General features: G+C 47.1%; 1 protein-coding gene across 4 annotated transcripts; it reads right to left on the reverse strand.

Moving 5' to 3' along the window:
* Positions 1–58138: 58138 nt before the first annotated feature.
* BAIAP2 (BAR/IMD domain containing adaptor protein 2) lies at positions 58139–822440 on the reverse strand. Of its 4 annotated transcripts, XM_069655178.1 has the most exons (15): positions 822271–822439; positions 726542–726617; positions 617877–617963; positions 423358–423419; positions 422595–422666; positions 422230–422367; positions 313739–313891; positions 306867–307094; positions 299095–299287; positions 296277–296478; positions 275720–275791; positions 275048–275210; positions 273759–273796; positions 270512–270561; positions 58139–60768 (listed from the first exon to the last, which is right to left on the reverse strand). In XM_069655178.1, the coding sequence occupies exons 1-14, from the start codon at positions 822316–822318 to the stop codon at positions 270534–270536; spliced, it is 1560 nt and encodes a 519-aa protein (XP_069511279.1). In that variant the 5' UTR covers positions 822319–822439; the 3' UTR covers positions 58139–60768; positions 270512–270533. The 4 variants fall into 4 exon arrangements, with proteins under 4 accessions (XP_069511279.1, XP_069511277.1, XP_069511280.1 ...); XM_069655176.1 differs by lacking the exon at positions 270512–270561 and having other exon boundaries at positions 60558–60768; positions 822271–822440; XM_069655177.1 differs by lacking the exons at positions 58139–60768; positions 270512–270561 and adding an exon at positions 272410–272568.
* Between the last annotated feature and the right edge of the window lie 330993 nt (positions 822441–1153433).

Here is a 1153433-nt window from a genome sequence, read left to right on the forward strand (position 1 = left end):
AGCTCCTTCTGGAAGTCCCACAATTTGAATGTTATTTCTGCATGCTCTGCCTTCCGCCTCTTGCGCTCTGTTTTAGAGCATCTTAACCTTCTGCAGGAGGAAGTCTACATCTTTGGTCGTTCTAGCGCTCATTTCCGTATTTTCCTTGACCTGCTCCTCCAATTTCCCTGTGCGCTCCACTATGGTGCACACCTCTTGCCACAGCAGTCCCACATCCAAGATCACCGCATCAATCTTGCTTTCTAGCATGGTTTGGAGTGCCACAATGTCCTCCAGGAGTTGCCGATTGCCCACATCTGCTTCTTCCGCTAGAGGGGTAGTCTGCTCCTTCGCTGTGATTCCTCTGTCACAGTCTTGGCGGCTGGATGGGCATTTTGTAAAAGTTTCTAATGTGGCTTGCTTCTGCTTTGGTTTGTTATTTTTGGATGACATTATGTTTGGGGCATCTGGTAGTGTCTCCTGTGTGTGCCGCCCACAGAAGGTTGCTCCACTTCTGCTGCCACTAGTACGCAGTGTACTATAATGCCCCCAGTATTCAATAGTGGGTTAAGAGGTCTCTGACCCCAGCCATCAGCTCGCCTCCTGCGCCTCGTCGGTTAGGACCCCATCAGCATGCGGTTCTCGCTCCATCTGCCTTGGCCGTGGTGGCCTTTGTATATGAGGCACCTTCATGGGTTGAGGCCCACTCTATTCAAGGCCCCCCTTCCTGCCTTGCGGTTTCTTTTGTGGGAAGTGGTCAGAATGTGTGGTTAGTGTAGCGTGGTATCCAACCTTTCTTATGCAAGCGTTCACTGGTGTCTCAACCCACTAACCTCCAATTGCTCACCAAAGTCTCAACCAAGGGGCTTGCCTGGCGTGGTAGCGTAGTCTTTTGTTCCTTTTAGGCCACTATTTTGCACCGCTGGCACACCAGTTTCCGGTGTGTTTCACCTTTGTGTGATCTGGGCGGTTGCTGTCCTCAACTCGGGGTCTGTGAATCAGAGCATGGCCCTGAGCTTTGCCTCATCTCATCCAGTGCATCCATGTGGGAGTTTATCCTGATGCATCTTCCCTGCAGTGGGCCAAACTCGCTGGTGCGCAAGCTTCAGAGATGGCGATGCGTTCTTCGCCCTAGAGGACGGTGCCCTTTCTGGGGCTTGTGTCATTTCTTGCACCCCCCCCCATGCTATTGTCTATGAGCACTCTGCTGTGTCGGCTTGAGGGCCCTCAGGTGATCCCTTCACCAGGATTGTGTCTGTTTAGTAACAGACAATTCTGGTGAAATGGTCATCTGAAGGAAGCCAGGGCTTGTCATGGCCCCTTTGCTGCTCTTTTTGCTCTGAACCGGAGCTCACACACCAGATGTCCATGACGCTCAATCTCGGGGAGGGATCCTCCTCTGCCCTCTTAGCGACGTTACTCGACTTCCAGCTCTGTGGTGCTGGATTCCTATAATGTCTTAAGGGTGGGGGGGTGCCCTGTTTTCATGTAAATATAAACAATTCATTTGTTGGGCCCCCTCCCCCCACTCCTTACTGTCTTCTTCGGCGTGTCCCGATCTCCTTCCAGAGTTCTTCTCAGATACCGTCTCAACAACTGCCCAGGGGACTGCGCTTCCCCTCTCCCACCACAGCCGAGTTTGTCCTTTTGCTGGAAGCGTTGTGTTGCCAGCTCTGTCTCCCCTGCAAAACCTCCCAGAACTGTATGTCACCACAGGCAAGCTTCCTGTATGCCTCCCTCCTGTTCCGCATACCCAGCGTAGGTGCTGCGGCAGTCTGGCTGCTCCTCGCTATGGCCCGCGGGTTCCTTTGTTCCCGTCTCCATGCCTCATGTGCCCTTCTGCCTTCATCCACACTGCACCTTCCCTCGATAACCCTTATCCGCTATGGGCCGAAATTCGGCCCAGACCAGTCGTCCAGATGGTCTCTCCCCTTCTCAGTCTATCCGGTGGTTTCTCCTGTCTGCAGCAGCCTCTCACTCTCTTCGTTCTCTGCTCCTCTGAAGCTGCAGTTACAATTTTCCTCTCCTCCGCCTTAGCCTCCACATTCCAAACACTCGGCGATAACTCACTGGGGGCGTTGCTTCAGCCCTTCGCTTTTGGTAATTAGGTTTGCGGATGATTCATAATGCCATAACTTTGTTACAAGCCGGTTCAGGCTTATTTTCATTGGTAAACAGAGCTGCTCTTTGACGGATCCGCAGGAGCTCTGAGAGAGTGCTTCCTCCTCACATGGCTGTCGGCCACGCCCCCCCCAACTATCACCCAATTTCTATCACTCCATCAATCTTTCCTGAGCAAACTCCTGGAAAAGCTGGTCATCTACCAGATCATTCTCCACACTGCATCTGTTGGCAGTCTTTATGCCCATCAGTCTGGCTTCAGAGCAGCCAGAGGTACGGAAACTGCTCTCCTGAACACCTGTGAAGAGCTGACCTCTAACCTCGACTCATCCGGTCTTTGACACAGTCAATCATGCCATCCCAATCAATCGACTCTGTGAGAACCTGGACATCACGGATCAGTCCCTGGAGTGGTAGACCTCCTTCCTCCTGGTCCGACCTTCCCAGGTCCAACTTGGGTCCTTTCTCTATACCACCTTTCTCTCCATATGTGGTGTTCCCCAGGGCTCTAACTTTTCACCCTGCCCCTTCAGGGTCTGCTTGGCCTCTTTGGCCCACCATATCTTTACTTTCTCCTCTAACTTTCAGTGTTATGCAGCTGACACTCCGCTCTCTTTCAGGCTCCCCTCAGCCTCCTCTCCTCTGCATTCCTGACTATCTGCAATTCAGGATTGGTGCACCTCCAACGATCTTTGCCTTAATGCTAAAACAGAGATCCTTCTCATTGAGACTACTGCTCCCGCTGTCCCTCTCACTCAGGCTGCCGTTCCTGGGCCGCCCTCTTTCGCTTCCTGTGAGGCGGAATTCCTTGGTGTCATCTTCGACTACACTCTCTCCTCACATTAAGGACTAGTCCAAGAAGACCCTCAACCAGCTGCACCTTCTCAGAGGTATTCTTCCTTTTCTCAATTTCCCCCAGAAGCTCACTGTCTCCAGAGCCCTGGATCTCTCTAGGCTGGACTACTGCAACAGCCTCTTTCTCATTCTGCCTTCTTCTACTCTTCGCCCTCTAAAACTAATCCAGAACAGGACTGCAAGACTTGTCTTTGGCCTCAAGCCCAGGCACCGTATCTCTCCAGCCTTTAAATCTCTCCACTGGCTGGTGGTGGTGGTTGCAAGGATCAAGTTCAAGACCCTCTGCATTGTCCACAAGGCTTTCTGTGGCTGGGACCCGCACTACATCCAACTCTCTCTTCCAAAACACCTTCCTTCTCAAGCCCTTTGCTCAGTCTCCTCAAACTCTCTGATGGTCAGACGTTTCTCCAGGCAGAGAATGGGGGGGGGCGGGGGGGGGGTGTGGGGTGAGAGATCCCTCTCCTCTGCAGGTGCCTCACTCTCGAATGGCCTCCCTGCTCCTCTCAGACTTGAGCCAGATCCCCTAAAGTTCTGGAAAGCAGCTCAAGAACTTCCTCTTCGCCTCTTTCTCCCACTCTCTCTCCATCACTGACCTACTAGTCTGCTGTGCTGACTGGTTGCCGGGCTACCCTCAGTCTCACAGGGTACCAGGCTCCTCCATGAACAGGCACCCCTGCACTGCCTCTGGGCCTCCGCACACTTAGGGGCTGTAACTGTTACCCCTCCAGTCCCCATCCTCCTTGCACCTACCGAGAGCCACGCTGCCCCGGCTGCACGTACTCATAGCAATGCTGCCCGGATAGCACTTCCCCCTTTCTCCCTCCACCCCTGCACCTTATGCTTGGCACTTGCATGATCTAAATGACACAAGGCCTAGTAAAACAGTTGTTTTGTCCTCCCTCTGTCTTCCCTCCATTGTCTTGTCGTGCCTAGAAACACCGGTGTACAGGTGCTTTATAAATTACTCAAAATGGCTCACCATAAAGAGCATGAGGTTATCATTTCAAACCCAGCAATTAAAATTGTTAGATGCAGAAAAGTGAATACAGCAACATTTCTAGCAGAATTAGTACAGCAAGCTAAAATGTGGTTGTAGACCCTCCCGAGTAGGCACCTTGCCAGAGAACAGGTTATTTGGCTGTGTTTTTTCTTGGAAGAGGTGCTCCAAGACCTCTTTCTGTATTTTTAAGAACTTGGGGTTTAACCCTACCAGGGTACTCCAGACGTGGACCCTTTGCTCACTGTGCTTAGAGAGGCACAGCTTCACCTCACTGTTGAGGCCCAACAAGGCTGAAACACCTGTCTGGGGTTGCTGTTGGTACTCTTGTTCAGAGGAGAATTGCATAACATTTCGGTGCTGGACTGCCCAAGTGGGTGGGACCAGACTGAAATGCAAATGGATATTTCTCCTCTGTGAAAAGTACAGTGGACTAAAATGTGGTTGTAGACCCTGCTGAGTGGACACCTTCCCCGAGAACAGGTTATCTGGCCGTGTCCAGAAGGAGAGAGGCTGCAAGACCTTTATCAATGTTTGAAGAAACATCAATAAATAGACAAACTGGCGAAAGGCATACTGGAGCAGCAGTAGTGGAATTGAATCAGGCGAGTGAATTTGAGGTAGTCACAAGTGCAAGATTGCCTTGTTCAGCACACACAGGCTGCAAAGTTAATGGCGATTATTGCCACACTCCAGAGATACAAGGATGAGGAAGTGACTGTGTACTCTGACTCCGCCTATGTGACATCAACCATACACTCAGTATTGACACGTTGGAAAAGGAGGGGTTTCCTCCAGGCAGACGGCTCGCCCCTGTGCAACATGCGCTGCTATTAGATAAGCTTATTAAAGTATTAAAGCTTCCATTGACTATCGCAGTCATGAAGTGTGCAGCCCATACCAAAAGGGCAGGCTTGATTAACCGCAGATATACAAGCCAAAAAGGCAGCATATTTCCCAAACATTTCTAATTTTGATACAGAGTGTGAATCAATTGTCATGACGGTGCATGATAATCAAGGAAGGTTTTAATATGTTATACATTATACAATTGAGTGACAAGGTCGTGCACCACAGAAAGAACAGGAGCTTTGGGAAAAAAAAAACCCAGGGGTTTTCTTTATCCCCCACTGATAAATGGCTTTATGGAGACAAGTTAGCACCGGAAAGCCAGTTAGGCCTCTAGCATTATTGAACAAGGCGATGGAGCAGCTTCACTACCCAGCGCACATCACAATAGTGTCTTGCTGCCATGATCGCAGAAGACTGGTTTGCACCAAATTTATTAGAATAGGTGGCACAGTTTATTGTAAATTGCATTATGCGTCAGCTATTCACAACAGGACACACTTTAAGAACAGTGAGCAAAGCAATCCCAAGGCCTAATGGTCCTTTTCAGCATCTACATATAGATGAACAAGTTACTTTCTTACCTGGTATCGTTCTTTCGATGGGATGGTCCGACGACGTATTCCGTATCCATGACAGGTAATGTCCACAGCTGTGCGGCTTCGGAAAATCTTCGGCGTCTGCGTCCTGCGTCGATGACGATGCGCCCTCCCCAAGGACCTCCTCTGACGGCCGACGTCACCTGATGTGATAAGTAGGACGCACCACGCCCGTAGCTTTAGTTTTTTACCCCAGAACGTGTGACACCAGTTTTCTGCCAGTCAGACACACAAGGCCTTGCGGAACGCAAGCTGCAATCGCAAAAGAAATTCTGCAGCGGGGAAGGTAGGGAGCGAGCGATATGGAATGCATCGTCGGACCATCCCATTGAAAGAACGTTACCAGGTAAGAAAGTATCTTGTTCTTCGAGGGGATTGGGTCCTCTGACGTATTCCATATCTATGACACACTCCCAAAGCAGTACCAAGCAAGGAGGTGGGAAAAGAATTTAGAACACAAATTTAGCATGCCCAATCAAATTGCGGAATAAAGGACTGCCTTGCCAACGGCCAGATCCTGCCCTCGGATGGAATCGAGGGAGTAGTGACGTACAAAGGTATGTACTGAAGGCCAGGTTGCTGCATCACAGATGTGACGAATAGGAACAGCCCTCTGCAGGGCAGAAGACGCAGCCACTCCCCTGGTAGAATGGGCCCTCAAGCCAGCCGGAGGGTCCTTACCCACCAAGCGGTAACACTCGGAGATAGCTAAAATAATCCAACGAGACAAAGTCCGTTTCGTCACAGCTTGTCCCAAGCGCTTTCCAGAGTACTCAATGAAAAGTTGATCGTCCACTCTGACCCGGGACATGCGCGAAATATAAAAGCTCAACGCTCTCCTAGGATAAAGCCTATGGAGCCTCTCCTCTTCCTTACCAGGATGTGGAGGAGGATAGAACGCCGGAAGAACAACCTTCTGGCTCAAGTGAAAATCCGAAACCACCTTCGGAAGAAAGGAAGGACGAACTCTAAGGACAACCCTTTCCTTATGAAACACAGTGAAGGGTGGCTTAACTGAAAGTGCCTGTAACTCACTCACTCTGCGAGCGGAAGTAACCGCAACCAAAAACACAGTTTTCAGAGTTAACAGTCTCAAAGGGCAAGAATGCAAAGGCTCAAACGGAGCACCCATAAGAAACTTAAGAACAAGGTTCAAATCCCAACCGGGCACCAGAAAAGGTGATGGAGGGAACACATTAGTGAGCCCTTTCAAAAACTGAGAAATTAAAGGAATCTTAAAATAGGAACATTCTTCAGACGAGCGCTTAAATATGGACAGCGCCACCAGGTAACCTTTAATGGTCCCCACTTGCAAGCCCCTGTGGGCCAAGGAAAGCAAAAAAGACAGAACCATGGGAATGTCACATGAAAAAGGATCCACATTCTTAACTCTGCACCAGTCGCAGAACTTTCTCCAACGGCAACGGTACAGAGACTTTGTTGCCAGCCACCTGGCCGAGAGCAACACCTCCATCACGTCTTCAGGACAGTCTCAATCCTTATACCTCAACCTTTGATTTTTTTTTTTTTAGTAGCCAAGCGTGAAGGTTGAGGGATCTGACCTCTGGATGGAGAACCTGACCCCCCCCTCCCGTGAGAGCAGATTGTCTCGGTAGGGAAGACGACTTGGAGGGCTGATGGACAAGTCGAGAATGTCCGGGTACCACGTCCTCCGGGCCCACGCTGGAGCAATGAGGATCATCCGGGAACCGAACCTCCGTAACCTCAGCAGTACTTGCGTTTCCTCCAGTCCCCGTCATCCTGCATACAGCAGCGGGAATGACCACTCCACCACGGACACGTCTCCTAAGGCTCCTTTTGGAGGAAATTCCCGCGAGCAGAACCTTTCGCACTTCCGGTTGACACTGGAGGCAAAGAGATCCACTTGAGGGGTCCCCCAAAAGGCGAAGAACTCCAGTATTATCTCCTGAACCAGCTCCCACTCATGAGAGATCGCGCTCTGCCTGCTCAGAGCGTCCGCCATCTCGTTGTCATCTCCGGCCAGATGAACAGCCGAGATCGAAACTTCCTGCTGTATGGCCCAGAACTCGAGCTGCATCGCCTCCCTGCACAGAGGAAGTGACCCTGCCCCCCCGTTTTTGTTGAGGTAGTGCATGGCCACCGTGTTGTCCGTTAGAATCAGGACACTCTTTCCTCGCACAGTCGGCAGAAAAGCCTTCAGGTCTAGCCTGACGGCCCTCAGCTCCAACAGAATGATCTGGAGTCTGGACTCTGACAGAGACCAACGATTGCTGACTGTCAACTCGTTGGCATGAGCTCCCCATCCCGTGAGGGATGCGTCCGTCACGATCGTCACCTCCGGCCAGGGCAGCCAAAATGGGGCCACCCTTCATCAGATTGCCTACGACGGCCCACCACAGAAGGTCCTGGGCGACCGAGGGGGGCACCTGAACAGGGTCCGACAACCTGCCGGAGGACTGAGACCACTGGAGCTTGAGTGCCCATTGCAAAGATCTCATCCGCAACCTGGCCTCTGGCACCAGAAGAATGCAGGATGCCATGAGGCCGAGCAGTCTCAAGAACTCGGACGCTAGGAGAGTCTGGGCAAGCTGAAACTTGTGCACCATCTGCTGAATGTGAAGAGCCTTCACCTGGGGAGGAAAACAGCCCCAGGGATGTGTCGAGCACTGCTCCGATGTACTGGAGCCACTGTGTTGGAGTCAAATGGGACTTCTTTAAATTGAGGGAGAAGCCCAGCTTGTGAAGGGAGTGGCAGGTGATGGACAGATGATCCAGGACTTGCTCGGGAGAGCGCACCTTGATCAACCAATCGTCCAGGTAGGGGTAGACGTGAATCCCCCCTTTCCTGAGATGGGCTGCCACCACCACAATGAGCTTGGTGAAAACCCTCAGGGCGGAGGTCAATCCGAACGGCAGGACCCGAAACTGAAAGTGCAAGTCACCAACCGCAAACCTCAGGTACTTCTTGTGCTTGGGATGGATCGGCACATGGAAGTAAGCGTCCTTGAGGTCGAGAGACACCAAAGAATCCTGAAGTTGAAGGGCCTGGAGGACTTGAGAGAGAGAGGGTAACCATCTTGAACTTGTCGTTCCTGAGGAGTTTGTTCAAACTGCGCAAGTCCATGATGGGTCTCAATCCTCCCGTCTTTCTTCGAAATCAAAAAATAAGGGGAATACCATCCCTTGTTCCTCTCTGCTACAGGCACCAGTTGTATGGCGCCTTTCTCCAGCAGGGCTTGAATTTCCTGCGCAAGGAGCGGATCCGGAACCTTCAAAGAGAAGTTCCCAGGTGGATTGTCGTGAGGCCTCTGCCGAAAAGGAAGACAGTAGCCTCCAGAACCCACACATCTGAAGTAATGGCACACCACTCTACAAGATGCTGCGCCAGCCTTCCCCCAACCGGCGGACCATGGGACCTGGCCTCATGACTGAGTGGTAGCGGCTGCGGCTTTGCCCGAGGGCAAAGAGGCAACTGCCGAGCGGCCTTGGCACCTCGAGTACCCTCTTTTCCACCTCTTGCACTCTTACGGTGGCCTCTTTGACTGACAGCTCCTTTTGCTTTACTGAAGGACGAGTAATAGCGAAAGGAACCTCCCCTCCATTGTTGTCTCCTAGGACGAAAAGGCGGAGGTTGTCGAACTGCAGCGCCCAACGACTTTGCTGCAGCTTTGGAGGTCTGCAACCTCTCAAGGCTCTTGTCAGCCTTGCTGCCAAAAAGATGTTCACCGTCAAAGGGCATGTTGAGGAGCCGGGACTGCACATCAGGAGTGAACCCAGACGTCCGCAACCATGCAAACCTGCATGGTTGCAGAACCGCAGAACCTACATAACCACCGTATTACGGTGCTCACTGCCATGGACCGGCTGACACAATCTGCCATGTCCAAACCCGACTGAACGGCCTAACACATGGCATCCTTGCCATCCTGAACCATAGCAAGGAAATCATCCCGTTCGTCCCCTTCGGGAACATGTTCAGCCGCTAATGCAACACAGTTCCACAGAGTGTGTGTGAAACGAGACAAGGCACATATGGAGTTGGCCGCCTGAAGCGCTATACCTCCTGAAGAAAACACATCCTTCGCCCAGCCGGCAAACCATTTGTCGTCCCTATCTGGAGGGATGGTAGGATACAACGCCTGCTTTGCCGGGGCCGCAGCCGCCTGCACCACCAAACTCTCCGGAGTGGGGTGCCTGGACAAGTAGCAGGGGTTGCTACTGGCTGGATGGTATTTTCACGACAAAGACATGCCCACTGCCGGGAGACTCTTCGGAGCAGTCTAAGCCGCCGCCAACCTTCTCTGCAGAGCCATATGAAATGGCAGCACCGGGTTAGTGGTGGGACCAAGATCAAGGATGTCCGTGAGATCATCCTGAACAAACTCCCCTGGGGGAGCCGACCATCCCAATTACTCGGTGAACCGAGACATAAGGCGCCGGTATGAAGAATCGGCATGAGTGCCAGGCTCCGGCCTACAAAACTCCACCTCCAGAGGTGTCCAGTCCACTGGCATTATGCAGCGACTGCCTCAGGTCATCAAACTTGCTATGGCCCGAGTTCATCTGGTACCGGAACCAAGCCTTCATCGGAGCCTTCATCACCCTCCGAAATGTGCTTCAGGCGGTGAGAGGAAGACACTTGGGGACCAAAGCTATGCCTGACCTTAGCCAGAGCCTTTCTAGGGGCTAACCCTGTGCCACGGGGCCCCTCGACACCACCGCCTCGAAAGGTGTTGAACGGGTCAGCGCCGGCATCGAGAGAATCGGCGTCGACGTCAGCTGCAGCGCGGCCAGCATCGACACAGGCCTCGAAGCCGGAGCTCCGAGCGTCTCTCTCGACGACCTAGGCGCCGAAAGCATAGACGACCCCCCTCGGAGGCAGAGCCTCGAGAGAAATCGTCGATGACCTCGGCGCCACAGGCGTCGACGTCTTCCTCGAAGACGGCACAGGATCACGCGGTCTCAGGCGCGTCGAGGACCGGGAACGGCCACGGCAAGTACAGCTACCCTTGTCCGAGCGGGACCTTTCCCGTGAGCCGTGCCGACCACCCAAGCCCGAAGGCGTATGAGCGGTGTCTCTCGACTGGTGCCGACCGACCCCACTCGGAGGCGCGGATGGACCGGTGTCCTGCGATTCAAGAATCGCTAACATATGCTTCCCGAAGGAAGCCCATTCCTCCGGTGTTGCTTGCATGGTGGGATAAGCGACCCGCCGACGGGCGGAGTCCTCGGAAGAGGACTGGGAAGGCGACCGATGCCGGCGCTTCCAGGAATGCCTTGAAGAGGCGAAGGAGTGGCGAGACCGACTCCTGGAAGGGGACCCACTGGACTTCCGACGATGACGCGGAGAGTCGCCTCTCGAGTCATCCGTCGAAAGCCCCGTAGACCTCGACTTCCGGGGCTTAGACACCCGACCTACCGACAGCTTCTTCTTGCGCTCCCGCAAGGCCTTGGCCGTGAGCGACTGGCAGTCGACACAGTCGTCCGTATCGTGGGCCTCTCCAAGGCACCAGAGGCAGGCGTCGTGCGAGTCCGTGACCGACATCTTGGACCCGCAGTCCCCGCATTTCTTGAAGTCCGGACGCGGAGTTGAAGATGAAGTAGACATCGTCACGAACAGGTTTTCACAAAAACCGAACAGGTTCAACGAACCGAGAAGAATACAGAAAACTCCAAAGAGTCGAGGCGTACCGAGATTCACGAAGCGAACACGTTCGCAGAAAAAACGGAACTGAGGCTACGGGCGTTGTGCATCCTACTTATCACATCAGGTGACGTCAGCCATCGGAGGAGGTCCATGGGGAAGGCGCATCAACGTCATCGACGCATGACGCAGACGCCGAAGATTTTCCGAAGCAGCACAGCTGTGGACATTACCTGTCATAGATATGGAATACGTCGGAGGACCCAATCCCCTTGAATATGTGGATATGTTGCAAGTATGAAATGGCTATAGTTACATGCTGGAAGTAGCATGTCCCTTTTCCAGATGGATTGAGGCAGGTCCGTGAACACACCCCGATGCCGCATGTGCTGCCATGCTTCTTGTGCGCAAAGTATTTCCAGAGTAGCAGTCCATGCAGCTATTCTGTTTTTCCTGTGCTAGCTGTGGAGTCTGTCAACCCTACCTACTATTGCTGGAGGTGGACCCTGGCGATTTTTGCCTAAACACTCTTGCTACCCGCAGAGCGGCAAAGAGTAGCAGTCCTTGTAGTCTGTGTGGGCTGTCGAGGCTGACTGGCTTACAGGACCTACTCGGACAATGTTCCTCCCGATCCCACACTGATAACAGACCGTGGCACAATCTACAGCAAGAGAGGACCACCCAAATTAAGAACTGCAAAGGTCTACCATACTACGCCGAGGACTGCAGATTTCCCAAAAGCCCCAACAACATCGCAAAGGCTGGTATCTGTTCCTGTAAAGGCTCTTACGGATCCCTCCTATAGTTGTCAAACTGATACCGTCTGGTAGCTAGATGCCTAGTTGAAGAGCTGGTGACTGAAGGCATGTTGCCTTTGAGCCAGTCTCTTCTCTAGCCACCAAACTGGCACCACTGGTGACATACCTGGCATTTTGTTGGGCCTGTTATGATATTGATCCGGATTATTCTCGAAAGACGTTACTGATCTTGCAGGTACTCTTCTGCCGTTTGGAAGGGCTCCTGATGGGCTCTAGTACGAGGATCCAGTTAAAAACGCAAGGGGCAGCACCCTCCCAATGGACATCAGAATCAGAACAAGGCCTTGAACATGTAATAAACAAGCACTATAAACCAATGAAAAGCCAAGGTGCAGAGCTTGCTGAGCGCCCTGTTTTTGAAAGATCCCAAGGGCAAAAGCTGGCCGTTCTAACAGATCATGAGATACTTTGCTGAAGAGGAAATCCTGACTCCAGCGGAAAAATCTTCGCAACTAGTTGAAAGTGGAAGTAAAAAAACAATTACCTGCTACCCATGAGGACACTGCAATGACTCCTAAACGTCCAGAACAGAACTGTACGCAGATTTCGACTGAAGTGGTAGATCCTACCAAAGAGGATGAATACATGGGGGGAAATTGGAAATAATGAGGATAGACAATGTGGCTTCACATCTCCCCAAAAATCTGGAATGAATGCAGGAGTCACGCAGGGTGACAGTGTATGTTGAAAGTGGGTGGGACCAGTGACCCCTCTACTTCTTTATTGGTGTTGCAGCTGTCAAAAGTTATTGCAGCCATTCAAGACAACTTAGACCGGAAATCCCCAAGTGGAATCTACAGCCCTCTTTCCTCAATGCCTATCGCTGCCCATATCCAGCTTGAACAAAATAGAAGGGAGGTTCTACCAGCTAGACCTCCAGAAAAGAGTGATGCAGCTCAGCAAGAGAGTCATGAACGATCATATAGGAGTGAACGGAACCTGTCCTCTATTAGAACCAACTAAAAAGCAGGTGCCTATAACCACAAGCAAAACCCACCAACCTCTTTGTATAGAGATGATGACGACACACAAAGAGAGGATCCTTCCCCATCTTCGTCCAACTCTTTATCAACCACAGCTCTTAATGAATCTCTATTCTCACCTAATATGTCTCCAGTAGAGAATATGAGAAATAAAAACCTCACGGTTCAACTTCAGGGCTCCATAATGTCGGCCTTGACCAAGCCACTTTCCTAGCGATGGTGCACTCCAAACTTACCTTTCTGGAAAGCTTTACCACAGCCGTGCAGACACTCCTAGATAGAGAGGTAGAACAATCTCAACAATGGCAAAATCGATTGTGTGACCTGGCAAGGGGGAAACTGATCAATAAAACAGCCCTTATGGAATCAGTACTTGAATCACAAAAGTAGTTGCAAGTCCTACTGGAACCAATACCTACCCCTAAGAATCATCAAACAGAAACAATAGGCATGCCATTTAAACAGACTCAGAAGGTATTGCGGCTGAAGGAGGAATCTCACCGAAGCAAAGCTGATGGTGCCGTTCTCCTCCCCATTCCACCACTGACAAATCTGCAACAAAAACACCAGGAAAGGATCTGTCTTAATAAGGCACAAGTTGCCCTGAGAAATGTCCCCTTACAAAGCCCTGAGAGGCACACCTCTGAAGCCTGCGTGGAAGTAAGCAGTGGCCGCCCAACATGGTGACAGAAGACGGGAAGAGCCGACTTGACGTTACATCAGAATCAACTAGACAGTCCCAGGGAGCTATCCCCAACTCTGATACAGAAATTACTAAAATAGTAAAACAGAAGACACAACCTAAAATGGAAAACTTCACCATCTTTGAAAAAGGAGAAAAAGCTATTAGTGGGAGAAAAATGAGAGAGCGCGCAGTATCAATACCTCTGAAACGAGCCTCCTGATGAATCGATCCTGGAATACTTTGTGTATTCCATAGGAACCATTCATGAAGATCCAGAAGCTCAATCAGGTAACAGTGGCGCGAAAAGCTCCAAACTGATCCCCCCCAGCGGCTGACAGGCCACTTGTGGAAACTAAAATCAAATCAACAAAGAGGTCTAAAATTCAAACCGATGGATAAAAATGGATAAAAAAAAGAAAGTTGGTAGATGAACTATACGGAAAGGGAGTGGAATAAACCAAAAAGGGGGGAATAATCCACTGAGGTGGAACCCCCATTACCATCTTCACCTAATAACGATTTGATTTTATCATTAGAATGTGTACTCCACACCAAAGAGAACCTAATTCCAAACAGAAGAAATTTGATGTTACTCCTCCACCATATCCCGACCTTGCAGGCAAAGTCATCAGATGACATCTTGGTAGTGGAATTCGTTAAAGAAACGTGAATGGATTGGGTACATTTCAGGACAAAACTGATCAAAAACATTGTGTGTGAAGCAGCAGAAATGCTTAGACCACTAGGTTTCGACCTAAAAGAAATCGATCATCCTAAACAGGAGAACAGATCGGCAATAATAGACCAACTGCCCAGCCAATAAAAAAAGGAATACTAACAAGAAGGTGGATGAAATAATTCTACCGAACTATCTACCGAGGATGTGTACTCAAAATACTTCCACAGAACAAGTCCCTGGCCTAAAAGCTAGGGACCTGAAAGGTCGGTCTGTCACTTTCGCCACTTTGAAGAATGAGGCCCGAAGAATAAACCAACAGACCCAACTCACACTGGAAAAGGAGTCCTCAATGGACTGGGCATGGCTACCTGGAGCCCTGTCAAAGGAAAATAACACATAATGAGAGCCTGTAAAGACAGTGGAGGAGTTGCGTTTGGGATGCTGGAACATTAGGGGCTAACACCCGTTTACAAATCCAAAAATGGATCTTAAGACTCATGATATTCTGCGTCTCCAAGAATGCTGGCTGAGGCAACCTCCTCTGTATGACAGCTATCTATGCTTCTTAAATGCAGCCATAAAAGGCCCCGAGGGCCGGCTGACTTCAATCAGGGAACCTAGTAGGGGGCATGTTAAATTGGTTCATCTTCTCAATCTATACTGGAACTTCGCAAAAGTAAAAGAGTCAGATTTTGTATCTTGCATTACTGATCAGATTGATGCAACAAGAGCTGCAAGCAGCCCAGTTCATACCATATTATGTGGAGACTTGAATATAAGATGCTGTGTTAACGACCCTAGATCATTCGATCCATACAATGACAAAAAACATGAGCATGGCCCATTTAAGAGGGCAAGTAGACAGTTGATGGAAATTAATGCCTTGCTGAACGGACAAAGGGTGGCATTCCCGCTAAGCAAACATGGCATAATTGTAGAGCCAAGAGCATCTTGGATTATATTTGTTTCCTCAAATGTCCATCGCGAAGTTAACTCCCTGTCAATCATGAGAATAAGGCCTAGCGAATCTCCTTATTTACAATGAGCTGGAAAGGAGCCCCTGTAGTAGACACTGGGAGAAGTAACACAAGAATGTCTCCAGCGGAAGTTAGAAATAATTAGAAATTACCACAGATGAAGTCATAAAACTAAGGAAACAATGGTGTGTGGGCTATTCTGAGCGTAAAAACAAAAACTGGAATATACACCTTTACTGGCCCCATTTGTGGTGAGAAAAGTGGGTCATGCAAACTCGAAGCTATCTCACAAATACAGCTATAACAATGAATTGGTGAAGGCGAGAACACTATTTAGACGAGAACTAAGGCAACCGTAAGTAATTAGAGAACAAAAACGAAAACATAGGAAACAACAATATAAAAACTAGTTAATATATGTTAAACATCCAAGATATTAGTTCGAATCAGAACTAATGCTGAAAACCTTAAGTAGAAAATATTCCCAACCAAGATGGGAATAATTAAAGGCTCAAGGTCCTGACAGGGGTATCTGAAGAAACCTGGGTCGATCACTTCAAATCGCTTTTCCTTAGATGTTGCGGGAGAATTCATTATTGGATCTAATGTAAGTGGCCGGTGGTGTTGGAAATTTGAAAGAATTGACATTTTGAGCGTAATTGGAAAGTTAAGCACTTCCCAAGCACCAGGCCTTGATGGTCTTACGAACAGCATCCTAAAACAAAACCCTGAACAGTGGGCAGATTTTGCATATGATATTTTCCAATTGGTAATGTAGAAAGGGAAAATACCACTGTCTTGGAAGAAAGCAATAATTGTGCCGATTTTCAATAAAGGCGATAGAACAGATTCAAAGAATTACTTCCCTATCGTCCTTCTTGACATCTTGGGAAATCTGTTTGCCTCTCCGATATTGGGACACTTGACAAGGTGGCTGCGGAAGCCAAGATACTGGACCTTCATCAGGTGGGATTCGTGAAAGGAGTGGGTCCCTTCAGTAAATTTGTTTTTGATGAACCTGCTGAAACTGCAGGCAATGAGGGAAAAAACAAAACTGTACACAGCATTTGTTGACCTAGAGCATGCATTCAACGAAATCAGTAGGGAAAAATTGTGGGCAAAACTAAAGCCGTTTGGTTGCCCGAGAGACCTACTGGAATCTATCATGGCGCTCTTCTCAGGAACCTCCATACAAGCGCGCATGAACACACAGGGGGTATTGACTAGAGAAATTAAGACATATGGTTGACTAAACAGGACTGCCCCTTGGCGCCGGTTTTGTTTAATGTACACACATATGACCTGTCAGAACATCAAGCTAGGGTGAGAGCTTTCCCGCCAAGAATAAATGGATGCCCAATACCTTGGGTCTTATACGCAGATGACCTTATTCTGTTGGACAAAACTCCTATAGGCCTACAAAGATGATTGGCAAACATGGAGACCTTTATGGAGAAAAATGCCCTACATTTGAACCCTAAAAAAAAAATCAAGGATAATAATCATCAATCCAGGTGGTAGGACGCAGGGCATGAGGTCCACCTTTAAATGGCAGATAGGGAATTAAATACTAGAAATACCGTAGAAGATTATCTGGGAGTGTGTTTATATTGGAGCATAGTTGAGTCCCCGTGGGTACAGATCTTACTTTCAAAAGTAAAAGATCTAACATGCCAATGATTGAAGGTTGTCCCGATTCTAACCTACAGTGCAGAGGCAGCGCTGTACATGCCCTGGCAAACTTGGGATGCTCTTGAAGAATGGTTCTAAGACTGCCTCTAGGGCTGCTGCTTGTCCTTATTCGCTTTGAATTCGGTTTGCCCTCCATGTATGCAGTGAGTCTATGGAAGTTTATGTCTATTCCGTAAGTCACTTATGGCTGATTCTGCCCCCCCCCCCTGTTTAAACATATTAGGGACTATAGAAGGAAAAAAATATAGAATGGCCACTGGACTATTGGAAAGACAAATGTGCCTTATGCTTGGCCCACTTCAATGCAACTATCAAGAGTTAGGTGCTAACCCAGGTCAAGTTAAGCGTAAGGTCTAGGACGATGACTGGAATTCGACCCAGACAAAAAGGAACTCCTACTCCCTAACGAGCGAGTATAACAAAGAAAGCAGAGCCGTAAGAACACTCACAAAATACTTGATCACGTTTCCATGCAGAAAATACCGAGAGCAATTTATGAGAATGCATCTAAACCTATTTCCCACAAAGGAGAACCTAAGAACTAGAAAGCAGATACAGAATTCAGATGTGGCCAGTAGATTCTGTGGTTTACAGGATAATGCAGAAACTAAGAAACATTTGGTTGCGCAGTGTATGAGTCTGAAGAATCCGAGATTCCGACATATGGGAACACTGATGTTAGGGAATCTGGTTCCTCAGATAGATGAATGGTGGTACATGATTCGTTTAGCTAGCATTGATTTTTGCTGTAGTTGTGCTGATCATAGAACTCTTTAGTTAGGTTGAGGCATCTCAGCCTTAATTGTTAATTTTAATGATATGAAGTAAGTAATGGAGGGAAGTGACCGATGATTATTTTCCAAAAATGAGAATGGCGTTTCTGCTCTGCTATGCTTTGTTTTTTAAACATGGGGAACATTTTATGTATTGCATAATATGTGAAATATGAAGAATGTTGGAGGTGATAGGGGGGACAAAAATGGTTAACCTTTTAACTGCCATGGGTTCCCCCCACCCCAGTGTCAAGGCCTTTTTTGGTGATTTTGGTATTTCGCCATTGAATGCCTTCTAACGTTTTCTGTTTCATTAACCCCTTAAGTGCTAAAGACAAGGTATCTCATCCTTGGCAACAGGGAGGTAATCCCAAGGACGAGATACCTTGCCCTTGGCGCTTAAGGGGTTAAAGGTTTGTTTTCTGTAAACCAAGAAAACAAAAAAAATAGTATTTCCAAGATGGTGTGTGCGCGAAGTCCTACAGTCTGACAATGGACCGCATTTTGTAAATGAGTTGTTCAAGATAGTTCTACTAGGCATAAAGCACAAGTTCTCTTCTGCCCATCACCCATAGACAAATGGAATTTGTGAACCATTAAACAGGCGCCTTAAGGAGAGTTATAGTTGAGATTAAAAGGACGTTGAAGAAGGGGTGGCTGCATTGTCTGCCCGTTGCTTTGTTTGCCTAGAGGAACCAGACTGGTTCAAATCATCACCTGACTCCACATGAGTTGGTGACTGGGCGTCGAATGAGAATACCCCTTGCTCCTCCCACTGAGGTGGAAAATGATGCCCACAGTGTAGCGAAGGCATTAGGTGATGAAATGCATGATTATTTAAGTATGAACGCTAGTGTCTCTCATTTCTCAACCGATCACACATTGGAGGGAAGGGTCGAAGAAGCTTGAAGATAGCCAACCCAGCAATATTGACACTTTAGTTAAGCAGCCTAGTTTGTACCCAAGGGTCCAAATGTTAGCACAAAGCTTTGGCCGTAGAAGAGGTCACACCCACTGCCGTTAAACTAAAAGGAAGAAGAGGCTGGCTACTCCTGACTGACGTGAAGATCTACAAAGGAGAGATCCCAACCCCTCCAACAACCGTTGACTGCGAAGCAAGAGAAGAAGTTCCGCGGACGCAGACCAGATGGGTTACCAAGGGAAAGGATAAAGAATTTACAGATTAAAGAAAAATACATTCTGCAATGAATAGCCGCTCCTTTAAAGTTTAAGTAGGAAATGAATGGACTTGCCTCAGTTCCAGAAAGGTTTTGACAATTAAAACTCAAAACAGACTATACGACAACCATGGGAAACAACATTTACAGAGCACACCTTACACTGCTTGAGATATTACAGTGATATCAGAACAATGAGTCAACAATAAAGCAGTACCATATCTGTATATATCTTTTCATGAAGACCAGGATTGTAACGTTATGCACTTTTCTGAATGTACTTTACACCTATATTCTTCAGTCTTATCCAGCTTTAGTAAGAAAACACATGGATCACGTCCATTATTGGAGGATCCTAAAAACAGTCCTATTCTCAGAATTGTTGCTATTTTAATCAAGTATTTGATATTGCCAAATATAGCATCTAAAAAATAAGTGAAAGTAAATAAACTGAATTAAAAATTGTAATTTTCCATCATATAAAACGCACGTTCACAAGGAGACCAGTTACTCCACAAGAGATTATGTGGCATTTAAATAATAAGGCATTCCATCTTCCAGTTGCACTTTGTTTTATGACATTTATTTCTTTATGATTTACGCATTTCGTCAGGTATTGTTTTTATAAAACAGGTGAAATACCTGAAAATGAGACATCTACAATAAAGGTCCGAGTAATATTTTCCCTGTTGGACCGGATTATGAAAAAATAAATACAGATCTTGATAATTTGCCCCATTTAAAGAACATGTGGTATTAGCACATGAAGGAGGTGGGGGAGAGAACTTCAGATGAAAGCTGCTACATATACATACGTTCCCTCATCCCTTATGTCACAAATGCAGCCAGAACATTTATTGCAAAAGAAATACCTGCACACAATGCGAAGTGCCTCAGCCATCTAGCCTTGTGCACAACAAAATGACAATTTGACAGAAGATATGCAGCCTACGATGGAATCGAAGAACTCATTTCCATATGAAGATGATTATGTACGATCACAGAAGATGGAGAAAGCCATAGGTTGGTTGAGCAGAATGATTATATACTCAATCTTGACCGCAGATCAAAGGATTGCAGAAATGAAGAGGCTGGGATGTGCAGATATATAAGAAATACCAAGATGCTGGGAGCAGCCTCAGCTATTGGTATATGGACGAGTTGCCACCAGCATAGGATGGGAAGAGGGAATTATATCATAACTGCACACTTATTGATGAAGGAATCGGTAAGCATAGTGCAAATAGTAAACATATGCCTAAAGTCAAGGGCCAAGTATTCTAAGTTGCTAACATAGGTTGACGCCGAAGCAGGAACGGTGCCCATGATGCCTACATAGAATGTGAAAATATGCCTTAGGAACAAAGGCCTGGTTCCAGGTGGAGAAAATAAAAGGATGCAAGCACATGCTCGAAGTACCAGGAATGAATGGTGGAACTGCTGTGCTAATGGATCATTGTTGGGCCTGTGGATCCAGAGCTTATATGCAGCTGCCGACAAACTGGGGAGGAATATGCTCTATTGTGATCATACATGTTCCTGCATTGGTGGTTCCCCAAAGTAACCTAAATATTGACAAATTTCCTAAAATTGATGCACAGGAGGTCGCTTAGCCTCAAAAGAAAGAAGAGAGAGAACCATTTCTCAGCAAAATCAGAAGATGCTTTTGACTGCATTCCTGCAGAGCACAGATTTAGCAGGACAGCAGTGATATTTACATCTATCTTCATGCCACGACTACTGACTTGAGTGAACGCCAAATGGTTACAGAAAACCAGGCAGAAGCTGCTATAGGCGATCAATTTATTAATTTATTTAATTAATGTGTAATGCGCTGAAACTAGGCCCTTAGGCATGGAAGCTCCCGACAAGACCGACCTACAGTAAACAAAAAGTATCCTAACTGGCAAAGTGAAATTAGTTTTAGAATGATTGTCATTCAAACAATACGGTCTTCAGTTTACGTTCGAAAGAAGCCAAGGAGGAGCAAGACCTTAGATCTAGTGCGTTCCAAAGGCGCGGCGCTGCCACTGTGAAACATCCATCCAATACCATGGTCAGTTTTGCCTTTGGAGTCAGCAGAAGGCCTGAGTTGTTGGACCTCAAAGTGTGTCTAAGCTGGGAGCCATCCCAGCAGAGATGAGAGGTAGATTGGACTCTTTCCAAAAAGACACGTGTGCAATACACAGAGTGCATAACATAATGTGTTTCCTAATGGGAAGCCAATGCAAAGAACCACATACCACTCTGAACGCATTTTTCGGAACAACATGGAGGCAATTAAGTTCCCCTTGTCCTATGCCCTGTAATAGGTTTGAACAGTAATCTAAGCGGGATCCTTTAATGGCCCGAGCCAGGGTAGCACAACAGCAAGGTTCTAAAAAGGGACGAATTTGCAGCAGGTGCTTGAGATAATAGGAAGAGCAAAAAACGATTTGGCTAACATGAGCTTTCATGCTCAACTCCCGATTCAAAATAACTCCTAGAGTCTTGACCTTTGGGAGGGTTTTAAGTGAACATTCGGCCACTTTGAAGGTTTGAACTGCAGGGTCCAGATTACAGAGTTTGTGGGTGGTACCGACAATCATAATCTCTGTTTTTGAGTTGTTAAGCGCCAAGTCATTAACTAACATCCACCTATGTATATGATTGTACGTGGTGTTGTTTGTCAGAGAATCCTTCGCATAGTTACCTGTGTAAGGGGAATGAGATACTAAATGTCATCAGCATAATTTGCGGAAATTACACAATTGGATTCCAACAATTCAAAGAGGCATGGTAAAGAGCGTAAATACAAGAACATTGCGGGATACCACAGGGCAGTACAAAGCCCTCTGCGATGGCATTGTCACTGAGGAATCTTGCTGATTGTTCAGTCAAAAAAGAAAGAACCCAGCTTGACGCTTCAAGAGAAAAGGCAGCCAAATCTTGAAGTCTGACAACCAGTGTGTCATGGTCCACCAGATCGAAATGCTGCAATCGGATCCAGAAGCATCAAAAAAGTTGTTTGTCTTTTATCCAGATGTTGCAAGATAGTTGTTTTAAGATGTAATATGGTGGATTCTGTGCTATGATGATTTCTGAAACCTAACTGTTTTGGGCCTATAAAATTGTGACGGCCGAAAAAGTCATGCATTTGTTGATGGGTGATCTAATCCAACATTCTTAGTAGAAAAGGCGTGTTGTTAACAAATGGATCCAATGAAGGTATTTTTTGACAGGGGAGTAATCCAACCTTGCTTAATGGACTTGGGTACATAGTATAGTTTTTAGAGAAGGCTAGACTAACAAATTTAGTCATCAAAAGGGGCAAGAAGGTGAGCACAAGATTTAACAATAACCGAAGGGTAGATGTCACCCTTACAATTGGTTGGCTTCCATTTTTTTTAGCATCTCCAAATTAACCACATCAGTCGAGAAGAAAAAGCGAGACATATGATCAACTGGTCTTTATCTACTTAATATAGAATTGCTGTCCGATAAAGTATACATGCTGACCAAGATGTCACTTTTGATGTTATCAATTTTTAGCCGCATGAAGTTCTGGATGTCCAAACACCACTCCACAACCTTTGTGACAGAAAAGGAAGGTGGGCATGGGTCCTCTAATTCTTTTAAGATCTTAAACAGTTTAGTTCAGTTGGCAGAGACTCCCGGAATTCTCTTCCCATTTCTTGGCCTCACAGATGGCCTGCTTTTTTTGTGTACCATGACTTGGACATAATTATTCATGTGCGTTAAGTACATTCATGAGCAAGTCTGCTTCCCCCACCCGTCAACTCCCCCAGCCCACTCCCCAGACTCAGCCACCTGTTTGTTATAGTTGCCAGGTCCATTATTGTTAGTATCGACTATTCTTGGCCTTGTTCCTTCACCATCTCAGACGGCAGGGTTCCAGTTTCCTCTTGCCTTTTACTATGTGCGGAAGCCAACATTTCCTGAAGCAAATGTCTCCAAGAGTCCAAATCTGCGTTTTGTTCCCCTCTACCCAGACGTGCTGCTTCCTGCCACACGAGGTCTCTGCCAATTACCACCTCTGGAGATCTCTCCACCATAGTCGTGCCTCCGGGCCCCTGTGTGCTTGCTAGCCCATTGCTATCCTTCAGTTTGCCAGAATATATTCAAGGTCTTTTAGAATGCTTACATGTTTTGCCTTTTTTGCAAAGATACCCAGCAGGCAGGCTGTAGGGGAACGTATGTCTAGTATTATATCTGCTTTGGCTAGCATTTGAGCTAGCTCTTCCCAGTACTGCTGGATTGTACCGCAAGACCAGAACATATGCATAAGATCTGCATCAATTAGGCTACATTTTGGACAACGTTGTTCTGCTGCCTAGCTGAATTTCGCAGATTTCCGAGCCACACGTACGCCCTGTGGGTCACGTATAGCTGTATCAGTAGATGTTTCACGTTTCTTGACACTTTTTTGTGGTATGTCATCGCTCTTTCCCATTCCTCGTCTGTCATGGGCTCCTGTAGGTCCTCTTCTGAGCTCCGTCGGGTGCGCACCAAGTCGTGCCCTGGCTGAAACATGATTAGTTCGTATACTCTCGATACTTTGTGTCCTCCCTCTGAAATGTAGTAGAGCGTTTCAATTGTTACATCTTGGTTAAGCTCCTTGGCCACTTCTGGCCATTTCAGTTTCAGGCTTGTGAGGAGGGATGCATGTAGTATAGGTTAACCCTCCTGCAATCCGGTTTCAGCTATGTGTGCGGAAGTCTCTTGGTTTCCCTTAGTCACATTTAGTCTGTTCTGCTGATCATCTGCTCTTAACGCACCAGCGGGATTCTGACGGTAATAAGGTGTCTTTTTCCCTTATAAGCGACAAGCTTTATTCCATATTGACTTTCCCAGCAACAGCAAGAGTAGGGGGTTTAGATCGTCGTGGTTTCTACCTCCCATCTCACTGGTAGTACCGGTAGTGTGTCCTTTGAGTTCGCTCTGTAGCCCGCCAAAGGCAACAAGCATGATTTCTGTTTGCTAACTGATGCCCGACAGGTCAGCATAGCGTTCAGGCACATCTAGTATATATTGCAGGTTGGTCTCTGGGTGTTGCAAGTATAAGAGCATGTCATCTGCATAGAAGGAAATTAGGTTTCCTTTGCCATATGTGTCTATACCTGCTTCTTGGTATCCTTTACGTAGATACACTGCCAGAGGTTCTAGGGCCAGGATAAATAACATGGGGGACCATGGGTATCCCTGCCGCGCACCTTTCTCTAACACAAATTGCGCTGAGATCCAATTACCTGTCTTGAATCTCGCAACAAGCGTGTTGTACAGCACTCATAACCATTTAATATATGTGGGCCCCATGCCGAATCTTTCCAGTGTGGCCAGTAACCATGGCCATCTGACCAAGTCCAATGCTTTGACCGCATCTAGTGAGACTATTGCGTAATGCTTTGCGCTTTCCTTAATGTGATCAATGATGTTGTGCAACCTTCATAGGTTCCATGTAATGTTCCTGTCTGGTGTATGAGCTTAGATATTATACTCCTGAGCCGGTTGGCCAGTAGGGCTGGGAGAATTTTCCCATCTTGGTTGAGTAACGACGAAGGTCTGTATGACCCACAATCTCAGGTTTATTTGGTTATAGCAGTGGTATAATGATAGATTCGCTAAGCGATACTGGGAGGGCTCCCGTATCACATGACTCAGTCAACATTGCCAGCAGTGGGGGCGTAATGTCTGCAGTGTATTCTTTATAGAACTCACTGGATAACCCATCTGTCCCCTGTGTCTTACCAGATGGTAGCCCTCCAATAGTGGATTCTAGTTCCTCTAGCGTTATGGGGGCCGCAAGCTGCAGCGCTGTATTGAGATCTAATCTTGGGAGGTCTACCTGCGCAAGGGCTTCATCCATCTCAGAGGAGGCAGGGGGTGTCTCGGCTTTCTCTGTGTATAGCTCTCTGTAATAGTCTAGCAAACAGAATGACCCTAGACGAGATAAACCACTCTACTCCATTGCTTCCATGAATTGACCGAAACATATTGCTCTGTTTCGTTTTTATATAGCCAGGCCAGCATACCTCCAGGCTTATCCCCCCTCTGCGTGTTGCCTTTCTAAAGATCTCGTGTAACTCAGGGGGCCCAGCCTATCCCAGTGTCTCAAACATTGGTGCTTCAGCCGTGTGGTGTCCCTTTCTATTGTGGCTTGTATTCCACCTACTTTGGCTATTGCTATTCCCCTAATTACTACCTTAAAGGCTTCCCACAATGTGCCCGCCTACTTTACACTACCCGGCTTATGCTTTAAATCATCTTTAATGGCTTCCCATAGGTGTTCCCGGAACACAATCGTTTAATGATTCATTTCTAAGTTTCCAGGTTAGGTTTCTTGACCTGGGAGGGATAACCCACCATGTGACTATCAGAAGTGTGTGGTCGGATAGTACCTTACTAGTGCTTTATATTCAGCCGTAGTAAATCCACAAATGGTTTCCTGCCCTGTGAAAAAACATGATCTATCCTGGTGTATAGGTTGTTCAGGGCTGTGTAGTGTGAGTAACCACGAGCCTGCGAGTGGAGAGTGCTCCAAATATTGGTAAGATTAAACTCCTGTAGCAAGGTGTTAAGGCCTTTAGCTGATGGGGCTGGGTGTGCTAGTTTCTTATCTGATCCATCTAACCTTGGATTAAGTGTGCAGTTGAAGTCTCTGCCCCATATTAGTGTGCTATTCCTATATGAGCCAATTCGGGAATATAGTGAGCGTAAATAAGCTGCAGTGTCATGATTTGGGGCATAAGTATTGATAATGCAAAATTCTCTTTTCTCCAGGAAGCCTTCTACTACCACCATCCTGCTCTCTCTGTCTTTGACCATTTTGAGGACACAGAATGGTACTGACGGCGCTATCCATATTAATACTCCTCTAGCATATGCAGAGTATACTGAGCCCAAAGTAATGCCATTTCATCTTTTGAAGAGAACAATTAGCTTCTCTTCGTTAAGGTGTGTATCTTGTAGGAATGCTATATCAATCTTCTGGGGCGCAAGTAGGTCATTATCCGATTTCTCTTAATGTAACTATTGAGTCCTCCGATGTTCCAGGAGGCTATCCTAAGGTCTTCCGTCATATCTTGTGTATGTCTTCTTGGTTTGCTGTGTATATTTTGTGTACTGTGTGTGGCTGAATAAGCTGTTTCCCATCTGTCCCCCCCTCCCTCCAGGATACCCCAACCCCTAACAATTGCCCAGCTCTGTACCTTGTGCTCAGCCATTCCTGCTCCTCACTCCCGTCCCAGTTGTCCTGTCCACTGGTGTGTGGAGTGCAGCAGGCGGATACGTAACTGCTAGTATCCAGAAACAAAGTCTATCTTGGGTAAGAACATCTCTTTGCAACGTGCTCCAGTTCTACCAGAGTCTACCTTGTTGCTCCCACAGCAAATTAAATTTACTATCACCAAATGTTGCTCTCTGTATGGGTTGAATCTCTCTTCTGACAGATTGCGGGTGATCCTGTTCTGCTCTTTAGCTTTTGTGTGGAAATCACATGTACCCATCTTGTTCACCTGTTGTCTGTCAGTTCCAGCACGTAGGTTCTCTGAATCCATCCATTTGTGAGCTTCATCCGGGGTGTCGACGGAAACAGCTTGGCCATTGCGTATGATCTTCAGCCTCGCCGGGTACAACAGCATGCATTTGAGATTTGATTCCTGGAGCCTCTTTTTGACCACAGTGAAATGCATCCTTTGTTTCTGCACCTGCAGAGTGTAGTCTGGGTAGGCTGTAATTTATGCCAATGCTCTTTGTATCGTGCCTCCTTTCCTGAAGTGTTCTAGGATATTTTCCCTGTCTTTGTAGTTTATTATCTGGGTTATGATGGGACGTGGCGGGGCCATAGACAGCGGTTTCTTGGCTAAGGATCTATATGCTCTCTCACCTGTGAAGCCTTCACTAAGGGAGCCCAGGCCAATTTTTTGCAATAGCATATTTTCAACAAAGTGTGTGAGGTTCGTACCTTCTTCTCCTTCAGGGATACTGATTATTCTTACATTATTGCCTCGTGCACGCCCTTCTGCATCCTCAACCCTTCCTTCCAGGTTGCTCATTTGCTGTAGCAGCGTTATGTCTTTCATGGTGTTTTTCACATTTATCACATTTTCTGCGACTTGCTTTTCCAGGGTCCCTGTACGTTCTGCCAATGTTCGGACATCCTGTCTCCACAGGTTCACATCTAGGCGGATGGCGTCCATTTTGGTCTCTAGTGCTATTTTTAGGGACGCCATTGACTTCAGAACTTGCTTTGCTCCCTTCATATGTTCTTGCTACCCCTGTTGTGTTAGGACCGCCTGTGTAGGGACTTCACCAGGGTTTATTGATTTTGCAAATGTGGCCAGTGTTGGCTGCTTGGATCTGCTCTTCATCGCTTTGGCTGACATGTGTGACCCCTTGTCAGATGCTTGTGCTCTATCCGCTGGCATTATTTACACCTCTTCACACCGGGTTCGTCTCTATCCGTTCTAGATGTCTAATCACACTGGTTCCTCCACTGCTTGATATGATAAGGCATTTATAACGCGCCTATACACAAGTGTTTCGAGGCGTGGCGAGGCAGGGGAGGGGGAACAGAGGGAAGACAGACAGACAACGATCTTACTAGGCCAGGTGTCATTCAGATCGCGCAAGTGCATGGGAAGGGGGAAGGGGAAAAGCGCGAGGGGGAAGGGAGAGGGGAAAAGTGCAGTACATGGGAGAGGGGAAGTGCAGTACATGGGTAGTAGAATAAATAAGAAAAATAATGGCCGGATGGTGGCAAGTGCAAGGTAATAGCAGACATAAGTGCTAGTGGGGGACTGTGGGGATACAGAATACAGTCCCCAGGTGCGGGGGTTGCTAGGGAGGCAGTGCAGGTGTGTAAATGGCGGGGCCTGGGCTTGGGCACAGGTAGGGTACTATGAGCGACACACCCAGGGATTGATGTTCCTCCTGTCTCCCTGTTATGCTGAGCTCTCCTGTGCGTGTGTCAACTGGCATGGGTCATCGGGACTGCTGCCTTTATGTTTGTTTTATCAATCTGCTTATGTACATTGTGTTTACCTCTTTTTTGTCACCATTTGCATCTGGCCCAGCTCCTGGGTAGTTGCAGCTATCGCTCCTGCTGCATATGCACTCTTTGCATGGCTGCAGTGTGCCCCCCCTCCCTCCTTGTGTCTCTGAGCGCTATTCTTATGATGGGGGACAGTCCCTCTGCGACTGAGCGTAGTGATGCTCGCCATGTCTCACTTCCTCATGCGCCTTATTCAATAACTTATCAGCGTGTCCTCCAGTTGTTGCCAGCGCCCACCCAATCAGAACCTCCCCACTTGGTACCGGCCCTGGGGCAGGTCCAATGCGTTGCCTATCTTCTAATGTCCAAGTGGCCGACCACCCTTCCTTTCCACTTAGCGGTCCATTCGCATCAGGCATTTGAATTTCTATTATCGGCTTTCCGCTGCTAATCGCATCGGCTTTAGTGATCCCCTCTCCCTCTCGTGTCGGACCGGGTCACTGCGCCCGTGCTTGCCGCCATCTTGGGTATTACACTGCCCGCTGTGTTACAGCAGCCTCACTCTCTGCTATGCAGCCTCTCATTTTCAGCCGGATTTCACTCGCGTGTGCCTGCGCTTTCCTCCACTGGATTTGCACACTGTCAGGGATTCCAAATGCTTTCAATCCGCTACTTTTGGTCCGAATTATGCCAGGTCATGCAGGAGCAACGTCCTCATTGCATGGCTGCTTAGCCACACCCCTAGATAGCTTACAAGTCTTGACTGCTGAGGTGTAGTAGTCCTGAACAGTTTAGATGGTTGCATCTTTACCAGTTTTGATTTTAATGGTGCAAGATTGTTCACTGCCCTAGACGTCCTATGCGTCCTGCAGGCACTAGATATAGTGTCAATCTGGAAAAGTGAATACCCTTCATTTGAATGACAGACGTATCTTGATGGCCGTAGGTCAACCGTCTTATGCACCGAATTATAGAAATATAGACTGCTATGCTTGACCAACAAACGGCCATTTTAAACGTAGCAAGAATCGCCATTTTGCTTGTTAACCATTGCTCATTGCTTTCTGTTTAAAACTGCTTTGCAGCTTGCAATTCTTGCAGATTCTGCTTACTCTGCTCAACTGTTAACATTGTTGTCTGAATATGAAAGGGCAAGGTCGCGGGACTGAGGCGTTCGTTGAAAACTCCTCATGAGTAGCCCAGAAAGGAATGCCCACCTTCCCTCTCTGTAGCCTTGAGCTGCAGGGCATTTAATCACTTCACAGTTGCCAGCCAGTCTCGTACGATGGTAGAATATGTTAGAATAAAACAGCTAAAGGCTTGAATTATGCTCTTCCTACAGCCCCCCTTCGCAAAACCCTGTAGAGCGTGTCGGCTCCCAGGACCCGAATAGCACCTCATAGGTAGCAAAGCATGGAATGTGGCTCTCCCCCCCCCGTGTGCAGCTTGCTTCCAAGAACAGAACCACTATGTTCTGTTCAACAACTAAAAGATGCCTCCGCACTTTCTAAATTGCACATTGTTACTAGAATAGACATCGAAAGTGTCATAATTGTCATACCCGTCGGAAATGTCCATCGTCATCCCGAGTTCAAAGAAACTTAATAAAGGAGGGTGTTAAACATGACATAACTGATTGTATGATATGCATTTTGTATATATGTAACTGATGTACGTAATTCGCTCTCTTGCGTCCCTCGAGGTCTAGGAAACTCACGTCGCGGGGCGTGAGACCACAGTTGGCCAATTGGGACTATTTTATGCTTGCAATAAACCCTAGCATTGGGAATTTGAACCTCGTGTCTGGCGCATCTTTGCGTGTATGGTTATTGCCTTGTTTACATATTGCGAGGGACCCCTAAGGGCCCCTTTCAAGATGGCGCCTGAATAGGGACCCTCCCCCACTTGCCCCATCGTATACGTTGTAACGGAGTAAAGGCGGAAGAACGGCGAGGACGGGACGATGGAGCCGGGATCAAGAGGTGTACGGGGCGCCCTGTAGAAGTGAGGAGAGATTCCTTCGCAGATCTGCACACATCTGATCCCTGATCAACGTACCGGGCCAGAGGGCAAAGGAGGCGAGGGTCCCGAAGCGAGGCAGAGGCCAGAGAAGCACAGACGCGACGTTGGGAGAGGTTGCGTTACGACAGGTGACTTGTTTTATCAGGTGAGTCATTCCCCGATTCAAATAAAAACCTGATTTTTGGTAGTGTGTTGATTTTGCTAATTCAAATGTCCAGGTAAAGGTTAGCTAACCAAAGGGGAAGGTTAAAAAAAAAAACATGCCTGGAGTACTGTCCACTTTAGCGGGGCTTTTCAGCTGCGGTAGACAGTCCTTGGAATATGGCCAAAGTGCACCGCCTGGGGGAACGCCGGCTTATGACATGTATGCAAAATATGGTGTGGGTGCGATAGGTTGTGAAATTTGGCATAGGCAAACTAGAAAGCAACCCGACCATCAGTGGCCGATTAATGGTAGCTTTGAGATTGCGAGGATACATAACCTAGAAAGGGTGCTGATTAGGAAAAAAGCGCGACCAGCAGCTTTTGAGACTGTCAAAGATTGGAGGAGGGAAGCAATGCTCCGACTTAGGAGTAGAGAGAAGCATGCGCGTAGGCACAAATCGAAGGTTGAGGTAGCAGAAGAAAAGGAGGAGGCGGAGTGGACGGAAAGTCTAAGACGGGAAGGGAGACGTGAGCAAATGAACATAGAAGGAATATACCCGCAGCAGGAACTACACATAGCAGACGAATTAATGGATTAATGGAACATTTGCTAACTAATACGGGTCGAGGCCCAAAACCAGAATCGAAACCAAACACGCCAGTAGTGACTGCACAGGCCCAACCAGTAGCTCTCGTACCCCCCCCCCCGTAGCCCAAGCTCTTCCCCTCACGCAAGCATTAACCCAAGCCCCACCCACAGCTCGAGCCCTCCCACAAGCGCAGACCGCAGAATTTCCCAGCACCCAGGAAGGCCCTTCACAGATGCCACCTGTGTCACTTGTCCCATCCGCACCTCCCGCTCCAGAGACAGATTCAGCACCATCCGCCCCTCCTGAAGTCGAAATTGAGACCGGGGAGGCGAGAGGCGGGGCTGAAGGAACAGGATTTGGACGGGTAACTCGAAGCGCAATCAGCAAAGAAAGAAAGGTTGAATTACGGCAAGAGGCAGAAATGTACATAGAAGGAAACTATGGGACGGCAGCATTGGCCTCATTGTATGGGTACCGAAAATGCACCGAGAGACAGGTAGTGTTGGAATGCATGGGGGAATTTTTGGTGGGAGAATGTAAAAAGATACTTGGGAATTTACCGCCACAACGATTGTTAGATTTGAGTAAGTTAGTACGCAGTGAGCAAAGAGATGAGGATGTAAGAAAACATGCGTACAAACTCATTGAACTAAAAAATGAAATGGAAGATAGATATGCTGAAATGTTTGCTACACCTGAATATTGTAAGGAGAGTATTAAGAAAGGTAGGAAGGAGGCGTCGAGGTTGTATATGCAAAAATCGTGGCCGACAGTTTTTTCAGGTGGTGCAAAGCATTTGCCGGCACCGGGACAAATAGGTGATAAACAAAGATTGCAGGCATGGGTGGGGGAAACAATGCGATGGATGTCAAACAAAAGAACCTCAGTGAAGGAAGTAAGTGAGGTATGTAATGGGTACCCATTGGAGATGAGAAAAGAAGCGATGTGAACGATAGGAGTGTTGCTGCAGCTGGTCATTGGATACAATAGAGGTAGAGGAAATGCACAAGGCAGAGGAAATTTGAATAATATGCACGGGGTGTCATTGGGAGTAAATCAATGTGCGTACTGTAAGGAGGAAGGACACTGGGGAGCGCAATGCCCGCACCTACAGAATAGAGGTGGGTTTGGCCAGAGAAGGCCTCATATAGGACATCAGGGGTCAAATGGCCCAAGCAGAAATAGCATGCAGCAGCAGGGATATACCAATGGAGGTACTCAAAACCAATCTTATGGTCAAAACCAAGCGCAACAGAACCAGGCATTAAACCAAAGTGTTTCGAACCAAATCAGGGCGGGCAGGGCCAACAGAGAAATGATCAGAGTGGAGGACACCGAAGGGGAAATGGGAATATTTTTGATACACAGCCAAACACGTATTATAGCAGCAGCGGTGACTACACATCGGACGATGTGTTATTTTCGCGATAGGACAGCCCACGGCAGGGGTCAGAACCAGTGTCTATTCCCGTGAATCAGAGAGGACCCTATGTAGAAATGAGAGTCGGGAATAAGGAGCACCGTTTCCTTGTAGATACAGGGGCACAGAAGTGTTCGATAGACCATCACTTGGTTCCGGAGATCCCACTGTCGGGGCAAAAGAATGTTTCTGTAGGGTTCGCAGGTACACCAGTAATTAACCGCATGTCTGAAGCTGTCCCAATTACAATAGGACCATTTACGGAACAATGTCCATTTCTTCTGACAGAAAATTGTGGGGAGAACTTGCTAGGATTACATTTGTTGAGAAAATTGGGGGCAGTTATACATTGTACGGCAGATGGGGTGTTCCTCACGATGTGGCCTCATGATGCACCGGTGATGGAATTTATGTCAAAAGCGTTACCAGAAGGCTAAGTAGAGTACCAACATGTCTGTGGGCAATTCATGATAACGATGTAGGATGCTTGAAAATAGAGCCAGCAAAAATAACTTTGAAAGAAGGTGTTACATTACCATGAATTCCCCAGTATAAAATTTCTGTTGAAGATGAGAAGGGATTAAAAAGTATTGTTACTGACCTTGTGAGATTGGGGGTGGTTGAAGAAATTGCAGGTAGTACATGCAACAGCCCGATTCTTCCAGTTTACAAGAAAGGAGGCAATGAAGTACCCTATCGTTTCATAATTGATCTGCCCGCATTTTACAAAGTGGTGGACCCACAATTCCCTTTGCTCCAAGATGTCACAACAATACCAACAATGATACCGGCCACTGCAGAATACTTTAGTGTAGTTGATCTGAAGAACGCGTTCTTTAGCATTCCAGTGGATAAAAGCAGTAGAAATCTGTTCGCGTTCACTCTAGGAGGTCAATCATTCACATTCACACGCATTCCACAAGGATACACAGAAAGCCCGAGCATTTACAGCTGAGCGCTAAAAGAGCAGCTAGACATGCTAGAATTACCCGAAGGTTGCATACTCTTGCAGTACATAGATGACTTATTATTAGCTGCGGACACAAAAGAGATCTGCAAAGAAAGTACTATATTACTATTGACACACTTAGCGACCCATCGTCACAAGGCAAATTTGAAGAAATTCCAGTATACTCAGAAGGAGGTGTCTTATTTGGGTTACCTACTTTCGAAAGAAGGGAGAAGATTAACACCACAACGCATAGAAAGTATTTCTAGTATGCCTATTCCAAAAACTCAAAAAGGAGTGAGCTGTAATAGGCATGGCCTCTTATTGTCGGCAGTGGATCAGTAATTTTGCGTTGATTTTGATGCCGATGATAAAGTTAACTAAAAAGGATGCAGTGATGTCTTTACAGTGGGATGAGGAATGTCAGAAAGCGTTTGAGCAATTGAAAGCTGCATTGTGTGCTGCGCCAGTTTTAGGCACTCCTAAATATAAAAAGATCTTTAGACTATTTGTGAGTGAGAGTGAAGGATGTGCATTGGCGGTTTTGACACAGGAACAAGGTGGAAGAAATAGGCCGTGCGGCTATTATTCTTCCGCGCTGGACCCTGTAGCGCGCACACTACCACGATGTTTGCGATCCGTCGCAGCGGCTGCTGCGTCAGTGAAACAAACGGAAGGAATGGTATTGGGGCACACTTTAATTCTGATGGTGCCACATGCTATAGACGTTCTATTAAATAGGACACAGGCGCAACACCTCACCTCAGCTAGACTAACAAGATATGAGCTCATCTTGTTTGCCCCCCACATCCAAATTATGAGGTGTAGCGCATTGATTCCTGCAGAATTAATGCCACTGCCCATAGCAGGAATTGGTGACAACGAATCACCACCCCATGATTGTTTAATGGTAACTGAAGAAGAAACAAAGGGAAGAATTGACTTGAGCGACATCCCACAGAAAGAGCCAGATGGGGAGTTATTTTGTGACGGCTCTTGTTTTAAATTACCTGATGGCACATCAACAGCCACATATGCAATTACTATCCTAGTGAGTGTTGTAGAAAGCAGAAGAATCCCCTACAATTCGGCACAAGCCGCAGAAATAATAGCACTGACCCGAGCCTGTGAACTCTCTGAGAATTTGAACGTGAATATTTATACTGACAGCCAGTACGTCTTTGGCTTGGTTCATAACTTTGGCCGACTCTGGGCTGAGAGGGGTTTCTTGACATCACATGGGGCCAGGATTCAGCATGGCACTTTGATTGTGCGATTGTTGTCTGCACTCGTGTTTCCAAATCGCCTAGCTATAGTGAAATGCGAGGCGCATAAAAAAGTAACATGTAAAGTGGGAGAGGGAAACGCATTTGCAGACAGGATTGCGAAGCAAACAGCCACAGATTTGGGAAATAAAATGATGACAGTACAGACTGAGGAAGTATCTTGTATGATAGAGAATGGAGTTGCCACAGTCAAAGAAATGCAGGCTGAGGCCACGACAGAAGAGATTCAGGGGTGGGCTGAGGGCTCTGCTGAGTTAGATTTGGAGGGATGTTGGGTGGACAAAGAGACCAAGAACTGGATGTTGCCAAATTGTTACGTAACCGCAATGGTTAGAATGGCGCATAGCCCTACTCACATTTGCGCGAAGAAGATGGTACAGCATTTATCCACAGTATGGAAAAATGAGCACATAAAAAAGAATGCAGAAAGGCTAGTGCAGAATTGTATTACGTGCCTGCAACACAATGTAGGGAAAGGAACCATGACTCCAGTAGGTAGTTTTGGCCCACCCTCTATGCCATTTGAGGTGATCCATTTTGATTTCATAGAAATGGAAAGGTGCCAGAACTACAAATATGTGTTAGTGGTGATTTGTGCATTTAGCAAGTGGGTGGAGGCATATCCTTTAAAAGGCTGTACTGCCATGTCAACGGCAAAAGTAATGTTGAAGGAGTATTTCTCCCGGTTTGGGTTGCCCCGTGTCCTGTGGTCAGACAACGGCCCACACTTTGTGGGTGCAGTAGTACTACAGATCTGTGCAGGTCTGCAGATAGAGAAACGATTCCACAGTTCCAGGCATCCCAGTTCTGCCGGGCTTGTTGAGAGACATAACGGTATCTAATAGTCAAAGATAGCTCAAATCTGTGCTGGGAGCAAGCTGAGTTGGGTGGATGCATTACCTCTAGCGCTATCGTGCATGCGCACGTCTGTGCAGGCTAAAACTGGGCTCTCCCCTTATGAAATTATAATGGGGAGACCGGCAAATGTATGGTGCGCACCACAGATTATGTGAGGTCGAGCATCCTATGTTAAGCACGTACTGTGGCCTTTTAATGCAGAAGTTGCGTTTAATTCATCAGCAGGTGCAGGAGGCGTTACCAGTGCGATACACCAGACCGGGGCACTTGCTGGAGCTTGGAAGTTGGGTCTTAATAAAGAACTTTGAGCGGAAGACAGCATTAGCACCCAGGTGGCGCGACCCCTACCAAGTACTTTTGGCGACGCAAACGGCCATTCGAGTGGACGGACGGAAGGCATGGATCCATGCGACACATGCCAAAAGATTCCCAGGACTGCTGACAACTTCCGACAACCAGAGAAAGGAAACGGTCTCGGAAACGAAAAAAACTGTTGCCAGTCCACTACCACAGCATCAGTCTGAGCGAGAAGTGAAAGTCGAAACAAAGTCCAAGCGAGAAGTGAAACTTGAAACAGAGCCTGAGGAGGCTGCCAGTAAGGGGAAAGGGCGAAAAATGCCCCAACGTTGCTCAGCAGAAACAACATCACTGCCGAGCGACACAAACCCTGCATTGCAAACACGAGCAGAAACAACGCGTGTAACCCTTTGGCGCCCACCAGTTTCTACAAACGCACCAAAGCCAAAAAAAGAAACTACATCATTGCCACGGCGCTCATCGCTACCCATCATTGTGCTGCAGGCTGACACTGAGCCTGATACTGGAAGTGCAACGGCACTATTCACAGATCATACAATACCAGGAGTGAAATGGTATAATTTGCAGCCTCGACAGGCAAAGTAATCCACAAATCTTTGGTGCTTTTCTTTTGCCTTTGGTTCCACTCACGGACGGAGTAGGAGCCAGGGGCATAGAGGAGAGAAGTGTGAGAGTTGTGCAAGTCGGACAATTCAAGACTCACGGCTCCTCTGTGCGCTTATAAAAGTACATGTGTCCTAAGCCAGAGCAGGACAAGCTGGATGCACATAGTACTCTATCAATAAAGAACTGTTCAGAAATCGTCTGAGCAGTGGGAGAAAAAGAAAACACAACTAATCTTGCTCGGAGTGGATAGGTGATCTAGGCTGTGAAAGGGCTGGCAGAATTGAACTGTGACATTTTCGTTGAACTTTTCTGGCATCAAGAACGAGAGACATTTTTGCGACGAACTTTGCCAGCAAGAAGAAGGACGATGAAGAACAAATCAAGACCGGTTTCAGCCTCCTCATGCACCCCTGCTGAAAAGATGATAGATTTAGAGACTGTACATTTAGGGGGAAAAAGCATGGTAAAAGGAATAAGGTACTGATTTGGACATTAGTCCTGTGTTTAAGTATGGTACTATCAACAAATACAGCTATTACACTATGGTTCCTGGAGTCCGTGCATCCATTAGAAACACTTTTGCCAAAAGCAGCTACTGAAAGCCCGGTTCATGTAATCACTGGTACTTTGCTCCCAGTGGAAGAAAGACAGAGAAGGATACGGCAACAATACATTGTTGCTCATCATGAACATGATCCATGCGGTTTTAAAGAAAAAAGATTGCTGGGTTTGTGCCCATTTACCACAGCACGGTGGGAAAGGGATAGGCTGGTATGTACAACCATTACCATTGGTTTATTCATGTGAAGTATCGTTGAGTGCAATGTTCTTTGGGAAATGGAACAAGAGTAATACGGGTCAGCTAGATGAGACCAATATGAATGAATTTGAGGAAGTGATCATGAGACCTGTGGGTTGTTCCATATTGTACAAAGCTTGCGTGTTTTCACCAGATCCCATGAGGAAGAATACACAAAAGACAACAAGACTAGATAGACTACATGGGCAGAATAGACCAGCCCCGCCAGCAGAAGAAACATCAGTAATGACATTTCAAATGAGGTATGAGTGGAATAACGATGCTGTGCCCCCTGCCTATACAGTGGATCACAGCCCTGAAACTGCTCCCCTATGTTTACAGAAAAAGGGTTCCTATAAAGTAGGAACGTTTAGCAACTGCCTGAACACAGTGGTTTTAAAGCACGAAATAGAACCCGTGTACATAAGGGACCCTGTTTACTTTATATGTGGAATAAAAGGCATATCCATGGTTACCTAGGAACTGGGGAGGTACATGCTACCTAGGTCTACTGTTTCCAGGAGTGTTCCTCTTGGAGACAGCAGAAGTAGCCAGACGAACAAAAGGTAGAACCCAAATGAGTAGCGAGGATGGAATGATAGCAATAGATATAGCCAAATCATTTATACCATTCTTGTCCCAAATAGAAAATTCCTACAATATAAGAAAACTGTCTAGAATATTAAAAAATATAATATATTCAACAGATATTATATTGAATATGACGTTAGAAGAAAAAGGACTAAGACTAATGGCACTCCAAAACAGGATGGCTCTCGATATAATATTAGTTGATCGTGGGGGAGTTTGCAAACTCGTAAAAACTGCATGCTGTGTGTATATAGATGATTACTCCCCTACGATATTTAAAGCAATTCGGAAATTACATGTCCTAAGTTCCACCATCTCTACTGAAGAAGGGGGTTGGGGGAGAGGATCCTGGTTTTGGGGATTATTGCGGTCTTGGGGATGGAAGTTAATTTCGATACTAATGGTGGTACTTGGTATATTCATAACATGTTGCTGTTGCATACAATGCTTACCAATAGTTTGCACTGAAATAACTGATGGATGTACTAAGGGATGTATGCACATGGTATCGAGAGGAAAACAAACGGATGGCCGGAATAACAGAGACACTGATGAAACAAAAACAGTAAAACAATTCATGGCTATAGACATTAATGATGAAGATGATGCTCATGATAGCATGAAAGGTTCAGACATAGAAACCTCAGACTTATCCTCATCGGAGGAGGATACAATGAATGAATAAGACGTTTGGCATACGGCCAAAAGGAGGGTTTGTCAATCTGGAAAAGTGAATAGCCTTCATTTGAATGACAGACGTAACTTGATGGCCGTAGGTCAACCGTTTTATGCACCGAATTATAGAAATATAGACTGCTATGCTTGACCAACAAGCGGCCATTTTAAACGTAGCAAGAACCGCCATTTTGCTTTTTAACCATTGCTCATTGCTTTCGGTCTAAAAATGCTTTGCAGCTTGCAATTCTTTCGGATTCTGCTTACTCTGCTCAACTGTTAACATTGTTGTCTGAATATGAAAGGGCAAGGTCGCGGGACTGAGGAGTTCGTTGAAAACTCCTCAAGAGTAGCCCAGAAAGGAATGCCCACGCTCCATCTCTGTAGCCTTGAGGGAGAGCTGCAGGACATTTAATCACTTCACAGCTGCCAGCCAGTCTCGTACGATGACAGAATATGTTAGAATAAAACAGCAAAGGCTTGAATTATGCTCTTTCAATGGCCCCCCCCTTCGCAAAACCCTGTAGAGCGTGTCGTCTCCCAGGACACGAATAGCACCTCATAGGTAGCAAAGCATGGAATGTGGCTCTTCCCCCGCGTGCAGCTTGCTTCAACTAAAAGATGCCTCCGCACTTTCTAAATTGCACATTGTTACTAGAATAGACATGGAAAGTGTCATAATTGTCATACCCCTCGGAAATGTCTATCGTCATCCCGAGTTCAAAGAAACTTAATAAAGGAGGGTGTTAAACATGACATAACTGATTGTATGATATACATTTTGTATATATGTAACTGATGTACGTAATTCGCACTCTTGCATCCCTCGAGGTCTAGGAAACTCACGTCGCGGGGCGTGAGACCACAGTTGGCCAATTGGGACTATTTTTGCTTGCAATAAACCCTAGCATTGGGAATTTGAACCTCGTGTCTGGCACATCTTTTCATGTATGGTCATTGCCTTGTTTCCATTTCGCGAGGGACCCCTAGGGGCCCCTTTCAATAGGACTACCGAGTAGCCGCTTCCTGAGTCCACTACACATGCCTAGCTACCTCCTGTGCCATCTCCCCCTGAATGCAGCGATCACAAAGCGCGTGAATGTAATCCATAACAGTGGGCTTGTAAGAATAAAACATCCACTCCAGAAACTCCTCTCCTATCACTAGGCTCACTCTCTACTTTACACAAACACACAATAAAGCGCAGCTACACCCCTCAATCAATTTCAGCCTAGCTGCTCACATTTCTCCATGAACACCGCAACATCCTGCTAGAACACAGATATACTACATGAAGAAGAATCAGCCTAGCTACACACAAACGTCCTACACCGGCCTAATGCCACCAGAATGCAGTCTTGGAGACCAACCACCAGACTGCACACATTCAACTGCTCTCTCAATACAACCAAAGTATTTCTCGACACATGCCTGCTGTATTTATGTATCTTTCCTGCTCATAACCTGTATATATGTTGTATTCTTGCCTATATCATGTAACTCTGTAACTTAAGCCTTCCACCTGCTTAATGCTGCACCCCGATACCTCTGGGTTTGGTGCGCATTAAAAATGAATAAACAAACTACACATATTTTAGGATGCAGCTACCCATCAAGCAATCGCACCAGTTGCTCCCATATTGAGTGCACCCAAACACCCTATAACACCCTAATCTCTCGACTGGCATGGACTACAGGCATTCAACCCACAAGCGCTTTGAGGTCATACCAACGACATATAGTGTCACATAACATATGCTGATGCAATTTTTGAGGCAGAGTCAAAAAAAGCGAGGTTGTCTATTACAGGAGCAAAGAAAGGGTGCATGGAGATGGGAGTTAGTTTACGCAAATTACAACACACAACCTTCACTAAGGATTTACTCTTTTTTTCAAGCAGCATACATTTAGGCTGCTGGAAGGAGATGAAGTGGTCAGACCAAGTGCAGGGATTCACTTCAAAGTTTTCTAACACTAACCCATGTGAAGCCACCCAAACAGAATGCTACCACCGCTATGTGATGGCTGTTTAATATGCGGAGAGAAATTCAGGTTCTATAGTGCCTTGAGCAGACTTTGTCAGTGTGTCATCAGGGTCATTAGCAACTCTGGCATACTAGCGGGGGGGGGGGGGGGGGCGGCCGGTGAGTGGGCTATATATCAAAAAGATATTAAGCGTGGTATTAGGGATGATCAGCATTTTGGCATGCAAAGTTTCACAGTCCGAAATGCTTGTGCTGATCACGCGGCTATTTAATGATTTGTGAAAGATGAGAGCCATGCCTCTACCTTTCCCCATTGGCTGATCAGCTCGTAGAATTCTATATGCCTAGGGCAGGGCCAACATCAGTGCAGGGCCAGCCGCTCCTTGAAGCCAGAACTCCGTTGCAGTGCAGATATCGATTTTATGTTCAACTATGAAGTCAGCAACTTACGTTTAATGTTTTAATAAGGATCTGGTATTTAAAAGCATGTATTTCAGTGTTTGATTGTATTTTTCAAACCCCAGGATAACCTCACTGTTCATGAAGTATCGAAGGAGGCGTTAGGAGAATCAGAATCAGATTCAGACATGGCAATTTAGTGTGGATAGGATGTGGGCTGATGGTGCCCGTAACTTCCTGCGATATCGCTTTAGAGGCAAACGGTTATGGAGGAGGGGAAATTGTCTGTGTCCTTTTTGGTCAGCAGTGTATTTCTATTATTACTCAGAATCTCCCTTCTGAATACAGTTAACTGTGGTTGAACGATGCAGGGCTCATTATTAGGGCAACCAAACAGGTCCTCAGGGATAGTACTAGCTACAGAGGTCAAAAGCAGATCAGGGACCTTGCGTCTGTCCAATGAGCCAACTATACAACGGTTTGAGATTCAGCCCATGTTGGGCTGAAGTGCAAGATCTAAGTATTTATTAATGATGTGTTCTTTTAAGAGTGCCCATATCGTTTCACAGTATCAAACAAGGGCTGAAGGGAAGTGTAGTTTAAAGGACTACACGCAATAACGAAGAGCGCACAGAATTACAGCGTTCCAGTGTTAATGTGCAATTCAAGTACATAAAATGAATGTGAGTAGTAGTCAAGGTCTCCCTGTTCCATCAGCAAAATTCAAGCCTAAACTAAATTTTGGAAAAGTAGTTTCTAAACACTGCAGATGATTACAAGCATACACAAATTACCCCCGTTCATAAATGCATGCATACAAAGCGTTGAAGTGGGAAAAACATTGCCTTTATACTGGCGCAAACCAACCTCCCAAATGCCCCAAGGGCTGAAGGGAAATTTAGTACAAAGGAATACAGGTGATCACGCAGTATTACAGCACTCCAGTTGTAATGTGCAATTCAAGTACAGAAAATGAACGGGTGTACTAACCAAGGTCTCTCTGTTCTATCAGCAAAATGTAAGCCTAAACTAACAATTTAGGAAAAATTGTTTCTAAATAAAAGGATCTTAAGAGCAACTTACCTGAAGTGTCACAGAGCCTACTTTATAACATTGGCGATAAGCTCAAACAAGGATGTGTGCAGAAGCTCACACACTGTTTTCTGTAAAGTCCGAGATAATACAACAAAAGGATTTAACGCAGTCAGAGAACTACCGAAGGCAATCAGGCTAATGACCCTCCAGAACAGGCATGTTTTGTATCTAATTACAGCAACTGAATGAGGCGTTTGTGCAAAAATTGGTCCTTGCTGCACATTCCCCCCTGCCCATGATGGATAAAATGGAACCCTGATAGAGGTGATAACAATGTTGACAACCCTGCATATGAAAATGAAAGAAGCGGACGAGATAGATGAAGATGATTGGTTCTCATCCTAGTTCTCATGGGTTCCAACCTGGATGGCGAAGGCCTTCAAACTACTTGGAACAATACTAGTGTCGATTTTGCTAGGATTCTGTCTTATAAGGATATTTATAGGACAATGCACGAAAACTGCAAAGAAAGATATTGGGATGAAGATAATGATTGATGTGAAAGGTGGCCACACACCACAGATTGAAGACACTACCTGTAAAAACAAAGAAATGTTTGCTGGCACACCCAGGAATGAAGTTCTACTACCCAGAGGATTGTAAGAACTATATTGAACGTTAGATTTTTCTGCCAGTTCACCAGTGAATGTTCTCACATGACCTGGAGTGAGATGGATTTCTGAACTCTGTCCTGATGGCGCAGAAGTTCAGAAGGCCAACCTAATTACTTGGAACAGGGTAACCTCTGGACGAGCCAGACCAATAAAGGTAGCGATCGCGGCGGTCAAGACTAGGTCTCAAGAGGGGTGAGGGTGACTGAAAGCCCGCAATGAGCACACAAAGCAAGATCACTTACAAACTACTCCAAACAGTTGTTATATTAAAAATATATACACATTTATTCCAAGGCCTTTAAAACAATGACCTTAGCGAGAAAATCACAATATAACTATAGTAAACCAACACATACCATATCAACACAATATATATACAAATACGACAGTCTCAAGCGTTAGATGCACGAAATGGGTAGTCCACCTAAAAGGGAAGGAAGACAGGCAGTGCGAAATAATGCCTAGACCCAGTTCGCCTTCAGAGGCACCTAACTAGATGGAAGTCCGAACCCTGCGAAGAGTGGAGCCTTGTGCTCAAAAGTACCTGCACGCGCTGGTGCCAACGGGCAAAAGGAGAAGCTCTTCGAGGGAAATCAGGCAGTTCAGTTTAGTGCACAAAAGAAGAAGAACAAGTTCCGCGACACAAGCGCAGCCTCCACAGCGGGCAGAAGCAGAGCGCGAGTACGGAAAAGGGTGCTGTTTGACACAGCGGGGAAAAGCAATGGGCTCCTGCAGGAGGGCGGCCAGATCCTAGCTATGCTACTCACCGGTCCCCGATGCAAGCAGACCCAGGCTTCTCCGCGTCAGTTTCAGCAGCTGGCAGGTTCAGAAGAGCAGGGAACGCCTCGTCGTCGTGTTGAGTAAAAAGACGTCCCAATCGAAGAAACCCGCACAGTTTGTTACCACAGCAGGGCAAAGGAGCGGCCGTGTGTATCTGAGCCAAATGTACACTACTCACTTCAGACCTGGGAACGCCAAGTGTACGAAGCGTGTGAGAGTGACAAGGACTCGAAATGCTACACAACCTGGCGGCGGTTACAGAGCAAGACTCCCGTGTAAGCTGGTCAGTCAGCTGGATGGCCCAGAGACGCTTCCGAAGGCTTACTGGCAGGAGATGGTGAAGATGCCGAGAATAGCTGTTCCCGCTATTCCAAGGGTCGAAGTACCAGTACAGGCCTTCTGGTTCGATCAAAGGTGAAAAGGGTTTCACAAGGCGACAGCAGTGCAGAGGAGAAGTCCTTCAGCGGGTCACCAGCGATTCCTCGGTCCAGCCTCTTGGTTGCAGGATACTTGGCTCCTGTATTCCTTCGTTCGTGAGAACTCAGGAGATCGACATGGTAGTGGTGTTTCCAGCCCCCTCTTATCCACGGTTCCCTTCGCGCCAAAACGGAGGGGACCCAATGGGAGATCCGCTCATCAACACTCACACCATTCGTGGACCAATCACGGTGGTCCCAGGCATTCACACCACCCTAGACTCTCTGGCACCCAGGATGTGTATTGGGACCAGACATCCCAGCCCACATCCTGGAGGCACACACAAGACATGTAGAAGCCCGCGAAAGCATCCGTGTTTCGCGGGAAAGTACATGCCCAAATAAGGAAGGCCCCAGGTCGGCTCGACCTGGGGAAGGTGAAGGGAGCAAGACGGTCAGCGGACAGGACAAAGGAGCCTCGTGGTGTGGCCATTTTGGGAGCCAGGCCACCATTTTGGGTTAAGCGCGAGAAACGTGCTTAGAACGCCAAAAGGAGTTCATAACACAAGAAACGATCGCTGCCAGCATTCCCGTCCCTGAATCACTTGCACCGATCAGATACAATCCTAAACGAGTATCTAGGGCCTGTAGAAGGCTAGAGACCCAAGAGAGCTGTAACTTAGCTTACAGTGCCCTCTTGTGTCATGTTGCACGAAAGCCGCAACATGATAAAAGAAACTACGGGAAACAGCGTTCCCCGGTACTGACAGTCTTAAGGGCATGTCAGTTTCCCCGTAAGAAAGGAGCAAAAGCCCAGAGGAGTGCGGCAGAAGGCTGCACTTCTCTGGCAAAGTCGAGAACAAGGTGAAAAACAACAGCAAAAAGTTTAGGGGTTGCCACATGGAAGGAAAATTACCTACAATTACGAAATCTTTCCTAACACTCGCCCCTCCCAGACTATGGACAGGGGGAACTAATCCACCCCTGGATGAGTCTCTTGTTCAGGTCGGCTAAACATTCTGGACAACCCATCAGCATTGCTATGTTGGACACCTGGCCTATGCTCAATAGTGAAGTCGAAGCCTTGTAGACTTATGGACCACCTAAGCAACTTTGGATTCTCCCCCTGCATGTTCATTAGCCACTTTAAGGGCTTATGGTCAGTTTGCACAGTGAAGTGGGTCCCATAGAGGTAGGGCCTCAGCTTCCTTAGGGCCCACACAACAGAGAAACATTCTTTCTCTACCGTGGACCATCTGAGCTCTCTGTCCTTAAGCTGGTGGCTAATATAACCAATAGGGTGTTCCTTACCCTTCTCATCTACTTGTGATAGTACAGCTCCTATCCCAGTGTAAGAGGCGTCCGTCTGCACGATAAAAGGTCTTTGATAATCAGGGGCCCTGAGGACAGGGGCCTGGCACAAGGAGTCTTTTAAGCCATTGAAGGCCTTCTCACACTCGTCGGTCCAAGTTACCTTCTTGGGTTTCTTCGGAGTTGTGAGGGCAGTCAGAGGGGCAGCTATGGTGCCATAGTCTGCCACAAAATTGCGGTAATACCCTGTGAGTCCTAAGAAGGCTCTCACTTGGGTTTGCGTAGTGGGGGTAGGCCAGTCTTGTATTGCTTGTACTTTACTGGGAAGAGGCTGTATCCTCCATCCACCTACTTCATGTCCAAGGTAAACCACTGAGCCTTGTCCAATCTGGCATTTACTAGCCTTTATGGTCAGGTGTGCTTTCTGAAGAGCCTGGAGCACAATCCCGAGGTGTTTCACATGGTCTTCCCAGGTGGCAGTGAAAACTGCTATATCGTCCAGATATGCAAGACAGAATTCGTCCAACCCATTCAACACATGATTCACAAGCCTCTGGAAAGTGGCAGGTGCATTCTTCAACCCGAACGGCATTACCCGGAATTGGTAAAGGCCGTCTGGAGTAGAAAATGCTGTCTTCTCCTTGGCATGTTCTGCTAAAGCTATTTGCCAATAGCCAGCAGTGAGGTCAAACGTGCGGAGGTACTTGGAGGCACCCAAAGTATCCACCAGCTCATCTGTTCGAGGCAAGGGGTGTGCATCTGTCTTGGTGACAGCAGTCAGAGCCCTGTAATCCACGCAGAACCTCAATTCAGAAGTGACTGCCTTTGGAACCAAAACCACAGGGCTGGACCAAGGACTACTAGAGGGTTCAATCACCCCAAGGTCTAACATCTTGTTGACCTCGGTCTTAATATAAGACCGTACTTTGTCTGACATCCTGTATCCCCTACTTTTGGTAGGTACACTGTCTCCTGTGTCAATGTTATGTTTGCACCAAGGTGTCAAACCAGGCGACTGTGAAAACAGGGGGGGTGAACTGCCTAAGCAAACTTTTCACCTCAGCCTGCTGATCTGAAGTCAGGTGAGGGGCCACTCGGGACACCCTCAAAGGAGCTATCTGAAGGACCGCTTTGGAACAGGTCGGGGAGAGGTTCAGACTCCTCTTCCTCAACATCTGAAGCCAGTAGCAGTGCTGCGATTTCGACTCTTGGGACGAAAGCCTTCAGCCTATTCACGTGAAACACTTTTGGAGCCTGTCCAGGCCTTCCAAGGTCCACTAAATAGTTAACCTCACCCAGGGGCTCCACCACTGTGTAAGGGCCTGACCATTTGTCCTGTAAAGCTCGAGGCCTTATGGGATTCATGATCAGGACTTGCTGACCAGGTGTAAAGTTGATGAGGGAAGCTTTCTGGTCGTACCAATGTTTCACCAGCGCTTGTCCTGCCTTCAATTTATCACTAGCCAAGCCCATCAGAAGTACCATCCGTTTTCTGAGCCCTAGCACATAATCAACTACGTTGGTAGTAACAGGGGGAGTGGGCATCTCCCATCCCTCTTTGACGATGGCTAAGGGTCCCCGTACGGGATGACCGAACAGAAGTTCGAAGGGGCTGAAGCCAACACCCTCCTGTGGTACCTCTCGGTAGGCAAACAGTAAGCATGGTAAAAGAAGATCCCATTTTCTTCTCTGAGGTTCCTCCAGAGCCCCAATCATGCTCTTTAACGTTCTGTTGAAACGTTCCACCAGACCATTGGTCTGGGGGTGGTATGCAGAAGAGAACTTGTAGGTGACCCCACATTCTTTCCACATAGCCTGTATATACTTCGACATAAAGTTGCTGCCACGATCCGACACAACTTCTTTAGGGAAGCCAACCCTAGTAAATATGCCAAGTAAAGCTTTTGCAACTGACTTGGCAGTTACAGTTTTCAATGGGATGGCCTCAGGATATCTGGTTGCATGGTCGACCAGCACCAGGATAAACCTATTGCCCGAGGATGTTTGCGGGTCAAGGGGACCAACGATGTTGATCCCTACCCTTTCAAATGGTACCCCCACAACTGGGAGCGGTACCAACGGAGCTTGGATTGTCGCGCCAACCTTACCAGACAACTGGCAGGAGGCACAACTCCTGCAGTGACTTTCTACTTGCACCCCCATCTTGGGCCAGTAGAAGTGCATGGATAAGCTTTGCTTGGTCCTCTTCATACCAAGGTGACCAGCAAGGGGAACTTCTTGCGCCAACTGCAGGAGGAAGGGCCTAACAGCAAGGGGAACCACCAACCTCCTATGGTGTCCTTCTGTAGACTCTGTGGGCTCACTATACAGGAGTCCACCTTCCCAATAAATCCTATGCGTCCCAGGAGGTTCACCCTCAAGCTGGGAGCAGGCCTGTCTCCTTAGGCCTTCCAGAGATGGGCACTCACGTTGGCCTTTACTGAATTCGTCCCTATCAGGACCTCCTTCAACTAACAAGTCTTTTAGTTCAGGATGATTGTTGGGGTCAAATATTTCAGGCATCGCCACCTCCTCGTCAGGCCCGGGCGATTGACCAACTTCCTCCACCACAGTGGTAGGCGAGCTCGGGGGAATATTCTCTTTCCCTCGTCTTGACTTGTCGACTCCTTTCGCCTTGGGTTTCCCCTTCGGCTGGGGCAGCGTATTGGTCTTGGCCAATGCTGCCCGTGCTTGAGACCGTGTGTAGGGTCTTTCGGCAGTGTCTCCTACGAGCCCTAAAGCTCTGAGATCATTACCTAACAAGACCTTTCCCGGGACGTTTCTCTGAATGCTCACTGGAATCCTGACTGCTGTACCATTTAAAGTAAGATTTACAGGTATTACTGGGAAAATACGGAGTGGGCCGTCAGCCAACTTAGTGGGCATCAGAGTAGCTCTGGCAACTTCCTCTGAGTCTACCAAGGTAGAATCCACTACAGTGCGACTGCACCCACTATCCCTAAGAGCTGGAGTATCTACTCCATTGATCAGCACACTGTCTTTAAAGTAGTGCTTGGTATTATCCGGAATCCTAGCATAAGCCTCTGCGACTTTAGGCTCCCAGGAACCCAGGGACACTAAAACTACCTCAGCCTCTATCTGGGAAATGAGTCTGAGGAGAAGGATGCTCCTGTAATCTCTTCTTCCTCGTAGGAGGAGAAGGCCAGATTAGCGGAGTGGACCCCCAAAGGTCTAACCTTACACCGGGGATCCCCCTTCACATGGTCAGTTGCTCCACAAGCAAAACAAGATCCATTGGGTCTGTTTACATAGGGAGGCTTATTGTAACCAGAGTTCTGTTTCGGAGGCTGACCTCCACTACCCTGTGAGTTCTCTTGTGTCTTACCCTTATTTTTCTTTTTGTGGCCCTTATGAGAAGAAGATTTATCAGATTCTACACCCTCCTTATCTTTGGACTTTTTCCCTTCCTCCTGCTTACCAGGATGAGTTTTGTCCTTATGGGACACTCGATGTGACACCCATAAGTCGGCTGCAATGGCCAGCTTCTTAGGATCTATCTCCTTCGAATCGGCCAAATGCTGCTTAAGCTCCGGGGAAGAAGATGCAAAAATGTGTTCCAGCATGACAAGATTTATCATGCCTTCGAAGGTAGAAACCTTATAACCTTCGACCCAACCAGTTACGTTTTTCAAGGACTCAGTGACATAAGATACCCAAGTACCACCTTCCTTTTTCTTATACTCTCTGAAACGTTTCAAATATTGGGCCGGAGTCTTCCCAAACTTTAAAATGAGAGTTTGCTTTAACATTGCGAAATCAGCTCGCTCAGCCTTCGACATTTCCATAATGGCACTACAGCCAGAATGGGGCAGTCTGCTGAGTAACCAGGCAATCTTATCAGCATTGTCAACTTGTTGAACTTCGCATGCATACTCAAATGCATTCAGCCAGTCCATAATGTCATTCCTTTCCTCATACACACTGAGCAGATCTTTCGGAAACCGTGGATGAGAGGAGGCCCCAGACCCGTGTCCAGGACCCTTGGACCCATTTGCAACCTGAAGCTTGGCCAGTTCCAACTGGTGATCCCTGTCTTTGTTTTTCTGCCTGTTCGATTTTTAGTTTGGCTATGCTGAATTCAAGCTCCTGCTGCCTAAACCGCAGCTCTTGCTTCTTGAATTCAAGCATAGCCTCCCCATCAGCACTGGCAGAGGAAACATTAGACATCTCGTCCTCCCTGTCCTCGTGGTCGCGATGGATCAGTGCAGCGGCAGAACCGTCGGTTCTACCAGTGAGAGCAGCCCCACCTCCTTCCGCACTGTCCTCAGAAGTTATAGCGTCAAGCTGCGCTTCTTGCCACGCCACGATTCTTTGGATCATTTCCAATTTCGTGCCTTGAGAGGAAACACCTCTCTCCGCACACATCTTTTTCAATGTTTCTGATTTGGAAGCATTTAAAGTTAACAAGGTATTTGTTTCCATACTGTTAGATAGGACTATGGCCTTTTTAAAGTTATACTACAACAATTCACTACGTGTCCTGGTTGGAATAACCTGAAATGCCTTAGTTCGTGCGCAACACTGGATACCTTCAGTCGTATCCCACCGCTGTACACCAATTTGTTAAGACGGATTTCTGAACTCTGTCCTGGTGGCGCAGAAGTTCAGAAGGCCAACCTAATTACTTGGAACAGGGTAACCTCTGGACGAGCCAGACCAATCAAGGTAGCGATCGCGGCGGTCAAGACTTGGTCTCAAGAGGGATGAGGGTGACTGAAAGCCTGCAATGAGCACACAAAGCAAGATTACTTACAAACTACTCCAAACAGTTGTTATATTAAAAATATATACACATTTATTCCAAGGCCTTTAAAACAATGACCTTAGCGAGAAAATCACAATATAACGATAGTAAACCAACACATACCATATCAACACAATATATATACAAATACGACAGTCTCAAGCGTTAGATGCACGAAATGGGTAGTCCACCTAAAAGGGAAGGAAGACAGGCAGTGCGAAATAATGCTTAGACCCAGTTCGCCTTCAGAGGCACCTAACTAGATGGAAGTCCGAGCCCTGCGAAGAGTGGAGCCTTGTGCTCAAAAGTACCTGCACGCGCTGGTGCCAACGGGCAAAAGGAGAAGCTCTTCGAGGGAAATCAGGCAGTTCAGTTTAGTGCACAAAAGAAGAAGAACAAGTTCCGCAACACAAGCGCAGCCTCCACAGCGGGCAGAAGCAGAGCGCAAGTACAGAAAAGGGTGCTGTTTGACACAGCGGGGAAAAGCAATGGGCTCCTGCAGGAGGGCGGCCAGATCCTAGCTATGCTACTCACCGGTCCCCGATGCAAGCAGACCCAGGCTTCTCTGCGTCAGTTTCAGCAGCTGGCAGGTTCAGAAGAGCAGGGAACGCCTCGTCGTCGTGTTGAGTAAAAAGACGTCCCAATCGAAGAAACCCGCACAGTTTGTTTCCACAGCAGGGCAACGGAGTGGCAGTGTGTATCTGAGCCAAATGTACACTACTCACTTCAGACCTGGGAACGCCAAGTGTACGAAGCGTGTGAGAGTGACAAGGATTTGAAATACTACACAACCTGGCGGCGGTTACAGAGCAAGACTCCCGTGTAAGCTGGTCAGTCAGCTGGATGGCCCAGAGACGCTTCCGAAGGCTTACTGGCAGGAGATGGTGAAGATGCCGAGAATAGCTGTTCCCGCTATTCCAAGGGTCGAAGTACCAGTACAGGCCTTCTGGTACGATCAAAGGTGAAAAGGGTTTCACAAGGCGACAGCAGTGCAGAGGAGAAGTCCTTCAGCTGGTCACCAGCGATTCCTCGGTCCAGCCTCTTGGTTGCAGGATACTTGACTCCTGTATTCCTTCGTTCGTGAGAACTCCGGAGATCGACATGGTAGTGGTGTTTCCAGCCCCCTCTTATCCACGGTTCCCTTTGCGCCAAAACGGAGGGGACCCAATGGGAGATCCGCTCATCAACACTCACACCATTCGTGGACCAATCACGGACCACGGTGGTCCCAGGCATTCACACCACCCTAGACTCTCTGGCACCCAGGATGTGTATTGGGACCAGACATCCCAGCCCACATCCTGGAGGCACACACAAGACATGTAGAAGCCCGCGAAAGCATCTGTGTTTCGCGGGAAAGTACATGCCCAAATAAGGAAGGCCCTGGGTCGGCTCGACCTGGGGAAGGTGAAGGGAGCAAGACGGTCAGCGGATAGGACAAAGGAGCCTCGTGGTCGGTCTATTTTGGGAGCCAGGCCACCATTTTGGGTTAAGCGCGAGAAACGCGCTTAGAACGCCAAAAGGAACTCAAAACACAAGAAACGATCGCTGCCACCATTCCCGTCCCTGAATCACTTGCACCGATCAGATACAATCCTAAACGAGTATCTAGGGCCTGTTGAAGGCTAGAGACCCAAGAGAGCTGTAACTTAGCTTACAGTGCCCTCTTGTGTCATGTTGCACGAAAGCCGCAACATGATAAAAGAAACTACGGGAAACAGCGTTCCCCGGTACTGACAGTCTTAAGGGCATGTCAGTTTCCCCGTAAGAAAGGAGCGAAAGCACAGAGGAGTGCGGCAGAAGGCTGCACTTCTCTGGCAAAGTAGAGAACAAGGTGAAAAACAGCAAAAAGTTTAGGGGTTGCCACATGGAAGGAAAATTACCTACAATTACGAAATCTTTCCTAACAAAGAGCGCACAGAATTACAGCGTTCCAGTGTTAATGTGCAATTCAAGTACATAAAATGAATGTGAGTAGTAGTCAAGGTCTCCCTGTTCCATCAGCAAAATTGAAGCCTAAACTAAATTTTGGAAAAGTAGTTTCTAAACACTGCAGATGATTACAAGCATACACAAATTAACCCCGTTCATAAATGCATGCATACAAAGCGTTGAAGTGGGAAAAACATTGCCTTTATACTGGCGCAAACCAACCTCCCCAATGCCCCAAGGGCTGAAGGGAAATTTAGTACAAAGGAATACAGGTGATCACGAGGAGCACGCAGTATTACAGCACTCCAGTTGTAATGTGCAATTCAAGTACAGAAAATGAACGGGTGTACTAACCAAGGTCTCTCTGTTCTATCAGCAAAATGTAAGCCTAAACTAACAATTTAGGAAAAATTGTTTCTAAATAAAAGGATCTTAAGAGCAACTTACCTGAAGTGTCACAGAGCCTACTTTATAACATTGGCGATAAGCTCAAACAAGGATGTGTGCAGAAGCTCACACACTGTTTTCTGTGAAGTCCGAGATAATAAAACAAAAGGATTTAACGCAGTCAGAGAACTACTGAAGGCAATCAGGCTAATGACCCTCCAGAACAGGCATGTTTTGTATCTAATTACAGCAACTGAAGGAGGCGTTTGTGCAAAAATTGGTCCTTGCTGCACATTCCCCCCTGCCCATGATGGATCAAATGGAACCCTGATAGAGGTGTAACAATGTTGACAACCCTGCATATGAAAATGAAAGAAGCGGACGAGATAGATGAAGATGATTGGTTCTCATCCTAGTTCTCATGGGTTCCAACCTGGATGGCGAAGGCCTTCAAACTACTTGGAACAATACTAGTGTCGATTTTGCTAGGATTCTGTCTTATAAGGATATTTATAGGACAATGCACGAAAACTGCAAAGAAAGCTATTGGGATGAAGATAATGATTGATGTGAAAGGTGGCCACAAACCACAGATTGAAGACAATAGCGGTAAAAACAAAGAAATGTTTGCTGGCACACCCAGGAATGAAGTTCTACTACCCAGAGGATTGTAAGAACTATATTGAACGTTAGATTTTTCTGCCAGTTCACCAGTGAATGTTCTCACATGACCTGGAGTGTGGATGAGCATATAAAGAAGACAGGTGACCTGAGGGGGGTGCAGTGACAAAGGTGTGGATCCCAAAGAAGTAAAGATGGACAGAAGCAATAAAGATTGAGGAACAGGAGGTGGTTGAGGGTTCAACCATAAGGGGGGAATGTAGAGGAGCAGACAAATACGTCATTGTAAAGCTGTGCCGCCTCACCTGCATCATGTTGGAACGACAGTGAAAGTCGTATGTGGGACACTAGACATTGGGCCTCATTAGGACCCAGGCGGTAAGGGGTTTACGGCAGCGTAAACAGTGCCGACCCTTACCGCCTGATTCCGAGGTCCCTTAGCGTCATGGAGGTTTTAAAACCTGCTTTTAGCAGGTGTTAAAATCCATGGCGCTAAGGGACCTTGTTGTTAATTACGCCACCGTAATTTACGGTGGCGTAATTAACGCCTTCCCAACTCCCATTATGCCCTATGGGGCAAAAATGGGAATGGGGAAGGGTAAATGGGTTAATGGGGACTTACCGCCCCGCCAACCTCGGAATGGGGCGGTAAGTCCGCCAACCACCATGGCGTAAACATAGTTTACGCCATGGTGGTAAAGGTACGACCCAGGCGGTAACTTACCGCCTGGGTCGTAATGAGGCCCATTGTCTCAATGCTGCATCGAGTGTGCGAGAGACTTTATGCATATCAAATGTACCCTAGTACTGAGACAGACAGATGTTGGCATACCGTAATGAACATTGAAGAAATGTAAAGAAAATCAAACAGCTGCATAGTGATGTTTTGAAGTAAAGACATATGGATGCACTGAAACAATCTATGAATATTCAAAAGAATAAAAGCTGTAAATGAAACAAGAGAAACATGTAATCAAGTCTGAAGAACTCAGGAGTATCAAAGAAACAAGTGAAAAGAGGCCAAGTAAATGTATATACACGGAAATGCAAGGTAGAGGAGACTTATCGGAGCTTACTGCAATATAACCTATAATGTTACTAACGCGGCTATGATGGAAAGATGGACGTTGGACTCGTACTTGAATCTAACCAAGCTACCTCAAAAACAGACCAAGGTTGCAAAGACAGGAGACTCAGGAAAACCCACCCCCTGGGAAGGATGGAGAGGAGCCTCTTGGCTTGGGATCAAGGATGCTACTTCAAGGAATAATTGCAAGGCACAAGGGGAGTCAAAAGGTTGAGACATATTTTGCTTAGATCAAGCAAAGAAGAAAACATCTGCAAGGGCCAAGTATTGGGCAATTAAAAATGCAGAAAGTCTATGCAAAGTGGAGTGAGCAAGTCTTTAAAGGCAGAGTGACGGAATAGAACCTAGTACAATTAAATCAAATACCAGTAAATAAGAGGTCGAAATGGAAAAATTCATGGTCTCCTCACACATGACTCGGAGGGTGAAAATAAGGGTCCTTCATTAAGCTCTGGATGAAGATACTCCCTTAAAGATACCAGAGAAAAGAACAGGCTGCGAGGTTATCTACAAAGCAGAAACTTTGGCTAAGGGCCTGACCAATGAGAGATGGACTAATTGGAGCAAGTGGGTAGTAGTCCGAGGTTGTTCTCTGCACCTGGGTTTAGTTTACTTGCGGCTAACAAGCCGAAAGTCCAAGGTTGGGAAAGAATGCCAACCAATCACATGGGTCCATGTAGAAACCAGCTATACAAAGTTGCACAGGCCAATCTGCTACTGTATTCCGTTATAATCAGTATTTAAAGGTAGTTCAAGGAGTACCTACTAGATAAGGGGCAACCAATTAAGTTACTAACCCTTACATAAACTATAGGTACATATGTTCCCTTAACCAACCCCTCCCGTCAATAGATTTAAAGTTTGCTACATAGGATGGCGTCAAAGCTGACAGAGGTATAAAGCCTTTGTGTAATTAAAATCGTGTGCAGACTACTGCTTGTGGTCCGCCAGATTGCCCTACTTTATTTTGAACTGACAAAGTAGTACTTTGCCATATTCTTTGGGTTTATTTGGTTGAGTCTTGGTTCATTTATTATGGTAATGTCATTCTGCGCATAATAAATACTTCAAGGTGCTATTGCACACACTATTATTAAACAATTGTTTTTGCTAAAAACACACTTGTGTCACTTAATGGAAGGTACTTCTACTATCCTTCTATGGTGATCAAATACCTTTGTTTTACTAAAAAGGCATACCGACACAGCCAAATGCCCTTACTCAAAATCATCTGAGTTTTGTCCGTTCTTAAATGCATATCTTGAGTTTGGGATTGGTTACCTGTAAACGATAAAAATGTATATCCCACACCAGGCAAGGTCAATCGGTTTCAACAACTTGTGCATTGTGTCGCTTTCATCAGGACCAACACAACGTATACGTTGCTTTACTTCAGGGTTGATTGAGCACCTTATTCACTCAGCCTCATTAGTTTGATCAGCATCAATCTGTAGCAAGAAACAAAAAGGAAAGGAAACTCAATGACTACTCATTTTGTACCCATTTTCTAGACCAATAACAGTATGTGCGGCTGTTGTAAAGTGACTGGACCCTAATGGAGGCTTACCTTTCTTTTTGGATAGATTTAGTCACCCATCCAGACTTGCGTTAAGACTACTTTTGTTTACTTGTTTTGAGAGGGACACCACACATGCAGATTACTTTCTCTCTGCAAAATAGATTAGGCTGTGTGAATATTTACAAAGCAATAGTCTTCATAACAGGATATAGGATGGTATAGTGTTTTCACATAGATATTGGGTGGCTAAAAAAGATTTTGCGGGTTTTGATTTAGCAGTTACCTGTAGTGTCTTAGCATCACTGTGCCTACAGTCCGTTTACAATCACAGAGTTGCCATTTTATTGTTTCTTTAAAAACATCTGTGAGTTATTACGTCAATTACGCAGAGCACAACCATATCGGGCCACGGGACGTGCCTACGTCTCTTCCAGGTCCCATACTCTACGGCAGGACATTACACATGGACCGTTGTATGCCAGTATAAATGGACCATGGTGTAGAGGAAGCAGCATCTTGGACGTACCCACGTTCTTTAGAATATTTGCCATTCATAGTTTGGAAAAATCATAATTTTAAGAGATGAAATTAATCTATTGCCAGTTTTATTCTTAACACATGGTTGTATCACGTACTATTTTTTTTTTTTTTTTAAGAAACAGAAAACTGTATGTCATACAACATTCACGTCCTGTTGATGATGAAGGTCTTTGTTCATCTTGCTTACAGAAAAGCCAAACCTTAAGTGCATCAAACGACAACCATATAAAACTAGACCATAATGGGTGGTGCATATTAGATCTTCTTGATGAATCCTCCAAAATGGCTATATAATAGTCGATCTACATCAGTGTATATTTATTCTTTAATGATCTCAATGAGGACTCAAAGTTTTGTGACAGGACCCATGGGTAAAATTCCGCAACTGTTGGGAGGGCTTAACTAACCGATAAGGCTTGCCTTTGTAGCGCTTCATTAAGTCCCCTTTGGTCAGTACATACTCAAAAAATCCAGTTTTGCTCTCTCCTTAATAGCATTGCACCTAAATATCTGCCAACTTTTGGTTTCTCAGCCTTTTCTAAGATAGTCCAGTATATTTGGTCTGCTGTGTGATTATGTTAAAGTGTTCAACCATGGATGCAGTCATTTATGTTCATTTACACGATTCGTTATCTGTAATCCTTTTTCCTCACCAGGGCGGTTGGTCATACCCACATAATATAATCCACAAGGTCAGGTGATCGAATGTATTACATTTCATGAATTACAGTTAAATTATTGTTGTACCGATTTGTACCGCCAACCTATGTCAACTAATTTGCTCCATTATGTCTGAGGACATAATGAGCATGATACACGGTGTAGGGTCAACCTGGCTGAACATGAGTATTGACAGTGCCGCCCGCCCAACCCAAGATTTGCAATTCAACAGAGTGGGGTGAGAACTTATTGAGGTAGGTGTTCGCAGCTAGAGAATCAAACAATGGCACATCATCCACCTTCAGTGCGCCATGTCCAGTGCTGCTGGTGAAAGAAGCACGTTCCTGTATATTTTGGAAGTTGGTGCAAGGCAAGTAGGGGTCAGAACCGTTGAATTGGGAGAGGAGCCATTTTCCTAGTTCTTTTCCAATAGAGAATAGCTTACGGTGAAGCACAATGCTGTAGATGTGGCAGACTTCTTTTCAGAGCTGAAATGCTGGCATCCAAGTAGCATGTTCCAAGCTTAGGGGCGCTAGTACCCATACAGAGGGGGTTTCTGAGGTTTTGACAGGAGTTGCAAACACTCACGGAAAGTGTTGGAATAAGATGGCACTTTATTTTTCTTAAACTTGCTTTTGCATTTAAAGAATAAAGTATTACCTGGACAACAGGGGCAGTTATTCACGAGAGTACAGCTCATTCAAAACAGTCCCAAAAAACATCACCTACGTTAGGTGATGAGATCACAGTGGGAGTGCTGGGGTGGATTCACTCCTTTCTGTTAGAGTTCCAGAGGTCCAACTGGTGAGATGGTTTCCTCCATTTTCTCCCACATGCGCCAGGAGTCAGTATGATGGTCTCCACTTCTTTAACGTCTACTCGACTGATCCAGGACCGTTGTCTCCAGTTCCAAACATATGCCGATGTCAGTCAAACTCTGCTGGATCTTCATGCCGAACACAGAAATAAAATACAGTTGACCAATGTTTGAGAAGGGTCACTAAGAAGTTAAAACAGGGCCACTGAAATAATGTTTGGTTAGAAGGAACCAACATTAATATGTCAACACATTACAAGATTCTTGGTTGGCTACCAGGGGGCCTCCAAATTAAGTTGCTTGCCTAGTAAGGAAAACTGTTCATGGTGCTAAACCTTCCTATTAGAATGTTCTGCTCACCTTTCCTACACACTGTAAAGATAAGGTGGGAAATGGAAGGGGCTCAGTTCAATAACGTGCCCTGAGCATTAACTGTGTAAACTGACAATGTCCCTGTGCAATTCTGAGTTTAAAGTTTAAAAGCTAGCCTGACAATTTGTTTACTTGAAAGTACTAGATGTCCTTTGCCTCTTAATATGGAACCTATGCAGCTGTATGGTCTTTATTTACAACCCAGCATCTTGAAGCCATTTTTTAACTTTCTAGTTTGCATTTAAGAAAACCACATCTCGTGAGCTATGGGAAGCTGTGTGGACACGGTGAATAAATCCTCAGTGTAAGAAACCTTTTTTTGAGCACAGTTGTTGTCAGACTGTTCTTCTGCACTTCGATCTCCTGGCGGGATGCTCAAGAGTCGCATCAGAACAGATCAAGTGTTCAAAAATGCAAGCACAGACTCTAGGAAGAAGCAGAGCAGCCCAACATAGTAACATGACTGCAGACAGCAACGGACAGACACAGGGAGCAATTGCACTCGGACAGCAAGAGTAAAGGCTGGAGAATGCCCATTTATTTCAATGGCTTCTTTTGAGCCCCACACCAGACACAGACAGTGGTAGCCTGAATATTCCACGGAGATGATCAACTTGGAATGTTGTACAGGGGAAGTACACATAGCAGCAGCAAGGAAAACGCTATGCAGGTGAAATAGGAGAGCGATAACACACTCCACTGATCTGTGACAAATCCCAGCACACATTCTTCTCCAGGCACAGCCTCCCCCCACGACCCGCAAACATATGCATGACATCAGCGTAGCCATTACGTTTATTGTCAGACCCTAGTTACCAAGTTGAAAAAGGCAGACAGTATATTATGAATCAAGGCAATTTTTAGCAGTTTTTACAGCCTGTGATAAAACATGTGTACAGGATCTACAAGTCCCAACCTTGGTAAACCTACGAGCAACTGGCTATATGCATCATAAATATATGTACCTTCATAAAAAAAATAGCAGCAGTGTCATGTCTAATGCATTTCAGTTCTGTCATGGAATCACAGGCTCGGCATGCAAGTGGGCGTGCACCATAGCCGATTCGGAGATCACAAGCCAACCCAGGAACAGGCATTTTGCTTTTAAATCCTAAATTGTTCCAAACAATTGAAACAATGTATTTTTTAAACGATATTGTTGAAGCACGAGACAGAAATGGTCTTTGGCATGACTTATTTTGACACTTTTGTGAGACAGACTTTGCTAGTGTTTGAACACTCAAATACCAGCCCTATGTGCCCACTGACCTCTTTGCAGACAGCCCACTAGGGACACCTGGAATAAGCAAAGAACACGTGACAAATCCAAAAAAAACACAGAAATCAATGTTTTATGGTTATTGGCTGGCGATGAATGGAATGAGGGGAGAGTTTTCAACCTGAACATATATTAAGTTGATGCTGCAGACCTGGAACCAGAAGTCCTTCTAAAGCAGTTTCGGTTACTGATGGGCTAGGTCCACACCCATGAAACCATACATACACATGTAATAATAGTGCAGCACATGTTCCCAGATGTAGATTGTCATGAAATGGTTCATAGGCGTTTGGCAGCATTGTGCATACCTTTTAAACCAGTTTGCTATCAAACATACAAGCGTTGGAGTGCAGGGGAAGGGCTTCGAAAACGTTGGTATTTGTAACCATTTGTAACCGAATTTTCCTTACACACCTTTCAATTAGGGCAGGAAGTCTTTTACGGCTAACACACTTTCTGCCTTACAGGGTCTTCTGTTCCGATCTCGTCCAGTCAGTATGTCTGCTATTACATGGGGCACACATCTATAGGACTATCATTAAGTGCTTTCATGCATACTATAAAGATTTACTGTTTGCTACAAGGGAATCAAGCTAAATGTTTCTGGTTTTCCAGATCCTTATTAGAGTGATATTGCATTCCAGTTCCATGAGCTCTTACTGGCACCTCAAAGGTAAAATACATTTGCAAGACTATGTATTTCAGCGGACAACGATTTACATTCACTTTCCCAGGCTGCAACAAGGAACCACTGAAAACCATCCTCAACAACACCAGAAACACTACCAACACAGCCACCAGAGTACAGAATTCGCCTTCATTGATCTCCACTTTAGCTTATTCTTGGTAACCCTGCCCCAAACCAGAGCATCCGTCTTTTGGCAGTTCCGCTTGGAAGCTTGTAGAGCGATCACATGAGGCTTCAAAGTAGTATTATTATAAATTAAAGTCTGAAAGAAACAGACTGAAAAAACAGAACTAAGGACACAGCAGGCCTTACTCACTATAGTGGAGGTAGGAGAGGTCAAGAGGCTCTGTGAACTGCAAGTGATAGTTCCATGCCCCTCACATAGAAATATCTCTAGTATTTTAAGCACATTACACCCTAGACCTAAGGTGACAACAGACTCTTGCAGGAATTATTCCAACATCCCAAACCTACAGCCCCCATCAGTTTTGTTAATTTAAATCTTCAGTGGAATTCAAATATTTACTAGTGAATTAAGCATTGGTAAGGCTACTTACAACACAAAGGGGCTCATTTTGGTGCTAAGCATTCCTACATCTACTTCAGTTGTTTATTATCAGTAGCACTATTATTCTTAACTGATTAAATTTAACACATCCTATAAATACATCCCCATTACCTCTTACGAGTCCTTGGTAACAGTGGAACACCACAAACAATATGAGTGACTCCCAAACAACCAATTACAATACACAGTATTACAGCATTATTGACCACTGTACCAGGCGTTTGCTTGTATACATGATTCATGAGCTTCGCAGAAGAGAGGGTTGGAAAGGAAACAAAGTCCATATGGTGTAAACAAATCGAATTAAAACATTAATGGAAACAGTCACTATGAAAGAGCAACAATTTGTGGAAATCGCATAGTAACTGTGATTTGATGATGGATCTGGGCATTGCGAGGCAAAGCACCATAAACGTGTAATTCAAATCCCGGGCTGCTAGAGTCCGGTTTGGCAGGCCAAGGTTTGTTAAATACAGCACTTTGGCAATGATTCAACGCTCAGCAGTCCACGCTATGCCTACTGGCCTTCGAAGAGAGCCACATTTGATAGCCATTCTTCTTCACCACACAACACTGGTGACGCACAGCCAAATCCACAAGATGGTGTGTTCAGAATCCAGCTTGAGAGCCTGGGTCCGATAAACTGACTAGTGCGGATCAATGCTCCACGCAGTACATGTGGACTCCCTGAAGTGGCATGGGGAGAGCCGGAGTCCCTCGCAATGTTTGGAGATCTCCCCTCCAATTAAATCACAGCATTGATGGCAGAGCAACAGCCTGGGGTACAAGCCCAGTTTCTGGATTAACCGATGATGGGAGCCGACCGGTCATGAGTCACTGTTGGCTTTAGCTTAACCTCAGCAAACAGATTTCTGTAAAACAAATTACAACAGATTAGCATTGTTGGCAAAGCCTGCGACACGACACCTACAGAGGGAGATGTGGACACAACAACACAATGATAGCAAGTAAGACTGGATACAGAATATGACGCACAAAATGAGGTCCTAAAAATTAATTAATGTAAAATAAGGAGTAAAATGGTAGCTTAAAAAGAAAATACACACAACAAAGCATGAACTACTCCGTATGTGATATTCATACTTGCACATAGAGTTGTAGAATACTTACAAAACAAACAAAAAAACACAAAGAACCAATGTCGGGTCTATTTAATTTTGGCTAGTAGATGACACCTAGGTATCACCTAGAAGCCAACACTATTGCATACGTGTAGAGCTAGGAGGGAAAGGACAAGTGAGAAGGGACACAGTCCGTGGGTGTTTGGTCATTTCTCCACCCCTACTACCTCCCACTGCCAATGACCATACTAATTGCAAAGGCTATCCCCCCCACTACCCACCAAGAATACATCCTCCTGTGATCCCTGCACTAGCTCTATCAAGCAGTATCAAGCAGTAATATCAATCTATGGCCTGCAGGGGACTGCTGATAATGTCTTAACCAAGTTTGTTTTCAGCCACTTGATTTGAATCGGTTCCTGGCAATACAGTCCTGTTAAAATCAAGCACTGACAAAGCAAACGGGTGCAGTATTAGATTAATTATAAATGCCTAGTAATCACACAATTTTGCAGCTGTTGCCACCTGAGGGCAAGGTAGAACTATTATGGGAGTGACTGGCAAATGGCTATTCTGTGCATGCACAACAGCCAAACATGTTGGCTTTGCCATTGCTGGTTTTAATTCAGGAACAAGACAAAGATCCCGAATTCCAAGAGTCTCAGTATGCTTCATTCCTTATTGAGCAGCTGGTCTTTCTTTTTTCAACTAATTTTTTATTGAACATTTTCCATTAGAAAAATCAATTGAAGGTAGACAACATTCTCAGATGTAACTCCCCCCTCCCCCGCTTGTAGCAAACCGAGCCCGGTTGAGCACTGGGCTCTTTGATAGGCACTGTTGTGGGACCCTAACCCACAGGCAGACGGACAATAGGGTTCTTTCAGCGTAGCATAAAGTGGATAGTGGAGAACTTTTCTCAGACCCCAGACAGGGTAGGGGAGCCTCCACCCCCTGCACCGCCCGCAATCTCCAATCGAGCAGGAAGGCCTTCATCGTATCGTGTTTCAGGGCTGTCAGTTTCTCATAAGTAAAAATCACAGTTTAGCTAACCATTTCGGCCTGGAAGGGAGAAAGCTACTTTTCCATTTATGAGCCAGGGCCAGTCTCCCGGCTCTCAACATGGCTTGAATCACCCTGGGGATGGTGCCGGAGTCAGATTCTGGGAAAGGAATTCCAAAGAGGATTGCCAGGGTAGAGGAATGCCCACAATATCTTTAATCCAACTGAACAGCCGGGCATTCCCACCACAAATGATACCATGTCCCTCTCTGGGCACATCCCCTAGGGCAGAAAGGGGATACAGCAGGAAACATCTTAGACAGCCTATCGGGGGTAGATGCCATGTGTGAAGAAGTTTGAAATTGTGCTCCATGGCTGAAGCACACAGGGAGCCCGAAAAGAGTGTTCCAAAGAGCTTTGTCCAGGACGACTCCAACTCCCCACCAAGCCACTCCTCCCAAAAATGTTTACATTGCACCAAGTGGGCAGACAGGGATTTAATCAGCACTTTATAGACCCTAGACAGTGCACCCCGCCTCGATGAGGACTCCACAAAGACTATCAAGGGCCTTGAGAGGGCGTGCAAGTGCATCGCCCCATTGAGGGTAGTCAGAATCCCCTTTACACGGAGATAATCAAAAATCAACATTAGTTTGTCCCCTATGGCCTCTACTAATTTATCATACTCTAATGCGTTCTGAAGGAAAAGCTGCGCGGGTGTCTCAAGACCCATATCCGACCAACTTTGCGTGTCCCGCAGACCTTTCTTGCCCAAATCCAGAGGCGGACACCAGAGGTAAGACAGCGGGGAGGCCCAAGAAAAGACAGGTATGTTTACTTTATCCCGCTTCCATAAGGCCCACAGGACTGATAGGGTCGGGTGACATCTAACGGCAACGGGCAGGGCCTTGGACAGGGACCACAGAAGGTCTCTTACCTTCCCGGGGTGTGTGAGCGTGTCTTCAATGTAGGACCAAAAAGAATGCATGTCGTCTCTGTGCTCCAACATCACCCTCAGCTAGGAGGCCTTATAGTACTGTCGAAAATCTGGGAGCCCGTAACCACCCTTGGACCTCGGGAGAGTCAGTGAGTCATATTTGATCCTTAGTTTCTTACCCCTCCAGATGAATCGTTGGACCATGAAGTGGAGAGATTTAAAAAAAGCCTCCGGGATAATTGTCAGGAGAGAGGTAAAGTGATAGAGAAGGCGGGGAAGAATATTCATCTTTATAGAAACCATTCGTCCGAACCATGAGAGGGTCAGGGGGGGCCAGCGTTGAAGGTCTAGTTTTATCTTGGAAAGAATGGTGGGGGGAGTTTAGTTGAAAGAGGGCACCCAAGTCTCTAGGGAGAAGGATTCCCAGGTATGGCACAGCTTCTCGTTCAATTCTAATTCCCTCTATTATTTTAGTTTCATCAATGTCCTTGTCGCCTTTACCCATCGGCATGAGACACGATTTCGATGGGTTAATTTTCAGTCCGGAGAAGACCTCAAAGGAGGAAATCAGATTCAGGAGGGAAGGGAGAGAGGCCTTCAGATCTGTTAAATATGCGAGGATGTCGTCCGCAAATAGGGAGAGTTTCAAATCAAGTTCCCCACATCAAACCCCAGAGATTCCTTGATGTTGTCTTATCGCTATGGCCAACGGCTCTATCGCAAGAGCGTATAGAGGGGGCTATATGGGGCAGCCCTGGCCGGTCCCTCTAGAGAGGGGGAACGATGCCGATACTGCCACCCTAGCAGAGGGCCCGTTGTAAAGCGAGGCAATCCATCCGCAGAACCTGTCCCCCATACCCATCTTCCGCAAGACCTTCCCCATGTATGACCACTCTACCCGGTCGAAGGCCTTTTCAGAGTCAAGAGTTAGGAGATAGGTTTCCATGTCGTTGCAAGAGGCATGGTGCATAAGGTCTAGAGTTTTCCTGATATTATCGGACCCCTGTCTGCCCGGTATGAATCCGACTTGGTCCCTGGGGACCAGCAAAGGAAGATACTGGGACAGCCTATTGGCCAGCAGCTTAGGCAGGACCTTCACATCCGTATTAAGAAGGGAGATGCAACGGTAGGATTGGCAGCTGGTTGAGTGCTTAGCCTCTTTCGGGATGACCACGATACAGGCAGACAACATTGACTGTGGGGGGGTGGAGGGGGGAGACCCAGACTACAGGGCAAGGTTGAAGAGTCTTGAGAGAAAGGGCACCAGAGAGGAAGTATTTATAGAAGAGAACCGTAAAGCCATCATCGTCCGGAGTGGTACCCTCCCCTTCATAGATGCAATGGTATCGACCACCTCTTGCGGCGTGATGGGCCTTTCCAGGGGATCCGCCTTCTCAGGAGGGAGGCGTGGGATTAGGAGGGAATAGAGGAAGTTATCGATCTCGGACTCATCACCCGAGTACTCCGACGCATACAGGCGCTCGTAGTACGAACGGAATTGTTCCGCTATACCTGGGTCGTCAAGGCAAGTATTCCCCTCGGGAAGTCGAAGTGAGTCAACCCTTCTGATCTTTCTAAGCTCCCGCAACCTCCAGGCTAGGATTTTATCCGCCTTCTCTCCCCTCTCCATATACTTTTGTTTTAGAAAGGATAATTTTATCTCAGTTTGGGCAACCAAGAGGGTGGCCAACTTCGCTTTAAGCTGTTGGAGCTCTGACCATTTGCCCGGGAACATTTGTGATCTCATGTTTTCTAGCAGATCCCATCCCCATCAAGACATCCCGGATCGTCGCCTTAAAGGCTTCCCAGACTCCCGCTTCCCTCACTTGGCCATTGTCGTGGATTTCAAATTACTCCTTTATAGCTGCAAGGACGGATTGGGATGTTTCTTTGTCCTTCACTAGAAGGTCGTTACAAGACCACCTTGAGAAATGGGGGGGCGGGATGACCAGTTGGACCAAGACTAAGTCATGGTCTGACCATGGGATTAGGACGACCGAAAAGTCGGTTATTTTTCGCACATTGAGTTATCAACAAGGACATAGTCGATTCTGGAGAAAGAGGATTGCGGACTAGAGACGAAATTGAAGAGGGGGTTACACCCATGTCGTATCGTGAGGGAGTCAAAGAGGCCCAACTCGTCATTAGTGTTATGAAAGGAAAGAGCCATCCTCTTCCGAGTATTGGTGTCCATAAAAGAGCGGTCCGACTGTCACATTTCGGATGGAGGACCATATTAAAATCCCTGCCTGCCAGGAGGATCCTCTCAGCAAGCGTCATTATTTTTATCTTCACCCCTCCACCCCACCAGAATTGTTCTTGGGCCTCATTCGGAGCATAAATTGATACCAGAGTGACTGTGCTACCTCTTATTTCCCCTTTAACCATTGCAAAGCGCCCCTCCAAATCCTTACATTCAGCTCTAGGTGTAAGGTGGGCTCTAGAGGAGACCACTATCGCAACGCCCCCCCCCCTTTTTTCCTTTTTTTTTTTTTACAAGGGTAGGAGGCGTGAATGACTTACTGTATGAATCTGGATTTGAGCAACATCTCCCTACCCCTCTCCCAGTGTGTCTCCTGCAAATATAGCTTCAGCCTATATAGCTTCAGCCTACTCAACTCTTTTACCACTAAAGGTCTCTTATGCAGAGAGTTCAGTTCCCTTGCATTGAGCGAACCCAGTGTCAGCGATTGTAAAGCATCAGCCATCAACGGGATACATTCTTCTCAAATTCCCTTTAGAGAATCCCCTATTGCACAGGTCCCCGTTTTGGCTTTGTAAAGTAAGAACCCCTTCTGAAAAAACAGACCCAGACAAATTAAAGTCCCCATTCGGTAGATATGACCACAAATTACCACAAAACAACAGCAACTGAACCCCCAACTCGTACTCCCACCCCAACGCCTGGCATGCCTGCGACATAGGAGATGCTGTCAAGCCAGGCCACCAGCATCTACCGCCACTGGGCTATAAGACATCCATAAACAGATTCTCTGAGCCCCCCTCTTCCCCAAAAACTCCAAGATCAACATCACATAACAGTATCCCCCCCAGAAACGACCCCCACTCGAACAGGAGAATTCATGTGCAGAGGGCTCGGCTCTGGCCCAAGACCGCCTCAGGTGACCAGAAGCCAGTGGCAAGCTCAGTAGTCTCCAACTCGCTGTGCAAAGATGATTAGTTTGAGCGACATTCATTCATCCATGGGTCTGGGAGAGGCTGGGGCCACCCTCCTGAACTTCCTTTTGCCGCAGACTCAGCGCCTCTCCGCGAGTCCCCCAGGCTTCCGGGGCACCAAGGAGTCTCCTCCCTCATTGGGTTGGTCATTCCCCTGGCTAGGCTCGCCCAGTAGTTCACGAGTCCCTCTTTGGATGTCGTCTTCCGTTACCAAGGTGTAATTATAGCCATCATAGTCGAAAGAGAGGAAGAAAGGCTCACCTCTTTAGGTTAGAGCCATTTAGTATGGACCTGGGTCCCCTGGAGGCGGCCCCGGCTCTGTTGGGCCTGTCGATAGTTGGCTCACTGGTATTGCCTCAAACAATCTACTGATCACAGAATTTACAAACCTCATGTCTGCTTGGGTCTCACCCTCTCGTTCCAGAACCCCAACGAACCACAGGACGTTTTGGCGATCCCCATTTTCCAAATTGTCCAGTTTAAGGGTGCATTTCTCCTCCCTTCTTTCTAATTCTGATAAATGCATGTCAAATTGTGTTACGAGGAGGTCAAGCGAGGATTGGTTTGCCTCAAAGGCTTGCACCCGGTCGTCTACAGAGAATACCTTTTTATCCAGGGAATCGAGTCGTTACTAATGTCTGCTCTAAATCCACCTATCTCCTCGAGAAGTGCGGACATTCCCTTACTCACCGATCAGGCGTCCATCGCTTCCGGTTGGTTGGATGCCCGCATTGGTGGTTACGTCAGGTGCCGGGAGAGGGGAGTGCTGATACTTTTGTAAGGTTTTCGACCAGTCCATTGGGGGAGGAGGGTGTATGACAGAGCACGCTCAGATATGCGGGATCCCCGAGGGACCAGACGAAAAGTTGGGGGTTCCAGAGGAAGAGCTTCTACCAGGTGATTAGTAAAGAAGCCAGGCAAGGTAGTTAAACTGCGGCCATGGAGAGCCGTAGGGGATATGGCTACTTAGAAAAGTGAGGGAGGGAGGAGAGAGGTTTGCTATTGCGACAAGGTAAGGAGAGAGCTGGCTGGGGGCGCAAGCTCGGGAGAAGCAGAGATGTTAATGGTGATCGGGGGGGGGGGTCGCTCTCTTCCAGAGATTGGGAAGCGTAGCAGGCTGCTCCAGCACCTTTCCCCAGGCCCACCTCTAGAGATAAGTAGGGCTAACCAGCCCGATTTCTGTAGGAGGGCAGGGGTGTCTTGTGAAAAGATCCGCCCGGGGCTTCCAAAGGATCCCTGCGTGGCCGCAGTGCAGAACTACTCGGATGATGGGGGTGGACTATAACGGGGCTGGGGCCTACACCCGCCCGCCTTTGGCAAACGTTGACCTCCGGTATCCTCCAACAGGGACCAATAGAGTTAGGGTGTGGAAGGTGTTAGGCCATCACATTTACAGCTTCCCCCTTATGAATATGAAGACAGACTGGAGCAGCGGGCCCTACCGAAGCTCGATTGATAGGGCCACCCAGGCACTATTGTAGAATTCTATTGTAGAATTTTTGAGTTCTTCTGTCTGGGACCTATGCTGGATGCCTCCTTCCAGGCTCTTCGAGGCGCCCTCGAATGAGGGTGGGGGGGATGATGAGATCAAAATATAGGAGATGGTGCTGCGAGTAGGTCCGGGCTCCCTATGATGGAGACTGGTGCATGTATAATCAGGGAGACAAAGACTTCTGCCCCCCCTCAAAGGACGATGCGTGGTGTACTCACCACAGGAAGACAGAGGGGGTGTGGGGGGGGGGGGGGGGGGGCTGGTCGAGGCTGTGCCACCAGGCTTCACTTCTCACTTGACCAGGACACAAGTGCCAGGGTATCTTAGAGAGGCGATCCGAAGAGGGTAGGTGGGGGTCACCAGGAAGAGGCTCACGAGGAAGGGATCGCAGGGGGCTGCTCCACCAACACACATGCAGCGGAGGCCTAGAGTCGCTGCTGAAACTTGCCGTTGGGCAACCGGATAGAAGCACGCCACTTATTGTTCAACTGCCCTATGGAATTAGTTAAGCGGAGCTCCCAAGGAGAACGCCCGCCCTGCCAGTGAACACCACGCTTCACAACCGGCAGGCAGGGGGAGGGGAGCCCACACCCCGGCGCACTCTCAGGATCCACCAACCTCCCCTCTCTGGGTCTCTCCCTGCTCACCTGCGGCACGTTGGCTGGTGTCGCCGAACAGGGCGGGGTGGAATAGAGTCGGCACTGGGGCCTGCTTTTGGTCTTACGTGATGGATGGCGGGGAGGTCAGAGTCAAGCCCCAGCGTGGTGCTGGCTTTTTGCTGCGGCGGGAGGCTCTGCGCTCAAAATGGCCCAGGATCGAGGACCGGTGCTCTCCAGGCAGACATACGCTGGAGCGGGGCTCCAGGTCATCCACTCTGGAGCATTGTGGTGAATCATGGATGGTCTCTCCAGGACATCCGTGTCAACGCCAGCAAGGGGGCCAGAAGGGGAGCTACTGGCCCTCGGTTGCTCCCGCCCCACGGGGATGAGCCGTAGTCTGTGGGCGGATGCAGGCTCTCAGCTCCGCCAGTGGAGGTCACCGTTTTCTCCAGGAGGAACAACCAGTGTCGGTCCCCCAGCCATCTCCACTATGCCGGTCTCTGCTGCTGCTCTCGTTGGGCAGGCGCCTGCCCGTATCGCCGACAGTGCAGGACTCTGCTGTTCAGAGAGGGGGGGGGGGGGGTGGAGGGTTGCCGCTCCCAGTCCACAGGACAGATCCGAACCACGGGAGAATGCTGCTGGTCTCGGCGGGCTAGTACCACCCTGTGCACCTCCGGCGAAGGGTCCCACGACGGGGGGGCCAAGACACTATCCCATTTCCCCCAGGCACCTCTGCTCTGTCCGGGCCCACTGCAGTTATCAATAGGCGGATCCAAGTAGAAAAGTGCGGGAGCTTCGGTTGCAACGAGCAGAATAGGTTCTCGGGCTATAATGGGAGCTGGGACTTCAGATTTTTTCGCCTCGGGGGCGACGCAGCATCCGGCCACCCCAGGGGTTGGGGAGGGGGTCGGAGGGTCATTCCTGGGGGTACGTGGGGGGGGCTCAGTCCCTCAATTCAGACCACATGGAGGAGTCCCAACGAGGCGCATCAGTTCATCTCAGCGCTCCCTGGTGGAATCCAGCTGGTCTATTTCATCAACACGAATGTGGATTGGAGCATCATTTACAGACATCGGCCACTCGAGTGACTGGCACTGGATTAGTTGGGCCAGTGGGCTCATGCAATTGAATAGGAAGAGGACAGACTATGTGGGTTCAAATGGCATCTGGTTTAATCTTCTAGAAAGGATTTAATAATTGAGACACAATGATTGATACCCTGTCTTTTAGTACAAGTCAAGATTTTAAGATCCCCAGTGTCATGGCCGATTGACACCTATAGGATAAGAGCAGAATGACGGCATTCATCCTTGTATTGAGGTGTTCCTTGTTTAGGTTTACTACTGTTATTCTTTTCCGGTCATAGGACTGGCATTTGTGAAAGAAGTTGTGTTTTTCCATGAATTACCTAATTTATCTCGTCACTTTATTCCTCCAAGATTCTGCTTTAGGGGAGGTTTGAGCATGGTTTGCAGTGGCTAGGATCTTGGGACGGACTAAGGGTTTCTTCTGGAGAGGGATATTTACTGATTGGTTTATACAGTCAGGGACTTAGGATCAATGCGTTTGGGATTGCATATACTTTTGTGGCCAGTGTTGGGAGATCGTTGAAGCATGCCACTAGAAACAATTCAGCTGGCATATTATAAAGGCATGGACTTTATTCGCCTTCAAGAATTCCTACCAAGCTCTGATTTGAAAGTGACAAAGGATGACAGCAGGATTGCAGGTGAGTGGAGCGAGGGGTCATGAGATTGGATCGTTTTCAACATTCACACATTCTCCATTTTGGATTTGGAGCATCACAGTAAGCCCTTGTATTTTTGTTAGGTGGTATTAGGTTTGTTTCTTAAATGGTTGGGGATTGTAATTTTGCAATAAATATTCATGATTTATTGAATATACTGTGTAGAGTGGGTGTACAAACAGATTTCCTGTGAGTACACAAAGCAGATACAAATATTGAGAATGTGATTTCCGCAGTGCAGATGACCAATGGGCGATTGCTCCAGGAGCTAAACCTTTGAAGTGCATGTCCTATTCAGAGAGCCTGTGCAGAAAGCACACACAGTGCAGTTCTGCATTCTGGTGTAGAGCTGTGTTTCGGCTCTCCCATTGAGTACGATATAATTAGGCTCATCTATTTATACGCTTGCCATTTCTTATGCGCAAAGTAGTGAAGATTCAGTTGACCTTTGTCTCGTTGACCTTCACTCCTGAGCATGTCAACCCCTACTTTGGTCCTGACCTGCACTTTGAAATAGCTCCAGCTGCATGTAAATCAATGTAATCAATGTATCCTAACAAAGAAAGCATGTGCAGAAAATGGAGTATCTCAACTTCAGAAAGTTACTACAGAGCTGGTTTTCCAGCAGTGATATGCCCAACGTTTGCAAGCATGTCTTCAGGGGCTCAAACACCAAGGGCTTAACATGCCTTCCCTCGTGGAGAAAATGTGCACAAAAGGCAAACACTATTCAGCATTTTTCTTTGAAAGATGTTGGGTGATCGGTAGAAACTGCACAAAGCCCAACTACTAGTGGAATAGGGCAAGACATTACACCCAGTGGCATATAATCACGTGCAGAAAAGCAAATCACCTGTGAACAGTAGCTAGTGTCCACATTCTGTGCACAATGCTTTATCTGAAGCATATAAAACAATGCTCACTACAAAACTAATACATACATAACCACACAAGCTAAAAAGAAATATGTTTAGTGTATGTAATTTTGAAGGATTATCCTTTTGTGCATTACAGGTTTGTAAAGCACATACTATTTCCCTCAAACTTTCTGCAATTCTGTCTCAGGCAACTAATCTCTGCCAACTGTTCTGCCTTCAAGGAAATCAAAATAATTAAGCACTTTTATGCCATAATAATCATACAGATACATCTCTAATAAAGCAAGTCCATAACTTGATCGTTGGTAAATTCACAAATCCTAAACCAAATTAAAAAAACGTGTTCGATTTCTTTTTTTGTATTTTCATGGTCAAACAGCAAATAATTATTCAACACAAAAAACGATTTCGGTCGTTACAGATGGCATGTTTCTTTTTTTTGTTTCAATAACATTCCTGCATGTTCACATTTGTGAAATAAATACTTTCCTATTCCACAACTTACAATTTACTAATTAATTTGTTTTACTGTGTATTCCCAACGTCAAGTTACCGCTTTGCATAGATCGAAAATAGTCGAGATTCAAAGTGGAGGATAAATAAAGATCTGTTTAAGGTGGTACAATGGATGAGTCATGCGAGATTAACTAATAGGACATTATTAGGAAAGAACAATAGAAAAACAGTGCTCCAGTTTACTCCCTATTTTTGAAAGTTGGGAGTACAATGATTTTGTTATGCTCGCCGAGTCCTATTCAGCCCCACAGCCCCCTCCGACATGGGCATCTGCATCCGTCTACACTGTGCTGCCTGACCTAAAATGGCCGGCGCAACCCGGCATGGGAGCGAGGCTCTCGGTCGCTAAGCAACTATCTACAACATTACCTAGAATGCATCACCGGTAGACGGAATCTGGCGGAGGATTAGGACCAGGATAAAGGCCCTGCCCAGTTAGCCCCTGGAAGACCCCCACTGCCTGGCATCCACTGAGGTCTTGAGGGCTGGAGCCCATCTCCCTCGTGTGACCCCAGCTGATCCAACACACACTGCAGCAACGCCAATCCACTGTTTGACCTGCCATCTGTAATCCCTGCTCCAGTGGCCTGTGCCCACTGATCCGTGAGAGGGAATTACATTTTGTTTTGCTCTCCTCTATTAGGAAAGAACAAAATAGAAAAATAGTGCTCCAGTTTACTCCCTATTTTTGAAAGTTGGGAGTACAATGATTTTGTTTTGCTCGCCGAGTCCTATTCAGCCCCACAGCCCCCTCCGACGTGGGAATCTGCATCCATCTACACCGTGCTGCCTGACCTAAAATGGCCAGCGCACCACAGCATGAGAGCGAGGCTCTTGGTCGCTAAGCAACCATCTACAACTGACCCAGACCGCATCAGCGGATTAAGGTCGGGATAAAGACCCTGCCCTGTTAGTCCCGGTTTGCTCCTGTTTACAACAATATCTCCAGTCTAAAGTCTACAGCCTATGATACGGGGAGCCCTCATAAGCCACCTGGACCGGCTACAACTGTGCAACATCAAGGTGAGCAACGACCCATACCCTGTGCTCCCCTCGCCATCTTCGCCTCTCATCTCTCATACAATTCAACTCATTAACAGGTGTGCGCGCCTCCAATCACGGTCCATTGCTGCACCTCATCCCAGCCGCCCCGCTCCCCTCAAGCACCGTAATAAGCATGTTGGCTGCAGGATGGCCCCACTACGTGCATACCAGGGCTATGAACAAAGGTTACACCTCACCCTCGAAAACCATGCTACTGCCTAATAATGTTGCCTGTGAAGTTAATGATGCACGCATACCTCTTGATGTGACCCAGTATCAATGTATAGGTTGCCACTTTTGCCGCACACATGCCCCTTGACGTACTGCCCATTAATGATGCCAATGATGTTAATGATGCATGCTTACCTCTTGACATGACACTCAGTATTAATGTTACTGTTGCTACCATTGCAGCACGCCTGCCCCATGATGTGACTCTGTATTATTGCCAATGCCAATGATACCACCAGCACCCCATGTTGCCCCCGCCACCAATAAGGCCAAAAGCAACCTTGATAGCTCACACCTAAGGTGCTCCTTGATTAATGCACGCTCCATTAATGCTCATGCTCTAGATATCCATGATCTCATCACTATCCATGACCTGGATATCCTTATGATAACCAAATCATGGCTACACGTGGCCTCAGGCCCTACACTAGCCCTACCATCAGAATACACCATCATCAGACAGGACCGCCCCACTCTTGGTGGTGGAGTAACCCCGATAGCAAAAGACTCCCTCTCTATCAGAAAAAACAGATGAAGACACAATTAACAATAGTGACTACCTGTTCACCAAAATCAACCTCTCCACTATTGCACCATCACGCATCTCGTCTACCGACCACCCGGCCCCATAGGTGAATTCCAAACCGCGCTCTTTGACCACCTCTCTGACAACCTGAAACAATCGACCAAAGCCATCTTATTAGGTGACCTCAACCTAGGGCTCAATGACGCCAATGACCCTGCAACTAAGGCACTCAACACTGCACTCTAAACCCTCTGCTTCTCTAACGCCATTATCAGACCCACGCACATCCAAGGCCGCTCCCTGGACTGGATAGCCCAGCACAACTGCCCGATCACCATCACAGCAAATTCACCAACCCCTTGGTCGGACCACAATATTATTCACTTCAGTATCCCCACTGCCAGAAGCAAGGAGGTATTGGAGCCACCACTGCCCCGAACCCTTGCAAGAGGTTCTCGGCAACTAAAGACAAACTACTTCCATTCCCATCGGGACCAGCTTTCAGGGCTCCCTTCTCGGCCGATCCCGCGCACCTCGGCCGATAGCGCGCACCTACAACATAGCCATCAAAGCAGCAGTCGAAGCTATTGTGTCTCTCAAACCACGAAAGGCCAAACCTACCAGCCACACCAATGCCTGGTTTACGTCAGACCTCCTTTATTTATTTCTACCGCGCCGTAGCCCACAGGCATCAGGGCACCAAATGTACACGCAGAATCATATTATACAAACAAGTCACAGGACAACATGAATCTACAGATTTTCAGGCGGGTTTTGGCTTAGATTAAGGAAGTTATCTAAACAAGTGGGTCTTAAGTTTCTTTCGGAAGGTAATGTATGAGAGCTCCAGTCTCATCTGTGGTGGGAGGTTATTCCATAAGGTCGCAGCTTTGGTGTGAAAGGCTTTGCCGAGTCCATTGGTTTTCATGACACTGGTCGTTACGAGGTTGCCCTGGGCTTCAGACCAGAGTCCCTATCTCGGTACATATGTAACCAGTTTCTTCTTGAGGTAGGCTGGGGCTTACCCATGGACACACCTGTAGGTTAGCGTCAGTGTTTTGACCTATATTCCATCTTCGATAGTAAGGCAGTGCAGATTTCTCCTATCTTCATTGATGTGTTCTTTTTTCCATTGATGATTCTCACAGCCCTATTTTGTATTTTTTTGACATTTTGCAATGTGCCTTTTGTTAGCTCCTAGTAACCGGGCATTGCCGTAATCTAGCCTGGACAATATGGTGGCTCTTGCTACTGTGGCGCAATGTTCCTTGCTTAGATAGGGGCGTTTTCGGTGTAGGAGTCTCAGGTAATATGAGCAGTTCTTAATCAGTTGCATGACTTGGGACTCTGCGTTTAGTGATGATTCAATGTGCATCCCCAGAGTTTTGACTTTGTTCACAACTTTTATTTGGGTCTCATTGATTTCAAAACACTTGTATTGATGGATCGATCAGTCTTGGTCTGGCTGTATTAGTCCCAAAAATCATTAATTCTGTCTTTTTGCCATTGAGACAAAGCCAGTTGTTGGTCATCCATTTTTCAATGAACTTGTAAAGTTTTTTTACATTGGCAATGTCTTGGGCGTAGTCACCGCTAAGTACTATGACCAGTTGGGTATCATCAGCGTAATTGGTGAAACAAACGCTGATTTTCTCCAGAATCATACAAAGAAACTAATATAAAAGTTAAAAAGAAGTGGTGACAGACTGGCTCCATGCGGTACACTGCGGCAAATTTTTGCTGCAAAAGAGAAATTATCCCCCGAGTCAACCTTTGACTCCCTGTCCGACAGAAATGAGGATATCAAGTCGATTGCCTCTTTGCAACAGTTTGCTCCTCGCTCTAATGCCAGTCTGAGTTGGCTGTGGTCCAGTAGGTCAATGGCTGCGCTGAGATCTAATATTAGGAGCCCTGTTTTTTCCATTCTCCACTATGTTTAGCATGTGGGATTGGAGATCTAGCATTGCCGTTTTGGTAGTGTGCCTCCCGGACACCTGACTGTTGGCTGTGAAGGATCTCATTTGTATAGACAAAAGCCTGAAGTTGGTTTGTGGCGATTTTGTCTAATACCTTTAGAAGAAAGTTACAGTTAGTGAGGGTCTTAGATTACCGGGATCAATTTAGTCTAATTCCGTTTTTGTTTGCTAAAAGGTGTGATTGTGACTTTTTTGATGTCAGTTTGTGCCAGGCCTTGCCGAAATGTAGGGTTCATCTTTTTGGTAAAAAAAGGGGGCGAAAATATTGGCATTCTCCAGTATCAGTTTGGGTGGGATAAGGTTTTCTGCACATGTGGTGGGTTTCATTGATTTGAGAGTTTTGAGCATATCTTCTCTCTTGATTTCATGGAATTTAAAGATTCCTTGCTGTATTATAGACGCCACTCCTTTTACTAGTTCCGCTTAGCTTTTTTTGTACCTCTTTGAGAGTGGTCCTGGCTTTCCTTATTTTATCTGCGAACGCTATTTGAACTTTGTCCAAATCTTTACTGGACAGAGAGAATGGGGGGAGGGCGGGGGGGTTAATGATTTGGGTTTTTCTATTGTTTTTAGGATTTCGAATAGGTTGCTAGATGAGTTTTGTGCTGTTTTTTATATGATCATTGTAATAAGTTCTCTTGGTGTCGCAGATACATTTTCTGAATTTTTTTTTCCGCTATCTTTCCAACTGTCTTTGTTTTCTGGTGTTGGGGTTTTTGCCATTTTGCTTCTCTCCTCCTCTTTTCTCTTTTGAGCTCGGCCAGTTGTGTGTTAAACCATTTCTGGTGGTCTTTATTGGGTCTTAGTAATCTGCTTCTCAAGTCTATTAGTTTCTTTGCCTGTGAATTAAATTTGGTTATTAATTCATCGCAAGAGTCATCTTCCTTAATTTCTTTGAGTATATTCTCTATGCATTGTTTTAAGTGTTGATTCAATTTTGTTGCAATTCCTGCTACTCACTGTTTTTGGTTCATTACCAAAGTTGTTCTTAGAGGATGTATTTAGCGTCAGCGAGAAGGTGACTAAGAAGTGGTCTGACCATATGCAGGGTTGCGTTACAAAAGCACTGGTCTCTAAGTTGTTGGTGATCATCCAGTCTAATTGGTAGACTTTTTCATGGTTGGGTCAGAGATTTTAACTTGGACCTCAATGTTATTTAAGTTTTTTCTAGCTGAATTGCGTCTTTGTCTTTTATGTTTCCATACCATCTATTGATGTCCCCTAAGACCAAATTGGCTGTGCTTTTACCTTTCAGCACATTAAGTTGTTGGGTGATGTCATCGTTGAAATCCGAGACAAGTGATGGGGGTCTGTATACAAGAATGACATTGATGCTGCCGTTCGCTGTGGGAGAGTGTTTAAGATGCAATGTTTTGCAGCCTGCACTGGTGGTCGTGAATGGAAACATACTAATGTCTCCAACTATCATGGCCACTCCTCCCCCTGTGCCCGATTCCCTGTCTTTGTGGTATATCACATAGCCTTGGGGTGCTGCTATAGAGCATGTAGGCCCAGTGGGTTCCTGTAACCATGTCTCTGTTATGCAAACCAAATCCACAGAATCCCTGATGATTAGGTTGTGAACATCTTGGGCATGTTTATTTAACAATCTAGTGTTGAGCAGGCAGAAATTCAGTTGTCTAGGTTTGTTGATACTGTCTTTGTGTGCATTTATTGTGATATTTTTGTTTTTTGTGAGGCTGTTCCTGTGAAATTATGCGGCATACCGTGTCTGACTTTTGTTTGCATCTTTCTAACACCTGGTGTGCTACCATTTCTGCCATTTCTAGGCATGCATGTTGAAGTAGTCTAAAATTCAATGTGTTTGCATACTTGTCCCTCATTGTTCTTTCTGTGGGACCCGGGTGTTTATGGCGCTTCTGTGAATCTTAGTTTGTTGGAGAGCCGATGCCCTGCGCTTAAAGTCACCGGCTGCAAGTCCCTATTAGAGCAATGTGTCCCTGTGTGGTACCTATATGTGTCAGGCTCGCCTCAATACTTGAGCTTTGCTGTGCGGGGTTATTGGTTTGTGTCTTCTGACTTTATACTCAGCGTTCCTGCTCCTTGCCACATTCTTTTATGCTGCTTCATGGCCTTCCTTTGCTTGATCCCTGCTATTGAGGAGCTGTCGCCGTTCATGCCTGGTTGAGTGGGCTGGAGGGTGTGATGGCTTTCAGACCTTGCACTAGGTGACCGTCATATATAACAGCAATCAAAACACTGCAAGCTGTTTATGAGACACTCCAACCACCGGAGCCGCTATTGTAGGGATCCATGGCACTTTTACATTTCTAAGTCAAATTGGGGCCACACAACAGCTTGCTAAATGTCGTGGACTTATTGATATAGTTCCATGAAGCTGTCCAGCTTACCCTGTGGGTCCCACCTCACCCACAGCAGCAGTTCTAGGGTTACAAGAAGCGGCACCAGCGACACTTCCAACTTGCAGGAAGCCCAACAGCCTTGGGGCCCACAGTTAAGGAATTATAGCCTAAGCAGTAGAGTGGGGGTCAGTTATGGTCAGTTAAACAGTTATGGTGATTTGGAATGGCTCTTGTAATTTCCAAATGGATTGTGACCACCCACGTACAGTTGGTTCACACATGGCCTGGGGCATTAGTAGAGTTCCAGGTGCAGCACCCAGGGATGGCGGTGAAGTGGAACCATGCTGCGTGTCTGATAGGCAAGTGTTGACAATAACATTCTTCCCAGTACAGTGACATTCTTTTGTTGTATATATGCCTGCTATTACTTCACTGCTCCTCAGTGTCGCTGTTTTCTTCTGCAAAACTTACAGATGTCTGCCTTTTACTCGCCTCCTGGGCGCAGCCCCCTATCCGGCTCAGCCACCTTTATCTGTGTGTTTGCACTTACTGCCCTATTTTACCACGCTAAATTCCCAGGGCGACCCCCAGGCCCAATGATAGTGGATTCTTTAGTGTCCCGGCGCTCCCTACCCAGGTGCTTTAACATATGAAAACTCCTGTGCACTCCCCAAATCTTGTGCCTTAAGTGGCCACACTCCCAGTCTCAATAAGATAACCCTGGCGCTGTTCGTGTTTGTTTAAATCCGTTGCGCAGCAACTAGTGGCATATTAAAATGTGGGATGGCGCTGAAATTAATGCTCCAATTTCAGTCTTTCCAGACGCCCGGACCAGGATGATGTGGAAGAGGTATATGTTGGATCTCGCTGGACTTCACACTGTGAATCTTGCACTTTGATATGAGAAACGTGCAGCCCTAACCCTATGGCAAACCTCACACAAAGATGAAGCTAAACTTGACTTCAAATTAAAGGCCAGAGTATAAAAAAGCTATAATTTGTGCTAAAGCCATCTCATTTGAAACCAGAATCCAGAAAACCCCAATCTAATACCAAAGAGATCTTCTCTATTTTCAGAGATCTAGAGAGACCCCTACACCCACACCACAGAATTTCACCAAGGATAAGACCTGGTGTGACGGAATCCAATCAGCCATGATCGGCAAGCTCAACATCCTGCAAGCCAAAATACAGACAACTAGACAAGCATTGAATACCCCCCTTTCTACACCACCACCCCTTCTTGTCACACCCAACCCCTCCTTCTTCAAGGAAATCAAAGAATGTGACATGATCAAGATCATGAAATCCATCAAACCATCAAACTGAAAAGGAGACATCTGCCCAGCTACACTCATTGAGGATTGCACGAGCCAGTTCACTCCCTTCTTTACAGAATTTGTGAATGCTTCCTTTGCCACTGGCAAAGTCCTTTCCTACCTTAAGGAAGCCTGGGTCTGCCTCCTCATCAAAAAACCCTCCCTTGACCCCTCTTCACCTAATAACTACCGGCCCATCACCACGGTTCCCTTCCTCCCCAGAATATTGGACAAAGCAGCCCATTTACAGGTACAGCAATCTATTGAGGCGCCAACTTCTAAGGTTCCGTCAATCCGGTTTCCGTCAATCCGGTTTCCGCCCAGGGCACGGGACAGACAGCCCTACTGGACTCAAAAAACCAAATGCACGATGCTAGACTCCAGGAAACCTGCTCTCCTCCTTCTCCTGGATCTATCGGCAGCATTTGACCTCATCGACCACAAGGTCCTATGCCACCACAGCCAAATTCTCACCCAATGCCACCGCCTGGATCTCTTCCTTCTTGCAAGGAAGGACCATGCAAGTATTCTTTGACGTGGCCTCAGCCTCACCTAACATTATCCTATGCGGCGTCCCACAAGGATCATGATTCTGGCCCACCCTCTATAGTATTTTTACACTGCCCCTCTTCCTCATTCTAGACTCTCTGGGTATCTCGTACACAAACCACACGGATGATACCCAGATCCCCCCCCCCCCCGACACCAGCAGGAGACTATGACACTGATTCCAAGACACTGAACGAAATTTACAACACAATCCAAGCTTGGATGGCAGCCAATGGGCTCTGCCTCAACTCAGACAAGACTGAACTTCTCATGGTTGGTTCGAAGGAAACTAAGAACCTCAACTCCCAAGGCAGTCACTTTATGAGCGACAGCATCAAAATCCCTGTAGCTAACTCAGTAAAAACATTGGGTGTCTATCTTGACTTCAACCCAGTAATGACGAGGAAAGTCAATGCCATTGCATCATCAGCGGCATACCATGCCAAACTCATGACAGCAGCCAGACCTTTCCTCTCCAAGGACAACTACATTACTATTGCGAGAGCTATTACAGGATCAAGACTAGACTACTGCAATGCTGTTTTTGGGTACCTTCACCAAAAACATGGCCAAACTGCAAACAATACAAAACAACGCTCTGCGTGCAGATACTGGAATCCCGAAAAAAGAGCACATCACAGCAGCTAAGAAACAGGCACACTGGCTCCCAGTAAGAGAGAGTCCTCTTTAAAACCCTTGCCCTTACTCATAAGTGCATCCACCACACTGCTCCACCCTACCTTTCCGAAATAATTCACTCCACAATCTCCACAACACCGACCAGAACACCCTATGCAAACATGCTCGTAATTCCTAGAGTCAAGAGAGCCCGAGCCGGAGGCGTTAGCATCCCATACCCATCAGCTCTGCAATGGAACGCCCTACCACCACCCCTGTGAGGAGAAATCTCCCACCTAGCATTCTGCAAAGCTGTGAAAACTCTGCTCTTCACTTAAAACCCTTCACTTAAGACCCATCCAAAGACTGACCAAAAACCAATACCTACCACATGCTTAGGATTGTGGCTGCGAGGATTAAGTTCAAAACCCTCTGCATTGTCCACAAGGCCTTCTGGGGCCTGGGGCCTAAATACCTTCAACTCTCTCTTCCTAAATATCTTCCTTCACGAGCCCTTCGCTCATCCGTCTCCAACTCCCTCATGGTCAGCCGCTTCTCGAAGCAACGAGCTGGGGGTAGATCTCTCTCCGCAGCAGGGGCCTCCCTCTGGAACAGCCTTCCTGCCTCCCTGAAACTTGAGGAGAACCATCTCCGGAAGCACCTCAAAACCTTCCTCTTCGCTTCTGCCTTCTCTCTCCCTCTCCCCTGCTAAACCTGCTTAACTCCCCACTGAATTCTGCACTTAACCTGCATCTGGGCCACTCTCAGCGACCTCGGTCCAGGGCCCAGCCACTCTCCACTTGCACTGCCTCCCCTGGCCCCCCCTGCACCGTGGGACTGTCACTGTATCCCTACAGCCCCCTTCCCAGCACTTGCTCTGCACTTACCTCGCACTTGCCACCAGCTGGCCCTTTTTATTCATTATTTATTTTACGCTACTTACCTTGTACTGCACTTTCCCCCCCACCTCCTCCCCTTGCACTTTCTCCTTTTTCCCCTTACCTCGGCACTTGCGCGATCTGAATGACACCTGGCCTAGTAGGATCGTTTGTCTGTCTTTCCCTTGTTTCCCCCCCCCCCGCCTCGTCGCGCCTTGAAACACTTGTGTATAGGCGCGTTACAAATACCATATCATATCATATCATATCATATCATAATGTATGTATCTGGATGATTGTACTCTCATGCCCCGACACCTATTCATTACTCGTATGCCTGCATTTCTTCTGTAACTAGACTTGCCACAAGTAACAGCACTGCGATACCTTTGGGCTGTATGTGCACTATACAAATGTAAAAATAAATAATTATGTTTTACTCCTCAAAAAATGTACGTCCAATTCCCAACGGTAGTATTTTATCAGCAAAAATATTTTAGCAGGTAAACTGTAATGTTTTTGAAATAGTTATTTCTTTGAGCCGAGTTATTCATGCCCACTAAAAGATGCAGTTTACTCCTTCTGATCAGGAAGTTGTAATAGTTTCTTTCTGTTGTACTCTGCACTACTGGTCCAAACACATCTATGGCGCTTTGAGGGTGAAATCATGGGCATAAGGTTCGAAGTGGCCGTTTCCTATTTTTTGTTGCAAGTATATTCCCAATTTTTCTTTTTTGGGAGTATTTGCCTGTTTTTACGGCATAAAAGTGGCCAATTGACCTTTTATCTGTAGGGGTGGGTATTGTGCTCACAAAGAACCTGCATGACGATGATGCAGATTATAAAATGCTGATACAATATACTATCTACTATAAATGAGCATTTAGTGGGATTACAGTGTAAACTAATTTCATATTTAAAAAAATGGCAATTATTGGTTTTACAAACAAATGTGCAAGATAATAATTGCATCCAAACCAAGAACATATCATTTTTAGCAAGATGTGCGATTATGCAGTGAAAAAGACTAGGAAGGTCGTAACGGTTTGGTTTTGTGTTGCATAATTATAGGTTTGCTCTTTGAAGCACAAAAGGTAGGCTGTCGTTATGGATTGTAAAGTACTAAGGATCAAGTTATTTTAGAGATATCAGCAATGTATCTGTATGCTAATCATTGCACAAGCATTGCTAATTTGATTGCGCCAAGGAAGCACTTGGATCAAAATGCAGGTAGACAGGCAACGAGAAGAGTTGTAGCGAGCGCTTTAGAAAGCTAATGAACAAATATCGGTTATTAAAAATGACAGACTAATCGAAGTATTGCTAAGTGAACTGCATTTGAACGACTAGTATATCAGGGTACAGATAAAGTACAGTACGCAGAATTTTGGGGCGGGCAACCGGGAATATGCTCCTCCCGCCCCCACTATGATCTTCAGGATTGCACTCTTGAAACGAGCTCACCAAACAAGCTGGTCTTATTGCTGAAATGTGCGTTTATTTGCAGTGTGTCGATGCACTGCTTGTTCCATTTAGATGTTAAGGGAACATTCAAGTAGGAGTTATTTTCCGAAGGCTAACGCAGAGCTTGCCTGAGAGTTCGATAATACAGCATTACAGCATGACCCAGAGAACAAGGCCAATTTACACATGCTTCAGTGTGACGATTGGCGTCTCTCAACATCAAACAAATGCAGTTTATAACCGCAGCCTTATAAGCACTGGAGTTAGAACAAGCTGAGCTCAACAGTTTCCAAGAACCCTAAAACACGCAACAGTTAAGGCTCATAAGGCATAACGAAATAAATTGTAAACTCATCAGAGCCATCTCTGTTCATGACACCCGTATTATATGGCGAACGATTAAGAGCAATTCTTCGCAAGTATCACTTTCTATGCCGAATGTCATATCGGAACCTACTTGGTATAAGTATATCTGGCACAAATTCCGGATTCCGGTGCAATTTGCGAATATCTCGACACCGCTAATAAGATATCAAGATCTGCCGCGGTTGGGCTGGTCCATCGCTGACATTAAATGGGCGATCTCCAAACTTAGTTACTCTAAATCATCCGGTCCCGACGGCCTACCTCCATGCCTCTATAAAGAAGATCCGGACCTGTGGGCCAGTATTCTCAATACCAAGTTTCAGTCCATTTTTAACACAGGAATTATTCCAGCTTCATGGCTAACTGCCAACATCATTCCGATTTTTAAGAAAGGAGATGCTGCGCTGCCACAGAATTACCGTCCCATTGCCTTAATTGACACTGCGGCGAAACTATTCGCCTCTCTCCTTCTTCATGACTTGGAAAAGTACATTGGGGCACTAGGACTATATTCCAAATACCAAACTGGATTTAGGAAAGGCATGTCCACCGCGTTAAATGCTATGGTAATGGCATTCACGATCGCAGAAGCCAAAAAACTAACATCTAACCCGGTCTACATCGCTCTTATCGACATGTCCTCAGCTTTCGACACAGTGATCCGTAATATACTATGGACTAAGTTGACCAACATGGGAATTCCGTCTATTCTCATTTATTGGTTTAAAGCCTTACACACTAACACCTCTTACAGAATCAAGCTTACTTCAGCGGGACGCGTTTCTAAAGATATCAGTACAGAGGTGGGTTTGAAGCAAGGTTGCAATCTTGCTGCTACCTTCTTTAACCTATACCTCTCTGATCTTGATAAAGGTTGGGATGAAAAAAATCTCTTCTCTGCTAAAATCGGCTTAATCCACCTGAAGTGGCTCGCCTTTGCAGACGATATCATCTTATTTGATCCCACCCCGTCAGGCCTCCAACTTAAACTACGTCTATTTGAAGAATTTGCACTAGCACACAACCTGATGCCTAATCCTGCTAAAACAGCAGTAATGCAATTTGGTGTACAGAAACGAACTGGCAAATCACAGTGGCATCTCATGCAGATCCCCATCTCAGTCATTAGAGAAACGATCTACTTGGGATACTACTTAACAGAGAAAAATTCCATCTCAATGTGGCATGATGTTCTCAGTAAAAAGATCAGACCCCTGATATCACAATCCAAAGTAATCTATGCAAAATACTGCAAATTTTCATTAATTCCCCTTATCGAGTTCTTTACTTTGAAAATTGAAAGCGTAATCCTGTATTCTCTTGACATACGTATGGGTGAAATGGGCCCAATTTTGGACCAACTGCAGGGTACTGCCCTGAAACGTGCCATGTCGCTTCCGATGTCCCTCCCCAATGCGATCTTGAGGCATGAATTGGGTCTAGTAGCACTGTCTACCCGTTGGAAATGGCGACTCCTAACCAATTTTGCTAAGATCAGGCATCCCACAGCGAACTCCCTATATGCCGAGTTGAATCATACCATTACGCTGTCACCTACGTCTTCCATGGCTCTTTATGTGTCAAAAATGGCTGGTATACTCAAGACGGCTAACATTACCGTGGACGATGTCTATCATAGACCGGGCTATGCTAAAAAAAAACTTTTTGAACTTGATTGGTGCACAACCCTTGATAAAATGGGATCGTACTATCTTTACAAGGAATACCAATTATTTGCACGTAAACGGATCCCTAGACACGACTACATTGTGCTTTTTCCTTGTAACTCCACGCGGAGGACGTATCTCTGGTTCAAACTCAATTTGTTTCACACCAAAGAAAGAGTTGTAAAATGGATCGGTCACAAGCTGTATGCCTCCAGTCCGCACTGCAGATTTCCCATGTGTACCGAACCCACTGAAACATTAAAACATCTGGTTTTAAATTGTCCCCATTTTAGGAATCAAAGATCGTTATTATTGATGGAATTTGTAAACATTAATTTTACTGACTGCCTACCTTTTCTTTGGGACAGAATGATGCGAGGTAACCATAAGCCGTTGATATATGCTGTAACGAAATTATGTAAAGTGATTGCAAGAGAATTGGAAAAAGACTGTTACATGAACATCTCTTGAATCACTTATTTTAACTCTCTTCCCCCTTGTAAATTAGTATGAATTTGAGGATGTATGTACATTTGAGCGTATAGATAACCCCATTGTGTATTCTTTTGTTTTTTATGTGTTTTTCATTATGTTATAGGAATTAATGGCTTTTAAACTTTTACTTGTATGATGTCTTTTTAGGTCTATGCATTGTAAGTCTTCACGTTTGTAGGCATTTGCTGTAATGCCCTTTTTTTTATTATATCTTCTTTGTAAAGTCTCTCTTACTTGCTAAGAGAGTCAAACACAAATAAAAATTAAAAAAAAAAAAAAAAAAAAAAACACGCAAAAAGAAACTAATGGAAAGTAATTTGAACGTTAAAGGGAAACATTCACAAACAGCATTAAATAACCATTAGAGACAAACTAGTTTGCCCAGTGAATAATTTTAGGAGAAGATCCTATGTTCTTTAGAGTATAAATGGCTATAATTTGTTTCTAGCATGCACAAATAAAAACATCACCTCCACCTCCCAAATGAGCTTAAATCACAATCTTTAAAATCCGGCAGGCAGGTCTTTTTTGTTTTACTGTCTTCATTAAAAGGAACAAATATACCTCACAGATATGGACATAGAGAGTCTGAAGTCCCAACAGAGGAGACCGATCCCTAGTAGGTTGGGCCCAACAGTTCCTTTGGCGACTAGCCAAGTAAAAAAGTAAAAAAGAAGCGACAAAGCCCATATTGTTGCTTCTAATCCACTGGGGTTACTTCAGGGCATCATGTTGACCACACCTTATCAGAAAAGTCTAAAAAACATGACAGTAGTCTGACAAACCAGGTTCGTAGCAATTTACATCTAGAGCCGCTTCGACCTTGTCTGAAGAAAAACATGTGTGGCACATGGAGACAGATTGCCATCTGCCAATCTGAAAGAGTGAAATCCCTGGCTGGTTTGATTTTTTTACAATAAAACGGTGCAGGTAATTCAGTTTTTGAAAGGAGCAGGTACAAAGGTCATCTGTGCATCCCCCCACAGCTGCAGGGACACAAAGACCTTGCAGGCAAAAGTAGCATTGTAACTATCTGCACATCCACACAAAATTCTGATAATTGTATGCCTTAGTCTGGGGGCAGGTGCAGCTGTAAAATAAACCATGCCATGGGTGACTGCTAAGGATACACAGTTATAAAGCCACATCAATTTGATATCACACCAGTGTCCGCTCTGTCAGCAGGGATTAACCATGACAGGACGGATGTGGATTGGTTTTTATGCTGCTTCAGGGCATAGACATTTCTCCAAGGAGACTGCTTTGAAACGGTGCGTCTTATGCAGGGCCAACATAACAATGACAGCCCCACACCAAGGTGCAGATAACAGGAATGCCTTTGAAGCCAGCAGGCACGGGAAAGGGCCAGAGTTACAAAGAAGGAAAGCAGGGCTGGGGAGGGGTTCCAAGATCTTGCCTTCTGTTAAGGCTCTTTTCCTTTTCCTGTCCCCTCCATTTCCACAAGCATAAGGCAAAGGGCACTTGTTAAACGAAAGAATTAAAACTACCCCGCAGGAGACTAGCTTTGGACCAATCCACCATGTCATTTTGCTTACAATATGAGCAGGCACCCCCTTATTCTTTGTTCATCTATGGAGTTGCCCAATTCATCGGGACCTCTTTTGGGGAACAGAGTCTATCCTAAAGCCTCTGCAGGGAGGTGAAGATGGAAGGCATCCCCAAGTAACAGTGTGGGTAGCTGCACTGGAACCAAGACACTGTCAATGGGGGGAAAATAAATCCCAATAGGTGCCGACAAGCTCAGTAGATTGAGTGCTACAGAATTACTCACCCCTGGATTGAAACTCCCAGCAATTGTAGAATCAAGGCAGTGACCCCTGGCTCTTGGTATCTCCAGAACCACCCAAAACCAGTTTGGTGCCTACAACGCAGTGTAAGTAGCTAATCAGGAACCAGCAGAATAATCCTTGACCTATATGCTCAGCTGCCTCCACATCGCAGATGCACAAGCTCCTCCAGAGATTCACCAAGCCGCTGGAGTACTGCAACACCGTGTTTTGCCAGCCAAGCCGCTTAGCACCAAAGGCAAATCTTTGCTTCGAAATGCACAAGGTCATTCTTCCAATGCCGCAGAACTACAGCTTCTGCCATTCAGTGTTTCACCCGCAAGGAAACGATGCTGCCATACTGCATTGCAACTTAACACCAGCCCAGAGATGAAAGCCCCCAGACTCCTAGTTAAACTCTGCAGAATTCCAAAGACAAAGAAATAAAGTACTGTTAACAAAAGTGGGACGGGGCCTTTTATGTTATTTGGCATTTATATAGCGCTCTATCATTGGTATGACCTCAAAGCGCTGGTAGAGTGAACGCCCTTGGGGACCGTTGTCCAGGTCCGTTGAAAGAGTAGGGTGTCGAAAAGGTGCTTGGGTGCACCAGGTAAGTGTGCAGCTGATGTAGTTGCTTGATGGTAGCTGCATTCTAGCATTAGGTGTGGTGGTAATGGTATCGGTTCAATGTGTGCAGTCTGGCGGGTGGACACCAAGACTGGGTTCTGGCTGTGTTAGGCCTGTGGGACGCTTATGTGTGCAGCTAGGCCGTTTTTTTCATGGGATCTAGCTGCATTTTATTAGAATGATGAGGTGTTCATGGGATAGCGTTCGTGTGTGAGCAGCTAGGCCGAATTGATTGAAGGGTGTAACAGCACTCTAATTGTGTGATGGTATAGAGTAGAGCATAAGGATGGTGATAGGCTATATGATGGTTCATCCACACATCGCCCCACATACAATGCGCTTCAAAAGCGCTCGATGCAAGGGAGGGAACAAGGGAAAACGCAAAGACGCCCACAGGCCATGAACAGCAAGAATGTGAAGACTGCCACTGCACTTAGCCTAGCGACACCCAGACAGTGTAAGCACCAAGACACAGACAGGAGGGAACGGTACACAAGGACCAGAGGGGCTGGGGCACAAATCGACATAGTGGTGGACCAGGTGGTTTGGGGGCATACAGCAACAGCATTGAGGGGCCAGAGGGCACAGAGAAACATTACAGGACCAGAGGGGCTGGGGGTACAACGCGACATCAAGGATCACCAGACGGGGCTGGGGGAAAACTGACATCGTGGGAGACCGGGGGGGGGCTGGGGAGGTTGGGGGCACAGTGACGAGACAGGAACCAGAGGGTCTGGGCATATAGTGAAATATGGGGACCTGAGGGGTTGTGGGTACACAGACATCAAGGGGAAACGAGGGGCTTGGGCAAACAGCGACATCACAGCGAACCAGAGGGGGCTGAGGGTATGCAGCAACAACACAGGGGACTGGAGGGGTAGGGCACACAGGGACTAGAGGGGGCTGTGCATACAGTGACTGCATGGGGGACTAGAGGGGTACGCAGCAACAGCACGGGGAACCCGAGGGCAAGCGGCACACAGCAACATCACGGGGACTGGAGCATGCTGGGCATACAGCGACAGCATGGGGGACCAGAGGGGTCCAAAGCGACAACACACAGTCAGAGGGCAAGGGGTACACAGCAACAACATGGGGGAACAAAGAGGCAGGGGGTACACAGGGCACACAGCGACATGGGGGACTAAAGAGGCTGGGGGGCACACAGCGACAACATGGGGGACTAAAGAGGCTGGGGGGCACACAGCAGCATCACGGGGGACCAGAAGGGGCTTGGGTGCACACAGTAACAACAAAGGACCGGAGGGGTTGGGGAATATAGCGACATCACAGGAACTGGAGGAGGATGGGGACACCCAGCGACAACACGGGGAAACAGAGGGGCAGGGGGGGTACATACGACATTGTGGGGGACGGGAAGCGTGCCTGAGGCAGACAGGGAGTTGACGGAGGCTTTGTTGTGGGTCTAGTATGGTGAAGAGACAGCAAGGATACTGGCAAGGATATGTGAATATTAGTAAGGAGAGGGAATTGCGTGGAGTTATGATCCAAGGAGATCATTATTCGGCATTTCAGGCATGCAGTTGCTTGATAGCCAAATTAATGAGCATATTCATTGATGACATTGTTGGTAGTTTCATTGAGCATTAGTCATCGGGTTGCTAGGGTTTCAATCCCTTCAGAAGGTCGTGGTTGGTATTTTAGTATTACAGAAAGAGCCACGTTTTTAGAGCTTTGCGGAATGTCACAGTCTTGGGTGTGTCGACTATGTGGGGGAAGCGAGTTCCACAGAGTCGGGGCCAAGGTTGAGAAGGCGGATCCTCCGATCCTGACAGAGTTAGAGATTGGAATCCCTAAAAGGAGGGCAGTGCTTGAATTTAGGATTTGGAATGGAGGTATGGTTTTATCTTTTCTTGCAGGTATAATGGGCCAGTCTTGTGTACTCCACGGTGAGTGATGCACATGGTCTTGAAAGTGGACCTTCGTCTGACTGGGAGCCAGTGGAGGGTTCGGCGAGCTGGAGAGATGTGGTCTCTCGGACCCAGGGTGAGGAGCAGTTTGGCAGCAGCGTTTTGTGCTCTTTGGAGTTTGTTAAGATGGCATGCCGGGGCTCCTAGGTATAGGGAGTTGGCATAGTCCAGTCTCTGCATTACAATAGACATAACTGCGGCAAGTCTGCCCGGGAAGGAGAGGTAGGGAAAGATGCGTCTCAGAAGTTTCAGATGGTAGTGACCACATTTAGACAGATTTTTGATCTGACGGGAGAGGGTTAGGCCAGATTCCATTGTGCAGCCTAGGTGTTTTACTTTGGTGAGAGGGGTTGGGCCAGGGACGGGGGGTGGACGGGGGCAATGGGATTGGATAAAGTAGAAGGGCAGTGTTGACACACCCCATGAATTCGGTTTTAGTGGGGTTGAAGAAGAGGTGGTTTATTTCATCCATTGGTCAATATCTCAAAGTCAGGCTTCAAGGTCGGGCTGGGTGTTGGTGCCCGAATTGTGGATTTTTAGGATGAGTTGGGTATCGTCAACGCAGTTGTAGCACAAGATGTTTTGCATGCGGATGATTCCAGGAAGGATGGTCATATAGAGGTTGAATAGGAGAGAAGATATGTATGCGCCTTGCGGTACTCTTGTGTTAATCGAGCGAGCAGCTGAGACAAATGGGGAGAGGAGGGTTATTGGTTTCCTGTTGCAGAGGAAAGAGGCGGTCCACTTGAGAGCAGTGCCACAGATTCCAATTGAGTGGGGGCAGTAAAGGAGGATTGAATGGTTAACTGTGTCAAAGGCTGCAAATAGATTGAGGAGAATTAGTGCAGTGCATCCTTCAGAGTCTGCAGTAACCTTAAGATCATCCCAGATCGAGGTCAGAGTGGTTTCAGTTCCATGTCGTGGTCTGAAGCCCGATTGTGCAGGGCCAAGAAGGTTGTTGGATTCTACAAAGGCGTTTGGCTGGGAGTATGCGGTTCGGTCGATGAGTTTTGCAAGGAATCTGGTGTTCGAGATGGGCCTGTAGTTTTTGGGGTCAAGGAATGGCTTTTTAAGAAGAGGCTTGGCATGCACAATTTTGAAGGCATCAGGGAAGATGCCAGAGCTGAGGGAGTCATTTAGTATGGCTCTTGCATGTTCTCCTGCTCAGGTAGACGAGAATATTTCTTTTAGGACAGAAGCAGGGCAGGGGTCGGGGGGGACCCAGACGGTTTGCTGGCAGATAGTAGGTTAAGAAACTGGTCTCTGGAGATTGGTTTGAAGGAGTCGAAGGTGGGGGAATTGGGGGGGGGGGGTTTATTGGATTGGTCGGTTGGGGGAGAGGGGAGAGGGACAGTTTGTTGTTAAGGGAGGTAGTCCTGTCAAGAGCAGTTGAAGTGTAGGGAGAGGGAGTCGTAGAGTGAGTGAGATGGGTTGGATGGATAGAGGTGCAAGTGGGTTTGACAAATTCTTATATGATTCTGTGGAGTTCTTTGCTGCGGTTTCTGCAGTTCAGAACTCGTTTGTTGTAATAGGCTTTTTTGGCTTTTCAGATTTCAGCTTTGTAGTTACGATGGTGCAAGGTTATTTTGTTTTTTGGCGTTCCTCAGGTGGGACGTGAACCATTTGGGGAATGGTTCATTGCGTGACGAAGCGGGTGTGAGGGGGTTGAGAGGAATTAGTGAGTCATTCAGCCAAGAGTCGAAAGAGTCAATGGTTAAGGCTCTGTCTGGGGGGGGGCATTGTAGCGGGATCTAAGAAGTAGGGCTTTGGCAAGGTCGGGAAGGATCTGCACTTTGTTCCAGCATTAGGGAGCTGTAGGGGGAGGTGCAGGGGTGAGGATGGAGAAGGGGATGACAAAGTGGTCGTCCAGAGGAGTGGTTTGGGGCAGGATGTATAAATCAGTTCATGGGAGCTGAAAATTGTATCAAGGGTGTGCCCCTTTAAATGGGTTGGACCAGTCTCATGAAGGGAGAGGGTGAGCGCATCAAGACTGTCAACCAGTGGATGGGTTAAAGGTTGGTGGGAATGTCCAACTAGATATTGAAATCTCCAAGGAGTGTGAGAGAGGGGTGATTTACTTGAATGGTGGCTACAGAGTCACAGAGGTTGTTGGAGAAATGTCTGTAACTAGGGGGTCTGTAGAGGAGTAGGAAGCTGTGGGAGAAAGTTGGAGGTAGTCAGAGTTTAACTAGAAGGGATTCACATGAGGGAATGCATGTCTGAGAATCAACGAGAGACGGAGAAATGAGAATTGAAGAGGATTGCCACTCGCCCTCCTCTGGAGGGTCTATTGTGGGGGATGAGCGAGTTGCCGGGGGCTGGGGGGAGGGATGCAAGGCTTCATGTGTAACAGGGGCAAAGTCGTTGGAGAACCAGTTTTCAGTGATAAAGATGATGTTGGGCTTGTCAGAAGACAGGAGGTCGAAGATGCTGTGTCTGTTTTTTGCTACAGAGCGGGTATTAAAAAGGATGCAGTGGACTTTGTGAGGGGATGTGGTTTTAGTGGAGGTCATTAGGGTGGGAGCATGAGGAGCTTGGGAGATTGGAGGGGAGGAGGGCGGGGGTGGAACATTCTGGGTCGCTGAGACAGGATGAGGTAGGTTAGGGAGGGGGGCAGGGTGCCAGTGGATTTTGAGTGACGGGAGATGGGGTTACGTCAGTGGAGGCTGGGAAGAGTAGCCGGCGGAGGAGGATATGTGAGGGGTGTGGGTAGAGTCGAGGAGGGACGTGTGAGTGCAGAGATGGTCGGTCGGTGTGAGTGGCTTTAGGGGGCTAGAAATTGGAGTGAGTCTGGAAGGAGTCGGGGTTCTGGTGTGCAGGGTGAGAAGTCAGGAGAGAGGGGGTGGAAGCAGGCGAGGACAGGGGGGAGTGTGCGGGGTTAGGGGAGGGAGAGATTTGGAGGACAGGTTGAGGTAGAAGTGGTAAGGAGTAGAGAGTTGAAGAAGAGGACCAGTATCACTTTCTGCATTTCGTGGTTTTGGTGCTATAGGGGTCAGAGAGGGTAAGGGGGGGGAATCAGAGGGGGAGGGAGATGAAGCTACCGTTCTTGCGAGGGCGAGACCTGCTGCTTTCAGAGAGAAGGGAAGAGATGTGAAGGGGGTGGTTTGTTGGCAGGGGTCGAGAAGCGGTTAAGGGGGTGAGGGGGAGGTGAGTTTTCCGATGGGTTAAAGGGGAGGGACTGGGGGAAATGGCGGAGCGGAGGGAGGGATGTTCATTGGAAGGTGCAAGGAAGGAGTGGAGGAAGAGGTGGGTTTGCGCTGTTTGGAATGCCAGAGGGCTCCTCTGCCTTTGGAGTTCGATAGGGGGCGTGGTGCCGTAGGGTACCAGGGAGTTCTCAATAGGTGTCAGAGGGAGGGTGGAAGACAACGAGTTAGGGTGGGAAGAGGGGGTGGGGAATAGGCTTCTAAGGAGGGAGGTGATTGGCGCGCCAGAGTGCACCTCTGATTTTAGAGTTGGATGCGGGGTGGTGGTAGGAGAGTGGGCGAGCGGCGTCGGGGTGTAATTTAGTGCAAGGGGAGGTGTCTAGGGTTGTGCTCAGGAGGGTGTTAGAGGGGGTCATGAAGATGAGTGCTAGAGTGCGGGCCAGGTGCCGTGAGGGGTAAGCGATAAGGGGGGGGATGGTGGGAGGCTGGGGATCAGGATGGGTGGTAGAGGGGGATTTTTGTGGGCTGGGGTCTCTATCCGGTGTTTGGTAGCTAGGGATTGAAGAACTAGTGGTGGTAGATGTGGGGCCCTGGATGTACAACCTGTGACTAGGATCTGGACACCGTGGGAAAGGGCTAAAGTGTTTGGGTAGGGTGGAGGTCCAGATGAAGAAGAGGCGCTTAGAACTTAAGCAAGTACATTACAGTACTATCTCAGGTGGCACTTGTACTTGTAGGGGGAAACGAGTGAAAGCAATTTAATTATGTAGCGTAGGTAAGTAAATCACAGTGCCACCACAGGGGGTGTGTTCAGGATCAGAAATAGTAAATGAAGCAGGCTAAACCCAGTGTTTGGGACTGGGAGAATACAACACAGTAATACCTAAGGTCTATCTAGATGTGAAACAGGCTAGCAGAATGATTTCTCAGTGATTGAGACCGGCAGAATCTAAGATCGCAGGATCTTGGTGCACCATTTAGATGCAAAAACAGGCTAACAGGAACATTTTTAAGTGTGTGTGACAGGCAGCAACACCACAGTAGTCTCTTGGGCGCACTATCTAGATGCAAGATAGGCCAACAGGAACAATTAAGTGTGTGCAACAGGCAGAATATACAATATTATCACAGGTCAGTCTGAATTGCTCAATAAAGGGGTGACGTAGGCTAACATTTAATGTGATTGGATCATTTGTAAAGTGTAGGGTTTCCCGCGTAGAGTAATTGCTCTACCCCCACCTTAGCCACACTTACCTTACTAGTTGCTGCTGGTTGATGGCTGGCCACTGGCTTCCCCGGCTGATACCTGCAGACACAATATGGAGCTGCCACTGTAGGAGCTGCCCTTTGCCGTGGGCCCTTAGCAGCAGGGGCTGTGCGGGCAGAGGGCTGCCGTGGGAAGGACAGTAATTACCAGGCTATTGACCAATCGGGTAAGGTGGGAGGGCTGGGAGGAGGGAGATCGGAGCAATGGAGAGGGCTTGGAAAGAGCGGGGCTGCACAAGGGCTGGGAGGGACACATTTATTTTAAGCCAATTTTACAAGGCCCAAGAGTGCATTTTGAGACAATGACTTAGGCCCTGCTTCTCTACCTTTGTCTTACAAGACAACTTCATGAACATTGACAGTGTGCAAATTGAGTGCCGTAAAACCAATGTTCAAATACCAAGAGTTGTGTTGTAAAACCATTTGCATTTCCTATGTTTCTTAAGCTTGGTGGGTTTTTGCTATTTTTAGTTAGATATTTGCTGGTTATTATTTCTATAAAAATAGACTCAAATTATGTATTATTTAGTTTGCTGGCTCACACATTTCTTCTTGAAAATATAGCGTACCCTTTGCTTGCACAACCACAGTAGGTATACCTTTCAGGCTGTGCACGTTTTACCTTCAGGATTGGGATCACTGCTCATTTAGTTGTAGTGTGGGGCTCAGAATGTTTAGCCACTATTCATTTCATCACAAACGTGTGAATATATTAGCTGAGGGCCTCCTGTGCAGCAGTTTTCAGCCAGGAGAGAAAGTGCAACAGCCACTTAAATTGTGAATATAGACAGTTTGTTTGTGAAGAGCAGGACAGTAAGTAATACCTGGGTCTAGCTCTAGTTGGGTGGAATGGGAGACTCATACACATACCATCCCAGGCTCCAATCTATATTGACTGTTAGAGCACTTCAAGCCCATCATGCAACTACTCATGTCCTCTGAACATACCCAACTGGTAGCACTAGATATACCCCTTTAGAACACCTGCAGTTACAGCTGTCCAACTCGAGAACCCTACAATTTTTCCTGCTTTAACTTGCAGAATTCAAGCTTACACACACTCATCCTCATCCTCATACAAACCCACTCCCAGCCCACTTTCCCTCCACTCATGGAGTAACAACTTATCAACACTCTCCCCCTTTGCTCCCCCCACCCCCACTACTATCCAACCCCCACCCAACTTACTCCATCTTCCTACCTCAGACCACAATCTGGAAGCCCAGCCATGGCACAGTATGTTCTATTCACTCAGGAAAGCCTTAAGGCTGCAAGACCACTACAGTGCTAATGAGCACAGCATAAATGCTTACTATGTTTACATTAAAGTAAATAGTCACTAAACCTGTTCGAGTATAGGGAGTGAAAGTACTTGATAAAGGTAGGACTATGGTTAATAGCCGCTTACCATAGGGTGCAAAATATTCAGAATTGACTCTTGGTGAGTAAAACTTGGTATGCTGGGTATTTATAGAATCGAGGTGGTGAGCAACATTTTATGGCTGGCAAGTAGCTTGAAACTTGACATTTTTACCCCTAGCCCATCACCAAAGTCAAGCCCACAAATAAAGGATCTGCACCTTAACATGGCCAAGAGTGGCTAACAAACAAGTAACTGGCTTAAAAGTAAAACATCGACACCGACTGCTTCAGCCACGGCCCAGAAGGCAGTGTCCTCTATGTTAAACATGCTTGTAACAAATTAAACGAGGTAGCATCTTCAGTCCATTTTTGACAGTTTCTTTTAAATAAATAAAAAAGCTCACCATGGTTTTGATTACCGAAACTACTACGTGTAATCCACATCACCTGCAATGCAGGTCAACTAAGAGTGGAATTTTGATTTATTACTTTTCACTTTGATTTGCCAAAAGTATAGCATACAGGACAAACGTTAACAAGACAGTCATTGCACAAAAGGCACTGCTGCAAAAAGGTGCAAATTGGAGTAAAGCTGTGAGGCCCCTCCGAAAGGTTTTCCCGCCTGGAATATAAAACCCAAGAATGAGACACCTTCACAGAATAACAGATACATATATTAGCATCAAACAAAGCACTTGAGAGGGGAGAGGCGACACCATATGTTTGCTGGTGCTCTGTGACTGGCTCACAATCTTCCACTCTTTAAATACTGTTTTTTCAGCTTTGTTAGCATGACAACAGCCCTCCAAGAAAAATAATAGGACCATCATTAGGAAGGCACCAATTTCCCAGCCAAAAGAGCTGATGGACAAAAACGGGATGTAGTATCCCATGTGCCTGTGGGCATGTGGGCTTGTTCAGCAATAGCATGCATCTTCTTTATTGCTTTGCGAAAAAAAAGTGGAGGTGCCGGGTACATAGACCGCAATGTGCCCATAGGATTTTGCATACGCCACCCTTTTCTGCAAGTATCAAATCTAAAACTAACCTATTTTGCAGGGCCACAACGCGTACCACCTGTAATTCTACAGTGATATTACTCAATATTTCAGTAGTGTCATCAATGGTTACTTCCAACAATCTAGTCATGAAACTAATGTCTACAGAGTTGATGGCAGGGCTATACCATGGTAGGATTACCATAATGATTGCCAAATATTTGTGCACCTTATCGTCCTGAATAACAGTTATGCGATGCCTGGTAGGGTTGGCAATATCAGGGGGTCTAATAGATACAACTGGAAATACAAATCCTAAATGGCAACGGACAATCCAATGTGGAGGTAGCCAAGTATAGGTGTTAAGCCCACAAATGAAATACACTGAGTCGCCAACATAAAAGCGAACATCGGTGTCGTCTTGGGGAATGATGAATGTCATGTTGCAGTTGGCACTATAACCCAGGAACTTAGAACCATTGTTCTAAATACAACCAGCATCCATTATGTTGGAAGCCTGGAGAAGCAGGGAAGGGATGGAAAATGAATGAGGGTTATTATCCAATAGTAGTATAGCAGGTAGAACGGGGGTTGCCGCGGTCACTAGGGCAGCCCGGGAGGAAAAAGGAGTAAACACATCTGACAAAGGGAAAGTAGCATTTGGGAGAATGACAAATAACAGGCTCCTTTGCGCAGCACCTGCTGCTGTAACTGAGCATACAAATGTGGAGGAACGGGAAACAGCAGATATTAGCTATTCCCTGGGCTAGTCCTTTAATTATAGTTTCTATACGTAATATAGCCAAACGTAAAGCATAACAGGAAGCAAAGCACAGGAGGGGAAACTGTTGCAGCAGGAGCTCTTCCATTACAAAGGCAGGAAACTACAGGCAGACAGCAATTGCCGCAGTGAGCCTTCTTGTGTGTATGATGCGCAAGGGTAACATTAATTTCTGCTCATTGATTCACAATGATAATGCTGGTCAGGGGGTAAAGGCGCCATCGCAACAGGAAAGGGTACAGGTGTAGGTTTTATCGAAAGGGCCAATACATACTACATAATATAAAAGCATCAAGCAGGATCCAAATACAAGTAAAAGAGGTACAATCTCGAGCGATACCATTTTCTCAGTGCGTAATACTTCATATTTGGGCAATTGTCTTGTCAAGAGAAAGCAATGGAGAGGCATGGTCAGTGTATCTGTGGAGGCGGCAAATATATTTTTGGTAGTGTCCAAAATACCTCACACCCACGTAGTCCTTTAAAGTTGGCGGTCTTGACCACCAAGGGTAGCTGCTCTCTCCTGAGAGTTTTCCCAAATAATACATTTTTCATTGACGGTTTCATTGAAGTTTTCTTGGTCTCAGATTATAGCGTGGCCCCTCTCTTGGTCCTACAACGTATTTGGGGCACACTGTAGCTGGATGAAGCAATCCAAGGTCCTTTTTCCCAGCGGATGTTTCTGCAGAAGAAAAGATCAGTGGTGCAGCAGCACCGCCGTCCTTAGATTGTTTGTGCAAAAGGAGGGGCTGTGCAAAAGAAGGGACAAAGGTGTTTTCTTCACATGGCTGGCATGTATACAAGGTTCGTGCCCATCACACTTACCTGCTGTTTGAGATGCCAGGAGCATCTGCACCAGCCCTTTCCACCTGGGTTGCAGACCAGAGGTACGCTGAAAGTTCTTAGTGAACACCCAGTCACCAGGCAGGAATGAGTGTCCTGGCCCCAAGGGCTAAGGCAGATCATCTTTCACTTGTTTATGAATAATGGACAATGCTTTAGTAAGCACCTTACAATAGTCAATTAGCATAGGATATGGCACATCAGACAGTTTCTTTGGGTGAGGCAATCCCCACACATTGGCTGGGCGGCCCATAACTTCATAGGGAAACAACCCTACTCCAAAACGCGCAACAGTTCTCATGGAAAGTAAGGCTAACAGTAAGGTGGCCATCCAAATTAAGTTGCTACTTTCACACATTTTGGATAGTTTGATTTTTAGTGTCTGCCGCCTGTGGGCGATATATTGCGTGAAACATTTGCCTTATGCCCAACGCCTGACATACCAGGTCCATTGTTCTATTCAGAAAATGAAACCCATTGTCACTCCAAATTTAGCGGGGCAGACCATATCTTGGAAAGTATTCCTTGAAAAGGGGTTTGGCTGTACTCCGTGCAGTGATCTCTCAAAGGAGATGCCTCTACACATTTACTGAACATACAGACGATTACCACAGCATATTTGTATTTCTGACAGGAAGGCAATTCTACAAAGTCCATTTGTAGTGCCTCGAATGGTAAATCTGGAGGACCAAAAATACCCATTTTAATTAACCATTGTAGTTAGTAAATTAATCATATCATCCACCCCTATGTGAGCCATTCCATGGGCGACAGATATTATAGGTACCTATTTGTTTGGCAACATCAATCTCCCCTTTTTTACCCTGTACACCCAACACACGTCCTCACAAATTGCATCAATCTCCCAATGTTTCCAATTCCAGACAGGTAGCGTCCGCTTGGATACTGAACGATGTCAAATGTATTCTCTGTTGGGAGTCAACAGCAAACCAAAGCGAGAGAATATGGGGTTTGGGAAGTTGTCTTTGCAACTGCAAACGCATTGCCTTTGCCCACGTGGTCAGTTATTTTCTTATGTGCGCTGCATTTGATAATGGCAAGACGGATTGTCAAGGTCAGGGAACTGAGCAACTTATGAATAGGTTCACCATGTTGAATTTTAGTGCCATTTGAGGTAAGAAAGCCGTATTCCATCCAGAGCCTCCCAAAATTGACAACCCCCAAATGCATACTGGCTATCAGTGCAAATGTTTACTGCAAGTCCAGAGCTGAGCTCACATGCTCTGGTTAGTACTATAATTTCAGCCACTTGAGCTGAATGCTGAAGTATTTGACAGGTTTCCACAATTGTTTTTAATGTAGTTATGGCATAAGCTGCGGTGGCTGAGCCATCGGGTAGTTTATAACAAGAGCCGTCAACATGTAAAATGCCATCAGGCTTTTCTAACGAAACATCAGTCAAATCAACCCGTCCCTTCATCTCCTCGTCCGTTATTAGTATACAATCATGTAAGACATTGAGGTCATCAGAAGGGAGGGGCAACAAGATGGCAGAGTTCATGGCATTACATCTTCGCAAAGTAATGTTGGGTGCGAACATGGCCAACTAATACCAAATGAGCTGTGCATTAGTTAAATGATGTGCTCGTGTTTTGTTCAGGAGAATATCTAGTGCATGGGGAACGACAACAGTTAAAGAATGGTCCAATACTATGGTTTCTGCTTGTATCAAATAAAGGGCAGCAGCCACTACCCTCTTTAGGAAATTTGGCAATCCTTTAGCCACTGGGTCCAGGGTGGTCGGAAAATAGGCACAGGGCCTATTTATCTCCCCTTGTGGTTCAGTTAGTACGGACAAGGCCTACCCTTTTAGTTAATGCACAAACAGAGAAAAGGGTTCAGTATAGTCTGGTGTTCCTAACGCAGAAGAGTTACATAGCATAGATTTGAGAGCCTCAAATCTTTCCTGATGAGACAGAATCCAGGGTAGAAATACAGGAGTAGTGTTAGCAGTAAGTTGCAGTAAAGGCTTAGCTATCGAAGAAAAGTTCAGAATCCATTGACTAAAGAATGAAGTCATCCCCAACAAATCTTCTAACCTCTTGCTGTGTGCTGGGTACTGGCATGGTAAGTATCATTTGTATTTGTTGAGGGTGCAATCTTTTCTCTACCTTAGCAAGTAAATGACCTAGATACGTGACCTGCGGCTGACAAAATTGCAGCTTATTTGGGGAAACCTTATCTCCTAAAGGAGCTAAAAACTCTAGCAGAAACATGATGCAGTCCACACACCCATCCCTGGTATCTGCTGCTATAAGTAGGTCATCAACGTTTCTGGATAAAACCTGGGTTTTATCCAGAAAGTAGATAGCCCGAAACATAAGAAAGGTCAAATTCTGGACTGGTTAGTCGACTACAATTGTGATGTGGACATCAGTTCCAACACCCCATGCCAGTGGACCAACCACCACCTTTTACACTTCCACATTCCTTCCAGAAGAGCAGCTAAACAAAGCCTTCCCGTGCCCGCCGGATTGGCTAGATCAAAGAAATTGCTTACCAAAGACAGAATTCTCCCCCTTCTAGAAGCATCAGCATTAGCAGGCCCTGTCTCAAACAACCTAAGAGAATTGGTCGATCTCTACAACTCCATCCACAAAGAATCGGTAGAAACAAAGAGCCAAACATATTAAACATGCCAACTCCTGGTACAGCCAAGATCTACTGGACTTAAAAGCACTTAAAAGGCAAGCTTTAAACAAATGGCAAATCTGCCCCTCTTATCTCCACACGAGATCCTTACCTCACAATTGCCAAGCAATATAAAAAGGCCATCGCCACAGCGAAAGCCACCATACACAATCTCAGGAACAACAAAGCAAAATCCCAGTCCAAGGAACTGTTTGCCATCTTCAATGAACTGATAGTTCCCCAGACTGTGAAAGATGAAAAATGGTGTAATGACATCCAGCACGCCATGCTAGACAAGATTAACCTACTTCAGGAGAAAATATCCAAGGCTGCGCTCCCAACACACACCGACTTTGAGCATGGTCCATGGGACCCTTCCGCCTCAAAGGCCCCCAATAACGTTTACCTTCAAGGAAGTAACCATACCAGAGGTCTTACTAATTATGGAGCACATTAAACCATCACTGTGCAAGGGTGACGTCTGCCCAGCCTGCCTAATCAAAGATAGTGCGGGTACACTAGCTCCCTTTGTCACAGCATTTATTAATGCATTGTTCGCCTCTGGCACTGTATCCTCTTCGCTCAAGGAAGCGCCTTTACTAAAAAAGCCCACACTTGACCCAGACTCCCCAAAAAATTACAGGCCTATCACCACTGTGCCATTCTTGCTGAAAATTCCAGATAAGGTTGCGTATTTACAAATCCAGGCCTACTTGGAAGCGCACAATATCTTTGGAAAGAGGCAGTCGGGCTTTCACCCTCGACATGGCACAGAGTCAGCTCTGCTAGACTTAAAAAAATCAGCTACTAAAAAACATGGACAAGGGTAAATCGGCGCTTCTTCTGCTCTTATACCGGTCGGCTGCCTTCAACTAGGTGGATCACAAGATCCTAGGCAAACATCTCACAGACTCTGCTCACTTCTCTCCTGAAGCCAGCACTTGGATTACATCCTTTCTGGAAGGACAAGCCATGAGGGTCTTCTCAGACCAGGCATCTGCCACTCCATCACCCAGCGGCTGTGGAGTGCCACAAGGCTCATGCACATCCCCACCCTCTATAATCATTTCACTTTACCTTTATTCAAGGACCTAGAAGAATTCGGCATAACCTTCACCAATTATGCCGATGACACAAATTCTTCTTCCACTATCTGGTGATTATGAAAAGGACCTCAAAACCCTACAAGAGAGATATGCTCTCATCCAGGCATGGATGGCGGCCAATGGTTTATGTCTCAATGGGGACAAAATGGAAATCCTACTAGTAGGTCACAAGGAGATGTTGAACAAACTAGACAGTAAATACAGCAATTTCAGCATAGAGAACACGGTTATCAAAGTCTCTGCTGCTGTAAAAACCTTGGGAGTATACGTTGACTCGACTTTGTCCTTGGATAGACAAGTCAGTTACATCTCATCAGCAGCAGCGCTCACAACTAAAAACATTAATGCTGTAAAACCCCACCTCTCCACCAAAAACTGTCTCAACATTGCTAGGGCCACTGTAGGTGCAAAACTGGACTATTGTAATGTCCTCCTCCTAGGCACCTCCTCCAAGAACCTTAACAAATTACCAAATTACCCAAAACAATGCTCTCAGAGCTGCACTCAGTATCCCTAGGAGAGAGCATATCCCTCAGGCTAGACAAGATGCCCACTGGCTCCCGGTCAAATAAGCGTCTACTGTTCAAGACCCTCACCATTGCACAGATGCATATCTCAGTCTGCACCCTCCTACATAACAGAACAAATTCAGCAAGCACAATCTCAGACCTAAACGTGACCAATATTCACACCAACCTACAATCCGTACCTATAACAGAGCAAAAGCAGGGGGGTCCAGCTTCAAAGTGCTAGCACCAAAAACCTGGAACTCACTACCACTCAAACTCAGAAAAGAAACCTTGCTTATGGTTTTCAGAAAAACCTTGAAAACGAAGCTATTCAACTGCAACTGCTCCTCACTACCGTTCCCCTGTAACCATGGAACACAAATACTGTTTTTATCTCACAACATCTGTATCACTCTGTTGAGTATTTATGTAACATGTACCTAAGTGAATATTCTTTAACAGCGCCACGATGCCCTAGGGCTGTTGTGCGCTTTACAAATGGAAATAAATAAACGTACTGCAATAACAGTGCCTGGAGATGGGGTAAAAATGTCCAATTGTGTTTTTAATGCCTAGCTGTAAATGCTTGGGCTCTGTGTATCCTTGGGGTGCTCTACAAAATGTGTAAGAGCGACTTTCTATGCTAAAGGCAAAAAGGAACTTGCTTTATTCATGTATTAGAATGCTAAAACATGTATTTATTAAGTCCACAACTGAAGTATTGTGTGGAGGGAGGAACCATAGTAAGTGAAGTCATATCTGGAACAACTGGGAACTGGGGGGTGGGGGGGTGGGGGCTGGAGGACAACAATTTTATTGATAGCGCGCAAATCTACCACCATTCTCCATTCAATAAGTGAGCCTTCTTCCTTGTCATCCCTCTTTTCTCAACTGGCAACATTGGACTGTTACACGGGTTCCCTGCTATTACTTTGACTATTCCTTTAGCCAGTAAATCTTTAATCACTCCCCTTATCCCTGCTAATCCTTCCTGGGATATTTTGTATTGGGGTATCCTTGGGAGTATGGCATTGGTCTGAACATGAATTTGAAAAGGATCTACTGCCATACATCCTACATCATTTTTACCTTATGCCCACATCTTTTATCCACTTTCTCAAGTTTGGGTGGTAATGTGTTAGCGGTCGAAACATAATTAGCGAAAGATTCAGCCGAGCATGTGAGGTAGAAGCCATGCGGCAAACAGTAAATGCTTGAATGCAAGCGTTTCAAAAAGTGGATGTCCAAAAGATTTAAAGCACATTTATCTGTTACAACAAAAGCAAGTCATGTAGGAAATGGGCCCCATATCTAAACGAATGGGTCTGATACTGTACTACGGACTGAATAATTAGGAAATCCAACTGAAGTGTTAATTGTCCCAGAGAGGGGTATTGAAGGCACTAGTTTGTGGAAAATATAAGTATTGTTTGCTCGTGTACCTAAAAAGGAACTTCTGGTTCTTTTCAGCAATGCAAAGTTCCACATATGGACCTGTGGGGTCAACTGGTATTTGTACTCTGCCTTTTCCCCCTCCTTGGCATCCCTATGTTGCATAATAGTATGGATATGGCTGGACGTCATAACAGTCCCTGACAGGATACCGCTGTCCCTGTCTTGGATCAACATAATTGTACTGTCCTTGGCCCTTGTTTTCCGATTGGTTACCATCAAACTGACTCCCGCTCCCTCTTACTATTCCTCATTCATTAGACCTTCCTCTTCCCCTTGGACGCATGGGACATTCCTGAATCCAATGTTCTGGGCTTTTGCAATAATGGCATCGATCATCCACTATTCCATCTCTGTATGCTGGAGGAGCATTTACCCCTCTCCCTATACACATTCCTCTTTCTCGTGACATACCTCTGCCGCGTTCTGGAAATGCTTGCTGCATTCATATTTGTATCTTTAAATCTTTTACTATCTGCATAATATCTGGCCACAGCCAAAATGTGAGCCGCAGTCTGCATGGGCCATGTTGATTTGTTGATTCATATGTTTGATCACAAATGTCTTTGTGAAAGTCCTTCCACAAAGTGTGAACAAAAGGCTTTTTGCCCTTCTACAGTAGCTAATCCATACCACTGACTTTTTTCCCGGTCCTTTTGTTTCGAAACTATTGAATTTCCAAACAATCCATGTATTCGACCCTTTGACCGGACACCAAGTACTTTTCTACCAACTCGTCTTCGTCCTGTCTACAGGTCATTAATTTATCCAAGTTCATTTGTTTCCGGGGCACTATTTGCTCTTTTGATAACACCCGTGGGTAGGGCCAATATGTCCCTCATGCAATTACCCCGCTTACCCCTCTAAAATTCACCAATTCCTTCTTCTCCAAAACTTCACACTTCATTGAGGGTTCTTCACTATTCTGTTTCCTACACTGTCTCCATAAGCCAGGAGGTAATATGCACGAAAAAAGGTTGGTCAATATCCCCTAATGGTAATGGGCCTCTGCATATAATTTTGTTAGTCTGATTATATCAATGTTCATGGTTCGGTCAGAAGTCAGGAAAATCTTTGGTAAAAAGACAACAGCTCCATCCTTTTCCATGGTACATGTACATGGTGAGTCGGATGGTCTGGGCTAAACCCCAGATCTTCCCTCAGAGGGGCCGGATTAATAGAGACAGAGTTTTTTCCGACCCACTCAAGTAACATTCAAACTCCCTGTTCACACCCCAATTCATTTACGTCTATATCCTCATACTGGTCAGGCAAAGGCCACTCAAGAGACCCCTTCTGACTGCCATTATGTTTTTTATATTTCTCAAACACTATTCCAGATAACTGCACAATGATATTTGCCCACAAGGACTGAGTTTTCATGACTTTAGAGGCAAGGGCTGGTCCCTTCTTTCCTGCCCTAAGCCATCCTTCCAACCATGTTTCAATGAGTGCCGAGTTTCTGGAAGTACGGAACCCCATGTAGAGCGTCTCTTGTCATTTCGCCTATCAGGTCTATCTTATCATCCATATTATATGGAGGCGGAAGAAATTGTTTAGTCAACACATGTTTCAACAAGGGGTATGACTGAATACTCAGAGGGTGCAGAAGCCTCTGTCTGAGGCCTACAGACAACATAAGTCTTTTTCTCTTGCATGGGTATTTCTCAGTCATCCTGTTCCCCGTCCCCTTAACTTCTGTTCATCATATACTCTAGCCTTAACATTATTGATTGTGGCTACCTTTTTTTTAGCTGGACTTCCCTCATTGCTTTATGCCTAGCGTAATCTTCCCATTTATTGTACGTTTCCCACTGAAGTGATCTAATTTCCTTTGGCCCCTTTGCTAACAACCTTGCCTGATATAGCAAGTGGCTGGCTGAGAGCGCACACTCTGTTCGGATCGTAGCAGTGAGGTCTGAGGGATAAATGTGTTTTCCTGGGTGAACGCTGAATACTGTAACATGACGCAGGCTCATATTGTTTGCAGTATGAATGAGATCTCTTTTGCGCTTTTAATCTTAGTCATACTTGCTGGGAAGCGGTTTAAAGATGTATTACATTTCATCCTGATCAAAGAACGGGAGAACTTGTAATAAAGCTATGGACAGTGTTTTCAAATATCTATGGCGAACCACCATTATATCATAACATTTGTACTTATTAGTACCCAATTACAAACGTATATGTGCCAGCTCTTTCAGTCTCTTGTTGTTCTGATCTTGGTGATCCGCCTTGATGGTCGTGCAGCTATAAACTACCTCCGTCCCCAAGTACCGCTCGAGCAGGTAAAGTATACTGCCCTAGCAATTTTTGAGGCCACAGGTGATGAGTGGCGTCGTCAGTCAGATACCGGGAACACCGGAAGGACCCCTGAGTGCTGTAAGGCAAACGTTAGGATCAGGTATACTTCGAACAATAATGGCAGTGCCAGCAAACAAGGAAAAACGACAAAGCTTACCCTGGGGATGATAGGACAGGTGGGAAACCTGAATAGACAACGAGGGAAGACCAACAGCAGGCTGGGATGTACTGCAGTTCCTCCAACTCACACCTGTAGCCAGAGCGTGACCAGATAGCAAGTCCATCCAAGGTCCAGGTGGTGAACCCCAAATGACTCGGGAGGCAAACGTGATAGACAGGAATTCTGTGGTTAGAAGTTCGCCAAGACAAAAGGGTAATCCAAAACAATTCCAGGGCCAGAAAGGGGGGTCAAGAGTTCCAAGGGTCCAGATAATACGTCGAATCCAAAGGGAAATCCAAGACAAGTCCAAGTAACGTTCCGTGGTCGAGTTCCAAAAACTGTAGCAACAAGAAAGAGGGTAATGCCGAACAGGTCTCTGGTCGAAACAGCTGTGAAGCACTGAGTGTTTCCTCTCAGCTCCTTTTGAAGGAAAGGTAGATCACGTGACGGGGCACATGACCGCACAGGAGCGTCACGTGAGTTCGGACGCCATCAGTGATTGGTGTTTGTCCAATGTGGAACGCCGGCGTCGGCTACAGACGATCCCGTGACTAGTCACGTGATCGTCTGAGCGAGACGCGATCGGGTTCCCCCGTGCGCGGGAGCTGGAGCCGGCAACACCTGAGCCGTCGGGCATGGATGAGACGCCAGGGCAGGCGCCAGCACGGAACTGGGCGGAAAGAGGTGGTTCTGCCCCCTCGGACATCCCGCCTGCCGTGTCTTCCCCGTTGGTGTGGGTGGTGGGTACGGGAACGGATGGTGCCGGGTAAGTGTCGGGAGGAAGGCAAGATCGAGGACGTGACAGAGCCCCCCCCCCCAAAGGCCCACGACCGCGTGGGCTCGAAGGATTGTCACGATGAAAACAGGCCAACAAACGGGGGGCATGAACATCCTGGGAAGCAACCCACGATCGATCCTCAGGGCCATAACCCAACCAGTCCACCAAGTACTGCAGGACACCCCTATGGACACGAGAACCCAAAATAGCCCGGACCTCAAATTCATCGGGAGAGAGACAGAGACGGGAGCAGGAGGAGAAACCAAGCAGGTAGGGCCAAGGCAAGGCTTAAGGAGAGAAACATGGAAAACTGGGTGGATCCGCCAAGCGGAGGGTACCGCCAGACGCAACGCCACCGGGTTCAGAACCTTGACCACTCTGTAAGGACCCACAAAACGAGGCAACAGCTTGCGGCAGCCAGGGATATGTAGATGACGAGTGGAGAGCCAAACCCTATCCCCCACCCCGTAAACGGGCGGAACGGCCCTTTTCTTGTCAGCAGCCGCCTTCATGGAAGCCTGTGCCTCACGTAAGTGGACCAAGGTGCGAGCGTGGACAGATACGATGTCTCGGGCACAAGCCGATGCGGCGGGGGTGTTGGAAGAGGAAAAGTCTGGAATGGGGAGGGTGCGAGGATGCTGACCGTAGAGTGAAAAGAAAGGTGAGTAACCGGTAGCCGAGTGCAGAGCATTGTTGTAGGCAAACTCCGCAAGTTGTAGCAGAGTGAGCTATTTGTCCTGGTATTGTAGCGTCAAGCAGCGCAGATACTGCTCCAATGTTTGGTTGACCCTTTCGGTCTGGCCGTCACTCTCCAGGTGATACGAGAAGGAAAACCGGGCATCTATGCCCAACAGAGCGGTTAGGGCTCGCCAAAAACGGGAAGTGAACTGGGAACCACGATCAGAGACCAACACATGGGGCAATCCGAAAAGACAGAATACATGCTTGAAGAAATGTTTGGCCAAGACAGGGGCTGAAGGTATTCCCTTACAGGGTATAAAACGTGCAAACTTGGTATACGAGTCTACTATGACCCAAATAGTGTCAAACCCATGAGTGCGGGGGAGATCAGTGACCAAATCCATGGAAATCGTATGCCAAGGTCGTGGAGGGATCGGGAGAGGAAGGAGAAGACCCAAGGGCCAACCCCTGCACGATTTGCCCTGGGCACACACCGCACAGGTATTGACGTAGTCCCGTACGTCACGCTTCATCGTAGGCCACCAGCACCAACGCTTAAGGAGGTCTAAGGTACGAAGTTGTCCGGGGTGACCGTTGATGGCAGCGTCGTGGGACCAGGTCAGCGCTTGGTTCCGGGTTTCACTTGTGGGTAGAAGGAGTTTACCCCCATGAACGAAAGGCAGCCCATCTTGCATGACCGGGTCCCATTCCGCCAGTGATTGCGGGTACTGAGAGGCCCATTGGCGGATAGTTGACAACAAGGAGGGAGTCGGTGTGCATAGACAGATTACATGATTCTTTCCCAACAGGGTGTCCGGAAAAATGGGAAGGGTCTCCCCCCAAGGTGAACGAGACAGGGCATCGGCTTTACCGTGTCCAACACCGGGCCTGTGTTTGACCACAAAATCATACGCGGCAAAGAAAAGATGCCACCTAACCTGGCGACTGTTTGTGCATTTCAAGGAAGCAAGGTCCTGGAGATTTTTATGATCCGAAAACACTGTGGTTTGATGTTTGGCACCTAGAAGGTGGTGTCTCCAGACCTGTAGTGCATCCTTAATAGCCAGCAGTTCCTTTTCTGTAACCGTGTAATGTAGTTCGGTAGTCGTGAACTTGCGGGAGTGGAATGCTACTGGATGCAAACGGTTGGTGGTAGGACAGGTCTGGGATAACACCGCACCTAATGCATAGGAAGAGGCATCTGCTTCGAGAATATACGGAAGGTTGGGGTCAGGGTGCTGTAATACCGGAGCGGTGGTGAACAGGGTTTTCAGTATATCGAAAGCAGATTGCTGAGCCGTGGACCATACATAGGGGACAGAAGGGCTAGTGAGTGCCGTGAGTGGAGCCACAACCGAAGAAAACCCTGATATGAACCTCCGATAAAAGTTCGCGAATCCTAGGAATGACTTTAGCTGTTTGAGACTGGTCGGAGTCGGCCATTCATCGATTGCCCGAACCTTGGTTTGATTCATAGAGAGCCCCTTGGGCGTGATATGGAACCCCAGGAATTCGACTTGATTGGTATGGAACGTACATTTCTCGGGCTTGGCGTAAAGGGCGTTGCTTTGTAGTCGCGACAATACTTCCCTGACATGTGTTATGTGTTCATCAAGGGAAGTGGAGAACACCAGAATGTCGTCTAGATAGACAACTACATAAGTGTTCAAGATATCGTTGAAAACGTCGTCCATAAAGAGTTGGAAGGTAGCCGGGGCGTTACAAAGACCAAAAGGCATGACCGTGTACTCGAATAGGCCTTGTCGTGAGCAGAAGGCCGTTTTCCATTCATCACCGTCACGCATGCGAATAAGATTGTAAGCCCCGCGGAGATCGAGTTTGGTGTATATTGTGGCATGGGTGAGTTTGTCCAGCAAGGGAGTGATTAGAGGTATGGGGTAGCGGTTCTTCACTGTGAAGGCATTCAAGCGCCTATAATCGACACAGGGACGAAGGTCCCCTTCCTTCTTCGGAACGAAGAATATAGGGCTTGCAGCCAGAAAAGTCGATGGACGAATATGACCTAGTCGTAAAGCCTGTTGGATATACTCCTGCAAGGTCCGCTCTTCCACCTGAGTCAGGGAGTAGATACGACCCTTCGGGATAGATGCGCCAGGAATCAGGTCGATAGGACAGTCGTAAGGTCGATGCGGGGGTAGGCCTTCTGCAGACCTTTTGTTGAATACCGCCTGGAAATCGTGGTAAACAGCGGGTATCCCACCCGTGACAGCCCCTACTGTGTGCGTATCATGGTGGTCAGTGCTGTCCCCTATAGCCATGGATGTGACGCTTCCCAGGATTCCTGCGGGACGGGAGAACTGAGGTGTTGCCAGTAGGCAGTAGTGTTGACATGTTTCGGATTCAAATGTTACCTGACCCGTCCCCCAATTGATGAGGGGATTGTGCAGCCTTAGCCAAGGAATGCCTAATATTACTCCAAACTGAGGGGTGGCAATGAGATCAAACGATATCGTCTCTTTGTGGTTTTCCTGGACAATCAGCTCTAAGGGAGCTGTCTGTTGCCGGATCGGACCAGAGGCAAGAGAAGTACCATCCACCGCCTGGACCGGTTCGGGACATGTCTTCGTGACCAAAGGCAGGTCCAGTGAACCGGCCAAGGCTATGTCGATGAAGCAGCCTGTAGCACCTGAGTCTATCACTATTGACACGGCGTGAGAACCTGTAGCGTGGTTCAGAAAGGCCTGAACTATAATGGGTCGCACAGGACCGAAGGTGAGTTCAGAAGTATTCCGGATAGTACTCGCTCCCACCTCTGATCTTAGGGGCGAGCCTTCTGAAAACCCGGGTTTCTGTTTTTTGGGCGGCGAGGACACTCTTTTACGAAATGCCCGTTGAGACCGCAGTAAAAACAGGCATTGTCCGTTCTCCTGCGCCCTCGTTCGATGTGTGTGATAGGGCTGCGGATCCCGCCTATCTGCATGGGTTCGGGAGTAGCAACGGCCGTGGATGGAAGTGGGAAGGAGGATGTACCTTCTCCGCGTCGCTCTGATCGTCTGGCATCGACTTGTAATGTTAAGTCGACCAAATCAGCATATACTGTGGGAAGCGTAGGCACTACAGATAAGGCATCTTTCATGACCCCAGACAAACCCCGGTAATACACCACAGCTTTTTTATTTTCTGGCCAGGAGGTCTCAGCAGACAATTGATTGAACCTGGTGATGTACTCTATGAGGGTTGACCGACCCTGCGTGAGATCTAAGAATTCCATGTCTCTAGACTGTGCTTTGTGCCTGGTGTCGAATACTTTTGCCATCTCTTGGGTCAGTAACTCAAAATCGTACAACGCAGGGTGGTTGTTTTCCAGCAATGGATTGGCCCATGTGGCGGCTACCCCAGATAGATGGGAGAGAAGAAAGGCTGCTTTTGACACGGAATCGGGGAAAGCCTGAGGACGACACATGAAATGTAGTTTACAGTGATTGATGAAAGTACGGTATTTCTTTGGGTCGCCCTGGTATCTTTCGGGAGCAGCCAAGGGAAAAGGGTTTTGGATCACCACAGGAGCGGCCGGGAAGGAAGGGGGTATGACAGGAGGAGGGTTTTGGGGAGGAATGGCTTCATCAAATTCAGCTTCTGCAGGTAAGGGATGGCGTGCACTTAGTACCGTGTCGAGGCGGTGGTGTAATGAGGTGGTGGCAGTGGTCATATCAGCGCGTAGGGTTGCAGTAGCGGTTGCCATGTCGACCCTGAGTGCTGTCACTGCCTGCATTAAAGCCGTCACGGGGTCCCCGGCTGAGGTGTCCATAGCTGGACGACCAATAGGCTTCACAGTCTGTTCTGATCTTGGTGATCCGCCTTGATGGTCGTGCAGCTATAAACTACCTCCGTCCCCAAGTACCGCTCGAGCAGGTAAAGTATACTGCCCTAGCAATCTTTGAGGCCACAGGTGATGAGTGGCGTCGTCCGTCAGATACCGGGAACACCGGAAGGACCCCTGAGTGCTGTAAGGCAAAGGTTAGGATCAGGTATACTTCGAACAATAATGGCAGTGCCAGCAAACAAGGAAAAACGACAAAGCTTACCCTGGGGATGATAGGACAGGTGGGAAACCTGAATAGACAACGAGGGAAGACCAACAGCAGGCTGGGATGTACTGCAGTTCCTCCAACTCATACCTGTAGCCAGAGCGTGACCAGATAGCAAGTCCATCCAAGGTCCAGGTGGTCAACCCCAAATGACTCAGGAGGCAAACGTGATAGACAGGAATTCTGTGGTTAGAAGTTCGCCAAGACAAAAGGGTAATCCAGAACAATTCCAGGGCCAGAAAGGGAGGTCAAGAGTTCCAAGGGTCCAGATAATACGTCGAATCCAAAGGGAAATCCAAGACAAGTCCAAGTAACGTTCCGTGGTCGAGTTCCAAAAACTGTAGCAACAAGAAAGAGGGTAATGCCGAACAGGTCTCTGGTCGAAACAGCTGTGAAGCACTGAGTGTTTCCTCTCAGCTCCTTTTGAAGGAAAGGTAGATCACGTGACAGGGCACATGACCGCACAGGAGCGTCACGTGAGTTCGGACGCCATCAGTGATTGGCGTTTGTCCAATGTGGAACGCCGGCGTCGGCTACAGACGATCCCGTGACTAGTCACGTGATCGTCTGAGCGAGACGCGATCGGGTTTCCCCCGTGCGCGGGAGCTGGAGCCGGCGACACCTGAGCCGTCGGGCATGGATGAGACGCCAGGGCAGGCACCAGCACGGAACTGGGCGGAAAGAGGTGGTTCTGCCCCCTCGGACATCCCGCCTGCCGTGTCTTCCCCGTTGGTGTGGGTGGTGGGTACGGGAACGGATGGTGCCGGGTAAGTGTCGGGAGGAAGGCAAGATCGAGGACGTGACACTTGTTAGTTACATGGAAATACCAGATACAGAGTGCTATAGAAACAAATTGCTTTGGACATGGTAAACTCACAAAATGGAGGTCTGAAAGATTCAAACAGCACCCGTTTCTAGCTATTCTACAGTCGGTGCATCGTGTCGGACATTTTTATAATGCCTCTGGCACTAATTTCTGTTTGTTTTCTTCCCTGCTTGACTAATTAGACGGAAAAGGAAATGAGAATAGTACTCTAGATCTTACCTGTACTGCAATAAGGTGTTAAACTTCCTGGGCACTGATTTAGGGGTACACAGTGGGTGATCGGAACTTGCGTCACATTGACCTTTGGTGAATGTATGCTTTTTCCTCGTGACCTACAAGGCTGTTGTGTGTGGATAATCTTGGGAAAGCAAATACTAGCAACTGTAAGCAGTTTGGATTCTTCAATGTTTTAGTTAACTCAAACGCACATGGTTTGGGGACCAATGCAAACGCAAGAAAGTGGACAGTTTGGATGATGTGCATGTCTGCATTTTAAAAAAGTTATGTAATCCTGGTGCCAATCAAGCAGCCTTTTCGTGGGGGTATACACTGGGATGGTTTAGGCGGGATGTTTTGAATTACTGCAGAAATATAAATGTCTAATTGGAATCCCTCGGCCAGCATTTCAATGTTTGATGGATTGCAAGAGCAAATAAAGATGGTCTGATGCTCATGGCGTATAGAGCGCTGTGATGTTGAGGCAGTTTATGCATTATATTGTGTTTACCCGGCGAGGCCCGGTTTGTAGGTTCATGGCATTGTAGAGAGCTCCAGGCATGGAACAGTAAAGTCCTTTATTATTGAGAGTGTCAAGCCAGTCCTGTCGAAAGGTAGTTCTGCTGGAAAGATTGTCATTATCAAAAAAAGAGAAGTGCTTTGGAGGAAAATTTGGAACACAATGAATACTGCAGAGGAATGGAGGAATGGGCTTTAGCCATTATATCTTCTGGGGCAACAATTGTGTCCTTTGCTGTGCATTGATAAAACACTTTTGGATCCCTCAAATCGATGGGTAAAAGCAACACTTGAAACACGTTGTAGCTTTGGTAACTGTAGTTTTCTGCTCAATAGCAATTTATTTCAGGTCAAACTTGAATTATTGGAATATTCAGGAAACCATAATCCAGGCTTGTGGTGAAGACAAAACCAAGTTAGCGAAAGGTGGTGGGGAGCATTTATGGGGGTGGTTTGTTGGTAATTCAATTTCAAAGTTTGTTATCTGGATGATAGTAGTTATGGGGTGGGGGTAGGTTTTGGAATCTTTTTTAACACGATTGCAATTGGGAAGCATTGAGGCCTGGTGTGATAATACCAGGACGTTATTCAGTGTTGTGTTTTTGTCGGTTTGTCTGCGTTTGTTTGTCTGTGGTTGTGTGTCTGACAGGAGGTCAATTTTTTCAAGATGTCGGTCCAGGACATGCGCAGTCTGAAAGTGATTACTTGGAACATGAATGGTATCAATGATTTAAATAATAGAAGGGTCCTGGATCACTTGGACAGAACGAAGACAGATGTGGCCCTTCTGCAAGAGACTTATTTGGTAGATTTAAATGTGGACCTGTTGAAGAGGGGTTGGGTGGGTTCAGTATACTCGTGCTGTTGCTCATATTTAAGGGGTGAGGGGAGGTTGTATTCTATTACAGATAGGCCTACTATTCTTTCAACAAAGATAACGAGGGCCGGATCAACTATGTGACCCTTAAAATTAAGGATACTGTCATCAGAATTTGTAATATCTATGCCCCGAATGGGGGAGATGGTTCCTTTTTTGGGGTCCTCGCAAAGTTCCTTCAGGGGGTTGGAGAGGTGCATTGGATTCTGTGCGGGGACTTTAATGAGAAAATGGACCCCTACGTAGATCAGAGAGATGGATCTGCAGTCCGTTTAGGTTGGACTTTACACGCGTTGGTTGAGGAGTTCCATCTTGTGTATTTGTGTAGGGGGACTAATCCTACAGGTAAAGGGAATACTCATCATTCTGGTTGCAACAATGTATTCTCACAAAATGATAGGTTAATGATTGTTGGCCAATTTACCCAAAATTTCCTGAATGCAGATATAGATACCATAGTAATCTCTGACCATGCTCCAGTCTTAAAGTATCATTGTCGTTCATAATGCCAAAAGCCAGCTACTGGAAGATGAATACTGCACTGTTAAATGACACTGAATTGGTCGATGAGATTGTATAAGAGGCAGAATTGTTTGCATCTTTGAATTGTATCAACACGAGATACAACATGGGAAGCTTTTAAGTGTTACATGCGTTGTTTGTTATTAGGTCACTCCAGTAAGAGAAGAAGAGTGCAGGAGTCGGAACTAAAGTCTAAACAAGCTTAAGTACTAGCATTAGAGATATGCCAAATCCAACAACAGCCACTAGGGATGGAGAAGTGACTCATTGTAACAATCTTTCTATGGATTCTTCTCCTGCAGATTTCCCAAAGGAGGATGCTAATCAGCACGTAAAAACGTTAACAAGGATACATCCCAACAAGGGTGATCCCACATAACAATGAGGGAAAAAAACTTTTTAAAACAAGACAGAAACGGTCATATAAGAAGCATTACTAGAGGTGGTCTCCTTTGGACCGAATCAACAAGCCACAGAACTCTGAGCGGGGATGAATGGGAAGGTCGATGAGATCTGCGGGAAAAGAATCCACAGAAAGATCATTACAGTGAGTAATTTCTCCTTCAATGGATTGCTTTTCTCCCGCAGATTCCTCATCTTGATAGACTCCCCAAGCAATTACACTAACAGAGGAGGGCAGAAGTTTGAAACAAGAAGATTCTGAAGAACCGCCCTACCAAACTGTGCATCAGCTCCCCGTGCAACATCCAAGGCATAGTGTTTGGTGAATGTATTTAAGTATGACCAACTGGCTGCCCGGCATATATCTCGAACAGGAACCCATCTGTGAAGGACTGTAGAGGATGAAACACTTGAGTGGGCCCCGATGCCTACTGGAAGCTGCTAGCCTGCCAATTAGTAACACTCGGATACGCACAATATAATCCAACGTAGCAGTGTTTAGTGATGGTAAGACCTTTACTAGACAAGGAATGGGCCACAAACAACTGGTCTGACTTCCGAAACTCAGATGTGAGAGCAACATAGAAACTTAACGCTCTTGGGATCAATGTGGTGGAACCGCTCTCCCTCGTTGCAGGGATGTGGAGGAGGGTAAAAGACAGGTAAATCAATAGACTGGGACAGATGAACCTCAAAAGCACCTAAGGAAGGAATCCAGGCCTCACAGACTTTCTCACGAAAAACTCAGAAAAGGAGGTTTGCAGCACAAGGATTGCAGCTCGCTAACCCTCCGGGCAGATGTGATCACTGCCAAGAAGGTTCCATTAAAGGATAACAGTAGCAAAGAACATGAGTGCACAGGCTCAAACTGAGCCGCCATCAAGTACAAAACCCGATTAAGATCCCAATCTGGGACAACAAACGGGGCTGACAGAAATTCAGGAACTGGGCCATGACTGGAATAGTAAAAAAGTAACATTGGTCTGGGGACCTCTTGAACAGACAGGGCCGTCAAACACTTGGACTGTGGCAACCTGAAGTGGCAGGTGACAGAAGGAACTCCATCACTGTGGCGGTGGGGCAAAGGATCGGGTCAGTCTTGCGTTCCCTGCACCACGCCTCAAATCTTCGCCACCTCTGCACATACAGAGATGTTGTAAAAGGTCTGCGTGCAGCCAGCAACAACTCAAGTACCTCCTCGGAGAGGTCCCATTCATCGTACCTCATCCTCCAGAGCCGTGCATGTAGGTTGAGGGAATTCGGGGTCGCTAGAGCAATCGACCCTCTGACTGGGTCAGGAAATCCAGATGCTGAGGCAACGGGTGAGGTGGACAGATGGTCAGATTCCTGGAGATCCGAGTACCACATTCTCCTCGCCAAACCCGGGGCGATCAAGATTATGGTCGCTTGAAATCTCTTTAACCTCCTGGGAACCCAAGGTATGACTGGAATCAGAGGGTGGGTGAGGGATGTAGTGGGGAGAGACGATCCGATCCACCAGAAAAACGTCCCCCAGTGTGCTAGTGCGCTGTTCTCTGGGAACTCTCAAGCAAAGCTGTTCACACTTCGTGGTAACCCCAGAGAGCGAAGACCTCTAGGACCTCCTGGCATACTTCTCACTCATGTGGGACCGTGCTCTGCCTGCTCAGAGCATCCGCCAAGGTGTTGTCTGTCCCCGCCAGATGAACTGCACAGACCAAGTGCACACCCACCTGCTTGTTGAGGTAGTGCATGGCCACCGTGTGTCCGTCAGGCCGAGGACATGCTTCCCTCTGAGAGCCAGTCTTCCAGGTATGGAAGTACATGGATCACAGATATCTTGAGGTGAGCTGCAACTTCCGCCATGAGCTTGGTGAAGACCCCTGGTGCGGAGGTGTACTGCTCTCCCCCGAAAAGTGCACGAAACAACCATAAATCATCAATGCAATTATAAAGCAAGTAGTTTAAACCATAAACAGACAGACGCAATAACTCACAACTATGCACTCTTAGAAGATAAATCAGCCCTTTACGGCTATTTATTCAAAGATTACAAGTATATAGAAATAACTCAAAACTAATATGGACATAGATCACAGAAGAAATAAAGAAGTCAAAAAGAAATACATCACCGTGAGCGTAATAGAAGTCCTCATCTCGTCCAGAAGTGGCTGGAAGACCCCGGGGACAGCCAGGCCGAGTACCACAGCTCACAGGAAGGCCAGACGGAGCGTCCTTCTCTGGCTGAAGTCTCACCTGACCCCCTCCGGGTTTCCGCATATATACACACTCCACAATGGGGAGTTAATTCTCGAACATTCTGGAAATTGCACCTGCGCAGTTGAGGAACAGCTGTCGGTTGCCAGCTGGGTCAATCGAGAGCTCCCCTCAAGTAACGCAGGGCCTCCCTGCTCTAAAAACACGCTCCACGGAGAACAGTAGCAAGCTATAACAATGTTAGCTTTCCCAGCAGAAATGGCCTTGACCACATACCAGGTTTGGAAAAGCATGTTTGTCTCAGCACTGTGAATCTAACACTTCAGCAAAATGTGAGCAGCCTTTCACTGCGGTGTGAAGTAAATATCCAACATGGCTCCGAGCGCTCCCAGAATGCATTGCGCGTCCGCGCCATTTTGAATCAAGCATAAATCAAGCATAACAGGAGGTCAACCCAAACGGAAGCACTTTGAAATTATAGTGCTTGTCCCCTATGAGGAACCTAAAGAACTTCCTGTGCTTTTGGTGTATTGGCGTCCTGTAGGTCCATTGACACTAGCCAGTCCAGAAGTTGGAGAGCGTGGAGAATCTCTCTCAACATCACCGTCCTGAATTTGCCTTTCCTCTGGAACTTGTTCAAGGCCCTGAGGTCCAGGATGGGACACACCCATCTTGGGCAACTGAAAATACAGGAAATACCAACCCATCCCTCTCAGGAGAAACCTCTTCCACAGCACCCTTTGACAACAGGGATCTCAGTTCTTCCTGAAGCTCCAGTCCCGGTTGTGTTGGGGGAGGTGGAGGTCTGTCTGGAGGCCTCTTTAGAAAAGACAAAAGACCCCACTGAATCAACTGCAGGGCCCAGGCATCAGAAGTTATTTCCTGCCACTGGGACCAATGCCCTGCCAACCGTCCAACCGGTGCATCGTGGGAAGGGAAATTCAAAGCTGCTTAGAGGGCGCGCGCCCCTGTTGCAGCTTGCTGGCCTCTAGAGACCCCTTCCGGGACACAAGACGCACCTCTGCCATTGCCTGGCTTGAGGGTGCTGCGCATTCCTGCCATAGGCTACATAACGTCTATAGCCTCTACCCCTGGAGGCAAAGCTGAAGGCAGGCTTGGCCGGCTGCGCCACTCGGCCCAATAATTTAGCAGCCAACTTGGATTCTTTACATTTCTCCAAGGATTCGTCTGTTTTCTGGCCGAAAAGCAGATCACCTTCAAAAGGCATATCCTGCAGCCCAATCTGACCATTCGGAGAGAAGCCAGAAGATTTTAGATAGGCTTGGTGTCTAATTACTACGGCTGAACCCATTGTTCTGACAACACAGTCCACTACGTCCAGGCCTGTTTGCAATAACTGCTTGGATACCTCCTTCCCATCCTCCACCAGCTATAAAAATACGTCCTACATGGCACCCACAGGGACGTATTCAGCAGCATGTTCCACAGCCTTCCATAAACCAAAGGAGTACTTGGGGAATTCACAGACTACGTTTGTGGCTTTGAGTGCCATGGTGCCAGAGGTGAACACCTTTCTGGCATAAGCATCCGATTTCTTCCCCTCGGTCCATAGGCAGAGTGGAAGTGGATGCCACAGATCTGGTGGACATAGTGGCAAGTCTGTATAACCAACCCTTCTGGGGTTGTGGGGCGAGGAAAGTAGTGTATTCAAGTAGCCAGGAACCAACTCACAATTGGGGATTTACACTGTGTAATTGGAAGGCAAGTTGGTTCCTGGCTACTTGAATGGACTACAGCAACCAGAATTCCCTGAGGCCATAATAGGTACTAACCATTAACACCTGAACAGACTGACGTCACTTCCGGAGCCGATGATTGAGAGCTGAGCAAGATGGACCGACGATCGACAGCTGAGTCAAGGTCTACTATGCCCCCTGTTGAAAAAATGTCCGAACAGCAGAGCTGGATGATCGATATCTATCAAGATGGGGAATGTGCAGGAGAAAAGCAATCCATTGAAGTGCTGACCAATAACATATGAACTGAACAAGCAACTGACTGAAAAGGCAGAGTGACTCCTTTTTAGAACAAAGTGCAATTACTACGAGGGAGGCAAAAGGTGTGACAGACTGTTGCACCCTCAATCGGTGGGCTGAGAGGCAGATTGGACCATAAGCGCCATTACTAGAGCTTCAGGAGGGCTGAATTCTGATCCTGGCATGAGGATCAACAAGGAATTCTGTAACTACTGCGAATTGTACACCTCTGAAGATCTCCCAGCTGTTGATAAACTGAGGAGTTATCTGGATGGATGGAGATTACCGAGCTTGACTGATATGACGAAAGATTCATTGGATTCAGCTCTCTCCGCGGATGAACTGATGAGTGCAGTCTCTCACATAAACAGTGGGAAAATGTCCTGGTCAGGCAGTGTTCCAGCGGCTATTGGGAATGCTGATCAAGTCAAGACAGGTGTACTACTGGCAACCGGTAGGCATGCTTCAATTTCTGTACTATTGAAGAAAGGAAAGTCTCCAGATCTCTATGGGGAGTTATCAGCTGATCAGTTCGATCAATACCGACAGCAAGATCCTGGCAAAGGCACAGTCTATGCGGGTCAAGAAAACCTTAGGACATCTTATCAATCAAAATAAATCCGGATTTGTAAAGCTAAGAAGCCAGTCAGTAAACATGGGGAAATTGATCTAGATGCTGCAGGAATGCATCAAGCTGGAATGTGGGGTCGCTGTGTTTCCGCTGGTTGCCAAGAAGACATTTGATCGTATCGCGTGGAGCTTCTGGTTTGCACTAGTGAAGACGTAGGATTTGGCGCAGAAATCCTGAGATGGATAGCACTGCTGCATTTGAAATCCACGGCTGCTGTCAATACTAACAGATGGTCATCAGACTTCCGGCCGAAGAGCCACTGGCGGTGAGGATTCAACATTGAAGAGATGGAAGAAATTTGGTATGGGAAAGTATTACAACCACACCTTTTGTATGCCGACATGTTGCTGGTGCTAAGGACCCTATGCCCAGACGTGGGTCCCCTGCTCGCTGCGCCATAGGGAACCAAGCTGCACCTCACTGAGGAGGCCCAACAAGGCCGAAACATGTCTGGGGTTGCTTGTGTGTCCGTGCAGAGGGAACCTGGCCTAGCAGTTCGGGCAGGGCTGCTCCCATTGGTGGCACTACCTGACTGATTTGCATATGGCTGGACCCCTTTTGCAATGGTGTAGACGGGCTAAAACACAGTGGTGTGGAAGGTTGCCCAGAGCAACACCAGTGGTTCAGATTAATTCAAAACCTTCCACCCATCCCTTTTTTGGTTTCGGTGCTAAGGACCCTGGACAACTCATTGCCAGCTCTGATGGGGCAAATACAGAATTTTTAATCTTTCTCTGGATATAAAATAAATTGGGCAAAGTATGAAGCAATGCCAGCCTCATCTACGTGTGCAAGTTCTTGTGTTAAGAGGTTTGGATTCCGTTGGTGCCCGGAGCAAATGAAATACTTGGGTGCTACTGAGGTGCGTTGGATAATCCAAGTGAACATGAGAAGCATAATATCAAAGTTAAAAGTGGAACTGACCATTTTTTGTTGCATTTTTTACTTAACGCACTGGCGCCCCGCGGGCATTAGGGCACACAAAAACACACCAAGATGGACATAGTTCGATGAGACAAGATTAGTTATAATGCGTAGCTTACACGGTCAGGATAAATAGTTGTTTAGCTGAAGAGTAGTGTTTCTAGTGCACGCTTGAAGGAGTCCAGGTTGTTCATTCATAGAACTTGAGGCAAGGAATTCCACTCACGTCTGGCCTGGGCTGGAAAGGCCTTTCCTAGTGTCAGGTTCCTGGTAGATGTAGAAAGTAGGTAGTTAATGCAATGGTTATTTGCCATCTAACTTTCTTACCACATTCACTTAGTAGCCATTTGCCTTCCTCAGCATTTTACCACATTCATTTAGTGGCTAGCTAAACTTTATGCTATATTTTACTTTGTTGGGTGGTTGGGCCTTAACAAGGGCAATTCAGAGTCCTGAGATTATCCCAAGTCAAGATGGAGGAAATAACCTGGACTCTTGATTGGTTAAAGAACAAACAATGTGGCCAGGCAGAACTTTCTAAACTTCCTTTAATTGGAATTTGACTTTGGAGTAGGTACCGTTTATTTTGCGTTCCGAGTTTAGGTCTGGAAATTACTTTAGAAGACTTTCAGCTATGAAGGATTAAAGAACAAGTATAGTCATGAATAAAGAAAACCTATGATCCTCTCTTCAATTAAGTTAAGTGATAACTTAATATGAGTCCAATATAAAAAAGTTTGTAAATAGTTTTAAAATAACTGAGTTTATTCTTTCTGCACTCACATTAATTCCTGAATATTTTAGTCAACAGGAAATGGTTACATTTAGTATACCTTTATTCCGACTCGCAAGTGTATTCTTTTGACAGTAATCAATATTCCTCATGCAGGGACATTAGAGTATTCTGCACCGCTGTTGAAATTCACTATGCGACTTTCGTATGCCATAACATTGACATTTTTTCCCGACGTTACGTATCCACGCAGCATACACTGAAAGCGGTTGCAGTTTAGTTTGCCCTGAAGTGAGGTGGAGTTGAGCACCGCATTCGGTGTGAAGCAGATTCAGTTTTCTGTTTTCCTGAAGTTGGAATCGGTCACCACGCCGCAAGATGTGGGATATTTTTACCCACTCAGATGTCCCTTCGCTGCATAGGTGCAAGAAACAGCAAAAAATGGCTGCGCTTACTCCTGTGCGCACCAAGATCTCTAAACTGCATTTTTGTAATAACCAGAAAATGGCTGCACATCCTGCCACACACATTTCAGGTGGGGTGAAACTGCGGGATTGTGCCACTGTGCTCTGCAACATTTTACATGGACTGGAGTGAAGTGAAAGAGGCAGCATTAGTTTGCTGAAAACCCAAAATGCCTCTTTAAAATGACACTTTCTCAACCTTAAAAGTGCTGCTTGGTGCTAAATTCATCAATTTCTCATGAACCACTGATTAAAAAGGCCCTGCAATGCCCAGGATCATTCATTGTGTCTCAGAGGAACCGGGCCTCATTTGAATGACAGCTCCTGTCAAATGTATGCTTGAAAAAAATCAACCAGGGGCTTGGTTTTCATTTTACATGGGAAACAGGCCTATTTTCTTTGCAACAGTATCAAGAGTCAGCTGTCCAGAGAAAGACTCTAAATAGATGCCTGTAACTGTATCCATCTTGCAAAACAATTCCAGCACTCAAGAAAAGAACTATAGCTGCACAAAGTGTATATTTGCTGGTGATCTAAAACCGAATTTAAAGAAATAGTAAAATGTGCCTTTTCCTGACTGAAGGGGGAAAATCGCCTATTTAAAATACATTGTTGTGTGAAGGCTTGATTATTTAGAAATGTAAAAGGAATTGTTGCTGGTAGAAATACACTTAAACTGTTTTTATTCTATAGGTTTAAAATTAAGATTTAAAAGGAGAAAAATCAAAGCTAAAACCCAGGCTGAGTTGGCAAACTATATTTAAAAAAAAAAACTTGCTCTGCCAGTTGCTAGCCCTGAGAAAGGGTGGCATCTCAAACTTCTGGCACAGGAAAGGCTAATTGCTAGCTAGGAGGCTTTGAATACCCAGAACAAAGGGAGTTCCCAAGTCGTCAGACATTCATCTTTGCTCCAGGCTTAGACAATAGCAGGCTGAGACACTCACCCGTCAAGTGTGAGGGGCAGTAAACTTCAATCAAAAGAGAGGCCTCTCATCCTGCCTCAAAGGAATTGTCATTTGCTTGCAGTTGGGGAAAGGAAATAAAGTGAATTAAGTGACAATAGACTTCCTGTTGGTTTTAAAAAACCTAGTTTGTAACTGAACTTCAAGACATTTAACTTTGCGGCAAGAATGAGAAAATATGAAAAGTTTGTAGTTTTAAATCTAATTTTATACTCTTTCTTTGTAAACTTGGTAGAACTCCCTTACTGCATAAGGAACAGAAGTTGTAAAGAATGACAGATTGCAGGGAAAGTATTGATATTGCGCAAATAACATTTTGTACACACATTCCAGGGGTAAATGCGCATCTGTGCACAAAGTGGAAATATTAGGCCAAATCTTTCATGGTTAAAATTGCCAAAATATAGCAGGAAGGCTAAATCAGGTCCCACAGATTTGGGATTTGGAGTGAAATGTGATCCACAAAATATGTAACCTGTGCATCTAATTTTCTCAGAGGGTATAACTGTATAAATATGTATTTGTGGAAAAGTTAGATTTTGGCTCCAGTGGCTAGGGGAGGTTTCTAGACATTGTAAAAATCATCCCATAAACATGACATCCTTTTCTGTGATCCATCAGCGAAGAGCAAGGCGGAAACCATGCTCTTGCCCAATCCAAGCATTCTGGGTGTGAGGAGTAAGCCTGCCCCTTCCATATACTGTAGTGATGTCATTTGGCATGATAAATAACGGAACCCGACACACAGACGCACTGATTCCTGACTTTCTTCCTGATTTCCTGCGTGGTGGCCTGTTCCTAATTTCTTCATCTGGCTTGATCCCGATTTCATTGCAAAGCCAAAGCCTATGCATTGCTGAACCCTTTTTCAGCTAGGCCTCAAATTCTAAAAATCCCAAAAACCCAAGGGAAGCATCCTGATCCAGTCTAGCTTGCTACTACTAGATGCATGCCTGCAAACTCGCCATCCCACTAATTTCCAGTCTCCAGTAACTAGAAGGGCCAGTCCAGTGCAGTCCGGGGACCAGAACGGCCTAGATGATCATATCCCGCCAGAATTGGCCAGCTGCCCTTGGTTAGTTCTGATCCGTGTGATGACCAGAACCCTTGACGGTCCAAAATCCTAAATTAAAGTGGACTCTAAGTATTAATAGGAATCAGAGAAAACCAAAGCATAACTTGTAACATTGTCAGAATCCTTATTGCAATCTTGTCTTTGATTTATCTTGCTAAGCGCCATTTCTTTAGTCATTTTTATCTTGTGTAAATCTTAAACCATCAATCCTATTTCGAGTGATCCGACTGGTTCCACCGGGGCGGGCACTGGGGATCTGGTGTTGAAGTCATGAATCACCTCTAGAGCTTACTGTGTCCCTCCTTGGTATTCTAGCCGGAATGCTCGAGCAAAATGATTTAATACACATATCTATTCCTTAATTTTTATGATCTTTATGGGTTTCATTTTTTAATACTATATGATTGTCACATTTGCACTAAACGGTCAGGTTCATTTGAGATTTGCCCTGATTTGACAAAGGCATAGTGTATGCCGAAACACGGGTTATCACAGAGGGCGCATTACAATACATGATCATCACTCAAAAATAAAAATTGGAGTTGGACACAACAGTAATTCAGTATCAAGTGGATTTTTTGTGGCACATGAACAAGTGTGGAGACAAGGGATATCTATATGAAACTGAGTAGAGGGACTTGCGTCTTTGTTTATCAATTCACACACATGTGATATGTCATTAGAACTACAAAGGAAATATAGGGCGCCGGGGTCTGGGAGTTGATATGCCCCAACATATTCCTCATATGGTTTCTCATTCTGAAAACTACAGGGACTAGGTGACATTTGGAGATGGAGGATCTCAGAGTTGTCAACTGCTAGGGCATTAAAAAAGAAATCAAAATGTGTCCTTGGCAATGATGGCAAATCCATCCTAGGGCCTTGCTCCCCATTTTTGCTGATGATGTAGCATCCTTCTGGGACTGCTAATTAAACAATGGGACTGCTTGTATCTGTGATCCAGGTTTGTCAAGCAGAGAATGTCCACGTTATTTTGTAAAATGTGGTCATGGATGTTCAAGGCGTGCTTGCAAAGTGACCTGGTGTTCATAAGGGCTATATTTATATCACAGCCGTTAACCTGGTTAGTGACAGGCTTAGTAGGTACACAGATGGCCCCTGTATTGTCAGGGGAAGCTTTCATTGGGATGGCATTATTGTTAGAGACCTAACACATATAGGAGGTGGATGTTCCCTTGTCCGCCTGCTTACTAGTACATTCCTGGGAAATGTGAGTAATGTGATTGGCATTGGAAGTTTCTAGTGGAAGGTGGTTTGGGTCTACCGGAAGATTATATCCCTTGAGACTGGCCTCTAGAGCAGTCGTCAACTTGTATTTTGCTTCTGGTACTAGGGATGGAATATTGATAGGTATTACTCCCAGAGAGTTTGACGAGTTATTGTGGAGTCATAGTTGAAGAGGTCTCTAAGCTCACAGTATTCTAGTTAGCCAGGGTCATGGGTGAGTTGTCAGCTTTCAAAAAGTAGGTATTTGCTGACAATAGCCAGGCGTGCCACTTTGTGAGCTCTTAATAGTAAGTTGAATTTCTTAGAATGACCCATAGTTGATCAGGTTTATGTATCAGTAAAATTCTGTGAATGGGTGTATAGTGGCCTTAATTGTGAAGACTATGGCACAGTGCAAGGTCCAAATGGCATGGGCCCATCTGCATTCCAGTTAATGTCCTTAGTTTTAGCGTTAGTGTGAAAAAGGGGAATCTTGTGACTTACCAACGCTCCTAGTTGGAGACCAATGCCAAAAGCTGATGACATAAGATGCCCGACTTGCCGCTGAAGCGACTGACGTATCAATTAGTAAGCACTGGAATGCTGGGAAATTTAGTTCTTGTGCTTTCCAGAAAACTACAGTCTCAGCAAAATATTTTACACAGAATAATGAGTGTGTATCTCTGCTTTAATAGTATATACGAAAATGCAAATACTACCGTTCAAATCCAAGGTTATCCGTTTCAAATCTAGCTGTGGTTTCACCTAAACTAACCCAAAATCCTGTAACTTGTAATAAGAATTCACAATAACCGCGTTTAAATACAAGCTTTTCGTCCGCAATGTGCCAAAACTCCTGTGAATAGCTGTGTAAATTCGGAACCAGCACTAGCTGGTCACAATGAGCGCATAAGCATACAAAATGTTAATGCCTAGCAGCGAAGTGTTGCTCAGTAGCTCTCTATCAAATACAGGACAAGGAAAGATCTGGCTGTTTAAACCAAGGGACATCCACACTTTAACTGCTACGAATGACCATGGAGGTTGCTCTTATGGTGAATAACGTAAATTATTAGTGTTAGGTGAGCTGCAGATTACAGACGATAATGAACTTGGAATACATCTAGCCACCCTAAGAGAGAAAGGACAGTGTGCCTCGAGCATGTACAAGTTCTTGATGACTTATACACACTTGAACAAAAGACTTCTCAGGGACTGGTCTGAATGCCTGGGCACGGAGGTAACAGCTGGTAGATGGGAGAAAATGTTTGGAAGTGTTGCCCTGACATCGCTGAACGTAGGAGAGAGTTTGTCAAGTCAAAATACTGCACAATGTATACTGCACTCTGGTTAAGATGTTTGCAGGAGGAATGGTTGCTTTTGACGCATGTTGGGGTTGCAGCCATAGGGAGGGATCCTTCGAGCACATGATCTGGGAATGCTCAAAGGTGAGATTATTTTTGATGAAGTCACGAGGACTATGAAGAGAGTTCTGCAGATGGATCAGTGTGATTTTGGGGGAGGTCGCATCTTGGATGATCAGAGTTACCTCAAAAGGTGCTGGGTTTTTTAGAGCGGCCCTTCCTACAAAGAAAATTATTCTAAGAAACTGGAAAAATTCCACTGCTCAAAGCAGGCTGCCTTGGATTGATGACTTATGTAAAAAGTCTTTGATGTAAAGAGTAATCTTGAGCAAACGGAAGATAATGAATCTATATGAAGGGGCCGTTGCTAGAAATGATACAACTATACTTTGCTGTATCTGCCCGTGTATATGTGAACTGTATTGTAGTAAAACAAATCAGGAACAAGTTACTTACCTGTAACTGTTGTTCTCTAGCATGGGTCTGGCATGGATTCACATGCTCATGAATATTCCCCGTCGTCAGGCTGGGAATCCTCGGTAAAGAAAAAAATCAGTATCAGTTTTGTTTCTGATCTGTCTTTCGTAGTAGTAACCAATCACTGATCTCTGCGTCATACTGACCACAGCCAATGACTGCCCTCTACCTAAGCCCCGCCTCTGGCAGCCATCTTCAGATTTGGTAGCACGTGAAGTGGCAGTATGACCAAGTGAAGAGCCGCAGAGGGGTAGGCGGGAGGGTTCGCATGTGAATCCATGCCAGACCCATGCTGGAGAACAACAGTTACAGGTAAGTAACTTGTTCCTTCTCCAGCATGGGGTCTGGCATGGATTCACATGCTCATGAATAAAGAATACATAGCAGTACACACATGCACAACCACGGGAGGTGGCAAAGGCTCAACATTAAGCATTACATCAAACTCAACATTAAGCAATTCTTACCTCCTCACCAGGCTCACCTTAGGCGAACAGGTTGCGCAGCACTGCTTGGCCGACCCTGGACTCCTCCCTGGAATTCCGATCGACGCAGTAGAATTTCGTGAAGGTGTGCGTCGACCTCCACGTAGCAGCCCTGCAGATGTCCAGCAAGGGCACACCAGATAGGAACGCCGTGGTAGCTGCGATCGCTCTGGTGGAATGGGCTCTCGGACGGCCAGGCAGCGGTCGGTTTGCCAACCGATGACAGTACATGATACAGCCGGAGAGCCATCTGGAAATGGAAGCCTTCGAGAGAGCCTTCCCCTGATTGACAGGTCCAAAGTTCATAAAGAGTTGTGACGTCTTCCGAAAACACTTCGTGCGGTCCACGTAGAACTTCAGCGCTCTAGCCACATCCAGCGAGTGCAAAGTCCTTTCAGCCGGCGACGAAGGGGACGGGAAGAAAACAGGTGGAAGTCCGACGGCACCTTGGGCATGAAGGAGGGGTGCGTCCTGAGCACTACCCTCGTGTCGTGAAAAGTCAAGTACGGGGCCTTGCAGGAAAGGGCCTGGATCTCTCCCACCCGTCGTGCTCCACGGCGAGCTCCTTCGTCTTCGCTCGGATGAGCCAGTCGTCCAGGTAGGGGTAGACGTGGATCCCCTCTCGGCGCAGGTGCGCCGCCACCGGTGCAAGGCACTTGGTGAACACCCTGGGTGCCGACCTCAGTCCGAAGGGAAGGGCTCTGAACTGATGACGCCCTTGGACCACAAACCTGAGAAACTTTCGGTGTCCCTTTAGGATGGGAATATGGAAGTAGGCATCCTTCAAATCCAACGACGACAGGAAATCGCCCTCCTCCAGCTGACCCAGGACGTGTCGGAGGGCGACCATCCGGAACTTCTGTGCCTTGATGAATTTGTTCAGTCGTCGTAGGTCCAGGATGGGATGCCATCCTCCCGTCTTCTTCACGAGGAAGTATCTTGAGTAAACTCCGGAGCCCTGAAGCCTCTTTGGGACGAGCTCGATGGCGCCCTTCTTGAGCATCGCCTTTACCTCCAAGAGAAGTTGAGGGACGTGATGTTCTTTCCTGGCCACAGGGGGGACGCGCGGGCTCCTCTTTAGAAACTGGAGCGCGTGACCCTGGGCTAGGGCGTCCAGCACCCAACGGTCGGTGGAGATGGACTCCCACACGCTGACGAAGCTCGCCAGCCGGCCTCCCACCGGGGTGCTTCGGTGGGGGCCTGACCCCACGGCCGGTTCAGTCCTGCTTCGACGAGGCTTTGCCGCCTTGTCCTCCTTGGCGATGACGGCGGGGTCCGCCTGACTTGCCTCGTCCCCTGTAAGCTTCCCGCAATGACGAACGGGCCGCTTGACGGTAGGTGGAAAATCCGCCGCCGGAACCTTTGGAGGCACCCTGTTTGCCTCCGCCGCTCCGAAAGGGCGGCCGCCGTTGCTGGAGAACCCCAAGAGCCCGGGCCGTCTCCGTGTCTGCCTTGATGGCTTGAAGGGAATCGTCCACTGTTTTCCCAAACAGGTTGTTTCCGTCGAACGGCATGTCCAAGACTCTGGTCTGCACGTCCTGACGGAAGTCAGTAGCCTTGAACCATCCACGCCGCCTAAGGCACACGCCGTTGCCCAACTGGCGAAATCCAGTGTCGGCGATGTCCGTCGCAATCGTAATGGCGTGGTCCGACGCCACCTCTCCCTCCTGCAAGATCTCTAGGGCATCGGCCCTCTTGTCGTCCGGTAGGAAGTCCAGCAGGGGGGCCAGTTTGTACCACAACTCCCTGTCGTAGCGGGCTACGATAGCCAAGGCGTTGGCCGCCTTAATCGTTGTCGCTGCAGACGAGATGACTCTGCGTCCCATCGTATCCAATTTCTTTCCCTCGCCGCCCGGCGGGGAGGTCGACGTAGAGGCCGCGCCCCCCCCCCCGCTTTCTTCCTGGCCGCTGCGGAGACGACCGAGTCCGGGGTCGGCTGCGCCCGAAGGCACAAGGGGGCCGCGTCCAGGACCCGGTACTTCTTCTTGTACCGATCCCTTCTAGCCGGCGTCGTGGATGGGTTCTTGAGGAGGGCGAGGCCCTCATCCCAAATATCATCCAGTAGAGGTTCGGAGAGGACCGTCTTCCTCTTGGCCTTGCGCCGTTGATAAAGGAAACATTCCTTCTTCTCTTCCGGGCAGAGCTGGAAAAGCTCGGATGCCCTGGCGATCATGGAGTGAAACGATCCAATCTCGTCGGGCGGGGAAGCCCGGGTGGGAGGTGACGACAGCAGATCCTCGTCGTAAACCTAGTCCGTACCCGTCGCGGCCGTGTCAGTCCCCGTATCATCCCCACGATTCGTGGACAGGGAGGAGGGCTGAACAGGGCGCGATGGCTGAAAAGGAGGTGGAGGATGAAACCTTCTCTTCTTAGGGGGAGGGCTCCCATAAGGGCCTGGCTCCGGGTCCCCCGTCGGGAGCGGTTCCTCCGCTGGTGGTAATGGCAGTCTCGTCCTTATCTCCGAGCATAAGGATTCTATAGCCAACAAAATGGCCGCCGAGTTGTCTTGCGGCACTGGTTGAGGGGAGTCCGACGGGCGGTCAGGGGCCCCGTCGGCACCCTCGACGTTATTGTCGTCTCCTACGTCGGGGTCCCTCCTGACGGGCTGGTCTTCTTCCACGCCAACGTTGTGGCTTAAGACTTCAATCAGCTCTTCCTCAGAGGTTGAGGCCGAATCCATGACGACCTCCTGCCCCCCCTTTTTCTTCTCCGTCGGAGGTTTCACAGGGGTCCTGTCGATGGGCATAAAAGAGGACTCCCTCCGCGGTGGCAGGGAGACTGAGCCCCGAGGTCGCCACCACTGGTGTAGCCTCCACAGGCTGAGCCAGGGCCGCCGCGACTGTCTCGATAGAGGCCTTGGCCGGATGGATTAAGGCTTTCACCACCTTAGGTGCGCACACCGCCTTCTCCTTGGGGGGAGGGTAACTGCCTCGGTCCCCCTCCGATGGGGCCTTCGAGCTCGACCGGGGCCTCTCCAGGAGCTTCGCCGGGTGCTCGGCCTTCCTCTTACCCGAACCAGAGCGTTGGCTTGTGGTTGATGGTGCCGGGGAGGATGCGCCCTGCCTGGCGCCCGTAGAGCCCGACCGTCCGGCGCTCCCGGTGCCAGCGGACTCGCGGTGCTTGGCCTTGTGTTGGACCCCCGTCGCCGGGGCGTCCTCAAAGGTCTTAGAAGACCGCTCGGACTTCTTCTTCTTCTCGCCAGACGGGCTCCTCCCTTCCAGCCAGGTGGCGAGACATTGATGACGGTCCTTCATGGTCCGCTCCGACATATTGCCGCAAAACGCACAGTCCTTCTCCACGTGCGTCTTGTCCTCATGTAGGCAGTAAAGACAAAACGAGTGTTCGTCCTCCTTAAAGACATTCTGAAGCTGGCATCCAGGGCAGACCCTGAACAGCTTTCCGGGCGTCGAGCTTCCCTTCTCCTGGGCCATGTCCGAGATGGGCCTGAGAAACTTCTGGAGTCCTCCAAAAGCGTGGCTCGACGAAATCTTCACCCTTGAGGGGCGTAGACGAAGCCGACACGGGTCCCCGTTGATCGGATGAAGAAACGGTGGAGCTTGAGGCTCTTTTGACCGAAAAAAAAAGAAGTTTTTTGAGAAAAAACGTGAAAAAATAGCACTAACGCTCGAGAGCAATAGCACGAGGATCCCAACACTTGAACGTGCGGTAAAAATCTGAAGATGGCTGCCAGAGGCGGGGCTTAGGTAGAGGGCAGTCATTGGCTGTGGTCAGTATGACGCAGAGATCAGTGATTGGTTACTACTACGAAAGACAGATCAGAAACTAAACTGATACTGATTTTTTCTTTACCGAGGATTCCCAGCCTGACGACGGGGAATATTCATGAGCATGTGAATCCATGCCAGACCCCATGCTGGAGAAACATGTGAACACAAAAAAAAGTCCCATGCTCTGGAATTTGTAAATTGGGATTGTAGGCAGTATATCTGTGCAATTCCCTCAAAAATAATACTACCCCCAGTACATTTTGTAACCATTAATTCCCATCCAGGGAACTTTCTGGGAGAGTCGGAACATGCTGTTCAAGTTTAAGCATTTTCTACACCCACAACATTTGGTGCTTGCATTCCCCATAATTCATGTGCATCGATACAATTATGATCCCACAGTTGTAATATGTCTAGCTTCACTTAAAACTGGGGCCCCAAATATTGCAATACTAAAAGAAAAGCATAGCATGTATTAAATGTTTCAATCAGCACCAATATCACCGGTTATGCTTTAGTTCTCCCGTCCATTCACCCAGTTCAGTCTATGCCAGTGTCTCGAAAGCAAAATGCTGTTCCAGGCGAGGACCTCAGTCAGGGAAAATCGACATGACAGGAAATCTGACTAGGTCAGACAGACCGTGGCTGCAGGAACACAGTCCACATTGTGCAGTGCGCTCCATGTTCGTTCGCCTTTTTCTCAACCGCAGTACTTAGTCTGTCTTGTTTTTACTTCCAATGGTCCCATCTGCATGGTGCCATTTGAAAAAAATGTGTAAATTGGGGTAAAGGTGTGTGCCGTCCTAAATGTTCTCCCACTTGGAATATAAAACCAAGAATGAGACACCTTCACAGAACAGCAGTCGCATAGATACATTTATTAGTATCAAACAAAGCACTTAAGCTAATGCTCTCTGACTTACAATCTTCCGCTCTTTAAATACTGTTTTTTCAGCTGCATTAGCATTAGCAGCTGCGTTAGCATGATTAATAAATAACAGGGTCCTTGGAAGATAAATCCCTGGCAGGGTGAACAGAAAGCTTGGTGAGTAATTGTAGTGAAGAACAAATAAAGATTTGCAGAGGGAGACTCAACATGTGCTCCTTCCCATCATTAGTCTGAGATCAGGGTAGGGAGCCGCCACCATCTGGTATCTGTGCATGCCAGCCTGACAGCAGTGCCTGCAACTTAACACAGAGAGGTCATTTGGGATTTCGCCATTTGTGGACCACGGGCAAAACTGTTGTGTGGCATTTGAATCAGAGAATAAAGAACTGGTGTTCAGTTAATGTATATTTCCACTCGCCTTAAATGAGGATAGGACCAGAAGGGAATAAAGCAAGAAAAGACGCTGCAGCAGATCCAAAATGTATCACAGAAGTTAAGGACACGATACCATCACTCTTCAAAAATCTATGAAGTACAGATGAATGAACAGATGAACACACACTCGCAATCTCCATGACTGACAGGGCAACTACATGAAGACAAAACCATGGCCCACCAAAACAAAAACAAAAAAAAACTAAGAAAATCGCTGATCTTCTGAAGGCTGCAAGGGGAGAGGATAGGATGTCCAAGTATCTGACCATGATGTCACTCTGTTGAGTTGCATTGAATCAGGCTGTCACCCAGAAAGAGATCTGCCTACTCGCGACTGAAAACAGAAACAAAGAATCACACCCCCCCCCAAATCACTCACATAACCCTTGGGCTCAACATGAAGAACCTTCAGTTAAGACTCCCACAGAAAAACCACAAATGTAAAAAGACAATGAAGCATCACTACAGCACATCGTAGGCAAACAATCCCCACCACAAGCAACCTACTTATTAAATGCATTACAGAAAGCATACCGTTATCTATAAAAGATTACATATCTCACAAAAATAAAACTCTGTGATAAAAGCAGGATCATGCAGACAAAACTAAGTCTGGAAAATGCAACTGTGCTGGCAGACAAGCCCCACCCAGTACTGACTGACAGCATCAGTACCCCCTGGAATGCGACAATATCCTCAGGATAAGTCCGCTTTGATGGAAAAACCTCTCCCCCCTCCCACCAGACATATTTACTAAAACCAAAAAGGTATCTTCAAATGAGATTCAGGCTCGAAAAGTATGCACATAAGTCTTCGCTGGACAGAATAAAAACATTATAATGCTCGGTTCGTAAGCAATTTACTATTCCAGGCAGATAAAAAAAAGAAGCATCTTGATCAGAACAGAAAGGGGCTGGAGCATTGGGAACATAAAAAAAAAGAAAATTCATAATTAAATTCAGAAATGGTCTAGAACAGAAACTACAGAAATATGGTGTTGAAGGACATTGTTCCATTTTGAAGTTATGTGGTTGCCGTCTAAACTCGCCACTGGTGGCAATCAAGATGACTTTGTATGCAAAAGCATATGTGCTGCTGTAATTTGAAAAGGTTTGCAATGGCAGAACCACATTGAGTCACTTATCCATGAGAGCGGGCTGATGTTTGAAGCCCCTTCTGAATAGCAGTTGAGAGATTTTCATGAGTGAGAATGCAAAGTGCTTTAAGGTAATTCCATCCAACCTCAGGCAGAAGAAAAAACAATCATGCAAACCATGCAGCAAACAAAGAAATGTATACTGGGAGCCAAGTGACCAGGACTGGACTAGAAGATATTGGTTTATTTATTTGCTTTTCAAACATTTCTCAGGCACTCAAACCTATATTGCCAGATCTAACCAAAACAAACAAAAAAAACATAATGCAAACATTCAAACATACAAATAATTAACATCACAGAATATAAAATCATGAAAATAGTAACGATAATGAAGATAAAAGGTTCACATTTTCTTCATTAAACAATCAAATGGGCATATGCTTCTGCGTTCGTTATTTTAGATCTTGTCATCTTTCATCAATCGATATAATAGTTGCATATTTACAATAAATAAGCACAATAGGCACATTTCACTGGAAGGAACTGCAATTGCTAGCCTCAATTCGTCGATGATCAGATTATGAAGTTATGAGTCTCTTAAGGTTACACTCTCCACATCAATAAGCAGCAGAATTAACGATTACTCAACCTGCCGGCCTTAATTGAAGAAAGTGTTGTATCAGTCTCATAATGACGCAAGATGTCATTATGAGGCTTTTAAGTTTGCTCACTCCATATTAGCATAAGGTGATGCTAGCAATTGACGATCACTTCCGGTTTGTCATGTACATGCATTTGGTCATTCAATGAAAATTCGGTAAGATGGTTCTAGAATCCATATCATAGAGAAGGACTGGTGTGACCTTCTGTGTAGAATATTTTGTGGCTGGTGTTAAAGAGAACTTGCCATATTTATATAGTATGATCTTAGTCTGTGATATGGCTGATGCTAATTTGCAATCAAGATTCAGGAGGCGACTCCCATTATGTGCTTATTGATCTATAATCATCCCCAAAGAAGTATAATTCAACACTATATCCAGACAAACTGTGTTAATTGCCCATGCCATTTTGCCATGCATTGATTTTCTGGCGGTAAATGCAAGAACTTGTATCTTTTGCAGATTAATCGTCAATTGATTTGCCTCAATGTACTGAGCCAGACAATTCAATAGTCTCTGAAGACCCATTGGTCTTTTTCGAGATCAACACTAAGTCGTCAGCATAAAATAATGCTTGAATTGGTACACCATTTAATTTTGGTGAATCAGACACAATGTGGCCAAATGCATCCCCAGCATCATGTATAAATAAGTTGAATAGATCCTTGCTTCAGCCCTCTCGCTGTATGAATAGATGCTGAGAGCAGTCCTTCCATAGACAATCTTATTTGAACAGAGGTATTGGAATGAAAGGCATACATGTCGCACAAGGTGGGCGGGCAGCCTGCTTTGAGTTTGGATATGAGAAGGACTCCAGATACCGAGTCAAAAGCAGAGTGAAGATCAATGAATGAGAACTAGATCTGTTTTGTCGAAAGGGCTTTTGCCTTGATAGCATTAAGGCATAGAAGGTTTATTCCCATCCCCATTCCAGTTACAAACCCAGTTTGGTTGGGATTTCGATGCTGATGCGCCTCAGTCCATGCATTGAAATCCTATAGCACTATATGGGCAAAGACGTTTCCAGGGGAATCCAGCAAGACTATGGGTCTGTAGTTGGTTGGGGATGAGCGGTCACCTTTCTTAAAAATTGGGCCTATTAAAGATTAGCACCTCGAGAGAGAGGAGGGTGTGTTTTGCCGCAATATCTTGAAAGATGTTAGAATGAAGGCCCATTTTCGAGAATCTGCTTTAAACATGAAGTCATCTGGGCCCATCGCTCTCGATCCACTCAATTTTTTGATTAGATATTCAATGGTTTCAACAGTAGAATATAGGTTCCAAGTTTCAAGTGGCTGGTAGGAATGCCTCATGGCATTGAATGTTGGATCAGCATACAGAGTGGTATAATGTTCTAATCACTGATGTTCAGGCTACCACTCTGCATGTTAAATTTAGTATTATTCAAAAGATGACAAGTTTGTGCAGAGTTTTTATTACGCAGAGATTCCATCATGGCTTCACTGTCGCGTTGAAGCCACCATGCTAGTCGACCTCTTGTCGAGTGGCGATATCTTCATTTTGCTAATTTCAAGGCTGTAGATCTCTCTGTTGGAAGTTTCAGAATGCTTTTTTTCCTCTTTTCGCCACTCTCCCTTACTGGCACTTACTTCTGGATCAAAGCAATGTTCATGATAAAAAGCTTTTGATCCAGCTGCCATCAATGACCACTTAAAACTGTCCAAGATTTCTGTATATTGCTTAGTGGATCCACTCAAATTCCGCTGTATGAGTTTATTATTTAACAATTGTAAATTGTCTTCACACCAGCAGAAGCAAGTTTTAGCATTGTTAATGATGAATGGATATCTATATAATTATGCTTGCAAAGTATTAGATTCTAGTTGCCATATCCATGATAAGGAAAGCATGTGATGGACACTATGAAATGTGTCTACTGTTACAAAGAGATGGTCCTTTAGGAAGATATAATCAATAATACTTTGAGAGTTTCCTCTCCTCCATGTGCTCTGAGGTGGTACATCACCTGAGAGTGAGAGTGACCCATTTGCCATTCTAAAATTTAGTTCCGACATTTGTGGGGTCCATCTGGTGACTGAGTGTTTTGCCTTTTGCCCAGGATTAATGCAATCTAAATTAAGATCTCCCGTGATTATGGTGGTGAAGATACGCAGTCATTGAAATGATATCAAGTAATGTTATCAGTGCTTTATAAAAGCTATCATCAGTTATGCCTGCAGGATTTCTGAATAGGTTCAGAAGGGCTATTTTCCGATCAAAGCAATTTATTTGAACCAATTGCATAAAGTTGTTCGGGGCTGCCCAAGGCAGGATGGTAAGACCAGAACATTTTTTTTTTTTTTACAGCTACCAGCAGGCCAGATGTTGGTCTGCCTTTAGTAGATAACTTTGCTGGCAGTAAGATAATATCATGGTTATCCCATATTGGGGTGACTGAGACAGGTCTCCTGAAGGGCTATAATGTCAAATTTGTTTAATTGATTATCATTGGATGATTGTAGATGTGAGTGACCGCAAGTATTCCGACTCGCCAATTGTATTTGTTTTTTGTGATTGTCTACTGGTGGTTATGCCTTTTCCTTTTCATGTCGGTGTATCACTTGTTTATGTGCTCGTGTGCTCACAGGTTGGACAGCTTGATGTGAGATGATCAATCTCGTTCGCTGGTGGAGGAGGGAGTCCTCTCTTGTTTTTGTGCTCTAATGAAATCTAACCTAAAGGAGGTCCATTTTTGCTCTCCACACTGCATTCAACACTAGAACATAAGGTATCCAGAGTCTAACAATGCAGAGATCCACATCATTCAAGAACTCATCTTGTTCTAGGTCGACAGACGTGATATCTCCTAATGCCGGCACTTCCGCAAATATATTCAATATGCTGGTTCTGCATGAATCATTTATTGTTTGGTAGTGCACGACATTTCATCATCAATGAATGTGTCTTTTGTAAAGACTTTTCCTTTGCGATCACAGCATGGCGAAACGCCTCTTGTTTGTTGATCGAAAGGTTTTCATTGCTATTGACTTGTGATCTATTTGTAATTGGCCTTTGGGCAGACAATCTATCAGATGACCTACAATCAAGTGTTATTTGATCTCGCGCTGCAGTATTGAAGATCTCTGCAGCGTATCCTCACTCGGGACAGATTCTGTTAGTGTGCAGTCCTTGGTTTCAATTTTATGCAAGTTCAAGGTTTGATTTTTAAAATGTTCCATCCGATAGACATCTACTGCCTTCTTGATTTCTATGCATTCTTCCTCATTTCTTTCTAATATGACTTCATTCAATGCTCGGGGTGGAACTCATTTAAGTGGTTGTCTGGAGAGGACCTGCTCTTTTACTGTAATTGAAATCATTCAAAAGGTTCATGCGTTAAGGAGTGTTCTCTATTTTGATCCACAGAATTAATAGACATGGCATTTTTGGCTATTATGTCTTTGGCTAGGTTTTAGAGCTCATAGCATTTGAGGGCTCTTTAATGCTCTACAAATGGCACGTATGAATGGTTTAGCACTCTTAATATTTATTTGCAGGTTTCAGTGCACAGATATTTTTTGATTTTATTTTTTAAATCTTGATCCAACAGTTTGGATTTGGATTTTCGTGTATTTTGTCTTCCTAGTTTAAATCCTTTTCCAATTATTATATCAAAAGAGTTTGGTTCAGTATCAATCAGATGTAAAGAGTTCTGCTTCACACTAATCCACAAGTCCTTTATTTTTACAACTGAGGTGTATTCAAGTGGTCTCCTATAGGTCTGATTACTTGGTCAAACTGGGTAAGAACAGAAGACATGACAATCCTTTCTACAGATGTTATTCGGGGATTAGGTGAGAATACTGCACACGATTTAGATTTTTCGATTGGAATTGTATTGCTTGTTCTAATAAGCATCTCTTGCACAATCCAATCTGCTATCAATTGAATTTGAGCAGATTGCAGTGTCATTTTGTTATCAAGTGATTCAAATAATTTGAATAAACTTGATATTGTTGTGTTCACTGTTATCAACATTATCTTCAACATTGCGCTCTGGTTTACATATGTTGAGGCGATTTAATTTGTGATAGTATGCGCTTACGCAGTGTTGGATGTGCATAAGATGCTGCGTGCACTGAGGAATTCATTGAGCACCTATCATAATAATTAGGTGAAGAGGTCTTGTCCATGTTATCGGAGATATCACAGACACGCGCATGAATTGAAATGTCTAAGATTACATGGTTTATATTCGGAACCACCGAGTCTACTGAATTTACCACAGGACACAGAGGGGAGTGAGATGCTCCCAGTATTGTTTGGTCGGAAATCACTTGTGGGAGTTTAAGACTTCTTGATGTATTGGGGGTGCTAATATTAAGGGAGGAGGGCAGAATGGCGTTATTGGATACACTTGCCTCATGTAGGCCAATCAATCAACTCTCCACCCTTTTGAGCAGTTTTGGAACAGGACTCTGTTCTGCACTCAGGGCGTGTAGAACAAAAGTCAGGAATATCTGTATTAACGGGTGTGCGCTTGTTAACTGGCGTTAAGACAATTACCTTTTGTGAGGACCTTCAGCGGGGTCGATTACGTTCACTCATTGCCATTATCTGAGGCGTGTTGAGGTGCTCTGGCATGCTTGTTTTCAAGGAATAAGGATGTGTAGACATGCGTAAGATAAAATAAAAATGTTGTCATTTTTTCTCTTAAATGTTATACTATGCAACACCCCCACTTGTGGATTATGTAGCTAGACAGTTAAACGAGAATGCCCCCAGAAATGTAGATTGCTGTTTGATACCACTCACCAATCTCGCCGCTTCGTTGCTGCGGCTTCGCACATGTGCTGGTTTTTATGCGTAGCAAGTAGAAGAGGAAGAGCTAAACGTTAGTAATCACAATAAAGTCCAGTATTTCCTAAATGAAAAAAAGCTAGGATAATATAAGTGGTTACATAATGTTTCAAAGTGCATACAAGACAATTTAGCAGTTTGAAGAGTGCGATTACTGCATGAAATAAAAATCCAAGTCCAGATCAGCAGGTAGCAGAGCAGCACGAGCAGCAACGCAGCGCTTCCAGGTGCTTCTCACAGGTGGGTGCGCCCGCAGTTTTTTATGCCCAGCAAGTAGGAGAGGATGAGCCAAACATTTATAATCACAATAAAGTCCAATATTTCCGCGTGAAATAAAAATCCAAATCCAGATAAGTAGGTAGTAGAGCAGCACAAGCAGCAAAACAGTGCTTCGAGGTGCTTCTCACAAATTGGTACCTCCATCTTATACAGTAATGAACATTGAAAGTTATCATTTTATACTTCTGTTGTGGAGTTTTGGATTAGGAAAAGAACAGCCTACCCCCACCAAATGCAAGTTGATAGTTGGGCAGTTCAGACGAATGACCTGAGAACAGTTTTTGCCGCATTGTGTCAAGTGCCTGGCTGATAAAAGCACATGCTTGTAACATGAGTGGTAGGTGATGCTCCAATCCTCATCCCATTTTTTATTTAATGCTTGCCATCACTTTGCTGCTGGGTAAAAGCGTGTCTTGAGTAAACATCACCCAAAGCAGTATCAGGATCCACAGCACCCTCAAAAGCCAGCAGAGGGCCCCAGGAGATTAAGGGACAAACGCCCCAAGGTTTGGCCCTTTTTGATCAGTTGAAGAACCCAAGGGTTCCCTCTAGGTCTACTTCAGTTGAAGCCATCAACGCTTTTCTGGCAAAAGCATCAACCATTGGAAAGCTGTGCTCCCGAGTCAGGGACGCAAGTCTTCTACTCTATGCAGGCTATTTATGAGAAAGGTGATCCTATCCCGATAAGTATCAAGTCCTTTAATTTATCTCAGACCTGGTTACAGAATTTGTCAGATTAAATTTCAAATTTGACAGTGCGTTTCCAGGATGCAAGCCGCAGTGGGCCTCACAGTATAGTCACCCAATTACAGCCTTTTGCAAAATGATTGAGAAGCTTGTTTCAGGGAATCCCCGAAACACATTGGCTAAAGATACAGAGACCACATTACCATTTAATGCAGCAATAGACCGTTTTTCTCCCAAAGTGAACAAAAACCTGGTGAAGTAAAAATCACAACCAACAGAACAAGTGTTTTTGTCACTCAGCATCCTACCACAAAAAAGCCTAGTGGTCTGAGTCATCACAGGGCATGTAAAGTCTCCCCCTTTCTTGATTGGGCTCCCCAAAACTGAGTGTAAAAAATAAAAGGAAGGTTGCATCATGCAGTTTGGCCCTTAAAGCCATTATGTGCTGAAAGTAGAAGACATGCATGCGTTGGACCTAATAGAGCCACTGACCATTTCCCAGAAGGTGCGCTAAGAAGGCTTTTCAGCCATGGTTCCTGACAGCAAAGGCTTTGCAGTCTGGACTGGATGCAACTGAAGGCATAGGGACAAGAGGTGAGTGTAAATTTGCTTGACATGCCAGTCAATGGGGGCTAACTTGAGTGGCAAAAAAGCAAATATATCCTTAAAACATTTTAAAGGCTAATGCCACAGCAAAAGCTCTGGGCCGGGCTACACATCAATGCCCCCCATCGTCTTCCCCTTCAGTTTCATTTGCTAAGGGTTGTGGCTTCAAACATGTTTCAACATGCATCCACCGAGATTGAATGCAATGCATCTATGCAGCATAGGTCCAAAAGAGGATAAACATCTACGTTGGGGTGTTTGTGCAGAAGGACCACTCACCCACAGCGTCAACAAAAACTTTTCAGGTCAGGGGTAATATGCAAGAGTGACAGGCCACTACTTCAGATGCCTCGGCTCTGCAGGTGGTGAAATGTGGAAATGGTCTTGTCTTAATCAGGTGACCCACATATCCCTTGATGGATACTCCTCCAGCCCAGGGTCCAGTGCTACTAGCAGATGTGTACTCTCCTGGCGAAAGGAGCTGTAGATTTGGTTTCATCTGCAGGAAAGTAGACTAGATGGACCTCATCATTTTCTTCTCCCAAGAAGATGGGAGGATCGAGTCACATGCTGGACCTCAAGGTCTAGAGCAATTTCCTGCAATGGATCATGTAGACTCTAAAGAGACAGGACTGAGTTAATGGACCTCGAGGATGCACATTTCAAAATGCCAACCCATCCATAAATTGATAGCAGTAGTGGAGGCTAGTCTCGGGAGGGTGAAAATCCATGATTGTCCCTTAACTGGATGACTGCCTCATCAGGAGGTTGCTCGCCTGAACAACTGTTGGGCCACCTGTTCGTTACTACACAAGTTGGGCATTTCTCTAAATTTAAATAAAGTTCCAATTGACCCCATCTCATATGATCCAGTCCATCTAAGCAGTCCTGGACACTATCCCAACTCTTCTCCCTCTGCCCCTCCAAACCCCTTCCTGGAGGACAGACAGTAGCAGTAGACCTGTTACAGAACATATGAATGCTATTAGTCTCAGCCTTTCTCCACCTACTGGGTCCCATGACTAGATTCATTCAGGAAGTGAAGGCTGGAGGCCAGAATTGACGCTGATGCTGCTTTTAAAGGGTCAGGTGCTCCCTTGGTGGATCTCCGGGTGAGAGGTTTTTGGAACCTGGTATAGTCAAGGTTCTCCATAAACCAGTTGGGGCTGCAGGCAATCAGGCTCGCTCTGATTGACCTTTGTTATTTCGATACAGGGGAAAAGTGTCCGATACTGAAACAGCACAGAGGCCATGCATTGACCTCAATGAGATGGGGTGTTGGTTAACTGTTTCTATGCAGGCAAGTGATGCAGCTATGCTTTAGGGCTTGGTCTCCACGATCCATCTGGCCGGGCCACAGACTATGGTGATGGACACTGAGCAAGCAGGGCATAGTTTCCCATGAGTTGGAACTTTGCCCGGAAGTCCTTCTGGAGAATTTCCATCATTGGGGGGGGGGGGGGGGGGGGATCTGTCACATAGACACGTTTGTGACCAGGGACAACAGGAAGTGCAAGCTGTTCGGTTTGAGGGAAATTACTCAGATGGCCATTGGGCAAAGAGTTTCCACTGGAGTGATACGTGTACTCTATGCATTCTCACCAGTTCCAGTCATACCACTGGTTCTCCGAAGGTTTAGGAGAAAGTGCTCCACCAGTATACCAATTGTCCTGGCTTGGGCCCAGAGTATGTCGTACCAGAATATTCTGGAGATGGCTCCCTACCCATAACAGAGTTGGGTGGGGGGGGGGGGGTGGTTTGGGTTTCTCCATGCGACATGCATGTCTTCTGGGAGGCTAAAGTAAAAGGGACTTAGATTTGAAAGTTGGGATCCTGGAAGTGTCACTTTCTACATGTAGACTGGCTACTAAAGCCATACAAGTGTGCAGGTGGAGGAAGGTCAGTGGATGGTTCAGCAAGGGATCTAGAGCCCTTGCAGTTTTTATTTGGCCTGGATAGACTAAAAGAATACTGCTGTAAAGTTACCACGCTGCAATATGCGTTTAAAACCACTCCATGACAGGGCATGTATTTTACAAACCCATTCTGTTTTTTTTTTTCAATAAGTTTTTATTTGCATTTTAAACAACACCACATCGTACAAGTTGTATTTCTTCCCCCTGGCCCCTCCCCTCGAATCCCCCCCCCCCTAGTTCTCCCACCCCCCTGTTCCAGGAACCGTCCTTACTCTGGTACTGTCCCTCGGGGGGACAGGGGAGGCAACATTGGCCGTGCAGTCTCTTATGCAGTGTCTTTGCAGTGTCCCATCACGTTGCTCCGCCTGTGTGAATTTTATGGGTCGCCTTCTCCCAGGAGATCTGTTATCCCCAAGAGACCCAATGACCTGGGGAACCATGCTTGGCGCGCTCCGTCTCTTAAGTATCTCAGCAGGCTTGACCAGTGCAACCTGAATCTGGTGTGTTGCCCTTGTATCGAGTACGTGAGCCATTCCATAGCAACGATTCATCAGATTTTTGCAACCCATTCGTGGTCATGTAGAGGGTCTCTAGATTTCCATATACGCAACAAGACTAGAGCTGCTACCATCAATATCACATACAGTTTGCGACCTGACTTTGATGTAATGTTCTCTTGGACCCTGTTGAGTCCCATCATTTATAGACCCCTGTTCCCTCCACACTTGATTCCTAGGACCTGCTCAACTGCGTCTTGTATTCCTCTCCAGTAGGTCTCTATTTTTGGACAACTCCACCAAATATGGATTCAGATTCCCTCCCCTCCGCACTCCGTCCAACAGAGTCGTGATGTCCCCAGGTACATCCTATGCAACCTGACCAGTGTTAGGTGCCACTGGAGCATTAGCATCAGCCAGATATCTCCGATTTTGAGAGATCTTGATAATTTGGGGGATCTGTAGCCAAAGTCTGTTCCACTCTGTCTCCTCTATTGTGCACCCTGTTTCGAGTTCCCATATCCCCATGTATGCTCTAGCTGGGGGGTCCTCTCCCTCCTTGATGTGTTTGTATATGGAAGTGACCACCCTCCTATCTCCGGGATCTGTGTTTAGGTACCTCTCTAAGGGGGTTAGTTGCCGGCACTCTGCTCGTTTCATACTTGGATGCAAAAGCCAATGCCTGAGCTGGACGTAGGCGTACCTCTGCTTTTCCCCCAGGTCGAAGTCCGCTTTGCATTGCTCGAATTGTTTGACCTGATCCCCATTAAACATACCTCTTACCCTGTGGCATCCCTTTTGTTGCCAAGTTTCAAAGGCGGATGTTTTATGTCCTGGGGTGAATTGTGTGTTATCGAAAAAGGGCATGTACGGGGATGGGTAGATGGTGATGTGACCTTTTCACCGCCTAGTCCCATGTGTCTCCCACTGCCGAGAGGATTTGGCTACTATAAATGTGGGTCGGTCTGTCTGCCCTGGGTTTCCACAGGGTTCTCTCCAAGTCGTTTCCCCCATCCCCCCCATGCACGCCACTGCCTTGTACATTGGTCTACGCAACTTCCCACAGTCATCCTTTTGCCAATCTCGGACGACTCTTGTTTGGGCGGCCGCGTAGTAGGCTCTGAAGTCTGGTTCCCCCATATCCCTTCAGGAAGTAGGGGTGGTCATGAGTTTCACGGCTATTCTTAGGGTTTTTTTTTTTTATTCCACAGGAATTGGTTTGTGATTTTGCAGAGAGATCTGAAAAAGGCCGATGGAATGTGGATCGGGAGGGCTGTAAAGTAGTACAGCAGCTGCGTTAGTACCACCATCTTTAGTACCTTAATGCGTCCCATCCATGTTATGGTCAGTGGGCCCCAATCAATCATCTTACTTTTGAGTTTCTCCAAGAGGGGTGGATAGTTTGCCTGGTAGACCTCCCACCGTTTTGGCCAGTCGCACCCCCAGGTACATTATGGCGTTATTAGCCCCATCTGTACCAGTAGTTTTTTTTTTGGTCGTGCTCTGATTTGTTCGAGAGGGTAAGGTTGAGGATTTCAGATTTGTTTACGTTCACTTTTAGCACTGCCACATCTCCGAACTGGACAAGTTCCTCGTTTACTGCCCTTAGGGAGGTGTCTGGTTGGGTCAGCGTTATGAGCATGTCATCCGCGAAGGTGGGGAGTTTGTGGGTTGTCCCCCCGAATGGTATCCCTGCCATGTCCTTGTTTGCTCCTATAGCTGCTAGAAAGGGCTCTAGAAGTATAGCGTATAAAATGGGAGACAGGCCAACCCTGCTTTGTGCCCCTCTTTACTGTTACTGGTTCACAAATGTGCCTGTTTATGGATAGTCGGAGGAGCGGGTGCTGGTAGTTGGCCCTGACTCGACCAAGCTACTTGGGGCCAAATTCCAGCCTGGCCATGGTTGCGAAGAGGAATCCCCACTCCACTCTGTCAAAGGCTTTTAGAGCATCCAGTGCCAGGAGGAGAGCAGGGATCTTTTGGGTCTTCTCGATTAGATGTAATATCCTCCTGATGTTGTCCCTCGTTTGCCTGCCTCTGATGAAGCCTGATTGTTCGGGTTGAATTATTTTGGGGAGTACCCATTAGTGTCTGGACACCAGGATTTTCGTATGGATTTTTGAGTCTACATTTTTCAGCACTATGGGGCGGTAGGACCCGCACTTTGTGAATCAGTATTACCTTTGCCTCCTCCATCGAGTTGGGTAGGGCGATAGTCTCTCCTATATTGTTAAATAGGTTTGTGAGATGAGGAATTAAGATTTCTTTGTGGATTTTATAAAACTCAGTGACAAAGCCACCTGGGCCCTGGGATTTATTAGTGGGCAGAGCATTTATTGCGGTCCTAACCTAGTCTCTAGTAATCTCCCCCTCCAGGATTTCCCTTCCACCTTCGGAGATTTGTTGTAACCCGATTTGGTTTAAATAGGTTTTGTGTCATGTGGGAGATGGGTTGTTAGAGCAGTATAATTTGGTTCTGTCACTCTCTCACTCAGTCTCCGAGACAGAGTCTGTCTCTGTCACTCTCTCAGTCTCTGTCTCGGTCACTCTCTCAGTCTCTGTCTCGGTCACTCTCTCAGCCTCTGTCTCGGTCACTCTCTCAGCCTCTGTCTGTCTCTCTCAGTCTCTGTCTGTCTCTCTCAGTCTCTGTCTGTCTCTCTCAGTCTCTGTCTGTCTCTCGTTAGTGCTAGCCGGGCCACCGCTAACCTTAATTTTCAGGATTGTTTGGTCTTTTTCTTCTTTCCCCAACATTCTGGCTAATAGTCGGTCTCATTTAGTGGCCTTGATGTAATATTCCTGCCTGAGGCACAGTAGGCTGCATTCCGCCGCCCTGGTCTGCATGAGATCAAATTGCCCTCTGATCGCCCTATATTCCCTTTTGGTGGCTGAGTCAAGCCCATCTTAACCATGATGTCTGAATATATTCTCTAGTTGACCATCTTCCGACCACCGTTTCTTTTTCTCTTTTAGCTTTTATGGCTATCATTTTTCCCCCTTATTGTTGCTTTGAGGGCGTCCCACCACGTCTGCGGAGAGGTATCCTCAACCTTGTTTTCTGCATATGCCCCCAGCTCTTCTTCTACTTCCCGACACAAGTTATGTCTTTGAACAGTGGGCCTGGGTAGCGCCACTTCCACAGACCTGGGGGGGGGGGGCAAGGAGAGGGTTATTGGGGCGTGATCTGAAAGCGCAATTGCGGGGTGCGTGCAAATTAAACGTGTAACCCTCTGTGTCCCCCTGGAATTCCCCTCCATGGTTTCCGGGCATTGAGCGGGTTGGTCGAGGGGGGTGGAGGGGAGGAGGGTGGGGCTCTCATCAGTAGTTGTTCCTCAATTCCCCGAAAGGTTGCTCCTTAGTCTCAGGTCGTCACTTTGTGCTGCTTGCTGAGCCAATTAAAGCTCAGACCAAACGGGTGTATCCATCGATATCGGACCTGTTGGGTTCTCAGATCAGAACCGGGGCCATTAACTCCTTTTGATAAGGGTTACCTGCAATAGGTCTTGGTAGAGTAATATTTCTACATCGTTGAACGTGATGCGGTCTGCTTTCCTGACCCTAGCTAGTATTTGTACTTTAATCCCATAGCTGTGAAAGGCCAGTAGGACGTCTCTTGGTCACGCCCCTGGTTCTAACCGGCACAGGCCCACTCTGTGAATCCTATTAATTGGATTTCTGCTCTTGTGTCCAAGTCTAGGAAGTTGCTGAAGATGCTCTTAAGCATACGTGTTAAGTCTTGGTCTTGTGTCTCCTCTGGTAGGCTTTTGACCTGTATATATATTTGACCTTCTGGATCCATTTTCCAGGCCCTCAGCCTGTAACTCTAGATTTTGGGTGGCCACCGCCACTGTTTCCAAGAGGGTGTCAGCCTTCCTTGCTTCTTTGGTCAGGGTTTTGTGGCCCATTGTATTCTGTGGTCTTGTTTGAGCTCTGTTTGGCAGGCTTTCTTGTCCGGCCAGTCCGCTTCTCTGATTGCTGATATGCCCGGGGCCCGGGCCTTTGAATATGCTCTTTTTGGCAGGACCGGTGTGCCTTTATGACTTCGTGCACAGCAGCAGCAGTGCCTTCTATGGGATTTCGGTGCCCTGCAGAGCACTCGCAGTACAAAGTAGGCCAGCCACCCATCTTTTATTGTGTGGCTGGGTCTTGTGAGGTGGACCGGAGATTTGGGCTGCAAAGTTTAGGGTCTCAATTACTCGTTCCTCAGCGTTGGATGTCTGCCAAGCTGCTGGGCCCCTAGTATCCCAGGCGTACCCCCGGCTGGTTGAGAGTGCCCGGTAGTTTCTTCCCTTCGGTTCCTTGCGGGTTTAGGGGCGAAGACTGGTGTTTCTCTTCTTTTGCGCTGTCTGGATTGCCTTCTGTGGCTTGGGGTGGATCTGCGCTCTTGTTTCTGGGCTTCTAGGGCCTCCGGAATGCTGTCGTGGCACAGGAAGTACCAGGACCCTGTCCTCCCCTGCTTGTTGATGGCCCGGATTAAGCACTCCCACTCTGCATGGACTGCGATCCAGGGGTGCGGTGTGGGCTCCTGACTCCCTGATGCGGTTTGTGGGGCAGCAGCGTCCCCTGCAAGTGTCTCTTGTGTGCCGGCCCGGTTTTAGGATTGTATTCAGGCGGGGTAAGGAGGTTTTATGGGGAATGAGTGCCTCAGCGTGTAGCAGGAGCTGGATGGGGCTGCAAGCTCTCACCTTGTTGTGAGGCGGCCAAATAGCTGGTGCTTGTGCTGATGTTCAGGTCCCAGCTATGCTCCCCGCTGATGTGGCCCTTGCTCCATCGGGCGGAAGTCTGGCTGCGGCCCCTTCTCCGGCCTCGGCTGTCAGCTCTGCCACTCTGATCGTCTGGGGGCGGTTGGTGGAAGCAGTCTCCCACTGTTGTGTCAGATTCCTCGCTGTGTGGCTGCCCTCAGCCTTGTTAGCCGGGTGGGCCTGTGCGGCCTTTCCGACGCCACCCACAGGGCCTTCACGGCCATGCAATGGTGTTTCTTTGTGGGTAGGGTGCCTTGGGTGCGGGTCCACATATAGAAGGCAGCGGATGGGTGCCGATCTCAGTCTCCAGTTGTTATAGTATGAGGTGAGCTGAGTCAGCCAGCCCACAGTCGCGATTGCTCTCCTGGAGCTGCTGCGTTCGTTTAGGTGTTATCCCACGGGGCTGCTCGCTTCATGGAGGTAGGTCCCTACACTTCACCTAGCGTGGCCCCCAGGTTCCTTCTTCAATCCGGTGGGGTTATTTAAAGCTGTTGAACTCTGGGGAGGGCTTATTTTATGCTACAGCTTCTTGACGGGTCGGGAGCCGCAATGAAGCGCGGCCATCTTGGAATGCCTATTCAGTTTTTGAAAGGTTTGAAAAGCAGGTTTTCCTCTGAGGCAGTTTGTGGTTCCATTTTGGACCCTAATTTAGCATTCATGTTTCGGATTGTTTGTCCATTTCGGCTCTCAATCCAGGCCCCTTAAAACTACCGACACTGAAGGTAGATTTCCTGGCAGCTATAACTTCTGCCGAGAGAGAGCTTCAGTCTGCCATCTAATCCCCCTTATTCCTCTAAAGAGGTGGTTACTTGGAGACCTAGACCATCTTTCCTGCTGAAGGGGGTCTCCAAATTCTACCAGAGTCGGAAGATGCAATTGCCCATTGTTCATCCTCCACCTGATCCCTCCAATGAGAGGTTTCTACATTGAAAGGACAAGACCTTTCGTCAAGATCAGTTATTTTTATTCATCTGATGCTCGAAAGTGAAGGCAGTGGCAAAGCAGGCTACTTCCTGTGATAATAATCTGCATTTCAGAAAGTTATTCTAGGACAGTAAAGTAGGTCCCACAAGACTTCAGGATCTATGCCACTAGAGGATTGTCTGCAGCTTAGGCATTAGAGAGGGGTTTAGACAGAGGTGTACCTAAGATTGTCTATTAAGTGGGGACTGAAGCTGAATTAATAGTTACTCACCGTAGTGACTAACGTACTCTTAGTCCATAGTCCCCTTTCCTCCATGCTGTATGGGCGTCCCTCGTGAGGGGCGGGAGACAACCTTTTTCACCAGAAAAACCTTCTTCCCCCTTTACATTTAGAAGTGTGCAGGGGCACAGCCCTGGGAGCATGCACTCGCCTAACTTCGCCCACCGGCACCACTCCTCAGTCCCCATTGACGCGTCAACAATATGCAACATTGCCTAATGACACCAGTATTAGGGGGGAGGATGGTGGGACGCATGGAAGAAAGGGGACTATAGACTAAGAGTACGTTAGTCACTACGGTGAGTAACTTAATTACTCTTACGTCCCGTCCCCTTTCATTCATACTGTATGGGCGATTACAAATGAGTAGTCCTAGGGTGGAAATTAGACCCTCCTTTAGGCAAACGGGTTTCTCAGAACCGCCGGACCGAAAGCCGCGTCTGATCTAGAGGCGACATCCAGACAGTAGTGCTTGCAAAAAGCAGTGGGTGGCAGCTCAGGTGGCTGCCCTACTGAAGACCTTCCATGGAACATGGCGTTGGAACGCAATAGCTATGCTCTTGACCCTGATAGCATGAGCATTCATAGTAGCCAGATCTGCCCCTCATAGGCCTCCTTAATGGCCACGATCATCCACCTAGAGATGGAGGCCTTGGAAGCCTGATATCCTGGACTTGTACCTCTGAAAGTGACAAAAAGGGCATCCGACTTGCAGAAATCCTTGCTCCTGTCCAAGTAATACTTCAGAGCGTGTCTGACATCGAGGTGATGCAACACTCTGAGGTTCATCCTTGGGATTTGAGTAGAAAGTAGGTAGAATGATCTCCTCGTTAAGGTGAAAGGCGGATGAGACCTTGGGTAGGAAGGCAGGGTGCGTCCGGAGGACCACCTTGTCCTTGTGAAAAGTGGTGTAGGGCTCGGAGGTCATGAGGGTCTGGATCTTGCTGACCCTGGCCCACGAGCAGAGCCGTCTTTAGGGTTACCCACCTGATGTCAGCGGACGCCATTGGCTCAAATGATTTGTGGGCCAATGCGCCCAATACCACGTTGAGGTCCCAGGCTGGGTGAGGCCTCTTCATGGGCAGGTAGAGTCTGGAGGCCCACCAGGTGCTGCTTGATGACCGGGTTAGGAGGAAAATAGACCCTCAGAATTTTTGCAGGCACCTATGGCTGCCAGGTAAGTGGGGCATGTGTCGATTTGCACTCTGGAGTGTGCGAGGTGTGCCGAAAAGGAGAGGACATCATCCAAAGAGCACTTGAGAGGGTCGATCTCCTTAGAGCTGACCCAATGACAGAATCTAGACCATTTGCTCTTGTATTGGCTGCTGGTAGCTGCGATAGGTTCAAGTGCTTCAGAGTGACCTGTTCAGGAACCACGCTGCAAGGGCTAGCTTGTGAGGAGCAGGGTGGCGAACCCTGCCCCGTTGCTGTGTCAGGAGCGGAGCTGGGCCCAGCAGTAGGTGAATGGGAGGCCTATCTTATAGGCTGAGCAACTCAGAGAACCATGGTCTCGCTGGCCACCAGGGAGCATTCAAAATGATGCTGAGGTGACCCGATTGCTTTATCCTGCAGATCACCCTGTGGACCAGTGGGGGGGGTGGGAAGGCGTACGCCCTCATTTAGTTCCACTGTAGCTAGAAGGCATCGTCCAGGGAGCCGGGCCCCTGCCCCTGCCAGGAGGCGAACGGCTGGCATTTCTCGTTGACATGGAAGGAAAACAGATCCACTTGGGGGTGTCCCCATCTGCGGAAGACTTCCTCCAGTATCAGGTCGTTCAATTGCCACTCGTAATTGTCCGCCCCAGTCTACTGATTATGTCCGCCTCCAGGTTTGCTTCCCCCGGGAGGTGGACAGCCATGAGGTATATGTTCTCCAGGGCCCACTCCAACATGCCGATCGCGAGGTTGCAAAGTGGCGGGGATCTGTGTAACACTCACCTGATTCCCGCAGAGGCGCCGGTCTTGACTGGGTGAATGCTGTATCTTCAAAGGTGATGTGTAACACACGGTTGGCTCTTTGGGCTGGACCTCTGTGCACTGTATGTCTGACTCGAAGAGTAAGATGTCTGCAGATAGAAAATATGGGATTAATGAACTGGGGTTATTGGGAGCCTCTCTCCTCTTCCCTTTCTCTTCTCCTGTAGAACCCCAAAGGTTAACGCCCTCACCTTAGGTAAGTGAACGCCGAGCTCTCCATCTGCCTCGGGGCAGGGTGCCGTAACCAGTTTCTTCACTGGATAAGGGTGCAGACCTCTTGACCTCAGAGGACTGCTGTCCGTCGTTAACTGCACGAACGGTAAGTTCTGGGCACTTCAAATGTCTTAAAAGTCTTTTGTAATGATATCTCTTGTTTTGCAGGGTTCCGGCGATGGCGGGCTGATGAGAGTTGAGGATCGAACCCGCGTGAGGAATAGAAGCGCCTGGAAGCACGTAAGTAAGCGCTTGTAGCCTGCTTCACGATGCGCACTAACTGTCCCTTTTATCTTGCAGGTACAAGTTCGGAGCTTTAGAGAAGCTGAAGGGTGCTGGAATACCCACTGGATTCGGCGTGGGAAGGAGTAATGGCACGTGAGTAATAAAGTTGCCCAATGTCTTTAAACGCACCTTCTTTTGTCTTTCAGATGCGGGATGCAGCGCCGAAGGCCTCCGGAGCGTGCGAAGAGCTGGTAAGCTTTTGTCTTTCAGATGCCGGAATGCAGTGCGAAGACCTCCGGAGCATGCGAAGAGTAGGTAAGCCTTTGTCTTTCAGATGCCGGAATGCAGCGCGAGGCGTTGGTGACAGCCGATGGACCAGGTAAGAGATGCGCTGCCACTGAAGACCGTAGTGCTAACCTGTTCTTTCTTTGTCTTTACAGGTGCTGCTGAAGACTGGATTCCAGGATGGTAAGCCTTTGTTCCCTTAGGCCCAGGATCAGAAGCAGAAGACACGATGAGCGTTCTGCTGCAGAGAATGCAGAACAACACAAAGCAAGATTCATCCATCGGGTGTGGTTTAAATAGCCTCCTGTGGTGCTTAGGTGTCTCCTTCCACAGCCACGCCTAGGTAAGAAAAGAGTTCCTGCTTTCTAGAAGAGTTCCAGTATTCTGAACCTAGGGAGTGGCTCCTGCCCCACCCAACAGGAAAAGTAGTCCCAAACAGAAGAGGATCAGGGGTTCAACTGGCAGGTAAGTAAGCAGCATGGTCTGCTGCAGGTAAGTCCTCCCACGCATTATGAGCCCGGCGCTTCCAGCGCTGGGACTGGGCATCTTTATGAGCCTGGTGCCACTGGCGCCAGGACAGGGTCCAAAAGGTACCAATTGGGACTGGCTGGCACTCGGAACCGGGGTTATGGGTCTGCTTCCAAGGGAGTCGGGCAAGTCCTGATCTTTTGGAAGCAGAGATCATGACAATCTGGTACCACCCCGCTTGTTCACCTATGTACATGCTGGTGGAGTTGTCCGTCCGATAAGTACAGTCTTGCCCTACATGAGGGGGAGGAAGGCTTTGAGAGCCAGCCATATGGCCTTCAACTCTAGCTAGTTGAGGTGGGACTCCTGTTCCTGCCAAGTCCAGACTCCATAGAAGCTGTGGTTGTCCAGAGTGGCTCCCCATCCCTCAAGGGAGGAGTCTGTCGAGACAGTGACCCGAGGGAGAGGCTGCCGGAAGGGCTTGCACCGCCGTTGGATGTAGTCCGCGGACCACCAGAGGAGGTCCAGTTGGAGAGACATGGGAATGTCCACAGGCTCCGATTGGGAGCCCCGTTCCCGATTCCAGGAAGCTGTGAAGTGCGGTGTCAGCCTCCTCATCTTGAGTCTCGTGTGGGGGACAGCCAGAAGGACCACTGCTATGATGCCCAGTAGGTGTTGGTACCACCAGGCCGTAGTCAGTCCTGGAGAGGAAGTGAGTGGTAGCCCTCTTGATGGGCATGATCTTGTCCTCTTAGGGAAACACCCTCTCGGAGATGGTGTCCCAGATGAGGCCCAGGAAGGTCAGCTTCTGCATGGGTTGCAGCTGAGACTTCTTGAGATTGGTCGTAAACCCCAGGTCATGGAGTGTGTTCATAAGAGGGGAGGAAGTGTGAAGAACCACCTCTAGAGACGAGGCCCTGACGAGCCAGTCTTCCAGGTATGGGTAGATGTGGTGGCCCTGGGCCCTGAGGAGAGCAGCCACAGCATTCAGTCTGGTGAATACCCTGGGGGCTGTTTTGATGCCGAAGGGTAGAACCTTGTACTGGAAATACCAGCCCATGATCCTAAAGTGCAGAAAGGACCGATGAGGCTGCCAAAGATAAGCGTCCTACAGATCCAGGGAGCACATCCAGTCTCCCCTGTTCAGTGTCTCAGCAATGAGAGCTGGCGTAACCATCTTCAATTTTTGTAGAGGTAGGGAAGAGGTTGAGGATGGAAAGGTCCAAACACAATTCTCAGGCCAGCCTGGTTCTTCTGTATGGCGAAAATCCTGGAACAGAAACCCAATCCTCTCTGGGAGCCTGGGACTTCTTCCATTGCCTGGCTCTCGACGAGCGAGTGGACTTCTGCCAAAAGAGTGGCTGTCCCAATCTGTGGGAGAGAAGGGGAGGAGGGAGGAAAGGGAGGGACCGGTAGGCGGTACCCCGTGGAGACTACAGATAGGAACCAGGGGTCTGAAAAATGTTGGTGCCAAAATTGCATGGGAGAGGCAAGCCTGTCCCCCCACAGGAGACACATGGACCCGAAGGGGCGTGTCATGCCTTTTTTCCTTCCGAGGCTGCTGAGGATGAGGGGGATTGGAAAAAGCCCTTGCCCTGCCCCCCTTTTGTTGTTTCCTCCGATGCTGACTCGGGGAATCGTCAGGTTGCCTGGACCTCCGTTCCTGGAAGCCTCAGAACCCTCCAGGTACCTGCCCCTTGTCGGAGCGTGGGTTGGACTGGGTGTACGCCTTGGGCGTGGCCTTTGTACAAATAGAGACTAGGATAAAAAGAACAGCTCACAGACCGCTAATTCATCATCCGTGGAGGAGTGAGAGAGGTCACTACCCTCGAATGGAAGGTCCAATATGCGTTCTTGTACGTCCAGGTTGAACTTCTTAGCCCGGAGCCAGGCCATCCTTCTCCTGTCCATGGCGATGCAGATGGCCCGGTCAGAGGTATCGATATGGGCCACAGCAGACTCCATAATGTCAGAAGCTACCAGCCTGGCTTCTCCTAGTCCCGATTTGAAGCGAGCCTGGCTTTGGGGCGTGAGTTCTGTGAGGAAGTCGGCGATTTCCCGCCAGAGCCTTTGGTTAGCAGCTGCCAGCATGGCACTGGTGTTGGCTTGCCACAGGTGCAGGAAGGCGTTGGAGTACAGCTTTTTCCCCATACACCTCCAAGATCATCATCTCCTTGCCTAGCAGTCCAGAGGACAAGGTGGCCGAGGACGACTGAGGTTTAGAATAGAGTGACGCTGCAGTGATCACCGAGGAGTGCAGCTGGGGACTGTGCCAAAAACAAGAGTGTCCCCCTCTAGCTGCCTGTACTTGCTGTCAAGGTGCTGATTGACAGGTTGGGCAGAGTGCGGCTTGAGCCACTCCTTCTTGGCCAGGGCAACAATGTCCTTCTGCATCGGGCTCCCCGTCTTGGAGGGGGGGCCTTAGAGTGAGGACTTCTGCCAGGACCCCCTCCTCAGGCTGCTCAATCTCAGGCTGAGGAAGGCCCAGGTATTCTGCCAGGGCCACAAGTAATTTGTGGAAGGCCTTCGCTGACGATGGTGTGTCGGGGTCCTCCTACTCGTCTGTGTCCGCCTGAGTGCTGGGAGGATCCAGAACTGGTGGAGCGGTACTGGGTGCCATGGGCTGCGGTGTGGGAACCGGAACCTGTGGAACCCCCCCAGAACTGCCGGTGGCGCGGGAGCCGGCAAAGGAAGCGTGGGAAGCGCTGGGGCACCAGAGCCATTGGAGGAATGACTAAAGGTACCAGTGGGGTGACCTGTGGGAGCATGTCCCTGATGGCATCCCGAAGGATATGTCCCATCTGAGGTGTTCGCATCAGCACCAGAAACCTTTTGAAGAACCTGTCTTCAGAGGCTGAGGAGGTGCCAGAAGATATTGGAGTGGCCACGGGATGATGGTGCCAGGGTGCACTGTCTGGGATGCAGGGGGAACCTGCCCTGCACTGCTGATGGATACGCTGTATGCCACGTACCTGGTTGACCACAGTCCCAGCTTGTGACTCGTTCCTCGACCCGCTCTGCTAAAGGCGGCACTGGACAGAAGCATTTTGTGGAGCTGCGTGCCACGCGCTGAAGCCGTGGTGCCTGGTTCCGGGGAAACAGCCCAGTCCAAGAAGCTTGATATTGGATCGTAAGGCCTGGAAGGCGTACAGCCCTCGGCAGAACTGCCAGTAGTGCTGCGTGAAGGCACCCCCTCGGACACAATGCAGTTACTAGGGCATTCCCCTCGGGAGTAACCCCGGTATAAGAATCTTGCGGTCCCTCTGCAACGATACCAGGAGGATCCGGAGACCCCTCAGCCCAAAGGCCGGTAGCTGGACTATCCTCGGTACGTGTGCTGGTAGGAGAGCCCGACAGGCCCCTCCTGGTCAGGCGCTTCTTTGGAAAGAGGCACCCTTTGGGGGTGCAATGGTGAATAGAAGCCTTACCGTAGGTCTCGATCAAAGTTTGACAAAGTCCTTCAGGTCCTTAGGAGGTGACATTTGGAAGAGCTCTCTCCACCTAGCTAGCCTGTTCTTCAGTGCCTGAGGTGTCAAAGCATTGCACGCTGAGCAACCTTCCCAGCCGTGGCCAGGGCCAAGGCAGCGGAGGCAAAGGGCGTGGGGCTCCGATGTGGGGGAAGAGCCCCTCGCAGGCTGGACAGCTGCTGAAGCCCGTCGAAGTCGCCATATACTCTGGGAGGAGCGTGGTGTCTGAGGGCCAAGTAGCTAGAAGAAAAAGAAAGGACAAGATAGAATATCAGGGGAAGAGCGTGTGGTATCTCATGGCCGAAGCCAAACCCAGGAGCACTGGTGAAATTGGCCCGTTCCAGTCGACATAAAAAAAGGGACTGGGGAGTAGTGCGAGCGCATGCTCCCAGGGCTGTGCCTCTAATTTAAAAGAGGAAGGTTTTTCTGGTGAATAAGGTTCCGTCTCCCGTCCCTCGCGAGGTAAGCCCATACAGTTTGGAGGAAAGGGGATGGACGAAAGAGTATGTAGTGGCCCACTGCAGTGATATTAACATCAGTAAATGCCCGCACAGCACTGCAGAGTGGGCACTTACGGATTTTAGGTGTGTGTTGCCCATTTAGGCCCTACCCAGTCTACGCCTCTGGGTTTAGAGCTAGCAGATATTTGCCAGGCAGCCACCTGGTCACCCATACACACCTTCCACAAGAATTATTGTTTGATTTGAAGTTGTACTTTAGCTCTTTCCGGTCATCAATTAGAAGGAAAAGGACTTTGCCCCCAAAGATTGCTCGACACCCTCCCTTCTGCCCCTCAAAATGAGTGCTTCAAAGTTCAGTTTTTCCAATTTCCACCTAGTAAGGCATTGCCTCTGCTGCAGAGCATATGAGGGGGTGGGAGGGGATGGCCTCTGCTGTAAATATTAGACAGATGTTGCTGCTGCAGACCATCTACCAAAGATGAGTAATGTTGGGAGTATGCAATCCATTAGAACGTCTTCTAAGCAAGAAGGTCCAGGTGTTGGGAGTCATATGCGCAAGGTGTTTTTTCATAAGTGAATAGAAATTCCAAGTCTCACTGAGGAGGAAATTCCCTAACCAGAAGATCCGGAAGAAGATCCCATAAAAGTGGATTTTGAAAGTTAGTTTTTTACGCCTTTACAGAACAAAATCAGTTTGGCCCAAATAGACCATGCTAAGATTCAAGCTGTACGCCAAAAAATTGCCAATGAATAAATGTCATCTTCTCAATCGATATTTATGCTAAAAGGTGCCTGCAAGCCTTGATCTTCCAGGCTAACAACAATGTTTATACAACACAATGATCAAGGCCTTTATGTCACATACCACTACTTCAATTTGTATAGGCTAAACCACTTCTATTTACCCAAAATGTTATTATATTCACAGTAACAAAAAGTTAAGCCATTTTCATATACACTATTTACAGACCTCATTTAGACATTGACATGTTTATGTAACAAACATTAACATTTCATTATCAGACACAAAACAACCCAGTGATTACAGTTTAGGACCCATAATCCACATAGATCCGACACGTGTATGTAATGTTTGAACCAAAGACCTTGACTTATTCCAGAGTCATTTCAATCCCTTGTTGTGCTTTTTCCTCTATATGTGTGACCTGCCCTATATTTGCAGTGTCGTTGTCAATTCATAGAAAGTCGACAGTGTGTTTGGGCCGTCTCTGGAAGCATAGCTGATGTTACATGAATTTGCGGCCTTCATCAGGACGTGACCCAATTTCCAAATAATACAATTTGTATTCTGTGTCTGTGGAAAAGCAGATATGTATGTGCATATTAGAAGTAGGGGCGTGGCAAAGGGACATGTAAATTCAAGGACAACTAAATGCATCAAGTATTATTTATTTAGATAGTCACTAACGTGTACAACTGTGCATCCTACCTTAGGTAGTAGCCAGAAGCACAGCGGGAGTCCGAATTGCCCACTTGACAAGTTTAAGATTTAATTCTCCAAAGCCTATAAATGCAGGATGTGCGTCAGTTTAGGGTGGCACTCTACCATTATCAGTGTCTCGATATCTACAATATAGCATGAATGACTTAAATGCTGTAAATAGGCTGTATCATCCAGTGAAGCCAGGTAGGTAAGGACAAAACCTATCCCCAACGGATTAATCCTGCAAATTAAGATTCAACAGATTACCCGGGGTCTGCTTTCCAGGCACATACAGGTACACTAGGTCACTCTTGTCCTACAGATGTTCAATTGGCTAGTGCGACCCATGTAAACAGACCTCTGTGCCACCAGGCGCCCCCATGTGCCACTGTGCAAAAATGCCCCGAGAGATGTCATCCTAGTTCCACGAGCGGAGAGCAAGTCACCCACTGAAAAACACGGGGAGCGGGTCCCATTACATGCTTAGTATTGTATAAGGGCGCCGATATTCCAAAAGTAAGGGGGCGAGGGGTAGTTTGTGTCTCCCCACGGACTAAACTAATTCCTCATATGTGATCCCCCACACAGTGTACTGAGGCAAATGGGGTGGAGGGGGGGGCCTACCTGATTTTATGATGCTCCGGATCAATCAGAGCTCACCGGGTACAGAAGCTGAGCCGGCTCACAGCGGGTTGCCAAGTAACCAGCCCCAAACAAAAGGGCTAGCCTAGTGCAACGCTGCCAGAGCTGCCAACTTGAAGAGGACCTATTTCTACTTGCTGGTCCATGTAAATGAGGGTGTACAACTAGGCGAACCACACCTGGATACCACTGCTAAGGGTGCCATTAAATGTAGGCACCCGAAGGAGTATGGCATGCGTGCATAAAATAAGTGGAGAAAGAATAAAAATAAAAGCACACGCCGAGACACATGAAGACACCAGATTAAATCAATTTAGTTTCATGTGGTCAAGACAAGCCAGATAGGAATAACCAGTGGTGCCAACAGCTGCGGTAACCATGAGAGATGCAAGGATCTCATTGTTCATCAACCTATCGCATATACATGTGTGGGAGGCATTATTGACAATAGTATACCATGTACAGGTGCAGTGAGCAATATATTGCAATGTACCTAACACAGTTTATGCAGTGTACCTGTATGAACATATCCATGGCATAGAGTAAACGTTACCTCCCACACACATTCATTTAGCACAATGTGTATTCCAGCTGTCTACCTATGCTGGAATAAGCATACCTCCACAATATATTGCAATGCACTCAGCACAGTTTATACAGTGTACCAGTATACAAATATCCATGGCATTGAGTAAACGTCATCTCCCACACACACATTCATTTAGCATCATGCACAATGTCTTTCAAGCTGTCTATCTATGCTGGAATAAATGTGCCTTCACTAGTCCACTATGCACGTCCCGGGATGGGCAGTCGTAGTCTCCGCCGTCAATGTGTGTACCATAGTGTTTTGACAATATCGCCTATGAACATATCTTTTCACAGTACAGTAGAGTTCTGCACAGTGTCCACATTTAGATGAGTGCCCTGCAAGGCTATATTGTCAGGAAAATATCAAATTGTTCCATTCGACAGAAATGTTCAGGCTGTTGACTGTATTGAGCTTGTATATCCAACGCTGTTCAAGTTTATACAATTGAGCTGCTAGATCTCCCCTCTGGGATGCGGTTTTAGCATTCGTATCACAAACCAGGCCAGATCTTTGTTAGTGTGTCCCAGCCGTACACAATGATAACCTAAAGGTTTGTCGGGCACCAGATTACATATGCAGTATCGATGTTCAGAAATCCTCTGTCTCACATGGAGAATAGTTTTGCCAACATATCGCAGCTTACTAGGACACTCCACAATGTAGACAACAAATGTGCTTTTAGAATTTATGTGGGCCCGCAGTTCCCATTGTATTCCTTCATGTTGAAACAGCATTTTGGCATTTGTGAAATTGCATCCAATACAGGCTCCACATTTATTGTGTCCCTGCACTGGAGGCAGACCCCAGAGTGGTAACATCCTTGTGGTATCTTGGGACATTTTGTACGTTAGCATCAGATTGTCTTAAGTGGTTTATTTTTAAAGCGAACAAGGTTTTCCTGTCAAGTGTCCCCGGTTGTTTCACTAGGTGCCAATTTGTTTGTATGATCCTTTTGATTTGGTCACTAACAGGACTAAAGGTGGCGACACATACCAATCTTTGAGGATCTCTTTTGTTTGATGAATGCCATCTCCCTATTGGAAGAGTTTGCTGCTCTTTTCAGGTTGGTTTTGATCACTTTTGTGGGGTACCCTCTGTCTAGGAATCTCAAATATTCAGCATGCGTCATGAAACCCTCTCACTGCAGTTTCTACGAATGGATGCATACAAAATAGTTAAGATTCTTGTCCAGTGTCCAATGGCAGAAACCACATTTGCTCTTGTATTGTATCCTGGTTAAACCCTTTGCACCGATGCACAGCTGAAATGTTTGGCTGAGAAATTGCTTTGTGAGCATAAACTCACAGGGAGGGAAGCAGAAGTAACCCTTTGAAATGGTCAGTGTTCCTTAAAAGAAAGTCGAGAAAGGTTCCACTGGACAGGAGAAGTAGATTAGTGTATCATAACCAACAAGGCTAATTTAGAGGGATTTGATTCTTAACATGCCAGCTTGAAGTTTGAGGGACACCCTGCATGTTCACATAAAATATTGGATGGTGTGGTGTGCACGATCTAAGAACAAGAATTGAAGACTTCAAGGTCGGAAACAATGCCTTCAATGTCAACACAATATGGCTGTCTAGTATGGGCCACAAACCTATTACTAGGGGGTGCTCACTGCAGTCACCTTCAGTCATCCGTTATAAACACCCAAGGGAGAATGACTACAAAAAGGAACCAATAGTAGGAGGTTATCTATAATAGCTGCAGAGAAAACAGAGATTTGTGGTGGGGTTCTCACTGAACTGACAGCTTAAATTGTACCTTACATTCCCAGCATTGCAAACAAAAAAAGGGACCACATACCACATGAATTTTTGCCCCAAATTACTTTTTGCATCAAATGTTTTATTCAAGGAGGCAGCAAAAGATCAAAATAGTTGAAGAGGTGAGCATTTACAATACAGTATTTTATTTATTTGTAGCACGCACCAGGCCAAGAGGCATACGGGCGAGAAAACTTAATGGACACAGTTACATAAATATACAATAGAGATACAGCTTTGGTCAAGCTATGATCAATTACAAGTACATACAAGTACAAACATTAGTGGGTGACTTTGGAACAAAGTGTTACATAGTCAAGCGATCTTGAACAAATTATCATGATGGCAACTTAAGTTAAACAGGCATAATTTACAGTAGAGTAGTGGAGCCGGAAAGCCAAGGCTGGCGGCAAAACTCTGAGGCGATAGTTAAAAACAAAAACTGAATCAAATTTGAGCGAAACGCCATGATTTCATTTTCAGTTTGAAGGAACTGAATAAGGGCTCAGATCAGATGGTAGTGGGGAGAGAGTTCTAGAATTTGGTAGCCAAGACAGGGAAGCTCACGCCGGCAGCTTTTTGAAGTTTAAATCTGGGTGGAGGTAGGCTGTGTGAGCAATTCTTTGGGGATGTGTGGAGGGAAAGGCGGTTGGATAGGTAAAGGGGGGGCCTTGTTAGCTAGGCATTTGTGGGTAAGGGCAAGTGTTTTCAAAGATATTCTCTGCTTGACAGGGAGCCAATGTAGATTAGATCTGAATTCAGAGATGTGTTGATTTCTAGGAATGTTTAATGCCGCTCTGATGGCATTATTCTGAGTGATTTGCAATTTGTTGAGGTTAGCCTAGCTAGTTCCCAGATAAAGGGCACTACAATAGTCTGAGACATGATGAGAGTTCTAGCTAAAGTGATGCTGTTGGGGATGGTCAGAAAAGGTCTGCAAGCTGCAATAAGTTTACAGGTATATGCCGACGCTGACCTGACTGCATTCGTTTGTCTCGTCAGGGACAGAGTCGAATCAAGATAAATACCTAAGATTTTGGTGTCCTTGGAGACCTTAATATCGTTGCCATCTATGATGAAAGACTGATAGGAGTGATCTAATTTGTTAAGAAGTTGTGTGGAGCCCAGGATGAGGAGCTCAGTCTTCTTGTCATCGTTGAAGCAAAGTTTGTGTTGGCTCAACTGTGTAGTCACCAGTGATAAGGATGATCATCTGGGTGTCGTCGGCATAATTTGTGTAGGAGACACCCAGATAATCAAGAACATCAAAATGTGGTTTAGTAAACACATTGTAAAATGTAGGTGACATGCAAGAGCCTTGAGGGACACAGAAATGAATTGGCGCGGGGTCAGCGGCTGCTGATGGTGGTGAGAAAACCTTCATGGATCTGTTGCGAAGAAAGGAACTGATCCACGCAGTGGCTGAGTTGGAGAAGTGGGCGCCAGAACGGAGGTACTGGCAAAGGATTTGGTGATTAACCAAGTCAACGGCCACGGAAAGGTCTAGGAGTAAGAGCAAAGATAGTTTCCCGTTGTCTTTTAAGACTTCGATTTGTGTTTTCAAATCTATCAAAGCCGTTTCGGTCCCATGCCTGGGACGGAAGCCGGATTGTCTTAGACCGAGGAGGTGATTAGATTCCAGGTAGTCTTGAATCTGGAGGTAAGCAGAGCGGTCTAGTATTTTGAGCATGAAGGGGACGGTGGTGATGGGTCTGTAGTTAATTGGTATACTCTGGTCTAAGGACGGTTTTTTAAGCAGTGGTGTCACCCAAGCGTCCTTAAGGTTGTCTGGAACAACACCTGTTTTAAAGGAAAAGTTAATGAAGGCCGTGATAAAAGGGGCATGGTCATGATAACGTCTTCCACTTCAGCAATAGCAAGTGGAGAAAAGGCAAAAGGTTTGAGACTGCGTGGGACCAAGAGAGCAACCCTTGATGGAATGGTCCGATGGTTATCCAACTGCAGGCAATTTTGTTTGTCTTTGATTTTAGATTGGAGGGATGAGATTTTATTCAGTAATGCAGTCTGGATATTTGCACACCATTTGCTATCTTTAATACAGGTGTCAGGAGGTGTGGCAGGTGATTCAAGTTCCTTTAGGATCCTAAATAATTATTTGGTGTTAGAGTCTGCTTGCATGATGCGATTGTTAAATGACTCCTTTTTAGCAAGGAAGATGTCTTCTTCTTGTGTGCATCCGATGGATGACTTTTCCAATGAGTTTCAGCGCAGCGTTTAGCTTTACGGAGCACACATAGCTGAGGTGTAAACCAAGGGTTAAGATGCGCATGTGGTTTGGGCTTCCTGAGTTTAATAGGGGCGATTGAGTTTAGAGCTGAGAGCATTGTGTGGTTGTATGTGTCCGCTAAGATTGTAGGATCAGAGCAAGAGTGTGTGACCTCGTTAAGGGAGGGGAGTAAAAGAGGGAGTCATTTCTCTCTAGTTATATCCCTTTTATTTTTAGTAGGGAGGGATGGTGCCATCGTTGGGGGTGGGGGTGGGGCTGCGTCAATATTAAAAGGTAATGATATGGTGGTCTGAACATAAGCATGGTACATTCGAGAGTAGGCAAATGTTGCAGTTAGTAACAGCTAGCCAGTGTCTTCCCTTTAATGTGGGTAGGTTCCTGGATATGATGGGTGAATCCAAAGTCCGATAAAGTATTAGCAAGGTCAATAGCGGTAGGGTAATTAGGCTCAAGGAGACCCAAATTAAGGTCCCCTAGGAGAATGATTTGCGAGTTAGTTTTGATTTATCTAGTAATAAGGAGGAAATCTCATTAGAAAAGGAAGATGCTGGGCCAGGTGGTCTGTAAATAAGGTGCAGTTTGGTTTGGCGTTAGTGGTAATTTGACTGAGTATTTCAGCAGACTCAATGTTAACATTAGGTACAGCTCTTAAGCCAAGTGAATTTCTATGAATGAAGACAACTCCACCCCCTCTAGATTGAGCAGTGTTGCGATCGCAGCGAGTGATGCTGTAATCTGGAGGTATGGCCAGAGACAGTATGGGCCCAGAGGCTGCATGTAGCCAGGTCTCAGATATAGCAATATAGTCTAGCTCTTGGGTCGTGATAAGGTCTGCAATGTCTAGTGCATGGGCAGAGAGAGATCTGGCGTTGATAAGGGCACCCTTAATCTGTGAAACTTTGGCTACTGGGGCTGAGGTTTTAGGATTAGAGTTAGGAGTAGGGGTGCACATTATATGAGTGCTGAGACGAGGAGAAGGAAGTTGAGGAAGTTGGTACGACTATTCAAGTGACAATCTAGATCCTAATCTCTTGTTTCTGATGTAGAGGGAGCAAGGTTAATTTGGTGTAGGTTTCTTTGCAAAGTTTTCCAGCCAGAGAGGAGGGGCATTAAGGTACTGGTTGGTGTGGGCATAGTTATTGTTATGCTCGTTAACAGCCAACAGAGGGTATCCCATGGTAAGGCGGTGTGGATGCAGTAGTTGATAGTGTTGAGGATAAGCAATAGCACAATCAGTGGGCTGTGTCAGCAGTAGTTAGGAATACAAGCATAGACCCAAAGGTTGCAGCGTCTTCTAAACCTAAGGGCACATTCAGAACTATATGTGAAAGGACCATGCAAGGTACAACACCAGAAAATGGAGGAGGGGAGGGACAGAGAAGCCAACACGGCACACACAAAATCATGGAGCACAGCCACCATACCAGTGCCCAATAGGCAATCAACTGCATTATTATTATTTTTTTTAATGGCTCAAAAATCAGATGTACTTGGAGCACCATAATGCTTAGATTGAACCCTTTCCATCCTTGACTGAATGTGCAAAAGCTTCAATCCACATTCCGTCCATGCGCTTTGCCATACCCTTTCAAAGATGTACAACTTCCCTGCCCTTACCTAGTCATCAGGTGCTCATTCATATGCATCAGAACCAGCCCATGGCCCAAAGGTAAATTATTATTCAGCACAAAGTTAAGACTGTCCATCAGATCAACCTTGAACTGTGTGACCATCAGGAAGCTCCAGAGCACATGACTGAAGGAACCCAGTTTTCCACAACACATTCTCCAATAGACAGACCTTCAAGGAGTGAAGACATCTTAACTGGCCATCCACCAGCACATAGAAAATGGGCATCTCAGACTTTGGTGGGGGAAGAGCATTGAGTCTGTATATAGCTGGTCTTTAATAATGAAGCCATTTGTCCCATCATCTCCTCCAGGTGGTTCCCAAGTATTATACATCTACTTCCCAACAAGTATGTTTTTAAACCGGAGGTACTTAAAGTCTACCATTCTCTGCCTCCATCCTCAAAGTTGCAGAGCCCTAGTATGCCAACTGTTAAGTCCACAAGAAGCCAGGCAGGTAAATGTTCCAACACTTTAAAGTTACATGTATTATGAGGCCCTCCTGCAGCGGAGATCCTGGCAATTGCCTGAAGGTCCATGGGTTCAGTCCTTTATCTCCTTAGAGAGACTCCGGGCCTAGATGCCATCAACCAAGCAGCCACAGTAATATTCCAGGCCGCCTGGGCAACTGGATATGCATTTTACCATGACCTGGAGAATGAAGCCTGTTAAAGATGCTGTACTTAAAAGATGCAGCACTTATCTATTTACAGAAGTTTATGCCTAAAGCCTATGCACAATTTACACTAAAGTTGAAATACACCTAACACCAGCCTTAACCCAGGTAGGCCGAAATTGCTTTACATCCCTGATAGTCTATACTGGATTTCCTATGTGAATGTCTCCTCATGTAAGAGCTTCTCCGTAACAGACAAGAGGTAATGTGCCCATTTATGTCATGGTACCACTTGCCAGGAGTTCACCTGCTTCAGAAGCCATCCAGAGAATTCAATACATCAGGAATGTAGGGAGTACAAATCCCATTTTCCAAAGAAAACCAGGTAGGGGAGAAAGACACCCAGCATCCACTAGTTAATATTTGCCCAAATAGACAAGTGACGTTTCTCCCATCTCGCCAGTTTGTATTCCTATCCAAGGATGTAGTCAAGTTAATGGAGAGTCCCGTTTTAACATATATTGGCTTTAATCCCCAGTATATAAAACCACCCCAAACATTTTAGAGCTTGAAAGGATTCAGATTTACCCAAATTTAAAGAATACCCTGTGATAAGAGTATTCTCAAATTAACTCAATCAGCAGGGCTTTTGCATCAACCAGGTTTGCCACCAAAGAACAAATTACTTACCTCTGGTAATGTTCTTTCTGATGGATGTTTCTCTCACAGATCCCCCCTCAGGCCATAAGGTTGAGTGAGGCTGGTTTGTGAAGGTAGGCTGGTCCCTGGAAACGAGGTAGAACGACGGCGGGAGCTGATGCGGGTGCTGAAGAAAGCTAGGCACAACAGAAATTAAAGTGGTCTTGACATTGCCGGGGCCACCACAATCAGTTTCCACCACTGTTGCATGAAGGGGTAAAAGACTAGGTATGAGAGGAACTTGTTAATTGATGTAATCGTGAAGGCGTCACAGAGACTGCCCGATTGCAGGAACCTACTTGGAAAGGTAAAGCAATTTGATTTGGCCCTAGCAGCAAGCAGGTCTATTTGAGACATCCCCCATGTTCGTAATATGCTTATATCTAGACAGTGGAGGAGCGTCTACTTGTAGCAGAAATTAAGTTAACTGCTGAGGGAATCAGCCACAGAGTTTTAGATGTCAGGTAGGTGGAATGAAGACCGGAACATCCGCTGAGAAAGATCTTTCCAGAGGGGTTGACTTTGGCAGAAAGGGCAGTTGATCTGATGCCCCTCCGCTTCTGGATAGAGAACATGGTGGTGGTGCCTGTAAACACAAGAAAGGGTTTGAGACAAAGGGCTACAGAGGCCAGTACAACGACCACAACTCCAGGATGTCGATGTGCAAGTATTTTTGTTCTTATAACCAGAGTTCGCTGTTGTGGGCTACCATGATGTTCCTGAAAACAAGGGATTTGCTCCACAGCTCCTTTGCCAGGAGCACCTGTACTCCTAGTTGAAGCACATGAAGACATGTTTGCTAACTTTTCGGATGGGAGAATTGTTGGTAGCCTTGGTTCTAATTGGGAGGTGCGGCCGTGGGCCAATATGAAAAGCACCTAGTTGGCAGCTATATGTCTCCATTGGATGCTAAAACGAAGATAGGCATTCCTCCCACTGTAGTGGCAAAAAGGAAGGGTGGAACTGGGCAACAGTTGAGCTTTTTGGATTTGCCTGTAAGTGGAGAAGAGCCATGGTTTCTCGTCCATAGGGCTGAACTTCACTCATGCGAGAGGTTCAGCACACCCTGTATGACTGGGAGCAGTATGTGGAGGGATAGATCCTGCCGATATGAGAAGTGGTACGCCTAGGGCGAAAGAATTGAAAAGGCTGAATCGACATTGCAGGAGTCTTCTCCACATGAATTTGTCACGGACAATGCCCTTGCAATACATTTTTCTATAGCTGATGCTGCAGATAAATCAGCTTCCCGTACAAAAGGATTTTGATGACTGGGTATCTTGTGAACAAGGACTTATGCAGACTAGGGCTAGCGCCTGCCAAATCCACAAGAACAGGTTTTTATAGAGTCTTCGACTCAAAATCGGAATTTCGTGCAATAAGTGGTCCTGAACGAAACCCTTCCTGACAAGGCTGCCAAAGACTATAATAGAACAGACCGGTTGGAGGCTAGTTATTTTGTAGTGGGATGGCCATTGATAAAACTGTTTTGTGCAAGGCTTCATCCGCAGAGGAGGCCCCTCTGAGGAAGGCATGGTGGAGAAGCTTGTAGTAAATCAGGCCTTTATTAGAAATGCCTGTATTGGAGTAAGGCAGTCATAGATTAAACCCCATCATACAGTAGAGCCTTTATTGACAAGGTATATTTGTAGAAGATTACTTGTAGACTAGGGTCCCTTGCAGATGAAGTACACTCCTAGTGCAACATTTTCATTGACTGCTATTGTAACTTTGTGTCTCCTATGGACTAAGCACCCTCAAAGACAAAGATCTTTAATTGATTAAACTGTTGTGGACTAGCACTTTCCATACACCAAGTACACTCACAGGGAAGACTTTTCCATGGACTATGATCATTGCTTGATGAGGCTTTCTAGTAGACAAGGCTGTCTTGTTGACTAGCCTATGTAGGCTAGGCCATTTCCTAGACTAGCACTTTACGTGGACGCGCCCTTTCGTAGAGTAGGCTCTTGTAGACTAGCCTGTTCACAGCCTTCTTGTTGACGATGCTCTCTCAGAGCTGCTTTTATTCTTTATGGATGTTGACTCTTGTAGACTAGGCTTTTTTGTAGATAGAGTCCTGTGGCACGCAAGTCTTCCTCTTGGCTATTATGTGGGAAAATAAGCCAAGCTTATAGCCAGGCCCTCCATAATACCTTTGAACTAAAATAGAAAGTAAATTAGACAAATTACACTTTAAGCAGGGGTTCCAGAAGCACTATGCAATTTGGTGCACAGACCTCTTTACGTTGGAAAAATCTTTGAACAAACACTGATCAAAGCGCCAGTATCAAAGTTTTGGGCAGCGCAAAGGTAGCAAAGACTTTCCTTATGCTTATTTTCTACATAAACGTCTTTTTATTTTTTAAACTGCAAGTACAGTGAGTTTGGAAAGCCCATCTAAAATAAGTCATGGTGAGGAGAGGAAGGCACACTTCAATGGATTCTACCCAAAAAGGAACACAGAGTAAACTTGTAACTGAATACCAAGATTATAGAAGCTCCCAAACCCCACTATAGTAAAGTACTAATCTGTAGCTTTCACAAGATGTAAATGTGTAAGTTATAGGATGAACATTTTTTGAAGAAAATGTTGAATAAAAGGAGAACTTTGGAGGGGACGCCCAGCACTGAACGTGCAGTAAATGATCTGGAGATGGCCTCCAGGGGGGAGGTATAGAAGGCACAGTCTATTGGGTGAGGGGTAAATTAACCAAAACAATACTGTGAGCACACTAAAGTGACTGCAGTTTTCTTCACTTCAAATCCAACTGCTTTAACGTTAGAGGATACCAATCTGTCGACGCAGAACATTCATGCATATCTATGAACGATCAAATGCTGTAACAAATATGGTTGCACCCTTAACATCACTTTGTCCCTTGAGAAAATCATAAGTGGCTTACAAGAGAGTGCTTGCTATTCGCTCAGAGTAGTGAGAAAAATGGTTTCCTAAATAAGAAGCCAAAGTGGGCAGAAATGCATTTGCTAACAGGGCTCCCATTCAGAAAGTCAGAGCTAAGTTTAGGTCCCAAGCCCCAACCACAAAGAGGGGATGTGATGGTAGGAAGAAAAATAAGACTTGCTTGGGGTTGCATTTAAAAGGGAAAAGCACTGCCAGGTATCCCTTAACTGTAGACAGCTGCAACCGTTACTAGGCTAGCTGCAACAGTACTGCTGAGGTACTGCACAAAATGTCTATCGACATTGTGTGACAAGGTCTTGCCATAAATCATGCCAGAGGCTTAGCTAGCTTTCCAAGGGTGTTTATTTTCAAATGAATCCTGGCTGCTGGATCCTTTTGGATTTTTTGCCAACTTGGTTGTTATGGAAGTTTTGGCAGTAGGGCCATCCCTCTTGACTGCCCTTGCCTTTCCCTCATCCCTAGCCCAGTCGTCCCTAGCAGGGTTAGTAGGACTTGGTGACACCCATTTGTCTTTTTATTAGCTTAGGCTACTGGCATTTCCCTCTGTTGATGGCTGCCTGACTCCATAGGGAGGTCCAGCTTTCTCAAACTCAATCCTGCTTAGTGTCAGCGGAGAGATTTAGATTGTGCAAGACATTAGCAGGCAGCACAGTGTTAGCAATTGTGGTTGGGTGGGGCAGAATGCGTATGCAATTGTAGTTGGCTTTGAAACAAACACCATGTAGCTACACAGAATAAGCAACAAATGTATTTGAGTTACGTTGCAGAAGTTAAAGATAGGGTGCAGTAGCTTCTATCTAGTGGTAGTGTACAAGGTAGTGTTTTCAGAGATGTGTTTGTAGGTAGCTAACAGAAGTAGACGTGCATTTGTATTTATGCCCTTTACTCCAAAGCACTATACATAAAACATGACAGTGCAATAAAATGGAGATTGATTCATTTAAAACATTGTCAGAGAAAGAATTAAGACTGAGGAAGATTGTTGCTTAGTGAGGTACATAGTTCCTTAGTGAAGTACGCAAAATAAGAAGTAGAACGGAGGGGAGAGTTCCAGTGATAAGGAACAAGAAGAGAAAATGAACAGAATCAGGATTGGGCACAAGTATGAGGGACAGATGGTAAAAACTGGAATTGAGAACAAAGAATGGGTAGGGGCATAGAAGGAGACCAGAGATGACAATATGGAGCAAGGCCATAGAGGGACTTAAAAACTATACAAAGAATATTAAATTTGAGCCGGGAAGAGAAAGACAGCCACCCAAGCGAGAGCAGAAATTGCAAAATGGAATCATGGGGGGGATAATTGATAGAGAAGACTAATAGACGCATTGAAAATCGACTTGGGGGGCGGAGGGTTGGAAGGGAGTGGCAAGTGAGAAAGAGGAAGACCAAAGAAAATAGTAGAACAGTAAAAAAGGCGAGAGAAAAGGAGATTAAATCAAGAGTTTAGTAGCACCAAAGGTCAGAAAAAGGCAGGTTTTTTTATATTAAAAAGATGAAAGCGACAAAAGCTAGAAATATGAAGGGAAAAGTATAGGTCTGTGTATAGACAGATTACGAGCGGCGTTGGAAAAAGAGGGGAAGGAGGGAAGGTAACAGGGAGGGAAGGGGGGGAATAGTGGTGGCAGGGAAGAAGGCTTCAGTTTTTGACGAGTTTAGAACAAGAAAGTGGTCTGCTATCCAACACATGACAGCAAGCAAATAGGAAGATGGGTTATTGTGAATAGATGGAGTAAATGAGGTGAGAGAAAAAGTTACATGTGTTCAAGAGAAGTATAGAGGGAGATGAGGAAGGGGCCAAGAACAGAGCTTTGGGGGACGCAATGAAGGGGAAATATTTGAGAGGAAGTACCAGCCCAGGTGCCAGAATAGGAGTGTGATCAACTGTGTTGAAAGCAGAGGATGGATCTATAAATATGAGAAGGGAGGAATGCTTGGAGTAACAAGCAGAGAGCAAGGAATTGTGAATAGAGAGATGGACAGTCTCAGTTGAGTGACTGGTACTAAAGCCAGACTGGAGAGAGGGAGGAATAGAGTTATTATTGACAAAGACAGAAGAACAAGTTACTTACCCCTGGTAACGTTCTTTCGACTGGATGTTCCTCCCACATATTCCTCATCTTTCATATTCGATATCCAGCTTCAGCTGCTTTGGAAAATAAATTCAGCAGAGGGCGCTGTGCCTCGATGCAGTCAACTCAATGGCCTCCGTCTTGAGGATGATGTCATTGAAGGTATATATAGCATGTGCAGCACCTGTTGGCTTCAGTTCTGTTTTTTCTTTCAGTAGAAACTACCCGCATAACCACGGGTTTGAGCATACTAAGCATGAAGGAGCGAAAGCTGTAATAGCATTGGAAATTCTACTGTGGGTTAGGCTGGGAGGGTGAGGAGGAATATGTGGGAGGAACATCCAATTGAAATAACATTACCCGGGGTAAGTAACTTGTTCTTCGAATGGATTGCGTCCTCCCACGCATACCTCATCTTTGATGTACTCCCAAAGCAGTGTTTGTTTTGATAGAGGGAGTACGAATTTAGCTTTGAATGGTTTTCATGAACCGAAAGGAAGAGAGCCTTTCCAAAGCTTTCATCCTGACCGAGAGAATACTCAAGGCAGTAATGCTTTGTGAACGTGTGTATAGTAGACTACGTAGCTGCCTCACAAATGTTTTTAATCGGACACCCCTTTCGCAGAGGCAGCTATGCCCCTGGTGGAATAGGCCCTTAAAACCTTCTGGAGGATCCTTGCCTGCCAGCCTGTAACATTCAGAGTTTTCTAGAATGATTCATCTGGATAAGGTTTGCTTTGTCACAGCCTGACCCAGTTTGTGACCTGTATAGTCTATAAAAGCTGATCATCTATACGAAGTTTGGATAATCGAGATGTAGAAGCTTAAAGCTCTTTGTGGATCCAATTTGTGTAATCTCTCCGCCTCTTTGCCAGGATGAGGTGGAGGACAGAAAGTGGGCAATACAATTTTCTGTCCTACATGAAAATCTGAAATAAATTTATGCAAAAATGAAGGCTTAACCCTCAGAACAACCTTATCCTTGTGGAAAATAGTAAAGGGTGGCTTGGATGATAGCATCTTCAATTCACACTCTACGGGCTGAAGTTAATGCTACCAATAGAATGGTTTTAAATGTTAGCAACTTTACTGGGCAAGAACGTAGAGGTTAAGAAATGTGTACACAAGACATCTTAATACCAGATTTAGATCCCAAACTGGAAAGGAGATGGGGGTAGGGAGTACACACATTGGTGAGTCCCTTTAGAAATTGAGTTACTAGTGGGATCTTAAAATATGAAGATTCCTCTGACTAGTGCTTAAAAATGGATAGCACCACCAAATAGCCTTTAATTGTTCCAACCTGGAGCCCCAGATTGGCTAGGTATAGTAGGAAAGATTACACCTCTGGTGTCTTGCATAGTAAAGGGTCTACATTCTTTTTAAAGTATGCTCTAAAATGCAACAATTTTAACCCATTTTTTTTTTTTTTTTTTTAATTTTTAAATACATGGTGGGGGGGAAACCCCCTGAACCATCCTGGATTGGTTCGTACTCCCTCGCTGTGCTTGGTTGCTATGGCATAACTGGTGGAAATATTTATGCCCCACCACTTAAAAATTCACCAGCCTCCAATGGCCCTGGGACTGTGCAGGATGCAGGATGGGCATGAGCCAAGGGATAGTGGTGGGAGCAGGGTTTACAGAGCCCAGGGTCTGGAGTGGGATGAGGGAGTCCAGAGAATGTAATGAGAGCAGATGGGGGAGCCCAGGGTCTATACTGGGAGTAGGGTGCAGTGACGTGTGCGATAGTTCATAGCCATTTGGACTTACTGTCCATTTGGCATTTTTGGGGGAGACCCTGTCCACATTTTGCTCAGGGGTGGGCCCAGGCCTAAAACTTTGAAGATCACTGTCTATATGATGGCATCTGCATGCTCAACAGCTTCAGGTCTACCAAATTCCAGTTCTGGTGAAGTGTCTACCCCACTGGTTGTTTGCAAGTTGTCATTAAGATATTTTAATCGTGATTCTTCTGAGATACAACTCAGGCAAATTTGGTGTACCATATTGAAGCCCAAATGGCGCATTGGAATCAGAGGGCTAATTTTCCTCATAAATTGAGGTTAGTGATTTGAAGTAATCTTTCCTTGGTAAAGGAATAGGTTTTATCTGGAATGAGCATTGCAGGTTTTTTTTTTTTAACTCTACACTCGAGTCGTTGATATTTTTACTGTAGTCGATTTGGGCTTTGAAGGTTTCAATAGTTTCGAAGGTGACATAGGTGCAGATGGCGCAGATTGTGTAGACAACCCCGAAACTGACCCTTGCTTCGACTTACGGCTCCTTCAATGATTTCACATTGCGTCGAGGCCTCATCGGCTCTCGATGAGGATCTGGCCTTCGTACTGGGATCGAGGGTGTGCAGGATTTGGCTCAAGCCTTTTCCTTACCGGCTTCAGAAATGACCTTTTGACCTAAATGCTTCCCATTCGGCAGGAGTGGAGGCCTTTGAGGGACAAGCTAACCTCTCAGGGGAGGTGTCTGACGAAGTAGAAGGCGACCTGTGGTACCTCCTTTTCAATTTCCTGAACAACGAAGAGGAGTGGTGGGAGCCACTCCTCGACCTGGATCTTTTAACCTTCTTCCTTCGAGGAGAGTCACCTCTCGGCTTATCCAAAGAAGGTTTCTTCAACAGGGTAGTCAATGGGGATTTTTTGGTGTTTCTACATACCGCCAATTTCCCCTTTTGCTCCTTTAGAGCCTTTCTGGTCATCAACTGGCATTTGGAGCAGCCCGAGGTCATGTGCTCCACACTGAAACATACTCGATGTGGATTGGTTATCGACATCTTGGAGCCGTAGTCCTGACACTTTTTGAACACAGTCTTCGGGGTAGTAGGTGTCGAGGATGACAACATTGCGATTAGTACAAAAGAAGGGCGACATAGGTACTCAAAGCCTGAGGTTACTCGGAAAAACGGAACTGAAGCCAACATGCGCTGTGCGTGATGTATTCCTTCGATGACATCATCGAGACAGAGGCAGTCGAGAGACATCGAGTTGACTGCATCGACGCACAGCGTACTTTGCCGAACCTTCTCTGAAGCAGCTGAAGCTGGATATCGAATATCAAAGATGAGGAATTTGTGGGAGGACACAATCCATTCAAAACATTAATATAGACTAACCTCAAGTAATTTTCGCAATGGGGAAAGCAATCGGATGGAAATTGGAAAAGGGTGAAGAGATGGCTTTTTAAGAATAGGAAGAAAGAAGCAGACTTATTTATTGTATTGATTTCACTTATAAAGCATGCAAATAACCCTGAAACATTGAGGCGCTGCTACAGAGACCAGTTACTTACATTCTGCTAGTGTATTATGCAGGAAGAAACCGATATAGGTGCAGAGAAAAACACAGTCTAATCAAACAACCAGAATTTTAGGGCTCTTCGGAATACCCAGTATGATGGTTCTGCTCAGAGTAGGGGGGAGGGAATTCCACTGAACGGCTGAGATATATGTGAAGCTTGAACATCCAGCTTTAGCGCGCGCGACTTTGGGTAAGGAGGCGATGAGCATAGGGTGTCCTGGTTTGTCTAGTCGATTGGGCTTTGGAAATTTTCTGGCAAGAGGTGGTGGGGCAGTTTTAGAAAGGCCCGTATGGGTGATAACAGGGTTTTGAAAATGATACATTCACGAATGGGCAGCAAGTACACTTTCTTTTTTGGGAGTGCCAAGTGCTGCTCGAAGATCATTATTTTGTATCATTTGCAATGTTTGAAGGTTATAGACTAGGTACCAGCGAAGAACACGGGGAAAGGCAAGAAGGAAAGATCAACGTGAAAAGAGGTATTAAGGAGAGTGGTAAGATAGGAAACAAGAAAAGGATAAACTCTAGGAATAATAGGATGGAATAGGATCAGAGAGTGAACCAGTGGGATAAAAACTAGTCAGAAGAGAAGGTCTCCAAATTAGTAATGGGGGGAAGGAAGAGATTAAGGAGGTGGGGGAAGCAGGAGAGAAGGTTTAGGGAACAATGGTAGCAGGAAGAGAAATTATTTTGGTAGAAAAATATGTAGCAAAGTCGCAAGTGGTAAGAGTAGAGTGGAGGGAATGATCCGAGGTAGGAGGTGTTGGGAGATGAGAGATTGAAAGTGACGCTGGGGTGAGCAGAATGGGCATGCAGAAGGTCAGAGTAATTGTTATGCTTAGCTTCAAGAAGAGCCTAGTTATAAAGAGTGCTTGGATGAAAAATAAAGGGAATCAGACACAGAGTGGGACTTGCACCAGCAGTGCACAAGGCAACAAAGTGATTTCTGCATTGAGCGTAGATGGCAAGAGAGCCAAGGTTGAGGGGGTTTGCGAGAGGAAGAGAAAGAAGAAGCAGGATAAAGGGTATCAATCGAAGAGGAAGAGGAAAAAAGTTGCAGCATCCTCAGCAGAGGGCAGAGAATGTGGAATGAGACGGAAGAGCAGCAATGCAGGATGAAATAGAGGAGTATTAAAAGCCCAGAGATTGTGATGGAAATAGATGGTTGCCTCGGGACTAGCTAAAGAAGATAAAATAGGAGGAGGAACAATAGAGAAGATCAAAAGAATAGATGAGCAGAGCAGAGACTGGCGAGCACAGTAGTGAGGAGATGGAGTCAGGGAAGCATTGGGATGCAGACAAGGTCCGGGCGCTAGGGTAGCAAGAGTTCCACCATGTTTAAGTCGGAGGCATGTTACAGGGTGTGCTCGCGAAAGGATGCAAACTAGACCGTGCATGGAGATGCGGCTCCGCTTAGTTAATTCAGAGAGGAGTCCCCCTTGTATCCCCAAGAGAGGCTATTTTGGCAAGGTCACCGGCAGCAGAGTTTTGGCGTTAAGTTAATTGGGTCCAGCTGAGGAGCTCAGTGGCGCTGTGAAGGAAATGTGGGTCGAGGGGAGTAAGGGCCGGGATGTGCCTTTGAAAGTTAAAATTCATGGCAACAGGGCATGGGGTTTTTTGAGGCCAAGCAGCCTGATTAAGATTTAGAGCCCTACTACCTTCACCCGAAAGGTATCATCGTATTTGAACCTGTGGTGCTGCACTGAAGGGGATTAATAAATACGTGAAATTCAAACAGAAGAGTGGTACCCCAATGGCATCATCCATGGGCACATATGTTCTCAGAGAGATAAGGGAGTAGACGTGCTAGGGCAGTACTGTGATTTGGGTTGGAAGGAGCAGAGGGGATATCAAATTCATTTACGAGGTCAGGAGGATGTCTGTATGGGCCACAGTGTCTGGTATAATGAGGAGACCAATTGTATTATCAAAGCAGAGTTGGCCCCACTCTTCAGACTATGATCAGGTTCCGATGGAGGGGTGAACATCACGTGGTAGTAAAAAATGTTTATTCTGTAATGAAATCTATTCTGGCAACAATGTACCTGGTAGTCAAAAAACTAAGTTTCATAGTGACTATGTAGTAAGTCATGTGTTCAGGGGCATGTGTTCTAGATAATGTGTGACCAACAGGGTAACAGACTAGAAGTGATAACTAGACTTTTGTATAGGTGTTAACCAATGGGGAGTGCATGATTAGGTTGTACTCCTTATGCATGTTAATTTGCGGCTTTACACTATCAAAAGGTATCACTTCTTTGGGTGGGGCGAGCTCTGTGTTTGTTAGGTTCTACTGGACCGTCGGATACTTTTTTTGCATGCAATAAATCTTTGTTTTCCTTGAAAACAGTGCCTTGATTATCCGGCCTACTTGGAATAGTTTTTATTGTTCGGGTTTTTGATCATTCATCTACACGTACGGGATAGGGCCTCTTTCTCCTCGGCTCCACAGACTCGGCATGCACGCAGTCCCATTCGACCCTCTCCTACACTAGGTCCCAAGAGGTTCTCTTCTCACCATGCATCTATGTCTTTGTTTTAAACCGTTGTACTGTCTTTGCTTTTAGAGGTTAACTTATTATCTTGCTCTCACATACTCCCCCTCCAGTCTACTCCTCCATTCCCTACTACCACTACCTGCAATTTTGAATATTTCCCCTTTGTTATTTTCTCTATTTCACGACTGTCCCCTTACCACTATGCCACTACCACTATTCCACTACCACTTTGCTACTACCACCTCGCCTATCACTACGACTCCCACTACTATCACCCCCCAGTCTTTGTTTCACTCCTCTCCAGTTTCCCCTCTCTCTACTCTCACCAACACCCTCTACTACAGCAGCCTACTACCACCACCTCTCAGGCCCACCACTAGTCCACTACTCCTACAACTTCTTCCCACTACAACTACTACTCCCTTCTTACTCCTATTTTACTACTATAACACTTACTCCCAAAAACAATCCCCACAGATCCCTCTCAAAGAACCTCCACAATCCTTTCACTCTCCCCTCTGGTCTCTTGGATGTCTTTATCCCACCTCCCGTCCGCCTCCTGTCCTCATCCAACTACAGCCCACAACTAAATCATCTCAGTTTACCCTTTAAACATCCAACCACCACCAAGATTGGCCAACTTACCCTGACCAATATCTTCCCTTTCTCCAGGGTCTGCGACAGGGGAGGGCATATAAGGTTTTGTAAACCATGCCCTCTTACTGCCAGATTTCTAACCGAGAACCCAAAGCAGACCATAGGTGACTGTTGGACAGTTAATCCTGGCCTCCTTGTAAGCCTTTAGGTGATATACGTGGGCGAGTGGTGTTCGTACGACCTTCGTGGACGCCTCTGTTATACAAAGAACTGTCACCCGGGGCTGCCCTGGCGCTGGCTCTGCCCCTTCAACCAGTGCCCCAGAAGGCCGGGGCTTGCTCCGGCGTTCATGTGCCTGGCATCATGCTGCCTGCAGTGCTGGGCCACTTCACGTGGTCTCTTCTCCTATAGTGTCTGCAATGCCCGCCCCACCCCCACCGTAGCTGCTCAGATGCCTTTCTCCAGCACCACCATGGGTGGGGTGCAGGGGGGGGGGGGGAATCTGTCTCCCTTCCTCTTTGGACAGGGCCAGGGATAGACCCTGTCACAAGCGGTAAAGAGTGCTTGTCACTAGCCTTCGGCCAGAAATGAACTCCTCTATGAAGTCTTCAGGAAGATCCCTATACCCTAACCTCTCAGTAACCACATGGTGTTCATGCTTGGGTGCAGAACCAGGCCACCCTATTGGGAGAGTAGGTCTACCCTCTGTGGAGGGCATATGGCCATGTCCAGAAGGTCATGGTACAAGGTCATCCTCTAACTATCTGTAGAAAGCAGGGTCATGGTTGTTCTGAACTTTGTCAATCTCCCGATTACATGAATAATGACTGAAATCAGTGAGAACGTGTATAGAAGTGGAAAATTCCAGTCTGCCATAAACCTACTCCCTCCTCCCCCCAGTACTACTCAGAGGAAATTCATGAGAGCAGAACAACTTGCAATTCCTTTTTGGAGCTGCATGAGAACAGATCTACATTAGGTTCCCACAACTCGCATTCGGTGGAGACCGAGCTCATCCTGCTCATGGCACTTGCTGTCATTTTCTCCTTTCTGACAGTAACAAGTACTTCTGAGCCCCCCTAAGTCATAATATAGCGTTAAGCGTATTTAGGAACAAATTAATGTTATAATTCGGGGTGCTGGGGGAGGCAATACAACCCATGGTATACTACAACAACAGACTTGACCAAGTACCCACTCGGAATGAATAAGGACAAGTGTAGGAGTATACTTCTGAAACCTTTTTCGATTTTGGCACAATAATTGCCTAAACTTGTCATGCAAGTTCATTTTTACAACATAGAAATGTAATCATTTGTGTATCTTTTCCTTGAGGACAAGTGGTTGTACTTGACACAAGAGTTTCTCCTGTACTTCTCCCATTACTAATAATTGTACTCATTTCATGACAGTCATTTAGTCAAAAAATGTTCCTACTACTATTTGTACTGATATTTCATAGTATAGCCATTTCGCCTTAAAATCTCAGCATTCTTTTTTTTAATCATTCAGGGTGTACTTTCTGCAACATTGTATCACATTGTAGGTGTACAATGTCATTTTCTTTAATATGACGTCCATACATGACTAGATTGTATGCGTGAAATAGTAACTTAATTTCTTGATAATCCACAGCTCACTGGATCTAGTTCAACTTAAACTTTGTAAATGTTGAGCTTGATCTGAGTTTACAGAACACACCATGAGGTTGTTATGTCACACATACACCTTGACGTCATCCAGTCAGGAACACACCACATATAACAACCATATTTAGTATTTAGAACCCGTATTTACAAAACTACAGTACCACATTTTGCTGAAGTAAATAATGTAATTTACTTGACAAAATTACTTCGATGGGTTGGGGGAATACATGTGTATTTTTAGGGTAAGTGGTATGGCGGGGTAGTGTTGAACAGGGGTTATTTAGAGCGCCCCATTGAAAAAAACTATCGAAATAAAATGGGGGCAGTCATTCGAATAAATGATTTCAAAATAAACCACAGCATAACTAATTTTGGCAAAAGAACACAGAACACCAACTAAATTTTGATTTTGATCTGTGTGGTTTTCAAAACCTAAAGACATTTAAATGTTAGGTATAGATATTGCATGATCCTGTTATGTACAGGATTATGTACTACATGAAACAGCCATTTCAAATAAACGAAAATTGGTGTGTCAATGTTTTACTACCATGTGGTTCATTTATACTCTCCTAGAGATTTTGGCCAACAATCTTTTTTGCCACATTAATTCAAAGTCTGTATTAATGAATCTTCATAGTTTATATTGAGCCTTACAGGTACTCTACATTTCAAACGTTTTGAAAATAAAAACATCAACCAGCATACATCTTTGTAGGATTTCTCCCATTATAACAAGGTATTGATTACTTTCATTGCAATGTTTTGCGTATTTGATCAAATTTCATTTTATACAACTGCTGATACCTTTCTGTACATCTCCTTATAAAGAGAAAGAACCAAATGTCCAGTACTTGACATTAATGGTATTTCTACAACAGTATTAATGTCATATTTCTTGCAAGCTTTTTTTATGGATCTAGTATATTGTCAAGTATCTTTTATATGGATTAATCAGAATACCAAGGAAATGTATACTCTATATAATAATTTGTGAGAAAATGCTTCTAATGAAAGGATTGACTTGTCCCAAAATGCGTTGTGCAATGGATTCAACTTTCTTTTTAAATATAAAATATATTGCCAAAAAAACCTTTGTACTTTACCCAAAGTCTCCTTCAAAAGAACATTCTTAAATAGCTTTTTGCATTGTATTTAATTTGGATAGTGTAAACATTTCACAGATTGACTAAGTTCTTCGACACTGGACTGTTTCTGGTTAATTAGTGTGCAAGGGTCAGGATTATCTTTAACCACAGGGTACCAATGTGTTGCAATATTCTCCTTTCAGGCCATGTGGATTGCCCACAAGGAGATCCTGTTCTTGCAGTGCCCAAAACCAGAACTGCGTTGCCTCCCTGAACAGTTAGTGGCACCATGCCCACTTGTTGAGGTAGTGCAGGCCACTATGTTGTCAGTCATGATCATGACAGTTTACCCCCTGCTCAATTGGCAAAAAGGCAATCAGCACCAGTGGGATGTCCTTCAGCTCCAACAAGTTTATATTATATGAGGTTTCTGCTCTACTGGGACCGCAAACCGCTCAGGTGTTCCCTAAACCTTCAGAGAAGCATCCGTAACCAGTTGCTTCAGGCAACAGTTGCCCAAATGGTTCTCCTGTCAAGTTCTCTCTGTGGGTTGTGAGAAACCCGACTGTTGTCCCACCTACTCCCCTCGGGTTCCTCTAGTCAGGTGGCTAGGGAAGGGCCATTGCTTTTGGATCCCGAGCCTGGGGGTGGACACATGAGGGAGGATCACCTGAGTGGAGGGTCATGGGGGATTGGGAGAAGAACATGCGAGGGCGAGGCATGGTATCCTACCCTTTTCCCATTCTACCTCAAAACCCTTTCCCTCTGTGTTCATGGAGTATTTCCATACCCATTCCATCTCCTCCTCCCCATTTCCAACAAATACTGGGATGAGGAAAAAGCAACCGGGAGCAGTGAAGATTTCCCATAGTAATAACATGGGGAGTGTAAGGGAAACCGGCTGTAGCAAGAACTTAAGTTGTCCCATTGATAAGAGTCAGGGACAGGCATTTACTAATTATCACTTGCACCAGACTACACTTCACAACTGCAAAAGGTGTGGTTCTACACAGGTGGGAGCACAATCTGGGGACGTTGTCTGACAGGAGAAGGCATGAAGCAGAGAATAGCAGGATCTACGGCTCAGAGGAGAACAGCATGCAGAGACACTCGGCCGGCAATGGTGTGGGGCTGCATCATGGTTAGGGAGCCGTGTCTCCAGGGAGACAGAGCCAAGTACTCTGCAGGCTGCTATTGGCAGTCGGAACATTGCTTATTCTCTTGGGACCTGTGCTGCCCCAAGGGTGCCTGAGGGGCAGGTGGTGAGACCCTAACCCCAGGTCTGTACAATCGTAAGAGACCGCTTGTCAATGCGCTGCTGCCCGGGTGAGACTCGGAAGCATGCGGCTGACTGAAGCAGAGCGGGACAAAAGAATGCATGAAGCGGCACGGAGCAGAAAAGAGGAAAGAAATGAAAGAAACTGGTAAAACAATATAGAATCAAAGAAGAGTGACGGGATACAGAGAAAGTAAGAATGCAAGAAAAGCAGAATGCTCAAGGGGCACAAAATGAAAGAACTGTAATAAAGGGGGCGCGAAGGGTGCAAGCAACCCGGCAGAGTGGAAAATGTGTATGGAGGAAGTTAAAGAAGGTGCCAGTGGGAACGAGAAAAGTCAAGAAAACAAAAGGGGAACAGGAAAGGGGTGCAGAAAGTCCTTAAGCACAAAAGGTTAAGAGGAGGAAGAAATTACAGAGAGGTTAGAGCTTGGAGTGGTCACACTTCGGAGGAGCAAAGACCCCAGCATTGTCGAAAGGCTCTGATCCATCCCTTGGGAGAATTGTATAAGAAAGAAAAGTACATCCTGACAAGTTGAACATGTGTTTTGGACTAGGAAGAGCCCCAAGCTTGGGGAAGGGAACCCTAAGAGGCCTACCAAAGTGGAATCTTCATTATTTTGTGTTACTAGAGGAATTGAAGCTTGGGGAAGGGAACCCCGATACGCTTAAAGAAGAACTGTATTTTTAGGTATATTTTGAACTTGGAAAGACTGAAGATTGGGGAAGGGAACCCCAAGGCATTAAAGACAGTGACATTGTTTGAACCATGGAGATGATCCTATAAACAGTCCCTTTTTTCGATTTAACTTATCCTTTTGAAGCTGACCATTGTACACCTGGTGGGAAGACCACCTGAAACCAATTCTGGTTTTCCTATTTTTGTTGAACCACCACTGTTTGCTTTTGAAAAACTTCCCAACACATTTTTGTCAAAGAGGGAGGGCAAGCATAGGTTTAGACACAGACAGATCTTTATTTTTGACTTGGACATCGACGGCCCTTAGAAACATCAGTAAAGGGAACAATCATTTTAGTGTTCGGGCCAGTTAGGCATTACACCAGCCGAGGAACCTTAGTAAATAAAGAGTTTTAAAACGAATATCTTTGAGTGTGTGTCTCTTGATACCATGTCTGTCTCACAGGTACCACCACAAAAGATCTTGTGCCACCCTGTTTAGGTCCATCACGATGCTAGAGAGCTGTGGCTACAGCGGTGTGAGGGACCACTAAAAATACCTCATGCTCAGCTAGGCCTCCGGCACTGGGAAAATTCAGGATGCCATGAGACCCAGCAACCACAAAGTCCAGGGCCAGCAGTGTGTGGGCGTTTTGGAATTGGGCAACCATATAATGGATGTCCAAAGACCTGTCCTCAGGTGGAAAAGCCTTTCTGAAAGAGGAGTTCAGGAACGCTCTATGGAACTGGGGCATTTGTGAGGGTGTCTGAGACATCTTAGGGTAGAGGGGCAAAGCCCAGTTTGTGCAGGAAGTAGCAGGTGCAGCTCAGATGAATCCTAGCCTGCTCCAGGGAGCAAGCTCTGATCAGCCAATCATATAGGTAAGGGTTTCATGTTTTCCCTTACCTCTGAGACTGGCTACCAGCACAGACACTCAGGCAGACAGGAGCCCAAAGGCCAAGAACCAAAATGGTTAGTGGGAACTCGCAATTAGGTACTTCCTGTGCTTAGTAGGTTTGGAAAAATGCAAGTAAGCATTCTGCAGGTTGAGTGACACCAACCATTCCAGATACTCCATGGCCTGGTGGATCTGAGAGTTTACCAGCTTCAATTTGTCCTTCCTCAGGAACTTGTTCAAGCACCCAAGGTCCAAGAAGAGTCACAGTCCAGTCTTTTGCTACCAGGAAATTGTAAGAGTACCATCCCTTGTTCCGCTTCATTTGAGGCACTAATTCTATTGCACCTTTCTCCAGGAGAGAAAGTATTTTCTGCTGGAGAAGAAGGTCTGGGTTCTGGAAGGGACAGTGAAGAGCATTTTTGGAAGGCGAGGCAGTACCAATGGGTAGCACAAGTCTTATCCCATATTGGGAATTGACCTAGCTTCAGGAAGCAACAGACCACATGACAATCATGGGGGAAGAACACAGTGAGAGAAGCAGAGAAAAAAAAAAAAAGAAGCGGGAGCTAACAAGAGCAGAGTCTCAGGTAGGGTGGGGAGTGCAAGGTGTGTGGATCTAGTGGTTTAGGAGTAGCCAAGTGTATGTAGAAATACTACATCATTCTGTGGAATGCTGCATTAGAACACCCCCACTCACCCGTGACAGAGGTATTGTATGAGAAATTCTCAAAGTGGTTTTGGTGCCGCTGCTGCAACTGATGCGACATAGGAGGATGTGGTTACTCCAACTCTGCCTTTATCAGGTCTTGCAAACCTTTGTGGTCCCTCCTTCCCAGGTGCCGGTCCTCTTCCTCCTAGGCCTTTTCACTACACTTTACTTTTAGCCAACCTCTCCAACTCTGCGGTGCAGGCCAAGTCGGATTCCCTGCAAGCCCTATTCAGGCACTTTGGGTTCAGTCTTTTTGGTTAAGAGTTGGAGGCGGAGGGAGCTGCCTCATCAAAAATGTGCATATTTTAACATAATTCAAATAACCATATGGCTTGAATACAGCATTGCCTTAAATGTTGCACTAGCACTATGCAAAGCCTGGTTCGCAGCACTGTGTGATAGAAAGGTTTAACAAGTGGCTCAGCAGTGGATAGCCATGTCAGGTTATTCTCTTCAGTATAAAGCAATTTGTAAAACTCCTTGCCCTTACATTGGCAAGGACCTCAAAAGCATGTATGAACCAACAACCCAGATCAAGCTCATCCAGCGCATATAAAGCCACTTTCTTTTTTTTTTTTAAGGCTTTTTGGGCATTGGCACTCCAGTGTATATAGGGATATTCAAAACCCTGTAGCGTGAACAGTTTACAAGAGTTCTTCATGGGTGTTGCATTGCCTCGCTGCTACAAAAACAGTCTAACCTACAGATTAACTTGTCCAGCACCCTATTCGTCAGACATTTAGTAACAGGATAATTACTGGCCTCTCGCATCAGACGTTATCCTTTCCGGGCTTAAGATTTAAAGTTATGACTGTCCTGCACGACATTTGACAAAGCCCCAATGTTTTTCACATGCATTAAAAAGCCCAGTTCATAACTGGGCCAACATTTACAGCTTCTATAAAATTCCCATCAGGGCAGCAGCTTCGCCAGATCATATCTAGATCTATGCAGACCTCAAAGTTGGAAGGTACCCTACAAACTACTCCTCAGTTTCTCCTCATACACTTATTTGCAAACATCCTAAAAAGTCCAGAAGCGACTGGTCAGGGCCAGCAACATCTAAAAGATCCTTCTAAAATATCAAAATTCCACATTCATGGCTTGGTTCGTAGAAGCAGGGTTCCATCTCCAACAAGCACCACTTCTTATGGATCTGTTACCAGGCAGCTTTGCACAAAACTTGAGCAAGGTGGCGCAGACAGGTCCCGAGAGCGGGCATTTGTAAATTTGGTGCAACACCGTCCAGCAGAATTTGTTTTAAATGCCCACAAAGTAGATTAAAACAGCGATCTCAGTCTGTTTCAGACTCACTTCCTAAATCGGTATCCACGAACACCTCTGGACCAAAATGTCTAAAACAGCTGACATATTGAATTTAAGAACTGCAACCACAATAAAAATAGATTAAAAGACAAGATTACAATGATCTTACAAATGAAACCACCTATGGGGGTGATTGGGTGGAACACGCCTAAAAAATAAAATAAAAAGGGGGCCAAAAACAGGTGTTCTCATCTTTAAAGTCTGCAAACATCTCAGATGTTTGGAGACATTGCTGTGATGTTTGGGAACTTGATAAATAAATCCAGGGCATGTACTTATCTGTAAGTTGGCTTTCACATAGGAAGAACAACACTTTTGTGCAGCTTATCACTTTGCCAAATTTCATGCAGATTCATTGAATGGTCCCAAACAAAATCTAGACCAGAGAGTTTAGTGTAGTTTCGTCAAGGAGGACCAAAGTTGTTTGGGGGACGCAAAAGGTTCATTATACTTCAATGGTTAAAGAAAATTGCTTACAGCTACAGCCCGAACCGCTGAATGGATTTGCACCAAACTTGCAAAAGCAGCAGCAGCTTGGTCCTGGAAGTGTGCTTTTGCAAATGTGGGGTTTTCTTTTTTCAAAAGTGCAAAAATATAGGCAAGTTTATTCATTGAATTGCACAGGTATTTTTTTATTCAAGTATCTTCACTATATCAAATTCTCATTGTCAACCAGTGGTTTCAACAAGAAAAGGCAGACAACTGCTTAACTCCAGTCATCTTCTTGCTGTCCGTATCACTGTTCGTCTCAAAGGGCAACTGTGAATTTCACTTCCACAGAGTCTTTCTACCCTTGTCTTGCTTGCCAAAGCAGGCAACAAAGTGGCTGAATTCACAATACACATAGGATTTTAAAGTAACCCACAGGACCAAAATATCTGCAGACAACTATGAAAGGAAGAGCCTAATCTTGCCACAAACACATTCCATAACAAAAGGGTCCTTCACCAAAAAGAGGGTGAGAGTCCACCTTGGCATTTTCCCAATTTGTTAAGCATCCACAGGTTAGCATGGCCAGAGAACAATCACCGCAATTTCTACTCTAGGATAGATGTTTTTGTAAAAGTATTTTTGCGAGGCAAAATAGTTCTGGTCAGTCTCTAAGCAGGGAAACCCATGCAGAATGGAGAGAAAAGGACCAGACATAGGAGTACTTCTAGTGCATATATGCACTTCAATCACAGTAGTGTCCCTAAAGGGGGACACTCCAATCCTAGCAATGCTTTCAAAACAATGGCACCTAGACAAGGTCAGATTTTTAAAATTTGGTTAAGTTCCCAGATTGAATAGTGTGTCACACACTGATGATTTTCCAAAAGCAGTCCAGAGACTGCTCTAAATAAAAATGATTTCCCTTTAAGACGGATACATGAAGACTACCATCAATAAAGCCTTGGTGACCTCCATTGGTGCACTGTGCAGGCCAAAAGGAAAAAACATCCTCAGAAAATGTGTAATGTTCTTTGCCTATGGGGATATCCTGAACATTTATGGAACCTAAGCAATCCCCTTTCTAAAGAGGCTCAAAGATGTAAGAAATCTTCAATCTTTGAAAGTTTTGCAACAGGAGAAAGTTTGCTATAAGGCATACAACACATTGTGCCTTTGATGTTTCAGCACTGAAATTAACAATTCCCTGACCCCTCTGATGTCCTGAAACATCCTCTAGAGCAACTAGCACACATTCTAGAAACGTTAAGAGGCTCAGGGTTTACCTTCTGATGACACCTGATGATTCTGCAAAAAACAAGTTTCTTTTTCAGATTTTATGACACAAGTCATTAGTAACAATTTGCTATTTATACAGCACAAATAAAAAACTGTTTCTCAGCACTAAAGATTTACTGATCATGTCTTCTACTGGCAACATATATTCCTAAAATGGGAGCTTTGGCTACCCACTCCAATAGGTGTAAGAGTGTTGAGCATAGCCGATACAGTTCCTCAGCAGGTTAAGTGCTTGTGGACCAAACATGTGAGATGCAGGTTCCAATCCTGGCAAAGTCAACTCAGCCTCTTACATAGGATATTAAATGAGAATCAAATTTGGTTGGGCAGTAATTTTATATAAACGTATTCAAAAACTATTCTGGAGAAATACTGCACAGGTTGAACACCATGAATTGCTTAGTTGGAAATATCCCTCTCTAGCTCTGACTCCAAGGGGATGCGGTCTTAGGGCAGAATCTGGAAGCGGAGCACATGCAAATGTGTGAAGCGTTTCTTGAAGGATATAGTTTTCCAGGATGGTGGTAGAGGACTAGGTGGGTGGAGAGGTTGGGCAGAGGTATCTTATTGAAGAGGGAGTAGTGTCAGAAGATGGAACATGTGGAGTTCTTACTGATCTTTAAGCCAAAACCTCCTTTTTTATATGTTGAGTGAGTGAAGGTGGCGAAGCTAGTGTGCAAAGTACAAATGGGCAGTGTTTTGGGGGCGACAGTGATCCAGGTTTCTGTGACACCCACCATTGATCGTTTATCGTAATGGTAGTTTAAGTGGTCAGTGAGGAAACATTTTGTTGCTTGGCATTACAAAGGGAAGGGACAGGTTGGAGGGGAAAGACGGGAGCGATAGGAGGTTGGATGAGCCGGATAGATCAGGTTAGAGCAAGTAGGGAGGGGAGTTTATTTATTGGACATTTTTATGGCACCTATACACAAGTGTTTCCAGGGGCCACAAGACAAAAAAAAGGGGGCAGGGGAGAAAGCAAAAAACAGTAAGTCGTACTAAGCCTTGTGACATTCTTACTGTGCAAGTGCAATGACAAAGTGCAGGGGGCTGTGAAGTAGGGGGCAGGGCCCAAGGGGCTGAGCAAGTGTTGAGGGGATTCACGAAGGTCCAGGCGAAAGGGGAGGAGAATAAGTGCGATGGACGGGGTGGACTATATTCAGGTTAGTCCAGGAAGGGTGCCAAAGGCCAAGAGCTGATTAGGGATGCTGGGGGAGACTGGTCGAGGATAAAGGGACCAGGCACCAGTCGCAGCAGCAGAGGGACATTAGCGTGGGAGAGGTAATTAGGAGAAAAGGAAAGGCTTCAAAAGTTTCCAGGACTTAAGAAAATCTGAAGTCTGAGGGGGGGCAGGGAGGCTGTTCCAGAGGGAGGCTCCTGCCGAGGAAAAGGATCTACCTCTCGCTCTCTGCTTGGAGAAACTTCTGACCTGCAGAGAGTTCGAGTTAGATGACCGAAGAACTCTAGCAGGGAGGTTTTTAGGGAAAGAGCTCGATGTAGAGAGGATCCAGGCCCCAGACAGCCTTTTGGGTGATGCAAAGGATCTTGAATTTAATCCTTGCGGTCACTGGGAGCTAGTGGAGAGATTTTACGGCTGGAGATATGTGGTTCCTGGGCCTGAGGCCAAGGATACGTCTCAGCTCTATTCTGGATTAGTTGAATGGGGTGAAGGGAGAAAAGAGCCATATTGAGGAAGAGGTTGTTGCAGTAGTCCAGCTCAGAGAGAACCAGAGCTCTGGAGACATTAAGCTTCTGAGGGGAAGGTGAGGAAAGGGAGAATGCCTCTGAGGTGAAGCTGAAAGTTGGACTGTGATGTGCATAGAGGAGTCAAATATGCCCAAGGTTTTTAGCCTCACAAGAGGATGAGGGGAAGGTACCAAAGGAGGGTGGCCAGAGCAGGTGGTGGTGGGGGGTGAGGGGGTAGGGGACAGAGAACAGGCATCCCAATGAGACGGAGCTCTATTTTACTGGCATTACGGCAGAGATCGTTAGCAGAGCACCCTGCCTGAATAGCAGTCAGGCAGTCTGGTATGAGAGAGGAAGATGGAAGCATAAAAGAGAGCTGTGTGTCGTCAACATAACACTGAAAGTGAGGAGAGAAGGGAGAGATCAAGTGGGCCAGTGGGGCAAGCTAGATGTTGAAGATCCATGGCAATAGGATAGAGCCCAGAGGGACGCCACAGGTGAAGTTACTTTCTTACCTGGTAACGGTCTTTCGATGGGATGGTCCGACGACGTATTCAATATCTATGACAGGTAATCACCACAGCTGTGCTGCTTCGGAAACTTTTTTCGGCGTCTGCGTCCTGCGTCGATGACGTCGATGCGCCGTCGTCGAGGACCTCCTCCGACGTCATCCGATGTGATAAGTAGGACACCCATAGCCTCAGTTGTAGTTTTTTCCCCCAGAACGTGTGACATTAGTCTACTGCCAGTCAGACAATGCCTAGCGGAACGTAAGCTGCAATCGCAAAAGAAATTCTGCAGCGGGGAAGGTAGGGAGGGAGCGATATGGAATACGTCGTCGGACCACCCCATCGAAAGAACGTTACCAGGTAGGAAAGTAACTTGTTCTTCGAGGGGATTGGGTCCTCCGACGTATTCCATATCTATGACAGACTCCCAAAGCAGTACCAGAGCAAGGAGGAGGGAAAGAATTTAGAATCAAAATTTAGATTTGCCAATCAAATAGCAGAGAAAAGGACCGCCTTGCCAAAGGCCAGATCCTGTCCTCGGATGGAATCGAGGGAATAGTGCCATACAAATGTATGTACTGAAGCCCAGGTGGCTGCATCACAGATGTTCCGAATAGGAACACCCCTCTGCAGGGTAGTAGATGCAGCCATACCCCTGGTAGAATGGGCCCGCAAGCCAGCCGGTGGGTCTTTACCCGCCAAGCGGTAACACTCCGAGATGGCCAAAATAATCCAGCGAGACAAAGTTTGTTTTGTCACAGCTTGTCCCAAACGCTTTCCAGCGTAACCAATAAAGAGTTGATCGTCCACTCTGACCCGGGACATGCGTGAAACATAAAAGCTTAAAGCTCTCCTAGGATCAAGCCTATGGAGCCTCTCCTCTTCCTTACCAGGATGTGGAGGAGGATAGAACGCCGGAAGAACAACCTTCTGGCTCAAATGAAATTCCGAAACCACCTTCGGAAGAAAAGAAGGACGAACTCTAAGGACAACCCTGTCCTTGTGAAATACAGTGAAGGGTGGCTTAACTGAAAGTGCCTGTAACTCACTCACTCTGCGAGCAGAGGTAACCGCAACTAAAAACACAGTTTTCAGAGTTAACAGCCTCAAAGGGCAAGAATGTAAAGGCTCAAACGGAGCACCCATAAGAAACTTAAGAACAAGGTTTAAATCCCAACCGGGCACCAGGAAAAGTGACGGAGGGAACACATTAGTGAGCCCTTCAGAAACTGTGAAATTAAAGGGATTTTAAAGTAGGAACACTCTTCAGACGAGCGCTTAAAGATGGACAGCGCCGCCAGGTAACCTTTAATGGTACCCACTTGCAAGCCCCTGTGGGCCAAAGAAAGTAAAAAGGACAGAACCATGGGGATGTCGCATGCAAAAGGATCCACATTATGAACTCTGCACCAGTCGCAGAACTTACCCAAACGGCAACGGTACAGAGACTTTGTTGCTGGCCGTCGGGCCGAGAGCAACACCTCCATCATGTCTTCAGGGAGGTCCCAATCCTTATACCTCAACCTTTCAGAAGCCAAGCGTGAAGGTTGAGGGATCTGACCTCTGGATGGAGAACCTGACCCCCCCCCCTCCCTTGAGACCAGATCGTCTCGGTAGGGAAGACGACGTGGAGGACAGACGGACAAGTCGAGAAGGTCCGGGTACCACGTCCTCCGAGCCCACGCCGGAGCAATGAGGATCATCCGGGAACCGAACTTCCGTAACCTCCACAGCACTTGCGGGATGACAGGGACTGGAGGAAACGCGTACAGCAGTGGGAATGACCACTCCACCACAAACGCGTCTCCTAAGGCTCCTTTTGGAGGAAATTCCCGCGAGCAGAACCTCTTGCACTTCCGGTTGACACTGGAGGCGAAGAGATCCACTTGAGGGGTTCCCCAAAGGGCGAAGAGCTCCAAGAGAATCTCCTGAGCCAACTCCCACTCGTGAGAGATCATTCTCTGCCTGCTCAGAGCGTCCGCCGTCACGTTTTCGTCTCCGGCCAGATGAACTGCCGAGATCGAAACTTCCTGCTGGATGGCCCAGAACTCGAGCTGCATCGCCTCCCTGCACAGAGGAAGTGACCCTGCCCCCCCCCCTTTTTGTTGAGGTAGTGCATGGCCACTGTGTTGTCCGTCAGGATCAGGACATTCTTTCCTCGCACAGTCGGCAGAAAAGCCTTCAGGGCTAGCCTGACGGCCCTCACCTCCAACAGATTGATATGGAGTCTGGACTCCGACGGAGACCAACGACCGCCGACTGTCAGCTCGTTGGCATGAGCTCCCCATCCCGTGAGGGATGCATCTGTCATGATCGTCACCTCCGGCCAGGGAAGCCAAAACAGAGCCCCCTTCATCAAGTTGCCTTCGACGGCCCACCACAGAAGGTCCTGGGCGACCGAGGGCGGCACCTGAACCGGGTCCGACATCCTGCCGGAGGACTGCGACCATTGCATCTTGAGTGCCCACTGCAAAGATCTCATCCGCAGGCGAGCCTCTGGCACCAGGAGAATGCAGGATGCCATGAGGCCGAGCAACCTCAAGAACTCGAACGCTGGGAGCGTCTGGGCATTCTGAAACTTGTGTACCATCTGCTGAATGTGAAGAGCCCTCACCTGGGGAGGAAAACACTGCCCCAGGGAAGTGTCGAGCACTGCTCCGATGTACTGGAGCCGCTGTGTTGGCGTCAAATGGGACTTCTTTAAATTGAGGGAGAAGCCCAGCCTGTGAAGGGAGTGGCAGGTGACGGACAGATCCAGGACTTGCTCGGGAGAGCTCCCCTGATCAACCAATCGTCCAGGTAGGGGTAGACGTGAATCCCCCCTTGCCTGAGATGCGGTGCCACCACCACCATTAGCTTGGTGAAAACCCTCGGGCGGAGGTCAATCCGAACGGCAGGACCCGAAACTGAAAGTGCGAGTCGCCAACCGCGACCCTCAGGTACTTGTGCTTGGGATGGATCGGCACATAGAAGTAAGCATCCTTGAGGTCGAGAGACACCAACCAGTCCTGAAGCTGAAGGGCCTGGAGGACTTGAGAGAGTAACCATCTTGAACTTGTCCTTCCTGAGGAGTTTGTTCAAACCGTGCAAGTCCATGATGGGTCTCAATCCCCCGTCTTTCTTCGAAATAAAAAAATAAGGGGAATACCATCCCTTGTTCCTCTCCACTACAGGCACCAGTTCTATGGCGCCTTTCTCCAGCAGGGCTTGAATTTCCTGCGCAAGGAGCGGATCCAGACTCTTCAAAGAGGTTCCCTGGTGGATTGTCGTGAGGCCTCTGCCGAAAGGGAAGACAGTAGCTGTGGGTTATGATCTCCAGAACCCACACATCTGAAGTAATGGCACGCCACTCTACAAGATGCTGCGCCAGCCTTCCCCCAACCGGCGAACCATGGGACATGGCCTCATGACTGAGTGGTAGCGGCTGCGGCTTTACCTGAGGGCAAAGAGGCAACTGCCTGAGCGGCCTTGGCACCACGGGTACCCTGTTGTCAACCTCTGGTACCCCTGTGTTGGCCTCTTTGACTGCTAGCTCCTCTCGCTTTACTGAAGGATGAGTAATAGCGTAAGGAACCACCCCTCCATTGCTGTCCCCTAGGACGAAAAGGCGGAGGTTGGCGAACTGCAGCGCCCAACGACTTCACTGCAGCTTTGGAGGTCTGCAACCTCTCAAGGCTCTCGTCAGCCTTGCTGCCAAAAAGGTGTTCACCGTCAAAGGGCATATTGAGGAGCCGGGACTGCACATCAGGAGCAAACCCCGACTTCCGCAACCACGCAAACCTGCATATCACGGTGCTCGCCGCCATGGACCTGCTGACGCATTCAGCCATGTCCAAACCCGACTGAACGGACTCACACATGGCATCCTTACCATCCTGGACCATAGCAAGGAAACCATCCCGTTCGTCCCCTTCGGGAATATGTTCAGCCGCTAACGCAACACAGTGCCACAGAGTGTGTGTGAAACGAGACAAGGCACATATGGAGTTGGCCGCCTGAAGCGCCATACCACCCGAAGAAAACACTTTCTTCGCCCAGCCATCAAAACGTTTGTCGTCCCTATCAGGAGGGATGGTAGGGTACGACGCCTGCTTTGCCGGGGCCGTGGCCGCCTGCACCATCAAACTCTCCGGAGTGGGGTGCCTGGTCAAGTAGCAGGGGTCGCTACTGGCTGGACGGTATTTTCGCGACAAGGACCTGCCCACCACCGGGAGACTCTCCGGAGCAGTCCAAGCCGCTGCCACCCTTCTCTGTAGAGCCATATGAAACGGCAGTACCGGGTCAGTTGGGGGACCAACATCAAGGATGTCCGTGAGATCATCCTGCACAAACTCCCCTGGAGGAGCAGACCATCCCAAGTACTCGGAGACCCTAGCCATAAGGCACCGGTACGAGGAAATCGGCATGAGAGCCAGGCTCAGGCCTACAAAACTCCACCTCCGGAGAGGTGTCCAGTCCACTGGCATCATGCAGTGACTGCCTCAATTCGTCAAATTGGCTATGGCCAGAGACCATCTCATCTGGAACCTGACTAGGAACCAGGCCATCAGAATCCTCATCCACCTCCGAAATATATTCCAGGTGGTGAAAAGAAGGCACCCGAGAGTGCTTGCTCTTAACGAGAGCCTTACTAGGGGGTTCCCCCGTGCCACGGGGTACCTCCGACACCCCGGCCTTGAAAGGCGTCGAGGGAATCGGCGCCGGCATCGAGAGAACAGGCGTAGACGTCGAGTAAATCGGCGTCGACGTCAGATGCAGCGCCGCCAGCATCGACGGCGTCGACACAGTCCTCGAAGCCGGAGCTCCGAGCGTGTCCTTCGACGACCTGAGCGTCAACAACTTCCTCAGAGCCGGAGCCTCGAGAAAGCCTGTCGATGCCCTCGACGTCTCAGGCGACAATGTCTTCCTCGAAGACATCACAGGTGCACATGGTCTCGAACGCGTCGAGGACCGGGACCTGGAACGGGTACATCGAGATTGAGTCCCCTTGTCCGAACGGGACCTCTCCCGTGACTCGTGCCGATCACTCTTGCGAGCAGTGTCTCTCGACCTCTCATGGCCGACCCCACTCGGGGGCGCGGACGGCTTAGTACCCTGCAACTCGAGAATCGCCAGCATTTTCTTCCCGAAGGAAGCCCATTCCTCCGGCGTCGCATGGCTGGTAGGGTAAGCGACGTGCTGGGCAGAGTCCTCAGAAGAGGACCTGGAAGACGACTGCTGTCGGCGCTTCCGAGAATGCCTCGAAGAGGCCGAGGAGTGGCGAGACTGACTCCTAGAAGGAGTCCCACGAGACTTCCGACGACCACGCAGAGAGTCACTTCTCGAATCATCCGTCGAAAGCCCTGCAGACTTCGACTTCCTGGGCTTGGACACCCAACCTACCGACAACAACTTCTTACGTTCCCGTAAGGCTTTGGACGTGAGCGACTGGCAGTCGATACAGTCATCCGTGTCGTGGGCCTCCCCGAGGCACCAGAGGCAGGCGTTGTGCGAGTCCGTCACCGACATCTTGGGCCCACACTCCCCGCAGTTCTTGAAGCCCGGACGCGGGGTCGAAGACTAAGTAGAAGACATCTTCTTACGAAGGATTTTCGCACAAAAACGAACAGATTCGAAGAACTGAGAAGAACAGAAGTCCAAAGAGTCGAGGCGTAACCGAGACTCACGAAGCAACACGTTCACGGAAAAAACGGAACTGAGGCTCCGGGCGTTGTGCGTCCTACTTATCATATCGGATGACGACAGAGGAGGTCCTCGACGATGGCGCATCAACGTTATCGACGCAGAACGCAGAAAAAAGTTTCCGAAGCAGCACAGCTGTGGTGATTACCTGTCATAGATATGAAATACGTCGGAGGACTCAATCCCCTCGAAAGAGTGAGGTGGAGGAGAAGGGCCCAATTGCACTTGGGAGGGTCGGTTTGAAAGGAAGGTCAACCACGCCAGTGCCTGGTCCGTGATGCCTAGGGTATCTCAGAGACGATTTATGAGGATGGCATGATTGAGCGGGTCAAAGGCAGAAGAAAAATTGAAAAGGATCAGAACAGAGGGAGAGTTAGAATCCAGGTCCGAGAGCAGGTCTTCATGGCTGTTCAGGAAACCGGTTTCCATGTCTCTGGATGCTCTGAAGCCGGACTGGTGGTCATAGAAGCAGCTAACCGCTTCTGTGTGTTGGGTCAGTTGAGGGATGATCAAATTCTCAGTGGGTTTGCCCAAGGGGCGCTACAGATAGGGCAATAGTTAACCAGGCATCAAGGGTCTGCAGACGGCTTTTTTAGGACAGGGTGCATAAGAGTGCTTGAGGGGTTGTGGGAAAGCCAATGGCAAAGGAATGGTTATAGAGGTCAGCCAAGGAAGGGGCGAGAGAGGAAATGTTATCCTTGATAGTTCTAGAAGAGCAGGGGAGTACCACTTTAGAGGTGACTTTCATAGAGCAGACTACTTTAGATACCTCATCCAATGCAATAGGAGAGAAGGAGGAGCGTATGGGGGATTGGGGAGCCAAAGGAGGCCAGAGAAAAGGTGGTAGAAGATAGTGTGGACAGGATGGCCTGCGTTTTGGTGGAGAAGTGGGAGGCCAGGGCAGTGCAGAGGGCTGAGTATGAGAAGAGGCGACAGCAGTAGGATTGGCAAGTTTCTTGAAGGATTATGCTACTTAATATAGGGGTCTGGTTGAGAGTTGCATGGCAAAGTCGTGCGCCTAGCCTCATGTTTCTCAGGTGGGTAGTGCAGGGTTGATTAGGCGTAGGTTTAGACACAAAGTGTTGTAGCCAAAGGGCCAGTGCATTGAGATAAGGATTAGAGATAGTCATGCTGACAGGAGACTTTAGGACGTCCCAGTATGACGTAAATGTGGCTGGTGAGTGTAGGTGCTAGTACTGTGAGGTAGTGCTGCAAGATGTGTATGTGCTGTAGGGTGTCCAGGTTAGGACCCACAAGGTAAGCAGGAGGTACGTTATGGTGCGTAGTATAGGTCGATGTGAGGGCTGCAAATATAGGACAGGCTAAGTGTGCATGAAAGGCGCAGGCTATTACAATGTGAGAAGTATGCAAACTGATCACGAATAGTTAAAAGAGGTTTACAACTTTGTATACAAGAGCCATGCATATAGGCCTCTAATTGGCATAACTGGACAGCAGTGTATAATAGTATTGTATGAATAACTAAAAACAATATAGGTCAGAGGAACAGTGGTTCACGTTTAAACTGGCAACTGAGGCATAGATAATGAGCGCTGATATTACATGTATGCCGCAGGGGCGGTAATAAGCCTCAAGCAAACAAGGAGCAAGTACAAAGTCTCATAGAATGAGCCTTAAGATCATGGTGGGCTGTATGCAGTAAACATAGTAGGATGTATAAACAGTGTCCAAATGTCAGAAGAGCCTCGCATGATGTGCGGGTAACTAGGGAAAACAGCAACCAGTAACCATTAGCAGGGTGAAAGTAGGTTATGGTAGATGCTGCTCGAGTGCATCAGCTCTAGGAGTCGGCCCAACGAAGGATTGGTGTACAATAAGCACCTGGCAGCCAATTACATGCGGCCTGGCTGGGAGAGGGGGGTGGCGATGCCTTTTACAGAGAGGCAGCCATCTTCGAATGGTGTCGCCGCGTGTGACTCAATGGAGGCACAGCACAGAGTGGGCAGGGTGAGGTTAGCTGGAGAACCCACCTAATCAAATAATAACAAAGCGTGGAATATCAGCGCGTTCCAATGCGCTGCTGCTGCAGATCAAAGGTGGTGACAGCAATCTTCAATAGGCTTACCTTGCAGTGGCTGGATGCACAGAGGTCTCGGTCTGTGCATCGGTTAGTGGCACACATCTAAGTTAACACCTGAAACCTAAACCTGCCCGCCTACGAATTCTGAAAAACCTAGCCCATCTCGAACATCCGAGGATCCGCATTTCCAGCCAGCTGATCCCAAAAAACAGGCCAATGCCTGCACCCAAGATGGCCGCCCCGCACGCATGTAAGGAACAAGTTACTTACCTGTAATTGTTGTTCTCCAGCACGGGTCTGGCATGGATTCACATGCTCATGAATATACCCCGTCGTCAGGCTGGGAATCCTCGGTAAAGAAAAAATCAGTATCAGTTTCGTTTCTGATCTGTCTTTCTTAGTAGTAACCAATCACTGATCTCTGGGTCATACTGCCCCCAGCCAATGACTGCCATCTCCCTAAGCCCCGCCTCTGGCAGCCATACTCAGATTTGGTAGCACGCAAAGTGGAAGTATGACCAAGTGAAGAGCCGCAGAGGGGTAAGTGGGAGGGTTTGCATGTGAATCCATGCCAGACCCATGCTGGAGAACAACAGTTACAGGTAAGTAACTTGTTCCTTCTCCAGCAGGGGGTCTGGCATGGATTCACATGCTCATGAATATAAGAATACATAGCAGCACACACATGCACAACCACGGGAGGTGGCAAGGCTCAACATTAAGCATTACATCCAAAACTCAACATTAAGCAATTCTTACCTCCTCACCAGGCTCAACTTAGGCAAATAGGTTGCGCAGCACTGCTTGGCCGACCCTGGACTCCTCCCTGCAGTCCCGATCGACGCAGTAGAATCTTGTGAAGGTGTGCGTCGACCTCCACGTAGCAGCCCTGCAGATGTCCAGCAGGGGCACACCAGACAGGAACGCCGTGGTAGCAGCGATCGCTCTGGTCGAATGGGCTCTTGGATGGCCGGGCAGCGGTCGGTTTGCCAACCGGTGACAGTGTATGATGCAGCCGGAGAGCCATCTGGAAATGGAAGTCTTCGAGAGAGCCTTCCCTGGATTCACAGACCCAAAGTTCACAAACAGCTGTGACGTCTTCCAAAAACTCTTTGTGCGGTCCACGTAGAACTTCAGCGCTCTAGCTACATCCAGCGAGTGCAAAGTCCTCTCGGCCGGCATCAAAGGCGACGGGAAGAAAACTGCTAACACCAAGGGCTCGTTGAGGTGTAAGTCCGACGGCACCTTGGGCATGAAGGAGGGGTGTGTCCTCAGCACCACCCTCATGTCATGAAAAGTCAAGTATGGAGGCTTGCAAGATAGGGCCTGGATCTCTCCCACTCGTCGTGCGGAGGTGATGGCCACGAGGAACGCTGTCTTCCATGACAGGAACTTCAAAGGTGCCGAATGCATAGGCTCGAATGGGGCCCCCCCCCATGAGCCTGGTCACCACCACATTAAGCTCCCACGCCGGGGCATGAGCCTTCACCGGCGGAAATGATCGGAATAGTCCCTTCATAAATTCCTTCTTCACCAGGCGATGAGACCACAAGGACGCCCGTCCTGTAGTCCTGGTATATCGGAGATGGCAGCCAGATGTATTTTGATGGAGGCGTGAGCCAGTCCAGCTTTGGCCAGCGACAGTAGGTACGGCAGTACTTGAGGGGCCGTAATCCGCAGAGGTTTAATCTTCTGTGCACGGCACCAGACAGAGAACCTCTTCCACTTATGACCATAACACTTGAGAGTTGAGGACGCCCTGGCTTTTGCTAGAACCTCTCTGCAGTCAGCCGGGATATCGTTCCCTCCAAACTCTAGTGCTGCAGGAGCCAGGCCTGCAAGTTCAGCGACTCTGGGTCGTGAAGAATAGCGCCTCCTTCTCTGGAGAGAAGATCCATGTCCGCCGGAAGCTTGACTGGTGGGGACGTTGACAAGTCCAGAAGGTCCGGGAACCAGATCTGCCTCGGCCACGCCGGTGCGACGAGGATCCATCAGCACCTGGCCTTCTTGAGCTGGTTGATGAGACGGAGCAGCAACGGCAACAGAGGGAACGCGTATAGAAACAGGCCGTCCCAAGGGAACGAGAAAGCATCGCCCATGCTCCTCGGCTGCGGGAACCTGCTGGCGAACCTCTGGCACTTGGAGTTCGTCGCCGTCGCGAAAAGGTCGATCCAGGGTTTGCCCCATCGTCGAAATAGCCGATCCACCTGGTCCCGACGTAGTTCCCACTCGTGGCACGAGCGCAGCTCCCTGCTGAGTGTGTCGGCGATGGTGTTTTTTATTCCTGCCAAGTGGAAGGGAACCAGAAACATCCCCTGGGCGACGGCCCAGTGCCACAGATCCTGGGCCTCCTTGGATAGGGCTGGGGATCTCGTGCCTCCCTGCTTCCATATGTAGAACATTGTGGTGGTGTTGTCGGTTGTTAGGCAGAAACCTGTGCAGTTCCCTCTCGGACCACTGCAAAAGATTTAAAACTACAGGTTTTTGGCAGTAAACCCACTTGGTAGCAGTCTGTACCACACAGATTCACTTGGTAGCTGTGGCTGAGCAGTCAGACTTCCCTCAAGAAGAGTTAGGCATTATACAGAGTATTCGCAATAGGTCCAGTCAGGGGAAGGAGCCTCTCCAGCTGGGAGATCTTCTCTGTCGTCGGGAAGTGGTGAGTCGGTTCCGCAGGGCTCCACCGGTGGTGTCGTCGTGGTAGGTCGGCTCAGCTTCTCCCTCGTCGGATTCTCAGGTCCTGTGGCGACTTCTGAAGTTCCAGTCCCCAAAGCCCTGCTTTTATGCAGCATACCCCCATTCACTCAGCATAGCTGTCAATCAAAAATGCTAAGTGGTGAGCCGGCCGGTGTGATTGTGTGGGCCAATCACACAAGAGTGCGACTTGAGTTACCAAGGTAACTCAGTCCAGGGTGCCTAAACCCCCTCCCACACCTCCTGTGGTACCCAGAGTGGCACCACTTTTGGAGGCTTCTGTGGAGAAGCCCGCCAAAAAGTGGAACAAAGGGCTCGACTTGGGTTGGAGTCACAGAAGAGAACACACACGCCATTTTAGAATCGAGTCCTGGTAAAAAAATACCAACCGGCGAATTAATATTAAATAAACCGGCGGTATGTTTCGAGGCTATGAGAATTAAATAATTAAAGTTGGTAGCCTCGAACAATGGGAAAATCCCATAGGAAAATATTTGCGGTCGAATATAAAAAGTAGTTTCCACTGCCACCAGCCAAAACTCGATCAGGGGGGACAGAGACGTGCCCCCTCGACTAACAGACCCCGGGGCAATCGAATTGCCCCGACCAGTACGTCCACAATATGATGGTTTGTACTGGTTTCTGTTAATAATTTGGGACTAGTAAAGCCAGTGGTGACTTTACATGCCCTGGGAGACAGTCAGTCCCAGGGTATGGAGTCTATGGTGGGGGGTCACTATGACGCCCCTGTGTTACTGCACGGAGGGTGCTGTGTAACACACATAATAAAAACACATGAGACCCTATGGAGTAAAGGACCCCATAGCCCATAAAACATTAACAGTAAAAGGAACACCATAAATATGTCCAAGAGTGGGAGAAAAAGAGTCTCACTCTTGGCAGGAGGCAAAAAACTCCAGAAATCCAGCAAAGCTGCTGGGGGACTCACTAGGTTAGGAAATTCAGCCTAAAGAGAGAATTCTCCCTAACATTGGTGAAGATCCTCACCACTTTGTCCTTAAGGGACGGAAGGAATGACTTGAGCGCCCAGAACACTGCTCGAAGCTCCAGAATGTTGATGTGGAGAGACCTCTCCTCCGGGAGCCAAAGGCCTCTTGCGTGGAGATCTCTGGTGTGGGCCCCCCCAACCCTCCAGAGAGGCGTCCGTCGTCACCGTCTCCTGAAACGCTGGGGTCTGAACGTCCGTGCCTGTAGTGAGTTGCGCACGGGTACCCCACCATAGGATCGCCCGACGGAACTCCTTGTCGAGAGGGATCCTGTCTTCGAAGCAGCCCGTCGCCTGAAACCAGCGGGCATCGAGGAACTCCTGTAGCGGACGCAACCGAAGTCTGTAAAGGGGTACAAGGTAGATGCATGAGGACATCATCCCGAGGAGGGACTTGATGGACCTCACCCTGGCCACGTCCGTGGCTAGCAGGCGCCGCACCTTGCCCAGAATAGCCTTCGTCCTCTCCTCCGACGGGCAGGCCAATTGCCCCACTGTATCAAGCTTCGCTCCCAGATACAGTGCTACTTGCGACGGAACCAGGTGGGATTTGGGGTAGTTGATGGCGAATCCCAGTTCCGTGAGTGTAACGCTCACCTGATTCCCGCAGAGGCGCCGGTCTTGACTGGGTGAATGCTGTATCTTCAAAGGTGATGTGTAACACACGGTTGGCTCTTTGGGCTGGACCTCTGTGCACTGTATGTCTGACTTGAAGAGTAAGATGTCTTAGGTAAGTGAACGCCGAGCTCTCCATCTACCTCGGGGCAGGGTGCCGTAACCAGTTTCTTCACTGGATAAGGGTGCAGGCCTCTTGACCTCAGAGGACTGCTGTCTGTCGTTAACTGCACGAACGGTAAGTTCTGGGCACTTCAAATGTCTTAAAAGTCTTTTGTAATGATATCTCTTGTTTTGCAGGGTTCCGGCGATGGCGGATGGCGGGCTTATGAGAGTTGAGGATCGAACCCGCGTGAGGAATAGAAGCGCCTGGAAGCACGTAAGTAAGCGCTTGTAGCCTGCTTCACGATGCGCACTAACTGTCCCTTTTATCTTGCAGGTACAAGTTCGGAGCTTTAGAGAAGCTGAGGGGTGCTGGAATACCCACTGGATTCGGCGTGGGAAGGAGTAATGGCACGTGAGTAATAAAGTTGCCCAATGTCTTTAAACGCACCTTCTTTTGTCTTTCAGATGCGGGATGCAGCGCCCAAGGCCTCCGGAGCGTGCGAAGAGCTGGTAAGCTTTTATCTTTCAGATGCCGGAATGCAGTGCGAAGACCTCCGGAGCATGCGAAGAGTAGGTAAGCCTTTGTCTTTCAGATGCCGGAATGCAGCGCGAGGCGTTGGTGACAGCCGATGGACCAGGTAAGAGATGCGCTGCCACTGAAGACCGTAGTGCTAACCTGTTCTTTCTTTGTCCTTACAGGTGCTGCTGAAGACTGGATTCCAGGATGGTAAGCCTTTGTTCCCTTAGGCCCAGGATCAGAAGCAGAAGACACAATGAGCGTTCTGCTGCAGAGAATGCAGAACAACACAAAGCAAGATTCATCCATCGGGTGTGGTTTAAATAGCCTCCTGTAGTGCTTAGGTGTCTCCTTCCACAGCCACGCCTAGGTAAGAAAAGAGTTCCTGCTTTCCAGAAGAGTTCCAGTGTTCTGAACCTAGGGAGTGGCTCCTGCCCCACCCAACAGGAAAAGTAGTCCCAAACAGAAGAGGATCAGGGGTTCAACTGGCAGGTAAGTAAGCAGCATGGTCTGCTGCAGGTAAGTCCACCCAAGCATTATGAGCCCGGCGCTTCCAGCGCTGGGACTGGGCATCTTTATGAGCCTGGTGCCACTGGCGCCAGGACAGGGTCCGAAAGGTCCCAATTGGGACTGGCTGGCACTCGGAACCGGGGTTATGGGTCTGCTTCCAAGGGAGTCGGGCAAGTCCTGATCTTTTGGAAGCAGAGATCATGACAGTGAGCAGCCGGACGGTCCTTGCTGTGTGTTCGACGGCGAGTTCTCTTGTCCTTGCCTGGATTAGCCAGTCATCCAGGTAGGGGTAGACGTGGATCCCCTGCAGGCGCAGCCGCGCCGCCACTGGTGCCAGGCACTTGGAAAATACCCTGGGTGCCGACTTTAATCCGAACGACAGGGCTCTGAATTGGTAGTGGCGTCCCTGAACCACGAACCTGAGAAACTTTCTATGTCCTTTTAGAATGGGGATGTGGAAGTAAGCATCCTCCAGGTCCAACGACGATAGGAAGTCGCCCTCCTCCAGCTGTCCCAGCACGTGCTGGAGGGCGACCATCCTGAATTTCTGCGCCTTGATGTACTTGTTTAACCGATGCAGGTCCAGGATGGGGCGCCAACCGTCTGTCTTCTTTCTGACAAGGAAGTACCTTGAGTACACTCGAGCCCCGGAGCCTCCTGGGGACGAGCTCGATGGCACCTTCCTTGAGCATCGCCCTTACCTCCAACAGCAGTTGAGGGACGTGATTCTCCTTCCTGGCCACGGGAGGAATGAGAGGACACTTCTTTTGGAATTCCAGCGAGTGCCCATTGGCCAGGGTGTCCAGCACCCAACTTTCGGTGGAGATGGACTCCTACACGCTGACGAACTTCGTCAGCCGGCCTCCCACCAGGGTGCTTCGGTGGTGGCCCGACGCCACGGCCGGTTCAGTCTTGCTTGGAGGAGGACTTGCCGCCTTGGCCTCCTTGACGACGACGGGATCCCCCTTGCTTGCCGCGACCTCTAGGCCTCCTGGGACGAGGAGCGGGCCGCCTGGCGGTATGTAGAAGAGCCACCGCTGGATCCCTTGGAGGCACCCTGTCTTCCTCCGGAGTTCCGAAAGGGCCGTCGTTGTTGAAGTACCCCTAGGGCCCAGGCCGTCTCTGAGTCGGTCTTGATGGCCTGGAGCGACTCGTCCACCGTCTTCCCAAAAAGGTTGTTGCCATCGAATGGCATATCCAACACACTGGTCTGGACGTCCTGGCAAAAGTCTGTCGCCTTGAGCCATCCTCGTCGTCGGAAGGCAAACCCTGTTGCCCAGTTGGCGAAATCCATTATCAGCAATGTCCGTTGCCACCGTTATGGCGTGATCCGACACCACCTCTCCTTCCTGCAGAATTTGTAGGGCCTCCGCCCTCTTGTCGTCCGGTACGAAGTCTAGCAGGGGAGCTATCTTGAACCAAAGCTCCCTGTCGTAGCGGGCCACGATCGCTAAGGCATTGGCCACCATAATCGTCGTCGCCGACGAGATGACTCGTCGTTCCATGGAGTCCAACTTCTTGCCCTCGCTGTCCGTCAGGGAAGCGGAAGTTGAAGCTGCCGCACCCGCTGCTTTCTTCTTGGCCGCTGCCGAGACGACAGAGTCCGGTGTGGGCTGGGCCCTGAGGCATAAGGGGGCGGCATCAGGGACTCGGTACTTCTTCTCATACCTGTCCCTCTTGGCGGGTGTCGTGGAAGTGTTCTTGAGGATAGCCAGCCCCTCGTCCCAGATGTCGTTGAGCAATGGCACCGCGAGGACCGTCTTCTTCTTGGCCTCTCGACGTTGGTAAAGAAACCCTTCCTTTTTCTGTTCCTCAAGGAAGAGCTGGAAGAGCTCGGATGCCCTGGCTATCATGGTGTGAAAGGAGCCAATTTCGTCGGGGGGAGAAGCCGGAGGGAGTAGGGGGGTGAAGACGGGATGTCCATTGGGTCATTGCCGCAGTCGTCGTCCGTCCCCGTTGCTGTATCCATCCCCGTATCCTCTCTAGGGTCCGGCGAGGGGGATGAGGGGTCCACAGGCCTCGTGGGCACGAAGGGAGGAGCGGGGTGGTCTCTCCTCCGCTTTATTGGAGGGCTTCCCAACGGGCTTGGTTCAGGATCCTCCGTCGGGGTCCGTGGTAACCTCGTCCTTATCTCTGTACATAAGGATTGGATTGACAACAAAATGGCCGCCGAGCTATCCTGGGGCTCGGGTAATGGCCGCGACGGACAGGATGGCTGCCCCACTGGGCCCTCTTCGTCGCCATTGTCGCTATGTTCGACCACATCAGCGGGAACCGTCTCCTGGGATCGATCCTTCTCGAACTTCTCGTTGAGGCCGATGAACCTCTTGAGGCCCTTCCCCGGTTTCCATCAGATCCTCCTCAGAGGCCGATTCCGAGTCTGTAATGGCCACCAGCCTCCCACCCCCCCCTCTTTTTCCGCCGGGGTCTTCACAGGGGTCTTAACAATGGGCTGGAAAGATGATTCCCTCTGCGGTGGCAGGGATACTCTGGGCCCAGAGGCCGTTTCCACTGGCGTAGTCTCAGCCGGCTTCGCCAGGGTCGCAGCGACCACTTCGATAGGGGCCTTTGCCGGCTGGATCAAAGCCCTCAACACCTTAGTTGCGTCCTGGGCTTTTGCCTTGGGGGGTGGAGGGGGATCAGCGCCTCGCTCCCCCTCGGTCCCTTCGAGATCAACCGGGGCCACTCCAGCAGCTTACCCGGGTTCTCGAACTTCCTCTTCCCCGAACCAGAGCGCTGGCTCGTGGTTGAACGTGCCAGGGAAGTCGCGCCCTGCCTGGCAGCCGAAGAGCCCGACCTTTCGGCGCTCCCGGTGCCCGTGGACTCGCGGTGCTTGGCCTTCTGTTGGGCCCCCGTCGCCGGGGCACCCTCACAGGACTTAGAAGCACACTCAGACTTTTTCTTCGCCTTCTCACCTGCTGTGCCCTTCTCCAGCCAGGCGGCGAGGCAGGAACGATGATCTTGTTTGCTCCGTTCCGAAAGGTTCTTGCAGAACGCACAGTCCTTCTCCACGTGAGTCTTGTCCTCATGAAGGCAGTAGAGACATCGCAAATGCTCGTCCTCCTTTAAAACATTTCGTAGTCTGCATCCAGGGCTGCACCTGAACAGCTTGGATCCGGGCGTCGAGCTTCCCTTGTCCTGGGCCATGTCCGTTGAGGTAGGCCGCAGATCTTCCGGAATCCTCCAAGAAGCGTAAACTTGATGAAAACTTCACCCTTGAGGGGCGTAGAAGAATTCCGAAATGGGTCCCCGTTATTGGAAGTAGAAACGGTGGAGCTTGAGGCTCGATTAACCAAAAAATGAGAAAATCTCCTGAAAAAGCGCGAAAACGCAGCAAAAAACTTGAGCTAAGCACGAGGACTCCCAACACTTGAACGTGCGGTAAAAATCTGAGCATGGCTGCCAGAGGCGGGGCTTAGGGAGAGGGCAGTCATTGGCTGGGGGCAGTATGACCCAGAGATCAGTGATTGGTTACTACTAAGAAAGACAGATCAGAAACAAAACTGTTACTGATTTTTTTTCTTTACCGAGGATTCCCAGCCTGATGACGGGGAATATTCATGAGCATGTGAATCCATGCCAGACCCCATGCTGGAGAATGAGCGGCGTCACGTCGCTTAGTAACCCGATTGGTCCGCGATTGCAATTTATATCCCAGCAACCCGCCGGCAGGCGGAAGCTGACCTGCATCCAGCAAGGCCCGCTCTGTTAACGTGCACTGGTGCGCGGCGCTAACCCCTTCGCCTGGCTGAAGAAAGGTACGACTCCCACACCCATTAGTACTGTTTTCTCTGTAACGGATCCCATTGCTCTGTACCTGATCCCATACATTTGTGTACCCACTCGACCGAGATCTAAAAGTATCTAAAAAATACATAATCTCCCATACACTATTGCTGAACTGCAACTACTACCGGTTTGCTACTGCCCAGAAGCTGCTGCCTCACATTGGTGGATTACTTCTTCGTCCGCATGAACTGTTCCTCCGGAGTCTGCAACGCTACCAACGCTATCTGTCCGAAACACAAACTAGTGTTATTGATAGTCTATTGTTCCAGCTTTAGCTCACAGCCTCCCCTGCTGTCAGTATATACTGCTCCCGGGTTACCCTGAATAGCCTCGCTGCATTATACGCCCCTGATTACAGGCCTCTTAGCTCGCAGCTATTGTATATATGGAAGGTATGTACCAAGGCGCACATGTGCCTGTGTAGATTAACTGCCTTACTGTGAAAATATGCACTTTGTTATGCCACAGCTGGATTATGTCTAGCTTTCCCTAACTACGTTTGTACTGCGTACGGTGTACATGGCCCTCAACTACCCTTTGTAAGCTCAAGTATACGCGAATGCCCTAATTTGCTAAATGCTTACTGCTGTTGCCTGCATTGTTGGATTACCCAGTACCTTAAATGTACTAGCCTGTACTATCTGACTTAGACTTGCCTAGTAGACATTTACCCAATGCCAAAGTCAAACTAGCCTATTTTGCCAAATGTAAAATGCTGTTGCCTGCATTGCTGGAGCAACCCAGCACCTTAAATGTACTAGCCTGCACTATCGGCTTAGGCCCACCCAGCTAACCATCTCCTGCCACAACAATGTTGTACTAGCCTACGCTGCCAAATACGAACGGCACCGAGTCACAACTGATATACTATCACAACATGCTCACCATAGCTCACAACCTTTGCACCCCTAGTGCCCTCTTTACTCAACCTACTACTGTGCCTTACCAGGTTCTCTCCATTAAACGCACAAGCCGCTACAAGCTTAACTAAAATGCTGACAGACAACCTACACACAGTTGGACAAGCATGCCCAGTCCCAAGCAACCCATGCACTTTAAGCTCTAGAAACTCCAGACTGCGCTCTGGACTATCCAAACTCTTTGAACCACCCATCAGATCTCTACCCATGATAAACAAGAAAACCAATCTTCATATTAACCAGAAAAGCACCACTGCTAGCCATATCACCATCAACCCAAGCCCCTGCGCCACCACTAAGCACTACATTGGGCCTAAACCCAAGAAAAGAAACCCAACACTCACCAATACCCCTCGCTACAGCCACAACCTCTGCCCACCCGCTCAAAGGAGCCCTAATAAACGCTAGGTCACTGGTTGCTCATGCCACAGACGTCTCAGACCCGATTCTGGCAGACAACCCGGACTTTCTTGCCATCACGGAGTCATGGCTGCATGAAGCGGCAGGACCTATACTTGCGCTAGCAGTACCTGATGGCTACACCATCCTTCGACAGGATAGAGATAAAGCACGAGGTGGAGGTATTGCCATTATTGCGGATTCCAACCTCTCCATGAGACTAGCTCCAGCCCAACTCAACCAATCTTGTGAGGTCCTTACTGTCAAACTGCCATTGGTCAACTCCCCGACCTTAACTATTCACCTCATCTACAGACACCCTGGCCCTACCAGAACATTCGAGGAGGACATCTACAACATACTCTCCAGCAACCTCAAAACGTCCTCCCAACTTCTACTTTTAAGTGACTTTAACCTGGGCTTTAATGACCCACAAGAGAAATAAGTCACTGCCAATATCCTGTCTGAACTTAATAACCAAATAAATCGGTGAACCCACTCATAACAAAGGGAGACCCCTCAATTGGTAGGCCGACTAGAACTGCACCGCCAACATCACCTCCATCTCACCTCAACCCTGGACTGGCCACTTCCTCCTGTCATTTACCCTCTTAACCACCGCACCCCTCCCCCTAGCTACCACTGTTGCCCCACCTTGTCTAACAAGGAATAAAAAGAACATCACAGAGGACAAGGTGATCCCTGCCATCCACCCTACCCTTAATGCGCTCGCAGACAATCTAGATCCAGAAACTTGTTAACGAATACAATGAAATCACGCTAACCTCACTTGACACCATCGCCCCACTCAAACTTAGACCCAGCAAGCCCAAATCCCACCTGAACAAGTGGTTTACCCCACAGCTAAAGGATCTACGACAACTAGTCAAGCATCCTGGTCAAGGCGGGGACGTTCTTTACAAATTATGCTGACGAGACAGCTCATTTTCGAGCTGAGTGGAAACCATGATGCTGATAGTGCTGCAGTGGGGAAAATATACGGCTTGATTGATGAGTGGATGCAAGCCAATTGGATGTGTCTGAATGACGCAAAAACCGAATTGATGACATTCGGCTCAAACCGGCAGCTATCCAAATTGGGAGGGGAATATAAGTCTTTCCAGATTAAGGACGCTATCATTAAGGTCTTGGCACAGGTCAAAACTCTGGGAATGATGGTCAACGCAGAGGTCAATTCTGAGGCACAGACCAACTACCTCCTAAAAGAATACAGCCTACTACCTTAGGCTAATAAGAGCAGTAAAACTATTCCTGAATGAAAAGAACCTGGCCACAATAGCCAGAGCCATCATTCCGTCTAGGCTGGACTACGGGAATGCTTTGATGATAGGGGCCACCGCGAAAGATCTGGCTAAATGCCAAGTAATTTAAAATGATGCGGTCAGACTAGTCAGAAATATGAAAAGATGGGACCATGTAACAAACCAAAGAAGATCGCTTCATTGGTTAAAAGTCGAAGAGCGGATAAAATTTTAATCTCTCACGCTCGTACACAAGTGCCTATATGGTAATGCCCCAGGGTATTCAAATAACTGTATAGTTCCATATGTGCCACAGAGGAATCTGAGATCAGAGGGTACAGGCATGCTGGTCATTCCCAAATACAGACATAAATCGGGCTTGGGCAGAGCTTTCGTGGTTTTGGCTCCTCAAATATGGAACAAGCTGCCAGAGGTCCTGAGAATTGAGGAAAATCTGGCCTTTAGGAAGCGTCTTAAGACTCTTCGTTTTCAGTAAGAAGATCCCTAGACCTCCTTTCTTCAGTTTGAAAGTATTCATCAGGAGTATCTTTAACACGTGCTCAGGCTAGGGTGAGGTCATGTTATGTGTTCTGTTTGTCCAAAGCGCCCTGATGCCTTCGGGCTACCGGCGCTATACAAAACTAAAACACACACGCACATAAAGAGGAGATGTGATACCTCCTGGAGATTACTCCCGTCAGAAATTAACAGAACTAAGCTAACTGAAGTCTCATCCCAATACAAAAAGGAAATCTGCCTATCCAAACGCAACTCCTACAAACAACGCATCTCTAATGCCAATTCCAGTATGAAGGAATTATTCACCATCCTCAAGGAACAGGAGATTCCCATCCCTATTCCTGACATATACATTAAGGATAAAACATGGTGTTCAGACTTACAGTAGGCACTTTCTAACAAAGTATCCAACCTCCAAAACAAAATGGCCTTAAAAAAAGCTTCAATAAATTCTCTCATTCGCTTAAAACTATTCCTGACCAACCCCCCCAAAGAACCATAATCTGACTCCCCTGCTCGATTTAACTTTACCAAAACTTCCATATTGGAAGTAGAAAAATGTATTCTCTCACTCAAGCTGTCCAACTGCCAGGGCGACCTCTGCCCAGCCCAGTTGATAAAGGATGTGGCAAGACACCTTGCCCCTTGCATTCCTAAACTCATTAATGCCTCTTTTGCATCCAGTACTATACCCATTAATCTCAAATAATCATGGGTGCTCCTGCTGCTAAAAAAGCAAACCCTTGACCCATTTATACCCACTAATTACCGTCCCATCACAACTATGTCCTTTCTCTTAAATATGCGATAAGATTGCCTACCTCCAAATCCAAAAATATCTGGAACGCCCCAAAAGGCTTAGGAGCACGACAATCTGGATTCTGACCATTACACGGAACCAAGACCGCCCTTATCGACCTCCAGTCCCAAGTCGATGAGCTAAGAGACAAAGGAAAAACTGCCCTCCTACTGCTTGACCTCTCGGCTGCATTTGACCTTGTAGACCACAAGGTCTTATGCAGCCACCTAGATTCAGCTGCCCACTTTTCCAAAGACGCCATAACCTGGATTGAGTCATTCCTGAGCGACAGGACCATAAGGGTCTTCTTTCCCTCAGCAGCGGCAGGCCCTATCCCCCATCACGTGTGGGGTGCCACGGGGATCTTGTGTCTCCCCCACATTGTACAATTTATTCACCAAGCCCCTTTTCAATGATCTGGACCATCTTGGTATCACCAACACTAACTACGGAGATGATACTCAGATTCTCCTCCCACTTTCAGGGGATTACGCTAAGGATTTGGCCTTGGTGAATAGAGTGTACCTCATTATCCAGGCATGAATTGCTACCCACGGTCTATGCCTGAATGATGACAAAACAGATCATCATCCTGGGTACCCACGCCAAGATCAAGAAACTAGACCAGGACTACTCTTCCTTCTTGAATGATGTCAATCTCATTAAGGTGGCCAAGGAGGTAAAGACCCTTGGCTTCTACCTCAATTCCACCCTCTCCTTCGCCAAACAAGTGAATGCCATGGCCTCTGCCACTGCCTACACTTGCATGCTCATCAGAACTGGCAAACCCTTTCTCTCCAAAGACAATTGCATCATCCCGGCCAAAGCCCTCATACTCTCAATGCTCGATTATTGTAATGCCCTCTATGTCGGGGCCAACAAATCGATCATACAGAGATACAAATCCTCCTAAACAATGCCTTAAGAGCGGCTCTCGGTGTGGCTAGAAGATCACACAACTACAATTAGGCACCAAAATAAATGGCTCACAAGCTAAATCCAGCTCAAAACTGCATTCCTCACCCACAAAGCACTGAATAGCGCTGCCCCCAACTAGCTCACGGATAGATTCCACAGGAGAACATCTACTAGACCCATGAGACTTAACAACTCCAACTGTCTCACTATCCCTAGATTTAAGCTCTCAAAGGTTGGCGGCTGTAGCTTCCCCGTCAAAGCTGCCCAACTATGGAACTCCCCGCCACACACCATCAGTGAAGATCAACCCTACCTGAACTTCAGAACCAACTTCATAAACTGGCTCAAGTCCTATGATCTTTAAGACCCTTTCATGTGTTTACCCTGTATTGCAACTGTGTTCTCACCCAATGTATTTGATTTATTTCTGTCTTGCAACTATTCCATTGTAACCTGTTAACCTAACCTAAGCTTTGCGTATCCTGTAACTGTTGCGCCCTGATACCCTTGGGTCTGGTGCGCATTAGAAATTAATAAACAATGTGCAGCAGGGCACAGGTGTGGTACTAATGGGGTCCTAGTAGCATTTGCTGTAGCACAGCAAGGAGCACGTTGTTGCTATCGAGGTGACAGCCCAGTGGGTGCTGCATACCTATTATCAGCATCACGTTGTGTAAAGAATGACCATGTGCAGCAGTAGGGAGCAAGGTGAAGAGCTGACATGAATGAGACTGTACAGACTGGTGCAATAGCGTAGGCATGGCTGCATTTAAGTGCACCTCTTTCAGCATGCGTGAATTCGGTGAAGCACGAAACCATTGGTCCGTGTGGACGACCCGCCATTGAAAACATGAGACTGGCAATTTTATGGATACAAGGCCATGACCCCATAACATCAACAGACCCAGTAGGAAACATTAAATGGCTATTTCAGGAAGAATACACATAAAAAGGAACAGTAACGATGGCTCCAGGGGAGCCTCCTAGCAGCCATTCCCTTCACAGGGCACACACCCACATTATCAAACAGTCACCAAATGGGAGGCAGCACTGTGTGCACGCACAGAGTAGAGAAGTACATTGGGAGCAAGGAGAGAGTGGAGAATGTACGCCCAGAAAGGGGACAGCAGGTGTTTACTGTGAAGGGATAGACTTCTGGGGGTTTTGGTGGCGGGCGGGGGTGAAGGGGGGGGGGTGTGCCTGGAGCGTTCATTACAGGTCCTTTTACTGTATAAGGTCACTTCTGAAACATATCTTGCCTTTTGTTTTACTATACACTTATTTTATTCCTGAAAGAGACAATTACTGGTCCAAGCTGCTGTTCTGAGGTTGTGACATTGCTTCCATAATAAAAAGTATACTAATATTGGGGTAAAAACCAAAGCTGTAGAAACAATGCTCCCACATTCTGCCAAAAGGTGGCATAACAATCCGGTTTCCAGCCATCAACACTAGGGAATGGTAATAAAACATATGCTTTTTGGTGTTGGGGTATTTGGTGGCACGCTAGCGCCACCTAATGCCAAAACATTGATACTGTAAGAGTAAAAGGGGAGTTTGGAGCAGTTTTGTGTTGGCATGGCAACTGGCTGAAGCTTAAAGGATGCCATGGCCGAGCACCGGCCGGGCCTTGAATTGTTCCCGAGGGCTGTGCATCCGCCATTTCGCACCATAGGCAATGTGGTTGAAATTCAGTATCCACCCAGAAAAGAGGGAAGTGCACGGTAGCATTGCAGCAAGAATATTGAAGCGGAGTAAAGGGTGAAAGTCTAGCACATGTGTGTGGTTAATAACTGCTGGAAAGGGCCACCCTGGAAGGCCGATGGTGTGCTTAGACTGCCCATTGTCTGAAGTCGGTTACCGACGGGCATTGAGCACCAGACAACTGGGACGAACAACCTGCCTGCTCTGAGGGAAGGCACTGGTGGCTCAGTTTTGTCATTGTGTGAAAAGTGGCTGTCATGGGACAAGCAAAGAAGTGTGGTGAACAGCATAAAGGGGGACTGGTGCCAGCTAGCGCTGCCTGCCAGGGCAGTTGGGGGCAGGAACGGTCCCCGTTAGGTGGGCGTTCTCTGTCGTAACACTAATATGGAGGAGATAGCTCCCTCCGGAGTTCTGCTCTTACTCGCAAAGATTAACAAAGACGTCCAGCCATACGTCGCACCACACTCTAACATTGGTAACCAGAAATATCTTGGGGTGGGGAAATTTGAAAAGCTTCCTACATGGCCGTCAAACCTCAATGGTCGGCCGCTGGCATGATGAAAAACGAAAGATGAAGATTGACGGTACCTGTGTTCCAAGCAGAAAACAATGCTTTACTGGATGAAGGGTGTAAGAGAAAGAAAACTACCTTTGTGCAACTAAGTCAAGCAAGGGCTGCTTAGTTCGGAGGGACTTAACGCATTAATGATGGCTTTGCTGTACCCACCCCCAGAGGTCAAAGTGGGAAGGAAGGAACTAAAGGGAACAACATTCCCGTTTCAAGAAACTCCGTTTTTTACTATTCCCCTGTTAGGAATTTCAACCTAAACCCTGCCAGTGTCAATCCAGTGTCACAGATCTTGCGCCATCTCACAGGTGCTGGATTGGCCCAGTTTAGACTGCTTGGGACCAAAATCCCATTCCCAAGCAGTCAAAAATCCCAGCTCAGGAGGGATCTGCAAATTGCTATAGGCGCAACATGGGAGGGGTCCGCCGTCACTACAGTCCTGGAATGTACCTTACGAGCTGCCAATGGTGGGTGATTGGAAGGGGTGGCTGCATAAAGCTACATGCTGAGAGGGGTGGGGGGGTAGTGACACTGATGGTGGTCATTTAAATGCATATTATTTTACCATATTTTCTTCAGTCTAGCTTGAACTGTTGTGACAAACAGTGTTATGGAGTGGTGCAAATGAAGGAACAAGGTAAGGAGTTGGATGGGGAGTGGAGGGAGAAAAAGTGGGCAGAGGCAATAGCGTTACACTACATTTTTTTCTTTTCTTTTTTACACCTCGACCACTGTATTTGTATTTCTTTATTTGTAAAGCGCGTTTGGCCCGGTTCCCCTCCCACTCCAGTAGACTCTGGAGTGAAGTATCAGCATGGAAGATGCCACCCCACCCGTCTAACTCACACACACACACCGGTACCCACCCTACCACCCCAACCTAGCCCGACCCTCCCTACCATCGCCCACCCCACCCCCTATACCACCACCCCACCCTCTCTAACCCCACTCACTCTATCCATAACCAGCCTACCTCTCACTCTCTAACCTCAACTACCCATCCTGTCCCCACTCGCTACCCTCACACCCATCCTGTCCACTCCCACCCACCCTACCCTTTCTCTCGCCACCCGCCCAACCCTCTCTATACTCCCACTCTACCACCCACCCATCCTACCTCCCCAAGCACCCTACCCCCTCTTCTACAGCCACCCATCCTATCCCCTTTCTCTACTCAACCCTACCACTTCTCGATACCCCCACCACCCATCCTACATTCTCTTACCCCCCCCCCTTCATCCTATACTCTCTAACCCATCCACTCACGCTATCGCTATATGTCTTACTCACTCATATTTCCTATTCCTGATCATCGATGGCTTCCTCTCTTGCTCTATTCCCCTTTTCATTCCATTGCACAAATGCACTCATCGCATCCTCCTTTCAAACTTTCCACTCTCCTCCTTGCACCATGGTGCCTCTTTCCTTGAACAAAATGCTTGTTTAAATTTTGTTCAAGGAAAGAGGGTAGTTCAATGCAAATTCAATGGCCAGCAACTTTAAAAAATAAATAATGTTAAAAGTTGTGTATGCACCAGGGCCACTTTGACAAGTTGCGGTTATAAGTGCTACACACGAACTAGACTTAGCAGAATATTTGGACATCATACTGCAAGGTGTCAAAATAATATTTTTAAAAACAGAGGCCACAGTAGTCTATCACTGATCACAATAAAAACCTCTAAGTCATGCCCAAATTAATTTTGAATAGCAAAACTTGCAAAGTACACTGCAAAATTGGTGCATTTCAGATCCAGTAACTGAAAGTGCATTAAGATATGATATATGGCATTTGTAACGCGCCTTTACACAAGTGTTTCAAGGCGCGACGAGGCAGGGAGGGGGGACAAAGGGAAGACAGACAACGATCTTACTAGGCCAGGTGTCATTCAGATCGCGCAAGTGCATGGGCAGAGGGGAAGGGAAAGTGCAAGGGGAAAGGGAGAGGGGAAAGTGCAGTACAGGGGTAGTAGAATAACAGGATAAATAATAAGGGCCAGCTTGTGGCAAGTGCAGACAAGTGCTGGGAAGGGGGGCTGTAGGGATACAGAGACAGTCCCGAAGGGCAGGGGTTGCCAAGGGAGGCAGTGCAAGGGGAGTCCGACTGGGCCAGGGACCTAGATCGGTGACAGTGGCCCAGTTGCAGATTCAGTGCAGTTTCAGTCAGGAATTTATCAGGGGAGAGGGGGAGAGAAAGCAGAAGCAAAGAGGAAGGTTTTGAGGTGCTTCCGGAACCAGAGATGGTTCTCCTCAAGTTTCAGGGAGGCAGGAAGGCTGTTCCAGAGGGAGACTCCTGCCGCAGAGAGGGATCGACCCCCAACTCATTGCTTGGAGAAGCGGCTGACCCTGAGGGAGTTGGAGGACATGAGCGAAGAGCTCGAGAAGGAAGATATTTATGAAGAGAGAGTTGAAGGTATTTTGGCCCCAGGCCCCAGAAGGCCTTGTGGACAATGCAGAGGGTTTTGAACTTAATCCTCGCAGCCACTGGGAGCCAGTGCAGAGATTTCAGTCCTGGAGAGATACGGTCCCTGGGCTTGAGGCCAAGGACAAGTCTCGCAGTCCTGTTCTGGATGAGTTGCAGAGGGCGGAGAGTAGAGGCAGGAAGATTTAGATCGAGGCTGTTAAAGTAGTCCAGCTTAGAGAGAACCAGGGCTCTGCAGACAGTGAGCTTCTGGGGGAAGGAGAAGAAAGGAAGAATACCTCTGAGGAGGTACAGCTGGTAGTGTGACTTCTTAGAGACGTCAGATATGTGAGGAGAGAAGGAGTGTGGAGTCAAAGATGACCCCGAGGTTTTTTGCCTTGCAGGTAGGAGCAGGAAGAGGGCCAAGAGAGGCCGGCCAGAGAGCTGCAGGGAAGGAGGAAGTGGATGTGCCGATGAGTAGAAACTCAGTCTTACTGGCATTAAGGCAGAGGTCATTGGCGGCACACCATTCCTGGATAGCAGAAAGACAGTCAGAGATGAGGGAAGGAGAGGAGGAGGCCGAGGGTAGCCTGAAAATGAGCTGGGTATCATCCGCATAGCACTGAAAGTTGCGGCAGAGAGCGGCGATGTGGTGGGCAAGGAGTGCCAGATATTGGTTGAACAACCATGGAGAGAGGTTAGATCCTTGGAGGACGCCACAGGTAGAGAAAAATATATGGCCATACATAGCCTTACTTTGCCACTTCCAGAGTGATACTGCATGACTGGTACCACCAGCGTAGCAGCAGATAAACATTTATCTGCGCCTACTATGGTGTCTCTGAATGCATGAACAGACAGGCTATGAAATCCATTAAAAGTATGGTCATGAAGAAAACTAGTATTGCATTTGCCCCAATATATAGCCACTTTAGATAAATAGATTAAATACATTTTGGAATCAGGGTAAGCTTTGTACAAGGAGTCAACGAAGATGCTAGAAATTGGGCAGCCAGTCCTGGAAACCATAATAGAAGGGTATGAAAGATGGCAAACAATTAGTTCGGGGATTTAAATGCTCAATGTAAAGACAACCCGCACTGATGAACATTCTTCATACAAATTATACATTTAAAATGGATGCATACAAATTTTCTTCAAAGTACATTTTGAAAGAACAAAACCAGCAAGAGGTATTTTCACTAGTCTCTCTAATCCAGCCAATTGAGCTTTAAATCATGCATTGAGGGGGCAAAGCTATGTGTTGACCTGGCTTCCAAGGACATCAGCAAGAATCAAACAGTGATCAGCTGTGCAGGTAAACCTTAACGCAATCCACAACCTTCCTGCAAAGCAGCGTACAAGATAGTCAGGTGGGAGAGGAGTTATGTTGTGTGGCTCTGGGTGCCACCAGGGGCAATGCCATTTCTGTGCAATGAAAATTATAAGTTACTCACTGCAGTGACTAACGTACTCTTAGTACCCTTTCCTCCATACTGCATGGGCGTCCCTTCCAAGGGATGGGAGACTGTACCTTTCTCACCAGAAAAAAACATCTTCCCCTTTAAAGTTAGAGGTGCGCGGGGGTGCGGCATAGGAAGCATACGTTGCCCTGACTCTGCCCTCCAGCACAACACCTCAGTCCCCATAGACTAACATTGCCTAATGACACCAGTTTTATTAGAGGGGAGGCTGGTGGGAAGTATGGAAGAAAGGGGACTAAGGACAGAGTATGTTGGTCACTACGGTGAGTAAGGAACAAGTTACTTACCTGTAACTGTTGTTCTCCAGCATGGGTCTGGCATGGATTCACATGCTCATGAATATTCCCCGTCGACAGGCTGGGAATCCTCGGTAAAGAAAAAACCAGTATCAGTTTCGTTTCTGATCTGTCTTTCGTAGTAACAACCAATCACTGGTCTCTGCGTCATACTGACCACAGCCAATGACTGCCCTCTACCTAAGCACCGCCTCTGGCAGCCATCTTCAGATTTGGAAGCACGTGAAGTGGCAGTATGACCAAGTGAAGAGCCGCAGAGGGGTAGGCGGGAGGGTTCGCATGTGAATCCATGCCACACCCATGCTGGAGAACAACAGTTACAGGTAAGTAACTTGTTCCTTCTCCAGCATGGGGTCTGGCATGGATTCACATGCTCATGAATAAAGAATACATAGCAGTACACACATGCACAACCACGGGAGGTGGCAAAGGCTCAACATTAAGCATTGCATCAAACTCAACATTAAGCATCTTACCTCCTCACCAGGCTCACCTCAGGCGAACAGGTTGCGCAGCACTGCTTGGCCGACCCTGGACTCCTCCCTGGAATCCCGATCGACGCAGTAGAACTTCGTGAAGGTGTGCGTCGACCTCCACGTAGCAGCCCTGCATATGTCCAGCAGGGGCACACCAGAAAGGAACGCCGTGGTAGCTGCGATCGCTCTGGTGGAATGGGCTCTCGGACGGCCGGGCAGCGGTCGGTTTGCCAACCGATGACAGTACATGATACAGCCGGAGAGCCATCTGGAAATGGAAGCCTTCGAGAGAGCCTTCCCCTGATTGACAGGTCCAAAGTTCACAAAGAGTTGTGACGTCTTCCGAAAACACTTCGTGCGGTCCACGTAGAACTTCAGCGCTCTAGCCACATCCAGCGAGTGCAAAGTCCTCTCAGCCGGCGACGAAGGCGACGGGAAGAATACAGGCAACACCAAGGGTTCGTTGAGATGGAAGTCCGACGGTACCTTGGGCATGAAGGAGGGGTGCGTCCTGAGCACCACCCTCGTGTCGTGAAAAGTCAAGTACGGGGCCTTGCAGGAAAGGGCCTGGATCTCTCCCACCCGTCGTGCGGAGGTGATGGCCACAAGAAACGCTGTCTTCCACGACAGAAACTTCAACGGGCCGAGTGCAGAGGCTCGAACGGAGGTCCCATGAGCTTGGTCAGCACCACGTTGAGCTCCCACGCCGGGGCCGGAGCCTTCACCGGCGGGAACGATCTGAACAGTCCCTTCATGAACTCTTTCACCAGACGATGAGACCACAAGGACGTCCGTCCCGTGGTCCTGGTGTATCGGGAGATCGCAGCCAGATGAATCTTGATGGACGCGTGTGCCAGTCCAGCTTTGGCCAGCGTCAGCAGGTACGGCAGAACTTGGGGAGCCGTAATCCGTAGAGGGTTAATCTTCTGTGCGTGGCACCAGACAGAGAACCTCTTCCATTTGTGTCCATAACATTTAAGAGTCGAGGACGCCCTGGCCTTTGCAAGAACCTCTCTGCAGTCGGCCGGTATGTCGTATCCTCCAAACTCTAGCGCTGCAGGAGCCAGGCCTGCAAGTTCAGCGATTTTGGGTCGTGGTGGAGGATGGCGCCTCCTTCCCTGGAGAGCAGATCCGCGTCCACCGGCAGCTTGATTGGCGGGGACGCTGACAAGTCCAGAAGGTCCGGGATCCATATCTGCCTCGGCCACGCAGGTGCGACGAGGATCATCCTGCACCGTGACCTCTTGAGCTGGTTGACGAGCCGGATTAGCAGTGGCAAAGGAGGGAACGCGTAGAGGAACAGGTCCTCCCAGGGGAACGAGAAAGCATCGCCCATGCTCCTCGCCTGGGGAAACCTGATGGCGAACCTCCGGCACTTGGAGTTCGTCGCCGTCGCGAACAGGTCGATCTGGGGTGTGCCCCACCGTCGGAAGAGGCGATCCACTAGATCCTGCCGTAGTTCCCACTCGTGGCACGAGCGCAGCTCCCTGCTGAGTGAGTCGGCGATGGTGTTTTTTATCCCTGCCAGATGAAACGGCACCAGAAACATCCCTTGGGCGACTGCCCAATGCCACAGGTCCTGCGCCTCCTTGGACAGTGCTGGGGACCTGGTTCCGCCCTGTTTTCTGATGTAAAACATGGTGGTGGTGTTGTCGGTGAAGATCCTCACCACCTTGCCCTTGAGGGACGGAAGGAAGGACCTGAGGGCCCAAAACACTGCACGGAGCTCCAGGACGTTGATATGTAAGGATTTCTCCGTCGGGAGCCAAAGGCCCCTTGCATGTAGATTTTCGGTGTGCGCTCCCCACCCTTCCAGGGAGGCATCCGTGGTCACTGTCTCCTGGTGGGCTGGGGTCTGGAAGGACATGCCCGCCGTCAGATGCGTGCGGGTGTCCCACCACCGGATCGCTCGTCGGAAACTCTCGTCGAGTGTGATCCTTTTCTCGAAGCTGCCCGTCGTTTGGATCCAGCGCGCGTCCAGGAACTCCTGCAACGGGCGCATCCGGAGCCTGCACATGGGAATGAGGTAGATGCAGGAAGACATCATTCCGAGAAGGGACTTGATGGACCTCACCTTGGCCGCGTCGGCCACCAACATCCGTTGCACCTTGCCCAGGATGGTCCTGGTCCTCTCCTCCGACGGGGAGGCCAGAAGGGACACTGTGTTGAGCCTCCCTCCCAGAAACAGAGCGTCTTGCGCGGGTACCAGGTGGGATTTGGCGTAGTTCACGGAGAATCCCAGGTCCGTGAGAAGTTGGACGGTCCTTGCCGTGTGGACCACGGCGAGCTCCCTCGTCTTGGCTCGGATGAGCCAGTCGTCCAGGTAGGGGTAGACGTGGATCCCCTCGCGGCGCAGCTGCGCCGCCACCGGTGCGAGGCACTTGGTGAACACCCTGGGTGCCGACCGTAGACCGAAGGGGAGGGCTTTGAACTGGTAATGACGCCCTTGGACCACAAACCTGAGGAATTTTCGGTGCCCCTTTAGGATGGGAATATGGAAGTAGGCATCCTCCAAATCCAACGACGACAGGAAGTCTCCTTCCTCCAGCTGACCCAGGACGTGCTGGAGGGTGACCATCCGGAACTTTTGCGCCTTGATGAACTTGTTCAGACGTCGCAGGTCCAGGATGGGGCGCCATCCCCCCGTCTTCTTCTTCACGAGGAAGTATCTCGAGTACACTCCGGAGCCCCGAAGCCTCTTTGGGACGAGTTCGATGGCGCCCTTCCTGAGCATTGCCTTTACCTCCAGGAGAAGTTGAGGGACGTGAAGTTCTTTCCTGGCCACGGGGGGGACGCGTGGACACCTTCTTTGAAACTCGAGCGCGTGGCCCCGGGCCAAGGCGTCCAGCACCCAACGGTCGGTGGAGATGGACTCCCACACGCTGACGAAGCTCGCCAGCCGGCCTCCCACCGGGGTGCTTCGGTGGGGGCCGACCCCACGGCCGGTTCAATCCTGCTTGGACGAGGCTTTGCCGCCTTGACCTCCTTGGCGACGACGGCGGAGTCCGCCAGACTTGCCTCGTCCTCTGTAGGCCTCCTGAGACGACGAGCGGGCCGCTTGACGGTAGGTGGAGAAACCGCCGCCGGAACCTTTGGAGGCGCCCTTGCCTCCGCTGCTCCGAAATGGCGTCCGTCGTTGCTGCAGAACTCCCAGGGCCCGGGCCGTCTCAGTGTCCGCTTTAATGGCCTGAAGGGAATCGTCCACTGTTTTGCCAAACAGGTTGTTCCCATCGAAGGGCATGTCCAGGACTCTGGTCTGAACGTCTTGACGGAAGTCCGTAGCCTTGAGCCATCCACGCCGCCTAAGGCAAACGCCGTTGCCCAACTGGCGGAACCCAGTGTCGGCGATGTCCGTCGCAACGGTAATGGCGTGGTCCGAAGCCACCTCACCTTCCTGCAGGATCTCCAGGGCCTCTGTCCTCTTGTCGTCCGGCAGGAAGTCCAGCAGGGGAGCCAGTTTGTACCAGAGCTCCCTGTCGTAGCGGGCCACGATAGCCAAGGCGTTGGCCGCTTTAATCGTCGTCGCTGCCGACGAGATGACTCTGCGTCCCATAGCGTCCAATTTCTTTCCCTCACCGTCCGGTGGGGAAGTCGATGTGGAGGCCGCACCCCCCCCGCTTTCTTCCTGGCCGCCGCGGAGACGACGGAGTCCGGGGTAGGCTGCACCCGGAGGCACAGGGGGGCCGTGTCCGGGACCCGGTACTTCTTCTCGTACCGGTCTCTTCTAGCTGGCGTCGTGGAAGGGTTCTTGAGGAGGGTGAGGCCCTCATCCCAAATGTCGTCCAATAGAGGCACTGAGAGGACCGTCTTCCTCTTGGCCTCGCGCCGCTGATAAAGGAAACCTTCCTTCTTCTTCTCCTCAGGGCAGAGTTGAAAAAGCTCGGATGCCCTGGAGATCATGGAGTGGAACGATCCAATCTCGTCGGGCGGAGAAGCCCTGGTGGGAGGCGACGACGGTACATCCTCGTCGTATACCTCGTCGTCCGTACCCGTCGCTGCCGTGTCAGTCCCCGTATCATCCCCTCGGGTGGACGGGGAGGAGGGCTGGAAGGGGCGCGACGGCTGAAAAGGAGGCGGAGGGTGGATCCTTCTTTTCTTGGTAGGGGGAACACCAGAAGGTCCCTGTTCTGGGTCCCCCGACGGGAGAGGTTCCGTCGGCAACGGTAGTCTCGTCCTTATCTCTGAGCATAAGGACTGTATAGCCAACAAAATGGCCGCCGAGTTGTCTCGCGGCGCTGGCAGAGGGGAATCCGACGGGCGATCAGGGACCCCGTCGGTACCCTCGACGATGTCGTCGTCACCTGCGTCGGGATCCATCCCGACGGGTCGGTCTTCTTCCACGCCGAGGCCGTGGCTTAAGACCTCGACCAGCTCCTCCTCCGAGGTTGAGGCCGAATCTACGACGACGCCCTGCCCCCCCTTTTTCTTCCCCACGGGGGATTTCACGGGGGTCCTATCGATGGGCACAAAAGATGACTCCCTCCGAGGTGGCAGGGAGACTCTGAGCCCCGAGGTCGCCACCACTGGTGTAGCCTGCACAGGCTGAGCCAGGGCCGCCGCGACAGTTTCGATAGAGGGCTTGGCCGGATGGATTAAGGCCTTCACCACCTTAGGTGCGCTCACCGCCTTATCCTTGAGGGGGGGGACACCGCCTCGCTCCCCCTCCGATGGGGCCTTCGAGCTCGACCGGGGCCTCTCCAGGAGCTTCGCCGGGTGCTCGGCCTTCCTCTTACCCGACCCAGAGCGTTGGCTCGTGGTTGATGGTGCCGGGGAGGGTGCGCCCTGCCTGGCGCCCGTAGAGCCCGACCGTTCGGCGCTCCCGGTGCCAGCGGACTCGCGGTGCTTGGCCTTATGTTGGACCCCCGTCGCCGGGGCGTCCTCAAAGGACTTAGAAGACCGCTCAGATTTCTTCTTCTTCTTCTCGCCGGACGGGCTCTTCCCTTCTAGCCAGTTGGCGAGACGTTAATGGCGGTCCTTCATGGTCCGCTCCGACATGTTGCCGCAAAACGCACAGTCCTTCTCCACGTGCGTCTTGTCCTCATGTAGGCAGTAGAGACAAAAGGAGTGTTCGTCCTCCTTGAAGACGTTCTGCAGCTGGCATCCAGGGCAGACCCTGAACAGCTTTCCGGGCGTCGAGCTTCCCTTCTCCTGGGCCATGACCGGGCCTGAGAAACTTCTGGAGTCCTCCAAAAGCGTAGCTCGACGAATCTTCACCCTTGAGGGGCGCAGACGAATCCGACACGGGTCCCCGTTGATCGGATAGTGAGTCGGTGGAGCTTGAGGCTCTTTTGACCGAAAAAACCGAAGTTTTTGAGAGAAAACGTGAAAAAATAGCACTAACGCTCGAGAGCAATAGCACGAGGATCCCAACACATGAACGTGCGGTAAAAATCTGAAGATGGCTGCCAGAGGCGGTGCTTAGGTAGAGGGCAGTCATTGGCTGTGGTCAGTATGACGCAGAGACCAGTGATTGGTTGTTACTACGAAAGACAGATCAGAAACGAAACTGATACTGGTTTTTTCTTTACCGAGGATTCCCAGCCTGACGACGGGGAATATTCATGAGCATGTGAATCCATGCCAGACCCCATGCTGGAGAAATTATAATTACTCTTACATCCTGTCCCCTTTCCGCCATACTGCATGGGCGATTACAACAGAGTAACCCCAGGGTGGAGAGGAGACCCTCCTTAAGCAAACAGGTTTCCAAGAACCGCCTGTCCGAAAGCCGCATCGGACCTAGAACCAGCATCCAAACAGTATTACTTGTAGAAAGTCGAAGGGGTGCCCCATGTGGCCGCCCTGCTTATGACTTGCCAGGGGACATGCCGCTAGAAAGCGATGGCCGTTACCTTAGCTCTGACCGCGTGGGTGTGCATGCTGGCCGGCAGTGGCTTTGCTGTCCATCGTAAGCTTCTTTGATGGCCGAGACCATCCAACGGGTTATGGAGGCCTTAGAGGCCCGATACCCCGGTCTTGATCCGCCGAAGGTGACAAACAGTGCGTCTGACCTGTGTAAGCCCTTGGTCCTGTCCAAGTAGAATTTCAGGGCACGCCTGACATCCAGGCAGTGCAGAACTCTGTGCCTCGCCCTTGGGCTCAGCAAAAACCTAGGTAACACTATTTCTTCGTTCAAATGGAATGCAGAAGACACCTTGGGCAAGAATGCTGGGTGTGTCCGGAGGACTACTTTATCCTTATGAAATGTAGTATATGGCTCTGAGGTGACCAGCGCCTGGAGCCAAGGTGAGGCCGACTAGCAAGGCTGTCTTAATGGTGACCAGCCTGATGTCCGCGGACGCCATGGGTTTTTGCGCCATGGCACCCAGAACTATGTTGCGGTCCCACATAGGGTGTGGGCTCCTGATGGGCGGGTAGAGTCTGGAGAGTTCCGTCAAATGTTTGACAGTCGGGTTGGAAGAGGAAAAGGTCTCTTCCTGAGTTTCTGGCTGCCAAATAAGTGCAGCAAGTGTCTACTTGCACGCCTGGGTGGGCGAGGTGCGACGAGGAGAGCACGTCATCTTGGTACATAAAAGGGGGTGGATACCCCTAGATTCAGCCCAGTGGCAGAACCTGGTCCACGTGCTCCTATACTGGGCCCTGGTAGACTTGCTCCTGGCGCCCAGTATGAGCTCTAGGTTAGCCTGGGAAAGGCTGTGAGCTAGCGTGACCTGTTCAGGAACCACGCTGTGATGGCTAGTTTCCGTGGCGCAGTGTGGATGACCCTGCCCCCCCTGCTGCGCCAGAAGATGTGCTGGGCCCGTCGGAAGACAAATAGGCGGCTTCTCTGAGAGGCTGAACAGCTCTGAGAACCATGGCTTGGCCGGCCACCACGGTGCTATTAGTATGATGCTGAGGTGGCGAGATTCCTTGATCTTGCATTTCACCCTGTGTATCAGTGGTGTGGGCGGGAAGGCGTATGCTGTCATTCCGTCCCACTGAATCTGGTATGCATCGCCCAGGTTGCCTGGGCCCAGACCTTACCAGGAAGCGAACCATTGGCACTTCCTGTTGTCCAAGAGGTTCTGTGGGTGTCCCCCTTTGAGGAAGATTTCCTGCAGACCTAAGTCGTTTATTTTTATTTTATTACATTTGTTATATGCCCAGACCCGGGGGCATCACGGCGTAGTTACAGACAATGGCAGAATGCAATCTTAAAAAGTGAACACAGAGATACACAGGAACAAACAGTCAATGATATACAAAGCAGTCAGATATGTACAATTAATTGGAACGAGTTAGTGCTCTGGTTCAGTTAGTACCTGTTGAATAGCCAGGTTTTCAAAGAGCTTTTTAATTTTGGGAAGGATGTTTCATTCATATTAGTGGGTAGAGCATTCCAGTGTCTGGGAGCCAGTATTTTAAAGCTGCTACCCCCCGCTTTATCTCTTTTGTATCTTGGAATTTCAAGGTATGCGTTTTTATTGGATCTGAGGAGTCTGGCCTGGGGTTTCTTCACGACTATGTTGTTGAGGCATTTAGGGGCTTTGTTGGCCATGCATTTATGTGTGATGCTCGAGGTTTTAAATAAGATTCGGGCTTGGATAGGGAGCCAGTGGTGGTCTCTTCTGGTGTTAGAGATATGTTCAGATTTTTTGATGTCTAGGGCTGCTCTGAGGGCTTTGTTCTGCATAAGTTGAAGTTTGGCTATATTGGATTTGGAGGTGCCAAGGAAAAGGATATTACAATAGTCTAGCTTGGAGAGTATGAGAGCTCTGGCTAGTGTAACAGTTATTGGCTGAGAGGAATTTGCGACTAAGGGAGATGAGTTTGGAGGTGTAAGAGGTGGATAAGGCTAGTGTGTTTACTTGTTTTGACATTGTTAAGGTGGCATCTAAGTAGCGCCAAGGGCCTTGACTTGTTTGAGTACGGGATTGTGGTGCCATCAATGGTGAATGATTTGAAGGCAGGCTCGAGGGCATCCATTTTGGTGGAGTAGCTCAGTTTTGTCGTCGTTTAGACAAAGGCTGTTGGCCATCCAGTTTTGTATGAGAGAGTAGATTTGGTTGACTAGAAGTGAGTCTTGATCGCGATTACCTGAGAGTGGGATGAGGATTTGGGTGTCATCAGCGAAGTTAGTATAGATGACACCCATGGCATTCAAAGGTGCGAATAGCAGCTTGGTATAGGCATTGTACAGAGTCGGGGATAGGCAGGAGCCTTGCGGTACGCCTGCAGGGACTGGCACAGGGTCTGCTGATTCTTTGCCGATGGATACTCTGGATGTCCTATCTGCCAAGAATGATTTGATCCAGTCAGTGGTGTTCTGAGCTAGGTTGAAGTTGTTAGCTAAAGTGTTAGAGTTTATCATGGTCGACCAGATCAAAAGCCGCCGAGAGGTCCAGGAGCATTAGAAGGCAGAGTTTACCTGCTTCTCTAGTGGCATCCATTTTGATCTTCAGATCAAGGAGGGCTATCTCTGTGCTATGGTTAGGGCGGAAACCTGACTGTCGGTCTCCTAACAGTTGGTAGTGTTCCAAATGGTTTTGAATTTGGGAGTAGGCTATTTTATCAATTATGTTTAGGAGAAAGGGGACAGTTGTAATAGGTTGGTAGTTAGTGGGTATTAATGGGTCCAGGGTTGGTTTTTTTTAGGAGGGATGTCACCCAAGCTTTTTTGATGCTGGTGGGAACTGCGTTAGTGAGGAAAGAAGCATTGACAAATTCAGTGACGATTGGTGTAAGGGTGGGGGCGCAGAGTTTCACTAGGTGGGAGGGGAATTGGTCTTTTTTACAGTTGGAGGCTTTAAGTTTCGTTATGGTGTCAAGTACTTCTTTGTTGGAAACTGGTGTGAAGTGAAATGGGGGGCCAGGAGTGGCGTTTGTTGTGGTCACTGCTATGGTGGGTGGAGTTTTATCTGCTAGGAGTGTTTTTTTACTATCAATTTTGTTTTGCAGTAGAAGGATTTTGGATGAGAGGGCGTTTTGTATGGTGGTGCACTAGTGTTAGTAGGTGCTGTGGTTTGACTGGGGTTTTAAAGCTCTAAGGATGGTGAACAGTTCTTTACTGTCTGTGGACGCATTAGTAATACGAAGGTTGAAGGCATTGGCTTTTGGCTTCAGCAAAGGCTAATGCTGATTCTGGGGTGTTTTTCTTATGGAGGTGTTTAAGTGATCTTTTTCTGCGTCTTAAAGCCACTAGTTCCTCATTAAACCAAAAGCAGGATCGTTTGTCTGGTCTAAGGGTTTTGGTGGTGATGGAAGCAAGTAGGTTGATAGTTTGGGTGAGGCATTGTTCTGCTAGGTAGGAAGGGTTGTTGGTACCTAGTACCGTGTGGTCTAGAGCCGCACTCCAGGCTGGAGTTAGATTGTCAGATGAAAGCTTTTCAATATTTCTGGTTTCGAAGTTGTCTGGTTTTTTAGGAGTGATGTGGTCTATGTTAGCATTGTCTATTGTGAAGTTAATTACAAGGTGATCTGACCATTTAACAGGGAGGATGGAGTCAATGGCCACTTGAGTCGAGAGTGAGGAGCCAGTCCAAAGTTCTTCCTTTGGAGTGGGTGGGTTTATCAGTTGTGCGAAGTTCATTTCTGACATGGCTGTGTAGAAGGTTGATGCATCAAGGTCTAGGGGATCATTGTATCCTAGGTTGAGGTCACCGAGGACTATACATTTGGTTTTGGGCTTGATGAGGGGAGTTAGGAGTAGAGGGATGTCCAGATCGGGGTGGGTATTTTTATTAGGTGATCTGTACACCACTAAGTTAGAAGTGGTTTTGGGGTTATATGTATACTTTACTAGTAGGAGTTCATAATCCTGTATCTGTTCTAATGGGCAATCTCTGATTTCCAGCATGGTTTTGGCTATTATGGCTACTCCGCCTCCTTGGGTGTTTGTCCTATCTATTCTGAAGATACTAAAGCCTGGGGGAATAGCAAGAGCTAGTAGTAGGCCTGCCAAGAGCTAGTAGTAGGCCTGCCGTTGGGTGAAGCCAGGTTTCAGTGACTACCAGCATATCAAGATGTTGGTCTCGATAAGGTCATGGATTTCTATTGCATGGGCACCTAGTGCGCGAGCGTTGACGAGTGCGCCTTTGAGGGTGGAGGTGGGGGCAGGAGGTAGTGTGTTCCCTAGGTTAGGGGAGAGATCAATGGTTTTGGTCTTGAATTGGTGTTTGAGAGGTAAGTTGTGGAGGCTTTTGTGTTGGTACTTAATAGGGGTGGTGTCTAGTTTGGTGAATGTGTTGGGTTTAGGGGTGAGTGAGGTGGCTAGCAGGGACGGTTTGGTTCTAGACAGGAGTCTATTAAGTCTTTCAATACCCAGGATGGGTGTAGTCCTATCGTTAGTACTAATAGATGGGTGCGTTTGTACGTGGGCAGGTTGGGATTGAGGCTCGGGATGTCTAAGGTTGCCGTGTTCTTAATGGTAGCAGGCGTAGTGTAGGAGGGTGGAGATTGTGTGGGGAAAGGGGGGAGTGAGGGAAGGAATGGGGTGGGGCAGGGGATTGGGAAGTGTCGTTGACATCTTAGTCTGGCTAAACCTTCACCAATCTTGATGAATTGTCCTCTTGTGCTCAGTGTGGCGTGGGGAATTATGCAGAAAGGGAACATGATGGTGCTCAGGAGAGCCTGCATTATATAGGTAGGGGCTGAATGGGCAGAAGTAGGGTTCAATAAAACATTTAGGCACATGGGATAAATACAATTATCCAGCTAAATACACATGGGATAAATATAATTATCCAGCACAGGTAGGTAGTGCACTAATGCAGATCACGGTTGGGCACATGGGCTGAATACAATTATCCAGCATAGGTAGGTAGTGCACTAATGCAGATCACAGTTGGGCACATGGGCTGAATACAATTATCCAGCACAGGTAGGTAGTGCACTAATGCAGATCATGGTTGGGCACATGGGCTAAATACAATTATCCAGCACAGGTAGGTAGTGCATTAATGCAGAAATGCAGATCACGGTTGGGCACATGGGCTAAGTACAATTAACCAGTATGGGTAGGAAACAGGCTGAGGCCGGAATCTATTGGCATTTAGGCATATAGGATGGATGCAAATGATCACCAGTAGGCATAAAGCAGCACAAGTAAAAACGGCAGGTGGTACTTAGGTGCGCAGGCTAGTTGTTGGTTTGCAGGTTGAGAAAGCAAACTAGGCTTGGTGCGAGGGGGGGTGGGTTAGCATTACTCTATAAGGATAGGCAACAGGCAATGTTGTGGCAAGCAGTATGAAGGTACAGGTGCCCGCATTGGACCGACAAGTTAGTTCTTAAGTGTTAGGTTAAAGGCACAGTTCATTGTTGATAGTGGGAGGTGGCGCTTTAGGGCGCACGGCTGCACGCGTCCTTCCACGGACAGCCGCAGACAGGCCCTTGTGACGGTGGCCCTTTGGATCGGGTGGCCGGCTTCCGCCTCCGGTCGTGGGCGGTTAGGAAAGTGGCAGTGCGGCCCAATCAGCTTGCGGCTGAGGTCAGGCAGGGCTCTTGGTGGGCTCAGGCAAACACGGCGGCCATTTTGGATGGTTGCGGGCCGATTTAATTTGCGAGCAAACAAATGAAAATGCCTTTTAAACTGAAGCATTAACAGATGCCCCTAATTATGGAGACATCGTGCTGGCGTTGTTGCAGGGTAGCCTCTGGATCAGCCAGAGTGGGGGGGGGGGGCTCCTGCCCTTTCCAGGTCAGGCGTTCAACTACCACTCGTACTTGTCTGCCCCCAATCTGCTGAGCCTGTCTGCCTTCAGGTTGGATTCCCCCAGGAGGTGTACAGCCGTGAGGTAGATGTTCTCCAGTGCCCATTCCCACATGCTGACTGCGAGCCTGCACAGTGGGGGGCTGGGGGAGGGGAGATGGTCTGGTACCTCCCTGCTTGTTGCATAGAACATGCTAGCCGAGTTGTCTGTCTGAATGAGACAACCTTGCCCTAGATAACTGGAAGGAAGGCACTGTGAGCGCCAGCCAATCAATGTGGTACTCCTGCTCCTGCCGGGTCCAGGTGCCATGGGCGCAGTGGTTGTCCAGGGTGGCCCCCCAAACCTCAAGAGAGAAGTCCGTGGTGATGGTAACCTGCGGGGTAGGGCTGCCAGAAGGGCTTGTCCAGCCGAAGGTGGCAGACCCTGGACCACCATGTGAGGTCCGGGTGAAGTGATGGAGGAACGTTGATCATCTCAGAGCCCCGCTCCTGGTTCCAGGAGGCTACAAAGTGCAACTGTACCCTCCTCACCTTGAGTCTCGTGGGGGGACGGCCAAGAGGACTGCTGCCATGAGCCCCAGTAGGTGTTGGTTCCACCACGCCGAGGTCACTTGTCTGCTGAGGAAGTGCGCGAAGGCCCTCTTGAGGGCTGTGATCTTGTCCTCCGAGGGAAAAACGCTCTTGGAGCACGTGTCCCAAACGAGACCCAAGGTGGTCAGTCTCTGCATGTGATGCATCTGCTACTTGAGGTTGAGTGAAAAACTTAGCTCATGCAGTGTGTTCAGAGCATGGGGAAGTATGGTGCACTGCTTCTGGGGATGTCGCCCTGACGAGCCGGTCGCCGAGGTACGGATAAGATGTGGTGGTCCTGCGACCCGAGGAGGGACGCCACTGTGTTCATCAGCCTGGTAAAGACCCTGGGGGCCATAGTTGAGGCTGAAAGGAAGCACCTTGTCTTGGAAATGGTAGCCCATGATCCTGAATCGTAGAAAAGAAAGATGAGGCTGCCAGATCGGGACATGTAGGTACGCATCCTTCAGATCCAGGGAGCACATCCAGTCTCCCCTGCACAATGTCTCCGCTATCAAAGGTGGCATAAACATCTTGAATTTTCGTAGGGAGAGGTTGAGGGTGGAAAGTTCCAGCACAACTCCGGCCCGCCTGGTGCTTTTTCTGAATGGCGAAAAACCCTGCAGTAAAAGTCCAAGCCTCGTTGGGAGGCTGGGACTTCCTCCACTGCTTGGCTCTCAACGAGCGACCAGATCTCCGCCAAAAGAGTTGCTGTCCCAACCTGTGGGAGTGGAGGTGAGGAGGGAGGAGAGGCTGGGATGGGGAGGATGTATCCCGTGGATACTACGGAGAGGATCCAGGGGGCCGCAATATTCTGGTGCCAAAAAGGTGCATGGAGAGCAAGCCTGCCCCCCAATGGACACATGTGGACCCGGACGGGGTGTCATGCCTTCTTTCCCTCTGAGGCGGTTGGAGGAGGGGGACTGGAAAATGCCCTTAAGCCCCCCCCGCTTTTTGTTGTATGCACCAATGTTGATTCGATGGTCAGGCTGCCTGGACCTCCACTCTTGGAAGCCGCGGAACCCTCCATACGTACGCCCCTTGTCGGAGCGCTGCTGTGACTGGGTGTACGTTTTGGGCATGGTCTTTTCCAGAATGGATAAAGACTTGGACGTTTGTGAGCGGTTTTTCTTTTTGTTTAGCTCCTCGTCCATAGGTCACCCCCTTCGAACGAAGATCTCAGATGTTTTGCTGGACATCCAGGTTGAATTTCGTAGCACAAAGCAAGGCTGTTCTTCTCATGTCTGTGGCAATGCAGATGGCACAGCCAGAGGTGTCAATGTGGGCCACGGTGGACTCCAGGATGTCCTGCACCATCATCTTGGCCTCTGCCAATCCTGTCTTAAATCTTGATTGGCTCTGTCCTGGAAGCTCTAGGAGGAAATCCACAATTTCCCGCCAGAGCCTTTGGTTAATGGCTGCCAGCATGGCATCTGCGTTGGCTTGATGAAGGTGCAATGACGTGTTGGAATACAGCTTCTTCCCGTACGCCTCCAAGAGCTTCTCCTTGCCTAGAAGCGCAGCGAAAGAGGCAGAGGATGACGGAGGCTTGGGGTATAGTGAAGCCGCAACAATCACTGAGGAGTGTGGCTGAGGGTGGGCCGATAGCAAGGGTGTATCCCCCCTCCATCTGCCTGCACTTGGCGTCCGTGCGTCGATTGACCGTTGGACCGAGTGGGGCTTGAGACAGCCATTTTTGTCCAAGGCCACTACGTCCTTCTGCATCGGGATCCCGGTTCTCGCCATGGGACGTACTGTGAGAACTTCGGCGAGGACCCCCTCTGACGGTTGCTTGACCTCGGGTTGAGGAAGGCCCAAATATTTTGCCAGCCCCGCAAGACGTTCATGGAAGGCCTTGGCTGATGACGGTGTCGGGGTCCTCCTCCTCATCTGTGGCCACCTGGGGGTCTGGTTGGTCCGGCACCGGTGGAGGGGTGCTGGGCTCCAAAGGCTTGGGGGTGGAGACAGGAGCCGGAGGCTGGTACAGAACCACCTGCACCATCGTTTGGGGGGCTGGAGTGGGCGGCAGAGGCTGAACAGGGAATGGGGCGCCTGCAGCGGCGGACCCATTGGAACACGTCCCTGATGGCATTCCTGAGGACGACCCCCATCCAAGGAGATTTCATGAGACCGAGAAACGGTTTGAAGAACCTGTCCTCGCAGGCCAAAGTGGTGGTATAGGTTATTGACGGGGTAGCGAGAGGCTGCTGGAGCCCCTGCATGCCCTGCCCATATGGGCGCAGCGGGAACCTGCCTTGTGCGAAGGAAGGGTAAGCTGTAGGCTAAATACCTGGTTGACACCAGTCCCACCCTGACACACGTTCCTCCACCTTCTAGCTTCCATGGAGCAGCGTAGGCCGGATGTCTGGATTTTCTGAACAACAACCATTTTGTCGAGCTGCCTTCCACGTGCCTGCGTTGTGTTGCTAGGCTCACTGGGTCCCCCCCCCCCCGTCCAGGAGTGTGGATCATGGGGCCTACCCAGTTCCTCAGGCCGAGGCCTGGTAAGTGTTTCGCCCTCAGCAGATCTACTGGTAGAACTGCGTATAGGCGCTTCCTTGGACATGTTGCCAGTATTAGGCATAGCTCCTTGGGTGAATACCTGGTAAAAGAACCTTGCTGTCCCTCAACACTGTCGCCAGGAGGATCTACTGACCCCTCGGCCTGGGAGCCTGTAGCTGATTCAGCTTCGGTACTTGTGCCGGTACAAGGACCTGGGCGGTCCCTCCCATACGGGCAAGTCCTTGGGAAGGAGTCTCCCTTGCAGGGTGCAATGGAACAGAGCAGCCCTACCTTGGGCTTGGATCGATGGAAGACAAAGTCCTTTAGGTCCTTTGGAGGCAGTCTCAGGAAGAGCTTGCTCCACCTGGCTAGCCGTGGTCTGGGCCAAGGCACCGTAGGCAGAGGGCGTGGGGGGTCTTTAGTCGAGAAGAGCCAGTCAGTGGATGGACACCTGCTGAACCCTGTAGAAGTCGACATGCGCCGGGGAGGAGCGAGATGCCTGAGGACAGAGTACCTGAATGATAAAAAGACAAAAGAGAAGTATCCACGCGTGGAATTACATGGCCGAAGCAAAACCCAGGAGCACTGGTGAATTTGGCCCGTTCCAGTCGATGCGGAAAAGGGGACTAAAGCGTGGCACTGGTGGGCGGAGTCAGGGCAGCGCATGCTCCCTGGCTTCGCCCCTGAGAGGCCTTTAAATTTAAAGGGGAAGAAGGTTTTATTCTGGTGAAAAAGGTTCCATCTCCCGTCCCTTGGAAGGGAAGGCCCATGCAGTATGGAGGAAAGGGAATGGGACATAAGAGTAAGTATAAACGCTAATGAAATCTTAAGCTATTGCATTATATTGGAATCGGAGATCAGGGGGATTATCTATACTTTCATGCTGATTCAGGTACTGCAAGTCTGTGGCTCTCCCTCTCAACTTGTTGGGAAGGCTTGGTGCTGTAGCAGGCTAGGCTGGTAAACTGCTCTAAAGATTATGAGGTAGCAATAGCATTTAGAGGGCAGAACCCCCAGTATGCAAACGCTTCATTACAGAGCAAGACATCAATGCGCCCCAACCACCACATAAAGAAATAAGACTGGTATATCCACAAGGGAATGGCTGGGTGAAAGTTGGGTACAGGACTTGGTAGAAACAGATTACACAGCAACATAGAGATCGGAGGTAAAGCATATGCCCAGAGGTTTTCATGTGAATTGATTAGACAGCACTTGCTAGCTGAAACATCTGAAGAATAGTGCATGCTAAATACATTCTGAGTTTGGTGGTAATTCCGCCAAAATCGGTTACCGTCCCATCGGCTGCCACAGGATTACACGTGTTGGTAGGGCAGTGTTACTCTCCATTTTTAGGGTCTATAGGACTCCATGGTGATTTCGGCAGAATTTATTGCTTGCAGTAATTCTTCAGATCTTTGGCTTTAAAGTGGAGGATTTACTTCCAGCACGATGCTGGAAGTAAATGCTCAATTTCAAGGTCAAAAATCGGAATTTGCAGGTGTGGAAAAAATGGCGTTAACAGAATTAGGACTACTTTTACTGTACTGCCACACTTCACTTGTGATTAGGCCCATTGTGTTAGCCAAGGCGGCTGCCCAATAGGTCTCTGTAATTGGTACACGCCTGTGGAAAGTTAGAGCTGCTGCAGCATGTGCACGTCTCTTCGGAGCAGGGTCTTACAGAGATGCACGACATGATCCATTGGCAATGGTGCCTTGGAGGCGTTAAATTCAGGTGAAATAAATGTAGGCGAATCATGAGTGACATTATCAGAACTATACGAAAGGCCAAGTTCTGTTACAATAACACCTACATGTTCTGCCTACATTAACATTTTTAATGGATTCTTCAGCAGGAGCACCATGATGCAGAAAAACAGGAAAGTAAAGATCTTGGTTTAAAAGAAAATCAGACAGGATTTTAAGGATAGAGAGGTATTCAGACAAAAGGGACAACATCTGTAACAGTGACAACTTTCCATTGTCCGATGTTTCCTCGTGATTTTGGAGGGGCAACGAAGGAAGGAAATGTCAAAATAACCATCCTTAAGTTATCGACTGATCCCAACTGGGCACCCTTCTCACACAGACACCAATATGTTCGCAATCTTAACCAGGTCTAAGGTTTCCAATAGAATTAAAAGATTTAGAGAAAAGATTTAGAAATGACAAATCCACAATAGATCTTAAGACTGCGTGATTGTTTTTAGGAATCAAGTTCTGGGAAATGAATTCTTGGCGTTCCGGACATGCATGGAATCTAGAGAGCGGTTCATAAATCTCAAAGGGAGTAGAGTCACTCCCTTTGGTGGCATAGAGTGGAGGACTAAAGCTGCAGGTGGAAGATCTGGCAGAATATCCATGAGGGTTCAGCCCACAAAACAACCAGGGCAGGAAGTACAGTCTGTTGGGACACATTTCTGGAGCTTTCGACAAAGAAAATGTTAGACTCTGCCCAAGAGGATTGCAAGGCAACAATTCTTCTTGTACAATGGGAGGACATGGGAGAGTAGGTGGCGTGCACCAAAAGAACGCAATGGCTGAAGAGGCCTCTGGAAAACTACAGCAAGTCACTGCTGGCTACAAACATGCTCTGCAAAGTGGGCCTACAGGACGGCAGCTGCAGAAGCAGAGAACTGAGTTCGGTCAATCTCATTGAAGGGAATCCATCCCCTCAACAGTAACAATTATAGGATCCTGTAGACACACCAGGACAGCCACACAAACCTTACCTGGAATAGGGCAAAGCCTCTTTCACCATCATTGGAATCTCCTTTAATTGAAAAAACACAAAGGTCTGACAGATTTAAAAAAAAAAAAGCCTGATCACAAAGGAAGTGACACGAGTAGTTCAACCAGACAGCCGTTGGAATGACGTGAACTTGTGGTTGGAGCAAGTTTATATAAGGGAGTGTGCATGGGCAGGCAATTGCAATCTGGGGCTCTTTAAACTAAATACAGTAAATTATATTGCTGGCCCGTGTAGCATCTTTAGAGCAGCTTAACAGCCCAGCTTGCCACAGGAGCAAACCTCCCCAGCCAGTTGGGAAGGAGTGAGAGCCTAAAGGAAAGAAGAGTAAGATTTCCTTAGAGAAAACTGATTAAAATAAACATCCCTGAACATTCACTTTCCACATTGATACACAAAGCTTTGACATTTGCCTTTTTTGCTGTTGAAACCTGTACCTCCGTGGAATGCCCTACATCCAAACTGCTATGGAGGACAGAGTAAGCAACCAGTTCATCACAAATCATTCCGCTAAAGGCATCCACTGTCAGGAATCAGTTTTGCCTCGCCCTGATCTTTCATAAAGGCATCACGGACACCTCGGTTTCTGGTTTTAGGCTTCCTGAAATCAATGGCTTAGAGTTCCATCAGATTTCACACAGTATTTCTAAATACAAAGGCCATACAAAATTAAAGAACCACAATGACTCATACCTTCCTGATTTGGGAAGGTATCAAGACAGACTTCAATTTCTGAAGATATGCCCTCCTTTACCAGGGATGGGATGGCTAAACTCCAAAATTGTATCTATCCTCCCAATGTCTCTGCATATTCTGCCTCCACTGCCTCAGAAACCCTTTGTCATTAATCATTCCCATTCTCAGATGGACGTCATGTGGTGTCACGCAAGATGCAATAAGCCAGAGGCCCCCAGATTGAAAAGGGCTTCCATGCGTCACTAAACATCTGATTCAGTGTACATACAATCCATTTTAGAGGCCCTAATCCACAGTGGACTTGATGCCACGAGGACAAGGACACACAATCTAAGTAGAGTCTTGAGCTAACCGGATCACATGCCAATTCGAGAAACTATGTCCCACCTAGCTCCTAAGCTGTACTATGAAGAGGTGGCCCCAATGGTGATCTGAGACCCCCTTTTTGAGTTTTTTTCTTTTAAACCCCACGACACAGATCCTTCTGTACCATCAGGCTAGATCTCCTTAGAGAGGAGGTTTCCGTCATTGGGTATCAGGACCTGGCCAAGAGAAAATGCTAAAGGAAATTTCGAAAGGGCTGAGAGCCTGAAAAGGCAGGGCCAGTGGTCCCACAGAAAGGCATCAGTGGAGAAAGGCCAGATTTAACTGAGGGAAAATGAAGGGAAGAGAGGTGGTGGTGGGATATTCTTCAGGTCCTAAGTGAAATTACCTTTTTAAAAGGGTTGAATAGAAAAATGATCGGTTTAGGAAGACCGCACAGAGCAAACTGTCATGCTTGTCAAACCCCTGCCGTACACAAGTGCGCACAGGTGCTAACAAGAACCCAGAACAGCCATCGCAGGAGTGGAAGGTAGGTGGGTGGGTAGGTGTGTGTGTGTATGTGTGGCGAGTGTATATTGTGATAAGGGGGCGAGTTAAAAGGTGGGTTCAGGGGTTTAACCCCGATTAAGTAAACGACCTGCATGAGAGGGTGGGTTCACCACGTCAGGGGTCGAGGGGGGGTGGGTGCAGAAAGCGATTTTGCTACATTTAAAAGCTGAAACAAAAACAGGTGAAATAAATCAGTCTTTTTTGTGTTAGGTTTTTAACATGCAGTAAGTAATATCACATAGAATAATTCTTCATGAATTCCTCAAGGAACATACCATTTGAATATGGTGTGGAGGGGAAGGATACAGAGTGGTTTTGTTTTAAGGCATTGATTGAAAGGCTCAAATCTCAACATGCCCAAGGGGACGACCAGAGTAGATGCTCAAAGGACGTAGTTGTAACGGTTTGAGAAGCCACCCTCAACATGCGGAGGCCCTCCCCTCCCCACTCAAGTGGTTAGTCAACAAGTTGTTTAACAGATTCTTTTTTAGCCCCATCTCAGACACATCATGCCCTTTGTATCGCTCGCCCCTGAGCTAACAATGAGCCAAGAACCAGGCCGGTGCACGGGAAATATATTGGTATTTTTTAAATTAAAAGTAATGGAAATATCAAACACTATCCGTAGCACAACACAGTCAACTTTTCTCATCATAAATTAATCGCAAAAGTGATTTAAAAATAACAGACAAAATTCTTCCCCTTCTGTAAATTTCACTTCACAAAATAATTACACTGGTTAATAGAGAAGGCACTTCGGTAATGTGTGATTTTGATTTTCCTGCAGGCTTAAAAGGCTAGCAGTAAATACATATGGCAATTATAATTTCGCCCACACCTTTGGTCTAAAATAAACACAGGGTGATTTATCTGTTTTTCAGATCTCCCCTCGCTTAGGTCTAGGTGAAATTATAGGCTATAGTTTTCAGCGCACAATGGGAAGTAAACCTTGTTAATTTCAAATTTTAACAAAATTCACCCCGTAGTGTTCTGCCAAATGGTGAATTAATTAAATTAATATTTTGGTTACATAGGCTAAGGATCTACACAGTTTCCCCCCACCCCCATCCACTATAAAGGGGAATGATTCAAGGAAAGCAGATTCCCCTCTGACCCGCCACCTTTTGGTTTTCCAGGACTTAGTTCTACTTACATAGCAAGCCTCTGTTTGAGGTGCAGAAAAGCCAGCTGCATCTCAGGACACTCTAGAAAGATAGGGCAGGGGTCTGGTCACACCACTCTCAAAGAGGGCCTCCTGCTCTCTACCACAGGACCCAGTCAGCATTGAGGGTTCCATATAATAATGTCCCCACAGAGACATTATTACATTGAACATGCGTGGAACACACCCGCAACCCCGAATTATGCTTTTTTTACAAGGGGAGCAAGGGACATCCCCTGCATCCCATGCCCATACATAATGTCACCATATATAATGTCGCCAACGGCTTTTCCCGGCGACATGTATGGGGACATTATTAGCCGATACCGCTTTGAGGTCTTCCTAGAAATAGACAGCTCCATCCAGATGCACTCTCAGCAATCTCCTCTGGTGTCTCCATACAGCTGTCCGATGGTAAGTTTCAGCCGCCTTCTCTCCTCCGGTCTTTCTCCTTTTTCTGCCTCCCCAGTTTTTTTTATTGTGTCCTGTCGTAGTGCAGGCCCCCTTAAATAGCAGAAATGACGATATCAATTTTACAATCTTGGGGAAGTACTTTGCAATAATTCCTGTGACTAGGATTGGACAGTTACCCTTCACTCTCCTCCCAACCCTGCCTCCAAGTCAGGATTGGTTTAGGAGTCTGGAGCAACATGCGTCTATTCCCATTTGTCATCCTTTTGGTCTCCTTTCAACTTTTTGGCAAAATCTAGTTCCGTTTCACAACTTCATAATTTTACCAGCAACTGCCATACTAAACATTTTCTGTTTTACGATGTAGCACTGCCATGTGGCACATTTCTGCTGTGTCTTTAAAAAAGCACATCAGTCCTGAATCTGTAAGTTATTGAGCATATCCTTAATTTCATTTTCCACCCGCTCACCAAATTTCACATTTGGAACATGTTCAGATCAGACAGAAAACTAGTTTAACTGGCCATTACAGTTCCCAGAGTCACAGGTAGATGCATTTTATATCCCCAAAACCGCCTACAAATTACATATAAATAGGTACAAAAATTAAATCAATCTGCCATACGATGTGAAAAACAGGCTTAAATGATAGTTCTTTTAAATTAATTGTGAATGTTCATGTGGGACATATGGCAGATTCTACCTCCAGCCATTTGTTTTCACCGGGTCAGCCTGTTAATCAGTCTCCTTTGTGTTGGAAACTTGCTTTGAAGTTGCAGCCCTCAGTCTTCACACCTTTTAGTCATGCTCCAGCCAAGGATGGCTTTCTTTGAAGTCCCTGCTTTCATAGCCAGCAGGTCTGTAGAATAAATTGTGACACCTTTAGCAGCAAATCTTTATTGTGGGGGTCATTAGAATGGAGATGTGACATCCAGGCTGGAAGTGGGAGTTTTCCTTTGTGAAGTTTTCCTTGGGCTGATATTTTCCATGAAGACAAAGTGGCTCTTCAAATGTCACTAGAGTTGTGTCAGTGAAACATAACATACATTGCTTTTGTCAACCCACACGTTTTGTTTTCCTGCCATTGTTCTGTGAGCTGTGATATTTTTTCCACTTTTGCTTTATTTTTTAAAAGCCATTTTTATTTGCATACATGTGCAGGCCGTTTTTGTTTTCAATGTTTAAAATCTTTGATTCCTTCTTCTGCCGGTCCATTTGTAATGACAGGTAGGCCCCTTTCCACATGGCTCTTTAGCATTACTTGAAAAACAAAACAAAAGCCAGGCCGTTTTGTTTGTGTTTAAATACCCGTCATTCATGTGACAGGGACTTCCGTTTGGTGCCTTTAAATGCACCCCACATTCCCCCGCCCCCGTTCTTCCATGACTCTTGGTTGGGGAAGAGCAGGGCAGAGTGGGGTTTTCTTAGGGATACTTTCCTTCATCAGAGAGTGGGCACTCCAGTCTCCCCTTCAATCCCTGGATGGGGGTATGGCACCCCCCCCTTTTCTTCCTTCCTAGGTCCATGGGGTTCTCACCGGACTCCGCTCTCACCTCCAGGCTGTAAGTTAAAGAGGTTAATTCTCTAATAAAAGATAGAAAAAAAAAAGGTTTCAGTACATTTTACACACATTTTCTCCCCGAAAGATTTACAAAGAATTTACAACAACCACCTACAGTTATAACAGGACATTTCTGTTTCATAAACAATTTTAAATATTTGTCTTCATTTGTACAACAACACCAAGAAAAATTACTCCAATTTTTTTTATACATTTCCATCTGATTTTTCATCCTTTTCATTCTTCAGATGGTTCCTCTGCTTGACTTTCATTTGGCTCATCAATCAGCCTTAAAGCCTGTCTGGGATGATAGCTTTTCAACTGATTGATGTGGACCCATTGTTCTTCTGTCAGTTCTCCTTTTTTGGGATGCAGATCTTGTAAGCAACAGATGATATTTAAAAGGCACAAAGCTAAGATGGGAGGAAATTCTACTCCTTGGGCCGATTCCTTTGAAAACTGTACAGGTAAATCTTGTCACCGATTTTATACTCTTTCTAGGTGGTCTTTAGATCATAGTATGTCTTCATTCCATCAGCAGACATTTCTAAATTGTGCTCAGCATTAGCAAAAGCATGCCGGAGGTGCTTCCTTAAATTTTCAATGTACTAGTGGATGCAGTTATCAGTGTCTGCTCCCGAGTTCCATACAGCAGATGCTGTTGTAACAATTTTTTGTCCAGTCATGAGCTCAAATGGAGACAACTTTGTTACAGAAGATGGTGTAGACCTAATAGCCATCAGGACAAGCAGCAATCGGATGTGCCAACTGGGTCCAGAGTCTGCCACAAACTTAAAGATACTCAAATGTTTGTTGCATCTCTCCAACCCCCCCGCTTGAGGCCAGGCGGTAGGCAATGTGGAGATTTCTTTATACCCCTAGAATCTCCCACATCTTCGCCATCACCTCACTGTTAAAATGGCTTCCTTGGTCCGACTCGATCCTTTGTGGCAGGCCAAAACAAGAGAAGATGTGGTTGATCATTAGTGCAGCAGCTGCCTCATAATTTGGGGCTGGTAGACATTCTACCCACTTTGTGAAGAAGCATGTCACAGTCAACATGTACTTGTTTCCTCTAGAGGAGCGAATCACTGTCCCAATGACATCGACTTGCAAATCGGACAAATGCAGGATCAATCCCCCTTTTTGTAGGGGAGCTCTGTGTGCGAGTTAACTGGGTTGGAATTGAGCACACATAAGACACCCCTTTAGGTACGTGTCGAGGTCCTGGCCCATGTTTGGCCAGTAGGCAACCTCATGCAAGATTTCCAATGTCGTATGAATCCCCTCCCCATGACCGGCAGTGGGTGTCATGGGCGTGTTCAACATCAGGCTTTGGAATGAGATCCGGACCATCTTGGAAAACCTGAACACCAGGAGATTCTCTTTACCAGCATAATGCTACTCTGTTAGAGGAAAGCTCATGGGGTCTTCAATGAGCCGATAACATTTCCCAATGATCAGGTCCTCTTTCTGTGCAGTGATCAAATCTGCAGCTGGGGTATCTTTACTCCACTGGGCTGTTGAGAGTTCGCTGTTAGCCCGAGTTTGTAATCTGGTTACAGCTGCCACTAGGATTTCACCCAGCAGGGATTCCATTTCTATGAAATTCCCCTGCAGAGCTCCGGTTTTAGCCAGCTGGTCAGCCAGGTCATTCCCAGTCTTATCTGGCCCCTCTGTTTTGGAATGACCTCTTCTTCCAATAGATGGTCATCTCATTAGAAGTCACCAGATCGTCGATTGACTGGATCAGTTTGGCATGCTTTAGGGGTTTGTTGTTGGCACAAAGTATGCCAGGAGTGCCTTCTTGCAGTCACTGAATTTTTCCTCCACAGAGGACAAAGTCTTGCTCGCGTATGAGATGACATCGTTGACCATGTCATGCTTTTGGTACAATTCGGCTGTTAGGCAAGTATCTGAGAACCCTGTCTCCAAGAAAAACTCCTTGTTCTTTAGGGGGTAAGCCTAACAAGGAGCCTGGGAAAGGCTTATTTTCAGTTGTTTAACTGCCTCGTATTGTTCTGGACCCCACTCGCACTTGACTCCAGCCTTTAATAAATGGACCAAGGGTCGAGTGACCTCTGAATAGTCTTCAATTAACTTTCGACTATAATTAGTAAGTCCAAGAAGGCTTCTTAATTCTCGCAAAGTTGAACGGTCTTTTAATTTCAATAAGGCTTCCACCTTCTTAGCCTGGGGATTAAGACCCTGAGGTGTGATCAACTGCCAAAAGAAGTTTGCTCGGGTCTTCTGAAAGGACAGTTTTGCTACGGCTTTCTGCAACTAGGTAAGACCATAGCAGATTTCTGCTATGTGTTCCTCCACAGTGGAGCTCTTGATCAAAACATCATCCACATAGGACAGGTTTCCCCTTTCATCCAAATCGAGCATGGCCTTATGTAGGAAGATGTTGAACTCCTTGCCGGAGTTTATGTATCCGAAGGGGGTTCAGGTGCATGTGCACTGCTGTCCCCCAAAGGTAAAGGCAAGCTTGTACTGGTCTTCCCTACTAATGCGTACTGTCCAGTAACCATTGGTCAGGTCAATGGCAGTGTACAACTTTGACCCTTGGATCTGGCCCAGTCCCTGATCGATGTAGGGAAGGGGCCATCTTGACATATGGACCAGTTTGTTAAATGACCTCAGGTCTGGACATAGTCTCCATTGGCCGTTTGGTTTGAGAATCCCCAGTACCAGGCTGTTGAAGGTACTGTGGATCGGACGAATTATCCCACAGGATTCTAAATTCTTAATGATCTCTGTGAGAAGTAACCGGTATTGTTTCACAAATACGGGAGCCATTTTGGGGTCCATGGGATTGGTGGTTGAATGAATGAATGGATGGATGGATGGATGGATGGATGGATGTGCGTCCACAGTCATGAGTCCACTGAAAAGAGATCTTGGATTTCCAGGAAGACCCGTTTTAGCTTTTGTCTTTGATCCTCGGTCTTAAAGGCATCAGCCAGATTGATCCTTTCCTCGACCGTCTGCTTCAAACCTGGAAAGACCTCAGGCTTGGCAATTTCAGCGGTATCCTCCAGTTGGGTGAAGAGATCTCTTGATAGTGTTGACATGGACAGGGGATTCGAGGTAGTGGTCCTTGACTCTGAACACTACCTCCTCCCTCCTAATGTCAAAGGTCACTTCTTCCACACAATAGGGGCAGGAAGAGTACACCAGTAAAATTTCCCCCCATGCCTATTAAGAATCTTTTGTGGAGGAATACCGTTGGTGATGTCGAAACAGTCATTTGGGATTGGTCCCATGATTTCATTACCTAAATCAATCGAATAATGTTGAGCATAACCGCCATTCAAGTAAAGGTGTCAGCGCCCAAAGTGATACTTCGAGGGTCGCCGTTATCCAGCAATATTCGAATGGTGTGTTCTAGGTCTACTAGAGATGTCGGATTTAAATATAAACCTTGTTGTTAGAGATGGGAATTTAGATTTATATATGCGTCCTGATGTTCGAGGATCTGTCCTCGCTTAATTTTGAGGGGGAAGAGTAAATTGCTGCACCCATCCTGGGATGGTAACCTTTTGCGTATCAACTTCAACCGCATAAGGTAGCAACTGCGCTGACTGGAATGCTTTTTCAATGTTGTCAAAGCACATGGGGTTACTCCCGATTCGGTACCAGTCTTTATTATTAATTAGAACCAAATTGATAGCGAATCAGTTGAAAATGTCACTTCCCAGATAAAAGGCGGAAGGTACATCTCTCACGACCCAATAATTATTGTCTATACTTTTGTTGACAATGGAAATCTTTAGCATACACCGGTTAGGAGATGTTTGGAATTTGGGGTTTCCAGACCTACTTCCCATTTCATTTGTCAATCAATTTCAATGTGGGAATGGTCTGATCTTTTGGGAGATTCCTGACTAATTCTTCACTGATGAAGCTCCTTCCATTATTCAGGCATTCTGTGGCGAGCACTGGTTCGTCTCACTCATTTAACTGAACAGGGAAAAAAAAGGAACAATTTACTTACCTGTAACTGTTGTTCTCCAGCATGGGTCTGGCATGGATTCACATGCTCATGAATATTCCCCGTCGTCAGGCTGGGAATCCTCGGTAAAGAAAAAAAAAAAATCAGTATCAGTTTCGTTTCTGATCTGTCTTTCTTAGCAGTAACCAATCACTGGTCTCTGGGTCATACTGCCCCCAGCCAATGACTGCCCTTTTCCTAAGCCCCGCCCCTGGCAGCCATCCTCAGATTTGGTAGCACGTGATGTGGCAGTATGATCAAGTGAAGAGCCGCAGAGGGGAAGGAGGGAGGGTTCGCATGTGAATCCATGCCAGACCCATGCTGGAGAATAACAGTTACAGGTAAGTAACTTGTTCCTTCTCCAGCATGGGGTCTGGCATGGATTCACATGCTCATGAATATAAGAATCCATAGCAGTACACACATGCACAACCACGGGAGGTGGCAAGGCTCAACATTAAGCATTACATAAAACTTAACATTAAGATCTTTTACCTCCTCACCAGGCTCACTTTAAGCGAACAGGTTGCGCAGCACTGCCTGGCCGACTCTGGACTCCTCCCAGGAATCCAGGTCGACACAGTAGAATCTCATGAAGGTGTGAGTCGACCTCCAGGTAGCAGCCCTGCAGATGTCGAGCAGGGGCACACCAGACAAGAACACCATGGTAGCAGCGATCTCTCTGGTCGAATGGGCTATCGGACGGCCGGGCAACGGTCGGTTGCCAACCGATGACAGTGCATGATGCAGCCGGAGAGCCATCTGGAAATGGAAGCCTTTGAGAGAGCATTCCCTTGGTTCACAGGTCCAAATTTCACAAACAGCTGTGATGTCTTACGAAAACTTTGTTCGGTCCACGTAGAACTTCAGCGCTCTAGCTACATCCAGCGAGTGCAAAGTCCTCTCAGCCTGCGACAAGGCAACAGGAAAAAGACTGGTAACACCAAGGGCTCATTGAGATGGAAGTCGGACAGCACCTTGGGCATGAAGGAGGGGTGCGTCCTCAGCACCACCCTCGTCTTGTGGAAAGTCAAGTATGGAGGCTTGCAGGAAAGGGCCTGAATCTCTCCCACACGTCGTGCAGAGGTGATGGCCACAAGGAACGCTGTCTTCCACGACAGGAACTTCATCGGAGCCGAATGCAAGGGCTCGAATGGCGGGCCCATAAGCCTGGCCAGCACCACGTTGAGCTCCCACGCTGGGGCTGGAGCCTTCACCGGAGGGAACGATAGGAATAGTCCTTTCATAAACTCCTTCACCAGGCGATGAGACCACAGGGACAACCGTCATGCAGTTCTTGTGTATCGGGAAATCGCTGCCAGATGTATCTTGATGGAAGCGTGAGCTAGCCCAGCTTTGGCCAGCGACAGTAAGTATGGTAGCACTTGAGGGGCTGTAATCCGTAGAGGGTTAATGTTCTGTGCACGGCACCAGACAGAGAACCTCTTCCACTTGTGTCCGTAGCACTTGAGTTGAGGACGCCCTGGCCTTTGCAAGAACCTCTCTGCAGTCAGCCATGATATTGTACCCTCCAAACTCTAATGCTGCAGGAGCCAGGCCTGCAAATTCAGCGACTCCGGGTTGTGATGAAGAATGGCGCCTCCTTCTCTGGAGAGAAGATCTGTGTCCGTCGACAGCTTGACTGGTGGGGACGTTGACAAGTCCAGAAGGTCCGGGAACCATATCTGTCTCGGCCACCTCTGTGCTACGAGGATCATCCTGCACCGGGACCTCTTGAGTTGGTTGATGAGCCTGAGCAGCAACGGCGGGAACGCATACAGGAACAGGCCATCCCAGGGGTACGAGAAAGCATCGCCCATGCTCCTCGGCTGGGGGAACCTGCTGGCGAACCTCTGGCACTTGGAGTTCGTCGCCATCGCAAACAGGTCAATTTGGGGTTTGCCCCATCGCCGGAAGAGTTGATCCACTTGATCCTGGCTTAGTTCCCACTCGTGGCACGAGGGCAGCTCCCTGCTGAGTGAGTCGGCGATGGTGTTTTTTATCCCTGCTAGATGAAAAGGCACCAGAAACATCCCGTGGGCAACGGCCCAGTGCCACAGATCTTGGGCTTCCTTGGAAAGGGCTCGGGATCTGGTTCCTCCCTGCTTCCGGATGTAGAACATCGTGGTGGTGTTGTCAGTGAAGATACTCACCACCTTGCCCTTGAGGGACAGGAAGAATGACTTGAGGGCCCAGAACATTGCTCGGAGCGCCAGTATGTTGATGTGGAGCGACCTCTCCTCCGGGAGCCACAGGCCTCTCGCGTGAAGATCTCTGGTGTGTGCTCCCCACCCCTCCAGGGAGGCATCTGTCATTGTCGTCACCGTCACCTGGTATACTGGGGTCTGAAAGTCTGTGCCCGCGGCGAGATGCGTGCGGGTACCCCACCATCGAATTGCTTGGCGGAATACTTCGTTGAGCGAGATCTTGTCCTCGAAGCTGCCCGTCGCTTGTGTCCAACAGGCGTCGAGGAACTCCTGCAGAGGACGCATCCAAAGCCTGCACAGGCGCCCCAGATAGATGTAAGAAAATCATCCCGAGCAGGGACTTGATGGACCTCACTCGGGCCACATCCGTGGCCAGCAGACGCTGTACCTTGCCCAGGATGGCCTGCGTTCTTTCCTTCGACGGTGAGGCCAACTGCGCTACTGTATCGAGCTTGGCTCCCAGAAACAGCGCGACCTGCAACGGAACCAGGTGGGATTTGGGGAAGTTGGAGAATCCCAGATCTGTGAGCAGCCGGACGGTCTTTGCTGTGTGTTCGACGGCGAGTTCCCTTGTCCCTGCTCGGATGAGCCAGTCGTCCAGGTAGGGGTAGACGTGGATCCCCTGCAAGCGCAGCCACACTGCCACTGGTGCTAGGCATTTGGTGAACACCATGGGCGCCGACTACAATCCGAATGAGAGGGCCTTGAACTGGTAGTGCCGCCCTTGGACTACGAACCTGAGAAACTTTCGATGTCCTTTTAGGATGGAGATGTGACATTACGCATCGCCCTTACCTCCAACAGCAGTTGAGGGACGTGGTTTTCCTTCCTGGCCACGGGCGGAATTCGGGGGCACTTCTTTAGAAATTCCAGAGGGTGCCCGTGGGCCGGAGCATCGAGCACCCAACGGTCGGTGGAGATGGACTCCCACACACTGACGAACCTTGTCAGCCGGCCTCCCACCGGGTTGCTTCAGTGGGGGCCCGACGGCCGGTTCAGTCTTGCTTGGAAGCAGCCTTGCCGTCTTGGCCTCCCTGGCGACGACGGCGAGACCCACCTGACTTGCCTCGTCCCCTGTAACCTTCTTGTGATGAGGAGCGGGCCACCTGACGGTAGGTCGAGCAGCCGCTGCTGAATCCTTAGGAGGCACCTTGCTTGCCTCTGGAGTTCCGAAAGGGCGACCACCGTTGCTGCAGAACTCCTAAGGCACAAGCCGTCTCCATGTCGGTCTTGATGGCCTGCAGCGACTCATCCAGTCTTTCCAAACAGATTGTTCCCGTCGAAGGGCATGTCCAAAACCTTGGCTTGCACGTCCTGGCGGAAATCCGTCGCCTTGAGCCACCCCCACCGTCGAAGGCAAACACTGTTGCCCAACTGGTGGAAACCTGTGTCGGCAATGTCCGTGGCCACAGTTATGGCGTGGTCCGACGCCACCTCACTCTCCTGTAGGATGGCCAGGGCCTCTGCCCTCTTGTCCGGGAGGAAGTCCAACAGGGGGGCGATCTTGTACCACAATTCCCTGTCGTAGCGGGCCACAATCGCTAGGGCGTTGGCCGCCTTAATAGTCGTCGCCGCCGACGAGATGACTCGTCGTCCCATGGTGTCCAGCTTCTTTCCCTCGCCGTCCGGTGGGAAGTTGAGGATGAAGCCGATGCCCCCCCCCCCGCTTTCTTCTTGGCCGCTGCTGAGATGACCGAATCCGGGGTCGGCTGCACCCTAAGGCACAACGCGACGGCGTCAGGGACCCGGTACTACTTCTCCTACCGGGCCCTCTTGACAGGTGTCGTGGACGGGTTCTTGAGGAGGGCAAGTCCCTCGCCCCAGATGTCATCCAGCAACGGCACCGCAAGGACCATCTTCCTCTTGACCTCGCACCGTTGGAAAAAGCTTGGATGCCCTGGCAATCATGGCATGGAAGGAGCCAATCTCATCGGGCGGGGATGCCCGAGGAATCAGACGGGAGGCCAGTCCCGTCGTCACCCATCCCAGTCGTGGCCGTGTCCGTTCCCATATCATCCCTTGGGATCGGGGAAGGCGACAAAGGCTGAGAAGGCCGTGAGGGCTGAAGGGGCACTGGATGAATTCTCCTCCTCTTGTTCGGAGGGCTTCCCGACGGACCCGGTACAGCTGGGTCGTCTGTCGGTGGTAGGGGCAGTCTTCCGCGGAGGCAGGGAAATGGGCCTTGAGGTCGCCTCCACTGGGATAGCCTCCACAGGCTTTGCCAGGGCCGAAATGACTCCCTCGATAGAGGCCTTAGCTGGGTGAATCAAGACCTTCACCACCTTGGGCGCGCTTGAGGCCTTCACCTTAGGAGGGTCACCGCCTCGCTCCCCCTCGGCCGGGTCCTTAGAGATCGACCGGGGCCTCTCCAGAAGCTTAGCCGGGTTCTCAGATTTTCTCTTCCTCGAGCCAGAGTGTTGGCTTGCGGTTGATGGCGTCTGAAGTTACGCCCTGCCTGGCAGCCGAGGAGCCCGACCGTTCGGCGCTCCCGGTGCCCGCGTACTTGCAGTGCTTTGCCTTCTGTTGGGCCCCCGTCGCCGGGGCACCCTCACAGGACTTAGAAGACCGCTCGTACTTCTTCTCACCTGCTGGGCTCTTGCCTTCCAGCCAGTTGGAGAGACAGGTCTGGCGATCCCTCATAGTCCGATCCGACATGTTCACGCAAAACGCACAGTCCTTCTCCACCACATGCATTTTGTCCTTGTGGAGGCAGTAAAGGCATTTTGAATGCTTGTCCTCCTTGAACACATTTTGTAGGTTGCATCCAGGGCAGATCCTGAACAGTTTGCTGGGAATCGAGCTTCCCTTCTCCTGGGCCATGTTCTCTCGTCCACGAGGTAGGCCTCAAACTTCTGGAATCCTCGAAGAAGCGTAAATCGACGGAATCATCACCCTTGAGGGGCATAGATAAATCCGAAACGGGTCCCCGTTGATCGGAAATAGAAAAGGTGGAGCTTGAGGCTCGATTAAACCGATAAATTAGAAATCTCTTTGAAAAAGCGCAAAACGCAGTAAAAGCTCGAGAGCTATAGCACGACTCCCCCCCAACACTTGAACGTGCGGTAAAAATCTGAGGATGGCTGCCAAGGGCGAGGCTTAGGGAGAGGGCAGTCATTGGCTGGGGGCAGTATGACCCAGAGACCAGTGATTGGTTACTACTAAGAAAGAGCTCAGAAACGAAACCGATACAGATTTTTTTTCTTTACCGAGGATCCCCAGCCTGACAACGGGGAATATTCATGAGCATGTGAATCCATTCCAGACCCCATGCTGGAGAACTGCTCGCCCTTTTTCTGAATGTCTGCCAGACTTTGGGCAGATTTTTCCTCATCTGGTTTCACAGGACTCCAGGTTTCTTCTGATTTAGGATTTAAGGTGTTCCCTTCCAGTGTGGATTGCCACTTACAACTTGGAGAAAGGTCAAGAATGCAGAAGGGTTCCCATCACCAGTTGGTTCTCCTACAGAGATGACAGCGATGTCTGGGACTTGGTTATTTTAATTTTAGATGGAACTACATTCTGAGAGCGTTGATTAATTACGTGACAGGTACCACTGAGGCTTACATAATTGTTACTCATTTTTAATTTGATAGGGCGGTTAGTCTGAGTCCAGAGGACCTTGTTTACACAGTCGATCAGAGGAGATACCCTCCTCAGGAGATTGTTCCCCAGTAAACAAGGTGTGCCCCCTGGAGTCGCAACGATCACTGGATGTTTCAGCTGGTGCCATCCAATTTTTATGTCCAGATCCGCAGTCCCTTAGACGGAAATATAATTACCGTAAAAATTTGTTGTCCGGGGAAGTGGTGGTGCAAGTGGAATTTGATGGCCCTCTTGGCCATCTCCACGTCCTGAGTTTAGTTGGTCAAAGGCCCTTTTTGACAGGAGGGTGGCTTGGGATCCAGTATCCACCATAGCTGATAATTCACACTGACCTTGCACCTTAACTGGTGCATATAAAAAAATGTTTAAAAATAAAAAAAAATAATAAATAGACCTTCTTTCTCCAAGGTGCAATGAAAGTGAGTTATTTGACAGCCTGGTGATCATTTTCTTAATATTGAACCCCGACACTGATCTTGGGCCGTTTTCTGTGTCGGAGTTGGGGAATCTGTAAAAAGAAAGAAAACTGCAACTCGCAATGGGTGTTTGGAGAATCCTTTTCCCTGGCTCCTTGGCTGTCCCACGTTACCTGGCAACAGGTCTCAGAACCTGTTTGGCGAAAGGACACTGCCTCCGTTTCACTTCATTGTGGCTCACGTCTCCATACTTACCCTGTCCCACTCAGGGTCCTTTGGGACCCATTTTTCTTTGGGAGGGAACCCCCCCCCCCGTTCATGAAAGAATGTCTGCTTACCTGAATCCTCCAGGGATTCTTCTCTCTCAAAGGGGATAATCCGGAGTTCCTCCACAAAGTGGGTTCTTCTTTGGCTCCTCCTACTTACCCTTTGCTCTTTGGGTTCTAACATTTTGGGGGTAGAAGAAACTTTTAGGCTGAGAGGTTTTTAGGCGTTATGTTTGGGTGACAAAGAAAGCTTCCTCAAGGGCTTGCCATCTCTCCTCCACCTGGGCCCCCTCCTCTAGAACCTGGGAGTTATCAGAGGTTTCCTCCAGTCATTTCACCATGTGGCATCAGATCTGGGTGTTGGGGAATTCTGGGAAGCAGGGTTAGGTTGAGAGTTGGACTGAGCCCTCAACATGCAACACAGATTGTTAGTCAGTTGCTGGTCCTGTCACTCTAGTTCAGACCTTGTCTGGGTGGTAGGAAGGTCTCAAGTCATACCTGTGCTGCTCCTGAGAGGGGTAACTGTCCCTTCTCCCAGAGTAGCTCAGGTACTGGAAATTCCCCCCATAATTTTCCATCCTGAATCTCCCTTCTCCTGGGTTCAGGGATCTATTGTCCTGGAACCAGGGAGAGGGGAATATTTTGGGAAGTTCTGGTTTGGGGGATATCTGGGGAAACAGTGCAGTTTGGGAGGTGGAGTAATACTTCTCTCCCGAGAGAAGTTTGGATGGATGTTTCCCAGGGCAGTACTTATTCGATTAGTCCCCCCCACACTTGGGCCGGGGAGAGATACTCCAGGATTGGTTTAGTACCGTTGTACTTCGGACTTCTATAGGTGGCAGGGTCAGAGGGATCATTGTTCTGGGCCCATTCCCGACAACCATTTGATTGGGCCGGTTTGTGGGGTCCCTTCTGCTTTCCATTTTGCTTGGTGGCAGGTAGGTTACTTTTTAACCCCCCCACCGCCCCATCTCCAGATCCAATGGAGGGGTAGTTTTCTACCCTCCGCCACCTTTGCAGCACTAGGTGTGTTAGTTGGTCTGGGGTTTTTTTTTTTTTACTCTCAGCAGGCTTTTGGACCTTATAAATCCTGGTGGCCTGTTCAATCACCCAATCCAGCGTCCTATGCTCATGAAAGTCATGCATCGACTGAGTCATGGTGTATTTGGGGAGAGCATGGAAATGTGTCGTTATGAACTCCCCATTTGTGTTCACCCACCAGTATGTCAGAGGAAATGCACGCTTTAGCTCCTGCACAAACTCCCTATGTGCCTGATCTTCCCCACACTGCAAGTTATATGCAGCCTTACGGGCCTCTTGTGGGTTCCTATGGGTGGAAAAATGTTTCAGTATGGTCGCCTTATAAGTGGACCATTTCTGTTGATCCTGGTCCTCCGGTACTGCAAAGAAACTGGAGTGCTCAGGTGAGAATGTCCCTTTAGCAAATGCTATACAATTCACATCATTCCTGATCTGCAATGATGCCATCATCTGCTCATAAAGTTCTAGGTGCTCCCATACCAAATACTTGGCATTCTTGTGATATGGAGTCTGGAAGCTCTTTATGGCTTTGATTTGTCTTATTGGTCTTTCACAAAACCCTTGCTCTGCTTTGCAGTGTTTTTTCTTCCTCTGCACCATAGTCCATTCACCTTCTGACTCCAACTGCTACCGGTACTCCCTTCCAAGTCTTAGAGGGGCTCCCTGTCTCTGAGACTGGGAATATCTTCAAGAACCACAGGGACTGGACTCATCCCCTGGATTTCCTTTCTGGCCCAGCATAAAACTCAGTTTCCTCGTCCCTCCTACCAGGGAGTCTTGGTAATTCCTCCCCTTCGCCTGAATATACAGAGGTTTTTAGAATGCCCTTTCTAGGCTGAGGGTCTGGCTTTTCCTCTTCAGCGAAGTGGGCAAGGTGGTCTCGGTCGCATCTCCAGCCAATCCTACTCCCTGACTTTTGCCTGATAAGAGTTTATGGTCTGAAGTACTCACTGTATAATTCTTTACTTGCCAGGAGACACTGGTCTGGCCACTTTCCGTTCTGTGTGGAAGAGATGACTACTCATCAATATCAGAAAGGTACTGGCCTTGAACAGTTGGGCAAGGCCTGGACAAGTCCAACTACTTCATGTCACCTGGTTCTGGATAGGCGGCATGCATGAGGTTGGTTCCCATTTGTGCATGAGAGGTTGTAAATGACTGGCATGAGGCCCCTGCTGGGCGCCTCACCTTTATCAGTGGCATTGTCCCATATCCGGATTGGTCCGGGTGCCTCAGGTCCAGTTTATAATTTTCGATTTCCTTGGTAGGGCTTGCACACCTGTGTCTCTTTATTTGCTGTTGGTAGTCAGAGAGCTGGCTTTTGAATTCTGACCCCAAGGCATGATTAATCTCATTTACCCTGCTCTGAGCTACCAACCAATCCTTTGTTTTTGGCACCTCCTGCTGAAGTAATTCTCCCTCTGTGAGCCTTGTAAGATGCATGCATATTTAAGGCGCTTTTCCTTCAGGAGACTAATCTCCTTCTCTTGTTCATCCCTACACTTTGCTGCCTCCAATAGTTCAGCTTCTATTTTACTCGCTCGCACCCCAATCCCGTTCCTTTCTTCTCCAATTCTGGTCAGTTCCTGAGAAGGTCAGTTCCTGAGAACCTGACTGTCTCTTTTCTACCTCCATTTCCAACTGATTTATCCTCTGTAACAGGACGCTGTTTTTCTGATTCAAGAGGTATTTTTCTTGAGCCAGCTGCGTCCTTGGTACTTACCTGCCGATGTATCTGATCAAAGGGAATCAACCCCTTTGATAATTTACTATTTTCAATTATTTTATTTCTGCTTGGAATGCGAGAATGTCCTCCAAAAAACTATTCTGAGCAGACTTATCATTTAGCTTGTGTTGCAGTGTGCTCAGATTTTCAACACTTTTTTGTGCATTTATATGTGCAAAAAACGGGTTCACGCTCGGCACTCTTGCTGCAGTGTTTTTAACTCAGCTTTAAGTTCTTAACAAGACCCTGGCCCTGTGACAGGTCTCTAGCCTGATTCATCCTACTAGTCTCACTATTTTGCCAACACTCTTCTACTAAAATCAAATGAATATAACTGAGCAGTTAGCTGGGCCATTTTTATTTGTTCATCACAAGCAGTTGTGGTCATATAAAATGCTTTGTGCAATATTCTGGATTCAAGACAAATATCATTGCTCAACTGAAGTAACCTTCCGCACAATTTTGGTTTGCCAGTTTCCTGCATCGTCCCCAACCAATTCTCCTTTGAGAAATAATTTAGTTAGGAGATGCTACCTGACTTCCCCAATTTGTACAGTAGTCATTTTCTCAATTGGCTTTTTGCACTTTGATATTTCCTCACTCAAATAAATTCTTCCACATTCAATTATTTTACCTATTCACCTCCCTGGAACTCAGGAGTCAAGTCCTAGCGGCACTAACAAAACAAAGATGACTTTCCCTCCACCTTAATGCAAGTGCATTAAAATGAATAGACTGTCACAATGTACTAGGAAGCAAGATCCCGGACGAGCACCCACTTTGTAATGGTTTATTGAGAAGCCACCCCCAACACAGAGTCCCTTCCCATCCCACTCAATTTGCACTTCAATTAACTGTTTAACAGATTCGTAGCCTCAGACACATCATGCCCCTTGGATCCCTCACCCCGGAGCGAACAATGAGCCAAGAACCAGGCCGATGTTCGGGAAATATATTGGTATTTAAATTCAAAGTAATAGAAATTACCACAGAAATATCAAATACACCACTTTATTCGTGGCACAACACAGTCAACTTCTCTCAGCATAAATAAATCACAACAGTGAGTTAAAAAGAACAGACAGAATTCTTCCCCTTCTATAAATTTCACTTCACAAAATAAAATTACACTGGTCAATAGAGAAGGCACTTCGGTAATGGGTGATTTTGATTTTCCTGCAGGCTTAAAAGGCTTGCAGTGGGATTGCAAGATTGGTAAAAATACATATGGCAATTGTAATTTCACCCACACTTTTGGTTTAAAATAACACACATGGTGATTTATTGCTTTGTTTTTCAGGCCTCTTCTTGCTTTGGTCTAGGTTGGGAAGTCTGTCAGAAAAATTGGAATGCTTTGAGGAATTTGGGATTTCAGACACCCCTTACTGAAAGGCCTGTGGTTGGGGAGCTGGCTAAAAAGGTTGGACTGTTTTAAGATATCATATAAAGCACAAAGGACTGTTTAGGGATTGCCAACTGTGGGTTGCCCAGTACAATAGTCACACTTAGGGAACACACAGCTTATTTAATGGGGTAGATTAGAATGATCTGCTTTATGGAGAAAACCCATTAAAGACTTTAGTTTTTTCATCTGAAGAGCAGCAGACATGGTTCAGCCCGTAGTGGACTAACATGTTCCTTTTAGCACGACACAGTGCATTAAAACGAGCTTGAAAGCCAAGCCAGAGACGCGCGCTCATTCCAATCTACCCCATTAAATAAGCTGTGTGTTCCCTAATTTATGAGACAACCCTCTTCCTTAAGAAGTCGGGGTCAGCTGGACAACAAGGATTACCTAATTAAATTATAGGCTATCATTTTCAGCGCACACTGAGAAGTGGGCTTTGTTAATTTCGAATTTTAACAAATTTCACCATGTAGTGCTCTGCCAAATGGGTAATTAATTAAATTAATATTTTTGGTTACATAGGCCAAGGATCTACACAGTTTTGCCCATCTACCCACTATAAAGGGGAAGGATTCAAGGCAAGCAGACACCCCTCCAACCCCCACCTTTTGTTTTTCCAGGGCTTAGTTCTACTTACATAGCAAACCTCTGTTTAAGGTTCAGGAAAGCCAGCTGCATCTCAAGTCACATTGAAAAGATAAGATAGGTCAAGGGTCTGGTCACTCCACTCTCAAAGATGGCCTCCCACTCTCCACCACAGGACCTAGTCAGCTTTGAGGCCTTCCTAGAAATAGACAGCTCCACCCAGGTGCACTCAGCAATCTCCTCTGGTGTCTCCTTACAGCGGTCAGATGGTAAATTTCCGCAGCTTTCTCTCGCTTCGCCGCTCTCTCCCTTTTCTGTCTCCCCGGTTTTTGTGTGTGCAGTCCCCCTTATTTAGCAGAAATGACATCACCAATTTTACAATCTTGGGGGAAGTACCTTGCAATAATCGCTGCCACTAGGATTGGACAGTTACCCTTCACTCTACTCCCAGCCCTGCTTCCAAGTCAGGATTGGTTTAGGAATCTGGACCAACATGTGTATTCCATTTGTCGTCATCCTTTTGTTCTCCTTTCAACATTTTGGCCAAAACTAGTTATGTATCACAACTTCATATTTTTATCAGCAACTGCCATACTAAACACTTTGTTTTAGCTAATCATGGAGAATTAGATACGCCACCAAATCTGTATGATGTAGCACGGCCATGTGGCACATTTCTGCAGTTTCCATAAAAGGCACAACAGTTATGAATCTGTAAGTTACTGAGCATATGCCCAATGTCATTTTCCACCCGCTCACCAACTCTCACATTTGGAAGATTTTCAGATCAGCCAGAAACCTAGTTTAACTGGCCATTACAGTTCCCAGAGTCACAGGTAGATGCATTTTAGATCCCCAGAATCAGCTACAAATTACATAAAAATTGGTACAAAAATGAAATCAATCCGCCATACGATGTCTGAGAAACAGGCCTAAATGATAATAGTTATTTTAAATTGTGAATGTTCATGTGGGACAAATTGCAGTTTCTACCTCAGACCATTTGTTTTTGCTGGGAAGTTGCAGCCCCATAGTCTTCACACCTTTCAGTCATGCTCCAGCCAAGGATGGCTTTCGTTGAAGCCTCGGCTTTCATAGCCAGCAGGTCTGTAGAGTACTGAATTTCTACACCTTTAGCAGCAGATTTTTATTGTGGGGGTCATTAGATGGGAGATGTGACATCCAGGCTGGAAATGGGAGTTTTTGTAATGCTCACCTGACTCCCACGGAGGCGCTGGCCTGGTTCGCGCTGCTGTGACCTCTTCTAAGGTGATGTGCAGGGTTCGGAAGACGGACTGGACCGGGCCCCCAAATCTGGCTTGTCTGGCTCGCAGAAGTATCCTTCTTAGGGTCTGGAAGGACGAGCTCTCCATCCTGCTTCTGATGCGGGGCCGCGTTGGTATCCAGTTACTTCACTGGATTTTCGGATTGGTGAGAACCAAACTTGCTCGGCTTCCAGGTAAGTTTTTTGATAAGAGGTTCCCCTTGTGTCCATGCATTAATGTACTAATGCTAGTGTCTTTTTCCCCATAGGGGCCGGGGTACGGAATGCTGGGGAACAGGCACCGACCCGAGATGAGAGGTGAAATCCTTGTAGAAATCAGGTAAGTCTTTAATGAGCATTTTTTGGTAATGTCTTTTCATTCGCTCATTAACGCTGATGTCTTTTTTTCCCCTTAGGGGCCGCGGTCCGGAAATACCAGGATGCGGCGCGGACCCGAAATGAAGAGGGAATGAATCAACAGGTAAGTCTTAACATGGAGATTTAGCTTTCCTTATTCCCTTCTCTCTCTCACCTTTTGTTCTTGTCTTTTTCTCCCTAGGCGCTGGGGCGTGACGGCGAATCCGGATGATCGCTGCTGAACATGGAGGCGCCCTGTAAAGGTGAGTGGAATGCGGGGCTGCAGCGATCGACGCGATGAGCTTTTAAATAAAAGTCTTCCTTTTCAGGATTGTCGGCGAGATGTCTCTGGGATGCGGATTTAGCAGGTAAGGACTTTTCCTTCTTCTGTTCTCTTCTTCTCTTCCTTTGCAGGTGATCCAGGATGCTGGCAGAAGTCAGGATGCAGGAGCAGACACGGTGAGCGTCCAGCTGCTAGATGCAGAACAACGTGAAGCACGTGTGGCTGTTCGGGTGGGGTTTAAATAGCCTTGGAAGAAGTTCCAGGTATGTATCCTTCCTCCAATCAGGTATGTATCCTTCCCCGACCACGCCCGGATGGTAAATTAGTCCCACAGGTAAAGTAGTTCCTTTCAGGCCTCAAGGAGGCCGGGATCCTGCAGCATGGTCTGCATCAGGTAAGTGCACCAAAGCACTCCCATAATGAGCCTGGCGCCTATGGCGCCAGGACTGATGTCTTTTATGAGCCTGGCGCCACAGGCGCCAGGACACCGTCCAAAGGGCCCCTATATGGGGTTGCTGGGTCTTTCCTTGGGGACTGGATGTCCGCTTTCGGGGGCGCAGGGCTTGAACCGGCTCCCCGGGAGCGGGCATCATGACAGTTTTCCTTTCTGAAGTTTTGACCACAGCCAGACACAGGTTCTGCCTTGGGCTGATTTTCCATGACAAAGTGGCTCTTCAAATGTCCCTGGGGTTTTGTAGGTGACACATAATATGCATTGCTTTTGTCAACCCACACATCAGGTTTTGTTTTCCTGACATTGTTCTGTGAGTAGTGATATTTTTTCTACCTTTTTTTAAAGCCATTTTTTATTTGCACACACATGTGCAGGCCCTTTTTGTTTTAAATGTTTAAAAATCCTGTTTCCCATTTGAAAGGGATCTTTGATTCCTCCTTTTGTAAACTAAAATGCTGCTTGTCCATTGGTAATGACAGATCGGCCCCTTTCCACATGCCCCTTTAGCTTTACTTGAAAAACATAACAAAAGCCAGGCCGTTTTTGTGTTTAAATGCCTGCTATTCATGTGAAAGGGACTTCTGTTTGAGGCCTTTAAATGCACCCCACATAGTCTAAAGTACTCCTAGTCTAAAGCCCCCTTTTTCTCCGTACTTATGGGCGATCTTGCCAAGATGGGATGGGCCCCAGCGGTTAATGCGCGCTTCCCCCTATAATAATTTACACGTGAAGGCAACCAGCAAACAGCTCTGACCCACCCTAGCATCCCCCCCCCACACCTTTCTTCACACTCCCTCCTCAGTCCCTTACCCACCAGGAGGACTAACTGACCGTTTTAGAGGATGGAGGGACAGTGCATGAGGGGAGAGACTTTGAACTAGGAAAAGAGTCACCCTAGTGAGTAAGCGATCTTACTCCTACCTCACGCCCTCTTTCCACCATAATTGTGGGAGGATAACAAGCATTGGTCCAACTACAGGGATGAGGAATCTACACTGCTACAAAGAGATTCTGTAGAATTGCCTGTTGGAATTGTGCATCAGCCCTGGAGCCAATTCACATTTCGGACAGGCCTGTAAAAATCAATGCCCTCAGAAAGCAGATGGTGAGGCCCATGTAGCTGCTTTTTGTAAAATGGGCCTTCAGACCCACAGGAGGACCTTGCCTTGCACTTCCCAAGAAAGCGGTTCAATGTTAGCACCCATCAAGCTATTGTGGCTTTAGCCACTTGTTTTTGTAGATGGACACCAAAGGTTACAAAGAAGCCGTCTGAGGACTTATGAGGTCTAGCCCTGTATATAGAGGCTGTTGCACTGTTTGGATGTCCGCAGGGCTTTGAAGTTCTGTCTGCAGATCAGGACCAAAAACAGACTGGCAATGCAATCTCTTAGTTTATAAGAAACGCTTGAGACTTTCGGAAAGAAATGCAGAATAAATCCACAGAACCACTATTCCTGTGGAAGGAAATGTATGTATCCACCACAGACAATGCATAAGCGCCAACGGTTTATGGGCTAACAATGTTAAACACTTCAGGTAAAAACGAAGGACAGTAAGTTCAGGTACATGTCGATAGGCCTACACATGGGCGGGAACAGGTGGAAGAGCATCAAAAAGTAGTCCTTAATGACCAGGTTGAATAGAGGAAAAAGGTCTATGAAGTGAGCCCCAAGAGCGGAAAGGTAAGCCCATCTGTGTCCCCAACTGGTTTGTATTTGACAGAAATGGCAGAATATGTATTCTGAAGCATGAGAAGGTTAACATCTTTCTAGCACATAGTGACGAACCTGGAGCACCTTGCCCTTTTATTGCGACAGGGTGGAATTCTTTCTGGGGCCCATAACACCATTAGCCTCAGACAGGCCCAAATGAGAGTTTTTTTGGGGGCCAGATCGCCAATGAAAGCGATTGAGGGCAGGGTTGTAACACTTTCCAGGGACTGAAGGAGATCTGGAAGGCAGGGATAACGTGTGGTGGTCCACATACCATGTGCAGCAGGTCTGAGAATCAAGGCATCTATGGAAAACTGAGTGACCAGGAGAATCTCACAGCCAAGGAACTTCTGTTGTTTCTGGGGGACTAGAGGATCAGGAGGAAACGTCTGCACAAACAAGTTGTCCAAGGAGATTGGCAGGGTTTCCTCAATGACCATCACCCCCCCCCCCCCATTTCAGGAGGCATTGAAGCAGTTGCCGTTCATCCGTCATCACCAATAGCTCCGATTGAAGGGTTAACCTGGCTGTTTTAATTGGCTGGGATGTCCTGCTTAATGCATCTGTATCGCAGTTTGTTCCATCAGGTGAGTTGCATGTAAGGTAATGTCCACAAGGGCACACTACCAAACTGCCAATGTAAACAGTTTCACCAACTTTTTGCTCCCCGCATTTCATATAAAACACGGTCAACACATGTTTGGTGAAAATAAGCACAGTGAAGTCCCTGACCACCATCAGGAACGATTGAAGAGTTATTAGTTATAAGCAAGATATACAATAAGTTTACTACTTCATGGATATTAACTGGTTACTGTATGTATGCATTTTGATTTTGCCTTAAATATCAATACGTTTCTTTAAACTGGAAATATGTTCGTTTAGAGTGTGTTCCGTGCAACATGTAGTGGATGTTGCACCCTGAATAAACCAATGGAATTAGTGGTAATCAGGCAAAAGGAACTCCTATTTGGCCTACAATCTGGCAGAGCCAATTCCAAAAAGCCAAGTATAGCTATCCAGAGCTATATTTTTATATACTTTATTATAATGGTGTTAAGAATCAAAAAGGTTACTGTAGTCACACCTTTTAAGAAGCCCGACTGGTTCAGCAGATGATTAGTAAATATACCCCATTATGCCAATCCATAATATAATCATTTGGTATAAACTTTAGCTGCATCAAGCATTGGGCGTTAGCAGTGTGTATCTGCAGGAGGGCCTGCCTTATATGAGATAACAAGCAATCATGCTAAGACACTGAAACCCCATTTTTAATAAGCTCTTCGGCAAACAATAGCTTCACCCACCATTCTTGGCACTTTTAAAAAAGCTACTCAAATTGCAGGCAGTCAGGCCATGCTAGATCTTACACATTACAACATCTCGTCAGAAACACGGATTCTGGGAAAGATTCAGTTTGAAAAGTAGTCTTACTCAACACCACAGAATAAATACAGGTGAGAAACTGCCATCTGCACCGACTGGGAAAAGCTTTAGTGAAAAGGGATCTCTTGTTCGTGTCCTGAGAACACATTCAGTTGAGAAACTTCCCGTATTCACAGAATGTGGGAAAAGTTTCTTTCGGAAGGGACATCTTGCTCTAAACCAGAGAACACATACAGGCCAAGGGCGCTGTGATCGCTGCAGGTGTTAGGCGTCTCACAATGATGCCTCAGATCTCACACGCCATGTTACCCCAACGGATCCCATTCCACATTGGTTTTGTAACTTCTGTACTCCGGTCCAAAGCCACAGCCGGCCCCAATAAGGGGCCTGCAGTCTTCTCTGCATCGAAGCCCCACTGGAAACCTCCACACAGCATGGCCATTGGGCATCCTACTCCATTGCTACAGCAACGTACCGCCACCCAGGCAGAAGATAAGGAACAAGTTACTTACCTGTAACTGTTCTCCAGCATGGGTCTGGCAGGGATTCACATGCCCATGAATATTCCCTGTCGTCATGCTGGGAATCCTCGGTAAAGAAAAAAAAAAATCAGTTTTGTTTCTGATCTGTCTTTTTAGTAGTAACCAATCACTGGTCTCTGGGTCATACCGCCCCAGCCAATGACTGCCCTCTCCCCAAGCCCCGTCCCTGGCAGCCATCCTCAGATTTGGTAGCACGAAAAGTGGCAGTATGACCAAGTGAAGAGCCGTAGATGGGTAGTAGGGAGGCTTCGCATGTGAATCCATGCCAGACCCATGCTGGAGAACAACAGTTACAGGCAAGTACCTTGTTCCTTCTCCAGCATGGGGTCTGGCATGGATTCACATGCTCATGAATATAAGAATACATAGCAGTACACACATGCACAACCAGGGGAGGTGGCAAGGTTCAACATTAAGCATTACATAAACTCAACATTAAGCAACTCTTACCTCCTCACCAGGCCCACCTTCAGGCGAACAGGTCGCGCAGCACTGCATGGCAGACTCTGGACTCCTCCCTTCATGAATTTCGTGAAGGTGTGAGTCGACCTCCACGTAGCAGCCCTGCAGATGTCCAGCAGGGGCACACCAGACAAGAACGCCGTAGTAGCAGCGATCGCTCTGGTCGAATGGGCTCTCGGACAGCCGGGCAACGGTCGGTTTGCCAACCGATGACCGTGCATGATGCAGCCAGAGAGCCATCTGGAAATGGAAGCCTTCGAGAGGGCCTTCCCTTGATTCACAGGTCCAAAGTTCACAAAAAGCTGTAATGTCTGCCGAAAAAAACTCTTCATGCATTCCACGTAGAACTTCAGCGCTCTAGCTACATCCAGAGAGTACAAAGTCCTCTCTGCCGGCGACAAAGGCGACGCGAAGAAAACTGGCAACACCAAGGGCTCGTTGAGGTGGAAGTCCGACGGCACCTTGGGCATGAAGGAGGGGTGCGTCCTCCGCACCACCCTCAACTCGTGGAAAGTCAAGTATGGAGGCTTGCAGGATAGGGCCTGGATCTCTCCCACTCGTCGTGCGGAGGTGATGCCCACAAGGAATGCTGTTTTCCACGATGAAAATTTCAACAGTGCCGAATTCAAAGGCTCGAATGACGTCCCTATGAGACCGGTCAGCACCACGTTGAGCTCCCACGCCGGGGCCGGAGCCTTCACCGGCGGGAACAATCTGAAGAGTCCCTTCATAAATTCCTTCACCAGGCGATGAGACCACAGGGATGACCGTCCCGAAGTTCTGGTGTAACGGGAAATCGCTGCAAGATGGATCTTGATGGAAGTGTGAGCTAGTCCCGCCTTGGCCAGCGATAGCAGGTACGGCAGCACTTGAGGGGCCGTAATTCACAGAGGGTTAATCTTCTGTTCACGGCACCAGATAGAGAACCTCTTCCACTTGTGTCCGTAGCACTTTAGAGTTGAGGACGCCCTGGCATTTGCGAGCACCTCCTTGCAGTCCGCCGGGATATCGTATCCTCCAAACTCTAGTGCTGCAGGAGCCAGGCCTGCAAGTTCAGCGACTCCGGGTCGTGATGGAGGATGGCGCCTCCTTCTCTGGAGAGATCTACATCCGTCGCCAGTATTAATGAGGGAAACTCTGACAAGTCCAGAAGGTCCGGGAACCAGACCTGTCTCGGCCATGCCGGTGCAACGAGGATCATCCTGCACCGGGACCTCTTGAGTTGGTTGATGAGTCGGAGCAGCAACGGCAACCGAGGGAACGCATACAAGAACAGGCCGTCCCAGGGGGAACGAGAAAGCATCACCCATGCTCCTCGGCTGGGGAAACCTGCTGGCGAACCTCTGCCACTTGGAGTTCGTCGCCGTCGCAAACAGGTCGATCTGGGGTTTGCCCCATCATTGGAAAAGTCGATCCACTTGATCCTGACGCAGCTCCCACTCGTGGCATGAGCGCAGCTCCCTGCTGAGTGAGTCGGTGATTACGTTCTTTGTTCCTGCTAGATGGTAGGGCACCAGAAACATCCCATGGGCGACGGCCCAGTGCCACAGATCCTGGGCCTCCTTGGACAGGGCTGGATCTGGTGCCTCCCTGCTTCCGGATGTAGAACATTGTGGTGGTGGTGTTGTTGTTGAAGATCCTCACCACCTTGCCCTTGAGGGATGGGAGAAATGACCTGAGGGCTCAGAACACTGCTCGGAGTTCCAGGATGTTGATGTGGAGTGACCTCTCCTCCGGGAGCCAAAGGCCTCTCGCGTGCAGATCTCTAGTGTGCGCTCCCCATCCCTCCAGGGAGGCGTCCGTCGTCACTGTCTCCTGATGTACCGGGGTCTGAAAGTCCTTGCCCACCACGAGATGTGCGCGGATACCCCACCATCGAATCGCTTGGCGGAAAACCTCATTGGGCGGGCTCCTGTCTTCGAAAGCTGCCCGTCGCTTGTATCCAACGGGCGTCGAGGAACTCTAGTAGAGGATGCATCCGTAGCCTGCACAGGCGCACCAGGTAGATGCATGAGGACATCATTCCGAGCAGGGACTTGAAGGATCTCACCCTGGCCACGCCCGTGGCCAGCAGGCGCTGCACCTTGCCCAAGATGGCCTTCGTCCTCTCCTCCGACGGCAAGGCCAATCGCGCCACTGTATCGAGCTTGGCTCCCAGAAACAGTTCGACCTGCGACGGGACCAAGTGGGATTATGAGTAATTTATGGAGAAGCCCAGATCTGTGAGAAGTTGGACGGTCTCCGCTGTGTGTTCGACGGCGAGTTCTCTTGTCCTTGCACGGATTTACCAATTGGTGCGAGGCACTTGGTAAACACCCTGGGTGCCGACTTCAGCCTGAATGGCAGGGCCTTGAATTGGTAGTGCCGCCCTTGGACTATGAATCTGAGAAACTTTCGGTGTCCTTTTAGAATGGGGATGTGGAACTAAGCATCCTTCAAGTCCAGCGACGATAGGAAGTCGCCCTCCTCCAGCTGTCCCAGCACGTGCTGGAGGGTGACTATCCTGAACTTTTATGCCTTGATGTATTTGTTTGGCCGCCACAGGTCCAGGATGGGGCCAACCGCCTGTCTTCTTTCTGACGAGGAAGTACCTTGAGTATACACCGGAGCCTCGAGTGTCTCTTCGGGACGAGCTCGATGGCACCCTTCTTGAGCATTGCCTTTACTTCTAACAGCAGTTGAGGGACGTGATTTCCCTTTCTGGCCACGGGAGGAATGCGGGGGCACTTTCTTTGAAATTTGAGAGTGTGCCCGTGGGCCAGGGCATCTAGCACCCAACGGTCGGTGGAGATGGACTCCCACATGCTGACAAACTTCGCCAGCCAGCCTCCCACCGTGCTCCGGTGGGGGCCGACGCTATGGCCATTTCAGTCCTGCTTGGAGGCGGCCTTCACCCTCCTTGGCGACGACAAGATCCTCCTGACTTGGTGCGTCCTTATGTAGGCCTCCTGCGATGAGGAGTGGGCCGCCTGGCGGTACGTCGAGGAGCTGCCGCCAGATCCCTTGGAGGCACCCTGTCTACCTCCGGCGTTCCGAAAGGGCGGCCGTCGTTGCTGCAACACTCCCAAGGCCCGAGCCATCTCTGTGTTGGTCTTGATGGCCTGAAGTGACTCATCCACTGTTTTTCCAAACAGGTTGTTCCCGTCGAAGGGCATGTCCAAAAAACTGGTTTGCACGTCCTGGCGGAAATCAGTTGCCTTGAGCCATCCCCGCCGTCGAAGGCAAACACCGTTGCCCAACTGGCAGAATCCGGTGTCAGCGATATCCGTGGCCACCGTTATTGCGTGGTGCGACGCCACCTCACCTTCCAGTAGGATCTCCAGGGCCTCCGACCTCTTGTTGTCCGGTAGGAAGTCCAGCAGGGGAGCGATCTTGTACCACAGCTCCCTGTCGTAATGGGCCACAATCGCTAGGGCGTTGGCCGCCTTAATTGTTGACGCCACAGACGAGATGACTCGTCGTCCCATGGCATCCAGCTTCTTTCCCTCGCCGTCAGGTGGGGAGGTCGAAGTTGAGGATGATGCCCCGCCGCCGAGACGACCGAATCCGGGGTCGGCTGTGCCCTATGGCACAAAAGGGCAGAATCGCGGACCCGGTACTACTTCACATACCGATACCTCTTGCCCGGCATCGTGGACGGGTTCTTCAGGAGAGCAAGTCCCTCCTCCCAGATATCGTCAACCAATGGTACCGCAAGTACCGTCTTCCTCTTGGCCTTGCGCCGCTGATGGAGGAAACCTTCCTTCTGTTCCTCAGGGCAGAGCTGAAAAAGCTCGGATGCCCTGGCAATCATGGCGTGGAAGGAGCCAATTTCGTCGGGCGGGGAGGCCCAAGGGGGTGGTGATGGAAGGCCCATCCCGTCGTCACCACCGTCGTCGTCATCCGTCCCTGTCGTGGCCGAATCCGTTCCCGTGTCATCCCTAGGATCAGGGGAAGGAGATGAAGGCTGAGTGGGCCGCGAGGGCTTGAAAAGGCGGGGGGATGAACTCTCCTCCGCTTGTTTGGAGGGCTTACGACGGGCCTGGTTCTGTTTGGTCGTCCGTTGGGGTGAGGGGCAATCTTGTCCTTATCTCTGTGCATAAGGTTTGGATTGCCATCAAAATGGCCACCGAGTATAATCCATCCTCCCCTTTGTGAAGGCCCCCCAGCATGCTACAGCATTGAGCATTAAAGTTACTCAGAAAGCGCAACCTCAGCCCTACACACAGATGACTTCAGCCTTGTGCTGTGTACAACTTGAGCCTGCATCTCAATCGAATGGACTATCCCAGCCTTGTGCTGTGTATAACTTATTTCTGCAATGCTTCTGAACTGACTATCCCAGCCCTGTGCTGTGTATAACTCATGCCTGCAACTCACCTGAATGGACTATCCCAGCCCGATGCATAACCTATGCCGCAACTCACCAGAATTGACTATTCAAGCCTTGTGCTGTGTATGTATAACATATACCTGCAACTTACCCAAATTAACTATTCCTGCCTTGTGCTGTGCATAACAACTGTAACTCACCTGAATTGTCCATTCCAGCCCTGTGCTGTGTAAAGCTCATGTCTGCAACTCACCTGAATGGACTTCTCAAGCCCTGTGTTGTGAATGTTTTTCCTGTCTAACGATAAGTACTGCAAGTAACAGGTTGGTTACAGTGCCTTGATACTAGAGGGTTTAGAGTGCTTTATAAATACAAAAATAAATAAATGGCCGACTAACATCCGACGGTCCATGTTGCCAGACCCGAATGTTATGCTAAGCCTCAGAATGTCTCGCAAAATGCATCAGGTTAGTGAACATGTTCAAGATCCCACAGAAGCAAACATTACCTGGGTTTGCACGGTCATCTTCCCCTTGTGAAACATGGGAAGCTCCTGTGTAATCTCTTTGATTAGGCTTGCTAAACAAAAACTGCAGGTGCCCAGTGGCAAGAGATTACTTGGTCCTGAACGAGTTAGCCCTTTGCTAACGGACCAGATTAAGAACCAACAATCTACTCAGCATCCCAATATTATAGAAACCTTATCATGCTTACACTAGTTTGCTTATAGTAAGCATGCCTTGCCTTGGTATCATCATAGGGACTCACAATAATACAAGTTCTATTCAGATTACTAGTTTGTCAGTCGATGCAATTTCCAAAGTGAACTTTTGCAGTGTGCTTACCATGATCTCACTGGTTCATTCGGGTACGAGTAGACTCTTTGAAGGTTTATTTAGACAAGATCATTACCATAGCTACAGATCCGCCAATAGTACCAAAATAAAGTTTACGTTCATGTATCTGTCCTTTTATATTACTTACACTGGTCAGGTCATGAGCTCAGATCACTGGTATGAGCAGCACATTCCAAAAAAAAAAAAGAGACCCCTCGGCCAGATGGAAAGAGGGAGGTTATGAGAAAAATTGACTTTATTTCTTCTACCACACAAATCCAAAATGTGAACTAATTCAAAATCCTTTTAATACAAAATGCAGAGCAAAATAAGATCTAGTGCCCAGATGGTTAACCAAGGACCTGCAGATTACTGCAGATGGTGAGACAATGCATTTGAGGACCTACATGTTTTCCCTCGTGCCAGAAGACCTTATTATTTCTGAGATCAAAATTGATACATGGAAAACGGCTTCCACTCACAGTTGTCATGTGAGATTAAGGGGTTTTTGGAAACATTTTAGTTTCCACATGAAGCACATAATGCGCTTGCCAACTCTTTGAAAAGCACACATACAATTCCGGGAAATATTTTAAAAGCTAGGTCAGAAGACATCTTTGCCGTTATTGAGGATATTCGAGGTAAGAAAAGTGTCCCACGTGTTGCTACCTTTGATGGACAAGAATGGGTAATTAAGGTGACATACAATCACAATAGAAAAGTTACTGCTCAAACTTCAGAACATTTCAAACTTTCAACATTCATAAAATGTATATGCTTCAAGTTCACACTCCTGCAGTTAAAGCAAAATCCACATTTAGAATGCAACAGCTCATTCTGTGCAAGTCCCAGGTTTGCTTCAAAGTTAATGCACACTTGGTCAGTCGCTTCTGATCAACACTTTGGTTACATGAAAACCGATTGTCGGGTTGACCACCTTTCCATTATTCCAGCTAATGAACTGCCAAATTGACAGAACTGGCTACACCATAAACCGGGAGGTAGGTGAAGAGTAAGCGTGTTTGGTTGCTATTAAAGTGAACTAAACCTACTTAAAAAAAGGAAACTCCTGGCAGTCTCAAACGAGCAGTCATGAGAAACCAACGCATGAGATACATCCAATCAGAATCTGAGGCAGGTTTCAGATTGAAGCAATCTAGCCACTATCCAAAGCGCTGTATGTAAAACAGCACAGTAAAGCTACTCCACTAATGGGTTTCTGGGTAGAGCCCCTGCCCCAAAACATCAGTAGTGCCCAGCTTTCTTACCACCATACTTTTGCTCTAACAGAAAAGAAAAGCTGTTCAATAAACAAAGGGCAGGTTTGTTCAAATATATCCTAAAAGCAAACAACGTCTCCTATGGAGGAATGTCAAATTTAAATGAAAAATTGCAGGCAATTTCAGATGCTCAACAACTCGGCCTTAAAAAGGTAATATCCAGATTACAGCCTCCATTTGCATTTATACACATTTGAAAAAAGAAATTGAAGCTATTCTAAGATTAGCTGTGCAAAGACTTAATTCTCCCAAGTCGTCGATAGTAGAGGCAAATCAATTGTTAAACAGCAGAGCTTTTCTCCAAATGACCAAACAGGAAGTAAACCAAACAATGTAAAGTCACAGTACAAAGTGCAAGGTTTATGGTGGCAATAGTTCTGTTGCATCGGTATACTACTGGTAGGTGGTTGGTGAAAAGACTAGTGCTTCCTGGCAGTGGCAGCCCGTGCAGAATGGGCTGTGCGCCTCCATTATGTATAGGCCCCTACAGTCATGCAGAGCGTGCCCCAGCCAGTAAATTTAAACTGGGACAGCTCAGCAGCTCATGCTACCCATCTACAGGGTCTGAGACTCTCGTAAACGCTCGTGAGACAGGGGGCCATTCCGGGCCGGCCTTCGCAGCAGCAGCGCACTGAGCGAATTTGCACCACCTATCGCCCCCCACATTTTATTTTCCAAATTCTCGGCTACGGTGCTGGCAGGGAGTTAATCACTGGAACAGGACGCTCATGCTAATGCATGAGTGCCCTATCCCAAGGCCGGCCCTTGGGCCATTCCCATAGGGAACCTTCAGGGCCCCTGCAGGCTCCACGTGGCTGGAGGCCATTAGGTGTGGGTTGAAGTTATTGCAATGTGCGATATGAGATCTCAGCGCCTCATGTGATCAATGGAAGCCGAACTGCGGGGGTATTGAATGAACTTCTCTCTTGGTAACCAGTTTCCTGGACAAGGCCCATAGTCGGCTGCAGGTGCCAGGCACAGAAGAGGAGCGAAGGTACCAGGGAAATAGGCAAGTTTGAATAACATTCGACCACGCAGGCTGGTTGTGTGTGGATATGCGCATGGATATGTGGTGGATAGGGGAATTGGGCCATGTTGGAGCAGTAGTGAAACAGAGAAAGAAGCCAGAAAACTAATACCAAAGGGGCAGGCAGAACCATTACCAATGGAGTGTAATATGGGGCATAACTGGGACAACAAGCAGTATGAATGTGTGTTTTGCTGGAGCAATATACTGTTGAGACAGGCTTAACAACTGAGGCACAAGTAGCATGGAAATGTACTTTACTAACGCAATGTGAGGATGGATGGTTGAATTGAGCACCATTTGTTTGGAGCACAACCACAAGGTTTTGCAAAATGCTCTAGGTACTATTAATGACCGCCTCCTCCATGCCCATGTCAGTTGGTTTGGGCAAATTAGACGATATTTAGGCGCCACCAATTTAGAATGTATCAGCGGCAACAGTTTATCAGCTGTGAGTGACACTGAACAATTTTAGGGGTACTCAGGGGATTGAAATGAGACTACAGGGAGTATTTGGGGAGGGGGAATGCTATGCTGGGAAACATGCTTGATAAACAAAGGAAGACAATACTGCACAGTTCCCCATCAAAGCCAAATTAGTCACGTTTTGTACTTTGCACATTCGTGTCTTTTTACTATGATATAAGAACAACATTAATAAACAGTTACAACTGAAATCTTGTTAGTGGATTAGAGTTGATAGACCAGCACTTCTACGTGATCAAAGCAGGATACTGAGCTGCAAGAAAGGCTCAGGGTGATGTCCTATCAAGGTGGGATTCCCAGAAGAGACAAGAGGATTCAATTGCCACTTGATTTGCACCCCAGGTTATGAGTTGTCAAGATTAAACACAAAGCAAGCATGTAGAGCCGAATTCCAAGAGCCCAGAGCAGATAGGAGAAATGTTGGATGCAAAGAGGAAGGAATTTGTGAGCAAGTGCCAAGATTAGTGCTCTAAACGAAGGTGTATGTGTGAGGTCAACCAATTTGAGCCAAAGTTGGCAGCCCATCTAACCAAAGTCTTAAAGCATCCAAACACTGCAAGTCTGGGCCTTTTACTGAGATCGTTATGTGGATGGAGAATGAGTCCGACCCACCTGGCAAGATTGGCTTAGCCCCTTAATTCCATGAACCATTTGGGATAATCAAGCTGTGACCTCCTGTTTCTAGCACTGCCAAATAAACTACACACTGAGGCACCTTTATGGTCTAGGAAGCTTCATTTGCATGGTGTGCACTTGCAAGACAAGCCAAATGTGTCTTCTTTCCTATTTGAGAACTAACCTCAAAAAGGTCATACTGAGAAAGCCCTGGTACAGCAGCAGCCCAGAGGACTCATTCGGAGTGATGGAGCCGTTTTCCTAGAGAATGTGCTCCTTTACACCGAAAAAAAGTCTCTCTGGAAACCTGGGGCTGATCAAGCCAGTCCCTATGTTAAAGTCTTACAGATTTCAGCCTGTGTGGGGACACCCAATATGAGAATATGTCTGCTTAAAAGGTGTCCCTTCCCAAGTCCCCATTTACACATTCCTACATTCTATTCTGGGAGTTCGAGAGTAGTCCACATTATATTCTTAGAGCTTTCACTGAACAAAATAGAAAGGTTTTCATGATCTCATTTTGAAATTAGGCTAGACAGGCTTGCGGTTGTTTTGCAACCATGGCGCAAGCACATCCAGTATCTTGCATTGTTAGTCTAGTGGAGGTACAAAGTCATAAGATCTCTAAACAGCGATGTAATTCATTTAATGTATTGGAAGCAACCTAAAATGAGACCACAGTCTTGGAGATGGGACTCCTAGGACGGAGAGTCCAGCTAGCACTAAGATCTCAGATAAGCCCAGCATGCAAGCATAGAGATGCTTTAATCAAGTGTAGTCCGAGTCATAAAATTAAATCTCAGGTTTGTCATGCTGGCAACCAGCTTAAGTTACATTACAAAATTGCCTCCATCCCCCTCTTATTTTTTAAGAAACTCGGTTGACCTTACAGAAAAAAGAAAGAGCCGTACTGCATACATCTGCAGAACTGGCTTAATGGCTTTTAGTAGCCAAAGTCCGCCTTGAGAAAAAGAAGCAAGTCAGGCTAAATAAATGGGTAACTTACTAACTCTAGACAGCAATACACCTCAAAACCTGGCGAACTCGGCATCAAGACTGTAAAGAAAAACAGAAATGCAGTTCGTGGATTTGCTTTACACTGGTAGGGTTGTAGAAGAGTTAACACAACGGGAAAATGCACCATCCATAAAGCGGTGGCGCCATCTTGCAGCAAATAACCTGTGGGCTTATGCCATGATCAGAGGCCAGTGCCATACCCTCGGTAATGTCGGTGTGATCCCCTGCCTGCGCCATCCATCATATCTGTATTTCGAATCAAATACAGATACCAATAAGAATTCAAAGGAATCTCTCCCCCCCCACCCCCCCACCCCTCGCCCCCCTCTCGGGAGGGAGCGGGCGTACCTATGATGTGCTCTGCAGAAATGATATTTAGGTCGGGATAAAAGTATCGGGAAGGACCGCCTATCGAATACTTGCTATGTAGTCAGTTACTGGGGCCTGCTGTAACACTGTCTCGATAATCCCCTTCTGCGGGCTTGAACAGGTTGGGGCTTCAGAGGTGTGACATTAAGACCTGAAAAGAACACCAACTTCCACCTCAGTGCAATAAATAAAACTTTATTCAAACAGTAACTTTATTACAGGGCACATTTCTCGTTAGAAAAAAAGGGAGGGGGGACGACGACGCGTGCTCAGCACTTTACAATCATCTGATTATTCTACATTCATCCATTGAGAAACAAATAGCCCAGGATAAAAATCTATACAAAGCCATGACATCAAAGATGACTTTCCTATTGGATGGGTCCATGTTCTTTCTTTTCAGATAACAAAACGTTGGTCTATTTATAGAGATACTGTACATATAAATATATATATATATTATGTATATATTGCCAGCATTGTCCCATGACGGAGGCAAGTTTCAACCAGTTTTAGCACGCCAGAAAAGGTAGTGTCAAAGGTTTGGCATGGACGAACGCTCACAGGAACTGTAAGGGTTTAAAAGTCTGCACAGGCGGTAGCCGCCCCTTTCCTCCCACTTCCCAGACCTCAGTGCGTGAGGAAGCAATAGAGGTAGCCATTAACGCCAATCCCACCGCGTTTGCCTCTAAAGTTTTCAAGACATACAAAAAGATTTGACATAATTAAGGAGAATTAAAGGAAAAGTACAGAAAAGAAACATACAGCAATCATGCACTCCAAAGAGCTTTCCTTCCAGCAGATTCGCCATGAACTCAACCCCAAACCCCCCTCCCCCGAAACAGAAAAACAGTCTAATTTCGAAATACAGATCTTTGGATTAGCCTCGTTAACCCTCGAACACTCCCGCTCAGAACACGTTTGCAATATTAAAAGCAAGGCAATACTTTAAAGACATACAGGATTTTTAGAAATCAACCCCCCACCCCACCCGCTAGCCATATCACCTATTTACACACTTCATAGAAAAAGATGGCAGTTCGTGTAGACAGCATTGGCCTCAGACAAGCTTTGTACCATAAAATTCCATTAGTCCAACCGACAGCTAAATGGGTAGTCACAAAGCTACACAGAAAGGTGCATTCATCCTGCGAAGGGAGGAGAGTCCACCACCCACCCACAAAAGATCTGGGCAGGTGACAAGAATTTAATATAACAGTGCTCAATGTCCCATCCCATGCCTCTCTGGTTCGGATAGAGTAATCATCTGTTAAACGCCTCAGAAAAGGGATAGTGCATCTTAGTCAGCCACAGGCACCAAAAAAGAAAAAGAAACTTGCTCGCCCAGCTACTTTGTGTAAACTGTATCCAGGCTGCTCCGAAGGGATAACTGTTTGGAAGTTCCTGCACAGAAAGGCTTTGAAAGCGAAGGCTTAAGGTTAGCATCAGGGAGAGGATTTTGTAGCAGCACCAGAGGGGCTCCTTGATGATTGCAACAGTATTGGAAAAGGAAAGGGGGAAGGGGGGAGAAGCAGAAAAAAATCCAAAGGGATCAGATGATCAACAAAAAAACGACAGAAGAAAAAGAAAGGGAAAGCTGTTGGAAAGATGAGAAGAACAGGTGCCGTTCCTAGTGAAGTTCTTCCTCACACAGTGGAGATCATTGTGGCATTGCCGCTGTGAAATAAAAAGCAGAGGAATACTGCCAAGCTGCTCTTCAAGGCCTTTCACAAACACAAGACACACGCCGCCACTCCCCACCAGCCAATGCAGTATCCCTTTTCTGCAGGTCCCCGACATTCTGAAGGAACCCCCTTACTCATCCGAGGGCATTTTCACCGACTCTGGAGGCAGAAATCGACATCACTGCATGCAGGAATCTGGCTGCTAGCACATTTCCTTTACTGCAGTGATTGAGCTTTTTGTTCCGGAAGTCAGTTCAAAATTAAAAGCCCCATAGAGCTTACCTTTGCTTCTTGAGCCAGCCTGAATACTGCCAAAAGTGGCTTCATGAGAAACAGTTAACTTGCACCTGTGGCCCATTTGCATAACCCATTATGAAAAAATATCCACAAGCAGTAACATTACATTTCAATTTCCTTCACTGGCTCGAGGTAGTAAAAACCATAACAAAACTGTAGTTTGCTATTACAGCATCAACAAGTTCCATAAATTCCTAGGCTGCAGTGAATTTTCCCAGAGTAGGCCGGGAGATAATTCACCATAGCCAGTGAACGTATGGACCATACCAATGCTGGAAAAGCATCTGTAGCGATGTATGTCAAAGCTTGACTAGCATTGCGAGTGCTTCTAGAAACCCATATTAAGGAAATGGAGCAAAAATGAAAAAGGTTGGACAAGAAGACAAAGGTAACCCCATCCTAAAGGTGCTTCCTAGAATTCGAACATCCTTTGAAAATAAAATAGGAAGCTGTTGAAGCATCACTGGCGACCCATCAACAGCAGCCCATTAGAAGACTGATACTTTTTAGAAACATTTCTAGCCAGCCAGAAAAAGCCAGCGCTTCTAAAAGGCTTTACGAACGAAGCTTTGGTCTTAAACGCTACCACCCAACTTTCAGGTTTTTATATTTAAAAAAAAAAATGCTAGTAGTTAGGCACAGGTGGCAGCCCATCACACCTTTAACCAATTACCCAGTAATGGATAAACCAAGAACACTTCCATCACTACACACTCCAACACAAAACCATTAGACATGCAGGCATGCACGTGATGGAAACCCCAACATCTAATCTCCTAAACTGGGTGCAGAAATGGCATATCACGAGTCACTGCAGCATCTACTCAGATGCACGAAACAGACAAAATGTATATTTCACATTCAGTTAATCTAGACAGCGCTTACCTGCTACCTGATCGTGCAGTTCCGTAGTCCTCAAGGCCCTGAGACGAGAGAAAAAAGAAAATCAAGTAGGAAAAGCAATTGTTGGACATATGGAGCATTCAAAAGGTCACTACAGAGCACATTCTACAAAGGCTTAAGGTGGGCAGCTAAAGGAATGTCTGCTAAAGCAGGCGATTCATTGTATTGAAGGGTTGCGAAGGGGGGCGGGGGCGTGCGACACACCTTAACAGTTTGGAAAATCCAAACAACTATTAAGCAGATCTCAGACAGGATATTTACAGCTGTCGAATTTGGTTCACTAGCAGAAAAACGATTGGATTGCAAAATCAAAATGTAGCAAAGGGGTGTGGGTGCATCTATTGTAAAATTGTGGAAGGGGGGGGCAATTCAGAGACTGGGGAGGGGCAAACTTATTTGTGTGGGGGCATTTACCTATTCTAATGAACTGCTGTTGCAGCTCCAATGTAACAGTTAACTCTACCCTTCACCTTTGAAGCCAAGCACGTAATAACTGAGAATGACCCGACTTTCAATCACTCCCCTGACATGCAAGTACTAACACACAATCACGATTTCAATTGCCTAATAAAGTATGCATAATAATGGTTCTGTGATATTTATGCACTTTAAAGCCGAACAAAAAAAGACCGTTTTTGTGTTCGCTTTAAAATGCGGAAAATGGCACATACTGCACTAGCCCCCCCCCCCCGTCCCTCCCCCAGGGAGGGTAACCCCGCGCCCATTTCCCCACACACCACCCCCTTTCCGGCACTTCATGCGAGTACACACAGACTTCACTCGCGCACCAACTCTGCTGGGGCTCACAGTGCCCGTCAGCCCGCGCGCACTCGTGTGCGGCAGGGACGACACAGTTCAATTTAGAAAGACCGATCTGTGCGGTCATGGATTGGTCTTTCGAAATCGATATTTTCTCATTTCAGGCGAAAAAAAGAACTATATTTTGACCCAACACCATAAGAATGCAGGTGCTAACAATTAAACGTTTTACATGATTGCTGGGCATTTGTTAATTTCAGCGGCAGGCACCGTTTATTGTCTGTGTCCGGTCCTGCTACTGCTCTGTAGGTCCGTCAGGTGAATACAAAAATGTGTGGGGGGGACAGAGGGGGATGAGCTGCGGGGCTAATAGGTTGAAGCCCGATCTTCCCAATGGTCATTGCTCCACTGCATGGCATGGGCAGCAGGGAGCAAGTGGTCATGAAACGAGGGTCCTTGTCAATTGTAACACTGTTCTCATTTACACCTGCTCAGCCTCACTGCGAGCTCACCTGTGCAAATACGGGCGCTGCCACACTGTAAGGTCTGGGTTTAAAAGTGCTGATTGGTTGGCTAGGAAAACTCCTAGCAGCCACACCGTAGTCGGGAGGAGGGATGGAGAGGTCGTCCTTGTCCAAGAGGTTCCCTGTGCTGCTGCTTTTCCCAGGCTGCAGACTGCGTGAAAAAAAAAACAAGTAGAGAATGGAATTACTCATTGCATGCCGGCTGCAGGTCCAAACCAATTCCAAATGGCATACACTGCCCACTTGTGCGAAGGTTTGCACGCAGTAAGAGAGACATGGGGTAACAGACTACACAATGACTCAATAGGTAAACCAAAGGGAGCGTGTGCCACGGAGGCATCTTCTAGAACAGTCTCTCCAAATAAGACCAGCGTAGGTCGCGGGTACGCGAGGTCAAAAAGCTTCAACCTTTGGGTGGCAGTAGAGAAATGCAAGGGGTGGGCTTAAAAGACAGGGTGCAGAACACAGAGCCAGAGATGTTCAACCTTAAAGAACCCCACAACCTACCTGTCCTGGGGTAACCTGGCTACTCTGTCGATTAGATGCTGCTAACAATTCATACTTCCAAGACATGTAAAGGAGATTTGGACCTGAAGGGGCATTTACCAATCATTACATTTTAAAAACAAATTCCTGATTTTGTGACTAGTAAAGACTCACCTTGCAGATGTTCGACTACTTCCCGAACTGCTGTCCATGACCCGTGTGTACGAGAACGGGAACCATCCTCGCCTAAGGTTGGAAGACAGACAGAAACGTAGTGAGCAGGATGCCGCCAAGCTAGGGGGGACCCCTGACAGAGGCCTAGAAGAAACTCTCCACCTAGAGGCAAGGAGGATGTTGCTCATCTACGCAAATAACAGTCCAAGGAAATAGGCATGGCATGTCAAGTGCAGTCTCAAATGATCCATTAAACTTCATGACATTACCAACGGTCAGCAATTAAGGTCAGAAGGTTTCCTGATCATCATGAAAGTATTCAACACAAAGCGGACACAAAGGACCGAAACAAAAGAAACCCTGTTCGGGTAAACTTTGGACATCTGGGGTGGAGAATTTCAATTAAAAAAAAAAACAAACAAAAAAAAGGGGGGGGCATAGAATGTTCATCCTTTAGCAAATCGCAACATCAGGAAAAGAAATACTAACAGAACATCACTGATGGGGGGCCTGTATTCATACTAATTTCCTAGCTACCACTATCCATACTTGGTGTTGCTAAAGTGACTCGCGTATGACCCAAAAATGTACCTACTTATTTCACGTCTCATTTGTTAAAAACCTTACAGCACTGGGAACACTGTCATAACAGCAAATAGAACTTGCCAATTAAATTCCCATATTGTCATTTAATTAACACAGTTGTGCATTAGCATGAGGTGCTAGTAGTGGCAAACTTAAATAGTTTGGATTTTATAGACCAAAAACTGCCAGCACCAAAAGTACCTAAACGTATGCCTTTCAGGTGAAACCAATCACTGCAATCAAAAAAAGTGATGGAAGGTTTTGAATAAACTTGAACCACTTGCACTGCTCGGGGTAACCTACGACACCACTGTTTATCCAAGCCGCGACATTGCAAATGGGGACGAGCCATATACAAATCAGTCAGGTACTGCCACCAATGGGAGCAGTCCAACTAGAACTGCAAGGCCAGGCCTCCTCTGCACGAAAACAAAAGTAACCCCAGGCATGTTTTGGCTTTGTTGGCACTCATAAGTTTGGTGCAGCTTGGTTCCCTATGGCCCTGCAAGCAAGGGACCCATGTCTGGGTATACCCTCTCACACAGGGTGTCCAACTAATCAAAAAAGCGATGGGTGGAACATTTTGAATACATATGAACCAAATGGTACTGCTCTGAGTAACCTTCCTCGTCATGTTTTTTTAGCCCGTCTTTGCCACCAATCAATGGTTCAGGTTCTCAATCAAGCCACTGAGCTACCTTAGCGTATATCTTTAGAACAAGTTACTTTCTTACCTGGTAACGTTCTTTCGATGGGATGGTCCGACGTCGTATTCCATATCTATGACAGGTAATGTCCACAGCTGTGCTGCTTCGGAAAATCTTTGGCGTCTGCGTCCTGCCTCGATGACGTCGATGCGCCGTCCCCGAGGACCTCCTCCGACGGCCGACGTCACCCGATGTGATAAGTAGGACGCACGACGCCCATAGCTTTAGTTATAGTTTTTTCCCAGAACGTGTGCCACTAGTTTTCTGCCAGTCAGACACACAAGGCCTTGCGGAACGCAAGCTGCAATCGCAAAAGAAATTCTGCAGCGGGGAAGGCAGGGAGGGAGCGATATGGAATACGTCGGACCATCCCATCGAAAGAACGTTACCAGGTAAGAAAGTAACTTGTTCTTCGAGGGGATTGGGTCCTCCGACGTATTCCATATCTATGACAGACTCCCAAAGCAGTACCAAGCAAGGAGGTGGGAAAGAATTTAGAATACAAATTTAGCATGCCCAATCAAATTGCGGAATAGAGAACTGCCTTGCCAAAGGCCAGATCTTGCCCTCTGATGGAATCGAGGGAGTAGCGACGTACAAAAGTATGTACTGAAGCCCAGGTGGCTGCATCACAGATGTGACGAATAGGAACTCCCCTCTGCAGAGCAGTAGACACAGCCACTCCCCTGGTAGAATGGGCCCGCAAGCCAGCCAGAGGATCCTTACCCGCCAAGCGGTAACACTCGGAGATGGCTAAAATAATCCAACGAGACAAAGTCTGTTTCGTCACAGCTTGTCCCAAACGCTTTCCAGCGTAACCAACGAAAAGTTGATCGTCCACTCTGACGCGGGACATGTGCGAAATCTAAAAGCTCAACGTTCTCCTAGGATCAAGCCTATGGAGCCTCTCCTCTTCCTTACCAGGATGTGGAGGAGGATAGAACGCCGGAAGAACAACCTTCTGGCTCAAATGAAATTCCGAAACCACCTTCGGAATTAAAGAAGTACGAACTCTAAGAACAACCCTGTCCTTATGAAACACAGTGAAGGGTGGCTTAACTGAAAGTGCCTGTAACTCACTCACTCACTCTGCGAGCGGAAGTAACCGCAACCAAAAACACAGTTTTCAGAGTTAACAGCCTCAAAGGGCAAGAATGTAAAGGCTCAAACGGAGCACCCATAAGAAACTTTTTAAAAAAAAAATATTTTTTAACTTTTTACTGCATCAAATAAACAGTGCTCCAACAGGGAGCCGCATAATGCAATTCCCAACAACCGTTCCGCCGCCCCTCCGCCCCCACCCCCATGTCCACTGTAACTTTGATTGCCTCCATCCTTTGTCTGAGTTGGAAGGAAAGCTTTCCACGTTGCCCTTGTGTACCTTCATCCCATGGCCTCTCACTCTAGGGGCTCGGATTGTCCGAGTCTGAAGCTTCAGCATTGTTCATCAGGTAAGTGATGTATGGCCCCCAAATGTCGGGAGGGCACGCATGCAAAGGCAGCGTTCGAGTAAATTCGGTGTCCATATCTTGGCAGTATGTTATATCCTTTTCCCAGTCTACAATCTTGGGGAGTGGGCCACGACCCCACGACATAGCAATTCTTCTTCGTGCCAGCACCATGAGGAGTGCCGCCAGCTTGCGTGACGCTGGCTGTAGATATTTAGTGAGGCCGAGGAGCGGTCCCAGCGGTAAGGGGGTCATCTGCTCACCTATAATGTCGGATGTTATTTGTGTAACGGAAGTCCAGAAGCGCTGGATGCCAGGGCAGCCCCATGCCAGATGAAGAAAATCAGCGTTGGCAAATGCGCATCTCTCGCACTGGGCTGACGCTTCTGGGTGGTGTCCGTGTTTCCTGACTGGAGTGTAGTATGTTTGGTGCACAAAGTTAATGTGTATTAGCTTATATCGAGAATTTAACGCTACCTTTTGAGTCTGTCGAAGAATATAGGCCCAGTCTTCCTCATTAATCGGTTCTTGTATAGCCGATTCCCACTTTCGTTGCACTTTAGGTTGAAGTTTCTGGGTGTCTCTTAACAAAGTTTTGTACAGAGTTGACACCAGTCTAACCTTCACCTTGTGCTAAAATTGTGCTATGTAACAGATCCCACGTGGGGGGTTGCTTAGGGAATGTGGGAAATAGCCCCTGAAGGGTGTGGCGGAGTCTAAAATAGAGAAAGACATCCAAGGATGTGTTCCTTCCTCTGTCTTTAGCCATTTGAGGGGTCAGAAAGGTGCCCTCTGGGAAGAGGTCTCCCAGCGATTTTATCCCTATTTTATCTATCCATATCAGGAATACTCTTTCATTCGTGAGGGGGATGCCGGGGATGAATTTTATCGGTAGCAGGGGGGAAAATCGTATAGCCACTCCGTATTCGCTAGCGATCTTCTTCCATATCGTATATGTGGATAGGACTGTGTTCAGCGTTTTATGCGGCACAGGAATGTGGCTTATTATGACTGCAGCTAACAGGTCGGGGGAAGCTAGGGCCCGTTCCACTTGCACATGTGATCTGATGTAGTGGGTTGAGTACCAGTGGCTTAGGAATTGGGCTTGGGCCGCCCAGTAGTATTTCTCTATATCGGGGAGAGCCAAACCTCCACTTGATATTGGTAATGTAAGTGTGTTGTACGCTACCCGTGCTGGTTTCCCCGCCCATAGTAACTCTAGGATCAAGCTCTTGATTTTTGATAAGAAGGATTTGGGGAGGAGTAGCGGGATTTCGTAAAGAGATACAGAAGTTTGGGGAGAATAACCATTTTTGTTAGTGAGGACCTGCCCCACAGCGTTAGTGGTAGAGATTTCCATCTCTGGATACGTTCTTGTAATAACTGCAGTGTAGTTACATAATTGTCTCTAAATATCTCGTGATGGCTTCGCGACATATTGATCCCCAAATAGCGCACCTTCGAGTTTTCCCATTTAAACCCGTGGTCATCTGCAAACTCTGAAGTGCAAGGGGTCAGGGGGAACACTATCGATTTGGAATGATTGGTTTTGAGGCCTGACATTAACCCGAATTTTATCACCTCTCGCATTACAGGGTTGAGATTGGTTTGGGGGTCACTGACGAACAGCATGACGTCGTCAGCATATAAAGAGACGATTAGTCTGTGAGGACCCAGCTTTAACCCTCGACATAACTGCTCGGCTCTAGGCCTTGAGGCCAGGGGTTCCATCACCAGGGCAAAGATAAGGGCCGAGAGTGGGCAACCCTGTCTCGTTCCGCGCTCCAATGTGATCCCTGTGGATCTGGTGTTCCCTAATGTGATGTATGAGCGTGGTTCGTTATATAACAAAGCTACTAGTTTCAGGAAGAAGTTACCCATACCCATCTGCTTTAGTGTTGCGAACATGAAGGGCGACTCTACTGAATCAAACGCCTTCTCGGCATCTAATAGAACTGCTATTGCCCGTTGCGTCGGGTCCAGGGCCTCAATGACGCCAAATAGTCTCTTGATGCCGTATGTTGTACTACGCCCCGGGATGAACCCGGCTTGGTCGCCCAGCACCAGTGCCGGCATCAAGGGGAGTAATCTGGTCGCCAGAATTTTAGCTAGGATTTTGTTGTCTAAGTTGATTAGTGAGATCGGCCTGTACGAAGCGCAGTTTTCTGTAGGTTTGCCAGCTTTGTGCAACATCATTACGTTAGCCTCACGCATCGTGGGAGGGAGTTTCCCTCGCTCCACCGCCTCTTCATAGACTTGAAGAAGGGGGGCCACCATTTCCACGTGTGCTTTATAGAACTCACCATTGAGTCCATCAGGTCCGGGGGCTTTGGTGTTAGGCAAGGATTTGATTGCTATCTGGATTTCTTCGAGTGATATGGGCGCGTTCAAGGGTTCGCGCAGGTCTTGGCTCACCCAATATAGTTCCGTGTCATTGAGGTACTCTTGTATCGCGTTGGGATCTGATGCTCCTTTTGAGCTATACAGGTTTTGATAGAATTCTCGGAATACGTTGGAGATCTCTTCTGTGTAAACCTTCTGACCTTGCGTATCCGCGATACATTCAATGCGGGGTGGGACTTTGTCTATCGTTAGTAGCCGGGCCAGCAGTGCATCTGGTTTTTGCCCCTCTCCGTACTGTCTGATCTGTTGCCTGCACCCAGGAACTTCAATTCGCGGTCCGCTGTCTCCCTGAACCCCAAGAGTTCTTTTTTGAGCTCGGCTGGAGTGCATGGATCTAGGGCATTGGAGAGTATGTGCTCTAGATCCTTCAGACGAAGCTCTTTACTGAATAATTCCCCCCGGATCGATTTCAATAAGCTATTTTCTTTAGTCAGGCAAATTCCTCGTACATAGCACTTGAGCGTTTCCCAGATGGTGCACGACGAGTCTACTGAGTCTTGGTTGATGTCCAGGAAGGAGACTATCTCTTGTCGCAGTTCTGCTGCAAATACGGCGTCTGAGTGAACCGGGTTTGAACCTCCAATTGAGGCCAGGTACTGCGACGGCCGCAAGGGTAACCTCTAGTACAACCATCGAATGGTCGGAGTAAGACCTTGGAAGGATATGGAACGCACCCCATTTGAATGGGCTATGGGAGGATGCCAGGATATAATCGATTCTGGAACTGGTGTTGTGCACGGCTGATCGGAAGGTGTAGTCCCTGCTGTCTCGGTTGTGTCTTCTCCACATGTCAGATAGATTGAAGGTCTGACAAATCTCTCGAACTCGAATACTGGCCTTGGATGGGTTTCCCGATGTATTATGGGATTTGTCGAGCCTGGGATCAAGTGTAGTATTGAGGTCCGCACCCCACACCACAGTCGTCGCGTTGGTCGTGTCTAGATGGGACATTATCCAGTTGAAATTATCAGGTCCATCTGTGTTCGGTGCGTATGAGTTCACAAACACCACCTCTTTCCCGGTGATTATTCCTTTCACCATTAGGGCCCTCCCCTCAGTGTCTTTCTTTGACTCAATAAAGCTGAAATTAGTTCTCTTGTCGATCAGGATCGCGACACCTCTGGCGAATGAGTAGGATGAGAAGTACCGATGGCATCCCCATGATCTGGCCCAATGTTGTTCCGACGAGGGCAGCAGATGAGTCTCTTGGAGTATCGCTATGTTGATTTTGTGTCTCCGAAGATATTGAAGAATTCTCCTCATTTTCGTAGGCCTGTTGCCACCACGTATGTTCCAGGTGGCGATTTTCAACGTTGCCGAAGCCATCTAGAGGGGTCAATGTAATCATGTCGAGCCGGGGCTCGCGGGATTGACTGGAGTCGCTTTCCATAGCGGAACAGGGAGGACTTGACAGTTGTTAGGTACATAGTTCTTCGTGTGACTGTCGTGGAACGGGGGTATGCGGTTTGTGGCGGTTTTGCTGAACTAACTTCCCTCCCCTGCACGGCCAACCCCCAACAGGCCCGTGATGAACAATCCCATGTTAACAGTACAACTAGCATTGCTGTGCTCGGGGCGCAGGTGGCCCTCCAAGAGGAGACTGGCTCCCTTCTTCGGATGCAATATTGATCTGTGGTGGTTGTTTCTAGTCAACCATGAAGTCTCGTGCTGCCGCTTTGGGTATCCTATGGGTAAATTTTACGGCGGGTTTCTTCTTGGTCTGTCGCCCCTTTGTGGTCTTCTGTTGAGAGTGGCAGGTCTACAGCCGTAGCGATCCAGGTAGTCGCTTGTCTCCTCTGGGGTGTTAAAAAACTGAGTTCGTGTTGAATACGGAGTTTGGCCGGGTAGAGCATGGAATATTGTATCTGGTTCTCTTGTAACCTGCGCTTCACTGCTGTAAACGATCTTCTTTGCACTTGGACAGCTTGGGAGAAGTCCGGGAAAAACTGGATCTTGTCGCCATCGTACTGGAGATCCCCTTTTTCCCTAGCCGCCCGTAGGATAGCATCTCGATCCTTATAGTTGAGCAATCTCGCTATGATTGGGCGGGGATTTGCCCCCGGGATCGGTCTGGCGTTGGGGACTCGATGAGCTCTCTCCACGACAAACAGTTTGGACAGGATCTCTGTACCAAAGAGGTCCATACTTAACTTTTCAACGTAGTCTTCCATTTACGCGGTGAGTTGTTGTTCCCCAACTCCCGCGATCCTGATGTTGTTGCGCCGAGAGCGGCCTTCCAAGTCCTCGTTCTTTGCGTTTACTGCTTTCATTTGCACTTCTAGGGAGGCCACTCTGGATGTTAGGGCCGCTGCACCATCGTCGAGGTCAGACACTCTCTGCTCGACTGTGTCCAGTTTGTCGGCGTGTTTGTCCAGCCGGTGCTGGAGTAGGTCGACCTTGGAGGAGAGTGCGTCGAGTTTGCTTCCTAACCCCCCGATCCCAGCCTTAAGTTCAAGGAGGATTTCCCTGATGTCGAACCCGTGGGCCTCCTCTTCATCCTGGGCTGCAACCTGGATGGAGACTGCGCTCTGCTGTTCGAGGTGGTTGCTTTGGTCGTGAAGCTACCCTCGAAGTTCAGCTTTTTTTGAGATCTGTCCGTTTTCCTCGAGGTCGCCATTGGTGCCTGCGTTGCGGGAGCCAGGGGGAAGACGGAGGCAGGTCAAGGGTCCGGGGGCGCCCGGCTTGTCGTTTTTCCAGCGGTGTGACTTTCTGTAGGTCTTGCCGTTGGGCCGGTTCGGGCCGTTTGGCCACAGTCTGTGCTGTATATCACGCTTCCTCGAATTCTGGCGGTGTTACACGGAGGTGTTGGGGATTCACATGGGGCCTCTTTTGCGAATGAGTGCTTGCGAAAGCGGGGGGGCGCCGGATTTGCCCGCCGATCCACCGTGGGCGATATATACAGCTTGCTATCGGCTGAGCAGTGCGCCCGTAGGAGGCCCTGGGTCGCATCACACACCCCCCCCTCCCCCCGAGTATCTCCTTCCGATATGTTGTTTACTGTTCATGTGGGCCCAGGCTCGTGGACTGTAACGCTCACCTGATTCCCACGGAGGCGTGGGTCTTGGCAGGAAGGTGTCCGTAACACGAAACGTGATGTGCAGGATTCGGTTGGCTTCTGGGGTCGAACCTCTCCGCACTGTGTGTCGAACTCGAAGGGTGAGGTTTCTGCAGGTGAAATAATATGGGGATTAAAGGTCTGGGTTGTTGAATGTCCCTATCTCTCTCCTCCCAGCTTGTCCGTTGAACCCCCCTCCCAGGTCAACTTGCTCACCTTAGATAGGTGAATGCTGGGCTCTCCATCTGCGTCTAGTGCAGGGTGCCGTTGCCAGTTCCTTCACTGGTGAAACGTTAGCCTCTTGACTTCAGAGGATGAGTACCGTCGTTGTCTGCACGACCGGTAAGTTTCTGGACACCTTTAGTCTGTAAGTATGGCAAGCGCTCTTACTGTCTCTTTCTTTGTCTTTGCAGGCGACGATGCAGAAAGAAGAAATCCGGAAATCGCCACGTGCCGGTGAGTGTAACACTGCTGTTTATCTTTGTGCAGATGCAGCGTGAAGAATCTGGAATGCACGGCGTGCCGGTAAGTAAAATAATGCTGTTTGTCTTTGTGCAGATGCAGCGTGAAGAATCCGGAATGCACGGCGTGCCGGTAAGTAAAATAATGCTGTTTGTCTTTGTGCAGATGCAGCGTGAGGAATCCGGAATGCACGGCGTGCCGGTAAGTAAAATAATGCTGTTTGTCTTTGCAGGCGAAGGTGCAGCGTGAGACACGGCCGCTGCCGATGGATCAGGTAAGCAAACACTGCGTGTGAAAGTTCGTTCTGCTAACCTGTTGTTTCTGATCTTTTGCAGGTGCTGATGTTGCTCGGGTACCGGGATGGTGAGTATAATTCTTGCAGGTTCAGGATCCAAAGAAGAAAAGCTGGAGCAGACTCAGTGAGCGTTCTGCTGCAGGTGCAGAATAACGCGAAGCATGTTTCATCAATCGGGTGTGGTTTAAATAGCCTTGGAGTGATGAGGCGTCTCCTTCCACGGCCCCGCCTAGGTAAGAAAAGAGTTCCTGCTTCTAGAAGAGTTCCAGTGGAGTGGAGCTGCCCCACCCAGGTAAGAAAAGTAGTCCCAGTTCACCGAGGACTTTTAAGAGTCTGGCAAGTCAGCAGCATGGTCTGCCGCAGGTAAGTCCACCCAAGCATCTTCACACCTATGATGAGCCCGGCGCTTCCAGTGCCGGGACCAAGCTTCTGATGAGCCTGGTGCCACCGGCGCCAGGACAAGGTCCAAAAGGTCCCTGTGGGGACCGGCTGGTGCCTAGGATCAGGGTTAGGGGCCTGCTTCCAAGGACATTGGACTGATCCTGGCTCCTTGGAAGCAGTGATCATGACAGTATCCCCCCTCAAGGCCCCTCCTAAGTGTGTCTTCTCCGGGTGCTTTGGCTTGTCGGGGTGATTCAGATGGAATCTCTTGACCAGACGAGGTGCGTGGACGTGTTCTGAGGGTTCCCAAGACCTTTCCTGGGGACCGTATCCATTCCAATCAACCAGATAGTATAATTTAGACCTGGACATTTTGGAGTCTAGGATGTTCTTCACTTAAAATTCGAGTTCTCCGTCTACCAAAACGGGTTCCGGGAGTTCAGTCAATCGGGTTTCTGGTTGTACTGGTTTTAATAAGGAGACATGGAATACTGGATGTATTTTCATATGCGTAGGTAATTCCAATTTGGCAGCCACCGGATTAATTATGGCAGATATGAGGTAGGGCCCCAGGTATCTCGGGATGAACGTGCGGGGTCCTTTTAAAGGCAGGTGCTTAGTGGATAACCAGACTTGATCTCCTACAGCGTAGTGAGGGGCCTCTTTACGTTGCCGATCGGCTGCCTTTTTGAATTGAGCTTTAGCTCTTTGCAGATGGGCAGTGGCTTCCTTAAAAGCACAGGGGATCTCCGAATGCAAGTGATCCACAGCAGGTGCTTAAATTTCTTGGGGAGGATCCAGGTTGGAGGTTCTAGGATGGTGTCCATATAACAAGAAAAAAGGAGTCTTCCCGGTTCCAGAATGAGTCGAATTGTTATACGCGTATTCAGCGATCCAAAGAATGTCCTTCCAGGAGTTTTCTGTTTGTTGGAGCATGCAGCGTAGATATTGTTCTAGTGTCTGGTTTGTCCTTTCGGTTTGTCCGTCAGTTTGGGGATGGTGACTGGTCGAAAGTCTTACATCAACTTGGGCTAGACGACAGCAACTGCGCCAGAAGTGGGAGATGAATTGACTTCCCCTATCGGAGACTAAAACCGAAGGAAAACCGTGTAAGCGAACGATGTTTGCCAAGAATTCCCGGGCCAATACTGAGGCTGAAGGCAGACCCTTCAAGGGTATGAAGTGAGCCATTTTCGAGAATAGATCCACGACTACTAAGATGGTAGTATATCCCAAGCATGGAGGTAAGTCCGTGATAAAATCCATGGACAGGGTATGCCATGGACATGGAGGGATGTCAAGTGGCTGTAATAGGCCGGCTGGTCTTTGCTTTTGACTTTTATTCTGGGCACACACACCGCAGGAGATTACAAAGTCTCTAATATCCCTTTTCCACGATGGCCACCAGAAATGTCTTTTAATCTTTTCCATGGTTTTGGTAATGCCAGGGTGCCCCTCCATTAGAGAATCATGATAACCAGAGATTACTTGTTTTTGTAGTTTCTCACAGGGCAAGTGCAATTGTCCTCGGAAATATGGTAGGTCTTGATCTACTGAGAAATCTTTTCCCTTTAATTGCCAGTCCTGCAAATCGGTTGGAGTTAGGAGCGATTTCACCGTGGTCTTGATGTCTTCAAAAGATTGAGTGCTGACCAAACCCAAAATCCTTTGTTCTGGGATTATGGGTATTGGATCTGGATTGATCAAATGTTCATCTACTCCCATCCGGGAGAGGGCATCCGCTTTTCCGTTCTTACTGCCTGGTCGATAAGTAATTAAAAAGTCAAATTCTGCTAGAAACAGAGCCCAACGAAGTTGTCTGGAAGACTGAGCTTTGGCTGTCTTTAGGTATTGTAAATTGCGGTGGTCAGTCATCACGGTGACTGTGTGTCTGGCTCCTAGAAGATAATGCCGCCAGGCTTTAAAGGCCGATCTGATGGCCAAAAGTTCCTTGTCTGTAATTGAATAGTTGATCTCAGGAGGCGAAAACTTGCGGGACCAAAAGGCAACCGGATGTAGTTGGTTTGTGACCGAATCTCTTTGTGATAACACTGCACCCATAGCAAGACTAGAAGCATCCGTTTCCATGATGTAAGGTAGTTCTGGGCGAGGGTGTTTTAAAACAGGTGCAGAAATGAATTTAGCTTTTAAGTCTTGAAAAGCTTGTTCCGCTTCAGAAGACCACTCAAAACGTTTGTTCTTTTTCAACAGAGCGGTGATGGGCTGGACTATCCGGGAAAATTCAGGAATGAATCTGCGGTAAAAGTTAGCGAATCCTAACATGCTTTGAACTCCTTTTACAGAGGTCGGTGATGGCCACTTGATAATTGCATCAACTTTCTTTGAATCCATATGGACTCCGTTAGGTGACAGTATGAATCCCAGGAACTCGACTTCCGTTGCGATGAAGACGCATTTCTCAAGCTTAGCAAAAAGACTATGTTGACGCAATCTCTCGAGAACCTTTTTAACATGTCTCTGATGTTCTTCTTCAGATGATGAATAGACGAGGATGTCGTCAATGTAGACAACTACACATACGTCAATAAGTTCTCTGAGGACATCGTTCATAAAATATTGGAAAGCAGCAGGAGCATTACACAGTCCAAAGGGCATCACTTGATATTTGAATAGCCCGTACTTGGTGCGGAAGGCCGTTTTCCATTCATCGCCCTCTTTGATCCGTACCAAGTGGTAGGCTCCTCTGAGATCCAGCTTTGTGTATATACAGGCATCTTTGACTTGGTCCAGGAGTTCAGGGATCAAAGGTAACGGGTATCTGTTTTTAACAGTGATCTGATTCAGGGAGCGGTAATCTATGCAAGTCCTAAGGTCTCCTTCCTTTTTCGGAACGAAGAACAAAGCCGATGAAGCTGGAGATTTTGAAGGACGGATAAACCCGTTAGCTAGGTATTGGTCCAGGTACTGTCGGAGGTGAATGTTCTCGGGCTCGGCGAGGGCATAGATCCTGCTGCAAGGAGGGGTTGTTCAAGGTATCAGATCTATTTGACAGTCGTAAGACCTATGAGGAGGTAGGGTGTTAGCTTGATCCTTCTGGAAGACGTCTTGGAACTCTTGGTATTCGGGAGGCAATTTGAGAATCTCCTCAGAAGAGATCGTCGCCAGTGAAACATCAGGTCGAGGATAACAAGTGGTAGAACACTCTGGAAACTGAACCGTCTTTGCTCGCCAATCAATCTGAGGGTTGTGCTTCTCTAACCAAGGGATTCCCAGAATGATCTGGAACTGAGGGGCCTTGATTACATCGAACACTATTCTCTCCCGGTGTCCATTATGACTCAACAGCGTCACTTCTTGGGTGGCATGCGTTACTGGTCCGGAAGCTATCTCCGTGCCATCCACAGTAGTGATGACGTCTTTTACTGCCTTAGGGACAAGGGGTGGGTAGATTCATCCTTGATACCATTTCACGGTCCACATAGTTACTGATTGCTCCGCTGTCAATGTAAGCTTCAATTGCATGCAAACGATCCGGACGTTCAGGACTAATGAGGACCATGGGTATCACGAAATGCGAGGTCACGGGACAGATCTTAACGCTCGGCAAGAGGACCTCTACTCTTGTCGGGCGAGGTCGTTTCCCTGCTCAGAACTTGTGGTACAGGTATCAGCGGCTCCTACAGTCTTCTTAGCTGGTTTCACGGGACAGTCCCGAAGAAAGTGTCCTGAATTACCGCAATAGAGGCATAATTGCAGCTGCCTTCTTCTTTCCCGCTCTTTCTGGGTTAAAGGTCCTCTCATGCCCCCTATTTGCATGGGTTCCACAGTGTCAGCTCCCTTATTCGAGGTCTGTGGTTTGGAAAACACTCGGGTATCAAATCTGGAACGATCTGCCTTCCTGTTCTGTAGTCTATGGTCTAGTTGGACAACCAAGTCAATATAGTCTGAACATTCTTGTGGAGGATTCACAACCTGCGCTAGCACATCCTTGAGCTCTCCAAGCAGGCCTCTGTAAAAAAGCGTTATTCTCTTGTCCTCGGGCCATTGTGTTTCCACTATGAGTCTATTGAAAGAGGCTATATAAGCCAAGAGGTCTTGGTTACCCTGTCGTAATGAGAGAAGTTCATCGTCCAAGGCCTGCCCTTGTGCATGTCTTGCGAACAGTTTCTCCATGCTGGACTGGAAGGCTTGAAAATCGTGTAAAACCGGATCATCCTGGGTGACTAAAGGGATTGACCAATCAGCAGCACTGCCACTGCGATAAGAAAGCACGAAAGCTACCTTGGCCTGGTCCGTTGGGAATGCAGCTGGTCGACACAAGAAATGCAGGCGGCACTGGTTGATGAACACTGCGAATTTCTTTGGATCACCAGCAAAGCGTTCGGGCGGAGCCAAGGGCACATTACCGGGCAGATTGATTTGCACTGGGTTTGAAGTTGATGCAGAAGGATAACTCCCTCCTGGAACGGGCAAAGGTGTTTGTCCTGCCTGAGTTTGTAACAACTGCCTAGCAAGGTCCTCTGTTCGCTCCTTAGAAATTATCAGTTCTCTTCTTAGGGAGCTTGTTTCCTGGCGAGCTGCATGTACTTCTGCTCTTAATTCCCCAAGCAACTGGGCTAGTTGATCGGTATCTGAAGTTTCCATTGCGCCTGGGTAGGAGTTTAGTGGTGGGCTTCGCGTTGTGTAACGCTCACCTGATTCCCACGGAGGAGCGGGTCTTGGCAGGAAGGTGTCCGTAACACGAAACGTGATGTGCAGGATTCGGTTGGCTTTTGGGGTCGAACCTCTCCGCACTGTGTGTCGAACTCGAAGGGTGAGGTTTCTGCAGGTGAAATAATATGGGGATTAAAGGTCTGGGTTGTTGAATGTCCCTATCTCTCTCCTCCCAGCTTGTCTGTTGAACCCCCCTCCCAGGTCAACTTGCTCACCTTAGATAGGTGAATGCCGGGCTCTCCATCTGCGTCTAGTGCAGGGTGCCGTTGCCAGTTCCTTCACTGGTGAAACGTTAGCCTCTTGACTTCAGAGGATGAGTACCGTCGTTGTCTGCACGACCGGTAAGTTTCTGGACACCTTTAGTCTGTAAGTATGGCAAGCGCTCTTACTGTCTCTTTCTTTGTCTTTGCAGGCGACGATGCAGAAAGAAGAAATCCGGAAATCGCCACGTGCCGGTGAGTGTAACACTGCGGTTTATCTTTGTGCAGATGCAGCGTGAAGAATCTGGAATGCACGGCGTGCCGGTAAGTAAAATAATGCTGTTTGTCTTTGTGCAGATGCAGCGTGAAGAATCCGGAATGCACGGCGTGCCGGTAAGTAAAATAATGCTGTTTGTCTTTGTGCAGATGCAGCGTGAGGAATCCGGAATGCACGGCGTGCCGGTAAGTAAAATAATGCTGTTTGTCTTTGCAGGCGAAGGTGCAGCGTGAGACACGGCCGCTGCCGATGGATCAGGTAAGCAAACACTGCGTGTGAAAGTTCGTTCTGCTAACCTGTTGTTTCTGATCTTTTGCAGGTGCTGATGTTGCTCGGGTACCGGAATGGTGAGTATAATTCTTGCAGGTTCAGAATCCAAAGAAGAAAAGCTGGAGCAGACTCGGTGAGCGTTCTGCTGCAGATGCAGAATAACGCGAAGCACGTTTCATCAATCGGGTGTGGTTTAAATAGCCTTGGAGTGATGAGGCATCTCCTTCCACGGCCCCGCCTAGGTAAGAAAAGAGTTCCTGCTTCCAGAAGAGTTCCAGTGGAGTGGAGCTGCCCCACCCAGGTAAGAAAAGTAGTCCCAGTTCACAGAGGACTTTTAAGAGTCTGGCAAGTCAGCAGCATGGTCTGCCGCAGGTAAGTCCACCCAAGCATCTTCACACCTATGATGAGCCCGGCGCTTCCAGTGCCGGGACCAAGGCTTCTGATGAGCCTGGTGCCACCGGCGCCAGGACAAGGTCCAAAAGGTCCCTGTGGGGACCGGCTGGTGCCTAGGATCAGGGTTAGGGGCCTGCTTCCAAGGACGTTGGACTGATCCTGGCTCCTTGGAAGCAGTGATCATGACATGGACCCCCACGCTCTTGCGCTTTCTTGTAAACTGAATGTCACTCGGGAGAGCCGGGGATCCATCTGGGACATGCGAGCGAGGGTGCACGGGGCGCGCGTACCTGTTCCTCGGCGGCGTTCGGAGAGCCCTCCGGCGCTCGTCCGTGTTGGTTCTTCCTCGGGGGCCAATGCACCGACGAGGCTCAATCGGCGCCGCCCGATCGGCGCCCTCGAGTCTCAGGCCTGCTCCGTTGCCAGCAGTCCTCCTCACGCGGGCCCCTCTGCGCCTGGCCTGTGACTGTGCCCCGCTCGCACGGGGATGAGGGGGGGGAGCTCTTCACCTTCGAGGAATCGGGACTCGGCCTCCGAGGGTCGACGGATGAAATACCACGTTCTGCTCGGATTCGCCTTGGCTACAAACCGGTGGTGACTGCGGACAATTTGCACACCACAGATGCTTTGATTGATCAGGATTTTAGGGGAGCTCCGCGGAGCTCACAGGGAGGCCGCCATCTTGGACGGCTCTCTAGCGCCCTCTCCACCCATAAGAAACTTAAGAACAAGGTTCAAATCCCAACCTGGCACCAGAAAAGGTGACGGAGGGAACACATTAGTGAGCCCTTTCAAAAACTGCGAAATTAAAGGAATTTTAAAATAGGAACACTCTTCAGACGAGCGCTTAAATACGGACAGCGCCGCCAGGTAACCTTTAATGGTCCGCACTTGCAAGCCCCTGTGGGCCAAAGAAAGCAAAAAAGACAGAACCATGGGAATGCCACATTCAAAAGGATCCACATTCTGAACTCTGCACCAGTCGCAGAACTTTCTCCAACGGCACAGAGACTTAGTTGCCGGCTGCCTGGCCGAGAGCAACACCTCCATCACGTCTTCATGGAGGTCCCAATCCTTATATCTCAACCTTTCAGAAGCCAAGCGTGAAGATTGAGGGATCTGACCTCTGGATGGAGAACCTGACCCCCCTCCCGTGAGAGCAGATCGTCTCGGTAGGGAAGACGACGTGGAGGGCAGATGGACAAGTCTAGAAGGTCCGGGTACCAGGCCCTCCAGGCCCATGCCGGAGCAATGAGGATCATCTGGGAACCGAACCTCCGCAACCTCGGCAGCACTTGCAGGATGACGGGGACTGGAGGAAACGCGTACAGCAGTGGGAATGACCACTCCACCACGAACGCGTCTCCTAAGGCTCCTTTTGGAGGAAATTCCCGCGAGCAAAACCTTTCACACTTCCAGTTGACACTGGAGGCGAAGAGATCCACTTGAGGGGTCCCCCAAAGGGCGAAGATCTCCAGGAGAATCTCCTGAGTCAGCTCCCACTCGTGAGAGATCGAGCTCTGCCTGCCAGAGCATCAGCCGTCTCATAGTCGTCTCCGGCCAGATGAACAGCCGAGATCGAAACTTCCTGCTGGATGGCCCAGAATTCGAGCTGCATCGCCTCCCTGCACAGCGGAAGTGAGCCTGCCCCCCCCCCCTTTTTGTTCAGGTAGTGCATGGCCACCGTGTTGTCCGTTAGAATCAGGACACTCTTTCCGCGCACAGTCGGCAGAAAAGCCTTCAGGGCAAGCCTGACGGCCCTCAGCTCCAACAGATTGATATGGAGTCTGGACTCCAACGGAGACCAACGACCGCTGACTGTCAACTTGTTGGCATGAGCTCCCCATCCCGTGAGGGATGCGTCCGTCAGGATCATCACCTCCGGCCAGGGCAGCCAAAATGGGGCCCCCTTCATCAGATTGCCCTCGACGGCCCACCACAGAAGGTCCCGGGCTACCGAGGACGGCACCTGAACAGGGTCCGACAGCCTGCCGGAGGACAGACCACTGGAGCTTGAGTGCCCACTGCAAAGATCTCATCCGCAGACGAGCCTCTGGCACCAGAAGAATGCAGGATGCCATGAGGCCGAGCAGTCTCAAGAACTCGGACGCTGGGAGATCCTGGGCAAATTGAAACTTTTTCACCATCTGCTGAATGTGAAGAGCCCTCATCTGAGGAGGAAAATACTGCCCCAGGGACGTGTCGAGCACTGCTCCGATGTATTGGAGCCGCTGCGTTGGTGTCAAATGGGACTTCTTTAAATTGAGGGAGAAGCCCAGCCTGTGAAGGGAGTGGCAGGTGACGGACAGATGATCCAGGACTTGCTCGGGAGAGCTCCCCCTGATCAACCAATCGTCCAGGTAGGGGTAGACGTGAATCCCCCTTTCCTGAGATGCGCTGCCACCACCACCATGAGCTTGGTGAAAACCCTTGGGGCGGAGGTCAATCCGAACGGCAGGACCCGAAACTGAAAGTGCGAGTCGCCTAACGCGAATATCAGGTACTTCTTGTGCTTGGGATGGATCGGCACATGGAAGTAAGCATCCTTGAGGTCGAGAGACACCAATCAGTCCTGAAGTTGAAGGGCCTGGAGGACTTGAGAAAGAGTCACCATCTTGAACTTGTCCTTCCTGAGGAGTTTGTTCAAACCGCGCAAGCCCATGATGGGTCTCAATCCCCAGTCTTTCTTCGAAATCAAAAAATAAGGGGAATACCATCCCTTGTTCCTCTCCGCTACAGGCACCAGTTCTATGGCGCCTTTCTCCAGCAAGGCTTGAATTTCCTGCGCAAGGAGCGGATCCGGACACTTCAAAGAGAGGTTTCCTGGTGGATTGTCGTGAGGCCTCTGCCGAAAAGGAAGACAGTAGCCGTGGGTTACGATCTCCAGAACCCACACATCCGAAGTAATGGCTTGCCACTCTACAAGATGCTGCGCCCGCCTTCCCCCAACCGGCGAACCATGGGACCTGGCCTCATGACTGTGTGGTAGCGGCTGCGGCATTGCCCAAGGGCAAAGAGGCAACTGCCCGTGCGGCCTTGGCACCTCAAGTACCTTTGTTTCCACCTCTGGCACTCTTAAGATGGCCTCTTTGACTGCTAGCTCCCCTCGCTTTACTGAAGGAAGAGTAATAGCGAAAGGAGGTCTGCAACCTCTCAAGGCTCTCGTCAGCCTTGCTGCCAAAAAGGTGTTCACCGTCAAAGGGCATGTTGAGGAGCCGGGACTGCACATCGGGAGCGAACCCAGACTTCCGCAACCACAAAAACCTGCGCATTACGGTGCTTGCCGCCATTGACCGGCTGACACAATCCGCCATGTCCAAACCCAACTGAACGGTCTCACACAGGGCATCCTTGCCATCCTGAACCATAGCAAGGAAACCATCCCGTTCGGTCCCCTTCAGGAATATGTTCAGCCGCTAATGCAACAGTTCCACAGAGTGTGTGTTTGTGAAACGAGACCAGGCACATATGGAGTTGGCCGCCTGAAGCGCCATACCCCCCGAAGAAAACACTTTTTTCGGCCAGCCGTCAAAACGTTTCTCGTCCCTATCCCGAGGCTGTAGCCGCCTGCACCACCAAACTCTCCGGTGTGGTATGCCTAGACAAGTAGCAGGGGTCGCTACTGGCTGGACGGTATTTTCGCGACAAAGACTTGCCCACTGCCGGGAGACTCTCCAGAGCAGTCCTAGCCGCCGCCACCCTTCTCTGCAAAGCCATATTAAAAGGCAAAACCGGGTCAGTGGGTGGACCGAGATCAAGGATGTCCGTGAGATCATCCTGAACGAACTCCCCTGGGGGAGCCGACCAACCCAAGTACTCGGTGACCCGAGACATAAGGCGCAGATATGAAGAATCGGCATGAGTGCCAGGCTCCAGCCTACAAAACTCCACCTCCGGAGAGGTGTCCAGTCCACTGGCATCATGCAGCGACTGCCGCAGGTCATCAGACTGACTATGGCCCGAGATAAGTTCATCCGGAACCGTAACCGGAACCAAGCCGCCATCAGAGCCTTCATCACCTTCTGAAATTTACTCCAGGCGGGGAGAGGAAGACCTCTGGGGACCAAAGCAGTGCCTGGCCTTAACCAGAGCCTTTCTAGGGGCAAACCCCGTGCCACGGGGCCCCTCCGACACCACCGCCTCGAAAGGTGTCGAGGGCGGCGAACGAGTCGGCGCCGGCAGAAAAGGCGTCGACGTCGAGCGAATCAGCGTCGACGTCAGCTGCAGCGCCGCCAGCATCGACGGCATCGACACAGGCCACGAAGCCGGAGCTCCGAGCGTGTCTCTCGACAACCCAGGCGCCGACGGCGTCGACGACCCCCTCGGAGACGGAGCCTCGAGAGAAATCGTCGACGACCTCGGCGCCACAGGCGTCGACGTCTTCTTTGAAGACGGCACAGGATCACACGGTCTCTAGCGCGGCGGGGACCGGGACCTGGAACGGGCATGGCGAGAATGGCTCCCCTTGTTCGAGCGGGACCTCCCGAGCCCGAAGGCGTACGAGCAGTGTTTCTCGACCGGTGCCGACCGACCCCACTCAGAGGCGCGGACGGACCGGTGCCCTGCGATTCAAGCATCGCTAGCATCTGCTTCCCGAAGGAAGCACATTCCTCCGGTGTCGCTTGCATGGAGGGATAAGCGACCCGCCGACGGGCGGAGTCCTCGGAAGAGGACGGGGAAGGCGACCTATGCCGGCGCTTCCGGGAATGCCTCGAAGAGGCAGAGGAGTGGCGAGACCGACTCCTGGAAGGAGACCCACTGGACTTCCGACGATGACGCGGAGAGTCGCCCCTCAAGTCATCCGTCGAAAGCCCCGCAGACCTCGACTTCCGGGGCTTAGACACCTGGCCTACCAACAGCTTCTTCTTGCGTTCCCGCAAGCTCTTTGCCATGGGCGACTGGCAGTCGACAGTCATCCGCATCGTGGGCCTCCCCGAGGCACCAGAGGCAGGCGTCGTGCGAGTCCGTGACCGACATCTTGGACCCACAGTCCCCGCAGTTCTTGAAGCCCAGACGCGGGTTGAAGATGAGAAAGACATCGTCACAAACAGGTCTTCACACAAACCGAACACGTTCGCGGAAAAAACTGAACTGAGGCTATGGGCGTCGTGCGTCCTACTTATCACATCGGGTGACGTCGGCCGATGGAGGTCCTCGGGGATGGCGCATCGACGACATCGACGCAGGAGCCAAAGATTTTCCGAAGCAGCACAGCTGTGGACATTACCTGTCATAAATATGGAATACGTCGGAGGACCCAAATCCCCTAGAATATTGATTTAAAAATGTGTATGTTAAAACCTAATTTGATCCTATCTATTCCAGCTGTCTTAGATCTGGAACAAGGATTACGCCCTTTGAGGGACACGTTGGTACTCATGGATTTAAACATGCACACGTTACTTACAGTTTGGTTTTTTCGCTCTCGCCATAGTGCCACCCGTCTCTGGCCTCGGGGACAAGCAGAGTGATGAAATCCCCCTCGTGGAAGCTCAGGAGGGTGCCATTGTCACCAGCAGCATGGGAGAAGATGGCTTGCACCCTCATTCTGCCGTTTCTCTCCAGTCCAGCAGCCATGGAGCTGGATCGTGGCAAGGTCTTATTTTCAACTATTGACAAGGAAAATGTTTTCAGACATTAGCGAGGGACTACATTTTAGATCACAGTCTTGTGTTTGGATACAATCCCTTTCCCTACTTTATTCCCCCGAGACAAGGATGGGCTACACTTTTAAAAGGCTTTGAATTTGGTGCATTTCTTTAAAATTTAAAAATCAAAAAGCTTTCCCTTACTAGAGGCTACTTTGCAACAGTTACTGCATTTCCTTCACGCAAGGATCATATCAGCGCTCCCAGTGTTAATTTATCTGCTACTACGGTACATATCAAGACCTCAAATCAACATCCAGTCTGTGGTCATTGTATGGGAGGAAAGGTCTTCAAGACCCCCTAGTGGTGCCACGCTAGTGTGCCACTCTGTTTCATCGACCACTGCTAATCCGTCTGTAAAGGTTATAAATGCCCTCCTGTAGCTGTGTATGAAGGGGCTGATTCTATGAAACGAAACAAGATCTATAACTATTTTAATGCACAAAAGCTATTAGTTATATGCCTAGGCCCCATACTGTTGGGCGAATCTTATTCTCTGCCAAACACTCGCACTGATGTATGATATGTTAATTTACTTGTTCGAGATGATGCAAGGTACATGATCCAGATACTCACTGGTTTTCCAATATATGTATGTTCACAAACATGTTTAGCTAGCATACGGTTCTAACTGTGTATAATGCAAAACGATAAAAGCCACAAGGTTATTGTAGATAGAATATATTTTGTAATATGATGCTCATTATAAACATAAATGTATGTCCCATGTTATACTCCGAACTCGCATATTATTCAATATACCTGCAACCATACTGACCTAATTCTACCTCGCATCCTAACGATTTGTATGTAACCCCACAAAATGGACCGGCAGCAGGCCACAGGGCCTTCTCTCCCCTCTCTTGCAGTGCTGCACACTCAGCCCCCACCATTCTCCCCCCTCATGCAGGGCTAAAGGCCCTTGTTTCACTGATGCTGTGATGCTACAAATGTAACCGCTCACCCTTCCGCTGAGCCTGCACCAAGTATCCACCCTCCCCTCAGCCCTTTGACACATGATGTTACCATGAACTCGCCTTGCACCCCCGGACTCTGGTCAAAGAAATAGACAATAAGCCCCTTACCCCAAAGCCTTTTTGATGCAATGACTGCAGGCCCTTTCTAATGTACCACCCCAGCTCACCCCAGACCCCTGATCCAATGTGTGCCAATATATTCTCTTTACACTAACAAACAAACCATTCTCTCATGGGATCTAAGGCAATGTATAATGAATGTGTCAATGTAATATGGTGAATTAGACACCTGGACCCAAGTAGTCGCACTTTTATTGTCTAGGTCAAACATCTAGTGATATCACTTATGTGCAAGGTATGTGTGGCCACAAGGGCAGATCATTAGGTAGGGCATATCTTCATGATTAGGACATCTCGCCTGACCCTGCACCTCACCCAGATGAGCCCAGCTGACCCACGTGCTCCATGAAGTAACCAGCACCGTGCTAGCCAATCCGGGAGCACCGCCCCTACAGAATGGATACTGTCCTGTTCCCTTTGTCCAATGACCGCAACTCAACGTATCCCCTATAGCACACGTCAGAGACGGCGTGATTTTGTAATATAATGTGAAGTTTGATGTTTTAGCAGAGCGCTCTCAGAGTTTACAGAGTTCTCTGCTTGCCCTATTTTGGTTTTGGATAAACTTTACGTTTTATCTTCACCCACACTTAGTCTTGGTCTCCATCCCTCCTGGGGTGTGTCCGTTATTGACTCATTGGGGAGTTCTTATTGCATTTGGGGAGACGCTCACTTTCATCATTCACAATTTAAAGGGCGCACAGATACGCCAACGAAGCAACTGAAGCCTACTTGGGGAGGTTACAATGTTTGGTTGAGGTTATGGGGAGCCACATGCTATTGTGAACAAAGGGCCTCAATTTATACCATTAACAGCTGGTCACTTAAGTAATTATCTTCTATCGTTGGTTTGATCCAGCAATCATTGGTGGTCCTTTTAAGGTTTTATTTCTAAATTGTATAATAAAGTTGCTGATAACTAGTTTTAGGTTTCTGCATAACAATCTCTTGCATTTGTTCTTTTCTGGCACACCTAACCTGCTCCAGGGAAAGAGCCTATCCGCTTTGTGGTGCTGCACTCAACGAAGCAGGTTAAACTTAAATTGGCCTTAATTGCCGATTAGCAGATGATAGGAGTACAATGTATGCCCTCTCCAATGTCAGCGGGGGAATTAAGCATGTACAATTCTAAGTATCCTAATAAGAAAAAGTCCATAAGCATTGTTGCTGGACTTGCAGTCCTCATGTGTAGGATGGAGCAGGCTACCACTACTTTATAGAATGCAGGATACGCATAGGGTTTTACTACAGCCCTACCAAATGACAAGTATGTGAAAAAAATTGAGACACCTTCAATATGCAAACGGGTGACGTGACCAAACCATTATCTTTAAAAATGGTCATTGTGATGACTAGTTAACTCTCCAAAGCCAGTTTCATGCTCTGAGAAATTGTGAGATTCCTTTATTTTGGCCTGGCAAATGGGAACCAAGGAGCCCAGGCTTCAATAAGAATATTTAATTAGCACAAACTTGCTCACCAACTGGATAACTGCTCTTCGGAGCGACACTCTTGCGCACAGGAAGCGTGTTGGAGTAAGAATCACTCATTTTCTGTGGCTGTGAAGAATGTGATTTGGGCTGGCCTGCCTTCATGTCCGGCCAGTGGTCATACATGTTGCTTTCAGAAGCCACACCATTCATCAATGGTGGCCCCTCATGGCCTGCCATTCGCTACAAAGAAAAAGCATGTCAGAATGCAAGCAGCAATGACCTGGCAGTATAAGTAGTAGGAAGGAATCCAGAAGTTACATTTCACACAAAATCTGTGCCAATTCAGCCATTCCCATCTTCTTGAAGCAAGCAGAGCATACAGTAAATCGAGTTCGCAGAGTGTCGACATCAGCTAAAATCAAGGGTTCTATAGGATATTTTCAAATATTGATGGCCGCACACCAAACAGACCTATTCGTTTTTACCAATGTATGCCCTCCTCCAGATTGCTATGAAAGCGATCCCCTGCCTGCACTCTCCCTTTAAATCTGGGGGTTCCACCCCCAACCTCTGTTTGCTCCCTTCCCGTCATACATATTTATACACAAACCACAGCCACACAAACAAACATTCTACCACCCCCTCCTTTCCATGCAAAAAACACTGCTCCTCTCAAACCACACTTACCTTCTCCCCCACCATGTACCCTCCCCACTGAACCTTCTGCCACACCTTCTACCCTCCACACTACAAACATTCCCCCTCAAAATACACTTAAATAATTAACTCTCATGCCAGCGACTTCCACCTCCCTCTACCAGTCCCGGCTGCACCCAAAACCCCTGCGCGCACTCGTGTGCAGCAAGGCCTGACCGGTTGATTTAGAAGGACCCCTCTGAGCTGTCTTTCTAAACTGATTAAGGGTTTCACGCAAAACTCTGCACCACTGTTTGTACAAAAAGACTTGCAAATTTGATGGCTTGAAGTTTTTTTTGGCATTTTAGTGATTTCATAAAGTTTGGGCCCTCTGTGGGACACGTGTGTCGGCATCTCTTGTGCCTTTTTCAAATCAGGGCAATGACTATTTCATTCAAAAACATCCATTGTTATATACGTCCAAAAATAAAAAGACCATTACATAGATGTAATACAATAAAATAAAAATGAAGCAAAAGAACACAGTAGGCATTAACAACCATTACACATTTGGTCAAAAAAATATAAACCAGTAATATTCATAGGACCACACAGATGAGGGAATGGGGACTGGGAAGGATGATTTAGGGTCGTTTGAGAAATTGAAGGAGGAGACGGCATGAGAAAAGAGAACAAAAGCAACAAAATGAGTAAGTATCCCGGAGGTAGTCTGTAAACAGTTCTACCTTACTATCAATACCACCATTGGCTCTTTGATAGTCTGTTTGGTGGTAGTATCCACCCCCTTACTAAGGGCATTGCCTTAGTGGTCTAATGAAATTAGCACATACTTTGGTCCTCTGTGTTGTTTTAACACCTGGCATTTTACAGTTTGTTCATCTGATGCATTCCATGCACAATTTCAAAGAGCAAAACTCTTCAGGAAACCAATTCTAGAGTAGTCTATTTAGCATTATTTGCTAGCGACTCATACTTCAATTCTTTCATCTAATTTGTTACATGCACAATCACAGAGAAACTCATCAAGAATACATTTCTAGAGTGGTCTTTTAAGCAAAAATCTTTTTTTTCTCATATATGGATTACTTTTCATTGCTGTCTAGTGCAGTCAATGACTTTGCTCCATAGCCATCTCTCTATTACCAATTGGTTTGGATGTCGGTTACATTTATATATCGCGTCTGACCCAGAGCCGCTTACGCAGCGAGGTCCATCGTGAGTGAGTTGCTATTAAAGCACTCTGACGCATTCCATTAGCTATTGGTTTAGCATTGTAGGGGGTCGGCTGGTAACCAAGAGCTTACCTGCAAACTCTAGTCTCTCTCGTCGGCTCTCCATTGGTATCGGAGACGCCGACTCGTGTGGTCTATGTATATAGACGTTGTTATGGTTACTTTACGTCCTTCCTCTATTTTGACTGCTCCGCTCAGGACGGCGGCCATATTTAGGGTTCATCAGCTGTATTAGTCATACTGCAAGGTGTGTTTCTTCCCATAGTTGCGTCTACATATTGTATTGGTTTCTTAAACACACAATATTGCATTTAGCCAGATTGCTCTTTGCAAATGGTCAAGCCACACCGATCTCTTAGTTATTCCAAAATTACTATTTATCCATTATCTAGTCATTTTCATTTTTTTTAATTATTTTTATTGCACGTTTATAATGTTGATGCATGACTGATACGATCAAAATTGGGTGCAATTTAGTCCATTGCTTGTAGGCTTGGAGTGTTCCACATAATGATCCCAATTTTTGTCTTCTGTATCGATGTTCAGTGCAGTGTGATCCCTTGCTTTTGACACCTGGAACTATATATCATTGTGCTAGATCTAGATGTTAGATTGTCTCTTAGGTTGTCGCATGTGAAAAGACAGTTTGTTCTACTTACGTCTTCTCGAACGCTTCAATCTTACTTGACAAATGAGAATATTCTTTAGTCCGAGGTTCATCTTGAATCAAACTTGTAATACAGTCACATACATTGGAACTAGTGCTTAATATAAATGGAAAATAATCCCTTGCTCACAAGTTCATCTTGAGTGAGACTTCTAGTACAATTACATACATTGAATATATTACAGTGGGTATAGTATACACAGCTATGACTAATTACTAATTATTATTTTGCAGAAGAGAATTCTTATTTCAGTACTGTTCTTTACAGTTATGTTATACTAACAGGGGTACTCTATCCCCCCACCCCCATCATGTAGGTTGCATATAGACAGTTTCATAAATCGCCTGAAATGACATGTCTCGATTACTTCCTTTGGGTAGTATTTCAATTTGGAAGGATGTATTTTTGAGAAACTATTTCAGTTATTATAATGTTGGCATATACATCAAGTCTAGGTTTCTTAAAGGAGTGTGTTGCACTCTACAGGAATGATGCCATTTCATTATCCGAGTTTAAACCAAGTTCAGCTGATCTGAACATACAGCTCAAACATGCTTCCTCTTGTCTTAAACGCAATTCTCTGTTTCCACCCCAGCAACCTAGGGTGACTTTCTGTCGACCTATAAATCTGATCTTTCTAATCACTCATTTGGTTATTGCGTTGACAGTGTTGTGCCAATGGGAGTTTCGCATCCCGACTCCCAATCAGTGATAGATGTTCCCGAATACGTGTTCTTAGCTCTCGTATTGTACTGCCTACATAAATAAGTTTGCAAGTGCAGACAATTGCATAGACCACAGATTTAGATCTGTTAGGCGGAAACCTGTGCAGTTCCCTCTGGGACCACTGCAAAAGATTTAGGACTACAGGTGTTTGGCAGTAAACCCACTTGGTAGCAGTCTGTACCACATAGATTCACTTGGTAGCTGTGGCTGAGCAGTCAGACTTCCCTCAAGAAGAGTTAGGCAGTATGTGGAGTATACAAAATAGGGCAATCTACACAGTAGAACAAGCAAACACGGAACAGAGCTTAGGTGTAAAGATATATAGTTATTTATAAAAACACATCTATGAAAAACACACTGGCACTAATACGGCCAACAACTTCAATTACAATTACTATAAGTAAATCAATCCCCCTAACAATAGTTCGACAAGTCTAGGCTCAACGGCACCACTTATTTGCAGACAGAGGTGAATGCTTTAACCTAGATGGCACTCTAGTATTCGTTAGGACGGGAGAGAAAAGGCAGGGTATGAAATCAACTTTGTACCAACACTTTTACGAACAAATGCAAGGCAAGTAAGGCAGGGGCTACTGTAGATCGCAAAGTTCAGAGGCCAGGCCCACTCGGAGAGAGGCAAGGCGATATGTCCCAAAAAGTATCACAGTGGAAATGCACTTCAAGTCTTAGTTGCAAATTGTCACAGAAAGATTGGACCAGTTCATAACAAAGTTTAAGAAGACTTGGAGGCGACCCAATGGAGAGGCGAGGATTAAGACACCTCACGCTAACCGTCACAAGGGAAGCCAGGCGGACACGGTACCTTGTATGTGGAGACACAGCTCCGGCGGGGGCAGTTGTTCCTGGTGGTGGATGCAAGTCGGGGCTTTGCCAAGAGAAGAGATGCTCTCGTTGAAGGAAAGTTGAAGATCGTTGCACCACCAGGGAAGAGACCAGCCGCGGAGTGCTCCGCCACAAGGCACCATCTTGTAATCGAATTACCCCTACTAGTATGTCCACAATAGGATGGTTTGTACTAGTTCTGTTAGTAAATTTAGGTCTAATAAAGCCAATGGTGACTTTACATGCCCTGGGAGACAGTAGTCAGTCCCAGGGTATGGAGTCTATGGTGGGGATCCTCTAGGATGCCCCAGTGTTACGGCACGGAGGGTGCGGTGTAACACACATAGAAAAACATATGAGACCCTATGGAGTAAAAGACCCCATAGCCCATAGAACACATTGACATTCCAAGGAATTAACCACATTTATGTCCAAGAGTGGGAGAAAAAGTCTCACTCTTGGCAGGATGGAAAAAACAAACTCCAGAAATCCAGCAAAGCTGCTGGGGGACTCACTAGGTTAGGAAATTCAGCCTAAACAGAATTCTCCCTAACAAGATCTACAGTTAATGTTGTCTTTTATCTTAAGTTGAATCCCATTTGAATCTTTGAATTGATCCGCACTGTTAAGTGCATACCTGAACATTGAACATGTGCCACATTTTCTAAACCCAGTCTTTGTTGTAATCATGAGGTTGAAGATTGCTTTTTATCCTCTGGGAGTAATGACGGGCTCAGATTAGTCTTTAATGTTCTGGCTCTTCTGTAAGTTATAGATGGATGTTCTTACACAAAATTGCAAATGTGTGAATCCAGTTTTAGTAAATGCAATTCCTTTTAAGGATCTTTCTAATCACTTGGTTGCAATGGCAATAGGTATTTATGAATTTAACTATTTCTTGTTTTCCTTTTTGCTTCGTTGGTGTTAAAGTTTGTTCTCTGGTGGTTTGGTGAGCTTTTTCACATGCTGCTTTAATAGATTTGTTGGTGTAACCTCTTTCTTTAAACTGGGTGAATAATAAGTCACATTCTTTTTCAAAGATATTTTGGTCACCACAGTTTGTGCCCTAAATTCACCTTTATGAATATTACGTTTTACAGGTCCATGGTGGCAGCTGCTTGCATAAAGTGTTGAATTCACTTCCGTGTCTTTGCGATATGTTCTTGTCATCAGATGATTCCCGGACATGTAGATGGTTAGATCTAAAAAGTTAATACTTTTTCTGCTGTTAGTCCAGATAAATTCCTTTCCTGCCTGATTTTGATAGGCTCTGGTCATGAAGTTCTCCAGTTCAATAGATGTTCCTTTCCAAATCAAAAACGTGTCATCTATGTAGCGTGTCCATAGAATGACATTCTCCATATAGGCCTTGTCCGTGTAAATGTACTTTTCTTCGAACATGCCCATAAAGAGATTTGCTAGCGCATATTTGATGCCCATCGCTACTCCTCTTATTTGTAAAATTTGTTGTCAAATACGAAAAAGTTGTTTTTTAATGTTGCAATAAGCATTTCCTTTAGCAAAGTTATAATGTGAGTCATTTTTAAAAACATAATCCATAGTTGACAATGCTAGATCATGCTTAATTGAAGAGTACAGGGCTTTTACATCCCACGTGGACAATAGGTAGTTTGGTTGCCAATTAATGTGTTTCACAATTTGAATAGCTTCTACTGTATCTTCCAAGTGTGCTTTTACTCCTGATACTTTTGGTTTTAGTACATTATCAATGTATTCTGCAATCTTTTCTGTAGCCCATCTGATACCTCTAAGTATTGGTCTGCCTTTAGGTACGTATTTTAATGGTGTGTGAACCCAAGTTAAAAATATATTGTTGGCAGCACAGGTTGTTTTATCAATAGGTATCTTAAAAAAAAAAAAAAAGAAAAAAAGGTACCTTCGTCCCTGCCAGGGGACGATGGAAGCCTCCAGCTGTGTGGAGGCGCAGAGTCTCCACACTGCTGGAGGCTGCCATCGTCCCCCACCAGGGACGCAGGAGCAAGAAGGTAAGTGGGGTGGCGTAGGGAGGAGGGAGGGAAGGGAAGGGGAAAAAAAAAAAAAAAAAGCTTATCCGAGTCCCCAGCGGGGGGGCGGAGGCAGCCTCTCAGCCGTGGGGAGGCTCGGAGCTGGGATGGCCCGCTTCGAGCCTCCTCATTGGCTAAGGGGCTGCCACGCCCCCCCCGCCGAGGCCAAGGCAGCTGGAGTCCCGGCCGAGAATCGAAGGATTCTCGGCCGGGTAAGGACCCGGCGAGAGCTAATCTGAATGCGTGTTGCATTCTGCTTGACTCTCACCGGGTACTAATATATAAGAAAAAAAGCAAGCAAAGTTACAACTTTTCGAAAGTATTAAGACCAATGTCCGTAATTTTATGGTACAACGAAAAACGCAATTGAGCCAAACAGAACGGATAGTCATAACTAACATACAATACTATTACATTTTAGGAGGGATTAAACCCGTGACACACAAACAGAAAACAAAACAAAAAGAAAATTGAGAAAAACAAGGATAAGAGGTGGTAATACACTAAAAAACTCAAACTGAGACAAGATACCGGAAAGACTGATTTAGTACAATGAATTATCACAATAAGTATAATTATGAAGAATTTTGTAAAAATCACCACTCTAGAAATAGAGTCTTAATGAGTTTCTCTTTGCGATTGTGCATCCAACATATTCTTCAATTCTTTCATCTAATTTGAGTCTCTAGCAAATAATGCAAAATACACTACTCTAGAAATGGTTTCCTGAATAGTTTTTCCCTTTGTGATTGTGCATGGAATGGATCAGATGAACGAACTGTAAAATGACAGGTGTTAAAACAACACAGAGGACCAAAGTATGTGCTAATTACATTAGACCACTAAGGCAATGCTCTTAGTAAGGGGGTGGATACTACCACCAAACAGACTATCAAAGAGCCAATGGTGGTATTGATAGTAAGGTAGGACTGTTTAGACTACCTCAGGGATACTTATACTCATTTTGTTTCTTTTGTTCTCTTTTCTCATGCCTCTCCTCCTTCAATTTCTCAAACGACCGTAAATCATCCTTCCCAGTCCCCATTCTCTCATCTCTGTGGTTTTATGACTATTACAGATTATTTTTTGACCAAATTTGTAATGGTTGTTGATGCCTACTGTATTCTTTTGCTTCATTTTTATTTTATTGTATTACATCTATGTAATGGTCTTTCTATTTTTGGACATTTATAACAATGGATGTTTTTGAATGAAATGGTCAGTGCCCCGATTTGAAAAAGGAACAAGAGATGCTGAAACACATGTCTCACAGAAGGCCAAAACTTTATGAAATCACAAAATAAAACCAAAAATGTTCAAGCAAACAAATTTGCAACAGAGTCTTTGTACAAACAGTGGCACAGAGTTGTGTGAAAGCCTTAATTTGAATATACCACACTGAGTAGGGGAGCTTTTTCTCAGTTTTCTTTTCACACACCTGTGACATCTCCAAAAAAACCTATGGGATGAAATGGGGCGCAGAGCACACTAAGCTAATATCTCATAAATCCTCAGTCTCTCAACAGGTCTTGAATTTGTAAAGAAAAAAAAAGCTCATCCAAAAATAAAAATAAAAAACACTTTCACTTAGGACCATAATGAAGACAACCCCTTGAAGATAAGCTGCACTGCCAATGCCAAATAAAAAGGAAATGCATAAGATACATACCCCTACAAATGGTGCCAGCTCAGGTGGCACAGGCAGTGGCTTGGCACCAGGAATGGGCTCGGAGATGGACAAGCTCGATTTTGAGGAGGTCATCGGGCCAGAGAGGATGGAACCATTACTGGCAATGGCCATCTGCTGCATAAGCTGCATGGCACGATCAGGGACCTTGTTGGGTTCATTGCAGGCCTGCTGCCAAGTTGGCATCTTCTGTGAAAGACTGTCTTTACCCTGCAGAGAATAAAAAGGAGCCATTAAACAGACGCAAGAAAAGAAAATGCTGTGGCCTTAAATCTACAGGAAAAAGCTGGCCAACTCTTACACATATGCTAAGAAAATGTCACTATGCAAAGGGTCTGTATAGCATTTAGTGAAGCGCAGTTTAATCTCCTCCACCTCAAGTATAAAACAAACTAAATGGGTCTCGAAGGTGCCCTGCAAAAAGATGCTATGCGCTGCAATGACTAAGCAGTTTCAGCTTCGAGCTGGTGTTCAACAGTCTAGAAACCTACTCCCAATAGCCAATATATTTTTCACCCGTTAGAAGAGTTCCAGCCATACATGGGTGAATAAGAGACCATGCTTACAATGCCTTTATATCTATAGAGTACCAAAGAGGAATGTTGCATGATCTACTCCAGGGGAGTGAAGGGCGCCTACCATTCATTAAGGGTGTACTGAAATTCGGCTTTGAGTAAGTATTAAGCCGAATTCCAGCTGAAAATGAGCCGTTGGGCATCAGCCGAATACTTAATTTTCACTCGAAGCCGAATAGTTTCACGTGCAAAATACATTAAGTACTGCTTTGACTGCCTGGAAACATTCAGGGACGTCATGTTACTCCTTTAAAAGGATCATTGAACACATGCTGCTCTTCACTGTCGAATTGAATTTCAGACAGAGCAGGGGTGTGAAAGTGCAAACAAAGTCTCAAACCTTCATGTGTTGGACAGCCAGACTTTAATCTGGTGGTCTGCTGGGAATGGGTCAACTGCAGCAAAACTTTCCATATTTGTCATGTGGAAAGAGGTATCTGGCTTCCCTGTATTTTGCAGTTGAAAACCATTGAGCTGGAACAATAGTTCACAGTCTATTGGAAAATGGTATTTTTTAGGGGATTATTGATTTGCTGATGACCTGTGCGAGTAATCTGAAAGTTACAGGTTCCAATAGATCAATTTGCAAAGTAATACAATTAAGTGGAATATAACTGCCAAAATAAATTCCAAACACTGAGTAAAATAGCTCAGGGGGTAGAGTGCCAGCAGCAAAAAAAAAAACTGTATTCAGCCTGCAAGCTAAGGTTATGAAGCAAGTAAAATGGCTCAGTAAAGAATTTACCTTCAGCACTGATGTGCTTGTAATAATGAAACATAAGTAACAATTCCTGACGTCCAACTGTCTCATGTTACTAAAACGAGTCCCTTTAAATTGGGCAAATGTGACAGATGTTACTAAAGGACGTGCTAGCCAAAAGAAGCAAAATAAACACGCACATGCCAATTAAATATCTGAAAACCAGCACTGTCCCTTACCTGTAGGGTCAGCCCCCCCCCCCCAAAAAAAAAAAAAAAAAAAGAGGACTCGCCATTCCATATATTTTATTTGGCGTCTTACCATGCTCCAAAAACACACATGCCCCCACCTGAAAACAATGAAAAAAAATCCATCTATAAATGAAGCGACATTTTTCAAATGCCTCACACTCTGTAGTGATGGGAAGCATGGCTTGAACATCCCAAAGGTTTGTATACAGTCCCACTTTACCAGTCAGCAGGGTGCTAATTGAGATAGTCACTGCTTTTGTGTTTCAGTGCCTTGCTTATGCCAGAAGGGCCCAAAAGGAACATTTAAAAACTACAAGTATTTATTTGTGTCCTGCATGAATGTACAAAAATACAAGGTGTGCTGTTTTTAAACTTTTCTGATAATGTATTCTTTTCATGCTTTACACAAACATCCTCTGTAGACAACAAAGAAGAGAAATGCAATAAAAAAAAATTGATGTACATATTTGAAAGTGTATTCCATTTACAAAGTGTTTTCTTGTCTGCATAACTTTGTTAAAAAGGCAACTATTCAGCTCCTGTTCGGTATTCGGCTGAATACTTATATCTATTTGGTAAACCCTACCATTCATGGCCATAGGTTAGGATTTAAGCAGTGTTCTGTTGCTCAGGGTGGAAGAATAGCCTATCGAAAAAAGCTTTGTTAGCTCGTCCAGATAAAACGACCATGGTAGTGCAGATCTCAGGACCGGTCTAAAGTCAGTGACCTCAGAGAAGCATATACGAAGTTGAGGTAAAGAACAAACCACAGCTGGGCTGGATTCAGAATATGGGAAAAACTCTCCCAAATCAAGGGTAAACAAAAGTTTATCTCTTAGCAGCATAAAATTCCACAGCCGCAGTCATCGGCTGCTCCAAGACCACATAAGAGCGCTGCTCGGCCTCACTTTTTACCTTTATGTATGATTAATGTTCGATTGCTGCAAAGACAGCATTATGTAGCTAATTTGGGCATGTCCCTTAGAAGGTGTAAATGGTTGGCGTTTGGAAAGGCGAGGGGTGCATAAAGCTGAAAGCTGTGGTGGGTAACACGTTCCAAGCAGGTGATCAAATGATGCATTTTCCTTCACTGAGCTTTTCAGTTTAGTTAGTAATAACTTTTGTAGCCTCATTACTTTGTATGCTGCCAAATCTAAGCACCCATTCAGGAGAACAATAAAGCGAGTTTTCCATTGAACAGATTACTATAACAATGTATATGGTCAGGCAGGTTTAATGGGAGATGTCTGGCCCGTTATTTCCACTTTTTTCAATCCCATCACATAGATACGAGGTGGAATCCCACAGTAATGGCGGGCGAACGCGCCAACGAAGGAGGCATGGCGGGCACCGCCCCTTGGTGGGGTTGCCCAGCCAAACTCCTTCCCCCTCCTCAGATACGTCAGGGGGTGGGGGATGTGCATGGGTAAGCCCGCCCCCGGAAGAGGCCAGAGTGCGGGGATAGAAAGGCGGGGCAGGGAACCAAGGGAGAGGAAGACCCTATAAAGGAGCAGGTCTTCCGGGAACCCTTTCACTTTCCCTTTGTACTTGCCCCTGCCGGAACACCCATTTTGTTTTCCCACCCTCCCTCCCAATAAACAAAATGTCTGCACTAATTTGTCTGTTTTGTTTTACAGGTCGCCCAGCGGAGTTACATTGCGATCCCTTTAGCAAAGCACTGGCAGGCCCATAGGGGAATGCGCAGCCATCAGATTAGATCTTACGGCGCCCCAAGAGTTCTAGACTCAGGGGAGGCCCTGGGGAAAAAGGGGAGGGATTTAGGGGACTTGGAAGCCAGAGAGTGGGGGGGGGGGTAACAATGAATAAAACAAACTCACAATAAAGGAAGGGAAGGGAAGTCGGACGGGGAGGGAGCAAGAGGAGAGTACCTGGGCTCAGGTAACGTTGACAGAGATAACAGTAGGGGGAAGTATTCACGGAAGGAAGGAGACACGAGAGGGATGTGGGGGACCAAGACGGGGCCGTAAGGCGAGCAGAGGGAACAGGGGTGGGGGGGGGGGGAGAACTGGGTCCAAGGAAGGAAAAGGGGGGGCAATGACCAATGCTGGGGGGTAAGAGACAGGGTACGAAAGAACAGGGTTGGGAAGTCTGTCTTGCGGGGAACGGGAGCCTAGGATCTGGAGGGGCAGAAATGTCGGGGGGGGGGCCTTGGACGGACACTAAGAAACCTGGGACCTGGAGAGGGGAGGAGCAAGCTAGGGAAAGGCATGGGGAGGGCTAGGGTCCATGGAGGATGAGGGGGTGGGGGTACTGGGCTAGACTTCGTAGGGAGGCCTGGGGGGAGAGGGCACTGTAAGTGTTAGGGGCACGGCGAAGCCCTGCCCAGGGGACGGCAAGGCGGAAGGGGGACCTCGCGGGAGCCTGATAAGTTGGGGTTACAGTAGGAGCGGCACAGTTGGAGACGGGGGGGCCAGATTAGAGTAGTAAGGGCGCTAGGATAGCTGGACATCGCAAGCGATGACTGTATAGGCAGGCAGAAACTTGTTAGTCGGCGCTGGAAGGCGGTGTCGGCCAAAATGTACAAGTATGTGGGGAATGTGCTGTGTTGGGGCACCGATGGTGGTGTCTGTATAGGAACCTGATTAATAGCTAGGCACCGAGTGGCTACCTGTTTTACCTAGAACCAGACATAGGACACAGTGACTAGTGTCGGGGGAGGAGGGGGATTGCCAATGGGTTCCTTAGAGCAAAGGGGGGAGAATGACAAGAAGTATGAAACAAGGGAAACATTCAAATGGCCAGGGGTAGAGAAGTTGCTAGCAAGGGCCGGGCCCAACCCGAGGCATCCACCGGACGAGAACGGTATGGGAGGAGGCGGGTGGAGGGGCAATCCTAGTTAGCCGCACACAGCATAGAAGAACCTGTGGTGTGGTGAATTACGGCTCGCCTGTAAGATAACTCCAAGACTTTATGCAAATAAAGCTACTGTGGCATTAACTCTTCCAACTTTACAAAGTGTCTGTGTGTTATTTCTGGTTGGCCAAACACTACCTGTTCGGAACTGCACCAGGGGAGGGGCAGGGGTGGGTCCGAGGGGACAAGTCATAGGAGGAGGGGGAGGTACTGGGATGCCCCCGCTATGGTTTTTCATTTCTAGTACCTCAAAGCATGTAAAAATTGGGACAATTTAAAAGGTTTGCGCTATTTCAGAGCAGTAACAGACCGATCCGAAAACGTTGCTACGGTCAAGCCTTGGTGCGCATCCCTCTATGCGCCTTTAGGGGGCTGCAGAGCCTTGCCAAAGACCGAGTGAGCTGTCAGTGGATCCTCCGCCCCTTTGCCAAAGAACACTTGGCTCGCTGCGCCAGAGATGTGGGCAGCACAAAGTGTGCACGTGGGAGTCTGGAACAACAGCTTTCATGTTAATAGCTTTCGCACCCCCGTTAGATGTGATGAGCTCTTAAAGCAAGAAGCTATCTCGCGGCCCATGATGGCATGGAAGCAGGAGCGCCGTTTTGCAAGAAGGGCTTGTCACAGAGCAACCTTTTACAGCCACGTGTTGCAGAAATGCCAACATATTGCAGCACCTGCGAGGGAGATTTCTTCAGAGAAATGGGACGAAAAAATGTTTCCCATAGGAATGCATTGAGGCTAGAATTATTTTAGGCGGGAGCACGTGAAAAATAGCAATATTTATCATTCAAAAAGGACACGTGCGTTTGAATAGCTGTGAATTCAAATTTTACATTTTCGATTTTGGGTGTGTGGGAATGGGGGGTACGATCTTTATGGCACAACCATTGGCCCGCGTAATGTCAATAGAAGTGACACCAAGTACGTGCTTGTGGGCGAGGCACCGACCAACCCCGTCCCTTAAATAAAAAAATAACCCTCTCCATCAAAAAGTGATGACATGTTAAATTAATAAATCATTAGCATTGCTCTGGACACCCTTCCATACCCCAGTTGCGGTTATCCAACTGGCTAATTCTTTTCGGTAATGATAAGGACGAGCTGAAAATGAGGCTAGCGTGAATAAAGTTAATGGCTATGATTAATTCATCGTCTAGCAACCACAACTTGCAAAGTGCCCTGAAACACCTAAATGGCATTAGTGGCGCGACATAAAACCAAGCTGCATTACATTGGGATACTTTGCCGCACTTCCCGTCCCCTCCTCCCTCTTCGGAATGTCAGGTCTCGTGTGTCAACCCTGCATATGCTTAAATAGGGGCAATATTATTTGTAAAGTAGCTCAGTTGACTTGTGTACCTGTTGCAGAAACCTGTGTGTAAGCTGGGGGTCAGAAACCTGTTTCCTAAAAGCACAACACCCTTCCTGAGATGATAAAATGAACAATGATTTGGCTCATGCCTTTCTGCCAGGGGTGAGGCAGGAATGCAGCCAACATATCTGCCCAAGACTAGAGACAATTCATTTAGGTAATGGGTTTTGCCCAGGATCACATAGGTTTTCCATTTTGAGTAATCCGTGAGCCCAGGTTTCCTAGTTGCTGTTTACAAATTTGAGCTTTTCAAACTACTTATTTGTCCGTTGCATCTTTAAATTCACGGCTGTGTGTAAAGGCTCCAGATGTTTGGCAAGTTCCGGATCACATCATTCTAAATTCTTGTAAAACATTTGCAGTTTATTCTGCCAGTGTAAAAAACAGGAATAAAAAGTTACGCAATGCAATGAACCTATTGACAGTACGAGCTGAACAGCTCAACTGAGCCAGACAGAATGGTCATTAATAGGCATGTGTGACAACATAGCCTGCTTTTAGGCATGGTTTTAAATAGCCAAGAATGTGAGTGCATGATGTGAAACGGACATAAAACGGCTAACGGAGGGGGCCCATAGAGGTGATCAGGAAGCATGGGCTCTCGTGGTCTTCAGACAGCTCATGCATCCCTCAACTAGTTGACAATACGTTAAAACGTAATCGTCCCAATCAGACTTGGATATCAAAGTAAACTGAACAGAATGATCATTAAGATGGCGATTTTACCGCGATGGCCAAATTAGTTCTAGCCCATTTTACAAAGGGGGTCTCGAATCATCCATTAGTTTAGAGGCAGATTGCCACGCAGCATATGATATAGTAGAGCGGGAATTAGATTGTACCTTTATCATTTGCAGCTAAGGGCTATGATAGCGCCCCCGCCTCCCGCCCAGTTTAAAAAGCACAACTGAATGAAACCTGGGGGCAGGCTGGCTGGAGCGGGGGCTTCGCTTTTACTTCTTGCAATGCTCTACTCCTTTCACTGCAGCAGAACGTAGATCATGCTCCAACTCTTGCACTGCAGCCTTAAGCACAAAGTTAACATTCACCCACAAACCATCCGTGCAGCAGAAGGCCGTTACCTTTGAATGGTAGGACAATGCGTTCTTGGCCACAGCACACTGCTTCTCCACTAAAAAGCAGTACCGTCTTCTCTCCTCCATGAGTGCGGTCTTGTAGCCCTCTGACACGAAGTTCTCAAGTTCACTCTGTCGGTTGCTGATGGTTTCTATGTACTGGAAGAAGAGCAATAACAATTGTCAGAACTGTACAGTGGGACATGTTTCTTAAACCACTACCAGTATTCCCACCCCACGAAGCGTTCTAACCCCAGATCACTATAGACACATGTAACGCCCCCAAAGTAGCGGCTGGTAAGTGGCGCCCAAGGGCAGTGATCTGTGGGCCCACAGACTCTGTTAAAGTGGATATTTGACAAGTAGCCTGCCCATTACAACTCCATAACTGATGGACAAGGCCGATGCTGGTACAGATGAACTCCGTGAACAGAAATGACCGAGTCAACTTGCACTACAGGACTGTTTTGGGCTGGGAGGAAAACTTATGTAAATTAGCCTTTCAAATCGCACTGGGTTCCTGTGGGCAGTTAGGAACCCACCTTCTCTTCTATGAACTGTATTATCAATGGGGGGCTGGAATTTCCCAGAACGCTAGCGTTCATGCTCAGGCTTTTCAGTTTGAGACGTTCAAAAAGGTTAGCATTTTCCCCACTCTCGCCACCCTTTTCACAAAGTAAGGTTCCCGGAAGCCCTAGTAATAAACAGCCTACCTCTGACCATGTCGGACACTTTCTGAAACCTACAATTTTTAGATTTATTTCATCTCAGAATACGCGATTTCATGGCTTACTTTATTGTACCATTTTTCGTATTTGGAGTGTTGTAATTCCGGTTTCAACGGCTCTTTATTTGCATGCTCTTGGAGTAGATTACTTCCACTTAGTAAGTAGTATTGTCCCAGTGCCTCTAGTCCCTCCCAAGCCATCACACCCACTTCGACTGTTCCTTTGCTAATTTTAAACCTCTGCCCTGGACTCAGGTGTAGCTTTTCCCCGGGAAGCCTGCCAGCCTGTACTCTGCTGCTGTCTCGCCTGTCCGAGGCCTTCCTGCGGATTCTGCCAAGCCTGCATGAGGTCGCTGCTCCATGCTGCTTGAGGTCTGTTCTGACAGGCCACAAGACCTCCCGACTGCTGTTGGGTTGCTCTTCACCCTGCTGAAGTGGGAGAATGGAAAAACAGACTCCCGTCCCTGTCCTCTCGCGCCTGGCCTAAAGGATCACGGCCCAGGCACCCGCCACGAGAAGAGTTTTCCCATCTACCAGACGACCAAATACCCTGGTACAGGAACATACGGATGTGTCCATCTGCCTGCCCGACAGCACGACCTGCCCATGCTGACACCTGCGGCACGGATCAACTAGATTAAAGCCAACACATCGTTAGAGATGCCATGACGACCTAGTCAACGATCAGCGCACCTGTGCAAATATACACGCTGGACACTCCCGCACCAATCTACACGAAGAATATACTCAGTGCTATGACGTAGGTGACAGACATACTCATGGACGTGCATCTTTATTATTTTTCATATAGGCTTTTTAAATGCAGAAACGCAAGACGCATCATGAACTCACCTAAAGAGCTTGCTTACGCTTTTCCTAGACCCAGATGCAATAATGAGAAATATAACGAAGACATGATCCTGGTCATAAGACAATATGTTACTATAACCTAAAGCGCCGTGCACCAAATGGTTCTACCTATACACCAGGCCTTAGTAGGCCGCAAGCAAGAGCTTCCATGAACGTGAAAAGAACAAGAGTCGAGTTGCTGATCCTGCAGAAGGAGCCCGAAGAGAGCAGACAGCCAAGGTCATAATGTTGCAAGCCCACATTCCGAAAGCAGACCATCAAAGCCAAGGTCATAATGTTGCAAGCCCACATTCCGAAAGCAGACCATCAAAGGCACGATGTTGCAACCTCGCATGCCGCACACCAACGTTCAGGTCACACCTGCAAAATTAAACTAAGCGCACAATGGAAAAACAATATTAATGGTGAAAAGTCTGCCTCAAACACGGTCCCACCTCACGTGACCAAGCCGAACCTGACAGGATGCCAAGCCCAGAAGAAAGAAGGCGTCTGGATCCCTCAGTACGAGACACAGGCAGATACACTTGAAAGGCTCAATGGGCATCTGCGACAGTGGGAGTAGTCGGCCTTCCAGCTCATGAATAAGCCTTCACATTGTCTACACGTACTCATAGTGAAACATTGTTGCAAGTAACAGGTGCACCGCGAGCTGGGAACAGCGATGGTCCCAGACTGGGAGGCTCGCGAACGCACCAATCAGAACATGGGGCTCTTATCACTGACGCCATTAATTTTGACCAATCATTAGTAGTCTTCATGTAACAATTCTCATGTATCTAATTGTAGGGACAACCCAGATATATCACCTGACCCACTTTACCCACTAATATTATTCTCTATATGTATGCTATACTAACCCTACCACTCGAGCAACCAATCCAGAGTGGAGATAGGTTTTTTGCTAACTTTTTGAGATGATGCAAGTAGCGCGTCATACTAAAGTAAAAAGGGCCTGCGAGCCCACGATTGTGTGTGTGTCAGGACGGACGCGTACGCTCCTTGATCCATCCCTGCCGTTTGTGTTTAATAAACAGCGGAAGTCACCTTGCTTCTTGTGTGTATTGCATACTCTATCTCGTTTGGGATACACGGGAGGAGTTGGGGCCTCCCTGCCCGGAGGTCTGCGGACGGCCCGGCCGACCCCGGCAGAATTTCCCCCCCCCCCCGACACTGCCATTGCTGGTATTAAGCAAAACATGCAAGTGTTTCTCAGTTCCTGGGAAGATTAGCTCTTTTGAGCTCATCTGAGCAATCAGCCGCCTTGCCTGGTGTGCTCCTTGCTTCCTCCCTTCTCCCATGTGCATATGCCTATGCTTTGAGTTATGTGCTTTGCTCAATCCTGGTGAAGTATCCAGTGGCACTGTACGCACTTCATTTACTTCCATTTTGTGACCTATTTCTTAGATTTAGTTTAAGTGCAGGACCTCCAACTACATCTATAGCCCCAGCCCCTTTGCCATTGAATTGTGGATGCCCCCGTTTGGAATGTTCTGAACACTGTAGAAATGGTGCAAATTCGTTTACTCTGCTGTGAATTCTGTGTTTGTAAATCACATCCTGGACTCAAAGCTCATCATTCATTGCTCCTTCCTACTATTGTGAGTCGGCTTGTCCCCATTTGTTTTGAAATGGTAGTGCTGGAGTCCTGAAAAATGCACGTAATGAGATTTCGATGAAAACTTGGTTTAGCCCCACAAAGGGGAGCTTATGCTGAAGGGCACCAAACGTTTATCACTACTTTGTAGTCCTAGACTATTAATTGTGTCGCATTAATTTCCAAATCTCTGGGAGCCGCTTGTTTTACCCCATGCTGGTTCAGACTACAGTGAACAAGCTCTCGTGCCACAAGCAGTACAGGAAGAGCCGTGTAGTTTGAAAAACGATACACTATGCAAAAAAAAAAAAAAAAAAAAAACTCTTGAGCTCATTTCAAGTCGTACATTTAAAAAGTGTCCATAATTAAAGAAAGGAAAAGGGTCAACATCTCATGCATTACAGAGGCGATGAATGCGCGTAAAACTCCATTTACTGCTTTGGAATCCCTGCTGTTTAAATACATGGAAACCTGTCCCGCTGTTCTAGTGCTAGTTCTCCCATGTGCTGTTTTGCCAACTGGTCACTAGAACTTATTCCATACAAGTGTCATGTTAGTTCTCTGGAGTGGCGCATTCACGTTTGCACCCGCCTCGGTTTGCCTGGAATGTGCATTCTCTGTCATTCACCATTTGCTTCCCGATTCAACGTCTGACTATACCAGGCTGGCATTACGGAACTATGTTAAGGGATCTCCAGGTAATCCATTGATCTCTTTGCCCACCACAAGTTTGTGGAGGTCCCCCATTGTGAGTATCCCCAAACTCGGACAAACCACAAAGGCCACTTTGGCTAGAATCAACCGTCCAGTGACCCCAGCAATAACTACTGCTGTTAAAATAGGCACTGGCACTGGAACTGGTATTTGTAAAAAAAAATAAAATAAAAAATATATAAATAACAAAAAAAGTAAGCCCATGCAAAATACAAAGCCACAGCTAGAATTTCAAGTAGGAGGCAGCCAGGCCTTATGGAAAGGAAGCAAACATCTACCACGTGAGTTACAAAAGAAGCAAAACTCCTACATACGGTCAAAGCCTAGAGCATGTATCCAGCTCAGTAGATCACAGGGTGTGGGCATGGGGGCGTGTGGGGGGTAGGGGAAGGAGCACAAGAGAACCATTATGGAAGAAATGCAGAGTACTCCGCAGGGCAGGATGGATGGGGTGTGAGCAACAAGGACCTGCAGAGCACGTTTTGAGCTAAACAGATTTTATGTTGAGCAGGTGCAGACTATCAAAGAAGTGTGCAGCACAGTAAGGATCTGTACGGACCTATTAACCTATAGAAGGTCTACTAGTTCCAATATTCTAGAATAGGTAGAAAAAAACAACCAACATATATAGAGCCAACTCAGGTTCCTGCCACTATTGAAAGAACTACTCCTGCTTGGGACTGATAGGAGACGACAGAGTTTGAACCCAAAGTACATGCGCTTGTGGTCAAACCTTGGCTTTGACTTCTGGAAACCCAATACGGCACCAAAGTTTCTTGGGTAGTGATTTTTCAAAAGGACAGACATAGAATGGAATTTTGCACTTTCTTTCGAATAACTAATTTTGCAGCACAGTTCTGTGGTATACGCTTTTATATTGGCACCATTTAAGAGTAAATCTTCAACAAGAGGGATCAAAAGTTATCCAAGAACGCCTTGTCGGAGCTAGACTGGACATTCATCTAGCTATGTCACTGAAGAGGGGTTGGGGGCCTATGGGAACACAACAATCATCAGGTTTGTTCCGGAGAGTTAAAGGATCTTACTCTTGTATATACCCACATATTTAGATGAACAAGTTACTTCTTACCTGCTAACGTTCTTTCGACGGGATGTTCCTCCGACGTATTCCTTATCTTTGATAATACGTTTCCAGCATGCTGGCCTCGGAAATTTTTTCTGTAGATGGCGCTGCGCGCCGACGTCCGCCGAGTCGATGTCCCTCGACGGCCACCGTATTGGCGCTGACGTCACCATACCCATAAATAGCCACGCGCTGCGTCCGTTGCCCAGTTCCATTTTGTAGCATAAGAAAAGTCATGCCTGAATTGGTTAGTGACCTTGAAGGAGCGTAAGTTGCAACCACAAGGGAAGTTATCACTACGGGGATGGTTGGGAGGGGCGATAAGTAATACGTCGGAGGAACATCCCGTCGAAAGAACGTTACCAGGTAAGAAGTAACTTGTTCTTCGAAGGCATTGTGTCCTCCGACGTATTCCTCATCTTTAACAGACTCCCATAGCAGTGGCATGTAATTGGAGGTGGGAGTGATAGTGTTATGTATCCCTTTAGGGATGGACCGAATGTAATATGGCCTTGCCAAATCTGGTCTCTTGAGCAGTGGAGGAATCCAGATTGTAAAATTTTGTGAATGTATGTGCAGACGACTATGTGGCAGCCGCACATATGTCCCGGACCGGTACCCCTCTTTGGAGAGCCGAAGAGGCTGCGATACCCCTGGTTGAATGAGCCCTGAGATTTTGGGGTGGCTCTTTCCCTGCTAGTCTATAACATTCCAGGATGGCCAAAATAATCCACCTGGAGATGGTTTGTTTTGTTATGGGTAGTCCTAACTTGCGACCTGAGTATCCTACAAACAGTTGGTCTGCTTGCCTGATCTCTAGCCATTCTGCTGATGTAAAAGCTGAGAGCTCGCCTTGGGTCCAGCCTATGTAGCCTTTCCTCCTCTTTCCCCGGATGGGGAGGAGGGTAGAACAAAGGCAAGGTAATTGTCTAAGTAATATGAAATTCAGAAACCACCTTTGGGAGGAAATTAGGCTTCACCTGTAGGACAACTTTGTCCTTGTGGAAGATTGTATGTGGGGGTTTACAGGAGAGAGCTCGTAGCTCACTCACCCTCCTAGCAGATGTTAGTGCTACCAATAGGACAGTTTTAAGCATGAGAAATCTCAGCGCGCAAGAGTGAAGTGGTTCGAATGGAGTGCGCATTAAGAAGTCTAAGACTAAATTTAAGTCCCATAAGGGAACCTGGAATGGTTTTGGAGGGTAAACATTAGTTCGTCCCTTGAGAAATTGTACCACTAGAGGAATTTTGAAATACAATGGTTCCTCCGCAGTGCGCTTGAAGATAGAAAGCGCTGCAAGATAGCCTTTTACAGTGCCCACTTGAAGGCCTGAGTTTGCCAAGTAGAGTAGAAACGATAACACTGTTGGTGTACCACATGAAAAAGGGTCGATATTCTGTTCCCTACACCAGCTGCAAAATTTGTTCCAACGGCAGCGGTATAAAGACTTTGTTGCTGGTCTTCTGGCCGAAAGCAACACCTCCATGACGTCATCAGGGAGATCCCAATCCTTGTACCTCAACCTTTCAGAAGCCAAGCGTGAAGGTTGATGGTTCTGGTGTCTGGATGGAGAACCTGACCTCCCTTCTGCGAGAGAAGATTCTCTTTGAGTGGAAGACGGATTGGAGGACAGATGGACATATCTAGAAGGTCCGAGTACCACGTTCTCCTGGCCCAATCCGGGGCAATTAGGATCATGGTTTTCCGGAATCTTCTCAACCTCCTGATCATTTGAGGAATAACAGGGACTGGTGGGAACGCGTAAAGGAGTGGAAAATCCCAGTCCACTACGAACGCATCTCCTAGAGCTCCTCTCGGGGGAAATTCCCTTGAACAGAACAGATCGCACTTCCTGTTGGTGCTTGTGGCGAACAGGTCCACCTGAGGGGTTCCCTAAAGGGCGAAGATCTCTTGAAGGACTTCCTGAGCTAGCTCCCACTCGTGGGAGAATGCCTGCTCAGAGCGACCACTGTCAAGTTCTTCTCTCCGGCTAGGTGGACTGCCGATAGAGAGATTCCTTCTTGGATTGCCAAAAACCAGAGCTGCATCGCCTCTCTGCAAGTGGCAGTGACCCTTCGCCTCCTCTTTTGTTGAGGTAGTGCATGGCCACCGTGTTGTCTGATGGCAGGAAAGCTTTCAGCGCTAGTCTGATCGCTCTCAGCTCTAATAGGTTGATGTGTAGTCGTTGGCATGGGCTCCCCACCCCGTGAGTGAGGCGTCTGTGACTACTGTTATCTCCGGCCATGGTTGCCAAAACAGTTCTCCTTTCAAGATGTTCTCTGGATAGGCCCACCATTGCAGGTCGCGGGCTACCTTGTCCGGAATCCGGAGGAGATCTGTCATTCTCCCTGAGAATTGCGACCACTGACTTCAGTGCCCACTGAAGAGATCTCATTCTCAGGCGAGCCTCTGGCACAAGGAAGATGCAGGATGCCATGAGGCCTAGCAGCCTCAAAAAAGTCGAAGGCTGGGAGACGTTGGGCATTTTGAAACTTGGTGACCATCTGTAGAATATCATGAGCCCTCACCTCTGGTGGCGAGGCTTTCCCAGGGAAGTGTCCAGGACCGCTCCAATGAACTGGAGTCTCTGTGATGGTATCATCTGTGACTTCTTTAAATTGAGGGAGAAGCCCAGTCTGAAGGAAGTGGCAGACATAATCTAGCTGGGCCTGGGCCTGTTCCGAAGATACGGCCCTGATCAGCCAATCGTCCAGGTAGGGGTAGACGTGGATCCCTTCCCTCCTTAGACTCGCCGCCACTACCGACATCAGCTTGGTGAAGACCCTCGAGGCGGAGGTCAGCCCAAATGGCAGAACTCGAAATTGATAATGAGAGTCGCCAATTGCGAACCTCAGGTATTTCCTGTGTTTGAGATGGATTGGCACATGGAAATAAGCATCCTGAAGGTCCAGAGATACCAGCCAATCCTGGAGCTGGAGGGCCTGAAGTATCTGAGAGAGAGTTACCATCTTGAACTTGTCCTTCCTGAGGAACTTGTTCAATTCTCGTAAGTCCAGGATGGGTCTCAGTCCTACGTCCTTCTTTGGTATGAGAAAGTAGGGGGAGTACCAGCCCTTGTTCCTGTCCGCTACAGGTACCGGTTCTATGGCACCTTTCTCTAGCAGGTCTATAATTTCCTGCAAGAGGAGCTGATCTGGAACTTTTAGAGAGCTGTTCCCCGGTGGATGACTGAGGAATGTGTAGAAAGGGTAGGCAGTAACCTTGGGCAACTGTCTCCAATGCCCAAGCATCTGACGTTATAGCCTGCCATTCCGTCAGATGGTGAGTTAACCTGCCCCCTACAGGTGCATTGTGTGGGAAGGCCTCAGAGTGGTTTGGGGGCGGCTGATGCAGATGCCGAGGGTAAAGAGGAACCTGCTGCTGCTGCGGTTTTAGTGCTTTTGACCCATCCACCTCGGGTGGATCTCCTTTGGCCTCTTTGAGCCGGCTGTCCTCTGCCTTTCCCGAATGCGGAATAGCAGCAAAAGGACTTTCTTCTCCCAGAGCTTCCTGAGGGGCGAAAAGGAGTTTGGCGGATAGCAGCTCCTAAAGATTTTGCTGCTGCTTTAGAAGTCTAACTTTTCCAGACGGTCATCAGCCCTTTTCCCGAATAATGAAGAGCCGTCAAAGGGCATATTCAAAAGTCTGGCCTGTACATCAGGGGCAAAGCCCGACTTTCGCAACCACGCATGCCTGCGGATTGTTGTACTTGCCGCCATGGCCCTGCTGATACTGTCAGCGGAATCGATGCCAGTTTGAAGTGATTCGTACATGGCATCTTTGCCATCTTTAATAATGTTAAGGAAGGCTTCCTTTTCCTCACCTTTGGGTATGCAGTTAGCCGCTGATGAAGCACACTCCCACAGTGTGTGACTGAACCTGGCGAGCGTACAGGTGGCGTTGATGGACTTCAACGCCATACTACAAGCAGAGAAGACTTTCTTTGCCATGGAGTCGTACCTCTCGTCATCTCTATCCTGTGGGACAGTAGGGTAAGCGGTCCTACTGCTAGATGAAGTTGCCGCTTGAACCACCAGGCTCTCTGGGGTCTGGTGTTTTGACAGGTATTCAGGGTCAGCAGCCGCTACCCTATACTTGGTTGACAATCTTTTATTGACTGCAGGGATAACTTCGGGAGTTTCCCCAATTAGATGCAATTTTCCTTTGTAAGGCTGCATGGAAGGGGATCACCGTGTCCTCCTGTGGGCCTTCGTCCAATATATCTGTTAGGTCATCCTGTTGGAAAACAGGTGAAGGCGCAGACCAACCCATAAACTCAATTATTCTTGCCATCAGGGTTCTATATGGTGTTTCGGCATGTTCCCCTGGGTCTGGCTTAACAAAATCCACTTCTGGGGAAGTGTCCAGCCCACTTGCCTCATGTAGTGACTCCTGTAGTTCCTTCAGCCTTCTTTCCTCAGAGGTGAAATCCTCTGCAGTAGGCAGTGTGGTCCTCTGTAACCCGAATGTTTCCTGGTCAGAATCTTCCCCTTCTTCATAAATTGAAGAAAGTCCAAGATTAAAACCCATTTCTAAGGCAGAAGGAGCCAAACTTGTCGTTATTGGACGAGAAAACGTCGATGTTGTCGACGCCGATGTAACAAGCTTCGAAGGCGCCGAAAACGGCATCGAAAAAACTGGAAGGGGTCTCGAGGAACTCGAGAGGATCGCAATCCTACTCAAGGGCATCGACGACGGTCTCGGCGCCGTGCCGGAGGCCCTTGAAATCACCGTTGGCTGTGGGGTGGCTTGGTCCTCTCATCGGCTTCGAAGTCGAGTCGATCGACCGATGCGTCGATGGTGCCGATCCGTGCGTCGAAGGAATCTTCGACAACGGTGTCGAAGACGGTGCCTTCCTACCCGATGGCTCATGGCGCTCTCGGGTGGAATGTTGCGCCGGATGCTGCGACTCACAGCGTTTTGATTTTTTGGGTTTTTCACCCGGGGTATCACACTCTGCTGTCTTCGAGGGGGTCGAGGCTGCGTTCTCGAAGACGTTTAACATTTTCTTTCTGAATTCCTCCCACTCTGCTTGAGAACTGTGTTTGGTGGCACAGGAGACTCTTTCTGGGGACACAAGACAAGGAATGGGACCTTCGACGTGTCTGAGTGTCTTGATCTCGATGAATGGTGGGAGCTGCTTCGAGATCTAGAATGGGAATGTTTGACGGCGAGGAGACGAATGCCTCGACTCAGCCGACGAAACTTTCGAGGAGGTTTTGGCTGACTTACCTCTCTCGAGCTTCCCCTTGCTCCTTCATGGCTTTCGCCGTCATGGACATGCAGTCCTCACACTCCGAACAATGGTGCTTGGATCCCAAGCACCATAAGCAGATCCTGTGTGGATTCGTTATTGACATTTTTTTTACCGCAGTCTCGACATGTCTTGAAGCCGGATCGCGGCGTCGTCGGTTCTGATGAAGAAGCCATCGAGAACTAGAAGGTATATTCGAGTAGAAATAGATAATTATCCTGACTGAACTGAGCAACGACGTTCCGAGGCCCCACGAAGCGCAGAAAAACGGAACTGAGCAACGGACTGAGCACGTGGCTATTTATGGGCATGGTGACGTCGGCGCCGATCGGTGGCCGTCGAGGGACATCGACTAGGTGGACGTCGACGCGCAGCGCCCTCTGCTGAAAACATTTCCGAGGCCAGCAAGCTGGAAACGTATTATCAAAGATAAGGAATACGTCGGCGGACACAATCCCTTCGAAACAAGTTTTCTCTAGACCAGTTCCAAGTATTGTGGTAATATTCAGGCCTGCAGATAAGGCCTTTTTTTACGCATGAAAATCTTGTAAATACGCCAGCTTTATTATTTTCCTGTGTACATTTACACAGGTCAGGTTACTTAACAGAAACCAGAAGGCTTCTTTTGGTTTTTATCTACATGGATGTAAATGCATGCCACCTCTGAAACAGAATGTATTTCTATGAAGCCTTTCAAAAAAATAAACTGCACACTGATAAAAGGAATGGTTTCTTTCCAATCAGCTTCAAAAGTACTGTGCATATTTTCCTAGAATTTTAGGATTGTATAATTAATATGATGGAATACTAAGTTGCAATTGAGAATTCATATTTTGTAACAAATTATGCATTTTCCCCAGTGAAAAACCAGTTTTACACAATTACATTTTTCAGTTTCTGTGCTGTGTGCATAATCATGCAGCGGCAGACAATTTTTACACTTATAATTTAATGTACACTAATTATAAAAACAGTGTGTGAAATGACGAGTATGCACAGTATAGTTTACATCGTTCAACCTTGCAGTCAATGGTGTACATTACTATAAATGGTCAGTGGAAGCAGAGTCTGCTCAAGGGTGACTGATTGTCATTACACCAATCACAGGTGTTCTAGCCTCAAATCTTCAAGCCTACAATTAAAAACATCCAAAAACTGACTCTCCAGGAAGTGCTGTATAAAAAAACAAATGAGTTACATTGGTAATTGAAATAAAAACTCAGCAAATCCTGTCCCTGTGATAATCTAGATAGGTATTTAACTTTATGTAGCTCTTCATACATGGTTCATCCAACATCTAGGTACTGTGATTATTATACCTCAGTCGATACTCAGTTAACCGACCTCTGATGGATGTTAGTCAATAAGATAGCTCAGCTGGTTCAGGACTTGTTGCGCCAAACTGTGCGCGATCTGCAGGTTGCAGGTTCGAATCACGGCAAGTCCAACTCAGCCTTTTGAGGTCGATAAAGGAGTACCGACTTTGGTTTGGTGATAATTGTAATAAATATGTTCAATTTAAAGCCCTTTGCCAAAAACGCTATATAAATAACAATTTGACCATTACATTAGATATAGAATTTATCATGGAGTCCTTGCCCTTCTGCACTGTTGTATCAGATAATTTGCATACCATTAGGTAGTAATAGATCAGGAAATGAGGACCTTTATTAAACATCAATAGACAATTCTGCTACCGAACCTCAACACAATACAATTCATGTTTGCTTTACTATGTAATTGACTAGGTTTTTGTGATTTGAACATTTATATATACAGGGGAGGTCAAATGGTCAGACCTTAGAAAAATAATGAAAGGTGTATTCTGTCACAATGCAGAAAGCTGCCGCATAGTAATGATTTCCATACAGTTTTGCACACGTCGGCTGGATGTCACATACATTTTACTCTCTTGCAAAAGGGAAAAGTCTGTTCGCTCTTAAAATCAAATTTACTCTCAAAGTTTAAAAATAGGGAGTAAAATACTCCCACCTCAAAATCTTATCTGGAGCAATGGTAATATTTGCATCTCTGCTTCATAGAAACATTTCATGGCAATCAAATCGAAAACCGGCACCCCACCTCCACAGCGGAAATGTGTTGCCGGTTAGATGCTGGTAAACACTACTGCTATACAAATGATAAAAATGATTACTGCAGTTTGTCCTCTACACTCAATAGTACAGAACAGCCAACTGGTATGACATGACCACCTACCGCAAACAGATCGTTGTCCAAATGTCACAGGCATGTGCATAGTACCACCCCTTCCCAGCCCCGTCACTGAAACATACTTGTGACACTTGGTACGACCCCCCACCCCCACCTCATCGCCACTTCCCATCCTTGCTTCAATCCTTCCTGGTCCTCCACCCATTTACAACTGGGCTCATCCCTTTCCCACCAATAACTGGCCCACCGCCTGCCTCTGTACAGAATGTATATCTTGGATATGGATACACGAGTGTAGACTAGATGAACAAGTTACTCACCCATGGTAATGTTCTTTCGACTGGATGTTCCTCCCATGTATTCCTCATTTTAGGATATTTCCATATGCAGCTTCGACTCAATGTCCCTTCGGAGGCCTCCATCTCGATATCGATGGTATAAAGCACGCACAGCGGCCGTTGGCTTCAGTTCTGCTTTTTGTGTGTATAGGATATCTTACACCCAACAGGTACTCCCCCAGAAAGAGCGAAGACTGAAATGACATGGAAAATTCAACTGCAGGGAAGGTTGGGTGGGTCGATGAGGAATATGTGGGAGTAACATCCAGTCGAAAGAACGTAACCATGGGTAAGTAACTTGTTCTTCGAATGGATTGTGTCGTCCCACGTATTCCTCATCTTATGATAAACTCCCAAAGCAGTGCATGTATTCCTGGAGGAGGTAGTCAGAATGTTCAGACTCATGACAATTTAGGAGTTCCTTTAAAGGTCTGTGTGCACAGAATGTAGCACTGCCTTTCCAATAAACCTTCCCAGCTTGAGGCAGTCTAGATTATAGTGTTTGGTAAAAGTGTGTACGGACGACCATGTGGTTGCCGCACAAATAGCATTAATTGCGACTCCGCTCTGAAAGGCAGAGGAGGTAGCGATGCCCCTGGTCGAATGAGCTCTAAGGCCCTCTGGAGGATCCATTCCAGCTAATCTGTAGCATTTAGATATTCCTAAAATGATCCATCTTGATAAAGTTTGTTTCGAGATGGCCATACCAAGCTTGTGGCCCATGTAACCTACAAAAATCTTGTCATCCTGTCTTAGTTTGTACATCTGCCGGATGTCTAAACTAAGTGCACGCCTTGGAGCAAGCCTGTGCAACCTCTCCCTTTCCTTTCCAGGATGAGGAGGTGGATAAAATGAAGGTAGAAGTATTTTCTGAGTTAAATGAAACCCAGACACAATCCCAGTTAAGAAGGTAGGTTTCACATTTAAGACCACTCTGTCCTTGGACAGGAATGGATAGGCTCAAAAAGGACACCAAGTTGATGTCCTAAATTGGGACTTGAAAAGGGACCGGGAGGAAATCTGTCAGCCCTTTTAAAAATTGGAAAACTAGTGGATCTTGAAGAAAGATACTGCTTCAGAGGAATCTATGAGATCACTGCCCACCAGTAACTGCACTGACGAAAATGTTGACGGCGCAGTGATCAGATAGATCTCTTTGCCCGCGTCCCCCGGCCCGCATTCCCCTACATGACACCCCCTCCCCCCCAACACATCTTTGTGGGCCACCGCCTCCCCACAGCGTCAGCTCCTCCCACTAACGTGGGTCGGAGCAGACGCCGCAGGGTGCTTTTAAGAAAAATGTTCTTGTTCCCCGCTAACCACAATGGTAAAAAGGGAAACACCCGCAACCCCCCCCCCCCCCTCTCGCCCCCTGACTCCCGTTACTGCGCCCATGGAGAGCAGGTGACAACCCCCGCAACACCGCTCTGGGAGTCGGTAAAAAGAAATGCACCAAAGTCGGCATAACTGAGCAGTCGCAGTTACATGGTCGACATTTTGGTGCATTTCCATTCAGAGGAGCGCTTAAAAATAGAGAGCGCTGCCAGATACCCCTTACTTGTACCAACCTGGAGCCCCAGACTGGCCAAGAGTAATAAGAATGATAATACCATAGGAGCACCACATGTAAAATGGTCGACAATGTTATCCCTGCACCAGCTGCAGAATGTGTTCCACAGCAGCGGTACAAGGACTTTGTTGCTGGCCGAAAGCAAAATCTCCATTGCGTCATCTGGGAGGTACCAATCCTTGTACCTCAATCTCTCACACACCATGCGTGAAGGTTGAGTCTCTTGACCTCTGGAGGGAGAACCCAACCCTCCTGTCTCTCGAGAGAAGGTCCTTGCATTGTATAAGATGTATTGGAGGGTAGATGACATGACCCGAAGGTCTGGGGTACCACGCCCCCCTGGCCCAATCCAGAGCAATTAGGATCATGGATTTCCTGAACCTCCCGATGACTCGAGGAATGAGAGGGACTGGAGGAAATGCATACAGGAGTGGAAACTCCCCGTCCACTATGAACGTGTCCCTGAGAGGTCCTCTTGGGGTAAATTTCCTTGAGCAGTACCATTCGCACTCCGAGGCATAGCCAGGATTGTCCAATAAGTGGGTTCTGAAGCTAATGTAGCTGAGCCCACCGCAGTGACATTAACATCTGTAAATGCCCGCACAGCACTGCTGAGTGAGCATTTACAGAGTATGGGTGAGCCTTGCCTGCTCATGCCCTACCCTCTCTACGCCACTGCTCGCACTTCCGGTTGACACCAGTGATGAACAGATCCACTTGGTTCCCCAAACTGTGAAGGACATCCTGAGCTAGTTCCCACTCGTGGGAGACTGCTCTGCCTGCTCAGAGCATCCGCCACCGTATTCTCCGCTCCGGCTAGGTGACCTGCCGATAGGGAGATTCCTTCTTGAATTGACCAGAACTAGAGCTGCATTGCCTCTCTGCACAGTGGTAGTGACCCTAGACCACCTCCCTTGAGGTAGTACATGGCCACTGTGTTGTCCGTCATCAGGACATTCTTCCCCTGCACAGAGAACAGAAAAGCCTTCAGTGCTAGTCTGATTGCCCTGTAGTTTGGACTACGATCAAGACCACCGATTATCAGATTGGTGGCATGTGCTCCCCACCGGTTGTAGGTCAAAGGATCGACAACCAAAGGACCGAAAACAAAAGGATGGACATTTTATTTATTTTACTTTTTTTGGGGGGGCTCCACCCCCCACCCCCCATTTTTTTGTGGTAAAACCCACTTTTCCATAAACGAAAACCCCAAAAAAAAAAAAATGCAATCCTTTTGTTTTCGGTCCTTTGGTGTCAATCCTTTGACCATTCGACCTTTTGTGGTCGACCCTTTGACCAGACATTTGAGTGAGGCGTCCGTTACTACCCTCATTTCCGGCCATGGCTGCCAAAAAGGTTCCCTCTTCATAATGTTGTCCTCGCATCACTGGAGATCCTGTGCAACCCTGCTTGGAACCTGAAGGAGCTCCAACATCCTGCCCGAGAATTGAAGTAATTGAGTCCTGAGCCCACTAGAGAGCTCATTCTCAAGTTTGCCTCTGGCATCAGAAAAATGCAGGATGCCACGAGGCCGAACAAACTCGGAAAGTCAAAGGCCGGGTGACGCTGGGCGCTTTGGAATTTGGTGACCATCTGCAAAATGTCTCGAGCCCTCACTTCAGGTGGCGAAGCTTTTCCCAGGGATGCATCCAGGACTGCGCCAATGAATTGGAGCCTTTGAGATGGTATCATGTGGGACTTCTTGAAGTTGGAGATGCCCAGTCCGTGGAGTGAGACAGGTGTAGTGGAGATGATCGGGGGAACTGGCCCTGATCAGCCAATCATCCAGGTAGGGATAGACTTGAATCCCCCTCTCCTGAGACTCAATGCCACCACCACCATCACAACTTGGTGGAAACTCTCGGGCAGAGGTCAGCCCAAAAGGCAGAACTCTTAACTGATAATGAGAATCACTAACGGCAAACCTCAGGTACTGTCTGTGCATCCTGAAGGTGTAATAATACCATCCAGTCCTGAAGTTGGAGGGCCTGAAGGATCTGAGAAAGGGTAACCATCTTGAAGGTGTCCTTCCAGAGGAACTCGAAGTCTCCAAGATGGGTCTCAATCCTCTGTCCTTTTTGGGTTTTCGGAAGTATGGGGAGTACCAACCCTTGTTCATCTCCGCTACAGGTACTGGTTCTATAGCACCTTTCTCTACCAGGGTGATGATTTCCTTCATAAGAAGCGGAACGAACTTTGAAAGAGCTGTTCCCCGGTGGATGACTCGGGCTTTTTTTTAGAAAGCGAAGGCAGTAACCCTGGCCAACTGTTTCCAATGCCCATGGCATCTGAAGTATTGCTTGCCCATTCTTTCAGATGCCATAAGAGTCTGCCTCCACCAGGGTCTTGTGAGCTAAGGCATCAAAGGTTTTGTGGCTGGCGATTTTAGTACCTCTTCCCAGTACACCACGAGGGAATCTTGTTTTACCTCTGAACGTCCTCTCTCTTCCAACTGAGTAAAAGCGAAAGAACCTACCCCTCCAAGGTGTACCGGTGGGGCGGTTTTGTGGCTGTCTAATAGCAGGGATTTTGCTGCTGCTTTGGAGGTCTGCAGTTTTTCCAGGCTTTCGTCAGCTCGGTTACCAAATAAATGTGTGCCGTCAAAGGGCATGTTAAGAAGTCTGGACTGCGCATCTGGAGCAAAACTGAACTTTCTTAACCAGACAAATCTACGCATTGACCTGCTGATACTGTCCGCAGTGTCAAGGCTTATCTGCAGGGATTTGCACATTGCGTCTGCCATCCTTGATTAGATTTAAAAATCTGTCTCTTTCCTCCACTTCGGGAAATATGTTAGCTGCCATTGCTATACATTCCCAAAGTGTAAAAGTTAACCTGGCCAATGTGCACGTAGCATTCACCGACTTTAGTGCATTTTGTTTTGAGGTGGACGTGGCAGCCTGCACTACCAAACTTTCTGGAGTCGGGTGTTTTATCAGATAACCGGGATCACTACTGGACGTCCTGGATTTAGATGTTAGCTTTTTATTTACTGCCAGAATTAACTCTGGCATCTCGCAATTGGAATTTACCCACCTTTGCAGAGCCACATGAAAAGGAAGAATAGGATCTTCTTTGAGTCCTTTATCCAGGATATCAGTAAGCTCATCCTGCTCATATATTGGTGTGGGTCTTTTTCACCCCATGTATTCCACCACCCTGGACATTACATTTCTGTAGGACCCATCTGCATGGTCAGTAGGATCAAGTCTCCCAAATTCTAACTCTGGGGACGTATATAGTCCACTTACTTTTTGCAGTGACTCCTGTAAATCTTTTATCCTTAACAGAAGAATGGTCTACATCCTCATAAATAGAAGAAAGTGATTAAAATAAATCCTCTCTTGGTAGTGGAGCGTTTGATTTTTCAATAATCCTTGATGGCGTCGCTGAGATTCGACTCAGTCGACGTCGAGGGTTGAGATGCTTTTAGCGTCAAGGACTTTTTCAGGGCCAATGGAGTCTTTTAGCGCCAATGACTTCTTCCTCGCAGGAGATTAGTCTTGACTCGAGGGATCCTTCGACCGTTCGAGGAGTTTTTTCCTTGCCGCTCGAGGTCACACAGGTTTTGCGATTTGGGCATAGCTTTCATAAGCCTTTGAGAGGTTCAAAGCTCAAGGGTCAAGGGTCTCGAAAGCTTTCATCATTTTCCCTCTGACTTTTTCCCACTCAGTCGGAGAGGCCGATTTCATCGGGCACTTGACCTGTTCTGGGGAGAACCTCGACAACAAAGGCGATCTATGGTGCCTTTACTTCAAACACTGCACGATTGTGATCTTTTGGTCTTCTTTCGACGAGGAGAAATATTTGTCTGAAAATTGTTTTTTCAACAGTCGTCGTTGATGGGGATTTAGACCTACCTGCCGCTCGGTTTCTTCTTCGCTCTTTCAGGGCTTTCACCGTCAATGATCAGCAGGCCTTACAGTCAAAGGTAGCGTGAGGGGAACCCAGGCACCACAGACACACCCGATGGGGGTCAGTAACGATATCTTCGCCCCACAGTCCTGGCACTTCTTAAACCCCGATCTCAGGAGTTGACGCAGATGACGCCATTTGAATTATTTTATTGAAGATTCTCATAGGGAACCGAGGCGTACCGTACCTGAAGCTACAGTTTTCGTGGAAAAACGGAACTGAAGCCAACAGTCGCTGCATGCGCTCTATACCATTGAGAACGTTGACATTGACACGCAGTGCCCTCTGCAGGGAAATAATTCTTTAGCAACTGAAGCAGGATATGGAAATATAAGATGAGGAATACGCGGGCGGACAACCCATTCAAAAAATACAATATTGCTTCATAGGCTTGACTGAGGATACACACATTTTAAACTATTTGGCACTGAGCATTAGGATTTAGTTGGGTTGGGAACAAATCTATTAAGATATATCCACCATCAGGTCTCAGAATGCTGCCAGGCATTCAGCAGCTTTTCCTCCTGTCTGTTTTCACCAAGGAGGGGTATTCATTTATAATTTAGTTTTCAAAGTCCCTTTGGGATGGGGGGAAGGAGGTCTGCGGGGGAGGGGGAAGGCTAGGTGGGAGCATATATTCCACAGAAAGGGACTGCAATGCCATTCACCACTCCTCTCTTATTGCAGTAATAGCAACAAAGAAGGGCAAGATACCAATTTTTTGCCATGATTATTGCAGACCAGGATTATGAGGCAGTACAGAGATGACTAAATGATACTGAACGTCATCAACTTAAAGTATTTCTGACCCGTAATGTTTTTCACTTAAAGGATCCCACTGCTAGATGGGATTTACAGCCTTCGCTTCCACCCAAATAGCAGATATGACAGGAAACAAATGACAGCTGACCATGAAACCTTTCGCCTGCAGTGCGGAGTGGTAGTCTGGGTAGAATGGAGTCCTTGTTGCCTTCAAAACTCAATATTCCTCCGAGGGCGCACTAATTGGCTTCATAACTCGTAAACTGGTAGAAGCTGATATAAGATAAAGGTGCACTAATTAAACAATGGCAGGATTTTCCGATACTTACCAGAAACCCAGATCGTTAAGGTCAGGCGGCGAGACGGATCAGCAGCTAGACAGGAGCTGCCTGGACTAGCTGGTTATCTGGGCTACGAATAGAGATGAGGCAGAGCTGCAACCACTGCCATCACCCCAGCGAAAAGCTGGCAGTAAAGCTTTAGCCACAAGACATGAATGGATACTGGACATGACACCTTCTGATCATGAACTGAAGGAAAGCCAATGGATTTAGGAATACACAACTATGTATACGCTTCACCTCCTCAGAGGCCTTCTCTTTTCTCACCTTCCCCCAGAAACGCAATGTCTCTAGAGCTCAGGTTCTCTCCAAGCTGGACTATGGAAACAGCCTCTTCCTTAATCTGCCTTTTTCCTCCCTTCGCCCTCCAACTACTCCAAAATAGGACTGCAAGACTTATCCTTAGCCCAGGGACCACATCTCTCCAGGCCTAAAAGCTCCCCGCTGGCTCCAGGTGAATGCAAGGATCAAATTCAAGGCCCTCTGCATCATCCACAAAGCTTTCGGGGGCCTGGGACCACACTACATTGCACTTTCTCTCTAAATACTACCCTTCTAGAGACCTTACCTCCTCTAGCTGTAACTCTCTGCAGGTGAGACGTTTCTCCAAGCAGAGAGTGAGGGGTAGATCTCTTCAGCAGGTGCCTCCCTCTAGAATGGCCTCCCTGCCCCTTTCAGACTTGAGCCGGATCCCCTTAATGGCCGGAAGCTTCTCAAAACTTTCCTTTTCACCTCCTCCTTCAATCTCCCCCTTCCTTGCTAATGCCTGCTCGCTGATACAACTGGCTGCCTGGTCCCTTCCGAATCATACAGGGGCTAGGCACTCCCTCGACCAGTCTGCCTCAGCACCATCCCCTACCAGCACTTCCCTGCGGGTACCCTTCACTGATTAGACTACGGAGTCTGGTTCTTGATTCATTGAGGTATTTGTAAAATCGCACAAAAGTTAACCAAATCTAATTCTGATGCAGTTGGAAAGTGCCAAATAGAAACGTAAAAGCTGATCATATGATGGTAGTAGTCCAGAGGTCAGAACAAGAATAAACATGATTTAAACAGATACGTTTTTAAGCCAGCTCAGAACGTTAAAAGCGAATTTGCTTTCCTTAAATTTAAAGGGAGACTATTCCATAGTCTTGGCCCGAAGACTGAGAATCTACAATCTCCCCTGAATATACATTCTGTCCTGGGGATAAGTAGGAGTTTGTCTTCCGACCTTGGTGCCCGAGTAGGGGGATATAGTTTCAGTTTGTACTTCAGGTAACGGTGCCAAACCATTAATGCATTTGAACACCAGGCACCCTACTTTTAACTCTATACGGTCCTCCACTGCTAGTGTCATGCCTGCGCCACGGGCGCACTCATTGGCAACCATCATGGACTAATTGTTATTCATTCATCTTCATAATACTCTTTGAACAACCCCTATTCACACTTTGGTCCTTAATTCCCATTTGCGCAACATTGGTACTTTCCTACTTAATTCAACTAACTACATGTACCATAATGCACCTTGCTACAGCTATCAATTCCTGGCCATTCCCATTTGTCAGTATTGGAACCACAATCCCCAGAAGCCCGAGCAATCAGTGCTGCTTCCAACTTCTCAGGACCAGAGAAGGAGGAGGCAGATTGCCTACAGTTGTGCTGTTCCAGGTGCTGCCAATTAGCCTGCCTCAGTACAGGGCAGGGCTGTATTTAAGCAGCTGCCTGCAGGAGCTCAGTCTCTTGCATCAAGAGTCTCCCAGCCCCTTTTTGCCTTGAGCCACGAATTTGTATGCTGTTCCTGCTTTATTCTGCTTTTGTTCCAGTGCCCTTTCCGGGCTCCCTGCCTTGCAGCCTACTACAGTCCTCTGCAGCCTACTTTCAGCGGCCCTGCTCCTCTGGGCTCACTCCTTGCTGCCCTGCTCTTCTGGGCTCCTTGCCTTGCAGCCTGCTTCACTCTGCTGCCTACAGCCCTTGTCCTCTGGACTCCTTGCCTTGCAGCCGATTACGCTCTGCTGCCGTCTACCTACAGCCCTTGTCCTCTGGGCTTCCTGCCTTGCAGTTTGCTTCACTCTGCTGCCAACAGCCCTTGTCCTCTGGGCTCCGTGCCTCGTAGCCCTGCTCCTCCGGGTTTGCTGCCCTGCTCCCCTCGGCTACCTGCCTTGCAGCCTGCTTCACTCCGCTGCCTACAGCCCTTGTCCTCTGGGCCCCCTGCCTTGCCGCTTGCTACACTCCTCTACCTTCAGCCCTTGTCCTCTGGGCTCCTTGCCTACAGCCCTTGTCCTCTGGGCCCCCTGCCTTGCAGCTTGCTACACTCCTCTACCTTCGGCCCTTGTCCTCTGGGCTCCCTGCCTTGCAGCCCTGCTCCTTTGGACTCCCTGCCTTGCAGCCCTGCTCAATTTGGACTCACTCCATGCAGCCCTGCTCCTTTGGACTCACTCCATGCAGCCCTGCTCCTCTGGGCTCTCTGTTTAACGTCTACTACAGCTCTCTGCCCTGCTCCTCTGGGCTCCCTGCCTTGCAGCCTACTACAGTCCTCTGCAGTCCACAACAGTTTACCTGTACCTTGTGCCATCCGTTACTGCAGCCCTGCTCCCCTGTTTGCAGCCCCCCTGTTTCCTGGCTGCTGCCCCTTGCTCTCTTCCTTGTTTGCAAGCCCCCGTTCTTGATCCCTGTCCTTCTCTTCCTCGAGTCCTCTGTTCTTCCCTTAGGTTACCCATATCAGTTATACTGCTTTTCCTTCATTTCCTTCTGCTAGATTGCTCATGGACTTCCTTTTCCCTGGATATTTCTGTTCTTGTTTTCTCTTGTATCGTACGTAGATCCCTTTGTACAGAGCTTGACTGTTGGTTTCCGGCAGTCAACCTCTGCCCCTTCCCTTGTCGCGTTTCAGTGTTACAGATACCCACTGCTGCTGTTCCCAGCGATGAGCATACAGCGTGGGCCCCTGTAATAGCAATCTGCGCAGAAGGCTGGAGTTTCCTAAGGTCCGTGGAACACTTTCCCATTTCTGCATACACCCCAAGAGAGAATCCAGTTTGTTTGTACCTTTGTATTTCCTGCTACAGTTGCCTACTCTTCATTCTTGTTGAGCTTCCTGCTGTGTGTGTGCTTACCTGTCACCTTACATCGGCACAGCCACCCAAACCTTACCTGGGTGCCATCCCCGACAGCTAGCCATTGAAGAGAGAGGCGGAGACCCGAGATTGAGGTGTGTTAGGTACTCCAAACACTAGTGTAACCGCTGCATTTTGTTCCCTTTGTAAGCGAAAAATCTGTTTGGCAGGGGCTCCAGCAAGTAGACCATTACAATAATCCAATTAACTAGAGTTCCCACCACCAGGGCACGGTCATCCTCAGGCACATAGGGGAGGGCTTGTCGTAACAGCCAGATATTATAGCATGCTGACTGAACTTCTGCTGAGACTTGACCATCACAGCCCAAGTCACTCTGGCATATGCAAGCCATGTTTTTTTTTACCTTAGAAGCATACTTCAATCTTCAACCCAGAAATCGGGGAGGAGGTGGACTGCTATTCCCTTTCAATAGATGTTTTGGTCGAGAGAGATCACCTCTGTTTTATTTGGATTGAGATGCAGCCAATGTGATGCCATCCATGCCCCTAATTCTTCAAGGCATCTACCCACCTTGATAAGTGCATTATCCACATCAAGTCTGATGTAGAGCTGCGTATCGTCGGCGTATGATTGGAAACTGATGTGGTGTTTTTTTTTTTTAGTATGTCCATCAATGGACAAAAGTAGATTGAACAAGATGGGGGAAGCGCAGAGTCATGTGGAACGCCACAGCATTGCAAAAGAATCAGAAACCTCCTTCACCTGTACACATTGTCTGCTACCCCCCGCCCCCCACACAAAAAATGATGCGAACCAGTCCAAGGCCCCTGTAGCAACATTTCCTATAATTTTTAGGCGGTCCAACAAGATTCTGTGGTCCACTGTGTCAAACGCGGATGAGCATTACAACAAGGAATAATTTACCATCGTCCCCTGCTTGCAACAACTTGTCCCATAATGCCATCAGCGCTGTTTCAGTACCGGATTTAGGCCGGAATCCTGATTGTAGCAAGCCGTCTTCAATACTGTCCTGTAACTGTGCTGTGGCAACTTTCCCAAAATTTGTCCTGACCAAGGGAGGCCTGCAATGGGACGATAATTCCGATAGTCCTCAGGGTCAAGATTTGACTTCTTTAGCATAGGGGAGAAGACCGACAGTTTCAAGTCATCTGGCAAAATTCCCCGAGTAAAAGACCCATTTATGAACTTGGTCATAAAAGGAATTAAATCTGACGAGATACACTTAGCAGCGTAAGCGGGTAGCAGGAAGAAAACGTTGCTAGTAGGCTTTAGTGCCAACAAAAGACTAGAAATAGCTTCCTCTAATATCGGCTTAAAAATGAACGGTGGACTCTTGAGAGTTCCCCCTTCCGTTAACATGATATTCCCGTTCATGACAGTCATAGGGACTAAGACATGTTCCCTTTGAGGCTTAATACTTTTCTGAATAGTAGCAAATGTATCCATAAAAAAGTGTTTAAAGCATTTGCATGATCTATTGAAAATTCCTCCCAATCCCCCCCTTTCCTCGCACTACTTATCCTCTTTCCCCATCCCCCTTCGCACTTGCCCTCCAGGCCCCCCCCCCCATAGCACTTACCCAGCCTGGGGGCCACTCCCCTCCTGTCACTTACCTTCTCCTTGTCCCCCTCCCCGCCACCCGAACGTCCGGTTTACTGCACTTGCACGGTCCGAATGTCACAAGGCCTAGTAGGACTTTTTATTGTTGTTTGTATCCTCCTCCGTTACCCTTCCCCCTTAGTCTTGTGGCACCTGGAAACACTTTCTGCTGTATAGGCGCCATACAAATGTTCAAAAATAAAATGTCAAAACCACTGGAGTTAAGAGCAGAGCTTTTCTCACGGGCCCCTACACAACGTCCCAACTGCCAGCAGACTTCAAACTAGGGTAATCATTTTAACGGTTTTCTTTAGAAAATACTATTCGTACCAGTTACCGGTTGAAGTTTAAGGCTATACAACGACTTTCACCTCAAACTGAAATGTTTTTTTTGCAAAACCATAACAGATCATGTGAACTTGCGTCTAGGGTAATTGGTAGATCTATTCTGGCAGGCCAGCCACTCGCATAAAGCACAAAATTCGTACGAGAACCTTAATGGTCTTAAAAAAATAAAAAGGCATCCCTAAGCTCTGAGCAGGCCAAGCCTTTGCGATTATCAAAATTAATTTGGCTGTAATCAGTGTTGAAGTTTGGGGATCATCTGCAAGCTGCAACAGTTCCCATGATGATCTGGGCAAGTAGTTGATCTTCACCCAAAAGGATAAAGATAAAGGGCATAGTCATGTAGGTCTGACAGAAGCCTTTAGCTGTAGATCATAACCATAGTAGTCCCAGGGTGAGCAACATAGGTTTAGTTTCCACCAGGCGTCCTAGACCTCACTCCTGTGAATACTAGTGTTCCAGAATGTCCTATTGAAGGATGAAAGCGCCTCTTGAATCAGCATAGGGGGCACAGCTTACCTTCTGGAAAGCCGTAAAACTGTCTTCAGTTGCACTATGCAAGTATAATGCTTGCTAATCCCAGACCAGCTGACACACCTGCGCTCAAGGCCACTTTCACAGTAAGACAAGGTGAATCATACCACAATCCTGACTATAGCCATCGCCCTCAAGAAGCGTTCAATGTAACCACAAAATGTGCTCACAACTGCTCTGTGGACATTACTGTCGATCCACAGTATGTTTATCCAAGTCACCGCCACCTGATGCTAAATGCATTGTTAACTTTATATGTATTTGCAATTGCACCAAATTAAGTTTTCATCTTAATGCTAGTCCCATATGTTTATATGAGTATCATCTAAGGTTCTCACTTGAATGCCCCACCTTCCATTATTTTGCTGCTTCACCTTCGCATTAATGTCCATGCGCCTCATGATCCATGGAGTATCTAGTCCCTTGCATTCTAGATATAGCGACAATTGTGCACAGAGTGTAACAAGTTACAGCAGCAGGTATACTTCCCTATCCATATACTCCGAAGTCATTGTTGAGTCAGATTGTTGAACCTGCCTATTTTGTCTACTCCTAGCCAAGTTGAATCTGCCTACTTTTGTGAACATTTAGTCAAACTGAATCTGCCTATTTTGTGTACTCCTAGCCAAGCTGAATCTGCTGACTTTTGTGAACATTTAGTCAAACTGAATCTGCCTATTTTGTGTACTCCTAGCCAAGTTGAATCTGCTGACTTTTGTGAACACTTAGCTAAATTGAATCTGCCTACTTGGTGAACACTTTGCTACATTGAACTTGCCTATTTCGTGTACTCCTAGCCAAGTTGATTCTGCCTATTTTTGTGAACTCAGTTAAATCGAATCTGCCAATGTTGTGAACATCTAGCTATAGTTGAATCTACCTATTCTGCAAATGTGTAGCCAAAGTTGCAACTTTGCCTAAGCGCCTCTATGTGCTGGACCATACTCTGACATCGTAATTGGAAAGATGTTAATCCTAGCATTACTGTTTTGCACAATGATGGCTTCCAGGTAGACTAACCCTAGAAGTCAATTACACTCTGCTCAGCTCACGCTAGCACTTATCTTAGACCCTAGCCCGCCTACCTCAACAAACACATTAACGAACATTGCTACCACGAGCCAACCTTTACATAATAAGGCCCCTGTGACAGCTACCCACGCTTCTCTACCCTGTGCCACGTCCAACAGAAATGCTAGACTCTGCGCCAGATTATCCAAATTATATGAACCTCTGAGAAGATCCCTTCCGGCTACTAACCTTAAAACTAACTAAGTTTAGTCTGACACCTTGTCATGTAAATCTGTCTCCGCCACTGTACACCTTGAATACGAAAGTCCCTCAAAACAATAATCAGAAGCGGAAGTTATGTGATAATAATTCTGACAAATCTACTCTAGTCAATGTAGCTTCTGAGACGCCCCCACCCCTCAAAGGAGCGCTTCTCATTGTAGGATCTTCACCCGGAGACAAGGCTTTCCAGGTTCTTTTTTTTTTTTTTCAACTTTATTTAATAATTATACAGAAAATAATACAACTGAGTAAGAACAGAATGGGAACAAGCAAGAGATTACTCTATATACATCAGTGCAACAAAATGCAAATTACTACTAAATTAACAGCTATTCAAAAGAAAATCCGAAAACATCCCCACCCACCTGGCAAGACGTGACAACACAAAACACAAAAAACAACAACAGGACAAAACATATACCCCTGCCAACCCCCCACCCCAACCTCAATATCCACAAAATAAACCAAAGCCTAGACCTCATCCAAATAAATCACTGAATGACTCCTATCTCTCCTCGTACTTAGGGGGTGTGGAGGCTCGAGAGGGACCTATCTACATATGCTCTGGGAGTGTAGTAGAGAGCTGGACTTTTGGAGAGGGGTTTTCGATTGCATTGATATGGTAACTAGTATGACACTGCCTCGTACTTTTCTGTCAGTGATTTTCCTTTCAACTGATAGTCGAAGTGTGGAGATGTGGGATTGTTCGGAATGGATTGATGGAGCGTTGTTGATGGCCATAAAACAAATAATGAAGGTGAGAAAATCCAGGAAGAAGCCACATTGTGAGAACTGGGTGTCAGATATGCGGACGCTCTCTTGGTATGAGAAGACTCAGGCAATTCGACAACATCGGGAGCGCTTCTCAATGTAAGATCGCACGCCGCCCACGCCACCGACATTGCCGACCTAATCACAGAAGGCAATCTGGATTTCCTTGCGATTAGGGAAAAATGGCTCCATAATGCAGCAGGACCCTCACTCATGTTAGCTATCCCTGATAGATAGACAAGACCGTGATACCGCATGAGGAGGCGGCATTGCCATTATCTCTAAAACATGTATATGTCTAAGACTAGCCCCTGTCCATCTGTCACAATCATGTGAAGTTCTCTCTGCCAAATTCCAGATAAACCACTCACAAACACTCGCCATTCACCTGATATATAGACCGCCTGGTCCACTTGGCACCTTTGAGGAGGATTTGCGTAGTATAATTACCAACAACCTCAAATCCTCCTCACAAATACTCTTATTCGGGGATTTCAACCTAGGCTTTAAGGACCAAACGGATAAAACCGCTACAGATATAGTCAATACAATTAACGCACTAGGAAAGGGGCGTGGCCAGCTAGTCATGCAGTAGGACGTGTCCCACGGAGCTGCTCCTATGGATCCGAGATCGATCCGATGACACACGCTTAAAATGACTTACGGCGTCTATGAATAGACGCAGGGACGTCGGAACGTGTGCTCCACAATAACTGAACTTTACAAGCAGAACGGAGGCTTGTCATAAAAAAGAACATTGTTCGGATGTGGCCGCACTGAAAGACTGGGGCACATGATGGCGGCGAACAAAGGATTCGAGCCTAATGACCTGAGCGTTGGTCTGTGAAGACTGGAGTCAAGGATCGTGGAGTGAGGCCGGCTGCGAGTAGAAACACGCTTGCATTGCAGAGCCTGCTGCCGCATGGGAGATAAAAGCACATGGCACACAGCGTTCACGGTGTGGAGGGGGCTGAGAGCAGCGGCGGTGGGCATCGGCAGGAAAACTAAGTATCCCAGGCGGCTACAATTGTAGCAGCGAGGGAGCCGTCCAGGGCTCCGTGAGGCTTTGGCGTACCCAGCGCAGATTGCAGGGAGCACCTCTGCTGCAGGCGAACAGCGGCCGGTGAATAAGATACTTTGTTTCATACGTGAGGGACTGGTTTTGTGTTGAAGCTAACGTGGTCTTACTGCTCCCAGCCGATACACTGCTGGTGAGCAGATTCTGTGAAAACATTGTCGCACCCCTGAACGCAAGGCTTGGAAGGTGATACCTTGCCCACATGAATAAAGAGCAGATAATAGGAGCGGAAAACGATCTGGGCATAAATGAAGGTGATGAACCGCATGGAATAAAGGTGATGAACCGCATGGAATAAAAATAACAAACGCCCTTGGTGTGCAGTGTAACTTAAAGCTTTAACTTGCATACAGCTCTAATGCAATGATAATTGGGTGCTGTGTCCCTATGGGAAGCTGACACACTTTGGCACCTGGAGTGTGCTGGACGCCTGCCCTTCACTGTGTGGGGGCCTGGGAACCATATCACCAAAAAGGGCAGGGAGAGCACCCATAACCTGCATGAGGAGACTGGTAGTGCACCCAGGCACTGCCAGAAAACTGGATATAAGTGTGTGCTCCCATTACTGTAGCAAGTGCAGTCCATGTGCTGGCGCCTCCTGGACACTTGCCAGATGCGGTGATAGTTAGAGGACAGGGGGCAGGCATTGAAGCGCACAGACACCATAGAAAATATGTACTGGCGCGCGGAAGGAGGAATACCCAGCGATCCAAGAAACAAGCAAAGGGGGGCCGACCAAAGCAGCCAGTGGAGATACGTGGGAGGAGACGACCCACTCGAGGGTTTTGGACAGTATCTAAGCCTACATGACACTGGGAGCGGGGGACTGCAACGGGGAAAAAGAAGTGGCGTGAAGACCACGAGGAGCCCAAGAGATGGGTGGTCATGCTGATGGTATAAAATAGCCTCTAGGAAGCAGTCAATTGATTAGAAACGTGGGAGGACACAGCCCACCCGTAGATACAGCGTCACAAATACGAACTTAAGCAGGGGCTTCTCAAGGACAACTACCCTGGGTCTGGAGTGACACATTGGTGGTACACCACGACAGAGAGGCAGGATTGATACACCACGGAACAGGTACCCTCAGATACATAACGGAGATTGCAAGATGGCAGGGCGAGGAACTGTCAGCAAGAGCAAAAACAAAATCCACGATGGAAGCATTTGTCAAGATGCAGCAGTCTCCTGCGGCGACAACGCACAGCGGCGCGACAGCACCGGCAGAGAGCACCTCAGCGGCTGAAAACCACCACATACTAGCGGCTATAACGGAGCGGAGATACTCGTGGGGGATAGCGCTGGCGGACCTGCGAACCTCCTTGGAGGCTAAAATAGACGCTGTAGGCATAGAAGTCACCCTACTGCGACAAGATGTTCAAATGCTGGCAGAGAGAACGAGCAGCTTGGAAAGTGCGGTGAAAACCAACACAGACACTAGCACCAGCAACACAAAAGAGGTGCATATACTGAAGCAACAGGTAGCCAACCTAGAGAACCGCGCCGAGGAAGCGGAAGGAAGGGCACGAAGGAACAATATCCGCGTGGTTGGACTGTCGGAGGGGGAAGACGGCCAAGACCCTACAGACTATGTGGAGAACTTGATCTTGCAAGAAATTGGAGCCGGCAAACTCTCGCAGGGATTCACCGTGGAGCGAGCACAGAGAGCCCTCATGAGGAAACCGAAGCCGGGGGCCCCTCCTCGTGCGATAATTGCCAAGATACGGAACTATAAAGATCGCAAGAAGATTTTGGAGTATTTTCGCCAAGAGGGAACGATCGAAAGGGCCTCTAGTACCATCACGGCGTACCCCGACTACACAATGTCGGTCCAGAGGCCACGTTATATTGCTATGTGGCAGTCAAGGGGAGATTGCGCATGGCCGGAATCAAGTACATGCTCCTGTACCCTGCGAAACTGAAAGTGCTGCACAAAAGTAGAATGTTCTCTTTTGACACCCCAGAGGAAGCAGCGGCATGGCTGGATCTACAAGGTTGCTCGGAACGAGATGCAGAGAAGGCCCAGGAGGAGCATGATAAGTGATTAGGATATTATATGCATATTGAAATGATGTAGAGCGGGTACCCAAGTAGACACTATGCTAGTGATAAGATAAAGGGGTGCAATCGAGTAGTGCTGACATTTGGCAGGATGCCTGTGATTCTGTTGAACTTAAACGACTGGAATATAGAACATTGAATATATAAAAGTGAATTAAACAGCAATGTGTGGTTGAATTAAAGCGAAACAGGAGTGGCAGGACGATGGCACCCTACCCCCTGGTAGTAATAGTAGTAGTCGCAGGATAGCCATTAGGGCGACCTCACCCTGCTGAGCATCGAGTAAAGGCTATTGCCAGAAAGAGCTAGATGCGGGGGTGCCCGAGATCCAGGGATGGAGCTGGGCAACAGTTGGGGGGAGGGGGGATGATGTCGGGGATGGGAAGGAAGGCGGTAGGGGGGACTGGGGAGTTTGGTGTGTTTTTGGTTAAAGGGAATATGAGCCTACACAGACTGAGATTGAAATGGGATCTGGACTGCACTGATGGGAAGGGAGGGGGAACTCTAATGGGCCATATGGGAACTTAAAATATTTACGTGGAATGTCAGGGGACTTAGTTATCTATAAAGGAACAAGGTTATGTTGTACCTGCGCAGACAAAAGATAGACATTGCACTGTTGCAGGAGACTCACCTGACACAGTAGAAGATGGAGATGTTTGTGAAGAAATGGAAAGGGATAGTGGGGGGCTTGACATACTCTGCTTATGCTAGAGGAGTGCTCATCTGGGTGGCGCCGCATGTCCCGTTTCAACTGTTGCAGGAAAAGGCAGAAACGGATGCGAGTATGGTCATACTGAGGGGGTTGGTGGAGAATAGGGAGATTAGTATTGTAAACACATACGCCCCCAATCAGAATACGGCAACATATTTCACAACGCTGTGTACTAACCTTAGCATGTGTATGGGGAGTGCAGTGATCTGGGGTGGGGAATTTAACTGTATTAAACCCCAGGGTGGATAGCTCAGATGGAAAGATCGATACACGCCCCAGCGGCTAAAGCGTTGCAGACACTACTAGACGACTTTGGTCTGGCAGATGTGTGGAGAATGATACACCCCCAAGAAAGGCAGTACTCGCACTATTCCGCCCTGCAGCAGTTGCATACGAGGCTGGACTATGTCTTTGCTACGTCAGAGGTAGCAACAGAGATTACTCAGGCAGAATATAAGGCGAGGGTTCTCTCTGACCACTCGCCCCTGGTTCTCGGTTGGCAATATTGCCCCCCGAGGGCAAGAATTCCGACATGGCGCCTCCGGGCAAAGGCACTTAAGGATCCCTGCTTTAGAGAAGATATAAGGGAAGAGGTTATAAATTACTTTGAGATGAACACGGGTAGCGTGGACTCGGCGAGCACATTATGGGAAGCCTTCAAGGTGGTGATGAGAGGTGTAGCCATAGCAAAATCTAAAGGCCTGCAAGGTGGTATCTTGGTGGACCTACAAGCAGCAGAAAGGGAACTGGAAAAGGCACTGAAGGGAGGTGGGGGAAACGGAGAGAGACATGGTGCGGATACTTCAACTACAGCAGAAATGTACAGAGCAATGGGGAAGACTGTGCAACCTCAACTATAAAAAATATATAGAGAGACAGTATGCGAGAGGGGATAAAACAGGAAGGCTATTGGCATGGTTATACAAGAGCGAAACCCCCAGACCCACAATCAGAACAATAACGAGAGAAGATGGTAGTGTAGCTGACACCCAGGAGGGAGTCAATCAGGAATTTGCAGATTACTATAGGTTACTGTATGGGAATGAAGAGGGAAGTAGTGACGGGAGAGATAACAGAAATACTGGAGGACAAAGGGCTGCCCACGATAAGTGCCGAGGAAAGAGGAGCTGGATGCACCGATTACTTTGGAGGAGTTAGAAGAAGTGGTGAGGCAGCTGCCTATTAGTAAGACTCCGGGGGCGGACGGGTTCCCAAGCAAATTTTATAAAGTGTATGTGAAGGAAGTGCTCCCCACAATGCTAGAAATGTTAAATGAAGCATTTGAGGTGGGACGGCTGCCAGAGTCACTTAGAGAAGCGATCATAATACCGCTCCCCAAACCCAATAAGCCTGGGCATAGCTGTGGCTCCTGCAGACCCTTGTCGATGTTGAACCAGGACAGCAAGATATTGACAGCTGTCTTGGCAAACAGACTGCAGAGAGTTATAGGCAAATTAATACACCCCGACCAAACGGGCTATGTCCCGAACAGAAATATAATCATAGACGACTCCAACGGGTTGTCGAATGGGGGAGTAAGAATGAGGGTGAAATGCCGATTGTGTCCTTGGATGCGGTAAAAGCTTTTGATTCAGGCAAGTGGCCATGGCTGCTGGCAGCCCTAGCAGGCTATGGAATGGGGCCTGGATAGTAGGGGTGTCACGGTATTAGTTTTATGACGGTACAATAACCTTCTTGCCAAATGACGGTATATCATGGTTATAACGGTATAGCAGGTGGAGTTAACTAATCTTAACAAATATTTTCTAAAAGGTCATAAATTGTCAGATTTATCATCACAAACAAAACCAGGCACCCCGGGTCAGAATTGGCATTTTCAACATACTTTCCACTGAAATGCCACCCCTTGCTTCCACCAAACACAAACACACGTGTGGAGAGGAGGGGGGGGCAGCCCTGCTGCGACTGGCAAAGCAAACTGAATAGCTTTTCTTAAGTGGTCCTTTAGGCTTTTACCTCCCCCACTGGCTACTGGTGAAGATGAACATGTTGCCATCTTGATAACCTGCATGCCACAGATCATTGGAGCCTGATGGTAGTATACGCTTGTGCGTATACACACACACACACACACACACACACACACACTCTTTACGTTACAGTCTTTAGTTTACTTGCGGGCCAAAAGGTGTTCAGTAATGACGGACATGTTACCCTTTGGTATGGCAGCAGGGAATACCCACAGAGATGAGTAAATTTCGCAGTGTGACTTATTACATGTAAATTCAATGATAGAACCAGGGAAAGCCCCCATTGTCATATGTTTAGAAAACATTATCCATTATAAATATATAAACCCCAAAACCGCCAACCCAAAGTAAACCCTTTTCCTTCTTGGCACTGTATTTATTCTTCCTATTGCTAACATATTGATTTTGTGTCAGGCATGTGTGGTTTATGGAATGGCATTAAAAACTGCTCCAACTGAAACTACTTGGCAGACGGCACATCCAACGGTGCAAGACCAAGACTGCGCAGCACTTGCTTACTGCAGCCTTTCCAAATCAGATTGAAAAGCACACTTAACGGTATGAACGGTATACCGGTATAAACAATGTGACTTATTGTTCAATTAGGTGGTTCACGGTATCTTTAACAGTATACCGTAATACCGTTACATCCCTACTGGATACTTAAGGTGGGCGAAGATGCTATATAGTGAACCGCTGGCCAGGGTCAGGACGGGATCAGTGATATCCGAGAGATGGCAACTGAGTAGAGGCACCAGACAGGGGTGCCCATGGTCCCCAATGATCTATATACTAGCCCTGGAGCCCCTAGCAATATACCTTAGACAACAATACGATACTATAGGTATCGAGGTTGGGGGGGGGGGGAACGACACTTGATCTCCTTAGAGGCAGATAACTTGCTGCCGTACTTGAGGCACCTGGAAGAAAATCTCCAGTACATCCTGGAAGTGATGGAGAGATATGTGGGGCTGTCTGGTGTAGCGGTGAATCCTCAAAAATCTAGTATCTTCCTGTTAGGCAGTTACAAGAGAATCCCTGTGGGACGGTTACCGGTGTTACATATACCATGGGCGATTAGTACTTTCCAGTATCTTGGGATAGACTTGTACCACACGGTGGAAGAAGAGCACAGGCACAATACCGAGGTAGCCATTAATAAAATCGAAAAGTGTATGAAATTCTGGGTGAAGTTGCCCCTAGCAATGATGGGACGAGGGGCAATGCTTAAGATGGTGGTCCTACCTAGGCTCCTGCATTATTTTGGGAATATTCCATACCTGATACCCAAGAAGTTTTTCACTAAACTGAACAGTATGTGTAGGGATTTCCTGTGGAATGGTACCCGGAATAGGGTTGCATTACGGAAGCTGCAGAACTTTTATGACAAAGGAGGGATAAAACTGCCTAATTATGAGGTCTATTACGTAGCGAGCCAACTGCAATACATTGCCAAATGGCTATCAGATGAAGTGACCCCCTGAATCCAAGTTGTTTGGACATGATTGGGCCCCATTTTATTTAAGAGAGATGATCTGGCTACCCAAGACAGAAATGGAAGAACGCCCTAAGATGATGATGCTTGGGTGGAAGATGTGGCGCTGGGCATGCCGGATGATGGAGAACCCATTCCCATGCTCCCCGGAGATACCACTAGTTGCGCTGGTAGGGGGAGATAGGCAGCTGAGGATGATAATCAGGAACCATTGGGAACCGGTGGGGTTAGTAAGGATGGGAGATGTCTGGCGAGAGGGGACTATCATAGATTTTCAAGTGCTGGGTGAGGAATCGGGGTTACACAGGCCAGTATATCACATATCGCAGAATGGTGCAGAGAATTAGGAAAACATGGCCCGAAACGTACTGGAAGAAGAACCAGACGCTACTATAGATATAATACATGATATAACGGAAGGGGGGCATGAGATCTCTAGACTGTACGAGATGGTGATGTCAAAGGTCGGGAAAGATTTAACACAGTTGAGACTGGATTGGGAAGCGGAAGTAAGAGCCCCGATAGAGGATGGGATGTGGGAACGTGCCCTGGAGTACCACAAGAAGGTGTCAAGGAATGCGAGGCTAAAACAGATGAACGAGTTACTTCTTACATTGTAACGGTCTTTCGACGGGATGTTCCTCCGACGTATTCCTTATCTTTGATAATACGTTTCCAGCTTGCTGGCCTCGGAAATCTTTCTGTAGAGGGCACTGCGCGTCGAGTCTGCCGAGTCGATGTCCCTCGATGGCCACCGTATCAGCGCTGGCGTCACCATGCCCATAAATAGCCACGCGCGGCGTCCGTTGCTCAGTTCCGTTTTGTAGCTTAAGAAAAGTCATGCCTGAATTGGTTATTGACCTTGAAGGAGCGCAAGCTGCAACCACAAGGGAAGTATTACTGCGGGGATGGATGGGAGGGGCGATAAGGAATACGGAGGAGGAACATCCCGTTGAAAGAACGTTACAAGGTAAGAAGTAACGTTCTTCGAAGGGATTGTGTCCTCCGACGTATTCCTTATCTTTGATAGACTCCCATAGCAGTGGCATGCAATTGGAGGTGGGAGTAAGAATGTTATGTATCCCTTTAGGGATGGACCGAATGTAATACGGCCTTGCCAAATCTGGTCTCTCGACTAGTGGAGGAATCCAGGTTGTAAAATGTTGTGAATGTATGTGCGGATGACCATGTGGGAGCCGCACATATGTCTCTGACCGGTACCCCTCTTTGGAGAGCCGAAGAGGCTGCGATACCCCTGGTTGAATGAGCCCTAAGAATTTGGGGTGGCTCTTTCCCTGCCAGTTTGTAACATTCCAGAATGGCCAAAATAATCCACCTGGAAATGGTTTGTTTTGTTATGGGTAGTCCCAACTTGTGACCAGAGTATCCTACAGTTGGTCTGCTTGCCTGATCCTAGCCATTCTGCTGATGTAAAAGTCGAGAGCTCGCCTTGGGTCCAGCCTATGTAGCCTTTCTTCCTCTTTCCCCGGATGGGGAGGAGGGTAGAACGAAGGTAAGGTAATTTTCTGAGTAATATGAAATTCAGAAACCACCTTTGAGAGGAAATTAGGCTTCACCTGTAGGACAACTTTGTCCTTGTGGAAAATTGTATATGGGGGTTTACAGGAGAGAGCTTGTAGCTCGCTCACTCTCCTAGCAGATGTAAGTGCTACCAATAGGACAGTTTTAGGCGTGAGAAATCTCAGCGAGCAAGAGTGAAGTGGTTCGAATGGAGTGCCCATTAGGAAGTTTAAGACTAAATTTAAGTCCCATAAGGGAACTTGGAATGGTTTTGGAGGATAAACATTAGTTAATCCCTTGAGAAATGGTATCACTAGAGGTAGTTTGAAATACGATGGTTCCTGCGCAGTACGCTTGAAGATTGAAAGCGCTGCGAGATAGCCTTTTACAGGGCCAACTTGAAGGCCTGAATTTGCCAAGTGGAGTAGAAAGGATAACACAGTTGGTGCACCACATGAAAAAGGGTGATATTCCCTTCTCTACACCAGCTGCAAAATTTGTTCCAACAGCAGCGGTATAAAGACTTTGTTGCTGGCCTTCTGGCCGAAAGCAACACCTCCATGACGTCATCAGGGAGATCCCAATCCTTGTACCTCACCCTTTCAGAAGCCAAGCGTGAAGGTTGAGGGTTCTGATGTCTGGATGGACAACCTGACCTCCCTTCTGCGAGAGAAGATTTTCTTTGAGTGGAAGACGGATTGGAGGGCAGACGGACATATCTAGAAAGTCTGGGTACCACGTTCTCCTGGCCCAGTCTGGGGTAATTAGGATCATGGTTTTCCGGAATCTTCTCAACCTCCTGTTCATTTGAGGAATAACGGGGACTGGTGGAAACGCGTAAAGGAGTGGAAACTCCCAGTCCACTACGAACGCGTCTCCTAGAGCTCCTCTCGGGGGAAATTCCCTTGAACAGAACAGATCGCACTTCTTGTTGGTGCTTGTGGCGAACAGATCCTTTTGGTTCCCCAAAGGGCAAAGATCTCTTGAAGGACTTCCTGAGCTAGCTCTCACTCGTGGGAGACTGTGCTCTGCCTGCTCAAAGCGTCCGCTGTCAAGTTCTTCTCACCGGCTAGGTGGACTGCCGATAGAGAGATTCCTTCTCGAATTGCCCAAAACCAGAGCTGCATTGCCTCTCTGCACAGTGGCAGTGACCCTACGCCTCCTCTTTTGTTGAGGTAGTGCATGGCCACCGTGTTGTCCGTCATTATCAGGACATTTCTCCCCTGTACTGATGGCGGGAAAGATTTCAGCGCTAATCTGATTGCTCTCAGCTCCAATAGGTTGATGTGTAGTCTGGACTCCGATGGAGACCAACGACCGCTGATGGTCAAGTCGTTGGCATGGGCTCCCCACCCCGTGAGTGAGGCATCTGTGACTACTGTTCTCTCCGGCTATGGTTGCCAAAAGAGTGCTCCTTTCAAGATGTTCTCTGGATAGGCCCACCATTGAAGGTTGCGGGCTACTTTGTCCGGAATTTCGGAGGAGATCCGTCATTCTCCCTGAGAATTGCGACCACTGAGTTCAGTGCCCACTGAAGAGATCTCATTCTCAGGTGAGCCTCTGGCACAAGGAAGATGAAGGATGCCATAAGGCCTAGCAACCTCAAAAAGTCGAAGGCTGGGAGACGTTGGGCATTTTGAAACTTTTTTTTTTTTTTTTTTTTATTTCATTTAGTTTTTACAAACTTTTCGAAATGTATAACTATAAGAACACATTACGTGTACGAGACAAGGAAAAAAAAAAAAAATCTTAAGACAAAAAACTATATAGGATAAAAGAACTAACATTTCCAATTTTTTTTTTTTTTTTTTTTTCTCTTTTCTCTCTTCTCATTCTTCCACTTTCTTCTGTCAATTGATGACTTCACCTATATTTGTGGCGGCTCTTCGTCAGCTGATTCTATTGGATTGGTCTCTAAACATTTTTGGATTTGATCTAGAAATCTCATTGTGGCGATCCTTAGGGTTTTGCTCTCGCCAGTGTATAGATGCCTCCACCATTCTTCTGCATTGTATGTCAGAACTCGGTTCCTCTCACGCCTTAAGCATAGTTCGCGCTGATCCTTTAATTCAGCACAAAACAATATCAGATGCTTTAGGGTTTCGTCATCTCTGGCACACAACCTGCACTTGGAGTTACTTGTTTCAATTGACCTTCTCCAAATTAGAACTTCTTTCGTTTTGAAGATGTTTAATCTGAACTTCAGGTATAATTTTCTTAGTCGTTTGCACGGTGATAGCATTAAATAGTTTGCAAGTATGTTACGTTTTTTGGCTTCTGATGGTACATTATTCATACACTTTTGTGCCGCTCTTTTCTCACATACTTGGATCCAGTCTAGATCTAATAATTTCTTTTTCACCAGGTCGGGGTTCACCCATAACGTTTGTTCATCCGCCCCCACCTGTGCAAGAATCTCTTTACACTGGCTCTTCCATTCATCTAATGCCGATTGCCTTATACTCTTCTTTTGACTTAAAATTTTGACAGATGGTAAGTTTGCTTCTGCATTCGTTTTTCTAAACAGGGCCAACTTATTCCAGGCAATCCGTGCATTGAGTGATGACACCCCTACTTCGTACAGCACACAGGCCGTTGGCGTTCCTTGAGGAACTTGCAGTATTTTCTTCCAAAAGACTCCTTCACATCGTGACCATACCTTGTGATCAACCCCGAACATATTTTCAGCTCCATACGTAAGGATTGGGGTCACTTTTCCTTGATAGAATCTTCTTACGGGATCGTACGTAAATTTCCCGTATTTTTTCTGTATCATGTTACCTTGCGTTGTGAGCTGCTTGCAACTATGTAGTAGCTTTCTCAGCATTGGCTCGTCGTTTATGTTGGAATTAATGATGGTTCCTAGATATCTCGTGTAGGGTACCTTATGTATCTTTTTTGGACCTACATACCATGATACCTTCTGATTTTTTGATTTCCGTCCTCTTACGTTTTCCAACACTAGAATTTCGGATTTCGCAGCATTGATCTCTAGCCCCAGGTCTTCAGTAAATGTTCTGAGAGCCGTTAATTTTCGTTGTAAGCCAATGGGAGTGCGGTCCAAAATTACCATGTCATCTGCGTATAGAATGTGATTTATCTCAACTCCATTTATAGAAGGTGGAAACGACACCACCGATGCTAGTGCGGATCCTACATCAGCAATGTAAAAATTGAAAAGTGTAGCTCCTAGTGGGCATCCTTGTTTGACACCCCTCTCGGTCGGTATTGGTCTTGTTAAATTTCCTTCTTTGTCCAACCTCACTTGGATCGAAGTTTCAGAGTAAAGATCTTTTATCGCCTGGAGCAGACATGTGTTGCACCCTTTTTTTTCTAGTTTCGACCATAGGCTTTCTCTATCGACTCCATCGAAGGCATTTGCCATGTCGATAAATGCCAGATATATCTTTTGGCCAGTTCTTATTGCGTCGATTTTCAAGAGATTTAACATAAGCAAGTTAACACTGCAGCCGACTCCCTTGACAAATCCCGACTGGCGATTGTCGAAGATTTCTTGTCGCCTAATCCACTCACTTAGGTGTTGTAATAATAACGATGCAAACACTTTTCCTAGTACATCGAGTAGTGCTATTGGCCTGTAATTCGCTGGATCGGATCGAATGCCTTTCTTAAAGATCGGCACTATGATCCCCTGTTTCCAATTTGTTGGGATTCGGCCTTCTTTTGTTATCGCGGTGAACAGGGTATAGCAGAACTCTGTCCATTCATCTACATTTCCTTTTAAGTCTGCATTTGACAGGCCATCAGGGCCTGCTGAGCGTGACGCATTGCTTTTTTGGATAGTTGTTCTAATGTCGTCTCTTGTTATTTCTAATGTCCAGGGTTGGCTTGTGTCCATCTTTGTCAGACTTCCCTTTTTCCTTTTTTTGAATAGCTCAGTGTAGTGCTTTCCCCACTCATTTTCTTGTACTGCGCTTGACAATAGTGCTTTATCAGTGCTCTCTGTATCGTTTAGTATGGCCCAAAAGCCTCTCGAATTCTTTTGGTTTAGTGCTTTCAGGATCACCTCAGCATCTCTTTGTTCCAATCTCGATCTATGGTCTTTACACCAGTTATTATATTGGTTTTTTATCCTTTTTATTTGACTTTTTCCATCGTTGGTTTTGGATGAAAGGATTGTCCTTATTGCCTTCCTTAGTTCTCTTTTTCTTTTAGTCACCTCGGGATCATATTGGTGTTTTTGGAATCCCGGTCTGTTCCGGGAAGGCCACTTTTTCGTTTTGTAAACTTCAAGGAACTGTTGGTATTCGATTGAAGCGGATGAGCTCAGCTCTTGATATTGCTGGAGCTGATTGGTTACTGACACAATGTCCTTCTTTCCCATCCGCAATCTATTTCGTCCTGGGACTACCGATATTTCGTGTCTCCATTGTTCCCTTTTCTCTAATTTATTTTTGTTCCATTCAACTGCTACAATATGATGGTCACTTTGTTCCGTTGTGTGTATATTCAATGAGATCATTTCTGCCAGAAGATTCTCCGATACAAAGATGTAGTCTATAATTGATCTTTGGGTACCTCTTTCCCAAGTCGGTTGCGCCGGTATGTCACCACCAGTTAACTCCATTCATCATTATGAGGTTTCTCTGAGCTGTTTCTTCTAGCCAGCGGTCACATTTTATCCTCTCTCTGCTTTTTTGTACCGTCGTCGACTGCGAGGTTTCAATCAGTTTCATATTGAAGTCTCCACACATTATCATTCTTGCTTTTGGATCTTCTGTTAGGATGTTATCAATTACATCTAGTAAATCATCTTCAAATTTTTGATGGGATTTTGTTGTTGGGTTCCAATACACATTGATAAGATGAAAGGCTTCATGGAACCCTGATGATTGGAGCTCAGATACAATGTGGCTCCATTGTATATAAGGTGATATGTTTTTTGATGACTTAATTCGCAGCCCGCATTTCCTGTTGACTAACGTGAGTTGACCTGTCATAGGGCGGCCTTTTGTTTTTTTAATAGCTGGGTTAAACGCCATTTCGAACCCTTCAATGCATGGTGTCTCCGTTATCCATGTTTCCTGTAATACGATGAGATCTGCCTTTGTCATAATTTCTGGAATTTGGTTCACCAAGTGTGAGAAACCTCTCGTGTTCCAAGAGGTTATCACCAAGTTGGTTCTTTCCTCTAGCCATTAGCTCTTCTTTGCTCCATTCAAGGCTGGTGCTAGCCATTTCCAGGCTAGGCCCTCTTCGCTATTATCTGACGGATCTTCTATTATTGCAGCATTGCCTTCTTGTGGGTTCTCTATTGTTATTTTGATCTTTTTCAGCTGTATCTCTTCACTTAACCACTGCTGCCTCGTTTCCTCTTCGTCCTCTGATCTTCGACGCATCTTCTCCTTTACTTTTTTTGGGCTTTTTGGATAATTCGTTCAGTTGATCTTTTGGTTCAATACCGGGCTGATTGATTTTACCAATTGAATCTTCTCTCTCCGATTCCACCAGTGCGTTATCGACTTCATAAACCTGATAGCCTGCATCCAAAAGTTGTCTTTCGCACATTATGACTTGCTCAGCTACCTTTTTCTCGTTAATATGGAGCAACACGAATTTCTGCAGGGCATCTGGTATCAATTCGACGCGGTTTATTCGTTGGCTCTTTATTGTTCTGAGTACCGGGATCTTTTGGAATAGTTGCATAATCGTGTATCTGTTTAGCTGCGCATCATTTTTATAATTTTCTATTTTCTCAACCAGCACCCTGTATGACTTTTCTTTAAGAACCTTATCCATTCTCTTAGTTGTTATATTATTCTTCAGGGAAGTATCTGATGTTTTTGGTTCTCTTAAACTTATTTTCTTAGCCCCCATCGTTTGTTTCATCTCAGACTGGACCACATTTTGAGAGTCCATGGGTGTTATGTCTCTTTGTTCTTCAAGTTTCCTCTGATGTGAACTCAAGGCACGTTTCTCTTCAAGTGTAAGAAACACTTGTCCTAATGTCTCATTTAGATCTTTATTCTTTTTAGACGGCTCCTCTTTCCCCGGTGATTTCGGCCAAGTAATCATTCTTTTTCCTTTATTCAACTTCATTTTCGGCAGTTCCATATCTTTTAGAGGCGAGCATCTTTTCAGTCCTGCCTCTTTATTCCCAGTTCGAATTTCTTTATCCGTCTTTTGCTCTTTTACCGCCTTTTGTTGAGTTTTCTCATCTGACGACTCGTCTTCTTTTTCATCTACATCTTGGTCACTATATGTTGACAAATTTATCAACTCTTCGTCATCAGCTTCTTCCTCAACTTCTTCCTCTATACACCTCTCTTCAGACGTTGGATTTTTCTCGATTATATTTAGTTTAGCTGGAGATTTGTTGCTTATGGATTGCCGTTCTGGCTTCTGCTTTTCCACTTCTTCGATGACACCATGATCTCCTTTTTTATTTTTTGAAACCATCGACTCTGGATTATTCACAGTTACATTTAGGGCTTTTATATTTCGAAAGAAATTCGTTGAGCTTTTTGGATTTTGAAACGTTTTTTTCTGTTGATTTTTAGTTTTTTTCTTGCTCGTATTCACTTTTGGATTACCAGACTTGTTTTGCGAGTTATTCTCTGGTCGCTCTTTTCTTTTGTCTTTCTCAAATATGTCGAACCACTCAGTTTCAGACTCATTTTCTAAGGTGCTCTTCTCAGTCCCTGTAAAACTCCCGTCAACTTTTTCTTTTTCTTCCGTGGGCGTATCTTCTATGACCTCAATGACTTTCTTGTCATTAGCCTTTCCTTTTTTTGTGGAGACGTCTTCTGTCGCATCAGTATTCCCTCTGGTTTTTTTTCTGATCTCTTTGTTCTCTGGACTTCTGACTGGACAATCACAGATCTCTGACGTGATGTCCACCACTACATTGGAACAGCAGTTCTGTGTTCTCTTCGATTCCTGATTCACTACTTTTGTACTTTTTTTAGGCTCTCCAATAACTGTGTCGGTAGCGACATGACGTCTCTCGGGCACGTGTATCTCATTCAAATGAGATTTTTGAGAGGCTCCATGTACTGTGGGTGATCTTCTATCAAGATGTTCTCTTTGTAGGAGTACCAGGGCTTGTTTCGCAACCTCGGCTAGAAACTTTTTGACCATCTGCAGAATATCTTGAGCCCTCACCTCTGATGGCGAGGCTTTTCCCAGGGAAGTGTCCAGGGCCGCTCCAATGAACTGGAGTCTCTGTGATGGTATCTGTGACTTCTTTAAATTGAGGGAGAAGCCCAGTTTGTGAAGGAAGTGGCAGACATAATCTAGCTGGGTCTGAGCTTGTTCCGAAGATACAGCCCTGATCAGCCAATCGTCTACGTAGGGGTAGACGTGGATCCCTTCCCTCCTTAGACTCGCAGCCACTACCGACATTAGTTTGGTGAAGACCCTCGTGCGGAGGTCAGCCCAAATGGCAGAACTCGAAATTGATAATGAGAGTCGCCAATTGCGAACCTCAGGTATTTCCTGTGTTTGGGATGGATTGGCACATGGACATAAGCATCCTGAAGGTCCAGAGATACCAGCCAGTCCTGGAGCTGGAGGGCCTAAAGGATCTGAGAGAGTGTTACCATCTTGAACTTGTCCTTCCTGAGGAACTTGTTAAATTCTCGTAAGTCCAGGATGGGTCCCCGTCCTCCGTCCTTCTTTGGTATGAGAAAGTAGGGGGAGTACCAGCCCTTGTTCCTGTCCGCTACAGGTACCGGTTCTATGGCACCTTTCTCTAGCAGGTCTATTATTTCCTGCAAGAGGAGCGGATCTGGAACTTTTAGAGAGCTGTTCCCCGGTGGATGACTCTGAGGGATGTGTAAAAATGGTAGGCAGTAACCCTGGGTAACTGTCTCCAATGCCCAAGCATCTGACGTTATAGCTTGCCATTCCGTCAGATGGTGAGTTAACCTGCCCCCTACAGTTGTCTTGTGTGGAAAGACCTCAGAGTGGTTTTGGGGCGGCTGATGCAAATGCCGAGGGTAAAGAGGCACCTGCTGCTGCTGCGGCCTTAGTACCTTTGACCCGTCCACCTCGGGTGGATTCCCTTTGGCCTCTTTGAGCCGGCTCTCCTCTGCCTTTCCCGAATGCGGAATAATAATGTAAGGACTTTCCTCTCCCAGAGGTTCCTGAGGGGCGAAAAGGAGTTTGGCGGATAGCAGCTCCTAAAGATTTTGCTGCTGCTTTAGAAGTCTGCAACTTTCCCAGACTGTCATCAGCCTTTTTTCCGAATAATGAAGAGCCGTCAAAGGGCCTATTCAAAAGTCTGGCCTGTACATCTGGAGCAAAGCCCGACTTTCGCAACCACGCATGCCTGCGGATTGTTGTACTTGCCGCCATGGCCCTGCTGATACTGTCAGCGGAATCGAGGCCAGTTTGAAGTGACTCACACATGGCATCCTTGCCATCTTTAATGTTAAGGAAGGCTTCCTTTTCCTCTCCTTCGGGTATGCAGTCAGCCGCTGATGAAGCACACTCCCACAGTGTGTGACTGAACCTGGCGAGCGTACAGGTGGCGTTGATGGACTTCAAGGCCATACTACAAGCAGAGAAGACTTTCTTTGCCATAGAATCGTACCTCTTGTCATCTCTATCCTGTGGGACAGTAGGGTAAGTGGTCCTGCTGCTTGATGAAGTTGCCGCTTGGACCACCAGACTCTCTGGAGTCGGGTGTTTCGGTAAGTATTCAGGGTCAGCAGCAGCTACCCTATACTTGGCTGATAATCTTTTGTTGACAGCAGGGATAACTTCAGGAGTTTCCCAGTTAGATGCAATTTTTCGTTGTAAGGCTGTATGGAAGGGGACCACAGGATCCTCCTGTGGACCTTTGTCTAATATGTCTGTCAGGTCATCCTGTTGAAAACAGGCGAAGGCGCAGACCAATCCATGAATTCAATAATTCTTGCCATCAGGGTTCTATAGGGTGTTTCGGCATGTTACCCTGGGTCTGGCTTAACAAAATCCACTTCTGGGGAAGTGTCCAGCCCACTTGCCTCATGTAATGACTCCTGTAGGTCTTTCAACCTTCTTTCCTCAGAGAGAAATCCTCTGAAACCGGTAGTGTGGTCCTCTGCAACTCGAAGGTTTCCTGGTCAGAATCTTCCCATTCTTCATAAATTGAAGATAATCCAGGGTACTCTGACCTCTGAAATAGTATAAAACCCATTTCTAAGGCAGAAGGAGCTAAATTCGTCATTAATGGGCGAGAAAACGTCGATGTCGTCAACGCCGATGTGACAGGCTTCCAAGGCGCCGAGAAAACCGGAAGAGGCCTCGAAGAACGAGAGCATCGGGATCCTACTCGAGGACATCGATGACGGTCTCAGCGTCGTGCCGGAGGCTCTTGGAATCACAGTTGGCTGTGGAGTAGCCGTGGTCTTCTCTTTCATCGGCGTCAAGTCGATCGACCGATGCGTCGAAGAACCCTTCGACAACGGCGCCGATCCATGCGTCGAAGGAATCTTCGACGTCGAAGACGGTGCCTTCTTACCCGATGGCCCGTGACGCTCTCGGGTGGAATGTTTCACCGGGTGCTGCGACTCGCGGCATTTTGATTTTTTGGGTTTTTCACCCGGGGTATCACCCTCAGCTGTCTTCGAGGGAGACGAGGCCGCTTTCTCGAAGACGCTTAACATTTTCTTCCTGAATTCCTCCCACTCAGCCTGAGAGCTGTGTTTTGTGGGGCAGGAGACCCTTTCTGGGGAAACAGAAAACGTCGAGGAAGGGGATCTAGAATGGGAATGTTTTTGACGGCGAGGAGACAAATGCCTTGACCGAAGAAACTTTCGAGGAGGTTTTGACTGACTTGCCTCTCTCGAGCTTCCCCTTGCGCTGCTTCAAGGCTTTCGCCGTCATGGACATGCAGTCCTCACACTCCGAACAATGGTGCTCGGCTACCAAGCACCACAAGCAGATCCTGTGTGGATCAGTCCGACATTTTTTTTAAGCCGGATCGCTGCGTTGTTGGTTCCGATGAAGATGCCATCGAGAACGACTTGGTATATTTCGAGTAGATGTAGATTAGATTATCTGACTGAACTGAGCAACGATGTTCCGAGGCCCCACGAAGCGCGGAAAAACGGAACTGAGCAACGGACGCCGCGCGTGGCTATTTATGGGCATGGTGATGTCGGCGCCGGTACGGTGGCCGTCGAGGGACATCGACTCGGCGGACGTCGACGCGCAGTGCCCTCTACAGAAAAAATATCTGAGGCCAGCAAGCTGGAAACGTATTATCAAAGATAAGGAATACGTCGGAGGACACAATCCCTTCGAAACAACTTTACATTACACAGGGCATGTACGACACCTCAGAGGATATCCAGGTTTGAAAATGCTGGACGACAAGCATGTCCCAAATGTGACTAAGAAAAAGCTGACATGGTTTGGTCATGCCCAGTAATTGAGAGTTTCTGGGGCAAAGTGGCACAGAAACTAGCAGAAAATGGGTCACGATCATCATAGACACAGCCTGAGCCTGCTTGCTGGGGGGGTTCCCCAGATCACAGAAACTTAAGCATGTTGGTAAATTGAAAGATCTAGCATATGCGCTCGCAAAAAGAAGGATTGCCATGGGATGGAAGACATGTCAAACCACGGGTGGAGGTGTGGTGGAAAGACTTGCAGAAATGGGCAGAGGCAGAAACCATGGTGTTACTTTCACCTGGCTCCCACAGAGGCGTTGGTCTGAACTGGACAGCTGCGGTCTCCACCAATGTGACGCGTAGGGCCGAGATGACGCACTGGACTGGCCCACCTAGCTTCGTTTGCTTGGCCCGTAGGAATATTCTTCTGTAAATGGAGAAAGGGAATTAACCACCCGTGGGGTTGAGCGTAAATCCCCCCCACCCCTGCTGTTCTCCCCACAGATCACCTTTGATGTCCCCTCTTATAGTCTCACCTGATGGTTTGAAAAGATGAGCTTTCCATCCTGCATTGAGCGCAGGGGCGCGTTGATAACCAGTTGCTTCACTGGCTCGAAGGAATTGGTGAGTTCCAGAACAATATTGACTCCGAAAAGTATGTGGTTCGTAAGAGTTCACATGTCTGACTTTCACTCTTGTCCGATTCCTTGCAGTTTGCAGCTTGACCCCAGCGAAGAGTTCCTCGTGGTAGCTGACGAAGTTCAGGTAAGGATTTGGCTTATCCTACACAGTTCAATAAAATAAGGCCAGAATGTAACCTGTGGCTTGCTCCCTTAGTCAGGTGTGGAGAGAAAATATGAAGTTCGGGGAATAATGCCCCTGGCGGTGAAATTAGGTAAGTCTATTGTGGTGAGAAGAGTTCCCCTGGTTTGTCCCTTCGTCTCACCTTGTTGTCCTTTTGTTCCCCTTAGGGGCCGGGGTACGGCAAGGATGCAATGGAGACTGCGCCGACCCGTGAAGAGGAATAGTACCCCCGGTGGTAAAATTAGGTAAGTCTATGGGGGTAGTTACTATTGCCTCGGTTTATTCCCTTGGCTCACCTTTGCTGTTCTTGTGTTCCCCTTAGGTGCCAGAGCGCCGGCGGGAACGTGCAGAAGGATGCGGTGGATCGTGAGGATGCTGCAAAGGCCGGCGAGTTCAGCGCTGCGCTGCAGCAGGCAAGGCGGCGCACGTAAAATACTTCTTTCTTCCAGTTCGAAGGCGCGGTGGATCCGGAATTCAGGTAAGGATCAAAGATTTTGCTCTATTCTAACCTCTTCTCCTTCTGTTCCTCCCATTTTCTAGGAGCTGCAGACTCGAGGCGGGCGTGGCAGAAGACTGGATGCAGGCTTGCAGACACGGTGAGCGTTACGCTGCTGGATGCAGAATGCTGCTCTTCGGGGGTGGTTTAGATAGCCTCCAAAGTAGTCCCAGGTAAGTATTCCTCCCCAGCCCCACCCAAGTAAAAAATAGTCCCTAGGTAAAATAGTCCCTTCCAAGCCTCATTTGGCTTGGAGCACTGCAGCATGGTCTGCATCAGGTAAGCTTGCAGCATGGTCTGCATCAGGTAAGTTCTACTCTATGAGCCTGGCGCCTAGACTGACTCCATATGAGCCTGGCGCCATAGGCGCCAGGACCACACCCAAACAGCCCCTAGCAGGGGTTTTTGGGCTTGCTCAAAATAACTTGATGCCTGCTTCCGGGGTTGCTGGACCTGGTCTGGTTCCCCGGGGGTAGGCATCAAGACACATGGTATGGCAAGAGGCGAGCAATGTGGGGGGAGAGGAAGAGGCGGGAACCCGGATGGCATGGACATCATTGATAGCAGAATTATTTGGAACAGTACAATATTTGACATATTTCACGGAAAGTGAGACCCAACCATGGGTGGCAGATACAGAATGAGTGGGATAAATAGGCTTGTAAGGGGGGTGGGATAAGGGGAGCAGTGACCGAAAGTACTAATTGAGCTGTTGATATATGCACTGCGTGTTTGGTTTGTATTGTTGTTTGGTTGAATAAACCAATAAAATTGCTTAGAAAATACAATTAACGCACTAGGTCTATCCCAGAAAGTTAATAAACCCACCCACCAAAAAGGGAGAATATTGGATTGGATGGCGGATTATAACTGCACAGTTACCATCTCATCCATCCTGCCGCTCTCCTGGACAGTCCACTCACTGGTGTCCTTCTGGCTCTTAACCAGAAATAAACAAAGTATCACAGTAGAGAAAATTATTCTTCTCACACTCAACACATTATCAGAAAATCTCGATCCTAGCATCCTAGTTCACGAATTCAACAATATTATGCTTACCACTCTGGACAGAATTGCCCCACTCAAACTTACACCCAGCAAACCTATGGCCCACTTAAACAAATGGTTTACGCTACAACTTAAAGACATTCGCATCCTAAAAAGAAAAAGCGAAACTAATTAGAGACTTTGCCCTTCCAGTGAGAATAAAGCCAAATTAACCTCACTCTCCTCACATTATAAGGAAGTCTGCCGGGCAAAACGTAACTCCTATGATGAGCGCACTGCCAAATCCAATTCTAGTATGAAATGACTTTTTCCATACTTAAAGAACTAGAGTCCCCAATAGCTACACCTGACATCTGTACCAAAGATAAATCTTGGTGTACGGACATCCAACATGCAGTAGCTAATAGAACTGTCACCCTCCAAAATAAAATTCAGCAAAAAAAAAGAAAAAAAAAAAAACAACAAGTACTGAACCTACAGCACTCGCCTAATATCCCTGTGCCGAGTGCTTCACCACCGGCATACAATATTTTCAATTTTTCCAAAATGTCTACCCTGGAGGTAGAAAAAAAATCATCCTGTCACTGAAGCCCTCTAATTGCAAAGGTGATATCTGCTCAGCACAACTAATAAAATATGCCGCCAGAGAATTATCCCCATTCATCACCAAACTGATTAATGCTTCCTTTGCCACAAGTACTATCCCTTCCAACCTTAAACAGTCTTGGGTGCTCCCGCTCCTAAAGAAACAGACTCTAGACCCTCTTATTCCCACCAATTACCGGCCCATTACTACGGTCCCATTCTTACTCAAAATATTGGATAAAGCCGCCTACAACCAAATTCAAAAAAACCTTGCACTGCATAAACTCCTTGGTAACAGACAATCCGGCTTCCGCCGTCTACATGGAACAGAAACAGCCTTAATCGATTTAAAGACCCAAATAGACGAGCTGAGAGACAAAGGGAAGTCAGTACTTCGGCTCCTACTTGTTCTCTCAGCCGCATTCGATCTGGTCAATCACAAAGTCCTCTGCCGACACCTTGACTCTGCTGCCCACTTCTCCCTGGAAGCCATCAAATGGATTGAATCCTTCCTGAGCGAGAGAACCACGAGAGTCTTCTCTCCTTCGGCAGCTGCAGACTCACCACCTATCCTGTGCAGTGTGCCTCAAGGCTCCTGCGTCTCACCAACTCTCTACAATATCTTCACCAAACCCTTGTTCGATGAACTGGACCATCTGGGTATTACCTACACCAATTACGCAGATGATACCCAGATTCTCCTCCCGCTTTCTGGGGATCACAGTAAGGACACGGGGTTGGTGAGCAAAGTATATCTCATCATCCAAGCATGGATGGCCACCCATGGCCTATGCTTGAACGATAAGACTGAGTTGTTAATTCTGGGCTCACAGGCTAAAATGAAAAAACTAGGCCAAGAATTTTCCTCATTCAATATTGACGGGAATTCCATTAGTCTCTCCAAGGAGGTAAAAACCCTTGGATTCTACTTGGCTCCACATTGTCTTTTGATAAACAGATCAAATCCCTGACATTTTCCACGGCTTACACGTGCAAGCTACTCAGAGCTGGCAAACCATTCCTCTCCGACGACAGCTGCTTGATCTTAATACTCTCCAGAATTGATTACTGTAATGCTCTTTACAGTGGTGCTAATAAAAGGACTATCCAAAATCTCCAAACCTTACAAAATAATGCCTTAAGAGCAGCCTTAGGCATAAACCAAAGAACACACATTTCCCCCCCTTAGACGCCATCATAAATGGCTAACCATGGCCAATAAAATACAATTAAAGATGTTATCATTGACTCAAAGCTCTTAACGCTGCCCCTAGCTACCTCACAGCCAAACTTCAGAGAAGAATCCCTCAGACTAACCAGAGCTGGCAATGCTAACTGCCTGACCATACCTAAATACAAGCTTACCACTATTGGCGGCAACAGCTTCCCTGTAAAGGCTGCTAAATGTTGGAACTCTCTGCTACAAGACCCGAGAGCTGACCAACCTTACCTACATTTCAGAATTTTTTTTATAAAACACATTATCGCCACAGACCCTTAGCCTCCCACCTTCTAGGATATGCCCGTTAATACAGCTTACCTGCGAGCCATAGTGATACACAGAGGGTATTACTATGCAATTCTTATTTATGTACTCTACTCATGGTTTATTCTCGTAACTTATATAGGCCTTCTTATTTCTGTATCTTCTATATTTATGTAAGTTCTGTACCTGGTGTATATTTTGTAACTATGTAAGCTTTGCATCTTCATACTGCTGCGCCATTTTACCTACGGGTCTGGTGCGCATAACAAGTGACTAAACAAAACCTTCAGGTTACAGAGTGCAACTAGGTAGCATGGAACAGACACTACTTCCAAGATTAGGTAAGCATATAAGCAACCTTAAAGGATTGAACACTCACTGACTCTACACCATTAGTACTGGAATACTCTTCATATTGGAGAACCATCATAACCTTTAAGTGTGAGCGAGCTACAAAGCAGCTTGACCTATATGTGGCCCTCTTCTGCTATGGCCACACAACTCGCAGAAACAGACCAGCTGCCCAAAGGCCCAAACACCTTTCATGCAAGAAGGTGTAGGACAAGCAAGATCCCAGCAGGATCTGTACTCGTGGCAGGTGTGCTGGGGCAACATGGCCCAAACATGTCAGCCCCATTATGGAGACGGGATGCAAGTTTAGATAAAAAATAAAAAAATAAAAATATCGAAAAGTACATCTTTCACCTGGTGAGCAAAAGGTGAGGCCGGGGATAGCTTGGACTGGCACTGTGCCGCTTGCCTCGGAGCAGGGTCACATCACCTACTACATAGATTTTTTGATCTGGAAATAAAAATGCTAGAAAACTGCCTCCGCAATGTATTCATCTAGATTAACTCCAACTGCCTCAAAATCAACCCAGGCAAAACAGAAATAATGATTGTCACAAAAGAATGGAGGAGAAAACCACTTCATCCCTTGGCCAAGGGAACTCGGGACAACCCAAGCACCCTTGCCGATTGTAAAAAACCTGGGGTCCTGATGGACAATCTCACGCTAGAGCCACAAGTAAACGCTCCTCAAGAAATGCTTCTTCCTGCGAGCAGCAAAGAGGATCCTACCATTCCTATCATTCACAAACAAAACAACCACCATCATCGCCCTTGTCATGTCCAGAGTAGACTATGCCAACAGCCTCTACTACAGGTATGCCTGAATGACTTAAAAAAAAAAAACTACAACGCATACAAATGCGGCAGCCAGACTGCTTCTGAAACTACCCTGAAGAGAACACACCACACCAGCCTGAAACCACTACATTGGCTACCAGTAAAACAACGAATACAATTCAAAACATTGTGCATCACGCACAGAGCAGTACACAACCAAGGCGCTGAGTTCCTCAGAGACAAACTGCATCTACATCAACTGACAAGAACATTCGGCTCAAGCATTGGCATCCGCCTGGAACCGAAACTCTACATCAAAAGAAAACTGAGAGGATCTTCCTTCGCTCACCAAGCGCCAAAAACCTGGAACGACCTTCCAAAGTACATACGTAACACGAAACCACCTACTATTCAGGAAACTACTCAAAACTTGGCTCTTCACGTCATAACTAGAAAGACCGACCACAGGGGCACACTCACAACTAAAACATCCATGAATGAAGAGACAGACCCTGATCCACACCAAGCAATCGACAGAAAAAGTGTAAGGAAATACCCCACGACATACCAAACGACTAACCGAGAGACAGCCTTAATAGGACCAAAGACCCAATACATAGCAAGACAAAGAAACACCAGAACGACTGATCAATAGGACCCTGACCCTAAACTATACCCATTCTCAGACCTATTCTCGGCAGACAGCAAGGGAATAGGAAACCCTTACCAGTAGCTCACATCCAGAGGGTGAGAAACGGAATAAGCACACACATTACACAATCCTCATCAAGACAGCGAGAAGCACAATGCGCCATCACACTCAAACTACAACTAAACAGTCCTAAGAAAATCACCCCACGGAAACCAAAGAACTAACTGAAAGATCGTCATGATAGAGGGAAACTAACAACTGAATACACAGGCTGACCAAAACTGAGCCACTAGGATGCCTCATCAACAGCACTCTGACCCTGAACCTTTCAAAGCTTCAACTGACCAGTGTCACATTAGACAACAAGAGAATAGATGGTACCAACCCAACTCTACACCTAAAGAAAAGGTTCATACACACCCATCACTCCATACAACATTCACTATGATACAGCTGTATCCGCACAGCACCACCACGACGAGACAGCCCACAAGGAACCAGCAACAACCCCACCCACAGGGATACGGCTAAAATGGAACCAGAAGTACAGGAATTAGGATACAGACCCCTCTAATCTCAATCCTCAATTTTCTGCATACTCAACCCAAACAAAATTTGCAACCATTCTCTCCCGGCAATCCGCAAGCACTTCCCCCACACCGCATCAACAACGCAAACAGCACCTACAGCACACAAGGTCTCACCTGATCCGTTACATGCCCAAAGCCCAGCACCCGGTGTATACCGAGCTGAAGCTGCCAACAGCACACCACCTCTCCCACTCTCCTACTCTCCTACTCCCCTGCTCCCCTGCTCCAGACTAACCCTACCCGCCCTCCTTCCTATTTACAGATCCCTCAGAGCATCTGTGGACCAATTCCATTGGTGATTGTGAGCTATTCAAGTACCTTTACCATAACATTTATAAAAGAGCCCAAAGGGCTCCATGCAGAAGTCGCAGATTTACATTGAGAGACTGGCGGGGCATTGGAAGTCTGGCCCTACCATCTCATCTGTGTGCAAAGTAGGTGTGTCACACAAGTTGGCTGACAGGAGATGAAGACGAGACGTGGGCCATCCAGCTCAGCATATGGCGTGCAGAGTCGAGGCTGAGAGCAGGTAAGTGTAGAAACTATGTATAAATACACAAATGCATGGGGTTGATGTGTGAATGTGTCCATGAGTATGCAAAGTGTGTATGAGTATAATGTATGCAAGCAGGTTGCATGTGCTGGGGAAGAGAGACAATGATTGCTAGAAGTGCAATAGACACTGGCACAAACTACAGTCAGCAGGGCTATATCTTACTGTCCAGGCATTAGTGTGCTTTATGGGCAATACTAAAATGACTGCTTAGGCAGAGAACTGGCATAAACTGCACAGTCATCCTGGACTATTTGGGTACACCTGCATTATTACTGCATTGAGGGCAAATCCAATATGAGCGTCTTTATGTGGGGATAAAGCAAAGATGCGTTTTTCTTAGCCATCCTAGTTGAGTTCTTACAGGTGTAGTGCTGGATTTATTGGTCAACATCAACCTAAATATTGTCTTCCAGTGGAAATGCCGGCATCTATATACAAATCTACTATACTTTTGGTGATTTGGAGATGTGTAGCTTTTTACCAATGTTGCATAAAAAGCAGTGAACGCACAAATCTCAGCTTATTTGGACCATCATTCTTGTGCAGTCCTTTAGGGCATCCATTCCTGGAACAGGCAGGTCTGAACTGGAGGAGGCAGAGGATCAGACATAATTGGTCTGGAAGGAACTTGAGACAACAGTGTCTTGAGGCGGGGTACCTGGCTGTCCTGTAACAGGATTGGCAGAGGATTCCCAAATCTCAACGTACCTGGACCTTGGAATCTCGTTTTATTTTACTCTACATCACCAATTCCTTACTTTCTCCTTACCAAGCTAAAATCCATTCTTGTACCTAGATCTATCCCCATCTTTCTGCTCCACCCGAATCTTGAAATTGTCTGGACTGCCTCATGTTCCTGGTTTGGCCACTTAATTTTCAATTTTTCCGCATTTCAGGGAAATTTTGGTATAACATCTGCTTTTCTAACTCAATAGGCTTCCTCCATTACCGCTTAAAGATTCTGGTCATTTTGATGCCTTTTTTCTTAATCTTAGCTCCTCCAAATGGAGTTGCTATTTTTCATTTTTCTATTGTTTCCTATATGCATCCTCCATTTTCCTTTCCCACCCAACCTCCCCTCATCGTCTGCACATTATCTTGCCATTATCTTTGACCCTACGCTTTATCGGTCACACTATTTCTAACACTGCTTGTTATGGCCGTTTCCACCTGTATAATATATTTGCAAAGCCTGACCTCTTTCCTTTCACATTACTAAACTCGTAATCTCAGCCTGAATCAATCTGTTCTCATCTGGACTAGCCTTCCTCACTGGTCCGATTATACACTAGCTCATCCTCGCTCTCAGTCATTTTCTTTTTACTGTAAATAAGACACCATGGGCTCAATTCTGCTTCTGCACCTTCTCACTCCAGAGCACTGGAACTCTTCCCCATTAGGTATTCTGAACCATTTTCTGTCTTTAAAACATTTTATTTCTCTATCATGGCGGTAAAACTTAAGTATTATCGTCGTTACCTCATTTTGCCCAGTAACTCTTGTACAGCGCTTTGGAGGAAGCACTTTACATTCAATAAATACAAAGACTAAAAATGCACCATGTTAACCCATTGGTAAAAAATAATTCCCTGTCCCCATAACTCCCCTTTGGTAAGTGTGTGCTCCCTCGTTACACTTGGTAGCTCATGCTCTTTGATCAGAAACACTTATAACCCCACATTGAAGAAATAAATAAAGTCAACTGCTATTGCTGCACTCTATTGGCACCAGACGCCAACACTACCTCCTCTGATTGTGGAAGTGCATTTATTGTAGTGGAGTCTTATGCTCATCTCCTGTACACAAACTTCAAAGTATGGGATATATTTACCCACTCAGCAGTACTCCCCCCCCCCCCCCCCCCACATCACCAAGCTGCACTTCAGCAGAAGTGCAGCAATGGCTGCGCTGGCTCCTGTGAGCACCATTGCCGCACACCAAAACTGAATTTTGCAACGACAAAAAGATGGCTGCACCACCTTGGAAGCAAATACTGGCAGGTTGTCAACAAAAGCTTTACTTCAGCTGCACAGCAAAAAGCTTCATTTGCTACAAGATGTCACAAATCACAGCTTGAAAAGAAATTGTAGCTTTCTGTGGACATGTCCATTTCATGGAGACCTTTGCCTTGTACAGACTTGTGTAAAAGAAGCTGGCTAAAGCTACAGAACAGTATTGGGAAGTCAGATGGAAAACCCAAATTTGAAAGGAAAATGCTAGCAGCTGTCACCACATGTGTCAAAAATGGGCTTTTGCAAACCAAAGAAAATGCCGGTTTTAAAATTATGTTGAACAAAAACGTATCCTAGCCTAGCTATGTGAAAGGGGGTTGTGCTGTGAAATACATGTATGAGATTGTTTTATTCAGGTTGTCTTCGAATTCAGAGCAAAAATAAATAAAATAAACTGCATTGGCAACCTGGAAGAAATCAGCCCAAGACCGGTTTCTGCTTGGGGGGAGGAGGCGATGCTAGCAACAGAAGGCCCTTCACAGTAGATCCCAACACAGAAGTGATCACTGCTACCTTTACAGACTTTGGTCTGTGCTCCAGTCTTACAATGGAACTTCTGGGACACCAACCTGTGAAGACAAACCTTCAATCAAACTGGGAACCCCCCCTCCACAATGGGCTGAACTGGAAATGGTTCCAGTGAAGGACAAAGGATGCCCATTTGTCTCCAAAGACTTTTATAAATAAACACTTAAGACTTATCTTTGCAACAGGACTTCGCAAAAATGTAAAAGTTATACAGTTAAATATGATTTTTGTGGCTTTCAAATAAAATATCTTGGCTGTCAATAGCATGTATGGGACATGACCGCCAGAAGAATGTGCATCATGGGGGAAGGACATATGATGGAATGTTAAAAATTAAAAGAAATAGGCCCCATGACAGTATGTACACGCACCTAAATTTATAGAATTTTAGGCCGAATGTTTCACATTAAAAATGACCATAGATTAGAAGGGCGAAACAATGTTTTACAGACTGCAGAGTTGGACTGGCATGTTCTGCATAAAATATGTAACCTGCTTATATAATTTGTTAAGATGCCCCAATTATAAAAATGTGCCATTTATGGAAACACTGGATTTTGGGGGGGAAAAGGGCTGTGGGGATGGCTTTTTACCTCATAAAAAGCCACCTCATAAACTGGGACTCCTCCTCGAGGAGGCGATTAACTTAGGCTGATGCTCTATATATGGAGTGGTTGACAGAACTCTGGACAGACTTACGGAATTTCCTGCGCCGGCGTTCCTGATCTTCCACATTCATTTTGCGAGACTCCAGATCCCACTGAAAAGCCAGGGCATAGCTGATCCTATCCCAGCAAGGCCAAAGCATTGCTGACCATCCCAGCAAGGCCTCAATCCTGAAACCCTACTAAAAATCCCAATACCCAAAGGGAGAAGCTGTGGTTTTTTTTGGGAAGCATCCTGAAGCCAGCCTGGCTTTTGCCCACTAACTGCATGCCCACTGGCACTCTGCCATCCAGATACCTGAATTGCCCAGCTGTTTGCTGTAAGGCGCGCCCGCCATGTGGTGACCAGACCGAGTTGGCTGTTCCAAAATTCCAAACCCAAGTGTGGAATGTGAGTATCTCCTCACCCCAGAGAAACACTCTCCCCATCTTGACCCTTTTGTCTTTATTCCACTCACTAAGCAATCCTATCCATACCCTGGTAACTTGTTAAAACTGTTAAAAGGTCAAGGGCAGGGAGCACGGATAATTCTAAGTGCGAGCGCCATCTCTCTTCATTTCTGGCTGGTGTAAATCATAAGCCCTTAGTCATATTTTGAGTAATCAAACTAATTCCCAGTTAAAGTTGAGCTCTGGGGTGACAAGGTTAACTTCGCAAATCAACCTTGGAGCTTACTGTGTCCCTCTAACAATATAGTCTAGATAATTTAGTTGAAGTCAAATTTGCCTTTCATTTTAAAACCGATTTTCTCTTTTTAACTGCTCTATTTTCCTAAAAACGAACCTCATGCTACCTTCCAAATCCCTCTCAATTCACCACCTATACCTCTCCTTTCACCTCTATATTGTCCCTGTGATCTACATCTATCCCTCAACCCAAAAACCGCATTCAAATTCAGTGTTTCACCTGTTTTATTAAAACCGTTTTTGCATTTAAAACTGCTTCTGTGTAAAAATGCAACTTTCCAACGTGTGATTGCACTGGGTTTTCAATTTCAAATCTGTTTTGTAACTGTATGATTTTGTGATACCTTACCTTATGGTTGTTAGTGATATAACAGCCCCGATACTGTGATAAAACATATGCACAGCACTATTTCAAAATATATATAATTATCAAAATCCGAGTGTCATTTCAGGCCTTTGAGGGGGATTAAAGTCCGTTTTTCCCATTATTTGTTGAGGGAATGTCGGATTTTCATTCTATTTGCCGATATAGAGATAGATTATATATATATATATATAAAATTTTGGGTTGAGGGAACATTGCAGGGGGAAACCTTAAGATGGGTGCTATCTATACTAATTCAAAAAGTGCTCCTATTCAATTGTGCTTTGAAAATGTTCAACTAGAAGGTTAACCAAGTGCATTGCTTCCATTGCCATTGTAATCATCAACCCCATTGGTTATTGCTGACCAATATTAAAAATGTGTCATTTTTGAGAATTTTCAAAATAAATATTGAATTTTTCACCAACTGGCCTGGTTCCTGGTCCATGGTGACCCATGGCATTTGAAAAAGGTGTGAGACGGGTCAGGTATCGGCTCAATTTGAATTCATTGAGATTAAAGAAAAAGCAGTCCTACTGAGCGCCACATCACAGGATAAGACCAAGTGTTCTGGTCCGGTGCGTGGCGCCCGATTGGTATCTTTAACAAATTGGGGGTTCGTCCAAGATTAAGTGTTTATTCACCTGTGACAGCCCAGCACAGCAGACTAACCTGTAAAGTAGTGATACTGTGTGTAGTTGGAATACTGGGTTACACTGTAGAAGCACCTCCCAAAACAAAAATCCTAAGTACCAGGCATGTGTATAAAATTAAAGCTAAAGCAACCCCAAAAATAGACAAAAAGCAATAGAATACAGATTACCCTTACATAAATTAATAAAGAAAACTTTCCAAAATGGCCACAGTAGAAATCAACATAGCTAGGGAACACCTTCTGCGTAAACTTTGTCAGGGGGGAATGGCCAGAACAAGATGAAAGTCTGGCTAGAAGAAATAACGCAACAAGTCACCGCTATAGACCTGGATACATGGCAGGACGGGGGCCTGTTACACCAAGCTTTGAGCAAGTTATACATGACTCCGAAAATTAAAGAGAAGCAGGTTAAAATTGACAGACTTGCAGCCTATATGTATCTCCATAAGGGAGTGTTTCAGGAAATGCGTGAGGAAAATATAACCCCTGCACAAAATCAATCTGAACTTTAAGCTCAAATCCAGACTGAACTGAAATTAGCGGAACAAAAATTGCAAAAGAGCCAAGATGCTGAGGCAGAATCTGGAAATTATATTAAAGAATTAAAAGAGGACTTGGTTCTCCAACAGGATAATGTAGACCAAGAGGCCCAATTAAATGCTTTAAGAATGGAGTGTCAAGAAAAGGTTGACTCCTTGGAAGAGAGTCAACTGAAATTAGAACAAGTGAGATACAATAATCCCAGCATGGAGCAAATGGGCACTTTATGGAATCAGGTAAAAAAATTGGAAGAGGAAAATAAAATGAGACCTCCACTCTGAATCAGAATTTGATGAAGAGCGCCAGAAATTATGCGCCGTAACACAAAGGGATGCCCTGTGTCAGGAGAAAGAGACCCTCCACCAGGAAATGTGCAATTTAAAAACCAATCTGGAGAGAAGGGAGTCAGATCTTCAGGAACTGACTTATGACCAATTATTAGGACATAGGAGACAAATCGAACTCGAGTTAGAGCAGGCCATAGATGTGATGTGATGTGATGTGATGGGATGGGTTATTTATAACACGCTTAATACCCAGAGGTTTATAAGCGCGGACCCGGGAATCAAACCTGTGTTGCTGCATGTCATCTTGCTTCCAAGGCAAGCATGTTGCCGCTGGGCTATCCTAAGCTCTAAATGTGCAGAAAAGGGAGCCTCACCTACAACAAAAATTGCTCAGTGTGCCCAAACTGTAAAGGCAGCCCAAAGAGATAGAGGCTCTCTGTGAGGAGAATGATGGTCTCCGTCAGCAGTTGGTAGCTCAAGTGCGAGTCATAGAGGCCAGTAAAACCCTAATAGCCGAGCAAAAGGCTCAGATCTTTGCCTATTATCAAGAGATCAGGGCTGAGGACGAAAAACTAGCAAGGTTGGAAAAAGAGTAGCCTAGATCTAATACAAACCGGAGGGACCCCAAACAGGTGGAGAGGGACAGGGCAACCCCTGATCATAGTATGATGACCTCTGTACTAAGGGATTCAAACCCATTTAACACTTTGTGCACTGCTGACTTCATGGCTACCGGTTTCCATGAGCCGGAAACCATGAGGCCATCAGAATTAAATATGCCTTGCATAAGGAACAAGTTACTTACCTGTAACTGTTGTTCTCCAGCATGGGTCTGGCATGGATTCACATGCTCATGAATATTCCCCGTCGTCAGGCCGGGAATCCTCGGTATAGAAAAAAATCAGTATCAGTTTCGTTTCTGATCTGTCTTTCTCAGTAGTAACCAATCACTGGTCTCTGGGTCATACTGCCCCCAGCCAATGACTGCCCTCTCCCTAAGCCCCGCCCCTGGCAGCCATCCTCAGATTTGGTAGCACGTGAAGTGGCAGTATGACCAAGGGAAGACCCTTGGATGGGTGGGTTGGAGGGTTTTCGCATGTGAATCCATGCCAGACCCATGCTGGAGAACAACAGTTACAGGTAAGTAACTTGTTCCTTCTCCAGCATGGGGTCTGGCATGGATTCACATGCTCATGAATATAAGAATACATAGCGGTATACACATGCACAACCACGGGAGGTGGCAAAAGGCTCAATATCAAACAATACAACAACTCAACATTAAGCAACTCTTACCTCCTCACCAGGCTCACCTTAGGCGAACAGGTTGCACAGCATTGCTTGGCCGATTCTGGACTCCTCCCTGGAATCCCGGTTGACGCAGTAGAATCTCGTGAAGGTGTGCGTCGACCTCCACGTAGCAGCCCTGCAGATGTCGAGCAGGGGCACACCAGACAGGAACGCCGTAGTATCAGCGATCGCTCTGGTCGAATGGGCCCTCGGACGGCCTGGCAACAGTCGGTTTGCCAACCGGTGACAGTGCATGATGCAGCCGGAGAGCCATCTGGAAATGGAAGTCTTCGAGAGAGCCTTCCCTTGATTCACAGGTCCAAAGTTCGCAAACAGCTGTGATGTCTTCCGAAAACTCTTCGTGCGGTCCACGTAGAACTTCAGCGCTCTAGCTACATCCAGCGAGTGCAGAGTCCTCTCAGCCGGCGACAAAGGAGACGGGAAGAAAACTGGCAACACCAAGGGCTCGCTGAGGTGGAAGTCCGACGGCACCTTGGGCATGAAGGAGGGGTGCATCCTCAGCACCACCCTCATGTCGTGAAAAGTCAAGTATGGAGGCTTGCAAGACAGGGCCTGGATGTCTCCCACTCGTCGTGCAGAGGTGATGGCCACGAGGTATGCTGTCTTCCACGACAGGAACTTCAACGGCACTGAATGCATAGGCTCGAATGGGGCCCCCCCATGAGCCTAGTTAGCACCACGTTGAGCTCCTACGCCGGGGCAGGGGCCTTCACTGGCGGGAATGATCGGAACAGTCCTTTCATGAATTCCTTCACCAGTCAATGAGACCACAAGGACGCCCGGCCTGTAGTTCTGGTGTAACGTGAGACGGCAGCCAGATGTACCTTGATGGAAGCGTGAGATAGGCCAGCCTTGGCCAAAGACAGTAGGTACAGCAATACTTGAGGGGCTGTAATCCGCAGAGGGTTAATCTTCTGTGCACGGCACCAGACAGAGAACCTCTTCCATTTATGTCCGTAGCACTTGAGAGTTGAGGATGACCTGGCCTTTGCAAGAACCTCTCTGCAGTCGGCCGGGATGTCGTACCCTCCAAACTCTAGTGCTGCAGGAGCCAGGCCTGCAAGTTCAGCGACTCTGGTTCGTGATGAAGAATGGCGCCTCCTTCTCTGGAGAGAAGATCCGCGTCCGTCTGCAGCTTGACTGGTGTGGACGCTGACAAGTCCAGAAGGTCCGGGAACCAGATCTGCCTCGGCCACGCCGGTGCGACGAGGATCATCCTGCACCAGGACCTCTTGAGCTGGTTGACGAGCCGGAGTAGCAACGGCAACGCATAAAGGAACAGGCCGTCCCAGGGGAACGAGAAAGCATCGCCCATGCTCCTCGGTTGTGGAAACCTGCTGGCGAACCTCCGGCACTTGGAGTTCACCGCCGTCGCGAAGAGATCGATCTGGGGTTCGCCCCATCGTCGGAAGAGTCGGTCCACTTGATCCTGGCGCAGTTCCCACTCGTGGCACGAGCGCAGCTCTCTCTTGAGTGAGTCGGCGATGGTGTTTATTCCTGCCAGATGAAAGGGTACCAGAAACATCCCTTGGGCGACGGCCCAATGCCACAGATCCTGGGCTTCCTTGGATAGGGCAGGGGATCTGGTTCCGCCCTGCTTCCGAATGTAAAACATCATGGTGGTGTTGTCGGTGAAGATCCTCACCACCTTGCCCTTGCGGGACGGAAGGAAGGACCTGAGGGCCCAGAACACTGCACGGAGCTCCAAGATGTTGATGTGGAGTGTCTTCTCCTCTGGGAGCCAAAGGCCGCTCGCGTGGAGACCCCCGGTGTGCGCTCCCCAACCTTCCAGGGAGGCATCCGTCGTCACCGTCACCTGGTGGGCCGGGGCTAGGAAACCTGTTCCCGCTATCAGATGAGAGCGGATACCCCACCATCGTATCGCCTGACGGAACGCTTCGTCGAGCGGGATCCTGTCCTCGAAGCTGCCCGTCGGCTGGATCCAGTGGGCGTCGAGGAATTCTTGCAAGGGCCGCAACCGAAGTCTGCAGTGGCCCACTAGATAAATGCCGGAGGACATCATTCCGAGGAGGGACTTGATAGACCTCACTCTGGCCACGTCCGTGGCCAGCAGATGTTGCACCTTTCCCAGGATGGTCCTTATCCTTTCCTCCGACGCCACTGTGTCGAGCTGTGCTCCCAGAAACAGGGAAACTTGCGACAGGACCAGGTGGGATTTTGGAAAGTTGATGGAGAACCCCAGGTCCGTGAGCAGCTGGACGGTCTTCGCAGTGTGTTCCACGGCAAGCTCCCTTGTTCTTGCCCGTATGAGCCAGTCGTCCAGGTAGGGGTAGACGTGGATCCCCTGCAGGCACAGCCGTGCCGCCACCAGTGCTAGGCACTTGGTGAACATCCTGGGCGCCGATTTTAATCCGAACGGGAGGGCCTTGAACTGGTAGTGACGCCCTTTGACCACGAACCTGAGGAACTTTCGGTGTCTCTTTAGAATAGGGATGTGGAAGTACACATCCTCCATGTCCAACGACGACAGGAAATCGCCCTCCTCCAGCTGTCCCAGCACATGCTGGAGGGTGACCATCCGGAACTTCTGTGCCTTGATGTATTTGTTCAGTCGTCGCAAGTCCAGGATGGGACGCCATCCTCCTGTCTTCTTTACGAGGAAGTATCTTGAGTAAACTCCGGAGCCCCGAAGCCTCTTTGGAACAAGCTCGATGGCACCTTTCCTGAGCATCGCCCTTACCTCCAACAGCAGTTAAGGGACGTGATTTTCCTTCCTGGCCACGGGAGGAATGCGGGGGCACTTCTTCTGGAACTCGAGGGCATGCCCCAGGGCCAGGGCGTCCAGCACCCAACGGTCGGTGGAGATAGACTCCCACACTCCGACGAACTTCGTCAGCCGGCCTCCCACCGGGGTGCTTCGGCGGGGGCCCGACCCGACGGTCGGTTCAATCTTGCTTGGAGGCCGCTTTGCCTCCTTGACCACCTTGGCGACGACAGCGGGATCCACCCGACTTGCCGCGTCCCCTGTAGGCCTCCTGCGACGAAGATCTTGCCGCTTGACGGTACGTAGAGGAGCTGCTGCCGGCTCCCTTGGAGGCACCCGGTCTGCCTCCGGAGCTCCGAAAGGACGGCGGTCGCTGTTGGAGCACACCCAGTGCACGGGCCGTCTCCGTGTTCGTCTTGATCGCCTGGAGGGACTCATCAACCGCCTGGCCAAAAAGGTTGTTCCCATCGAAGGGCATGTCCAAAACCTTGGTCTGTACGTCCTGGCGGAAATCCGTCGCCTTGAGCCATCCTCGTCGTCTCAGGCACACGCCGTTGCCCAACTGACGGAACCAGTGTCTGCGATGTCCGTAGCCACCGTAATGGCGTGGTCCGAGGCAATCTCACCTTCCTGTAAGATTTCCAGGGCCTCAGCCCTCTTGGCGTCCGGAAGGAAGTCCAACAGAGGGGCGATCTTTAACCACAACTCCCTGTCGTAGGGGGCTACGATGGCCAGGGCGTTGGCCGCCTTGATGGTCGTCGCTGCAGATGAGATGACCCGTCGTCCCATCGCATCCAGCTTCCTACCCTCGCCGTCCGGCGGGGAGGTTGAAGTCGAGGCCGATGCCCTCCCGCTTTCTTCTTGGCCGCCGCAACGACCGAATCCGGGGTAGGTTGCGCCCTAAGGCACAAGGGGGCAGCGTCGGGGACCCGGTACTTCTTGTATCTGTCCCTCTTTGCAGGAGCCGTGGCAGGGTTCTTGAGGAGGGCGAGCCCCTCATCCCAGATGTCATCAAGAAGTGGTACGGCGAGGACCGTCTTCCTTTTAGCCTCGCGTGGTTGGTAAAGAAACCCTTCCTTCTTTTGTTCGGGGCAGAGCTGGAAGAGCTTGGATGCCCTGGAAATCATGGCATGGAAGGATCCAATCTCGAGGGGCGGTGACGCCCGGGCAGGGGGCGACGGGGGACACGTCCCGTCGTCATCCGTACCCATCATAGTCGTGTCCATGCCTGTATCATCCCTGTGGGTAGTAGACCGGGGGAAGGCAGAGAAGGTCGCAGAGGCGGGAGAGGAGGCCTAGGATGCGTCCTCCCTCCTCTTAAGTGGTGGGCTCTCCGAAGGTCCTGGCTCCGGTTCCCCCGTCGGGTCTGGCTCAGGTACCTCCATCAGGGGAAGGGGCAACCTAGTCCTTATCTCCGAGCATAAGGACTGAATGGCTGACAAAATGGCCGGTGAGGTGTCCTGCGGCGCCGGAAACTATGGGAGCGAGGGCTCTTGAGGAGCCTTGTCTGCGACACCGTCGCTCTCGTCGTCGCCCTCGTCGGGATCCCTCCAGATGGGCTGGGCCTCTTCCACGAATTGGATGAGCTCCTTTTCAGAGGTCGTGTCCGTATCCACGATGGCCACCAGCCCCTCCCCCATCCTTTCCAATGAGGACTTCGTGGGGGTCTTCTCGATGGGCCTGAAAGACGACTCCCTCCGCGGTGGCAAGGAGACTCTGGTTCCTGAGGGCGCCTCCACTGGTGTAGCCTCCACAGGCTGAGCCAGGGCCGCGGCAACATCCTCAATCGAGGTCTTAGCAGGGTGAATTAAGGCCAGCATCACCTTCTGTACGCCTGGGCCCTTCACCTTGGGGGGGGAGGGTCCGAGCCTCGCTCCCCCTCTGCCGGAACCTTCGAGATCGACCGGGGCCTCTCCAGAAGCTTCGCCGGGTTCTCGGACTTCCTCTTACCCGAGCCAGAGCGTTGGCTCGTGGTTGATGGTGCCGGGGAGGATGAGCCCTGCCTGGCAGCCAAGGAGCCCGACCGTTCGGCGCTCCCGGTGCCCGCGGACTCGCGGTGCTTAGCCTTTTGTTGGGTCTCCGTCGCCGGGGCACCCTCACAGGACTTAGAAGACCGCTCGGACTTCTTTTTCTTCTCGCCTGGCGGGCTCTTATCTTCCAGCCAGTTGGCGAGACGGAGGTGGCGATCCTTCATGGTCCACTCCGACATGTTCCCACAAAACGCGCAGTCCTTTTCCTTGTGCGTCTTGTCCTCATGGAGACAGTAGAGGCATAACGAATGCTCGTCCTCCTTGAAAACGTTCTGACGCTGGCATCTACGGCAGGTCCTGAACAGCTTCCCGGGCGTCGAGCTTCCTTTCTCCTGGGCCATGACCGGGGTAGGCCTCGGAACTACTGGAATCCTCCAAAAGCGTAACTCGATGAAATCTTCACCCTTGAGGGGTGTAGAAACTCCGAAACGGATCCCCGTTGATCGGATGTAGACACGGTGGAGCTTGAGGCTCTATTTAACCGAAAAAATGCAAAAATCTCCTCTCCTGAAAAAAGCATGAAAACGCAGCAAAAGCTCGAGAGCTACAGCTCGAGGACTCCCAACACTTGAACGTGCGGTAAAAATCTGAGGATGGCTGCCAGGGGCGGGGCTTAGGGAGAGGGCAGTCATTGGCAGGGGGCAGTATGACCCAGAGACCAGTGATTTGTTACTACTGAGAAAGACAGATCAGAAACGAAACTGATACTGATTTTTTTCTATACCGAGGATTCCCGGCCTGATGGGGAATATTCATGAGCATGTGAATCCAAGCCAGACCCCATGCTGGAGAATGGAGCAGACAGGTCAGCGTCCCCCAGAAATTGATAGACGGGTGTCCATGTACAGATACAAAAATATAAAGGCTGATGCCTCTGACCAGGAAACCTCCTATGAGGAGGTGGTCAGGGAATCAGATCTGCAGAATCATTACCTCCAAAGAGACCAGTTGGTTCAATTTGCACAGGAACAACAGGTAAAGAGGCCCCAAAAGAGCATCCTGAAAACCGCCACCAAATCAGGGCAGTGGGGGGCATCCTCCACCAACCCTGGAAGCAGGGAGGACTCAGAAGACTACTCTTATGTGCGCCACGGTGGAGTAGAAACTAGGCCCCACCATTTTGCGAGCCTCTCTGAAGCTCAAAGAATCAGGGAGCACCTAGATGATCATGAGTGGACTTCAAATAGCAGACCTCCGAGTCTGAGGGCGAATGGACTCGGGTGACGCGATGAAGGAAGGTAGATAAACTGAAAAGAGTTATGGTAAAAGACCCCATTAGGCAGATCAAGGCCATCAGGAGTTTCGTGAATCTCTACAATAAAAACACAAAGTATTCTGTCTGGGAGTATTTGGAACTCTATGAGCAAATGGACAGTATTACCCAAATTGTTTGTTTACAATTGTTTGAATGAACAAATATATATTTGGCGTTGGGTGGGGGTTGTCCCCCACATATATGTTACAATTGACCTTCACAATTCGGTCAATTGTTAAAAGGTCAATTGTAATTAGAACAGTTGTAAAGCGAACAATTCGTATACAACCCAAATGGACACCTTAAAGACAACCAGAACTGCATAGAGTATGTTAAATGGACGTTCTCTCCAGAGTACTCTAGCTTCTTTGCTGGAGCAGAACCATTCAAGATGATCCACCTACAGGGTGGCCATCTTGAAACTCTTTTCCACCTACAGAAACCCCCAAGAGGCTCCCAACACTCCCTGCAATTTGAAGTGCGGGGAAGATGTGCACGGATAACAGAGTTTATAACTACCTTCTTTCATGCGCTCCCAAAATATGGGATGCATTACTCACCGTAATCGTATTTCTGATGCTTGTATCTGCTTAGATTCACATGCTGTGCATAGGCCGACATATAGTGGAAGCTGCAGAGTATTACAGTTTGTTTTTCGAAACTCCAAAATGGGCGTCAACACAGGGCGTGCCAGTAATACTATGCCTAGTGTGACGTCCACTGTACCCATGATCCCTCAAGCGTCTAGGACCCTCAGATTTTATTTATTCTGACATGAGGTAGCAGGAGGAGTAGCGCGAGTACAGATAATCCAAGCAGATAGATAGAAAGATAAGACTACAAATCTCCATGCGCCTTCTCTCAGAGGGGAGGAAGGATGGGTCGCATGTGAATCTAAGCAGATACAAGCATCAGAAATACGATAACGGTGAGTAATATATCCCTTCTGAGGCTTGTGGAATCTGCTTAGATCACATGCTGTGCATAGATTAGCAAGCAGTGTTAGAAGGGGGTGGGATGTGAGAAGGGTCATGAGCAAATAAATGTCTTAGAACTGCTTGTCCCACTTGAGTATCTGTCTTCGAATGGGTGTCAATGCAGTAGTGCTGAGTAAAGTGTGAATAGAGCTCCAAGTAGCTGCTTTGCAAATGGTGTCAAGGGGTACATTTGCAATGAAAGCCAGAGTGGCCCCAATGCCTCTTGTAGAGTGGGTTCTTGGCGTGAAAGGCAGTTTTTTCAGAAAGGGAGTAACACAGCTGGATACAGTTAACAATCCACTTAGAGATGGCACCTTTAGAGACCCGATCTCCCTCTCTGCCTGTAGCTACGGAGACAAACAGCTGGTTTGTTTTCCTTAGCGGTCTGGTCTTGTTTACCTAGTAGAGGACCGCCCTACGCACATCTAGGATGTTAAGTTTCACCTCAGCTGAGCTTTGTGGGTCTTGGAAGAAAGCCGGAAGCTCGATGGACTGGTTCACATGGAATTTAGAAATAAACTTAGGTGAGAACCTAGGGTGTGTACGTAAAACCAGTTTATCTTTATGAACTGTAAAGAATGGATCCTGCACTGACAGAGCCTGAATTTCACTGACCCTTCTTATAGATGCAATTGCTATTAAGAAGGCCGTCTTATAAGTCAGGTGTTTGAGACTGCTTTTATGCATGGGCTCAAATGGGGGGCCATGAGTTTAGATAGCACCACGTTAAGGTCCCATCCTGGTGGTGGGTTTGAAATAGGAGGGTGAAGTCGCTTTACTCCTTCCATGAAAGCTTTAACCACTGGTATTTTCCACCATGACACTGTTATGGGAGGTGGTGTATTCTGACAGCGCTGCCAGGTGTACCTTCAGTGAGTTAAATACCAGTCCTGCATCCAGCAGGTGGAGCATGTATGTGACAATTGTGGAAGGAGTGCAATCAACCGGGTTGATTTTCTTATTCTGGCACCAGATAACAAATATTTTCCATTTGTCAAAGTAGCAGTGCCTCGTGTTTGGACATCCTAAAAGAATCTAGGAAGCCAAACATCTCTGTGGTAATTTGAGATGTCCAAACTCTGACCTCAGGAGCCATGCTGCCAGGTTCATTGAGTTGGGTTGAGGATGCACTGTTTGACCTTGGTGCTGGGACAGTAGGTTGTACCAGCCCGAAAGTTTGATGGGTTCGCACACCGCTAGTCTGCGTAAGTGTGGGAACCACGGTTGTCTCGCCCACATGGGAGCAACTAGGACGAGTGTCTTCAATTCTCTGTTCATCTTGTTGACCACCTTCCTGATGAGGTGTTGGTGGAAAAGCGTACGCAAACATCCCCGACCAGTTCATCCACAAGGCGTTCCCCTGGGAGTCTGGCTGGGGAGCTTGGATGCAAATCCTGGGCACTGTGTTTTCACTTATGGCAAATAGGTCTATAGTGGGGAAACCCCACTGAGAGAAGATATCTTCTACGATTTCTCTGTGTAGACACCATTCATGTTCCTCTGTGAGGGGATCTCTGCTCAAAGCATCCGCCAGAGAATTGAGATCCCCTGGAACATGTTGAAATGAAAGGAAGATGTTCCGTCTGAGTGCCCATATCCTAATTTTCTGGGCAAGCTTGGACAGATTTGGCGAACGAGTCCCTCCTTGCTTGTTCAGGTAAAACATGGCTGTAGTGCTGTCCGTTCGGATCTGCACTGATAGATTCAACAGGTAGGGCTCGAACGCATGAAGCGCTCCGAATACTGCCAGAAGCTCTAGCAGGTTGATAGGATTCTTGGCCACTGAGTGAGACCAGAGACCCTGAGCTGTGTGGTGGAGATGGTGAGCATCGGTTGTGACTACCGCCTGTATCGCGGGATCGTAAAAGGGTTTCCCCTTGGACAGATTTTCTTGTCCACCAGTGAAGGCTTTGTACAAGTGTTGGTGAAACGACCACTAGATCGTCCCACTGACCACTTGCCTGAGACCACTGTTTCGCCAACCATTCCTGCATGGGACGCATGCGTAGCCGCGCGTGGGGGACCAGGTAAATACAGGACGCCATCATGCCCAGCAAACGCAGTGCTTTGCTTACCGTTATCTGGCGACCGGTCTGATATTGCGGAATTTGCATCAGTAATTCCGAATTCTTTCCTCTGATGGAAAGGTCAACCTCTCCTGTGTGTCTAGGATAGATCCTAGGAACTGTTTGGAGGTGCTTGGCACCAGACTTGGCTTTTTCTCGTTTATTGAGAAACCCAATTCAAAGAGGAGGTCAATCGTTCTTTGAATGTTTGTTCTGCAAATTACTGGGGTCTCCCCCGTGATGAGCCAGTCGTCCAGGTAAGGGTACACCGGGATTGCCTCCCTGCGTAGGTGTGCTGCCGCACCCACCTTGGTGAATACCCTTGGTGCCGAAGCTATCCCGAAGGGCAGTACCTTGAATTGGTAGTGCCGACTGTCCACCTTGAAGCGCAAGTACTTTCTGTGCGCTGGGAACATGGAAATATGAAAATAGGCATCTTTTATGTCCAATGTTGCCATGTAATCCTCCTTTTCTAGGAGGGGATTACCTCTTGGAATGTAGTCATGCGAAATATTTGGTGCTTGACATACTTGTTTGCAGGCCGTAAATCCAACACTGGGTGCATTGTCAAATCTTTTTTTGGCACAAGGAAGTAAGTTGAATAGATGCCTTTATTTACCTGGTGTCCCGGGACAAGTTCTATCGCGTCCTTTGCTAGAAGATTGACGATCTCCTTGAGGAGGATCTTCTGGTGGTCCAAAGAATGTATTTTTTGTCGTGGAGGGTGGTTTCGGGGACGCTCTAACAGTTCGATGCAGTACCCTGCGGACACTGTCGACAGCACCCATCTGTCTGTTGTGATCCCTTCCCAAGCTTGGGTGAAGTTGGAAATGCGTCCCCCTACTGGGGATGTGCGAGAAGGGACCCTGAACGGAGCGTCATTGTTTCCGTGGAGGCATGCCCCCGCCTCTACTGGGGCTGCCTCTACCTTTACCACATCCTCTCTTATTACCCCTGCCATTACCCTGGGTAGACCGCTGGTTGTTATTGTTCCATGGTGTACCCTGGCCCTGGGAATAGTTTGATCCTCTCTGGGAATTTTATCCGCGTGGGCGACGAAAATTGCCATTCCCTTTTTGGTTTAGGGGTTTATTGGTTAGTTGGCCTAGGGATTTGAGTGTCTCATACTCGTCCTTGGCATTTTTCAGCGCGTCCTCGACCGCCTTGTCAAACAATAGATCCGGCTCCACCAGTTTATCTATTAATGATGCTTGGGTTTCGGGTTTGAACCCAGATTGCCGCAACCAAGCATGCCTTTTGATAATAGTACTTTCTATCAATCTGCCGGCGGTAACAGCGGCATCAAAGGATGCAACCGGACACGGCTCTTCCCTCTGCCGAAACTCGTGCCAATTGGCTTTTTAAGGATTCTGGGGTGGAATCTATGAGTGCCGCGACTTCTTCCCACTGGTGGCAGTTTTAACTCACCAGCAGGGTGGTGGAGTTGGCAATCCTTGCCTGGTAGGCGGAAGTGGAGGCTACCTTCCTGCCCAAGCCATAAATATTCTTGCTCTCCTTGTCGGGAGGAGCTTCAGACGAAGACAAGGGTGTTCCCGCCCTCTTACGGGTGTTTGTAACTACCAGGGAGTCCGGTTTCAGATGCCCCCTTATGTACAGTGGGTCTGATTGGGCTGCCCTGAAAAACTTCTCAATTCTGGGGTTTACTGCCCTAGTGAGATTGGGATTAACAAGGGAAGGGTCTATTCTTCTTTGGATTGAGTTAAGGATAGGGATGGCCTGGGCAACAGGTCTCCTTTCTCCCACTAACTCCTCGGCAAAGTCCCTCTCTTCTTGAGCACCTTGGGTGTCAATGTAGAAGTGTTCTGCCGCTCTGAACAGAACTTCATTCAAGAGAGGCTGGTTGTCGACAGGGGAGTCGGTAACCGGGTGTTCTTTATCTACCGGGGAATCTACCCTGTAGGTTTCTGTGTCGTCCTCCTCCTCCTCCTCCTCTTGGTCATCATCCCCATAGTAGCCCGTCCCAGTTTGTTCTTCCAACATGCCCAAATCTGGATCCTCACCAAAGGATGCATCTCCCTGGTATTGAGAATAGGGCTGTATACAGAAGGGGTCTGAAGACTGTTGGTGCTTCAACCCGGGACTTTTTACTTGGGGGTATTGGATCCTTAGAGCCTGAGGGTGCTGACCCTTCGGGGGTATAAGAGAGAAAGTGTTCAGGGTTCTTGGCGTAGAAATCTGCCAATGATGACATCCTTGACATGACTATGTCATCACTAGACCATTCTCTTGAACTGGGAATGACTTTTTCATGGAGGGCTTTCCCCGTTTTATCTTGACTAGACCTACTGGTTTGAGCAGGGGTCTTTGGGATAACAAAAGACTGAGACTTGTCGGTCTATGTATGTGGAGTAGAATGTTTTTGAGGTGTGGAAGGAGGCTGGGATTGCTTCGTCCGTTGTTTTTCCTCTTCCCCGTGGGTCGAAGAGTGTTTACCCTGTTTTTTCGCCTCTTCCGAGCCTTTCGACGCCTGGCGCCGATGTTCGGGGGTATTGTCCCCATCTCTCGAGCGTGGAGGTTGGGACTCGGGGACAGCCGTTACGCGGCCTTCTGAAGCCGACTCCTGGAGTGCGGTCTGGGGACAGAAGCCATCGCTGAAGGCGCCCTCCGCTGCCATGGCCTCTTGACAACTGGCGTGGTGGGCCCAACGCTTGATCGAACGGTCCTTTAGTGTTTTCGGTTTGAACCTACTACACGCTCTGCAGTTCGCCTTGGGGTGGTCCCTCGGCAAGCAGAGATTGCACGTGGTGCGTCTGTCAACCCAAGGGTACTTGCGGTTGCACTTGGGGCAAAATTGGAAAGGGGTACCCTCCATACGCACCTTGTGGCAGCGGGCTAATAAGTGTAGGAATATATAAGAATGTACCTATATACCAAAGAGTGTAGAGTATGTCCACCCCCCACTCTCCCTACTTGCAGGGCCGAGGCCAGAGGCCTTCCGAGGCCCAAATCCGTCGTGCAGCTCTCGACGGTCGATTCTTTCTCCGGGCCAGCGTTGAGTGTGTAAGTTCGGTGACTCGACGTTGGGGTGGAGAAATGGGGAAATAACAATATTTTTGCAAAAGTATGGCTAAGGCCAGGGAACTCTGCGGAATGCTTCCGACCAGTATGGCGGAAAAAAAGAATCTGAGGGTCCTAGACGCGCGAGGGATCATGGGTACAGTGGACGTCACACTAGGGATAGTATTACTGGCACGCCCTGTGTCGACGCCCATTTTCGAGTTTCGAAAAACAACTAATACTCTGCAGCTTCCACTAGATGTCAGCCTATGCACAGCATGTGATCTAAGCAGATTCCACAAGCCTCAGAAATCATATTATATTATATTAATATTGTGGTGAGGGATTTTCCACGATAAAAGGTCTCTGGACTGGGTAATAGAGCAGACGACCCGCATTTATGAAGTCCAAAAACCTGCAGAAAAAAAAAAAATCAGAACAAACCCCAAACCAGCCAACACACCTGCTGTTGCTAAGGTAGCAGAGGTGAAGGTTGCCCACATTTTAGACCTAGAAATGGGGGAGCCTAAAAATGCACCAATCCCCAACCAGAGGCAGGCCCTCGGGCCAATCACAAACAGGTAGCAGTCAGGGAGGTAATCCCATTAATGGAAACCGTAATTCTCCTGAGTATATCAGTCCCAGGTACAAGTGCAACCGGCTTATCTTGGGGTATGTATTACTCCTCCCACCCAAGGAGGAGGGTCCAGCCAGGTAAGTACTTCCCCAGGAACCTTCCCTCCTAACTACGCTTAGGAGAGCAGTAATCCCCCAAATCCAGGGTTACGTTTCTTTCCACAGTACCCTCAAAACCCTAACTTGCAGGGCAACCCTCCTTTCTTACCCCGGTTTCAGGAGCCCAGACAACCCAATCTAGGAGAGCTACCAAAATCCACCATCTCCAGGGTACTATGGAAAAAGGCATAGTTACCCTTCCCGTGAACAACCGAGGTACGAGCAAAGACCCTCGTACTAGCGGAACGGGTGTCCCACCTGGAGCGCCAGGTCCAGAACCTTACCCAGGATCTGGGTCGCATGTTGAGGGCTCAACAGAACCCTCAGATGAACATGGCGGCTCAGAACCCCAGAAAGCAAGGTTTTGGCACCCCAGAACAATGACAGGGAGAGAATACTGACAAGTAACCGGTTCCTGAGGAGGAGGCACGGGGGGGTAGGGGAGGTTGTAAAGCTCTAGAAGAAGCTTCCTTCCTCACCTGTGAAAAGCCTCTTGATACCCAGAAACCAGAACAAAAATCTCCTACCCCTGGAAATCTGCCACCCAGGGAACAGAGGGTGGGTAGGAGAAATAGAGACCTCAAAAAGGCCCATATTGGGGAGGAAGTAAGTGTCCTCCAATTTGAAGGGGAAGAATCCTTAGAGGATTCTGGGAAAACAATCTTTACCTTCAGGGACAGGGGAATTCCTCCCAAAGATAAATGGATCCCAAGAGATCTAAACGAAGACTGGGGGTATGTTGGAACTGATTCAGAATCGCCCCTCCTTGAACCCCAGAATGAGCATCCAGAGAATCAAGTATTAAAGGAGGGATCCCAAACCTCACAACCCAATTCTGGTGAATGCCTCCAAGAAGGGGGGACAGCCCAGAATCAGAAAAAGAGGAGCCCGAAACTCCCCAAATATCATAATGTCAAATTTTGCTTTCAGATTCCTAAACTCAAACACAGAATTATCCCCAAACTATCCCTGTGTCCGAATCCAAAATAAAGAAAACGACCACCCAGCTTGCTCAAAATGCACATTATCTTTGCCCACTTGAGGAGAAGGAGGGTAGATTTTATGCTCCGGTCCAAGTGCAATGTACATTTTCAGCACTGGTTGACACTAGATCCCTAGCCACTCTTCTGTCAAAAAGGGCCTTTGAGCAGCTAAATTCAGGAAGGGTAGATATATCAGATCCCTCTCACTCCTCTTCCTGGACAACTCCAGAACCTCGACGAAAAGGAAATTCAAGTCAAGGGGACTGCGGAGTTTGAAATAAGAATCGGGCGACACAAAGTGAAACACCCAGTCATAGTAGTTACTCCAGAGGAAACACCCTGTATACTAGGGAATGACATCCTGGGTAGTTTGTCCCCCCCTAACAGACTGTGTGAACAATGTCCTCTGGACTCAGACTAACAGGACAATAAAATTAAAACAGAGTGTCAACCATGTTAGTTTAAATGGCACATTCCCCATGGTTGAACAAAAACCTGATCATATTGAGTTTCATTTCCAGAACAATCCTGGCAGGACAGTAATTGCTGTAGGACAACAACCTAGGGATGGGAACTCCTCTCCAGTCCTGAAAATCAACCTTCCTTCCAGTTTGAAGTGGCATTCCACACTGGAAGGACATACTTTGAAATGTCATGCTGATTCACAATCTGAAAATCCCAATCCTATAGTCAAAAGTGATGAGAAAGCAGCTCAAAGTTTAACTGATATTCAGAAAATTAGAGCACAGTTGTTCAACCCTATTCAGTTAAATAAGGGGAAAGTCTGTTCTTGCCTGAGTGTGTGTGTGGACAAGGTTAAGAGAGTCATCAGTGAAGCCATGTTCCGAAAACTCCCAAAGGATCCAGCCATTCCCACATTTAAATTGATCAATAAGTGGGAAATGAGCCTGGAAACTCCCAATTCCAAACATCTCCTGCCTAGCAGGTCTATGCTCAAAATTTCTATAGGTAACAAAAGCATAGAACACAAGTGTTGGGTCGTGCAAGATGTACCTGCTGCATTCTATTTAGGCAGTGACATTATCAATCGGTTTGCCATTAATTTGGACCTGATCAATTACAAAGCCTAGTCCTGACTAGGGGGAAATCTTATAGACATTGTTGATTCAGAAAAAGCATTTCGGTCAGCCCAGTTGCTGCCGTATGCAGTTGAAGTTCAAATTGCAGAGGAGGTCACCATCCCAGGATGTACACTACTAGTCCCACTTGAATTAAAAGAGGACAGAAACTGCAAAATCCTGACGCATATGTACACCTCGGACTCTTCCTGAATTTCCTGCACCGTCGTTCCTGGTCTTCCACATTCATCTTGCCAGACTCCAGATCCCAATGAAAAGCCAGAGCATAGCTGATCTTATCCCAGCAAGGCCTCAATCCTGAAGCCCTATTAAAAATCCCAATACCCAACGGGAGAAGCTGTATTTTTGTTTTGGGAAGCATCCTGAATCCAGCCTGGCTTTTGCCCACTAACTGCATGCCCGCTGCCACCCTGCCATCCAGTGAACCGAATTACCCAGCTGTTTGCACACCGGCCGTGTGGTGACCAGACCGAGTTGGCTGTTCCAAAATTCCAAACCCAAGCGTGGAATCTGAGTATCTCCTCATCCCAGAGAAACAGTCTCCCAATCTTGACCCTTTTGACTTTATTCCACTCGTAAGCAATCCTATCCTACCCTGGTAACTTGTTAGAATTGTCCATGCACCCTGCCGTTGACTTCTATGTGTGAGCGCTATCTCTGTATTCATTTCTGTCTGGTGTATATCATAAGCCGTTAGTCATATTTTGAGTAATCAAACTAATTCCCAGTTAAAATTGAGCGCTGGGGTGACGAGGTTGACTTTGCGAATCAACCTTGGAGCTGTGTCCCTCTAACAATTTAGATAATTTAGTTTAAGTCAAATTTGCCTTTTTTTAAAACTGATTTTCTCTTTAGCTGCTCTATTTTCCTAAAAACGAAGGTCTTTCTACATTCCAAATCCCTCTCAATTCACCACCTATACCCCTCCTTTCACCTCTATATTGTCCCTGTGATATACATCTATCCCCCAGCCCAAAAGCCGCATTCAAATTCAGTGTTTTTCACCAGTATTTTTTAAAAACCTTTTTGCATTTAAAACTGCTTCGTGTAAAAAATGCAACTTTCCAGCGTGTGATGAGACTGCACTGGGTTTTCAGTTTCAAATCCGTTTTGTGAACTGCATGCTTTTGCGATACCTTACCTTATGGTTGCTAGTGATATAACATCCCTGATACTGTGATAAAACATATGCACAGCATTATTTCAAAACACATAATTATTTGTCAAAATGCGAGAGTCATTTTAGGCCTCTGCAGGGGGTTTAAAATCCGTTTTTTCCCTCTTATTCGGTGAGCGAAGGTCATATTTTGATTGTTTGCTGCCCCTTATCCCCGACTACCTGCTGTTTCTTTCTATCCACTCAGAATTCGATTATTTGTGGGTTGAGGGAACATTGCAGGGGGAAAACTTAACTTGAGTACTATCTATCCTAATTCAAAAAGTGTTCCTATTCAATTGTGCTTTGGATATGTTCTACTAGAAGGTTAACCAAGTGCACTGCTTCCATTCCCCTTGTAATTATCACCCCATTGGTGATTGCTGCCCAATATTTAAAATGTGTGATTTTTGTGAATTTTCAAAATAAATATTGTACTTTTCACCAACTGGCCTTGTTCCTGGTCCATTGTGACCCGGGGTATTTGCAAAAGGGGGTGTGAGACGGGTCAGGTATTGGCTCAATTTGAATTCATTGAAATTAAAGAAAAAACAGTCGTATTGAGCGCCACATCACAGGATAAGACCAAGTGTCCTGGTCCTGTGTGTGACGCCCAATTGGTATCCTTAACAAAAGACAAGCCCACATATTAAGCAGATGGACTAAAATGAAATACCAGTTGAAATAGCCAAAAACAAAGGGTGAAAAGTATTGTATCCAGTTTACTAGGAAGAGCAAGGAGATTGGTTCCTGAGCAGGTAGGGGCTATACTGTCTGCATATGGAAAGTGGGGGCAGAAATTGCACTTCGAAGACGAAAGAGCCTAACAGCAGGTCAAACAGTTGTGCTAAATTAACAAAGGCAACACACAATCATTTTGTACACCCGACTATTGCTATGCACTTTTCCTCGATATTGATAAAGGTTGAAGCATTGGGTTGCCAGAAGCAAAGATAGTCATGGTGGCACAATATCTCAAAATCAGGCTCAAATCCTTTGCCAAGTGGCTAAGGTCTGCTTGGATGGCGAAATGTGATCTGGGCTGCACTGAGGGAAGTGAACCTGCCCCCCTCCTCCCTCACCCAAGAGACCATTGAGGAATCCATTCCACGACAGAGGGCTGCATCGAATATCGCAGGACTTGGCTGATGTGCCAAGTGAAGAACAATTGTATGATCTTGTTAAATTCTGGTTCTGCATCTTCATTTCATCTGGACTCACAGTCATCATAACTAGTTCTGAAAATAAGATAAACTTGCACAAATAAATAATGGGAACCACCGACCTGAAAATGAGCAGCACACGGCACCCTTTGTCATGTAAAGCAGATACACTCTCTCAGCCGAGATTGAGAGCTCAAGTGTTCTCCTGCCTCCCCCAAATTTTTAAATCTGGCCAACTTGTCCCTTTACGCTTTCATGGCACTCCTCTACTGCCTTTACCAAGAAACTGGAGAGGATTAAGAACGTTACTTATGGCTCCCTTGAGTGAACCAATCCCTTCCCTGGGACTAGTCATGGTTGAAAACTCATTACCAAGTAATTCCAAGAGACAAGGATTTATTCTAGGGCCTTGGGACAAAGGAGTGCTAGCACATTACAGTGGGTAAGGAGGCGTGGTTCTAAAATTAACCAAAACAAATGCCCCATCACAAAGCAAAACATGCATAAATTAGATAGAACAAAAAAAATAACACATTCAAGCATCCTACTCTTTTTTCAAAATGATTAATTCAAAGATATACCTGACAGCACAGACAAAGATAAAAATCCCTCCCGCAAAATGGGGGAAGGCGGTATTGCGTCCATGGATGACGTTGGGAACTTGGAAGGGTATGGAGCCGGAAGGGGTGGTGCATGTAGAACGGGCATGTAGAACGGGACGCGTAGAAAACATTTACATCTGTGAAGACCTGCTCTCTAACCTTGATTCTAATCTCCCCTCTGTCCTCATCTTACTCGATCACTCTTCGGACTTTGACACGGTCAACCATGCCATCCTGCTCAATCGTCTCTGTGATAACCTGGGTATCACCGATCAGGCCCTGGCCTGGCTGACCACCTTCCGCTCTGATAGAGGAAAGGAAAGACCCCTGGGAGGGTCCATCTCACCCTCTACCTGTGGTGTTCCCCAGGGGTCCATACTCTCTCCCTGGCTGTTCAACCAATACCTGGCAGCTCTCGCCCACCGCATTGCTGCTCTCTGCTCCAACTTTCAGTGCTATGGGGATGACTCAGCTCGCTTTCAGGCTCTCCTCAGACAGCAATGAGAGAAGAGTTGGCAGTCTGCTATCCAGGAGTGGTGTGCCGCCAACGATCTCTGCCTTCATGTTAGTAAGACAGATTCTTATCGGCACACCTGCACCCTCCTTTTCTGTCACTCTCTGGCTGGCCTCCCCTTGGCCCGCTTCCTGCGCCCACCCATGAGGCTAACCACCACCTTGGGGTCATCTTGAACTCCACAAACTCCTTTTCTCCTCACATCTCTGACGTCTCTAATAAGTCAAACTACCAACTGCACCTCCTAAGAGGTATTCTTCCTTTACACTCCTTCCCCCAGAAGCTCACCGTCTCCAGAGCTCTGGTTCTCTCTCGGCTTGACTACTGAAACAGCCTTCCTAAAACTGCCTGCTTCTACTCTCCACCCTCTGCAACTCATCCAGAACAGTATTGCGAGACTTGTCCTTTTCTTCAAGCCCAGGGATCGTATCGCTCCAGCACAGAAATCTCTGCATTGGCTCCCAGTGGCTGCAAGGATTAAGTTCAAGACCCTCTGCATTGTCCACAAGGACTTCTGGGGCCTGGGTCCTCAATACCTCTAAATCTCTTTGTAAATACCTTCATACTTGAGCTCTTCACTCCTCCAACTCCTGCAGGGTCAGTCTCTTCTCCAGGCAACAAGTTGATGGTAGAACTCTTTCTTTGGCTGGGTCCTTCCTCTGTAACAGCCTCCCTGCCTCTCTGAAACAAAGAAAACTATCTCTGGTTCCGGAAGCACCTCAAGACCTTACTCTTTGCTTCCGCCTTCTCTCTTACTTTCCCCTGCTGAATTCCTGTCTGATACTGCACTAGTTACACTCCGATTTCGGGCCCAGGTCCCTGCCTACCCAGTTGCACACCCGCACTGCCTCCCGGCAACCCTTGCACTTGGGTCTGTATCTGTAACCCTACAGTCCCTCTACCTCCACTTTTGAACTGCTGCTGTCTGCACTTACCCTTGCGCATGACACCTGCTGGCCGCACTTATTGTTTTGATTTCATGTAAAGCAATGCCCCCTCCCCTTTCTCCTGGCACTTTTCCCCTCCCCTGCATTTGGGAGATTTCAATGTCACTTGGTCTAGTAAGATCGTCTGTCAAATTTAACAGATATTCAAACTTTAACACAATAATTAAACTGGAAGTTTGACAAAAAACAGTATCTAAAATCCTTTCACACAAAGTGTGTGCTTATTGGCACATAATTTAATCTCACGTGGCATTGCCTGCAAACAGGTTGTGCCAGTGCTGGAAAGGGAAAACATGTATTGGGGGAACCATCACTTCTTAGGAGGGGCAGGCCCCCGACCGTTTGCAACAGAATATCTGAGTCCCGCCCCTATTATAAAAGAAGCAGCCAAGGAACTTGCTCCTTTCATCACCTCCCTAATCAACGCCTCCTTCAAAACCAGTATCGTCCCTAATAAACTAAAAGACGCTTGGATCCTCTGACCAATAAAAAAAAACGCTGGACCCAAGCATCCCAACCAATTATAGACCCATCACGACGTCCCCATTTTTTTACTAAAAATCTTAGAGCAGTTTATCTGTAAATTCAAGTACACCTTGATGCGAATAACCTACTTGGGTCTCAAGCAATCGGGTTTCAGACCCAGACACGGGACAGAAACTGCCTCGATTGACCTTAAGACACAAATCGAAGACTTCAAAGACAAAAACGTAAAATCTTGCTATTCTACTATTGGACCTTTCCGCTGCCTTTGACTCGGTAGACAACAAAGTCCTCTGCAATCATTTAACCTCTGCAACTCACTTCTCGGATAAAGCTAATAAATGGATCCAATCTTTCTTAGACAACCACTCTATGAGAGTCTTTGCACCTGCAGCTTCTGCTTACCCATCACCAGTCGCCTGCGGTGACCGCCAAAGATCTTGTTCATCTCCAACTCTCTAGAATGTGTTCACCAAACCATTATTCGATGACATGGACTGTTTGGGTGTCACCTACACTAATTATGTAGATGACACCCAAATGCTCATCCCCATCAGATGTTACTATGGCATCGTCACAAAAGCAATCAATGCCATCTACCTTGTCATACAAGCCTGGATGGCCAAACATGGACTGTCTTAATGACGATAAGGCAGAGTTACTCCTCCTAGGATCACAACTGAAACTCAAAATGAACAGCAAATTTAACTCCTTTAACATTGACGGCAATCTCATCCAGGTTTCCAAAGTTGTGAAAACCTTAGGTGTCTAGACTCCCCACTCTACCTCACCAAACAAATCAATGCGACCGCATCAACAGCATACACCTGTAAATTAATCGCAGACTGCAGACCATTCCTGAGCCCCCTTCCCCCCCTGAACTGCACATCAGTAGCCAGAGCACTCTAGTCTTAACTAAACTGGACTACTGCAATGCCCTCTACCCGGGAACCAACCAAAGGAACCTGAAAAAGATGCAAACAATACAAAATAACGCTATCAGATCAGCACTGAACATCCCTAGATCCCACCACATCTCATCCTTCAGACGCAACCTGAACCGGCTACCCATTAACCAAAGGATTGCATTTAAAACGATGTCTCTCACTCACAAGTGCCTTGCTAACCAAGCACCTAGTTAACTCTCTGACAACTTCACACGACATACGTCCAACCGCTTCACTAGACTGGCAAAGACGCACTGCCTCATACTGCCCAGATTCAAACTACAGAAGGCAGGAGGAAGCAGCTTCCCTGTCCTAGCATCCAAATTGTGGCACTCCTTACCATTAACCGTGAGAGCTGAACCGTCCTACTAACTATTAAGAAAAAACTCAAAGACCTGGTTATTCGAGCAGGATCGCTAACTTGCTACCGGTATCTATGCCAACGTTGCACCACCCCTCAGCAAACCTCATTGCATTCAACTGCTGTATATAACTGGGACTATGTATTCAATAACTACGTATAATCATGTACTGCCCCATTCTGTATTTCCTGTATTGCTGCAACAGATGTATATGTATATGCGCCCAGATGCCCCAGGGCTTGGCTGCGCTATATAAATAAAATAAATACAAATAGTCTGTGCCGTGTCTGCTTGGTTGACATGAAAACAATGTTTTTACCCTTTATGAGGCATTGCACATTTTATTTTCGTCCTGCATAACAAGATGCATGCCAGTGTGAAATGACTGAACTGCATTCTGGGACTGGTCTTGTAGTTATAACGGGAAACCAGTGGTATATTTCCAGAATCAACTTAGAGGCTGGAGGAATGTCTCCGAATGGACTGGTGTGTGGTGCGCGTTTCAAAATGAGGTTTGGTGATCCCCTTCCACGCTGCTGAGAAGACCTGCCTGCACATGTTAGCAAAAATGCCTTTATCTGGAATGGTGGAATGCTTCCAAATGCAAAAGGGCCCTGTCAAAATGGTAAATGTGTTTTTTGACGGAACAGTTAAGTTTGGTGCAATTTTGTGCACATAGCTGATCACACACAGCCGGGAGGATAGCTCAGCGGCAACGTGTTCGCCTTGAAAGCAAGATGACACAAAGTAATACAGGTACGATCCCGGGTCTGCGCTTAGAAACCTCTGGTTATTTAAGCGCGTTATAAACACGCAACTGAGACACACAAAAAAAACTATTACTCAACTAAAAAAAACAAATCCCGTAACAGCGCCTCGTTGCCCGCGGGCTCTGTGAGCGCTTTAAAAATGCAAACAAAATACACTTTCAATATAGTTTACCTTTTGGACATGTGGGCGGAGTCTTGTATGGCCATGGGCGGGGCATAATTCTCAGGGTTATTGATTTTCAAATGTAGGCAGGTATGGTGGGAAGGCCAAGTCTTCCAAGCATTAAGGATGGGCAGTTTCGTTTGGTGTTCAGGTCGCGAAGGAAGCAAAAGCAGCACAATATTTCGAAAAATCCGGTGCTTCCCATCTTGCACAAACCAAATGACCCTGGCAGGACAGAACTGCCTTTGTGACCAAGTCCATTTTGAAAACATGGGATGGCGGAGCCTACATAGGCAAAACCGGCGATGGACTAAGTGAACTTGGCCTTTGTGGATTCCTGGCGGCATTGGAGTTAAAAAAAAAAAAAAAAGAACAAAAAACACACACACACACACACTAGGTGAGCGCAGGCACGTCTGCCAAGCAGCGAGAGAAATTGAAGAACGCCCCCACACTCAGGATAGGTGGTGCTGCCGCCCACACAGATGAGTCAAGAGCAGAACTGCCAGCGCGGCTGCCTGCAGTCGACAGTTTAACCATTTATCGGGCTGCCGCAACAGAAGAGCTGCTTGCCTCTAGCATCTTCTTGGGTGGTTACAGAAGGTAGCGTCTGTGCCAAGTTAGCCACTGAATTACCAACATTTTACACAAGGAAGCAAACACTAAATGTTGCAAACTAGTATGATAAGTTATTGATAACACGCGTAATACCCAGACGTTTCTAAGCACGGACTAGGGTATCGAACCTGTGTTGCTCCGTGTCGCCGTACTTGCAAGCCGAGCACGTTGCCACTGAGCTATTCTCCTGAGACGAAAATATGTGAAAACGGCTTTAGCAGTTCAATTAGGATTATAGGAATTACTATAACACGGTGGGGTGGAATCGTGCTCTGTGGTCAGTGTGCAAATCCCATTCCAAAACGGCTCGGATCTACGTGCAATTCTATAGCTACAAACACAAACCTGGTCTGCCACAATTCAAAGAACATGAATGCGCAAACATAACTGCACGCCCCCACCAAAGCAAATATGTCCCTATCTGTGCACACCTTTGAGCGGGAGAAGAGGGTCGAGAAAATAAGTACAGTAAGCCGCACCTGCAGATGGCTAAACAAATATTTTCTCAAAGTCTAGAGCAGCTGTCCTTGGGTGAAAGGAAAGTTCTAGACCACCTTACAGCAGTATAATCAGTTAAATTGACAAGACATTTCACACACTGGTGTGTTTGCTGGTCAGTGGATTCAAACCGTTCTTGAAAGGAGAGGCACAGCAGATTGCAATATGTTTTGTTTGTTTATACCGTTTATACCATGCATGCTACTATTGTCGTGGTCTCAAGGCGCTCACACGTGGCTCTGTAAGAGGGTGGGTGGGGGTATGAAGGATAGAATAGAGGTTGTGCCCTTCGGTTGATGTTTGCAGAACCAGGAGAGCCTGGTTTCTAAGCATGACGGCTTTCTGAGTGTGCTTTGATTGAGTGCACTGGGCTTGTTGTGCATGAAGGGGTAGCGTCCAGTGCCTGGGTAGTTTGTGGCGGTTCTTGTGGCGGATGTCTAGCTTGTGCGTTTTGCGTGTAGTATGGCTAGCCCTTTTGGGTGTGGGAGTGTTATGTGGGCGGTATGCAGGAGAGGTTACTGGTGTGTGGTTGTTTTATTGTCAGTTCCAGGATCCGTACCGTCATTGCCTGCGGGGGGGTCAAGGGTGTGTGTGTTTTGCACCTGAAGGGTGATCAGCACCTGGGGGCTTTGCTGTAATTTAGTTGGTAATTTAAGGCAAACTAAGGTGCAGCTCCCAAGGTACTTTATCGTGGACCTCTTTCAGTCAGCTAAACTGGAAGAGTGGCGGCAGGAGGACGCCTTGACTCTTGAGCCGCACAAAGGATACTTGGGTAAGATCATGTTGTTGGGGGCTGCCGCTTTAAGACAGACCCGCGTAGAATTTGTCACGGACGGATGTGAAGAGGAAAAAAGGGAGGGGGATAGGGCAGTTCCAGTTTGTATTGAGAATAAAGAAGACGTATGTTATAACTGCTGGTGTGTGTCCATCATTATTAGTAGCCCGACTGGCATACTGAAATTGTCATTGATGCCAGCCCAGTTGGACTAGGAGCCATTCTAGCACAAACCAGTGGCCCTGACACCAATCCAAGACACAAAGTGGCATACGCCAGCAGGGCACTGGCTCCTCCGGAATCGGCATAGTCACAGGCGGAGAAAGTTTGGCAGCATCTGGGACTGTGAACACTTTCACAATTTAGTCATCGGAAAAAGGTTCACACTCATCACGGACCATCAGGCCCCACTATCCCTCTTCGGGAACCCGAGGACAAAAATGCCCCCAAGGATCGAACGGTGGGGCATTTGTCTACAGGAGTACGATTTCGAGATCATCCATCGACCGGAGGGCAAGAACAACCCTGCTGACTACCTGTCAAGACACCCAACGGGCAAACCGATCCCCAGACCTGGAGACACTGAATACGTCAGCTACGTGACAGCCAACGTGCTGCACCCAGGCATCTCCATTGAAGCCATTGCTGCCGCGTCAGCAACCCTTCCATGGCCTTAGCCATAAGCTTGATGGAAAATAGGTGGAAGGATTTTCGTTGAGCGGTGCAAGGACACCCAGGAGCCTGCAGAGACGAGCTGGAAAGGCTTGCCACGCTACAGACCGAACTGGCTGTCCAGGATAAGGTGATTCTACTCAGGATATCGACTTGTTATCCCAGCAACACTGAGATCTGAAGTCATCAAGACTTCCCTCTATGGCCTTAGAGGCTGACAACACCAAACAGCAACTAAGATGTCATGTCTGGTTCTCCTTCATGGACGATATGGTGGACTGGTGGGTGAAGAACTGTGTGGCGTGTCAATGCACCACCAAAGCGGAACACCCAAGGCCGCTCTGAGTGACCAAGATTCCAGAACACCCATGGGAAAGGGTGGCAGTAGATTTCTATGGGCCACTTGAGATGGGTGAATACTTGCTACTCTTCATTGACTAGCACTCCAGATTCCCCATAGTTAAGAAGGTGAAGTCTACAAAGTTTGCCCATGTCGCGGCCACGTTCAATGAAGTCAGTGAATGGGGTATTCCCGACAGGATAAAAAAAAAAAAAAAAACCCAAAAAAAAACAGACAATGGTCCGCCGTTCAGCGGGCACGAGTTTGGAGTATTCGCAAAACACATGGGGTTTACCCACCAAACGATCACGCCTCGCTGGCTGCAAGCCAATGGGATGGCTGAAAGATTTATGGCCTCAATTAAAAAGACGATGCAAAGAGCACGATTTGAAGGATCAGATCCCCATCAGGCGTTGTGTCGAATGTTGAGGGACTATCACAACACCCCCCATGACACCACAAACAAAACTCCAGCCAAACTCATGATGAGCTATCAAGTGAGGACCAGGCTTATCAGTAATCCAACAACTCGACCTGAGCCCGACCGAGAAATCATCAGAAGAGACGCGCAACGGAAAGAGACAGCTAGAAATGAGACAGATGAAAGAAGGAAAGATCAATCAAAGGAGTTTCAAGTTGGAGATGAAGTTTGGGTCCAACAAACCATGACCAGGAAAACAGACTAGGTTCACACCAGAGCCTTTACACGTAACTGCTGTCAAAGGAACAATGGTAACAGCAGCAAATGAAGGAAAGGAGGCAACCAGAAATAGTTCTGTGTTCAAGCATGTTGTGAGAGGAGAGAAGGAAAGACCTCTGCCAATTGACCCGGAACACTGACATGCATGACTAGGAGTGGGTCCTTCGAGAACCCAAAGTTTCACGGTGGGTGGAACCCACTGAACTCGGCGAAAGAGACTCAAGTCAAGAGTCGCAAGGACGACCTCAAAGAGTTATCAGGAGACCTCCGAGGTTAGTGGAGGAGTGTTAAGAAGTTGGTTTGCAATGTTTAAACCAAACCCTTCAAGGACATTTTGTCCGAGGGTGGTGTTGTCAGGGTCTGCTGCTTTAAGACAGACCCGCGTAGAATTCGCCACGGATGGATGAGACGAGGGGAAAAAGGGAGGAGGATAGGGCAGTTCCTGTTTGTATTGAGAATAAAGAAGACGTATGTTATAACTGCTGGTGTGCGTCCATCCTTATTAGTAGCCTGAAGGCTAACAGATCATTGCTTCAACGTGTGTAGAGAAGGTGTGTGCTCGTAGCCTGGGAGAGCTCTTTACTGTGTGCCCGCGACATGAACTGAGGTAGTGGGGTATACCTAAAACTGGATTAAAATGACTTCCAGCGGCTGCCAGAATTCTAGCAGTGCATCTCCGTCCATTCCATATGCCCAGCATGCTGCATCTTTGCCAGCTAATACGCCCAGTGTGCTTCCTCATTTGCCCTGGCTTTAACCCAAAAAATAAAATAAAAAATAAACTAGGAAAAATGTTTACTGCTCCCTCGTTACCCCCCCACAACTAGGAGCAACGTTTGGGGAGGTTCATACGCTTATTAGCGAAATGCATCATTCTATAGGTCCCTCCCAACGTCTCTAAGTCTGGATTCCTGAAAAGGCCAGACAACTGTGCATGACATAAGGGCAATTGAGTTAGCATCAGGCACGTCTGAAAGGGTGGGGGTGTAGGTGCACCTGGCAGTTTTGAGCACCTAGTTATAGTGGATTTTTTAAGGCTGTGGATAGCCTTTCACCTTCTGGGGGGAGGGGGTGGGGCGACAGCTAAACCTCATTTGGGAGGGGACAGATCATGTGCTTGTGTTATTCTCGGATCGTAGGAAACAGGAGCAGGAGCTACTTTCCCTCCGTGGGCTGCAGGAACAGATCACCCACCTCATCTGCCTTTGATCTCCTCAAGGTAAGCCCGTGGGCTCATCCCGCTCAAAAATTGCTTTGTACCACGATCGACTACCACTTTGTTTTGCATTGCTTGAATAAGAAAAATTCACCAGCAACGAGAGCGCCTGTCCACCAGTTGGGCTTTGTTTTTATAACGTGTATCGGCATCTTCAGGCAGTAAATGCTCACTGCCCTCTGACTGGGCAATCACCTCCACTAAACCAATCGAGGGGCACCGGCCGGCGTTAGCCGGTCCCCAACAAAGGGGCTCAAACAAGGCACCTGCCCTGTGTCTGTCCAGTGTCGTCCAGATGCCAACACAAGGAATCCCTGCTCTAACCGAGCTTCTTCCCTCACCTAAAACTCTAGTAGTACCGCCCTTCCTAATTGTCGTAAGAATGCCGTCTGATCTTCCACTCAGTGACGCCGCACCACAGTGGACAAGCGCATGGCGCAGTAAGATTGAACTATTATGCAAATCAGTCTAAATTTTGCTGATACTCCCGCCCCATCAGCTACCGCCGATTGTTTTACTTGCTCATCACGCGCCATCTTCAATTCTTCAATGCACGAATAGCGTCCGGGGCAGACCCCAGACGCTGTCTATTCTAAAATAATGATTCAGCTATTGTATGCTGTCCATTGTTGTTGGTTTGTAACTCACATAAAATACTACTGCTCGCAGCTCGCACCCAGATTGCCTAATTGTTAGGATAGACTAGACCACTTGAGTAAAGCGTACAATACTTGTTCAGCTATTTAGATAATTATATTTATCAGGACAGTGAAGACTACAACACCGGTTTATCTGTTTAGATGTACCTAGCAAATAGTCTATAAAGCATGCCTCAACACACAAATAGTTAGCACACAATCTTATCATGCTTCGCTGATTGGCTGCTCCTGCCCTACTTACCCACCACCATCCCAAAATCAGCCTTCTTTCGCCACAGTGATTACCCTAGACAGTGACCTAATGTTTCAGCATGCCAACATAGGTGCATCAGCACTACTACCTAATGACCTTAGCCCCTGGCATATGCATACTAGAGGCACCAGATTACCCGGCCTAGCACAAACTTCTTTGCTAGCCACACTCAACACCTAGCCCTGGTCTCTAGCTCCAGTGCCAAAGTTACTCACCACTACCAATCAATGATGCCCCCCAAACAGAATATCAGTACCACAGACAATAGAGTATGCACTAAAGGTGCCTACACCTACCTACGTTCAGGCCTAGCACGCATCCACTGCCCCAGACACCACCCACTCCCATGCCCCACTCAATTTCTGCCCAACACAGCAGCCCTCCTACCCACACCGCACAATAACACATGCAAATCACATGCCAACATACCCCACAGTTGCCATGCTCCGCTTACACCTCTCCTCAAGGACACAAAACACCACAAACACACTCACAAGACCCATAAGGAGAGCAAGACTTTCCTCCCGCACGCACCAACAACTTATAGACACTAGGAATCAGACTATCCCTCTTGCCAACACCAACGCACACTCGCACCACTCACATTGCACCCACAAGCCACCATCACACCACCACACCACCACCACCACCACAGCTCAATCCACCCAAAATACAGCATGAAACCGAAATCCCCATACGGGTTCCACCAGCCCAAACTCCCCTTTCCCAACCCCCCCCAAAGCACCACTAATAAGGCACCCTACTTAATGTAAGGTCTTTAGGTGCACACGCCATTCACGTGCACAACCTTATTCTAGAATGTATTTAATGTATTTATAAAGCGTGCAAAGCCCAAAGGCAACTAGGCGCGGATGCAAGCTTAGGAAAATGGTTACAGGTTTACAAGCTTAAGATGGTTGCAGGTTTACAAAGCTTTGAGGCATTGTTACAAGGTTACACATTACAGAATTTATAATTGTCGACATTATTTATTCCAATTAGACTTTTTGGTATTGAACGAAACTTGGCTCCACCCAGCTTCAGCTCCATTACTTACGCTAGCCATTCCTCCAAACTACACCATTCTTAGAGCAGACCGACAGGTCACCACCGGAGGTGTTGCCATCATTGCCAAAAGCTCCCTATAGTTTAGAGAATGCAAAACGGAGACCCTAACAGGATACAAACACTTATCGCTCAAACTAGCAATTAACCCCAAAACCACCATCAATTTCCTCAGTGTATAGAGCTCCTAACTCATCTAATATCCCAGACATTGACTTACCTCTACTTATTACCCCTTTCCTTAAACCCAAAAACAAAATGTCTCCTCCTAGGAGACATCGATCTGGACTTTAACGACGTATCAGATCTCAAAGCCTCGGTCTTCCATAATGCATTCTTAGAAATGCCCCAACCCACTCAAAAGGAAGAATTCTAGACTGGATGCAAACATCGAATGCTACAGTCTCCCTAGAAGATATCCTGGATGGATCACTCACTAATTCAATTCAAACTTATGACCAGCAATCTTGTCCCTTCTACCATTCCACCCATCCCCATTATGGTGAGAAACTCAGGAACCATACCCCGGAAAATCTGACCCCTATCTTGAAAAAACTACTCAATGCCCAACCCATGGACGACAATAACCCTGATAGTATCTCTCTGAACTACCTCATGCCTGAAAACAGCCATCGAAGAAGTAGCCCCTCGCAGATAAATACCAAGACCGAAAACGTAGCAACCCGTGGTTCAATGATGAACTCATTGAACTCTGAAAGAAAAAAAAAAAAAGAGCCCTTGAACCTCTCCCGAAAAAATCCTCCAGTATTACTAATAAAGAACTCCACGCAATATCCAAAACATACAAACAGAACTTTTCTCAATCATCAGAGAACTAGAAACACCCATCCAGCAACCCAGCCTAGCCATTGTGAGCAAAGCATGGTGTACCACCATTCAGGATGCACTAGCCTCCAAAGTAAACACCCTTCAAAACAAAATTGCGCTGCTAAGAAATCTTAGCACATACCACCGAGCTCACACCCTCACTTGAGAGAAACACCTCAGTAACCATTCCTCAATTCCATATCACCGCAGTGACCACAACACAAGTACTTAAGACCATAGCCTCTCTCAAACCTTCAAACTGCAAAGGTGATCGTTTTCCTGCTAAATTAGTTGAGGCCTGCACACCCCCCCTAGCTCCCCTCATCACCAATTTCATTAACGCCTCGTTCAGCTCCAACTCCGTCCCAGTGAATATCAAAGCAGCCTGGGTAACCTCTCCTCAAAAAACCACCCTAGACCCCACTACTCCCACCAACTACAGACCCATCACCACAGTCCTCTTTCTTCTTAAAGCCATAGACAAAATGGCCTATAACCAAATTCAATAGCACCTTGAAAACAACCACTTACTAGGGGACAGACAATCCGGTTTTCGCCACAGGCACAGTACTGAGACGGCCTTACTGGATCTAAAAAAAAACCCCCAAAAAAAGATGGACACTATCAGAGAATTGGGGAACCTCTGAATCCTACTACTACTACTTGATCGGTCCGCGGCATTTGATTTAGTGGACCACAACAAATTATGCCTAACATTTGAAAAGTGGAAGTTTTTTTTGCTAACGAAGCAACTTCCTGGATCAAATCATTTGTCAGATCGCACCTCTAGAGTAGCCATTGGTGAGGAAGCAGTGAACCCATAACAGTACCCCTGGGCGTCCCGCAAGGATCATGCCTTTCCCCCCCACTCTCTACAATGCGTATACCAAACTCCTCTTCACTGCCTTAGATGCCATGGGTGTAATACACTAATTTTGCGGATGATACTCTGATACTCATCCCAATCTCTGGCAATTTAGAACAGTACACCATCTACATCAACACGATCTACTCCCTTATCCAGAACTGGATGGTGACAAATAGCCTCTGCCTTAAAGGAAAAAAAAACAGATACTCATAGTAGGGGCGCTACATTCAGAGTACACATCTATTGTCATAGATGGCACCCCAATCACCATCTCCAAGCAAGTCAAAACCCGATGTGTGTACCTTTACTCCAGCCTTACCATGTGTAGACCCGTCAACTCACTTGCCTCCTCCAATGCTTACACAGCCAAACTTATTGCCCCGAGTCGACCCTTCCTCACACCTCAGAATTGGATGAGCCTTCATCTTGGCCAAGATAGACTACTGCAACATATTCCTACTAGGAACCTCCAAGAAAAATATAAACAAAATGCTACTACTACGGAACAAGGTCCTAAGAGCAGTGCTAGGTATCAATAAAAGGGACCATATATCGCAGCACAGGAGAGATGCACACTCGCTGCCGATACAAGACAGAATACTACATAAAACTACCACACAAATGTGTCACTGCAAATGCCCCTATCTATCTTAATCAATGCCTTACATGCAAAACAGCCAGAACACTCAGATCCAACTCCAACACACCTCAATATCCCCGTTTCAAGAACTCCAGAACAGGTAGCTCCAGCTTCCCTGTAGCAGCACCCAGAATCTCGAATTCACTACCCACTAACATTTGTAATGAGCCCTCCCCTACACAATTCCAGAAACTGCTAAAAACCTGGATATTTAACAAATACTAACCATACGATAGGTACTGTATGCATCCTCTACTAGGCCCCCATGCCGTAATACCTGAACCATTGTACATTACACTGCTCTGCTTGCATATTATTGTCTAAATGTTCTACATTAACCATGCTCAGCCTACCATGTAATCATGTACCCTGCTATTATTCTGCATATATTTGTGAAAACAGTACTAAGCACTCCTACCATGCAACCTATTAAGCTTGTAAGTATTCTTGTTAACTATTAAGTTTGAAAGTATGCAACCAATTAAGTTTACTTGTAACCATTAAGCTTGAAAGTACTCCTGTAACCTACGCCATGATACCCTAGGGTTTGGGCCTATAACCAAATGCAATAAGTAGACGCACACCTATGGATATAGTCATGTTCACATATATGCATATGGCCATGGCCACGGATAGTTTAAAAACGCATCGCATGGATACCTCAGAATACACCCCGGTAACTTGGATACCCACAACGGCATCGAAACTGCTGGAACAAGTGTGTGTGTGATTTACATGTATGGTAGATCCTGGGAATGAAAGTTCCCTGGAAACATTGCAGCACCGGAAACTGCAGGGTGCCGCTCCATGTTATCAGGTAAGACAGTGTTGTGGGACTCAACGCCCCTATAGGTAAACCTCATTGTGGAGCAGCCTGGCTGCCAAAGAATCTTAGTATCACTCTTAACAAGATGGCAGAGCAAGATAGGGATGGCCAATTTTTCTACATAGGGTTTCCAAGCTGCCCCTCAATTCTCACGAATCCCAATGGAATGTAAGGGATTATAGAAAAGAATACTGAGGTATACTGGGTTGCACCATCTGGGGAAAGTGCCAATGACCTTGTTCAAATTGATTTCAAGGAGCCAGGTGTGGGTAAAGGCGTACAGGGCTTGGTTAAGAGGTGCCGCCCCCTGTTAAAACAACGATTGAAGTTGAAGCATATTCGGGGGGGGGTCTTTACGTGTGCCAACCGGTGCAAATGCAGTCCCCCTGGGGAAATTACTAGGCAAATTCTTATGGGCAAAACTAGCATGACAAGTGGGCCGTTAGTTGATGTCTTTCTCTGGTGCAAGAGAGGAGATGGGACGTGGGTTTCCATGTGGACATTGATAGACCACAGGGGGTTTGGAACATTAATTGCTTATAGCAAAGCTTGAATGATTCATTTGTTTTTATTGATATAATTTACTTATGGCCTTATCGCCGAAATAAAGTCATGATGAAGACGTTTGCCTTGGGCCCAGGTAAGAGTTGTAGGAGGTGCCCGTTTTTATGCTTGTCTAAGTGAATTGAATGGCCAGGTTTTCAGTTGTTTTCTGAAGTTAGGTGATCTTCTGTCGCTCTGATTTCCTTTGGTAATGAATTCCATAGGTTGACAAGCAAAGGGTTGAGGCAATCATTTCTGTTTTGGTCAGTTTTAATTTGAGATTGATGGTCATCCAGACGTACATGTTTGTGAGGCATTTGTTCAGGGTGTTTGCGTCTTGGGTTGAGGTTATCATGCAGATGAGCTTGGTATCATCATTGTAGTTGTAGGTGACCATTCCATGGGTTTGAATGGGTTTCATTAGGCGGGACATGTAGACGTTGATGAGTGGGGAAAGGCTACATATTTGTGGCACGCCACAGCTGTTTCTGGAGTTAAATTTAAATGGTGGCAAGGTTTGCTATAGGTCTGTAGTTGGTGGGGTCTTTCACATTTCCGGTTTAGTTTTTCTAGGAGGGGCTCGATTTATGCCGATTTAAAAGTTTTAGGTACTATTCCAGTGTTTAGGGATAGTTTAGTAGTCAGAAACATGTTGGTGTTCTGTAATTTAGTATTTCTTTTAAGAGGACTGGTGGACATGGATCACTAAAGGATAAGGCAATGTTGTGTGGTGTTCGCTTGTTGAAGATTTGTTTATGGGTTCGAATCTGTCGCGTTGGTGTGCTGGTTTCGGATTTGGTTTTTTGCGTGCCTTGGTCGGCTGAATTGCTTAGATTTCTGTTCTTAGGTGATCAGTGATATAGGGATTGTAATGGTACGATGCATTTGTTGCACAATGTTGGGTTTTTGATTTTGTTGATTACAAATAGTTCTTTTTATGGGTTTGTTGCTGATTGGATTCTTGTGGTGTAGTATACTTTTTGGCTTTTACGACTGGATTTGTACATTCAGTGCGGTTGTTGGAATTTGTTTTTGTTGCCAACAGGACAAGGCAGAAGAGCGACACATGAGGCCAGGTAATCAGGCTGCAGGCCCCACTACAGACTCATTTAATCCATGCCCATTTTGCCAATGCAAATACCCACACATTGATTCAGCTAGAATCAGCCTAGCCCATCAGAGCACAGCTCGGTCTTTAGTCCTGTATGCACCCTCAATGTCACCCATTGGAAATCTTATGTTAAGCACAGCCTTTCTTTTCTGAAAACACAAAGGCTACAACGCCTTAATACCATCACGGCAGCTTAGAGGGTACAGGCAGAAATATAGAAGAGCCAAAGGCTCAGGAGCCGGTGTCCAGATCATAATGAGACGAAGAATAGGTTTAGAATGACTGAAGGAAAGAGGTTTGAAAAAGCAAGGTACCAGTCCATCACCATACTCTATACACAATTCCAGGTAACTACTCACTCCCATTTAGGTCACTCAAGGAGTTGTTGCAAATAAAATGTGCTATGGAAGTCCAATTAACACCAACATTAACAATAGGGATGAAATGGTATTGATGTTCTAAAAAGATGCAGACATGGAAAGACAAGTCTAAACCAGGGAATTAGAACGAATAGCATCCAAGGAAGCATTCAATTTGGTTAGGGTTTAACAGTTCTTCTCCTGTATTACAAGAAATGGTGTACAATAAGGGCTAATCTGATTGCTCTTAAGCTGCATAACATAAGAAAAATCAAGGGGAAGAACATGCACAACATTCATATTTTAGTATCGCAGTAAACTGGAGTACAAAGCCAGCATATGTCTTCGCGAGGAACAGCTCAAACAAGGGCTTATCGTTTCCATGGTAACGAAAACTAGTCCAATAAGCCGATGCAGTCCTTTCACATGCCTCACATCTTGGAGCACAATAGCAACATGAGATGTGCAAATATGCAGGCGAAGCTAGAGGCCATTTAATAATCAGAGTCACTACCTGCCCAAACGTTCTTCCCCACGCCACTCCTGTTGAATATCACGACAGAGCCAAGAGAAACGATTCCACTTCACAAACAAGAGTAACAAAAAGGTAGTCACTCCAAGGAAAACTATCTGAAGAGTAGGTAAGATTTGATAATGCCAAGAAGTCAGTGTTTGGTGCACACAAGGGCAGCCAGTTTATTGAGATCTGTACTCAAACCCCACTGCTAGATTAGATGCAAATAATCTGAGCACCATCAGATAACACTTGCTCACATGTCAGACCAAGACACTTTGGCACATTCACATCTGAAGGCGTTCTGCATTTCCACTGAAAATATGTAGAGTTCACACATTAGAAAGGGGATTTATTGAGTCTTCAAGTCTGCTCATTTTACCACCTTTTGTGAGGATGTTATGTTAAAAGTACTTCTACAACGCACCGCCACCAACGGAATTGGTCCCCAAGCGCTGTGGTGGATCTGTAAACAAGGAGGCCGGGTAGAATTAGTTGGGTGGAGGGGGAGTAGGAGAGTTGGAGAAGTGGTGTGCTGTTGGCAGCTTCAGTTCGGTGTACACTGTGTGCTGAGCTTTGGTGCGAGTATCGGATCGGGCAAGACATGTGCTGTAGGTGTTTATGGGTTGTGTGTTGTTGATGCAGTGTGGTAAAGTGCGTGCGGATTGCTCGGTGAGAGATGGTTGTGTGAGTTTTGGGTGGGTTGAGTTTGCAGAGATTTGAAAGTTTGGTTAGTGGGGTCTGTATCCTGGCACTAATTCTTGTTCCTTTTGAGCTGTATTCCTGTGGGTGGGGTTGTTGCCGATTCCTTATAGGCCGCTTGATTGTAGCATGCAATGGTGGGGCACAGTCCCAGCTGTATGCTAATGAGCATTGTATGGTGTGATAGGTATGTCTGATTTCTCTCCCTCTGGTGCGGGAGCCGAGGTTGTGTGCTCCTTATTCCCTTGCTATCTATTGTGACGTTGACTGCTGGAGCTTGGTGTGGTTCAGGGTCAGGGTGCTGTTAATGAAACGTCCTAGTACTTCCATTTTGGTCAGCCTATGTATTCAGTTTTTAGTGTCCTCCTATCATGGCTCTCTGTTAGTTGATCGGTATGTCGTTGAGCGTCTTCCTTAAAAGCTATTGTTTGGTTGTTGCTTGTGTGGGATGGCGCAGCGCGCTCTCAGCTGTATCGGAATGAGCTTTGTATAATGCGATTGGGTATGTCCATTTTGCTCCCTCTGGTTTCGGAGCTGAGGGATTGGTGGCCCCCCTTTTCCCTTGCTATCTATCTTGACAAGGGTCTGTTGAAATGTGGCTATGGTGTAGGGCCAGGGTGCCATTGATGATTCGTCCTGGTGCTTGTCTTGGCTTGGCTTGCTATGTATCCAGTCTTTTAGGTCCTATCATGGTTGTTTCTCAGGTTAGTCATTCGTTATGTCGTGGAGTATCTTCCTTAGATCCCGAATTCACACTAAGCAATCAACTGGGAAAAGATTCTGTCTCTTCATTCATCGTTTTAGTTTGTGTGTCCCTGGGCACGGTCTTTTAGTTACGCAGTGAAGAACTAGGTTTTGAGTAGTTTCCTGAATAGTAGGTGGTTTCTTGATTTGCGTATGTACTTTGGTAGCTCGTTCCAGGTTTTTGGCACCTGGTGAGAGGAAGACGATCCTCCGAGTTTTTTTATTGTAGGGTTTCAGTTCCAGGCGGATGTTGTTGCTTGATCTGAGGGTTCTTGTTGGTTGATATAGGCGCAATTCGTCTCTCAGGAACTAAGCGCCTTGTTTGTGTACTGCTGTGTGCGATGTGCATTGTTTTGAATTTTATTAGTTTTATTGGTAGCCAATGTAGTGTTTTTAGAGCAGGTGTGATGTGTTCTCTTCAGGTTAGGTTCAGAAGCAATCTGGCTGCCGCATTTCAAATGCATTGTAGTTTTTTTAGAAGTCATTCAGGCATACCCAAGTATAGGCTATTGGCGTAGTCTACTCTGACCATGACGAGAGCGATGATGGTGGTGGTGGTGTTGGCATATGATAGGAATGGTAGGATCCTCTCTGCCGCTCGCAGGAGGAAGAAGCCTTTCTTGAGTAGAGCATTTACTTGTGGCTCTAGGGTGAGATTGTCCATCATAACCTCCAGGTTTTTTACAGTCTGCAAAGGTGCTTGGGTTGTCCCGAGGTCCCTTGGCAAAGGGATGAACTGGTTTTCGCCTCCATTATTTGTGACTATCATTATTTCTGTTTTGCCTGGGTTGACCGAGGCAGTTTTCTAGCGTTGAGTTCATTTCTAGATTATCTTGTATTTTGAAGATTTTGGCATAGTTGTAGAAGGTGAGGATGTGGCTTTTGATGACTTTGATTAGTAGAGATAGGTAGCTGTTGAATAATAGCGGGGAGAAGGATGATCCTTGTGGCACTCCACATGTGGAATCTCTCGAGTTGGATTTGAAAGGTTTCATCCATATGGTTTCCAATCTATTTGTTAATAAAGATTTGATCCACAGTAAGGCAGTGTCTCTTATTCCGAGTCCTTCTAATCTTGTTATGAGGATGTCATGATTAACTGTCGAATGCTGCAGATAGGTCTAGAAGTATCAAGGCAGTGCTGTTGTCCAAGTCTCCGTTTATTTTTAGGTCATTCCATATTGCGAGGAGAGCCGATTCTGTTCCCCTCATTGGTCTGAAACCAACTTGTGCCTGGTCTAGTAGGCAGTGCTCTTCTATGAATTCTTGGGTCGTTTTTTCTATGTACGTTTCGAGCAGCTTGGCTGTGTATGGGATGTTGGAGATGGGTCTGTAGTTGGAGGTCCTGCACGGTTCCCGCTGAGTAGTGGCCCGATGTACGCTGATTTGAAGGCTTGTGGCACTTTCCCAGTTGCAATTGAAAGGTTGAGGAAGTTCCTGTGATATTACATGGGAGTTCCTTGTTTAAGAATCTATTTGTATATGTCCAAAGGGGGTGGGGGGAGAGTGGGGTCCCCAGGAGACCCTGAGTTGTTACTTTGATTTACCAGTTTGACGAAAGTCTCCAATGATATTTCGGGAAAGCTTCATAGATTGTTTGGATGTTCCTCCCGAGGATAGTTGGGGAATCGTAGTATGATCGGGAGGTCTGCTTTGTATGGTTCGTTGGATGCTGGGGATTGTTTTTTAAGTGGTCTGCTAGGTCACTGCATAGTTTTGTTGAAGGAATTGGTGTGTTGTTGCAGCCGGTGGATTTTTTAAATTTCATTTATGATGATTTTGAAGAGTTCTTTTTGGGTGTGGTGCTTCATAGTTTCCTCTTCGCTTTTAGTATTTCCTTTTTGTATGCACGGTTATGTTGCAGGAATTTCAGCGTATTCGCAGTCATTTATTCTCCAATCTATTTCTAGTCTTTGTTTTTATGGTGCCGACTAGTGGGGTGAACCATTTTGCCAATCTATTTCTAGTCTTCGTTTTTTTTGTTTTCATGGTGCCGAGTAGTGGGGCGAACCATTTTGCCATGCTCTTTTGTGAGAAGGATTGAAAAGGTGTTTCTTTGGCGATGTGTCATTGTGTAAATATATGTAACTGTAACCTTTAAGAAATGTGCCCAGATGACACTGGGCTTGGCACGCTATACAAATGAATAAAATATAAATAGATTTTGTCGATAGTTGTTGTAATCCAGGCGTGGAGCAGGGCTACTTTTTTGTCCAGGTCAGCTTCTTCCATAAATGTTGAATGTGGTTTGCTGAGTTCCAGGAGTTCAATTAGGTTGGAGTTTGATGGTTCTCCAGTTTCTTTTCATGGTGGTCTGCGGTTTGTCTAGTTGCCCATTTGCTGGAGTGGTCATTTTGATTACAAAGGGGATGATGAGGTGGTCGCTCCCAAGTATTTGAATTGGGGGTACCGTGGTAAGGAGTTCTATGTTCGTGAAGATTGCTTCAAGTGTATGTCCTGCCGAGTGAAATGCTCCTTTGATTAGTTGTTGTAGGTTAACTGCTACCAATTGGCTGGTTAGAGATGTGTGTGGTTGTGGTTTCTTCTTCAAACCAAATGTTCCAATCTCTGAGGACGATCAGGTGATTGCGTTTGATGGCTAGGATGGGGATTGCTTCTGTGAAGTCGTCTATGAAGGTTGCACCGTAGGTTGGTGGTCTGTATGTATATCAGTATGAATTTCAGGTTTGTTTTGGGGTTTACGGATAGACTTAGGATTAAGGATTCGCATTTATCGAATTTGATATCCAGGTGTTCCTTGTGGATGATTGCCAGACCCCCTCCACCCCACCCCTTTTTGTTTTTTCTGTTTGCTTGGATGCATTTGAAGTTTTCAGGCAGTTGTGGAAGGTGATCTTGTAGTGGTCATCTAGCCATGTTTCTGTTGCAAATATGATGTCGATTCCCTCTGTCGCAAAGGCGATCATATATTTTGGTGGCATGTTTGGACATTGACCTTGCATTGATTACATTGCAGTGGATCTTTTTGGTGTGGATTTGCTCATTAGTTGTTCCTTGTTTTGGTTTGCAGTTGTTTGGTCGCAGTGCATCTGTATCGGCGTTGATTGAATAAGGATGAGGATCAGCAAAGGCTGCATGTTCACTGAAGCGGTCTGCTAGATTGAAAGCTTGGTTGTTTAATAGCGGTGCTTCCCCATTCATGCGATTGGTTGAAGATCAGCAAAGGCTTCTTCATTGAATCTGTCAGTTAGGTTAATGGTTGGGTTTTTGGTTATTAGTACTTCGTCGACTTGTCTGGTGTGCCGTGGGTGTTGATGGTGCACATCTGTTCGTGTGATGTATGGGGTACAGTCTTCCCACACCGTTCTTGGGTGCTCATGTCTTTTTTCTGGCAGTCTCAGGCGATTCTTTGCATGTCTCAGGGTCATTGGGAAGCCAATCGTGCCACTGTATCGAGCTTGGCTCCCAGAAACAGTGCGACCTGCGACAGAGAATCCCAGGTCTGTGAGCAGTTGGACGGTCTTCGCTGTGTGCTCGACAGCGAGCTTGCTTGTCCTTGCTCGGATGAGCCAATCGTCCAGGTAGGGGTAAACCTGGTATCCAGGTTCTGGGGTTGTTGCAAGGAATGGTGTGAGATGGAACAAGTTACTTAACTGTAACTGGTTTCCAGCATGGGTCTGGCATGGATTCACATGCTCCTATTCCCCATCAGGCTGTGAATCCTCGGTAAAGAAAAATCAGTTTCACTTCTGAACTGTCTTTCTACCAACCAATCACTGATTTCTGGGTCATACTGCCCCCCAGCCAATGGCTGCCCTCTTCCTAAGCCCCTCCCCAGGCAGCCATCCTCAGTTTTGGTAGCACGTAAAGTGGCAGAGCCGCAGAGGGGTAGGAGGGAGGGTTCGCATGTGAATCCATGCCAGACCCATGCTGGAGAACAACAGTTACAGGTAAGTAACTTGTTCCTTCTCCAGCATGGGGTCTGGCATGGATTCACATGCTCATGAATATAAGAATACATAGCAGTACACACATGCACAACCACGGGAGGTGGCAAGGCTCAACATTAAGCATTACATAAACTCAACATTAAGCAACTCTTACCTCCTCACCAGGCCCACCTTCAGGCGAAAAGGTTGCGTAGCACTGCTTGGCCGACCCTGGACTCCTCCCTGGAATCCCAGTCGACACAGTAGAATCTCGTGAAGATGTGCGTCGACCTCCACTAGCAGCCCTGCAGATGTCCAGCAGGGATATACCAGACAAGAATGCTGCGGTAGCAGCGATCGCTCTTTGTCGAATGGGCTCTCGGACGGCCAGGCAATGGTCGGTTTGCCAACCGGTGACAGTGCATGATGCAGCCGGAGAGCCATTTGGAAATGGAAGCCTTCGAGAGGGCCTTCCCTTGTGTAATGACCCAGACAAGGGGGATTGCAAACCCCAGGAATATAGAAGGGAGACTTGCGGGCTGGGAAAAGAACCAACCGCGACCTTCAGGAATGGCGAGTGGTGGGGCCATGCATCCCAGAAACCAAATCCCGACATACCCAGAACCGAGGAACTTCCTGAATTCTTAAAGGACTGGGGGGCCCATAATACCCATGAGTGGGACATCACGGGACAATATAAAGAAACCAGAGCAGCCGACGCCATTTTCAGCCCGCAGAGATGCGGCGGCTGAAACGTCCCCTCGTAGACGAAATCCCTGAGTTCGAGGACAGAGAGGCAGAGCGCCGCGTCCGACAGGGAGAGACTTGTCTCACAAAAGCGGCATTGACGGCCAAGGGGAGAGGAGAAGGAAACCGTAGCTGCGACTTCCCATATGAGAGATGGATGTTGGAAGGAAGAACTCCAGTTATTACGTGGAGACGCCATCCGTGTGTGTTGCTGCAACCGCGGGCAGGATGCCAACCGCGTGTTATGCGGAAACATCGGGCAGGAGGAAGGTGACCCGCTGCAACATAGTTAAGAGCACGTAGGGAGATGTCTCTGGCAGGGAATACATAACCAGACCATTGTTCCCCACAAAATACCAAGTGATTCAACAGCAGACACTTACCTGGGCGGCAGAAAGGCATTCTGGGGAACAGATGCAGGAACGAACATGGCGAGGGGCTCACAAGGAAAAGGGGGCGGGGACTATATTGGTTCTTATGCTCTAAAACAGGAAGTAGAACTTGATTGGCCAATTGTTACTCAACTATATAAAGAGCAAGCAGGTTTGAAGAAGGGTGTTCATTGTTGTTCTCCTTGCAGAGCTGATCAAACGTGGATTCCGGAGCTACAGGAAGCACCTGGGCATATGAGGATGAGGAGGAAGAAGCCTGCCAGAGGTCCTTACACCGTGCCCCACAAGAGAACAGAGGAAAAACCATTGCTCAACAAAAAGAACACCTGGAAGACTTCTTTAAAAAGAACTTTGTGTGATATTGCCAATCAGCATTTTGTTAAGTCTGAATAAAGACCAGCATTTTTTGTTTCCTTCAACCCGCCTGTTTTGCCTCATTGTCACACCTTGGTTCACATGTCCAAAGTTCACAAACAGTTGTGATGTCTTCCGAAAACTTAGTGCGGGCCACGTAGAACTTCAGCGCTCTAGCTACATCCAGCGAGTGCAAAGTCCTCTCGACCGGCGACGAAGGCGACTGGAAGAAAACTGGTAACACCAAGGGCTCGTTGAGATGGAAGTCCGACAGCACCTTGGGCATGAAGGAGGGTTGTGTCTTCAGCACCACCCTCGTCTCGTGAAAAGTTAAGTATGGAGGCTTGCAGGATAGGACCTGGCTCTCTCCCACTCGTCGTGCAGAGGTGATGGCCACAAGAAATGCAATTTTCCACGACAGGAACTTCAACGGTGCTGAATGCAGAGGCTCGAAAGGCGCCCCCATGAGCCTGGTCAGCACCACGTTGAGCTCTCACGCCAGGGCCGGAGCCTTCACTGGCGGGAATGAATGGAACAGTCCCTTCATAAACTCCTTCACCAAGCGATGAGACCACAGAGATGATCGTCCCGTAGTTCTGGTGTAGCGGGAGATCGTCGCCAGATGTATTTTGATGGAGGCATGAGCCAGCCCCAACGTGGCCAGCGACAGCAGGTACGGCAGCACTTGAGGGGCCGTAATTCACAGAGCATTAATATTCTGTGCACGGCACCAGACAGAGAACCTCTTCCATTTGTGTCCATAGCACTTGAGAGTTGAGGATGCCCTGGCCTTTGCAAGCACCTCCTTGCAGTCCGCCGGGATATCGTACCCTCCAAACTCTAGTGCCGCAGGAGCCGGGCCTGCAAGTTCAGCTACCTCAGGTCGCTATGGAGGATGGCGCCTCCTTCTCTGGAGAAAAGATCTGCGTCCGTCGATAGTTTGACTGGGGTGGAGGGGTGCTGACAAGTCCAGAAGGTCCAGGAACCGGATCTGTCTCAGCCACGCTGGTGCGACGAAGATCATCCTGCACTGGGACTTCTTGAGTTGCTTGACGAGACGCAGTAGCAACGGCAACGGAGGGAACGCATACAGGAACAGGACATCCCAGGGGAACGAGAAAGCATCGCTCATGCTCCTCGGCTGGGTAAAAACTTGCTGGCGAACCTCTGGCACTTGGAGTTTGCCGCCGTCATGAACAGGTCGATCTAGGGTTTGCCCCATCGTCGGAAAAGCCAATCCACTTGGTTCTGACGCAGTTCCCACTCGTGGCAGGAGCACAGCTCCCTGCTCAGCGAGTCAGCAATGGTGTTCTTTATCCCTGCTAGGTGGAAGGGCACCAGAAACATCCCCTGGGCAACTGCCCAATGCCACAGATCCTGGGCCTCCTTGGATAGGGCCGGGCACCTGGTTCCTCCCTGCTTCCAGATGTAGAACATCGTGGTGGTGTCGTCGGTGAAGATCCTTACCACCTTGCCCTTCAGGGACGGGAGGAACGACCTGAGAGCCCAGAACACTGCTCGGAGATCCAGGATGTTGATGTGGAGTGACCTCTCCTCCGGGAGCCAAAGGCCTCTCGCTTGAAGATCTCCGTGTGCGCTCCCCAACCCTCCAGGGAGGCATCCATCGTCACCGTCTCCTGGTGTGCTGGGGTCTGAAAGTCTGTGCCCGCCGCGAGGTGCGCGCAGGTGCCCCACCACCGAATCGCTTGGCCGAAAATCTCATTGAGTGGGATCTTGTCTTCGAAGCTGCCCACCGCTTGCATCCAACGGGCGTCGAGGAACTCCTGCAGGGTACGCATCCGCAGCCTGCATCGGCGCACCAGGTAGATGCAAGAGGACATCATGCCGAGGAGTGACTTGATGGACCTCACCCTGGCCACGTCTGTGGCCAGTAGCTGCTGCACCTTTCCCAGGATGGCCTTCTTCCTTTCCTCCGATGGGGAAGCCAATTGTGCCACTGTATCGAGCTTGGCTGCCAGAAACAGTGCGACCTGCGACGGAGAATCCCAGGTCTGTGAGCAGTTGGACAGTCTTCGCTGTGTGCTCGACAGCGAGCTTGCTTGTCCTTGCTCGGATGAGCCAATCGTCCAGGTAGGGGTAAACGTGGATCCCTAGCAGGCGCAGCCGAGCCGCCACTGGCGCTAGGCACGTGGTAAATACCCTGGGCGCTGACTTCAATCCGAATGGCAGGGCCTTGAATTGGTAGTGCCGTCCTTGTAATACGAATCTGAGAAACCTTCGGTGTCCTTTTAGAATGGGGATGTGGAAGTACGCATCCTCCAAGTCCAGCGACGACAGGAAGTCACCTGCCTCCAGCTGTCCCAGCACGTGCTGGAGGGTAACCATCTGGAACTTCTGGGCCGTGATGCATTTGTTTAACCGACGCAGGTCCAGGATGGGGCGCCAACCGCCGGTCTTCTCTCTGACTAGGAAGTATCTTGAGTATACTCCGGAGCCCTGGAGCCTCTTTGGGACAGGCTCGATGGCCCCTTTCTTGAGCATCGCCCTTACTTCCAACAGCAGTTGTGGGATGCAATTTTCCTTCCTGGGCACGGGAGGAATTCGGGGGCACTTCTTCAGAAATTCGAGAATGTCCATGGGCCAGGGCATCCAGCACCCAGCGGTCAGTGGAGATGGACTCCCACACGCTGACGAACTTCGCCAGCCGACCTCCCACCAGGGTGCTCAGGTGGGGGCTCGACGCTCCGGCCGGTTCAGTCCTGCTTGGAGGTCGGCCTTGCCGCCCTGGCCTCCTTGGCGACGGGGTCCTCCTGACTTGCCGCGCCCTGAGTAGGCCTCTTGTGATGAGGAACGGGCTGCCTGGCGGTACGTCGAGGAGGTACTGCTGAATCCTTTGGAGGAACCTTGCTTGCCTCCGGAGTTCCGAAAGGGCGGCCATCGTTGCTGCAAAACTCCCAAGGCCCGAGCCGTCTCCGTGTCGGTCTGGATGGCCTGAAGTGACTCATCTACTGTTTTTCCGAACAGGTTGCTCCCGTCGAAGGGCCTGTCCAGAACTCTGGTCTGCACGTCTTGGTGGAAATCTGTGGCCTTGAGCCATCGCCGCCGAAGGCAAACACAGTTGCCAAACTAGTGGAACCCAGTGTCCGCGATGTCCGTGGCCACCGTTATGGCGTGGTCTGACGCCACCTGACCTTCCTGTAGGATCCCCGGGGCCTCCAACCCTCCTGTTTTCTGGTAGGAAGTCCAGCAGGGGGAGCGATCTTGTACCACAACTCCCCGTCATAGCGGGCCACAATCGCTAGAGCGTTGGCTGCCTTAATTGTCGTCGCCGTGAACGAGATGACTTGTCGTCCCATAGCGTCCAGTTTCTTTCCCTCGCCGTCAGGTGGAGAGGTTGAAGTTGAAGTCGAAGCCGCCGCCCCCGCCGCCTTCTTGGCCGCCGCCGAGACGACCAAATCTGGGGTTGGCTGCGCCGTGAGGCACAAAGGGGTGGAATCGGGGACCCAGTACTTCTTCTCGTACCGAGCCCTCTTGGCAGGCGTGGTGGACGGGTTCTTCAGGAGAGCAAGTCCCTGTCCCAGATGTCGTCAAGCAATGGCACAGCGAGGACAGTCTTCCTCTTGGCCTTGCGCCGTTGATAGAGGAAGCCTTCCTTCTTCTGTTCCTCGGAGCAGAGCTGGAAGAGCTCGGATGCCCTGGAAATCATGGCGTGGAAGGAGCCAATTTCGTCGGTCGGGCAGGCCCGAGGGGGTGGTGATGGAAGGCCCATCCCGTCACCACCGTCATCCGTCCCCGTATCTGTTCCCGTGTCATCCATAGGATCAGGTGAAGGAGATGAAGGCTGTGCGGGGCGTGAGGGCTGGAAAGGCGGGGGCGTGAACTCTCCTCCGCTTGTTTGGAGGGCTTCCCGACGGGCCCGGCTCTGCTGGGTCATCTGTTGGGGGTAGAGGCAATCTCGTCCTTACCTTTGTGCATAAGGTTTGGATTGCCATCAAAATGGCCGCCGAGTTGTCCGGCAATGGCTGCAACGGGTGCGATGGTTGCTCCTCCTCCTCGGGAACCTCGTCAGAGCCACCGTCGCTTTCTTCGTCTGCCTCCTCGGGGTTCCTCCCGTGGGACTGGACCTCCTCAAACCTTGTTGAGGCCTTGCACAACTTCCACCAGCTCCTCCTCAGAGGCTGTATCCGTGTCCGTGATGGCCACTGCCCCCCCCCTCTTTTTCCACCGGGGTCTTCACAGGGGTCTTATCAATGGGCTGAAAAGAGGATTCCCTCTGCGGTGGCAGGGAAACTCTGGGCCCTGCGGTCGTCTCCACTGGGGTAGCCTCCACAGGCTTCGCCAGGGCCGTCACGACGCCCTCAATAGAGGCCATAGCCGGGTTAATCAGGGCCTTCACAACTTTTGGCATGCTCGAGGCCTTCAGACCTTGGGGAGGGACACCGCATTGCTCCCCCTCGGCTGTTTCCGTCGGGATCGACTGGGGCTTCTCCAGAAGCTTACCCGGGATCTCAGACTTCCTCTTCCCCGAGCCAGAGCGTTGACTCGTGATTGATGGCGTCGGTGAAAGTGCGCCCAGCCTGGCAGCCGAGGAGCCCGACCGTTCGGTGCTCCCGGTGCCCGCGGACTCGCGGTGCTTAGCCTTCTGTTGGGCCCCCATCGCCGTAGCGCCAGGACTTCGAAGACCGCTCGGACCTCTTCTCACCTACAGCTGGGCTCTTTCCTTCCAGCCAGTTGGTGAGGCGGATCCGTCGATCCCTCATGGTTGTCTCCATGTTCTTGCAAAACACATTCCTTCAACCTGAGTTTTGTCTTTGTGAAGGCAGTAGAGGCATCTAGAATGCTCGTCCTCCTTGAACACATTATGCAATCCGCATCCAGGGCAGTTCTTGAACAGCCTGGATCCGGGCGTCGAGCTTCCCTTGTCCTGGGCCATGTCCACGGGGTAGGCCTCAAGGTCTTCTGGACTCCAAGAAGCGTACTCGATGGAAACTTTGCCCTCGAGGGGCATAGAAATTCCAAAATGGTTCCCCGTTGATCGGAAGTAGAAACGGTGGAGCTTGAGGCTTGATTGACCGAAAAAAATTTTATTAAACTCTTTGAAAAATCGCAAAACGCAGTAAAAGCTCGAGAGCTATAGCACGGGGACTCCCAACATTTGAACGTGCAGTAAAAATCTGAGGATGGCTGCCAGGGGAGGGGCTTAGGGAGAGGGCAGTCATTGGCTGGGGGCAGTATGCCCCAGAGGCCAGTGATTGGTTACTACTAAGAAAGACAGATCAGAAACGAAACTGATACTGATTTTTTCTTTACCAAGGATTCCCAGCCTGACGATGGGGAATATTCATGAGCATGTGAATCCATGCCAGACCCCATGCTGGAGAAGACAATTATTACAGTGGATGAACTTCTGATGCAATGAATTGTAACCTATGAGGGCCAAGACTTTAAAGTCACAGGAGCTAAAGCATGGTAGAGAAATTCCTGTTCAGACATACCAACCTGGACAGGCTTATGCGATTCAAGAGCAAACCTCAGGAAAAAGTGTGCCCTAAGATTGTATTGTTCTCAACAATAGACAACAGTAATGCAAACCCCCAGGTCCTTACCACCATAAATTACATAAGTGATATTTGGGAAAAGCAGATGCTGCCTGAGCTAGAGCTCTAGAATCTGAAGTGCCTGCATGCGGTTAAGTGCGTGCAGTTGGCAGGGATTTGTTAGAGCAAGCCTTTGGTGGCCAGATCTTGCAGGTGCATCCCTGTAAGCCTTTCATAGGGCAAACACCAGAAGCCCCTACCAACCCAGGGCCATAAAGTCAAGCGGTGAAATCAATTACCGCCATTCAACCCATGTAGTCGTCCAGAAGGAGGTGGTCGTGCGATATGGGTAAAGGAAATTAGAATTGCTGCAAATCATGGTACGGACTTTTATCAACCCATGCAGATTTTTTGCTTTACCAACTTTACTCAATTCCTATACTGCTCTGTAGCAAAGCATTCAATTTGGAACAGCCCATGCAGAACTCGTGGGATTTCCAACAGTCGATTCCTCAGAGAAGGTGCAACGTTAACTACAAGACTAGCAATGCATGGGAAGGCTTGGCTTTCCCTACAAATATAAGTGGTGGCAATAGCCTAGGAACCAACAGCATATGCCATTTCCAGATGGGTGCTGCCTGCGAAAGGCCAACAGAGCAGAGACAAACGGTTGCATACTGCTACAGGCCGGGGTATCTGATCAAAGGTCCAACTGATGGTTGATTTCCAAACTCTCCAGTCATGGTCAACACACAGCACCCACAAGCTTTTATTTGTCACGTCACGGACATCTGTTTCCAACCCACCCACCTCAGTCTTGCATACCTCATACAATGTAAGGTAATTTAAAAAATGCTGTTCAGGTCTGTTCGTTTAATGAACCCCCATTTTGACTTGCATATAGTACCCATACTGAAGGATAAAATTCAATAAAAACAGGCTACATTCACTTCTCCAGTCATTATCTAGCCAGTTGGCAAATACTTCACCACCAAAACCAGTTTTCCCATTGATGATCAGACAGCACAAACAGCACCAGTTTTATGTCCACATAACGGAACAAACATCCTTGGTTCATCTGTAAATACACTTGGTAAAGCAGGGGCGATGAGACTATAGATTACAAAGAAAATGAGCGTGTCAGTGGTCCACCATAGCCATACCTGCATCTCCTTGTCAGAATACTTCTGAGGGTTCTTGCTGCCTTGGCACTTTTTCCTCAGTTTTTTAAGCTCAGCCTGACATTTCTCCAGAGCTTCGCCTTTGTTTTTCTGCTCTGCCTGATATTTCTTCAGTGCAGCCTACACAGAGACACAAATGATTTTGACAATGTAACAAGGCATCTCACACTAAATAGGAAGCCATTGTTGAGGCCTTCAGGTCTGTACCGGCTTCTCTGAGCAATGTCGGCATGCCATAGCTTTCTAACGACAGCCCTCTTTACTGAAGTGCCTGAGCTACGGTAGGGGTTTGGGTGTGCAGATTAACAGTCTGCTAATGCTGGTAGAAAAGGCACATAAAAACTTACATTGAGATACCTGGCATCAAGTTCCACCTTCTGCTCGAGCTGCGTGAGGAGTTCGTTATGGAACGATTTCAACTGTAAAGCAAAAACAAAAATTCAAGTAATTTAAAATATCGCAGCCAAAAGGCTTCATGTAGAAAAAAAGTGAACAGGTGCCGAGACCATGATGGCAGACAAGGCATCCAGCTGAGGAAGAGGAAGGTCACCAGCTATCAAACCGGCTGTTTCGTATGAAGATGAGCTAGCCACAGAATTCCGACAGAGTCCTGCAGACTGGCCGCAGAGATCCAGATGGCATTGTATCGAGCTAGAGGCACACGCTGCCAGGTCATCTGCCATGAAGGAAAATACGACTTGGGGGACCTCACCATCACACAACAGAAATGCTTAATCTGATTGCTACTTTAAATAACGGAGTGCAAGGGGATTGGGGGTTGCTCATTGTGGGAACCTAGTACAGGACGTTAGGTTCACAATAGCTTGGATCGGGGTCCAATAGAAGCACAACATCGCAGGTTACTACAGTGCTCATAATACAATATACATACGCGATCAATCTTCACATGTTCGTTACATGGCAAAAATTGTAAGCCAACCGTTTCCACCCAAGCACAAAATGTAACATAAAGAAGCCAGCCAAATGCAATGACCTGTACAGAGATAAACCAGAATGCAGTGCAGCAGGGCTGTCAGGAAAAGCCACAGAACTGCCACCAATCCAATACCCCTCCCCCCACCAATCACCCACAAGCAGCAACAAACTCACCATTTCTTCCAGCTGGTTTTCTATCTGGCGGTGAACTTCAGCCATCTGGAAAAGAACATCCCCTAGAGATGAAAAAATGGTTAGAGGTGAGCTACAGGCCTAGCAAGAGCAGAGCAGTGACACGTGTGACCTTGAGATAGGGAAACAAACAGGAGATGCCAAGAATTCAGGAAAACATTTGCTTCCTCACTTTAGTCAAAAAAATACAGATTAGATTTAGAAGCCTGCAGAGGCGGAGCTGCAAGAGTGGCTACCTACATGCTACTTCAAGGCTGGAGAAGAGAACAAAACAGATGCAATAAAAATCTAAATTTCACTTGTCAAATACTTCAAGACAGGTACACAGCTTGCAGTGGTGAGTGTCTAGTGTTGGAAACCAGAAAAGATGGAGTAGGCCAAGACCCAGAATCAAATGCCATTGTCTTTTGGAATGCCTGGTATTAAGCATGCACTGGGCCGGAAGAAAAGTCACTGGTAGCCATAAGCAGGTATTTGTGAATACATGCACAAGGAACTCGATTTAGATGGATCCATTTCTTATTTGGGTTTCAGGAAGCACATTCAAAATTCATGTTCATACACTTTACCCTTGGTTGGCATATCCCTAGTGAGTGAAGTGGGCATTAACATGGCTTTGAGACTGCTCCTAGCTATACGGGTTAAGAATGCAAGACCAGAAGTACACTAATTGACGGGTCAATGCAGATATATGTACGGATTTCTTTACTAGTCTGCTGAGGGTGGCTGACAGGACAGGGGGGGAAGGAGGCAGTCTTACAATGGTAACATGTAACATGAGGAAAACAAACAATTACTGTGGTTATTGGCCAAACCTTTGCAGCCAATTCTTCTAGAGACCACTCCACCTAGAAGGTACAACACTTCCTGGAAGAGAGTTCAAAATCTGCACCCACCACTAGCCATAAGCTAGTGGTAGTGGTCTCTTGGCAAATAAGAAATTGTGTGCTGTGTGTTTGTGTAAAATTGAGTTGGCAATTGACTATGGCTGGCTAGAAGCATGCAACCTGAAAGGTTTACCTCTGCCCTGGAAACATGCCATCTTGTTAATAAAGCACATGCCAGTTAAAAAGGAGCAAAATAGTAACAATTAACAAAGTTACTCACCATAGTGACTCTCTTACTCCTAGTCCATAGCCCCATTTCCTCCATACTTTTGGGACATTCCGTCCAGTGGGACGGGACCGGAGCACTTTTGTAAAAAAGCATCAAATTGAAAAATCTGTCATCCTCTTTTTACGCGGGTTCCCGCATGCGGCCGTAACCTTGCCCTCCTTAGCTCCGCCCATCACCCTTCAGTCCTTTTCTATCGCCAGATCTGAGACCTTTAAGCAACAATAGCAGATACTTATTAGAGGGGATGGCAGGCGGGCGTATGGAGGAAAGACGACTATGGACTACGAGTAAGATAGTCACTACGGTGAGTAACTATTATACTCCTACGTCCCATCCCCTTTCCTCCATACTTTTGGGAGATTACCAAGCACTCCCCACAGGAAATACGGGTGGATGGAACCTCCTTACTGAAAAAGGATTTTAAAGGAATGGTTCGGCCAAAAAAAAAAAAAAATGTATTGGCCAAAAAGATGGGCAATAATAAAAAAAAAATCTGGCACTTTTTTTTTTTAAATCCCTATGTAAAATTTTGAGCAATTGAAGCTCAAAATTTACAAAAGCAAGCACATGGGGGCATCCATTTTGTGAAATGGATGCCCGTCTATGCTCGCTTTTGTGGCACTAATGAAGGAAAAGCCGCCACTTGCCCATCTTTTTTGCCAGCTGTAGTAAACAAAAGCAACACCCTAGATCTGCCGGTACTGGCAGATCTAGGATGTCTACTCGACATGTCAGGGGCTTCCCCAGAATTAGCCTCTAGTGGAGGATCCTCAGCAGAGCCGATACTGAAAGGTCTGTGGTACATGGCCGCCTTTTTCGCCCCCTCAACAGAACTGGTATCAACACAGCTGCATGCGTGCGGAAAGGTTAGGAATATACCTTACAGCCAGGACCATCGATGAGGGACTCCATTCTGTTGGTGACCAATTTAGCCCCAATCAGGGGAACCTCAGGTTTAACCCTGGTCTTCTAGCCACCTCGAGAGGGGCCTCGAGCCAAGACTCTGTACAGTTAGCTCCATATGGAGAACCCTCGGGGCAAGCCCTGGTATCCAAAGCCACAGCAGAACTGGGGTCAACCTTAGCCCCAAATGAGGAACCTTGAAAGAAGATCCGGTATTGGGAGACCGCTGTGGGGCCCCTCAGATGAGTTTCCGGTGCTTCTCGCTGAGCCGAGACCAAAAGGCGTACCCAAATCTGAAGTGTTCTGCTCACACGGAGAACTGCAGATATTTCATATGCGGGCTCCAGAAAACCGCAGATATTTCATATGCGGGCTCCAGAGAACCGCAGATATTTCATATGCAGGCTCCAAGTCAGAATGTGCATTTATACATCCTAAAAGACCGCCACACTGAGCCAATTGCCCTTCCAAGAAAGGACTTTATTTGGCAGGGCGTGAACAACTTGAATTTCTGGAAAGATCGAAGATAGTGCGGAGGCCCGCCTGGTTGAGCACTGAAATGACAGCAGTACTAGACCTCCCTTGCTTCTTGGCGGGGTGGGGGTTTTAGAGGTTCCACCGCTCTGAGGTATAGTAGTTTCTGTACCTCTGCTCTGAGGGAGGGCATCCCGATCTGTCGGAAGAGAGGTTTCAAGGGTGGGCTAGGAGGAAAGGGGAAGCGAAAACCCACCTAAACGATGGACAACCCCCACCTATCTTCGGTAATGGTTTGCCACGCCTCCAGATGAGACGATATTCGTCCTCCCACCGAAGTGTAGTGTGACCGACAAAAAATATCATTTGGTGATATTTCGGCAGGGAGATTACCTGTCCGTGTAGATGCGGCCGATGGCTGAGAGAAAAACCAACCACCTTGCCGCTGCCACTTAAGGCAGGGCCACCAACAGGAGTTTCAGATCGGCGTGCACTGCAACCCGAAAACCCCCTGATCCCGGAGAAGGTAGAGCCTGGGACCCTGACCTCTGTCTACAAGGGGCCTTAGCTGAAGCTGTCACCAGGAACAACAAACAAGTCTTTGTTGTCCACATAACGTGGAAAACTGCTCAGCCCCAAAAGGAACGCTCCCAGCACCAGTCGTCATGAAAGTTGGTGTAAGGGAGGTATCCAAAATGGCTGCCATGGTCCAAGGAGGTTGGGCCGCCATTTGGTCAATACCTGAAGAGAACTGCGTCACAGGAGAAAATTAGGCGACTGTCCCATCAGGGGAGTCAGGGGACTTAAACACTTAGCCTTCAAACAAGGATCCTCGGCCAAGCCGGTGCTGGCAGATCTAGGATGTTAAGTGGACATCCTAGGAACTGACCCAGAATTAGCCTCCAAAGGAGGAACCTCAGCAGAGCCGGTACTGGAAGGCCTGTTGCTGATCACCATTTTTGCCCCCTTAACAGAATCGGTACCACCACAACCCCCGAGCGTGGGACAGTTGCGAAATGTACCAGACGGACAGGACCCGGACCCGTAGAGGATCTCTCGACTCCATCGGTAGTGTATTAGAGGAACCTTGGGTTTTAACCCGGGACATATACCTCCCTCAAGCGTGGCCTCGAGCCATGGCTCGGTGTGACAAGCACCAGCAACGTGGACCTCAAGTACCCCAGTATCAGTGTGGAAAGCTACAGAAATGGAGGCCTCAGGGCAAACCCCATTTATCCAGAGCCACAGAAACTGAGCTGAACCTTAGCACTCAATGGTGAACCTCGGAACCATGTCCTGTTTTGGCAGGTTCTCGGAGGGACCTGGAGCTCCTATTAGGCACATGAGGCACCTCGGGGAATCCCTGATAACAGAGCTACACAAGACCCTCCCGGTCATGGAATGCTCTCCCCGAGCGGGGCTGCTCATCGCCGTCCTCATCCGCTTAAGGCTCATCCCAACGAGGCAGGAACAGAAGACTGGACCTCCACACCTACGGCCCCAGGTTTTAAAAAAAAACGAAATCGGAGTAGCCAGGGCATAGGTGGAACAGGAGCGAAAAGACGCTTAAAATACGTCCTCATAGGGTCAGTGTGCATGAGCATCTGAAATTTCTAAAAAAATAAAAAATAAAAAAAAATAAAAACACTCACTCAGCAGAGGGCTTAGGTGTCGAAGAGGAAGAAACCACTCGAAAGTAACCAAACCCCCGTCCCAGAACACAAGGAGGATGGTTGCCAGGAGGGTCCACCATCAGCCAGGTCCACATAGATCAGTGGAGCAAAAGCAGGAGGGAGCAAGACGGTATGAGGCAGCGTAGCCCACGCATGCCGGTCAAAGAAGGGCGGAACGGGTTACTATTGCCGAAAGGCATATTCACAGCACTAGACATTGCGAAAGTAGGTGTAAGGGAGGTATCCAAAATGGCCACCGTAGGCCACGCAGGTTGGGCTGCCATTTTGTCACCACCTGAAGAGAACTGCGTCACATGCATAGCTAAGGCAATTGCCTCATCAGTAGAGTCAGGGGACTTTAGTAACACTTTAGCCTTATAAGGATCCTTGGCAGAGCCGGTACTGGGTGGTCTCGGATGTTTAGTCAACATCTTAGAAGCAATCTCAAAATTAGCCTCCAACGGAGGAACCTCGGACAAGCCGGTACCAGAAGGAATGGGGTCCCCTCTTTGCCCCCTCGACAGAACTGGTACCACCATGACCCTGAGCGTGGGACGGTTGAGGACAATACCTCACTGACAAGACCCTCAGAAAAGGCCTCTCAGATCGTTCAATATAGACTTTAGCCTCCACAAGAGGAACTTCAGGTTTCAACCTGATTACAGCGGGGAAAGCTCCAGAAACGGAGACCTCAGGGTGAACTCTGGTATCCCAGCTCCCAGCCGAACTGGGCTTAACTTTAGCACTGTGATGGTGAACCTCAGAACAATGTTCGGTACTGGCAGGTCCGTCAGAACCCTTGAAGGAATCCCTGGTACACCCGTTAGGCCCTTGGGGCACCTCAGGGGCTTAAAGTCATGGTGCATAAGTCTCTGAAACTTCCCGAAAAAGGCAGTCTCGGACGAAGAAGCTGCCAGGAAGCGACAGTGTATGCGGTAGTGGCATCCAAGCAAGCCAGTCATAAGAAGGGAGGAATGGGTACACACTGACCCACAGAAACGGTTCACCCAAAAAGGTTCCTAGCACCCGCCGTCGATAATGTGGGTGTAAGGGAAGAATCCAAAATGGCTGCCATAGATCACGCAGGAAAGCCCGCCATTTTGTTAACATCTGAGGAGAACTGCGCCACATATGCGGATGAGGCAGGCATCTCCACAGACTGGTCAGGGGACTTGATCAAAACTTTAGCCTTGACACAACAATCCTCGGCAGAGCCGGTACTATGGGGCCTCGGATGTTTACTGGACATCCTGTCCCTTGAATTAGCCTCCAAGAGAGGAACCTTGGCAAAGCTGGTAACAGGAGAAATGGTCAGCAACCTCTCCTTGTGCCCCCTCAACAGAACCGGTAACACTGCGAGCACAGGAAAGTTGAGGAATCCACCTCACAGACAAGACCTTGACAGGTCTCTCAGTTCTGTCGGTACACACCTTAGCCTCGATCAGACTGGACTCCATTCCGAGGTTCCTCTTAACAGCTCCCCCGAGAGGGGCCTCGAACCATGGTTCGGTACAGAAAGCCTCAATGGAGTCCTCAGAGCACACCCCGGTGTCTGTATGCGAAGCTCCAGACAAGGAGACCTCGGAGCGAACTCCGGTACCAAACACCACAGCACGAATGGCTGGCTATTAGCACCTGAATGGTGTGCCTACGATAGTGATCTGGTGACTGCAAGCCCCTCGCGGGAACCCTTGGAGAAAACCCCCGGTACGCCCATTAGGCCTGCGAGGCACCTCAGGGGAAACCCTGGTAACAGAGCTCTTAAAGCCCCACCCCGGACCTGGAGGACCCCGGGAAGGAGTGCCATGGTCGGGTTGCCCCGGAAAAGTAAGGAACTTACCAGGCGTCTCTTCTTTCCGTCGAAGAGTTGAAAATGTGGTGGAGGAACGTGCTGGAAGACTTCCTCCCACTGACGAAGACGACGCAGAAGTGCCCAGACCGAAAAGGAGGCGCAGTAGAAACACGAGTCCCAACGGTAATCCGGTCACAGACACTCCAGAGAGAATGGAGATCCGCCCTAGCGAAACGACATTCACAAGACAAGATACAAATCCCAAACGATCTGGCATAGACAGAGGACTATGCAAACGCAGAACTGGAGCAGGAGGAGCAGGACAACAGGAAAAGAAAAAGGTATTCCCGGTGATGCAAGTGCGTCCAGCCCCGACCGTGCAGAGAAAATGACTGAAGGGCGATGCACGGGCAGAGGTAAGAAGGGCAGGGTTACGGCCGCATGCATTTTTCAATTTGATGCTTTTTACAAAAGTGCTCTGATCCCGTCCCACTGGACGGAATGTCCAAAGAGTAAGGAGGAAAGGGGACGGGACGTAGGAGTATACATTTGTGTTCCAATCATCCAGGTAAGACTGCATACATTCCCTTAGACAAGATTCAGAATCAAAAACCTCACCACTGTCCAGGATCTTTCACGTATAACACTCCATAGGAGGCACCGGACAGTAGGAAGAAAGTTTAAAAAATTGGGTGCAGAACTTCTCTTGTGAACAACCAGACAGACTTTTTCTCGGCCTAACCTTACATTCTAAGATGTGTAGCAGATACGTTTGCCCTTTATAAAGTAAGCACTTCACAACAGCTGTCAATGGTCCGAAATGAACGCCTCATCCACCCCTAAATTCTCTCTTGGAATTTCAAGGCACCAAAGCTTCACTCAACTACTGTACACATACATTTAAAGTAACCACGCATTAGTAAGATCAAATGAACGTTCCACCAGTTTTTGCTTAGGGTCTGTAACTCAGGATTTCAGTGACTGATGTGCTTTATTTTCTGAACCAGGCTAAAGCCATGGTTCCAAAGCTACATGACAGAGTAAGTATTTAAGCAATCTTGAGTGGTGCTTGTGAGGCCGACCTTTTTGCTCAAAGGCTACTCTCAGATCATAGAAGCCTGAACACTAAGTCAGCAAATCAGATTTTTAAAACTGGGATAGAAATAAGAATGGTTAAATATCAATCGCTAGCCAGACAATAATCCAGTCATTTTTTTTAAGTGCAATGACTGCTTTAAATTATAGGCATCGTCCTGTCAGTGATCGGCATGTGAAGCATATAAATTCACAGTACACTTACAGTAGACGTCCCACCACAGTGCAGACCTCCCATAATACGAGTCCCCTCCAAATTAATTAGCAATTAAGCTATGGATATTTAAATAACTGTTTTATGTGTAGGTGTGGTGTTGTAATACTTAGGCTCAAACTACCATAGTACAATACAAGGGAGGAGGGATAATGCTCCAAGACCTCCTGGGGTTGGAATCCTTCATGAGAAACCAGTGCAATAAGCATGATTGCATTGGCTTTAACTCTGGCTAGAATTAGTTGGGAAGGTTCATTGAGACCCACGTGGCAAACTCAAGACATCCGGCAAACCGCCTCACCATCAATTTCCATGGCTACAAAATGGAACAGGTTGCTGCAATTGGGGCTCATGAAATTGTACTTGCGGGTCCTTGGATTATACCATATAAAGAACTCAAGAGGAGCACACACCGGACAAGCAGCAGTGATGTTTATTACAGCCAGGCAAGCACAATTCAAGCAGAACAATGGACTGGAACTAATTGAGGAGAGCTGACAATCTGAGCTTACAGTGAACATTAGCTTTATAGGAATACAATAGTCCAAACATTCGAAACCGTTACGGGTTGAATGTACATGTTTTTCAATGTTTCCCAGGACAGCTCTGTTACCTCATATACTTAGTGCTATGCATATGTTAGTGAAACGTGATTGGGGCAAACGGGTCAACAATATCCCCAACACATTCCTCCCGTGTGGTGCCACAAACATTCTCACCCCTCGCAGGAACAGTTTATAATTAGTAATATAACATTTGTGCTCACTGCAGGGGTTTTGTTAATCGCCATTGGTCAGCACCATTGCAAAAAAAAGACAAGACACACTGCTTCTGGTGGGAAGGGAGCCAGTCACACGGTACCTTCCAAATATTGGCCTTTAGAGCTTGTAGTGGATACTCTGAAGTTGGGACACAACGTACTGCTTGATTAGTTCTTCCAGGAACACCACTTCGATCCTTTTCACATAGCCACCTGCCATTCGTCACTATCCAAGTCCATTATTGTCTGATGCTGCATCGTCATCGCCCCTTCTTCCAGTCTTCCCCTTAGTCGTCCCATTTGAATTTTATTCTTCCCCGATAGCCATTCCCCCTTCTCTCCCTTATTTTTCCTACAGACTTCCTCTAACATCACCCTCCCTGCCTCAATAACGCAGCCAGCTGTCGCAGATTCTCTATATCTGCTAGGTATTTCCTCTCTCCCCTTGCATGCAGCTCATCCCTCTGTGTGTCTGTCCTTATCCCCTTCCCTCTGCTCTGTTCCCCTCCTGGTATTTCTCGCTGGGGGTTAGTGTACCCTGCTACGGGCCGTAATGATGGGTAGACACTGTAGGGCAAAGGCGGTGAGCTCGGTCCCCTCCCTTCCAGTGTCTCCCTCCTCCTTTTTTCATCTTTTCCCCTTCGGTTTCCTCATATAGCTTCCACAGCTTGTTCAGTCTACTTTGCAACTTAGGGTACTGTTAGTTTGACAGCAAGTTTTTTTAAAATCTATTAACAAATGTACCCTCCCTGGGCCACGCATAAACACACTGACCTGCAGTCTCCTGGGACCATTGAAAGTTCTATTTTAATAATTTCTTGCAATACAGGGGCAATTTGACACACATGGTCCAGGGGGATATATAAATATGACATTCCTCTGTTATCCTCCCTTTTGTATCCCTGCTACCCTGTGTTTTCTTCACTCCCTCCCTGCCCCCCTCGTCCTCCACGCACCTACTCCCTGCTTCAATATTCACACTGGCCTTCTCCACAGGCCCAAGTATTCATTCAGTGTTAGTATCCGACAGCCTTCTCCATGGGCTCATCATGCCCCATGTTAAAACAAATAGACGTGCCTTTGCTGTGCCGCCTGCACAGAACCGTCACTATAATGCCAAGTGCGTTATTTTACACTACGGTACCTTCTGGTGATGCCTTTTCCACCACGAGTCCGCACCATGAAAACACCAACTACCACATGCGTGTACCTCTCTATACCTCCAAAATAAACAACAAAGAGTAAATAATGCAGTTCTCACCCAAATTACGCAACTATACAAATCGCTGGTACTACGCACAACTCCCATCTAACAGGGCTTGCCACACACTACGCACTTCTCCTGCCCTAATGCAGGCGTGCACACACCTGCATTCAATCCCTATTGGCTGGCACACACTACTTGCAACAACTACTTCGGCCGATCGTCCTCTCTCCTTGACAAGGCATCCTAGAAACCATGGAAAAAGTATCTCTCCCGCCCCCCCCCCCCCATGGGCATGCTACCACGATACAGCACGTTCTTGCATGGTTATACTCCCATTGTGGAGACCCTCGCTTCCCATCGGCACCAAGCCTCCAGCACAAGCTCAACCCCACCCACAAAATGCAGGCATAACTCGTGACCAGACAGACCTTTGAACTTGGCATCTGCAGGGCCTCCTCATTGATGTGGGTTAATCAGGTCTGCGGTGAGATCAGCTAACCGGGAGGACAGAGGATCTCGCTAGGGCCTCCAAAAATACACTCAGGGGTCCTTTGATCACATCATATGAAGGAGGAGCACGCACCGGGCAAGAAGCAGAGTTGTTTATTACAGCCGGGCAAGCGCATATCAAACCGAACAGTGAACTGGAATGGACTGATGAGAGCCGGCATCTGAGCTTACAGTGAACATTAGTTTTATAGGATGAATACTATAGTCCAAACATTTGAAACTGTTACGGTTTGAATGTACGTGTTGTTCAATGTTCCCAAGACCGTCATTGGCAGAGTTATGTCAAATCCTTAATGCTATGCCTACTTAAGCAAAACGTGATTGGAGCAAACAGGTCAACAATATCCCAAAACATCCCTCCCGTGTGACGCCACAACGATTCTCACCCCTCCCAGGAACAGTTTATAATTAAGAATATAACATTTGTGCGAACCGCTGGGGCTTTATTAATCTGCCATTGGTCAGCACCATTGTGAAAATGACACGCAACACCCTGCTTCTTGTGGGAAGGGAGACAGTCACACAGTACCTTCGCAGAGCTTGTAGCAGATACTCTGAAGGTTGGCCACCTCCCGGGGACAAACACTTACCACTTGATTGGTTCTTCCTGGACCGCCATTTAGCTCAGCTTCCTTTCACATAGCCCGCAGGAGATTAATCATGTGTTAGGAGCAGGATTTCCCAGGCATGGGGCTTTCCCTGTTGTATGTGTTCCATTTAGGATAGGTCATCCCCATAATGTGCTAATTATACGTGGGTCCTTGGGGATGCTAATACACATAATGCATCCCCACTCCTGCAATCCCCCACATGGCCTTTTCCCCTGCGACTGTGACTTGGTTACCCAGTGTTTAACCCTCCCGTGCCCCTGGAGGGGACCACATCCCCACCTTGCTTACTCTTGCAGGTGGTAGTTCCGACCTACTACTTGGAGCTGGTTCAGCAACTTCAATACAAAAATTAAGAAAATCCAGTCCAAACCTTCCACAAAAACACACAGATCTCTAAAATGGCTAGAGGCATATAACAACATCGCCTGTGCGCATTTGACAGGAACAAAAGACATTGCTTTGCATACTGGAAAATGATGTACTAGCCGACTGCTCTTGTTAGTTTGTTAGCAGCCTGGCTAGGCAAAAGGGCCTGCTTAACAAGAGAATTTGGACCTAGCTCTGGCACCCAGTTAGGCTATCTGGGCTACTGGAACCTTAAGAAGCAGAGGATGCCCACATACAAGCCAAGGTGACACTACAGTACCTGCTGCATATCTGGATATGCAAATCTGGGTACCTGAAGAGCAGGGCGACTACATGAGATTGTGCCCTGCACCGAAATGCGAGGACTTGGGCCACACAAGTGGCGAACACGACCTTTGCACAAGAATCTGCTTGAGGTTTGTGCGGCCTCTCCCACCCCCTGCTGACATTGCTGACATGATATATATATATATATATATGGACAACAAGTAACTCTCAGAATGTATGTCCCCAGCATGGAGGCTCCATCCAGAGAGAAGACTATTCTCCATTTTATGGAGAAAAGGAGAGCCAAACCACACACTGTTCATGGGCACGCCTGAAAGGAGGAGTTAGTGGGGATTTTGGGGGGGGGATCAATTCATACTACAAACAAAGATGGTCTGGGGCTGCTATTCCTATAAAAAGATATGGACTACTTTAAAAGGGTTTTCGGTTTAATCTACAACCAACTAAGCAGTGTTCATCCTATAGTGGACAGTTGTGTTACTCTTCTTGCATAACTTCCGTGGCACTTGCATTCTATTCTTCTCAATGCACCATGGTACAATACACCTTGAACACTGATTCTGCACTTTGAAAATACACAGTGGTGATTCAGCACAGTACAAATTCACAGTAACATAACAAGGGTATTCATTTTCTAATATTTTCTTGTGAATGTTAAGTCTGTAGTTCTTTATTAATTTAGGAGCTTTTAAAGCAAACACTACAAAAAATGTTAGGTGATAAGAAGACAATGATAGAAGCAGAAGTGGGCAAGACAAGGAGATGCTAGCTGGAAAGACTAGGATTGGATAAGGGCTCCGAATTGCTGGGAGCCATTTAGCTCCTGCTTATAGCCAGGGGGAACCTGGTTGGCTTGTAACCAACAGCTACCAGGGGCTTATTTTATCTCTTGTGGCAAGTGGTGCCATACAAAAATAGCTGTGCGGTATTAACTGGGTATGCTTGGCAGTGTATTAATGGAGAATAAAGAACCCACCTAAGGGACATTTAGAGCATATATTGGGATATAAAATTGACGAAATGTTTTTAGCAGAGTTATAATTGCTGCGGACGATGCACTCGCTCCTGGTTCCCCAGAGGTAGCTCCTGCCTAACTGGTTATGCCCAATACCCAAGAGATGCTTTTTGCTCTTGGTCACCAAACCCCAATTTCGATCCCTGCAGGGCCTTAGGAGTTTTCTGAATTAAAACATCACTGTAGGGGAGTAAAGAGTTCTGTAGCGACTGCAAGTGAAAATCTGTCTCCTTTTACATTGGGATTGGATGGGACAAGAATAGTAGCGGTTCCCTATATTGGCAGTTGCTATTAGGATGTTGTGGTTGGACTTTGGTTTTAAGTAGGCAGGCATGAAGGTTAGGCATCTTAATTTTGATCAAATGCAGTCATGAAGCTCAATTAAGAATGAAACTATGGGAAGAGGTTTATGAAGGCCTGCAAAGAGGCAGCCAACTGCATTTTTAGCAGTCTTAAATTCATATGGGGGAGGCTGTGACTAAAGTGTATTTGGATAGTCCAGCCAAGAGTTGTCAAATGATCTGCTAATAGCCACGTGAACCTCTTGTGTACTTTGTTGAAAAAGCAAGATCACCACAATCTCATTTGGAAGCTCATGCTTAAGCCGCCATCCCTATGACAGGTTCTTAGCTATGGAGGATATAGATACAGGGAAGGCAAAGAAGGAGAAAAGGCTTGCAGTTTTGATATTTATAAGCAGGTGTCTGGGGCAGCTTTACTTTTGTCTCAAATGAGCTTCAGACACTATTCCTGCATCTAGGACCCAGCATCGACAAACCCAGAGGCAGGGTCTGGAGCAGACTGGGATCAGAATTTTCGAAAATGACTGAAAAAGAGAAAAAACCTCTAGAGGAGTTAGGAGCATACACACTGCCTACCACATGGCTGGAGTTCACACATGCAAGAATACATCTTACCTCATCTTTCAGAGTCACCCTCCCATCTTAATGGGAAGGGTTCTCCTAAACAGAATGGCTACATCACTACTTTAAAACATAACTGGAAACCTTGGAGTACATTTTGCTCAGAAGCCAAGTGCAATTCACCTCCTCAATGTGAGCCTCCTGGATCAAAGACCAGTCCACTTTAGGTTTTCACATATACACCAAAACATTTCCTCTTCATTGGTCCATTTTAATCCTCCCCATTCGATGTAGGGACTACCAAGTTCCTACGACCCATCAGGAATTAATGAGTTGTATCCTTGTAGAGGAGCCTCCCCACCCGACCCCCCCATCAGAAGCTGTCCGTTCAGTACCATGTATAATACATTAAGACTTTCGAGCAGATTTATATTCACTCTGCCCAAGGGCTGCAGAGAATAGGGAGTGAAACTCCAAACTCTTAACTTGGGAATTTTATTTTATAGGGAGAACAGTTACTTGAACTCAAAAATGTATCTTTGAAATCCATACTTTACAACTAGTAATTCATACAAAATAAAAGGGATCCTTTTACCTTTAAGTTACTCTTCAGGTCAGGCAACTCTAAAGACACTCCTTCTGGTAGTGCTGCTCTCATGAAATAAAACGTATCTGAACACATCTGTGGAACTGTGCAGGTGGAGGCAACGGTCAGGCCTTTGGAGAACAGATTTTTTTCCCCTCTTATGCAACAGATCCAATCTTTTCGTTGAAAGTATTGGCCTTTATTGGAGGCAAACTAGCAGGTACTGTGCTTATCTGTACTGCTGTGACCGGACCAAGGTTTTTGGTTGAGCCAGTTTGAGTTTTTATCTCCAGTTTGAACAACTGTTGGGCACCAAATGGTCAATGATACACATATATTCATAGGTGGATAAGAAAAATAGAAGGCAGAAGAATCTTTGCGGAGAGAGCAGCTTAACTTAATTTTGATAAAACTGCAATGAAGCAGTGCTGGCTGCCCTTAGGGTTTATCCCAGGGCATACGATTTTGAATAATTAAAGAAAATGGTTGACCAAAAACGAGGTCGGGAGAGGTTGGACAGCTCAATGACTGTAAATGACGTTGAGGGATTGATTGGACATTGAGGCGAGTGGGTGCGTTTAAGGGGCGGGGCTAGTCCAATGACCTTAGCCTGAGAAATGGTATGTAAAGCTGTGCTCTGTTCCCTTTCATATCGTAAACATTGCCATGGCCTCTTGAAGTGATTTGCCTAGGTCTGACCATGCCACAGTTGACCTGAGAAACCACACGGGCAGATTGTAGGTGCTGCTCTGCTGCAGAGCAGGCTCTGGATTAACTGCACAACTGACTAGACCAGCACTCATGATGAATATTACAATTTCATGTAGACCTCGCACAGCATACAAAATGAAGGATGAAGAACCGAAACCTTCATAATCTACAAGAAAAAGATTTTTGTTAATAACTAAGCCGTTAATGCGGCGTAATAGTAAGAATTTTCAGTGATCACCTAGAACCGTACTGACAAGCTGTTCTGCACTGTAATCGCCTTTGCTCCCTTCACTATCCCCCCCACCTACAAGTAAGCCAAACTGGCCCCATTTGGACTGTTAATAATAATTGTTAAGCATACCTGTGGGGAGTCTGGTAGATGTGCAAGGATGATATGGGCAGGTTACAACTAAGACAGTAGTTCCCCGCTCAGCTACCACCATACATTGGAAGGTTGTTCCAATTCCAGATCAGCAGGACCAGCTACAGTCCAATGGTGGTAGTCTGCGTGATCAAGAATAGAAGTGCACAACCTCAGAGGCTTCATTCTGCACACAGATTCCAGTTCCGAGAGAAATGATCTAAATCCTCTAAGAGGGTCTATACACAGCCCAGCTGCTAAATAAAGATTCAAAACCAGACCACAAAAACCTATGAATAGTCCTGAGCAATCTAGAGGGACAGCTTCTATAGGAAAGCCAAAATGTAGATCCCCAGCAAGGGGTGCAAAAAAGAAAAAAAAAGTGTTGATAACTGGTCATTGCAGTTAGGAAGCAGCCATGCCAAATTGGCTACTTGGACTATTCCCAATAGACCAAAATTGAAAATACACGCTTCAGTCGCCAACCGAGAATATTGTGCATGGCCCTCTTGTCCAGTTAGTGAATGATTTACTGATCTAGTTTGGAATATTAGACCAAATTCACAATCTTGGACTGCACAAAGAAACGAAAAAAATAAAAAATAAAATAAGGTGCATGTCTTGGAGGCAGACCTCAACTCAAGAGGACAAAAGTTCCTGTGTGCTACAGGTTTTAAGGAGCAGAGAAGTTTAAAAATGTTGCGTGTGGCCTGATAACCAACATCTGAAGTAACTAGAAAGTTTCAGGCGGTTCAATTACACCACGTCCTTGCTGGCACAATACTCCCCCTGTAGTACATGAAATGGACCAGTGTGGTTACTAAAATGTGCCCAGAAGCAGCTGCATGTTGCAAATATGGTGCCGAATGAATGAACCAAAGCAAAGGTAGGAAGATGCGCACACAAAAAAAATATATTTTTAAAAAATACATTCACAAAAGTGACTGTACACCTAGTCCATAATCCCAATTTATCAGGGGAGCCATCAGAATAATATAGAACTTCAGAGTCGCCCTGAATTTCCTCAACATCTTGTGACTCATTGAAATTGAGGGTACTATCCAGTAGAGAATGACATTTCCCTAGTTACGATCCCTTTCCTCATCCAAGATGCACAATTCAATCACTTGAAGTTGGCCAGAGTGGCAAACAAGTCTAACTCTGAGTCCAAGCCCTAGAAGACCGGCTGCACAATTTCCAGAGACAAGTCATTCACAAGGTTAATGATGAATCCTTTAGAGCTCATCTTCCAGCACATAATGCTCCCCTAGAAGATGAGGCTTGTAAGAAAAAACTGTGCTGAAAGGCCCACTCCCAAAGATCCAGAACCATCAAATGCTGTTCCGATTTGGGTGGCCCTTTTACTTTTCTGGTAGAACAGTCATTGCCGGTTAGGGCCATGGCACTCCTGCCCTCCACAAGACAAAGGCCTTCGAGACAAGTTATTTGCCCCTTCGCTCCAGAATGTTGTAGGACGATATCCTCCTGGTTCTGTTGGTTGTAAATTTTGAAGCCTCCCATGGAGGCGGTCAAGAGGGGGAATCCATCAAAGTAGTTTCGCACAGAGGACTGCCTAAGGTGGACCTGAAAGAGATTCTGCTCCATGTACCACCAAGTTATTTTTTGCTTGACTGTTTATGGAATGAAGAAAATCGTGTACTGTGGCTGCCCATTCAGATTCCAAACTATGCCCAGATTTCTGTACAACACCTGTGCAGCCAAGCCAGCAGTACAGCCATATCACACAAAGCTGGACATCTCAGCAGTCTCTTGAGCCAGCCTTCAGAAATGTAGTTCCTCAGCAGGAAATTCAGGGCCACTCTCCTGAGGTCCATTAGCTTCCACTGAGTGTGCAAAATCCATGGTCTGAGTGGTACACCAGATATAGCCAATCTAGGCCAATCATTCAGAGAACCAGTTTAAACTTGCTTTGGGTGACGAAATCCACCAGGCTTGGTGATCTAGCGGACCACGAGCCAATTAAATAGTCTCCTTCGGTCTCCCAGCCACAATGCGCTGGACATCCATGGAGGGCTCCACATACACACCCAAAGCCTGCAAACGAGGACACTGCAGCCAACAGTTTGAATACTACAGGAGTTTTGTTCAAACCTAAAAGGGTGAACCATGTACTGAAACTACTGAGTGCCTAAAGAGCAATTAAGGAACCTGCAATGAGGATATATACAAATAGGAACATGAAGATAAGCCTCCTTAAGATTCATTGCACTAATCCGATCTTCTGCTAAAAGGGAATATTTTATGTGAGTGGTGCAAGATGACCTACTTTTGTGATTTGTTCTCCTAAACCATGTGATGCTGTCACTGGAAGAAGAGCTGAACATTCTTTTGACAGAGTATGCTACTGCTTTAGAAATACACAAGAGCTCTATACTTTTGATCCTGAAACCTGATAAACACCCATTTGCTGTCTGATCTGGTGGAGAACGAAGGGAGGCTTTGTAAGCAATACCGAAGACTTTGCCATTTTACTTGATGCTGCCTTCTGTTGAGGTGGAAAGGTTCTAGGGTGACGAACAGCAGTCCAAGTGTCTTTAGCATCCTGACTGAATTGTCACAATCCTGCCTTCCTCCATTGGCTCCCAGAAACAAACCCCTAGGGGAAATATATATGTGGTGGATTCCATCAAATCTGTGGCTACTGGCTTGGCCACTGCTAAACGAGACCCAATTGCCAACTGCTTTTTAAGGAGGAAGAAAACGGCAAATGTGCAATTCCCGCTAACAGCCTTTGGTTGGTTGCAAGGATGGAGTCTGCATTTTTAATGTCAAGGACTACATTCTGGTATATTGTACCAGAGACATTCCATAAGCTTAATCCTCCTTCAAAAGGAGATTAAGAGGCCGATTTATGCCATGTGGTGGCTGCTGCCACTATTGGATTCTGGTGGAGACTGCAAATCTCACCTCTCTGAATGAACCGATTTGTATTAACAGGTCTGGAGGGAGTTGGGTAGGTAGGTAATGGATCACAGCCAACCTGCATGTGAACAGTGTTCGTCATCTGCTTCCAGAGAGCAAGGTAGAGTGTATCCCAAGTACCTTCTTGATCTGGCATTTGTCAGCAAAATAGCTGTAAAAGGCCCCAAATCTTATGGAGAAGCTTGCTGGCCAGTTACTGTACTCAAGGGGTCTGAAAGATCACATCTGAATGAGGGATCTTTGGCGTGAGGAGTTCTCTTGTCTGGGTGTCAAACTGAGCACAACTCTTATCTGAGTCACTGGTGAGAAGGACAAAAACTATGAAGTGGTTGCAGTGTTCCAAGAAGCAGAACTAGGACGGACAGGGTATCTCAGGGGTAACTGCAGTGCCAGACCAAAAATCCTCATGAGCAATGCCGCTGGTGTTGGCCCCTCTTAGCCTTAGTGTACCTGGGCTCAACCTCAACAGGCCCTTTAGTAACACCCACTGGAACCCTCCACCTGGAGGCCAGTATTCGGGCTATCAGGGGGAACCTAACATGTCTGCTCAGGTGGCTTGCAGCAATCAAAGTTCCTCCTGGAGCCGGGGACCATGGAAACATGCCTATGGGCTGGGGAAAAAGGGAACAGAGTGCAAAACTTGCACAGACCACTCAGCTGCGGCTAGTGATAATGGATTCCTTGAGTGTGAAATGGTGTGCTGTGTGTATGTGTGGAATTGACGTGGCGAGTGACTTCTTAGGGCTGGCTAGTAGCTTGCAACTTGAAATTGTTACCCATGAGGGAAGTAATCTTAAACAATTGACTTTCGACTAACCCAACATCTGAGTAGGTGCTTTCTGGAATACGGCTTCCCAACAAATGAAGAATTTCCTAAAAGGATTCTCTGACTCATGAAAAGCACAAAGATCTAGGACAATGCGTGCGTATTAGATGAGGAAACCTGATGTGAGCAATGCGCACACCCTCTAACTTACAGCAGGGGTACCTACATACAGCAATGCCGATGACCCCAATCTGGACATGCCACATAGCCCGATACAAAACGGAGTGCCTCCAAGGTATTCCAAACCATAGTCGATACTACACAGGTTAACCTCACCTAGTCCGACAGGAGACATTCTATGAGCAGGGCAGACACATCAGTCATGTCCCATAGTGCCTCCTACTTTTCATTATGAAAGTACAAACCGACATATCCAACGTACAAGTCACGGCAGATATAGGAATAGAAATAGTTTCTACAAGTAGGTGGAGTGGACAAGAGAAGCAATGCAGTAGGGAATGTGGTTGAGATTTGGAGTGTCAGGCAGAGTCTAGGAGTGCCACAATTCAGTCACAAGCACAAAGGCAGCCATTGAAAAGAGGTCTTTGTGCTTCTAACGAATTGTAGAAGGAGCTGTCAGTTCTGATAGAAGGGATGATCCACAGTCATGGGGCCGACTGCAAAAGTACTCAAAGGCAATTTGCCATGTAGGTCACTGTTGTAGGATGCAGCTCTGAAAGATAGGTTACAGTTCAATCAAGGTTGAGCAATTTGTCAAAACGTCCATTGCTCTGAGGCAGTGTGGGACACATGTACAACAGCCGTAGTTCAGGCTAAAGGTGAGTCTAGCATGCTCCTGAATGGGGCAGTTCAATTATATATATGTTACCTGCTTGCAAGTTGATTTCAGGTAGATAAGGCTTAACTTTGCACAATGTTGAGAACTGAAACAGAGTATTTATTTTGGAACATAAATCTTGAAAAGATGGCTATGTAGAAGAGGCTGGATTCATAGGATTGGTAGTCCATGGCATCCAAGTTACAGTTTGAGGAAAGGAGCTAGCGGACCACACAGTTTTGTAAGGTTAGGTTTGTTATATTCTAGATAGTCAAGACTGGAGGAGGGCCATGAATGAGGTGCTGGGGTTTTTGGTGGATATTTATTCTATAAAAAGAGGTCACCTACATTCCTTTATTCCGAACGAGGAAGAGAGGTTTTGGGCATCATAGGGAATGCCTTGCGTGAGGATCTGGAGGGGTCCATTAGGCCAAATATTGGTCCATCAATAACAGAAAAGTGATCCATTCTAGGACTTTGTCTTGGGTCAATGCAGCATTTGATGAGTGCAGTAAGGTTCATATGTTGAACAGCACACATCTCATCTGCAGCAGTGGGAGACATTTATCACTGCAGGAAGCAGAATGCACACACTGCTGGATAGCACAGAGATCAAGCGATTAACTTCAACAGCCTGCAGATTCCCTGTGCCCTCCACCCATTTTTATAAGATAGTCTTGAATAGGTCACTAGTGCAGTCTTTTTAATGTAGGATGATGGATACAACTCTGCACACATGTCAGTCATGCTTTTCACATTCTACAGCACATCACAGTGCCACATCAGAGCCTGGTCTGTAGTGCAAAATGCTGCTTAATATGTAACAAGGCAGAAGATGCTGTCAAATAACCCTCATGGCTATGACAATATCAGAGCAATCAATTTCCAGATGGTGTTACTCAGAGACTGGGGTTGGTCTGGGCACGTCCAAGATGGTCGGTCTCACACTTCTTAAACGGCCAAGCATTCACAAACTCTGGAGCCAAGCAAGCAATTTACCAGAACACCTGGGTTCACCTTTTGGCAATCAGGCTGAATGCTCCGGCTGCGCACTTAAGACAGATTTGCACCAATTATAGAAGAGCACTTACATGAAAATATGTATACAGAGTGCGGTTGAGCAGCAGGTGTCCTTTTGATAACCTGCTGTGGAACTACTGTGTTTGTATCTACTGACAGAGGTTACCAGACATTTGATCGAAAAAAATTGGTCGACTGGACAAATGGTCGAACCAATTTCATCGAAAACCAAATCGTCGAATTTTTTTTTCACTTTTTTTTCTAAAAAAACCCTTTTCCCTAAACTAAAACCTTAAAAATATATATATAAATTTTTTAAAAAATTCGACCATTTGGTTTTCGACGGAATAACGTCGACCAAATGTCCTGTCGAGCAATTGTTTGATGAAATGTCCAGACACCACTGACAGAACCTTCTACCAGTGTTTGACTCAAGAAGTCTTTCTTCTGAGCACCTTTGCTTGGTGCAGCCCTGCTGATCCCGCCTGCCGAGTCTGTTGTTGCTGCTCTTCACCTAGACACTCCCCCTCCTGCTACACCCACTTTCAAAACCACCCCGAATAGCGGAGCGTAGCAGAGTGTGGTTGAGCATCAGGTGCTCGGTGTTCGATGGATGAGGCAATGCTCCCAAGGAGCTCTAAACAGACCACTCAAGGCCTTGGAATGTTTTCCCCTTCGCGAACCTCATCTCCTCTTCGATCCTGCATGGACTCGGCATCTGACACGAACAAGCAGCGGGTGAGTAAACAAACTTGCAATTTTGAAACCTTCCACCTACTCTGCTCGCAACTCTGTTTGCCCACTTTCAACGCATTCTACTGATGCACCATTGGGTTCTACAAGTGACAGTCTATTGTCTGGGGAATTATTTCCTTTACCCATCGCCCTGGGACCCTTAAATTTGCACAAGAACTTTTGGCCAAGTGTGTTGCCTTGCTATTCCGACGACGCCCCTGCCATGGCGTGTTCAAAGGAGTCTGTTGAACATCCAACGGGGCAAAACTCTACATCTACTGATTCAGCTACTCCAATTCTCAACGACTTCAGCTCGGCTCCTCTTGGAAGTGCTATTTTAAGTGAGACGTCTTTTGTAGCGACGTCTCCGCTTGCAGAGATAACCAGGCCTATGGACTCCCCCCACCCAGGCCAATCCAGCCCAGCCTACCCATGCCCCACCCAATAATCACCAAGGCTCTTGTTCACACTAGTTCCTCTGCCATTTCGGACCACAGGCTACCCTCCTCCCTACGGTGCACGGATTCGCCTTCCATTGAGCCAGAGGCCCCTGCTTTACCTGTCGCCCTTCCATTGGTCTCGCCTTGCCTTAGGGACGAGCTTGGATCATCCGAATTGGGGAACGGCCGAATGATTGGGCCAAGGGCTGGCCAGTCCGGGACTGGGCGCTGTTGCCTTAATTGCATGGAGTATATCTGCGGGGAAGTCCCCTGGGCCCAAACCCAACCAGGAGGGCCCAACAACTGGCCCCAAAGGGGCAACTGAGCCACCTAACGCCCCTAAGTCCAAACGTTATCTGGGCTCTAGGGCCAAAGCTCCGGCAGCAACGAAACCACCCCCATTTTCGGCACAGCGGCATGCATTTTCCACAAATTAACAAAACAAGGAGCTGGTTCGGGGGCTTTGATGCCCTCCGTTTTAAAAAAAGCTAGCACCCACTCTTCCTTCACAACTCTGGGTGATCTTTCTGATGCAGACATTCTCAAAGGAGTTGAAACCTGAATTTGCCCTCCCCCCCATAGAGATGGAGGAACCACTCATGGCCAGTGCTGCAGCCTCGACACTGATCATTCCTTTCACCATACATGCTCCTTCCAGCTCTTAGCCTCTTTCAATGCTACCCCCGAACGGGTCCGACTCCTCTTCATCAGGAACATCACTGCCTTTCATGCATCCAACAAAAAAAAAAAAATCTTAGCACCTGGGAGCCCCTCCAGATCTCCTGCGTCTCTCCCCTCCATGGTGGCCAGCAGTGAGGCCGTCCACAACGAACCTCAAGTCCATGACCCACAGACGACCTGCCAGCCATTGGGGGCTGCAAGGCCTGGTTTAGATTCCTCCAGGCCCGATACCTAAGCAACCCCATTGGAATGGCTTGCACAGCCAGCCCCGGGTCCCTGCGAATGTCCACATTTTCTGTCAGATGTTCTCCGAGCCCTCTCCTGTGCTTACCCAAATAACTCATCTTCCAAATTGGTCCAAAACCCACTCTGGACTCCAACAACTAGCGGCAGAGAACAAGGAGAAAAAGGACCTGTTCACAATTATGTCAAGATTTTGCTCTGGTGCCCTTCTCCAAGCTGTACAAGCAACTGAACGACACGGCCAAGGACCACACTTGTGACGGCAAGTAGCGACAGACCAGCTGGAATAAATCTCCAACGCGAGCAGGCGTCCCTGCCGCCTGACTGAAGACTACAACCTCAAAGTCCGTCCAGACCATGAACACCTCACTGTCGGTTGGCTTAACGGGAGAAGGCTTAGCTAACTTGCAGCCTTCACAAATAACAGTTTGAGACAGAATGACGGCCCCTGCTCTAGCAATGATGAGAACCTTCAGTCTTACATTAGCTGGCATGGAGGTGGATGAGCCAGGTTGTGCAGCCTTTCTGATTTTTATTTCCTCTAGGCCTCAGTGGTCGGGGTAAGGACCAAAACTCCCACCAAACCCCAGCCTGCAATTCAGATTCCAACTAAAAAACGTGCTCCTGTGGTAGGGTGGGCGCTCTGAAGCATGCCCCTTGAGAACTGCCTATGGAATCTGGCCTTTGTGTCCTGCCCGTCTGAAGCGCTGCCTCCAAAAAACACGGCCTGTTCTCCCCACGGCCAGCCACGAGGAGGAACCCTTGAGTCAGACTTCGATGGCCTTTATGGACTTATCGACCTATTCACTGGACGACTAAGTCCAGTCAGGGATTGGAGAAGGTGGAGATATCTGTGGGGCCTGGCAATGCTAAGTTCTCTTGTGGGCAGGCCCACGTGGGCAGGCCCACGTGGCAGGCCCTTGTTCTCCCATCTTCCTGACTATGGATGAAAAACAACAGCAAGTAAATTTGAGGGAGCAGTCTTTAACTCTGAGGGAGAAGCAGCTCGGAGCCATCAGTTTCCAGGAACCAAATCGACCACCCAGTTAAAGAAGGCGCAGGTGGGTTGGTGCGAGCAGAGCCCCACCTTCCACCAAGGAAATTCTATGGCCATCGTCCAGACAGGCACGGAAAACAAATTACCCACACGAGAACTCAAACTGGAAAAAATCCTTGATCGAAATGATTCCATCACTTTGAATCAGAGAACGATTATGGACCTCCTTTACTCAATTCCAAACCTGAGACAGTTACGTTCACCTGATTTAACGCTGATAGAGTTTTGTGAAGACAGATGTCTTGATGCCGTGTTTCTTCATATCAGCTCACCTGTGGCAAAAAAAATGCTGATGGAGGCCTCAGAAAGTTTGATATTGGGATTCAACTTGACGGCTGTACTATCTGGGGAAGCGAATTGCCCGATACCGAAGAACCAAATAGAGGAGGTTAATGACATTTTGCTGTCCGCCTCTCGTCAGTTCCCTAGGGAGGCAGCAATAGCCCCTGCAGCCAACCTCCACCTTCAGGATGAATCGAACAGGATCAGTGAGGTTTTCCCGGAAGGAGACCAATCGCAAAAACCTTACTCCTTTTAAAGCCAGACACAAGTATACCTACGCCCATTTTCTTCCAACTGCAACAGGGCCCACCTCAAGCCTTCTTACTAGGGACATAACCTACAAGGACCCGCTTGGAGTGGGCATAGTCCCATCTGGCCTGCCAGATAAAATATCTGTGTCCTTCGAAACCATATCCTCCCCTCATTTGGTCAAATGAGTTGGCCTGGAAGCAGGTTTGAGAAAACCTAGTTTACCTAACGGGTACTGGTTGTGGCTTTCAAGTGCCTTAGTGGCTCAAAAATCCCTGAAGCCACTCAACGTCCACGCTGTGGGTCATTCCCGCGTCTCTGATTGCTACTCCTCTGATAAGAAGAAACTGATGTCATGCAACACTTGGGGCTTTACCCACTCGACAGTCCCCTTCGAAATAAACCTGGGAGATTACGATTTGATCTGCCTACAGGAGACCTGGCTGAGGGAGAACCTGGGTATGGACGGATTGAAGTCCCCATTAACCCGGCCAAGAAAGATCACGGGTTGTCCCTATGCGGGTCGCCTGACTGCAGTGAGATCGGGCAGCTCATTTAATCTTCTAAACTCAAACAAGAACTTGCTTACTCAAGTGTCAATGATTGGATGGGAGACAGGGGCCTCAGAGGGGTGTCAAAAGCCTTACGCATGTTAGACTGATCAATGTCTATTGGAACCCCATCTTGATGGAAGTTGAAGAGTTTATAAATAAAATTGCAGAAACTTTGGATGATATTTCCATGCACCCTGGGCCTGCCCATGTCATCCTATGTGGGGACCTTAATATACCAGACTTATCAAAAAACTGTCAAGATTGGGGGGGCACTGTTGCGCACAGAGGAAGATGGCGGCTTCTGTGTAAGCTCCGGCAGACTTCGGTGCCGTATGCCGGGATAATCGCTTGTAACTGTCCCGATTCCTCATGAAACTTGAGTGGAGCCTGCAGTGGCACCCTCGGAAGACGCACAGACAATTTGAGGCCAGACGGAGAAGGGATCGCCGAGTAATAAGCCCAACAAGATCCCACGGCACGTGGAGGAGCGGCAAGCAGGCGCGGCGGGGAGGAGCCCGGATCCAAACCTACGTGAGCTACGCATGCAAAAAAAGCAGTGCACTCGCGGGGGGAGAACCGTGGGCGCCCCGAACAACCTGGAACGCCTTCGGACCCTCTTGCGGTCTCCCGGATGGACCGAGAGAGGGGGGGGGACTCCGGTTCGCACCGCAGAAGCCGGGAGGTAAGGCGGACCACCCCTCTCCCCCCCGGCGATGCATGTGACTCGCCCTCCGAACGAACGAAAGCCGTGTAGAACGGCACAGAGGGGGCATAAACTGAACACTACTGGCAGAGGTATCGCATAATTTCACAGTGCGGAGTGGGGTTCCCCCCCCCCTCGACTTACACGTGCCCTGAGCTAAGGAAGTAGCACGAACGCTAGGCAAGGCGCGATGCAAGACGCATAGACTGCTGCTTCATCTTAACCTAACGCAAACCCACTCCCTCGTCTCAGCCCTCAGGGCAGACAGGCCACGAAATCCCGAAAAGAGGCCTAGGGTAAGGGCCTGCTGGTAAACTGGTTAACGATATCTGCGCCCTAACCGCACTGGCAATTGGGGCATTCACAGGACATATAAACGCAGCAAATACCTTCACAAGTTGGACGGAACCCCCGGCTAATTTAAAGTTGAATTCAACTGGATCGGCGACGATGCCCAAGAACTTTGGCCCCAAAAAGAACAGAGGCACAATAGACAAATATACAACCGCAATCCGAAAAGACAGTGCCAGAGGTCGAGGGGGAGATGGAAGCACAGGACAGTCAACCCCCTCCCACAGCAATGATGAACCCCCAGGAAGTTTTCACGGCCATGCAGCAGGACTTCACAACGCTCACTGAAAAACTTGACGGATCACAGCCAGTGTGGCCACCATGAAAGCACAACTTGACAAGACCACCTCTCGTATGACAGAGGCTGAAACAAGAATATCAGGCACGGAAGATGCCCTTGAAGCATTGAAAGCCACAGTTTCCACTATGGCTATTGAACTGGGCACTGTGAAAACCAAATGTGAGGACTTAGAAGCGAGATCCCGGAGGAACAATGTTCGCATTATTGGGGTCCCGGAAGACTCAATCAAAGGGCCGATGGAAAAACTGATAGAAGACCTCCTACGCTTGCTACTAGGGGATCCTGGATGGTCCCCGACGTTTATAGTCGAGAGGGCACACAGATCAGCGGCCCCGAATCCTAAGCCAGGTGCTTACCCAAGACCGATCATTGCACGTATATTGAATTACTGGGACAGAGATCTGATCCCGAGAACCTCCAGAGAGAAACAGGAGCTGAGATGGGAGGCAAATATAATACGCATCTACCTGGATTTTACGATGGCGGTCCAACAAGAACGGAAACTCTTCAATGGGGTCAAGAAAATGCTGCGGGACCGGCAAGTGCAGTACGCAATGCTTTACCCCACCAGATTGAAAATCCAACACAAAAACAAGCCCTTTTTCTTTACAATCCCTGAGGAGGCAGTGAACTTTGTAGAGACACATATTCCTCCGAATAAGGAGCGATCCGCAACTGAGAGGGACTAAGAAGGGGGAAAAATGGCCACACTACCACCAGCACACCAAGGAACGAAATGGACAACAAGAAGCTAGGCTCCACACAGAACTCTACACTAAGGTGCGTCGGAATTCAACTCTCAATGATTGCCGATATGCACCCTAGACAACACGATAAGAATGAGTAACGGAACAAAACCAGAAATGGCTCATCTCCGGCAGCAGCACCGAAGATGCCGCAGCCCCCTCCCCGTAGCAGGTGCTTAAGATGTTGAAGGGAGGGAAGGGATGGACAACCTATTGCACAGTTGAAGTTTGGGGAACTGTGAGGGTGGGGGGTGGGGGGTGGGGTGACACAGGGGATGTGGGGGATTTGTTATTTACAAAGGGCGGAAAAAAGAAAAAGCACACAAAGGAATGACACGTTTGTACCAAAGCACACAACGGGAGGCTACCGGAGCGCAAACCAAAAGGAATACGTAATAGACAATGGGTAGACTAGGCAGAGATGATATAAATGCGATAATCTTAGACCCAAGGCCCCTTACATTCCAGCTTAAGAGGAGAAAGATCATGTCGTATCTAAACAGACAAGATCATCTTCCTTCAAGAAACACATAGGTCCAGGACAGACTGAACATGTGATACCCAATTGGGGCACCTATCAATACTTCACCACATACTCTAGACGAGCGAGAGGGGTCGCAATACTACTGCATAAATCATTATCATTCCAGCCAATAGAGGCAGAATGCGACCCGGAAGGGAGATATGTGCTACTGCATGGTAATCTCTGTGAGGAAGAAATAATCTTCCTAAATATATATGGCCCAAACATAGACCAACCAGATTTCTATGCATCGATCTTCGAGAAACTATCAAGCTTCCCAACAGCTCAAGTGATCTGTGGGGGGGACTTCAACACTATCTTGAATGTACAACTTGATCGCACATCCACTCAACCTAGGACATTAACTAAAGCTGCCCAGTCAATCCTCACATATATGTCAGACCTGAAGTTAAGTGACGGCTGGAGAGCACTACACCCAGACACGAGGGACTATACGTACTACTCATCAGTCCATGGTATGCATTCTAGAATAGATCTATGGCTACTAGACCCGGGCAGCATGACATGGGTCACAAACTCCCACACTCACCCTAGGACGTACTCTGACCACTCTCCGATACAACTAACACTGAAAATCCCAGATAAGACATAATCCCGCCCACCATGGAGATTTAAGCCAGAGGCACTGAAGGATCTAGTTTATAAGAATTCAATGGAACAACACATACAGGAATATTTTGACTTAAATGAAAACTCGGTCTCCACTCAGGCCACTTTATGGCAAGCATTTAAAGTATGCATTAGGGGGCAGTCGATATCCATAGAAGGTGGAATACTGAAAGATATTAGGGACGGTTAACCCGACTAGAGACTCACATAGCTGCCCTACAGGCCCAATATGCGACCACTCCAACGCCCCAAATTAGCTTAGAGATCAAAAATGCGCTTGATGATTACATTGAGGCAGCAGACCAAGAGATCAGATACCTCGACAGACCAGTGGCAGCACGTAGGTATGGAGAAGGGGAAAGGCCAGGAAGGCTATTGACTAGGACGGTGAGAGGTGAAAGGGGCCCCACGACTATACCCTGTATACGATCGGTGGACGGTGCAGTAACCGTTGATCAGACAAAAGTGAAGGACACATTTTATGTATTCTACAAAGATCTATATTCACCACAGAGCACTGCCACAGATCCCGAAATAGAATAGTATCTTTCCCAAATACCCACAACCCTCATAGCAGATGCCACTAGGGAATCGCTAGAACAACCCATCACTGAGGCTGAGATTAGAGAAAGAAGCAATCGAAGCACTCCCCAGCGGGAAATCGCCGGGCGCAGACGGGTTGGGGACGGAGTTCTATAAAGAATTCAGTCAATTGCTAGTGGCCAGACTTCATGCAACATGGATAGAAGCGATACAAAAAAAAGGAGAGCTCCCAGAAACCACAAGAGAGGCAATAATAACACTGCTACTCAAACCGGGGAACCCTCCTGAAGACTGCGGGTCATATCGACCACTCAATTTAATAAACACGGACGCTAAGATCCTAGCAAAGATTCTGGCCATCAGACTCACACCGCTGATGCCATATATGGTTCATGAGGATCAGGCTGGGTTTATAACAGGCAGATCCACAGCAACCAACATAAGGAGATGTCATCACATCATCTCCACCATTTTCCCCCTCCTCTCTTGTAGAAGACCTATGCATCAAAATGAAGCATTGGAATGCCCTGCCCATATCCCTGATGGGAAGGATAGCACTGATTAAAATGATTATTCTACCAAAACTCTTCTACCTTTTCAATGCTGTCCCAGTATGGCCAGGCCGTGCTCTGTTTTCCAGGATAAACAGCGCCTGTATAGCGTTTGCGTGGGGTGGCCACCCGAGATTGAGCTGGAGGGTTATGTCTGACACGTATCCTAGGGGTGGGCTGATGGCACCCGACGTGGAAGTGTACTACCTCGCGGCACAGGCACACCATGCAGCGAGCTGGGCCACATCCTTCATAGACCCAGGCCCCTCACACCCCCATATCAGTGGAGCGTGAAGCAGTGATGGCGCTGCAAAGGATCACTAGGCCGGCCCCCAAGCACTACAACACAATAAACCCAACCAAAGTCACAATCACGGCATGGGCAAAAATCACAGAAATGTTTGGGGCCAGTAAATTATACCATCCAAGAATGCCAATCTGGGGCGACCATTATACATCACTATCTGAGGAGAGCGTAGTAGCGAAACACTGGAGCTCGAGAGGAATAACACAATGGGGACAGCTGTTCCCGGAGAAGCAGTTTGTACGCTGGGAAGACATTAAAGACGTACTGGGTAACACAAATACACAAACTTCAATACACTCTGGTGGAGGACACTTCACGTTGTATGTTCCCTTCATTCCCGAAGGAGCCGGAAATCAACATGGCATTAGGCTACATTTACACAGGGGGAACACAGAAGATAACCGTCTCAGCGTTATACAAGATTATAATTCAGACACGACCGAGAGTGAATCATTCAGCCAGGGGCAAGTGGGAGCAAGATCTGGGACAACAGATTGAGGATCAAGAATGGTCTCAGATATGCTCACTAACCAAACAAATATCGTGCAACTCAAGATTTAAGCTGATTCATTATAAGATAACGCATAGAACACACTACTCCCCAGCCAAACTCAAGAAAATATATCCCACCTTGCCCGGCAACTGCCCCAGATGCAACGGCGAGAACGCGAACATATTTCATATGCTTTGGGATTGTATTAAATTGAAACAATATTGGGCAGATGTATGTGGAGCACTGGACATGATGGCAGATCAGCCAATGGAATGGTCCCCGAAAATATGTATGTTGGGGCGGTGGGAAAGATGAACCCGACATGGCGTAAACTGCTAAATGTGAGCCTACTAATCGCTAAAAGGGTCATACTGATGAGGTGGAAGAATATAAGCCCCCGACCAGAGAAGACTGGAATAAGGACATGTGGGCTAATGATAACGAGGAATTGTACATTGACTCCCCTCCAAACCTAGAAACATATTGTCGAGATATAAACAATACCTAACAGAGTTAAATGACCTTGAAACCCCAATCTCTGAAGAAATCCCGCCAGCCAGTTATGTAAAAAGCAGAATGTATGGTATAATGGTATGTTCATAACCTGTGTGCAAATATATAAATAAAGTTGTCAAAAAAAAACGTCAAGATCACAACTGGAATCTAGATGGGCACGCCAGACGACAACTGTTGAGTAACCTAATGTACTCCCGTGACATTCATGTTTTGAACGGCAATTGCATAGGCGTTAAGCCTCCTCAGCCGATCGGGCCATGGCATCTACTATCGAGTACATGTACATCGGGAAAAGTTTTTTGCCTTTAGTTGAGCGTTTCCAAGTAATTCCATGCACAGTGATCACAATTTGCTCCAACTGGAATGGTCACCCATAGGATTCTCCGGCTCATGAGCACTACCCAATAGCCTTGGACACCTGCAACAGGGGACTTAGCCTGACACTCTCTCCTTCAGAGATTCACTCATTGTCAGGGGAACTGATTTGGGCAGGAGCAACGGTTAACCATTCCCCTTATTGCAGCAATTTCAATCGGCACCCTCGGTTGGGTGGAATAGCCCGACACTTCAAACATGCTTTTGATCCCTAAACTCTGGAATTCCCTACCTACTGACCTCAGAGCTGATGCATCGCTCTTCTTATTCCGAAAAAAGCTCAAACCTGCCCTATTCAACAAACCCCGTTTTTCATTGTGCTCCTGCTGCTCTTGCATATCTGTAAAAAGAAGTACATCTCGTCCAATGTAACCGTATGGACATGAACTGTATGCAACTAAGTATAAGCAACACTGTAACTAGCGCCACGATTCCTTCGGTCTGCTGTGCGCTCAACAAATGCGAATAAATAAATCCCGAACTGGTGACTCAAGTGAATCTAGACATGTTTCCAAAGAGATGCCGAGGCAATGTTAGAAGCTTTGGGAATCAAAGACCCGAATAGATTCTGGTCCTTAATCAAGACAGACGATCTGGCCCTGAGAGCAGACCAAACAAATCCCACTGGGGAAGACACCTGGATTTCACATTTTGGCAAACTATACGCTGCAGTCGGCGGGACTATTACCCCGTTCAAGTTCATTGAAGGTTCGGACTTTTGGGCTTCCTCAACCTGTCCAAATGACATCTCTTGAAGAATAATGAAGTTGAAAAACTCCAGAGCACCAGGGCCTGACGGTCTGTCGAACTGAATGTTGAAGGGCTGCATTAATCTTGCTCTTGTAAGGACAAATGGCCACATCCCACCACCTGCCGCCCTCTTGGACGAGAGCAATAGTTGTTCCTATCCACAAAAAGGGGTACTGGAGCAAACCTAAGAACTGTCGCCCCATTTATTTGCTCTGTGTTACCGGCAATCTCTACAGCTCGATTGTGTCAGAGCAGTTCACTGGGTGGTGCAGAGAGTCTGGTTTCTTGGACATCTTTCAAAACTGCTTAGTCAAGGGCCGGAGTACATCCATAAATATCCTTCTCCAACTTTTGAAGGGTAACCTAGGCCCGCCAAATCAAAGATCTACATGGTGTTTGTGGACCTAGTACAGGACTTTGACCAGATTAACACTGCAAGTTATGGTCTAAATTGGCATCGAAGAACTGCCCGACGCCTATATTCCATCCTATTAAAGCATTGCACTCCAACACATCCCTGCGAGTGAGGCTCAACAAAGCCGGTTTACTTTCAGATGAAATAAGAACTTTCCGAGGAGTAAAGCAGGGTTGATCCTTGGCTCCGGTGCTTTTTAACCTTTCCGGAGTATCTCCCAGAAGCCTTCGTGGACACGTTGTCATTTCCCCCCTAAGGTTGGTGGAATCCAGCTACCACGCCTGCTCTACGCAGATGACGTCGTGCTGAGCGATCAAACCCCTGTTGGTCTCCAGAGACAACTTGACACCTTACATCGTTACATTTGTAACAATTTTGAGAACAAGGGGGAAAACTAAAATCAACATTCGGTCATGGCATGAACGGTCTAAGCCGTCACTCATGGTACATCGCTGGAGAGGAAGAAAAAGACAAGGTACAGTCCTTCAAGTAGCTAGGGATATGGTTGAGCAACTCTCCAACAGAGGCGCCAAAGTCCACTCCTCTTCAAACCAAGATGAAATTGCTCTCCAGTCAAGCCTCTGCCCTAAACAGGAAGTTTGGCTGTTTCTCGATCGTCCCGGTACTGAAGTATTACAAGGCTAATGTGGTACCAGCCTTAGCATACGGGGGAGGAAGCCTTGTTCAACCTCCCGGGCCCCCTCTGGAATTGCCTCAAGCGGGGGCGGCGGGGGGGGGGGGTAACTGGAAAAAAAAGTCTTGTGGCTTCCCCTTTATACACAGATATCCATAATTCGGAGAGAGTTGGGCCTTATTCTCTAACAAACAGTCATCTGTAACAGACTGGCTTTGTTTAAAAAGTGTCATGAGCAGTCTCGGCCCGCAGTTTCAGAACTGGTCTATAAAGAGATGCAGACTGGCACAAACCGGACACTGGCAAAATGGTCCACTTAGACCCTGTCTTCTTTGGATGAAATTGGCAGCTCTCTGGATCAACTATTCTGTAACCCTGAGAGAGTAAAGAAGAAAACCAAGGAGCAGGATTGGATTCAAACCCTAGAGCAGGTGAGAGGTTACAAGCTAGTAGCAGATCTTCCTTCAGAAGTTCATAGACACAATACCCCTTGTGTCTATTTGAAACACTCCCCCCCCCCCCGATAAAAGAGCCAGTGACTTCTTTCTGCGGACAAGACTCAACTTACACCCGACCAATGAAATCAGAGGCCAGTCTGAGGCCAACCTGTGTGCCACTGCCGGGTCCCTGGGAAAGTTGAGTCACTTTTCCACTGGATGGCCCAATGTTCCGCCCTGAAAGAACAGCGCTCTAAATATTTTCGCTCACTGTTTTCGGACTTTGCAATGGCAGACAAGAAAGTATGGTGGCCATGCCCGATGTCTGGACACAAAAACCCTTTTGTTTTAGCAGTGGTGAAATTTTTGATAGAGGTTTTGCCAGAGAGTGGAATCTATAGAACATTTTAAATGTAAACGTTAAACTAAACACTTTACTTAATTTGAATGCAAATGAAAAAATATATATATGTATACCGCCTTTTATTTAAAGTCTGTTATACTTCAGAACTACAGATGAAAACAGAAACAATGTTCTTAAAGATATTAGGGAAAACATTGATTTCTCTAGTAGAGATGTACACAATTTCAGAAAATGTGATGTTCTCATGTATTATTTCCATAACCTTCCCTCCACCACCTGATTGAATATATTCTGAACATGATCAGGACTACATAAAGTGCCCAGCAACAGGACTACACTAGCCGTTGATGTGCTGTTGGTGAACCCATTTCTCCTTTCACTAAATCTAAAATGCACTCTTGGGATCTAGTCAAGCACTTTGTGAAACTATAGGCAAACAGTCTATACATGAGTTGCAAGTAAGCATCTTCATGGTAGTTCAGTCTCCAGTGTGGGCAGTCCAATAGCAAGCATGGGAGCGAGTGGACCAAGACTCGACGAGTTCACAACCCACATGCTACAAAGCAAGACTGCATAGAGAGGTCATACATTCACTAGTGTAATGCATTTGCATGACTAGGCTGCGACCACTCGACTAACAAAAAAAAAAACGTACATAAAGATGGCCAGAGCACAGGCTGTTCACAAGCCTGGTAGAATATCCTCAGGAGACCATTTTAAACATGTACATTACAAATTAAATGGGACCTGCAGCAGCTCTTCATTGACTGGGTATTTTATATTGGTTTGAGAATATGGTGTCATTTCAAACAAAAGGGGATTACACCGTAGGCAATAAAAGAGCAGAGGCAATGCTAGGATAAATTGCTTTTACATAAGAGAATTGTTGGAGTTCTATTTGGTGACAGAGGGGGTACGATTAGAATATTAATCAGGGGGCAGGGAATGGAGGACAAGTACTTCCAGTGGTGGTTTGGGAGGTTAGTTTGGAAAGTTGGAGAGGGAGGAGGTGGAGTTTGCAGGGCTGATTTTCCCTGCTAGCAAGAGGAGTCCAAGACTTGTTTGAGTTCCACAGAACAGATTATGACCAGAGAGTTTGAGACGGAACATATATTTAGATACAATCTTTGTAGGATTCAAGATGCGCGCGGGGTGAGGCGAGGACAAGGATTTATACACAAATAGCAGGAATTAAGAGATTTTGCATATAGAGCAATGCAATCCAGTATGACTATTCAGGTGTGGGGGAGGTGAAAGGATCTGTGTAGGTTGAAAAGGGAGTGTTGCAAAGTTAAGCACTGGAGAGGAGCAAAAAAAAAAAAAGTAGAGCGGTAGGAGACAAAGTAGGCTCTCGCCGTAATCCAGACCAAACCTTCACAAGACTAAAGATACACGTTTTAGTGGAGCAGTGTGTGTGGGTGAATATTCCTAATTGTTTAAGCAGTCTAGTCTGGCAGTGATGAACTGGTCGGTATCAGGATGCTGTCAAAGAACCCAAAGGTTGCGATCCATGGGTGATAAGGCAGAGTGGGGCAGGGGAGGAGAGGTGAGTGCATGGGGAAGCTGGGAAGATAGTGGGGTTGGTGTTCCAGATGGTTGTGTTCAGAGATTGCAAAAGGGTTGGGGGGGTGGCGTAATTTAAGTATCGTCAGCAAAGAGGTGATAGATAATGTAAAATCAAGGAACTAGTTTGCTGAGGGAGGCAGTGTATTGGGTGAAGACCTAGGACCGATAGTTTGAAGGAGGGAGGGATGGATGATCCATAGTGCCAAAGGCAGGGGAAATATCTTAAAAGTAAGAAAATTGGAGAATAGGCAGCCTTAAGAGAATTAGCAACATGGATGCGAGCAGTCCGAGTCAAGTGTTTGGACCAGAGTCCAGATTTGACAGATTCAGCAAGTGAGTACTTTGAGATGGTGGACTATGAGGTGGAAAATAACCCTGAAGGATTTTAGAGGAATGGAGAAGGAGAGAAAGGTCTGTACAGTGATGGATTGTTGGTGGAGAACAGTTAGTTGGAACAAGTTACTTAACTGCAACTCTTATTCTTCAGCATGGGAATTGCATGGATTCACATGCTCATGAACATCATTTCACCATCACATGACAGCCTTCACTGCATATTATCCAGTTCAGAATATATCTCGTATTAGCGAAGGCTTTTTGGAAAGAGATCTTGTTGCAGGAGAGTCTTCACAAATAATTTACAAAGAAAATGGGTTGCACATACTCAAATAAAATAAAGTCTACACCGGAATTCCTCTGGTGGTTATCTGTTCCTCTGGTGAGATAGTAACATAAACACCATGTAATAAATATAGGGCACTGCCAATCGGACCAGGGAACACCCACCTTCTCCCAAGCAGAGCATGCATTAGATTGCAAGTGATGCACTGGTTCTGCACATTTGTAAGAGACCAACTCAGGGGTTGGACCATGGTGGGAAGGATATTTGAACAGCTAATGTTGCCACTGGGGAAAAATAAAAGTTACTCACTATAGTGACTACCTTACCCCTAGTCCATAGTCCCCTTTCCTCCATACTTTTGGGACATTCCGTCCCTCGGGACGGGACTGGAGCTCTTTTGAAGCATCAAAAATAACTTGCCTTTTATTTTTATGCTGGGCCACGGCACGTGACCGAAGCCCCGCCTTCCTGAGCTCTGCCCCACGCATCGCCCTTCAGTTTTTTTCTATTGCCAAAGTCGAAGGACCATTAGCAAAATAAAGGAAACTTTTTAGACAGGACAGCAGGCGGGCATATGGAGGAAACGGGACTAGGAGTAAGGTAGTCATTACAGTGAGTAACCTATACTCCTACGTCCTGTCCCCTTTCCTTTACACTTTTGGGAGATTCCCAAGCACTGACCAAAGAAATTGCAGGATAAGAACTTTCTGGCCAAACTGGGTATCGGCCCTGGAGCTCTGGTCAAGGCAATAGTGTCTACAAAAAACAGAGGGTGAAGCTGACGTAGCAGCCTTGGCTATGGACTACCAAGGAACATTTCTGGAAGGCAACAGCAGCCGCTCTGCCACGGACCAAATATGCATGAACGCCCCTTGGGGGCAGATGTCCGTGAAATGAATAAGCCTCCAAGATACATAAAGCGATCTATCGTGAGATGGATACTTTTGAAGCCGGTCTCCCTTTTGTTTGTGAGGAGCATCTGAGTTCGCTTTTTCTATCAAGGGAAAACTTAAGAGCTCTTCTGACATCCAGGTCATGTAGAACGCTTTCCGCATCAGAGACTGGGTTCGGAAAGAAAACCGGTAGGCATATCAGATTTATGTGGGGGTCACAAATTTTAGAAGGAAAGAAGGATGAGTGCAGAGCACAACTTTATCCTTGTTAAAGGTCAAGAAAGGGTATTCGACAGAGCTTGAAGCTCACCAATTCTTCTCGCAGAGGTTTCGGCAATCAAGACCACCACTTTTCAGGAGAGAAACTTGAGCTGCGTAGTGGCCATTGGTTCAATTGCTTGTGACAAGTGGCAAGGACCATGTTTAGACCCCATTTTGGGGTGAGGCTTAACCAGCAGAAAGGTGAAGGAGACTGGCAAATACAGTAATCAAGAGGCATTTTGCATGAGAAAAAGAGCAATTATCTATAGAAAGCCATTTACTTAATTTTTAATTTTATTTGTTACAAACCTTTAAAATGTAGTTTATCAAAAATGAGCACATGTATTAAAATAGCAGAATAGAATGACAAAATGCATAATAGTTACAAACTCATCAAAAAGTAATTAAAAGATTGGTTCAAGAAGAAAAGAGAAACAAGTAAGAAAAGGAAAATGAAATCAAGTTTGTTCACATAACTGTTAAGGTCTATTACCGTAGGTGCACAACAAGAAAAATTTGGCACTAGAAGTCATCCACATTTTGCTCATCACTTTCTGCACATTGTCATTCATGGCAATGCGATCGAGAATTACTTCTAAGAAGAATGTCGAGGCTATTGTTAACTTTCAGTCTGTTTCATCAAATAGTACTTGCCACCAATTGTTCGCACTTACGCTAGGTCTCGCCATCATGAATCTTCCAAGAAACGTCATTCTTTCTATGAATAGCGCTGTACGTGAGCGTGAGATGTTTCAACGTTTCATTGTTTTAGTTGCATAATCTACAGATCTTTGTGTTCATCATCATTTGACCAAAGGCTTGTTCTTTCTCTGGTTTTGAACAGATTCCTGCGATGTTGGTCAGGGAATATTGTCAAATAGTTTTGGGTCTCATTTACACCTTTCGCTAGGAACGTTTTCCATGATGCCGTGTTTTGATCTTTGTTCACCAGTTAAAATCCAATCTTGCCTCCACAACGTTTTCTTGGCACGATTAGGATTAGTTTGTAAGATATTCAAGTCGATGCTGAGCTCCTTTAGCATTTCTTTGCAGCAAGCTGCCCACAGACGGCACACAAATTTTGCATCATTCAAGAATCAGGGAAAATTCCTAACTGTGGCAAAGGCACTTCCATAGTCATTTTACGATATAGATTCAGCATGTGCCAACAAATTCTGGCATTTGAGATTAAGCCAAGTTTATGTCAAATACATGCAGTTGGAGTGGCCCTTGGCATACCTAGTACACGTGACCAAAAGATATTTTCAAGTGGGTTCCACAGGTCACATTCTGCTCCATGGATTAAAGCAGACACAGCCGTTTGCTTATAAGAGGCAAGAAATGGCCGAAGCGAAAATTTGCCACATTTCTTGTTCAGGGCAGCTGTCTGGATTGCCAATTTGTGACATTTAGATTTGGTGCTTTCGACCCACGGCGCATCATTGATGCTGGAATTAATTAGCATTCCTACATATTTGGTTTGTATTGCGGTGTTCACTGTCACATCATCTAGATGCCATCGAAATTTCAGTTGGTTTTGTACGTTGTTCCCGTATGTTCTTGTAGTACTAAAACTTTCGACTGACGCATTGATGGTGAGCCCGTTTGTTTTGACGTATTCCTGAAGGGCATTCAGTTTGCGCTGAAGGCCAATTGGTGTTGTGTCCAGTAAAATTAGGTCGTCTGCGTATAGCATTCGACCAATATGGACTCCATTGATTTTCAGTGGAAAGGATGCACCACCTTTTAGGCTTTGATCGATATCTGATAACAATAGATACTAAGGGGCAACCCTGTTTTACCCCACAAAATGTTTGAATGGCAGGTGAGTGTCTTCCGAATCGGTCAAGCCTGATTTTTATATCGGTGTTTGTGTGGAGATCTTGAATAGCCAGCAAGAGGCTTATTGGGCATTTCTATTTTGTTAATTTGTTCCACAATATCTCACGATCAATGCTATCAAAAGCATGCGATAAATCTATAAAAGCGAGATAGATCTTTCCACCGGTTCTCAAGGAGTCAATTTTTAACAAATTCACGATCAAATTTAGACTACAACCCGCACCCTTGATGAACCCAGTTTGTCTGAAGTCAATGTGATTACTTGACAGTGTCCACTTTTCCAGCTGTTGTTGCAGAAGGGTCACATATATTTTCCCCAACACATCTAGAATGGCAATAGTGCTTTGGGTTTGGTCTATTGCCCTTCTTGAAAATGGGCATGATCACAAATTTTCAAGAAGCTGGAGTAGCACAAGTGGTAGCGATCTTCGTAAAATAGGCTGGTAACAAAAGTCCGGACAAACTTCAGGATTTCTCTTTAGGGTGTAGTTTGTCACGCCATCAGGCTCAGGTGCCCTTGAAAAGCTCAATTTTTTGATAAGGTTTAGAATCTCAATCTTTGCGAATTTCAAGTCCCAATGGATATCAGGGAAGATGGATTAATTTGTGTGGGCTTTTTTTTACTATACAATTGTGTGTAGTCACGAATCCAATCTTCTTCAGAGACCATTTACCTTTGTACTGCGCTCTTGTAGAAGGTGCCTCTTGCATTACTGTGTGGGTTGAATCATCTGCTTCACAGGTTTAGTGAGGTCTTGGAAGGATAACTTGGGGGCAACGTGCTCGCCTTGGAAGCAAAACATAGTTCCATTCCCGGGTCAGCACTTAGAAACCTCTGGGTATTAAGCAAGTTATAAATAACCAATCACATCATTGTAACCAGAGGGATTGTAGGGGCTTTGGAATCAATTTTAGCCCTCTGACTGAACCCAAGCAGGGCCGGTACTAGCAGACCTGGAACACTTTTCAGCCCCTTCAATTTCTGCAGAACAATTAGCCCTCAGTGAGGGAACCTTGGCAGGGCTGGTGCTTGAAGACATAGGACCTTGCCCTCCTTCTTTGCCCCCTCAGAAGGACCTATACAACCCCAAGATTGTTTGTGGGAAAACTTAGGGTCACACCCGGTAGCCAGAGCCCCTGGGGCTCTACGTTCCTGATGCTTTTGATTATAGCCCCCGTTTGGAGATCCTCAGGATTAGCCCCAGTACTTAGTCACTTTACAGGAAAAGTGAGACTAGGCTCGGTACATTTAATTCCAGACTGGGACATAACCCCGGTTGAAGCAGCCCCAGACATTGTGTTGAACTGCCCAATTCCAAATCTGGATAGCTAGATCCACCAGGAGGCGCAATGGTGCGACGCCCTCCCCCCCAACACCCTACAGTTGTTGACGTAGAACATAGCTACAAAACTGTACGTGTGAATTCGCACTACTCTGTGGACGATAGGAAGCTGGAAAGCTTTCAATGCCAGGGAGAACGCCAAGAGTTTTAGGTAGTTGATACGAGACATCCTGCCTTGGGGTGTCCACAGATCGTAGACTTTGAGATGATCCAACGTCGCCCCCCCATCCTAGAAATGAGGAGTCTTTGTAACTGTGCATGTGGGAACTGCTTCTGCAAGCAGGTTCCGACTAAGAGGTTGCAGGAGTTAGACCACCATTGCGATCCAACATCGTGGAAGATGGGATCAGTATGATTTTGGAGTCTGGGTCCAAGGCTTGGGACCAGCAGCTCTGCGAGTGCCTCATTTACAATCTTGCAAGAGGCAGGGCTAGAAATCACAAAGTAATCAGACCAACCAGTTTCTGCAACCGCCAGGCGGACCTTTGGGAGGGGTTCAGGAAAAGGAGGCACGTAGTTGATAAATCTGGGAGTTCTGTCCTACGTTAGGAAAACTATGGCACTGATTCTACCACTCGTCGGACGGGCAGGAGCCTATCCGCATCCACTGATCAGCTTAAGCAGCTGATCCTGACCCTGGAACGCCCTGAAGGGACATCAAGGCCGCATCGAGCAGGATCGATATCCCCGCTTCATCCAAGATCGCCCCCTCTGCTGAGCCAACCTCATTGCTGCATTGAAATCAGCAGATTTGGCTTTCTTCATGCTTCACTGACGCGGAAAACTGTGGCATACCCAAAAATGGCCACTGCATTGAAGTTGTTGCCGGTTGCTCCGCAACAATCCTCGCTCCTCATTGCTTAGCCCTCTGGTTATGATCAGCACAGCCCCGCCGGAAGGCGTGAGCCGGCACCTTTCTGCAAGGCACCCGATATAAGGCACACAGCCTGTCTGTGCCTATCCGTGGCCGCCGTCATGAGTCTTTGACATTTCAGCGTCACTCCGAACACCAGTGAGTACCTAACTCCCTAGCCTTAAACCCTGAACTTCCATCTTTAGTGATATTAACTACGCCATTTACTCGTGCACACGATCTATGCCCCTAATTAATTTGACCAACCCACCTTTGCACACACACGGTGCTGCTTTGACCAAGTGCCTTTGCATATATATCGTGCTCATGCCCTGTGCGCTATCCTGAACCAGCCTACTTTTGCTCCAACCTAGCGCCCATTGCACATGCTTTACAATGTATTGTAATGTCCAATTGCCCATTGCATATATTGTGTTCATGCCCACGCGCTCTCTTGAATCAGCCTACTTTGTTTTAACCTTACACCCTTTGCAGGTGCTTTGCATTGTTTTGTCCAATTGCCCATTGCATTTATATTGTGTTCAAACCATACGTTATCCTGAATCAGCCTACATTGTATTGACCAAGTGCACATTGCACATGCTTTGCACTGTTTAGACCTATTCCTAAGCATCAAATATATTGAACTTTGTTACCGCTTTGTGACCGGCTTCTGACAGCACTAGACCTTTTGCTCTGTGCTCCCACCGACCTGCATATTTGCCGACTTTCTCAGCCACTCTCGCCCACCATCCTCCTATTGGATCCCACCCTCATATTCCCAATAATAACCTCATTCCATAGTTCCTCTGGCCATGGCCTCAATCCTTCCATTAGTTCACACAATCAACCCAACACATTTCATTTCCTGCCAGCTATCCAACCCACTTTCACTCACAAACCAACCATCAAAGCATCCATGAATTCAGCAGCTAATTCCATACTCAGCCCTATTGAATGGCTACAGCGTTTTGCAACATCTTCCACGCTACTTCTCCCACTATCGGTCCACACTAGGAACCTGAGATTAGGCTCCCGATTCCCAAACCACAATGTCTTGCCTAAGCTAAAAAAAGCTGCTCAACCCACCGGAGTCTAGCAGCTTCATTGCCGCTTCCCCAATAATCAACCCACCACCTAGCATGATCTCCAAAGAAACCACCCTGTCCCTCCACCATTCGATATTAAAGGAGCACTCATCAACACTCGATCCCTCGTAGCCCATGCCACAAAGATTGCTGACCCCATTACCTCCAATAGCCTCGATTTCTTGGCTATTACAGAAACATGGCTACACCAAGCAGCCGGCCCAGTATTATCCCTAGCCCTTCCAGAAGGCTATACCATTATCAAGGCTGACAAACACAGGCAAAGGTGGTGGAGTGGCCTTCATCGCTAAAACTCACCTGGCTTTCAGAGCCATACCCCTACCAGCTTCCCATCTGCAGAGAACCTATCAGTGAAACTTACACTCTCACCCACTCAAATGATACTCCTGCACCTAATCTACCGACCCCCACGGCACCTCTCCCTCATTTGAGGAAGACGTTTCAAACCTCCTCTCCACCAACACCAAACTTGCGCAGCAAACTATCCTTTTAGGAGACCTTAACCTAGGCCTGCACAACCCCAATTAAGCTCTTGCCCTTGCTGTGGATAACTCATCACACATCTGGGCTTTAAACAGAGTCTCAACGCCAACTCATTCCAAAGGCCGCATTTTGGATTGGGCGTCAGACCTGCAATGCTCCATCACCACTCTCCAAAATGACCCAGTCGGCTGGTCAGATCACCACGTGCTGTTCTCCATCCCAGGAGCCTGCCCTCCTAAAACCATCCTAGCGCCCCCCCGGCCCATCTCTATCCAGAAACTGTTGCAATATCACCATTGTACGTCTCCAGCCCCTCATCAATAACATTCTCGATGAGTCCACGTTAAAGAGTCTCGATCCCAACAAGCTGGTAGACCTTTACAATGACATGCTAAAATCAGCGCTAAATATTGTGGCACCACCTAAACTTAAAAAAGCCAAACCCATCGCTCACCTCAGTAATTGGTTTACCCCAGAACAAAAAATCCTCAAACTCCAACAGATCAGTGGCATCCGCCTGGCGGAAATCACCCACCAATACCAATAAAATCACATTCACGTCAGCCTCTGCAATCTACAAAGCTGCTATCCTCTCTACAAAAAAAGAAGCCTATAACTCGAGAATCCACAATGCCAAATCAAGTACTAAGGAGCTCTTCAGTATCTCAAGAGCTAGAATCCCCAGCACCTCCCTCTCAGGATTGTACTAAAGATGCTGAATGGTGTTGAATTGTTGTACAAGCCCCGGCTGACAAAAAAAAAACAAAAAAAACAAAACAAAAAAAATAAAAAACACCATTACAAAAGAAGATTGAATCCAAGAAGGCTAGTCTCCTTACCACCTCCCAATCCTCACCGGCCACTACTAATAACATACATCATTGTACCCCATTCACGTTCTCACATGTTACACCAAAAGAAGTAGAGGACATCATAACAAGTCTAAAACTCTCACTGTCAAGGGGTCATTTGCCCAGCCTCCATCACCAAGGAAGGTGCAAAAAAACCTAGCCCTATTCATCACCACCTGGACAGCCTCAAGCAAGCCAGGGTGATGCTACTTCTAAAAAGAAAACCTCAATCAAAGTATCCCCACAAACTGCAGGCCCATCACCACTGTCCAGTTCCTCCTAAAATCCTGGACCGTGTAGCATATTTGCAAATCCAGAAACATTTAGAGGAAAATGAACTTCTAGGCCTTAGACAATTGGGCTTTAGGCCCAGACACGGTACAGACAGCTCTCCTTGATCTAAAGATCCAAATGGACGAGGCGAAGGACAAAAAGGTAAGCTAGTGATCCTCCTACTCCTAGACTGATCAGTGGCATTTGACCTCGTGGACCACCAAATCCTCACAAAGCACCTTCTTTCAGCTGCAGCATTCTCCACAAATACATCGGATTGAGTCTTCCTTTTTCTAAAATCGGACCACCATCTCCCCTTCAGCTTCAGCAAACCCGATACCCACACTCTGGAGTCCATCAAGGCTTGTGTGTGTCACCCACATTATACAAAATATTTACAAAGCTGTTATTTGGTCGTCTGGACAAATTTGGTGTCATCGACATCAACTATGAAGATGACACCCAAGTCCTCATCCCCCTCACTGGTTGTTACAGCCACGATTCCCAACTACTGAAGGACCTATCTTGAAATCCAAGCGTGGATGGCCACCAATAGCTTATGTCTTAATGACGATAAGACTGAGCTAATGATCATGGGCACTCCGGCACAAATGAATAAACTCAACTGTAGGTACTCATATTTTGACATTGATGGTAACATCATCAAAGTATCCAAAGAATTAAAAACACTGGGGGACTATCTTGACGCAACACTATCCCTTTAAAAAGTCAGCAGTTTGGCGACCTCCACAGCCTTCACCAATAAACTGATCTATAGCTGCAAATCATAATTATCGACAAGCAATTGCCTCACCCTAGCTAGGACTCGTGCCTTGTTTAAATTAGACTATTGTAACTATTCTACGGCTCCTCCGAACTCAACCTAAACAGACTACAGCCACTTCAGAATAACTCATTGAGAGCAGCACTCCGCCCACCCAGATATAGCAGAATCTCCACGCTCAGGCACAACGCCAGCTGGCTGCCTATTCATGACAGAATCACACTATGCACCTATGCACCCTGGCTATCACACACAAAGGTCTCTCGAATACAGCCACTAAATACCTGTCCGACAAAATATGCAAACACCAAGCCTCACGTACCACCAGATCAACTCACTCAAGCTGGTGGTACAAAGGTATAACCTAAAGACAGCTGGAGGAGCTAGCTTCCCGGTTCAAGCTGCCAAATGATTTAACTCCATGCCGATCCAGTTCAGACTACAACCTTCCTTCCTCACCTTCAAAGCCAGAATCAAAACTGGCTCAATAATAAGCCTCTACAATAATTTGAAACCCTCCACAGCCGGCCACCTCACAGCATTTCCAACTCACCAACTACTGCACTATCCCCTATGTCGCATTTCTATTACGATACTGTACGGATGCCTTCTGATGTCGTCTCGCCTGTTACAGGTTTCCTCTCCATCTATGACACTGCACACATGCCTATTTTTGCCTTACCCACCTGTCGCCTGACCCCAACTGTGACCAGGGTCCCCCTGTATGTTTTACTTTCTACCCGTCACTGTATATTGCCTCACATGTATGTAACTCACAAGTCCCCCAAGCGCCCAGTTACCCCCGGGTTGGGTGCGCGATATAAATAAACAAATACTGACAGTATCCCAACGGAAACCTAGAAATATGTCTTGAGTAACCTTCAGACAATTTCCACCAGTTCACTGACAGCCCCTGTTGGAACAGGAGATGGAGGAGAGACTGAAGATGGACTGTCACAGCAGGGAGCAAGGACTCTGCAGAAGAGCCAATCATCCAAACATGGAAAGACGAACTCCTTGCAGTCTGAGGAGTGCTGCGATGACCACCATCATTTTTGTGAAGACACGCATTGCTGAGCCGAGACCAAGCGGCGGCACACTATATTGGAAATTATCCATTCCCAAGGTATTTCCAATGTGGGGCCCAGATCAGCATGTGCAGATAAATGTCCTAGAGATCTACCATACAGCCAATCGCCCTTCCGGAGAGAGGACCTCATCTAGCTGTGCGTGATAATCTTGAATTTCTCTTGGCAGGGGGGGGGGGGGCAGGAGAGAAAGATTGAGATTAGAAAGGTCGAGGATAGTGCGCTAGCCAGCCTGGTTGGGTTTGGCACTGTAAACAGACTGGAGTAATAGCCCTCCCCTTGGCTCCCGCAACGGAAGAGGTTCCACCGCTGAGTTTCAGAAGTTTCTGTACCTCGGCTCTGAGGGAGGGAGACCAAGTCTTCTGAAGAGTGTGAGGGTAGTGTATGAGGGGAGGGGGTGGGGGCAAGCAGAAGCCCGCTCAGGTGACGGACAAAAACCTGGCCCTCGGTGATGGTCTGCCACACCTCCAGATGAGTCTCTTGTGACCGATGGAAAATTTGGATGATTTATCGGGAGCAAGACCTCCTGTTGCAAAGGAGGGGGCTGATGTCGGAGAGAAAAAACTTCCTCTTTGCCTTTGCTACCTGCATTGAGGTCCACCTGAGAAACCTTCTGCTCAGCGCTCCTGGAACCCTCTCAAACCCAAGGACCTTTGTCTGGGTGCCCAAGCTCTTTATAGGCCGATTTAGCAGGGGGTTGTTTTGCAAGGACCAACAAAGATTTAGCCGTTAGCGTGCTTGACTTCGTTTTGTTGAGCTCCTCATCAGTGGAGGAGTGGAACAGTTCTTTGTCTTTCGAAAGGGAGGTTGGATATCGACTACTTTGTCACGTGCAGCCACGCTTGACAGGGAAATGTCTATTCCAACCAGAAGGCCCAGAGTGGAGGCATCTATATGATGGGCCGCGGCCTTCAGCAGGTCCTGAGCCAGTACTCTGGCATCAGATAGGCCCTCTTTAAAATTTTCCAACCTATCCTGTGGGATACAATCCTGAAATTCAGAAAGCTCCTTCCGCAGCTTGAGATTTGCTGCTGCAAGGATGACTTTAGCATTTGCTTGTCACAGTTGAAGACCTGAACTGGAAAAAATGTTTCCTCTGATGCCATCTTGAATATTGTCCTCCTTGCACAGGACCCGAGAGGCAGCGTGGAAGATGTTGAGGACGGCTTAGACTGGATTGTAGCTGCTGCCACTACCGTTGATGAAGGGAATGGACATGCAGTCAAGGGTATGTCCTCTGACTAGTGTAGCTTGTAGCAAGCATCTATTTTCCTGTTTATATGTTGTCCAGAATGAGGTTTCTCCCAGACCTTACAGGCTTCAGCAAGCATATCTTTGAGGAAAAAGGCCTGTGCACTACTGTGCAGTAAGAGTTAACGCTCCTGAAAGTACTCCTTGTGGACAGGTATTGGAATATCCAGCAACACCATCATATCCAAAACTTGGTCATGAAAAGCTGTGCCCGAATGGGGCGGATCTTCACTATCCGTGTCCACATGCTCCTCGCCAGTTGTGGAGGGAACAGAAAACTGATGGCACTTCAGACAGATTTATTTGCACCACTGGCACCTTAAGCACCGATCAAAAAAGAAGGGGCGTCCGATTCTAAACCCTGGTCCTTCAGGCTATATATCATATACAAAAAGACGTAAGGTGGACCAGTGAGTGAGGGATGACAATTAGCACATCATTCATCCTTTCAAATATATAGATAAATGTATATTCAAAAACAAATATTTTTATTTTGTATAAACTTCTAAAATAGATCCATCTACAGACATTTACAACATTTGGCTTCTTCAGCCAATAACACAGATTGCTTTAAAATACAATTTTTCAGAAACTCTGAACCATTTTCTTGACTTGCACACTCTAGTGACCCCACATCTAATTCACATTCATTCACTCTCCATACACTTCAGTCTTCACTCGTCTGTAACCCACTCTATTGGTCATAACACTCCCTTAGCAATATTGAACACAATTTGACTCCTTATCTAGTGTTGGTAACAATCTGTATGACAGTTTCCACAGATTCTTTACCTACACTTGTTTCGGTTGTCATAAAAGGACTTCAGAACTAGTGTCCATTCAGTAGTGCAACCTTCCTCAGGACAAATTAGGATCAATATATCCCTTTTCTCGTGGTAGGATGATGCATGCCACCTCTACGTAGCTTTGTGTGAGAAGAACAAGTTACTTTCTTACCTGGTAACGTTCTTTCGATGGGATGGTCCGACGACGTATTCCATATCTATGACATGTAATCAGCACAGCTGTGGTGATTATATGTCATAGATATGGAATACGTCGGAGGACCCAATCCCCTCGAATTAACCTTTTGTCGTCGTTGAATTGCTGCAAACGTGGAGGAGGAAGCTGGAGGGCCCGGACGTAGAGCGAGTCGCAGTAAAGACAAGAGTCCCACCGATTTTCTGGACTCAAGCACTCAACAGAATGTTCCGCCCTAGCAAAAAGACGTTTGCACGAAGAACAGGACACAAATGCCTGCTGCTCCAGCATAGGAGGAAAATAAGACTAACTGGAGCAGGAAGATGAGACAAGTGGGGAAAAAGAAAATTCCCAACAATGCAAGTGCATCTCCAAAATTATGGAGGAAAGGGGACGGGACGTAAGAGTATGAGGATTTCAAACAAGTCTAGTAGACTGCATGGCAATTCAACAGATTGGAAATGTACTTGGTTTGTATATTTTATAGTCTATCCATTCTCTGCTTCCAGTGAGGACAGCTCTCATCACCCCAAGGACTATATGCAGGAAGCTTGAATTTTCCTCTTGCATCCACCTTAGATTCAACCTTAATCCGTCACCAAACACCCCTATCTAGGCTGTGACTGTCCACTTGCAGTTGATCAACAAGGCTTCAAATTGTACCAAAAAGCAACGGGCAATACTTTGACAACTGGAAACGTTAAGGCTTTTATAGTCACTAGGCCAATCATGTCTCATTAATGCCAAAGGATGCAAACCTTAAGCTCAACCTCCCCGATCCTTTATTTTGTAAGCCTTGCTAAATCTCTCACCAGCCACTTCACCCCACAATAATCTACCACCACCACAGACTTGGTCAAGGTCTCATGTGTGCCTCTGCTTTGGGTAGGAGTGGTCACAGAAGTAAAAACATCTTCACAAACAAATACACTATCAAAAATCCAAATCAGGCTTTCCTGGACTAGGCCCAAGTTCCCAACCTTATAAAAGCAATAGCATTGCATGGGTCAGTAGATACCAGATTTGTAGTCCGTAAAATATGCATTTACGCATGGTCGAACTCCCAGCCACACCAGTAAATAGAAACTAGTAAGCCCTTAATGTCCAATTCCTCCCACACATGCACAAGATATAGAAAGTGTAGAAGCATAGACTACAAAGCAATTAAACAGTAACAGGGAAAGCGCATAGAGAAGCTAATAATGCATACTAGAACAAAACACGGTAACCAAACCATAGGGCAGATCACTTACACGAGTCCAAATGATTTGACGCATATCCAGACAACTCACAGAAAAAAAGATTTCATTAGAGGATCCAAAGTACAAAGCAGGTTAGGCACAGTGCTCTGTACATGCACTGGTCAAAGTCTGGGGAAGGCATGAGCACCCTCTGCCCGGGGAATATACATTGTGGAGCTGCTATTATTATCATTCACACTAGAACAAAGTATGGAAAAACGACAGGACTTCTCTCCAGCAAAAACACCCATGTTCCAGCACAGCACAAATGTTATCCATGGAAGACTGACCGCTTGTATACACCTTTCTTGGTTCTACAAGTCTGCTAGGCCAACCCAGGCTTTATGGTATCACAAGTTATTTCCATTACTCTAACAAACCCAATTTACACTTGCAAAGCCTAGCTTCAAGCACTGCGGACTCCTGCTTTTGTTAGACATAGGAACCCCAGAAGGGACTGAAATAAATAGAATACAAACACTGCAGGCCCTATACAAATGCTGGACATCTGCCACAATGAGTTACGGTTTAGACAAGGTCATGATTTTGCAGCCTAAACGCTTCAGCCTCGGAGTGAAATCTACTTCCCAAACATGCAGTCCTCTGAAATGTAATGCAGTGCCATTGGGGCTCTACGATTTCGAATGCAGCGTTCCAAGAACCTGGTTCTTTCACAGTCTCAAGAAATCAGGAAGTAGCAAAGCACCACTGAGCGCACAACAGAGCTTAGACTAGAGAGCAGATTGAACAGTCTTCCCCTGGCTTTCAAGGTGCAAATTTGTTAGGTAAAGGCCTTGCTCGTTCAGATGGCCAGGCCAGGATATAAAGGTTTGGTCACCCATGGAGATGGGCCAACAAATTCCAGAATAAATAGGAGCTGTGACCTACTTTGAGTGTTGTATGACATTTCAGTGGGCTGAGAAACAGACGCGGGCATGCCCAACTCTGGGTGGGTTTGCCAGGCATCAAAGCACAGGGTCTCTTGCATGGACTTCAAATGAAGCATAGAGATATTGGTGTGGCGCAAGGGATGCTCACCAGAGATTCTGGCTCTGCCGGCATGTAGTGCTGTGCACAGCAAGGGTCTCAACCTGCTCAGCACTTTAATATACAACATCACATGTTCTGCCAATCCACCTTCCACACTAGCATGCCTTTGGGAAGCAGACTACTGCTTAAACCAATTTTTCTCAAGCTCAAAACTGAGCATTAAAGGGATAGTTAGAGCCTACTTCAAAATGATGCCATTACTCAACTAAAACTGGGTACTTCAGGAACTCGACATGACAAGTACCAGGTGGCTGAAAGTATTAATTATCCCAGGATGTCTTCGGAGTACTAGATTACGCAATGTTGAGATGGGCAGTGTCAGTTTCCGAGAGGACAAAACAATACGTTATTTTTTACAAAAGTAATACAAATTCCACATCAAGGCATCTTTCAAAACGGACAGGCTGCAGAAACAAACTGGTCTTAAGAATTCAGCATCTTTCCAGACAGGATTACAACAAGCCTGCTTCATCAATGCCCCCCACTCCACTATAGACTGACCAGTAAAAGGCCAGTAGAGATGGAGTACTACATAGCCGATGCATCCAGATCAATGACATAACACATTACATCCAATCAAAAGGTGACGAAGGCCAATCAAACGGTCAGGGAGGTATAGTGCAAGTCTACAATAGCAGCAAAACAAATTATGGCTGTATTTGTACACCTAACCCATCACTCTTCAAAGGACCATTTCAGATCTACAAAAGCTAGCTATGCAACTTCAGCACCAGGAGAACAGCACATGTGCAGAACTGCTACAGAAAGCAGAAGGGGCCCCTTTAGAAAGTCAGCCACACTGGAATTTGAATGTATGTGGAAGGGACTAGTCATACTATGATCTATTCAATGAGGCTGTGCATTTGGTTCAAACAGTCGACACAGGCCATGCCGTGGTTTGTGCCAGGCCACACTAGGCTAGGCAATTTGTAGCTCAGTGGTGAAGCAGGTGCCTATTGGGTTTCAATAACAACACATCCACAGACTAGAGTGAGCACATCATCTGTGCTTCAGAGGGTCAACGATGCTTTCAAATTGTGGAAAAAAACGTTATTTACATAGGGCTGCCATTCAAGGGCGTTATAAAACCGTTTTTACATAGAATTACACAAACTAAATTGTAATCGACTTCTAAAGACAATGGCCGTCAGTCAGCCTTTCTGAAATTCAGATTTGTAACCTGTAGATTACACCCAGATCTCTGCCTAAGCACTTAATTCTGCAGAGCTGCCTTAAAGGCATAACAGCACAAAGACATAGCTTACTACTTTTATGACCCGGAGCTCGATTATTTGATGAGGTTTGAGGTGGCTATTGAATGCCAATACTGAGCTCGCAAACTGATGTGCCCTTCATAGAAAATCAAAGGTATGGAACAAGTTACTTGTAACTATTGTTCTCCAGCATGGTTCTGGCATGGATACATATGCTTGTGAATATTCCCAGTCGTCAGGCTGGGAATCCTCGATAAGAGTAAAAACACTCACTTGCAAACTGCATTTCAAATTTAAACAAATTACTGTCCTCTGGGTCATACTGCCCGCATACAATGACAGCCCTCTCCCTAAGCCTCTCCTCTGGCAGCCCTCTTCAGACTTGGTAAGCACATAAAGTGGCAGTATAACCAAGAACTGCAGAGGGGTCGGAGGGATGGTTTGCCTGTGAATCCATGTAAGACCCATGCTGGAGAAGAACTAGTTACTCTTACCTTGTAACGTTCTTTCGATGGGATGTTCCTCCGACGTATTCCTTATCTTAGATAGAAATCCTTCAGCTTTGCTGGCCTCGGAAAATTTTTTCGCCAGAGGGCGCTGCGCGTCGATGATCGCCGAGTCGATGACCCTCGACGGCCTCCGTGCCGACGTCGACGTCATCCTGCCTATAAAGGCCGCGCGCAGCGTCCGTTGCTCAGTTCCGTTTTGTAGTCCCCAGTAATGTTTTTGGATTAGACTAATCACCTTGAAGGAGCATAGGCTGCAAACCCACAGGAAGTCATACTGCGGGGATGGATGGGAGGGTCGATAAGGAATACGTCGGAGGAACATCCCATCGAAAGAACGTTACAAGGTAAGAGTAACTAGTTCTTCGAAGGGATTGTGTCCTCCGACGTATTCCTTATCTTAGATAGACTCCCATAGCAGTGGTATTGTGACTGGAGGCGGGAGTAATAAAAGTTATGTTACCCTTCCAGAATGGACAGAGTGTAACACAGCCTTGCCGAATCTAGTTTCTTGACTAGAGGAGGAATCCAGGCTATAGAATTTGGTAAATGTATGTGCGGACGACCATGTGGCAGCCGCACATATATCTCGAATTGGCACCCCTCTTTGAAGGGCTGAGGATGTTGCGATACCCCTGGTAGAATGAGCCCTTAGATTTTGAGGAGGCTCCTTTCCTGCCAATTTGTAGCACTCCAGAATGGCTAAAATAATCCATCTGGAGATGGTTTGTTTTGTTATTGGAAGGCCCAACTTATGTCCTGCATAACCTACAAAGAGTTGGTCTGCTTGTCTGATCTTAGCCAATCTGCTGATATAGAAGCTCAAGGCTCGCTTAGGGTCCAGCCTGTGCAGTCTCTCTTCCTCCTTCCCCGGATGAGGAGGAGGGTAGAAAGAAGGTAATATAATCTTCTGAGTGATGTGAAACTCCGAGACTACCTTCGGGAGGAAGTTAGGCTTCACCTGAAGAACAACTTTGTCCTTGTAAAAGATTGTATGTGGAGGTTTACACGATAAGGCTTGCAACTCGCTAACCCTTCTAGCAGATGTCAATGCTATTAGCAAAACAGTTTTGAGGGTGAGAAGCTTCAATGAACAAGAGTGTAGTGGTTCAAAAGGGGCACCCTTTAGGAAGTTTAAAATTAGGTTTAAATCCCATAAGGGAACTTGAAAAGGTTTCGGGGGATAAACATTAGTTAATCCTTTTAGGTATTGTATTACCAATGGAATTTTGAAGTATGAAGGCTCCTCTGCAGTGCGCTTAAAGATTGATAGCGCTGCGAGATAGCCCTTAATTGTGCCAACCTGTAGGCCTGAATTAGCCAGGTAAAGTAAGAATGACAACACCATAGGTGTACCACAAGAAAAGGGTTCAATATTCTTTTCTCTGCACCAGCTGCAAAATTTGTTCCAACGGCAGCGGTATAGAGTTTTAGTTGCCGGCCTTCTGGCCGAAAGCAACACCTCCATAACATCATCCGGAAGGTCCCAATCCTTGTACCTCAACCTTTCAGACACCAAGCGTGAAGGTTGAGGGTCTTGATGGCTGGATGGAGAACCTGACCTTCCTTCTGCGAGAGAAGATCCTCTCTGTATGGCAGTCGAATTGGAGGGCAGATGGACATGTCTAGAAGGTCCGGGTACCACGTTCTCCTGGCCCAATCCGGGGCAATTAGGATCATGGTCTTCCGAAACCTTCTCAACCTCCTGATCATTTGAGGAATGACAGGGACCGGAGGGAACGCGTACAGAAGTGGGAACTCCCAGTCCACTACGAACGCATCTCCTAGAGCTCCTCTCGGGGGAAATTCCCTTGAGCAAAATCTGTCGCACTTCCTGTTGATACTGGTGGCGAACAGATCCACTTGAGGGGTTCCCCAAAGGGCGAAGATCTCTTGAAGGACTTCCTGAGCTATCTCCCACTCGTGAGAGACTGTGCTCTGCCTGCTCAGAGCGTCCGCTGTCAAGTTCTTCTCTCCGGCTAGGTGAATTGCCGATAGAGAGATTCCTTCCTGAATTGCCCAAAACCAGAGCTGCATCGCCTCTCTGCACAGTGGTAGTGAGCCTACGCCTCCTCTTTTGTTGAGGTAGTGCATGGCCACTGTATTGTCCGTCATTATTAGGACGTTTCTTCCCCGTACAGACGGCAGAAAAGCCTTCAGCGCTAGTCTGATGGCTCTCAGCTCCAACAGGTTGATATGTAGTCTGGACTCCGATGGAGACCAACGACCGCTGATGGTCAAGTCGTTGGCGTGAGCTCCCCACCCCGTGAGTGAGGCATCCGTGACTACTGTTATCTCCGGCCATGGTTGCCAAAACATTTCTCCTTTCAGGATGTTCTCCCGACAGGCCCACCACTGAAGGTCTCGGGCTACTTTGACCGGGATCCGAAGGAGATCTGTCATCCTTCCTGAGAACTGTGACCACTGAGTTCTCAGTGCCCACTGGAGGGATCTCATTCTCAGGCGAGCCTCCGGCACGAGGAATATGCAGGATGCCATGAGGCCTAGCAACCTCAGAAAGTCGTAGGCTGGGAGATATTGGGCATTCTGAAATCTGATGACCATCTGCAGAATATCTCGAGCCCTCACCTCTGGTGGCAAGGCTTTTCCCAGGGAAGTGTCCAGGACTGCTCCAATGAATTGGAGTCTCTGTGATGGTATCATCTGTGACTTCTTTAAATTGAGGGAGAAGCCCAGCTTGTGAAGGAAGTGGCAAACATAATCTAGTTGTCTCTGAGCCTGTTCCGAAGATACAGCTCTGATCAACCAATCGTCTAGGTAAGGGTAGACATGAATCCCTTCCCTCCTTAGACTTGCAGCCACAACCGACATTAGCTTGGTAAAGACCCTCGGGGCGGAGGTTAGCCCAAATGGCAGAACTCGAAATTGATAATGAGAGCTGCCAATTGCGAACCTCAGGTATCTCCTGTGCCTGGGATGGATCGGCACATGGAAATAAGCGTCCTGGAGGTCTAGAGATACCAACCAGTCCTGAAGCTGGAGGGCCTGAAGGATCTGAGAGAGAGTCACCATCTTGAACTTGTCCTTTCGGAGGAATTTGTTCAATTCCCGTAAGTCTAAGATGGGTCTCAGTCCTCCGTCCTTCTTCGGTATTATGAAGTAGGGGGAGTACCAACCCTTGTTCCTTTCCGCTACAGGTACCAGTTCTATGGCACCTTTCTCTAGCAGGTCTAAAACCTCCTGCAAGAGGAGCGGATCTGGAAGCTTCAAAGGGTTGTTCCCCGGTGGATGACTCTGAGGGATATGTAGGAAGGGCAGGCAGTAACCTTGGGCTACTGTCTCCAGAGCCCAAGCATCTGACGTAATAGCCTGCCATTCCGTCAGATGGTGAGTTAACCTGCCCCCTACTGGTGTTCTGTGAGGGGAGACCTCAGAGTGGTTTTGAAGCGGCTGATGCAGTTGCCGAAGGTAAAGTGGCTCCTGCTCCTGCGGGTGCGGCTTTCTTTCCCCTACCCCGTCCACCACGGGTAAATCTTCCTTGGCCTCTTTGAGCCGGTCGTCCCCTGCCCCTTCCATATGAGGAATAGTAACGAAAGGACCGTCCTCTCCACGATGATCCCGAAGGACGAAAGGTATTCTGACGGATAGCAGCTCCCAATGACTTGGCTGCTGCCTTGGACGTTTGCAGTTTCTCCAAACTGTCATCCGCCTTCTTTCCAAAGAGGGTAGAACCGTCAAAGGGCATATTCAAAAGCCTGGTCTGCACGTCAGAGGCAAAACCAGACTTCCTCAACCACGCATGCCTGCGGATTGTGGTACTTGCCGCCATGGCCCTGCTGATACTGTCAGCAGAATCTAGGCCAGTTTGTAGGGTCTCGCACATCGCATCTTTACCATCCCTGATGATGTTTAAAAATGCGTCCCTTTCCTCTCCTTCTTGGAGGCAGTCAGCCGCTGATGAAGCGCACTCCCAAAGGGTGTGGCTGAACCTAGCGAGCGTACAGGTCGCGTTAATAGACTTTAACGCCATGCTACAGGCAGAAAAAACCTTCTTAGCCATGGCATCATATTTTTTGTCATCCCTATCCTGCGGAGCAGTGGGGTATGCAGATGTGCTGCCTGATGAGGTTGCAGCCTGTACAACCAAGCTCTCAGGAGTAGGGTGTTTTGACAAATATTCAGGGTCAGAACTAGCCACCCTGTATTTTGTTGACAGTTTTTTATTTACTGCCGGGATAATTTCTGGCGTTTCCCAGTTTGTCAAAATCCTTCTCTGTAGAGCAGAGTGAAATGGAACCACAGGATCCTCCTGTGGGCCCTTGTCCAGTATGTCAGTGAGGTCATCCTGCTGAAGGGCAGGAGAAGGTGCAGACCAACCCATAAATTCTATGATTCTAGACATCAGAGCTCTATATGGAGTCTCCGCATGTTCTCCTGGGTCTGGTTTGATAAATTCTGCTTCAGGAGAAGTGTCCAAGCCACTAGCTTCCTGAAGTGCATCCTGAAGATTTTTTAATCTTCCTTCCTCAGAGGCGAAAGTCTCTGGCTCTGGTGATGTGGTCCTCTGTAAATCAATATCTTGGTCTGAATCCTCCCTTTCCTCAAAAATCGAGGTTAAAGGGGGATACATTGGTTTTTGGAATGGTATAAACCCCATTTCCAATGCAGAAGGAGCCATCATCACAGGCCTTGAAAACGTCGATGTCGTCGACACCGACGTGAAAGTACTCGAAGGCGCCGTGAAAAGCGTCGAGAAATGTGTACTAGGCCTCGAAGAACTCGAAAGGATCGGAGTCTTGCTCGAGAACGACGTCGACGTTCTCGGCGTCGAGTCGGAGGTCTTTTGTCTAACCGTTGGCTGTGGAGTAGCCGTGGTTCTTTCCTTCACCGGCGTCGATATCGGCGTCGACGTCGGCGTCGACTCGATCGACTGATGCGCCGATGAATCCTTCGACAACGGCGTCGATGGCGCCGACCTCTGTTTCGAAGGAGTTTTCGACGATGGCGTCGATGATGCTTTATCTCCCGATGGCTCGAGGCGCTTTCGGGTTGACTTTTCCGCCGGGTACTGCGACTCGCGGCGTTTAGATTTTTTGGGTTTTTTACCCGGGGTATCACCCTCAGCTGTCTTCGAGGGGGACGAGGCCGCTTTCTCGAAGACGCTTAGCATCTTTTTCCTGAATTCCTCCCACTCAGCTTGCGAGCTGCGTTTTGTGGGGCAATGAACTCTCTCAGGAGAACTCGACGAAGATGACGAAGGGGATCTCCTACGTCTCTTCTTCGAGTGTCTCGATGTCGACGAGTGGTGGGAGCCACTTCGTGATCTAGATCGAGAGTGTTTTTTATGGTGAGGAGACGAACGTCTCGACTCTACCGAAGAAGCTTTCGAGGAAGTTAAAGTTGACCTACCTCTCTCGAGCTTCCCCCTACGCTCCTTCAAGGCTTTCGCCGTCATGGAAAGGCATTCCTCACACTCCGAACTCTGGTGCGTGATTCCCAGACACCACAAACAGACCCTGTGAGGGTCCGTCAACGACATTTTCTTCCCGCAGTCTCGGCACTTTTTGAAACCGGACCGAGGGGTCGTCGGGTCGGAGGAGGATGCCATCGATATCGAGGTAAATAGTAGTTATTATATACGTTATCTTGACGAGAACTGAGCAACGGTGTTCCGAGGCACAACGAAGCGCGGAAAAACGGAACTGAGCAACGGACGCTGCGCGCGGCCTTTATAGGCAGGATGACGTCGACGTCGGCACGGAGGCCGTCGAGGGTCATCGACTCGGCGATCATCGACGCGCAGCGCCCTCTGGCGAAAAAATTTTCCGAGGCCAGCAAAGCTGAAGGATTTCTATCTAAGATAAGGAATACGTCGGAGGACACAATCCCTTCGAACAATAGTTACAGGTAAGTAACTTATTCCTTCTCCAGCATGGGGTCTGGCATTGATTCACATGCTCATGAATGACGAATACATAGCAGTACAACATCACACAACCACACGTGGTGGCAAGGCTCAACAGAAGCAATTAATTCTTACCTCTGGAACAGACTTACCTCAAGCAAACAGGTTCCATAGCACTGCTTGGCCGACTCTTGACTCCTCCCTGCAATCCCTGTTGGCACAGAACTTCGTGAAGGTGAGCGTGGACCTCCACGTAGCAGCCCTGCAGATATCTTGCAGGGTCACACTAGACAGGCATGCCGCCGTTGCAGCAATCACTCTGGTGGAGTGGGCTCTCGGACGGCCAGGCAGCAGTCGGTTCGCCAACCGATGACAGTGCGTGATGCAGCCAGAGAGCCACCTTGAAATGGAAGTCTTGGACAAGGCCATCCCATTGTTCACAGGACCAAAGTTCACAAAAAGTTGTGAAGTCTTCCGAAAACTTTCAGCCGGTGACAAAGGCTTTGGGGGAAAGAAACCAGGCAACACCGAAGGCTTGTTGAGGTGAAATTCCAATGGAACTTTCAGCATGAAAGAGGGGTGCATCCGCAGCACCACCCTCGATTCGTGGAAAGTCAGGTATGGTTGCTTGTAGGATAGGGCCTGGATCTCACCTACCCTCCTGGCAGAGGTGCTGGCCACAAGGAAAGTGGTTTTCCACGAGAGGAAACAGGGGGGCCTGATGCAAAGGCTCGAAGGGGGCCCCTATGAGCCTCGTCAGAACCACATTGAGTTCCCATGCCAGGGCAGGAGCTCCTTCACTAGTCGATGAGACCAAAGTGAAGACCTTCCTGGAGACCTGGTGTAGCGGGAGATCGCTGCCAGATGTACCTTCATGGAGGCGTGCGCCACTCCGGCCTTGGCCAAGGATAGCAAGTATGGAAGAATCTGCAGGGCCGTGACCCTCATAGGGGTATTCTTCTGAAACCGGCAACATGTGGCGAAATGCTTCCACTTGTGACCATAGCACTTGGCAAGGACCTCCCTGCAGTCCACAGGCAACTCATATCCTCCAAACTCTAGGGCTACAGGAGCCAACCCCTCAGGTTCAGCAATCCTGGGTTGTGATGAAGGATTGTGCCACCTCCTCTGCTGAGCAGATCCAGAATCACTGCCAGCTTGACCGGAGGAGACGCCGACAGGCTGAGAGGGTCCGGATACCAAATCTGCCTCGGCCGCGACGGTGCGATGAGCATCATCCAGTATTGGCACTGTCCGAGTGTGTTGACACATAGGAGAGGCAACCGAGGAAACTTTTACAGAAACATTCCTTTCAATGGGAAGGAGAACACGTCCCTTAGGCTCCTCTGTTGGTGGAATCTGCTGGCAAACTTCTGGCATTTGGAGTTGGCCGCCATTGATTTGGGGCCTAACCCATTTGACGAAGTGGTCCACCTGGTCCTGCCGAAGTACCGACTCGTGGCAGGAGCGCAAGTCCATGCTGAGGGAATCTGCAATGGTGTTCTATGCGATGGTGTTCTTGACTCCTGCCAGGTGAACAGTAGAGAGGAACATGGCTTGGCCGACGGCCCAGTGCCACAAGTCTTGTGCTTCCTTGGAGAGCGCTGGGGGATCAAGTGCTCCCCCTGTTTCCCGATTTAGAATATGGCGGTGTCCGTGAAGAACCTCACCACCTTGCCTTTCGGAGACAGAAGAAATTACTTGAGGGCCCAGAACACTGCCTGTAGCTCCAGGATGTTGATCTAGAGCTCCTTCTACTCTGGCAGCCACAGGCCCCTTTCATTTAGCCGTCCGGTGTGGGCTCCCAAGCCTTCCAGGGAAGCGTCCGTGGTGACAGTCTCCTGGTATGGAGGATTTTGGAACCCAGTGCTCCGGTCGATGTTGGAGCAGACGCCCCACCACCCTATCGCCCGACAGAACTTCTTGTCGATTGGGATCTTGTCCGAAAAAAAACTTCCGAGAACTTTATCCAGTGAGCGTCCAGGAAATACTCGAGGGGTTGCATGTGCAACCTGCAAAGTCGGATGAGGTAGATGCAGGTCAACATCATGCTGTGCAACGACTTGGTCCTTCAACAACAACCGCTGCACCGTCCCTTGAATGGCTGCTACCCTCTCCTCCCAGGGGGACACCAGGCAGAACACTATTTAGTCTGGCTCTTAGGAACATTGCGCTCTGAGATGAGGTTAGGCAGGACTTTGGATAGTTGATGGAGAATCCCATATCTGGAAAGTCACCTCCGTGTGTCCGACGGCCAACTCCTGCAAACGGGCCTGGATGAGCCAGTCATTGAGGTACGGTTATACGTGTATGCCCCGTAGATGGGCCACCACCGGTACCAGGCATGTTGCGAACACTCTGGGGACCGACTTCAATACGAAAGGCAGAGCCTTGAACTGGTAGTGCTCACCCTGCACTTTGAAACGCAGAAACGTCCAGTGTTTCTTGTGAATGGGGATGTGGAAATGGTCATCCTGCAGGTCCAGCAACGTCAAGAAGTCTCCTTCCTCCAGTTGGCCGAGCACGTGTTGCAACGTGACCATCCTCAACTTTTGGGAGTGTATTTGTGCAGACGTCACAGGTCTAGGATGGGCCTCCAGCCCCCTTTCTTCTTTCTGATTAGAAAGTATGCAGCCCTGGAGCCATTGGGGAACTAGCTCTATCACCCCTTTTCAGAGCATGGCCCGTACCTCTTCCAGGAGCTGAGGGATGTTCTGTTACCGAAGGGTAGTCCGAGGGATTCGCAAACACCCAAGTTGAAACTCCAGGGTGCGCCACTGGGCTTGAGCACCCAGCACCCATCTGTCAGTGATCTTCCACTCGCAGACTAACAGTCAGCCGGCCTCCCACCAGGATGCACACGTGGGAGCTCGATATCCCGGCCGGTTCAGGCCTGTTTCAGAGCCGGCATCTTGAACTGCGGGCGAAGCTGTCCCCTGCTACTGAAGGCCGTGGAACAGCCTCTGTAGGCTTCCTGAGTCGTGAATCTGGAGGGCTGATTGTACGAAGGAGAAACCTTTGGCAGACCTGCTCAACTTTCCCCTGAAGGAGTATAAATAAGCGCAAGCTCTCATTTAACATGCTTATGCTACCCTTCCTACAATTAATGGCTGGTGGCAGCAGTTTACTTTTTACTACCATGGTGCATTTTTACCACAGGCTGTGTTCGCAGCTGCAGTAAGGCACCCATGGGTGCCCACAGGCCTCCAGATAAGGTGCGTACTAGGTGTTTTTACGCATGAAAATCTTGTAAATACGACAGCTTTATTATTTTCCTGTGTACATTTACACACAAGTTGTGAGCAGAAGGCAGTGCAAAGGTCAGGTTACTTGACAGAAGCCTGAATGCTTTCAACACTTAAATATATACAGGAGAGATCAAATGGCCAAACATTAGAGAAATAAGGAAAGGTGTATTCTGTCACAATGCAGAAGGCAGCCGCATAGCTATGATTTCCATACGTCAGCTGGATGTCACATACATTTTACTCTCTTGCAAAGGAGAAAAGTCATTTTTACTCTCTTGAAATCACATTTACGCTCAAAGTTTAAAAATAGGGAGTAAAATACACCCACCTCAAAATCTTATCTGGAGCACTGGGTGCCCATTTTGTCAAAATAACCCTGGTCTTTTTTCGCCATTTCTTGCTGGACAGGTCCTTCTTGAGGTTTACTTTGCATGCCAAACCAGGTTTGGTCCCGTTATTCGTTTTGTCTGGCTCCAGTATGTCTAGCAGGGGCAGGAAGTGGTGTCGTCTGAAACTCCCATGTGCTTAATTCCCTTGGTTACTGGAATGCACCCAAGGATGGCTGGCTGGCATAAGAGGACAGCCACCCTGCTGTGTGATTGACAACTAGGCTGGAATGAATCGGAGAAACTTGCATAAAAGGCAATGCTTATCGGCTTGGAAGGTAGAGCCGACCACTGGACAAAGAATTCTGAAGAAGAACTTGGAAGAGACGCCTGCTGGAGCTCCTGAACTGTTGGTTTGCCCAGTGAAGCCCTGCTGCTGTGCTGAAGCTCCAAATTCACCTCAACTAGAGAAGCCCTGCAAGGACGATTTCTTTTTCTTCCCTTGGGTTGGTGAGACCAATGAACCCCAAAGTGAACTTGTCTGGACATCCCCTAAGAGCTGGCTGTACTTCCGCTGCTGCTACTACTACTACTACTACTACTGGAACCAAAGTGCCAGGGAGAGGAACACCAGATTGAGTATCGCTTTTAAGTCAGACCCCAGCTACAGGAACATCCTACTGACTCCCAGGAAGCAGGACTGACCAAGCCCGAGTCACCTCAACAGTGTGCTGGACCTCAGATGCAAGGAAAGTCCATAGTGGTATCCGAGAACCGCAGTGGTGCTACTTGCTGGAGATGCGAGGAGCTAAAACTGCAAAGTGCAGCTGATTTGAAGTTTGCCCATTGCTGCTGCTGACCTTCCATTCATATTCTCCCTCTTGTCCCCACGACTGAGGCCCAGGAACAGGATCTGCAGACCTACACGGGAAGGAAAAGAAGCCAGCTGAAACCAATTTCTTCTAACCAAAGGTACTGTAAAACTAAGGGGGCTTACCTCTTCTTGTTGTAGCCTTGGTAGCTCTCAGTTGAGACTTGACTTGGTTGCTTATGCAGAGTTGCTTGCAGCTTTGCACCTCCCAACTTGTGGCCCTACATTGATTCTACTTTTTCTACAAAAACTTCTGAAACATTGTGCAAGACGTGCTTCAGATCACCTAGACTTTTGCTAACTTAACATTGGCTGTCCTGGCTCCCTGGAAGACTATTCTTACCTCTGACTTTGTGCTTTACCTTTCCTCCAGCAATTGACTTTGCACTGGGGGTTCAAAAGTACTTACCTGCTTCAGAATATTTGTTTAACCTTTGCTTTATTCCCACACCCTTTTCTTTGACACCAAACTCAGTATTGCTCTAAATGTACCAGTGATATATCAATGTCCACAGTGTCCTAGGTATTTAAGTCACTTGAGGGTGTAGGCAGTGTCTGTGTGCCATACCCAAAGGACATCTACTGATTTACTGAAACAGAGTGTATTTTGAAGTATATGTTTGTGTTACATATATTTGCTCCCTTCTAAAGAAGGCTTATTGAACTGACTTAAGTAAATTAATAATTGTTTCATCAAGAAACTTTGTAAGAGCTTATTTGAACACTCTCAATGTAAACCTTTGTGTAAGAACACTACTGCTCACATTGACCCTTCTTGAGATAAGCCTGGCTGCTCAGCCACACTACCAACCTGTGTAGTACAGATTTATACCAAAGGTTGGGTTCCTATTGCCAGGAGGTCAAGGTTTGTGTAGTCTCCCAAAGGGTACTGCATACAATCTTGCCTAACACGCTGAATCAACGTCAGATTCTCTTCCAGATCGCCTCCCTTAGGCTCACAAGAGCTCTACTACGCCTAGAAGCAACTGGGATATTTTCCTTCGAATAAATGAATACATCATAAACCGGCAAGAAAAGCTATAATCAGATGAATCTGTGCCCCGAATCCTTGATTAACTTTTTTTTAAAATATATAAGCAGATACTGGAGCAGCAAAGGTTAAACTATGTAATTCCTAATTGGCAAAGTCTCTTGACCCTGACCTTTTGAAAAAAAAGCAACTTGCTCCTGTGAACAGAGGTAATCCTAGACCCAACAGACTGTACAGGCTTCCAACCGATCTTCAGTCTCCTATCGCTGCATCCTAGAGTAGTTCCCATTGAACTTCAGAACTAGTGAATATTTATTATATGACCGGCAATCCACTAGCAGGCCTAATCTTTGTAGAGACATTAGACAAAAACCACTCTCAACCTACTGGACCAGAATCAAGAGGCAGGCCTCTCTGGACCGTTTCATTTTATGCTCAAAAACAAACAACCTCTTATCCATGGCATGGCCAGACACATTAATCATCACTCTCACTGTGGTTGCTCAATGCCTACAGAATTTCACTGACACATACTGGAACCATACTGCAAATTCTTCCAAAACTACTCCGACGACAGGTGTTGATGAGTTCACAATTGCACCCTAAGTGCCCCCATCTTGGACAGCATCCCTAGGATTCACAAACCTGCAGACATAGATCAATCTGTGTCGCTTCGCTCTCGAATATTTCCATTCAGATGGCCGATGGTACACCACCCCTATCTCAACTAATTAGTTAGTTCAGGACTTCAAGTCTTTCAAATGTTAATATCAATGGTGTGACCAATTCAGAAGTAGAAGCTGCAGGAGGGCATTTTTAAAGCCCATTTCTCGGGACAAAACATCCAATTCAAATAGTTGCCTTAAGCAAAGTAGAATGATGGCACAGCCCCTGCTCTCCTCTGATGAGCTCTCCACAGGTCAGTCATTTAGCTGCCAAGTTGCCTCCTCCAGAGTATCTCAGGAGCTGCTTTCCTCCAATCTCTTCTCAGGACAGATTTCTGACCAAGCCTCCACGGTACCCTCAAGTGATCAATCCCAGGGACTGAAAAAAAACTTCACTGTGAGGTGACTGCTCCTCCTTATGTGGGTTTCGTGTGGCTTGATTTGTACTGTTGCATGATTAGGACATGGGCTCTGGACCAGGTGGTACCCCAGGGTTTTGTCAAAAGATATGAGGGCCAGCCACCTCTTTCTTTTAAACTGGCCTTCCCTATGGGTGTGCTCCAATCCTCATCCCCTGGAACCTCTATGGGTGCCTGCTATTGTGTGTGGTTTTCTCAGAGAAACACTGCTTGGGGTTTGTTACATTGGTTTCATCTGCAGTCTTTAGGTTGCAGAAATCGCTACATTTCATCGACCATGAAGTATGCCGGAGCGTGAAAAGAATGCTTGATACATTACTTTTTCTCCCATTTCTTTTCTTTCACTGACTCATTGATTTTAATATTGCTTTTCCTCACCAGTGATTCTGGTGAAAACAAACCCAATGTCTGGGTTGTTGCAATGTTTTCCCTTAGTTTGTTTAAAGCGATCGGGGCCATTTCAAACCTTGAGACTGGGTTTGGCTAGATGGAGTTTCTAGCTCTCAAGCCAATGGACCTATATGCAGATGGTACTTTCTGGCACCAGAGGCCTGTGGTTCCCCAGTGGGACATCAATTGGCCCACTGACTGGCACCTGCACTTAGAAAGGCTACCTTCTCACAATATACATGCCTTCAGGAAATTAAAGTGAAGGATTCCCTGCATGCACCTCACACTTCTGCATACTTCGCTCTATGCTCAAGCTCCCCCTTTGATCTTAAACCTCATTTGAAATGGAAGATTAGATCTTGGCCCCTGATGATCAGTACTGGACACATAAGAACCTTCCCACACGTTAAAGAACTAGAGCACTTGGTCATTCTTGTTCTGGGATGGCTGTGGGATACTAGAAGGCCCTACCGGAGAACATTGGCTGCAAAGAGGGCTATCCATTCGGAAAGAAAATGAAAGTTTTTATTCAAAATTTCGCTTCAGTTTATTTGTATAGGCTCACCACTGAGACAACCCATGGGGGGGGGGTCATAGTGCAAAATCACAAACAATACAAACAAGTCCATGCTTTGTAGCAGGCTGGTTCCAAAAATGTCTCCAAGCATGTTGCATAAAGCAGCATTAAAATGTGGACTATGAAACCCTGGTACAAAAGCTATTTCATGCACCCACTTACCAATGTACCCTTACATTTCTAGCCCATACAGCTCAACCTCCAGCTCTCTAGCTTTTACACCAAGCAGCAATCTAGTAGCACTAGAATATACAAAATGTAATGGCGAGGTGGGAGCCAGAGATCGAGCATACCATAATCACCATTAAGGTACTGTGGTTCTGACTCCTTCCATACATACATACATACATACATGGGATCAGATCGCACAGCAGAATGTAGCATAGACAGCATGTCTGGTTGTTAAAATGAAACATCCTCAAATACAGCATTTTCCATGGAGGAAACGTCCAGGGAATAGCCCTACATTAGACATGGAGTCCCAGAAAGGCACAAGCCTTTGGATAGTTGATATTGCCCTAGATCTGAATGTAAATGTATGAAGGTAAACTGCTGTTGAGAAATTACAACACCTTTTCTTGAGAATATTGGCGCTCAGCTCACTGACTGTTGAAAATTAACATCCACCAACCTGAACCTTGCACCACATGAAGGCCAGAATCTTTGGGAACTAGATAGCCTGGATCCCTGATGAAAAACCTTGGTGAGTTTTTGCCAAGGTGAAGGAAAGCCATCCCCAGCGAGGATGGCAAGAATTTTTTAAGAAAATTAAATCCTCTGCCCTAGGGCCAAGCATAAAGCAGCCTGAACAGTATTGCAGATGGAAAGACCCTACAGGAACAATCCTCTAAGGAGCTATAATCAGCCATCTTGCCAGGGGCCCAACAGCATTCAGTTTCCTGCCAACGGGGTCCTCCCCAGCGGCTCCCACCAGAGGCTGCTTGCCACCAACATCGCAAGTGAAAATCAGTCACGTGACTATGCACCCCTATTTATTCCATCGCACTTGGGCGTTCTCACTTTAGGCATCCACTCAAAGGGGGGACCTTCCTAGGGAGTGCTTATCCCATTTGCACCGGGGAGCACCATACTTCCCTCCCCCCTGTCCCTCCCCTACAGCCCCCACTTTAACTCCATATCACTTGGTCACAGTGGCACTGGTATTCCATTATGGGCACCACTCTTCGCATCTTCCCTTTCCTGCTTGGGATTTTTTCTTGCCACATCTACGCACTAATCACATGGCTCCAACTAATTCCTCTCACTTTCCACCTCTTCTCTTCCTTGCTCTCCCTCTCATATCTCAGGCTATCTTTCCTCCCCATTTACTCAGATAACCATTTCCTTCTCTTTCCAACTTAATCTACCAGAAACCTCATCCTCTTCTACTTTCTCACTGCAACCTCAATCAAATCTCACCAGTTCTTTACTTTTGCAGTCCTTTCGACCAATCTCTTCTCTCGCCATGATCTTGTGGTTTCCAACCTAAATAACAACCAGTTGGACCTAACCCACCACCTTTTTTCATATGGCAAAAACACAACCCCGACTACCCCCTGCTCTCTGCTCAACCGCAAAGCGCAGCTAGAAAAAAGGAAAAAACCCTCTCCATCTGTTCTCCCTCCACTCTCCTTACGGTTAATCGCTTGGCTGCCAAAAAACAAAAAACCTACTCTTAGTGCTTCCAACATCCTTGTGGTCTCCAACTCATCAATAAAATACTTTCTCCACCCACAATCTCTACCTTGTCGGCCTCTCATTTTGCTAACTGACTGAGACTACCACTTTTCTCTCATGCTCACGTTACTGCACCCAATCCCCTCCCAATTCCCCAGCCTCTTGTTCTTAAAACCTATCCCCCATTACAAACCTACTGCCATTATCAATGCTTCCTTCCATACTTTTACTTTCAACCCTTGATACTTTATTAAGAAGACAGTCATTCCTATACTAGAGAAACCCTCTATGGATTCTTCCACCCGTTACAACTTTCGTTTCCTTTCCTCACTAAACTCTTGGAAAGAGTTGCTTATTCCCAAATCTCCTCATACTTTAAGCACTATGCACTCCTACCCTCCACTCAATCTGCCTTTCATTCTGCGCAATCTACAGAGACTGCTCTCCTTTATGTGTTAAACTCCCTCTGCTTCACACAATCCATTTTGATTCTTCAGGATCTGTGTGGCTTTCGACAGTCGATCACCCCAATCTGCTGCTTTTTGCCCCCTTTACTTTTCTGGCACGGTTCTACAATGGTTTACCTCCCATCTTAACGCTCTGAGTTATTCAATCTATCTAATTTGCGTCCACCAATGCTCTGTGCAGAGTACCCTGCTATTAATTTCCTCCACCTTTTCCCCCTCCTCCATGTCCCCCCAAACCCCAATAGGACATAGCTTGGGTCTTTATCTTCAATTCTGCACATCTCCTCTATCACTTGCATCTGTTTTCACATCCAACTTATGAAAGACAACTTTCTCCCTTTCTTCTCTCCAGGTCAGACCCCAGGATCGTGACACTTACTGCACTGTGGTTGGAGAGTATCATGGCATCTATGATAATCTAGGGGCAAGAAGCTACTTTTCACAGCAAACCTTGCTCCGGATGCCTACATGGCCGGCTGTCACATGAGACAGGACGGCAAGCATTCCAGAAGATCAGATGAGAACGCTACTTTAGGCAGTCTCGGCAGCTGCATTCTTACCAGTCGTGGTGCGTTATTCCTGTTAGTTTCATTATTGTGGATCTTGACAGGTGGCTTAGTTTTCCTTTACTGTGGTTTCGGATCTTTAACTTTCTTCATCTGACCTCGGATTGCTTCTGGAACGGCTGGACCTTTGATTGGTCTGTACTAGATACTTGGAACTCTGCATGCCGTGGATACTCTCGCCCTACACATGCACCCTCATGCCGTTCGGTTAGGTTTTTGAATTTTTTGTTGCTGTTATTGTTGTGGGTGCCATCACTTAGTCCAGCTGTTTCTTTTATCTCACTCGGGCTATCCTTTATTCTCCTTCTCTACTAGACCTCAGGCACTAAGGTGTTATTTGGTGGGGGAGGTGGCGTTTCAGTACTGTGTTCGTATGAAACAAGCTACTTATTTATAACTCTGGTTCACCAGCACGGGTCTTGCATGGATTTGCATGCTCATATATATTACCTATCACACAAACAAATCACAGGTTCACAAATTTGTAGTTATTCAAAACATTCCTACTATGTGTAGCCTAAGTCTAACTTGCCCTCCAATGATGCTATCTAAACCCTCGTGACATCCTACACCTAGCTAGCGCTGGTGAGCCGCTTGTCTAGGATGAGGGGATAGGAGTAGAGAAATTGCCCTATCTAGATCTAGTCAGCAACAATTTTTCAAAGGCACTTTTTATAGGTGTGTGTAATTTGCTTTGCAAATGAAATTTGTTTTTATTTATTTTCTTTGCTCTGCAAATTCACACTTTTCAAAATTGTTACAGGACCATAACTAATTTAAACTTTAATGTGATATAGAATGAAAGAAAATTCAAACTTTACACATGATAATTATTTGTTAATAATAATAAGAGCAGTAAACGAATGATATTCAACAAAATAAATTTAAAATTTAAATACACAGATAATATATCAAATTAAGAATAAATAGTATTGTTATCATCTTTACCCCCAAGTGCTGGGCAAACATACATATTGAACGATAATATACATATTTACAGGACTACTCACATCAAAATCATGTATTGAACACAAATTTATAGTATGCCAATAACAAGTCCCAAGATGGCATGAATTTTCTTCGCATTACGGTGCTCAAATTATTCAAATCAAAAAGCCCAAATTTAATTCAATTTTTAGCCATATGTTAGAGGGCTATAAACAAATGCATGTTGCAGGTGTTTGTGCAATATAGCCAAAATGACATTTCACAAATGGTTTGAGGGTTGTGAACAAACTCGGCAAGGTATAGAGCTATTGTGCTAGTTAATGTCTGGCATTCCGCAAGGAGATGTTTGGCTGTCTCCAAGCATTCAGGTAACTTGCAAAGGCGACGAATTCGCTCAAGGACAGGAATCTTTTCCCTGGCTCCCAAATTCCTCAGAGTAGGTAGTTGTTCCAATCTAAACAGAATGATAAAACGTCTGAGGCTTTTTCGTAGGACAGAGGTTCAAATATGCTTGGGGCTTCATATAGGTGTACAATCTGTATTTGATGAATTGATAGCTCTTTAGAGTACTCAGACGCGCAAAGTTCTCAAGCCAATCCCAAAGGTCCACCCTTTTCCCAAGTCCATTTTGAACTTGCTTAGTATAAGCTGCCCCTCTGTGTGTCCAACCTATGTCAGCAAGAAATGTTGACATTAATTTGAATAGGGGTGAAGTGGTATGTTTTTTTACCCCTTCCTGGTGTATCACAGACAGTAGGGGATTTGAGCAACCACTAGTCATCTTGAGATAGAATCCGGCTCTCTTTTTGAGTACAATTGCTTTTAGTGATGGGAGACCCATTTCTAGTCTTATCAAAGCCATTGGCACTCCTGGGGATAATCCTAATATCCAGCATCAAAATTTACCTTCCATCACTTGGAGCCAAGCTAAATCAAAAGAGAGAAGGGTCTCAAGACCATAGGTGATCATGGCTACAAACACTTGGATGTAGAGGTGCCGTGTCCCTCAGAGCGTATAGCTGCCCTGCTTGTTTGAGAATGCAGCAATCAGTGCAGTGACCTGCACTGCCCTGATTTTGCGTCCTTGTCTGCAGTAGCGGTAATCGCCAGTGGGCTCGATTTCAATTCCGAGGTAACGATAGGCGGGTGCATAAGGTATATTAATTTTACCCACCATCAAGTTAACTCGGGATGCTCTTTTCCCAGTGAATCTGAGCACTTTGGTCTTGTCTAGGTTGATAGTCAGACCATTAAGACCAGCACATTCCAATAAAGTGGTAGCGGAGCGCCGAAGCCCACTAATGGTGTTATCAAATACTACCAAGTCATCGGCGTATGCTAGTACAGTGCAAGGCACCTCACCAATTTTCGGAGGACAATTATCAATTTCAGCTAGTACTGCGGGAATATCATACATAGAGGTTGTATATCAGGGGTGCGGTAACACATCCCTGTTTTACCCCTCTATTTTGGGACACCTTTTTGGTCATGTTGCCTTCTTGATTTAGCCTAAGACAGGCCATGGTGTTTTGGTGCAGGAGTCTCAGATAGTACAAGAGGCCTCCCGGACATCCCATTAATTCAAGTTTCAGCCACAGTCTATCTCTAGGGATGGAAACAAACGCAGATTTGAAGTCAATGTATAGGGCATACAGAGGAGGCTGCCCCTTGGTGAGTGCCCGTGTGCGAAATATGTCCATCAACATGAGATTATGTGATGTAGAGAAATCCCGCCGAAATCCACACTGAAATTTGCTGAGTACGTTGGTCTAGTCTACCCATTTCTGCACTTCGCTTAACAATGAAGCAAAAAGTTTACCTGCGATATCCAACATAGAGAGAAGCCTACAGTTATTGGGATCTGCAGGGTTGCCTTTTTTGAAAATGGGAAGAATAGCCATTTGCCAAGATTGAGGGCTTCTCCTCTGCGCCAAGATCTTTTCGAAGAGTACGGAGAATAACTCTGCCCAGAATTCAGGGTAATTCATAATTACCACATTAGCCAGCCCATAAGGTCCAGGGGCCCTTGAGGACTTAAGAGCTTTTATTTTGTTCAGAATAATCCCAGGGGATACTTCAAAAGGCGGGAAAATAGGGGCCTTATTCAGGGATGTATTAAGCAACTTGGTCTCCCCTACATTACGTCCTTCTAAAAAAGTTATCCAGACCTCCTCACTAATAGGATTGGCTAGTTGGGCTTTACCATTCTCCCTAGTCTCATTCAATAGAAACCAGATACTGCGAGAGTTCCTAGAGCAGATCGACTGCACTAGCCTTTGATAGGCGCAATTTCTCGGTCTGTTTTTTTCTATATGCTTAATGCTGGTTCTGTAACAATTTATGGCTTTTCTGATTCTCTCGCAGTAAAGGGCTGCTGGTAAGTTCAAGGTCTTAATGCTACGAATTTCCGCTCTCAACCCTCTCTTGGCATCTCTAATTCCTTTATTGTAGGGGCGACTAACGCCCTCTATTCTTATCATATAGCCCATTTTGGCCACAGCATGTTTTCCCGAGAATGCCAGTATCCATTCTTCAATGGCATTAATGGTCATGGTATTAAAGTCCAGAGAGCCAAAAGAGGTGTATTTGAGGGCTTCGTAGCTGACCGAATATTTTTTTCTGACCATATAATTCTAGACCCTGAACTATTGATATTAATAGTATCAATATTCAATGTGGGAGTGGTGTGGCTAGGTAATCGAATGAAACATTGGAGCATCGCGAGGTCACTCCAGTTATTGATCACTTTCATATCGGTAACTTTCGATTGCATTTCGGAGCACATGAATATGTAATCGAGTGCTGGAAACGGACCCATTTGTCCAGGTATGTTCCCCGGGCCTATCACCAGGCGTGCGGCCATTAATCATCTGAAGAGCCCAATAAGCGAACAATTGTAACCAGCCCAGCCCCTCTGCCTCTTTTCTCGTGGATCATTAGGTATGTTGTGCCAAGATTCGGGTTAGACGATGTATAACCCTCGCCTGTCATGTGGCAGTTGAAGTCACCCATGACCACCACTGCCACGTTACCAGGTTTCATTGTCCAAGATGACATTAGGTCCTGAAGTGCTTCTTGTAAAGGTTCTCCAATGATTGCTCCTAGTGGATTGTAAAGGTTAACAAGGAGAAACCTAAAAGAGCAACTTTCCTCTTCATATTCAACCTCTACTGCCATGAGGTATTCCTCGACATCACAATGAACCCTACGAGAGACCACCGTGTTTAACACCCCAATGATTAGACCACCAAAGGGGTGGCCCCTTATACCCTGTTTTGCAAAAGACCATTTTAGAACTTGTTGTACTTCAGCGAGTTCAAGATTTTTCACTTCAGTTGGCTTGGGACAAATAGACACGGGACTGGAGCTGCAATGACATCAGGGCCAATGTTAGGATCAGTTTCATTCAGGTCCATGTCGATGTCAACAGTCCTAAGTTCCTCTTTGTATTTCCTAATCAGCCGCACTGTCGACAGAAAGGTACAATGTAAGGCAGAGACATTGGGGTTAGGGCCTATCAGAGGCTCTACGAACAGAAAATTGTCAGGGAATGCAGTTAAGTCTGACTAATAACTCAGATCGCGCAAGGCAAGTATTTTAACCGCTCCAATATAGGTTCTTAATAAAGCAGATGCGATTCTCGTTGATGTCTTTAAAATCATTCCCCAGTTCAGGAAGCACAGGTATCAGTAAGTTTCCCTCATGTCCAGATGCTGCTGGTTGCTCAGTGCATACTGGTAAGCTAAGTTCTAGATCCGGGTCCGAGTCTTTCAAAAGATCCTCATCAGAGACCGGACTAATGGCTTTTTCTTCCAGCACAAGCCAGCTAGAGAGGGAACCTTTAGTCGTTGACACCCGTGCGGCTGATCTAGCTAGTGTCTTTTTGGCTTTTTTCGAACGTGTATCCAGCCCTGTCGGTGGCACAACAAAAGGCAGTAAGGCACTTGTTTTCGTTTTTTTATGTTTAAGCACCTTCCTCGCCAGTCTACGTTGCTTCCGTGAGAAGAAAACATAGGGGCTTTGTACCATCTCAAGGTCACCAACATTCTCCTGGGTTACTTCATGGGTTTCGGCGCTGATGACGGGTTCTGATGGCTCAGCTACAGCTTCTTACATATTGTCCTGGTCATCGCTTTCTTCAACAATGTGCAAGGCGTCAGATAGGTTAGCTTCCGCCTCTTCACGGAGATGGTCCTTCTCTTCCAGCGCCATGTTAAGGATGTTAGTGTTGGTCAGAATGCGGCCTGACATTTGCAGTAAGATCTTAAGTGCAAATTGAAGAGCAGCAACTTAAGATTGGAGCTCAGCAACCTCGGTTGAGCCAGGGTGTTGATAATCCAAATCATCGTCCTGTTTGTCTGGTGCATCCTCCATAGATGCCATTGCTAAATTAGGGGAAGCAGACAATCGTCCACTGCTTCCAATGGAGTTATGTAGGCCATGAGGAGTGCTCATGTTGCTAATGCTGCGGGGTAATGAGCCACTAGCTATCGTCAGTGGAGTTTGTGATGACATCCCTCTCTGAATAGTTAAGCACAGATCTAAGAGAATTGTTGTCAATATCATCAAAATTGGTAGTATTCAATGAAATGCTGCCACTAGGGCCAGGGACTACGGTTTCCTCAATGGTAGTTGAGTTTATATCCAGAGGTAGATTTACTGGAAAGAACTCAGTTATAGCACCTTGGTACACCGGCTTGGCATATTTCGCATTCTTCTTGGGTTTAACAACCTTCATATGAGTCTCCATGTTCTCCTTAGAGGGTAGGGTCTTCGTTTTCCGTAGGTTGTAGTTCGAATGGGAGGACCTTTTCCCCTGCTGCATATCAGCGAAAGGTAAATAGTAAGGTCCACCAGAATTATCTACTCAAAAGACAAAAAACTCTCCAATGCTGAGTTAGATGGCAAGTATGAGGGTTGTCAAGAGAAAGTTGTTGTTCCTTCGACCTCGAGGGAAAGGAGGGGAATAAGCCACAATCCTCAGCTGGGGGCCAAAGGTTGATGGAGAAACAGAATGCCAAGGTGCCCAGGATCAAAGGCCTAAACCAGCAGTTTCCTGGGCATATAGCCTTGAGACCAGATTGACTGTAACAGGTGACAATGTCCACCTTGCTCTAGCGCAGCAGTATGGAACCGTAATACGAGTACAAGATCCCACACTCCTACCACAAGAGCCAAAGCTAATGGAGGTTATACACAGTGGAGGGTCAGTAGGAAGTCGGGGCTCTTGGCAAGTATGTAATATTGTCAGACTTGACACTGATTGTTCAACGCTGATGAGTTAATGCACAAAGACCACAGAGCCACAGTGAACTAGGAGTAAAAGTAGGGAGAAAAAGCAGAGAGTGAAAAGCAGCCCAAAGGAGGTCGCTCCCAGCTCTCCACTCACCTCCCAAACTGCGGCAAGCGGTCCCAGTGCAGAAGAAGGACCACGCTTCGATGTTTCAGCTGGTGCAGCGTTATGCAGCGTTATGCCAGAACAGTGCGTGGAGCCGCACAAGTCAGATCCGCAATCGTGGACGCGTCACCCCCAAGCCTGGCCCTTCTCCACTGCAGCAGCCCCACCCCTTCCGTGGGCGTCCGGGGACACGGGGGGACATGCCGGCTTGAGGCGCCCGCCAGCTTGCGGTGACTGCAGCAGAAACTGAGCCGCATTCGATCCGCCGTTTGGTCCGTCAGAGGAATGGACCCTGCGGTGTGGATACGCTAGTGTCAAGCCGCACCTCAATGCAACGTATGCGGAACTGCGTTGTAAGAGGCCGCCTCCAACACTTCCATTGTCCATAACAGATCCCGTTTAAGCGCATAAGAGATCATTATTTGGTGTCTGAGACTACACCTTGCACCCTGGTTTTCTGATCTGGTGCAATGTTTCTCTCACAAACACTTTCTGCCTGCAAGGGTGGAAAGTGAAAAATGCTGAAACTGAATTTCTCATCTTGACCCTCCTACCATCCTGCTGGTCTATTCCTTCTCAGGAAAGGGTCACTTTTGGCCTAATGGTTTCAGTGGCATATCATTTACCCACTTTCTTCAGGGCCATAACATGTATTGCCATGCTACCATAGCAAGAGAGTTCTCCAAATCTCTATACGGAAAATCACCCCACCTGCAGCTGATACAAAAAGTAGGGAGGGGGAAGAGACAGTATTTTATTATGTACCTATACTTGCTCAGTCCATATTCTTATATGGTTATAGTTTTCCCAAATTGGTAGCATTTCTTACCCTTTTTGTAGCTTGTGCCAGCATTAGAGAGTAGATTAACTAATTGGTTCGGATGCGTGAGTATTTTGGCATTCAGGTGCAACCTGAAATGACATGCGTTTCTGAATCAAGTTGCAGTAATTAGAGGACTTTGTCTCACACGTCTAGCGTGTTTTCGTTATTTAAGTTAAAAGCACGTGTCCCTGGGGACAGAGGTGCCCGATCAGACATCTAGGCTCGAAGAGTATGTGTAGTAAAAGCACCTCATATCTGGTAACTCCGATCGCATCCGCGTAGGAGAACCTGTTTCCTCGCGCTCTCTTTACTCGCCTGAGAGTGCTTTCCCGTGTTTGTGTTTCCGCGTGCATCATCCGCGAGAAAGAACTTAACGGGCAGTTCCTGTGAGTGCCATCTTGAAGTCGTAATTGCATGTTCATATCGTATTGCAAGAAGATCCACAAGGCTTTCTCTTGCACATGATGCAACCCATGTTCCTTGGCATACAATGGCAAATGTCACTGATTATATAGAAGTTCACTCATACTGTGTGGTGGTTTTGAGCACTTATGAATGTTGGGGTGTCGTCGTCAATTGTCAATACGTTTAGATCTTGCTGGCATGTGGTGTAATGATATTCGGCATATCTAAAGGGGGAGGAGTTAGTAGGACCCCCCCCCCCCATCTCAACATGAGCACACCTCTGGCATACTGGTGATACTCTGTCCATGTACAGGAAGGCCTGGGAATTATAGTGTTGCCAGGGTCTACCAGTTGGTCTGTTCATGGACAGAGTCCATCACCAGTATATGGCGGGCAGAAAGTGTTTGTGAGGGAAACATTGCACCAGATCAGAAAAACAGGGTGCAAGGTGTAGTCTCTGAGACACCAAATAATGGTGATCTCTTTATGTACTAAAACAGGATCCGTTAAGGTCCTGTAACCATTTTTAAAAGTGTGAATTTGCAGAGCAAAGAAAATAAAAATGAGGAATTTCATTTGCAAAGAAAATTACACACACTTATGAAAAGTGCCTTTGAAAAATTGAGAAATTGAAAAATTGTTGGTGACTAGATCTAGATAGGGCAAGTTCTCTACTCCTATCCCCTCACCCTAGACAAGCGGCCCACCAGCACTAGCTAGGCGTAGGAATTCACGAGGGTTTAGATGGTATTGTTGGAGGGCAAATTAGACTTAGGCTCCACATCATGTAGGAATGTTTTGAATAACTACAAATTTGTGAACCTGTGATTTGTTTGTGCGATATGTAAACCGGGGGAAATCGACAGGTGATAACTCCCCTATTAGTCCAGAACATGTGTTTTTTTCATATATATATTACCTGTCTGGCTGGGAATCCTCTGTAAAATTAAAGCAGCTTAGTTTCATGCTAAAAACTGCTAGTCTCCTCTCAGTTTGGGTCTTACTGCCCTAGCCAATGACATTCATCCTCTTAAGCTCCACCCGTGGCCATCTTCAGATTTTTACCACAGGTTTCCAGTGTTGGGAGCTTTTTCTCCATAGAGCTCCTGAAAAGCGTGGCTACGCTTGGTTTCCTTTTGTCTATTCGCTTCCTGAAGGGTTCATTTTCTATTCCTTGGCCAATAAAACAAGAAGGCGGCCTTTAAGTCCACAGTCTGCTCAGAGGTCAAACCCGGAGCATAAGACTATGGAGGCGTGGCCTGAGGCGATGCGTGAAGCTCCCTCCGAGATCCTGCAAGCGGCAACTAAATAAGGTAATTCCGCACTAAAATGTACTCCATAGTGGGGGGAAATGACACCCATCCAGTGAGCCGAACCCAAAATAAATTGGAGTGGGGAAACTGGTGAATCCTTGAGATAACTGAAGCCCCCCCCTCACGCTTCAAGATGGCCACTGCGGCGTGTGGGAAAGGAACAGTGCAGCCTATGAAGGACACCAGCCCCATCAGTAACTCTAACACGGCTCTCCCTCACGAGCTTCAGATATTTTGTGGCGCAGTGCACCCCGACCACCACACACAAAGTGTTGCCATGACCCGCAACAGATCCCTGTGGGCAGACCCATAAGGTTGACCGAGGTGCCTGCGGCGCTCAGAGCTCTGCGGGTCACTGTTTGCGCCCCAATGCTGGTGAACAGAACGCAGAGGCCTCATCCTCCCGACACCCAGCAGCTCGAGCGGCTAGGAAAGCCATTCCCACTGCAAGCGCTCCAGGGATCCCGCCGGCGAGATGTGGGACCTGCGTCCCACTACCTCCAACAACGCAGTGAGTGGCTCTCACTGCTGCAACACCACAGGGCTCCAGATTTGCACAGAACTCTGCCTGGCCCCAGTTGTGGCACCATACATCCAGGGGAGGGGGCTTGCGGTCTAGGCATGGAGGACCCAGGAGAAATTCACCCCTTCTTGTCTCAAACATATGCTGTCCACTGTTGTCCCTGGCCACACAGCCTGTTCACCCCGCAGATGCCGACCAAGAGATCCAGGAAGCTGTGGCAGTAACGCAGCCCCTGCCCAGAGGACTATTTGTGCATTTGCCTGCCAAATTAAACTGCTGGGGGCATGGGCATACACACGGAACACTAAAGTGATCCACCTCCAGGACCAGAGCTTACATAACACCACTGCACTAGCAACCCACATGAGACCCCCTGGAAGGGTGGGCACTAATACTGCAGCACCTGGAACCCCACCCACCTGGTGGTCCATCTACCGCACACCGCCACCACACAGCGGCTGCACAGGCACAAACACTGCAGCGGTGCCAGGCGTGGTTGCGCCTGGAAACAAAGGTGTTACAGGATCCTCCCAACAGTGGGACAAGACGCTGTGGAAATATATCCCTCACACGAATACACTGCAATATGTCACCTACCAAGAACTAACCAACGACCATGGAATCATTCATGGTCCAGGGCATAAATTGCATCCCTACCTAAGAAGAAATTATGAGTCAACTGGCCTCCACAACCCCACTAGACTCGCAAGAAAACCAGGTTCTTGCAGCAATAACGGATTTATGCTCATCCCTGGAAACAAGATAGATGAGGTCAAAATACAGATACAGCTCCTACGGCAAGATGTCAGACAGCTAGCTGAAAGTCACGTCTGCCGAAATGCACCTGAAAGACATCGGTCTCCACCAAGGATCTAGAAAAGAGGTTCAAAGAACTCGAAAAACGGAACACCACATTGGACCTACATGCACAAGATGCAGAGGGCAGATCAGGGAGGAACAATGTGCTGGTGCTTGGTATACCAGAGGGAACTGAAGGACCAGACCCTACCTCTTACGTGGAAAACCTGCTGCCTCAAGAGAATGAACCAGGCAAGCTCTTGTAGGGATTTGCTATGGAAAGGGCCCACTGAAAGTTACAAAAAAAGACCCCCAGGCCCACCCCTCCCTCCCTCCCTGGGTCACATCCTCTACCAATGATGGCCAAGATCATCAACTTCCAGGACAGAGAAGTCCTTTTACAACACTCTAGAGACAGGGCGAGATAATGCGTGGCAACGCGATATACCAGGACTATGGTCCAAAGAGCCAGGAATTCATTTATACCTATAAAAGCGAGGCTAAGACAATTGGGACTCAAGTACATGCTTTTGTATCCTGCAAGACTCAAAATCCTTTTTCAACATCCGACTATTGACAACATTGACAATAATGGCGTACTACTATTAAACAGGAGTACATGAATTTGCACTTGTTACTAACCTTCACTATAATGTACAGCTAAAACATATTATTGCTTCAGCCCTCCGGGCTCATTTGTTTTTTAAGGTCTCTTGTTATGTTATAGGCCTGCACCTTTTAGAGGTTTGTCAGTATATGATTTAAAATTAAAGTTATTTTGTATTCAATTTCTCCTGTTTTGTGACCTTCTGGCTAGCATTTGTTAAAACTAGCCTGCTGCAACTTGGACCTACCACAAATACGCCTTTGAACAGGGGTAGCTTCTGACTCCTTGGTTTTTCTATATTCCTACACAAAGGCAAGATGGCCAATGGTAGCCTCTTGGTTTCCTTTGCCTTTCCCTCTTGTTTCTCAAAGTCCTGGCTCTGTTCCCTTCCCCTGAATGGTTGTTTTGTTGGGTGGACAAACCATATATGGCTCTGGGGCTGCATCCTGCCAGACTGTCTGGAGCCATCACATGGTCTGCTTGTTGTGGGTACAACCTTGGGGTGGAGCCTGCTTGAATAGAGGAGTAGTCAATATGCATTCTGTGTTGTGGGTGTCCGGGTTTGGATGTGCGACAATCCCTAAGCCAGCCTTGACAAACTGAAATTAATGCAGTGTAGTGCACGGAAGGGCTCGTTGTCTGGTTTCTGGTGAATGGCCTGAATGCCTGTGAACCCGATTGGGTGCTGCCTGCATGGATGCACTTGTGTGGGATTGGCTGGCTGAGCCTGGCACCTCCTGAGTGAATGGTGAGTGGTTTGTATAACGGGCCATACACTCCCCTCCTGGTCAGAAGCTGAAACAAGAAACCTGAAGCAGAAGCTGAAGTCATCTTAAGCTTGCATCCTGGAGTCCAGCTGGAGGAAGAAGTCTAAAAGCTGCAAATCATCAAGCAATCCAAAAGCTACTGTGCTGACCTAAGGACTGGATCAAAGAGGACCTTGATGGGTGACCGCTTTATGCCGCTACGAGGGAGCATCATGGAACTGGTGTTTTTCACCCAAAGAGTACTGGAAGCCAGTCCTGAGTGCCTGCCATCCGGAGAAGGGATCCAGAAGAGGAGTGCCGGACAGCTTTAAGCCAGGGAGTCCATCTGGGTCATCCAAAGCTCAGAGGAGCGTATGACGATTGGAATCCAAGTTGCCGAGTATCACCCAGAAGAGGCGGTACCCTGTCATAGTGCTGCTTATACACAGATCTGTGAAAGTTCCAAATCAATGAAGAATCCTTTAAGGGGAATCCCTGCCACCACATCAGTCCACAACGTAGAAGGTCCAGGGTGGCAGCCTGCAGAGACATTTCCGCTGTTGGATTTCCAGTCACCAAAATCCAAATACAACATCCCAAAGGTCCAAACTTGAGGGTCCGCAGTCCAGTCCAGGTTGCCAGAAGCCCTCCTGAGGTCTGTGTTGTGGCTACAGCATCAAAGAACCAAAAGTTGGTAAGCCATGAAATTCCAAGACGACACCTACTTCCGCACCAGCCACCACCGAGGGTCATCTCCTGCCGCCAAGGGGCTTAACTTCTTCAGCCAAGCCTTGTCGAGGTCCAGAGCAAGTTTCCTCTTCATGAGGCATCCACAACCAGCGTAGCAACCCAACATCTGAGACCACAGCGACATACCTGCATTTCTGCCTTTCCAACACTGCTCGGTGCCCATCTTGCCACCAACATTCCAGCAACTCAGTCTTCCAAGGGAGGGGGGGGGAGGTCTATCCTCCAGGGGTCTCATCAAGTAAAGCCAAGAAACCACACCACTTTGCCTGCAAAGTTACTGTGACAAGGAAGAGTATCTTCCCTCCTCAGGATTCATCCAGGGGTCCCAGATTAGCCTTGGATCCTGTTCTCATGTGGCTTCCCAGGTACTTTGGGGTATTGGGATGTGTAAACAGAAGCACAATATAAATGAGCATCTTTTGAGTGAAATGCAATACATAAATTAAAGTACACCTTAACTTTTACCAACAGGTTGTCCAAGTGGGGTGGTCCTCGCACAGCATTGCATTTTAATCATAAAGAAAGCATCCTGGCCAGGTTCTAATTATTACCTACCTTTCTACAGTAATGTTTTATGAAGTTAACCCTTGCCCAATTTAAATGCTTTTTAATTATGGTCAGCAGTTGGTGCATTACAATTGAGTTTAAAACTAACTGTGCATATCTGAAGTTAAATTACCGGTTTAGAGTTCTAGTACAAAGTCATTTCGAATTGATTGTGTCCTCCCACGCACTCATATTTCGATATCTTTTTCAGCTTTAGAAAAGAAATTCGTCAGAAGGCCTCCTGTCTTGAGGTCGACGTAATCACCAGCAATAAATAAATATATATAATATTTTCACTAACAAAAACATTGTTAAAGTGACGTTCTGGTTAAGTTGCACTAGCAAGAAATTCGATGGAAAAACGTTTTTACAGTGACGTTACAGGTAAAACACACAAAATTCGACAGTTATGGTAAGCTAAGCAACCATAACTCGTGCCACCAGTGTGCACTGCAAGAACCAACACCCATGACATCAAAGATGGCATCACAAATCTCATTCAAAAACATCACATGTGCATTTACTTTTCATAGGAATCCTCCTCAAGGGATTGTTACTGTAATGTGGCAAAAAACTATAAAACAATATTGGAAGAACTATCATGAGAGAAGTCAGTCATGGAGGAATGCATTGCTATACACACCATAGTATTACACACTTTTTCAGTGTATATGAAGGAACTCATGTGCTAACGTAGCCATTGTCTGCACCATGACCCATGGAAGTGTAACCTTAAAAATATTTCAATAGTGACAATATTAATGCATTCGTTTTAGAGTGTCGGGTCCTGTGATACATGTTAGTAGCTACCATTGCCTTCATAACTAGACTTGCTATACTGCACAGAAACCATAAAGATAGCACAATGCATACAAACATGACCATATGCAAGGGACTTAAAGCTAAAAAAGCAGCAGTATTACCGAAACTGTTCATAACATAACTGATTATCTTCATGCACAGAAACCAGTACTGTGTTTTACGCTTTCCTCTTCCCCTATATGTATCATATAATGTGAGTGAACCATTAAGAAAGGCATATAGAACATATGAGAAGGTTGCCGCAAACAAATATAGAACCTTTTCAATTGTTTGTTCGGGACTGTTAGTGAAGAAAAGCACCTGCCCTACTTAGGGTAGTGAACAAACCAGAGGGAGACACACATGTGATGTCATGAGTGATGTCAAGAATGACATTTGTGATGTACATCTCGTACCAATTACAGATGTACATAGGAAAGGTTAGTGTGTCAGGAGGCTCTCTTTTTCTGTTAACATTGCATGATAAATCTGTACTGCACACAACTGGCCGAGATAACTACAGATGAGCAATATGGACACTGCACCTAGTTGTCCTATATGCAATCACACTGCAGCTATCCGTAGGACTCCATTAGTGGCTGCATGTCCGCATCTTCGAATGTACTTGTAAGTAGTTGGGGAAGGGCACGTGTTTCCTTTGAACACCTAGACCCATGCATAGGTCATCCATTGTATGCTGGTAACACCATCCCTGTTGCTAGCCCTACGGATTCATGCAGTAGGTTACCGCATTTAAAGTATTGCTGCTGACTTCCTGGTTGGCTCTGCAAACCTACCAATGCGTAGCTAAAGTACTAACTGTATAACGGCCACTGGTAAACAAGGAACAGCACCCTGTAATGGAACGTGGGCATGGTAAATGTCGCATTACATTGATTTATCTGCGGCTTGCCTTTCCATAACCCGTTAAACAGATACATTGTGTGTGCACTCAGCAGTGTGACTGAAAGTATCAAGAGGTCGCCTGCCGGTTGTGCGGTCGAAGAAAACCGGTAACTGGAGGTGGCACAGTTTGTACTAAGTCTGCACAACGGCAAAGCTTGTGCACCTTCCTCGTGCACATACTAGTGCTTGCAAAGGCAAATAAAACAGAATATGCAGAGCGCAAACAGCCTTAGTGGTGGTTAGAAAACCGTGTTAGCTGCATGGGACACACAATAAATGGCTGCACGTAATGAAGTTGTGTTTCCCATTGTTGTAAACATTCTTGAATTCCACAATGCATGCGTATCCGTGAATGCTACCCCTAACACTAGTGGCGTAGCATAAAGTGGTTATACTGCATGTGACAACTGAAATGAAAGCCCAGGGGACCAGTGGGCAGCCTACTGCCCTTCCAACAATTATGTATCCTACTTTCATGTACAGAATTGCTCACAACTGACACAGGCAACAAGAGGGGCACTCCTGTAGGGCAGCGGAGGTCAAAAACAAACTTAGCAAACCATGTGCAGCACTACAAACCCTTACTCAGGAAAGGGCATTGTATTGTACATGTACTGCAATGCGCTACTGTACAGAGGGAGGGTACTTCGTGGGAACGGTCCTTACCGGAGCATTACAATGACTGGCGCCCATGTACGTGAGAGCCACCCAATAATTCTGTCTCCCGGCACGTCCCTTATAGTATCCAGGTAGGTGCTGCCCCTTATGTACCTGACCTTTGCGGTCATTCCTTCTGTGGCGTGTGGGAGAACAGCATGATAAATGAACTGGGAAACAAACAAAAAAGGTAAATAAAGAAAGCACCTTTCACAGATAAACAATTGCCAATGCACACATGCAAGGCTAGATGTGATGCAGTGTGGGAAACACTGGTGGAATCGGTTAGAAAGGAGGTTGCTGTACAAGTAGGTTTGTTTACGTGTTGCAGAGCGTTTTCAAGAGAGTCACAGCACAACACCAACTACAAAGTGGTATGAATACTTTCAAGGTCACAAAACCAATGTAGAGGCGGTGTACAAAAAGCGGGATTGCTGGCATACTAACACGACCGTTACAGCCGACGAAAAGTATTTGTCCTGTGAAACGTCATATTCCTAAGGGAAAGGTATGTCATTGGCACATGTCAGAGAAAGTACCGCGCTGTCTGCTTTCACGGACAGAATAGAAAATGATGCTCCACATCCGTGACTGTATAATGCAGTAAAAACGTATGCAAAGGATCGGAACCAAACGCATGAACTGGGCAAGTGCCTCCATCGCAAACAGCACTGAATCTCGTAACACGCGGTGAAATTCAACAACATTAATATCGGCATGATTGCTTGCCACCAAAGTGTCACACAGAGAAACCAAAAATCAGGCACTTCTAGACTAGAAGTGCAAGCTTTATGCTCCAGGGAATTTCCCGCAAGACGAACTCTAGGGGACACGTTTGTAGTGGACTGGGAATTCCCACTCCTGTACGCTTTTCCTCCAGTCCCCGCGATTCCTTACGTGATCAGGAGGTTGAGAAAGTTCTGGAAACCCATGATCCCAATTGCCCTGGATTGGGCCAGGAGGACGCGGTACCGGAACTTCTGGACAGGTCCATCTGCCCTCCAATGAGTCTTCCACAAACAGGACCTTCTCTCGTGAATGGAGGGTCGGGTTCTCCATCCAGAGGTGAAGACACTCAACCTTCATGCATGGTTTGAGAGGTTAAGCTATACGGAGTGGGGCCTCCCGGATGACGTAATGGAGATTTTACTTTTGACCAGCAACCAAATCTTTGTACCATTGCAACAGGTTCTGCGACTGGTGCAGAGATAAGAATGTGGATCCATTTCATTGTAATAAACCTATGGTGTTTTCTTTCTTGCTACATTTGGCAAATCCTAGGCTCTAGATTGGAACCATATTTGGCAGCGCTTTCAATTTTTAAATGCTCTTCTGAGGAAGTGTCATACTTTAAAATTCCTTTAATCATACAATTTCTGAAGAGGCTCACCAATGTGTTTCCCCAACACCTTTTCGAGTTCCTGTTTGGGATTAGAGTCTTGTTCTAAAATTTCTCGCGTGCTTCTTTTAAGCATTTTCATTTGTGTCCATTAAAACGTCTGATATTTAAGACCGTTTTACTAGAAGCTCACATCTATCTTGCAAAAGAACAAGTTACTTTCTTACCTGGTAACGTTCTTTCGATGGGATGTTCCTCCGACGTATTCCACATCTTTGACATTGATTATCACAGCTGTGCTGCTTCAGAAACTTTTTTCGACGTAGGCATCCTGCGTCAATGACGTCGATGCGCTCCCTCGAGGACCTCCTCAGACGGCCGACGTCGCCAGATGTTCTATGTAGGCCGCACAATGCCTATATAGCCTCAGTTGTAGTTTTTTCCCCCAGAACGTGTGGCGCCAATCTTCTGCCAGCGTTGCAACAGAAAGCCTTGCGGACACAGAAGCTGCAATCGCAAAAGAAATTGTCTAGCGGGGCAGGTAGGGAGGGTGCGATGTGGAATACTTCGGAGGAACATCCCACCGAAAAAACGTTCCAGGTAAGAAAGTAACTTGTTCTTCGAGGGGATTTTGTCCTCCGACGTATTCCACATCTTTGACAGACTCCCAAAGCAGTAACAACGTAAGGAGGTGGGAAAATAATTTAGAAAATTTAGAATGCCAATCAAATTGCAGAATAGAGGACTGCCTTGCCAAAGGCCAAATCCTGCCCATGGATAGAATCCAGGGAACAATGAGGCCCATGTGGCCACATTGCAAATATTGAGAATCTGAACCCCCCCTCTGCAGTGGAGGTAGCCATACCCCTAGTAGAATGGCCCCCTAAGCCTACAGGAGGGTCCTTCCCCGCCAAATGATAGCATTCAGAGATTGTCAAAATGATCCATCTAGACAAGGTCTGCTTAGAAACAGTCTGACCCAAACGCCTTCCAGCGTAACCAATAAAGAGCTGATCATCCACTTTGACCCAGGACATCCGTGAACGATAGAAACTCAAAACTCTCCTAGGATCCAACCTATGGAGCCTCTCCTCTTCCTTACCAGGATGTAGAAGAGGATAGAATGCCGGAAGGATTACCTTCTGGCACAGATGGAATTCCGACACAACCTTTCGGAAGAATGGAAGGCCGTACCCAAAGGACAACCCTGTCCTTATGGAACACAGTGAAGGGTGGTTTGGCGGAAAGTGCCTGCAACTAACTCACTCTGTGTGCGGAAGTAACCGCAACTACAACTACAGTTTTAAAGGTGAATGGTCTCGATGGACAAGAATGTAAGGGCTCAAACGGAGCTCCCCTGAGGAACTTTAAAACCAAATTAAAATCCCATTCCAGCACCTGGAAAGGCGACGGTGGAAACACATGAGTTAGCCCTTTTAGAAACTGAGATATCAGAGGGATTCTAAAATAAGAACATTCCTCAGACGAGCGCTTAAATATGGACAGCGCAGCCAGGTAACCCTTAATGGTACCCACATTCAGGCCCTTGTGGGCCAAAGAAAGCAAAAAAGACAAAACCAAAGGAAGGGAACATTGTAAAGGATCCACCTTCTGTACCCTGCAGCAGTCGCAGAACTTCCTCCAACGGCAACGGTAAAGAGATTTTGTTGCAGGCCTTCTGGACGAAAGCAACACCTCCATCACGTCTTCAGGGAGGTCCCAATCCTTATCTCTCAGGCTTTCAGATACCAAGCATGAAGGCTGAGAGATTTGACCTCTGGATGGAGAACTCGACCCCCCTCCCGTGAGAGCAGATCGTCTTGGTAGGGAAGACGACGTGGAGGGCAGATAGACATGTCTAGAAGGTCCACGTACCACGCTCTCCTGGCCCATGCCGGAGCAATGAGGATCATCCGGGAACCGAACCTCCGCAACACCTGTGGGATGACAGGGACTGGCGGGAACGCATACAGCAGTGGGAAGGATCACTCCACTATGAACGCGTCCCCTAAGGCTCCTCTTGGAGGAAATTCCCGCAAGCAGAATCATTCACACTTCCAGTTGACACTGGTGGCGAAGAAATCCACTTGTGGGGTTCCCCAAAGGGTGAATATCTCCAACAGAACTTCCTGAGCCAGCTCCCACTCATGAGAGACCATGCTCTGCCTGCTCAGAGAGTCCGCCGCCGCGTTTGTCTCCGGCCAGATGAACTGCAGAGATCGAAATTTCCTGCTGGATAGCCCAGAACCAGAGCTGCATCACCTTCCTGCACAGTGGGAGAGACCCTGCCCCCCCTTTTTGTTGAGGTAGTGCATGGCCACTGTATTGTCCCCCCCTTGTTACCGAGAGGAGGAAATAGAGATCTGTCTCTGAGCCGCGCTGAACAAAGACTAATATATACTTTGAACACGGTCAATCGGGGGCTCAATTCCTCGGTGGAATGGAATAATCTGATCACGTGATGTGGTCAGAACCTCGCAAATAACACAGTTTCTTGACCTGCTAGATCCCCTGGGCTCTGGGATTTAGATGTCATCCATCACCCCTTTTGCTGGTGAGGTTTTGACGCCAACACGCCGTGGTTTTAAATTTGAGCGCCGCGTTTCATTAGATCGCGTGTCAGTAGGTCCTCCCCACATGCGCACACATTTCGAAGAGGACGTTTTGAGATAAATAAATTTTCCCTCTATGACACCCCCCCATCGTTGCCACTCCTCGGTAGTGGATATTTGACATGCTGTGCATGCATCTCCCTAGAACATTGGCATATTTGGACAAGAGCATTCCAATGCATCCTTGTGTAGGAGTTGGGTGTACGCACTGCACCTTTAAAGAACAAAGTCTTTACCTGGTGTCACGTGATTTATACACGTATTTAAATTCTCCTTTCACACTACCGCTTCGACCATTTGGTACACAGCGGCGGTGGAGAGGTTCTCCTTGGTGCTGCCTGCAGTATGTTAAGGTAAGCATGGGTTCTACATTGCGCCCAGAGTTACTCGCTCGATTCGCATCGAGCTGCCAAGTTTTAACTGGTTCCTTTTGTATTGTGCAGAACTTTGACTGACCAATTGTCAAACTACTTTGGAATCACTTGGCAATAGATGTACGTGATTCTGCAACGCTGATACAATCGCGCCTGCCGTTCGCTATAAATCGCCAGGGACTTGTGTTCCGTGTCAACGAAGGCACGCGTTTTGACATTTCCTTTGGAAGGGTAATTGTCCACCTCCGTAACAAACAAGTTTGTTGTCTTTTTTAACTATAGATGATTTGTCTTCGCATGTGACACACTTGTTTTTCAGTTGCTTTGCATCATTTAGATGATAAACACTTAAGCAATTATGTTAGAGTCCGCCTACATTTAGTGTTTCTCGGGCTGGGCTAAAAAGAAAATAAGTTTACCCGACATTGCTTTTTAACTTGACGTTTTTACCGTTATCCTGGTCTAACTTTAGACACCGTCACAAAATTATATTATAAAGAGTTTCGGGTTTAGAATGGCACATAATGAAATTATTGTCCTGTCATCTTCGACTCAACTAGAGCACACTATTAATCCTCCTAACGATGACTGAAGTAATCATACTGTGCTACATTTCTGTTCGCGCAAGAGTCATTTTTTGTCTCTTTTCTTTATCACACCCTATACAGTAGCTAGTGGTAAGGGTTGGATTCACACACTTTTTTATGTCATATAATGTTATGTCTCTATCGTAAAATGTTTTGGGCATGATGCTCAGCATATATACGAATTTGGTTGGTTTATGTGGCACAATTGTAGGATTTAAAAGATTGTCAGGCTATTCCATCAGCCGACATAAGAGATGTTCAAAGACTAGAGGCCACATTGTCACTGTCATTTAGTTTCAATATAGATGTAAGTGTGTCTATGCTGTATAATTAATTGTATATATATGTATATTTTTCCAGATCTGTGTGATGCCAATATCGAATCATTTATAAGGCTGTGTTTGAAGAAATGTCTTGTCCTGATGATGGCCACTACAACTGCATTCTATATGGACACTTGAGAAACTGTCCAATATGAACATTGGCCGAAACATGTCGACATTCTGAATCTCAGCAAATGCCAAATTTCTCGCCATTTTGCTACATTTTTTGTATCAGGAAGTGAAGGTGGATTATTTCACCTCGCCTGTGTTTGTTTTCCTTAAGGCTTTTTTGTCATCTGGAGCCTTGCCTTATATAATTGTTTGACACTAATTTTATATTTTTTCTATTTGTGTCCTTTCACTTGACTTGTATGTGATTGATGTGCTTATCTGTAGTTTTTTAATGTTTTAGATTGTGAATTAAAATTATTCGCTTGTATGCCTCTCTCTCCTCTACCCTTGGTTTTTTGTGCTATTGACAATTTCTTTTGTTGTTATATAACCCTATGTATGTGTGACTAACAATATATCCAACCCCGCTCTGAATGAGGGTAGTGAGGGGTAAGCAACTCCTAAGCACCAGGTCTCTGGTACTTTCTTTCTCTGCTTTGTGTTCACTGTATTGTCCATCATAATCAGGACATTCTTCCCCCGCACAGATGGCAGAAAAGCCTTCAGGGCTAGCCTGACAGCCCGTAGCTCTAAAAGATTAATGTGGAGTCTGGACTCAGACGGAGACCAAAGGCTGCTGTCTGTCAACTCATTGGCATGAGCTCCCTAATCCATGAGGGATGCGCCCGTCACGATCGTCCCCTCCGGCCACGGTTGCCAAAACGGAGCCCCCTTGAGCAGATTTCCTTCGGCAGCCCATCACAGAAGGTCCTGAGCGACCGAGGGCGGAATCTGAACGGGGTCCGACATCCTGCCGGAGAACTGTGACCACTGCATCTTGAGTGCCCGCTGCAGGGATCTCATTTGCAGCCTGGCCTCCGGCACCATAAAAATGCATTAAGCCATGAGGCCGAGCAATCTCAAGAACTCGAACGCTGAGAGACACTGGGCACATTGAAATTTGTCCACCATTTGCAGAATGTGATGAGCCCTCACCTGGGGAGGCGAACACTGCCCCAGGGATGTGTCTAGCACTGCTCCGATGTACTGGAGTCGCTGGGTAGGTGTCAAGTGGGACTTCTTTAAATTGAGGGAGAAGCCCAGCTTGTGAAGGGAGTGGCAGGTGATGGACAGATGATCCAGGGCTTGCTCGGGCAAGTGCCCCCTGATCAACCAATCGTCCAGGTAGGGGTAGACGTGAATCCCCCCTTTCCTGAGATACGCTGCAACCACCACCATCAGTTTGGTGAAAACCCTCGGGGCGGAGGTCAATCCGAACGGCAGGAACCAAAACTGAAAGTGCGAGTCTCCAACCGCGAACCTCAGGTACTTCCTGTGCTTGGGATGAATCGGCACATGAAAGTTGGCATCCTTGAGGTTGAGAGACACCAACCAGTCCTGAAGTTGAAGGGCCTGGAGGACTTGAGAAAGAGTAACCATCTTGAACTTGTCCTTACTGAGGAGCTTGTTCAAACCACGCAAGTCCATGATGGGTCTCAATCCCCACTCTTTTTCCGGAATCAAATATGTGGAATATCATCCCTTGTTCCTCTTCCCTACAGGCACCAGTCCTTTGGCGCCTTTCTCCAGTAGGGATAGGATTTCCTGTGCAAGGAGCGGATCCGGACTCTTTAAAGAGAGCTTCCCCGGTGGATTGTTATGAGGCCTCTGCCGGAAAGGAAGACAGTAGCCGTGGGAACCGGAACCCACACATCTGAAGTAATGGCACGCCACTCTACAAGATGCTGCGCCAGCCTTCCCCCCCCAACCGGCGAACCATGGGACACGGCCTCGTGACTGAGCTGAAGCGGCTGCGACAGTGCCTTAGGGCAAAGAGGCAACTACCCGCGCGGCTTTGGCACCACGAGTACCTTGCTTTCCACCTCTGGTACTCATACAGAGGCCCCTTTGATTGGCAGCTCCCCTCGATTTACCAAAGGAAGAGTAATATCGAAAGGAGCCTCCCCTCCATTGCTGTCCCCTAGGCCGAAAAGGCAGAGGTTGACGCACTGCAGCGCTCGAGGACTTCGCTGCAGCTTTGGAGTTCTGCAACCTCTCAAGGCTCTTGTCAGCCTTGCTGCCAAAAAAATGGGCACCATCAAAGGGCATGTTGAGAAGCCAGGACTGCACATCAGGAACAAACCCAGACTTCCGCAACCACACAAACCTGCGCATCACGGTGCTCACCGCCATGGACCGGCTGACAGTCTGCCATGTCTAAACCCGACTGAACGGACTCACACATGGCATCCTTGCCATCCTGAACGAGGGCAAGAAAACCATCCCGTTCCTCCACTTCGGGAATATGTTCAGGCGCCAATGACGCAATTCTACAGTGTGCGTGTGAATCTTGCAAGGGCACAAACGGAGTTGACTGCCTTTAAAGCCATACCCCCCCCCCCCAGAAGAAAATACTTTCTCTGCTCAGCCATCAAAGTTTGTCATCCCCATCAGGAGGGATTGTAGTTACGCAGCCTGCTTTGCTGGGGCCGTAGCCGCCTGCACCACCAAACTCTCAGGAGTAGGGTGCGTAGACAAGTAGCAGGGGTCGCCACTGGCTGGATGGTATTTTTTCGGCAAAAACGTGTTCACTGCCGGGAGACTCTCCGGAGCAGTCCAAGCCGCTGCCACCCTACTTTGTAAGGCCATGTGAAATGGCAACATCGTGTCAGTGGGTGGACCTTGGTCCAAAATATCTGTGTGGTCATCTTGCACAAAATCCACAGGTGGAGCCGACCAACCAAGATATTCCGTCACCCTCGACATGAGGCGCCTTTACGATGTGTCTGCATGCGTACCAGGCTCAGGCCTGCCAAACTCAACCTCCGGGGAGGTATCCAGACCACTGGCGTCGTGCAAAGACTGACGCAGGTCTTCCAGCTGGCTATGCCTGGACAACAGGTCATCAGGAATCTCAGGAGGCACCTCTTCCTCAGACCCTTCCTCAACCTCAGAAATGTACTCCAAGGGTTGGAACAATTCCACCCTAGGAGGATGAACAGAGTATGGGTCGAAAACAGGCCACACAGACTTGCTGAGCGCCTTCCTAGGAGCTTCCACTGCTCTCCAGGGTACCTACGGCAAAAATTCCTCAAAAGTCGTTGAGGGCGCTGATGGGAGTGGCGTCGACGACTCCGACAGCGGCTTCGAGGCCGGAGCCCCGAGCGTGTCCTTCGACGGCCTTGGCGCCGATGGCTTCCTCGGAGCCGGAGCCTCGAGAAATTCCCCTCAACGGACATGGCGCTGATGGCGTTGATGCCTTCTTCGAAGGCCTCACAGGCTCCAACGGTCTCAACGGCATCGAGAACCGGGACCTGGAGCGGGCACGATGGCGATCGTCCTTGTCCAATAGAGACCTCGAAGGTTCTCGGTGATAGCGCCGACCACCCGAGCCCGAAGGCGTGCGAGCGGTGGCTCCAGAACGTTCCGCGCCAGCTTCTCTTGAAGGTGCGGCCGGAACGGTGCCCTGCGATTCAAAAATCGCCAACATTTCCTAACAGAAGGCGTCCCATTCATCCGGAGATGAATGCTTGGTGGGACAAGCAACCCGCCGTCTGGCGGAGTCCTCACACGAGGAAGGCGAACGATGACGGCGCTTCCTTGCATGCCTCAAAGAGGCCGAAGAATGGCGGACCCACTCCTGGAACTAGACCCCCTGGACTTATGCTGACGTGGAGAGTCGCCCTTCGAATCGGTCGAAAGTCCAACAGACTTTGACTAACGGGGTTTGGAAACCATACCTACCGACAGCTTCTTCTTCCGCTCCCGCAAGGCCTTCAACGTTAAAGACTGGCATTCGTCGCAGTCATCAGTGGCGTGGCTCTCACACAGGCACCAGAGGCAGACGTGTAGGTCCGTCAGAGACATCTTGGAACCGCAGTCCCGACGCTTCTTGAAGCCATACTTCGGGGTAGCAGAAGACAGAAATTTTCTCGTAGAACTTACAATAATATTCGGAAGAACTGATACACAAGAACCGAGGCGCGCCGAGATTTCAAAGCGAACATGTTCGCGGAAAAAAACTGAACTGAGGCTACAGGCGTCGTGCGTCCTACATATAACATCTCGTGACGTCGGCTGTCATAGGAGGTCCTCGAGGGAGCGTATCGACGTCGACACAGGACGCCGAAAAAAGTTTCCGAAGCAGCACAGCTGTGGTAATCAATGTGAAAGATGTAGAATACATCGGAGGACACAATCCCCTCGAACCACTTTTATTACTTTATTACTTTTTTTTATAGAGACAAGATTGTTCTTAAGGAAAAACCTTTTTTTCTACCTAAAATAGTCTTAAAACAGTCTGAATTCCATGCATCTCAAATTATCGTTTTAACAACTTTTTACCAGCCCCCTCATCCTGGAAAGGAAGAGGAGAGGCTACACAGACTTGACCCAAGAAGAGCGCTGAGATTCTATATTTCACAATCGGCAAAGATTGCCAAGATGATCAGCTCTTCGTTGGATACACAGGTCATAAATTAGGAATTGCATTAACGAAACAAACCCTGTCCAGATTTATTTTGAGCATTGGAGAATGCTATAGATTAGCTGGGAAAGACCCTCCAGAAGGCCTAATGCCCCCTTCTACAAGAGCATGGCAACATCTTCTGCCCTACAAAAAGGCGTGCCAATAAGGGACATCTGTGCAGCAGCCACTTGGTCTACCACCCATACTTATGTAAAACTGTCTAGACTCGCCTTCACCTCAGGAAGGAGGATTTGGAAAGGCAGTCTCATTTCGGTCCAGGACTAATATTCATTGTGAAATTTCTTACTCCCACCTCCAAAACTAGCACTGCTTTGGGAGTCTATCAAAAGATGTTGAATACGTGGGAGGACCATCCAGTCGAAAGAACGTTACCAGGGGTAAATAATAAATAAATTTATTATTTAAATAATAAATAACGATGCCAATTGAATGTCAGAGGTAAAACATCATCATAGATCCTACAAGGACTGGTACAGTGCACATGATGAAGTACTGAGGTTATATGGGTCTAAGAATGTGTAGATCTTGTTCATACAGAATATTGCAAATATTTCCGTGACCGTCAAGCTGATCCAATTGCCGGAAAAGAACCTCTCTGGGAAGACCTCCGATGCTATAGCGGTTCTCCCCTTTAGAAATAGCAACCCATTTGGGGATGGAATGGGGATGCCCAGTTGGGTCCATGTGTACCTCAGGTCAAACTCACTTTGAGCTGACCTGCATACTACCTAAGCTAGTTTTTAATGTGCTTTGCTTAAATTGTTTGTTCATGGTGACATGTTAGTCCTTCCTGAGTTTCATCAGAATTCTCACAGAAGATTCTCTGTAGGTTTGCAAGGAAATCGCCAACATTGTAGATTCGGGAAACTGTAAAAAATGTTACCTGCTCGAATCCAGGACCCTGATAGATGGGAGTTGTTTCAGCTCTGTTATGTTATTTCAATTTATAAAGCGCACGGTCACCCAAAGGCATCATGGCGCTAGAGAGGAAGACTGCTAGGTCAGGGAGAAGCTAGTGAAGGAGCCAGGGACTAGAATAGATTAGTTTTCAAAGCTCTTCTGAAGCTCAAATGGTTAGAAGAGGCTCTAAGTAGCGGAGGGAGTTCCAAAGTTGGGCCGCGGCAATGGAGAAGGCTCTGCCACCAACCCTTTCCCAGCTGAATCTTGGAACAGTGAGTAGATTAGTGGTGGCAGAGCGGAGATCCCGAACCGGCGTGTATCGGGAAAACTTAGACTGTAGAAATTCAGCTCCTCGGCCGTGGATCGCCCGATGGACGATACACAGAGACTTAAAGTGAATTCGCTGAGCCACCAGAAGCCAGTGAAGTCGGCGAAGCACTGGCGAAATGTGGGCACCATAGGGAGAGCCAGTGGCTAACCTAGCTGCGAGGTTCTGCATGCGCTGGAGTCGGTGTTGAAGACCGATCGGTTGCGACAAATACAGAGTTACAATAGTCCAACCGTGGGAGGACTAGCACAGCCACCACAGGAGGGCAGGTGGCTTCCGGGATCATAGGCAGGACCCTGATCTGATGATGAGCGGACTGGCAAACAGCCGTCACCTGGTTAGACATAGATAAGGAGGCAGAAAGAATAACCCCAAGGTTCTTCACTTTGCTAACTGGATCAGGTAATGGACCGAGGGAGGAGGGCCAGAAGGCGGGAGTCCACGGTAAGGGGTTGGGGGGACAACCCACCAACAGTACCTCCATCTGATCACCATTTAACTTTAACCAATTCTGGTCCATCCAGATCCCGACTGCCTCTAGGCAGTCATGGAGGCAGGCTGAAACCTCAGTTCGATCCTCATCCAAACGTATCAGGATTTATGTATCATCCGCATAAGAGTAACAATAAAGCCCAAAAGAGCAGATGACAGACCAAAGCCCAAATGTTAATATTAAACAAAATCGGCGAAAGAGAGGATCCTTGAGGGACACCACAAGTGAGGGGACAGGAGGAAGAAAGAAAAGGTGGCATAGCAAGGGTCTGTGTGCGATCTGAAAGAAAAGAGGTAAACCAGGCAAGAACAGAGCCAGATATCCCGATCCGTGCCAGGCGAGAGAGGAGGATGGGATGGTCAACCGTGTCAAAAGCAGCGGACAGATCCAGCAAAATCAAAGCCCCGACTCCGCCCGCATCGACTAGTCTGGACATGTCATGCTGAACAGAGACAAGCACACTTTCCGTACCTCTCCCTGGCCGAAAACCAGCCTGGGCGTGATTAAAGATTTTTGAGGATTCCAGGTAGCAGGATGGTCACTGGAGAGGGCAGGCACAAAACTAGGGGTGTCGGGAGAAAGCATCACAGGAGGTTTTGCGAGGTTAGCTCGAATCGCATCAATTTTGGAAATAAAGAAAAAGGCCAGGTCATTACACAATTCGTGAGGGCTTGACCATAGAGGCGAGAGTCTCTGAAGAGGCTAATAAGTGCACGATGGAGAAAAGAGTTTTAGGTTTGCACAAGGCATTTTCAATTTTCTGACCAAAGAAGTGGGATTTAGCCAGTTTGACGCTGGACAGATAGGTGGACAGGCAAAGTTTGTATAGATCTCCAAGCACAGGGTTATAGCTGATCCGCCATTTACGCTCAGCTTGTCTGAGCTGTAGGCGAGCCGTTTTAAGCTGGTCCGTGAACCAGGGTTGGGAAGGTAATCTGCGACCTTGGGTCAATTTCAGTGGAGCATATAGATCAGCAGCAGTCATCAGAGAGTGAGGTAGTGAAGTTAAAGTTAGCGACATCAAAGAGGCACAGTTGGAAGATAGAGATAGATATATATATCTATATATCTATATATCTCTCTGTTGGGTAAGATGAACAAGTTACTCTTTTACCTGGTAACGTTCTTTCGATGGGATGGTCCGATGACGTATTCCATATCTATGACAGTAATCACCACAGCTGTGCTGCTTTCGGAAAATCTTTCGGCGTCTGCGTCCTGCGTGGATGATGTCGATATGCTGTCTGAGGGCCTCCATCGAGCCGACGTCACCGGATGTTATAAGAAGGACGCACGACGCCCGTAGCCTCAGTTGTAATTTTTTCCCCAGAACGTGTGGCACCAATCTTCTGCCAGTATGACCACAGAAAGCCTTGCGGAAACGTAAGCTGCAATCGCATAAGACATTCTGTAGCGGGGAAGGCAGGGAGGGAGTGATATGGAATACGTCGTCGGACCATCCCATCGAAAGAACGTTACCAGGCAAGAGTAACTTGTTCTTCGTGGGGATTGGGTCCTCTGACGTATTCCATATCCATGACAGACTCCCAAAGCAGTACCAAAGTAAGATAGTGGGAAAAGAATTTAGAACATACAAATTTAGAATGCCCAATAAAATTGCAGAGTAAAGGACTGCCTTGCCAAACGCCAGATCCTGCCCATGGATAGAATGGACAAAAGTATGGACCTAAGCCCAAGTGGCTGCTTCACAGATGTTACGAATAGGAACACCCCCCTGCAGGGCAGTAGAAACTGACATACCCCTAGTTGAATGGGCCCGTAAGCCTACTGGAGGGTCCTTACCCGCCAGGCGGTAACATTCAGAAATTGCCAAGATAATCCATCTAGACAAAGCCTACTTAGTCACAGCTTGTCCCAAACGTCTTCCAGCGTAACCAATAAAGAGCTGATCGTCCACTCTGACCCGGGACATGCGTGAAATGTAGAAACTTAAAGCCCTCCTAGGATCCAACCTATGGAGCCTCTCCTCGTCCTTACCAGGATGCGCAGGAGGATAAAATGCCGGAAGAATGACCTTCTGGCTCAAATGAAAGTCCGACAACTTTCGGAAGAAAAGAAGGACGAACTCTAAGGACAACCCTGTCCTTATGAAACACAGTGAAGGGTGGCTTAACAGACAGTGCCTGTAACTCACTCTGCGAGCGGAAGTGACCGCAACTAAAAACAGTTTTCAGGGTTAACAGTCTCAAAGGACAAGAATGTAAAGGCTCAAATGGAGCACCCATTAGAAACTTGAGAACAAGGTTCAAATCCCACCCGGGCACTTGGAAAGGTGACGGAGGGAACACATTAGTGAGCCCTTTCAGAAACTGAGAAATTAAAGGGATTTTAAAATAACACTACTCAGACGAGCGCTTAAATATAGACAGCGCCAACAGGTAACCTTTAATGGTACCCACTTGCAAGCCCCTGTGGGCTAAAGAAAGCAAAAAGAACCACAGGAATGTCACATGAAAAAGGGTCCACATACTTAACCCTGCACCGGTCGCAGAACTTTCTCCAACGGCAACAGTACAGGGACTTTGTTGCCGGCCGTCTGGCCGAAAGCAACACCTCCATGACATCTTCAGGGAGGTCCCAATCCTTATACCTCAACCTTTCAGAAGCCAAGCGTGAAGGTTGAGGGATCTGACCTCTGGATGGAGAACCCGACCCTCCCCGCTTCCCGTGAGAGCAGATCGTTTCGGTAGGGAAGACGACGTGGAGGGCAGATGGACAAGTCGAGAAGGTCCATGTACCACGTCCTCCGGGCCCATGCCGGAGCAATGAGGATCATCCTGGAACCGAACCTCTGCAGCACTTGAGGGATGACAGGGACTGGAGGAAACACTTACAGCAGTGGGAAGGACCACTCCACCACAAACGCGTCTCCCAAGGCTCCTCTTGGAGGGAATTCCTGCGAGCAGAACCTTTCGCACTTCTGGTTGACACTGGAGGCGAAGAGATCCACTTGAGGGGTCCCCCAAAGGGCGAAGATCTCCAGGAGAATCTCCTGAGCCAGCTCCCACTCGTGAGAGATCGCACTCTGCCTGCTCGGAGCGTCAGCCATCTCGTTTTAATCTCCGGCCAGATGAACTGCCGAGATCGAAATTTCCTGCTGGATGGCCCAGAACCAGAGCTGCATCGCCTCCCTGCACATAGGAAGTGACCCTGCCCCCCCCTTTTTGTTGAGGTAGTGCATGGCCACTGTGTTGTCCATCAGAATCAGGACATTCTTCTCTCGCACAGTCGGCAGAAAAGCCTTCAGAGCAAGCCTGAGGGCCCTCAGCTCCAACAGATTGATATAGAGTCTTGACTCCGACAGAGACCAACGACTGCTGTCAACTCGTTGGCATGATCTCCCCATCCCGTAAGGGTTGCATCCGTCACGATAGTCACCCCTGGCCAGGGCAGCCAAAATGGAGCCCCCTCCCATCAGATTGCCTTTGACGGCCCACCACAGAAGGTCCTGGGCGACCGAGGGCGGCACCTGAACGGGGTCAGACAACCTGCCGGAGGACGGGGACCATTGAAACTTGAGGGCTCATTGCAGAGATCTCATCCGCAACCTGGCCTTTGGCACCAGAAGAATGCAGGACGCCATGAGGCCGAGCAACCTCAAGAACTCGAACGCCGGGAGCATCTGGGCGAGTTGAAACTTGTGCACCACCTGCTGAATGTGAAGAGCCCTTACCTGGGGAGGGAAACACTGCCCCAGGCATGTGTCGAGCACCGCTCCGATGTACTGGAGCCGCTGTGTTGGCGTCAAGTGGGACTTCTTTAAAATTGAGGGAGAAGCCCAGCTTGTGAAGTAAGAGGCAGGTGACGGACAGATGATCCAAGACTTTCTCGGGAGAGCGTGCCCTGATCAACCAATCGTCCAGGTAGGGATAGACGTGAATCCCCCTTTCCTGAGATGCGCTGCTACAACCACCATGAGCTTGGTGAAGACCCTCGGAGCGGAGGTCAATCCGAACGGCAGGACCCGAAACTGAAAGTGCAAATCGCCAACCGCGAACCTCAGGTGGTACTTGTGCTTCGGATGGATCGGCACATGAAAATAAGCATCCTTGAGGTCGAGAGACACCAACCAGTCCTGAAGTTGAAGGGTCTGGAGGACTTGAGAAAGAGTAACCATCTTGAACTTGTCCTTCCTGAGGAGCTTGTTCAAACCGCGCAAGTCCATGATGGTTCTCAATTCTTAGTCTTTCTTCGAAATCAAAAAATAAGGAGAATACCATCCCTTGTTCCTCTTCGCTACAGGTACCAGTTCTATGTCGCCTTTCTCCAGCAAGGATTGAATTTCCTCCGCAAGGAGCGGATCCGGACTCCTCAAAGAGGTCCCCTGGTGGATTGCCGTGAGGCCTCTGCCGGAAAGGAAGACAGTAGCCGTAGGCTATGATCTCCAGAACCCACACATCTGAAGAAATGGCATGCCATTCTACCAGATGCTGCGCCAGCCTTCCCCCAACCGGAGAAGTATGGGCCTCATGACTGAGCTGAAACGGCTGTGGCAGTGTCTGAGGGCAAAGAGGCAACTGCACGCGCAGCCTTGGCACCTTGAGTACCTTGTTTGCCACCTCTGGCACTCCTACGGTTGCCCCTTTGACTAGTAGCTACTCTCGATTTACTAAAAGACGAGTAACATCGAAAGGAACCTCCCCTCCATTGCTGTCCCCTAGGACGAAAAGGCGGAAGTTGGCGGACTGCAGCGCCCAACGACTTCGCTGCAGCTTTGGAGGTCTGCAACCTCTCAAGACTCGTCAGCCTTGCTGCCAAAAAGATGTTCACCATCAAAGGGCATGTTGGAGGCAGGCCTGCACATCAGGAGCAAAACCTGACTTCCGCATGTTAGGGAGAATTCTCTGTTAAGGCTAATTTCCCAAACCTAGCGAGTCCCCCAGCAGTTTGCTGGATTTTTAGGGTTTATTTTTTTTCTCCTGCTAAGAGTGAGACTCTTTCTCCCACTCTTAGACATGATTTGAGATATCCTTTGACTTTGTAATGTTTTATGGGCTATGGGGTCTTTTACTCCATAGGGCGTCATGTGTTTTTGGTATGTGTGTTAGACAGCACCCTCCGTGCTGCAACACAGGGGTGTCATAGTGACCCCCAAACATAGACTCCGTACCCTGGGACTGACTACCGTCTCCCAGGGCATGTAAAGTCACCATTGCCTTTACTAGTCCTAAATTGTGAACAGAACCAGTACAAACCATCATATTGTGGGCGTACTGGTAGGGGCAATTCGATTGCCCCTGGGTCTGTTCAAGGGGGCACTGTCCAGTCCCCCCCCTGAGCGAGTTTTGGCTGGTGGCAGTGGATACTATTTATATTCGACCGCGAATATATTCCTATGGGATGTTCCCACTGTTCGAGGCTAATACTTTTTAACCTAGCCTCAAACATACCGCTGGTTTATTTATTTAATATTAATTCACCGGTTGGTATTTTTTGCCAGAACTCTGTTCCAAAATGGCGTTTGTGTTCGCTTCTGTGACTCCAACCCAAGTCGAGCCCTTTGTTCCACTTTTTGGCAGGCTTCTCCACAGAAGTCTCCAAAAGTGGTGCCACTCTGTCTGGGTACCTCCAAAAGTGGTGCCACTCTGGGTACCACGGGGGTGTGGGAGGGGTTTAGGCACCCTGGACTGAGTTGCCTCGGCAACTCAAGTCGCACTCTTGTGTGATTGGCCCAGTGGTGAGCCATCCGGCTCACCATTTAGCATGTTTGAGTGACAGCTAGGACTGATGAATGGGGGTTTTCTGCATAAAAGCAGGGCTTTGGGGACTGGGACTTCAGACATCGCCACAGGACCAAAGAATCCGAAGAGGGAGAAGCTGAGCCGACCTACAACGACGACACCACCGGTGGAGCTCTGCTGAACCGACTCACCACTTCTTCCAACGACAGGAGATCTTCATCCCGAAGAGTCTTCTTCCTTTGACTGGTGGGGATAACCAGTTCGCCCGCCTTTTCGCCTTCCCGGATCATCTCGTGGCCGCCTTGCCTGTGCCAACCACCCCTGCAACCGGAATACCATGTTTTTCCACTACAGCGAATAAAAGGGTAGTACCTTATTACCGGAGAACTCCGCGGCTGGTTTCTTCCCTGGCAGTGCAACGACCTTCAGTTTTCCTCCACGTCGAGATCATCTCTTCCTCTGGACGCCGCCGCGACTTGCACCCCGCTGCCAGGAACAACTGCCCTTGCTGGAGGATCCTCTCCACTTTCAAAGTACTGTGTCCGCCTGGCCTCCCTCGCAATGATCTGTGTGGGGTGACTCTTAAAGCCTCAACTTACCACTTGGGTTGGCCCTAGGCTGGCTAACTGAACTTTTCTAAACTGAACTAATTCCTTTCTGAACTCTCTGCAAGACTTTCCAAGCCTTTTATACTGTGTGATCTTGGGCGCATTGGTGTTCTACTCTCTCCAAGAGGGAGCCCGACCTCTGAACTTTTTGCTCACAAGTAGACTTTGACTTTCCTGCCTTGCTAAGTGCTTCTAAAGGATTGTGTTGTGTGCTGTTCCTAATTTCTGCCTTTTCCCTCCCTTTTTCTTAAACTTAATGGAGTGCCATCTGTAGTTAAGTGCTCACCTCTGTCTGGAAATAAATGGAGTTAACTAAGACTTGTCCAATAAGGAATAAGGGATGTATATATAATAATAGTGACTGTTTTTGAACTTACTTATAATAATAGTGCTAGAGTGTTTCTAAGTGCGTCTTTAAATAAATAATTATATACTTGATACCAAAGCTCTGGTCAGTGTTTGCTTGTGCTACTGTATTTTGGTACCTATCTTGTATACTCTATATACTGTCCAACTCTTCTTGAGAGATGTCTGGCTGCTCAGCCACAGCTTCCAGGTAAATCTGGGTGGTACAGACTGCTACCAATTGGGTTTACTGCCAACACATGTAGTCTTAAACCTTTTGCAGTGGTCCTAAGGGAACTGCACAGGTTTCTGCCCAACACTGCAACCACGCAAACCTGAGTATTACACTGCTTGCCGCCATGGACCGGCTGACGCAATCAACCAAGTCCAGACCCGACTGAACGGATTCACACATGGCATCCTTGCCATCCTGCACTATAGCAAGGAAGCCATCCCGTTCCTCCCCTTCGGGAATATGATCAGCAGCTAGGGAAATACAGTTCCACAGAGTGTGGGTGGAACGAGACAAGGCACAAACTGAGTTGGCAGCCTGAAGCGCCATACCCCCAGAAGAAAATACCTTCTTCGCCCAGCCATCAAAACTTATGTCGTCCCTATCAGGAGGGATGGTAGGGTACGACGCCTGCTTTGCGGGGGCCATAGCCGCCTGAACCACCAAACTTTCCGGAGTGGGGTGAGTGGTCAAGTAGCAGGGGTCGCCACTGGCTGGGCGATATTTCTTTGGCAAGGACTTGCTCAGTGGCGGGAGACTCTCCAGAGAAGTCCAAGCCGCAGCCACCCTTCTCTGCAAGGCCATATGGAATGGCAGCACCGGGTCAGTTGGTGGACCATGGTCAAGGATATCAGTCGGGTCATCCTGCCGAAAATCCCCACAGGGGGCAGACCACCCCAGGTAATCCGTGACCCGACATCAGGCGCCGATAAGGAGTCGGCATGCGTGCCAGGCTCAGGCCTACCAAATTCCACCTCCGGAGAGGTGTCAAGCCCACTGGCGTCATGCAATGACTGGCGCAGGTCCTCAAGCTGGCTATGAACAGAAACAATGTCATCAGGGACCTCTGCAGGAACCACACCTTCCTCAGACCCCCTCATCCACCTCAACTATAATCCAGAGGCTGGAAAGAGGGAACCGAAAAAGGAACAAAGACATGTTTAGCCTTGGCCAGCGCCTTTCTAGGGGGTGCCACCGTGCCACGGGGTACCTCCGACAAGGCTGCTTTGAAAGGCGTCGACGGAATCGGATTCAAGCGCGGCGCCGCCAGCTTCGACACAGGCCTCGAGGGCAGAGCCCCGAGCGTGTCTCGATAGCCTGAGCGCTGATAGCGGCAACGACTTCCTCGGAAGCGGGGCCTCAAGAGAGTCCGTCGACAACCTCGGCGCCGCCAATGTCTTCCTCGAAGACTTCACAGGTTCTCGCGGTCTCGAGGGCGTCGAGGACCGGGACCTGGAACGGGCATGTCTAGAGCGACCATCCTTGTCCGACCGGGACCTCGAAAGCGCCAGTGGTCGCGACGACTGCTCGATCCCAAAGGCGGACGAGTGGTGTCTCTAGCACGCCCACGACCGGCGTCCTCCGATGGCGCGGACGGACCGGCGCCCTGCGATTGAAAAATCGCAAACATCTCCTTTCGGAAGGAATCCCGTTCCTATAGCTCACCACATAAACAGCAGCTATGCAACTTCGTGCTGGGTCACTAAAAAACATGTAGCACCAGGTTTTCCTTAGCCAAGGAGGAGCAAGTTCTGGCACATGCCAATTCCCAAAGTATCATTTAATTTAAATGCCAATCTTACTCACTTAGAGGAAAAAGTCTTATTTCCTGAAACACATGGGAAATACCAATATAGATCGTATGCAAGAACCATAAAGCATGGTTCCACTTTCCCATATTTCAACATTAATGCCTCAAAACTCTGGCCGCCTTCCATCGATCTCAATCTCACTGGACTGAACCATTCAGTCCAGTAAAAGAGCAATTCTGCACGATGCAAAAGATTCAGTGATGTAATCTAATCACAACAGATGTGTAAAAGAATGGCTGCATTAGATTACTCTATGAAGACAAATGCAAGTTATAACATCAAAACAATATGTTCTAGGTCAGCGCTACTTCTGATGCTCTGTGCAAGATACTTGCAGCGCTACTTCTGATGCTCTGTGCAAGATACTTGCAGCGCTACTTCTGATGCTCTGTGCAAGATACTTGCAATCTTCAACTTTTACACCTTGGATCTTTAGGCACAGCTAGTCCTTTCCAGGTTAGCCAAGATTATTACACATTTACTAAACTTTAAATGGCAGCAATGAGGGTGGATCAGTAATACCATCTACGCACAACAGTTGCACGATACCAACCAATAGTCTATTTGGTTGGTGCACTCAGCCAATGTAAATAAACTAAAAATAAACTAAAAAGACTTACGAAATGAAAAGCTAAAAGTTCCACTGATTTAACACATTTCGGGTTTTACAGAAAATATGAAAACAAATGGCACCCTGGGCGTGAGAGGCAACCAATACGGTTGCTCGGATCGCCATCTGAAACTGCTAATCTCAGCCCACGTTGGGTGCTGCTTTGAATCACCACCCCGCCATCTTGCCCCCACCCGTCCTTTTAAAAAAAAAAAAATAATAATAATCTTCCTTATTACATCCGAATTCCTCCCCCCTATCCCCCCAGTGTCCCGTTCATTCAGACAAAATGCACCACTCTCAGAACCTGGGATTGGCAACCTGGGGTGGCGTGAACATCCTCCCCCACGTCCCACATCGGGTGTTATCGGCCCTGGGACCCTTGTTAAACGCCCTCGCTTCTTTCAGCCCTTTAACTCGGGCCCCGGCCGATAACACCCGATCTGGTGGGCTGGATCGGGTGTTAACGCTATAGTGTAGGTCATATCTATGTAGAACATAGTACTGTACCCACTTACAGGAAGGTTGGGCACCCAGAAGAAATATATAAACAAGGTGGCAATATCTGTAGTGGGTATTTAACGTTTTTCATTTTGTGTAGCTTGTGAATCGGATGTTACACATGGATTAGCATGCAGCATCTCCTCGCACATGGCTGGGTATTAAACAATCTGTAGTACGGAATGGTCAACTTGTGAATCTGCTAATGTGTGCGTTATTGCAGGCGTGCTTCGTGAAGGAGTCCATCCTGCAGCTATGCATTCCGCATCTAGCTGCACATTTGCCAGGCAATACAGTAGAATTATCGTGCCCTGGTGGAAGGAGCCTTTAGCTCCTCAAGTAGCTTGCCTCAGTGCTAGCACATGTTCTTGGGTACCCTTGGATATCCCTGCTTTTGCTGATGGGATAGCCCCTTGTACAATACCGAAATCTATACAGAACGGTCTGGTTTTTCTGCCCCCCCCCCCCTTCATATAATAACAGCTATACAGACATCCAAGCGTGTGTAGATTTGCATTCTAGAATAATGGAAACTCACTTGAGCAATATGACATTTGGAAATTCATCGATGTGTCTAAAGATCCATTTCAAAAGTGCAAGAGTTCTTCCCTTTAAAAGCTTTAAATGACCAAACTCAGGAGCCTGGTGCATTCGGGTATGCATTCTTACTTTAGAGAGTGAATTGAGTTTTATTTATGGCACTCAAGATGTTTGGGGGGCGGGTAGGGGGGGGCGGGGCTGGGAAGTTTGACGATGGTTCCAGATAAGTGTTGAAATTCAAAAGTGCATCGATTAGGTTCTAGGTTCTTCCTACTACAGACAAAAGTATTTATACAAATATTTATTTGGACTTTTCAATGACGCTATAAATTACCAGACAACGTTTTGAGTGGGCTAAGGAATAGTGAATTCATCTTTCCAACATAATTTCGTTCATATCTCAATCAAACAGAAGAAAAATCAATATAATATTCCAACAAATCGTCAAAAAATGTATATGGACGATAAATGTTTACAGGATTAATAGTTTCTTTTGAAATTATTTCATTAATGGAGCCATTTCTCTGGGTCTTATGACATCTGCCCCGACAGGTTTCTATAATGTGGTTGATCCAGGTTCTCAGTCTTCCTCAGGGTCTTTACAATAGAACAGCCTTCAGGTCGTCTCAGTTGAAAAGACATGCACCATTGTTGATTAAGACAAATATGTGGCATAAAGGGGTTCAATTTGGTTCTAAGAATTGGATGAAAAACAAAGTAATTCACCTTTCAAACGTGGTATCAGCTGGAATGAAGGTGGCAGCTCACCTCGGGCCTAATGCATCGTATATGTGCATACGAACGTTTAAAAATATAGGATGTCGTATTAGCATAGTATTTGAGCAGGAAGCAATAGAGCCCTTTACAAGTCATTGAGGGGGACGCATGAGGGAAGCGGAGATACAAGGGGAAGGGCTAACAAAAGGCAGAAGGTAAAGAGCATGAAGTTTGAAATTCTCTCAATTTTAACCCTAAATGGCAGCTATTTATGAAGAAACAAATTATAAATAAATACTTAAGTGCTTGTTGTATGTTAATCAACATTGAGTGCAGCGATGGAAAACCGGCACAATACTCGCTACTGGAGGTTTTCCTCGTAGTACTGAAGATGTCTGGGGAACCTTAGTTTGGGTACCTCTGTTTTGTTGAAGTGCACCCTCTGTGCTCCAATGCCTAAAAGATTTTTTAGTGAATACATAAGTTGCAGGTCACTAGACTTAGATTAGCCCAATTTTGTTCAAGTTACCCTACATAATTCCAATGACCTAAAAAGGAGGCATACCCTGCTTAGTGCATCAAAATGTGATCATGGTATACATTCCTGAACAAAGCATAGTGCAGAAAAATTAGTCAACCCCACAGAATCATTGTACTAACCCATGGGGGGGAAAAATAAATAAGGGTCATGAGCTGCAAGAAACCCGAGGGTGTTCTCAAAGATAGACTGCGAGGATCTTTTGATCAGATGGCCAGGGCACGGCTATCGCCTTTAGAACCAGACCCTGGGTGTGGACCAGTGCGGGAGGATCACCTGGAGAGGGGGTCCTTGGGGACTGCAGGAGGAATGCCCACGGAGAGAGGTGGTATTCACCCTTTCTGACACACCCCCACCTGACCCCCCCCCCCCGTCTACATAGAATGCATTAAACCCAATTTTCCCATAATTACCAAAGCACTATGACTTCCCAACTCCCCCCTTTTCTATACAAACACAGAGACAAAGAAGGATTGAGAAAATGAAGATCACAGAAAAAAATCCACTCAGACGACAGACTGTCCCCTTAACAGACAAAGTTAGGCCTCCCTTGACAATCAGTCTCACCTGAGACCTATTAAGCCTCCCCTCACTATAAAAGGCCGAGCACGCAGGCACACAGTGAGCTGGGGATGCTGGATGGTGCACGGAAGCCAGAGGGAGAAAATTCAAGCTAGAGAGACCCTAGAGGAAGAAGGACTGCCAGGCCTGTGAGTACAGGGGACGCTGCAGTGTGGAAAGGGAACTGTACCTCCAGGAAGACAAACCCGGGGCAGCTGGGGTTACCTGGCGGTGCAAACACCAGAACTCCTCCACTGGGCAAAACGGGCAGGACCAGGTCTTTGAGGGGCAGTGGGTGAGACCCTGACATCAATAAGAATCCCCAAAAACTGTTGCAGCTCCCAAAACTGCCAGAGTGCCAAAACGAGGACCCAGCGAAGTGGGAGCAAAATCAGAATGAAGGATTCTGAAACTGGAAGTCCAAGGAGATTTATTTTGTGGACTTTAAGAGGTGTCCAAGCCAGACTGAGGAAGACCCATGTGTGAAGAACTTGTGCAGCGGTCAGAGCCCGGCTGAGGGAGACCCCTGGAGTAAACAAGGAAACTGAATTGTGCTTCAAGGATGCCAGCGACCTTCCCGGGTGAACGGTAGGTGTTGGGGAGTTGAGGCCAAGCCTGTTGTGTTAAACTGGGCTTGTGGAAAACTGCCGAACCAAGAAGGGGGAGACACAGCTGGTGAGTTGGCAAGCGACCCAAGAGACCAGTATGTGCTAAAAAAAGGTTGAAGTTTGCAACAATATATTGCAAGTGAGGGCTGCACCCGTGTTGAGACGCGAGGAAAGGCAGACCTGCAAATTAATTGTGAAAGTGAACAGAGTTAGCACCGAGACAAGGTGAAAGGAAAAGATGAACATTGAATTCAGAGTTGAAGTGGTCCTGCAGTGGTCTGTAAAGAGGCCGCGCACATTCAAAAGTCTTCACCATCCGAAAAGCAGTCTGAGCCTGACTAAGGGAGGCCCGAAGTGTAAAAAGCTTGGGGAAGGGAGCCCCGGCAATTGTTGAACTGCGATGAGGTCTGAGCCCGGCAGAGGGGGACCAACATCGAAGGTCTGAGCCTGAATGAGGGAGCCCTATGTGAACTTTGTCTACGGGGACCGCCTTTTACCCGTGCTGTCCAACGTGGGGAGAAGAGAAGACTCTACCACATTGATTCTTTATAGTTTTGCACATTATTCCTTTTGCATACACATTGTTCCCCAACACACATTGTTACATTAGAGTAAGGGCTAGCATTAGGTTCCTAGTATAGGCCATCTTGTTTTGACAGACTCCACTAGGACTGCGTGATTTATTATTCGATGTTCGAGCGTGCTCCCATCCTAGGCATAGGGCAAGATAGGCATTCTTCGAACCCCATTTTCGAAAACACAGGTTTTCCAAGTAAGTCTTGCTTTTGATACCATGCTTTTCTTACAAACCAAAGCAGGCTATGCCATGATAAACAAAACAAAAAAACAAAACCTTTGGCGCCAAAGTGCCATGTACTGCATAAGTGGTACAAGTCATCTGAGAATCCACCAGAAAGAGTATCGAGAGGAGGGAGAAGAGGGGTCAGTGTTCCATTGTTAATTTTGAGAAATCCTTAATTTAGCAGAAGACGGGCTTTCACCCGGTCTTAGAAATCCTAGATGGAGTGGTTACACAAGTATACCAAGCACAGTACTTTACACTACACTGGGTTCCATCAAGCTTCAGAACGGACAGCCCAAAATAACAGTATTTCAAAATGTTTTACTATAAAAACAAAATTTTTCCAAATAGACAAGAGAACTTCATATGTCCCCAATTTGACGAATCTGTTCTTAAACACATCTCAAAGACAAATCTTCTCAAATAACTCATTGCAGTAAAAAAAATACTTGCCACAATTATATTGTGGCAAAGATCACAGAATAGCTAGGTAGCATTTCATAATAGTTTACATTCTGAAACATTAGTTTCAAGTAGATTTACTTTGTGTCTAATGATACAAGCATATATAAGAATTATTCAACAAAAATCAAAAGTAGTAAAACCTTTATAGACAATCTGCAGTTAGCAACACCCTTCTACAATGTGGCAGCCCCCACCAAAAGCCACTCTGGGATGATGTACCACTATAGCGAATTCTAGCACTTAAGACATAAGAGTTGCAAAAAGCCGATTGATTATATGCATTAGTCAAATTTCTTGAAAACCAGAAAAGATGCTAAACCAAAACAGGTTATCGCTAAAGCAAAGAGCTAAATATTGAAGAAAAGTTTACATCCAAAAGACTTTTTACTAAAGGACATGAAAGTGTGCATCATTTAACAAGTAGTCCAAAACGTGAAAAACCATCCTAAACACTTAATTTGCAGTTCAAGGTTTCAACCCAGAGCTAGGTTTGCTTTCAGAAAGCCAAAAACCTTGACCAAATCAGTATTGGTTACCTGTTGCTGGGGACTACCAGACTTAATAGGACATCATCCATGGGGCAGATGCACAGCCAGTCCCTTCGAGAAGAACAAGTTACTTACCAACTGTAACGCTCTTTTGACTGATATTCCTCCCACGTATTCCTCATCTTGCGATATTTGTTATCACCTGCTTTGGAAAAAAACTTTCCGGCAGAGGGCGTTGTGCTCGAGGTCGTGGCGTTGATGGTCCCTCGACGGGCTCTGTTCCGTGTCGACGTCACTGCTGGTATAAATAGCTCGGGCCGCGCCCGTTGGCTTCTGTTTTTTCGAGTAAATACTTGTGGAACATCCAGGCGTATGCTGTGACTGATAGGCCCATCGTGAGAGGAAATTTCAAGAAAACGTAAAAACTGTACTGTGGGGCAGGCTGGGAGGGTCGATGAGGAATACGTGGGAGGAACATCGAGTGGAAAGAACGTTACAGTTGGTAAGTAACTTGTTCTTCGAATGGATTGTGTTCCCATGTATTCCTCATCTTGTGATAGTCTCCCATAGCAGTGATCAATTTGGAGGTGGGAGTGCTAGTTCTTGTTTTCATGGACGGAATGAAGTACCGCCCTGGCAAATAAGCCCTCATTGGAGGAGGCATCCAAGCAGTAATGCTTGATAAAGGTATGCATTGATGCCCATGTTGCAGCCAAGCAAATGTCTTTTGCAGGGACTCCCCTCTTCAAAGCCGCAGAAGTAGCCATTCCCCTAGTGGAATGAGCTCGTAGCCCATCCGGTGGGTCTTTTCCTGCTAATCTGTAGCATTCCAATATAGCCAGAATGTTCCAGGGGGATATAGTTTGTTTTGTCACTGCTAGCCCCATTTTACGACCTGTATAACCCACAAAGAGTTGGTCATCTTGACATAATTTTGTCATTCTTGAAATTTAAAAACCGAGGGCCCTCTTGGGGTCCAGTCTATACAATCTCTCCTCTTCTTTACCCAAATGAGGAGGCAGATAGAATGTTGGTAAAATAATTTTTTGTGACAAATGGAAGTCGGAAACTACTTTCGGTAAGAAGAACAAGTTACTTCTTACCTTGTAACGTTCTTTCGACGGGATGTTCCTCCGACGTATTCCTCATCTTAGATATCTCCTTCCAGCTCTGCTGGCCTCGGAAAATTTTTTCTCTATAGGGCGCTGCGCGTCGACGTCCTCCGAGTCGATGTCGACATCATCCTGCCTATAAAGGCCGCGCGCAGCGTCCGTTGCTCAGTTCCGTTTTGTAGCCCACAATAATACTTTCTGGACTAAACTAATCACCCTGAAGGAGCGTAAGCTGCAACAACAAGGGAAGTAGAACTGCGGGGATGGATGGGAGGGTCGATGAGGAATACGTCGGAGGAACATCCCCTCGAAAGAACGTTACAAGGTAAGAAGTAACTTGTTCTTTGAAGGGATTGTGTCCTCCGACGTATTCCTCATCTTAGATAGGCTCCCATAGCAGTATTCTATTATCGGAGGAGGGAGTACTGACTTCACGCTGTCTTCTATTGATGAATAGAATGCAGTACAGCCCTTCCAAACCTAGTCTCTTGACTGGAGGAGGAATCCAAATTGTAAAAACGTGTAAAGGTATGGACAGATGACCATGTAGCGGCCGCACATATGTCTTTAACCGGCACGCCTCTTTTGAGGGCCGATGAAGCTGCAATACCTCTGGTCGAATGAGCCCTAAGGTTTTGAGGGGGCTCTTTCCCTGCCAGTTTATAACATTCCAGAATGGCTAGAATGATCCATCTGGAAATGGTCTGCTTAGTTATTGGTAACCCCAGCTTGTGACCTGCGTAACCTACAAACAGCTGGTCTGCCTGTCTTATCCTGGCTAGTCTACTGATGTAAAAACTTAAAGCCCTCCTAGGGTCTAGCCTGTGTAACCTCTCTTCCTCTTTCCCCGGGTGAGGAGGAGGATAGAAAGATGGTAGGGTAATCTTCCGAGTGATATGGAATTCAGAAACCACCTTTGGGAGGAAATTAGGCTTCACTTGCAGGACAACTTTGTCTTTGTGAAATATTGTGTGAGGGGGTTTACAAGAAAGAGCTTGTAATTCGCTCACCCTTCTAGCAGATGTAAGTGCTATTAATAAAACCGTTTTAAGGGTAAGGAATCTTAACAAACAAGAATGGAGAGGTTCGAAAGGTGTACCCATCAGGAAAGTTAGTACTAAGTTTAAATCCCATAGGGGAATTTGGAATGGTCTTGGGGGATAAACATTGGTTAACCCCTTTAGAAACTGTATTACCAAGGGTAATTTGAAATAGGATGGTTCTTCCGCAGTACGCTTAAAGATGGATAGCGCTGCGAGATAGCCCTTAATGGTGCCAACTTGAAGGCCTGAATTTGCCAAATGTAGTAGGAAGGACAAAACCATTGGTGTACCACATGAAAAAGGGTCGATATTCTGTTCTTTACACCAGCTGCAAAATCTGTTCCAACGGTAGCGGTATAAAGACTTTGTTGCTGGCCTCCTTGACGAAAGCAACACCTCCATAACATCATCAGGGAGGTCCCAATCCTTGTACCTCAGCCTTTCAGAAGCCAAGCGTGAAGGTTGAGGGTTTTGATGTCTGGATGGAGAACCTGACCTCCCTTCTGTGAGAGTAGGTTCTCTCTGAGTGGAAGTCGAATTGGAGGGCAGATGGACAAGTCTAGAAGGTCCGGGTACCACGTTCTCCTGGCCCAATCCGGGGCAATTAGGATCATGGTTCGTCGGAATCTTCTCAACCTCCTGATCATTTGAGGAATGACAGGGACCGGTGGGAACGCGTACAGAAGCGAAAACTCCCAGTCCACTATGAACGCGTCTCCCAGAGCTCCTCTCGGGGGAAATTCCCTTGAGCAGAACAGGTCGCATTTCCTGTTTAGGCTGGTGGCGAACAGATCTACCTGAGGGGTTCCCCAAAGGGCGAAGATCTCTTGAAGGACTTCCTGAGCTAGCTCCCACTCGTGGGAGACTGTGTTCTGCCTGCTCAGAGCGTCCGCTGTCAAGTTCTTCTCTTCGGCTAGGTGAACTGCCGATAGAGAGATGCCTTCTTGGATTGCCCAAAACCAGAGCTGCATCGCCTCTCTGCACAGGGGTAGTGATCCTACGCCTCCTCTTTTGTTGAGGTAATGCATGGCCACCGTGTTGTCCGTCATTATCAGGACGTTCTTCCTTTGTACAGCTGGCAGGAACGCCTTCAGCGCAAGTCTGATGGCTCCCAGCTCTAACAGGTTGATATGTAGTCTGGACTCCGATAGAGACCAACGACCGCTGATGGTCAAGTTGTTGGCGTGGGCTCCCCACCCCGTGAGTGAGGCATCCGTGACTACTGTTAACTCCGGCCAAGGTTGCCAAAACTGTTCTCCTTTCAGAATGTTCTCCTGACATGCCCACCACTGAAGGTCTCGAGCCACCCTGCCGGGAACCTGAAGAAGATCTGTCATTCTCCCTGAGAATTGTGACCACTGAGTCCTCAGTGCCCACTGGAGGGATCTCATTCTCAGGCGAGCCTCTAGCACTAGGAAAATGCAGGATGCCATGAGGCCTAGCAACCTCAAAAAGTCGAAGGCTGGGAGACGTTGGGCATGCTGGAACTTGGTAACCATCTGTAGAATATCTTGAGCCCTCACCTCTGGTGGCGAGGCTTTTCCCAGGGAAGTGTCCAGGATCGCTCCTATGAACTGGAGTCTCTGCGATGGTATCATTTGTGACTTCTTTAAATTGAGGGAGAAGCCCAGTCTGTGAAGGAAGTGGCACACGTGATTTAGCTGGATCTGAGCTTGTTCCGGAGAAACAGCCCTGATCAACCAATCGTCCAGGTAGGGGTAGACGTGAATCCCTTCCCTCCTTAGACTTGCAGCCACTACCGACATTAACTTGGTGAAGACCATCGGGGCGGAGGTCAGCCCAAATGGCAGCACTCGAAATTGATAGTGAGAGTTGCCAATTGCGAACCTCAGGTATTTCCTGTGTTTGAGATGGATAGGCACATGGAAATAAGCGTCCTGAAGGTCCAGAGATACCAACCAGTCCTGGAACTGAAGGGCCTGGAGGATCTGAGAAAGAGTGACCATCTTGAATTTGTCTTTTCTGAGGAATTTGTTCAATTCTCGCAAGTCCAAGATGGGTCTCAGTCCTCCGTCTTTCTTTGGAATGAGAAAGTAAGGGGAGTACCAGCCCTTGTTCCTCTCCACTACAGGTACCGGTTCTATGGCACCTTTCTCTAGCAGGTCCCAAATTTCCTGCAAGAGGAGCGGATCTGGAGCTTTCTGAGAGCTGATCCCTGGTGGATGACTGAGGTATACGTAGGAAAGGCAGGCAGTAACCTTGGGCAACTGTTTCCAATGCCCAAGCATCTGACGCGATAGCCTGCCATACCGCCAGATGTTGAGTCAACCTGCCTCCTACAGGTGTCCTGTGAGGGAAGTCCTCAGAGTGGTTTTGGGGCGGCTGATGCAGATGCCGATGGTAAAGAGGTACCTGCTGTTGCTGCGGCTTTTGAATATCTACCCCGTCCACCTCAGGTAGTTCTTCTTTGTCCCCTTTGAGCCGGTCTTCCTCTACCTCTTCCGAATGCGGAGTAGAAGCGAAAGGACTTGCCCCTCGCAGAGGTTCCTGTGGGACGAAAAGGAGTCTGACGGATTGCAGCTCCTAGGGATTTTGCTGCTGCTTTTGAAGTTTGCAGTTTCTCTAAACTGTCATCCGCCTTTTTCCCAAACAAAGAAGAGCCATCGAATGGCATGTTCAAGAGCCTGGCTTGCACATCTGGGGCAAAACCAGACTTTCTCAACCAAGCGAATCTCCTGGTTGATGTACTTGCCGCCATTGCTCTGCTGATACTGTCAGCCGAATCAATGCCCGTCTGGAGGGATTCACACATAGCGTCTTTACCGTCCTGTATAATATTCAGGAACGCATCCCTTTCTTCTCCCTCCGGGATGCAGTCAGCCGCTGTAGAAGCACACTCCCAAAGTGTATGGCTGAACCTAGCAAGGGTGCAAGTAGCATTAACAGATTTTAACGCCATGCTACATGCTGAAAAGACTTTCTTTGCCATAGCATCATATTTTTTATTGTCCCTGTCCTGTGGGACGGTAGGATAAGCCGTCTTGACATCGGTAGAGGATGCTGCCTGTATCACCAGACTTTCTGGGGATGGGTGTTTAGACAAAAACTCTGGGTCTGTACAAGATACCCTGTACTTTGTAGACAGTTTTTTATTTACTGCTGGTACTAAATCTTGGGTTTCCCAGTTTGTCATGATCTTTCTCTGAAGAGCTTTATGAAAAGGCACCACAGGATCCTCCTGTGGGCCTTTGTCAAGAATATCCGTGAGGTCATCTTGTTGGAAAGATTGTGAAGGTGCAGACCACCCCATGAACTCTGTGATCCTGGCCATTAAGGCTCTATAGGGGGTTTCAGCATGCTCCCCCGGGTCTGGCTTAGCAAACTCCACCTCAGGGGAAGTGTCTAACCCACTTGCCTCATGTAAGGAATCATGAAGATCCTTTAACCTGCGCTCTTCAGAGAAAAATTCCTCTCTAATTGGGGTTACAGGTCCCTGCAACACAAATGTGTCTTCCTGTTCAGACAATTCACCCTCTTCCAAAATTGAGGACATAGTTCTCCATTGTTCTGAACTCATAAAGGGAGTAAATCCCATTTCCAAGGCAGAGGGTGCCGAACTTATAATCATCGGCCTCGAAAACGTCGATGTCGTCGACGTCTTCGAGCGTGGCGTCGAAAACAAAGGCGAAGGACTCGAAGACCTCGACAGAATTGGAATTCTACTCGACAATCTCGAAGCCATCGACGTCGAGGGCCTGGGGATAGTCACTGAGTGTGTCGTAACCGTGACTTTTCTTGGCGTCGACGCCGGTGTCGAAGCTGGCGTCGAGTGGACAGACCCGTGTGTCGAAGGTCCCTTCAACAACAGCGTCGAAGACATCGACCTTGACGGAACCCTCGTCGACGGCGGAACCTTCGAGGAAGGTTTGGAGGTCATAGTCCTACTCGAGGGTTTGAGACGCGCTCGAGAGGTTTCCTTCGCCGGGTACTGCGACTCGCTGCGTTTTTGACCTTCGGTTCTTTCAACCAGAGCATCGCTCTCGGCAGTCTTCGAGGGGGTCGAGGCCGCTTTCTCGAAGACGCTCATCATATTTTTGCGGAATTCCTCCCATTCAGCCCGGGAACTATGTTTCGTGGGGCAAGGGATTCTTTTTGGCGAAACAGAGGAAGAGGAAGACGGAGAAGGGGATCTTCGACATCTCCTCTTCGAGTGCTTCGATCTCGAGGAGTGATGAGACCCACTCCGAGACCTGGAGCGCGAAAGGTGACGAGGAGACGAATGTCTCGACTTCGTCGACGAAGAAGAAGCTTTAAAAGTCTTACCTTTCTCCAGCTTCCCCCTACGCTCCTTCAGGGCCTTAGCTGTCATGGACATACAGTCCTCGCATTCCGAACAATGGTGTTCAGCTCCCAAACACCACAGACAAACTCTGTGAGGGTCAGTCAACGACATCTTTTTCCCACAATCTCGACATTTCTTGAAGCCGGATCGAGGAGTTGTCGGTTCCGACGAGGAAGCCATCGAGTACGGATCAAATGACTCGAGGTAAATAGGATTAATCTGACTAAGAACTGAGCAACGGTATTCCGAGGCACTGAGTAAGCGCGGAAAAACGGAACTGAGCAACGGACGCTGTGCACGGCCTTTATAGGCAGGATGACGTCGACACGGTGGCTGTCGAGGGACATCGACTCGGAAGACGTCGACGCGCAGCGACCTCTAGAGAAAAAATTTTCCGAGGCCAGCAGAGCTGGAAGGAGATATCTAAGATGAGGAATACGTCGGAGGACACAATCCCTTCGAAAGATGTTTTAACCTTAAGAACTACCTTGTCCTTGTAAAGATGGTATATGGAGGTTTACGAGAGAGCCTGTAGTTCACTAACTCTGCGGGCTGATGTTGATGCCACAAGTTTTAAAAGCCTCAATGGACAGAAGTGCAGTGGCTCAAATGGTATACAAGTTAGGAATTTAAGAACCAAGTTTAAATCCCAAATTGGAACATGAAACGGTATTGGTGGATATACATTGGTAAGTCCTTTCAGGAACTGTATGATTAATGGAATTTTAAAGTAAGAAACTTCTTCCGAGGAGCGCTTAAAAATGGACAGCGCAGCAAGATATCCTTTAATTGTTCCGATCTGGAGCCCCAGATTGGCTAGCTGTAACAGGAAAGAAAGCACCATTGGGGTGCCACATTGAAAAAGGGTCCACATCCCTATCTTTGCACCAGTTACTGAACTTGCTCCAACAACACCGGTACAAAGATTTCGTTGCTGGCCTTCTGGCAGAAATCAAAATCTCCATTACGTCATGCGGAAGATCCCAATCCTTGTATCTCAACCTCGCAGAAACCATGCATGTAGATTGAGTGTCTTTACCTCTGGATGGAGAACCCGACCTTCCTCTTGCGAGAGGAAAACCTCTTTGCGGAAGAATTACTGGAGGGCAGATGGACATGTCCAGAGGGTCCAGGTAACACATCCTCCTGGCCGAGTCTGGGGCAATTAGGATCATGGCTTTCCTGAACTTTCTCAACCTCCTGATTACTTGAGGAATCACAGGGACTGGAGGAAACGCGTACAGTAGGGAGAAATCCCAGTTCACCACGAAAGCGTCTCCTAGAACTCCTCTCTGGGGAAATTCCCTTGAGCAATACTGATCGCACTTCCGGTTTACCGTGGTCTCGAACAGATCCACTTGAGGGGTTCCCCAAAGGGCGAAGATCTCCAGAAGGACTTCCTGAGCTAACTCCCACTCGTGGGTGACTGTGCTCTGCCGGCTCAGAGCGTCTGCCACCGTGTTCTGCTCTCCGGCTAGGTGAACTGCCAACAGCGATTCCTTCTTGTATTGCCCAGAACCAGAGCTGCATTGCCTCTCTGCACCGTGGTAGTGATCCTACGCCTCCTCATTTGTTGAGGTAGTACATGGCCACTGTGTTGTCCGTCATTATCAGGACATGCTTTCCCTGTACAGAGGGCAGGAAGGCCTTCAGCGCTAGTCCAATGGCCCCCATCTCCAATAGGTTGATGTGTAGTTTGGACTCCGATGGAGACAGACTGCTGAATGTCAGATCGTTGGTGTGAGCTCCCCACCCGTGAGTGAGGCGTCCGTTACTACTGTTATCTCCGGCCATGGTTGCCAAAAAGATTCTCCCTTGTGGATGTTGTTGTTGCAAGTCCACCATAGTAGATCCTGAGCAACTGCACTCTGGACTTGCAGAAGATCTGACATACCCCAAGAATTGGGACCACCGAGTTCTGAGGGCCCATTGGAGGGATCTTATTCTCAGTCTGGCCTCTGGCACCAGAAAAATGCAGGATGCCATGAGGCCGAGCAACCTTAGAAAAATCGAAGGCTGGCAGATGCTGGGCTTTCTAGAATTGTGTTACCATCTGCTGGATGTGGAGAGCTCTTACCTCGGGCGGCGAGGCTTTGCCCGAGAAAGTGTCAAAGACTGCTCCTATAAACTGGAGTTCTTGGGATGGTATCATGTGGGACTTCTTGAAATTCAGAGAGAAGCCCAGGTTGTGGAGGAAGTGGCAGGTGATCAACAGATGTTCCTGAGCTTGTTCGGGAGAAAATGCTCCGATTAACCAGTCTTCCAGGTAGGGGTAGACGTGAATCCCTCCTCTCCTGAGACTCGCTGCCACTACCACCATCAGTTTGGTGAAAACCCTTGAAGCGGAGGTCAGCCCGAAAGTCAGAACTCGCAACTGATAATGAGAACCGCCAACTGCGAACCTCAGGTATTTTCTGTGCTTGGGATGGATTGGCACATGAAAATAAGCATCCTGAGGGTCCAATGATACCAACCAGTCTTGGAGTTGGAGAGCCTGAAGGATTTGAGAAAGGGTTACCATCTTGAACTTGTCCTTCCTGAGGAACTTGTTCAAGTTTCTTAAGTCCAAGATGGGTCTCAATCCTCCGGCCTTCATTGGGATGAGAAAGTAAGGGGAGTACCATCCCTTGTTCCTCTCCGCTACAGGTACATGTTCTTTTGCACTTTTCTCTAGCAGGGTTAAAATTTCCTGCAAAAGGAGTGGGTCTGGAATTTTGGTAGAGCTGGCTCCCGGTGGATGATCGCGAGGCCTTTTTAGGAAGGGAAGGCAGTAACCTTGAGCTACTGTTTCCAGTGCCCAATCATCAGAAGTAATGCCCCGCCATTCTTTCAGATGCTGAGAGACTCTGCCTCCCACTGGTGTTTTGTATGATAAGACCTCAGAGTGATTTGGAGGCGGCTGCAGGAGCGGCTGAGAGCATAGATGCCGCTCCTGAAGATGGGTTTGTAGTCTTTCCTCGTCCACCACAAGTGACATTTCTTTTGCCCCTTTGAAAAGCCTGTCCTCTTACTCTTCCAACAGAATAGTATCGAAAAGGACGACCCCTTCAGGAAAATTAGCCCGAACATGGTTTCTGAGGCTGTCGCATGGAAGCACTAAGGGATTTAGCTGCCGCTTTTGAGGTCTGTAGCTTTTCTAGGCTCTCATCAGCCTTACTACCAAACAGCCTCGAGCCATCAAAGGGCATGTTGAGAAGTCTGGCCTGCACATCTGGTGCAAACCCAGACTTCCTCAACCACGCAAATCTGCGTAGCACTGTGCTTGATGCCATGGATCTGCTAATACTATCAGCAGTATCCAGTCCAGACTGGAGACATTCCCCCATTGCCTCCTTCCCTCCTTTACTATATTCAGGAAGCCTTCCCTTTCCTCGCCTTCTGGAATATGTTCAGCCTCCGCCGAAATGCATTCCCACAGGCTATGTGTGAACCTGGCCAGGGTACAGGTGACATTGGTTGATTTCAAGGCCATGCTACCTGAAGTAAAAACTTTAAGAGCCCAAGCATCAACTTTCTTATCCTCCCTATCCGGAGGTATGGTTGGGTATGCTGTTTGTCTTGAAGTAGTAGCAGCCTGAATAACCAGACTTTCTGGAGTAGGGTGTCTATTCAGATACTCTGGATCAGAACTAGAAGTTCTATACTTCTTCGGAAGATTGCTGTCTACTGCAGCAATGTTAACAGGTTTTTCCCAGTTCTTTTCCACTGTCCTCCGAAGCGCCCTATGGAAAGGGAGAACTGGATCTTTCTGGGGGCCTCGAACTATTATGTCCGTCATATCATCCTGTTCAAAAGTAGGTGAGGCTCTTCCCCAACCCATATATTCTATCACCCTGTTCATCAAACTCCTGTACCCTGAGACTGCATGCTCTGCAGGATCGGGTGCAGCAAACTAATTTAGGTGACCTGTCAATTCCACTAGCAGACTGTCTCTCATTTTAGATTCAGGGTTTATAAGTTCCTCTGGAACCGGTCTAGTGCCGTATTTTACTCCAAAAAGGAGTGACATTCATCCTCAGAGCCAGATTCTTCAAAAATTGAAGACATGGACCTAAAGAAATCTGACTTCGGTAAGGGTGTAAACCTTCTCTCTTCCTCCTGATTTTTTTTCGAAAGGAATAGGTTTTTTCTTCGAAGGTGATGAAGGAACCTTCGACACACTCGAAGTCTTCAATAAAGGCGTCGAAGATAGTTTAGGCTTCGATGTCGAAGCCGTTGGCGTCGACGGTTGCGCTTGATTTCGACAACTTCTGCTTTTTATGAGGAGTCAGGGAAACACTATACTCGAACTCTCGACGGCTTGTCAACTCGAGTTTTACGGACTTCACCCATACTACTGGGTTTTACCGCAGTAGTTCGACTTCCTTGCGTCCAATGGAGCGACCGGAGTCTGGCTCTTCTGAGGTTTCTTTGAGGGGGTCGAGGCCACATTCTCAAAGACCTGCATAATTTTTTTCCTAAAATCTTCCCCATTTTGTTGGGGATTTTTTTGAAGATGACGAAGAAGATCGTCTCGATCTACTACGAGATCGGGATCTCCGAGTATTTTTTAAAATGTTCCGATTCCTTTGAATCAGACGATTTTTTATGGCTTTTCAACAAGGCCTTCAAAGTGGCCTTTGACCCCTTCCGCCCCACCGCTAACTTACTTTTCCTCTCACGGAGGGCCTTCTCCGTCATCGACTGACAGGAGCGGCAGTGGCCGGTTCGATGACCTAAATCCAGACACCAAAGACAGATACGGTGAGGATTGGTGCTAGACATCTTCGACCCGCAGTCGATACACTTCTTAAACCCAGTCTTGGGTGTATAAGCAGTTTATGATGAAGACATATTTTGACAGAAAATCTCGAAGCGTGCCGTTCACGAGAGCGAAGCAGTCAGAAAAACAGAACTGAAGCCAAAGGGCGCAGCGCGAGCCATTTATACCAGCAGTGACGTCGACACGGAATGGAGCCCGTCGAGGGACAATCAACGCCATGACCTCCAGCACAGCACCCACTGCTGAAAAAAGAAATTCCAAAGCAGCAAAGCTGGCGATAACGAATATCATAAAATGAGGAATACGTGAGAGGACACAATCCAATCGAAGTACTCTTTTTACTTGAAAGACATAATCCCCCCCCCCCAACCAAAAACATTCCAACACCCCAAACATTGTGTATTACCTCAATCCCTGTGGAAATGACGAGGAACAAGCAAAGATTAAAAAGGGGAGGAAGAAAATGGAGGCACATCCATAGTGATGCATTTTGTGAATATCACCACATACCAAAAAAACATTTATGAAAATGTGTAGCAGTGGTGTAAAATTCAAAAATCTGGAAAATGGGACTACTCCACAGAAAAGCACAATAGGAGATAACTGTTTAAAAAATCTAACTCGTCTTAAGGAGCATGTGGAATGGCTGGTGATTAATACCAATAGGAGTCTAGTTTAGAGAGGTTATTGCCCCATACATCCTTAAAATTATTCAAAACATGTGAATTAAATGCATCCTAAACATTGCTTTATTGCATTACAATTTCTAATTAGCAGATTTGGTTAACTTTCACAATGTGACAAAAGGACCCATTCCGTGGGGCGGTGGGAGTTTGTCTCATTGATTGGCTTGCTTACTTATGAAGGTGTAAGCCACATTCGCAGCTCAGTTTACCACTATAGATAACTGATCCAATATAGATAGTCTAAAGGTTTCAGAAGTAAAGCACTGGCCATTAAGAGGCACTCTTCCTCACCATTGCCCAAGAGACACAGCTAGGGGCAAGCATATTTCCCACCAGGGTAAGCACCATATGCATTATACCAGCCACAGATTATCAGTTGCCTTATCATGAGATTTAAGACGGGAACTGTCAGCTGGAATTATGATACTGCCATGCCAAACCACTGTTGGATTTAATTTACAGACCCTGTGCCCAGGTAACAAAGCCAATTTCAAGACTCATTCCAGACAAGTGCCATCATATCTGCTAATTATGTCCAATCTTACTAGTTTCTTCACACAGAGGAGCCCAGAGAGATTTCAAACAGTTTTACACAACCCATCGAGGTCTATTAGAATACTTTATTGTACATAGTTCTGAAATAACTTTTACAATCCAAATTACAAACGCTTTTACAATATACTCAAATAAAATACATACAACATGCACTTGCACAGTTCTCCTAAACAACTTCCATTATTCACTTTATATTTACATTATCACACACTCAAACCAACAGTCCATCAATTAATCGCTACTTACACAAAAACCTAAAACCAAACCTGGCAAAAGGAGAAAAAAAAGAAACAAAATTCATTTAGGGACCCAGTATTACTACTCAGAGTGGCCATCTCGAACCATGGCTTTAGTTGAGATAATTTTCTATCTTTCTCCATACTCCAAATAGTGCCAGTATTACAGGCATAGAGTCTGAATTTAAGCAAAATGTATTTATAGAATTCTAGTCATGCAAATGGACCAAGCTTAACCATATAAAGGGCACCCACTTTGGGACATTTTGTTAGCCCATGCCTAGCAGATTCTAAATTAGTTACAATTTTACATTTTCTGCAATATCTGGCCATTGGGGCCAGCTTCAATTGTGGGCCTCTGACCGTTAACACTGGTAATGAATTCATCCTAATTTTCAGTCCAAATTTGCGCACGACTGGACCGGGGCAGAGCAGTAAAAACCTTTCTGGGTGCACAAAAAAGTAAACCACATTTGCCATGCTCGCGTGGCTCTTTAATTTAACTAGATGTTCAGAATTTCGGAGACAGTCCCACTTAATCACCAGGCGATTAAATGCCCCCTTGAGTGTAGCAAAAATATCACACCTATCAAAATCGGGGGCCCAATCGATCATTTTGCATAGCTCTTGGAATAATGTCTCCTGGGAGGAGGCGCTTTTCCCTGACTTTCCCTGGCTAGTGAAAACCAGCATGCTCCTACACATGTTCTGCCCATATAGGTGCTCTGTCTGGCACTTCTCACTTTGGACCCTATTAAAGCCCCATAACCACAAGCTATTGTCATCTCAAGACCCAGATATTTATAAAAATCAGTGTACTCCACAACTTCCACCCAAGTCACCACAACTTCAACCTAAATCACCAGTTTTGTCCTCAGAATTATTTGAGGAAACTAACATTACCTTGGTTTTGGAAAGATTGAGAGCAGGTTCTCGATTGCATACCTTCCCAGTTCATTGAGCATGCTTTTAACCCTGTGAACAGATCAAATATAGCCAAATCGTCGGCATAAAGCATCCCGCCGATAGGCTCATTGCCAATCCTAGGAATGTAACCTGCACATACCCTAAACCTATTTAATAGGTCTGCTACGTAGATGTTAAAAAGCAGAGGGGCTAACGTACAACCCTGACGCACCCCCTGTTAATTCTCATTACATCCGACAGTTGGCCATGATAACCAAGGCAGATCTGAGCAGAAGCGTCCATACGCAAAGCTATAATTATTTCCAAAAGCCAACTTGGGCACTCCCACGGTCACATTTCCCCCCACAATATATATGTCAGTCAACTTGGTCGAAAGCCGACTTAACGTCGAAAACAATATAAACAGAAGCTGAGTTGGGCTATCTAGCTCGAGCTATGATGTGGTATAGTACATTATGGATAGTACTCGACTGAGGACTAAATCCGTCTGAAAGGGGTGCAGTATATTGTTGTCCATATCCCAGCTCTGTAAATGCTCCAAGACATAATGCAAATAATTTGCCCATAACGTCAAGCAAGGACAACTGTCAGTAATTCTCCGGGGCCAGGCAGTCTCCAGCTTTTGTAAATTGGGACCATAATTGACTTTTTCCCTGGAGTCTGGGATAGACCTTTGTAAATAGTGGGCATAAAGTGTCTGCCCACAGCTCAATGGTTCCCTTCAATAATGCAGCCAATAGACAATTTGGCCCAAGAATTTTGTAGAGCCTTCAAATGACCGAAGATGCTACTAAAGGTGACATTAATAATGTAACTAATGTCCGGAGACAACATCGACTCTTGTTGGACCTCAGCACCAAACATTTTAGACTCGATAACCCTGACCCACACACTCTCCATAACAGGGTTCAGTATTAACTGGACAGGGGGACTCCTTACTGACGCCAGAATCCGAGCGGTGACTTATTAAAGGCATTAATCATTTTTTGGTAATTTTCAATCCTGATCCCTTTTCCTCCTCCCTACCCAGTTTCTGTATTGTTTTTTTACCCAAGATATTTCTCGCTGAACTGCAAAGGGGGAGAGTAACGAATTGTGCAATATACCCAACTGTTTCCTGAGAAGACTTTGCATTTCTAATTTCGGGGTCATATAGGTGTGTAGCTTGCTTTCCTGACTTGGAATCTTGCCTTTCTTTTTACCAACACAGAAAGCAATTGTCAACCAGCACTCCATTTCATTTACTTGTAGCACATGTGGGCCAACCTTTTCTCCCCCCTCCCCCATTTAGCTCTTCCCATAGCATTTCACAGGCCCTTAAGACATTTCTCTCAGTCCACGACAGCCTATTTACTGCCCGTGAAGGAACCCCTCTCCCCCCCCGTCCCCCTGCCATTTCGGGGCCCTGTAGTTCAAGCGCCCATACCGCTTTCATGCCTGCATGGTCACTTGCCTTTTGCATAAGGATGTCCAACCCAATAATTCTCTCAGTTAAGACGCTATTAGAGCGCTGATAGTCCAGAGTTGCCAGTCAAAGCCCCACCCTGCCAAGACGGTTTCCCTGGGATATCTCCAATCACTAACTTTTAATGCAACCAAATCCCACTCTTAGTCACATTTTCCATTTGAGGCCTTCCACTCCATTTTACCATCTAAACACACCGTACTGAAGTTTCCCACCGTCCTTAGCTCACCACACCTCGCATTCAGATCTCTCCCCAAAATGATACCATCCTCTCCTGGTGAATTGACCCAGTTGATAAACACTGAATAGACATTCAAAAAAATGTCAAGTTGCGCCCCCCCCCCCATGGTGGATCATAGATTATGTATTGCCAGCACACTTTACAGAGAAGGACCCTTTCAAGATTAATTCCACCGCCAGGACATTTCCTCCTTTTTTTTGCCATGGCCCGATGCACGTTGTACCAGTCAATCAAATACGGGTGCACTAGCCAAGTTTCTTGCAGCATAAATCCCATTTTGTAAAAGGAAGTCTAGCAAGGGGCCTTTGTCGCAGCCGAGGTCTGGATATCTGTAACCCGTGCTGGCGGCTCTTTTGCTTGGTTTGATGAGGAGCCAACTATGGGGGTCTGCTCCGTCTCTTGAGTGAGGAAGTTTACGGCTGCATTTGACTCAGCAACCTTGGCAACTCTTTCTTCGAGACCACTTGGCGGAGTACCTGATTCTATCCAGATTCAAGCCCCATTATCTTGAAGCCAGCTAATCCGGGTGCCCATACTCGTTTGACGGTGCCTTTTTTGTAGGGACAAACTTTTCCATACGTTTTAATGGCTTAGTCTGGTTTCAGTCAATGACAATGGTTGGGTTTAAAAGGAGAGACTGATCTTTATCTGGTGTCACAGGGTTTTTCTCTTTGGTTGCCGCAGTTTTCTTTCGTCACTTTTTCTTTCAACATTGCCGTTTATGCGCAGGATAGCTTAGGGGCAATTGATTGTGAGATTACTGGATACTGTTATTTGTAGCCAGGCTCTGAGATGGGATAATTGGCCGATCGTTCTCAGGTTGTACCTGGGGCTCAACATCTTGGACTGCCGCCTTCTTAAGTGCTGCATTAAGACAGGTCGCCATACCGTCCCTTAAGGTTGCCAACAGATCATTTTGTTTCACAACCTCCTCTTGGATCCTACCGCACAATCAAAAGAATTTCACAGCAAAATTCAACACATCCCATGAAGTACCCACCTCCAGTTGTGCTGACTAATCCCCTCAATGGGCAAGCTCTTGCTCGAAAGAATATCTGCCACACCAGTCTCCAACTGCTGCAACCCCTCGCCAACCTTGCCATTTTCCAACAGACAGGGTGGGGGTGGGGGCGGGGGGAATTGAAACACATGAGTCACAGAGTTGTTGTGGAGGTAAATGAGCTCCAAGAGGCAGTTTAGTCAAGGAAGGTAACGAAGGGGGAAGAGGTAATGAAAACTGGGGGGTGGTAGGAATGGGAATAGACCATGGTAGTGTGGTGCCCAGTGGAAGGGGAATTGGAGGGCCCACTCCTGTAGAGTTTGGATTAAATTCAGACAGATGCCCCCTTTCAGTCAATGGGCAACCACCAGAACACATCTGGTAACAGAGTCTTAACAAGGAAGAAACTGGTCCCCAAATGTGGAGTCTGAACGTAACTCGAGGTAACATTCCCGCTGTTTTGTTCATTCGGTTATAGATATTGGTCATGGCAACTGGGCCCCTAACTGGCACGGCACTTTTGGCTTGGAAATATTTGGTCATTTGCCCAGGTGCAGGGGCCTGAGTTTGAATGGCCGTGGAGTAGGGGGGAGGGGGGGAGCTGCCTAGTAAATCCTCCCCTCACCTCAATCTTCGCGTAATCCCTGTCTGGATCCTGGTGACTCTGAAGTTACTGCTCTTGCAACCTGCCGCTTTTCCTGACGGCTTGATTAGTTTTTCGTAAATTATAGACCCTTTGTTTTTAGAGTGCCATTTCCGGCATTGTCCTTCAAAGCCAACATTAAAAGTTGCAGTTCAATCCCCAACTTTATAACCACACCCTTCTTTCAATCTTTCACAGTCTTACGGAACAGCTTTTGTTTTTCTTTTATCCCCAGTTGTATTTACGGGGGAAACAGGAGCAAAATATATGCTACAAATAACACCTTGACTGTGTCACTCCGACACAGAGAAGCTACAGTTCCTCAAAACTGGGGCCTCCCTTAGCCCCCCACCTTCCACAATTTAAGATGCAACAAAGCTTGTCAACAGCAGAAAGAGTCAAAACCTTCAGTCAAGACTCTTACCGATTTCTGCACGAAGAGGACTCCTTTTCCAATATAGTCCCACTCCGTCAACCGTCACAAACACAAACGCAGCACGCAGAGCACGTTCCTCGTGTGCCTGGGATTTTAAACCCTCCTCCAAGCCAGAACTGTTAGGGAGAATTCTCTGTTAAGGCTAATTTCCCAAACCTAGTGAGTCCCCCATCAGCTTTGCTGGATTTTTGGGGTTTCATTTTTTCTCCTGCTAAGAGTGAGACTCTTTCTCCCACTCTTATGCATGATTTGAGAATGTCCTTTGACTATGTAAAGTGCTTTATGGGCTATGGGGGTCTTTTACTCCATAGGGCTTCACAGCACCCTCAGTGCAGCAACACAGGGGTGTGGAAGTGACCCCCCAAACAGACTCCATACCCTGGGACTGACTACTGTCTCCCAGGGCATATAAAGTCACCATTGACTTTGCTAGTCTTAAATTGTGAACAAAACCAGTACAAACCATCATATTGTGGAAGTACTGGTAGGGGTAATTCGATTGCCCCTGGGTCTGTTTTCCAAGGGGCACTGTCCAGTCCCCCCTTGTCGAGTTTCTGGCTGGTGGCAGTGGTTACCATGCGAAATATTCCACCGGAATATTTCCTATGGGATTTTCCCATTCATTTTAAACGCACCACTTTTTTGGTGCAATGTTAAAGATACCGCCGGGTCATTTATTTAATATTTATTCTCCGGTTGGGTCTTTTTGCCAGGACTCCGTTTTAAAATGGCGTCAGTGTTCGCCTCTGTAACTCCAACCCAAGTCGAGTCCTTTGCTCCACTTTTGGCGGGCTTCTGCACAGAAGCCTCCAAAAGCGGTGCCACTCTGTCTGGGTCTACAGGATATGTGGGGGGGGGGGGAGGAGAGAGGGTAGGCTCCCTGGACTGAGTTTGATTGACAGCTAGGTTGATGAATGGGGGTTTTGCTGCATAAAAGCAGGGCTTTGGGGACTGGAACATCAGAAGTCGCCACTGGACCTAAAGAATCCGAAGAGGGGAGAAGCTGAGCCATCTACAACGACACCACCACCGGTGGAGCCCTGCTGTACGAAACTCACCACTTTCCCCGACGACAGAGAAGATCTTCTTCCAGGAGAGTCTTCTTCCCTTTGAGCTTGTGGGACCAACCAGTTCGCCTTTTTCCCCTTCTTGGATCGTCTCGTGGTCAAATCGCCCATGCCAAGCACCCAGGCGGCCGGATAGCCACACATCACCACTACCGTGAATAAAAGGGTAGTACCTTTTAACCGGGAAACCGCGGCTGGTTTCTTCCCTGGCAGTGCAACAACCTCCAGCTTTCCTCCATGTCGAGATCTTCTCTTCCCCTGGACAAAGCCCCGATTTGCACCTGCTGCCAGGAACAACTGCCCCCGCTGGAGCTTTCTCACCATTTCAGGTACTCTGTCCCGCCTGGTCTCCCTTGCAACAGACTGTCCAAGGTGTCCCGTAATTCTGCCTTGTTCTCTCCAAGAGTGGGCCTGTCCTATGAACTTTTTGCTCTACAGTACACCCTGCCTTTCTTGACTTGCTGTGGTTCTTTAAAAGTGTTGGTACTGTGTGATTTTCCTATTCTGCCTTTTCTCTCCCTTTTTTTAACAAATTACTGGAGTGCCATCTATGGTTACGCGCTCGCCTCTGTTTTGCTAAATAAGTGGTGTCTTAACAGACTTGTCCAATAATTAGCGAGGCGTAAATATTTCTAGTGACTGTTTGAACTTGCTTGACATATTAGTGCCAGTGTATTTTTTACAAGTGCGTTTTTAAATAAATAATGATATACTTTTATACCCAAGCTCTGGTCAATGTTTGCTTGTACTACTGTATTTCTAGCCCTATTGTGTATACTCTATATACTGCCTAACTCTTCTTGAGGGAAGTCTGACTGCTCAGCCACAGCTACCAGGTAAATCTGGGTGGTGCGGACTCCTACCAATTGGGTTTACTGCTAACACCTGTAGTCCTAAACTTTTTGCAGCGGTCCCTAAGGGAACTGCACAGGTTTCTGCCTAACAAGAACGTTATGGTAAGGGCAGAGAAAAGACCTGCAGGCAGGAAAACAGACCAGCAGCAGTGGCTCATGCAGTCTCAGTCACCAACAGAAACACAGTGCACACCCAGTGGTACCTGAAGGGAGAAACAGGGCCCCAGCAATGCAGCAGGTCATTGAGCGACACACAAGTGGAACAGAGCGCTAGGCAATCGACAGCCACTCCACCAAACGCCAAGAACATTTGTAACTATTACTATTGCTACTTCAAATAGACACAAACAAGCAAGTCAGTCCCCAAAGTTGTTGGCTTTCTGTTACAGGCCACGGTTGTCTGCCAACTCCAAATATGTAATCTTCATAATCAGACAAACCACACAAGGTAATGTACTTCAAGTGAAACATGTTGGGTCAGAAGTGTTCATTAGACCTAGAAACAGTTCTACCAAGTCATGGCCGGGCGAGTGGTGGTGACTGAAGGCTCATCCTCGTGAGGTTTTTCTGGCTCCACCATTTTAGCAATTAAAAATTAAAATACAATTGTATTACTACATTCTCTGCCAGCAGACAGCCATTCCGGCACAGGTCTCATGTGTAATTGCATTTGGCACTAGGTGGGTGCATGAGGCTACCATAGCCATTATGTACAATATATTCTGTTTTTTTACAACTGGTTTCTAGTAAAGGGGAAATTGTCCTAGTGCCACAAAGGCCTGAATCTTCTCCTGTAACAAAAAGGCCATGCCAGTACCAAAATAACTCCCAGCAAGTTAATTTTTCCATGAGGATTGTGAATCTCAGGGTGGTTTGGAGTTGCACAAATAGGAGTTTTGCACCGAGTGGTTGTGCACCCAGTCATTATGCAGTTTCCCGGGTGTAGTACGCATGCAATGCTTTCGGCGCAAGTGCTCTACTACCAAGCACGCCTTTATGCACCCTCATGGAGCGGATATTATCCAGAAAGGTAGTACTTTGAATTGATAATGGGCAGCCATTTTGAATCATGGTATTTACTATGCATGCGATTAATTTAAAATGACCCCACCACCCCTTTCAGGAGTACATCTCCTTACACTAGCAGTGTTATACTTAGTAAAATATAGCCATACAGGTGACTTTGGGTCAGTCGTCGTACTCGTGCGGTTATTAGCATGGAACTTTTCTCCCTCAAACCTTTGCACATAAACGGAGGGCAGCTCTTGAGCAGGTTTTTCTGTCCCCTGCTAATTACTCCTGTGCAATTGTGTTTAAATGAAAGCAAAGGTTGTTTGATTGTAAGCTTTCTCCCTTCCTTGGAACAGTTTTAGTGGTCTCAGACTCAAGTGTGAACATTATGATATAACGAGTCATTTATAACACCCCTATACACAAGTGATTTAGGAGCAACAATACATGGTAGGGAAGACAGGAGGACAAAACAACGATCTTACTATGCCTCGTGTCATTCAGATCGTGCAGAAGTGTGTGGGGGGAGGCAAGTGCCAGGAGGGAGTGAAGGAGGTAGTGCAAACAGGGCAGCATTTATTTTATTTTTATTTTTTCATTAGGGCTTTACATGGTTTTCAAAATCGAGAACCTCTAGCCCTTACCATTCAATCTGTAAAATCACATAAAACACAGTTCAAGACAGAAAGCGAGAGAAAACAAGAATACATTGTCCAGATCTTTGTCCAGTCCGATAGTTTAGATGACGGCTTACATTCTAACTCCATCTTTCACAATGTTTGTTTCCTTGTCCTCATTCTTCGTGGAGGACCTCGTTTATTTTCTGAAAAATTTCCGTTAAAAACTGCGTCAAAGCCAGATTAACTAACACCTTTTCTTCTTCAATAAGGGTCCGCCACCAGTCTGTAACATCAATTTTGGCCAGCATTGCTCCAAGCAAGTGAAACATCTGTACAAGTGCAAGGAGGCGGGGGTCTGTAGGGTTGAAGAGTCAGTCCCATGTGTGCGGTATGCCCAGAGGCAACGTAGGGGCTACAGGTCGTGGAGGAGCCTAGAGCCCCTTGAGATTCTGAGGGTTAGCCAGGCAACTTGTTAGCGCAGCAGACAGGTAGGTCAGGAGGATAGAGAGAAAACTGAAGTGAAAAAGAAGGTCTTGAGATGCTTTCGGAGCCTCAGGTGGTCCGGCTCAAGTTAGATAGGGGCAGGGAGGCAATTCCAGAGGGAGGCACCTGCAGAGGAGAGAGATCTACCACCCACTTTTTGCCTGGAGAAGCGTCCGACTAAAAGAGTTGGAGGTGGCTGAGCGAAGGGTTTGAGAGTGAAGGTGCTGTAGAGAGTCAGATGTTGTGTGGGCCCCGACCCCAGAAAGCCTTGTGGACGAGGTAGAGGGTCTTCAACTTGATCCTTGCAGCCAACGGGAGCCAGTGGCGATATTTCAAGGCTGGAGAAATACGATCCCCAGGCTTGAGGCTAAGGACAAGTCTTTCAGTCCTGTTCTGGATTAGTTGCAGAGGGCGGAGAGCAGAGGAAGGCAGACGGAGAATGAGAAATAGGCTGTTGCAGTAGTCCAGCCTATAGAGAACCAGGGCTTGGGAGACAGTGAGCTTCTGGGGTAAAGTGAGAAAACGAAGACTACCTCCGAGGATGTAAAGCTGTTAGTGGGACTTCTTAGCGAGGTCCGTGATGTGAGGAGAGTGGATTCAAAGAGGACAGCAAGGTTTTTTGCCTCACAGGAAGGCAGAGAGCACAAGGAGGGCAGCCAGAGTGAAAGAGGGAGAGCGGGAGCAGGGGTCTGTGAGAAACCAGGTGGTGTCTCACCCACTAGTCCCCGGAGATCTGTCATCCAGGTGGGCAGGATACAGCCTACTCTTTTGGATCCAGCTCCTGGGGGTGGGTCAGTGTGGGAGGATCACCTGGGTGAGGGGTCTTCATTGAGTGTGACACCGGATGATGAGACGCGGTATCCCCTCCCATCCGAAGTGTGCCCAGCAGTGTGTGTCGGGTCAGAGGGAAGAATAGTAAGGGTATCGCAGAGGTTGAAGCATCCAGCTGGATGTTTAGGTTTCCGAGGAGGAGGAGTTGAGAGGTAGAGGCGAGAAGAGAAGGGATTTGGCCGACAGAGGAAGAAGGTGACCTGGCCAGGTGGCCTGTAGATGGTGGTCATGGTCAGAGAGTGGCCATGAGAGATAGATGGAAGAGCATGACTGCATAGGAATGACAGAAGCAGGGATCCACTCCGGAAAGATCAGAGCTACTCCACCTACAGGACAATTGGTTCTAGGTTCGGCGAGGATCTTGTAGCAGTCAGGGAGGAGCGTGTCAAAACTTGTGACAGAGCTAGCCATGAAGCATGTCTCTGAAAGCAAGGACATCCACGTCCAATTCTACAAGTAGGTGACAAATGTCAGAGGAGTGTTTGTCAGCAGAACGAGAGTTGAGCGTAGCGACATGGAGCAGGTTGCCACATTTGAAAGACTTCCCTATTGGGGGTCAGGCTTGCAGTATACCCTGTGGAAGTGGTAGAGGGGCCCGAGAGTAGGCGGAAGGAGATGGCAGAATAGCCAGAGAGGTGGCGGAAGATGAAGGTGGCGTAGCAGCCAGAGGTGCTGGTAGGCGTAGCAGCCAGAGGTGCTGGTAGGAGCAGCAGTAAAAGGAAGGAAGTTGATAAAACATGGGAGATACCTATTGGAAAGAAGGCGGTTGGGCTGATGGCGCTGGACCAAGACGGTGCTATTCAGATAGACATTAATGATGGTCTTAGAGGAGTGGAAGGGGGGCCAAAAGGACCTCATACCAAGGGCTGCCATTATTGGGAGAGGAGTAAAAAGGAGAGAGCTGAAACCATGACGGGTTCATAGATCTGGAGATCGAACGACAAAGGATGTTGGTAAGAGTCGGTCTGGTCACATGTGCTTGAGACACATACAATCCTTTGAGAAGTCTGTTTAAGGCGTCCTTGGTCTCTGGTACCTTCAGGTCAGGTTAATTTGTCTTTCTGGAAAAGATAGTCCTTCATGAAGCTTCACGATGCATAGGCTACTAAACAGCATGTGCCGCCCCAGAGTTTTTCGGTGCATTACGTAGTCATTCAGATTTAATGTTTTCTTTGAGCCAAGAAGGATCTTGGTGCCATGCTGCAATGTGTAATGATCAGGACTGATTTTCCAGTATATTTTTCAAGCCTGTGGAGTAGAAAGTCGGTGCAAGTCAGTTCATGGCTTGATGACCCTATTAGCCTCCCAGGCATTTTCCCTCTGGCTTTTCCATGCCATGTGTTTTCACACTCAGTGTAGGAAAGGCATGGCTTTCCACTGGAGCCCTGTTCACCATACAGGATCGGTGCCAACACATTACTTTCTGTATGATCAATCTACTCTAGTAAATTGGCATATGGTTAGTCGATTTGTCTCCAGGGTCTGATGTACTAGCCTCTGTTGCAGAAGCAGTTCAGAGTCTGAGATTTCAATTTTTTTTCTCCAGAGTTTTGTCCAAGGTACCCCTTCACTGAAACATTCCATCCATTCTGTAGAACCTGGCACAAGCATGGTCACTTAAAGCCTTATCACTACTTCCAGGGTTAGGAGTCTTTTGTTTATTCCTTTACTCTGGGGCTGCAACCAAGTTGCAGAGAAAAAAGGAAAAACAAGTAGGGCCTCGATCAGAAGGATCTTTGTGGGTAGTGTTATGTGTGGGTCTAGTGGTTACGATGAGATAGAGCGTCATGACCTCGTCATGACGCCTCTAATAAGAGGAGCTCTGCTGGCACGCACAAGGCAGTGCAGCAGAGCCCCAGGAAGCGGCAACTCGTGTCTGTACCAGTTATTGGGACTGGGCCTGCCAAATGATCGTGGCCTGTGTGTTGGCCCAGCCTGGATGCCCCCAAGGCCATGGCCGTCACGTACTGGGTGCCCCCAGCTGCGGCATCTGTCCGGTGACCCAGATTAAGCAGGATGATTTCTGCAGCAGTTGAGCTGCATGACCGCAGCCCCAGAGGACCCGTGTCGGGTGGTCCTGACACCTGGTGTAGCCCACCCCGGTGACCGGAGGCGGGCCACCACATTGACGAGGCGCTCTAGGGGTCCCTGCTCACCTTGTGAGCGGGCCTCCGGGGCCTCTTGACGAGACAGAGCCACGTGATAAGCGACCGCGTGGAAGTGCGGCCGCGGAAGGTAGACCCACCAGAGGTGATCGCGTGGAGGTGTGGGCGCCGGTGTGAGGAGGAGCTAGCAGCGGCAGTGGAGGCCGTAGGGAGGAACTGCGGTGTCAGCCTCATCGCGTGGAGGTAACGCGCCGGCCCCTTAACAAAGGAAATGGGTGGGGCCAACCCTCTGTTGCAGTGGAGGAAGCGCTGGCCAGGAACCTCATGCAGGATAAAGGCACGGGTCGCCTGGTACTGGCAAGCGGGGCGGCGGTGATTAGGTGTTACGGCAGCATCCGCGCAAGATGAATAAAAATTCATCCTGGCGCAGATCAAAGTAAGCGGCAGGGCCTATTCCTTCGTCTGCGAGGGGACAGTGTCTCCCACACCCGGGCCGCAGCGGTGAACAGCCCTGCCACCCTGCCTGCTCCCCCACCCCCCCCCATCAGACCCGGGCTGCACAAGGGGAATATACATTATCCTATTACTCGACTGCCCCAGGGACGTCATTTGGTGGTCGCAGTTGCAACCCCTGTGGTCTCCCTAGCTAACCCTAAAATAATAAGGGGCCAGCACCATGTGGCTCTTTAATTTTGGAATGGCTGGCTTTCTTGTTCAGGCCTCTTAAAAAAGCGGGGGGTTCCACAAGTGCAACACTTTGAACAGTGATCCTAAATAAGAAAGAATAGGAATAATAAATAATTTTCCTCTGCAATTATACACAATTGCTAGACTCATTAAAGGTTTATTTCAGGCATACTTCAGGGGGCGAGTCACCGATTTAGTCTGTTCTTCAATACCTCAACTCATCCTTTCATCCTTCTGCGGTCGATAAATGAGTACCAACAAGGGTTGGGTGATATTGCATGTATATCTTTTCTATACATAGCGCTTAAGGGTAAGTGCTATACAATTACCAGGTTACTCACCATAGTGACCACCTTACTCCTAGTCCATAGTCCCCTTTCCTCCATACTTGTGGGACATCTCTCCGTCCTGTGGGACGAGACCGGAGCACTTTGTAAAAAGCATCCAAATTTTTCCAAAAATGTGTCCCTCTCTTTACTGCACGGGGCCTGGCACGCGGCCGTACCTTGGCTCCGCCCCGCGCATCGCCCATCAGTCCTTTTCCATCGCAGGGTCAAAGACCCATTAGCAATAACAGAGGAACCTTATTAGAGGGGACGGCGGGCGGGTGTATGGAGGAAAGGGGACTATGGATTAGGAGTAAGGTGGTCACTACGGTGAGAAACCTGGTAATACTCCTATGTCCCATCCCCTTTCCTCCATACTTGTGGGAGATTCCCAAGCACTCCTTACAGGAACTATGGGTGGATGAAAATACCCCTTACTGAAACAGGTTCTTTAGCACAGCCTGACCAAACTGAGCATCAGCTCTAGAGCTCATATCAAGGCAGTAAGAAAAGCAGATGGGGAGGCCCAAGTAGCTGCCTTAACGATGGACTCCCAGGGAACATATTTCTGAAAAGCAACCGCGGCTGCCTTGCCCCGCACCAGGTGTGCATGGATACCTTTAGGTGGTTTCAGCTTTTGGACGGTGAAAGACTGATGCAGGCGGCAATCCATCTGGAAATAGATGCCTTAAACGCCGGCCTGCCCTGAGGGTTACCGAAGGTCACAAAAAGTTAAGAACTCTGAAGCTCGGAAGTCCTGTCCAGGTAGAACTTAAGAGCTCTTCGGACGTCAAGACAGTGTAGAACCCTTTCAGCCTCTGAGGCATGATTCGGAAAAAAGACCGGAAGGGAGATCGACTGATTCAGATGGAATTCAGTCACTACCTTCGGTAGGAAAGCCAGGTTTGTCCGAAGGACTACCTTGTCCTTGTGAAAGACCAAGAAAGGATGCTCCACCGACAATGCCTGGAGCTCACTCACTCGCCTCACTGACGTAACGGCGACCAGAAAGGACACTTACCAGGACACATTCTTTAGGTCAACCGTAGCCATTGGTTCAAAGGGTTTATGGCACAGCGCCGTCAGGACTATATTTAGATCCCAAGGCGGGTGCGGACTACGAACCGGAGGGTAGAAGCGTGTCAAGCCAGCAAAATGTCTCTTCACGGAAAACGCTGAGAGATAAGTCCTGCAAGACAGAACATGAACCCCTGACTCTGCTAGGGAGGATACAAAGGACAGCACCGTGTCAATCGTGGCCACCCTCGGATCCAACTCTTTCTCCAAACACCAATGACAGAACCTGAGCCATTTACTCTTGTATTGCGATCTGGTCGAGGGTTTCCTGGCTGCCTGGATAATGTGCATTTTATCTGCAGACAAACTCAAATGCTCTAAAGACTTGAACTCAGGCACCATGCCGCCAAACTGAGCGATTGTGGGGAGGGGTGCCACATCTGTTCCCCTTGGTGAAGAAGATCGGGAGTTACTGGTAACCTGATCGGCGTATACACCGACCGGTGTTGAAGTTCTGAGAACCAAAACCTGGCCGGCCACCACGGGGCTATCAGTAGAAGAGAACAGTTCACAGAGTTCAACTTCCAAATTGCTCGATGAACTAGAGGCAGAGGCGGAAAGGCGTAAGCTCTCATGTTGTGCCATGGAATCTCAAGAGCATCCCCCAGAGAGGAGGCTCCCAGCCCCCCTCTGGAGGCGTACTGAGGAAGCTTCTTGTTTACCCCCATGGTGTAGAGGTCCACCTCCGGTGTGCCCCAACGCGAGAAAATCCATGAGAGGACCTCCGCCTTCAACTCCCACTCGTAGCTGACCACTGTCCGCCGGCTGAGGGCATCCGCTGTGACATTCAGCTGGTCCGGGATGTGCACTGCAAGCAGCCAGACCCCATGAAGCACGGCCCACTCCCAAATCTGGATGGACAGGTCCACGAAAGGGGGAGACTTTGTTCCCCCTTGCTTGTTTATTTAATACATTGATACCACATTGTCCGTTCTTATGCGAACCACCTTGTTGACAATGAGCGGTCTGAACGCCTTGAGCGCCAGAAAGATCGCCAGAAGCTCCAAATGATTTATGTGCAGGAGCTTGTCCTGAGGCGGCCAGAGGTCCAACACCTGCAGAAGATCTAACATCGCACCCCACCCCAAAAGGGAGGAGTCCGTTGTGATCGTCACCATGGGCGCTGGGTCCTGAAACCCCCGCGCCCACCGACAGGTTGCTGAGAGATGACCACCAGTCCAGGTCCACTTTCATGGAATCCGGAATCATTATCCGCTTGGAATCCGGGTCCACAGCCTGACGCCAGGAACTCCGAAGAGCCATCTGGATCCGTCTCATTTTGAGACGAGCAAGAGGAAGAGCCAGTACACACAAGGCCATGAGGCCCAGAAGCCTCTGGAACCACCAGGCCGACATGCTCTCCGACTGCGCAAACATCTGACACGTGGCCAACAGATCCACCATTCTGTCCCCGGTCAGATACACTCGATCGGGTTCCAACGAAAACCCAGGAAGATCAGGTCCTGTGAGACCGCCATGGAGGATTTCTGCCAGTTCACTGACAGCCCAAGATGGAACAGGAGCTGAAGGAGAGACTGGAGGTTGCCCGCTGCTGCCAACGGACAAGGGCTGCGTAGGAGCCAGTCATCCAAATAAGGATACACATGGATACCCTGGAGACGAAGATAGGCCGCAATCACCGACATCTTCGTGAAGACACGCGGCGCTGAGCTGAGGCCAAAAGGAAGCACCCGAAACTGGAAGTGCTCCTCTCCCAAAGAGAAGCAGAGGTATCTCCTGTGTGGATTCCAAATCAGGATATGCGTGTACGCATCCTGAAGATCCACCATGCTGAGCCAATCGCCCATCTGCAAAGAGCAGCGAATCTGGCCGGGCGTGATCTTGAATTTCTCTTGGGGTAGGAAAGGATTGAACTGGGAAAGGTCTAGGATGGTGCGCAGGCCAGCCTGATTGGGTTTGGACACCGTAAACAGCCGGGAGTAGAAGCACTCCCTTCGCTCCCCAAGGGGAACGGGTTCCACAGCTCAGAGGTCCAGAAGTTTCTGAACCTCGGCCTTGAGGGAGGGTGAGCCCGACAGCTGAAAAGGAGGGTTGAGGGGTGGGGTAGGGGGTAAAGGTAAGGGGAAGCCCACTCGAGCGACTGACAAGACCTTTCTGTCTTCTGTGATGGTCTGCCACGTCTCCCAATGAGACTCAATGCGTCCTCCCACCGGGGTCTCATGCGAGCGCGGAAAACCCTCATTTGGCAGGCTTATTGGTGGCGATGCCATCTGAACCTGATGAGGCTGAGGAGCGGGAGAAAAACCGCATACGCTGTTGTCTACGGCGGTTATTCCCCACAGGAGTATCCACTCTGCGAGATTTGCGGTTGAGGAAGCCCCTAAACCAGAGGAAGGTCGACTTTGCGACAACAGTCTCTGGGATTTGAAAGGAGCTTTAACCAGAACAGACAATGATTTAGCCGTCTGAGTGCTATCCTTGGTTTTGGTGAGCTCGACATCAGTAGAAGAGTGAAAAAGCTCCTTACCATCGAATGGAAGGTCCAGTACCTTGCCTTGCACCTCCTTCAAAAACTTAGTGGCATGCAGCCACGCTTGCCGCGACGTATCAACCCCAAGCATCAGGCCCCGAGCCGAGGTGTCTACGTGATGAGCCGAAGCCTCCAGGAGATCCTGGGCCAAGACCCTGGCATCGGAAAGACCACCTCTGAAGTCTTGCAACTTCTCAACCGGAATGCTCTCCTCAAACTCCGACAGACCTTTCCACATCCGCTTGTTAGCTCCCGCCAAAATCAATTCTGCATTGGCCTGCCTGAGCTGCAAGGCCGAATTGGCAAAGATTTTCCTCCCTAGGGAGTCCAGGAGCTTGTCCTCCTTTCCCAAGACCTGAGTAGCCATCGCGGAAGAGGATGCTGCAAGTCTGGATTGTAAGGTAGCCGCAGCCACCACCATGTAGGAGGGAGGCGGACAAGAGGACAAGGCCACTTCTTCCGAAGAATGCAGCCTGAACCTCACGTCAATCTTTTTATTGACAAAAAAAGTCCTGAGTGTGGCTTTTCCCAAACTCTTCGGACCTCGGCCAGAACGTCCTTCTGCAGGAACAGGCCGGGACGCTCCAAGGGAGACAAGGTGAACGCCCCAGAAAGCATGCCCTCCTGCGGAGCGGGTGCCTCGGGCACCGAAATATCTAAAAAAAAACTCATGTCCAGTACCCGGTCATGAAAGGCTCTGATAGAGCGGGGAAGGCCCTCGTTGTCCTGATCGCCTTGAGGGTCATCTGACAGGTCAGGATCATGCTGAGCCATGTCAGGCACTGCCTCGTCCACTGGGGACAATGGTGGCAAAGGCAGAAGAGCAGGGGGAGGCACCACGAGCAAGGGAGGCGTCGGTGGAACCACCGGAGGAACAGGTGGAGCCGGAGGCGCAGGTGGACATATCTCCTTGAAAAGCCCTTTGAAATATTCCCTCATGTGGTCGGTGCGCATAAGCACTTTAAATTTACCGAAAAAGGCGTCCTCAGGAGATTGTTTCGGAACCTGAGGAGGCCTCTCATGAGGTGGACAAATCCAGGGACGTAACGGAGAAGGGTGCCACACCGGCCCCTCCACCGACGTATCCACATAAATCAAAGGAGCCGCCCCCGCGGACAACGAAACATTGTGCGGAAGAGTCATCCGGGCGGTCCAATCATAAACCGGCCGGTAAGGATGCGCACAAGGGACCTTAGGTTCACCCAAAGGACCGATCCCTACACCAGGGGCCGATGGCGTAGTTGTAGGGGGTAGTACCTAAAACGGCCACGTGGTCGTGGCGGGAACAGCCGCCATTTTGTCCTCATCCGAGGGGAACTGCGGCACGTGAGGAAGTGAGGCAGGGGTCCCCGTCGATGGGTCAGGGGTCTTAATTTTAGCCTTAACTTAAGGAACCTCGGCAGAGCCGGTACTATGAGGCCTGGAATGTTTCTGCGACATACCAACCGCCAACTGAGCCTTCGAAGGAAGGGCCTCGGCACTGCCGGTAAAAGAAGAACCTTGCTTCTTTGCCCCCCTCAACAGATCTGGTGTCACCACAAGAGCGGGAACGGTGAGCAACCGCTTTCACCGGCAGGGCCTTGCCCGGCCCCTCAGAACTGTTGGTAGCCTTAGCCTCTGTACGGGGGACCTCGGACCTGGGCCCGGTAATAGCCTTATCGGCAAGGGCCTCGAACATTCGTTCCGTAACCACAAGCCCAGCCAAGGCCTCGGGGCGCACCCCGGTTTTGTTTTTGAGGGAAGCCGAAAGAGGCCTCAGAGCAAGCTCCGGTACCCCACGACTCAGTAGAACTGGGCCTACAAACAACCCCCACAGGAGGGGCCTCGGAGCGTACTCCGGTGTACACAGGCCCCTTACGGAGACCCTCGGAGAAAACTAGTAGAATTATTAGGTTCGACAGGCACCTCAGGGCGAACCCCGGTAACAGAGCGATCAACGCCCCTCCCGGCCCGAGAGGAACCTGGGAAGGTATCCACCGGTCGGGGTGCTCTGAAAAGCAAAGACCTTACCGGGCATTTCTTCTTCTTGTCGATGAATGCCTGAAAATGAGAAGGAGGAGTTCGTCGGAACACCTCCTCCCACCGCTCCAACCGACGTTGAAGCTCCCAGACCGAAAGGGAGTCACAGTAAAAACAGGAGTCCCAACGGTGATCCGGAACCAAACACTCTAAACAAAGGATGGGGAACTGCCCTCGCGAAGCGACGGTGACACGAACAGTGTGGAAAATCTAATTTAAAAGACAGACAGACTAGTAAACGAACGCTAGCGAGAGCCAGAGAGGAAAACACGGAAGAAAATCTTCCAAGGATGCAAGTGCGTCCTGCCCCGATCGTGCGGAGAAAAGGACTGATGCGCGGGGCGGAGCCAAGGTGGGCGGGGATACGGCCGCGTGCCGGGCCCCGCGCAGGAAAGAGATGAGGGACAAATTTTGGGAAAAATTTGGATGCTTTTTACAAAGTGCTCCGGTCCCGTCCCACAGGACGGAGAGATGTCCCACAAGTATGGAGGAAAGGGGACGGGACGTAGGAGTATAACACATTATCATTTGGCCATAGACGTCTGGTTGCATTCACAGTAATTTGGTAACACACCGATATTAACGATACAGATGGTGATCCATTCTTGTATGAAATGAACATCACAGTGATATAACCATATTTTTCGTAGTGTACTTAGGAACAATGCTATTTGATGCCACTTCCTGTTTTGTCAAGGGGTGAAAGGCCATGTTCCACCGCTTCCTGTGATGTCACTCCAGGCTGGTGGTCAAATGACATCACTTCCTGTGATGTCACTTCCGCTACCCATGGCATATTGGTGAAATGACGTCCCTCGACTGCCCCTGTTGACATCTAAACCAAAGCTCAGTCAACGTGGTTTACTCCAAGCCATCCAAAAGCTGGAAGACTTCCATGCTATGCATACATCTAAAACATTCACAAGCTGCAAAAATACACACAGGTTATGTTATGAACTCCCCAGGAGGCCGCTTCAGAGCACAGAGTAGATAGACCTCTGAATATCTCATGTTTACCAAGCAGCAAGAACACAAGGTATGATGTTTGGAGGGCATTTCACAGAAAGAAGTTTTAAACCATCCATGACCCATAACACATCCTTACCCTGTTCCCCCATGCTGCAATTACTGCTCAATGTTGAATTTGCAATTCAGCATGAAGCAAGATCAAAATATGTGCATGTCCTTTAAACAAATGAAGAGCGATTTCAAATTAATGCCTTTTGATCACTGCATGCGAATAAGTCCCTTGCCATCCATAAAAACCTTTCAAAGAATCATTGGACACAGATAAGCCAGATACAAGTGTGAATTTGAGGAGGTCACCCCTTTTTCTTTTAGCCGCCTTCAAAATGTATGTAGAGTGTGGTGTATGCTGGCCGACAGCACTGGCAAGAGATAATTACAACCTTCTCACTTTAGCACCGTCAGGAGCAAAGAGAATGCCACATGCAGCATCAAATTATTTCGCTCCCTGCACTTTATGGCTGCCAAGATATCGCTCACAGCAAGTCTCATGCAAGAGGTTGGCAGGCTTTGTTCTTGGCACCAGCATGGCTTCAAAGATTTCTTTAAGACCCAGCAAAAAAAAAAATTGCATTTCAGTGGGTGCCACCTCAATTGCCAACATAAAACATGAATATGGGACGATAGAGGGAGGGAGATGTATGCTTCGAGTGGACAATGGATCGGGGTTGCAAATAAACCTTTGCACATGTGCAATGGAGGCCAAGAGTCTTCAAAACCACAACTTGGACAGACCAGTCAAAAGATGACCTTAGAAGGTTTCCATTAAAGAAACATGCAGAAAACAATTGCACCAACTCTTAATCAAACGGTGCCCAGTTCAAAGCCTTATCTGTGGGTGCTCGTCAGACACTGCTTCAAAGCCCAAGTTACAGGCAGGCGTGTATGGAGCATCTAGGCAGTTATCCTGTTTCAATGATTAATGCCAAAGAGAATACTGGCAGCTAGAGAAAACGAAGAGGTTTGTGAAAAAGAAAGCTAAACAGTTACAGTCGAGCTTTGTGGTTAAGGTTTCCTTGGGTGATTATAGTTCCCGAAATACTCATTTGGTGTACTTGGACAGGAGACTTGCAGTTGGTGGGAAGAAGCATGAAGTGATCATGTGGAGCCAGGTCACTTCCACTGATGTACGAGTATTTCTTGGTCCAAAGGAAACGGTAGTTCTAGACCCGCTGGCAAAGAGGTTGCTATGGGATGGCAGTGGTATTTCACTTTACCCTGGCAAAGCAGGAAAAGGATGCATCAGATACAGCGGTATCAAAATTTTATCTTTCTGCTCGACTAGGCGTCAGTTAATGTGGGAAGCGCATGTCAAAACTGAAGTTGCTGCACATGAATACTTGGGAAGGACGCTTAAGCCCCACTGCAACTGTTTTAAGTTAAGTCCAATTTTTAAATACCGATGGTAATTTTGTGAATATGCACTTGAAAACTTGTGGATTGGGCATTACTGGTGTCATGAGCAATCAGCGGACGAGGCACGAACAAAGTTAGTCTGGTTCCATGTTGCGCCCCACCGATAACTAACCTCACGAAACCAGTGACTAACCGAACACCCCCAACACGAACAGAGACCAAACTAAGGGACCTACCCCCCCTTCCTCAACACTACTCAACGCACTAAACCATGCAAAATCAATCAAGAGAAACCTAACAAAAATAGTACAACAGCCACTGATGTACTCCAGACAATCCCACCAATCTAATTACCTGATATACACCTACCAGTATTTAGCCTACTAACATAACTTTTAGCCCAACTGTGTAAAGTAGCCACATTCTACACTCGGCCTATATGTAAAATGTTGCCTCATTCTGCACCTGGTATAATATAGCTAAGCCTTCTACTCCCGGCTGCACCCCGAGACTGGCACTATGTAACATCTATAGCATGCAGGGTTCGGCTCCGCTAGATGATTATTGGGGTGTGAAATGCATCGCACTTTGATAAACTGTTGGGGGAGGAAATGTACCTAGATGGATTGCACCGGGATGTATTCCAGCAGGGTGCAGGGAAAGGAATGGAAGATGCGTTGCACGTGAATGGGCAGTTAGGGACGTGAAGTTTGCCACTAGAGGATTGTGTTGGGGAGAGGCAGGCATGTCAGACTTGGATGGACAATTGGGACAGATGCTGCACTTGTATGAACTGTTGGGGTGGCAAATGTATCGCCTTTGGAGGGATTGTTGGGTTTAGGAAATGTATTGACACAAACCAACCGTACTAAGCTCACTTTTCTGTATATTCACCCTCAAATTCTGAACTAAACACAACTCCTCTACGCACCACAAACCTCCATGCACTTCACAATAAAAGACACGAAAACAAACCACACACAATCACACCTCACCACCACATGAAAGCAACCAACCGAAAACGCTCAGCGACCGGTTTCTCCGAACTGAAGCTGCCAAGAGCACATCAAAGCTCTCTTGCTCTTCTCCCCTGCAATCCCACTAAAAAACCTGCAATACTCCTTCCTTTGTAGACCCGCCAGATTGACAAGAGACCATGCTAGTGGCAGCAGTGCGCAATATGAACTTAGGTTGTGCTTAACTCTGCATGGTCATTGTTTTATGGTAGCTTTGGATCTAAAGTAACGCTGAACATCGTGGCTCGGAGCCCCAGTAGTTTTGGGAATGGTATGGTTGAGGGAAATGGAGATTGCGTTTGTAAACCCCTTTACACAATCATATTTGTGCTTGTTTGGATGTAAAGATTCTGGCAAGTACCTCACACACAACTGTGCATTTGGCCAAGATACAAGAGGATAAAACACTACATATGATTCTGGCTTGCTTCCTGCAGCAGAATGGTCGATCGGCTTGTGCACTCTTCGGATCGGAGAGCAGGTTTTCTCTACCTAGATTTTAACAGATTGGTAGGTAGAGCATCCAGTCTGTGATAAAAATAAAAAAAAAATAAAACAAAAAAATAAAACACACAAATTACTGGTATTGTTCCTCCCACGGATTCCTCATCTTTGATATATTCGGTCTTGCTTAGTTTGCGACAGCAGAGGGCAGCATTTGATCTATGTCCGTTGACAGCAACTATTCCTGCGTCTAGACGCCACTCATAGTATAAATAGTATGCACTGTGCCCGTTCCGTTTTTCCACAGCACGCTCTCAGAACAGTGGCCTTAGCGATTGTCGTCAAACATCGCAATACTTTGTCTTATCATAATGTCTAAGCCAAAGGCTTTAAGAGATGTGCGCTCAGTGACTCAAGGATGCCGATCACTAATCCATACAAGACTGGTCTGCGGTGCCTCGCGATGAATGAAGTCGTTGAATGTGGCTCGTGCCAATCAAAGACTAGTCGGGCCTTTAAGGAGAGAAGGTCGAAGCTCACCCTGGGTCGGTCAGTTTTCTAAATATCCATATTCCAAGTGTCCAGAAATGCCCCAATAACCCTCAGCGATTGGGATCCACAAGCGACTACAGGAATTATTCTTTGTCGTCAGTGAAGACTAAGAAATAACAGCATTGTTGGCCATCTTCAGATTCCTCGCTGACAAACATCAGGAACGTTTCCCGAAAAGACCGCCTCAGTGACTGAATGGGAACTTTTCCGTGAGAAAATCATGAAAGTGTTCCCTAATGGCAGCCCCTCCTGGTCCCTCGATAGAGCCTAAAAAGGTTATTGATCCCACTGCATATTCCAAGACCGGAGGGGAATTAAGAAAGTCTTCGAACAGCACGCCTAAAAGCCAGTGTCCTCAGATGTTTATTTGTTTGTATGGCGCTAGTACAGTAAGAGTATACCGTTACAAATTGCCCACAGGGCAGGGGTGGGAAATATGGGAACAACAATTAACACAATATTAAGAGCAGAGGGGGAGTAGAAGGGGAGGGACAAACCTATGATGCCTTGGGAGTATTCAAAATGTGCAAGTGCAGAAAGGAAGAATGAAGAGGGGGTCAGTGCTGGGAGGTCCGAGCTTGCAGGAAAGACATTGATGAGTGCTAGGAATGATTGAGTGCTACACAGGCTGGGCCGTGTAGCAATCGTGTCGTCTCGAGTGGCGACAATGGCTACAATAACCTCTAAACCAAAAGCTTCTGTAACTTCCTCTTCGAAAGAGTCAAAGGACCCTTCGATGTCTAACCTTAGCGTCTGCTCCGAGATTCAAACACCATCTAAGACAGATGGGGAGGAAGTCTACTTCATACCCTTTGGATATTGTTTTGGAACCCTTAATGTTCCAGAAGAATTGATTTTGGATCAATTCTAGTCTATAAGACTTCACACACAAGATGTCCACTCTCACCTAAATGTGGCATATAGGATGGTGATGAACAAAGTGATTGAATATTAGGAATAGTGGCGTCTTGCAAAGGATATTACCCAATATGACCCGAGATATCCCTGATAAGAGGTCATCCCAAGGAGCATGTGCTGCCCTTCCATTCAGCACTTACAAAAACGTTATGGAAACATGGCAAAAACCAGACACCACTCTGACGGTTAATGATTTGGTGTAGAAGAGTAGGCCGCCTTCTGTGGATCCAGATTTACTCTCTGGGAGCCAAACACCAGAAAGCTTGGTTATACCGGCGGCAATCTCAACTTCAAAGGCTGCACCTATCTGACCAATTCTCTGGATAGGGACGATAACCGATAGGACTCCATTGCAAAAAAGTATTTTCTGCTGGCAGCATGGCATTAAAATCCATTAATGCATCTTGTGCACTGGCAAAAAACACTTTTTGGAATGTAGTTTCCCAGAAAACGTTCCTGAAGGCGAGTTGCGAGAATCGATCAATCGGGCATAGATGCGCCAGACTGCATCGGCAGATGAATGGGCTCTAGCACAGTAATCCAGAGATTTGCTTGGCGGCACAGGTCTGGTTTGCACCAGATGTTCAGTCAATACTCCTAGATATGTCCTTCGATTGGTCCAACTCATGTGGCCCAAAGGCCTAAATCGTTGAGGCAGCCCATCGCCAGCCACAATCATCTGCCGTTGCAGGCCTGGAAAGGGTAGTCCTTTCGCAATCACTCTTTTGGCCAAAGGGGAAGAGGTCAGACCACCCAGAAACTAGGACAAAAGTTTTACACGTACTCCTAGGGTAAGTGAAGGTAACCGACCACCAGGGGATAGGTCAGTGTCACATTTGGACATTGAAGCAAGCCGATCAGGCTCTGTCGAGCACATAGGATCGCGGAGGCCCCGGCAGCAAACGAGCGTTGAGCAGATACAAATGCGGGTCCTCGTTGCGGTTGAATGGTGATGGTTCATGTGCAGGTCAGGGCGGTCCCTAGGACCCTTAAACACTGGCCTGGCAGAGTCAGGCTTTTTCCGCTGGCAGAGGTAAGTGATGCTCCAGCAGTTGGAGTTGGTGAGTGGCTGTCGGAAAGTGGTGATCAAGGGGACATCTAGGTGCACGCAATGCGGGGCGGGAGGGGATCTCGGGTGCAAATTGTTTTTTTTGGACGCAAGACAACGCAATGCAACAGGTTCAAATCCTGATCCTTTGCTTGGAACCCAATCGATAGTATTAAGCGTGTTATGAAAGAACAATTATAATTATGAGCCGGTTCTGGGGCTAGCTGGGAGGAGCAATAACCAACAGGTAGGATCGGCCAGAGATTTGGTTGGGGTCCGGCGTTGAGCAGACGCTTCGCGTCTGACAGTTGACAGACTCTCCAAGGACGCAAATCAGTGTTGGCCTGATGGAGACGCATTGCAATCATTCGGCTGGTTGGAAGAACACAGATACCAGCATCAGTGCCTTACATCTCATTCAAGATGCGGGAAACGCAGAGCGATTGGTTCTGTGTGGATTAACAAGGAGCATCGGGGGATCCAGACCTCTGGGTTGCTGCAAGGCCTTGACAAAGGGCCGGAGGACCAGTTACTCTACCTCAAGGTATGCTCTTTGGCACAGAACATCCGTTGCTCGAATCCTGGTCCACGGCACAGTGGTCACTCCCGATAGTCCCTGGGAATGGTTAGGAAACAGATCTCCCCTCTGTCTTGGACGGCTCTGTTTTCAACTCCAGCAGAGTGCTTTGGACAGTGCAACTGTCCCAAAGAAAGTACAGGTGAGAGTCTCCAGAACGTCTCTTCAGCCTTAATGGAAGGTATTCGGTTGAATGTGTGCAAGTCCTTTTAAGGGCATAAATCCTCAGGTGATTGGTCTAAGGACAGCCTGCGTTGGGGGACAAATCCCTGCTCCTGGCGGGAGTGGACTTTGCCTTCTTGATCTTGCACCAAAGTGCTTTGCTGCAGGGGACACAGAGGAGACCGGAAAGGGAAAGACTGAGCAACAAGATGGTGGAAGGCTTCTACTGTTCAGAGCACTCCTGCCTATCCTACTTCCGTCCCAGTTACCTCCTACTGACAACAGAAGACCTTTAGACATGCAGCACCCCGGTGTGAGGCTATTCCTCTTGAATGGGTGAGATGACATGCATTACTTACCGTAAAAGCATTTCTGATGATTGTATCTGCTTAGATTCACATGCTGTGCATATGGTCCGACATCCAGTGGTAACCGCAGAGTATTGCATCTTGTCTTAAGGGGACGTCGGCATAGGCGTGTCTGAAACACTATCCCTATAGTGACGTGTGTAGTACCCAAAATCCCTCACGCGCCAAGGTCCCTCCGATTGTATTTTCTCTGCCATGAGGGAGCCCAAGGCTATAGTGAGTGAGTACATGAAGAGAGAAAGTAGTAAGAAGTCTATGTTCCTTCCACCCCAAGCGGGGAGGCAGGGAGGGCGCATGTGAATCTAAGCAGATACAATCATCAGAAATGCTTTTACGGTAAGTAATGCATGTCTTCTGATGGTTGTTAATCTGCTTAGAATCACATGCTGTGCATAGACTAGCGAGCAGTACCTGAAGTTGGAGGTGGGTTGTGAGAAGGAACAGTAGAAAAAAAGAGGTCTTAGTACGGCTTGTCCCACCTGAGAATCAGACCTAGAATGAGTGTCTAGGCAATAGTGTTTTGTAAAGGTGTGTACAGAACTCCAGCTTGCCGCTTTGCAAAGGGACTCTAGGGGAACATTTGCAATGAATACTATGGATGCCCCAGTGCCTCGAGTAGCATGTGCTCTAGGCTGGAAGGGCAGTTATCTCTTTGCAAGAGTGTAACATAGTGTGATGCATTTGACAATCCACCTTGATATTGCTGATTTAGAGACAGGATCCCCTTCTCTACCAGCTGCCACTGAAACAAAGAATTGTTTAGTTTTCCTCAGTGGTTTAGTTCTATCCATGTAGAACATGACTGCCCTGCCCACATCTAGTGTGTGAAGGCTTCTTTCGGCCATGTTAGTAGGTCTCCGGAAGAACGTGGGTAGTTCGATTGACTGGTTCACATGGAACTTCGAAATAAATTTCGGCGCAAATCTGGGAAGAGTGCGCAGAACTACCTTATCTTTGTGGACTGTAACAAAGGGGTCCAAAACTGAGAGAGCCTGTAGTTCGATAAATCTGATAGAACCGATAGCTACTAGAAAGGCTGTCTTGTAAGTCAGGTCTTTCAGACTAGCTTTATGCATAGGCTCAAAAGGCGGTCCCATGAGCCTAGTTAAAACCACATTTAGATCCTACCCAGGGGTTGGGTGAGTGATGGGGGGATACATTATTTTAACCCCTTCCATAAAGGCTTTAATCACAGGTATTTTCCACCACAACACCTTCTGCTGGGACGTGGTGTAGGCTGACAACGCCTAGGTGAACCTTTAAGGAATTGAAGACTAACCCAGAGTCCAACAGAGGGGTTATATATATAACACAATGTGTGAAGGCGAGCAATCGTTGCGATTGACGCCTTTGGAACTGCACCAGATGACAAAACGTTTCCATTTCCTGGCATAGCAATAACGTGTGTTAGGCTTTCTTGCCTCCCTCAGTATGTCCATGCATCTTTGAGGGAGTTGCAGATGTCCAAACTCTATGACCTCAGGAGCCAGGCTGCTAAATTCAGAGTTTGTGGGCATGGGTGCAGAGCCTCCCCCCTGTCTTGAGACAAAATGTTGTACGGGCAGGGCAGCTTGACTGGTGGAGAGAGTGACATTTCCATCAGGTGCGCGAACCAAGGTTGGCGGGCCCACATGGGAGCCACCAGAATCATGACTGGTTCCTGGTGCATCTTGTGTACTATCTTATTCAGAAGGGGAGTCGGGGGGGGGGGGGAAGCGTAAACAAATTTCCCCGACCAAGTTATCCAGAGACCGTTCCCCTTGGATTGGTTCTGGGGGTACCTGGAGGTGTATTCTTGGCATTGGGCGTTCTCCTGAGTGGCGAACAGGTCGATCTCTGGAAACCCCCATTCTGCGAAGACGTTGGATACAATGTCTTCGTGCAGTCGCCATTCGTACTCTTCTGGCAGAGGAAATCTCTGCTGAGTACGTCTGCCAGAAGATTGAGTTCCCCTGGAACATGTTGGGATATCAGGAACATCTTGTGTTCGCGAGCCCATATCCAGATGTTTTGGGACTGCTTGGATAGCCCTGGAGAGTGAGTTCCCCCCTGTTTGTTCAGGAAATACATTGCTGTTGTGCTGTTGGTTAGGACCAGCACTGTCTTCCCTTACAGTTGCTCCTGAAAGGCTTTCAATGCTTTGAACACTGCTAGTAGCTCCAGTAGGTTTTATATGGTTGGACGCTACCTGAGGGGACAACACTCTGTGCGCTGTCTGTTGAAGCAGGTGAGCCCCCCACCCTGTGAGAGATGTGTCTGTCGTGAGAGTGGCTTCCACTGCAGGGGTGGTGAAGGTTTTCCCCTTCAAGAGATTCTCCCTCGACCACCACTGCAGAGAGAACGAGGGCTGGCGAGACAACTAACAGATCTTCCCATTGTCCACTGGCCTGACACCACTGGCTGTTGAGCCACTCTTGCATGGGACGCATGGGGGACCAAGTATATGCATGACGCCATCATCCCTAGCAAACGCATTGCTTTGCGTACCGTCACCTCTCGACTGGCTACATATTGAGGAACCTGAGAGAGCATGTTCTGAACCCTCTTGCTGGAAGGGAAGACTAGACCATCTTCCGTACGAATTAGAGCCCCCAGGAACGGTTTTACTTGGCTGGATTTCTTTTCGTTGATAGAAAATTCCAGGCTGAAAGTAGGTCTACTGTTTTTTGGGTGTTCGAAAAACAAACGTCGAACAAGTCCCCCCTGGTGAGCCAATCTTCAAGGTAAGGGTAAACTGGAACTGAAAGTCTGCGCAGGTGTGCCACTGCCAGGACCTTGGTAAAAACCCTTGGCGCTGAGGCTATGCCGAAGGGGAGTACCTTGAACTGGTAGTGTTTGTCCTGAATCACGAACCTTAGGAATTTTTTGTGCGCTGGCAGCATTGAAATATGAAAGAATCCATCTTTCATATCCAATGTTGTCATGAAGTCCCCCTGTTTTAGCAATGGGATCACCTCTTGCAGTGTTACCATGCAAAACTTCTGGGATTTTATGAGCTTGTTCCCTGGGCGCAGGTCTAGAACAGGACGCATGGTGAGATCCTTTTTGGGTACAAGGAAGTACACTGAATAGATACCCTCGTTTACCTGAAGAATCGGTACGGCTTCTATGGCATCCTTTCCCAGCAGAGCTTCCACCTCTTGGATCAGGATCTGCAGATGTTCCGGTAAAAGGTGTCAATGTTTCGGCGGTCTGTACTGTGGAGGTCGGGCGAATTCCACGCAGTAACCGTGGGCGACCGTCTTTAAGACCCACTGGTCTGAAGTTATCCCCTCCCATGCCTTGAGGAAAGATGTTAATCACCCCCCGACCGGGGAGACATGGGAGGGGACCTGGACTTGGTGGTCATTTCTGACCCGAAGTTGACGCTCCTATGGAATTGGAGCCTCTGCCTCTATTCTTTCTGCGCTTCTGACCCCTCTGGGGGTAGTAAGTGGGGCTTGAAGCAGGTTGACTTGAGTTGAAGTTGCCCGTGCTGAAATTATTTTGAGCGGCGCGGGCTTGTCCTCGAAAGGACCGCCGAGAATTACTGCCCCTCTGTGAAGAGGGTTTCTGGGAAATTTGGTGCAGCGACTTAATAGTTCCGTGCTCCTTCTTGGCTGTCTCCAATACATCGTCTACCACCTTCCCGAAGAGGTTGGCCTCTTCGATGGGTTTGTTGATAATTGATGCCTGCTCTCAGGCCTGAAGCCCAACATGCGCAGCCACGCGTGCCTCTTTAGGAGAGTACCCTGTGCGAGAGACCTGCCTGCTGTCTCTGCGATGTCCAGGGTATTCTTTACCACATTCTGATTGGCAAGTTTGCCCTCCGAGACAATGGCGAGAAGCTTGGCTCTGGTTGGTTCCGGAACCTCTTGAAGGCCTTCCTGGAGTAGGTTCTGCTGGGCATCGACATAGCTTGCCAGTAACGTTGTGTTATTGGCAATCCGGACGGTATAGGCCGCCGCCGACGTAACCCGTTTGCCTAAGGCATACAACCTTTTGGACTCCTTGCCCGGGGGTGACTCTCCCGTGGCCAGGGTAACCCCCTGCTCTCTTGCGAGTGTTGGTCACCACCAGCGAGTCTGGGATTGCGTGTCCTTTGATATAAAGCGGGTCGGTGGGGGAGGGTCGGAAAAGTTTTGACCCTTGGGTTCACAGCCCTAGACTGAGCGGGTGAGAGTAGGGAAGGGGCCAGCCGTCTCTTTACAGAGCTCAAGAGAGGGATATACTGGCTTCCCGGAGGCTTTTCATTAATGTCCTCCGCGAAATCTTGTTCGGGCAAGGCTTCAAGCGTGGCAATTTTAAAGAATTCTGCTGCTTTTTTCAACAGGTTGTTGAAAGCCAATTGATCATCCATCGGAGAAGCTTGGCGAATCGGGGTGGATGGGGGAGTGTCGAGGCAGATGATATCAGTTGTGATCGTCCTGCTGAGTGTCCTCCCAGTTGTCTGTTGCTCCTCGATCTTCCCCATAGTTGTCCAGAAAAGACTCCTCCTCTTCTTCTGTATAGATGTCTCTATACGTGTCCATCTGGACATCTTCTTGATGTTGGACATCTTGTGTTTGAGTGTTAGGGTCTACCTGAGCTTTTTTCGGCAGAGGTTGATCAGAAACACTAAAAAACTGCTCCAGCCGATCCATACACCCCTCGAATAGCTCCGTGGTCCACTTGGATGACCCAAATGGACCTAGTTGAGTAGGAACCATGTTCTCCGCCCTAAGGCGTTGAGAGGATCTCCTCAGGGTGCTTGAGAGGGGTACCTGGCTTTCTTCATAAGAGTCTTCGGGATCGTCTTCCAAATCCGTGGAAAACTTTTCGGCGGATTGGCTCATAACTGTGGGCGGAACCAGCACTAGGCCCACCACCGTAGCAATCCTATTGATGCTCTTACGGATGTCACCGAATTTTTGGGAGACAACACCTCCGATGATGTGTCGGCAGTGAAAATGGCTTCGCGGCTCCAGAAGGGCCAGCGGATGGCTTCTCGGGTAGAGGCCTACTCGTAGTTTTTGGGCCTGTACGGGCCTTGGAATCCGTCGAAGTTTCTTGTTCTGAAACTTCGGCGCGTGTTGTTTGGGGAGTAGCGCCCTTGTTATGTTTGTTATGGCCAGTCGTCATGCGCTGCTGCGGGGAAGGCTTCGGATCAGACCGATCCGTGGGCGCCGCCGAAGATTCCGGTGGACCCGCTGGCGCTTTCGCCTTCTTCGACGAAGTCATCGAGGAGGGCGCTTGGGTTGTGTGCTTTGTGCGGTGCGATTGTACGCCCCTGTCACCGGGTGTGGTCCCTGTAGCAAGACCGGAGTCAAGCCTGGAAGGGTCGGGGACAGGCGTGGCGGCCCTAGAATAGTCCGCCTCAAGTTCTATAACGTCCGCGTTGGACATTTGGTCATCCGATGTACCCCCCCCCCCCCATCACTTTCGGCTGGTGTCGCGGCAGGGGGGGGAGGCTCCACGCGTGACATTCCGTACGCGGCCCACCGCTTCGACCGGCTCTCCTTAAGGGTTTTAGGTCTAAGGAGTTTACACGCCGAACACCGTTTCGCGTCGTGCTCTAGGGGGAGACAAGCGTTACACGACGTGTGCTCGTCTTTCCACGGATATCTGACCCTACACACAGGGCAGAATCTAAATGGAGTCCTTTCCATAGCAGAAGGGAAGGGTGACCAGACCAAAAAGGAAAGCAGTGGAAAAGAGGAAAGACATAATTTAACAGTATGGCAAACCCCAAGCCCACTCTCACTACTGTGTAGGCCGGCCAGAAGGCCCGACCACGTGGAAGTCCGAACGCCGGATCTTAGGCACCGGAACCCACAACCGTAGAAGATTCCCCCATAGTCTATGTTCTTGATGGGCGTGACTTTACGGGGATTAAACCGACAATTCGGTAAGATAAACAATGTTTCATGAAGAGCTCCGCTATAGGGCGACCAGTTATCTGGGCGGAAAAAAACAATCTGAGGGACCTCGGCGCGTGAGGGATTTTGGGTACTACACACGTCACGATAGGGATAGTGTTTCAGACACGCCTATGCCGACGTCCCCTTTCGGTCCCCGAAAGACAAGATGCAATACTCTGCGGTTACCACTGGATGTCGGACCATATGCACAGCATGTGATTCTAAGCAGATTAACAAGCATCAGACATTTGATACCTGGGCCCAGGACTGCTGCCTGCTGTGCCAGTCTCTAAGGAGGGGGGGTTACAGGCCCTTACAAAGAGAATAAAAGAGGCTGGGTCCTTTGGGATTGTCCTGCTGAGTGGCAGCATCAGCCTGTCGGACCTGAACATACATTACCTTCTACAGCAGAGCCAACACATGGGCAATATTAATTTGTCTGTGGTGGTCACGATAATATGTATTGCCATGCACTATAGCTAAACTCAGGCATAGTCTATTCCTAGAGATTGCCCTGCCACCAGCATGGGGTACTCATGATCATGGTAGTTTGGGTACAGGGGGAAATATAAAATGATGCCCTGAACCTGCTCTGCGCCACGAGTAGAGTGGACCCTGCGGATCAGGCTACAGATGCAGCATGGCACAAGTGCAATATGCTTTGCCATGGAGTGGAGACAAAGGTAGGGGTCTAGTTTGTAGATTACCCCTTTGGAGAAAGAATCACCTGCATCATTTCAGGTACTGTGAGGACGTCCTCACTTTGCCCAAAATATCCTCAACCCAGGTAGCCAGGGAAAGGCTGTCGCCATCAGATCCTGATCCTGGGGTTGGATATGCGAGTGAGGATCTCCTGGGTGGAGGAGACTTGGGGAGCGTGGATGAGGCACCCTCATGTGAGACACAGTATCCCCTCTTCCCCTTCAACCAGGAGTCCAATATCCCCAAAGCCTTTATATGCTATTGTCAATCCCTTCCCTATCTATCCCCTAAATCATTCCCTAATAGACACCAGTTTGGTACTGGGACGAGGAAGAGACAAACTAGAGAAATCCTTCCTCTCTTTATGAACACACACACACATACATACATACATACAAACACTTCTGGACGGGGAGGCCAGCAAAAGCAATGCAGGCCTCCCGAACGTTGTAGTCCTTTTTGGACAAATCAAACTGGCGGGAAGTTAAAAAGCAGGAAGTATGGTGAATATCACGTCAGCACATCTACGAACTGCTGGACAAGAGCAGACAATCCTGTAAGGTGGCGTTTCAGACTGAGTGCTCGAGACCTTTTGGAAGATGCAGAGTGTACGCAGTGGGAAGCAAAGCTGAAGGCTGTTGGTGGAAAGCGAACAAGCGTTACCAGACAAACCCGTCAAGTGAGGCCTGAGCTGCGAGAGAAGCATCGGAGGTGAGAGCGGGGAAAGGGAGCTCGTGGCAGCAGGAAGCCTTGGTGGAACGCCGCAAGTTCCAACTGGTGAGTCACCCTTGGAAAGGGGCACTGGGATGGCATAATAATTAGCACGTAGTGCTTTTAGTAAATGCCGATTTGAATGAAAGAAAGTACTTTTTGAATATTGATACAAATGAAAATGAAAGGAAGCATTTTTTTAATACTGATGTGATTGAAAGCAAGTTTGTGGAATTTCCTGATATAAGAAACTAATTGGAGAAAGTAAGCATTGGCAAACCAGCATTAGCAAGAGCCTAGAGAGGATGTGAAAGTACAAGTGAATAGTGGCAAAATATGACAAAGCATTAGGAAAATGTGGAATGAGATAGAACTTAGCATCACTGTAAAGTTGAAGCAGTGGCAATGTGCAGATAAGTAGCAAGTAATGTGTGTTGCGTGACCTGTAATGAGTGTACCGTGTGGTCCGACAACTGCGCCTAGACCAAGTGCACCCCACTATGGAAAAGCCACTGAAAGCACCTACACAGAAGCTTGTGATTGAATAGGAAGGAAAGCTTGGGTGATCTGAAACCAAGGAACTGAACTATAGGACATTGGTGAAAAGAAACCAAACCAGACTAGCTGGAAAGCGTCAAGGAATTGCATTGTTTTGGAAAGGGGAACCACTTCAAAAGCTTGGGGAAGAGAACCCCTTTGCATTGTGAATTATTTTGACCTTGGGGAAGGCAAACCCATAAGACACCAAAAGCGGGAAGAAGCTCTGAACTTTTATTTGAAAACTACTCATTTTGTGTGGACATCCTACAGATTGTATACAATTAGAGGTGAGGGCAAGTATAAGTTTTGGACACAGCCATTTGTTTCGAAATTCCTGACACAGACCGTCCTTAGTTTCCTTTAGGTAGCGAAATCCCACCTTCACATAGGGCAAGTTAGGACTTTTTCTAACCCTACATTTAATATAAGATTTTAAAGCGCAAACCTTATTCATTTTTCTGTCTACTTCATGGTGCCGTCAAAGTACTAAAAAAAAAATTAAAAAAAAAACCACAGGGCTTTGCATCCATGCCAGATGGCAATTCCTCGCAGTCACTCCACCTCAGTCATGCACACCACAGCAGGAGGTTTTGCGCGGAAAGTTTGCAGATTTATTTTCAGGCTGCACCAGCCTCAAGCCTAGAAATATTGTATATGATTGCCCCTAGGCTTTCTGCAGGCGTGCAAGGCCCTGGACTGTGCATGTACTAGCACAACACTAACTGTAAACAGTCCAAAAGGGTTCTAGGAAGAGTATTAATAGAAAAGAAATTAGGTCTCTGGGGTGGGAATAAATAATGGCAAGGTTTATACTGACGAGCTGCATAGAGAATTGCTCTAGAGATAGTACCTTCGTAAATAATAAAACAAAAACTACCAAATCGCAGCCTCAGTGCAGAGGCGCATCAGGTATAAGAGATACTGGTCAAATAGAGTGTGCAATGAAAATAAACCGCTCTTTATCACCAGAAATTATCATTCTATAAAATCAGAAGCAAGGGTGCAGACATTTTTGTACTTGCGGGAAAGTGGAGGTTTCACAAAGCCTTCCTGTGCAGTACCCACAGGAAGTGCCTTGCTGCAAGAGAGCATGGTTCAAGCTCCCCACAAGTCAAACATAATTAACAATATGGCTTCCAGGCTAAAACAAATCCTGCAAATCAAATCTTTGCTGATAAGAAAGCTCAGTAGCGCAAAACAACTGTAGCGTAGATTTATGCAGTACTTGGCAAACTCCGAGCAGCCTTTCTTCCTACTGAATTCTATATCAGGAGGAAGCGGCTGAATTATAAAAGGACTGAGATATCACTCTTGGTACACTGTCTATAGACGCTGCTAGAGCACTATATTCTGTACAAGAACAGATATCCTAAATCAACCAAATGCTGCATTTCTATTCAAAGTGAGCTTCATAGAAATAAGTAGCTGGAAGCGCAGCACCTGGAGGCCGGTCAGAGGCAGTGTCATTTGTTCTGCATCAGCTGGATGGAACAAGTTACTTACCTGTAACTGTTCTCCAGCATGGGTCTGGCATGGATTCACATGCTCACGATTATTCCGTAGTCAGGCTAAGAATCTTCGGTAAAGAAAAAAATCAGTTTCTGAACTGTCTTTCTACTAATAACCAATCACTGGTCTATGGGTTATACTGCCCCCAGCCAATGACTGCCCTCTACCTAAGCCCCTCCTCTGGCAGCCATCTTCAGATTTGGTAGCAGGTAAAGTGGCAGTCGGACCAAGAAAAGAGCCGCAGAGGGATTGGAGGGAGGGTTTGCATGTAAATCCATGCCAGACCCATGCTGGAGAACAAGTTACAGGTAAGTAACTTGTTCCTTCTCCAGCATGGGGTCTGGCATGGATTCACATGCTCATGAATACAAGAATACATAGCAGTACACACATGCACAACCTTGGGAGGTGGCAAAGCTCAACATTAAGCATTTCAACAACTCAACATTAAGCATCTCTTACCGCCTCACCAGACTCCCCTTCAAGTGAACAGGTGGAGCAGCACTGCCTGGCCGACTCTGGATTCCTCCCTGGAATCCCGGTCGACGCAGTAGAATCTCATGAAGGTGTGTGTCGTCCTCCACACGTAGCAGCCCTGCAGATGTCCAGGATGGGCACACCAGACAGGAACGCCGTAGTAGCAGCGATCGCTCTGGTTGAGAGGGCTCTCGGACAGCCGGGCAACGATCAGTTTGCCAACCGGTGACAGTGCATGATGCAGCCGGAGAGCCATCTGGAAATGGAAGCCGTCGAGAGGGCCTTCCCTTGGTTCACAGGTCCAAAGTTCACAAACAGCTGTGATGTCTTCCGAAAGCACTGCAGTCCGCATAAAACTTCAGCGCTCTAGCCACATCCAGCAAGTGCAGAGTCCTCTCAGTCAGCGACGAAGGAGACAGGAAGAAAACAGGTAACACCAAGGGCTCGTTGAGATGGAAGTCCGACGGCACCTTGGGCATGAAGGAGGGGTGCGTCCTAAGCACTACCCTCGTCTCGTGGAATGTCAGATATGGAGGTTTACAGGAGAGTGCCTGTATCTCTCCCACTCATTGTGCGGAGGTGATGGCCACAAGAAACGCTGCCTTCTATGATAGGAACTTCAACGGTGTCGAATGCAGAGGCTCGAATGGCGGGCCTATGATCCTGGTCAGCAGCACATTGAGCTCCCACGCCGGAGCCTTCACCGGCAGGAACGAGCGGAACAGCCCTTTCATGAACTCCTTCACCAGGCGATAAGACCACAGAGATGACCGCCCCGGAGTTCTGGTGTAGCAGGAGATCGCTGCCAGATGGATTTTGATGGAGGCGTGCGCCAGCCACGCCTTGCAAGCGACAGCAAGTACGGCAGCACTTGAGGGGCCGTAATCCGCAGAGGGTTGATCAACTGCACGGCACCAGACAGAGAACCTCTTCCATTTGTATCCATAGCATTTAAGAGTCGAGGACGCCCTGGCCTTTACAAGCACCTCCTTACAGTCCGCCGGGATATCCTACCCTCCGAACTCTAGTGCTGCAGGAGCCAGGCCTGCTGGTTCAGCAATCCCTGGTTGTGATGGAGGATGGCGCCCCCTTCCCTGGAGAGAAGATCTGCATCTGTCGACAGTTTGACTGGATGGGGGGTGATGGGGGGGGGGGGGAGGTGGGGGAGTGACACTGGCATGTCCAAAAGGTTCGGGAATCAGATCTGCCTCGGCCACACCGGTGCGACGAGGATCATCCTGCACCAGGACCATCTGAGTTGACTGATGAGTTGCGGCAGCAATGCATACAGGAACAGGCCATCCCAGGGGAATGAGAATGTGTCGCCCATGCTCCCCGGCTGAGGAAACCTGCTGGCGAAGTTCCGGGACTTGTGTTCGCCGCCATCCCGAATAGATCGGTCTGGGGATTGCCCCATCGTTGGAACAGGAGATCCACTTGAAGCTCCCACTCGTGGCAAGAACGTAGCTCCCTGCTGAGTGAGTCGGCGAGGGTGTTCTTTATTCCTGCCAGATGAAAGGGTACCAGGAGCATCCCATGGGCAACGGCCCAGTGCCACAGATCCTGAGCTTCCTTGGATAGAGCTGGGGATCTGGTGCCCCCCTGCTTCCGGATGTAGAACATTGTGGTGTTGTCGGTGAAGACCCTCACCACCTTCCCTTGAGGGACAGGAGGAACGACCTGAGAGCCCACAACACTGCTCGGAGCTCCAGGACATTGAGGTGTAGTGACCTCTCCTCCAGGAGCCAAAGGTCTCTTGCGTGGAGATCTCCGGTGTGCGCTCCCATCCTTCCAGGGAGGAGCCCGTCGTCACTGTTTCCTGATGTGCCGGGGTCTGGAAGTCCATGCCCACCGATCGATGCGCGCGGTTGCCCCACCACCAGATCGCTTGGCGGAAAGTCTCATTGAGGGAGATCTTGTCTTTCAAGCTGCCCGCCGCTTGCATCCAACGGGCGTCGAGGAACTCCTGCAGTGGCTGCATCCGCAACCTGCACAGACGCACAAGGCAGGGACTTGATGGACCTCACCCTGACCACTTCCATGGTCAACAGCCGTTGTACCTTGCCCAGGATGGCTTTCATCCTGTCCTCTGACAGTGAAGCCAACCTTGCCACTGTGTCAAGTCTGGCTCCCAGGAACAGGGCGTCCTGCAACGGTACCAAGTGGGACTTTGCGAAGTTGATCGAGAATCCCATTTCCGAGAGCAGGTGGACGGTCTTCGCTGTGTGATCAACAGCGAGTTCTCTTGACTTTGCTCGGATGAGTCAATCGTCCAGAAAGGGGTATACGTGGATCCCCTGGAGACGCAACCACGCCGCCACCAGTGCCAGGCACTTTGTGAAGACCCTTGGCGCTGACTTCAACCCGAAGGGCAGGGCCTTGAACTGGTAGTGCCACCCTTGGACTACGAACCGTAGAAACCTTCAATGTCATTTTCGTATGGGGATGTGGAAGTACGCGTCCTCCAAGTCCAGCGACGTCAGGAAGTCGCCTTCCTCCAATTGTCCCAGCACATGCTGAAGGGTGACCATCCAGAACTTCTGGGACTTTATGTATTTGTTGAGGCGGCGAAGGTCTAGGATGGGCTGCCAGCCGCCGGTCTTCTTTCGGACAAAGAAGTACCAAGAGTATTCTCCAGAGCCCCGGAGCCTCTTTGGGAGGAGTTCCATCGTGCCCTTTCTCAGCATTGCTCGTACCTCCAGAAGTAGCTGTGGCACGTGGTTTTCCTTCCTGCCACAGGTGGGAAACTGGGACACTTTCTTTGGAACTCCAGGGAGTGCCTGTTGGCTGGGGCGTCCAGCACCCAACAATCGGTGGAGATGGACTACCACACGCTGATGAAATTTGCCAGCCGGCCTCCCATCGCTGTGCTCAGGTGGGGCCCGACGTCACAGCCGGTTTAGTCTTGTTGCGCCGAGGCCTTGCCACCTTAGCAACGACTATGTCCTCATGTCTTGTTGCGGCCTCTCTAAGCTTCCTGCGTTGAGGAGCGGGCTGCCTGGCGGTACGATGAGGCACTGCCGCCGAATCCTTTGGATGCACCTTGAGACTTGCCTCTGGAGGTCCGAAAGGACGGCCGTCGCTGATGAAGAACCCAGGGCCCGGCCCGTCTCGGAGTCCGCCTTGATGGCCTGCAGCGACTCGTTCACTGCCTTGCCGGACAGTTTGTTCCCGTCGAAGGGCATGTCCAGTACCCTGATCTGCACGTCCTGACAGAAATGAGTGGCCCCGAGCAAACCGCGCCGGCAAAGGCAAACGCTGTTGCCCATCTGGCGAAAGCCAGTTTCGGAGATGTCCGTGGCCACCGTGATGGCATGGTCCGACGCCACCTCACCTTCCTGCAGGATTTCAAGGGCTTCTGCCCTTTGGTCATCTGGGATAAAGTCCAGGATGGGAGCGATCTTGAACCACAGCTCCCTGTCGTAGCGCGCCACGATAGCGAGGGCAATGGCCACCTTGATGGTAGTCGCTGCCGACAAGATGACCCGTCGTCCCATGGCGTCCATCTTCTTCCCCCTCAGCGTCCAGTGGGGAAGTGGAAGTTGATGCCATCGCCCCTGCCGATTTCTTTTTGGCCGCCGCAGAGGCCACTGAATCGGGGGACGGCTGTGCCCTGAGGCACTTTGGAGCGGAGTCCGGGACCCAGTACTTCTCGTACCAGTCCCTCTTCGCTGTGGCTGTGGACAGGTTCTTCAGAAGGGACAGTCCTTCGTCCCAGATGTCATCCAGTAAGGAGACTGAGAGGACGGTCTTCCTCTTGGCCTCCCGTCATTGGCAGAGGTATGCTTCCTTCTGCTCTTTGGGGCATAGCTGGAACCGCTCCGATGCCCTGGCGAGCATGGCATGAAAGGAGCCAATTTCGTGGGGGGGGAGGGAGGCCCGGGCAGGGGGTGATTGGAGATCCGTCCTGTCGTCACCACCATTGTAGTCCGTCCCCATCGTCGCCGTCCCTGTCTCGTCCCTAGGGGGAAGGGGTGGGGTGAAAGCTGGAGGGGAGGTGGAGGATTGACTCGCCTCAGCTTGTTCAGTGGGCTCCCCGATCGTCCAGGCGCCGCAGGATCGTCCTCTGGTGGTAAGGGCAACCTTGTCCGTATCTCCGTACACATGGTCTGCAAAGCTATCAAGATTGCTCCTGAATTGTCTTGTGGCATTGGTTGCGACGAGGGCCAAAGCTGGGGCGCGGGTTCCTCCGCTTGGACGGTCCGCGGTTCCTCATCGGCCCCACCGTTGCTTTCTACGTTCTCCTAGTCGGGATCCCTCCCGTAGGCTCTGGCCTCCTCGAACTTCTTGTCCAGGATCTTTTTGACGCCAGCCAACTCATCCTGAGAGGTGGTATCTGTGTCGGTTAGGGCTACCATGACCCCCCCTTTCTCATCCCGGGGGTCCTCGATAGGCTGTAAAGATGTTTCCCTCCTGGGTGGCAGGGAAACTCTAGGCCCGAAGGTAGCCACCACTGGGGTAGCCTCCGCAGGCTGCGCCAGGTCTGCCACAACTCCCTCAATCCATATGATTATTGTGCCTCTGAAAGACCGGCAATTTATAGGCATCATAGGGTCAAAGGTCTGTTGCAGACAAACAGGTAAACCCTTTGTGGACAAGTCTCCAGAGAATGCAGCCTGAAAGCCAGGCCCGGACTAAAAGTCGAGCACAAGCATAGGATTTAAAAAGGACAAAACGGATGGGTGCAGGGAGGAACACAAGTTCCGACTTTCTTTTTGCAGGCAGATATAAAATGTATTTCGAAGAAGTGCTAGCTGCCAAATAGAGAGTAAAGATAATGGGAAATGGCAGGGTAAAGTTCAAGCCTCCTGACATCAGATCGGATTGTGTCTGAAAACCAGGCAACATACACATTGATGGATCTAAAACTACTGCCCGACTGCAGCGCCCCTTGTTCACCTAGTTTTATATTTTTTAGCAGCAATAGGAATAGAGGCACATATCTTATTCACCTGGCTTGACCTAGGATGCCACAGTTTACAATCTCCCTCGACAAAAGATTGTATCACTATGAGCAAACTGATAATGTGACGTTTGCTTGAATTAGTATAGGAGTACTAGATTAAAAAAAAGGATGAAAAAAAAGAAAAAAAAAAGCCTGCCTTGAGCCAATGTGCATTTATCCAATGCAGGGGGGTGAATAGGTTACCCAAAGTAGCAAGTCTCTGCAGATAGTAAAAAATGCATATCTAAAAATCACAAGAAAGCTAGAATGAACAGAGGTCTTCTAGAAAATTCTTGCATTCACTGCAGTTACATGAGCCTGTGACTTAACCGTTACTTAGGAAACCTTTGAAACAAATTAGAATTACAGATAGTACAGACTATTAACAATTGAGCAATATCTTATGCAAACAACGCTAGTGCCTGGATGCTCAGGGGCTACTTTATGGAAGTCTTCTGATAATCATGGGTAATAGGATGGAGGAAGTTCCGCAAATGAGTACTAAGGAGACTTCTACTCAAATGTTGTGCCCCAGGATGCATGAAGGGAATGTTAATGTTAAAGGACATTTGTACCGCGCACCATCACCACCGGAGTTGTCCCCTGGCACACTGGCGGCTCTGAAAGAGGAAGGTAGGGTGAGTTAGTGGGAGGAAGCAGGAAAAGTGCAAGAGAGCAGTGATGTGCTGTTGGCGGCCTCAGCCCGGTGGCTCCGTTAGCTGGGCCTGGGGTGTTTGCGGCCGGTAGTCTTCATGTACTGTTGTGCGAGTCTATGTGTGTTTTTGTTTTGCTGTTACAATGTAGTGATGTTTGTGCAGTTTGTTGTGCTGTAGGTTTGTGGTTGTGTTTGGTTTGGAGTTTGAGGGGTGTATGCAGAGGGGGAAATTGTTAGTGGAATTGGTTAGTGGTCATCTCTATCCTGAATTGAGGCGCTGGGCTTGCGTAGTCTCTCCTGATGCGCCTCTGTCCTGATCTGAATGTTAAATCCACAAGGTCCCAGCTTCCTTTGGCTACAGATAAAGGGACTCTGTTCAGGACAGATGCAAGTGGCCTGGTGACAAATCTTGGTATAGTGCCAACAAAGTTCTGAAATTGGAAACTTTTGGCCCATCCCTCATTTAGAGTTTATTGCATTTTTATTGTCCAATCATCAGAGGCCTCTGTTGACCGGATCTAATATTCTGGCACTGTTCTTTGATATACCTAAGCTTAGGTTGATAACTACTTCAGATATTGAACAGGTTGATTTTATTGACAGAGTTGGACAGTCCTCCCCCCGCCCCCCATCTACAATCATTAGGGATTTTGTCAACTCTTTGGTATAATGGAAGCAATCTTTGTCCCCCCACCCTCCAGAATTCATATCAAGTTGGCAAGCTGCTTAAAGGAAGGGTGACTGTTGTGGTTACCGGTTATCAGCTGCTTTAAATACAAATCCATGCCAGTTGAGTGGCACGACGCAGCACCTATAATCAAGGTGATATTTTAAGTCCTTTCCTGGAACACTAGATGTAGTGGCCATTTATTAAATAATGTTGAATTGTGTATCATGTTGAGAAAATATTAAATTATTGTCTAACACGAAATGTGGCTAACCTCTACTGTATCCTGGGATATCTTTAGTATCTATCAACAAATGGCTTTTCAGGGCTCTTGGTAGTCCGTCTGGGTGACCCTTGATTGCAGTTAAAAACTCCTTGGGATGGAATCTTAAGGAGTCCCAATCCAGTATGTATTGTCTGAAAACGAAAGGGCTTAAAAAAAAAAAAAAAAAAAAAAGTGTTTGTGTATTGGAACCCAAAGAGAAATCCCAGCGTGCAATTTCTTAAGTTTCATTTATTCTGGAGGAAATGTTTTTAAAATTTGGAGGTGGTTTTGTATTTTAGATTGGTAGTTTCTATTAAAATCCGCTCATGGAGGAGGTTTAGACATAATGGGTGACAAGCGATCACTCCGCATGGCCCCCTCTAATATTGCTAGATGTCAAAGGTCATTGAAAAATGGGAACTATTTAGTTTAAATGGTAATGTGGGGGACCTGGAATCTCACGAAACTTGGTCTAATGGAGTCACTGTTAAAAATAATTTTAAAAACAATTATGCTTTAGTTGCTAGGGATTTGTTTTCTCTCTCAAACATTTTGCATAGTAGATACAGAAATGAGCGACCATAGAATGCTACGGCACAATTCTGTTTGCCTGATAACCAGCAGACTATGGTGGGTCCACACGACGGTTCTGCTTATTCTGCTGGGAATCTGATCAAGTTGTCCCAGCGGCCTATAAAAAAAGAAAAAAAACTCAATTAAGCAGTTTCTAATGAGATTGTATACAAGTTTTACATCACCCTTGGCTTTTACCTCGTATCTGGATGACCTAATGCACGCTGCAATTTAAAAAATAATTCTCTGAAAAGAGATTAGTAGACCGGGGGGGGGGGGCAAACATGGAGGGGGGGAGAGAGGGCACTTTCTCCTCATCCTTCAACCTTGTGGGCTGAACTGGATAACTGGTGTCTACCGGGCGGCTACTTCGAATTTTGATCCATTTGTACTTAATAGATTAGGGTTCATTTGGACCAAAATGGGGGATTGTCAAAAGGGATTACTACTACCAGGGGCCTTCAGAAAGGCAGCTTATTGGCCCCATGCTTAATATATTAATATCGGACATTGGGGAGGGTCTTGAGAATTGCGCTTTGGCACAACCTAGATTAGCTGAGTAACAGCTAAAGTGGCTCGCCTAGGTGGACGAGTACTAGGTCCTCCTGTGGATTTTACACAACTGGGCGTTTACGGACTGTTGGATGATTTAGAGACGTGCTAGATCATGATTTAATCATTAACAAAAATAAAACAAAGATTGCAAGATTGCTCCGGTCCAAAAAGCCAATGAAATTTAATTTGTACCTAGAGAAAATCTTTGATGTAGTGGATTTTACATTTCTGGGAAAGACAATTTTTACTTATTCAAATAATGTCTTTAGTCACCTATTTCAGAACTAAGATTGAACTGTTCGCTAAACTGCGAAAGATTCTTTACAAATACGGTAGTTTTCTCTAAACCCTGTAATACAATATCATCATGCAAATACCTCAAAATATTTATGGTATTCAAACAATCCTTTGCTTGGAACGTGATGGATTTTCTTGGGGCTCTGTTATTGAGAGATGTTCTACGATTGCCTAAGTGTACTCCAAGAGCAGTTATTCGATTTGAGTTGGGATTGATCTCCAAGAAAGCTAGATTAATGTGGAGCGTCCTACTTTAGAAAAATGCTGTTGCCCCCTCAAGATTCTTTGAGTTGAATACACTATATAAAAAGGATGAGTTGTAAATCATTGGTGCATGAGGTGTAATTAACTATTAAGAGCAATAGAGCAATCATGGAGGTATTAGTTCAGTGTCCTTCAATAGCCAAACTAAAGTTATGGTAGGTGCATTGGATCTCCACTCATCATACAATTGAGAAACAGGCTGTATCAGGATCTGCTTTTGGATCATAGAAAGTGGGGATCCTTGGCCCCATACTTAAATTCCCAAGTTTATAACTCAATTTTTACTCCCAATATGTAGAATTTTATTACCCTATCGCAGAGTGTAGATTTTATAAAGTGCCTGAATCAGTGGAAACTCTACGAAACATCCCATGTAATTTTGCCAAGTTAAAGGATGAGTGACAGCAGTTTTTTGCAAGCACTTTAAGAGAGTTTAAAATACAGGACAAAGAAAAATGTTGGCGTAGGATTTACCTGGGGTTATCAATCGAAATGGTGCTGGCCATCTTAACTTGGTACAAAGCAGGTTACCTCCAAGTAATTATATGTCGGTTCCCTGAATTTGTTTAGGGCGTCAGATGACGGTATCCCCGTAAGGGTTAGCAAGGGAGCTGGCCTAGATTGCGGAAGGCGAGTCGACTGGTTAAGTGTCCTGAAGTGAGACATTTTGAAAGCTATGCGACGCAGCGGGTGCAGTTCGATCACAAGAGAATATTGGTATACTCGGCCTGGAGGCGGGAAGACACCTGTGGGGTTTGGGAGTAACCGGCTATGACAAGATGCATGCGGTATTTGTTTTTGTATTACCTTTTCTAGACTGGTGACATCACCTGTAGGTTTACACATAGGACACGGAAGGCACAACACAGTGGATAGCTAGTATTGGAAACTTGAGATTGGCAGATGAGGTGAACCAGTGACGGTGCGCTGAAGGCTCATGCGCAAGATTGTGGGTGGGACTGAGGAGGCAGTGACTGTATTTGTCTAGCCGGTCAAGTGGCACAGCGAGTAGAGCGCTCGCTTTGACATCCGTGCAGAGCTTGCTAACGCAGGTTCGAATCACGGTAAGGCCAAACTAAGCCTTTCATCCTTCCGAGGTCGATAAATTAGCACCACACACTGTGGGTAATAAGCAGCACTCAGATACCTGAGGGTTCGTAGCGCTATATAAATGCAAAATTATTATTATTATTATATTTAATTTATATAGCATTTTATTCCACGACGCTTTACAAGAAGAAAAAACAAGATACAGCATGCATTACATCATAATTAAATTAAACCAGAAAACCGTCTGTGAAGGAGGCGCGGTGCTCGGAGCCAAGTGGTGGAGACAGAGGCTAGTAGAAACTGGAAAGTATTGCCATTATATTGTGCCTTTTTCCCTAAACAGCGGACTATTGAAACCCTCGACTTGAGGTCAGGTAAAGGTACTGACTATGTATCAGGGGAAGTGCGGAGGGGACACGCCCCTTCAGAACCTGTGTAAGACATTCCTACCTTATCAGTAGAAGATTTGCAAGTATAGCATAGAATGGTCCAAAGGTACCGAGGGGAAGTTAACTAAACCATGGCCACCTTGTGGAGTTTCTCCAAAGACGTGCAGAAATCACTGCTGACACACATACAGGTACCCTGTACCTGTAAGGGGAAGAAGTAAAAAGTGCATGGCTATATTAAGAGTTGTGGCGCATGTTTCAGGAGGTTGAGGGGGATGCAGCGAGGCATCAGTGGATGCAGAGCCAGCAGGAGGTGAAGGAGCCAAGGACTCATCCCCACTGCACCTCCCCATGCTCCTCAAAGTGTAGCATCCAATGACACAGATGAGCAAGGGATGTACCCAATGAGAGAATTAAGGGCAGCAGAGGGTACGCAAATCCAACATAAGCCACCACCATACACGAAGAAGGAAAGGCGGATAGGCTCAGGACAGCAAGTTATCGACCAAGAGACAACCAATAAGGCGCAAAGGAGGAGCACAACCACAAACTACAAACTAGTGGATAGGAGGACAGATACTCCTGAAGCTGGAAGGGAAACAGATGCGGCAGATGGGGTGACTAAGGCAATGGAGAGTCTGAAGAGAAGCATTCGACTGGGCAGAATGGCTGAGGACAGGAAAAGGAGAAACTCGAAAGGGAGTAGAAAGAGGAGAGAAGCTGGAGAGTGAGGATAGGGAACGAAGGAAGGAGAAGGAGTGCATGAAACTGGAACGAGGAGAGGATCAAAAGAGACCTCCAGGAAAGGAAGAGAGCAGAGCAAGAGCAGCGGGGATGAGAAGGACAAGGGAAGTGGAAGAGATCGAAAAGCGAAGAGCAGTAGCAGAGCGGGAAAAACACAAGTTAGCCGAGTGGGAAAAGAGGAAGTGACAGTTGGATAGATTGGCAAGGGAGCAAACGCGCCGAGAGGACGAGCGAGCAATAAGAGCAGTAAAGAAACAAAGCACCCTAGACAGGGGAGGAGATAGACTCAAGGAGAACAGACGCACAGAAACAGACAGCACAAGCTCACGAGGCAGGACTACAATAGACAGGGAAGGCGCAGGCCTGGGGTGGAGGAAGCATGTACGACTTGAGGGACATGGACCTCAGCGCAAGGCCTAACACAGACTCAACATTGAGGAGGCCGAGTTTCGCAGATGATTTTTGTAGTTATATGGACACAGGGTCTGAGAATGAAGACCGGTACAGTGGGGAGCAGTTCCAATCCTAGTCAAATGGGACAGACAAAAGTGTCATGGGTGTTCAGGACGCACACAGGGGAGAAGGAGAGGGCAGCTCGAATGAGCAGACACGACTGGCAACCGACTTGCACATCCAACAGTGCACCACTACATACATCAATAGGCTTAGAGACCTCCCAGGACAAAGGAAAGGGGAGAAAGCAATGGCTTGTTCAAGGGGACGGTTAACAAGGAGATATGACGACAGCACCAGAGTGCCCATACTAGAGCCAATAGATTTATTCACACGCATCGCGAGAGAGGGGACCGACAAAGCAGACTAAGAGAACACACGAGTAGGAGGCGTGGTTCACACAGATGCCCTTACTAGAGAGGGGTGCAACCTCAGTATGTACCATGGAAGCATACTTGCACCGAGATTGTGAAGTGTGTAGGTTACCATTGTTTAGTGCAGGCTCTGGGCAATGGATCTATGAGATGGAGATAATGACATCGGGACATAAGCTAGCTGTGGGTGACGTAAAGGGACTCTTAGTGTCAATCATAGGAGATGCAGCTGATGACCTATGGAAAAGGGTGGGGTTCCCAGGGGTGACTACACTACACAGTATATGATGGTTTGTCATTTGCAAACTGCAGGGCAGCAGTATGGCAAGCACTGAGGACAATACCCAGACACGTCACACATTGGGGTGATTACGTCACAGAAGAGGGAAGATGAAGACCCTGTGCAGAACATTCAGGAGATTCAAGAGATTTGGCACCTTGAAACTCGAGAGACTTGGGAGAATTTTATTGCATACTGGTACAGGGGCGGGCTACCAAAACCTGTTCATAAGCGTTTAAGGAAATTTGTAGGGATAGAGGCGAATGAGGCCAGAAATACAGCTCAAAATAGTTCATCATTGTAGGCTATGGCAGGAGAAGATTAAGAAGGCAGAGGACAGGAAGAAAGATGAGGCGAAACTAGTACAGAGAAAAATATCGAATTATGCAATGGAAGGGCCGGTCATAACCAGCCCCACCCCACAGGCACAGCAGCCACTGCCATTGGCACTGCCCATGGGGTGGGGGGGGGGGGGGGGCGAGGGTTCGCGGGGCGGCCCCCAGCAAGGGTTCCAAGGAAGGCAGGGCCAAAAGAGGGCGTGGCTTCGGACCACAGATGCATCATAACCAAGGGGGGTTCAAGAATATGGGCAACAGATACAGCAATACCCAGGGGATTTTCCGGGTTCGTTCCAATGGCAACTGAAGGAAACCCAACAATGCTGGACCTCTGGGCAGTCGGGACATTTCAAAGGTGTGTAGGTACAGAGGGATGCAACAAAATTGAGCAGCGCAGGGCCAGCAGCCCCATCAAGGGGACCAGGACGATTACTATTCACAGGACCAACAAGGATTGATGCAGAGCACATATTAAATTCCACAAGCACAAGACCCACAAATACAAATTCAGGTACCACAGATGCCAGCACTGGTGCCGCATGTACAAGCGCCATAGATCCGAGGAATATACAGCAGTTAGTACAGACCCAGAACAATGACGCAGACCCAATGGCGACAGTTCCCATCAGACAGCTCAGAGGAGTTACCATGGTGGGGAGCAACCCCTTTACAGGGAATGGGATGTCCCTGTACCTTCAATCGGACAGCCCACAGAAGAACCTGATGTGTCCCATCCTGTTGAATACTTCCAACCCTGTGGAGGAACCTCGCATATGGGTGGCAATAGGTGACAAAACTATTTCCTTTCTTGTTGACACAAATGCGACAAGGTCCTGCATTAGGGAAGGAACATTTACATTGTCAGGCAATGCCATGAACACTCAAGGATTCTCTGGGGCTCGGGAAGTGGGGAAGGGGCTCCTTTTACAGACAACATCTCACTTTCTATAGGAGATCATGATCAATCTCTGCCTTTGCTTTACTCTTGACAGACACCTGTAAACATACTGGTAACAGCATCACATTTTAATAAGGACACCCCGTTGCAGGGCTGTCGATGTGGCCATGCCCCTGGTGGAATGAGTCAGCCCTCAGGAGGGCTCTTGCCTGCTAGTCTGTAGCATTCAGAAATAGAGAGGATGATCCACCTAGACAAGGTCCGTTTAGAAACAGCTTGGACTAGTTTTTGTCCTGTATACCACACAAAGAGCTGGTCGTCCACTCTCAAGTTGGACATTCTGGAAAAATAAAAGCTTAATGCTCTCCTAGGATCTAACTATGGAACCTTTCCTCTTCCTTACTAGGATGTGGAGGAGGATAGAAGGCCAGTAAGTGAAAGTCCGAAACTACCTTAGGCAAGAAGGACGGTTTTACCCTCAATACAACCCTATCCTTGTGGAACATAGTAAAGGGTGGTTTGGAAGAAAGTGCCACAAACTCACTATCTGCAGATGTTATAGCAACCAATAGTATTGTCTTAAAGGTTAACAACCTCAACGGACATGTGTGCAAGGGTTCAAATGATGCACACATCAGGAATTTCAAAACCAGGTTGAGATCCCAAACCGGAACCTGAAGTAGATGGTGGGAACACATTCGTAAGCCCTTTCAGAAATTGAGTCACCAGTGGGATATTAACAAGGGGGGTCCTGGGAGTCCCTCTGTCAGACATTAGTCCTGGTTGCGAGAGACTTACCCAGAGTCTTTAGCTCACTATCTTTCACAGAGAAGAAATATCCCAAACATATCAGTCTTTGTCCTGCCCTGGGGCAGTCCAGCACCGAAATGCTAGGCAATTCTCCTCTGAACAAGAGTACCAACAGCATCCCCAGACACGTGTTTCGGTCTGGTTGGACCTCATCAGTAGGGAGGAGCTGTGCCTCTCTAAGAATAGTGAGCAAGGGGTCCACGTCTGGATTCCCTAGTAACTTAGGGTGAGACCCAAAGTTACTCAAATATGCAAATTTTTTGTAGGGGCGGTATTTTCTTGAAAATGACTTGTCAACCGCCGGATTAGTTTCTGTGGTCTCAATTCCTGGCCACCCCTTTTTTTGAAGTGCCACATAGAAACGTAACACTGGATCTGTAGGTAGACCCCTGTCCAAAATGTCAGTTAGATCATCCTGATCATATGGTGCTGGAGGTCTAGACCAGCCCAAATATCCAACAACCCTAGACCCGAGTTGAGCAGTCAGCGAGTTGAGGAGTCAGCATGCTCCCCTGGTTCTGGCTTGCCGAACTCTAGCGCAGGAGAGGTGTCAATGAGAGGTGTCAATGCCACTAGCATTATGCAAAGTGTTAGATCTTGCATTCTACTCTTCTCTGAAATTCAGGCACATTAGGAGTCCCATACTGGAGACCAAAATGGGCGTCTTCCTCATCCGAACGCTCTTCCTCAAAAATGGAAGTGAGGGACATAAAAAATAACCTTTAGGTAGAGGGGCAAATATTCGAAATGGTCGAAGGCGTCAACTTTGACTTAGCCACTGCTTTTTTCGGAGGGTGAACAGGCACTGGGGGCTGAGGCGACAAAATTGGCACAGCTGGCAGACGGTTTCACATAGACAGTGGCGTCGAAGGCACTGAATGGGGGTCAAGGGCCTGATAGGCTCTATAGACTGGCGTAACACTGAGGCCTTCGAAGGACTCGAAGGTGTCGACGACCTTGACCTCTTCCCTGTCCAGAGTGATCCTATGATACATTTTCTGGCTGAGACCTCTCCTTGCCGGCTTTCACAGAAGGTGCAGTCCGAGAACAACCCTGTTCCAAGATCTTGAGCATTTCCACTCCGAAAGCTTCCCATTCTGCCAGTGTCGTCTTCATGGACGGGCATGTCACCTTCTCGGGGGAACCGCCTGACAAAGACAAGGAAGGCGACTGGCAGTGCCTTCTCCTCGATCTCTTTGACGAAGAGTGGCGGGAACCACTCCTAGCGCGCCTGTCCTTCCTCCAAGGAGAGTCGCCGCTCAACTCATCAGTCAAAGGCCTAGCAGGTCGGGACTTATGGCGTTTGGAAACTGCCTACGTGAAGCTTTCCCTTGCGATCCCTTAAGGCCTTTCCCGTCATGGATTGACACTTGGAGCATGTATCCGTATCGTGGGCCTCCCCGAGGCACCACAGACTCGATGCGGGTCCATAATGGACATCATGGAGCCGCAGTCCTTGCATTTCTTGAACCTGGACTGAGGTGTCATCGGTGTAGATGACGAAGACATATCGAAATAACAATAGCAAATACTTCCACAGGTACGAGTGCACAGAGTTTCTCACAAAGCAAACGCATTTGGGGAAAAACAGAACCGAGGCCAACGGGCTCTGTGCGTGCTACTTATAACATCTGACGACAACACCCTCGACAGAGGCCTTCGAGGGACATCGAATCGACGCAGGGCACCCTCTACTGATTTTTTTTCCAATGCAGCCAAAGCTGAACATTACATATCAAAGAGGACACAATTCATTCGAATTAGAGCTTTTCAGGGAAGAGGCTAGAGCGATTGAGTTCGAAATGAGTGCGACTTACTGGTTACAAATACACTACAGGGATGTACCACAGAATGGCAATGGCGCTCGGTGCCACCCCCAGTCTGGGAGGAGGAGCTGGCCAAGGTATGGAGCACCCTATGGACCACGACTCCCTATGACATGGGCCACAAAGAGCATAGGAGAAGTGAAGATCAAGCTGAAGCCAGGAGCAATTTTACCAAGAGTAAAGCAGCATCCCATCCCCCAATAAAGAAGCAGTTGAGGACATTTATGAGACAATCACAGCCCTGATTGATTTTACCATTAGAGTCCCCATGCAATACTGCAGTGTACCCAGTGAGTAAGGTGAAGGGGGGGGATTGTAGCTTTTCATACAGGATTTAAGGACTCTTAACAACATTGTAGAAGCAGAATATCCTATCGCCTTGAATAATGCATTCTTCTCAGTACCACCAGATTCACAGGACATGACCATCTGTATGTATAGAAAACAGAAGTGGGAACATACTTGTTTACCACAAGGGTACTGCGAGTCACCACCTATCTTTAGCTGTGTGATACAGATAGAATTAAGCAACATACAGATGGAAAGCACATTTTTGCAGTACGTAGATGACATTTTGATTTGCAGCACGAAAGATGACCAGTGTAGGGAAGACTCAGTACACATGCTAACTGTTCGCTGACAAGGGATACAAGGTGGACAAAGCCAAGATACAGGACTGTCAGAAAGAAGTGCTATACTTTGGACAGACGATATCCCAAAATGGCTGACAGATCACCCCAGAGAGCAGAGACAATACATAAAACACCAAAGCCCATGACAGTGAGGGACATTCAACAGTTCTTGGGGTTATGCAACTACTGCAGAGCATGGGTCTTTGACTACAGCACATACTTGGCTGCACTGAAGGAAGCAAAGAAAGGGAACAAGACACTGACATGCCTGCAGAGATGACGGAGGCATTTGAGGAACTGAAGGAAGTAATAAGCAAAGCACCAGTGCTAGGCATCCCAGACTACAAAAAGGAATTCTTCTACAGACTGCAGTGATGAAGGCAGTACTGACACAAAAGACAAGCATGGGACACAAGCCAATAGGTTACTACGGTGGGAAACTCGAACCAGTAATGAGAGGACACCATCAGTGCAACCAAGCTTTGACAGAATCCACATTTGCAGTGGAGAAGTCAGCAGCAATAACCATGGGGTGCACCACCACTTTACATGGAACACACACTTTTTGCAATATTGCAGAAGTCAAAGAGCACTCCGACTACACAGAGCATCAGGATAGGAGGTGATAATCTCAAATGTAGGCCTGAGATAGAAATGTTGCTGAGTTCACAATCCTGCATCTTACTAGCAGACGTCCTACAGGTAGGAGACTATGCACACAACTTCCTTTCATCTATCTTCCTCTCTACCTGTGGTGTTCCCCAGGGATCTAACCTCTTGTCCTGGCTTTTCAACCAATACCTGGCAACTCTCGCCCACTGCATTGCCATTTTCTGCTCAAATTTCCAGTGCTACGCTGACGACAACTCATTTTCAGGCTGCCCTCTGCCACCTCCTCTCCCTCCTCTGATTGCCTAACTGCCATTCAAGATTGGGGTGCCGCCAATGATCTTTGTCTGAATGCCAGCAAGACGGAGATCCTCCTCATCGGCACACCATCCTTTCCCCTCACTCTCTGGCCGGTCTCCCTTGGCCCTCCTCCTACCCCCACCTGCGAGGCTAAGAACCTCTGAGTCTTCTTTGACACCCTTTCCTTCTCCGCCCACATCTCTAAAAAGTCAAATTTCTGACTGCACCTCCTTAGAGGTACTCTGCCGTTCCTCTCCTTCTCCCAAAAGCTCATGGTATCTCAAGCTCTGGTTCCCTCTAGCTTGGACTATTGTAACAGCCTCTTTCGAAGGGATTGTGTCCTCCGACGTATTCCTCATCTTTGATAGATCACTTCCAGCTTGCTGGCCTCGGAATTTTTTTTTCAGTAGAGGGCGCTGCGCATCTACGTCCCTCGACAGCCTCCGTATCGGCGCTGACGTCATCATAGGTATAAATAGACTCGCGCAGCGTCCGTAGCTCAGTTCTGTTTTTCCGCGCTTTGTGGGCCTCGGAATCGTGTTCATCAGTTTGTTACTCAAAGTATATTATACTTACTCCTCGAGTATTTCTTACTCGCTTCAATGGCTTTCTCATCTGAACCGTCGACACCACGGTCCGACTTAAAACAGTGTCGAGATTGTGGAAAGAAAATGTTGTTGACGGATCCTCACAGGTTACGTTTGTGGTGCCTGGGATCGGAGCACCAGTGTTCAGAATGTGAGGACTGCATGTCCATGACCGCGAAAGCCTTGAAGGAGCGTAAGGGGAAATTCGAAAGAGATAAGACTCTTAAAACGTCTAAAACCCCTTCAAAAGTTTCCTCGGTAGAGTCAAGACATTCGTCTCCTCGCCGGCACGGTAAACATTCTCGTTCGAGGTCTCGAAGTAGTTCCCATCACTCTTCGAGATCCAAACATTCGAAAAAGAGGCAAAGATCTCCCTCTTCGTCTTCTTCTGTTTCCCCTGAAAGGGTCACCTGCCCCACAAAACATAGCTCTCCAGACAAGCGGGAGGAATTCCGAAAAAGGATGCTTAGCGTCTGCGAGAAAACGGCCTCGACTCCCTCGGAGACGGCTAAAGGTGATACCCTGGGTGAAAGACCCGAAAAGTCGAAACGCTGCGAGTCGTTGCACCCGGCGAAAGAAACTGCTCGAGAGCATTCCAAACCCTCGAGAAAAAGCATTAAGACTGCGTCATTGACGCCTTCGTCGAAGGCCCCTTCGACTCATAAATCTGCATCATCAACGCCATTATGGAAGGGCCGGTCGACGCATAGATCGGTCGAATCGACACCGTCCTCGACGCCGATAAAGGAGAAACCGACGACTGTAACTACCTCGCAGTCAATAGTCATACCGAGGGCTCCCATCATGACCTCGAGAATGTCGTCGATAACCCCAACGACTCAGAGTAGGATTCCGATCGAGTTCTTCGAGGTCACTTCATACCTTTGACGCCCTTTTCGGTTTCTTCAAAGCCTTGGACTTCTGCGTCGACGTCGACGTTTTCTCAACCAGTTACCACAAGCTTAGCCCCTTCTGCTTTAAAAATGGGTTTTAAGGCTTTTCCAAGGTCAGATTATTTCAATGCCTTATCCTCCATTTATGAAGAAGGTGAGGATTCCGATCAGGAAAGGACTTTTGGGTTGCAGAGAACTGCAACACCTGTACCAGAGTAATTTATCTCTGAAGAAAATAGGTTGAAGGACTTGCAAGATTCCTTGCATGACGCAAGTGGGTTGGATACTTCCCCCAGAAGCAGAATTTGCCAAACTAGATCCAGGGGAACATGCTGAGACCCCTTATAGAATTTTAATGGGCAGAATAATAGAATTCATGGTTTGGTCTACACCTTTACCTACTTTTCAACAAGATGACCTTACAGACAACTTGATTAAAGGCCCACAGGAAGATCCTGTGGTTCCATTCCATACTGCATTGCAGAGGAAAATATCGTCCAACTGGGAAACTCCTGAGGTTATCCCGGCAGTTAACAAGAAACTATCTGCCAAATACAGGGCATCTGCTTCTGACCCTGAATATTTCTCAAAACATCCAACTCCAGAGAGTCTAGTTGTTCAAGCTGCAACTTCATCGAACAGAAGATCTGCATACCCTACTGTTCCACAAGACAGGGATGACAAGAGATTTGACGCTATGTCATAAAAGGTCTTTTCTGCATTTAGCATGGCACTTAAATCCATTTAGCATGGCACTTAAATCCATTAATGCCACTTGTACGCTCGCAAGATTCAGCCATAAACTTTGGGAGTGTGCTTCATCAGCGGCTGACTGCCTCCCGGAAGGAGAAGAAAGGGAAGCTTTTCTGAACATCATTAAAGATGGTAAAGACGCAATGTGCGAATCCCTTCAAACTGGCATTGATTCTGCTGACAGTATCAGCAGTGCCACGGCGGAAAGTACTACACTTGACAGGTTTGCATGGTTACGAAAATCTGGTTTTGCTCCGGATGTTCAGGCCAGACTTTTGAATATGTCCTTTGACGGCTCTTCTTTATTTGGTAAAAAGGCTGATGAAGTCTAGAGAAGTTACAAACATCTAAGGCAGCAGCAAAATCCCTTGGAGCTGCAATACGTCAAACTCCCTATCGTCCCTCAGGAACCTCTTGGAGAGGTAGGTCCTTTTGTTTCTATTCCGCATTTGGAAGAGGAAGGGGACAGCCGGCTCAAAGAGACCAAAAGAAATTCACCCATGGTGGACGCGTTAAAAGTACAAAAGCCGCAGCAGGTGCCTCTTTACCCTTGGCATCTGCATCAGCCGCTTCTAAACCGCTCTGAGGACTCTCCTCACAAAACACCAGTAGGGGGCAGGTTAACTCAACATCTGATGGAATGGCAGGCTATTACGTCAGATGCTTGGGCATTGGAGACAGTTGCCCAAGGTTGCTGCCTGCCTTTCCTACGCACCCCTCAGAGTCATCCACCGGGGAACAATTCTTTGAAGTTTCCAGATCCGCTCCCTTTGCAGGAGATTCTACACCTGCTAGAGAAAGGTGCCATAGAACCGGTACCTGTAGCGGAGAGGAACAAGGGTTGGTATTCCCCCTACTTCTTGATAACGAGGAAGGACGGAGGACTGAGACCCATATTGGTCTCAAGAGAATTGAACAAATTCCTCAGGAAGGACAAGTTCAAGATGGTAACTCTCTCTCAGATCCTTCAGGCCCTCCAGCTTCAGGACTGGCTGGGATCTCTGGACCTTCAGGATGCTTATTTCCATGTGCCAATCCATCTCAAACACAGGAAATACCTGAGGTTCGCAATTGGCAACTCTCACTATCAATTTCGAGTACTGCCATTTGGGCCGACCTCCGCCCCGAGGGTCTTCACCAAGCTAATGTCTGTAGTGGCTGCAAGTCTAAGGAGGGAAGAGATCCACGTCTGCCCCTACCTAGACGATTGATCAGAGCAGTATCTTCGGAACAAGCTCAGATCCAGCTAGATTATGTCTGCCACTTCCTTCTAGGGGTGTCACGGTATTAGTTTTATGACGGTACAATAACCTTCTTGCCAAATGACGGCATATCATGGTTATCGCGGTATAGCAGGTGGAGTTAACTAATCTTAACCAATATTTTCTAAAAGGTCATACATTGTCAGATTTATCATCACAAACAAAACCAGGCACCCAGGGCCAGAATTGGGCTTTTCAATATACTTTCCACTGAAATGCCACCCCTTGCTTCCACCAAACTCTAACACATGTGTGGAGAGGAGGAGGGGTGGGGGGAGCCCTGCTGCGACTGGCAAAGCAAACTGAATGGCTTTTCTTAAGTGGTCATTTAGGCTTTTAGCCCCCCCACTGGCTACTGGTGAACATATTGCCATTTTGATAACCTGCATGCCACAGATCAATGAGGCTGATGGTATTATACGCTTGTGCGCATACACACGAACACGCACTCTCTTTATGTTACAGCCTTTAGTTTACTTGCGGGCCAATTGGTGTTCAGTAATCACGGACATGTTACACCTTGGTATGGCAGCAGGGAATACCCACAGAGATGAGTAAATTTCGCAGTGTGACTTATTATATGTAAATTCAATGATGGAACCAGGGAAATCCCCCATTGTCATATGTTGAGAAAACCTTATCCATTATAAATATATAAACCTCAAAGCCGCCAACCCAAAATAAACCCTTTTCCTTCTTGGCACTGTATTTATTTTTCCTATTGCTAACCTATTGATTTTGTGTCAGGCACGTGTGGTTTATGGAATGGCATTTAAAAATTGCTCCAACTGAAAACTACTTGGCAGACGGCACATCCAACACTGCAAGACCAAGACTGCAAGACCAAGACTGCACAGCACTTGCTTACTGCAGCCTTTCCAAATCAGATTGAAAAGCACACTTAACGGTATGAACGGTATAAACAATGTGACGGTTATTATTGTTCAATTAAGTGGTTCACGGTATCTTTAACGGTATACCGTAATACCGTTACATCCCTACTTCCTTCACAAACTGGGCTTCTCCCTCAATTTAAAGAAGTCACAGATGATACCAAGACAGAGACTCCAGTTCATTGGAGCAGTCCTGGACACTTCCCTGGGGAAAGCCTTGCCACCAGAGGTGAGGGCTCAAGATATTCTGCAGATGGCCACCAAGTTTCAAAATGCCCAACGTCTCCCAGCCTTCGATTTTTTGAGGTTGCTAGGCCTCATGGCATCCTGCATTTTCCTTGTGCCAGAGGCTCGCCTGAGAATGAGCCCTCTCCAGTGGGCACTAAGAACTCAGTGGTCGCAATTCTCAGGGAGAATGACAGATCTCCTTCCGGACAAGGTGGCTCAAGACCTGTAGTGGTGGGCCTGTCGAGAGACCATTTTGAAAGGAGAACTGTTTTGGCAACCATGGTCGGAGAGAACAGTAGTCACGGATGCCTCACTCACGAGGTGGGGAGCCCATGCCAACGACTTGACCATCAGCGGTCGTTGGTCTCCATCGGAGTCCAGACTACATTTCAACCTGTTAGAGCTGAGAGCAATAAGACTAGCGCTGAAGGCTTTTCTGCCATCTGTACAAGGGAAAAATGTCCTGATAATGACGGACAACACAGTGGCCATGCACTACCTCATCAAAAGAGGCATAGGATCACTGCCTCTGTGCAGAGAGGCGATGCAGCTCTGGTTTTGGGCAATCCAAGAAGGAATCTCTCCATCGGCAGTTCACTTAGCCGGAGAGAAGAACTTGACAGCGGACGCTCTGAGCAGGCAGAACACAGACTCACGAGTGGGAGATAGCTCAGGAAGTCCTTCAAGAGATCTTCGCCCTTTGGGGAACCCCTCAAGTGGATCTGTTCACCACCAGTATCAGCAGGAAGTGCGATCAGTTTTGTTCAAGGGAATTTCCCCCGAGAGGAGCTCTAGGGGACGCGTTCGTAGTGGACTGGGAGTTTCCACTTCTGTACGCGTTTCCTCCAGTCCCCGTCATTCCTCAGATGATCAGGAGGTTGAGAAGATTCCGGAAGACTATGATGCTAATTGCCCCAGACTGGGCCAGGAGAATGTGGTACCCGGACCTTCTAGACATGTCCATCTGCCCTCCAATTCATCTTCCACACAGGGAGGATCTTCGCTCACAGAAGGGAGGTCAGGTTCTCCATCCAGACATCAGAACACTCGACCTTCACGCTTGGTTTCTGAAAGGACGAGATACAAGGATTGGGACCTCCCAGATGACGTCATGGAGGTGTTGCTTTCAGCCAGAAGGCCAGCAACAAAAACTTTATACCGCTGCTGCTGGAACAAATTCTGCAGCTGGTGTAGAGAAAAGAATATTGACCCCCTTTTCATGTGGTACACCAGCGGTGCTATCCGCCTATTTGGCGAATTCAGGTCTTCAAGTTGGTACAATCAAGGGCTACCTTGCAGCGCTGTCGATCTTCAAGCGCACTGCAGAGGAGCCATCATATTTCAAATTACCATTAGTAATACAATTTCTGAAGGTGTTAACTAATGTCTATCCCCCCCGAGACCGTTTCAAGTTCCCTTTTGGGACTTAAATTTAGTTTTGAATTTCCTGATGGGTACTCCTTTCGAACCACTCCACTCTTGTTTGTTAAGATTTCTCACCCTTAAAACTGTCTTATTAGTGGCTTTGACATCGGCCAGGAGGGTGAGCAAATTACAAGCCCTATCTTGTAAACCTCCTCATACAATTTTTCACAAGGACAAAGTGGTCCTACAAGTGAAGCCTAATTTCCTCCCAAAGGTGGTTTCTGAATTCCACATCACTCAGAAAATAACCTTACCCTCATTCTATCCTCCTCCCCATCCAGGGAAAGAGGAAGAGAGGCTACATAGGCTGGATCCAAGGCGAGCCTTGAGTTGTTATATCAGCAAACTGGATAGGATCAGACAATCAGACCAACTATTCATAGGTTACACAGGGCACAAACTAAGATTGACCATTACAAAACAGACCATCTCCAGATGGATTATCTTAGCCGTTCTAGAATGTTACAAATTGGCATGGAAAGAGCCTCCTCAAAATCTTAGGGCTCATTCAACCAGGGGTATTGCAGCCTCTTCGGCCCTCCAGAGAGGGGTACGATTCGCGACACATGTGCGGCTGCCACATGGTCGTCCGCACATACCTTTACTAAATTCTACAATCTGGATTCCTCCTCTAGTCAAGGGACTAGATTTGGCAAAGCTGCGTTACACTCTGTTCACTTTAAAAGGGAATATGACAATTTTACTCCCACCTCCGTTTACACACCACTGCTATGGCAGTCTATCAAAGATGAGGAATACGTCGGAGGACACAATCCCTTCGAAGAACAAGTTACTTCTTACTTGGTAACGTTCTTTCGATGGGATGTTCTTCCGACGTATTCCCGATCGCCCCTCCCATCCATCCCCTCAGTAAAATTTCCCTTGTGGTTGCAGCTTACGCTCCTTCAAGGTCAATAACCAATTCATGAACAGACAATTCCAAGCTACAAAATAGAACTGAGCAACGGACGCTGCGTGAATATTTATACGCATGAGGACGTCAGCGCCGATACGCAGGCTGTCGAGGGGCACCAACTCGAGGGACGTCAACGCACAGCAGCCTCTACTGAAAAAATGTTCGAGGCCAGCGAGCAAGTTATCGATCAAAGATAAGGAATACGTCGGAGGAACATCCCATCGAAAGAACGTTAACCAGGTAAGAAGTAACTTGTTCTTCTAAATCTACCTGCCTCTACTCTCCGCCCTCTGCAACTAATCCAGAACAGGACTGCGAGACTTGTCCTTGGCCTCAAGCCCTGGGATCGTATCTCTCCAGGTCTGAAATCTCTCCACTGGCTCCCAGTGGATGCAAGGATTAAATTCAAAACCCTCTGCATTGTCCACAAGGCTTTCTGGGGCCTGGGTCCAAAATATCTTCAGCTATCCCTCCGCAAATACCTCCCCTCTCAAGCTCTTCACTCCTCTACCTCCAACTCACACAGGGTCAGTCAGTTTTCTAAGAAACGAGCTGGGGGTAGATCTGTCTTCGGCCGTCTTCAGTCCTCCCTCTGAAACAGCCTCCCTGCTACTCTAAAACTTGAGGAGAACCATCCCCGGTTCCGGAAGCACTGCAAGACCTTCCTCTTTTCTTCTGCCTTCGCTCCCACTCTCCCCTGCTGATCTGTTCTCTCTTGGCACCGTGCACCTGGCCACCCTCTGTCCTTTGGGCCCAGGTACCTGCTCATCCTGCCACCCTCCAGCACTGCCTCCGGGCCACCCCTTGCACTGGGGCCTGTATCTGTACCCATACAGCCCCCCCCCCTTTTCTTCCTGCACTTATCAGACCTACCCTGTCTGCTGCCTAAACCTAGCACTTGCAAATTGCTGGCTGCATTACCACTGTGTTGTCTTTTTCTCCTCTGCTTCGCACTTTCCACCTCTCCCCCCTTCCATGCACTTTTCCCCTCCCCCTCTCCCATGCACTTGCGCTTTCTCAATGTCACTGGGCCTAGTAAGATCGCCGTTTTGTTGTCCCCTGTTTCCCTCCCTTTCCGCGCTCTGAAACACTTGTGTATGAGCGCGATAATTAAAATATCAATTAAAAAAACTGTACAGCAAACCGATGTTCAGTGACACTCGAAAGGTAGAGGAGGATGCACTGAGTGGGGAGACGTCCTCTACATGAACGGGTCGTCAACAATTGACCAGATAGATGGGGTCAGGCATACTGGGACTTCAGTAGTAAGACTGAAGGAGGACGGGACAAGTGAAGTAGTAGCCAGTGCACGACTACCATCCCATTACTCAGCACAAGCAGAACTAGTAGCCCTAATACTTGTACTGGAAAACAGAGATAAGGCAGTAACGACCTATTCAGACCCCGCTTATGTGACTTCAACAGTACACTCTGGATTGTCACAATGGCTCAGGAGAGGGTTCTGAAAGGCAGACTGGACTCCGGTACAACATGCAGTAATTCCTTATCCAACACAGGTAGCACTAGTGAAGTGCCAAGCACACATGAAAGCAGAGTCCCATTTCAAGGGGGAATAAAGCAGCAAACTTTGGAGGCCTAATGCGCAGCATACTTGGGGAGCCATGGGAACTACGAGGAGCTCCAAACATGAGAGTGCAGCAGAAATATGGTACTTAAGGAAGAGGACAACATGCTGCCAGAAGCACAGATCATGGAGTTGCAGGGAGCTGCACCAAAGGACGAGAAGGAACTGTGGACAAGGTGTGGATGCATAATGTCTCCAACAGATGCCCTATGGTGGCAGTAGAACACTGGGAATGTGGAGATACCACTCACATTATTGAACACTGCATTGACACAATTTCACTATACAACACACACGGAAGGAGATCATGGTTACACGCATTGGAGAAAAACAAGTTACTTACCAACTGGTAACGTTCTTTCAACTGGATGTTCCGCCATCGTATTCCACATCTTTGACATGTAATGTCCACAGCTGTGCACTTCAGAATCTTTTTCGATAGAGGGCGTCCTGCATCAATTCAATGTCTCTCGAAGGCCTCCGTCGAGGGCGACATCACAGGATGTTATAAATAGGACGCACGGCATCCATTGCCTAAGTAAGTTTTTTCGCCCAGAACGTGTGGCACCAGTCTCATGCCTGCTTGACTGCACTTAGCCTTGAGGAAACGGAAGCTGCAAATCGCATAGGAAATTCTCCTGAGGGGCAGGCTGGGAGGGTGATGTGGAATACGTTGGAGGACCATCCAGTCGAAAGAACGTTACCAGTTGGTAAGTAACTTGTTCTTCGAATGGATTGTGTCCTCCAACATACTCTACATCTTTGACATATTGTCCCGGGAGGATAGCTTAACGGCAATGACACGAAGCAACACAGGTTCGATCCCTGGGTCCACGCTTAGAAGCCTCTGGGTGTTTAAGCGCGTTATAAATATACGCAACTAAGACAAAAAAATAAACAATTATGCAACTGAAAAAACACAATTCCTGTAACAGCACCTCGATGCCCGCGGGCTGTGCGAGCGCTTTAAAAATGCAAAATAAAAAAATAAATAAAAAATACTCCCAAAGCGGTACCAGTAAATGGAGGCGGGAAAAAGAATAGAGTATCCAATCAGATTGCAGAATAAAGAACCGCCGTACCAAAGGCCATATCCTACCCATGGAGTGTATCCAGGAAGAAATGTTTAGCAAAAGTGTGTATTGAAGCCCATGTGGCTGCATCACAAATGTTCCTAATAGGAACCTCCCGCTGTAGGGCTGTGGAAGTAGCCACGCCCCTAGGGGAATTAACTTGCAACCCTTCAGGAGGGTCCTTACCTGCCAATAAATAACACTCCATAATGGTGAGAATAATCCACCTGGACAAGGTCTGTTTGGCAACAGCCTGGCCCAAACTGTGTCCAGCATATCCTACATATCGTCCACTCTGACCCTGGACATCCTAGAAATGTAAAAGCTCAGCTCTCATAGGATCCAACAGATGGAGCCGCTCTTCTTCCTTGCCAGGATGAGGAGGGTGGAAAGATGAAAGAACCACCTTTTGACTCAAATGATATTCAGAGACTACCTTGGGTAGAAAAGATTGACATACTCGCAGTACAACCCTGTCCTTGTGAAACAGTAGTGCCTGCAATTCACTCACTCTGCAAGTGGAATTAACCGCAACCTAGAACAGTCTTGAAGGACAGTAATCTCAAAGGACAAGAGTGCAAAGGTTCGAACGGAGCACCCATGAGAAATTTAAAAACCAAATTAAAATCCCAAACTGGCACCTGGAAAGGAGACAGCGGGAATACATTAGTCAGTCCGTTAACAAACTGAGAAATCAAAGTAATATTAAAGTAAGAACATTCTTCGGACGAGCGCTTAAAGATGGACAGCGCCGCCAGGTAACCTTTAACGGTACCCACTTGAAGGCCCCTGTGGGCCAAAGAAAGTAAGAAAGACAAAACCATAGGAATGGAGCACTGAAAAGGATCAACATTGTGATCTCTGCACCAGTCACAGATCTTACAGCAACGGTACAGGGATTTAGTTGCAGGCCTCCTGGCCGAAAGCAACACCTCCATCACATCATCCTGGAGGTCCCAATCCTTATACCTCAACCTTTCAGATACCAAGCGTGAAGATTGAGAGTCTTGACCTCTGGATGGAGAACCTGGAACCTCACCCTGCGACCCTGCCCTCCCTGCTCACCGTACCCCCCCTGACACACACACACACCTCCACCCCAATGCTCCCACGACCCCCCCCACGATCCTCCTGCGACTCCCATGCACACGAGAGAGGGAGCAGATCCTCGGTACGGAGGACGGCATTAGGGCAGATTGACATTTCTAGAAGGTCCGAGTACCACGCTCTCCTGGCCCAATCTGGAGCAATGATGATCATGTGGGAGCCGAACCTCCGTAACCTCTCCAACACTTGAGGAATGGCTGGGAGTGGAAGAAACACGTTCAACAGTGGGAATGACCAATCCACCATGAACGGGTCTCCCAAGGCTCCTCTTGGAGGGATTTCCTTCAAGCAGAATCTCTCGCACTTCGGTTGACACTGGTGGCGAAGAGATCCACTTGCGGGGTTTCCCAAAGAGCGAAGATCTCGTGAAGGACTTCCTCAGCCAACTCCCACTCGTGAGAGATCGTGCTCTGCCTGCTCAGATCGTCCGCCGCCCCATTTTCGTCTCTGGCCAGATGAACTGCCGAGATCGAGATTTCCTGCTGGATGGCCCAGAACCAGAGCTGCATTGCCTCTCTGCACAATGGGAGTTACCCCAACCCCTCCCCCCCTTTTTTGTTGAGGTAATGCATGGTCACTGTGTTGTCCGTCATGATCAGGACACTCTTCCTCCATACAGAAGGCAGAAAAGCCTTCAGGGCTAGCCTGATGGCTCTCAGCTCTAACAGATTGATGTTGAGTTTGGACTCCGACGGAAACCAATGATCGCTGGCTGTCAAATCATTGGCATGAGCGCCCCATCCTGTGAGGGAAACACCCGTCACTACCGTCACCTCCAGCCACGGTTGCCAAAACTGTCCCCCCCCCCCACCTCCTCCCCTAATCAGGTTCCCTTCGTGGGCCCACCAAAGAAAATCCTGGGAGACAGAGTGGAATCTGAACGGGATCCGACATCTTGCCGGAGAACTGCGAGCACTGCATCTTGAGGGCCCACTGCAGGGATCTCATCTGCAGCCTCGCCTCTGGCACCAGAAAAATGCAGGATGCCATGAGGCCGAGCAACCTTAAGAATTCAAAAGCCAGGAGAGACTGGGCATGTTGACACTTGTCCACCATCTACACAATGTGATGAGCCCCTTACCTTGTGAGGCGCACACAGCCCCAAGGACGTGTCTAACACAGCCCTGATGTACTGGAGCTGTTGGGAAGGTGAAATTCAGGGAGAAGCCCAGCCTGTGGAGGGTGCGGCAGATGACACTGAGGCAATCCACGCTAGCTCGAGAGAGCGTGCCCAGACCAGCCAGTCGTTTAGGTAGGGGTAGACGTGAATCCATCCCCCCCACCACGCTTGAGGTACGCTGCCACCACTACCATGAGCTTGGTGAAGACCCTCAGGGTGGAGGTCAATCCGAAAGGGCAGGACCCGAAACAAAGTGCATCTTTGAGGTCCAGAGACACCAACCAATCCTGAAGTTGAAGGGCCTGGGGTACTTGAGAGTGACCATCTTTAACTTGTCCTTCCGGAAAAGTTTGTTCAACCAACGCAAGTCCATGATGGGTCTCAATCCCCAGTCTATAATAAGGGGAATACCATCCCTTGTTCCGGAAGCTTCAAAGAGTTTCCCCGGTGGATTGTTGGGAGGCCGCTGAAGGAAGTGAAAGCAACAGCCGTGGGCTATGATATCCAGAACGCATTCATCTGAAGTAATGGCCCGCCATTCTTTGAGATGCTGAGACAGTCTGCCTCCAACCGGCAAACCATGGGGCATGGCCTCATGACTGTTTGGAAGCGGCTGCGGCAGTGCCTGAAGGCAAAGAGGCACCTGCCTGGGTGGCTTTGGCACCACTATTTCCTCGACCACCACGGCTACTTTTTTTTAACTGGCCCCTTTCACTGGCGGCCCCTCTTGTTCTACCAAAGGAGGAGTAGTAACGAAAACAACCTCCCCTCCACTGCTGTCCCCTAGAACGAAAAGGCAGAGGTTGACACACCGTGCCGCTCAAAGATTTCGCTGCAGCTTTTGAAGTCTGCAACCTCAAGGCTTTCGTCAGCCTTGCTGCCAAACAAATGTGCGCCATCAAAGGGCATGTTCAGAAGATGGGCCTGCACATTCGGAGCAAACCCTGACTTCCGCAACCACGCAAATCTGCGTATAACGGTGCTCGCAGCCATGGATCGGCTAACACTGACGGCCATATCCAAACCCGACTGAAAAGATTTGCACATGGCATCCTTGCCGTCCTGCACGAGAGCAAGGAACCCATCCCTTTCTTCCCCCTTGGGAATATGCTCAGCCGCCAAAGGAACACAATTCCAAAGAGTGTGCAAAAACCTTGCCAGGGCACACGTGGAGTTGGCAGATTTCAATGCCAAGCTCCCAGCAGAAAATACCTTCCGAGCCCAACCATTGAAGCGATTGTCGTCCCTATCTGGAGGTATGGTAAGGTACGCCGCCTGCCTCGAGGTAGCCGTAGCTACCTGAACCACCAAACTCTCTGGAGGGGGGGGTGAGTAGACAAATAGCTGGGGTCACGAACAGAAGGGCGGTATTTCTTAGTTAGATTTTTATTCACAGCCGAAAGATTCCGGGGACTGCCAAGCAGCTGCCACCCTTTTCTGCAAGGTAAGATGAAAGGGCAAAACAGGGACAGAGGACGGACCTTGATCTAGAATGTCTGTCATATCATCCTGCACAAAGTCTTCAGGAGGACTGGACCAGCTCAGATACTCAGAGACCCTCACCATGAGCCTCCTGTACGAAGACTGTGCATGAGCCCCAGGATGAGGCCTACCGAATTCCACTTCCGGAGACGTGTCCAACCCACTGGCATCATGGAGGGTCTGCCGCAACTCCTCCAACTTGTCTCCAGAAACAAGTGGAGCATCTTCAAGGTCACCAGGTTCCTCAACCTCAGACCTTTCCTCCTCATCATCATCATCATAACGGTCATCCAGTGGGAGTGGAAACCCAGGCCTGGGGACAGAAGAGGGCCTGGAGGCCAAAACTGGCCGCACAGACTTCCCAGTAACCTTCCTTGGAGGATCCACGAGATCTGGGTACTCCAAAGGCAAATTGAGAAAAAATCCCCAAAGGTGCCGAAGGCTTCAACGCAGAGAGCATGGACAGCGTCGACAGGTGCCGACGTCCGAGTCAGACGGACACAGCGCCGACTGAGTCGACATCGAGCCCTCCATAGGTAGCTGCGGTCTCACGGTGGACGAGGACCGAGACCTAGAGACATGTCTTACGACTTTGAATCCTTGTCCGTACGGCACCTCGAAGGCTCCCAATGCGAGTCAAGTCGTGAACCTGAGCCTGAAGGCATGCGACCCACGGTAAGAGACCAATCCTGGTCGGCTTCGTCAGAAGGCGCGACTGGAACTGTGCCCTTCAATTGAAAAATTGTTTACATGGATTGTTTAAACGCCACCCATTCCTCCGGAGTCGAGGACTTTGTTGGGCACGTAACCTTCCTCAATGCACCATTCTCCAAGGAGGACTGGGAAGGCGACCGGTGACGGCGCTTCCTAGAGTGCCGGGACAAGGAAGAAGAGTGGTGGGATCCACTCCAGGACTGAGATTCCCCGGGACTCCTTCCAACGCAGAGTCGTCCCTCCAGTCATCGGTGGAAACCCCCTTGTACTTGGATGTCTGAGACTTAAGCTTAGAGCCCCTACCTACCTGGCGCTTCCCCTTCCGCAAGGCCTTGGCAGTCAGCAACTGGCATTTCGAGCAGTAGTCAGTGTTGTGCGACTCACCGAGGCACCACAAAATGCAGTGGGGGTCGGTGAGCAACATTTTCGACTTGCAGTACCAGCAGGTCTTGAAGCCTGACCGCAGAGTCGGAGAGGTCGAAGACAAAGACATCGTAATGATGAACACACGAGGCGTGCAGAGTTTCACGGGTGCCGTGCGTCTTATTTATAACATGTGATGTTGCCCTCGACGGAGGCCTTCGAGGGACATTGACCCAACGCCATCGACGCAGGACGCCCTCTGCCGAAAAAGTTTCCGAAGTGCACAGCTGTGGACATTACATGTCAATGATGTGGAATACGTTGGAGGACACAATCTATTTGAAACATGGTTCGGTCCTAATTTGGCAGACACGTGGCTGAATTTGTGAACAATGGTTTGATTTTGTCAGCACGGCATACCCAGAGAGTTGGGAGAGGAGCCATACAGAGGCCAGTGGGCCCATTCCAGCATTTACATGTAGATTATGTAGACATGATCCAAGTTTGCCAAGTATACCGCTACATGATAGTGGTTGTGTGCCCATTCTCCAGGTGGATAGAGGCTGTCCCCCGTTCATATGCTGACACCCTTGGAGCAGCTGGGTTCTTAGTCAGGAAAGTATTCCTAAAATGGGGCGTGTGTGAGGTCCTGCGGTCTCACAATGGGCCTCAATTGGCCAATTAAATGTTTCATCACAACAGAAGTTCGCCTGTGCATACCACCCGCAAGCAAATGGGTTGTATGAACACCTGAACAGCCTCCCGAAAGAAGGTACAGTCAAGAAACAGATTACCAAAAAGAACTGACTGCACTGTCTACCTCTTGCTTGGTTTGCCTTGCGCAATGAGCCTGGTTCCGACCACCATTTAACGCCCCATGAAATCGTGACTGGACGGCGCATGCATCTACCCCTGGCTCCTCCCACAAAGGCACTGAAGGATTGTGAGAATAGTGCAGATGTGTTAGGACAGGAAATTAATGATTATGTTACTTCCTTAGTGACTAGGGCTTCTTTTATCCCTCGCCAGATACGACACCAGTGAGGCCCGGACGATAACGATGAGAGCAACTGTGACAGCACCGCAAGACTCTGGATTTTAAAACCCTGTGAAAGTGGGGACAGTCGTCCTCAGGAACTGTACGGCGCTGGAATGCACCAAGGTTCACAGGTCAGCACATTGTGGAGAAAGTGGCCGACCATGCTGTCAAACTAGAAGGAAGCTGGTCCAGAACCACTTGGCAGACATCAAGCCCTACAAAGCAGCAGCCTCGCCTGGCAACCAGGTCACCGTCACGGCCAACGTTCAGCACCTAGGAGAGATACAAGCACATTCTTAACTCACACGCCGAGAGAAGGGCATCCAATGGTCACACACTCGCGAGCAGCAGAAGTTGAGACCAGACTGCTTGTGGAAATAGATTAGGGAACACTGTTATTTTTCTTTTCCCCACACAATCTACGTGAAAGCCAATGTAACTGTGCTGTCTATTCACATATATGTTGCCCTCTGCCCAACACCCAGATACTTTCTCAAACCAATTTGTCCCCACTGTGACGAGACCCAGCAGATTCCGAGCCAGATTCCCCCAGAGTATACTATCCTGCCTTTATAGAGTATTTGGCCCAAACATAGGCTCAGCTTCAGCACAATGAGACCCATCTGTGAGAAAATTGTGGGAAGAAGTGTTTACCTTTGCCATCAGTGATTATCTGGTCTGCGGGGCTTAAGAAGTACCTAGACCACTAACACAGTAACGCATTTCAGATGGGCAACTACCTCGTCAAGCTGCAAGGATCAAGCAGCGCAAGTGAAAATGAATGACATTTGAAAATGTGATGGTTCCGTTGGTCTTGCTTATTCCTAGCAGTGTTATATTCGTATTCTGGAAAAATCAATTGGGTTGCTAGTACTACCGGTGTACCCTCCAACATTCCCCCAACCCGAGCAGAACGAACGACCAGGTCAGGTGGCCAAGAGAACAATGCTGATAAGGTAAGCAGAGGGTAGCGCAGTGTTGACACAGACATGAAAGGAGTTGACATGTATCTCACCGACACTGCTTGAGTGTCTAACATGTGGTACAATTGCATGACAAAAGTAGGTAAGGAAACCACCAGGGAAAGCGGTTAGGTCTGCTCCTTAATCCCCCAACTCAATGAGTGCCTCCCTAATGTTCATAGCAACTGAAATACCAGCAGCAAGAGTACAATGCCTAATGCATCTCTTGATGGTGCCAACTTGAGGCAGATGTCAAGGGAAGACAGCAACACTGGTGGATGTCCAAAGCAACCTTCCCGTAGGATGACAATTACATGAAGACATTAGACATGATGAACAATTATTGGCAGCTAGATGAAGGTATACAGTACATAACCAATTGACCTGACAAAGTAGAATCAAAAACGATCATTCTGAAGGCACTACCATGTCCATGGACAAGAATGAAGGAGACAGGAGGAGAGCCAGGCTTGTGGGGAAGACCACAGATACGAGTGTATGGCCAAGTGGGAAGGATGGACGGAGTGGTGGGAAGCAAAACACTGACACTAGCACAGTCATCAGTGAACAAGGTACAGGAATAAAATGACAAGTGCCTGAAAGAATAGGCTGCAAGTGCCAAGTTACTGACATGAGTAGAAAATGAAGCGGGCCTGATGCCTATAATACCTCTGAAGACACCAGCACTGTGCTACCAGAACAATAGCGAAGTTGAATTTAGCGAGTATGTGTGATGCAGAAGTATTGAACACGCAGCTATGAAAGCAGTAACAGCAGTACTGATGGACCACTACTGGGCTTTGCGGATCGAAAGCAAACAAGAAGCTGTCACGTGACTGGGGATGAGTTTGCTCGTTGGTACACATCAACATGCCTTCGTCTGTTGTGCCAAAAAGGATGTGAAGCTCGATTAGTTTCCGAACATGGAAAATAACAAAAGAAAGGGGTCAATTGAAGTGGCAACCACAGGGAAGCCGGCTGAACTGAGCAGAGCAAAGAGGAGGAAATTACTTCCCAAAAGGATCAGAGAAAACGCTAGATGACATTCCAGCAGAACACAGGCTGTTCAGCAGGCCACAAATGTACTTTGCATCAATAATAACATCTGTACAGACATATGCAAAGTGGTTACAGATAACACGCTGGGAGCTGATGGTGACCATCAATGCCACTGTGAATGGGCTCAACACAAAGGAGGAGCTCAGAGCCATAAGGTTGGTGGCACTCTAGAATAAATGTTCTGGACCCCTCATCCATGGAAGAAGGAGTTTGTGCAAAGATGAGTTCATGTTGCACATTTATACCTGCCAACAAAAATAACAGAACACCATCAGATGCAGTGGCGCAGCTGGCGCGAATGCATGCCAAAATGGAAGAGCAAGCAAGGGGGACAGGAAACGACCAGCGCTGAATAACGTATATATGGTCATGGATGCCAGCATGGCCGTCGGATGGACTGAAGTTGATAATGGGTGCATCAATACTAGCAGCATTGTCAATATGTGGGACCAAAATTTGCATGGCCAGGTGCAAGAAAACAGCAGAGGAAGCTAAGGGGATGCAGATCCTGATGATGTAAACATAGCAGGTGCAAAGGATGAGATTGAAGCAAAAAGGAACAAAATCAGGGCAAGGTTTGGTCAATGGGAACTAGTCCCACTTGGAGCAATGAAGCTGGACAACCCATTTGATGCAAAGTACCATGAAGGGATGTGGGTTTGGTGTAACCCCGAAGGAGTGTGCTGTTATGTGAACTGGTCGTTAAATGATCACACAACTACTATGGACACCTTGGAGGAAAAACAAAGCTATGGCAGCCAACAGCAAAAGGACTGTCATACAAGGATGTAGTGGATAGGTCTACCGGGGGGTGGGAGGGCATTCGAGGGATGGGGAAGCCTTCCACCCCCTCTTACTAAATTCATGACAAGAAAGAAGGCCAGAAAACACAGCAAATCAGCCATTCCATTTCAGACGAATGGACCCATAATTGACAAGTATGTCGAGAGTTATCCCCTCAGCCAGCCATACCGATCGAGGGACATACAGATCTATACATGCATGGATGAAGAGCCACAGGCTATGATTAAGGACGCCTGTACTGACAGCTTGGGCTAAAAAACCAAAAAGCCATGTTGCTGACGTCATTGGAGATACTACAACATAACAGTGTTCGACAGGAAGCATACGTGCCATCCGCACATCGGGACACAAAAACACTTGAATACATGAAGAACCCGAGCGTACAGTTCTATAGTTAGTGGACAGATGCATATGCATACCCGTCATTGCTTTTATTATTTTGCCATTAGCCAAACGCTGCAATGCGCAGACCACAAGAGACAAGCAATCCCGAGCAGAGTTTGCCGATGCTGGCACGCAACTAACCCTATGGAACTGCAGGAGCACCAATGGGACCTGACAGAGCCAAGTCTGACTAACCTATGAAAATATAGCATAGCATGGACACTAGAAACCGCATTATAAGGTTCAGGAAAATTACAGCAGTCCTCTGAGCAAGAGACGAGCAAAACTGGTTCAAGCTGGACAGAAAGCAAGTTGTGCGAGACAGAACCCGCAGCTAAGGTCAAGAGATAGGGATGACATTCCAATCCCCAGACAACAAAGGGACCCGCTGCAGAAAAGACTAATACATCTTCATAATTCAGAGCTGCACAGCTCACATTTGTGGTCTCTGAACACGAAGCAGACAATGGATATCTATCAGCGGTGGGAAAGGAGAGCTGGGGCCAGACACAGACCGGGACAAGTATGCAACAAGTGTTGCGCCAGTTAGGAGAGCACTCTCATAAGCTAAGGTTGTACATACAGACACAATCATTCTTATTACCTTGAAGAGGTACACAGTGAGCGGAGAATCATTGCAGATCCCAGGCCTGAGGACGTCTGCTCTAGCCAATCACAGTTTAGTACTGTAAGGGTGGGTTGCCACAGGCAAGAACCAATGTTAAGTCCATAACACTGCAACAATGTTAGTTAGTGAATTGGGGGATGGATCAGGGCAGCCACCTGACATGCGAGGGCCAGTAGAACAACATCTATAATGTCATGTATAGGTTATAACATACTCAATACCCAATCAGTTGGCCCAATACGTTTTCTGGAGAGGGGCCCAGGTTGAGACGTCATGCCGATGCCATTTGGAAGTAAAACCGGCCTGCGGGCCGAGGAAAAGGGATGTGCATGGATTTTTGCTCTTCCTTTGCTGATCCCCCCCCGTAGGCTTTGCCTGTAATAAACCACAGTATAAATTTGCTGTTGACCGAGTCCTCAGTGTAGCCTGGAGGAAGGAGTTGGGCCCTCAAAGTCCGGACTTCCAGTGTCACTCTGGCATACCTGGGGGTCCATCCCCAACAACCCCACCCTGATTCAGTTGGACTGGTACTCTTTTCATGCTCAGTAGGTTCAGGGATATTGCCAAGGACAACAGGCTGTTGGACTGAAATGCCAGGCGTGGGTTTGTCATTTAAACATCAAGGCAAAGCAGACAAAAATCATAAAATGCTCCCTGCAGCCCATCAACCCTCAGTGGTTACAATACAATGCCAGGATCCATCAACAAAACAATGTTAGTAAAACACAAAGTAATTTACACCTGCAGACGGCCAACCACATCCATGCAACACAAGGCAAACGTCCCAATGAAACCACTGCAACATAGCAAGAATCAATACTCAGCCTCCCAACAAAGGGCCAACAAAAATGATACTCTAGCAAACATATACAGAGCACATGATTATCCACTCCTACAATGTTTGCTGCTCAAATTTCTATCAGAATATTGTGGCGGGCATCTAGTATATGATATACTCTGTATATATTAAATCAATTTAGACATTTCATTTGGGTTGGGGGTAGAAGTATCAATTAAGTGAATATAGGCATGGACAATCTCTAATTGTATGACAAAGGCTTGAGAAATTCTTACCCAATGTAATCTATTTCATAAACTGCATTACGAGTCCTGGAGGCCTCTTCAGTCTACAGCTTACCTTGACCGGTGAACGGTATCTCAGGTAGGTCGGCGACAATGCCAACCACCTCTAAGCAATAGCCTTACAGAACAAATGCGAGCACAACAGCAACAGGAACATTTAGTAACACTTATGCCACGCTTACAAATCCTACTACAAGCATAAACACAGCTCTTTAATATGCAGTGTATACAAATATAGTGCACAGGGTTCTCATGGAGAAATCAAACAGCCTGGCTGTTTTCCAAGTACGTTAACCATTACCAGGCATGAGAGAGGTGAACATCTTAAAGTCTGTCTAGGCAGGTGGTAGCAAACATTAAAGCACAGTATTGCAAGTACAATTTGACTTAAGCAGAAGCACTGTAAATATTGATAGCAATTGTAGGCAGAATGCATAAAATGTATGTATAGAAGCTCTGATCATAATTGTAGTACTGCTAACATCTGTTAAAATAAATTTTAGTTTAATTTAGAAACTAAGGGAGATTGAGCTGCCGACACCAAGTACTGCATATGTGTGTTTGGCTCTCAAGCTAAAGCGTTTGGTTGCCTTAACTTACCAAGTTCTTTAGAGCCTTGGCTTTCACTGGCCAATTCTCCCATTTTAACCAGAGCATCAAAGTAGCCTTTTGCTGCAAACGTTACACCTAAAAAGAAAATACAAATAAAAATTGCACATTTTTTTTAGAATTGTCAAAAAAGTAATGCATAGAAATTAGGGAATTGGGTTTCCTTCTTTACTTAGGACCGCAGATAAGGAAAGAAACAGCTTGTTGTAAGGATCCTCTGTCAAATCACGTTTCAATTGTTAACAGCAATGGCCACAACTCCATGCATAAACACCCACCTTCTGTTTTGTTAGCTTTCCCAATCGTTTGCTTAAATGGTGTACAGACAGTGCATTTTCTTTTATGCCCAGCCTGTCACCCTTTAGGACTGGTCAGGGTTTCACTTCACCCTGCCCCTTCACAGTTTCAAAGGGGGCAGGGGGAGCCATACTTCCAAGCCCCTACTTTTACAACTAAGACTATAAACAAAGCAAGACCTTTGGTCAGACGCTGGCTAAAAACAATGGAGAAAGTTTAGACTGACTTCACTGGAAAAATTGCCAACTAGTGTGTACAGTTTGCCATTAATGGCACCCTAAACAGTCACATGCTTGGTTGAATAATAGCCTAGTACCAGTGAAGTAATTTCAAAATGGGCCAAACGCTCCAACAGTCTTAAGTGGCAGTAAAACACACTTGGTTTTGAAACATGGAAACTATGGAAAAACATGCTCAGTGGGAACAAAGGTGGTTGGCATTTGGACCTGTGGAAATTCCAATACTGGAGAGTTGCAGGTGAGTATCAAACTTGTTAAGCAATCTTCCATGGCTTCCTGATGTTTGGGTGTAACGCATAGCAAGCAGAAAGGATCGTCAGGGTGGCGGTTACAACGATGTGTGCTCTTAGAGTAAGGTATGGGAATGAGTGGGACACTATTTTTTTAATAGAACAAAGCAACCAGACAAGGTTTACAGACTCAAGTCATAAGGCTGCTTTGCAAAAATCAATACCAAGTCCCCTTGTTGAATGCATGTTGAACTACCAGGAGGTAAACTACTGGGTTTCTGGCAGATAAGATGCAATCCATTGCATGAAGTCTTTTGTGTAGTTGTGTAGCAGCAGATTGATAAGACAATTGTTTTATTGGGCTTAAATTCTATCAGTGTGATCAAAAGAGTATTTGGCCCCAGAGTAGGAGGGATTTTAACATGAATGTCAACAGGGCCAAAATAAAAAATTTAAAAAATCATTGGCAAAGCGAACAGTGCTTTGCACTTGCTACTATCAGCGACCAGTTAATACCACTATGGTAGTGCCTGGTTTTTCAATAGTCTTGTGGTATGCAGTAGACCTGAAGCAAGTAGGAGCCTGCAAGTAAGTCTTCAATACAAGTTCCTTATTTAAGTTCATTGTCACAAGTAAATATTTAGTACATAGCAGTGACACGCATGTATTCACAAATATTTATTTTTCCGCTTGCATCTTGTAATGTCCCTTCTCATGTTGCCACTATGTGGAGCTGGCAGAGGCAGGGAACACTGGGTTAGGGCCGAGCCAGGACCAAGCCTTTGGGTCTGGCTGTAGAAGTCCAACGCGGGCCGAGCCAGAGTCACATGGTGGCTGGACCAGGCGTGGAGGCCAAGGAGGATGGCAGCACACAGGGTTGGGGGCGGTGGGGTTAGAGGGGCAGCATCTTTATGGGGGATAGAGACTGGCGAAAGAGAAGGGCATGTTGGTGCTGGAAAGAGGGACAGAACTGTCCTGTGTTCATGCGATTTTTCTTGCATTCAGGATTTCCAGTTACGTGCTGCCAGCAACGTGGCACATGCCGGCAGCGGGGAGCTAGAAATCTGAAGTGTGAGCAAAATCCCAATCTCTCACACACAAGACAGTGCTCACGTCAGAGAATCTCAGGTCTCCGACGAGAGCACTGTCCTGTGTGTTCCTGGCAAATTCTGCAAGATATCTAGTTGCCAAAATGGCTTTGTAGTGAAACTGAGCAGGGGAAACAGGCAAATGGTGGTGCAGCGCTCAGCTTTATGTTTCAGCTGGATCTGTGTGCAGGCGCCTTGCCTCAGTACAGTGTGATGAAAGCTTACTGTGTAGGTGTATCTCCTTACTCCATGTATTGGTTGGTTCCTCTGATGTGACCTCGCTTTCGAGGCATCAGTGAATAAACACAGCAGGTGAATAGACCTGTGTACTAAGCGTCACACGGCCCTGAGGAGATCAGCTCTTCCCTCTTAATAGGTTCTACGCTTTCTATCAACACTTGAATGGTCATTTAAAAAAATATATATATTTAAACAATGCCATTATATTTTCTTTTATCATGGCCAACATTTTTAAAGCATAACATTTTTGAGTATATCCCTTTAAAGAGGAAAACGGATCAATGTGAAGGCATGAACTTGCATTGTATTCAGCAAAAGAAAAGGTCAAACATTCTGAATACAGATTTTCCACACTAAGATGCATGGTATCTTTCTCATTCAAAGATGTCCGCTCGTTTCCAGAGAGCTTCCGTAGAGACAGTCATCCAAGATGGCTACCTCCATGGGAGAGGTGAAAGAGGTCTGAGATGGGCAGGAATGGGTGGGATTCGCCGTAGGAATAAGCATGGCTAGGGGCAGGGAATGGGAGGGATTCAATAGCCGAACACATGTGTATGCCTCCTCAAATGTATCTCTATTGAAATACATTAGACCCTCATTCAAAGTCCAAATTTAAAGCTCTTATTTTATTTTAATGAGAATAGTTTTGGCTTAAAGTACAAAACAGTCCAAACTAATAAATAAAAGACCGGTTTGAAAGCAAAAACCTTTGGATATAATGTTGGCTGTGGTAAAATATAAAGAAAAATAAAATAAAAAGACTGCCAGAGAACAAGAAATAATCAAACACTTCAAAAGGTTAAAGCTATAATAGAAGCTACTTTCAAATAAATCAAGATCATGCCTTGCCACATACTCAACAAATGCAAGCATTGCAACTAAATCAGTCTTACACATTGAGAAGCATTTGTTTCATTAGAGTAAGCACAGGGCTTGAAATTGCCGCAAGCTGGGTAGAAATTTAGCTCCTGGGTACAGCTTGCTCGCTTGACATCAATAGCTACAAGGAGCTAGTGTTGGCTCCCCAATCCAAGTCACACCGCACAAATATACTAATCACAAATTCAATATTGTAATTTGTAGAAAACCTACATTAGGAAACATCTAGAAGACATGGAAAACACAATGGGCCAATACATGGGTACTGGACAAAAAGTTATAGTTTGTATCTCATGTGTGTGCTAGATTTGTGGCAGACTATATATTAGCTCCTTATTCTTCAGGTGAGAGAAAGCGAGGGAGTTAGCATAAAAGGTGGAAGTCATAGATCATAATGCTGTGGCAGTAAAGAGACAGCAACAGACTGATGCAGTAACAGAAATAGATTTAGTGGCAGAACTCTAGATGTTGCAGGAAAGTTAGGTAATGAGTAAACCAGAAGGACCAGCAAGACAGAAATGACAGGAAATAAAAAGGAAAAACAATGTAAATGTGAAAGTAAATGAATCAACAAAAACAGTCAGCCATAGAGCGAAAGCCCGCAGCACAGCAACTGAAAGTCCCGGTCATGGTGTGCACTTTTTTAAAATCTGCATACAAAAGTTTGTGTAAAAAATAAAAGAATAGGGAGGTTTTACCAGCTTTTGGGAACACAAGAGCAACTGCTGCAACATGTGCGATACTCACATTTTACAGCACTACACAAAAATTGCTGTTTTTCAATCTCTGCTTAGCTCCTGGGTCCAGATGAGTAACTCCTGGTCATGCAAAAAACCATGACAACCAGGAGCCGCTTCTAGCTCCTGCTCCACAAATTCAAAACTCAACCCCTGAAGCGGCACAAAGTCTACCAATACAGATCGCCACACCAACAAGGTCACAATTTGTTCCCTTTGCTCTTGTTCTTGCCACCTGGGGAGTGTGGCATGATTGAGGTTAAAAGCTTCAGTCCAGCACTGGTCATTGTTGAAGTGTGTGTATGAGTATGAGAGGCACAGAAGCTCTTGGAGGAGATCATCTGGATTGTGGGAGGATGATAGAGCTGAGAACCATAGAGCGCCCTTCACCCCCCTTCGTTTGTAGATATATTTGGGAGTGCCAGACTCCAGAGAGGAGCACCAGGATGATACATGCCCCCACTTTGGAGAGCCACACTACTGGTTTTCTCCCCTTTCCCTCCCACTGTGGGATTTACATTGTGGAATGGAAGGATGAGTAGGTTACTGGCTGCCGGCATGAACTGCAGTTACCAGAATGCCCTGATACTATAACTTTGTACTAAACAGCAATACCTGAACAGACCGCCTCCCTGATTGCGAGATGTCCAAAAGCACATGGAGGAGATAGAGATACACACACTTTAAAGTACAGTTGAGTTTACCAGATTTAATGTAACAAAACCCTTAAAATGTCGCGGCCGTGGGACGTCATGACTAGCTTAAGTCAGCGCGCTCCCATTGATGTCCCACATAATGTCATTTTGTAGGTCATCGTGAATCCCTTCTATTATATGTATGTGCTCATGGGCTTTTCTACGGGACACGCAGAGTTAAGCTGGTCATTACTTCCCACATATGCTAAATTTAGAGGGTATTGTTGTGTTAAAACATGTCAAGTTAACTGCAGTGTTTACAGTGACTTTCGAGGGTTTTGGTATATCTGTTTTTGTTAATGGGCACTAGCCATGGCCTTCGGTAGTGTGTACTTTATATCTCCCCCCAACCCAAATACGCTCTTTTACACCCACTAGGTGGCCATGCCCAGGCCTTTGGCCCTGGCCAGTGAGCATGGCCTTTGGCGGTGCCCACTGTAAAGGTTCCCCCTCCCAATACACTTATTTGGGCCCACTGGGCACTATACATAGAATGACTACTACACTACCATTTTTAATAAAGTTTATTTTTTGACAAATTGTTCCCAAAATGTCCAGTTTGGGGTGTCCCTTGACAATCCCTTGGTTTAGAAATTTTCATCCAAAACCATCCAGCAAGTCAAAAGTTATTAGCCGTTCTGCTGCACAGCAACAATACTGATATAACCGTTACGGCGTAGGGACGCCCTGTTCTCCGTCGAATAATTTAAAAACTACTGGATGGATTTACCCCTAACCTGTCAAGGCAATAAGTCAATGCTTTATTTGGTCCAAATCTGCCAAGCGGTTTTCACGCTACGGTTGTTTAAAAACTGCACTCTCGCAATGTGAAATTGAATGTGCTAACAACTGTGGCGTTTTGTTTTAACAACTTATTTTGTTTGCACAATTTCTGCCAAATCCGTTGTTAGAATAAACCGTTATTAGCAATTCCTTTTTCAGATTTCCTAGGGGGGGGGAGTGGGGGGGCGAGAGGGAGAGGGAGAGGGGGGGGGCAGAGAGAGGGGGGGCAGAGAGAGGGGGGGGCAGAGAGAGCGAGAGAGAGAGAGAGAGAGAGAGAGAGGGAGAGAGGGATCCTTCACGCAAGGTCCCACCTGTTTTTCTTCGACACGAGGGAGACTTGCAGAATGTGTGAGTGATTAGAGAAGATGCAAGATGCCTATGTTCCTTCAACTCCAAGAGGGGAGGAAGGGAGCAAACCCATCCCAACCCCTAGGCACTTTAGGGTGAGGAGTCCCACTGAAAGAATTATAATTATCCAGGGGACGAGGGGGGGCATCTTTTAGCTCCCCACACAATCATGTTAGGGTAGGCAATTCGGAAGCTTAGACATAGTGCGTATATATAAGCAGATGCCATTTTGTAGCCATAGTCTAAGCACAAGGCCTGCACAGCCATGTAGTATTTAGTGCTAGACAGGCCGCAAGCCTGAAGGAGAAATCTGAATAGGCACAAGTGCTGATAAGATGCCCACGTGACTAGCTTTCACAGAAACCTGTGTTCTAAAATTGCTGCCAATATGTGTGTTCTACAAAAAATGTGCCCTGCAAAGCCACGAGACAGTGCTGGGTGCCATGGTGTACATGTTATCCCACAAAGGCCAGAGCAGGCCTCCGACCCCCACCCAGCCAACCACAAGTTATAGCCCCTACAACTGCCCTGATCCCAAGACCCCTGAACTCCAAGATACTAGACCACCAACCATAAACCAATCCACCATAAAAGATCCAAGAGCATGGTCATACCACCTTTATTTCATAATGACATGATTTGTAATGCAAGGTACAGGGAGGTATACATTATAGTTCAAAGGTGAGGGTGGAAGCCCTGGAAGCCGTGACGCAATAGGGATGAGTGAAGAATGTGTGGGTCAGTATGACCCCAAAACTCCCTGTGCCAGTCTTTGAGCATGCCAGGTGCCTTGTAAAATGATAATACAACACTATTTACAAATACAGCTAACTTTTTTAGCTTTGGTTCCCTGGAGACGATGAGTCCAGCAGACCCCACGTGATGGAAGACGCACAAACTAGGCTGGGACCAATTGCCTGGCATCCCCTCTGCAGCAGGCCGCCAATGTATAGCGTTGCACCAACCAGCTACGCGGGTTCTCACCATATGCAATGGTGAAGGCTGCAATGCTGTATTGCCTTTTAAGCTTCTTCTTAGAGCGCTCAATGGTGGCAGAATTCTTTGTGGACGCACCTTTTTTCGTAGAAATAGAACTCGTTATCCTTGCAAGAGTTTCTTGGGTGTTTTTTTCCTAACGGTTGTATTTTTTCCTGGTGTAAGCGTTTGGGGGCGTGCCTTCAGCACATGTGAATATAAGCAGATGCAATACTCAAATATGATTACAGTGAATAATGTAATGTCTTCTGATGCTTGTAAATCTGATTAGAATCGCATACTCTTCAGAGACTAGCGAGCAGTACCAGGAGATGGTGGTGGGATGTGTGAAGGAACAGTAGCAATGATGTCTTTCTTAGCACCACTTGTCCCACCTGAGACTCAGACTTGAGTGTGTGTCTAAGCAGTAGTGTTGGGTGTAGGCATGAACAGAACTCCAAACTGCTGCTTTGCATATGAAATCTAGAGGAATATTTGCAATGAATGCTATGGGAGCCCCTGTGCCTAGAGTAGGGTGGGCTCTAGGTGTAAAGGGTAGATCTCTTGGCAAGAGTAACACAATGTGATGCAATTTACAATCCATTTGGAAATAGCCAATTTAGATACAGGGTCCCCTTCTCTACCAGCTATAAAACAGAAAGAATGGGTTATTCTTTCTCAGTGGCTTAGGTCTTTCAGTATGCAGTTTTAATGAAGGCACACTAATGAACTTTTCAACAAACCAAAAACACAGGGGAAAAAATGTATTTTATTAAAACTATAAATATGTAGTTGGGAATGGGAATAGCAGTGTTTGGTGTCGGGGGGGGGGGGGGGTAGTATGAATAAAAATAAAAGGGGGTTTGGGGCAAACCCCTGAAATTCTTTTTTGTTTAAAGTGTAATTTTTTCCAAGTTTTCTCAAGGTAGTATATTACTGCCCTCCTCACGTCAAGTGTATGGAAGCTTCTTTCTTCCAAGTTAGTGGGGTTTTGAAAGAAGTGTGAAGTTCGATCGATTCATTCATTCTCATGGAATTTCGAGCTGGATGTAGGCACAAAACATGGATGTGTGCACAAAACCACAATGTCTTATGACTAGTTTCAAATGGGTCTTGAACAGAAAGCACCTGCAGTTCAACTCTCCTCATCGAGGTGATGGGCACTAAGAAGGCAGTCGTGTAGGTGAGGGCCTTAAGGCTAGCTATGTGCATGGGTTCGAAAGAAGATCCCATTAACGTTGTAAGGACAACTTTCAAGTCCCATCTGTGTGTTGGGTTGGAAATAGGGGTGTGAAATCTTGACCATGACACCTTGCTCTGGGATGTGGTATACGCAGAGAGCAGCCAGGTGGACCTTTAGGAAATTGAAAACAAGTCCGGAGTCTAATGGGTACGTTAGATAAGAACAATATCTTTAGGGGAGCAGTCAATGGGATTGACGTTCTTAACATTGCACCAGATAAATGTTAGCACTTATTGGGGTAACAATGTCTGGTGTTGGGTTTTTCACACTTCCGATTATGTCCATACATCTGAGGGAGTGTGAGGTGCTAAAACTCTAGGACTTTAAGAGCCAAGCTGCTAAGTTGAGTGTTTGGGGGCACGGATGATATGCCTCCCCCTGGTCTTGCAACAGCACGTTGTACAGGCATGGCAGTTTCCTGGGAGGAGAGACAGACATTCTCATGAGATGGGAGAACCATGGCTGGAGGGCCCTCATTGGTGCTACCAGGATCATTGTGACTTGTTACTGGTGCATCTTGTGCACTATCCTGTTGAGAAGGGGAATTGGGGGGGGGGGGAGGGGAGCATAGGCAAATCTCCCAAGACCATGTTATCCAGAGACCATTCCATTTGGAAAATGTTTGTGGGTACCTGGAGGCGTAATCTGAACATTGGGTGTTCTCCCGAGTCGCGAGCAAGTCGATCATGGAAAACCCCACTCTGCAAAGACATTGATTAGAATGTGCTCTTCCACATGCCACTCGTGCTCTACGTGTAGGTAGAAGCCTCTGCTGAGCACATCTGCCAGAAGATGGTGTTCACCTGGAACATTTGAGTGCCCACTTTCAGATGTTCTGGGACTGTTTGCATGGCCCTAGAGAGTGCGTGCCCCTCCGTTTGTTCAGGTAGTACATGGCTGTGGTACTGTCTATAAGGACGGTCTTCCCCTGAAGGTGTGCTTGGAAAGCTTTCAGGGTTTTGAACACCAGAAGCAGTTCCAATAGATTGATGCGAGTGGCTGATAGTGATTGGAACCGCATGCCATGCACAGTCTGTTTAAGGAGGTGACAAACCCCCCCCCCCCGCGCCCCCCACCCCTTCCACCGCACAGATGTGTCTGTGGTGAGTGGTAATTGTTTTCTCCTGCCCATGACTGCAGAGACTATAAGAGGGCTGTCGAGACAACTAGATTGTCCAACTGCTCTGACACCATTGGCTCGACAGCACAGACAAGCGTGAGGAACTAAGACACAGGAACCCATCATCCCCAAAATCTGCAAGGCCTTGAAAATGGTTATTCAGTGACTAGCTACATAATGAGGGATCTGGAAAAGCATGATTTGAACTCACTCGTTGGAGGGGAAGATGGGAGAGTCTTCTGTCTGAATTAGGCCCTAGAAAATGTTCGACTTGAATGGGGACCATGCTCGACTTCTCATTGATCGAGAATCTTAGATTGAATACAGTCTTCTGGGCATTTTCCAGGCTTGTTCTGTACAAGTCTCATTTATGAGCCAGTCATCGAAGTAAGGATACACAGGGATGGACTGGCTGCTCAGGTGAGCCACTGCTACCGCCAGTACCTTTGTAAACACCCTTGGGGCTGAGGCAATGCCGAAGGGGAATTCCTTCAACTGATAGTGCGTTTCCTATCCTGAACCCGAGGTACTTTGTGCACTGGCAACACTGAAATATGAAAGTATGCATCTTTCATGTCCAATGTGTCATAATTCCCCTGCTGCAGCAGTGGGATTACTTCCCTAAGAGTTGTCATCCTGAACTTTCTTGGTTTGACATATTTGTTTGCAGGACCCAGATCTAAAACGGGGCACATGGTTCGATCCTTTTTGGGTACAAGGAAGTATATTGAATAAATACCCTTGTTTACCTGGAGATGAGGGACGACTTCATTGGCACCCTTTTCCAGCAGGACCTGGACCTTGTCCAACAGGATGCACAGATGGTCAGGTGACAGTCCTCTGTTTCGGGGTTGATGGCCGCGCGGTCGCTGGAGGAACTCTATGCAGAACCTGTGGGCGACGGGCTTGAGTACCCACTGACCTCTTGTGATCGACTCCCACGCGTGGGTAAAGGATGTTACACATCCCCTAACTTGGGAAGTGTGGGAGGGGACCCGTTCTGCCGAGTCACATGGAGGCAGAAAATGGAGAGCCTCTGGCAGCACAGTTTCTACCTCTGCCTTTCCCTCGTTGAAAGCCTCTTTGTTGAGGATATTGGAATTCATCGGGCAGCCCTGTCCGGAAGCCCAGTTAGACCATCCCCTCCACCATCCCCCGAGCCATACTGTCCACGAGGAGAGCAGGAGGATGACTGACCTCGAAAGAGCTGGCGGGTGTTGAAACCGCCTCGCTGGACGAAGGGCTTGGCCGAGATCCGATTTAGCGATTTTAGTGTCTTGTGCTCCTTCTTGGTGGTCTCCAGAGCTTCATCTACTGCTTTACCAAAAAAGGTTAGCTTCCTCCACTGGTTTATTAATGAGGGAGGCTTGGGTCTCTGGTTTAAAACCTGAATTCTTCAGCCTGTGCTGTGTTTGAGAAGGGTCACCTGGGCAAGGATACGCCCCACAGTTTTGGAAGAGCAAGGTATTTTTAAAGGATATTCTGGGTGACTTCCCACCCCGCTGCAACCATGGCTAAAAAGGCAGGTGCGAGTATGCTCCGGGACATCCTGAAGGCTGTCTTGGACAAGACCCCACTGAACCTCACTGTTCCGTGGGAGGAGTGTGGTATGGTTGGCAATCCTGGTGGAAAATGCAGCAGAGGTGGTGACAAGCTTGCCAAGGGCGTACAATTTCTTGCAGACATTGTCAAGAGGGGATTCCAACGAGGACAGGGTTACACACACACACCCCATCCCTCCCCCATCTTCATTGTCATAGTGATGACCAGGGAGTCTGGGACAGCATGGCCCCTGATGCACAGCGAGTCTGAAGGAGCGAGGCGGAACGTTTTCTCCTCACTGGGACTGAGCAGTGAGTGTGGGCAATGAGGGGGGGGTGGGGGCAGGCACTTCTTGACTGAGCTCAACAAAGGGATGGCTTGGCTGACCGGTGTTATCCACTCAAGGATACTTTCCACAGAGTCCCAATCAGCACCTGCTTCTTGTGTGGTAATTAAAGTGATCTTCTGGTTATCTATAGGCGATGAGTCCTTGGATTGGGTGACAGGAGTAGCATCCAGAAAAAGTTTCCCTGGATCATGTGGCGGGTGAAATGCCACATGCCCCAGTCAGCCGCAGGTTTCCAGTCTGGGTCTGGAAAAGTGGGATCTTGGCCACCCTGGCCAGAGTCCTGGACATAGAAAACATCCTAGCTAGGGTCATCTGATCATCCAAAAAGACATCCACCTAGGGGTCCCGACGGGATTCCTCCTGGGATAAGAATTGAGCACCTGGGAACTGGAGCATCTGACTTCAGGACAGGAGAGGGGTAAACATCCCTATGCCTCCAAGAGGTCAAATTGGCCTTGGATATTAATCAACTCAGCCATTTTGTTCATACAAGCTTCAAATGTGTTCCTGTTGAATTCAGGAGATGAGGAATCAGGAGGTGGGAAAGGCTGTGTAGAGGGAGCTGGGTACTGGTGCAAGGCATAGGAAGAGGCAAAGAGGCCTGAGACTAGTCCTCTGGCAAAGGGGAGGCCTTCTTGGGGGTCTCAAACTAGCTTTGGAAAGCTTCTCCTGATGCTTCGGGAGGGTTAAACGAGTGGTCCCGTCTCGTCGCACCTATTTGACGCTACTGTGCCAGAAGCCATAGATTTAGTGGACCCACCCACTACAGATTAAGATTTAGCCCCATACGTAGGCCTTGGGGGCGTTTGCGCAGCAGGCACAGAACCGCGAGTGTAAGTGTAGTGGTTAAGTGGAGCAGGTGGTGCATGTGTCCCTGTCGCAGGGATGAGACTCCCCCACCCCCCATAGCACTGCCAGCAGCATGCTTGTCAGGGGTGGGGACGAACATGTGGGAACGCAAGAGCTCCCGTAAGGTAGACTGCCTTTGAATCGGAGCCATAGCTGCCAAAATATTTGTCTGAGGCGACGGCAGGGGAGCGACTCTCGGCCTGCATTGCGTAGGCAGCCCACCGTTTTGTACGCCTGTCTTTCAGAGTTTTGGGTCGAAGGTTTGCAGGCTCGTTGTGATCACGAGGGAGACATTGCATCAGCGATGGGTGTCTTTCCAAGGGAATTTGCCATTGCAAGATGGGAAAAAATTCAAAAAGGTGTCCTCTGCATAGCCTAGGGAAACGGCAGCCAGACCAAATTAAAGGGGAGAGCAGGGATAAAGAAAGGGCATTCTCAAGAGAAGTCAGTACGAACACTGCTCCACTATCCCTACTATAAAGGCTGGGCCGGAGGGCCAAAGCCATGTGGAAAGCAGTCGCTGAGCAGTCAAGGATGGTTTGTCGGCAGACAGAATCAGACGTTGAACAGCCATCGAGTAGTCCAAGGTGAGCGAACGGCTGAAGAACAGGAATCCGCAATATAAAACTCTTAAGAGCTCCGCATTATGTGCGATCGGCTAGTTAGGTGGAAAAAAAACTGGTTCCCCTGCGGTAGCTCCTCCTGACAGGGTGATGCCCGACACCCAGGAGCTGGTTTTAGCTCCTGCTCATCAAATCTCAAATTCGAACCCTGTATATATGTGCACACACGCTCGAGGACCAATGCTCTTGATCACAAAAGAATGTACAATGGATAAGAAATCAGATTTGACAGACGGTAGTGAGCTTCTTACAGTGTAGCGAGTTTGAGGGACATTCTGAACAGGTTTTGGAGGGGAGTAAATTGAACAGTCACTGGGGACAATACATTAGCGGGCGTATATCGTTTAAGACAACCAACATAGGACATTTTAAAGTGCAGTTAGCTGGTATGGCCAGCTGTGCTCAGGATGGGACCATGATTGGTGAAGTGCTAGATTGGAGGCAGAGTAAGAGAATTCCATGCCAGTAGAGTTAGAAGAGAGCGGAAGCCAGAGGAAGCACATGGAGGGCAAGGAACCACAAGGGTAGTTGGGGAGGCAAAGCAGAGATTATGAAAAGGCGTGTATAGTTGGTCAGAGGATAGATAGAGTGGTACCCGTTGGTCAGAGGATAGATAAGAGTGGTACCCTATTGTGGATAGATTTGTGTACTAGAATAACAAGTTTAAATCTGGACCTGTTTTGCATCATCAGCCATCCAGCCAGGTAACTGTACGATGAAGTAGGTGTGAAGGGAGGGAGTTCAAATAGACCCCTGGTAGCGAAGGTAATGATCTTCGAGATGACAGAAAGCATAGCAGAGGAGACCAAAGAAGATGCTGGGACAGTAGTCCAGTTTAGAGAAGACTAGAGTGGTTAAGAGATGCTTGGCGTTGTTGAAAGGAGGTGCAATATTTAGGAGGTTGAGGCAAACTGATGTTCTAGTTTTGGAACAAGTAGAGAAGGGTTACAAATGATGTTGAGGTTGCTAGCTGAAGAGTAGGGGAGAGAGTTAGGTGGAACTAGATAGGCAGAGGAAGAGGAGAGAGCTTTTGGCAGAGAAGAAGAGCACATATGTTTTGGTGGAGTTTAACATCAGAGTGTGAAACCATCCAATATTGAATGGCAGAGACACAGATCAAAGTTTTGATAAAGAGGAGAGTCCAGGAAAAAGGATTTGGGTGTTGTTCACAAAGAGTGGGCATGAGAACCCAAAGGAGGAGATTAGTGCCCCAAGAGCAGAGGTGCAAAGAGGAGTAGACACAAGAGAACACCAACAGATAGAGGAGCAAGTTGAAAGGTGTAGCTCCAGGAGATAAAATTGATGAGGTGCAAGGTAGGATTCAATCCAGGCAAGGGTTTGATCGCAAATCCCAAAAAGAAAGAACATTAAAGGAGATCAGAGTGATTGACAGTGTCAAAGGCAGCAGACAGGTCAAGAAGAATTAGGACAGACTTGAGTGCTAGCAGAGGTGATTAAGTTGGACACGTTCATGGAAGCAGTTGCTGTGGGGTAACAGGAGTGGAAACCTGCTTGCCACTAAAGGGGCAATAGGCTTGCCTGCAACCACTCAAATTGGCTCCCGAGAGTCCCCCCACAGAGATATATGGGCTGCGGAGTTCTGGAGAACTTAGAGGTGCTGCGGGAGGTAGGTCTGCTGTGCCAGGAATAACTAGTTGCAGTATGATGGAAGAAGTCAGAGGCTAAGATCACAGGCGCTCAAAGCTCAACAAGAATGAAAGGGAGAACCTTTCGGCTAGCTGAGGAGCAAGCAGGTCTGATGGGGCACAAGAGGGTAAGCATTTTAATCTGTAGAGAAGGGACTTTGTCTCCATTTCCCACTTTAGTCGCACTAATACTGGCAGAGGATGATGGCAGAGTAGAAAAATGTAGGCGTGATTAAGGTCTTTAATGCTTGCAGCAAAGTATTCAGCTAGGTCATTAGCTGCAAGAGTGGATTTGATAGTTAGACTTCAGAGGAGTGAGTTTAGAGGGCCTTGCAGCCGGAAAGAGGATGGCTGGAGTGTGTCAATGGTGGTTATATAGAATTCACTTTTCGCTCCATCAAGTGTGCATTTTAAGAGTTCAGGGAAGAGAGGTAGAGTTGCAGGACCTCATGTCAGTGGGTACGCCTCCATTTGCACAGCAACCGATGCCAGTCTGTGTGGGGAGAGCATATGAATAGGGTGACCATGGGTGATGATGCTGAGACTTAGGGGTGAAATTGGGAAGTGAGGAGAATGTGTCATAGCAGGGATTGGAAGCTGGAGAAGGCAGGGTTGAGACATCGGGTGTGGAGGAGGGAAGTCATAACTGTAGGTCAGAGAGAAAGGGTGGAAATGGCAGAAGATTTATATTTCCTTTTAGTAATAGGTGAAGCAAGTGGTGAGGAAAGGTCAGAGGGTAGAAAGGAAATGGTGGCTGAAAATTAAATGATTAGATATGGTGTGGCAGTAGTATTAGTGGCTGAGAGAGTGGTAGAGATGAATAACATAGATCCAAAGAGTTACCCCCTGTGTGGGTGGGTAAGTTATGGATAGAGTGGAGAACGTGTTCACTAAGAAAATAATAAAGTTCAGATTTATCAGAAGTGATTGGAGAGGGAAGGTTAAAGTCAGAGAATTAGGTGATATTTAGTGGAAAGAGAAGAGAAACAAGGAGTTGCCCAAGATCAAAGAATAGTCCAGTGATACCAGGAGGGCGATAGATGGAGATGTGAACCGAGTGAGGCAGAGCAATAGTAGAGATGGTAAATTCAAAAGAGGACGTGATATTGGCGATTTGTGAGGCATTGAAGCAGCAAGAGAGTCGTCTCAGGCGCCTCCACCTCTGCCAGTCAGTCGAGGTGAGTGAATAAAAGATAGTCTGGAGTCGTGTAGGGCAGCCAGAGTGGCAGTGTCAGTTGGAGAAATACAGGTTTTAGTGATAGCACGAAGGTCTAGGTGAGGAGAGCTGGAGTGAAAGTAGTCTGTGATAAAGGAGGTTTGGTTGCACTGCACACAGACTAAGCATTCCAAAGTGCAATGTTCAGTTGATGAATTAAGGAAGAGTAAAGAAGTGGAGTCTCAGAGGAGGAGGAGCAAGATGAATAAGTGTTAGGGTATGGTTAGCTCATCTGTTGCGTTTGTTGGAGGTGACAGATGGAGTAGTGGGAGTTTTGAGTTTTATAATAGGTATAGGAAAAGAGGAAGTTGTAGCACAATTGGAAAAAGCACAGGGAAAGTGGAGTAGGAGGAACAGTAGGCGTGAATGCATTACAGGCAATTAGCACAATGTGGAGAGAATTCAATAATTAGGAAGTTTGGGGTACTCACAGGTGCAAAGGGGAGAAAGGCAAAAGCAAAGGCTCACAGGCAAAGAGGTTGGTCTTCACTATTCACTGTTCCGTCCTTCACTGGGCAGCCCCTAGGGAGGCCAGAAGGGGCGACATGCTGACTCTGGTCACCCGATTCACTAGTCCATCAGTGGTCCATCAGTGGTTGGTCTCCGATATTGTCCCTGTTATTGCTGGCATGAGGCATGGTCTTCTGGGAAAACCAATCGGGAGGAGCCTCTTGTTGCCTTCAGCTGGAGATGGGGCTGATCAAAGATGGCTCCTTAGTTTCCAATTCCTTATTTCTTGTTCCCAGATCCTGAATGTAGTGTGCTTATTAGCATTTCCACTTCCTGGATTCCCTTTCCGCTTTCCTCTTTTTTGCAGGCAGCACCTTCCAGTCTTATCCTATGCAGCTCTTTTCTTAGTTTTATACTTCTTGGACCTTTCTCTGTTCTGCAGTTACACTTGATCCTTTGGACAACCCTCATTAACAGTTAATATTTTCTATACCCCTTTTTCTTTCATGGATGGGAAGGTGGAAGGTTGTTGGTGTGTAATTTTGTTTTCCCTGCTCTCGTTTCTGGACTTCCTCCTGGAGTCTGTTCCTGGTTTTCCCTTACACTTCTCTCAGGTCCCCATTGTTAGATGTAGGGTGCGCTTGTGTCCAGTTCCTGTGTGAATGTCTAGGTTTTCCTCACTATCCTGTAAGCACTATTCCTACATGTCCCATGTCAGGATTCATATGTATTAAGTTTCCTCCCTTTGCTGTTACAGCCTTCCTTGCTCCCTGTTTGATCAGCATGGTTCATGGACTTTACTGACATTCCAGGTGGTGCGTCTCGTCCCTGTGAGAACTGTCTTTAAGTTAACTTATAAAATACTGTCATTACTTGCCATCTATGTGGGCTTAGCGCTGACAGTGCCTGTAACAGCAATTGCGTCTGATGAGCTTGCCAACTTTCCTTGTAATCTAAAGGACCTTTGAAGTGCTTACCCTCACATCCCTTTTCATATATTGAAATTCTTATCACGCTCTACTTGCACATACTGCGTTTTATTGTGCAAATGTATTTTGGTTGACGAGTGCATGTTGTCCGACAAAGTTATTCACTGAGATCTAGTAAACATTTCCCTTGCCATATCTACTGCCTTTGTCCACTCATGACGACCACAAAGGAATTATGTTCGTTAATCTTCAACTAGTGAAAATTGTCCACTGAACATAATTTGGCAAAAAGAGAATTTCCATCCAATTCTAGCAACTGAAAATTACAAGTTTTTGCACATTTGCAAGGGGCCAAAAATGTATACAAACGCTGGGTAGTGGTGGAGTAGTTTACCAGTACACAATGCCTTGCTAATGTGACAATTTAGTACAGGCCTTAGGTAGCATGGCTGAAAAGTGGCCACACTACTCATGCCTCCGGTCCCAAAATTAGGACCTCAGTTTCATGGTGGCTTTAAAACGTTTGAAGTCACTGTTTGGGAGGAGATAAAGAACAAAAAGGGAATCTATTGATAACACTGCTTACTATGTTGCATCATAAAGAGCAATTGCATTTTAATGTAGTTTCTGTAGCAAGAGAGCCGACTACTTCAAAGCAGCAAGGTACCCAGTCTCAGCTACCATCTACTTTTTCTCCTGGACCAAGATATGAACTACAATTCTATTCCAAATGTGAATTTTCTACTAGAAACACTTGTGTACAGGTGCGTTATAAACGACTTATCAAATCATAATTGCTTGGCAAGTTTAATGCTTACATTTCGATTTGCAACACAGCGCAGGGTGCCTTTCACTCTACCAATTGTCAATTTAATCATACTTTTTTTCCAATCCTTGAACCAGTTTTTCATTGTGGGGCTTGGAGGCCAATATGATTGTGTAGAGTCCCTATTATGAAGTAACGTTCTGGAGCTTGTACATTCTTGAATCTGGTGTTTGGTCTTCAGGGATCATACACTTCTTGAACATTCAGGACCAATATGAGATTCAGGCCATAGTATTGAGTCTGCCCTTCACTGCCTTCTCCTATGCAAAACCACCCCAACCTCAGAACCTTGATAAACATCAGTGACCACTGCTATTGGTGAAGGAAAAAGTTGCTTACCTACGATTGTCATCTTTCATCGATAAGCAAGTTTTGAATAGCCGTCTGGGAATCTTCAGTTTCAAGTATAAATAAGCAATAAAAGAAGGAACAAGATGGTGAGTAGATGGATGCAAAGTAGAGATGCAGTCCACCAGGAACTGAGTCGCAAGACCATCGACACATTGTAGACTAGGTGAAACTTTAACATGGAGAGCCAACCAGCATGGTGTTTGTAGGTAAAACTTGGGAGTATCTGGGTAGGATGTATAGAGTGCAGGTAGCAAAACAGAGGACTTCAGATTGAGGAAATAGGAAGAACAAGGACAAAGCATGAACCTAGGGTGGAGATTGGAGCCATCAGTGGAGAGTAGGAAATAAACACATTTTCCAAATGTTGGGAAGGTCAATACGCGCAGCAGAGATGGCAATACTAGTGATGAATTGTTGCAGTGGAAGGTCACCATCAAAGGGGTCAGAGGTTGCGATTCACTGATGCCACAATCTATACGGGTCAGGCAATCGGCTACAAAAGGTTGGAGATGTAAGATAGTGTCATGATGCCTACCTCCAAGGAGCCAGGTCAGACCCAGCAACCCCAGAGGCAGGCATCATTTCCCCCAGGGGAGTGCCAGCGGGCTCAAGCTGGGGCCCTTTGGATGCAGTCCTGGCGCCTTAGGCGCCAGGCTCATGTTGGACCTCTGTCCTGGCGCCTTAGGCGCCAGGCTCATAAAGCTAGACATGTGTTCAAGTGTTTTAATGTGCACTTACCTGATGCAGACCATGCTGCCACATCCAGGCCCTCTTGAGGCCTGAATGGAACTACTTTCCACCCGGGTGTGGTCGGGGAAGGATACATACCTGATCGGAGGAAGGATGCACACTTGGAACTACTTCCAAAGCTATTTAAACCACACCCGATCAGCAACTCACGCTTTGCGTTGTTCTGCTCCTCGCAGCTGGACGCTCACCGTGTCAGCTCCTGCATCTGGACTTCAGCCACGCCTGTCAGCATCCTGGGTCACCTGCAAAGGGAGACAAGAGACCTACCAGCTAATCTGCACCACGGAGACATCACGACGATCCTGAAAGGGAAGACATCATTTTTAAAAGCATTTCGTTACGATCGCTGCAGCGCTGCATTTCACTCACCTTTCCTGGGTTCCTCCATCTTCAGCAGCGATCATCCGGATACACAGCCACTTCCCAGAGCCTAGAGAAAAGGACAAGAATAAGAGGTGAGAGAAGGAAGGGAATAAGAAAAGCTTAGTTTCCTTCTAAGACTTACCTGTTGGGTCATTCCCATTTCATTTCAGGTCTTGCTGCTTCCAAGCAGGACCCCGGCCCCTATGGGGAAAAAAGACAAAGACATTAGATGAGCGAATGCAAAAACATTACCTGAGCGCTCATCTAAGACTTACCAGATCTTTACTGGAACTGCACGTTTCACTTCGGCTCGGCGCCATATCTCCGGCATTCCGAACCCCGGCCCCTACGGGGAAAAGACATCAACATCAGCGCTTTGTTGCAAGAAGTCTCCAAAGGAATCTTCATTCATCACCTGAAAAAAGACAATGAACATTATTATTTAAAGATTGAACTTTTGAACTTGCAACAGAACTTTTACAGCGCCTTACCAGTATAATCAAGCTTACCTGAACTCCCATCCAACCTCTATCCAGTGAAGTAACTGGGTTCAACGCGCCCCTGCGTTAGAAGCAGGATGGAGAGCTCGTCCTTTCAGACCCTAAGGTGAGACTTCACGGGGAATCGTGGAAGGGTATCGTGGAGGGTTGGAAGAGTGTGGGAGGCTTGAGCATAACTCAGTCAGTAGGTAATACTCCCTTTTCACGCACAGGGGAATATTCCTGCGAGCCGGAGAAGCCAGAGTAGAGGGCCCTTCCTGTCCATCTCCAGAGTCCAGCGCTTCACCATTGAAGAAGCATCAGCACTCGAAGCCAGACCTGCGCCTCAGTGGGAATCAGGTGAGCGTTACAGAAAGTGTCATTTTGTCTAAATAATACTTTAAAAACAAGGCTAGTAATTTGTACCAATTTGTAAATAGTATAGTACTTCAGGTAGGCACTTCAGATTGGTACCAAGTAGGACTTGATTATAAGAGCTATATCTCTGCCACCCGCCTTGCTTACAATGACCCTTGAAAAGACATTTCTATATTTAATCAGTAAAATAATGTATTCCATTTTGAAACCATACAATAATATATGTACAATAAATTAACACTGCTTGTGCAAAGTCTTCTATTCCCCACCCATTTTAACACAAAATCAAATATGGTAATGAAGAAAAAAGATAAATTGCAAACGCACACATGTACATCAAAGGTAAACTCTTTAAATAACCATTTTACTCTCCAACAACAACCACTTGCATACCTCACCCTCTCCAACGTTCTCTTCAATCACATACATACACATTCACCTAAAAAAGAAATGCTAAACAATTCAAAAAGCATGACATTATCCCAAAAAAAGATATATATCGCAGAGTAATACATCCTGCCTGGCATTTTCTCTCTTTTCCTATAGCTAAAGGCTTAATCAATGCCCCTGATGTGAAATGCATCGAATGGAAATTCAAGTCCAACTGGTAGAGCACCAATCAGAACAAAAGCTAAAAGCTTGGCCAACTCTAATTGCAACTAGGTTGATATTGTTCCATCGACACCGCCGCCTTCATCGGGGCCACATATATCAAATTGAATGCAAGAATCTGTTCTGATAAATATCTTGTTCCAAATCCATGCATTCAAAGTTAAATTTGCTACTTCAGACCAGTGAGGCACTACTGGATGTGAAGGTGTCGTCACTCCTGAAAACTGTGTGTGAATCGGGGGGTAAAAAATCTCTCCCCTACCTGTGTGCTGTTGATCTTTTTATTTTTTGTTCACATGCGAAACCATGTTCAATTTAGATATTTCATTGTTTTTTTATACACGCGCCCAATACCATACCAGAGTTCAGTTTCTATGCACAGATCTGGGATTCAAACCTCTGTTGCTCTGCGTGGTCTTGCTTCCAAGACAAGCGTGTTGCCCCTGTGCTATCCTCCATTCACTAGATTTCATTTCTACATGCAGACCTGACCATGACATGTACCGAGATGGTCCTGCTCACTGCATTGTCTGATGCTGACCGTGCCGTGACCGGTGAAATGTGTGCTGCCTTGCTGAGACAATAGCCGTGAACAATGATGCCTTCCAGTTAATGCACTATAAAAAAAGTAACTGGCTCAAATGATCATACCATGCTGTTTGTTAAGTACTCACCCACAGGCGTGTGGAGAGGTCCGTTGATATTGCTGCCAGGTGTACCCAGACTGGCTAAATTGGGGGTTGAGCCATGCCTCGAAGACAACAGGTGAGTTAGGATCTGGTGTGGAGTACCAGAAAATGTTGAAGGTCTCATGGAAGCATTTCTGCATTTGATATGCAAAAATTCAAATCAATAGGTTTGCATTTAAGAAGTCCTCACCAAAGCAGCCAGCTGGACATTTGACAGACAGTTTCTAAACAAGGCATTAAGTTTGTGTGAGGGGTCAGAAATGAGAGGCGGACATAAAGTTGTAATGTTTTCAACCTTAGCCTTTTTTATTAAAGTAAAAAGGGTTTGGGGTAAAGGCCCACCTGTCCCTATCCTAACAAGAGTGTCCCTGCCTGTGAAACTAAAGCAAGCCAACCTTGTGTCCAAAAGATATCAAACACTAACATACACAAGCAAAATGTGCAAGGTAAATGTCTGTTTTCAACAAAAATGTGCACACGTTCAAATGTATAAATCCAACAAAACACTCCATGTGTCCAGGGGTTCATTTCACTTCCCCTTAACTATTTCAGGAAACCTTGAGCATTTTGTTCCAACAAGGTTCTGTTACAGTCAATGAAAATTTATTTTCCACAAAATTCCTTCTTCAAACTGGCAACGCAAATGTCTCTTCTATAGAATATTTTCGCAGGATGGAAAAACAAATATTTGTCTTTACCTTCAACAACTGCATCAAATGATAGTGTTTTTCACACCACGGTTCAAAATTATGCTTTCCTGGTATCCTCTCCTGTCAGTAATTTCTCAACTAAATCTCTAGATTCTGTTGAAAGTCGAGATTTTAATTCTTGGCAGTACAGCAAAATTGAATAAAGTAGACCCCACAGTATGAGGCATTCACAATTGGGGGCGCTAGAATACTGGTCTCCAAGCAGGTCAAAACATTGGGGGTTGTCTTTAACTGCAACCTAAATTTTAACAAACATGTGTCTCTTGTCAGTTGCAGCTGTACTTACGACAACTGTTATGGCAGATACAACCATACTCGTCAGACGAAAACAGGGCCATGATAGCCACAGCCACAATTAACACAAGGCTGGACTATTGTAATGGGCTGTTAGTGGGTACCTTGGGGTACCTTGCAAGCCAATGTAAAAAGGCTGCAAACAGTTCAGAATGGGATAGTCAGAGCCGCCTGCGGTATTAGACGCAAAGATCATGTCGGACCCCTGAAGGAAGCTATACTGGCTTTCCGGTTGCCAGAATATATATTTTAAGGCATCTTGCTTAGTTTATAAATGCCTGCAGGTGACACCCCCAGGTTCTCAGTTCGCAAATCAGGCAACTGCCATATAGGCGAACGTTATGGTCAATCAATAAGGACCTATTGACTCAGCCATGCTTCAAGCTTTGGAGGTTTTGAGTGTTGATGTGTGGGCCTCAAAGGTCTGGAATGATCTCCCTCATTCAGACAGTCGCCATCACTTGCTCAATTCAGAAAGGCTGTGAAAAAATACCTGTTTGAACGCCGTCAGCGCTCTGGGAAACCCACAAATAGGCTTCTGGCAATGCCCAAGGCAGCAGGGAGAGGGCAATTAGGAGAACATTACAGCCGTTTTAACACCCCCAACAGACATGGAGCCACGAATGCAGGCAGTGAGGGCGGACATTCACTCGGCCCCAGCGGCACCATCAGCGCTAGACTCAACACTCTCCATAGGCGACCTCGAAGAGATGCTTAAGAGCTTTAAACAAGACATCACCCAGGAAATAAAGCTGGAGATCAAGACCGCCAAAGAGTCCCTTACCCGCTTGTTCTCTGACCTGAATACACACATAGTGGGCCTTGAAACCAGAGTCAATGACCTGGAAAACATAACGTGTGAACAGACGCATGACTGCGCAGAAATTACTAAAAGAGTAGGGGCCATCAAAGAACATCTGGGCAAAACAGGCTGACCTGGAAAATAGATTGAGCAGGAACAATGTCCACCTGCGGGGGATCCCTCGGCACATCTCAGATCAGTAGCTGCCAGAATATGTAAGCGCACTGTTCAGGTCCCTACTGGGTCTCTCCGACTCAGACGAAATGGTCCTAGACATGACCCATCGGGTCTATTCTTCTGCCCAACAGAGGTGTAATCGGCTTCTGGATGTGCTCTCGCGTGTGCATTTCTTTCGCCGAAAGGAAGAAATGATGACAGGAGTCATTTTGTTATCCTTCTCCACAACAACCCGCCAGCATAACATCTGGACACGAGAGGGTGGGAACAGGTACACCCAGAGCTGACCCTTCCCCCGAAAGGGAAAGTATCTCTAGCACGTTGCAATTGCTAGAGCGACCCCGGAATGGCTACCCCAGATGTTAAATACCTCACCCCAAATGTTCAAGGCTTAAATTCCCCCCAGAAAAGTAAAGCACCGTTTCATAGGATGGCCACCCTCGACTCCTTGCTTTTATTTCTTCAAGAGACCCGTCTCCAGCCCATGGATGAATTCCTTCTTAAACTCTACCCTATAAAATTCTGCACTTCCAGTGGCATGAAGAAACATGGGGTTGCCAGTCTAGTACGTAGGGGCACTACCATTAAAATGTTGAGGATGTGGAGGCATGGAGAGGGAAGATTTATCTTGGTAATAGCAATGCTTTACAGGCGCAAGGTAACCTTGATCTCGCTATATGCCCCAAGTTCCCAGCAGGAACTGTTCTTTACCTCCTTATCTAAAACAATAGAAAAGCATGCGGAAGGAGAGTTGATCCTGGGGGGAGACTTTAATGCAGTAGTTAACCCCTTAGTGGATAAAACACTACCCCCAACGGCAAACGAGAACTTTCACTTAGAGACATGGCAATTTTTTCAACCAGAAGAGCGAGGCTACACTTTCTTCTTGGCAGTTCACAAAGGGGGCACTAGACTGGACATATTCTTGGTCTTGGATTCCCTCATATCCCAGACAATTGCCACTGAGATTCTTCCAAAAACACCCTCAAATCACACGCCAATAATGCTAACATTATCTTCCCTGCAGATTTTCCCCCGCAGGCCATCCTGGCGATTAAATTATTTCCTGCTGCAAGATCCCCTAGTACGATCCCAAATCTTGGATGCCATAAAGCTATATTTTAGTGAAAACGACACTGGAGAATTGAGACACAGTGTGGGATGCGGGGAAGACAGTCATTAGGGGCCATCTCATTGACCAGGCTGAAGCAAGGGGAAAGATCAGGAAACTGCTACAATTCCAGTTAGAGGGAGAAATTCAAAGGTATGAAGCCGTACATAAGGAGAAGGGGTTTCAGCGCTCCCTCTGAGATCTGCACATAGGGAGGAAGGCACTAGAAGCACACCACACAAGGCGGGCAGCATACTCTATGCTGCTTACGAAGCAACACTTCTATACAAGAGGGAACAAAGCCATCAAACTATTATCGGCAAAGCTAAAAAAAAAAATGTAAATCGGAACGTAATCGAATAGAAAGCCTGCAAGAAGTCAATGGTGGATGCGTTACTACGGAAGAGGGTAAACTTTGTATTGTCGAGGAGTTATTCAGGGAACATACCGCCCCCCCCCATATCACTGACCCGCAGGCTGCCCATGAATTCATACTCCACGCACACTTATCACGGGTCCAGCAAACCTTTCTTGATCCTCTGGAAGAACCTATATCCACCCTGGAAGTTGAACTTGCTATTAAATCCCACCCCCTCGGGTAAGCCCCAGGCCCCGATGGCTTCACAAACAAGTTATTTAGAGCAGACCCAATACCCCACCTTACAAAACCTTTTAATTCGGCTTGGGACGCAGGCTCAGTTACACAGTCTATGGCAGGATCTACCATAATCTTGATCCAAAAACCAGGGAGGGACCCCACGGAATGCACCTCTTATCGTCCTATCACTCTACTCAATACACGAAAATCGACACTAAAATCATAACCCGTCGTCTTGGAGAGGTTCTTCCAATACTAATAGACAAAGATCAGACAGGTTTCATCCAAAACCACTAGGCACACGACAATATCTGTTGTGTGATTGACCCGATAGCCTCAGCTCCCAGAATCCTGGGCAGGCTCTCGCTCCTATCCCTGGATGCCCATAGCGCTTTTGATAGCAAGTCTTGGGATTATCTAAAATCAGACCTGAAGGGATTCACCACTCTATTCCTGTCAAATTTCCAAATCCCATATACCCAAGTGCGGGTCAACTCTCAATGGTCTACTCCCATTTCCCTAGGTAAGGGAACCAGACAGGGCTGCCCCCTATCCCCTTTGGTGTTTGCGTTGGCAATGGAACCCTTAGCACAACAGATATGCCTCCATCCAAACATCCAGGCTTCGAATGTGGGAATGTGGGGGACAATGCCATAAAAAATAAAAAAAAATAAAAAAAAAACGCCTTATACGTGGACGATGTGTTCTGCTTTTTAAACGATGCACTCACCTCTCTCACTATCCTCGTGGACTTATTGACCCGTATCACAGTGATCTCTGGGTTTGCGATAAAACTCAATCAATGGGAATGGGACTCTGAAGCACACTCTACTGTGGCTACACTTCAGAACGCATTCCCCTATCGTTGGGTGACCACAGCTATCCCCTACCTAGGTATACGATTGGCCCCAACATACCCAGGGCTACTGAAGGCTAATATTCCTGATCTTCTGAAGGAAGCCAAGGACTGGCTACAGAGGTGGGTCTCACAGGAGATATCCTGATTGAGACAGGTCAGCGCAGTTAAAAATGACCCTTCTCCCACGGCTTCTATATACTTTTCATGCTCTCCCAGTAAGGATCCCGGAGCACTATCTGCTCGAGTTACAAAAGGCAATAGGTCAATTTTTTTGGCAAGGTAAAAAACCTAGACTCCCTCACAAGCTCCTTACGAGAGGGAAAATGCAAGGTGGTTTAGGGCTACCCTCAATTCCTCAATATTATCGTGCAGCCCTTAGCAGCAATGTTGAGCTGGACGGATATAATTGAATCCCCTAAATGGCACGACACTGAACAAGCAGGTACCCTCTCCCCTGAAGCATCTCCCATTCCTCGAAAGGGAAACGCGCAAGCAACAGGACTATATTGCCCACCACACTAACACAGAAGTGCTGGGACAAAGCATGCGCACAACGTGGGTTTGCGTCAGACCTTGGTCCTCTCTCGCCTGTCAATCAAAATCCGGCCTTCACCCCTGGCCTACAAGCCAGCCCCTTTTCAGCTCTGGTCGCAGGGCGAACCCTTAAAATTGCGTGATCTCTATGAAGACCAGGAACCCTTAACCTGTGAACAATGCAAAGAGAAATTTAAACTACCGGAAACTGAATGATTCCGATATATCCAGTTACGCCACTGATTGACCAACCCAGCGGTAAGGCAGGCAGCCACTAGAACTCCAACAGGAATAGAACTCAGTCCTTGAAGGACAACAGGCTCATAAAATAGGAACTTGTTTTCTAGGAGACGATAGCACTTCATGGGAAGAGAAACTCCCTTACATGATGGCGGGGGAGAGGGAGCTGTGGGTAGAGATAACTGGGGAATAATGGCAAAGGATATGGTTTAGAGCCCAGATCATCTCCCGCTGTATCATGGTGAAAGAGGGGGGCCCTAAAGATTTGTTTCTGTTGGCATTTATTCCTGTATCGACTAAACGCAATGAAACCCCGAGTATCCAGACAAATATTGCCATAGGTTTGGTGGACGAGGCGACCTAACCCACCTGTGGTGGCATTGCCGGACCATACAATCCTTTTGGTTGGAGGTGCAATCTACGATCAAAAGATGTCACTGGCCCCTTACTCCCTAGGGACCCACGTATCTTATTATTGGGCGATGCACCAGAAGATGGATCTTACCCAATGTCTGGTCCTACAGCTGAACTGATTTCACAACTGCTCTCGGCAGACCGAAATACGAGGGGTGTTATTTTGGAAAGACGTTGAAGGACTGCATTTGGCGTACTGGTGGGTAAAAGCCTAGGACTTACTAGGGATGGAAAAGCTCACAGCCATTGCAGAGGGGAACTGCCAAAGTTTATGCGCATATGGAGCCTGTTTTTGGACTATGTGGCAGATAAAGAACAAATGTTTTTCAACAAAGACTTCTGAAATGCCTACTAAATCCATGACGATAGGCATGATGTACTAGATTACTGACATGATGCACATGGCGCGGTGTTGTGTTTTTTCCTCACCCTCTCTTTTCCCTACATTTTATTTATTTTTTATTTTAACCACGTTAATTTTCAAACTATATTTACATGTGGATTGTTATATTAGGCGAAAGTTACATAGTTGTAAGTTAGAAGGAATAAAATGAGATCTCAATGTCATGATACACTAATGCTTTCACTATTTGTGTATTATATTGGATGTAACTCCTGCTGACTGAGAATTCAATAAAAAATGTTCATGCAAAAAAAATAAAATATATATATCTGATTGTGTTTTTTCGTTGTTTGTACTGTGAGCGCCCCGAGGCCTGTGGGAATTCTGGCGCTATAAAAGAATTCTATAGAATAGATATATCCTGGTGTACTCTCCTGCCAGGCATCTTTCATGCATCATTTCCTTTTCTCCACCTTATTAATTCCTGGTGTTCTTTGAATTGCCCCTTTCTGGTTCACACAGATCTCAGTGTACACTCCAGCAAAGTAACCCTTTCCAAAAAGGGCTTACTGCCTGATGTGCATCTTTCACCAGGTCGTTGCTACAATGTTCACTTTCCTTAACACAGCTGTACTTGACTGTTTATACCTTGTTGACGCCAGGTATCACTTGTTCCAACATCCCCTTATTGATATCCCCACTTATGGTGGTTTGTTCAAGTTCTGTCTGTCAACTTCCTTCTTCGTGTCTTTTGGCTTTGGCAACGCTTGTTCCAAGTTTCCCCAAACTGACATCTCATGTAAGGAAAATTGTATAACGTTTGCCCTTTTATTTCTGGTGTCTCTTGGCTTATGGGAATGCTGGTACCCAAATGACATCTCATATGAAGAATGTTACCCTTTTTGCCCGTGTCCTTCAAATTCTACTTGGTGGGTAATCAAAATGACTCCCCAAGTATTTGTTAACGTGATAGCATGTCCCGGACCACCGCCATCAAAATCCTCTGGGTTGACACCAGGGTTTAACGTGCAGCTGCGACAAAGGGTTCGACAGGCAGAGTTCCCCAGCTAGGCAGAGCCTCCCTCTGTTCCCGCGTCGGCTTTTCACTCCTTCGCCAATGTGACCTTTGTCATTCCACAAGACTGCGTCTCCTCCGGTACCACAGCAAATTACTGCTTCGAGCGGTCCCTCCAGGGCAACCCCGCACCGCCTCATTGAGTTCCTGTCGGCACGCTACGCCTCCAGGAAGTCACCTGCAGGAGTGTTCTTCCTGCAAGGCTCGACTCTGAATCTGCCTCTGGGTTTGCTTCCCGCTCTGTGCTCTCTGCAGCTCTCCTCTCCTCATCTACCTTGCAGGCCATTTTCAGGTTTAAATGTCCCGTGCAGCTGATTGTGAAACAATACAAAAAAGGTAGCAGGCGCCCCTCTCTCGAAAGAACAAGGCATGATAACCTGTTCAGTGGTTATTAACCACATAAAGACTTCACAGCCATTGCTTTTTGCTCACTGTACCTTCGCAGATGGGAAATATCCATTTGCATATCAGTCTTTGTCCCGCCCACAAGGGCAGTCCAGCACCGAAATGCTATGGCAATTCCTCTCTGAACAAGAGTACCATCAGCAACCCCATACACGTGTTTCAGCCTTGTTGGGCATCATCAGTGAGGTGAAGCTGAGCCTCTCCAAGCACAGAAACAAACTAGACCGCACTTTGCACCCCTTTCATTCCCCAAGGGCTCCTTGCTCCTTTGTCTCAATACCAGAGGCTTTCTGGGACTTTGAGTCCCAAGGAATTTTAGACTGGTTTAAGTTGCTTTGTGGATACTTTTTTAAATAACCATCATAAACATTACATGTTAAATGTGTTTTAGAGGCGTTACGCACCTCAAGAGTAAATGGAGTTCTGTTTGAAAAATCTACTAGCAAAAAGAGTTTTTCAGGGTTACCATTGAAAGATTTTTAATAATGGCAACAGTTAGGGTTTATTCTTCACTGAAAGAGAAGAATACTGCGCCCCTCCTGTTGGAGTCACCACCTCCCTGCGACTGCCATTTCTTCCCATGTGATCCACCCCAGGATACCACCCTACCCCCCCCCCCCCCCCCCCCCCCGAGGGTCCGGATCAGGTAGCGACTGCCTTTCCCTGGCCACATGGGAGGAGACTTTAGGCTCCATAGGATTCATCACAGTTTACCAGTCAAATTATGCTGGATAGTGGTGGTACACCAGTCTGTCCCAGACCAAAGATCAGATATAGAGCGGATCAGAATGGGTTTACACTCTGCTAGGTCGAGGTAGTAGTCCTCTATTGTGTTCTATAAAGCCAGTAGATGGCAGGCAGGTAAGACATCAGTCTTAAGTGGCCCATGGCCATAATCATTGTGCAGAGCTCATGACAGGAGGAGGTGAAAGGAGGGGACGAAAGGAGGATCCCAACCACTTTCCCTTTAGGGCAAGGAAAGAAATATGTAGTTCCCATCTTAATGCCCACACGTCTAGCATATTCATGTGCAATTTGCCAATTTCTTCTAACCAGAGTTCTTGCATTTTTACCTCATCCAGATGGCCTCTCCAGCCCTCAGAAGGTTTTTGGTTCACCCACCCAAAACGCATAACTACATAGATGAGAGAAGGCATCTCAACACATCAACCCCTGATTGTGAATCCACCACAGTGTATCCTCCAGTCCATCTGCAGTTCGGGCACTCCTGAATCTGTTGCACACAACGTGCAGTGTTGGGTGGGTGTGGGAGGGATGGGGAGAGATGCATAATGCAATAATGCAAAAGGACAGTCTGGCAAAAAAATAAACCACGCCGTTAGCTGAGGGTTCAATCTGTTCAGCACCAACACAGTCTGCAGATATGAAAGGAACAGCATAATCACAAGTAACTGTGCTTGAACTGGCGGCTGGTGAACTTGAGAAGCTTAATTAATAAAGAGGATGGGCTGGCCAATAATTAGACATCCAGGCATAAGCAGTGTGTTCCGAGGAAGGATCTACCCCAGAGCCACCTGAAATGCAATGCTTGGAAGACTGGTGCTGTGAAGCCTCAATATCTGAAGCCTCAAAATTTGTTTATATGGCATTCCAGAATTTCTCTGCAGGTATCTCCGTAACTTGTAGTAGAATAATTAGCATTTGTTACATAGAACTGTACACCAATTTTTCATGTACCATATATTCTCCCATGGACATAACTGTCGACAAGGCCACTGAAGAAAGGCTATGTCGAATGATGGTCCATGAAGCAACTGCGGATGAAGGCGCCACAGATGGGATGCAGACTTCATCTCATTGCTGATGAAAGAAACATATTGACAAGTGATTTGTAGTTTATGCCATTGGTGGTCTTATCTTTGAATCAACTAGGTTGCTTTTCGAAGACTAGATTATGCTGGGGACATGCAATGTGAAGGCCTCGAACAATGGTTATCAATGTACTTTTAACGCTTTTATTCGCTTTAGATTTGAGGAACGATCTCGTAAACTGAAGAGCCTGGATGCCTTTTGTGGGACAGTAGATAATCGTGCTGTGCCTACCCTTAATTTTTTTATTTTTTTTAAAACTCTTAGAAATGTCAGTGTTCCGTTTGTTTAGGGTGCATGCTATGTTCCCCCTCCCCCAATTTGTTGCACGGTAGGATTGCCACAAGGCCAATAAAACAGTTTGTTGTTCGTCCTATCTTCCCCACCCCCAATTTGTCTTATGGCAACTGGAAACACTTGTGTATAGGTGCCATACAAATGTCCAATAAATAAAATACCAACTTCAGGTTAGTCCCATTCCTACATTTCACAAGCTACAGGAAACCCAGGTCCTGTGGAGTGATTTGCTTTGTACCATTGCACATCTTAGAACAGTTAAGGGATCTGTAAATAATAATCCTTCATAAAGACAAAAAAAAAAAAAAAAAAACTAGCAAAATCTCCTACTCCACACCAATACCTTATCTGTGTTTAAGTATCTTGGACAGGAAACTGGTAGTTGGCAGCTTGAAGTAACTTTTAAACATCAAAAAAACCCTTCAGTTAAAGCAGAGGACTCCTAACAGTGTTAGGATTAGACCATGGTCTCAGGGGTGGATCTTGAGACTCCCCCCTCACCTCATTGGCGGGGGTGCAAACAGCCAGAAAGGATGCAGATCGGCTACATACATTGTTGCTGCAGTTTATTTGCAGTTTATGTATTGCCCATTTGTGCCAATGTAAAATCGAAAACTACCATCCTGGACTAAATAGAACATTTCAAGCATGAAAATAATTAAAGGTTCAGTAGTGAAGAAAGATACTTTCCACTCCTTGCTTGCAGGTTGAATTCACCCAACCACCGGTGTAGGGAATACAAAGTTATTTAAGGAAATTCAACTAGTCCAAGTCTATGTGTGCCCATTGATAGTGCAGTATCCATGGGAGATGGACGATGCCCAATGAGTCGTCATTAAGGAGTAACAAGCTTAAAGCTTTATTTCTGGTCGATTATCAATGACGGTGTTTGCAAAGCGTAAAAAGAACATGCAGTATTGCTAAAGAAAATTAAATTTCCTCATTTAAGAGCGGACACGTGTGTAGCGAGTGAAGTCCTCAAAATGTTTCATGGTTACCTTCGCAGCTAAGAATCTATAAATTGCAGGTCTTATTAGAAGGGTCACTGCCATACTTCAATGTATGGCATACACAATTATAGCAGCATCAGGGCCAAATCAGATGGATATGAACCAAGTATCCTTTTTCTTTGGTGCCGGTTTCTTCATCAGAAAGGGGAAAAAAAAACAGTCAAGTGTCACCCTGACTATTAAGGGCATAATTTGACATCATAGTCTGAATAATTAGCTAAATGAAACCCACAGTGCTGTCCTTCAATATTTCCCTAAATGAAAATCAGATACTGACCCCACGAAGAAATCCTTCTGGGTAGCCTTGGGGGAAGCTCTGAAGCATGGGCAGAGAGTTTGAGTGAGTTTGGAAAAATACACTAATTAACAAGGAACATATTTAGGCCAGCTACTCTAACAGATCAGCAGGCAGACAAATGGTCAGTTTACTGTTGTAGGTAAGGCATCTAGGCTAGCTGTGTGCATGAGCCAAGAGACCTGATGGTATGAGAATGTAGTCAAGCGTGTTGAACTTGGAGCATGCTCTAGGCTCTGGGGTGACAGTTGGCACTTGAGTGAGAAGGAACCAGAGAGAAGGCCTGTCCCCCGATCTCCTGCCTTCCTACTGTAAGTGTAACCAAGAAAATAAATGAGCATTTCTTTTTCATACAGACCTGGGTCAGTCTGGTTGCTGCTTCAAGTTCATCACTTACCTGGCCTAGGTACATACGATCTTGCAAAATAGTCAGCTTCCACTTATCCACTAGCAGCAGACTAGTTCATATTACAACCATACCCACATCGTCACCATTCCATCAAGCCAAAATGTGCATAGAGTTTGCCATTTGCAGTTGGTTACCCTGATGCAACCATCACAGCGGTCACATTTCTGGCCTTTATTAAAAAGGACTCCCCATCGTTCATTCTGAAGCCCCAAAGTGACTGATCTATTAGTCAGACTTTGGCCACAATGAACTAGCCTGGATGTGGATGAGGGCCAAGAAACCAAAAAAGAGGCTTCCATTTTTTGTTGGGTCATGTGGTTAATAAATACCTGGAAAGGATGTGAACAGAACCGCATTGTAGATGCTAAACATCCACTTAGAAGATTTAGGAGCAAAGACCAGGTATGAAACAAGCTGCTCATGTGAAGAGCCTTGATGAAAAACTAGGGATTATATTCATACACAGTCAGGTAAATCTGTCAGACCCTCCTGAATGTCACCAAAGGTGATCACACTAAAGCGGTCAGGAATGCGAAGAAGTCCATAAGCATGGCCAGGAACAACTAATGTTAAAACATTTTAAAAAATAATAAGATTTGGGTGACTGTATTTGTAACCAAGTTCAGCCAAGACACTGGACAACCTCTGTGTCAAAGATCCTCAAAAAATATTTGGTAAATCATGGGGGACACATTCAATGTTAGTGCTTGTGGCACCCTAAGTCAATGAACAGGATCGTAGGACCCTGGTCGAAGAACTGTTCACCTTGACATCTTAACATGGTTTTGAAAAGAACCAGAAGACTGATTAGATCACCATTTTAGTTTTTGATGAAGAATACTCTGATTCAGCCTATGGTGGTGCTCACAGCAAACATGCTCAAAAGGATCATCTGGCTCAGGTTCAAAAGGCAAAAGAAAAAGTGTTTAAACATTTACAAACAAAAACCTAGCACGCTGCACTGTTCCATCTTGAGCCTCGATTTCCGTTCCCCTTCCATCAAGATCACACACCCAACCAAAATCAGATGCACTGTTTGGGCGGGAAATGGTTTACACCTAGATGTATTGCGTGGGATAGGAAATGTGTTACACTTGGGTTGATTACTGAGGGGGAAGGACATGCGTCATGCTTCAATGGATTGCTGAGGGTAGAAAATGTGGTGCACCTAATTAAATGCTTCATGAAGGATAGGAAACTTGTTAGACTTAGATGGACTGGACCTATAAGATTAAAGGGTAGCCTCCCCATAGTACAAAAGAGTCTGCGAATGGTAGTTGGCTTTTGACCCCACAGAAGATCTGATACAGCAACAAGGATGAGCTCAATTGGGGCATCAGGTATGCATAACCGCACCACTTCAGTGGACACCTACTGAAGGCATGGCTATCCATCCACGCACATTAGAATGATCTATGACCGATAACATTTCGGTCTAGCTGGACACATAGCGAGTCTCCTGCACTCGCAAACAATCGTGACTACCCGCCCCCACTCCGCAACCACCCACATGCCTGATCTCTTGGGTTGCGGAGCCTAGCCAGCCAGTCCAATCTCTAATCTTGGCCATATGCACACATGCATTCTAAAGCTCCATGATCATTTCCCATACTCTGATCTGCGGCCCCCACGGGCGTTCCCAAACGTGCTGAGACTATAGTAATGTTAAAAGGCGCAATTAGAATAATAGGACATGCATGCATGATTAGTGGCGGGAGTTAACTTGGTCATTAAGCCAAGGTAACGCGTGAAGGGACAGTACTCGATTTTCCATCTATGATCAACTCTCTAGAAAGCAGTAGAAAAAAAAAACTCGTGTCCTTTTTATAAATGAATGCGTAGGAAGAGTGTAAAGAGGAAAAAAGGTAAGAATTGACGGATTGTAATCGCATTTAGTGTTATTGGTGAAGAAAAACATTCAAAGGAAGGACGCAGGCAGACACCCTATAACCATTTATTATGAAGGAAAATTGGAAGATGCCACCAAGATTGAGAAACATTTCTGTGACTCACAAATTATTCGATCATGTTCGAGATTGTTTTACCCAAGGATCAAACAAAAAAAAGATATATTGTAAATCACTCACTAACCAGGCTTCCCTACTCTCCCATCAAACACAAGTCTTGCTTGCAAGGTGACACTACACAAGTGAAATGCAATAACAAAGTAACTGGGGGTAGGGGTCTCACTCCACTATAAAAAAAAATCTTACTTTTTTTTTTCAAACCCACTACACAGAACATTGCATTTTAGGGTCAATGGAAGCTGCACACCAATGAATATTTTTGTTAAAGTCACCATTTACAGTATTTGCACAAATCATGCAACGTGAAATTGATCAAATGATCACCTAGTAAACATGCCTAAGTATATAGGGTCCTTGGGAGAATATTTTAAACTGAAATCACATGCATAGTCAAGAGTATTTCTACATTTGTTTTTTAAGGTTGCGTGTGGGGGCGGGGGTAAAGAATCGCACATTTCTCCAGAATAGTTGATACAGGGTGGGTGTATGGAGGTACATAATTAATGCAATTGTTGAATAGCCTAGTCCATGGGTTCTTCAAACTTCGGGGCTTAAGCTGTTTTGGACTACAACTCCTATCAGCCCTAGCACACTTGGTCAAGTACAAGGCAGCATATCATCTGTAGAGTGGCAGAGGTTGCAGACCCATGTTCTACTGCATCATTACTTCACATACCTCATTTTGCCCAAATTAAACCTACCAAATTCTTAGAAAATCGTTTGGGTATTGGCTAGGCGCGCGCGCACACACACACACACACACACACACACACACACACACCTTTCTTCTGATGGGTATTCAATATTTAGAGAAGGAATGAACCCAGAATACCTTAATCAATACACCAGCTGAGCACCTCTACATCTTTAAGAGAAAACGCATCTGCCCGAGCCTTCAGACGGGACTATTTCTGCAGCAAAACGCAAGATAATGGTGAAAGGTTAAATGGGGTAGGTGCAGGAAATTAATTTTAAAAAAATAAAATTGATCCAACCTTTGAAATCTAAAAGTTAGAAAGTGATATAAAAAAAAATAAGTCACAAAGAGAGGATTTGCTGAATACAAGTGATACAGTCCTTCATGGACTTCCACATCAAACCAGGAATGTCTAGTAAAGGTGCATACAAAGACCACGTACCTGCCCGACAGAGGAACCAAGTAATGCTAAAGAAGTTCAATTGCCAAAACTGCAATCTCTTTCGGCAGTCCTGTGGCAAGGTTTAATACACAGGCCTATACAGAGAAAGATAATTAGTAATATCCAGATCAACTTTTAATTGGCATGTGAAAAGCCTAGTAACATGCACCTACCAAACCACCAAGGTGTGCCACAGAAGCTCCATCTGTGCCATCTATCCGCATTCTTCAAAATATGCATTACAGGGATCAATACTGGAAGATTTCTCTTATCCAGGTGGAGATGCATCTACTTTGGTTAAGAATTAGGTTTTCTCACAGAAGAATCCTATGTTGAGTTTATTTACTCATTGTTCTTTTAATTACAGAAAAAAAACAAGAGACCTGCCTCTCTCCTAGCAGAAAGGACTTGCACCAAAAAGTCCCAATCATGAATGAAAAGGTTCAAATAGTGGGCACAAAAATAAATACACTTTTTTAAAGCCACATGCCCTTCAAAATAGTAAGTGAGGACAAAACAAGGGCACTGCTCTGGGGAACAACCAAGCCACCAAATAACCCTTTAATATATCAGAATTAGTTTCCTCCTCCAGAGAAATCACAAACTGCAGAATACTCAATCATGTAGGAGATAGCAAAAGAACCAGATTCTCAGACCAAGCCATACACCTCTACCAACCAGCGCATGTCACCTTGGCAGAAGGCATACTGGAAACCAAAATAACCTCCAAAACATCCGACAGGAGCACAAACTATTTAGTTTGGAGTATAGCACAAATCCTGAAACAGTTCCTCCCTCAGCAGGAGTCAAATTGGCTGCCAGACACCACTAACTAATGTGTAAAGTCTCTGGTAATCAAAATAATGTCTCCTCTGAACTACCAATTTAAGGAGCACTCTGAGAAATGGGGGCCAGAGGGTTAAGTAGTCAAAAAAGGGAAGGCATCTAGGCATTGGAAGCCCCTTGAAATATTGTACTAGTTCTACCGCCACTCCCCCGCCATCTACCACTTCCTTAAACAAGAACCTCCACTTTCAGCTCCCACTTGTGGTTAATTCACCATTATTTGGTCTAACCACACCTCCTCCAACTGCATGGTTTGAAACTGAGGGGAGCTCAGAGATATTTAGCTCCTGCTTGTACTCTAGAAGAGCCCGTTTAGTTTGACAGGTACAAGGAGCTACATTTGGATCACCAGGCATACGGATGCTGAACAAACACCTTGGTGAATATAACAGTAGGACACATCTATATGCCATTTAAATCATACAAGGTCCTAAAGAATGGCCAAAATTATATGCTTGCAGCTCATGTGAAAGTTACATTTGGAGAACGCCATTATTAGCTCCTGGTTCACCAATGGTAGCTCCTGGTGACTGGCTAATGCTGGATAGGAGCTTCTTTTCGCTTTTACATAACCAATCTGAATTACGAGACTGTAACGCTCACCTGATTCCCACGGAGGCGCAGGTCTGGCTGCGAGTGCTGATGCTTCAATGATGAAGCGCAGGACTCTGAAGATGGACAGGAAGGGCCCGCTACTCTGGCTTCTCCGGCTCGCAGGAATATTCCCCTGTGCGTGAAAAGGGAGTATTACCTACTGACTGAGTTATGCTCAAGTATCCCACTCTCTTCCAACCCTCCACGATACCCTTCCACGATTCCCCGTGAAGTCTCACCTTAGGGTCAGGAAGGATGAGCTCTCCATACTGATTCTGATGCAGGGGCGCGTTGAAACCCAGTTACTTCACTGGATTGAGGATTGTTGGGAGTTCAGGTAAGCTTGACTATTCAGGTAAGGCTCTGTAAAAGTTCTGTGCAAGTTCAAAAGTCCAAGCTTAATAATAATGTTCTTTGTCTTTTTGCTGCAAGCGCCAATGCTTATGTCTTTTTTCCCTATAGGGGCCGGGGTCCGGAAAATGCCTGGAAGCGGCAAGACCCGAAATGAAATGGGAATGACCCAACAGGTAAGTCTTATTCCCTTCCTTCTCTCACCTCTTATTCTTGTCTTTTTCTCTAGGCTCTGGGAAGTGGCTGTGTATCCGGATGATCGCTGCTGAAGATGGAGGAACCCAGGAAAGGTGAGTGAAATGCAGTGCTGCAGCGATCGTAACGAAATGCTTTTAAAAATAATGTCTTCCCTTTCAGGATCGTCGGTGATGTCTCTGTGGTGCAGATTTAGCTGCTAAGGTTCTCTTGTCTCCCTTTGCAGGTGACCCAGGATGCTGACAGGCGTGGCTGAAGTCCAGATGCAGGAGCTGACACGGTGAGCGTCCAGCTGCGAGGAGCAGAACAACGCGAAGCGTGAGTTGCTGATCGGGTGTGGTTTAAATAGCTTTGGAAGAAGTTCCAAGTGTGTATCCTTCCTCCGATCAGGTATGTATCCTTCCCCGACCACACCCGGGTGGAAAGTAGTCGCACAGGTAAAGTAGTTCCATTCAGGCCTCAAGAGGGCCTGGATGTGGCAGCATGGTCTGCATCAGGTAAGTGCACATTAAAACACTTGAACACATGTCTAGCTTTATGAGCCTGGCGCCTAAGGCGCCAGGACAGAGGTCCAACATGAGCCTGGCGCCTAAGGCGCCAGGACTGCATCCAAAGGGCCCCAGATTGGGCCCGCTGGCACTCCCCCCTGGGGGAAATGATGCCTGCCTCTGGGGTCGCTGGGTCGGACCTGGCTCCTTGGAGGTAGGCATCATGACAGAGACCTGAACTGAAAGTGAAATAATGACACCGACCACAATCAGCCTAGATTAGTTCTGGCCTAGAATGAAATCTCATAATCAAAATGTCAAATTGAGTCCGGCTGTGGCACCAATAAGAAAAAATAAAGTAGGTGAACTGGTGAAACTACTCCGAAGCTGAACAAGTGCAGTACTAACTGGTTTGGCCGAATTTAATTGCCATGGGGAAAATCCCTGGGTTACCAAAATTTGCACCCAGGAAGACAGATTATCCGATCCTAAACATTCTTCCCGGGCGTGATTCAGTATTCGCTGCCCGCACTGCGGCAAAAAATAGAAAAAGGACTAGATCTTTTTTCAAATGGGGCGGGCATATTTTGTTCTTTGTCGGACTGTTACCACTAAAAAGGAAAAGGGACCATGTCCCTTTTCGGAAGACATTGACATTAGGCCAAAGGAAGGTCAGGGAATTGAAAATGCTCCCTCAACACCACAAAAGGCAACATGTGGCAATACCCAATGGGACTGAAGTAATTCTTGTGTTTTCTGGGGGGTGGGCACACACCTCTTCATCCAAGGCCATTTGGTTAAATTGGTGACCTTCAGCGTTATCCTGAGTCTGTTGCAAGCCTATGTTTTTTGGGGGGAAAACCATCCCCAAAAAGGAAACGCTATAATGTAGGGAATGATCTGCCTGATGGGCGTTCCCGATCATAGATTCCTTGATATCTACCTCCCAGCACCAGCTGCTCTACTTTCCGCCACATGGGGGTACAGCATGGCTCTGCCAGAGGACTCTACGCACTGGACAGGATGCTGGGGAAACCATATATGGATATGCCCTGTGATCCCAGTTCACCCATTTTCCTCCCCCAGTAGTTTGACATGGAGGGACTACAGAAGTTAGATGTACCAACTACTAAAAAGGGCAAGTCAAAAAGGGCAAAGAGGAATCCATGGGAGGAACGTCAATCAGAAAGAACCTTTCCAAAAAATAACTTCTAATGGACTCCCTTCCTCCCACGGATTTGTCATCTATGATGGACTCCCAAAGCAGTGCAATGACCTGGAGGGGGGGGGAGGGTAGGAAACCACCAAAACCAGAAAAAACTGATAGGCAGCTCTGCCAAAACAAGCATCCTGACCAGACCCACAATCCAAGCAGTAATACTTAGCAAATGTGTGCAAGGAAACCCATGTCGTCGCTTGGTAAAGTTGAGGTTTCAGCCAACCCTCTGCTGGAGTGCCCACCCCCCGACCCAAAACCTTTGGGGACATTCTTTCCCACCAAATCATTGCATTTTCCTCAAGCTCTTCGCTCAGCTACCTCCAACTCACCAAGGGTCAGACGCTTCTCCATGCAGAGTGGGGGGGATCCCTCTCCCTCTCCCCCTCATGGCTCCATCTGTCCCTCTGTCCCCCCCCATCTCCCCCTCCCTTCTCTCCCCTTCCCCTCCCTCTCCCTCACCCCCTCCCCTCTCTTGCAGGTGCCTCCCTCTGGAATGGCCTCCCTTCCCCTCTCAAACTTGAGCCGGACCACCTGAAGTTCCAGAAGCAGCTCAAGACCTTCCTTTTCTCCTCTGCATTCTCTCTTGCTCCCTTGCTGACCGAACTATATGCTGCGCCGACTGGTTAGTCGCACGGGGTACCAGGCTCCTACATGATCAGTCTCCTCCGCACGGCCTCTGGACCTACTACATACTTAGGGGCTGTAACTGTAACCTCTACAGTCTCCTTGCACTTATCCAGAGCCGCACCACCCTGGCTGCACGTACTCGGAGCAATGCTGCCCAAATTGACCTTCCTCCCTCCCTGGCACCCCCAGCCTCCCTCTCTCTTCGCCCTGCAGTTTGCATTGTCGCCCTTGCACGATCTGAATGACACAAGGCCTAGTATGATAGTTTGTCTTGTCGCGCCTAGAGACACTGGTGTACAGGCGCATTATAAATGACATATCACTCAGTAATGCAAAGAATGATCCATCTAGACATGGTCTGTTTGGTAACAGACCTGCTCAGTCACCCACGTAACATACAAAAAGCAGGTCATTAGTCCTGTTCTTTAGTCTAGGGTCAACATGTGATCCAGCCAATGGAAATGCTGCTCTGCCCTGGACGTATGAGGCAGAGGTAAGAAGACTGGTAGATGGCTCTTTTGGGATAGAGATGGAAATCCGAGACCACCTTCAAAAGGAAGGAGTGTCCAACACTCAAGATATCCTTCTCCTTCAAGAAAACCAACTAGGGAGGATTAAAAAGACAATGCCTGGAGGTCAATGACATATAATGGAAATGATTCAATCAGAAAAAAATATATATCTTAAGGGTGAGCAGGCTTGAAACAAGAATGAACGGGCTCAAACAAGGCGCCCATTAACAGAATTTAAATCCCATGCTGAAACAAACTGCCACAGGGGAAACACATTTGGAATGACGATTCAGGAATTGATTGACCTGGTGGAGGGGGATCATGAAAAAGGAGCTACGCTTCAGAGTCTTCTTGAAGATCAAAATGGCTGCAAGATAACCTTCACTATCAATTTGTAGGGCTGTCCGGGGCCAAACAAAGAAATTCCAACACAGGAAGTGTTGGAAGTCAAAAGCGGTCTAGATCCCTGTCCCGGATTAAAGTCGAAAACATTTGCTACCTTCGGGCATAAATGGACTTGGTGGCGGGTCTTCTAGCAGAAAGGAGTATGTCCTCTGACAACTCCCACGCCCTATACCTCAGCCGTTCAGCAGCCAGGCATGAATGTTTAGGCTGCGGAGCTTCAGGAGCAGGATTCTTCTCTGAGTGGGAGACAAGAAAACACCAGGGAGAGCTGGATTTTCTGGACATTTCATCTGCTATCACATTCTCTGGAGCAATCAAGTTCATGGTGGACCCAAATAGACGCAGTCTCCTGAGAACCAGCAGCATGACAGGGATCAGCAGGAACGCATAGAGCAGGTCCGATTCATCCATCAAGGAGTCACTAGTGCACTCACGGTTTCCACTGGAAGCAAAGCTGTCCACCTGGCAGAGCTCACACTCTTGGAATGTTGAGTATCGTTTGGTCAATGCACCCGCTAGCACTTTCTCCTTGCCAGCAACATGGGTTGCAGCCAGACTGCTGCCCTCCAGAGCCCCAAACCACAATCTCATTGCTTCTCTGCATAGAGAGAGACGGAGCCCACACCACCTCTTTTTGGAGGTACTACATGGCTACAGTACTGTCAGTCATGACCAGTACAGTCTGCCCTTCACAGAAGTGAGGCAATGACCAGTGCGATAGGGCTCAGCTCAAGCAGATAGTGGTGTTCCCGGGACTCTGATGGAGACAACAGTCCACTCTCACCATAGGATCTTGGAGGTGATCGCCCCAGCCTTTGAGGCATGCATCCATGACGGGTGACTTGTGGCCAAAAGTTCACAAAAAAAAAAGACCTTCAGGAAGTTGTCCTTCACAGATCTCCAGACACAGACCAAAAGAAGTTCATCCCTGAAACAGACAACTGCGAGCTCAGGAGCTACTGCAGCAACCTCATGCACAGTCAGATCTCCGCTACCACCAAGATGCACTGTCATACTAGCAGTTTGCTCCTGTGCTAGTGTCTGCAATGCTGGTTCAAACATATCCATGCAGCTGTGCGAGCGCAAGCAGGGGCACAATGTCATATGTGCGTTTCCCATTGTTTGGAGAGTATTTTTACTCACCATTTTAATTTTTGGGGCGTATTGCGTTTCCCATTGTTGAGAGTATTTTTACTCAACATTTTAATTTTTGGGGCGTATTGCCTATTTTTAGGGAGTAAAAGCGGCTGTTACAGCACTCAACTGTAGGGCTGATATTACCCATAAACAACATCACTGGACTGGGATCATAGGTCAGGTAGCTGACCTCCGGAGACAGAACGATCTGATGCATTGTCACAATTTGTCATGTCACACTGCAGACTTCCTCCGGCTCTACTAAGCGCAGTGAGTTTGGCCGAAGCAGTCGGTTCCCATGCCATGGCCGCTGGCGCTGGGACCTCGGCAAAGACGTCTAGCATCTTCATTCCGAAAGCCTCCCATTCATCTGGGTAGACCATTTGCTAGGGAAAGTTACCTGCCGGGCCTCTTCCTCATAGCCCTCCTTGGAGTGATGCTCCCCTTTTTCCAAGTCGAAGATGGGTGCTGATGTGAAGGACCTGTGGGTGACCTGGGCTTCTTGCAGCGATTCTTTTTTGTCTTTGATCCAAGTGACCTCGAGTGGGTCTGCATCACCCATCATCTTGTGGAGGAAATTTGCGTCCCACTCGGAGCACATTCGGGTGCATCAAGTGGCATGATGCGAAGTCCTCAGCACCGTGGCCTTCGCCATGGCAGATGCGGCGCCTTTCCAAAACAGAATTCCGACGCCCGCAATCCATGCAGGGCTTGAACCTCAAAGACCACGTCCGATTCAGCATCGCGCAAACACGAGAGATGTAGCAACAAAACGATAATACAAAAAGCTACGCGGTCTGTTCCCAGTACAGAGCAGAGCTCATATATACTGTGCCAGATGTCATGCAGCAAACACAGACCCGCACGGCGCCATTTGGCAGTAGAAAAGGTTTCCGAATAGCAGCTGGCGCTGGATATCAGAGGAGGAATCTGTTGGAGGAAGGAGTCCATTAGTAAGTATGTCCAATGCTTTCCAAATCTGAAAACCTTGCCCCCATAAAATCGTGGGCAGATAAAGGATTTCTGCCCCTTCAAGAACCTTGTTATCAGTGCCTACAATTAGGTACTTGCCGGCCTTGTGCTCAAACAAGATTAAAAGAGGCACATGTAAGACTTGCAGTGGATCACACCTAAAGGTCAACACAACACCATGACTGATCCCATCGACCTGGCCACAATATACACAATGTCCAAGCGAGTGTGCTGAGCATGGCGATTGTTCCATGCTATTGTTAGCCATGTATAAATAAAAAAGTTATATTGTTTTTGGGCTATCAGGGTGAAAAAGATAGGAAGCTTTAAAAACCGCGGAATTGTAAAACATGGAAAGGTATCTGGAGGTGGAATGGAGAGCAGAGAGGCCTTACCTACTAGCTCTGCAGGCATGAGCGTGACAAGTCATGGCTTTGAGAAGTCAAAAACCACTAAGGGAAACCGACGCCTTTATGGAGCTGTGTAGCCTGTGTCCCCTTTCAGGGACGGACTCCCAAGTCTGCTCTCCCACCCCCATGGGCGTACCTCTAGTATAGCGATAAAACACAGCTCCGGAGACTACTTCTACACAATGACTGTAGGTAGAAGGAACAAATACAAAAAGCATAGGTGGTGGGGGCCGGGCCAAACTCTAAATCGGTGTATATGGCTGAAACCTAAAACGTAAGAGTAATGTTTTAAATGTCCAACAAAAGACAAAACAGTCTGCCCGCTGTCCGGTATGCCTCCTACTCGCTAGCCCCCAATACATTTTTCGCCCTGGTCATTTTACAGGTTTGAGCCTTGATTAGCCGTATGGGTTCATGGTTCAGCTTTCCATGCAGTATGTTTCAAATACAGAGAACCTATACTTTGTACTGTCAATCATCAAGGAATCCATTCTAAAATCTACACCATTTCCCAACACATGCAAATCCAAATTAGTCAATAGTCAAAAACTATGATCCTTCTCGCTTCAGATGTGCACAAATACATTTTTGGGGCGCCTATTGGAAGCCATTTTACTTAATTTAAGTTTAAACTGACTCATCAGAAAGGACAGAAAATTGCTGAAAAAGTGCAGAGTCATCTAAAAGGCATTCCACTTACCCCAAGGTGCAGGCGAAGTAAACAGGAAGAACAAGGGATCCAAATTTCACAACGAGGAGAGCAGCACATAAGACTGTTTCAGGAATCCGCTCATAGGCAAAGAACAGTAAATTCACCAATTGTGAAGGTTTGCAGTGTATTTGAATGTTGGGTAGAAGCCTACACAGATTAACTTTGCCAGGTAGCACCCCACCCAAAACCGCACTCATTCTTGGATTATGTTTGGAAAAGTTGATGAACACAAAGAGGCTACTACATCTTGGCTTCTCATGCAAAATCCCCAGGAGAAGAGCATGAATCTTCACAGAACAAAATCACTGAGAGCATGTGCAATTATGCTGTCCGTGTTGATAGTTGTTCGCTGAAGTACCAGCTTGTTACCAGGATACTTCACGCACAGGGATTAATTGAGTTTAATGTAGAGTTCAGAGAAGGCTAGTGAAGATAAAGGGAATGTTAACGAGCTGAGGTTCGAGCAGTCATGCAGAAGGGACCATCGTTTGGTGATTGATTGCTTATGCTGTGGAGCTGTGCATTATACTAGACTGCCTGGTGCTGGACTTTCGAAAAGCCACCGAGTGTGCAATAGGAGCAGAGGTTCGAGAAGTCCTTGCAAGAGGAGCAAAGGTTCGAGCAGTCCTTGCAAGAGGAGCAGAGGTTCGAGCAGTCCTTGCAAGAGGAGCAGAGGTTCGAGCAGTCCTTGCAAGAGGAGCAGAGGTTCGAGCAGTCCTTGCAGTGAGAGTGGACCGGCTCCACGTGGTTACGTTCCAATTTGACTTATTAACTGCTACTCGATATTGGTTTTACGCGCCCTTGGCTACAATCATTACAAGTATCGGCACTTGCACTAACACGCACGTTCACTGAGAGGCATCTTGGCATAAGGATTTACACATAGTAGTCGATGATTAACCAAGTGCTAAAATAGCAGAAATTGAGTTGACGACGAAAATGAAGATGTTTGAGAAGTTTCAAGCTGACCGAAAGGTCATGCTACAGCTGGCTTGCGGCTACCGAAAAAAACAGTCCCCCGCTCTGTTGAACCGGAACTTGGGAACCATCACCAACCGTTGTTGCCTGAGCAGAGAGCCCTAGCCAAGACAGAGCACAAACTTTCCTGAAGAAAGTCAGCACCAACCTTGTAGTATGCCCGGTGGACCAGACATAATTTTCCCTACTGGGAGCCAGTGAAGAGCCCTCAAAACTGGGCTGATGTGTGAGCCACAGGGAGTAGTAGTGGCTACCAGAGCCGCTAGGTTCTGCAGTAGCTGGAGTCGGTGGATTAACCCACTAGGTTGGACTAGATGGAGGGCGTTGCAGTAGTCCAAACGGTTGGTGAGCAGGAAGGCTACCACAGTTGAGTGAAGGTGGGCGGGCACAAAAGGCAAAACACTGCAAAGCACCTTCAGTATGAAAGGGCCAGTCTTACAAATAGCACTGACCTGAGAGGCCATAGAGAGAGGATGACAGGTAGACCCAGATTTTCCAAACCGTCACTGGAGTTGGAAAATCACTGAAAGTTGGCCAAAAAGAAGACGACCGTGAGCCAGAGACAGAAGGGGCACCCACCACCAGGACCTCAGTCTTATCCCTGATGAATTTAAGCCAGTAACCACTCACCTTTCCCTTCACGTCCCCCAGGCACTCATACAGGCGGGACGACGCATTAGCCTGGTCAAGGTCCAAACTGACCAGGATCTGCGTGTTACTGTTATGAGTAACACCAGAAGCAGTGAGAGCAGATGAGCCAAATAAGAGGCTGAATATGGATGTTAAATAAGGGACACTGCAGGATAACGTGACTACAGCAGAAAGAAAAAAGGGGGCAAAGACAATAATTGGTCTCTATCAGTTAGGAAGGACATGAACCAGGCCCAGACTGCACCAGAGAGGCCAGGAGGATGAGTGGTCAAAGGCCGCTGATGGATCAAGCACTATCAGGGCAGCCACTCTCCCTCCATCTACCAACCTGGCCAGATCGTAAATTACTGATACCAGGACACTCTCGGCGACCCTCCCCAGCTGGAAGCCAGATTGAAAGGGGTCAAGCAATGAGGAAGACTTAAAAAAAGAAAGAGAATACCAATGTTTCCAAGAGTTCTAAAAAGAAAGCTAAGGAAAGTGGACAAAAGTTTGCCAGATCAGACATTTCTAGTGACTGCTTCTTTAGAAGGGGAACCACAATTGCATGCTTCAACTCTTGAAATACTTCCTGATTGGCAAGATAAATTAATGGCCTGTGCCACCAAAGAAAACATTTCCGGCAGACTGTCATGCAAGACACTCTGGTACCGGATCAGATCCACTGATTTAATACAGGTTAAATACCAAGATGGGAATACCCATTATAACACGCCCTACCTGTTCCATGTTATTTCATTGCCTGCCTGTTCATCCACAAGCTATTTAACGTGCACATTCCATCGAATGTGCTCATCTTTTTTTGGGGGGCACCCCCCAAACGTATTTTTTGCTATTGCCCACTCGCCCAAACCTTTAACTGCCGTTTCCCACCCCCCCCCCCCTAAAAAATTCGATGAGCACATTCGATGGAATGGGCACATTAAAAAGCCTGGGGATGAACAGGCTGGTGATGAAAGGACGTCGTACCTGCCCTACCATGCCTTCTATAGCCTTCACCGCTGGCATTAATCAAGTAATACCCATTGATAATATTTCAGCGCCTCAATATGGGGGCCTTCATGGAAAGCAAATCAGATTCTGGTAGACTAGCCCATTGGGAGACAGCCCTTTCCTGAGAAACGCACCTGTCTGTTTATGCTGCATTAAATTCCTTACCTACTGTTGCATTGTTGAAGGATATCTAGAGCGATAAAATGCCTGCCTTGGACAATGATACTAACTGGTCAATTGTCACATTTATATCTCCAGTGATTGTTGACCGGATCAGGTTCTTAATTTTCCATCTTAAAACTTGGCTTTTAAGTACAGGCATCTTTTTCTGCTCAGCAGACGCTTGTTTGTATACCAATGAAAATATAATAGCAGAGAGACAGTGCCAGCACATAAAGACCCAAGACCAACTATGCAGATTAAATGTGGGGAAGAAGAATATCCCTCTAATTAAAACTATTGGGCACCTGTGTTCAAGACGTTAGCATAAAATTGACTGTGTTGGGCTCATTGCCCCATGCTACGTGTGTCTTGGAATACACATGGCCTAAAACCTTTATCAATTGGACGGTTCAACTCTTCTTAAAGAATCAGTAATCTTCTAGTACCACTCATGGTTCCCACTAAGCGAAGGATTTACTTGGGGTGGGATGGCTGGATGAAGGTGACATAGGAAGAGAAGAAAATGGAGTCAAAGGCTACCCTAACCCACAACGTGACAGGGGGTCACAACAATTGCAGCAAAGCTAGGTAGTTGCTAGCTTGAAAAGACAAACACCTTGAAAAGGAAGAGTGTATCCAGAAAAAGGTTTATTAACACTAACACAATAGACATATTTTCAAAAAAGAGACATATTTTCAAAAGAGTGCCATTGCACTGAGAGGGTGCATCATTGAGCACATAAATATCTGCTTTTTCGTGGGTTAGTAGGCAGAGTGAAGAATTAATACATGTATTGCTTGGAATCACAATACGATCGTTTTTAGTGTTAGTGTGCACTCTGGTGCACCTACCTCTTTGTTCCCCAAGTGCAGCATTGACCTCCAGCAGGGGCCTTCCTACAGACTGCTGGCTCGAATCAGTTTTTTGGAGACTACCACGGTTCTCCACCCCACACGACCCTCAGCCCAATAAAAACCCTGCCTCTGCCTTAGTAATTGGCACACACTTGTACTGCCTTAAGGGCTCCATCTTTCTTACTTGGGACCAGCGATGCTGTTGAAGTAGTAAAAGTCTCGAATGAATAACTGCAACCACCATTGAAGAAAAGCCAAAGGCAAGATGATCAGGCACACTTAAGCGCCTCAATGCCTTTGGGCTGCAGTGCGCTATACAAATGTAAAAAAAAAAAAAAAAAAAAAAAAATTTAAAATGGCACCAGGAACCAATAGCTGAAATTTACCAGGTTACTCACCGTAGTGACCACCTTACTCCTAGTCCATAGTCCCCTTTCCTCCATACTTACGGGACATTCCTCCGTCCTGTGGGACGGGACCAGAGCACTTTGTAAAGCATCAAATCTTTGCAAAAATGTTTTGTCCTTCCTCTTTCTACGGGGGGTACTGCATGCGGCATTCACCGGGCAAGAGTAACGTAAGAGCCAATCGTCGAAATACAGATACACGTGTATACCCTGCAGACGAAGATAAGCACTCGAAACAGGCAATGCTCCTCTCCCACAGAGAAACAGAGGTATCTCCTGTGTGGATTCGAGATCAGTATATGCATGTACGCATCCTGAAGGTCCACCACGCTGAGCCAATCGCCCATCTGTAAAGAGGACCGTATCTGGCTGGGCGGGATCATCTTTTATTTCTCTTAGGGAAAGGTCTAGGATGGTGCGCAGGCCAGCCTGGTTGGGTTTGGGCACCGTAAACAGCCAGGAGTAGAAGCCCTCCCCTCGCTCCCCTAGGGGAACGGGTTTGACTGCTGAGGTCCAGCAACTTCTGAACCTCAGCTCTGAGGGAGGGCGACTCAGACTGCTGGTGAGGAGGGTTGAAGGGTGGGGTAGCGGGTAGAGGTAAGCGGAAGCCCGCCTGAGCGACTGGCAAGACCCACCGGTCTTCGGTGGTCTGCCACGCCTCCCAATGAGACAAAATGCGTCCTACCAGTCTCGTGCGAGCGTGGAGAACCCTCATTTGGCAGGTTTTTCTGTGGTGTTACCACCTGAACCTGAGGAGGAGGCTGAGGAACGGGAGAAAAACCGAGTCCGATGCTGCCTCCGGTGGGAATTCCCTGAAAGGGTATCCACTCAGGGGGTTTCTAGATCGGAAATCTCACAAAAACCAGAGGAGGGCCAGCTTTGTGACAACGGTCTCTGGGTCCTAAAAGGGGTTTGAACCAGGACGGGCAAGGACTGTCTGGGTGCTGTACTTCGTTTTGGTCAGCTCCACATTCGTTGAGGAATGAAAAAGCTCCTTACTGTCAAACGGCAGGTCCAACACTTTGTCCTGCACCTCCTTTGAGAACTTGGTGGCGTGCAACCAAGCCTGCCGAGGGGTACCAACTCCAATCATAAGCCCCCGAGCCGAAGTGTCAACGCGATAAGCTGCGGCCTCCAGCAGATCCTGGGCCAAGACCCTGGCATCCAACAATTCCGCCTTAAAGTCCTCCAGCTGCTCGACCGGAATGAACTCCTTGAACTCCTTGAACTCCGACAGACCTTTCCACATCTTCATATTCGCCCCCGCTAACACCAGTTCTGCATTGGCCTGCCGTAGCTGCAGGGCCGAATTAGCAAAAATCTTCCTCCCAAGGGAATCGAGGAGCTTGTCCTCTTTCCCCAGAACCCCAGTAGCCATCGTAGAAGAGGGTGCTGCAGGCCTGGACTGTAAAGTGGCCGCAGCCACCACCGTGGAGGAAGGGGGTGGACAAGATGCTAGGGCCACCTCTTCCGAAGAATGCAGCCTGTAGCACGCATCAATTTTTTTATTGACGAAAAGTCCAGAGTGTGGTTTCTCCCAGACTCTACGGACCGCAGCCAAAACATCCTTCTGCAAGAACAAGCCGGTACGCTCCGAAGGAGACAAGGTGAACACCCCCGAAAGCACACCCTGCTGCATAGCGGGTGCCTCGGGCACTGGGACATCCAATAGACACATCATGTCTAGCACCCGGTCGTGAAAGGCTCTAAGAGCGGGGCTGGTCTTCGCTGTCCTGATCGCCCTGCGCATCATCCGACAGGTCAGGGTCCTGCTGAACCACGTCAGGAACTGCCTTGTCCACCGGAGGCAAGGGTGGAAGGGTAGGGGCAGGCACAGGCGGCGCCGGAACCACCGGAGGCGCAGATGGAACCGGTGTCACAGGCGGGCATATCTCCCTAAAAAGACCTTTGAAATACTCTCTCAAGGGGTCGGTACGCCTGGGTACCTGAAATTTGCCGGAAAAAAAGCATCCTCCGGAGAAAGCTTTGGAGCTGGCGGAGAAGGCCTCTCATGAGGGGGATAATTCCAGGGACGCAGAGGGGAGGGTTGCCAAGCAGGCCCATCCCCAGAGGTGTCCACATAAATCAAGGATGCCGAACCCACAGGCAGCGAGATGTTGTGCGGAAGGGGCATCTGAGCGTTCCAGTCGTAAACCGGACAAAACGGATGCGCACAAGGAACCTTATGTTCACCAACAGAACCAATCCCTACACCTGAGGCCGATGGCATAGTTGTAGCGGAAGCGCCCAAAATGGCTGCCGTGGTCTTGGCGGGAACGGCCGCCATTTTGTCGTCACCTGAGGGGACTTGGGGCACATGTGGAAGTGGGCCAGGGGTCCCCATCGGTGGATCAGGGGTCTTCATTTTAGCCGTTACACAAGGAACCTCGGCTGAGCCGGTACTATGCGGCCTGGGATCTTTCTGCGACATACCAATAGCCAAAGTAGCCTTCACAGGAAGGACCTTGGCACTGCCGGTAAAGGAGGAACTACGGTTCAAAAACTCACTCGTTGTCCCCTCAACGGTTCTGGCGTCGCCACAAGAGCAGGAGCAGGAGCGCTGAGAAACACCTTTCACCGATAAGGCCTTCTCAGGCTTCTCAGAACTGTTGGTTGCCTTAGCCTCTGTACGAGGGACCTCGGAAACGGGTCCGGTAGAAGCCTCTTCACGGCAGGCCTCGAACATATGTTCGGTATCACCAAGCCAAGCCGAGGCCTCGGGGCGCACCCCAGTACTTTTGAGGGAAGCCAATAAGGAGGCCTCAGAGCGAGCTCCGGTACCCCACGATTCAGTAGAACTAGGTCTACAAGCATACGGATTGCACTCTGGTGTCCACAGGCCCCTTACGGACACTATCGGAGAAAACTCTGTACACTTTTTAGGCCCAGAAAGCACCTCAGGGCAAGCCCTGGTGACAGAGCGGTCGACGCTCCTCCCGAACCGGGAAGACCCCGGAAAGGAGTCCCCTGGCCGGGGTGCCCTAAAAAGTAAAGAACTCACCAGGCGTTTCTTCTGATCTTCGATGAACGTAAGAAAATGCAATAGGGGAGCGCGTTGGAACGCCTCCTCCCACCGCTCCAATCGAGGTTGAAGCACCCGGACCGAAAGGGAATCGCAATAGAAACAGGAGTCGTAACGGTCATCGGGACCCAAACGCTCTAAACAAAGTGGATGGGGATCCGCCCTTGCGAAGCACCACTGACACGAAATACAATTTGGGAAGTCTAGCTTAAACAGCATAGACAGACTACTATGCGATCGCTAGCGAGAGCCAGAGTGGAGTAAAAAAGGAAGAAATTCTTTCGCAGATGCAAGTGCGTCCAGACCCGAACGAGCGGAGAAAAGGACTGATGTGCGATGCATAGCTAAGATGGGCAGGGTTTCAGCTGCGTGCAGTACCCAGCGTAGAAAGAGGAAGGACAAAAAAAATTTGCAAAGATTTTTTGATGCTTTACAAAGTGCTCCGGTCCATCCCACAGGGCGGAGGAATGTCCCATAAGTATGGGGGAAAGGGGACGGGATGTTTCACTAATGTTTGATTTGTTATGTTGACTTCTACCGCACACCGTTACCACCCCAGGGTCAGACTCCCTGGTGGTTTTGCAAGAAAAGGGGGCATGGTGCGTTAGTGAGGATATAGTGATCGGATAGGATCAGAACCAGTAGAAACTGGCATCTTTTATGTGGGCAAGTTGGTTGTGTAACCTGGCTTCTTGTATCCATAAAGCTAACGCTCAGTACCTCGGTTAAGCACTATTATGTTGGGTGTGTGCATCATGAGCAGTATTTTGGTAGTATAATCGTGCGCACTGGTTTGCATGTAGGATGGCAGGAGTTTTAGATCAAACTTGCCCAGCCTCAGCTAAACAGCCTTTTGAAGAATATGGCCAGATCCTACAGAGACCCGAATAGAAAAATCCAATGTTACTTGTTGGGGAGTCTCAGAAATCGAAACTTCCAAGACTTTTGCTAGAAGAAACAAGGTAGTTGGTGGACAAATCCCGATCAGTACCAACCACTTCACTCGTGAGACACAGATCTTTACTCTAATGACTCTAATGACTCTGAAAACCGAGGTGAAGTACGACTTTTCGATGGAGCAACGGGCCTAGACACAGAGGAACAAACATCTAAAGGGTTCCTCCATGATCCGGGGCGTGGGGATCAGACATTTTAAAAGGTACACCAAATTCCACTGTGGCATACTGTGCAGAAGTGACAAATAAGCTTGACATAATTATACATCTGGTTACTGCTTCGGCTTAGCTCATGAACCTCTATCAGTTGGTTTTCACCTTTTTTAGAAGGACCTTCAAGAACTTGCTCGCTACTGGCGTTAGCATTCTGCACAGAGGTAGTCCGCCGATAAGGAATCCAAAGTTTATTGAACAGATAGCAAGTTCAATCATCTGTCAAAACCTGATCAATTTTCTCATAATGTGACAAATTTAAGAAACAAGAAAACAATATATACTTTGTAGCCAATCCTAAATAATGTTTTTAAATGATTCATGGTTGAGAGAACAGTAGGGCAGTTTTGGAAAAAATCAACCTTAAACCCATGTCAAATAGAGAAAACATAAAAAGGAAGCTTTAAAAAGGAGGCGTATCATAGGTTGATTAGAAATAAATGGAAAGTGAGCCGTTTGTCAAGTGTGGTTTGCAAGTTGTTAACCAAACAATGTAAAGATATGTATAAAAGAAAGGTCCCTCAGATTGGGCAGCCAAATATTTCTTCTTTCTTTGCAACTTACTGATATAACAGCAACAGTTTCTGTAAACACAACGTAATCCTGTCACAAACGATATACGCGGCTTTTTTACTTCCGTGACATCACACACATTAGCAACATGATGACGTCATGCGCATGACGTATATTTATACCGCCACGTTTTGTAACTTGGTACATGGCAAGAATTGAATGGCTTGTGTATCCTCTTATTGCAAGTACTCTCAGGCTTGATCGAAGCCCGGGCCTTTATTTTCCTTTGACCCCGTTTGTCCATAGGAACACAGACGTTCTGCCTGCACTCTTCAGCCACACATATTCGGCTGCTTTCCATAGCCACATCTGGTATTGGGCCACAAACTAGACTTGAGTAAGTGCTTCAACTTCTCGTTTTTCTCGTTTATTAATCATAACATTTGCCCAATCTGAGGGACCTTTCTTTTATACATATCTTTACATTTTTTGGTTAATAACTTGCAAGCCACACTATTGACAAACGACTCATTTTCCATTTATTTCTAATCAACATATGGTACACCTCCTTTTTAACGCTTCCTTGTTATGTTTTCTCTATTTGACATGGGTTTAAGGTTGATGTTTTCCAAAACTTCCCTACTGTTCTCACAACCATGAATCATTTAAAAACCATAATTTAGGATTGGCTACAAAGTATATATTGTTTTCTTGTTTCTTAAATTTGTCACATTATGAGAACATTGATCAGGTTTTGACAGATGATTGAATTTGCTATCTGTTCAATAAACTTTATTAGATACCTTTTTTTGATGATTTATACAATGATTGTTCTGGATGATTTACACTTACTGATTTACATTCTTTTGTTGAAAATTTGTAGATAAATGAAAATTGATTGAACTCACAGCCCCTGATGAAGAGAATTAATCTCGAAACGCGTTGGGCACATCTATTTGGAATAAATCACCTTTGAGAAAAAAAGACTGTGAATGGTGTACTATGTTCTTATCTGCGAGATATACCTACAGAGAAAACATTGACTTTAATTGTAATACCCATTTCTACCACTCTAAAACTACTGGGCTATTCTAGCCATAGATAGTGTTCAGGGACGGGAGTTCCCTAACAGGAAACTTACTCTTGTTCTATTAAGTAATCACCTTAACAGGGAGCCTTGGAGTGGACTCTGGTGTTAGTTTCAGGGAGTGGGCACATTCAATGGGTGGCCTCCGGTGATACTGTGACAAATGAAGTGTCCCCCACCACCTCCAACCCAGTACCCCCAGACTAGGCCATGGTGCTGTAAATATAAGATCACTAAGCGTCCTGCCCTTCTGATCAAAAAGTAAAATTCACTAGTGCTGCAATCCAGACTTCCCCGTCACAGCCTTTGACCAAACGTTCAGACAGAAAGCATGTAACACAGAAGCATCCCAGCAGCAGTCTGCCTCTAACCACTAGACAGGTGACAAAGATGACATTCTGGGTACACAAAACACAGAAGGAACATCCCTTTCACCCCAGCATAAGTGGAGGGTCAAACAGGGAGCAAGCAGAATAAAAGGAATTTGAAATAGAAGAAAGAAGCAAAACTGTACCACCATGTATAATCTCGGCCATACAGGAGTGGACTGAAGAGCAAAGCCTAGGACAACAGACTGTGGCTGCCCCTATACCAAGCCACAGATAAATACTTTGCTGACCTGCGAAAATTCTCCCGTCCCATAAATATGTAGGAAAGGGGACAATGAAGGAGCACATTGATCGTTCTACTAATTTAGTCTCAATTAGATCGAAGATACATTTCAAACAGTTGACTGTTCAGATGAAGACGCCATTGGATTCTCCATGAAATTAACCATTTGATTAGTAAAAGGGAATTAAAAACCTAATCCTCTTGAAGACTCGTGCCATCTTCCAGCATTGTGTGTACTAACAAGACGCAAAGGATATGCATGCTAAAAAAATGCAAACGCACTATCATACCAAATTGGAGTCCTAGCAAAATAAACAAGAAATCTTTCAGGAAACACCATTTATAAGAGTGTGGATAACCCTGCGACCTATACTATGTAAATGAATGCAATAGGAAGTCATTAAGCTTTGATCTAGTCACTTATATAGCAAGTTTGTGGCACAGGAAACCAAGTTGAGAGCTGACCGTATAAGACACTACAGATATTGCAGCACTAAGTGATATGGTCAAGCTCCCTTGCCCCACACATTTGACTTCAATTACCCCATCCCACTGTCAGTGTACCACTTTGCAGTGCCCCAACATTTCTGGTGCTACCCAGAGTGAATAGACTCCTAATGGGATGGTTACTGATGGGGAGTGAGACTCTTAACCCTACTCTACTTGTGCTCAAAAGTAGTCTGAATGGCTGTATTTGGAATGATGCACTGGTTCAAGATAGGCTTGTGACTGCAACAAAGACGCTGTGCTGCATACCACCAGGCATACGTTACGGGGAAAGCCTGCACCTAATTGTGCTAGAGATTCAAATTTATCATGTCCTTCATCACGGAGTCAAAAAGTGAGTTGCCTAAATTGGGTAAGAGAATCTGGCATCCAGCACCATTTATAAAAATACATATACATTCTATAGGGGCATGGGGTTGAGACCAGTACTCTTTACAAGCAACAAGTGATACATGTAGCCAATTAGAGATTCCAACCAAATGGGATTTGAAGCAAGGGCAATATTTCTTACAAACCCCCATATTTAGGTTAGATTAAAGTTTCCATATGCTCAATACAGTTACAGCATCTGGTGTGGTACGTTAGATTGTGATTGCAGAACCACAATAAGGAAAAATTAGAAACAAGTACAGGATTCCGAGGCAAATTACAAGAATTGCGCTATTTCACAGCAGTTGGGAACCACAAGAATCGCCAGAAGTTGCAACCATGCTATAAAGTAATCAATTTGGAAAGTTGAACAGTGCCCACCTCCCATGCGCACAACCAACCCCATACCAAAAGTGCACTTTTGGGGGACAACACGCTAGAATAAACTGCTTATATGTGCAATTTGCCAAGAGAACAACAGGGAACCAATCAACCTCCTAGGAACAAGCTGTCAAAAACAGGAAGCAACTAAATTCTTGTGAGAAGGCAAAATGACGGTTGCGTGTCCTGAAACAAGTGCATGGGTGCAAGTTTCCACCAGACCAAACAGCTGCATATAGTCTGGGCGACCTTGAAATAGGACAGACACGAACACTACACACCGTCTTGTTCAATTCCGTTTAATCATCCGACTGTGCAGCTATCAGTGGTAAACTAATGTCAAGCGAAAGGAGTTCAGGTTGAGGTCACAGCCTTAAGAGATTAGTCCTGGCAGGGCTAATATGCCTCCTAGAAGAGCAGTAACCTCCCGACACTCTTCGCCAACATCTGTCCGAATAGTGTACCAGTTAAATACTGAAAATATGTTCCTAGTCTTGTGCCCACTGAAATGACAGAGCATTGTACATGTTGGATAGGCAGTGTTTTCAGCAAACTTTAAAAAGCCTTGAACAGATTGACAACGAAAAATAAAGACCAACAAATCTAAACACAGGAAAATGTAAAACACTGACAAACAAGAAAGCTTAAGCAAATAAAATTTTAAGCACTTTTTTCTTCAAACTTTCGAATATTTTAGGGTTACGTAAACTAAAGAAATGACCCAGAATTCAAACCGACCAATTACTTAGTGTTAAAGTTGCGTTGCAATAATTTAACATCCAAGTCTAGGCTCAGGGTCAATGCCAACCTCCCCAACACACCCATCCATTTAAGTACAGTGTATAAATATGTATTGTGAACAGGAGTGCGGACAGAGTGTGATCACAGTTTGGCAGGGGATTGTGTTCATATCAAACACTGCCTATCATTTCGCTGGCCTACCGTCTGAACAATTGTTTTTTTTGATGTATTAGCTGCGACCGTTTATTTGGCTTGGTAAAATCGGTCTGGGAGCTTCCTGCTCGACCCTCCTCATCGCTGCCTCAAAGAATATAAACACCCCACTCCCCCCCACCCCAGGCAATGCACGCAATCAGGAGTGCGGACGAAACGTGATCGCAGTTTGGCAGCTGGACCCTTGCCCACAAGTGTATGACCTGCGCTGTAGTAAAAGTAGGTCCTTGAAATTTGCCCCACTGTCAAATCAAGAGAACCTCTTGGCCGTTAATTTAACATTGCCGCTTTCGGTGTGAAGGGCTTTCTAATCATCACTCCCATATGGTGTCCAACGTGTTAAAATGGGAATCTGCCTACCAACAAATAAAAGACAGACCCTCCAATCAAGGAAACATTACTGACCATTTTTCTACAAAATCACTGCGCACCGACACACTCGGTTACACTTTCCGAAATGATATCGGATACACTTCCTACCCCACGCATTCTGGAAACTCCCTGTTCTTATGCCCAAGAGGATTCCCTGGAGGATACGAACTCGTAGCTATCCAGTTTAATATATGAACAATAATGGATACTACACTGGATCTCTGTACTTTACCTTTAAATAACACTTCTATAATTGCTTCATCTTAATCTACTCTGGCCCAGCTTCCACCAAGACTGCTTTCCACTATGTTTCGGCAAAGCGCCAATGAATTGGAGCAGGACAAATTGACTGAAATTAACCAAGTGATGTGTGTTGTGGTCTCCCTTTATGAAGATATCATGGTAGGTAGAGACCAAGACTCACTGGGTTATGCTGGAATCATTGCTTTTCAAACTGGACATCTTAAAAATCCATAGTAATTTGATAGACTTTCTGATCAGCAGCAACAGCTATCCACTAAAGTAACAGTTATGATAAGTCATTTATAACGTGCCTGTACACGTGTTTCTAGTTGCTTCTTCTAGTGAGGGAAGCTGTTCATTGTCTGGTGTTACTGTTAGCAGGTACCGTAATGCTGTTTTTCCAGCCCCCCTGCAGGGCCGTTCGGCACCCAGCAAACTGCTGAGAGGAACGAGGGTGGTGCATGAATTACTGGCCCCTTTGTTGCCCTCAACAGCCCAATTTTAAAAATCGAGGATACTACTGGGAAAGTAGTACACAATAAGGGAGTAGCACCAACTTGCCCAAGATCGTCTAATCATTTTGGAACTGAATTAAATGACGATAGGACAGTATTGGTGGATGTTTCAAAGGTCCAAACTGCTTTGAATGGTGCCATTTCCCCACGCCCTAATCGGTCCCTATATCATAGGTCAGTCATGAATCAGCAAAATGGTAGTCGTGTGGATGGGGCCCATTGAGAAGAACTCCCCAACAGAGCCCATCGTTGCACGTGTGTCCACTACGCGTCCACAAATAGAAAATATACATCCAAATCAGCAAACGCAAGCCATGGGGAAGTTTGTTAATTGCCTGCTAAATAAGCCATTAATCAAAGCAGCCTTTTTAAAAAAAAATGTCTTTATTGGTTTAACAATATAAACAAACATCCGGTATGATCAGTGCACTCAAATACAACCATCAAAAATTCCCTCCTGCTCCTCCACCCCCCCCCCATCCCCCCAGACCACAGTCTGTGCATCAGACCTCGCTGTGCTAGCGTTCGAGTTAGGGTTGTCTGGGTCCTCTGGGATATGGTCTTCCCCGCTGGGATGGAGCAGAGGCATCGTCAGCGCCACCCATTGATGAAGATCTCAGCTGTTGTCCAGCCTCTGTTCCTGTAGCGCAGTCTCCCATGCTCCAGTTTCGGCAGTCACCCACCGCAGGAGGTCCCCCCACCACTGTGTCACACTTGGATTTTTCGGGCTTTTCCATCCCATGGCTATGCGTCTTTTCGCTGTTATGTATATTAGGTCCTTGAGTTTATTTAGGGGCTTGATTTTCCTGCTATGTCTGTATCTGCCCAAGATGCAAGCCGCTGGTGTCTCTACGTCGATGCCCACCCCTGCCATTTTTGCTGCGACCTGTGTCCAGAACTCCCATATCACTGGACATCCCCAGAACATGTGAGTCATAGCAGCCCTGGTTTCATTGCATTTGGGGCATACTTTGATCCCCGCTCCCCTAAACTTAGAAATCGCTTCTGGCGTGAGGTATGCTCGGTTGGTTATGTAAAACTGGATGAGCTGCAGGCGTGCGTTTCTGGAGATTTTTTTGTGCTAGGGAGTGTGACAATGAGGCAAAACAGGCGGGTTGAAGGAAACAAAAAATGCTGGTCTTTATTCAGACTTAACAAAATGCTGATTGGCAATATCACACAAAGTTCTTTTTAAAGAAGTTTCCAGGTGTTTTTTGTTGAGCAATGGTTTTTCCTCTGTTCTCTTGTAGGGCACGGTGTATGGACCTCTGGCAGGCTTCTTCCTCCTAGTCCTCATATGCCCAGGTGCTTCCTGTAGCTCCGGAATCCACGTCTTATCGGCTCTGCAAGGAGAACAACAATGAACACCCTTCTTCAAACTTGCTTGCTCTTTATATAGGCAGGTAACAATTGGCAATCAAGTTCTACTTCCGGTTTTAGAGCATAAGAACCCATATAGGCCCCGCCCCCTTTTCCTTGTGAGTCCCTCGCCATGTTCGTTCCTGCATCTGTTCCCCGGAATGCCTTTCTGCCGCCCAGGTAAGTGTCTGCTGTTGAATCACTTGGTATTTTGTGGGGAACAATGGTCGGGTTATGTATTCCCTGCCAGAGACATCTCCCTACGTGCTCATAACTATGTTGCAGCGGGTCACCTTCCTCCTGCCCGATGTTTCCACATAACACGCGGTTGGCGTCCTGCCAGCGGTTGCAGCAACACACACGGATGGCGTCTCCACGTAATAACTGGCGTTCTTCCTTCCAACATCCGTCTCATATGGGAAGTCGGGTCCTCTTCGCGGCTACGGTTTCCTTCTCCTCTCCCCTTGGCCGTCAATGCTGCTTTTGTGAGGCGAGTCTCTCCCTGTCGGACGCGGCGCTCTGCCTCTCCGTCCTCGAACTCTGGGATTTCGTCTTCGCGGGGACGTTTCAGCCACCACGTCTCTGCGGGCTGACATAGCGTCGGCGGCTCTGGTTTCTTTATATTGTCCCGTGATGTCCCACTCATGGATATTATGGGCCCCCAGTCCTTTAAGAATTCAGGAAGTTCCTCGGTTCTGGGTATGTCGGGATTTGGTTTCTGGGATGCAAGGCCCCACCACTCGCCATTTCTGAAGGTTGCGGTTGGTTCTTTCCCAGCCCGCAAGTCTCCCTTCTATATTCCCAGGGTTTGCAATCCCCCTTGTCTGAGTCATTACAGTGAGTTATTTTCTCCCATTCCTGGTCATCAAATTCCAGGCTGAGTTTGTGCTCCCACTTCACCATACTTTTGAGCTCGTTTCTGGTCATGCCCTCCCGTTAGTGCCTCAGAGGTGAGGGGTTTCATGATCCCCTTCGGCCGCATTTAGCATGGTTTTCGATGACCTTGTGCTCCGTTACCATGTTCGTGGCTTCTGGTCATCTGTCCACCATGCGCCGCACCACAGCTCTATGGAGCAAGAACTGCCCTGGCGGTAGACCCGTGGTCTCATTGAGTTCTGCAAACGTTATGCTTTCTTGTTCCTGAATCAGGTCCCCCAGTGTGGCCACGCTGTGGGGCTCCCATTGGCTACATGTTTGTTTGTCCCCAGGGTCTGTTGGCCACGATTGCTGCTATGGGTATTTGTGGAGAATACAGGGATTTGTGCAGAATACGTATCATCTGCTCAGTTTTGCAGGCGCGTTTCCACAGCCGGGTCCCAGCTTAAACAGGTATGGACTATTTTGTAGTGTGGCGGTCGGGACCCAGAGTAGGTCCCCGAGTAGCAGCCGAGGCAAGGCTGCTAAGAGTCGAGTGTCTGTTTCGTCCGCCATCCTTTTCACTACATGCTTGAGCTGACTTGCCAAGTAATAAAGTTCCAAATTGGGGATTTTCATGCCTCCTCTTTCATAGGGTTTCTGTAGTGTCTCTAGCGCCACTCTGTGTCTGCCTCCCTGCCACAAGAACCGTCTGCAAAGTTTGTCTATTTCCCTGAAGAAGGGAGGGGGGGATATTGAATGGGACATTGGTGAAATTGTGTAGTAGCCGGGGCAGCGCCACCATTTTGAGGAGGCCAGCCGTCCCCGTCACAGAGAGCAGCAGTTTTCCCCAGAAGTCCATTGATTTCGCCAAGGCATCCTTGGCTCTAACTACTTTGAGGTTGTGTTCAGTTCCCGGGGTTCGATGTATAGTGATCCCCAAGTATCTGAAGGAGGTTGCCTTCCATAGCAGGACTATTGGGGGGGGGGATCCATATTCGTTGCCGCACAGCGCAGTGAGGGGGTAAAGGGAGATTTGTCTTTATTAATCTGGATCCACGTGTATCTGTGGAATCCGTCTAGTGTTTCCAGGATGTATGGGAGGAGGCGTTCAGGGTTGTGTAGGTATACTAGCATGTCATCGGCGTACATTGAGAGGAGGTGGGTTACGCCGTCTATCTCTATGCCCCCATCTCCATATTCCCGTCTTAAGTAAGCTGCTACTGGTTCTATGGCCAAGATATATAGCATGGGGGAAAGCAGGCATCCTTGTCTCGTGCCCCTGTGGAGGCCCATTTATTGGAGAATGTTTTATTAGTGCATACCCTGGCAGTGGGATTAGTGTATACCAGCTGGGTCCATTTCAGGAAGACAGGCCCTATCCCCATTTTTATCATGGTGGCGTACAGCCATTTCCACCATACAGAATCAAAAGCTTTGGTAGCGTCTAAGGACGCCACTGTTTATTTCAGGGGCCTGCTTTCGGTGCTGTATATTACGTGGTGCAGCCTGTGCAGGTTTTCAGTGATGGAGCGCCCGGGCACATAGCCTGTTTGATCCTGGTGCATCAGTAGGGGGATCACTCTACGCAATCTTTGAGCTAGCAGGGCCGTTAGGATCTTATTGTCTACATTCAACATGGAGGGGCCTATATGAGCCGCACTCCGCACCGTTCTTCCCAGGTTTCAGGAGGGGGAATGAGACCGGCTTCCCTCATGGATTCAGGAAGGGTGCCTGTCTCGTAAGCCTCATTGAACACTTGGGCCAGTAAGAGGGCTAGAGTCTCCTCATATGTCTCTTAGAATTCCCCCGGGAGACCATCCGTGCCCGGGGATTTTCCAGACGGCAGGGATCTAATGGTTGCCTTCACCTCATCGGGTGCAATGGGATCATCAAGGGCTTCCGCCATCTGCATGTCTAATCTGGGTAGCCTGATAATATCCAAGACATCGTCTATTTCGATGTCCGTAGGGGATGTGGCGTCGGAGTATAGGTCTTGGTAGAAATCAGAAAAGACAGTTTATTTCTGTCCGCGTGTGCGCAGTGGTGCCGTCTGGTTTGCGAATGTGGCATAGAGGTGTCTGGGGGATTTCCCCCTTATAGAGCCAAGCTAATAGTTTTCCGGGTTTGTACCCCAGGGCGTGGGCTCTCTCAGTGTGTTTGGCGTAACTTAATTTCCCCAGGGCCTCCCAGTGAGTTAGGCAGGTTTGTCTAAGTTCGATCTCCCGCTGCGGGTGTTCAGGGGTTGAGTCAGCCTTCCCCTCCAAATGTCCCAGCTCTTTTTCGGTGCGCTCAAGTGAGGCTATGATGGATCTGTGAGTGCCTCCCACCGTTGCAATCATGTCCCCCCTCATGACCACCTTATATGCTTCCCACACCGTGCCTATACGCCTCACACTATTCAGGTTCGACTGCCAATACCCCTCCATGCTTTCTTTTATGTGTCCCAGGTGATCGCTAAAGGAGAGTGGTCAGATAGCACCCAGGGCAGGTAGTGTGTGTCCCCAAACGTGGCCTGTTGCTCTTGGCTCACAAATATGTAATCTAATCTGGTGTGGACTGCCTGCGGTGGGGAGAAGGAGTATTCCCGTTGTTCCGGGTGTTGTTCCCTCCACAGATCTTGGAGTAGGAGCTGATGTGTTAGTGTGGTTAGAATTTTGGCAGGAGGGGATGGACGGGTGTGTCCCATCTGATCGGTCCTTACGGGGATCAAGAGTGCAGTTGTTATCTCCACCCCCCCCCATATCTCTAAGGGCTTAGCCGTGAGTATAGTGAGCAGAAGAAGACTGTGGCATTGTGGTTGGGTGCGGATTAGACATACCTCTTTTCCCTCTATGGTGCCATGTGCCAGCGCCTTCCTCCCCTCGTCGTCCATTTTGATGCCTAGCAACTTGATGGGAATGGTCGGGCTGATCCAGATCAGGACCCCTCTGGCATAGGAGGAGTAAGAGGATCCCATTAGGGTTCTGCGCCAGGCCTTGGCAATTGCTTCAAGTTTTTTTGCGCTCAGGTGGGTCTCTTGGAGCATGGCAATAGCAACCTTGCATCTTTTTAAATATGCTTGTATGCAGCGTTGCTTGACAAAGCTGTTCATGCCTCTGACATTCTATGTCATAATTCTGATTTTGTCAGCCAGGGGTGCCGGGTGGTTGAGCATCGAGCGAGGCATCTCGAGGCTGATTTTTTGCTGAACTGTTCTTGAAGGCTCCTAGTGGTCTTGGTGTTTCCCCCTTTAGGTCCCCAACTTTAGTGCCAACTCCTGCATTCCCTCCCCCCCATAACTTTAAACTCCCCAAACTAAAAACAGGTCAAGCAAGGTTTCCCTCGTTATGACTGTCCCGTTTCCGCTCCGTTTGACCGCACATGGTCTGCCGGTGCCCTACGGGCGGGTATATATATCCCGGTAACTTCAGGGGGTAGAGGGGCGTTAGTCTTCGAGGAATCATTCCAGCTGCGCCCATCTTTGGCTATTTTGTATCCAATATTCTGCGGGTTAAGGGCCCCGCTTGCCCTGTGCTATGGCTCACCGCGACCTCCGCCGTTTCACATTGGCATCCGGGATCTGTTCCCCATCCATCCCCTGGCCTCCGCAGGGGTGTCAAACAAAGGAGCCCTGTCTCGCCGGGTATAAAAGCATGTATCGCAGTCCTGCCTTTTTCAATCTGGCTTGTGTATATGAATTGTGCTCTCTTCATCTGGACCTGGAAGGTGTAGTCCGGGTAGACAGCTATTTTCGCAGAGCCTCTCTGTATCTGGCCCCCCGATCTGGAGAAGGCCAGGATGGTCTCACGGTCCCTGTAATTAAGCACTTTTGGCATCATCGGTCTAGGCGTGGAGCCCGGGGGAGGTTTTTTCGTGAGGGATCGATGTGCTCTTTCGATCGTGAAGCCCTGCGAGAGTTTTCCAGCTCCCATCTCCTGTAGCAAAAGGGTCTCTACGTAGTTCGTGGGGTCGGATCCTTCGGTTCCCTCCGGCAAGCCCAAAAGTCGGACATTATTTCGGCATGCCCGCCCTTCGGCCTCCTCGGCCCAGTCCTCCAGGTTCTTCACCCTCTGCTGCAGCACGTCCACATCTTTTAGGAGCTGTGTTTTAGCTTCAGTGTTTTCTCGCACCTGGACTTCCAATGTTTCAGTCCTGCTGGCTAGGGAGTGAACATCTGGTCGTAGTAGGCCTAGGTCTATGGCCACTGCATCGATTTTATTTTCCATTGTTTGGAACATTTTGATGGCTTCCAGGATCTGAATGTTGCTTGTTTCAGTTGCCCCCTCAGAGGGGTCCGGCAGCGCCTCGGGGGATATCTTATTTGTGGTTTCAGGTCCTGTGGACCCTCCAGCAGTGTAGGTGCCCATGGTGGTTTGGCGCAGTTTGGTCCTCGCTCCTTTCACGAACATCCCAGCCAGGTTGCGGCGGCCTTGCTGGGCCTGCTTCAGGTTCCAGGGGCCAGGGAGTTTGTTCGATGGGGCGCCCCTTGCTAGTGTCTGAGGCAGGCCGCTCGGCTGTCTGTGCCCGTTCGTGCTGCGCTCAACTGCCAAGATGTAGAGGGGAAAGGCGGGGGTCGGGTGGGGCGCTCACCTCGACCGCTCGTCTCTTCTGTTCCTCACTTGCCACTGCTTCTCCGGCGCTTGTCCGCCCCCCTCCGGAGCAGGTTCTCTGGCGGCGACCCTGCGGGCACCGAGCACCTCCGCCACTTTGCGCTCTTCGGATGTTGCCTCTGCCGCTCCGGATCTATGGTCAAGCCTTTTCAGCTCCCAGAACGGGGCAGTGCGCTCCCTCGTTCCGGACTCGTGGGCCTCCGGTCCGCTCGGCAGGTCGCGGACTGGGGCCGCAGCTCAGTTTCGGCGTGCGCAATGATACACGGGCTAATGCCTGAGAGCCGCCATCTTAGGCCATCTTAGGCGCGGCTTCACGGCGGCGCTTTGCGAGGTGTCTCGGATCCTCCGGGGCACTCTCGTTCACAAAACTCCATCTGTGGCTTCCTGATGTCTTCTGCGGCGGGTATGGTGGCTTACCGGTATCTAGGGCTTCTGTAGTGCATGAAAAGCAGTTTATCGTGGGCACATCGTGCAGAGCTCACCCAAGACGCATCCTCTTCACATGGAAGTTAGCCACGCCATGTGAAGAGGACGGTTAGCCACGCCCCCCTAAAGCAGCCCTAATTAGGGACGTAATATGCTCTCAAACATAATAATCAAGTCGTATTGATGAGTCCGAAACAGAAAACAGTGGTGAGCCAGATTGTGTCGCTGTACATGTCGAGCCCATTGTTGTGGTCCATTCTGACATCTCATGCTCCACTGGGCAGTCTATCCCCAACGTGAATTCTTTAACATCTATTGAGAGAGACTAATACATTGGCAAAAGTTACATCCTCCCAATGGAATACCCGCACACTGCCTCTGTCATATCAACCCTTTAATGTACCGAAGAAGACAATGAATGTTATTGCACAAAATTGGTTACCTTTGAGTTTTCCCTCATGCAGTAATCTCGTTAATTCTTTAACAGAACCTCTAAGTGTGAATAGTAATCTTGCACATCCAGGCAAGACAGCGTTTAAAAACCTTGCTAAAGATTCCAAGATGGCCGCCTGATAGTGCTGTCCCGGCCACTCTAGCTCTGCTCCCCCCCTCCCAAGAAGCCTAGCTTGGTACAGACAACGCAAAGTTCGCCCGTAGCTTCTTTAACCTCTGAAGGGCCGGTAGCGAGGCAAACGACCAAAAGCAAAAAGAAAGTAAGATACCCACCAACACCACAGCTATGCAGATCGGGATTACTCTACGCAGCAAGCCGGGAAGGTCGGCCAGTGTGGCACGCAGGGAGATGGCGGCTAGAGGCAGCGTTGTACCCTTACCTTGACGGATGCAGGTGGGGCCCGCACCACATTTCACTTATCCTCAGCAGTGCGTCAGCCGGCAGACGAAGCAAAACACTGGTACCTGCACAGCTGAAACACCGCCCCAAGGTGTGGCTCGGGACAGTCCGGAAGCATTTGAGGACCATCCCACAGCTTATTATGCGCACAAGAACTCAGTAGTGCCTTCTCCTCCAGTGGGGAGTATAATGGGCCGGCCCCTTAAGCTGCAATAAATAGCAGTTGGGAATGGCTGAGAAGGACACTGCCCCCCTCCCCCCCACGGAGGTGTTGGGATCCCTCAGACATGTGCCTTGGGGTCGGGTGAGCAACCGAACTCCAGAGAGGGCGAGTAGAGTAAGATAACACCCCCCCATAGGGTAATCTGCTCAGTAGGTGGCACGCGCAGTTCATTGGGATACTGGACAACACAGGGGCACACACTTTATTAAGCAATTTGAAAAAGGGGCAAAGGGGACTCTCCCGAGGAGTGTGCAGTCAATGGCAGGACCCAGCGCAGAATCCCAGAAAGCAGTCCACCTCCAAAGTGAACCCAATTAGTAAGTGCTAGTTAAGGTCAGAGGGGGCACATCTGAACTCAGACTGCACACCAGATGCTGCAAAGACCTTTCAAATTCAACAGACCCCGAAATGACTGCCTCCAAAGAGGATGTGGAGTGTTGCTTCCTTCAATTCCAGGACAAATTATCTGCCTCCTTGCAAACGCAATTTAATTCCTTTACTAGTGAAGTCAAGTCTGCACTGGCTGATAGGATCGAGTAAAGAACAGACAATCGAAAAGGCGTTCCAAAACTTGGCCCTGGACACCTTCAAGTCCGATGAATTGCTAGCCAGACAACATCGAGTTGCACTGAAGGATTTAGAAAAATACATCTGTATAAGAAATCTCCCAGAAACTGTGCAGGACACAAGACTTTAAAGATGAAGTGACGGGTATCTTCAGGGAACTTCACGCAGAAGGAGAAATGGATATTCCAATAGATCGAATTCACAGAGTGGGGCCCAAATGCCAGGATCAGGGTGCATGTCCCAGAGACACCCTTGGCCCCACTTGCACGCTTTCCACAAAAGGAGCGGATTCTGAAGGCAGCCAGAAAGGCAGTACCTATAACGTTCAGTGGCAAAGAAATTCAACTTTTCCAAGACCTCTACCAACCGACGCTGCAAAAACAGAGGGATATGTAGGGGCTGGTAGTATTTGCAATCCAAAAAATGTAACTTGCAGATGTTCCTTCTCATTGGGCCTTCTGTTCAGCTGGGAAGAAGACAGCATCGGGTGACAAAGGAGGAAGGGGCCCGGATATTGCAGATTGAGCTAGATGAACATCCTGGATCAAACTCGGCCCGACTGTATACGCCCCGGGGCCCACACCATTGGGAATGGAAAATAGAACGTGACCGCAAGAAAAATCAGAAGGGTCTGTCAAATTAATCAACCTTAAGCACCCCAGCTGCCAAGGACACAGCTGAAAGAGGACACTACGGCCGACCGAGGTAACATAGCGCCGAGATAGTACATTTATCACAGGAAAGCTGGGGCACGTGTAATGCTCAGCTTGGAATCCACTAAAGACCTACGTAAGGGGTTTTAGGATACCCGGCACATACCCATGTTTCTAATGATAGGCTACCTCTGATCACCGAGTCTGAGGGTCTGAGGTGAGACTAACAAAGGTAGTCTACACAGGGGAGAGATGGGTAAAAGGGATTTAGTTACAGGGGGTGGGGGTTTGGGATTAGTAGGAATAGGCGCGGGAGCTGGGTAATACACATGGATCCATTAAATAATATCACAATGCCTAGGACTTGCTGAAGCATGAACACTATAAAAAGAGACCAACATTTCAGTGACTCACTTAACATTAAGGGTCTAAATACCTCTGTCAAGAGGAGGAAACTAGAACGCCTTCTCTTGATACATCATCCCGACCTAATCGCACTACAAGAAACACATCAAGACCCAACACTGTTGCAAGCTGAATATAAGGCACTACCCAATCATTATTCAAGCAAACGCCAAGGGAAGACAGCGGGAGTACCTCGCCTTTAAGGCAGGCACCCAGGTATCAGTCTTGAAGACTAAAGCGGACAAAGAAGGCCCCTATTTCTTCCTCCTTATCTAACTGTGACCGCCGACCCAAGCACTGGCTTCCATATATGCCCCAATTTCTGGCCAAGAGGTATTTTTGAATAAACAGTCATCTCGAACCTAGAACATTGCAAAACTGAAATGATGGGCAAAACTGATATACTGATGGGCGACAAACATTGCATTGGCTCCCCTTACAGGATAGAAGTTCTAATACAAAATATGCCCAACCTCTCCAACACATGCCCTAAAAACGAAATAAGAACTGACACTTAAAGATGTCTGGACAACCTGGAAGGGTAAGGTAAAAGCATATACTCCTTACTCACATACACATAAATCCTTCTCTAGAATTGATTACATTTAGGCCTCGACCACGGCGATAGGAAAAATGGAACACAGATACTCATACCATCACCATCTAGGATCATGCCCCGCTGACACTGGACTTCAAACTTCCCAGACAACCCAAATTATGGAGCTGGAAATTTCCAAAGGCGTTACTAACAAATCAGGTAATTTGTGATAAATTAGAAAGCAAAATCTCAAGAATACTTTAATATTAACACTAGCGGAGAACTAGGTAAGGCTGTAATCTGGGAGCGTTTAAAGCAGCAGAGGGGAGATTATAGAGCCTGAGGCACATAGTGAGTAACTTCAAAGAAAGACTGAATCAATCTCGAAACAGATTTAGACGGACTGACTCCAGTCTGGATCTCCACAGACTACATAGAAACGCTAAGGGCAAACTAGACCTCTTCCATGCGAAACAAGCCGAATATACTTAATTTATTATAGCAGATGGGTTGCTAGCAAGGCAATCCAAACAGAAAAACGCTGCCCAAACAATTATGGGGGTGGAAGATTCGACGGGGAAAGGAGGAACAAACAACAGAAGACATTGCCTAACAATTTCAGGCCTTCTACACAACCTTGTATAAGTTAGATCACCCCGACCATATATCTCATCACAAGTACCTACAGGCAATTGCGTTAAACACAATTCCCATATGGGACAGAGGCTAGAGAAAGACATCACTCGGGAGGAGGTTCTTCATGTAATAGCAAACCTACTGGTGAATAAATCAGAGCCCGGACGGATACCCAGCCTCCTTCGATAATTAATTGTGCGATCCTAGCCACCAAACTAACCAAGCTTTTCAACTAATTTGCAGCCTCTGGCAAGATACCCGCCTCCATGCAGGAAGCCAAAATAATTCTTCCCTAAACCAGGTAAAAATCCAGATAAAGGTGCATCATATTGCCCGATCGCGATGGATGCAAAGATCTACACTAAAATTCTCGAGAATCAGCTGGAAAACGCAATGCCCACACTAATCCACCCAGATCAAACTGGGCTTATAAGAAGAAAAAAAATAAATGATATATATATTATTGTATCGCTCGATGCAGAAAGAGCTTTTGGCAGGGTTGCATGGTCTCCTTTTTAATACCCTCTGAGCAATGGGTTTTGGGCCCAAATGTATTGCCATGATACAAGCTAATTATGTCAGGCCCATGGCCAGACTATCAATGGTCATCTTTCAGTCTCCCTTCAAAGGGGTACGAAACAGGAATGCCCCCTCTCCTTTACGCGCTACACGTCAAAACACTACTGCTACAACTGCGTCAATCAGAGGCAATTATGGGAATTCCATTTGGTGGTGACACCCACAAACTGATGGCCTATGCTGAAATGCTCCTTACGGTTACCAACCCGGTAGTCTTGCTCCCAGCGGCAATCCACAAATTGGAAAGGTTTGGTACCTTGGCAAGACTGAAAATCAATATTACGAAATCTGAAATTTGAAACCGGTCAGTCAAGCAAGACGAATAAAGGCCAAAGAGGCGACCCAACTTCACTGGGTTTCCAAGGGTTTTAGAATTCTAGAGGTGACTATTACACACACACACACACACACACACACACACACACACACACACACTTAGGGAATTATCTGTAGCTAATCTACAGCCACTCTTGGTGGGTATTCAGAAACAACTACAGACGTGGAATCCACTTTGTGTTACAGCTGTGGCGTATTAACACTATAAAAATGGTCTATTTTCCCTGGGTTCTATACTCAAGCCCTCCTATGCTCCTATGTTCTTCCGTACCCTGCATAAGACAATATTAAATGTTTGGAAAAATAAATCCCCCCCCAACCCCCATATAGCGTTGAAAACTCTAATGCTATGTTATGTTATTTTGCATTTATATAGCGCCTTATATACCATTGGTATGGTCTGAAGGCGCTGGTAGGTTGAACGCCCTTGGGAACCGAAGTTCGGGTCAGTAGAGAGTCCAAAAAGTGCGTGTGCGCACCAGGTATGTGTGCAGCTTGTGCGGAATTCAGGTGGTAGCTGCTTCATAGCGGTAGGTGTGGTGGATGAGAGATCAGGAGTATGTGTTCGCTCTAGCCGATTTATCCAGAACGAGTGTGGCTGCGTTAGGCCTGAGGAGAACGCCTGGCTGGGGGGGGGTGAAACCAGCAGTGTTTACATAGAATGATGTGGGGTGAGCGGGAGATGTAGATATGAGAACAGTTATACCGAATGGTGTCATAGTATCTCTAATGCTCCCTCCAAATAGAGGGGGATAGGTCTCCCGAATTTCTGGGAATACTACCAGGTGGCTCAGCAGCGAGTGATAAAGAAATGGTTTGCGGAGGACACAAGTAGGAGATGGGGGAAGATGGAAAAGGCAGTGGTGAGCCCTAGAATGGGGGAAAAATTATGGCTACCTAGACGAGACAGGCCATGAAACTTCAGTGAGATTTCAAAAGTTTTGGAAGGGTCCTGGGATCAAGCAATCTGTCAACACCATATTACAACTTTTCCCCTCCCCGTTCACCCTACTTTTTGCGATCCCACAATTTACCCCAGGTCTAGGCGTCAATTCATTTTCACATTGGAAAACAGCTGGCTGTACTACATTTCGTGATATGTTTCAGGGGGAGAATATTAAGACGTTAACCAATGCAAAGAAGAATTAGGGCTCCATGAGAACCAGAGGTTCTAATATTTTCAGATTCGCCACTGGATGATGGCCCCTCCAAATAGGAGTAGATGCACCAGTCGAGAAATTCCTGCCCACTAACCCACGAGACAAACACTTAATCTCAAAGACATACAAATTCAAACAGATGAATCCCAGCAGAAAACATTACCACACCAGATGGGAGAATACACTGGGTTCACACCTACAGAAGAAATGGTCTTGTGGCCGGATATCCTGCGATGGACTAGATCCCTACAGATCAGGGAATTCTGGGTAAAATTAATGTTCCAATGGCACTATACTCCGGAACACTTGCACAGGATGACTGAGCATTCTGGACTCCTGCTGGAGAGACTATGGGAGGAAAGAGGACTGGTTACACGTCTGGTGCTCCCGCCCTAAATTACAGCTGTTCTGAGAAGAAGTGAATACGAATATACAGGCTATGTTTAGTTTAAAATCAAGGTGACCCGTAGGAGAATGCCTTTTGGGTATGGCTAGACAGGACAACAGACAATGGCCGAAACAAAGAAGGAAAGCAAATTACATTATCCAAATGGCGGTAGTGCTAGTGGTGGCTCAAATGGGAATCAAAAGAACCCCTGAACATTAAGGAATGGTACAACAGACTTGGACCTTTAGGTCTTCGGAATGGGTCACATTTTTTCGGCAGAGTGGTAGTCGATTTTAGACTTTCTATATGGAGACTATATGGTGCAATATTGCCAGCATAAAATATGGCTACTGGGAAAATTTTTAATCTTGTTGAATATCGGCTATACCTGTGTATTGGGGGGGGGGCGCATAGGAGGGAAGTGGAAGGGCGGCCTAGATAGGGGGTGGGAGAGGCGTTATAGGGGGGGTTTATTTTGCCAAGTTTCTGTTATAGTATGTTACATTTGAAAATCCAATACATTTTTTAAACCTTGCTACATGGTTATACTCAGCACTTTGCAATATACCATTGGTGACTCAAGTGTACCTTGGGGACCTCAGAACGGCATCTATAGCATTCTGAATGGTTCGAAAGGTGGAGATTGCTTTAACACCAGGGCCCAGCATATTCCCGGGATACTAAAACTCCCTCGGCTGCCACAAAGGATAAGGCTATATTTAGGTGCACATATCAGAGTCCCCCTTGAAAGTATTCTACCCAAAAATAAACGCAATTTCACAGCATTCCCAAACAAGGACATCACATCAGGTGATTTGGATCGGATAGGTTTGTTGATCATTACAGGACCAATCGAGTGGACATATATTTTCACTAAAGTGATACTTGATTTGCTAATGGGTGAACTCTGCACCATACGCACCTATGGCTTTGACCAGACACCCTATATTGATAGGGGTCAATCAGAAGCAGGGGCTGAGGTGGATAACTTGCCTAAAGAAATACCAATATCAATGAACCAGAATCAAAGTTCTAGGGTGATACAATTCTCTGGGAATAAGCAGAGTAGTTCTAGCCAACCGAAAGACTAGCCTGGATATCTAGAACCCTGAGTGGGAATAAGGATACCTAGCCCTAGTTGCTTACTTGATGAAGAATCATCTTTCTTTATGGTCCTCTCATGGAATACTCAGGGACATTCTCACCCGATGTCTAACCCAGTGGTCGGCACCAGGCTGCTTTCACATTCCATAATATTCTTTCAGGAGACCTGGCCCACTGTCACCAATGTATTATGGCTGTGTGACCAATTTCCCAAAAAAAAAAAAAAAAAAATAGTTAAAAACTTGTGCACTGGTCGCACATTAAATTCACACTAGGATATTCTAGCCATTGATGTTCATTGGCGCCTAGGGATAAGAATCATCAACATCGTCACAAACAATATTTTGAATTGTATTAATACATGGCTGGCTATCTGGACGAATGATTATTTTTTTGTGGAGACCTTAACGCCTCATGCCTCATTAATTTGGACCTTGAGCGTAGAACCTGCTCCAATTTAATAGGGAAAGAATACTTTGGTTACATGTGGCTGGAAACTATGAGTTGGGTCTCAATTTGTTGAACTTATACAATTGATTACATTTTCACCAGTAATGGTTTATTTGGGAAATGTTTAACTTTCAATATTACAGGCACTGAATATAGTGATCATAGTACATTGCAGGTAGCACTTGACTTGGCAAAGGCTAAACTAGATTCCATGGATCAAGTCAGTGGTGTGGTGACCTCCACAAAAACATTGGTGGTAACAGAATTAATTGGAATCCCGTAACAATCCAGCACGTTAATGATTCTTTTGCTGTATCTTTAATGGAGATACCACTTCCTTGTCAATATGTTTTTTTCAGTGGGCAACATCAGTGACTTATCTCTGATCATATTAGTCACACATTTAAGCCTAGGAAAAATAACTCTAGGATTGCTTACACGAAATACCCTCATAGCTTTGATCTGGGAGGTAGCTGAAAGGAAAGGAGATTAGGTCACCGATTAAGTTGCACAACAAGTCTAACACCTTATCCCTCGCAGAGAGGCAGGCTAGTATTAGAAAAATCAAACCGAGCTACCGGAATTGGCTTGGGGGGGGGGCAGGGTTATCTTGTTCTTAGAACTCAGAAAATATAATGAATGTATTTTCAATACTTTTAAACAGATGCAATACTCAAGAGTTCTGGCAAACTCATCAACTCCAATGATGAGCCTCAAATCGAGTGCTTAGTAAATCACATCGCAGAACTAACTTGGGTGATGCATGACTCCAATTTATTTGCCTCGCTGGTAAAAATAATTGCCACAAAAATGTTACATGGCATTGAGATACTGCCATGTTGGATCTTAGAATACCTGTCTGTGCCTGTGCCTGTGCTAGAATCAATAATCATGGAGAAAGGTTCCAAGGCTACCCACTGTTTTCCACTTCCTGCAATTCTGTACGAGTTGGGCCTGCAGTCACTTAAATCTAGGGCCTGTTGCAATTGTCTTACTTTTATAAACTCCTACGTCCTGTGCACAATTCCTTGTTCCAGGACTATAATTTAACAGAAATATTGAAGGGTAACAGCTTTCTCAATGATTATAGTAAATGTTGGGTTAATCTATTAGACAAACCTTGACTCAATAAAAAAAAAACAGCAAACAACTGGTTCTTAGATTTGATTGGCTGGAAATTATGTCAGGCAAGCACCCTTACAAATCTGAGTCATCTGCAATAGGATTATAAAAATGTGGTGGTTCCAGTCCCATATTTAGACATTTGCCCGAGCAAGATAAGTAGGAATTGCTTCCTGCGCTTTAGAACATTCTTCCTACACACGCAGTTTAATTAAGATACGGCCTGACTTGAATCTGACTCTGTCTTTGTAGTTTCTGTAAGACGAATAATCAACCTGAAACATTACAGCATTAGGTCATGTCTTGTAGTGCGTTTGAAGTGAAAAGACTTTTAAATAAAGAACAAAAAAAAAAAGGAGGAAAATAAAAAGCCTTAATTTGGTGCCATTATCTTGCTGGTTGGCCCACTTCCACGGTGTTAGATGTCTCTGGCTTTTTTATTATCACTGCAAATATAGCAACAAAAAACAATGAAAATCATCAATACTCATCTATTGTCTTGTTCTGTTTTTTTCAACGCAGTTAACTTTTTAAACCTTTCTGTGATTATATACCATCAGCTGAATTTTACATGGCAGTATTTGTTTATATTGACCATTTGATCACTTAGATTTTACTCTTGATATTGTGAAGTGATTGCTCTGCTATTGTGTTATTCTTGTGATTGTCAAAATATTATTAACCAAATGACAATATTATTTGTCCTTTAACCGTTTAATCACATTATAAGTCTTATTATAGTGTTTTAATAGGTTACATTTTTCCATCATTAAGTCAAGTGTTAGGCATTTCAGAAATAGTTGTATGTTCAACTAAATACTCATCCTTAACGGCACAGTTTTCTAACAGTGCATACCAGCCACTACCCTTCCCTGCAAGCACCACAAGGAGAGGGGGGGCCCAGAAGGGAGATGCGGAGGGAGATTCTGCTGCTAATTGGAGGAAACCATGTCCCGAGTGGGAGTGCATACCAAGAACAAGGATTTAACGATTTCGGCTTAGCAAAAAGGTCAAATCATTACTCAACTTCAGCAGATTCCTAAGTAATAGGAGACACCCTAAATGATGTAGCACTGAAAAAAGAGCCATTGTCCCCACACTGGCCTCAGTGTCTTCCTTTAAAGAAACAAAGCAAATGAAAACGGCACAAAGTTAACAGCTACACCAACTACAGCACTGGTAGATTGAATAGATGTCCCGATAGACCCTTGTGTGAAGCTACCACTACCAAGACAGCACTTTCCTACAACCCGAGAACGTTACAAAATCAGTATGTGCTCAGGGATCTAAGAATGCAGCAGGTCTTTCATAGCAGGTGGTGCTAGGTTTAGTCTACTTCGAATGCATAGCAATGTTTTCCAGGCAGCCAGAATATCTCTGGAGGCGTCAGACATTCCGCCACTTTTCTACTGCCCAAACCCACCGATTACTGCACATTAGATCAGAAGAGACAAAGGTGGTGCTTGAGTGCAATGGCAACTGTCGACACTAAAATTACTTTGCATGTACCTTTTAGCTGGTTTAAGGGGGTAAAATAACCGAAAATAAATGATAGAACCTGGATTTTTAATATGTAGTAGAGATTCGGGTGGGCTGTGGGGGGCATTTATCACGCTAGGTTGTTCTGGCACATCAAAAGCCGCAATGCAGTAAACATTGAATACAAATACAAGTTCAATATTCTTTTCCAGGGAGGGGTGGGGGTGTCAGGGGTTTAGAGAGAAAGTAATTGTAGGAGGATGGAGAAAGGAGCCCTTTTAAGAGTAGAGGATGCAGCAATGCCCCATTTGTGATTGCACATTGAAAATGAACATATTGGTACATGTTGTCTTTAATGGGAGATGGCGTTACTCATTTAAACTGTTTCTCCATCTGACAAAGCACTAAAATTCATCCAATGCACTCAGATGAACTTAAACGCGATCAAAAAGGGGCTAGCGGGGAAAGGCTCCAGGGGAGAACAGGTATACTGCAGAGTTTTATAAGACGTTTGCAGGCTCCAAGGTCCCTCACTTAATTTAATAGCATCCGGGACACTGGTTGGGCACCCCAAACATTTGTACAGGCTTATTTCAGTGATAGATAAAGAGGGCAGAGACCCACAGCCATGTAGTTCCTATTGCCCAATCTCCCTTCTCAATGTGGATGCAAAACTACTCATGCAAGGCCTGGCCTCAAGACATGACGAGCATATGCCAAAATTGGTGCATTCCGACCAGGTGGGTTTTATAAGGAGAGGATGGTGGGGCAGGGTTTGGGAGGGAGAGACAAGGAGCAGCCAATGCGTAAATCCCTACACTTAATTGAAGAGAACCGAGGCAGAGGGGGGACTCTACGTTCTTTCGGTCGATGCAGAAAAAGCATTTCAGAGTGAACTGGGAGTTGAAGGCAGTTTTAGTTTGGGAAATGGGCAAAGTGTTTGCAAGGTATTATGGCACTTTACTGTGATCCAAAGGCCTGCGTGACTGATAGGGAAATTCTCACGTTGAGTTGAGAAGGGGTACGAGACAGGGCTGTCCCCTCTGTTTTTTTGATTCCTTAAAGGATTCTCTGGCCTAGACGTTGCAGGAGGACCCCCCAAGTGGCAGGCATTCCCGTGAAGGGGGGGGTGCTTACAAATTGGGGCAATATGCGGATCTCTTCGGTCCCAGCGGTGGTGGAAATTGTGGGGCAAAACCGAGTGCTCTCTGGCTTTAAAATTAACAAAAAGGGAAGTCCTATTCCCACGGGACCGATTGGGGGATGACGAGCTGAGTAGACTGGCCATGCTGAGGATGAACGTCAAAGGAGATCAGTTAGGTTACCTGAGAAATGGAGGGGCTTATATGAAGCAAATTTACTGCCTCTCCTCGAAAAGCTATTCGAGATTTGGAGAAAATTGACACTCTCGTGGTTGGGAAAGCTGAACACTAAAGATTAACTTCCGCTCCAGAATTCTAGATGCTCCCAATTCAAATGCGGAACTCCATGTTTTCTACGAGGTTAAGGTTGCCTCCTAAGATTCTTGTGGCAGAGAAAGGCGGCCAGGGTGGCGTATGAAACCCTAGTGGTCCAAAGCGTTTGAGTAGGGTTCCTGGACAGATTTATACTATAAAAAGGCAGCGCAGATTAGGGTCCTGATTCGCATTTGAGGGACGGTCAAAATGGGTAGCGCTGGACAATTTTCATCTCCAACCTGGCCCTCTAGGCACTTTTAAGGAGGACCTCATAACCATCCTCACTAACAACCTAAAAAAACACATCCCAGAGCCTTCTCATGGGCGACTTTAATATAGGCTTTAAAGACCTTCAAGCCACCCTTAACACCACCTTATCCGAGCTAGGATTTACCCAAAGGGCGACCCTTCCTACCCATAATAAGGGGAGAGCCCTTGACTGGGTTGCGGACTATAACTGCTTGGCCTCCATCACCGCCATCTCTCCCCAGCCATGGTTCAACCACCATCTCCTAACCTTCTCCCTCGAGGCCTTAACACCCACCACTGATAACTCCCCAGTCCCAGCCATCGACGAGAAATAAGAAAAACATTACAGCGGAATTACCAGGTTACTCACCGTAGTGACCACTTTACTCCTAGTCCATAGTCCCCTTTCCTCTATACTTATGGGACATCTCTCCGTCCTGTGGGACGGGATCGGAGCACTTTGTAAAAAGCATCCAAATTTATTTAAAAAATGTGTCCGTCCCTCTCTTTCCTGCGCGGGGCCCGGCACGCAGCAGTAACCCCGCCCACCTTGGCTCCGCTCCGCGCATCGCCCATCAGTCCTTTTCTATCGCAGGGTCAAAGACCCATTAGCAATAACAGAGGAACCTTATTAGAGGGGACGGCGGGCGGGCGTATGGAGGAAAGGGGACTATGGACTAGGAGTAAGGTGGTCACTACGGTGAGTAACCTGGTAATACTCCTACATCCCGTCCCCTTTCCTCCATACTTATGGGAGATTCCCAAGCACTCCTTTGTAACGCTCACCTGATTCCCGCAGAGGCGCCGGTCTTGACTGGGTGAATGCCGTATCTTCAAAGGTGATGTGTAACACACGGTTGGCTCTTTGGGCTGGACCTCTGTGCACTGTATGTCTGACTCGAAGAGTAAGATGTCTGCAGATAGAAAATATGGGATTACTGAACTGGGGTTATTGGGTGCCTCTCTCCTCTTCCCTTTCTCTTCTCCTGTAGAACCCCAAAGGTTAACGCCCTCACCTTAGGTAAGTGAACGCCGAGCTCTCCATCTGCCTCGGGGCAGGGTGCCGTAACCAGTTTCTTCACTGGATAAAGGTGCAGGCCTCTTGACCTCAGAGGACTGCTGTCCGTCGTTAACTGCACGAACGGTAAGTTCTGGGCACTTCAAATGTCTTAAAAGTCTTTTGTAATGATATCTCTTGTTTTGCAGGGTTCCGGCGATGGCGGATGGCGGGCTGATGAGAGTTGAGGATCGAACCTGTGTGAGGAATAGAAGCGCCTGGAAGCACGTAAGTAAGCGCTTGTAGCCTGCTTCACGATGCGCACTAACTGTCCCTTTTATCTTGCAGGTACAAGTTCGGAGCTTTAGAGAAGCTGAAGGGTGCTGGAATAGCCACTGGATTCGGCGTGGGAAGGAGTAATGGCACGTGAGTAATAAAGTTGCCCAATGTCTTTAAACGCACCTTCTTTTGTCTTTCAGATGCGGGATGAAGCGCCGAAGGCCTCCGGAGCGTGCGAAGAGCTGAGCTAGTAAGCTTTTGTCTTTCAGATGCCGGAATGCAGTGCGAAGACCTCCGGAGCATGCGAAGAGTAGGTAAGCCTTTGTCTTTCAGATGCCGGAATGCAGCGCGAGGCGTTGGTGACAGCCGATGGACCAGGTAAGAGATGCGCTGCCACTGAAGACCGTAGTGCTAACCTGTTCTTTCTTTGTCTTTACAGGTGCTGCTGAAGACTGGATTCCAGGATGGTAAGCCTTTGTTCCCTTAGGCCCAGGATCAGAAGCAGAAGACACGATGAGCGTTCTGCTGCAGAGAATGCAGAATAACACAAAGCAAGATTCATCCATCGGGTATGGTTTAAATAGCCTCCTGTAGTGCTTAGGTGTCTCCTTCCACAGCCTCGCCTAAGAAAAGAGTTCCTGCTTTCCAGAAGAGTTCCAGTGTTCTGAACCTAGGGCGTGGCTCCTGCCCCACCCAACAGGAAAAGTAGTCCCAAACAGAAGAGGATCAGGGGCTCAACTGGCAGGTAAGTAAGCAGCATGGTCTGCTGCAGGTAAGTCCACCCAAGCATTATGAGCCCGGCGCTTCCAGCGCTGGGACTGGGCATCTTTATGAGCCTGGTGCCACTGGCGCCAGGACAGAGTCCAAAAGGTCCCAATTGGGACTGGCTGGCACTCGGAACCGGGGTTATGGGTCTGCTTCCAAGGGAGTTGGGCAAGTCCTGATCTTTTGGAAGCAGAGATCATGACATCCTTACAGGAACTATGGGTGGATGGAAATACCCCTTACTGAAACAGGTTCTTCAGCACAGCCTGGCCGAACTGAGCGTCAGCTCTAGAGCTCATATCGAGGCAGTAATGCTTACAGAAAGCAGATGGGGAGGCCCAAGTAGCCGCTTTACCAATGGACTCCCAGGGAACATACTTCTGAAAAGCAACCGCGGCTGCCTTGCCTCGCACCTGGTGTGCATGGATACCTTTAGGAGGTTTCAGCTTTTGGACGGTGAAAGATTCTGTGATACAGGCGGTAATCCATCTGGAAATAGATGCCTTAGACGCCGGCCTGCCCTGAGGCTTACCGAAGGTCACAAACTGTTGGGAAGAGCTCCGAAGCTCGGAAGTCCTGTCCAGGTAGAACTTAAGAGCTCTTCGGACATCCAGGCAGTGTAGAACCCTTTCCGCCTCCGAGGCAGGGTTCGGAAAAAAGACTGGAAGGGAAAGCGACTGATTCAGATGGAATTCGGTCACTACCTTTGGTAGGAAAACTGGGTTTGTCCGAAGGACTACCTTGTCCTTGTGAAAGACCAAGAAAGGATGCTCCACCGACAATGCCTGGATCTAACTCACTCTCCTCGCTGACGTAACGGCTACCAGAAAGGACACTTTCCAGGACACGTACTTGAGGTCAACCGTAGCCATTGGCTCAAAGGGTTTATGGGAAAGCGCCGTCAGGACTACATTTAGGTCCCAAGGCGGGTGCGGTCTACAAACCGGAGGGTAGATGCGTGTCAAGCCAGCAAAATGTCTCTTCACCATTGGGTTAGTTAAAGAATAAGAACACCGGTCTGTAGAGAGGTAAGCGGAAATCGCTGAGAGTTAAGTCCTGCAAGACAGAACATGAACCCCTGACTCTGCTAAGGCGGATACAAAGGACAGCACCGTGTCAATCGTTGCCACCCTCGGGTCCAATTCTTTCTCCAAACACCAATGACAGAACCTGAGCCATTTACTCTTGTATTGGGATCTGGTCGAGGGTTTCCTGGCTGCCTGAATAATGCGCATGTTATCCGCAGACAAACCCAAATGCTCTAGAGACGTGAACTCAGGCACCATGCTGCCAAGTTGAGCGATTGTGGGGAGGGGTGCCACAGCTGCTGTTCCCCTTGGTGAAGAAGATCGGGAGTTACTGGTAACCTGATCGGCGGACACACCGACAGGTGCTGAAGTTCTGAGAACCAAAACCTGGCCGGCCACCACAGAGCTATCAGTAGAAGAGAACAGTCGACAGCTCTCTTCAACTTCCAAATTGCTCGATGAACCAGGGGAAGAGTCGGGAAGGCGTAAGCTCTCATGTTGTGCCATGGAATCTCGAGTGCGTCCCCCAGAGAGGAGGCCCCCAGACCCACTCTGGAGGCGTACTGAGGAAGCTTCTTGTTTACCGCCGTGGCAAAGAGGTCCAACTCCGGTGTGCCCCAACGCGAGAAAATCCATGAGAGGATCTCCACCTTCAACTCCCACTCGTAGCTGACCACTGTCCGCCAGCTGAGGGCATCCGCAGTGACATTCAGCTGGCCCTGAATGTGCACTGCAAGCAGCCAGACCCCATGAAGCACGGCCCACTCCCAAATCTGGAAGGACAGGTCCACACGAGGGGGATAATTCGTTCCCCCTTGCTTTTTTATGTAATACATTGATACCACATTGTCCGTTCTTATGCGGAGCACCTTGTTGACAATGAGAAGTCCGAACGCTTTGAGCGCCAGAAAAATCGCCTGAAGCTCCAAATGATTTATGTGCAGGAGCTTGTCCCGAAGTGACCAGAGGTCCGAGACCTGAAGAAGATCTAACGTCGCACCCCACCCCAAAAGGGAGGAGTCTGTCGTGATCGTCACCATGGGGGCTGGGTCCTGGAACCCCGCGGCCACTGACAGGTTGCTGAGAGAGGACCACCAGTCCAGGTCCACTCATGAAATCCGGAATCATTATCCGCTTGGAGTCCGGGTCCACAGCCTGACGCCAGGGACTCTGAAGAGCCATCTGGGTCCGTCTCATTTTGAGACGAGCAAGAGGAAGAGCCAGTACACACGAGGCCATGAGGCCCAGAAGCCTCTGGAACCACCAGGCAGACATGCTCTCCGACTGCGCAAACATCTGACACGTGACCAACAGATTCGCCATTCTGTCCCCGGTCAGATACACTCGGCAGTCGATCGGGTTCCAATGAAAACCCAGGAAAGTCAGGTCCTGTGAGACAGTCATGGAGGATTTCCGCCAGTTCACCGACAGCCCAAGATGGAACAGGAGCTGAAGGAGAGACTGGAGGTTTTCCGCTGCTGCCAACGGACAAGGGCTGCGTAGGAGCCAGTCGTCCAAATAGGGATACACATGGATACCCTGGAGACGAAGATAGGCCGCAATCACCGACGTCATCTTCGTGAAGACACGCGGCTCCGAACTGAGGCCAAAAGGAAGCACCTGTAACTGGAAGTGCTCCTCTCCCAAAGAGAAGCGGAGGTATCTCCTGTGTGGATTCCAAATCAGGATATGCATGTACGCATCCTGAAGATCCACCATGCTGAGCCAATCGCCCATCTGCAAAGAGCAGCGAATCTGGCCGGGCGTGATCATCTTGAATTTCTCTTGGGGTAGGAACAGATTGAACTGGGAAAGGTCTAGGATGGTGCGCAGGCCAGCCTGGTCGGGTTTGGGCACCGTAAACAGCCGGGAGTAGAAGCCCTCCCCTCGCTCCCCAAGGGGAACGGGTTCCACAGCTCTGAGGTGCAGAAGTTTCTGAACCTCGGCCTTGAGGGAGGGTGAGCCCGACAGCTGAAAAGGAGGGTTGAGGGGTGGGGTAGAGGGTAAAGGTAAGCGGAAGCCCGCTCGAGCGACTGACAAGACCCATCTGTCTTCTGTGATGGCCTGCCACGCCTCCCAATGAGACGTAATGCGTCCTCCCACCGGGGTCTCGTGCAAGCGTGGAAAACCCTCATTTGGCAGGCTTATCGGTGGCGGTGCCACCTGAACCTGGAGGAGGCTGAGGAGCGGGAGAAAAACCACAAACGCTGTTGTCTACGGAGTATCCACTCTGCGATATTTGCGGTCGAGGAAGCCCCTAAAACCAGAGGAAGGTCGACCTTGCGACAACGGCCTTTGAGATTTGAAGGGAGCTTTAACCAGAACAGACAATGATTTAGCCGTCTGAGTGCTATCTTTGGTTTTGGTGAGCGCTACATCAGTAGAAGAGTGAAAAAGCTTCTCATCAAATGGAAGGTCCAGAACCTTGTCTTGCACCTCGTTCGAAAATTTAGTGGCATGCAGCCACGCTTGCCGCGAGGTGTCAACCGCAAGCATCAGACCCCGAGCCGAGGTGTCTACGTGATGACCCGCAGCCTCCAGGAGATCCTGGGCCAAAACCCTGGCATCGGAAAGGCCTCCTCTGAAATCCTCCAACTTCTCGAACAGAATGTGCTCCTCAAACTCCGACAGACCTCTCCACATCCGCATGTTAGCTCCCGCCAAAATCAATTCTGCATTGGCCTGCCTGAGCTGCAAGGCCGAATTGGCAAAGATTTTCCTCCCTAGGGAGTCCAGGAGCTTGTCCTCCTTTCCCAAGACCTGAGTAGCCGTCGCTGAGGAGCATGCTGCAGGCCTGGATTGCAACGTAGCCACAGCCACCACTGTGGAGGAGGGAGGCGGACAAGACGACAAGGCCACTTCTTCCGAAGAATGCAGCCTGTACCTCGCGTCAATCTTTTTATTGACAAAAAGTCCCGAGTGTGGCTTTTCCCCAAACTCTTCGGACCTCGGCCAGAAAGTCCTTCGGCAAGAACAGGCTGGTACGCTCCAAAGGAGACAAGGTGAACACCCCAGAAAGCACGCCCTCCGCAGGGCAGGTGCCTCGGGCACCGGAACATCTAAGAAACTCATGTCCAGCACCCGGTCATGGAAAGCTCTGATAGAGCGGGGAAGGTCCTTGTTGTCCTGATCGTCTTGAGGGTCATCTGACAGGTCAGGATCCTGCTGAGCTGTGTCAGGCACTGCCTTGTCCACTGGGGACAATGGTGGCACAGGCGGAAGCGCAGGGGGAGGCACCACGAGCAAGGGAGGCGCCGGCGGAACCACCGGCGGAACGGGTGGACATATCTCCTTGAAAAGCCCTTTCAAATATTTGGGGCAATATGCGGGAACGGTGTGCTTTCACCGACAGGGCCTTGACCGGCCCCTCAGAACTGTTGGTATACTTATCCTCTGTACGAGGGACCTAGGCCCGGTAGAAGCCTTATCGGCACAGGCCTCGAACATCCGTTCGGTAACCTCAAGTCCAGCAAAGACCTAGGGGCGCACCCCGGTTTTGTCTTTGAGGGAAGCCGAAAAAGCGGCCTCAGAGCAAGCTCCGGTACCCCACGACTCAGTAGAACTGGGTCTACAGACAGCCCCCACAGGAGGGGCCTCGGAGCATACTCCGGTGGACACAGGCCCCTTACGGAGACCCTCAGAGAAAACTCGGTAGAATGATTAGGCCCGACAGGCACCTCAGGGCGAACCCCGGTAACAGAGCGATCAACGCCCCTCCCGGCTCGAGAGGAACCCAGAAAGGTATCCCCCGGCCAGGGTGCTCTGAAAAGTTAAGAACTTACTGGGCGTTTTTTCTTCTCATCGATGAACGCCTGAAAATGCAAAGGAGTCCGTCCGAACACCTCCTCCCACCGCTCCATCCGACGTTGAAGTGCCCGGACCGAAAGGGAGTCACAGTAAAAACAGGAGTCCCAACAGTGTTCCGGACCCAAACACTCTAAACAAAGAGGATGGGGATCAGCCCTCGCGAAGCGACGGTGACACGAACAGTCTGGAAAATCTAGTTTAAAAGACAGACTAGTAAACGAACGCTAGCGAGAGCCAGAGAGGGGAAAAAGGGAAGAAAGTCTTCCGAGGATGCAAGTGCGTCCGGCCCCGATCGTGCGGACAAAAGGACTGATGGGCGATGCGTGGGGCGGAGCCAAGGTGGGCGGGGTTACGGCCGCATGCCGGGCCCCGCGCAGGAAAGAGGAGGGACACATTTTTGAATAAAATGTGGATGCTTTTTACAAAATGCTCCGGTCCCGTCCCACAGGACGGAGAGATGTCACATAAGTATGGAGGAAAGGGGACGGGACGTAGGAGTAAAACTCATTCCCCCTCATTCTCCCGACTCTGAACTCACTATCAGCTCACTCCCTTGTTGATGGCTACAACAAAATCATGAGATCAGCTCTAGACTCCATCGCACCGCTAAAACACATGGTTCTCCCCCTATCTAAAATCTCCCAAGACTCGAGAAACGTAAAAGAGAACAGGCCTGGAGACAATCACCTTCAGATAACAAGGTGAACCTCAATAAAACAACTGCATTTTACAAAAAAGAAATCTTAATCACCAAACAAGAGTTCTACAATCTGAGAATATCACAAGCGAACTCCAGCATAAAATAATTATTCACCATCAAAGAGCTGGAAACAACCACTCCAGTCCCTGACACCTGTGTCCAAAACTTCCTCTCCAATAAAGAGGCAGGCCTACAAAAACCCCACAGCTTCACACCAAACCTCCCTCTCGCTTCAGCTTCTCCAAGGTTTCCACATTAGAGGTGGAAAAAGTCATTATTAGCCTCAAACCCTCGAACTGCCAGGGCGACCCTTACCCCGCACAAAACATCAAAGACGCTGCCAGAGACCTCTCACCCTTCATCACCAAGCTCATCAACGCCTCCTTCAAAACAGGGTCCATCCCCAGCCATCTCAAAGAGTCTTGGGTCCTCCCCTTACTCAAAAAAACCCGCCTTAGACCCATCAATACCCATTAACTACAGACCCATCACCACTGTCCCTTCCTGCTTAATATATTAGCTAAGTCAGCATATCTGCAAATACAACAATACCTATAAAAAGACCATCTCCTGGGAATCCGTCAGTCGGACTTTAGACCCAAACACGGGACAGAGACTGCACTCATCGACCTTAAAGCTCAAATCGATACCCTCAGAGACAATGGTAAAACTGCGCTACTACTTCTACTTGACCTCTCAGCAGCATTTGATTTAGACAACCACAAAATTCTCTGCAACCACCTAGACTCGGAAGCCCACTTTTTGCAAGAGGCTATCGGCTGGATTGAATCTTTCCTCAACAGTCTATGCGTGTCTTCTCTACTTCAGCCTCCGCTGACCCTATCCCCATCACCTGCGGGGTTCCCCCAGGGGTTTTGCGTCTCCCCTACTCCATACAACATGTTCACAAAGCTCCTGTTTGATGATCTTGATATCACCTACACTAACTATGCAGATGATACCAGATCCTCATCCCGCTGACAGGAGATTACGACAAGGCCTTGGTGACCAGGGTGTACCTCATCATCCAGGCATAGATGGCCTCCCATGGTCTATGCCTGAATGATGGCAAGACCGAGCTCCTCATCCTTGGTTTCACCAATAACTTAAACTAAATCACAAATACACCAGCTTTAGTATCAACGGCAATCCCATTCATGTAGCCAAAGAAGTCAAAACCCTAGGGTTCTATCTAGACGCCACCCTATCCTTCTGTAAACCGGTTAGCTCCATGGCCTCCTCTACAGCTTACACCTGTAAATTAATAAGAGCCGCCAAACCCTTCCTTTCGACCCAGAGCTGCACTACCTTAGCCAGAGCCTTAATCCTATCAAAACTGGATTATTGCAACACCCTATAAGTAGGAGTCAATAGATATGTTAAACAAAATCCAGATTTTGCAAAATAATACTCTCAGAGCAGCTCTGAGTATCTCCAACATTAGGACAGCTCATAACTGGCTCACTACCACTTACAGAATCATGCTCAAGGTAGCCTCTGACGCACAGATGCCTCAACAATGCAGCCCCTCGCTACCTTGTCAATACAGTCAAGAGACACTCCTACCCGATCTACTAGAACTGCTAACGCCAACCTCCTTACAGTCCCCAGATTTAAAAAACACTAAAACTGGTGGTAATAGCTTCCAGGTGAAAGCAGCCCAACATTGGAACTCCTTGCCACCCACCTTAAGGACACCTCAAACCTACCATCACTTTAGATGCAATTACATTTAGTGGATAAAGGAAAATGATTGCCAACCTCACCCATGCTTGCCCACCTTATGTACATTCTGTAAATTCCTTTCCTTGTTCTTGTACCTGTACTGACCCATGTATACACCTGCAAGATACTGTACACCACTGAAACCAAGCTGAGACTAACCTTGTTGCTCCTGCGCCCCGATACCCTTGGGTCTGGCGCGCACTACAAATGAGTACAACAAACAATCAGCTACGGCGGGGGAATGGATATGGGCGCTGAGGGAGCTGCTCCCAAAAAAGGAACTCCCCATTTTAGGAGCCATTTGGCAAAAGTGTTCAGAGATGAAGGGCATAACAACGTGGCCCTCTCCTTTGAGTCATCTTTGGGCCCCGGGAGTGAGGGAACAAATCCCAAATTTGGACAGGTTCCAGTCATGTTTGAGGTGGCGGCTGAAAAGGATGGTGCAGTTGTGGAGGGACGTTAGTTTATTTCGCTGGTGGACTTGGAGGAGGCACTGGGCATGGGGAATGCGTCAGCATTTTCTTATCTCTAGTTGAAGTGGGTAGTTACAGCCGAGCCTTGGAGGGAAATGATACAGAGGGAGCTGACCCCTTTTGAGAAAATGCTGGACTCAAGGAGACATGAAAGGGCTGATCTCCATGTTTTTGCAACATTGTAAGCTTCGAATTATCTTTTGCATGCGCCCTGTTGCCCCTGGGTAAGGTGCGCCATACAAATAAATAAACTAACAAACAAACAAACAAACAGGGCCTTGGGGGAGCCAGAGAAGCTTAGGATCAAGTGGCAAGGGGATTTAGGTGTGGAGGTGGATAAAACGCTATGGCAGAAAATATGCGGCAGGGTAGAGTCTCAATCACATCTCAGGACAAACACGCCATTAAACTACTCCACAGATGGCAGTATGACCCATTGCGCCTCACCAAGATGTTCCTGAGGTGAGCCCTCTCTGCTGGCATGAATGTGGGGAAATGGCAGATTATTGGCACATGTGGTGGGGCTGTGCGAGAGTCCAGATGTATTAGGAGTAGGTGCTGGGGTGGATCAAGGCGCTGGAAGGAGTCCCCAGAACAAAGTAATTGTTACTGGTCCTATTAAGTTTGGAAGGCGGGGAGGGGGAAAATAGTCTGTCGCAACGGCCACATTCCTTGCGGTTAGAGCATGTTGAACAACGCATTGGAATAGGGTAACGCTCCCAAGCAAGAAGGAATGGATCAATACGAGGATTGAGATGAAATGGGAGGAATTCCGAGCCAGGTATGGGGGAAGTGGGGGGGGGTGAGGGATGTGAGCGAAGTTGATTGGAATGTGGCACGATGGGGAGGGGCAGCTACCATGGGAGGTGTAAGAAATGGATGATCCCGTCTAAAGAGGATTGAGGGCGCGGGGGGATACATGAATCAGGTGGATCAGCCTGGGCGGACCTTAATATTTGTCGTTCGACTTGGATTGGGTGTTAGTGTAATGTGAGAGGTGGGGGGCGGGAGAGAAACAGCCAGATGATGTGATGATACCTATTGTTAAGTGATTTTGTGATTGGTTTATTGTTGGGCACGTGTCTTATAATTGGCTGCATCATGTTTTATAATGATGAAAACCTTAAAGTTGATTTTAAGAAATAAAATTAAAATAAAAGGAGGGCTAGCGCATTCATCTACGGGATTCAACCCTGTTCTGTGCTGCTCAGGTGGGGAATGGTTTTGGAGACCCTACCAATGAAAACGTAGCACCTTGCTTGGTAGATCTAATTCTGAAGGCGTGGATGGCCAGTACAAAAACAAATCCCCCCCCCCCCCCCCCATTTGCAAAGAGGGTTTCTACTATGGCAGAACACATGTTGCCCAAGGGCACAAGTAACACTAGGTCCCATTCATGTGCTTATGGAGCTAGCACGTAAACTAAGAAGCACACTGTTGCTATATGTTAGCAGTACACCCCACAACCGAATTGTTTTAAAAGGGAGTTCTTGTGGCAGACTTCACTGACCCATTTCAAAGCATTATCACAAGCCAAACTTTCAATTCTATACCTTCGTAGCAGTGCTCAATGCCAGTTATTTCAAATACAAGTCAGTTTCTGAATCAATGTAATATTTCCCTTTTACTGTCCGCACTGGTTAGAATGTTAGATGGCCACAAAAACCTACACTTCATTAGCAAAAGTGGATAATTCCCTTGCGGTATTTAGGAAATGGTGCAATGTCTGCATGTGGAGAAATGTATTACAAATGGCAAGGAATTGAATGCCTGGCAAGTAATCAGCAATTTGAAATTGCTGGCCCAGAAAGAAAGCAGTAAAACCATGTTATTGTAGCCAAAGGCTGTGGGTGGAGGGCTCTTTCATATAATCATTCCTTGCCATATACTATCATCCAAATGTCAAGAGACCAATACTATAATTAATCTGTGCTTTGCTTTATCTGGTTGTCTGGATTACGGAGGGGTTTACAAGGAAAGAACTGTTAGATTATGAACTCTGCTGGCCTGCTAATCAGAGGATCGGATAATCCTGCCCTCCCCCACACACAAAATGCTGCTAACAGAACAAATTACCATAAGGAGGTTAACGTTAAAGTGGATTAACTACATAAAAAGGTCGTATATTTTGACTCACATTCTGGCATCCGAAGACTCATGTCCATCAGCACATTGGTGGTAGTAAAAGCACAAGACTGATCTAACTAGGGCCTAAATTGTCCAAACTCTAAACCAGACATGCTTTATAACCATCTGACAAGCATGGCAGCCAGCAGGTCGTAGAACACATGGTGCTCTGTACCACTACTGGATGCTTCCCTGCTGAGATAGGTGTGGCACGACGGCTCAAGGTGGGTTTTCTGCTGCTTTTCATGAGGAATTGGCCTTTGGCAAGGATGTAGTCGCCCTGTTTATTCTTTATTTATAACATTTTAAAAAGTGGGTAATTTCATCTCAGAAACAGTAATCTTCCAATCAGATGCCACTTTCGAAAGCTCCATGTCAAAAAACAATGGGTACCTGTATCCTGCGGCACTAGAAGCCTGATCTGCAGCACATGCTCTCCAGTGGCAAAGATCAGGGTCAAGGGGTCAGTGCCCTCTTGAGAGCTGCAGCTACAACTACATAAGCTACATAACTGAGGAGATGGTCCTGGTGGCAACGTAAAATGCAAACAGAAGCCATACACGGGTTAGGGTATGGTGGTCAGCAGCTCCATTACCACAGCCACATTAAATTGAAAACCCACATATGTCAGACCTGTGAACCCAGTTCAGCTGGGAAAGGGCCGTGTGTTTTACCAGACAGGACTGTGTCTACACCAGTAGCAAGACTGTAGGCTTGGGGGAATCCCTCTTGGTTTCCTTTGTGAGGGCTGATAACCCCTCCCCAGAGAGGCAGGCACTACACAGGAAGCTGACCTGGAACAGGGACCAAAGGCCTTTCATTCTATTGAGAAGAGAGGGGCAGGGTTATAGTGTAGGCAGAGGGAACCCCAGTCAACTGGAGGAAGGTTCCACCATTGTGTTGTTCAACTCTCCCACCATCTCTGCTTCCTGTGTGCTCCACTTCCTGTAGCATAATTGACTTTGGGTGGGATGTCAGAGGAAATGTCCACTGATTCCAGGAGCAGGGACTGAACACCAAGGGATCAGAAGGAGGAGACGGACGCAGAAGTGACGAGTGGCATATACCTTTATTCATGAAATGGGGAGAGGTAGGTTTATCCTTTTCCAACACTATGAGGTGTTTTCCTTGCCTCAAATCAAAGTAAGGAATCGTTCGGAATGTTCAAAAGAATAAATGTTTGACACTGTCAAACTATCTCTGTCCCCAACACTAAAGCAAGATAAAGTCTCTGGTGAGTCTGGAATGGTGGTCCCCTCCTTCTGGACTGGGTAAATGTTCTTCCCACCCAAGTTCTGATATAATTGCCAGTCGGGATGTCTTCCCTTCACCTGGTTCCTTAGCTTCTCATGTACAATATTGCCTAAGGGAATACCCTTTTCCCTTCTGGTTTCTCAGTGTCTACCTTTTTCCAGAGGGGATGACACTACCTCCCCCTGGTTTATTCTAGTTCTTAGTATAATGTGGATTTTCCAGTCATTTAACCGGGAATTACTCTCTTCCCTGGGTTGCTCTACTTCTCCTTAGTACACTGTAGATTTTGCAGCGAAGCAGTATTATTCTTCTCGACCTATGCAGCTCTCCACAGATATGTTTCACTTGACTTGGCACTTATCTGTTACTGGGGCTATAATAGTCACTTTTTCTGCTTGAACCTCTGTTGTGGGTCCCCAGACTCCCTCATTTCTCTTCAGATTCTGGCCGCCTGCCAGGTACGAAGATCTCCTTGGAGGCGTTGATCATCATGTGGGTGTGGGTCCCAGACACGCATTTGTTTCTCTTGAGATTCTGTTCACCTGCTATTCTAGCTTGCCAAGTACTGTGACTAGAAAGAGCCCCTTGGAGGGACCAGACCCTTCTTTCATGAATCTCCCTTCTTTTGGTTCTCCCGCCAACCATACCGGCTTCCGCAACCTCCACGGAAGGCGTACCTGTAACGCTCACCTGACTCCCACAGAGGCGCTGGCCTGGTTCACGCTGGTGTGACCTCTTCTAAGGAGATGCGCAGGGTTCGGAAGACGGACTGGACCGGGCCCCCAAATCTGGCTTGTCTGGCTCGCAGAAGTATCCTTCTGTAGGCGAAAATAGGGGATTAACTGTCTGCGGGGTAATGCAATCAGCCTCCCACTTTCCCCTCTCACCCTCCTCGAAACCCTTCTGTGATTCCTCGTAGCGTCTCACCTTAGGGTCTGGAAGGACGAGCTCTCCATCCTGCTTCTGATGCAGGGGCGCGTTGGTATCCAGTTACTTCACTGGATTTTCAGATTGGTGAGAACCAAAACTTGCTTGGCTTCCAGGTAGGTTTTTTGATAAGAGATTCCCCTTGTGTCCATGCATTAATGTACTAATGCTAGTGTCTTTTTCCCCACAGGGGCCGGGGTACGGAATGCCGGGGAACAGGCACCGACCCGAGCTGAGAGGTGAAATCCTTGTAGAAATCAGGTAAGTCTTTAATGAGCGTTTTTTGGTAATGTCTTTTCATTCGCTCATTAACGCTGATGTCTTTTTCCCCTTAGGGGCCGGGGGCCGGAAATGCCAGGATGCGGCGCGGACCCGAAATGAAGAGGGAATGAATCAACAGGTAAGTCTTAACATGGAGATTTAGCTTTCCTTATTCCCTTCTCTCTCTCACCTTTTGTTCTGGTCTTTTTCTCCCTAGGCGATGGGGCGTGACTGCGAATCCGGATGATCGCTGCTGAACATGGAGGCGCCCTGTAAAGGTGAGTGGAATGCGGCGCTGCAGCGATCGACGCAATGAGCTTTTAAATAAAAGTCTTCCTTTTCAGGATTGTCGGCGAGATGTCTCCGGGATGCGGATTTAGCAGGTAAGGACTTTTCCTTCTTCTGTTCTCTTCTTCTCTTCCTTTGCAGGTGATCCAGGATGCTGGCAGGCGTGGCAGAAGTCGGGATGCAGGAGCAGACACGGTGAGCGTCCAGCTGCTAGATGCAGAACAACGCGAAGCATGTGTGGCTGTTCAGGTGGGGTTTAAATAGCCTTGGAAGAGGTTCCAGGTATGTATCCTTCCTCCAATCAGGTATGTATCCTTCTCCGACCACGCCCGGATGGTAAATTAGTCCCACAGGTAAAGTAGTTCCTTTCAGGCCTCAAGGAGGCCGGGATCCTGCAGCATGGTCTGCATCAGGTAAGTGCACCCAAGCACTCCCACAATGAGCCTGGCGCCTATGGCGCCAGGACTGATGTCTTATGAGCCTGGCGCCATAGGCGCCAGGACACTGTCCAAAGGGCCCCTATATGGGGTTGCTGGGTCCTTCCTTGGGGACTGGATGTCCGCTTTCGGGGACGCAGGGCTTGAACCGGCACCCCGGGAGTGGGCATCATGACAGTACCAGTGAACTTAGGTTGTCTGCGGGTGCTTCTTGGCTTTGCAACTAACCTTCTGCTTGCTCCAAGGACTGCACTGGCTCTGCAACCATTCCTTGCTTCTGGGCTGCACGACCCATCCTGACCACGCGTTTAAGCTATCTTGTTCAGCTGGTTGCCCTGGCGTGTGCTTCTCTCTGTATTCGACCACGGTAGACTGGTTAGGGGTGCCTTTGCCGATGGGGAAGCGCCCCACTCTCGGCATCCAAGCTCCAGCAGAGTTCAAATCTCCTGCTTACTCCTGAGAGGGTATCTGCCTCTATGAACTCCTTCTTCCCTTTTTATGTTCCTTTCAGATTTGTCCTAGAGTCCCTGAAGTAACTGTCTCAGCATTTGGAGGAGCAGATCAGTTAAGGCTCCCTGTTCTGCCACCTTGAAACCAGTCGAACCGATGCCGAGCTGCATTATGCCGAAGGACTCCGCTGGTGCGTGCACCTCGAGCTGCTCGACGTAGCAGTGTGTTCTTTCAGAGCCACTCACCTGCAAGGCTGGAATCAACCACTCAACACCGGAAACAGACTCAAACCACTGAAGTGTCATTTGTGGACTAGAAGAACAAGTTACTTTCTTACCTGGTAACGTTCTTTCAATGGGATGGTCCGACGACGTATTCCATATCTATGACATGTAATCACCACAGCTGTGCTGCTTCAGAAGCTTTTTTCGGCGTCTGCGTCCTGCGTCGATGACGTCGATGCACCGTCGTCGAGGACCTCGTCCGACGTCATCCGATGTGATAAGTAGGACGCACGACGCCCGTAGCCTCAGTTGTAGTTTTTTTCCCCCAGAACGTGTGACATTAGTCAACTGCCAGTCAGACACAAAGCCTTGTGGAGCGTAAGCTGCAATCGCAAAAGAAATTCTGCAGCGGGGAAGGCAGGGCGGGAGCGATATGGAATACGTCGTCGGACCATCCCATCGAAAGAACGTTACCAGGTAAGAGTAACTTGTTCTTCGTGGGGATTGGGTCCTCTGACGTATTCCATATCTATGACAGACTCCCAAAGCAGTACCAGAGCAAGGAGGAGGGAAAGAATTTAGAATCAAAATTTAGAATAGTCAAATAGCAGAGCAAAGGACCGCCTTGCCAAAGGCCAGATGTGCTCGGATGGAATCAAGGGAATAGTGACGTACAAATGTATGTACTGAAGCCCAGGTGGCTGCATCACAGATGGTGCGAATAGGAACACCCCTCTGCAGGGCAGTAGATGCAGCCATACCCCTGGTAGAATGGGTCCGCAAGCCAGCTGGTGGGTCCTTACCCGCCAAGCGGTAGCACTCCGAGATGGCCAAAATAATCCAGCGAGACAAAGTCTGTTTCGTCACAGCTTGCCCTAAACGCTTTCCAGCGTAACCAATAAAGAGTTGATCGTCCACTCTGACCCGGGACATGCGTGAAACATAAAAGCTTAAAGCTCTCCTAGGATCAAGCCTATGGAGCCTCTCCTCTTCCTTACCAGGATGCGGAGGAGGATAGAATGCCGGAAAAACAACCTTCTGGGCCAAATGAAATTCCGTCACTACCTTCGGAAGAAAAGAAGGACGAACTCTAAGGACAACCCTGTCCTTGTGAAATACAGTGAAGGCCGGCTTAACTGAAAGTGCCTGTAACTCACTCACTCTGCGAGCGGAAGTAACCGCAACTAAAAACACAGTTTTCAGAGTTAACAGCCTCAAAGGGCAAGAATGTAAAGGCTCAAACGGAGCACCCATAAGAAACTTAAGAACAAGGTTTAAATCCCAACCGGGCACCAGGAAAGGTGACAGAGGGAACACATTAGTGAGCCCTTTCAGAAACTGTGAAATTAAAGGGATTTTAAAGTAAGAACACTCTTCAGACGAGCGCTTAAAGATGGACAGCGCCGCCAGGTAACCTTTAATGGTACCCACTTGCAAGCCCCTGTGGGCCAAAGAAAGTAAAAAGGACAGAACCATGGGGATGTCACATGCAAAAGGATCCACATTCTGAACTCGGCACCAGTCGCAGAACTTACGCCAACAGCAACGGTACAGAGACTTTGTTGCTGGCCTTCGGGCCGAAAGCAACACCTCCATCACGTCTTCAGGGAGGTCCCAATCCCTATACCTCAACCTTTCAGAAGCCAAGCGTGAAGGTTGAGGGATCTGACCTCTGGATGGAGAACCTGACCCCCCCACCCGTGAGAGCAGATCGTCTCGGTAGGGAAGACGACGCGGAGGGCAGATGGACAAGTCGAGAAGGTCCGGGTACCACGTCCTCCGAGCCCACTCCGGAGCAATGAGGATCATCCGGGAACCGAACTTCCGTAACCTCCGCAGCACTTGCGGGATGACGGGGACTGGAGGAAACGCGTACAGCAGCGGGAACGACCACTCCACCACGAACGCGTCTCCCAAGGCTCCTTTTGGAGGAAATTCCCGCGAGCAAAACCTTTCGCACTTCCGGTTGACACTGGAGGCGAAGAGATCCACTTGAGGGGTCCCCCAAAGGGCGAAGATCTCCAGGAGAATCTCCTGAGCCAACTCCCACTCGTGAGAGATCGTGCTCTGCCTGCTCAGAGCGTCCGCCGTCACGTTTTCGTCTCCGGCCAGATGAACTGCCGAGATGGAAACTTCCTGCAGGATGGCCCAGAACTCAAGCTGCATCGCCTCCCTGCACAGAGGAAGTGACCCTGCCCCCCCCTCCCCCTTTTTGTTGAGGTAGTGCATGGCCACTGTGTTGTCCGTCAGGATCAGGACACTCTTTCCTCGCACAGTCAGCAGAAAAGCCTTCAGGGCTAGCCTGACGGCCCTCAGCTCCAACAGATTGATATGGAGTCTGGACTCCGATGGAGACCAACGACCGCTGACTGTCAGCCCGTTGGCATGAGCTCCCCAACCCGTGAGGGATGCATCCGTCACGATCGTCACCTCCGGCCAGGGAAGCCAAAAAGGAGCCCCCTTCATCAAGTTGCCTTCGACGGCCCACCACAGAAGGTCCCGGGCGACCGAGGGCGGCACCTGAACCGGGTCCGACATCCTGCCAGAGGACTGCGACCATTGCGTCTTGAGCACCCGCTGCAAAGATCTCATCCGCAGGCGAGCCTCTGGCACCAGAAGAATGCAGGATGCCATGAGGCCGAGCAGCCTCAAGAACTCGAACGCTGGGAGCGTCTGGGCATGCTGAAACTTGTAAACCATCTGCTGAATGTGAAGAGACCTCACCTGGGGAGGAAAACACTGCCCCAGGGAAGTGTCGAGCACTGCTCCGATGTACTGGAGCCGCTGTGTTGGCGTCAAATGGGACTTCTTTAAATTGAGGGAGAAGCCCAGCCTGTGAAGGGAGTGGCAGGTGACGGACAGATGATCCAGGACTTGCTCGGGAGAGCTCCCCCTGATCAACCAATCGTCCAGGTAGGGGTAGACGTGAATCCCCCCTTGCCTGAGATGCGCTGCCACCACCACCATGAGCTTGGTGAAAACCCTCGGGGCGGAGGTCAATCCGAACGGCAGGACCCGAAACTGAAAGTGCGAGTCGCCAACCGCGAACCTCAGGTACTTGTGCTTGGGACGGATCGGCACATGGAAGTAAGCATCCTTGAGGTCGAGTGACACCAACCAGTCCTGAAGCTGAAGGGCCTGGAGGACTTGAGAGAGAGTAACCATCTTGAACTTGTCATTCCTGAGGAGCTTGTTCAAACCGCGCAAGTCCATGATGGGTCTCAATCCCCAGTCTTTCTTCGAAATCAAAAAATAAGGGGAATACCATCCCATGTTCCTCTCCGCTACAGGCACCAGTTCTATGGCGCCTTTCTCCAGCAGGGCTTGAATTTCCTGCGCAAGGAGCGGATCCGGACTCTGCAAAGAGAGGTTCCCCGGTGGATTGTCGCAAGGCCTGTGCCGAAAGCGAAGACAGTAGCCGTGGGTTATGATCTCCAGAACCCACACATCTGAAGTAATGGCTTGCCACTCTACAAGATGCTGCGCCAGCCTTCCCCCAACCGGCGAACCATGGGACATGGCCTCATGACTGAGTGGGAGCGGCCGTGGCGTTACCTGAGGGCAAAGAGGCAACTGCCCGAGCGGCCTTGGCACCACGGGTACCCTGTCGTCCACCTCTGGTACCCCTGCGTTGGCCTCTTTGACTGCCAGCTCCTCTCGCTTTACTGAAGGACGAGTAATAGCGAAAGAAACCACCCCTCCACTGCTGTCCCCTAGGACGAAAAGGCGGAGGTTGGCGAACTGCAGCGCCCAACGACTTCGCTGCAGCTTTCGAGGTCTGCAACCTCTCAAGGCTCTCGTCAGCCTTGCTGCCAAAAAGGTGTTCACCGTCAAAGGGCATGTTGAGGAGCCGAGACTGCACATCAGGAGCAAACCCCGACTTCCGCAACCACGCAAACCTGCGTATCACGGTGCTCGCCGCCATGGACCTACTGACGCATTCAGCTAAGTCCAAACCCGACTGAACGGACTCACACATGGCATCCTTACCATCCTGGACCATAGCAAGGAAACCATCCCGTTCGTCCCCTTCGGGAATATGTTCAGCCGCTAACGCAACACAGTTCCACAGAGTGTGTGTGAAACGAGACAAGGCACAAATGGAGTTGGCCGCCTGAAGCGCCATACCACCAGAAGAAAACACTTTCTTCGCCCAGCCATCAAAACGTTTGTCGTCCCTATCAGGAGGGATGGTAGGGTACGACGCCTGCTTTGCCGGGGCCGTGGCCGCCTGCATCACCAAACTCTCCGGAGTAGGGTGCCTGGTCAAGTAGCAGGGGTCGCTACTGGCTGGACGGTATTTTCGCGACAAGGATCTGCCCACCGCCGGGAGACTCTCCGGAGCAGTCCAAGCCGCCGCCACCCTTCTCTGTAAAGCCATATGGAACGGCAGTACTGGATCAGTTGGGGGACCAACATCAAGGATGTCCGTCAGATCATCCTCCACAAACTCCCCTGGGGGAGCAGACCATCCCAGGTACTCAGAAACCCTAGCCATAAGGCGCCGGTACGAGGAATCGGCATGAGAGCCAGGCTCAGGCCTACAAAACTCCACCTCCGGAGAGGTGTCCAGTTCACTGGCATCATGCAGTGACTGTCTCAAATCGTCAAACTGACTATGGCCCGAGACAATTTCATCTGGAACCTGAGTAGGAACCAGGCCATCAGAATCCTCATCCGCCTCTGAAATATAGTCCAGGTGGCGAAAAGAAGGCACCCGAGAGTGCTTGCTCTTAACCAGAGCCTTCCTAAGGGGTTCTCCCGTGCCACGGGGTACCTCCGACACGAAAGGCGTCGAGCGAATCGGCGCCGAGAGAACCGGCATCGGTGCCGAGAGGATTGGCGTCGAGGAAATCTGCGTCGACGTCAGATGCAGCGCCTCCAGCAACGGCGGCGTCGACACAGCCCTCGAAGCCGGAGCCCCGAGCGTGTCCCTCGACGACCTGAGCTTCGACGACTTCCTCGGAGCCGGAGCCTCGAGAAAGCCTGTCGACGCCCTCGACGCCTCAGACGTCGATGTCTTCCTCGAAGACCTCACAGGTGCACGCGGTCTCGAACGCGTCGAGGACCGGGACCTGGAACAGGTACGTCGAGAACGAGTCTCCTTGTCTGAACGGGATCTCTCCCGTGACTCGTGCCGACCACTCTTGCGAGCGGTGTCTCTCGACCTCTCACGACCGACCCCACTCGGGGGCGCGGACGGCATAGTACCCTGCGACTCAAGAATCGCCAGCAATTTCTTCCCGAAGGAAGCCCATTCCTCCGGCGTCGCACGGCTGGTGGGGTAAGCGACGTGCCGGGCAGAGTCCTCCGAAGAGGACCTGGAAGACGACCGGTGTCGGCGCTTCCGAGAATGCCTCGAAGAGGCCGAGGAGTGGCGAGACTGACTCCTAGAAGGAGACCCACGAGACTTCCGACGATGACGCGGAGAGTCACCCCTCGAATCATCCGTCGAAAGCCCCGCAGACTTCGACTTCCTGGGCTTGGACACCCGACCTACCGACAACTTCTTCTTACGTTCGCGTAAGGCTTTGGACGTGAGCGACTGGCAGTCGATACAGTCATCCGTGTCGTGGGCCTTCCCGAGGCACCAGAGGCAGGCGTCGTGCGAGTCCGTCACCGACATCTTGGACCCACACTCCCCGCACTTCTTGAAACCCGGACGCGGGGTCGAAGACGAAGTAGAAGACATCTTCACACGAAGGATTTTCACAAAACGAACAGGTTCGAAGAACCGAGAAGAACAGAACTCTAAAGAGTTGAGGCGTGAACCGAGAATCACAAAGCAACACGTTCGCGGAAAAAACGGACCTGAGGCTACGGGCGTCGTGCGTCCTACTTATCACATCGGATGACGTCGGAGGAGGTCCTCGACGACTGCGCATCGACGCAGGACGCAGAAAAAAGTTTCCGAAGCAGCACAGCTGTGGTGATTACATGTCATAGATATGGAATACGTTGGAGGACCCAATCCCCTCGAACCATAGGTTACGCCACAGATCAACCCATCTTCTCCTCAGATTCGCTGAACTGCACAACGGAACATGATCACTCGACAATTGCGGTCTGCCAATTAGAACTGCTGGAGCATCACTCATCCACCCTTTCTGATGATTATAACCAGTTCTCAAACATATCTTGGTGAGCGCTCTGGCCTGCGTCGTCTTCGAACTGCACAGAGCTACCGCATTTGAACCTGTTTGACGTCCCGCTTGCTGTTTATCACACACGATCCAACTTAACAGAACAGAGCTTGATCCGCTCGCACCTCTGCCCGATGCCAGGTTTGACCTCGCTGACCCACCAAAGACACGAAACAAGGCACTATTGACCAATAACTTGGACGATTTTGGAACATAGAACATAGAGACTTGTGCACCTTTCTCATTCATAGACACATCATTGTTTCGTTTTATAATTTGCCCACCACACCTGTATTCATGATCCCAGTGCTACATTCGTTTCTCTTTTGTATCTTGTCTACTTTCGACAGGGGTGGGTTTTGTACAGTGTTTTCCATTTCGTTTTCTAGCAGACTTGGCGCTTGGTTTAAAGTAAATATACCATTATAGAGCATTGAACATTACTTTATTTTGGGCTGTGTTCTGCTTGACAGATTGGGTCCCTATAGAATCGCATTCACAGCCCTCTGCAGGCCATACTCTGACGTTATCACAAAAGGCAAAGGCGGCATCTCTCAACTGTGCCCGTTTTACCATTAGGATTGTCAGTTCATAGAAGTACGAGGGCTGAGTGGGCATTTTAACCTCTACTCATCCATGTTCTCCTGCTGGGCAGAAGTAAATTAGTAACCCTTTCCCTGTTAAACGGACATCAGTGGGATGCACAGTCCATTGTACGCGGCTCTGAAAAGGGAAACTGCAAAGAGCTGTGCCATACCTTGGAAATGTGCAGTAAAATATTGAAGACTATTTGGATGTGCTTAATATTACTGCCAAGATATGCAACATACATACACAATGTAAAAATCCTGAGAGGGGTGAAGGTTAACCACTTTCCTCCTCTACCATCTTCCAGTCCAGAAATAGTCATTCCGTCTAATGACTATCATCAAGACTGTAGATTGGGATGGTGGGAACGGAATCCTTGACACTCGAGCACAAGCATATATGATTCACCCAAGCTACTACCAGATCATCTTATCAGAGGAATGAGACATAGCTTTGGTGTGTGATCTGGGATATAGCAGTGGAGACACTGAAGTGTTGAAGGATGTTCATAATGAGAAAAGGGAGGATTATAAAAACGTTGAAGTAGGTGGCAAGGCTCTATATGTAAGAAAAAGAAAAAGCTGCACTGCAGAGCAAGTGTGTTCATGTGGGACCTTAAAGAAATTCATGAAAAACAGATATACCTAGACGCTGGGTAAGGGAAACATTAAGCTTAATCACTGAAGATGGGGGTCCTCAATCAGCACTCTTGAACTCAGCCCCACAGATAAAGGGTGCATCAGCCACTTGTACACCCTAGAAATTGGCAAATACTCACAAAAAATAAAAACCAAGTCAATAAACACTCAGTCATGTAGAATCTTGCGGCCCCGCTTTCACCCTCACAGCTCCATGGATATGTTTGAACCAGTAGTGCACGTAGTATCACAGGAAGAAACTATTTTAACTGATGGGAAGATGTAAACATGCATCTTTTAATGTACATAAATAACTGGCGCAAATAAATATTACACAAACATTTGTTTTGTAGTTAAAAGTATTTTATAATCTAGTAAAAAAAAAAAAAAAAGTAAAAAAAAATTCCCAAAAAAATACATTGGACTTACATTTTTACTCCCTGCAAAATTATTTTACTCACAACTTACAAAAAATAGGGAGTAAAATACTTTGGCTTCCAATCTGGAGCACTGCTTGAACTATTAGAAACTTTCACAAGTTGGCACTTAAAATAAAAACCTAAGCTCTGCAAACTAACACAAAACAAGAGACACAGAGTTGCCAAGACATGGTGCGGGCGGACTTCAATGCAACTATATGAATGATTTACAAAGCATTGCCATTTTTTTCAGGCGTAGGACATGGAGGTAGGAAGGGCCGGGGGACAAATCCCCCCCCCACAATTTTAAGTCGGGGGGGATATAATAGCTTTTATCCCCCCCCCAGATTATTTGTGTCTGTGCCGTAAAATACGACTGCAGGCTGCAGTGGTCATGTAAGCACTGGTGTAACTGGGGCCCCTGCACCCGCCCGCATGCGGTGCGCAGGCCCAGTCCATGACCTGGTAGGGGCCCCTCAGACAAAAAAAGTTTTTTTTTTTTTTTTTTAAGATTTGTTTACCAAAAAAATGTTAGAAAAAATAAAGTTTCTTTTAAGTCACTCTGCCTTCATAAACATTTTTTAAACAGAAATAATTTCTTTATAAAGGCAGAATGACAAAAAAAGATTCCATTTATTTATGAAGTCAGAGGGCTCCCCACCTCATAACGTGGAATCCTAAAGGCTAGTGGCCTCAAAGGCATGAGGCGGGGAGCCCTATGACTTCAAAGATAAATAGGGCCTCATTATGAGGTCAATTCTGGCATACTGGGAAGTAAGGTGCCAGAAAATGTTAGTCCCCATCCCCATGGGTTCACGGAAGCAATCGGCACTGCCACTAATGGTGCCTGTGCTTCTGTGATGAGTCTGCCTACTGGGGCCTCTGCGCCCACCAGTGTCAGACCTGTCGGATGCAGCCGTCCCAGCAGGCATACTCTGAGTGTGGCAGTCCGGAAACAAGGGTTCCGGAAAGCTTACCAGCACCCTTATTTCCGGACCGCCACACTTATAAGGAGGCCTATAGTTTATGTTTGCAGTAACTCATAAAAAAATAATTTGTTCCAAATTGGTCCTTTAATGGATACAATTTCTTTATGAAGTCAGAGAGACTTAAAAACGAAACCATTTAATTTTTGAAGTAATGGGACTCCCCTGCACCCCATGACACGGAGGCCTCCCAATCCTCTGCAAGTGACAGGAACAAGCATTCCTGGCTACTGCAGTGAGCTGAAGGTCTCGTTCCCTAGACCAATGGGTTAAAGGTAAGAAAATGTATTTTCTTTAAATATGTGTGCATGCAAGTAAGTGTGTATGTATATAATGTAATGTGCCTTAATGAGTGAGTGCATGATGCGGCCTGGATATGCCTGTGAGTTTATGGTGAAAGTGTGCACACTCAAGTGAATGGGTGTACGGGTGGCGGGGTGTGCATGTGTGAGTACAGTGAAAAGGTACACAAATATATGGGTTGCTGCCTGGGTGTGTCTGTATGGTGAAAGGGTGCACACTTAAATGTACGGGTGGCTGGATGTGCGTGTATGGTGAATGGTGTGTGTGCTTGTGTTCAGGGGCTCAACAAAACCTAAATTTCGGGAGACCGCTAATGCTTCAAATGTTGGAAGAGGCACCAAGTTCACGAGCGGTGGGGGAGTGGCACATTTATTTGTGTGGGGGCATCCAACTTCTTTCCGCATTCTAATGAGACTATTCTAGTGCAGCTTCACGGTTACAGGCAGTTACCTCTCTCCTTGAAGTCTGAAAGCACCCACTTATGGACTGCTGTGAGAATGAGCGGTCTCCTGTCCCCTCTCTACCCTTCCAATCACTCCCCTTGCATGCAAGTACCTTTAGGAACAAACACAGGTGCCGTTTAACAACTAGTCCTGTTCTGTCTGGCGGATTTGTAGGTCAGCCAGGTCGAGTCAACAGAGCCCAAAATTTCAGGGGTTGGGGGGCGGGGGGGGGAAGAGGGCTACAGCCCAGTCAGATCAATGGTCTTTGTGCCACTGCTTGTGTTGAATGCCATGATTACTTGTTGATAATCTTCATTACTCGTTTCCCCATTCTTCCTCATCTCAGTACTTGTGTATGAGGCACTTTGCCTCATACACAAGTACTGGGATGAGGTAGCGGGACATGGAGGTAATGCCTGGCTTAGTTACCTGTAATCTTCATTACATCTTGCTCCACTCTTCCTCGTCCTTGTACTTATCTATGAGGGAAGGTGCCTCATACGTCAGCACTGGGACAAGGAAGAGGGACGGGGAGGCAATTCTGGGCCGATGTGCTGATTTTGGGGGTTGGAGCAGGTGGTTAGAGGGAGGGCTGATGTGTGGGGGGCGGGGGTTGTGGGATGTCATTTTTAATAGCAAAGCATTCCATTAATGAAAGCATTAATGTTCCTGTGCACTGTTGGTGACATGCATGTATAGGATTTTTGGACTGGTGTTAACCTACAAAACAATTGCAAACGCTCTGGCTTTTTAGACAATTTTTCTCAGAAAGTGTGCTGTTTAATACATTAAAACACGCATGTATGTATGCTGCTCCAAGCACAGTGTGCAGCGTACCCTTGAAGCAGCACGCTTGTGCACATTGCACAAGCGTGGTAATCTAGGCCAGCCAAGAGTGTGGCGTGACCCATGATTTGTTGCCGAACTGGAGGGGGCCACCTCAACTGTCTGCAACTTCTGCTGCTGCCTCGCGCCTGCGCATAATGAATGTGCCCAGGCTGGGGAACAAACAAATTGCACGTGCCCTGCCTGCACAGTGCACTGCTGTGCAGCCTCAGCCTTCGTTTTTCAGAACAAAGGAGAAGCCAGGCATCGACGTGTGCTGCAGTGACTCTGTGCTCATGACAGGTTGTGTGTTATCGAGGGAAACAGAGTAAGGCTGAGCAGGCAGCAGCTACCGTAAGGTAGGTCAGTCAAGTGCCACCCCCCCTCCGAGGCTCAGGGCAGCATGGGGAGGATTTATTGGAGGGAATGTGCAGCTGTGCCAGTGTCAGATATAGTTTCTAAACACGCGCAGCGCATTTCAAAACTGATCAGGGAATAAAGAGGCCAGGATTCCCTGATAAGTTTGCAACGTGCCGCGCTCGTTTATAAACTGTATATCGGACGTTGGCAGTGGATTTATTTGGAGTGGATTCAGTGTGCCAATGTGAGATATATAGTTTCTAAACATGCGTGCTACATTGCAAAACTCATCAGGGAATCCTTGCTTACGTTTAAATGAAACATTAAGATGCCAGGATTCCCAGATCACTTTGCAAAAATCTGCGCGTGTTTATAAACTGTATCTGACGCAGGCAGTGGCACACTTTCATGAACTGATAAACCTGAGGCCCTGCCAGTGCCGCCCTCAGGTTTTTCAATTCATGAAAGTGTGCTAAAGCCAGTGCCAAACCTCACATTTGCATACTAGCCAACATTCTGTGACCAAAAAGATGAAGGATTTTTCAAGTTTGAAAAATAATAATTCCCATAACAATGACATCACAGGAAAATACAAAACATACAAACAGCCAACATGGAATTATGTTGAAATGTTAGAAATGTATAATTCTGAATGCTAACACCAAATTGTCGGCAGATGCTGTGTGATGATGTTACACTCTGCCACTTGCTTTCACTGCTGATTCACCTAAGGGTTGTACTGGCAAGAGTGCAGGAGAGAGTCACGTAGCCGACAGGTCAGTGGAGTGGACTGAGCCCAATTAAAGTAATAGCCTACTAGCCCACTGTACAGACAGACTAATTCATGCGGTGCATGCTTTGTCCTGGGCTGGTCTCAAGCGGTCTGCCTCAGAATCACATAAATTACTTGCCACTGTAAAAAGCAGTAGGATCGGTCACTGAAATCTGTAGGCGATAGGGCTGCTTCAAAAGCAGTAGCCTACTGCCTAAATCTGTAGGGTTGCCAAGTATGCATTTGGAACGGCTTTTTTCTTTCCTTACTGATGGGCATCCAGGGCTCACATTTAAGCTCCAAGCATTGGCCAACACGGGCTTGCAAGGCCGCACAAAAAAATAGAGGCCATTCACCTATAAAGCAGAGGATCAAGGGTGCACAATAGGAGCCAGAATATATTTACATGTACATGCAGTTTTTTATACAAATTCCACAACACTGTTTAATATATTATGTATTGCCTTTAAGGAGAAGGGTGCTCAATTATTTTTGCCGCTTACACTATACTAGTGCCCCTAAACCATCAGGTTACTTTGAGATTGTTTCTAGTTTATTTCCTTAGAGTTGGATCATGCTGACTGCACCCGATAAGTTCCTCTGCAAAAAAACATTACCAATTCTATGCATCTATAACTGCTTCCCAAAATGAGACCCTGTCCCCCAACTGGAGGTGACATCTATTGCTGTGACACTTTGACCTTCACCCTCACTCAACATGCTTCGCATACATGGAGCAACAAGAAACTGTTAGAACATTTATGATTGAGACATTTCGTTATAGTGTACACTGCCAACTGAGTACCTTCTAGGTGATCCCAAGTAAACATATATAGAAAATAATGCACAGTGGAGGGTCACACGATTCGCCCAGGATCACATAATCTGGTGAAGACTGAAATTTATCCCAGATGTCCCTGTACCCCAGGCCTGGCTTGCAAAGTGCAGACACTACCTGAGATATCAGCCTGACATTGTATACGAAATCCCCATGAAACCATATAAAGTAAAATGAGCCAATATCAAGAGAGGCCGCTACGTGGAATGTGTGCTTTTTGCATAGTAATGTCTAAGGTAGTCAAGGGAAATCACTTGATGTATACTAGAATATCAATAGGCCTCACTTAAGGCACACCCCTCCACATCTTCCCATCAACTCACACCTGCTTGAAGTTTGGATGGTACTACACCTAAAACATGGTCTCGGACATGAGGGCTACCTGCATTTTGCTAGTTCAAACCCAGCAGCAGGGTCCACTTAACCGGTCATAACTTCAGTGTTGTTTCAAATGAGTGTAATACCTGTTATTACATTGCCCAGAAGCTGAAAGCATCTAGCATGAAGCGATATGACCAAAGTGTTATTATATTCCATAAAGCAAACTATTACCCACAAAGACCTGAACTCTGTTCCTGCCCAAAATAAACCATTTGTTGGTGCCGATCCTGCGCATCGCCTAACAGAAATAAAGTGCTAATCTTCTGTAGGTCTTGGCTAAGCTTCACCCCGTTTTATTCAGCCTGGCTATTTCTGTAAGCGTTCTTGAGTGGTCGCAGTGCGATCAGATTTTTGGGGTAGAGCCTCAGCAGTACGTGGATTTAGTGACTTTTGTGTCCGTCCCCCCCCTTCCAAATATCCATGCTCCTGACCATTTCTTACGTGTTAATGCTTGCAGGTATCAATGGACCATTTTAAGGTCATGGATCTGGCATGCCTGTTTCAGCTTATTCTGAGAATCTATATGGAGTGGTTGGTCATGTAAGGCGTGCAAGAGAAAACCTGTGAAATGTAAGCCAGGATATCGAGGGTGCTCTGAAGACGGAGGAGAAAGTGCTGAGTAAGTGTAGAGGAGAGTTGTGGGGTATTGGCCGTGGGGGAAAGGGAAGCAAGGGACTGGGGTGCAGTAGTGTGGGACTGCAAAGTGAAAAATGGTAGAAAGGGTACAGAGGACAGAAAAAGGAGGAGCAAGGGAGGGGAGAGATGGGAACAAAAACGGAGTGCAGATGAAAGATGGGGATGGTTTTCAGCACAGGGTGACCAGTGTTTTTAGGAGAGAGGGGTGCAGGAAAGTCCAGAACACAGGTAGAGTGGTGTAGGGCAGAAATGGCATAGGAGGTGCTTCGCTTCAGGTTTTGCAAATGAGACAAGTACAGAGGGCAGTGTGTCAGAGGAGCGACTTGGTGTGGGGTGCAGGGAAGACATTTGGAAGAAAAGGGTGTACAGCAGACGAGAATGTGGAGTATAGAAGGGTACAGAGGGGAGATTTGTACAAGGAAGAATGGTGCGTCGCCTCATGTTCCCAGATAAAGGATGCAGTCACGAATGAGTCTGCTTTCTAACGCTTGATCCATGCTCACGAGGCCTGCACGAGGACGATTAGAAGTAGTTTGTTGTAATAATTGCAGATATATACACTACACCATATCTGCCTGCACATTGATTGGGCCTGATAGACAAAGTGGCCCCCCCTCTCCCAGATGCAGACCGGCATGGGGATGATTTATTAGAGGGAACGTGGGAGATTAGGCTTGGCGCTCTCCCACTGCCCCAGTGTCATCTGCGCTGCTGTCTGGTTCCTCTCCAGGAAGAGACAGTCACAGCAGGCTGTTCCTGCATCAACTCCCTTTTCACTCAATCCTACCTGCAGCCTAGGTCTGAAGTCAGGACCAACTTTAAATGAGGTATATATTCACCTCTGACTTGTGCTGTAGTGGGAGCAGGTGCCAGGGTGCGTTGCATCTTGCCTTGCGACACAGCATCATGTTATTTGGGCTATCTTAGCAACTTCCATGGGTTTTTGGTGGATGGATGGATGCTACTCGGCCCGCAGACTCATTTTACACCATAACCTATGCCTTTAAAAAAAACACTGGAATTATCTATAAAGGGCACGTAAAGTGCCAGTTCTGGTTAAGATAAAGCCACTGACTTGGGGAGGTTTACTACAAAGCCCTATGTAGTTAATAACTTAGTTGGAGCTGGAAACATACTACTGGTATAATACAAATGTCTTATCCAGGGATGCCTTCATCCACTCCTTTTCTTCTCAATTGTTCATTGCACTATCCTGTTGTCAGGATGAGGATAGTTATTCTTCACATTCTTAATTGGTTCAAGGACCTGTAAGAATGCAACTATTTCTCCCATGCGCCCCTCCCCCCCCCTTGAAGCGCTTTGAAACACATTGTTTATTTGTATAGTGCCTATGCACAATCACAAATCAATCACTCTATTAGCACTATGCATCTCCTTCACTGAAGTCCTGCTAAAAACCAGCAATGGCAAGTGTTTGCTTGTCTATACGTATTGGATATTTGCCAGGCACTCCTATTAAATGTTCAGGTACTTGCGCCATTTTGCAGCTGCTACCATCAGTGGGTACCTAACTATGGCAGTGCTTGGTAAGGGCCTTTTCCATGCCTACATTAAAGCTCAAACGGTTGCGTTACCAATGCTGGTTTTAAAATAGGGATGCAACTACATTTTTGGTACCCACCACCAGCTGAATGAGTTGTAGACCATTTTTAATAGAGGCCACCATAAGCCATCTGCGTGACCCAGAAACAAATATAGCAGAGCCTCGAGATTCAAGAACAGCACTTGTTCTGCTATCCATGTAAATCCAGTGAATACCCTGGTGCCGAGGTAGGATTGCAGCCCATACACTGCTGTAAAGGGGCACACTCATGTTCCATCATTGAGGGTTCAAGTGGAATAGGATAGGAAGGGTTGGTGAAACTCCATAAAGCGTCTGCACTTAAAGCGCAGGTGAGAGTATTATAAAAGATCTCTCTAAAGGTCCATCGCTGGGAGGATTTCATACTCTGAACTGCTTTTCTTAGGTTTTCTTTCCTCCTGTTCTTGTGTTTTATACAGTGATATATGTAATTTAATACGTACTGCTGTTTTCATTTTGTGAAAAGTCGAGTTTTTTTACTACAACACAACAAATAAAAAAACAAAGACCCCATTGTGCCCCCGTCCACCCCCAGCCCCAGCTTTTATGGGTCTCATACGCCCCTGTGTTTGGGTAAACAAACTAGTAGTTCGATAAGCTGGAATAAAAGTAAACCGTAGCAAACAGGTTAGAAACCCACTCCCTTCCCCCAAAAACACACGTTAGTTTATCCTAAACATACACGCAACGTTGTTCATTTCGAGCCATTGTAGGAGAAATTGCGATTTCACAAAACATGGCATTTTGGTTCCAATCTAAAAGACAGAGGCTCTAGTGCTGTAAACGGGTACTTACTTGCCAGAGCCTTCTCATAGTTCTTGCCCATGGCTATGAAGTTCCGGAGGGTGGGATTAAACTGCTCCATGATGGTCTTAAAAAAAAGAAAAAAAATATAAGATTTACAGAAACATTTCAGGGAAGATAGACCAGCATATTCCATCAGACAGCTCTGGTATTACACAATTCAAAACTATGTACAAACCAAAGGAATTTAGCGTTATTCATGCACAATGCGAACAGTCCCTTATTCAGGATGGGTGGGAAACCAGCCAAAACACACATTTCAGAGAAATCAGACCTTAACAGGTTTAAATTCGGATGTTAGAAGTTTGTAGGGAAACGGATATATCCAGAAACTCCAACACCTTACAGGCTGTTGTAACAGAGGGCGCAATTAGACAATTCAGAAAGCTTGGAGTCTTTAGCAATGTAAGTGCGTCATGAAGCAGCTTTCACAGACACGCCAAACGCCCGACAAAGTGCATGCAAAGTACTTTACAAGCGACACCCTAAACTGGGTCACAAGTGAATTTGGAAGACCAACAAATAAGTCACAGCAACGTAGACGATGGTGGAATACTCTAAAGCATTTCATAAAGTATGGCATAAACTGTCTTCAGAAGAGGGCGTAAGGACAGCAGTGGGCATGGCAGCTAATATTCAGAACTATTGCAGCAGGGAAGTAGTGAGAAAGCAACCACCACACCGCACAAAACAAATAAGGGCTATTTGCCACCAGCATCTTTCTAAAGAACCTCAAGATAACTCTCGCTCAGGCGGCAAACCACTTTTTTTATAAACACGAATCCTACTGTACTTTTCAGCTTGAGGCAGTCATTCAATCTCTGTGGAACTGCTGGATGGCCTCTAAAAAGCAGTGAAACGTTCAATAGACGGCCTATGGGCAGGGTTAGGGACTTGGTGTTCTCATCTTGCAGAGGTGTAACTGATCCTGATGCAGAAACACAAGACTGCAACAGTGAACGGCCATGGGCCCAAAATCAGTCTCTTCAAACGGTCTAGCCGGAAAGGAGAGAATCTTTTCTGCTTCCAGTGTATAAAAAAGGGCAGAAATCCCAACAAATGTCTGACCCAGTGATAACTAGCCCTCACCTCGTCGGAGAGAGTAAAAGAAAAGTTCCCCTATGCACCTACAAACGCGCTTCACTCCTGCCTCCTCCGCCCAACTTTCACATTTGGCACTAAAGCCCATCCTGAATCACTCACCCAACCCCCCAACCGCAAAAACTGGTAACAGAAGACCCTACGGTTTATCAAAACCATCTATCGTTTGAATCACAACATTGACGGATTCTATACAGCAGGCATCAAGTCTGAATGTACTGTGAGCAGAAGACGGACAGCGTAAAGAAACAAATTCGTACTAGTTCGTGCACCAGCACCAACAGCTACAGGCTTAGGCAGGCCATTGGAAAGGCTCCATGGTCAGCTGTTGGCTGATTAGCTGCCAATACCAAAGGAAACGTTTCCGGGTCTGTAAGGAGCGTTCCTGCAGAGGCGAGAATGACTAAGGCTTCAACACACCCATTCAAGGGAGCAGCGCCCGTCAGCAAGAGAGCTGGATATCTTGCAATAGCTGCCAAACTAGATGCTCAGACTGTACGACCCCAGGTAGGCATGAAAGCAAACGAGACGATTTTGACTTTCCCACCACACTGCATAGCTTCGCAACATCAAAGTGGCAAACTTTAAAGCACCTATGAATAAAACTAGTATTGGAACAACAGGAGATGGCGACAGGACTTTGGGCCTCATTAAACAGAAGGCGGTAACCATGGCGCTATTAGCGCCATGGTTGCCGCCGGTATTTTACCGATTCCGCCTTGGTGAATGGGGGAATTACTGCCCAATTCCAAGGTTGGCGGGCGGTAATTCCCCATTCACCAAGGCCCTTCCCCATTCCCATTTGAGCCCCCATAGGGCTCAATGGGAAAGGAGCAAATACCGGTACCGCCATTAGCGGTACCGTTATTTGCCCTGAAGTCCCTCAGCAGGTCCCTTCCTTAATGTGTGGTCTGGCCACACGTTAAGGACGAGACCTGCTGAGGGACCCCGTAGTATGGCGCTAAGGGATTACCGCACCGGTGCTGGCAATCCCTTAGCGCCATCTGTGTAATGAGGCCCTGTGTCTTGGAGCCGGTTACCTCACAGCCTGCAATCCGGACCAGACCCTAAACCACAGTCATCTTTTACATTTGTTATCTTGCATATGCTCATTACGAGGAGGGGGGATTATACGAACAGGACTACTTGGGAATAATACTGCAAGAAACTTGGTCCATGGAAAAGGTAGAGTTGGATGGTATAAATATTATCCAAAGATCTGGAACAAAAGTAAATAAAAAGGCAGGCCAAAAAGGAGATTTTGCAAGTGTTAAATATGATTATACTTAAGGAAATGTCTCACAGCACAAATCGGGAATATATACTTGCAGGTGTCACCATGGAAAACAACCTGCCGGATAACGGTTCTCAGAAAAATAATGTATACGACTCACCTGCTAAACATCAAACCGAACAAATAACAGCCACATTACGAATTATTCCAAGAAACAGGCCAATCTTCTACACTAAACATTATGGCACAGCAGAAATACTGGCAGACAAAACAAGATATGAAAATGACCTTGGGCTGTGGGCCGTTAAAGGCCATGTCCGCCCTCCTGGCAGGGCATGAAAGCCATTTGCACCCCGGGGGGTGCATGGTTTTCACATCAGGAGGTGCGCAGTGCCTGCGCAGTCGATCTCCCAAAGAATACAAAAATGAATTAAAAAAATAAGAAATTATGGCTGCCGTCATATGGAGAAGGGACTTTGTCCCTTTTCCAGGTCTATGGTGGCGGCCAGACGGGAGGCGCGCCGGGACCAGAGAGCAAAGCTCCGGTGTTTAGCAAACATTTAAGTGCAATTTTCCCTCCAATTATGGACTCCGTCCCAAACTTTTTGCTTTTGTTTGACTATCCTAACCTGACTTTTTCCGGTGGAGCCCAGCCTTCAGCTGAACTCCCCTGGGCTTTTGCTCACTTGTTATGGCGAAACTGACACGTCCTTCAGACTGTCAGTACTGGGAAACTAGGTTTCCCTTAGTATGTTGCCATTTCTTGGTAACTTTTTAACAGTGCACAATGTACCTTCCAGTACCATGTGCTGGAGTCCCTTTTTGGTTTATGGCCCTAGACACCGTCAAAGGATTTGTTGGCGATTGTATGAGTGTGCCTGGGACGAACTGGTGGCAGCAGTTACTTTTCATGTTTTACTACTTTTCACTGGGTTAAGCCGCGTTTGGCTCAAGACTGTGGCCATGGCCGAGCCAAAGTCTTGTCCTGTCCCACGGCCATTTTGTTCCTTGCCTTCACCCAGGTCGAGTAACCCAGGTTTTCCTTATTTGGGCATGCAACCTCCCGAGAAAAGCAATCACTTTCGAGGGCTTCGGCCTGTCACGGGCTTTGGCCTGTCACGTATGTGTGCCCAGGAAGAGGGCTGGGACGGTCTAGTCCCAATCCACACCACTGGTGCCAGGCTGTCCAAGTGGCTGAATGACAGACCACCATGGGCCGTGATTGGTCTATGTCTGGGATGCCTGCAAGAGAGCAAATCTATTGGAAGTCCACGATTTTGGGGTGAAGCTAATCTTGGATAAGAGAAGAACAAGTTACTTTCTTACCTGGTAACGTTCTTTCGATGGGATGGTCCGACGGCATATTCCATATCTATGACAGGTAATCACCACAGCTGTGCTGCTTCGAAAGTTTTCGGCGTCTGCATCAATGAGCTGTCCACGAGGGCCTCCATCGAGCCGACGTCAACGGATGTTATAAATAGGCCGCACGTAGCCTCAGTTATAGTTTTTTCCCCAGAATGTGTGGCACCCATCTTCTGCCAATATGACCACAGAAAGCCTTGCTGAAACGCAAGCTGCAATCGCATAAGAAATTCTGTAGCGGGGCAGGTAGGGAGGGAGCGATATGGAATACATCGTCAGACCAGCCCATCGAAAGAACGTTACCAGGTAAGAAAGTAACTTGTTCTTCGAGGGGATTGGGTCCTCCGACGTATTCCATCTCTATGACAGACTCCCAAAGCAGTACCAACGTATGGAGGAGGGAAAAGAATTTAGAATATAGAAATTTAGAATGCCCAATTAAATTGCAGAGTAAAGGACCGCCTTGCCAAAGGCCAGATCCTGCCCACGAATAGAATCTAGGGAGTAGTGTCTTACAAAAGTATGGACCGAAGCACATGTGGCTGCTTCACAGATGTTACGAATAGGAACACCCCTCTGCAGCGCAGTAGAGGCAGCCATACCCCTAGTAGAATGGACCCGTAAGCCTACCGGAGGGTCCGTACCCACCAAGCGGTAACATTCAGAAATTGCCAAGATAATCCATCTGGACAAAGTCTGCTTAGTAACAGCTTGTCCCAAATGCCTTCCAGCGTAACCTATAAAGAGCGGACCCGGGACATGCGTGAAATGTAGAAACTTAAAGCTCTCCTAGGATCCAACCTATGGAGCCTCTCCTCTTCCTTACCAGGATGCGGAGGATGATAAAATGCCGGAAGAATGACTTTCTGGCTTAAATGAAATTCCAACACCACTTTCGGAAGAAAGGACGGACGAAACCTAAGGACAACCCTGTCCTTATGGAACACTGAAGGGTGGCTTAACGGAAAGTGCCTGCAACTAACTCACTCTGCGAGCGGAAGTAACCGCAACTAAAAATAAGGGTTAACAGTCTCAAAAGGACAGAATGTAAAGGCTCAAATGGAGCACCCATTAGGAATTTTAGAACAAGGTTCAAATCCCAACCGGGCACCTGGAAAGGTGACGGTGGAAACACATTAGTGAGCCCTTTCAGAAACTGAGAAATGAAAGGAATTTTGAAATAAGAACACTCCTCAGACGAGCACTTAAATATGGACTGCACTGCCAAGTAACCTTTAAATGGTACCCACTTGCAGACCCTTGTGGGCTAACGAAAGCAAAAAAGACAGAACCATAGGAATGTCACATGAAAAAGGATCCACATTCTTAACCCTGCACCAGTCGCAGAACTTTCTCTAATGGCAACGGTAGAGGGACTTTGTTGCAGGCCGTCTGGCCGAAAGCAACACCTCCATCACATCTTCAGCGAGGTCCCAATCCTTATACCTCAGCCTTTCAGAAGCCAAGCGTGAAGGTTGCGGGATCTGACCTCTGGATGGAGAACCAGACCCCCCCCTACCGTGAGAATATCGCCTCAGTAGGGAAGACGGCATAGAGGGCAGATAGACAAGTCGAGAAGGTCCGGGTACCACGTTCTCCGGGCCCATGCTGGAGCAATGAGGATCATCTGGTAACCAAATCTCCATAACACCTGCAGGATGACGGGGTCTGGAGGAAACGTGTACAGCAGTGGGGAGGACCATTCCATCACGAACGCGTCCCCCAAGTCTCCTCTTGGAGGAAATTCCTACAAACAGAACTTTCACACTTCCGGTTGACACTGGAGGCAAAGAGATCCACTTGTGGGGTCCCCCAAAGGGCGAAGATCTCCAGGAGAATCTCCTGGGGCAGCTCCCACTCGTGAGAGATCGCGCTCTGCCTGCTCAGAGCATCCGCCGTCTCGTTTTCTTCTCCGGTCAGATGAACTGCCAAGATCGAAATTTCCTGCTGGATGGCCCAGAACCAGAGCTGCATCGCCTCCCTGCACAGAGGAAGTGACCCTGCCCCCCCTTTTTGTTGTGGTAGTGCATGGCCAATGGGTTGTCCGTCAGAATCAGGATATTCTTCCCTCGCACAGTCAGCAGAAAAGCCTTCAGTGCAAGCCTGACGGCCCTCAGCTCCAACAGCCAACGACCGCTGACTGTCAACTCATTGGCATGAGCTTCCCATCCCGTGAGGGATGCGTCCGTCACGATCGTCACCTGCGGCCAGAGTAGCCAAAAAGGAGCCCCCTTCATCAGATTGCCTACGACGGCCCACCACAGGTGGTCCTGGGAGACCGAGGGCAGCACCTGAATGGGGTCCGACATTCTGCCAGAGGACTGACCACTGCATCTTGAGGGCCCATTACAGAGATCCCATCCGCAACCTGGCCTCTGGCACCAGAGGAATGCAGGATGCCATGAGGCCGAGCAACCTCAAGAACTCGAACGCTGGGAGACTCTGGGCATGTTGAAACTTGTGCACCATCTGCAGAATGTGATGAGCCCTCACCTGGGGAGGGGAAACACTGTCCCAGGGACGTGTCGAGCACTGCTCCGATGTACTGGAGCCGCTGAGTTGGTGTCAAGTGGGACTTCTTTAAGTTGAGGGAGAAGCCCAGCTTGTGAAGGGAGTGGCAGGTGACGGACAGATTATCCAGGAATTGCTCGGGAGAGCGTGCCCTGATCAACCAATCGTCCAGGTAGGGGTAGACTTGAATCCCCCTTTCCTGAGATGCGCTGCCACCACCACCATGAGCTTGGTGAAAACTCCCGGAGCAGATGTCAATCTGAACAGCAGGACCCGAAACTGAAAGTTAGAGTCGCCAACCCATAAACCCTGGTACTTCTTGTGCTTGGGAGGCATCGGCACATGAAAGTAAGCATCCTTGAGGTCGAGAGACACCAACCAGTCCTGAAGTTGAAGGGCCTGGAGGACTTGAGAGAGCTTGAGAGAGAGTAACCATCTTGAACTTGGCCTTCATGAGGAGCTTGTTCAAACCAAGCTAGTCCATGATGGGTCTCAATCCCCAGTCTTTCTTTGAAATAAAAAAATAAGGGGAATACCATCCCTTGTTCCTCTCCGCTACAGGCACCAGTTCTATGGCGCCTTTCTCCAGCAGGGTTTCGATTTCCTGCGCAAGGTGCAGATCCAGAGGCCGTGAGGCCTGTGCTGGAAGGGAAGACAGTAGCCGTGGGCTATGATCTCCAGAACCCACACATCTGAAGCAATGGCACGCCATTCTACAAGATGCTGCGCCAGCCTTCCCCCCCAACCGGCGAACCATGGGACATGGCCTCATGACTGAGCTAAAGTGGCTGCTGCAGTGCCTGAGGGTAAAGAGGCAGCTGCCCGAGCAGCTCTGGCACCTCAAGTAGCTTGGTTTCCACCTCTGGCACTCCTACGGTGGCCTTTTGACTTGCAGCCCCTCTCGATCTAACAAAGGAAGAGTAATACCGAAAGGACCCCCCCCCTCCATTGCTGTCCCCTAGGACGAAAAGGCAGAGGTTGGTGAACTGCAGAGCTCAACGACTTCGCTGCAGCGTTGGAGGTCTGCAACCTTTCAAGGCTCTTGTCAGCCTTGCTGCCAAAAAGATGTTCACCATCAAGGCATGTTGAGAAGCCGGGTTTGCACATCAGGAGCAAACCCCGACTTCCGCAACCACGCAAATCTGCGCATTATGGTGCTCGCCACCATGGACCGGCTGACACAATCTGCCACGTCCAGAGCCGACTGAACGGATTCACACATGGAATCCTTGCCATCCTGAACAAGAGCAAGAAAGCCATCCCGTTCCTCCCCTTCGGGAATATGTTCAACCGCCAAAGAGCCACAATTCCGCAGAGTATGAGTGAAACGTGCTAAGGCACACACAGAGTTGGCTGCCTGTAAAGCCATACCCCCTGAAGAAAACACTTTCGTTCGCCCAGACATCAAAACGTTGGTCATCCCCATCAGCAGGGATGATAGGGTATGACGCCTGTTTTGCCGGGGCCGTAGCCGCCCGCACCACCAAACTCTCCGGAGTGGGGTGCGTAGTCAAGTAGCTGGGATCGCTACTGGCAGGACGCTATTTTTTCAGCAAAGAATTGCCCACTGCCGGGAGACTCTATGGAGCAGTCCAAGCCGCAGCCACCCTTCGCAAGGCCATATGGAATGGCAGTACCGGGTCAGTTGGTGGACCTTGGTCCAAGATGTCTGTCATATCATCCTGCAGAAAATCTCCTGGTGGCGCAGACCACCCCAAGTATTCCATGACCCTCGACATGAGGCGCCGGTACGAGGATTCAGCATGCGTACCCGGCTCAGGCCTGCCAAACTCAACCTCCGGGGAGGTGTCCAGACCACAGGCGTCATGCAACGACTGACACAGGTCTTCTAACTGGCTATGACCAGACAATAGGTCATCAGGAACCTCCTCAGGAACCATACCATCATCAGACCCTTCATCCACCTCGGAAATATAGTCAAGAGGCTGGAATAAAACCCTGGATGAGGGCATATGTTTGGACTTGGCCAGAGCCTTCCTCAGGGCTTCCACCGGTCTCCGGGGCACCTCCGAAAAATCCTCCTCAAAAGGCATTGAGGGAATCGGCGTCGAGCGTGGCACTGATGGCTTCGACACAGGCCTCGAGGGTGGAGCCCCAAGCGGGTCCTTCGACAGCCTCGGTGCAATTGGCTTCCTCGGAGGCAGAGCCTCAAGAGAGTCCTTCGACGGTCTCGGCGCCAACGTCTTCTTCGAAGACCTCACAGGCTCAGACTGTCTCGATGGCATCGAGGCCCAGGACCTGAAGCGGGCATGGCTAGAGCGATCTACCTTGTCCGACCGGGACCTCGAAGGTTCCCTGTGATCACGACAACCGCTCGAGCCCGAAGGCGTGTGAACAGTTATCTAGCATAATCCCTGCCGGCGTCTTTCGACGGTGCGGATGGAACGGAGCCCTGCGACTGAAATAAAATCGCCATCATCTCCTTACGGAATGAATCCCATTCCGCAGGAGTGGAATGCTTGGTGGGACAAGCAACCCGCTGATGGGCGGAGTCCTCAGACCAGGAAGGCGACCGATGACGGCACTTCCGTGAGTGCCTCAAAGAGGCAGAGGAATGGCGGGACCCGCTCCCGGACCGAGACCCCCTGGACTTACGCCGACGATGTGGAGTGTCGCCCCCTCAAATCGTCGGTCGAAAGCCCAGTGGATCTTGACTTCTGGGGTTTGGACACCTTACCGACAGAAAGCTTTTTACGCTCCCGCAAGGCCTTTGAAGGTAACGCCTGGCAATCGTCACAATCGTCCGTGGTGTGGTCCTCACCGAGGCACCAGAGGCAGGCGTCGTGCGGGTCCGTCAGCGACATCTTGGAACCGCAGTCCCGACACTTCTTGAAACCCGGCCACGGGGTAGAAGAAGATAAAGACATCATGGAAATCTTCACAAACTGGTTCGAAGAACCGATAGAACAACTCAGAAGAACCGAGGCGCGCCGAGATCTCTGAAGTGAACACGTTCACAGAACTGAGGCTACAGGCGCTGTGCGTTTTACTTATAACATCTGGTGATGTCGGCTCGACGGAGGCCCTCGAGGAGAGCGTATCAATGTCATTGACGCAGGAGCCGAACATTTTCTGAAGCAGCACAGCTGTGGTGATTACCCGTCATAGATATGGAATACGTCGGAGGACCCAATCCCCTCGAAAGGGCTCTGCAGCCATTCCAGGTCGATCACCTGTGTTCTCACCGAAATACAGAAGGAGCCAAGTCTCCAACACAAACAAACGGACTTGTGAAACCGCCAGAGACGCTTTGGAATGTTTTGGCACCCTTTACCCACTGCTGTCCTGGCGGACACCTGCTTTCTTCGATCAAGGCGGCCTGCCAAGGAGCTTAAACCCTTACCACTACGGAAGTGTTCCTGGGCCATCCAGCCAACTGTTCAGCTCTACCTCAGGATAATCCGCAGCACCGCCGCAGTCTTGAGTGCAGACCCAAGACATGGGACATTGCTTGCTTGTGGTCCTGTGCATTTTCCCACCAAATTCGCAGGCCTAGCTCCTCTGGGTCCCAAACAAGGAGAGTGCACAATGCTGCCTGCATAAACAATTCCCACGTCACTACCTGGTGGCGACGGTCGCTCCAGTTCCCCCTGCTCTTCTGCACCCAGACACCAGCTACCCTGGAATTTTCTTCATACCTCCTTTGGAAGCAGAGTAAAGGCAACTGTCCCATCACAGGCGATCATTGTCCACCGCAGCCGGTGAGAGCCGAAGCACCGCAAAACTGCAGGACTCAGACCTACTAGTGACCTCAACTAAACAGATGAAGTTTGGTCCGGACTGTCCCGAGGGTCGGTGAGTACCTACATCACTAATGGTGGTCCCCTGGCACAGCCGGTCGTTTTTACGTGCGAGTATCCCATAAAGGTATTCGGGCATGGCTGGGTTAGCCTGCGCTCCATAGCTCTTCTCCCCCTTTGAACACGGATTTGCTGCCAAGGGCAGGGCCTACTCAAATAGTGGGAACCAATTCTTCATTGCCTCCATCCCCTTCCTGACTTGCTACAGCCTCTACAAGACGCGCTTTTTGTTCATCTGCGCAATCGTGCATTTTGATGTAAAACTGTACTGTTGAGCACAAGACTCCACTCTTCATAGGGTTGGACTCAAAAGGTTAGGGAACGAACTCTGAAGAATGACCTAGTGCCCTTTCTGCGTTAACACTCTTTGCAGGTTGTGGTTGTATTTTAGCACTAAATTATAGTATAGTTATTTTTCGTATGGTTATTTTTCATATACAGTTGTCTGAGAGTAATTTGTGGTTTGTTGCTGTGTGCGCCCATTGTGGGATTCCGAACACTCACCCCTCCTGTGACTTAGTCTTGACCGCCTGCCAAGCTGCCTAGATTGGTCTGGCTTGTCCAGAAGGTTCCCCTGTTTCACTAAACAGAGGGTTGCCTCCTAAACTTCTGCCCACCAGGTCAGAAGTTAGAAATACATCTTAACGTCCGGTGCCATGGGTGGCTGGACCAGCGCCCTTCCCTGGCGCGAATAGCCCATATCACTGCACTGGCAATTAATATTTCTGAGGCCGGTAGGGGGAGGTAATAGTGTCCCATGATGGAAATAGTGTGGTGATATTTGGGGGTGCTCATCGGGAAAAATGCAGCATCGTTAGGCAGAATCCTGTTCACTGCCCTTAGGGACCACTACACCTGATTAAGATTACAGGTGACAATACAAGTTTTACCTTTAGTACAAGCCCGTACTACTAAGTTATAGTGGTAGCAGTAGCAGAGCAGCCAGGCTTATCTCAAGAGTATATGAGCAGTAACAGAGATTACACAAAGGGACCACAATTACTTTGACTCAAGCAAACACTGACTCAAGGTTTCAGGTAAAAAATATAAGTACATTTATTTTTAAAGCATCAGTTATAAACATAACACCTCTATTAAACTTTAAACAAAACCACACGTTAAATATACTACAACTAACCAATTCACTTTGTACAGTAAGTCTCAAGTTAAGTACCCGGCGTTTGAATGAACCGGTGTTATGAACAAAACACGATACCGCGGATACGGTTGCGATCACTTTGATAGTTCAGTCTACTAAATAAACACGCATCCGTGACATGAAATTCTACCGGGGCAAAAACACACTTAGCACCTGAGATACACAGAGGGAGTTGGAGGCAAAAATCACAGGCAATATTTAGGTTAGGCAGACAGTATCGAGAAACACTCAGAAACAGGAGTTCAAATGTCAAAGGGTCGGAGTCAGGTTTAGGTGACACCAGAGGCCTGTGCCGAAGATCACACCGTTAGACAGTTCACAATTCTGTGTAGCCAAAAAGTACTTGAATATGGTCAATGTTCGGAAGCAAAAGATACAAGGAGGGAAGACAAGGATGAGCCTTGAGGATGAAGAAAAAAGATTCACCCAGTTTCCTCGAGTAGAACACAGTACCTTATTTCCACGATGCAGCTGTTGTCCTGGCAGTTGTTCCTGTTGGTTTCCCGCAGACCCACGATTCCTAGAGCTTCGTTGTGAAGGAGGATGTCTGAAGGGGGTCTACACCACACAGGGATGAAGCCGACAGCAGCGACAACGCAAAGGTGTGCTCCTTAAACACAGGAGAGGCTCAGCAGGTGGCTATCCGGACCACTACAGCAGTTTGCAGCGATTACGACCACGGCAGAGCTCTCTGGCTGAAGATGAGCTGGTTATCCCTACCAGGCTCAAGGGAAGACGACTCCGGACTGGATCTTCTCTTAGTCGTCGAAGGGTAGATAGCTCAGGACTGCAGCAGGGCTTCACCGGGACGGTGTAGTTGCAGCAGCCGTCGTTCTCTACGCTTCTCTTTGGTTCCTTGTAGTTCCAGAAGCAACTGACTTCTAGCCCAAGAGACCTGCCTTTTATGCGCAAAACCCCCATTCACACAGCCTGGCTGTCAATCACACAGCAGGGGGGGTGTCCAGCTGGGACAACCATCTCAGCCAATCATGGCAAAGTGCGACTTTGGTTTCCTAGGATACCCTGTGCAGGGGGTGACTACACCCCTCCCCCACATTGTCTACCTAGACACCCAGGCGCCAAGAGGAGGGCTTCTCTGCAGAAGTCTGCCAAAAGACGGTGAACAAAGAAGGCGAACCTAGTTTGCCGTGCAAAGTAAAACACAAGAAGGACTTTAACAAAAAGAAATGGCGAATAAACCCAACTGGAGCCAAAAGAAAGACTATGGTCAAGCGGGTTTATGTTCGAGGCCAATATAATAGCCAAGAACGGTACCACGTTTATCTAATATAATCGCAGTAGAAAAGTTATGGTAGATACCACTGCCACCAGCCAAGTCTAAAAGTTAAAAGAGCAAAACAATGCTCAGGGAGGTACAGACAGAAAAAGGGTACAGATCAGCCCTTTCCAGTACCCCATGTAAGATGGGGTGTACTGGTTTTGTGGTAAAAATGACTAAGTAAATGGCAACTTTACCTTTCTCTAATGGAGTCAGAGGGAAGTCTAAAAGACAACCCTGGGTTACTACACTAAAGGTGCTGTGTAACCCCTACAAGAACAGGGGCACTTGGAGTGGTGTGCGCCAGTGCCCAAGATCACACAATGAGTAACACATAGGTCAAAACACATGTAAGAGTGGAAAAAGGATGTACACTCTTATCAGGTGGAAATAATAAACTCCAGAAGTCCAGCAAAGCTGCTGGGGGACTCACTAGGTGAGGGAAATTAGCCCTAGAAGGAGAATTCTCCCTAACAAGCATTAAAGAAAAGATAAGGTGGCACAGGGGCGCAACGAAACCTACATTTCAGAGGGGGGCTCAGTGCTGATGGGAGGGGCCACTTCAGAAAATAGGTGAGGCAAACATGGAGGCTCCACCCCCCCCCCAGTCTGGTGTGGAGACCAAATAGTACATAGCGCAATATGCAGAGGCGTTGGAAACCTTTCTTGAAAGTAGCATTAAAGTTTTACTGCGTTTGTTCAAGTACGTTTTTCAGCACAAACACAGCAAAGCTTTAGCACCGCCAATCGGGAAAGGCTTCCCTCACCTCTCTGCCTAACAAAATAGTGCACACATCCAGGGGGGGGCACACCTAGGCTAAAATTTAGATGGGGATATCCCTTCAAAAGTTGGGAGAGGCGCCAACTTCAGAGACGGTTGGGGAGTGGCAAACTTACTTGTGTAGGGACATTAACTTCTTGGCGCATTTTAATGAGACTATTCTAATGCAGTGTCAATGTTACAAGCAGTCAACTCTCTCCCAAAGTCTGAAAACACCCACTTAAGAAATGCTGCGAGAATGAGCTGTCTCCTGTCCCCCTACCCTTCCAATCAATCACTCTCCTGGCATGTAAGTACTAAACCCAAATCACGATTTCAATTGCCGAAAAATGTATGCATATGAATGCAGGTGCCAACAATTAAATGCTTTCCTTAACTAATGTTTCCGCAAAGCACTTTAAGAGATCAGACCTGGGGTTCTCCGCATTTCATGACCCAACATTGAAGAAGCTAATCACTCAAGACTCGGGTGCTTCTGAGCACCGTCCGTCCTGATGTAAATCACAATGCCTTTAAATTCCATACAGAGCTTACATTGGATTGCAAAACCACACCTTCGATTAAAAACAGTTTGAAAGCGATGAGGCAAGTTCAAGTAGAGTCGGCGCTACATCCTGTGCCAAGAAAGTGGCTTATTCACGTTTAAAATGCTGTATTCAGAACAGTGGTGTAAGTGGAAAAAAGAAACCGTGGGACTCTGCTTCTGAAAAGGAGGGAGTGGGATAGTGGGAGAGGTTTGACCTTTGGTTTGCCATTTACAATGTCTCTTGTTGCTGTGTGGCTACACTAGACCTTGCCTGGAATAAACAAGCACTGGCAAAGCCGACAGTTTTGGCTTTTGTGCAACTATGGGATAGGCACGGATTAATGGTATTACTTTTCAATAAGATGGCAACGGCTCAAAAATTGGGTGATTACCTAGGCATATGATGGCATTAACTGGCAAATGCCTTTCTAATATATCAACTCCATACTGTTGGCTTATTTCTTAAAAAGGAGTTGAGCGCATGGAACAGATCTAAATCGAGTGGTTGAAGGCACACTTGGTTGAGGCTTTATCACACCAAAAGCAATTTACAACTGTAATTAAGACATTAACTCTCAACAGACTGCTTAGAAATAATCTTGGAAAGCTAATGGTTGACGTGAATGATTGATAAAGCTAGCTCAAAGATCCCATGAGGATGTGTTTTGTAAGGTGCAGGGTGGGTTTGGCCATAGGAATTTGCACGGCCAGTCAGTGGGCTGGTAAACAAAACACCCACAAGCTGTGCGTCCCTCCCCACAAGTTAACTCCCTTCTAATTGTACTCCAGTTCAATAGTTTCGGCTTAAAGTCAAAGTTAAAAATAGAATGAAGTAAAACGAAGGTAAAAGTGAACCTCTCTGGTCAGTTGCCCCTTGGTGCTTGGCTGCTCTGGTGAACTCTCCTCTGGTCCTTGGCTCCCTTGAGAGTTGGACCTTTGGTCCATCTCTCCTTTGGTGGGTCGGTGGCAAAAGCAAGAAGCAAAACGCTTCAATGTTCTGTCAATCACACAAACAAGTAATTTAGCTACCTGAAGCGTACACAACCACGGCTCCACACAGCTCACAAAATATCTAAAACGTTGCGGCTCCACACAGCTCACAAAATATCTAAAACGTTCACCGTACAAAATAATATCTTTTAAGATATGCACGCGTCAATACTGTAACAAAGCAATCTTGGCCTGATCCCTCTGCTACTGCATTAGCCTCCTGCCCATTTTTCTTGCAAATCCTGAAGCTCGTAGAAAGTGTGAAAATGGCAGATGGTGCGCAATGAAAGACTCAAAACTCTGGATGGCCCAAGCAACTTCAGTGGCCAGGACCAACAGGGAAGAAACTGTAATGTTGATACAACCAGTTAGCGCTGTACTAGAATCTCTAGTGCACCGACTGGTGAGGCAGTCTACTTGTCAAATCAAGTGATTTGAGACTGGGAAGGGCCAGTGTAGGAATAATGTAATTCTATGTGACAGTATTGGAGCCTCTAGCAGAGGAGCACCAGGTTACACCAATTTATTCCTACACTTACTGAAATTGTCCTATTGCAAGGGTGTAAACTTAATCACTTATAAAGCACTCCAATTTTTGCAGTTGAAGATCAGGGTGAGATTACTTATTTGCCCAGGATCACGCACTTATGCTAAACAGCAAAGCGGGATTTGAACCCACTCTGCAATTTAGGCACAGCCACCTTCTTCCACGCTTTACTTCGAACAAATATTTTGGGTGGCAAGGCCTACAATAATACTGTCCTATAGAGTTTACTTGCAAAATACACACATTGAATAGTAAAGCATGACATGTAAATCCTTATAGCAGCATGTTGAGCCAAAAATAATATCAGTGTACCTTTATTTTCCACTTCCTAAATGGAAAACTATAAGATGCAAAAGACAAAATATCTATTTACCCATTTTCAGCACTTTAAGACACAATAAAGTTGTGTAATAAAATCACTTGGGTTTGGAGGTCCGTCACAAACCTCCAGGGTGTTATGTATGGTTATAGGAACATTCGACTCAGGACATCAAAGCAAACTTTACTTTTTAACATATCAAGCTATTAGATATGATGGGTATGAACAAATATTTCCAAGGGTGCTTTCTTTATTGTGTTGCTCCCTTTAACGGTCACAGATTTGCAAGGTGAGTGGTGGTCTTTCAGTTGGAAATTCACCATCATGCATAAGAAAGGTCATGCTGCTGATAAGAGTTCATTACCACTGGTTGCACAGCCAGGGAGGCCGCCTGTGTGTCTCAGGGGGCTGTGACTCAGGGAAACGGGCAGTGCTTGATCATCCGAGTCGAGCAGATTGTTTCTTCCGAGGCAAATCTACAAAATGCGCCCAGGACCAGGTTCCTGATCATTTGAACTGTTAAAGCCTCAGCACAGAAGCCCAACCCCTCGGCTCACATTCCAGTGGGTTGTGGGGCGGGGCGGCTGGAGCCCGATTAACTCAATGACATTGCATGCCTGAGGTGGCAGGCAGTTAATGTTCCACACGGGAAGAAGGCAAGCGAAGTGTGGAAGAGGAGTGGAGTGTGACTGGGAAGAAATGCGGGTGGGATGTGTGTTACAGAAGACAACTGAGGCTACTGGCTTACGTTAGGGCATGAGGGAACACAGTGATCTGGTTCAGCCAGGCAAACTGACAACCTGAAAACCCAACTGACGCTTGGGAATAGAGGCAACAAAAAAATCCCATATAGGGTATAAAAGCAGCACATTAAAAACTGCCAGACAATATAGGCCTCTAACATTTCGAAGACATGTATAGGATTCGTGCACAAATCAAATAAAATGGCGTGGGGGAAAGGGGTGGGCGGCGAAGAGTTGTGTGCGGGCTAAGTAGTTTAAGGAAAGCGGGCTAACCATGTACAATATGACTGCACCAGGGGCAACTCAAAAATGCACTTCAGTAGGAAAGAGAAAAGCCAGCATTTTAGACTAGATTGTATAGGTTGCCAGACATTTGGTCGAAAAAATTGGTCGACCAGACAAATGGTCGAACCAATTTGATCGAAAACCAAATGGTCGAATTTTTTTTTTTTTTATTTTAACCCTTTTTTTTCCATTTTTTGGGGGGGTCCCCCCCCAAACCCCTTTTTTTCTCTAAAAACCCCTTTTTTTACTAAACGAAAACGCGAAAAATAAATATATAAATAAAAAAAAATCGACCATTTGGTTTTCGACCAAATTGCGTCGACCAAATTGCAGTCGACCAGTTTTTTTTCGACCAGTTGACTGGACACCGATTGTGTATATTCGTTGTAAACGATTCCAATTAAAGCAGTCCTACAAGTATCATCTAAGATCCGGGTTTCATCAGTGTGCAGGTAGAGTGAAGAGTTTAATCCTCCCCCCACAAAGCATCCATTTTAATGCAACATCAGCGCGGGTAAGGGAATGGGCCGGAACAAGACGGAGCAGCGCTGTGAAAAAAACGCCTTGCCGGAGCGCTGCCCCGTCCTCCAGACCCAGGGGCTAATATCCCAGATCCTGCGCCTCAACAAGCAGGTAGGTGGCTTTTAGAAGACTCGGCGCGGAGCGCTGCCTACTCGTCTGAAAGCAGTCTGCTCGTTGAAGTGCAGGTTGATCACGCATCCTTTAGCTCCAGAGTGCTGCACAAGGGCCAGCACAGAACGCTACCAACCAGATCTCTTCTGAAGCACCCCCGCCCAGATGCGTGCTAGTGCGGGTAGCGCTAGTGCGGGTAGCGCTACTCCAAGTGTGTGCTTTGCCACAGGGCGTGTGAGCGTCTGGGTGGCTTGGGTACCTTAACGCAGGGTGGAATCGGGTAGTGCATTTGAGCTAACACCCGAAAGAAGTGACAAGCAACATTATCGTTTACCTGACCTGCTCTCATGTTATCCAGGACGCCGACCCGCCCCCGCCCCTGCCATATCTGGCCACATTTGTACTAGTCTTTTCCCCTGTGTTTATAGGTTGTGTTCACTACTACCCAAACTACCCCTGTACTGGCGAATATGTCCCAATATGATACCCAAGGTGTGAATGAATATATCCCTCCCACTCTACCAGGGTCGGACTGGGGCATACAATGCATTCCTTTTTCGACAGACTGAGTGGTACATAAGGGGGAAGTTTTTGATGAAATGTGATGCAAATTGTGCATTTTAAAGAATATCCAGTAACACTGATCAAAACCATTAGTCACGTGGAGAAGTAACGTGTCAATCTGGCCCACGTGGGGCACAAAAGTGTCCCCACACAGACTAGCATTTTGTGTTTCATTCGGACATTGCATTATTGTCAAGTCGAAGCCTACCCTCGACCCCCGCATTAAAATCCAACCGCCGCCAGGGCTGCCGCAGCGACTTGGTTTTCCACTTGACCGCATTCCCTCCCCACCTCGGGCGAAAGAAACATGGCTGCGGCGTGGCTGCCACAGAGGTCGTCAACATAAACGTAAAGACCAAGAGCCGATAGGGGCTGACCCTGAACATGTCCACGTATTTACATATCTTGACTATACGCTGAGAGGTGGTATCCGAGGCAAAGGTAGAAATGTGCCCATAATCACACGGTGCGTCTTTCTAGTGGCGCAGCCAAGATGATAAGAATGCAGAAACTGCAAAAACCTCACATGCCATGCTGCAGCTGAATGAGTTTGTGTGCAGGTTAGTTTGCAGAGTGAACAGCGATGTTGGTCTGATTTAACGGCTTTGGAAGTAGGAATGTATTTGCAGTATTACATTAACATTTTTTTGGACGCACAGTTTAAACAGTGGAGTTTAATAACTCCTTGATCATTAAACAAGCCTACTCTTGGCCCTCCATTGCCAGTAACAGAAGTTCCCTCCAATAGACAAGCTCACTCTACAAAACACTTCCATCCAAGGGCACAAAAGGCTCCCTCTGGGCACAAATACAGCCATGAAGAACTCAGTACCGGTCTGCACTCCGATATAACGACAAAAGCCATCTTACATTTTCCCCTCACCCTGCTAACCTAATCCTGACCCTCTTATGAGACCATGCAAACGGCAGCAGATCACAGTATTGAACCCCGTTACATTAACATAAGCACTTATTTGTGAATACATAGTGATCTGGCCCTATATCCGGTGTTCATTCAGTGGGTTAAGGGCACAATGCTGAGATGTGGAATAAACCGGTAACCCGTGACTAGTACAGCGTGAACGCGGTCTTTTATTCTTCCATTATCAATAAATCGTGATCCATTACATTTGAGATTCGTGAACACCGGTTATTTACAGTGCTGTGAAAAGGTAAAGTGTGGTAAAAGCAACATTTGTTAAAAAATAAAAAGCAAAACTAATTGAAATGGCGTTTGACCAGATTAGACAATCCGAGAGTAATAAAGGGCAAATCAATCAACCCATTTGTTTAGTCACTGGAGACCTGGGGGAGGCTCTGTAGAAACTAATAGAACCCGGAGACACGAATTTTACATTGCGAAGGAGGAAAGCCTGCCTTATTTTTGACAAAACTCAGTTTTTACCGAGTAATAGTTCAAAAAAAAAAAAAAAAAAAAAAAAAAATAAACTGCTACATTAGATGGGTGGACTATGGGCCACAATTTGTGAAACTGTACAGATAGGCAATTTACTTACTAGTAGAGTACAATTGCATATTTAGACGCACACCACAGTGTAATCGAAAGTCAGTGTGTGTAAGCAGTGTCCCCATACAACAAGTGCTACACAAAGATGGTGCTCAATATTATGACTGCTTTGATTATAAATAGTCCCAGTTTACAAAGGGGTGTAAAGCCAGAAGGTTAACAGTTCACATTGGACCTTCCTTTGATAAGAGCAAGGTTCAAAGAGTGAAGGGTCCAGAACTTGCACTTCTACCCAGCCGCAATCTGACAACAGGGCCATTTTATCAGTTTCTGGGGCCTGGGGTACAGACAGCCTTGGGCACCGCCGCCCCGAACCCCATGCCCGCTCCCAATTCACACATTGAAGAGATGAGACCTCGAGTCAAATGCAACAGAAACAAGTCTAGGATTTAAATGGATTGATCTCGTTGATAAAAATATGAACATTACACATCTCGGTGACCCGTTTCCCCACGAGAGGGCAATATTGAAGACATTTTCACTTTGTTTTTCAAATATATTAAAAAGAAAATAAAGGGAAATGGAGTATACGCCTTCTACTGGCCAAGGATGATGTGCCGGAAACACTGCCAAGATTAAACCATTTACACCTAGATCAGCATATTGCAAAATTATTAATTCCAGACTCCATGCTTAACGGGGCTAAACAATACAATCTGGCTTCAATCATAAAGGTATAACATGAACAGTTAAGATACCTCCTTCGTCTATTGTGGTGGAGTGGGCCGAGGGGAAGGCTATGCTTTTAAAGAGGGGTGTGAAGGTTAACCAGTAGTGACCCAAACACAGGATCAGAGTCCAAAATAAAGGGAATGGCCAATGAAGGTTCTATACAAATATATATACACACACTTAATGAAACACCCCACCTGTAATATAACAAATTACAAATACTGTACAAAAACCCACCCCGAAGGAAGAGAGGAGATAAAAGAAGAAACTAGCACAGAGCGTGGTGCCAGAGGTGGTGGCAAAATTACTAGCTACAAAAAAATAAAAAAATAAAATAATGTTGAAAGAAAACAGGTGCAATCCATGATCTAACCAGTCGCTCGGCCCCAAGTGGATAAAGGGGGCAGTTCAGGGTCAATAGTACCACAATTGTTCTTGGTGGTCGCAGAGTAGGGGCGAATATGCTCTGAATAACACCGCTTTAGCCGCTGGTGGTGGCCTTTCGATGAGCAACGCTCCAGCGGTTCGTGTCTGCAGGCAATGGTCAAAGTGGTGACTTTTGGGGCATCAATGTGCAGGTTGATGTGGCCGCTGTTCAACAGCTAGCTGGGCTGAGCCATGGTTGTAACCCCTGGTGAGACGGTGTGTGCCTCACCAGCGATTCGTCCAGGTCATGGCATCAAGCAGTCGCTTATGGCCTAGCAGGTGACAGGTTTAGCAAGGGTACGAGGCAACGTCAAGCTGGTTAGAAGTGCAAGCAATAGTTTGACTTGGCGGAGGAGCACAAAAGCCAGTCCCAGCAACTTCCCTCACGTTCACTGTACAATAAACATTGAGCAATCTGTTTGGTAAAACAGAGCTTCAGCTGGTCTGGCGCTCCAGCTGCTATGAAGCCCCTTCAGGGGGACTGGAGGACAGGATGGTTCCTTTCAGGGTCCGCTCTCCCAGCTTCAGGCGATCCTGGCACAGAGTGGTGGGCCCTGGTCCACAGTAAAGGTCACTCCGATGTGCTCTGGCAGTGGGTACGGGCAGATCTTCCTTCTGCCTTGGACAGCTCCTTCACCACAGCCTGAGGTCTTTGGAAACAACAACTTTCCCAAATAAGTCCAGCAAGTTCTTCTCGGGTGAATCTTCAGGTCTTGAGGATCTGATAATCTAAAGGGGTGTGTGTAAAGACCAGAGGGGGGTCTGCACTTCCGCTCTCTATATATGGTAGAGGGGAGGCACAGAGACCCCTGCCAAGATTCTCTATTACGGTAGCAATGGACGAGCAATTAAGGCCTATCTTCTCAGGAGGTGATGCGAGCTGGTTCTTAAGTACAGTGTAGTCCCCGAGCACCCACGAAGGAATGTCCACACACTATTGGTTACAACACAGTCTTTATATAATTAATATTCAAGGTCATATACACGATCACGATAACTCACTTTGTACTCCGAAAATCAACAATGGTAAATATGTACAATTCTAAAGTGGTACCACTAACGTTATTAGATCTCTTTAAAGTGCATACGGTCAGAATGAGACACAGATCAAAATAAAGAGGAAACCAGCAGTAGAGAGGAAGGAAAGCAAGATGGTTGAGCAATAGGCAGAATACCGGTAACTATCAAAACAGTTCTGTGTGGAAATACCCACCCCCACCTGGGCAACCTGTAGAAGAAAGATAGAAGCCCAGTCCATATATTGTTCACACTAGACTTTCCAATAGTTCTGCAGCCCCAAAGTACCTGGCACTGTAGCGTTCCTCGTCAGGGAAATAGACAACCCTTCTTGAGGCCCCTCCCTTTAAGGCAGGAGTCACGGGTCGAACGTCCGACGGAGAACAGGTCGAGCTACGATGGTGAAGTGGCAGCTTCTTTCCTAGCGGTGCTTGTTAACAGGGAAACGTAAACATCCTGCAAGGAAGAGGCGTGCCGGGCAACTCGATGTCAATAGTTCTGGACCGCAAAGAGTTGAACTGTGGCCCGGCAAGGGCGTCAAGTCGTCGGCATCTTTGTGGTCTTTGGGTGGCGGGAAACCCACTGGTGGATGCTCCTCGGCGCATCGACGGACAGGCCTTCTCTGGCAAGATACAGCTTCGATGCGGACGAGAGCGTCCTTGGATCAATGAAGTTCTTAGGCAACGGGAACACAGCAGCTCCAGTCGGCATCAGTGGCGGACAACAGTGCGGGTGCTTCTCCTTGGAGTTCTGCAGCAATCCCCGTATCGGGTCGGCAGCCTGTCGAAGGTCTGTCTACCTGGGAGTTTACGCAAAGATCGGCTGTGCACGATGGTCCCTCGTAGCTCGGGAAGAGGGCGCCTTACCAGGTCCTCTCTGGGTCAGTTCTTGAGGCACAACAGCTTTCAGATTGTGAAGGAGAGCAACAGCAATTCTTCTAGTCCAGCAGGGCTCAATGTTAAGCTTCAGTTACTCCAGTTATTCGTCGTAGTGGACCTCAGCTTCTGAACAAGATTCCTAGCAGTGAGAGGTCCCCAGATATACTGTTGATCTCCCATTCATTCCGCTGGGTCATACTCCAGCATCCAATCACGACTACGGGCATTCATGCAGGCAGGCAGGCAGGCAATCAGGCACACGAGGTATTCAGGCCATTCACTTCTCTCCAGACACTCACAACAAGTTACCGAGCCATTCAACACTCCAGGCTGCATTCATACCGGTTTCGGGCAGGGCTGTCTCAACCATTGTGTCAAACACCAGATACTAGACAGCCACAACATAGAATGCATATTCGTCACACACTCCATTCACCCAGGTCCCACCCACAGGCGTACCCACAACATACGGTTGTTGAGAAGGCTCCAGCCAGTCTGGTCGGCGGCACTTTCCCACACTACCATATATGGAACATCCACCCAACAGCCAGTCAGGGGGAAGGGACAGAGGCAGGGCTTCCCGGGACTTCGGGAAGATCAAGGTAACAGGTGATGAAGGCAAGAGGCCATGGGGGCCATTTTATCTCCATCAGGAATCTACCGATTCAAATGACAGGGCCTGCGCATCCCAAAATGGAGGACGCTCAGGGCACCAGTCATTTCAGCACGGAGCTGCCACCAGCCCGTACCCTGCTCTGTGGGTCACACACAGGTGCCCAAAAACATACACTAGGGGCACAGGGTTGCCATAAGGGTATCCCACGGGTCTGTTCACCAAACCAAAAGAGAGTCCCACATGAACTTCTGCACGGAAAACACAACAGAACACATGATAAAAAGCAGTAAAGGACAAGGGTACAGAGGCCCTGTCCCTCCGATGCATTTCCCGCATCACAGTGAGACCCCTTCTTTTAAAAGGCAAAGTCACCAGGTGTTTGGATTAAAGCTAGCCCGATTTAGTGGCCCAATCCCAGTTATTGAATGGAGTGTACTTTGCCTGGATGTCGTCTCACACAAGTTCTTTGCTCCAGAGGAAGTGGTGGGGACAGGAAAGCTGCAGAAATTTGGTCGCTGCAGCTGTCTAGTGGGCATCTTGTGCATTTTGAATATGTTCTACGCCACGGGCAGATCAGGCACTGGGGCTCATGCTACTGATGCAGCATGGCACAGGTACACTATTTGGCATGGAGTTGACGGACACAGGAATCTGGTAGCAAATTACCATTTTGAAGATAAAAATTACCCACATCATTTTATGTGTTAACCAAATAAAAGACAGGGCGTTGCACCCTTGCCAGATGGCAATTCTTCATACTGTGTACATTTTAAAATGTGACATACATCATGCTTAGGAATTGTTTTACTTGAGCACAAATTAAAGAGAAGAGGGCAATTATAAGGAGGCTTTGAGAAACACCATCACTTCCCATGCACGTTTTGCATAAACTAGTAGATGTGTGACTTAGAAATGTATCAGCTGTCATTTATCTTGCAATGCTGTTTTTAATCATTAAAAAATAAATTGTGAGGAAAGAAATGCACCACCATTGACTAGAACAGCACCAACATGACCCTATTTTAGTTTACATAACTTTTTTTTATTGCAGGTATGTTTAGTAGCACAGTAAGTGCTCCTATCAACAGCATGTAAATACACACAAATATGAACCCCAGCCACGGACAGATCTCTGCAACACGTGCTTAACTCACTGAGCTATCACCACATGTTCTCCAAAGAAAAATGGAATTGCTACAAAGGTTGTGCTGTATTGAATGAATGCACAATCTGGGCATTTAGAGGTTCAGTTGATCTGAACTTGGTTGCAATACCTCATCAGCACACTACGCATTATCATGATGTGTTTAAAAAAGTCTAACAACTTCTTTGCTGGGTAGAGGCCCATCCCACAGTTCAAATTCTCATTGTATGCAGACAAATAGACCACACCTGTCCTGCCTGTTAGCACTCCGCTTTTGTTGTCAGCCATCACCTTAGCTAGCCGGCGATTGATATTTAGAAGGTGCTAATGGCTAGGGTGTGGATGCATGCCCTTCACCAAAGATGAACTGTAGCAGGTGTGCTAAAAAGCACACACTCAACAAGTAAGCATAGCAGTGTGTTTTGCTTTTCAAAAGGAATGTCAAATTTGCAACATTGAGTGACAGGGACTATGCTGAGATTGCAACCTGCGTCCGTTTCTTCTACCCGGAACAGCTCCTCCTACAACAGTTCGACGCACATAATTGCCAGAAAAAAAATATTCTCAACAAAAGCCTCCACACCAAAATATTTATTGTGCATTTGGTCAACATAATTGCCATTACTGTTACTTTCCTGTTACATCTGGAGGAACGGGGCCTACCCGTCACCTGCTTTTATTTTCTCTTGAAGACACAGGCTCCAGGGAGGTTACACCAGCTAATAACCACTGCGAATCAAATGTGCCATGGCTTAGAAGTGGCCCAGTATCTGACTGATATAGCATTTGCCCAGCCTATGTGCGGTACATGATTTAGCTCTTACAGCATGCTGTGCAAAAGCTATTATCTCTTGCTTTCAGAATTATTGCCCTCTGGGGCTATACATCTCTGCTTTCTGCAACCATGCACTTAATTTAAGACCCTGTGGATGCAAGAGCCCCTCACTGTGTGCCATACACAATCAAGGGGTGGAGTGGGCACACCAGAAATACTGCCAAGGCCCTCCTCAAGCTCCCCTCCCCAAATGACCACATTTCTTCCTCAGACAAGCATTTAAAAAAAATCTATTAGTTAAGCTATTTTGGGCTCTTTAAACTAACCTGGCACTAAGTAATCAGCTAAACAGTACTCATTTTATCTACCTCTGAAAGGAGGAAAGACTGAGCCAGCCCTGATGGGGGTCAGAAACGGTGTCCAACAGGTTACAGAGGTCAACACCCCATTTCTTTTCCCTTTTAATTTATGTATATTTTTTGTATTCTGAGCAGGTTATTACAAATCAAACCTAATGTAGGTGGTGAACTGTAACTGCCTGCATCCTGCTGGATAAAGGCAGATATTGGAGATAGATGGCACAGGACCCCCTCAAACATTCGCTACCACACACAACAATCTGGCCTTGGGGCTGTGGCGGTCAAAAAGTAAAATTAGAGAATTTGAGAAGTAGTGGGCCGATATAGTACACAATGGCTGGCGGCTACAGTTTCACATTACATTCCACAGAACTGCACTTTTAGACCTGGTGAGATGCAGAGATTGGTCCAGAATAACACTGCTGATCAGGTACTGAAACTAGGATTTGAATTGAAGTCTCTGCATGCCAAGTTCTGTAATGTGGACAGTAGGCCACACCTCAGTTTGCCATCACTGGGACCTGGCCTCAAGCGCTAAAATTGATATGCAAATAACCTACAACACATGAGGAACCCCCACCCCGCAAGGTCCGGGATATTTTGTCCCTCTGACTGGCACCCCCCCCTTGTGAGTGCCCTGTATGGAGGATGAATGTACGCATCTTCACCAATTTAATGGCCATTCGTCTCCCTCGCCTCAATCCTGAGAAATGCGAGGAAGAGCGCCGCAGGCTCCTGGTTGGCTGTCCTTCTGTGGCAGGCAGGCTGTAGGCAGCAAAGTGACAGTGCTGATCGGGGGGCATGGGGGCAGTGGTGCAGCAAACAGTAACAGTGGTGGCGACCTGCTACACCACGCACCGAGGGAGGGCAGAGGAGCCGACTCAGGCAAGCTTCTGCAGAATGCTACCAGCACAGGAGGAGGGTGAAACATCAGATCCAAGGGAGGTAGAAATACAGCTAGAAGCCAGGGCCTGTGCCTCAAAGCATGGGCCCTCGTACTGCTTGGCTCCGAGGCTTGTGCAGTTGTACTCACTCGCTTTCCAACAGACAGCCACACCTAGCAGTGAGGGAAGGCAGAGAGAACCATTACAAATGATTGGCTCACTGCAAGAAGGGGTGGAGACAACACGAGCACCTCCATGTCAGTGATTACTGAATTTTAGTTTGGGCCATTAGGTAGCGCTTTAGCACCACCTATAATCCGAAACTATTGCAAGTACATATAGGGAGAAATGGCATATGAGGAGGGACACAAAGATTGTAGGTGTATTTGCCCACCAATTGACTGCCCATGGTCATGCTAATCCCCATGTATATGCTAACCCCATGGCCATTCCCACCCAGCCCAAAACAACTCCCCCTGGGAACCCAAAGCTCGCTTTAATCAAGCCTTGCCACCTGAAGCGCAAGCTCCTGCCAACGTTTTCTCAAAACAGTCTGAGATTTAATGGCTTAATTGGAGTAAAATTGCACTAATGGTTTAATACAAATGTCTTAACCAGATCTGTCAGCCACTCTAAGCACTATGTGTGTCCTTCACTGAAGGCCTGCATTGGCAAAGCCAACATCTTTGTCTTGTGTATGTAAGTATTAGGCATTTTCAGGTGCTGCTGTTAGACACCCAGGCACTCACCATTTTGTACCTGCTACCAACAATAGCCAGTTAATACCACTGTGGCAGTGCCTGGCAAGTGCCTACACAAGCACAAACTGTTGGCTTTGCCAATGCTTATTATATCTTCCTAGTTCCTGGTTGTCATCCCCGCTCTGGTGCCAGCAGTGACCAGCACGCGTCCAATCTGCAAACTTATTGGTTGCCATGTGGTGGGGGCTGCACGGTCCGGCGAGCAATTCGTCATCTCATTAGTTTGGGCTATTAGGTGGCAGAGCCACCTATAAGCCAAAACTATTGCATTAGAGTACAGATGGGGGAAATGGAATCTGAGGAGAGACACAAAGTTTGATGGTCTTTGGCTATTTGCCCACCAATTGACTGCTCATGGCGATGCTTATCACGATGGCCATTCACTCCCAATTTCTGCCCCTCCCACCCAAAACACCTCATGTGAACTCTTCCAGCTCGCTTTAATCAAGCCTCACCATAAAACGTTGCCTCTCGTTAATTACATTTCTACTGGCGTAAAAAGAAAACGTCAACCAGGCCTGCCTTAAACCACTCTCTTTGTAAGTACTCTGCATGTCCTTCTCTTAAGACCTGTTAAAAACAAACATTGGCAAAGCCAGCAGCTTTGGCTTATGATTAAGTATTAGGCATTTGCCAAGCTTTGCCATTTTATTACCAGGTACTCGCACCATTTTGCGAGTGCTACCATCATCGACCAGTTAATACCATTACGCAGTGCTTGGCAAGTGCCTTTCCCATGCCTAAACAAAGCCCAAAATGTTTGCATTGCCAATGCTGTATGCGTCAAATGGCACAAAGTATGTGTTCTTTTTAGTGTCTAAATGATGTGAGTGAGAGAAAGAAAGAAAACAATGTTTTCTAGCATTGTGACTTGGCCATACCATGGAGTGAAGACTCTTATCCCCCTCCCTCCCCACCCCCTTACTGAACCAGTTTATGATGGTGTAAAACATTAGGACATATGTCTATGAGAAAACCGGCGACTTAAACAACATTTACCTAAGAGGGCAAGTGCCTGGAGCTAAAAAGGTGTACCAATTATTATTATTTTTTTATTACATTACGAGTTAATGGAGGGTCAGATAGGGGGAATGGTGAATACGGCTGGGGGGCCTCCCACATTACCAAGTAATGCAAGTTTAAGCCACGCTTTGAAGAGAGCCACAGTTGGGCTGGCGTTGGTCAATTGCAGTGGTTTCCAGTGGAGGAGGGGGGGGGGGTGACTAGGGCGGAAAGCAGAAGCACGCAGAGGGTATGGCGAGTTTGAGTGAAGACAAGGCCGGGAAGAAAGGAGATGGAAGGTAAACGGATACACAATCATACAGTTACTGAGGAACATTGAGCCAGGAACTTTAAAAGAGCGGTTGTTAACCAAGTCTTAAAAAAATATATATATAAATAAGTGGGTGTGACGAATGAACTCCTGGTTCACCAGTGGTTCAGGGATGAATATGGGTTTTTAAACCAATCAACCCGACATCTCTAGTACACCACAAAGGACACCAACAGATTGGAATACAGGTAAATTATAAGACCTTGTACAATTTTTTGGTAACGTGGGTAGAACAGCAGGCTTATCTCCGCAAGGTCACGGTTCGTTTGTTAGTTGTAACAAAGCAAAAATACTTTCATTACCCAAAGATAAAAAGGGACAGTCCAGTCAAGCTTGTATTAAAATGTCTACTTTATTATTAAAACAGACAGTTCTAGCACACTACAATTACAACCCACACTGTAAAGGAACACAGAGGACAGAGTTTCACAAAGGAAAGGGATGCACGCTGGATACTGACAGAAGGGTAGTTGATAAAGCAATCAGTCTTACTGTTCAAGATTATTTGGTTTCCGCATCAAAAAGGGTCATAACTGTCTCTAGGGGTCTTCAGAGAATTGACTAGGGGAGGCAGAACCACAATGTAGCTGGTGTTGAAGTTCTTGGTGCTCGACAGCATCAAGACGGCGTTAAGCTCGGGCCAAGAACTGTTGTCTCTGTGCTGGTAGGTGGAGCTGGAATGATGGGCGAGGCCGACAGCTCAGACGACTGCAGCATGACAACAGTCAGCGGGCAGATGGATGCGATTCGAGGGCTTGACTGCCTCGAAATGGTCTTTAAAAAGATGGACACTGGCTGATGCTTGTGTGGCACTCCTAGCTTCTTCGCAGGGCTTGTGTCCTTTGAAGCAAGACAGCACAAAGCTCAGGAAGGTGTTAGCAGCCTTGTCCTTTGTCCAGAGACTCTCCGGCACTTCACACCTAGGAAGCTTGCCGTCGCTGTGTGCTGGCTGGGTACCGGTTCTGGAGCTGCTGGATGGGTCCTTCCCTTGGAGATGTTTAGGGGGGGGATCTTGCTTCCCTCATGGAACTCCTGGCCTTCCTTCAGTGGCGGAAGATGTAAGGTGGACTGTACCTTCAGCTTGGGTCCAGGTGAGTCCTTGCCCCTTGCAAAGTCTTCAGATGTGAGCAGTGTGGGGCTCAGCCCTCTTTTAAAGCCAAACAGGGCCGAAGGATTGGTGTAGGCCAAGCCTAACTTAAGTGAGCCACTCCTGGGTCCCCACCAATAATCCTCAGTGATGCTTCAGCTCCGAACCAGGGCACTTGGCAACAGACAGGGGAAGGATGACAACATACTTCCAAGTCCCACCCATCTTCCTGTCTGCTGTACATCAAAGTGTCACTAATTGAGCCCTATGCGGCGCTTGATCACAACATGGGCCTCCTTTGAAGTAGGGGGTTGCAGGCAGACTCATCTCCTACAATTCACATACTTCCCTGCTCTGAAATGAGTGGTTCCAGACAGGATGTTCACATCCCTTTCATACCAGAGAGAGATGTTAGTACCAAGTTAACACATTGCATTACAAAGAGGTGTTGGCGTCTGGTCTCCATTGTCACTTCCAGCACCCAGGCCTTTCCAGAGGACTGCTAATTAACATTCTTCAGTATTCACAGCCACCAGCAAGATTTGACAATGGAGATGCAAATCCATGGGGCCTTGAAATTCTAATCAGGCTGCCCACGAACAAAGGCTTTTGATGTACCCACATTCGACAAGCGTGAGCTACACATGACAGGGGAGGGCAGCGCTGGTAAGCGGTGTCCTCCCAGAGTAGACTATTTTTCTGCTGTGCATTGAGCGTGGAAAATGTGTGGGAATGGCCCCACATATTTTCGGAGGAGGTTCTCTCATCATTCATTCTTTATAAAAGGACAAAGCCCAGGCAAGCGCACTCTTCTCGTGCGGATTGTCGAATCCTTCACAGCGGGCTTGCAAGCGCAGTGGGGTGCGACATCACCAGAAATTACTATATCAAGGTGACAAGCACATTTCATTCAATTGGTTTTCCATAACCAAATTGTACAGGATCAATGGTATTTGACCTTCATAAAAACATCCACCAAAAACATGGGATCTTTTTTTCTAATAGTGTTTAAAAATGTGGCAGTTTAAACTCCAAGAATCAATACAAATGTTTACCCTGGAACATGCTGTCCCGAAATGTCATGTCAACTTTAGTAGTATTGTGTTTTTCATCAGGTTATGTGGTGCAGTGGTGAAGTGCCTGGCCTGCGAACCTGGCGACTGCAGTTTGAATCCCCCGGTCGGCATAAATTCAAAGAAGACAATAAAATGCTCTCATTTTACACACAACCACTAAAATACCCAGGGAGACTGTGTCCACCCTCTGAAAAAAGTGGGTGCACTGCGTCCACCCTTGTGTACCCTCAACTTGAGCCCATCAGCATGTTGTTGGTAGGATCTGGTTAGTCTGCAGAGGGTGCCAGTAGCAAAGTTAAGGTTTGTGTCTGAAGGAGTGGAATGGAAGACCAAGGAGTAAGCTTGAGCAGTAGTCTAGTTTGCGGAGCAGGTTTTCCGAGTGGTTAGTAAGAAAAGGACACATTTTCTAAATGTTGGAGGTTCATACAAGTGGCGGTGATCGTGAGGAATTGTTGGTTCACCGCCCACATTCTAGACACAGGATGCCACCTTTGCAGGGTCAAGTGGTACGGCCAAGAAGCCATGGTTGTGTCCGAGTTCAGAGATAGTCACTTCCCCCGTTTAGAGGTCCCTGGACTTGCTGAAAGAACTATGCACAAACTGAAGCGCAGCCCATCCAAAATAATGAGAAGCGTTTTACATTCCAGATCCCGTTTGAAACAGGACAAGGATGTTATCGCTTTGAGAGTGTTGTGAGCCACCAGAAGGCGCGTGTCGGCACCACAGCTACGAGGACAAGAGCACATTTGCGACTTAGGGGTGTGCCAGTGCTTTCTGATAATAACAAACACCAAAATGAACAAACGCTGCAATTTGAAACTTCTTATTCTGAATGCACACCAGTAAGCGAGGACCCTATTCAGCAGTGATCTCAACAAACAAGTGTGAATCAGAGGGCGGGATGCTTATGGAGTTGCATAACAACAAAACAATGGTCTTCTTTCATACACAGTAACGAATGATCAGGTTCCCAGGGTTGTTCGCTTAAAGAAATCAAGCAACTAGATCAGAGTCTAAATGTACTCTAGGAAGGGGGCAGATTAATACACATTTCCAAAAACAAAATTAGAATCAGAGTAAGACAGGTAAATTCAGTTGCCAATACAAATACAGCGACTGTTAGTGGATCGATAGAAATAGCTGAAGATTTATATTTTTCATCGCACGTGTCTAGTTCCCACACTCAAACAGTACAGACCTTAGCATTGGGATGAATGAAATGTCGAGTCTGGCACAAGGGGATCAAGTATGTAGTGTCCTGTAGAACCTACACAGATGTGTTTGGCTTGGATATAAGACTACTTGAGACCAATACAAAAATTAAGTAGCTCGTACATATGATGTAGCGATAGTGCACATTAAGCCTCCGAGTGGTTTGTGAAAGAAAGTGCAGGCATAAGGAGAAAATACCAACGGCTTAAAGTTTTCCATTGCAGGCAGAATTAATAGTTGGGAGATACATGAGGAGATGGAGGGCACGATTGGGGAGAACGCCAAGTGTCAGAATTACTGTGGAAATTGCAATACAGGTTGAATTAACTGAAGAGAGGGAAACAAATGGGAACACAAAAAAAAGGGGCAAAAACAAAGGCCTTTGAACCCCACGATATTATACAAACGTTATAAAGAAGCAAAGGGAGAGAACTAGGGGTTAAACTGGAGACAGAAAGCGAAATATGACTCATGGTCACAGACCGCATGGTGGGAGGGTGCAGTCCGTGTTATGCACCGGAACCATGGCAACCACAAGCAAACAAGGCATATGTGATTTGGGTCTCGGCAAAATCATGCACCAGCTGCGCCCAGAATGCCGAGCAGTATCGAACCTGGCAGTCACGAGAAACAGGTAATGGAGAAATGTGGTGGCGTGTATGGTAAGTCAGCAAAACTGACCACTCATCTACCACAAGTAGACCTTGAACATCATGATAAAAAGGTGCCGAAAAAATGCAAGCCTCTGCAAGTATTCCACTTCAGTACTGCTCAGCTTCATTTCCCCCTCAGCCCGTGCAATCAACTGCTTCCTAGCGGTTCCACCACTGCCCAATCGCACTTGCCATCACCCACTCTTTAGCTGCAGTTAGAACTCAAGGCACTACAAAAGACAGTAGGGTGTGGTGTCTGGTCTTTCCCTGCACCCTGCCCTGCCCTGTATGCATGGAATGCTGTATGTGAGAATGTTAGGTTCTGAGTGGTTCTGTGAATGTCAGTTCAGAAGATGGGTTGACAGAGGATACCAGTGGATGTCTGTTCAAGTAACTTACCTGATGTGGCCTAAATGTATTCCTGTACCTGGAGCTGGCACTCAGTAAAGATGGCTCCTGGTCCTGCAATAGTGTTTGGCCAGGAACCAAACTTAAAGGAATAGTGCGCTCAAAAATATTATTGTCCCAACAGATGCGCAATAATGAAAAACATGCATTAAATATAATTTTAATGAAAGATCCTTTGAGCAAACGAGGCTCAAAGCGTTTACATGGGAGCATCCATCTTGCCATTTCAGGTAGCCTCCCTCCTCAGTTCATGTTAAGCTCTGCACTGGCGGCACTACAAAAGCAGCAAATGCCCCCTACTGGGAGCTTTAGCTTACTGCAGCTAAGCCCAGGAAAGCACAGAAAACGTAAAATGAAAGACAAAAAGCAAAAGATGCAGCAATTATAAATACAACGTTGTTGTAGTTGTGATTGCCAAAACCATAGCAATCACAAATACATTGTATGTCAGACTGCGGCAGCTTTCGCTTTGAGTCACCTGGGCTCCCCCGGGTCGGTGGAGTCCAGGAGACTCCAAGCGAAAGCCGCCGCAGTCAGAAATTCAAAGTTGTTGTATTTCTAAATAGACGCCGTAGTCAGAAATACAACTTTGTGGTATTTCTAAATGCTGCGGCTTTCTTTCTACGTTTCTCGGGCTCAAGGAAATGTAGAACGAAAAACCGCAGCATATTTAAATACAACAACGTTGTATTTAGGTTTGCTGTGGCTTCAGCTTTGAGACTCCTGGGCTCCCTGACCCAGGGGAGACCACGAGACTCAAAGCTGAAGCTGCTGCAGTCAGAAATACAACTTTATTGCATTTCTAAATGATGCGGTTTTCCCTTCTACTTTTCTCAGGCTCCAGGAAATGCAGAAAGAAAACCGCAGCCTTAATACAACGTTTTATTTCTTTGCTGTGACTTCAGCTTGGAGTCTCCTGGGCTCCCCCAAAATGGGGGATCCCAGGAGACTCAAAGCTGAAGCCACATCAAACAAATAAAATGTTATAAATGCTGAGTTTTCTTTCTAAGTTAGAAAGAAAACCGCAGCATTTATTTTGCATTGCTTTTAAAAAAAAAAAGAACAACATTTCAAGCACTTACCAGCAGCAGGTTGTGTTAATCTCTGCTCTCCAACAAAAATGAAGCAAAAGCAACCTGCTGGTAGCTTTTGTGTATTACAGCTGGCTGGCTTTTGCTTCATTAGTGCCGCAAGGGCAGAAATTAACATAAAGCACAGGAGGCTCATCCATTTCACAAAATGGATGCCTCCTAGTGCTTCAAATATATATATCCATCTTTTTAGCCAATAACATTTTTTGAGAGCACTATCCCTTTAATACAGGGCTATGGATGCGTTACAAAAAACAAAACGTAGGTTTTCTAAATGCAGTGGAAGAATTCTAATCTACTTAAATGAACTGAAGAAAGCCAATCTGGAGAGTGTTCCATTCACTTGATCTGTCTCCCGTTGGCCACAGCAGCTCAAATAGTTTAAGAATCTGCCTAGCCACTAGAAAGGACTAATCCAGTTTTAAAAGGTTTATGAAAAGCAGGATTATTATTATTTTCTTTTTTTTAGAAGGTGCCTTTATACAAGGGAATCCTTAAAATGATGTGGCATTGCACCTTCATGACCAACAGAGAAATTTAAAAAAAGATAACAGCTAGATCAGACAGAAGGAGTACAAGGTCTGGCTCATCCAAATTATCAACTAACCAGGGACTCAAAAGGGTAATCTAGTGAAGAGAAGTGTGTAGCTCGGTTTATATATCTGCACCAAGGATACAGGTGAACTCAAGAAATAAAGAAGGACCTTTTGGTTAGGGCTGGAGATAGACGTACCATTCACTGAATACTCCACCATATAATATGTGGGTTCAAACTCCGTGCAAATCACATTTGTGCAGCTGTGAGGAACTGGACCACCCGTGTGGTGGGCCTGGGGCTCACCGGGGCTTTTTCAAACATTTTAAGTGAATGGAGGATGGTAGACCTGCCTCAGGAAAATGTGTGGTGCTGATCCACTAACATTTTCCTATGCTCACACCACAACAAACGCATAGACCCGTTTACTCTGGCATGGACACAGCCTACAGGCACAGACCGCCCCGGTGTTATTTAATTAGAATGAGTAGGCGTGGCAGGGCAGGGGAGGGGGTTCCCCCTGCCATGGATAACCTGATTAACTGACAAAGGCTACATGGAAGCGCCATGCTCTTTTGTTAGGACATTCAGCTGGTGGCAGTGATTAACATACCAATAGAGGGTATTTCAAACATGCCTGGCTGCAGAGGATAACAAAAACGAAAAGGAGACAGGAAACACAACACACCTTTCATATGTAACTGTAAACCTGAAGCCAGCTCCTGCCCTCAGTATCAATGAGAGTGAACTGACATGTCTGAGTATATTGTTGCAGTAGACCTCCGTTAGGAGGACCCCATTCATAAGATACAAGAATGTGGCTTGGAGAAGCCAGAGTCTGGTCTCAGCATCTTCAAGGGAGATCTGCCACTTTAAAAAGTAAGCGCACAGGAAGAACCATTAACCAGAGAGACTCTTAGATCACAGCAGACAAGAAGGGGGGGGGGTGAGGAGTGAGGGGGGCTGGTATCACAGAGGAGTGAGCCCAGAGCTCACTGTTGAGAGAAGGGTTTTGTCATATTGGTTTTGGGACACCTCTTGTTCCTGTGTCACATCTTTACCTTTTCCTGTTGCAAAGCACCATTGTCATGACCTCACATGCAGAATTGTTGGTAGTGCAAGAAAGGCCTGGTATCAACAGTAAGACACAAGTGACCACTGTTCAAGGGTGTTCATTGAACTTCACATGGATGTGGTAAACGCCCATCTAAATCGAAAGATGGGAGCAAGCCATGACCATCAAATAATAAAGAATACAGTCCTAGTGGAGTCTCTCAACATAGAAAGGGCCTATACAAAAAAAAGGAAAAAAACAAAAATAATGAAAAATTACCAATCATTAAATTGTGGTGGGGTGATATTCATGAAAAAGAAAGTGTTCACAAAAGTATGTCAGGATGTTCGGCCCATTGGCCTCCCTTCCCCACGTTTTCAGCATGGGAAAAGGCGGTTCACTCGAGCAAAGCACATTTGCGGCACCAGGATACAGTTCTATTTTCACAGTTCAAGACCTTATGCGTCCAAGTCTCTTTGCTTCTTGCAAGTGTTTTGACTCGGACGGCGTGGTGTACACAACAAGTAAACGTTCTTTTCCTGATCAATATTTCAATTTGGTATTCACCCTGGATTCCACTCAGCCAGGCTCAGATCCCTTTCAAACTATGTTCAGATAATCCTTTCATTGGTGACTCACGGTTCACCCTGGGTCCCCCTCAGCCAGGCTCAGATCCCCTTCTATCGCTCAATTAATCTCCCTGAGCAATTGTGATGTACTTTAAACTATCAAAGACTTTCGAATGTGCACAGGATTTAGCAAGACCAGTTGCATGACCACTTAGATCTCGGTATTCCTTTTTCTCACACTCAACATCATTTGGACACCTAACAGAGACCTTCAAATGAGTGCCCACGTGGCGACGGACCACTGTATGGTATCTTGGTTGCCTCCCAAAGTTAAATTACTTCTTTAGTTCCAATTATATCTGCGTCGCCCTTTGCAAACGCGTCACAAACGGTTGTCTTTGTACAATATTGCCGCTTGCAACCTTGGTTTAAAACACAAACTGGTTTGGCATCGGTCTCTCTGACTCAGCGGCTGTGCCGTCGTTTGTGACGTCTCTTTGTTTTAGTAGCCAAGGACAGTACCACAGCGGCATCGCTCCTCCCCACCTTGTTTATCAACGCAGTAGAGCCTCGGTACCTCCGACATTGCAGGTTTGATCAGGCATAGTTTCTGGTCTTAGATTTCTTACTTTCCAGGGCTCACGAAAGTAACTCATTAGAAATCACGGGTATTTCCCTTCTTGCGACTAGTTTCACCATCTTTCTCCTTGTATTAAGCTGCCATCTTGGAACAGCCGTTTGCTCGTCTGGTTTGCCTCGCTCAGCGTGCGCTTTCGTGCTCCGCCTTGTATCGATAGGGGGCGGGGGGTGTGATGGAAGTCAGGTGTGTGGAATTATCCGCAATTGGCCGACCTTGCACTTCTATGGGGTTAGGACATGTCAGGTATACAGCCCTGGTGTTAGTCCGTTGCCGCTCACAGTGAACTATCCGTGAGAAAGCGATGTCGGAAGGGGGAGGGGGGTTCAATTCCTAGGTATTCTAACTGGTAGGATGGGGCAAAGGCATTATTTGGAAGGGGATACCCGTCTCACCCTACAGTGTCCCACGTCCACTCCCCAAGGAGCCCTCATTCAGGTGATCCTCACACACTGGTACAGCCCCAGGAACTGGATCCAAAAGCAATGGCCGTGTCCTGGCCACCTGAATAACATCCCTGGGGACTAGCATGAGAGACACATTCTGGTTTCTCACAGTAGGGACCCCAGGATTGGTTCACTAAGGTAGGCTGAGCTTACACCAATCACTGTGGCCCACTTGGCTTTAAAAGAGGGCGGGAGCCCCTCACATGAAGCAAGAAAAATAACTCATCATTGGACCCTGGCTGAAGGTACAGTCTGCCTTACAGCTTCCGCCAGTGAAGGAAGCTCAGGAACATCCAAAGAGGGAATCAAGATCCCCTCCCGTGGGAACAGAGAAAAGAAGACCCTTCAACCGCTTCAGAACCAGTACCCAGCCAGCACACAGCATGCCCTGCTAGGCTATGGAGCAAAGTCGCTTGACAGTGGTTGCCAGAAGGTCTCTGAACCCGAAACCAAGGACAAGGCAGCTGCCTACAACACACTCCGTAGCTTCGGGCCATCCGCCTTAAAGGACAATGCAAGCCCATTGAAGAGACGGGGAAATGTGCAATGACAAGCATCTGATGCCATCAAGGACTCTCAAGCCAGTCGAGTTCCTCGATCCACAACCGCCTGCAAAGGTGACCACCGCCAAGCCTCGAGCAACCGCAGTCAAGCCATAGCCACTGAATAAACCAGAGACATCTTGACCAGTGCTTCAGAACCGCTGATCAGCACCGAGACTATTCCCAATCCAGGGTCGCCATGAAGGCCAGCCTAGGAGGGTTGGGGGGTGAAAAGACAGCCCCATAGTGACAGAAGAAGTGGTCATGCTAGGACCCTATAGTGAGAGTGAAGCTGGCTAATGTAGATTTCCATTGAAATATAAAAGCCAGTACAACAGTGATTTCCGACATAAGTCCTAGTGAAATGGAAAGAAATGGGCCTAGGCAACTCCAAGATATCGGACAGGTGCGCAAGTGAAGGGGATTCTACCAGAGAGCTTAAAATTGATGGATATGCCCAATAAATGAGAAATAACATGTGGGGCTGCAGATGCGGACTTCGTCTAAACTGGGAAAAGGCACGTTGATCGATTCAAAACTGCGGCAGTACACATGGGAAAATATGCATTACAGTGATAGGCATAGGAAAATAACAAAGCCCTTACATTTAAAAAGTGAAGCCAAGTGGCATATTTTCGAGAAAGACACTTACAAATAAACCCACTATCAAACGGAAAGGCACGCTTGTTGGATTTTCAATGTAACTGTGTCCTATGTGTGAATAATGCCTAAAGTGAACTTGTATATGTCCAAACGTATGTAAAGAAAGATTGTACGATAAGCAACATGCCCAGATATAATGTTAATTACATGCAAGCAACCCTTCTCGATTTAAAGCTGTATTTTCTGTGGTGTGGATACAGCTGGTATTTTCCCCACTGAACTGAAAGGTCTGTGCCTTTGAAAATGTGAACTCAAGACCTGGGCTCAGCCCACCAAGAAAAGTAGGCCTGGCTCAGTTAGAAATACAAAGAATTAGATCCAAATGGTGGAGTTGTAGATAACCCAGCCAGCAGAAATAGCCTTTAATGTCAGGTCTCCTCATTAACTGTGCATTAGTGGCCAACAGAAATTACCGTTTCTGGGCTAACTCGCCCTCAGGAAATGGGTTCAGAGCAACTAATGGATGATCAAACATTGTATATGAAACAGTCCTCGCTGATAAGCAGATGTTTGTGTCAGGTGACAACGGATACATGAAACCTAGGAATAGGTGGGGGCTCTGTGAAACTGAGGGGCATATGTGAAGAACTGCAATTAACAGAGGAATCCTTTTTCCTGAAAAGAAAGACTTGTGTGTCCAGTGAGCTCATCTGGACTCAAAGGGGATAAGAAGCCCGTCAGTATCATGTAAATATTAATCATGTCTAATGTATACAATTGGAGTTACGAAGACAATTAGGATTCCGGCCTTCTCATAATTCTGAGGGAATGGAAATTTGGTATGGGTATAGGTTATAGAAGTAAGGTTTGAAACATGAAGGCTCAGAGTTGTGACCATCTCGGCTCAGGAGTAAATCTATAAAAACAGTAGCTCCTCACAGAAGACTGTGCCGGGATAAGATTGGTATTTTCGTCATAAAATATAGAACTCAAAAATGATGTGCCTGCAGTTATCTGAATAATTAAGGTAGCTGCCATGTTAGATTTTTAGGAACACTAAAAGATAAACCCACTTGTCATGTTGGGATGATGAATCTTTCTCCTCCCTCAGCCTCCATCATCCACACCTCCCAACGCCTTGTTTAATTATTATAAAAATTATACATAAGTGGAAATCCCTTCTGCTGTACTCCACTGGGTTTTTGCTCATTTTATTATGGGGAAACGGACATGCCCTTAAAGAGAGTCAGTACAGGGAGACTGTTTCCCTTAGTCTTACTTTGTTGCAATTCTTCAGCAACATCATCAGTGCACAAAGTACAGTGCGCTTGGGTCTACCTTTCATTTCTAAGGCCCTAGACACCCTCAGAGGATTTTTCGGTGGATGTACGGATGTGCCTTGGACAGAGCTGGTGGCAGCTGACATTTAGCATATTTTTAACCCTTTCCTACTGTCCAAACCGCAATTGGCCCTGGATAGTGGCATGTGCCCAAAAAATGGCCATGCCACATGGTTTTGTTCTGGCCTTTGGCCATCTCATCCCTTTGCCTTCCCCAGGTCGAGCAGACCCAGGAAAGTCCTTATTTGGTCATGCAGACCCCCACCCAAACCAAAGCGGTCGCAGGCTTCTGCATGCCTTGTGTGTGCTCCAGGATGTGAGCTGGACAGTCCAGTTCCAATACACATCCTAGGTGCCAGAGCATCTGGTGTGCTAGGAATGACTGGGGCCAGCGTGGTCTGTGATTGGTCCACGTCTGGAATGGCTGTATCCCTCACTAGTTCCTCTTCGTTTTGGCGCAAAGGAGATTCGGATAAGAGAAGGCATCCTAGACACATTGCAGGTCGATCTCTTGCGTGCACACCAAACTTAGGACAGGAGCCAAGTATCCTGAAACCAAGAAGCAGAGCTGAGGAACCGCTTGTGACTTGCTGGAAGGTTTGGCACCCTGAGCCTGCTGTTGTCCCGTTGGACCACCTGTTTCTGATTGAACTTAAGTCTGCAAAGGCGCTTTGACCCATTGGAATAGTGGGGCCAACTATTCTCTGCACCTCCAATTTACCCTCGAAGCAAGCCTTCTCAGAAGTGCTCCTGGGCCAACCAGTGAACTGACCAGCTTGCAGGGGACCTTTGCCCTGGAACCGCCGCCGTCTTGAGCTGACACTTGAGACTTGGAGATTGCAAGCTCTGGGTATAAGGCACTCTTCCCACTGAGTTTCATACACTTAGCATTCCTAGGTCTGGAATTAGAAGGGTAAGCCTTAACCTGAGCACACATGGTCGTGTGTCGCCCAGCTGTGGTGACAAACTTTGTTGGTGCCTTGCTGCTGTGCCCCTCTTTGCCCATTGGCCTGATCCCTTCACCAGGAGCAGAGACCTCACCACTGCCCCGCCACAGAATCATCCCAGTAACTCAGCTGCTGAGAGCCGCAGAAATCGAATCTGCAACCAAAGTGGACTCGACTGCTGAAGTTCGGTCAGGAGTGCAGCGAGGGTGGGTGAGTAATTGCAACCCTTCCCGGTGGCCCTGGCGCAACCATCAATTTTTACGCACAAGTGTCCCCCCTGAGGGCCATTCACCTTTATCGATGTAGCCTGTGCTACTGTCCTATTCCCAACTCTTGGATCCTGTTCTGCCCTCTTGGGGAGACACTCCTCGAATAGTGGGAACTACACCTCCATGCCTGAGTCGCTACAGCCTCTACAAGAGACCCAGTTTTGGCTCTACCACATGATCGTGTGCACTAGCACCGAAAGTACTTTTGAGCACACGGCTCCACTCTTCTTAGGGATTGGACTGCGTCCTGGTTAGTGTTGTGAAGGGGTTCCTAAAAAGACATTAGCACTGTGTGCCCCCCCCTTCTTTACAGTTTGTGGACCCATACTACGCCATTCTTTTAGGCCATTTGGATTAAAAAAAAATTATATATATATATATATATATATATATATATATATATATATAGTGTTGTGTTGGTTTAAATTTTACTGCTGATCTTTGCTTGTGTTTTAACATGCATTTAATAAATGTATATGTATTTTTGATAGACAGCTGACCACCTGACAGAGTAATTTGTAGTGTCCTTGCTGTGTGCTCATTGTGGGCCATCACCCTCACCCCTCCTGACACCTAGTCTTGACTGCTGCCAATGCTACCTTGATTGGTCTGGCTTGTCCAGAAGGTTACCCTGTTCCAAGAAACTAGGCTGGCCTTCTGAACCTATGCCCACCAGGTCAGAGTTCAGCCATCCATCTTATTTATTTGAATTGGTAAAGCGCGCAGCAGCCCCAAGGCATCGTGGCACTTGTTACAGGGAGTGGCAATCTTTGGTACAGAGTTATACATTTATACTTTACAATAGTGTAATATTTACATACAAAATATATACAATTACAGTTGAGGGAAATTAGTGGGAGAAATGGTGTAAGGATAGAGAGGAAGGGTTAATTAGCAAAGGAAGTTTTGAGGTTCTTGCAGTAAGCAGGGAGGGAGGTTTCAGCTCTGAGGGTGGTAGGTAGTGAGCTCTATAGTTTCGTGCTATATAGGAGAAACTAATCCCTCCTGCTTTGGCTCTGCGGATGTGAGAGATATGGAGTTGATTGTCATACTGCGTTCTTGTAGGACGCGTGGAGGATGTTCTGGATATTGATTGTTAGGTATGAAGGTGCTTGTGGTTGATGCATTTGTGTGGGATAGTGAGGACTTTTAGTGTGATGCAATCTTTAATAGGAAGCCACTGTGCTGCCTGTCTGGCTTGAGAGATGTGGTTCAGTCTAGGGATGCTAAGCGCTGCTCTAAGGGCATTGTTTTGGGTAGTTTGGAGTCGGTTTAGATTTTTTGTGGATGTGCCTGCCAGGAGGGCATTACAATAGTCTAGTTTGGAGCCCATGGTTGCTCTAGCTATTGCGAGGCAGTTTGGTTTAGAGGTAAGATTTTATGGCATTTCTGAGTTTGGTGCTGTATGTGGCGGTGGAGGCACTGATTGTTTGTTCATTGATAAAGTAGCATCAATGTGAACGCCTATCGTCTTGACAGACGACGGGACTGGGATGATGGAATTGTCAATGTTGAAATGGAGTATTAGAAGTCAAGTTTGGCTAAGGTGGCTTTTAATCCGATAAGAATTTCGGTCTTATCCCATTTTAGGCATAGGCCGGTGACCGCCATCCACGCTTGGATTTGTGATGGTTGAGCTAAAACATGGCGCTGGTGCGCAGTGCATTCTGGGGGAACTCAGAGCCATGATGGATATTTATCCATGCCTCAGTGGAAAGCTACACTTGCTTTGCGAAACAACATGTTTTCAACGTTATTGCTGATGGGCTTGGAATGCAGGCATTCCCAGCCAAGGACACGGCGCTGGGAAAGCTAAGATCCGCAGGTGCCGGCTGGTACCTGATAGCGAAGTTTGTTTTGTGTTTGCTCGGCCTGTGCCAAGGTTTTGAGATGAGTTATGGAATTGTTTCCCGGGGCGTTTAGGAGAGAGAAGTGCTTTGCTCCTTGAGGTTACTGTCGGTTGATTCAGCTGGCAACCAACGGTCACCCATCAATGCGCAAGCGCACTGCCAGAAGGTTCGAGAAGTTGCCACCCCTTGTTGAGGAGGGCATATATGCGGAAGCCCTCAACGGTCAGGGGGGATAAGCACAAAGACTTCAGTCGGAGGGGGGACGCTTCGGTCCGACACTCCTGTGGGTTGTTGTGCTCTTGGCCTGGCTGTTATCGGGGTCTTTCAGCCGCTTCTGGCCAGATGAAGTTCCATTAAGCTACGCCCACGGTGATGTATTTCTTTCTTTGACTTCTTTATGTTTTCTGTGATCTATGCCCATGTGAGTTGTACGAGTTATTTCTATGTACCTGTAAGCTTTGAATAAATAGCCGTAAAGAGCTGATTATCTTCTAAAGTGTGCGTGGCTGTGAATTATTGTGTCTGTTTTTGGGTTGAAGTATTTGCTCTATAATTGCACTGGCGATTTATGGTAGTTCCGTGCAGTTTTTAGAGGAGAGCAATACAGGATTGTGGAGTAATTTGTATGTAATGTGGTGGAGTCTTGGTCGTAAAACCCAGACAGTGTTAAGAGTACTTGGGTATCGTCAGTATATGCTATACCCAGTGAATTAAGTAGGTAAAAGAGAGGCTTTGTAAAAAGGTTGTATACAGTCAGGCCTGTGCAAGAGCCTTGAGGGACTCCAAAGTGGATGGTGGTGTGGTCGGCATACCTTCATTGCTCTGCCCTCAAGAAAGGTGGTGATCATGGGGTTGCTCGTTTGCGGTGTGTGGTCAGGGTCTTGTGATCAACCAGATCAAAGGCCGCAGAGAGATCGAGGAGTAGGAGGAGGGCTGGCTTACCCATGTCCATGATCCAAGTGGTCTAGTAAGGCAGTTTCAGTTCCGTGACCTTTGCGGAACCCAGATTGTCTCTTAACTAATATTGAATTGGATTCCAAGTAGAGTTGGATCTGGTTATGAGCCACCTTGTTGAGAATTTTGAGAAGGAATGGGACAGTGGTTATCGGCCTATAGTTATTGGGCTGTGCTGGGTCTAGTGAAGATTAACTTTTTTTCAGGAGGGGGCATACCCAAGCTTCTTTGAGAATGTCAGGAACAATACCTGATCTGAAAGGGGCATTTATGAAAGCGGTTAGGATGGGTGCGAGATCCTTGGCACATTCCTTGATGATTTTGGGAGGGCAAATGTCCCCTTTGCAGAGGACGGCTTGAGATGGTTAATGAGATCAATGACCTCTGATTCTAAAGTGTCCCTAAAGGAAAATGGTGTCATCTGGGATGGTGGGGGTAGCTGTTGGCTGGGGAGGGCTGTGTAATAGTCATGAATTGGTTTTTGGAGGAGGTCTATTTTATTAAGCAAAGCAGTCTTAGTCGGAGGTGTGGCAAGTTCGTTGAAGATGGTGAATATCTCTTTGGTTTGGGAGTTCACTTTAGAGATCCTGTCATTGAAGGAATTGGCTTTGGCCGAGATCATCGCTTCTTTGTAATGTGTAGCTATCTGTTTGAAGTTATTTTTGGTTGAGTCATTGGGGTTAGTCTGCCAATTTTTAAGCGCTTCACGTTTATGTGAGCGAAAGGCATGGAGCTTGTCCGTAAACCAGGAGTTGTAATAGAAAGATTTGTTTTCTTTCGAGTGGTGCTATGGAGTTTATAGCATTGGTGAGTGTATCTTTAATGATGTCTGCTAGTATGTTGGGCTCCTTTGAGAATGGGGGTGCTAGACATGGGGTAACAAGGTATGGTTGGAGGTTATCCGCATTAAGTTTTTTGGAGCTTCTTGCTTGTGCTGGCGGGGCGTGTGTGAGGGTTTTGGTGTTGGGGGCTGTGGGGATAGTGAACTGAATGCATGTGTGGTCCGTCCAGGGGAAGGCAGAATTCAAAGTGATGGAAGATGCACAATTGTGATCCATTATACAATCTACGGTGCAGCCTTTGGAGTGAGTCAGGCTCAAAACTTTTTGGGTAAAGCCTAGGTCTCCCAAATCTTTAGCTAGTGCTGTGGCAGGTTTGTCCTTAGGGTCATTGAAGCCTAAGTTCAAATCCCCGAGGAGTAGGATTTTTAGAGGATTTTTTGATGTTGTTCCTAATTAGATGGGTGAGGTGATCTTGGAAGTCGGAGGGGAGGCCTGGAGGTCTGTATAGTATGTGCAAGTTGATGGTGTCATTGGGCGATAGGGTTAATGTGGCTGATAGGAAGTCTGCATTACCTTCCCAAGTGCTATTGATGGGCCTAATGGTTAGAGTATCTTTGTAGATAAGGGCTACTCCTCCCCCTATTTTGTCAAGTCGATCCTGTCCAAGGATAGTATAACCTGGGAGGTAGGGCTAGTGTGAAACCAGGTTTCCGTGATGCCTAGTAAGTCCAAATCTTGGCTGGATAAGAGGTCATTTATTTCCAGGGCATGTGCGGGAAGTGAATGTATATTAGGTCATGCAAATTTGAGGTGCGTGTGGGATGCGATTTTCTTTGCTTTTGGTTAGCTGATTTGTTTTTGTGTAGGCTGATGCAAGGCTTGGTGTGTGCGGGTGCACGGTTAATGTAGGGTGCTATTGTAGCGGATGAGCAGGCATTGCTGCGGTGGGTGGGAGGTCGCGGAGCAGTGCAGCTGCTTAGTCCGAGGTTTCTTCTAGTGGAAGGTAATGGAGTGCCGATTAGGAACGTAGGTAGTGTACGGTTTCCAAGTCTGAAGTCTGGCATATGTGTTAGGGGGCTGGGACAATGGAAGGCCATGAATGCTTCAGTCTCCACTGTGGAGCAATCCTGGGAGTGCAGCGGTAAGGAGCTATAGCGATGTGTTTTGGCACGTGAGGAGGATTGATAGAAATCATGGTTGGGTGAGAGAATGCATATGCCATGTGTGCGGCTACGTAGAGGGTGGCAAGGAGTGCAAGTGTGTTAGGGCGTGCTGTGGGAGTGACCTTAGTCAACATGGTGGAGAACACAATTAGTGATAGTGTTTCTTTTTGTACACTGTAGTGAATGGCTGATGCAGATAGAGCTAGTGCTTCAGGTAGTCGGTGTGATAGGAGTTGGGTATAGTTTAACCAAATGCAATATAAACTTTGTGAGTACACAATGTGCACGTACATAGAGGGACGTTTGCTCCATATATGTAACAGTTCAATAGCAATGCAGTTCTATATTAGCATTAGACACTGGTAGAGCCTGTGCATCATGATCTCATGTGTGGCTTATAGATAGACAGTATATGACAGTGCCTATGACAGGATATAAACAGTTGAGTGGTACGACCAGTTCTATATCAAAGTCTGTATGTCATGTGATCAAAATACCTTGTGTGGCTTATAGATAACGACAGTGGTGCTTATAACAATTCGAGCAGCATATAAAACGGAAACAACTTTCATTTACTCTTGTAATACATACATTTCATATGGGTGAGGCTTAGCCATTAGACATGAGATTATTCCTCTCCGTGTAATATGGCAGGGATAGTCGACACCCTATTGCGATATCATGCTGCTGCGTTGGAATCTGTAGACCAGTGCAGCAGTAAAGTATGTCAGGGCAGACAATTGTAACGGATGCGGAAGGTGCTCGGGGAACAGTGTCTGAGGCATTGCGCCTCTACCTCAAATGGGGGTCAATCGGAGCAGCTTGGGTGGCCCTGCGGCCCCGGGAGGCCAAGACAGGGGAAATCCTTAGGTGTGGGTCCTTGGGTGGGCGGTCCAGCTCTCGCCTATCCGTCGATGGGCACCGGAAGTTACGCGGATGCTGCACCAATGAAAACGAAGCAGCAGCTGTGCTAGTAACCTAGCAACCCTGAACAACAGGACTGGCGGCAGCCATCTAAACAGCTATCAACAGGCAGTGGGCGTAGTGTGGGAGGGAGAGAGCTGGCCAATCGTGGGAAATAGAATAATGGAGTGTCACCAGCCCTATAAAGAGATCAGTTTTCAATCGGAGGGGCTTTTCTTTGGCTTTTTGATTTTTCACTTGACCTTCCCACTCTACTATTGCTGGAGGCATTCTACTTCTGGACTCTTGCAAGGAACTAGCAGAGAGACATGGAGCTACCAAGGAATTAAACATTGCATGGGAGACAGACTGGGAAATTTAGATGAGAACAGCCTGCCATTTGAGGAGCGAGAGGAAGTTTGGGTGCTGGAGACTACCTTTGACCGAAGCCTTTGACCAGATCTGTGCTGTCCTCAGAGGAGCCTGCTGTTTCCCTGGATGCCCCATGGAGGGGAATCTGCCAGCCTTAATCTCCATCTCGCATAGCGGGTAGAGGGTGTAACCGGGGAGACCCTTGGCACATTTTATTAAATCCAACTCAAATTAATTCCACTACAGAAAATAACCCTATGCAATAAAATGTAATGTGTCGGGACTGCCTGCCCTAATCATTTCCATTAAATTTGGAGGGGTTGGGGGGGGGGAGAGGAGGAGGGAGCTGTGTAGATCCTTCGCACATTCAATTGAAGTTCAATCAAATAATTCCCATATAGAAAATCATGGGATGAGTGTTGCTGGAGTTCAAAACTAACAAGGATCATTCCCAGTATGTTAGACAATAAAGTACTTGGGTGGCTACCTTTCTGAAACCCCCGTCTTCTGTAAACAAGGGGGGTGTCCATAATCCCAAAATAAGTAACCCTAAAATGCTGCCATTCAAGTGAATGCAGAGCGTGCAAAACATTTCTCGTTTGCTTGCATCCCAAAACTGTTTTCTCAAGGTCCTGCATTTTATGCAAATAAAAAAGCCCAAAACGATTTTTTCCATTGTGTCTATTTTTCAAACCCTGCCTTTTTAATAAAAAGCCAAAACGATTGTGCTACTGTATTCCCACTCCCTGTACCTTGCCTTCAAATTAAGGGGTCATATATAACCACTGATGCCTGGGAGTGAAGATTGCTGGGAGAGAAGAGCATTGTGGGGAGCAGGGGTTGTTTCAAATTTACCAATTTTAAAATGTGCAAGAAACCCTCCGTTTTGATGTATAGTTTTCAGAAGCCACTCAAGCACTGGTGTCAGAATTGAAAACTCTGGTTTCTGCATACCACCAAGAGATAGGGCTTGAGAAACACAAAATGTGAGGCTGGAAAGTGAAATCACCAAATACAAACTGGCTTTGAGGCACCCGACCAGGCAGGGTATGGAAAAGTTCCCGATTACGGAGCGATTATCTCATTAACAGGGACCTCAAGCCAACTCACCATCTCATATGTACCGAGTGCATCTGACTGCATGCATACCACTTCTCAAGAACAGATAAACATGAGGCAGCTGGACTCAACCCCACCTAGTCCAAATGATCCATCAATGAGGGTTACCAAGTAGGAGGGAACATGGCCGGACCAGCGGTCTCTAGGAATTTATGATGTAAAGATCAGGGAGTTTGACTGGAAGAAAATGAAGTTACAAAGGGACCACCTGGTCTGCTTTACCGAAAGAAGAACCAGAGTTTAAGCCTCAAAATAGCATCTTAAAAATCTCCACACATTCAGGAGGTGAGGGGTGCGGGGAAGAATTCCCCACCATACCTGGAAGGAGGGTGCGAAAAGGGGAGAACAAGGGAAATGACCCCGAGAGCCCACAGCACCACAGGAGAGAAGATTCCAGACCCTGTAATTCTGGGGGGTATTCCCGGTCTCTCAGAATGTAGCGAGCACTTAGTGGACAGGGAATGGACCACCAACCGTAGCAGCTCTGAGTCAGAGGAGGATTGGACTCCGGTGCAGCAGAAAAGAAAGTCTGCCAAACAGAACAAATGTCTGGAGAAAAGACCCAATTCGGCAGATAAAGGCCATAAAAAGCTTCATGCCTCCCTATCATAAGCATGCAAAGTACTCGGTGTGGGAGCATCTAGAGCTTTATGGCCAAATGACATCAGTTGGTATTTAAAATGACGGGAATTGCATGGAATTTGCCAAGTGGACATTCTCCCCTGAATACTCCAGCATCTTTGCAGGGCTGAAGGACCAAGATCACCAAAATGTGGTCCACCTATAAGGCAGCCATTTTGAAACACTTCACAATTCATAGGAACCCGCAGGAGACTCCAAAGCAGCATACAACTTGCAGTGTGGGGTAAACCAAGCACCTACAGTTCATGCAGGAGCTGAAAGAAGCATTTGCACTGACTGCTAGGCAGGTGAGCACCAATAACCGGGAGATCAGCACATTTTCACATGCTCCCAAAATACAGACTGACCCAATTAGTAAGGAATTTCCATGAACGTTGGACCCTGGACCGGCTGATCTAGTAGATGCAAAAGCCCTCTGAAAACAAGAATAACCAAACACAAAAACAAAACCTGCCACTGCAAAGGTAGCAGAGGTGAAAGCTATTCCCCATTGGACTTGGAGCTGGGGTGGACCTAAAAATACTCCTCCCATCAATCAGTATAAGGAGAGGCAGAGGAGACCTTCAGATCCAACCAATCGGGTAGTAGACAGGCAGGGTACCAGCCCAAAACTCCATCCGAGTGTGCCACCTACATCAGTCCGAGGGGTAACTCTACACTTCGCCGGAGCGGAAACAGGGGCATGACCAGGTAGGTACCGCCCAGGAAACTTCCCTCAAAGCTTCCCTCTAAACTTCCCTCAGCAGGGAAGAAATACTCCACCCCGCACCCCCCGCAACCCAAGTTTCTTTCCCAGCTACCCTTCAAACCCTAAATTCCAGAATAATCCTCCACTCTCCCCGCTTTCAGGACAATAGATTGCCGAAGCCGGAAGAAGGGAGAACTAGGATGAAGGTTATCAGGGAAACTCCCACTACCTGAGCTAGAGAGCGCTACCCTTTCCGGGAGCAGCAACGGTGTAAATCCAGACCTCCCTACCAACCAGAATAAATGTCAAAACTGGAACAAGTCCAACAATTACCCATGACTTGGGTCACATGTTGAGGGCTCAACAGAGTCCCCAACTGGAAACTGCTGCCCCAAATAATTTAACACCCAGGTATGATACCCTGGGGGCAATGGCGGGAGGAAAACTGACAACCAACAGGTTCCAAAGGAGGGGGGGGGTCTGGGTGGAAGGGAGATGTGAAGCCCTAGAGGAAGCTTCCTTTCCTACCAGAACAAAACCCCCCAAACATGAATATTCTACCCCCTAAAAGCTGGATCCTAAAAGAATAGAGGGTAAGAAGGAGAAATCAAAACCCAAAGACAACCTTTTTTGTGGAGGAAGTCTGCATCATCCCTTTTGAAGAAGAATCATCCCTGGAGGATTCTTGGAGGGTCCCAGGGTAAGTATGGAAACCAACCCAGAAAAAGAAGCTCCTAAACCCAAACAATGTCACCCAGAAATCAGAGGTATCCTCCCCCTAAACAGGTTTGGGTAACTGTCTCCAGGAAAAGGGGGACAGCAAAGTGGGGGTATAAACTTCCCAATCCCACGTGATTCTGTTTGCAATATTTTTTTTTTTTTAAGGATTCACACACTCGGACACAGAAATCCACCACGCTCACAGTGTTTGAGTTCAATATTAAAGTTAACCAACAAGCTGGCACAGAATGCACATGGTCTTCGCCCCCTTGAGGAGAGATAGTTTAGGCTCCTGTCAATGGACAGGGTCAGTGTGCATTATCAGCGCAGGTGGATACCGGATCACAAGCCGCCCTCCTGGCCTTTGACCAACTAAATTCAGGAAGGGGGGGTGGTCAAGGGGGCGGAAGAGTCACCAAACTCCCCTCACACCTCTTCCTGAACAACTCCAAAACTTTGATGGAAATGATATTTGCAGATCTGCAGATCTGGAGATAATAATTGAGTGACATTGTCTCTTGCGGAATGACCTTCAGAGGTTGATACCCCCGATTGACAGGGTGAACAAGGTCCTTTGGACTCAGACTAACCAGCCAATTAAATTAAAACAAATCACACGTTATGCTAGTTGCCACATGACAAAGGTCTGACAAAATAGAAATCCATTTTAGGAACAATCAAGTCCCAGACATCACTGTCATCTCTGTAGGAGAACAAACTGGTGATGGGAACCCTTCTCAGTTCTTGAAAAATCAACGTCCCTCCCAGTCTTAAGTGCCATTCCACACCGGAGGGGAAATACTCTACCAATCCACAATAAGAAAACCCAAATCCCATGACAAAAGATGAAACACCAGCTCAAAGTTTGACCGACATCCAGATAAAGGGTGAACAGCTGTTCCCTTCCCCCACCCCCATTCAGATCAATGAGGGGGGAGCCTGTTCTCACCAAAGTATGCCTGAATAATAGAAGAAGCATTGCATCAGTGAAGCATTTTTCAGGAAACTCCCAAAAGATCAGACCACTACCACATTTAAATTGATTGATAAGTGGGCAATGGGCCTGGAAACTCCAAATTGCAAACATCTGCCTAGGTGTATGCTAAAAATGCCCTGGGCAACAACAGCACAGAACAGACTTGTTGGATTGTGAGAGATGGCATTTATAACTCGCCTATACACAAGTGTTTCAAAAGCAGTGACATTCGCAATAAAAGCCTGGTCCTAACTGGGGGGTAACCCATGGGCTTAGACAACACTGAGAAAGCATCCCGGTCAGCTCAATTGCTGCCTTATGTAGTGGAAGATCAAGTGCAAGAAGAGGTTGCCAAGACCGGTGCAACAATTTACAATTTCCCTCAATATTGAGCAAGGACAGAACCTCAAAAACCAGGACACCTATATAAATTTGAATTATCTCCCACACCAAGGTTTGTATTTACATCCGACAACTCTAGTTGACCTAGAGCATGACACCATTCGAATATTGGTGGCTAACAGTGACCCTCGAAGTATCACTTTGGGTGCAGACACCTTTATTGGAATGGCGGTTGATGCCCAACACTATTCTATTGATTTAGGCAATGCGATCCCTGGGCCTATTCCAAATGACTGTTACAATTTTAATGATGGTATCACTCCAGAAAATATTTTCACCAGGCAAGGGGGAGATTTCTTGGTGTACCTTTCCTGCCCTTATTGTGTGAAAGAAGTGACCTGGGACATCAGGAAGAATGAGGTGGTAGTATGAGTCAACAGTGACTACATCCTATAATTGTAAACTCCCGTCCAGGCCAACACCATCACAAGAGATCTCTCCATCCAACTGGAGGATACCGTCAAAATTACCAAGCATGATGTCTTGCCAGGCTTTAAGCAGATGGACGAAGAACGAATCAATCTCGCGGATGCCTGTGAAACAGAGGAGTAAAAACGAGCTGAAACAGGCGTTTCTAGATTTTCAGGATATCTTTGCTGTGGACTTATATGAAGCAATACCAGTTACATCTCACATCCATGGAGTCACTTACAGAGATTATCAAACAGTTATTAATCCTGTGGGATAATTAGTCCAATCCACTGTACCTTTAATAACCCGGTACTGTATACACTCAAACCCAATGGCCAAGGGAGACTTTTCACAGACCTCAGTGAGTTAAATAAACGGGTCCATATGTCAAGATGGCCCCTTCACTACATTGATCGGTGACTGGCCCAGATTCAAGGGTATATACCGCCACTGACATGACCAACTGTTACTGGACAGTACCCATGAGTAGGGAAGGCCAGTATAAATGTGCCTGTACCTTTAGGGGGGCAGCAATACACAAGGGCCTGAACCCCCTTTGGATACATAAACTCTGGCATCAAATTTAACTTCTTCCTACATAGGGCCATGCCCGATTTGGGCGAAAGGGAAACCTGGCCTATGTAGATGTCTCAAGAGCTCAACTGTGGAGGAACACATAGCAGAAATATGCCATGTTCTGACTAAGTTGCAGAACGCCAGAGCAAAACTGTCCTTTTAGAAGGCACAGTGGTGCAAGACCCGTATGAATTTGGGGCACAAAATCACCCCCCCCGTAGGTCTTCGTCACCAGGCGAAAAAGGAAGAAGCAATATTGAAACTGAAAGACCCTACTACTCTACGAGGACTAAGAAGCCTTCTTGGACTCACTAATTATAGTAGAAAGTTCATTGAAGACTACGCAGAGGTCACTCAACCCATGGTCCATTTATAAAAGGCCGGGGTTGAGTGGGGTCCAGAACAATCTGAGGCAGTAAAACTACTAAAGAGAAGCCTTTGCCAAGCCCCTTGCTTGGCTTACCACATAAAGAACAAGGAGTTATTCTTGGAGATGGGTTCTCAGATACTTGCCAGTGATGATATAACAAAAGCACGACAATGTCAACAAAGTAATCTCGTACGCGAGCAAGACTATCCTCTGTGGAGAAAAAATATTCAATGATTGCAAAAAGGCACTCCTGGCAACGGTGTGTTCATTGAAGAATTACCGCCCATTCATCCAGGCGGAGCACATCACCAACCCTTACAATACTTACAAAGTGACCAAATCGGAACGAGAGTTATTCTAGAATTACTTCCTGGATTCTGTCCATGCAAGGCTTTCCTGTGGAAGTCAGAAATGGCCAAAACAAGAGCAGCCCTCTAGCGAAAGGATTGGCTGACTTGCATGACTGCTCAAGAAAACTGTCTTGAGGACGAAAGTCTAAAGACCAATGACAATATGGAGGTGTACCTTACTTCTGCCCACCAATTCTAGGAGGAAGACATGCGTCAGGGGATACCCACAGTTTCCGGATGGGAGCTCCTACCATGTTGACAATCACAGGGAAAAAGAATTAGTGGTTGGCATTGGGAATGCCTGGGTAAATGAGGCCCCGGAATCCTCTGCTGGGTACAAAAAAGGTCCCCGAAGCAGGCAGGTGGCAGAGTTTATAGTGGTACATCATGTCATCCTCACTGCAGCACACCACCAACTCAAATGACTGGTCATAATTACTGACCGATTATGCCAGGAATGGGTTTGTGGAACACCCAATACTGGAAAAATCGAGGCAAGCTGTGTGCAAACAGCAAACTGCTAAATCATGGGAAATTAATTCAATCGATTGATTATCTGGTAACCTCTAGTGGGAATTACCATTTATTGGATAAAGATCAGTGGTCACTCCAATATAGAGGGACCAGACAAAACTGGAAAGGACTTGGCTGACCAGTTGGCCAAAACCAGAGCCATTCACGGGGATCTCATAGAAACTGAATCCCTGTTGGGGGAAATCCAGGTCGCTGCGGTCACCATGTCCCAAACCCATGCCAAATATGAACTCAAATTTCCAGTGGAGAAAAGAAACCCCAGATGTAGATTTGATTACTGCACAAAAAGAGGACCCAATTATTGGGAAATGTTATCAACATACTAAAGAGCCCATACATTTTCCTCTGACAGAATAAGATTATAACAGGAAGGATATAACAGGAAGGAGGATTTCTGGGTGTTGATGAAGTTTTCCAAAATGTCCTGAATCCAAGCCGGTTCGTTGGTACGGAGATCCACATCTGGATGTGACCAGAGGGTGGTACCTACCTCATTCCAAAGCCGATGTTCAGTCACGCCCATGACATGGTCAAGGCCGGTCAAAGAATCTTGCGCAAGGTCGTCTATTGACTACACATGGGTCAGGACGTCAACATCTACTTAGAGGTGTCTTGTGTGTGCTCAGTATCAGCCAAGTTCCCACACAGAGCTCCCCCACAGAAAAGGGAATGACACTGCCATGGTCAGATGTGCAAGTCAATTTCATCAGCCAGTGATGCTCCTCTAGAGGAAACAATTTGTTGACCAGGACATACTTGTTTACCAAGGGGTTAGAATGTCTTCCTGCCGGAATTGTAAAGGCAGAGGCAGCTGTCGCACTAATGATCAATGACATCTCTTGTTTCGACCTTCCCCAAAGGAAGGAGTCGGACCGAGGAAGTCATTTTACCAGCGAGGTGATGACCAAGATGTGGGAGATACTAGGGTATTGTGAGGTACAATAAAACAATCGTGGGCATCTTGAAGGTTTGTGGCAGACTCTGGACCAAGTTGGCCCATCAGACTACCGCTTGTCCTAATGGCCATTAGGTCCACGTTGTCTGCAACCAAAGTTTCTCCATTTGAGCTCATGACTGGACAGAAAAGGGTGCTACCTAATCATCTGCTCTACAGAACTCAAGATCAGACCCTGATCAACGTGTCCATGTACAGAAACGCCTTCAGCACGCTTTTGCTTACAGTCACCGCAATTTAGAAAAGTCGGCAGAAGGAATCAAATAACTACGACTTAAAGGAGACAGAGTCTACATGTACAATTTCAAAAGTAACCAGACCAAGGGGCAGAAGTTCCTCCCCTCTTGGCGTGGTGCTTTTGAACTTGTCAAAATCTCACCTGTCGCAAATTAGATCTGCATCCCTAAAAGGAGAACATACGGAAGAGAAATGAGTTCATATCAATCAGTTGAAGAGCGGTCACCCCAGACAGACTTACGACTGATTGAGGAGCCCAATGAGGGTAGTAGAGCCTAGGAACCATCTAAAAATGAAAAGGAAAGAAACACTGATGGAGAATAAGGCACATTAACAAGGAGTAAAGGAACTTATACTCACAAAGAATGTATAAAAAAAATAAATAAAAAAAGTTCATTTAAGGGAAATACATTTCAATGAGTTTGAGAAATTGTATGCCTAAGTACTGTATAAAATACTTAACCCCTTAACCTCTCCAGACCCAATAAATCCTTACCTTCACAGCCTGGGGGTAGAAGGTTCCAAAAAAGGAATGGGTTCCAGGACCAAACCCCAAAATTCGAAAAGAGCCGAGTGCAGTCCAGAGCGCCACTCCCTCGGGACAGGCAAAGAGCAGACATGCTCAAATGAGGAAATTCATGGAATGAGCTAAAGCAAAGAGAAAACAACCCCCACCCCCACTCTCCTTTGCTCTTTTGAACTGGTCAGTAGGGGGCAGGACTTGTGGGGTGAAAAAGACAGCCCCAAAGTGACAGATGGAGGTCATGCTAGGCCCCCATTTTGAGTGTAGTTCCATTGAAATATAAAAGCCAGTACAAAGCAGTGATTTCCGACATAAGGTCTAGTGAAATCGAAAGAAATGGGCCTAGCCAACTCCAAGAAAATAGACAGGTGTGCAAGTGAAGGGGAATCTACATGCGAGCTTAAAACTGATAGATATGCCCAAAGGGAAGATGCAGACTTTGTGTAAACTGGGAAAAAAGCACTTTGACAGATTCAAAACTACAGCAGTACACATGGGAAAATATACATTGAAATGATAGGCATGTGAAAAATACCAAGGCATTTAAAAAGTGAAGCCAAGTGGCATATTTCAGAGAAATGCACTTTTCTCAAATAAACTGACATTCAAATGGAAAGGCCCACTTGTTGGATTTTCTATGTAAGTGGCCATGTGTGAATAATGCCTAAAGTGAACTTGTATCTGTCCAAACCATATGTAAAGAAAGATTGTAGGATACGCAACATGCCCAGATATAATGTTAATTACATGCAAGCACGTCTTGTTGATTTAAAGCTGTATATTTCTGAAGTATGGAATGCAGCTGATTTTTCCCCACTGAACTGAAGGTCTGTGCCTTTAGAAATTTGAACTAAAGACCTGGGCTGGGCCCACCAGGAAAAGCAGGCCTGGTTCAATTATAAATTGAAAGAAATAATAGAATTAGATCCAAATTGTGGGAGTTGTAGAAATGACCTTTAAATGTCAGGTCTCCCCAGTAACTGCATTAGTGGCCAACAGAAATGGCATTTTCAGGGCCGACTACCTCAAGAAATGGCTTCAAGAAATGGCTTCAGAGCCATTAATGGACGCTCAAACATGGTGTATGGAACAGACCTCGCTGAGGAGCAGATGTTCATGCGTGGTGACGATGGAGAAATGAAACCTAGGCATAGGTAGGGGCTGAAACTGAGGGGCATATGTGAAGCACTGCCATTAAATTTTACTCTTTTCCTGAATAAAAAGAGAATCATGTCCCAGTGAGCTCATATCAGACTCATTAATGGGGATGGGAAGCCTGTCGGTATCATGGAAATATGAATCCTGTGTAATGTATACAATTTGAGTTATGTTATGAAGACATTTATGATTCTGGCCTTCTCATAAGACCGAGGGAATGGAAATTTGGTATGGTAATAGTTTATGGAAGTAAGGTTTGAATCATGAAGAGTAAGATTTGTGACTATCTCGGCTCAGGAGTAAATCAATAAACGGTAGATCCGTACAGGAAGGGTGTGCCTTGATAGTATTTTCTGACTCCCCATAAAATATAGAACTCAAAAATATGTACCTAGAGTCATCTGAAAAATTAGGGTAGTTGCCACGTTAGATTTTTAGGAACACTAAATGTTAAACCCACTTGTCATTTTGGGATGATGAATCTTTCTCCTCCCTCAGCCTCCATCATCCACACCTCCCAAATCCTTGTCCAATCAACAGGCAGTGTGCCTATTGGGGGCAGGAGAGCTGGGCAATCCGTAGCGTGGGAATTATGATTGGTGTCACCAGCCTTAAAGAGATCAGTTTTCAATCCGAAGGGGCTTTTTGACTCTTGGCACCCTGGATTGTCCCACGCTATTGCTGGAGGTAGTTTACTTCTGGACTCTTGCAAGAAACAACCAGCAGAGAGACAGGGAGCTGCCAAGGCCTTAAACATTGCATGGGTGACGGTCTGGGACATCTAGAAGCTAGCTGGGCCTGCCATTTGAGGGGCCAGAGGAAGTCTGGGTGCTGGGGACTACCCTTGACCGAAGCCTTTGGCCCGATCTATTGATCCGATCTGTGTTGTCCACAGAGGAACCCGGCTGTTTGCCTGGATTCCCCATAACCAAGGCCTCCCACGTGAGTAGATTAAGCCAAAGGCCAACAAAAGTGTGGAAGTGGAAGGGGGGTGGTGGAGGAGGTGGGGAGGGGGGGGGGGTCTGCCAGCTTTAATCTCCATCTTGCATAGCGGGTAGGGCAGTGGAACTGGAGAGACTCTTGGCACATTTCATTAACTCCAACTCAAATTAATTCCACTACAGTAAATCACCCTATCCATTTAAATTGAATTGTGTTGGGGACTGCCTGCCCTAATCCTTTCCATTAAATTGTGGTGGGGGGGCTGTGTAGATCCTTAGCACATTCAATTGAAGTTAAATCAATTAATTCCCATAATGTTAAGAGTTCAAAACAAAGTTCATGCCCAGTGTGACAAAGTACTTGAGTGACTACCTTTCTGAAACCTATCTTCTTTACAGAAGGGGGTGTCCATAATCCCAAAATAAGTAACCATAAAACGCTGCCATTCAAGTGAATGCAGAATGCGCAAAACGTAATTTCCCATTTATTTACTGTTTTTCACAAGGCCCGACATTTTATTCAAATAAGAGCACAAAACGATTCTCATTGAGTTACTTTCCTAAACTTTGCCTTTCAAATAAAAAAGTCCCAAAAGATGTTTTCATTGTGTCCATTTTTCAAACACTGCCTTTTTAATAGAAAGGCCAAAACAATGTTGCTACTGTAAACCCACTCCCTGTTCCTTGCTTTCAAATTAAGGGGTCCTATATAACAGATTCCTGGGGGTGTGGGCTGCTACGATTGAAGAACATTGTGATAACTCGAGCAATCACTGGGGATCGTTTCAAATGTCATAATTGTTAATGTGCAAGAAATCCTGTTTTGATGTAAAGTCTTTAAATTCAACCTATGTGTTGTAGTATCTGTAAATTCAGTAGAAATAAGTCTGTCAATTGGCGCAGGTAATTTGAAATTGTGATGATGTGCCACCGTGTTGATGCCTGATGTTTTGGTTGCTTTATGGTTTTTTGTCAAACCTTTAATAAATATAGATCCTTACTACACACTGGCTTGGTTCCTAGCTCATTCGGGGTACAGAGCTTATTTGCTCGGGTGGTGCGAGATAAGTTGGAGCCCTCACTAAAGTTGTATCTGTATAAGCACTTTGAGTTCACACCACCTTGCTTGGGGCGGGAAAGCAACTCCCTGAGTAGAGTGACCGCCTAATATATCGTGACAAAGCCTGCAGTCGTTCGCCAAGCTTCGCTCACCGAACCGTGTTGACACCAGATACCCGCCACAGATTCCAGTTTCCAACTCTAGAAGCCTCAAAAGCACCCTGAAGCCAGCTGTTGAGCACCAAGACTGACTACAGCAAAAGGTACACTGTGGTTCTTGTCCTGCTAATCCTGCCCAGAAGGCCCTTCGAGTCATTTTAAAACACTTCCCTGAAGCCAAGAAGCCTTTAGAAATGCTATTGTGGTTATTAACCATACCAACTACTCTCGTCAGTCTCCAGAGTACACCCCTTTTCCTTCTTAGAAACGGTCTGTTCTCTGCTAGTCTTTACATGGTGGGTTGCATTTAGTAGTGTTATTAGATTGTCTGTTGTGATAATAAAGTAGATATTTTACTACAACCTTGAGTGGACACTTATCACTGGGTAATGCTTGTATTTTGTGTTGCAAATAACCAACGATTCAGGACCTTTAAAAAGGAGATAAGCCTGCTGTTCCATACACGTTACCAAATTTGGACAAGGAGGTTCATAATTTTAATTGTATGCTTGTTTAATCTAATCTGTTCGGGTCCATTCGAGTGTATTAGAGGTGTGGGGCTGATTGATGGTTTAGAAACAGATATTCACCCATGGTACGTTGGAATTTGATCGTCACAACCGCATAATGTTATTGAAGTTGTTAAAATGTCTCAATCGAAACCACACAACATTCAAGACTTAAAACCAATGTGGCCATTTTAATATAAACCAATACAGCATTTCTAGTTCTACTCCATTTATCCAATGTAGTTTGTCAAAGAACTTCAAGCATCTCCATAAAATTAAAACACTGTTTGAAATTGAGGAGAGCTGGGAGCGATTTAGATCCCGTTTGTAGCCCAGAAATCACATGACATCAACAGCTACCAGGAGCTACCTTTGGCTGCCCAGGCCAACTGATACCCATGTGACGTTGCGTCTGTGCATTCGGGACAATCTATAAATAAGCATCAAGACACATCTATATGACAAAGCATAAGGGGTTATAAATAATGGGCAAAATTTAAGTTAGCAACTTATGTGGAAGCTAGATTTGTGGAATTATATGCCCCTGCTCAGTGTTTAATGCAGGATACCAAGAAGATGCCCTCAGCTCCTGCTCATCCAATCTTAATTTCAATCCCTGAAATCTATTGCCAGGTGCCAAGTAGATGATCCATTGAACATTATTTACTCCATGCAATTTAAAAAGTTCACACCAAGAGCACATGAATACGATCTTGCACAACGAAATTAGGAGCAAGTTCTAGTACTGTAATCAACTGTTCCCTCCAGGCTACCACCACATAGTATTCAAGTAAAAAAGAAAAAGAAAAAAAAAAAAGAACTATTACACACACTACCGTCGGGCCTCCTTAGTTCATTCTTCTGGATCAAGTGGTGCCGTGTGGCAAAATCCATCAAGTGGGTTTGCGAGTAAGGGAGAACACAATTGGAATAACCCCACCCTTGTTTGTTCCTTAAGCAACCTATTATGTACAGAGAGTTGACCTACTAGCAAGATCGGACTGGCATATAGGGCAAAAGTGAAATGGCCGAAGTGAAGGCCCAAAATGCAAGTGTGGGCATTTTTACCCCCCCTTTTTTGTCAAAGTGGGCTAGTCTGAAGAGTTATTTCACTGTGCAGTTAATTTTGATCTCTTGACCGATCGGTACTTTGGGCCGATGATCCCCCCCCCCCACTACAAGAACAGTAATCTGAGCAGAGGATCCCCGGGGGAAGACGCGTATACAGTGCAGTGGAAGCCGGATGGAGCCACGCACATTACGGATAGGCCGAACAGACAGCAGATATCAGGCTGGAAGCTCAGAGATACATATGCCAGAGGTCCGTAGACCAACCTCGTTGGAGCAAGGTACTGTTTGCCGTTGGAGATCGGAGAAGCCTGTTTGCAGCAGGGACATGGCGCACCAATAGCGGTTTGGATCCCAAGGGCCGTCTCTGTGTGTCTGAGAAACTTCTCTCTGAATGTGCCTCCGGTGCCGCGTTGAAGAGTCAGCCATCCATGGAGGGAGGAGGACTAATCCGCTCACACTCAAGAAGGTGCAGCAGACCCTACGTGGGAGTCAAAGTGAGAGCGCTTACCGAGAGCTGAGAGGGGAGCTGCGCAAGGCACAGATACGTGGCTTCTCCCATGGGGGTGAAAGTCCCCTTGGGACTTTGTTGGAAGAGTCTGAGGGGGGGAACGAGTGGAAGCCCAGGAGGGAACGGACAGACGGGTGACCTCCTGCCAAACACTGGCTTGGGAGCCAACAAAGTATCAGCAGCCGCACCACTGATCCCACATAATTGGAGGCAGGGAACCGTCTCAGAAGATATCAGTGTGAAACGTGCTTGTTGACATGCCCGTCTCAGTGGTGGCACATAAAGCTGTATCCGCGGAGAGGCTGGAAGAGTGCTCGTGCTCTAATGCAAGGAGGAGGCTTAGTGAAGAAGGTGGGGGTCTAATATCCGCACCGTTGTCAACAGCAAAGACCTGAGGGAAGTGTGCCGTGGAGGTGCATGGGGAGTGCATAATAGGAGAGAAAGCACCAGAGTCACTTGTGTAGCGGAGCTACTGGTAGACCCAATTTGAAGCAGGTTAAAGGTGGTCCTTGTACAGGAAGAATACAAAGTGGTGAACTGAAGGAAATTCACCCCCCCCCCCCCCCCCACCACCACCACCACCACCACCACCACCTGGACACCAATCCAAGGACACCACCTGGACTATCAATTAAAGAGAAGCATTGTAGATCAGGTGGGTTCTTGGTAGAAAACAGGCAGCACAGGATGTTGGAGGTGGGGCAGGTTACTCAAATGCGTTGTAAGGAGTCTCTGCAGAAAGTTAAAAGCACCAGTATACCATCAGCAGCGACAGGACTAGGGAGCAGTGGGACCACATAAACATGGGGAACCAAGCGGCAACCAAGAGACATAACTGCCCTCATGGAAGAATTCAAAGGGATAAGCTTGGATATTAGTAAGCGCCTTAATGGGCTTGAAGTCCATGGACATCTTGAGACCAAACACGAGGATCTCGGAACTGGAACAGCGTGAAGAAAGGAGCTGAAAATTGACCATTTTAAAAATCTGGAAAAATAAACAGCCTCTGCTTCTTTGGTATCCCAGAAAAGGATGGGAAAACGCCCAGAGACGTGGAAAAGGCAATTCAGTAGGTTCTGTGATCCTTACATGGTGGTGAGATGCTCATAGAAGAAATGTTGCACCAGGAGCAGGTGGTGGTCGAGGCCCTCGCTCCATTCTGGCGGGATTCCACTATGCTGAAAAAGCAAGGGTTCTTGAGAAAGGTGGGTCCTATGCATTATGGGACTGCCAATGTGTTCATTTTTCAGGACCTCTCCGTATTCACACCAGCCAGACAGTGCTTATGCTCTCCTCTCACTAGCTTGTTGGGAGAGAAAGTGTTTAAGTACTGGTGAGGGTACCCCTTTTCAATCTCTTTGGAACTCGAAGGAATGAAACACAATCTGTCACCAAGGATGATATTCAGAGTCTCGGGGGAACTGGTGGGAGAAGAGTAACCCACCAGCAGGAAGTGTGTTTGCAAAGGAAAGCCCAATCGAAGGGAGAGACCGAGGTGGGCAAAAGGAGAATCTCAGGCTCTCGAACATTTTAGAAAAGAACAGCCCTTGCAGCGTTAAAAATTAACATGGAACCGACTCCCATTAGGAAGGTGGCCTTTCACAGTATGAAGGTTGGGTAATGTTAGCTAGATGCTGTAGGAGGCTCAGAAGCGGAGGCCTAGTTGGTCTAGGGAGTGTAATTCGGTTTGAATAGGGAGGTGTTGCTAGTGCAGTTTTGTTGGGGGAGAGCAGGGATGGTGGGAATGTAGTTGCCGGGGGACAGCAAGGCATGACCGTGCATAGTTATAGGTGGTTGAAAGAGGGGGGGGGGGGGCAGAGCCTTGGGAGGGTGCTGGTGGTTCCACTAGGGAACGGGATGGGTTCCTAGCTGGCCGCCTGAGGAATGGGGGAGGGAGGTTCAGGGATTTTGTTGTGTTGGGGAAGGGGTCTGTTTTCAGGGATGTATTTGTGTGTACTGTGTTTTAGAAGGGACGGTGGGACACTGAGCGGGGTGGAGTATGTGGAAAGGGTGCGGACCCGAGGGGCACAGTTTAATCATGAGGGAACATTTTAGTATTACATAAGGAGAGAATCTGGCTGACCAGGGCAATGCCCTAACAATTGCCTCTCTTAAAGCTCATGGACTTAATTCGCTGAGTTCCATGGCGACCTGAGATTTTCAGAGGTTGCATTTGAGAAAGTGTATCATTTATCAGGGCAGTGTAAGAAGGAAGGGGTGGCAATAATGACTGGGACACGTCCCAGATGCTCAGTGGAGAACGTAACGAGGAACTCTGGGTGTAGGTTTCTGTTTCTTACCAGGGATCCAAGATTACATTGAGGTCAATACACTGCCCCAGTTACCTTTCGGCAGGAGGTAGTCCATAAAAATCTAATTGCTTGTGGCAGGGATCCTGTTTATAGGAAGGGGATTTAAGAATGGTGCTGTGCCCAGTAAGAGATAGGAAACGCTTTAAGACTATACAGATCCCTGTATCCCAGATACGAGAGTGGTTTGGAGATCTACAAATCATACTTTGGAGGTTGCAGATGCTTGGAATCCACTAGGGTATAGCGATTCCCCTGTATTACCTTTACCATACTCAGCAGCTCATGACTTATGAATAGATCTTATTCTGGTTGACACAGGAGTGATAGTGAAGGTCAGGGAAGTGGACCTTGCTCCGATCCCTTGGGCTGATAATGATCTGGTAGTGGTAAAGATCCAAAGGATGAGTCCGTGTTCGAAGCAAAGGGAGGTGGGTCTGTGAGGACATCCTCAAGGAAAGAAGTGGGACAGGGGTTATTCACCAGCATTAATAAGTACTTGCAGATCAATGGAGTGGTCTCAGCAAACATCCTTTGGGAGGGATTTAATGCCGCAATCGAGTGGGGGGGGGGCGGGGGGGTTTGTCGGTGAGAATAATGAGGATAGGATCCTACAACAAAACAAAAAAAATAAAAGTTTATCAAAAGAATGACAAGGTTTAGGTTTGAGGGGGTTGAGCCAGGAGACCTAGGCGTAACTTACATCAACCCCTGAGAACTTGAAGGTCCTAAAGCCTAAAGACAGTGGAACTAAAAGTTCATAGATGAAACAAAGGAAGTTGCAATTCCTTAGCAAAAATAATTTGAAAAAGGGGGGAAATATGTTAGCAAGGCATGGAAATTGAGAGCAAAGGAAATCAAAAAGTGCCCTCTTAATACCCAAATCTCCTAGGGTGTACACGATACCCATGGGATTGGTGAGGAATTTAGGAAATCTGTAAAGTACACGGCAGAACATGTAGGAGATGGGACCCACACTGCTGAGTTTATGGGAAGTCTGATCTTTGCAAAGATATTGGCGGAGTCAGACTTCCCAGACTCCCCCCCATTACGGAGGAGGAAGTAGTAAAAATCAATTAAAAAAAAAAAAAGTATGAAGGGGTAAGACTCCAGTGGATCACTGATTCACAGTATGGTTTTACAAAATTCAATATTCCCCCTTGGTTCAGAAGTCACATGTGTACTATGTTGCATTTGGGCGCTTTCAGAATCCTTCTGCTTGGAAGCAAAGTATAGCCCTTTCTTCTAAGAAGAGTACTTTCCAGTATCTCCACACAGACTGCTTGGTAATAGAGGGCTGGAGGCAGGCTCTGGTGCGTTGAGGCCAACAACCCTTTGTTGCAGCTCAAGGTACGTCACTGGGTGGGATGCCACTGCAGTGACGTCATAATAAGGAGTTATGACAGAGTCCTCAAGTAGTTACATGTGCTCAACGATCCCATACACAAATAGATTGCGACAGTACCAAGGAAAGCTTTAACGGCATCTCCCGCCAGTACAAAAATGCCATCTCCAAAGCTAAATCCAACTCCTTCAACGCCTATATTACCAATGCTAACTCCCAAACTAAGGAAATCTTCAATGAGCTCACGTCTCCACCTACAAGCCCGGATGAGATCATCAAAGATGAGGCCTGGTGTGCAAGTATACAATCTGCGATGCTTAATAAAATTGACCTCTTACAAAAGAAAATCCAGGATCACTACAAAGCCCTGCCCCATCAACATTTGCCTCCGCAAACAGTCCCCACTCAATCAAGCCCATACAGCCTATTCTCATTCAGAGACAAGTCATCAACTTCCTTAATCACCTTAAACCATCCATGTGTAAAGGAGACATATTCCCACCTAGGATCACCAAGGATTGCGTCAATTCCCTCGCCCCTCTTGACCGCATTCATTAACGCATCTTTTAAATCAGTCATCGTTCCAGATAGCCTCAAAGAAGCTTGGGTGCGCCTCCTACAAAAACCTACTCTAGACCCCGCCCAACCCAATAATTATTGCCCCATAACCACTGTCCCTTTCCTCCTCAAAATTCTTGACAAAGCAGCCCACACCCAGATCCAACACTTTCTTGAAACCAACTCCATTTTAGGGAAAAGAATCAGGCTTCCGCAAAGGGCACGGCACAGAAACTGCACTGGTTGATCTCAAAAACCAAATCACCCAAATTATGGACAAAGGTAAGCCAGCACTCTCGGCTGCCTTCGATCGTGTAGATCATAAAACTCTCACCGCTCGCCTCACACACTCGGCTAAATTCTCCAATGAAGCAGCATCCTGGATCACTTCCTTCCTTGAAGGAAGAGCAATGTCAGTTCTCATACAGCCCCTACCATTATCCATTGCGGAGTCCCCCAAGGATCCTGCAAAGCCCCCACACAGCACAACTTGTTTACGAAGCCTCTCTTCGACAAACTTGATGCACTAGGTAGAACATTTACCAACTATGCTGATGACACACATGTACTCCTACCACTATCCGGCTCATACAACCAAGATGCGATCGCACTAAGCCTAATCTACTCCACTATCCAAGCGTGGATGGCGCCCAACGGCATTTGCCTCAATGGAGACAAGACAGATCATCTTAGGTAAAAAAGCCACGGGTGCTAAACTAGATAATCTATACTCCAATTGCAACATTGATAACACTAACATACCCGTCTCCACGTCTGTAAAGACCCTAGGGGTCCATGACAAGGCAGGTTAGCGCCATTGCCTCAGCATCGGCCCATACCACCAAGCTCATCAACGCCATAAAACCATACCTCTCCAAGCCAAAATTGTCCCTCAATAGCCAGAGCTAATATTGTGGCCAAACTCTACTATTGCAACACCCTCCTTGACGGTACCCCAGCAAAAAACAAACTGACTCCAAATCACCCAAAACAACTCCCTAAGAGCAGCACTGAGCATTCCGAAAAGGGACCATATCTCCAATGCAAGACAAGCAGCACACTGGCTTCCTGTAAAAGACTGCATTACATGCAAGATCCTTACTCGCACACAAATGCCTCTCCTCACAGCCCCCCCCTCATACCTGTCAGAGACCATCACAAGAGTGACCTCTGCACATCCCACACGTACGCATTACACCAGTCTCCTGATCACCCCCCACACCAATTGGGCCAAAGTAGGTGGGCTAGGCTTCCCCTTCATAACGGCCAAATTCTGGAACATGCTCCGTACAGCCCTCAGAGCAGAAACCTCCCCATTTGCATTCTGCAAAAACTTTAAAAATCTCTCTTCAAGTAGCACCCCTGCCTCATCACGGCTTTGCTGATCACGGACTTGTTCATATTCTGTCATTGTACTCATGCCTTTGTATTTCTGGAACCATGTCCTTTCCAGTAACAAGTGCCACTTTCCCTGCCTCATCACGGTTTTGCTTATCACTGCCTGTATGTATTGGTCACTGTAAAAATGCTCTGTATGTTCTGTAACTAAGTCCTTTACTGTAACAAGCGCCACGATGCCTATGGGCTGTTGCGCGCTACACAAAAACGAATACATACATCTATAGAAAACCTTCATAGAAATGATACAGGAGATTTCAGATGATCACCTATAACATTTCCAATAAAGACAATTAAAAAAAAAAAAACACCCAAATTAATAAAACACCCCACAGGAGAGTTTTAGTTCGTGTAAACAAAAAATACAAGTATCCACCATAAAAAAAATAATGGAAGAGCTATGAATATTCATAAATGCTGGATTAGTAGAATAGTCTTCAATTGCCCTACCAGTCATTTGTAGGACTAATGAGTGTCATGAAGTCAAAAGCACTGTACAGTGCACAAACCTAACCAAGCACTAGGTGATTGCCAAGGCATAATAAACCCACAATGCCTAGTCAGGTCCTTACACCTCTAGAACAGAAGTTTAAGACCCACCCAACTTTAACCATCTACTGGTTTTAACAGCACCTTAAAAGCTATGCACACATGATTCTGCGGCATAAGCGCATGACCAGTCCGAGATTTAGCAACAGGATTGGGGGCATGGCTAGGAAAGGTGGCCTCGGACCAGACTGCTTGGTAAGTCCCTTAATGACTCCATTAGTCAGTACGCCATTGCACGCATTCGATCCACCCAATCATAGGACGTCGCTGTTCCACATACATTGCAGGCATACCTGTCGAAGAATAATGATGTGCGTGTTCCTGCACTTCCCCCACTGCTACGTAGTATACAGATCTGGTTTGTTTTGTAAGCGAAATTCAACGTCCACACCCTCCTTATGAAAATGCAATCACGCTGGATGATATGCAAATGGAGTGCTGACAAAATACTGGTCAGGCCTGTCATGCAAGAAAGCACAGGGCACCAGATCAGGAGAGGATTTGGTAAAGCTCCAATACTGAGATTACAAAATTCCTATATCGCGGTAGCAATCAATTTGGTCCACTGGAGGTCTGCAAATAAAGTCCTGTTGTGAGAGCTGGTAGGAATGGTCATAAGTACTGTAGTTAAAATGCAAAAAAAAATAAAATCACACACTTAGCAGAACTTTCAGTTGCATACTATTCCAGTCATGGAATGTCCATGGGATTAATAATCTGATCACAATAACCAAAGATACCAACTTCTGATGAAACTGAACACGGCATTGGTCATATTGCAGTAACCACCTCGATTTCAGGGTGTGACAATCGGAACACAAGTTAAGACGAACATTACTTAGCCTGGCAGCAGGAAGGAAGGCTGGGTTGCAGTGCATCTACACAATGAGGTTCCATTCCAATTGGCACCTATCGACAAGGACTCTAGTGGCATGCAGATCCATTACTGGCCTAGACAACTCGGTTTCCATATATGCTCCCTCCCCCCAAAAAAGATAACACTGATTCTTGGATGCCTATGCGCTGCATTCTGGCTACTTTACCATACCATCCCATCCCCCAATTCTAGGCTTGAATGAAGTGCTGAACCATCACACACTAGAATAGGTTTAGTCACCAGCGAGACCGGCTTTCCAACTCAAAAAAAAAGGAAAAAACACCTTGAAAACACAGCATCTGACCTTCAGGGACTACAGGCATCAATGGCCACGTCACGGGTCTACTGATATTCTCTTTATTTAGGAGTGTCAATACCTGGACCTTCTCGCAGCTCAAGTCCCATCAGGCACACCCAGATCAGGCTGTTGACTACCCACTTTTGGATTACAACAAAGGCAAAGCCACTTAAGGCTTGGAAACAATGTCTCGTTACTCTGTTATGTTGATTTATACCATGCACCAATACCACCCAAGGGCAGTATTCAGAAGAAGCAGCAAAATGAAGACCAGCCTCAATGGACTACCAGCTCACAGAAAGACCAAGTTAACGCAAACACGGATGTAACGAGACACTGGAAAAGCATTTCTCGGGGTCGTAGTCAAGAGAAGGGAATGCGTTAAGTCTTCTGAACTGGAGGGATCCATTATGATCCTTGAAGATGCCTACAGCCTGAAACCACACATTGTAGACCCAAAACAAGCAAAGTAGGCAATAATTGATCTTTGCAGCTACAACAGCCATCTTGTATTGGGCAGCACCTATGAAAAGGACAATAATAAACATTAATAAAGGAGGTGTAGTATCTTGCCTCCTGCAAGATATGCCTGGATCAGGAACCAGGCTGACCCAGGTAAGTAGAAACAGAAATAGATGCTTTATTGTTCTTGGTTGCATAGATGCAGTTATGAAAAGGTAGGAGAGAGGTTTGCAAGCATCTACCCTGGTTACCTGCCATACTCCAAACCCCAACCGTCACTCTGGAATCCACAGGCTCCAAACTATAGCATTCAAGATACAAAACCATCTCCCTCCTGATGATACCCTGTTCCATGCCAAGACCAACTCATAACTAAACCATACTCGGTCTACCATGGCCTGCCACGCCAGGGTCTCAGTGCTGCCATCACCAAGCACATGCCTTGCCACACATGGACAATGAAAAACAAACCTACATTCAAATCCCGCAATCTGCTAAACTCCTTCCGCCAGGACTGCCACCCCTGTCCACAGGTCCTCCACATCCCAGCACAAACCTATGCCCCAACCCGTGGCGACTTCACTTGCCAAAAAGTGTAACCTCAAAAAAAAACATGGGACTACTACATTGGCCCAAAACATGTCCAAAGCATACAGACTAAAAACAAAAAAAACACCAACAACCGATATCTCCTCCCTTCTCCTGCAAGAAAAAACAAACAAAAGAATGAAAATTATAGCAAAAGGACCCACAAAGACAGAGCACAAAAATACAATAAACACAACCACAAAAAGAAAGATGTGGTGTGTAACAATGGATAGTCCCAAATATGCAAAATAAAACTGTTCAAAACACAAGAATGAAAAATGTAGTGTAACAAGCACAAGAATGAAAATGTCGTGCTAGCTAATAGTTAAATAAGAAAAAATGTTGATCTTCAAAAAAAATACATCTCTCATCCAACAACTTTGCCAGTGTATGGTTCACCCAGTCAACCCATAACCACAAACTCATGTATTACAACCCAACTAAAAATACAACCCAACTAGAAATACACTCAAATAACACTGGAATTACATCTGTGTGCCCAACTCCCACATTTTAACAATCACCTAGGTGTGCTAAAGACAAACCCACATCCAAACACTACCTGGCACACAGAACTCAACTGGGAGTTTGAACCACTCACTCCCAGACCGACACTATTCTCAAAACAACCATTTCTGGAGACACATGCGCTCAACTACAACGCTTATCCTATCATGCAAGTCCACTCATCATGCGCCCACATGTTCAGTCTCCTAACCGCAACTCAGGCCTCATGCCCTAGTGTCTTAATACAACTACCCGTCTAGGGTCTATTTCTCAAAAACAACACTGTTCCTCTACGTGTTCAACTTCTATCTAATTAATACAGGTTCTCGTAGGTTCTCTTCTTAACGGCACCACACCTGGCCGGCGTGTGAAAGCCACTCCCTCAAAATATAAAATGCATGCAACTTCTCATTTAAACTCAATAACCAAGTATGTCCCTACATACTTTACTATGCATTCACTTATGCAACATCAAAACGTGCTCATGCTACCTCTCACATGCACTTTATAAATCCTACATGTCCACACATACTTCATTCACACAATATACACTTTGCACTACGCAAACATAATTGCACTCAAACAAACCTATTTACTCATGCACTTATCCACAAAACTCTCACTTCAGCAGGTGCTTCAACAAACTACATTTTCAATAAAGAGATTTGCCACACTGTTGGGATTAGCCTTTCTCACTCTGGTTTCACCTTCTGAATGCTGTATGGATGTGGTGATGTCATTTGTGGAATGTATGAGGTAAGCTTGGAGTGTTTGTGTATGAATGGATTCTAATCCAGGCAGTTGAGCTACGATAGCCTGGGTGGTTGGACACAGTGGGTTTCCCTCACGATTTCCTCCCATCTCCTTATGGACTTGATGAGACCTCGTTTGTACCTATAACTGAAGAGCTGAATAAAAGCATCTATGAAGTGTCACAGTATCCTTTTTGTATCTTGATGACTAACAAGCAGACATAACAATTGGCGTTGAGGTCTGGTCTTGGTGAGGACCTGGATGGATTCCTGGAGATTACAGGTACCCGTGTTTGTGGTCCAGGGAAATGAGAGAGGAGACACTGCTGCGGGGAGTGCAGAGCAGGAGGAAGTTGAAGCTGAGACAGACAAGTAGAGGGATCCCACTCCCCCCCCCATGATAAGTCCCACCACCCAGAGATGATTAAAGGAGGCTACCCTGGTAGACACTCACGGGGCAGCAAGGACTCCAGGCACCCAGTGGAAAGTAAAAGTCGGTCTTGCTGGACTCCCAGGGGGGAAGCAGAAGAGACTCTCGTAGGCGTCCAAGGAAGAGAGATCGTCCTGGCATGAGGCAGCAGTCACCAATGACTTTAAAGGTTCCAGGAACTGTTCTAATGTTACAGTGCCAGCAAAGGATTAGCTTGTCCCCCGACTGCCTTATAGGGGTGAACCTGGCATGCCCAGTGCCCTGTCTGTTTTAAGGGAGTTCATGAAAGCAGGGGCATTGCTGTTGCAGCAGGGTGTCAAGACATAAAAGTTGCAGTAAATACTGTGGCGTTGTTATCAAGAAGCGTTTATTCATGTGGTGACTGTAGAAAATGCTTACTCCGCTGTGTCCGTAGGAGCCGTGAAGGGATCATGGAGTGAACTATCCGGGCTGAGGGGAGATCATGCCCGTGTGTGTGTGAGTGGCCAGCTGCGGCGACTGTTGGAGCTGCAGAGCTCTCCACCATTCGCTCAACTGTGTCAAATGGTAACATCAGCGTAGTTACCCGGGGAGCTGGCGATGGCGTGGAAGGTTGGATGACGTGCCAGCGATGGCTGTGGGGACCGTTGGAGTAATGTATCATCAGCGTCAGGGCTCAAAGTAAAGCACACAGCAGGATGTGCTAATGTACGGATTCAAAGTAAAGCACCCAGCTCTACGTGTAATGTGACCAGGATGTTAAGCTATGGGTATGATGGTTGAGATGGAAAAGGCAGTGAATTACCTCAAAGGCGCAACTGTTTCCTTTCCTGAGTTGAAGAGGAGTTCACAGGAGGTGGCTTCATCGCGAAAACCTTTCGTGCAGGCCAGTCTCAGGTTTATAATGCGGTATTGTTGGGGAACACGAAGGCTTCCATAATGTTTATCAGTAACAGATGCACTTGACAATGGGATAGCAAGTGTTGAGTGGATCGCAATTCCATACACTGTTTTTGTGACTCATAGAAGTATTTTTGGCATTTTGTTTCATCTGTTCATCCAGCGAGTTATGTGTTTTGGAAAAGGTTACCTGAGGAATTGCTACAGTGCACATTTTTACCGTTTGTGTGCAGGCATACGGACATGTCATTTTAGGTCTCTGCAGTGTGTGCTTAACATTGACATGCTTGCTAAGAAATTGGTTATCTTTTTAAGGCTTTGCTAGAAGGTTATGTTGCGAAGCTGCTGCAATGGACTCTTGGTATCGCGTGTATGATGAGGTTTGTTTTCATTTATAAGATTTGCAGAGTGTATTACATTCTTTAAGCATATGACAAGGAATTTAAAGAGGTTAGGTTTGATGCATGTTTGCGCATTTGTGGTGATGAGTGGGTAACAGTTTGTGAGGTGTGTTTAAAGCGTTTCTTTTTTTATGCTGTCTAACATGTAGCGTTTAATGATTTTGAGGATTTTTGTTGCTTCCTGGGAACATAGCAACATGGACTTTTAGGATATGAGATTTGCAGCCAAGTTGAGTGTTACTTCAAATAGAAAAGTTAAACTTATTGTTGGTGATTAAGCATGAACATGTTTATTTTGAGGTGTGGTAGGGCCCTGCTCACAACGCTAAGTTGTTGTGCAACTATTCAAAGCGTCTGCAGCGCATGTTTGAATAGTTAGGGACTCTGGAGTAGAGTGTGTTGTACATGGTGTGTATGAAGCCACGTGTTTTGATGTTTGTGTAGTGACCGGTTGCGGCTGGTCACGTGACTCTGGTATGGAGTATGTGGTGCATGGTGGTGTGTCCACGTAGCTTGGGTGTATGTCCAGTTTAGGCTGGGCTGGGAACTCTGCTGTAGAGTTTGTGAGTATGCATCCACAGGAAGGTGGTGGTTAGTGATCAGCAGTGGGCTGGTCGAGAATGGCCTCTGATGTATCCAGTGGTACAGTTGTTTTGGATGCAGGCCTTCTCAGCAGTGGTGTTTGCGTGGGGGGTCTTTGTGGATATCAGGATGCATTTGTTGGTGTGGATGTTGTATGTGTTTGTTTCTGCCAGTAGTCCACCTGGTATTCGTTGTTTAACTTTTGAGTTGCTTCTGGTATCATCCTGAATTAGACTCTTGCACCATGACAACTTATCATCTTTGTGGCTGTGCCCACCCGGTTGGTTTTTGTTATAGCTACGAGGGCTCAAGTGGCTCAGGTGTCTGGCCAACATCTTGAGGAAGTTTAGTGGTATGGTTGACCGGTGCCCTACTGGTTGCTTCTGTTGCGAGTGTTGTAATGAATGTTGAGTGTTTGAGGATGAGTCAGGTGAGTGTGTTTTGGTTGATGGTAGGTGCCAGTCTCTTTAGTAGCCACAACATTATGGTCTGGAGTAGTAGGTTAGAGATGTCCCTTGTAGGTGTGTAGTGGACTTCGTGCCAGCCCATATAGGTGGCTGCTTGTGCTCAGGTGTGGCAGCCCTGAGGTCTGCCAGTGGCAGACAGGTGTTCAGTTTCCCCAGGTCGTGCATGGTGTGTTGGTTAGTAGCCCAGAGGGGCAGGTCTGTGCTCCAGCGTGGCAGACTGGTGACCCGGTGGTGGTGACGGGTAGAAGGTGAGGAGTGATTATTTTGGAGAGTAGAAGTTTGTCGGTGGGGTACAGTTACCGGATTGTTAGTTACGCCTGTTGGTCCAGCTGTTTAGCTTCTTGGCTATTTAGAGTGACTTGGCAGTGGAGCTGTGCTAGTTCGTTGGATGTCTTGGCTATCTGTGAAGTTTGTATTTCATTGGGTGAATTTGTGACAGTAGGGAAGCAGGGGTTGATGTGCTCGAGTTCCCTGTGATGGTGAGGTGCGATGCTGGTTGTAGGTCACGGTGTGCTTGTGATTGTTAAGGGAAGGAGGTGTTGGGATTAGCCTTTCTCACTCTGGTTTCACCTCCTGAATGCTGTATGATTTGGTGATGTCATTTGTGGAATGTATGAGGTAAGCTTGGAGTGTGGGTATGAGTGGATTCTAATACAGGCAGTTGAGCTATGATAGCCTGGGTGGTGGGAGCCAGTGGGTTTCCCCTCATTATTTCCTCCCATCTCCTTATGGACTTGATGAGACCTGATTTGTACCTGTAACTGATGAGCTGAATAAAAGCATCTATGAAGTGTACCTGCCACAGTATCCTTTTTATATCTTGATGACTAACAAGCCGACATAACACACACCAACAGCAATGGTGGTGATCAGTCACCATTCTGAAGGTGTTCAACAAAATAAAACATCCCAACATCTCCTTTAAAACTCATTTAAAAAGAAATATCATCATATAAGAAACCCATATCCGTTAAAATGTTCCTGTGCAGACCATATTTAACACTGTGCATATTATCTAGAATGCATTTATCACTCGTGCGTCCACAACATGTGCTGCACGCAACCAACTCATGCAAACTCATTGCATCAATTCCCATTCATCTCCATTAATTCATGATAACAACGTTCAGCAACAACTTCATAATAACGGTTTGAAAGTCATTATTTGTTTGAATGACTAGAGCATGTAATGAATAAATTTGTATTTTGGAAGCTTGTCAAGATGTGCGTAGTTTTCTAGCCAATCCCAAAGATCAATTTTTTTGGATAGAGCTTTTTTTTGAGGATCAGTGAACTTCTCTCCACTCGTGGTCCAACATATTGTCCTCAGGAGGGCTTCAGTCTCCTTTTTCAGGTGGCATTTGGTGCTTTCCTTTGTAATTTCCATGCCAAATTCTTTTAATAGCCGAGATTCTGGTTGATTAGATATCTTTAAATACAGTTCTGCTCTCCTTTTCAGGACGATGGACCTTAGCGAGGAAACCCCAACTTCCAATCTTAGCAATGCCATTGGGATAGATTGAGGGAGACCTAGAATTCTTTTCCAGAACTTGCCCTCTATCACTTGCAGCCAGCTTAGGTCCATTTGCAGTAGCGCTTCTAGCCCGTAAACGACCATAGGAGTTAATACCTGTGTATAGATTTGACGTATTCCATATAGTGGCATTCCACAGTTCTGTCGTGCAAATTGGCTGATCAACGACGTTACTTGAGCTGCCTGATTTTTTCTCATTTGGATGCAGGCGTTATAGCCCAGCTTGGCATCTATTTCTAGTAATAACGGTTTCTAGTAATAACGGTTTGAAAGTCATTATAATACTCAGTTACTTGCCTTGTGGCACACAGTGTTAATATCCTCCTGAAATTGTCAGCAACTCACTAAAACATTTCAATTCCTCTTAGCCCTGGCAAATCTCACTGCCGTAATCACTTCGATATGTTACACCTTCAATTTCAATTCACATGTGCTTCTTTATCCCCATGCTGCGGAAAATACCATCACTCACGGCTCTAACATGGTGTTAAAATACTGTCTAATAAATATTAAACAGACCACCTCTCGAGAAATTCCTCCATGCGCTGCCGCCGCATAGAATATCCGTTCAAAAACCTTGGCAGCATGCTTCTTTTGCAATAACTCCATTGGGCTGCAAGTTAACACACGTTAAGTACCTAAGCACTTCTAAAAGATCTCGACAGTGCTTCTTTTAATTTCATTGCCTCTCTCATACCGTTAATCATTGTCCCTTTGGTTGCCAGCAACGGTAAATACAGGTTTACTCGAGGAACAACGTAATACAAGAACCTCCCGAGCTCCAAAGTTCGGCTTCTGTTTCTTTGGAACGCATCATCACGCTCCCACACGTGTTGAGGACCTTTCTTCTAATCTCCTTCTCCACAGTGCAGGCTTCAGAGCTCCGACAACAATAGCGAAGGGCAATATTCAATGCGTTCGAACCCCACGGCAGGACTGGAACGCAAGGGCAACTCTGGGCACGTGCCACCCACGGCTCCCCTTGGACCCTCACAAAATGGCGAATCTCACCTACGTCTCAGAAATAGATGCTTTATTGTTCTTGGTTACATAGCCGCAGTTATGAAAGGTAGGAGAGAAGGTTACAAGCATCTTTCCTTGTTCCCTGCCATACTCAAGCCCCAACCGTCACTCTGTGGAATCCACAGGCCCCAAATACTTCAAGCATTCTAAAGGAACTAGCTTGCTCACACATACACCCAAGATACATTCAAGATACAACAGGAGGAAAGTATAGAAAAGTGATGCCATAAACCCATTGGGTGGCCACGCCATCGGCTAGGTTATACATTTTAAATTCTGACCATCATACGTGCCTGAAATCCTCAGAACTACAAGAGTACCTGGGCGCAAGTACCAACTTTCAATCAAGAGCTGTTCCTCCTCAAACTAGTGACTGCAAACATTACAGTATCATACATGGACTACAGACACTGCAGTACCCAGGAATGGAAGCGCAGCTGGCAAACAGGCCAGGGATCAAAACCGAGGGGAGCTGGGAGCTATTTCGCTCCTGCATGTGGCCTACAACAGTCTGGTTAGCTTAACACCAACAGCTACCAGGAGCTACTTTTGGCTCCCCAGGCCAACCAATGCCGAACAAACACCTACGTGGATTTAACTCTGCGTTTGGGACAATCTATAAATAAGCATAAAGACACATGTGACATTTAAAGCAGGGGGGCATCAATAATGGACAATGTGATATGTTTGCATCTTATGTGGAAGTTAGATTTGCGAAACACCATTCTAGCTCCTGGTTCCCCAGTGGTAGCTCCTGGTCACTGGTTAAAGCTCGATACCCAGAAGCTGATTTTAGCTCCTGCTCATCAGTTCTTAATTTCAAACCCTGCAGGCTCATGGCAGAATTTCACAACCAAAGTTAAGTGATTTAGACTCTGTACCTTACCAAACTATACAAGGCTAGAATCCAAACTTCACGCCACAGGCAGCCATAATTGTCATTTTAAAACATTTTAAGGTGCCAGAGAACACAGACTGCCAGCAAATCTTACTGCTGAACATGGACTGGTCATTTCTTGCGAAGATCTCTAAAGATCTTCCTGATGTGACAGTCTGATCACACATCCTGGTGAGAGGAGATTCCTCACCCATCCTTCCACACGATGATACTGGTGCACATCTCTAACACCACCTGATATCGATTCTCATAGAAGCCGAGATGATTTGGGTCAAGTGGCTATGCCAGATCAGTTCCCTGTAAAATGTTGGATTGAGAAGATTTAATTGCATTGGATATTTACGCTGTCTCACAATCCCATGGCAGAGATATCCACAGGCAAGTCGATGGCCTTCTAGTTCATGGAAACAAGGGGCATAAGACTGGAATGCATGCCAATTAAAATCACCCTAGAACGTGGTAAGCAAGACCAGAGTGCAAGACAATTTTGCAGTAATTTCAAGCAGCAAAACTACTATTAGCAATGTCTGTGAGCCTATGGGAGCTGCTAGCAGCACAAATACTGGCCCATAGAAATACATTTGATATAGGTTAACAGCTTCTCAAGAGCTAGCTCCACCACACCCTAAGGCACACATTCATAAACTTATTTAGAGGCTATACTGCAAAGAATCTCGTCTTCCATGACAACAGCCAACCATGGGCAACCTATAGAACTACATTTAAAGTAGTGTTGGTGATATTTGATGGGTCAATTCGCCATGGTGAAGAATCCGTTCCTCATATATATATATATATATTTTTTTTTTTTTTAAACAGGCTGCCACTACCAGTCGCAACATTAGTAATACCAGTAAATGCCATGCTCACTTACGGATTTTTTCTGGTGAGGGCTGGGTCGAGATAAAGTTGCACATGCTATACTTGGATAAGCAGAGTGCGACTCTGAAGGTTCCGAACAACGTACTTCAGGGCCACTAGATTAGCTCAGCTGGTCCAAGCTCAAATTGCAGGTACGGAATGGGCATGCTACAAAGACTGAAATATGCCTAGATGGAAACCATCTAGAACTCAAGAGCACACTGCAATAGCGTATATCACAATTAACAGAAGATTTCCCCTGTTTTACCGCTAGTAACAGGTACCACACAATCTAACAGCATAGTACCGACCTCAATCAGAAATGCATCAATAAACACGTACTCAATCATGACATGGAGTTTGACATTCACCAAATGCCCATAAGTAAGATTGCCTGCAACAAAACAATCCAATTCAGTATCTCCAAATTGACGATATCCACAAATACCATCAAGACACACATTTCCTTTAGGTATGTGGGGAGACATCTCTGATCGGGGCCAGTACTGTGCTGTTAAATTGTGTGGTCACTTACTAGGGGTAAAATTATTTTTTTTTAAAAAGTGTTTTCACTTTCCATTATTAATGTAAACCGATCATTTTCACTTTGTTATTTTTTTTTTTATGTTTTATTGGTTAAATAAATTTTCAACCTTTAACAAAGACCCAGAAAATAGTCAATGTCCTTTTCCGGACCCCACCATCCTTACGAAGATTCAACCTCCTCTTCCACTTCATCATTACCCTCGAGACCTTTTAATATCGATTCTATGAATCGTAGTACTTCCAGGGTCGGACCAAGTTTTTGGACCGTCAGAACTCGTTCCCAATAATCCTCATCTGTCAATATATTTATGTTATCCACCCAATCTCCTAGGTATAAGTTCCTTCGGGTGATTAAGGCCGGACAGGAAAGCGTCCAATGTTTTACTGATTCCAAGATGTCCGGAGCATTGCAGAAACGGCAACTAGCAGCTTCCTTTAGAATTTGTTTCCTTAAATATTGCACTTCTCTTGTTGGCAGGATGTTAAATCTGACTCTCATCAAGAGATCCCTATATTTTGAAGAGGGAAATCTTCGGAGATAAGGTGGAGGATCATTCAGTGCCTTGCGCTCCCAGATGATATAATAACACTTTGTGTTCTCCCTCTTTAGATTGTCAGTGTCTATCCAGTCATTTTCTCGTATTTTTTTCTTTGCTTTCTCGGGATTATCTTTTAGCGTATCCATTTTGATATGATGATGTTCCAGAATTTCAAAGCAGTTCTGTTTCCAAGCATTGAAATGCGGATCTGCATTGATTACCTCTTTATTCGCTAGTAATTCGAATGAAATGGGAGGTTAATCAAGAATACATTTTCGAAATAGCGAGAGGGTCTTCCACAGCACTATTGACTCCATTGATTGTAATCTCAACTCATGTCTTATTATCGATGCAGGGAGACAGTTCGGAAGCCTAAGTACCCTTCTCCAGAAAAAAGCCTCTAGAACCGCCCACGTTTTCCAGTGAAGATTTAACAATGATTCAGCTCCGTATGTTATGCTTGCCACTACTTTTTGCTTGTAGAATATAATTAGTGGCATCATTGAAAAGGTTCCGTAGCGTCGGTGCAGGGCTCGAGCTTGATTAGAGAGTTTCATCAGCTTTTCTTTGATAAAGTTTAATTGGCCCTGCTCATTGATGTTTTTATTTATTCTGACCCCCAGGTAAACTGTTGAATCAACTATTTCCAGAGGTTGAGTGTCCAATGACCATGTAAAGCCCTTTTTATTTTTCCCGATATTAGGACCTCGTGCCGACTGCATTATTAGGACCATGGATTTTTTTTACGTTGACCAACAGATGGTTTTTGCTTAAGTAAGACTTGAATTCCACCATGCGTCTTTGCAGACCTATGGGAGTTTGGTCCATAAATACCACGTCGTCCGCATAGATGATCCATGAGAGGGCTTCCTCCTGAAATACTGGGGGGAATGCACGAATGTGTTCCTGTGATTCTTTCATGTCTGCTAGGTACAAAACAAACAGGAAAGGTGCCAGGGCGCACCCTTGCTTTATGCCCTTGGTGGTTAAGATTTTCTCTGTCAGATCTCCTCCTTTTGAGACCACTATCTGAACTGAGGTGTTAGTGTACAGTTCCTGAATGGCCTGTAGCAGATCTTGCGGGCAGTTCCATTTCCTGAGTTTGGACCAAAGCCGTGCTCTACAGATCCCATCAAAGGCCTGTTCGAGATCAATGAAGCCCAGGTAAATATTCCTTTTTTGTTTTAGTGCCCGCATCTTTAGCATATTCAAGAAGAATAGATTCAATGATGTTCCGACGCCACTCATGAAAGCTGTTTGTCTTTTGTCCAGAATCCCTTCCCTAATTGCCCACTTTTTGAGATCTCTTCGCAAGATGGAACAAAACAGTTTCCCTATGGAATCTAGGAGGGCGATGGGCCTGTAATTCCTTGGATTGTTACGATCTCCTTTTTTATATATGGGTACAATTAGGGCCTCTTTCCAAGAGTGTGGGATTGATCTTGTTTTTAATATCTGCTGGAATAGTACCAGGATAAAATCCGCCCACTCTTCCTTGTTTTCCTTCAGCATTGAATTCGAGATGCCGTCTGGACCGGCAGCTCGCGATGAACTCAATTTTTGAATTCTTGTTAGAATGTCATCCCTGTCTATATCAATACGCCATTCGTTCCCCGAACTTTTTTTGGTCTTTATTGGGCTTTTCTCCTGAAAGAGATCACTGTAAAACTTTACCCAGTCCTTTTTTGAGACGTTACTGGCTGTCAGGGCTGACTGAAAATCATCCCCTTTATTGATCATTTCCCACAGGGACCTAGAGTTAGATGTAGTTATTGCTGCCATCATTTTCTCGGTGTCTGCTTGTGCTCGCCAAATCCTAGTGGATATTAGCCAATTTTTATAAGACTGTTTACAGTGTCTTATACGTTCCTCTTTGTTAATGTGGCTGCTTTTCTGGAGATGTCTCAAATCTGCACGATGTTCCCTTCTTTTTTCCACCAGGATTTTGCTATATGCGTGATTCCTCGTAAAATCTTTTTTTTTGTTTAATCCCTTTTTAATCTCAAACTCCTTAAGTAGGCAGCCATATTCCGCTGTTTCATGGTTAACTTCAAAGTTATGAGTAAGCCAGACTGCTAGTTGAGGGATTGTCCTTGCTTTGATTTTCAGCCTGTTACGTCCCCATGATAGTTCCATTTCGGGGATGATTTGATGTTCCGGCTCTTCCGTTTTCCAGAGTAATTCAATTTCAAGGAGAGCATGGTCGCTACGAGTCTGTGGGACAACTTTAAAGGAGTTTATCCAAGGCAATGTATTTCTTGCGACAAAGCAATAATCCAAGCAGGCTTTCGTTGAGTTCGCAAACCAGGTGTCCGCTCCCGGAATATCACCTGCTGTTTGGCCATTCAACATTGACAACTCTCGAATGTCCATTTCTACCAGCCAGCGTTTTTCATTTTTCGGGAGATTGTGTCTTCTTTGTAACAAGCCATTTTTATCCAGCAATTTGATATTCAGGTCCCCGCATATGATAATCAGTTGGTCCTTGTCTTCTCGCATTGAGGCGTCAAGAGCCACCGTAAAATCCGATAGATAATTCTCCGTAGCTAGTTCGGAGACATTCCAGTATGTATTTATTAACAGGAGTCTCTTTTCATACCGTCCTCTGTTTTTCACTATTTTAAGTATTTGGAGAAGCGGATTTGGCGTCAGATGGTCTAAGACTTGGAGTTGACAGTCATCCTTCACTAAGGTTATAAGCCCCGCCCGGGGTCTTCCCAAAGGTCCTTTCTGTGCCGGATTTATATAGACCAAATAACCTTCACATACGGGAGTTTTTCTAATCCAGCTCTCTTGCTTGCAAATTAGTTCATATTTCTCAAGGAAGTTACTTTCTCCCGAATATAGATGGACGAATCCCCGTGTGTTCCATGAAGCTAAAAGGGATTTGGTTCCTACACCGATGTGGTCAGTCTATTGTCGCTTTTTTTCTGGATTGATACTGGGCGTATGTCCTCGACTCTCCACTTTTGTCAGTGTCTGATTACTGACTCCTGCCCGTTTTGTCTTCTTACTTGAGTTATCAACTGTAAATCTCAGATTTGTTAGTTGGTTATCTGTTGACCTCTGGATGCTGTTTATTTTACGCACTGGTTCTGTGCTACGGTCCCTTGTATCTAGGCGATCTTGCCTGGTATTTAACTTTTGGTTCGACCTCTCTTCTTGTCGCGTGTTAATGGGTTTCCTTTCTCGGGTTTTTATAATTTTTTCCACCCTATCATCGACAGGTATGTGGGTCTTTGCCTCTCTCCAGGTACTTTTATTATCTGGGTCAGTAAGTCTATATCCCCAAGACTCCAGGTTATTCTTTACATCCAATTTTCTTGTTGTCAAGTGTAGTAGGACCACGTCCGGCTTTTCTTCATCAATGAATTCCACAATTGCCACATCATCGGTGTGGATTTTCCGACTTGCTGGTAGATCTTTAAGTATTGACATCACCCTGTTCCTATTCAGCACTATCCTTCGTCTGTCTCTCCAGGTCCGTTCCAGTTTCAGTGTGTGGAAATGTTCATACTCAACTGAGGTGTCCCATCTCACCACTTGCTGAACTTTTGTCATGGACTTTTCAGGACTCCTGTATCTTGGGGTTTTTCTCGGAAGATTCCCTATACTTGTCTGACGTCTAGCCATTCGTCTGGCTTCTAGTTGTTTTAATAAGTCCCTACTTTTTGTTGCATTATTCTGGCTCCTTTTCTTGTCCCGTGAGATTGATCGTAGTTCTTGGGTTTTAGTGTCAATCTTTTTTCCTTTGAGATCTTTTGCCCTTTTGTCACGGGATTTACACGGCGATTTAGACCACCGATGAGATCGATTTTCTCGGTATTTGTCCCGTGGCCTCCTTTTAGCGTTTTCCTTCTCATCTTTTGGGACACGGTCTCGTTGTTCTGACCATCGATGGGATCTACTTGCTTGATGCCTGTCCCGTGTGTTCCTTATGGCATTCCGATGTTAGTCTTTGCGATAATGCGAACGGTTCTGTCTTTGTTTATGGTTTTCATTTTTCCTTATTTTCCCAGTGAGCTTATTCGCTCGCTGCTCTTCCTCTGTTCTTGGTTCTTTTCCTGTCGGGACATCATTTAACTGCTTATCAATTTCTTGCCATTCTGATAAGCTGATGTCGTCCCACATCTCTTCCTCTCTGGTTTCCTCAATTATTTCAATGAGATCACTCAGACAGCCACTTGTGTCCCGGCCGTTTTTCTTTTGCAGGACCGACTCCCCATCTCGAGGTATCTTCTGCACAACTTTTTCCTTCGATACACTCAACAAGTTAATTTCTCTCCTGGGCTTCTTAGGTAACGGCTCTTCCGGCTCCTCGATAGGCAGGTTGATGTTTCTTAAGAAGGCTCTTGATCCATTAGCCTTACGCTTACATACCTGTTTTTTTGCTTTCTTTTGACCTGTTTCTCTCTGGTCTTTATGGGGAGGGTCTTTTGCCGTAGTGCTGTTTTTACCCAATTGCTGTGGGGGTTCTTTGAAGATCGCAAAGCTTGATTTTACCTCCTCATCCTCTACTATCAAGATGCAGTCCGGATTAGTAGGTTTAGACGTCTTTATGCCCTTCCCTAATACTAAGGGACCGCCAACTTTTTCCTTTGTCTTGGCCATTTCCGGGTCTGTCCTTCTCCGGTCTTCCAGGTCTTTCCTCCTAGGATCTACCGGGTCCCGGTCCCTTATAGGACTTCGCTTTGGGTCTGATCTTAAGGCGGATTGCTGATTCAATTTTCTTATACATTTATGATCATCCAGTATGGCTTCCATCAGTAGTTGCTTATCATTGGACTCCTGACGCGCCAATTCACATAGGCGATTTTGCCATTGATGTGAGAGGTCCGACTCTTTTTGTAATCTCAGATCCAATTGCTTCGTGAAACTAACTATTTCACCCATCCCTTCCTCAGTTTTTACTGTTGATAGGTGTAATAACTGCAAAGTTTCATTTAGAGTCTCGTAAAGTTTCAAAAAAGAAGCAAGCGTGATGTTTAGTGATGCCATCACCACATTTTGGATGTGAGCTAGGTCTTCCTCCCTTCCCTTCGAGCACAGATCACTTATTTTTTCCAGGGCGATGTCATCTATGCCCAGCTTGTGCGCCTTTTTCGCCTCCCCTTGGGAGGCTTGGCTTCTGTAATCCCTCTGTCTAATTCCTGGGGTTTGATGCAAATTACCCCCTACTTGTGAGGAGTTCGAAGGAAACTGATCTGCTGGATCCACTTCATCGTCAATCGCAGCTAGTTTATCCTTGACAAATGATAAACTTCTCCTTTTTTCTCTCACTATTTTGCCCGTGAGGTTTGAGATATCCTGGATTAATTTGGAAGCGAGGCTAGTATTACTAAGGGTTTCACAGGCCCTGTCCATGCCAGCACTTTGAGGGTAGGTTTCCTGCAAAGAACCAGGCCTGTGCTCCCCGCAGTCACCGACACTTAAATCCATATCGGTGAAACTGCTTCCAGAGCTTAAATGGATTTGTCGTGGGCTGGGAGATTTCTCCAAAGTGGCAGGATACATCTGAGACAGATCATTCTCTGTAGTTGGAAATTCTGTGATCACCTCCTTCTGAGTTGGTATAATTTCCAGATTTTCCCTAATTTTCTCTGCTAGTATGCTGGGGAGTACAGACCCTTGTTGCTCATTCAGGTCTTCTTTGTTCATGGATGGAACTGAATCATAAAAATCTGACCCTTCTACCTTTGCTCCCATAGCCATACCTGTTGGGGCCACAGCATAGGACTGTTCCACAACCAGATTCTCCATGTGTGTGTCTAGCCCCCCTTCCGAGGATTCTGCCCCACCGGGCATTTCCAAGCAATGAGACCCGTGCGGGGACGACCCTGCCTTTAAAGGGTTTTACAGGTATTTTTTTCCCCCTGGGTCACTCGGCAGGGTGTGCTGACTCTGTTCCCCCTGGGACCTATCCGCCACAGGTAGGCTCTGTTCTAGGTCTGGGTTGAATAGGGCCTCCGTCAGTGTATTGCCAGAATCCCCTTCATCGTGTACCAGGTCAATAGAAGTAATTTCTTGTATGGCCGGTGCTTGGGGCTGGTCCTGCTCGTGTGCTTTTTTTGCTAAGAAGACAAGACGGCTTTGTTTCCAAGGCAACATACCTTTGTTAGGGCCGCCCACAATCGGTGACAATCCACTGGCCAAAGCCGGATCAGAAGCAACACGCTGCCTTACCTGTTGCCTGGTTTTCACTCGCTCTTCCGCCCCTGAGTCTGAGTTCTCACTTTTAAAGCGGCCCATCGTTGTGCAGCTCCTCTCGAGCTGGTCACTAAGAGAGGGAAGCAATATCCTCATTGTAGGCACCTCCAGCGCCAAACAGCCACACAACAGCCAGCGGCCTTTACTCCTTCGGGCTTAACGCCGCAAGGCTGTGCTGGGCTCTGTTTTATGTGCCTGGATAGGTCAGGTGATCAGTCACGTGACGGCACAGCGCTCCGCCTCCTCCTGGAAGCGAGCGAGCAGGCGAGTTGGAGATACGAAATGCGCGAGTTCTTAGAACTCCCAGCGCACGTTGAAAAAGACAGCAGCAAGAAAGAAAGTGTCCTCTCCTCACGGGAATTGCACACGCCGCTCGGCTGTGCTGGGCTCTGTTTTATGTGCCTGGATAGGTCAGGTGATCAGTCACGTGACGGCACAGCGCTCCGCCTCCTCCTGGAAGCGAGCGAGCAGGCGAGTTGGAGATACGAAATGCGCGAGTTCTTAGAACTCCAGCGCACGTTGCAAAAGACAGCAGCAGCAAGAAAGAAAGTGTCCTCTCCTCACGGGAATTGCACTTTGTTATAGGAACTTGGCAAGGGTGTACCCCTGAAGATGGAAGGTAGTCCCGAAACGTGTATGGTGTAAAAGATCCTTGTCAGGATTTGTTAAATAGGTGCAAGCGTGTAGAATTTGCTTTATTGATCGAGCAAAAAGGACTTGATCTAATATTGTACTAATACTTTGCACTTTATGTGAACTTTATTTTAGAGCGGTTCTTTGCTAAAACAATAAACCTTTTGGTTTGTTTACATACACCTGGAATACATTTTTGGGGGAAATTTCCAGTTATTGCAGTGTGCTGTTGAATGGTTCACATCTAGACCCAATTTCATTGGTCAGTAGGGTAACGGGGCATACCTTTTTCCACATTTCACCTTGTGAATATGTTTGGAAGATAGGACGACAGCGTATCTTAATGAATAGCAGGTTTATATTGCAGTCGCCATCTTTTTGTGTTTACATGTTACAGACTCCCTTCTGCATTACATTGTCTTGGCCAAAGTCCCACCTATACAGTTCATAACGGGATCCTTTCACATGTGAGTGAGCTGTGGAATGTTATCCACAGGAGAGACAGACGTATGCTGGAATAGGCATCAGGGGCCCCCTCCTGCGGCTGAATAACAATATCCAGATAGATTGCAAATCCTATTGGCCCAGGTGGAATGTCTGTGGGTTAAGACGACTAGGTTAATACTTCCAGAGGGCAAAAAAAAAAAAAATACAATTATCGGTCCAAGAAACAACCCCAATCCCTGCACACATTCACCAAAAATGCCTGCCCCCATGCCCACCCCCCAACCCTACTTAACTGCCTGCTCGCCTCCAGGTCCACGGCAGCCCTGCAGCGTCAAATCCAGCCCTCTAACGCAGGTCGGATCCGGCGTCGCAGGGTCCCCTTTTCTTTTTCTGTCCCTGCCTCCCATTCTGACAAAGCGGGGGACACCCCCGCAACCGCCATGGTCAAACATAACGAACATGAGGAGCAGGGGACACCCCTGCTCCACATGTTCGGTATGTTTAATAAATCGATCGAATTCGGCCAGATGCACCATTCGATCGAGTATAATCGGTCAGTTAGGCCAATACCTAATTACCAAGGTAATCCAGTAGGTCATAATGAGACACTGGAAAAATAGCCCTAACAACTTATACTAGAAGTTGATCCATTTAATGATCCAGGAGTGGCAGTGTTGTGCATTTATTATGCTTTGAAAAGTACTTATTTAAAATGAACCCTTGCCACATGCACAGGACAAATTCAGTACTAAAACTAAAAGTAGAACCCGAGTTACGTGAAGCAACGTGCAACATATTTAGGGCAAAACAGGGCTCTTAACACCAGTATTGGCAGATTATGTACGAAATGTTCTAATACGGCGGAACTAAACACTATACTCAGTACTGAAGACACCCAGTCATCTTCAAGGCTTAGAAACTTGGTTTCAGTCGATAAGACTGCACTGCCAAGACCAAGCTCGAAGATGATATATCGGAAAGCAAAAACGTTCTATTGGACACATTCGTTTTCCAATAAACATAAACCGGGTTCATTCTGCTATGTACGCGAGGTAAACACATCCAAGAGACAAGTGATTAAACAACTGTGTGAGCTGTAAACTGCACAACTACGGCACACACATTAACGCCAGTCGCTTCCGAAAAATGAACACTGGCATGCCCACCATTGTCGAGCACCGGTAAAGCCAAGTGTTTTAGTACCATAAGAATCAACCAAAAAAAAAATTATAATAACAAATATTCATGTTATTGGAACCCTGAATTACAATTATATATTTAAACTTCTACATAAATAGATGAAACATGGGTATGGGTACAGGCTGGCAATGTTACACAAAATGCTTTTAGTCAGTGCCGCCGCTTTAACACGGTGGGGGAACAAAAACTAAGGTAGCAGTGCCATGACAACATGGCATTCAATTCAGCTCTTTGAAGCCTCGATGGCGATGGGATTCATAAGGAGCAGACAAGCTATTAGAACGCGAAAAAATAGGGAACAAAAAGCAGCACTGCATTGCGACATCTTTCAGCAAACGCGTTTTGTTATTTGCGTACAGTTCAGGCTGGGCGTACACAAGTGGCATCGCTTCCGGAGGAAACGTTGCAGACCCTTTTTGGTAGTGTTCACTTGATGGTTTACCCTCGTCACTTGTTGAATGAGACTGCTGCCTGTTAACCTATGAATTGCATGTCCCGGCACAAAGCATGGGGCTACCGTATAAGGCTTTGAAAAAGGGGGCGGGGTTTGAGGAAGGAATAAGATACACATAGGATAAAACTTCTGAAGGACAGCTACTTCTGTTCCACTAATTCATTCAAGGAATATCACCTCCTTACCGGCTAGCAATATCACCAGTAAACAACTCCTTGCATCATTTCCTCACAGGCCCTTCCCACCCAAACAGTTTCCCATCCGCATTGTGGCGCCTTGCACCTTCACTCCTCCACAGGAAACTAGACAGCATCAAAGGTTATAGCTTCAAGTTCGTCCTCAATACAACAGACTGAGGATCCCTGTAACCCTCCCTTGCGACCACGGGCTGTATGTGTACATAGCGCAAAGGTTATGCATTTTAACCTGTATAGAGTCGTCGTCCCCCCCCAATAAAATTATCTCCAACCAACCCCCCATACACTGGTTTATGTACCACTCCACTCACCAGATATCTCTGCCCAACAGTGAGACTGCTCTGAAATTCAGTATGCCATATGTACATTATTTCTGGACAAAGTACTCATCTGCTTAAAGGAAAAAAACGATTTGCTTTTCCTCCATCTTGAACACTTACCTTCATCAAAAAGATGTCAAAACCCAAAAGAAGCAAGATTGGGGTGGGGGTGGGTTAGGGGATTGTACATTGCATAAAAACGACTATTCAAACTTGGCAGGCCAAATACATGCCCCTCAAACTGCTAACATGTTCTTACATTCTCCATACATCAGAACTAATGTCATAAGTAAACGGTCCCATCATTCCAGTACTGGAGTGTACTAGTATTAGTAGGTGCGATTGATCCTTGGGCCTGGTTTCCTTTATCTGACTGAACCAGGGGAAAGTACAACAATCGGTGCTCCTCACTCTGTGGAAGGGATCATATGCTATTGTAGTGGGGCCCATATTGCCCTTTCAGTTTCCTCACTACACTCCTTACTTAGCAGTTAGTTGTGCTAGGGTTATGTAACCTGCTCTTTAGACGCATCCACCCCACATCATCTGGGTTGGTGCTCTAAACATCAGGCATCCAAACAGTCTCTCCGAACCATTGCAGTAACACAGAAAAGAGCAGATGTAATGCATAGTGTAACAAGAGAGTTACTTAGTATCATTCATGCGCCCATTTTTTAATGAAGACTAGTAGTCAACGTTTAGTTTTTTGAAATGTAAATTTATAGTAGGTAAGTGCCCTTTTGATGACACGTGTTTCGACGATCACAGTCTTTTTCAAATCAGGGCTAAGTGGTATTATTGAATAATTTGTAATGAAGCTTTTCAGCAAGTCAAACAAAGTCATGGGTTCAATCCCATCCTACGGCATCCGTGCAAATCTGTATTATTCAATAATACCACTTAGCCCTGATTTGAAAAAGACGACTGTGATCGTCGAAACACGTGTCATCAAAAAGGGCACTTACTTACTATAAATTTACATTTCAAAAAACTAAACGTTGACTAAAGTGTAGTCTTTTCATTAAAAAATGGGCGCATGAATGATACTAAGTAACTCTCTTGTTACCCTTAATCATAAAACGGAGTAGAGGAACCACTTTTTCTCCGATGTTACAAAATTCATGCGACCAACATAGAAACCTTCCCTTTATTGACAAAAGGGCGCAGAGGTCTACCTGAATAAATGTCTGCTGTTTAAAAGGTTCCTCAACTGTAGTTGGTTTAAGTAATGCATAGTGTGTTCTAGCGTCCATCAAAAACAGGCGAAACGGCGGATTTTCAGTAATGCGATTTCTTTTTTTATTGTGTTTTGGTTGACAAAAACCTTCAGGCTTACGATTTCTTTTAAAACATTGAGTTGGCATGTTCCACACACGACTAGCCATCACCCTACTAGTTTTAAACCTTGACACTGCCAAATGCATATTTGTTAAAATGAACAAATTCGGTGAACACGTCTTTCAATAGTGACATTAACATCATTAGTGAAGATCTTCCTGTTCATCAGAAGAGACTGAATATAGTACGTGTTGGTGTAGAAAATTTGTAGGAGATAACTGCATGACAAGAATTACTACAGACAACCAACCGCAACATGAAGATGTTTAATCTGAGCACACTGAATTTGGGAAATGTGGAGTAATGCGAGCGAAGTGCTGGGGATTATCCTCACGTGTGGGTGGTGCCCTCGGCGATATGGGTTTACAAGTCCCAGCACCTCACTAAAAAATACTCAAAGTTATGATCTAGTTTGGGTTGCTTGCCTATCTGTACAAGAACTGTGTGGTGGGCCACTCCAATTCAGGGTGAGGCCAAGAAGGATTTCCATATTGCTGTTTTGATATGGTTATACGGCACAGCCCAACCATAAATTTAATAGCACAGAGGAAAATTACTAGTGGTAAAAATCCTTAGTTGCAGTCCATCTGTTGGGAAGTCTTGCCAGTGTGAAGACACACTGGGGAAGAGATATCAGAAGGCCATTCACTATATTGTGCCCTGTACCAGGGACATTAGGTCTATTGCTCAGAGGCACAGCCGCTTTTACTATTAAAAAGGTACAGGCATAAAAAGCATGGGGTTTTTGATGAGATGCATGGAGCACATATGGCTCCATGCATCTCTGATGACGATCTTGAGACACTGTTGCACCAATACGTGGTACGGTGTGGCTGCTGCAATATCCTCATCAGTCCACCAGCACCGAGCCCTGCTCAGACTCTCCTGCCCGACCCCTCAAAACATTCTCGGGACACCAGGCTCCTGCACGAGCAGAACCTCGACGGACTCCGTGTGTAATGGTTTCAGGGAGAAGGAAGTTTTAGATGGTGAAAGGTCCGGGTTCTTCCCTTTTCCACCATATCATTATTACGTAAATGTAAATGCAGGCAGCCGATTGTCGGTGTAATTAGAGGGAAGCAGAACACCACTGGCAGCTTAGCTTCAGTGGAATAATTATGAGGGGCCTCCTTAGCCAGAGGAAAGCCTCCCTGCGGGTGGCAAACTGACGCTCACACGGGTTTGGAGCAGCAGATTGCTACCGCCCACCCCCGAGCTGAGCGTCGGAGGGCTTCGGCACAGGTAGGCAGGTGCCCACACGGACGCCCACATAACACATCCCCCTTGACGATGACTCAGGCGCCGGCACTCGCCAACAGATGTGTCACTCAAGACAACCTAAAAAGGGAAGATGGCACATTCAGCCGATTAGTATGGTCCTGGGTGGCAGGGGTGAGGGCTTAATAGGGACGAACGAGACAGGGACAGGCAGTCAAGCGAATTAAGTTTCAAGGGTCGGCTACAATACACTAAACAGATTCAAATAGAAGACACTTTCGGGGTTAACGGGTTTCGCAGCTGGTGTCCGTCCACCCACGCCCTGTTGCATTACAGCGTCCCGCTCGTGGGCTTTTTAATTACATGATGTCCTGCAAAGCAGCGCTAGATCTGCAAAATCGCACAAGTTATAGAAGAAAACTAATTTACGGGATTGTTTTCGAGTCACAGGAAGGAACGTTAAATGATACACCATTTTAATATCGTATTTTCCAGTACAGTAATGGGAGAAATCGTACACAGTGATGTGTTGGATTGTGTATATTACTCGTCGCTATCTATGCCCAGTGATCGTATTGGCGCTGTAAGTCAGATTGCTTAATATGATGCAAGAAGGCGACCAGACGGCCTTCTGAAATGCCTTTGAGAACCCAAAGAACGCAGATTTTCCTGGGGTGTTGGTGGGCACTGGCCCATATTTCACGCTTTTCTTCCACGACTAGGACTACGGCGGAAGTATTCAATCCACCCCTAACAGCAGTGCAGATCCATTGGACTAATGAACAAACGCTATGGGTTTTCTACACTGCCAAAACCCCACATGAATGCCCTTTCAGACGTCCTAGTGCGCAGGTGAACCCAAAGAGCATCTGCAACTTCAAAAGCCAAGCCTTCAGTAGATGTCGCATGCTCCAGCGGGGGTGCACCCTTTAGTACTACAAACCGACAATACTGGGATCCACTCCTTGCTTTGGACCGTCACAGTTCTCCTACAAAGCAACATTAAGACTAAAGAACCAGATGATCAACGCCCGGTTCGAGCCACTTTTTCAATAATTTACTTTGAATAGTCTGGGTTGTCCCTCCGTTTACGCGCCAGGGGTGGAGAAAGGTAAACAATCTGGCATTTTCTTTCCTGCGACTTTAACAAAAGCAGTGGAAGCTGCTCATGACTGATGACGCAATACCCTCAATCACATAGTGTACAGTAAACACTACTCAGGTCTATGCCAGCGTGCAAAGCCCTTAACAGAAGCAACAAAATATATAAAAAGGTTCAAGGGATCATACATTTGTCATTGTTAAAAGAAAAAATAAATTCCTAACAGAGGTCAGTGCTCCCGATTACACACAGGACTGTAAAGGAGCGGTCGCGCTTTGAAGGTAAGACAGCGCTGGAAAGGCCAGAAACGGAGAGTCGCAAATTATCACTCTAGAACTCACAATAATAAATGCAGGACCTTTTCAAACTCAGCACCACCAATTGACTCGGCTGCCCTCAAAACCTGGAATATCTCGGCACTCTTCAGATCTATACCATTATATAAAATGCCAACACTGGCGACAAGATTACGTAACTTAAACGAAAGAGGAAGCATCCTACCAAGTGCAATAGTATGATCACAAGTCCATTAACACCCAAAGCAGTCAGACACAGGGATGCGAGAAATACAGGTCAAAGTCCTACAGTTAGGTCATGTGGTGACACCAACTCGCCATGTTGAGCATCAGGAACATTTCCAACACATGGCAAGTACCGTGTAAGTATCAATGTAGAAGAGCAGACTCACTTCCAGGAGTGCCCGAGCAAGTGTGTGGCATAAGCCAATCAGTTTGGTTGTTCATGTCTTGCTAGGATTTTACAGAAACAGACTAAAGAAAGATAGATATCGCAACAACATTTGGCACCTAAACTCACGAGTATAAAAAGCGTTACCTTATGCATGTAAAAATTACAGATGCCCTCCACCCCCTCTGGCACAGCAGAGGCCGACTGGGCGCCACCACAGCCAGGATGGTCATCCGAGGAGAGTCAACAGCCACTTTGAGTTTCTGGCCCACCAGGAGGGGTTACTGGACAGAAGATTTATTTTAAACGACAATATGACAGCCATCAACCTCTTGGCTACTGAGCATAGACAAAAGAAATGCTACACTGCATCCCAAGAACTAGGCAATCACATAGCTGCTGTAATGTTGGCACCAAAGTGTTAACCATAAGGAAATTCCTAATCAGTAGCCTACATATCTTCTGGTCAGCCCCTAACTTCACCACTGAGAAGATGTTTCTGGTTTGAGACCATATAAAGTCGTTTTCAGGTAGCATATCTGTCAAAGACATAGCTCTGCACATAATGTAGGGTGAGGCCTTTCTAGTAGATCCCATAAACTTTAAAATGATTAACAAAAACCTACCAAACGAGGATTCAAGACCACTGAGAAAGACAGTGGTGGCATCCAAGCTATCTGAAAAAGGCGATCTAGCTTGATAAGATAGTTCAGCGGGTTGAGCGATCGCTGCTGCGATCTATGTGTGATCAGCAGGTTGCGTGTTTAAGTCCCGACAAGGCCAACTCAGTCTTTCACCGTTCAGAGATTGATAAAAGAGTACCAATTTAGGTCGGGTGATATGCTATGTACATAGGTTCCATGTATAGCGCTCTGGCGAAATCACTATATAAATAACGCATCATTATAATTTAATTGTTAGCCCTTTATAAAGGGAAAACATTAACTCAGGGCAAAGAGTGATCCAGATGTCAAACTTTATATTAAAATAATGAATAAAAAGTACGGGGAAGACGGCAATCAACAAGCAAGGTCCTTTCTCATACAACAGCATGCAGCTAGAAGACATTTTCACTGAAAATTGAGCTCTTTAACCAAGCCACTACCTCCACAGATAAGTCACGCTGCACATGTGCCTCATTTGCAGTCACTCCAGCTGGTATCGGGCAAGTAGCAAGCAATTGGAATACACCCAGTTACATAAACGTTACAAGGCAGTGTGCCTCTGTACAAAAGTGGTGTGCGCCTTTTATAGTTGAGCAATATAAATACGTTATCATGAGCACTGCGCAACAGCCATCTCTATGACCGAGCTGATAAGAGCATGGCTACTGTTTACAGAGAAACGTAAACACAGAGCAACATTTGGCCGAAAAGAAGTTACATTTTGACTTTCAAAACAATGGGTTTGCTGCAGAAAGATCATTTAAGGCTGTGGATGTGTATGCAACTACAATATGGCGTGGACGATAGACAGCAGGCTTTATTTGTATTATTCTTTGACAGATTTCCTAATTAGATGCATTTTATGCTTTCATTCGCTTTGAATTGGGGCGGGGGGAGGGAGGGGAATACACAAATCCAAAATTGTGCAAAGGAGGAACTGTCGCAGCCCCACGCCATTCTGAAGTGTTGCCAGGGTAACCAAGATCATTTCATAATACAGTAAAATATTTATATATAAAGCAGAATGTTCCATAGTGAAATGGTGAAATGTAAGCCGCCTATATGATCATGTCACAGCAAAAGGTTGATCTGTCCCTCTTCCCTCAAAATAAAACCAGTTCCAGTCGCCATCACAAGCATTGGATCAAATCCGACAAAGAAATCAGGCAACGTCCGTTTACAAATGACACAACAGCACCTCAAAATAAAATTGGGTCCATAGCCAATCAAAAACAGTTCCCGAAAAAGAAAACAACACGTTTTAAACTAGCCCTCGGTTTTATCGTACAGTTGTGATTTAGAAAAAAAACTCATCGACTTTTCGCCAATCCATGTCGTCGTCGATCATCATGCCTTTCCCCACTTTGCAAAACCGAGTATAGTCACATATTAGTAAAATACGAATCATAAGCAATTAAAGAGACATGCAAGGTCCAGAAAAGCTACACACATGGCATCTACAATATAACAGGATCTAAGCAGCCTTCACAGTGGGAGGGTGTTTAAAAGGTTCGTAAACAGATAAACCTTTACCGACCATCTGATTCTTCAAGCTACCAGTTAAAAACAGGGACTATGAGAATACATAGCGAAGCACCGAGTGCTAGTGTTTTCATTATCACCGGCGGGACTTATATATCTATTGCTCCAATGAAACGTCACCCCAACACTTCTCTGCAGAACTGGAATGGTCTTCCCAGCCAAAACAAGAGGCACCTAATCCTACCAGGAATTACCACCCCCTCGTCAAAAAGAAAAGACACCCTCTCACCAAGCAATTGTCGAATGCATAACAAGGGGCACATCTCTAACAAGGATATCGCCTAAATGTGCCTAGCCCTAACCCAATGCCAGGGTCCCAACCAACTATGGGCCAACCCCATACAGACAACTACCATAGCATCCCATGGCTGTTGACTCAAAAACATACACAATAAAAGACACGCTCAGCAAAGGAAATAATCATCCAACAACAATATGCACGCCCAGCCAAGGAAACCATCCAAAATAAGTAACGACAGCTTCAACAAGAAGCACACCATCACTAAACCAAAAATACAAGTCACCCTCGGCACCAGGCATCCCGCCCAGTAGACTAAGAAACCCTTGTCACAGTGTCTACTCCCCACACCAAACAAGAACAGCCAATCAGAAAACACCCCCCTCCCACAAAGTCAAGAGGCATCCATCCAAACCAAAAAGGCACGCATTCCCCACAAATAATCACTCAACCAGCAGTCAAACGAAGAGGCGGTTGCCCCACCCCACGGATTAAACCCCAAAAAGAATCCCGACTACAGACCCCACACACCCAATAAACTCATGGTATAGTCCCACTCAGATACGTTCATCCTCTAATCAAATCAACCAAGACCAGACAATCCCATCCATCAAGCCCCCCACCCTCCCACGCCAAAGCAAATCAATATGACGTCCCGCCCCAACAAAAATCAAAAAGCACACTGCCCAAAGGGGGACCCGCAGACTCAAACCAATAGACTACCTCGCAAACCAAAACAAAGACGCGCCTGCCCAAAATCAAAGAATGCCAAAGGAACACCAGTCCCGGGACCTTTCCTGCTAAACACAAAAAGTACACCCCCACTGCTCCCCACCGCCGAAACACCATAACAAGCAAACTCAAAAATCTAGCTGTACAACAAGCAAAAACAAGTCCTCCATGCTGCAACCATAGCTAACCCCGCCTTACCAAAACACCAAGTCCCTTCACCCAGAGTCGGAATTGAAGAAAAACAAGGCAGCCTCGCAGTTGGGGAAACTGTGTATCCCGACTCACCTTATAGACCCCTTCGGTGAGCCGGTGCACCTCGTCCGGGCGTTGCATATTGGTGGCGTGCAGCGCTACTATTAGAACCTGATCAAAAGCGGGCACAGGCTACACAAGAGCCGGGCACAATAACGAACGGCTTTGACGTCCCGTCTCCGCTCTTATAGCTTTCTCTTTCCCCGCCCCGCTCCGCTCCCTTCGCCTCTCTCCTTCCCTCCCTCCTTCCTAAATCCTCAGCGCCCCCTGTTGGTCGCAGCTACCAAACCACAGTCTCCAAGGCAACACGCTCACTTCCGCCACACTTCCGGCTCCGTGATGCCAGCTCCCGCGAGACCCAGCAAGGCCCCGCCTTGGGCACAGTAACATTGGACAGGTAGGAATAAAGGTGGGAGCGCCCCCTATTCTTATTGGTTGTGACAATTGACACTTGATTTTCGCAGACAGCAACGATTGCCTCTGCGGTGATCGGCGCATGATCCTTTCAGTCGCTGCAGCCTGCAGGATATGGGAAAGACGCGCGGGCGAGTTTCGAGAAGTAAAAGACACCCTGGGCAGGTGTCAGATACACCACAGCAATCATAGGCCAGGGAAACCCCAACATAATCTTCGCCAATGGGGAGGAAATAGGAACTGGGGCTACTATAGTCACCTTTGTGTCAGCGCATTGGTCAGGCTTAATAAAGACCCCCCAAGGGTGATCGATGCTCTTAAACGAACAGACAGGTGTGCAACTAGGCTAAGCTTTACTGGGCGAGGGAGCTTACTCTTCAGTTGTTGGAAGAGGCCCTAACTTCAGGGGGCATCCAACTTTACACATTCTGAGACTATTCTAATTCAGCTTCAATGTTACAAGCAGTTCATTCTCCTTCTTGTCCGACACCACACACTTAAGGGCTGCTGTGAGACTGAGTTGTCTACTGCCCCAACACCCTTCTAATCACTCCCCTGACATGCAAGTACCCACTACCCGCCCCCTTCACTATTCTAATTGGATAAAATGTATGCATAAGAATGCAATTGCTATCAATGAAATGTTTTACATTGCTAATTGTTAGGCATTTGTCAACTGTGTATTGTCTGTGTCCTGGACTATCCGGCTCCATAGGTCAGGCGTATCAAACCAATATAGGCCACAATATCAGGGGGTGGGGGCTAAAGCCTGGTCTACCCAGTGGTCATTGTGCCACAGACGGCCGACATGAGAATGCTGATCCATGAGACCTATTTGATCATGATAGGTTAAGGGTTCAATGTAATGTTCCCGAAATCCAGAATGGTAAGGAGCGACAAGAATCCGGACTAATGGCCCACAGGCAGCGTAGGAAATGGACCGGAACAAGACAGGGCAGAGCTTCATCCAGAGGCCTAGGGACTAGTCCTGGAAAATCCAAGATCTGTTCCCAAGCCAATCTCTCACAGATGAGCTGAACTGCCCACTCTTCAGAAGACTCACATGCAAGACTGCATGCAGAAACCGTAAAAGACTCGCATCCTGTTCAGAAGCTGTCCAAATTGGTATATTGCAATTTACAGACGTTTTCTTGTTAGGGTGAGTACTGTGACCAATGAACAGAGCAGAATCCAACTTCCATTACTTTCTGAAAAGGGCTTCTTGGTTAATCACTATCACAGACATGTTTCACATTTAAAATTGTGGGCATTCTTATGTTCCCAAAATGCTCTTTGATTTTATGCAAATCGCCAGGCTTGGCAGGGTTCGAAACTGAGATTCAGTTTGCAGGAGCTAAAACCTGCTCCTGGGTGTCAGGCATCACCCTGTAAGCAGGGGCTACCACATGGGAACCATGAGCTACCATAGATGCTTCTTTAACTTTTTGTCAATTTTATATGAAACATTGTGTTTAAATGTAAATTAGTTGTGTTTTAATTCTTTATTAACATTCTTAAATACTCAAAGTTAATGTCACATTTACATGTTTGGAAGGCACCAGTTCGCCCCAGGAGCCAAAAGTAGCTCCTAGTAGCCGTTGGTTTCAAACTAACCATACTTTACTATGTTAGAAGCGGGAGCTAAATAGGCTCCAGATCCCCTCATTTTTGAACCCTGCTTGGGTTCCACAAAGAGATATCAGGACCTTTAAATGCTTTAGATGCAAACGCTATAGTAACTTCTCTACCGCCCTACTATTGTGTCAGAACAACCCTTCGAACTCTCTCGCTGGCATCCACCATAATGCACCTTTTTAGCTCTTTTGTTCAACATTGGTAATGCAAGTGCTACATTGATGGCTGTTATGAGATCCCCAAATGTATTCTTGCAGTGTAACAATAACATAACAAATGTTCATCAAAAGAGCTAAAATGTGCATCAGGATTGATACCAACCGAGAGAAGTACAAACAAACACTCCAGATACAATATTTATTTTTAACAGGAAGTTTTAACATTCACAGCCCAGGCTCAACTAACACTAGATGTAGAACACCAAGACCATCACAGGTGACGTCTCAGAGCCCTGTGATGCCATCCCAGTGTAGTAAGACCAACATAATCTAACATAAAAGACAAAGGCCAAAGGGAAGGAGTGTCCTCATAGAATGCAGACCGATTGGGTGTGGGGAGGGGAGCATTGAACATAGTGACCACATCCTAAGGCAAAAGTGAAAAAAGGAATGAGAGCACAGAGAATGTCTGAACATTGTGGCAAAAGGAGGAGGAATACATACGCAGAACAAAGAGAAGGAAAAAGGTGACCTCCCATGCCATTTCGGTTAAGCCACCCATGCCACAGCACTGTATGTCTTGGGTTTAGGATATATAGTGGGTGATTCCCAATTTGTTGGTGAAGGGGGATTGTGCTGAACAGGGACCGTATATGCAGAAAACAAAACAGCAGCCCAATTACCCCTCTCTCAGTCTACCGCGATAGCTGGGCAATGGGGTGTGAGAATATGTTAGCTATTTCATAGACACAAACTTACATACGGAATCATGGCAAAACCTTTAACACATTAAAACAAAGTTTATTCATATAATATAACATTTCTAAAAAACATGATGTTTATTCTGAGTGCTTTCCACAAGGCACATCATTTACAAAAATCAACAATTATATTGGTTTCTTACAAAACCAATGTAGGGTACAAAGAAGTGGGGTTAGTCTGTGACAATTATTGGTTGTCAGCAAACTGTCATTGCTATAAGTTCTTCAACATTTTCTTACAGGGGAAACCTTTGATGTGAGAGACCGATGTTGCAGTCTCTATTTTTCTTAGATAGATCTCTTTATATGTCTAATAGATGTCTACATATGTTTCGGCTAGAATCCCATGTCGACACCATCCCTGGTGTCTCGCTCTTCTAATTTTAAGCCCTCTTCAGGACAGATCATTTCTTAATTGAATGACGTAATGTTCGTATATTCCAAAATAGTTCAGTTCTTTCAATTACTGTGAACAGAGAGTGAGAAAGTACAAGTGTGTACATTAGCAGTTAAAACGTTAAAATCGGCATGGTTCATACGTTATAGGGCTTGCATCCCCATATGTACACCCCACTGACCTGGTCAGTATCTCATGGTTGGACTGGAACCTTTGCAAATTCTTTGTGAGGAGGAGATATCTTCCTTCTTGGGTTGATACAGGTATGGAAGCTAGAACTTTCACATGCACAAGGTCAAATCGTTCACAATACTATAACCAAACCGAAAATATCATCATTTGTACAGACAAAAAAACTTGAGGTTCACATATTTTAATCAATATTTACAAAACATACACATGAACATAAAATGTAAACATTAAAAACACCTAGAAGTAGTCTGGCTAGTGTAGTGGCACCCAAGGCTAACTCGATAGATTCTAAACATCACAACATATTGGTGAGGTTAGTAAGAGAGTGAGGAATATGTTTTCCATAAGTCTGTTGAGCCTCTTTGTTCTATAACTCTATTTAAACTTAGTCAACACTAAGCTGTGTTTCTGGGTCCCGCAAAATTAAGACTGTGTGCAACTGGTTCAGTCTAATTTGCAACTTCTGTTGGACCCGTCTTCAGGGCACTGTGTAGTAGCACAGATAGATTGTAGATGGCACAATGTGTGGAAATCTTCTAGTCTTGTCAATCTAAAAAAAACAAAACGGATTTGGATTGGTAAGCAGTTCTAAATTTAAAAAAAACATAGTGAACTTTTGTATCAATGGGTGATGTTGTGACAATTAGCGCCTGACCTTTCAGTTTCTTTCACGTCATGCGAAGAATTGTCTGAAATGATGACAATAGTATTTCTTCATTCATTGGTTGCTTAATACCATCTTTGGAATGGGTTTAAAAAAGAGGAAACAGTTTGAAAGTTAATGACTACTGTTTGCTCTAATCTCTTTTATGTTAGTTTATCTTACTGGAACTATTTTGTAATGTCTTATCGGCAAAAACAATAAAGGATCAAAAGATCTAGCATTCTCAAAGTTAGAATATTTAGAGGAGGTATTTATTTTCTCATGCGTTTTTTTTCCAGCTAAATGGATGGTGAAAACTATATGGTTCACACATTGAACAAATGGTCGCATTCATTTTTACCTTTGTTCCATTAGTTTGTAACATTTTCGGTGATGTTATTTCTTGTCTTTCCGCTACGTATCAACACCAGAGATACGGGACGCGTACAAGTTGAATAAATGTGTAGGGACCCCAAAATACCTGGCGAGAGAAGATGACAACTTAGCTAACCCTGAGTCTGTGGCGCTGCACAGCATTAGCGCGAAATAATTTGCGGTAGTTTTAGCGGCTATATTTAAAAGTAATGGAACTTAATTTACTAGTCAAAACCGTGATCTTCATAAGAGTCGCAAAGAGCTTCTAACCATTTATTAGACGCGAACGCGCTTGATCGTCTGGGATGTCGGTATATGATGTATACCGCTATCATGTCATGGTTCATTCAAGAATGTCCAGATTGGGCCGCCATTTTAGGTCTATTGGTGCTATATTGAAAACGGGAGTTACTATGTGTGTTTTAAAGCGTCTATATTTGTCATTCAAATACCCAAATGGTTAATATACAATCTAATTCTGTTCACTTTTAGCAAATCTAAAAAAATGCAGAGATGGAAAAGTGCATACTAAATGCATGTACAAGCCCAGCCAGACATTATGAAGCAGCGAGGAATGGATAGCTGTATTTTATCTTCAATCTTAATAGGGATGTAGCTTGCTGTTGACTTCACTTACGGTTTCTATAACTACATAAAGGGCTTAGGGCCATCTTGTAAAGCTACAAACTACAAGCACCAACAACCAACTTTGTCATGGTCCACCCGAGTTTGATGCATGTGTGTTATAATCACAAGCATGGATTATTTTAGTTAGTACTAGTAATGGTTCATTTTAGGGCTTTGTGATGTGTGAATATAGTATGGCTCGATTACCCTCGCAGGATTCCTACTATCTAATGATATATTTATTTGTGAATGAATAAATTCCATTCAATCGCGACGTTGAACTCTGCCTTGACCGTATTTAAATCAAAAATCAATTTTTGTTCTAGTTGTTTTAATTTCAAATCTATGTCTCCACCGCGAGCGTGGGCCAGACTGTTTGGATGACAAACGAGTATATGTCTTATTCATTGTGTTTGACTTTTACAAAATGAGCCACGAGTGGTTTATCTGCAATGGCATTTTTCACACGGGAACAGTGTTTGCAGATCCTTTGTTTAACAGGTCTTTTCGTTTTGCCGATATACGAAAGTCCACAAGGGCATTTAATGCTGTATATTGTCCAGGGTGTATTGTAAAGTTTTTCAATTGCCATTTACGGCCATTAAGGTTGATTTCTTTCAGATTACTGGTAAGGCGGCAGACGGAGCAATTTCTGCATTTGAAATACCCAATTACCGGGGGCAAATGTCACAGAGTGGTTTGTGTGGGATTCTGTGTTTTTTCTTTGACTTTATAAGTGTGCACAAGTTTGTCTCGTAGGTTGGGCATCCGCTTAAATGCGAAACGGGGTTTGTTTAAGACAAAGTCTTCGGTTTGTATCATGCCCCAGTTTTTGAGAATGCATCTACGTAGATCATTACTGATCGGTGAAAAGGTACACGCAAGTGATTTTGTCTTCTTTAAGCTTCAGTTGTCGCTCGAGGCATTGTTCTCTGCCGACGTTACGAGCGCGTTTCATGGATCTGCAGACAGTGTGGGCCGGGTACCCACGATCTTTTAATCTTAAAGTGAGATCTTTGCTGTAAATATCAAAATTCTCTTTTGTGGTAGAATTGCGTCTAATGTGCAGGAATTGCCCGTAAGGCAGATTCCCCCGTAGTGCTTGGGGATGAAAGCTGTTCAATAATAACTGTGTTTTTATCAGTTGGTTTTTTAAAAAGGGTAGTACCCAGCCAATTTGAGGATGTCTTATATATTTCCAGATCCAGGAAAGTGATTTTATTCTGTGTGGGAAGTCATAGTAAACTTGATACATGAATCTTGTGTGTTTAACCATTCTAGTAATTTTAATAGACTAGCCTCACTGCTTCGCCAAAGTAGAAAAACATCGTCAATATAGTAATGCCATGCTTTTACTTGTTCTTTAAACAGATTCATATTGTGGTAAATTGATCTATGTTCTAAATGGTCCATAAACAAGTTTGCCAGGTCTGGGGCAAAAGTAGTACCCATGCTGGTGCTGTGTAGTTGTTGGTAGATGTCATGATCCCTGCCCCCAACCCTCATAGGCAAGTCACTGGAGCCAGGCTACGATTCTCCATTATGGCCTTAAAGGCCTTGCCACCTCATCAAAGACTCCCCTGGAGTCAGTCCTGGCGCCTTTGGCGCCAGGCTCATACTCAACGTGACGTGAGAATGACATGGGATCTGGACTTATTAAATGAACTTTGGTGCAACATGGAGGCGCCCACATAGCTCAGTTCTAAGAACTGTGCTATGCGGTCTAGTGTTTTTGGTGTGGTCAGGCCTTGGAGTACCTGGGGGCTATATAAGCCACGCCCAGGCAGAGGAACACGCTTCGTGTTACTCTGCGGTTAGCAGGGTGACGATCACCGTGTTCGGCTCGATCTCCTGAGTTCCTTACCTGCCTTCCTGGAGCCGCATACCTGAAAGAACAACAAGAACATCTTTAGTGCCATACTTACCTGTGTATCCTGTTCTCAATCCGTCACTCACCCGGTCCAGTGAACACAGCATCTCGGCACCGCATCCATCTCCGGAACACCGCAACCTGGAAAGAAGGGAGCGAAAACAGCATTAGTAAGCATTTCCATATTTCAATTCAGAAAGCAGCAAGAACCATCAGATGCTTACCTGAATTCGAGTCGCTCTTGGTCAGCACCCGTTCCAGAACCTCACAACGACCTACAAAAGAGAGAAAATGCAGGTTAGCACATGAAAAGTCAAGAAGGCGCCGCGCATCGCACATTCACTAACCGCTTAGTGCTCTCTCGGTCAGCATTCATTGTGGGACATTACAGCGGCCTACAAGAAAGAAGGGAGACACAGGTCAGCACAAGAAAAGACAAATAGCGCCGCGCATCATGCATTCACTCACCGCCTTGTGCTCAATCCCAATTAGCACGACAATAACCTCTTCCTGCACCTAGGTGAAGAAACAGAGACATTGGGCCTCATTACACGGAAGGCGGTAATCCAGGGTGCTATTAGCACCCTGGACCATGCCGGTAAATTACCGGCACCGCCTTGGCGGAAAGGGGATTTACCGCCCCATTCCAAGGTTGGAGGGGCGGTAAATCCCCTTTCCGCCATTGCCCTTCCCCATTCCCATTTCTGCCCCATAGGGCTCTATGGGAATGGGGAAGGCGCTAATTACGGCACCGCAATTTTGCACCTAGGGATCACACAAAACACAGTGCCAAAAAGGATGAGCTATCTCGTCCTTGGCAACCTGGAGGTAATCCCAAGGACGAGATCCCTCGTCCTTGGCACTTAAGGGGTTAAACTACCGTGAATTCTTTCGCACTAATGCCGCGCAGCTCCACAGACTCAGGGTTAGCTAAATTGTCATCTTCTCTCGCCAGATATTTCGGGGACCCTGCACATTTATTCACCTTGTACGTGTCCCGTATCTCTGGCTTAGATACATGGCGGAAAGACAAGAAATAACATCACCGAAAACATTACTAACTAATGGACCAAAGGTAAAAATGAATGTGACCATTTGTTCAATGTGTGAACAATGTAGTTTTCACCATCCATTTAGCAAAAGAAAACGCACGAGAACGTATTGCTCAAAATGAGAAAATAAATACCTCCTCTAAATATTCTAACTTTGAGAATGCTAGATCTTTTGATCCTTTTTGGGTTTTGCCGATAAGACATTACAAAATAGTTCCAGTAAGATAAACTAACATAAAAGAGATTAGAGAAAACAGTATTGATTAACTTTCAAACTGTTTCCTCTTTTTTATAGTCCTGCAAAAGTTTGTATTAAGCAACCAATGAATGAAGAAATACTATTGTCATCATTTCAGACAATTCCTCGCATGCCGTGAAAGAAATTGAAAGGTCAGTGCTAATTGTCACAACATCACCCACTGATACAAAAGTTCACTGTGGTTTTTTAAAATTTAGACCTGCTTACCAATACAAATCCTTTTCTTCTTTTTATTTAGATTGACAAGACTAGAAGATTTCCACACATTGTGCCATCTTCAATCTATGTGTTCTACTACAAAATGTCCTAAAGACGGGTCCAACAGACGTTGCAAATTAGACTGAACCAGTTGCACACAGCCTTAATTTTCCGGGACCCAGAAACACAGCTTAGTGTCGACTAAGTTTAAGGAGAGTTATAGAACAAAGAGGCTCAACATACTTATGGCGACATATTCCACACTCTCTTACTAACCTCACCATTATGTTGTGATGTTTAGAATGTATCGAGTTAGCCTTGGGTGCCACTACCCTAGTCAGAAAGGGTCTATTTTACTACTACTTATAGGTGTTTTTAATGTTTACATTTTATGTTTATGTTTTGTATATATTGAATAAAATATGTGAAGCTCAAGTTTATTTGGCTATACAAATGATGACATTTTCGGTTTGGTGATAGTTGTGAACTATTTGACCTTGTGCATGTGAAGGTGGGAAGCTGCTTTTTGTGCCTCTTGTATAAGATATTGTCTATTTGTCGTCCTCCACACAGCCCCCAAAAAAGAGGACTTTCCTACTCTGCACCACATATTCCGTGGAAACTAGAACTGCCATTTAAGACCAAAGACAATTTCCTAAAGCAAAAAAGAATGCTTTTGAGCAACCTTTCATACCCACAATGCATTGCTCAGTGGCTCTGCAGAAGAGCCGTACTTCCAGGGATGGCTACTGTAAAGGAAAAAGGCAGCAAAAGATAATTTGCCTAAAACTAAGACCAGAAACTGTTTCTGCAGAGCCTGGGAGGCATTATTCAAAAGAGCTTGTTTTGTTGGATTTTGCCTCGTACTGCCATGATAGAAAGGGTGTCCCTGTGGGTTACAAATAACTGCATGTGCACAAGAGAGACAATTTTCAACAATTAAGAGAATTCCATAAACTAGAACCATTTCTTAGACCCTTTTAGAAGACATGGGTTCCAGAGACTTGTCGATGCTACTGAATTGAAGAGAAATGTCCTTATGGAAGTTGGACCTTTGCCACACCCAAAAGAATTCAGCAGGCCCCTCAGAACGTTTATAGGAGCATTAAAACATACATTATAACATACATGAGCAAATGCAGGATTTTATCACAGTGTCATCTTGCTGGGTTGCTAGTGCCGAGAAGAAAAATGCATGTGTGTACTATAATAACCTTTCATTTGTTTCAATAATTGTCTTGCAATATATTTGACTAAAATAATGCAAAGGTTAATGAAAAGAAAAGAAGCATAATTCGAACTTCCGTTGGGTCTTGTCATGCATTTAATTTAACTTTGAATAACACTGCATTTCGATGTAACTTGAAGTAAGACCTGCCTGTGCATGTCCCTGATTTCAGCTTGGAGCAACCAGCCCCAACCTCAGAAATTTTCATCACAAGACAGAATATGTATAATCAGATGAAAAATCATATCTTTATAATGGAATAGCATAGACATTTGCAACGAATTTCAACTAGTAGGTCAAAAATATGTCTTCGCCCAACGTAAAATCTGCCTAGTGTATGATAATAGAAAAGTGTAAAAAAAAATAGGAAAGCAAATTATCTCTGAATTAACATTACATAGGGACGGTTGCGTCTTTAACTGTTTCTTCTCATATATGTATTGTAACAATCTTTATCCTGTTAAACGTGCACATTCACTCCCAAAATTATATCATATAAAAGAAAGACCTCTCTCTGTAAGATTAGGTGAGAGTCGTCCTCCCCTCCATCCCCCGCTTCTAAGTCTTGTGACTGGTGGCTAGCCATACCTTAGCCACAAAATGAAAGGAGGAGGTTTGTATCATAAATTAGCTTGCATACAGTAAATAGGAAGTATTTTGGAAAAATATATTGAAGACTATTTTCTGGATACAACTGGAAGGAGATGGCTGGGGAGAACTGAGACCAACTGGAGGCTCAACAATTTAAAATGTAAGTAAGAAAACCCCAATATAACTCCAGATAGCCCTATAGTGCTGTCTGTCAAATCTTGGAATAAAGTGCTGGGAGCACAATGTGAAGAATCCTATGGATCCCTCACTGAAACCCTGCCTAAAGTCTCCTCCCAGGTGACGCTTCCTGATCCTAACCCGGGGGGTGTACTGCGGGAGCATCACCTGGGAGGAGACAGGGCCCAGGGTGGTGAGGAGATTCTGTGGGATCAGGCACAACATTTTTCCTCAATAAGGAAGAATCTTCCCAAGGTACCTACCGAAAGTGGTAATGGCTTATTGTCATTTTAAGGTCCCTATACCCTCCTGTTAGATCTATGGTTGCAGACCCAAATATTGTAAAATCTGAACAAACATTACCAAAGAAAGATCCTTTTGGGTGTCCCAAACTAAAAACCTTCCTCACTCTCAAGGTTATAATGTAAAAGAATATGAAATTGTCTTCAGTAAACTACCTTCCTCTCTAGCAGCTAATTTGCATAGTCCATCTCCCAATAATTTTAAGGGAATTAAATCTACCCTTAAAAGTAACTTGAATATTAAAAAAGCTAATGTGGTTGAAGGGAACTATGAGTCCCATAATTCCAGAAGAGCTGAGTCGAGGAAGAGGTCTGAGGAGGCATGCATTTGTAACAGTCAGACAATCAAGCCTAGTAGCCATTGCAGTAGTCAGGCAATTGAGCCAAGCATCCACACCTGAAGGAACCTGGGAGGCATAAAAGGCCCCCTCAGGTGCAGGCATGAGAAAGGAGTAGAAGGAGCTGGAACGTTGGCTGGAGTGCAGGCTCTAACAGTAGAAGCAGAAAGAAGGCAAAAGGCTGGCAAACCAAGCAGAATTGGGAGAACAAGTGGGATGCTGGAACGTGGAAACAGCCGATTTTTGCCTGCGTGTTCTGAGAGAATACTGTTCCCCCAAACTCTGAAGTGTAGAGGCTGCGCAGCGGAAGACGTGCAGGAGATAGATCTTTTTCCCCATGTGAGCCTGGTTGCCAAGTTGCGGTTGTGCAGGAGAATGAGGCAAGAAGCAATTATCAAGCAGAGGGTCTTGGGAGTACGAGGAACTCCCAAAATGTATGGTCAGACAGGAGACCACTGTTCCCCAGCGAGCCAGAAGCAGTAGAAGTTGTGGTGGAAGTCGGGAAAGCAGTCCGACCAGCAGAGCAAGTGTATAAGAAGCCAGTGAGGGAAGCACAGTCTTATAACACATTGCAAAAGCTGTAACTGTATCTAGCTTATGTTTAACTCGCGTAAGACTATATGCGAGTAGAAGTTGTTAGTTGCGTCTGAAATATTATGAGCAATAGAATTGTGGCACTTGCGTATACCGTGAACGTTCTCTTGCTCACATGAGGAGCTAAAGTTACTGAAATCCATTGTTCCATTATTTAACCCCTTAACTGCTGAGCTTTAATCAAGTCTATCCAAAAAGGACGAGCATACTCCTCCTTAGCACTTAAGGGGTTAAAGACTGTTGCTGTCTGGAGGAGTGGTTGTGTGTCCCTAATTAAAGAGAGGGTACGTTGTTAAGACCATTACCGAATACCTAACCCTGACAATACATGAGTTACAAACTTTAAAGTGTGAAAACTACATCAAAGGCATGGTTGTGTGTGCCTAATTGTGATGATCTGTCATCCAGGTGGCCAGGACATGGCCAGCCTATTAAATCCAGTTCCTGGGGGTGGACCAGGTAGGGAGGATCACCTGGATGGGGGCTTCTCGGGGAGTGGGAGGGTACACTGATGGGTGAGACCGGGTATCCCCCTTCCTTCAATACCTCCTCCCCATCATACAACACAGGACATTAGAAAACACTGCCCCCCTTTCCTAACATGAACACTTTCGCACCATGGACTAACACCAGAGGCATTTACCTGACATGTGCCAATACAAGGGTCAGGCAATTGACGAGAATTATGCATACCTGACGGCCCTTTCCCTTCCCCACAGGGATAAAAGGGGGAGCAAGAGAGCACAGTACAAGCAAGGCAGACCGCACGACGAGAGAGCTATCCAGACCCGGCAGTTCAAGAAGAGGAGAAAAGCGGCAAATATCGAAAGGCTGACAAGGAAAGACACTACCTTACCCCTTTTGACAAAACCCTGTGAACCCTCAGCTGAAAGAAACTTAAGACCGAGGACAATAGCCCAAGTGTGCTGCAACAGATGTCAACGGTACACAGAGCATATTGATGCATATAAGCCAGAGCGAAGGAGACTCCTGCTTCCGTGGTACTGGCCTTGACTCCAGTAAAGAAGAATGCCAAGTGGTTCATCACAGCCAGTGAGTCGAGGGGATAGCCGATAAGAACCGGGCTGTGTTGAATGAAAGACGCAAAGTCGCAAGTTGAACCAAGTGCAAAGAACTGTAAAAGTGTTGAGGGGAGACCAGCAGTGGAGGGATCCAACACCATGTGGGTGCTAGCTCGAGAGACTCTGGTCGATCCCAGTCTGAGTGAAACTACAAATACCAGGAGGCCACAGGGGAGCCACCAAGATAGGTCAAAGTAGCCATACAGGAGAACTGTGAGAAAGCAAGGAAAGTGAATCCCATAAACATTTGTGAATGTGAAGTTGGCAAGAGTGAACCCAGAAGAGATATTCTGACAAGAAGGGGGCAAGTCTAAAGTCCCAAGAAACTGTGTTGACAAGAGAGAACCCGGCCGAAGGATGTCCACTGAAACTGTTTAAAAAGACATTAAGATTTGTGAAGGAAGGAAAAGCCATAGTGAACCCAGTGGAGGGAGGCTGAGAGTAAAGAGGGGTCAGTGCCTGGAAGAGGAGGACTGTAGCACTTACCTTGGTCTCTGCAGGAGCGCCTGGACTCTCTGGTGCTGATTCCACACTACTCGCTGCCCCACACCCGTGTAGTACCAAAAGCACACCACCCACGTGTGAGTTGGAAGGAGTGGGAGACGTTGTTGGGGAATGTGTCGTAGAGATGCCACCTAGCACTGCCAGGAATCGGGTATGTAGGTCCTAGGGCCAAAGAACACAGATCAGTGCTTCTGCAGGCAAGTGGCCCCTTTAACGACCCCCACCCAGGGAGGGCTGACCTCACCTGTTGAACTGCAGAGGAGTGAAGATTCCCGGTTGCTTCGATGCCAGTTTGTGTCACTAGCGCACCCCAGATCCGCTGTGGCTAGCTGGAGGGAGTAGTCCTCTGGTTGGTATCTCTGGTGGTTAGAGATAATGTCTGTGGGGCTGAAAAGCCCTCCTTCTCCTATGGGTAAGTAGTACTGGCAATGTTCATTGGTGGCTGCAACCCCTCCTTCTTCTATCTGTGGTTATAGACTCTTGGGGTTACCCTTGGGTTGCGCTTGCTCATGGGTGATGCTGCCCCTTTCCGGGTTGCTTGTCCGGTCTTTATTAATCCATTTCTTGTTCCTTTCAGATACACAGCACTCGCGGAACTGGAGCCGTGTGGTGGAACCGTCTATGGCGATGGGCGAAGAATTGTGGGACAGGCACACGCGCGGTGCGGTTAGTAAAGGATACGTTCTTTTGAAGTACTTGCTCTGCTTCAGCAGGATCGCGTGTCTCGAGAGTTGACCTTGATCTTCCTTTGTGTTGCAGGGAACGGATCGGGTCACTGGAATCAGATGCTGGTGGTAAGCGTTCCACTGCTGGAGGCACAGAAACGCAAAGCGATGAGGACAGACATGGGGGTGGCTTATATAGCAACCACACCCATACATCTAGACTGCACAATTAACAGAACATCCCTGGGTCTTTCCGACAGCCACGTTGAGAGTAGGTAATAAAGGTCAAATGGGGTGGCCATCTTGGAGGTCCTATACCAAACTAAACACTTAATCAGAAAACACTGGCAGGATGTGCTTGTTGAGAATGCCAAGTACGCCACAACAGGGTCCAGCCTTCCATCTTCCTCCATCGATGTATACACCTGATACAGTGGCAGAGGCCTGGGTTGCTGGTGATCATGACAGGGACCCATGGGTGAAGAATCTGCACCCTAAGTGAAACCTTGAAACAAACGTTCATTTGTTGAAGAAACTTTTTGTTTGTGTTGTTTGAAAACGTCAGGCCCTCAAAGGCAAGAGACTTTCAAGAGAATTGAGACTTGGCCATTGAGGCTCCTGATAAACTGGAACAGAACTGCCGACTCGTGCTGGGGAGGTTTGAGTGTATGCTGTGCTCCAAGATGCTACCTTACCCCGTGCTCAAAACATGGGAAGGGGATACCAAGCTACCGCATCCTGACATATTATTTGTGAACACTTCTTTCTTTTCCTGAAGATCATCCCACCCTCTTAGTATAGGCCCTTTTTATTTGACACAATGCCACTAGGACTGCCTTAATTTTCATTTGATCGTTGACGCTTGCTCCCATCTTAGATTTAGGTTTAGATTGGGTGTTTTTGACACCTGCATACAGTTTAATAAACACCCTTGAACTGTGATCACTTGTGTCTGTCTTTACTGTTGCCACCATGAGTACCTTATACATCCCATACTAACAGTGAAACCAACCTTTCTCAAAAATAAAGAGCAATCCAGCAATAATGTGACGTTATTAACAGTTAATTGGCCTAAAGCAATTGTGTGCAAGTATTACCTGAAGCTAAGCAAGTGGCACGAAGAGTTCTGGGTGATTGATTAGACTGATAGCTGGCAGAAAGGTGTAGGTAAAGCTGGGGTAGGGGAACTGGCTGCTTGTAAAAACTATTTTTGAAGCAGACTCAACCTGTAAATGCCCAAGACTGGGGAAGCCAGTAAGAAGGGAGTTTAAAAGGGCAAACCCAGGTTGTTGTATTGGCAGATAGACAAGAGCGGCCGAGAGTCTGCCCCTTTGAAGAAGGTTATTCAGAGGAAGAGTGCCTTTAGAAATCTATTTTGTCGAAGTCTGTCTAAAAATCATTCAAGCAGTGGCAGTATTCCAAAGTACTGAAGCTAAAGTGGTAAATCTGGTTGTCAGTTGATTTTCCATTGTAGTTGTCGAAAACAAGGTGAGTTACTGTGGGACAAAGGTGACTGTTCTCATGGTGAAGCAAGTAGAAGTATAGTTGTCGAAGTGGAAGCAGCAGCACTGAGAAGTCATTCTGACAAATATACCATTGTGAATGCTAAGACTGTAATTCAAGAAATCCTAACTGTTAACCAAGAACTGTGTATCATTGGCAGTGTGGATATTACATTTCCTTTTGAACTGTGGCAAATATTTCTGTGGGAGTAACAAAGCAGGATTACCCTTAGGGCTATTTTGCTGGAAGTAGAAAGTGGATAATTTCACCCAAAAGAAGAGATTTCTGTATCAACTGAACGTTTGTTAATTAACTTTTATTTTGACTTTGAAACATGAAGAATTGAGTTAAAAAAGGGAAATCACCCAGGACATTAGAAGGTAGTTTGGAACTGTAAATGTTGTTCGTTATGTTGAATTGTCATATCTTTTCTTTATGTATTTGTGGTTTAGTGTGAGGACCAGTTATCCTGTGTTAGTGTATTATCTTAGCTTTAGGTCAGGCAGGGAATTCCTCAGCAGAGTAGGGACAGTGAGTCATTTGACATATTTTCTTTTATGATAAAATGGCTTATCCTGAGAAATCCTCAATCAGTTGTCCGCTGACCCCTCACAACAATGAGTTACTAGTTTTTACATCTTCAAAGAGGCAGTGTAAGATTGAATGGCCCTGTGTTCTCTAATTGAAATTGAAAGCAAGTGAGATGTCATTCCCTTAAAGCCCAATGCATTTTTGTATTGAGAGCCACAGATTAAAACTGACAGCATTTTCTTAATTACATGCATATTGTTTTTGTAAAATTTAGCAGTATTTAAAATAGAACTGTGGATCATGCAGGCATAGAATGGTGCTGACTTTAGTGTATTCATGAAACACAATTGTCTGACGTGGGAGATGTAGTCATAAAACATGTTATGGGTGAGAAGTAGATTAGAGAATTCATACTGCTCACTGAAAATTGTGCAAAGGTTAAAACCCATGCAATCCCTTGTCTTTAAATACAGCGGTAGACTTATGTGTGTTGTAAAATGTCAGGGTTAAGGTTTGGGGTAAGGGACGGCGCTTCCTGTACCCAAAAAGACGATAAATAGGGAAAAACGACATTTCCCAGCATGCTTTGGGAGTGTGTAGTTCGGAGGTTTTTGCGCGGCCCTCTAGCTGGGCTTAATGAGGAGCTGCTTAAAGTCCGCCGCCGCCCTTGCCTCAGTGCAGGTAATTATCAGCACGGGCGGCGGCAGCTGAGGACGCCAGCAGATGAGACCGCTTTGGGACGCTTAAGGACTGTGAAGCTTCTCCCCGGGCCGCGACAGTGATTTACAGCATGATATGCAGGAAGGAGAAAGAGCCGGGGCCGCGGCGGTGAAACAGCTTTACACTTCGTGTTGGGCAACAGACTTCAGGGTCCGGGTGTTCTCGTGAGGCATCCGGACCGCCAGTTAAGTGTATTACTTCATTTGGCATTGTTTATGAAGCATGTGTTCTTTTGGCTGCTTATTTTGTTTCACAAAAATTGCTGAGAGCGCTGGAGGAAACACGCCACTAATCTAAGAACTGACAAACATTACGCCTGACTCATTATGCAGTTACAAGGAGAGAATCATCTCTAGTTTATTTGATTTTGGGAACATTACATAGTGTCCCACAGCAAGAGGGCACGTGTTTCGTGTATTTTGTTGGGATTTATTGTTTGTCGCTTCACTGTGCCCCGTGGGCCATGAGTCTTGTGTTTTCATGCAAGGGACATCCCTTTTGTTTGTGCCATTATGCTTATTTGCAAACCTCTATGTGCCAAGTGGAATATTCCACCATTTGCTTCAGTATTGTGTCATGTCTAAGTATTTAACCCCATGTTCTTTGTCTGGAGAGTGGTGTCTATATGACCAGTAATAAGGATATGCTATGCTAGGTACTCTACTGCTTTTTATCTTTGTATGCTAGAGGTTGATTTCAGGTTTTAGGAGGCCATGTTAGGTGTTCAGGATTGAGAATATCGGTATAGGAGTTTTGACTTACACAGTAGCGATTGTCATGTACTTGCTTGTTATGTTTTCCCCTTCTTTCCTTTGTCATTCTACCCCCTTTCCCTAACTCCGCCTTCCTCCATTGGCTGCCACGTGGCTTCCTGTGTTATTCATTATCAGGCGCCCGTGCCGACCACAGTGGGAGGGTCGATCTATTCGGCTTCTGTAGTTCGGGAGAGGGGGTCAAATCCCCTATCCTCCCTTTGTGAGTTTGACAGAATTACCTGCCCCCGATTTCGGGGTAATTGAACCACCCAGGGCAAATGGATATGAATCCTCCTTCTTTAGCGGATGTGCTAAAAGCACTGCAATATATTCAGTTGGAATGAGTACAGGCTAGACAAAAATCAAGTACGTTGAAAGCCCAGGTACAGGGTTTGGTAGCACAAAGCACCCCTCTGGATGGGGCTGGAACAACTACAGGGGGTCAAACTGGTAGAGTCACTTCTGCAGTGATTGTGCAGCCCCCTAGTAGTGTGCCTTTAGCGGCACCAGAAAGGTTTGCAGGAAATCCCAGGAAATATATGACCTTTTTGACACAGTGCCGTCTGCATTTTTTGTGTAAACCTACGGCCTTCGAGACCATACAGGCTAGAACAGCATTAGTTATTTCATATTTAACTGGAGATGCGGCCGCTTGGGCAATGCCTTTGGTGCAGAAGGATGATCCTTTACTGTATAATTGGGATGGTTTCTTGGGGGAATTTGGAAGACTGTTTTATCGCCAGGAAGTTTCCCTGGCTCAAGACAAGGAATTGTTAGCTTTAAGACAAGGAACTCGCGATTTGGTTTCATATGTTACTCAATTCAACAGGTTAGTGATCGAAACAGATTGGCCTGAGAATAAACAGACTGTGTTATTTTACCAAGGGCTAAAGGAAGAATTGAAGGATGCCATCGCTCAGGTAGAACCTCAAACTGATACATGTACGGCTATGATTGATTTAGCATTAAGATTGGATCATCGGATAAGTGAGCGCAAGGGAGACAAGAAAAGACCAGAAGTGTTGCCTTTTGCTAGATTGGATCGTGGTAAGGGAAATAGGAATACAGAAGGAGAACCTATGCAGATTGGTGGAGTGAGAGGGCCATTGTCTACAGCAGAAAAGGAGCAACGCAAGGCAAACAACATGTGCCTATACTGTGGTCAACCAGGGCATTATATTAGGACCTGTCCGAATACTCCAAAGAAAGGAGCAGGCGGGGATAGAAACAAGGTGGAGGCGGGAAAAGGATTGGGCCAACCTTAGGGGGAACTCAGGTGACAGGACCAGAGAAGACTAGGTTCCCCACATGGATAGCCAATACGACAGGGAAGAGAAATTCACATTTGTACATTTTGCTGACTTTCATTTTTGCTTGTACAAAACAGATAGTGTCTGCAATGGTGGACTCTGGAGCCACCGGTAATTTCATTGACAATGGATTGGCCAAAAGGTTGTGTTTACCGTTAAGGGAGAAAGCACAGGTGGAAGGGGGGCAATCGGTGGATGGATCACCCTTGGTTTCAGGGCCCATTTGTCAACAGACTCAGCCATTCAATTGAGCTGTGGGTCCGGACATATAGCGGAAATTATATTTGATTTGATAGCGGCACCTCAGTTTGTACTCATTTTGGGCATGTCTTGGTTAATTCAACACAATCCCAGAATTGATTGGGTTATGCGGGAGGTGGTCTTTGCAGGATTGGAATGTGAGGGTCACACGGAGGAGGAGATGAGTCCTGCATTATTTCTGGCAGGGCAAAGGGCAGAACCTCAGATGGTGGGAGCAATGGCTGTGAGTATTCCAAACTAGTATCAAGATTTGTCTAAGGTCTTTGACAAAGGGGGAGCTGACAGGTTACCACCTCATAGATCCTATGATTGCGTGATTGATTTGGAACCAGGGGCTAAGTTACCTTGTAGTAGAATCTACGCTTTGACTGAAACAGAAAACCAGCATTTACGGGAATAGCTGGATGATATGTTGAGTGAGGGTTTTAATAGACATTCAAGTTCACCCGTTTCGTCACCATTATTCTTTGTCCCAAAGAAAGAGGGTACTCTTAGGACATGTATCGATTATCGGGCTCTGACTAAGGTGACAGTGAAAATCAGGTATCCCTTGCCTTTGATTTTGGTACTATTGGACCAAGTTAAGACAGCAGTGGTTTACACCAAACTAGATTTGAAGGGGGCCTATCATCTGATTCGTGTAAAAGAGGGGGATGAGTGGAAGATGGCCTTCAGGACTAAGTTTGGTTTATTCGAATACCTTGTCATGCCTTTTGGATTATGCAACGCTCCTGCAGCCTTTCAATACTTTATGCAGGAGGTGTTGAGTGAGTTCCTAGATGTGTTTGATGTAATATATGTTGATGACATTTTGATCTATTCATCTTCTGAAGAGCAACATATAGGTCATGTTAGGGCCGTGTTGAAGAAATTACAAGATTATCAGTTGTATGTAAAACTAGAAAAATGTGCCTTTCATACCACTCAAGTGGAATTCCTTGGTTTCATTTTGACTCCCTCTGGTATTGTGATGGACAAGAAAAAGGTTCATGCAGTTACTGAATGGCCAGCGCCTCAATGCATCAAAGATATTAAGTCTTTTTTGGGTTTTGCTAATTTTTATAGGCGATTTATTTCAAATTTTTCACAAATTGTTACACCCATTACAAAATTGTTAAGGAAGGCCACTTTTTTTGTTGGCACTCTGAGGCAGAAGAAGCTTTTCAAGAGTTACAGAAAGCATTCACGTCAGCTCTGGTACTGAAACACCCGAATCTGGAAAAACCTTTCCAAGTGGAAACTGATGCTTCCAATTTGGCAGTTGGGGCAGTGTTGTCTCAAAAGGATGAGGAAGGCGTGTGTCATCCAGTAGCTTTCTACTCTTGTAAGCTTACTAGCTGTGAACAAAATTATTCTATTACTGACAAGGAGCTATTGGCCATTAAAGCAGCGTTTTTGGAATGGCAACATTATTTGCTGGGGGCCAAACATCAGTTTATGGTGGTCACTGATCATAAGAACTTGCAGTATTTTAAGACAGCTCATACGTTGAGTCCCAGGCAATTACGGTGGTCACAGTACTTTAACAAACTTAATTTTGTGGTCACTTTTAGACTAGAAATGAAAAGAACGGAAAAGGTGAAATGGGGAATTGAGAATCCCTAAGAAACGTTTCGCAATGGTCTTCCCTATTATGCGGGAAAGTTGTATTTACCAACGCTTGCTTTGCAAAGGAAAGCAATGCATTGGTTTCACGATTCTCCTTTGGCAGGACACTCTGGAAGTAAAAAGACACAAGGTATGCTGGAGAAGTATTTCTGGTGGCCAGGATTATGTCAGGAATAAGGGTGGGCGCAGGAGTTATGGACCAAGGAAAAGCCAAAAATGAGGAAAAAATGCAGTAAGACTACATTTCCCAGCAGCACTTGGGAGATTGAGTAGTCTTTTGCCGTTCGCGCGTGTGGCCAGGTGATCTTAATGAACAATGGTTTATGAAGGGCCTAGGGCGCACGGCAGATGTGGCTTATTTTGTATCCAGGCGTATGCTGTGTCGGAGAAAGAGGGGCTGCTCGCTGAGGTACCGGCGGGCGTGACCAGGAGGAACAGGGGAGGACTCGGCGGCAATTACATGCGACATCCTTCAAAGTCCGGGTAGGCACAGGAGCCTCCCGGCCCAAAGATAAGTACGGGCAGGGGGCTGGAAGGGGCATCCATGAACTGCACGCACACTGAATTCAGATATTATAAGGGGAGCGAAAACAAACGCTTTAACTCTCTATGCATGGAGGGGCCAGCCCCTGGGGAAACATGAACTTGTTCTACGTTATTGTGGGAATGAAAAGGCATTATGGGAGGTTATGAGAGGCCGCTGTTGCTTTAATTTCCACATACTAAAAATGGAATGCATTTTGGGACAAACTCACGTTTGAAGTAGGCAAAGAGCCAAACTCTGTGTTTCATGTTACTGCTAATTCTGTGTTCTGGTATGTCAGTGTTGCTTACGTCAGCCCAGGGGGCCATGTGTCTTGTTTCTTCATAATGGGAGCATTTCCCATCGTATGTTTCATTTTGTGTGCTATGCATTCTGTTGGAGTTACATGTATTAAGGTGTCCTAACATGTGTGCTATGCATTTTTCTTGAGGTACATGTATTAAGGTGTCCTAACAAATCATGTGGTGAAGTTAACAAGGAGTCCTAGTGTGTAAGTTAAGGGTATCAAGGTATACCAAGGTATAGGCTATGCTATAAGAACACATTCCATTTGTGGTTTTACAGGGTTCTAGTGAGTGTAGGGTTTTTTCCTGTCTCTTCCCCCAGTCCCATCCAAATAAGGCTCTCCCACCCTCTCTATCCGGTGTTCCTAACCTGCCCTATCCTGTCCACAACCTCTCCCTAACCCTCTTCCCCCACTGGCTGCCACGTGATGTCCTGTTTATTATACATCAGGTACCTGTGCCAACCACAGTGGGAGGGTCAACTTCATTCGGCTTCCGTGGTTTGGGGAAGAGTGTCGACCTCTCTTCCCCCCATGATTAGTTGTATCTTGACATATTAAGACAAGACGCTATTAAATATATTCAAGGGTGTGAAACATGTGTATGAAGTAAAACAGATCATACCAAAAAATCAGGGTTGCTCCAGCCTATACCAACTCCGGAGAAGGTTTGGACACATATATCCATGGATTTCATTACTGATTTGCCTCCTGAGGACCAGTATGATACAATTTGGGTGGTGGTGGATTACCTCTCGAAACAAGCCCATTTTGTGCCTTGTAAAGGTATTCCGGGAGCTGGGGAATTGGCAGAGTTGTTTTTGCAACATGTGGTCAGGTTACATGGTCTACCTCAGAGTATTGTATCTGATAGAGGTCCCCAATTCACTTCCAAATTTTGGCGTGCTTTCTGTCAGATGTTAGGAATTGATTGTGCTTTGTCCACCAGTTATCACCCACAAACGGATGGACAAACAGAGAGAGTGAATCAGATACGTGAACAATATTTACGTTGTTATTTAATTGATGGTCGAGAATCTTGGGTGCAATCCATATGGTTGGCTGAGTTCATGCATCATTTGGTACGGCTCTGAATTAATGTTTGTATGGTCAAGCACAGAATATGTTACCAGTGCATTTACCTGATATGGAGAATATTCCTATGCTTCAGGAACAAAAACAGTTACTTCTCAACATTAGACAGAATGCACGAGCCAATTTAGAACAGGCTAAGGAACAGTATACAAAATATGCAGACAAGAGAAGGAGAGAGGCTCCTCAGTACATGGTGGGAGATAGGGTATGGCTGTCTACTCACAATTTACCATTGAAAGGACCTTGTAAATTTGCCCCTAAGTTTATTGGACCATATGAGGTGATGAAATGTATATCTAAGGTGGCAGTCAAATTGAGGTTGCCTCAAACATTGAAGATACATTCAGTGTTCCATGTGTCTTTGCTTAAACCCGCAGCTCCGGGGACGCGAGTGCAGAGACCTCCAGCAATTACTAAGGATGGGCAGACGGAATATGAGATGAAGAAAATACTGGACTCAAGACGAAGACAGAAACAATTGTGGTATCTCATTCAATGGGTGGGGTATGGACCAGAGGATTGTTCACGGTAACCGGCTAGTGCGGTTCATGCACCTCGGTTGGTACACCAGTTTAATTTGCGCCACCCGGAGAAAGCAAAACTTGTTAAGGGCCCTGAGGGAGGAGGTACCGCCATGGTTAAGGTTTGGGGTAAGGGACAGCGCTTCCTGTACCCAAAAAGATGATAAATAGGGAAAAAACTACATTTACCAGCATGCTTTGGGAGTGTGTAGTTTGGAAGTTTTCGCACGGAACTCCATTTGGGCTTAATGAGGAGCTGCTTAAAGTGAGCCGCTGCCCGTGCCTCAGTGCAAGTAATTACAGTTTATCAGCACGGGCGGCGGCAGCTGAGGACACTAGCAGATGAGACCGCGTTGGGACGCGTGAAGCTTCTCCCCGGGTCATGACAGTGATTTACGGCATGATATGCAGGAAGGAGAAGGAGCCGGGGCCGCAGCAGTGAAACAGCTGTACACTTCGTGTTGGGCAACAGACTTCAGGGTCCGGGTGTCCTCGTGAGGCATCCAGACCACCAGTTAAGTGTATTACTTCATTTGGCATTGTTTATGAAGCATGTGTTCTTTTGGCTGCTTATTTTGTTTCACAAAAATTGCTGAGAGCGTTGGAGAAAACATTACACCTGACTCATTATGCAGTTACAAGGAGAGAATCATCTCTAGTTTATTTGAGTTTGTGAACATTACATAGTGTCCCACAGCAAGAGGGCACATGTTTCGTGTATTTTGTTGTGATTTATTGATTGTCACTTTACTGTGCCCCGTGGGCCATGAGTCTTGTGTTTTCATGCAAGGGACATCCCTTTTGTTTGTGCCATTACGCTTATTTGCAAACCTCTATGTGCCAAGTGGAATATTCCACCATTTGCTCCAGTATTGTGTCATGTCTAAGTATTTAACCCCATGTTCTTTCTCTGGAGAGTGGTGTCTATATGACCAGTAACAAGGATATGCTATGCTAGGTACTCTACTGTTTATTATCTTTGTATGCTGGAGGTTGATTTCAGGTTTTAGGAGGCCATGTTAGGTGTTCAGGATTGAGAATATCGGTATAGGAGTATTGACTTAAACAGTAGCGATTGTCATGTACTTGATTGTTATGTTTTCCCCTTCTTTCCTTTGTCATTCCACCCTCTTTCCCTAACTCTGCCTTCCCCCCATTGGCTGCCACGTGGTTTCCTGTGTTATTCATTATCAGGCGTCCGTGCCAACCACGGTGGAAGGGTCAATCTATTCGGCTTCTGTGGTTCGGATGAGGGGGTCGAGTCCCCTATCTTCCCTTTGTGAGTTTGACATAAAAAGGAAAGGGTGTTTTAATATCTTACCTTTTAATGGAGAATATTATATCTCCAGCCCACACCATGTAGATAGGAGGGCAAACAAATAGAAGTTTATTAAAAGCTGCACACGTATATATTGAAAGCTGTATACATACATATTCATTGAAGAAGATTGCACACAAATGTAAGAATCCCTGCACCACATTTAAGAAAAAGTACTTTCGTTTTATAATTGGTGGGTATAATGGAGAAAGTAAATACTTTATTTTGACACATTTAAATGTGATATTATGCCTCAAGTTGACATGTTTTTATGATGTTAGGAATATTGAGAGACATTTATTGACAAACAATAGGAGTGTATGTAGAATTCCCAGTAGCCTTTTATAGTATTTTATTACATATTATTGATTATGGAAAACAATGCTTGTGTGCAAACTCGAGAGACTTGCATATTATTAAACTACTTGGTGCGCTGTGGCATGTGTGGCTTAGCTAAAATGCCCTGTTCTAATATCACATTTCAGGTATAAAGGTGTTTATATTGTTTTTCAACCCACCATAACATTGATGGTGTTTGCTAAACAAACAAAATTGTTTTTAGACTATCATGCATGGATGATGACTAATGGCAGTGAAACGTGCATCTGATTTTCTGCATCCGTCTGAGCTGCCGTTCTTGGGTTGAAATAGGTCTGCTCTATTACGATATGGGTTTGAAGAGGTAAGATACAACCCGAAGCCTGAACAGTGGGGAAATGGGAAAATAATGCTGGCCAGCAGAAGAAAACAGGAGAGAAAACAAAAAGATCTTTACAAGCCAGAGGGCAAACTATTAAGATTACAATGTGAAGGTAGCAAGGCCCAAGGGCAGAGGAAAGTGGGAGGGATACAACACCTAGTTACACTGATGCTCATGTAGACAGCTGGGCCAAAAGAGACAGGGGTAACTCAGGTGAGTCGGAGATGCAGACTAATCAGACACAAGAGAGACAGAGGATACAGTGTTGGAAAGGGGCACAATTTACTCTGGAACCCAACCAGCTCCTTTTGTACATGGTGAGGGAGTGGTTATTAATACTTGATGGGGCTAAGGGACAGAGCCGCAGGCCAAGTCGAGCAGTGCCCAATCTCCTCAGGGAACTCAATCAAGTTCAGCAGGGGGGGAACTGCTAGAGGAACTGAGCCTTGGCGATTTCCATAAGAGCAAAGATCATTTCGAGAACAATGGCCACTGAATTATGTATTTGAAATTCGTCTGTGATAGTGATCCAAGCCTGAAATTCTCCTGAGAAAATAATGTAAACTGGGTTCTGCTAATTTCATTTGCCATAAGACTCGCCCTAGCAGTCTGTTCACGACAAGACATATACACTGTTATGCTCAACTCGCTCCCACAGAGGCGTCGATCTGAACTGGACAGCTGCGGTCTCCACCAATGTGATGCGTAAGGCCGAGATGACGGACTGGACTGGCCCTCCTAGCTTCGTTTGCTTGGCCGGTAGGAATATTCTTCTGTAAATGGAGAAAGGGAATTAACCACCCGTGGGGTTGAGTGTAAATCCCCCCACCCCCGCTGTTCTCCCCGCAGATCACCTTTGATGTCCCCTCTTATAGTCTCACCTGATGGTTTGAAAAGATGAGCTCTACATCCTGCATTGAGCACAGGGGCGCGTTGATAACCAGTTGCTTCACTGGCTCGAAGGAATTGGTGAGTTCCAGAACAATATTGACTCCGAAAAGTACGTAGTTCGTAAGAGTTCAAATGTCTGACTTTCACTCTTGTCCGATTCCTTGAAGTTTGCAGCTTGACCCCAGCGAAGAGTTCCTCGTGGTAGCTGATGAAGTTCAGGTAAGGATTTGGCTTATCCTACACAGTTCAATAAAATAAGGCCAGAATGTAACCTGTGGCTTGCTCCCTTATTCAGGTGTGGAGAGAAAATATGAAGTTCGGGGAATAATGCCTCCGGCGGTAAAATTAGGTAAGTCTATTGTGGTGAGAAGAGTTCCCCTAGTTTTTCCCTTCGTCTCACCTTTTGTCCTTTTGTTCCCCTTAGGGGCCGGGGTACGGCGAGGATGCAATGGAGACTGTGCCGACCCGTAAAGAGGAATAGTACCCCCAGGGGTAATCAGGTTAGTCTATGGGGGTAGTTACTATTGCCTCTGTTTATTCCCTTGGCTCACCTTTGCTGTTCTTGTGGTCCCCTTAGGTGCCAGAGTGCGGCGGGAACATGCAGAAGGATGTGGTGGATCGTGAGGATGCTGCGAAGGCCGGTGAGTTCAGCGCGGCGCTCCGGCAGGCGAGGCGGCGCGCGTAAAATGCTTCTTTCTTCCAGCTCGAAGGCGCGGTGGATTCGGAATTCAGGTAAGGATCGAAGGTTTTGCTCTTGTTCTAATCTCTTCTCCTTCTGTTCCTCCCTTTTTCTAGGAGCTGCAGACTCGAGGCGGGCGTGGCAGAAGAGTGGATGCAGGCTTGGAGACACGGTGAGCGTTACGCAGCTCGATGCAGAATAACGTGAAGCTCTTCGGGCGTGGTTTAAATAGCCTCCAAAGTAGTCCCAGGTAAGTATTCCTCTCCAGCCCCACCCGAGTAAAAAATAGTCCCTAGGTAAAATAGTCCCTTCCAAGCCTCATTTGGCTCGGAGCTCTGCAGCATGGTCTGCATCAGGTAAGTTCTACTCTATGAGCCTGGCGCCTATGACTCCAGGACTGACTCTTCATATGAGCCTGGCGCCATAGGCGCCTGGACCACACCCAAACAGCCCCTAGCAGGGGTTTTTGGGCTTGCTCAAAGTAACTTGATGCCTGCTTCCGGGGTTGCTAGACCTGATCTGGTTCCCCGGGGTAGGCATCATGACATACACTAATTTCAACAGTGCTTGTTTAGGGATGTGAGGTGTGAAAAACCAGAGGGTGTTTCACATCCTAAATCCCAGGGATCCCTTCCTCAGGTGGCCAGGGCACGGCCATCGCCTTTGGATCCAGACCCTGGGGGATGACAAGTGCGGGAGGATCACCTGGATGCGTTGCCTCGAGTGGGGGAGGAACGCCCGATGGCAAGACATGGTATACCCTTGTCCCTTCCAATTTTATAGGATATTCCAATTCCCCAGATCCCCCCTTTCCTACATGAACACTGAGCGCAGGAAGAGGAGGTCTGAGGTTGAAAGGATTACCACCCATGCATTACACTGGACATGTTCAACTAATAGGATCCGGCAGGGCCAGGCACTTGATCTTAATTACATACACCTGGTATCTTATTAGATCTCCCCACATGGTTAAAAGGTCCACTGAGACACACTCTGAGCATGGATATGCACGAGGAGGAGCAGTTCTTCCAGGGCAACGGCGAACCAGGTGGAGCTGAGCTGAACCTAGGACACCCTGGCGAGAGAGATCGTTACCTCCGGAGGGCCTTGAAGGTTGCACAAGAAGGCCCAGCCAGAGAGAAGAAACAAACCTCTTTTGTGTTTCAAGGATAACAGCCTCCCTCCCGGGTGAAAGGCAGAGTTGTGGTGGTGCAGCAGCAGTTATGGTATCAGCCTTGACTTCAGGATCAAAGCCGCGAAAGACGAAAATTAATTATCACTGCCGGTGAGTTGATGAAAGCAGTGAAAGTCCAGTCTGTGTTCAATGAAATTTGACGGCAACAGTATCCGACGTATGAAGGTTGCGTGTATGCCGATAAGCAGCGAGAGAAAGCAAGGCATTGTAAAAAACTATAAATTAGAGATACAAAGTAACAGAGTGGTATGGCGAAAGAAGACAAAGAAGACTGCGTAATTGAAATTCTCTGTGAAATGTCTGATGCCGTAGAAGCAGCGTGAAGAGAAAGAAACTGAGATGCAAGATGTGAACTGTTAGGTTTGATCCCGGCAGAGGGAAACCTGGATGTGAGAGATATCGTTGAACTTTGAAAAAATTACTGTGCTCAAAAATATTTTCCCAAGAGGCCTTGGTGTAAGAGAGAAAAAGTGACATTGAAGGAAAGAAAGTCGAAGTGGTCATTCCTAGGTAGCAAAAGCCTTGCACTTTCCAATGTCTTCAACAGTGCAAGGAAAATGAAAGGAGGCTTGAACCCAATGGAGGGAAGCCTATGAAGGTGTGATTGAAGCTTGGATGAGGGAACCCCCACAAAATGTAATTGAAAGGTTTGAGCCTGGCGGAGGGAACCATGTACTGAATTGTGGCAACAAGAAGGATACATACTTTTTTTGAACTGTATTACAAGTTAAAAGGTTACCTGGGCTGGAGTGAGAGAAAGCCGAGAGGTCCAGCAGATAAACTAATGACTTTTCATGGCCGGCCAAGTGGGCCCTGGTCCATGAAATGAACTGCATTCTTGTGTCCGAAGCCAGAGTGTGTCGCAAGTCCAAGTGTGCCACCTTAACCCGTGCTACAAAACGTGGGGAAGGGAGTTTGCTCAGCAATACTGACATTTCTTTTGAACAGTGATTTTCCTTTTTGCATTACATATTCCCTTGACACAGGTATTGTATTAGAAAGAGGGAAGGCATTAGGTTAATTAGTATAGGCCATTTTATTTTGACTAAGGATTGACTAGGACTGTATTTTCTTTTTTTTTGATGGTCGCAAATACTACCATCTTAGTTATAGGGCAAGATAGGAGTTTTGCAACCCCTTTTAAACCATCAATAAAGGTTTTGAAACTTGCAGCTCTTGTGTCCGTGTCTACCTGTGATACCATGCCTCCCTCACATATGCTTTAGTTGTTCTTCTTCACAGACTGTAAACTAACCATTCAGCCCCCTTTGTTCACTGCACATTTCCTAAAGGGCAACAGGAGAGATTGCTTGCTCTGCTTATGGATATGCTTATGGCAACTTAGCCTGAGGGTGGGATTTGCAGAGGGGAAGGTGTCTAGGGCCAGAACAGCACTGAAGCAAGACACTTTATGACTGAGCGCAGCTGTGTCTTGTTCTGACTCAAGTGCACACCTGGGAGGGTAGGATTTTAATCATGACCAATGGTGGTATAAGGAAGGGTGCCAAACCCAGAGACAAACTAATTTGATAAAAAGAAAGATAAAACCTTTGGGGAAAGGGCTTGGGAACAGAACATGGACAAAAGTGAAGGGTAGCGAGGGGCCAAGCCGAGATGCACATTATTGTGCAGCTCAGTGGAAGTAAGAATACAGAGAGATCTGATCAAATGTGCAACCAGTGGCCAAAAAAAGCAAAGCAAGACTTGTAAGACCATCACTCTGATAATAAGGCAACAAAAAAAAAGTCCTTGTAGGATGTTTTAATCAGGTGACATCTAATTCAGAGGAATTTTTCACCCTCCCCAAATTAGACAAACAGTTTCAACTTACTGAATTAAGTTCTTAATGTGAAACTAGCACCGCCAGTTTAACAATATAGATAACCAACAGCCTCCCTACCCTTTCGGGACAAGAAACACAGGGTTGCACAGAAGGTGTATTTATTAATAAAATAGAAATAATGGAATCAATTGATATATTAACAAATTGTGCATCTAGGAAATTCCAATTTCAATAGTTAATACAATGAAGAAAGATCACTATACTAGTGGCATCACTTTCCAATGTCGCATTTAACTTAATTGTAGGCTTTTGGAAAAAACACACACATCACCTTATATATGTTTTGTTTACCTTGGGCGCACATGCACCATGGATTGAAAAACCCAATTAAATCAGAACTTCCCTGCCTATCTAAGTCTGTATGCTTCCCCTTGATTGAAAATAGATACCTCCCACTTACTCAATGCACATGTCAGAATTTCATATAGCATTCTAGAACGCTCAATTTAAATACTGGTTACTTGACATCCCAAGTAATCGCCTGTAAAGAGCAAAATGTCTGTTTAACATGTCAGTTTGCTAGATTCCTATACATTGTGCTTCTATTGCATAACCTTGTAAAAGTTTACATTTCTCATTTTCAATGAACAACTTAAAAGCCAGAAAATGGGTAGAGGTTAATTGCCCTTTCCCTTTAGTAACAGAACACTGCTTGGTGATTTAACCATGAAATTACTTTAATTACCTTATTTGTCTCAGTATGTACACAGGCAGATATCCTTTTACTCCTAGAATACTTCTTTTGTGCTTGATCATTACACAGAGAAGGGGAATGAGATCTCCCAATATACAGACCATAGGATCTATTTCATCAACTCTATAATTCCAGAAGCACATACTCTTCTGAACTATTTCTTAATTTCTCAGGATGTATAGTCAATATATATACCACGCCCACTCAGTACTTTCACTAATAAAAAGGGCTGGGATTTAATCTATTCCCCTTTAGAGTATTTTTCCTATCAGAATGATATTTCCCTTTGGTATTATACTTGCATAGGAAATTGTTTTGGCTATCTCACAGATAGGTGGGCAACATTTTAAGGACTGGGTATATTCTCCCCCTCTAGGAACAGGTGAGTGTCAGTTAGCAAGATGGGGTCTGTCCGCTGTCTCTTCTACTGAAGAAGGCCTGGGACATTAACTCCAGGTAGGGCCTTGCTTGCAGTGTACTGTTAGTAATACAAAATGGGTACAAAGAAGAGTAATCTATTCCATTCTCCTTTCCTTTGTTGTCAGTCCTCCTTTCAATGTGTCAGTCCATCCCTCCCAATCAGTGGGTGAGCAAGTGAGTCTGTGCCTAGACTCTATGGGTTTGAAGTTTTCATAGATCAGAAACCACTCCCTTTTTAGGTGTTATCATTTCTCTAATCTAATTGGTCAGCACATATGATTGGACAGTGTTCCAAAAGTGACATCACACTAAACCATCCCTTCTGTACTCATTGGGCATGTTAACCCCTTAAGTGCTAAAGACCATTATGATCGTCCTATTTGTGTAGAATTTCATAAAGCTCAGCATTTAAGTGGTCAATGAAGAGGGCAGTCTAATGGGAGTGACTTCTAAATCCAGTTTCCCTCTAATATGATGTAATCTTGGAGATTTCTACATTGAACCATTGTAATTTTCTGAAGCATCATATTTTTCACATGTGATCATGTAATAATCTGTTCATCAGATTGCTCTCACTAAGATGAATCCACCTCATGCAATTCCCATCTCGGTACAGCATGTGGTGGGTGTGTTTTTAGATTTTCTTCTTTTACCCTCTGATACTTTTACTCCAAAGTTTCATTCCCATATTAGAAAAAAAACGGCTCACCAGCAGGAATGCTAGGATATATGAATCACTGGCACAAAACGTTTCTTGATAAAAAATATCCACATTCGCCTAATTTTTGAAACACACATAAACACATTGTTTTACATTCAGCTGATAGAGCGTTTTACCATGAACCATAAAAAAATAAGTCTCTAGGACCTTTCGTTCAAATGTTCTAAGCAACAATTCCGTTATAAGCAAAAATTCCATATGTTATATGTAAAAGGAAGTTTGTTTTCCTACTTTACAAAATATTAAATGACATCTCCAGTTCCACTGCCCAGTAACAAAGCATCTGGTATCAGTTTGTTTGAGCTCAGAGCTAGGACATTTATGACTAAGAAGACTGGTTGTCATGCCAAAAGTCCTTTGAAATCCAGTTGCTAGCAGGGCGTTTAAGACTCAGTCCTGCCCCTATGAGTGGTTACAGCATCTGCCTGTGCCTTGTATCAGACATCTCCATCTCTAACCCTCTCAATACCCATCTCTCCTGGTCTGATCATGCTCTCCTTTCCTCCCACCTGGACCTCGTAGGTCCCCTCGCTAAGCCTCCGCCCACACAATCAAGCCTCCTTTTCTGTTATTCAATCTATGAAGCGAGTGTCCGTTGCTGCTTTCTCTGCCCCTTCACTCCCTCTCCTCCTGCCACTTACTCTCACACTGACACATCTCTTGCTAACCTTCAGCTCTCCATCCCCAATACTCTGGACATCCTTGCACCTGTCATGAGAATCTGCATGAAACCTGCCTCCAAGTATGACTCTGGTCTGGCCGCTCTGAAACGCAAGTGCAGAGCGGCTGAGCGGATGTGGTAGGCTTCAGGCACATCCTCTGAAAAACTGCCCTGCTGCCTGCTCCAAAGGCAATACAAACTCTGTCTTCTCGAAGAAGAGGGCCTATTTCCAAGCCCGCATCTCTGCAGCCACTAACAACACAGCTGAACCTTTCAAAATCTACAAGGATCCCGCCAACCCTACTGTAGTCTCCATGTCTCCTCTGCCTTCCATGGCCGTCTGCATTTCTCTGGCCTCTCACTTCATTTCTAAAACTCAGGGCATCTTGTCCTCACTCTCCTCTACTCCTTACCCTTCTCCCTCTCCCGCTCTCAGGCCTCTCTTGGTCCCTCTCTCCCCTACCTTCCTACTCTCCTCTTTTTCGCCCATATCACCTGAAGAGGTTTCTAGACAAGTTCGCTCTATGAAAGTCTCAGCCAAACAGGTGCTCCCCTGCTCCTCCATAATTATGAAGGACAACATTGTCTCCCTTGCTCCAGCTTTGGCCTACTTCTGCAATCACTCCTTTGCCACTGGATCCTTCCCCTCAGCCCACAAGCACTCCTTTCTGCACCCTCTCCTCAAAAAGCCTTCTGCCGACCCTTCCTGGCTGGCAAACTATCACCCTATCTCCAGTACCCCCTTCCTAGGCAAACTCTTGGAGACACTGGCAATCTCCCAGCTTATCCACCACACTGAATCTGTTGGTTGTCTCCATACCAGATAAAGGGGTTTGGACCATATATTCTCGCGCTACGCACTAACTGAAAAAAAGAAATTTGACTCCTGTGGTTTATGTTGCATTCCACAGCAATGATATATCGATGGTGTTCACAAAGAACTTAAAAATATATTTTGAAAGTGTATTCTTTTCATACATTCAAAAAAGTAACAGTATGCTGCGAATACTTGCTTCATTTGATTGTATTTATGGTACTAGTACTGCTTGCCCCTGGGTTGAATTGATTTTAGCTGTGTGCTTTCTAAGCACATATGCTATTCTTTACATTTGTTTCACCACTTGTCCTTGCATCTGTGTGCTATCTGTACACTTGTTTCACCTCTAGTCATTGTATCAATGTGTGGGCTACGCCTTTATTTGCCTATTGCCAGGCGGCACCCTTGCTTGCCTTACATACAGAGTCGTATGAATAGTTTGATCTTGTATATAGAGGTCCAAAAAGTCTATGGCCTGTTGGCTGTATTGGATGGTTATTTGTAGATTATAGTAATTAGTATTTAAATACTCAAAGTAGTACAAACCAGTACTCTGATTCCAATATATATTTTCCAATTGTTGGATCGTGTGGGTGGTGTCCTTTATATGATGTCAGTCCTGCTGCCAAAGCTTGCAAAAAATGATCTATGTACTCTTAAATGCGCTCTGTTAGTGAGCCGATACTGTTAATAATCAGTCTACATTGTGGTAGGTCTGTAAATGGTTTATGAATCTTTGGAACAAAACATATTGTTGGAAGTATTGGGTGAGTTATGCTCATGTAGAGATGTTCTTCCTCTGTGATCAGACTTAGATCTTTCCAATGAGTGCTGATGAGTTTCCAATCTTGCTGTAGTTCTTTGATTGGGTTTGTGGTAAGGAGTTGGTAACAATCTTTATTGTTCAATTGGTACTTAGCTATACTGATATAGTCTTCTCTTCGGAGCAGAACTATATTTCCTCCTTTGCAATTTTCACTATATCCTGGTTTGCCTTAATGTTCTGTATGGCTTGTTTTTGCTTGTGACTTAGGTCTTCTTTGATCGTAGGTTTTTTGTCCCTTAGGTAGAGTTGACGTAGTTCTTGTTGGACCGCCATAAAAAATACGTCTATCATATTGTCTGTGGCCAATGTTGGGGTGAAATTTGATTTGGGTTTTAATTTTGTTGGTTCTGAGAGTTCCAAAGGGATTTCTTGTCTCCACACCACCAGTCTGGCTTCAGAGCTGCTAGAGGCACGGACACTGCTCTCCTCAACAACAGCGAAGACTTGCTCTCAAATCTTGATTCCAGCTCTCCCTCCGTTCTCATCCTTCTTGACCTTTCCTCTGCCTTTGATACTGCCAATCATGCCACCCTGATAAAATGGCTATGTAAAACCCTTGGCATCATGGGCCTGGCTCTGGAATGGTTGACCTCCTTCCTCTTGGACTGACTTTCCCATGATCAACTGGGTACTTTTCTCTCCTACATCTCACTCTCCACCTACTATGTCCCCCAGGGCTCTATCATCTCGACTAGGCTTTTCAACATCTACCTGGCCCTTCTAGCCCATTTGATGTCCACCATCTCTCCTAACTTCCAGTGTTATATAGATGACATGCAGCTCTCCTTCAAGCTTCCCTCCTCTGCCTCCTCCTCTTCCTGTCTCATTCCTGATTGCCTGTTTGCTATTCAGGAATGGTGTTCTGCTAACGATCTGTGCCTAATGCCAGTAAGACAAACATCCTTCTCATTGGCACCCCTGATCCCTTTTTCCCTGCCACACTCTGGCCGCCTTCCATGGGCCACTTCCCCTCACCCTCCTGTGAGGCAAAAAACCCTGGTGTCATCTTCAACTCCTCTCTCTCCTTCTCTCCTCACAGACCTTGCCAAGAAGGCCCACTTTCAGCTGCACCTCCTCAGAGGCATTCTCACTTTCCTCACCTTCCCCCAGAAACTCAATGAGCCCCATTACGAGTCCAGCGGCAATCCGCTGGTGCTACCGACCGGTTGCTGCCAAACTCGTAACACTGTTCTGCTGCCTGATATCCTGGACTGCCACAACTTGTAATGTCCCCCTGGCACAGGACTCCACAGGAATGGAGACACGGAAGCACCAGCAACAGTGCCAGTGCTTCCGTGACAACCCACCTACTGGGGCCGTTGCGCCCGGCAAGTGAGACCTGCCAGGCTCAACGGCCCAGGAAGGCAGAGTTGGAGTTTGCCGGTCCGGAACGGGTGCCGGTACGGTGCGTCCGGCACCCTTATTTCCGGACCACCACACTCAGAATGAAACCCAATGTCTCCAGAGCTGTGGTCCTCTCCATGCTGGACTACTGCAACATCCTCTTCCTCAATCTGCCGAACTACTCCCTTCGTCCCCTTCAATTAATACAGAATAGGACTGCAAGACTTATCCTTTGCCTCAAACCCAGGGACGGCATCTCTCCAGCCCTTAATTCACTCTACTGGCTCCCAGTTGCTTTGAGGATCAAGTTCAAGACCCTCTCACCCACAAGGCTTTCTGGGGCACGGGACCTGTGAGTAACCAGAAGGTGTCTCACCCACTAGTCCTCTGGTATCTGTCATTCAGGTGGCCAGGACACGGCCATCACTTTTGGATCCAATTCCTGGGGGTGGACCAGTGTGGGAGGATCACCTGGGTGAGGGGTCTTCGGGGAGTGGGAGTGGGACGCTGTATGGTGAGATACTTTATCCTCTTCCCTGTAACACCTTTACCCCATCCTACCAGGTAGGATACTTAGGAATGCTACACCCACCCATCACAACACAAACACTTTCACACGGACAGCCTGCTATGGGAGAAAACAGACTAACACCCTAGCCGTATACCTGACATGTCCCAATGTATTAGTCAGGCAATTACTGATAATTACTCACACCTGCCTTCCACTAAACTTCCCCACACTGATAAAAGGCACAGCACACGAGGCAAAGCACACAAGGAAACAGCAGTTTCGAGACGGCAGCTGAATGAGAGAAGACAGACGACCAAACAAAAGGGGATCGCAAGTAGGGAAATTCCCTTGACCTTTTCGACAAGGAACCATTACTTTCCAGAAACCTCAAGAATTGAAAGCGCAAGACCAGGAAACCAGGCTGAAGAACCCTGCATTGTGTGTCAGAGATAACCGGGGCCCTCCCGCGTCAGTAATTAAGGCAGGGAGAAGCGCCAGCCGCTGTAGTACTGTCCTTGGTTCCAAGATCAAAGCACCATAGATGAAATCAACGCAGCCAGTGAATTGGGGAGACGGATACAAGACCGGTCTGTGTTGATGCCAAGGTTGCAAGCAGCAACATTGTATGGCGAGCGCTGGAATGAGCATTGTTAAAACGCGTGTGATAAGAGTCGCAAGTAAAGTTGAACTGCTGATAAGTGATTGAACTTTCAAAGCAAAATGCAATACCTTTGACAGAGTAGTCCGGCACTGCATGGGTGCGCAATCAAAGGTCTCTAAGGTATCCAGCTGAGAAGTGGCAAAAGTACAAGTGATAAAAAGGTTCTATTAAGAAGACAACTAATAATTGTGAATCAAAGTGGTCGAGGGGTCGAGCAAAATCCTGCACACAGTCAAAAGTCTTCAATTTTGATGAATAAGCAGAGTTTTGAAAAGTAGATACATTTGGTCTGAGCCCGGCCGAGGGGGACACTGGGTGAACAGAAAATCACCCGATAAGTTGTATATGTGAGATCCTAAAGAAGAAAGGAACTTTTATGCTTGTTGTGTTGCATCAGGCCCTCTGACATAAGAGACTTTGAATGACAAAGCGACTTTGGCACAGAAGGCCCTAATGTTGAGGTTTTGAACTGCATCCACGTGCTAGAGAAGCTAGAGACTGTGATAAGCTTGAGTGTGCCGCCTTGTCCCATGCTGAAAACATGGGGAAGGGAAGCCAACGGCTTGAATATCCTGACATATCATTTCTTTAACACTTTTCTTTTGCATAACATTGTTTCCCACACTACTTGTATTTAGAAGTAAGGATTGGCAATAGGTTTATTCGTATGGGCCCTTTTATTTAGACAGACTCTACTAGGACTGCGTTATTATTATTTGATGGTTGTAGCTTGCTCCAATCTTTAGATTTAGGAATAGATGGGCGTTTTTCAAACCCAATTGAAGTATAATAAATACCCTTGAACTGTGATCAATTGTGTCTGTCTTACTGTTTAATACCATGCCTTCCTTATAGACCACGCTACATCCAACTCTCTCTCCTTAAATATCTCCCTGCTAGAACCCTTCTGTCATCTAGCACCAACTCTCTGCAGATCAGAAGCTTTTCCAAGCAGAGAGTGGAGCGAGATCGCTCTCCTCCGCAGGTGCCTCCTTGTGGAATGCCCTCCCTGTCTCTCACAGACTTGAGCCTTAATTTTCCAGAAGCTTCGCAAGCAGTTCCTTTTCTCTTCTTCCTACCCTCTTCCCCCTCCTCTGCTAATGTCCCAGTCTGTCTACTGACTGGTTGCCTGGCTTCTTCAGTGTCTTTAGGGCACCAGCCACCCCCATAGTCCAGTCTACCCCACACTTGGTCTCCCCTGACCCATCCCCCAACCTGCACTTACCTTTCTGGGCCCCTCCTCCCCACCTAACCTGGCTGGGCCTGCACCCTTGCAGCCCTTCCAGCCATGTACCTCTCACGTAGCTTGTGGACCTTCCTTCCCTTGCACTCTCTGCTTTCCCCTGGCTCTGTCCACCTGGCCTCCTCTAGCCCTCATTCTCTCACGGGCCCTTCTGCCCTGACCAACACTTCTCCACAGCCCCCCTGCACCTTCTCTTACTGCACTTGCACAATCCGAATGTCACAAGACCTGGTAGGATCATTTTTGTTTTGTCCTCTTTGTTCCCCACCATCTTGTCTTGTTGTGCCTTGAAACACATTGTGTATAGACACGTTATACATGCACAGTAAATGAAATAAATAAAATCCAATGTCCAAAGGTGTGAATTTCCTTCTCCAGACTGATGGGGAGATTTGATTATTTGAGAGGAGACCACTGCAGACAACTTCCCAGAGCAAATTAATGGTATTTTTAAGGGTTGTAGCCTAAGCTCAGAGACAAATAGAAGTTGTAAATGAGTACCATTTGGTTTGCTCTGGAAGGCCTGTTCTCCATACAAAAGGTCCAGGCATAAACCTTTAGAACTGCGCTTTAAAGCCAGTGTTTGCACATTTCTGATGGGAAAGCAAGCCACTCTGCAGTCCTGTTGCTGTGTTGCTGTGGCTGTGGGGGGGAAGAAATGCTGTTTCGCTATCTAAGTGTTAGGAATTCCCCCATATGGGGTCATGCTCTCCTTTGTCCTGGAAGGTTGTGGCAGCCTCTTTAAACCTGCTGCTACCTCGTGGCTATGGGACAAGTTTCCATGATCATCCCCAACCCTTTCCAAGATGGCTGACATGAGTGGCCATACTAGGCCCCATCCAAGATGGGCGACTGATTTCCTGATATCATTTCGTGGAGTTGCGTATACACCAAGTACCCAGAATCCTCTCTATTTGGGATAAATAGAGCAGACGCGCTTCATTCCATATGCTGCAACTAAAACACAAGCCTGTCCTCACCAAGGCTCATGCTTAGGTAATTAGTCCTTTTGTGTTTGTTTAACTTTCATCACGTCCCCCTGTAAACTGTTCATGAGCTTGGCTCCCAGCCGAGAAACCTGTGGGGACAGAACCACTCCTGATGAGTGAAAAGGGATCCCCTTACCCACAGTCCCTCTGTGAAGAAAACAGAAGGAAACTAATGATGTAATCCATGCTGGTTCAAGAGGGACCAGGGGATTAATGGCATTTATATTGGAGCAAAGGAAATTCAGTAATCAAGCTTATTTACTCTGACGGTACATTTTCTAACCCATGTTCCCCTTTATGCTTCTCCCCATGCACAGCTCCTGACTGCATTACCAAGATTAACGTAAGAGGAGACGCATCATATACGTTCCCTCTGCCCTGGAAAGGGAAACAGCCTGTACTGTGTAATTCTCCGAACTGTAAGGTCTACCTGTCTGGGGAATTGGTAGACAATTCTCCCTTGGCTTCCTGGAGGTGTCAGCAAGTCGCTCAGATCCTCTGGATCTGACACCAGATCTATTTTATTTTTTTATTTATTTTATTTGAACATTTAAAGCAGCGCACCAAGCTCTCAGGCATCTGGCCGCTAGTTACATGGGTACAGTTACATAGGCTAGTGCAGTCCAAGACACTAGTTAAACAAGTGTTTCTTTAGTTTGTTTCTGAAGAGTTGGTAAGATGTCTCAGAGCGTAAGTGGAGCGGGAGATTGTTCCAGAGGTTGGACATGATGGTAGGAAAGCTTGAGCCACCTGAAAATTTCAGTCTGAATCTGACGGTGAGTAGTCGCTGGCTGCTGGAGGATCTGAGCGGTCAGGCTGGCAAGTATTTCTTAATCCTCTGGGTGAGGTAGGTTGGGACTTTATTTGCCAGGGAACGGTGTGCAATCGTGAGGATTTTAAAATGTATTCTTTCCTGGACAAGGAGCCAGTGGACTGAGAGCCTTGACTCAGATGTGGTCAGATTTGTTCAGGTCGAGGGCGTCTCTGAGAGCATTGTTTTGAATGACCTGCAGCCTGTTCAGGTTTTTGTCTAAAGTCCCAAAGAGTAAGGCGTTGCAGTAGTCTAGCTTGGACAGCACAAGAGTGCAGGCAACTGAGAGGCGGTTAGTGGTGGATAAGAAAGATCTGCTTGCTCGTATGTTTTGTCGTGTACGCCGTTGCAGAGGCGGTGTTGTTGATTTGGCAGGTCATGTTGAGAGAAGCGTTGAGGTAGATGCCCAATGGTTTAACTGATTTGGAGACAGGGATGTTGTGGCCATCTATGAAGAAGAGCCGCCATGCCGGGTCAAGGTTTGAGAGATGGGTTGAGGGGCCAACTAGAAGCTGCTCAGTCGTTTTGTCATTAAGGCATAGGCTAAGTTGGGCCATCCAAGTTTGGATAGTTGCGTAAATCACATTTATAGTGGTGCATTCCTGGTTGTAAGAACCTGTCATGAGGTTAGTATTTAAGTATCATCTTCGTAGTTGGTGAAGGAGATACCCAAGGAATCAAGGTGGTCAAACAGAGGTTTTGTATAAATATTATAGAGGGTAGGGGTGACACATTAGCCTTGTGAGACACTGTGTGGCATTGGAGTGCGCGGAGCTGAGGCCTTGCCTGTGAAGACTCGCAAGGTTCTGTTTTTTGAGGAAAGAGGCAACCCTACTAGCTGCTTCTGTAGAAAAGTATGATACTGATGTCAGGTGGTGGCAGAGAGTCCTGTGGTCTACCACGACAGATGTGACAGAGAGATCAAGTAATATCAGGAGGTAGAGTTTTCCAGCATCATTGGCATTGTCCAGTGGATTCTTAAGGTCAAAGAGTGTCATTTCCATTCCGTGACCTAGGCGAAAGCCGGATTGGCAGGGGCTGAGGATGGAGTACTCTACCAGAAAAGTCTGTATTTGGGTGTAAGCGATTCTGTATAGGATTATCAGAAGGAATGGTACAGTGGTTATGGACCAATATTGGTGCATATGGTAGGATCCAGTGAGGTGTAAGTTAACTAAGGGGTGATCCAGGATTCTTTAAGGCAGGAGGGGATGATGTTGGAGTCAGAGGCATTGACAATGGCCGTGATGATGGGGTTGAGCGGTACCATGCATTGTTTAACCAAGGTGGCAGGACAGGTTTCTCCTTTTCACCGTGAGTGCTTAAGGCCCTTCACAGGGTTGGCCAGATCGAGTTTGGTGATGGGAGAGAACTGGAAGAGCTGTAGGTGTGCAGGAGGTTCATTGGTAGGGGTTTGCGGTGGGCTGATGGGCAAGTTGTGTACTTTGGATTTGATTTTGCTTTGTAATTGTCTAGGTTGGTTTCATTCACAAAGCAGCCTTTACAATCATTTACTGCATTGCAATTGTCATTTTAAACAGAGCAACATTATGAAATCTTTACAATCAAATGCCTATCGATATTTGTATATTTAATATCTCTGTATGTTTCTTTATATAAATTTGATTCTCCTTTAAAGAAAAAAAACACAATGCAACATGTTAACATATTAACAGCATTGATAACTGTGGGGCAAAAAATGACACCTAGAGGAATTGTTAACAGTACAGAGGCCCGAGTAACAAAGAATAGAGTTTATCTTGCAAGGTGAATTGGATAACAATTGTACTTTTTGTAATTATTGTAATAACTGTGTTTGTATTCTTCTGCTTTTTTTCATTAGATGTGGAAGACACGTTTTAGATGTGAAAACATTTTTTAAATATATGTACTTCATCAAGGTGTTTGAGGATATAAGACAGTTGTATCCCCCAGTCAGGGATGGAAGAATAAGTTGTATCCTAAAGAAGATCCTAAAGAAGAAAGGAACTTTTATGCTTGTTGTGTTGCATCAGGCCCTCTGACATAAGAGACTTTGAATGACAAATCGACTTTGGCACAGAAGGCCCTGATGTTGAGGTTTCAAACTGCATCCTCGTGCTAGAGAAGCTAGAGACTGTGATAAGCTTGAGTGTACCGCCTTTTCCCATGCGGAAAACATGGGGAAGGGAAGCCAACGGCTTGAATATCCTGACATATAATTTCTTTAACACTTTTCTTTTGCATAACATTGTTTCCCACACTATTTATATTTAGAAGTAAGGATTGGCAATAGGTTTATTCGTATGGGCCCTTTTATTTACACAGACTCTACTAGGACTGCGTTATTATTATTTGATGGTCGTAGCTTGCTCCCATCTTTAGATTTAGGAATATATGGGCGTTTTTCAAACTCAATTGAAGTATAATAAACACCCTTGAACTGTGATCAATTGTGTCTGTCTTACTGTTTAATACCATGCCTTCCTTATAGACCACGCTACATCCAACTCTCTCTCCTTAAATATCTCCCTGCTAGAACCCTTCTGTCATCTAGCACCAACTCTCTGCAGATCAGAAGCTTTTCCAAGCAGAGAGTGGAGGGAGATCTCTCTCCTCCGCAGGTGCCTCCTTGTGGAATGCCCTCCCTCTCCCTCTCAGACCTCTCGCGAGGACCGAGCCAATTCTTCAGCTGGCTTTGCAACGGAAGGGGATTGAGTGGAACAGCCTGAACCTGGTCCGGCTGCAACAGGTCATGCACAGAGCCAAATCTCTGCCGCTGTTACTTCTGCAGCTACGACTCAGAGAACGAACCCAGAGACCACCACCCTTTTGAACTGCTCCAAGATGTGCATACTCTGAAGTGCGAGATGGAGGACAGAGTGTACAGTTTACTAAATCAACTGGTGTCTCCAGATGCTGCCCCGGAATATAATCTGCGACATCAAGTAGAGGAGGTGCGCCAAACCATCCAGGGGATGCAGCTGCAGGTGGTGCAGGCCAAGCCACCGCCTGTAATGCAATCCGGGCCACCAGAGCGCAGAGAGGCTCTACACCGCTATCCCGAGAGAGAGAACACCAGCTCTTCCGGCACACTCAAGAGCCACGGCAGCTCCAAGTGAATCAACAGCGTACTGCACCACTCCAGCCTTGGCAATTCTCCCATAGATGTGGACAGGAGGTTCGCACATTCCCCATGTGAGCGAATCTACCATATTACAATCAAGTCATGGTAAGGTTCCAGGCCTTGAATAGTCCAACACACGGGATGGTGGAAAACATCAGCGAGGACCAGGAAGCAGAGCACCGGAATGCTCAATACTACTATGCTCCAATCGAGTAGAGGCAAAAACCAACAGGTCTGCGCCATCAGCCAGGCCCAAGGCTGCAATTACACCACTGGTGAGCAAGTCATCTGTGAACCAACATCCTCCCAGACTATCTATACCACCCGAGAGGAAGATCACTTTTAGTCAAACTACCAGCAAGCGCCAGCACCCGAACATCATGGGCGATACCTGATGGACTCGTAGGACCACCCGCCACTGTGAAAATTGCCATTGCTGGTTGACAGGCACAAGTGCTTCTGGATAGTGGCTCGCAGGTGACCATTGTTTATGAGCCGTTCTACAGAAAACACCTGGCTAATATTCTATTGGAGCCCTTGGCTGGGCTGTACCATCTCGGTGTGGGAAACGACCCTTGCAAATGTCTGGTTACATCCTGGTCAGACTGCAGTTTCCACGTGATGTAGCTGGAGTCAGCGCTCTTATCGGCACCATGGCTTTGGTCTGAAACAGTCGAAGTGAAGATCCCGCAACACCGGTGGTGATTGGAACTAATTTCTCAATGTTCGACGCACTGGCGGCATTATTACGGTAGATGGCTGGACCACGATATGCCAGCACATTGTCCATGCATCCCATGTGCCAACGGGTCTGTTCAGAGAGAGATCAGGTCCAAAGCTCCGCCTGATGGACCCATTGGAGGTGTTCGTACCACCCGGTTTGGGCAGATCAAAATCCCGGCACACACTACTGTGATGGTTCCTGGCAGAGTGCGACTCAGCGGGGAGCAACGACCAAGACGTCTGGTGATGGAGGCATCAAAGTACCGGTCATTGATGTGACCAATAGGACAAACCGTGTACCAGGATACACTATCATCGCACAGTTCCACCTGACTGCATCTGTAGCCCCAACGAGTGTCGCCACCAGCTCATCTGAGACGACGTTGTATCAGAAGACCTTGGATTTTAGACACTTCCCCGATCTCTGAGAGGCACAAGGACCACCTGAAGGAGCAGCTCGCCTTGCGCGCCGAGGTATTCTTCACAAACTCCTGGGAAATTGGCAAGGCCCATGGAGTGGAAGATTGCACCCGAGTGTCTGATGACACTCCCTTCAGGCAGTGGTCGTGATGCCTGGCCCTAGGAGACTTGGAGGATGTACACCGCCATCTGGATGATCTTCTGCAGGCAGGGATTATCCACGAGTCCAGGATCCCCTAACCTTATCCCATTATCCTTGCAGGGAATAAAAATGAGAATGTCCGGATGTGCATCGACTACCATCGACTCAACACTACACTATTCCGGGCCAGTACACCACACCCCGGGTGGACGAGGCACTGGACTGCCTGACTGGTAGTAAGTGGTTTTCGTTCCTAGACTTGCGGAGTGGCTACTACCAGATCCTGATGCATCCTGCAGATTGTCAGAAGACCGCTTTCATCTGTCCCTTGGGTTTTTACGAGTTCGTCAGCATGCCTCAGGGGAGCTCCGGTACATCAGCGTCTTTCCAACGCCTTATGGAGAAGACCGTCTGCGACATGAACCTCCTGGAGGTACTGGTGTACCTAGATGACATCATTGTGTTCGGGAGGATCCTGGAGGAACATAACAGGAGGCTCATGAAGGTGCTGGATGGCCTGATCATCAGCCTCGGTACTACTGCTGTTCTCTGCTCATTCCCGGAGTTGCCTTCTGTCTACTACACCCAGGTAATCGAGCGTGCCTCTTTGCTGTGACCTGTACTGAAGGGTCTGGCCCCCTGTTACCAGGGCATTACAGCCTAGTGTACCTTAGAATGTATCAGCCTATTATGCCACTAGAAATCTAGCCTTTATGCGTGATTATACTAGCATTTTGTTCATTCAGTAAACTAGCCCACTATGCCTGAATGTACTAGCCTATTAAGCCCTCACTGAACTAGCCCACTGTGCCTGAATGTACTAGCCTATTGTGCCCTCACTGAACTATCCCACTGTGCCTGAATATACTAGCCTATTGTGCCTTCACTGAACTAGCCCACTGTGCCTCAATGTGCTAGCCTATTGTGCCCTCACTGAACTAGCCCACTGTGCCTGAATGTACCAGCCTATTGTGCCCTCACTGAACAAGCCCACTGTGCCTGAATGTACAAGCCTATTGTTTCCTCACTGAACTAGCCTACTGTGCCTTAGTGAACCTCTTCCCCCAAATTGTGTGTTCATGGCAGCCTTTTGCAGAACCACTCAACCCTGGTGGCGACTCTTCACCTTATCCTCCGCAGCATCACAACCTTCCTCCCTGCAAGTCTACTACCACCTTCACATCAACGTCACACTTACCCCATGACTATGGTGTATGATGACACTAAACAGACTTGCCTTCCCAACTACTCTATTAGCCCACTAGAATGGATTCGACAATTTGCCTTACCACCCACACCCTGGAACCCATATCCAGTGAAGGAAAGAAACCTAAGACTTGTCTGGCGGTAACCGAGGTAAAACCGCCTGGTTACCGCCGGACTCGTATTACCATTCCGTCTCCGTGACTCCCGGAAATACCAGGGCATTACGACCCTAGTGTCCCGGGAATTCCGGAGGCAGAATTCAGTAAATCCCCATTCCCATTGAGTCCCATAGGACTCAATGTGAATGGGGAAGTGGAAACACCGGCACCATCTCGTGATGGTGCCGGTGTTTCCACGTCCGCCTGCAGGCGGGCGGTGTTAAACCCGCCAGGTCAGACCTGGCGGGAACATCACCACCCGCTTGCAGGAGTCGGGATCGGGCGGTCCGGAATTAACAGTGGCGGCGGGTTTACCGCCACTGTTATTTCCGGACCGCCCAACCTGTAATGAGGCCCAATGTCACCGACTCAACTCACAACAAAGGAAGAACCTTGGATTGGCTAGCCGATCACAACTGCACTATCTCTATCCTAAAAAACAAATCTATTGCTTGGTCTGACCACCATGCCATCTTCTTCTCCTTCCAAAGCAATGCCAATCCTAACGCCACCCCAGTCCTGGCTCCACAAACACTCACCAGGAATAACCGCAACATAACTATGCAAAATCTTCGCCCACTTATCCAGAACATCCTTGACCCTACAATTAACACTAGCCTAGATGCAAACAAACTAGCCGACCTCTATAACGAAGCGTTGAAGGCAGCAATTGACAATATTACCCCCATCAAACCCACAAAAGCTAAGCCGATTGCCCATCTTAACAAATGGTTCACCCGTGAATTGAAACTCCTTCGGAATGCTAAACGAATAGCGGAATCCGTATGGAGAAAAACACCTAACGCTCCAACAAAGCTCTCTTCTCAGCAGCTGCTTCTACCTACAAGACAGCAATCCTCACTGCCAAGAAAGTGACCTACGACCTCAGAATACTTAATGCTAAATCTAGAACAAAAGGGCCCTTCAATATCCTTAGGGAACTTCAGTCTCCGGACACACCCACAGAATCTTGCGTGAAAGATGCAGACTGATGCGAAAAAATACAAAAAGCTCTTGCAGATAAAATAGCCTTGCTACAGTCTAGAATTGAGCAAAAAAAGAACTCTCAGGCTCAAAGCCCTAACCCTTCTCCTCCCCCACTCTCAAGACTCCAACTGTCCTCCCTTCTCCTTGCCACCGATTTCGACCAAAGAAGTAGAAAACATTATCAAAGGCCTTAAACCATCCAGATGCTAAGGGGATCTTTGCCCTGCTGCCACTATCCAAGAAGGCACCAATGAACTGGCCCCATTCATAACAGCCCTAATAAACTCCTCCTTCAAAACTAGCTCAGTACCAAGCAGCCTAAGTGGCTTATCTACACATACAAAATAATTTGGAAGATAACAACCTCTCAGGTCTCAGACAATCAGGTTTTAGACCTATGCACGGCACAGAAACTGCCCTTCTGGACCTCAAAATCCAGATGGACGAAGCAAAGGACAATGGCAATCTAGCCATCCTTCTGCTGCTCAACCTTTCGGCAGCGTTCGACCTTGTCGACCACTAGATCCTCGATGAGCACCTGACTTCTGCAGCCACCTTCTCTAGTGAGGCCACAACCTGGGTACAATCCTTCCTCTCTAGCCATACCACAAGGATCTTCTCACCCTCAGCTTCAGCTGACCCTATCCATATCTACTCTAGAGTCCCGCAAGGCTGTTACGTATCAACCACCTTGTACAATATCTTTACAAATCTCCAGTTCGACCGCCTTGACAATCTGGGTGTCTCATACACAAACTATGCTGATGATACCCAGATACTTATCACGTTGTCAGGATGCTATGAAAAGGATTCTAAAGTAACCACCTATACCTAGAAATCCAAGCATGGATGGCCGAACACAGCCTCTGCCTCAATGACGAGAAAACTGAGCTTCTTCTTGTCGGCACCCAGTTTCGCCTTAACAAAATTGACCAGTGCTATGCCGCCATTAAAATCGATGGAAACCTGATCAAAGTGGCCAAAGAGGACAAAACACTTGGGGCATACTCGGACACTACCCTCTCACTAAAAAAACAAATGAACGCCACAGCCTTGTCCACAGCCTACACAAACAAGATTATCAATGCTTGCAAAGCATTCCTCGAACCGTCGAGCTGCATCACTCTAGCCAGGGCACTTGTTTTTATCAAAAATTGACTATTGCAACACCCACTTCTTAGGAACCTCAGAATGTAATTTAAACAAACTCCAGGTGTTGCAGAACAAAACCCTCAGAGAGGCACTATGCATTCTGAGGCATACCCACATATCGAGTTTCAGACAGGATGCCCACTGGCTCCCAGTAGGGGACAAGTACTTGGCTGACAAATTCAACTTACGGCTATCAAACAGACCTACCAGGTCAATGTACACGCATTGTCTCACCATCCCTAAATTCAACCCAGCTTCCCAACTCTAGCAGCCAAACGATGGAATGCTATGCCTCTATCCCTGAGAATGGAATCATCGTTCTGGACCTTTAAAGCCAAAACAAAATCCTGGCTTGCCAGCAAGAATTGTGCACGTGTCTGACCATTCTTGTCTGACCTTTTTCTGTATCTCATCTGCATTGTATGTTTACTTGTACCTTCGCTGCCACCACCTTGTAACCTGGTCACTTGCACTTATCACTGTTATCCATGCCTGTATAATATGTAACTACTTGTAACCTATTGCTTCTGCCTAAGTCTCTGGCGCCCAGTTATCTCAAGGTTCAGCGCAGTATAAGTAAAGAAACTGAACTAAACTAAACCAAGCTAAGGGCTAAAGGTCAGTGTGGATAAGTGCCAGTTTTGCCAGACAAGTGTCAAGTACATCAGGCACATCGTCTCTGCGGATCCGGCAAAGTTGGATGCCCTCCTCACCTGGACAAGACCTCAAACCCTCAAGGAGTTACAGAGTTTCCTGGGATTCTGTAATTACTACAGGAGTGTAACGCTCACCTGATTCCCGCAGAGGCGCCGGTCTTGACTGGGTGAATGCCGTATCTTCAAAGGTGATGTGTAACACACGGTTGGCTCTTTGGGCTGGACCTCTGTGCACTGTATGTCTGACTTGAAGAGTAAGATTTCTGCAGATAGAAAATATGGGATTAATGAACTGGGGTTATTGGGTGCCTCTCTCCTCTTCCCTTCCCTTTCTCTTCTCCTGTAGAACCCCAAAGGTTAACGCCCTCACCTTAGGTAAGTGAACGCCGAGCTCTCCATCTGCCTCGGGGCAGGGTGCCGTAACCAGTTTCTTCACTGGATAAGGGTGCAGGCCTCTTGACCTCAGAGGACTGCTGTCCGTCGTTAACTGCACGAACGGTAAGTTCTGGGCACTTCAAATGTCTTAAAAGTCTTTTGTAATGATATCTCTTGTTTTGCAGGGTTCCGGCGATGGCGGATGGCGGGCTGATGAGAGTTGAGGATCGAACCCGCGTGAGGAATAGAAGCGCCTGGAAGCACGTAAGTAAGCGCTTGTAGCCTGCTTCACGATGCGCACTAACTGTCCCTTTTATCTTGCAGGTACAAGTTCGGAGCTTTAGAGAAGCTGAATGGTGCTGGAATACCCACTGGATTTGGCGTGGGAAGGAGTAATGGCACGTGAGTAATAAAGTTGCCCAATGTCTTTAAACGCACCTTCTTTTGTCTTTCAGATGCGGGATGCAGCGCCGAAGGCCTCCGGAGCGTGCGAAGAGCTGGTAAGCTTTTGTCTTTCAGATGCCGGAATGCAGTGCGAAGACCTCCGGAGCATGCGAAGAGTAGGTAAGCGTTTGTCATTCAGATGCCGGAATGCAGCGCGAGGCGTTGGTGACAGCCGATGGACCAGGTAAGAGATGCGCTGCCACTGAAGACCGTAGTGCTAACCTGTTCTTTCTTTGTCTTTACAGGTGCTGCTGAAGACTGGATTCCAGGATGGTAAGCCTTTGTTCCCTTAGGCCCAGGATCAGAAGCAGAAGACACGATGAGCGTTCTGCTGCAGAGAATGCAGAATAACACAAAGCAAGATTCATCCATAGGGTGTGGTTTAAATAGCCTCATGTAGTGCTTAGGTGTCTCCTTCCACAGCCACGCCTAGGTAAGAAAAGAGTTCCTGCTTTCCAGAAGAGTTCCAGTGTTCTGAACCTAGGGAGTGGCTCCTGCCCCACCCAACAGGAAAAGTAGTCCCAAACAGAAGAGGATCAGGGGTTCAACTGGCAGGTAAGTAAGCAGCATGGTCTGCTGCAGGAAAGTCCACCCAAGCATTATGAGCCCGGCGCTTCCAGCGCTGGGACTGGGCATCTTTATGAGCCTGGTGCCACTGGCGCCAGGACAGGGTCCAAAAGGTCCCAATTGGGACTGGCTGGCACTCGGAACCGGGGTTATGGGTCTGCTTCCAAGGGAGTCGGCAAGTCCTGATCTTTTGGAAGCAGAGATCATGACAGTATCCCCCCTCAAGGCCCCTCCCAAACCGGGCTTCTCCGGGGCTTTGGGCTTGTTAGGAAATGTTCGATGAAATCTTTTGATTAGACGAGGCGCGTGGACATATTCTGCAGGTTCCCAGGATCTTTCTTGGGGACCGTAGCCTTTCCAGTCAATCAGGTAAAATAGTTTAGATTTGGAGATCTTGGAATCCAGGATGCTTTTGACTTCAAACTCGAGTTCTCCATCAACTAGAATAGGTTTTGGAGATGTAGTTAGTCGGGTTTGAGGTTGCACGGGTTTTAATAGAGAGACGTGGAAGACCGGATGTATCTTCATGTGAGGGGGCAAGTCCAACTTGACCGCTACTGGATTTACTATGGTAGTGATGGAATAGGGACCAAGGTATCTTGGGTTGAATGTGCGTGGTCCTTTTAGAGGTAGATATTTGGTGGATAACCAGACTTGATCTCCTACTTGATATTGGGGGGCTTCCTTCCGATGTTGGTCTGCTCCTTTCTTGTATTGTTCTTTAGCCCTTTGAAGGTGAGAAACGGCTTCCTTAAAGGCTTGGGTGATTGTAGAATGCAGGTGGTCTACTGCTGGTGTTCCAAGATCTTGGAGTGGATCCAACTCCGAGGTTCGAGGGTGACTACCGTATAAAAGAAAAAACGGGGCCTTCCCAGTTCCCGAGTGGACAGAGTTATTGTAGGCATATTCGGCTATCCAAAGGATATCTTTCCAAGTTTTTTCAGTTTGTTGTAGCATGCAGCGCAAATACTGTTCCAGAGTTTGATTGGTCCTCTCGGTTTGTCCGTCGGTTTGAGGGTGGTGGCTGGTCGAAAGTCTCACATCAATTTGAGTCGACCGACAGCAACTTCGCCAAAAATGAGAAATAAATTGACTACCTCGATCCGAAATTAGAACTGAAGGAAAACCGTGCAGTCGGACGATGTTTTCTAGAAATTCTCGGGCCAGAGTTGCTGCTGTTGGTAAGCCTTTGAGTGGAATGAAATGCGCCATCTTGGAGAATAGGTCCACGATTACTAGGATCGTATTGTATCCGGAGCATGGAGGTAGATCGGTGATGAAGTCCATAGAAAGCGTATGCCAAGGGCGAGGCGGGATGTCAATAGGGCATAAGAGGCCGGCTGATTTTTCCTTTTGACTCTTGTTTTGGGCGCATACTCCACAGGACATTATAAAGTCTCTGATATCTTTTTTCCAAGACGGCCACCAGAAGTAGCGCTTGATCTTTTCCGAGGTCTTGGTCATACCGGGATGTCCTTCCATTAAAGAATCGTGATAACAAGAGATTACCTTTTTCTGTAAATCTGTGCTGGGCAGGTATAACCGTTCTTGGAAATATAATAGGTTGTCCTTCACCGTAAAGTCCTTTCCCTGCAGATGCCAATTCTGTATGTCTGCTGGAGTTACCAGTAGCCTGGCTTTATCCTTAACTTCCTCTATGGATTGTGTGGCGATTACACCTAGAATTCTTTGTTCGGGAATGATAGGTACAGGTTTAGGATTGATCAAATGTTCTTCCACTCCCATCCGAGAAAGGGCATCAGCTTTACCGTTTTTTGTACCAGGTCGATAGGTAATTATGAAGTCAAACTCGGCAAAGAATAGTGCTCAACGGAGTTGCCTAGAGGATTGAGCTTTTGCGGTTTTCAAATATTGCAGGTTTCGGTGATCTGTAATCACAGTAACGGTGTGTCGGGCCCCCAGAAGATAATGCCGCCAAGCCTTAAAGGCGGATTTGATAGCTAGAAGTTCCTTATCAGTAATAGTGTAATTGATTTCAGGAGGCGAGAATTTGCGGGACCAAAATGCCACGGGATGCAACTGATTGGTTACTGGGTCCTTTTGTGATAGAACTGCCCCCATGGCAAGGCTCCAAGCATCAGTTTCAACGATGTAGGGGAGTTCTGGGCGTGGATGTTTTAAGATCGGTGCAGAGATAAATCTAGTCTTCAAATTCTGGAAAGCTTGTTCCGCCTCGGTAGACCATTCAAAACGTTTGTTTTTCTTTAACAAGGCGGTGATGGGCTGAACTATTCGAGAGAATTCGGGGATAAACCTGCGGTAAAAGTTAGCGAAGCCTAACATGCTTTGAACACCTTTTACGGAGGATGGCGATGGCCATTTGAGAATTGCATCGACCTTCTTTGAATCCATACGCACTCCGCTAGGTGACAATATGAATCCCAAGAACTCAACTTCAGTCACGTTGAAAACACATTTTTCCAACTTAGCGAAAAGTTTGTGTTGACGCAATCTCTCGAGGACCATTTTCACGTGTTTCCGATGTTCAGTTTCCGATGAAGAATAAACGAGGATGTCGTCAATGTAAACAACAACACACACATCTATGAGCTCTCTGAGGACATCGTTCATAAAATATTGAAAGGCGGCCGGGGCATTGCAAAGTCCGAAGGGCATGACCTGATATTCAAATAGCCCATACTTGGTGCGGAAGGCCGTCTTCCATTCATCGCCCTCTTTTACTCGTACCAAGTGGTAGGCTCCTCTAAGATCCAGCTTTGTATATATGCATGCTTTTCTGACTTGGTCCAGGAGTTCAGGGATCAAACGGATATCTATTCTTAACTGTGATCTGGTTCAGGGCGCGATAATCTATACAAGTTCTAAGGTCCCCTTCTTTTTTTGGAACGAAGAACAAAGCTGAGGAAGCAGGGTCTTGGAAGGACGAATAAACCCATTCGCTAGGTATTGATCCAGGTATTGTCGGAGGTGAAGATTCTCAGGCTCGGTGAGGGCATAAATTCTACTACAAGGAGGAGTAGATCCAGGTATCAGGTCTATCTGGCAGTCATAAGACCTATGAGGAGGTAGAGAGTTAGCCTGATCCTTCCGGAAAACATCTTGGAATTCTAGGTATTCAGGAGGTAACTGGGGAGCCTCCGAGGAAATTGCTGCCAGTGCAACACCAGGTCGAGGGTGACAAGTAGAGACACATTCTGGAAACTGAACCGTTCTTGCTCGCCAATCGATCTGAGGATTGTGCTTCTCTAACCAAGGAATTCCTAGAATAATCTGGAACTGAGGGGCCTTGATCACATCGAACACGATCTTCTCATGGTGTCCATCTTGACTTACTAGCATCACTTCTTGGGTGGTATGCGTTACTGGTCCGGAGGCTATCTCCGTACCATCCACCGTAGTAATGACGTCCTTTACAGCCTTTGGACAAAGAGTCAGATTCATCCTCAAAACCATTTCATGATCCACATAATTGCCGATGGCACCGCTGTCGACGTAAGCTTCAATCGCATGTAATCGATCCGGATGTTCAGGGCTAATGAGGACCATAGGTATCACGAAATGCGAGGTCACTGAACTGGTTTTAACGCTCGGCAAGAGGACCTCTATTCTTGTCGGGCGAGGTCGTTTCCCTGCTCAGAGTTTGTGACCCTGGTAACTGCAGCTCCTACTGCCTTCTTGGCTGGTTTCACCAGACAGTCTCGAAGAAAGTGCCCCGAGTTTACGCAATAGAGGCATAATTGCAGCTGTTTTCTCCTTTCCCGCTCCTTTTGTGTTAGTGGTCCTTTCAGGCCCCCTATTTGCATGGGTTCCCCGGAGTCTACTCCTTTGGTAGGAGTTGGTGGTTTGGAAAATACTCGAGCATCAAACTTGGAACGATCGGCCTTCCTGTTCTGCAGTCTGTGGTCAATTTGAACGACTAAGTCAATATAGTCCGAACAGTCTTGCGGGGGATTCACTACTTGGGCTAACACATCTTTGAGCTCTCCACGTAGACCTCTATAAAACAGCGTAATCCTTTTGTCCTCAGGCCATCGAGTTTCCACTATCAGTCTGTTGAAAGACGCAATATAAGCCAAAAGCTCTTGATTACCCTGTCGCAATGCGAGGAGCTCATTGTCCAAGGCCTGCCCCTGTGAATGTCTTGCAAACAGTTTTTCCATACTGAGCTGAAAAGCTTGAAAATCATGGAGAACCGGATCATCTTGATTAACTAGAGGGATCGACCAGTCTGCCGCATTGCCACTAAGGTACGAAAGCACGAAAGCTACCTTAGCTTGATCAGTTGGAAAGGCTGCTGGCCGGCATAAGAAGTGCAACCGGCACTGATTAATAAATACTGCAAACCTCTTTGGGTCACCAGAAAATCGTTCGGGCGGAGCCAGAGGTACATTCCCAGGTAGGTTGATCTGCACTGGGTTCGTAGAGGATGTTGAAGGAAGATTTGCCCCTGATGCGGGTAACGGAGTTTGTCCGGCTTGTGACTGTAGCAATTGTCTAGCGAGATCGTCTGTTCGCTCCTTGGAAATAATCAGTTCCCTTCTTAGAGCATTCGTTTCCTGACGGGCTGCATGCACTTCTGCTCTTAGTTCCCCAAGTAACTGGGCTAGCTGGTCGGTATCTGAGGTTTCCATAGCGCCTGGGTGGGAGTTTTGCGGTAGGCTTTGTGTTCTGTAACGCTCACCTGATTCCCGCAGAGGCGCCGGTCTTGACTGGGTGAATGCCGTATCTTCAAAGGTGATGTGTAACACACGGTTGGCTCTTTGGGCTGGACCTCTGTGCACTGTATGTCTGACTTGAAGAGTAAGATGTCTGCAGATAGAAAATATGGGATTAATGAACTGGGGTTATTGGGTGCCTCTCTCCTCTTCCCTTTCTCTTCTCCTGTAGAACCCCAAAGGTTAACGCCCTCACCTTAGGTAAGTGAACGCCGAGCTCTCCATCTGCCTCGGGGCATGGTGCCGTAACCAGTTTCTTCACTGGATAAGGGTGCAGGCCTCTTGACCTCAGAGGACTGCTGTCCGTCGTTAACTGCACGAACGGTAAGTTCTGGGCACTTCAAATGTCTTAAAAGTCTTTTGTAATGATATCTCTTGTTTTGCAGGGTTCCGGCGATGGCGGATGGCGGGCTGATGAGAGTTGAGGATCGAACCCGCGTGAGGAATAGAAGCGCCTGGAAGCACGTAAGTAAGCGCTTGTAGCCTGCTTCACGATGCGCACTAACTGTCCCTTTTATCTTGCAGGTACAAGTTCGGAGCTTTAGAGAAGCTGAAGGGTGCTGGAATACCCACTGGATTCGGCGTGGGAAGGAGTAATGGCACGTGAGTAATAAAGTTGCCCAATGTCTTTAAACGCACCTTCTTTTGTCTTTCAGATGCGGGATGCAGCGCCGAAGGCCTCCGGAGCGTGCGAAGAGCTGGTAAGCTTTTGTCTTTCAGATGCCGGAATGCAGTGCGAAGACCTCCGGAGCATGCGAAGAGTAGGTAAGCGTTTGTCTTTCAGATGCCGGAATGCAGCGCGAGGCGTTGGTGACAGCCGATGGACCAGGTAAGAGATGCGCTGCCACTGAAGACCGTAGTGCTAACCTGTTCTTTCTTTGTCATTACAGGTGCTGCTGAAGACTGGATTCCAGGATGGTAAGCCTTTGTTCCCTTAGGCCCAGGATCAGAAGCAGAAGACACGATGAGCGTTCTGCTGCAGAGAATGCAGAATAACACAAAGCAAGATTCATCCATCGGGTGTGGTTTAAATAGCCTCCTGTAGTGCTTAGGTGTCTCCTTCCACAGCCACGCCTAGGTAAGAAAAGAGTTCCTGCTTTCCAGAAGAGTTCCAGTGTTCTGAACCTAGGGAGTGGCTCCTGCCCCACCAAACAGGAAAAGTAGTCCCAAACAGAAGAGGATCAGGGGTTCAACTGGCAGGTAAGTAAGCAGCATGGTCTGCTGCAGGTAAGTCCACCCAAGCATTATGAGCCTGGCGCTTCCAGCGCTGGGACTGGGCATCTTTATGAGCCTGGTGCCACTGGCGCCAGGACAGGGTCCAAAAGGTCCCAATTGGGACTGGCTGGCACTCGGAACCGGGGTTATGGGTCTGCTTCCAAGGGAGTCGGGCAAGTCCTGATCTTTTGGAAGCAGAGATCATGACAAGGAGGTTTGTCGCAGGATACGGCAACAATGCACAACCACTTGTGGACCTCACCAAAGGGTACCCACCTACCCAGAGGAGCCGGAAGTACACTGCCAACTCTGCTGACCATTTATACCATCCACAGGAGTCCTTTGGTGAGCATTGGACTGTTCGATGCCAGCCGGCCTTAGAGGAGCTCAAGCGGACCCTCACCACAGCACCTGTCCTGGCCTACGCAGATCTGCAGTTACCTTACATCCTGCATGTGGACACAAGTTTGGAGGGATTGGGAGCTGTTCTCTACCAGGAGACGAATGGGGAAACAAGACTGGTCGCTTTTGCCATCCAACGCCTGCATGCAGCAGAAAGGAATTACCGATCCACAAGTTGGAATTTTTGGCATTGAAGTGGCCGTTATAGAGATGTTCCAGGATTACCTCTATTGCGCCACCTTCATGGTGAGGGCGGACAACAACCCCTTTACGTGTGTGTTGAAGTCGGCGAAGCTGGACGCTACTGGACAAGGTTGGCTCGCTGCACTATCCACATAAAATTTAAATCTACAATACAGACCTCAGTGCACTAACATTGATGCCGATGCCCTCTCTCGGAGACCTCATGCTAAGCCAGATGATACAACTGGATCCACCTCGTCTTCAGCGGGCGTCAGAGCTATCTGCCAGGCTGCAAGTCAAGAGGAGCTAGACAGAGCCAGGAGCGTGGATTGCTTGGGATCCTCAGCTGAGGAGGTAACCACCATCTACTGCAACATCATCAGTCTGGAGGTATGTGAGCTACCATGCCTGACCCGAGATGAGATCTGGATGTCACAGCTAGCAGATCCTGGCATCAGTTCCTGAGCAGATGTGTCCAGAGACGTCCTTCTTGACCAAGAGCGAGCTGCAATGCTGAAGGAGTGGAAGACGCTTGTGCAGAAGGGTGGAATCCTGTACAAGGAAAGCAAAATTGGAGACCGGCTACTACATCACCTGATTTTGCCACAGAGATTCTGCCTAGCTGTTGTGTATGCACTTCACGACCAGCACGAACATCTTGGCAGCAACAGAACCTTCAAGTTGGTCCGCTCAAGATTTTTCTGGCCCAGACTAACAGCAGATGTCCAGTATTATTGCCAGCACTGCGCCAGGTGTGTCACGAGGAAGACCGTGGCTCTTCCTGCAGCCTATCTTCACCATCTGCACAGTTCCGGGCCCCCTCGGGCCTCATCTGCATTGACTTCCTCAAGCTGGAGATGGACAGGCAAGGTGTGCAGAACCTCCTGGTGGTGACAGACCACTTCACTCGGTATGCACAGGTTTTTCCCACCAAAGATCATCATTGCCCACGTGTTGTGAGAAAAATACTTTGTGCACTACGTCTGGCCGGCCAGGATTCATTCCGACCAGGGACCATACTTTGAATCGACACTCTTCAAGCAGATGCTGGAGCTGGTTGGCCTCAAGAAGACCCGTACAACTCCATATCACCCTCCGGGGAATGCCCAAGTGGAGAGGTTTAATCGTACCCTCTTGGCTATGCTGGGCACCCAGAGGACAGAGGAGAAGAACAGATGGAGTCAGCATGTGGCCACCCTGACCTATGCGTACAACTGTACGAAGAATGATGCCACCGGGTTTACACCATATTTCTTGATGTTTGGCAGAGAAGCCCGGCGACCTGTAGACCTGTGTTTTGGAATGTCTGCCGACGGAACAGGCAGCACGAACTACACCAGTTATGTGAAACAGCTCAAGCGTCAACTGGAGCAATCCTATCAGCTCGCCCAGGCTGCTGCGGAGAAGACGGCAGAAGAGAACAAACGGTGTTACGACGCCAAGGTCAGGTTTCAGGCTCTTCAACCTGGCAATTGTGTGTTGATCCTCAGCTTGGGAAAGAAGGGACGCAACAAGCTAGGTGACAAGTGGGAGTCTCAGCCTTTCATCGTAGAGCATCAGTTGGGAGAGCTCCCTGTCTACCGACTGCGAGAGGAAGGACGGCCAAGGAACATCAAGACCTTGCACTGAAACCACCTGCTCCCAGTCGGGGATGAGGTTGAGTTGACACCAGAGGTGACCCAGCCAAGAGGCCGGTAATGAGACCGCAGCAACTCCGTGCCTGAAGAAGATCCTTCGAAGGTTCAAACCCCAGAAGCTTCTCCAGCTACTGAGGCAGAAAGGTCAGAAGGTCAGCCGAAAGCCAGTGAAGAGGCTGATGTTGAGAGTGATCAGTTCAGCGTTTACCCAGACCAAAAGTTAGATCAGACGCTAGTTTGGGTCCCTACACACGCTGATCAAGATCCCACTCCTAGTGAACCTGAATCCCATCCTCAGAGTATTCCTTCAGAGGTTGTTCCCAATCCTGCTCCTGTTGCCCCTGTCGCGCTGGACGTGGTAGAGGAACCTTACCCATTCCTCCACTGGAAGATGGGGTCCCTTATTTGGTGCTGAGCTCCTCAACCAAGTCCAGGGGTAAACCTACCTGAGGGCCTGGCTGTTCTCTGTCGTACCACCAGGGAGAGCAGACCGGTTATGAAATTAACATATAATACACCCAGGGTCCAGTGTGAGGTTCAAGTCCGTTCCTCTGTCTTCCATCCCTACTTCTCTAGAGCAGGTTCCTAGGGGTTCAGGGGTACTGTGGTAGGTGCCTGAGATTCAAGGTACTGGGTGGCAACCGGTGGCCTGTCCTAAATCATGGCTTGACAGGTTCATTGACCAGGCCAAAGCTATCCTCGGGGCCAAGGATAGTTCACAGGGGGGAGCATGTAACCCCCAGTCGGGATGAAAGAAAGGATTCCCTGGCGTGTGAAGCCGTGCCAGGGTTCCTGAGATACAAATTAAAGAGAATCGGGTCCCGGGCACAAGCCACGCCGGGGATCCCGAAATAGAAAAAAAATAATCAGGTCCTTGATGCAAGCCGTGCCGGGGACCAGGAAGTATGCACAAAGTTAGAGTAAGGGACCCTCGCACGTGACAAAGAGAAAGTCACCTGCGCAAGCGTAGGGCCAGTGATTTAAGAAGGGTTGGAGGTGCGCCGCTCAGTGCCAGTTACCGCCCAGCTCAGGCCTTTATTTTGGCATTCCCCTGATTAGCAGGGGAGTGCCTATAATCAGTGCTGTCCCCCAGTTGGCCCTCATTTCAGGGCACATGCAATTACTGGCGCTCCCCATAGCAGGGGAGCACCCTTGAATGTGGTTTAGCCCTCCTGGGGTTTAAGTAAAAGGAATAAGGGCCCCCTTCCTTACAGGTGGCCCACCAGATCTCCCTGGGCCACACCTGGCAGACGTGGCCCAGGTGGAGTGAGTAGTGGGGTGCCCCCACGCTTTCTCTGAGTGGTGGGCTGCATCTGACATAAGCAGGCCAGCCTACATGAAGATTTGAATTGGGGCCCCCACACACTGTTGCTGCCACCTGCCACCCACTGCCTGGAGAGTCACTTTCAAAGAGCGCAGGAAGAACGAAGGAAGATCAAGCGAGCAGTAAGGACCTTGAGACAGCCCTGGCCAGGTTGTCCTACAAGTAAGGTCCTTTTGTAAATCGTTTTAAATACATTGCACTGTATAGAGTTTGTATATTGGTGTTTCTTTTTTTTTTTAGTAACGCAGCTGCTTAGGAGAATTTAAGTTGTATATATTGTCTAGTGTTTTGCCCTTTTTGTAAAAAACTCACAAACCCTGCTGGTGTACTGGGAAAGTATATAAAAAAGCTTAATACAACTAAAAAGAACCGTACACTAGCATTCCTTTTGTCTGCTTCTCCTTGTGTTCTCCAGTTAGTCTAACCTTGTGTATCCTCCTAAAGTGTTTTGGGGGACCCAACCTGTCTTGATCTTCCCTACCCTTACCTTCTTCCTATCAAAGTACACCAGGAGAGCGATGTTGGAGACAGGTAAGAGGTGGGTTAGGTTGTATTTTGGGTGCCCGTCTACACCTGTCTTCCTATAAGGTGCGTTGGAGGATCATCCCGCTACACAGTTATAAGTTAGTTGGTGTTCCGTTGTTACCTTACACGGAATGGTTGCATAAAATCAGCCCGTCCCCCCCCTTAGGATCCTTTTTTCCCTTGTGGTGGGAATGTCCGTTGATTCAAACATTCTGGCAGGCAGTGGTCTCGCAAATTGGAGAAATATGTGGCGTGGAATTGGAGATGGATCCCTTCGTTTTGCTCCTAGGTAATGGAGATGCCCAAGGGCATTATAAACTGCCCCACTTACCAGCTTTCACTAATTGTGTGCATTCTAGGCACACGTTCTGGTTTTTGTGTATTTGGACATATACTGTGTCCTTATTCAGGTGCCCACACAACGAGGGCATACTTTCACACTTTCCATAGTTGTATGATGTCCGTTGACCAGAGGGTGTTCAACATTTATCCCCTCACGCATGCACCCTTTGTTACATCCAGGGCCTTTCCCCTGAGGGATAGTGTCACAGAGCTTACTGTGCCCGTACACTACCCGCTCGCGCATGCGCACAATACAGCACACGGGAATATTGTGGACCACACAGTGTACCTGGCGCATGCGCGCATTGCACATCACACCGCTTGCCGTTTTCACCAGCCGAACACCCAGCAGCATGCCCCAGCAGACCACAGGAGACCACGGCGGTCCTCCTGCACGCTCTTCCCACCGCCTGACCTTGACTAAGCAGGTATGATCACGGCCCCCATAGCCCATACCAGGCATGTTTTTCGTATTTTTATGCCAACAGGCCAGGACACTACTTTGTTAGGCCAATACCACAAGCAGCTTCTTAATGGCACTCTCCCTTTTTACAGGAGGCTCCATTACATGAACGTGCGTGCCCCGCATCCTGAATACCATTGGCAACGTTGAGGCATCTCCACCACCTGGGATTCTTCTTTATCCCCACATAGCAGAGGCTCTAATCTTCTGTTAGGTAAGTAGGAGACCACGTTCCCCAGATTGCCAGCTTTCTGGCATTCTCGTATTTCACAACCAATATTAAGCCATCGGTTGCTTTATGTTTGTTTGCAGCTATTATAGCGGCACACCTTGGGACTCCCTTGATCAAGTATACACCTCTAACTAAGGGGCCGCCCCCCTTCCACTGCTTCTGGGAGTCACCACCAGACCTCCAGTCCAGCCCCTCCTCCTTTCCTGCACCTCCAGCCCGGACCTTACCAAGGTTAGATGTTTTTAACCCTCTTCTTCTTTTAGAACACACATCCATATGTGGTATTTTTGTTACTCTTTTAACAACCATTGATCCAGCATTCTTTGCTTAAATAACCCACAAGCAATATCCCAATCTAAGTGGATTTGTTTCTGCTTTTTGTTCACATTATACAGGTTGTCACAATACAACATGCCCAGAAGAAGGCTTTCCATCTCCAAGCCGAAACGTCACTGCAGCAGGTCCATCCTGCCGCCAGTTCAATCTTAGGGAAGTTTTCTTCCCGACGTAGACCAAGGATTGGCCACTACCCATTTAATGTGTAACATTTAACAACAAAGTTTAGTTCTATTTGCAAACAAACAAACAGGCCCATACTCTCTTGTAACATTGGACCTAGAGTTTACACTTTGTACATGCCTAATGAAATGACATGTGCATAGTAAGGTACTATGTTTTCTAGCAGAACGTACCTAATCTTTGTTGTGTTTTTGTTTGTTTCACCTCATCACAATGTATGTAATACTGGATGTATCTAAATTCACCAATGTTTCACAAAAATTTCAGAAATCATGAATTGCTGTATGTTTTTTTGTTAAAATATCAGGAAATGACTGTCTCATACTAGGAGCAATGTCCTGTCTCATCCAGTACTACTAGCCACTCCTATTCTAGGACTTCTGCTTAGTTTTTGTTGTGGTTTCCCATGGATATAAATATTGTTTCCATCTTTTGCCAATGTATTCATTTTGACATTGAGTATTTTTAGTATTTCTACACTATGATAATTTGACTCCTACCTTTAATACAAGTAAATAAACACATGTCCCCTTATATATGGGCTATATATTAGTTCTGTGATTTATTTCAGAAACAGTCCTGTTACTTTTGTGCGTGTGAGCATGACTCATATTTCTTGCATGCCGGATCTTGGTGATTAGTTCCACCACCATCGCAGAATATCTACTTTGCAAATAAAATAACATTCTACACTTTAGAAATGTTTCAACTTGAGCGGCGGCTACCACACCCCTAGTTATACACATTATAAACTGAATGCCAGAAGTTCCAGACTGATTACCTTTTTTCTGGTAGTGGCACGTCTAGTAATTGGAAATCACTGGATATCACAAGACACACCAAGTTATAAAGGAATGGTGGGCCAGAATGTGGTATGTAGCAACTATGTCCAAAATTGAAGTGGCAATGAGGGGCGAAATGTCAAAGTATCTGGCAGATTGGGCCCCACTGATCACGTTTGTAAATAACCCTGATATCCCCAACATTCACCATAGGCCGCATGAAATGTTATCCTTCTCATTACTGTGAGAGACTTTGCTGCTCGATTCATATCCCTGCATAGCTCTAATCCACTAATCACAGCTCACTATGTACTCATGACTGAAAATATGGATGTATCTACAACTATGTTTTGTTTTGCTTTGCTGTATTCCTTATTTGGTTTTTGCTTCTGAATATGACTGGTTTAAATTGTTAAAAATATGACAGATATGGACCCACAATATACCAGCGAAAGGATGAAGTCAGGTATGCTCTTTTTCTGAACAAAAGGAAATTGTGACATTTAATCCCTGACATATAAGGGCATTAATATTATGGTATGTGGTACATTCTTGTATATGATATGATTCAATAAACTTTAAATGGTAAAAAAAAAGAAAGTTATAAGTTGTATGAATGAATGTACTGTTGAGTGGGCATTAGATCATTTTAAGATATGTAAAATTTGATTTATTACTAAAATATATGTTTTAGATACATTCCCATATTTCTTGGTCTTATGTTGATCTAATACGTCTTGCTAGGAAGAAATACGTCTCCACAGGTATTTATCAATGTGAACTGTAAAACAGAAATCATTTTTGTAATAAATATTTCTCTGTAGCTAGTTCATGGACATTAAAAGATACATGTTTACCTCTTCAAATTAGGCAGTAATAATATATGTTTGTTTGTTTAGCACTATGTTACTACTTGCTCTAACCTGTGCATGGAGGTGTGTTGGTGAATGCCAGGGAACAGGTGCCTATGGGTTCCTGTGGTTTTTCTGGCAGTAATTATTTAGAAGTAAATTTCTTAAAGTAATTACTTCAAAAACACTTTGATTTAAATAGGGGGTTGTGGGATAAGGAGTTAAAAGGGGTGGGGAGCGCCAGGGGTTCTAGTAAAGGGGAAATGGGGGCCTGAAGGGACACCCAAAATAAAAATAAAAATGTGAGGTGATATTTCAAAGTAATTGCTTTGAAGTAAATTATTTCAAAGTAATTACCATCAGTAAAATGACATGAAACTGGCCCCTATGTGTCTGTTAGCCATTTTATGTTGGAGGTATTTGTAATCCCTATTTTTCTTTTTTGGGAATATATGCATACTGTTAGCAAGTAAATGTGTCTGATACAACCTCTATCTATGGGGCTAAGTACCAGACTATTTTGGATTTAATTCCAAGATTAATTATTTAAATACAATACACATTCGAGGGGGAAGAGAAAGATGTAGAAAAGAGGGATGTGATCTCCTATACAAAAAAATCATATTGTGCAAATAAACCACAGCACAAACATATAAACCACTTAGTGTAAAACAATTCAATCAAAAGTTATGTTAAAGCATCAATGCTACATCTGCATACGTCAACATGCATGCTTCAACCTATTAAAACTATTATCTACATCAGGACGTAATGCCCTTCATGAATGTGTTGCATCACCATTGATTCAAAATCATCAGCATTAGCTTTTAACATTCTCTCTAGCAATACAGGAAGACAATCAATCATTGTCCGCGGCAGAAACTGTCATCACTAGTACACTACTGTGTCACCATTCGAACATTTAGCTAATAAGTCAGACTAAATTAAGAAGGAAGAGGAGTGGTCTGGAATGTTTGGAAAACAAAGCAGAGAAAGAGGGGTGGAGAGAGAGCGAGAGGCCCGAAGATGAAAAGGGGGAAAGGCTAAGAGAAGGTAACAAGAAAAACCTTAAGCAGATTAAGCGGAGAGGAGGTAGCGGAGAGGGCCACCCAACGAAAGGAATGAATGCCGATCAGGAGGCAGTGGAACAAAGAACCCCAGAGTATAAGGACGGGGTGAGCTTAGAAGAGTGCTGAGACAAACACCCAGTGAAAGAAGAGGTTGTGAGGTGGGGGAAGAATCTTCCAATGAGAAAGAACAGAGCAGAACAGTAGAAGGGAGTGAAGGACAAACCCAACAAAAAAGAATGAGTATGAAATGAGTACACTTCTACCAGAAAGAGGTAGAAGTGTACAGGCAGGAAGGAGGGTCCACTTAAGAAGGTGAGGTAGAATAACTGAACAATTAAACAGCGCAGGCCCAGGTGGTGACAGGGAAAGCCTGGCAGAAATGTACTCTGGTGACTCTGCCACTAAAGAATCGGTCTGCTCCAGTAGGCCTGCATGTTGGTACACATAGGAGGGTATGCATGTGGAGACATAAGTATTTGCAGGCAATTGAGATTGGTGACAAGGAAAAAATAAATAGTACAGTGCTTTTTGAAAGTGCCAGACACCTGACCCAGGCTATGACGACCCAGATCACCTACGGTGGTGGTGCCAGGTAAATTCCTAGACACGGGACCACTTTCCAATCTGAGCCCCAAGAGCTGCACTGCAAGAAATGCCCTGGGCATGTACCAAAAGTAGCGTGAGACAATATACACTCCAAAGACTGTAGTGACTATTTTGTCACACATGGCTATTAGCCCTGACCATAGAAAGGGACAAACTGTGGTCTATGATCTTCTAGGTAGAGAAGCCGGAAGAGAGAACCTGTCACTTGCTAATTTTGTTTTCCCCACCGTAAACACTCTTTGCTTAAACACACCTGTTGGCTATCGCTACAGAAATAAGTCATCGGCCTTATAAGTCCCTACCTTAATTAGAGAGAACAAAAGAGACCAAGCCCACTGAGAAGAGAGTGTTGAGTTTCCTTGTTTAAATCCCTGAGTATGACCCCACCCTTTAAAAAGAAACAAACAGGATTGGGGTGGATGAACACCTAGAGATATTCCAACTAAAGCACAACAAAAGGTGTCAGTATGGATAACTAAACATGTAACAGGAAATAAAAAGTAGGGCAGGTGTCTCCCCTCTTATTCCATGACATCGCAAAATATCTAAACTAAGACTAAGGGTGTCCGGATCGGTTAATGCAAAATGGTGCCAGTGCCTATCTAAGAGACCACTCTTCAATTCAGCATTCTCTAATCCTATTAACAATCTCAGAGTTATATCACCCAGCTCGCATCTTTGGTCAAACGCAGTCTGAGGGATATAGCGCCTATTTACTTCTTGGCTTATGAAACACTCAGATATATAGCGCCTAGCCTGCTTCTAAAATTTCTTTCCCAGGAATATAATGGCAAGCTTGCTTCTTCACTTCACCTCCCTTGCTTTATGGTATTTCTCTGTTGTAGATATTGGGCCTCATTACGACCCTGGCGGTAAGCGAAAAACGATGGCGGTAAATGATTACCGGCATCGTTTTCCGCTAGGTCCGATCATGACCCGTGACCGTTAACTACGATGCCATTAGCGGCATCGTAGTTAACACTGCCGCTAACTGCACCAAGGACGTGCGCAGGCGTCCCGCCACGCCGTAAATACCGGCATGGCGCAAAGCTACGCGAATGACGACCCAAGCGGACATGCACCTAACGCCATCACCCAGCCCATTAAGTACCTTACCGCCATGGTGTTAATTACGCCATCGAGAACCAACCGTAAAGGGCCTTGTGCAGTGAATCCAGCTGCCACAGGTGCACAGAATCAGCACAGGTGGAGGCAATACAGGCTCAGGAAGTACAAAAAGAGCACACCCAACTCCTTCCCACACCCAGTCACACTCCACAATGATTCTAATAGGACTAGCAATGTTGGGGCTGGAGGACCTGATAGCAATGCAAGTGCTACAACTTCAACTACAACAACAACAGCAACAACAACAGGCTGCACAGAGGAGACGCAGGAGGAGAAGGAGGGCAAGGCAGGGCCAGCAAGCCCCACCAGCACAGCCAGTGGCACCACGCAGGCAGCCCACAATCCCACGCATCAGAGCCAGTCCATTCAACCTCACCGCTGAGCAGATCCACACTCTGTACCGTTTGGACCGGGACACCATCACCGCCATCATAGACATGATACACAACAACATCGTCAGCATGATAGAAACACCAACCGCCATCCCACCCCTACTGAAGGTAGTGTCTGTACTCCACTTCCTGGCCACAGGCACCTACCAGCACACAGTGGGACACTTGCATGGCATTTCACTACCATTATTCTCACGTACACTGATCCAAGTGCTTGATGCCCTCCTCAAGCACACAGACAACTACATCTCTTTACCACGGTCTGCCCAGGAGATTGCAAACACCAAGGTGGGTTTCCATTCATATCCGGCATACCTGGTTGCATTGGTGCCATTGACTGCACCCATGTAGAATTGGTGGTGCCACATGCCATGGAGGTACTGTACCGCAACCGTAAACTATATCACTCAATCAACATGCAAATGGTCTGTGACTCCAACAGGATCATCACACATTGCTGTGCCCGATTCCCCGGAGCAACCCATGATTCAATGGTCCTTCGGAACTCCACAATACCACGCTACATGGAGCGACATGCAGGCCCAATATCCTGGTTACTCGGTGAGTCACATGTCATGACCATGGAAAAGTGAAGTGGGTAGGTGAACGACGTACCAATGCATACTCCGGGGGGGGGGAATGATGCATACTCCACCTGGCTGAAAGGGGGGGGGGGAATGATGCATACTCCACCTGGCTGAAAGGGGGGGGGATGATGCATACTCCACCTGGCTGAAAGGGGGGGAATGCTGCATACTCCACCTGGCTGAAAGGGGGGGGAATGATGCATACTCCATCTGGCTGAAAGGGGGGGTGATGCATACTCCACCTGGCTGAAAGGGGGGGGGTGGTGAATACTCCACCTGGCTGAAATGGGGGGAATGATGCATACTCCACCTGGCTGAAAGGGGGGGGGGAATGACGCATACTCCACCTGGCTGAAAGGGGGCAGGGGGAATGATGCATACTCCACCTGGCTGAAAGGGGAGGGTGAATGATGCATACTCCACCTGGCTGAAAGGGGGGGGGGATGATGCATACTCCACCTGGCTGAAAGGGGGAGAGGAATGATGCATACTCCACCTGGCTGAAAGGGGGGGTATGATGCATACTCCACCTGGCTGTGAGTAGTAGAGACAACTGAGTCAGATCATACCCTAAAGCAGCACAAACTTCAGCTGACACCACTAAACCTAATGGCCGATGTATGCTGCCCCACCACGTGAATGAAGATGTGCCCCAACCATGACACAACCATCTGCAAGTGCATTGTACCAATTCACACCACATTGACCTCAACGAAATGCACCTACATGCACGTCACCAGACACCCTCCACTGAAAGGCCTGTCCCCCATAACTGCGCACGAATGAGGCACATGACGGACAGAAACATCAACACACCATCACACAGACAGCAATGCCCACAAAATGTCCCTATCAACATCAGCATTGCTCACTGGGGTCATGATGAGGCAGACAGCAATGTTGCAATGATGTGAGCGTTGACATCACAGGACACGTGCCAGGCCACCAAAACAAACGGCATGAACAAACACAGTGGATGGGCACTCACAAGGCTCTTGACCCCCCTGCATACATTGGTTGATGGCATGCACAACATTCCATAAGAGCCATGAGCATATACTGGTCGCATAGTGTGAATCAATTAGTGCATTTACAAGAGGTCCGAAGTAACAGTTGGATGCAAGCCATGGTGGCACGTCATGTTCTGAAATAGACGTCATGACTGACACATACATTCTCGCCCACATACAGGTGATGCAGGCTATCCCCTGAAGAGGTGGCTCCTTACACCAGTCCGGAACCCACAGAACCAGCACGAGGAGGACTACAACCGTGCACATACACGTACCCGTGTGGTGATTGAGCAGGCATTTGGCCTATTGAAGGCACAGTTTCGCTGCCTCAGCAGGTCTGGTGGGGCACTCCTGTACCTCCATGAGAAGGTGGCAAAGATCGTCATGGCATGTGTCATGCTACACAATATGTGCGTCAGACGCAATGTGGCCCTGCCCCCTGACGCTGAACTGCAACCACCTGACGATGAGGATGAGGAGGGTGTGGATGGGGCAGCACCTCATGGAGGCCGCGATGCACAGGAGGGGCATGAAATGCGTCAAAATATCATTGACCAATGCTTCTAGCACACACGGCTGGTGTGTGTAACATGGAGACGGCACTTGGGGCACTGTGTGTGTCTGGAACATGCACACTGTGGACTGTACACCAATAAAGCACACATACGAAATGAGCAATGTCCACACATTTGATTTGTGCAAAAGAAAAAAGTGTATTATGAATGTGAATAGGTTTGACACACCCAATCCCCCCTCCCCTCTGAACTCCCCAACATACCCAATCCCCCCTCACTCTCCCCCCTGAACTCCCCAACACACCCAATCCCCCCTCCCCCCTGAACTCCCCAACACACCCAATCCCCCCTCCCACCTCCCCCCTGAACTCCCTGCAAAGGTGTGACGGTGCCAATGATGAAGTGAGTAATGTTTCATTTGTCCACTGGGCGGCCACTATTTGCAGCCCCCTCTCCCAGCCCCTGGGGCCCCCCTGCCTGTATTCCGCAGGTTCCTGGCTGACCTGCGGACGGGGCTGGTTGCGACAGAACTTGCAGCGGAGGAGGTACTGGGCTGCTCGGTATGCCGCGTGTCCCTTATTGTCTGTACAAGCTCACCAAGCACATTCCGCACCACGGCTAGTTCTGCACATATGTCTTTGCTTGCGGATTGGAAGGCTGCCTTGACAGTCTCAGCACATCTTTCCATGTGTGCACTGGCACCTCCACAATCAGCCACATGCTGCGTGAGTAGTGAGGACAGTTGTTGTTGCCTCGTAATTATTTGGTCCAGCGACTGTTGGAAATCTGGGGCATTGGATGTTGCAATTGCCGGGGTAATTGGGCTACTCCCCTCCTCCCCTCCTCCCACTGGGCTGGGAGTGGCTGGCCATGACTCTTCAGGGGATAGCCCCTGTGTGCCGACTCCGTGCGGGCTACTTAGGGACAGGTGGGGGGAATGAAGGTGGGCAGTGGGGGGATCTTCTGTGTCATCCTCCTCATTCCCCACATCGCTGTCAGAGCAGGCTGCGATGGCAGCAGTCTCCCCAATTGTACTGCTCCCCGCAGACACATTCCCCTCAGTGGGCAGCAGTTGTTGTGTGTCTCCTGTGGGTGGTGCCATGCTGCTTGCCTCAGGGATCATTGCTGCCCTGGGCTGTTTTGCGACAGGCAATTTTGGCTGCTGTGGTTGGTCTTTGGGTCCAGCAGAGGTGGAGGGTTGGTGGGCTCTTGCCCCTGGCCTGGCCTTCTTGGCAGGTGTGGTGCCACTCTCGTCCCTGCCGGTGTCCGATTGGGAGCCTGTGGTGGAGCAGAGGAGGGAAAGTGTTATTGATGGGTCAGCGGACATTGAGCAGGCATTGTGATGACTGCCATGAATTTGATGGATAGATGGTGCACTTTGTAGGCTGTGACATACAGGTTGTCTCCCTTTTGGGTGGGTTGAACATGCAGGAATGTGGGTGCCTGGTGTGGAGTGTGCATGCTGCATGTGTGCAGGGTGTAGGTCTTCTGCTGATGTGTTGCGTTAACCCTATAGGGCAACATTGTGATGCACATGTAAGTGGAATTCAGGGGGTTTCGCATGGATAAATTAGAGGCACCTACCTGTGTCTCCTGATGTCGGGGCTCCTCTCTCCATTCCACCGACCTCCTCGATGCTCTCCATGCCGATCGTCGAGGCACATATCTCCTCCCACGGCTGCATCTTAATTGGGGAGTCTGCTCCTCCGCCAGTTACCATGGCCATGTTGCGGTTGGCCGACAGTATGCTCCTTACTCAGAGCCGGAGGTCATCCCACCTTTTGCTGTACTTTTTTGAGGTGCGTGCAGTGGTTCCTACAGCGCTGACCCGTTGTGCTGCGAGTTCCCATATGGCCTTTTTGCGGGCTACGGCTGGTCTTGTCATTTCTGCGGAGAAGACGATGTCCGCCTTTTCCTGTAGCATTTCAGCCAACATTGTTAGTTCCTCCCTGCTGAAGCGGTCCTGCCGCTGCCGATCTCAGGCTTTCTTGACAACTTTTGGCATTGTGGGGATGCATGGATGTGGCTGTAGCTTTCTGCAAGGTCTCGGGGTCAGATGTGCAGCGATAGTGGAGGATTGCAATGGATTGTGTTTTTAAAGATGGCCGCCGTGCTCTTTCCCACTCCGCCGCGATGACGCTTCTTCCGGTTCCGCTTACTGGTGGTCACCGCTAATTATGGTGACTGCTAATTACGGTGACCACTAATTACGGTCAGTGCTAAGATCGGTGGCCGGGATGGCGGTAGTGCACCTTACGCGGCATGCGATGCCGGTAGGTGCCGTTTTTGGGGCATTTACGCCATGGCGCTCTTTACATTACCGCCATGGCGCAATGCTCGTGCCCGATGGGTCGTAATGTACCGCTTTTTACGGCTTCGATTCAGCACGGAAACGTTAATTACGCAATGGCGGTAATGTACGTTACTTACCACAAGGGTCGTAATGAGGCCCATTGTGTTGAAAACTGAGCAAGAGTGTGTCATCCTGCCTAGAAGGATCGCCTTACTCAATGAGGCCTATTGTGGGGAGGAGAGCTGGTTCAGCCACATTATCATTTGAACATTGATTTTTCTTTCTGCATACATTTCTCCTTTTTACACTTTTTGTACAAGAGTAAGGGCAGGCATTCATTTTTTGTTAGCATAGGCCATTTTGAATTGACATACTGCACTAGGAACAAGTTATTATTTGATGGTCAAGACTACTCCCATCTTAGTTATAGGGCAGAATACGAGTTTCTCCAATCCCAACCATTTAAATAAAGATTTTACAAATTGTGCCCATTGTGTCAGTGTTGTGCCTGTGATACGATGCCTCCCCTACAAACCCCAGCTCTATGGTTGTAGCCATAGCTCTGTCGGCATCTGTGTGTGGACTGGTTTAATAAATGAGGGGGAGCCACAACCACTTTCCTTATTTCTTTGCTTTCTTAACCTGATTTAAATAAAATGTTTTACATTACAGTCATGGGTGCAAGTACTGTGGAACCTGCTTTATGTTACTATACTAAACAAGTCAGATATCCACTAGAACCCACTGGTGAGAGCATACCGCACTCTTCATTGAAATACATCCATAAAATGTTATATTAACTTCTCTGGCAATATTTTCAGTTTTAATAGTGGGTTGTCAACAATCACATGTATAATACTTCTTGAACGTTTTTAAATAAAATATTCTATGTTTGGTTACTCATCTCTTATTTACAAAAAATAACTAAAATCATGTTTACAATTAGTCTTACAACCAACATAAAACAAATCATAGATATTCTAGATATATAGAAATATAATATGAATAAGTGATTCGATCTCTCCATTTTCACTTAGCTCCGTTGCCGTGTTTCTTAAGGAAGTGCTATCCGGTTATCTGCTTATCAGATCACGCTCTCCTTATGATTACATGGCAGGTAGCCCTCGCATTAGACAAAAGATCCCCACATGGAAACTGAGAGCAGAAGCCCTGCAAGAAGGCACATTCAAAGAACAAATCAGGCAAATCATTCAGGTGTACTTTAAACACAACAAGACAGCGTAGATACGGCAGATACATTATGGGAGGCGTTCAAAGTGGTGCTCAGAGGGGAAGCCATATCCAAGTCGGGCGGGTTGCAGGCAGTAATTACCAGAGAATTAAAAGCAGCAGAAGGAAAATTAGAAGCAGCCGAAAAGGAGATATCAACCCTAACATGAACGCCTCCACCATAACGCAACAAACTTGAATGCGCAAAGCACTGGGATAGACTAGGCAAACTAAATTGCAACAAATATATAGAGAAGCTACACGCAGAAGGAGACAAACCGAGTTGGTTATTACCATGGCTATATAAGAGCGATACCAGGAAAGAGATGCTACGGACCATTGCTTACGACACAAGCCCACTGTGCACTACATAAACTGATATAAATAATAACTTCACTGAGTACTATACGAAGCTGTACACAAACACACGTGAGGTGCTACATACAGACCAGGTAGAGGTCTTAGCACAAATAGACCTCCCATGTCTTGATGTTGCACCCGCTGAACAATTAGGAGCCCCTATTACTAGGGAAGAGCTTATTGCCACGATAAGAGAGTTGTCGACAGGCAAGACCTCAGGTAGGGATGGGCTATAAATGAACTAGCTAGATAATCCATAATCATACATCTCCTGAAACCTAGTAAAGCTACCATAGACTGTACTTCGTACAAACCGTTGTCCCGCCTCAATCAAGACAGTAAAATCCTCACGTTAGCCAGTAGATTAAAGAAAGTGATTGCAGAACTGATTCAACCAGACCAGACAGGGTATGTTCCCGGAAGAAATACAACATGGAACCTGCGTAGATTGCACCACATCATACATAGTATCATTTTATGGAGCAATGTGCAGTGGCATTATTAGATGCAATTAAAGCATTTGATTCTATAAAATAGCCATGGTTAGAAGCCACTTTGCAGAAATTCATTCTAGGAGCAGACTTACCAACAGCAGCATACCTCAGGCGAGAATATAAAGAGGCCGGTATAATGTTAAATGGCAAAAGTCACTTGATCCCCATGTACGTGGATGACATGCTGCTATACATACAACACATGGAAACTAATTTAGAATACATATTCAAGATACTGGATAGGTTTGAGGAGCTATCGGGCATCACGATCAGTCTTGACAAATCGTGTCTCTTTTAATTGGCCAGACTAAGAGAGCTGACAGAAAGCGACTTACCGCATTACAAATATAATGGCACAGAAACACGTTTAAATACCTATGCGTAGATATCTAAAACAAACCACAGATGGAGAATGAAAATAATATGGTGCTTGCACTATGTAGAGTGGAGAAGACAATGGACACAACTACCTCTGTCGCTTATGGGCAGAGCCTCACTATTAAAGATCGTGGTCCTGCCTAAGAATGTTGCATTTCTTCAGTAACGTCCCTTACAACATACCCAAAAAGTTCTTCATAGAATTAGAATCGGTATGCAGAAGATTCATGTAGCACAACAGAAGATTTAGGCTGGCCTTGTCCACACTATGCCACCCATACGACAGGGGAGGTATCCGATTGCCCAACTTTGAACTTTGTTTCCTAGCTAGCCAATTGCAGTTCGGAGCCAACTGGCTTTCGGACAAACCCTCACTAGACTCCTCTGTACTACAGATGTCCAGCATGCCCTTCTTTTTGCTATGGATAAATAACTCCCTTCTGATACATCCCCCTCTCATGTACACACTGGGAAAGAGTATATGGCTTAGAAAATGCAATTTACTCCAATTGAGTTCCCTCTTTTCCTCCCAAATCCTACTGGTTACATTGGTGGCGGACAACCAACAAACACGGTTAAATATACGTAGGTACTGGGGGCCCAACGGGGTGGTGACTGTAGGAGACTTATTTACAAATGGAGAGCTATCCAATAGCATAGTAGATACTCTTTACGAGGTATATGACGGGAGGACACCTCACCTCTCGCATATATGAGTTGCTCATCTCTAGTGCTGCGGACAGTGAACTGCAGGTGCAAACAAAATGGGAAACAGACCTGGGGAAACCATTCACAGAAACCAGTGGTCAAGCATACTAACATATCTTAAACAGGTATCCAGGATTGCCAGACTGCAGCAGCTACAATTATTTATCACACACAGAGCTACCTCACACCCAGAGGTATGTCAAAATTGAATAACGCTGAAACACTGCGCTGCCCTAAATGCAAGACAGAAAAAGCTGGCATGCTGCATATGGTTTGGGCATGCCCCATAGTTCAACAATACTGGGAAGTGATTGCAGACAAACTGGCTCAAACAGATATTTCATTGAATGTGCAATCCCCAGCTGCTTGCTTGCTTGGAAGGTTTACCAGAAAAAGCAACGCGAAACACAGGGGAAATTTAAAGATCTAGCATAAACATTAGCAAAACGCAAACTAGCCATGGGTTGGAAATCCCCAAAGAACCTTACAGTGGATCTTTGGTGGGCGAACTTGTATAAATTGGCGATGGCCGAAACTTCGGTATGGCAGAGGGCGGTTACCATGGCCCAATCGGACAGGTTAATGAAACTGCAAGAATGGAAAACACTCATACAAGCAGTATTTGCACCGAGGAGCAAAGACAATCAGGACAATACCTCATGAGTTAAATACTAAACATGGACTATACGCAGGTGGAAATGAGGTGCACGGGCAGTCACCAATGCATATAGAGACTGGAAAGCAGCCTGAGACTGTGCAATGTTGTTCATTAAAGTTGGGTTAGGGAGGAGGGGGGATAGATGAGACATAGTTTTTTAAACACGCAGGTTGACCAGTAATGGAAGTATACGCATGTTATAAAAAAAAACGATGATACTGTATGCTTTAAGGAAAAAATAATAAAAATTGTTTTAAAAAAAAGACGTATGGGAGATAACCTTCTTTAGCTACCCCTTTAAGCCTAGTAGATCAAACACAAACTTCCAAACGTGATAAAACAAAGAATACATGTTCAACAACAGTTCCCAGAAACATAGGAAGGGAGGGCTCTTCCTTGTCCCTAGAGTATTACACATTGTTCCAGTGCTCAGACTTTCTAACAATCCAAGTTTGATATTAGGTTCAACTTCCTTTGAGAAAACATGGTGTACCGTCCAACTAGGAATCCTGATTCTCCTTAAACAGTTACAGGTTCCTTTAGAACGCCTTGTATCCTCTTCCTGCCACGATTGCCAGTTCTTTATTAAACAAACTTCAGTTTCCTTTGGAATACCAGGTGTACTCTCCTGACAGCATTCCCAGCTCCTTATTAAACATTAAACAATCTTCAGTTTCCTTTGGAATACCTGGTGTACTTTACTGCCAAGATTCCCGGTATTTCATCAAGCAATTTCACTTTCCCAAGACCTCGTATACTCGCTTGTCAGGTCTCTTAACTGTTCGCAATGTGCCTGGTATACTCTTCTGAAAGAAAAAGAGTTCCTATTAAGGATCTCACGTCCCCTGCACACTATCCAAGTTCTGAACAAATCAGAAAATAGTTGAATAGGTTATATATTGCCTAGACAAAACTGTCTGGCAAAGAACCCCATATGTTGATCATATAATTTTATGCAATGATTTTTCTAAAAAAAGATCTGTAGACATTTGTTAATAACATTAATAATTCCAATGACAAATACAAAATTTCACAAGAACATCATGGGGCATGTGGTTTTCCAATATATTCTACAAAATAAGTTTTAACTTACATTAGATTCAAGTTATCTCATCATACATATAAGTTTGATATTGATTTTTATATTATACAGTATAATATTTCCTCCAACTGTTTACTTCTAAAAGGAAAGCATATTTCTAGACCAGTTCTCCTTACTAGTACATACATATTCAGACCAGTTTGTCAAACCAAAGGGTTGTGTACAAAGTATTTTTTTTTTCACGGTTGGCTCGGGACATATTCACTAAATGGGTATACTTTCCTGCCAGGAATTGCCCAGACCTCTAGTAGTTATCCTTTTATCCAGTAATGGGTCCTTGACACTCCTCTCTTGATGCTTGACAAGATTACTCCAATGTCCTTCTCTGTTCTTCTAAGGGTTTTCCACATTTCAATGGATTCGCAATTTTTTTTAATCAAGGGTTGTCTCCCCGCTTGTGTAACTTTATTTGCGTTTTTAACGTTTTGTTTATGGTCTTTGGCCAATGCTTGTTCAACTCCTTGATTTTTCTGCATTGTGTTTTCAGAGTTATGACCATTGGCTTTATGCAATGCTAGTTCATTTACTTGCCTTCCTTTCCATTTACATTCCATGTCATTACTAATGGTTTTTGATAATACTTGTTCATTCACTCGGTTTCCTTTCTTTGGACCTTTAATGTCACTACTATTGGCTTTTGACAATGTTTGTTCATTCATTCATTTACTTATCTCTGTCATGTGGAGGCTCTTCGGCTGGTTCGTGGTTCATGCACTGAACCAACCGGTGCCTTTATGGCTTTCCCCAGGCACACCAGACTGTGTCAGGGGTCCTCCAAGGTAAGTAACGACTGGAACAGCGCTCAAGAAATTCATGGTTGCTCAGGAAATGAGGCCTGTGTCTGCGAAAAGACAAATGTGTTACTTACCTGAGGCCTATACTCTAAAATTGCTGTTGTGTTGTTCACCCTGTGATACACCACACTTTCTACCCATTACCCCTTACCAATATCCCATGCATGCCCCTCTCTCCCATGCCCCACTCTGTACCCCCAATCCCACTCTTCCCCACAGACATCTCCGGCTGCACCTGCGCATAAGTTACACCGTGCAACGGTCAATGATGTCCCCGCCCCCATGAGTGCCCCCGCCCCTTCCCCACTGCAGCCCCCATCAGTTATGTAATTGATAGCTGTGCCCCTCTTCGCAGCACTACATTTGTACCTTTATTGCATTCCCCCCTTCAATCGATCCATATATCAACACTTTCTTGCTTGTTAAGTTTTTTTACCTACCACCTTGGGGATCCGCAGCTTAGTTACCCTATCCATACTTACCCCTTCGTCCTCATACACCCCCAATGAGGACTCTATTATCACCCACTCATGCCCTTCTTTTGATCATGCTAACTAACGAGCATCATACTCTTCCACGTTTGCAGGTGGCATTGTAACCACCCCCTGTAAATAGCTTTCATTTGCTCCAGACTGTGTTTGACCTTGGATTTTACTGTGTGCCTTATCCCCATCCTATCAACATTCAGGATCATTATATATCTCTGCCACCCCTTTTTGCACTTGCAATGTCGTAATATTAGCTGGCCCGCACAGAAGGTGATGAGCACTGGGAAAGTTACTTAGAAAATGTTCACCAACCACACTGGGACCCAAGCAAAAAGAGAGTCAAACCAGCTGTCTGATGATACTGCATGTTAGACGATCCTCTGCACACCAGAACACTGCTCACATCTCTCCAACACCTTCCTCGGGTTCCCACACAGCTCCCTCCAGGATTCGAGGCTCATGTGATTCGGTTTACCCAAAGGACCGAAAGTTCCGTACCAGGTACAATTTACGGGCTCGCTTGCAACCCTTCCTGCATTGGCAGTTGCCATGGAGAACATACAGCAGAAGGGGCGGCGGAACACCTCCACGCCGATCGTTCACCTGCTCACGTGATTCAGAGCGGCACTTCCCACGTGACCTTGGTGGACGTCACATGACCCCGAAACGCACAGTATTTAAAGCCTGATGTACGGAGCACTCATCGCTTCTCAGCTGTCTTCAGACCCTGTTTGGCGCTACGTTTGGACAAACACTACTGGTTTACCTCGATCTTGGCACTCTCACCTGGACTCCTTCGGATTATCCTTCTGTACCTTTGCTTGGAACTGCTTACCTATTACTGGATTTTGACATGACATGACCCTCACTTTGTCTTCGGATCATCCCTTGGTACCTTGTTGAACTTCTACGCTATTTCCCTCTTGGGATTCAAGTTACAGGTGGCTTATCCTGTATCCAAGCTTGCCTGCGTCCCTCTTGTTCTAGGGACCGCCTCATCTGAGTCTCGAACCTCCCTCCTAGGTTTCCTGGGTTTTCCAAACACCGGATAGGTAAGACTATTCAGATCCTTTGGTTCTTGTGATATATTGTAATTGCCTGGTACTTAACCTCGTTCTTTTTGCAGCAGCATCGGTGTTCCAGAGGTTCCGTGGATTCGGGAAGTAACATCTCCCACCTGTGGCCCCAAAGGTTGCACAGCGGGTTGCTTTTGGTTTCCCTGTGCGTCACTTGGGGACGGAGGTCTCAACGGTCTACACGACACTCAAGTCAGAACAGACTGAGAAGCCATATAGTCGTGTTAGATAATGCAGGGGTCCATGGAAGAACCCATAGCTGCTTTAGTTCAGGCAATTACAGTGTTAAGGGCAGATATGGCCGCCGCTAATACAGTGATTCACCAAAGGCTAGATTCCATACAGAGTGTTCAGCATTCCCTTCCTTTAGACTCTGAATTCGGGGATGCTGCCACTTCAACCACACCTCCTCCGTTGGCTAGTACCCCAGCTCCATCTCTGGTGGTCCTCCCAACCCCTTCCCCTTTGGCCGCTCCTGAACGTTATCAAGGTGACCCCAAGAAGTTCAGGACTTTCATCAATCAGTGCAAGTTACACTTCCTGTGTAGACCTCTGGCCTTTCCTAATTCCACTGCTAAAGCGGCCTTTGCCCTTTCCCACCTGGCTGGGACAGCGGCCGCTTGGGCTAACCCTTTACTGGAGAACAATAGTCTGGTTCTCTATGATTTTGATTTGTTAGTTCTAGAGATGTCCCGAGTCTTCGATACCCGACACAAGGCACAGTCTAGGGATTTGGAGTTGTTAAAGCTAACCCAGGGTAGAGGGACCTTGATAGATTACATCACCCGTTTCAACCAATTGGTCGCCGAGACTTCATGGCCAGAAAGCAAAAAGGCGGTCATATTCTATAGGGGGTTGAATAACGCAATGAAAGATGCCTTAGCAGTGATTCCTTCCGTGCCCACTCAGTATCAGGAACTAGTGGATCTTGCCCTGCAGGTTGATGCACGTCGATCAGAGCGCAGAGCGGAGTTGGGTCTTTCTTCTCATCCTACAGTTGTTAGTACCCCTGCTTCTAGTACTGAGGAACCTATGCAAGTGGGAGGTTTACGTAGCCCTATCACGACATCTGAGAGAGAATGTAGGAGGGTGGATAATGCATGTTTTTATTGTGGCACCACGGGACATTATGTGAAGGAATGCCCTCGACGTCCCAAGAAGTCTCAGGTTTTTCGGAGAGCTCGACCTTAGATCCGGAGACTAGGTCAAGTTTCCAGTCTTCATCTCTGGGTACCACTCTTGCTTTTGCTCGTGTCCAGCCCATCTTTGTACAGGCCACTCTTTGTCCCTCTACGGGTATCTCACATACAGTCACGATCATCATTGACTCTGGTGCCACTGGGAATTACATAGACATTGCTTTAGCCCATTCTCTCAATCTACCTTTAGTGGTAAAAACCCGACCTGAACCGGTTCAGGCCGTAGATGGCACTGCACTAGTCTCTGGTCCCGTCAGACACCAAACTGCTCCTCTACTATTGACCATACAAGATATTCACACAGAGATGCTAAGTTTTGACTTGATCACCACACCTCAATTCGGTATCATATTAGGAATACCATGGTTGCGTGAACACAATCCTCTGATTAATGGGCAAACAGGCACGGTGCTCTTTGAGTCTGATATCTGCCAGAGCTATTGTCTCTCAACCCATCAGGTAACAGATACTCCTTCACGGGCCTTGGGAGCTCTTGCTCAACTCACGTTGAATGATAATGGATCAGAGGTTGTGAATTCTCACACTGTCGGAGGGGTGGTTACCGGGATTCCATCTGAATACAAAGCATTCGAATCAGTTTTCGATCGCGGTTCTTCCGAGGTACTTCCTCCACACAGACCATATGACTGCCCGATTGAACTAATCCCGGACTCTACCATTCCTTCGGGCAGGATTTATTCTCTGTCCCCCTCGGAAGAACAAGCATTGAAGCTGTATGTACAGAACGCCCTACGATTAGGACATATCCGACCCTCTACTTCACCTGCTGCAAGTCCCATTTTCTTTGTACCTAAGAAAGAGGGGGACTTACGTCCCTGTGTGGATTACCGGCGTCTTAACGCCATCACGAAAAAGGATAGGTATCCAATTCCTTTAATCACACCTCTTCTGGACCACTTATCCCATGCCTCCGTTTTCACCAAGCTGGATCTTCGCGGCGCATATAATCTAGTGCGCGTTCGCGAAGGCGATGAGTGGAAAACTGCCTTTTGCACCCGTTACGGCTTGTATGAATATCTAGTCATGCCCTTCGGTCTATGCAACGCCCCGGCAACATTCCAGCGTTTTATGAATGACATATTCAGGGACATTCTGGACGTATACATGGTTGTTTATTTGGACGATATCTTGATCTTTTCACAGAATCTTGATGACCATGTAAAGCATGTCCAGGAGGTCTTATCCCGTCTGAGGGAACATTCCCTATTTGCCAAACCCGAGAAATGTCAATTTCATAAAACGTCTGTTGAGTTTCTGGGCTTCCACATTACCCCTGGGGCACTATCCATGAACGAATCCAAGGTTAAGGCAGTCCTAGATTGGCCAGTTCCTCAGACACTCAAGGCCTTGCAGGCCTTTTTGGGCTTTGCCAATTTTTACAGGCGTTTTATTTCGTCCTTTTCCACAATTGTGGCCCCACTTACGGCCTTGACCAGCCCTCAGGTATCCTATCGGTGGCAAAAGGAACATCAGGAATCTTTTGAGGCTTTGAAAACCGCTTTCACCACCGCACCGATTCTCCAGCACCCCAATCCCGATCTTCCTTTCATAGTTGAGGCGGATGCCTCTTCTTTCGCCCTCGGTGCGGTGTTGTCTCAGACATGTCCTACGACAGGCAAGTTGCACCCGGTGGCATACCACTCCCGCAAGTTTTCGAATGCTGAGACCCATTATACTGTAACGGAGAAGGAACTTCTGGCTGTCATGGACGCCTTTCGTGTCTGGCGCCATCATCTCCTGGGGGCTAAGCATCCAATCACTGTATACTCAGATCATCGGAATCTACAGGATCTGGCCTCCTTAAAGTGCATCAATAGCAGACAGGTCCGGTGGCATCTCTTCTTTTCCGCCTTTGATTTTCATATTACTCATCGTCCTGGAATCACTCGTGGAAAAGCGGACGCCTTGTCACGCTCTCGGGGTGGAGTCGAGTTGCCAACCTTCCCCGATACGGTTCTTGGTAAGAGTCATGTGATTTGTCTCTGCACTCCCTCTCTGTCACTGTTGGATTCTGTGCGAGCATGGACGAGCAATCATTCCGACCAACTGCGGGATTGGGATCCCGTATATTGTGATGTTTGCCTTTCGTACATGAACGTCTGTTCCTTCCCACGCCTGACACCCGTAACCTGGCCCTTGAATGGTCGCATGATGCTCCCTTTAATGCCCATCCCGGCCAGGAGCGCACTATGGATCTCCTAAAGCGCTGGTGCTGGTGGCCCTCTATGAAGTGCGGCGTGGAATGCTATGTCAACTCTTACGCTGTTTGCGCTCAGGCCAAACATCGAAGAGGTCGTCCAGTTGGACTGCTACTTCCGCTTCCGGTACCTCCAAGACCTTGGCATACATTGATGATGGATTTCGTGACCGATCTCCCCAAGGTACAGGGTTTTGACGCCATCTGGGTGGTGGTAGACACATTCACAAAAATGGCTCGCTTTGTTCCTTGTAGGGGGATCCCTTCGGCCCCAGTCTTGGCAGACTTGTTTTTTGAATCTTTGTTCATGTTGTTTGGGCTTCCTTCTGTCATTATTTTCGATCGTGGGTCACAGTTCACCTCTCGTTTTTGGAGATCTTTGACTAAACTACTTGCCATCGATACCAGGTATTCTTCGGCCTATCACCCTGAGACTGATGGGTAGACTGAAAGGACGAATCAATCTATGGAGCAGTATCTTCGTTGTCTTATCTTGCAGCAGCAGGCCTCCTGGTTGAGTGCTTTACGGCTGGCCGAGTTGGCATACAATAACGCGGCTCACTCTGCTACAGGTTTTTCTCCTTTCTATGCCCTCTATGGCCAACACCCCAAGGTCTTGCCTGTCCCTGACGCCCTTGTCTTTTTGAATCCTGCGGCCACGGCCTGTCTTAGGGATCTATCTGCTGTTCATGCTAGTACTTTGCTCGATATTACTGAAGCAAATGTCTCTATGAAGTCCCGTGTTGACGGCAAGCGCTTGGCTGCTCCTCCCCTTGCGGTGGGTTCCAGGGTGTGGTTGTCTTCCCGTCACCTTCGCCTGGTGGGTTGTCGGAAACTTCTGCCTCGCTTCGTTGGTCCATATGTGATCTCTCAGGTTGTGAATCCAGTGGCTTTCCGTCTGGTTCTCCCGAGTTCTTGGCATATCCATCCTGTTTTTCATGTCTCTCTCCTCAAGCCATGTCCTGATTCTTCCCGCCTTCGGGCCCCAGCAGCCCCGGTGTCCCTGGCCTCCCCTGATGTTTTTGAAGTGTCAGCTGGTTTGGGTTCCCGTTGGTTTAGGGATAGGCTCCAGTATTTGGTGGATTGGAAGGGTTATGGACCGGAGGAGCGTTCTTGGGTTTCCGCCTTGGATCTTGACGCTCCTCGGTTGGTAGCTCGGTTCCATAAGGATCACCCGTCCTGCCCACGGGGTCGTGGGCCGTTGGGGGGTGCTATGTTAGACGATCCTCTGCACACCAGAACACTGCTCACATCTCCCCAACACCTTCCTCGGGTTCCCACACAGCTCCCTCCAGGGTTCAAGGCTCATGTGATTCGGTTTACCCAAAGGACCGAAAGTTCCGTACCAGGTACAATTTACGGGCTCGCTTGCAACCCTTCCTGCATTGGCAGTTGCCATGGAGAACATACAGCAGAAGGGGCGGCGGAACACCTCCACGCCGATCGTTCACCTGCTCACATGATTCAGAGCGGCGTTTCCCACGTGACCTTGGTGGACGTCACATGACCCCGAAACGCACAGTATTGAAAGCCTGATGTACGGAGCACTCATCGCTTCTCAGCTGTCTTCAGACTCTGTTTGAACGCTACGTTTGGACAAACACTACTGGTTTACCTCGATCTTGGAACTCTCACCTGGACTCCTTCGGATTATCCTTCTGTACCTTTGCTTGGAACTGCTTACCTATTACTGGATTTTGACACGACCCTCACTTTGTCTTCGGATCATCCCTTGGTACCTTGTTGAACTTCTACGCTATTTCCCTCTTGGGATTCAAGTTACAGGTGGCTTATCCTGTATCCACGCTTGCCTGCGTCCCTCTTGTTCTAGGGACCGCCTCATCTGAGTCTCGAACCTCCCTCCTAGGTTTCCTGGGTTTTCCAAACACCAGATAGGTAAGACTATTCAGATCCTTTGGTTCTTGTGATATATTGTAATTGCCTGGTACTTAACCTCGTTCTTTTTGCAGCAGCGTCAGTGTTCCAGAGGTTCCGTGGATCCGGGAAGTAACATCTCCCACCTGTGGCCCCAAAGGTCGCACAGCGGGTTGGTTTTGGTTTCCCTGTGCGTCACTTGGGGACGGAGGTCTCAACGGTCTACACGACACTCAAGTCAGAACACTGCATTTGTTTCCTTTATCATAGTCTCATGAAGCATACACATTTCCTCTATGGCCTCTGTCAAAGTCCCATTAGCTGCGTAGTTAGCTTGTATTATAGTGCAGCAGCTACTGCCTATTTTGTGGCTGACGCCACCCTCAATTATGGTAGCATATTCTACACATATCTATTTTGGAGTGCCACCAGTCTGACTGCCCAAAGCTCTTCCCTTACCACATTTAGTCCTTTCTCGATCGAGTTTTCCAGTTGTAAGAGCGCATAACGATTCATCTGCAGCCATTTAGCATTAGCTGCTGTTTGGACCCCTAGGAGCAGAAGAGATGCAAAAAACATGGATGCCTTCGAGAACAAGCAAAAATGTGGTAGAATTGCAGCCCAAACCTTCTGATGATTTGCTAGAGCAATAGTTGCTGCTATGCCTGTCTCTTATCAGTGTTTCAGGATGGTGGCTGAAAAAGGGCATCAATTCTGACTGAGGCACTACCAGGCCAGGGCTGTCCAGTGTGACAAGGGAGCATTCCTACCCCAGTTGGGCGGGAGCTGGACATACCCATGAGTCCCACATGCCCACCAGTGGTCCATGACTGCCACTGTCCAGCTCTTCAATGCTGGAATGCTCATCACTTTGGTGTAGCCGGCATTAAACCCCAGATGTTTTGGCCCTGCAGATCTGAAACATAAGGAAAACCGTGAAGAGGCTTTATATCTACTGGTTGGTGTCTCTCTTCTTTCCATGTTAACGAATGCACATATTTGTTCCACCTTGCCCTGCAGCTGTGATTCATTTTTGCAACTGCATCCCCTTCAAACCCCATGAACCCTTCTGCGCAACACTGTACCATTTCCCCCTCCAATTTCCCGTCATGAAAGATGGAATCCTCTATCCTCATTAATGGACTTGTGTGGCACCATGGATTATCATGTCCTGTTGCATTTCTTCACTGCACTTTGCTGTGCATTGTGAATAATTGGCCCCCTTCTTGCCCCATCTGTAACAAATTCCAATAAATGTTGGGTAGCTTCATTTTTTGCCATTCTCCCCAGCTGCAAATAATTGTCAGCATGCATCCTTTCTCCCTCATCAACCGAATGGACAGACACTGAATGACCCTGAAAATGGCTCCTCGTTTTGCCAAGTGACAGGTGCAGTAGGCACCCCCTTCCTCTACTGTGACCTCTTGGGGGAGGAAAAGCTTGGGTGCCCCTGTGACGTGTGGGATGAGAGTAATTTGCCCTCTCCCCTCCCACACGCTGCATATCATCGTACCACACATTACTAGGCCGTGTCCTGCCTGCCCCAATGCCATCATGAAACATATCTGCATTAAATAAACTTCTTTTACTTCTAACTCGTTCATCATTACTTGTAGCAGCACTTCCTAGCCCCCTATATACTAGAAACCAAAGTGAAAGCAAGCAACACACAAACATGCTATGCTACACCATACCCCAGTGTATATCTGCTTTCTACCATTACCAATGTTACTGCAAGGCATATCGTCCACCTCCTCCACAATCCTCCTGTATAGCCCAATAGCAGAGAGAAAAAAAAAGATAACTAAGCAATACTCCCCATCAAGTGGTCCTCCTGTCCTTCGAGGGAGATGGCACTGTTGTGTCTGCAGACGTCTGAATGGTGAACCCATGCTTGGCGATCAGCTACCTTGACTGCATTTGGTGTGGAGTAGATGACTGTATGCAGACATGTGAAGCAAGGGTCTTCCACGACCGTGTAAAGTTGTGGACAAATGCTCTGTCTCCAGGGTAGAGTGGTGGGACTGCAGGTGCAAAAGACTCTTCTCATACTGCGTCTGTTGGTAAAGTCTCTCTGGCTCGCCGGTTTGAGCATGGGTGCACCTGATGAGCTATGTATTTGAGAGACTTTGTGAGTTCCCTCAAGTATGCAGTGAATTAATCCCACAGTATCTGAGCAGAGCTGTTGACATCTGAAACTATACATGCAAGGGTGAGAAGTGCATGCATTCTCCTGCCAGTAACAATTTAATGCAGTCAAGTCAGCCAAGTGACGATCCGTGCCAGCTGAATTGCATAGGGTAAATAAAGCGATAGGCAAGCACAATAGCCCATTTTTGCCAAGTATCACTGACAGCTTGGCCAAGAGCTCTTTAAGCAAGCCTTTTAAACATTCAACCAAGCCGTTGGCTTGAGGGTGGTACCCTGAGGAGCATAGTCAGTTCTTTATCCCCAGGAAGTCTGTAACCTACTCAAACAGATAATTTGAAAAATGTTGCTCATTGTTGAACCTCAATTCATCACATATGTCCCACCTCAGGAAAACCTCTTGCAATAGGAATTTAGCCACTAATTGTGCATCATTATGGGCAAAGGGTCCCGCCTCAAGCCAATGTGAAAAGGGGCATGCCACAAATATCATGTACCTATTAGAGGCAACTATCTTTCATGTCGACATAGTTAATATGCAAGTGCCGGAAGGACCCCTCGGGGCACAGTAATGTTGCCCTAACAGTTATGAGTGTGTATTCTGCCAAGAACTTCTGACAGGTCATGCAGTTTCCTGTGAATTCAGCAACAAACTCTCATTAATGTCTGCGGCCACGTGTTCTTTCGAAACGTGCGCCGGATAATGGAGTTGCTCCAATGCTACATTAAGTAATTTATTTGTGCATAACAGGCTTGCCTGTTCTAGTTTGCCTCCACACTAAATATGTTGGGCGATAGGGAGCACCCTCTCTTGATCCATAGTTCGTTTTCCTCTTGGGGCACTACACCTTGTCATTCTATTATTTGAACAATGGGCAGTGCATTAAAGGGCTCAGTAGTATTAGAGCTCTCGGGTTGCTTAGGTCAGAGTGCCATCATGGGTGTACTTTTTCTTTTTTACCTGGGAGTAACTTTGTAGTTTCTTCAGGCAAATAGAGCAGCCAAAGAAGTGGCCTATCGGCCATATCACTGCCCTATAAAATAAAATCCCAACTGCCTGGGTGGGAGGAACTTTTTATTATCACCACCTCCACTGGGAGGGGTAACACCTTAATAAGTCGTGCCAGTAATTCTGCATGTTGAACGGGGGACCCATCACTCCTTTTAAATTCCCTCCTTTCCTTTCGAGCTAACCCTCAGCAAGGTATAAATTAAGCAGTGTTGCATTGCAATCTGCTATGCAATTCTGTAGGTTTGCTATTTAAATTGACACCTGTGTAGCACAGACAGCTATTTAAATTACAATGTTTTATGAAAGCACAGCTCATCCTGCATTCCATTATTGCCAACAGGGCTCTCTCCACCCTCTCTTCTCTGTTCACTGCAATTTCAAAGGGGCTAATGGAGAGAGTGCAGCAGTAATCATCTCTTCCCCCCCTTAAATATGCCACGGGGGTGCTAGGCAAGAAATGTTCTTTCTTGTCCAAATTATCGCAAACCAGAAGTAATCCGGATGATACTTGTATTAAGCTAACTATATGCTGTTTGGCAAATACCAGTATCTGTAACTTTTTTTAAAGACTGTACGTAATTCCGTTACTATTAATGTTGGTTATTTAACATTGACAGTGTTGCTACTGTAAAATACTACATCTCCAGGATTTTCAGTAATGTTTAGGGTAGTGGCTCTAAATCTCAGAGGGAACTATATTTAATTTTGTTTGGAAAGATGCATCATAATGTCTTTTGAAAACCTTTAAAAATATACATGATCACAGGGCCAAATGTTGTTGATGGCAAACTTAGTTCTGTGACCTGCTGGTTGCGTACTTCTGTGCAATTGGTGCTCAATCCATGAGCTCCAGGCCGAGTTTCCACTAGACTTCCACACCTTGACCCACTTCCAGCCCGCTCACCTACGCATCACCTGGCTCTTTCTTCAGGTCCTGGTAAAAGTTATTTCCAATTGCAAAAATAGGGCTAATTTCATTTTAAGGGAAGCATGAATTACCCTAAAGCCTAGTTTCCTTAAAACAATAAAATAATACCAGCACCTCAAAAGGCAGCACTGAGTGCAATTAGCGATAAATACTGCTTCCATGGGTGCACAGGGCTGGAATGCTGCCATTGAGCCTACCTGGCACAGGCTTGAGGGCTGTTAGCAGCCCTGCCCTTCCTCGATAGTGGTATTTAACACTATATTGAAAAAAGTGGATATCAGTGACTGGAAAAGGTCCTCTTGTCCACCTGAAGATGACAATTACCCTGCCTGCCACAACCCATTACTACGTACTTCATCTCAGGGTATGAACTTCCTTTAACATTTTGGATTTTGATTCATGAAAATTCTGAACTTCTCCTTCCACAGCAAACGATGGGTCAAGCATACAATATGAGTCACTGCCCTGTGCAACACCGACTGCACCATCTGCAAAGTGCCTTGCACTGAAAACTGTTTACGGGGCCTTTTTTATCATATGTATTTGTCTCCATTCATGCAGCTAACCTTTACATTTTACAGACATTCATCTCACTAAGGTCTTACTTCATTGGTACACAAATACTGTATTGTTGCTCATTGTATGTCTTGGGTACAAATATCTATAGATGTTAGTACACAATTGCTAATTAAATAGGTATGTTTGCTAATCAAGAACATTTTAACTAGCAAAGTTTGATATCACTTTTTCAAAACTAAATTATGCCATGCTGAGTGCACTGTAGAGGTGACATATGCCGAGTCTGAAAAAAGTTGGACACTGTCATGCCTGCTGGACATATCTCTGGACCAGGAACGACCTCTCCATACAAAATGAGTTACGCCCATAGAACCACTAGACCATTCTCCTCGAAATGGAGGTTGTTCGATGCATTGTCCGGAAAACGACATCTGCATTTTTCACGTCGTTAAAATTCACGTGACTTAGTTCCGTCACGTGTATCACGGCAGTGCGTACATAAGCAGAGTGGAAACGCCGATCGCTGCTTCTGATTAAGTCAATTTTGGCGTTTTTAGCTGAACTCCTGACCTGCGTTCTCGCATTCTCTTCAGCAACTTCTTTGGCCTTTTTTGAGCGTGTTTTCCTCCACACGCTAATTCCTGGAGCCGTGTATCCTGTTTGCGTGCCAAATCTCCACGCGGATGCTGTCTGCAAGCGCGGCTGTCCTGAGCTGTGTGTATCCTGTTCGCGTGCCAAATCTCCACGCGGACGCTGTCGGCAAGCGCGGCTGTCCTGAGCTGCGTGTATCCTGTTCGCGTGCCAAATCTCCACGCGGACGCTGTCTGCAAGCGCGGCTGTCCTGAGCTGCGTGTATCCTGTTCGCGTGCCAAATCTCCACGCGGACGCTGTCTGCAAGCGCGGCTGTCCTGAGCTGCGTGTATCCTGTTCGCGTGCCAAATCTCCACACGGACGCTGTCTGCAAGCGTGGCTGTCCTGGGCTGCGTGTATCCTGTTTGCTTGCTAAATCTTCCACGCAGAAACGCTGCCTCCAAGCGCGGCTGGCCTGGCTGCGTGTACGCTGTCGCGTGCAATCCTGCACGTGGTTTTCTGAACTTCTTTGAACCATTGGTGCCTGTGACAGTTAACAGGTGAAAATCTAATATTGTTCTTCGTGGGATAGAAAGTATTTCATGAACTATTGGAAGGTGATTGTGCACAGTACTTTGGACGCTATCCTGTGGTGCACCAACCCGGTATCTAGCGTGAGCCTCGTGCCATTCGGGATAAGTCTCCCTTACTATTCCTCCCCTCCTTTATTGTTGTTTCCACTCCTGGTTTTCTTCATGAGACTTTCATTGAATTCTTCAGTTTGGCCTTAAGGTTAGTGTTTCGAATTAATGCTAATACTGTGCTATCATAGTGATTTGAGTTTGGGACAGTTTCTTATGATACTTTATCTATCCTAGGCATATCTTACGATACAATACCCACGCCCTTTCCAGTGATCCATCTTTCTGCCTGTTTTATCAGTCAGAGCGTTGTATCATTTGGAAGGTCTAATTTGACTTACCTACAATCAAGTCGTGTGAAAAGGATCCGGAAGAGCCTTACCAATTGTATCCTTTTTTGGTTACTGTATCCTTTTCAATTGATACATTGGTGATTTATGACAGAATAAGAAGCCATGGAGGGTACGGATCCTTTAACTGTTTTAACTCAGTTAATCACTGACTTGAGAAATGAAATGATTACGGCACAGGACATGTTACGGCATCGAATGGATGTTATGCAAGATGCCATGCATGCCACTCCTCAGGAAGCGCAGGTTCCAGTAGCCACTGCATCTGGATCTGGGACTACGACACCATCATTATCACAGGAAACTCTTAAAGTGGTTATGCCCACACAGTTTCCCTTGGCTCCCCCGGAAAGGTTCACAGGTGATCCTAAAACCTATAGAACTTTTGTTAATCAGTGCCGACTTCATTTCCTTTGCCGGCCTAATTCGTTTCCCGATCTAACTACTAAAGCAGCATTCGTGCTTTCCCATTTGGGGGGTACAGCTGCTGCTTGGGCAAATCCTTTATTGGAATCAATAGATGATCTTCTGGCTGCTATGAACAAAGTCTTTGATATGCGCTACGCTACTCAAGCCACAGATCTGGAGTTGCTGAATCTACAACAAGGCACTCAACCTCTGTTGGCTTACATCGCACGATTCAACCAATTAACAGCCGAAACCCAATGGCCGGAAGACAAGAAGACGGCTGTTTTCTACAAGGGTCTTTCAGAAGAACTCAAAGATGCCTTGTCCATGGTCCCAGTGGTTCCTACAGATTTTTCAGAATTTCTTGATTTAATTTTACAAATGGATGCCCGAAGAAATGCCCGCAAAGGAGAGAGAAAACCTTTCCTTCATGCACCGGTTCGTTCTGATACACCGGCAGCTTCTTCGAATGATCCTGAACCAATGCAAATTGGTGCGGTGAGAGGCCGGTTGTCTAGAGCAGAAAGAGAGAACCGAAGAAAAAATAATGTATGTATGTATTGCGGTTCATCTGAGCATTTACTGGCGGCATGTCCTAAAAAACCAAGTAAGCCTTCGGGAAACGCCAAAACTCGACAGTAGCAGGAGTCCCTGTGTCGAGTGTTACATCGGACTCCATTACATTTCCAGCGCATGCACCTATAGCTGTTGAGATGACTTTACGTTTCGATGATCAAGAATTGGTTTCCAAGGCTATGGTTCATTCTGGAGCCACTAATAATTACATCGATATCACATATGCCAAGAAATGTTCTATACCCCTTGTAGACAAGAACAAACCTGAAACTGTTAATACTGTGGATGGATCAGTCTTGATTTCCGGTATGGTAACTCAGGAGACTGTACCTATTCAGATGTCTTTATTAAATCGTCATTCGGAGGAAATAGTCTTCGATATCATTGCGGCTCCTCAGTACAAAATATTACTTGGACTTAATTGGTTGACTCTTCATAATCCCGCCATTGACTGAACATCAGGTGCTGGTGTATTCGGATCATAGAAATCTTCAGGCATTCAAAACTATGAAATGTCTTACAGCTAGACAGGCCAGATGGCATGTCTTTTTTGCTCAATACGATTTTCGAATTACTTATCGCCCTGCCAGACAACATGTCAAGTCGGATGCTTTGTCTCGCATCGGTGAAGAGGTGAAGGAAGAACCATTGTTGCAAAATAAGTTGTTGGCAGATCACGTGATATGTAGTTGTTCTGCACAACCTTCCCTAAAAAACGAGTTACAGGAGTGGGTGAAACTAAATCCACAATTGATTCAGGAATTGAATATTGATATATACAATGGTTTGCCTTTCAAACAAGGAGTACTCTATCTACCATACACAATACATACAGAGACGTAGAGCCGTTTTACCGACGTGTTGACCTGGCTCCTTAAGAACAACTACAGGACAATCCTATGACAGAAAGATCAACCCACGTCCACTTGCTACCCCTTTCTCTTACTCCCAGGTCAATACTACCTAGTATTTTTTAACAAATAAATGCTAGGTCACCACACACAAATTATACTAAACGTTTTTATTTCATATAAATCACAATACCAAATGTAATAACCTTCTAAGAACAACTCCTAAAATTTGCAAACAATTCTAAAACTCATTTTACAAAATGTATCCTAAAACCATTTTCCATATGTAAAACAGCCTGTGTTGTGCTCAACCCTGTGACATCCTGCCTATACAAAGCTAAACCATATACAAAAAAGAGATCACACTGTCTCGAAAGACAAAAAAATGGTTGATAGCCCACTGGTTCCTTTTGACTAAAGGATACCACATGTACAGTACACCATCTGTTAAATACACTCGACCCCAAACAATGCTACCCTGGGGTGAATTCAACTCGATATATTGTATTACTAGTATATTGTCACTAAATCACAATACATTTTGATTGCCCAACATGTTTCGTTCTTCTTCATTCCATTTCATATATTATACCAGAACTTCATCAGGGGGACCATCTATTCCCTTCTCTCATGTCTCTTCATCTATGGTGAGTTCACCACTGTACAACACTACACTCAACTGGATATATGCCACCCAACACAAGGGTATTGCGGGGGGCACTTTGCTACACACTGCTTGACCGTGTCGTTCTTTTACAAAATCACTCGACATTGGTTAGTTTAGGGGAGAGTCTCAACCATTGTGTAGGACTACTCAATTCCTCTTCATAAGAGGGACCTTATGAACTGACTCGCATCTGATGACACGGAAACCCGTGTGTCTTAATATCGAATTGCGCTGTCGCTGCACCTCTTGTGGCTCGAGGCACCGGAAGTTACTGCCGCAGCTCGTTAGTCGGAACGCTTTGACCGTATCCTTCTCCTGTGGTGTAGAGGCTCACCCTGTTCAACTCTATCTACCAACTGGTACTACTCGGAACAAGGCCCTCAGTTGGGGTCATGATTCCTTGATTGCCGCCCATCCTGGACAGAAGAAGACCCTAGAGTTGCTGAAAAGATGGTGTTGGTGGCCGACTATAACACAAGATGTTATAAATTATGTTTCAACATGTTCTGTATGCAGTCAATGCAAGAACACTCCTGGCAAACCAGTGGGTTTACTCCAGTCCCTACCTGTTCCTATAAAACCATGGGACATGATATCAATGGATTTTGTGGTAGAACTTCCAAGAAATAAAGGCTACGATACCATATGAGTGGTGGTGGACTACTTTACAAAATTGGCGCTTTTTATCCCCTGTATTGGTTTATCAACAGCTGCTGGTCTGGCTGATCTATTCATCCGGCATATATTCCGTTTTTTTGGCTTACCTTCAGTGATAATCACTGACAGGGGCTCACAATTTGCGTCACGTTTTTGGAGAGCACTAAATTCGGCATTACTAATTGATGACAGGTTGTCTAGTGCTTATCACTCTCAAATGGATGGACAGACTGAGAGAGTCAATAGCACTATGGAACAATATCTGTGATGTTTGGGCCTGCAGTTTCAGTCAGATTGGCTCAATGTTCTGCCGGCAGCAGAGTTCGCCTATAATAATTCCTACCATAGTTCCATAGGTACTTCGCCTTTCTATGCTTTGTATGGGTACACCCATGATCCATTCCTTTGGACTCCAGTTTGTCTTTGGATACTCCTGCAGCAGGACGTAATATTAGAGATCTAAAGAGTCTACAGACGAAAGTTAAGCAGCAATTGGAGCAACCTAAAAACGAGATAAGACCTATGCCGATGCTCATAGAATCCCTGCACCTGTCTACAAAGCAGGTATGAAGGTATGGCTGTCCACAAAAAACTTGAGGATACCCGGTAAAAAGAAATTGTTGCCTAAATACATTGGGCCATATGAAGTGCTCCACGTTATAAATCCGGCTGCTGTCTGTCTGGCATTGCCACAACGGTGGCGAGTGCATCCTGTATTCCACGTGTCACTCATCAAACCGTGCTCGGATGCTACTAGATTGCCTATACGGCCTGTTGCTATTTCTGTGAAAGGGTCAGACGAATATGAAGTACAAGACATACTGGACATGAGGCTACGGTCTGGGAAACCGTATTATCTGGTGGATTGGAAAGGTTATGGTCCCGAGGATAGATCCTGGGAACCTCTGTCTAACATTCATGCTCCTGCTTTATTAAGGCGATTCCACTCGAAAAGGGGAGAGGCTGCTCCTTTGGGGGTGGAACTGTCATGCCTGCTGGACATATCTCTGGACCAGGAACGACCTCTCCATACAAAATGAGTTACGCCCATAGAACCACTAGACCATTCTACTCGAAATGGAGGTTGTTCGATGCATTGCCCGGAAAACGACGTCTGCATTTTTCACGTCGTTAAAATTCACGTGACTTAGTTTCGTCACGTGTATCACGGCAGTGCGTACATAAGCAGAGTGGAAACGCTGATCGCTGCTTCTGATTAAGTCAATTTTGCCGTTTTGTAGCTGAACTCCTGACCTGCGTTCTCGCATTCTCTTCAGCAACTTCTTTGGCCTTTTTTGAGCGTGTTTTCCTCCACACGTTAATTCCTGGAGCCATGTATCCTGTTCGCGTGCCAAATGTCCACGCGGACACTGTCTGCAAGCGTGGCTGTCCTGAGCTGCGTGTATCCTGTTCGCGTGCCAAATCTCCATGCGGACGCTGTTTGCAAGCGTGGCTGTCCTGAGCTGCGTGTATCCTGTTCGCGTGCCAAATCTCCACGCGGACGCTGTCTGCAAGCGCGGCTGTCCTGAGCTGCGTGTATCCTGTTCGTGTGCCAAATCTCCACGCGGATGCTGTCTGCAAGCGCGGCTGTCCTGAGCTGCGTGTATCCTGTTCGCGTGCCAAATCTCCACGCGGACGCTGTCTGCAAGCGAGGCTGTCCTGAGCTGCGTGTATTCTGTTCGCGTGCCAAATATCCACGCGGATGCTGTCTGCAAGCGCGGCTGTCCTGAGCTGCGTGTATCCTGTTTGCGTGCCAAATCTCCACGTGGACGCTGTCTGCAAGCGCGGCTGTCCTGAGCTGCGTGTATCCTGTTCGCGTGCCAAATAATCCACGCAGACGCTGTCTGTAAGCGCGGCTGCCCTGGGCTGCATGTATCCTGTTTGCTTGCTAAATCCTCATGCGAAAACGCTGCCTCCAAGCGCGGCTGGCCTGGCTGCGTGTACGCTGTCGCGTGAAATCCTGCACATGGTTTTCTGAACTTCTTTGAACCATTGGTGCCTGTGACAGTTAACAAGTGAAAATCTAATTTTGTTCTTCGTGGGATAGAAAGTATTTCATGAACTATTGGAAGGTGATTGTGCACAGTACTTTGGACGCTATCCTGTGCACCAACCCGGTATCTAGCGTGAGCCTCATGCCGTTCGGGATAAGTCTCCCTTACTAATCTTCCCCTCCTTTATCGTTGTTTCCACTCCTGGTTTTCTTCATGAGACTTTCGTTGAATTCTTCAGTTTGGTCTTAAGGTTAGTGTTTCGAATTAATGCTAATACTGTGCTATCATAGTGATTTGAGTTTGGGACAGTTTCTTATGATACTTTATCTATCCTAGGCATATCTTACGATACAATACCCATGCCCTTTCCAGTGATCCATCTCTCTGCCTGTTTTATCAGTCAGAGAGTTGTATCATTTGGAAGGTCTAATTTGACCTACCTACAATCAAGTCATGTGAAAAGGATCCGGAAGAGCCCTACCAATTGTATCCTTTTTTGGTTACCGTATCCTTTTCAATTGATACATTGGTGATTTATGACAGACACCTGCCCTTCTGGGATGCTTAATGCTGTTATTAAGGCCACCAATTCAGCTGCCTGTGCCAAATAATGAGCTGGTAGCTGCATTTGAGACCAAGTGCCGAATTATCCCTCATGATAGTACATTACAGCTGCACCAGTATGTCGGCACCCGTGCTCAAATCTATTATTGAAGACCCGTCAACAAAGAGCATGTCTCCCTCCTCTATGGGTTCCTCTTGCATCTGGGTGTTCCTTCTATCCTGTCCATGTAAGATGCGCAATTGTGATCAAATTCTCCCAGCGCAGCTGGCTGTGCTATGAAAGTTGCTGGGTTCACTACACAAAATCCAACAACCTCAATTGCTGGGTTTGTCAGTATCCCCTCTTAGCCCGAGACCCTCTGAGTCGTTAACGTGGATTTGGATTTTTCAATGATCGCAAAAAGCAAGTGCTCCACTTACAAAAACACTTGGCATCCCATTGTTAAGGTGGCTGCCTTCTCTATAGTAAATGCTGCAGCTGCAAGCGCTTGTTCGCATGGGAACTGCCTTTGTATTACTGGTTCCAGCAGACCGCTGTAGTATGCCAGGGGCTTGTGCCCCTCAGTTTTTTTTCTGAGTGAGGACAGCCGTCATTACTGTATCATCAGAATGTGAGATCAAATAGAAGTTCTTTATATAGTATGGGGTTGCCAATACTGAGGCATGAACAAGTATTTTTTTGATTTCGGCAAAATGTACGTTCATGTCCATTTGATGGGGCTCTTAACATTTTGTGCTTCCTTGAGTGCCTGGAGGAGGGGCCTTGTGAATGTTGAATAGTCAAACACCCAAGCCCTACAGTTTAGTTTAGTTTAATTTAGTTTAGTTTGTTTATTTGTAAAGCGCATCCAAACCCTCGGGTAACTGGGCGCTAAAAACTTACGGATCAACTTTTTTTACATATTGTTGCACATACATAATATAATGCATTACAGTGAATGGTACCATGGACCTGGTTACAGAATGGTCCAAGGTGAGGTACAGTGGGTCATGATGTGACAAAGTTACAGTTTGGATTTCCACTGTCATAACCTATATTTAAGAGGCTGAGACTAGAATAGCTTACAAAACAGTTAAATAAGGTGATGGCCACCTTGGGTAGTGGCGTAGTCATTTTATTGTTGGGTGAAGAGCAATTCCTTGATTTTGGCTCTAAACGACCAAAATGAGGCATCTGATCTAATCGTCATAGGTAGTGCTTTCCAGTATTTAGCTGATAATACGGGAAAGCTAGCTCCCCCAGCAGTTTTCAGGTTGAACTTCGGTATGTTGAGTTGGTGAAGGTAAGGTGATCTGGTTGGTCTGATAGAGTTCTGTCTCGTGAATTTGTCTGAAAGGTACCGTAGGGTTGTGTGTGATGACTAGTGCCCGGAATTTAATTCTATTTCGGATGGGGAGCCAGTGGGATTCCTTTCTGAGCGTGGAGATGTGGGCCTTCCGAGGAAGATTGAGAGCGCAGCGGAGGGCATTGTTTTGAAGTATCTGCAGTCTGTTCAGGTTGTGGTTAGTAGAGCCAAGCAAACGAGTGTTGCAATAATCTAATTTAGATAATATGAGGGCTCTAGCCAATGTGAGGCAGCTGTTGGTGGATAGAAATGGTCTGCAGGCATTTATAAGTTTATTGGTATAGGCTGTTGCTGAGATGGTGGCGTTGATTTGCTTTTTAAGGGAGAGTGTGGAGACAAGGTACTCCCCTAGTATTTAACTTCCTTCGACACTTTTATGATGTTGCCATCAATGGTGAAGGAGTGGTACCTGGGGTCCAGTTTGTTGAGACGGGTCTGTGAGCTGACAATAAGCAGTTCCGTCTTGTCGTTGTTTAAGCAGAGGCTGTGGGTGGCCATCCATGCTTGTATTTCTAGGTAGATCTCGTTCAGTTTAGCAACATCCTCGTCGTAGCTCCCTGTGAGGGTGATGAGGACCTGGGTGTCGTCAGCATAGTTGGTGTATATGACGCCCAGGTCATCAAGGCGGTCGAAGAGGAGCTTGGTGAAGATGTTGTAAAGTGTAGGGGAGATATAAGAACCTTGGGGAACTCCCCATTGGATTGGGACAGGGTTTGCAGTGGCACCGCCCGAAGGTGCAATGACCCTAGTTGTTCTGTCCAATAGGAAGGACCGAATCCAATTGGTGGCATCCTGGGAGAATGAGGCAGCCGAGGAGAGGTGTTCGGTGAGAATTTGGTGGTCCACTAGGTCGAAGGCTGCAGTCAAATCCAACAAGAGCAGAATGGCCAAATTGCCCATGTCTTTGGCTTCATCCATTTGGATTTTTAGATCTAGGAGGGCTGTTTCAGTCCCGTGCCTGGGTCTAAAGCCGGATTGTCGCAGTCCAAAAGGTTGTTGAATTCATAATGTTTTTGGATTTAGAGGTATGCTACTCTGTCTAGTATTTTTTAGGAGGAAGGGGACTGTGGTGATGGGCCTGTAAGTAGTGGGAGTGTTGGGGTCTAGGTTAGGTTTTTTGAGCAAGGGTAGGACCCAAGCCTCTTTAAGGTTGTTGGGGACTGCTGTGTTTTTGAACGAGGCATTAATCAGTGAGGTGATGAAGGGGGCAAAGTCTCTGCCTCCATCCTTAATGACTGAAGCAGGACATAGGTCACCAAGACAGTTAGAAGGTTTTAAGCTAGCATTTATGTTTATTACTTTGTCCTCTGTAATAGGAGAGAAGTGGAATAGTGAGCAGTCAGGGGGAAGATGGCTATGCCGGTCGTCAGGATGGTCCTTAGGCGTGAGACTAGCTTTTTTGGATTCTATTTTAGCTTCCAGGAAGGCTATTTTATTTGGGAGTGCTTGTTGGATATTATTACACCAAGTTTTGTCCTTGATGCAGTCCTCAGTGGGGGATACAGGAGATTCCAGTTCTCGTAAGATAGAGAAGAGCTCTTTTGTGCCAGATTTGGCATTGTGTATTCTTGTGTTAAAGATCTCTTTTTTGGCATTCATAATAGCAGCTTTATATGTGGCTGCTGTTAAGGAGAATTTTTGCTTGGAAGTGATTGATGGGGCTTTTCTCCAGCTGGATTCAGCTGTTCTCTTGAGGTTATTCAGTCGCCTTTAGTTCTGCCGAGAACCATTTGTTCACATGCCCAGTGGGTTTGAGCTTTCTCAATTTGCAAGGAGCTATTAGATTCAGAGCTTGTTCCAGTGTATTATTGTGAAGTTCGACTAAAGTTGTGGGGTTAGTATTGGAGGAAGTACAGGTTTCTGAGGTGATGGGCTTTATCAAGGGTCTCAGATTCTCGATGGTAATATTACGTTTGTTTCTGGCTAAGTTTTTCGGAACCTCAGTTGTGTGATCCTTTTTTTGTGTGACTTTAGGTATTGTAAAGGTGTTAAGGTGGTGGTCTGACCAGGCACATGGTGTAATGTCAGTCACCGAGATGTTACAGTTGGCTTTGGCAAGCCAGTCTAATGTTCTGCCTTTAAAATGTGTGGGTTTGTTATTGTGTTGTATCAAACCTATTTGTGTAATAGTGTAGTTGATTAAAGATGCATTTGCATCATTGGGGTCCTGTAGGCCGAGGTTAAAATTGCCTAGTAATGTGATTTGTGAACCTGGTTTCATGTTGGCCGTTAGTAAGTGGGAGATGTCCTCCTCAAAGGAGGTAATAGCCCCGGGTGGTCTGTAGATCAAGTGAAAGAGTATTGTTGGAGATCTGGATAATGGGAATTTGAACGAGAGTAGTTCAGCAGAAGATATGTCTATATTATTAACTTCTCTGATATTTAAGTTCATTTTAGCAATGACGGCTATTCCTCCCCCTGTTCCTGTTCTTCTGTCTGTTCTGATAATGGTGTAGTTTTCGGGTATAGCGAGAGAGGGTCCAGCAGCGGGGTGTAGCCAGGTTTCAGTTACTTTAAGGAAGTCTAGTTTGTTCGATATAATCACATCTGAAATGTCAGGTGAGTGAGCGATTAAGGAGCGTGCGTTGATAAGGGCTCCTTTGATAGTAGTGATGGCTGAGTCTGCTAATAGCTCAGGCGGTTGTGTGTGTTGTGTATTAGGGCAAAGGTTATTAAGTTTGTCCGAGTGGGGGAGTTTACTTTCCCTTCGTTGTGACACAGAGGTTCTGGCAAGTGTATGTTTGGCGCAGATACGCAAGCTTAGTCAGGTATTTCTTAAGAGCAGGGGGCAGGCCATGTCGAAATTCAGAATGTTGGGTGGGGTTGTACAGGAACCAGGTTTAGCATTTCTCAAGTATGTGCTGTTGGGTAAAAGAGGTGTGGGAGGGGAGGCAAATTTGGCAATCCATTTTCACTGTGATAGCGGTGGTTTAGAGAGGGTGGTCGTACCTATAGTTGAGGTGGGTAGTATGTTGTTCCAGGTGTTAGGAGGGAGGTTGGAGGGTGCTATATTATGGAATAGTGGGAAGATGGTGGCCATAGTGAGTGTCACATGTTTTAGTGAATCCATGCTGTTAAGAGGTACTGGATCAGGATTGACTGAAGAGGTATAGGCTAGTTCCGATAGGCACACAGTCTATAGTAGTAGGCTAATTCAGATAGGCACACAGTCTATAGTGGTAGGCTAATTCAGATAGGCGCACAGTCTATAGTGGTAGGCTAATTCAGATATGCGCACAGTCTATAGTGGTAGGCTAATTCAGATAGGCACACAGTCTATAGTGGTAGGCTGGAATCAGGGTGAGCACATGAGCAGTTATGTTGAGACTTAATCAGGGTGCTCAATCCCAGAAATTGCTTCATCTCTTGCAGCGGGGCGGTGGCATTCTGTGTATGGCTTCCACTCTCTTTGATGTTATCTTTCACCCCTCTACTGATATTATTTGCCCCAGGACACCACCTCAGTCTGTCAGTACTGTAGCTTCTCTTTGTCTTCTTTGTACCCTTTTTCTGCTAACGGGGTCAGAAGAATTATTGAATCTTTCCTGCATTGCTCCTCCGTCACACTACACACTAGAAGGTCATCGATGTACTGTATCACTGTGCTGGGAGTTTGCAAATGGCTTAAATCCATCTTGATCACTCTGTTGAACACACTGTGGGATTCACAATATGTAATTGCAGTGAGATTTCGGGAGTCTGGATGCAAGGGATGAAGAAGAAAGTATTTTTCAAATAATCACTGTGAAGTAGTTTGCATTTGGTGGGATATTTCTTAGTATCGTAGTCGGGTTTGACCCAAGTGGAAACTCAGCCTCTGCCACATTGTTCAAGGGGTGAAGATCCTGTATAAATCTCCAGGCCCCCTTTTGCTTTTTTGATTGGGTATATGGCCGTGTTGCATGGGGATGTTGATGTCTGTGTTATACTCTACTCTATAATGTGAGGAGCGTGTCATAGATGCTTCATGGGAAATTGGATATTGTTTCATCCGATGGAGCAACGCCCCTTCCATTAATTTGATGTGGACCGCCCCTGCTCCTTTGAGCACTCTGAAATCATGGGGCCCTTTGCTTCATACATTTTCCGGGACCTCCTTCAAGTCTCCCCGAGTATAGGCAGCCTGCTTCTTCACTACCTGTGTCATTTGCAGCACTAGCCTTTCTACCACTTTTATTTGGCATGGGATGTGGAGCTGGAACACCATTTCCCGCTCCTCCATGCTCTCTGCAAATAGCTGATCATCTGTCAATGTCAACGTAGCATCAATACAGAGAACTGTATGCCATTCAATTTCCTCATCATCTGTCCCACATATTATCACCATGTCTTTTCGTGTGACTGACCCATCTAACTGCAACAGTATCCACATTCCTGCAGCAACTTCCTGAACAGCGACTGAACAAAAGTTCTGTGTCCAGTCGAAATGTTTTCCCTTCCATCCTGGGCATCCAAGCCAATAGTATTTGGACCCTGTACACAGCTCTATAGATAAGGGTAGTATCAACCACTTTTACTCCCTAAAAATAGGTAAATACGACCAAAAAATAAAAATAAGGAGTACAAATACTGGCAACAAAAAATAGGAAACGGACACATAGAACCTTGTGCCCCTGTTTTCACTCACACAACTCCATGGATATGTTTGGACCAGTAGTGCACGTACTACAACAGGAAGAAAGTATTATAACTGCCTGATTGAAAGAAGTAAACATCTTTTAATGTGCATGAATAACCAGGCGCAAAGAAATAATTATTACAAAAACATTTCTGTTTTCCAATAAACATTTTTTTACACGCTTATAAAAAGTACTGCCATTGGGAACTGGACTTACATTTTTACTCCCTAAAAAAAACACTTTACTCTCAACTTTAAAAATAAGGAGTAAAATACCAGCACTTCCAAATCTTATCTGGAGCACTGCCCATAAAGGAACACTTAAGGGTGCGTTGGTTGTCCCCGCAAGGTGCTATGCACACAGTAGGCCTGTATGATGGCTGACACTCTTTCTGGGTACATGCCAGGAGTAGAGCACACTTGGCCTTTTTCTGAGAGCAAAACCATTGCGTTAAGTTTACTTAGCAAGCCCCTCTCCAGTATGTTTATCAGAGTATCTGTGGAATACAAAAGGGGTGCCACAAGGTGTTGCGTGCATATCTTTAATGGTACATTCTGTGTTACTGGAACCGTGACTACAGCCCCAGAGAAGCCCTGTGTGTCCATAACTTTGTTTGACAGCAGGAACCCACCCTCTCTTATACACAACTTGGTGACCCCTGTATCTATCAAAAAGGAGACATCTTTCGATCCTATCTTCACTGCTACCTCAGGGCCTTCGTTTACTGCAAGGACTGGACGCACACGCACTTTCTGTGGGAATTCCTATTGGGGTGTTGTGCCCTGTGGAAATGGGAAGGGGTTCCCTCCCAGGACTCTGGTGTTTTGGGGTACTATGTTCTGACCCAGCAGTGTACTGTCCCCTTGTGGGTGTGTCTGTGTGGGAGTTTGTAATGCATTCGCTGGTGGCCCTGGGATCCCTACATGTTCTGCTTGTGTGGGCATCTGTAGTTGCTGCAGTGGGGGCTGCTGTTGGGGCTGCGTATGTCTGTGGGCTGCACCTGATGCTGTGTCAGCTGGTTGCCTGCTTTTGTTCCCCCGGGATTGTACTACAGCTGTTCCCCGTAGGGCCACATCAGTGCGAAATGGCCCTGTTGCCTACAAAGAAAACATGGCCCTGAAAACCTGGGTCATGCCCCTCCACCCACAAATCCTGTGCCCATCTGTGAGTACCCTCTGCCCTGCTGGTAGTGTTTGTGAGAATCCTGAAGGTGTCTCCCTGACTAGTCTCCGGTGATCTGTCATCCAGGTGGCCAGGACACAGCCATCGCTATTGGATCCAATTCCTGGGGGTGGACCAGTGAGGGAGGATCACCTGGATGGGAGTCCTCGGGGAGTGTAGGTGGGATACCGATGGGTGAGATGCGGTATCCCCTTCTGTTGACACCTTTTTACCAATCTACCACGTAGGATACGCAAATACTCTACCCCCCTTTTTCTGAGGCGAACACTTTCGCATCAGAAACCGGTTACCTGATATGTCCCAACACAAGGGTCATGCAAAGTCAGGCAATTGACCAGAATCACACACACCTGACAGCCCTTTCCCTTGCCCACAGGGATAAAAGGTGGAGTATGAGAGCACAATACGAGCAAGGCAGACTGCACATCGAGAGAGCTAACTCAGCAGAGCAGTTCAAGAGGAGGAGAAAGACACTGCAAACTGAGAGGGTGATAAGGAGAGAAGTAACCTTGCCCTTTCCGTACAAGGCCCATGAAATCGGACCTGGGTAAGACCGTGAACAATAACCAGCGTGTTTTGCAGCAGGTGTCAATGGTACATGGGACCCTCCTCCACTGATAACCAAGCCGGGGAGAGACGCTTGCCTCCGTGGTACCAACCTTGACTCCAAAGAGAAGAAAAGCCGAGCGATTCATCAAAGGTGAGTCGAGGGGAGAGCCAATAAGAAACCGAACTGTGTTGACCGAAAAGTAGCAAACAGCTAATTGAACTGTGAAAGCATAAAGAACTATTGATACTAAAAAGGGGGAAAACCAACAACAGAGGAGTCCGGCACCACGTGGGTGCTCACTCAGGAAACTCTGGGCAATTACCCGATTATTGAAACTACCATTACCAGAAGGCCTTGGGAAATGCAAGAAAGGGGGTCAAAGTGGTCATACAGTTCAGTAAAATCCTCTGTACAGTCGAAAGTCTTTGACTGACAGGTGATTGTGAAGCTAAGAGAAGTGAATCCCACCTCGTAAAACTGATGACATAGTTGGCAAGAGTGAATCCGAAGCAGGGATGCCGAAAAACAAGAGGCAACGTCTAAAGTCCTGATATATAGTGTATTGAGAGTGAACCCGGCTGAGGGAGGTCCACAGTGAACTGTTTAAAGAAAGGACATTAAGATTTGTGAATTGTATTTAAAGCCATAGCGAACCCAATGGAGGGAGGTGAATAGTGGAGTAGGATCTGAGCCCAGAAGAGGGGGATCTAAGGATGAGAAGCCAACACCCACTAACCCGCGAATGCAGCAAAGAACAGTGCAACAGAGAAAGTCTTGGAATACATGCCAGAGTGAACCCGACAGAGAGAGGCTGATATTCGAGAGGGGTCTGAGCCCGGAAGAGGGGGGACCCAAGGGTGAGGAACCATCACCCAAAGTGCAAGCAGAAAAGAACTTTTGTTGAACTTTTGTTTTGTACTCTGGACCTGTCAGGTCCTCGGAAGCAAGAAAACATAACTATAGAAGGTCCCAATATCATTAAGAACCAGTTTATGGATCTGAGCCCGGAAGAACGGGACCCAGGGGTGAAAAGTCAACCCCACCGTGCATACAAAAAGGCAACACCCAACGTTGTACCGAAAGGAACTTTTTGTTTACTATTTTGAAACCCATCAGATCCTCGGAGGCAAGAGACTCTTTATAGAAAAGAGACTTAACCACTGAAGGCCCTAATTGTTTAGAGCGGAACTTTTGGCTCGTGCTGGGAAAGCTGGAGCTCCAGAATCCTACCTTATCCCATGCTCAAAACGTGGGTCAAGGGAGACCCAGACTACCGTATCCTGACTTATTATTTGTGAACATTCCCTTCTTTCTTATAAATCTTATTCCACACTTCTTTTGTATTTAGTGTAAGGAATGGCAATAAGTGTTTCCTAGTATACGACCTTTTATTTGACAAGACGCCCCTAGGACTGCCTTATTATTCTTTGATGGTCGAAGCTTGCTCCCATCTTAGATTTAGGTGTAGATTAGACGTCTTCCAACCTACCTATATAGTTTAATAAACACCCTTGAACTGTGATCACTTGTGTCTGTCTTTACTGTTGCCACCATGAGTTCCTTACATGTCCCAGTGATGGGTTATTCCCCTGCTGTGGATAGAAGCCGGGCTGTTGGATCCCCCCAATACTGTCCGTACTGTAGATGCAGCTACGCCCCTGGCTGTGTCCGCCCCCCACTGGAAACCCCCCATGTTGGACGGAAGCCACCTCAATGGGGCCCGGGGTGAGCGGCGCACCTTTCATTAAGAGCTTTGCAAACTTCTTCTGCACCAACTTTGTTTCTGCCTTTGCAGCATTATCTGCCGCATCTTTCTCTCTTTCTTGCTTCCGTTTGCAAAAGAGCACGATAGGCAACTGTATCTCTGGCTACCCTTTGACTTCTATCCCTACTATTTTATTTAGGGTTTTCTGCACATCCAGGGGAGCCTTCGGACCAATATATGATAAAATATGGGTATGTATTCATCCCACGATTGTCGTGTCTCTAGCATCCACATCTCCTGTATTTGTCTTATGTATTCTGCAGAGACCTCATCTGGTTTCATCTTACAGGACAGTATGGCCCCCATGTCTGAAGTATTGGGGTACATGCTTCTTAGCACCTTCCACACATGGGCGTGACAGTTATTAAAGGGCGTCCCATCGTTTATAATGCTACTCGGTTTTACCCTGTTCTATCCTGCTTGTTCCCATATTTTGTCTTTTAGCTCCTCCAGTATTGCAGCAAACAACCTTTCATATCCCCGTTAGCTAAGGTAACCCATGTTGTCTCCTTCTTAAGGGCATATATCCACTTGCTCACTCTTGCCATAAGGGAGAACAAACTATTCACTAAGTTGTCTCTGTCCATCATCTGCCATGGTACGCAGTGTGTGTCTTCCCTCCCGCAACAGGGGCAGTTGTGTTTGAGGACTGGACCCCCCCTTCTGGTGGGGCCTTCGCCACTGCCATTCTGGCCTTTCCACTGTGGAGAGTCGTGGACCAGTCCCTACTCTTACCCCTCTTTCCCCTTTTTCTTTTGTTTCCATCCCCTCTCCTTCTCCTCATCTGTCTCCCAGGGCCCGTGGTACCATCGTTCCCATGGTACTGCCTGTCCACTCATTCCTGTCCAAGGCAATGGAGTCCGCTTCAGACCAGTCCTGCCCTTCCTCCCTATCGTCGGAATCCACTTTGTCCAGTTTAAGCCTTATCTTCCCCCGATGTCCACCAATCTCTACCCCCTTTTCCCCCCGGCTCTGTCTCGTGTCTCTGCACCTCCTTTTCTAACACTCTCTCTCCTTCTTTGAACATCATGTCCAACTGTTGCCCCGTGCTCTCTTCTATATCGGCCAAATACTTCCTACTGCTCTTCTCCTTTGGTTCCCTAGTACCCCCACCTCTGGCTTACCTTTCCCTGTTTCTGTCCCCCTCTGCTTGGGGACATGCACCGTGGGTTGGTGTACCCTGCAGCAGGTTTCAGCATCAGATACAATCTGTAGGGAGGCGGCAGCGCAGTTGGTAGCACCGCCGTGTCACTGTCCTGACTGCCCCCCTTTGCAGACTCCTCCTTTTTCTCTCCGTCAAGCTTCCAGAGCCCAAGGATATTTTTCCTTTTCTTTCATTTGGATCCTTTATAGGTTGCCAATAAATACAAAAACATGCTTTCTATTATTCCACTATCAAATGTTCCCTCTCCTGGCCATTCACGGAAACACTGTCCTGCAGTGTCCTGTGCCCACTGAAAGTGGTACTTGAGTATTTTATCACGATATTGGGGCAACTTATTACATAAATGGCCCAGGGGCGTATCCAACCTTAACGCCATTCCCACCACCTTCTATGCTTCCACTGTACTATCCTTTGGAGCTCCCTCCCTTTTCACACTTTAAACCACACAATGTCCTAATTACCCATATTTTCTTCATACCTTTCTTCAATCCCCTCCTTTCACTCGTACCTTTTGCACACCATCACCTCCCACATACATACCATTACTCCTGCTCACACCATACCCTAATTCACTGGCCCTCTCCACAGGCCTGCCCACTCATGCCTATCATGCTCATCGGCCTTCTCCACAGGTCCACTCACTCACTCACTATTAGTACAACTATGGCCTTCTACACAGGCCCACCTGTTCCCTAGCATACTCTGTTAGTATGCAAATGCCTGGCCACGCCCTATTCTGACCTTGCATTAACCCCTACTGTGCCAAGCGCAATTATGTACACCCTACCTCTAGTGTCGACCCTTTCACCTCGGCCGACCTCACATAAAACAAATACTACTACCAATACAGCGACAGAACACCAAAATATAAAAACGCCCGACCTAGTTACCACCTACTATCCAACTGTGCACCTTTCTTAAACCAATCAGCAATTTATTAACACCCAGTCCCCCAAAAATGACACAACTATACACTACGCACAACTCCCATCTAATGGGGTCTGCCACTGCCTATGCACCCTTCTGTTCTAACGCAGATGTGCCCGCCCCACACTGTGAAGAATCCTGTGGATCCCTCACTAATTTTTTATTTTATTTTAAAATTTGTTTATTGGCATTTTGTTATATTTGCAAACACTGCACCTCCTTCTGGTGCCAACCTCAGTATCAATAAACAAGTTTGCATACTTATACAGCAACATGTCAAACAATAATTTCAAACAACAATGAACAGTAACTGTCTCCGGTGTCAATCCAAGTCTAGTTTCACAGGTGACCGATAGGGCGGATGCTCTTGTCGTGGGAAGGGGAGGGGACATGAACCAGACCAGGGGGTCATTGTGTCTCACGATGGACCTATAGGAGCCGGCATCTCTTTTCTGCAGTGGTCGGGTGTGCTTCCTGCGGATTATTCAAGGAGGTTTATCATCAGGGGAGTGGAACAGTTTTGTCATGGTGTCTTTCCATGCAACCAGTGCCATACTCGAGTCTTCAGTAGACCTGGTTATGCTCTCCTCCCAAGCTTTTGTTTCGGCGTTCGCCCATTTCTCAAGTTCTTTACGCCACACTGTGAAAATCGGACCTGCAGGTTTTTTCCATGACATAACCATAGCCCTTTTCGCCATTATGCATGCAAATCCATTAGTTTGACTGAATGTTTGAGTTTAGCTAACCTAGGATAGGTGCCCAGGAGACACTCATGTGGGGTCCATTCGTACCTAATGTGACCCGCCTCCTCGCACATTTGTTTTATTTTGAACCAGAAAGTCTGGGTCTTGGAGCAGTTCCATAGCATGTGAATTAGGTCCGCATTATCAGCTCCGCACCAAGTGCAGTTTGGTGGCACACTGTTGTTGAATTTGGCCAATCTACTCGGGGTTAGGTAGGTGCGGTATAACACGTTGATCTGGATCAGTCGAAATCGGTGATTTCTGGGGACCTCTCCAGAGAATGACAGTGCCCTGTCCCATTCGCTATCTGTTAGTTCCCGCCCTATGTCAGTTTCCCATGTGGTCCGTAGTTCCGTACTTCGGGGGTTAGGTGTGTCGCTTAGATGGCCATATATTTGGGAAACCACTCTTCCACCCTCTCCCAAACTATAAAGCAGCGTTATAAAGGAGTTCATGTCTGGTTCCTCTGGCCAATTTTCCCAATTCGTTCGGGCAAACAGTCTAATCTTCCGATACCACAGGTATTGACTGGAGGGAATATCATACTCCGCCTGTAACTCAGAGAACTCCCGAAAGGTCCCCCCTTCATACAGGTCTCCCCACGTGTAGACGCCTTTTCCCTCCCAGAGCCTGACACTATTTAGATCGGTATCAGTCTTATTCAACCTCGAGAGCAGTGGCATTTCCGGGGAATATGTTTGCTTTAGTTTCATAATCACTGAGGTCCTGCACCATATTTTCCTACCTAGGGTCACCCGGAAGGGTGGGTTGCTTATCAGGGTCTGAGGCCCCCAGATCAATTCATTTAAGCGTAACGGAGAGATCATGGACTGCAACAAAGGGGCCTCTGAAGTGACCTCGTCTGCTAACCATTTTGATACAAAGCCTAACTGGGCGGCCAGGTAATATTTCTCTAAATTAGGCAGTTGGATCCCACCCGATCTGTATGGTAAGACCAATGTGGACAGGGCCACCCGGTGTCTACACCTCCCCCACAAGAAATCCCGGATTATTGTATCCAGCAAACGGAAAAAAGGTTTAGTAATATAGAAGTGCACATTTTGGAACACATACAGGAACCTGGGGAGGACAATCATTTTGACTATGGAGGCCCTGCCCATCATGGATAAAGGCAGCTTAGACCAGAACCCCATGGACTTACGTAGCGCTGGGATCTTCGCCCTAGTGTTATAATCGTGCATTAGTTCTGGGGTGTGTAGAATCTGAATCCCACGGTATCGGAACAAAGTGGTCTGCCAGGTTATGCCCACCGGAGGAAGTTCCGTAATGGCCTTTCCCTTCAGTCCCGCTAGCGGGAACAAGCAGGACTTGGTTCTACTGAATTTTATGCCCGAGACCTTGGCGTAATTGTCTAAAACGTCCAGCATTGTTGGTACATTGAGAAGGGGATTATTGACATATATCAGCACGTCATCAGCATATAAGGAGATGATGTGGTCCACCCCTCTGACCCAAATGCCCGCATCAAAGAATTGCTGCCTAAAAAAGAGAGCGATGGGCTCCAGGCCCAGTATATACAGCATGGGTGAGAGTGGGCACCCCTGTCTGGTACCTCTGCGAATGTCCCACGATTCTAACACATATCTCCCAGATTTTATTTGTGCACTCGGTCCATTGTACAGTATTTTAATCCATCTAATGAACCCCTGACCGAAACCAAACCGTTCCAGGACCGCCACTAGCCACTCCCAATATATTGAGTCAAATGCTTTAATGGCATCTAAGGACAATAGTGCATAGCATTCTTTGCTTGTGTTGGTATGGGTTATTATATGCTGGAGCCTACGCTGGTTCATGGTCGTATTACGACCGGGTACAAAGCCGTTTTGGTCCTCATGTACTAAGTCTCCAATTACTCTGGCTAACCGATTGGCTAAGATTGTCGTAAGTATTTTAGCATCATAATTTATCATCGCAATCGCGCGGTAAGAGTCACACCTATCTGCGGGTTTGTCGGGTTTAAGTATGGGGACCACCAAAGTTTCTCTCATGCTGACGGGGAGGGTCCCACATTCATAGGATTCTAGGAAGACTTCAAGCAATAGTGGCGTCAAGGAGGGTTTGAATGCCTTGTAGAACTCCGGGGGCAACCCAACACTGCCCGGGGTCTTACACGTCGCCAGGGATCTAATTGCTTCCGAAATATCATCGGGTGTAATGTCCCCATCCAAAGCCTCAGATTGTGCTGGGGTTAATTTGGGTAAGCATATCTCATCTAGAGTGTCCTGTATTTGATCTCGGGGGATCTAGTCCGCATGGGAATATAATTGCTCGTAGAAAATCTTAAAGGTGTCATTGACGCCCTGTTGAGTGTTGTGAGTTTCATCGAGTTCGTCTTTCAATACAGTGGTTATATGTCTGGCGTGTTCTTTTTTTCAAAGCCAAGCTGATAGTCGGCCGGGTTTGTCTGCCTCGACGTGTGCCCTGTTGATTCTAGTAATAAAGTCGAATTTTGATAGCCTGTTCCATGCATCGGTGCAGTTCTCTCTCAAAGTTCTAAGATCTTCTTCTCTCTTTGGGGTGTCTGTAGGGGCTGCCTCCAATGCCGTGATATTCAATTCTCCCCTGTCTAGCTCGCTGCGCAGAAGTTTCCTAATGCCGCCCGCTTTAGCAATGACTTCCCCCCGCACCACTACCTTCAGGGCGTCTCATAGCGTGCTGACGTGTTCTACACTCCCAGTGTTTTTGGTTATGAAATTGTCTATGGACTCGTGTAGCTCTTCTTTAAACGCCTGGTCCCCCAAGGCCTCCGCAGGCATCCTCCACATGGGGGTGGGGGGTCTCGGGCCGGTGTGATTCCATTCGATTAATAGTGGCGAATGATCTGAAATAGTTCTTCCCAGATATTGCGCACTCCCCATCTGAGTTAAGTGCTTCCTGCCCACAAAGAGGTAATCTAGCCGGGTATGGAGGGCATGTGGAGACGAGTAACCTCTCTCACCTGGATGTAGCTCCCGCCAGACGTCCGCCAGGTGCAATTTATTGGTCGTGGTTTTCAGGGATGTTGTGGCCGTTGAAGGGCCCTTCATTGTGGGGCTGGACCTGTCTAGCATTGGATCATGGACGCAGTTAAAGTCCCCTCCCCATAAAAAGAAGGCATTTCTGTACTGTAGCATTTTGGAGCTCAGATCTTTCAGGTGTAGTGGGATATTGTTATTGGGGAAGTATGAGTTCACTATACACACTTCCCTTTGTTCAAGTATCCCCCATAGTACCACATATCTGCCTTCAGGGTCCTTATCCATCTTAGTGAGTTGAAACGGTACGTGGGGTTTGATCCAGGTGTAGACTCCTCTTGCGAATCTGGAATAGGAGGCCCCAAAACCCTGTCCCACCCAGTGTTCGTTGAGCTTCGCCTCCAACTCAGCAGAGCAGTGTGTCTCTTGTAGTAGAGCAATGTCCACTTTCTTCCGCTGCAGGTAGGACTTGATTCTATTCCTGCGTAATATGTGCCCAGGCCTCGGACATTCCACGTCATTATCTTAATTTGTACAACCATGGTGGTCTCTTAGGGGGTCTGGGAGCAATCCCGCTCCTGCAAGGGCTGTATGCTGATGCGGCTGTGTCTCTGTCTCTTCCCGTTTGTAGTAGGCTTAGGTCCAATATCTTCAGTGTTTCCGTCCTCCCGTCCCTTGTCGTAGGTTTAGACTTACCAACATTCTCATCCTCCAACGTGGAGGATGCATTAACCGAAAAACAAAACAAGTAACTGCCCCCAGCAGTCGTTTTGAACTCGCGACGCTCAGGGGCTCCCGAGCCTCGGGGGCCTTTCCAGGCCTTTCGGTATGGGTGGTGTGTAGGCATTTGGCCTGCACTGTTCTAGGCGGGGTGGGTCGTTGACGGTCTCGCGCTTGGGCCTTCGTGCTCCTGCCCAATCAAGACATCAGTTTGTTGCAGCGTTAAGTAGGGTTTCGCGGGCCTTATCTCCAGCATGTTGGTGCGGTCTCTTCCATATATAGATTCAGTCATTCCTTAGTCATATGGACCCCTTCTCAGGTTCTTCAGTGTCGTCGGCCAGGTTATTATGCTCAAGCCACATATTAGCGGCAGCTGGGGTTTCCAGGAAGACTGCCTTTCCTTTGTATAGTATCTTAAGTCTCGCCGGATACAACAACATGTATTTCAGGTTGAGTTTCCGTAATCTGGCCTTTATGGGTATGAAGGAATTCCGCAATCGTTGCACCGTGGGGGTGTAGTCTTGGTATATAACTATTACGGAGTCATTCCTCTTGATCACCCCGCCCTCCCGTGAGAATCGCAATATCACTTCCCTGTCACGGAAATTCAGAATTTTTGCAATTATCGGGCGTGGGTATGAGCCCGGGGGCGGTCTTTTCTGGAGGGATCTGTGGGCCCGCTCCACTGAGAACCCCTGGGTAAGTGAGCCTGCTCCAATTTCTTGAAGCAGCAGCGTTTCGTTGAATTCGGTGGCGTTTGAGCCTTCCATGTCCTCCGGGACCCCGAGGATACGGACATTGCTGCGGCGGGCCCGTCCTTCTGCGTCCTCTGAGCGGGATTCTAGTCTTGCCACTGTCAGTTCCAGTTCTCGGACTTTCACCTTTAGCTCCCGTGTGTCTTCGCCGGTTTCTTGCAGGGACGTTTCGGTTCTAGTTACCCTTTCCGTCAGGTTGCGGGCATGTTGTCTCATCAGTTGTATATCTGACCTGATTTCTCCGATCATGCCTTCCATAGATGTGCGTAACGCTGCAATTGCCTGCAAAATTTGAGCGTCTCGGGGGTCCAACGCTGAGGGTGGTGGGTCTGCCGCAGCGATTGCTTCCTGCAGTAGTTTCTGCCTCGGGAATGCAGTTGTGAAAGCGTCCATCGTGGCGGCTTTTGATCTGTTCTTAGGAGGCGACATGGCCCCGTTGGAGAGTTCCAGGTTTACGGGGCGGGCTGCAGGCCTTAGCTCTGTAATCCTAATCCCAGTTCTGCTGTTTACTGTGGGGGGCCTTCACTCAGGTGCTACATATAGTGGGCCAGCGGTCAGTTTTCATATGGGCAGTATCTTGCCAAGCACTACAATCTTTGGACTCCAGGCTCCAGGCGTGTTGTCCTCATGCGTCTTAATTCGACTCAGGCAGGCGGGGCAAAAGTTTTATTTCTAGGCATCTGTGTTTAAATACCCTCTATCCCTACCTTTGTCCACTGCGGGTGATCTTTTCAGGCAGATGGTGTTATTGTTTAGGAAAACAAATATATTTTCTTTCTTCCCGGGGCACTGGTGAATGCCACAATGATCTGTGGCCAGGGTCGACGTGTAGTTGGTGCTTGGGCAATCACCCGCCGTGTACCCCAATGCTGTCAATGCCTAGGTGGTTCTGCGTTGCGTGAGGCGGCGGGTCCCAGCTCCTATGTCTGTCGTAGCCGCCGGGCCCAGGGGTTTGCTTAGTCTGCCTTCCAGGTGCGAGGTAAGGGCCCAGTTGTATGTAATAGGGAACCATGTGTTGTGCCAAACCGTTCCTCTTCTTCGGGACTGCTCGTGTTCCTGCCCGCCGGGTATGCGGCGCCCGTCTCCGCTCCTCAGCCGTCAGCAATCCTGGCGCCCCAGTCGTCTGACTCCGCTCAACTCGATCATCTTCGCCTCACAATGCTGAAGGGGTAGGTTTTTCTTCCGTCCGTCTCGTTTTCACTCCAGCTCCTCAGCAGGCCTCCAGGCTTCCCTCGGTGTTGTCTGCCGGCGGGGGTCGCTCTTCCCTCTCAACGTGGGGTCTCAGCCCAGGACTCTGCGGTTCTGCCGTGTGTCTCAATCCGGAGGGCAAACGATCACAATCTCATCTGCTCGCAGAGGGCTCCGGTTCGTGGCCCGTCCAGCAAGCCCTCCGGGCTTCCGCCCAGTCCAGCCCTAACAGTCCTCCACCAGCCTCCGCGCTGGGAGTCGCCATCTTGGGTGCCGTAGGGGAGCTTTTTCAAACGCTCCGTTATCCTCTTTGCCAGCTCCGATTTCCTCTGGGATTTCAGCCGAGTGGAGCAATAAGGTTCCACTACGTGCCTCTCAATTTTTGTAGCTGCTATTTCGATTCTGCCGCCGTAGTATCGGCAGCTTCAGGATCTTGGGCAGGAGCACGGCGGATTCACAGCTTCACACCATGCGTGCAGACCACGCCCCTCGTGGATCCCTCACTAAAACCTTGCCTAAAGTCTCCTCCTCGGTGGCCAGGGGAAGGCAGACACTTCCTGATCCCAACCCTGGTGGTGGTGTACTGCGGGAGCATCACCTGGGTAGAGACGGGGCCCAGGGTTGTGAGGAGATTCTGTGGAATGAGAAATAGTATTTTTCTTGTGATAGGGAGACCCTTAACACTGTACCAAAAGAAGTTATGGTTTGCCATTTCAATGTCTCTCAACCTACTATTAAACCTAAGGTGGTGAACCCAAAGGTTGTAACAACAAAGCATACTATACCAAAAGAAAGACTCGTTTTGGTTTCTCAAATGAAAGGCACACCTCAGTTCCAAAGGATGGCGGAAATGTTGTCCTCTCTAAATCATCTTCCTCAAGACAAGTTAAATATCATAGCCCCTCTGTAAAATTACTAAGGGAAATACATATACCCTTAAAAATGATCATGAAGTAGAAAAAACTGACTTTGATTAAGCAAACTACATGTCCCAGAATCCTAGAGGGACTGAGACAAGGAAGAGGGCTGAAGTGGTATGCAAATGTAGCAGTCAGGCAATTAAGCCTAATAGCCATTTTAGAAGTCAGGCAATTTGATGGCTCACACCTGAAGCCAATTCCCAAACCTGTGAAGCATAAAAGGCAGGAGCAGGAAAGGAGAGGAAGAAGGAGCTGGAGCAGGAGTTGGAAGGCTGGCAGTAGTAGAAGTAGAGGAGAAGCATGAGGCTGGCAATTCACGAGGAAGTTGGAAAACAGAAGGGACGCCCCAAATGTGGAGACATCAGATTTAAGTGTGTGCTGAGAGTAAAGTGTTTCCCATGTGCGGCGAGTTGCTGTGATTGCAAAGCCGTGACAGTGCTGAAGAAGCCTGAGGCCAGAAGCAGAAGGCAAGCTGAGGGGCTGGGGAGTAAAGGAGACTCCCACTTAATGTGGCCGTACCTGAGACATCCGTGCAGCAGAAGAGTGTGTGTCCCAAATGTGCCCAAAGCAGTAGTAGGAGTCGAGGAAGTCTGGAGAGTGAAGCAGCCTCCAACCGCAGTGTTCCTGGAGTCGGTGAGTGAGGGTCAGCATTTAGGTTCACTCAAAAAGCCTTGCTGGTAACTGTAACTAGCTCAAAAGTAACTTGCGTATACTTAAAAGTAAGTATAAACTGTTAGTTGTTTGAAGACCCATTCTAGCAATGGAAATGTAGCACGTGCACTAATTGTGAAAGCCATATAGGTCACAAAAGAAGTAAAGAACATCACATCCATTGTTAAGCATTTTCACTATTGCCAGATTGGTTGTGTGTCCTTAATTGAAAAGGAAAAGTGGAGGCATAAAATGTACAATTGACTACAATCTTAGTAGGATACCTTTTTTAGACTTGGACATTTACAAAGATTCTAATAACTGCCTGGCCACTACTCTCTACAGTTAACCCACCTCCAAGAACACTCTTCTGGAATACAGCAGCTTCCACCCAGCAGGACTAAAGACAAACCTTCCTTTTGGCCAGTTTCTCAGACTGAGAAGAAACTGCAGCACAAACGAATACTATGATACCACGAGCAAAGATCTTAGTACACGGCTCAAAGTACGCGGATATCGAGCCATGTCGTCAAGCTCGTAGAAGAGCAAAACACACCGACAGAGAGAGGTGCCTCACACCAGCATCCAAAGAGCAAGACAAAACGAAGATGACATGCATAACCACCTTCACCTCCGTCAGCAATTCCATTAAAAAAACTATCCTCCATCACTGGGATAAACTCCACACAGAAGACTTCAAACCCGTGAAACCTAGATTCGCATTCACACGGAATAGAAACCTGAAAGATCGCCTGGTGCACACCTACGAAGACAAGACAAAAGAGAAAATCACCCAGAGAACCCTTTGGAATCTCCCTCCCGTCAAAGGCCATTTCACATGTGGTAATTGTTCAGTGTGCTGCCTGACGAATAACATCAAACAGATTGATCTCAAAGACATAAAATGGACATTCCCCAATTTTACCAACTGCAAAATAAAATGGTCAGTATATGCCATTAAATGTCCCTGCGACTTGATCTACATCGGTAAATGTAAGAGAGAGATTAAACAAAGTGAGCCTCATTACACGGATGGCGGTAATGGTTAACGGTCACCGTTAATGGTAACGGTGACCGTTAACCATTACCGCCTTACTACGAGGTCCCTTAGCGTGTTGGTGCTTTAACGCCTGCTTTTTGCAGGCGTTAAAAACCAACCCGCTAAGGGACCTTGGTGCTAATTACGGCACCGCAAAATTGCGGTGCCGTAATTAGCACCTTCCCCATTCCCATTATGCACTATGGGGCAAAAATGGGAATGGGGAAGGGCAGTGGTGGAAGGGGGAATTACCGCCCCGCCAACCTTGGAATGGGGCGGTAATTCCCCCTTCCACCAAGGCGGTGCCGGTATTTTACCGGCATGGACCAAGGTGCTAATAGCACCTTGGTCCATGTGCTAATACCGCCATCCGTGTAATGAGGCCCAGTATCTGTGAGCATCGCTCTTGTCTAAAAAATCTAGTCGACGACAAGCCCCTAGTAGCACACTACAAGCTGAAAAAAGACAGCCACAATGACATCTTTTGGGCAGTGTTACAAACTGTTGACAACCCTTTCCGTGGAGGCAAGAGAGATCTTGCACTCCGGAAATTAGAACAAAAATGGATTTACCGCCTTGACTCTGTTAAAAATGGCCTCAATATATACATCGAGTGGAATTTGTTTTTCAACAAATGGTCTAGCCCTGCCGCCGACCTTTCAAACTACAATTTTCTGCTTATGCGAAAAACTCACTAGACCTAATAATAAAAATTACCAACACCAATATGGGTTATTATCAGCAACATCCCCCACGAGAGGGTTTCTCTCTTTAGTCATACACAATGAAGTTCTGTTATTGAAATTGAAACAACATGCTCCCTAACAGATTCCATTCCGCACCTTTCCACATTTCAGGAGATTTGGCTTCTTGGTTTTTACTGCTGCCAACGGATTTTTTGTTACCAAATGTGTGCCTATGATTTAGCATTTATTCTGTATGCTTCTGTGATGTGTTGGTTTTCTTACTAGCAAAATGTACAAATCTCTGTGTAGTCCTTTCAATTATACATTTGACTAATTAATAACATCCAATCAGTGATGTTTCAATAGTATATTATTTAAATTCGTTTTCAATACACAGATGTGCCCGCCTTTTATTCTTTTGAGACAGGTGTCAGTAATTTACAACTTCTGTGTTTTTCAACAAGTATGCTAAATCGTGAAGTAAACATTTTCTGTTTGCTATAACATTTAAACATATGTGCTTATTTGACTGCTCTCTATCAAATTTGTAGTAATGCACTTTTCAAAATTCCTAATGCTTTCTTTTTAATGTTTGCGGCCATCCGTGATGCTCATTTCTCAATCCCCGGTGCCATTACTGTAGGGGTATCACCCGTTATCCTAACTGTCACGCTACCTCTCTACACATACGCAATTGAGCTTCTTTCCACAAAGCCATCGCATATACCTCAGCCAACACGCATGCGCCCTATACAGACAACACTGGGAGAAAACTACACAGCTCGCTCAGAGGTAAGCCCCGGGCACTACCCGAAAATCATTTTCTCACAGTCCCTCTGCACTTACGGGACCCAAACGCATTCAACGTTCCGCTTTAAACTGATTATCCAATGCAGCCTCATTTTTCGAACAGACCACGCGCACTTCATTTTGCCGAGTTCAAGCATGTTCTTTCATGGTCCAATAAGCTACTTTTATAGTCCCTCGGCACTCACGGGATACGAACGCACTCAGCGTTCTGTTTTAAATTAACTGTACGAAATAAGCCTTTTTCGACCAGACCATACGCATGTACCCTAGATTTAATCCTGCCGAGTGCGTAAAACACGCTCTCTCACGGTTTAGTCTGGATTTGGCATGCACATGCCATTATACTTTCACGGGTGACTATTTCACAATGTTTTCATTTATTCATCTTTTCATTGAATCACAAGATTGAACACGGTTCCTCCTTCCATAGTGTCTCCAATTCACCTGGCCGCTTTTATCTGCACGAGCATTCAATTGCACATACTTGCCCCTGCAGCCAGCATTGTGCAGCTTAGATTATATATATTTTTGGCCTCTCCAACAGAGTAATCACAACATCCTGGCGAATACTACATAGAGTTTCCCACCTTTTTTTACCTGATTCCCAGACCAATCTTCCAAGGTACTCCATGCTTTGTCAATTAACCCTTTCTTCTATATCTAATCCATAGTGATAGATTTCCTACAAATAAATCACTTTTGAATCTCTATAGTAATTGCAGAGACCACGTGCCCACTTTGCGGACTTCAATACGACGCCAGAGATCCATTCGACCACTGGCTACAAAAACAATACCCAGTCATGACGCTTTTACTACCTTAGGTAGGTTTCTTTTCGCAGTGTTCCCTTTTGTGCTATTATATTTTGCCTTTTAATAATTCCACCCCTAACACCCCATCCCGTGTCTTACCATTTACAGGTGCTTGGCACTCCTTTTTTGCACCATCTTGCTCTAATGCCCCTCAGTCCTGACGACAGTGCGGTGCCACTACCAGCAGGTTTCGACTACCCCAACCGCCGGAAGCTCAACCTATCCACCGCACCAGAAACACCTGAATTGATTGTGTGTCAACCATGTTTTTGTACTGCCTCATTACTAGCAATACATAAAATCACAGTCACCTTAATTGTACTAACCCACTAAAATGTGTACAATCTGTTGTGATTTATATGCAATATATTTTTCTTTGTGCCCAGGATGGCATATGTTATTGTTTTAAACATATTTTCTTATGCAAACAAATAAACTGCAGGATTTAATGAATTCACTTTACTTTTCTTTCTTATTCCCTGTAAGAGCAAACTGATATACGTTATCTGTAGCTCCACTGCCTACAAAAGCAAACTACCATAGCGTCAACGACAAGGGTAGCTTTTGATTCCAATTTTCCTTTGATAGATTTGCCCTAACCCTCTGGAGTCAGGCCCCAATCAAAAAAGTTACAAGTGAATACAGCATCAAAGGAAGGTCGCATATGGCCAATTGTGTTTCCAGAGAGAAGTCTGAAATTCTCTCCAAGATATTACGGGAATACAATTACTTGCAACCCTGTAAGGTTAAAGATCTATCTTAAAGAGTAGTTGTGTGTGCCTAATTATGTTTTCCCTTTGAAGACTGAACCTTGTAGTATCCGGAACAATTATTCTTTAGCCCAGAAGTTGTTCTATTGATGAGGAGAATGAGCATTACCCAAGCCAAGAGGCAAACCCTTTCCATAGTGAAACAAGTACTGTTCAAACCAATCCACCTATTTTATGAAGTTGTTAAAGGTTCAATGGCCCCTGATACAAGTGTGGCATTGTTACCTGAAGCTGAAAGAGTGGCACTTCAGCTTTGGGGTAGTTGCTGGAACCAAGAAGGTGTGAGTGACACTGGGAAAGGGAGCTGGGTGCTTGTAAAGCAGATTAAGGAAATAACCTATAATGCTCAAGACTGCTGAAGATGAGAGGAAGTCAGTCTTGGGACAGAGGCAGCTTATATTGGTGGCAGTAAGACAGGCGGAAGAGGCTGCCCTTTTCTTGGAGCATAGAAAGGAAGAGTGCCTTGCCTCCCTGTAGAGGTCTAAGTGTCTTGTCATCATATGCCTAACAATTCTTAAATATAGAACTGAAGCAGAAGTACTTGAATTGTGGTGGTGAATAATACTGTCAGTGGATGTCACATTTAAGAGGTTTGGAGTAGTTCTTTACTGTGGGACAAAAAGGACTTCTTATAGTAATAATAATAGAAGATTGGTTGTTAAGAGGGAACCAGCAACCCAAAGAGAAGCAAATGTACTGCAGAGGTCTGAACCAATGGTAAAGTTGTAGAAGAAGAAGTTCCATATCTATTCTTTGAACGGTGGCAAATGATCTTGGACATAAGAGATCTGGAATTGTAAGGGGATCTTTTCAACAGAAACCACAGTATTGAGCATTCATGCGAGGGTATATTCAGGTGTCCTAGAGATCCTTGAGTCCTCGCGGCACCGAGTCTTCCCTACGACACGCACCTCCACCTGAGCATGGGCGGCGCTCAGAACCAGGCAGACCTTAGTGAACTCTGCGTCCGCAGGGCCTCCTCAGTAGTGTACCTCGGAAACGTCTGCGCTCGCATGGCACGCGCCCCTCGGGATGGTGGTCTGAATACCCTCAGCCTGCTGAGAGAACTGACGATCTCGCTAGGGCCTCCAAAAGTATCAGGGGTCCTCAAAGGGAAGTGACGAGTAGAACACCAAAGTAGACCAAGCAGGAAGTCATGCAATTTATTTAGGCCCAGAACGCAGCTGGGAAAGCACGGTCCAAACACCCCTGTGGAACTGAACCCAGTAAAGTGAGCTGTCAACCCTGCCCACAGCGAGCAAAGTTTTTATACACAAGTGACATCATTTCAATATACACATTTGAAAAACATTTGGAACACCTTACAAGAGCTGATTGGTGGGACTGTGTCAGTCCCCTATATCCAGGAATACATTGAATGATCGTAATTGGCTCATGCCATCCTGCCCCCCATTGTCCAATACCACCCATCGTAACGTCACAAACCCTCCCACACCACCTCACAACTATGTTCCTAAGCATTGCGTGATCATGCTGACCACTGGAACTTCATTCATCTGCCACTGGTCAGCCCTCATCGAGCACACAAAACAACTTGAGCTTGGCAAAGGGGAAACATTCACATGGCATTGCACCAATGAAGTGTCCCGCGGACATCAGCAAGGACACAAAACACTGTTGCACCCTAGGGACAACAAAACCTCTCCTGGTAATTGCTTCCCCGTCGCTCATTCCCTCAATCACCCAGGTGCCTAGCTTGCTGGCCTCAAAAGTATCTACTGGTCCCATTCCCCAGGCTCTGATCTCCTGGGAATTGCCAACTTACAACATCTCTCCAGCACACTGCTGTAGCTGATTGCTAGAAAAATAATGGTTGCCCAGGACATGATGCCTCTGGCTGCTGTAAGGAAAGCATGATATCAACAGTAAGACAGAACTAAGTGAAAAGTTGGGCACTACAAAAATACTGTTAATTAAATTTAATCCACGGTAGATTTTAATCAAACTTTAGCCTGGGGCATATGGTTATAAAGAGGTCCTATGGCATAGGTACCAAAAAATTACAAGCAAAAAATAAGAGTTGAACTGCTCTATCTACCAGTGTCTTGCTACCGCCGAGGTAGCAAGACCTTGACGGTAGCAAGACACTGGTGTGAGAAACGCCACAGTTTGGCACAGATCAAATTTGTTATCCTAGAAGTGGTATAAAGGTATAACAAATATGAAAATTTGCAAAAGAAACTTGATCAACGTGAAACTTACTGGATTGATCGTTTGGGGATCCTGGCACCTAAGGTGATCAAAGAAGAAATAAACTATATGTGTTATTTGTAATTCCGTTTTTTTCCTTTAAAATTATTTCCTTGAAATTTGCCGTGATGGATTTCCAATGAAAGAGTGGGCTGTTTTTACGAAGATATTTACTGACAGTTTTCATTTGATTACAGAACAATGAACTGTATTTTATCTTTTGTTCACTAACTTCTAATGATGTATGTGATTACACATTTCTAGTGTTCCACGGTATGCTTTTTCACTACTTGACCAAGATATGCATCATCAGTTTATGCAGCACGAGAACGATTTCGATATAATTGCACTGATTGAGCTAATTTGTTTCTTTGTTTATTGTGTATTTTCATAATATATTGCTACATACCTATGTGACCGCTGCTAATACACATGATAATGTTGTTCGCTTTACCGCTTAGATACACGAGAATGTTGTGCGCCTAAGTTACAAAGGTTGAAACACCTGCATGAGTAAGCATCCGTTCTACGGATCACGTTTCCATGGTGATGAGTCCCGCCTCCTGTGACGCCACGGTGGTGGGACCCAAGGCGTACATGCTCTGCCACGACGCCGTTTTGGTAACCATGGGAACGTTTAAATTCCCAGACTGACATTCGCGCGCGTACCTGTGCGAATGCGGCTGACACTGACTCAGCGTTGCTGCACGGTAAGGCCGACTTTACTTCACTCCCTTCTCGGTATACATGGCCTTAATTGTTAACTACTTGTTACTGATTAACCCTCCTGTGGTTTTGCAGGAACTTGAACTACAAGTTGTTGTCTTTTCCACTGGATGGTAATACGAACACGAACCATTTGGATATATAGATTATTGATTGAATGTACCGCCCTGATGAAGGTTTTTTACAACCGAAATGCATTGGCATATGTACATATAATCCTGATAGAGCAGTTCAACTCTATCTTTATGCTTGTTATCAACAGTAAGACAGACACAACTGACCAAAGTTCAAGGGTGTTTATTGAACGTTCACAAGGGTGTGATAAACGCCTATCTAAACCTAAATCTACAGATGGGAACAAGCTACGACCATCAAATAATAAAAAACCAGTCCTAGTGGAGTCCAGTAAAAAAAATACTATTGCCAATCCTTACCGCTTATTTACAAATAGTGTGGGGTAATGTTCATGAAAAAGAAAGAAGTGTTCACAAAACGATATGTCAGGATATTCAGGCCGTTGGCCTCCCTTCTCCAGGTTTTCAGCACAGGGTAAGGCGGTTCACTCGAGCAAAGCACACAGTCTGGCTTCTTCTACACGAGGATACAGTTCTATTTCCAGCAAAAGGGCTTTCTGTACCCAAGTCTTTTTTCTCATCAAAGTCTCTTGATTCCGAGGGCCTGATGTACAAAAAAATAAGATGCACAGTTCTTTTTTTCTCAAAATATTCACCCTGGATCTCCCTCTTCCATGCTCAGATCCCTGTTAAGTTCAGAGAATATTCGTTTTCTCAGGTGACTTATGAACTTAAGATCCTTCCTCCTTTCAATCAGTCTCCATGAGCCGGGCTCGGACCAATTTGTCGTACACCTTGGTTTATAGAAGAGTTTCGAATGTGCACATGATTTACCTTGACCCGTAGCAGGGCCACTTCGATACAAACTTCCGTTTTACAATACAGTTGCCATTCAGTTGGATACGTAACAGAGTCCTTCGAATGAACACCCATACTCTGTATACGGTATCTCACTTGGTCTCCCATAGTTAATTCGCTCCTTTGGTTTCCAATTATATTTGCGTTGCTTATCACATGCTTTTCACACACTGTCCTCTATGGATTTTTTCATACAATGTTGCTGCTTGCAACCTTGGTTCAAAAACAAGCTGGTTTGGTATCAGTCTCTCCGACTCACCGGCTGTGCTGTCTTTACTGGTGCTGGTTTGTTGTAGGAGACAATGGGGGTCATTACAAGGTTGGCGGTAGGGCTTTAACGGGGCCGCTAGAGCTGCCAGCCCTCTTAAACCCCTACCGCCGCATTACGAGGTCTGCTCGCGGGACCCAGTAAGGGCGCCTGGTAATACCAGGCGCCCTTAGTGGGTCCCGCGAGCAGACCAGGGTGCTAACAACGGACCTGTTATTAACGGGCCCGTTGTTAGCACCCTCCCCATTCCCATTGAGCCCTATGGGGGCTCGAATGGGAATGGGGAAGTACCGGGTCCGGGTTCCTTAAATGAGAAATTACCGGGTCCTCCAAGGTTGGAATGGCCCGGTAATTCCTCATTTAAGGAACCCGCACCCAGGACCCAGTAAGGGGTTAGCCATAATAGCCATAATAGCCTAATAGCGGCATGGCTACCTCCAACCTTGTAATGACCCCCAATGACAGTACTACGGCGGCAATTGCTCCTCCCCGCCTTGGTAATCGACGCAGGAAAGCCCCGGGTTCCTATGATGCACAGTGTAGGTTTGATCAGCTTTAGTTCCCGGTCTTAAGAGTCTTACTTTCCAAGGTTTGCGAAAGTAACGGTCTTTAAAGGTCAAGGGCACTTCCCTCCTTGCAACCCTTTCTGTTCTCGCCGTCTTTCTCCTTGTATTAAACTGCCGTCTTGGAACTGCTGTTTCCTTGTGTGATTTTCCTCGCTCTGAGTGCGCTTTCGTGCTCTGCCTTTTATCCGTGTGGGGAAGTGTGATGGAAGTCGGGTGTGTGTAATGATCAGTAGTTGCCTGACCTTGCCTGACCATGTTATTGGGACAAGTCAGGTATTTGGCTCTGATGTTGGTCCGTTGTCGCTCACAGTGAACTGTCTGTGAGAAAGTGTTCGTGCCGGGAAAGGGGGGGTGGGTTGAGTTCCTAGGTATCCTACCTGGTAGGATGGGGAAAAGGTGTTACGGGGAAGGGAATTATGCGTCTCACCATCCGGTGCCCAATTCACTCCCTGAAGATCCCTCATCCAGATGATCCTCCCGCACTGGTCCACCCCCAGGAACTGGATCTAAAAGCGATGGCTGTGTCCTGGCCACCTGGATAGCCGATCCCCGGGGACTAGCGAGTGAGACGCCGTCAGGTTTCTCACAATGCAAAAAGACAAATGTGTAAATTACTTGAGGCCTATACTCCAAAATGGCTGTTGTGTTGTTCACCCTGTGCTACACTACCTTTTCTACCCGTGCCCTTTGCCCCTATCCCTTGCGTACCCTTCTCTCCTATGCCCCACTCTGTACCCCCAATCACAATCTTCCCAACAGACTTCTCCGGCTGCACCTGCATATAAATTAAACTGTGCAGCAGTCAATGATGTCCTCGCCCCCAGGAGTGCTCCTTCCCCACTGCATCCCCCAGGTGCGCCCCCTTGGCAATGCTGAATTTTCACCTTTGGTGACTTCTGCGTCCTCCACTGTTAGAGCTGCAGCTTGAACCCCCTCCTTCTCGCAGCGACTGCTACAGCCCCTTTCAGTCCGCTCACTGCTTCGGTCTTCACTCTAGAACATCCGCCGCTCCCAGCCTTGCAACCACAGTCTCTCCGACTTTGACTCTTCGCCACAGGGTTTCTTTGGTTCTCTTCCTTCTGCCTCTCCACAATGGACCGTTGCTGCTTCCTGAACCACGTCGGGATCCTTGAGACTCCATCTTCTCGTTTCTCTCCCATTTTTTAAAGTCCATTATTGATCACATGATGCAAACAACTAGTATGCAACAGTGGTTTCTCTGAAGGAGTAATCTTCATCTCAGTTCATTTTTCCTGACACATATACAATCAAGAGTGTCCTCTGCAAGAGGGATGGTCATATTAGTGAGGAAATCCCTACCTTTGGAGGTCTCCCAAGTAGAGCGGAACCAGTATGACAGGTACATACTGCTACTGGGCATGTTGTGGGGAGAATCACTCTGTAATACTCAATGTTTACGCTCCACTGATGCTTAAGGCAAATACACTAGGTTGAGTGCAAGCTTCGCTAGCGAAATTTGGAGGAGACATCATGATAGTGGGGGGGATTTCAACGACATGGTGTGGCCACCGTATGATAGATCGGCACATGGTACTCGACCAGCTCACCCTAGACCAAAACTCCACACCTTCATTGAGGCCACTAGACTGAGGGATACATGGCAGGATCTCCATCCGGTGGAATGGGGGTTTTCTTTTTATTCCAGCGCACACACCTCCTCATCAAGGATTGATTATTTCCATGTGCTAGGCACGGTAGCAGGTGGAGTGGGATTGGCTAATTTCCTCCATAGGGGCATCTCCGACCACGCCCCCCTGGTTATGTCAGAGAGGTGAAGGGGATATAGGCAGTCAGGAGGTTGGAGACCCAATACATTCTACCTTACAGTCCCCACAATAGCAGATAAACTCAACACGGAAACTGAGGTATATTTTTGCATAAACGCAGGGATGGTGGACAGTCACTTTACGCTGTAAGGGGCTTACAAAACAGTACTGAGGGATCAGGTGATGCATGCAATTGTTTAAAAGGGAAAGAAGCTCACAGTTGAGGCGGTTGGCCGCAGAGGTCACTGCTGCAGATGCAAAGTATGCAGAACAGGGAACGGATGAGAACAAAAGGAGACTACTGGGACACACACACAGTTATAAAAAGGCTGCATTGGGGGAGGACAAGGCAGCCTATTGGGATAAGAAGGCAAGGATATGTAATGTAATGTAATGTGAAAATCATTTATAAAGCACACCTACACCTGCTAGGGCATCATGGCGCTACAAGGTCAAAGAGACTAGACAGAAAGAAGGAAGAAAGGAGAAGGAGAATGCTGGGAAGTAAAGAACCAGGTTAGACTGTAAAAAGATGGGTATTCAAGGCTTGGCGAAAAGCGAGACGATCCTCCGTGGCAGAGGAATGGCGTTCCACAGCAGGGCTGCCATAATTGAGAAAGAACAGCCACCCGCTCGAGCAAGCTTGAAGCAGGGGATGGTTATCCTCATGGAAGAAGCAGAGCGCAGGGACCGAGCAGGAGTCTAAGGTCGAAATTTAGCTTGAAAAAATTCCGGCTCTTTGCCGTAGAATGCTCGGTACACCACAGAGAGGGCCTTGAATTTAATCTGCTTGGCCACTGGGAGCCAGTGCAATTAAGCCAGAATCAGAGTAGTCGAGCAAAACCGAGGGGGGCCTACTGCAAAGCGGGCTGCAGACTTTTGCTGCATTTCCTGCCGCCGAAGATGGTAGGCTGGCTGAGCCAGATACAGCGCTTTGCAGTAGTCCAAAGAACCGGGCATGAGAGATGACACGGCCAGTGACTGAAGATGAGTGGGGAGAAAAGGAAGGACTTTCCGCAGTATGCAGAGTTTAAAATGGACCTACTGACAGACCACACTGATCTGGTTCTGCATAGATAGTCTGAGAACTTGACCCCAAAGTTCTTAACAACAGACAAAAGCGCGGACAGTGGACCAAGTTCAGAAGACCAAAAGGCATAGGACCAGCCGGAGGACACCGGAGATGAGCCAACTACAAACACCTCTGTTTTATCACCAATAAGGCAGAACCAGTTCCTGCCCATCCAGAGGTGAATTGCCAGAAGGCAGGAACGGCAGCGTTCGGCAGAAGCTGGAAAAGACCAGTCTAGCCGCATCAGAATCTGAATAGCGTCAGCATAAGAGAAACACTGAAAACCAAAAGAGTGATATGATGTAGGAGACAAGTGTGGAAGGATGCTAGGCTGGCTGAAGAAAAGGGGAGAGGGATCCAGATGGGTCAGGGAGATCCGGACAGAAGACGGAGTAATGGTGCAGAGAGGGGCGAACATATCGGAGGCCTTTGCCCGATAATATCGGGAGTTGTATGGAGAGAAAGGGGAAACAGACAGCACTGCAATCTCCGAATATCTCCACGAAAACAGGCTGCCCCGGTTGGGTCCAGAGAGCCAGCCGGAATTGGAAACTGATCTTACTCAGGAGGAAATACAGATGGTGATACAGCAGTTCCAATCCGGGAAAACCCGGGACCCAATGGTTTCCTGGTGGAATTCTGGAAAAGGGCTAGCAAGGAGGTGGTGATGGCATTGGGAGCAATGTTCACTGAGAGTTTGCAAGTGGGCGAGCTGTCAGTGGACCTCAGACAGGCAATGATTGTGGTCATTCACAAAAAGGGGAAACCCCCAGATCAATGTAGGGCCTATCACCCAATCTCGTTAATGAATGGGGAAGCCAAGATATTAGAAACAATGCTGGCAAACAGGATACTGAAGGTGATGAGAAACTTGGTTCACCGGGACCAGTGTGGATTTCTCCCCGGCATGGCCACCATAATGAACATAAGAAGGGTAACTAGCCCCTTGAGCAGGTCCATGCAATTGATGGGCCCAGATGCAATCATGGCCCTCAATTTGGAAAAGGCCTTTGACTCTGCAAGGTGGACTTATCTTTGGGTGGTCATGCAGAAATTTGGGTTGGGCCCTAATCTATTAGTTGGGTAAAATTCCTATATACACAGCCGGAAGCCCGGTCAAGGGTCATTGGGTTTATTTTTGCAAACCATGGAACCCCCGGCAGCGGCTGTAATGTCGGGCTCTCTTATTGTGGGCTTCCGTTGGACGGGGAAGCGGATGAAGTTTTGATTTATTTGGGTAACCCCAAGACCACTGGCCAAGTGGTGATGGAGGTGTTTGGGAAGTTCGGTAGTTTCAGCGTACTCTGTATCAACTGGGACAAATCTGCACTTCTGACGGTGACGTGAGGATCAGATGCTATACCAGATAACTGCCCCCTCCTGATAGCCTGTGACTCGAGCGAATACCTGGGTATCCAAATTCGGCACAGAAGATTCCACCTTCTTGGAGAATAATCAGGACTCAGTCCTTGAGAGACTACAAGGTGGCGCCAGGCATTGGGCGACCCTCCCAATTTCATTGATGGATAGGGTGAATTTATTCAAGCTGCTGTTGCTACCCAGACTTTTATATGTCCTCCAGAATGCCCCTGTACCAACTTCCGGCAAGGTGTATCGCACTATAGAAAACGTTCAGAGGGAGGTCATCTGGGGCAGATCCACTCTGAGGATTGCGCTTAGTACTCTTACTAGGCTGGTCTGGGAGGGTGAGCTGGGGTTCCCAGACGTTAAGAAATATTACTGGGCCTCTCACCTAGTGGCAGCGAACAATTGGATCTTTGGGGGTCAAGAGCTGAGGTGTCACAGTATTGATTTGTTGACGGTAGGATAACCTTCTCATAAAATAACAGTATGCTGTGGTTATCGCAGTGTAACACACACATGTTTAACCATTGTCTTAAATTATATATTGCTAGTACAAGTCATGATTTTTGTATGCTCTGAAATATGTCAGTAAAGTACTAGATTTCCCCAAAGGTCTCTGACACCATATTTGTCAAGGTCCGGCATGCTTTGTAAAGCTACAAAAATATCAGACCGACCATCCAGACATCTTTTTTAAGAAGGCAGCTAAGGCTATTAAGGCACACAAATAGCTGTATTAAATAGTGCATAATAAACAGCTCTTGCTGAATCATACTCTTCTCATCATCAAGGTAAAGAGACACCTAGCATGCTCTGCACCCAGGATGCAACGGAAACTGGACTCTCTCTGTGCAATGTTAGAGTTGCTTTTGTAATTAGGCAAATAATTCAGGCACTAGTAAGACGGCTCAGAATGGGATCTCTCCTCCTGGCAATCACCTTCTGATCATCTCGAAGAAGGCCAGTGAAGAGAATGTGCCCAATCATGGGTGCCAAGTTTTGACATTCATTGCTGGGGCAGTTATTCCCCTGCCCTTAATATAAGCAAGGAACCAAACAAATTGAGGGAGCCTGATCCATACCCAGATCGAAAAGGTTAATTTTATAGTATATTTTCCATTACATTTAGACAAAATGTTTAGAAAAAAATGCCCATGAATCTACAGGCAGAATTGAACATATACTATCTCAGCCACAGTTACTCAACCTGTATTGCTACCTTTGCAGATTTCTTGTTTGCACTTGTCCCTCAACATTCAAAGAACACTGGATCGCTAATTCTGCTCAAAATCACTGTATGTTAGGCAGTTGATATATATGACTTTGAAGACAATAGTATTTTCACTCCAGCAATAAGATCATTAGGCTAGAATATACATTTTTTTAACATCTCTACCAAGCCAGAATGAGGTTCCTGCCCCTGTAGACAAAGAAGTAAGGGGCTAATGTCACCCTTTCCCCATCCATGTATTTGAAGCCAATGTGCACATTTTAGATCTTGTGTGCCTGCTCAGGCACAGATCCCCTTTTTCAAAACTTTCAACGCTCTTGGCGGTACAAGTAATTTGTAAACTAAAATGACCAGGGGAGGGCGAACCATGTGGCCCAATCTTCCGCCTTTTGACGGCCCTGCAATCAGAAAAGTATGCTTTGTATTTGTAGCACAGCGCTGCATTTTTAAATGATTTTCTGCAAAAATGTCACTCTAAAGGTTCAAGGACAGTTAAGGTACTACATCCCAGAGAAGAGAACTGATCTTCCAGGGCAAACGCTTCTTCTTTTTTTTTTAATTTGTTTATTGGTTTAATAACATGAGGTAAACAAGAAAACAAACCAATATCATTAGCGATTGGTCAAGCATATCAGGAAATACCCAACCCCCCCCCCCCCACCAGAACCCCCCCAAGACCACGGTTAGTTCACTGTTCCTCTCTAGTCCGTGCCCGTGTCCTGGCAACTCTCTCCACTCCGCTCCGTATTATCCGCCTCAGGGTGGAGCAAGGGCACCGTCGGGGCCACCCAACGGTGTAGTTCCTCGCTGGAATCCAGTCTTTGCACATGGATAGCCGTTTCCCACGCAGCGGTTTCAGCTATAATCCACTTTGTAAGGTCTCCCCACCATAGGGGCATATGTGGACCTCTGGGGCTTTTCCACCCCATGGCAATACGTCTTTTGGCTGTTATGTATATAAGATCTGTGAGCTTGGATAGGGGTTTGTTGTTCCTGTTTCGCCTTTATCTGCCCAGGATACAGGGCATAGGCTCGACCACCTCAACTACGATGTCTGCGTCGGCCACTCTGTCCTTCACTTGTGACCAGAACTCCCTGATCACTGGGCAGCCCCAGAACATGTGAGTCATTCCAGCCCTGAGTTCACTGCATTTGGGGCATAATTGGGTTCCAGCACCTGCGAATCTTGATATGGCTTCAGGTGTGAGGCACGCTCTATTGGCGATGTACAGCTGGATAAGCTGCAAGCGGGCGTTCCTGGAAACTTTCTTATGGTAGTGGGTTATGTCACCCCAATCTTTGTCTTCAAAAGCAAGGCCCAGTTCAGTTTCCCACTTACTCCTGCATTTAAGGTCTCCCCTGGTCGTGCACCACAACAGGGCCTTGTAGATTCGTGAGGTTTCATGGCCCCCCTCAGCGGAATTCAGTATCGTTTCCATGCATTCATTTTCCTCAGTCAGGTCGGCAGTGACCGGCCATCTCTTGTACAAGGCCTGTACGACCACCCTGTGCAACAGGAACTGTCCTGCCGGAAGGCCCGTGGCCTCACAGAGTTCCGAGAAAGTTAGGATTTCCTGTTCTTGAATCAAGTCCCCAAGCGTGGCCACCCCGAGGGGCTCCCATTGTGTGCGTGTTTCAAGTTGCCCCCAAGAGTGATTAACCATAAGTGCAGCAATGGGGATCTGTGGGGAGAACGGGTCGTCCGACCCAACCAGCTTGCAGGCCCTTTTTCCAAAGCCGGATCCCGAGCTTGCCGAGGTAAGGGCAGTGTCTCGTAGCACCCTCCCCAGCCCATAGTATGTCTCTTAGTAACAACCGGGGGAGGGCCGGTTGGAGGAAGCGAGAGTCTGTCGTGCTCTCATCGGCCATCCATTGCGTGACATGTCTCAGCTGGCTGGCAAGGAAGTACAGCTCAAAGTTGGGGATCTTAAGTCCGCCCCTTTCGTATGGTCTTTGGAGGGTCTCCAATGCCACCCTATGCCTACCTCCCTGCCAGAGGAAGCCCCTACAGAGTTTGTTGAGATCTTTGAAGAATAAGGGGGGATGTTGAAGGGGACGTTAGTGAAGTTATGTAGTAGGCGGGGAAGGGCGACCATTTTAAGGAGACCAGCCCTTCCGGCCATCGAGACCGGGAGCCGACCCCAGAATTCCATGGATTTCGTAAGAGAGTCTTTGGCCCTTAAGGTATTAAGGATGTGTTCTGTGCCGGGGTTGCGGTGTATGGTTATCCCCAAGTATTTGAAAGATGTTGCCTGCCATTCGAGATCTAGAGGGGGGAGGGATCTGTATTCATCAGTGTAAAGTGCTGCAAGGGGGTAAAGGCAAGATTTGCTCCTATTAATCTGGATCCCGGTGAGCTTGTGGAAGCAGTCCAGGGTTTCCAAGATGTAGGGCAGAAGGTGCTCAGGGTCTTGAAGGTACAAAAGGGTGTCGTCAGCGTACATGGAGATGAGGTGGGTCACCCCGTCTATCTTAATGCCTCCTTCCCCATATTCCTGTCTCAGGTAGGCCGCCACTGGTTCCACGGCAAGAATGTATAACATGGGGGACAGAGGGCACCCCTGGCGGGTGCCCCTGTGTAGGAACCATTTAGCGGAATAGGTTTTGTTGGTGCGTACTCTCGCGGTAGGGTTAGCATAAACTAGCGGGGTCCACTTCAGGAATACAGGGCCTATTCCCATTTTGGCCATGGTGGCATACAACCAGTCCCACCTCATGGAATCGAAAGCTTTGGTGGCATCTAGTGATGCCACTGCAAGTTTCTGCGGCCTTCCCTCAGTGCTATAGATGACATGATGTAACCTGCGCAGGTTCTCAGTGATGGAGCACCCCAGGACGTATCCAGTTTGGTCTTGATGGATCAACAGAGGGATTACTCTGCGCAGTCTATTCGCAAGCAGGTCAGTAAGGATCTTGCAGTCTACGTTAAATATAGAGGGGTGCCTGTATGAACCACAATCAGCACCGTCCCTCCCTGGTTTAAGTAAGCGTATAATCACGGCCTCACTCATGGAGTTCGGGAGGGTACCACACTCGAAGGCCTCATTAAAGACTTGGGCCAATATTGGGGCAAGTGTTTCCTCATAGGTCTTGTAAAAGTCCCCCGGGAGACCATCCAAACCCAGGGTTTTCCCAGCTGGTAGCGATTTAATTACCACCTTGACCTTGTCGGGGGTGACGGGCTCATCAAGGGTCTCAGCCAATTGCGAGTCTAGTTTAGGTAGGTCAATGACGTCAAGGGCGTCTTCGATCCTGTGTCCGAGGGGGGCGGGGCTTCGGAGTACAGGCTACGGTAGAAGTCGGTAAAAACCGAATTGATTTCTTGTTGGGTATGCACGGCGTTGCCGTCAGGTGTGAGTATGTGGTAGATGGGTGGCCTGGTGGTCTCCCTTTTATAGAGCCAAGCTAAGAGTTTCCCCGGTTTGTCTCCCAGTGCATGGATTCTCTCTGTGTGCTTGGCGTAACTCAGTTTACCGAGGGATTCCCAATGAGTTAGGCAGGTTTGTCTAAGTTCGGCCATTTTTTGTAATTGGTCAGGGGATGGGTCAGCCCTGCCTTCGAGCCTACTCGGGTCCCTCTCTGCACGCTCAAGCAAGGATGTAATGGATCTCTGAGCTCCCCCAACTGCTGCGATCATCTTGCCCCTCATGACCACCTTGTATGCTTCCCAAGTTGTGATCAAGTATCTAACGCTATGCAAGTTATTTTGCCAATATTCCTCAGTACTATCTTTTATGCGTTCCCTGAATGCAGTGTCAAGTAGGGCCTCAGCCCTCAGCCTCCACGTGGGTACAGGGGGTTTAGGCGGGAACACCTCCCAGGTTACCAATAGAGTAGAGTGATCAGACAGCACCCTAGGCAGGTAGCGCGCATCAACAAATATGGACTGTTGTGTTAGGCTGAGAAAAAAGTAGTCCAGCCTGGTGTGTACAGCGTGAGGTGGGGAGTAGAAGGAATACCCACGTTGCTCCGGGTGCTGGACCCTCCATAGGTCACTGAGTTGCAACTGTTGGATTAGTTTGGAAAGTATTTTGGCCGGAGGGGAGGGGCAATCGTGTTTATTATCTGATCTGCCAGTAGAGGGTCAAGGGTACAGTTGTGGTCACCCCACCCCATATCATAATTCTGTCCACATACGGGCTGAGTCGCGTATAAAGGGAATGGAAGAAGGCAGTCGCGTCATGGTTGGGTCCGTAAGTGCTGACCAGGCATACATCTTTGCCCTCGACGGAGCCGCACACCACCACTATCCTGTCTTCGTTAATCTGTTTTAGTGCTAGTGAGTTCAAAAGGAACTGTGGGGCCAATCCAAATCAGAACCCCTATGGCATAGGAGGAGTAAGCCGCCTATTAGGGTACCACGCCAAGTTTTGGCCAGGGCTTCCAGTTTCTTGGCAGTTAAGTGAGTCTCTTGCAGCATGGCGATTCCGACCTTGCATCTTTTCAGGTAGGTTTGGACACGCCGTTGTTTAACAAAGCTATTCAGGCCTCTGACATTCCAAGAAACGACCCTTATTGTGTCAGCCATAGGCGTAGTGTGGTTTATTGTATGTAACAGGTGGAGCTCGAGGTCTTGATGGTGCTGCGTTGCATGTGAATTGTTCCCGTGGTCTCGGTATACCCCAGTGTGACTGTCCAGTCTGCGCAGCAACTATAGTTCCCCCTCGTCAATGTTGCCTGTGATGTAGCCAGGATTGGTTTGTGTCGACCCTCGCTCACCAGGAGGCCATTTAAAAGCGCGCGCCTTGGCCACGCCCCCATAACTCTCTCCCGGCGATTGGCCTAGGATATTTACTGGTGATCCCGCGCATTGCGCGCGCATTTCAAGTGGCATTGGGAAGTGGCTGTTAGGCTGGACGGACGCTGTCTAGCTTTGCTCCGGCTTCTTCTACGACTGTGAAAACGCTTCTGTTTGCCGTCACCGTCGGCAAGAGGAAGCCCTTCAGAGTGTTTCTTCTCCGTAACATTCCAAATACCACAACACAAGTAATGGACTAACTCATGGACTGCTTTCCTTTTTGTTATTGTGTTTACCTTGTGTTTACCTTGTGCATTTGTGCATTCACCGCTTACTGCGGTGCAAGTCTTTTCAACTTGGTTCTGACGATAGCCCTTTCTTTTCTTTTCCTGCAGTGCGCGCCTTGGCCACGCCCCCATAACTCTCTCCCGGTGATTGTGCATTCATAGTTCCCCCTCGTCAATGTTGCCTGTGATGTAGCCAGGATTGGTTTGTGTCGACCCTCGCTCACCAGGAGGCCATTTAAAAGCGCGCGCCTTGGCCACGCCCCCATAACTCTCTCCCGGCGATTGGCCTAGGATATTTACTGGTGATCCCGCGCATTGCGCGCGCATTTCAAGTGGCATTGGGAAGTGGCTGTTAGGCTGGACGGACGCTGTCTAGCTTTGCTCCGGCTTCTTCTACGACTGTGAAAACGCTTCTGTTTGCCGTCACCGTCGGCAAGAGGAAGCCCTTCAGAGTGTTTCTTCTCCGTAACATTCCAAATACCACAACACAAGTAATGGACTAACTCATGGACTGCTTTCCTTTTTGTTATTGTGTTTACCTTGTGTTTACCTTGTGCATTTGTGCATTCACCGCTTACTGCGGTGCAAGTCTTTTCAACTTGGTTCTGACGATAGCCCTTTCTTTTCTTTTCCTGCAGTGCGCGCCTTGGCCACGCCCCCATAACTCTCTCCCGGTGATTGGCCTAGGATATTTACTGGTGATCCCGCGCATTGCGCGCGCATTGCAAGTGGCTTTGGGAAGTGGCTGTTAGGCTGTTTGGATGTGTGGCTGTGCGGCTTCCTTAAGGTATAACTCAGTGACTGCAAGGTAATAGATATTTATTTTTGTGGCGGTTACGGGTTAAAGCTTGGAAAGAGTCCAGGATCTGGTCTAACGTAAATTTTAGGTAGGAGTTCTGTTTGACCACTCTGTGGATTAAATTTCTAATTGACAGGATAGAGTGGAGTACCTCTATCCTCTGGGCAAGTGTAAAAGAATTAAAATGGTGAAAAAATTACGTAACGGTAAAAGGTGTCTGAATAGATCCCGCGGGGCTGCATATGAGGGTAGTCTCTCAGAAGAAGAAGATATTGATGTTCAGGCGAATCAGGCAAAAAAAAAAAAGTTGCAATATGTATAGCACGCTTGCTAGCAGTGACTTTAATGCTCATGAGTGCTTTCCAGCGGCTTACAATTTAGCTAACCACACACATGTGGCTAGCATTGTAAAGCCCATTGACTTAGAGAAGGACAGTTGCACGGAACTTTCTGATGGTATTATATATCCAAAAAATGTGATTACTAATGTACCTATTAATGACAACTCAATGTTGGGTGGTGTTGGAGACAAGGACTCCTTGCCGCCATTAGATACCTCCCTAGTCGCTCTGGTGGTGTTGGCAGAATTATACAGTCGAACCAGACTGTCAAATGGGCCTTCTACGCCAGCCGCGAGCTCTCATCAATTTAGAGAACAAGTTCATTTTCATGCTGCCATTGAAGCAAATTTGAAACAGCTTGAAAAGGACATGAAAATAAATGATACATCTAATGCTAACACCATGAGGAAGGTCAGCTCGCCTGCACATGAGTTACCTCAAATGTATAATGAATCAAGTAATTCACAATCCCCTATTTTGGGCATAGGCCGAACCCAACTAAAAGAGAGAAATGAAAGTCCACGCTTACCAAACTCGTCTTTTCCTCTCTACCCACTTGAGGATACCCTAATTGACCTGAACAATCAAGAACTCCAAAATTTTCCTGTGCTTGCAAGAATTTTGAACTTGCTTGATAAAGGTCATGAGTATACACATGGAGCGCTGCATGCATTAATTAACTCTAACGCAGAAATTATGAACAACCTAAGTAGAATCAAAGGATTTATGATGTCACAGGAAAAATGTAATAACTTCTGGGCTTCACAACTGGACACTGTGAGGCAATTGGAACACTCTTTAGTTAGGCCTCCATCTTGTGATCAGGCTACTCAAACTGAGGGGATCTACGTAGAAAAAAGAGAGGCATCTGAGTCACAATTGCAGCCTGTAACTAAGGACAAGCCTATACCTGTCTCTGAATATCTTGAAATTGCAAAATTACAACATGACAGGATACTGGTCCTTGAAAACATTGTAGTAGCAGCGAACTTAGTTCCCCCAGAGTTAATGGAAAAAGATGGTGTTAATCTCCCGATAGCAGTGAACATGGTCCTGGAAAAACCACATAGTCCTTCAGCTATCACGGATCTGATTGACCTAAATATGGCCAATCTTTCAGTGACAGAAATTCCCTCATCGATAGAGGCAGAGGAAACTGAGCCACCGCAATCTATGTTTTTTATGTCAAGAAAGGCAAACAAAACAATATGCGAAAGCTCAAAAAAGAAAGGGACGAGTTACAGTCTCCTCACTGCCCCTAGCTATTACGAAAAAAAAAAGAAAAATTCAAAAAAATCTAAAACAATAGCCACCCCCTTGTCCACCAAAATGGGTGTTGCGCAAAGGCAATTGGACGATATGGGCATTGACATTACACAACCGAATAAGGAGAGTCGGGTGTTCTTGGAGAAGAGTAAACTGCTGGCTGAGACCAAGTTGCCTCCCGCAAGTACCTCCTCTGAAAAGACATCCGAGAACTCTCCTATGCTAATACAAACACAATTACAGAGGTTTTTTGAGAAGATTGATAAAAAAATTACATCCATGTCGGTACATGTGATAAATGACTCTTCTGAATGTGAGGGGAATGATGTGGAGAAACAAGCAGGAAATGAAATTGTCATCCAAAAAAGTAATATAACAAGTGGGTATCAGCGCACCCCGTCGCCAGTCTGTACAAATGTGAAGGGGTCTTTAGATCCAGTCTTGTCCTATACAGATAATGTAGAGAAAGTGGGTAGGGCGGTCCAAAGGGAATAAATACCATTAGAAATGAAACCTATAATAGGATGGTGGGCCGATTATAACTTGATTGATAAACCCAGTCTAAATCGAGCGGCGATAATGAAAATCTTCCATCAGATTCCAGCTTTACGAAATTTGGTCTCAAACGACATTGACTGGGTCAAATTACCATTCACATACAATCATCGAATGATTTGCAAACTACAATCTCCCATAATTGCATCTTTAATTTGGGCTCACTATAGAGACCTAGAGTTTTTGGGTTATAAGACTTCCACTCAATGGAGGATGCGTCTGCCTTCATAGACTATCAAGATGTAGAGGAAAAATTCAATCAAAAAATTGAGCCAAGGGACACTCAACTGTCTATGTTACATGAAAAAGTAAGCTCACAGGCTGAAGCTGTTGATCAAATAATAAAAAGCCTTGCATGGTTAGAGCCCCTAATGAAATCGATGATTAAAGAAAATACTGTGGTTGACAACTCATAAAAAATGTATTTATTATAAAATATTGGAACTGTTGTGGTTATAAGAACTTAATGACTTGGTCGAGGACTAATTTATGTCCAAACAGGCCTGCGATTATTATTCTGCAGGAAACTATGGCCATTGCAGATATGCCCGTTGAAGGTTTTTCTTGCTTCTTTAGCCTTGCACAAAAGGGACTCCTGGGGCGGCCAAGAGGGGGCCTTGCAATTCTAGTCTCATTGGTTTTTGATGTGGTTATAAAGAAATTGTATGTTTCTGAAGAAATCTTGGCCATTGTCATATTGTCTCATAACTCCCAGAATACTCCGCTAGTAGTCTTATCTCTGTACTGGAACCCAATAAGGTCTACAGTTGATGGAATATTAGAAAAATTGAATGCTCTGTTAGAGGTGATTATGAATGAAATGCCGAATGCTGAAATTATTCTGGGTGGGGATTTTAACTCTTCCTTGATGTACTGCCATGTTGAGTATGAACACTCAAATAATCAACTTGCTTTATCGTCTCATGAAAGAGGTCAATTGTGGGGTCATTTTATTGATGACTGGTACATGCAAGTTATTCCGTTTGCAACAGATGGTCCTCAAACGACCTGGAAAAGAGGCCGCTATAAGTCTTCTATTGATTACATTGTTGTATCGACCTCTTTAGTCACATCTCATGTGCATTGCACAATTGAAGAATCAGCTCTTAGTGATCACTCTTGCTTGAGCTGTGCGTTAGCGTGTACCTTACATGAACACAAATTGTATGGTCTGTTAAAATTGCCTGTAATTGACAGAAATATGTTTTCCATAAGATGGAATTTAAACACGTGTCGCAAGTTGAACAGTCTTGTGAATCGTGACCTGCTTACATTTGATCCGAAAATGTTGTCAATGGCAGAATGTAGGTGGTTGGACTTATGTAATGGGAAAATGATTTGTAAACACCTGAATGATATATCCTCCACTTTCAAGCCTGCGCGGATTGTGGAAGGAGGTGGTATATTTGACTTGGCGATTGCAAAGAGAAAAACACAAAAAAATCAAGAAATAAGGGTCTTGAAAAGGGCATATAATCTCTCGTCTGCCCAAGTAAACGACAGAAAAAAGGAAATTATGGCAAAATACAGAAATGATATTAGATCTTTAAAATACATTATACATATGAAAAAGAATCAACAATTGATTAACATGATGCTTGGTCGAAAAACCAGAGAGATTTGGGGAATATTAAGAGACCCATTGAATAGAAGCCAGATTCAGAAATCCTCTACAGTAAGCGGGGAAGATTGGGTTGTATTCTTCCGGAACAAATATGAGATGCCTGAAAAATATAAGTCGATTAAATATGAGGTATGCTTAGCAGATTTACCTAGCAGTTGTCCATGGGAGGTGGAGGCAATTGAGTTGGTAATAACGAATCTTAAACAGTCAAAAGCAGCTGGCCCAGACGGAATTCCACCGTGTGTATTGAAAGATGATCCAAAATTCTGGGCCTCTTATTTACATTGCTGCTTTGAGCTTATATTTAAAACAAAAAAATTGCCCCCCTCTTGGACCTCTGCCTTAGTTATCCCCTTACACAAAAAAGGAGACACAGCTGATCCTGCCAATTTTAGACCTATCGCTCTGATCGATATCTCGGAAAAAGTGTTTGCTGCATTAATTCTAAAAGAACTAAATTCCTTTATAACTGTTTCTCAGACCCTTTCTCGTTATCAAGTTGGTTTCAGAAAGAGGCTAGAGACACAATTAAATGCAACTATTCTTGCACACTTATTAAAGAGCGTAAGGCAGGATCAAAAAGGTACAATATATATGGCATTTGTCGATTTATCATCTGCATTCGACTGCAGCATTAGAGAAACTTTATGGGTAAAGATTATATTGTTTCAGATTCCGGATCACTTAATAGCAATGATTGTTATGCTTCACTCTAACACCAGCTATAGGGTGAGAATCGATTGTTTTGGTCGTTTTACTGATCCTATACGAACCTTCATTGGGGTCAAACAAGGGTGTAATCTAGCGGCAACCCTATTTAATTTATACCTTGCTGACATAGATGAGCTCTAGAGTCAGATGGTTTCTTTTCCAGCGAAATTGGGTGATCTATGCATAAATTGGATGGAATTTGCCGATGATATAATTCTTCTAGATCGCACCCCCTTTGGGTTACAACATAAACTTCAATGGTTTTTTAACTTCTTTGAAACCCAGAATTTGTCAGTAAATCCAAGCAAATCAAAGATACTTATCTTTAGTAACAAAAGAAAGGCGGTATCATTTAAATGGTCCATAAACAGCAATGAGATTCCTCGGGTGCCAGGACTCATTTATCTGGGATATAATCTGTCAAACGCCGACTCAATATCTAAATGGCAGGCGGTAATCTCAATAAAAGCAATGCCATTGATTGGTCAGATGAAGATTATTCACAGTAAGTTATGCAAATTTTCGCTTATTCCACTTATTGAGTTTTATCTACTTAAAGTTGAATCAATCATCATATATGGGTTAGACCTATGCTTACTTTCAATTGGGCCGATACTAAATGCACTGCAGGAGTTGATCTGGAAGAAGGTGCTACATTTGCCCCTTTCTATGCTTAATTCGATCATCATTCATGAGCTAGGACTCAATTCTCTGGCATCTAAACTCTTGTGGCGGAGACTTGCTAATTTTGGAAAAATGTTAGATCCTGTTAAAAACTCACTATATGAAGATCTAGAATCCATGGTGACGAAAGGTATTCCTATATCCTTGCAGAAGGCAAATGGCGAATTACTTAATGCCCCTGTCTATGATTGCACAGAACCTATCGGATTTGGTCCGATATCCTCAAATTGTAAAAAAAAAACTTTACATGTGTGATTGGGCCAACACCGCTGATAAGATTGGACAATATAGCAATCATACGGAATATGCGAAATTCCCCCACAAACAGCAACCTCTTCTTTTATATCTTACACAAGTTCCCAGTAAAGGGGTGAGAATTTCTTTTATGCGATTTAGATTTAACCTTCTATTGACTAAAGATCGCATGAAAAGTTGGAAGAAAAACATTGAACAAATAGACATGAATTGCAGATTATGCATGACAGGTGCTCAGGAAACCCTGAAACATCTTGTATTATATTGTACAGCCTTGGAATCAGAGAGGGTGAAACTTCTTGGAAAATATATATTTTCAGCTACTGGCATTGCCTATGAATCCTTGTGGGCTCAATGTATGTGGGGATTTAGGGTGCCGGTTGTACTTGCTCTGGTACGTCTGCTTCAAATTATAGAAAAAAGATTAGGCACAGTAAATGTTGACTGAAAAAGAAGAAATGAAAATATGGTTGTAAAGATATCTAGTTATAGGCTCTAGTTTGAAAAGGGAATATAATGCTCCTCTTAATCACTATCATAACTTTTAATATAAAATGTGTGATAACAATTTATTTGGAGGCCTAAACTTGAATTGTGAAAATTGAATTTTCTTTTATATTGGACATGTCTGTCTGATTCTTTTATTGATTTTTATATCCCATATGTGTTGTTTTAGTATTGTAACGTTGAAAAAGATGTTTTGTAAAGTTTGAAGTGTTTTGATTTATTGTATTGTTTAAATTATATGTTGTAAAGATGTTCCATCAAACACAACAATAATAAAAAAAATAAAAAAAAATACCCCAGTGTATGTCCCCAACTTGTATGTCCCCCGCCTTAACTGTGAAATCCCCAAACATAGAACTGGCCGAGCGAGGTTACCTTCGTTATGACTGTCCCGTTTCTGCTCCGTCGGACCGTGCATGGGTCTCCACGTGCCCTACGGGCGGGTATATATACCCAAAAGGAAGAAACATTCACGGGGTGGAGTGAACTTGGACTCCAGGTCTCCGCAAGGAGGATCTATTCAGCTGTGTAGAGGTTCAAACAAAAGTATAGTTCTCACCAGGATGACAGGAGGATTGTTATCTCGGTCTCCGCTTCCTTTCCTCAATATCAGGGATCTGTAAACCGTCCATCCAGTCCCTGGCCGGAGCCGGAGTGTCGAACAGGTGCCCCTTATTGTTATGCAGCACTTTACGCCTGGAAGGATACAGGAGCATATAGCGCAGCCTGGCGGCTTTCAATCTGGCCTTCGTGTGTATGAACTGCGCTCTGTTCATTTGGACCTGAAAGGTGTAATCGCGGTATATGGCGATTTTAGCAGAGTTCCATTGGATTTGGCCACCTGCTCGGGAAAAGGCCAGAATAACCTCTCGATCCCTGTAGTTGAGAACTTTCGCTATCACTGGCCTGGGTGGGGCCCCCGGCGGTGGTTTCTTAGCCAGGGATCTGTGGGCCCTCTCGATGGTGAAGCCCCGGGAGAGTTTGCCAGCTCCCACCTCGTGTAGCAAGAGGTTCTCTATGTAGTTAGTGGGGTCGGAGCCTTCGGAACCCTCTGGCAGCCTGAGGAGACGTATATTGTTCCGGCGAGCTCTCCCTTCCGCCTCCTCGGCTCTGTCCTCCAAGTTTTTGACCCTTTGCTGAAGCTCATCGACGTCTCGAAGGAGGTGAGTTTTGGATTCAGTGTTTTCCCAGACTTGTGTTTCAAGCGCCTCGGTTCTGCCGGCCAGGGAACGGACATCTTGACGCAGGAGGCCCAGGTCTGTGGCAATGGCGTCGATTTTGTTTTCCATCGTTGCCTGGAAAAGCTTGATGGCTTCGAGTATCTGGGTGTTACTAGGCTCTGTAGCCGCAACTGCCATGGGGTTAGATTGAGCGTCCGAGGCTGCCTTGTTTGTGCCCTCAGAATTTGGGGATTCGCAGGCTGCGAAGGTGTCCATCATGGTCTGGCGCTGCTTGGGCCTGCCGTTTCTGCCGGTCATATCGTCAACGCAGGGCCTCACCACATCGAGAGTGCCGGGAGCGCAATCGGGAGGCCGCCAGCAGCAGCTGCGGAGGGGAGACTCTTGTTACCGCCGCAGGACCGACGGGGCAATGATATGAAGCTGCGGGGCGGCAGGCCAATTTGGGAAGCAAAGGCTATCTCAGTTCCAGCAGGCGCGCTGTGCGCCGGACGGCCCCCCCAGTTGTCGGCTGTGGAGTGGTGGGGGAGCACGGGGACTCCCCTAAGAGTGGGCCTCCCGGTCCGCCGAAGCGTCAGTCTGCAGGCAGGGGCTAGGTGTTTTCGCCCACACCTCCCCGCCAATGAAGGTTCATGCAGGCGGGGGAAAATAGACAGTCGGGGTCTCAGCGCCTCGGGGAGGCAAGCCCAAGTTCTTGCGTTGACACCAGCGGCGAAGTTAGGCGCAGGGGGGTAGAATAATGCACGGCCACGGGCCCCACGCACCCAGCCGCCAATGTGGATGTCCGAGCTGGTCTTCCGCCGCGCCCGCCTACCTCCGCGGCAACGGTCGGCCACCGCTTATGCCGAGGGCCCTCGCGACTATCCAGGGCACACCTCAGCCCAGTCGCGCGCCGCAGGCAGGGTGCAGTCCGGCAGGGTCGTCGGGGTCGGTCCTCTCAATCGATAAGCGCAGCTGTTGAGCCCCCTCCTCCAGGCCCGGCACAGGTCGGCAGCCCAGGATCCTCTTCCCACACTGGCGGGTAGCGTCGTGGGTGGTGATAGTGAGGTCCGGTCTTTCGAAGGATCAGGGCGCGGAAGCCGCCATTTTGGATCCGTTCACCGACACTTTTCGCACGCCGGGTAGAGGTGGTAGCCATCTCTTCTCCGCCTGGGAGACGGTACTAAGGTTGCTGAAGAGGTTCTGCGGCGAATGGTGCAACTTGTAGGGTTCTGGAGCACTTTAAAGTCACTTAAAACAGCTTATCATGGCACATCAGCACGTAGCTCTCAGGAGACACGTCCGCTCTACATGGCGGTTAGCCACACCCCCCGAGAAGGACATGCTTCTGTCGATTATTTGTGCACAGAACTAGTGGGTGCTCTCCAGAGTGCACCAACCCGGCTCTAGTTCGACCCTCGTTCCGTATGGGATTAGATTCCTACTAACCTTCCTTTCCCTTGACGTTTTCTCATTGTGGATACTGCACTGGACTTTTTCTTTCTTCAAAAGACTCCTAATAAGGTTAGTGGAAATCTAGTGATATGAAATAAAGAGGCACCCTTATTAGACATATTCTTACCCTGTTGTTTCTATTACACAGATCAGAGAGTGTTTCTGTTCTTTGCCCTTTTGAATGATTCCTCGTTCTGTCTGTGGTTATCTATCGGCAAGAGGGTGTAATCATTAGAAAGGGTTTTTCCTTGAAGATTCAGCTGGTGAAGTTGAGGAAGAAATCACCTCCGCAGTATCCTAATTGTTTCCTTTTATCGTTGCAATCTGCTTGTATCCTTTTTTAGTCTAGTTACAAGTTTGTTGTCAGTTGAATTATTTGGAAAATTATGTCAGAATCAGAAGCCATAAGTATGGAGGTTGTGGATCCTTTAGAAGCCCTCACACGGCTAATAGCCGATCTACAAAATGAGATGGTTTCTGCCCAGGATGCCTTTACGGCACCGCATGGACGTATTACAAGACGCCATGCGCTCCTCACTTCAAGGGGGTGAGACTCCTGTCGCCATCGCCTTCGGTTCTGGCTCATTTGTATCTCCATGTGAGTCAGTACAGGTGGTTATGTCTACCCAGTTTCCTTTAGGCCCTCCTGAGAGGTTCACTGGCGCTCCCAAGGCATATTGTACCTTTGTTAATCAGTGCTGCCTTCATTTTCTTTGCCGACCAAGTTCCTTTCTGGACTTGACTACCAAAGCGGCTTTTGTTCTATCACATTTGGGTGGCACAGCAGCTGCTTGGGCCAATCCGCTCTTAGAAAACAACAGTCCATTACTTTATGACTGTGATGCTTTATTGGATGCGATGAGCAAGGTGTTCGACGTGTGATATGCTACCCAAGCCACTGATCTGGAGTTCAGTCTTCAGCAAGGAAGTCAACCATCGTTGGCCTATTTAGCCAAATTTAATCAGTTAACTGTGGATACGAGTTGGCCTGAACACAAAAATGCTGCTGTTTTTTACAAAGGCTTGTCAGAGGAACTCAAAGATGCTCTCTCCACTTTTCCAGTGGTACCTGAGGGATTTACAGAATTGCTGGATCTAATCCTGCAATTGGATGCTCGAAGATCAGCCAGAAAAGGAGAAAAGAGACCATGCATGCCTTGTATGGTACGTTCAGATCCTCCGGTGGCTTCTTTTAGTGACCCAGAACTCATGCAGATAGGGGGCATACTTGGTCATCTATCAAACGCAGAGAGAGAAAACAGACGCAAAAACAATCTCTGTATGTATTGTGGGTCTGCAGAGCATTTGTTCGTCTCCTGTCCCAAGAAACCAAACAAGCGTCTGGGAAACGCCAAGTCTCGCTATCAGTAGGAGTGCCGAGTCCCAAAATGGACTCCTGTTCAGTAAAGCCTTCCACTCCGGTCGCCATTTCTGTGGAATTGTGTTTTCAAGATTCCAGAATCCAGACCCGGGCGATGCTTAACTCAGGTGCTACTAACAGTTACATTGATATCTCTTTTTTTTCAAGCAGCTGCTACACCCACTGTGGCAAAAAACATACCCGAAACAGTTAATACTGTCGATGGTTCCATCCTAACATCTGGTTTGGTCACTAAGGAAACCATCCCAATTACAGTGACCCAGTCCAATGGACACTCTGAAGAAGTTGTTTTTGATGTAATGGCAGCGCCTCTGTAAAAATTAATCTTGGGTATAACTTTGCTTGCTTTACACAATCCATTCATTGACTGGACAACAGGACTGATACAGCATCCCTTGCCTTATTGCAATGAACATTGCTTTAAAGAACCAGAGGTGGTTAGGGATTCCTCGGTTACCTCTTTACTAGAGGCGACATCAACCATAGGAGCTGTTCAACCCCCTAGCACCCAGGTGCCACAGGAATACAAAAAGTTTGCTGACGTATTCGACAAAGGTATGGCAGAGGATCTACCACCCCATCGTCCATACAATTGTCCAATAGAACTATTACCTGGGTCCAAACTACCAACAGGTCGAGTCTATTCGCTAACCCAACAAGAAGTTGCAGTCCTCAAGGAGTACATTGATAAGGCACTGAACATGGGTTTTATTCGCCCTTCACAGTACCCTGCAGCTTCCACCTTTGTTTTTTGTTCCGAAGAAGGAGGGTGATCTGTGGCCCTCTATTGATTACAGGGCACTCAACGCTATAACGGTTAAGAACCAGTATCCATTACCGTTAATCACAGTGCTGTTGGACCAACTGGGCTCATCGGTCATATACACAAAACTTGACCATAGAGGGGCATACAATTTGGTACGATTACGCGAAGGCGATTAATGGAAAACAGCCTTTAAGACACAATACGGTCTTTATGAGTATCTTGTTATGACATTCGGCTTATGCAATGCCCCCGCAACTTTTCAGTTTTTTATGAATGACATATTTAGAGATATCCTGGAACAGTTCATGGTCATCTATTTGGATGATATCCTGATATATTCATCTTCATATCAAGAGCATGTCATTCACGTTTCCAAAGTACTACAAAGGTTACGAGAGCACAAATTATTTGTAAAAACAGAAAAGTGTGTTTTCCACACTCAGGAGGTGGAATTTTTGGGCTATGACATTACTAGTATTGGGGTACGGATGAGCGGATCTAAAGTCAAAGCCATCATGAATTGACCAATAGCCAACAATACAAAGGCTCTGCAATCCTTTTTAGGATTTGCAAATTTTTACTGTTGTTTTATTAAATCTTTCTCACAGACGGTAACCCCTTTGACAGCTCTGACCAGTTCCAAAGTTTCTTTTTGTTGGAACAAGGAGGCTCAGAGATCTTTTGATACTTTGAAGGAAGCTGATGCCTCTTGTGTTGCAATCGGTGCCATTCTCTCCCAAACTTGTCCAGACAATAGTGAGGAACATCCAGTGTTTTTTTTTCTCGCAAATTAACACCTTATGAGCGTGACTATACAGTCACAGAAAGGGAATTGTTAGCGATTAAAGATGCACTGTTAGAATGGCGCCATCATCTACTATGGGCTAAACACCCTGTGACTGTGTATTCAGATCATCGCAATCTGCAGGCATTCAAAACAATGAAATGCCTAACCGCGTGACAAGCCAGGTGGCAGCGTTCTTTACCCAATTTGACTTTCAGATTACCTACCAACCATCACATGACATCGTCAAAGCCGATGCTTTATCACGTATCGGTGGTGACAAGTTTGTGGACACCACAGAACATCACCCTCTTGTGGCAAAACAAGTAACTTGCAGTTGTTCTGCTCAGTCTTCCCTTGAACGGGAACTTCAGGAGTGGGTGTCTAGCAATCCACAAGTAACCACCCTCAATCTGGATATCTATAAGGGTCTACCGTTTATACAAGAGGTTTTATACCGGCCTACAGAAAACACACGCTCCATAGCCATGCGATGGGGACATGATTCGTTAATGGCAGCTCATCCAGGCCAAAAGAAGACATTGGAACTGCTCAGACGGTGGTGTTGGTGGTCTTCCATGACCAGAGACGTAACAGATTATGTTAATTCCTGTACTGTATGTGCCCAATGCAAGACGCGGCCTGGGAAACCAATGGGCTTGTTGCAGCCACTACCTGTACCACATAAACCCTGGTATATGATATCCATGGATTTTGTGGTCGAATTGCCATTAGAACGGGGCTTCGACACGATATGGGTGGTTGTCGATTACTTCACCAAGGTTGCACTATTTATTCCTTGTAAGGGGTTACCAACAGCTTCTGTTCTAGCAGGTCTTTTTCTACAACAAATATTCCGTTTTTTTGGCTTACCTGCTGTCATCATCACAGATAGAGGGTCTCAATTTGCCTCACATTTCTGGAAGGCCCTCACTTCGGCTCTTCTCATTGATGACAGGATGTCTAGTTCATACCATCCACAGACAGATGGGCAGACCGAGAGGACAAACGGTACCATGGAGCAATATTTGAGATGCCTATGTCTACAGTACCAGTCTACCTGGTTGTCTGTGTTGCCTTCAGCAGAGTTTGCGTACAACAATTCTCTTCGCTCTTCTTTTTTTAAAAAAAATGTCTTTATTATTTTCTTAACAATACAACAGACAAGTCATTACAGGATGATTGGCGCATCACAAATAACTCTCCCCCATCCCACCCTCCCACCTTTCCAAGACCATACGGAACAGCACCGCAAGCTGTGCACCCCAAAGGTTCTCATGGGCTTTTCATGTCCTCGTAGGAGGAACTATCCACCTTCGGGCAGAACAAAGTCACTGTGAGTGCCACCCATTGGAGAAGGTCGTTAGATGAGTCTGTTTTTTGTTGACGTTGGCCAGACTCCCAAGCCCCTGTTTCAGCAGTTGACCATCTCTGAAGGTCTTCCCTCCATAGTGTTACGCTTGGGGCTTTGGGGCTTTTCCAGTCCATGGCGATGCGTCTTTTTGCAAGGATGTACATTAGGTCCTTCAGTTTATTTAAAAGCTTGTTCTTTTTGTTTCTAGGGTATCTCCCCAGGATGCATGCTTTAGGTATCTGTACCTCTAAGGTGATGTCCGCCTCGGCCACCTTGGCTTTGATTTGCGTCCAAAAGGTTTTTATTGCAGGGCATCCCCAGAACATGTGGATCATCGCAGCACAGGGTTCATAGCATTTAGGGCACACCTGGGTTCCGGCTCCACTGAACCTGGAGATGATGTCTGGGGTGAGATATGCTCTATTGGTTATGTAAAATTGTATAAGCTGTAGCTGGGCATTTCTGGTTATTTTTTTATGGCCGTGCATTATGGCTTCCCATTCTGTGTCTTTAAACTGCAGGTTGAGTTCCTGTTCCCAATTCTTCTTGCACTTGAGATCATGCTGGGTGATGCAGTCGAGCAGTGTTCCATAGATTCTGGAGGTTTCGTGGCCCCCCTCTGCGGTGCTCAGCAAGCTCTCGATGCACTCATGACCTGTGTCGAGGTTCTCTGTTGTGGGCCAGCGGCCTGCTAGTTTCTTTACTACGGCGTTGTGTAGTAGGAACTGTCCTGTTGGTATCCCCGAGGACTCCTGTAGCTCGGTGAACATTCGGATACCCTGGTCATCCACCAGATCTCCTAGGGTAGCGACGCCAAATGACTCCCATATGTCTCTGATCGTCTTTTGGTCTCCTGGTCTGGTTGACATGATTGTCGCGATCGGGATCTGTGGAGAGTAGGGGTCAGACAGTTTAACAGTTTTGCAGGCTTGTTTCCACATCTGGGTTCCAAGTTGAATTAGGTGTGTGTATTGTTGTTTTGTTCCGGGTGTCCTCCAAAGCAGATCCCTAAGTAGTATTTGGGGGATTGCGGGCTTCAGTAGGCGAGTGTCAGATGAGGCATCATCAGCCATCCACTGGATCACATGTTTCAATTGGCCAGCCAAATAGTAGAGTTCGAAATTGGGGACCTTGAGGCCACCTTTGTCGTAAGGTCTTTGCAGTGTTTCCAAGGCGACTCTGTGTCTTCCATCTTGACACAGGAATTTCCTGCTGAGCTTATTCAGGTCCTTAAAGAAATGTTGCGGGATATTGTATGGGACAACTGTGAAAAAATATAGAAGTCTAGGTAGCGCAACCATTTTGAGGAGACTTGCTCTGCCTGCGACCGAGAGCGGTAGTTTGCTCCAAAAGTCCATTGATTTCTCCAAGCCTTCTTTTGCTCTTACTGTATTCAACATGTGTTCTGTCTTGGGGTCTCGGTGAATCGTGATGCCTACGCATTTGAAAGAGATGGGTTCCCATTTGAGGTCTAGAGCTGGGAGGGTTTCAGCGCTGGACTTGCTGAGGGCAGCCATGGGGTACAGGCAAGATTTACTGTGGTTGATCTGAATCCCAGTATAGCTATGAAATCCCTCTAAAGTCTCCAATATGTAGGGTAATATGTGTACGGGGTCCTTAAGGTATAGAAGCATGTCATCAGCGTACATGGAGACTAAGTGAGTTACCCCGTCTGTTACTATTCCTCCATCTCCGTACTGCTGTCTGAGGTATGCTGCTACTGGTTCGATAGCTATAATGTATAGCATGGGGGATACGGGGCATCCTTGCCGAGTGCCCCGGAATAGACTCCATTTGTCAGAGAAGGTGTTGTCGGTGCGCACTCTGGCAGCAGGGTTGGTGTAGGTGAGCATAACCCATTTAAAGAAGCCTTGCCCTGTTCCCATCTTGATCAAAGTGGCATGAAGCCATTTCCACCGGACCGAATCAAATGCTTTAGAGGCGTCTAAGGACGCCACTGCACTCTCTTCCGTTCTGCTTTCTGTACTGTATATGACATGGTGCAGCTTACGTAAATTTTCGGTGATAGATCGACCAGGCACGTATCCGGTCTGGTCATGGTGGATTAGGAGAGGGATGGCTTTATGCAGCCTCATTGCCAACAGCGCTTTCAGGATCTTGTATCCACATTTAGCAAGGACAAAGGCCTGTATGAGCCACACTCAGTGCTGTCTTTGTTGGGTTTTAGTAATGGGATGATGACGGCTTCCCTCATGGTGTCCGGGAGGTGGCCTAATTCATATGCCTCATTAAATACTTGGGTTAATGGTGGGGCGAGTATGTCTTCGTAAGTCTTATAGAACTCTCCTGGGAGTCCATCTGGTCCTAGTGCTTTCCCGGAGGGCAGTGATCTAATGACGGCCATGAACCTCCTCAGGGGTGATAGGTCCCTCAAGGGTCTCTGCTATTTGTGCGTCCAGGTGAGGTAGTCTGATGATGTCTAAAACATCATCGATATCAGTGTCAGTTGGCGGTGAGGGGTCGGTGTAGAGTGCCTGGTAGTACTCTGTGAATGCCAGTTTAATTCCAGCTTGCGTATGTGCGTCCTGGCCGCCTGCGCCTTGAACTAGGCAGATAGGTTTTCTGGGGGTTTTGCGCTTGTAAAGCCATGCTAGTAGCTTTCCGGGCTTATCGCCAAGGGCATGGGTTCTTTCTGTGTGTTTCGCATAGCTAAGTTTCCCTAGTAACTCCCAGTGTGTCAGGCAAGTCTGTTTTAGTTCTACTGTTCTAATGATGTGGCATGGGTCCGAAGAGGCTAAGGTTTCCAATTCCTTCAGCTCTTCTTCGGCGCGCACTAGCAATGCCGTGATCGATCTTTGGGTCCCCCCGCTAGCAGCAATCATTTCCGCTCTTATCACCACTTTGTATGCCTCCCATACCCTGATGATGTGCTGGACACTATCTATATTTGTCCGCCAATAATCTATTGTGCCTTGCCTGATTTGATCTCAAAAAGCTTTGTCTAACAGCGCCTCCCCTCTAAGTCTCCATGTGGGTATAGGGGGTCTGGGCGCAGTAATTGTCCGCGTGGATGTCAGGGGGGAGTGGTCCGAGAGCACTCTGGCCAGGTATTGTGTGTCTTCGAAAGCATCTAGGTGTTCCTCGCTCACAACAATGCTATCAATTCTAGTGTGTACAGCGTGAGGGGGTGAGTAAAAGGAGTAGGTTCTATTTTCTGGGTGCTGGTTATGCCATAGGTCTTTCAGTTCATATTGCTGTATGAGGGCAGTTAGTATTTTGGCAGGGGGGGATGGCCGGTCGTGCTTACTGTCAGATCTGTCTATACGGGGATCTAGGGTACAATTGTGGTTGCCCCCCCATATTAATATGCCATCTCTGCATGGGCTCGGCCAGGTGTACAACGAGCGGAAGAAGACTGTGGTGTTGTGGCTAGGGGCGTAAGTGTTCACCAAGCAAAGTTCCCTGCCTTCGATGGTGCCTTGTATCAAGGCCATTCTATCCTCGTTATCTATTTTGGTGTGGATCAGATTAATGGGGATAGAAGGGGCAATCCAGATTAGGACTCCTAGGGTGTAATTGGAGTATGTGGTGCCTATTAAGGTTCCTCTCCATACTTGGGCCAGCGCTGACAACTTTTGTGCATTTAGGTGGGTCTCTTGCAGAAGGGCGATTCCTATTTTGTGGCATTTCATGAAGGTGTGGATTAGGTGTTGCTTAACATAGCTGTTCAAGCCTCTAAGTTCCATGATATAATTTTAATTTTGTTAGCCATGAGCGTGGTGTGGCTGTGAACAGGTGGGTGGCCTACTAGGTGGCTCGATCTTCTGGTCTAGTGGTCTACGGTGCAGTGAGTGGTCTTGGTGTTCCCTTTGTGCAGCTCTGAACGGGATCCTAACGTGTGGGTTCCCTTCCCCATTAACTTTAAACTTTTAACTCCCTAACAGAAAAACTAGTCTAATGGGGTTGCCCCCAATCTGACTATCCCGTTTCCGCTCCATTCGACCTAGGTCTACTGATGCCCTACGGGCGGGTTAACTACCCAAACTAAGGGGTATGAGAAAGGCTGCTTCAGTGGGTGTCGTTATCTGAGCAGGTCGTGTTCAGTATAGCTCTAATGAACTCAATGTTGCCGCATTATGTGTGTGGTGCAGTGTTTTCCTTGCACTCTGGTTAGGGCGTTGTGGTTGGTAGGTAGGGCTTTGCTTGCCGCGGTCGCCGTTGCCTCACCTCGACGTCGGGGATCTGTTCCTTGTCCATCCAATCGCAGACTTCAGCAGGTGTGTCGAATAAGTAAGCTTTGTTGTTGGCGAGGACTTTCAACCTAGCTGGGTATAGAAGCATGTACCTCAGGCCTACATTTTTCAATCTGACTTTGATGTGGATAAATTGGGCTCTGCTCCTTTGGACCTGGAGGGTATAGTCTGGGTAGATGGCGATTTTCGCAGAGTCCCTTTGTATGCAGCCGCCCGATCTTGAAAAGGCTAGGATCGTTTCTCTGTCTCTGTAATTTAGCACTTTGGCTATTATCGGCCTGGGCGGGTTCTCCGGGGGCAACCTTTTGGTGAGGGATCGGTGGGCCCTCTCGATAGTGAAGCCTTGCGATATTTTCCCCGCTCCTATTTCTTGGAGTAGGAGGTCTTCCACGTAATTAGTGGGGTCATTTCTCTCAATTCCCTCTGGTAGGCCTATGATTCTGATGTTGTTTTGGCGCATGCGCCCCTCTGCCTCATCTGCCCTGTCTTCAAGGTTTTTTACCTTTTGAACTAGAATGTCCACCTCCTTCAGAAGCTGCGATTTTGCTGCCGAGTTCGCCTTCACTTGGGTCTCCAGGACCTCTGTTCTGCCTGCTATGGATCGTACATCTTGGCGTAGCAAATTTAAGTCAATAGCAACAGCGTCGATTTTGCTTTCCATTGTCTTTTGTAGTGTTGTGATGGCCTCCCAAAGCTGAGAGTTGGCTGGTTCGGGAGGCACGGCACCCGAAGCGGTTGTGGAGGTGGAAGTAGCCTCTGGCCTAGCAGCACCCGTGGCCACGTAGGTCTACATGGTTGTTTGCTTGTGTTTATTTCTGGCCCCTTTAGTAGTTATCCCTTCGCTTGCAGGTGGGCCTGCGGGTTCTTCCCGCCGGCTGCCCATGTAGTATTCGTGGTAGTCGGCTTAGCAGTGGTGTTGCTTCAGCTCGTAGTATTGCTTTTCTGTGGCTCTGGCGTGTATGCTCCTCCTATCTGGATGAGCTCAGGGTGAGGCGCCTTAGCTGTGACTGCTCCACCGTGTCCAAGGCCCGGTCTAGCGCTGGGCCCACGGGGATCCCAGGGGGGGTATAGGCGGGACCTTAAAGGAGGCCATCCAGATCTTGTGCGTTGCGTTTTAGGTTTGGCGGGCCCTCGGTTATCTGGCGCAGTTGTGCCGGGGTCAGGCAAGCTGTATTTCCTGGGTTGTGGGTATCGCAGCAGTTGTCCAGTGCTTGGTGGCCCCTGTGGATCGTGGTCGCCAGCAAGGGAATGCTGAGTGCCGCCGTGTGCTGTGCAGGGGAGCCAAGGGTGGCGGGCAGTGAGCGCTGCCCCAGCGCCAAGCTGGGGGTGTTATGGCGACCCAGCCCTCCTTCCGCGCGCCCAGCCGATGTGGATTGCAGCGGGTCAAGCTCTGCGTGTGGGCCCGGGAGACTGAGTTCTCTGCGCGGGGGCTAATGGGGGAGCGGGCGGGGGGCGCCGCTCCTGTACAGTGCTATGATGACTAGGAGCTCCGGCCCCTTCGCCTTACCTCGCGTCCCCTGGTTATCTTGGCTGGGATCTTGGGATCTTGGTGTGCCGGTGTCAGTCAGTGGCTGCTCTCCTACTTCTTGGTGTACTTATGCTCGTCCCACGAGCGCGATGTGGACAGGGATCCACCCGCTCCGCTAGTAGCTGTGGCAAGGCAAGGCGCTTCCACTCCTCTGCTGGTTCAGCGGCACTCGACCCTCCCCCTCCCTCCTATCTTATGAGTCCCCGCTTGTGGAGAGCTCCGGCACACGGATCCGGGTGCTGCTCTGCAGTTCGCCGGGTCTCTCTTCTTCCCGCTGTTTGGTGTGCGCCGCCCTGACGCTCGCTGCCCCGCAGCCGCGGCTCTTAATTCACGGCGGGTTATGCCGGGCTTGCGCCTCTGTCGATCCTGGCTGCAGGGCCTGGCTGGCAGTGTGTTTATATGGCAGCTGCCATTTTCCCTGAGTTTGCTGTGCCTCGATCCTCGATGTGCCACCTCAGCGGGGGTTTACAGCCGTCTGAAACTTCAGGCGAAGGTGTAGCCAGCTATCATCTACACGTGGGGTGATTTCCAGGAGAATTTAGTAGAGCAAAGTTATAGATTTACGGCAGAATGTTGGGCGCATCGACAGAACTGTCTGAAACACATCTTCCTCACATGGCGGTTAGCCATGCCCCCATTCTCTTCACTCTTCTATTGGTACCATTCCATTCTTTGCTCTGTATAGTTAACATCCTAGGTCTGTTCCTTTGGATCTGAATCTTTCATCGGACAATCCAGCATCAAATGCCACTCTAAGAGATTTGTCGATGTTACACAAGCGTATTCGAAGACAACTCATACGGGCTCAGCTTACTTCCAAACGATATGTGGATGCCAAGAGGGCGATTGCTCCAGAGTATCGGGTTGGAATGAAGGTTTGGCTATCAGCCAAGAACCTGAGGATACCGGGTAAAAAGAAACGTCTTCCTCGGTTCGTTGGTCCTTTTTTGATTTCAAGACTTATCAATCCTGCAGCTGTCCGCCTGGAATTACCTGCTCGTTGGAGAGTGCATCCGGTGTTTCATGTTTCTTTGGTTAAACCATGCCATCCAGATACTCGTTTACCTGTCAGACCTTTGGCTGTGAAGATTAAAGATTCTGAGGAATATGAGGTGAAAGCCATATTGGACATGAAGTTGCGTGCGGGCAAACCATACTATTTGGTTTATTGGAAGGGGTACAGCCCAGAGGATCGGTCTTGGGAGCCTCTTAGTAACATTCATGCCCCTGTCCTACTCCGCAGGTTTCATGCCAGGAGGGGTGTGGTGATGCCTTTGGGGGAGGGTACTGTCATGCCTCGCTCGCCTCCCTCCCCTCACGATCCCTCCTCTGGTAAAGATTTACCATCCAGTAGTCAGAACCAATATGCCTTCAGAACGACGGAGCCCTCCCGGGAAAGCGGCGTTGACTACCGGACAGCCTCAAGAACCATGTGATGACGTTAGTCACGATACTATAGTATTACGAGACTATAGTATTTAGGTGCCTTTTTCTAACAACATGCCGCTTCTGATTGATGCTTTATGTTCATGTTTTCTGAAGCCGCGGTGAAGTATTATTAATGTTACCGCAGTTAAAATACAACCGTGTCCTTGTTTCTTTAACGGTTGTTGCTCCAGTCTAGTATCCTGAGACTTATCCTTTCCGAAGCGGTTTTTGAAGGCAGAGCCGGTTTCGCATGTCTGTTTCCCTGGCGTGCTTTCTACAGAGAACACAAGTCCCTTTGGCGTTCTATGGAAGCTTGTGAAGACTGAGCCATGCTGTAAGCTTCCCCAGCATTACTAGACGCCAGTTTCCACACCTTCATATCGGTCTAACTGCTACCATCTTACTCGGTACGTTTACTTCTCGTTCACCCAGTTTTGCTACAGCTGACTCAGAGTGAACAATCATGACTCCCCAGTAACAAATAGAAGGGAGCTGTTTAAATTCAGAACTTTCAATTACTTAATACCAATTATTTTTGTTGTGCATTACATTCAAGGACAGTTTTGGTACTACATCCCAGAGAAGCAAACTGATCTTCCAGGGCAAACGCCATTACTTTCAAGGGCAAACTTGTTTTCTAGTACAAACATCATACCCATTGTTTTGAACCATTAAGAAGAGGAGGACATGCTTCTGTTGATTATTTGTGCACAGAACTAGTGGACGCTCTCCAGAGTGCACCAACCCGGCTCTAGTTCGACCCTCGTTCCGTACGGGATTAGATTCCTACTAACCTTCCTTTCCCTTGACGTTGTTTTCTCATTGTGGATTAACTGCACTGGACCTTTTATTTCTTCAAAAGACTCCTAATAACGTTAGTGGAAATCTAGTGATATGAAATAAAGAGGCACCCTTATTAGACATATTCTTACCCTGTTGTTTCTATTACACAGATCAGAGAGTGTTTCTGTTCTTTGCCCTTTCGAATGATTCCTCGTTCTGTCTGTGGTTATCTATCGGGCAGTGGGTGTAATCATTAGAAAGGGTTTTTCCTTGAGGATTCAGCTGGTGAAGTTGGGGAAGAAATACATCGGCAGGATCCTAATTGTATCCTTTTATGGTTGTAATCTACTTGTATCCTTTTTTGGTCTAGTTGAAAGTTTGTTGTCAGTTGAATTATTTGGGCAATCATGTCAAGAAGGGACCGATGTTGGGTCTGCTGGGTACCTTGCCCCCGGTTTATCAGGATTTTCAAGATGTATTTCAGAAGGAACAGGCTAACACACTGCTACCATACAGGGCATACGATTGTCAAATCAATCTCGTTCCTGGCGCCCAGGTCCCTTTCAGCAGCATTTATGCCCTCACGGAACAGGAAAACTGTCATCTAAAGACCTACCTGGACCAATATCTGGAGAACGGGTTTATACAACCCTCCAAATCTCCAGCATCCTCACCCCTCTTCTTCATCCCCAAGAAGGAGGGGGACCTCAGGGCCTGCATTGATTATCGGGCGATAAATCATATCACGATAAAAAATAGGTACGCGCTGCCACTCATTCCAGAGCTCCTAGACCAGGTGAAGGATGCACGGGTGTATACCAAATTGGACCTCAGAGGAGCCTATTGCCTGGTAAGGGTAAAACAGGGCGATGAATGGAAGATGGCGTTCAGGACAAAGTATGGCCTCTACGAATACCAAGTGATGCCCTTCGGCCTTTGCAGTGCTCCAGCTGCGTTTCAATAGATGTCTGTGCTATGGTATATATCAACAACAACTTGATATATTCTATCATCGAGCAAGAACACGTCAAGCATGTCCGAGCAATTCTGGAAAGGTTAAGACAACACAGACTATACGCAAAGCTGGAAAAGTGCTTCTTTCACGTGACAGAGGTTGAGTTTTTGGGGTTCATACTTACCCCTCAAGACATTCGGATGGACAATCGTAAAGTGGATACTATTCTCAACTGGCCCTCACCAACATCAGTCAAGGGAATGCAGAGCTTCTTCGGCTTTGCAAACTTCTATTGCCGTTTTATTCCTGGCTTTTCGCAGATCGTACATCCTATCACATCCCTGTTACATACTAAAGCAGAGATTTACCTCAGGTCCGATACTACAACACCCGAAGCCTGACCTCCCGTACGTGGTGGAAACCCACACCTCCAACATCGCCATGGGAGCCGTTCTATCACAAAGGAATCTGGAAACTAACCAATTGCATCCAGTCGCCTTCTGGTCGAAGAAATACTCTCCTGCTGAAGGGAATTACGCCATCACTGATAAAGAGTTCCTGGCACTAAAAACCACCTTTAAAGAATGGAGACATTGGGCCTCGTTACGAGTCAGTTGGTCCGGAAATAACGGTGGCAGTAAACCCGCCGTGACCGTTGTTTACGGACCGACTGATCTCGAGTCCTGCAGGCATGAGGTGTCATTCCCGCCAGGTCTGACCTGGTGGGTTTAACACCTCCCGCCTGCAGGCGGACGTGGAAACACTGGCACCATTACAGCATGGTGCCTAGGGGACTCCATGGGAATGGGGATTTACCGAATTCTGCCACCGGAATTCCCGGGTCACTGGGGTCGTAATGCCCCGGTAATTCTGGGAATCACAGAGGCGGAATGGTAATACGAGTCCGGCGGTAACCTGCCGGAATTTCAGGCACGGTTACTGCCGGACTCGTAATGAGGCCCATTACCTCTTAGGGGCCAGGCACACTGTCACGGTTATCACCAACCATCGTAATCTGCAGTACCTAAAGTCTTCTAGAGCACAGTCTTCACGCCAGCTGAGGTCGGCTCTGTTCTTTGCTGAATACGATTATGTTATCACCTACCGGCCAGGTGTATGTAATGGAAAGGCGGATGCTTTATCTCGTCTGGGCAAGGCGAAGATCCATATGTTACACCTGAGCCAGTTGCTATTATACCTGAAGACAAACTCCTGGGTGTTACTACCATCACTCCTCTGGAGGATCTAGAAGCCGATATACAACACCACATGGGCACGGAAGAACTACAGGCCTGGTCCTCGAAAGGCACCCAGCATTCATTAAAAAGGGGATTACCTTATTACAAGGACCGCCTTTACCTACCCACAGCAGTCCAACAAGAACAAATAATGAGCAGCTATCATGATGGTTATTGGAAGGGCATCCTAGTATAACGAAAACCTTGGCTAAAATCAAAAGAACCTACTGGTGGCCCACCTGGCGGAAGGATGTCGTCCGGTTGGGATATGGAATCTGTGCGCAGAACAAGACCGCAAAACAGAAGCCGGCAGGGCTTTTACGCCCCTTGGAAATTCCTCCCATGCCTTGGCACACATTGTCGCTGGACTTCATAACGGATTTACCTCCCTGCAATGGACATAAAATGATTTTGGGGGTAGTAGACATGTTTTCAAAAATGGGACACTTTATTGTCCTAAAAGGGTTACCCAACGCATCCACCCAGGCGAAGATTTTTCTGGAGCAGATAGTCCGGTTACATGGTTTCCCGTCAGTTTTGGTTTCAGACCGCGGTAGCCAATTTGTTTCTAAGTTCTGGAAGAAGAGTTGCGCTCTGGCACAAATTGACATACGTCTATCTACTAGTCACCATCCCTAAACCGATGGTCAAACCGAGCGGACGAATCAGACGCTCAAGCAATATTTGAGGTGCCTACACCATCATTCAGAAACCACATAGAAAGACATGTTATGGGTTGCTGAATATGCCTAAAACAACTCATACCACTCCACGACAGAACAAACACCATTTTATATCATGTATAGACAATACCCTCGAACATCCGTTTTTGACCCTCTAGAAGAACTGGAGATGCCTGTGGTAAAAACTTTGCACACAAGAATCAATCAAGTCTTCAAAGAGGCTACCACACAGCTGACCCAAGGCATGGAAAGACATACAAGATTTGCAGACCAACCGCGAAAAGAGGCCCCCGAGTACAAAGTCGGTGATACCGTGTGGTTGGTGTCAAAACATGTGCCTACAAAATGGTCCAAAATGGTCCAAAACATTTCGTCCCAGATACTTAGGACCATACACCATTGAAGCCGTAATCAACCCGGTTGTGATGAAATTAACCTTACCTCCAAACATGCACATCCATCCAGTATTTCACGTGTTGCTCCTAAAACCAGTCCAACCTGTCACCCAACGGAAAACCCCTCTGGGTCCCACGGATGTGGATGGGGAAAAGGAGTACGAGGTCAAGGAGATATTGGACTCTAAGATCAACAAATCCCAACTGTATTACCTTATCAACTGGAAGAGATATGGAACACAAGACAGATCATGGGAACACAGCATACATGTGCATGCCCCCCCGACTAGTGTGGAAATTCCACCGTGACCACCCGGCTAAGCCAGTGCCGGGAATCCTGTCCTTGAAAGGGGCCTTTTGGGGAGTGCTGTCACAATCACCCACTCCAACCCCAATCCCTGCACACATGCCCCCATATCAGAAAACCCAGCCGGGTAACATAGGCTCCATGGGCATTGTTTGGGGGCTCATGCCAGTTCAGGTGTCAGGAGTGGGAAACATTGGTGGGCGCAGGCATGGCGCAGCTGGCGCCACATGCATTTTCCAATGGACAATGTTGAGGGTTAATCACTTCCTGTCTCCCCCAACATGGAGGAGGACTGCACATACAACATTAGATAATGCAGACTAACTATTGGATTGTCAGGGAGGCTTTGGGCGTGGTCGGGTGTGGCCAGGTATATAAACCACACCCAGAGCTCTTCGCCTTGCTTTGCGTTACTCTGATTGTCAGCGTGACGTTCACCAGTACCAGCTCCTGCAAAAAGAAGAAGAAAACGTTATTCAAGGACCAGCTCATCATTTGCTTACCTGCGGATTCTGCCGACGAACGCTCCTGCGTCTGCAAGCCTCCAAGTCCAGCTCCGGTCAGGAAAAATCACTGCGCCGCAACCTGTGGAAGAAATAAATAACAATAGGTGCTGTGCACGAACCAAGGCTAATTTCCCTTACCTATAGAGTCCCCCAGCAGCTTTGCTGGATTTGAAGGGTTTGTTTCTTTTGACTTGCTGAGAGTGGGACTCTTTTTCCCACTCTTAGGCATTTTTGCTATGTGTGTTCCAGGCTATTTTTGTGTTTAATGCCTATGGGATCTTTCTCAACCCCATAGGAACCATCTTTATTCACATGTGTTACACAGCACCCTCAGTGCAGTGACACAGGGGTGCAGTAGCGACCCCCAAAGATAGACTCCATACCCTGGGACTGACTACTGTCTCCCAGGGCATGTAAAGTCACCATTGACTTTACTAGTCAAATCCTATGAACTAAACCAGTACAACTCATCTTACTATGGAGGTACTGGAAGGGGTTAATAGTTTTCCCCCTATGTTCATTTTCGAGAGGGTACCGTACAGTCCCTCTCTCAAAAGTTTCTGGCTGGTGGCAGTGGTTACTACCGTAAATATTCGACCGCAAATATTTCCCTATGGGATTTTCCCATTGTTCGAGGCTACCACTTTTTCTGACAGCCTCTAACATACCGCCGGTGTATTTTAATATTAACTTTACTCCGGTAGGTTTTTATTGCCAGAACTTTAATATAACTTCTTTCTCGTGTCTTCCTCTAAACTCCTAACCCAAGTCGGGATCCTTTGTTCGTTCTTTTGGCAGGCTTCTGCTGAGAAGCCCTCCTTTCGGCACCACTGAGTCTGGGTGGGTCCATTGTGTGGGAGGGGGAGTAGGACCACTGGACAGGGTTGCCTCAGCAACTCATTTCGCAGTCTATCCTGATAGGCTGGAGGGTTTCCCGCCAAGATGACCACTCCACTGTGTGAGTGACAGCTAGGCTGTATAAATGGGGATCTTTTTGCATAAACGCATGGTCCTGAGGACTGGAAGAGCAAGACGTTGCCACTGGAACTAAGAAGCCGAAGAGGAGAGAAGCCAAAGACATCTGCAACAACTGAACCACCGGTGAAGCCTTGCTGCAGTGTCTCACCACTTTTCTCCACACGACGAGAGAAGATCTTCACCTGCAAGAGCCTTCGTCCCTTGAACTGGTGGGGCCAACCAGTTTACCAATTGCCTTCCCGGACCTGCCTTGGTCGAATCTCCCGTACCCTGTACTCGGAGGCCGGATAGCCAGGCACCAGTCCACCCGGACCACGATTTAAAGGAGCATACCTTTTATTCGTCGGGCAGCACTGTGGCTGGTTTCATCCCTGGGTAGTGCAGTAACTCGAACCTTCCTCCACGACGAGAGCCTCTCTTCCTCTGCTGGATCACCCGAACTGCAGGAACTACCAGGAACAACCGCCACCGCAGGAGCCACTTCTTCATTTTAAGGTACATTGTTCTGCCAGGCCGCCCTTTCTTCGCGGTAGCACTAAAGGTGTTTTAAATCCTTTATCTACCTGTTGGGTTGGCCGCCCCTCTCTCTTAACATTGTCTTCTCAACGTCTGCATCCACCTTTTCCACTTCGTTAACCAAAGACTTGACTGCAGCTACAAGAACATTTTGCTCCTGGGCTCTTGCCCTGTACCAACTGTCTTTGGCATGGGCCTACTGACTCTGGTCACATTTGTTAGATCTGCCTTCATTAGATTGATTCTCAACTAGAACTTTGTGGTGCTCCTATTTCTTTTAACTACCCTTTCCTTCCCATTTTTAAACCTTGTGAAATGCCATTTTGCTCTGTTTTCATTTAAGTATTGCTTATACTGATGCACTGCCTTGCTTAAACTGGTTCATAAACTGATGGGAAGTGTTGCTAGGGTGTGTTAGAACCTATGTCTATCTAACTTGTGCCCCCCACCCCTTGTGGGGAATTGTTAGAGGATTCCTTGTGTGTAAGTGTCACTGTGCCGTTTTGCTCAGTTTTCACTCTGGTTCACTTGGTCTACAATTTAACTTGGCAGTGTGTCTATTTTTCCTTTGACTTAATTTAACTTGCTTGATGACTGTGATACATGTATTTTATTAGAAGTGTATAAAATAAACATATATCTACTTTTAAATACAAAGCTTTGGTCAGTGTTTCCTTGTTCCATAGTCTGGTGGGCCTATTGTGTAAACCCTGAATACTGCTCATCTCCCTCTTGAGATAAGTCTGACTGCTCAGCCACAGCTACAAACTAAATCTTTGTGATACACACTGATACCAAAGGGGATTTATTGCTCTGACATGTAGTCCTAATCTTGTGTAGTGCTCCCTAATGGAACTGCACAGGATTCTGCCTAACAGCGCGCCAAGCCAGAATCTCTGCATACATGCAAAGCAGCACGCTATAAGCCAAAAACACTGCACACATGCAAATGTGCACTTAACAAACTACGAAAGCCATACCAATACGCAAATAGAAGGAAAGCATAGAGAAGCATGCGCAAAGAGAAGGAAAGCACAGTAGCATACCGCAAGAAACACTCTCATGCAAAGGAGGAGAACGTTGCAGAAAAAGAACCCAAGCAGCCAAGGAACAGCGTATTCAGTGCAGAAGTATGCATTGTACATTGGCATAGCATGAACAATAACTGAACAGAAAAAGCAGCGTGCACAACGCAAAAGCACACATTGAGGCTGTGGCAAAGACTAGGTGGGAGCACCACCACGCTGCCAGAAACAGACCATGCTGCAGCAGGTCTGGGTGGGAGTCAAGACTACGACCAGTGAGGTAACTGGCCTTCTACACGCGCCCCTGCTTGAAGAATAGGCAGAATGGAGAGCGCCCTTATTCTATAGAAACGGTGAGCATAGTCCCAAGGTTTTTGGGCCACAGCGAGGGTGCTGGGGACCTTGTCACACTCCTCTCTTAACTCCAGTATTCCTATCACAGGGAGGTTCCCGTGTCGCAGTTTCAGTCCCAGGAGGCCCTTGTCCAGACCCTCGAGAGGTGCCAGGTGCTCCTGCAGAGCTAAGGTGAGCGTAACAGATTTCCACGTATTTCCAAATTAGATACCCCCATGACCTAGGAAATGCCCTCAGTGAAGACTTTACATACGACCATCACTCAAGCCTTCAAAAAGGCAGCAGAACACTTGATCCAAGCCAAAGAAAGACAGAAAAGATTCTCTGATCAACACCAAAGAAAAGCCCCAGACTACCAAGTCCAAGATGAAGTCTGGTTGGCATCTCGGCACGTGCCCATAAGAGGAACTCGAACATTTCATCCCAGATATCTAAGGCCCTATACCATCAAGGCTATTATAAATCCTGTGGTAGTAAAACTAGCTTTACCACCAAATATGCAGATCCATCCCGTATTCCACGTGTCACTCTTAAAACCTGTTCAGCTTGGAACTCTGGTCAAAACACCTCCAAATCCGGTACTGGTTAACAGAGAACCCGAATTTGAAGCCAAGGACATCCTAGATTCTAAACTCACCAGGTCTAAGTTATACTACTTAGTGGACTGAAACAGATACGGCCCTCAGGACAGGACATGGGAGCCTAGCGAGCATGTCCATGCACCACGCCTGGTAAGACGATTTCATCGGAACCATCTGACCAAACCAGGGCCAGATGGAGGAAATACCTTTGGAGGGGACTTAGGGGGGAGTGCTGTCACGGTCCATGCCCCTGACCCCCTCAGGTATAACAGCCCCCTGGCAGCAGTGGGGCTAAAGCCCTTCACACTGGTCCCAAGGGCCTTAAAACTCCATCAGAAACATATGTGGAGTCAGTCCTGGCTCATTATCAGGAATAAAGCAATACCAGTTTTGGACCTTAATCCAACATGGAGGCCTATTACACAGCTCAGTTATTTAGAACCAGGCCATGCGGTCTAGTGTTTTGGGTGTGGCTGGGCCCGGAACTACTTGGCCTGGAACTACTTGGCCTGGAACTACTTTACCTGGTCTATTTAAAACACACCCAAACAGCAGAACACGCTTCACGTTATTCTACACTCCTGCAGCGTAACGCTCACTGTGTCCAGCTCCTGCTCATCTGCTTCTCTGGCGGCCCGATCCCTAGATCCGGATTCCATTAATAACCTGGAAGAACAAGAACAGCATTAGCAAGCAAGAACACTTACCTGTGAAGTAACCGGTCTTGAATCCATCCTGCGCTTTGCTTACCTCGCCCATCTCCGGAGTTCGCCACAACCTGCAAAGGTAAAGAAACAAGGACCGCATTAATAACAATTCTTACTTGGGCAAGCAGCGAGTCCTGGCAGCACCCTGTGCTTCTCTTACCTCGCCCATCTCCGGGTTTCACCACAACCTCCAAGGGAGAAGGAACAAGGTCAGCATTAACAAAGCACTTATCTGGGCAAGCAGCGCTTCGATCGCTCATCACTCCGGAACATCATTGCAACCTATACAAAGAAGAGAAGAGAACACAGGTTAGCAATTAACACCAATAAACAGTGCAGCGCTCCGCGCATCAGAAACTCACTGTGGTCTTCGCCATCGGCGCGGCAACTCCGAGATCGCAACCATCCCTATGAAACAAAAAGAGACATTGTTAGGGAACAGCGTAGTGGAGCAAGACGCCGAGAAGACGGAGAAAACGGAGGGAAACAAAGACAGAATAAAGACGGAAAAGACATTATAACTCACCTGGAAGACAGCAAGCAGAGTCGGAGTCACAGCCATTCTGGACCTGACTTAAGGGCACACGGACCAGTGAAGCAACTAGGTCCACAGAAAGCCCACACCAACCACGCGCCCCTGCACAGAGACGCAGGACGGAGAATTCAACACACAAAAAACTAAGGTGAGCAATTGGGATTTGGACCAGAGGGAGGTGGGAGTTCACCCATCACAGAACCAGTATCTTAACCCTCCATTCTCCTGTTATAGGCGCTACCCAACATCTGGCACATAACCAAGCAGAGAGGGGTCTGGGATAGCGCTTAGACTTCCATCCAGTATCATGTGGCACCCCCGTGGATACCAGGTGAGCGTAATAGCAGCTTCCATTTTGGAAAAGATGGCTGCTCAGTACTGTCACATTTCTATGTTAGTAGACTAAACAGGCATATCATTTGCATTGCATTCAGCTTATATATTGTTTCTGTTAGTATTCTTCATGTCTAAATGGATGCAATCAATATTCTTTTTTGTATAAGTGCATATTTAACCTAGTGTTTGTTATTCATGGTGAGTGCACATTTGCTTTGTGCTTAATGCATGCACATGTGTGGTTTCACTGTAAGATTGCTTATTCCTGACATCTTAAGTTCATATCACCATGTTTTTATTCTGCTGCACCTGTCTCGGATGTGGGCTGTCTTAGTGGGCAATGTTTGTCACCTGTGCGAAATAGGGTCAGTAGCTCTGGATGAGGTATTACTCTATCGCTCAACAAAACCATTGCAAAATGCAGCATTTGTTTAAAAAAAAAACAAAAAAAAACTGCTCTCTCTCTCCTCATCAACTTGTGCTCTCGTCCCCCATCTCCTGTCTTGAAATTTTTTTAAATCCTGGATACGCCACTGAAGCTGATGGCTCGAGCCTGTTACTGTTTAAAGCTTATGTTGTTTAAAATTTGTGTTTGGCATTCTACTGCAGATTAAGTAGTCGAAGTGAGCGGGAACGGTTAGGAGCGGTCTTCCACTACTTTTTATTTTGTTTTACTGTTAATAGTTCCACTACTTTTTGCAACCATTTTCACCATTCCGGAACTGTTTTATTTATGAAGTTAAAGCACTCTTCTCTACTTGACCACCTGATAGCAGTTACAGCTGAACTGAAATCGGTTTCAACTCAATTGGTTGTCAACAGGGCTTTGCTGCCAGACTTGAAAAATGTGCTGCACGTTGCTCCCTTCGTGCCTACTCTGCCCACCGATGGAGTCACAGTACCACTACTTTGTTTGGTACGCTTCTACTACTGCGCAGACGGGAGGGGTCACAACATGTTTAATATTTCTACTGGCCATTACCTTCCATGTAACATTTGTGGAGCATAACGCATGTATCATGAATGCAGACCTTTATTGGACTGAGAAAAAGAATGATTTAGCCTGGACGTCATATGGAGGCTTCGCTGGTACAATAAATATGCAAAACGCCTTCGCTGAGCTGGATCTCATGAAAGAGAGTGGATGGAGCCAAATATTGCTCATTTTTGTTCAAAATGGGCAGCAGAACATTAGATGAGTAATGTCCTGAATGGAACATGTGTCATGCAGACAGACTGTACCGACAAGCAATAGATTGGCCCATTGCCCTGGCAAAACACAGCAACGGTTCACATAGTTTTTGTAAAAACACGTACCTTGGAGTCTAGTACTGAAGTCCTCACTCAGAAATGAGGTCATTGTATATTCGGAGTATGTGACAAGGTCACTCGTTTGGCACCCCTTGACGGAGACTGTGGACCTCTGGGGATCAAGGGGAGCCACCCACACTGTGATGCAATCACTCAGTCTCTGACTCTAATGGAGAGTCCCCACCCATGTCATGCAGGAACCCCAGGCCACTGGCGTATCAGGGGCCCCCGTACTCCCCACGGTGCGCAGGGCTTCCCTAGCACATGACCTGGGAGGGCGCCCCACAAATATTTTTTCTATTTTTTTTTTTAAATGTTTCTTTTTGAATTCACTCTGCATTCATAAAGAAATTATTTCTGTAACTGAAATAATGTCCTTATAAAGGCTGAGTGAGTACAAAAATAAACTTTCTTTTTGAAGTCCAAGGATTCCTCGCAACCCATGACATGGAAGACCCCAAGCTGGAGGCCTCCATGTCATGGGGTGGGGGAGCCTTGTGACTTCAAAAAGAAATAGTTTAATTTTGAAGTCACTCTGCCATCATAAAGAAATTATTTCCGTTATGGTTCGGTCCTTAACAGCAATAATTTCTTTATGAAGTCAGAGTGAATTCAAAAAGAAACAATTTCTTTTTGAAATAATAGGGCTCCCCTCAACCCCATGACGTGTGCATGAGTGAGTGTATTTTGAAAGGGTGTACACTTAAATGTGTAGGTGGCTGTCTGTGTGAGTGCATGGTGAAAGGGTGCACACTTAAATGTATGGGTGGCTGGGTGTGTGTGTACGGTGAAGGGGTGCACACTTAAATGTATGGGTGGCTGCCTGGGTGTGCCTGCCCGGTGAAAGGGTGCACACTTAAATGTATAGGTGGCTGCCTGTATGATGCACACTTACACAAATGGGTGAGTGCCTGGGTGCGTGTGCCTCTATGGCAGTGGTATTTAACCTTTTTTGGCCTGGGCCCCCCTGAGCAAATTCTGGGCAGCCGAGCCCCCCCAAAAATGCTAAATGGACAGTATGTACAAATGGCTATGAACTAGTGCACGCTGTCACGGCACCCGGCTCCCCCACCTACTCCCATCACAGTTGCTGGTCTCCCTCATCCCACTCCTACCTAGTCCCTGGGATCTCCCACCCCATCCCATCCCAGACCCTGGGCTCTCCCCACCCTGCTCCCGCCACTATCCAATGGCTCCCGCTATCCTGCTCCCACCACAGTCCCTGGGCTTCTCCCAATCTGTTCCCAACACAGTCCAAGAGCCAGTGGGGGCGATAAATGATAATGTTGTCCATGTCCAGGCTAAGCATGCATGATATGTGGTATTAGTGGCTAGAGAGGCATTTTGGTGCAGCCAGTCTAGTCATTCCTCACTTTGGTATGACCTTTTTTAACTGCGCATTTCTGATAAAGCAGTCCTGCTAAGTGTTACCTGGTTAAACTGGCATTTGGGTGCTGCCAGTCTAGCCGTTTCTTACTGCGGCATTGTATATAGGACAAGACAAACACTCTTACTATGCCTTGTGTCATTCAAATCGTGCAAGTGCGAGAACGAGAAATGCAAGTGGAATGGGAGGGGGGAATGCAAGGAAAAGGGGAGGGAAAAACAGGGTAGTAATGCTCTAAGGGTAGCCAGGGCAGTGCGACTCTGGGTAGTGCACGGAGAACACGGGACTGTAGGGTTACAGTCACAGCCCCTCAGTGTGTGGTAGGCCAGGAGGCAGTGCAAGGGTGACTGATCATGAAAGAGCCTGGACTCAGTGAGACTCTGAGGGGTAGCCAAGCAACCAGTCGGTACAGCAGACAGGTAGGTCAGGTAGGTCAGCAGGGGAGGGAGAGAGAGAAAGCAGATGAGAAGAGGAAGGTTTTGAGCTGCTTGCGGAACTTTAGGTGGTCCGCTCTAGTTTGAGAGGGGCAGGGAGCCATTCCAGAGGAAGGCACCTGCAGAGGAGAGAAATCTACCCCCATTCCCTGCCTGGAGAAATGTCTAACCCTTAGAGGGTTGGAGGTAGCTGGGGCAAGGGCTCGAAAAGAAAGGTATTTTGGAAGAGAGCGTTGGATGTAGTGTGGGCCCCGACCCCCGAAAGCCTTGTGGACAATGCAAAAGTTCTTGAACTTGATCCTTGCAGCCACCGTGAGCCAGTGGAGAGATTTCAGGGCTGGAGGGATACGATCCCTGGGCTTGAGGCCAAGCATAAGTCTTGCAGTCCTGTACTGGATTAGTTGCAGAGGGCAGAGAGTAGAGGAAGGCAGAACGAGAAAGAGACTGTTGTAGTAGCCCAGCCTAGAGAGAAACAGGGCTCTAGAGACAGTGAGCTTCTGGGGAAAAGTGAGAAAGGGAAGAGTCCTTTTGAAGAGGAACAGCTGGTAGTGGGACTTGCTGGCGATGTTCGAGATGCGAGGAGAGAAAGAGAGAGTGGACACCAAGTTTTTTGCCTCGCAGGAAGGCGAAGGAAGAGGGCCCAAGGTGGGCAGCCACAGTGAAAGAGGGAAAGCAGGGAGAGGGGTCCAAATGAGATGGATCTCCGTTTTACTGGCATTAAGCCAGAGATTGTTGGAGGTGCAGCAATCCTGAATCACGGATAGACAGCCAGGAATGAGAGGAGAGGAGCCTGAAGGAAAGCTAAGTGTTATCCGCATAACACTGAAAGTTTGAGGAGATGGTAGAGATCAGGTGGGCCAAGTAGAGGTTGAAAAACCAGGGTGAGAGGATAGAGCCCTGGGGAACGCCACAGGTAGAGAGAGAGGTGGCAGAGAGAAAGGGACTAAGTTGGACCTGGGAGGGGCAGTCCAAGAGGAAGGAGGTCAGCCACTCCAGGGCCTGATCCGTGATGCCCAGGTTCTCACGTAGTCAATTGATCAGGGTGGCGTGGTTGACTGTGTCGAAAGTATATTTGACTGTGTCGAAAGTATGGGAAAAATCAAGGAAACAATGCTGGAATCAAGGTTAGAGAGCAGATCTTCATGGGTGTTCAGGAGAGCAGTTTATGTGCCTATGGCAGCTCTGAAGCCAGACTGATGGTCATGGAGACAACAGATTCAGTGTGGAGAGTAAGCTGGGAGATGGCCAACTTTTCCAAGAGTTTGCCCAGGAAAGGGGTGATGGAGATTGGGCGATAGTTTGCCAGGCAGTAGTATCGACTGATGGCCTCTTGAGGAGTCGGTGCACAAGGGAGTGCTTAATGGGAGAGGAGAACGTTTCAGTGGTGAAAGAGTGATTACCGAAATCAGCCAAGGCTGGAGCGACGGTGTCAATATAGTCCTTGATGGTTTTGGAGGAGCAAGGGAGCACCTGTTTGGACGACACTTTTATAGATCAGACTTGTCTAGAAACCTTGTCAGGTGTTGTCAGGGAGAAAGGAGGAAGAGAGGTAGATGTGGCCAAAGGGGGGGGTGAGAGAGAAAGAGGGAGTGGAAGAGGAGATAGAGGACAGGATGTCCTGAGTTTTAGCGGAGTAGTGAGAGGTCAGAGCCATACAGAGGGTCTGGGAGGGAACAGGAGAGGTAGAGACTGCAACAGGATTGACCAGTTCCTTGCAGTTTGGCCGTGTTGTTAGAGGCCACAGAGACCCGGGCTTGAGTGGGTGCTCTCTTCTTGATGAGTGTAATTGCTTCGACTGGCATTTTGGTGCAACCAGCCTAGGTATGTCTAAATGTGGCCTGGCATGGTTTGCTGTAATGTTATTACCTGTCTACACTGGTCTACATTCTGCAGCCAGTGGCACAGTTTTCAATGTGTCATGGCATTATTTATAGCAAAGCATTAATGTTCCTGTGCACTGTTGGTGACTTGCATGTATTGGATTGGTGTTACATACAAAGCAATTGCAAACACTCTGGCTTTTTAGCCAATTTCTCTCAGAAAGTGTGCTGTATATTGCATTAAAACACATATTTATATCTTTCTCCTAGTACAGTGTGCGGCGTACCCCTTTAGTAACACGTTCATGCGTATTGTGCAAGCGTGATAATCTAGACCAGCCCAGAGTTTGGCACGACCCATGATTTGTTGGCTAGTTGGGGGCAAGGGAAAACACATTTTGTGTTGCGCCACTGCCCCAGGCCTGTGTGTATAATGAAAAAAGTATGCAAATGTCTAAACATTACACAAGGAGGGTATTCTGGCTTCTCGCCGGAGAAAAACTCATTCACAAACAGCGGGCGTTGCCTCACAAAATTGGTGGCTCCCCCAGACTCCATCAAGGGGTGACCAGAGAGTATGCCCTAGAATCTATCTCTCGTTCCAAGCCCCTGAATTTTTGACACACACATGCCACTAAATACAGTTTGAAAGATGCTAAAGCCAGGGTGGAATTCATGCCTCCGAATGGTTCACAATTTCCGCTCTCAACCATAGAGGGACTTCAGGAGGAAAGATTATGTGGTAGTGCCCAGACTGCGGAAAGGATTGTGATCATCAACGTGATCGGGCACATACTAGATACTCATGAGTGGAGGAGTGGCAAACACACCCGAGTAGTAGCAAGTTGCCAGCAGAACAAACATAAAGTGACTGGAGGGGACTATGGATGAAGCAGGAGGCCGCCATGACAGGGCCACATGATTTGAAGATGGCGGCCACACTCTTTCTAGCCTCAGCCGGCTGAGCTGCTGACCACTCACCATTCATTGCCAGGTTAGTGAACACACATGGGTTACCAACCCCATGACTTTTTTCCTTTTATTTTGAGATCTGTTCTCTCTTGTGCTTATCTTTATAGTTGCTGGACTCCCAGCACAGCAAGCAGACGTACCGGCCATGGCTCAGTCCCCTCGGCTGTTTTCACAAGCAGTATAAGAGTCTTGATACACCGGGATAACAGCCCCGCGGAATTCCCCTGCCCTCTATACATATAAAGGGTGAGTCATCCGTGTCTGCTTATTAACAGTATTACAAACCTTGACCTCCATTTGAACATAATCTATAGAGTACTAGTTGTATCATGTTCTATTTTTCTCTGCCCCCTTTAGGGATACATTTTCATATCACATTAATTCTGCCCTGAGGAAGGCTCCAACTTCAAAAGCCTGTTTAGGCTCGCCGAAACGTGTTTTCCATGCGCTTTGTTCCCCTCCCTTCTGGAAGTACTTTGGGAACAATTCTTCGATCTTTCATACACGTTGGCAGTTAATTATATGGCAAGACAACCATATGACTTAAGTTGATTGAATAATTTCGCTCTGTCTAAACCAGGGTAATTTTTTATGCACCCTGGTTACATCTAGTCCACAGGTACAACAGTCTTCCTGTCGGCCCCTGTTTTTTCATTAATTTGGTTCTCTGCAAAATATCCTATTTCATTTTTCTGATGAAATTACCGCCTTTGGCGAACCGATGTACACATGATGAATGTTATGTTTCATGTTCTTGTTTCATCCTTTGTCATGTCTTTTAAATCTGTGTAAAAAGCATTCTGAAATTCTAAAAAAATGTGTTTTGTATAATAAATTTATTTTATGTACTCCTAGGACTTTTTCTTTGGTTTTGTTGTTCCTGTGACTTCCTTGAAAGCACACATCCTATATTAATATGGAGATTTAACCTAAATAATTGACAGAATTAAGGACTGTCAGAGGCGTGGGTACCTCTTTTGGTTCTTTGTTTTGAATGTGTATACTGCCTCTGCCCACGCGTGCACACTGGGGCACACCTATTGTTTGCATATACACACATGGGTTAGTGCCATGAATTCGAACAAACACCCAATCTAGGAACAAGGTAAATCTGCTCTTGCAAGTGTTCCCACTCACACCTTCATTGGCCGAATCATGCTTAGGACCGCAATATAAAAGAGAGTTGGAGCACAGCAGACCATCTTTAGAAAACGTTGGCAATACCCTAAGACAATGCCCAGATCTTTTCTGTGGGCTTGGTCAGACACATACATAAAATCTTGGAATCAGAAGGAACATCACAGATGATTTCCTACACCCATGAGAGTCAGACTTCCCGAAATTCTTCCTTTTATTCAGCCCCGTATTACGCCCTGGTCCCGATGATTGTTTTGCCTTGGGAGGAAGGGTAGAAGGTGGAGGGGGAATGAAGGGGGAAGAATGTCACCGAAAGGAACCTCTTGATAAAATGGAAGAGAAGAGCTTCAAGGGTCCAGCAAGTAAAGCTGCAGGTCTACCTTCACCACCACAGGACAGAATTCCATTAGAATTCCAACTTCACAGCCACAGTTGACATCTGATTATGACTACCCAGTACCCACAGCTGCAGCTCCTCTCGTAATATCAGAGTTCCTATCCGACAGAATGTGAACTTGATGTTTCATGATCTATAACATGTAAACAATATGTATTCCTGCCTGATCTACTGCATGCAGGGCTTGGAAATCGAACAGCAATGATTGAGATGCATACACAGAGGAGACGCCAGTCCACATAATTAATTATTCAGTGAACATGGTTTTTAAGCACATTTGCCACTTCTTTGTCAACATGACGTGTCGGAGTGGCCACCTGCCTAGAAAAGTTGCTCTGACCAAGGTCATGATGTTGAGGGTGAACTTTAATACTAGCCATATACTTAGTATTGAAGCCCATCCAGAGTGTACAGTTTAAATCGTTCTTATGAAATTCGCCACCTCTGTACTCCTCCATTCCACTAATAGTATAATTACCATATTCATGTGAAAAGGGCAGGCAGCAATAGGGCGCTCTTTGAGCTGCATAAATAATGTCTTCTCAGACCGAGGTACTGGAGATGGAAGTTCTAAATTCCATCTCATATGTTCTAACATCCATTTTAAATATTCTCATTTCATGTATTTCCCTCACAACAAAGAGATATCCCCCTTCTCATGATCTACTCAGTGCTCATGCTTTTGCTTACACCCAGATTCAACCATAAAACACTGGGTGGCTCCAGCTTCCCGTTCCACGCTGGCACCCTCTGCAACAACCTCCCTCCCGTCTTACAACTTGTACAGGAAGAAACAAACATAAATAAATAGAGGATCCACTATTCCCGGAGCCTGGTCCTTCTGTACTATCATCTTAGGAAGCTGTGAAGGGGATATCTGATCTTGCCTTCTGCAACGGATTCTTTGACCAATCTAATAATCTGCTCTTCTGACATCAGCTGCAGATATTATTGTTATGAGCCGAGTGTCATGTGGTCCACTCAATGTCCCTCCAGGGCTCTCATCTCGGGTTGGTGTAATCATCAGTATATATAGAACGCGCAGCGCCTGTTGGCGTCAGTTCTGTTTTTCGCTATAGCTATGCTTCGAAGAATTACGGCGTGCTTCTGTTTTTTTGTGTAAACCTTTCTTCGAGTACAATGGCCTTGTCTTCAGCACATTCAACCCCGAAGACCGGTTTCAAAAAGTGCTACAACTGCGGCGGCAAGATGTCCCTCCCGGACCCCCATCTTGTGTGTTTGGAGCATTGGTGCTGAGCATAGGATGGTGGACTGTGAATCCTGTCAGTCTATGACTGGTAAGACTCTAAAAAAGCGTAAAGCGGAACTAGTGGTGGGTAGGCCCCCCTATTAAATCCCTTTCGATGACTCCATCGAAAAAACAACAATCATTACAGCCCCGGCGGTCTGGTAAATCAGGCAGCGGCATTCGGAAACCCCCATTTCCATCTGAGTCAGAAAGGACTCAATGCGTCAAAGTGTGCGGGCGGGTGCCGTCCCACCGCAAGGTCTGACCTGGCGGGCAGGACGGCCCCCTGCCCGCAAAACTCGGAGTGTGCCGGTCTGGTACTGGACCGGCACACTCGTAATGAGGCCCACACTCTTTTGCCTAATGAACATTTTTAAATATGAACGAATCTGAATAAATACATGCATCAATTGCAACTTAGTATTTGCATCTTATATTTATTTGCATCTGGGTGAACAAATATTACTGTTTTGTTAACTCCACACATTCGTTCAGGTTAACTGTTACATCATCCTCTTAAATGGGGCATTTGCATTCGAACACCCTCATATAATGCACAGTGAGATCAAATGATTTGCACAGGATCACAAGCGGTGGTGAAGCTGGCATTTGAGACCAGTCTTGCGACTGACGAAATATCGTCTTAAGTTTAGTTGGTAAAAGAATATGTCACCGTTTGGCTTTAAAGGATACCCTTTCATGAATATGCATTGAAGAGGGCAAATCATAATAAAATGTACCTAACAAATATATACATCTTTATAAAAATATGTCAAGCAAAAAGGTTATTATTGTAGCTTTATTTCCACTATCTTGAATATAAAAGGAATAAAGCCTAAAAGAGTGAGCACTCAGAAGCAAATGGACGCTTCACTTCTTACCACCTAAGCATTAACACTTGCAAGCACTCATCAGATGTGTGCCACACTTTATACCCCCTCCTCGGCCCCAAAGGGCTGTAGGTCTAGCCCCTAAATGCATGGCCCTTCTTTAGTGTTTGCACCTGTTGATATCATTGGGAACTGCCAGTAAACCTATCAGCCAGAGTTTACAGGCCCCGAGAGATGCAAAGGTTTCTAACAAGGGTCGTGGTGCCCTTACAAGCCGGAACAGTCTGCTTGCCTGGAGATTGTCCCCATTAGCGGGCCTCTCAAAAGCATTGTTGCTGATGTCAACAGGAGCCTTATTTTGTAAGTGTGTTTACTCTGAAATCACCCATGCAGCGTGAAGAGTTCAAAAGTGAAAAAAGCCCGTTTTCTATGTGTTTTATGCCTCAGGTGTGGCGCAAGAGGGTGACACAGGAGCAACCACAAGGAAACTGGCAGCAGTTTCTTTTAATAAAAAAAAAGAGACCTGGAGGAGCAGGCGGGAGTAGCGGTCAGCTTGGAAGATAAGCTTGTATCAGCAGATACATCACATTCCAAGCGTTCTGATTGGCTGTAGGGCTTTTGCCAGCTGCTAATTAAGTATATTTCTACCAAGGGCAAGTGGGAAAATGCATAAGTCTTGGACACGCGGGGGCGCACAACATTAAATATTGACGGAAATGCTCCAGTTAAATATTAACAAGAAGACGAGGATCTGGGCTTATGTGTTGGCAACGGCTCGAGCACCAGTCTCTCGGACTGTCCCTCTAGAGACAAGCGACGCAGGAAGAGGGCTGGAAGAGGTGTGGCCAGGGACGTAGGAGACACATAAAATCTGGGGGGGACAGGGGACATCTTGGGGACTTTGCTTTATTTATTTATTGTGTTTTAGTCAAAGAACTCGATTTTTCACAAAATTAGAATTAAAATAGCAGTACGTATTAAATTACAAATATCACTGTATAAAACAAGAGAAAAGAAGAAAAGAAAACAAGAAAATGAAAGGATGCAGCAGCAAAGAACGTGTCTTTGTATGTTGCATTTCTGGATTTTTCATCTGACTATGCTCTCATGGTAAGAGCTAGGATGCCAGCTTGTTAAGAGGCAGATCACCTGTAAGTGGATTCATGCCAATTAAAGGAGTTGAAGCCTTTTATACCAACTGCAAGTTTCTACATTTTTGTGTGGGGCAAGGGGACGTGTGTGTCTCTTGGAATGGAAGGATGGGGGTTTCAAAGACAGAGGAAATCTTATTTGTACCTCTGAGTAAGCCCTGTAATGGGAGTAGAGGGACCAGGTGTGTGATGTTGCTGCTTTGACTGTCCTCGGGGAGGTCTGGGGGTACAGCAAACAAGGAGGATGAGCAATCGCAAGCCCACCCCCTAATAAGCACTCCCCAGGTCCGTGGCCGGATGTGTCGGACCTGGGGGATGCCTAGTAGGTGGGGTGTATGTGGATTCAGTGGAGTGGCCAGAGGGGCAGTACGCTATGTGGGATGCCCCTCTAGCGCCCCTGCGAGAGCCGGGCCAGCCTCTCACAATGAGTCTGGTCCCTCTTACTCCATCTCATGCTGGCTTCAGAGCCTAGCCATTCTTTGCCTTTGTTATTCTGAATGCAGAACTGGACTAGGACGGTAGAGCATGGGTCCTCTGCCCTGTTACATTATTCAAAGAGCCCCTCTGGCCTTTCTTTTTCTCTCCCTTGTCTCACTGCTTGCTTGCTTAATACATACCTCCTTGCTTGAACACTCCACATATTCTCCCTAACACAGCAATGGCAGCTGCAGTCTGTCTTAACTTCTATTGGTTCTGTGTCTTGAATTGGCCTCTTATTTCCACTTTTCTGTTGGCTGGGGAAAGGCATTTGCCAGTCACTACAATGATGGTTCTACCTGGCCATAAGAGGGCAACAGCTAGCCAATATTAGAAGAACATGGGCATATTATGCCAGAGGCTGGCAACTGCCTTCCTAACGCCTACACAAGAGACACAACTCTTGCCTTTGTTTCTAACAGTAATTCAGTGGATCAAGAAACGTGAGAACACACATATTGCTTAGAAATGAAGGGGATGATGTCACACTTGATTAAGACATTTTGATCACGCCAGGAGCTAATTTCCAGCTGCAATTAAGTGATTACCTTTTAGACTTCTGGCTTTAAACAACGTTAGGATCACCTGGAAAGCACAGAGGTTGCTCAACAGGGTTCCTGGAGCACGAGGGGTACTCTACTCGTGGGCATGGATGATTGGAGGGCATCCTTGCCCTGGTTTGGAGCCTGACCTCTACAGCCATGATGGGGGAGGGGCCTATTACTTTTGGTTGTACGTACCATTAGAGGGTGGGCAGACATTGCCTCTTGCTTTAACCTACTGACAGCTCTGCTTTGCAACTTTATCACACATACCTGTCAGGTGGCATGTAACTCAATGCTACTAATGTTATCAGCATCAGAAGTCTGTAATCCTTTGCCACATCAACTAGGGTACAGGTTTGCACCCTGAGACTTTTCCATGTCTGAGTCCGCATCTGTCGCCCTGTGGGGAAGACACACACAGAAAGAGCAGAGCAAAGTGCCCTTGTGGGTTTTTCACGCTTCTTCCTTGGGGTGGGCACAATTCACTCCACAGAGAAAGTGGCACATGCTGGGCAACATTCTCCCACTTTGACAATGTCACCCAAAGAGCGAAATTGGCCACTTGAAATACCTCTGTCGACCGCTTAACGCGAGATGGCAATTAAGGGCATTTCCCAACACACTCAAGAAGCACAGGAAACCCTCTTACCAGCGACATGCCATGCTCACTCATTCTGATCACGAATTGCCATTTATCTGGGGTCATGTTAAATGTATTTATTTATTACATGTGTAGCATCACGCAAAACCGCCAAGCATCAAGGCGCAAAGTAAACTGCATGGAGTGGACCACTTCCATTGTGGCACGTTTTTACTTTTCCGCCACAAAATGGAAGATTTTAGCGTAAAAGGCAGGTGAAATCACATTGCTCTTCCACTTTGGGAGAGTGTAAATACCTTGCGCAATTTGCGATTGCTGGCGGAGTTGACTATGGCTTCCTCTGGCTTCGCCCGCTTTTACCAGGTTTAATTTCCAAGCAGTTCCCAGAGGAATCGCTTTCCTTATTTCCAGCATGAGAATCCATGCTGGCAGTAAAGCCACATTTGTCTGGTGGAGCGGGAAATACAGGGGGTCCTGGAGTGTCCACTCGGCTCCCGAACTCCACCCAGAAAATGCACAAAAATCTGGCCAATTAGAAAAAGCAACAGTAATAGTGTTTTTCACCACTTTTTCTGAACCAATTGACCTGGAAAATGCTGTGTTGCATCCGAAGCTGAATGCATTGACTCTGCCTATTATCCCACCGGAAGATTAAGCCAGGTGCTGAACACAGGTGTTAAATATTCCTTTGCACAATCTGCATTTGGAGCATTAACTAACTGAGCTACCTTACAAATGATATCTCCTCTGGGGCTTTACCGTCTTACCCCTTAACTGCCATGGGTATTTCCCCCCCAGTGCCAAGGCCTTTTTTGGTGATTTCGGTATGTTGCCATTCAATCCCATGTAACTTCTTTGTTACAAGAGATATCTCGGCCAAAGTTGGCCCCTTTTTTCCCCACATATAAGCGGCCGTAACGGCACCCAGGAATCCTAGTTTGCTGCAGGGGGGGTGAGAGAAAATAACCAAAAAGGAGAACATTTGTTTTTTTTTCTCAGAAAATGACAATAAAATGATGTACAAAGAAGCCTGTGGTGTTTTCCTTGTAAGAGCTAGGAACAAATGGTTTGCTGTGCTGGATTCGCCATTTTCCAGGCTTTCAAGAACAGATTGAGTGGAAACCAAAATAACATATTTTGATACATACATTTCTGAAAAGTAGACAATATTCCAAGTTTAAGAAGGGGTGATTTGCGAAGGTCAGGCAACAACTATGTAGGGAAAGATTCCATAGTTTGGGGGGAAATCAGGAAAATGACAGAAAAAAAACACAATTTCCGCACATTTCACTCTGGTCACCCACCGAAACACACGGCCAACAACACATGGCCTACCTTCCAGCGTTCCCAAAGGTTTCCCGACGAAAACGATACCTCACATGTGTGGGTGCACCTACCTGGGTGCAAAGGGAAAGGCCTAAAACACTGATAACCCCAAGCCTTTCGGCAAAAGCAGATTTTGCTCATCTGGACAATCTACAGATTTGGGCCTAGAGTGTCGAAGCCACCAAGGAAAACAGAGAACCCCATGCATTTCTGAAAAGAAGACACCCGTGGGCACCCCCCGTGGGCACCCCCCTTTCGACTAAAAACATCCATGGGGGTTTAGTGACCCCCAAACCCACCCAAAACAAGTTATCATTTTTTTTATTTTTGTTTTTGTTTTGCCTCTTTCCTAGGGGCAGATTGTGCTAGCCCTTTCCACTAAAAACATCCATGGTGGTTCAGTGGAACAACACACCCACCCAAAACAAGTTATAGTTTTTTATTTTTGTTTTGTCCCTTTCCTAGGGGCAGATGGGCACATGTGTGTGGCCATCTGCCCCTGGGGGGGGGGGGTCAAAACATACCGCCCCAGGCTTGGGAGGGGTGGCTCTGCAAATATTTGCTGTGGCCTCTCCCCCCAACCCCAAATGGATGGAGGGCATCTCATGTACCCCTTCCTAGGGGCTGAAATCTGCCCCCGGGGGGGCTACATAAGGTGCCCCACCATCCACTTAGGGTGGGGGAGAGGGCCACCCCCCTTGCAAAATCCCTGGTGGCTAGTGGCCCCACCCGCACCCATCCCACCCAAAACTACGTTTAAAAAAAATAATCTTTTTATTTTGTTAGCCCCCCTTCCCTGGGGGCAGATGATCACCCATCTGGCGCTAATTACGCCACCGTAAATTACGGTGGCGTAATTAGCATCATGGCAGGTTAGCGCCATGGATTTTAATGGCTGCTCTGTTGATTTCCCTCTTGTTCCTTCCCTTTCTTACCTGTTCTCGGAGCTCCCCAGTTTTCTCCCCCTTCTGCCTTCTCCCTCTTCTCTCCGTGCATCCGCTACCTGCTGCTGTGTCCATTACGAAGTTGCTGTCTCTTCAAGGGATTTCAGTCTACGACTGATCACCAAATCCACCTCTCATTCTTCTTAGCGAATAGCTGACATCGGCTCAACAGAGGGTTTTTCTCGTAGCGGACCTCCCGGGGGATTCTCCTGATTTCCTTCCCAACGGAGTCACAAAAGTCTTCTGAGTGGTTTTGCACGTACTTCAGCAGCATTTTCAGGTCAGTGCTTACTGATTGACAACCTGTTAAAAAGTGCCATGGCAAGGGATACAAAAGATTACTGGTGTTCAACATAGCAGTCCCATACGAGTAGCGGATTTAGTGTTCCGTATCTGGGGATGCATTCATCCTCCTGAACTTTCTGGATCCAAGTATCTTCTGCCGTCTTGGTCCTTTAATTTTCCATTCCCTGTCCCCCTCTCTCCTCCTGGTTGGCCGTTCACGTGCAGATATCCTTCTCTGATTTCAGCCTGATCGTACTCCCCTCCCACTCGAGTGATACCGTATACCTTTCTCTTTCAACCATCTGGTGAGTGGGAGCCATTTCCTCCTCATGGCCAACGTAAGAGAGGACAGATCTTGGTAAATTGAAATATTGCCTGAATCCAAGGAGATCTGAGGGCTGTGTCTGGTGTCTGGTGTTCTCCAGGACTCTAGCTTTGTCAGCATAATTGTGGAAGCGTGATAAAACCATCTTTGTGCCTCCAGCAGCTCCCCCCGCCCTATGGATGCGGTCGATTATTTTGGCTCATCTACAGACTCATCCTCAAATAGTTTCATGAGTGTCTGTAGCTTCCTTTTCAGGTCTAGTTCAGTCTCCCCATTCACTTCAGGAACGCCGAAGATGCATATGTTGTTGCGTCTTTCATGGTTTTCCAAGTCATCAACTTTCAGGCGGAGTTCTTCCTCCCTGGCCTCAATTTCTGCGATCCTCTGGTCCATTTGCGCTCCCAATGTGCACAGGGAGGTCTGATTGTTTTCAACTTCTTCTAGTCTTTCCCCCATCTTGGCGATTTCCTGTGTTATTTTATCGACTTTCCTGCCTATGTCAGCTCTCATGCTCTTCATTTCGTTCATCAGATCCGCCACGTCAGCTTTGGTTGCTGCTGCTTCCGTTCCTGATGTCGCCATGGTTGGAATCGTCGTAGGGGAAGTGCCAGTGCGATGAGGGGAGAATCTGTATGGTGCGTGTTTTGCCCTAATGCCCATGTAGTTCTGACATTCAACGTTTCAGTGGGAGGTGTACCAGATGATGCGTAGAGGTCCTGTGTGGCCCAGATGATCCCTTAACCTCTGTGGGAGAAGAAGAGGGCACACGCCCCAGGAGTGAGGGCCCAATCTTCTCAATCGTGGTCAGGGGTCCAAGTGTGCAGAGTGGGCCACCCCTTACAATGGTACCATATGTGAGAGGGAGTTCAGTTTCTCGTGTAGCTTTCTTGTTCTTTCCCAAGGTGTCTTTATTGGTTATAGGTGGGTTGCAGAGTACGACAGTCTATGCAAAAAGTATCACCAAGATGGGAATTCCAGTTGGTCAGGACATGTGACATTTGAGGAGGGCACACACCCCGTGCAACAGGGTCCGACCCTCAGAAGGGTGCAGAGTCTTAGAAACAGGCCCGTGTGGCTGGGCAGTAGGTGTTCACTGGTATCAAATAATAGCAAGTGGACCGGAGGAGTAAGGGGGCACAACCCTCTGGGTAGATTTTACAATCGCGGCAATGAAACAGCAGGCGCTGCCCTTGACAATTTAGCGTTCCTCGTTAGATCTTTAGGGGGTGCTGGCCATTGTAGTATATTGTGTCCACACAGGGCCTGTTCATTTGAGGGGGGGAATCCGGTCGTCCTGAGGAGTGGTCTCTATAGTTGCGCAGTTCTGAGGTCCTGGCCTTTCACCCTCCTAGTGTTAGATGCCCCTTCAGATTCGGGGGTGGTGTAGACGACCTTTTCGAGCTTGCGTATTCCAGATATATACTGGAGAGGAAATACCGTTGCCCAGGTCACATCTTGATGAGGGAGTCATCTCGAGATTGCCGCAATGATATTGGTTTAGGTGTGATGAGAGCCGGGAATCAGCTGATTTCGGATTGATTCCAGAAGCGCTAACTAAATTGCATCCTTCGTCCGTAGATACTAGTCTTTGCCATTTGTCAGCTCACTTCAAGTGCACGTAGTATGGGACTCCATTATCAATCTGTGTGTATGCCCTTACAAGGGAGAGCGCAGTTTTATAGTTGATGGGCCAGGGGGCTTTTATTCAGTCCCCGACTGCTGCAGTTGTTAGGGGGGAGAATCGCCTTAGAAATCCACCCAGATGTTTGGGGCGTCCACTAGATTAGTTACCACCTTGTGTCTGCTTCGCAATGACTGTGGGTTGTGGGGCTTTCTAACCTGCTACATGCAGGCATTTGTCTGTTGCTCCAATGCTGGCACCTGCCTAACGGGAGCGCCGTGCATTCGACTGCAGGCTGCACGCCGTGGTCACATTCACCGTCCTTATTGCGAGGTTTCCTGAACGAGAGGCTTGGATTGAGTGCCCAAAACCCAATGAAGTATGGGCTATTGGCACGCTATGCCAGAAAGGCCGCAGTAGCCAGTCACCTTGGGCCTGTGTGTGTCCTCCGAAAATAGCATGCTGCTCCAAAGCATAGCCCCCCCCGGGGCTGGTCCCCAGGAGCGAGTACGCACTCGCTGCAGCTCTGGCGGGGAGACTGAGCCGCAGCAAAGGGCGGTGGGGTTCGGCAAGACTCACCGGCACCCTCGCCGGGACAGCAGGTGCGGGTCGTGATCGTTGGCCAGCGGCCTTTCTCCACGGGCAATCATATTTCTTCAATTTTATGTATAACAAGTTTCTATCTACTGAATCAAACGCAGCTCGAAAATCTATAAACCCTAAATATAGCAGTTGATTCCGGTTTGCTTGTTGGGCTTGAATCATGTTTATCGAAATAATGTTCGGGATAGCACCTAGCTCGGACGTGAATCCCGCTTGAAAGGGATCAATCAGCCCTTTTGTCTTCACCCAGGCCTGTAGCTGTTTAAGGATGATTTTGGAAAATAGTTTCCCAGGGATGTCTAAAAGGGAGATGGGTCTATAGCTGGAAGGTGACTCTCTCTCTTTTTATATACTGGGACTATGATTGCTTGAGTCTAAGGCCTGCGTGGAATTCACCATAGAGAAAATCTTAAACAGAATCGAAGACCAAATTACCAGGTATTTCTTTTACTGGAAATTGGACAACCCATCAGGCCCACTAGCTTTGGAGTTGCTTGCAGATCTGATAAGGTCTAAAATTTCCGACCATTCAAATTCCAGGTGGAAGGTAGGGAGTAACTTCAAATGATCTGTTAGTATATCTCCCTTTACAGGTGCATACAGCGTGCTAAAGTGTTCAACCCACAGTTGTAACAGGGCAGCCGTTGATTGCCTGGCTAGCTGTGGGGATGAAGTAGACTGGTTTACCATAGCCCACATTCTCGCGATGTTCTTTCTAGCTAGTGTTTTTAGCATATTAGAACCGTCCTCTTGGTACATAAAAGCTTGATGAGACTTCAACCAATTTCTTTACCGCGTTTTAAGTATGTTTATTTGTTGACGTTTAGGGAATGATTTGTTTCTTATATGTCTGAGATCAGCCCTAAATTGCGCTTTACAGACCTTGATTTCTGGGTTAAAACGATGTAAATGTACACGCTTGGGGTTTGCTTTAAATCTGTGTTGTTGTATAGTTTGAATAGCATCGGTATACACATATTGCGACTTACCGGCCCAAGCGTCAGGCAACTTAGACATATGACCCAGCTTACTATCTAGTTGTACTAGCTCAAACTCTGACCATCAGAGGCGGTTCCTCCCCGTGTTCACCACGCTAGTACCTCACATAAGATCTATTTTGTTGGGTACTGCTGCGCTCATCCTCCATTCAGTTCTCAACATGTTATGGTCGCTTATATTTGTTGTTAATACAGAGAACTTTATCATAAAAGGCCAAAGCTCTCTGCTCACATATATGTAGTCGATAATCGACTTACTGTCGCCCTTGTGCCATGTCTCAACTGGTGGTATGTCCGGGGATAGCGCACCATTAAGCATGAACAACCCTCTCGCCTTAACTAGTGAATCCCATCTCCAATACCTTGTCCGATTTATAATTTCAGGGTGCTATATGCATCTCAAATTTAGATCACCTGCTAGAATTAGTGCCTTAACTCTGGTGTCAACCGAGATCAAATCCAGTAAGGAATTCAGGTCAAGGAAGAATTTATTGTCAGACATGGCAATCGGGTTCCAGTAGATATTTAGGACCGCCACTTCATCTTTCTCAAACAATACTTTAATCAAAAGCATATATTTACTCGGGGCCACCCAGAATTGAGAAGTTAACCCTCTACCCATTTTTACTGCTGTTAGCAGTCCAGAACTTGGACGTCCACTAGTTGGATTAATTGCAGCATTTATATGGATTTCATGGTTTTCCCAAAGTGGGGTTTCTGAGAGCCACGTCTCCTGTACAAGTACTATGTCCCATTTATTCAACTGACTTTGATCATTATTAATCAAATGCTTAAACCTTCGCGTGTTCCAGCTCACAAGAGATATTTTCTCCTCTATTCTTTGTTAATTCTGCGTGCAGCATTTGCAGCATACACACATGGCATTGTTTAGGTTACTTTTCGTGCCAATATTAACATGGGCAGGAGGCTGGCCCTCAGATCTTATACCCCCGTCTTTCACGGGAAATACGGTGTTCGCCGTTGTTTCCAGAATTAGAGCAAACCCCAATTTGGAAAGATCTTCTTTATTTTGCCAGATTAGGTTTTGGACAACTCTGGATTTAATCCAAAGCCTTACCGAATTCAGGGACCCCTTTATTGCAATCTCAACCAATGCAAAATCGGAAGACACAAATATCCTCTAATTGTGGAATTTCAGAGAATATTTCCATCACGGCTCCCCTATTCAGATCGTATTGTGTGATCGGAGGAGGTTTACAGGCTAGTATCAAATAGTAAAGCGTAGGGAGTTTTCTGTTAACATTCCTTGCCATTCATTCAGCCCCATTAGGCAGACTTGTCTTGGAAGTTGGTTGATTTGATGGTAGGTTCTTTGCCATCGCCTTACCAACAGCATTTTCGATCAATGTAATAATGGAGCTTGTTATATTCTTCTGCGGCCCTTCACAGTCACCAAGACAATTAGTGACTGGAATTTTCAAGGCTTCCTGAACAGAATCAGGAGGCAGACCTAACCACTGCTTTCCTCCTTCACAAGCAGATTTGCTCGATACACCCCTGCTTTCACAGCTTCTTTCGGGTACAGATTTCCCAACCAGCACTTTTTTGTTAGCCATGAAATTATCTAACTGCAAAGTGCCAGCCACCTTCTCAGCAATATCGAGTGTATGGGGAGCAACCACAGTGGTATTAGGAGTCTCCAACAGGTATGCATCAACTGCCTTCCTAATTTCGGCTCTTTGGGCCATTAGATGGACATCATTTTTCTCCTTTTCCCGAGAGAGGGGAGGCCTATGGCCTTCTTGAGGGCTCTGTCGCTCTTGGCTAGGCACATTCCCCTGCTCTGCGTTCTCAACATTCAGTACTTCCATTAGCTCTTCCAATGGGGAATAATCCATTGCTTGAACTGGGATAAATTGAAGGGTGTCCAGCCTTTTCGACTGGGCTAGTTGATGATATTTTTCTTTAATTGCTTGCAAAGTTATTAAGCTATTTCGTTTGGGCAGGGAAATCGTTTTTAAAAAATGTTTCACAGATGCCTTACCGGTACTCTTCAAGGCCAGTTGGTTTTTGGAGAGCTTTTTTGGTGTTTCTTTTAATTTCTTCTTGATTTTTGCCCCCGGGAGGTCTACGACCTGAAGTTTCATTTGTACTGTTTTGTTACTCGATTTCATTTTGTTTTGCCCCACTAGTTCAGGGTTCCCTTCTATGGTGTCTGTTGATTCCATAGGTCTATCATAAATGATCTCTAGAAAACAGGGCAATAGGGCTAGAATGACATCAGATGGTTTTTCAGAGTTACAGATATTACACAAATGACAGGTCCCCACAGTAGTTTCAGTTCGGGTGGCTGCTAGAGAAACACCTGACTGGCTCTTATTAGTTGTGGCTCTGTTGTTGTTAATGACCTCGTCTCCTTCACATAGCCATTGGGGTATTTATTTTCCCCATTTTTCATCCAATGCAGTTAGTTTACGTTCACATAGTTTAAACATTTTAAATAAGGCATGCATTGTTACATTCATTGAGTGTAAGGTTATGTTCAACATATTATTATTTTCATGATGGCAGGAAAAGGATGTGTTTGTGCTATGGTTAAGCATTAAAACATGAATAGGAGATGGAGGCATATTTATTAGCGAATGGGGCACATTTCGCGAAAGAGGTTCCTTGCAACTTTGTTCACTGTCAGAAAACATTACGGGGGAACTTGAAAGATTTTCTGACATCAGGCTATTAGAAAACACCGAATCGTTTGGATCTAGGTCAATAATCGCTATGTCCGTTTTTACTTGTTGATTTCTTTCAGGTGACTTAGAAGTCGGACAAGTGGTAGGCAAAGATTTCAGGATGGCAGTATCTGTTATGGACTGGTCAATAGGGAGAGACTTATCACCAGAAACCCTAGGATGATCAATTCTCTCCTCTTCAACAGGAACTGGACTACTGTTTATACAAGGATACGCAGTGTGTCTATCAAGCTCCACAGTTTCTGGTTGCTCAACCTCCAGGTTAGCTGTTTTTGCTCTAAAGGCAGATATGGACCCATTGCAAAATTGCCAGATATCGTCATTCCCCAGTGTCCCATTCTTGGTTAAACCCCGTCTAGGGGTAGAGCAGGCAAGGGAAGACGACCGATTTTTTGTTGCCATCAGGTCTTTTTTTTTTTTACGTACAGGGCTTTTTACAGGTAAAACTTTTTGGGCACGGAGAATCCTGTGTCCCTCATGCACACTACAATAATGGGTGAAGTGGGTGAAGTTTGCGGTTTGCCACCAATTGCACTTGCAAAAACGTACCGCTTACAACCACACAAGGTACAGGACCCCGCAGGTTTTCACCGCCAGCATGTAATATTAATAATATCGTTCTCTGCACCCGCGCCGCGCACCCTGAACAGTAAACAGTACTTGATGTACTTGCCGGTGCGGGTGCGCAGGATTATGGATATTTAAAGAAGTCTTCTGGAGTAACATGACTCCGGGGGCGGAGCCACAATCCAAGGGAAACCTTAAACAATAAAAACAAAAAGGCACTTTTAGAAGGGCTAGGTCAACGGTAGGGCTTAAGGAGCAGCACAGGAGCACACAGTCAATTTAGGATGCACACAGTCACCTTTTGTTTTGTGCTTAAAGGGACCCAGGCAAAAGGGTGCGGCAGCAAAGACCGTCTTCCAGGTGAAATTTCGGTCGCCCAGCACCAAACGCTCCAGCTGTGAAACTGCTCAGACAATCCAACAGAGCAGCGTAGCAGCCCGACAGTAAACCGTACTTGATGTACTTGCCGATGCACGCGTGGGTGTGCAGGATTATGGGTATTTAAAGAAGTCTTGTGGAGTAGCACGAGTCCAGGGGGCGGAGCCACAATCCAAGGGAAACCTTTTGTTTTGTGCTTAAAGGGGCCCAGGTAAAACGGTGTGGCAGCAAAGACTGTCCTCAAGGTGAATTTTCAGTCGCCCAGCACCAAACGCTCCAGCTGTGAAACTGCTCAGAAAATCCAACAGAGCAGCGTAGCATCCCGACAGTAAACAGTACTTGATGTACTTGCCGGTGCTCTTCTCAGTTAAGACTTGTAGTGGCTACTTTCGTTAGAGTTGAGTTGATTTCAGCTCTGCTTTCCACACGTGTAACAGCTTGTGACCCTACAAGTGATTTCTACAAAACTTTATAACTTTGTGCAAGACTTTTATTAACTACGAAGTGCCTCAGTGCAATAGACTGTGCTCCAATTGACTTTGGCTGTCCTGACTCCCAGCAGACTCTTCTTTTCCATTGACTTGGATATTTTCTGTCCATCAGAGGTCATATCTTGTGTTAGGACTGTTATTGTTGTGTTTAGACTTCATTGGAAGATTTAAGCCTACTCACATGCCATGAGAACCTGTTGAACCTTTTTCCTTCCTTTAACGTGTCCTTTCTGCAACCTCAGGATCTGCAAAGTGTACTAGTAATATATAAATGCCATTAATGTCCTTGTGAATGAAGTCACCTCCAGGTGTAAGAAGTGTGTAAAAAGCATCTCTAAAGAGTATCCACTAAACTTATGCTGATGCTGGAAAAGTATTTTAAAGTATATTTGATTGTTCCATATCTTGCCCTTTTTAAAGAATGCTTATTTAAAAATTGATGTTAAATAAATAACTATTTATAACTGAAACCCTGAGTATAAGTGTTACTTGGCTACCTGTATTTGTCAATTTCACTGCTAAAGCTCTACAGCTCACATTTACCCCTGCTGAGGCCCAGCTGCTCAATCACACTACCAACGTGTGTAGTACAGTCCTGTACCAAAAGGTGGGTTACCCAATACCAAGTAGACAAGTGTTGTGTAGTCTCACACAGTGTTATTACATCAGTTGTTGAACTGTGAACAGTCTGAGCCCGGCAGAGGGGGACCAACGCTGAACTGTGAAAGGTCTGAGCCCAGCAGAGGGGGACCAACATTGAACTGTGAAAAGTCTGAGCCCGGCAGAGGGGGACCAGCGTTGAACTGTGAAAGGTCGGAGCCTGGCAAAGGGGGACCAATGATAAATCTTTGTTTTATTTAAAAGGTCTCAGCCCGAGAGAGGGGCACCGGTGTGAACCTTTTGTTTTGTTATTTGGGGAAGACTGGAACAAGAGTCTTTAACGTGGAAGACCAGGTGGGCCTCCATCCACATTCCGAACTGTTTCAGTGTTAAAGCCCGATCCAGAATGTGTAATCCTGCCTAGAGAGACTGCCTTATTCTGTGCTGTCTACACATAGGGAGAAGAGCTGATTCATGGTGAAGAAGAGAGGTGGGCACAACTGAGTAACTTCAATATTATGTATGATACTGTCAATACTAGTCAAGTAGCACAAATTTCGAGGAGCTTGATGGTTGAAGAGATCCAAAGACACCACGATCTAAAATCTGTATAGCAGAAAAAACTGGGTGGGAACCATACAGTTAGCCAGTCGCTTGCACTCTGTTCCCCTTACGGAGTTACTATAGAATTGCAGAAAGGTAAGTACAAGAGATGTCCATTCGGTAAGGTTCTATGAACATTTTCTTCAAGTAGAATAAAGCTTCAAACACCAGTCATGCTGGGTCATCACGAGTAGGGCGGTAGCCCTTAAATGTGGCGTTAATGCTAATACCACCACATTTAAGGGTCCGCCCAATCACAAGTCTGGCAGCATTTACCCCCAACTCCAAGCTGAGGGTAAATGTGCCAGAAAAATGCCAATTTTCGGGTGCAATTAGTGCAGCGCTATTAGCGCACGCTAATTGCGCTGAAAATGCCCCATTACCGCTATTAGTGTGGCGGTATCCCTACTGCCCAACTCGTGATGAGGCCCATAGACTTTTCTTGTGAAAAAATAGAATTTTTAATATCAAAAATAGGGGAGTCCAGCTGTTGCCTCATCAAAAAAAAGAGCTCTAAATCCAATGCATTTCGGAGTGGTACTCCTTCATCAGGGCTGAGCCCTACATGGTATGATTATTTATAAATTCAGCATTTATCACAAATTCGACATTATCCAGCAATAAAAATAAGTGTATTAGATGATGACAATAATAAACCAAAATAGTGTGTAATAATCAAATCAATGCCATACATACCAAAGTGGGTGTACACAGAAACACATCGAAAAAATATGATGAGAAAATGATAGTACCAGTTATGAATAATGCAGTGCATAAATACACAAACAAGTGGTGGTAAAAAAGAAAGCAAGTACCTTTGTATTATGACCGAGCGGTCAATCTCTATGAACTCTCATGTGAGAGAAACATATGTACCAGTTACAATCGATTCAAAGCTTTGGAATTAAACAAATAAAATGGGTGCATCAGTGCTAGTGAAATACACATAACGGTGTGTATTGTATTATCTGACATTGGGCAAGTGTTGTCGATGAGTGAGTAGTTAGTTAAAATATTTTTCAGTACACGCTACGGCGGGTAAAGTAAATGACTACATGCTGCTCTGCAGTTCAGACAGTGAATGGAGGACGCGCGCGACTCCGAGCGTTATGTATTATTTCCATGGATACTGATAGGACGCCGCGGCGCGACACACGCAAGGGTGCAGCCACGCCCACGGCATCTCACATCCCGACCCCTCCATGGAAAGGGGGCCCCCGGGGGGAACGCGAAGCGTTTCCCCCCGGGGAGTTTTTGGCGCTGCACACGGCCAGCGAGTGGCCGTGGGGGCAGAGCGCCTCCCGGGGGGTATTTAAGGGCTCAGGGAAGGTTCGGGAGGCAGGCGACGGTTAGGACTTGATGATTGTCAAGTCCTGTTGCCTGCTCCCGAGCCTTCCCTGTAGTGCCTGGGGCCTAGGTGCGAGTTAGAGCAGGTGAGGTAGGGGAGTTGTAGCAGGGGAGGGCGGTTAGGTTTTGTTTAACTTTAAAAAAAAAAAAAAAATATCGTTTACATTACGATTAGGAGTTTTTGTAGGAGGGGTGCCGTAGATAAGACACCCCTCGCGTCTTACCGTGGGTCTCCGTGCTTCCGTGTGCGCGCCGGGGGTACTCCGTGAGTGGGGGGCGTGAGGGCTCCGTGGTGTTGCGGTGGGGATTTGGGGAGGAATCCTTCCTCCGTGTCGGGCCGGCTGTGCGTGGGGGTTTTAGGGGCAGGTTAAGGAGCATAGCGGCAGCGGCTGTTCCGCGGCTCCTCAGTGGGATTTTCCCACGGATTGCGAGCGTTTGTCTCGGCGCTTGTGGGCGCGTTAGCAGCGCTCGTTAGGAAGGGGGCAGGGCAGCGCCGTTAAAGGGAATAGCATAAGGCAATAATAATAGTAATAATACCAGTAATAAAAGGTAATTAGGTAGGGATATTTTTGGGTTTAGTTTTTCTTTTATTAATTATCAATATTAGTGAGGTTATTTTACAGGTTATCACCCAAGGTGTGTTTTGGTTCTGGAGGCTTTTTATTTTCTTGTCAGGGTTGCTCAGGGCCAAGGGTGCTAGTCCACGGGTAGGTCCCGGCTCGGGGGCTTAGAGTACATAGTTTGATTTTAAGGGGCATACTTTTGGGCACACGCGGACTATTGTGCACAATGACAGGCCGGGGAGCAAGCAAGAAGGGGCTGGTGGATGCTGGGGCCTTGAAGAAGGGCAACTAAAGCCCAATTGGAAGGGGCGGTAGGGGAAGTTACGGGAGAAGAGGAGAGTAGTGGGGGCAGGCCTCAGCGTAGAGCGGCGGCAGACGGTGCACTGGCGGCGGTGGTGGCTTGCACCCCTACGGCAGGGAGAGGGGAGGTTTGGGAATCCAGGGATAGGAAGATGAGGAGGGAGATAGATAAGAGGGCGGATGGGGGTTTAAGGAGGTCGGGGGGGCAGCCAGGGAGGGAGGAAGGGTATGATAGCTCTAGGGAAGAGGGGAATGCTCGAGAAGGTGGGGCCCGAGGGAACATCAGTGGGGGCAGGGGTCGGGCGCAGACGGGGGTGTCAGGGCAGAGGGGAAGAGGGGGTAAATACCTGCAGAAGAGCGCAGGTGGGAGAAGGAGGGAGAGGTCCCCGTCAATTCAGGAGGGTAGGGTGGGGCGCGGAACGGCCCCCCCGGGTAGGAGGAGTGGGGGCGGAGGGCGCTGCGCAGCCCCCGCTGTCCAGGTGGAGGGTGAGGGTTTCGATACGGCCCCTCCTCGGTCAACGCAAGGAGAGCCTAGAGGGCGCAGCACAGCCCCTAGCAATGAGGATTTCAGGGTGGAGGTCGGAACGCCTCGCCCAAGAGAAGAGGACCAGGCAGAGGTTCCCACAACCCCGCCGAGAAGACGTCAAGGGAGTGTCGGGGCGGACGCCCCGGGCTCGCAAGAAGATCAGCAAATCATCTCGGGCATGAACTCGCATCCTCAATGGTATTTAAGGGGTGATGAAGTTGGTTGGGAGGAATACGGGGGGCAATGGGAATTTGAAGATTACAGGGCGGAAAGGGAAAGGGTTGAGGAGAGAAGAAGTTCAAGGTGGGATAGGGAAAGGGAAGTGCAGGGTGGTCGGGGTGAAAGGGGTCAAGGGAATTATTGGCTGGGTGATTGTGCTGACATGTTTTGTCCCCGCAGCAGGAGCCCTCTAAGAATGGAGAGGAGGGGCACCGGTGTGGATGCCAGGCCGCAGGTGGCAGGCGTGGAAAGAGGTGAGCGGGAAAGGGAATGGTCATCTGCATGGCAGAGAGGGGTTACAAATAGGTGGTTAGGGGATGAACGGGCTGGTTTTCAAGGTGTGATGAAGGAGGTTGGTGTGCAGGCCATTGGAGCCGAGGGGGTTGAGAAGAACATTTGCTCAGTGGAGCTCCAAACAGACAAAATGGTGCAGCCATTGGGGCTCGAGGTACAGGCTGGTAAAGATAAAGAGGTGGAAGTAAAAGGAAAGGAGAAGAAATTGCCATACATGGGATAACAAAACCATTGGGGGCACACTTGATGGCGGCGACCAGGGAGAAGATCCAGGCAGGGGAATTTGTGGATGTTTTCAAATTGCTACATAGGGAGGTGAGAGCGAAGGAGGGGTCTAAGGAGGAAGAGAGGGAACTGGCTTCACGCCCAAGGGTCCCGGTGACTATTGAGAATAGGACGTCAGCGTTTATCATTTATGCCAGTGTGTACTGTGAAAAATTTCCGGAGCGTTGCGTGGCCCTGCTTAAATATGTGGACGTAATTAGGAAGGCTTTCACAAGTTTTGGGGGTTTTGCCTGGGTACGCTATGATGAGGAATTCAGAGCGAGAATGGCGGAGGACAGTCAGGCGGTCTGGGGGGAGATAGACATGGATCTTTGGCTGCAATGAATGGCTCCAACGAGGCCTGCCCCGACATTGCACACAGCAAGTGGACTGCCTGTGCCTTACCGCCCCTTTCTTGGTCGCCCCGCCCATGCGGGGGCGGGGGGAGGAGGCGGAGGACAGCCCTCGACAGCATGTTGGGCGTTCAATAAAGAAGGCTGCACGAGGTGGATGTGCAAATTTAAACACGAGTGCAGCAGGTGTGCGGGTCGGCTTCCGGTTACAGATTGTTTTCAGGCAGGGGACAGTGGGTCAGGGCAAGGAGCGGGGCAAGGAAGTGGGGGGGAAGGACTGCATGCCAGGTAAATTGGGGTGTGCTGGTAGGTCGGGCTCAGTTTAACGTAAAAGGAGGGGGGGCACAAGGTTTGATGAAAGGTTTTTGGGGGCGACTTAAAGGGGGTAGGAGAAGAGTGAGGAGGAAGAAGCGTAGGTAGGGGAGGGCCGCAGGGGGCATGTAACTGTGGAAATTGTTAAGGGGTGGTGGCCGTCGTTTGGGGGGCATGGACGACGGTGGCGAAGCCCTCACTCTTGCCGCACGACAAGGTGAGTAAGCTTCAGGCTGAATGGACGGAGATGCACAGAGGTGCGGGAGCGCCTCTGGTGCAGCAAGGGGAAGTGAGGAGCTGGGTCTGGATGGACGGGGGTGCACTAGGGCCCCTGTTGCAGCTGGGGGAAAGAAGTGGAGCAAGGTGCTGGAAGAGGAATTTATGTGGAATGGACTGCATGGACGGGGGCACGGGTTTGGCCCCTGGTGCAGCGGTGGAGAGGAGTAAGGCAGAAAAGGGGCCTGCATGGACGGGGGTGCACTAGGGCCCCTGGTGCAGGTGGGAAACAGGTGGTAATGGAGGCAAGGATCTTGGAAATTAGTTATAAGGAAGGGACTGCATGGACGGGGGTGCAGGTTTGGCCCCTGGTGCAGTGGCGAGATGAGCAATAAAGTAAAGGGCCTGCATGGACGGGGGTGCACGTGGGCCCCCGGTGCAGGAGGGGGCAACGCAGGGCCAATATTAATAAGATGATGGAAGGTGGGGGGGGCAAGGGGGAGCAGGGGGGTAATAGTTTAGAGGAAAAAGGGGGTCTAAGTGGGTTTAGGTGTATTGTTTAAAGGTTAGGTGAAAGGGGCGAAATATAGGGGGACGGTAGGAGAAGACCTGAGGTGTTTCCAGAGAGGGTTAAGGAGATGGCCAGAAAGGATAGGGTACTGAGGAGGTGTTACTAGGGGTGTGGGAAAGGTTAGGAGGTTGGGAACTCATTCATTTAGGAGGGGTGCAGCATCTGGAAGTAGCAGGCTGGGCTATTAAGAGGAGTAGGTGAAAAGGTTGGGACGCTGGGAGTAAGGGAGATACAAAGGGTATGTCAGGGACCGGGGCAAACGGAATGTCTTTATATAATTTATTCAGTAGGTAGCAGGAGTATTGCATTTATTAGGATGTTGGCGATTTGTAAGTGATTTTGTAATTTATTTTTCAGATGCTGCTAGGAGGTCCGGTCAGATGTCAAAAATCTGGTTTTTGGGACATTCTAGGGTTAAGTGGGCGGGGAAAGAAGTTGGAAAAAGGGTTGTTGGCAGGCAACTGGGGTGCAACGATAAAGATGTTGTGGTAAGATGTCCGGGTTTGGGGGGCTGGGATGTGATTAGTGGTTTCCTATGTTGGCTGGGGTGAGGGAAAGCTATGGGCCTCCAGATGGGGGGGATTAGTCTTGCTGGGGAAAATGATCTGGTAAGGGATACGGGTGTGGCTCTTTGTAGGTTCGGGGCTGGGAGACTGGGTAAATAGTTTGAGGTAGAAAAGTTTGGGGGGGGCAGAAAGAACTCCTCGGGGGAGGGTTTTTCTGGTGCCGGGGGCATGGCCCCTTTTGATGTGGGGGGAGGGAAGCACAATGGGGGAATGACACGGGAAAGGATGGGGTGGCGCTGTTTGCACAAGCAGGTCACCCCGGGGGAACAGGTATTGAGCCTGGAGGGGCATGGCCCCTGGGAGAAAGCGGGACGCCTGGAAAAGGGGTTAGGAGACGGTAGGATCCAAGGGATCATTAGGGAGGAATTGGGTTATTTAACTATTTAATTGTTGGGGGAAAATGAAAATGTTTAATTTATTTAATTGGTTGTTAAAATATTTCTTTAGTTTGTTAGGCCATGGAGCCAGTTAAGCGTTTCAGTGTAAGCTTTGGCCTGTCACATTAAAGCGACCTTTTCCACTTTTAAATGAGTCTGGGTTTTTGTGCAGTAAGCCAAAACGGGGGCCCTGGGGGGAACGCAAAGCGTTTCCCCCCGGGGAGTTTTTGGCGCTGCACACGGCCAGCGAGTGGCCGTGGGGGCAGAGCGCCTCCCGGGGGGTATTTAAGGGCTCAGGGAAGGTTCGGGAGGCAGGCGACGGTTAGGACTTGATGATTGTCCCGCCCTCCCACCCCCTTTCATTTTCGTTTTAGGGTAGTGTCTGGTTATGTTATATGGGGGGTCCATTGTTCATGGGATTATGCGGGGGGGGTTTTAGATGACATGGCGAGTTTTTTTATGAGTTTTGGGGTCGGTTAGGAGGGTAGGGGTTGGTAGTTTGGTGTGACAGGTCAGGGCATTGTGAAAGTGTGTGTAATATATGTTGCTGATGTGGCAGGTCAGGCTGGCTGCAGGTCATAGGAAGGGGGAGTTTGGTGTAGAGGGGAGTTTGAAGGGTGCTGAAGTGAGTTGGGGAGCCGGGGGCATGGCCCCTTTTGATGTGGGGGGAGGGAAGCACAATGGGGGAATGACACGGGAAAGGATGGGGTGGCGCTGTTTGCACAAGCAGGTCACCCCGGGGGAACAGGTATTGAGCCTGGAGGGGCATGGCCCCTGGGAGAAAGCGGGACGCCTGGAAAAGGGGCAAGGAGATGGTAGGATCCAAGGGATCATTAGGGAGGAATTGGGTTATTTAATTATTTAATTGTTGGGGGAAAATGAAAATGTTTAATTTATTTAATTGGTTGTTAAAATATTTCTTTAGTTTGTTAGGCCATGGAGCCAGTTAAGCGTTTCAGTGTAAGCTTTGGCCTGTCACATTAAAGCGACCTTTTCCACTTTTAAATGAGTCTGGGTTTTTGTGCAGTAAGCCAAAACGGAGGGCTCGGGACATGCCAGTCTACATACGCTGATCTCATTATGAATATGGACTGGATATGCTAAACACAGCCAAAACATTTATAAACATGGAGTGATTAAAACACGGGCGTGCGTTTCAAAATGTGAAGTAACATTTGCATGGAGACCAATAAGGCCACGCCCACGTCATCTCGCATCCCAACCTCTCCATGGAGACGGAGAGGTCGGGACGTGTTAGTCTCTATGAACTGGTTCAAATAAAATTTAAAATATATTTCTCGTGGTGCGTAAACCGGGGGTGTTACTCATTGTTGTAATGGGGAATATGGCGAATATGAATGGTGGATTAAGGCATGAGAGTAACACTCCCCAAAACAGGTCAATATCCCATATAAAACTGGAAAGGGATGTAAAGGAACTGTGATGTAAGTGTCTATAAGGAGATATGTTGCAGGTGCAACTCTGCTGAATTCACAATTCAAAATAAATGTCCACAATGAGAGGCTACCAGATGCAAAAGAAAAAATAACAATTGGAGGCAAATGTCCACAAATAGGGGCTGGCTGTTGTAGGACAGAAAGTTAATCTCTTCGTTCATCTCGTTGGGGGTGAGAGAGGCGAGGCGATCTATCCAGTAGGTTTTTCTTCTGCCAAATTGGACGTTAGTGTCCTTGTGAGGATTTAATTTAGGCACAACTTCAACTATCTGGAACCTTATGTGAGATAGGTTGTGTCTCCTCTCCTGCCAATGTCTGACCACTGCAGAGTTTGGGTTAGCATTCCTGATGCAGGACCGGTGCTCATTCCATCTGACCTTTGCAGCTCGTTTAGATTTACCAATATAGAACAGCCCGCATGGGCATTTGATGGCATAGATGATGTTGCTATTGTCACATGTTGCGAAACTCTTCAGTTTAATTTTCTCGCCTGTGCGAGGGTGCTTTATGGTGTTCCACAATTAGGCAAGGAAAAGTACCAGTGCGTTTAGTGATCGGCTCTTTGGTCAGTGGTTTAGTCGAGACAAGTTCATCCCTCAGGTTTCTGCTTCTCTGGTATGCGAATACCGGTAGTTCCTTACTCAGATCGCACGTGAGAGTTCCCGAAATTCTTTTTGATAATGTTTTTAATGCGATTGCTCTGGGTTGAATACTTGGAAATGTATACTAGTGGGGGTGCGCTTTTGAATTCCTTCTTCTGTGAAAGCAGTGTAACACAGTCAATTCAGCCACATTTATTCTTTGTCGAACACTGATTTTCCTTTTATATACATACCTCTTTTACACATTTTTTTTCTTGCACAAGATATAAGGCTGGCATTAGGTTTTGTTAGTGTTGGCCATTTTGATTTGACATACACGACTAAGACTGTTTTCTTTATTATTTGATGGTCGAGACAACTCCCATCCTAGTCATAGGGCAAAGTAGGATTTTTTACCAAACCCAAACCCAAACCAAGTTCATAAAGGTTTTGCAAATGTTATCTTTTGTGTCAGTGTCATACTTGTGATACCATGCCTCCCCTACAGCACCGAGCTCCCAGCCTAGAGTAATGAAGAGCAGATTTGCAGGAAAGCGATCTCTGCTGCTCTTGCAGAACAAAAGCAAAGGCCACTGCCAAAATGTCATCTCACTTTGTTAATTCCACGGTCACATGTGTGTTCACGCTTTTTCCTGGGTTATAAAGGAAGTGGCATACTAATGCCACCGAGCACTGAGCTCCCAGGCTAGCGTAGTCAAGAGCAGAATTGCAGGAAAGCAATCTCTGCTGCTCTAGCAGATCAAAAGCAAAGTCCACTACCAAACTGTCATTTCACTTTCAGTCACTTCCACAGTCATGCGCGCATTTATGCTGTTTCCCGGGTTTTAAAGGAAGTGGCAGACTAACCTTAGCGAGAACAGAGCTCCCAGGCTAGAGTAGTTGAGAACAGAATTGCAGGAAACCGATCCCTGCTGCTCTCGCAGATCACAAACAAAGTCCACTGCCAAACTGTCGTTTCACTTTTAGTCACTTCCACAGTCACGCCAATTAATTCTAAAGTTTTAAAAGATGTTAAGGGAAATACATCTACCCTTAAAGTCAAACCAATACCTAAAAGAATTAATTTTGTTGTTGAGGACTACATGTCACATAATCCCATGAGCACTGGGACGAGGGCTGCAGAGGTATGTTGCAGCAGTGGTCAGGCAATTAAGCCTAACAGCCCACACCTGAAGGAACCTGGAAGGCATAAAAGCCCCCTCAAGTGCAGACAATTGGAAGGAGCTGGAACTGTGACTGTAGTGCATGCATTAGCAGCAGAAGCAGAGGTAAGAAGGCACAGAAGTGGGAGAACCAGAGGGATGCCGGAACGTGGATGCAGTAGATTTTGCCTGCTTGTTCTCAGGGGGTCCTGTTCCCCCAAACTCTGAAGTGCAGAGGCTGCACAGCAGAAGACTTGCAGAGAGGCTGTCTTTCCCTATGTGAATCTGATAGCCATGGTTGCTGGGCAAGAAAAGTGTTGGGGACTAAAGCCAGGAGCTGTGGGCGAGTCGCAGGTCTCATGAGCAGGAGGGGCTCCCTGAATGAGTGGCCGGATCGGAGATATCTAAGCAGAGGAAATGTGCGAGTCCCTGTGAAGCCAGAAGCAGTAGAAGCTGTGCCTGAAGTCATGCAAGTCGAGCAACCCGCAGAACAAGGATCACAGAAGCCAGTGAGTCAAACCTGCCATTCTGATTCCTTGCACAAGCACTGCCAGCAACAATATCCAGTCAAATCTCACTTGTGTAGAAGCCGAAGCAAGCTGAAGTTGTTAGTTGCATTCATTAACAAGGGAACAAAGAAAGTAGCACACGCGCGTGAGTGGAAATGTCTCTTTTACTCGCCTGACAGACATTTTTAACCCCTTAAACTCATGAAAAAGTGGTTGTGTGTCCCTTACCAAGCAGAACGAACATTGGGGAACACCATTGGTAAACACCTAAAGACTTTGAACTTTAAGAAGAAGTGGTTGCATGTGCTTAGTTTCGTTTCCATTCAAAAAAACAAGCATTGTTTCTAAAAGAAGTCAAGTGTTTAAAATTGTATCTGCAGTTGGAGAGAGCGCAATTATTGCCCAAGCCAAGAGTATTCGCTTATTGAGATTGACAGCAACCTTGCCGTGAGCCCAATAGAAGTTCAACCTTGCCCAATATACATGTGTGCAAGCATTACCTAAAGCCAAGAGAGTGGTACCAAGGCTTCTGGGTAATTATGTGGCTAACAGCGCAAAGAGGTGAAGGTAGAGTTGGGGAAGGGAAACCTTGCTGCTTATATAAAATACTGAAGTTGTTGTGGTTGTAGAGAGACAAGAGAGGCAAAGATGCTGCCCTTTTTTGAAGAGATATTCAGAGGAAGAGTGCCTTGCCTATTTGAAGGTGTTGCAATGCCTTAAAGTGAATCTTGTCCAAACCTGTCTTTAAAATACAAAGTACTGAAGCTATGGTGGTATATTTGGGTTGCCAGTGGATGCAAGAATGCAAGTGTTTCTAGGCGCAGCAAGACAAGGAGGGGAAACAAAGGGAGGACAAAATAACGATCTTACTGGGCCTTGTCTCGTTCAGATCGCGCAAGTGTGGGGAAGAGGTAAGGGGAGAAGTTCCAGGGGTAAGGGGAAGTGCAGTTAACTCACAAGTGCAACCAGTGGGTGGCGCATATGTGCAGAGAGAAGGGACTGCAGGGTTGCAGATCCAGACTCTTAAGTCCTGGGGAGCCCTGAGGCAGTGCAAGGGCAACTGGACATGCAAGAGACTGGGCCCGAGTTCATAGGGTGACCAGTGTGCAGAGCAGTCAGGTGCATCAGCAAGGGAGAGGAAGAGAGAAAGCAGAAGCAAAACGAAAGGTCTTGAGTTGCTTTCGGAACCAGAGGTGGTTCTGCTCAAGCTTGAGAGAGGCAGGGAGACTGTTCCAGAGGGAGGCCACAGCCAAGGAGATGGATCTGCCCCCAACACTCTGCTTGGAGAAGCGTCTGACCCTCAGCGGAATGCTATGGGACCAAGGAAGTGGAAAAAGGGAAGTGGTAAAAGGGAATTGTGGCTGAGGAACACATTGATACTATTCTGAGGAAGTGTCAAGTCCTTATTTCATCAAAAGAAGAACTTGTGTTGTTGGCAGTATGGTTGACAGATCTTTACCTCAATATTGACTTTTCAAGAACATACTCTGAGGCTTTACTGCCTATGTGGCTTTCCTTATATTCTTTTGATGAACATTGAAGATGAATACACCTTGAATCCTGGGAAAGGGAGTTCACCCAGGTTATTAAAAGGTTGTTAAGATACTGTGAATGTCACTGTTGAATTGCCATACATTTTCTATTGTATTTGATGCTTAGTTTGAGGGCCAGAACTCCTGTGTTAGAATGTTTCCCCTTGTTTTCTTAGGTAGGGAAACTCACAGTACAGAAGGGAAAGGAGGCATTTTTACATCATTTCTATTCTAATAAAATGGCATATTTTGAACAAATATCAAACAGTTGTCGGCCTCGCATTGCTGACCCCTCACAATAGATAGATAGATGCACAGACCTCACACCATTGTGCTACTGTTAAAAGAAGCCAGCCCAAATGTCGGCTATCCACACTCTGTATAGTGCCCGGCTGCTCTTAAGCTAGGTCCGCGCTTTAAACAATAATATACGGATTCCAAGATGGCCACTGATGTGTGGGAATAGGTTGCCCCGTCCTCCATCAGAGCCTACAAAAGCAAACAAGCTTGTAGGAATTCCCTTATGAGTGCATTTAAACACTGACAGACAGGAGAAGCCAGTTGGAAAACCCCATACGTGATCCAGTGCGGAGAACCAGGCGGGCCATGGCATATACACTAACCCTGCCAAGCCAGTGATAGACGAACAACCTGTGGCCGCAGGCAAATGCTTCATCGTACTTCACTGTATTGCTACATTGTCTGGATCACTTTTCATTGTATCTGCATCATAAGCAACAAGAGGTCAAAACTTGGATATTGTAGACATATTTTATTGGTACAACAGGAAGTAGGGTTAATCAGATTCATGAAGGTAGATGTGAAGAAGCTTGTAACTCTTCGTATTGGATTGACAGAGCTTTATTGATGGCAATTAAACGCATTATGAAAGTGTGGAAAACTACAAAAAAGCCACAATTTGAGAACTGGCTGATGACCGAGAAATCTCAGTCAATTAGGCTCAATTGGGAGGGTGAATATGTAGAAAGATGGGGGATCTTTATGAATTGAATGGGTAATGTGTAGGTTGAGGTATTGTAAGTATTAATTAGGAATTAGTTGCTGGGTGGTGGGAGAGGGGGGTGTTATGTATTGTGAAGTTATGTTGTTTGTAGTGTCTTACTATTGGGGCTCAAGGGTGGGTCTTGGTTTACTAGTTATACATGTGATTGTATAGTTATTAGAATAGGATGATATGTATATAGTTACTTGAATTCTGTACTCACTTGTGGAATAATTGTGATGTTTATGGAATAAAACAAAAAAAATGACAGATGGGGTCCGACAAAATAGCAAACTTCTGGAACAGATCACGAGGGCCACCCACAATCTTGAGCTACAAGCGGAGGACCTGTAGAATCGGTCCCGCAATTCCAATATTTGTGTGAAAGGACTTGATGACCTCTTGGATGCGATTTGTAGAGCATGATACAGCAATGCTTTGGGAGTCTTTTGCAAGACATGCAGCCCGTCAATGTGAGAATTGATCGGATACATAGAGTGGGTCCCAAGAGGACGTGCCCCAGGCTGAGACCGAGAGATGTTTTAACGACTCTCTCCTCTTATACGATGAAAGAAGACATTCTTCGCGCGACAAGAGCTCAACAGAACATAACGGTCAATGGAGCATAAAGCCAACTTTATCAAGACTTGCCACTAACCACGTTGCAGATGATCCCGGTGACGAAAGTGGTAATTGCCAAACATATTCCTTATAAATGGACATTCCCATTTGGGATACTGTTCTCGTAGGATGATAAGCAACAACGAGCCATGACGTGTGAGTAAACGCTGGCAATCATAAATTTGGATGAAGAGGGTGGATAGCAGGCACTAGCCACCAGGGCCCGAACTCCCTAAAAATGTAAAGCCATGGGAATAGCCGGGGTAATAGGATGAAGGAACGGCAGAGAGAGGCAATTGGGAGGCCCTCTAGGGAGAGGAGGGGGAGCCCAACACGAGGAAGGAGAATGACATATATTCCAAGGTCACTATATTACTGTTACCTTTGTTTCTAGCGATTGGGGCTAATCGTCCATAAAGGGAAGGGGTTTATAATTGTTATTCGATGTTACATTGTTTGCAAGTTGGGGCTGAGGAGGCCAAACGGAGGTGGGGAGAGGGGGGAGTCATCTTGGAATTTGACAGGGGGTGCAGTTCGCTCCCACGAGGTGTAATCCGGGGTTGCACCAGGGCTCATGCACCAGGATAGTAACTAGGGTGGTTCGAGGAAACACTAGCCCTAATCGAGGGAGGGGAGGGAAGAAGAGAGGAGGAGTAAGGGGGGAAGGGCAGGGGGAAGGGGAGTAGAGTTGAGAAAGGCACAGGGAAAGGGGGAGGAGGGTCAGGGGAAGAGGAAGGGGGAAGTGTAGGGGTGTGGGGGAGACTCTCATGCATGCAGGGAGGGAGGTATGTTCGCTATGACTCTGAAGTGGAAGCTGCTAGTGGGAAGACTATGTAGGAAAGGAAATGCAGTGGACAATTCTATCACATAATATCAGGGGTCTGAATACCCAGGCCAAACTCAAGAAAGTAGAGGGGCAAATGAGTTGCTACTCTGCGGATATAATAATGCTCCAGTAGTCCCATATAAGGAGGTCTGATAAGTCAATTCCCCAATTTCAAGCCACCTTATCAAGCAAATGCACAGGGGAAGACTTTGGGGTTAATGATTGTTCTCAAACACTTCCTCCAGGTGCAGATAAAACATTAGCGGACCGAGAAGGGAGGTTCCTATACGTTAAGCCACAAATAGGGCATAGGAAGCTGAACTTGGGTACGGTTTATGTGCCGAACACAGGTCAGGACAGTTTTTTGAGGGAGGCTTTGCTGAAATTGGAAAGATTTGCAGAAGACCAGATAATCCTCACTGGAGAATTTAACTTGGCATGTGACCCCGCTCAAGATAGAAGTGGGGGGAGTGGACATGAGGGAAGACTTCCAACTAGTCGCCTACAAGGGACCCTTGAAGATTTTGCTCTGAAAGATATATGGCACTCGCTGAAAGGTAAGGCGAGTGGGTACACCTACTTCTCCCATGTGCACCAGACCCTGTCTAGAATACACTACATGTGGGTGTCAACAGCAATCTTGGGAGAGGTTGAGGATATAGGTATAGTAGCGATATCGCTCTCGGACCATGCCCCGTTAATAATGGCGATAAAGAGCGTGGTATCACGTAGGGGGTGGTGGGCGTGGACATTCCCCAGGGGAATACTATCAGAGGAGGCTACAGTGTAAAGGTGCAGAGATAAAAATAGAGGAATACTTTGCGGCGAATGATATCGCAGATGCTTCACTAGAAGGGATTTGGGAAGCATTTAAAGCAGTAATGAGAGGAGAAATCATAACACACCAGACCCAAAACAGGAAATTGAGGCTGGTGGTGGAGATTGAACTAGAAACTCAATTGTGAGAGGTGATGCAGGACCTGGCAAGGAAAAAGAGCAAAGCTGCATATAAAAAAGTAAAAGAGATTAGGAGTCAGCTAGAAAGGGTATGCATGCAAAAAGCAGAAAGGTCCCTCTTACACATGAGACAATGATATTACATAAATGCCAACAAGACGGGCAAGCTCCTGGCTAGGCAGTTGAGGAAGGCGGTGCTAAGCGCACTGTCTTGCCTATTAGACAGCCAGATGGCTCACTGGCCACTGAATAAACTGCAATAATAGAATCATTTAGACAGTTCTACAGGGTACTCATCCAATGACCACGGCCAACAAGCCATGCAGAGATACTATGGGGATCTCCCAATAGAAAAGTGTACATCCCCAGATAGGGACCGATTAGAAGAGAACATTATGGAGGAAGAGTGGAGGAGGTAATAAAGAACCTACCACGGGATAAAGCCCCGGGACCCGATGGATTGGATGGATAGAGACTCACACGTCTCCATAACACCATTGGACTAAGAGGTATAGTAATGAGCTCTATGACGGAGGCGAAAGTGGTAGTGTTCGGTAAGCCTAACAAGGATCCAACATTGCGCGGTTCCTTCCACCCTATTCCACTACTCAATTCAGATGCTAAGATATATACGGGGGTGCTGGCGGCTAGACTAACGCCCCTTCTACTGGAGTTGATAGGGGCGGACCAGTTGGGGTTCAATCGAGGGTGGCAAACATGGGATAATATTCAGAAGCTGACCCACCTGATAGAGAAAGTGGGTATTCAATAAATACCGGCAACCCTGTTTGTTTGTTTTTATTATTTGTAAAGCGCACCTGACCCGTGGGTAGCAGGGCGCAAGCAACCAGAGGAGTGTACAACTTAGGTTACAGAATATGCAGTAAATTAATCCAATTGGGTTACAGTGTTGGAAGCATCAAACATCAAGTATAATTTAAAAGTGAATATACATAGTTTACAGGTTGTAGATATATCTAAGCATAGAGGTGAGAGGATATACGATTTATACACATTTTACAATAGGCGCAGCAGTGGATGTGGTTAAATGTCTTATCATTAAGTATCGTGTTCCTTGATCCAGCGGATGGTATTGGATCTGAATTGTAGGTAGGGAAGGTCTTCCCTAAGCGATGGTGGTAAGGAATTCCAAAATTGTGCTGCTTTAACAGGAAAGCTGTTCCCTCCAGCCATAGTAAGTTTGTATCTTGGGACGAGGAGGAGGATTGAGTTGGCCCTTCTAGAGGGGCGGCAGGAAGTTGGTCTGGTGAATCTCGTTATTAAATATTGCGGGGCCGCTTGGTGTAAGCATTTATGGGTCAGAGAGACTGATTTAAGGACAATGTTATCTTTTGTAGAGTGCCAATTATGCAATCTTCTAGTCTCTGAGATATATGCTTTCCTCGGGAGGCTTAGGGCTGCTCGTAAGGCATTGTTCTGCAGGATTTGGATTTTGTTTGTAATGTATTTGTTGCTGCCTACGTAGAGCGCATTGCAATAATCCAACTTGGATAGGATCAATGCTCTGGCTATAGTGATGCAGTTGTTCGGTGAGAGGAATGGTTTAGATGCTCTAATGAGTTTACATGTATAAGATGTAGCGGAGGCATTGACTTGTTTTTTGAAAGTGAGTGTTGAGTCTAAATAGAATCCTAAGGTTTTGACCTCCTTGGCTACGATAATTATATTATTGTCAATGACAAAAGAGGAATAGTTTTGACATAATTTGTTGAGGTTAGGTGTAGTGTCTAAAATGAGGAGTTCAGTCTTGTCATCATTCAGGCATAGACCATGAGAGGCCATCCATGCCTGGATGATGAGGTACTCACGATTTACAAAGGCCAAATCCTTGTCATAATCCCCCGTCAACAGGATGAGGATCTGAGTATCATTGGCATAGTTCGTGTAGGTGATACCCAGGCCATCTAGATCATCGAAAAGGGGCTTTGTGAAGATGTTGTACAGGATAGGGGATGCGCAATAACCCTGTGGCACACCACAGGTGATGGGCATGGGGTCAGCGGCTGCTGATGGGGAAAAGACTTGCATAGTGCAGTTATTGAGGAAGGACTGGATCCATTCAGTTGCCTCCTGGGAGAAATGTGCTGCCGACTGTAAGTGTGTGCAGAAGATCTCATGGTTGACTAGGTCAAATGCAGCTGAAAGATCGAGAAGTAACAGAAGTGCGGTCTTGCCCTCATCTCTCAGCTCATCTATCTGTGCCTTTAGATCTATAAGCGCAGTCTCAATCCCGTGTTGAGGTCTGAAACCTGACTGTCGGACACCTAGAAGGTGGTTAAGTTCAAGGTAGTGTTGAATTTGTTGGTATGCTATTTTATCAAGGATTTTGAGGAGAAAGGGCACTGTAGTGAAAGGATGGTAGTTTGTGGGGATGCAGGATCTAGATTAGGTTTTTTAAGGAGTGGGAGGACCCAGGATTGTTTCAGGTTGTTAGGTATGGTACTGGCTATGAAGGATGCGTTTATTAGTTTTGTAATAAATGGTGAGAGTTCTCTAGCTGCATCTTTTATCAGTTGTGCAGGGCATAGGTCTCCATGGCAGTTCGAAGGTTTGAGTGCAAGTATAACTTTTTCAACCTCTTTAGTAGAAACTTTGCTGAAGTTGAAGAGGGGGGTGGGCATGGGAGGTGACCAGGTAGGTTGAGGAGTGGAGCTGGTGTTGCTCAGTTTGGAGGTGGAGAGAAGGGAGTCTTTTTGTTGCTGATTTTAGTTTGCAAGGAAGCTATTTTATTAGCAAGAGCTTTTTGAATATATGTGCGCCAGTTTTTGTCCTTGATGCAACAGTCAGGCGGCTGGACGGGAGTTTCTATTTCTTTCAGTATTGAGAAGAGCTCTTTAGTGTTGGACTTTGCTTGAGAGATTCGAAGGTTGTATGAAGGTTGCTTTGCGAGGATAATTTCTTTTTTGTACTGGGAGGCTAGATTACTTAGGTTTATCTTATTAATTTCAGATGGATCTGATCTCCAGATTTTTTCCTAACGTCGTTTCTCCTGTCTGATAGCCTTAAGGTGAGGAGAGAACCAATTGTTCACATGTTTGCGAGGTTTGCTCTTTCTCACTTTAAGAGGTGCTATGTCATCAAGGGAGGATAACATTACTTTATTATAGAGGTCCACCATAGTTGAGGGATCCATATGGTCAGGAATAGCGTTAAGAGTAGGAAGGATCATAGGCATAAGGTTTTCAGGAGTGATATTTCTCTTATTTCTTGTTGGGATAGCTGGAGCTATGCTGTTAGGTTGCATCGATGGTGTGGGCTCTAGGGAGAATGTGATCAGGAGATTATCAGACCATGGCTGTGGGATTATGGATGAGACTGTGAGTGGGCAGTTATGCACAGCTAACCAGTCCAATGTTCTACCTTTTGATATTGGTAGGAGCTGTGATTTTCTGAGTGAAGCCTAGCTCCTCTAGGGTGTTGTTGATTATAATAGCATTGGTGTCTAACGGGTCTTTAAGACCAAGGTTAAAATCACCTAACGTGATGCATTGAGAGGAGTTCTTGAGATTATGTGAAATGATATTTGTTAAGTCATCTTCAAAAGATCCTAATGGACCAGGAGGTCTGTATATTAGGTGAATGGATACAGTTTGCCTATTAGATAAGGTTAACTTAGCCGTTAAGGATTCACAGGAACTTATGTTATATAGTGGCGAGAGATTCACTGATAAATTGGTTTTGGCTATAATAGCAAGGCCACCACCTCGAGAGGTAGTGCGGTCGAGTCTTAGAAGGGTATAGCCATCTGGCACAGCTAGCTGCTGGGCTGGCTGCTGGGTGGAGCCAGGATTCAGTGACAGCTAAGAGGTCTAAGTTTTCGTTGTGTAGTAAGTCAGCTATATCGGTAGCATGGGCTACCATAGAGCGTGCGTTTATAAGGGCAGCTCTCATTCCAGGCTGGGCTGGTTTCAAGGTTGCTAATTGTGTTTTAGGTTTGCATTTCAGGGGCATGATAGGTTCACGGAAGAGTCTGCTGTTAAGTTGGAGTGGGTGCCGGTGATGGCTTGAATTACGCAGGCTGCGAGCGGAATTACTGTGCGCTAGATTGGTTAGAGGGTCATAGAGCCTAGGTAGTCTGGCGCGTAGTTTAAGATTCCTCTGTGAAACAGTGCATGGTACGGTAATCATGGCAGCCTGTTTGAGCGCATACTGCGCTGGCGCCGGTGGGGCTGGATTAATGGCCATGGTGTAGTCCTGTAGGCTAGTAATGTATAGGAGAGTTTTTAGTAGAACAGTGTATAGCATTGGGAAATACATTGTAGACAGAAAACTGGTAAGGAGTCAAGCAAAGTATTGGGGATGTCCGTGCATAATAGCATAGGTGTAACACAAGGCAAGTGTAGAGATCAAATGCTAATCAGTGGAGGCTAGGTGAGTAACGCACAAGGTGTAGAAGCAGTCTAGTGCTAGTAGCGTCTAAGGCAATTCGGATTTGGGTATCTGGCACATTTAGGGCACATTGGCACTTGGAACACTGCAGCAGTAGCCAAACAGGTACCGCCTCTGGTAGGCTGTGCGTGGAGTATTATAGCATGCAAGTGAGGCGAGATAGTAGGGGATGCTTTGAGGTGTATAGTAGGACTAGGTACAATACTAGTGATCAGAGTATGCATATAGAACGCTGCTATATCTAGGTATGACTACTATGTCTAGGCTTAAATACTAGGAGTGTTCATGTTAAAAACTGTATGCACGAGCAGTTAAACATCTAGATTCGATTTTTAGCAGTCAGGGCTAAAACATAGGGTTAATTGCAGTATGCACAAACCATGGATCATCTAAATTCGATTTTTAGCATCCAGGGCAAAAACATAGGGTCGATTGCAGTATGCGCCAACAATGGATCATCTAAATTCGATTTTTAGCATCCAGGGCAAAAACATAGGGTCAATTGCAGTATGCACAAACAATGGATCATCTAAATTCGATTTTTAGCAACCAGGGCAAAAACATAGGGTCAATTGCAGTATACACAAACAATGGATCATCTAAATTCGATTTTTAGCAATCAGGGCTACAAGGTAATAAATATGCAGCAAAGAGGCAATGGTCAGGCAAGTTGCAGCAGTCTAAATGCAGTTACTAAGAGGCAGTCTAGAAACAGTTTTAAATAGTCAAGCAGAATCTGGGATACTCTGGGTGAAATATGTTAAAGCAATGGCTAGTATGGCCAAAAGTCAAGCAAATGACAGCAATCTAAATGCAGTTGCTAGGAGGTACTCTAAATGCAGCAAAGCCGTGGCTACTCGGGATGCAATTTACTAATGTGAACATTAATCCGGGCAGTTTCAAATAATCTAAATGCCGTTTGCTGGACAGGCAGTCTAAATGCAGTTTGTAAGACAATCCAGCAGTAAGCAGGATTATGGTGCTCTATCTGCCGTTTCCTGATCTACCACAAGCGAGTGTAGTAGTAGAAGACAGAAAGACATGCACCTCGACGTTGCGCCCCAGTGTTAGTGTTATGAGGGCTTAGAAGTTACCTGGCGTGTGGCAGACAGGGGGTCTGGCAGACGGCAGACACAGGCACAAACAGGCATCTAACAGGTGCTGGCCTTGTTGCAGTGGGCCTTGAGAAATGTGGGCCGGCTTCGCCTGCCGGCGGCCAATGGGTTATCACCAGATGCCGAGAAGGCTTTTGTTTTTTTTTTTAAACTTTTATTTATTGGCACAAAGGTCAAGACAGGCACAGTTCAAAATACATAGCAATGGGCTGACAACACAGCCGAACATTCGGCACCACATCATGATCAGGTTATACATCACAAACTGATAGCAACCGACATCGCAGGGGAGGCTCTGAGAGTCCCAGAGGGGAAGCATAAAACCAGTAGGAGAAGCTAGATCGCCCGTAGCACGTCGGGCTGTCCTGGTGGGGGAGGTGATGTCAGTTCCACCTCATCTCTACCATTTAAGTAGCTACAGAATTCCGACCAGACGTTTTTGGGTCGAGATGTCGGAGGTAGGGAACCAATGTATTCCTCTTCGCACATTTGTGTCCAGGTAAGGGCTTTCAGCCACATCGCAAAAGTGGGAGGATTGTGGCGCTTCCAACATTGCAAAATGCATCTTTTGGCCACCATAATACTTACATTTACAAATTTTGCCATTTTCCTTACATTCTCACCCTCCCATATACCAAATAGTATGGCGAGTGGCTCCATAGTTACCGGGGAACCAACTATTTCGGAGAGGGCCTCTGTCACGGCCGTCCAGAATGTGTTGAGGGCGGGGCAAGCCCAGAACATGTGTACATGGTCTGCCTCACAGGATTTGCATTTGGGGCACACAGGGGTCTGGGTGCCTGTGAATGACGCCACTCTATACGGTGTGTAATAGAGCCTATTAAGTAGCTTAAATTGTATGCAGCGGAATCTGGCGCTTAGGGAGACCTTTCGTGTGTGTGTACACATTATGCCCCAGAGCTCGTCTGTGATTTCAACTCCGAGTTCCATAGCCCAGGCCTCGCGCGGTTTAAGGGAGTTGTCCGCAGTGTCATTCAGTTGCATCTTGTACAAATTAGAAATTATGCTCTTGGCACCTCCGGAGTTTGCTATATAATGTATTTCAGGAGAGTCTGGGGGCTCAATAGGGAATGAGGGCCACATCGACCGCACTGCGGCTCTAATCCTATAATACTGCAGCATTTCGAGTGGAGAATTGGAGTGGTCAGGGCGCCATGTTTGGGGGGTGATAAAAACACCATCGGGGAAGAGGTCAGTAAGAGCACGGTATCCCAGGTTTTCCCAGCAGCGTATGAGATTTGGATCATGTGTGGGGGGGAGTCCGGGGAACTGCCACAGGGGAAGCCACTTGTAGTATGGGGACTGTTCCTGGTCAGAGCCGAGGATGCTCCTCCAGGCCCTAAGTGTAGCGGCCACCGGGTCCGCATGAGCATCTGTCTGGAATGCCCGGTTCAGTAGCAGGGACATAATATTAGTTCCACCTCCCGCTAGTTTCTCAAGTTTTACGTGTATGGGCGGGTTCTGGAGCGTGTACCAATGGGAGGCATGGTGGGCCTGTGCCGCATTCCAGTACAGGCGAAGGTCTGGGGCTGTGAAACCCCCTTTGTCGTAGGGCAGCGTCATGTGTTGCCACTTCTTGCGGACCGAGCCTGGGAACCAGAGAAATTGTGCGCACTCCGAGTGGAGTTTTTTGAAGTATTGGGTCCCAGGCCAGATCGGCACGTTAGCAAAGACATACAGGAGTTTCGGCACCACTACCATCTTTATCAGAGAGAGTCTGCCCGCTAGTGATAGAGGCAGGTTGCGCCATTTGGAGAACTTGGAGAAGACTAGGTGGGCCGCTGCCTCATAGTTATCTGTCAGTAGGGAGGCCTTGGTTAGTGACATTTGTACCCCGAGATACCTAACCCCACCCGGGGACCAGCGTAGAGGGTACTCACAAGACGGTCGTTGGGTTGCCACAGTAAGAGGGAACATTTCGGACTTAGAGTAGTTGATTGTGAAACCTGAGAACGTACCTATCTTAGTGATATCACGGATGATCGGGTCCAAATATGTGGACGGATTCCTGACATACAGGAGCACGTCGTCTGCATATAGAGAGATGATCTCTGGTGCCTCTTTTAGTCGTATGCCTTTCCCGCTGTGCCGGGCCCGTATATGATCAGCCATGGGTTCTATGGCGAACGCAAAAAGGAGGGGAGAGAATGGGCATCCCTGGCGAGTGCCTCTGTGTAGCGTAAAGGGAGAGGAGGGAACCGAGTTTACGAGAACTCTAGCTCGTGGGTCCGTGTATAGCAGTTTTATGTAAGAGGTCATTTTTGGACCCACGCACATTTTCTCCAGCACTGCCCACAGATATTGCCAGGAGACCATATCAAAAGCCTTTTGTGCATCCAGCGTTACCGCCACTGCGTCCGCGCCTGGGTCAATTCTGGACATCACGTTGAATAGGCGACGGATGTTCAGCGATGTGGATCTGCACGGGATGAAGCCGCACTGGTCTTCATGGATCATGTGGGACATGAAGGGGAGAAACCTGTTAGCTATTATTTTGGCAAAGATTTTCGTGTCGGTATTAATAAGGGATAGGGGTCTGTAAGACCCACATTCGTCTGGGGGTTTACCAGGTTTGGGGAGGACAGTTATTAGAGCTTCTCTAAGGGAGGGGGGGAGACAATTCTTACTAAGCGATTCGGCCCAGACCCCGTGTAGCACAGGCGCTAGTATCGCCACATGCTCCTGGTAGAACTCAGAAGTGAGCCCGTCCGGGCCAGGCGCCTTGTTTTTGGGGAGGGCCGATATCACCTGAACTATCTCCTCCAGGGTGAATGGGGCATCTAATATTTCTTGGGTGTCTTGGGAGATAAGAGTCATAGGGATGCTTTCAAGGAGGTCGTCTAGGTCTTGGGCAGAGTGTTCTGGTTGGGGACCGTACAGATTGGCGTAGAAGCTAGTAAAAGTGTCTAGTATGGACTGATCTGACCAGTGCCTCACTCCACTGTCATCTATGATGCTGTCGATGCGGGTCCCACCAGTCTCAGCACGCACTAGCCTGGCCAGGGTTCTACCCGGTCTATCCCCCTCCCCATATTTACGGGCCGCGACAGGGCGTGTGTGGTATTGTACCTCCCTCATAGCGTGTGACTCAAACTTTTCCAACTCTGATCTGATTGCAGCTAGGGTCGTCGGGGACTGGGTGGTCAGGTAGTCCTGTTCAAGTGCTTTAAGTTTGGTTTCCGAGTTGGTTAAGGCCTGCCTTATGGCCTTCAGGACCCCAGCTTCTCTGGAGATGCACATCCCCCTGATATAAACCTTAAACGCCTCCCATCTAATACCTACGGGTGTGTCGGTTGTATTGTTGTTTTCAAAGAATGTAGTTATATCGGCTAGGATCTCAGCTTTAAAGACGATGTCTGATAGGGCGGTGGATTTGAAGCGCCAGTGGGGTCTTGGCGGCACTGCGTTACCGAGTTGAATCTGTAGGAGTACAGGGGAATGATCAGATAGCGTGCGTGCAAGTATCGTGGCATCTGCGACCTTCCCAACCAGCCTGCCAGAGAGTAGAAACATGTCTATTCTCGAGGAGCTGTCATGCACAGTGGAATAGAAAGTATAGTCTCTGTCGTGGGGGTGAAGCGTCCTCCATACATCGTGTAAATTGAGAGAATCCATATGTAGGAGGAGACGTTTGGTCGCTCGTGGTGTGGGTCTGCGACTAGTCGTCGTCCTGTCTAGTAGACTGTCCAGTGTTAGGTTCATGTCTCCGCCCCATATTATGGGGACGTCTATGTATCTCATGAGTATGGCCGCCACTCCATCAAAGAACTCAGGAGAGTCGATGTTGGGCGCATATATGTTGACCAGTAAGCATTCCTCGTGGGCCAGGGTGCAATGCAGGATTACATATCTGCCTTCTGCGTCAATATGCGATGAGTGGAGAGTAAAGTGGATAGACTTGTGAATGAGAGTCAGGACCCCTCTAGCTTGGGTGGAGTATTGGGTGAAATATCTGTTGGGACCCCAGGTTTGTGCAATGTTCGATGATAGGTGTTTAAGGGCATGTGTTTCTTGTAGTAGGAGGACCTTGACCCCGTGTCGTTGTGCGTAGGCTGCGATCCTACGTGCTTTCGTGAAATTTGTCAGACCACGTATGTTCCATGTCATCATTTTAATCGTCATGTAGGCAGCCTACGGGTCATCCCATGGAAAGGCTCTGCCCTTAATATATGCCATGAGTGCTGCCATGCTGGCCCGCCGCCATCGTGTGTAGCCCGCCCCGACCCCCGTGCCATTTTGAGTGAAGCCTACCCCAACTTTCCAACCCCCCACCCCCACCGCCCTGGAGAAGGCTTTTGATCGCGTGGAATGGTCTTTATTATTTATAGCCATGGAACGTATGGGGAATGGTTCAAGATTTCTACACATGGTCAGGGCTAATTATGTTAACCCTTCAATGCACCTCTCAATCAATGCCTATCTTTCTGATAGCGTGCAGATTACACAGGGACTAGACAGGAATGTCTGTTGTGCCCGCTGCTTTATGCAATCTTCCTGGAACCTCTATTAATAGCTATTAGATGCAACTCGGCCATTAAGGACATACGATTTGGGGATGAAGATCACAAGATAGCAGCCTTTGCCGATGATATGATGATGACCCTGACAGACCCGGTAACATCTATGCCCGTGTTGACATAAGAATTTTACGATAATTGAGAAAGTGGCAGGGCTGAAAATAAACATGTCCAAATCCGAGTTAATGGGGCTGGTGCTCGTAGACGACAAAGCTGCAGAAATAACACAGGTATCCCCGTTTGAAAGGGCCTATCTCCTACTTGTGGGTAAAGTTGGCGGACTCCATAGTGGATATGTATGTGCCAAACTATCTGGTACTGCTCACCCAAATGAAGACACACCTTAACGAATGGACCCCTCTTCGTACTTCATGGTTGGGGAGAATTGCTATGATAAAAATGACCATACTCCCTAGATTCCTTTATTATTTCCAAGAACTCCCTGTTAAAGTGCTACAGGCATTCTTTAAAGAAATCAATAAAATACTAGTGAAATAAATTTGCCAGAATAAAAGGTCAAGATTAGCATTGGGAATCCTGATGGCCCCCAGACAGAAAGGGGAATTGGGGAAGCCGAACCTGTTGAAGTACTATGAAGCAGGCCAACTGCGAGTGCTCCGAGAGTGGTTCTCAGATGATGGGGCTAAACCATGGGCCAGGATGGATCAGACAGTGGCAGGCATCCCTCCAGAAGGACTCTTATGGTTATAACGGCAAGATAGACCCCGGAACGTAAGCTTAAGCCATATTGTGTCGGTGACATGTCAAATATCGGACTGTCTACTTGTGCAAGGACTCCTCACCACGCACCCCTACCTTTTACTCCACTGTTCTATAACCCGCAGTTCTCCCCGGGGATGGCACAGGGATCCTTTCAACTCTGGCGAGAGGTGCGATGTAGAAAGGTGGGAGATATGAGAGCAGGGCGGGAGATCATGACTTTTGAGGAGTGCAAGCGACTGATCGGCTTAACAGAACATGACCGAATGGAATATTATAAGCTGAGACATTGGTTGAGTCAACGGTCAATGAAACAGGCAATGTGCAGGGACCTCACAGCCTTTAAGAGGTTCATAACAACACATACGGGAGATAAACAGCTGGTCTCGAAGCTGTACGCATTCTTGATGGGGGAGGGTGCGGATTCCACATGACTATACATGCAGAGGTGGGAAAAGACGCTACGGGGAGAATCCTAAGAACACATTGGGAAAACCTCTGGGGGAACATACCGAAACTTATGCGATCTATCCAAATCAGGGAGGACAAAGTAATGGTCCAGTGGCACTATACACCAGAAAGACTACATACAATGTTTGCGGGGGTGGCACAGGAATGCTGGAGAGGTTTCTTGGGGAGAGGGGATTGTAGGCATGTCTGGTGGGACTGTCCAGTATTGACCTCATGCTGGGGGAGGTTGTGGGTCTAATACAACACATGGTCGGGGGTCTCCCATCGTATTCTCCTGGGGAATGGATGTGTGGGCTTTTTGGATCCTGAATTCCAGCTTCCATTGAAGTCTCAGCGCAAAGCCTTCATAACTCTGGTAATTACAGAATGGCTGGTCTTAGCCAGGAAATGGAAACAACAACACCTCCTACGAATGTAGAATGCCTACATGAAATATGGGGAATAGTGGCTATGGAGTGGGTGACCTATGGGATAGAAGGGGAAAGGGGCAGATTCTTACAAGAATGGGGCATGATATTGGACTACCTTAGGGGTGATTACCTACAGCAATGGTGCCCCCAAAACCTGAGAATATTGGACATAATGTAAAGGACGGGATGAATCTTGAACTAGAAACTACGGACAATTGCTTCAAGAATAGCAACGTGCATGGTGGAGGAGGGGAAAGGGGGAGTGGGTTTCTAGTTTTCTTTTTTTCCTTTTCTTTTCATTTTGGTTGTATACACAGAAAAAGACAATAAAAATATGTTTAAAAAAACAAACAATAAAATACAAATTAAAACAAAAATAAAAAACTGCATGAAAGTCCTGACCTTCATGTGTTTTTTTAGAAGATGCATTGGCGTGATGTATGAACTGTGAAACTCCTACGTTCTTGTCACAGTTTGTATGAAAAATGCAAGTGCATTCTGGGAATGTACATAATATAAATACATTTAAAATAGGAATAACTCAAAATTGGGCAAGTACCTTTTCAATTCTTTCTTTTTAGTGGTCAATTTCCTGATGAAATCTAGGCAAATGCCAATAATTGTGAATGGAAGTGCCCGATTTTAAGATATTTGTGCAGAATTCTTTTTTTACATGGGGAAACCCTATGTTAAAAGCTGTTCAAAATATTATCTTTCTAAACTATGAAGCCATTAATATACACCTCGGATATTTTGCATGTCCAATATTTTCAGATTTTTTTCATGAATAATGCAAGTTCATTCTGGGCCTGCTTGATATATAGATACATTTAAATTATTAATAACTCAGACAACTCAGAATTTGGCAAGTCGATTTTCAAATTTTTTGTCAGTGAACCAATTCCTGATCAAATCTAGGTGCATTCCACTAATTGTGAAAAGTGAAGCTAACAATTTTTAGATATATGGCCTGAAAACGTATTGTTTTTCCTATGGGAAACCCCCAATGTTAAAAAGTGTTCAAAACTTAATTAAGTAATCTTTTATAACATGCTTAATACTGGAGCCCAGTCTCTAAGTGCGGGGACAGCATACGGACCTCTGTTGCTCTGCGTTGTCTTGTTTCCATGGAGACTTTGTCTTAATCTTAGCTCTAGGTGAAGGCACAATGATAATATGCCTTAGTGTCTATGTGAAGGCATAATATACAGACATATACTTAGCTCTGCGTGAAGGCATAATATACATACATAATGTCCATAAATATACTTTTTCTTACGTTGGGCTATACTATGATTAATCTTTCTGGAAGGCATGGTGCTTTCAAAGGTATAGGACTGTGATGAGCTGTGACATAATGCCAGATTATGTAGGGTAATCATACTTTCTCTTAGTCCATCCGAATTATAACAGTGCATACTAATTGAAGGCAACCCTCCTTCCAAGACCGATACAACCAACAATGTAAAAAATATATAACTTTCACATGATTCCTTACTGGGATCATAAAGCCCCGCCCCTCCTTGATGACCCTCATATTTAGACCATTTGTGTGCAAGAAGGGCTAATGAACCCAGACAGGGAGGGAAGGCCGGGGGCCAAGGGCTGAGATGAGTCAAACAGACCCCGAGTAATCTGCCATTATCTGTTGCCCCCTTTTGCTCATCACAGTCCTTAATAGCTGAAGAAATCGAAAGCATTAACCAAGGAACAAGCCTGCAGGACCTTCAACGGATCACAGAGGACGCCTGGCCAACTGCACACCCATGCAAATAATTTTCTGGGATCTGAGTTTTTCTGGGTAAAGAGCACCAATCATCAGCTTGTAATGTGGACTAAAGGTGTGAGGGCTGGTCCACGTGGCAATGATAACAATCTATCTGACGAATACCACTTGGGAATATTCCTCTAGTGGAGTGTCACTGAAGCGTGGTTGTGGAACTCCTGCCACTTTATATGCTCTAATGATTGTAGACCAAATTAATTTTCTCATTGTAGTGGAAATAGGGGTCTTTGACCGAAGGCTACTCAGAAAAGGCTGATGTTGCAGGGTGCCACCAGCTGAAGTCTGCTCTCCAATCTACTTTTGGGGGGTCCACCTGCACTCTAATCCTTTTCTGCTGCTACCACCCACACACCCTCCCCCCTGCTGTCCCACCCCTGACAGCACTTACCTGTATCCTATCAGGTAACTCACCCTGTCCCCTTCACGTTCTCGTAGGCCATTAGGGGAAAGCACATCAGACTATTGTACATCAGTATTTTCCCGACACGCTTTAGTATGTCACGCTTCCTCCTAGCAGTTTACAGACCGCAAATTTGAAAATAAGCTTCATGCCTTTAGCTGGACGAGCATATAATTCAAACAATATCTCGGTTTGGGGTTAAAAACTGATGTCCTTCCTTTGTCCACTGGTAGAGCTAGGGTTAAATCCCAAGATTGTGGAGCTTCAGGGAATCTCGATCTTGGTGGAAAATTGGAACCGCCACCTCTTCGTTGATGTGGAACTCTGAGAAATCTTTTGGAGGAAGGAGTCCGTTTACACAATCACCATATCCTAAATGCGCCAATGATAAGGTTCAGAAATTAGGAAGGAACTATTTTCACCCATGCTACTGGCCAATGTGGTGGCTGCCAAAAACAATGTCCTTCCAGGAAGCAAACTTGATATTCATGTGCCCTCTATTGGTAAAAGGGTTTCAAAGGATGGAGCACCAATAAAAGGTCCGGATTCTGTGAGGGGTCAGTAATGAGAGGTGGACACAAAGTTTGTAATCTTTTCAACATTAGTCATTTTAGTAAAATAACATAAAAAAGGGTTTAGATAAGTACCTATCTGTCTCTTTGCTAAAGAGAGGTTATTTGCCTAGAAAACTAAAACTAAAGCAGGTCGACCATGTGCCCAAAATATAGCTGACCCTCACAAGGTAACTGTCTCTACTTTAAATTCAGCAGAAAGTGTGCAAAAACCAAATATGTAAATTCAACAAAACAATCATTGTATCCAGGGGTTGATTCCCTTCCACTGAACTGTCTCGGGTAGAATGTTGAAACATTGTTCATTTAAGATTAGTGGAAATATCTTCTTTCATATAGCACTTTATAGGATGATGTAAAGTGTCTTTTTCAAGCAATGGTATTGGTAAGGATGGCAAAGGTGTCTTTTCCCAACAATGTTGATAGGATGGCAAAAGTGTATTTTCTCAACAATATCAATAGTGTATTTGTATTTAGTACACATAATTAACTTTTTACAAAAACATTTTACACACACAATTACACATTTAATATCCATCGATTCATCATGGAGCTGTGACATTTTAAAACATTTTTTTTAAATCATTTTAAAAAAGAGTCTTAAAAGGTATTATCATAACCATACAAACATATTTGTTATTCTCTATATTTACACTTCTATCAACTTGCATTTACCTTTTCAACAATGGTGTTAAAAGGATGACAAACAGTGTCTTTCCCAACAATGGTGTTGAAAGGATGACAACAAATTTATTGGTGTTTGAAAGGATGGCAAAACTATTTGTTCTACACAGCAGAAGATGGTCTCCTGCTGTACCCTCCTGCCAGGAACCTTTCTACAATGTATTTTCTTTTCACATACTCTAGATTAATTACCTGGTGTACTCCCCAGCCAGAAATCCCCTCTGGGTTCTGTAGATCCCCTGGTGTACTCTCTTAGCAGGTATCTTTTCCCCAAAAGCTCACTGCCTGATGCACTTCCTTCACCAGGTCTTCTTATAACTTTCTCTTTCAGTGTCTTTCTCTTTAAGTATAACACAGTTGTACTTCTTCACTTGAAACACTTGTGTATAGGCACATTACAAATGCCATATCATATCACTGTTTATACTTATTTGCTCCAGGCATTACTTGTTCCATCTTTCCCTGTATAAGCATCCCATATATGGAGACATGTTCAAGCTTTTTTTGTTAACTTCATTATTAGTGTTCATTATTAGTGTTTGTTGGCTTGTGTCAATACTAGTTCCACTCTTCCCCATATTGATGTTTCATATATGAAGAATTGTGCAGATCTTGCCTTTCAATGACTTCCTTAATGTTAATTTGCTTTTGATAACATTTACTCCTGCTTTCCCTATATCGAGATCTCATGTATGGAGACGTTTGTATATTCTGTCTTGTTATATCATTTGGTTGATATTCAAAATAGTTCCCAATCGATTGTACATCTGATGGTATACCCCGGGGCTCCAAATGCTTCTGGGCAGACTAATCATTGTTTGCTGGCGTTCCCGACCCGTGGCGTAAAGCTGCCGCAAAAGTCTGCGCTTTGGGAAAGCGTTTCCCGCTCTGAAGATCCGCCTGCGGATTTCCCGCCAGTGTATCCTGCTTCTGCCGACAGAACTGCTGCTCTTCACGGTGGCTGCATCCCAAACAGTCTCTACAGTGCTCTACAGTGCTGTAAGCTCTTCGGCGGTTCACCTGCAGCACCCACTGTGCTTCTCCCAGTGTCTCGACTTGCCGGTATGAAGCGCCTGCCTCTCTCCACACAGCCTGCTCATGAGTGTCTGCTTCCGGTTCTGCTTCCCGCTTTGCCCTCTCTGCATCTCTTTTCTCCTTCTCTCTCTTCAATTCGAAAAGGCATGTCATGTTTAAATGTCCTGCACAGCTGATTGGTATTACAACTAGTCTGCACATTTAATGTGGTGTGATTTTCGCTTCACATTAACTCCTTTCTCCTTGTTCCAGTATTGGAGGGTCTATTGGATTTGGAGTCCATATGAGTTTTAGACTTTTTAAAATTGCATTGTTTTGTCTCAAAACTATTATGAACAGGAGATGTTAAATGGGCATTATGTGTAATGGTATTTTGTTTGGAGCCCTTACTTAGGATAAATCCATCAGTCACAGGATGTTAAATGTGAGTCATGTGTACCTGTCATGAAGTCAGGGGCACAGGCATGCAGGGGTCGCATGCACAGGAGACCTGGGTGGACACTGTCCTAGCGCCTTTGGCGCCAGGCTCATGAACAAAAGTAAACAAGAACATCCATTTAACACCAAAAGGCTTTTATTATGGGCATAGAACTTCAGATGCATTAACCTTGATCATTCCATCCATTAAGCAGGATGCATTAACCTTGAACATTCCATCCATTAAGCAGCCCCAAGTGTATTCTTGGGTGTGGCTGCTAATGGATTGCCTTTGCATGTGCTCACGGTCTAGGAGTGGCAGGAGGTGGCTGGTAAGCCGGCCCTAATGGGGGAGCCCACGATCTGAGCTTTATAGGCTGCCCCGATCCAAAAGACAGACGCTTCGCATTATTCTGCACTTGCAAGCAACGTAATGCTCACTGTCGCCTAAGGTCAGACTTACCTTTGCAGATCCTGCTTCCTGGACATCCTGCTTCCTGCCAGCATACTTACCAACTGGGGGAAGCTGTTCTTACCTGTACATCTCTACGGCAAACCAAGTATTCATCTTTACACTTTCCGGAACACTGAAATCTTCATCTTGGCACCGCAGCACGACAGCAGCGCCTGCAAGGGAAAACAGAAGACAAGGTTAGACATCAAAAAAACAGATAGTTTAAGGTTGCGCTTCGCCACACTTCACGCTTTTCCTTAAACCATCACTTACCTGCTTCGAACTCTCTTTGTTGGGCTCTCTTTTTCACGGAATACGATTTTATTATCATTTATAGACCTGGAGTACGCAATGGGAAAGAAGACACTCTATCACGCATGAGTGAAGAAAAAGAGGCTTTTATAGCATCCGACGGTGTGGACATAATTCCTGGGAAAGGATTCAAACCAGAATAGCTGCCACCACGTGTGTGGATGACCAAAGAACCAGTTTGCAATCCCTGATGGATAAATCAACACAAGAGGAATGGCTGTTAAAAGGTAACCAGTACACCATCGAAGACAATCTACCGTATTTCCAAGGACGATTATATGTCCAAGACCAAGAACTGCAAAAGCAAATCATCACAAAGGACCACGATTCAATAGTGGAAGGACACCCAGGAATAGCCATACTCAGGCTAAGGTAAAACAAAACTACTGGTGGCCAACCTGGTGAAAAGACATCACCCAATTTATTGAAACCTTCGGTGTCTGTGAACAACACAAGTCTCAGAAACAGAACCCCGCTGGCTTACTACATCCCCTAACAGTACCGCCAGCACCTTGGCATACCCTGTCGATGGACTTCATCACGGATATTCCACCCTGCAATGGATAAACCATATTAGTCGTTGTGGATCTATTCTCCAAAATGGCCCATTTCATCCCTCTGAAGGGCTCCCAACTGCGTCAACTCTTGCTTCTGTGTTCCTAGAGCAAATTGTTCAATTGCATGGATTTACATCAATATTGGTATCGGATTGCGGAACGCAATTTGTTCCTGACTTTTGGAGAAAGTGCTGTACGATTGCCAAAATCGATCTCCGGTTGTCCACAAGCCATCACCCTCAAACTGATGGGCAAACTGAACGAACCAACCAAACTTTAGAGCAATATCTCAGGTGTATGTTGCAACAGTCCGAGGATTCTTGGAAAAATATACTCTGGGTAGCTGAGTATGCATACAACAACTCAGTTGACACAAGCACAGGGCAAACTCCATTCTACACTGTGCACGGAAGACATCCGAGGACATCAGTATTTGATCCACCCGATAACCTGGAAATGCCAGCCATATAAAACTTGCATAAAACCATCACTCAGGTTCTTAAGGAGGCGACAGAGCATCTGACCAAGGCTAAGGAAAGACAAAAACTGTTTGCTGATCGACATAGGGAGGAAGCTCCCGCCTACCAGATTGGAGAAAAGGTGTGGTTAGCATCCAAATATATTTCCGTGAAGGGGCCAAGAGCTTTCCGCCCAAGATACCTGGGCCCCTATACTATAAAGTCCATAATCAATCCTGTCGCCATGAAATTGGAGTTAGCATCTCACATGAAAATTCACCCCGTATTTCATGTCTCTCTCCTCAAACCAATGAAGTCCAATACAGGGCTTAGTTCTCCTCCAGAGCCCGAAGTAATAGATGGAGAACCAGAATATGAAGTCAAATCCATCCTGGACTCCAAGGTGGTTCGATCAAAATAGTTTTAGCTAATTGACTGGAAAGGTTACAGACCTCAAGACCGAACTTGGGACCCAGTGAACATGTCCATGCTCTGCGTTTAATCAGACAGTTCCATCGCAATAATCCCGACAAACCAGGACCGGGAGGAGAGCCACCCTTGAGAGGGGCCTTGAGGGGGAGTGCTGTCATGAAGTCAGGGGCACAGGCATGCAGGGGTCGCATGCACAGGAGACCTGGGTGGACACTGTCCTGGCACCTTTGGCGCCAGGCTCATGAACAAAAGTAAACAAGAACATCCATTTAACACCAAAAGGCTTTTATTATGGACATAGCAATTCAGATGCATTAACCTTGAACATTCCATCCGTTAAGCAGGATGCATTAACCTTGAACATTCCATCCATTAAGCAGCCCCAAGTGTATTCTTGGGTGTGGCTACTAATGGATGGCCTTTGCACGTGCTCACTCCTAGGAGTGGCAGGGTGTGGCTGGTAAGCCGGCCCTAATGGGCGTGCCCACGATCTCAGCTATATAAACTGCCCCGATCCTCAAGACAGACGCTTCACGTTATTCTGCACTTGCAAGCAGCGTAACGCTCACCATCGCCTGAGGTCAGACTTACCTTTGGAGATCCTGCTTCCTGGACATCCTGCTTCCTGCCAGCATACTTACCAACTTGGGGAAGCTGTTCTTACATGTACATCTCTTCAGCGAACCAAGTATTCATCTTTACACTTTGCGGAACGCCAAAATCTTCATCTTGGCACCACAGCATGACACGCTCCATCGTCGACAGCAGCACCTGCAAGGAAAAACAGAAGACAAGGTTAGACATCGAAAAAACAGTCAGTTTAAGGTTGCGCTTCGCCATACTTCGCTCTTTTCCTTAAACAATCACTTACCTGTTGTCGAACATTGCGGTAGCATCCATCTTCCATCCGGCCGCGTCTCACAGCTTCATTGAGGCCGCATTTCCATCTCAGGGAAGAAAATAGAAGAGAGACATTATTGCGGCCATAAATAGGAGCAACATATAAAGAGATTAAACAGAACAAACAGCATCACAAGAACTCAAGAAAGACTTACCAATCATAAGGAGAAGCATAGTCGCAGCTGGACTGGACTAATCCTTAACAGGGATCAGTGAAGGAACTAGATCCCATTCGATGCACCCCTGTCAGAAGTAGCAGGATGGAGAGCTTATCTTCCATAATTCACAGGTGAGCTTTATGGGACGGCGTATGCTCACAGAAACCGTACTTTGGAGTGAAGGGTTCAAGAGGTACAACAATCACAGATTGGCGCACTCACACACTCTTATCTCCACGTAGGAGGAGTATCACCCCGTACCACCGCTCACAGCTTTTCTACTGAGGGAGAGGCCTGCAGGGGGTGATTCAAGTTCAGGGAGGCCTGCAACCGTGCCCCAATGCCTCAGCAGAGACCAGGTGAGCGTAACAGTACCTGAGGCATGAATGTGATACTGCCTAGAGTGTTTTGCAGAACGGGTTCTTTGAGTCCTACAATGGGATGGACTTGTAAAATGACAACATGCCATTAGTAATTTAGGAATAATAGGTTCTTCCTCCTTATTAAGAGTATGATACAGCATCTCTCATAATGGGGTCTCCACATTTCCCTTACAGCCATCTACTCCGATGTGATCCTGCCTTCCTGCCTCATAATACTACCCCCAGGGTCAGGATAAGGTACCGGCTGCCTTCCCCCGCCCACATAGGAAGAGATCTTAGGCTGGGGATCAGTGAAGACTCCACAGGATTCATCACAATTCCCACCTACCGGGTTCTATGTGATATTTCTGCATTTTAAAGGCCGAACACATAACGTGGCCGTTTTTGTGCGCCATTTAAAATGCTGAAATATCATAACCTGCCCCCCCTCCCTCAGAAGGCACACCCGTCCAAACCCTCTCCCATTGGTTTTCCTGTAAATCAGGGGCGGTTTAACCCCCCTGAACCCTCCATTTCCTCACCCACCACCCCCTTCCCAGCCCAGCACACCCTTACTCCCCAAAAACACACACATTAAACATACTTACCTCACTCAATGCGCCTTTCCTCTCCTGCCCGCACTTGTCAGACCCTGCACACACTCCTGTGTGGCAGGGGCATGATAGTTTCATTTAGAAACACTGCTGTGTGCAGTCACAGAGCGGTCTTTCTAAATTGTTCTTTTTTCCCGATTTTTAATAAACTACTTTTTCACTTGATACCTTCCTAGAGAGCTTCCAAGGGTGATTTCAAAGCTAAAAACTCTCAACGAAGATTAAGGATGAATTGATCCCTATCCACCAAAGGGATCTATGTAATCACTGTGATAAAATAAAATACTGAATACGAAAATATCATTTTTTTTTCTTCACTGCAAGTATATGCAGGGGGAAACCCCCAGCATCACCCCACACTCCCCTTACCTTATTTATTACCCTAACTCACCTCCCAAGCCCCCCAAATATATTTGCAGTGAAATGTGCAGTGAAACAAATAACATTTTCATATTCGTATTTTCTGGTTCGCAGTAAACAGGTGATACACGGCCAAAGAGGGTTCTTGAACTCTGAATGCCTTTAATTCTGCTCATCGTAGACAGAGAGTCGATAACAAAATACCTACATTTTAAGCCATCTGGACAGAAAGACACGATTAAGCTAGGCGTTTCCTAATCATAGTGTTATCTCTCTAGCAGCACACCAGGAAGACATAGAATACCAGTGATGTTTGGATGACTCTTTGGTGAATGGTCAACATGATTGCTGGAGTTCCATAGCAATTTCTGCAGACATGCCAAAGTGCATAAACACTCGTAATTCAATGCCCAAGCTGCTATTTGTAGGCACAACTTAATTGACAATTGCACATTGACATTGACAGGAAACCTCAATGGCGAGGGATCCTCTGCACGCCAAAATGGACAGTCGAGGCAAGAGCCAGCATTAGAGGAAACCATGACATGTGAGTCCACTGAGCGGATATCAGGGCCACACATTTCGCTGGTTTCATTTTTAAGGACTTCTGCCAACAAGGGAAACAGGAAAAAGCATACAGTAAGACTGTTGGTCATAGGGCTGAGCAAGCAACTAGCATCCAAACTGTGAAAACCGAGCAACAAGACAAGCCCCAAGAAAGGAGGGTTTGGTTTCTAATGTCTAGAAGCCTAACCAGGCTTATCCCCATCAATCCGCCACTAGTTTGAACACCCTGGGACGTAGGCAATATTCCGCTGATGGTGGAACCACTGCCAGGCTATTCACAGGTTGGTTTCTGATGCCCCAGGATGTATGCTGCCCCGAGATCCTGCAGATGGTCAAACACCCATGAAAACAGGCACGGCGGCTGGGTGCTGAGAAGATGAGAACGTACTCCACCTTGGCTGTAGGCATGCTGTTGACCACGTGTTTGTTTGTCCTGTGCAGTACTTTCTTGCCCTCTACTTCATGGTTGATATGTTAAAGGGTCCTGAAGATTGCCATTAGGTCCCACCAGTTCAATCTATGTGTTCCCTTGCAGGCAGCTGGCCTTAATTGCGTTTTCCAGATTGACACACCATGCCAGCATGTCCAGAATGTCTACTCTCCAGATACTGAAGGCCAATGACGTCGAGATACTGTAGAAAGGACTTCAAATGGAACCAATCCAATGGAACCGTTGCTGTGAATAATGCCGTTTTTTCCTTGTAGTTGTAGCCAGGCCCCCAATTTTGACTTCCTTTTGGAGGTGATGTTGGAAGGTAAATACTCTTGGCCTCGGTGGTAGAGTGGTGATGTTAAGAGCCTTCCATAGGGCAGAACGGAGCAGGCCTATGAAGAACTATAAGTGGCGATTTAGGGTCATTCACGCCTTCATGATATTGGTCAGGAATCCATGATTCTGCAACACCCTGCACACTACCTTGGCAGTCTGCTGAGGGTGCCTGGAAGCGCCAGTCACCAGGTATGTTTTAAGCCATGTCCTTCAAAGCGGAGGAGCCCGACAGTGGGTCTCAGACCCTTAGTAAATCCCATGGCCGCAGATGCCAGTCCAAACGGAAGGACTCAGAATTGATACATAACACCTCCTACTACAAACCAAAGGTTGTGCTGGTGAGAAGCACACATCTGTGTGTACAGTTAGGCAGCCTCCAAGTCTATGGCAGTTTGACAGGTCTCCAGGGAATGAATGCTATAAGTAATGTGCGGTGGCATTACCATACGCAAGTGTCTACTTTCTTCCAGTCTGAGAGGGAGAAAAAATCACTAGAAAAAACGTAGAAATATCTGCTCGGGGCCTGTGTCTTCATGACTATAGCTCTCTTTTGAGGCATATGCTTAACTTCTGTACCGTACCTAACAAGGTCACATACTAGCAGTCGCATCACTAAGGTGGGGCCACGGGGGGCCGGGTCCCCTCGTCTGAAAGCCCTTGCCTCCCCTTAAGTCTCCCCCACCTGGGCTGCTCTCTCTGCACAGTCTGCAGTACTGGTCCGCCCGCACAGCACACCCACAGGGCTGCAATCAATGCTGCGGCACAACAATGAAGAACAGTTAAGTTACCCCTGCAGCCAAGACTAGCCCTTCCAATCAAAATGTAGTGCACAAACCGCTACTGATGGGTCATTAGTGACTTAATGGTTTAGTGCATACCTACGGATGGGAGGCGGGGTGCAGTGCGGTGTGGTAGTTGGTGTGCACTGTAGGCAGCTTAGCTTCGCTGCAGGAAACAAAGTGTGTCTTCCTTAAATAATGTGGATGGGACAATCCGAACCAGTGGCTAGGAAGCTGCGCACGTAGCTTGGCTTTGGTGGTCTAGGCAAGGTATATACACTAGCCGCGTATTCAGGTGCGCGACAAAATAGAATCTAGTTCGGGGAGCCGATAATTCATTCCCTGCAAAAAGGACGAACATTCTCGCCCTTAGCACTTTATCAACAGGCGAGCATTCGTGTGCACATGAAGCAAAGCACATGCATGTTGAGTATGGGTTCTTTTCGGGCTGCTATCCCCATGGCTGCCTCCCAACCCGGGTCCGGATTCTCTGAATGGGGACTTGACTTACCGGGTCATTCCAACCTTGAAGGACCCGGTAAATCCCCATTCAGAAAACCATTCCCCAGTCCCATTCGAGCCCCCACAGGGCTCAATGGGATTGGGGAAGGAGCAAATAACGGGCCCGGTCCTGCTAAGAACGGCTGGTTAGAACAGCCGTTCCTGGTGGGACCCGCTAAGGGATCTCGGAATGTGGCGGTAGGGGGTTAACGCCACCGGCATCCTTACCGGCGCCATTAACCCCTTACTGCCATACTTGGAATGAGGCCCATACACAGTGAGGTACTGTCAATGCAATCTGTGTCTCAGCTCCACCTTTGCTTCTCAGTCACATCACTCCCTGTAAAGCCGCCACATTCATGCACGTTTCCTAACATTCCCCAATGGATATGGTGGTCTAGTTATGTTTTTTTCTTTGCATTATGGTATTTGTAGCCCTAGATGTCCCCACTGTAAATACAGAATTTCCTACAGCTCCCACAATGTTCGGACAAAACCTGTATGGCCTACTTTCTCCTAAATGTAATGAGATATGATGGCCTGTGTGCATGTATTAACCCCCTTGCATGATGGCCTGTGTGCATGTATTAACCCCCTTGCATAGTGCTGCCGCTACGTGCCTGGTGCAGTTTGTTGTCACCATATTTTGTTTTCGATTGTAACAGGGGCAAGGCCATGCATGTCTATGGACTTCCCAAGAAAAAACGTCCCTAAAATATCTTAAGATGCTTGCTCCATTATATCCACACCATCAGATACTTCACAGCACAAGAACAAGCACTGGCAAAGCCAACAACTCTGATTTTGCAAATGTAGGTAATAAGAAATATAATGAAAACCTTACTTTAGGTTGATTTTGACAGGGCAGACAGAGCACCACTTGTTTATTTTATACGGGGTACATGAATGAACTTGTATTTATAAAATAAAATTATTATAAGTTCAAATTCACTTTGGCCCTATTCATGGATGTTTCCTTGTGAATCCTGGGTCGGACACACAGCTGACTGATTTAAGCCTCATCTGAGAATGCCTTGATGAAGGTAAAGTGATGCGTGCTGCCTCCTTTTTACAAATTAGCTTTAACAATGCGCAGCATTTCATCAAAATGACCGACCTATCTGGTACCGAAAAATCGAGCGCGCAATGGGGACTCATGCGCCGGTAGAAGTGAGGCCTGGAAAATGACTATCAGAGCCAGCTATCCAGCTGCGACTACTTTCCTTGACAAGACAAGACACGGTTGGTCCAAATAACCAATGTGAATAAATATAATAATAACATGACAAAATCTGTATTGACCTTTAATTAAAAAATAGTATCTTCTCGCGACACACAAGACTTCACCTCTGCTCCTGGGGTGCTAATATAGAGAAACCCTAAGTTGAAAGTCAACCAAGTGATGCGCGCTGTCGCCGTGGGGGCTGGGATGGGAGGCCCTGAAGTACCAGAATAGCCAGCCTGTAACATGCACACGGCTCAGAATAGGCAGCCTGTAACATGCGCACAGCTACATTGCCTGTATTTTGTAATCAATTAAATACGTATTTTGCTTACTGATAATGCTGCCAACATTGAGGCCTGGAGCCCGGGGCACTGATAAGGGTGTATAGACTACATGTGGTGCCTGTACAGGCATGTGATGTCATTATTGGTGGATATGAGGCTGCATTTACATCAGAGCATGTTGTACACAAGCAGGCTTGGGCAAGGCTGGCATGACACTGGTGGAACTGGCATTAAGTTGACTGTGACTGAGTAGTATGCTTAACTGGCAGGCTGACACATTGCGCTGAACATGCCGTATTTAAGAAAACCATGGGGAAATGTAAACAATACCTTATCCAGGTTCATAAGCAACTCCTCGTAATTGAGCACACAAGTCACTAAGTTGAAAGCACCCTGCAGCATTTGATCAACACGACGATGTTCTTTGAAGTAACTGGCATTTGGTACCAACACATTTAAAGTAATTCTGTTTTTTTTGTTTCTGTCAAAATCAAGCCCAATGCTGTGCACTGCATGTTCTCCTGGTTCAATATTAAAACGAGTGTCCTTTCTACTCACCCATGATTCATGGCATTCTGCTTACAGTTGTTCACTTTTGAATGTGCTGCCAACAGAATTGCTAGCTGGATAAATGCATGATTGCCCACTCAATTTGGGAAAAGCATACATATTGCTCTTTTATAGGTAGCCCCCTACCTTTGTCTGTGGCCTCCTCAGTGCCCCCTCCCCCCACCCCTTAAATTTGATTCCTGGAGACGCCAATGCCTATTAGAATACAGAGGAATATCTGGCAAGTCAATGGAGTGGGTTTTGTGCCTCTGCCACGCCCCTAGCACTCCAGGAGATGCCCTGCCTACAAGCATACGCCAACATGCATTGACAACATGAATTGGCATTTGTGACTCGCCTAAGAAGATTTCGTTGGGGCTGTAGAAGGCTTATATAGCCCCGACGAAACCTTCTTATGTCAGTCATAAAATGAGCTGCCTCAGGAGAAGAGGCGGGTTGGTTCACGTCGCGTGGCGAGTGTGCATTTCTCAGTTAGTAGGCGGCATGTAGGGAAGCCCTGATAAGCGCATATGCCTGGTCATGCTGCCCCTGTTCCCGCCCCACAGGTGTAGCTACAAGGCATATTGCCCCAGTGCGTTTGCCTCCACTTACATCAGAACATCTGCTGTTTTAAAATCAAAGGAGCATCCGGCCTCGGCCCCTCAAAGGCGAACCTGCCTTAACATCCGTGGTTCCTCAGCATACTAACGCTTCACTAGAAAAGAGGGGGAAAGTCAGGTGACTCACGAGTCGATATAAGAGGCTTCTAAAATAAAGCCCAGCGAGATTTGCATAAATTGACATCTGAAGGTGCCGGGAAGCACTTCTTATGCAGCGCTGACTATGCAAAGCGAGGCCGTCTCCATGCCAATTACAGACTTTTCACCCTGTTTATTTAAATCCGGATTTAATTTATTAGAAGAGAGAACGAATCCTTTCTTTTCACGCGCTGGAAAGGAAGCTTCTGGTTTGGGACTCCAGTGGCGTCCCTGGCTCACGCGCTTACGTTCTTTTTGGTAGCAGTGAAGGAAAATAAACACATTTTATTCTTTGCATGGACAATTGAGAAAAGTAGCACAGGAAGGAATAGGAAAATTGCGTTCGTTCTCAGATTTCACATGTTAGACGTGTTTGGGTTGTGCTAGCGGTATTGTGCGTAGGGGGTTGTGGATGACAGGATTTTAGGGTGGACCAGGTGGTAAGATGACGGAATTTCGGTCGTGCTGCATGCAGTGAGGGGGTGTGATGTGGGGGTGTTGGAGCATGAAAGGGTTGTGGAGTGTGCTTGTGCAATAACGCGATTATCAACAGGCTGTTGTGCAGTGACATGGTTGTTGTTGGGGGCCTGCCCCGGACCACCGGGCAGGCTCCTACGCAAGTCGGGAGCACCCGACGCAGTCCCTCGGTGCGGCGATCACACCACAGACACATGAGAAGGGGTTACCCCACTCGCTCCAGATCACTAGAGCGATCCACGTGGCTGGGGGCACCCAGCACACGGCAGCCCTGGCTCTGGGGGCACCCAGGCTGGGATCGCACCCACAGCCATGAACACATGGTGACAGTATCCTTCAGGGACGGTGTTGCCCAGCAGGGGCACCATCCTCGTGCTGGGCCCCGTCCTTGGGCCCACAGCACGCGGTGTTGCACCAGCATGGTGCCGGACAATAACCACACTGGAGCCTTTGTTGGTCTGACTGATGAGCCGGAAACAGCTCATGCTTTTTATTAACTTGGTCACATGGTTCCCCACGTGACCAAGAGAACACACTGGGAGATAGCATGTCTCCCAACAGGGGAGACATGCAACACTCCTCCTTTTCCATAAAAACAAAATAAATGGAACACCATGACATAATACACACACTACCACTACAAACCATAACTCACACACACATGCACCCTTTATTAACCTGGGTGAGTGGGTCTTTTGTCACTGAACGGCACCACTGAGGAACCCTGGCACCACATAAAGCATTTCACATATGCCGACGTTCACTAGTTTGCATTGCCCACCGTCTGGGCCATTTTAAGCAACTCCACGTCTGCCTGCTCCCAGCCTTCATGGGGAGGTCTACAGTGTTCATCGGCGTACCCATGGAGTAGCAGGAGACCAGTTTGGATCCTCGACAATGTTCGCTTTGGACAGTCACCCCACAGTTCAGTGGCCGGCAAAGCCGCACCTGGGGGCACCAGGGGCCACATCGGCCTAGTCCTTCGATGGTGGAGGAAGATAGCATGGCAGGTTGCTGGCGTGGCCATGACGGGCCAGCTCCATGTTCAGGGCAGGCAGCGCTGCACTTGGGAATGCCAGGGCGCCACCTCAGTCTAATCTCTGGGTGGCTGCAGGACGACTCGGGCAGCACGATGGCAGGGTAGGGGTTTGGACGATGGGCCACTCCCAGCACTCCCTTTTCCGCACCAGGCACATTGATGTTCCCCCGCCGTGTCCACTGGCAGCATGCACTGGTGGCATGCACCTGGATCGGTTCATAGTCAAAACCCCTGCGGGCGCACAAGCACTCCCCATGGAGCCGCTACCCTTCCTGGCTCTTCCGTGGCAAAACTGCGAGCCTCTTTGAGGCACACATCGATGGGCCCGGAGGGCATGCTAGCCCTGATGGGCCTTCTGGGCTCATGGAATGTCCGTTCTGGACCTGGGTAGTGCTGGTCGCATGGCCCTCCTCGGTCTGCTCCACACTCCACTGACACCCTGGGCAGCCGGGCGATTGTGGCCACTTTTAAGTGGCGCCCAGCTGACCAGTGCAGCGCTCGGTTCTGGTGGAGGGTGGCGGAAGCGCTGCGGGGTAAACTTGTCCCCTTTTCTTGTTGCTTGGGGCTGCATCCCCCCCATTGTCCACGTGCCCTTTTTATTTGTCTTCCTTGCGGGCCCACTTGGAGTTGGGGCCACCTCATTTTTGTTTTTTCCCTCTCTGCGGCACACTTCGCCACTCTTCAATTTCGCGGCTTGCAGGCGGGGTGAAGGGCAGCGCCTCCCCGCCTCGGCGCGGGCCGGGACAGCGCAGTTCTCCTTGCGGCGAGGGCCCCCACACTCTATTACTTTTCTGCTCCCAGATGGAGCACTACAGCAGATCCCCACTGGAGGGCCCAGGTTTTATGGGGGCCGTCGTAGTCCTGCAGTCCTTCCCCTCAGGTGGGGAGAGCAGCAGCTCATGCGGCCAATGTCGCTTTCCCACCCTAGCCGGAAAATGTAAAGGGCATTTGGCGGGGTGGCAGCATGCCGGCTCGCGCTGCACCCATGCCGCGCCCCCGCTAATTTCCCTATTGACATGAAAGTCCTGAGGGGCTGGATTTTGAGATCTGTTTGCCTGCTCGGCAACTTCTACGCCTCCATCTCTAAAGAGCAGCGTAAGTCCCCCTTCATGTGTCTTTATCCCAATCTGGCATTATACAAGACCAATATTAAAGCTCTTTGCCCCTAAGATTTCCACTTGGAAGGGATAGAGCCTGTCCCTATAGCCGTTCCGCCCAAGGCTCTACCTGTCCCCAGCAATACATAAAGCGGTGTGAACAATTTCTCCTCTGCTCGAGGAGTACAAACCCAGTTTTACCCTCAAGGGAGTTTGTTCTCCATTGGACGACGGGCCAGCAGGGCACCTCAGACCCATTGGGTTGCAGTTAGTAGGAGGTTTTTCATTTTCAGTCGATTATCCCCTTGTCAGTTTTTTACTTGACCCTTCCCCTGGTGTCCGGCAAAGCCAGGCAGGATTTCATGGATGCGGAGGTCACAGACCTCATTTTTTGAAGGGATGGTGGACCCAGCCTCTCAACTTTTGAGCACGATAACTCTGCTCCCAAGGCCCAAGGGGGGAGGGGGCTTTCGCCCAGTCGCTAATTTATGAGCTTTATGCTCGTTTGTGGTATATCACTTTAAAATTAATGGGATTACTCTACTCATGGGCCCCCCTTTTTTCAGGCAGATTGCATAATCAAGTTACACCTCAAGGATGCATACCTGATGGTTTTTCTGTTTGTTCCCTCAACAGGAGCTCTTCTTCAGTACCAGTGCAGGGCTTGCACTGGACAATTTTGCCTCCCGTCTGTTTGCTTTTTCGTCAATTCCCTGGTACTTCACCAGGTTAATAAAGCTGCTGATGGCTCACCTCAGGTCCAAAGAGACTCTGATATTTATTCTTACATAATATTCTTATTTTTGGCTCAAGACTTCTCAGTTTCTCCAGACTCATATGGAGTTAGCAGTGTCCCTTCTACAGTCTTTGGGGTTGGGTATAAATGCAAAAGAGTGTATATTGAAGCCGGCGCAAGGTGTCCAATTTCTGGGCTTCAATATGGACCCTAAGCTCTGCATCCTTCTCCTTCTGGACTGCAGGTTTTTCCTAGATAATGAAGGAAATCCGTCTCGTCCTCAGGGAAGGCAGGGTGTCCCTCAGACAGATAGCTGGGACTGGGGGTTGTGACCATCTTCCATCCAAGGTATCTTTCCGACCCTCTCTATTACAGGGCGTTACAACACCTCAACACCAAACATCCTCGCAAAGGTCTGTCTTTCTCGCGGTTGTTTTTTTTTTCTGTTCCCCGAGGGCAAGTTAAGACTCCTTTAGTGGTTCAGACACGTAGCTGCCTGGATAGCAGGGCAAACAGTTTTTGTTCTCTCTCCGGAGGTTATTCTGGAGTCAGATGCCAGCAGAGTGAGCTAGGGATGCTAGGATAGTTCAGGTTTCCACAAGCAGAAGTTAGTCCACTTCTGGGAGTCAACTTCACATTAACTGTTTCGCGCTTCTAGTGGGCTCTTTTGCAGTCTAAACTCTTCTCAAGCCCATGGGATTTATTGTGTCCTCCTCTGGATAGACTATGCTTTGACTATGTGATACATCAATCATCGGGTGAAGGTGGGGAACCAGGTCCAAGGCCATAGCACATCTAGCAAGGTTATTTAGTTTCAGTCGGGATCGAGACATTCTGTTAAAAGCGGAGTATATTCCGGGAGTCAGCAACTCTGTCGCATATTGGAATTCCAGACCTCTCCATGACAGGAGCGACTGGATATGGAACAGGTCTCTTTGGCAAGTTCTTGTCTGTTCGGAGTCCGGTTTCTGTAAATCTCTTTGCCTCTTGCCATGATAGCAGAGTCCTTGTTCAAGGGCGCAGGCGGCAACGCTAGCATTGGTTGCCCCCTCTTTTGCCTTTCCCAGGTGTGGTTCTCAACTTTCTGGAATTAGCAGTGGATATTGCTTGTCTTCTCTCTCTCCACCCGAGGCTTCTCTCCGACTTGTCAGGTCCCTCTTGAGCTGGTCCTTATGCATCTCTTCCTGGTGTTTCCAGGGGTTTCGCAGGACTCTATCTGTGTCATGAGGGTCTCCTCGGCGGCCTCTACTAAGTCAGGCTACTCTTCAGCATGTAACCACTGGGTTAGCTGGTGTGTGGCTCAACTCTTCCATCCCACTTTTGCCTCCAGTAGAAGTAATACATTTCTGGTGGAATTGGTTTAGGAAGGCTTACAGTTATATAAAAGGGTTTAGATCTGCTATCTGACTAGGGACATGTTGTGGTAAAGGGTGAGCCACAGGGTAGGCACTTCTGGGTGCACAGGGCCCTCAAGTCCATTTGCATAAGGTCCCACCTGAAGCTAGGCTTTTGTTCTATGGGACGTTAATAGGGTGTTCTATTTCTCCCGCTCTTGGCCTTCTAATGAAGATTTATTTGCAACAACTGTTTTCCAGGATAGCCATGTGGTTATGTCTTGTTTTCTATTACAAGTTTTTCTGTTATCAAAGCATTGGATGTGGGCAACAAAACATTTACCCCTCATGGAGTAACTTTCTTTATTTCCAAGAGAACTAATTGTTTACCTTCTTACTATTATCATCTAGGTTTTCCAGAAGATTGTATGTCATTCAGTGTTTGAAATGTTTTGAGTTGAAGTCTGAGGCGCTTAGTCCTCCTAATGCCTCTCAGCTGCTAATTCCTATAGGAAACCCTTTGACCGGTGTCCCCTGCTCCTTTAGCCAAGTGGATTCAGTCGGTTATGCGGGACGCAGGAGTTGACACATCCTCCTGGGTTCTTTTCAGTTAAGAATGCTATGGCATCTAGGACATTTTCTTTGGGGGGGGATAGCCTAGAGAGCAGGGGCGTTGCTAGGGGGGGTGGTAAGGGGGCTATAGCCCCTGATCTTTTGGTTGTAGCCCCGGATAGAATCTCAGGAGCTACAGCCAAAAGACTAGCCAGCCCCCAGTTGCAACAGTTCCGACATCAACTTAGCCCCGGATCTTTTCCAGACCTAGCAACTTCCCTGCTAGAGAGAAATCTTGAAAGCAGCTGATTGGTCAAGAAAATCAAAACATTTAAAGCATTTTTCTCATTATATTATATTGTCACAATTGTTTTGATCCTGTTGCAATTAATGTGATGCAAGTGCTTCAAACTTGCATAATATGAAGCCTCCTGTCTTGACATAGAATGGGTAACCCCCTTAACTAACGTGAGAAGGGGGTTTAGATTCTATTAAAGACAAGGAGGCAAGTATTATCCCATACATCCACCCACCCTTTTGTTTCTTGTTCTTACAGCTTCAGGGTGAGATGTTCTGTTCAGGAGCGTTTCGTCACAGTTACAGGATACAGAGAGTGTGTGATCCTGGAACTTTCGTTGGATCCTATCTCCGTGATATATCATCTGTCTTTGCAGTGGGCGTCAGATGCAAGACAGCTACAGAAAGAGGAATTGGGATTAGAGTAAAGGGCCTATATAGAGGAGGGTCCCTGCTCATTGGTCATCTGCAAGGCATGACCTGTCCTCCACGTTGGATTGGTGAGTCCCCCCTTACATTGACTTTGAACTCTATTTAGTTCTGTTATTCAAACTTTTTTGTTTGTAAAAGTTTTTTCTTTGCTGCTGTGGTTTCAGAAGTAAAGATTGTAATGCATAATACTCGCCTCCTTGTCTTTAATATAATCTAAACCCCCTTCTCACGTTAGTGAGGGGGATTAGCCATTGGTCTCTTTGAAGAACATCACGTAAGTCCCTGATGATACAAGTCTCTCGCCAAACCCACTTCTGCTACCCTAACCCCACTCTGCTTTTGTACCTCGCACCATTCCTTAGAGCTAGCTTCATGCTATAAAAACATACACTCATACCAAAGAGTTGTGGATGAGAGTTTTGAAATTAAAGGGTTTTGTAGTACGCTTGTACGATGAAGCATTTTGTGATGGGGGTTGGTCTGTGATAGGGTTCTCCAATGATAGGGTAGTGTAACTACAGAAATGCAGAAAGGGTTTTGTGATTGTCCAGTTTTCAGGTGAGCAAGATCATGACTCGTGAGATGACAATATTGTGGTACTGGGTAAATTGTCTGAAGTTTGCACACACAAGCTGTGTGTCATGACCCCTAGCAAGATGCAGTCACATAACGTAGGTAAGGCCTGGACTGTAAGGGTTGCTGGCTGGCGTAGGCTGCAGTTTGCAAACATTGGCAGCCAAGCAACAGTAACAGCCTCCACCAAGATGGCCCCCAGAGCAGAATGCTCAGCTGAAACCAACATGGCCTCTGTGCTATGAAACTCCTTGTCTAGAGGTGTTGGGTGCAGCCCAGGGCTATATAAGCGCTGCCCTGGGCCACACCCAGTGCTTAGCGTTTTCTCCGGCTGTGATATGCAGGCAGTGTAACGCTTGCCTTCCTGCTACTGAAGTCCACGTGCAGCAGTTCCAGCTTCCCAGTTTGGAATCCAGCGGTCCTCTTAATACTCAATACCGCTGCGTCTGGACTCTCCTGAATGTTTCAAGGCCTCCGTTCCCATCGCAGCTCCACCACAGCTCCTGAAAAGAGAAAGAACATTGCAGGTTAGTTTGGAGCGCAGCGCTCTGCCTCTGCTCGACCCCCACCAGGTCGGCTCAACTCTTAAATGCAATCCAGCGTTCCAGACTTCCATTTAAGTGCTTCACGTTGCGGGGGCAACTCTGCAAGATCTGAAGACACATGGCAGAGAAAAAGGCACATGTTTGCAAGAACAAAACATCATCTACAAGGTGCGCAGCACACAAACAATGCCCTCGTTTACTAATAATGCTGAAGAGACATTTAAAGGAATGGTGCGGTCAGAAATATTTGTGTCCCTATGGTTCGGCCATGTGTTTTTAACCATAAATTGATCGATCTTACAAACATTTCCTATGGACCTTATCCGAGTTTTCGTCTTTTGAACACAAGCGAAATCACGCAGCAGGACGTGGCCATCTTGTGATAATATTATCAGTTGACACATCGCTCTGGGTGAACTGCTTTTGCGGCACTAAATCATATCCCCCGCCCTGAGCCTGACAACCCTAGACGCGTACCGCCCATTTCACAACACCAAAGCACGTCTCATGTCAAAATTCTTTGCGCTTCAGCTAATGATGTGTCGCCATGTAGATGGCAGGATGCCTCTTTCCTCAATAAGTATAAACAGACCGTTTCACAACACCCAACAGCATATTTTCTATTCCATTCATCTCACTGTATTTCTTTGAGTATTCTGTGACTCGTTTCTGTGCTCTGTTCAGCTACCCTCGTTGCTTGTAGCCCGTGTGAACAGATACCAGTACCATCGCTATACATTATTTTCATTTGTTTACCACACAATGGCAACAATAAAGCCCTACCAGTACGAGCATGAGTATTCCGAGGAGGAATTACTGGAAAGAGAAAGATGTGGAAATGATTGGGCTTCGGACGACAGTTGGGAGGACGATTCAACAGATGAAGAGCCTGGGCCTAGTCGCTTGGACGGTGTTTCCACCTGGTGTACCTGCAATCGGTGCGCACTAATGCCAACCGAGGAGGAGAACTGCTGCTGCTGAGAAAACTCTGGATGCTTGTCCTACATATCGCAAGGCGAGCCACGGTCGCAATGTGTTACCGAGCTGCAAGACTTCAGGACAGCCTGCCTCACACGGTCCGTGTTGAGGATTATGATGGTGCTTATGCACGAACTTCACGCAACAGTTCGTCCTCGTAATCCAAGTAACGAGTAAGTATGCTCTGGTTGTGATGTCAGTTAGGCCACTACTATTCCACGGTTGTCTCCTATATTCTCGTAACTTCAATATATCATTGTCATATCAATTTAGTCTTGCAATTCTCTAGTAATAGTCGTATAAAAGTCGTTCGATATTATGCAGTGTCTAGTTAGCATTTGTCCTGGAAAAAATGCCATTGGATACAAGAATTGTCATTGACAACTAAGGTTTAATACACTTATCTTGGTCATTTAAAAACAGTTTCTATCTTTCTCTTTCACAGGTGGTACCAGCTGGTGACCTATCGTTCTTTTACATGGTGGCTTCATGGGAGGCTTGGACACCGCGTTCGACGAGTAATATCCGCCTGTGTCGTTGGTACCATTAGAGAAACTTTTCCCAGTGACAACGGTCAGTACAGGGGATTTTCCCTTGCTGTGCTGCAACCATACCTTTACAATGTGTAGTAGTTTTGTGCCACCAAAATAAGAAACAAAATAAAACACAATATATTTTTTTATCAATGGTTATTTCAGTTTTTAAGTGAATCAAGTTTGTCTCCATTCAGCAGTGTTCCAGTGCCTTGTATGCACGCCCCAGGCCCATCCATCCCCCCTCAACTATCAAAGGCAGTTCGCACTAGTGGATGTGCGCTGCCAAGGGGTGCTGTCAGGGGCGCGAACGGCCAAGGTGCCAAAGACCATGTACACTTCAAAGCTATCTTTCGCACTGGGGTCATTGTTCACATGGCCTCCTCAGACCCCGTGTCTCCAGGCAGGCTTCCCTTGAAGCAGGCCGCGCCCCTGCAATCCACATAAGTGTGTCTCCATTCAGCAGTGTTCTGGTGCCTTGTCTGCATGCCCCAGGCCCATCCATCCGACCCGACCCTCCCCTATCAAAGGCTGTTCGCACCAGTGGATGTGCGCTGCCAAGGGGTGCTGTCAGGTGCACGAACGGCCAAAGTGCCAAAGACCATGTACACTTCAAAGCTATCTTTTGCGCTGGGGTCATTGCTCACATGGCCTCCTCAGACTCTGCGTCTCTAGGCACGCTCCCCTTGAAGCAGTCCGCGCCCCTGCAATCTGCATAATACCACGAAATATACACGTCATTCATTCACAAACACACCCCTTTTTGTAATTCTTTATAAACCACTTGATATTTATCATGAGAACATCTTTGAGCACTGCAAGTCAACTCTTGAACGTGCTCCCTGAGAACCCCGTTGACCGATGCTAATCTGCACGTCGTTGTGCTATCTGTGAACTTCTGTGACCGCTGTGAGTCAACTCGTCACTGTGCTACCTGTGAACATCTCCCTGTTCTCCTGCCACTAACTACTCTGCTTGCTGAATCTAACTGTGTGTTGGTCAAGGTAAGGGCATGTATCCTAATCATATCTCCTTCATCTGTAAATTTCGATCTATTTCGAAGTAACGTACTCAGTAGTGATATGTTCATTGGTCTCATTGCTATTGACTTGAGTTTCATCTGTTATGTTATCGATATATCCATTTTCATCAGTGTCAATTGCCATCGAATTCCATCCTTCGTGGACCGTGTCTATAATATAAGCATGCTTCCTTTTCATGCACGATAGTACATTCAAGGGACGAGTAACATGTTCTGATTTTCATCAAATCAATGAATTGTTTGTGAAAGTTATCCTATAATACAGCCGCCCACGCTGCACTGGTTTTGCTGTGGTGACCAAAACAAAGCTTGCATTGAAGAATCTATGGTCTAATTCCTTCTTTCTCACATTTTTATGCAAATTCAATTTCAAATAATGTTGACTTTTTTTGCAGAATTTACAACAATGCCTGCATGTTCGATTTTCGGTTGCCCTTCGAAGACCCATGACAAATCTGAAGGCACTACAATGCATGTATTCCCTAAGACTGTAGATCGAATTAGAGAATGGGTCAGATATTGCGGATATGCACCAGCAGAGCTTGAAAGTAGAGTCAAAAAAGTATTGGAGGACAAGAGGGGTGATAAATACCGCATCTGCAGCCTGCACTTTACCCCGAATATGTACGACACATCCTTGTACACAAAGAAGAATCAACTGAGAACGACTCGAAAATTGCTCCCAAACGCTATTCCGACTTTATTCGTTCACATGCCGCCACAGGTGAGTCACACTTCCGGATTTAGCTTTAGGCCTTGCGGTAGTGTGCAGGTAACCATATGGATTGATTGGAATTTTAGGTGTAAATGTCTCTTATAATACTTTAGATATTTATATGATTGTATAGCTTTTTAAATAATGACCATTTTGCTAAACATAAATCCTTGTTTTTAGAACCCTCATAGAAAATTGATTAATGGGCACAGATAACTATGCTATATTATGCATTTACATAAGCATAATTTTCTCGTATTCAGTCTCCTTACATGCCAATTTTTAATATTAGCATTTCTAAATCAAATAGTACTTTCCCTTTACAACTCCATAGCTAGCCACCGAATATGAAGCAACAAGATTCAACATCCATGTCTTGCCTGGAGTCATCAACCACTTCGAGCGCGTATCAGGTAATCTTACTTAGCTATTCTGTTCCAGACTTGTTTTATGCATGGAATTTGAGATAATGTAATCATATTTACGTATTGTGTAATTCTTTTACCTAATGTGGTTTTGATATGTACCTTTGTCGTCTTTCCAAAGTGTGTGTTCAATTTCCAATATTTTCATCCTTATTAATGCAAGTCCTTTGTTTCAGGGAGATGCTGAAGCGTCCACTACAATTACAACATCCCTTGTAGTTGATCTGGTACCAGAGGTATGGATACTGACAGTTCCATCGAATGAGATAATCTGATCATATTTAGATATCGTGTAATTCATTTGCACAATGGTTAATTTGTGGTTTGCTATTGATATGTACCTTTGTCGTTGTCCCAAAGTGTGTGTTCAGTTTCCAATATTTGAATCCATACTAATGCAAGTACTGGTCCCAGAACATCTATCTGTAGTATTTGCCATGCTCCTCCTGGTAAGGGACTTTAGAGGTTGCTTCTAGATCATCACCCTTTTGTCTGAATTGCCACATGGCCAACATTCCCTTACAACCCTCTCTATGTGTGTGTCAGTGGCTAGTCACTAATATTTGTCTTGCTTCGTACGTTTCGTGATTCCTGAGTGACCTTTATGTGCAATTCTTATTATCATATGTAAATATATTATTTATTTTATTTATTGGATATTTGTATGGCGCCAATAGACAAGAGTCTCCAGGCGGCAGATAAATGACCTTCAAATTAACTACCAGAAATAAAAGTATTTAGTTCTTTCAAAGAGTAGAAAGAGGATATCCTTTAGGCAGCATTCGAATAACAACCCATTGGAGATAGTGGAACAACTGGTTTATTTGGGATTTGTGATATATAGACAACCATATATAGGGCTAGACATTTGAAGGCTATGGTCAAAATGTGTTCTGTTTGCAGCCAACTTGAAGTATTGTCTTTACCGTCTTCTGCCGGTACTAAAATACTATAAATCTAAGCTGGTCCCATGGTTACTTTACAGGGCAGAGATTCACATATTGACGACGGGCAAGTGTGGCACACACTAGAGGGGTTGATTTGGTGAAAGGCACTAATGGTTAAGAGAGGAAATGTGTCTCCTTTCATTATAGGCTCTGATTAGATGGAAATTATTATCCTGCTCTGCGACATGTTGATCTAACTTTCAACTCTTTAGCCATGGACATCAAGTTACTCATAGAAAATGGATGCTTTAGTGGATTAAACTTTTGGGTTAATAACTGTGAACAGTAATTAAATTGACTAAATACTACAAAACATGCACTAAACTCAAACACAATTGAAAGGCTTTTATATCATGACGATTGGTGCAGAACAAAAGATTTGCTGGTGAAATACATATTATACTATCACAGGGTCAAGCAAGAGAAGAAATACATCATAATGAATTGCTATCCTATGAAATTTCCATGTTTGAAATGAAGAAACATTTTTGTGCGTATAACAATAAATCTAATACCTACCTATGAAGTGATTTCTTGCAAGACTCAATATCCCTGAGGGGAAAGATTTCGCGATTTCTGTGGTAACTTACACATTGTCAAAACATTCAAACATGTTATTGTCAACTGTCCAAAGTTTAGGACCACCAGCCTAAAACATTTGAAAGCCTTTATTCCTGATGAGCGCCATGTTTTGTTAACAGCTCTTTAGTAAAGAATCCTCATGGAGAATCAACTGTATTTGTATTTTATTGTATTGGTATAGCGCTTGACACCTAAGCGCTTCACAGAAAGATCAAAAACGGGACAGAAGGTATGAACATGTCAATAAAATAAATCAAATTGAGACAAGATGGGATTTGAGGTGAAATTAAAAGAGAAAAAAAGATGAGAGGTAACGTAGAGGAAGAGGCAGGGTACTCCAGTGTTTAGTCACAAGTAGAGAGAAGGAGTGAAAGCGAGATGAGGCACAAGGGGGCCAAGGGACAACTAAGAGAAAGAAAGAGTGCAAGCGAAGAGAGTGAGAAGGAGAGTACAATAAATCAGAGAAGAGATATGGAGAGGTGAGATTGTGGAGACATTTAAAGACAATACAGAGAATGTTAAAGAGAAGATGAACATCGAATGATAGCCACCAGAGTGCAAAGCAGAGGTAATTAAGTCATAAGGAGACAGAGTGCAAAGGACATGAATAGGAGAGTGATAGAACAAAGAGGTGCAGGCTGGTAGGCGGGGAGGGCAAGGAGTAAGGTAGAACAGTAACATAGTCAAGAGGAAACTTAAAGATTAAACGGGAAGTTTAGTTGCAGAAAAGGATAGAAACCTACAAGCCTTCCAGTTATTAAGTAGTTTGGAGCGGCTGGGCTGGAGCAGGAGATAGAAGAAATGTGAAAAGAGAAGGAAAGCGAAGAGTCAAAAATGACCTCAAGATTACGAGCAAAGGGGGAAATGAAGATGGAAGTAAAGGACAAGAAACATAGAGGGGAAGAATGATGGTAGCAGGAATAAAAACTCACAATTGGAGGGATTGTGGTGCAACTAGTGGGAGGACATCCAAGTGTGGATTGCAAAGAGGCAGGCCGACAAAGAGGTATGGAACAAAGATAATAGGAAAAGCCGAAAAGCCAAAGGAATAAATGATGGGACCAAGCAGAGAGGTGTAAATGGAAAAAATGAGAGTGCCAGGTCTGAGACTTGAGGAATATGAGAGTGGGGTAGATAGGAGAAAAGTGACTAGCCCAAGAGACTGCGAAGGTACAGCCAGAGAGATAAGAATAGAACTAGGTGAGGACAGAGTAACGAAACCAAGCTGGGAAAGAGAAGAAAGAAGGCTAGAGTGGCCGGCCGTGTCAAGGTCAAGGAGAACAAGAAGAGAGGAAAGTTTTGACGTTTAGAATAGCGAGAAGAAAGGAGAGAGTCCGAGACAGCAAGAAGAGCCGTTTCAGATAAGTGGCACATGCGGAAGCAGGATTTAAAGGGAGGAAGAAGTGAGTGCAAGTGGGCAAAGGAAGAGACCTGGGAGCACACAATACGCTCCCGTAGTTTTGAGAGAAAGTGGAGATAAATAGGGCTAAAGATAGACAGAAGAGAAGGACCAAGCGTGGGCTTTTTAAGAATAGGGAAGAACGAGGCATGCTTGAAGGAAGAAAGAAAAGTAGTAGGGGGAAGAATTGAAGAGGGCAGCAAGATAGGGGAGACGTGTAGAGTAAACAGCATGGATTAAATGAGATGTTAGAAGATCACCAGAAGCAGAGGTGAGATGGGCCTTAGAGAGAACAGACGTAATATCAGAATCAGACAGTAGGTGAAATGACATCAGGGGTGGGGAGGTCAACAGAAATGTGCAGAGGTGGGAGGGTAGTGGTGGAAACTGAATTAGACGAGCAGAGAGGTGTCATTTTTTAAGAAAAATAGTTGGCAAAGCCAGACGTTGAAAGAGAGGCAGGGTCGGGAAGGGAAAGGAAAAGAATACAATTTTGGAAGAGACGACGTGGATGAGAAGAAAGCAAAGCAAAAGGGTGCTAAAGTACTACTGTTCAGCTGAGAGAACCAAGGAATCATAAATGACATGAATAGAATACATAAGATCCAGGTCTGCTGTAGCAACAGATTTGAGCCAACACTGCTTGGCCCAGAGTAGGGTACGTTGGGCAGACTGGTGAGACAGTGTCATCCAAGGCTGAGAAGGCCAATGGGAAGGAGAAAAGGGCACAGAGGGTCATTTGTGGGCACATTGCACCTACCTTCATGAAGGTGATATTGTTTTGGGGGATTGCTACGTTTTATAGGACATTCAACCAATATTATTCTTATTTTTCTTCTGAGAGTTCTCAGTTATTAGGAAAGGAGAATTTGAACTCCAGTATTCAAATATTAGATCACACTGCCAAGGAATATGAGTGAACGTGTGCAAATGGTGTTAGAATCTAATGTCTTAATTTGTGGGGGTGGTTGCCAGGGCTCACTGAGATTAATTAAGATGTAGTGATAGCTGGAGCATCCATCAACCCCAATGAACAGATGCAAGTTGTAGTTTAACCCCAAATGTGTTCACACTATGGGGATCAGCTGTGGGTGATGGCAGCAATGGTGGCGAAAAAGCCCGCCCGCAGCATCACATGCGTGCTAGAAAATATTTGGGCCCTGGTACTTATTTTCTTATATATTAAGCACTGCTCAGGTATATGTTTCAGATATCCCTCTTCATATACGCAGATTGGTATATGAGCCTGCGCATGAGTGTGTGAATCCATATGGCCATTACACATGATGAGTTAATTTCTTAATGGCTTGCTGCACAACCTTTCATCAATCAGTCCCACCACACAGCACTGTCATTGCACACCTTCTGTCCTCTAAATCTGCCTCTTCACTACCCCACATTCTTGTAGCTGCACAGTAACTCTCACACCGCAACCATACCACTGCACAACCCCTACCCTACAACCATATCAACACTTTGCAACTCTGTCATTGCTCAACCAGATCACTCAATACATTAATTTCAGAATCTCTACTTCACAACTCTTCTATAAAAACAACCCTGTTATCCCAGAACCACTACACCATAGAAGCACTTCAATTCACCAAAATACCAGGGGTAGCTGAAGTGACATTGACTCCAATGACATCACAGAAGGTAAAATCATAATTCACATCATAAGAGGTTCACCACATGACCTTTGAATCCAGGAACATCACAGGATGTCATAGCACACATATATATCATAAGATTGATGAATAGTGTAGCAGACAACAGGTTATTTTGTTACCAACTATATATTTATTTAGAGGTGCTATATAAAGTGATCACTGTGAACTGGCTTTTGTGCTAGGGTGCGGCCTTTGTATGCCTGGAACACACAAAACACAACTACCATAGGCCACAATAGAATTGTATGTTCACCTACAGCCGCATATGCTCAGGTACTGCCAATGTATGCTAGTAGTCATCATTCGCTGCATACAGAACAGGCCTACATTCCCAGGTGTTTCTATCATAGGCGAGCCCTGCCGCCTAGGCCCAGTTTGTGACTTTTGATGTCAATTATATCCTCATATGCCAGGAACAGTCCTCAAATGCTGGATACAGCCTTTCATGCTGTGGTAGTGTCCACATATGACAAACGAAGCTGCATGTGTCGAGGTACTATTATTATATGCTATGCTCAGCTACTGTCATCAAAATACCATGTACATAATCACCAGCCTGGGTACCAGCTTTATTAGCCAAAGGCAGCACCATTTGCTTCTCTGCGTCTGTTGTTTCATCAACATCACCTGGTTCAAAGGCATTTAGTTTCACTCTTTTTGTCAAATGTGTGCGTGTGTGTAGGGTATGGGCAAGGTGAGTGGGAGGGGGTGAGGTAGGGAAGAGGAATGTGCGGATGCCCATTCAAATAGAAAAGCCGTACTAACAAAAATAGTTGAACTAAATGTACTGAATAGACATAGGGGCAGAATTATTCACAGCTGTATTACAACTTTCAATTAACCAATTACACTGGGGATGGTATAAAAAGATGGAATCGTGACACTGGGCCTCATTACGAGTCACCCGGTATGGAAATAACGGTGGCGGTAAACCCGCCGCCACCGTTGTTTCCATACCGGGTGATATCGAGTCCTGCAGGTGGTGGTGTCATTCTCACCAGGTCTGACCTGGCGGGTTTAACACCGCCCGCCTGTAGGTGGACGTGGAAACACCGGCACCATCACGAGAAGGTGCATTCCCATTCTGACACTAAAGCGTAGCGAGAAGTGTTTCTAGCGCGTTCGCTCCCAAGACCAGAAGAAAAAAGAAGGTAAGTGGGGTTCAGAGGGCTATAGGGAGTGGAAGGGGAAGGAAGAAAAAAAAAAAAAAAACGTACCGCGGTCTCCGGTGGGGGACGATGGAAGCCTCCAGCCGTGTGGAGGCTTGGAGCGGGGATGGCCCCGCTCTGAGTCTCCACACGGCTGGAGGTTTCCATCGTCCCCCGCCGGAGACCGCGGGATAGAAGGTAAGTGGGGTGGGGTGGGAGGAGGGAGGAAAGGGGAAAAGAAAATGTCTTACCTGAGTCCCCGGTGGGGGACGAAGTCAGCCTCCAGACATTGGGAGGCTCAGAGCGGGGATTGCCCCATTTCGAGCCTCCTCATTGGCTGAGGGGCTGCCACGCCCCTCGCCGGGAACAGAGTAGCCGCCACGCATGGCTTACAAGGGAATACTGTGTGGTATGGCTCGCAAATGAGCCAATCACCACGCTGTATTCCCGTTGCACCGCTAGTGCCGGGTACTAATGCCTGGTAAGGCACTGATCAATCACCCACAAATGTCACCTCACATTCAGTGTCAATTCCATCACAAACAGTTTCAACATGCATGGGTAAAAGCAACCCTGCTTCTTCATTGGAATTTCTTGGAATGCATTTAGTCAGAAACTATTATTGATGCATCTTCAAGCCAATCGGACAGCTTTGCCACAAGATCCCCTATCAACCCCTGGTTATGTACCATCACTTAGGGTTTGTGGTTTTTATGTAGGGCGCGTTTTCTACCTAAGGTTCAAGAGCCCACAGAAAGTCCAAAGTCTATCTTTCAATCACGGAATAATTCCGGTCTGCTTTTGTGAAGGCGAGATACATACATCACAGTGTGCATATTTCTACCACTAAGCTTCCCCAAGACAATGGCATCTCTGCCTAATGTATTCTTTTTTCTTAAAGTACCCATCACCAGGCTCCTCACATTTTTGTATTCTTGGTCAAGTATTGCGAAACCCGTCTTTTTTTTCTTCAGTCATGTCATAGTCGACACCTTTCTTAAGTTATGTTATATGGCATTTGTATGGCACCTAATGCCATTGGTGTAACCTAAAAGCACTGTGGGTGAATGCTCTTGGAGGACCGAAGTCTGGGGTAAGAGAATTGAAAGGAGGATTTTAGATCACGTGTGTGCATTTTAGCCAGCATGAAGATAGTGAAGATAGGTAGGGGCGGCTAAATTCCTGCTAGCGATGCATGGAGTTCTTGCTAATGGATGGGTGCTGTGATAGGCTATTAGGAGAGAAGGTGAGTCAAAGAACCTCATTATGTGCCCAGCGGACCACATTTTTTAGTGGAACACAGCTGCATTCTTTTGGCAAAGGTGATGTGCATTATGAAGTAGAGTAGTGAATTGTTGCAGATGTATGCGGGTGGGCGGCCACACCTCAGGTGGGGTACAGCTATATTCCATTGAGATGAAGTGCTATACCCAAGAGTCAAGGCTGATATCTACTTGCAATGAGGCTATGCAGATTGTATCATACGGATAAACTGGAACCCTTTCTGTGCAGGGTAGGGACTGTCTTGTTGTCCCAAGAGATTCATCTGTGCCCTCATCTACATGTCAGAGGTTGTGATCGTTTACCCCCCCCCCCTTTTCCACAAAAACACAGGGCCGAGGAAGAGAGTGATTGAGATTAAAGAGGCTAACCCTGACATAACTCATTGAACATGTCCCGCTAATCGGGTCAGACAAAGTCAGGCACTTGACAATAATTAATACATCTGATACCCATTAGCTCTCCCCACATGGATAAAAGACAGAACACTCTGAGTAAGGTGGAACCCGAGAAGGAGCAGAATGTCTGGGGTGAAGGCGAACCTACTGGATGGAGTAGAGCGACCGACAGAGGGACGAGAGCAAAGGGTAGAGAATCCCAGAAGATCCCTGCAGGAGGTTGTTGCCTCCGAAGAGCCCCGAAAGATACACAGAGAAGGCTAAATCCCAGACAAGAAGACTGCATTGTGTTTGAAGGACGCCAGCGACCCCCCTTGGTGAACAATAAAGTTGGGGAGGTGAGGCCAAGCCTGTGGTATTAATCTCGACTCTTGAATTAAAACCGCAAAAGACCAGAAAGGAATGCACACAGCCAGTGAGTTGGCGAGTGACATGAAAGGCTGGTGTGTGTTAACACTATATCTCACAATTGAAGGCTGCATGCATGTGGATGAGACGCAAAGAAAGGCATACCTGTAGGGAATTTTAAATTACTGATAACTGTGAAGCCAGTGATACAGAGTAGCGGAGTGGTCCGGCGAAAGGAAGTAACCCACTCGAAAGTCTCTGCGAATGGTGAAACATTTGTTATAAAGCGACAAAGTGAATGAACTCTAAAAATGCGTAATGATCAAGAATAACCCCGACAAAAGGGCAAGCGAAAGGTGAAGGCTGAACTTTTGTGCTTGTGATACCAAACTGCCCAGACCAAGAGACAATGGGGCAAATAACACAAGAGTCTGAGCTGAAGGGAAAGTCGAAGTGGTCCTGCAGAGGTCTATAGTAAAAGCCTTGCACATTTGAAAGTCATTGACATCAGGAAAAGCTCTGGGCCCGGCTGAGGGAGACCGGAAGTGTGATAAATTAGGGGAAGGGAACCCCTAAAGAATGTGAATTAAGCTTGGGGAAGCAAACCCCTGCAACTGCTGTGATTGAATGGTCCGAGCCTGACCGAAGCAGACATATGTGAACTTTTTGCTTTGAGATGTCCGAGCCTGACCGAGGGAGACCTGCATGAACCTTTTGTTGAACTCTGAAAGAAATTCAGAAAACTGGAATGAGTGACTTTACCTTGGAAGGCCTAGATCCACGTTTTTGAACTACCTTTATTTTGATAACCTGAGCCAGAGTGTGTCATCCTGTGTACGGGGAGCACCTTATTCCTTGCTGACCAACCCTTTGCATACATATTCCCCTTTACACACTTTTTGTATAAGAGATAGGGCAGGCATTAAGTTTTGTTAGTATAGGCCATCTTTGATTTGACAAGACTGACTAGGACTGCGTTTCTTTATTATTTGATGGTAGAGACTACTCCCATCATAGCTATAGGGCAAAGTAGAAGTTTTTCCAAACCCCGAAAACTGAATAAAGGTTTTGAAATTGTATCTTTTGTGTCAGTGTAATATTTGCAATACCGTGCCTCTCTTACACTACATAGACCCTCTGTCAACCTTGCACTTTTGGCTTGTTCGCAGCACGTAAGCAAACAGAAACTCAGGTGCCGAGAGCAATGTCAGACTACTATCCACTTTCTCAATTAGTCTATCATCTCTCATCGGTCAGGCCCCAAACCAAGGCTACTTTTTTATAGTTGGCCTTGTAGCCTGTTCTCTGTTCTTGGACTTTCAAGGCAGTGTAGGTCCACCATTATCATTGTCTGGAGCTTAATGATTATACCTTGTTTTCGACTTCTGAATCATGTGTGAGGGGACCACAATTTTGTCTATCTTGACCTTTTATTTGCTGCTATTTGATTTAATTAAGCTGGGTGTCATTACTCCTTTTGGGCTCTGGATACTTGCTCACTCCAGCTTGCATAGGCTTTTTGCATCTTTGATTGTCCAATACTTGGCTCTTGCAGATGTTTTCTTCCTGGCTTAATCTAAGAGAAATGTATGTTACATACATGGCCTATCCTCTTGACTCCTTTTGTGCGGTGCAATTATTCCTGATGTGGTATCACTGATCCTAGGCCAATAGGCTCCTCTTTATTTCACACACACAGCGGTTTCCCGGCATCTCCTGACTCTGATGTCCTAGTCTGTCTCTGAGGTAGCTTGATTGGTTTCAACATGAATCTGATGTCCATCTTTCCATCATGGCCGCCCTAGCCACGATATGTTTTCTTTTGCAGCAAGCTTCAATATGTCTCCGCGACTTGGCGTTTCTGCGTATATATATTTACTTCATCTCTTCTCGCTTATTTCTTTAGTGTCTATGATTTCTTCCTATTTGATTACATGTTTCTCTTATCATTCTAGTTACATATTCATTCATTAAGTACTTGCAAATCGTTTCAGTGCCTCTTCGTATCTTTCCCGCATGACGCCACACTGCTCTCGTCAGATTTCACTTATAGCTTTTCGATGTCAAATGGTGTGTGCAGACATCCTTCCTCTCTTTCAGTGCGAGGGCACATTCGATATGGTTGTCTGAGTGCATACCGTCTCTCATACACTCGATGTGGTAGGGATTACACCTGGTGTCCCACACAGGGCTCTTCTCCTGCAATTCCAATATGATGAAGGTGAGGTGGCAGGATCTGGGGATGACGTGTCTACCTGCTCCTCTACATTCCCCCCTATGGTCGAGTCCTCGACTACTTCTTCCTCTTCAATCTTCTTCATCTTCTCTTCATACCTTGGTTTCATTGGGATCCATACTGTTGTCACCCCCCTCAGGTCACCTGCATTCTTTATATGCTCATCCACACTCCAGTTCATGTGGCAGCATTCGCCAGTTGGTTGACAGAATACCCAATGCCCAATATAGTTCTTATTCATCTCTGGTTGTGCCAGCAAGCTCTTCTTTGTTCTCAAGGGTGGCGTCTTCAGTATGTGGTGTATGGTCACCATTCACACTGATCATTATCTAAGCTCTTCTTTGTTCTCAAGGGTGGCGTCTTCAGTATGTGGTGTATGGTCAGCATTCACACTGATCATTATCTTTATCCCAATAGCTTTCTTAGCTGTCTTCTTGCATTGTCTTAACATGATCCTTATAAGACAGAATACTAGCAGTACCAACACTAGTACTGCTCCAAGTAGCTTGAAGTTGCTTGAAGGCATTTGCCAGCCAAGTTGGAATCCATGAAAACGGAGACAAAAACCAGTCATCACCTTCTGTCTCATTAAACGTCATCAACTTTATCCTCCATCTTCATATGCAGGGTTGTCAGCATAGTTATTGCTTCTGTCAAGTTTCCATTTGCTTCATATTTAGAAGGTATGAATGTACAGCAAGAATACCTGACCATAGCACACACACCTCCTTCCATTACTCTAATGAAGTCCAGGACATACCTGTTCTGGAGGGTCATAAGCGTGACGGCCCTCAGTTCCTCTCCTCTTGGATTGCATTAAATTATTTTATTGTCGCATTAATCATTTGTAACAGCTCCCATCTGGTGATCTGCAGCCACTTCGTATCCACTGCAGTCTGGAGTCCTGGCATAAATATGGATGTGGTTATCATTGTCGTTTTGATGAATAATGTATGCTCATCTGGAAAATCGTTATAGGCTTCTCTTGACTTTGATGAGAAATAGTTCTTCAGCCGACAGAGGTTTCTCTGGTGTTCATTTATTTTTCGGAACTCATCAATATGAAGGTTACTTTGGAGAATCACTAATGCAGGAACATGTATGATCACAATAGAACATATTCTTCCTCAATTTTTGGGCAGCGGCATATAAACTCTGGATGCACAGGCTCAATATCGATCCATCAAAACGGCAGTTCCTCCATTCATTCCTGGTACTTCGACTATCTGCTAACGTCCTTTATGTTCTCCAACCAGACATGAGTTCCTGAAGCATGTTGTTGCATTGTTGATTGGCATTATAGACACTGGTCCTGCTTCATTGTCCACCCATGTTAGTAGCTTAGAATACTTGACCCATGACTTTCAGGCATATATAATTTACTATTTGCACTATGCTTACTGGTTTCTTCTTCAATAAGTGTGCGGTGCAAGATAACATTCCTTCTTCCCATCCTTTACTGGTGGGAACTCGTCCACACACCAGTAGATGAGGTCTCTCCCAGCATCCTGGTACTCCTGATTTTCACACTATGTCTGAACATTCCATCCGCTTCATTTCAACAACCTTGACATTTTCTTCAGTCAGTGATGAGCATACAAGCCTCTTGCTTGTCCAACCTATCCCGTTTTCCATCTTTTGTGTATTCACATAAGCATCTTGATATGGAAATGTTCTCGTTGATCGCCATCGCAGGGTTGCCCATCTTTGAACTGTCCTCTGGTTGTGCATGCTGCTAGATGGCTGAGGCACTCCACATTATGTGCAGGCATCTCTCTTGCAATGAATGTTCTGGCTGTGTTCATGGCATAGGTGATGAGAGAACATATATAGCAGCTTTCATCTGACGGTCTTTCTCCAAGCTCCTTCATGTGCTGATACCACATGATAAAGATATGTATTTATATTTTCATTATCTTTACCCAAATCTCTTTAAGTCGAACAATTTGCTTAATAAAAAAAATGGAAGATCGTACTTGTGCTTTTAATCATTATTTTAATCATTATGTGTCTAAATGCCATAATAATAAGGAAAAATAAGGAAAAAAAGACAAATCAGGAGGCCGAAAGAAGTCAATATTATCATTCCAGAAAAACCATTGATTTTGTTGATGGTAGTGAGTCTCTTATATTTTAAACTTTCCCCTCTTGTTTAAATTCAATATCTAATTTTGTAATTCTTTGTAAATCACACTTTTATATAAAAGAAACTGCTAAATTGCCTGTGATTCTGAAAATGATATGATTATTTTTAAGATTCCCAAGAAATGTCACAATGTCCATGTGTCATCTTATCAGAACTGGGAAAGACTGTAATATGTAAGTAAAAACAGCATACAAGAATGTGTGTAAATTTAATATGATTGGCAGCATAGGAAATGCAGTATGCTGGTTTTCTTTTTTGGGTCCGGTACTTCAACACATTGGGCTTCATTACGACCCAGGCGGTAAGGGGTTAACGGCGCTGTAAAAGGTGTTGGCACTGTTAAACCCTTACCGCCTAATTACAAGGTCCCTTTGTGGGTCCCGACCCTTTCGAGGTAATTACGGTACCGCAATCTGTGGTACTGTAATTACTGCCTTCCCCATTCCCATTGAGCCCTATGGGGGCAAAAATGGGAATGGGGAAGGGCCAATGGTGAATGGGGAATTCCCACCCCGCCAACCTTGGAATTCCGCCATTCACCATGGCGGAGTTGGTAAAATACCGGCGTCAACCATGATGCTAATAGCGCCATGGTTAACGGCAGGGTCATAACGAGGCCCACTCTTGTTTCTATCTAAAATAGTTCCAGAATACCTGCAAGTCCATCCATTCCTTATTAGATTTAAGAAATGTCTGTTTTTATTCCCGAGTGTTTGTGTACTTCATAGATTCTTTATCCTTGCTCTTAGTAAGTGATATTGGGCCTCATCACGACTTTGGCGGTAACCCTTAAATCTGGCGGTAGCGCTATTACCGCCGGATTTAAGGGTCCGCCAAATCAGGACTTTGGCGGATTTCGCCCCAGCTTTTGGCTGGGGGGAAATCCGCTGAAGATTTGCTCTATTACCGCCAGCGGGAAATCCGCCGGCGGTAAGAGCGTGAATTTTCCCCATTGAGCCCAATGGGGAATGGGGCATTCCCGAATGGGCTCAATGGGGAATGGGGAATTACATTACCGCCAAACTCGTGATCCAGCGCTATTAGCGCCGGGGAGTTCGGCGGTAGGGCTAATACCGCCAGTGGTAATACCGCCGGCATTACCACCAAAGTCGTGATCAGGCCCATTGTCTGCATGCACAGAATGAAGGCTTGTGTTAGGCAACCTGCAGTTAGTATCCTAACTTCATAACATCGGATGCGGCCGTGTTAGGCGGTGCGGCCTGACGTTGCCTCTATTGTTGTAGGATGCTTTACTCGGAACTCTGAGTTCTACTCTCGCTGTGACGGAGCACAGGCACGGCGAGCCGAGCTTGTTGGCGAGGTGTCAGCGTTTACCAGCGGCGTGAGTGCGGCGTCATACAGTGGTTGGGGACCGGCGACGCCCTAGTTCCTGATCTCTGGCTGTTTTTCGCCTCTTGTTCCTTCAGCTACTCACTGCCGGCGGCCTGCGGTAACACGCGGGAATAAGCTGTTTGTGCAGTTCGTAGCACGCACAGAGCCCTTCGTCTCAGGATTCTGACGTGCCTGGGAGCATCATAGTCGAGTAAGCTCCCGTTGCTCCTTTGCTCTTTTTCCACTGGTGCTGGTTTAGTGCCTCTGCACCTTCACTGCAGTTCTGTTGTCAGTAATTTCAGGTCTGACACCAAAGAGCATCGTAAGTGGGGATAAGGCCACTGTCCTGCACAAAGACTAAGAGAACATGGAGACTTCTAGTCCTCAATATGCTGTGGAGGGTGTCCCTTCCCCCTGTTCACCTTCTTTGGCTCCCCGGGGGAGAGGCAGTCGATTCTCTGAGGTTCTTGCTCTAAGTGCAAAAAGGAGATTAAAGCCCCAGATGGACAAGCTCCTTATTAACAATCTTCTGTCCAGCAAAAATAAAAATGAAATGGGTGCATCTGGGAAGAGTGGGAACACTATAAAACTATGTACGCAGTCCCCTACACCACCTGCACTTAAGCTGTTTGATGATCCTGATGCAGAGGAAGGGGGGCACGCTAAGATCGAGGCACCTGATGAATCAGAAGCCTAAAATCAGATGAGTGCCCAATCGGCATCAGGTTACCAATCTTCAAAAATGGGGCAGTCAGGATTCATGATTCCAAACACTTCTGAGAGGGGGTTGGATGGATCTAAGGTTCCTGACATGTGGCTGCTCCATAGGAACCAGCTACTGCTGAACCTAGCAGCCTTTTCAAACCTCGCAGAATTTCAGACTTGGGTGGTATTGGTGGGCTCAAAATCTCATGAGCCGGATATACCAAGCCCCCATAAGTCACTAAAACCTGCAAATAACACAATGGATAAATACTCACAAACAACAGCTATTCAGCAGGGGTTACATCAGGGCTGTCAAACTGACACCTCTGAGTTTCCGCCATTGAGGTCTATGCGGCAAGTGAAACCAGCAGTCCCTATTGCATGCCCAAGATCAATAAGTCTGCTGAGATCATGGACTTTTCAAAGTACAAGGATGTACGGATTAAGAACTCTGTTATGGCGAAAATTACCGACTATAAGCTTAGGCGCTTTGCTTCGGATCCCAGAAATGTTGTCATTACAAATGTTAAGAAACCAGCTCAATCTGAATCCAGGGAGTCCCTTAAGAACAAAATCTTAGCTTGGCTTAATCGAAAAGTGATACCCAACTGTGTTAGACCTCAGGACCTGAAGGTCCTTAGGAGAATACAGATCGAGAACTGGTGCAGCTCAGAGAACACGGACTGCATTGTAGTGGGATGCGGATCTAGTAGCCTACCCTTGTTTTTGCATAAAATTATCAAGTTGAATCATCAACACTGACTTAAATATTGTATTGAACTGATCTCCCACAGCTATGGACTCATTGATTTTTACCGTTTGACCTCATTTTATGTTTTATGTTGTATATTTGTATGTGGTTTTCTGTCTGTATGCGCCATCATGCCTCCGGATCCATTGAGCGCCTTATAAATTAATAAATGTAAATTTATTTTCTTGCTTCACGGTCAGCAGATGCAGGAGGGGGCGAGGTCTCTCCTTTATACGGTTTTATGTCGTGCAGGTGAAGCCAGGCTCGCCTTCCTTGTAGGTTGACGGCTTTGGGAGTAACTTCTTCTACTTCATAAGGTCCATCAAAACGGGGTATATTCCAAGTGCAGACACATTTTCTTAACAGCTACTGGTCTCCAGAATATAAACTAGGTTGCTTCAAAAGACAGTTGGGATCAATTGGCTGGCTGTCTTCTTCACTCCTCTTTGACCACTCCCTCCAGTTCTTGATCTGTTGAGAAATAAAGGAGACACTAGAGGTCAAGGTTGGCAAATAATCTTTCATCTCATCACCTAATGTCTTTGTTCTACTCTGGAATCAGTTTCTACCCTAGTAGGAGGAGCCAGAGGTGTTCTCATTCGGCGTCCAGTCACCAACTCCTGAGGAGTTAGGTGGTGATCAGAGCCAGGCTGATTTCGCAGTGCATATAATGCAAGGGGTAGATAATGTAACCACCCCTTCTTTAAAGTTTTTTTAATCTTGGCTATTCTCTCTTTAAGGAGTCTGTTTAAACGTTCACAGATCCCATTCGCCTGTGGGTGATAGGCATAAAAGAACTTGTGCTTTATACCTAATAAAAGAGTAACTGGTTCAAATAGTTCATTTACAAAGTGTGGTACATGGTCAGACCGCAGGACTTGGCATACACCCCATCTTTGGAACAACTCACGCACAAGGAACTTGGCCGCGCATGTGACATTGGGGTGCGTACATGGACCTGCCTCAATCCATCTGGAAAGGGACATATCACAACCAACATGTACCTATATCCATTGCACGGCTGCAACATGTCCACATAATCTATATGTAGATGTGGAAACAGGCCATTGGGTCTAGGGATTGCTCCTCTCACTATTTGCAAAGTGTGCCCTGAAGTATATTTCTGGCACATGATGCAATTTGCAATAAACGGTGCCATATGTTCTAATAAATTTGGTGAAATCCAATATTCTGCAATTGTAGCAGCAAGACTCTCTCGAGTCATATGCACAGGGTAGTGAAGCTGCTCCAGAGCTACCTTCAATAATGCTAGAGGCATAACTGGCTTTACAGTGCTTTCCTGCCCCCAGATTGCCTCAGTAATGGATAAAGAACACACCTGCTTTCTCCATAGGTCTTGCTTTTCCTGTGGAGCTTGTCCTTGTAACTCAATTAAATGAACAACAGACAGCATGTTAACACCCTCCTTACTAACACACATCGTCTGTAACACTTTTCGCTTCAAAATCAGAAATGTTTGGGAAATATGCTGCCTTTTGGCTTCTAAATTAATGTGAGAAATCGTGTCTGTTCTTTTGGTATGTGCTGCACATTCTATGACTGCGATAGCCAAAGGGAGTCTTAGTGCCTTAATAAGCTAATCCAGTAGGGCCCCATGTTTCACTGGTGGGCCGTCTGCATGGAGGAAGCCCCTCCTTTTCCAGCGTGACAAATCTGCATGTACAGTTGACATCACATAGGCGGAGTCAGAGTACACCGTAATTTCCTCATCTTCCAATCTCTGAAGCACGGCTATGAGTGCCACTAATTCTGCAGCCTGTGCTGAACAATGCGAAGGAAATCTCGCGCTTGTCACTGCTTCAAATTAACCTTCTCAGTTCAGCTATACTACTACTGATTCAGTATGCCTCGCGCCAGTTGTATTGTCAATTTTTGAAGAACTTTCAATAAAGAGAATTCCCCCCTCCGGGAGCATTTTCCCTTGCACTGGGAATGTGATAATAGAACTCAGTATACGTTGTGCAGTCATGTACATAATCATCCTTTCCTACTGGTTCTTCTACGAATGTTGCTGGGTTCACTATTCTGTATCTAACAATTTTGATTGTAGGGTTCGAAATAATTACCTTGTATCCTGATGCTCTTTGTGTAGTTAATGTACTTTCAGGTTTCTCTAGAATAGCAAATAATGCGTGCTCTACAAAAATTGTCACTGAACACCCCATTGTAATACTTGAAGCTTTTTCAATAGCAAATGCAGCAGCAGCTAAAGCTTGTTCGCAAGGGTTATGTCCTTTCATTACTGGGTCTAAAATCCCACTATAGTATGCTTGTGGTTTGAGTCCATGTCCAAATGTTGTTTTCTGTGTGAGCACTGCTGTCATAACTTCTCCATTTGAATGGGAGAATACTTTTAATTCTTCATGAAAACCTGGAATTCCTAGCAAACGGGCTGTACTGATTGTCTTTTTTAATTCTTCAAATCCTTCATTTAATTTGTCCATGTTATATTATTTTTGTCTACCTGTGCTTCTTTTACTCCTTTTAAAATGGTTGAATATATGTACTGTAATCGAAAATCCCAGGCCCTGCAGTAGTTAGATAGGGATTTCCCTCACTGTTTTAGGTTCCGAAGTCTTCATAATTGCTATTGCTCTTTCAGGTGTCACTTTTCTCCTTTCTTGAGAGATTAACTGTCCTATACACAGGACCTCTTCCTGACAATATTGTAGCTTTTCCTTGTCTACCTTGTATCCTTTTTCTGCTAATATGGCCATGAGTCTAGCTGAGTCTTCTGATCTTTCCTCTGTCTAATTGCACACTAATATGTCACCCACATACTGAATTATTGCACTTAAAATCTGTACATTACCCACGTCCATCTGGAGGACCCTGTTAAAGAAGTACGTTTCAGGCGGATATTTCTATATAAGAAGGAACTGAAATCTTGTGAGTCCTCATGAAGAGGAATTGAGAAGATCGCATTTGTTAAATCTATGACTGTAAAATATTTGCCCTTAGATGGGATGTAGCATAATATTGTAGCAGGGTTTGGAACTAAAGGAAACTCTGCTTCAACAATATTGTTTAGGGGCCGGAGATCCTGAATAAATCTCCATGACCCCCCCCAGTTGATTTCTTTACTGGGTACACAGCTGTGTTACATGGGGGACTCAGATGGCACCAATTTTCCAAGCTTCATTAAAGTGGAAATTGTCTCAAATATACCTTCATCCGCTTTTCTGGACATAAGATATTGCTTTGCTCATGCCAAAGTTGCTCCTGGTTTAAGCTTCATTGTAAGTGCTCCTATGCCTTTCAATAGACACACGTCATATGGACTGGTAGTCCATAAAGTATTTGTCAATTTTTCTAAATCTTCCGGGAAATATAACAGTTTATTTTTTACCATCGGCATTCTCTGCAATATTTCTCTATTCTCCACTTAAATAAGTAAGACTTATGAAAAATACAAATTCATCATCTGAATAATTATCCCTAAATAGCACCTTGTCTGTCAAGTCTGTCAACCTGTATCCTTCACTGAGGGCTATCACTGCTCTCCATCCTCTTCCATCATCATCATCTGTTCCATGTACAACCACCCTTTCTTCTCTGACCACTGCTGCTTCAAACTGTAAGGGCATAACATTTCATCCATAGGTATTTTCGGTTTGAACAAAAACTCTTCAGGTAGTCTCAATATTTTACCTATCAGCTTAGGTTACCACAATAATAAAACAGTCACTCCATACAAAAATACCTCTGGATCTAAAGGGACTCCTCATATTGCCTTCTGGCCTGTAAAGGCTGATATAAACTCTTTCACATTCATTTAATGTATCTCTGGAGTGGAGCGCACTTTTCCTTTGTCAGTATAAGATGTCGTCATATTACGTTTTGTCATCAAGTCACGCCATATTATGTTAACTGGTGTCGGCCGAGAATATAATAATGGCATAGGCATGTTGTGTTATCCTATAGACTGGTAATTAGTCTGTAAAAGGAACTAAGCTCATCACCCCAGAGAATCCCTGCACATTCATGGCAATACCTGACATTGGGTATTTTCCTTCACGGACAAAGGAACAAGTTGCTCCAGTGTCTACAAGAAACTAAAATGTCTTGGCTCCTATCATCACTTTGACCCTTGGTTCCTCTTGGGGGTCTGGTGACACTGATAGTACTGAGCACATGAGGTCATTTTGTGGGCTGTCCTATTGTGGAAATAAATTAATCCCTGTACCTTTGAAAGGATTTCCTCCTACCACGGCCACATTACCTAATGTAGGTGTGGATGTTTGCGGGACTCCTACGTTCGTATTCCATTCTGGTACCAATTACCTGTTGTGTCTGTGCTTGCTGCATTTGTACCTGTTGTGTTTGCACAGGCACTTGCTGTGGTTGGCTTTGTGGCAGTTGTTTTTGTAATGGAGCTTGCTGTGTTTGCTGTAGTTGCGGCGCACGTTTCCGATTCTGTGTGTGACCTTGTGTATAATACTCCTGTGGTTCTGCATTACATTGTGGAACATATCCCATTGCCCTTCTTGGAGTGTGTCCATTTTGCTGCATGCCCCCTCTACTTCTACATGTTCTTGCCCATGTTGCCTATCCTTCCACAATCCCAACATTAAATCCTCCTTCTCCCTGCGGGTTTTAGAATCCAACTTGTCCTCCCCTTGGTCCATTCCCTCTCCCTCATGGCCAAATATTATACCCACTCTGATCTATAGGGTACATTACATTGCTTTGCTGCGCTGGTCGCATCTCTTGTGTCATCACACCTTTACCACTTGTCAATACCCTCTATGGCTAGTTTTGACAACTTTTTCAGCACTAACTTCGCTTCCTCCTGCTTTCTACTCTCTGCTTTTTTCTTAGTCTTCTCCGATAATTATCGACAATGGTGCATGGTAGTCAATTGTATTTCTGGTGATGGCTTTGCTTCCATCCCTACTTGTTTCTTCATCTGTACTTGGTCTCTTTACATTCATCTAAAAATCACATGGACAACTAGCAAAATACAAAATTACTACTTATTCAGGGTGCTGGGAAAAATGTCTTAAAATACAGAAGTCCTTTAATGTCAATAGGGAGGATTTTCACATATGTGGGCGGTGCTGCAGACCCTCACAGCAAACTGTCTCCGCAAAGCTCAGCTTGCAACAAAGGACTTTTATGATGCCCTTTAAAGTTTGACAGTTCCTCCTTCAGAGTGGGTGCTGGAGGAAATCTCACCTCTTGGTCACGCACAGGCCATAATGGCATCCTTTGTTCCTTCTTCCAGGACTGCCTGCTAGTCTAGCAGGGCAGTGAATCCTCACACTCTCGGCCACCTCATTTGCCATTGTGGGCCAGATCACTCATGGATGTGACTTTTCAGTGGGAGGCAAGGCTGGCCATTGAATTTTGTGACTGGGCTAAAAGCCCAGTTTTACTGGTTTCTGAGTCTTTTCCAAGGTAACCAAATCTTGTGGGGACAAATATAATGTACATTATGTAGCCAAACACCCACCCACATATTCAATGATATCTCTGTGAAAGCAAAAAGCTTCTATTTGACTTTTAAACAACATTTTCCTTATTTTCCAAAGACCAGACTCACACGTGTGCAGGCCTTTCATTTCAAGTTGCAAATGCGGTTCTGCAGACCACGGGATTGTCTTTCAATTAATATTTTGGGGGGTCTTACATGTACTGTTGGTTCATGGACACAAAGGGACACTGCACAGAATTTCTTTGATTTTGACACAGAAGGGAGAAAAAGCCACGCTATTTCTTTCATTCATTGCAGTAATTTGAGCGCAATGGTTGACATCAAAGGGAAACAAAAACCGTGTCCAGTGAAATGCAGAACTCTTTGCTCTCTATGTGATTTATCAGTTAGACAATGCCTTTCTTGGAATGTATTACCTAACTTGTTGGCATTCGTATGGAATAAGCACACAAGGCTGTGTTTCAGTGGAACATATAACTTTGTGGTGTTTTAGATGAAAGAAAGAACAAATGCAGGGCTGTCTTGAATGCCTTGCGCAACTTTAGTATTCAGACGACTGAACAGCAAATGTAGTGCCGTTCTGAATGCCGGTCATTTTCTTATGATACAACTGAAAGTGAAGCAAATGCAGAGCCATTCTTTGGGTGGCAGTGTTCAATGCTCGCCACACATATGCCAGGAAGACAAAAGCACAGCCGTTTTTGTAGCACTGTTTAAATGTGGTTTTTGGTTGAAGGGGATTTCTGCTTTGGGCCTTTAATGCACCCCACATGAATAAAAAGAACTCAACCCCATTCTCATGGTTATAGCTCTGGTGTTAGCAGGGGGCAAAATGGAAATAAGGCAAGCTACCTGCTGCAGCCGATGTACCTCCAATCCCTTGGGCTAGAACGCCATTAAAAATGGCAAAATGACAAGTGAAATTTGTAAACTCGCTGTACCCCAGCCTAGAAACTCTCAATTCATCAAAGAATTAAAAACTAACTGAATATGAAAGAACCAAAACCACTATGGGCTTCAATATCCATAATGCATGTGGCACTGGACAAGTGTTAGGCAAGATTTGATGCAGTAACCCTGTGGGAAACTACACCAGTCTTGGCCTCTTGGTAGGTAACCCACCTATTGGTATAGGTCTGTACTACACAAGTTGAGTGACTGAGCAGCTAGACTTATCTCAGGAGTGGTAAATGTGAGCTGTAGAGCTGTAGCATCGAAATCCACACATACAAGTATCCAAATAACATTTACACTCAAGGTTTTCTAGTAAAATAATATTTATTTATTTAACGGTCAGTTTTAATAAGAATTTGTTAAAAAGGGCAATGTGCAACAATATAAATACACTTCAAAATACTGTCTCAGAATCAAGGCAAAGCAAGTAGACACTCTTTAGAGATGCTTCATACACACTTCCTACACCCTTGGTTGACTTCAATTACTAGGACAGTATTGGCATTTATATGTCACTTATATACTTTGTAACTTTCTGAGATTGGTAAAAGAGGAAAGGTTAATGGAAGGAAAAAGGTTAACCGGTTCTGAGAGCATGTGAGCACTTTTAAAATCCCTCAATGAAGTCTAGATAAAATCTTTCCCAGCAAATTTAGTTCAAAACCAATGTATCACCTACGAGGGACAGTTACAATCACATTCAATGGGTTGGAAGAGTCTGCAGGGAGCCAGGACCGCCAAAGTCAATTTTGAACAAAGTCTATGGAGCTGAGGCACTTCTTGGATAGAACAAAGGTCTTGCCCAAAGTTAGAGATTTTGTTGCAGGAATTCACTGTTGGCCCACAAGCTGTTACACTTGTGAAACATTAGAGCTAGAATAATTCTAGAAAGGCGAAAGGCAGCTACTGCAAAACTCAACTGAGACAAGCAAGCTACTGGTTCCGAACAGTACCTTAGGTTAGAAGAAGAAGATCCAGCTGGCTTCTGTCCTGGTTGCAGACTTGCAGATCCTGTGTTACTGGGCCTCAGTCATGGGGACAAGCGGGAGGACGTCTGGAGGACTCCTGCACAGCAGTTCAGAGGTCGGCGGCAGCTACGTGCTCTTTTCAGTTCAGCTGCACTTTGTGGTTTTAGCTACCGGCAAATAGCTCCACCACAGATCTTGGACAATGGATGGGCTTCCTTCGCTCCTTGAGTCCAGCACTCTGGTGAGGTGACTCGAGTTTGGGTCGTCCTACTTCAGGAGGGTCCTCAGGATCTTCATGGAGCTTCGGTCCTGCTTAAAGACGTTGCACTCGACTACAGATTTCTCGACCCCCTGGCACTCGGTTCCAGCAGCAAAGAAGAAGTACAGTCAGTTGGGAAGGGCTTCCAGCAAAGTTCGTCTTGGAGTTATTTGGTCCCACCAACCCAAGGGAAGAAGTCGTCCTTTCCGGAGCTTCTCTTGTCGATTAGGAAAAGGAGCTTCAGCATAGCAGCAGGGCTTCACCGGTCCAGGAGGATGCAGCAAGCTTCTGTTCACAATTCCTTTATCGGATGTTTCTTCCAATGGTCGACTCTGTCTTCAGTCCAAGAAGAATCACCTTTTATGCAGGGTTCTCCCATTAATGCACAGCATAGCTGTCACTCACAGAGCAGGGTGGCTGTCCTGCAAGGACAGGCAGTCAGCCAATCAGGGCTGGGTGCATTCAGGTAACCAAGGAGACTTAGGACAGGGAGTTTTGGGCACCACCCTTGCTTCCTGCCTTGCCAGACACACTGGAGCCAGAGGCAGGTTTCAGTACTGAAGCCCGCCAAAGGCAAAACAAACAAAAGGGTTAAACCTGGTTTGGAGCACACAGTAAAACCTAAGAAAGACCTCACAAATAAGAAATGGCGAAAAAAGACGATCAGGGCCATTTTGACACAATGGTCATCCCTGGGTGCTATACTGCAGCTGAGGATTCAGCCTGCCGTAGAAAAGCACAATGGTAGGAAAATTAAATCACTGCCACTAGCCATTTAAAGGGGTGAGGGTAACATAAAAAAAATGTTACATGAGCAAGTAGGAAAAGTGGCTTCTAAGTAACCCCCCAGCACTCCACATAAAATGGGGTGTGCTGGACCTACATAGGAAAAAGGTAAGGAAAGTCACTTTCACTTTACTATTCTTGGGAACAGTAGTTCCCCCAAGAAAGGGTATTTTAACCTTATGAGAAATCCAAAGGTCTTCTCTGCGACACTGCACTGAAGGTGCTGTGTGTCACAATACAAAAGGTAGATGCCTATGGAGTTTGTCAGACTCCAGAAACAAAGAAAACACACAGTCCAAATCAGATCAAAAATACATGAGAGGGAGAAAAAGGTCTCACTCATTCCAGGATAAAAATGAAAAGTCCTAAAGTGCAGCAAAATTGTTGGGGGTCTCTAAGGTTGAAGGGAATTAGCACAGAAATTAGAATTCTCCCTAACAACGAGGAGGAGGAACTCTGAGTTGCTGAGGATCAGAGGTATCGGTGAACAGAAGGTGTAGTCTTTGTTGCAGAACAGGGAACCTGAGTGGGATATTTAAATCCAGGAATGGGCTTCATGTGAGGAGAGGTGTGACAGGAGTAGTAGAGGTAGTAGAGGCAGAAGCAGTCTGGAGTCCAGAGAATGCTGCAGCAGCCGAAGGAAGAACGCCAGCAGAAGTCAACTTGAGTAGAGAAGGCGGGCAAGATTGCAAAGTGTTCGCATCGGGGAGCGATGTCAAGGACTGCAACGGGAGAAGATGCTAAACAGTATAGGAAACGTGTTCCCAGCCCGACGTGTGCTGCATCAGTGAGCGGCAGTACGCAGAGGTGCAACAGAGCTGGCAGAGCTCCTGAGAAGAGGCAGGCAGACCGCTGAAGTTACAGGGAAGCTGCAGAGGAGCCGGCTGAGTGCAGAAGCTTCATCACAGCAACAGAAAGTGAAACCGAGACACCACAACAGACTGGTGAGTTGGCCTGAGGTCAAAGTTGACCCCGGGCAGTCCGAACAGGATGACACTTTGTGGAAATGAATGATTTTGAATACCAAACTAATAAAGTGAACAGGCAACAAGGGCGCAATTCTCCTTCTTTGGGATACCAATTTGGGATACCTGTAACCTGCATTGTCCACAGCCAAGCGGCTGTAAAGAAGCAGTACAAAGACAACACGAGGGCAAATCTCCTTCTTTGGGATACCAACTTGGGGAAACCTGTAACCCACATTGTCAAGAGTAAAGAGACTAAAAAAAGAGGCAGACATTTTTCAATCCTCCTAACATGGAATACTGTTGTGGAGAACTTTGCAACAACTATTGCCACTAAGACTGATTGTAGTTGTAGGAGTTTTTCTTCCTGGCAGGCATGTAAACCAGGAAAGGGGTCAATAGTAGTTAGCCGGGACGTCATTTCACCAAAATGCCAGGGGTAGCAGAAGTGACATCACAATGCCACACCCTAAGAGTGACATCACCACACCCCATGTGACATCACAAGAAGTGGTCATTTGCCCACGCCGTCATCACCGAAAGTGGCATCATAAAGCATTACCCCTCAGTACACTAAGAAAAATATGGTTACGATATCACTGTATTGTGACATTTCATACAAGAATGGATCATCATATGTAGCAGTGTGTCAAGGTCCATGTTGCCATGGGAGGTGTATGAACCCAAATCCCCTATTTATGTGGATCCGCCCTGTTCTTTCAACAGGACCACAGAGCCAAATCACATTCTGGGGGGACAGTGGCAGATAGGCGGGTATGGGGACAGGGGAAAGCCAGGATAAAAGGGGAGAGGGAGAATATTTTACCAGAGAACATGTATTCTTCTATTCGATGGCATCCACAGTCTTTAATGATTTTGGCACTTATCCCCTTTTCTTCCGATTCGACATTGTTGTGTTGTACAGTACTGTTTGCAGTTGGTTCATGGACCGGCAGGGGTGCACTGGGAACCAAAAGAGGCCCCGGAAATCATTTTCAAAGTGGCCTCATATTAGACATCATTTTCAGTAAACTCAACCCTTTTCCTATGAGAACATTTAGAAATAAAATGGGTTACCACACAAAGGAGTCCCAGGGTACAGAGGCCAATCGGGAAATCTCCAAAGTTCCCTAAAGGCCAGTCCACTCTTGTCCTGCTCATACACGCCAAACCACTGCAAATCTATAGACAAATGCTCAACCCTATTTCACAACACTGCTGGACGGGTGAGGGGCATCTCTGGTTGAAGCTTGTGATTTTTCTGACTATTTGTAGTGGAATCGCTCCTCCAAGGGTACGCATAGCGTATATTGCTGGAAATAAATAGGCCAACTGGATTTTTCACAACAATGTCCGTTCACTCAACCATTTGTAAGCCATTCTATGGGGGGAAAAAAGAACTTCCTGGAAGAAAGCATTAGTGTCTGATCCAAACAGGAATGAGGGTATGCAAATGAGACCGACTGATGTGCAGCATTCATGGCCAGAAAAGTGGAAAACCACAAGTAACTCTGTAGAACAAACAACAAACTCTGGAATATTTCAGTCTTCTTGAAATAGAAGCATGGGAATTCTTTGAGGGTCAACCTGCAATTGTAAGCACTGCCAAAGCCAATAGGCCTGCCTGTATACAGAGGTGGCTTTACAAAATACATCTTTACGTCTATGTGACAGATATCTATTATATTTGGCAATACATGTTATCATCTTAAGTGAACCAAGGCTTCAACAACCACAAAGCACGTCTTTGAAAATTAAAGCCCAGGGTTGGGCCATGATGTCCCAGGTGACATGGGTTAACTGCTAAACGTGACGACCCCCAAGCAACAGAAATACAGGTCCATGACAGATGGGACCTTATAGCAGAGATGCCAAGAATCAGTTTAACACAATAATGGAATCAAAAACAGCTGACTAAGAAACAGCAGCATTTCGGCTGAATGCTGAAAATGTACTGCAGTTTAAGGAATGGCACATAAGGCCTGCTTGGGACACACAAATGCATGCAGCATATGCTAATCGTAGGACCAGCGCAAATGCTGAGCATGGCACTGCCGCCCCTAACCCCCCCAAATCTAGAAAGGGCATAAATATACACTCCTTGAGGTCTCAGAGGACAAGGCTAGTGACCATACTTAAGTGGCTGGCTTGTCCACTGGGGCCTATGTAGCCAGCAGCAACATACAGACGCAATGCTTTACTACTGCTCATATAGGACGATGGTTGGGGTAACACGGAAAACTCCTATCCACCCCGGGGGCGTGGGGGGGAGAGTCTATCCATGTTCCATTGAGCATGAACGTATGACCGCTCGACGCATGCTTTTTCCTTTCGGTGACTTGTGGAATTGCTTTTACCATAGCAATTCAGTAGTACACGTTCTGGAAAAATACCACCACCACAGGACTGGCACAACAGTAGACAGTGTGTGTATGAATTGTTGCTGGCCAGGAAGCCTGGCACTGCATCCCACACTGTTCAACATATATTGGCCATGTCAGGAACGCAGAGTTAAGTGCACCAAAGGGACAGTTTCCGTGTCCCCCGTCCAGAGACCACATCAAACAGTTATCAGTGCTTCAAAGTTAACAGAACCTTTAAAAAGCATGCATTTTGAGTTTTAACCACCCCATGCTAGAAGAACTAATGTACGGCCTGCTGCCAAGATCCAGAACTACAGGATAGTGAGTGCAGAAGGTGCTCCACCCAGGTGTGTATTTCCCTTATGTGCATGTGCATGAGAAAAAGAACAGAGTGGGTGCGCGCCGCAACCACTGTTGAGGGTTTTAAGGCACAGGGAACCCATGATCCCGCCCGATCCGAAAAGAAACACCATGTCAGTGCACGCAGAGTCCTAAACGAGACAGGATGAAAGATCCCCTCCCCCAAATCTTTACCAAACAGCCTTTTCTTTTTTTCAAACGAAAGTGTACCCCACGAAACAAAGATGCATCATTGCCAGGTTGCTACTACCAAAAATGGACAAGTGAAGGCAGCGAAAGCAGTAAAACTGCAAGGCATCCTTGTGGGTGTGTTATATAGGCCCTGGATGACGTCAGGCTGTCACTTAGGATCCCCTCCCCCCCCCCAGAGAATCATGATCTGCACCCGTTTCTCTCCCGCCACCTCCAATCAAGACGAGGGGCCTCATTACAAGTCAGGCGGAATGGGTTAACGAGCCCCGTTAACACCATTCCGCCTGATTACGAGGACCCTTCATGGGACCCGGTAAGGATGCCTGGTAAAACCAGGCGTCGTTACCGGGTCCTGCGAGGTGAAGAGGGAGCTACAATGGGCTGGTCATAATCGGCCCGTTGTTAGCTCCCTCCACCATTCCCATTGAGCCCTATGGGGGCTCAAATGGGAATGGGGAAGGTCCGGGTCCAGGTTCCCAGAGGGAGGAATTACCAGGCCCTCCGAACTCGGAATGGCCCAGTAATTCCCCATTCAGGGATCCCGGTAAAGGAGCCCGGTTTGGCGGCAGCCATGGAGCTAACAGCTCCATGGCTACCGCCAAACTCGTAATGAGGCCCCTGTCTCTCACCCACCCCCACTCCATCATTGATTCAGACCCTCACGTCACATCTGCCCCCTCCCCTACTTGAAATAATGCCTCATCAGCTAGTCAGCTCCCAGCTGCAGTTCCCCCGTCATGCTCTATGGGTGCGGTCACATCAGCAAAGTTAAATAAAAATACTCCTGCTGTTTTGTAAGGCACACAATATAATTAAAGATTGCACAATTTGCTATGTATTAGTTGTTAGTAAGTCACCCAGCCTGATTTTCTTTGCATTGGGACTTATTTATATACAAAGCTAGAAGTAACAGCATGTGCTGCAATCCTACACTACTGTGAAAGCGCCAATGTGGCACGGACCGCTTCTGAAACCCCCATGCAAGGGCTCACCAGATCACACCCAATGCATTGTGGTACATGTAGTCCGAATTTGCTAAAGAACACACAAAACTAATGGTGAGGCCATGCCGGGGAAGGCCGTTTGTCTATGTGGTCTCATCTGTTTTCGTGGACTGCGGCCCATTGTCTGACAGTGCACCCCAATTCTAATCATACTGGCCGATCAGTTTTGAGGGGTGTGAATTTGTGGGTGTGTCAGGGACGTGCACAGATGCACTACTTCCTCAGGACCCCGGGAGCTTTTGAGAAAAAGGTTCTCTGAGGCAGTCACACTGCTCTGTCTGACCCCCCCAACCCCCCCCCCATCCAGTGGATTCTCTTTGCCAACGATGCCAAAAGTGAGGTGCTGAAACTACAGTGCCTGCACTCCCACATCCCCTAAAGAGCACGACAACAAGATGATACTTTGTGCGAGGGGCAAAGATCGCATGGCAAAGGAGAGCAAAGCCCATGGGCAAGGTAACTCTTGGCATAAACCTGATCCAAATACTTGAGGGTTCCCGGGCAGATCTACCACTACTTTGGAAGAGCTTCAGATATGAGGTCCCCCGACCTGCCTCAACCAGGTCCTGCCCATGTGATTAACAGAAAACACTGTAAAGCTCCCGAAACAAAAAGAAAAAAAGTGTTCCAAATAATCCTTACCTGGCTATCCAGGCCGCCCTCAGCCTACAGCCGCAGGCTCACAGCAGGTCGCTGCGTGCTACTGATACAGAATGGATGCAGGCAGGCTGTCAGCTTGTCTCCAGGCCTCACTTGCGCATTTGTAGGGCACGTGCGGTTTCTCGTAATGATCGTTGCCCGTGCCGAATCATGCCATGTTTCCCTTCCCCCACCCCTGCCAGTCTACCCAGACGAACGGCTCAGCAAACCCGCAGAACAAGTAGATTATGAATGACTGTCACTTAAAACTCACAAAAATGCACATTGCAATTACATATAATGAACTGATGCAACCAAGGCATTTCAACATGATTCGATTATCTTTGTATCTTTCCCCCAAGAAAAGAGTCCTAGCGGGGAAACTCACGGTGGGCCAATCCAGGCCTGCCGGCCCGTGTCAGACAGCATGCCACACAATGAGGACCCACACCAGAAGAGCACACAATCAACTTCCCGCGCCGCTCTGCTCTCACTGCAGTCTGGCTCTTACCTTCTTTCACAGAACGAAGAGAACCATGCACCAGCAGTATGAAGCACATGAGGCGAGGCAAAATGGAGAAACCCACACGCGGCACAGTGCTTGCTGTGGTGGCCACGCCCTCTCAGATGGCCACGCCCCCTCAGCAGTCGCAAGAGATTGGCAGAGGTCGCCAGCCAATTCGGCAGAGGTCACTTGAGCGACCTCTGGCAACCCCTAAAAGATGTGCCTGGTAGTTAGTCATGGCAGGTGATTATACCAGGAGAGAATAAGATATTTATTTTGAAGAAGTGTTGTGGCAAAAAGGTGTGGTGGAAAGAGCTTGTTAACCATATTATCATTCTGATAAACTGTTATTTCACCAACGGTAGTTGCTGTGCTATCCTGACAAATGTATTCTGTTTTGTGTTGTGTCTCCTCTGTGACCTTACCTGTTTGCTTTGTGCAGATGTCTTCTTCTTTGTTGTTGGTCTAAGGGAAGGAGGTATGTTATATGCTCTCTCTCTCCCATTTCCTTGTCTGTGTATCTGAACCTGAGAAGCTGTGATGTGTTGAAATTTATTGCATGTGCATATGCAGGAGCCCAGAATGTTGTGATTTGGTTTGGGTTCCGCCCAGGACAGTATTATGAGAGATGTAGCCTGGGTGGCAGGAGCCAGTGGGCTCTCTCCCTGTATTACCTAAGATCCTGCCATCTGTCGCCTGTACCTGATGTGCTATGAACGTGCAATGTAATTAAGCAACTTAAGTACTTACCAAGATGACTCATGAACCTAATTTATATCACTGATGACGAGATGATCTTCATTTGGACCCAGGAGATCAGGTAACTGTCTAGACAAATGGAGGGGTGTGAAGTGTCTGCTGCAGGGGTTGCAGAGTTAAGGATAAGCAAGAGAGGAAAGGGAGATCCACTGCGCCCCCCATGAAGACTATGCCACCACCCACGGTGTACCCCAGGAGAAGGAAAGACTGTCAGCATGGGGATAAAGAATATGAGATGGGTGTTCTGAGCATAATGAGAAGCTGCCTGGGGAATAGGAAAGTGTGATGGGAGATGTAGGATGCCTCCCAGATTTCTAAGAGAAATTGGGAACAAAACGTGCCCTGCAGAGCAAAGATGTATTTGAAGCATGTTTTATAAAGCACAGAGAGTGAGAGACCACCTCTCTATTTACATGATGTGTGTATACCTCTGGAGAAGGAGGATTAACTATACCAGTTGTACAACACCCAACTTACAACCCAAAGTTCAGCAGAGCGAAAAGTGTTTTATTTCTTACCAGCTTGTGAGTGGAAGGCAGCACAGGCGCTCTTGAGCCTGTTCTGTCCTTACACGTTGTCATGTGTTCGTGCTTTGAGCGGGAGGACCATGGAGGCCCTCGCAGGGGTTGGTCCAAGAAGCTGCAGCCAGCCACCAAATGATGACATCACTGCGGCTGCTCGCAGGTCTGGCGATGTCTGAAGTGGAACGTTTTCAACGTTGCTGTTCGCTTTCGTTTCTGCTTTGGAGCTGGTGCCCCTTTCAGTGAATAAGTTGAAGCAATGAACCCAGCAACGTGTCGTACGTGATGAAGTCATGTCATTGCCGAGGTCGGAGGTGTATGAGAGTGACAACGGAGAGTTCGCTTTCTGCTACAACGTTACTGGTGAAAGTTCATCATGGTCACTGGAGTCAGACCGTGTATTTCACTATCTGCATCGAGTGATGAAGAAACGATGCAGAGCAGCCTTGGAAAACTGGACTCTGGACACTGATCAAGTCATCGAGTGGCTAATGCAGTGAGGTAATGACCATTTGTATATAGTGGTCAAACAGAGGTATAGCAAGTACGCACTGTATGGAGGTTGAGGTTTTTAATATGCTATTTGTGAAAACAGAGTGTGGTGGCCTCCAAGGACGACAGGACGCTTAGATGGGTTCCAACTGTCTTTAGTAACAAGACAAACTGGTAGGCATAACTTGCCCTTGAGCAGGGCAGGGGGGTTACTCACAGTTCCAGTCTGGGCCTCCCAGTTACTTCATTGGAGGCAGGGTGTGCACATGGATGGCAAGCTGTAAGCTTCCAGGGCCCCCATGTGGCCTCCTGTGGCATTGGACTTATGCCCTGGAAGCTGGACTGCATGGGCCTCTCTGGGCTTCAGCTACGGTGGCTCCTTATCAGGAGCAGCGCTGTCTGCAGACCGCTTGGTCTGGCGCTCGGCCAACTCCGACGGCAACATTCTCCAACGTTCTCTCGCGGAGCGCGGGCTCACAAGATCTTGTTGGATCGAGATCGCGCTCTGGCGATCATGTGATGTCCCCAAACAGAGGCATCTTCTTGCCTAATGTTAAAGCTATATGCTCATCTGATGTTAAAGCCATGTGTGCACTGTACAGGGCTGGTATTTAAGGTGATACTTGTGAACTGGAGCCTGCTAAATAACAACATGTCAATGCTGTTAAAGATATGAGTGTTCTGTTTTCTGGTGCGCACAGGCGATGTGTACACATGGTGGACAGCTACCTTAGGAGCACATGAATGGAATGTTGCGAAATTGGGGCACAGCCAATGCATTTGGTTATGTAAGGATGCATAAAGAGGTCTGGGAAAACCTCTACCGGTACAAACACGGCCCATTGACCTGTTCTTGGATGGATGACCCCCAGGAGGTTCTCAATCACGCTTTAGCTCGCTATGTTTTCACAGAGGAGAAATGTCCATACGCATATGAGTCTTTGTCCCACCCATAGGTAGTCCAGCACTGAAATGGTAGGCAATTCTCCTCTGAACAAGAGTACCAACAGCAACCCCAGACACGTGTTTCGGCCTAGTCGGGCCTCATCAGTGAGGTGGAGCTGTGCCTCTCTAAGCACAGTGAGCAAGGGGTCCACATCTGGATTTTCCTTGTAACTTAGGGTGAGAACCCAAAGTACCCAAAATGTGCATAAAGAGGTCTGTGAAAACTTTCACCGGTACAAACACAGCCCATTGACCTGTTCTTGGGTGGATGGCCCCTGGCAGGGTCTCAACCACGCTTTAGCTCACTATGCTTTTCACAGAGGAGAAATGTCCAAAATACTCTCCTGAACTAGAGATTCCATTACTACTCACACCTATCATCAAACCTAGCACTAAATGCATCATTCTTGGAGACCTAAACCTTGGGTACAAGGACCCTTTGGATCAGAAAGCCACAGCATTTCACTTAGCCATGCAAGATAGGAACTTCTTACAGTTAGTTAATGCCCCCACCCATAATAAAGGGAGAACACTTGATTACCTTAAACACTCAAGTTTCCATTGACTCTGTCCATCCACTCGACTGGTCGGACCACCATATCATTAATTTCTCCATTAGCACTACAGCAATTGACTCCACTGCAGCTACCAAATTTGCCACCTATGAAACTAGAAATATTTAAAAAAACCTACAGTAGAAAACCTCTCTGTAGCCTTAAAGAACGAACTGACCCCCAACACACCCAAGAGTAACAATCCTAGCTGCCTGGCAGAGCACTACCAAAAATGCCTCTTAAACACCATCAACTCACTAGCACCTGTCACAACTAAAACCAGTCGAGCCGACAAACGGTCAAGCTTTTGGTTTAATAATGGACTAGTTACTCTGAGACGGATGAAAAGATCCCTAGAGCACATCCATAAAAAAAACAATACAGTAGACTCAGCCAAAGCATTCAATGAAGCAAACAAAGTCTATAAAACAGCTATAATAACTCACAAAGCGGCTGCCCTTAACTTGCGCATCAGTAACGCATCCTTTAATTCGAAGGAACTGTTCACTATACTTAGAGAATTAGAAAATCCCTGTCAAGACACTTCACCTGTCAACACCAGTAAAACTTGGTGTAACACAATCCAAAACGCATTAGTATCCAAAATATCACTCCTCCAAACGAAAATAATAAATAAAAGACAAGTCTTAGCAAGTAAAACTGTGCCAGCCCTCACAGAGCACCCACCTAATGACACCCACTGCAAGCCATTACATTTTATCTTTGTCACACAACAAACAGTGTTGGATACCATATCTAAATTAAAAGCTTCAAACTGCAAAGTAGATCAGTTCCCGGCCTATCTAGTAAAACTTTGCGTTCCCATGCTGACACTGATCATCACTAATTTCATCAATGCCTCATTCCACTCTAACACAGTCCCTGCTAGTATCAAAGAAGCTTGGGTCGCACCCCTTCTGAAAAAGCTTACACTTGACCCGTCAATCCCCACTAACAACCGACCAATAACAACAGTCCCGTTTCTACTAAAAATAATAGATAAAATAGCATACACCCAAATCCAAAACCATCTAGAACAATGTCACCTCCTAGACGCCCGGCAATCAGGATTTTGCCCAAACCATAGCACAGAAACGGCACCCCTGGACTTGAAAATCCAGATGAATTCCCCGAGAGAGGCTGGCAAATCATGCCTATTTATGCTACTAGACCACTCCGCGGCGTTCGACTTAGTAGATCATGACAAACTGTGTGCCACTCTAACCAAAGACTTAAGCTTCTCAAAAAATGCAACCCAATGGGTAAAATCCTTCCTAGCTGAGGGAACCTCTCGTATCACCATAGGTAAAGAGTCGGCTGACCCTATACCAGTTCCCATAGGCGTTCCTCAAGGATCCTGCCTTTCGCCCACCCTCTACAATGCTTATACAAAATTATAATTTGCAGCTCTTGATGCTATGGGTGTCATCTACACCAACTTTGCAGATGACACCCAGATCCTCATCCCCCTATCAGGCAATTACGAGCAGGACATCTTGCTGATTAACCAAATCTATGCAATAATTCAAAACTGGATGGCCTATAGTAGCCATTGTCTTAATGACGAAAAAACAGAGTTGCTCATAGTCGGATCCCCAACCAATATCTCCACTCTACAGGCTGACTATGGCACATTCAATATTGATGGCACCATAATACCAGTCGCCAAACATGTGAAAACCATTGGCGTTTACCTTGACGCCAATCTAACCATGACAAAACAAATAAACGCCCTCTCCTCAGCCACCTCTTATACGGCCAAGCTTATCTCCTTAAGCCAGAAATGTGTCACTCCCATACACTGTGTCACCTTAGCAAGAGCCCTAATACTTTGAAAGCTGGACTACTGCAACATACTCCTTCTAGGCACATCCAATTCTAACCTTGAGAAGCTCCAACTGCCCAGGATCGGTGCTGTTGATATCACCTCTTTTAATTCATTAAATGTCTCTGTCTTTTCCTGTGTCCACTTCAGAGTTTTCTATCCCCTTTGTGCTTCCCTGAGGGCTGTAAGTAAGGGATCTGTGTATGTACAGAAATGAAACACCCATGTCCTGCAATAGCTGCATAGACAGAGGAACTGTTGTAATTCTTGTACTGTCTGTGGTTGTGCTTTGTTTAGTATTGTCCGCGCCCTCTGTGGAGATATATGTCTGCCTTTTTGATATACCATTTGCCCTATGTATAGAACCTCTTCCTGACAATGTTGCCTTGTCTACCTTGTATCCTTTTTCAGCTAAAACAGTGAGCATTTTGACTGAGTTCCTCCTGCACTCATCTTCTGTTGTACTGCAGATGAGGATGTCATCCACATATTGTAAAATCGTACTCTCTGTCTCTATATTACTTAGGTCCATCTGGATCACTCTGTTGAAAATTGATGGCGACTCGCAGGGGTAATCTTGGGGGCTTCCATTTTATGTTGCGATACATGAAACTCGTTAAGTCTTGGGAATCTGGTCTAGTAGTATAGAAAAATAGGCGTTTTTTTTAGGTCAATCCCAGTGAACCGTGAAGTCTCTGCTGGAATTCCGCAGAGTATTGTAGCTGCTACAGGATATTCTGCTTCCACAATGTTGTTCAGGGCTCTCAAATCTTGTATGAAGCCCCGTGAACCTCAGTTTGCCTTGCGGACGGGGTGCACAGCAGTGTTGCAAGGTGACTCTGATGGTACCAGAGTTCCTCGTGCAATGAGGCGCTTATCATCTCATATATACCCTCATCTTCTTCTTTTGACAGTGGGTATTGTCTAACTCTGGGCAAAATTGCTCCTTTCTTCAGTTTTATTTTTACTCCCCCTATGCTTTTGATGCACCCCATTTCGTAGGGGCTTGTTGTCCATAATGAAGATGGTACCTTTGCTAAGTCCTCCTCGCAGAATGGGGGTGGTGCTGGGAGTGGTGCTTCTAATGCCATTGCCATTTTCTGGGCCACTTCTCTGTGCATTAACTGTAATCAAACGCATACACTCAGTCCCAGCATCATCTCACTTGTTCCCTTTTCTTGTGAGAAGTGTTCATCAGATACTTCTGTCAATCTACACCCTTCTGCTAACGTTATTACTTCCCTTCAGGCCTTCCCTTCAATGTCTAGGGCGTGTACTGCAACCCAATCCTCCCGTGCCACTATCCCTTCAATGTCTATTGACACAAACGTTCCTTCTTTCTCATCTGTGGGTGTTTCTGGCGTGAAAGGGTACTCACCTGGTCTTTTCCATACTTTCCCTGTTATTCCTGGTAGCCATGCCATTGCCATGTCCATCCTGTATTGGAATACTTACGAGTATACCGGCTCCCCCCTCTGCACGCTCTTGCCACAATATGCCTGCAGTATTTGTCTTGCTGTGAGCATGTGTATGCCTGGCATGGAGCACACTATACCCTTTTCTGTGAAGGGGATGCTCATGTTCAGTCGGCTCATTATGTTGCGTCCCAAAATATTTATGGGTGCATGTTTAGAGTATAATAAGGGTAGTGACAAGTCATGATCTTCAATAGATAGGGAGATGTTATCAGTAAATGGAACCACTTCTCGAGCCCCAGAAAACCCTTGAGTATTCCTGGCATCGCCTGACAATGTGTATTTCCCTTCCCGTACGCATGACCTCATGGCCCCTGTATCAACCAAAAAGGAAAACGTCTTGTCACCTAGCGCCACATTTATGCGAGGTTCCTCCGCAGTGTTAGGTGTTTTATTGATAGGATGGGACACAATAAGGTAGTTTGTTGGCTGTCCTATTGTGGGTACAGGGATTGTCTATTGCCAGTGTAAGGGTTTTGTTCCATTATAGTCACCCCACCCATTCATGTTACCGGTACTACCGTTGTCGTGTCCATTGGCTGTTGTATGTCATCTTGTAATTGTGTCAGTTGTACTGTCTGGATGGCTTGTTGTTGCTGCTGTTGTGGTTGCAGCGTCCCTTGTACTTGTTGGTGCTGTGACGGTGGCTGGGGTATGCCTTGCTGTTGCACCGTGGGTGGTTGTCCTGCCTGCTGATAATGCCCATTCTGACCTCCATGATAGTTCTGTGGCCCTTGCTCACCCCACCCTTGTTGTGCTGCTCTGTATCTGCACGTGCTGGAGATATGACCTACTAGTCCGCATGCCCTACATTGGGGCAGTTCTCACGCTTGCCATGGAAATCCTTCTCCTCCCTCTCCTTGACCTTGCAATCCCTGTTATGGCTAGTCCCGGAACCCTCCTCCTAGGTAGTGTGCTGGTGGCCCAATTCCCCACCCCCTATTTCCCTCTCCTCTTCCTCTAAAGTTCTGTTGGTACCCTCCCATATCCATGTATGCCCCCCCATTTGTGGTTGGTACTGCTGGGCTGTGTTGTATTGTGGCAACTGCTGTGGCAATTGTTGTAGTTGTGGTTGTGGTCATTGTTGTTGTAGTTGTGGTAGTTGTTGGGGCTGAGACACTGCTGTCTGAGTTGCCGGTGCAGGGCTTGTTATCAGTGCTCCCTCTAGGGTGTATTTTGACAATTTCTTTTGTACTAATTTGGCCTCATTGGCTTTTCTGTCCTCTGCCTTCTGTTTCATCTTTTCCTGCCATAACCTACAATGGTGTACTATTGTTAATTGTATTTCTGACCATGCTTTGGCCTCCATTCCCACTAATTTCTTGAGTTGCCTCTGCACAGATTCGGGCAACGCTTGTATCAAGATGTGATAGAAGATAGCCAGCGTTTTGTCCCACAGCTCTCGAGTTTCAAGGCGCCAAAGCTCTTGAATCTGTTGAATGTAACTGACGGGATCTTCATCGTCACATGTCTTGCGTGACGTAATTAACCCTATGTCTGATGTATCGGGGTATTGTATCCTTAGGGCTTGCCATACCGCGTGCCTGCAATTCTCAAATGGGGGTCCGTCATGTGTAGTGTTCGGTGTTGGTACCCCTGGGAATCCCGCCCTCTTCCAAATGTCATCTGCTGCGTCACCGAGTATGGACACTAGTAGCCCCTTCAGGTCCCCCACTGCCAGTCTGTGTCCTGCTGTCTGTTTTTGCATGTCATATATCCATTTCTCTGCCCCTCCACTCAGTGATGGCAACCTATTGTTAACATTCTCCCTCTCTGCATGCTTCCATGGTATATATTGCGGCCTACTCCCTCCCTCTAAAAATGGCATCTGTGAATATTGAGCCCTTTCCTCAGGTGTTCGTCTATACTGTCGTATCTGTATTGGGCCTCTCTCATCTTCGAGGTCTACCCCAATGTCTGTAATATCTATATTGGGTGTTGGGCATGATGCTTCCCGGGGCCCTGTGTGCCCTCCCCGCTGACATCTGTGTCCCCTGTTGTGTGTAACTGTTGCCCCATTTCTTCTGCGCCCGGGGAGGTCTCGGGTGTTTGTGGTGCTACTGTTGCATGCTCTGTACTCATGTCAGTGTGCCACCCCTGTTCTTTTCATCTTGAGTTCTACATTCCCATGACATTCCTGTGCCTGTTTGTGTAATGTACAATTTACTTAGCCCTTCCTTTCCTATACCGTTACTATCTTCGTCTTCCTCACTGTAAAATCCATCTGAGAATGTTAGTTTGTGTGGTATTGGGTACCACACTTTTACGCTTTCGAGATCAATGTTTGTAAAGTTTGCTGCATCAACATCTTCCTTTCTGTTTGCGCTCTGTTGTACGGATTCTGTCTGATGCATTCCAGCCGTTCCAATGCTACTCCCTGTGTGTTCTGTCGGTATCCGTCTGGGCTGGTGCTCTTCTCTTTCTTCGCCCGCCCGTGCCCTGTCTATTTCCTCCATTACCTCTTTGTGTACCCTCCGTAGTGCTTTCTCGTCCTCTTCTCTCTTATTAGCGCTTCCTCTGTCAATACTAATCTTAACTCCTTCAGCCTGCTTTCCTCGTATTTTCATGTGTTGTCCAGTAATATCTTCCGTCTCCAGAATGCCATTTCTCTTTCAGCTTCATCCCTTTCTTTCTCTAGTGTTCCACAACCCTTTGCTTCTGTACTTACCTTACTCGAACCTCCCGTTGTTATCCTCCCCATTACCTCTTTCTGTTCTTTCTCCAGAAACTCCTCCCATTCCCTACTTTCGTGCTCCGCCTTTTCTCGCCTTTCTAATGCTATCTGCGTCTCCCATTCCCGTTCCTTCTGTTCTAACTGGCCCAATTAACGCGTTCCCCTTCTCCTTCAGTTCTGCGATCCTCGCTTCCAGCCTTTCCTCCTCCTCCTCCTCCTCCCGTAATTGCTCCTTTTCTGTGTCGTTCATCTGTTTGCTTTACATCCTTTCCCCAACTCTAATTCCTTTATTGCTCCTATTGCCCCTTCTGTTTCTCCCGTGGTGGTTCTTTGTAACTTCAATAGCACTTGCGCCGTTATCCACTCATCTGGGCCTATCCATGTAAATTCGCTCTTCGCCTGTCTCAACCCTTCCTCTCCAACATCTGGGCTACCTACCTCTGCCTGTGTGGCGTGCGCTTTCGGAGCGTACGGGGGTGGTTTGTACATGGGGTTTGAGTAGCCCTCGGCTGCAGTTAATTCCCGGGGTTCCGTAGTTTCTTTTAGTTCTCTAAATCGGGTATAATCCATGTTCCTCCTCCTCGTCCGCATCATTTGAGGCGATACTGGGAGGTGTAGGAGGTGGGGCGCATGTGGTCACTCCCTCTTTCTTTACCTCCTGTAAGTTCAACATCCCATGGTAATGCCCCTCGAACATTTGCCATAGTTCAAATATTTCCAGGCGGCTTGCTAATTTCTTTCCCTTGTATGTGTTGTGCAAGTATGTGAGTAGTGACTGTAAGGTATCCCTTGAGAAACTGCCGTTAGGTGGCCATGGTATTGATGCTTTCCCCTCCGTACCCTTAGTCCATTCTACACTGTATTTCACTATTTTATCTCGATAATTAGGCAACATTTTACAGATGTGTTGGATTGGGGTCAGTACCATACCAGGCACCCAGTAAGATGCTCCTCCCCCGCCCTGTGGTACATCATTGTCTTTCTCTCGTATCTTTTACCTGACCTCAAATTGAGGGTTTGGTTTTCCGCTGTTAGAACAAGGGTGGAAACATTTTTCGTTATGCAGTTCAATGTTCAATTAGTGCTACGTGTGGCTTTTAACAGCCACACCACTTGCGAGCTGCACTCTCGTACCGCCCTGCCTTTTAAGGAGCTGTCGTTATCCGGCACACTCCCCAGAGTCTATGGCCCCCTGCTGCCGTATAGTTTATGCAATATGATCTACTTCCATGGGCATTGCCGCCTCCCGGTAAGCCCCTTCAATGTGTCCAACCCCCTGCGACCATACACCAGTGCGGCGTACTCTGGTACTGCCCCGCCTTTACAGGGCTGCCGCCGCTCAGTGCGCCTCTTGACCACTTGCCGGAGCTACCCGCGTGCGGCTGTGAACCGACCTGTTCTGTAATTTGAACGCTGAGTTGCGAGCTCTGCACCTGCTGATTGCACAATGTCCTATGCAATGGCCTATGGGTGACGTCACCAAACTAAATCTTAACACTAACAGTTTGTGCATGTATCATACACATAATACCACCATTTTAATTCCACATATAAAGTCCATAAACCCCACAGCTGTCTTCCCACCTCCCCCGGAGTGGAGTATACATCATCAACCACCTCTTCTCCTTTTTATAGGTGTACTGCACCCGTCACGTCATCTGACGTGTGATTCGCTTCCTATACTGGAAACTTAACCAGTCACCTGTCTTCCGCAATCTTAAGATAGTCAAAGCTAATTTATACGGGAATTTATACAGGAATCTGACATTTATTGACCGAGCTAAACCACTCAATTAATAGGAAAACCATCTATTCACCGAGCTAAACCACTCAATTAATAGGAAAACCATCTATTCACAGAATTACCACGTCGATTCATAGGAAAGCCATACTCCTCCCCCCACACATGTGTTCACTGTCCAGACCTGTTGGCGCAACAACCTTTCTATTCCCTGGGGACCCACTGTCCTGCCCCCAAGACTCTAGCCTATACAAGAAGGGACTCCCTCCGTTCCCTTTACTTATACACATGCCGATACCCACCTTGTTTCCGAACATTATGATAATGTGATACCACCCTCCACCCTACATACATATCCTCCCCCCACCCACACAACACACAATATGTTGTTACTCGCTGTGCGGACCACACTTACATTTAGGTGCATGTCTGCAGGCGCCGCTCAGCTTCTGGCTCCCCTTCCAGTTGGCTTGCCTTGCCTCTTCAGGGCCGCATGTGGACACTCGACAACCGCGGGCGGGATACATTTTTGAAGTCGGCTCCTGACGGGCAATCTCCGGTTGCGCTGTCCAGTGGTGTCACAATTACGCGAGGTTCCTGCAGTCCTCTGAGGTTCGACGGCGGAGGGGGACACACCTTTCCAAGCTGGCATCGCAAACGATCTTGCTGTGGTCTCAGGAGCGCATCTCAGCAGTGCCTCCAACTTGTTAGGGTAAATTCTGGGGTCGGCAGAGCCGTAACTAGGGTCTGCGGACCTACAGCTCACGGAAGGCCCTAACTCCTTCCAATGTCCCAAAGAAGTCGAAGTTCACACAAGGAGCAAAGAGTTACTGCCATTTTTTATGTCAAACGAGCAGGGACAACATACGAGGCATCACGTTCCATCCAAGTATATCTTCACAATTTCAGGCTTGCAGGCCCTTTTTGTACATTCATGATGTCACAATCGTCATCACTTACCAAAATCCTTCCCCAAACCTAACGCCACTCTGGGTTGGCTCCCAGAGTGGTAGGTCCAGTATGGAGACATATAGTGTATTTTGTTACTGGCGGTCACGATGTCAGGTGGTCTACTTGGTTCATCCCTAAAAATTGCTACCTGAAAAATGTTACATTAAAATCCCAACTGATTGGCTGGAGATTCCTTCCGCCAGCTCCTGTCCCCTGTGTCCTGATTGGTCAGGTTGCGGGCCCCCAAGCCTGGGACCATCGTTGTTCCCAGCCAGAGAGACACCTGCTCTTGGTTAATGTGTATCAATAAGATGTGACTATGTGACAGTGTGTAACAATGAGGTCTTTGCTAATGCCATGAGAACAGTCCAGTCCCAACGCATATTGTAGGTGAATTGTTGCAATTATGTAGCGAGGTTCAGCCTCAGACATGAGATGGCTACATCTTCCCAGCTTCCAGGTCTTGGCATCATGTCAGGTCGGCCGGATCACGTGTGAGGAGACCGCTAGGGAAGTCGAATTACTTCGATTTGATTTGTATTTTAGCTTTAGGTATCCTGCCCAGGAGCTGGGCTCATCGTGGTATTGTGAGTGAGGAATGTCACTTGCAACATTGTGGTCTTGGCGGTGGCAGTCTCTGCCAGGGTGATTCTGCTTGCTCCGAGATCTCTGTAAAAGTAGTTTTAGTATGCTGAATTCATTTGAGGCCTACCCAAGCTCTGGTAATTCTTCCAATATGTTTGTTCACGGGTTAAAGGCATGCAATGAGCGGTCAGGTCCCTTGAGTGCTCCTGTCCATCCATAGAGTAAATAGCGAGTAGCGTCTGCAAGCGTATACACAAGCTCTTCTGGCATCTTGCGTTTCTGCGGTGCAATAGCGAGCCTATATGAAAAATAACAAACGTGCAGACAGTATGTGTGTCACCGTCCTCTAGCTCATAGAACTGTACGCGTATGTTATTCGTGTGGATTGGTGTGTGAGTGTCCCGATTGTGCCTCCTGCACGTGTGCTTCCTCTCTAACGCGGCTATGTCGTCTTGCAGTCACTAACGACCTGCAGAATGGCCTGCGGGGACGTCAATCAAGTTGGTCCATATAGTTATTTTACAGCTCGGTCTTGGTTGTCATTGGTTGTGGTGGCTAAGGCTCTTGCCATTGCAGGATTGATCGGGCGGATGGCTGGATGTCTGTCATGATATGAGCTTATGTTGGGAGCAGTGGGACCGGGTGCAATCTCAGATAATCGATAGTTGTTCTGTCAAGAGTGCTTCTTCCGGTTAGGGGCCCCATCAGGAGGGAAGGGACACTCTGATTTTACCTCTTCACTGTAGATAGACGCAAGGTGTGATAATTAATTTACATGAAGTTGCCCTGCGTCTTTGAAGTAAACCATCTGTTGCTTCCTTAAGCAAAACATATATATATTTGGAAGGATAGCTCAGGGACAATGCACTTGCTTTGGAAACAAGAGGATGCAGTGCAACATGGGTTCAGTTCCTGTTCCAGTGCTTGGAGGCTGGCACTAAGCAAGATATAAAGGACCAAATAACATAATAGAATGGGCCTTTTCTAGGGCTAATATCATGGGGCTGCTGCTGTTTACATTTTAAAATAAAAAAAAACTACAATTACCGTGACCTCCAACTCATCCTTCCCCTCTATCTCCCACCTAACAAAAAACTGTGGGTTACTTACCAATTAAGCAAAACAGAAAGGTCCTGATGAAATGTTTCAAATCATTCATAACCACTGGCACAGCTCTGGGCAACCCTCCAGACCATCTTTTTTAAACCTGCCAAGCCACTACAGGAGGGGAAAGACCATATACAAACATGCTTGGTCCCACCCCAAAAGGGGCAGTCCAGCCTGGACTGCTAGGTCACATCCCTTCTGCACGAGACCACAAGCATCCCCAGACATGTTCAGCCTCATTAGGTGTCATCAGTGAGTAGTAGCCAAGGTCTGTAGGCCCAGTAGGCTTTTCTAGGGGTGATGTCGTGGAGCTGCCGCTGCTGTTTGCATTTTAAAATAAAAAACCCTGCAATTAGTGTGACCTGCAACACATCCTTCCCCTCTATCTTCCATATAACAAAAAAGAACTTTGGGTTACTTACCAAATAAGCAAAACAGAAGGGTTATGGCTGGAAGGTTTCAAATCATTCATAACCCCTGACACAGCTCTGGCCAACCCTCCAGACCATTGTTTTTATGTTGGAATTGTGTTGGTCAGTTGCTGTTTCCAGTCTGTGGCTAGCCTGCGCTTTGGGGTTTAGGACTCTTCAAGATGTCTGTCTGTTTACAGTTTAGCCCAAGTGACGTACAATAGTCTATATTGTTGTGTTGGACGTCTGCTTACATTCACAGTCATTTGGTAATATGGGCCTATACACACACTGATATTAACGCTACATATGGTGATCCATTCTTGTATGAAATGTATATCATATTACAGGGATATCATTACCATATTTTTCTTAGTGCACTGAGGAACAATGCTATGCGATGCCACTTCCTGTTTTGTGAAGGGGCGAAATGTTGTGTTTCGTCACTTCCCGTGATGCAACTTGTGGGCGGGGTGAAGTCACAGTACTTCCTGTGATGTCATCAGAGCCTGAGGCCATGTGATATCACTTCCGATACCCCAGACATTCTAGTGAAATGATGTTGCTGGTTGTCTGCACATGCCAACTGATCCTTCTATGCTTCACCCAACACTTCACATCCACTGTTCCATTTATTTAATTCCACCTGCAGATCTCATGCATGTGCTGATCTTGTGTCAGTTGCAAAATGTTCTTCTTGTCGCCACTGTTATTCCTTAATGCGTAGTGCACACCAGGGGAGGGATTGGGCCCGAACAAGACGGCGCTCCCCTGCAGTAAAATGAGTCTTGTCAGAACGCCAATCTAGCACATCCCCCTGGGTAAGTAGTCTTATTCTTGCTATTATTAATAAGGAATCTTCAGACGCCTTCCGTCACAGATGAGGATTAGTGCCCCTTAGTGCCCCTTTTCAGTTAAGTCCCTATATCCGTATACATGCCTTTTGGCTTACAGGCATTTTACTGTAGGGGCGAGTGTTGTGACAAATGAAAAGAGAAGAGAGCTCAGTGTACGTTGCTTGCTCCGAAGGGGTCCATGCTGATATATTTGAAACATACCATTCTGAAGTCATTCTTATGGTCCCACAATTCTGTTTGCTTTTATGCAAATCACAAAGCTCAGTCCCTCCTGCGGATTCCCCACCCCACAAAAAGGGTAGTTGGGAGGGGAGTCCCAGTGTAGCTTGAGGCAAGTTTATTGTTGCTCTAGACATGAACTGACTTCTCTGGAATGTCAACTCTCAGGGCTCTAGAGTGGAGACATGTGGGAAAGCAGTAAGCATTCAACTTCTGCATGTGGGAGAGCAATAACATTCTACAATGGCAATCTAACAGTGTATAAGATTATGCTAACCTGTCCTGACAGAATGAGAGAGGGCTCTTATTATTCTTTAATGTGATGTAGTATGAAATAATTCAAACTTTACACATATAATTTTTACATATTACAAATCACAAATACATAACCTTATGCTCAATTAAACTATATACATATTCTTGTTAAAAGGGAAATAGAAAAGTCAAATAAAAACTCATATAAAAACTAAAAACTGAACACCCTAACTAAGGAATAAGCATTGACATTCCATCACCCGAGTCTAATTGAGGCCTTTGTATATGGACTATCAAACTTACTCATTTCAGTCTCTGAGTGGATTCATCATGCACCCCCTTACATTTCCTCCATCTTAGGATGGTACTAATTCACACTTCAGCTCCCGCTCGGCTTGTTGCCAGATGTTATATAGGGCGATAAATAAATGCATATTGCTGGTATTAGTGCAATATAACCAAAAGGACATTTCAGGTATAATAGCATGATCATGTGCAAAATCACCCAGATGTCGAATGATTGTCGCTCTCAATTTCAAACATTCCGTAAGTAGGTGTCGAGCTGTCTCTAGGTGATCAGGGGATTTACACAAGCGACATATACGTTTGTCAGACGGGATTTTTTCCCAACCCCCTCTGTTATGCAGGGTGGGCAATTGCTCAAATCGAATTAAGAGAATAAAACGTCTAAGTTTACTAGAGGGACAGAGGGATAAATAGGTTTGTGGCTTCATAAAGCTAAACAAACGATATTTAATAAACTGATATGACTTGAGGTTGCGCATGTGATTGTAATTCTCAAGCCAATCCCATAGATCCACTTTTTTACCTAGGGCATATAGGATTTCCTTGGAGGTGTTAACCCTTCTATGTGTCCATCCAATGTCAGTTAGGAATGTCACCATATCTTTGTAAAGGGGTGACGTAGTATATTTATTGGTCACCTCCTGATGGATCACCAATAGGAGGGGATTGATCGAATCATCAGTCATCTTGAGATGTAAACCAGCTCTTTTCTTTAAGACCATGGCTTTAAGGGAGGGTAGTCCCAGTTCTAATCTGATCAAGGCCATTGGTATCCCCGGGTGTAACCCGAGGATCCGTCTCCAGAACTTACCCTCCAAAACTTGTAACCATCCTAGGTCCATTGTATGTAGAGAATCAAGCCCATATATAATCATTGGTGCCATTACTTGGATATAGAGCTGACGCGTTCCCCAAAGGGTAAAGCCACCCTGTTTTTTTGTAAATGAGGCAATGAGTGAAGTGACTTGCATGGCTCTCATGGAGCGCCCCTGTCTGCACAATGAGTAATCCCCTAGGGGTTCAATATCCACTCCGAGGTAACGGTAGGAAGGAGCATAAGGGATGACACTTCCATGTACCATAAGATTCACCCTGGATGCTTTTTTACTCGTGAATCTCAGTACCTTCGTTTTATCTAGATTGATCTTCAATCCATTTATACTGGCGTAATCCCACAAAGCGGTAGCAGAACGCCTCAAACCGCTTATGGTATTATCAAAGATCACAAGATCATCCGCATACGCTAGTACCATACAATGTACCTCACCCACTTTCGGGGGACAGTTATTTGCTTCAGCCAGGGCTGCAGGGATGTCGTAGACATAAAGATTGTATACTAAAGGTGCTGTCACACATCCCTGCTTAACCCCACTATCTTGTTTCACATTATGTGTTGAATTACCTTCCTGGTCCAATCTAAGGCATGCCGTTGTGTTATAATGGAGTAATTTTAGATAGTATAATAGGTTAGGTGGACATCCCAATTTCTCAAGTTTGGCCCATAACCTTAATCGCGGGATGGAATCAAATGCAGCCTGAAAGTCTATAAACAAAGCATACAACGGGGGCTGCCCCTTACTGAGTGCTCGTGTTCGAAGTAGTTCCATGACAAGTAGATTATGGGAGGTGGAAAACTCTCGTCTAAAACCGCATTGGAATCTACTAAGTATTTTAGCCTTATCAACCCATTGTTGCAATTCACTGAGTAACAGTGCCGCAAACAATTTACCAGAAATATCTAGCATCGATAATAGTCTATAGTTATTAGGCTCCATACAGTTACCTTTTTTGAACACAGGGATAAGGATAGCTGTTTGCCAGGTGCGGGGGATTATTCCTTGCTCTAGGATTTTATTAAAGAGCAAAGAGAATAAATCAGCCCAGAACAAGGGATGGCTCTTAATCACTACATTCGCCAGACCGTTGGGTCCAGGGGCTCTAGATGATTTGAGGCTAATTATTTTTTCCAATATTGCCTCAGGGGAAACATCAATGGGCGGAGGAAAGGGCACCTCTATCCCCTCTTTATTTGGGGTTTCGATATCACCTCTGTTTCGGTCCAATAGAAATTTTTCCCACGTTTTCTTGCTTATTGGGTTAATAAGGGGGCCCTTAACCTTCTCTCTATTTTCATTAAGAAGGGCCCAGATACCACGAGGATTTCTAGTGCAAATAGTTTGCACTAATTTTTGATACCTAGTATTTTTCTCGCGGGCCTTGATATTTTTAACAACTGTTCTATATCGATTTTTAATTTTTCTTAACTTCTCGTGGTACCCGGTTCCATATACATTCCCCCATTTAACGCTCCGAATGGCCGCTCTTAAATCTCTCTTGGCTTCCCTGATTTCTTTGTTAAAATAGGGTGTTGCTCCCCCTGTTTTTAACATATATCCCTTCTTGGCTAAAGCATGTTTACGAGTGAATCTGGATATCCAATCCTCAATTTCATTTATAGTCATATGATCAAAATCGTGGAGGCCCAGAGTTGCAATGGTTTTAAGTGACTCCGTAGCCAAATTGATATTTTTCTCTGACCACACAATTCTGGAGCCTACCACGTTTGTTTGGATGGTACCCATGTTCAGAACCGACGAAGGGCATAAAGGGATATTAAATGAGCACTGCAGTGACGCATGATCGCTCCATTCATTTTGCCTCACACTCATGTCGACTACTCTTGTCTGGAGCTCGGGGCACATAAATATATAATCTAATGTGCTAACAGCAGTTCCATTAGACCAGGTATGTTTCCCCGGTCGATCTCCCAGAGTTCTGCCATTAATCATGGCCATGTCCCAAGCTCCAAACAATTTGAGCCAACCCAGACCCCCAACATCCCTCTTTCCATGAATCATTTCGCATCTTGTGTTGAGGTCTGGATTTAGAGATATGTTTGATTCATCAGACATATGGCAATTGAAGTCCCCCATGATCATCACAGCAACATTTCCTGCTTTTAGCCACCAATCGGATAACAAATCCTGTATCGCCTCCTGCAGAGAGTCACATACCAAGTCTCCTGGTGGATTATATAGATTAATTAATAAGTACCTTTCCAGGCCTTTCTCACCATGTAGTTCAAGCTCAACTGCCAATAGCTGTTCCTCAGCTTTACACTGTAATTTGCGAGACACAATTGAATTCACAATCCCGATTAGGAGCCCTCCAAAGGGGCGCCCCTTACTACCCCGTTTAGCAGGCGCTTGATGTATCACAAAGCCGTCAAATAATAACGGATCAAGAGACCACGTCTCTTGTAGGCAAATACAGCTATATTGGGCTATCATATGTGCAGAGCCTTCCGACCTCAACAAGTGAGAGAAACCTCTGCAATTCCAGGAGAGTAATGATAGACATCAATGGTTCTTAATCAATTGCGGAATTGCTTCTAGTAGGGACTTCAGAGCTTGCTGTATTTCCCTCAGCGCCGGGTTTTCCCCTCCCCTTATTGTAGGCACAGTGTCTACCACAGTTACTCGTGTAGAATCCTCGGATTCCTGTGCAGGATCCTTCTCCAGGGGGTCCACGTCAATCTCAATGTCCACTATTAACAACTCTTCTTTATATTTCCTGATTAATTGTGCCGTGGTTGGAAAAACACAGTCTATAGCAGATACATTGGGATTCGGACACCCCAGTGGTTCAATAAACAAAAAATCCTCCGATTTTAACACGCGCAATTGAGGTATATGATATAATCTTGCTAGCAACTCCGAGCGTGCTAACCAGGGGTTTTTGCCACTTGGGTATAAGTTCTTAATGAAGCATATACGCTGGGTAGATTTCTCGCTCCCAATTTTTTTCTGGTCCATTAAGCTAAGTTCATCGGGATCTTTCACCTGTATCTCAGGGACGTCTTCCCCATGTGTATGTATACTGGATTCAAGGTCAGGATCTTCATATATCACAGAAGCTTCATTATCGTCCACTACAATTGGCTTTTCCTCAGATGTCAGCCAGTCTGTCAAGGGGCCCTTAGTCCTAGCGGCCCTTTGGGCGGCTCTTACCATTCTTTTTCTAGCTTTTTTTGATCGTGGCTCAATCGCTGGTTTAGGGCTAGATGGAGGATGCTGAACTTCCAATGTAGCTGCTTTGTTCTTCTGTGCCTTTTTAGCTGATCTGCGTTGTTTGCGAGTGAGGGGAGACCGGGGACTGTGCTCCCGCTCCTGTTCGTCCCCTTCTTCTTGGAGTAACTCAGGTATCATATTATTATCAAATACCTCCGGATCTTCATTTCCCTCCATCGCCACTTCTTGATCATTCATCTCGTTGCCTATACATAATGCCGCCGATAGGTTGATCTCTGCCTCTTCTCGTGGTAGATCTTTATGATCTAGCGCTAAGGTAATGGCATTCGTATTAGCCAAGATGCGTCCAGACATCTGTAAGAGTATCTTGATGGCGAATTGTAATGCCGCCACCGAAGATTGCAGCTCAATTATCTTAGAAGAGCTAGGGTGCTCATCAATGCTGTCTTCTATCTCGTTGTCAGGTTCATCCTCCATCGACGCCATTGCTAAATTAGGCGAGACAGACAGACGTTCACTCCTTCCTATAGTGTCTAACTCCCCTATGGCCTCGGTCATGCTGGTGTCTTTGGGGGTCGTTATATTACTTGAGGGTCTTGATGGAGTTGGAGCCCGCATTCCTCTCTGTATAGATAAGCATAGTTCCAAAAGGGAATTGTTGTCAATGTCATCGAAGTTAGAGGTGTTTAAAGAGTGATTACCCCTAGGATTTGATGTTACCATTTCCTCAATTGCTGTTGAATTGATGGGAGGGGGAGGATTCTTTGGAAAATACTCAGTGATAGCCCCTTGCGTCACTGGTAAAGTGAGTTTGACATTCTTCTTGATCTTATCCCCTTTTTTCAAGCATTCTTTAATTTCCTTAGTAGGGGGGCACTTAGATTTATGCAGATTGTAAATCGAATAGGGGGCTCTTTTGCCCCGCTGCATAACTGTGTAGCAGATCGCTAGAATTTCAGAGTCCCAAGGATGTCAATTAATCTCCACTAGTATTTATACAAGGGGACTGCAGATTAATAAGAGGATAAATTCCCCTGAAATTACACTGACGAGTAGAGACAGATTACCTCCTTAATCTGTACTTTCCACTTGTCCAGCAGTCTAGGGGGCTACAAAATCCGGCTCAAGAGCTAAAAGCCCACAGTCACCGGATAAGTATGTTGAGTTCCCCTGTTGTAGGAGCCACGTATTCACTCAATATATCTACGTAATGTGCATAGAGTGCAGGAGCGGCCGTGGTGGTATCAATAGGTAGCTAGCAGTAAACACCCCCGGCTGATATATGAGTCACCGCACGGGTTGGATTCAAAGTCCCCCCTACAAAGGTCCAGAGGTACGCTCACCCTCCAGGCCCTCGTTGTAGCTCCCCGCTCACCTCTCTGGGCTCCTATATGCCGCCTTTAGCCGCTCTCCTTAACCTGCTCGCAGTCTGCGACTTCCTCCCCAGTCGCAATGTATGTATATATGCAGGGAGCACCGGGGCAGGCAGGCGGCAAACGGCACCGAGGTAGGCACCTCAGGTACCTGACAGTAGGGACCGCACGATATGGAGTGGGCCTCCGCACCTCAGAGGTCCACCCCAGCCGCCCAGTGCCAAACTCACGGGTCTGTACTTCTTCACGGCACCCCCACTCGTCACACGGCACTTTCAGCGCTCCTCCTGGAGCGTTCGGCAAATGCAGCTCCTTCCGCGGCCGCGCTGCACAGATTCAGGTTAGAGTAAGGGACCCTACGTCCCCGTGACCGTCAAGCCGACGCTGCTCGTCCCGTACACTCGTCCCGCAGCCGCTTCCGACAGTGTAGACTAGAACAATGGGATTGGATCGAAACAGTAGAGAGGGCTCTACCGCTGAGTGTCAGACTAGCAAAGTGCTTCCTCTTAAAATGTGAGACAAAATAACTTTTTGGAGCTTTTTTAAGCCGGAACCTCACCCCAGCACCTCTTTCATTCCTCTACTCTGCTGCTGCTTTATCTTTTTTCCGTTTACTTTCCTCCATTCCCTCCCCATGTTTCTACTTCCGAGTATGGTGATGTGGGGAAAAAGGAGCAGTTAACAGAATTTCTGCCACGTTTCCCGCTCTGCCATACCACGAGTTTGGCCCTGAAGGGGGTGATTTACCTCCAGCATCATGCCGGCCAAAAATCATCCAAATCTGCAGACTTACCGTGGTGGTAATTCTGCCAGCGATAATTCTGCCGAAATCCCAGATGGAGTCCCATAGACTCAAAGTTAGTGGCGACTAGCACTGCCACCACAGTTGTAATCTGGTAATAAATCCGCGGGACCAAGCAGGGGTAGCAGTAATTCAGTTGGGCGGTATTCCACTTGATTTACTGCCGGAATACCGCCTAACTCGTAGTGAGGCCCTTTATCGTTCACCTTCTCCGCCCGTTTATCACTGGCACAGTTATGCTGGCTGATGGAGGGGCGGACACATTAGTAAGGTTAATTCTTTTATTAAGCATTACGTGCCACCACCACTCGGCTCCAACTGTCCCCTGGCTTCAGAATTCTCTCCCCCCGCATCTTCCAGAATACTGGAACCTCTCCAGGGCAATCTCTATTCCAATGCTTCCGTGGCATATGTCCTTCTGATGACTACAAACTGCAGTGACAATTCGTGAGAGGGGTCGTTTTTTCCGTCATAATGATAGCACACGTTACAGTTTGCGGAGGCAGCACGCGGATCCCACCCACGTACAGCGTGGGTGTACTAGAAACTAGAAGGCAAGGCAGTGGTGGTTTCTCACACCGCCCCCTGATGGCGCAGGATGGCATCGGGCACCAGCTTCAGCTTCTCCCACTGCCCACTAGTCCCAGATTCTCACCGAGGCAGTCTTCTAACGTCTCCCACTGCACACCGGCGCCTCCTTGCACACCGGTACCGAGTTCTCCAACAGCAGCTAGTGAGACTGAGCCCGCGAGCGCCTCGCACCGCCGAGCAGCGAAAGATAATCGCACGGGTGGGCAGCGCGAGCTTCTCCCCCGCAACGAGTGAGCTTCGTGCACTTTCCCAATTTCAACATATGCGCGGCTAATAAAACCACCCGAGCGTTACCGCATTGCACACACGGGGGTTGCACGGAAAGACCATGGCACGGCCCCCTTTAAAAAGGGGTCAGACTCAGGGCTGGTTTTAGCGCCGCTTGCACGGCCCCATCTCATTCTGGGCGGCCAAGTTGTTCAATAGACCCTGAAGCTTTCAGCGCCCTATTTTTATTAGCAGTGCTTTAAGTGAGATTGGGGGCTCTAGTTAGGGGGTGTGGCCTGTGGACACGCCCCCTAGCGAGAGCCCTCCCATTAAGGGCCGGTGGGGTGGGGGGGAGGGGCGGCTGGTAAAAGAGGAGGAGTGGGGGCACACTGGAATCATTACCTTTGATGTGCCCAGCCCCTCCTTTCAAACAAAAGAAGGGGCGGTGTGATACCAGTGTGCCCCAGCTCGCAGGCAGTCCTTTCATTCAAGGAGCACGCTTTAACCATGGGCTCCTTGCATGAAAAGTCTGCCTGCTGCTGGTGTCTCTGTACTTGAAACAGTAGGAGGGCTGGTGGGCCAAGCTATCCTTTTGTTCCGAGTTCATACTGGGTGATGACTAGTTACTCAGAACAAAAGGAGAGCTGAGCTTCCAGTCCTGTTTTGACAACATAGACATAAGGCAGACCGCACTGCACGGTTACCCCTGCTGCTTGCAGGTGTCAGTACTTCGGTTTAGGAAAAAGAAAAGACGATGCGTTTTCGTTTTTCTAAACCGAAGTGCTGACACTTGCAGGCAGCTCGTGTAAATATGCAGCCTCTTACACGGGCTGCCTGAGGCGTGGGCTTGGTGGGGCTAGTCGAGGGGCTCGGGAGCCCTTTCTGGAGACTGCCGGTCCGTCCCGGGTGGTCCCGGCCAACTTAAAGCCCTGGGTATTACAATTAGATGCACTCCGCTCCCAAGAGCAGGTTCATTTAATTTCAATAGGGTGCCTTCTCGCACCACGCCAGCTCCGGGGAGACCTTGGAAGACTTCCCAGAGTTGGCGCGGCGGGGGACTAATGGCGGTCGCCCGTCGGCCCCGCCCTGGAAGGGGCTAAGGGCACCAGAGCTTAACAAGGCGGAGGGTCCAAGCTCCCCTCAGGCCCCCCCACCCCACCCAGGAGGAGCAGGAAGCAGGTCTCACTGGCAGTGTTGCCAACCTAGCGACTTTCTTGCTATATTTAGCGAGAAAGTACGCCCCCCGAGCGACTTTTTCATTAAAAAGCGGCTAGCGAGAAATCTAGCTACTTTTTTCAATTGGTTTGGAGACTTGCTCGTTTATGCAAGTTTCCAAACCAATTGAAAAAAGTGTGGTCATTCGCCCGTTTTCTAACGGGAGTAATGCAAAAACACACTGATAACTAAAAAGGGAGGTGTTAAAAGGGGAGGGGGCCACAGTAAAAGCCATAAATCGCAGGGGGAAAGAGGAGGTAATTATGCAAATTAGGCAGTGACGTCATCTAGCTACTTCTGGCAACTTCTAGGGGAGCCAATAGCTACTTTCTTCACTGAGGAGTTGGCAACACTGCTCACTGGTATGGTGACCCGGAAGTAAGGGGAAATGGAGGCCAAAAAGCTAGGGTGACCAGACGTCCCGGTTTGGAAATCACCCTCCGTCCCGGGTTCCCGGGAGATTTTTCATTTTAGAAACCCCGTCCGGGGTTTGCAGGGATGGGTGGCTACGGTCATTAAAATTGTAATTTTATTGTCACAACACTGTCAGTTATTTGATGTTGGAGGATTGGCTCGAACGCTCAACCTTTCAGGTACAAGTCACAACGCTTAGACTGTGCCACAGACTGGCTTGGAAATCAATGTACAGCAAGCTATGTTAAATCAATTAGAGCAAACGCCTGTTTTGCATTAACATGGCAAGATTCACAGACAAAAGTGCACAAATGAGATCATATACAGTTTATAGAAAGGAGAAGTGCTGGACATATAATTGGGTGGTGGTTTGGGGGCGTGTTGGGGGAGGGGCGGTAATTAGTGGGCCGCAATGGGGTAGTTCCTCTTTTATGTTGTTGGTCGTCCCGGGTTTTCTTTTTGGAAATCTGGTCACCCTACAAGATTGGAGGGCGAAGGTATCTTCGCACTTCCAACAGGTGATATATAGGGGATACACAGGGGGGGGGGGGCGGTCTCTCTCTCTGCTTTACCCCCCTTGTTGCAAGTGAATTTTGTCCCATCCACCACACCATAACATGACTTCTATTTCCGATTTTCTGTGTTTTTATGTATTGTCGCAGGCGGTTACTCTAGCGATCAAGCAGTGCCAAAACTAACCTGACTTAGGACAAGAATGACCAGGAGTAAGTAGCCCCTGTTAGCCTAACACGGTGGAAGGCAGCCAGTTTGGACAAAGAGGCGCTCCCGCCTTCGTCAGCTTCCAGCCTTGACTAGTGGAAAGAAAAGCATAACGACGCTCCCCGCAGCCCAACAGCGGCGGCTGTCAATGTGATTCGCCCTGAGCGGGAGGGGAGGCTCGTGAAGGTTGGAGGAGAGGCCTAAAGTATGGAAAGTAAAGAGGGTATAATGAGAAAAAGAGAGCTGACCGGAGATGAATAAAAAGAGATTGAAGAAGTTTGAAGGGGTGCTGATGAAGAGGAAGATTAAACAAAAGGTGCTGCCGATCGTCTGTGTTATTAAAAGTGAAAGTGTGTTTTGAAGTTTATGGTTGTATTGTGAATAATAAGAGCTGGGGCCGAGAACATAGGTGCGAGGGGGCTGGGGGAAAGGAAATAGGTGCGAGGGGGCTGGGGTACAAGAACAGCAATGCCAGGGATCGGGGGCCACGTAAAGTGGTGCAAGGGGACTTGGGGCCAAGAAAAGAGGTGTGAGGGGCCTCAGGGGCAAGGAAATAGATGCAAGGGGGTTGGGAGTAGAGAAAATTGGTGCGAGGGAGCTGGGGGATTAAAAAATAGTTGAGAGCGGTTTGGGTGCCAAGAAAAGGGGTGAGAGAGGTCAGGGGGCCAAGAAAAAGGATGTGGGGGGCCTGGCCCTGGGGGCCGATAAAATATCTGCAAGAGGTCCGGGGGTAAAAAAAAAAAGGTGCCAGGGGCCGAGAAAAGTGGTACAAGAGGGCTGATGCCGAGAAATGTAGTGCGAGGGGGCTGGGGGCTAAGAAAAGGGGTGCACGTGGGCCTAGGGGAGGGACAAAACAAATCAATTACCTTTGAATTCAGCACCATATAACAGGAGCACACTCACTTGACTTCCTGTCCATCCCGGCTGCCTGACGTCTTGTTGTCCCATCCATAGGCGTTGCTAGGGGGTGGCTAAGGGGGCTATAGCCCCTCGTCTTTTGGTGGTAGCCCTGGATAGAATCTCAGGAGCTACAACCAAAAGGCTAGCTAGCCCCTAGTCCCTACAGTTCTGACATTAGCCTAGCCCCGGGTCTTTTCCAGACCTAGCAACACCCCTGGTCCCATCCCAGCCAATCAATGAGTCACAGGGACGGGACAGGAAGTCAGGCGGCCGTGACTGACAGAAGGCAGGCGAACATGCTCCTTTTGTGTGATCAGCACTTCAGGAGTGTGGTTTTTAAAACAAATATATATTTTTAAGGTTGCGTGCGACTGGAGGGGGCCATGGTCGGCCCCTGCTTTGGGCAGGCACTGACACGAGGTGAGGGTCAGTCCAGAGCCCAGGTTGTGACCCGGGCCGTCCCGAGCCCCTCCGGGCTCGCCCAGCTATAGTGGTATGTCGGGGTACCACAATGTCTGGAGGACGAAAGGAGACCTGGACAAGGAGCAGTGAGTAACTCCTTTAGCCATGCACTATGCCTGACATGGCGCGGGGAGGCCAGCAGCCGCAATGCACACGAGGCGCGGCTTGAGCGCAAGCTTTTAAAAAAAAATCTTTTGATTGCCATTTTGGTATAACAGAAACAGTCAAACCAGAAATACACCCCTAAATGAAAATCCGCCTTCCAACCCCACCCTCCCAAAATTCCCCACCCACTCCACCACCCTATCCTGGGTGCTAACCGGGGTAGATAACTGGTATCTGTGATGTCAGGCAGCTGCTACACATGCAGCCCGACTGTGAGGATGGGGCCTTGATGGGCCGCGAGCAGCGCGCAGCGCAGCAGGGTCGTGGGCACAGAAGAGACACGACCACAGGGTTGGATGCATAAACCCGGACTGACGTTCTAACGCCAGTTCCAGTGATACCTTTATTTCCGGTGTGTCACATGGCCCAGAACTAACTGGGCACGTGACACCACATTCCTCCGCAACTTGGAGGTGTTTGCACTATTATTTAACATCAACAATAATAACTGGACATTAACACATTCAGATGCCTTGTTTCGTTGGAGTTCATCTCAGCGGGTTTTCTGTAGGTACACTCTGTCCACTACGTATCCTTGGAGACGGGATGACGGTCTGGGCTTTTCTCTCAACAGGTATCGGGTGCTGCCTCTCCCCGGCGCGTCCGCTCTTGGGCTCACAAGTTCAGTCCGGTCGTCGTGCTGGTGTGGTATTTCGGGGACTCCTGGCGTGGCAGGGGCTCTGGGCGGCGCCTGGTCTCGGGCGTGTGTTGCACCATCGTTTCCCTTCTCGGGGACTCTGAGTGCTCTTCCCATAGTTCGGATGGTACTTTTCGGAAGTGTGACACGTTTCTTGTCACGGTTTCACTCCCTCGGGTAGCAGTGACCATGTTGTGGTTCGTTGTGCTGACTGTCCATGGTTGGAGCTCAAAATTGAGGGACATCTTTTTGGGTGTTGCTCTGCTTTTGACAATAACCGTATTGGCCGGTGTTAGCTCTCTGTGACAGGCTCGCCTGGCGATGCTTTCTTGTTCGTTCCGCTTCGTTCGCATGGCATCGATGGCTGGGATGTCCGGTTCGGGAGCTACCCACTGAGGGTGGATGGGAAGTTCTGCCTGTATGGGCACTCCGAGCATGAGCGCGGCAGGGCTGATGCCTGTGGAGGAGTGCGGGGTTTGCCTGTGGGTTCTCAAGAACCGATATACCGCCTTCAGCCATGAGTGCCCTCCTTCTTTGGCAATGCGAATAACTTTGTTGAGCGATCCCATAAATCTTTCAGCGTCGCCGTTCGCCTGGGGCCATCTCGGGGTGATTCGCTGGTGTTTGACGTTTACGTCCTTGAAGTACTCGCGTACTTCTTGGCTGGTGAATGATGGGCCATTGTCGCTCTTTATTTTTCTTGGGATCCCATGTGTTGCAAAGATCTTTTCTAGCGTGAGGATTGTGGTCTCAGCATTGGTAGATGCTACGTGTTCCACTTCAGGATACCTGCTGAACTCATCAATCACTACGAGTAAGTATCCTTCACCGGCAATCGTGCAGTGATCCATGCTGACTGCATACCATCGCTTGCTGCTTCATGGAGCACTGCTGATGGGTTCTGGGTTCTCCAGTCTTCTGGATGCTTGGCAGGCTGCGCAGGACTCTACTAATTCCACTACTCTTTGTTGTATGTTGGGCATCCACATTCTGGACTTTAGATATGCCGTTGTTTTGACAATGCCTTGATGCCCGCTGTGGGCTAGCCGGAGGGCCCTCTCTTTCAGGGACGCAGGTAGTATGATCCGGTGTCCTTTGAGGAGCACCCCCTCGGGGGCAACGGAGAGTTCATGTCGGATCCCGAAAAGTGCTCGGAGTTTGACTTGAGCCGACATGGTGTGTTGGGCCATGGATGCGAGGTAGTTCTTCCAATTCCCTGACTGAATGGCGGTGGTGGTATGTTGCAGGATGGTGTCTGACTCCGTCTCACGTGCCACCTCATGTAGGGTCAGGGCTCGTGGTCGGGCGCAGGCGATTACGTGACAGACATGTTCATCCGTTTCTTTCGCATGGCGTTGTTCTCCCTCCGTGGCTGGCCTCGGGTGGCGGGACAGGTAGTCGGCGGGGTTGTCTGTTCCTGGGCGATAGTCAACTTCTATGTTGTAAGGTTGCAGTTGCAGCATCCATTTCTTGATGCGTGCTGGTGGGTGGGGGAGCAGATCCTCGGAATATCGGGATCAGGGGCTTGTGATCCGAGAAGACTTTCGCTCGTTTGCCAAGCAGGTACACTTTGAAGTGACGGCATCCCCATAGAATAGCGAGGGCTTCTTTTTCTATGTGAGCATAGTTCTGCTCGGGCTTAGTGAGTGCCCGACTGGCGAATGCAATGGGGAACACATTGCCGTCGTTGTCCGTTTGGGTTAGTACTGCCCCTAGGCCAACCGGGCTGGCATCAACGAGGAGCTCGGTCTGTCTTTCTATGTTGAAGAATGCCATGGTGGTGGATGCTGACAATGTGTCCTTGATTTGTTGAAACGCCTGTTGGTGGGTTGGGGTCCATTCCCATTTTTGGTCTTTCTTCGTCAGTTCTCGGAGTGGGCTTGCGATGCTGGCGAGGTCTGGAATGAAATGTGCGCAGTAAGTCGCCATCCCCATGAAGCTTCTCACCTCCGTGGCCGACTGAGGTGCTTTGGTGTTCTTTATGTCTTGCACCCTGGAAGGGTCTGGGGATACACCTTTGGCACTGAAAATGTATCCAAAGAAGCATAGTTCTTCTTTTTTGAACTCACACTTTTCCGCATTTAGTGTCAGGCCCGCCTCTTCCAGCCTGCTTAGTACTGCTGCTAAGCGTTTGTGATGCTCTTTCTCGTTCGGTGCGTATAGCAGAATGTCGTCACTGATGTTTGTGGTGCCCTCTAGGCCGGTGATGACTCTGCGGATTTCGTGTTGGAATACCTCCGCAGCTGACGATATTCCGAAGTTCAGCCTTTTGTACCTCATTAGGCCAAGGTGAGAGGAGAAGGTTGTGATATATCTCGACTCTCTGGCTAGTCTGAGTTGATGATAGCCGGACCTAAGGTCAAGTTTGCTGAAGATGGTTGCCCCTATGAGGTCCACAATGAGCTCATCTATTGTTGGGGTCACATGACGTTCTCTTCCAATGGCCGCGTTGGGAAGCCTCATATCTATACAGATCCTTACTGCGTTAGGCTGCTTGGGTTTCTGGGCCACCACCATGGGTAATACCCACGGGGTCGGGCCTGATGTTTTTTCTATTATGCCTGCATCTTCAAGCTTGGCCAGTTCTTTTTCCACTGCTTCTCTCAGGTGAAACGGTATCCGTCGGTGTCGTACGGCCTTTGGCTCTATGGTGGGGTCTATATGCAACTTGATGGTACAATCTTTTAGGCACCCTATGCCTTGGAACAGTTTCTTGTGTTGTTGTAACAAGTCATCGAGTTCGTTGTGTTGAAGGTCGAATGCGAAATGGATCAGCTTTAGTTTTTCTGCTGTCCGGCAGCTGAGTAGTGTCTCACAGCCGGCATCTACGACATAGAGGCGCGCTCGGCAATTAGTGTTTTTGTGTGCGAAATTGGATTTGAAGGATCCTTTCACGGGTAGGGGTTTCTTGCACCCGTATGCATACAGTCGGACCTTCTTCTTGTGGAGTGTGGGCTTCGGGTGAAGTTTGCTGAATGCTGTTGCTGGCATTACGTTCACTGTTGCCCCAGTGCCAATGACAACTTTCAGTGGCTCCCCGTTGGAAAAGAAAGGACTGTGCACGACGGCCTCTTCCTTTGTCGTGATCGGTGTGGTTCGACAGCGGAAATGAGGTGTATTCGGTGTATCCTGTTGTTCCTTTTCTTCCGTCTCTCTTTTCTCTCAGGGGACGCACTGTCATCGCTGTCGTCGCAATCGCGCGTGTCCGGGGATCTTTGCGAATGGTCAACGGCTCTGGCTTTTCCTTTCCGATTGTGTTGGTATGAAGACTCCCTTGGTGCAAACTTCTTCCGGCGCTCTTGTGCCGGTTGGGAGGGAGTCTCTTTGTCATTTCGGTTTGGCGGGTTTAGGCAGACTACAGCATAGTGATTGAGGCGGTTGCATTTTCTGCACGTGGATCCCCATGCCGGGCAGGATTCTCCTTTGTGCCATTGGCCGCCGCACCATTTGCAGGCTTTGTTACCTTCTTGCGGCATATGTGTTTTCTGGCTATGTTTCGTGCGAGTGCTCTGGTGTTTGGATATGGCCGCGATGTCCTCTGTTGGCTTGGGGTTGTCAAGCGGCAGTCTTTGGATTGCTGCCTCGATCACCGCGACTTGATCTTCTGTCTGCTCACAGAGGCGCGCCATTTCTAGAATGCGGGACAGGCGCATGTTCCTCTCCGAGAGTATAGCCCTTCTCAGCTTTTCCGAGGATATGCCATTGATTATTTGGAGGCGGATTGCGAACTCCTCGTCGGGGAACTCACAGCTGACTGCCATCTCGTGAAGGCGAGCATGAAATTTGTCTACAGTTTCTTTTTCACGCTGCCTGGCCATGCAAAAGTGAAAGCGTTCATAGTCAGGGTTAAGATCTGGCCTAAACATATTCGTGAGTACCACTTTGGCCGCGTCGTAGTTGTTGTGGTCTCCACGGTCTGGGGTGGCGTTGAATAGGCGTAGGGTGGCAGCCCCAATGTTGAGTAGAAGAAAAGTTTGCTTCTTCTTTGCTATAGTGATATCTCTGGCATTGAGGTGCATTTCGAACTGTTGTAGCCAGATTTCCCATCTGATGGCTGCTCCCGTGGTGAATGGGTCAAATGGCGGCATTAACGCGGTCAGCGCTGGGTATGGGTGGTCCGTGGTGAGGCTTTTCCTTGCGGAAAAACCCGTGCTGGCCCTCGCGGGGCTGGATTCCGAGCTGGACATGTTGTAGGGGAGCGTTGCACGTTAGTGAGGGTGGTTGTTGTGGCCCACTCACCGGTGCAGTTCGCTTCTTGCGTTAGCACTGGTCATTTCTGCGTGATGTGCGATGTGAAAGTTTGCACAACTACTCAGAAAACACGAGAGTATTATGAAGCCAAGATTACTTCCCTTTTTCCAAAAATAGTGTTCATTGAGCGTAAGACATGCATCTCCCTTCTTCCATGCTGTAGTAGTGTTTGGGGATGGTTTGTAGGAGCTTTGATGATGTGCGTGTACATGCGCGGTGGATTGGAACGTTGGGTAGGCCTCCCGCCGTTGCTGCAGCTGATACGCGGGTGATTGAAGACACGCGTATGACACACTGTTCGCGTAGACGCTGTAATGCTGGTGGAGCGCGTATGATACGCGGCTCGTGTTGATGGTGTGGTCGACACGCGGCCTCGTCGAGCGTTCCGCTCTAGTGAGGGTTGATGGTCCGCATGCGGCGCACGGAAGCGCCGTTGGCTGGTCTGACCTGATTTTCCCCAGAGCAGTTCCGCTCCGTAGCTGCAGCCGGTGCAGGGCTGGCAGGTGCGTGTTGGGTTGCGCAGGTTCTTCCTACGGCCTCGTCGCCAGTGTGATGTCGGGCAGCTGCTTCACATGCAGCCCGAAAGCGAGGAGGGGGCCTTGATGGGCCGCGAGCAGCGCGCAGCGCAGCAGGGTCGCGGGCACAGAAGAGACACGACCACAGGGTTGGATGCATAAACCTGGACTGACGTTCTAACGCCAGTTCCGGTGATACCTTTATTATCGGTGTGTCACGTGGCCCGGAACTAACTGGGCACGTGACACCACAGTATCCATAGTGTTCAATTAATCCCCAAGATGCGTAGTTTCTGCAGGCAGTAGGACTCTCTCTAGTCATCGTGTAGAAAAGTCAATATCGTTGCCCATTCCAGTGTGAATTTAATTTGGTCTCCTTGTATCAAATATGTAACCCACCCCAGTGAGACAAAGTTCCAAACCTTGATAAACCAGTCATTCTCATATGGGGATTCTGGAGACTTCCAATTCTGTGCGATGACCAGTATTGCTGCTAAGCTTAGGATCATAGAAGTTTTACATTTGGATTTCGGCCATGAGACGTCAGTATGTTCTCTTCGACATGGCAAACTTTCTTTAGCTCCCCTTTTGGTTTGAGTTCTAAATATGCATTGAATATTATTATTGATTAGTTTCCAGTACTTTCCCAATTTCGGGCATTCCCACCATATGTGTAACCAGTGCCCCAAGCCCCCTCAATCCCTCCAACATTTCTGGGAGATGTTAGGATTTATCTGATGTAGGCATTCAGGAGTATAGTGCCATAGTGTCATTTGCTTATGCCAGCATTCTCTAATTTGTATTGATCGTGTACGTTTTGGGAGGTCGGCCCAGAGTTGTTCCCCTTCGTCTTCTAAGACTGGATCTCCCAGTGTGGTTTCACATTTGCATTTATATGTGAGGACATTTGGGGGAGCCATCTGTTAGTAATTTGTAGAGGGTGGAAATAAGGTGCTTGTCCCCAGGATCCGAAACCAGAAACCTTTCGAATAAAGTGAGTGGTCGTGTGGCTGCTCACTCATTGGGAGGAGTCATTAGCCAATGGCGTACTTGAAAATATTGCCATCTGTGTTCTTCCTTTAGCCCTAGTTCATGTCTACATTGATCAAACGATTTTATTTCATCCCATTGGAACATGTCCCTCAATTTTAAACAACCCGCCCATTTCTGTCCAGGGAAGGAATTATGGAATATAGGTGTAAAAGGGGAAGGAGGTAATTTGATGAAGTAGGACCACCTTGTCCCATGTGTCCTCGACTAATTTTGTAATCATGCTTTTGTGCTTATTTTGTGGTCACTCAGCTTTAGGTAGCCAGAGGGTTTCAGCGGGGTGCCTACCACTGCTTGATCCATTTGAATCCACCTTTTGTCCGATATTTGGGCAAACCAGTTTGAAAAAAAAACATGTTTTTATTGATTTTAACCAAAAAAAATGGTTAAAGACTCCTGCCCCAGAGCCGCAATGTCCAGATGCCCTCCCATTCCCACCCAACAACCCAAGTGGTGCATTTTGTGGCCTACTACAACGTGTGCAGGCACAAGGAGGCCATATCGGCAATATCTATTTCAACAATTATATGATTGTTTTGATGGGCACTATATTGACATTTACGAAATACAGATATTTCTAAACTTCGGGGAGCTGTTAGGGCCAACGGCACAGGTTCATTCAAGGGCAGCATCGACAGAGGTCCTGGATCTGTAGGCTCTAAGGGGACTCAAATAGTCAAGAGGCCTTCTGCTAACTGGCAGGGTCGTCGCATACATAGTTTCACCCAGTTCGCAAAGGTTCATGTAGTTCAGCCAGGCCTGGAAACTCAGGGCGCTTTGCTTGCCCCAGGATCTGGCAATAAGCGATCTGGCCACAACTGAAGCCATGCCAAGAAACCTCCTCTACGTTCAGGTGCCTTCCTCTATCAGAGCCAGAAGCCACAACTCAGGTGAGTGCTCCCGAGGGGTAGGTAACATTTAAACTGTTGCTTTTTCCACCACCTCTTCAATATCCGTAAAATCTGTTCCTCTCTTACTTTCCACGCTACCAAACTCTTAATCACTTCTCTCGTCTTTTCTATTGCTCCACTCTTCTCTTTGGCCTCCCTACTGCTCATCTTGCTCCCCTCAAATCCATCTATCACTCTGCCATCCGTACCCTCTGCCTTTTCTCTCCCCATGACTCAATTTCTTCTTCACTCTCTCATCTTGACTGGCTTCCTTTCAACTCTCAACTTAAATTTAACTTCCTCTGTCTCGTCTTTAAATCCCTTCACGACCTTGCCCTTCCCTAGCTTCCTCTCTCCTCTCTTTCTATTCTCCCTCTCTCCCCCTCCGATCTGCTGATCTTTTCCTCCTCACTGTTTCCCCACCTCCTTGTGCCCCTTCCTGTTTCCGATCCTTTCAGCTCCTTGCCCCCCTACATTGGAATTCTCTGCCTCTCTCTATCTGCTTCTTTCCTCATACCCCTCCTTCCGTTCCTCCATGAAATCTCATCTTTCTTCTTCCACAGCCTGTTAACCTCCTCACCTCTCTCTTACTCTTCCTCTCTCCTGTTTTCTCTTTTACTGCTCTAGGTAAATTGTTTTATATATTGTTTTGATGGTTTGTTTCATGTTTTGCATTTACGCTTCTAATTAATCTATGTATCCAGTTGTTGTAATGTAAAGAAAGCGCTTTGGATTAAAGCGCTCTATACATTTAATAAATACAAATACAAATACAAAACCACTGTATACAGGGGCACATCCAAACCACATGGAAGTAGTCCGTCCCCTCCCCGTGAAATATGTGGCATGTAGAGGATGTGTGCGGATACAAACGATGCAATCTTGCCGGAGAGTAATATACCTGATGTAAAAATTTAAAGTGTGTCAGGCTCAATCGATTGTTTAGGGACAGGCTTTTCGTTTGCATGCAGATAAGTTTCCACTGGGAGCCAGAGAGTGTCTTAACCAAGGCTAGCTCCCATTGGGCCTTAAAGTTATGCATAAAAGGGGTTTTCAGGGAGATAATTTTATATATAGAGGAGACCGGCTTCGCAGACTGCCCGGGTTGTGAAACGTATTGTAGAAGTGGTGAGGAAGGTCGTGCCAGAGCATAATCATGCCACTTAGATTGGAACACCGCACGTAGTTGGTGATATAGTAGCATTGTAATGGTACTCCAATTGCCCCTCATCTTCAAGGCGTCCCAGGAGATGAAGTGCCTGTCCACAATGAGATCCCCTAATGTATGAACTCCCAAGCGCTCGAAGTGTTGGCAAAAAAAACCCTCCTGCGTGAGCCTCCTAACTACATAGACCGGGACCTCAGCGGAGAAGCGGACATCCACATCCACCATGCGGTCCAGGTGCTCCCAGGCTTTGCAGGTAATTTCTGGTCCGGGAAGATGGGAGGGGGCCACCCACACCAATGCCCGCAGGTCATTAGGATACAGCATCCCCTTCTCTATTGCGCTGTGGCGTAGGGCCGAGGAGGGGCTCCACCACCATAAGGAGTATTGCATCTGGGCAGCCAGGAAGTAATGGTGCATGTCAGAATACCCTAATCCACCCTCCGCAACCGGCAAGCACGGAGTGTCGTATGAGACTCTAGCCCAGTGGTCTTCAAACTTTTTTGGCCAGGGCCCCCCTGAGCAAAATTTGGGCAGGTCGGGACCCCCCAGAAATGCCAAATGGACAGTATATATTGCGCGCCGTCACCTGCTCCCATCAAAGTCGCTGGGCTCCCTCATCCCACTCCTACCCAGTCGCTGGTCTCTCCCCACCCCATCACACACCCAGGGCTCTCCCCACTCTGCTCCCATCACTATCCCATGGTTCCCGCCCATTGTGCTCCCACCATAGTCCCTCGGTTCCCCCATCCCGTTCCCAACACAGTCTGAGGGCCAGTGGCGGCTGGTGAATCTTTTTTAAGTGGAGGGGCATTAAGGGGAGGTTCGGGGGGGTTTCCCCCTGTGAATTTTTTTTTAAATAATAGGTTAAAATGTTGCATTGTAGAGCATACTTTTAACAAAAAATGGGTAAATAGCCAAACAGTTTGCAATTGTTGCTGGGAGTCCAGGGGGCAGGCATTGATATTTTATTTCTATCGCGCTCGTACACAAGTGTTTCAGAGCGTGACAAGGCAAGGGAGGGGAACAGAGGAGAATAAAACAGCGATCTTACTAGGCCCAGTGACATTGAGAACGCACAAGTGTGAGGGGAAAAGTGCATGGAAGGGGGGAGAAGTGGAAAGTGCGAAGCAGAGGAGAAACAGATAAATAACAATAAATAAATAATAAAGGCAACAAACAGTGGTAGTGCAGCCAGCAATTTGCAAGTGCTACGTTTAAGGCAGCAGACAGGGTAGGTCTGATAAGTGCAGGAAGAAAGATGGTTCTCCTCAAGTTTTAGAGTGGCAGGGCGCTGTTCCAGAGGGAGGCCCCAGCCAAAGACGGAGATCTACCCCCAGCTCGTTTCTTTGATAAACGACTGACCCTGAGGGAGTTGGAGGTAGAGGAGTGAAGAGCTCGAGAGGGGAGGTATTTGCGGAGGAATAGCTGAAGGTATTTTGGACCGAGGCCCCAGAAATCCTTGTGGACAAGGCAGAGGGTTTTGAATGATAGATGTCCGGTAAAAAGATACCATCCCTGTCCCCTGGGCCCCACTGGTCCTAACACAATGAACATGATTATGTGTAATTAATCCCCAAGATGCGTAGTTTCTGCAGGCAGTAGGACTCTCTCTAGTCATCGTGTAGAAAAGTCAATATCGTTGCCCATTCCAGTGTGAATTTAATTTGGTCTCCTTGTATCAAATATGTAACCCACCCCAGTGAGACAAAGTTCCAAACCTTGATAAACCAGTCATTCTCATATGGGGATTCTGGAGACTTCCAATTCTGTGCGATGACCAGTATTGCTGCTAAGCTTAGGATCATAGAAGTTTTACATTTGGATTTCGGCCATGAGACGTCAGTATGTTCTCTTCGACATGGCAAACTTTCTTTAGCTCCCCTTTTGGTTTGAGTTCTAAATATGCATTGAATATTATTATTGATTAGTTTCCAGTACTTTCCCAATTTCGGGCATTCCCACCATATGTGTAACCAGTGCCCCAAGCCCCCTCAATCCCTCCAACATTTCTGGGAGATGTTAGGATTTATCTGATGTAGGCATTCAGGAGTATAGTGCCATAGTGTCATTTGCTTATGCCAGCATTCTCTAATTTGTATTGATCGTGTACGTTTTGGGAGGTCGGCCCAGAGTTGTTCCCCTTCGTCTTCTAAGACTGGATCTCCCAGTGTGGTTTCACATTTGCATTTATATGTGAGGACATTTGGGGGAGCCATCTGTTAGTAATTTGTAGAGGGTGGAAATAAGGTGCTTGTCCCCAGGATCCGAAACCAGAAACCTTTCGAATAATGTGAGTGGTCGTGTGGCTGCTCACTCATTGGGAGGAGTCATTAGCCAATGGCGTACTTGAAAATATTGCCATCTGTGTTCTTCCTTTAGCCCTAGTTCATGTCTACATCAAACGATTTTATTTCATCCCATTGGAACATGTCCCTCAATTTTAAACAACCCGCCCATTTCTGTCCAGGGAAGGAATTATGGAATATAGGTGTAAAAGGGGAAGGAGGTAATTTGATGAAGTAGGACCACCTTGTCCCATGTGTCCTCGACTAATTTTGTAATCATGCTTTTGTGCTTATTTTGTGGTCACTCAGCTTTAGGTAGCCAGAGGGTTTCAGCGGGGTGCCTACCACTGCTTGATCCATTTGAATCCACCTTTTGTCCGATATTTGGGCAAACCAGTTTGAAAAAAAAACATGTTTTTATTGATTTTAACCAAAAAAAATGTTTAAAGACTCCTGCCCCAGAGCCGCAATGTCCAGATGCCCTCCCATTCCCACCCAACAACCCAAGTGGTGCATTTTGTGGCCTACTACAACGTGTGCAGGCACAAGGAGGCCATATCGGCAATATCTATTTCAACAATTATATGATTGTTTTGATGGGCACTATATTGACATTTACGAAATACAGATATTTCTAAACTTCGGGGAGCTGTTAGGGCCAACGGCACAGGTTCATTCAAGGGCAGCATCGACAGAGGTCCTGGATCTGTAGGCTCTAAGGGGACTCAAATAGTCAAGAGGCCTTCTGCTAACTGGCAGGGTCGTCGCATACATAGTTTCACCCAGTTCGCAAAGGTTCATGTAGTTCAGCCAGGCCTGGAAACTCAGGGCGCTTTGCTTGCCCCAGGATCTGGCAATAAGCGATCTGGCCACAACTGAAGCCATGCCAAGAAACCTCCTCTACGTTCAGGTGCCTTCCTCTATCAGAGCCAGAAGCCACAACTCAGGTGAGTGCTCCCGAGGGGTAGGTAACATTTAAACTGTTGCTTTTTCCACCACCTCTTCAATATCCGTAAAATCTGTTCCTCTCTTACTTTCCACGCTACCAAACTCTTAATCACTTCTCTCGTCTTTTCTATTGCTCCACTCTTCTCTTTGGCCTCCCTACTGCTCATCTTGCTCCCCTCAAATCCATCTATCACTCTGCCATCCGTACCCTCTGCCTTTTCTCTCCCCATGACTCAATTTCTTCTTCACTCTCTCATCTTGACTGGCTTCCTTTCAACTCTCAACTTAAATTTAACTTCCTCTGTCTCGTCTTTAAATCCCTTCACGACCTTGCCCTTCCCTAGCTTCCTCTCTCCTCTCTTTCTATTCTCCCTCTCTCCCCCTCCGATCTGCTGATCTTTTCCTCCTCACTGTTTCCCCACCTCCTTGTGCCCCTTCCTGTTTCCGATCCTTTCAGCTCCTTGCCCCCCTACATTGGAATTCTCTGCCTCTCTCTATCTGCTTCTTTCCTCATACCCCTCCTTCCGTTCCTCCATGAAATCTCATCTTTCTTCTTCCACAGCCTGTTAACCTCCTCACCTCTCTCTTACTCTTCCTCTCTCCTGTTTTCTCTTTTACTGCTCTAGGTAAATTGTTTTATATATTGTTTTGATGGTTTGTTTCATGTTTTGCATTTACGCTTCTAATTAATCTATGTATCCAGTTGTTGTAATGTAAAGAAAGCGCTTTGGATTAAAGCGCTCTATACATTTAATAAATACAAATACAAATACAAAACCACTGTATACAGGGGCACATCCAAACCACATGGAAGTAGTCCGTCCCCTCCCCGTGAAATATGTGGCATGTAGAGGATGTGTGCGGATACAAACGATGCAATCTTGCCGGAGAGTAATATACCTGATGTAAAAATTTAAAGTGTGTCAGGCTCAATCGATTGTTTAGGGACAGGCTTTTCGTTTGCATGCAGATAAGTTTCCACTGGGAGCCAGAGAGTGTCTTAACCAAGGCTAGCTCCCATTGGGCCTTAAAGTTATGCATAAAAGGGGTTTTCAGGGAGATAATTTTATATATAGAGGAGACCGGCTTCGCAGACTGCCCGGGTTGTGAAACGTATTGTAGAAGTGGTGAGGAAGGTCGTGCCAGAGCATAATCATGCCACTTAGATTGGAACACCGCACGTAGTTGGTGATATAGTAGCATTGTAATGGTACTCCAATTGCCCCTCATCTTCAAGGCGTCCCAGGAGATGAAGTGCCTGTCCACAATGAGATCCCCTAATGTATGAACTCCCAAGCGCTCGAAGTGTTGGCAAAAAAAACCCTCCTGCGTGAGCCTCCTAACTACATAGACCGGGACCTCAGCGGAGAAGCGGACATCCACATCCACCATGCGGTCCAGGTGCTCCCAGGCTTTGCAGGTAATTTCTGGTCCGGGAAGATGGGAGGGGGCCACCCACACCAATGCCCGCAGGTCATTAGGATACAGCATCCCCTTCTCTATTGCGCTGTGGCGTAGGGCCGAGGAGGGGCTCCACCACCATAAGGAGTATTGCATCTGGGCAGCCAGGAAGTAATGGTGCATGTCAGAATACCCTAATCCACCCTCCGCAACCGGCAAGCACGGAGTGTCGTATGAGACTCTAGCCCAGTGGTCTTCAAACTTTTTTGGCCAGGGCCCCCCTGAGCAAAATTTGGGCAGGTCGGGATCCCCCAGAAATGCCAAATGGACAGTATATATTGCGCGCCGTCACCTGCTCCCATCAAAGTCGCTGGGCTCCCTCATCCCACTCCTACCCAGTCGCTGGTCTCTTCCCACCCCATCACACACCCAGGGCTCTCCCCACTCTGCTCCCATCACTATCCCATGGTTCCCGCCCATTGTGCTCCCACCATAGTCCCTCGGTTCCCCCATCCCGTTCCCAACACAGTCTGAGGGCCAGTGGCGGCTGGTGAATCTTTTTTAAGTGGAGGGGCATTAAGGGGAGGTTCGGGGGGGTTTCCCCCTGTGAATTTTTTTTTAAATAATAGGTTAAAATGTTGCATTGTAGAGCATACTTTTAACAAAAAATGGGTAAATAGCCAAACAGTTTGCAATTGTTGCTGGGAGTCCAGGGGGCAGGCATTGATATTTTATTTCTATCGCGCTCGTACACAAGTGTTTCAGAGCGTGACAAGGCAAGGGAGGGGAACAGAGGAGAATAAAACAGCGATCTTACTAGGCCCAGTGACATTGAGAACGCACAAGTGTGAGGGGAAAAGTGCATGGAAGGGGGGAGAAGTGGAAAGTGCGAAGCAGAGGAGAAACAGATAAATAACAATAAATAAATAATAAAGGCAACAAACAGTGGTAGTGCAGCCAGCAATTTGCAAGTGCTACGTTTAAGGCAGCAGACAGGGTAGGTCTGATAAGTGCAGGAAGAAAGATGGTTCTCCTCAAGTTTTAGAGTGGCAGGGCGCTGTTCCAGAGGGAGGCCCCAGCCGAAGACGGAGATCTACCCCCAGCTCGTTTCTTTGATAAACGACTGACCCTGAGGGAGTTGGAGGTAGAGGAGTGAAGAGCTCGAGAGGGGAGGTATTTGCGGAGGAATAGCTGAAGGTATTTTGGACCGAGGCCCCAGAAAGCCTTGTGGACAAGGCAGAGGGTTTTGAATGATAGATGTCCGGTAAAAAGATACCATCCCTGTCCCCTGGGCCCCACTGGTCCTAACACAATGAACATGATTATGTGTATATGCAAGGCGCTGCACATTCATACAGCAATCACTCTATCATTCACATGAGCATCCATCACCATACACTCACTCATAACGCATCCATACACATGTTTAAATAAAAACAATGAACATAAACGTACCTTCTGCATTGGCCTGTGTGTGGGTGCTGCTCCAGCTGCTCTGTCCGTATGTGCGAGGAGGCGCAGGAGCTCCCCCTCGGACATACAGACATGCAGTGCCCCAGCCAGCATTTCCAATGAGCTATGCAATGCTGGCGAAGCAAAACGCCCCAGCACTTGCATGGCTCAGTGAGCATGTGCGGCTGGGGAACTAAACTGAACTGTCAAAGGGAAACAGTGTTTCCCTTTGACAGTTCAGCCAGCCCAGGAGCACTCCATTAGCTGGATAAAGCAGCTGAGGGAGTGCTCACTGTTTCACTGGGCTGGCTCCTTAGCTCCTCCATAATGGGTGAGGGGCCACTATGCAGTTAGTAATGTTGACCATTGTTGCTGAATATATCACAATTTACTTACATGTTAACACAAAGCACCCCTTTGGGTACTATTGAAACAGTGGGCTTCATAACTACTCTGGCGGTAGCTGTGCCGGTAAAACCGGCATGGCTGCCACTGGAGTTGCATCCAGGTCTGGCACCCGCGAATGGGCAATTACTAGGTCATGCCGAGTTAGGCGGACATGATAATTGCCCTTTCGAAGGTGCCGGTAGATCCCCATTCCCATTTGAGCCCCATATGGCTCAAATGGGAAGGGGGAGCTCGGATGCACCGGCACCGTTAACAACGGTGCCGGTGCATCCGACGAGCTGAGGTCAGACCTGGCGGGGGCTGTCAAGCACCCACGAGCACAACTCTTACTATGGCGGAACGGTAGCAACGGTGCCGGTAGCTTACCAGCACCGTTGTTACTGGTCCGCCATAGTAGTAATGAGGCCCAGTCTGTGACTAAAGGAATGAATATCCATTTACAACTGTGGGCCACTTTTTCATTGTTGCCTGAGACAGTTTCATGCTTCAGCCCGCCCATGTGGGCCACCCCTGCCCATTTCTTCCAATCTAAAAAAAAAAAAAATCTTTTTTCATGCTGAGCTCTCAGGGCCCCCCTGGGATGCACCCGCGGACCCCTAGGGGGTCGCGACCCACAGTTTGAATACCACTGCTCTAGCCTGTCTGCCCACCCAGATCAAGTGGATCAACAGTGACCGGAGCCTGGACCAGAACCCAGCCGGGGGCCAGTAGGGTACGTTATTAAAAACACATAACAATTCAGGGAGGAGGACCATTTTAGCCAGCGAGATCCTGGCCACTTGAGACAGCGGGAGCAGGATCAACCCTTCGATCCGGCCCTCCAGATGTTCCAGGGTCTTCAAATAATTCTCAGTGTACAGAGTGTCGGGGGCTCGAGACACCTGGACCCCCAAGTACCTTATCCCGTGAGGACACCATCTTAAGTACCCGGGTATGTGCCCTTGGGTCACTGCCTGTGTCAAGGGCATTAATTCGGACGTAGTCCAATTTAGTCTAAGGCCCGACAGGTCACCAAAGTGCGTGATTACTTGTACTAATGGTTGCAGTTTGACATGTTGGTGTTTTATATAAAGCAACATATCGTCTGCGTACAGGGAGACACTAGAAACGTGGGAGTGTATCTTGATACTGCGGTTTGCATGGTGCTCCCTAAGGAAACAGGCTACCGATTCCATGGCCAAAGCAAACAGAATGGGGGACAGAGGGCACCCTTGCCTTGTCCCCCGGGTTGGAAAGATGTATTCTGACTGCAGGCGGTTGGTGTATATTGCCGCTCTGAGGGCCGTGTAAAGCAGTCTCATCCATTGCAAATACCACAATCCCAGTCAAGATCTGCGTAGGACTTCAAATAAGAAGGGCCATTCTACAGAATCAAAAGCCTTCTCAGTATCTAATGCAGCCATGGCCAAAGGAATATCAGTGTTCACATTGTGCATCAGCAAGAATAGGCGTCAGAGATTATTGAAAGTGGACCTGCCAGGAATTAAACTGGTTGGGGAGGACCAGCGCCCGCATGTGGGGCAAAAGACGGTCTGCAAGGATTTGCACACAGATCTTATTGTCTGTGTTTATAAGAGACAAAGGACGATAGGAAGAGCAGTTGTTGTTTTTTTTTTCCTGACTTCACGAGAACGGTGACCAATGGGTTCTAGCGGATTTGGTCAAGACCCCTGAGGAGAATGCTGATTCAAACATGCTGCGCAAGTGGGGAACTACAAGGTTGTTATATTCTTTATAGAATTCCGTAGTAATACCGTCCAGTCCCGGGGCTTTCCCTCCTGGCAGAGAGCGGATTGCGGCTAAGATTTCTTCATCGAAGGCGGGCGTGTTCAGTCTGCCCTGGCACCACTTTCGGGATACAACCAGCCCAGGGCATCTGGTCTAGATATTGCGTGATGGCGCCATGCCTGGCCTGAGATTTTGAGGTATATAGCCTATCGTAATATTCTCAAAATATTTCATTTATCTCCCTGGAATAATGAGTTGTGCCTCCTGACGGAGTGTTGATTTCAACAATGTCCTCTAACTGTTGCTCCCATCTGATGGCCCAGGCCAATATACGACTGGGGCGATCCTGTTCCCCGTAGACAGTAGCCGCAATGGGGTCATGAAGAAACCTCTCCTCCCTCTCTATTAGTGAGCGCATTGTCGCTCTCTTCTCCCCAAGTTCGTTTTGAAAGGCAGGCGAGTCGTTAGACCCCTGCCGTCACTCGAGGTCCTTGATATCCCGTTCGAGGGGGGACATGGAGGCGCTTCTCCCTCCAATGACAAGTTTAGGATTTCAGATTTATTAATATTAATTTTTAGCCCTGCTACTGCGCTGAATGCATCCAATTCCCAGATTACCACTGAAAGCAATTATTTGGGATCCATCAGTGTGAGGAGCATGTCGTCAGCATAGGCCATTATTTTATGGTCTACCCCCCCCCCCACAAAGGAAATACCTCAAAGGGGCCCTGTCGATCTTATTCTAGCCAGAAAGGGTTCGAGGTGTATCGCATATAGTAGTGGAAAAAGGGGGAATCCCTGTTTGGTACCTCTGCTCAGCGAGACCGTTGGGATAGATGATTATTAAGGGAGAGTCTGACCAGCAGGTTTTTATAATTTGCACAGACTGTGCTCAGGAAAGCAGGTCGAACCCCATCCTGTGCATGGTCTCAAATAAAAAGGACCATTCGACTCTGTCAGGCACTTTTTCAGCGTCTAATGAGAGGAAGACAGCCGTGACCTTTTTCAATGCAGCTTTTTCTATTAGGTGACATGCTCTCCGGATATTGTCATGTGCCTACCGTTGCGTGATAAATCCTGCCTGGTTCGGATACATTAATTTCGGCAGAATTGTATCCAGGCTATTTGCCAGTATTTCCGTGCAGATTTTAGTGTCTGCGTTTATGAGGGCGATCGGGCGTTGGGACCCGCAAAGTGTTGGGTCCTTCACCGGTTTAGGGAAGAGGGCCAATTTTGCCTCCTCCATTGTTGGTGTAATATGGTCTCTCTTACCGAAGGAATTGTATAATTGGTTCAATTGGGGATCCAGGACCGATTGGAATGTTCTATAAAATAAGGCTGAGAAGCCGTCCGGGCCTGGGGATTTATTTTGGGAGAGGTTTCTGATCACATGTCGCACTTCTTCTACTGTTATGTCTGCTTCTAGTGCGTCCAGCTCTTGAGGGGTGATCCTGGACAGCGGCACCGATTGCAGATATGCCCTTCGCATGGGCTGGGCTGGGCAGTCCGACTGGTAAAGTGCAGAGTAAAAGGTGTTAACTGCACTGTAATTACAGGGGTGGTAGACACCCTAGTCCCATTGGGATCTACGATCGCTTGAATTGCTTGCAATGCCACCTTTTGTTTAAGTTGCCTTATTAGCTTTTATGTAGTACTTTTGCCGCGCCCATAGCATGCTTTTCTCGGCTCTCCTCATTTAGAGGAGATCGTTTTCCTTTTATACTCCTGTATTGGTTGCAGAGCTTACACCCTGAATTGGTTTCCATTTTTGACAGTACTTCCTGCAGTTCTTGTTCTAATTCTACCCCTAGGGCTCTCCTTTGTTTTCGTTGGCGAGCTGCCATTGCCATCAGATCCCCCCTGCACGTTGCCTTGAAGGCATCCCATAGCGTGCTCTCCTCCATATCCGGAGAGTTGTTCAAGGTGAAGCATTCTTTTATTTCAAGTTCCAATTCTGCCCGCAACACTGGCGTCTGTGAGTACCCCATTTGGGAAACTCGATCTCCAGAGACCGTTTTATTTTCTGCCTAATATCTATGGTCACCGTAATGGGGGTGTTATCAGTTATTGTTATTGTGCGAAGTTCTAATTTTGTGATATTCCCCATAAGTGTAACTGATGACCAAAAATCGTTCATCCGGTAGAAGGAATTGTGTACGTGTGAATATAACGTGAAGCCTGCTTCGTCCCCTTGTAGCGATCCCGACACAGAGTTCAGGGACAAAAGCCCTGTGTTTTCTTTGAGTGCCGGTGAGGGGGGTGGTTGACCATAAGCTGTTTTTGAGCTCCTGTCTCTTTGGGGGTCCCATGGTAAGTTGATGTTCCCCATTACCAGGATCTCGCCCTTGGTGAAAGACTCAAGTTCTGTAAGAGTTGCACGGAGGGAGCCACCCTGACCAGAAACTGACGCTACTGTAAGTGTGATATCCCCCACCTTCAAGGTAACAAACAGGCATCTCCCCTCTTGGTCTGCCCATGTGTTCAATATGTGTGCAGCAAACCCCTTTCAGAAGGCCATACTAACACCCGCTTTTCCTTTGGAATATTTGTGGGTACTGTCTCATTTTGAATTTTGGTCTGTACCGTGTCCCAATATGGCTTTCCTGCAATGCTATGAGGTCTGGCTGGTGACTTGAAAGGAGCTGTTCCAATGGTTTCCTTTTGACCGGGGTATTGAGCCCCTGGATATTATGAGTTAACCCCTTGAATTAAAGCTGTTGCTGATTGTGGGAGTAATGTAACCTACGAGTGTGCGGGCATGTTTTGAAAGTATTTCCTGTCTGCTGGAGCACATATGATCCCTGTTTCCCAGTATCCCTTGAACTTCCACTTACCCCTCTCACCCCCACTCCCTCCCTCCAGCCCCCTCCTTATCGCGATTCCTCCCCCACCTCTCCCTGGTGCAGGCCGAAGTACCTAATCGATCCTTAGGTGGTGCACTTTCGGCTTCGGCTCGCCAGTCATTCCAGGGCCCTCGAGTTGGGTATCCTAAAACCCAATTCATGACTCCAGTGGAATTCCGGACAACTGGGTTCCGCCCCCAACATGCCTCTTAAAACCATCTTCTTTTCATGGCAAGGTATTTTGTAACGTTATTGGCTTACATAGTCACTTAGATGTTTTCTGCACCGAGCCAGCAGGTATCCTGTCTCGCGAGGCAATTCCCCGGCGCTGGAGCCTTCTACGATTTTTCGTTGTCTGCAACCATTCCCATGCCTTCGGCCCGTGAGAATTGGTAGAGCCATCCATCATCACTGGCTGTGTGGCCTCATCACTGATATGTAGCAGTTGAACTCCTTCTTCCAATGTTGTGATTCTGTGTTGTCGGCTCTCCCAGGAGAAGAGAAGGCCAAAGGGGAAGGTCCATCTATATTTAATTTGCTTTTCCTGAAAAGCCTGTATTATTGGGCTAATTTCTCTATGCTTCTGCAGGGTGGACCGGGCCAGGTCTTGAAATAGTTGAATTGCCGCCCCATTGTAGGTAATGGATCTCGCCTGGCGGGCCGCTTGTTGGATTAGTTCTTTTTGCAGGTATCCTGCTAGCGCTACCAGAGTTTCCCTCGGCCGGGCATCCTGTCTTCTGGGGCTTGTTCTGTGAACCCTATCTATGGGGATGTCTGGTTGCTCATGTGCCCCAGTAGATCTGTGAAGCACCATAAAACCAAGGATCTGTTAAGAATGGAGATTTTCTCTCCTAAAGAGCCGCCCCCCACCGTGGCAGGGAAACACATGTCGAAGGCATTCTACCCTGAGGAATCTGATCCTTAGGAACAGCAAAGGCAGAACTACCCTGTCTATTGGAACATTTAAGGCAACACCATTGCCACCAATAAGAGTCAGAATCAAGGCACAACATTCTTCAGGCCAAAGACACCTGACCTTTGGCATACTAAGACAACAACATTGCCACCATTTAAAGCATAAACCAGGGTACAACATACCCTAAGCTAAGTTAACTAAAACCATCAGAGTTGGTGCATGCAAGCAGAGCATGCAACACATCCTAGACCTCAGGAATGGCGATTATCATATAATCTTGCAACTTATTGGGAAAAAATCAGAAAATGTATCAGTGAAGTAACTGAAAGCCCAACATAGGGTGTTTTTTTATTTAAACAGCATATGTTTAAAGTACTTTCTATACAGCTCTGTTGGTCTGACTAATATGTTGAATTGACTAAAATTGAATTGCAAGTACAGCAAAGAATTGTCCTTTTTTCATTTTATGTGCAGATTACACTTTTTTAATTTCTTCAATGGTATAAGCGCAACTAAGGGCTAACCACCTTCTTCTTTTCAAGATCTGTGAAGACGTGTATTACTACTTCTTTAAGTTCTGAGTCTCCCACTGATTCTGGCAGGTTCTGAATGCATATGTTCAATCTGCAGGACCTATTTTCCAGGTCTTTGCATTGCACCTCTACATTACAGGAGATCCTTGCTAGGTCTTCCAAGGCCTCATCTGTCTCCTGTTATCTTTCACCACCTCCTGGAGCGCCCTTTCTGCAGTGTCCATGCATTCTTCTAGAGAGGCAATGTCCGTCTTCATCTCGTTAATAGCTTTCTTCACCTCTGTGGTGAAGTTCGTAAACTGTTCTGAAAGGTGGTGGTGAGTCTGTATTGGAATTCGTTGAAGCAGGCCTCCAGGTCTGCTTTGGACACCGCCATGATGGGGCCAACCCTGTCCTCCGTATCCTCTTGCGGCTCCCGGGACGGGTCTGTTGGGGGTCGGAGTGGGTATCCGAGTCTTTAGAACAGCAGCGTTGAATTGTGCTGTTTTGAAGCGTTGTTGTCATGGGCTGCTTATTGAGGATGCCTTCCCCTTGCCCCCGGCATTGGTCTCCTTAGTAGCACTCTGTATGACTGATTGGGCGTTACTCATGCTCTGAGGACCCTCAGGGTTCTGGAGGAGTTGCGACACAGCTGTTACTTTTGTTATGTGGGAGCCTCCTGTTGGCTGTTCAATTGTCACCCTGTTTTCCTTCCATGGGCATTTGTGTAGTTTGCCCAAGGCTTCCTCGTCGGATTAGGACCGTTACTGATTGCGGGTCTCCTGGGCGTTGGAGTAGGTTTGATCCCAATGTGCCACTGGTCTCCACCTCCCACTTCTCATGTGAAGTGTTATGGCCGACTAATCCTCCCGTTAGTGGTGTACGCGCATTCCTAGAGTGCCTTCTTGTATATTTCGAATGGAGGGATACCACTGAAGGGTATTATTTTCAGGGCCTCTTGGAGGGTCTGTGCACAGATTCAGGATTTGCCGCCAATGTAATGGTCCCTCGGCGGGGCCCTGCCCTCCTCTCCGAGCTGCTCGTTTTAAGACTTTGAACGGGGGCAAGGTGGTGGGTGACCTGCCAGAGGACCCCCGGCAGCTACGTCCCAGGTTGGACCCCCGGCTTGAGTGCCTCTGCCTGTTCGGGCCGCTACCTCTCGGCCAGCCAACTTCAGTAAGGGCCCGCAGTTGCTGCCTCCCTCTGACTGTGGGCGTCCCTGTGCTCGCAAGACTCTGCTCCCCGACCTGGCCTGGGGTTCGCAGCTCCCTCTATTCCAGTGTGCCCCAATCTTGCTGTACAGCAGGGGCTGTCGATAGACTGATCCCAGCTTCAGAGCCCCAGGGCACTGCCTGGCTGATATCCGCCTTGCCATGCGGGTCGCTCACCTCTGTTACTCGATGATCCGGGGAAGGATCGACCCCGCCCATTCTCCCAAAGGAGGACCACACCGCCGCCCCGCCCCCGCAGTCTCCTTCACAGCGCAGCTGTGTTTTGCTGTGTTTGGTGCTGCAGCCTCGGTTCAGGGCCCCCGTGGCAGACCTCCAGCATATATTTCCACCGCGCAGTGTTTTTGTCCGGCCTGCCCGCGCAGCTGTCCCGGGCCACTGTCTATCTCCATTTTGCCAGCCTTTTCCCTGTTTGCACTTTGTTCAGTGGGCCGGGCTTGTCTTTGAGCGTATGCCTATAAGATACAGTCCTTTAGATCATTTATTTAGCCTTGCCAGTGCTTATACGCCTCGTCGGGGCAGAGCCCGGCTCACTCACGTCTTCACTTCCTGGAGGTGCAGTCTTGGAAAGCAAGCACAATCTTGACACTACTCTACACATTCCCCCTTAGACAACAAACTAGGCACAAAGTATTTTACCTTGGACAGAGCTTGTCGTATCCATGCTCCTCGTCTCTTGTCCACTCTTCTGTTGCTCTTACGGTTCCTTCCCCAAGGCTCACTCTAAACCTCTCTTCTCTGCTCTGGTCTAAACTCAGGATTTGGATATTCTGTCACTTCTCCTCTCACTACACCAGATTCATCACATACTCCAGGTGTCACACCAATACATCCATCTCTTCCAGAGGTAAGAGCCCTCTGACTGGAGCTGCGACCGGATTGGGTGGTGGGGGTGGTAGGAGTGGAGGAGCAATGGTGGCCCAGTCCCCTGGGATGCAGCTCCCCTGCCTTTGTCCCGCAGTTCACAATGCTGGCATTAGGATGCCAGGACGGAATTGGCGAGGGTGGGGAGGGCATGAGTGGTGCGGTGAGCGGCCATTTAAGGGCGACCCGAGGAGAGTGAAGACATCGACTGCTTCTTACTCGGGAAGCCCTGCCACTGGTTCCCCTCCTCGTCACGCATGCCGTGAATCCCATCTTCTTTTTACTCACCTCGTTGCCTCGTCACTGCCTCTTCGCCACCGGTCCAGGTCCTGCTGGAGGTGCCTTGCCACTTGTCCTTGCCCATCGGTCCCGCCGCACTCTCTGCGCTTTGTCCACACCACGCCACTGTGGCAGGAGTACTCAGAAGGTAACAGGTATTGCAGGGGTTCACCCAGCTCTTGGCTATGGTGCATAAGGGTGGGGTGTATGGCGGGGTTGATGGGCAGCGTGTGTGCCTTGGTGGGAGGCTCTATGTGGAAGGGGTGCCGCAAGTGATCAGGGCTGCGTGTGTAGAGGGGCGGGAGTCCCAGCCCATGGGAAGCGTATTGGGGGAGAGGGATCTGGAATAGGACAACGGATGGTTCTTTATCGCTGGGGATAACAGTGGAGGCAGTTAGGAGAGGTAGCTGGATCGTGTGTTGTTTCTGGTAATTGCAGAGTCTAAAGGATTGGACACAGAGCAATTATGAGCCTTATGGTCCAGGAAAAGGGCTTTAAGGGAGTGATTTCCCAACTAAAGGGGACAGGGAGCAACAGCACTACTGAGCCACAGCATAGAATAGAATAGAGGCTGTTAGGAAATATTTCCATTTCATGTGTAATTTTCCCTCCAGTTTTGTACCCACCAACTTTTTACTGATGTTAAACACCATAGTCTGACTTTGCCAGAGAAGCACAGCCTTCTGCTGCACTCCCGTGGGCTTTTTGCTCACTTTATATTGGGGAAACTGACATACCCTTAAAGACAGTCAGTACTGGGAGACTTTGTTTCTCTTAGTCCTTGTCAATGTTGAAACTTTTCTGCAACATGTTGCAAGTGCACATTGTACCTTTCAGTATAATGCACTTGGGTCTTCCTGTCATTTCTAAAAGCCCTAGATACTCTTGAAGGAATTTTTAGGGGAAGTGCAGGTGTGCCTTGGACAGGGCTGGTGGCAGCTTTTCTTTTCATATATTTTTAACCTTTTCCTGCCATGCAAACCATGCCTACCGCATTTGGCACGAAGAGGTGGCCTGGCTCCAAAATGGCCCACGTTCTTTGTCCTGCCCTTTGGCCATCTTGCCCCTTCACCTTCCTCAGGTCAAGCCGACCAGGGTCAGTCCTTATTTGGGCATGCATCTCCCGCGAAACACCAAGCTTTCACGGGCTTCTGCATGCCTTGTGTGTGTGCTTCCAAGATGTGGGCTGGACTGTCTGGTGCAAATACACATCCTGGGTGCCAGAGAGTCTGGTGTGCTGTGAATGCCTGGGACCACTGTGTTCCATGATTGGTCCACGTATGGTATGCCTGTATGTGAGCAGATCTCCCATTGGGTCCTCTTCGTTTTGGCGCAAAGAACATTTTAGATAAGAGAAGGCTCCAAACACCCATACCATGTCGATCTCTGGAGTTCTCACTGAACGAAGGATAGGACCCAAGTATCCTGAAACTAACAAACCGAGTCGAGGAATCGCTGGTGACCCGCTGGAAGGTTTGGCACCCTGAGCCCGCTGTCGTCCCGCTGGACCCCTCTGCTTCTGGCTGTCATAGAAGGTCTGCGAAGAAGCTTCGACCCATTGGAATAGTGGGACAAACTATTCTCGGCACCTTCATCAAACCCTGCAAGTAAGCCTTCTCGGAAGTGTCCCTGGGCCAACTAGTGGGCTGACCAGCTTGCGCAGGACCTTTGCCCTGATACCGCCACCGTTTCAAGGAGGCCCTTGAAACTTGGTTGATTGCAAGCTCTTTGTTCACGGCACTCCCACATCGAATTTCGTACACTTGGCATTCCCAGGTCTGGAGTAAAGAGAGAGCGCCCGAACCAGGACAGGTTGGGTGGAGGATAAGCAACACCTGTGGCTTGCAGGTGCAAGCAAGCAGCACATCTGAGGCGTGTGCTTGTTAGCTAGTTTTAAAAACCTCAGTTTGCTTCAGTCAAGCGCTGGTCCTTGATGCAGTGTTTCCTGTTTGTGAATGGTTCCCTCTTCCTGGTTCTTAGCTTAGCATCTAAATCCTAGTTCCTTATTTCTTGTTACCCTTTCCCTGGATTTCGAATTTAGTGTGCTTATTAGTATTTTCTGCTATCTGGATTCCCTTTTTGTCTTCTTCTGTTTCGCATTCAGAACTTCTCAGTGCATCCCTTTTTCTGTGCATCACAGTTTGTCTGTGTTCTTTATTCCTTTGACCTTGCCTTTTTCTGCAGTTCAGCCTTGATCCTTTAGACTCCCCTCATTTATAGATTTTCCATTGTGTCCCAAATAACTTCCATGGGTGGGGAGAGGGGATATTTTGCATTTGTAATTTCGTTTTCCCTGCTCCTGTTCCGTTACTTTCTCCTGGAGTGTGTTCCTGGTTTTCCCTTGCACTTCTCCCTTTGCTCCATATTGATTGTTAGATGCAGTGTGCTGTTGTATCCAGCTCCTGTGTCAATGCCTATGTTTTCCTCACTGTTCTATGATCACTATTCCTACTTGTCTCTTGTCAGGAGTCGTATGTCTTAAGTTATCCTCCCTTTCCTGTTATAGCCTTTCTGGGTCCCGGTTTGATCAGCATGGTAAGTGAGTTTTGATGACATTCTAAGCTGTGTTTCCCTTCCTCGTGTGTATTGTCTTTGTTTACTTATACAATGTCCTCAAGGGTGCTAGCTCGCAGATCCTGTCGTTGCTTGTCCTTTATGTGGGTTTAGCGCTGACAGTACCTGTAACAGCAATTGTGGGTGAGGAGCTTGACGACTTTCTCTGTAATAAGGAGCTTCTAAGTGCTTAGCCCACATCCCTAGTCATATATTTGTATTCTTATCACGCTTTACTTACACATCCTGGGTTTTAGTGTACATTTATCTTGGTTCCTGAGTGTATGTTGTTCGACTCAAAGCTATTCACTGTGTGATCTTGTGCACATTTCGCTTGCCATATGCATTGCCTTTGTCCTCTCATGACAATGGCGCTCCATCACCACATTTATACAAGGGCCAAAATGCTGTGCTATGTGGACTCAGTTGCATGATCTCTGTGCCCCTCTCCTATCAGCACCATCGGCAAAGTCTCAAAGATTCTTCGCCCCTCAAAGTTCAAACTATTCAATACAATTGTCTTTCCTACTATGGCAATCAAATAAGTATCAAGCATTTTTTTCCCATTGAACCTAAACAAACCCTGGCTCCACAGTGGTAGTCTGAAAAGCTTGCAGATTCTGGATAGTGGCTTCCACTTGCTCAAGAACAAAATAAACAAATATAACTAGCCAAAACAATAGGTCAAAATAACAAGTTAAAACAAATACTCACAGCAAGGAGCAGACACATCTGCAGCATTCTCCCTTCCAATATCTCTCTGGTACGTTTGTTCCTGGCAGCAGAACCAGGATTGATTCCTCAGTGTGGCGCTGCCTGCTGAATGTACTTTCCGCCTCCATACATCTTTAGTTCTTACTTCAGTTACAGACATTACCAGTCTGTCTTTGCTGCTCTTTGTCAGAGCAAGCGGATTGGCTAAGGTAATACCATGTGCTGATTCATTGACCACATTTGCTGACAGTGCAGCAGTCGAGCACAGCTTTAGTGCGCCTCCCATGCCGAAGTCGGATCCTAGACTTGGTGTTTTCTGCAGAACCCAGCCCTCGGGTTAATGCGCTTAGACTAGTGCTTTGCTCTGATCATTATCTGATCCCTTTTTTCGATACAGGGCACTACAGAACTAGCTGAACCCCACCCAGCATCCACCCTCAAACGCTACTGGTGGACTGCTGACTACAGCCAGATGGTAGCGTTTATCAATGACAAGTGTAAGAGTTCTCTTACAATGGATCTACCTTTCCTAGCGCAGACAATTCCAGGGGTAGCTGACCTAGTGGCCCCACTTCAAATCGAAAACGCCTTTCTGAATCATGGTTCTCAGCTGAGCTGAAAACAGCTCACCTAGAACTGATGCAAGCGGAGCGTATGTGGCCCCTGTCTTATGGAGTGGCAGAGAGAACATCTTTCCACTGCCTTACCAGGGACTATCACTCTGCCATTAAGCTGGACAAGCTGAATTTCTTTACGAGCAAGTTAGAGACAGCTCATAATCAGTCCAATGAGCTGTTCGCAGTAGTGGAATCTTTCTCCACCCCGACTGCTGCACTCCTAACTTTCTTCCCACTCAAATCCTATGTGATTCCTCATCAGAGCTCTTTATAACCAAAGTTGCTGACATTCGAAAGCATATACAACTGAATGCCCACAAGGCCATCAACATTTGTCCAACTGAGACCGTGACGGGGCTCATCCACTCTTGGCCCCACTTTCCAGGGTTCTCTACGGAGGCAGTGGAAAAGGCCGTCTGCCAACTTAAATCTGCTGCCCCCTCTAACCCCATTCCCTGGGCAGTACTCAAGGAAACCCTGCCTGGTATGATTTTCTGGGTGACCAGTGCAGTTAATGCCTCCTGCCAATCAGATGCGATACCTGGGGAGCTTAAACAAGCGATGGTTCTTCCTCTTATTAAAAAACCTGCCCTGGATCCTTTGTTCCTGGCCAATTGCCGTCCTGTCTCTCTTTTTCCATTTCTTATCAAACTCTTGGAGTCTTTGGTTTCACCCCTGCTTTCATCATACCTTGAAACTTCGAATGTTCTTGCTACCTTCAGTCAGGGTTCTGACCGGGGCGTGGAACCGAGAGTGTTCTAGTGTTGGTGGTAGATGATCAGGCCTTGGATGGGCTGGAAGACAGTTAAAGACCTCAAAGGGTAGATAGTTTTGGTAAAGTTTGTGACCTTGCTGCTGCCCTCACTGAAAAGACCTGAAAGACAACGCCATAAACCCACACTGGAGTTGGCCATAGAAACGAAAACTAGACCCAGGGAAATGCTTATACCAACCATGCCACCCAAGCATGAAAACAGCCATGACACCCAAAAGCTTAGCTCGAAGAACCTACTACGAAAGTCTTGAGGAAAGAGCAAACCCCAGGTGACTTCATCCTTCCCTGAACCTACCTTAATCTGATGTTACACCTGTGGTCAAATGCATGGACACCAGTTACTTTGTGCCTGATGACATGGACAACCTAGAGGAGAAAAGTGTCAGACTACCAAAACAGCTGAAGAGGCAGAGATCCTGGACATCCACGGAAGACATAGGGATGGTGGAAGCAACAACAAAACAACCACACACACTGAGACAAAACTTTACTGACCATTACCTCTGCTTCTTTCGCCTCTCCCATATACTATCCTACAAGCCTTTGTATCGGGAGGATAGCTCATGGGCAACGTTCTCGCCTTCGACTCAAGACGACACAGAGCACCACAGGTTCGATCCCCGGGTCTACGCTTAGAAACCTCCAGGTATTAAGCGTGTTATAAATAACCTATCATATCATATCATACCTCCCACGTACTACAAATGCCCAAAAGGGCCAGCCATAACAAGCCCAGTGAACACGACAAAGCACACTCAGAAAGCCGACACCCACAGACACCAGTTTCTCCTAGTTATGCAAGCATAAACAGAAGAGTATAACCGCTATCCTATTCCTCTTCCACACTAACAAACTCCCACCCCCCCCACCTTCTTACAGAGGCATGTGAGTGCTGGAAGACCCTGCAAATGGCAGCGGTGCACAGTATGAATCAACATAACATATCACCTACCAAGTTTCCTTGGAGAAGCAACCTGTCTGAATGATGTTGGATTCAAGAATCTGACAAACTGCTGTTTGCCAAACGTTGTTTCCTGACCAGGCCAACAACCTACATCTTGTCCCAGTCACCTGCATCCATGGCAATCAGAATATCTATCACAAGGCCCACCTAAGGTTTCAAGTTGAAGAGGAAAAGTGCGAGGCGGAGATGGTGTTCCTCCCACGCTTATCTGAGAAAGTCATCCTTGGCATCAACCTTGCTCAATCCAACTGGAGTTTCCAGAGGGCCCAGGTGGACAAAGCAACAGTCCTGCCAAAAGGTTACATGTCTTTATAACAAATTATTTTATAACGAATGAATGTATAAAGAAAGAAGAATAACGACACAAGATAACAAATGTTTCTTTTCTTTTTTTGGAGCCTGGGGTGTTGAACATCCAAACCCCTGTTTCCCTTGTCTAAAAACCCACCCCAACAACTACCCCACATAATTTAACCCTTTAACCCACCCCCACATATATTTTCTTTATTTTTTTAGTTATTTAATGTTCATTATAAAATCATTTGTTATTCATTTTTCATTATAAAGACTGTATATACTGCAAAACGACCTTGTTGATTGCGTTAGGTAACCTCACAATGAAATAGAGTGGCCGAGGGATTTTCTTCTAGAAGAATTCTGCCACCAGAGCCAGACCCTCTTAAAGTCCACGTGAAGAGAGACCACGGCAGAAGTGGCGGAGGGGTGTCAATGCCCTCTACATCTCTTAAAGGGTATGGGAGGTGTGCTAACTTTCATATGAACTTGTTATGAAATCCAGCTAACCCCAGGAATGAGCAAACCTCTTCTTTACTACTTTGTGAAGAGGCATCACTGAATACTCTCATAACATCCTCCTTGTGTATGTAAACCTCCTTTAACAAAGTGTGACTCAGATAATGTATCTCCCTCATGCCAAACCTACACTACATCTATTCAACAGTGCGTTCAACCTCTCATCATGATGTTTCATTTTATTTCTGTGCAATAAAATATCATCTTGGCACACCGGAGCCCCAGGAAAGACTGACAACGTTATTATTATTATTTTTAGGATATTTATTGAGCACAGACTTAGCTTTGGGAAGCAAGTGAGTACTTTACAAGTCATTGCGGTGGAGGAGTCCACAGTGAGGGAAGCAGATCACAAGCGATCAATACAAGGAAGCCGGGAGCCAACAAAGGGGAGTGCGGCAAGCAGAATGCCCAGTCTAAACGTAGGTATAGAAGGGGAGCGTGTGTGAACCTTGGTGTTAAGGAGGCTCCACCATGTGAGACATTAAATGCTGGAAAACAGCTGCAACAGAAGCAGGCCCAAAAGGCACTTTCATATAATGAAACATTCCAGATGGTGTAATGAACGTGGGATACTGCCTTCATTTGTTGCGCAATGGAATTTGATGATAGGCAGCAGAAATATCAACTGGGGGAAAAAGATGTGCACCTCCAACAGTGTTTAATATTTCAGGAATTATGGGCAAAAGATATTTTTCTATGACAACACTCTAATTAAAGTCCTCAAATCGATGCAGACCCTGATTTCTCCATCAGTTTGTACACTACTACAATGGGGAACATTAGTTAAAACGCTTCTACCAGCTGAATTAACACTTCTGCCATGAGTATGTATCTTTTTTTCACTTGCTCTCTTTCCGACAAGGGAATATTTCTTATAGTGTAGGTCTAGGTCTTTGCTCCAGCCTTGAGTAATATCCTATTTACACCTGGGGAAGGGCACTCAAGCAATCAGGTGGCAGGACCAGCGGGTGGGAACACACAGTAAAGTCTTGGGGGGGGGGGGGGGGGGCAAACCCTGGGTGCCTTCATCCTTCCCTGAACCTACCTTAATATGATGTTACGCCTGTGGTCAAATGCATGGACACCAGTTACTTTGTGCCTGATGACATGGAAAACCTAGAGGAGAAAAGTGTCAGATTAGCAAAACAGCTGAAGAGGCAGAGATCCTGGACAACCACGGAAGACATAGGGATCCTGGAATCAACAACAAAACAACCACACACACACAGACAAAACCTACTGACCATTACCTCTGCTTCTTTTGCCTCTCCTATATACTATCCTACAAGCCTTTGTCTTGGGAGGATAGCTCAGTGGCAACGTCCTTGCCTTGGAAGCCAGTCAACATGAAACAATACAGGTTCGATCCCTGTGTCCGCGCTTAGAAACCTCTGGCTATTAAGCACGTTATAAATAACCTATCATATCATATCACACTGTGTACCGCCCACTATTTCCAGCCACCCAAGACCCTTCCCCCGGTGGCCCTATCTTGATTGTGGGGAGGCAACACTGAGCCTTTCCCTGTTGTCGCCCCCCATCCACAACCCCTGACCCCTAAAACAAAACATGCAATTGTCCCACCTCCCTGCTTACCTGCTGGACCGGATGTTTGTGCTATGTTCACTGGGCTCCTGCTGCCTGCAGCCACCGCCACTGAAATGTTCCTATTGCGACGTCCATTTGTTATTTATTTTGACAGGAGATTGGGATAACGCAATCCACACAGAGCCCATCTCCTGTCAAATTAAATAAAAATGAAACCATTCGCACCCTGTTGCTCACTCTGACCTTTCTAGGCTTGGGCTGGCAGGCCTTTACCGACCATGTCGGCCCAACGAAGTCAGTGTGATTGCCATACTAGAGTTCTGCTTACACTTCCAAATGCCTTGAGTAAACACAACAGGACATGTATCCTGAATTGCTGGCACTGCTTCGCCTAAGACTACTGACATTGGGCCCTCAGTGCAAAAGTCCAATATGATTTCGAATTTAGCTTCATCTTTCCAACCTAACACACTTTTGTGCCACATATCCCTTGACTACTGCCATGAGATCCATTAACTCCATCAATGCATTTCTATAACCTTGCATCACAATGGATGAACCCTCAAAGGCTCCTGCATTTTCCATATCCATTTTGTACAATTCCCCACTCAGCTACTTGCTACATAACCATTACATTCTTCTCAGGTGATAATGGTATACATTGATCCTTAGTTTACTGTTAGGTCTGTGTCCATACCACCGCCTCAAACATGCACCTTGGTACTTTCTTTTTTCATACTAGATTCTGAATGCTAGCAATGCCTCACCTAGTTAGATTTGTAAACAGTAGCCTGCGCCACTTCTAGACCGGATTGTGAATGTCACCAATGCTGCACCTAGTAGATTTGTGAACACTGGCCTGCACCAGACCCAGACAGGATTGTGAATGTTAGCAATGCCACACTTCCGCACTTGGTTGGAATTGTGAACATTAGCCTGCCCAGACCCATACTAGATTGTGAATGTTAGCAATGCCGCACTTGGTTAGAATTGTGAACGCTAGCCTGCACCAGACCCAGACAGGATTGTGAATATTGACAATGCTGCACTCAGTTAGAATTGTGAACATTAGCCTGCGCCAGATCCTGACACGATTATGAACGATGACCTGTGTCGCTTCTGGATAGAAATGCAGATGTTGGCCTGTCCCACACTTGGGTGGAGCTGTGAACATTAGCCTGAATCGCATCTGGATAGAAATGCGAATGTAAATGCTAACATGCCCCACACGTGTAGCACTGTGTACCCTGCTTTCCTGTTCCCCCTGCTGTTGCTATATATCCGTATCCCCCTCCTGTTGCTGTAAGCCCAGCCCCCCTGTCTCTATGTGTCTGTGTGTCGCTGTGTTCCCTGCCATCCTGTTGACGTGCCTGTGCTCGGGTGCTTTAAAGATAACCATCACATCACTACACTTACTCTCTACTATACACCATCATTCAACTAGAACAGAGCTATACCCCTGACTAATTCGGCCTAGCTGTTCACATATGAATATGACCCCATGAACACCTCATCACCGTAATAAAACGCAGCTAGCCGAGCACATTCCGGCCTAGTCGCTCACATATGCATCCTTCAGGCTTAACGCAGCCAGAGCCCAGTCTGGGTGTTCACCCGCCAGACTGCACACATCAAACTGATATCTTCAGCACCACACCAAGCGCTAGGATGCCACTACCCATCTGGCAATTCCATCAGCTGCACACATATCTGATTCACCCACGACACACTATCTCTCTCTTTCTACTGACCAGAACTACGGTTCCTGAGGGTGTTCAACCTACCAGCGCTTTGAAGTCCTACCAATGATATATAGAGCTTTATTATATAAATGCCAAGTAACATAACATAACATAACATTCACCATGAGCACCATTGTAGGCTCTGAGTCATCGTCATGTTCTTGAATGCATTTCACACTGCTAGGACTCTTACAGTTCTTGCAAACTAACGCCAAATGTACCTTCATTCGACAACTCTCACACTACTGAGTAATTCTTGGGCACTGTCTGAAGTAGGCATAATGGTAAATTTACCACACCTGAAAGACTTCACCTGTGAAGGGTCTCGGCCACCTCCTCGTTTTCCTCCTCATCCCCCTTCTGCCTCCCTCTCATTCTCCAGTCGTGCCTGCTGAAGGCTGTGGTTTGTATATTCTTCTGTTTTTACAGTTCATAATCTTGGGGCATAAGGGGGTGTGCACCACTTTTTGGGGTATTGCAATGGTCTCTTCAGGAGATGGATCCACGTACAAAGACTATCCCGAATAGCATGAGTAGTACTGTCAGTGATCATTTTGGTGCCTAATCAACTGGTGTGACACCCATCGCAAAATGATACAATGGAGCCAAATTCCTCGAGTCTGAAACGCTCACCCACAGATTCCTCTGTCTCCTGTTTCCTAGGGCAGAAATAGTATCCATTTGCCAGCACATTAGTTTCAGTGCTTTATCACAGTCCTCCTCATCCTCTCTAAGTGGTAGAATGTCTCTATAAACCCTGTGCCTTTCCAGACCTAAGTAGTGTAATGCTAATTCTTCTTCTTCTTCTTCTTCTTCTTCTTCTTCTTCTTCTTCTTCTTCTTCTTCTTCTTCTTCTTCTTCTTCTTCTTCTTCTTCTTCTTCTTCTTCTTCTTCTTCTTCTTCTTCTTCTTCTTCTTCTTCTTCTTCTTCTTCTCCTCCTCCTCCTCCCCCCCATACCCAAGGAATGGCAGGCTCGCCAGTAGAGGCTAAAAGCAGTTTTACTGGATGTACTGTCAAGTTCTGTGTTCTCACTTAACAATGGAAAGGTGGTAGAATACTAGTGCAAGTGAATGTACATTGCGTCTTCCCCCCAAAAGACTCTTGAATTCAACAATTCCTATACATGGACAGGATAATACAGAAAATCTGAAGCAATAACGTAGTAGGGGTAGATGAATAAACCTTGGACTACTCCCCCAAAGTTACTAGTCAAAGTACTTGGAATAACTGAACAATGCTTCCTTGTGCTTCTACGTCCCTCCTCCTGGTGAACACCACTTCCATTGAATGACACTTTCTACTAGTAACTTCCTCCTCTGAGGATACATACTCGCAACCTCTAATACACAGATCACCGGGAAAAAAAAGTCAACAGGAATGTCTTCTCGCAGCACGCGTGTGGCAAGGTGTGTTCCGTCAGAGGCTCCACCTGTACATGTGCAGCAGATCCCTCATCACAACCACAGCAAGCAATAATATAAGGGGCAAATGATTTTCTATCATAAAATTTTAAAAATGAGTGATGGACCCACAAGGCTTACTGTCCGTGACTCTAGCATTTTAAATTGCCACAGCAGTAATGTAGTGTCTCTGGCATTCCACCCACGCTAGTCTTCCTTCAAAGGCACTTCTTCTCACAGTCCACCCAGGTATAAGTCAAGGGGTATAATCCTCCTAGTGTTAGGCAAAGTGATAAGACAGCACAGGGGCCATCACACAGATAGGACTTGATCCATCAAGGGGAAAAGTTCCAGGAATCAGATGGCAGGTCTGGGGTAAGTCTCGCTCATCAGCGCTTGAAGTATCCAAGGAGGCAGCAATAGTATTCAATGAAGTCTTCATTTATAAGGCAGAAGAACCCTGGTTACATTAATCCCAGCTTCTTCTCAAACTACTTATCTCACCAACTATCTTCCCTAGAATACCTATTCACTAACATTAAATATATAACATAAGGAAGCAAAATTCCAGAGAAGCTGGTAAGTTACTAGTGTGCTGTACTATAGCACCTTGAAGCATCTGTGTGCTAGATGGAATTACCCCCCAAAAAATAATCAAAGACCAAATGAACAGACAGACTCAAAGAAGAGGGGAAAATACTGCTTTAATCTGGAAGAAATAAAGCAGTGTGAATAAACACTCATCAAATCGATGTATGCAGGATCATAATGTCTTGCCAATTATACTTAGTTTATATAATGCTAGTTGCGTCATCTATGATGTCATCCTACGTGGC

Source organism: Ambystoma mexicanum, chromosome 3q (genome assembly GCF_040938575.1).
Source record: "Ambystoma mexicanum isolate Mex_15411 chromosome 3q, UKY_AmexF1_1, whole genome shotgun sequence".
NCBI lineage: Eukaryota > Metazoa > Chordata > Amphibia > Caudata > Ambystomatidae > Ambystoma > Ambystoma mexicanum.

Bases quoted from the DNA above. Each gene is read 5' to 3' on its own strand.
- BAIAP2 (XM_069655176.1), bottom strand. From the start codon at position 822,318: ATGCAACGCCCGGACGAGGTGCACCGGCTCACCGAAGGGGTCTATAAG. The intron at 422,368-422,594 runs GTAAGTTTTTAT...GTCTCTGTGTAG, and splicing joins TTGATGCCAGGTATCTCAAT to GCTGCACTGAAGAAATATCA. The intron at 275,211-275,719 runs GTGAGTCTTTAC...TTTTTCACGCAG, and splicing joins AGTAGTCGAACATCTGCAAG to TCTGCAGCCTGGGAAAAGCA.